The sequence below is a fragment of the Mesoplodon densirostris genome, chromosome 5 (assembly GCF_025265405.1).
Source record: "Mesoplodon densirostris isolate mMesDen1 chromosome 5, mMesDen1 primary haplotype, whole genome shotgun sequence".
Lineage (NCBI taxonomy): Eukaryota > Metazoa > Chordata > Mammalia > Artiodactyla > Ziphiidae > Mesoplodon > Mesoplodon densirostris.
The window spans coordinates 47,352,540-48,505,972 of NC_082665.1; the positions used below are offsets into that span (position 1 = coordinate 47,352,540).

General features: G+C 39.1%; 9 protein-coding genes, 1 non-coding gene and 1 pseudogene across 15 annotated transcripts; 7 read left to right on the forward strand and 4 right to left on the reverse strand.

Moving 5' to 3' along the window:
• Nucleotides 1–331,594: 331,594 nt before the first annotated feature.
• On the forward strand, nucleotides 331,595–492,693 carry COL8A1 (collagen type VIII alpha 1 chain). 3 transcript variants are annotated; one of them, XM_060098671.1, is made up of 5 exons: nucleotides 331,595–331,754; nucleotides 365,065–365,119; nucleotides 435,460–435,579; nucleotides 485,263–485,590; nucleotides 488,290–492,693. In XM_060098671.1, the coding sequence occupies exons 4-5, from the start codon at nucleotides 485,266–485,268 to the stop codon at nucleotides 490,197–490,199; spliced, it is 2,235 nt and encodes a 744-aa protein (XP_059954654.1). In that variant the 5' UTR covers nucleotides 331,595–331,754; nucleotides 365,065–365,119; nucleotides 435,460–435,579; nucleotides 485,263–485,265; the 3' UTR covers nucleotides 490,200–492,693. The 3 variants fall into 3 exon arrangements, with proteins under 3 accessions (XP_059954654.1, XP_059954655.1, XP_059954656.1); XM_060098673.1 differs by having other exon boundaries at nucleotides 331,596–331,754; nucleotides 488,293–492,693; XM_060098672.1 differs by lacking the exon at nucleotides 365,065–365,119.
• LOC132491123 (mitochondrial fission regulator 1-like) lies at nucleotides 430,418–431,275 on the forward strand (annotated as a pseudogene).
• Nucleotides 492,694–507,325: 14,632 nt separating the features above from the next.
• CMSS1 (cms1 ribosomal small subunit homolog) lies at nucleotides 507,326–899,075 on the forward strand. 3 transcript variants are annotated; one of them, XM_060098676.1, is made up of 11 exons: nucleotides 507,326–507,495; nucleotides 827,626–827,784; nucleotides 862,631–862,719; nucleotides 878,668–878,739; nucleotides 881,011–881,140; nucleotides 884,932–884,991; nucleotides 886,531–886,633; nucleotides 890,133–890,193; nucleotides 890,648–890,735; nucleotides 896,379–896,467; nucleotides 898,769–899,075. In XM_060098676.1, the coding sequence occupies exons 1-11, from the start codon at nucleotides 507,432–507,434 to the stop codon at nucleotides 898,850–898,852; spliced, it is 999 nt and encodes a 332-aa protein (XP_059954659.1). In that variant the 5' UTR covers nucleotides 507,326–507,431; the 3' UTR covers nucleotides 898,853–899,075. The 3 variants fall into 3 exon arrangements, with proteins under 3 accessions (XP_059954659.1, XP_059954660.1, XP_059954661.1); XM_060098677.1 differs by lacking the exon at nucleotides 827,626–827,784; XM_060098678.1 differs by lacking the exons at nucleotides 507,326–507,495; nucleotides 827,626–827,784 and adding an exon at nucleotides 634,678–634,739.
• On the reverse strand, nucleotides 518,142–660,919 carry LOC132490362 (filamin A-interacting protein 1-like). Its single transcript, XM_060098679.1, has 5 exons — nucleotides 660,860–660,919; nucleotides 639,095–639,338; nucleotides 638,202–638,375; nucleotides 631,470–631,648; nucleotides 518,142–518,274 (listed from the first exon to the last, which is right to left on the reverse strand). The coding sequence occupies exons 2-5, from the start codon at nucleotides 639,335–639,337 to the stop codon at nucleotides 518,142–518,144; spliced, it is 729 nt and encodes a 242-aa protein (XP_059954662.1). The 5' UTR covers nucleotide 639,338; nucleotides 660,860–660,919.
• FILIP1L (filamin A interacting protein 1 like) lies at nucleotides 533,854–565,081 on the reverse strand. The gene is made up of 2 exons (XM_060098675.1): nucleotides 564,957–565,081; nucleotides 533,854–536,995 (listed from the first exon to the last, which is right to left on the reverse strand). Exon 2 carries the CDS (start codon nucleotides 536,878–536,880, stop codon nucleotides 534,199–534,201), a length of 2,682 nt encoding a protein of 893 aa, XP_059954658.1. The 5' UTR covers nucleotides 536,881–536,995; nucleotides 564,957–565,081; the 3' UTR covers nucleotides 533,854–534,198.
• On the reverse strand, nucleotides 864,664–865,685 carry LOC132491172 (lysine-rich coiled-coil protein 1-like). The gene is made up of 2 exons (XM_060100024.1): nucleotides 865,154–865,685; nucleotides 864,664–864,931 (listed from the first exon to the last, which is right to left on the reverse strand). Exons 1-2 carry the CDS (start codon nucleotides 865,549–865,551, stop codon nucleotides 864,664–864,666), a joined length of 666 nt encoding a protein of 221 aa, XP_059956007.1. The 5' UTR covers nucleotides 865,552–865,685.
• A 2,909-nt stretch (nucleotides 899,076–901,984) lies between the features above and the next one.
• LOC132491283 (cell cycle control protein 50C-like) lies at nucleotides 901,985–936,024 on the forward strand. The gene is made up of 7 exons (XM_060100160.1): nucleotides 901,985–902,176; nucleotides 905,867–905,977; nucleotides 911,208–911,309; nucleotides 912,587–912,674; nucleotides 919,489–919,629; nucleotides 932,640–932,849; nucleotides 935,834–936,024. Exons 1-7 carry the CDS (start codon nucleotides 901,985–901,987, stop codon nucleotides 936,022–936,024), a joined length of 1,035 nt encoding a protein of 344 aa, XP_059956143.1.
• Nucleotides 936,025–984,579: 48,555 nt separating this feature from the next.
• Nucleotides 984,580–1,050,024, forward strand: TBC1D23 (TBC1 domain family member 23). 2 transcript variants are annotated; one of them, XM_060098680.1, is made up of 19 exons: nucleotides 984,580–984,849; nucleotides 1,011,593–1,011,704; nucleotides 1,013,240–1,013,345; nucleotides 1,014,393–1,014,597; nucleotides 1,019,599–1,019,722; nucleotides 1,023,209–1,023,333; nucleotides 1,023,433–1,023,479; nucleotides 1,024,507–1,024,610; nucleotides 1,026,210–1,026,332; nucleotides 1,027,495–1,027,587; nucleotides 1,029,854–1,030,024; nucleotides 1,032,875–1,032,917; nucleotides 1,035,042–1,035,151; nucleotides 1,038,194–1,038,333; nucleotides 1,039,985–1,040,029; nucleotides 1,043,129–1,043,217; nucleotides 1,046,444–1,046,579; nucleotides 1,048,048–1,048,242; nucleotides 1,049,051–1,050,024. In XM_060098680.1, the coding sequence occupies exons 1-19, from the start codon at nucleotides 984,797–984,799 to the stop codon at nucleotides 1,049,130–1,049,132; spliced, it is 2,103 nt and encodes a 700-aa protein (XP_059954663.1). In that variant the 5' UTR covers nucleotides 984,580–984,796; the 3' UTR covers nucleotides 1,049,133–1,050,024. The 2 variants fall into 2 exon arrangements, with proteins under 2 accessions (XP_059954663.1, XP_059954664.1); XM_060098681.1 differs by lacking the exon at nucleotides 1,039,985–1,040,029.
• Nucleotides 1,050,025–1,057,299: 7,275 nt separating this feature from the next.
• Nucleotides 1,057,300–1,078,475, forward strand: NIT2 (nitrilase family member 2). Its single transcript, XM_060098682.1, has 10 exons — nucleotides 1,057,300–1,057,599; nucleotides 1,061,512–1,061,630; nucleotides 1,063,682–1,063,802; nucleotides 1,065,209–1,065,297; nucleotides 1,069,589–1,069,682; nucleotides 1,070,199–1,070,273; nucleotides 1,071,367–1,071,445; nucleotides 1,073,177–1,073,275; nucleotides 1,076,031–1,076,086; nucleotides 1,076,417–1,078,475. The coding sequence occupies exons 1-10, from the start codon at nucleotides 1,057,389–1,057,391 to the stop codon at nucleotides 1,076,506–1,076,508; spliced, it is 1,035 nt and encodes a 344-aa protein (XP_059954665.1). The 5' UTR covers nucleotides 1,057,300–1,057,388; the 3' UTR covers nucleotides 1,076,509–1,078,475.
• Nucleotides 1,078,476–1,090,304: 11,829 nt separating this feature from the next.
• On the reverse strand, nucleotides 1,090,305–1,135,123 carry TOMM70 (translocase of outer mitochondrial membrane 70). Its single transcript, XM_060099813.1, has 12 exons — nucleotides 1,134,588–1,135,123; nucleotides 1,120,986–1,121,159; nucleotides 1,118,606–1,118,732; nucleotides 1,116,650–1,116,759; nucleotides 1,113,896–1,114,044; nucleotides 1,111,345–1,111,552; nucleotides 1,108,125–1,108,259; nucleotides 1,106,957–1,107,064; nucleotides 1,105,600–1,105,716; nucleotides 1,094,090–1,094,187; nucleotides 1,093,380–1,093,502; nucleotides 1,090,305–1,090,760 (listed from the first exon to the last, which is right to left on the reverse strand). The coding sequence occupies exons 1-12, from the start codon at nucleotides 1,134,912–1,134,914 to the stop codon at nucleotides 1,090,607–1,090,609; spliced, it is 1,830 nt and encodes a 609-aa protein (XP_059955796.1). The 5' UTR covers nucleotides 1,134,915–1,135,123; the 3' UTR covers nucleotides 1,090,305–1,090,606.
• A 9,385-nt stretch (nucleotides 1,135,124–1,144,508) lies between these two features.
• On the forward strand, nucleotides 1,144,509–1,144,639 carry LOC132491476 (small nucleolar RNA SNORA31). Its single transcript, XR_009532692.1, has one exon. It is a non-coding gene; the product is annotated as a small nucleolar RNA SNORA31 (small nucleolar RNA).
• The last annotated feature ends 8,794 nt before the right edge of the window (nucleotides 1,144,640–1,153,433 follow it).

Sequence of the window (1,153,433 nt, forward strand, 5' to 3'; positions counted from 1 at the left end):
CTTTTTTTTTTTTTTTTGCGGTATGTGGGCCTCTCACTGTTGTGGCCTCTCCCGTTGCGGAGCACAGGCTCCGGACGCACAGGCCCAGCGGCCATGGCTCATGGGCCCAGCCGCTCCGCGGCATGTGGGATCTTCCCAGACCGGGGCACGAACCCGTTTCCCCTGCATCGGCAGGCGGACTCTCAACTCCTGCGTCACCAGGGAAGCCCCCATGACTCTTTTTAAATTATGGTTTTCTCAGGGTATATGCCCAGTAATGGGATGGCTGAGTCATATGGTAGTTCAATTTTTAGTTTTTAAAGGAACCACCATACTTTTCTCCACAGTGGCTGTATCAATTTACATTCCCACCAACAGTGCAAAAGGGTTCCCTTTTCTCCACACCCTCTCCAGCATTTATTGTTTGCAGATTTTTTATTTTAACATCTTTACTGGAGTATAATTGTTTTACAATGCTGTGTTAGTTTCTGCTGTATAACAAAGTGAATCAGCTATACATATACATATATTCCCATTTCTCTTCCCTCTTGCGTCTCCCTCACACCCTCCCTATATCACCCCTCTAGATGGACACAAAGTACCAAGATGATCTCCCAGGGCCATGCGGCTGCTTCCCACTAGCTATCTATTTTATATTTGGTACTGTATATATGCCCGTGCCACTTTCTCACGTAGTCCCAGCTTACGCTACCCCCTCCCTGTGTCCTCAAGTCCATTCTCTACATCTGCGTCTTTATTCCTGTCCTGCCCCTAGGTTCTTCAGAACCATTTTTTTTTTTTTTTAGATTCCATATATATGTGTTAGCATATGGTAACTGTTTTTCTCTCTGACTTATTTCATTCTGTATGACACTCTATAGGTCCATCTACCTCACTGCAAATAACTCAATTTCGTTTCTTTTTATGGCAGAGTAATATTCCATTGTATATATGTGCCAAATCTTCTTTATCCATTCATCTCTTGATGGACACTTAGGTTGCTTCCATGTCCTGGCTATTGTAAATAGTGCTGCAATGAACACTGTGGTACATGACTCTTTTTGAATTATGGTTTTCTCAGGGTATATGCCCAGTACTGGGATTGCTGGGTCATATGGTAGTTCAATTTTTAGTTTTTTAAGAAACCTCCATACTGTTCTCCATAGTGGCTGTAGCAATTTACATTACCACCAACAGTGCAAGAGGGCTCCCTTTTCTCCACACCTTCTCCAGCATTTACTGTTTGTAGATTTTTTGATGATGGCCACTCTGACCAATGTGAGGTGATACGTTATTGTAGCTTTGATTTGCATTTCTCTAATGATTAGTGATGTGAGCATCTTTCCATGTGTTTGTTGGCAATCTGTATATCTTCTTTGAAGAAATGTCTGTTTAGATCTGCCCATTTTGGGATTTGTTTGTTTGTTTTTTTGATAGGGAGCTCCATGGACTGCTTGTATATTTTGGACATTAATCCTTTGTCAGTTGCTTCATTTGCAAATATTTTCTCCCATTCTGAGGGCGGTCTTTCCATCTTGTTTATGTTTTCCTTTGCTGTGCAAAAGCTTTTTAGTTTCATTAGGTCCCATTTGTTTATTTTTGTTTTTATTTCCATTTCTCTACGAGGTAGGTTAAAAAGTATCTTGCTGTGATTTATGTCAAAGAGTGTTCTGCCTTTGTTTTCCTCTAAGAGTTTTATAGTGTCTGGCCTTACATTTGGGTCTTTAATCCATTTTGAGTTTATTTTTGTGTATGGTTTTAGGAAGTGTTCTAATTTCATTCTTTTACACGTAGCTGTCCAGTTTTCCCAGCACCACTTATTGAAGGGGCTATCTTTTCTCCATTGTACATTCTTGCCTCCTTTATCAAAGATAAGGTGAGCATATGTGCGTGGGTTTATCTCTGGGCTTTCTATCCTGTTCCATTGATCTATCTTTCTATTTTTGTGTCAGTACCATACTGTCTTGATCACTGTAGCTTTGTAGTATAGTCTGAAGTCCAGGAGCCTGATTCTTCCAGCTCCATTTTGCTTTCTCAAGATTGCTTTGGCTATTTGGGGTCTTTTGTGTTTCCATACAAATTGTGAAATTTTTTGTTCTAATTCTGTGAAAAATGTCATTGGTACTTTGATAGGGATTGCACTGAATCTGTAGATTGCTTTGGGTAGCATAGTCATTTTCATAATGTTAGTTCTTCCAATCCAAGAACATGGTATATCTCTCCATCTGTTTCTATCATCTTTAATTCCTTTCATCTGTGTCTTATAGTTTTCTGCATACAGGTCTTTTTTCTTCTTAGGTAGGTTTATTCCTAGGTATTTTATTCTTTTCATTGTAGTGGTAAATGGGAGTGTTTCCTTAATTTCTCATTTAGATTTTTCATCATTAGTGTATAGGAATGCAAGAGGCTTCTGTGCATTAATTTTGTATCCTGCTACTTTACCAAATTCATTGATTAGCTCTAGTAGTTTTCTGGTTGCATCTTTAGGTTTCTCTATGTATAGTATCATGTCATGTGCAAACAGTGACAGCTTTACTTCTTGTTTTCTGATTGGGATTTCTTTTATTTCTTTTTCCTCTCTGAGTGCTGTGGCTAAAACTTCTAAAACTATGATGAACAACAGTGGTGAGAGTGGGCATCCTGGTCTGTTCCTTATCTTAGAGGAAATGGTTTCAGTTTTTCACCATTGAGAATGATGTTGGCTGTGGCTTTGTCATATATGGACTTAATTGTGTTGAGGTAGGTTCGCTCTATGCCCATTTTCTTTAGAGTTTTTTATCATAAATGGGTGTTGAATATTGTCGAAAGCTTTCTCTGCATCTATTGAGATGATCATATGGTTTTAGCCTTTCAGGTTGTTAATATGGTGTATCACATTGTTTGATTTGCATATACTGAAGAATCCTTGGATTCCTGGGATAAACCCCATTTGATCATGGTGTATTATCCTTTTAATGTGCTGTTGGATTCTGTTTGCTAGTATTTTGTTGAGGATTTTTGCATCTATGTTCATCAGTGATATTGGTCTGTAGTTTTCTTTTTTTGTGACATCTTTGTCTGGTTTTGGTATCAGGGTGTTGGTGGCCTCATAGAATGAGTTTGGGAGTGTTCCTCCCTCAGCTATATTTTGGAAGAGTTTGAGAAGGATAGGTGTTAGCTCTTCTCTAAATGTTTCTATTTCTTCCTGGTTCAGTCTTGGAAGGTTTTGCTTTTCTAAGAATTTGTCCATTTCTTCCAGGTTGTCCATTTTACTGGCATATAGTCATATAGTTTCTTGTAGTAATCTCTCATGATCCTTTGTATTTCTGCACTGTCAGTTGTTAGTTCTCCTTTTTCATTTCTAATTCTATTGATTTGAGTCTTCTTTTTTTTCTTGATGAATCCAGTAATGGTTTATCAATTTTGTTTATCTTCTCAAAGAACCAGCTTTTAGTTTTACTGATCTTTGCTATTGTTTCCTTTATCTCTTTTTCATTTATTCTGATCTTAAATTTACGATTGCTTTCCTTCTGCTAACATTGGAGATCTTTTGTTCTTCTTTCTCTAGCTGCTTTAGGTGTAAGGTAGGGATGTTTATTTGAGATTTTTCTTGTTTCTTGAGGTAAGATTCTATTGCTATAAACTTCCCTCTTAGGGCCTCCCTGGTGGCGCAGTGGTTAAGAGTCCGCCTGCCGATGCAGGGGATACGGGTTCGTGCCCCGGTCTGGGAGGATCCCATATGCCGCAGAGCGGCTGGGCCCGTGAGCTATGGCCGCTGGGCCTGCGCATCTGGAGCTTGTGCTCCGCAACGGGAGAGGCCACAACAGTGAGAGGCCCACATACCGCAAAAAGAAAAAAAAAAAAAAAAAAAAACTTCCCTCTTAGAACTGCTTTTGCTGCATCCCATAGGTTATGGGTCATTGTGTTTTCATTGTCATTTGTTTCTAGGTATTTTCTGATTTCCTCTTTGATTTCCTCAGTAATGTCTTGGTTACTTAGTAGTGTATTCTTTATCCTCCATGTGTTTGTATTTCTTACAGATTTTTCCTGTAATTGATATCCAGTCTTATAGCATTGTGGTTGGAAAAGATACTTGATATGATTTCAATTTTCTTAAATTTATCAAGGCCTGATTGGTCACCCAAGATATGATCTATCCTGGAGAATGTTCCATGAGCATTTGAGAAGAAAGTGTATTCTGTTGTTTTTGGATGGAATGTCCTATAAATATCAATTAAGTCCATCTTGTTTAATGTAACATTTAAAGCTTGTGTTTCCTTATTTATTTTCATTTTGGATGATCTGTCCATTGGTGAAAGTGGGGTGTTAAAATGCCCTCTATGATTGTGCTACTGTCGATTTCCCCTTTTATGGTTGTTAGCGTTTGCCTTATGTATTGAGGTGCTCCTATGTCAGGTGCATAAATATTTACAATTGTTATATCTTCTTCTTGGATCGATCCCGTGATCATTATGTAGTGTCCTTCTTTGTCTCTTCTAATAGTCTTTGTTTTAAAATCTATTTTGTCTGATATGAGAACTGCTACTCCAGCTTTCTTCTGATTGCCGTTTGCCTGGATTCTCTTTTTCCATCCCCTCAGTTTCAGTCTGTATGTGGCCCTACGTCTGAAGTGGGTCTCTGTTGTAGACAGCATATATACAGGTCTTGTTTTTTTATCCATTCAGCCCGTCTATGTCTTTTGTTTGGAGCATTTAATCCATTCACATTTAAAGTAATTAGCGACATGTATGTTCCTATTACCATTTTCTTAATTGTTTTGGGTTTTTTATTGTAGGTGTTTTTCTCCTCTTGTGGTTCCTGCCTAGAGAAGTTCCTTTAGCATTTGTTGTAAAGTTGGTGTGGTTGTGCTGAATTCTCTTAGCTTTTGCTTGTCTGTAAAAGTTTTAATTTCTCCTTCAAATCTGAATGAGATCCTTGCTGGATAGAGTAAACTTGATTGTAGGTTTTTCCCCTTCAACACTTTAACTATGTCCTTCTTGCCACTTCATTCTGGCTTGCAGAGTTTCTGCTGAAAGAGAAGCTGTTAACCTTATGGGGATTCCCTTGTATGTTATTTCTTGTTTTTCCCTTGCTGTTTTTAGTTTCTTTTCTTTGTATTTAATTTTTGATAGTGTGATTAATATGTGTCTTGGCATGTTTCTCCTTGGATTTATCCTGTATGGGACTCTCTGTGCCTCCTGGACTTGATTAACTATTTCCTTTCCCACATTAGTGAAGTTTTCAACTATAATCTCTTCAAATATTATCTCAATCCCTTTCTTTTTCTCTTATTCTTCTGGGACCCCTATAACTCCAATGTTGGTGCACTTAATATTGTCCCGGAGATCTCTAAGACTGTCCTCAATTCTTTTCATTCTTTTTTCTTTACTCTGCTCTGCAGTAGTTATTTCCACTATTTCATCTTCCAGGTCACTTTTCTGTTCTTCTGCCTCAGTTATTCTGCTATTGATCCCTTCTAGAGAATTTTTAATTTCATTTATTGTGTTGTTCATGATTGTTTGTTTGCTCTTTAGTTCTTCTAGGTCCTTGTTAAACGTTTTTTGTATTTTCTCCTTTCTATTTCCAAGATTTTGGATCATCTTTACCATCATTATTCTGAATTCTTTTTCAGGTAGACTGCCTATTTCCTCTTCATTTGTTAGGTCTGGTGGATTTTTACCTTGCTCCTTCATCTGCTGTGTGTTTCTCTGTCTTCTCATTTTGCTTAACTTACTGTGTTTGGGGTCTCCTTTTCACAGGCTGCAGGTTTGTATTTCCCATTGTTTTTGGTGTCTGTCCCCAGTGGCTAAGGTTGGTTTAGTGGGTTGTGTAGGCTTCCTGGTGGAGGGGACTAGTGCCTGTGTTCTGGTGGATGAGGCTGGCTCTTGTCGTTCTGGTGGGCAGGTCCACGTCTGGTGGTGTGTTTTGGGGTTTCTGTGGCCTTATTATGATTTTAGGCTGCCTCAGTGCTAATGGATGGTGTTGTGTTCCTGTCTTGCTAGTTGTTTGGCATAGGGTGTCCTGCACTGTAGCTTGCTGGTCGTTGAGTGGAGCTGGGTCTTGGTGTTGAGATGGAGATCTCTGGGAGATTTTTGCCATTTGATGTTATGTGGAGCTGGGAGGTCTCTGGTGGACCAATGTCCTGAACTTGGTTCTCCCACCTCAGAGGCACAGCCCTGATGCCTGGCTGGAGCACTAAGAGCCTGTCACCCACACAGCTCAGAATAAAAGGGAGAAAGGAAGAAAGAAAGAAAAAGATAAAATAAAGTAAACAAAAAGTTATTAAAATAAAAAACAAAAAATAATTATTAAAAAGACTTTTTAAAGTAATTTTTTTTTAAAAGAAGGAAACAAAGAACAATGAAACCAAAAAACAAATTCACCAATGGTAACAAGTGCTGGTACTCTACTAAAACAAACCAACAAACAAAAAAATGGACAGACAGAACCCTAGGACAAATGGTAAAGCAAAGCTATAGACAAAATCACACACAGAAGCATATGCATACACACTCACAAAAAGACAAAAAGGGGAAAATATATATATATATCGTTGCTCCCAAATTCCTTGTCAAGTTGGAATGATTCATTGTCTATTCAGGTATTCCACAGATGCAGGGTACATCAAGTTGATTGTGGAGATTTAATCCGCTGCTCCTGAGGCTGCTGGGAGAGATTTCCCTTTCTCTTCTTTGTTTGCACAGCTCCTGAGATTCAACTTTGGATTTGGCCCTGCCTCTGTGTATAGGTCGCCCGAGGGCATCTGTTCTTCGCTCAGACAGGACGGGGTTAAAGGAGCAGGTGATTAGTGGCTCTGGCTCACTCAGGCGGGGGGGGGGGGCGGGGGGAGGAGCGAGGGGCACAGAGTGCGGGGCGAGCCTGAGGCTACAGAGGCCAGCATGGTGTTGCAACAGCCTGAGGTGCACCGTGTGTTCTCCCAGGGAAATTGTCCCTGGATCACAGGACCCTGGCAGTGGTGGGCTGCACAGTCTCCCGGGAGGGTGTGGATAGTGACCTGTGCTTTCACACAGGATTCTTGGTGGCTGCAGAAGCAGCGTTAGCATTTCATCTCCATCTCTGTGGTCCGAGCTGATAGCCGCCATTCGCGCCCATCTCTGAAGCTTGTTTAGGCAGTGGTCTGAATCCTCTCTTCTTGAGCACCACGAAACAATGGTCTCTTGCCTCTTAGGCAGGTCCAGACTTTTTCTTGGACTCCCTTCCAACTAGATGTGGCGCACTATCCCCCTCCAGGCTGTGTTCACGCAGCCACCCCCAGTGCTCTCCCTGGGATGCGACCTCCGAAGCCCGAGCCTCAGCTCCCAGCCCCCACCCATCCCAGTGGGTGAGCAGGCAAGCCTCTCGGGTTGGTGAGTGTCGGTCGGCACCGATCCTCTGTGCGGGAATCTCTCTGCTGTGCCCTCTGCACCCCTGTTGCTATGCTCTCCTCCATGGCTCTGAAGCTTCCTCCCCCGCTGCCACCCCTAATTCCACCAGTGAAGGGGCTTCCTAGTGTGTGGAAACCTTTCCTCCTTCACAGATCCCTCCCAGGGGTGCAGGTCCCATCTTTATTCTTTTGTCTCCGTTTTTTCTTTTTTCTTTTGCCCTACCCAGGTATGTGGGGATTTTCTTGCCTTTTGGGAAGTCAGGCCTTCTGCCAGCGTTCAGTGGGTGTTCTGTAGGAGTTGTTCCACATGTAGATGTATTTTTGATGTATCTGTGGGGAGGAAGATGATCTCCACGTCTTACTCCTCCACCATGTTGAAGGTCCCCCCGAAGCATCTAATTTAAATTGGTATACTCCTGGCTCATAACTTAGTATTGTATTATGATTTTTTATTTTATTCACATAGCCTATCATTAGCTGAGATTATTTTGATATATAGTTTTTGTTCGTTTACTGTGTCTGCTCTTTCTGTCCTCTTCTCTGCCATCTTCCCCCCAGCAAGAACTTTGCCTGGCACATAGTAGGCACTTATTATATATTTAATGAGGAGATCAGTCTTACCTGATTAACTTGATATGCTATGTCAGTAATTTGAGCTCTCAATCAGTACAGAAGTAGGCAAGAGGAAATACTACTTTAAACCTAATTCCTTACAACAAAGACAAACTGATTGAGCCAATGAGAGTAATAACAACTTTGGAGAATGTGAGCAATGCTCTTGGAATTAATAATAAAGCTGTGGAAAGGAATGCTTGGAAATGGCCAGACATCTACCCAGGACATCAGGAAAGCACATCTCAAAAAGTTTAAGACAAATTAGGTATGACCACATGGATAGGCATTCTAAAAGGGAAGATTGCTTCAGAGAGATGGAAGAATAACAATGACACTCTGATAATACAGTCTTTGATTATATTTTTATAAACAAAAAATGGAGCCTTAGGTGCTGTCTGGGATGAGATCATATTTTAATAAGACATGTACAAAAGACAGAATAAACAGTGTATAACCAAAAATAAAAACAAAAGTACCATAAACCCATTAAAACTGTCAAAGTCCAAAATTGGCTGTGGAGTACAAAAAATAGAATATAGAGTTTAAATGACTTTTTAAAGATTACAATTTGCTCTTTCCAAATTGCGAAGAACATGAAGAGTCACATTCATTTGGGTGAGACAGAGCAATGTTAGTAAAAGACTGAACTCTTCATGTTTGCTTCCAACTTTTATATCAAGAGAAATTTCTTTCAAGCTGAAAAAAGAAGAAACATGAAGAAGAAGAATGAGGCACAAGATAGACTAAGGAAAATACATTAATGGGGCGATCTATGTAGCTCAGAGTGTTAAAACAGCTTGCAATCATACAAGCTTTAAGGAATCATGTTGACTAGTACAGAGGGGAAAAAGCCTCATCCTAAAGCTCACAAAGGGTAAAATAAATTTTTGAAACTACATACCTACTCATTTGCATCCTTCATGGTAAAATTCTAAATCATGTTATTGGGGTTGTAAGGGAGTGTATCTTAAAGTATTTTCCAGGAATACGGCAGGATGTTAAAAACAACCAACCAAAACAACCACTACCAACCAGGTTTCCACACACAAATAAACTTGGGAAAAGTTGGGTTAATTGAAGTTAAAGAGGACTTCTCATTACTGCACTTTACAATGTGCAATAGGCACTGTGACTTCCTAAGAAAGAGCATATAGTATGTGGTGTTTTCTCAAACTTATCTGATCATGGAAATTTTTTCCTTTTTTTCTTGTAGCATCTCATAGAACTAGAATCTTGTTGAATATAATTTGGGAAACAGTGTTCTGGTGGCATGCTGCAGGGTTTTATACTTAGGTCCCTTGTGTTCAATCAACACTTTTCCTAATAATTTAAATGAATACAAGAGGGCCTGCTTATAGCATCTGCAGTCAACACATAGCTGGGAGAGACGGTTAATATGATGCATGACTGAATCAAGTTTTAAAAATATTATGACAGGTTGAATTATTGGGCTCCAAGATCATCTCACAGGATAAGAGACACCTGGCTTAACAGCAATTTCTGTGAACAAAATCTAGAGGGTTTATTTGACTATAAACTCAGTATGAGCCAACAGTGTGTTGCCCCTGTGAGCAAAAACAATGTAGTGAAACTGTTACACTGGGATGTTTTCACAGATGACAAAGCACTTGGCAGGGGCATTCCTAATTTCATTGTCTTCAGTACCGGTCGTACAACATTTGGAAGTGGAATTAGGGATTGGAATATGCTCAGTTTGAGGACCACAAGAAAGGGAAGATGTCTGGATGCGTGTTACAATAGCAACACCAAACTGGTAATGTTTGGTCTAGATAAACGTATACTTGTGTTAGACTCCATATAAGGAAAGACTTTCTGATTGTTCTCATTTCAAGGAGAAACAAAGTAAAATTCTGACTTACAAGATGGTGAACTCTTTATTCCTAGATATCTTCAAGTCAGGCTGGTGATTGTCTTTCCAGTATGTTGAAGGTGGAATTCTTACACTGACTCCCACTTTCTGAGTCAAAATAGTTTCTAGAAGTCTATGATACTATGTATTTAACTATTATTTTTCTGGTTACTAGAATCTTATAAGATTTTCATATACAGCACTGAAAATGCTAGACCTGAAAATAACCTTAGAAATAATCTATGTAAGACTCTGCTTTTTAGAGGTGAGAAACTAAGGCTCAGAAAATTTCCGTTCTTTAATTTGCCAGATGTTTCCTGGGTGCAAAGCCCTGAAATATGTAACTGTAGAGAACACCAACATGAACAAGGAAAACTTGCTTACCATAAGCTTATAATCTAAGTAGCCAAAACACAACACAGAGATACAAAACATGTGTAGTTGAGGAATAAGCAACTCATTCTGATTGGCAGATCAGGAAATGTGAAAGTTGGGAGTGTTCTAGCAGAGAAAACATTAGCAAACTCTGAGGGAGAAAAGTGTTTGGGAAGAGGTTTCCATGGAGTTGGAGGCCATCTCATGTAGGACCAACTCCAGGTAAAGGACCATGTAGGCCTTGGAAGTGGGCTCAGGCCCATTTGGACCAGAAATACTGAGACCTGGATTCCAGCTACCTTGAATGTGATCTCAAAGGTAGACAGATGCAGGTTCCGGGTGGGCACATCCCTTAAAGCCCACAAACGCATTGCCTCATGGGGAGAGGCACAGACGAATTAGGGTTAGAGTGAGGTCTTCTAAACCTCAGGGCCAAAGGCAGAAACCCCTTTTGTCATAGGGTAGGAATTTTGATTTTATTTTGGAGCCATTCAAGTTTTCTGCAGAGGGAAGTGGTATCGTTTGCTAAGGTCATGCTGACGAGCCTGGAATCCACATTTCCACATCCCTAGTCCAACATATCATCCATTACTCCACACTGCACCTATTATTATCTATTAAGGTCTGTGTTCCACATTGATTGAACTCTAACTTAACCTTTATGGGAACCTATTATAAAGAAAACCTTTCAGGTATGGATCTAAAACAACACATATAAACATTTCCAAAAGAAATCAACCAATGCCTATTCACATTAAAAACTTATTTTATTTAAGGGGATAAGAAAATATGAAGAATAAAGTACCGGAATTCATTAAATCAGTCCAAAAATAACATTACTATTTATTGAACACCCCACGTGTGTGTGTGTGTGTGTGTGTGTGTGTGTGTGTGTGTGTGTGTGTGTGTATTGCTTCTAAACCTTGCAACAGGCCTACAAGGTAAGTATTATTAATCCCCATCAACAGATGAAGAACTGGGGTTGTCTATGTAAAGCCAGCCAGTAAGTCACTGAACCTGGGTACAAACTCAAGTTTGTCTGACAATAATGTTCATGATATTCCCTCTATAGCACTCAATAGTCTACTGGGGGAAGGACAGCAGTGTTGTTCAGTTTGTCCTTTTCTGTGTGTTAATCTCTATTTTATAAGAAAAATAACAGAATGTAAATTCCTCAAGGAAAATGATTCTACTTTTCACTTTCCCTATTCCTTACAACTGCAATCGGTACAGCAATAGCATATAACAAGCAATTTAATCCAGTTGAAAAACCACTGATTCATTCAGCAAGTATTTATGAAAAGTCTACTATGTGCCAGGCACTTTTCTTGGCTCTGAGGATACATCAGTGAACAAAACATGCAAATTCCCAGCCCTCATACAGAATTCAGTTTCTTGCTATTGTAATACTAAGGTCCTTGTGTTCTTGATTGATGTCAAGGAAGGCTGATCTCAGCTTCTGGAGGATGTTCATCATGCCTGATACATGGCCCTCTCTATGACAGGGCAGTTGCTCATTCAAGCCCAGCAAAAGAAGATCTCTGCTGCTTCCAGTTTCTGATTTCTGTCTCTGACCTCTAAATTCAAATTCATAGGGCTCATGTGATTACTTGAGTGGGCTCAGGCCCACTCAAGTAAAACAGATCATCTCTATTTTCATTAACTCAGTCAACTGCTCAGTAACATAAGTACATCTGTAAAATGTTCAGTAATTAAATTAAAAATCTGCAGTAGTGAAATCTGTAAGTAAAATTACTCATCTTAATTACATTTTCAGTCATCTCTTTTGCTATATAACATAATCACAAGAGTGATATCTCATCATATTCATAAGTCCCATCCACACTCAAGGGAAAGAGATTAAATAAGGGTGACACACTGGGTTCATCTTAGAATTCTGTCTATCACAGGCAGTAAAGGAGCTTGAGGATTTATTTCAATCTTTTGCTTTATATTTTTCGTTTATTAATTCACTCATCATTAATATATGCTTACTGAACATTCATTATATGTATACTATACTACAGGCTACAGCTAAGTAAATGAATAAGACAGAAGTCACAGCCTTCCAGGGTCTAAAAATCCAAAAAAAAGACATTTCAATAAATGATAGCAATAATAAAATGGTATGATAACTGCAATAAAGGAATGTGCAGATTTGGCACAGAAGAACTTCACCTAGAAGGGCCAGATAGCGTTGTGAAAATGATGCAATACCTATTACATTAATTGGTGGACTCAAACCCTTCTGAAAACATAGCCTTTATTTTGAGACTTATGGAAGGAGTTACAATGGAGACATATTCTCCCTTACTGATATTAGCTTTTTTCTATTTAACAACTATGAATGCTGAGTTTTCCCATCTACTAAGATGTACTTTACAAAGTATGACTACTCACTCTGTGGGCTAATCAATTTTTCAGTTAAGTCTGTAAAGTGAAATTGATGAGTCTATGGAGAGGTCTTTCTACATTCATGAATGGGGTCAGAAAAGTCCCAGTTTCTATTAACAATAACAGGAACTACTGGTTTTAAACTTTCTTCCATCTGCAGGTTGGAAATATAGGTTAAGTCATACCACTAGTAAATCTGTAACAAGATTCCCACAGGGCAATAAAAAACAGTGAACACATTCATTTCTTGGCTTATAGACAGGGGAAGTACATGAATGCCTAGGCTCCAAAGGAATGACTCTACAGTTCTGTTTGTAGTTACACATGGTCTGTATAAACAGATGAAGGGTCCTTGGTTTCTTTTTGAATCAGGAAGGGTAGTGAGATTCTAGCAGTCAAAAGCAAAACACTGTTGGCTACAAACAAATCTGATCAATGGTCTGGGAGCTTCAACTTGCCATTCTATTTCCTTAGCAAGCATTTCATCTTGTGCCAGCCACTGCTGTGCACCGTGTTTGATTTTGGGTACTGGCTATTCATCATCCCTTTGTTTTCTCACAAGCACAAGGGTGCCAACAAGGCTGCTCATTGCCTCACGATAGCAGGTGGCAATGTTGGCAGTTAAACAATCAGCAAGACATTAATCTTACTCTTATTGCTCTGTTTCAGAAAAACATAAAACTGAATGGAATCCCATTTCCCCACCTCCCAAGTTTTTTCAACTATCAGATTGATTGAAAAAAACAAAACAAAGCAAAAGCCAAAAAACTTAGCAACACAGCAGTTCCTTATAGCTCAGGGACACTAATTGATATATATTTCTAGAATAAACAAGTGAAATCTTCAAATAAAGAGCCAGTCTAATATTATATATCATGGAAGAGTTTCTTCCTGTAAAATGAAATATGGGAATTGTCCTTAATAGTAAGATTTTGAGCGGTTGATTGTTTCATTGATTGATCCATTCATGTGATCTGCAGGGTTTCTCAACCTCAGCACAATTGACATTTGAGGCCTTAGACCATTCCAGAGTAAAATGAAACATGATGAAAACACTGTTGATTATCTGTCTAGATCCCTTCAGAGTCCTTTTATGTTTTCTTTTTGTGCATCCATTCCCCAGCTCCTCTGTATTGTGCTCCTAAATACTTACTCTTGCACCTTGCTTCAGGGGACTGTTCTCAGATGACTTGAGCTGCTCTGCCCACAGGTGCAGAGAGCTGGGGATGCCTAGGAGATATAGGGTTTCAGGGGAGCTCACAGCTTATGGGATCAGCTCTGGGATGTAATTTCTGTTTTAGCCCACCCGGGAGACAGGTTGAGGTTGCGTTGACTTCCCTCCTTGCTATTCCCTCGTCAACTTCTCCTGGTAGAACTTCCTTAACAAATCACCTACACAATCAGATAAGCATTTAAAAGAGATTCCTCTGGCTGTGATATGGAGAAAAGAGGGTTGGCTGAGATCAAATAAAAATAAGACTGGCCTCCTAAATATTGAGCGTATCATAGCTCCCTGTATCTCAGGTGGGTATGCAGTCCAAACTTCACTCAAAGCAGGAACCTCTTCTAAGCATTCATTACAGATCAGCTTTAGCTTGAAGATCTAGAAGGTTATTCTTTTACAAAACAGTCTTTTTCATAGGGTTGCAGCAGTTATAAATTCTTCCTATAATGAGTCCAAATGGGCCTCCCATGAAATTTGTCCATTATTCCATGTTCTGCTCTCTAGAATCACACAGATTAAAACTAATCCTTTGAGAAAAAAAATTGTAACTATGTAAGGTGATGGATATTAATCTTGCTGTAGTAATCATTTTGCAATATATATATATATATATATATATATATATATCAGATCATCATATTATATACCTTAAACTAATAGTATTATGCCAATTATACCTTAATAAAAGTGGGGGGGAAAACTAACCAAGAAACAGACAAACAAAAAAACTAATCCTTTGAACACATGTGGTTAATTTTATGTATCAACTTGACTGGGCCCACAGGGTGCCCAGACATTTTGATCAAACACTATTCCAGGTGTGTCTGTGAGGCTGTTTCCACAAAAGATTAATATTTGACTCAGTAGACTGAGTAAAGCAGATTATCCTCCCTAATATGGGTAGGCCTAATCCAATCAACTGAAGATGGGGATTGAACAAAAAGGCTGAGTAAGAGGAAATTCCTCCTGTCTACTTGAGCTAGGACATTGGTCTTTTTCTGCCTTCAGACATAAAATGAAAAACCAGCTCTTCTTGGGTCATGAGCCTGCAGGCTTTCAGACTGGAACTATACCATCAAATCTCCAAGGTCTCCAGCTTGCTATCTGCAGATCTGGGGACTTCTCAACCTCCATAATCACATGAGCCAATTCCTTATAATAAATCTTTTTATAAATATTTATTCCATTGGTCCTGTTACTCCGGAGAACCCTGACTAGTACAATGCAACATCCCTCAGGTAGGGATTTCCCTATGTAGTCTGATATAAGAGCAACTGATATCCCGTATATACCTTATCCCCTCTGGCCTGCCAGAAATCACTGGTATTGACTATACCAGTTTGGAAAAAGGGATTGTACCTGCATAAAACTTTGGTTAAGTATAAACTTACCTGAGAAATACATGAGAAAATAATACATGAATTCAAGAACAATTTTTATTGTACTACCAGAACTTTGAGTAGGTGAGATGCAGGGAAGTATGTTTTGATGTGGGATGTAGAAATTCTGATAAAAGGATCAAGGCAGGAAATTAGGCTCTGGTAAGTTTCCATAATTCAGGCTTTTAGAAATTCTGGGGTGGCATGAGATGTTTGAGATGTGGAAGGGTACAAAAAGGCAGACAAAAGACTGCTGGTCATCAATTTTTCCTTAGACTGGCCCAGCATAAAAAGAAATTTCCACTGATGATTTTAACTGATGTCTAGTTTACACATACTTCTAAAAGAAATTAATAAATGTAATATTTTTGTATACATTTTTTAGGCATGAACTATTTCCTTTGGTCACTTTTCATGTGGTAATATTTTTGTATACATTTTTCAGACATGAACTATTTCCTTTGGTCACTTTTCATGTGGTGAATCCAGCTGTTAGGAACAGAATCAGCAGAGTACTTCTTGGCTGTAAGACAACTGCTAAGACAATATATTAATATTTGACTTGGTTGGCAACTTTAGGACAAAATTCTCTAAGTGTGTAAGGCAAGTGTAGGCAACTAAAACCTCATGGCCCTAAATTACAATCATCCATGTAGTAGTCTAGGATTTTAAGGCCCTAGGGTAGAGAGATTCCACATAACTTAAACATGCAAAGGATTTTTGTGTGTTATCAAGAACAGTTATTACCTGGGAAAAAATTACTATTTTCATGAGAATATTACTTTTACCTTTTTTTTTTTTTTTTTTTTTTTGCGGTACGTGGGCCTCACTGTTGTGGTCTCTCCTGTTGTGGAGCACAGGCTCCGGACGCACAGGCTCAGCGGCCATGGCTCACAGGCCCAGCCACTCTGCGGCATGTGGGATCTTCCCGGCCTGGGGCACGAACCCGTGTCCCCTGCATCGGCAGGCAGACTCCCAACCATTGTGCCCCCAGGGAAGCCCACTTTTACCTATTTTTAATCTTGGCCATTTCTCTTTATGTGTTACTCAACAATTAATGAGTTAATAAAAAGGATTTAAAAAATGATAGCTGGCACTGAGCCACTTGAGGATCTAGACATCTTAACAGGATTTATTTATTTAACTTACACTACTGTACACTTGATAGTAATTTTCCTTTGGCTACACACCAATAGCATTTCTAACTTCAATCTACTTTATTTATACACATACTCTCTGATGAGAATGTGTATCATTTCTAATTTATGGCCCCAAATTATTTTTAATAATCTTCTATTGTACCAAATTATTGGTGTTTATTTCAATCCCACCCTAAATTTCATCACATTTTAAAACAAAGAGCACTAGTCTCAAGCTTAAAAGAACTGGTTGAACTCCAGTAATTAAAATATGGCTGGGTGATCTTAAGCAAAGTCATAACATCTCTTTAGGCCTGTTCCTTTTTCTTAGATGCCAATAGAGGCTTTAAAGAACATAATTTCTGAAATGACCATCAATTAGAATATTCTAAAATTAGAATGGGTTATTTTAATACTAGTTATGGGTACGCTCTTGTTTTAGCAATATTTATTTTTTTTTAATTCAAGTGAATAAAAAAGTACATTCAATTTCAAATACTTATAGGAATGGCTAGGAAGAAACTAAGCCACCTCTAGCATTATCACTTTACAATCCTAGCTTATAAAGTGATGGGAAATGTCAGAAGATGTAGGGTAGGGAAGACATCTTCCCTTCATCATGCAATGTTTCATCTTTAAAATCCAGTAAGCTCATTGAGTCTACTTCACCATCCTGAGATCTTAGGAAGGAGAAGAGCTTCCCTTCCTACTCGAGATTCCCTACTGGTACTGGGCTTACTTCCCAGTATGAGTGGGAAATTAGCTTTTTATTGAATTTTGAGTTAAACTGTGCAGTTTTAACTGATAGCGAAGATGACTGCCAGGTCACTGGCACATAACAGTGTGGAGGATTTGCAGCAAAAGTACTAAGAACTCTCCAGGGAATGCTCTTGGAAAACACATGGTGGTTTCTCTTCTTTTATAGATATCAACTCCTATGGGGGTTCTATAGCCAGGCTTCATCTGAGGTGTGAACATGTAAAAGCATGGATAGAGTCAACATAAACTGAGAGATAAAGGTATTTGAGCTTGGATTACCCATACTGAATCAGCCTCCATCATTTTTTTGGTTCCTCATATCCTGAGAACAAATATCTATGAATTATTTACTCATTGAATAACCATATTTTGGAGTGGATACTGAGTCCCTGTTAACGCAGAGGATACAAAATGGATATTTCAAACATTGCCCTTAAAGAGATGATCTAATTGAAGAGATAGACATAAAAGTGAATACAGCACAACAAATGTCCCAGTGAAGTATATATTGAGTGCAGTGATAATACAGAATCAAGGAAGATTTCACTGAGGCAGCAAGGCTTGATCTGGTTCTGAAAGAATGAGTAGTATTTCTCCAGGGGGGCTTGGGTTGAGGAAATAAGAAAGAATCAGGACTCTGAGGAGTGGAAACAGCACATACAAAGGCACATAGGACTAGAAAGCCACGGTCTTTTAGGCAACTGCAGAAAGTAGTTTGGTATTTTGGGAGCTTATGGTATGAGAGGAAGTTGGCAGGGTAAGCTGGAGAGGTAGGCTATAGGTAAGATATTTCAAGCCAATTTATGACAGAGACATATAATTCAGTTGTTGGATGTCAACAGCAGACACTGAATATCAAATAAAGACATTTTTAGTCTCCTAAATTTTTGGTGACAATTTTATCACTTTTATGAAGTTATAAATTTCAGTATTTAACTTACACAAATTTACTATATAGGTACTACGATACAGACTCTACAAGAAGCCAAAACAAAACAAATACAACAAAACCCAAACTCATCAAGTCCATCTAGTTTTCCACTCAACAATAACATGTTACATAGCATGAGCATGATATGAGACTCTGAACTCTGCCATTTCCTCTGCTAGTTTCAGTTCGACACTCACAGTGTATCTCTGCTTACTAGGTTAAGATTGTGGGAAAAAAATGCAATCCCTACTAGATTTAGCATATATCCTTAGTAGATTTAGATTGTGTAATAAACACATAGTTTTAAAACACAATTTTTTACACAACCTAAATACATGCTAACTGCCTTACCTAGTGCTTGACTGGCATATAAATGACCTGTTCCAATGCTGGAGGAAAAATGAACTGCACTGGACTACTCAAGAGATGCTATATTGATCCTCAATGTGCACCTTCCTAAGAGACTTAGGATAATTTTGACTTCATAAAAATTTCATCCTCTACATTCTCCACTTTGGATCCTAACTCAGGTGAAAGATGTAACTCCATGATATTCTGTTTATGTGGGTTTTTTAAAATTTTAATAACTAAAACTGTGAGAAAATAAGCAAAAGAGCCAATGATGCAATAATTCTATCAATATACAGCATTATTTAATATTAATAAATACTTATCCTTGTGATCTCCCTCTCTAAAAAGCATCATCATCATCATCAGGCATGCATTTTTCAAGAGGAAAACAACAGAATAATAGCAAAACTTGGAGAAGGTAGAGAGTCTGCTCTGTGATATTTCAAGTTCTTTGACCTTGGTGAATGATGTCATTCATGTCATCCTGACTGTGTCCTGCTCTATGCTTTCATCAAAATTTCTTATTATCTCAGAAAATGTGTCCAATCTTTTAAGGGACATGATCTTTTTAACTTCCTAGTTTACCCAGGGCCATGACATTCTGTTGGTGGGGGGAGGTAGATGGGGGTAGATCACTATCCTTTTTGTTTTAGAGATAGCAGAATGGTTTTGATAAATATTTGTAAAAATCTTACAATGATACATTCCTTTAGAAATGCCTATCATAGCTGGAAAAGTCAGCTGAATATCAAGCATACTGATATTACTGAATCATTTTTTTCTCCACCCAAATATACACTTAATGGATAGCATATCTCTACATCTCTTCAATCTTTCTGGTAGAAGGCAGAGTCTGGGTGTGGGGAGATTGTGGTGGGAACAGTCTGAAGACTGGAACTTCATTAGGAAATTTGTTGGGATATGTGAACAGATAAGATCTAAACTGAAAGTAATATATCACACCCAGGCCAAGAATAGAAGCTTCTCTAGAATAGTGACGCTGGCTATTTCTCTATTGTGGATCACCTGGGCTGTAGCTTCTCAAAGTATGTGTGAAATATCACTGATGTGGGAAAGAATAAAGAAAAAAATACATACACACACACACACACACACACACACAAAATATATAGACTGGGTTGGCAAAAAATTTCATTCGGGTTTTTCCATAACATCTTACAAAAACCCGAACAAACTCTCTGGCCAAACCTATATATATAGATTGATAGAGAGAGAGAGAGAATCTCCTATCCACTGAGCACTGTGTGGTGATAGATAGTAGATGGAAGATGTTTTGCAACCACAAAGCATTATTATTTCATTATGAATGTCTGAACCAAGCATAATTTTTAATAAGAAATAAAATATGGACTTTGCTTTTCCAAGATAGATAGAACACCACATGATTTATAATGGAGGAATAAATTAGGGTAAGTATCAGAAGTCAAGAGTTCCTACAATACATAAATAAATAAAATACATCTAGAAAATCCCTAGGATGCTGTATTTTCCTCCACGACTGGTCATTTCTGATATTTAGACTGGTAAATAAAATACTTATAAATTATTTGCCAAAATGTGAATATCACATCTTGGATCTGAAAAATATGAATAGGGTCTTAAGAGCAAATGAAGGGAAGTCAAAAGAGGCCACAATGGGACATTGAACTTCAGGTTTGAAGGAGGAAAAGAACTAGAACTTAAACTTAGATACTGAGAAAGATGAATTCTTCAGGCAGAAGAACCAGCATCATCAAAAGACTATAGGTGGGGCTGCTCATGACTCATTTTGGAGTCAATAGGCAGACTTGTTTGGCCTGAGTAGGTGGGTTATTTTGAAGATAAGAGCAAATATTAGACTGGGGACAGAATGTAGAAGGCTGACAATGCCAGGCTCAAGAAATTAATATAAAAGTAAAAATTAACATCATTAGCCACAGAGATTTCATAGAATATTTTGATGATTATATAGGATTTGTTTTAAAACAGCAAAAATTATAAACCCTAAAAATGTTACATTTGACTAAATCAAAATTTAAAACTTCTACATGATAAAAATTAAGAGAGAAGGAATAATACAGCAATTTTAGAAGACAGTTGCAGCTTCTTACAAAACTAAACACATTCTTACCTAATGATCCAGTAATTGTGCTCCTTGGTATTTACCCAAATGAAATGAAAAATTATATTCACAAAAACTTGTACACACATGTTTTACTCACAATTGCCAAATTAATGCTTTATTCGTAATTGCCAAAATTTGAAAGCAACCAAGATGTCCTTCAATAAATGAATGTATAAATAAACTGTAATATATGTATATAATGGAATATTATTCATTAATAAAAGAAATGAGCTATCAAACCACAAAAAGACATGCAGGAAACTTAAATGTATATTGCTAAGTGAAAGAAGCCAATTTGAAAAGGCTACATACTGTTTGATTCCAACTATGTGACATTCTGGAAAAAGCAAAACTATGAAGAGAGCAAAGAGATTAGTGGTTGCCAGGAGTTTGGGAGGAGGAAGGGAGGGATGTATCAGTGGAGCACACATATTGTTAGGGTAGTGAAACTATCATGTATTATACTGTAATGGTGAATTCATATCATTATACATTTGTCAAAACCCACAGAATGTACAACACAAAGAGTGAACTCTAATGTAAACTAGGAACTTTAGTTAATAAGAATGTATTTATATTGGCTCATCAAATATAATAAATGTACCACATTAATGCAAGATGTCAACAATAAGGGCAACTGTTGGGGGGATTAAGAGGGTATAGGAAAACTCTCTACTTTCCATTTATTTTTCCTTAAACTTAAAATTGTTCTAACAATAAAATCTGATAAATTAATAAAAACACATAAGGGTCAAAAGGATAAAGATGTTTGCAAGATAAAGAGCTAGAAATTAGTAGCTGGAATATATGAGGAGCCTCCACAACTCAATAAGAAAAAGACACACAGTTCAATACAAAAACGGGCAAAGGAAATAAACCAGGCGATATACAAAAAAGAAATTTGAATGGCAAATAAACATGAGGAGATGCTCAAGCTCATTAGTAAATATATTCAACAAAGTATTTACTGAGCCTCTACTGAGCTCAGGTACTGTTTTAGGTACTTGGGATACATGAGTTTACTAAATATGGAAGCCTGCACATGTGGAGGTAAAATTATTGCAAGTAAGGCTTTTTTTTTTTTTTGCACCAGTCGTATTGACAAAAATTAAATGTCTGATCCTATTAACTCTTGGCAAAGATTTAGAAAAACAGAAAATTTCATGCCTTAATGATAGGTGTAAAAAGTGGTTCAAAAAGTGTGAAAGAAAAAAAACCTGATACTATCTTGCAGTATTAAATGTGCATACCCTATTACCCCCAAAATTCCACTTCTAAGATTATAGCCTAAAAATATTCTTGCACAGCACACAAGGAAACATAAATAATAATGTTTATTACAGCATTGTTGTAATATCTTACATATTGGAAGCAATCAGGGAGTTGATAAATATGAGTATACACAAAGAAAGGAATATTATGAAGTAAAAGAAATTAAACAGGGGCCTCCCTGGTGGCGCAGTGGTTAAGAGTCCGCCTGCCGATGCAGGGATACGGGTTCGTGCCCTGGTCTGGGAGGATCCCATATGCCGCGGAGCGGCTGGGCCCGTGAGCCATGGCCGCTGGGCCTGCGCATCCGGAGCCTGTGCTCCGCAACGGGAGAGGCCACAACAGTGAGAGGCCCGCATACCGCAAAAAGAAAAAAAAAAAAAAAAAAGAAATTAAACAGATATTAATATATCAAAATGGCTAGATCTCAACCATAGATTGAGGGGAAGAAATGCAACTGGTAGAATATAGAGCATGTAATAAATCATGTTAATAAAAATTTACATAAATTATATATTGTTCTTGTATGTAAGTGTGTGTATATACATATATATGTTTATGGATGTATAAAATATTTTTTAAATAAATAGATTACGACGATCTCCATTTAAAGTATAATGCTGGCTGTATGTGGTGAGATTGGAAGGGAATGGAAACAGGTATGAGGAGCAAAATAACTTCATCTTCATCTTTGTTTTATTTACTTTGTAAAAATTGATTAAATAAATATGGCAGAATGTTAATAAGTGTCAGTTTCAATTAATGGGTATAACTTTGTTATATTATTTTTAATATTTTCTGTATTTTTAAAGACTTTTGAATATAAGCAAAATTGTAAGAAATATTGGTGAATTTGTTACAACTCTACTCCATGATAAGCAAATGTTTTTATATATCTATCAGAATTTCTGATTTCAAATGGCATCTAGCCAATAAGCTCTAACATAGCCACTTCTAACCCCCTATGAAAATTGAGAATGCAGACAACAAAAAAGGGAAAAATCTTCCAGCAACACAGTCACAACCTGGGCAGAATTTCCTCTAACTTTCAGACCAAAGGAATTAAAGAGAAAAGTATAATCTGTGGACTGTTTATGTAGTGGAACTGAAATAAAGCAAATCTATTCACTAAAACAGTAATTAAATAATTTCTTTAGTCCTCCCTGTTGTCTCTCCATTGATGTAGGGAGGGCATAAAAACCTTATAAGTACTTGGCAGCCTCTTCTCCTCTGTGATATTTTTTTTTGGAGGGGATGGTCAAAAGCAGGCCTTTTTTATAGCTGCAGCCATAAGTATTTCTTGGTCTACATCTCACCTGTTGAGAGGCCACACTGAGTTGAGAAGCAGGGATGGACAAGGAGTACTGAGTTGCATTCCGAGTAGTGGAGTCCCTACAAGTAAAGCTTCATGGAAGATGTTCTTAGTGTATGTAGGACTTACCTGGAGAACTTGTTCAAAATGTAGGTTTGCAGGCCTTCCTCCTCCCCACACTAAAGATTATGATGCAGGTGGCCTGGGATTAGGCCTAAGGCTCTGCATTCTGATGTTGATTAGTTCATGACTACAGTTTGAAAACCACATTTGTCATCTAAGCCCCATTGTAATGATACAAACACGGAGTTGTATTTTTCTCTTTTTACATACTCTATCCACTTAGCCATATATTACACATTGGAAAAAAGGTCCTAAATCAGTACAGCAAAACTGAAAGACAGTGGAAATTGGACTGATTCATACTCATCACCTGCCTTTGGCTGTATATCTGAGAAGAGGGTAACATCTAAGTAGAAAAAACATAGACACAAAGGCAATTCAATTACCTGTTGGTCTGTTCACAAACACTAGATCTTGATACAGTTTTCCTTGTTTAAGGAGAGATAGGTAAACAGAAAGATGATAACATGTGATTTGTGGGAAAACAGCACAAGTGAAAGGGTAAGTTTCCCAAGATTCTGAAGAGAAGAAAAAACCTCCGAAAACAACATACTACAGAAACAGAACAAAACTTTTATTACATTTCTTGATCTCCTCTTTAAAATATAAGATGTTTTCCTTTAAGTAGATTCAGAAAGGCATAAGCGAAAAAATCTGCAACACCTTGGCTAAACAAGATGAGACGAAAAAGACAGAAGAAAGAGAAGGAGAAAAAGGAAATAAAAGGACAGGAGAAAGAAAATTAAAACACATTATCAAAAGTAGTAAGGAATGAAATTCAAAAAGGCAGAAGATAGATCAGCAATTGAAGGACAAACATAAAAAGCTCTCCTGCAATATATTTTGAACTCCAATCTGCTTCAGTTGGCCTGTGTGTCGCTGGCTAAATTCTGCAGCCCTGGAGGAAAGTTCACCCTGAAGTGCTCTCTCCTAACTTTCCCTTTGGATTCCACTTCTTTGTCAAGTCCAGGTCCTGTGTCTACTACCAAATAGTTTATCCCAGAGTTGGGCTGGAATCTCCTGTTACTTGTTATAATAATAAAATATAATATTTCTGCTATTTTTATTTAGCACTTACAAAAAGTATCTAAACTATTTGCACGAGACATTTTGCCAAGAGAAACTTTCCTCAACTATCTCCATAAAACAGAGCTACACAGAGCAAACCTTGCCAAGTGTCTTGAATAAATATTTTTTTGCATGGTCAAAAGTCACACTAAATGACCTGAGTAATTTTGCTTAATTAAAAGGGACCACCTAGGAACAAATATTAGTTGTCACCATACCCTAAATCTATTGTCTTCTAAATAGGATCTGTAAATGATCTTTTATTAACTGTTTAAAATTTTATATATATTATATAACTTATACATATTTAAATTATTATAAACAATAATTATACATATTTATATTTACATTATTATATATATATACATACATGTACACACATATATTTATAATGTTATAATGTTTAAAAAGTCTAGAAATAAACTGCACAAATTCCAAGGAAATATGTCTATATGTTAATAGCAATTGTCTATTGATGGTTAGGTTTGAGAATGATTTTATTTTCTCTTTTATATATTTTCCAAATATTCTAAATCCACAGAACTTAGAACTTCTGCTAGCCATGGTGAAATAACAAAAATTGAGTTTAACCTCCTGCTGTAAATAACTTGGCAAAATATATGAAACAACTGTTTCAGACATGGGAAAACAGGAAATGCAGGATTGGTATTCCTGAGAATAAGGAAAATTAAGGTGAGCTCTACATTTATATTGCCTTTCTGCCTGGAGTCAATTACCAAAACATAAATACAGGGTGGGAGAATGCAGAGAGAATTCAGTTGGCCTCCCTGAGTTGAGGAGGTGAAGATTAAAACTGGGAAAGCTGAGGCAGCTGGAAATTTGGGGACAAAGTTTCTAAAAGTAGATAGTATGAAGAAAAAGAGGTCTGCATAGGGGTCGCATTGTGTCTTACTGAGAACCAGCCCTGACATGCATAGAAGTAGTTCTGCTTCTGGCATAGACAAATACATTCTTACTAGGTTGACTTTCCTGCAGATAATAACCGTATACTCTGGACAAAATGCAAAAGAAATTATGTGAAAGAACTGGATAGTGCAAAACAGCAGGCAGATTCTGGAACCTGGACAAAAAGAAAATTTTTATACAGCATTTAGCTTGAAAGCAAGCTATACTTGGTACCATGTGAAGTGGCTAAAACTCATGGAAAATATACCATCTTTCAGGCCTGAATAGCCAGAATACAGCTGCTAGAAAGTGAGGGGGCACCCAGAAAAAGAGAACATAGAGAGGGAGAGCCACAGACTCTGTGCATACACTTTGCCAAAATCTCTGTATGACCCATGAACTGTGAATGCATGGAGCCTACTTTAAGCCACTTAGCTAAGATTAACAGAATTGAACTGAAGGTTAAACTGTTACCCAAACGGCATAATTTTCAGTCTGAGTCCAACCAAGGTAATTGCCTGCAAAAACAAACAAAATAAACTGTTTCTGAACTAATATAGTAGAATCCAGAGTATCCACAACATAATATCAACAACCCCAAGGATCCAATCCAAAATTACTCAACATATGGAATAATAGGAAAATATGACTTATTCTCAAGGGAAAAAAAAATCAAAAGAGACAACCCCCAAGGTAGAATTATCAGGCTCTGTAGAGCAGCTATTATAACTATGCCAAGAAAAAGAAAAAAAAATGCTATAATGAATGAAAAAAGAAATCTAGGAAAGAAATGGAAGCTATGAAAAAGAATCAAAAGAAAATTCTAGAAATAAAATATAAAATATCTGAAATTTAAAAGTTCACTGTATTGGTTGATTTAACAGCAGAATGGAGACGAAAAAGAAAAAACACAGGTTAACATTAAGATGAATTGAGTAATTGCTATCTGAAGAACAGAGAGGGAAAATGTGTGTGTGTGTGTGTGTGTGTGTGTGTGTGTCTAGGACCTGTTTGACAATACTAAGAGGTCTAACTTCCATGTTATGGTAGTCCCAGGACAATAGGAGAGGAAGAATGGAGCAGAAGCAATATTGAAAAAATAATGGCCAAACGTTCCCAAATTTGGTAAAGACATAAATTTACATATTCAAAAAATCAGTAAAATCCAAATGGATAAATATAAAGAAAACCACACCTAGGTACATCATAACCAAACTGCTGAAAACTGAAGATAAAGGTAAAATCTTGAAAGCACCCAGAGAATTGGGATGATGGAACAAATGATTCAAATGACAATTAGCTTCTAATCAGAAAAGTAGAGGTGAGAAAACAGTGGACCAACATGTTTCAAACGGCTGAAAGAAAAAGAATTAATCTAGAATTCTACATCTAGCAGATATATTATTTAAAACATTTTTAGACAAAAAAAAACAGAAAGGTCATCATCAGCAGACTTGTATTATAAGAAATGTTAAAGGAATTCCATCAAGCATGAGGAAAATAATAGAATATTGCAAGTAAAAAACACAAAGGAAGAGTGCCAGAAATTTCAAATAAATAAATAAAAGATTTTTCTCTAATTTATAATTTTTTTACAAAGATAATTAACTAAAGAAAATATAATGTACTGAACAGAGTGGTATAGCTAATAAGCCAATAGTGGAAATAAAATGGCATATTCAGTTTCAAGTATTTCATCACTATGTAAACAGAGAAAAATAAAGAACAATCAGAAAACAAATATAATATGGTAGATTTAAACCAAATGTATAATTACATTAAATGCAAATAGTCTAAACACTAATTAAAAGGCACAGATTATCAGATAATAAGAAAACCAAGATCTAATGATATTCTGTCCACAATAAACTATATTAAATATTTTAAAAATAGATTAATAGTAAAAAGATGGAAAAAATATACCATGAAGCACTAATTGAAAGAAAACTAAATGAAAGAAAACAAAGTAGACTTTAGAACAGGAATATTACTAAGGAGGAATGTTTCATAATGATAAAGGAGTCCATTCATCAAAAAAAAAATTCTAAATGTGTATGCACCTAATAGCAAAGTGTCAAAATGCATGAAGCAAAAATATAATGAACAGAGGAGAAATAGATAAGATCCCAATTACAGTTGGAGGTTTTAACACATTTTTTTTCTCAGTAATTAATAGAAGTAGATGAAAAATCAGTAAATAATATTGATGACTTGAACATTATCAAATGGCTTGATCTAACTGACATTTATAGAACATTCCATCCAATAATTGCAGAATATACATTCCTTTTAATTGAAAACTAAATATTGCCCAAGATAGACTATATGCTGGTACATGAAATAAGTCTTAATAAATTAGAGAGAATTGAAAAAATACATATTATATTTTCTGACCAAAAAAGAATTGAATTAGAAATTAATAACAGAAAACTATCAGGAAAATCTTCAAATATTTGGAAATTAAATATTATACTTCTGAGTATGCCATTAATTAAAGAAGAAATCACAAAGGAAATTAGAAAATATTTTGAACTCAGTGAAAATGAAATCAATATATCAAAATCAGTGAGTTTACAATTAGTTTTTTTAGGTTAATTTATTGCTTTAGATGTTTATATTATAAAGTAAAAGGTCTAAAATCAATAATCTGCCTTAAGACTTTATAGAACTTATTTTTTTAAAAGAGCAAGGTCAGAATGTCCATGATCAAAAAAAATCTACCAACAATAAATGCTGGAGAGGGTGTGGAGAAAAGGGAACCCTCCTACACTGTTGGTTGGACTGAAAATTGGTACAGCCACTATGGAGAGCAGTATGGAGGGTCCTTAAAAAACTAAAAATAGAGCTACCATATGACCCAGCAATACCACTCCTGGGCATATACCTGGAGAAAACCATAATTTGAAAAGATACATGTACCCGAATGTTCATAGCAGCACTATTTACAATAGCCAGGACTTGGAAGCAACCTAAATGTCCATTGACAGAGGAGTGGATAAAGAAGATGTGGTACATATATACAATGGAATTTTACTCAGCCATAAAAAAGAATAAAATAATGCCATTTGCAGCAACACGGATGGACCTAGAGATTGCCATACTGAGTGAAGTAAGTCAGACACAGAAAGACAAATATCATATGATATCGCTTATATGTGGAATCTAAAAAATGGTACAAATGAACTTATTTACAAAGCAGAAATAGAAACACAGATGAAGAAAACAAGCTTTTGGTTACCAGGGGGAAAAAGGGAGAGGGGGGATAAATTGGGAGATTGGGATTAACATATACACACTACAATATATATAAAATAGGTAACTAATAAGGCCTTACTGTATAGCACAGGTAAGCCTACTCAATACTCTGTAATGACCTATATGGGGAAAGAATCTAAAAAAGGGTGGATATTTGTATATGTATAATTGATTCACTTTGCTGTACAACTGAAACTAACACAACATTGTAAATCGACTAAACTCCAATAAAAGTTTAAAAATAAATAAATAAATAAAAATAAAAAGAGCAAATTAAACTCAAAGTAAGTAGAAGAAAGAGAGGATAAAGATAAGCACAAAAAATGAATGAAGTGGAACTTTTTTTAAACTAATAAAACTAAAAAGTGGTCCCAGTGGCATTTTAGTGGAAACAGATGTTTCCTCTTTCTCAAAAGTTTAGTGTTGCTGTAGGATCTGGGCTTTGTATGTTATGTCACTCCCCTGGAAGCCTTCCTTGGACATTTCAGAGCAGTCAACTTAAAGCATTATATTATAATACAGCATTACAATTGAGATCTCCCATTGGACACAAGCTCTTTGAGATCAGGTTTGTTTCATTTTTATTTTATTTTAATTCACTTTATTTTATTATCATCTTTACAATCTATTTTCCTAACACCTATTCTAGAGTTTAGCTCATCATAACTTCTTAGCAAATATTTTGTTGAATGTATGAATGAATGAATTACCCAGTGTATTTGAGAATGAGCATTTTCTACCAGTTCAGAAAAACTCTTAACACTTGCTTGTCTTTGTACCTTGATTATGGGGATTTTTTTCCTTGTCTGAAAGGTGGTGGGGATAAAGGGTGGGGCAGGGACTAGACACGTTTTGTTTATCAGCCATGTAGGACTAACTAGGATCCAAGAAGTAATGAAAAGGAAGTTCATGGGGACAAATAATATAATTTGAAGTTGTGTGTTCACTGGTCAGACCCTAGGACTCTCCCTTATGTGGCAGAGCCAAAAGGACGTAGGAGAAAGAGTAAGTACTTCTTTTCTTTTCCCTTTTGCTACAAATGTAGCTGTGTAAAATATAAATCAATGAGAGGTTAAGACATTTTCTCTAAACAATTTAAACCCTATTCTTTGCAGTTTAACCAGCAGTTGTGGAAATTCAAGTTTTTAGTCACGAAGGTTAGAAAGAGAATGAGATTGAGAGTCAGGTGAATTGGAATTAATATCATTTGGGGTGTGAAAAGGTGATTGAATAAAGCATTTTCAGTCTTCAAGCCACAGTTTCCTCATCAAAAGTAACAATGACAACTGCGTTTTCTACTTTATAAGCCTATTGTAAAGATATATGCAAGTAATCTATGTTAAAATGACTTTTAAAAAAAACTTTGCAAAACATTATACAAATATAAAGTATGGTATGGTATGGCTGTGATCTTCTATTCCAAGTCTAACTGGGTACTCCTCTTTCAGCTGAATATGTAGGTGTGAACTTTCTGACTTTTCTTTAGGAGAAAAGAGAGGACAAAATTACCCTGTGAATAAAAATGAAACTAGTAGCTGAGTGATTTAAGGAAACGTGGTTATCGTGTTTACTTTTCTACTGCTTTCCTCGGCAGTTATTTCCACCATTTTGTCTTCCAGCTCACTTATTCAGTCTTCTGCCTCAGTTATTCTGTTATTGATTCCTTCTAGCACATTTTTCATTTCAGTTATTGTGTTGTTCATCTCTGCTTGTTTGTTCTTTAGTTCTTCTAGATCTTTGTTAAACATTTCTTGTATTTTCTCAATCCGTGCTTCCATTCTTTTTCTGAGATTCTGGATCATCTTTACTATCATTACTCTGAATTCTTTTTCAGGTAGATTGCCTATTTCCTCTTCATTTATTTGGTCTTGTAGATTTTTACCTTGCTCCTTCATCTGTGACATACTTTTTTTCTGTCTGATTTTTTTTTTTTAATTGAGTGAGATTGTGCTCCTGTTTTACTGGTTGTTTGGTCTGAGGCTTCCAAGAATGGATTCTGTAGGCTATTGGGTAGAGCTGGGTCTTGGTGCTGAGATGAGGACCTCTGTGAGATTTCACTCCTATGAATATTCCTTGGGGCCTGAGGTTCTCTGTTAGTCCAGTGGTTCAGACTCAGAGCTCCCACTGCAGGAGCTTCCGCCCAACCCCGGGCTCGTGAACCAATATCCCACAAGCCAGTTCACTCTGGGGTTCCTTCCGTCTCCTTGGGCATTAGAGTCCCCCACCAGCGGCTGGCAGGTGCCTTAGTTGTGGGGAGACGCTAACTCCGTGTCTTACCACACCACCGTCTTGACTCTGCCTCCACTACCGATAGGATTCTGTCTTTCTTTGCTCTTTCACTTCTTCTTTCTTTTTTATTTTTATTGTTTATTTTTGAAGCATTCTGACATCCTCTCATAAGAGGACCTTTAGCAGAGATACCAAAGGAAAAAAATCAAATAAATATCTCTTAATCTACCAGTGCAACTCAGTTCTGATATACCCACTGACAATAAATAAATAAGCAAATAAATGAATAAATCAATGGCTTCTGGGTTTTAAAATTATAAACAGGACACTGTGGCTAGACTGTGATCTGGAGTAGACAGTTGACAGGATGGAAGAGAGGAAGGATAAAAAATGGTAAAGGAATGAGTCTGTTGGTGCTAAAGTTTAGGTAAAAGAGAAATTCTACGTATATCTCAGTCACAGAGTTGGGGGTGGGGGCTGTTCACAAGCCTAGGGGAACAGCCAACTGAGGTCATGTCCTAGGCTAAGGCCATATCTACATACTGAAAAAGGGAAGTTAGTATGAGAGTTGTGCAAATCATATACCTTTCCAAGAAAAAGTCCATCTTTAATTAGAATATCTGGGGAATAAGGTGAGAACTGGAGGTGAAAGCACTCAGTTATCTATGTGAGTTGAATTTTTAATGTAGAGTAAATTTAAGGGTAAAGGTAATTAAATATTTTTTATCATGACAAACTGTAATTACTAATCAGAGGCCTCTAGCATAGGATGATTATGCTAAGATGGGGTTTAGACGCTTAGGATAAGAGCCTGGGCTGCTGGTGGTGAGCACATCCATCTTCCCATCCTGGTTACAACACACTGGGCTTTTCTTAGGGGTGAACGGCTGTCCACTCTGGTCAGACTTTCATTTTGATTGATGTGTCTCTGCCATTCAGATTTTTAAATATTTCGAATAACATCCCCAGAATCATCTCCATACCAGCAATGTGACCCAAAGACAAGAAAAGAGCCCTGGTCAAGCAGTACTGTTTGGTCCCAGCTGAATATTGCAAAGAGAAATCCTACTGTTAAAATATTCTCTTCCCAATCAGTGGGACTAATCAGCAAGTAGGATCCTTGAGGAACTGCTTATATACTACAATGAATAACTACATGAAGACAATATATTATACGGTAACTATCAAGGAGACTGGCCTTGAGGAAACCAGGACTGTCCATTGGCAGTTAAGAATCCCTTGGGAAACCTAGCCCTCCTGACCCACTCACATGAGCATTCCTGTCTTGCACCTGGGGAGGAGATATGGGGAAGACCTGGTCTCCTGGAACATTTCCAAGTTCAATAATGCTGAAGATATCTATAATTCAACCAAGAAAAAAAATCTCCATTTACTTTTGTACTCTTTCCATCCTTTTCTGCTCTTGCCAGTACCCAGGTAACAGTGCAGTCAGCTTTTAGCCCCGCCACTGTAGTGCACAGACCCCTTGCCTCATGCCCTGCAAACTTTGGAACTCTTTAACTTTCATGACCTCTTGTGTAAAGTGCAAGGAATGGAAGCCCGATAAATTTAGTATTAAACATGCAAGGTGACAGTCATTCTGCTTGGGAGCTGAGCAGCAAGGACAAGCTAAGAACAGTAGCTGTGCTCTGGAGGACATTCTCCATCCAGAGCAGAGACTGATGGCTCCAGGTAGCAGCTTGCTGAAATTTATATGAGTTTCAGAAATCCAGCTCTCAGCAGGCAGAGAAAATGGAATTATAGGAAGACGCTGAGGACAGGAAGATAGAAAAGCCTATGCTTCTATATTCAATGAAGGGTTTCTTTTTTTTTTTCTTTTGACAAGAGGGCAAGTTTCTTATATAGTTTTTTGGGAACATGTTTTAGTATTTCCTTTGTGTTGAGACATGTCACTGAACCATGTACAGTATGACAGGCATCTATTCTGGTTCAGAAGGAAAAACTATCATGGATTATATGTCTGACATTCAGGTGTTCCTTGGACACATCTCACCATATGGAGTTTTGATTTTTTCTGTTTGTTTTTTATTTAGTAATAACTTTCATAGTATCAACCTTCTCAGATATCTGGTCCCAGATGACAGAAAACAAGCTGAGACAGTAACAAGTTCTCAAGGCAGGACAGGTATCTGCTTTGCTTCACCTCTAGAGCAGCTTGCATGTGACAACATGGCTTTGATTTTCCTTAATATTCTTTTATCTACACATGTAAATAACTTGAAAAGAAAATACCATGCCCAGATCAAAAAACTGTGTCTTCTATTTACCCTCTGAGAATTTGCTTTGGTGGAAAGGGAAATCATTTCACATACTACATGCATCGTGAATGAATTTTGATTGCTTGCCCCCAGACCATGAGACTTACATGCTAACATGAAGAGTGAATAATAACTATATACTTTGCAAGTGCAGGTGAATGGGTGAAGTTTTACTATGGATAGGATTGGACCATGGTAGTAACACCTAGAGCCATAGGGTCGATTTCTCAAAATCTATGCCAAAGCAAATTTTTAAATGACATTCCACCTCCACAGAGATTTGGTTCCTTTTTTCTCTAAATGTATATAGATTGAATGGTAGAATGGTTTGCTCCTTCAGTCCATGCTGGTATTTCTATAAAAATACTTCACTTGAGCCCAAGAATAGAACCAGAAGCAGGGAGAGAAGTTAGCAGTTAATTATTATTTATTGGACATTCATTCATATTCATAAATATTTACTAACAAATATTTAAGCATCTGTTATACACCAAGAAAATACTATGCACTAAGGATACAGAAATGAAGAAGGCAGCTAAAGACCCTGCCCTAAGCAAGCTCACATCTGAAAATAGGAACAGAAAATAAATCAGTAAACAATTAAATATATGATATAATGGCATGTAATGTAAGTGCTGAAAAGCAGAGGAAGAAGCTACAATGCAAGTATGCTTTAGATGCTGTTAGAGAAAGCCCCCTTGGTCTAGGTGTGTGGAAGAAGTAAACTGAACAATCAAATGATCAAATAAGGGTTAAGAGCATAGAGTATGATTTATATTTTATATACAGTATGATTTATAGAAGATAGAACAAATTTTAAAGATACAAAAACTTAAAAAATATCGATGAGTAAAAGTGGTCAAAAGGTACAAACTTCCAATTATAGGATAAATAAGTTCCGGGGCTAAAAAGTACAGTATGGTGACTATAGTTAACAATACTGTATTGTTTATTTGAAGGTTGCTAAGAGAGTAGGTCTTAAAAGTTCTCATCACAGGAAAAAAATGTAACTATTTGAAGTGATGAAGGTTAACAAAACTTATTATGGTAATCATTTTACAGTATATATGTACATCAAATCATTATGTTGTACGCTTAAAACTAATCAGTGTTATACACCAATTATATCTCAGTAAAACTGGAAAAATATATAAAATATATATATAAATATATATAAATGCATGGGATCTAAATTCACAAACTTATAAACATTTTTGGCATATTTTCTTCACAACAATTCTGTGAGGTGGATAGAAGTTATTATTATCATCCTGTCCCCCTTTTACAGATGGTAAAACTGTTAGGTAATAAGAAATTCACATAGTTTGGGAGAGGCAGAGCCAGGATCATGAACAAAGACTTCCTGACTCTAAATATAGTGTGTGTTCAAAGTACAATGTTTATCATCTATAACTGAAGCTAGGTATTGAGCTTTGTGGAAGAGCTCTTTTATTATAGACTGAAAACCAAAGTAGATCTATTACGGTCTGCACTGTTTATGGTCCCTGAGTGGAAGGCCCCCATGCCTTCCTCCTCCTACAGCTGATTCTAACCCAAACAGACCCATAACCCAAGAGGGAAGAGTATCCAAAGACCTGATTAAGCTATCCAGTTCCCATTTGGTAAGAATTTGAAATAAGAGGTCAATGATCTGTAGACAATGGATCTTACAGGTGAGCCAAATGCAAGTGGAAAGAGCTATTTGCACAAGGAGAGAGGAAAAAAGGAAGTTCAGTGGGAGAGAGGAAATATAAGAAGGACGGAAGAAAAGAATGGAGTAAGTTAACACTGAGAAACAGAGTCAACTGTATTTTCCCTGTAGGAGGTATAGAATTGCCAGAGATACTGCTTCAAATCCTCAACCAAAGCATACACCATTCATGGAAACTGCAGCATTGGTAGCTGGACTAAAAAGACGAATGATTTTTTCCCCAATTAATACCTCTGGGGATAAAATTCCTACACCTGAATGACTGTTGTTGACAAGGATGAGATAGGAGCTGAAGAACTGTCATCACTTGTTTACTAGTAGGAATAAAAACCATAGATCTTCTAAAAAAATCTCTCCTTGGCTCTCTTTTTTCAACTTCTCTACCCACCGTAAAGAGCTATAGAATTTCAGAACTGGAACAGAACTAAGAGCTCGTCAAATCCAAGTAGGTCAAGATAATTTCATTTCATTTAGCTGCATAGTATCCCTGTGAGATTAGGAGAGGCAGAGAATACGGATGGAGAATCTATGGCACCAAGAGGATTCACCCAGGTCACGGGGCTTATGTATAGCAAGGAAGTCCTGGCTTTGAGTCCTCTGTCTCTTCTTCAGCAACAGTTACATGACAGGACATACTTTATTCTCTTAGAACGCTCCCTAGAGACACTTTGCCAAGCTCAGAAAGATCAACAACGCTTAAGAGTTTCTATTTCAGGTCTTCCCTGGTGGCGCAGTGGTTGAGAGTCTGCCTGCCGATGCAGGGGACACGGGTTCGTGCCCCGGTCTGGGAAGATCCCACATGCTGCGGAGCGGCTGGGCCCGTGAGCCATGGTCGTTGAGCCTGCGCATCCGGAGCCTGTGCTCCACAACGGGAGAGGCCACAACAGTGAGAGGCCTGCATACCGCAAAAAAAAAAGCGTTTCTATTTCAGAATAGCCACAGGCCAGTGAGGCCACGCAACAAAAAGATACTGAATGAACGCAAATGAAACAAAAAGTAGGGATGGTAAAAAGCAGCTATTCTGGGGTTTAGTAGCTTACACAACAGGTTGTGTTCCAGAAACTTCTAAGCTTGCTTCCTGGTCTTATCTCTGTTTATTGGGATGAATTACCCAAGTCATAGTTTCCCCAAGTCCAAGTTTCATTTGTCAGACAGAATTAACAGTACGGATCACCAGGATGCTATGAAGAATACAAATGAATGAAATAAAAAGAGCACTGAAGACATGAAGAACTATTAAATCATGGATCGAGAGAGCCAAAAAGAGGCCTTGACAGGTAATCTAGCTTTGAAATATAGAATAAGGTGTATTATACACATCTACCTTGGCAGGTATTAGAGACTTGCATACACATACGTGTATTTATATCTCTAGAACACTTTGTCAAAGGGTTGGAAAGAATGCAGAATGGAGAATTCATTGATCTGCTTCCACTGCTCTCCTCCACTCTGGGGTTCTTTGCTCAGTCCAAGATGAGAGGTTGATTGGGAGAACAGAAGTAGCCATGAACTAGTGTAAAATTTATTTCTGGAAACTTTCCATCCATTCCCATCCTTCGCACAATCCCCATCCCACTGTTCAGCTGTCCTCCCCACTATCTTTTACCAGGTTGATTAAGTGTCTTTATGCTGTGTGTGATTATCCAAGGCTACAACTACTGCCTTAAACGACAAGAATGTCCTCCCCTAAGGAACAAGTTCCATTCCCCTCTAGGCTTACAAAAGTAATAGCCATCAGGTTTCCCTGGTGGCGCAGTGGTTGAGAGTCTGCCTGCCGATGCAGGGGACACAGGTTCGTGCCCCGGTCCAGGAAGATCTCACATGTCGCAGAGTGTCTGGGCCTGTAAGCCATGGCCACTGAGCCTGCACGTCCAGAGCCTGTGCTCCGCAACGGGAGAGGCCACGGCAGTGAGAGGCCTGCGTACCGCAAATAAAAAAAAAAAAGTAATAGCCATCATATAAACTTCATGCAATCTTCCACAACATTTGTGGGGCTCTGTCATTTACTAGGTATTAGCTTCAGCTTATAGTCTTCTCATACCATGGACTTTTTTTTCCAGTTTTCATTGTATTTTTATTTAACCCAATATAGTCAATATATTATCATTTCACCATGTAACAATGTAAACATTATTGGGATTTTTACATTAATTTTTTGTAGTAAGTTTTTGATATTCAATGTGTGTTTTATACTTACAAGACATCTGGATTTGGACTAGCACCATTTCAAGTGCTCAATAGCCACATGTAGCTAGTGGCTACCATACTGGGCAGGACAGTTCTAGAATATACTTTTTTTTTTGCATTTTAAATATTTTTATTAGCAACAGCAATTATAAAATAATAATATATGTATTGATTACTTTATTTCAGTTACATTTCTAAATGCTTGTATTCATAACAATCCAAGGAAGTAAGGACTATTATCGTATTACATATGGGTTATCCTTCCTTAAATATTTGGTAAACATCAGCAGTAAATCATAATATCAGTGGACTAAATCAAATCAAAAGCAATTATTTCAAGATATGTTGGAAATAAATTTGGTGAAAATCAATTCATAATTTTTATATAAACTATTTGAAGTTTACAAACAGGAGGTAGCTTTCTAATCTTGAAAGGAAACTTTCAATACCAATATACCAAAAATTTATAGGAAATTATTATTCAGTAATAATTAATTGAGACAGTTTATACATTCTCGTTAAGATCTGGATTAAGATAAGGATGCCTACTCTTACAGCTACTAGTTAACATAGATGTAGTAGTCTTGGTCAAAATCATAAGACAAGAAAAAGGCAGAAGTAACAATAAAAAAAGCTTTAAAAATTTATAAGACCTGATGAAAAAATTAGTAAGACATGTAGATGTAAGATCAATGGAAAAATCAGTAGTTCTCTTTATATTAGTAATAAATGATTAGCAAACATAATAGAAATAAATACAATAAAAATAACAGAGTATAAAACATCTGAGTTTTATCCTAACAAAGCATGTACAAGACCTTTATAGAAACCATTTAAAAATTAAAATAAACAGCATATCAAAATATGAGTAATTCAAAAGGTATAATATGTTAAGAGATGGGATAAAAATATAAGGCTGCCATTTTTTCCCCAAATTAGTCTATACATTCAATTAAATACATTCAAAATTTTAGATGGATTTTTTTGAGAAATATGATTAACTGTTCTAAAATTTATATGGAGGAATAAAATTGTACAACTTGCACACAATTTTTTAAAAGAAAAGTAGGGGGAAAATCCATATTTGAAACATACAACAAAGCCACTGTAATAAAAATATTATAATAATGCCTCAGGGACATGTAAATATTGCAATAGAAAAGAGATCTCAGATATAGACACATGTATATATGGGAATTTGAAATATCATAAAACTGTCGCCCTAAACTAATGGGGAAGTGATAGCTTAGTAGGTCATGTTAGGAAAGTGTCTTTACATATGAAAAATCTAGAATTTGATCCTTGGATTATCATACATACAGTTGGAAACCAGATATATTAACAATTCACATGTGAAAAATTATTAAATTAATAAAAGAAACAATATAGAAAATATTGGGAACTTAGAGGAAAATAACTTTTAAAACATAAAGGCTTAAAGTAATAGAAAATTGGTCAAAGGATATGAATCAGTGATTCATAGAAAGGTTTTCCTAAATGGTTGACAAATACATGGAGAGATTCTAACATTCAGAAAATCTGAAGAATGCTCATTACATGTTCAAAGTCAGAAAAATTATCATTAAGATAGCCATAAAATATCCATTTTCTTTAGAAAGTAGATATCAAATGTTGGCAAGCATGTGGGGAGGCAGAACTCTTATGGGAGTGTACACTGATATACTGGAAAAGTCTCTGGCTGTATTAAAATTGGGTGGGACCCAGTGATTCCAGTCCTGGGAATATGTCTTAGATAAGTCTAGAATATACTTTTAACAATTTTTTAAGATAAATCAGATCTGTACAAAATGCTGCAATATCATACCATGGACATTCTTAACCAGATGAAGTACAGCTAGGTTCCGAAAGATGATAGTGCTAGAAATGTCAACTACACAGCAGGCCAATAAAGCTGGGTATTTACAGCCCCCAAAGACAGAGGGCAGTGATCCATGTGGAACAAGGTTGGTGTTTGCTTAAGCAGCTAAACAGAGGCAGGGTCTGACAGTGGCCTTGAACTTCCTGTTCTCTTGCCCCCCGCTGAGCCAGAGCTTTCATCAGTGGACATACGAGCATAAAAGAAGCTCAACTCCGGGCAGCCACCATTAAGTCAGAGAAGAAGAGTGGCCAACAAATACTGACCAGGCTTTTAAAAAGCAAGGATCTGTGGGGGTGTAGGAACCTTGTTCTCTCTATGCCCAAAAGACAAACAGTTCTTTTCATAAAAAGTAGAATGAAGTCTAAGGCACACATGAGACCTCAGATTGAAGAATGGCTAAGTATTTACAGATTTCTCCACTGATATTCAGAAAGATGCCCCGTTTTCTCCATTCAGTTAAAGTGGCATGTCTTCAACTCTCACAGCATTTGTTATGAATAAACTAGACTGGTTTTGTTACCATCTGAAATTCTATAACAAGTATGTTTCAGTCTTGGCTGGCATTCTAAGGAGAACAGCAGAATTCGCATCACTGCAAAGTCCAAGGAAATCAGAATATGAACCCACCGTTGATACATTTTCCCTTGACATACACAATTTTACTGAAACTGCCGACTTGAAATTTGAAACGTAAGGATGTTTTATATGAAAATTCTACAAGGACTTATGGATTCAGGAAAGACCATTATACCCTACTGCTGTAACACCTTGTCACTTACTGGTTCTGAATTCACTATGTTCTTACAACTAGATGCCCTTTCAAAAGGGTCCAAACTGTAATCCCAAATATGAATCCCTTTTTTCTTTATTATTTAAACTTTGCAATTGTTCACCAATGCCCAGTATGAAAGATGCTTCATTTAGAACTATCGCTAGCAGTATACCCATTCCCGGGTTTCTGAAACATCCTCCAAGATCTATCTATGTCTCAGTCCATGGGCAAACATATTATGGACCATGTGTAGATCTCTGTTTTCTAGGAAGATACGTGAGATGGAAATTGGAAAATTGCAATTGCACTTTAGAGTGTCTGGTGAAATTACTTTGGATCCCTGATGTATGGGAAAGCAGTCTGGATGGCTGGCCAGACCAGGCATTTTGCATGCTCATGACAGGAGAACCAAAGCAATTTGCTGACCCATTCCAAACCATTGGGGGGAAAGCTGTTTAATTAGGGAAGTCTCTAGTTCTGAAGGTTGGGTGGTTTAAATATTCGGTGGACAAAGTTATTGGTCAGTTGATAGGTCAGCCATGGTCTGAAGACTTTTTCTCTTAACATAACAATTTGTCTTCAGACTTTTTAAATCCTCCAATAGGCTCTATGCTAGCCAAATATTTAGTGGTTTTGTGAAGTTTTTTGGTATTCATGTCAAATGCAGTTCTTTAGAAACCCACTTAAAATGTTGTTTCTTTTCCATATGGCATTCTGAAAGGGAACAGGGAATTGCAAATTTAAGACTGTGACAAAAAAGAATGCTCTTTGTAACTATTTCCGTACTTTCTAAGTTTCTTAAATGAGTTTGATTTATATTGTGCCAAGACTGAATACTATGTTTATCATTAAGATTGTGATTTTTAAAAAGCCATATAGTCCCTTGGCAATTAGAATAACTGTACATACAGTATGTTGCAGGCTTTTTGTTTTTATTTTTACCATGTTTTGAAGTTTGATTAACTGACTCTATAAATGAATTCTGAAGAAGGATAAATCATCCAAGTTTCATCTCAACACTTGCAAAGCATGTTTAGTGTAACTTTAAAGTCTAGGTCTCCAAGTACTGTTTGCAAAGTTGTTCTTAGTCTATCCCATTGTCTTGTTATGTATGCTGGGACACTGCATTTTCTTAGATTTTAAAACTCTTGGGGATATAACTTTGCCCATTTTCAATGTGACTCTATAAGACAAACCAAATGATATACACTTCTGAGAGGCATTGGAGTCCCTTCCGAGCCCATGGCTCCCTTCAGGGTGGTTCTCCATCCACAGATTGCTGTACTTTATATCTTATAATTCCCCACCCACCCCCAAAGAATGTGGCCCAACCCAAAGGCAGTCATCTATAGACTGGGCAAGGTCCAAGAAGGGGTCCAGCTGGAGAACTCTACTCAACAAAATGGTCCAATGACTGATCCCATCATATCTGTCACTTGGGATCTGATGGAGAGATGTACAAAGTTGGAGTCAGTAATGGGAAAAGAATTTGGGAGAAAAAAAAAAAAAGAAGATAGATGGCACAACCAAAGGGTAAAAGCCTGAAGGCAGCAAGGATAAGTAGAGAACAAGGCAGAGGGGAAACTGAGTATGAACACGGCAGAATATCACTGGGGTTGTCATGCTTCACCAGAGCTGTGGATTATTAAAGACACTACTACATTCTGACTGGTTCCCCAGTTTTCTATCAGTTTGGCTGTGGAGTTGCTGAGACTGGTTCCTGTCCTTCTTATAACACATCTCTGTTAACAGAAATATAAGAGTTGGGCTTTTTCCAGTTTCTGACAAATGATATAGAACCTTAAGTAAATGATTTATTTGCTATAAAATGAAACATCTATTTTGTGGATAGATGTTCTGACAGGTTCTATGGGGACTACAAAGATGAAAATCCACAGTTACTTTTCTCAAGCGGCTCACTGGTTTAAAGAAGTAAGACCATAGAGTGTTGATGGAGGCAGGGAAGGGCTAAAAGTGGGCATCTGGGACCAGACTATCTGCTTGCAACTAGCTGTATGATCCTGGGCCAGTTACTTAACCTCTTGTGCCTAGATTTCCTCATCTGTAAAATGGGGCAACACCATAAAACCTACCTCATAGCATACTTGTTAGGATTATGTGAGGTAATGCCTAGAAAGAATTCAGAATCACTAAGGTTGCCCATGCCCTTCCCAGGTATCTGAGGTCCTTGGGGAAGAGAAAGGATTTGGGTAGATAAGAGGCATCTCTGTATAAACTTATTCCTCATGGGAAGATGAGCTGTTTGCCATACCAGTCAATGTAGCTGAGGAGTTACACCTAGATTCCAAGGTAAATGTCCATAGAACAGATACCCGCTCAGCGCCTTTGATCTTTGGCACAGAAGATCCCTCCTTTCATTGGTCACTGATGTGCCAGGGAAGGAATTTGGCTCCCCTGTCTCCCTACCCTCTCTTTGCTCCTCCCTTTGGCAGACATCTGCTACATATGCAGCTCTTGTGTCTGCTTCACCTTTCCCTGCATGATCTTGTTCTCTCCCCTCCCTTCCCTCCTTGTACTTCCTTACAGGAAAGAACCAGGGGCAATTTTCTTTACAACATATGTAACCACACAAAACATACATTTCCCTCTCGGCTCTGGAGTGTTCTGAGTTGATCAAGACCATCTGTGCTTGCATATCCAATATCCCCCAGTCTACCCCACCCCCTAAATCTAATCCTTTTTGTGTAATTTAGCAGGGTCTTTGTGCTACAAAGCCCTTAATAATTTTTAAACAAAATTACCTTAATACATAGCAATTGCTAAATGCAATACGGAAATATTTATTTTTCTTGCCAGCTATAGATTCCCGAGTCTGTAACTGCCTTGCAGAACTTGCAGAACTCTGTGTGATGCAAACCATATAAGACACATTTCTTAAAAGCTACTCCTTTGGGGAGTCTAGCAACACATCACATTCAATTCTACAAGAAGTGAACATTGCAAATTATCAGCAAGTTAATTTCCCAGGGCAAGAACCCAAGCCCGCCCTATAATATTTAATTTCCCCTTGACCTTTTTATGGCTGACATCTGATAAGCAATACTGAGTCTTTCCTATGGCACCTTATTTCTAATTGTTGACTTTTGCTTATCATCACTGCAAAACACTCAGGCATAAGTTCTACTGACAGACAGAAATCCAGCTGGAAAGTAACACCATCACAGCATCCTGGAATATGTAAGATGGTCACATAACTGTAATCATGGATAAGCACTGAAGATAAAAAATAATTTTTGTAATCGTATACTTACAAAATTATTTAAGTATTCGTGAATTTTCCAGTGGATTTGGAAATACCTAAATAGTCATTCTTTCCGGAATTCTTGAAACCCCATGAGTCTGCCATTTGCTCCAGTGAATCTAAAACTTTTTGAGTTCTGCTGGATCATTCACCAAAGCCAGATAAACTCTTTGTTGTATGCAGTACACTTGGACTGATTCTGTGGCGAGTACAACAACAGGTCAGATACACATTTTGGGTCCCAAGAAGCTTACAATCTAGGAAAGAAATAACATGCATACATGTGGTAGGCAGATTAATAGCCACTAAAAGTTGTCTACTCCCTAATCTCTGGAACCTGTGAATATGTTACCCTACATGGGAAAAGGGACTTTGCAGATGTGACAAAGGTTACAGACATTGTGATGGGGAAGATTAAGCTGGATTATTTGGGTGGGCTCAACCTTATCACATGATTCCTTAAAATCAGAGAGGGGGATATAAATGATCAGACAGATCACTGTTGCTGACTTTGAAGATGGAAGGGGTCATGAGCCAAGGAATGTGGTGGCCTCTAGAAGCTGGAAGAGGCAGGGAAAAGAATTCTGCCTTAGAGTCTGCAGTAAGGAATATAGTCCTGCTCACACCTTGATTTTCGCCAAGTGAGAACCATGGCAGGTTTCTGACCTCCAGACTTGTAAGCTAAAAAATTTTGTCTAAATCACTGAATTCGTAGTTATTTATTCTAGTAGCAAAAGGAAGCTGATAAATACATACTTTTAATACAAGTTAAAAAGTGTCAATTGCTATAGAAGAGGTATAAAGTGAGTGGGATCTTAGATGAAGCCCAGCACGGCAAAACTGACTCTATAACTTCTCTTTCACCCTTATTTTTCTTGACTCCAGATTTGTGTTCCTTTTGGATTTGTAATAAATAATATCCATACCAAAATAGCATCATAGTATCCTCCCCATCTTCCAGGGGGCCTCTACAGCACAAAGGTAAGGAGACCACGCAAATGGGGCAAGTGATTTGTAATTTGTACAAGATGGGAAGCTGGCAAAAGTGGCTAACCCTGAATTAAACACAGTCCACACCCAAGAGGCAGTTTCCAAAGCCGTGACTAATGTAGCTAAAAGCAAGTTTCTGGTATCACAAAGATATATTCATGATAGAATCTTAGTGATGGAAAACCCTATACCATGTAAAACCTTGTTTTTATTTTAAAAATTATTTTTATAGCATTCCTGGAGTCTGATACCCACTTTAGCAAGATAAAAAAACTAGGACTAAATATTAACTCCTTTCCTGTAGTCTGCATAGTGAGTCATGATTGGAGTTGGAATTGCTGAAATGTCTCTGACTAAATGGAAAAGATAAACAAAACAAAAAAGAGGTTAAAAAAAAGAATCTGAGTGAGAATCAATAGAAATAATACCTTAAATTTTTTTCATGCATATTTATATATGATCACACTTAATACTTACAATAATGCTGTGAAGGCCTTATTATCATTGCTTTACCAGTGAGGAAACCTAGGTCCCAGAGGTTCAATGACTTGTTACTAAGTAACAGTGCCCAGACCTAAACCAAGGAGTAACTAGAAAACTCTACCTCTTTTTCGCTAGTACCATCCAAGGGAAAGATACTAGTCTGTAGGCCCCTGGAGGGCAGGGACTGTGGATGTAACAGCACTTAATAGAATGCCAGCACTCAGGAGGGCCTCCACAATGACTGTGAAATAAAGGAGTGAGTCTGGCGAATGGCAGTCCTCTCTCTGTGCTCCATTACTAGGCAGCTCTCAACTAAAACACAAGACAGAACACATTCTCACAAACTCCTCAAGTGATTCTAGTAGAGGTTTTAAACCTTTGGGAAAAATTGAAAGCACCTGTGGAGCTTTTAAAAAATTCAGATATCTTGACACCTCGTCTTGATGTTGTCGGACCTAAATAAGACCCTCTTTGGGCTAGGTCTTACTATGAATCATCTAATCCCACTGAAACACAGGTTTCAGGACATCACAGAGCAGAAACCAAATGGTTTGCCCTTTCTTCTTTTTTCCTATTAAACAAGATATTAAGTAATAAACAAATGATACCCCAAACTATCCAGCCTCTTGACATGAGTGAATACAGTCCTGTACTGTAAGTAGAGCTGGTTTTCCTAGTAACAGGGTATTCCCAGAGGAGTTTTGCACATAGCTGACAATCAAACTGTTGGTGGAGAGAAAACAGCAGGCAACTGAACAACTGTTCTTGTGTTGAAGAGGTCTATACGCTTGTACGTAGAGCCAGAAATTGAAGCTTCATGAGAATATTGTACCATAACCTTCTTACCTCTTTCTTTACTCTAAGGGCCTTGTTTTTCTTTATTATCTAATGGAAACCTAACACAATGAGAACTCATATCGAAATAGAGCTGAAGTTTGAATGGGAACTCTGCAAATGTTACAACATCTCCCTCGCTATAACACGTAGTTTATTTTCAGCAGAAGGGGCAGAGAGATCTGGGTGAGTTAAGAACAATGGTCACAGTTTATCAAACCCATCGTTTTCTTAAAAGGCAAAATGGATAACTGATGGCGTGCAGGGTTCTCTAAGTCCATCTCAGGGGGATGGACCAGACACATAGAGGTCCATAGGTTATTTGGATGCACACTAGAATGGATAACCAATGTTCTGTAATCAAAATTCCCATGTAGGTTGAACCGTGGCCAACCTTTCATTGCTCTATCATAGAATGGGTGTGAGTCTTGAATGCACAACACCCTTCATTGGCTTAATGAAGGCATTCTTCTCAGTTCTCCTAAATAAAAAGAGAGGGACTAGTGAGATCTAGCAAGGGTAATATTATATAAACAAAAAACAAAACAAAAAAGAAACTTTTGAAATTGTAGCTAAAAAGAACTGGAATAATAGCAAATTATTTTAAACAATCTAGTGGTAGTATTTTCTCAAAAGGAGAAAAACAAATGTTCAAGTAGCCTTTTGCAAGACAGTCCCAACAGTGAGGTCAGTCGAGCAAAGTGGCATTTTTCCTTGGAATTCATTGAGGTATTCAGGTCATAATTGGCTGTGGCATTTGGGAAAATTTGGGGGAAGAAACTTGGCTCTTGGAAAAGAGGGAAAAATTATCTCAATGCCCCAGAAGCTCTCTTTCAAACTCCAGATTTGCAGTGGTACATTGAGAGTTAGAATTTCTAGTAAAGAAGAAAATATATTGAAGCCACAGATTTCAAACAAGGAGGAAGATCAAGGATATGGTTAAAAAAAAAAAGAAAGGAAAACTCTGGAACAAATGGTCATAGATAGCTGAATGGTGAAATAATCTAACTGAATCATAGGAAAAAATGATGTCGTGTCTAAATGTTAGGTTGCGGGTGGGTGTCTTGTGCTTATGATGTGATTACACATTTGTTGAACACAGGTGCACAGTAAGGATGCCACTCTCATTAAAAAGTTTCATTTATTAAGTTTAACGTGATAATTCTTTATCATATTACCTCTTGGGACTCTGTCTTGCCTGTTTTTATGTACTTTCCTTGAAAAGATTGAGGATTATTAATACCTATAATCCATCACTTAGTCATATATCTCAGAAGTACCCACTATGTGGCTGGCACTCTGCCAAGGAATATGAGAACCACAAAAGAAGTAAAACAGTATGTCTACTCAAGTGAAACTTAAAATCTAATTGTAGAAATAGAACTTAAGCACATGCAGACATTAAGTAACAAGTGTCCATCTGATGCCCGTTGAAAACAAAATTTGGTATCTAGATGGGAGGGAGTAATAAGGGCCAGGGTATTTGGGGTTAGACCTCAGAGGGAGGTTGAACTTGATCTACACCTTAATGAATGGAATGAAGGCGGGAGGCATTAAGTAAGAGAGTGTGAAATGAGCTCACAGGCAGTAAAAAGCTCAGAGGGTACAAGGAAATGAGTATATCTGCTTGGCCATTGGGCTTGAAGCATATATATTTAAGATTTGCGCTATGAGTCATGGAAAAAGACTGTGGTACAGTGGAAAGAACCCAGGTTTTGAGACTGAATTCTGATTTTGCCACTATAACCTCAGCTTCCTTCTAAAATGTGCTGAAAAAAGCAGTAAGTTTAGATTTACTTATTTGAAAATGGCTCCTGACTTATCGCTCCTTGAATATTGCTTCCCATCCTCTGTGCTTCTCTAAACTGCTTCTATGTCTGGCCTAGGACTATTTTCCATCTCCCTAATGCAGGTCATTGGTATTAGGGACTGCAGACACCCTGCTGTCTACAGAACTGTAGGACACCCTCCACTAGAAAGGATGTTACTACTTCTCACCTGGAAAGGGTCACGTTGAGTGAGATGCAGTACTGCCACGACCCTTTCTTTTTTCCACGGTGCCATCAGACAAGGCTGTACAAGCACAACAGGCTTAAGGCAGTGATCCTCAGACAGATAATTCTAATGTGGAGCTTCTAAAATACTGATATTCAGACCGCTGAATCCAAATGTCTGCAAGGTGGAACCCAAACCTTAGCATTTTTTAAAGCTCCCAGGTGATTCCAACGTGCAGCCTGGGATGAGAACTACAGCTCTAAAGCAATCATCTGGGAGATTCTGCTAAACAGGATTGACTGTCAAACTTCAGGTTCCATAAAATGACCTGGAGGGAGAAAGACTTGCTGCTAGACATTCCACAACCCAGTTTAGGTGAGGCATGGGCCCTTCGAGCAACTTCTCTTTAGGTTCTGTCCATCAGCATGGTTTCAGACGAACGTGTTTCCTCCTTTGATTGGGCCAGTGAGTAAATGTTGAGCCATGTTAGCGTGGCACCCCTAAATAAATTATTTTCAGAGACTGTACAGTCTAAGCCCATGAAAGGAGTAGAAATATATTCATAATTGACTCATAAACTTCTCACAAATGAGTCAACATTTTATACAATTATTCAAAGGTGTGTTCGTTTCTTCCCTTCCTTATCTCTCTCTTGACCCATGCCTTTTTCAATCTGTGGACACTTTTGGCCCACTCAGAGGAAAGGAAAAAACTCAGTGTTGCACTGTATCCATTTAATGGTACTCTTTTAGCCATACATAGAGTAGCTAAGTGTGAGAATTATACCTCAAAAGGATTATGTGCTCAAACATTTTTCTTTTTCTGTGAGGGTTGAGAAAGTATAGTTAAATTCTTCTAGATAATATCTGAATAAGCTTTGACTGAATTTCTTAGGCTTTCTGAGCTTCAGTATTCTCATCTAGAAAAAGATAATATTAGCATCAAATGGCAAGATCATTAGGATACTATACCTCACTTTTGAAATACCACATATGAAGCACAGAGGGTTCAATATGGGAGTGTTTGAAAGCTGATCATTATTAACCCAATTTGAGAAAATAGGTCACCTTCTCTTTTTAAGCAGGGGAAAAAAAGTAGAAAAAAAAAGGAAGAAGGGGGGATGGAAAGAGGGGAGAAATAAAATTTGTATTATTTGAATGCTCACTATGTGCCAAACCCTATGTTAAGCTCTTTGTAAATATTATCTCATTAATAGTTACCCATGTAACAGGTATTGATATGCTTATTTTTGTAGATAAGAAAATTGAGACCTAGGGAATTTAACAGAGAGAGGAAGTGACTAAGCCAGGATTAGAAGATAGACTTTAGGCAACATTTACTTGTGAATAGCTCTTGGGCTACCTCCTCCCCCCAACCCCCATTAGATGCCTATGGTTTCCACAAAGGTTTCTGACTCTTGCAGGTGACTTTAGGAGGCTGAGGGCCTTGAGAGATTATCATAATACCTGCCTGTATGCACGTATATTTGTGTGTGTATGTGTGTATATGTATGTATATATGTATTGTTCAGGTGGAAAGAGGAATTCAGATTGAGTTCACCCTATTCTTTCATGGTATATTGTCCCCATGGGTTCATGCAAGACCCATCTCATTTCTCACTTTATTTTTTAAATGCCCATTTATCACAATTTCCCACTTCTATTACTCTTGTCCTTCCATGGGCTCCCATCCTAATATGTTTTTAGTTAATTCTACTTGCATTCTTAGAATAGCTATTTTGACTGGTGGGTGTGTGTGTGTGTGAGAGAGAGAGAGAGAGAGAGAGAGAGGAAGATGCATGGATGCGTGGTATAGTGAATATCTTATGTTTCCAACTTTTTTCACTCAATACTCAATATGAATTTTTAAAAAATCTACTCATGTGTACTTAAGTATTTCTTCTCTGGTTGTAAATATTCCACAATGTGCTCTAAATCACAACCTCTAGAGGCAGACACCAAGTTTGGCTGCAATACCTCAATGCCACAAACAACACCTTTCCTCTGTAGACTTGCGTGAGACCTTTTCTGGGGTATATACTTCGATGTGGAATTTCTGGGCCATATGGTAAAGCTATACTTTTTAAAACTGAGTTCTGCTTACTAGAATGGGCTACAGGCAATCTACTGGTTACGGGAAGGCTCCTACTATAATCCCACAGAGCCTCCAGCGCTTGGTACTATCTGAAAAACATGTTATTTTAAAATAACATTCGCCTCTATTAACATTAAGACCTAAAATAAAGAGAGAGATGGTCCAAAGAAGGACATTTCATAAATGAAATCCAGTTCTTAAAACAGCCTGGTTTGATCCCTTCACTATGAGAGACTGAAAACAATACAGAGATGTGGTTTATGTCTCCACTAGAGAGGACATTGCATGCCCTCCATTTGGAAGGACAGTCATTGCTTTAATTTAATGGGAAGACTTGAAGCTTTCTTTCATAACCACTGTGGACTGCAAAAATATTTTTTTACATGAGGGGATGAGATGAGCACTAGTGCCTTGGGCCCCTAGTCAGCCTGCCAAGGACAAAGTGAGGACACCAGAGTTTCACCTCAGGATGTGGACCTGACAAGACTGCAAGCCTGTGGTGGCAACTAAGACACAGACAGTCCATGACCTCACAGAACTTACAGGACAGTAGGGAAGACAGAAGCAAACAATAATGACAAAAGATACTTGTGAGTCTGAGATTTAAGTACTCTCACTTAAGTGGACCTTTGAAACATCTTGGATGTCAAAGCCTGGTTCCATGGGATCTGTAGTCATGGGCTCTTATCACCCAATTTAGAAGTCTTTCCCAACTCCCCTGACTGCAAGAAAGATGAAGTCCCTTGCTTGTGTACTTTCCAACTCACAGTATATCCAGGTTGTCTCTCTTTTTATTTAAGCAACAGTCTCTTAATTTGAATTTGTCTGGCATGTCCAGATCCATCTTCTTGGCCAGAAAATTATTCAAAGATTAATGGTCCTTAGAGAAATAATATTCTTCACGCTAGATTTCGGAGGAGCTGTTCAATCTTTCTTAATTCGGCAGTGAGAATGATGAGCTGAAACAAAAGTAACCTTGACAGGAGTTGTCCTCATCTGTTATTTTTCCTATATCTCAAGAGGATTTGGTGGGCTCTTGAACTTTCCCCTTGAGCTAAATAGTTGGAAAGTACTTTGGCTCCTGGCAACTTACCCAGTAGTCTGATAAATGTGACAGAGCTACCTTAGTTCTGGTTTGTGGGAAACAGCAGAATTTTCTATGGTTATTTTGTACACTGTTACAAAAGAGAAATCTTTTCTTTCATATGTGTGGGCTCTGTAGAAAGGAAGGATTGTGAAGGAAAAATTATATGGTAACAACAAATCTGATTGACTCCTGGGATTTTAAGTATGACAAGCAGTGCTTTTCTCTCCACATTAGCAATTTCACGGTGTTTAGAAGTAACTGCTAGGTTTTCTTTTAAGTCTATTAGAAAATATTGGTGTGTGACTTATTGTTGATATGACATATGGAATAAATTTTAGCAAAAGGGCTGCTGACTCCCTACATGATATGTGGGTTATTATCTGTGTTGAATAAAAAAATACAGTGCTTTTTATTTTACTTTGTGGAATTGAAAGTCTATAACAAAGGATGTATTGAGATTACGGGAACTCTAGCATTCTCTTCTTACAGCCATTTTAATGGCTAATATAATCATGCCAATAATGAAGTTGAGAGGATCCGGTAATGATGCCATTAATTGGACACTTACTTCATTTTAGGCACTGCATCATTTGCTCCTTTGTTTTTATAGTTAACAAATATTTACTGAGTACTGAATATATGACGGGTGCTCCGCTAAATACAGAAGCTATAATGGCAAGACTGAGACAGTCCCTAACCAATGGGGAAGACAGAACCCAAACAGAAAAGAATCAGATAGTCATAGGAAAATGTTTTGAATGTTATAATAAAGAAACGGGGCACTATGAGAGAACAGAAGGAGAATTAGACTAAGGGACATGCAGACAGAGGAAAAGTATGTTTAAGCTGAGACCTGAAGGATGAATGGGAGTTATACAGGAAAAGAGAGAGAAGAGGAGTGATTTATAGGCAATGGGAACAACCTTTGGGAAGATTACAGCCATGTGAAAGATTATAGTATATTCAAGGAACTAAAATGAGTCCTGGTTTCCTTGAGCTGGTGTGCGTGATGAGAGGAGGTTGGAGGCCATGGCCATGTTATAATAGTCTTTTAAAAGTATGTTTGGGGACTTTAGAATTTATCCCAAACCACATAGGAAGCTATATCCTCATTTAACAGGTATGAAAATTGGATTGGAGAGGTTAACTATGTTCCTAAAAATCCAGCAAGTAATTGGTCAAGCCAGGTTTTTAAACAAGTACTGCCTACCTCCAAAATCTATGACTTTTTACCTGTTAATTTAGGTCCTCTTTTCTTTTTTAAAAAAACAATATTTATTTATTATTTATTTAGTTTGCTTGGGGTCTTAGTTGCAGCACACAGGATCTTTGTTGTGGCATGTGGACTCTTAGTTGTGGCATGCATACGGGATCTAGTTCCCCGACCAGGGATCGAACCCAGGCCCTCTGCATTGGGAGTGCCGACTCTTACCCACTGGACCACCAGGGAAGTCCCTAGGGCCTCTTTTCTAATCTGCATAAAACTTAGCCACTGGTTGGCTTTTCCTGACCGAGTGTTATATTCAGACAAACTTTGATCCAATACTCAGACATTATTTTTTAAAGATTAAGTATACATTACTGTCACTCAAGAAAACTTCAGGGCTTCCCTGGTGGCGCAGTGGTTGAGAGTCCGCCTGCCGATGCAGGAGACACGGGTTTGTGCCCCGGTTCGGGAAGATCCCACATGCCGCGGAGCGGCTAGGCCTGTGAGCCATGGCCGCTGAGCCTGCGCGTCCAGATCCTGTGCTCCGCAACGGGAGAGGCTACAACAGTGAGAGGCCCGCATACCGCAAAAAAAAAAGAAAAAAAAGAAAACTCCAGGTGGGAGGAGTTTCTAATCATACATCAAGGTAAAGATTTATATCCCTTTTTCTACATCTTTTGGTCTCAGTAACCCCCATGCTTGTACGTTTTCCCCTGTCTCCTCTTCTCACGTTCTAAATACAAATGCTATAAGATTTGTCCATAGAAGCACTCACACATCTTCATGTTCTCACCCTTATTGTAACCTTCATCTTTTTTTTTTTTTTTCTGCTAGTAACTCTCTGTCCATTCCAATGTGAATTCAGCCGTGATTTACAGATACTCCAGTTCTTTCCTCCAACTGGCGGAGGCAATTAAATTAGATGGTACTTTCCCCGACCATTCCCTGTTGGAGGACATAACCACCAAAATAATCTTGGCTGGGAAGAATGCAGATATATCTTAAACCTTATAGCCTCATGAATCAGGTATATGCACAGGATGTAACTGAGAGCCCAGTGTCCTGGAAAAAGGGCTGCTTCTCTGCAAAAACAAAGCACCAATTCTCCATGTATCCTGGGGTGGGAATCATACTGGGGATCTGGCCAGCCATTAAGTTAAATCTATTGGAGTGGGTAAAATATAGCTTGCTATATGCAGCTCTGTGAAAAACAAGCCATTTCCCTAGTGCTACTGCCCCAGAGAGAAATTGCAAACAATTCTTACTTTCACTAAATTAGAAAAAGGTTTCCTCTGAGATGCCTCAACAGAGAAGCTTCACTTTGCCAAACGTATCTCCACCAATTTCCCAGAGAAAAATTCCTTATGCCTTTATTTACTGTCCCATCTACACCTACTGATAAGAGCAATAATAGAGTCATTTAAGGGGATGTGACTGCTTGTGGGAAAATTGCAGCATCAAATAAACAGAATAGTGGAAGCATAACTAATGGCAGAAACAGAAGGAAACTCTAATCAAAATCTTATTAAGGAGATAAATTGGAGTACACACACATAACAATTTTTGGACCAGAAAAACTTTAAAATTAATTAGATAAATTGAAAATAAGTTGGCTATCACTAAGAAATAGCTTGTATAGTTTTAAACATATATTACAAAATACTAAGAAAGGAAACTCATAGGCAAAAACATAAGAGATATAAAGAAGAAAAAGAAATAGATGTGGTAAAAGTGATAATCAAAGAAATATTAGAATGTAAACTCCATGAGGACAGGAATCTTGTACTTCTTTAGCACTGCCAATACTTAAAATGGTGCCAAACCCACAGTTGGTGCTCAGTGAATGAATGAAGGAATAAATGAATTAAAGAAAATTTACCTAAGTTGAAGATTTAAAAGATACACTACTAGATGAGGTAGACCTGTTTTTCTCTGCTCCTCTCTGGCAAGTACAGCTATAAACACTGGAAATGGTATAAGGTACAAAGAAAGAACTCTGAAAGACGGGGAGAAGAAGAAGAGCTAGTTTTGGAGCCCAGGACTGGAGGAACGACACAGTGACAGCCCTACCCAACAGAGGCCTTATGTTTCCTGATCCCCAACCTAAAAAAGAAGGCAGCTGAGGTAGGCTCATCACTTTCCTGGACTGAACAGGAGTCCCTCTTACAATGTCAAGTGAGCCAGACTCCTTAGGTAAGGGGAATGGATTGGGAGCCATACCAAAAACAAGGAGCCTGGGGAAGCATTCTCCTTCCCTGCAGAGCCTGATACTCCTGTTTTGCAGTAGACATGAAATGGAACTGGCAAAGGAGACTCAGCCTTGTCTGGGAAGCTCAATTCCCAGAGGCCTGAGAATCTCCCATCCCCGCCCAGAGATATTGGGACAACCGGGATGTATCAGCCCTCATCCACTGAGAAAAACTCAGCACACTCATCTTGGGGTATCCCTTCTCCACCTTCAGGCAACACTGGGAGGAACAATACGTGCCCCAGCATCACCAGGTCAACCAAGTAGACCAAAATAATACCACATAGGCTCTAAATATAAAACTACCATGGGAATCACAGTCTACAAAGTACACCAAACCTCATGCGATAAATCTAAACAGGGTACTGCTTCCAGAAATAAAAAATTTAATTAAAATGCAATGTCCTCTAATATAATAGACAAGAAACATCAAGAATATAATAGAAAACCCATCCACCATACCAAGAACAAAGACAATTGCAACTTGAATGAGAAAAGACAATGAACTGAAATTTTTAAAAAGATGAATCTGATGTTAGAATTGTCTGACAACTATAAAGAAATTTCATAAAAATACTCTAACAATCTATTACAAATTCTCTTAAAATAAAATTTAAAAATAGTAAATATTAGCAAAGAAATAGGAGTTATAAAAAATAAACAAAATGGAAATTATAGAGCTGAAAAATGCCATAACAAAAATAGAAACTTACTGAATGGGCTCAATAGTACAGTGGAGGTGGCAGAAGATAGACTAGATGAACCTGAGGACAAAAACAGTATGCTGGTTATTTACCTAAGCTGAACAACACAGAGAAAACAGACCAAAAGAAACTAACAGAATCTCAGGGACCTGAGAGACAGTAAGACAAATCAACATTCATATCACTGGTATTCCAGAAGAAGAGGAAAAAGAAAGTGGGACTGAAAAGGTATTTGAGTAAATAATGCCTGAAAATTTTCCAAATTTGATGTAAGACACAGACCTACAGTTCCAAGAAGTTGAGCAAATCCCCTAAAAGTACAAACTATGAAATCCACACCAAGACATTTCATAAACTTTTGAAAACTAATGATAAAGAAAAAAAATTTAGAAGCAACCAGACAGAAACTACACATTATCTGTAGGGGAACCTCAATTCAAATAACAGTGGGTTTCTCACTGGAAATCAGGAGGCCATTAGGGTATGACACAATATTTTTCACGTGCTGAAAGAAAAAAAAAGGATCAGTTGAGAATTCTATATCTTTAGAAATCATTATTCAGGAATTAAGGGAAAAACATTCTCAAGGTAAAAAAAGTAAAAGAATTTGTTACTAGCAAACCTCCTGTTAAAAATTAGCTATAAGAAGTTCTTCAAACAGAAGAGAAATGATCAATAGAGAGAAAAAAAGAAAAAAGAGAGAGAGAATAAGAAGGAACTTTTCAGTCAGCATAATTCCTTGAAGAGTCATCTAAGTTGCTGTTTACATTAATTGTCCATTTCTTTTAACTGCTGAGTAGTATTTTGTGGTATGTATATACTATAGTTTGTTTAATCATTTGCCTGTGAAATGAGGACAGATAAGTGATTACCAGGAGTCAGGGTTGGGGAGGGGAGTTGGTACAAGAGGGAGGAAGGTGTGGTTATAAAAAGACAAGAGGAGGAATTCTTGTGGTGTTGGAACTGTTCAGTATCTTGACTGAGGTGTTGGATACGTAAACCAACATCTAATTTAACTGAATAGAACTTAATACACACAAACACATATACACATACTCATGAGTAGGAGAAAAACTGAGAAAGCTGAATAAAATTGGTGCATTATGTCAATGTCAATGTCGTAACATTATATTACAGTTTTGCAAAATGCAAAATTGGGGAAAACTTGGCAAAGTGTGCACTGCATCTCTCCATATAGTCATTTACAACTGCATATAAATCTACAATTACATCAGTTAAAATCTCAATTAAACAAAATGGTAAACTACTGCAGTAGCCATCCTCCAAGGTGGCTCCTGTTGAGTCTGCCCCTGGTATTCACCCACTGTGGAGGTCATAAAAAATACTATGGCTTCTACCTTACTTTTCTCTGGATCATGCACTTCCGGGAGGCCACCCACTGAGCATCAGATTTTCCATCTACTACAATGGAAAATAATAAAAGAGAGAGAGCTATAGATGCGTTAACAAGAAAAAAGTACAATTATAAAGATTCACATCCTTCCCCAAGATATCTTTCATTATCAGACTTCACAAGGATTCAAATATTACATGCCCTTTCTTTCCACGTATTCTGGCTGAAGCAATTACCTGAGAAAGCACCCTCACTAAGAACATTATGTGCTAACTCTCTAGACATAACAAGTGTTTATAGAAGACAATCGTGAGCAATGAATCATGGTAGTCATAGTGAAATCTGAGTAAATGGTTTTAATGTAGTTGAAAATTATAATATAGGTAGTAAGCACGAATTGATGTCATAAAACAGACATTCTGTGAGGGGAAAAATATATTAGCAAGGAAGCAAAATACTTCTTCAGCAAACTCAGGACTCGAAAGACAGGTGAAGAATTTATTTGGAAAGTATAACCATCCTAAGGGTCTGATTTCTATGAGGATGATGGGCAGGATTGGCCAAACAAATACAGTGAGTGGGGATCATAACACTACCTAATTTTGATACACTCTGTAGAGATAACTGTTGTAAATAAGCTATGAAAGATATAAAAACCAATCACTAGTAAATCACTAGTCATATTTCCCAATTCAGAGGGAGAGAAAAAGAAAACAAGAAGGTATTTGCTTTAGATTTCACAGCAAGGCAGAGATAAATCTCTATAATAGGTCCATCTGGCTCCAAAACCCATGTATTTTTACACTATTATTTGGCCTCTATCGATGGTCCTAATTGGTCTATACTGAAGACATCTCATGTTAACAAGCAACTATCTTACATTTTCATCATTTCCAAGATCAGAAAACAAAGCAAATGTTGTTAACAACTTATCCTTGTAGCTTCAGCTGGCACTGCAAAATATTAGGGGTGTGCAGCAACAAGAATAAGGGAAAAAGAAAGAAATGGTAAATACGTTTCATGGCAATAGTCACTGACACACAGAAAAATCCATTAGATATGAGAATAGGACATCTGACTTATTCAATGACCACCCAGGAGACCAAGAAGGAGGAGACTCAGGGAACTTGCGATGTTCAGAAATTCTCCAGACCTTGGGCCCTTTGATATTTGCTGTACATATACTTCACACCATCCTTATTTATGTTGCTAATAAAATAATATGGCAGTTCTAAAGAAATGATCTATTTCTCAGAACACTATATTCAAATGGTATTTCTCGCAGTGGTTAGTAAGGAACTCTGCCACAAATGAATGTAGAAATCTGAGAGCATATTGGATCAGTAAATTAGATTTTTTCAAAAATTTAAGGGAAAATTATCTTCTTTAATTAAAACTTTATTTTAGGAAAAATTGTATCCCTCTTTCAGAGGAATAGTACCTGTTTTAGGATATTTCTAAATGTTCTGTGACAGCAGTATCCTTTTCCCTCAGACAGTAAAGTATTTGTCCTTTCCCCTAACAATGCCAAATGCTGTGAATGAGGTTTCATGAAACAGACAGAATTTGAACCTGGAACATTTGAATCAAGAAGCACAATTGCTTGATATTACAACAGAATCTATAGGTATATGAGACCACAAGGTGTGTGGCTTTCACCTTGAAGTTTCTGAAAGAAAAGTCTCACACTGCGATTTGGACCTTTCCATTTCAAAGTAGTCAGAACATTTTTTTAAATGATAAGTTTTGAGCACAAATACCAAAAGACTGAAAAAGCTATAGGCACTGGATAACAGGAAAAGATGAAAGACTCAATTCAAATGGCTGGGCCAAATAATGACTAAGGAGAAATAATAACCATCTGCAAATATTTGCGAGAATTATGGAACAAAAAGGGGAGAGGAATTTCTTTGAGCTATCCAAAGGGGTATAACTAAGAGAAACAGAATTAAATTGAGCAAAGAAAAATGCAGGCAGAGCATAAGGGAGAAAATGACCACGTAATGGGATCTGTCAGTCTGTGGAAGAGTCATTCACAGGAAGTGGTGGAAACCCCATCACTTGAATCATTTTCAGCTCAGTGGAAAAACTGCTCTATTAAAGAGGACTATCCAACCCTGGAAGAAGAGGGATTTGATGAGCAATGTGTCTTTTCCATCTTTAATTTCTATAGTTTTGGAAAAGAAAGAAAGAAGAGGAAAACTAAAAAAAGGGAGCAACCTGGTAGAATATCCTGGAGAAAAAAAATTTTTTTAATCTAGAAACCACAGAACAGCAATGATGAGCAAAAGAACAAATGAGAGAGAAACCTCACTAAAATGCACCAGTATCAATAAACAGGAAAAAATTTAAAGCAAGGCTGAAGAGGGAATGACTTCAAAGAGAGGTTGGGTATTTATTTAATGATTTTTGTTTTCTATGCACAATAGAATACCAGATTCATCTCAATATTCCTCTTAAGCAACTGAAGGACTGTCATGATTATCCCTGAGTTAGACTAACACAGTTGTGTTTCTCTAAAACTCTAGCAAACTTAGATACTTCAGAATAATCTGGGTGATCCAATTAATCATCTATGGTGGGTGGACCCCCAAAATAATGGTTAGGTAAATAGCCAGGCTGATCATAATTAAATAATAAATAACTAAATCAATAAATACCATATAAATTCTCTAAACACATACCGATCATCGAGTATAGATAAAGTAATATGCCAGATAATTTCAGGAATACAAATGTACATAAAACATGGCCATTTTTCTCCTTGAGCTTTGAGTCTATTGAGAAAGACAGACAGATTGGGAAACGTCATATGTCTTTGGGTCGCTAAGCACCAAGACTCCTTGGGCAGGTTTCTTCTTCTTACTCCTGCTAGACGCCTCAGGGACTCAGTCTGCTTTTCCCTCCTCCTAGTAGCTTTTTCCATCCACTCTACCCCTTCTCCACAAACCCAGCTTCCCCATTTCTCACTGCCATGAAGAAAAGGAGTCAATCCCTTCTTACTGTTCATAGGTAATCAGTACTAGGGTATCAACAGGAACCCATAACAACAAGCAGTATTTATTGTGCATTTATTCTATGCCATGAATTGTGCTGAGTCCTTAAAATACACTACTTATTTTAACTTATGTCAAAATCCTATGAGTTGAGTAATTATCCATATCACATAGATTATTAAATTAAGGTTAAAGGATGTTTATAATCTGTCCAAGATGAAACAGGGAGGAAGCAATAGAGCTATGATATTAGCACATGTTGCTAGGGGCTGAGTTGTGTGCCTCCAAATCCATATGCTGAAAGCCTTAATCTCCAATGTGACTCTGTTTGGAGATAGGGCCCTTAGGGAGATAATTAGGTTAAATGAGGTCATAAGGTTGGGGGCTAATCTGATAGAATTTGTGTCCTTATAAAAAAGAAGAAGACACCAGAGATGTCTCTCTTCCTCAGGCAAAGAGGAAAGGCCATATGAGGACAAATGAGGAGGGGGCCATCTACAAGCCAGGAACACAAGCCTCACCAGAAATCAACCCTGATGGCATCTTGATCTTGGACTTCCAGCCTCCAAAACTAAAAAAAAAAAGTAAATTTATGTGTCTAAGCCACCCAGCCTGCAGTATTTTGTTATGGCAGCCTGAGCTGACTAATAGATGCTTTCTCAGTCCACAGTCTTTTCTTTAAACTAGTCCTCTATTCTATGAATTTTTATTTACTAAGTCTCTGCAGACATGTTGTTCTTTAGGAAAGCGAAAGTCAAAGGATAAGAATATTAACTTAAAGATTAGTTTCCACTCAAACATCTTTTTCTATTTAGTAATTACATTAATCCTTTGCCCATTCTAAGAAACTATCTTATCAGTTTATGGATGATTATCCAATCTTACAAGTATAAGAAAAAGGTGCTGGGCTTCCCTGGTGGCGCAGTGGTTGAGAGTCCGCCTGCCGATGCAGGGGACACGGGTTCGTGCCCCGATCCTGGAGGATCCCACATGCCGCGGAGCGGCTGGGCCCGCGAGCCATGGCCGCAGAGCCTGTGTGTCCGGAGCCTGTGCTCCGCAACAGGAGAGGCCACAGCAGTGAGAGGCCCGCGTACAGCAAAAAAAAAAAAAAAAAAAAGAAAAAGGTGCTGAGGAATCACAAGTAATGCTATGGACAAATAACGACTTGGAAGAATTAGTCCAGTTTAAAGTTGATGAAAATAAAGGCAAGAATGATGCCAGAATACTCTAAAAGAAAATGGTTTTGAATAACAAATTATAAAAGACCACTGGGAAAAATTAATGAAGCTTCCATATTTCTTTGCAAAAATGACACTTCATGTCTATAAATGTCAAAGGTAGAATGACGGATGTCATAACATTATATCAAATGGTTTTGCCTGATTTCCCCACCACAAAAGGGAGAACTTGATTTATATTTTATTTCTTCCTAATAGTAGCATAGGTTGAAGTATATTTAATAACTTAATTATATTACTTTTATATATATATACTTTTATAATTTTTAGTTTTATTTTTCAATATAAATTTCAACAAGTCTTTCATTCATTGTTAAATGTGAAATTTTGGTCCCTACTGAAGTAAATTCACTTTAAGTAGCCTTTAAACTGAACTAAGTTATAAAGTTTATAAAACTAACAAAAGTTATTTCATTTATTGTTCTCCATTTACTTCTTAGATAATAAATGAAAGCTTCTTTAGTATGTTGCCTCTACTTTTATTTCTAAGCAGCAGAGTTAACAGTCAATCTCCTTGTCTCCTCTTCTGGTTTCTGTCACTACCATAATGATAACAGCCAACAAAAAGATAACTGAATTTAGAACTTAAACTCAAGACATTAATTCTACAATATCTTATTCTGTTTGATTCCTTTGATGAAAATCCAGGTACAAAGTCATGCTCTATGTTCTCCAGTGGGACAGTTATTCAGGATAAAGATGAGTCCAACAGGTAGAGAGGAAACAGCCTCAAGGACAAAATAGAATGTTTTTGGGGAGTAGTCAGTCATCATTACTAGAAAGCATCCACTACATGTACATTTATGGAACAAATATATATTCATGATGACAAATAGCAGAATGAAAATTAATGTCCTAGGAAAATTCTGCTTTGGCAAGGTTTCCAGTTCAATTTAGTATCATGAGTTCTTGAAATATCACCTAAGAATCCCCAAGCCTACCTTTTCTGAGAAGGTAACGTCTTTCAACCAGCAGTCTGAAGCAAGACATCTAACAGCCTGAAATATCCTTTCCATTTTTGAAAGCTTCAAACCTTTCCACACTAAGGGATTTAAGACTATGTCTGATATATTCAATCATGTCCCCTGTATTTTTTCCTGGCAGTATGTTGAAAGGGTGATTTGAAAATTCAGATTCATGTATCATTTAGAGTAAAGGCAGTCAGTTTGTCATCAGAGAGGTGTGATTTGGCTGCCATCTGGCTGAAGTAATGAGTTCTTTCCTGTTTAGTGACAAGGCAAAAGAAAAAAAGTGGAGAGGACCAGAGAACAGTATTATTGAATCAACTCTGAGCAACAGATTTGGGGACCCACTCATGTACTTGTGTACAAGAAAGCATTGGTTTTGGCATCAGACAGTTCTCAGTTCTGGTTCTGAACCTCCTTACCACTGTATAAACTTTGACTGAGTACATAACTACTCTGAGCTTCAGCTTCCTCATCAGTAAAATGGAAACAATAATAGGGTTGTCGTAAGATTAAATGTGGTAACATACATATAGTGGTAAGTAAGCACAGAGCTGACATGTGGCAGACAAATCAATAAAATTGTAGATTATTATTATTATCAGAATATTTGGGGGACTTCCTTGGTGGTGCAGTGGTTAAGAATCCGCCTGCCAATGCAGGGGACACAGGTTTGAGCCCTGGCCCAGGAAGATCCCATATGCTGCAGAGCATCTAAGCCCGTGTGCCACAACTATTGAGCCCACACACAACTACTGAAGTCCGTGCACCTAGAGACCGTGCTCCGCAACAAGAGAAGCCACTGCAATGAGAAGCCCATGCACCGCAACAAAGTAGCCCCCACTCACTGCAACTAGAGAAAGCCCGCGTGCAGCAATGATGACCCAAAGCAGCCAAAAAGAAAGAAAAAAAGAAAATTTTGTAAGAAATAATTCAAAGACATTTTAAAACTCCTAAGCATTAAACAACTCTTTCTCAAAATGTGGCATAAGAAATTTGCATCAACATCACAGTGTGGGGTGCTTAATAATGCTCATTCTGCCTCCCACACAGATCTCCTTAATTTTCTTAATCCATTTATCTATTGAGTGAATTGACAAGTATTTCTGCACCCTTAGTATATGCCTGTCACTGTCTGCCTTGGGAAAACAATGATAAGGCAGACAACTTCCCTGCCATTATAGAACTTACATTCTAATGGAGAAGACACAAATAACTAAATAAGCAACATAATCAATAGACTGTGGTAAGTGTTATAAATTAAACAGGCTGATAATATAGAACATAATCTGGGAAGCTTGCTTTAGATAAGGTGGTCTGGCAAAACCTGGTCAGAGGAGATGACATCTGAACTGAGACTTGAAGGAGGAAATTGAGACCACTATGGAAAAAGCTAGGGGAAAAGCATTCCAGGCAGGAAGAATAAGAAAATCCAATGGCCTAGAAGTCTGAGGTCTTGGCGTGTTGATAAAGGAGACCAATGTAATTGGAATGTAGTGAGAGGGAAGAATGGTACGAAATGATACTGGCAAAGTTAGAGAAGAAAGAAATTATCCCTCGTTATGCCACTCGGATCCATTTTCTTCCTACTGTAAGTTCCTCCCATCTGGGGGCATCTTTTCCAGAATTAAAGCTGGTCTCTTTTTCTGGGGAACTATACAAGGGTTGGTTACTGGGATAAGCTACAGGCCGCATATTGCTGTCTCTAGACAGCAATTGATGCTCAGCACCTCTCTCCTCTACCAACTATTCTAGATTCCCTTCAACCTCAGTTAGCACTTCTGCTGGTCGAGGTGGATTACTTGGTGGGTGACCCAGACCCCTTTTCGTGAGGAATCCAAGTCCCTGGTCACCATGACATTCTCAGGCCATGACTACTAGACTTTACTATTACCATCAACATTAAGCAGGGCTGCAGGGCCATGCCAAAAGATGCCCCACTGGATCATCTGGCTGCCAAGTATATTCTTTCCTGTTCCCACTGTATAATAGCCACTTCACTTTCCCCTAGTATTCAGGGTCATTTACGCTTTCCTGCTGATCTCTTTGCATGGGGAGCCCATAGTAACTGGATGACAGCCATCCCTTAAAATTACATGGGACTTTTACTATATTCCCTAATAAAAGCATTACCCCCTCTAGCCTCAGAGCATAAAGCTGTTGGATTGGAAAGTATACATTTCCCTTATGTGGGTCACTGGAAGTGATGATATGTGGGGCTATACTGATTTCCATACCTTGGTTCATGAACCAATTTATTCAACCTATTGGGAACATAGCACTATATGAAATAACTGATCTAGAGCAGGTGTCAGTACATTTTTTTTTGTAAAAGGCTAAACAGTAAATATTTTAGGTGTTGCAGACCATATATATATTTTTTGTCACAACTATTCAACTCTGCTTCTACAGTGTGAAAGCAAACATAGGCAAATGTAAATGCAAGAGAATGATTGTGTTCTAATAAAACTTTATTTACAACAAATGTGGCAGGTCAGATATGGTGCTTGGACTGCAGTTTGTTGGCCCCTGACCTGGAGGGTATAGTGCATCCTAGACAGTGACATTCCATTCTTGTAGACTAACATATCCTAGCGGATGCCAGGGCTGCATAGTCAAAAGGCCATTGCATCCCCCTATCAGGCTGGCAGCTTCTGGGCAGGGGGCTCCCGTGTGTCAAGACCTACTACCACACTCCCTTTGTTGTAGGTGGGATTTGGCGTCTGATTTGATGTTATATGGGATATTTGATTATCTGGTCATCAGATTAAATATTCTGTAGCCCTCAAACAGTGGTGATGACCAAGCCTATGTCAGCGGGAATGATAAAATGAAGGCTGCCTTCTTCAGGGTAAAAGGGACCCAATATAATCAATTTACTATCAGTTGCCTGGGTACCCTTTCAAGTGATGGGGGCTGAGTATTAGTTTCTCTTGCTGGCAGGTTGGATATTTAGAAGGGGCAGTAGCTAGATAAGTTTTGATAAGTGGGAACAGATGGCTTGGGCCCTTGCATGGCCATCTTGCTATCCTGGCTACTCCATTCATGAGCCTATTGTCCCAGCACTGAAGCAGTGAATGACAGATACTATCTGATACCAGCTGGGTCATAAGTTCAACATGGTATTTTTCCTCATCATAAAAATTTCTAGTAACTTAAGATCTGCTGGACCTTATAGTCCACATATTTAGAGCTGTTTATATTACAGCCTGAATTTGCTACAGACCTCTTATCTTCTTTGAGCCTCACTAAAAGCAGGTAGCATTTATGTCACTTGGTAAATGGATCCAAGAAATATTCCCAAGTGTATAATGTTTTGCCTCCCAGTACCTAAAGAGGCCTACAAGGCATTATGCTACCTTCCTAGTGGTGAGAAATATGAGTTGTAAAAATTTTCTTATTTTAGAGATGATACATAGATATACTCCTGACTACTGTGGAATTCATTGATGTGTCAGTCTATGAATCTTCTGAGTGTATATCTCCTACCCTCTGGAGCATACACGTCTTATCAAGGAGCTCATATATAGGCAGAGGTGGAAAATAACCCATTTGCCAGATTAATGGCAAGTGTGGACAGCAATTAATAATTAATTAAATATGAGCTCTGAAAGTCGAAGGGCCTTCTTGGTAGCACAAAAAGAGACTGCAGCTTGAAGGGAAGAAAAGAACTTTATAAGAGTAGTAGAGCTCCAGAGGAAGTTGACTTCTTAACGGTGGCAAATCTGATACGCCAAGATTAGAAGCCTACTGGTAAAGCATGGAATCCTGAATCTAGGGATGGGGCCATTTGGGTCAATTTATCAAAAACCTTGAATTCTTAGATCCTCCTAATCCCTCTGAGCTCACAGAAGTGGCCCATATATCCCAGTTAAGGACTGGTGCTTCCCTTTCTGCTTTGCAAGACAATATGCATTCCTGTCAGGATCTGTCTTCACTTCCTCTCCTGACCACCAGACCAATATCTAGGGTCAATTTACAATATAACCCAACTAGGGAAGGGTTAGGTCTGCTCAAGAAGTAAAAGGAGTATATGCCAAAGGATCAGTAAGATCTCATTAACATATATTAGCAGGGGTCAAGAGATTTTTTCCCAAGGTGCTGGATCAGGTGGCAGAACACAAAGCTGGATAAGTGAGAGTTTATTTGCTACTCTTCTGGGACATAGGCTTTAACTCCCTGGCAAGACTTTAGGAAAAAAGTGTTAAGATACTGCTAGGATGATCCTTGGAAGCTTGGGAAAAAAAAAAGACTTTTAAATGAAGTGGTAATTCTAGAACCACTGTGATAAACAGCTGGGACAGTGATCAACAGGCAGAGAGAAAAGAACAGGCCAGAGGATATATGCCCTGTATGTCTGAAAAACCCACCAAATGACAATATTTTGTGGGAGGCAAAGTTGGGACTAGTTGAACTGCAATGCAGTCCTCTACCAGAGGACTCAGCCAGTCCTCCAGGAAGTTCTGGAACTGGGAATGGCCCTTCAGAGTAGTCCCAAGTGGAAGCAATGAGATTGGGTCTTTGTAACTCCTCAATAATCAGTTATGTTGGATGCAGGCTGCCCAGGGAAGGGACTACAACCTTGGGTGAGGTGGATCCTTCAGCCAAGGCCAATGCCCAGAGAAAGACTCAGCTAAGAGCTATTAGTAACCAATACTTTTGTAACCCAGGGCAATTAGTGCTGTGGTTCTAGAAGCACTAGATTGTTCACTACAGTATTCTCTATACCATCACTACTGAATCTACTTTTGAGTGAATAACGACCTCTACCCATCTTTTGAAATTATTCAAGTGGCAAAGAAATCTGGAGCTGAGAGTTCTTGGATGTGTGATCAAGCAGACACTTTGAGAAAACGGGATCTGCACAAGAAATGGCTTATCTCAAGTGTCCAAGAGTTTTACATTACTGTAGCTGCCTTCAGTGTACTTCACAATTGTTTCTAAAGATCCAAGACAATTACTCACTTATTTCTTCCCAACAAAATCTCTTCCAATTTTGCAAGTGAGAAAGAAATGTCATAATATTTAGAATAATAGAATGAGTTGGTAACCTTCCAGTAAAGCCAACCCTACAATTGAACTTCTTTTAAAACTGATCCTCTGGTGGCTGAATAACCAGCAGAGCCAAAGCCCTCTCACCATCTTCTGAGTCTGATCTACTGAGCCTTCACAATATAACTTTTCAGGAGAAGGATTTCTGTTAACCCTCTGTAACAAAGACATCATCCAGTCAACCAAAATGTTTGTTAAACTCCTGTGTACTTATGACAAGAACTATAACATATTGGACTGTTGCAATATCAGTGACTTCCAAAAGCAAAGTATGTGATTTCTTCCATCAACATTTAATGTGATAGATGTGACTTATCTGATTTTTCGCTATGCACTTTTTAATCAGTAAGAACTCACTGACACATCAACTTCCTAGAACTAAAGAATTAACAAAGTTCAGAAATGAATTCCTTGTTCTAACTTCAACATCTGAATTCAGTTCAACTTAGATACCAGTCCCTGAAGTCTTCAAAGATACCAGTGAGTCCCTGATACCTAGAAGCACCCACCACATTCTTCCCTTCCCCATTTCAGATACTGGTAGGACAGCTTTACCTATAAAGACGAAAGCAATCATGCATTGCTGTTAATCTGTAAGCCATGAGAACTGGTCAAGGATTGAGCAGAGAACTAAACATTTTAGTTGTCAGAAATATTTAAATACTTTCAGAATGCTAAATTTGAAGACCTAATCCAAACACTATCTAAATAAACCAATGAGTATAAAACACATATAAAGAAATAAGTATAAGTATGTGAGTTCATGTTAAGTTGTTTATAAATAATGAACAGCTCAGGGAGACTGGTTTTATACACAGTGCATTCTTCCCTTGGGGCTTGCCGTGTGTTTAGGAAAATGAAAATGTATTACATCTGGAAAGTCAGTGAACTGCTTTGTGCAGACTTTTCTTCTGGATCCCACATTCAAGGAAACACTTGAGACTATGCAGAAGCTTCAACCTTTCCTGGACAAAGCAACCTGGGGATGGACTGCTTGGCTGCCTTCTGTATAGAAGAGGCACTGAGAATATTTCAGGCTCTAGAATCATGTTCCTCATCACTATGCAAGTCATACCACCACTTGTTAAGATTCTATAAGGGTGATACTATTATTGCCACTTCAGAGATGACGAATCTGAGACACAAAGATGTTAAATGTCTTGTCGCAAGTCACAAAATCTAGTAAGAAAGGAGACATCATTCAATCCTCAGCAGTCTGCATGGAGAATTTGTGGCTTTAATTAACTAGCAGTGCTGACTTCTGCTCACATTATTTACTAACAATATTAATAAAATCTGGAGTAAATGAGAATAATCAGAAATTAAAAATATACAAATCATACAAACGAAGCTTATTACCCTCATTTGACTTGTTTTTTATGGCCCAGTCAGGCATCTGCATTTGATTTGAAAATCTTCATAAGAATCATGAGCCTCAAAAGACCATAAATGTTTCAGACACTTAAAAGGAACTGAATGGATAAATTTGCTAGTGATGTTGTAGAAAATACTGTTACCAAGACCATTCCTTTCAAAGCTCTCAATTATCTAGGTGGCATATTTGCTTTGCCACCTAATTAATCTACTAAATGCACTACTCGTGCAACTCTATCAGCTGTGATTCTTGGTCTTCTTTAAGTCATTTTTCTTGGCTTTATTTTTCTAATGGAAGTGTGAACTAAATTATATTATCATACCTCATCCTTTTTTCTGATTTTAAAAGCAATATGAACTTAATGCATGAAATCTAATGAATAGTGAAAGCTGTAACAATTGAAAATAAAATTCATTTATACTCCTACCTGACAAAGACACCAGTAATATTTTCATAGACTTTTCTCCTCCTCATTTTCCTTCCTCTTTTTCCTCTTCCTCCTTCGTTTAGTTTTTCTATGCCTACAGTGTTAGGGTGCATTCTATAAGTATGGCTTTCACTCTGTTTTATATCATTGCCTATTTGCCTATTTCTTCAAAGGAAAAGCAATTTCAGTGACTGATTGAATAATATCATATTAGATGAATGCAGTTTAAAGAACATTCTGACATTTTCTTATTTGAAAAATAAAACTGTTACAGAATTTTCTATTCATTTCCTTTGTTAAATTACCATCACCAGTTTCCTGGATATATGCACCAGGCTCTTAAATGAGCTCCTGCAACTTCTCCTAATCCCTTCCAATCTAGTCTCCACAGTGCAGTAAATACTACTGTCAAAACTAAATGATTGCTCTTAGAATAAACACCAGATTTCATTATCATTACAAATCCCTGTATGTTTTGGTTTCTGTCTCCACCACCAGTCTCATCTTAATGTAATGCCCATTTTATTCCCTGGGCTTTCACCACAGGATCTTTGTTACGGTTCTTTCCTCTTCCTAGAATTCACGTTCTTCATCTGTTTAACCCTTAATCATTCCTCAAGTTTCAGGTCAATCATCACTTTTCAAGGGAAACCTCCCCTAACTGTCCAGAATTCAGATTCCTTATTATATGCTCTCATAGAACTGTGTACATTTCATTCATAGAAATGAATACACTTTGAAATTATATATTTTTGTGTAATTATTTGATTATATGTATTTTCTTCCTTATACAAGATGGTCAGTTAGTAGATATGTCACTGTGCTCTTTATAAAATTAAATATTACCTTTTATAAGAAATCTCAAATTATTTGATAGACATGAAATACTATATTACTGTCATTTTAATTACATTCATTTAAAGAAAACATATTTTCAAATTCATGTTGGTCATTTGTAGCTTTCCTCTGAATCTTCTGTATAATCATCGTTCACATTTATATTACAATGTTAATGTCTTATTGATTCACAAGCATTCTTAATATATTAAGAGAATTAATCCTATGCTTATCATTTGCAAATAATTATGCCCAGGTTAAGATTTGCTCTTAAACTGTGTGTAATTTTAGTATTTGTAAATAATAAAAAACATGTAATAAATTTTACCAATAATTTCTTAATACTCATGTTTCAAAAGAAAGGATATTTCTTATCCCAATATCAGTTAAATAGCAACATTTTTTCTAGTTTTGTAAGGTTTTACTAATTTTTTCTTAAAGTACTGATGATTTACAATACTATAGTAGTTTCAGGTATACAGCACAGTGATTCAGTACTCTTACAGATTATACGCCATTAAAAGTAATTACAAAATAATGGCTATAGTCTTTGTGCTATACAGTATACACTGTTGCTTACCAGTTTTATACATAGTACTTTGTGTCTCTTAATCCCATAACCCTATTTTGTCTCTCCCCACTTCCTTCTGCCCACTGGTAACAAATAGTTTGTTTTCCATTTCTCTGAGTCTGTTTCTGTTTTGCAATACACATTCATTTATACTATTTTTTAGGTTCCACATATGAGTGATATCATACAGTATTTGTCTTCCTCTCTCTGACTTATTTCACTAAGTATAATATTCTCTAGGTCCATCCACCTTGCTACAAACGGTAGAATTTCATTCTTTTTATGGCTGAATAATATTCCACTGTATATATAGATACCAGTTCTTCTTTATCCACTGGTCTGTTGATGGATACTTGGGTTGATTCCATGTCTTGGCTGATGTATAGTGTTGCTGAAATGTATATGAACATTGTGGTGTATGTATCTTTTCGAATTAGCATTTTCCTTTTTTCCAGGTATATACCCAGGAGTGAAATTGCTGGACCATACTTAGTTCCATTTTTAGTTTTTTGAGGAACCTCCATTACGTTTTCCACAGTGGCTGCAACAAGTTACATTCCCACCAACAGTGTAGGAGGGTTCCCTTTGCTCCACATCCTCGCCAACATTTATTATTTGTAGACTTTTTCATGATACCCATTCTGACAGGTGTGAGGTGATATCTCATTGTGGTTCTGATTTGCATATCTCTAATAATTAGTGATGTTGAGCATCTTTTCACATGCCTATTGGCCATCTGTGTATCTTCTTTGGAAAACTGTCTATTCAGGTCTTCTGCCTTTTTTTAGTGAGGTTGTTTTTGTTTTTGATATTGAGTTGTATGAGCTATTTTTATATTTTTGATATTTACCCCTTATCAGTCATATCGTTTGCAAATCTTTTCTCCCATTCAGTAGGTTTTCTTTTGTTTTCTTGATGGTTTCCTTTGCTGTGCAAGCTCTTAAGTTTAATTAGGTTCCATTTGTTTATTTTTGCTTTTGTTTCCTTTCCCTTAGAATACAGATCCAAAAAAATATTGCTGCGATTTATGTCAAAGTGTGTCCTGTCTATGTTTTCTTCCGGGGGTTTGATGATTTCTGGTCTTACATTTAAGCCTTTAATCCATTTTGAGTTATTTTTGTATATGGTGTGAGAAAATGTTCTAATCTTATTCTTTTACATGTAGCTGTCCAGTTTTCCCAGCACCACTTATTGAAGAGGCTGTCTTTTCCATTGTATATTCGTGCCTCCTTTGTCATAGATTAGTTGACCAGGGGTGTGTGGGTTTATTTCTGGGCTTTCTATTCTGTTCCATGGGTCTATGTATCTGTTTTTGTACCAGCCCCATGCTGTTTTGTTTACTGGGACTTGGTAGTATAGTCTGAAGTCAGGGAGTGTGATACCTCCAGCTTTGTTCTTTTTTCTCAAAGTTGTTTTGGCAATTTGGGGCCGTATGTGATTCCATATGAATTTTAGGATTATTTATTCTAGTTCCGTGAAAAACGTCATGGGTATTTTGACAGGGATTGCATTAAATCTGTAGAGTCCTTTGGGTAGTATGATAATTTAACAATCTTAATTCTTGAAATCCAAGATCACTATGTACCTAACTATTTCTTTGTCTCATCTATAATTTTCTTCCCAAGTAGCACACCTCAGGGCCAAGAAAGTACCCTTTAGTCCTTTATTTCTCCCATGGGGAATACTGAGAACAAAGTGTGTACCCAGCTTCTCCAGCCTTATAGGATGTTGCCCAAGAGACCCACTTATGTCTTGCCCTACCCAGAACACTGAAGGCATTGACATGGATAAGAAATTTAAGGATAGCTACGAACAAAGAAAAGAGTGGGCCTCACAGTACCCAGTGGGTCTTAATAACAGGTCACAGATCCTATAACCTGTTCAGGGTCTCCATCAAGAGCCCCACCCACAACCCTGTAGGACCCCCTCATTTGTGGCTGCTGCAGGGAGCTGTTATGCATCCCTAGCACTCTGTATGTACACCCTGTAGCCAGCAACCTGCACTCCCCTACATACTAAGCCTCATCAGATGGCACATGGGGACCTCCACAGACCTTCTGAGAGCTTCAACACACAACACACAAACATCAGCAATGGGCTCATCTCTGTGGGACTGGCACACAATTTGCTCTGGGCACTGCCCTAAAGAAAATAAACGAGAGGCTCTTAGTACCCAGTCTAGCTTTACAGAATTGAGAGAAGGCACAGAATCCTAAATCTTCCCTCTCAAGAGGAATAAGAGGAGTAGAGTTGTACAATTATAAAATTTTAGATAATGCCATTTGCAGCAACATGGATGGACCTATAAATTGTCATACTGAGTGAAGTAAGTCAGACACAGAAAGACAAATATCATATGATATAGCTTATATGTGGAATCTAAAAAAAGTGTACAAGTGAACTTATTTATAAAACAGAAGTAGAGTCATGGGTGTAGAAAATAAACTTATGGTTACCAGAGGATGATGGGGGAGGGATAATTTGGGAGAGTGGGACTGGCATATACAAACCACTATTAAGATAAAATAGGTAATAAGAACCTGGTGTATAGCACAGGGAACTCTACTCAATATTCTGTAATGGCCTACATGGGAAAAGAATCTTAAAAAAAACAGTGGATATATGTATACGTATAACTGATTCACTGTGCTGTATACCCAAAACTAACACAACATTGCAAATCAACTATACTGCAATAAAAATTTTAAAAAAAAGTTTTAGAGACCATCTGAACCTCTATTCAGGCTGAGTGGTGAAGGTCTTTCTCTCCTGAAGCTGGTCTGGAAAGACTGGAGAAGGTAACTGCTTCTTCAGATATGAAGACAGCAATACAAGGCTTTAAGGACATGAAGAAGTATGTAAACTATCAGGATTGAATCATGAAGAAATAGTAAGATTGAACAGACCTATAAAGAATAAGCTGATTGACTCAGTAATCAAAACCTCCCAATAAGAAAAAGTCCAGGATTAGATGGCTTCACAGGTGAATTCCACAACATATTTCAGGAAGAATTAATGCCATACTTCTCAAGCTCTGCCAAAAAACTGAAGAGGTGGGAATGCTTCCAAACTCATTTTATGAGGCCAGCATTATCCTGATACCAAAGCTTAACAAATACACAACAAGAAATAAAAACTTCAGGTCAGTCTTCTCTGATAAACACAGATGCAAATATTCTCAACAAAATACTAGCAAGCCAAATTGAACAGCACATTAAAAGGATGATACATGTGATCAAGTGGGATTCATCCCTAGGATGCAAGGATTGTTCAACATACACAAACTAATCAATGTGATACACTACATAAAAGAATGAAGGATAAAAATCATACAATCATCTCAGTAGATAGAAAAAAAGCATTTGACAAAATTCAACAGCTTTTCATGGTAAACTTTCAACAAATTTGGTATAGAAGAACTGTACTTAAACTTAATAAAGGCCATAAATGATAAGCCCACAGCTAACATCCTACTCAGTGGTGAAAAGCTGAAACCTTTTTTTCTAAGATCAGCAACAAGATATGGATGTGCACTGTCACTACCTCTATTCAATATTGTAATGAAAGTTTTAGTCAGAGCAAGTAGACAAGGAAAAGAAAGAAAATGTGTCCAAATTAGAAAGGAAGAAGGAAAATTGTCTCTATTTGCAGATGACATAATCCTATATATAGAAAACCCTAAAGACTCCACCAAAAAAAACCTCTTAGAATTAATTTAAAAATTCAAGAAATTTGCTATATATATATATATATATATATATATATGATCAGCATACAAAAATCAGTTCTGTTTCTGGGTACAGACAACAAACTATTTGAAAAAGAAATTTTTAAAACAATCTCATTTACTGTAGAACCAAGAAGAATAAAATCCTTAGGGAGAAATTTAATCAAGGAGGTGAAAGATCTGTACAGTGAAAATTATAAAACATTGATGAAAGAAATTGAAGAAAACACAAATTAAAGATAACTCATGTTTATGGATTAGAGGAATTAACATTAAAATGTCCATATTATCCTAAAAGATTTCAGCAGTCAATGCAATCCCTATCAAAATTGAAAAAGCATTTTCTCCCCAAATAGAAAAAAAAAACCCTAAAATTTATATGGAACCACCAAAGACTCTTAATAGCCCAAGCAATCTTTCCAAAGTTGAAAAGGCTGGAGTCATCATATTTCCTGACTTCAAATTATATTACAAAGCTCTAATAATCAAAACAGTATGGTACTGTCATAAAAAGAGACATGTAGGCCAATGGAACAGAATAGAGAGTTCAGAAATAAACTCACTCTTGTATAGTCATTTAATCTTTGACAACAGAACAAAGAATACAAAGTGGAGAAAGGACAATCTCTTCCTTTGTAAATGGTATTGAGAAATCTGGGTATAGACATGCAGAAGAATGAAACTGGACTCATACCTCACACCATATATAAAAATCAACTCAAAATGGATCAAAGACTTCAATGTAATACCCAAAACTATAAAACTCTGAAGACAAAACATAGAGAAAAATTTATTTAAATAGGTTTTAGCAATGTTTTTTTCAGGTTTCACCCTGAAAACACAGGAGACAAAAGCAAAAATATTCAAGTTGGATTGCATCTAACTGAAAAGTTTTGGACAGCAAAGGAAGCACTCAACAGAGTGAAAAGGCAACCTATGAAATGGGAGAAATATTTGCAAGTCATGCATATTATAAGGGATTAATATCCAAAATATATAACCAACATCTATAACTCAATAGCAAAACAAAACAATTTCATTAAAATATGGGCAAAGGACATGTACAGATATTTCTTGAAAGAAGATATATAAATAGTCAACAGGTGTATGAAAAGGTGCTAATAATCAGTAATTATTAAGGAAATGCAAATCAAAATCATAACAAAATATCACCTCACACCTAGTAGGATGGCAAATATTAAAAGAAAAAAAGATGGTAATTGTTGACAAAGATATGGAGAAAAGAGAATTCTTGTACACTGTTGCTACAAAGCCATTATGGAAAATAGCATGACAATTCCTCAAAAAGTTAAAAATAGAGCTACCTATGATCCAGCAGGTCCACTGCTGTGTATTTATCCAAAAGAATTGAAATCAGAATCTCAAAGAGATACTTGCACTCTCATGTTCAATGCAGTATTATTCACAATAGCAAAGACATCAAAACAAGCTAAATGCCCATTGATGGATAAATGGATAAAGAAAATGTGGTATATACATACAATGGAATATTATTCAGCCTTGAAAAGAAGGAAATCCTGCCATTGGCAACACCATGATAAACCTGGAGGACATTATGCTAAGTGAAATAAACCAGACACATAAAGACAAATACTATATGATCTCATATATGGAATCTAACTGAGCAAAACTCATAAATGAAGAGAGTAGAATAATAGTTGCCAAGGGCTGGGGAGAGTAGGAATTGGGGAGAAGATGTTCAAAGTGTATAAAGTTCAGGTATACAAGATAAATAAGTTCTGGAGATCCACTCTAGAGCATAGTGCCTATAGCTAACAATACTGTATTGTATACTTAAATTTTGCCACAGCATTCAGACACGAAAAAGAAATAAAAGAAATCCAAGTTGGAAAAGAAGAAGTAAAATCACTGTTTGCAGATACATGATACTCTACATAGAAAATCCTAAAGATGCCACCAAAATCTATTATAACTCATCAATGAATTCAGGAAAGTTGTAGGACACAAAATTAATGTACAGAAATCTATTGTGTTTCTATACACTAACAATGAACTATCAGAAAGACAAATTAAGAAAACAATCCCATTTATAATTGCAGCAGGAAGAATAAAATATCTAGGAATAAATGTAACTAAGGAGGTAAATGACCTGTACTCACAAAACTATAAGACACTGATGGAAAAAACTGAAGACACAGATTATATTACAAAGCTACAGTAATAAGAAACAGTATGGTACTGATATAAAAATAGACACATAGAGCAATAGGACAGGAAAGCCCAGAAATGAACCCACACTTATATGGTCACTAAATCTATGACAAAGGAAAAAAGTACAATGGGGAAAAGACAGCCTCTTCAATAAATGGTGTAGAGAAAATTGGACAGCTACATGCAAAAGAATCAAACTTGACAATGTTCTCACACCATATACAAAAATAAAGTCAAAATGGAGTAAAGTCTTAAATATAAGAGCTAAAACTGTAAAACTTCTAGAAGAAAATATAGGCAATATACTTTCTGACATTGGTCATTGCAGTATTTTTTGGATATGTCTCCTCACGCAAGGGAAACAAAAGCAAAAATAACCAAACTATATCAAACTTTTGCACAGTGAAGGGAACTATCAACAAAATGAAAAGACAGCCTACTGAATGGGAGAAGAAATGTGCAAATGATACATCTTATAAGTGGTTAATATCCAAAATATATAAAGAGCTCATACAACTCAACTTCGAAAAAACAAACAACCTTGATTAAAATATGGCCAGAGGACCTGAAAAGACATTTTAAGTTTATGATGATGCTTACAAATCATTTACATATATATATATATTTAGTGAAACACATACATTATAACATTCCATATGTAAAGAAAAGACTAAAATTGAATCCATAATGAAAGTTTTTAGATTAAGATTATATCTAGGGTGCATTCCTATTTTAATAATTCCTTGGTCTAAAAAAAGTAATCTGAACTTGATGAATACATAAAGTGAAAATGGAATCAGCTAAACAAAAACAAAACTAAGATTGTAAGAGTATTACCTAAATATAATAAACATATCCATAAAAAAACTAAATTAATATAATACAAAATTGGAAAGTATTAGAAGCATTCCCTAGGAACCAACCACCACATAAAAATACTACACCACTTCTATGAGAAATTGTACTTGAGATCCTAGGTAGTGCAATAAGCAAATAAAGCATAAGGATTGGAAGGAGGAAATAAAATTGTCATTTGCAAATGAGTGTCTATATAAAAATCTCATAGAATCACAAATAAGTTATTAAAAATCATGTGAGTTTAATTAGGTAACTGGATGTAAATTCACTATTCAAAAGTCAATTGCATTTCTGTATCCTAGGAGTAATACTACAAAATGAAAGTTCAAGAGACAGTATTTACAATAGAAATAAGAACTATAAAGAACTTAGGGATAACCCCCCCCAAATTTATAAGATTTATAGGTGGAATTTGATCAAATTTTACTGAATAATGTTAGGGAAGATACAAATAAATTGAGATATATCCTATATAACAGATAGAAATATTCACTGTTGTTGGAATGCTAATTTTCCTCCAAATTATCTATTATCTATTAATTCCTCCAAATTATCTATTAATTTAAGATAATTCCAATCACAATTCCAAGAAAGTTTGTATGGAATATGACAAGCCTATTCTAAAATTGATATGGAATAACAAATGGCCTATACATATCTAAGTAATAAACATACGGAGTGGTGAGTAACTTTATACATTTAAATAAGAAAAGTAAAGAATGGGGAATAGCCAGATATTAATACTTATTATACAACCATAGTAATTAAGGCAGTGAATATTAGTGCAGAAACAGAAAAATTAACCATAAAAGTATTATACAAAACCCATAACCACACATATATGGACATTCATGCAGTACAGAGGTAGAATGGCAAGTCACTGGCAGAAGTAGAGACTCTCCAGTAAGTGGAGAATGAAGAATCATTTTTCTACATGGCAAAAAAGGAAATTAGATTTCTGACTCAAACCATTACATACATGCACATGTACACACACACACACACACAAACAAGTCAAGTCCAAGTCGAGTAAGGAATTAAATATGAAAAGGAAAACTTCAAAACATTTAAATTAAAATATAGGTGAAAGTTTTTCTATAGAAGACAAATGTTAATTGTAAAAGACTAATACATTTGATTAAATTTTAAATTATATTTATTAAAAGTTTTCTTAAAATGAAAAGACAAGATACAAACTTGTAGTCAATATTTGCAACACATATAAAGGACAAATAATGACCCTCAAAAATATATCAAAATGTTTACAAATCAATAAGAAAAAGACAAATGCCAATAGAAAAACAGGTAAAAGATGTGAATAGACATATTGCAGCAAAGGAAACACACATGAAGAGATGTTCAAACTTACCCAAGGAAAGCAAACAAAGAAAATGAGATAAAGTGATATCCAAATAAAGTACCATTTTCTACTCACATACTTGGCATAGTCTAAGAAAATCTGACAGTACCAAGGGTTGGACAGAATGTGGATCAGTGGAAACTCTTCTACATTGGTAATGATTGTAAATTGTTACAATGACTTTGGCTAGATGTGTGACATTTCCAGTAAAGTTCAATGAACATACTGTATATCCCACAAATTCAAACTAAATTATTTCTATATATACTTAAAAGAAATTCTTAAAAATATGCAGCAGGCATACATACACAAGAAATTTTATAGAAAACTGTAACAATAGAAAATTTGAAATACGCTCATTGACAAGAGAATGGATTAATAAATTATGGCATATTCCTCTAATGATATACTGTGAAACAGTAAAAATGAATAAATTGAAGCTATATGCAATAGCATGGATAAACCTTGATAAAATTCTGAGTAAATAAAACAAGTGACAGAACACTACAAAAGCATACTTCCTTTCCTATAAAGTTCAAATCAAGCAATATATATATATATATATGTATCATACATTTATAGTCATATAGATATATTTATATACACATTCACATATATTTATAGATACATATATTTGTATATACTTACATACACATACATTTATATACATATAATTTTACATATATATTCATGCATATACAAATATATTGATTTTGTATATGGATACACATATATTTATATATGCATATTTACAATTCTTTTCAGAAAGCAAGACATTATAAATATACAATTCAAAACAGTGTATTTTTGTGAATATTTCTTTTTTTTTCTTTTTTATTGTTTGAAAACATGGGTGGATCCCCCCAAATTTTTTTTAACATCTTTATTAGAGTATAATTGCTTTACAATAGTGTGTTAGTTTCTCCTTTATAACAAAGTGAATCAGTTATACATATACGTATTTCCCCATATCTCTTCACTCTTGCATCTCCCTCCTTCCCACCCTCCCTAACCAACCCCACTAGGTGGTCACAAAGCACCGAGCTGATATCTCTGTCCTTTGCGGCTGCTTCCCACTAGCCATCTATTTTACGCTTGGTAGTGTACATGCCACTCTCTCACTTTGTTGCAGCTTACACTTCCCCCTCCCCGTATCCTCAAGTCCATTCTCTAGTAGGTCTGCATCTTTATTCCTTTCTTGCCCCTAGGTTCTTTCTTTTTTTTTTTTTTTTTTTAGATTCCATATATATGTGCTAGCATACAATATTTGTTTTTCTCTTTCTGACTTACTTCACTCTGTATGATAGTCTCTAGGTCCATCCTCCTCACTACAAATAACTCAGTATTGTTCCTTTTTATGGCTGAGCAATATTCCATTGTATATACGTGCCACACCTTCTTTATCCATTCATCTGTTGGTGGATTTTTAGGTTGTTTCCATATCCTGGCTATTGTAAATAGAGCTGCAGTGAACATTTCGGTACATGACTCTTTTTAAATTATGGTTTTCTCAGGGTATATGCCCAGTAGTGGGATTGCTGGGTCGTACAGTAGTTCTATTTTTAGATTTTTAAGCAACCTCCATACTCTTCTCCATAGTGGCTGTATCAATTCACATTCCCACCAGCAGTGCAAGAGGGTTCCCTTTTCTCCACACCCTCTCCAGCACTTGTTGTTTGTAGATTTTTTGATGATGGCCATTCTGACTGGTGTGAGATGATACCTAATTCTAGTTTTGATTTGAATTTCTCTAATGTTTAAAGATGTTGAGCATTCTTTCATGTGTTTGTTGGCAGTCTGTATATCTTCTTTGGAGAAATGTCTATTTAGGTCTTCTGCTCATTTTTGGATTGGGTTGTTTCTTTTTTGTTATTGAGCTGCATGAACTGCTTGTATATTTTGGAGATTAATCCTTTGTCAGTTGCTTCATTTGCAAATATTTTCTCCCATTCTGAGGGTTATCTTTTGGTCTTGTTTATGGTTTCATTTGCTGTGCAAAAGCTTTGAAGTTTCATTAGGTCCCATTTGTTTATTTTTGTTTTTATTTCCATTTCTCTACAAGGTAGGTTAAAAAGGATCTTGCTGTGATTTATGTCATAGAGTGTTCTGCCTATGTTTTCCTCTAAGAGTTTGATGGTGTCTGGCCTTACATTAGGTCTTTAATCCATTCTGAGTTTATCTTTGTGTATGATGTTAGGGAGTGTTCTAATTTCATTCTTTTACATATAGCTGTCCAGTCTTCCCAGCACCACTTATTGAAGAGGCTGTCTTTTCTCCATTGTATGTTCTTGCTTCCTTTGTCGTAAATTAGGTGCCCCTATGTGTGTGGGGTTATTTTAGGGCATTCTATCTTGTACCATTGATCTCTATTTCTATTTTTGTGACAGTACCATACTGTCTTGATTACTGCAGCTTTGTACTATAGTCTGAAGTCAGGGAGCCTGTACTATAGTCTGAAGTCTGGGAGCCTGATTATTCCAGCTCCGTTTTTCTCTCTCAAGATTGCTTTGGCAATTCAGGGTCTTTTGTGTTTACATACAAATTGTGAAATTATCTGTTCTAGTTCTGTGAAAAATGCCAGTGGTAGTTTGATAGGGATTGCATTGAATCTGTAGATTGCTTTGGGTAGTATAGTCATTTTCACAATGTTGATTCTTTCAATCCAAGCTCATATCTTGCCATCTACTTGTATCTCTTTCTTTCATCAGTGTCTTATAATTTTCTGCATACAGGTCTTTTGTCTCCTTAGGTAGGTTTATTCCTAGATATTTTATTCTTTTTGTTGCAGTGGTAAATGGGAGTGTTTTCTTAATTTCACTTTCTGATTTTTCATCATTAGTGTACAGGAATGCAAGAGATTTCTATGCATTAACTTTGTATCCTGCTACTTTACCAAATTCATTGATTAGCTCTAGTAGTTTTCTGGTAGCATCTTTAGGGTTCTCTATATATAGTATCATGTCATCTGAAAACAGTGACAGCTTTACTTCTTCTTTTCCGATTTGGATTCCTTTTATTTCTTCTTCTTCTCTGATTGCTGTGGCTAAAACTTCCAAAACTGTGTTGAATAATAGTAGTGAGAGGGTGCAACTTTGTCTTGTTCCTGATCTCAGTGGAAATAGTTTCAGTTTTTCACCATCGAGGATGATGCTGGCTGTGGGTTTGTCATATATGGCCTTTATTATGTTGAGGAAAGTTCCCTCTATACCTACTTTCTGCAGGGTTTTTATCATAAGTGGGTGTTCAATTTTGTCGAAAGCTTTCTCTGCATATATTGAGATGATCATATGGTTTTTCCCCTTCAATTTCTTAATATGGTGTATCACGTTGTTTGATTTGCGTATATTGAAGAATCCTTGCATTCCTGGAATAAACCCAACTTGACCATAATGTATGATCCTTTTAACATGCTGTTGGATTCTGTTTGCTAGTATTTTGTTGAGGATTTTTGCATCTATGTTCATCAGTGATATTGGCCCATAGGTTTCTTTCTTTGTGACATCTTTGTCTGGTTTTGGTATCAGAGTGATGGTGGCCTCGTAGAATGAGTTTGGGAATGTTCCTCCCTCTGCTATATTCTGGAAAAGTTTGAGAAAGATAGGTGCTAGGCTTCTCCAAATGTTTGATAGAATTCGCCTGTGAAGCCATCTGGCCCTGGGCTTTTGTTTGTTCGAAGATTTTAATCACAGTTTCAATTTCAGTGTTTGTGATTGGTCTGTCCATATTTTCTATTTCTTCCTAGTTCTTGGAAGGTTGTGCATTTCTCAGAATTTGTCCATTTCTTCCAGGTTGTACATTTTATTGGCATATAGTTGCTTTTAGTAATCTCTCATGATCCTTTGTATTCCTGCAGTGTCAGTTGTTACTTCTTTTTCATTTCCAATTCTGTTGATTTGAGTCTTCTCCCTTTTTTTCTTGATAAGTCTGGCTAATGGTTTATCAATTTTGTTTATGTTCTCAAAGAATCAGCTTTCAGTTTTACTGATCTTTGCCATCGTTTCCTTCATTTCTTTTTCATTTATTTCTGATCTGATCTTTATGATTTCTTTCCTTCTGCTAACTTTGGAGTTATTTTGTTCTTATTTCTCTAATTACTTTAGGTGTAAGGTTGGTTGTTTATTTGAGATGGTTCTTGTTTCTTAAGGTAGGCTTGTATAGCTATAAACTTCCCTCTTAGAACTGCTTTGGCTGCATTCCATAGGTTTTGGGTCATTGTGTTTTCATTGTCATTTGTTTCTAGGTATTTCTGATTTCCTCTTTGATTTCTTCAGTGATCTCCTGGCTATTAAGCAGTGTGCTGTTTAGCCTCCATGTGTTTGTATCTTACAGGATTTTTCCTGTAATTGATATCTCATCCCATAGCATTGTGGTCGAAAAAGATATGTGATATGATTTGAAGTTTCTTCAATTTACCAAGGCTTGATTTGTGACCCAAGATATGATCTATCCTGGAGAATGTTCCACGAGCACTTGGGAAGAATGTGTATTCTGTTCTTTTTGGATGGAATGTCCTAAACATATCTTTTAAGTCCATCTTATTTAATGTATCATTTAAAGCTTGTGTTTCCTTATTTATTTTCATTTTGGATGATCTGTCCATTGGTGAAAGTGGGGTGTTAAAGTGTCCTACTATGACTGTCTTACTGTTGATTTCCCCTTTTATGGCTGTTAGTATTTGCCTTATGTATTGAGGTGCTCCTATGTTGGGTGCATAAATATTTACAATTGTTATATCTTCTTCTTGGATTGATTCCTTGATTGGTATGTAGTGTCATTTTTTGTCTCTTGTAACAGTCATTGTTTTAAAGTCTATTTTGTCTGATAGAAGAATTGCTACTCCACCTTTCTTTTGATTTCTATTTGCATGTAATACGTTTTTCCATCCCCTCACTTTCAGTCCGTATGTTTCCCTAGGTCTGAAGTGAGTCTCTTGTAGACAGCATATATATGGGTCTTGTTTTTGTATCCATTCAGCCAATCTATGTCTTTTGTAACATTGGAGCATTTAATCCATCTACATTTAAGGAAATTATTTATATTTATGTTCCTATTACCATTTTCTTAATTGTTTTGGTTCCTTATTGTAGGTTTTCCTTCTCTTGTGTTTCCTGTCTAGAGGAGTTCCTTTAGCATTTGTTGTAAAGCTGGTTTGGTGGTTGTAAATTCTCTTAGCTTTTACTTGTCTATAAAGCTTTTAATTTTTCCATCAAATCAGAATGAGATCCTTGATGAGTAGAGTAATCTTGGTTGTAGGTTTTTCTCTTTCATCACTTTAAATATGTCCTGCCACTCCCTTCTGGCTTGCAGAGTTTCTGCTGAACAATCAGCTGTTAACCGTATGGGGATTCCCTTATGTGTTACTTGTTGCCTTTCCCTTGCTGGTTTTAATATTTTTTCTTTTTATTTAATTTTTGATAGTTTAATTAATATGTGGCTTGGCATGCTTCTCTTTGAATTTATCCTGTATTGGACTCTCTGTGCTTCCTGTGCTTGATTAACTATTTCCTTTCCCAAATTAGGGAAGTTTTCAACTATAATCTCTTCAAATATCTTCTCAGTCACTTTCTTTTTCTCTTCTTCTTTTGAGACCCCTATAATTCGAATGATGGTGCATTTAATATTTCCCTAGAGGTCTCTAAGACTGTCCTCAATTCTTTTCATTCTTTATTCTTTATTCTGCTCTGAAGTAGTTATTTCCACTATTTTATCTTTCAGGTCACTTATCCATTCTTCTGCCTCAGTTATTCTGCTATTGATCCCTTCCAGAGAATTTTCAGTTTCATTTATTGTGTTGTTCATCTCTGTTTCTTTGCTCCTCAGTTCTTCTAGGTCCTTGTTAAACATTTCTTGTATTTTCTCCATTCTATTTTGTTAAACATTTCTTGTATTTTCTCCATTCTCTTTCCGAGATTTTGGATCATGTTTACTATCATTATTCTGAATTCTTTTTCAGGTAGACTGCCTATTTCCTCTTCATTTGTTAGGTATGGTGGGTTTGTACCTTGCTGCTTCATCTGCTGTGTGTTTCTCTGTCTTCTCATTTTGCTTAACTTACTGTGTTTGGGGTCTCCTTTGCGCAGGCTGCAGGTTCGTTGTTCCCGTTGTTTTTGGTGTCTGTCCCCAGTGGCTAAGGTTGGTTCAGCGGGTTGTGTAGGATTCCTGGTGGAGGAGACTAGTGCCTGTGTTCTGGTCGATGGATCTTGTCTTTCTGGTGGGCAGGTCCACGTCTGGTGGTGTGTTTTGGGGTATCTGTGGGCTTATTATGATTTTAGGCAGCCTCGGTGCTAATGGATGGTGTTGTGTTCCTCTCTTAGTAGTTGTTTGGCATATGGTGTTCTGCACTGTAGCTTGCTGGTCGTTGAGCGGAGCTGTGTCTTGGTGTTGAGATGGAGATCTCTGGGAGATTTTCGCCATTTGATATTATGTGCAGCTGGGGGGTCTCTTGTGGACCAGTGTCCTGAACTTGGCTCTCCCACCAGAGTGGCACAGCCCTGATGCCTGGCTGGCGCACCAAGAGCCTGTCCTCCACACAGCTCAGAATAAAAGGGAGAGAAAAAAGAAAGAACGAAGAATATAAAATATAATAAAGTGAAATAAAGTAACGTTATTAAAATAAAAAATAATTATTAAGAAAAATTTTTTAAGTTATATAAAAAAAAAGGACAGACAGAACCCTAGGACAAAGGGTAAAAGCAAAGCTATATGGACAAAATCACACAAAGAAGCATACACATACACACTCACAAAAAGAGAAAAAGGGGGGGAAATATATATATCATTGCTCCCAAAGTCCACCTCCTCAATTTGGGATGATTCGTTGTCTGTTAGACAACTGAATCCAACAATATATGAAAAGAATCGTACACCATAATCAAGTTGGATTTATGCCAGGGACACAAGGATGGTTCAACATTCCCAAATCCATCAATGTGATACATCACACTGACAAAAGGAAGGAAAAGAGTCACATGATCATTTCAATAGATGCAGAAAAAGCATTCGACAAAATTCAACATCCATTCATGATAAAACCTCTCATTAAGGTGGGTATAGAGGAAATATATCTCAACACAAGAAGGAATATTTATAACATACCAACAGCGAACATCATACTTAATAGTGAAAAGCTGAAAATCTTTCCTCTAAATTCAGGAATAAGACAAGGTTGCCAATTCACACTGCTTCTATTTAACACAGTACTGGAAGTCCTAGCCACAGCAATCAGACAAGAAAAAGAAAAGTTGAAGGCAAGAAGCAAAACTGTCACTACTTGCAGATGACGTGATACTATCTCTAGAAAAACTTAAGTCTCCACACAAAAACTGTTAGAGCTCGCATGTGGCAATGGAGATCCTGCATGCAGCAACTAACACCCAATGCAGCCAAATAAATAAATATATATATTTTTAAAAAACTGTTAAAGCTAATAAATGAATTCAACAAAGTTGTAGGATACAAGATTAATATATGGAAATCTGTTGCTTTTTTGTACATTAATAATGAACTATCAGAAAGAGGAAGACAAAAGTAATAACTGCAGCAAAGAGAACAAAATAGCTAGGAATAAGCTTAATCAAGGAGGTAAAATATCTATACTATGAAAACTACCAAACACTGATGAAGGAAATTGAAGGTGAAACAAAGAAATAGTTAAATATACTGTGCTCTTGGATTTCAATAATTAATATTGTTAAATTATCATACTACCCAAAGGGATCTACAGATTTAATGCAATCCTTGTTAAAATACCCATGACATTTTTTACAGAACTAGAATAAATAATCCTAAAATTCATATGGAATCACAAAAGGCCCCAGATTGCCAAAACAACTTTGAGAAAGAAGAACAAAGCTGGAGGTATCACACTCCCTGACTTCAGACTATATTACCAAGCCCCAGTAAACAAAACAGCATGGGGCTGGTACAAAAACAGATACATAGACCCATGGAACAGAATAGAAAGCCCAGAAATAAACCCACACACCCCTGGTCAACTAATCTATGACAAAGGAGGTACGAATATACAATGGAAAAGACAACCTCTTCAATAAGTGGTGCTGGGAAAACTGGACAGCTACATGTAAAAGAATAAGATTAGAACATTTTCTCACACCATATACAAAAATAACTCAAAATGGATTAAAGACTTAAATCTAAGACCAGAAACCATCAACCCCCCAGAAGAAAACATAGACAGAACATGCTTCGACATAAATCACAGCAATATTTTTTTGGATCTGTATTCTAAGGGAAAGGAAACAAAAGCAAAAATAAACAAATGGAACCTAATTAAACTTAAGAGCTTGCACAGCAAAGGAAACCATCAAGAAAACAAAAGAAAACCTACTGAATGGGAGAAAAGATTTGCAAACGATATGACTGATAAGGGGTAAATATCAAAAATATAAAAATAGCTCATACAACTCAATATCAAAAACAAAAACAACCTCACTAAAAAAAGGCAGAAGACCTGAATAGACAGTTTTCCAAAGAAGATACACAGATGGCCAATAGGCACGTGAAAAGATGCTCAACATCACTAATTATTAGAGATATGCAAATCAGAACCACAATGAGATATCACCTCACACCTGTCAGAATGGGTATCATGAAAAAGTCTACAAATAATAAATGTTGGCGAGGATGTGGAGCAAAGGGAATCCTCCTACACTGTTGGTGGGAATGTAACTTGTTGCAGCCACTGTGGAAAACATAATGGAGGTTCCTCAAAAAACTAAAAATGGAACTACTGTATGGTCCAGCAATTTCACTCCTGGGTATATACCTGGAAAAAAGGAAAATGCTAATTCAAAAAGATACATACACCACAATGTTCATATACATTTCAGCAGCACTATACATCAGCCAAGACATGGAAGCTACACAAGTATCCATTAACAGAGCAATGGATAAAGAAGAAGTGGTATCTATATATAATGAAATATTATTCAGCCATGAAAAAGAATGAACTTTTGTCATTTGCAACACCATGGATGAACCTGTAGGGTATTATGGTTAGTGAAATAAGTCAGACAGAGAAACACAAATACTGTATGTTATCACTTATATATGATACTTAAAAATAAAACAAATGAATATAACAAAATAGAAACAGACTCACAGGTATAGAGAACAAACTAGTAGTTAGTTACCAATGGGGAGCAGGAAGGGGGAAGGGGCAGGATAGGGGTAGGGGATTAAGAGGTATAAACTATTATGTACAAAATAAATAAGCTACAAAGATACATTGTACAAATATTTTGTACAAATATATTGTACAAATATGCAAATATAAAATATACCAAATATTTTATAATAACTTTAAATGGAGCATAATCGATAAAAATATTTACTATGTTGTACATCTGAAACTAATATTTTATAAATCAACTATACTTCATTTTAAAAGAAGAAAAAAATACTCTAGACAGTATTCAGATTTTCCTCATTTGCAATTTTTGTTTTTGTTTTTTTTACAATTTGTCTGCTTAAATCATAATTCAAATTAGGTCTATATGTCCCAATGTAAGTTCCTTTAGATCTATAAATTTCCCAATATTTTCCTTTCGTAGAGGCTTTTTCTGTATCGTGTTTGCAGTTTGGAGTCTGTTCATTGTATATCCATGGTGTCATTTAACATGTCCCTCTGCTCCATATAGTCTTTGTCCAATATTATTTAGATGTAGAGGTATAAGCAGATTCAAGTTTAATTTTTTGGCAAAATACCTCAGAGGTATTGCAAGGTGAAGAGTTTTTTTTTTCTCTCTTTTAATGATGTTACTAGTCATTGATGATCTTTACCTAGATCTGTTAATTTGCTAGAGGTAGCAAAATCGTGATATAATAACTCTGTTATTGATTAGCAAATGGAATACTTCCATAAAAATAAAATTTTCCACTTTATTTCCTTTTGGAATCCAGAATAATTGCAGAAAGCTTGCTAATTCTATTTGGTCTCTTCGTAAGCCCTCTTCCACCTATGGCTAAGAGAGAACATTTGTGATAGAATTAGAAGATAATCTTCCCTCCTAGAGCCAGTTAAACCAATAGTGATGAACTTAACTCTCCTCTTCAGTCTGATGACAGCAAAGTTGACTTGTGCCTCTCTGGTGGGAGGGAGGGTAGGCAGGAGACCATGGAAAGAAACATCTTCTCACCAAAATATATGCGAAGTTTTTCACACTTCACACACTCTCTGAAAATCTATAAATTAAAGATCATAGTTTATTTGTACTTACGATTTCATTTTGTTGAAAGCTCTCTTTGTCCCTTAGGCACAGGACTGAAAACCTGAAATCGACTCTATTGGTGTGTATTATAATGAATTTTTAAAAATTACTGTTTATAATACCAGCAATTTCTTTGCCAGCTCTGAAGAAGGCCATTAACTTTTAAGAGACTGCTGAGCCCAACAGCAGCAGGGAGAAAATGAAATACCCTCAGAACTGTAGATGTTGTTAGGGTTTCCTGCAAGACACTGGCTCATCTGGCCCATGTTGACAAGCTCTGTCTGGCTGCACATTGCCCAAGTACCAGTATACATTCTTCACACAGATGATGTATATTTTTCTTTCACCTCACATAAATTGTCAGCATAAACTCAAGGCAGCCTGTGTATATGTTATCTAAATTCTGAAGTGTTTCATTTCTTAGGACTAAACAACAAGGTATGAAACATGATATTTTTGCTTTCTCTGGTTTCTGCTAAAAACTTCAAAGAGGTTGAGCTGATGTGTGAATTGCCATGATTCAAGGGGTGCAGCATGTCAGTATTTTCAATAGGCTTATTCAAATGCTGGTTGAGAGTATTTGGTGGATTGATTCAGAAAAGAGTCTAAGGATGCATACTTCAGAGTAGACTGAACATGCTTGTCACTAATTCACATTTGTGCATCTTTTTTTTCCAGTTCAAAAAAGGTGAACAAAACAATCCAAAAGAATAGAATGAAACATTAATTCAAAAACAATAAACTTCAGTTCTTTAGTTCTAAATATTTTGATTAGAAATGAAAGGATTTCAGACTACAAAGAAAATGTCCTATATGGCTAAGACATCTAAGCCATTAACATTTGCTATATGGACACCCAAATGTTTCATTTCATAAATTTCTGATGCTAAGAATGATTTAGGGTGGCACTTTATAGGGTATAAAGGACTTTTATACACATTTTCTTAGTGAAAACTCACAAAATCCACATGAACTTTGTCTCCAAACTCATTCTCTTTCTTTCATTCAATCCCCACCTAGGATTTTTTTGTTGTTGTTGTTCTTTAATGTTCTTTAATTTTAAATATATGACCTCCTTGGTCTTGGATTTCCCAGCCTCCAAAACTAAGAGAAATAAATTTCTGTTGTTTGTAATCTACCCAGTCTGTGACATTTTGCTACAGTAGCCTGAACAGATTAAGACATTGGATAATGAGAAAAATATCATCATTGACAGAAACAGAGATGTTAGACTGGTTTTTTTTCCTCATATAAAACTATACATATTTTCATTTGACACTCTCTTCTTTTAAGGTTCAATTAATTAAAATATGATTCCCTTACTCTAAGTCTCACTTACCCCAACTACATGACTGACATTCTTTTTTTTTTTTTTTTTTCGGTACGCAGGCCTCTCACTGTTGTGGCCTCTCCCGTTGCGGAGCACAGGCTCCGGACGCGCAGGTTCGGCGGCCATGGCTCACAGGCCCAGACGCTCCGCGGCATGTGGGATCTTCCCGGACCAGGGCACGAACCCGTGTCCCCTGCATCGGCAGGCAGACTCTCAACCACTGCACCACCAGGGAAGGACTGACATTCTTACTTGGACATCTAAAAGGCATATCAATTGTAATTCTGCCTAATAGAGGCCTTAACTTCTGCCGCATGAGAATTATTCTTTCCTGAATCTTCTTCATCTCAGTAAATGTCATCACTGTACCCAAACGCTCAGGTGAAAAATCTAGAGTCTTCCTTGATTCTTCTATTTCCTTCACCCCATCATCACTACTACCATCCAATCCATCAACAAATGCTTTTGGATCCACCTGAAAAATATATTCTATATCCATTTAATTCTCTTTCATTATACTATGTTCACCGTGGTCTAAGTTACTGTTATTTCCAGCTTTGATGACTGCAAAAGTCACCCAGCTGGTTGTTTCTCTGCTACTTGTGCTCCTCTATAATCCACACAAAAGCCAGACTAATGCTTTAAAAACGTGAAACAGATTTTTTTCAAACTCCCACGTCAAACTCTTCAGTAGCCTCCTACTGAATTTTGAATAAAATCTAAATGGCCCATTAGGTCCTACGTGATGTGACCCTTCCCTTATCTTTGACTTCTCCCTCTTTTCCCCCCACTCTTTATGCTCTTGCCACATTATCCTTCTAGAATGGGCCAAAATCCTTCCCTCCTTGGGGCCTTGGCCTCCAGATCTCTGCATATCTGGCCCCTCCTAGTCACTCAGTCACAGTTCAAATGTCACATGCTCACTGACATTCACTTGTAAGTAGCCCTTTCCCACCACCCTAACCCATCACTTGAAGCCTTCTATTTCCATTTATTTCATAGCATGCAGGACTAATTTCATTTATTTTGTTATTGTTTATTTCCGCCTCCTTACCCCAATGCCATCCCATGAAGGGAAGATCTAGTCTGTCTGGTTCACCTCTCTATGCCTTGAGTTGTGCCTGGCATACACTCAGTTCTCACTGAATATTTGTGAAATGAGCAAAAGAACAAAGTCCCTCTTGTTTGTATAAATCAATAAAATTCTGGCTATAAAGAATCCCCATTCTGTTCTAGGCCTGAAGACGGGAAAATATGAGGGGAAATGTACATTTTTCTGCAAGGGATGCTAGAAATCCAGACTCGTATAATGGAAAACTTATTACTGTAAAGGAAAACAAATAAAGAATAAACTGTAAGAAATATTATATTTGGAGATATTTGTGAACAATTATATACCCATTTCATGGGCTCTGAGTCTATACACAACCAGAAGAAGCCCATGCCACAGCCTAGCTGGTGTGCTACTGCTTTCTACAGAATGTGGAGATAACTGGGCTAGTGGTCTAATACAACAGGACTGGTAGCTTGAGAGGCAGCATGATTAATGTTTCCCAGTATGACAGAGCCTCTTGCCCTCAGCTCCCAGAGGGTAGAGACCAAGGACCACATAACCACCAAGGCCAGTGCTCTGACTTCTGGAGAATAAACAGGCCCCAGGGTGAGTAATGAGTTAGGTCTGGCAGACTACATGTAACCCCAAGATGAGATGAAGAGAAACAGAGCAGGGATGGATGAGTGCCCATGGGAAAAGAATAGTATCAGCTCTCACACAAAACATTGCGCCCTGCATGACTGGGTTAAACAGAAAGCTGGCAGAAAGAAAGGGAACTGAAGGAAGCAAAAAACAGCAGACAATCCCCTCCTCTCTCATTCTTTAACTTTCTGTTGAGGAAATAAAATGCTGCTACCAGAGGTACCATGTGATGGCATTAATTATCTCATTCCTCTATCATCAAGAAAGAATCTATTCATATCATCATTAGCATGAGACCACTTTAGAAATCAGCAGTACACTGTAGTAATTAGTAATTCAAACTCTGGATCCCATGCAATCCTGGACTCAAATTATGGTCTTATCTCTTAGAGCCATGACACTTTTTACAATGGGGATACTTTACTAACACTACATGAGATTGTGTAAGGACTATGGATGGCTCATGTGAAAAAACGAATTCACCAACTGAAACATAAAGCTATCAATAAATACTAAAATATAAACAAGATGTGAAATTACTATTTTACTATCTAATCTTTTTTCTCCCAATGGACAAAGCAAGTGCTCTAAGTAACTCTACGTTTTCTCCACAAAACGAATCTACCAGATATTGTGAATTTGAAAGAAACTGAGGAGCAAAGAAGGTAATTGTTCTATATTTAAAGTATGTGTAGGTCTAGAAATACCCCCGCTCAAAGTCAAACATGAGCTGCAGGCTTTAATTATTAACAGCAATAACCAGTTATCAAATAAAGAATAAAATAATTTTAGAATTAAAATAGAAATGTTTATATTAATGTAAAATACTATTATTTTCCATTCACTGGTTTGTCAAGGAATAAAAATTTGAAGGATGACATTTAATAATAATAGTGTATAAGGAAATAGGTACCCTTGTACACTGCTGTTGGAAGCATAAATAAATACAAACTCTCTGGAGGACAATTTTACAACATGTGCCAAACACTTTAAAAATGCTTCCTCTTTGATCCAGTAATTCCATTTCTAGGAACTTATCCTAAGAAAATAACAAAAGAGTTCCAAAAAGATACATGCATAAGTATCTCGTTTCAGAATTTTTTATAACAGTCCTTGACCCCCCAGAAAACTTGCCTGTCCATTATTTGAGATTTTGCTAAATAAATTATGGTAAGTATTTTATAGCCACTAAAAAATGATAATGTAGATATACATTGACTGGCATTAAAAGAGTCACGATATGTTGCTATTCATTAAAAAGTTTAAGTTAATATTTTCCTGCACTTAGAAACATGCTATCAGTTCTCTGCTTTGTATATCATTGAATTTAAAAAAGAAAGGGAGGGAGTGGCAAATATGGCAGAGTAGGAAGACCCTGAGCTCAACTCCTCCCATGGGCACATAAAAATTGCATCTATTTACAGAGCAATTATCAATGAGAACAACCTGAAGACTAGCAGAAGAGATCACCTACAACTAAACATAGAAAGAAGGAACCAAAGGGGGGACCTTCAAGATTGCGGAGGAGTAAGATGTGGAGATCAACCTCCTTCACACAAACACATCAAAAATACATCTACAGGACTTTCCTGGTGGTGCAGTGGTTAGGAATCCACCTGCCAATGCAGGGGGCATGGGTTCGAGCCCTGGTCCAGGAAGATCCCACAAGCCATGGAGCAACTAAGGCCGTGTGTCACAACTACTGAGCCTGCGCTCTAGAGCCCATGAGCCACAACTACTGAGGCCACGTGCCACAGCTACTGAAGCCCGCATGCCTAGAGCCCATGCTCCGCCACAAGAGATGTCACCACAGTGAGAAGCCTGCACACTGCAATGAAGAGTAGCCCCTGCTTGCATAACTAGAGAAAGCTCCTGCACAGCAATGAAGACCCAATGCAGCCAAAAATAAATCAATAAATAAATTTTTAAAAATACATCTACATGTGGAACACCTCCTACAGAACACCTAATGAATGCTGACAGAAGACCTCAGACTTCACAAAAGGCAAGAAAATCCCCACATACCTAGCCATGTGGCTGACAGGGCCTTGGTGCTCTGGCCTGGTGTCAGGCCTGAGCCTCTAAAGTCGGAGAATACATGACACTGCACCACCAGAGGCCTCCAAGCCCCCCGTAATATCAATCAGAGAGAGCTCTCCCAGAGATCTCCATCTCAATGTTAAGACCCAGCTCCATCTAATGGCCAGCAACCTCCAGTGGTGGATGCCCCATGCCCATTAACTAGCAAGACAGGAACACAACCCCACCCACAGCAGAGAGGCTGCCTAAAATCATAATAAGTTCACAGACTCACGAAAACACATCACCGGACGCAGCTCTGCCCATCAGAAAGACAAGATCCAGCCCCACCCACTAGGACACAGGCACCAGTCCCCTCCACCAGGAAGTCTGCACAAGCCACTGAACCAACCTCATCCACTGGGGGCAGATATCAAAAACAATGGGAACTACCTGCAGCCTGCTAAAAGGAGACTGCAAACACAGTAAGTTAAACAAAATGAGCAGACAGAGAAAAACACAACAGATGAAGGAGCAAGGTAAAAACTCACCAGACCTAACAAATGAAGAGGAAATAGGCAGCCTACCTGAAAAAGAATTCAGAGTAATAATAGTAATGATGATCCAAAATCTTGGAAAGAGAATGGAGAAAATACAAGAAACATTTAACAAGGATCTAGAAGAACTAAAGAGCAAACAAACAATGATGAACAACACAAAAAATGAAATTAAAATTTCTCTAGAAGGAATCAATAGCAGAATAACTGAGGTAGAAGAATGGATAAGTGACCTGGAAGATAAAATAGTGGAAATAACTACTGCAGAGCAGAATAAAGAAAAAAGAAAGAAAAGAATTGAGAACAGTCTCAGAGACCTCTGGGACAACATTAAACACACCAACATTCAAAATATATGGGTCCCGGAAGAAGAAGAGAAAAAGAAAGGGTCTGAGAAAATATATGAAGAGATTATAGTGGAAAACTTCCCTAATATGGGAAAGGAAAGAGTCAATCAAGTACAGGAAGCACAGAGAGTCCCACACAGGATAAATCCAAGGAGAAACATGCCAAGACAGATATTAATCAAACTATCAAACATTAAATAAAAAGAAAAAATATTAAAAGCAGCAAGGAAAAAACAACAAATACCATACAAGGGAATCCCCATAAGAATAACAGGTGATCTTTCAATAGAAACTCTGCAAGTCAGAAGGGAGTGGCAGAACATATTTAAAGTGATGAAAGGGCAAAACCTATGACAAAGATAACTCTACCCAACAAGGATCTCATTCAGATTCAACAGAGAAATTAAAACCTTTACAGACATGCAAAAGCTAAAAGAATTCAGCACAACCAAACCAGCTTTACAACAAATGCTAAAGGCAGGAAACACAAGAGAAGGAAAAGACCTACAAAAACAAATGAAAAACAATTAAGAAAATGGTAATAGGAACATACATATCAAGAATTACCTTATATGTAAATGGATTAAATGCTCCAACCAAAGGACATAGACTGGCTGAATGGATACAAAAACAAGACCCAAATATATGTTGTCTACAAGAGACTCACTTCAGACCTAGGGACACATACAGACTGAAAGTGAGGGGTTGGAAAAAGATATTCCATGCAAATGGAAATCAGAAGAAAGCTGGAGTAGTAATTCTCATATCAGAAAAAGTAGACTTTACAATAAAGACTATTACAAGAGACAAAGAGGGATACTGCATAATGATCAAGGGATCAATCCAAGAAGAAGATATAACAATTGTAAATACTTATGCACCCAACATAGGAGCACCTCAATACATAAGACAAATGCAAACAACCATAAAAGGGGAAATCAACAGTAACACAATCATAGTAGGGACTTTAACACCCCACTTTCACCAATGGACAGATCATCCAAAATGAAAATAAATAGGAAACACGAGCTTTAAATGGCACATTAAACAAGATGGACTTCATTGATATTTATAGGACAATCTATCCAAAAACAACAGAATACACTTTCTTCTCAAATGCTCGTGGAATATTCTCCAGGATAGATCATATCTTGGGTCACAAATCAAGGCTTGGTAAATTTAAGAAACTTGAAATCATATCAAGTATCTTTTCTGACCATAACGCTATTAGACTAAATATCAATTACAGGAAAAATCATGTAAATAATAGAAACACATGGAGGCTACACAATATGCTACTAAATAACCAAGAGATTACTGAAGAAATCAAAGAGGAAATCAAAAAATACCTAGAAACAAATGACAATGAAAACGCGATAACCAAAAGCCTATGGGATGCAGCAAAAGCAGTTCTAAGAGGGAAGTTTATATCAATACAATCCAACCTCATGAAACAAGAAACATCTCAAACAACCTAACCTTACACCTAAAGCAGTTAGAGAAGAAGAACAAAAAAAATACCAAAGTTAACAGAAGAAAAGAAATCTTAAAGATCAGATCAGAAATAAATGAAAATAAAATAAAGGAAACAACAGAGAAGATCAATAAAACTAAAAGCTCGTTCTTTGAGAAGATAAACAAAATTGATAAACCATTAGCCAGACTCATCAAGAAAAAGAGGGAGAACACTAAAATCAATAGATATAGAAAGGAAAAAGGGGAAGTAACAACTAACACTGCAGAAATACAAAGGATCATGAGAGATTACTACAAGCAACTCTATGCCAATAAAATAGACAACCTGGAAGAAATGTACACGTTCTTAGAAAAGCACAACCTTCTAAGACTGAACCAGGAAGAAATAGAAACTATAAGCAGACCAATCACAAGCACTGAAATTGAAACTGTGATTAAAAATCTTCCAACAAACAAAAGCCCAGGACCAGATGGCTTCACAGGCGAATTCTACCAAACATTTAGAGAAGAACTAACACCTAACCTTCTCAAACTCTTCCAAAATATAGCAGAGGGAGGAACACTCCCAAACTCATTCTATAAGGCCACCATCACCCTGATATCAAAACAAGAAAAAAAGATGTCAAAGAAAAAGAAAACTACAGGCCAATGTCACTGATGAACATAGATGCAAAAATCCTCAACAAAATACAAGCAAACAGACTCTAGCAGCACATTAAAAGGATCATACACCATGCTTAAGTGGGGTTTTCCCCAGAAATGCAAGGATTCTTCAATATACACAAATCAATCAATGTGATACACTATATTAAACTGAAGGATAATAACCACATGATAATCTCAATAGATGCACTTTCGACAAAATTCAACAGCCATTTATGATAAAAGCTCTCCAGAAAGTAGGCACAGAGGGAACATAGCTCAACATAATAAAGGCCATATATGACAAACCCACAGTCAACATTGTTCTCAATGGTGAAAAACTGAAACCATTTCTTCTAAGATCAGGAACAACACAAGGTTGTCCACTCTCTCCACTATTATTCAACATAGTCTTGGAACTTTTAGCCACAGCAATCAGAGAAGAAAAAGAAATAAAAGGAATCCAAATTGGAAAAGAAGAAGTAAAGCTGTCACTGTTTGCAGATGACATGATACTATACATAGAGAAGATGCTACCAGAAACTACTAGAGCTAATCAATGAATTTGGTAAAGTAGCAGGATACAAAATTAATGCACAGAAATCTCTTGCATTCCTATACACTAATAATGAAAAATCGGAAAGAGAATTTAAGGAAACACTCTCATTTACCACTGCAACAAAAAGAATAAAATACCTAGGAATAAACCTACCTAAGGAGAAAAAAGACTGTATGCAGAAAAATATAAGACACTGATGAAAGACATTAAAGACAATACAAAGAGATGGAGAGATACACCATGTTCTTGGAGTGGAAGAATCAACATTGTGAAAATCACTAAACTACCCAATGCAATCTCCAGATTCAATGCAATCTCTATCAAACTATCAATGGCATATTTCACAGAACCAGAACAAAAAAAATCACAATTTGTATGGAAACTAAAAAGACCTCAAATAGTCAAAGCAATCTTGAGAAAGAAAAACAGAGCTGGAGGAATCAGGCTCCTGGACTGCAGAATATACTACAAAGGTACAGTAATCAAGACAGTATGGTACTGGCACAAAAACAGAAATATAGATCAATGGAACAGGATAGAAAGCCCAGAGGTAAACCCATGCACATATGGTCACCTTATCTTTGATAAAGGAGGCAAGAATATACAATGGAGAAAAGACAGCCTCTTCAATAAGTGGTGCTGGGTAAACTGGACAGCTACATATAAAAGAACAAAATTAGAACACTCCCTAACACCGTATACAAAAATAAACTCAAAATGGATTAAAGACTTAAATGTAAGGCCAGACACTATCAAACTCTTAGAGGAAAACATAGGCAGAACACTCTATGACATAAATCACAGCAAGATCCTTTTTGACCCACCTCCTAGAGAAATGGAAATAAAAACAAAAATAAACAAATGGGACCTAATGAAATTTCAAAGGTTTTGCACAGCAAAGGAAGTCATAAAGAAGATGAAAAGACGACCCTCAGAATAGGAGAAAATATTTGTAAACGAAGCAACTGACAAAGGATTAATCTCCAAAATATACAAGCAGCTCATGCACCTCAATATCAAAAAACAACAGTGCAATACAAAATTGGGCAGAAGACCTAAATAGATATTTCTCCAAAGAAGATACACAGATTGCCAACAAACACATGTAAGAATGCTCACCATCATTAATCATTAGAGAAATGCAAATCAAAACTACAATGAGATATTATCTCACACTGGTCAGAATGGCCATCATCAAAAAATCTACAAACAATAAATGCTGGAGAGGGTGTGGAGAAAAGGGAACCCTCTTGCCCTGTTCCTGGGAATGTAAATTGATACAGCCACTATGGAGAACATTATGGAGTGTCCTTAAAAATCTAAAACTAGAACTACCGTATGATCCACAAATCCTGCTACTGCACATATATCCTGAGAAAAGGATAATTCAAATAGAGACATGTACCACAATGTTCACTGCAGCACTATTTACAATAGCCAGGACACGGAAGCACCTAAATGTCCATCACAGATGAATGGATAAAGAAGATGTGGCACATATACACAATGGAATATTACTCAGCCATAAAAAGAAATGAAATTGAACTATTTGTAGTGAGTTGGATGGACTTATACTTTGTCATACAGAGTGAAGTAAGTCAGAAAGGGAAAAACAAATACCGTATGCTAACACATGTATATGGAATCTTAAAAAAAAATGGTTCTGATGAACTTAGGGGCAGGACAGGAATAAAGACACAGACATAGAGAATGGACTTGAGGACACAGGGAGGGGAAAGGGTAAGCTGGGATGAAGTGAGAGAGCGGCATGGATATATATACACTACCAAAGGTAAAACAGATAGCTAGTGGGAAGCAGCTGCATAGCACAGGGAGATTAGCTCAGTGCTTTGTGACCACCTAGAGCGTTGGGATAGGGAGGGTCAAGGGAGACACAAGAGGGAGGGAATTTGGGGATATATGCATATAGGTGATTCACTTTGTTATATAGTAGAAATGAACACAACATTGTAAAGTAATTATACTCCCTTACGATGTTAAAAAAAAAAAAAGGAGGGAACCACAACAAGAAAGGGGGGAGGGGCTGAGACATGGTAGAGTGAAGACCTATGCCCTCAGGTAAGCAAAAAACGGGAGAATAATCACAATTACAGAGGTTTTCCCCAGGGACCGAGGGCTCTGAGCCCCACATCAGGCTGCCCAGTCTAATGGTCCTGTACCAAGAAGGTGAGGCCTCAGAATGTTTGTATTTGAAGGCCAGTGGGTCTTACTTTCAGGAGAGCCAGAGGACTGTAGAAAACACAGACTCCTTTCTTAAAGGACTCACACAAACTCTCATACACTCTGAGACCCAGGGCAGAAGCAGCGTTTTGAAAGGAGCCTGGGGCAGATCCACTTGCTGATCTTGGAGAGCCTCCCTTAGAGGCAGCAGGAAATTGGGACTCACCTAGGGAAAAAAGATGCTGGCAGCAGCCATTTAGGGGAGCTCTTCAACCACAAGGACACTGGTGCTGGCAAGTGCCATTTTAGAATACAACCTCTATCGTATAGGTACTAGGACCCAGCCCCACCCACCAACCAGTCAGCACCTTGGGGAGGCCCCAGGCCAAGCAGTTATTTGGGTGGGGACACAGTCATATCCACCTGGAGACTGCCTACCATAAGACCCTCTCAGCCCCCAGTCACCCCAGGATCTGACTGTACCCATCAGAGGGCCCAGGACCCAGCTCCACACACCAGTGGGCTGGCATTAGCCCTGGGACATACCTCACCCTGCAGCTAGCCATGTCAGGAACCAGCCTCACCAGCCAGCAGGTCAACAGCAGCCCCGGGACCCTCCTAGGTCATGACTCCACCAATCAGTAGTCTGACACTAATTCTGGGACTCCATGTCCCAGAGCCAGCACCATGGGACACTGCTTTGCCCACCAGAGGGCCTGCACTAGCCTCCAAACCACCCAGGGTTCTGCAGCCAGCCAACTCAGGACCTGGCCCTGCCTACCAGTGGGTCTACATCAGAACCAGGATTCCTCTGGTCATGCAGGCAACCATGCCAGGACCTGGCCCCACCCACCAACTGGAGCAGAGATTGGCCATGCCTATTAGAGTGCTCACAGTAGTCAGCCCATCTTAACAGAAGAACACATGCAGCCTATATAGAGGGCACCCCTAGAACATATAGCTCTGGTGACCAGAGCAAACTGTGCTGTTGGGCCCCATAGGATGTCTCCTACATAAGGCTGTATCTCCTAGATCAGGAAATGTAACCAGCCTACCATATACACAGAAATAAAAGTGAATTGGGAAAAATGAGGTAACAGAGGAATATGTCCCAAACAAAGGAACAAGATAAAACCTCAGAATAAGAACTAAGTGAAGTGGAGATAAGAAATCTACCTTATAAAGAGTTCAAGGTAATGATCATAAAGATGCTCAAAGAACTCAGGGGAAGAATGGATGAACATAGTGAGAAGTTTCACAAAGAGTTAGAAAATATAAAGAAGAATCAAAGAGAACTGAAGAATACGATAACTGAAATAAAAAATATACTAGAAGGAATCAACCGTATATTAGATGATATCAAAAAAAAAAAAAAAAAAACAAAAAACTGATCGGCAAACTGGAAGGCAGAGTAGTTCACCCAAACTGAACAGATAAAGGAAAAAAAGAATTTTTTAAACTGAGGAGCATTTAAGAGACTTCTGGGACAATATCAAGTGTACCAACATTCACATTAAGAGGTCCCAAAAGACCTACTGTATAGCACAGGGAACTGTGCTCAGTATTATATAACAACATAAATGGGAAAACAATTTGAAAAAGAATAGATAGATGTATATGTATAACTGAATCACTCTGCTGTACACTTGAAACTAACACAACATTGTTAATCAACTATATTCCAATATAAAATAAAAAGCTAAAAAAAAGAGGTCCCAAAAGGAGAAGAGAGAAATAAAAGGGGCAGAGAATACACTTGAAGACAAAATAGCTGAATACTTCCCTAACCTGGGAAAGGAAACAGACATGCAGGTCCAGGAAGCACAGAAAGTCCCAAACAGGATCAACCCAAAGAAGACCACACCAAGACACATTTTAATTAAAATGGCAAAAAGTAAAGACACAGAATATTAGAAGCAGTAAGGAAAAAGCAACAAATTATGTACAAGGGAACTCCTTCCCATAAGACTTGGCTGAATTTTTAGCAGAAAGTGTGCAGGCAAGAAAGAAATGGCACAATATATTTAAAGTGATGAAAGGGAAAAACCTACAAAAAAGAATATTCCATCTGGCAAGGATATCATTAAGATTTGAAGGATCTAAAGTTTTACAGACAAGCAAGAGCTAAAAGATGTTCAGCATCACAAAACAGCTTTATTAAAAACGTTAAAGGGACTTCTCTAAGAGGAAAAGGAAAGGCCACAACTAGAAATACAAAAATTACAAAATGAAAAATCTCATTGGTAAAGGCAAATATATAGTAAAGGTAGTAGATCAACCACTTATAAATCTAGCAGGAAGATTAAAACACTAAAGTAGTAAAATCATCTATGTCCACAATAAACAGTTAAGGGATTACACACAAAAAAGATATAAAATATGATGTCAAAAACAGAAATGTGGGTGGGTGCAGTAAAAATGTAGAGTGGTTAAATGCATTTGCTCTTAAGAGATCAGCAACTCAAAATAATCACATATGTATAGATTGTTATCTATAAACCTCACAGAAATCACAAACCCCAAATCTATCATACATATACACACAAAAAGGAATTCAAATGTGACACTAAACATAGTCATCAAAATCACAAGGGAAGAGAGAAAAGAAGAAACAAAAAAGAACTACAAAAACAACCCCCAAGAAATTAACAAAATGGTAATAAGTACATGGCTATCAATAATTACTTCAAATGTAAGCGGACTAAATGCTCCAATCAAAAGACATAGAGTAGCTGAATGGATGCAAAAATAAGATCCATATATGCTGCCTACAAGAGACTCACTTCAGCTCTAAAGACACACACAGACTGAAAGTGAGGGGATGGTAAAAGGTATTTCATACAAATGGAAACATAAAGAAAGCCAGGGTAGCAATACTTACATGAGACAAAATAGACTTTAAAACAAAGACTGTGACAAGAAACAAAGAAGGATATTATATACTGATAAATTATGTAATCAATCCAAGAAGATATAACAATTGTAAGATATATGCCCCTGACATAGGAGTACCTAAATACATAAAGCAAATATTAACAGCCATAAAAAGATAACTGGACAGTGATACAATAATAGCATGGGAATTTAAAACCCCATGACATCATCAGGACAGAAAATCAATAAGGAAACACTTAAATGACACATGTAGTTCAGATGAACTTAACAGATACATACAGAAGATTCCATCCCAAGTAACAGAATACATATGCTTTTCAAGTGCATATGGAATATTTTCCAGGACAGATCACATACTAGGCCACAAAACATGTCTCGGCAAATTAAGAAGATTGAAATCATATAAAAAATCTTTTCTGATGACAATGCTATGAGACTAGAAATCTAGTCTCATTATTTTTTCAAAAAATATTTCAAAACACAAAAATATATGTTGGCTAAACAATACATTACTAAACAACCAATAGGTCACTGAAGAAATCAGAGAGGAAATCAAAAAATACCTGGAGTCAAATGAAAACAAAAGCAAAATCAATGGGACTCAGCAAAAGCAGTTCTAAGAGGGAAATTTATAGTGATACAAGACTACCTCAGGAAACAAGAAAACTCTCAAATAAACAACCTAACATTACATCTAAAGGAGCTAGATAAACAAGACAAACAAAACCAGAATTTAGTATAGGGAAAGAAATAATAAAGATCAAAGCAGATAAATCAAATAGATATTAAAAATAACATAAAAGATCAATGAAACTAAGAGCTATTTATTTGATAAGAAATAAACATTTAGCAGACAGACTCCTCAAGAAATAAATAAAATCAGAAGTGAAAAAAGTAGAAGATAAACCAACACACAGAAATACAAAGGATCATGAGATTACTATGAATAACTATACATCAATAACATGAACAACCTAGATGAACAAATTCCTAGAGATGTACAATCTCCCATAGTGAATTAGGAAGAAATAGAAAATATGGACAGATTACCAGTAAATAAATTAAATCAATAATTAAAAACCTCCAAGCAAACAAAAGTCCAGGACCAGATGGCTTCACAGGTGAATTCTACCAAACATTTAGAGAAGAGTTAATACCTATCCTTCTCAAAATATTTCAAAAAAATTTCAGAGGAAGCACACTTCCAAACTCATTCTACATGACCAGCATCATCCTGATAACAAAATCAAAGATATAGTTAAAAACAAAAAAGAAAAAAAAGAAAATTACAGGTTAATATCACTGATAAACATAGATGAAAAAATCTGGAACAAAATATCAGCAAACCAAATTCAACAATATATTAAAAGGATCATATATCATGATCAAGTGGGATTTACCCCAGGGATGGAACGATGGCTCAATATCCATAAATCAAACACTGTGAAACACCACATTAACAGACTGAAAAAATAAAAATAATATGATCACCTCAGTAGATGAAGAAAAAGCTTTTGACAAAATTCAACATCTATTTATGACAAAATCTCTCCACAAAGTGGGTATAGAGGGAACATACCTCAACATAATAAAGGCCATGTATGACAAGCCCACAGCTAACATCATATTCAATAGAGAATACCTAAAAGCATTTCCTCTAAGATCAGGAAGAAGACAAGGATACTCACTCTTGTCATTTTTATTCAACATAGTATTGGAAGTCCTAGTCATAACAATCAGACAAGAAAGAGAAATAAAAGGAATATACATTGGAAAGGTAGAAGAAAAACTGTCACTGTTTGCAGATGACATGATGCTGTACATAAAAAATCCTCAAGACACCACCAAAAAAGTGCTAGAACTCATGAATGAATTTGGTAAAGTAGCAGGATAGAAAATTAATATATATAAATCTGTTGCATTTCCATATAGTATAATTGAACTATCAGAAAGAGAAATTAGGAAAACAATCCCATTTACATTAACATCAAAAAGAATAAAATATCTAGGAAGCAATCTAACTAAGGAGGTTAAAGACCTGCATTCAGAACACTATAACAAGATGAAAGAAATCAAAGATTACACAAACAGATGGAAATATTTACCATGTTCATAGATTGGAAGAATTAATATTGTTCAGATGAACATACTACACAAAGCAATCTATAAATTCAGTGCAATCCCTATCAAAATATCAATGGCGGGCCTCCCTGGTGGCGCAGTGGTTGAGAGTCCGCCTGCCAATGCAGGGGATACGGGTTCGTGCCCCGGTCTGGGAGGATCCCACATGCCGCGGAGCGGCTGGGCCCGTGAGCCATGGCCGCTGAGCCTGCGCGTCCGGAGCCTGTGCTCCGCAACGGGAGAGGCCACAACAGTGAGAGGCCCGCATACCGCAAAAAGAAAAAAAAAAAAAAAGATCAATGGCATTTTTTTTCACAGAACAAGACCAAATAATTCTAAAATTTGTATGGAAACCCAAAAGACCTCAAATAGCCAAAACAGTCTTTATGAAGAAAAACAAAACTCCCTGATTTGAAGCTATACTACAAAGCTACAGTAATCGAAACAATTTGGTACTGGCACAAAAACAGACACAGAGCTCAATGGAACAGAATACAGTTCTCAGCAATAACCTACGTTTATACGGTCAGTTAAGCTCTGACAAAGGAAGAAAAAACATACAATACAGTAAAGACAGCCTCTTCAATAAATGGTGCTGGGAAAACTAGACAGCTACATGCAAAAGAATCAGTCTACTTTCTCACACCATATACAAAAATAAATTCAAAATGAATTAAGACTCAACTGTAAGACCTGAAACCATAAAATTTCTAGAAGAAAACATAGGCAGTATACCCTTTGACATCTGTCTCTGTAATATTTTTTTTTGGATATGCCTCTTCAGGCAAGGGAAACAAAAGCAAAAATAAATAAATGGGACTACATCAAACTAAAAACCTTTTGCACAGCATAGGAAACCATCAACAAAATGAAAAGGTTATCTACTGAATTGAAGGAGATATTGCAAATGATGTACCAAATAAGGGGTTAAAATCCAAAATATACAAACAACTCAACATCAAAAACCCAAACAACCTAATTAAAAAATGGCCCAGGATCTGAATAGACATTTTTCCAAATAAGACATACTGATGGCCAACAGGGACATGAAAAGATGCTCAAGATCACTAATCATCAGGGAAATGCAAATCCAAACCACGAGATATTACCTCATGCCTTTCATAATGGCTATTATTGAAAATACAACAAACAACAAGTGTGGATGAGGGTGGAGAGAAAAGGGAACCCTCAGGCCCTGTTGGTAGGAATGTAAATTGGTGCAACCACTCTGGAAAACATTATGAAGATTCCTCAAAAAAATTAAAAACAGAATTACCACATGATCCAGCAATTCCATTTCTGGGTATTTATTCGAAGAAAACAAGAACACTAATTCAAAAAGATATATGCATCCCTATGTTCATTGCAGCATTATTTATAATAGCCAAAATATGGAAGCAACCTCAGTGTCTATCCATAGATGAATGGATAAAGAAAATGTGGTTATATACATGTACAATGGAATATTAATTAGCCACAAAATAAAAATGAAATTTTGCCATTTACAACAAAACAAATGGATCTAGAGAATATTACGCTATGTGAAATAAAAAGAAAGACAAAAGAAAGACAAAAACTGTATGATTTCACTTATTTGTAGAATCTAAAAAAACAAAACAAATGAACAAACATAACTAAACAGGAACAGAGTCATAGAAACACAGAAAAAAGAGGTGGTTGCCAGAGAATAGGGGGTTTGGGGGAGGAGAGAAAAAAGGGAGGCACATTAAAAAGTACAGACTCTTAGTTACAAAATAAATGAGTCACAGGTATGAAATGTACAGTATGGCGAATATAGTCAATAATTATGTAATAGCTTTGTATGGTGACATGGTAACTAAACTTATTGTGGTGATCATTTTGAAATGTATAGAAATATCAAATCACTATGTTGTAAAACAGGAACTAACACAGCATTATAAGCGAATTATACTTCAAAAACAAACAAACTCATAGAAAGAGAGATCAGATTTGTGCTTTCCAGAGGCGGGGAATGGGGGGAGGGGTAACTGGATGAAGGTAGTCAAAAGGGACAAACTTCCACTTATAAGATTAATAAGTACTTGGGATGTAATGTACTACATGATAAATATAATTTACACTGTTTACATTATATATGAAAGTTGTTAAGAGAATAATCCTAAGAGTTCTCCTCACAGGGAAAAATTTTTTTCTATTTCTTTAATTTTGTATCTGTATGAGATGATGGATGTTTACTAAACTTATTCTGTAATCATTTCATAATGTATCTAAGCCAAATCATTATGCTGTACACTCTAGGCCTTTGTAGTACTATATGCCAAATATATCTCAGTAAAAATGGAAAAATAAATAAATAAGAAATAAAGAAGACCTAAAAGGCATTGTAATGACACTTAAAAATTAACATCTTATCAATGGGACAGAATAGAGAGCGCAAAAATAAACCCACACACCCACCATCAATTAAGCTACAGCAAAGAAGGCAAGAATATACAATGGAGAAAAGAGAGTCTCTTCAGCAAGTGGTTTTGGGGAAGCTGGACAGCCACATGTAAATCAATGAAGTTAGAACACTCCTTCACACCACACACAAAAATAAACTCAAAATGGCTTAAATACATAAATATAAGACATGATACCATAAAACTCCTAGAAGAGAACACAGGCAAAACATTCTCTGACATAAATCGTACCAATGTTTTTTTTGGTCAGTCTCCCAAGGTAATGGAAATAAAAACAAAAATAAACAAATGGGACATAATCAAATTTACAAGCTTTTGCACAGCAAAGGAAATCATAAACAAATGAAAAGGCAACCTACAGAATGGGAGAAAATATTTGCAAATGATGCGACCAACAAGGGCTTAATTTCCAAAATATACACAGTTCACACAGCTCAATATCAACACAAACGAACAATCCAATCAAAAAGTGGGCAGAAGACCTAAACAGACATTTCTCCAAAGAGGACATATAGATGGCCAACAGGCACATGAAAATATGCTCAACATTGCTAATTATTAGAGAAATGCCAATCAAAACTACAATGAGGTATCACCTCACACCAGCCAGAACGGCCATCATCAAAAAGTCTACAAATAATAAATGCTGGAGAGGGTGTGGAGAGAAGGGAACCCTCCTCCACTGCTGGTGGGAATATAAATTGGTGCAGCCACTATGGAGAACAGTATGGAGGTTCCTTAAAGGACTGAAAATAGAGTTGCATATGATCCAGCAATCCCACTCCTGGGCGTATCCAGAGAAAACTCTAATTCAAAAAGATACATACATGCCAATGTTCATAGCAGCACTATTTACAATAGCCAAGACATGGAAGCAATCTAGGTGTCCATCGACAGACAAATGGATAAAGAAGATGTGGTATATACATACAATGGAATATTAGCCATAAAAAGAACGAAATAATGCCATTTTCAGCAACATGGATGGACCTAGACATTACCATACTAAGTGAAGTAAGTCAGACAGAGAAAGACAATTATCATGATATCACTAACATGTGGAATCTATAAAAGTGATATGAATGCACTTATTTACAAAACAGAAACAGACTCACAGACATAGAAAACAAACTTATGGTTACCAAGGGGGAATGAGGGGGGAGTGATAAATTAGGAGCTTGGGATTAACAGATACATACTACTATATATAAAATAGATAAACAATAAGGTCCTACTATATAGCACAGGGAACTATATTCAATATCTTGTAATAACCTATAATGGAAAGAACCTGAAAAAGAATATATATATTCATGTATATATATTCATATATAAATATATATATATGAATCACTTTGCTGTACAGCAGAAACTAACACAACATTGTACATCAACTATACTTCAGTAAAAAATAAAAATTAAAAAAATTAACATCCTAAAAATATCAATGGTTTTTGGATATCTATTTACAGTACTATCAACGTTTGCTTGCTTGACCTATACCACATCCAATTTCCTCTGTCTTATCAATAATGGTATACTATAATTTTTTTTCTTATCCATTATTACTTGACCAAAATATTGGCTTGACCAAAAGAACACACTAGAGAATATGGTGTTAACAGCACTGAATGGAACTGATTCTCCTTGTCTTGTTTTCAGTGTGCTTGTGAAGGAAAGTCACCTAGTCTTCTGGGACCATTTCTTCCCTGTAAATGATAAAGTGAGATACCAATATACTGGAAGCATACAAGTAGAAACATGATAGTAGTAAGTGTATTTTGAAAATCTACCATTTTAACTACAAGATTTAATTTAAAACCAGAGGAGCAGAAACAATAGGATGACTAGCAAATGAACAATTTTAAGACTTGATATTGAAAATTGATTTCTCCTTTTTTTATTTTTATTTATTTTAATTTTTATTTATTTATTTATTTATTTTCTGTACACGGGCCTCTCACTGCTGTGGCCTCTCTCGTTGCAGAGCACAGGCTCCTGATGTGCAGGCTCAGAGGCCATGGCTCACGGGCCTAGCCGCTCCGCGGCATGTGGGATCTTCCCGGGACAGGGGCACGAACCCGTGTCCCCTGCATCGACAGGTGGACTCTCAACCACTGTGCCACCAGGGAAGCCCTCTCCTTTTTTAAAACCATCCAGAACTTTAAAAAGTGCTGTATTGTTTCCCACTATAATTTATGTCATCACTAACACCTACAGCATAAAAGACGCCTGCCTCTTGCTTACTTTGGGTGTTAGCAAGGTTGTGGCAGCCACTGGAAGGGAACTCAGATTTTGGCAATAAAAATCACTTTTTACTTGAGTTCTTTTCCTCCTTCCTTCCAAGTCAATGTGTACTTAGTTAATGATTTTGATGCCATTTTGGACCAAACAGAATAAACTTTGAGCCAAATGTACAGCTTATTTTATGGTATGTTTAGAATTAGGTCTATGCTGCCAAAGTGAGGGAGAAAGTTGGATAAATCTGAGTAGTACAGATAGCTCCTCTGGAAACTTCTAAGCATAAAAATTTGCCTTGTCTGTCTGGAATAATTACCTGAATTATCAGAATGTGTTCATTTGTATATAAAAATGGTTTCCTTTCTGACAAAGTCTTTGTTTTTCAGGAAACAAACTGAATCCGTTTTCACTACCATACCAACCATCCAAAATGACACAGTAGAGAATATGGTGGCATATCACAGAAGAGTCTTCACTACCCAAGATTATGTGAGTTCTCTGTCTGTGGAGGATATACCAAACAAGATTTAAATATATTTCAAAGCAATGTTTAAAACCAAAGCATCATGAAAAATATATAAGATCTATTCAATAAGTGTTTATTAATGTTTCCATATTAATTATACATAATATATTAGTATATTATATTAATAACACGCTAATGTTTCCTGCACACATATGATATGGCAGGCTTTGTGCTAAGTGCTTTATTCCATTTACTTCTACACAGTCTGGTGAGAGAGATATCATTATTATCTCTATTTAGAGTTGAGAAAACTTAGAGAAGTTAGACTCACACAAGTTCATACTGTCTAGTACCTAATTAACCCCAAATTGGAACCCTTGCAGACTGATTTCAGAGCCTCATTGTTAACCATTACAACTACACTGCTTATAGCAGTGGTAGGCAATGAGTGAACCACAAAGAAATAAAAGACATGGTCCCACTCCCATGGAATTTGCTTTTTGGAAAAAAGCAAAGCATTTTGTTAGGGAGAATAGACTGAGAAGGGCTGGTCCATTTTAGGATGGACCCACATTTCCCATATTCCTAAGGTCAGTTTGCTAATAATAGAGATGTCATTCAATTACCGTTTCATCCAACAACTTCTGGTGACTGCCACTCCATGCCTCATTTTGAAAGGAAGGAGCAGGACTTCTAATTCCAGGTAGATATACTTTTTCTCATTCCTCCCACTAAGTACAACTAAAATTCCTATACAGTATATGTAAAATAATATTAAAAGACTCTGAAAGGTGAAGAAAAGAAAAAGGATGACTAGGGACTTCAGAACAGAAGGAATAACACAGTAGAGAATTTCTTGAATTTTCTTTTTATCGCATATATCCTATACTCGGAACTAAAGAAGCCAGAAACCTAGAAAACCTAAAAATGCCTATATGACAAGCCCACAGCTAACATCTGACAATGATGAAAAGTTGAAAGCTTGCCCTCTAAGATCAGGAACAAAACAAGGGTGCTCACTCTTACCACCTCTGTTCAACTTGGAACTAGAAGTCTTAGCCTGAGTAATTAGACAAAAAAAAAAAAAAAAAAGAAAGAAAGTCATCAAAATTGGAAAGGAAGAAGTAGAACTGTCTCTATTTGCAGATGACAGAATCTTATATATAGAAAACGCTAAAGATTCCACCAAAAAGCTCTTGGAACTAATGAATTAAGTAGTTTCAGGATACATAATCCACCTACAAAAATCAGTTGCATTTCTATACACTAACAATGAACTATCCAAAAAAGAAGAAAACAGTTACATTTACAATAGCACCACAAAGAATAAAATACTTAGGATTAAATTTAGCCAAGAAGGTGAAAGATGTATACATTGAAAACTATAAGATATTTATAAAAGAAACTGAAGAAGACAAAAGTAAATGGGAAAATATCCCGTGTTCATGGATTGGAAGAACTAACACTATTAAAGTATCCATAGTACCCAAAGTCATCTACAGATTTAATACAATTCCTATCAAAATTCTAATGGTATTTTTCACAGAAACAGAAAAAAAAATCCTAAAATCCACATGGAACTGCAAATGATCCCAAATAGCTAAAGTCTTGAACAAGAATTTTGAACAAGAAGATCAATGCTGGAAGCATCACAGTTCCTGATTTCAAAATATACTACAAAGCTCTAGCAATCTAAACAGTACAGTATTGGAATAAAAACATATAAATAGACCAATGGAAGATAAAAGACAGCCTAGAAGTAAATCCATACATTTATGTCTAACTGATCTTCAACATGATTCCAAGAATAACACACTTCAATAAATACTGTTGGGAAAACTGGATATCCACATCCAGAGGAGGGAAATTGACCCATAACTCACACCATATACAAAAACCAATTCAAAATCGATTCAAGACTTAAGTTTAAGACCTTATACTGTAAGACTCTAGAAGTAAACATAGGGAAAAGCCCTTGACATTGGTCTGTGCAATGATTTTTTTTAGATATGCTCCCCAAAGCACAAGTAACAAAAGCAAAAGTAGACGAGTGGGATTACATCTAACTAAAAAACCCTTCTGCATAGCAAAGCAAACAATCAACAGAATGAAAAGGCAACCTACAGAGTGGAAAAAAATATTTGCAAATTATATATCTGATAAGGAATTAATATTAAAAATATATAAGCAACTCTTACAACTCAATAGCAAAATGTAAAATAAAAGATAACCTGATTAAAATATGGGCAAAAGACCTGAATAGACATTTCCCAAAAGAAGACACACAAATGGCCATCAGGTATACAAAAAGGTGTTCAATATCACTAATCATCAGGGAAATGCAAGTAGAAACCACAACAAGATATCACTTCACACCTGTCAAGATGGCAACTATTTAAAAAAATACAAGTGTTGGTGAGGATGTGGAGAAAAAGGGAGCTCTGGTACAGTGATAGAGGGAATATAAATCGGTACAGCCATTATGGAAGACAGTATGGAGGTTCTTCACAAAATTAAAAATAGACTATTTTATTATATAGCAATCCTACTCTGAGTATATATCTAAAAGAAATGAAATCAGTATCTCAAAGAGATATCTGCACTCCCATGTTCATTGCAGCACTATTCACAATAGCTGAGATACTGAAACAACCTAAGCGTTTGTTAGTGGATGAATGAATCAAGAAAATGTGGTATATTTATGATGGGGCAAGATGTGGGATGGTGCCTCCTCAAAGGAGCCTGAGCAGAGCTGAAGGCTCTGGAGCGGCTGGTGGTCTTTCCTGAGTGTGCTGCAGGCCCAGGTACATGTATATAATAGAATATTATACAGCTTTAAAAGAGAAAGAAATCCCACTATTTGCATCAACAGGGATGAAATAGGAGGATATTATGTTAAATGAAATAAGCTAAACACACAAAGACAAGTACTGCATGGTCTCACATGTGGAAAAAAAATTCAAACTCTTAAAAGAAGAGGACAGAATGATGGTTGCCAAGGGTTGGGAAAATGGAGGAAATAGGGAGATGTTGGTCAAAGGGTACAAAGTTTCAGTATGAAAGATGATTAAGGACTTCCCTGGTAGTCCAGTGGTTAAAAATCCGCCTGCAAATGCAGAGGACGGGTTCAATCCCTGGTCTGGGAAGATCCCACACACCATGGAGCAGCTAAGCCCATGAGCTACAACTACTGAGCCCGCGTTCTAGAGCCCACAAGCCACAACTACTGAGACCGTGTGCTGCAACTACTGAGCTACAACTACTGAGCCCACGTTCTAGAGCCCACGAGCCACAACTACTGAGACTGTGTGCTGCAACTACTGAAGCCCACGCACCTAGAGTCCGTGCTCCACAAAAAGAGAAGCCACCACAATGAGAAGCCCACACACCTCAAAGAAGAGTAGCCCCCGCTTGCTGCAACTAGAGAAAGCCTGCATGCAGCAATGAGGACCCAACGCAGCCGTAAATAAATAAATAAAAATTTTAAAAGAAGATGATTAAGTTCTGGCAACCACTGTAGCATGGTAACTATAGTTAATAATACTCTATTGCAGATTTGAAAGGTGCCAACAGAGTAGAGCTTAAGTGTTCTCATCATACACACAAAAGGGCTAATGCTGAGGTTATGGATGTGTTCTTAGATTTCACAACAAAAGCACAATTTATAAAAGGAAAAACTAAGAAATTGGACCTCATTAAAATTAACTTTTTTTCTGTGAAAGATCTTGTGAGGATGAAAAAACAAGCTAAAGACTAGGAGAAAACATTTGCAAACGACGTGTATGACAAAGGCCTAGTATCTATGATAGAGAAAGAACCTCAAAACTCAGCAGTTCAACAAACAAATACATAATCTAGTTAAATCATGGGCAAAGAAGGTAAAGACACATTCAGTGAAAATGTACAGATGGCAAATAAGCACATGAAAATAAAACCACGATGTGATATCACTTATAGGTGTATACCTATAAGAATAGCTAAAATAAAAGAATAGTGACAACACCAAATGCTGCCAAGGATACAGAGAAATTGGATCACTCATATATTGTTGGTAGAAATAGAAAATGGTACAGCCACTGTGACAAACAGTTTGGCAGTTTCTTCTAAAACTAAAAACACATTTGCCATACAGCCCAGCAGTTGCACTCTTGGGTATTTATTCCAGAGAAATGACCACTTACGTTCACACAAAATCTCTACCTGAATTTTTATAGCAGATTTATTTGTATTAACCAAAAACTGTAAACAGCATAGATGTCCTTCAATAGGTGAATGGTTAAACAAACCATGGTACAATCATACCATGGAATACGCGGGGTGGTGGGGGGAGGAACACAATATTGATACACACAACAACTTCAATGAATCTCCAGAAAATTACACTAAGTTAAAAGAATCTGCCCCAATAGGTTACATACTGTATGATTCCATTCATACTTTCTTTTCATCCATTTCATACATTTCATCAATTCTTGAAATAATGAAACTATAGAAATTAAGAACAAATTAATTGTTTGTCAGGGATTAAGGAAGGGATGGGGATGAGAGAGAAGTGGCTGTGGCTATAAAAGGGCAACATGAGGAATCTGTGTTGTGATGTACATGTTCCATATCTTGATCGTATCAATTTTAATATCCTGGTTGTAATATCACACTACAGTTTTGCAAGGTGTTACACTGTGGAAAAGAGGATAAAGGAGGATCTCCCTATATAATTTTATAACCACATGTGAAGCTACAATTATCACAAAAATTAAAAGTTTAGAAAACATCATTAATGCTTTAAAGGAAGGAGCACAGTATTGGATTCATAAGATCTAGGTTTTTGTTCAGTATCACTACTCAGGAGCCATGACCTTGAGTAAGTCACTTCAACTTTCAGAACCATAGTTTTCTAATTTGTACAATGTGTAGATTAGATCATTTGACCTCTGAAATCAAGTTACAGTTACATAAATCTTTGATAGGTTTTTATTTCCTAGAAAATAGTATCTGCATAAAATATACCCTTCTCTACACAACTAAAATGGAGTGCTTGCACATTAATGGGCAAATTTCTAAAGTGTTCTCAACCCAGCCCAAGATAGCATTTCCCTATGAAGTTAGAGATGAGAAACTAGTTTAAGGTTAAATTAGAAACTCTACCTTCTCAGCCTATCAGAGGGCCAAAGAAATATTTCCATTACAGAATTTTTTTATTTTTCAGAAAGCCAAACTTTCCCAGACCCTGTTTCACACGGAGGAGAGATAATCCACATATGTGTGGCAGGTCCTTTAATTCACTCTAGCTTCAGCAATGTTGGGTTTGGCTTAGTTATTAGGACTAACATGTTTACATGACATTTGGGGCATGCTTTTTCTGGTCTTCTATCACCAGTTTATTGACTCCAAGACAGTGTGGGTACGAATCCACTGTTCTTGCTAGAAGCTAGTCTGTAATATATTATATATTCACACAGTGTTTTCTTTTTTTAAGTTATTTCCTCTCTTAAAATCTACAAGGTCTTCAAGGAACTTTAAAGAAAAAAAGTTATTTAAAAACCACATGACTTTTAAATTCACAAAGGTTTTTCTTAAATACTAGGAATGCTTAGTCTGAGTTCAAATTGCATTGGTACTAATATATACACAAAATAATAGTGACATAATTCTGTGTATATAATGCACACCTTGTAATAGATACACAAAACTATGGAATAGATAAAGGTTTGGGAGTGGCCACTCATGATTCTAAGTAATTAACTATGGAAATTGTTCTGTATACTTAAGTATAAAGCTGGGGTCCCTAGGCTGTAAATAAATAAATAAATAAACTTAATGGGTTTGAGGATTCTGTGAAGATCTTTGAAAGGTATCATGCTTGAGCTCTCCTTGGAAGTTCAAAGCAAATGCAGAGTTAGAGCTGGTTTACATACTTTTGGGAATTTATTAATACACAAATATTTGTTGGAACCCTACTATGTGCTAAGTACTATCTAGGTGATGGAGGATGGTTTATAGAAAAATAGGCAAGGATCGTAAGTTCTATGATAGAGGTAAGTATTAAGTGCTAGTGGAGGATATAGGAAATTTTCTAATCTCCACTTGAGTTGATTTTTATACGCATGCGATTGCTTTTTAAATTCAGAACCCCATGTGAACAAAGACATCCATTGCCCCACACTAGGAATATCACATGGGCCTAAAGGGTTTTAACTGCTGGCCTACTGGTATACCCAGAAATCTGTTAACAACTAACAATTTAAATACAGACTGCCCGGTGCCAAGCAACTTTGCTCACTTGTCAAGCTTGCTCGTGACAGAGTATAGGTGATAATGGACTCATCACAAAATGACGGATATGTATCACAGGCTCAGCAAAATCTGGTCCCAGAGGCCTCTCTGTGGGATATTCTCCTACATAACTGTGTTTCTCCTTCTAGTGACTCTGGCCTTTGAGTTTTCCCTTCCTTCTCCAGTAAACCAGGTCATGCGCTTTGCACAATTTATTCTGAACCCTGTCACATGACAATGAAAACCTAATTGTATTCTCCTGCAAAACAGACTTCCTGGGTGATGTTGTAAAGGAAGTAATAAGAAAGTATGTTAAGATTTTCTCCCAAACTTACATAACACAAGAGACCAAGCTTGTTGGAGGGAAATCGAGGATCCTCATGACAGAGTGACCTTAGATTCCCCATATAAACCCAACATTCTCCACTCCAGACTGCTGGACTGTGTTAGTGTCTGGTTTGTCTGATTTGATTACAAGCCCCTTGGGCAAGAACTTTGCCTAATTCTATGTTCTCTACAGCACCTAGCCCATTGTTGGCACCACCAAATGCCAAAGAACACTCAACCTCTGTTAACGAATAATAAGATTGACTTCCCAACTCAATGTGATGAGGTTTCTGTCATTTTTATGCCAGTGTTCTTTCTGATTTGTATTTCATATTTGTGTCTGGAGAGCAAGCTTCATGTGTTACTGAATCACCTCTGGACTGATCTTCTTTTCAGGAAATGTAGGCATGAGGCTGAATGTTTTTCAACCACAAGTTTTGGGAACACAGACTGCTGAAATATGCTAGGCTACATGAAGGGGAAATGTTTCTGAAAGAGTCACTTTTTTTCTTTTTTTTTTCAGCAGTCATGGGGATCTCTGTGAGCCAAGGATGCAGACTGGTTAGCAGATGTGACCATGAAACCAGCAGGTCCCTTTAATGCAATATTTCACTTTATTTTCTCTGTTCCTAAGGAAAATAGTCAGCTTTCTGGTCTACTGATGTCTTTTTAATTGTACTTCTTTAATTGTACTTTTTATTTGCTCTAGTGCTGGATGAATTATTAAGTTTCTCTTCATGTTATATGAGTCCCCATACTGATTTTTATAGGCAGAAATCAGATATTACTTATGGGATTTCACAACACAAACATAACAAAGGAATTTTCTGGGCGATTCCATCTTAATTCGACTGAAGGTGAAAATGTTTTCCTAAAGACAGGATATTTTCATTATATGATTTTTTTCTTGCCATTTAGCATGCCTTGTAATTTTTTTGTCGAAAGTTAGATATGATGTATTGGGTAACAGGAATTGGGATATACAGCCCTTTAATGTGAGGTTTTATGTTTAATCTATCTAGAAGTTGAACTGTGTTCAATGTTTTATGTAACTATACATACTAGAGGCTTCAAATATGTCTATTGCCCTTACTTTTGTCTCCCCTGTTGTCTTTGAGCTTCCCTAAGAACTCCTCAGAGATAGTCTGTGTCTTCCAGTCCTTTCAGCTGTAACCCACTGTTATTATACTGGAGCCTTACTGGTGTGGGTGGCAGTGGGAGGGGTGTAAGGTGTGGAGGAGGAAGAGCATTCAATAACCTTAAACAGAAATCTCAGTCTTTTAATCAGCCTATGTCAACTTCACCAATATTTCTTAGCTTTATTCCCACCTTAGGTGAAACAAGATGGTTAGAAAGAGCCAGAGTTGGGTACATGCCCTTCCCCATATGGGATAAGGCTCTGGTAAAGTCTTATACAATAAGTCCCCTACATACAAGCGAGTTCCATTCCGTGACCACGTTCGTTAAGTCCAATTTGTTTGTTAAGTCCAACAGAGTTAGCCTAGGTACCCAACTAACACAGTCGGCTATTTAGTACTATACTGTAATAGGTTTATAAAACTTTTCACACAAATAATACATAAAAACAAACACAAAAAGTAAAACATTTAAAATCTTACAGTACAGTACCTTGAAAAGTACAGTAGTACAGCACAACAGCTGGCATATAGGGGCTGGTATCGAGTGAACAGGCAAGAAAAATTACTGACTGGAGGAGGGAGAGGAGGTGGGAGACGGTAGAGCTGAAGGATCGTCAGCAATAGGAGATGGAGGGCAAGCTGCAATTTCACTCACGCCTGACACTGATGGGACAGGTTCTGGTTCCTTACTGGATTCAATTCTATCTACCCTCTTGATAAAAATGATCCAGTGATGTCTGGGTAGTAGCTCTTTTTTTCTCATCATAGATGACTCAGTAGCACTGGATTGCATCCTGAATGGCTGCTGCAACCTTCGTGTACTGTTCTACTGTGACCAAGAGAGGGCATTGGTTTTCAGTATGTTCAGCTTTTTTCTTGTGAAGATGGGAGTAACTGCTTCCAAGCTCTTTACATGTTGACGATGAGCCATTATATGTTTTCCACAGGTAAAAATTAATATGATAAGGGAGTTGAAGTACTGCTACAAATAAGTGGGCTAATGACTCTTTATTAAATCCTGGAAGGTGGGTATGAACAGCTACAAAGGATTTTATTGGGGCTACTTTAGAAATATGAATATGAACTGTATTTAGATAAAAGCATTATATCAACGTTAAATTTTCTTATGATAATTATACTGTGGTTTGTGAAAGAACACTCTTGTTTTAGGAGAGAAGTGTTGAAGTATTGGGCTGGGTGTTATGATGTCTACAACTAACTAGCTCTCAAACGGCTGAATGTTAACAATTAATGAGTCTAATTGAAGGCTCCTTTTTTTGCATCTTTTCCACAGGCTTGATATCTTTCAAAATAAAAAATGAAAAAGTAAATAAAAGGAATGACAGTAGTAATAATCAGTATAAAATCAAATGCTGTATCCTTGTGGGTGTTAGGCATCATACCGAGAAAAGTTAAGCTTACCTTGGATCAATAAATACACTGAAAATTCTTTCAGCATACTATGTGTGAATTAACTTTTTGCAAATGAGACCCAAGTTATAGTAAAATAATCAGCCAAATACACAGAAACATAAAGAATACAGTAGATGGTCCAAAAATTCTTGGGTGAAAAACTCTTGCAAAAGACAGAAACTTACAAGGGCTTTGGCAAACAGTCTTAGGAAATTAAAGGTAAAATTTTGGATGCAATAAACTCACATATATTCTATTTATTGCTGTGTAAACACAAAAAGCCAATAAAAAATGGTAACATCTAATATAAATAATTGCAATAACATGCCCTCCTACTTTAATTAAAAGCTTTGCATAAACCTATTTTCTTCAAAATGCTGCCATTTCACTATACTGGTTACTTTGACAACATGTGAAATAATGAAAACGTATACTTAATCTTGGCTCTGAAGCTTTCCCTAAATAGGGCACTTTCAAAGATACCTTCTCTCCTGCAGGTGTTGGTAAAGTGATTAAAATGATGGCAAAATCCAACAAAAAGGTCAGACTGAGTATTGCCAACTGCTAGAAACTTTCGTAAAGTGTGTCTGAGTTATGATTTTATCCTTCCACGTCACCTTCTCTACTTGAGGAGTCAAGGCCCCAGGGAAAGGTTAGTTGGAGTGCTCACAGGGCAGGAGAGTAATAAGGGGGGAGGAAGACTGACTACCCTATCTATCTGGGGTAAAGCACTGGATGCTCTAGAAAAAGGAAAACACTTCTGTGTTAAGGCATGTTTTAGAGGTAACTTCATTCCAATTAGTACCATTTCTAAACTATCTTTGCCCTGAAGAATTTCAGGGGCTTGATTAAAAAAAAAAAAGAAAAAGCCTTACTTAAGCAGTGAATGCCACAATCAGGACTGCAGTGTAGGCATCCTTATAGGATACAATAATTAATGCACCTAACAGTGAAGTCTGGCCGCCTTCCCTCCCAAACTCCAAGAACAAGTAGTCTGTTTTTAAAGGGCTATGTCACAGCTAGAGAAAGATACAGTGAATTTCAAGGTCAACAGAAACAAAGCAGACAGTTGAAGAGCCCCTGTCCCTCCAAACCTTGCCCTTTTTTACATGCTCTTTGATGCTGGGAGCTAGGAAGTGAGTGAGAAGCTGGAGAAATGGAGAAACTAGACTGGGATTCTTTCCCTTGCCTCTTTAAGACTTACATTCTCCTTCCAACTCTCATTTTCTTCTATTGGAGCATACGTCGGATATTTGCATCTCAGAGTCAGATGAGGGAAAACCGAAGGGAAGGACCTGAGACTGGCTGCAGGAAGTCCTAAAATCCCAGCAGTTTTTCTTCAATTCCTGCCCCCACTAGAGAGGGCTGCTGCTCTGGAGTGAGCACAGAGCCTGAAGACCAAACAGCATCAAGTTCTCCAGACATTTCTCTGATAGGAATTCCTGTGTCTCAAGACCCCAGGATAAACCAAGAGCTTCAGTATCCAACAGCTTGAGGGTTAAACCTCAGTTTCATTGTTTTTTGTTTTTGTTTTTGTTTTTTGCTTGCCTTGAAGTCATTTAACAAATCAGAGTCTTGGTATCATCTGTTAAAAGCAACTGGTGAGCAGGGAGCGGTGGGGAGTTCGGGGAGGTGGGGGGCAGTTGGGGGAGAGGTACTATTCACTGCTCTTAAGTTGGTGAGAGGATCAAATAAGATTGAGGATTAAGGGTTCATCACCATGTCTGACAGTTTTAAGGGCTCAGAGAATGATGGCTGTCCAGGCTCTTCAGCCACGAAGGAAGGGCAGGGATTAGTGTCTTCCTTTTCCAACTCTACATGGATGGAACCACAGTGGGGGTAATGGAGGCTGTGACATCAGTCTATTCTGGCTACCTTTAATGTTAACCTAGGCATGCCACTAACACCAGGACTGGACAAAGTTCCAAAGGACACAATGCTGGTCTTTAATGTTCTTGTCCTGGTCCTTCTAAAATAAGCTTTCATATCCAGAACACTTTTTCCACACCTTCTTTCTGGTATGGGGGCTTCACGTGGCATGCCCCATACAACCCTCTCTTCATCTTAACTCCTTTGGCAAACCTGTCTTCTACTTTCCCCAGGTTCTCTGAGGAGATATCACCTACTGCTCCTATAAATCATTCAGTGCTCTGAGGCTAAGTCCTGTTCTCTTTCCTTACTCTATTGACAAGATCTTTCAGTAACAAGGGGGCACAGACTTGATGTCTACAAAGTGAGCAGAGTTATTTTGCCATCTTAGAATTTTATTATTTCAATAATTTTTCAAAATAAGTACAATTTGATAAATTTTTCATTATTTGAAATAATATATCAAAGACTAAATATTGGCATATTCTTTGATAGATATAATTGAAATTATATCTTAAACAAAGAAAATACAGTAATCCTAGATTAAAAATAGAAAAAAAATATGAACCTTGACCCAATGTAACTTCCAGATTAATCATTTCCCTACTACCACCAATTCATTCTCCCTAATTATGAATGGTGATATGAAAGTTAACACTATTCTTATTCTCTGAAGTCAGATCTCTTTTTAAAAGTTTTATGTGTAAGCAGACTATCAGTCCTTGTCAAGAAACATGGTTGCTTTATAACTTTCTGAAAATATGCTTCAGTTATACATATCTGGGCACACAGTTTGGAAAATTCAAATTAAATTTCCCAGAATTTAGTTCATTATAGAATCCATGCTAACTGCCTTAGGGAAACTGACTTTTCAGTACCTTATCACGGTTACCACATTCTTAAGCTATGAGTTTCTCTTCACTAAAATTCATTAGCTTTCTACAAGTATAGGTTTTACAGTTTGTGAGATCATAACATTTCTGTTTTAATGTAGAGCTCCTTGGTCACAGTGGGGCAATTTTGAGTGAACTTGGAAGGCTCGTTATTGCCTTTGTCTCACCAGGTTTAAATTTATATCCATTTAGTGCCTTTTTCTGATACACTTACTCTGTCAAATCGCTAGGTCAGCTCATGATAATATCCTCCCTTTACCCCACACCAAGATATCCATGTCCTTCATCCCCATAAAATTTTCAACTTTAAATCTGATGCTTTTCTTTTGTTACCTGTAATTGAATATAACCGCTTGGGTACCAAAATTTAAAACCAACAAACAAAAAGTCTCTGACACCTCTTACTACTTCCAACAACAACAATGAAAAACAATGCATACTAATCTCCTCTCTAATTTCTGAATAAAGAAAAAACTCACACCTCAGTTTTAGTTGTTGTTTTAATGATTTACTAAGGCTTTTGCAAAGGTTGTTTGCTATTCAGGTGTCTTTTTTTTTTTTTTTTTTTTTTTCCTTTTTGCGGTATGCGGGCCTCTCACTGTTGTGGCCTCCCCCGTCGCGGAGCACAGGCTCCGGACGCGCAGGCTCCGGACGCGCAGGCTCAGCGGCCATGGCTCACGGGCCCAGCCGCTCCGCGGCATATGGGATCCTCCCAGACCGGGGCACGAACCCGTATCCCCTGCATCGGCAGGCGGACTCTCAACCACTTGCGCCACCAGGGAGGCCCTATTCAGGTGTCTTTGAAAGTGGAATAAAACGTCTATCGCTGGGACAGCAATATAAACTCTCTCCACAAGATCTTATAAGCTCATGATTTTCATCATTTACCCTGAATTTCCTCTTAAGACTGTGTATGAATGCAAAGAAGGAAAAAATGGAGCCTATTTTTTTCATTCCCTGCTTATACACACACTCAAACTTTTCAAAGCAAGATGTCATTCTAGAAATAAAATAAACACAGGAAACTTTCCTCTTAGCCATACTTTTCAGAGGCAGACTAAATGAATAGTAGCAAAGGTGGAAAGAGCATGCCAAATATTTTTACGTTTGTTGGAAAGTCTAAATAAAAAGATGGTCCCATAGTGAGCTTGGCCACATTGAGATTCTGGGAGAAATCTGCATGGAGAACATTCCTGAGGCTGGCACCCCTGAAGAGGGCTCCCTTAAATTCTTCACAGCTGGACTCCGGGGACAAGCAGCTGCTCTGTGCGCCAAGGACACGGAAGGAGGAGGGAGAGGGAACTACCAAGTTGATTTCTGAGGAAGCTGGCTCCCAACCCAAATATGAAAATTACAGCCAAGACTCTGATTATTTGTCACTATTTCCCTGCAATTTTGAATCAGTAACCAGATTCCTCTCAAGACAGATGTTCATAAAATGACTGCCAGCCACATTTTACCCAATCTTTAGTCATTAATTTGCTTAAATTTTCTAAACTAAGGATATTTCAGTTAAAGTTATACTGATACTCCACAGAAATTCAAGGGCACTAAGGGCAAGCACTGATCAATTTCCAAACCTTGGTCCTTTAGGAGGTGAATGATCACCCCCTTTCTTTAACACTACTTTTAGCTTGTAAATCAGGACCTGCTGTTTTTAGATCAGCTTTTTCTTTCTAATGAATATTTGCATCACCTATAAATAAGCATTTGCCTCTGTTTCCAACTCCCTTTAATTACTATTCTATAAGAATGCCTTCATGCTTATTATATATCTCCCATGACTTTATTACTTTCTAAATTCCTTAAGAATAGTGAGTCGTAAGTGCCTAGGAACATGTTAAACTTTTTGTAAGTAATTTACCACTGGCTGTTTAACAGCTACCTATGAGAAAAACAAATCACTTTTTATTCTCACTGAATTATGAAAGATTGTAATTATTTTAATGAAAAATGTTAGCTTTAGTTATTGAAAATACTAGTATTTGTCATATAAAAATAAAGTTTATTAGTGACCACACTTTAATTTCAGTATAAAAACTGGCGGGTGTCATTTTCTTACCATCTGATATTTTCATCTCTATTGCCGCTTTGTTTTAGCGTATGATTGCTCTCATTTTAATGTTTCCTCATCTGTGTTGACTACTAAAGTAACTTTCACGAGGCAATCCATGCATCACCTACCTGCTACATGGAAATATTATTTAGAATGATAAAGCTCCTGGGTACCACTATAACATAAACTCTAACTGATGTTTAAAGATGGAATAAAAACACAAACACCTATCACACTTTGCCACGCTCTACTGTGTTAAAGGAATTCCCATATGGTTAAGGGAACGCGGGAATTGAGCTTTACTAACCTGCATGCTTTCCAATAACATTGAGTATTCTACGGTCTACCAGCTTCAGGAGCTGACATTCTGATATCTTCTCAGCAGAATTCAACTACAAACCCAATAAAAAACCTAGCTTAGTAGGTCAGACAGCTGACGGCCCTGGCACTGAGTTTACTTCTGACTGGGCAAAGATTCTGTACCACGGAAGAATGACAACGACATAATAAATCCACCTTGTTGCTTATAAAGAAGTGATTTAATGAGAAATTTGGAGCATGTCTCATAATATCAAACAGTTGTTTTAACTTAAGTCCTAAAACACTATTCTCGCTCACACACACATACACATACACACACACACAATAATTGAGAAATGTGCCCATTCTTGATATGGCCTAAAAATGTCCAGAGTTTCATTAACACAGTGCCCATTACTTTTTTTTTTTTTTTTTTTTGCGGTACGCGGGCCTCTCACTGCTGTGGCCTCTCCCGTCGCGCAGCACAGGCTCTGGACACGCAGGCTCAGCAGCCATGGCTCACGGGCCCAGCCGCTCTGCGGCATGTGGGATCCTCCCGGACCGGGGCACGAACCCGTGTCCCCTGCATTAGCAGGTGGACTCTCAATCACTGCACCACCAGGGAAGTCCTGTCCATTACTTTTTGACTAGAAGAACAAAACATGTTAAGCCTTATCTATACAAAGACAGTAGTGAAAGAATCAATCTGATAAAAAAAATCCCCATTTGTATATTCCAATATCTCAAACTTAAATCACTGTCTTCCTGCCCATAACAGTTGTCAAATTGCCACACTAAAAATTTCAGAAATGTCATCTCTTTCCATACAGTCAAGTCCTGTGAATTTCACTTTGAAGCTATTAATTTGATTCCTTACCTCCCTTCCACTCATATCCCCATTCCTCTCCCAACAAACTGATGGTTCCACCTCTAATCTCCTTACTGCCAACGCATTTGTCATCCTGCCACCAGAGTTTTGTTTGTAAAGCACAAACCTAATCAAGCTATTCCTCTGTTCAAAAGCCTTTAATCACTTCCCTAAACATGAGGAATAGATTTTTTAATTTTTAACATAAAATTAAGGGCTGGCTCATGATTAACCGCAGTTTATCTCCTTGTTATTTTAAATGATATCCAATATCATAATGTGATTAAGAACACAGCTTTTCAATTTTAAAAATCCTGGTTTTAAATTCTGACTTCAACATTTTGTAAGTGATCTTGGAAATGGTTCTTAACCTTTCTCAGTCTCATACAAAATGGAAAGAAAAATACTTTATTTGTCCTGAGAATTAAATTAGATGACATATATGAAAGTACATAGTGAATACTCAATATACAGTACTCATCATTGCTTTTTACTTTTCCGACTTCATCTATTAATATACCCACCCTCCACCATGTGTAGCTGAGGTGGCAGACAGATTGCCTTACCCAAGCCAAATGGTGAAGAGGTAGTTGTTTCTTGAGCCCTATTTTAAGAAGGATTCTGTGGCAAATCAGGCTCAGCAGGAAAGCATACTGAAACAGATTAGCCATGGTGGACACTGGGCACAGGAAACGGTGTCAGTTGCATTGATGCTACATGCTACATTCTAGCCAATTTGGAATGGGTGTTGTCCCTTTATCTCCTATCATCATAAGTTTGGCCTCTTTGTTTCCTCTGCCTAGAATGTTCAATAGTTTTCTCTTCTTCTCCTTCTACCTGTCAAAATCTTACTCATTATTTAAGACCTGAAAAAATTGCATAAACTTTGTCATAAACCTGCCCTTCCTGGGTACTGCCAATTGCACACTGCATCTCTGTTGGAGCTCTTATTGCAGCCTGTCTTGAATTATAACACTGCATGCCTCTCAGGTTTCTGTACATTGAAGGTAAGGACTATCACTCATTCACTGTTGTTTGCCCTACAGCACCTGGGGCAGTGCTTGCAATAGGCCAATAACAGCAACAACCAAAACTGATGGAACCTTAACCTTAACCATGTGCCAGGCCTTTTCTGTAAGCACTTTTTACGTATGTTAACTCAGTCAATCCTCACAATAACTCTGGGTAGTTCCATTATCCCTATTTACAGAAGAGGACAACGAGGCATAGAACGTAAAATAACTTGCCAATGGTCCCAAAAATAATAAGTAGCAATCTGTCTTCTTAACCATTGTGCAATGGTTTACTGAACTGAATTCTTGGGAACATTTTTTGTCTTGAACTGTTGGAAATACATTTTGATATTATTCACTTCATTTGAATGTTCAGTTTGTAGACAGCATGCATGGCCGGTCACATTTTCAATGTCCATTCTACAGAAAAGCCATCTTACATATACAAAGAGGTTTTGAGTGTAAACTTTGTGCTAGGGGCTCTGTAGGCTGATATTCCATATCATTTATATTACGTGTACATATCAGTTCCATTTGTTAATACAATTGCTAGTAAGTGTTTTATTTCATGGTGACTTTTTTTCTTAAAACAAACAAAGTTTTTAAATCTCTAAAAAATTTCACACAAAAATTCTAACGTCGAAAATTTCCACTGTGAGATCATTGGAAACAGGCCAGAGAAGCAATCACACGGAGAAGCGAAATTGTGTTCACATGTGCCAAATTAAGCCAGATGAAACCAGGGATGTTTTAATCCCTCTGTCAAGCGTGCATATCCACACATGGGAACCTGAGGGGAGGGTGTCATATTTAGCTTGGGCTTTGCAACAACTTTCCCTTTCCTAATATGGATATTTTATTCTACTTATCATGGGCCAAGTCTCAACAGGAGACCATGCCTTTGCACGTTCTCCCCCAGATGGACTAACCAAAGAACTAGGTCTAGGTAGGACATTTGCCACTTTCCTCTGGTTCTCTTGAGCTAGCTGTGATGATCTACTGAAGAGCTGTATAAAAACAGAGCCAGGGATATTTCTGAATAAAGGATAGATGTGAGACCACGAACTTGCCTTGGTAGGAAAGTCAGCCAGAGCTCTCTTTATTCTAGCAGACGAGCCTTTTTTGCCTAGAATGCCTGTGTGAGCCTTCAAGAAACTTTCAGACAAAGCAAATTGGAGGGTACGCTGATGGGCATAGTTTAACATTACAATCACACCGTATCTTGATGACAATTGCATTTCCTCATGATATATGTACATCCTGTAACTCAATTTACCCTTTTTATTTAATAAATGTCAATGTTTCACTTTTTAAAAGTCTTACATTTGAAGGGCACCTGTAGTCCTAAAGATCCAACCAAAATAATCATGAACCTTCAGAAAGTAACCGAATACAGACTTGTTTAAATGAATTCATATCCATATAAATTGAGTCATACATATTTTTCCTACATTTGAGATAAAAACCAGTCACTCTTTAAGGGCTCCATTTGCAACGATCCTTGGAGCAGCACTGCCTTGCTAGAGTGAGCCTCAGTTCTCTCCTCCAGCCACACATTTTTGTCTTTGACCTATTACAGAAGTGTTGGATGTCTCTGCCTTCTATAGTGCACTGACTCAGTAGGAAACAACTGCATAATCTAAAACGAATTTGGCCTGATTTGGGAAGTGCTAGCATGGTTTTTCCACCTTAAAAATTTTATAACTAGAATTCTGAGTTACTGGCTGCTCCCAGGCACTATCCTTCATCTAACTTTCCATCTCAGCATGTTCTCAAGAAGCACTTGAAAACCCCTGATTTTTTTTTTTTAAATAGAAACTTTGAAGAATTTTTACAATTGAAGTGCTATCTGCTTTAGTGGGTAGGGCTCCACATTTCCAGCTATTATCTCATTTGTCCACATGCTGTTTCCTGTTAGAAAAAGGAGCAAGTGTGTAAAAGAAGTGGAAGTGAAGTGGTGTCTCAGCATTTAAGTCTATGGTTTCAGACCATACTTATTATGTGGAACTGGTCTAGAACTTCTGACAGCTGTTCCAAATATGGATTAGCTGGATGCAAGCCTGGTCATTCTGAAGCCCCACTTTTGTGAATGTTTACTTGGTGATATTTTTTTTTAGTGATTAAAAATGTTCCTAGAGGGGTGGGATAGGGAGGGTGGGAGAGAGGCTCAAGAGGGAGGGGTTATGGGGATATATGTATACATATAGCTGATTCACTTTGTTGTACAGCAGAAACTAACACAACATTGTAAAGCAATTATACTCCAATAAAGATATTAAAGAAAGTTAATTAAAAATGATTAAATGATTAAATTAAATGATTTTAAAATGTTAATAACTTCACCAGAAACTTCTTTTCAAGTGAAAATTGTACTCCCCCTGAAAATTGCAAACATTTTTTGAAGAATACAAGTTTGCCAATTTGAAGCAATATTTTGATCTAGGTGATAACTGCGAGAGACATCCTATTCACCTATCTCTGAGAGCCAGAATGTATTTAACTAACTAGTGTAGTCAAGAAGCAGTTGAACTAAAAGAGCTCGACTTTCTTAAGAGCTGTTCTAGGCTTGCAGGTATTCAAATTTCTATCTTGTAGGCAACAATAACTATTTTTAGATTTGCTTTTTACAAGTGTAAAGGAAATCATTGATGGAGCAGAATTAATAATTACAAGATTTATACAGTATTTTCCATTTTTATCATGCTTTGTTTTAATCTCCATCGTTTAGCACTGTGCCAAGTAGATAGTAAGTACTTAGTGAAAATAAAATATTTAGTAAGTTTTTGTCAAATAAATGGATGGATTTATATATTTGTATTTCAATACAATCTATGTAGTTATCTGAACCATATTTTTTCCTGATATGTGTGGCTATCATTCAATCATGCTCAATTCATTCAGTTGGCAAAATGGCTGAAATGACATTTACAAATATTGTGTATATTGGCTTATGTTGCTTGCCTAGATTTGATTATTTTAGGCAGTTTTGTGGTAGAAGGTGGTAATGGTTCTCTTTTTAGTGCTTTTCTCAAATTATTCCCGGTAAGCGCTTAGTAAGTTTACACTTCTCTTGGAGATAGGTAGGGTCATATAACTTGTTTGGCCAATGGAATGTCAACAGAAATGGCATTATGTTAATTCCTGATTGAGGATATAAGGGTTAGTATCTGACTTACTACACTTTCTCTTTTCCTTTGCTGTAACAATTGGCCATGTTCCAGATAATGTCTGCTCCATCAGCCTGTGTCCAAGAATGAGGAGGACAAGGCAGATCCCAGCCCCAAGTCAATCTGCTATGGATATAGAGGATGTTCTTCATTGTAGCATAAACTAACCCAACCTGACTGATATTATGTTATCATGAAAACCAAAGGAAGTGTGTTTCTGGAATAAAGGACTGATCGACAGTGCTAAATATTGAAGAGTAGTTAACTACTGTAAGGGCTAAAGAATGTCCAGTGTATTTGGCTACAGGGAAGCCATTTAAACATTTTTTATTTCAATGAGAATAGTCTCTATAGAGTGATAAGTATGAAACCAGACTGCAATAGGTTCAGGAGTGAGAAGTGAGGAAGTGGAAAGAGTGCTTGTAGAAAACTCGAGAAGTTTTTCAGTGAAAGTGAGGGGAAATGTGAGTTAGTAATTGGAGGGAAATGTGAAATTCAGAAAGGTGGTTTTCCTTTAAGTTGGAGACTTAAAGCATGTTAAAATGTTGATAAGACGTAGGCAATAGAGAGTGAAATGAAGAAAAGGAGTAACAATAAAAGGAGCAGGGTCCTGAGGAGGCAGAAACGGATGAAATACAGGCAGAGGCCTTAGTTCCAGTTAGAAAGGACCCTTCTTTCACCATAGTGAGAAAGGAGGAGCAAAGGTTTGTTGGCTCGAAGTTGGAACACGTGGAGACTTTTGATGGTTTGGGAAGTCCAAAGTGACATCATCTACTGAGGAAAAGTGAGGACATGGCAAATCCAAAAGTTTAAGGAGAACAGAAGTTTGTGGAGAACAGGGCACATTTGTGATAGGACTAGTGAAATATGGAAGTTCTGTTATTAAGAGACTCAGTATGTTACCATTTTTAACATAAAGAATAATAAGAAGTGTGATATCAGGTCAAAAATAAAGACTCATGTTTGGATATTTAGGACAACTTAAACACATTAACTTATGGTCTTATTGCCAATAAAATGAGCTGGCAACATTAAATTATCCTACTCTTAGATTCATATATTCTTTCCCCCCAATTTTTCTATTATTTTATCTTCAGAGTTATAAAGTATTGCATTAGGTTTCCAGTTTCAAGAAGGTGAAGTAGAGAGCTTTCTATTTTCTTCTTCTGCTGAAAGTCATACCAAAACAACAAGAGTAAAGAAACAGATATAAATCCCATGTTTAATCAAATTCAAAGATATCTACAATCCTAAGTTATGATTATCTAAAGAAAGAAAAAAATCGAGGAATTATGAAAATCTTAGCAGAAAGAGGAAAAGTCAAATTTAAGTACCTGTGTGTAGTGGAGGAGGTGGAGATAAGTGAAAAAAAAGTGAACCAATTCTCCTCAGAGAATTTCAGGAAAGGCTCAGCAATTAGGAGCATGGGGAAGAGAAAAAATGGAAGGCTAGTAGGCACCTGATAATAGGGGTCTGAAAGGTTGTATATGGAGTATTTAGGCCCCAGGTGTCCACTCCAACCTGCAGCATCAGATGACTGCCTCCCTTCTATAACTCCAGAGCCAGGAGGAATTTATCACAGAGAAATTGAGTCAGCAAGGCCCCAGAGGCTGAAATTCTAAGCACAAAAGAGGGCAAGCATGAGGTCCTGGACTGATGAGGAGGAGATTAAGTCTTCACAGTAACTAATGAGACGCCAGCCTCTTTGTCACACTTGCCTCCTGAGCATCAGCAGTAGGGCTCACAGCCCCCAGGAGAGGTTAGAGGAGCCAGAAAATTGATATACAGACATGGAAATTTGCAGCATCTGAAATGGAAACACCAGTTTTTCATCCAGTTGTTTTAAAAGAAGCTCACCAGTTGGCATGCCCCATCCATGCATACAGAACTCCAATCAGGTTTTTAGCTCCTTACTTGTGCAGAAGACAAAGATCAACACACATTCAAAGAAAGCCTCCAACATGGAAGAGAAAGGCCAAAGCAAACCAAACAAATCTAACAAAAGGAACTCAAAAGAAATAGAGATAATGCAGAGAGAAAATATTTAAATAAATTAACATTTAATACCTACAGATAGTTAAGATGATGTTGTAAGCCTGAAATAAAGACATACGTTACAAAAAGAGGAAAAGTGAAACAATAAAACTCTCAGAAATTAAAGTCAAACAGTGAACTTTTTTTTTAAAGTAAAATATGTAGAAAATAAGGTAAGAGGATCACCAAGAAAGTAGGATTACAATGTAATGAAGAGGAATATTGGAATAAAAAAGATGAAAATTAGAGGATGTGCAATCAACAAATAGTAATTGAGAGAAAGAGAAAATGATGAAGAGTAAATTATTTTAAAAAGAAGGAAATATCCAGAATTGAAGGACATAAAACTACAGATTAAAGAATTTAAGTATGCTCAAAACAATGAATATGGAAAGAACTACACATAAAGATTAAAAATCTGGAAAAATGCTAGTGTATGTATGTAATTCTTTATTATAGTCTAGCTAATGAAAATGTCAGTTACTTAAGTATACAATAGTCAAACCTCTGTTGTTCTCAGTGAAGACTCTTTTATCTGAAATAATTTTCTTCACTGATAATGATTCCTTTATCTATCCTAATGGTTCCATATCTCTAGTTCTTGTTCCATAAAAAGGAGTTGGCTGTTTAAAACCTTTCCAGACAATACTGGCCACCCTGTCCAATGTGCTGAATCTCACTCAAAACAAACTCAAATCTAATCCACTTACTTAGGTCCGGCATCCATAACTTACTCTAACACAAATTAGTTGTCAAATTTTAAAACATCCTAATTCTGTGGTCAGATATTCAATTTAGGGAAGTTCCTACAATTCCCAAACTCACTGAATTTTGACTTCTGAAATCGCTTCTTTTTTTTTTTTTTTTTTTTTTTTTTGCAGTATGCGGGCCTCTCACTGTTGTGGCCTCTCCCATTGCGGAGCACAGGCTCCGGACGCCCAGGCTCAGTGGCCATGGCTCATGGGCCCAGCCGCTCCGCGGCATGTGGGATCTTCCCGGACCGGGGCACGAACCCATGTCCCCTGCATCGGCAGGCGGACTCTCAACCACTGCGCCACCAGGAAAGCCCCGCTTCTTTTCTTAAAAGCTCTCATTTCTTGAGAAGTATCTGAATCATTTTTTTAGATGGACCGTATATTCATATTATGTATATTCAGTCAATTCTTTTGGCATCTTATTCAAAACAAGATGTGAAAGGAACTTATTCCCCATTTTTTCTCCTTATTTGGAAACTATGGAACTTTCACTGATATCTCCAATAACAGAGACCAATTATCATTTATAGAAAATACTTTCCCTCATACTTCTAAAACTATGCTACTCAATAATGCATTTGCAACATGCAAAATTTTATATCAAGGCTTGTCGTTTCAAATCAGCTACTTTCATTTACTTTCTATTAGTGTCAGGTGACCACAAAAACCCTACTCACCTAAGAACATGGGAGAAAAGACATTATTCATCCAATATTCACTTGAAGGCATTCTAGGATATTTAAAATAGATTTAGTAAAATTTCTTCCCCTTCAAGTCATCCTTTATTGAACTGTCCAACTCTGAGTTTTAATACTTATGTACCATCTATTACATCATAAGGTAATTAATTGTCTGCCATGAAACCCAGCCTGGAATTCTGTCTGAGGCTTGATCTGCTGTTATTTAGTTGACAGATACGATGTTGGGACAAATTCTGTGGTTTATGTACATTACCTCCTGATTTTCAGCATCTAGAAATGAAATAAGTTAGACTTTTCTTTGATAACAATTTAAGGACAGGTTCTAGAAATTCTCAAATATCTAAATACCTGTCCCCTTTCTAAAAGGAAACTACTAACATTAAAAGTATAAGTTTTGAAAACTAGCAAGCAGAGAGTCTACCATGAGATAGGATTTCAATTTATTCTTGTGTAATGAATAACTAAAAGAAAATGCTGAATGAGTGGATAAGTTAAATTATACAAAGGCATTGTCTATTTGTTGGTAGCTCCACGGAATGTGGAGGTGATATATCTTTCACTTAATATTTTCTTATGTTTTTAAGATTTTTTAATTGAAGTATAGTTGATTTACAATGTTGTTTTCATTTCTGCTGTACAGCAAAGTGATTCAGTTATACTCACTTAATATTCAATATTTTAAAAAGGGAGTAAAAATGGTTGGAGCAGGAGATTATTAACAAATGTGACCCAAATGGCCACAGCTTCATCAGTTGTTGGGTATAAATGATGTTTCTTTTATATAAATGCCCAGCACTTTATACTTCTTAGCAGACCCCATATTTTGAAAGCATGACTTCAACCTCATCCCCATATAGGTTTCCTGAGATTTCAGACTGTTTCCATTTTCTTCCACTGGGGTCGGTCTCCTCATCCAGCAGCCTCAATGCTGTCTCTTCTTTCAGTTTCCTCTCTCCATCACAATGATGCATAGCAATTTGCTCCTGTAGCTATACTAAACCCCAAGTTTACCAAAGCTGTCCTGTGGTCTGTAACAAAGTGATCAGGTTAGAAGTGGGGGGATGTTGTGAAGAAGAAAGTATTTCTCTAAGAATATGTTGCAATTTTTGTCTCCATGGCTTCAAAAGAAGATGAGTTTATCTAAGCCTTACATAGTTTTAGCCTGAAACTCTTATTTCTGGGCTCAACAATACTAGGTCAGGACTGAGGATAGGTTAAGGACAAAGTTCATCTTTTCCCCCTGCATTCCTCTTATATCCACCTGCCAACTAAAGGTTGGCACCTGCCATCTACCTCTATGAGGATTAAATCACAAGCTGCTGTGACCTCTCACCTTCTACACACCCTGAAAGAAGTTCAGGAGATCAGGAATGAGGCACTCTGTGTCTTGGGGAAAAAATGGCAGAACAGGTCTTCAGAGAGTTAAGATATTTTCAGGAGAAGATTTTATAAGCCCAGTTCTTGCATCTCCTCATATCTAGAAAAGCACTAAAATCTTTCATGGTGGCATCTGCTCCTCGTGACTAGCAGCAACCTTTTGCAAAAATGCGTGCTTGATTACACGTACTCCCCATTCACCAGAATCATATATATACTGACCTTCCCCCCTACCACTTCAGAGCAGTTTCTCAGAGCTAACTGAAATGCTGTCTCCCGGGTTATAGTCCTCATTTTGCCCCAAATAAAAAAACTCACAACTCTCACGTTATGCTTTTTTTTTTCAATTGACACACCTTTTCTCCTTCTTAGACACTCCTGTACACACACACTTTCTATGCCAGCGCCATTTACAAAAGTCCCTGTGCTTATCATACTCAAGCAAATTTTCTCAGGAGTTGACAGCTCAACAATTTTTACAAACAGTATTCAGTTTGGACTCAGTTAAGACACCTTGTCTACACAGGAGACAAGGTGTAGAATCTATAATGTGGTATTATGGGCTGAACTGTGTCACTGCAAAATTTATATGTTGAAGTTCTAACCCCTAGTACCTCACAATATGCCTATATTTGGAAATAAGGTCTTTAAAGAGGTAATTAGGTTAAAAGAGGTCATTAGGATGGGCTCTAATCCAATATGACTCATGTATTTATAAGAAGAGAAAATTAGGGCACAAAGATGCTCAGAGGAAAGACCATGTGAAGACACTAGGAAAAGGTGGCCATCTACAAGCCAAGGAGAGAGGTCTCAGAAGAAACCAACTCTGCCAACACCTTGATCTCAGACCTCTAGCCTCCATAACAGTGAGAAAATTAATTTTGGTTGTTTAATCCACCCAGTCTATGGTACTTTGTTATGGCAGCCCTAAGCAAACTAATCCATGTGGTATAAACTTTAAAGCAGAAGAAGGAAAGAAATGATAAAATATTTGACACCTGGTAGATATATGTAGGAAGGAAGGAAGGGAGGGAGGGAGGGAGGAAAGAAGGCTAGTATAAACTCTTATCCCTTTCTTAAGAAACATTGTTCAGTACCTGAAGGTCTCAGTTTTAAGGGTTACAGTTAGACAAAAACTCACAGAGCTGGAAAAATATGACAGGTTTTTTTTCCAATTTGTTTTTTTCAATTAATGAAATGGAGGCTCAGAAAGGTAAAGCTCCAAGTTCATTCAGTGTAAAAGGAAGCGAAGTTCCCAACTCTAGAAATGGAACATGGTTAAAAACTCAGAAAGAAATGCCATACCATTTCCAGAAGCCTGACAATTAGAAAGGGAGAATACCCAAAAACATGTTGGAATCATGATATCAGCAAAACAGCCTCACAAGATGATGGCTCGTAGTCCCAATTCTTTGAAAGCTACAATTTTGCCAGACAACCAAATCCCTCTAATTCTTCCCCTTACTAGTCCTCCCCTCCACGCACTTTCCCTTCATTCCAAACTTAAAAAGAGATACATTGGGCTTCCCTGGTGGCGCAGTGGTTGGGAGTCCGCCTGCCGATGCAGGGGACACGGGTTCGTGCCCCGGTCTGGGAAGATCCCACATGCCGCGGAGCGGCTGGGCCCGTGAGCCATGGCTGCTGAGCCTGAGCGTCCGGAGCCTGTTCTCCGCAATGGGAGAGGCCACAACAGTGAGAGGCCCGCGTACCGCAAAAAAAAAAAAAAAAAAGAGAGATATTTTTGCAAACGATATATCTCCAGAAAAAGAAGAGTGACATGGGGCCTCCCTGGTGGCGCAAGTGGTTGAGAGTCCGCCTGCCGATGCAGGGGATACGGGTTCGTGCCCCGGTCTGGGAGGATCCCATATGCCGCGGAGCGGCTGGGCCCGTGAGCCATGGCCGCTGAGCCTGCGCGTCCGGAGCCTGTGCTCCGCAACGGGAGAGGCCACAACAGTGAGAGGCCCGCATACCGCAAAAAAAAAAAAAAAAAAAGAAGAGTGACATGGGATGGCTTTGGGTTGCCAAATCTGAGGGATCCAAGTGACCCAATCTGATCGGTAACCCATCCTCGTTGGCAGAGATCACAATAAGAAGATGAACTGGCAGAAGCTGTCTTTAGGAAGTGCTAGAGCAAGAGTGGATGAAGATTCTCCTCTAAACTTCTACACAGAGGGACATATTGGGAAGGAAAATCAATTTTAACACCTAACAACCTTTAGATGGACTCTCTTTTTAAAGTTAAATATATGTCACTGAATCAAGGCCATTGGTGTCTGCTCTGCCATTGTCTTAATTCTAGCTGCTTTGGGGCTTGATTCAAAAAGGAGGTAGTCATATCTGGGTCCGGAAAACAAAAAGCTCATTTGTTTTCTAGGATGTTAGACTGAGGTAATACACCACATTTACAGAACCCTCTCCAAGGAGGGTGGGGGGAAATGGCAGGTTGCCCACTAAGAAATAATTGCTTCTGGAATAATAAGAAGGGAAGTTACTCTTGCACAAGCATGTCTGTCCTGACTGGCTATAATTTTTGTTTTTAGTTTTCTGTTTTAGATCAGATGGTATAGATCATCATATTCAGACAGTTTAACTGTGTTCAGCTATAGTTTGATTTTCTGGCATACTATATCTAACTTAAGTGTTAAAATAAACTGGAGCCAAGCTTTACATTCAAACGAAGTCATAAAACTCTACCATATTTGAAAATAAGGAGGTTGCTTACCAGCTTGAAAAGGTTGAGTACTGACTTCATTGACTACTGTTTCCTGTAGAGTAGCATTTATATTAATGCCAAATTCCCAAAAAAGAAATTAAATGAGTCTAATACGAACAAACGAATATATAATACTATATAAATTTACTGAGTATGGTCACAAGCAGCTGTCACTTCCTGAGGTTACATACCTACCGCATACATTATTGTACCCATGCCAGGAAATGATAAACATAGAACCAGTTCTCATGACTGACTTTGCATCTTTTCTCTCTTCTGGTTTGTACTGAGTCTAATCAAAGTCTGCTTCTGATCCCATTTTCCCTTGACTTGCTTCTCTGATTCCGAAAATATATCTCCCTTTCAAATCAAGATTTCAGTTCATAACTTTGTCCTCTTCCTTTCCCCTTCCTGCTTTCAGACTCTGTGTTATTTTTGTTCCCAATCATTCATTCAAAAATGTAATGAGATGCTACCAGAAAACTACTAGAGCTAATCAATGAAATTGGTAAAGTAGCAGGATACAAAATTAATGCACAGAAATCTTTTGCATTCCTATACATTAATGATGAAAAATCTAAAACTGAGATTAAGAAAACACTCCCATTTACCACTGCAACAAAAAGAATAAAATATCTAGGAATAAACCTACCTAAGGAGACAAAAGACCTGTATGCAGAAAACTATAACACACTGATGAAAGAAATTAAAGATGATAAAATCAGATGGAGAGATATACCCTGTTCTTGGACTGGAAGAATCAACATTGTGAAAATGACTATACTACCCAAAGCAATCTACAGATTCAATGCAATCCCTATTAAACTACCACTGGCATTCTTCACAGAACTAGAACAAAAAATTTCACAATTTGTATGGAAACACAAAAGACCCTGAATAGCCAAAGCAATCTTGGGAAAGAAAAACAGAGCTGGAGGAATCAGGCTCCCTGACTTCAGACTATACTAGAAAGCTACAGTAATTAAGAGAGTATGGTACTGGCACAGAAACAGAAAGATAGATCAATGGAACAGGATAGAAAGCCCAGAGATAAACCCATGCATGTATGGTTACCTTATCTTTGGTAAAGGAGGCAAGAATATACAGTGGAGAAAAGACAGTCTCTTCAATAAGTGGTGCTGGGAAAACTGGACAGCGACATGTAAAAGAATGAAATTAGAACACTCCCTAACACCATACACAAAAATAAGCTCAAAATGGATTAAAAACCTAAATGTAAGGCCAGAAACTATCAAACTCTTAGAGGAAAACATAGGCAGAACACTCTATGACATAAATCACAGCAAGATCCTTTTGGACCCACCTCCTAGAGAAATTGAAATAAAAACAAAGATAAACAAATGGGACCTAATGAAACTTCAAAGCTTTTGCACAGCAAAGGAAACCATAAACAAGACAAAAAGACAACCCTCAGAATGGGAGAAAATATTTGCAAATGAAGCAACTGACAAAGGATTAATCTCCAAAATTTATAAGCAGCTCATGCAGCTCAATAACAAAAAAACAAACAACCCAATCCAAAAATGGGCAGAAGACCTAAATAGACATTACTCCAAAGAAGATATACAGACTGCCAACAAACACATGAAAGAATGCTCAACATCATTGATCACTAGAGAAATGCAAATCAAAACTACAATGAGATATCATCTCACACCAGTCAGAATGGCCATCATCAAAAAATCTACAAACAATAAATGCTGGAGAGGGTGTGGAGAAAAGGGAACACTCTTGCAGTGCTGGTGGGAATGTGAATTGGTATAGCCACTATGGAGAACAGTATGGAGGTTCCTTAAAAAACTACAAATAGAACTACCATATGACCCAGCAATCCCACTACTGGGCATATACCCTGAGAAAACCATAATTCAAAAAGAGTCATGTACCAAAATGTTCATAGCAGCCCTATTTACAATAGCCCGGAGATGGAAACAACCTAAGTGTCCATCATCGGATGAATGGATAAAGAAGATGTGGCATATATATACAATGGAATATTACTCAGCCATAAAAAGAAACGAAATTGAGCTATTTGTAATGAGGTGGATGGACCTAGAGTCTGTTATACAGAGTGAAGTAAGTCAGAAAGAGAAAGACAAATACTGTATGCTGACACATATATATGGAATTTAAGGGAAAAAATGTCATGAAGAACATAGGGGTAAGACAGGAATAAAGACACAGACCTACTAGAGAATGGACTTGAGGATATGGGGAGGGGGAACGGTAAGCTGTGACAAAGCGAAAGAGCAGCATGGACATATATACACTACCAAACGTAAGGTAGATAGCTAGTGGGAAGCAGCCGCATAGCACAGGGAGATCAGCTCGGTGCTTTGTGACCGCCTGGAGGGGTGGGATGGGGAGGGTGGGAGGGAGACGCAGAGGGGAGGGGATATGGGAACATATGTATATGTATAACTGATTAAATTTGTTATAAAGCAGAAAAAAAATATTTATTGTTCATTTATTTATAGGGGCAAAGAAAAATCTAATTTTATATTAATTAAAAGTGCACATTTTGGATATATTTATCAATTTTTTTCCTCTGCCCCAAACAGGGGTGGAAACAAACAAAATATTTCTTATATTGTGGTTCTTTTTGTTTTTTTTCTGCAGTTCTAGCTGGCTCATTCACAGATTCAGATTTAAACATTGTTCATTGGTAATTATGGAATTCTCTGTGTATGTCTGCCCACTCAAGCATATATACAAAGGTATGAAGGGTGTTTATAAAATATCCTTTCACAGTTTACAGTCTGTGTATTTCTCTTTGTTGGTTGTTTGTTATATCATCATGCATTAGGCAATAATACAAAAAGAAATAGCTAAACTTTATGCACATCATCTAAAATATCATGAGTCTCCCAGACATGTGGTACCCACTCCTTCGGGAATTCTGTTTGTACAAGTGTCTGCTGCAGGAATTAATTGCCACCCTGCTGAATTTATGAAAAGGAATGTTTTTGTCCAGATATGTATCAACATTCCAGGGCCTAGCAGTGTTCCTTGAGGCTAGCACTGTGCTAAGTCCATAGTCAGTGCATGTTTGGTGCTAATATATTTATAAAATAAAAAATGAGAAAAATGTGAAGAGCATGAATGGGGTCATAGGAAACAGAAGAACAAATGCAAATTACATTTTCTCAATTTTCATTAGAAAGACCTAAAACTTAATGTAAGATATCAACTCACAAATTCATCATAAAGTGAAAATTAGGTAATTTGTATTTATGCACTAATTTAATTTCTCTTTACAAATTAACTTATGCCTTATGGGCAAGGCCTTTAAGACAAGCTTTTAATGTTAATGTTTTCATTTTTATATGTTAAAGTCGAATAAAAAGCTCCAAGTGAGCTAAGCACTATACCGTGTTGAAGGAGAATGAGCAAGGCTGCATCTTACAGTATTGGGTTAGGGAAGATGCATGCTAGTTTTAAAAAGGGGGTTGGGGGGAAGAAGCCATGTCCCTTGAGGAAGGACACTGCAAAACAATAGCAAGTGTATACTTTAGTAATTTCCCCGGTCCTTCCCTAAAAAGGCTTTTCTTAGGAAACTATAACTGAGGAAAGGGAATACATAGAAGTTTCTGAAAGATGTTGGATACAGGTCTGAGTGAACACTGAGTTAAATACCCAATGATCCAAAGTGTTATATTTTAAAAAAAAGACATTTTAGCAGGGACACTGCTTTTCATGGGCCAATAAGCCAGAAGAAAATAAAAGATATAATAAAAAGCAATCTACCAAATAACATTAAGGAAAATTCAATGATATTATGGACAATTCAGGTACTGGAACATTAGAGTAAATAGTATATTTATATGACAAATAGGAATGATTGTTCTAAATGAAAAATTGTGTGGTCCCATGACTGATTTCAAATAATCTTTGATAAGAATATTCTAATATCTGAAGTTCTTTATGAAAGTTCTATTTTGCCTCTCAAAACCTTAGTTTAGACATTAGATATCATAATATCTGTTTTAAACATCATTTATTGATTGATTGATTCATTCATTCATTCAACAACTACTTATTCGTTGCTTATAATATATCAGGCTCTTACAGACCATAGGCAGAAAACAGACCATAAATATAACAAGTAAGGAAATGACAGACAGTATTTTATAAGGCAGTAAGAGCTACACAGAAAAGAAAAAGTAAACCAGGTTAAGGGATCTCAAGAGTGCTAGGATGAAAAGGTGGGCTACAATTTTAAATAGGATAGTTATGGCAGGCCTCAATGTACAGGTGACATGAAAAGTGGTGAATGCTAGTGATGTAGTTACTGGTAAGAAAGTATTCTAGGGGAAGAAATGGCTAAGGCAAAGTTGCAAAGATGAGAGCATGCTGGTATGTTGGAAGGAAATCAGGAGGGTCAGTATGACTATCACAAAGTGACCAGTAGAAAAAGTAGCAGAAGATAAGGTCAGAGAATTAATGGGAGGCCAGATCATGTAGCTGCTTTGTAGAACTTTTAAGGACTTTGGCTTTGTCTGAGGGAAGTGGGGATCCATGAGAGGACTGTGAGCAATAAGTGCTATGACCTGACTTACACTTTCAATTGATATCCTTGAATTCAGTGTTGGTAATAGACTCCAGAGGAACAAAGACAGAAATAGGGAAACCAGTTAGGAAGCCACTGTAACAATCCAGGTGAGAGATAGTTCAAACCCTAGAAGTAGAAGAGAGAGTGATAAGTAGTTACACTACAAGTATTTTGAGGCTTATCCCAATAGGATTTCCTGATGGCTATTGTGTATGAGAGAAAGAGAGGCTCAAGGATTCCTCTACATTTCTAGTCTAAGCAATTTGCAAGATGCTATCAACCAAAATGGGGAAGGCTGCAAATAGAGCAGATATGAGATGAACAAACAAGAGTTCAGTTTTAGACATGTTGAGTATGAGACATCTATTAGCCACCCAAGTAAAGAGAGCAGGTAGGCAGTTGTGTATATGAGTCTAGTATTCTAGAGTGGGATTTGGTCCATAGATATACATTTGGAAGTCTTCAGCATATGGACAGTATTTAAAGACATAAGATTGGATGAGATTACATAGAGAGTCAATGTAAATGAAGAAGAGAAGAGGCCCAGGGACACACACTGAAGTACTCCAGCACTAAGAGACTGGGAGATGAGGAGAAACTAGTGATGAAATCTGAGAAAGAACAACCAATAAGGTGGAAAATCTCCAAAAATATATTGGGAACGGAACATGAGAGACAAAAATGTATTAAGAAAAACAGTATGGGGCTTCCCTGGTGGCGCAGTGGTTGAGAGTCTGCCTGCCGATGCAGGGGACGCGGGTTCGTGCCCCGGTCTGGGAGGATCCCACATGCCGTGGAGCGGCTGGGCCTGTGAGCCGTGGCCGCTGACCCTGAGCGTCTGGAGCCTGTGCTCTGCAACAGGAGAGGCCACAACAGTGAGAGGCCTGCGTACCACAAAAAAAAAACCAAAACAAAAAACAGTATGATCACTGCGATAGGTCATATACAATGAGGACTGCAAGTAGACCACTGCTTTTAGCAGTGCGGACTTCATTGGTGACACTGGTAAGAGCAATTTCAGAGGATTGGGGGCAGTGACAGCTTGACTGGAATGAGTTTAAGAGAGAAGGAGAGGTGGAGAACTAGAGACACTTAAAATAAAGGAAATTTCAAGAAGTTTTGCTGCAAAGAGGGGAAATAAAGGAAGTATTTAGTGAGGGAAACAGAAAAAAACACCTGAACAAATAAGGGACAGAGTTTCAATGTCATCCCCCCCCCAAAAAAAAAGAATGATGGAAAAGCCCTTATCACAGGATGACACTGACTTTGCTATTTAGATATATTACTAAAACAAAAAAGAACAACAACAACAAAACCTTTCAAAGCTGTTCACATATGCATATAGAGCCGTATCATTTTGTAGCAGTAAGGAATCTTCAAAGTTCTATATTCAACATTCCTTATTTCATAACTGGGAACTCTAATACCAGACAGGCAAAATCACTTGTTCCAGAGTAGAATTTGTGACAAACTCAAGACCAAAAATCTAAATCACTTGGCTCTCAGTGTAGTATTTATTGTTCATGGTGGTAATGTTTATTTAAATAAAAATGCAATAATTTTTAATTGAATGTACTTGACACACCACATGTGTAAATTTAAGGTGTATAATGTGTTATTTTGATACATTTATATATTGTGATATGTAATATGATTGCCACTGTATCAATATTTATCCCATTACATATTATTGTCCAAATGCACTATATTGTGCATTACATTCCAATGGCTTATTTACTACTCACTGCAAGTTTGTACCCTTAAACAACATCAATTTCATCCCCCCACTTTCCATACTCTCATAACCACCATTTTGTTCTGTTTTTTTATGAGCTTGACTTACAGCTGAACAACAGAAAGGCAAGCAACAGTTTTTAAATGAGCAAAGGAAGGGGAGATCAAGATGGTGGAGTAGGGCTTCCCTGGTGGAGCAGTGGTTGAGAGCCCGCCTGCCGATGCAGGGGACACGGGTTCGTGCCCCGGTCCGGGAAGATCCCACATGCCGTGGAGCAACTGGGCCCATGAGCCACGGCCGCTGAGCCTGCACGTCCGGAGCCAGTGCTCCTCAGCGGGAGAGGACACAACAGTGAGAGGCCCGCGTACCACAAAACAAAAGAAAGATGGTGGAGTAGGAGGATGCGAGGTCACTTCCTCCCATGAACACGTCAAAAATACACCTACATGTGGAACAATTCTCACTGAAAACAAACTAGAGAACTGCAAAAAGATTCTTGTATAACCAAGGCTGTAAGAAAAATCCATGTGAACCAGGGAGGAAGGGAAAAGAAGAGATGAGGTCAGGACTTGTGCCCCTGGGAGGGGACAAAAAAGATAGTGATGGGGACATTACACAGGCAGAGATCCTCCCCAGGGAGTGAAAAGTTAGAGCCACATATGGGGCAGCCCAGCTCTGGGGCCCAACACTGGGAAGACGAGTCTCCTTAGCTGGTTAGAAAACCAGTGGAACTAACAGGAGGGCTGTAAGAAATTTAGACTCCGCTAGTGAAGAGCTCACACACATTTGTTTACTCCCAAAACAAGGCAGCGAAAGCAGATTGAAACTGCACAGGCCTATGGTCAGTTTCCCGTGACAGCCCCAGAACATGCCCCAGCCTAAGCTGAGCACCCACTCAGGCCCTGCTTGCTTAGTGATTTAGTTCCACACTAACAAACCCAAAGTTAGTAGAAGGAAAGAAATCATAACATATAACAGAAATAAACGAAATAGAGTCTAAAAAAATAATCAAAAAGATCAATGGAATTAAGAGCTTGTTCTTCAAAAAGATAAAATCAATAAACATTTAAGATAGTCATCAAGAAAAATAGAGGGTGCAAATCAACAAAATCAGAAATGAAAAAGAAGTTACAAAAAACAACACAGAAATACAAAGGATCATAAGAGATTACTACAAAAAATAATATGCTAATAAAATGAGTAACTGAAAAGAAATGAACAAAAATCCTAGGAATGTACAATCTTCCAAGCTTGAACAAGGAAAAAACCGAAAATATGATCAGACAAATTACCAGTAATAAAATTCAATCAGTAGGAGGAAAAAAAAAAACCCAACAAATGAATATCCAGGACCAGATAGCTTCATAGGTGAATTCTACCAAACATTTAGATAAGAGTTAACACCTAGTCCTTCTCAAACTTTTCCAAAAAATAGAGAAGGAATGCTTCTGCTCATTCTATAAGGTCAGCATCACCCTGATACCAAAACTAGACAAAGATATTAAAAAAGGAAATTATAAGTCAATATCACAGCTAAACACAAAGGCAAAAATCCTCAAGAAAATATTGCCAAACCAAATCCAACAATACAATAAAAGGATCATACACTATGATCAAGTGGGATTTATCCCAAGAATGCAAAGATGATTCAATATCTGCAAATGAACCACTGTGACACACCACATTAACAAATTGAGAAATAAAAATCATAGGGTCATCTCAATAGAGGTAGAACATTTAAAAAAAAATTTACCATCCACTTATGATAAAAACGTTCCACAAAGGGGATACAGAGGGAACATACCTCATCATAATACAGACTATATATATTAAGCTCACAGCTAACATCATACTCAACAGGAAAAATCTGAAAGTATTTCCTCTAAGATCAGAAACAAGACAAGGATGCTCACTCTCACCACTTTTATTCATCACAGTACTGAAAGTCTTAGCTGCAGCAATCAGACAAGAAAAAGAAATAAAAGGAATCCAAAATGGAATGAAAGAATTTAAACTGTCACTGTTTTCAGATGACATGATACTATACTTAGAAAATCCTAAAGATGCCACCAAAAAAATACTAGAGCTGATCAATGTATTTGGTAAAATTACAGGTTACAAAATTAATAATTAATATACAAAAACCTATTGTATTCCTATACACTGACAATGAAATATCAGAAGGAGAAATTAAGGAAACGATCCCATTTACAATCATATATGGGATTCTTTATTTACAAAACGAATAAAATTCCTGTGAATCAATATAAGGAGATAAAAGACCTGTACTTGGAAAACTATAAGACACTGATGAAAGCAACTGAAGATGACACAACCAGATGGAAAGATATACTGTATTCATGGACTGGAAGAATACTGTTAAAATGACCATACTACCCAAGGCAATCTATAGATTCAGTGCAATCCCTATCAAAATATCAATGGCTTTTTTCACAGATCTAGAACAAAGAATTTTAAACTTTCTTTGGAAACACAAAAGATCCCAAATAGGCAAAACAATCTTCAGAAAGAACAGAGTTGGAGTTATCATGTTTCCTAACTTCAGACTATACTACAAAGTTACAGTAATCAAAACAGAATGGTACTGACACAAAAACAGACACATAGATCAATGGAACAGAATAGAAAGCCAAAAAATATACCCATGAACTTATGGTCAATTAACCTAAGACAAAGGAAGCAAAAATGTACAAGAAGAAAATACAGTCCCTTCAATAAGTGGTGCTGTGAAAACTGGACAGCTACATGTGTAGAATGAAATTAGAACATTTTCTCATACCATATGTGAAAATAAATTCAAAATGAATTAAGACCTAAATGTAAGACTGGAAATAACTTATAGACAAGAACATAAGCAGAGCACTCTTTGACATAAGTCACAGCAATAGTTTTTGGAGCTCTCTCCTAAGGCAAAAGAAACATAAGCAAAAATAAACAAATGGAACCTAATTACGCTTAAAATCTTTTACACCACAAAGGAACCCATCAACAAAATGAAAAGACAACTTGCTGAATGTGATAAAATATTTGTGAGTGATATGACTGATAAGTTAATATCCAAAATATATAAACAGTTCATACAACTCAATATTCAAAAAAAAAAAAAAACCCAAACCACCTGATTATAAAATGGGCAGAAGACCTGAATAGACATTTTTCCAAAGAGAATATACACATGGCCAATAGGCACATGAAAAATGCTTAACATCACTAATCATTAGAGAAATGCAAATCAAAACCACCAGGAGATAGCACCTCACACCTGTCAGAATGGCTATTGTCAAAAAGACCAGAAGTAAGAAATGTTGGCAAGATGTAGAGAAAGGGAACTCTAGTACACTGTTGGTGGAAATGTAAATTAGTGCAGCCACTATGGAAAACAGCCTGAAGGTTCTTCAAAAAACTAAATATCGAACTACTATATGATCCAGCAGTTGCACTCCTGGCATATATTCAAAGAAAACAAAAACTCTAATTCATATTCATGTACCCCTATGTTTTTAGCAGCATTATTTACAATACACAATATATGGAAGAAACCTAAGTGTCCATTACACATAAAGAAGATGTTATGCGTGTGTATACACACACACACACACATACACACACACATAAAATGGAATACTAGTCAGCCACATAAAACACTGAAATTTTGCCATTTGCAACAACATGAATGGACCTGGAGGGTATTTATGCTTAGTGAAATAAGTCAGAGAAAGACAAATACTGTATGTTATCACTAATATGTGGAATATAAAATATAAAACAAATGAATGAATATAACAAAACAGAAACACATTCACAGATATATAGAACAAACTAGTGGTTACCAGTGGGGAAAGGAAAGGGGGTAGGGACAAGATATGTGCAGGGGGTTGAGGTAAAAATCATCATGTAGAAAATTAATAAGTAACAGGGATGTATTGTGAAGCACAGGGAAATATAGCCATTATTTTGCAATAACTTTAAATGGAGGATAATCTATAAAAATATTGAATGACTATGTTGTACACCTGGAACTAACATAATACTGTAAATCAAGTATACTTTAATTTTTTAATTTTTTTTAAATTAGAAAAAATAAATTAAAATTAATTAATTAAAAACAAGAAAACATGAGCCAGAACTTAAAGATATTTCTCCAAAGATCTATAAATTCCCAATTGGCACATGAAAAGGTATCCATCATTATCTATCATTAAGTAAATGCAAATCAAAACCACAATGAGGGGACTTCCCTGGTGGTGAAGTGGTTAAGAATCCGCCTGCCAGGGCCTCCCTGGTGGCGCAAGTGGTTGAGAGTCCGCCTGCCGATGCAGGGGATACGGGTTCGTGCCCCGGTCTGGGAGGATCCCATATGCCGCGGAGCGGCTGGGCCCGTGAGCCATGGCCGCTGAGCCTGCGCGTCCGGAGCCTGCGCGTCCGGAGCCTGTGCTCCGCAACGGGGGAGGCCACAACAGTGAGAGGCCCGCATACCGCAAAAAAAAAAAACCAAAAAAACAAACAAAAAAAAGAATCTGCCTGCCAATGCAGGGGACATGGGTTCGATCCCTGGTCCAGGAAGATCTCACATGCCACGGAGCAACTAAGCCCGTGTGCCACAATTACTGAGCCTGCACTCTAGAGCCCTCAAGCCATAACTACTGATCCTGTGTGCCACAACTACTGAAGCCCATGTGCCTAGAGCCTGTGCTCCGCAACAAGAGAAGCCACCTCAATGAAAAGCCCGTGCACTGCAATGAAGAGTAACCCTGCTCACCGCAACTAGAGAAAACCTGCATGCAGCAACGAAGACCCAACGCAGCCATACATAAATAAATAAATAAGCAAATAAATAAATTTATTTTAAAAAAACACAATGAGATACCATTTCACACCCACTAGGATGACTTTAATCAAGAAAATGTAAAATAACAATTACTGGCAAGGATGTCGAGAATTGGAACCCTCATAGATTGCTGATGAGAATATATAATGATACAGCTGCTATGAAAAGCAGTTGCCTGTTCCTCAAAAAGTTAAACACAGAATTACCAAATGACCTAATAATCCCACCTCTAGATATATTTCATTTCAAGAGAAATGAAAACATATGTCCACACAGTAACTGGGCCCAAATTTTCATAGCAGCATAATTCATCATAGCTGAAAGGTAGAAATAACCCAAATGTTCATCAATGGACAAATGACTAAACAAATTGTTGTATACTGGTATATTCAAACAACGGAATATTATTCAGCTATAAAAAGAAACAAAGTACTGATACATGCTATAAGTTGGATCAACCTCAGAAACATTATGCTAAGTAAAAGAAGCCAAGTATTATAAAGGTCACATATCATATGATTCCTTTTATATGACACATACAGAATAGGCAAATCTATCAAGATATAAGGCATATTAAAGTTTCCCAGGAGATATAGAAAGAGGGGATTGGAGAGTAATTACTTAAGTTATATGCGGTGTTTTTATGGAATGAGGTAAAAATTTTGAAACTAAAAAGAGCTGGTGGTTGTACAACATTATCAGTATACTAAATACTACTGAATTTTACCCTAATTTCCACTGAATAGTACACTTTAAAACAGTTAACTCTATATTATGTAAATTTCACCTAAAAAACTCTTCCCCACAATAACATCAGAATACAATAATTTTACAAAAAAGATGTAGGAAAAAAAAAACTTCTATGGAATAAGTAATACCTATAAAATACAAACTGCTTCATTGATTAAGAAGAGGAAACTGCCAATTTATTTTATGAGGCTAGGAAAAGCTTAATAACAAACACCAAATGGGGCAGAACAAGATAAGAAACTATTAGAACAATCCCATTTTAAATATATACATATTAATAGAGAAAAGATTACTAGATTCAGTACACCAACCAATTAAAAATCTGCATCAGAACTATAAGACTTCTTCAAAAGGCTCATCAGTCAACCTGACATAACTCAGGAAAGAATCAATGATCATGAAGAGGAGTCAATAAATATTACCCAAACTAAAGCACAAAAAGTAAAGAGACTGAAATTTTAAATTAATTTTTATTGGAGTATAGTTGCTTTACAATGTTGTGTTAGTTTCTGCTGTGCTGCAAAGTGAATCAGTTTTATGTATACATACATCCAGCTCTTTTTTAGATTTCCTTCCCATTTAGGTTACCACAGAGCATTGAGTAGAGTTCCCTGTGCTATATAGTAGGTTCTCATTAGTTATCTACTTTTTACATAGTAGTGTAGGTATGTAAATCCCAATCTCCCAGTTCATCTCACCCCTCTTCCCCTTTGGTAACCATAAGTTTGTTAAAGAGAGTGAATTTTAAAAGAAAAAAGAAAAAGACAGAACACCCCAGAGCTGTGGTACAAACCAAAAATTCTAAACAAGTGAAACTGAAATGTCGGAAAGAGTCCTACTGTATAGCACAGGGAACTATATTCAGTACCCTGTGATAAACCATAATGGAAAAGAATATGAAAAAGAATATATAAATGTATAACTGAGTCACCTTGCTGTACAGCAGAAATTAAACACAACATTGTAAATCAACTATACTTCAATGAAATTTTTAAAAAAGAAATGTCAGAAAGAGAAGACAGAACAGAAAAAGAAATATTTAAAGAGCTTATGCTGAAAATTTTCCAAAATTATTGACAGCTACCAAACTATAATTCCAAGAAGCTCAAAAACACCAAATAGGCTTTTTAAAAAGAAATTTACACAGAATGATTTTGGCTGAAAACCAAATACAGAGAAAACCCTGAAGGAAGTAGAGAAAAAGATATACAGAAGAACTTTAGCCAAAATTACAGCAGACTTCTCACTAAAAATTATGAAAGCTGGAAACAATGAGTGACATCTTTAGAATGCAAAAGACAAATACTATCTACAAAGAATTTTATACACAGGGTAAATATTATCTAAATTACAGCTTCTCCTCAAAGGACACAGTTAAGAGAATGAAACAGCTAACGGGAGAAAATATTGCAAATCACATATTTGATAAAGGACTTAGATCTAGATTATGTAAAGAACTCTCAAAACTCAATATTAAGAAAATGAACAATCCAATAAAAAATGGGCAAAACAGACATAACCAAGTAAGGCACACTTATGGCAAATAAGCACATGAAACTATGCCCACAGTCATTTTGGAAATGCAAACTACAATGAGATACCATTAAACATTCCTTACAACAACTAAAATAATTTTTCAAACTGATGATATAAAGTGATGACAATGATTTAAGGCACATGGAAATCTCATATCTTGGTGGGAATGCAAAGTACTTCAAGATGAAAAACAGTTCAGGAGTTTATTATAAAGTTAAATGTACAACTACCATATGACAAAGTAACCTCCTTATGATCACACTGAAAAGTATACACAAATAATTTTATTTATAATCACCAACAATTTGAAATAACCCATAATTTGTCAAGTAGGGTCCACACAATAGACTTCAATACAGCACTAAAAAAGGTGAAATTACTGATATACACAATATGTACAGTTGTAGCAGAGTTCTGCAAGTCTTAAGAAACACATACACAAATTGTTAATATATAGGATAATTCTATCATTCTCCAAAATCCCCTGTACTACTTTGTAGTAAACTCACCCTCATGTTCAACCCATAGTACACTGTTTTCTATCCCTGTAGTTTTGCCTTTGCAAGAATGTCATAATGAAATCAAACAGTATATAGCCTTTTGATGTCTTTCACTTAGTGAAGTGTATTTGAAATTCATTCACCTTTTAGCAACATTACATATACTTCCTTTCTTTTCATATATTTTTGGAACTCTCTCTTCTCTTAGTTTCCATGATACACATTCCCCAGTTTTCCTTTGATCTCTTAGTACTTGTTTCAATCTCCTTTGTAAGATCCTCTTTCAATATTGAACTTTTGCAGTTGGACTTTAAGACTGGAGGTCAGTCCTGAGTTCATTTTTTCTATATCTACCCTCTCTCACTAGGGTGAGAATATTTACCCCCATGATCTTAAATGTTATTTATATGCTCATAAGTAACAATTTTATATCCCCATGCTATAAATCCAGATGTTCCCATACAATGAATCAAGATCCTATTATTTCCTCACCAGATCACTGACTGCAGAGCAGAACTGCCTTGATTGGGAGTTTAATCTTCCCTTCTTTGGGGTTCAGCCAATTAAACCCTCAGCTAGGTTCTGTTTTCTCCACTCTCCTCTCACAAAAGGTTAGACCTTCTTTGTATGACTCCAAGGAAGCCCTCTAAAATGCTCTTTTTTTTGTTATCTGCATCAACTGAGCTTAGCAATAGCCACCCAATTTTTATGTTATTTTAGTTTCCATTTCCCACATGTTTTTCAAATGTCTGTTATATGGAACCAACTAATGGATTCCCTTATACTATTATGCCATCTCGATGTACCACCAGTAAAACTTTCAACACCTAGATGGTTGTGCCAGGGACCTCTGTGATCTACCTACCAGTGATGGGATCATTATTATCAGAGTCTAAGACAGTGTTCAGTATTCAGGATGCTTACCAGAAGTTTCTGGAATCAATACTTGTAGAAAGCAGGCATGAAAAAAGGGAGAAGCAGGGCCAACAACAGTGTTGGCTAAGCCCATGAGGAGCTGTGGATCTAGAGGCACCTTAAAGATTGTCCCCGTTTGGATCAAGATGGCCAGCCTTTTATCAGTCATTGATGTGCACACTCCCACATCCCCAGAAGCAGTGTGACACTGTGTGATGTGGCTTTCTGAACGGATACCTAAAGGGACTGACAGGTGAAGGTCATCTTCTGTCAGCACTCTCACAGTTGGAGCAACAAGTTCTTCATTAAAGGGGAATCTGGGTGGTCAATCTCAGTATCCACTACAATGTTCCAAATCAAACTATTAAAACTCAACCAACACCCTCTTCCTCCAAATAAGATCCTTCTCCAGTCTTCCCCTTTTCAGGAATCCATCCAGCAGTTCTAAAATTAGAAACCTAGGAGTCTTTCCTAATGTCCTCTTTATTACCAGCCATCCACAATATGGATTAGCATTAAGTGCAAACATTTTAACCTCCAAGTTATATCTCAAATTTTCCTCACTTGTCTTTTAACCACTGCCACCACCTCAGTCTAAGCCACATTCATCTCTCACCTGGAGAATCCCTAGACTCCTTGCTAGACTCTTCCTGTTCCCTCTCTTGCCCTTTTTCAACCTAATCTCCACATACAAGTCAGTCTAAACTTTGCGAAGTATACATTGGATCATCTCATGCCCCTGGCTTCAAACCGTTAAGGGCTTCCTATAGAACTTAGAATTGAATACAAACTCTTTCACATCTTACCACTATGCTTTTACTCATCGGTCCCCTCTCTAATCTCATCACAGGCCGCCCTCTCCATTACTTATCACTCTTCAGCCATACAGAATTCTTTCAGTTTCTGGAAGCTGATGAGAATTTCCCTGCCATAAATAAAACATTTTACGTTTTCTTCTAACCTCTGGTTATTTTGCCTGGTGAGTTCTTTGTCATCCTTCAGGTAACCTTCATGCTACCTTCTCAGATAGCTCTTTATTGACCTACAGTGACAACAGATATATTTGTTGCTATTTAGCATCCCTTGACTATTCTTTTATATTAATGGAAATTCTCATAATGTAGGAGATCCCTGTATTATAAGTCCTGCCTCTTCAAAGCAGATATCAAAATTCAACCTCCCAGCTGGAATGGCAGCTGGAATGCAGATCTGTGACCCAGAATCTGCCAGTCACTTGCACCAGAGTTAGCCTTCCACTAGGAAGGGACCAACATGAGGAACTGGTTTCACTACAACTTGCCTTTCTGAAAGCAGGTGACAGAAGTGCCAAGCTCTTCAGGGCAATAATTGTGGATATACTGAGAGCCCATCCTGAGCATCACTGAGGAAGTGGGGGGTTGTTAAAGCTGTATTTCGGGAGCCAAGTGATGGTGGCTAGCTGCTCTTGCTGGAGCAGCCCCATGTAGTGTGACTGGATATTGTTCCTGGCTCCCTAAGTTTCCCATAGACTCTGTGAGTCATGTTTTATCTGTCGATAAATTCCCTTTCTTCTAGAACCAACCACAGTGGATTCCATTCCAACCTAACATTTATAATCTCTCAACTAAAGCAATCTGCTCCATTATTCTCTATCTCAAAACTCATTTTATTTGCTTCACTGCATTAGCAGACTTGTAGTCATGTTTGTGTGTTGTCTATCTTCTCTACTAGGTTATAAAATCCCTGAGGGCAGAGTCTGTGTATTTTTTAATTCAGTACTATATATGAGGTTCCTTTGTTGGTTCATTCAAGAAACTTTATGGAACTCTTTCTATTGACACAGACACTAAAGAATATAACATTAATAAGATATGATTCCTCCTTTCAAAGTGCTCACATCATAGTTGGAAAGACAGACACAGAAATCGATCATTAAAATCTAATATGGCCAATACACTGATTAAAATTGTCAAGGATTTTTTAGGTTTACCAAAGAGGTTCATTAAATACAAACTGTGGGAGGAGGGAGGAAGTCAGATTAGGAAAAGACAAAGAAACAGGAGAGAGGAGGAGGAGTAAAAGTTTCAGGAAGAATTCTTGGAAGATGCAGTGCCAAAGCTTCAAAGTGTGAGCAAGAGTTTGAGAGGTGAAGGGAGGGGAGATGGAATATGGTAGTGAAAAAGAGGATCCTAGGCAAAAGGTGAAGGTCCCACAATGAAGAGCTACATGGTAGAGAAAGGGGTGGCGGGGGGGGCGCTTTCACAGAGGGAGGCAGGAAAGAAGGCACAAGGTGTGGAAGAGACTGGAAAGGAAGGCAAAGCTACATCAGGGATGGACTCGTGCTCCACTGGAGATTTCTAAAATTATGCCTGAATATAGAGAAAAGGCTTGCAAGGGAATGAAACTAGGAGATTAGTTTGAGAGATCTTTTTTTCTTTCAACATTCCTTACACCATTATTTTGTCAATTAACTGAAGTTTATAAAAATTCTTTTCCAACTATCTTCAACACATTCTAGCCATGCTTCTACTGCATATTTCTCAGCACTGTTATATCATTTATATGATATTAATGATAAGGTGTACATTTGGTTTTTGTATGTATTTTGTTTCTAAATACAGACTACATTTCAGGAGTAAACACTGTGTGTTTATCTCTTTGGATCCCCGTGATTTTAAACATCTCTGTGAGTATGCATCAGCATTTAATAAATGCTTATGGAAGGGATATGCAAATTATACTTAGGAAACTTGAATGTAAAAGGAACCCTTTCCTTTTCTATGAATGTTAATGTGTACATAAGAAGTTCAAAATATTTGATTGCAATCTGGCCTTTGCCTCCAAAATATTTTTTAATATAAATTATCTATATGGGTAATGATGTAATGATACATCAACTCACATCCAGCTTTTACAAATGATGCAGAACTCAAAGACTGAGATTATCTAATTGAACTGTGATTCATAATTCTACCAGGATTCACATAAATTTCCCCTCCAGCACCCAGACAAACCACTTGTCTAAGTAACCTTCTCATCTTTTAATTCTCAGTGAAAATGTCCTTAAGGCTTGAACTACAGGGTCCCTGCTTCTTACTCCAGGAGGAAGGTTTCTACAAGACTCTTAGCAGTGGCATGCAAACGGGGAGTGAAATGGGGACAGTAAAATGAAAAATACCATTGGCTGGTTAAGAAAAGAAATAACTTCTTACCATCCCCTATTCATTCTTCACACTACCTAGATTCTGGATTGAAAACTCTCAAATACAAACTGGTGAACAAGCTTTTATAAGCATATCACCAACAATGCCAAGTGTAGGCTGAATCTTCAGTGACTGCATCTTTTTAACTCTTCTCTATATTTGTTTCTCAGAGCCACGTGGGCCTGTTCTTCTTTCAATGGGTTAATTACCAAGGAAGCATTTTTCCTCTGTGGTCTAGACATAGAAACATCCAGATATTGTTTCCCTTGAAAGGCAGCCATCCTGCTGAATTTACTTGATCACCAATTCCCATGTTTTTCTAAGTCCAGATGGGGCTAAACACAATTTTTGAAGATTTTTCTCTCTCTTTTTTTCTCACCGATTAACAGTGCGTTTGTTTTTGATTGAGGATGCTGCCAGGCAAACAGAGGGAAGGAGAATAAAATTCCTTAATTCTTAAGGTGCGGAAACTCAATAATGATGGATTTGCTGTAGCCGAAAGGAAACAATCCCTGGACCTAACAAATAAGCATGAAAAAAAAAGTTACTTAATATTACATAATTTTAGTAATCCCTATACTATAGGGATTTTGAGAATAATATAATTTTCTTAGCTGAAATCCAAAGGTAGGTGTTTGTTGTAATTACAGGTAGGTAGAGAGTGAGAGAAAAACAGAAAACTCAACCTTTGAAAAAAACCTTAATCCTGACATAGCTAACTATCGCTATGAACTTAGATAAGTCACCTAACTTATTTGAGCCTTTGTTTCTACAAATATAAGCTAAAAGATTTAGGTGACTTTATATTTGTGATCTTTCCACCTCTAAAATTCTTTGACCTCCTATGATTCTCAGCCAATAATATTCTACCTGGAAATAGTACTGATTCTCCTCCTCTGTGTTCCCTGCCCACCACATCTCCATTTGGAGACACTTTCTTCTGCTTTCTTCTGTGGGAGTTATATAATAAATGTGAAGTGAAGACAGCTGAGCCTGCTCTGAAACCATGATAAATAGCCCCAATGTCCTGATTGTGCCTTCCCTGTTGGAAGCCAAGAACTCCATACAGACCTGGGAAGGATTAACTGGTACTCCAGCTGAGTGCAAACTGGCACAGGGGCCAGGCACGTGTAGGCCGCATGAGGTTACTCTGAGACATCTCCTTTCTGGGAGGACCTGGACTTCCCCTCTCCCATTATAGTCTCAGATTCCCGAGTCCCAGAGGCCCCCTGTGCAGCCACAACAAGCCGTGGTGCCAGAAACAGTGGTAAGTAACAGGAACCTAACCCTGACTGTATCTCGACTTGCTACAACTCTTAATAACTCGGACAACTCACTTGGCCACCAGCACTGTTTTCTCCCAACTTTGCTAAAATAGCCAAGTCTGTGATTGCTGATGCCCGGTAGTGACATTTCCATTCTAGGCCAGGGGCTGTGAAAAATACGCTTAAAAAGAGTCAGTATGATTAATGTTCTTAAAAACGGAGTATTTTTTAGTGTCAAACATCATTAAAGTGACTGGAGGGACTGACAAGTTTGGGGCGTTCTGTGACTAAAGGGATGCACCACCCATGTCCCCAGGTGACATGAGGCCAAACTCTGTTCAGATACCAGTGAACCACATGGGAATAACGAAGGCTGAATTGACAAATGACGGGAACATGACCTCTCACAGGCCAAACCCGCACCAGAGAGGTGTATTGAACCCCCCTCAGAGTCACCCAGACGGCCTCTCGTTTCTTTCTGAAATGCGTGTTCCAACAGTATTAGACACACTCTGGAAACAACTGCACATTGCTAAATGATGAGTTCTGAGGCAAGGACTTGTCAGTAGTATGGTAATGTGGATAAAAGACAAATATTTTATTTGGTGGTAAAATTGCCTGGCCCTTAAAAAGACACTACAAAATTTTGTTTGATTTGCAGATGAAGTTAACGATCAAGGTTTTGGGTCTAAATCATTGTCACAGAAGACAAACAACCCTCCCTTATTTTTTTCTTTGTCTTTTTTTTTTTTTCCCTCGCTGCCTGTTAGATGCCACAGTAAAGCATACCAAAATAGCAGTTTCAGCCTCAGAGACAGATTTTTAATGCAAGAATCCTCACACCAGATTGCTTTCTTCAAACATCTGATGGAGTATGTTTTCCAACCCTATCTCCCCATCCAAAAAAAAAAAAAAAAGTTTCAGGATCTAAACATACTTTAATTCTATCTCACTGAATAAAATCATTGAGTAAACACCATTCAAGGGAGGTGACTGACTGATCAATTTTGGGCCTTTGTGACTAAAGGGATACACCACCTATGTCCCCAGCTGACATGAAGCCAAACTCTGCTGAGATACTGGTGAACCACATGGGAATAACAAAGGCTGAATTGGCAAATGACAGGAACACCACCTCTCACAGGCCAAACCCCTCACCAGAGAGGTGTACCAAGCCTTCCATGGAGTTACACAGACTGGACCTCCCATTTCTTTCTGAAACGCATGTTCTGACAGTATTAGACACACTCTGGAAGCAACTACACATATTTATGAAGGGAGTTCATAGGTGAAGACTTGTCAGTAGCATGGTACTATGCTGTATTCCGTTTTGTGATGACACCACAATTTATTTGTCCAGTGTACTCTCGCAGGCACTCAAAGAGTTTTCAGTTCTTTACTACTATGAACTACTACTTAGGGTTACTAAGATCATCTAGTTCATGGCTTTTGATGAAGCTATGTACACGTTTCTGTTGGTTATATATGTAGGTGGGATATAATGTATCATCAAGCTGTTTTCCAATGCACGTGTATCAATATAAATTTGGACCCCCACCAGCAGTGCCTCACAGCAACAATGCCTGCTGCTTCACATCCTCACCAGCACTCAGTATTCTCCATCCTTCTACCTTAAACATTCTAATGGATGTGTAGTATTGTCATACGGTGGCTTCCAGTTTGCACCTCCCTGACAACTAATGAGGTTGATACTTTTTCTAAGTTTATTGTCTATTGGAATATCTTCTATTTTAAAGATTCTGCTTAAGCTTTATCTTTCTATTGGTTTATCTTTCTTTTTCTGATTGATTTGTAAGAGTTCTTTTTTATTCTGGATACGAGTACTTTGAGGCTCTTAATTTTGATATAAACTGAATTATCATTAAAAATAAGGATAAAATGTTTTAGAAATAGTTCTTTATGTGTCCTGTTTAAAAGTCTTTGCCTGCTTCAAGATCATCACCTGACTTTTCCTTGAAAAGCTTTATTATTTTCCTTTTACATTTAGATGTATAATCCATCTGAATTTGATTATTTTTTCATATGGATATCCAATTGACCCACAGCATCATTTATTGAAGAGACTATTTTTCTTTGCTGCACTTTTTTCATACTTTTTTTAAAATCATAAGTTATTATACATGAGTATAGTGAGTATAATTCTGGACCCTATATTCTATTCCAGTCATCAGTTTTCTGTCCATTTACCAAAGCCAAACTATCTTAGTTACTATAATTTCATAACAAATTTTAATATCTGGCAAGGTAAGTCCTTCAATTAAGTTCTTCTCCAAGAATGCTTTGGGTATCCTTGGCCCTTGCATTTCCAATTTTTACTGAACAAAAAACATGTTGTTTTTAATTAGGATTACACAATCTGTAGAATCACTTGAGCAGAATTAATATCTTAACAATATTGAGTTTTCCATCTGTGAACATGGAATAGCTCTCCATTTGTTTAGATTCTCTGTAATTTCTCAGTAATGTTTTGTAGTTTGATTGTAGAAGTGTGCACAATTTATTACCTTAGTTGCTAGTTACATGGTTTTTTATGTTGTTATAAATGGTAATGTTTTAATTTTCCATTTTCTTCTGGTACATAGAAATATTTATAAAATTATGCATACTAACCTTGTATTTAGGGGCATTGCTAAATCTTCTTGTAAAATCTTGTTGTTTTTCTGTAGTCTGTTGATGTGATATTAAACCACCCTTGAATATCTGAAATAAACTCTTCTTGGTGGCAAATATAACATCCTTTTTATGTATTGCTGGGTTGACTTTGTTAACATTTTCTTAATTTTGCATCAGTGTTAATGAAAAGTTTTGATTTATAATTTTTCTATATTATTATGTCTTTCTCAATTAAAGAACTCTTAAATGTTCTTCTTAAAAAGCATTAGAAACTGTTCCCTCTTTTTCTGTTCTCTGGAAGAATTTATACAGTGTTGTTATGTCTTTCTCAAATGTTTGGAAGAATTCACCAGTGAATCTATCTTTGCCTAAGAATTTGATTATGAGAATGTTCTAATTAAGAATCAAAGTTTTAAAATACATACCTGATTTTTAAATTTTCTATTTCATCTTATGAAAAATTTAATGTTATTGGGTTTTTGAATTATTAACTCATATCATCCAAATTATCAAATTTATTGGAGAAAGCGTTCATAATATCATCTCATTTGATGTATTATGATCTGTACATTTTCATTTCTGAAAATTTGTGTCTTTTTTCTTCATTAATCTTGTGATGTTTATCAAGTTTATGAATTTTATCAAAATACCAACCCTTAACTTTGTTGATTTTTCATTTTTCATTTTATTTCTGCTCTTTTTTATTTCTGTCCTTATGTAATTCTTAGTTTTTATTTGCTTTTTGTTCTCTTGCTTCTTGAGTTGTAAGTTTAACTAAATTGATTTTTAGTCTTCTTTTCCAATATGTAGTTGACCCTCAAACAATATGCAAGCTAGGGGTGCCAACCCACACAGTCAAACATCCATGTATAACTTTACAGTAATTTTTCTATATCTGGAGTTCTGCATCTACAGATTCAACCAACCACGGATCATGTAGTACTGCAATATGTATTTATTGAAAACAATCCACATGTAAGTGGACTCACACAGTTCAAACCCATGTTGTTCAAGGGTCAACTATATAGAGAATATATTCTGACCACAGTGGAATTAAGCTAGAAATTAGAAACCATTCTGAACTGAATTATACTGGAAATATATCAAAATTTTTAATGCTGCAATTTCTCTCTAAGCATGCCATTAACTGCAGCAATACAATTTTTGACATATTTCCATTGTAATTCCATTGAGATATATATTATATACATGTCTATTTATATATATATATATATATATGACATATATATACATTACAATTCTTGTTTTATATATAAAGTCAGTAGTCACTTTTATTTGCCCACATATTTTACACCTCTGGAGTTCATAATTTCCTCCTATATTTCCATGCTGAATCTGGAATTATTTTTCTACCTGAAAAAATTCAATTTAGTTTTACAAAAATGGACTTGCTGGTGACAAATTCCCTCACTTTTTATTTGACTAAAACTATCTTTATCTTCATTGTTGAAGGATAATTTTTTGGTATAAAATAAGTTGGCATTATTTTCTTTCAATATTTTAAAGATGTCATTTTATTGTCTTCTAGCTTCCATAATTTCTGTTGAGAAGTCAGATGTCATTCTCAGTAATTTTTTTAAGGCACTGATTTTAGGTTTTTTCTCTTTGTACTTGATTTTCAGATTTTATAATATACTTAGGTATAGTTTTGTTTATCTTCAACTTGAGATTCCCAGACTTTTCTAAATCTTTCAGTTGACATCTTTCATCAGTTTTAGAAAATTTAAATACTGATTTCCCATATTTTCTCTTTTTCCTCTTGTGACTCCTATTATATGTACATTAGACCTTAGATCATCCTACATATCTTCATTCACCTTTTTTTTAATGTTTTCTACGTGCTTAATTTTGTATACTTTTAGTGACTTGTCTTTCAATCTACATGTTCTGTATACTTCTCTCACTAATCTACTCTTAAGAACACCCACTGAGTTCTTAACTTTAGATATTATATTTTTCTATTTTAGATTATTTATGTGTTTTTTTTACAGAGTATAATTTGCTGAAGAAATTCTCCATACTTTCATATATTCTTCCCATATTCTTCTCTAATTTGTTTAATACATCTATCATAGTTATTTCAAAGATCTTGGTTGGTAACTCTGATAGCTGGATCATCTACTGGTCTCCCACTAGATTCCATCATTTTTTTTCTTGACCATCAATCATATTTTCATGTCTTATTGCATGTATAGTAATATTTTATTGTGTGTCAGACATTGAGTATAAAAGAAATGAAGAGAATCTGAATGATATTATCTTTAACCAGAAAGGGTCACCCCCTTTCCTCTGTTATGCAGCTCAGGTAAGATGCTGATCATTCTATCTAATCAGTAATTAACTTGGGTCAGAGCTGGATTGCAGAATAAGAATCTGTTTACATCTGTTTCAGCCCACTTCCTTGGGAACGGCCATCTGCAGCTTACTGATAGTCAAATTGTTCTCTTTATCCTTGATCATGAAATACTTTAGGATTTCCAGCTCTGTCATTCATAAGTTTCCAGCCTAGCTCTTCAGCCTCCACTTTAGGCCTTTTAATGATCTAGCAAATGTCTTGATTGAGAGACTTAATGAAGTGACTAAGGCAGGCCCACTCTCCCTGGTATGGCTTAGATTTCATTTTGCCTTTTTGAAGCTTTTGGACTTCCTTCACTATCTCTAATGCTGCTGCAGATCTCTAGAATTGAGACAATGTCATATGGGGTAAATTAGCCAAGCATTTGAAGAAGTCCCTAAAGTTTCAAATTTGTCTCGCTAACCTCCTACAACTGCTAAAACAACAAGAACAACAACAACACTTTGCTAGTTTATTTATTTATTTTTTTGCTTAGAGTGGGTTAATGCCTAAATTAAGCCCAATCTGCAACCATGCCATTAATCAGTTAAATTCCCCAAAGGGAAAAATTCCCAGGATCCAGCAAATGTCCCTAAGGGGAAAAAAAAAATCAGCTCACCTCAGAAAATTCCCCTTCAATCTAGAGTCTTTGTCTTCTTTCCCCATGGCTAGGTGACAGGGGCAGGGGGGAGGAGAGGGTAGTGAGGAGGGTTGGGGAGTGAGTGAATTGACTAGCCAAGTATTTTTCCACATCTATTATGGTAAACCAGGTTTCAAGACCTTAGAATTTCAAATGCTAAGAATTAACCATTTTGCGTTTCAGCTGTGACCAGAAGAAACCAAGGTTTAACATGAACAGGATAAAGGTACAGTAAAAAGTATACAGAGATAAGAATAAATTATATTAATCCTTTCTTCATCATCCTACAGCACTATTATCTGACTCCTGCCTATACTCAACTAAAACTTCACTCTCAAGTGCTTCCTTTCTACTCATTTAATCTAATGACCTTTTTTGAAGTTTTGTCTTTTATTTACCCTTCTACAGAACTTCATATAGTGTCCCAGAGACATCAGAACCCAAGGACAATCATTAGTTATTTCACTTAGAAGGCACGACCTATCTTATTGGTCTTATTCATCTTCAGTGAAATATAGAATACATATTAGAGTCTTAGTCATATAATTAAGATTGTGGTTGCATCCCCAAATAAAATGCCCCATTACTGTAGCTTATATTAAATTTAAATATACCATAAACATATTCTAGCCTATAAAGCCTGCATAAATGTTACAGTTACAAAGAAGAGAGCATGTATTAACTGAGGGTTTGTTGGGTTTTTTGTTTGTTTGTTTGTTTTTGCTGTTGTTTAAAGCACAGACCTACAATGACCGAAATGTTTCCAGCTTGCTAATACATTCTGGATCATGGTCATTAGCTTATGCTTGCTTTTTTCCAAAGGTATTTATCATCATAACGTGGGACAAATTGAACTCACTTAACAAAAGTTAAGACCATAGAGCTTTTGGCTCTTTGACTATCAAAAATTAACTTGTTAAGACTGTTAGCCATACTGAGATGGCATAAGAAAGGGAAAGAAATTGCATGCCACCTCTATTTATTTTGAAAGCTTTCAGCACTGGGTTACACAATGGAGAAATCTCAAGGACATTCCTATGTCTGTGTGTTTGTAATGATTATATGAAAATCAAGCACTACTCTAAGAAATGAATCATACTCAAATGCTTCGGAGTTAAAATACTGGGTATGTGAAAGAGGTTCCCTAATAGGGACTGGTACTTTCATGAAGTGACTTTAAGATCAGGACAGATTTGCTACTTGATGTAGGTATAATCTTGATCACGTACATGAGCCAAAGTAGGGAGTTAATTTTAGATACCAATAAATAGATTATCATGGTAATTCACAAATTCATAAACTTGAGAATAAACAATATTTTTTCTAATTGTAGATAATGTGGATATTCCATAAATAAAAATGTTACCTTTTTTTCATCACTCTATTTAAAGTCCACTTAGGATGCACCACAAACTCCTTGGCCATGGCCTATGAAGACCACCAGGGTCAGGCTCCTGCCTACTTTGTACTTTCACCTTTCCCCAAACATCCTGCATTTCGGCTACTTTAAATCACTTGACATTAAAGGTGCATAATGATAATTCTCATTTAGCACTAACTGTTTCTTCTACCTAGAATTTCTTTCCCTGCCTTTCTTTCTTACAGTGAGAAATGTCAAATTCAGTGTGAATTCTTTCCTGAACTCCTGAACCCAGACACTTTTTATTTTCTTGTTCTTGTTGCATTCTATTCATACATGTATTATAGCCTCCACCTCATTACTCTCTCTAGCTTTTGCATCCTTCTAGGGAAGGGAAAATTTTATAAGAACATTGATTTCCCTAATACCAGTACTTTATCTGAAACATAAAAGCTATAGCTAATTAATGTAGAAGAAACAAAGAGAGAGAGGGAGAGAGGGAAGGAAGGAAGAAAGGAAGGAAGGAAGGAAGGAAGGAAAGAAGGAAGGAAGGCAGGGAGGGAGGGAGGGAAGGGAAGGAGGGAGGGAGAGAGGGGAGGGAAGGAGGTAGGAAGCAAAGAAAGACTTTAAGCTTTAAATATGACCCAAAAAATACCTAGAACCTAAATTTTCAATTAGTAAGCCAATAATACTATTTTTTGGAAGAGCAAAGAGTCCTTAAATATTCAAAATATAGTGATATAATAAAGAAGGGAGTTTGTACATAATGTACAGGCTTATACATAACCAATGTAAAGATATAGCAACTTACATTTTGGTCTATTTTTTACTTTGCGTTCCTCCAATGAGGCTTCATTTTCTGTTCAGTTCATTTCCTGTGCAGGATTTGTTACCTGCTCTCTTACTTTATTTGTTGCTTACATCATTTCTTAGAGTCTTTTTCTCTGTTCAGAGACGGCAACTGATATGGGCTTTGGACGTCATGGTGTGAAATAATTCTGTAAAGCATTATAAAGTATTATCTTTATTACCATTAAATTTTGTAGATTGTGAATTAGAGTTGCTGACATATAAAAATGATATGGGTTGATGCCATGCCAAATACCATTTCTATTTTCTGAGACAGAGTCGAGGAGTCATTAAAATCTGGACATAGTTCAGACATGCTTAGGGCTCAAATAACTTATTCTCTCTATGACAGTTATATAGTACTTATGAGTCATAAAGTACATTACATGTAATATCCATTTGATTCTTTATCTTTCAGGGCAGGGAAACTCAGACTCCTAGAGAATAAATAATGGACACATAATTAATTAGACAGTAAACTGCCAAGTGAGGGCTTAAAACTGGTTTGACTTCAAGTGCTTGTCTTCTTTTTTACTGCACCATAGTTGTCTTCTTGTTCATGCTTATTCCCTGGCCCCCTCTCAACATGCCCACCCCCAAAAGAATGACACTCTGAGTGCTGGCTGATCATCTGCCCCTTTATACTCTGCTGCTACATCTAAGCTCATTTTCATGCCTATGAAGAAGCCAACTTCCCAGAAGTACAGGTTGAAGTCTAGATGTCCTCTAGGTGTCTCTGTGAGACACAAGGACTTGGATGAACTCCTGAGTAAAATGCACTTCAGCATTTGCTGGGTTTAGGTGGATTAGCGTGAATTAAAGTTCAGTTTGGTGGTCATTAACAGTGTTCACCAAATATTTTTAGTTATCCTGAGAATTTTTTGTAGGGTTATACTGTACCCTTGAATTTAGGTGTAGCTATGTAAATAACTTTGGCCAAAGAAATGTGAGCAGAAGTGATGTGTTATTTCCAAGAGGAAGCTTTAAGAATCAGTGTATGATCTGTGCCCCACCTCAATTGCGGGGTGGGGGGGTTGACTTGACAATCTGGCAGTGTAGACATGTAGCTTCTCCTATCCTGTTTTCTGATGGAAGACAAGGAACAGATCATCCCCTGCCCCACCCCCACCCCCCACAAAAACCAACCTACAATGGACGTGTAATATGAGCAAATATTTAAAACTTCTAAAATTTTAGAGTTCTTACCAAGCATAACTTAGGTAACTTAGCCTATCTTAACTGGTACACTTCAAATATGTTATTCCAATTCAGCAGTAATGCTGAATGCCATAGGTCAATGGAGTCTTTTTGAATCTGTGAAATTTTGGTGTGGACTGCTCTTAATTAAGACTATTACTGAAATATTCAAAGGCTCATTGTCAGCTTATTGCTAATAAGCTTTTCAATAAGTATTGCAGTCTATGACACTGAAAAATAAACCAGTGGAAGAAGTAATTCCATGGATAGTCATCTGCATAAGGAGACCTAAGAGGAGGGATGGGAATGGCTGAATTTATGAGAACCTTTAATTTTCCTCCTCTCCCCATCTCAGCTGCCTCCAAAGATCACAGTTTCAAGACCAAGTCTTCCTATTGAGACAAGCTAGACAATCCTTCCTTTAGAGTCTTCAGACAAGTACTAATCTTGGCAAATTCTCCAAGGGTAAACAGAGGTGGAGATATACGCTATTATTGCACTTTGACTCTCCCCCAGCCTAAGTGGTTGGGTGCTTCATTTCACAGATTTCAGGGTCCCTTTGGGCTTTCTTAGTCTCGACTGGCAGCCCCAGTCAAAAGATGCCTGCAGTGAATAATCTGAGGATTCATTAATAGACAAAGCAATTTCCAGTTCTGTACATGACAACCGCTTAGATCCAAGCCAAATCTTGTCCACACATGTGCTGGCAAGGTTTCCTATCAAAGCCACAAACACTGTTTGAGCACAGCTAAGTTAGAGTTTGGCCAAAATATGTGTTTTAACTTAATTTCTGTGTTAAATTTTCATCTGGAATTTACCCTAAAGAATCAGGATTGAATTTCCGAAGTTGAAATTTGAGTAAATGAGGACTGGACACAGAGATGTGCATTTACTTCTCCCAATTCTACATAAACAAGGATTAAGCCAAACCCTACCACAGTGGGTGGTGTGCTTATACACCACAATCAATACTGGGTTATCACACCTAGTATAAATTGTCATTTGTTATACTCAAGTTCAGAATGGTCCCTGTCCTTTGATTTCCACTTATCGATTTTTTTTCTCCAGATCAGAAATGTAGAGCTAAGAGTTTGTTCCAGAAAGAAAGAAATGAAATTTAGTTAGTAAGAAGAAATAAAAATCTTTAAAACATATTAAATGGAGTAAGTTCAAAAAAACAAACCTGACAAAATTTTCCTATCTCTTAGATAAATATGAATACAAAATTAAAAATGATTTCAGTAAGTTCGGTCTATATTTTTAGATAATTTAATGGCCATCAATACTTCTTAACAGCCAATGGCTTAGCTATGTTGGCATACTCTAACACTTTTTCTTATCATTACCCTGTTGTACAGGTAAAGACAGAAAAAAGTAATAAAGGGCCAAAATTTTCCTGGAAAGGTATGTTTTGGTAATATATATTTAAAAGCTCCATTTATAGACTTGGAAATTTTTAAATACTAACATCTTTCAATCAGTCTACACATTTATTACATTTTACATATTTTTAAAATATGGCAATAGGTTTTTAAAAGAATTCTATGGAAAATTACATTAAAATATGACTATACACAATTAAATAAAAATCAAAATAACATCCACATTTGAGACAGTGATACAAATTCTAAAAGCCTCAGAGGTGGTGTATAATTGATAAAAAGGCAGAAGGAACACATAATGGTAAGCAAACTCACAGGAATAACTTAAACTACCTTTCAGGTATATTATCCCTTTCTAAGTCACTTGAAATATACTATTTTCATACTCTGGGAGTAAAAAAAAAAAGAAAACCACATTCATCATCCCTTTCAGGAAATAGCTCTGCAGATTCTCTTTGCTTGTGGCTACATCAGTCCTGCAACAGCTGGGTGTGTGGGTGGCGCACATCAGGTCTGCCGGTTTCCAAACTGAACCTGGGTCTCCTGAAGTATTACAGTACTTCCCGGCTCTGTCGGGGTGTCCATGGCTCCTGTCTACGCATTGGGATGGAGACGAGATGGGGTGCATGCAGAATGGGGGAAGCACCTGAGAACACACGTCTGGCGTCTGTGGAGACCACCAGTGTGTAAACCACTTATGTGACAAGACTAATTCCGAAGGGAAGAGGAGCGGCCATCTTCCCCCCTTCAGTTCCAACAGCTGCAACCCTCCACACAGCTGCTACTCTGGGTTTAGGACAGAAGAAAAACAAAAGAGAAGTGGGACACTCTGCAGTAGTTTGGCTGCTTAGAGTGTAAGGAAAGCCACCAAGGGAAGAGCAAAAGTCTTCTCTGCACATGCCCCATACTGTTCAGTGTAGGCTCTGCTACTCCAGCCAATACCACAAAGGTTGACCTCTTGCCTACCCAAAAACCCTCCGCAGTCTGGATACTCTCCAGGGCAACTGTCCCTCGTGTGGTGACACCACAGTCCAGGCTTGCACAGTGTGGGAGAGAGCAGGATAGTCCCACCCCAGTCATAGGGACTATGAGTGACACATGGCACTCCTGCTCATGTTTCATTGGCCACCTCTAGTCACTTCTAGGCAACGCCCGACTTCCAAGGGAATGGGATTGTAGTCCTTGTGTATCCAGAAGTGGTTATTGATGAACATTAGAGCCATGTGCCCTTATCCTCTAAAGCCCTAAAATTAAGTTCTAGGTATATGTAACCTCACCTTCCCAGAGAATGCACCTGTCCATTCTCTGATGCCCAAGGGTCTTTGTTCTCACATTTGGATTCTAGTCTCCCTCCCAAAGAAGAGATAGGAGGAAAATACATGGAGTGTGTCTACACTGTGGAGTCTGAAAGCAGAGAGTTGGTTCCCTAAAAGTCTGCAAAGGCAAAAGTAACCAAAAGTACATCACAGTCTAAGACTTTAAGCAGCTCTGCTCCCTCTCCACCCCAATAATGCAGTGTTTGGAAGGGGGTATTGACTTGTGTCTCCCTGGGCTTTGCCTTTCTGCCTCTTGTTTTATGACTGACTTTTCTTATTTGGTTCTGGTTCCTGGGTATTGATTCTAGTGGAAGGGAAGAAGAGGAGGAGACAAAGAGGGAGAAAGATAAAGAGAGATGGAAGGAAGGAAGGAAGGGAGAGAGGGAAGAAGAAAAATAGAAATTAACTCGTGAGATTGTAAAGTTCCTTCAAAACCATCAATTCATATGAGCTTCAAAACAACACTTAGAAGAACATATATATATATATATATATATATATATATATATATCTCCCCAAGTAATCAGTGAAGAAACTAAAACTCAGAAGGATACATAAAATAAAATTTAGGGCAAAAGCAGAAATAAATCTTAATCAGAGGCAGTTTCCACTTATACTGGGGCCTTTGGAAACCCAAAGACAAAACCATGTTTTAATACATCCCTGGTCTCTTCTGCATGTCAGATGTCACTTGCCTTTTATCCCAATGCTCATTTTAATTTTTGACAACATCTAGATTAACTTTAAATGGATTTCTTTAAGGTCCCTGGTCTCCTCACCTGCCTCCAATCCATCAAAACTAAACCTGGGAACTCCAAACTGTGCCTGACCTTATTTTGGATCATAGACACAGCATCTTCATGGGTCCCCAAGCCTTCTTTTCTAGCCTTCCCATGCCAGTTCATGCCTTATGGGCACCCAACTTGTCCTGTCTCAACACCCCACAAATGGGACTCCAGTTTAAACCAGCTCACTTCATGGTGGTTGGTTTTGCACCTTGAGCCACACCTTGGTGATACAGGCAGGCATGGGAGGAAGGAGTGGAAACATTCCCTGAGGTCTGTGGGTTCACGGGCATAACACTGAATGCTCCCTTCAGCCCAGAAACTAAAAGTCAGGCTTTTAAAACAGAGAGGCAAAGGCTCCTATTTGCCAAGCTACTTAGAAGAAGAATGTAAATGCCAGCAGCTCAGGCTGTCAGTAGGACTGCTGGAAGGTATGGGAACTTGCAGAGCGAGGCTGCAGTGCCATGATCTCCTGGAGACAGGGCCAAGGCTGGCCAAGGACTCTGAGAGAGGAAGGGAGGGAGCAGGAATGTGTTTCCCAGCAGCATGTTTGAGAACAAGCAGTTATCTTCCCCAAAGCTATCTGTGAGACTCTCAAATTGTGTCTGAGAAAGAAAAGGGTGAGACAGAGAGAGAAAAGTGAATACTGGAAAAAGCAGGTATCTCTTTGGGAGTTGCGAGGGCAGCAAAAAGACTGTCTACCAGTCTGTTAGTCTTGGCAGCTGCATATCTGTGAATCCGACCACAGTCAGGGTTTCTAAGCCCCTGTTTCTGAAAAATGTGGTAAGGGTTTAACCTGAAATGTAGACTGTGGAGGGTTCTGGTGTGATCTAAGTCAGAGGAAACTGTGAGTTCCTGACCTAGGTCCCTCAGCACACAAGGTCACTCAGATGACATACTGACTAGTTTGGCCCTTGCTTACAGACTGTCTTTAGTTCATGGAAGACTCTGGGGAAACATGCCTTAAATTGGAATGGAATCTCACAGGAAGAAGGTCTGTCCAAGTTTTTTGTCTCTCTCCATTACAGCCTGAGTACAGTTCTGAAGTATAGGTGGCAGATGAGAATCTCCGCGTTGAGAGGTTTTTGCCAAGCACTCTTCCCAGGCAATAGAGGGCAGGTTTTCTGTCTGGAGCCATGGCACTTCCTCTCAGCTACTTAGTAATCCGCAAGAAGTATCACCTCTTATCTTCACACCAAGGGGAGCTGTCTTGTTTAGGAATGTCTTTGGTGGCAAGTACCAGAAAACCTACTTTGTAGCAGCTCCAACAGATACAGATGTATTTCTCTCACCTAATAAGACTTTGGATCTAGATGGAAGCTGTCATTGATTCAGAAGCTCAGTGACATCAGGGCTCCCATCTCTGGAATTCTCTTACCTTTTCCCTCATGCTTTTCTCTTTCATGGTCAAAAGATGGCTGCTGGGGCTTCCCTGGTGGTGCAGTGGTTGAGAATCAATGCAGGGGACACGGGTTCGAGCCCTGGTCTGGGAAGATCCCACATGCCGTGGAGCAACTGGGCCCCTGAGCCACAACTACTAAGCCTGTGTGTTTGGAGCCTGTGCTCCCCAACAAGAGAGGCCCGCGCACCGCGATGAAGAGTGGCCCCTGCCTGCCACAACTAGAGAAAGCCCTCGCACAGAAACGAAGACCCAACATAGCCAAAAATAAATAAATTAATTAATTAAAAAAAAAAAGATGGTTGCTGATAGATGGAAGAATGGATAAAGAAGTTGTGGTGTATACCTGTATATACAATAGAATATTATTCAGCCTTAAAAAGGAAGGAAATCCTGTCATTTGCAACAATATAGATGAACCTGGAGGACATTATGCCAAGTGAAGTAAGGCAGACACAGAAAGAAAAATACTGCATGATCTCACTTATATGTGGCATCCACATAGAAGCAGAGAGTATAATGTTGGCTACCAAGGGCAGGAAAACAAGGGTGGCTGAGGAGACACTGGTCAAAGGGCACAAAGTTGCAGTTATGTAGGATGAACTGGTCTACAGATATAATGTCCAGCATGATAACTATAGTTAATAACACTGTACTTTACACTGGAAATTTGCTAAGAGAGTAGATTTCAGGTGCTCTGATGGCAAAAACAATTATGCTAACTGTGTAAGGTGACCCATATCAACTTGACCCATAATCAACTTGACTCTAATAATCACTTCACTATGTATATGTGTATCAAAACACCATGATGTATCTCCTAAATATACACAATTTTATTTTTTTAAGATGGCTGCTGCATCATTGGACATTACGCTTATGTTCAAAGTAGGAAAAGGAGGGCAGGCCAGTGCCCCCTGTGATAATCCCCATTTGTCCAGACAACAGCTCCATCGGAATCCCCATCACACCTCTGTGTGTGTCCCACCCATCAGATCTCCATCACCCAACCATACCTGGCATGAAGGGAACTTAGGGAGGTGAGAATTTAGCTGGAAACCGTACCAGCTTGAACAAAATTAGGCTTCTGTCAACTACAAAGAGGAAGAAGTTACGGGGGAGGCACCAAACAGTATCTGCCACACCCTGTGCATAGCACTGTTCAAATTGCTTTGACATGTTCTGTGTCTGTCCCTGTCTCCCCTCCCACCAGAATTAATGGCACTTGGCAGAGAGAGGCACCCAGCCACTCTTGTATTCCCAGCACATGGCACATTGCCTGGCACAAAATAGACGTAACAAACATAACTCAAGCTCAAAAAAATATTGGCTGAACCAAACTCCAAATACTAGGCAAAAGAATTGCATTTAAATTCATTTTTGCATGCACTTCTCTCTTTAAAGGTAACAGGAGATATTGATGTAAGAGAAACATCAGTTACCCAAAAGACAGACACTCCAAGAAATGAGTGTATGATGCTACTTAGATGTACACAGTTTCTAACACAAATACAATGGGGTAGATAATAATAATAATAGCCATCACAATGGAAAATTTCATGCTCTCTATGTGCTATCTTTAATCCTAATATCTTTACAAAGTAAATATCACTTGCCTCATTTTAGAGATCCTGGGAAAGTGGCACAAGGTAAGAGCTGCAAATGGTAGAACTAGAGTGTGAACCGAGTATATCTATCTTTCTGCACTGTCCATCTTGTCTCTTGCATGAGGGTGTCCAGCATGCTCACTCTTCTCAAGGGAAACACCGGTACTGGAAGATCACCTCAGGACTCCAGCTAGATATGGGGCTTACTACTGTCTCCAAGGACACCCTTCCATCTTTCCTCTAGGCCTCTCTCAACACTCCACTAAGCAGAGAGAGTAGTGCTGTGCTGTTGAAGACCCAGTGGTGTTGCTGAGCATGAGGAAAGGCTTATGTTTTCCCCAGAATCCATGATAAACCTATAAAGAAAGTGAGGGAGTCAGGATGGGGCAGGCCCCTCTGAAGCCAACCCCTTACGGCCTGTAAACCTAGACCTACATGTAGGAGCAGAAACTTCTATTGACTCTTCTTTCAAGCAGCAAGCTGGGGCCATTAGGCTGACCATGAGGAATAGTTGAGGCACGTGCATATGGCTTTGGACTACTAGATGAAACATGTCATGAATTTCTATCAACTCAGATGAGAAAGTGCAAACCAGGATGAAATGGCTACATTTTGGCTTATGGTTTCAGGTTGCCCACAATGGTCTACAAGTGACTACAGTCCCCTGGCCACCATCTCTTTAATTGATTAATCAAGCTTTGTGCCAAGAGCTTGGAGTCAGGTATGCTTCTGTGGGCAAATGTGATATTTCGATCCTGACTTACCTAAAAGCCAATATCACATAGCCTGCAGTCTGGGCGTGTGTCCAAATCGTACCAGTTGCATTGCTTATGGCAAATACAATACAGATGAGGTTCTTCATCAAGAAATCAGAACCTAATTCAATAAAATCTACTCGGGCACTTCAAAAACAGTTTTCTGTGAGGATTTCAGGATGCCCAGGGGCTGTGAGACAAGCCCATCCAAGGAGTGTTCATGGCATGTGCACTCTCCTAAAACATTCACTTCTGAGAATATGCACAAAATAAGGGTGGAGTTGGCAGCAGTGAAAAACCTCAGATAAGTCACAGCAAACCAAAACTGGCTTTTAAGGATCTATAGTTCAGCAACAAGATACACACTGAGGTCTTATAATCCTTTGGATGAAATAAGGGAATTCTCCACTATACTGCAAAAACTATTCTGAGCTATTCAGGCACAAACAGAGACAGTACGTTTTGGTAGCGAACACTGATTTGGGATTTAAAGCCAGAATTATAAGCTCAAAATGAGAGAAAAGATGAAATGGGGTTGTCAAAAACAGAATCATTTTATTCTTCATATTTTCACCAATATAACAATTATACATTTCAACCATGATTTTTTTTTTTAATTGGTGTCAAATGGATTACTCAGGAACCTCACTCACATTTTGGTGTGCTGAGAGTAAGTATAGCAATTGTTCAAATAAGAGTACAGAGTTTGGGGCTTTCCTCGTGGTGCAGTGGTTGAGAGTCCGCCTGCCAATGCGGGGGACATGGGTTCGTGCCCGGTCCGGGAGGATCCCACATGCCGCGGGGCTGCTGGGCTCGTGAGCCATGGCCACTGAGCCTGCGCGTCCGGAGCCTGTGCTCCGCAGCAGGAGAGGCCACAGCAGTGAAAGGCCCGCGTACCGCAAAAAAAAAAAAAAAAAAGAGTACAGAGTTTGCAATCGGATAAACACTGGGAAACAAAGAAAAACCTACTGCACTGGGCTGGGAGTCGCTCATGTGCTCAGTGTCACTTGTAGCCTTAACAGGCCCTCTGCCCAAGTCCACATGGCCAGGCACTCCTGGGGCTTGTGCCTGGGACCTCCAAGGCAATGGTGTCTTGTCGTGGTTCCCCAGCTTGTTGTGGTCTGCAAATCTCTCCCAACCAACTCTAAACCAGAGGTAAATTTTGAAGTGGGCCATCTGGGAAAAGAAGTGGTTACCCTCAAATTCATTTATCAGAATCTCTGCAATCTGGAGCTCTTGGTTATGGCCAGGGAAGAGCAGGGTTGTAGGCTGGGAGTAGGAGGCCCTACCTCGAACTCTGTCACTGGTTGTGCGCATTAAAACCATTAATATAGGGGCTTCCCTGGTGGCGCAGTGGTTGAGAGTCCGCCTGCCGGTGCAGGGGACACGGGTTCATGCCCCAGTCCGGGAGGATCCCACATGCCACGGAGCGGCTGGGCCCGTGAGCCATGGCCACTGAGCCTGCACGTCCGGAGCCTGTGCTCCGCAACGGGAGAGGCCACAGCAGTGAGAGGTCCGCGTACCGCAAAAAAAAAAAACCCATTATTATATAGAAGAAAAAATGACTGGCTTGAGGTTTCAGCAACTACTCCTGCAAGAGCTACTAAAGAGCACATTTATTATTCAAAGCACGTGGCGTGTTATGGGAATACAGGACAGAGTCTGGCCCAGTAATGCCTGCAAGCGGAGAACTTCCAGCCCACCCTCCATCCCAATGAAACCACTACAAATACAATGGGAAGAGGTGTGGGAGGCTTCAGAAACCACAGAGAATATACAGCAAAAACAAACTCCTTAATTTCTTTTGAACTCTGTAACAGAAAAATATTTGCTATTGCAGTCATTAAATGAGGGCATGAAGCAGAAAAACTGTACAAAGTTTTATATCGATACATGTAGCAGACAAATAGTCTTGTAGTAAGCTTGTTTTTCCTTGTTCATTTGTTGCTTTCAAATTAAGGACTAAATTATCCTTTCTCCTGAACATGAAGGGAGATAGATAAGAAAAACAATTGACAATTATAATTAAGTACTATATACTGTTACATACTTTCATATACTAAGACCTAGCATAAATTAAAGAATAAAGGTATATTAAGTATTATGAAAAAAAGGATAATCTACAACCTTCACATGACACGCTCTACACCTATTCCTAGATGCACTAGATATCCAGTCCTGCAGCCCTTATTCTGAGAAAACTACACCCTAGCCAGATACAATCAGCAGCAAGGCAGGGCATCAGAGGAACCACAGGGTTCGAAATGGAAATAGAAACTTCCCATGCAGTCAAAAGCTGAGATAAGGAAACTGTGATATAGACTTTGCAGGTCAGATTTCTCTTCCCTAACTCAAAATTACGGAAATTACATATTTCAGTAATAATAACCCACATTTCTATAGCTCCTACAGTGTACAAAGAGCTTTTACAGATGTGATCTCATTGAGACAGCAAGTCACTCCATTCTCTATAAACAGTTTCTAGAATGAGAAAATGTATATGTAAAACAGAAGATGGCTTGTTCTCAAGTAAGGCTCTTCTTTATCGACAGTAGGTCAGTAAAAGCAAGCCTGGCGTTCCAGAGGCAGACCCTGAGGAAGCTGGACAGGGAAGGGGGAGCAGCCAAGCAAAGGTGGGATTTCAGGCAAAGCCAATCTCCAGCCTGACCCCTAAAGGGACCTCTGGAATATAAAGTACACTTCAGAGTTTGTGTCAACCAGAGGCACAAGGGCTGGGTTTTCCTATTCCCGCAGATACACTCACTGGCTGAAGGTTCGGGGGAATGGCGGGGACAGGGAACATCAATCCCGGGCACTGCTGGCTGTCTGCACATATGACTCCAGAAGGGAGTCGCAAGTGAGGAGTGTTAGAAGAAAACCCAACACACAGAAGAAGGAAGCTCACAGACATAAATAGAAAATGGGATTCCAGAGGATCTGGGTTGAGTAATAACACGATGCACTGTGGGTTTCGCTCTGTGGACAACAGGCTGTGAAAAACAGAATATTAAGGCTAAGAGTTCAAAAAAATTCCATGTCAAAACTATTGAAATGTTTGCAAAAAGTGTGTCACAGTGTAAGAGTGAAAGGCAGCAGGAGGAGAAGAACCAGAACCCCAAATGAAGCCTTACTCTATGGATGTGTTGAAAGGTGGCTTAAAACATAAAACTCTATTGAGCAAATCCCAGGGCTCCGATAAGGTCAGCATTAAATTACTTCTGACTGTTACTGGCCAGCCATGAGACTTTGGACAAGTCATTTCACATTGCTGACTCATAAATGTTTTTAAAATGGAGGGATGAGAGATAAGGTTACAGCGATAATTTACATTTATTTGTACATTTATACTGTGCCAGGTTCTAAAATTCATAGAATTCGCCTGCATGATCTCACAATGCATTGGGTGTTACTTTCCGCATTTCACAGGTCACACAGCTAGCCAAAGTTCAAAACCAAATGTGTCTGCTTCTAAGACTGAGCATTCAACTGTCCCACCACTGCTTCTCAGAGAGAGTCCATGTCATGTATAGCTCTGCAGTTCTATTGTTTAACCCAATGCTCTATGAATTCACAAAGTGCTGTATGGAAAGAAGGACATGGAGTAAACCAAGACACTCACAGACAGGGTACTGTCCCCACATTGCATAACTCCTGGGGGCACTGGTCACCACCGGCATCCCCCACCCAGGATTTTACATAATTGAGATGCTCCACAAAGCCCCAGTGAAGAAAGTTAAGACGACTCCTCCTGTGTCAATACTTCCTGATGTGCTTGACTAATATGTTGGTATCTTTGATGCATGGATTAGCTTCAAAGAAGATAACTGAAATGTCAGGGCCTGATGACTTCACTAAATGCTACCCTTCTGCTAAAATAATAATAATAATAATGGCTTTCTTTCCTATTGCATGTTACTCAGAAGTTGCTGGCTAAGTAATTCTTACTATGTTTCAAAATCACAGTTTTCCCTAAGTTCATGTGTTAGTTCTCTCCAATAACAAAAGACTTCAGACCAACCTAAACATACACATCACCTTAAAAGCTTGTGCCATTTATGATGGGGGCTTGCTTTTTTACTGCACACACACATCATGCAGGCAAAGGATCTATGTTTTAAGCACTACCCATGACTTTGGCCTAAATTAAGGGTGTGAAGAATGGCATGAATTTGGAGTTCTACAGAAGTGCATATCAGATAGAATTAACTTTATCAAGGGAGCTCAAAACACCTTGACAAAAAGACCCACTTTCACCACTGCTGGTACATACCTCCATGATAGAAATTATTAGGTTATCATTATCTGTTTACATAACACATTAATGATCCCTCTTGAAAGTAAATCTCCTTGAGGGCAAAAGCCATGACTTAGGTCTCTCTGTGTCCCTGGGTCCTCATCCCAGGCCTGATACATGACAGCTACTCACTATTACAGAATGAATGGATGGGTGTGTAGGACTGAGCAGCACTGAGCATGCTCACTCACCTCCTTGAGTAGTAGAACAGTCAAGTCACACAGCTGCCTAAGGACCCACCAAGGCTATTCTATCCTGTGAAAAGAGGTACCTTATCAGAAATCTTAAAATAAAATGTCAAGGCATGTATATTATATTGAATAAGACTAGAAATGTGTATTTTTGGAGCCCAGGCTATTCTTACTCAAATTCAAACATAGAATAGACATTTATCTACCTTGCATGGTTTTCAGATTCCATGTACCCTCCTATAAATTCTCCCCAACACACTTACTTGTCTCAAGATGCACTCTCAGAATTTTATTTCTTTAGCATGGGGTTTAGGTTAAAATATAAGTCCCTATGAAATAGGTAACACTTTAATTATAGTTATCAATCATTTACACTTTAGTATGAATAAAAGCTCCCAGAGGGCCTCCCTGGTGGCGCAAGTGGTTGAGAGTCCGCCTGCCGATGCAGGGGATACGGGTTCGTGCCCCGGTCTGGGAGGATCCCATATGCCGCGGAGCGGCTGGGCCCGTGAGCCATGGCCGCTGAGCCTGCGCGTCCGGAGCCTGCGCGTCCGGAGCCTGTGCTCCGCAGCGGGGGAGGCCACAACAGTGAGAGGCCCGCATACCGCAAAAAAAAAAAAAAAAAAAAAAAAAGCTCCCAGAGCAGAATTTTTATTAAAAGGCACTGGGGAAGTGAAGGGATCAATAAATAAATGAAAAAAGAACTTCTCTGAAGGCACATGTCACCGCTTCACTGACTTGCCTTGGCCTGGCCTTGACTACAGCCTGGTGATCTTTCCCTGCATTCACCTGTGGGCAGCAGGACCAAAGCCCTCTCAGGTGCAGGAGCTCAGACATACTGCAACCTTCAACAGCTCGTCAATGAGCCCCATGCATAGGCTGCTTTCACCTCCTCCTCAGGATGTTCTGGGGAATCACCCAAACATCATTAGATTCAGAAGAATAACTTACCAAACCAGAATCTTAGCACAGACCACAGACACATAGCCCGGACACAAGTCATTAGTTGTGAGTCACGGAGGGAGTAAGTCACAAACCTTAGCAAGTTATGTAATGATCTGGAACCTGAGAATCATGAGAGTGGGGTTTGCCACCAATTAGCTGTGCAACTTTATGGCTTTGGTCTCCATAAATGTTTAAAAAAAAAAAAGAGGCAAGAGATATTGAGATACTGCATGATCAAACAAAAGTGGGAAATTCTGCATTAAAATAAAGTTGCTTTTTTTTTCATTTTAGGACTCCTCAGAGACTATAAATATTTTAAGTTGCACTGTGAGGAGAAGAAATAGAGTTCCATGTTTCCCAAGCATATATGATCTTGGAACCTTATTTTCTAATAACATTTCTCAGAACTAGTATTCTACTGAGCACAGTTTAGGAACTGCTAGACTAAAAGACCCCGAAAGCCCTTCCAAGTGATAATATTCTGAAATTTTACCTTATGAATCTCTTTTTTCTTTCCTCTAATCCTAGTAAGGACTTCCATTGAAGACTCTATATATCCAAATTCTGCCAACTCCAAAGCACCAACTTTTTGCATCGGTAGTAATTATAGCAATATAACAATAACTAACAACTATAATGTAATTGTAGTTATTACAACATAGGGACAGGACTTGGGGGAAATGAAACATATCCTTCTGTCATCACGCCTTCTTTCAAGAAACCCTGAAAGCACGGGTAACCGACAGTCTCCACTAGAAAATCTTTGAATGTTCTGACCTTCGAGCTTGTTTTTTGCTTAATGACACACTAAGAAATTCTAGGATTCCAACACCAGTTTGTGTAAGAAAATAACAAAATCCTTTGTTTTGCGTCAGCTACATTGTAACTAATTAAGGGGGGAAATTAGCTGCCTGTTTACATGAAAAGACAAGGCCTAATTCCACTGACATCTTTGCATTAATGAGAAGCAAGCTGATGGTCTGCTGCCTGTGTAGTGTTCAGCTCAGCCTCTGCTGACTGGGATTTATTAGCCAAGGGTTACAAATATGCAACCCATGCTTTTTTCCAGGTCTTCCACCGCAAAGTAAGTACCACAGTGTCCGCCGCCTGCCTTGAAGGCCTGTGTCTGAGCCACTCAAGATGCTCCCAGCAGCTCACACTGGAGCCCGGGATTTTCATTAAATAGAGTTCCTTGCATCTAAGCCCGTGCTGCTCTCATATAAATGTTGCTCCTTTCTTCATGAGGAGGTGGACAGGGAGACAAACATGCTAATAAACAGCTACTTTTTAACTTTCTTAATGTTTAATAAACAACTTCTTGTCTCTACTTTCATTTTCCCTAAGGTTGAGTCAAGTATAGTCCAAGTAGCTTTGGGAATTGGATACATGTTGCAAAAGCTTGTTCTCTTTTTTTTTTTTTTTGCGGTACGCGGGCCTCTCACTGCTGTGACCTCTCCCGCTGCGGAGCACAGGCTCCGGATGTGCAGGCTCAGCGGTCATGGCTCACGGGCCCAGCCGCTCCGCGGCATGTGGGATCTTCCCGGACCGGGGCACAAACCCGTGTCCCCTGCATCGGCAGGCGGACTCTCAACCACTGCGCCACCAGGGTAGCCCAAAAGCTTGTTCTCTTAATGGGAGTTTGTCCCCTTCTGTGATTTGGGAAGCTTATTCACAAGCAACACTAACCAGAAGAGCCCCACCACTGCTGATGCCCCTTGGGGATCATGAGATGTCCATGCAGACATGAAAGGCGGAATAAAAAGAGAAAGCCACATGCGGGGTCCAAGAGCAGGGTCTAAGTCTCACTGCGCTGGAACAAGGCTACCTACAGGCGGCTCCAAGCCAGGTAGGCAAGGGAGCGTCACACCAGGTGGGATGCCCTCCTCGGCTCTCCCAGCTTTGCCCTGACAGACTTTCCTTGAAGTCAGAGAGCAATAGCACATTGACAGTCTCTAGATGGCTGCTGTTAAAATCTCCAAGTGTTCCTTACCTCCCATTTACCTATCAGATTAAACCAGCCCCTTAAAAGAACTCAGAAAATGAGGCCATGTCTTGGGAACATGATTGTGGAGAGTGAGGTGGGGCCTTGAACCTGGGTGACAGAGAATGGCTGGGACTACTCACGAGAACTGCCGATAGGACATTCACATCCCCCCGGCTCTGACCAACGGACCAGAGCGCAAGAGAGGCGTTATAGAAGTGTGTCAGGGAAGAATTCCAAAAGGGAGCTCAGAAGAGTAAATGGTCAGCTCTTATGAGCTTCACAAACTGCTGATAAGAGCATCCAGAGAAATACAGGTGCTCTCTTCTGGCAATCCCTGCCCAGGCCCCCATGCACGCTCTACTGAGAGTGTTTCTCGTCAGACAGGAAGCTCTCCACAGTCTCACAATAGGAAGATAAAGAAAGAAAACAGTAAAAACAGTGAGCCTCACTCACTTTAACGATTTAGCTCTTCCATGTACCCTGGTGACAAAATACATAATTTTTTCTCAGCAACCAGAGGTCCCATACACCGGAGCTTTAGCCACTTCAGTTCAAGGAGAAGTTTATGCCCAGAGATAGTGACTTCGCTGGTCCCCAAAAGAGAGATGAAGGACAGCAGGAACAGGATTAACTTCCTGCATTTGGCTGTTAAGAGAGAGAAAAAGTAAAAGCAACAATTCATGTTGGGGAGACGTCATTGCAAGGAAATCAAAAAGATAAATATACTGAGGACCCAGAAGCCTCTCCTAATAAACTCATGGAGAGGAAGGGAAATAAACAACGGAGCCGAGTGGCCTTGTTTTCCTCCAGCTGAGACTACCTTCTCAAATATCACCCAATCATCCTCAGTAGTGAGAACTCCAAACCTTGGCGGTTCTGTAGTTTTGCCACAAACTTTATTTTTGAGAAGCCAAGAGCAGCAAAAAACCTAACCGTGCGTTTTCTTTTTTTGAGAGAGCGTTGAACTCCCCTTACAGAAATTTTCTGAGGACAAATGAGGTAAAGTAGACTTGAAGATAGGTGTTTAAGAGGATCAGATTTCCCTACATCCAGGATATTCAGCCTGAACCGCAGTTAAATTTCAACAAGCAAATAAAATAAATCGAGAGTCTTTATCTACTGGGACCAACAAAAACCTTAAAGGAGCCCAAATGCATGACCTTAGGGGAAAACCCAAGGGCTACTTAAATAAGTCTCATTTTAATGAACCGTAGCATAGCTGATCGCTGATGCACCCTCAGAACTGCATATTTATACCCCTGTCTGCTGGTAGAATAGGTGGCTGGGCTTTTGTTTTACTTTATCCAAGTGGAATGCATTTCTCTAGGAGCACAGTGGATCTCAGACCGGGGTCTGGATGGAACCCAAGGAATGTGAGATCAGAGAGTGCCTGAAGTTACCAGATAATGGCCAACAGGCAATGAAGCTTTTGATTCTGTAAAATAAAGAATTGGACTAGATGAACTCTTAGGAGTCTTCCAGCTTGAACATTCTGTGATTCTATGATTCCACCCCACATTCCATATTCATTGACAAACAAGGAAAATCTGATCTGGACTGGTGGTTTTTGAAACCTCACGATTCCATAAAGTACCAGGAAAATGTGGTCATTCCAGACATATTTAATTTGTGTGTATTTCATCATTGCTGAGCCCTTCCCAAACATTCAAATGGGACTAGGGTTCAGGGGCATTTGAAAAAAATCACAGAAAGGTTCTCGCTCTTGAGTTTGTGTTGTATTAACCTAAGGGAGAAACAGTAAAGATTCTGAGCCATTCTTAATGGGTGACTATAGTCCTGAAGGCTACAATCAGATCTATACCGGAAAACTCTGAGGAGAGAAAAGTCCTTGAGGGAAGAGCTTGGAAAGAGTTCAGAATGGTCAGTCTAGAAGTTTTGCCCAGCTATTATTTGTGATATTTTTGGCTGAGGCTCACCATATGTTAGGAAACTTAAAATGGCTTTGTTTTTCAAAAATGAAATGTATTTGAATAATAAGAACAAAGAAGTTATACATCTACTTTTTTAAATCAAGGTTTAATTTACATCCAGAAAATTCACGCTTTGTACTTACAGTTCTGTGAATTGACAAACACACGTGATCATGTATAACTACCACCACAATCAAGTTACAGAATAGTTTCATCACCCAAAAGAATTCTCCCTTGCCTCTTTGTAGTCAATCCCTCCCTCACTGTCCAGCTACTGGCAACCACCTATCTATTCTGCTCTTATGGCTTGCCTTTGAAAGAATGTCATATACATGGAATTATATAGGAGTCAACCTTATGAGCCTGGTTTATTTCACTAGCACAATACATATAAGATTCATACATGTTGTACATGTAGCAATAGTGCGTTCTTTTTTATTGCTGTGTGGTATTCCATTGCATGGTTAGACCACAGCTGAGAGCCATTTGGGTTGTTTTCAGTTATTGACAATTACAAATAAAGTCACTATTAACATTCCCATACAGGTTTTTGTGTGATGTAGGTTTTAATTTCTCTAGAGTAAGTACTTAGGGAATGAGATTGCTAGGTCTGTACACACTACGTGTATGTTTAACTTTATAAGAAATTGACAAAATGTTTTCCAAAGTGGCTGAACCACTTGGCATTTCCACCATCTTTGTACTACAGTTCAAGTTTCTCTACAATCTTGCCCACGCTTGGTATGATTAGTGTTTTTCTTTAAGAATTTCTAATAAATGTGCAGTGATATCTCTTGTGGTTTTAATTTGCATTTCCCTAATGACTACTGATGTTGACCGTAATTTCATATGCTTATTTGCCATCCATATATTTCTTTGGTGAAGTGACTGTTCAGATCTTTTGCCCATTTTTAACTGGGTAATTTTCTTATCGTTGTCTTTTCATTGTTTTGTTCTTTTATAATCTGGATATAAGTCCTTTATCAGATATGTGATTTGAAAATATTTTCTCTTAGCTTGTCTTTTCATTCTCCTAAGAGTGAATTTTGAAGAGCTATACGCCTACTTTTGAAGCCCACAATTTAGGGTTGAGAGATAATGGAGAGATGGTAAAAGCTCATACCTCTTATTTGATCTCCATCTTCTCTGTTGCAAATGTTCTCCAAAATGAATATTATGCTACAAACACTAGCAGGAAGGGGTTGAAACATCCAATGTTGTAATAAATTTTAATAGAATATCTTGTTCTCTAAACAAGAATCTGTTAGAGGGAATGTCATCCCTGAAGCTAAGAATAATGCAAATGTGAGGTGTGCCAGTGAGGAAATGGGAAGACTAGTAGAGGAGCTGGAGGACTGCAGACCCACCAAATTGTCTCAGTTCAAAACAGAGAAAGAGACGGAAATAGCACCTATCAAAGGACCCTGAACACACATCAATGCCAACAAGACTCCAGAATAGGAAGATATGGTGAGGTGAGGACATGGACAGTTAACAGTTTCTACTAGGAGTTAGCATGAGTTCACTAATAGGTCACATTAGATTAACCTACTTTTCCTACTCTGGCAGGCCAAAAAAATGTAGTAGATACAGAACATGTGATGTCTGCATTTTACAAAGTGTTCTTTAAATAGCTTAGTTGATAATATGGGAAAATGGGGATGAGATGATACTTCAGTTAGTTACATTTGTAATCTTTGAAGAAATCCATGTAATCGGTCAATGGAAGCTAGAGAGTTTGCTGCAATTCTTATTCCAAATAATTTTTTCAATGATTCATATAAACATATGGGAGATAGGCATTCTAAATTTGTAGAAAGCTGGAAATGATTATAAATTCATAAGTGATTATGAATGATTGAGGACCCAATAAAGACTAAACACATATTTCCAAGCCAGGCTGAATATAATAAGATGAGTTTTAAAAGAGATAAATTTAAAGTCCTGCACGCCCAAAAACCAGTTTGAGTTCTGGGTAGTGAAGGATACAGGACTTAGCATGAAGAGGAAAGAACATGGCTGATGGTTTAAGTCAACAGTAAGCCTCATATGAGTCACCAAGGAAGTATGATGTTCAAAAGTCCTAATGTGCAATCCTGAGATATATTGATGGAAGTTTATTATTTTAGAATGAGGAAGGATGATAATTCTATTGGGCACACCTGGAGTCTGTGTCCAGTTTGGGGCAAGATTACAAACTGGAACATGTTCTAAGAGCCGTAGTCATCCATATAATATAAGCAATGACCAAGAAAATGGCAAACGATGGACCTGTGAGGGGAGAAATAAAGACTTTGGGAGACTATATTTGCTGACATAAAATAGGGAAAGTTTTACAAGTAACTGAGGAACCAGAGTTGCTCAAAATAAATCCCAAAGGGTTATAACCCCAGAACTAAGACCAAGCGGAGAAAAAGTCCTGGGAGGAGAAAACTTCTGAATAGCTGCACAAATATGGAACGCTTGCTTTGAAAGTTAGTGATTCTTCTTTTTTAAAAGGAGGCATTCAAGAATAAGCCAGATTATACCCAGGAGAGAATGTATATAAAGGACATTGAAAAATGCAATAAGTAGATGAATAAAATAACTATGAAGGTCTTCTCCAACCTAATGAGTATGTGTGTCAGTGATCATATGATTCTTGTTTGAACTCTCACTTTTCTGAAACTTGGGGAAGAAGGGAAAATTAACAAATATGTAGTGGGAACTGGGACTCATAGCTACAAACGAATATTTGGAATCAATTCGGAAATGTTTCCAAGAAGTTGCATTTGGACAGTTTGGTTGCTTTTGAATTTTGTGTCAAACTGAAAATTAGATTTTAAGATTTTATGAGTTGCAGAGATATTAAATTTTTTACATGATTGCTTCTACTTGACATTCATAAGAAATCATAAGCAACTGAAAGGAAAGTAATAAACAAATACAATGTTAAATAAGGCAAGAATTTTTCATTAGATATAGTGAGAGCTGTGTAGAGCTTTGGCAAAATTAAAAAAGAGAAAATAAACATGTGAAAGGGGAAAAAAGTGTACTTCATAGCTGGGCTCAATATTGATCAATATAGTAATAATTCTCTAGAATAATCAGTGGGGAATTAAGGTGAACAAGAATTGTCATAAATGGTGTGATAGGCTGCATATAAGACAAGATAATAAGCTGAAATAACAAAGAAAAATTCATAGGGATACACATGCATGGCAGGGAAACTATAAACCACTGAAACCTTGTCAATACAGTTAATCACATACCTTCTCTAAAAACGGATCAGCACTAAGTTCTTTCAGGAAATCATCCCACTTAATCAAGAGTGGTTAAATGGCTAAAAACAATCAATCAATTCAGAAGCTGAAAAGTTCACATGTTCTGGGGGTGGAAAATGACAGTGCCAGACCCAAAGGAAAAATAATAATGAACTGAATTAAAATTTTCTAGACTTATTTATGCTTCTTGGCAGCACAATCATCACCATTTAGCATAACGTGTAATATATAACACACACATATACATACACATGCATACATATTATAGACGTATATGTTTACAGATACAAAAACTTTTTTCCTGTTATTCCTTTTTCCTTTACCCTCATCACTCAAGTCTACACTGGGAATAAAAATGTAGAATTTTCACATATGTAGGTCTCAAGCAGTGAGAAAATCTCATTCATGAGTTTTTAAAGTATAAATAATACCATGACTAGTATTTTGTAGTCATATGGGTTCTGTCTGTACAGCTCAACTAAATATCCTAAAATTCCTTTTGGGGAAAATTTTTTTGGTTGTAATCAGAGTTAGTCTGACACCCAGGCAAAGGAGGCAGTTGTCACATGTAAGTGTTTTCATTATTAGAAATGTTATTATTCTTTTTGGTTAAGCACAGTATTCTGCCTATAAATTTCTTTAACAAACAGAGTTCCCAGAGAAGAAGTAAGCCATTAAGTTCTAAAAGCTGAATGACAATGAGTTTGTCTGTGTCTTTCCTACCCAGCAAGAGGACAAAAGAAGAATGGAGGAACCTCAAATACACACCACAGTGGTCAAGGGGAAGAGGTGAGGGGGCCAGGAAAGGAAGGGGACAAGAAAGTGAAGTCAATAGACCACATCTCTCACAAATTCCACTTTTCTTTCCACCTTTGCTCCAGCAGACTCTGGCTTTCGTAATGACCATTCCCAACGCATAATGATCAGCAACTTGATCAACAACACAACTTGGTAGAGCTGATTTTACCTCAGTGATGATCAAAATAAATCTTTTAAAAAACATTAAAAGGGACTTCCCTGGTGGCACAGTTGTTAAGAATCCGCCTGCCAATGCAGGGGACACAGGTTCGATCCCTGGTCCGGGAAGATCCCACATGCTGCAGAGCAACTAAGCCCATGTGCCACAACTACTGAGGTTGCACTCTAGAGCCCTTGAGCCACAACTACTGAAGCCCACACGCCTAGAGCACTTGCTCTGCACCAAGAGAAGCCACCGCAATGAGAAGCCCGCACACCTCTATGAAGAGTAGCCCCTGCTCGCCGCAACTAGAGAAAGCCCACGTGCAGCAACAAAGACCCAACGCAACCAAATAAATAAACAAATAAGTAATAAGCAAATAAATCTTTTTTAAAAAACCATTAAAAAATGGCTTGATCTCCTCAATTCAGGTCATCTTCAGGAGAATACTAAAGAAACTCCCTCCTGTTGATCAATACATTTGTTTTTAAAGAAAATTCTGAAAACTGCCTCTCCATTAAAGCATCTGCTATATTATAGATGTGACTCCATGTGGCTCTGTATGAGTGTCTCACAAATACCACCTCCTCCATGAAGCCTTCTCTGATTCCACAACACTGCTCCCTCATCATCACACCTTCAGGCTCTTCTAGGGCTCTGTAAGCCCTTCTCTTAGCACTTGCTTCCCTCAAATGAATCATTCAAATTCATCATCCCAGCTAGAGAGCAAACTCTTACATTCCCAGCATCTAGGCCAATACTTGGCACGATGATGGCATTTGAGAACACTCCCACACACGAATGCTCAAATACCAAAAGACTTGTTACATTTTAAGTGTATGTTCTTTGACTATCTCTTTAGACTATGAGTTTCTTGGCAAATACATTTAATTATAGGATAAGGCTGCCCAGCAGCGATGCTTCCTTCCAAGCGTCTCCTTTTGGATTACCCGAACTTATTTTTCCTTCATAACTTAGAAAATTTTCAATGTTCCCTAACTCTTCATAAATAGTAGGTGATGATCCTGTACCACCAGGAAGATAGATTAGATGACTAATTTGGAATTTTCCTTCTTCACAGAACCATTTTAGAGGCATTAACAAGTAAATATTATATTAACTGGCAATTCAGACAACAGTTATAATTTTAGTCTGTCAGCACTGCCTTCATTTCATTCTTGTGAAAATATCAGTGTGTTTGGGGAGATCTCAGGGAAATGAACCAAACCTGTTTAGCCAGAACAACTCAATCCTCCTTTCTTTTGAGTCCACGTCCTTTTAGTCTGTGGACCAATGTCGAAACCATTTCCCTCCTGCAAAGGAGCCTGCCTTTGCCAAGCCAAACAGAAGTCACAAAGGCAAATGGAGCAGGTGCCCTGGCTCAGCCTCCAGGCCCTACCTTTGACGATCAGCAACAGGCATCTTCCCCGTCCTTCTGATAGCTTCCACGTTATGCTCATCGACCTCCCGTGGAAGTTCCAAGTTCTTTGACAAGAGCTCATGGAGGCCAGTTGGATTCTCTTGAAGAGTTTAAATGTCTCCACCCTCCCTAGTCAAGAAGAAATTCAGAAGTTATGAAAGTTCTGGAATCAATGGTTTCTTTTTTATGCAATCACTGATTAAAACAGCAAAAATGTTAAGTGCCAGTGAATGTCAACGTTCATTTTGAGATAGTACTGTATATTTTAAGTACATGTAGTTGGACTGAAATATATATCCAGTAACCCAGATATACCCTACACCTTTTGCTATTATATCTAACTCATCTCGTGTTTCTCTAGAACCCTGATTAAGGTAGGGGGGAAAAAAACCCTTCTCTTCCAAATTAAAATTATTTCCTTTGGGTTAATTCAGTCAACTGTTAAGTTTCTCACTTTTTTAGTTCCCCCCACCTGGCTCCACCTTCCAAAGGTGGCATCTAGGTGCAAGAGAGTCTTACATGTCCCTCATTGCTGTTTTCTTCCCTCTGTAGCACATTGTGCTTGATCTTGTCTTGTCCCTCCCTAGGAATCCTTCTACGACATCTGTTGAGATGAAACTGCTCCCTGGCATGGCACCACTTTAACTTCTGCTGATTCCTTGTCCTGATTGAGTGCTTAGGGGTCTCCTCTGCAAGGCATACAGAAATATTTAGATCCCCTAAAGGCCACACCTAGCCTATAGGTTACGAGCACATCAAGTCTAGCCTATCTGCCTTGACAGGCAGTACTTACCTGGTTGGCACAATAATGCTCCAATACATGGAGAAAGAAACAAATTCTCTAAGGAACTGGTTTCAATGTTTCTTGTCTGGGAAGTAAGGAGCAAGCCCTCCTACACCGGGAGTTTCCCAAAACTACCTGGGTGTTTCTGCTTCTCACTTCCATTTCTTGGGGTTTTCTCCAAGAAAGGAAAACTAGGACAATAATATCTGACTTCTTGTCTCTCTTCCTCCTACCTTCCGGTCTCCATGAGAAAACAAAACAAAAGAAAACACAGAAACAAAAAACCTAAGTACCCTGGTGGGAACTTTCCTTGCAACAGACTTCAACATTTCTATACAATGACTTAGAGTAAAACTTTATGAAGCAAGTGTGCCAGGCTTGGTTTTTGATATTTATAGAGAGAGAGAATTAGGAATTTAATAAATTCTCTTCCTTCTCAAGAAAACTAGATTTCAAAACCATTCTATTATTATGGACTCAAAAAGTCATTTTTGAGACTCATCCCAGGGCAAAAAAAAAAGAAAAAACAATTTTATAGCTAGTCTTAATGACAGATAGCCTTCAGGAAAAAATGATTTTAAAAAGAATGAAAAATACAACTGTTACATATTTTCAAAATATTGATATACCTTTAGATGTTTTTCTGATAATATGAGAAACAACAGATGTGTTATACTAAACCACACCGTCTCTACAATGTGGTCTATTCTAGAGAGTTGATCGACAGAAATGAGACAAAGAAAGGCATGACAAACTCCAAATAAATATAAATAATTTCCCTAAAAGCATTTGGACGTGATGTTTCAAAGTAAAACTTACAGTTTAAAAAACGAACAAACCGAACTGACATATGTACAGCCTGCCATATGCCACACGGTGGAGAAAGAATAAAGAAATGAATCACAATCATAATCATTTTCATTTTCTTGCTTGTTCCCTGATGATACTAACTCCCTTATTCCTTTTAAAAATACCTGTCTGGGCTTCCCTGGTGGCGCAGTGGTTGAGAGTCCGCCTGCCGATGCAGGGGACACGGGTTCGTGCCCCGGTCCGGGAAGATCCCACATGCAGCAGAGCGGCTGGGCCCTTGAGCCATGGCCACTGAGCCTGCGCGTCTGGAGCCTGTGCTCCGCAACGGGAGAGGCCACAACAGTGAGAGGCCCGCGTACCACAAAAAAAAGTAATAATAAATTAAAAAAATAAAATACCTGTCTGTCTGTGTTTCTATCTATCTCACACACACATACCCATACAAAGATTTATCTATATCCTATACTAACAGCAAGGCAATGATACTTTGCTGTTTTCTAATTTTTTTCTTTTTTTTAGATGATAAGAGATCATTTATTCTATCAACTCATCTTACATTAGACTTCATTGTATACGTTGAGTTAGACAAGGGCTGTTTTCTAATTCTTATAACAAACGTGAGAAAAAGAGAAAGCATTTGTAACCTCACATAGAGATAATAAAAATGAGATTCAACAGGTTTAGGTAACCTGCCCAAAGTCACTCAACTAACAAGCTGAGACTTGAATCTAAGTCCTTTGACACTGAGTTGGTGACTTCTTCCATGCACCATTTTACATCTCCTTGTTACCAGAACCTCTCCAAGGAATGGTTTAATTTTCCCCCAGTGTGCCAGGGAACATGTGGTTCAGAACTCTGGATATGTAAGCCTAAAGGGACGAAGCTAGATACCCTATTCTAGTATATTCTGTATACTGCTGCCTACCAAGTTTGACCCTTGTTCCCTAGTTTTTTTTTTTAATACTAATAAAACTGTATTTTAGTTGGGCACCTGCCCTCCCCATTCCCCTTTTCTGCAGCAACACATGAAAGTGAAGGCAATCTGTCATGGACCGTGTGGACCAGGACAAGCCTAGGGATGGTGGACCAACAGGATAGGAGGTTCCCAGAATGTCATTCTGTGGAACCATCCTGCCAGTCCGAACTGCTTAACCCTAGACTGTTAATAAACTGAGAAATAAACTTTAATCTTATTTAAGCCACTTTTATTGTTGGTCTCTCTTAGACGAGCAGAACTTGTACTTTAACTAATGTGTTTATCTTCCCAAATCACTCTTTAGCATATGTTCAGATTTAGAAATCACCGACAGTTTTCCATTGCCTACAGAGTGATATCCGAGCCTGGCAGTCAAGGGTTTCACAATCAGACCCCCACCTACCTTCCCCTCATTATTTCCACGACTTCTTTTCATTCCAGCCAGACTGATGGACTGTTTCTTGAACATGCCTCCATTATCCCTCCTCCCCAAAGGTTCTCTCCAATGAATCCTAATTTCTGTTTAAAACCCACTCTATTCTTGCAGTGCACTGTTTACAGCCCAGCTTTGAATCCACAGTATTCAATGCCCAGAAAATGCTTAATAAAGAATATTTTGCTGAAAAAGAGAAGGCAGAGGAGGCTCTTAGAGGAAGGAGGAAGAAAAGGAAGCTATAAGAAGAAAGAGTAGGAGAAGGTGAAAAGAATGGGGAATGGGGGATTATTGTGTTTTGTCAATGTCCATAACGATGGAGTAGTATAGGTGATGGGTTCAAAAAAGAAACTTCAAAGCTTTGAAAGCATGAAAGGAAACCCTGTGGCCATTAGCATGTTTTCTATTTTTCATGAACTTTCTCTTTATTATTTATTCCTTGGGAAAGCAATTAGGCAAATAAGAAACATTTAAAAAATTGGTTTCCATTCATTTACTGAGCTATTTTCTCCTCATGTGGAGTAATTTGAATACACCACAAATTAATTTTCTCTCAATGCTGCCAAAATGTCTTAGAACATTTTAGGATATGCAGAGGGGCTATTTGAAACTGTATTTATTTTTCAGGGCAATCTTACTGAAAGTGAAAATCCAAGCATATTGGTATATTTAAAAGAAATGCCATTCTGTTTTCACTTAAGAGTTTGGGAGTTGTTTTCCCCAAGCTGTATCTAGGCAGCATATTAAATTATCCTCCTTTTCAAGAAAAATTTATTTGGAATACTGAAAAAGGTAATGTAGGGAGAATTAGCAAAAGAGTCCTATGAAAAAGTGTCAGTTCATTTAAAGGAAGATTACCTAAGACGGTGGTTAACTAAAAGTTATTAACCTCAACCAAGGTGTAAAATAATACTGAACCATTGAAAGTTTTCTTCTGACTTCAGGTTGCCATGTCTTTATCCCCAAACCTGTATTTATAAGTATTCCAATACTTTTGAAGAGTGTACCCTCATGGTGATTACTACACTGAACGATGTTTCCTCCATTATTCCCCAAGAGCAAAGGTAACAAGCAAACCTCGCGGTATCAGAGAAAAGTAAGTACTATCTGTCTCTACACATAAAGAACAGGGTTTCTCCTGTCAAGCACTGGACCCAAAGCACCTGCTTGTGCATCTCCTTGGTACCAGACAGAACTTGAGGATAAATTTAGCCTGAAGGTATTAAGAACCAGCTTGCAGGAGGGCCAGGGTGATCTTCTTGCTTTCAGTGGCCAGAAAAAGGGCAAGCCCTCTGGAGAGCAGGACTCAATCTACACGTTTTGTTATGCAGATAAAAAAGTCTGTCACAAAACCTTTAAACTGGGCTATTTGTACTCCACCCAAAGATAGTATCAAGAGCAGACTGAAGTCTGCTTTGGATTTGTATTTTCCAGGCCCCCTATATTGTAAAATGGTTTACTAAGATAAAAATCAGAGATACAAATACCTGACACTCTCTTCTTTACAAGACTAAAACTAGGACTCATGATTTAATACCAACAACTCTCGTAATGATACACAAGTTACTTTTAGAATAACAATAACATCTTACACTTGCATCACATTTTATATTTCACAATCATTATTTCCTAGTGCGTTATTTCTGTGTGATTGTCTTGTTAAATATTTGGAAAATGTGTCATTCCAGGTTGCCAATACTTATATTTAATACACGTTTAATTCAACAAGCACTAATTGGACAGCTATTATCTTCCAAATTCATGTCACACTCTAAACACATTTACTAAAATGAGCCAAAATGTTTTTTCATCACAACTTTAGATAAATGGATCCGTTATATCACAAATCTCATGTCTATCACATTAATAAACTATACTTCCCTATATAACATTTTCAGTAAAAGAAAGGAGATTAAGAACATACCTAAATCAAGCAAGCTTTGGATAACTAAGATTTTCTCTGGATATGGTTCTATAAACTGGGGTAAGCTTAAGTTTTCTCCTTGAAGTAGCTGCCCATTTTCAATCACCAAATATGTTATAGAAGAGCTCTGAGGTCATGTTCCATGTAGATTAGCAAAACTATATAGCAAAAAGGGATAGGCAACACTGCCTTCTTTTACACAAGGGAGTCTTCTCCCCTGATACTTTGGATTTGCATTAATCTGCAGATGGTTCCCACCGCCAGAAGCTATCCTTATGTGCCCTCAGCTTTTATAACTACTTGCTGCCCACTCTTCTTGTTCCACAGTCACGCCTTAAGGTCTTTTAGCCAACTTTTGACTCTTTCCCTGGCATACACCCTAGTCTCATCTTTTTCTCCTAGATAATCCATTCTTCTCCATAGACAGTATGTCCAAACAACTCCAGTGACTTTTCCAACAACCCACATGCCCTCTTAAATGGATGTTTTACTCATACAATCATGATGCTTTTGTTTCCATCAGATTCTCTGTATTGGAGGGTTTGGAGAGCAGTGCCCTGGCTTTTAAATCATAGGCTTAAGAACTAGAACTCATTGGATGCTTGCGTTGTGCTAGATGTCATGATAGGACCCTCGTTTAAGCTCCATTACAATGTGCGGAGGCCTTTATCAGTCTCACAATATGGAGGAGGAAACATCCTCAGACAGTTAAGTGACTTGCCTAAATGGGCTGCTCATGGTGGGGTAAATGTAGCCTTTACCAACGTTTCAGCATCGTTCATGATGCAGCCAGGAGACCAATGCCTACACCTGGTAATTCAATAGAGGAAGCTTATCATGGGATATTTTTCACAAAGGTGTGAGAAGAGCCCAAAAGAGTAAACATTGGAAGGGAGGCAACCAGGAATTTCCAGCTACAAGAGGCTGCTATCATCCCCAGAATTGGCTGGACAAAAGGAGAGAGTGATGTAACCAGAGTCCAGGAACTGAAGACACAGTAGAAGCTGAAGCCAGCTGGCTCAGACAGCAGAATTTGGGGCCATGGAAGAACAAGCTATCAGGAGCTGGAGCTTCACAAGGGACAGTCACTACTAAAGATATCCTTGAATCAGAGAGGTCGAGATAAGTACCCTGGATTATTCCTTCCTCTATCCCCCCTGTCTCCTGCCAGTGGCTTCCAGTTCCACTACCAGGGAGAAGCTGACTGGTGAACAAGTCTTGGAAATAACAAGAATAGCGTCTCTGCAACAGAGACAAGAAGGGAGTAGCGGCAAGACAGGAAATGGATGTGATAGTAATCAGGCAACAGTCTACCTGACTCCAAAGTCCATGCTGACTTCACTAAGACATGACTGATGCCCTCCTTTATTTGCATCCAGTATTGATCACTGAGTACAGCCTGTGGCTGTAACAGACAAGCCATCCACTTATTGATTGAATAATGTCTTTTCTTCCTCCTAAGCATTGACAAGCACCTAACACAGCGACTGGAACATAATGGGCACTCGGTGACTACTGGTCTTTCGTCCTCTCTAAAATTTTGACTAAGCCAATCAAATTATCTCTGGTAGTGTAAAAATAAACCTAAGACACGTATCTCAAGTAACTAAATATTAAGAAGAGACATAATTCTTTCCCATAATTCAAGGAAGGTAAGAGAACAGCATAAATTTTCAATTTGGGCCTTTAGGTGACATCATTTCATGAACTTCATTGCTAAGTGGCTCCATGGCTCATATGACCAGAAGTTCACCACGCAAGCCAAAAAGCTGTCTAGGTAGCCTGGGAGGTCTTAGGAGAGCTGACTGTCACTCACTACTTGGCCCCCACTCATCTCTTCCTGAAGGGAAGAAAATGCCGATGGCACTTTAATGCTGGTGAAAAGTCACTTGAGCATCCTCTTCATTGCACCAGTGATATTATGTTTGGAATTCATTACTTCTCAAGTGTCCTCTATTTGATCTATTTCACATTCATAAGGAATATGAAATCCAAAACCAGCACAGACTAAATTACGCTCATTACTTGATCTTAAAAGTAATTCCCTAACATATGGAAGAGGGAACATTTTGGGGAAATGTCAGTGGGTCTGGAGCATCAGAGTGACAAAGTTCCCATTTCTGGATACTCACTCAAACATATTTAATCCCTTTCATTATAAAAATTACATGAGAAATTTCACAAGAACCATCTTACTAGTAGAATTCTAGGTATTTCCTGTTCCCAAGGGCAGAGAAATACTGCAAAACCAACATTTTTTTTAATGATATTTCAGTGCTGTCTTTCTTGGCTGAAAACAGAAAAGGCAAGAGACACATAAAAATGAAAGAGGGAAGAAAAGTTAATTAAACATTTTGAGCCTTTAAATAGTTGGTTTTTATGTTAAGCCTCTAATCCAATTTGTATTTTCCAAACAAGTTTGACCATCCGTGGTGACAACATTTTGAATAAATTAAAATAAATACATCTGCTTTGTCTAAGTTTAATTCTTCCATGATTACTACAATGAGAAATAATTATTACCATTTCAGTGGGAATTCTGAGCACCACTTGATTGAACTGTTTGGCTGTTTATACATTTCAGAATAAAATTGTATCTGCTACTACTCATTTGGAATACAGTCTTAGATAAACTCATTCGAGCTGGTGGCAAATTCTAATATTTATTAAAGTCTGTGAAATGAATTCACGTTGAATATGATCTTTTTGGTCTGAAAGCTGAGCATCAAGCCAGCATAAACTTCAAGTCTTCTGGCAGGAAAGTAAAGAACGTCTCTCAGTTTCAGACCACCCCCCCCCCAAACCCCACCCCAAGCACACACACGTGTTTTCCTCCATCATATTACCCAGAAGGCTGCTATAAGAAGAGTGGGCTGACTCTTGGTCTCTTTTGCTCTCAAATCAATTCTTCTCCTACCCTAGGCTGCTCTGAAACAAGGAGGTGCTGCCCCCTGCAGGCCGCTCCCAGAGTTCTCCGCTGGCTCTGGCTTCAGCCAAGGAGAGTAGGGAGACTGGAAAGCAGGGGAAAAGGAACAACCTGGACGTTTCTACTTCAGGCTACATCTCCCGCACAGCTTCATGGCGGGAAATGCCAGCTGCAGTTCAAAGTTCCACTGCATGACCCCAACCTCTGGGATCCCATAAAAATCCTACTGCACTATATAAATGTAGCAAATCAACATGTTGTACACATTAAACGTACACAGGTTATATATCAATTATATCTCAATTTTTAAACAATACTCTCCTTTTGTCTCTCATGTTATGGCTTCCTCTGTTGCTAATCTCTGGGTTGCTGCTACTCTGTCTCCTATTTGGTTTCTCCGAACTTCCATCATATATTAATCAATTTGCCCTATTCAATGTCCATTTTTTAAAATACTTTGAGTGGTTTCTACTTCCCTGATTGGATACTTACTAACATAAATAGTTTAAATCAAAGCTGAAAAGAATTATAACCCACTATGTTCTATAACCCCTCATAGAGGCTTCATAGAAACCAAAACCCTGAGAGAAAGAGAGAAGAGGGGACAGAAAAAGAGAGGAAAGGAGGAGAGAGGAGAGGAGAAGAAAGGAGAGAAGTCTCTCCCCATGCGCCTCTACTGGCTTCAGTGATGTTCTCTGTAGAGATTACTATCTAGGTCTTTTTCTTTCTTCATCATTTACTCCAAAATGGAAGCAAGTCTGGCTGATATTGGCCATGATATTCCCCACTTCCACGGCGGATTCTCTATACTCTTCCTGTAATCAGAACAATCCAGGCTCCCCAGAACACAGCAAGGATAGGCATAGTCCATGGCTGGCTGATCCATCCAAGGTTCTGTATCCAAAGCTATCCCCGCTCTGTCCCTCCTTCTCCAAGATGGAGAAGATCCTGGAGTAGCTAAGAACTTCCCAGAAACTTCAAGGGGAAGTTCAACTGCTTAAAGTTACAGCATGATACAACCCCAGACCTCAGAAGCCTCACTTCTGGCACTGCTAACCCTAAGAACTCCAGCATGCCTGTCAAGGCAGTTGCCTCCAGAAGCCCCCAAGCTTCCTGTCTGCAGGGCTCAAGAGAATTCCTCTCCAACTCTGCACGTCACTTTCCACCTGAGCTCCAAGGAAGCTCCATCAGCCAGAATCTCCAAAGCTTGAACAGCCAGTTCTTTGGTGCTCATTTCTCTAAGGACAGGAATTGCAAACAGTCCCCTGAACCAAAGGGGCGTAGGTCATGCTCATCAACATTGCTTCCCTCTTCCCTTCCTCAGACCCACCTCATCTTCCTCCCACTTCAAAATGAAACAACAGTGACAGGGGATATTAAGAAATGTAAAAAGTTCCTCAGCAACAGGGACACTGTGGGTAGTTACATACGATCCAGCCTCTGACCTCCATGTAATCCTGCATACTGAGAGAGATGAACTTGTAAATACAAGTGGTAAATGCTAATACAGCTCTACATACAGAGAGCTGTGGGCCCACATGGAAGGGAAAAGCCAGGCCAGTTGCGGAGGCGGGAAGCAGGGAGGCCACACCTCTGTCCTCACCCCTGCTCCAGCAGAGTTTTAGTGAACACTGAGGGTTCACAGAATATCAGCATGTCTAAGATTCACATAAAAACCACATTTACTTTAGCCACAGGGATTAAAGGAATCCAATTACTGTTTCATTCTTCTCAGTTCTCTTTCGGGTTTTTGTTGTCATTGTTTTTACGTGTGTTCATTTTTCATAAAAACCCAAGTTCTATGGAGAAATTCTAAGTATATTTACTGTGAACAAATGCTCTTATTGCCAAAATTTCTTGCTGTGAGAAGAACTATAAAGTAGAAAGAGTATCTGGGAAAAGAGAAGTTAATTCTGGATTCATGGGCCTAATAATTATCTTCATATTAATCTTTTACAAGAGCCTCTGATTTCCTTTTTACTGGTACGCATTTCCACTTTTTAAAATGAAGACATTAATATTTATAACTTACTCCTGGCTGTGTTAATTAGATACAGTAGCATGAACACCCAGGCCTTCTAAAGCCAACTGGCCCTAGTTTTTCACTAATCAGTTAATTGTGAGATTTAGCACTCACAGACTAGTAGCTGCACTTTGATTCAGTGAATTCTGTTTTGTTATTATTATTCCCATTGATGCTGCAAAATTCCACTGAAGGCATAATCGTTAACAAACACATAGCTAGAATGTTTTACTCCTTAGCTGCATGTACATTTAGCTTATGAGAAAGAATGATACTCATAGTAATGTGAGGAACTTCCGGAGGGGTCTCTATGAGCCTAGATTTCCATATTAGTCCTTGTTTGGGGGGAAAAACAAGTCTAGGTTGCATACTTGAAATGTTTTCAATCGGCAGCTTCACATGCCAAGCTAAATCAGCTTTCTACTTCCCTGGTCAAATCTCTGAGATTTGTGAGGACAGTGGACTTTTTCAACTGGTCAGCTCCTGTATGCAGTCAGATGTCCCCATCCTAAGTGAGCCTTAAGTAGGCTGACTTTTACAAAATTAGCTGCCTAAACCTTGGACGTCTTTCGTTCAGTGGGTTTACGTGGGCTCAACCTCCATCACTCAGCTTGGATTGGGGTGTTTGAAAAGTCACACCAGGGTCTACTCTGGGACTGTGAGTAAGCCCATTCTTCATATTAAGACCTGTACTACTAACAGTGTTATGAAAATTATACATAATAAATAAGAAGTAAAACAGTTGCTATTATCATTAATAGTAGTATATATTATATTTCAAGTGGGAAAAATAAACAGAATTCTATTAGATAATGGCACAACTGAGAAAAGAAAATATGCAGGTAGGAATTTAAAGCAGATAATCTTGATGCTCAGGCTTCACCCAGGTACCAGCAGAAATTTTATGGCCATGTTTTGGGAAGTCTCTAGCCCTCCCACGAAATGCAAAGGACACACTGTTGAAATGATACATTAAAAAGGAATTTGGAATTAAAATATACATACTACTATATATAAATAGCCAACAAGGACCTACAGTATAGCCCAGGGAACTCTACTCAATATCTTGCGATAACCTATAATGGAAGAGAAGGTAAAAAAAAAAAAAAAAAAAAAGAATACATATATGTACAACTGAATCACTTTGCTGTACACCAGAAACTAACACAACATTGTAAATCAACTGTATTCAGTAAAAATTTTTTAAAAAACGCTTTGCAGTTGAAGAAGGTATGAATATCATGTAACTGTATACCTTTAGCCTCCAATTTGATCAACTACAACAGCAGCTTTTCACTAAAAAGAGGAAAAAGAATCCCCCATGTTACTGATGGAGGGAGTGAGGGCTGGCCAGGGTGTGGACACAGAGTGGAAGGAAACACAAGGCAGCACTTACACTCCAGCTACATCAAAACCAGGGGTCAGTCATGCAGCTCAATATCAAAAAAACAAACAACCCAATCCAAAAATGGGCAGAAGACCTACATAGACATTTCTCCAGAGAAGATATACAGACTGCCAACAAACACATGAAAGGATGCTCAACGTCACTCATCATTAGAGAAATGCAAATCAAAACTACAATGAGGTATCACCTCGCACCAGTCAGAATGGCCATCATCAAAAAATCTACAAACAATAAATGCTGGAGAGGGTGTGGAGAAAAGGGAATCCTCTTGCACTGTAGGTGGGAATGTAAATTGATACAGGCACTATGGAGAACAGTATGGAGGTTCTTTAAAAAACTAAAAATTGAACTACCATATGACCCAGCAATCCCACTACTGGGCATATACCCTGAGAAAAACATAATTCAAAAAGAGTCATGTACCACAATGTTCACTGCAGCTCTATTTACAATAGCCAGGACATGGAAGTAACCTAAGTGTCCACTGACATATGAATGGATAAAGAAGATGTGGCACATATATACAATGGAATATTACTCAGCCATATAACGAAACAAAACTGAGTTATTTGTAGTGAGGTGAGTGGGCCTAGAGTCTGTCATACAGAGTGAAGCAAGTCAGAAAGAGAAAAACAAATACCGTATGCTAACACATATATATGGAATCTAAAAAAAAAAAAAAAAAGGTTCTGAAGAACCTAGGGGCAGGACAGGAATAAAGACGCAGACGTAGAGAATGGACTTGAGGACACGGGGAGGGGGAAGGGTAAGCTGGGACGAAGTGAGAGAGTGGCATGGGCATATATACACTACCAAATGTAAAATAGATAGCTAGTGGGAAGCAGCTGCAAAGCACAGGGAGATGAGCTCGGTGCTTTGTGACCAACTAGAGGGGTGGGATAGGGACGTTGGGAGAGAGACGCAAGAGGGAGGAGATATGGGGATATATGTATATGTATAGCTGATTCACTTTGTTATATAGCAGAAACTAACACACCATTGTAAAGCAATTATACTCCAATAAAGATGTTCAAAAAAATTAAAATAAAATAAAAACGGGCAGGCTGCTGCTCTAATGCTGAAAAGAAAAATAAATAATTTAAAAAAAAACCCAAAGGAAAACAGGGGTCAGGCCCCACAAGAACAACAATATTTTGGAAGGACTGACGTTGTCATCTTGGTATTTAATCAACTTTTTTTTGAATTTGCTTTGGCTGATTTTTTAAAGCCAACTTCCTACTTTATTCTTAATTCTTTTTCTTCTTGATTAATGGGTATTTCTGTAAATCATTTACATTGATATACATAGTTGTGGGCTATGTATATTAGACAAGGATTATAAAAGGAAAAAAGTGTGAAAGTGCTATGACCTCCTTGCTCTTTTGACCTTTCTGACAACCGTGCACACCTTCAAATAGCTTTCCCAGGCACATGGCTCTGAACTCAGTTTAAACTCAAAAAATGCTCCTGGAACCTCTGATGAAATTAGGACCCACTCTGCCCTCCTCCCATCATTACATTTTTTTTGAAAGGGGATTATAATATTTCCCAGCTTTGATGAAAGCTTCCCATTATTACAAACCAGCGTTTCTGGTGGAGATTAACAAACGCCGGAATTATCCTTCAGCTCCCAGCACAGGTTCAGGTTTGAACTCTGTACAGCAGCTTACAGTTTGGCAGCAGAAATGACACCATTGAAAGAAGTGACCATGGATCACAAACAAAACATTAAATTATGTGCCCTGAGGCCATTTCTGAGTTTTCAAATTTTAATGAGTCATTCACTCAATTAAGATTATTACAGCTACAGAGGTTTCATTACTAACATGTAACCAAAGAAACTCATTACCCATCAAACCTATAGTTTCCTCCAGATGAATCTGAATCACAGAGATTCAAATGTGTCTGGGCTTTCTGCTGCATGAAATAGGGCATTTACTAGGCCAGTCTCTGTCCTATGTTGGGGGAGGGAGGGAAACTGAGACAGAGATGAAAGAGCCATCAAAATGTCAAACTTGAAAACATATTGGCCAGAGTGAAAAGCATTCAGGTGGAATAGATTTGGCTACATTGTAAAGCTCATTTCAATATGTCAAAGATCTATGGGAAAGTTCAAGACTAAAGACTACAGACAGATGTTCAGAGCCAAGAGATGCCTGTTCATGTAGACTGTGAGCCATAAGACCATACATTAATTACATTTAGATAACTTGAGGTCAACTGGAAAAAGAGCTAGCTCAATCTTGACTAAAACTGACAAGTTATCTGAGGAAAAATAATGAACAAATATTTTAGAAAGAGAATGAACTCAGTGTTCCCACTGAGTCAATAGCCTTAAACATTTTCAGAAAGTCCTTAGACAGCAATATCACCAAACATATACTGATTCTCTTTTTACATAAATAATTAAGCAAAAGTCCAACTGAAATGGGACTTAAATCTGTCTGCTATTAGGTAAGCCCAGAGATGACTGTACTGCTAAATAAAGGGCTTAGAGGTAGGGTTAACAAAGTGCAGTCCATGGTCCACCAGCATCAGCATCGCCTGGGAACTAATTAGAAATACAAATTCTAGGGCCTCACCCTGAACCTACTGAGTCAAAAGCTCTGAGGTAGGCCCAGAAATCTGTGCATACAACATATTTGACAACCACTGGCCTACACACATACACTTAGAGATTGCAAAGTAAGGGTGTTTCTACCTCTATTCTCTTCTCTGAATCTGGCTGAAAAGAACAGTAAGGAACAAAAAGAAGGAAATTCCATTTTAAATGATAATAGCTACTATAATATGAAACCAAAAACTATGAGGAATACAGTAAGATTTGAATTCAACTGAACATAATAGATGCATACCTTAACAGACCTCAGGCAGGATGTGGAATTCTACAAAGGAAGGAGACACAGCCCTAAGGCACCTGACCAGCGATTTCTTATTTGACACACCGAGTTGTGGAGAGTGACAAGCAATGCAGGAGCAAATGAGGAATAAGACAAGCAAACCATGTTTGCAACTAGTAGGGTAGCAATATAGCAAAGAGAAATGGTGGGTGAAAACTGGATGCTGTTCAAAACTGGCAAAGTAAAATTCATAAACACAAATCACCAGAACACTGCTTCACTGCACAACGTGCAAACTGAACATCCCTGAGGGAAGTAAGCAAAATTCTATTCCCTGGCAGATATTTTAGAAAGAGAATTGAGACAACATGAGCATCATGAAACTATCTGCTTCCCCAGCTTACTCCTCCAGCTCCTTCTCAGACTGGCATTCAGCACACAGCTAGTCCTGAAAGAATGGCCACTTTTAAAGGTGAGAAAAATATCAGAAAGGAACTGGCATAAAACCAATATATATAGGTAATTTAAGAAAAAAATTTTTAAGTAAAATAAGAGGTACACAAAAATCACATGCAACAATTATAGAATAGATGACTTCCTCAAATAATACTTTTCAGTGACACTGAAAAGTTAAAGAAAATAGTCTTTTTTTAAAAAAGTATTTAGAACAAGAGAGAATGGCTCAAAGAAGATAGGCAAATAGAAGGATATTACAAGTGAGCTGGCAGAATTCAGCAAGCAATTAGAAGAAATAAATATGACTTATTCAGATGTAAAGAACACTTCAGAAGCAGAAATTTTCATAATAGATACCACCAAAAATACAGACTGACTAATGGAGGTCAGGCTCAAGAAAATTAAGGGAAATGAACAAGAATAAAGAATTAGAACTCATGAGAAAAAAGAATGTTAAAGAAATTAAATAGATATGGAAGACAAATAAGACCCCACATGTATATAAATGATATTCTCTATGAAGAAAACAAATAAGAAAAAACTTCAAATTTTATTCGAGGAAAATACATTCCTAGGTTGTGTTCATAAAGAATAAAGTTTGAATTTGGAGTAAAAAGTGTTAAATTAGTCTAAGAAGGGGATTTCATGATGAGGAAGTATACAGTCTATAATGAAGACCTACAATCCTGAATCTTTATGCATCAAATTATATAGCATCAAAATGCACAAGGCAAAAACTGAAAAAATAAAAAAATAGACATAAATTAATAGTAATAAAAAACTGTATACACAGTCCTTTACAGATGATTTAAAATAAGTACCTGGAGACTTGCAGGGAAGATGGCGGAAGAGTAAGACAGGGAGATCACCTTCCTCCCCACAGATACACCAGAAATACATCTACACATGGAACAGCTCCTACAGAACACATACTGAACGCTGGCAGAAGACCTCAGACCTCCCAAAAGGCAAGAAACTCCCCACGTACCTGGGTAGGGCAAAAGAAAAAAGAATAAACAGAGACAAAAGGATAGGGACGGGACCTGCGCCAGTGGGAGGGAGCCGTGAAGGAGGAAAGGTTTCCACACACTAGGAAGCCCCTTCGCGGGCGGAGACTGCGGGTGGCGGGCGGGGGGGAAGCTTCGGACAGAGGAGAGCACTGCAACAGGGGTGCGGAGGGCAAAGCAGAGAGATTCCCGCAGAGAGGATCGGTGCCGACCCACACTCACCAGCCCAAGAGCCTTGTCTGCTCCCAGAGGGCGGGGCTGGGAGCTGAGGCTCCGGCTTCGGATTCGGCTTCGGTCAGATCGCAAGGAGAGGACTGGGGTTGGCGGCGTGAACACAGCCTGAAGGGGGCTAGTGTGCCACGGCTAGCCGGGAGGGAGTCGGGGAAAAAGTCTGGACCTGCTGAAGAGCCGAGACTTTTTCTTCCCTCTTTGTTTCCTGGTGCGCGAGGAGAGGGGATTAAGAGTGCTGCTTAAAGGAGCTCCAGAGACTGGCGCGAGCGGCGGCTAAAAGTGCGGACCCCAGAGACAGGCATGGGACGCTGGGGCTGCTGCTGCCACCGCCAAGAGGCCTGTGTGCGAGTGCAGGTCACTGTCCACGCCCCCTTCTGGGGAGCCTGTGCAGCCCGCCACTGCCAGGGTCCCGGGATCCAGGGACGGCTTCCCCAGGAGAGCGCACAGTGCACCTCGGGCTGGTGCAACGTCACGCTGGCCTCTGCTGCCGCAGGCTCGCGCCGCCTCCGTGCCCCTCCCTCCCCCCGGCCTAAGTGAGCCAGAGCCCCCGAATCAGCGGCTCCTTTAACCCCGTCCTGTCTGAGCGAAGAATAGACGCCCTCCGGCGACCTACATGCAGAGGCAGGGCCAAATCCTAAGCTGAGCCACGGGAGTTGTGAGAACAAAGTAGAGAAAGGGAAATCTCTCCCAGCAGCCTCAGAAGCAGCGGATTAAAGCTCCACAATCAACTTGATGTACCCTGCATCTGTGGAATACATGAATAGACAACGAATCATCCCAAATTGAGGAGGTGGACTTTGAGAGCAAGATTTATGGTTTTTTCCCCTTTTCCTCTTTTTCTGAGTGTGTATGTGTATGCTTCTGTGTAAGATTTTGTCTGTACAGCTTTGCTTCCACCATTTGTCCCAGGGTTCTATCCGTCCATTTTTTTCCTTTGTTTTCCTTAATAATTATATTATTTTAATAACTTTATTATATTTTACCATACTTTATTTTACTTTATCTTCTTTCTTTCTTTTTTCCTTCCTTCCCTCCTTCCTTCCCTCCTCCCTCCCTCCCTCCCTCTCTCCTTTCTTTCCTTCTTTCTTTCTTTCTACACCAACTAATTCTTTCTTTCTACTTTTTCTCCCTTTTCTTCTGAGCCATGTGGATGAAAGGCTCTTGGCGCTGCAGCCAGGAGTTAGTGCTGTGCCTCTGAGGTGGGAGAGCCAACTTCAGGACACTGGTCCACAAGAGACCTCCCAGCTCCACATAATATCAAATGGCGAAAATCTCCCAGAGATCTCCATCTCAACACCAACACCCAGATTCACTCAACGAACAGTAAGCTACAGTGCTGTACACCCTATGCCAAACAACTAGCAAGACAGGAACACAACCCCACCCATTAGCAGAGACCCTGCCTAAAATCATAATAAGGCCACAGACACCCCAAAACACACCACCAGACGTGGACCTGCTCACCAGAAAGACAAGATCCAGCCTCATCCACCAGAACACAGGCACTACTCCCCTCCACCAGGAAGCCTGCACAACCCACTGAACCAACCTTAGCCACTGGGGACAGACACCAAAAACAATGGGAACTACGAACCTGCAGCCTGCAAAAAGGAGACCCCAAACACAGTAACATAACCAAAATGAGAAGAAAGAAAAACACAGCAGGTGAAAGAACAAGATAAAAACTCACCAGACCTAACAAATGAAGAGGAAATAGGCAGTCTACCTGAAAAAGAATTCAGAATAATGATAATAAAGATAATCCAAAATCTTGGAAATACAATAAACAAAATGCAAGAAACATTTAACAAGGACCTAGAAGAACTAAAGATGAAACAAGCAATGATGAACAGCACAATAAATGAAATTAAAAATACTCTAGATGGGATCAATAGCAGAATAACTGAGGCAGAAGAATGGATAAGTGACGTGGAAGATAAAATAGTGGACATAACTACTGCAGAGCAGAATAAAGAAAAAAGAATGAAAAGAACTGAGGACAATCTCAGAGACCTCTGGGACAACATTAAACACACCAACATTTGAATTATAGGGGTTCCAGAAGAAGAGAAAAAGAAAGGGACTGAGAAAATATTTGAAGAGATTATAGTTGAAAACTTCCCTAATATGGGAAAGGAAATAGTTAATCAAGTCCAGGAGGCACGGAGAGTCCCATACGGAATAAATCCAAGGAGAAATATGCCAAGACACATATTAATCAAACTGTCAAAAATTAAATACAGAGAAAACATATTAAAAGCAGCAAGGAGGGCTTCCTTGGTGGCACAGTGGCTGGGAGTCTGCCTGCCGATGCAAGGGACAAGGGTTCGTGCCCCAGTCCGGGAGGATCCCACGTGCCGCGGAGTGGCTGTGCCTGTGAGCCATGGCTGCAGAGCCTGTGCATCCAGAGCCTGTGCTCCACAACGGGAGAGGCCACGGCAGCAAGAGGCCTGCATACCACAAAAAATAAATAAATAAATAAATAAAAATAATTATAAAAGCAGCAAGGGAAAAACAACAAATAACACAAAAGGGAATCCCCATAAGGTTAACAGCTGATCTTTCAGCAGAAACTCTGTAAGACAGAAGGGACTGGCGGGACACATTTAAAGTGATGAAGGAGAAAAACCTGCAACGAAGATTACTCTACCCAGCAAGAATCTCATTCAGATTTGATGGAGAAATTAAAACCATTACAGACAAGCAAAAGCTGGGATAGTTCAGAACAACCAAACCAGCTTTAAAATAAATGCTAAAGGAACTTCTCTAGGCAAGAAACACAACAGAAGGAAAAGACCTACAATAACGAATGCAAAACAATTAAGAAAATGGGGAAAATTCAACACCCATTTATGATAAAAACCCTGCAGAAAGTAGGCATACAGGGAACTTTCCTCAACATAATAAAGGCCATATATGACAAACCCACAGCCAACATCGTCCTCAATGGTGAAAAACTGAAACCATTTCCAATAAGATCAGGAACAAGAAAAGGCTGCCCACTCTCACCACTCTTATTCAACATAGTTTTGGAAGTTTTAGCCACAGCAATCACAGAAGAAAAGGAAATAAAAGGAATCCAAATTGGAAAAGAAGAAGTAAAGCTGTCACTGTTTGCAGATGACATAACACTATACACAGAGAATCCTAAAGATGCTACCAGAAATCTACTACAGCTAATCAATGAATTTGGTAAAGTAGCAGGATACAACATTAATGCACAGAAATCTCTGGCATTCTTATACACTAATGATGAAAAATCTGAAAGTGAATTCAAGAAAACACTCCAATTTACCACTGCAACAAAAAGAATAAAATACCTAGGAATAAACCTACCTAAGGAGACAAACACCTGTATTCAGAAAACTATAAGATACTGATGAAAGAAATTAAAGATGATACAAATAGATAGAGGGATATACCATGTTCTTGGATTGGAAGAATCAACATTGTGAAAATGACTTTAGTACCCAAAGCAATCTACAGATTCAATGCAATTCCTATTAAACTACCACTGGCATTTTTCACAGAACTGAAACAAAAAATTTCACAATTTGTATGGAAATACAAAAGACCCCGCATAGCCAAAGCAATCTTGAGAAAGAAAAATGGAGCTGGAGGAATCAGGCTTCCTGACTTCAGACTATACTACAAAGCTACAGTAATCAAGACAGTATGGTACTGGCACAAAAACAGAAAGATCAATGGAACAGGATACAAAGCCCAGAGATAAACCCATGCACATATGTCCACCTCATCTTTGATAAAGGAGGCAGGAATGTACAGTGGAGAAGGGATAGCCTCTTCAATAAATGGTGCTGGGAAAACTGGAAAGGGACATATAAAAGTATGAGATTAGATCACTCCCAAAAATAAGCTCAAAATGGATTAGAGACCTAAATATAAGGCCAGAAACTATCAAACTCTTAGAAGAAAACATAGGCAGAACACTCTATGACATAAATCACAGCAAGATCCTTTTTGACCCACCTCCTAGAGAAATGGAAATAAAAACAAAAATAAACAAATGGGACCTAATGAAACTTCAAAGCTTTTGCACAGCAAAGGAAACCATAAACAAGACCAAAAGACAACCCTCAGAATGGGAGAAAATATTTGCAAATGAAGCAACTGACAAAGGATTAATCTCCAAAATTTATAAGCAGCTCATGTAGCTCAATAACAAAAAAACAAACAACCCAATCCATAAATGGGCAGAAGACCTAAATAGCCATTACTCCGAAGAAGATATACAGACTGCCAACAAACACATGAAAGAATGCTCAACATCATTAATCATTAGAGAAATGCAAATCAAAACTACAATGAGATATCATCTCACACCAGTCAGAATGGCCATCATCAAAAAATCTACAAACAATAAATGCTGGAGAGGGTGTGGAGAAAAGGGAACACTCTTGCACTGCTGGTGGGAATGTGAATTGCTACAGCCACTATGGAGAACAGTATGGAGGTTCCTTAAAAAACTAAAAATAGAACTACCATATGACCCAGGAATCCCACTACTGGGCATATACCCTGAGAAAACCATAATTCAAAAAGAGACATGTACCAAAATGTTCATTTCAGCTCTATTTACAATAGCCCGGAAATGGAAACAACCTAAGTGTCCATCATCGGATGAATGGATAAAGAAGATGTGGCACATATATACAATGGAATATTACTCAGCCATAAAAAGAAACGAAATTGAGCTATCTGTAATGAGGTGTATAGACATAGAGTCTGTCATACAGAGTGAAGTAAGTCAGAAAGAGAAAGACAAATACCATATGCTAACACATATATATGGAATTTAAGAACAAAAAAAATGTCATGAAGAACCTAGGGGTAAGACAGGAATAAAGACACAGACCCACTAGAGAATGGACTTGAGGATATGGGGAGGGGGAACGGTAAGCTGTGACAAAGCGAAAGAGAGGCATGGACATATATACACTACCAAATGTAAGACAGATAGCTAGTGGGAAGCAGCTGCATAGCACAGGGAGATGAGCTCGGTGCTTTGTGACCGCCTGGAGGGGTGGGATAGGGAGGGTGGGAGGGAGACTCAAGAGGGAGGGGATATGGGAACATATGTATATGTATAACTGATTCATTTTGTTATAAAGCAGAAACTAACACACCATTGTTAAGCAATTATACTCAAATAAAGATGTAAAACAAAACAAAACAAAACAAAACAAAAAAACAGGCAACAGCAGCAGGCAATTTTTAGAGCCCAAACACATCAGGGGAAACAGAAGTTTGTTAGGTTCTATATTTGAGTCTCCATGCAATAACAAATGGGGATACACAGCAAGACCTGCATGAGTCCAGTTTTTAATATTGTGTACAGTAAAATTTTTATTTTGAGCATATGCAAGAGATCGCAAATTTTTGCCAATTATATTTTATTCCTGATAGAAGGAGTTAATCAACTTGAATAACATAAACATTTTTTAAAAGTATGAGACCCAGAAGAGGACCACAGAAGATAAAAATACTAGGGCAATGAGGGTAGATGAAGACCAGGGTAGAAATCAGACACTCCTAACTAGTATTTTATTAATTGCCCATTTAGATGTAGTATAGATCATGACCAGAAACAGAGTGCAGACATCTATTGTGTGAATGTGCATGCTTAATTTTATTAGTAAGTTTATATAGATGTAGTTTCACAGAATGAAATTATTCTCACTCACGTAATCTAGAGATAGATAGATAAATACACAGATACATAAATATGGATATATAGGCATTTATACATATGTATAGAGAGATACAGATACATATATGGTTAGAGAGAGGGATAGCAGTGTACCACAGTTGATAAGGTTCTCAACTGCCCCTGCCCCCACACAAACAAACTATGAAAGCCCTTACAGGAAAGAAATGTCAATATTTAGGAATACACTTAAACATGTTTTTTGAATTATAAGTACATAGTTTTGAAATAAATTAACTTGAGTAATACTAACTAAATGATCAATATTTAGTAATGTATAAATAAAAAATTGTACCCACTGGTAGAATTAAGAGAGGAAAAAATAAAAGGAATTGTTGTTAGTTTTTTGGTGTGATATATTAAAATTGTATAAATACATTTTAAATTATTTTTATCTTTTAGAGATTCATACTAAAATATTTATAGATTAAATTATACAATACTTAGGATTTTCTTCAAAATAATATGGAGGGGGGAAGTGGATGGGCATATAGAAGCAAGACTGGTCATGAGTTAATAGTAGTTGAGCTGAGTGATGGGTACCTGGTGATTCATTATGATATTCTTTCTACTTTTGAATGTATTTGAAATTTTGAATAATAAAACATTTAAATCAAAGAGAAAAAAATTTTTAAAAACTACAAATAGAACTACCATATGACCCAGCAATCCCACTACTGGGCACATACCCTGAGAAAACCATAATTCAAAAAGAGACATGTACCAAAATGTTCATTTCAGCTCTATTTACAATAGCCCGGAGATAGAAACAACCTAAGTGTCCATCATCGGATGAATGGATAAAGATATGGCACATATATACAATGGAATATTACTCAGCCATAAAAAGAAACGAAATTGAGCTATTTGTAATGAGGTGGATGGACCTAGAGTCTGTCATACAGAGTGAAGTAAGTCAGAAAGAGAAAGACAAATACCGTATGCTAACACATATATATGGAATTCAAGAAAAAAAAATGTCATGAAGAACCTAGGGGTAAAACAGGAATAAAGACACAGACCTACTTGAGAATGGACTTGAGGATATGGGGAGGGGGAAGGGTAAGCTGTGGCAAAGCGAGAGAGAGGCATGGACATGTATACACTACCAAACATAAGGTAGGTAGCTAGTAGGAAGCAGCCACATAGCACAGGGAGATCAGATCCGTGCTTTGTGACCGCCTGGAGGGGTGGGATAGGGAGGGTGGGAGGGAGGGAGATGCAAGAGGGAAGGGATATGGGAACAGGTGTATATGTATAACTGATTCACTTTGTTATAAAGCAGAAACTAACACACCATTGTGAAGCAATTATACCCCAATAAAGTTGTAAAAAAAAAAATTAATTAAATAAATAAATAATAAAATAAAATAAGTACCAATATAGAAAAAATATATAATAATAATGTGGATGTTGTATATATACCCACATAAAATTGAAGGAAGTAAATTTTAAAGGCACTTGGAAAATGTATTAAATTTGGCAGTGTAATAGTCCCAAAAGAAAATCTCAGTAAGTTCCCCAATGTGATATAGCATAGGCAAGGTTTTATAACCACGATGCACAACATTAGACATTTATAATAAAAATTAATCTAAGTTGAACACCTTAAACTTATATAATGTTAGGTGTCAATTATATCTCAATTAAAAATAATAATAATAAATTAAGGCTGACACAAACAGAAAGGATATTTTCAAACACTTAAACAGGAAATCAAAACTGACATAGCCAGATTAGGAGACTGAGACCTTGAAGGTTCTTGGTTCCAATATGCAAGGCAAGGCCACCAGGTTAAAGCCTTTAGAAATCGCTTCAAAAATAAAATAAGGAAATAAATAAGGTTACATATAATAACATTTATATATGAAATTAATTCCTGTCCTATGTACAAATAACAACTCACTTGAAATTATAGGAGACGGAAAATCTCGTTTTCAATAGCAATTTTGTCAGGGCCCAGCTAGCAAAAATTGAGTCCTGTCATATAATCAAATACAGATAATTTAATAAAGAACAAATTGTGAAGGTATTAGAATAGCTGAAAGAGCAAACAGGGGATGGTGTTGCCTAAAAATTAGTAATAGCACAAAGCTGCTAATGACCCTAGGCTGGAAGGACAAAGGGAGGGGAATAGTGTTCCTCGAGTCCAGGATGTAGGCCCCCCAAGGACACAGAAACTCTGACAGGACTGCCTATTGGAAGCTAGGACTAAAAAGGTAGCTGAAGCCACCAGGAGGAGCACAAGGATGGGAGAACCCCCCTAGCTTCTTACCCACTCCTTCCCTTCGTTATCTTTCCTATGCCTCTCACTGGACAAACTGAAATGGAAGCCAACTGGCAAGATTTACATGGTCATGGTAAATCCACAGGAAGAGGGAGAAGTGGACCTGAAAGCCAATAGACAAAAGACTAAGCACAGTAACCAAAATATTTACAAAAAGAAAAAAAAAAAAAAAGGTTAAGAGAAAAAAATTAGCTCCATTTCCCGTACTTCACTTAAAGGCCCTTACTAGGAAATATGTTATAGGCAGTGCATGTGCTTATTTAACTACTTTTAAATATAAAAAAAGGCATACTATATAAATCACTGTATAAATAATATGTAATAAAAAGTGAGTTTCTCTTTCATTTTATACCTGCAGTTTCTCTCCACAGAGGCCATTTAAATTATTTTGTATATACTTGTGGAAATTTTTCATACATACATATGAATATTTTTAAATACCCACAAGCGTAATATAAATATTATTCTTCCTCTGGTTTCATTTTTACTTAACAATGTATATTGGAAGCCTGTCATAATTCATTTTTTAAAGTCTCCATTTGACGAAGAAATAAGCTGTTTCCAGGTTTTCATTGTTATGGACAATATATTATAAAGGTGAAGGAATGCTGATAAAACTTCTTGGCTATCGTCTTTACATGTCTGGTATCTGATTCAGTAAGCACATGTTGGGCCAGGGGAAATACGGCTAAAAGTAGAACCTAAGTAGGATATGGGATTTAAAATTAAGTCACTGGAACACCGAGCTCATTTCATATATATCTCATAATGGATGTTACTTGTGATTCATACACACATGTATGGGAGGGTTCAGAAGGACATGCAGATGTAACCAATATGCATATCTTTACCCCCAAGGCAATAACACATACCAATGTTCTTATGCTCCCAAAACTAAATAAAACCTGATCCTCTCTGTTTTGGCTAAGCCAATGCACTTGCCTCTGAAATTTTTCAGGTTTTGTGGATAGCTTGGCTAGATGACCTTGGACAAGGCCTCAATCTCTGTGGCTCTCAGTTTCCTCCTTATTAAAATGAGGGTGTCTATCCCACTCTCAAAAATTTAAAAATTCTACTCTTCTCAGCTCTTGCTGTTACATTTTCAAGAACAAAGAACAACAACAAAAAATACCCCCTTTCCTTTTTTTTTTTTTTTAAATAAGTTTCAGAGTTAAGGGGAAGAAATCTTGGGAACTCATTCCCTAATATTTTAGGATTTTTACATTGGCCTCTTTCTGTAATCCCTGTATTTTCCCTTTGATCTTTGTGAAGCACTATAGGTTCTTTAAATGTCCTCTCAGCAAAGAAATTAAAAGAACAGAATATTGGTCAGAGAGCACGAGGGTGAATCTGTTGAACAATACCATAAATATTGGGGGGGGGGTAAACTTTTTCTTCTATATTAAAGTTGATTAACAATGTCATGTTAGTTTCAGGTATACAACAAAGTGATTCAGATATACACATACATGTATCTATTCTTTTTCAAATTCTTTTCACAATTAGGTTGTTAAGAATATTGAGCAGAGTTCCCCATGCTATACAGTAGGTACTTGTTGGTTATCCATTTTAAATATAGTAGTGTGTACATGTCAATCCCAAACTCCCTAACTATCCCCCCCTACACTTCCCTCCTGGTAACTATAAGTTCGTTCTCTAAGTCTGTGTGCCCATTTCTGTTTTGTAAATAAGTTCATTTGTATCATTTTTTTTAAGATTCCTCATATAAGCGATATCATATATTTCTCTTTCTCTGCCTGACTTACGTCACACTGAGTGAAGTAAGCTAGAGACTGTCATACCATAAATTTGGATTGCCGTTGGTTCTTCAAAAGGAATAAATTATAACGCAGCCTTAAAATAAAAGTTCTATATGCAGTCAACAGTAGTCAACAGACCATGTGATTAAGACAGTAGAAATTGCCAAATTTCAGAAAAGATCACAGAACTTTCAAGGCTAAGAGAGTTTACTGAGAACACATAGATCTCAACAGACTATCAGGAAAATTATGAACATTTGGCCTTTTAAAGCTTTCAGACAACTTCTGAAGGAAGTTGTTTAATTTCCAGTGACACGTAATTCAATTAATAATAAAATCCAAAATTTAATCAAATAGGAAATTAAGATGAAATTCTGGTATGCTTCAACACATCTCAAAATATTTTTATCAATTCTAAAGGTAAAACTGCCTAAATTACCAGCATGGATTATGAAAAACAATGTTGTCATGCTCTTAAACACCACTGCCAAATGACAAAGGTAATCCTGAAGAATCTTTAGACTAGGAATGTGAAAAATGCAAAGACTCAATTTGAGATGTTGAACAAAAGTGGTAACATAGATTTGCTTTTAACAATAAAATATTCTTGGTTTAAAAATTGTGTCTACATGAAATACAGTGTTTTCCCTGGAAATAACACATTAAATAAGTATCTCCATTAAGGAAAGATGACAGCTTAGATACATTCCAATGGCATATTATTGAGCTAGAAAAGCTAGGAAAATACTGTGAAGATATAGAGTTGGTAATCCCAAAGGAGCATTTCATTAATTTAGCCCAAGAAAGTCAGGAAAGTTTCTAAATAATATGATAAATTTTATTTTATTTATTTTATTTATTTATTTATTTATTTTTGCGTTATGCGGGCCTATCACTGTTGTGGCCTCTCCCGTTGCGGAGCACAGGCTCCGGATGCGCAGGCTCAGCGGCCATGGCTCACGGGCCCAGCCGCTCCGCGGCATGTGGGATCTTCCCAGACCGGGGCACGAACCTGTGTCCCCTGCATCAGCAGGCGGACTCTCAACCACTGCGCCACCAGAGAGGCCCAATATGATAAATTTTAAATAAAATTTGAAGAATACGATGTAGACCCCGTCATAGAAGAGCAAAAGGGTATTTAAGGCAGAGAGAATGGCAGGTGCAAAGGCACTGAGGCATGTTTGGAGAAAAAAAAGGGAAAGATTAGTATAATTTCTGGAATGTAATGTATATGGATAGTAAGAGGAAACCAGGCAGGAATGTAGTGTGGGACCATAATGTACTGCGAAGTTTGAGGTATGCTCATACACCCTGCATTCTTTAATAAAAAGCAACCATGCTAAACTATAGACGCATACAGCACATTAATGACCACATGTTACAGAGGAAACTGGAAAATAACCATCAGCTATGGCAATGACTCAAACATTCTCAATTTCAGTCTGCAGAAGACCAGCATGCAAGGTGACATTAGGAAGTATACTTCCTTTTTTTCTTTTTTTTTTAACATCTTTATTGGAGTATAATTGCTTTACAATCTTGTGTTAGTTTCTGTTGTACAACAAAATGAATCAGCTATATGTATACATATATCCCCATATCCCTTCCCTCTTGAGCCTCCCTCCGCCCTCCCTATCCCACCGGCTTAGGTGGTCACAAAGCACCGAGCTGATCACCCCATGAGATGCAGCTGCTTCCCACTAGCGATTTATTTTACATTTGGTCGTGTATATATGTTCATGCTACTCTCACTTTGTCCCAGCTTCCCCTTCCCTCAACTCCATGTCCTCAAGTCCATTCTCTATGTCTGTGTCTTTTTTTTTTTTTTTTGAAATTCTCAGTAGTTTATTGTTACACTTGAAAAACAGGAACATAGAAATTGTCTTATTGTCATCAGATTTAATTGGATAGTAAGGTTATTTAAAAGTATCCCTAGTGTGCAGACTATTCTGCTAATCATCATTTGCATTAGTTATTAATACAAAAAGTTCCAGTGACCTCTGCAACCTACCAAACCATGAGTGACGGTCTTATAAGCCAGCAAGTTTTCCTAGGGCTACTGCCTGCATGAAGGCTCCAGGCTGTGTGTGTGTGTGTGTGTGTGTGTGTGTGTGTGTGTGTCCTCTGGGGGCTCCTATGGACAATGTGTAACCCTAGAAAGAGACTGAGAATATCTCTTTGTGATATATGTTGAGTTCAAGTTTAGAGAGGAGCTGGATCTGCTCGTTCTGGAGTCTTTCGAAATGGCACAAGAGTTGGACCACAGCAAGCTTCTGAGCAGACAATAGTCTCGTTCCCCCAGATGGAAGGCAAGCCTGTCTGTGAACTCACCTGCTCAGGTCAGGGATGGATCCCTCCAGGACATAAGGTGTGGCAGTCTGCCTATATGTGCTTCTGAACACTGAAGTCGAGGGCTCCCATCTTGCAGCTGTCAGTTGCAGAGTCCTGAGAAGCTGCATCCTCTCAGCCACCCACCACCATGGGTTCAGTCATCTGCACGAGGAGCTCCGCACTCAGGGATAAAAATCCTTAAATTCTTAGCACATCTTTGACATGTCGTGCATCCACCTATTCATCTGTTCATACGTTTAACAGACATTAAGAAGAAACTCTGCACTAGCCCTTCAGTAAGTTTTAGGCTTCTCCTGTCTCTCTTTTTTTTTTTTTTCTCAAGGTATTTCCAATTATGGAATGAAATCATCTGAAATTGTAATGTTGTCTCACGTGTTGAGGCGCCGTATGGCCCAGCAGTTCCACTTCTAGTTACATACTGTAGGAATGGATTTCTTTCACTCAGCATAACTCTCCTGAGATCCATCCAAGTTGTAAAGTGTGTCTATCGTCTGTTCCTTTTTATTGCTGAATAGGATTCCATGTTGTGAATGTACCACACTTTTCTATGTCTGTGTCTTTATTCCTGCCCTGTTACTAGGTTCATCGGTACCATTTTTTTTTCAGATTCCATATATATCTGTTAGCATACGATATTTGTTTTTCTCTTTCTTACTTCACTCTGTATGACAGACTCTAGGTCCATCCACCTCACTACAAATAACTCAATTTCGTTTTTGAGTAATATTCCATTATACATATGTGCCACATCTTCTTTATCCATTCATCTGTCAATGGACATTTAGGTTGCTTCCATGTCCTGGCTATTGTAAATCGTGTTGCAATGAACATTGTGGTACATGTCTATTTTTGAATTATGGTTTTCTCAGGATATATGCCCAGTAGTGGGATTGCTGGGTCATTTGACAACTCTCTTTTTAGTTTTTTAAGGAACCTCCATACTGTTCTCCATAGTGGCTGTATCAATTTACATTCCCACCAACAGTGCAGGAGGGTTCCCTGTTCACCATACCCTCTCCAGCATTTATTGTTTGTAAATTTTTTGATGATGGCCATTCTGACCAGTGTGAGGTGATACCTCCTTGTACTTTTGATTTGCATTTCTCTAATAATTAGTGATGTTGAGCATCTTTTCATGTGCCTCTTGGCCATCTGTATGTCTTCTTCGGTGAAATGTATATTTAGGTCTTCTGCCCGTTTTTTATTTGGGTTGTTTTTTTGGTATTGAGCTCCATGAACTGTTTGTATATTTTGGCTATTAATCTTTTGTCTGTTGTTTCATGTGCAAATATTTTCTCCCATTCTGAGGGTTGTCTTTTCATCTAGTTTATGGTTTCCTTTGCTGTGCAAAAGCTTTTAAGTTTCATTAGGTCCCATTTTTGTTGTTATTTTCATTACTCTAGGAGGTGGGTCAAAAAAGATCCTGCTGTGGTTTCTGTCAAAGAGTGTGTTTTCTACGTTTTCCTCAAAAAGTTTTATAGTGTCCGGTCTTACATTTAGGTTTTTAATACATTTAGACATTATTTTTGTGTAGTGTTAGGTAGTGTTCTAACTTCATTCTTTTACATGTAGCTGTCTAGTTTTCCTAGCAACACTTATTGAAGAGGCTGTCTTTTCTCCATTGTATATTCTTGCCTCCTTTATCAAAAATAAGGTGACCATATGTGCGTGGGTTTATCTCTGGGCTTTCTATCCTGTTCCATTGATCTATATTGCTGTTTTTGTGCCAGTACCATACTGTATCTTTGTAGTATAGACTGAAGTCCGGGAGCTTGATTCCTCCAGCTCCATTTTTCTTTCTCAAGATTGCTTTGGCTATTTGGGGTCTTTTGTGTTTCTATACAAATTGTAAAATTTTTGTTCGAATTCTGTGAAGAATGCCATTGGTAGTTTGATAGGCATTGCATTGAATCTGTAGATTGCTTTGGGTAGTATAGTCATTTTCACAATATTGATTCTTCCAGTCCAAGAACACGGTATATTTCTCCATCTGTTTATGTCATCTTTGATTTCTTTCATCAGTGTTTTATAGTTTTCTGAGTACAAGTCTTTCACCTCCTTAGGTAGGTTTATTCCTAGATATTTTATTCTTTTGGTTGCAATGGTAAATGGGATTATTTCCTCGATTTCTCTTTCTGATTTTTCATTGTTAGTGTATAGGAATGCCAGAGATTTCTGTGCATTAATTTTGTATCTGCAACCTTACCAAATCCATTGATTAGTTCTAGTAGTTTTCTGGTGGCATCTTTAGGATTCTCTATGTATAGTATCATGTCATCTGCAAACAGTGACAGTTTTACTTCTTCTTTTCCAATTTATATTCCTTTTATTTCTTTTTCTTCTCTGATTGCCATGGCTAGAACTTCCAAAACTCTGTTGAATAAGAGTGGCGAGAGTGGACATCCGTCTTGTTCCTGATCTTTGTGGAGAAGCTTTCAGGTTTTCACTATTGAGTATGATGTTTGTGGTGGGTTTGTCATATATGGCCTTTACTATGTTGAGATAGATTCCTCTATGCCCATTTTCTGGAAGTTTTTTTTTTAATCACAAATGGGTGCTGAATTTTGTCAAAACCTTTTTCTGCATCTATTCAGATGATCATATGGTTTTTATTCCTTTATTTGTTAATATGGTGCATCACATTGATTGATTTGTGTATACTGAAGAATCCTTGCATTCCTGGGATAAATCCCACATGATCATGGTGAGTGATCCTTTTAATATGCTGTTGGATTCTCTTTGCTAGTACTTTGCTCAGGATTTTTGCATCTGTTCATTGGTGATATTGGTCTATAATTTTGTTTGCGATATCTTTGTCTGGTTTTGGTATCAGGCTGAGGGTGGCTTCACAGAGTGAATTTAGGAGTGTTTTTCCCTCTGAAGTTTTTGGAGAAGGATCGGTGTTAGCTCTTCTCTAAATGTTTGATAGAATTTGCCTGTGATGCCATCAGGTCCTGGATTTTTGTTTGTTGGAAGATTTTTAATTATAGTTTCAATTTCATTACTTGTGATAGGTCTGTTTATATTTTCTAATTCTTCCTGGTTCAGTCTTAGAAAATGGTATCTTTCCAAGAATTTGTCCATTTCTTCATGGTTGTCCATTTTATTGGCATATAGTTGTTTGTAGTAGTCTCTTATAATCCTTTGTATTTCTGCTGTGTCTGTTGTGATTTCTTCTTTTTCATTTCTAATTTTATTGATTTGCGTCCTCTCCCTTTTTTTCTTGATGAGTCTGGCTAAGGGTTTATCAATTTTATCTTCTCAAAGAACCAACTTTTAGTTTTATTGATCTTTGCTATTGTATTCTTTGTTTCTGTTTCATTTATTTCTGCACTGATCTCTATGATTTCTTTCCTTCTACTAACTTTAGGTTTTCTTTGTTCTTCCTCTAGTTGCTTTAGGTATAAGGTTAGGTTATTTGAGATGTTTCTTGTTTCTTAAGGTAGGATTGAATTGCTATAAACTTCCCTCTTAGAACTGCTTTTGCTGTGCCCCATAAGTTTTGGGTTGTAGTGTTTTTGCTGTCATTTGTTTGTATGTATTTCTTTATTTCTTCAGTGATCTCTTGGTTATTTAGTAGCACACTGTTTAGACAGTGTGCTACTAAATAAAAAAAAAAAAAGACTTACAGTCTTTTTCCTGTAACTGATTTTCAGTCTCATAACGTTGTGGTCAGAAAAGATGCTTGATAAGATTTCGATTTTCTTAAATTTTCCAAGGCTTGATTTGTGACTCAAGATGTGATCTATCCTGGAGAATGTTCCATGTGCACTTGAGAAAAAAGTGTATTCTGCCACGTTTAGGTGGAATTTTCTATAAATATCGATTAAATCTATCTGGTCTATTGTGTCATTTAAAGCTTGTATTTCCTTATTTATTTTCTGTTTGCATGATCTGTCCATTGGTGTAAGTGGGGTGTTCATGTCCCCTACTATTATTGTGTTACTGTTGATTTCCCCTTTCATGGTTGTTAGCATTTACCCAATCTATGTCAGGTGCATAAATATTTATAATTGTTATATCTTCTTCTTGGATTGATACCTTGATCATTATGTAGTGTCCTTCCTCATCTTTTGTGACATTCTTTATTTTAAAGTCTATTTTATGTGATACGAGTATTGCTACTCCAGCTTTCTTTTGATTTCCATTTGCATGGAATATCTTTTTCCATCCCTTCACTTTCAGCCTGTATGTGTCCCTAGGTCTGAAGTGCGTCTCTTGTAGACAGCATATATATGGGTCTTATTTTTGTATCCATTCAGCCAGTCTGTGTCTTTTGGTTGGGGCATTTAATCCATTTACATTCAAGGTTATTATCGATATGTATGTTCCTATTACCATTTTCTTAATTGTTTTGGGTTTGTTTTTGTGTGTCTTTTTCTTCTCTTGTGTTTCCCATCTAGAGGAGTTCCTTTAGCATTTGCTGTAAAGCTGGTTTGGTGGTGCTGAATTTCTTAGCTTTTGCTTGTCTGAAAAGCTTTTGATTTCTCTGTCAAATCTGAATGAGATCCTTGCTTGGTAGAGTAATCTTGGTTGTAGGTTTTTCTCTTTCATCACTTTAAATATATCCTGCCACTCCCTTGTGGCCTGCAGAATTGCTGCTGAGAAATCAGCTTATAACCTTATGGGGATTACTTTGTATGTTATTTTTTGCTTTTCCCTTGCTGCTTTTAATATTTTTTCCTTTGAATTTAATTTTTGTTAGGTTGATTAAATTGTGTCTTGGTGTGTTTTTCTTGTATGGGACTCTTTGCTCTTCCTGGACTTGGGTGACTATTTCCCTTCCCATGTTAGGGAAGTTTTCTACTATCATCTCTTCAAATATTTTCTCAGACCCTTTCTTTTACTCTTCTTTGTCTAGGACCTGTATAATCCGAATGCTGATGCATTTACCAGTATAATCCGAATGCTGGTGCATTTGTCCCAGTGGTCTCTGAGATTGTCTTCAATTCTTTTCATTCTTTATTCTGCTCCTTGGCAGTTATTTTCACCATTCTGTCTTCCAGCTCACTTATTCATTCTTCTGCCTCAGTTATTCTGTTATTGATTCCTTCTAGTGTATTTTTCATTTCAGTTATTGTTATCATCATCTCTGTTTATTTGTTCTTAAGTTCTTCTAGATCTCTGTTAAACATTTCTTGTATTTTCTCAGTCTATACCTCCATTCTATTTCTGAGATTCTGGATCATCTTAACTATCATTACTCTGAATTCTTTTTCAGGTAGATTGCCTATTTCCTCTTCATTTATTTGGTCTTGTAGGTTTTTACCTTGCTCCTTTATCTGTGACATAGTTTTTTGCTGTCTCATTTTCTTTTTTTTTGATGGGTGGGATTGTGTTCCTGTCTTACTGGTTGTTTGGCCTGAGGCTTCCAGCACTGGAGTTTGTAGGCTGTTGGGTAGAGCTGAGTCTTGGTGCTGAGATGAGGACCTCCAGGAGACCTCACTGCAATGAATATTCCCTGGAGTCTGAGGTTCTCTGTTAGTCCAGTGGTTTGGACTCAGAGCTCCAACTGCAGGAGCTTCAGCCCAACCCCTGGCTCCTGAACCAAGATCCCACAAGCCGTGTGTGGTGGCAGAAAAAAAAAGAAAAAAAGGAGAACAATAAGAAAGAGTAAAAAATAAAATTAGACTAGAAAACTAACAGATATGTTAGAAAGAATATAAAAATGAAAATATAGATGAAACAACTGGAAGATAAAACAGAACCACCATAGTAAAAAAGAGGAGAAAATAAAATGGCAGAAAAGGTCTTGGCTGTGGGGGCGGAGCTTAGGCAGGGGTGGGGTTTAGGCGGTGGGTGGGGCCTATGCTTAGGACCACAGCGCTGGAAAAGGCCCTGCAGGGGGTGGGGGTGGAGCTTAGGCTCAAAACAGCATAAGAGGCCCAGGTGTGCCTCTGGCCTTGGTGGGCAGGGGACCCAGCCTGGGAGCCCAGCAGGCTTCCCAGGCTCCAGTAGAGGGGGCAAATGCCCTCCATGCCTCTCCTGCTCCTCTGGTCCTGGAGGGTCCCTCCCACCTGCCTCTCCTGTTCTCCCCCAGCCTCCCTCCTACAACCCCAGGACCCACATGGCCCGGAGGGGGCTTTGGAAGGTGGGGACCTGGCCTGGGAGCCCAGCAGGCTTCCCGGAGCTGAGTGGGTGGGGGAAATGCCTGCCGCACCTTCCCTGATGGTGCGCTCCTGGAGGATTCCCCTCCCACCGTCCGCCTCTCCTCCTCTTCCCCCCCTCCCTCCTCCAACCCTAGGACCAACGCAGCTCTGAGGGGGTCTCGAAGGGCTTAGGACCTGGCCCAGGAGCCAGGCAGCCTTCACGGGCTGATTGGGCAAGGGAAATGCTAGGCGCAGTCCCCCCTGCTCCAAGCCCTCGAGGGTCCCTCCAGGCATGGGAACCCCTCTCCTCTCCAAGCCATGCCTCAGGGGTGCTGGTCCTGTCTGGCCTCCCATTCTCCCCACCCTCAGTCCCCCAACGTCCTACCTGGTCACTTGGGGGTTCCTCCCAGGCATCAAGGTCCCCCACAAGCATCCAGCAGGTACCCTAGTTGTGGGGATATGTGAATTCTGCATCTTCCCACACTGCTACCTTCACTCCACCCCTCAGGAAGTATACTTTCTTTACACCACATTAAAATCAGCAGAACCTCCACACTTCTGGAATCTAAAAAACACTAGATCTTGGATGAAAACTAATGGGATAAAAATGACTTTGCTAAATGCATGTCTTGAAGAGTTACACATATTTACAACAGTTAATGGACGTGCATCCATGAAATACGTAGATAACACAGTATTAGAGAATCCCAGAGCTCTCAGAGTTCCAAGGCCCCTCACTTTCTGAAAGCGAAAAGCAGTTTTGACTTCTTTTAGAATCTGTGGTTTCTCCAAATATATTTCTCCCTTTCCCTACCCTACTGGTGTATTTACTCTTACCCATACATATCCTGGTTTTTGCCCATTTCTGTGCTCATACCATTCTCAACATCCTCTTCATCCAATCTGCCCATTCAAATTCTACCCATTCCCTCTCCCCCAGTTCAAGCATTTCTGAGCATGTATAAAAAGCAAGAAATGTGTTTGATGGTATACGGCAGTGTTAAAACAAGAGGAATGTAGCAAATGTATATTGAACACCTAGAACACACCAATCACTGGGCAGAGTTTCAGATAATTTTATGTAATCCTATGTCAAGAACTATCAGTGCTTAGAGTCTAGACCCAAATGCCTGTCACTTTCCTGTCTAGAGATTTCAATCTCATGCAACCATGTTTTCTTCCTCTCCTAGCCCTAATATTATGTTTACACTGGATTTATTAATATCCTTATGTTTCCTTATTTCCTCTATAACATTTTTTTCTCCAAATACGCCTTATCCTTTACTGATACCAAACTTTCCCCTGGTAATCTCAAAGCCCTAAATATATATAATTAAGGAATACCAAAAAAAATAGTATCATTGCCATCATTATGAAAGGCTCTTCTGACTTGGTTTTTTCACCTAATGAAAGAAGAAATTTTCAGGATTATTTCTCTAGTCCTTCTCAGATACTGAGTAATAAATAATAAGAATTTTTGGCACAACAAAGAAATATAAGGCATCAAATCAGGAAGGAGGAAGTAAAATTATCACTATTTGCAGATGATATGATTTCATATATAGAAGAAAACCCCAAAGACTCAACCAGAAAACTGTTGGGACTATTCAGTATAGTTTCAGGATACAAAATCAACATATAGGAATCAATTGCATTTCTATACAGTAATAGTGAAACATCTGAAAAAGAAGTAGAGAAAATTAGCCATTCGGGCTTCCCTGGTGGCACACTGGTTGAGAGTCGGCCCGTCGATGCAGGGGACACGGGTTCGTGCCCCGGTCCGGGAAGATCCCACATGCCGCGGAGCGCCTGGGCCTGTGAGCCATGGCTGCTGAGCCTGCGTGTCCAGAGCCTGTGTTCCGCAATGGGAGAGGCCACAACAGTGAGAGGCCTGCATACTGCAAAAAAAACCACAAAAAAACAAACAAACAAACAAAAACTAGCCATTCACAGTAGCATCAAAAACAATAAAATACCTAAGAACGAATTTAACCAAGGAAGTGAATGATCTATACAATGAAACTACAGAACTTTGCTGGGAGAAATTGAAGAAGATACAAACAAAGACATCCTATTTTCATGAATCAGGAGAATTAATATTGTTAAAATGACCATACTACCCAAAGCCATCTATAGATTCAATGCAATTTAATGAAAATACCAATGGTATTCTTCACAGAAATAGGAAAAACAATCCTAAAATGTGTATGGAACCATGAAAGACCCCATATAGCCAAAGAAATCCTGAGGAAAAAAGAACAAAACCAGAGGTATTATACCTCCTAATTTCAAACTATCCTACAAAGCTATAATAAGAGAGACAGTATGGTATTGGCATAAAAATAGACATATAAACCAATGGAACAGTACAGAGAGCCCAGAATTAAACTCCCACATATGCAGCCAACTAATATTCAACAAGGGAGCCAAGAACACCCAATGAGAAAAGGACGATCTCTTCAACAAACAGTGTTGGGAAAACAGTATAAATACATGCAGAATAATGAAATTGGACCTTTATCTTACACCATTCACAAAAAACTCAAAATGGTTCAAAGACTTAAACTAAGACCTGATACTATAAAACTGCTAGACGAAAAGACAGCAAAGAGGCTCCTTGACTTTGGCCTGGGCAATTTTTTTTTTTTTTTTTAAATATGACACCAAAAGCACAAACAACAAAAGCAAAATCAACAAATGGGACTATGAAACTTAAAAGCTTCTGCACAGGGGCTTCCCTGGTGGCGCAGTGGTTGGGAGTCCGCCTGCCGATGCAGGGGACACGGGTTCGTGCCCCGGTTCGGGAAGATCCCACATGCCGTGGAGCAGCTGGGCCCGTGAGCCATGGCTGCTGGGCCTGCGCGTCCGGAGCCTGTGCTCCACAACGGGAGAGGCCACAGCAGTGAGAGGCCCGCGTAATGAAAAAAAAAAAAAAAAAAAACTTCTGCACAGAAAAAGAAACAACAAAATGAAAGCAACCTACAGAATGGGAGAAAATTTTTGCAAACCATATACATATCAGATAAGGGGTTAGTATCCAAAATATGTAAGGAACTTACACAACTCAAAAAGATTAAAAAATGGGAAAGGAAATAGATATTTTTTTCAAAGACAATATACAAATAGCCAGCAGGTACATGAAAAGATGCTCAACATCACTAATCATCAGGGAAATGCAAATCAAAACCACAGTGAGATATCACCTCACCCCTGTTAGAATGACTATCATCAAGAAGAAAGAAAAGAAGGATAAAAGGGAACCCTTGTACACTGTTGGTGGAAATGTAAATTGGTTCAACACTGTGGAAAACAGTACGGAAGTTTCTCAAAAAATTAAAAATAGATCTACCATATGATCCAGCAATTCCACTTCTGGATATATACTCAAAGGAAATGAAAGTGATATTTTGAAGAAATATATGCGCTCCCACATTTATTGCAGCTTTGTTCACAAGATCCTAGATATAGAAACAACCTAAAAGCTCATCAACAGATGAATAGATAAAAAAAGATGTGAGATATCCAGCCATGAGAAAGGAGAACATCCTGCCATTTACAACAACATGGATGGACCTTAAACACATTATGCCAAGTGAGATAAGTCAGTAGAGGAAGTCACATAGAGTATGATATCACCTGTGGAATCTAAAAAAGCCAAACTCATAAAAACTTAGAATAAAATGGTGGATACCAAAGGATGGTGGCATGGGGAGATGAAGGATGTTGTTTAAGGGTACAAACTTACAATGAGTAGTAAATAAGCCCTAGAAAGCTAATGCACAGTACAGTGAATATAAACAATATTATAATCATCGAACTTACAAAGAGACTAGAGCTTAATTATTCCAACTGCTAAAAAGAAAGCATAATTATATAGCATGCTAGAGGTAGTAATTATCACTACAATGGCAATCATATTACTGTACATAAATATCAAATTAACATGCTGTACACCTTAAATTTACATAATGTTACATGTCAAATGTATTTCAATTAAGAATAAAGAATTCCCCTAAAATTCAGTGTTATCAATACGTAATGACCCCAATTTCTTAGAAATGGTGACTCAGTCACTTCTTAAATCAGGAAGAGAACACTAGCTATCTAAGAAGTGAGGACACTCAAATCATGATATTAATATTACGCTCCCAAGGACAAGAGAGTTATTAGTTCAGGTCTTTCAGACTCCAAGTATTTTCCCTGCTGGGTAAACTGACAAGCCACAGGGATTCATTCAGACTATGAATGGGACTCCAAAATATTAAAACTAACATCAAAGGTCAGCTGGTTAGGGTCAAGAGCTTACTGAATATCAACTCCTGCATTTTGGATGATGAAACTGGGCCATCTCAAACTTCAAAAATGGGGTGAGTTAGGTCTTTAGAACACCAGTGTTTGTCAGACAGAATTTGTTTCAAGGACTTGATTGCAAAATCCTGTCAAAAACCAGAATCTGGTCTCTAGAGAATCATTAAACTCTGTTCATTCTAGAGTCACATGAAAGCACGTTTCATGAAAAAAATATTAGTGTTAATAAAAATCTGATAACAAATCGTTCTTTGGAGACTGGCGTGAACCATGAGTCTACAGTATTTCTGCAACACATTGGCTGTGGAGATGCCCTGCCTTTTTTTGGTCACTGTCATCATGACTCCACTACTCTTCTGTATTCTTAGAGACTGAAAGATGGCTATGAGAATTTTTCCGTATAAAAACCCCAAACCGGTGAAATGTAGAAATTGACTTGAAATTTACATCAAGTTTGAAGGCTGTTAGGCAACAAAAAAGATAAAGCTAATAAAAGCAAGCATTGGATTGGAAGCAAAAATGAAAAGAAAGACATTTCCACACTCTCCACAGTCTCAAGAAATGAAAGCAGCTGAAATGAGAACAATTCTCCTTTCCTACCCTTCAGAGACAAAGTGGCAGGAAATTGTGAGATTCCTCCCAGAGTCCCACTTGCGAGGAAGCCCATTTAGCAAATGGTATGAGTTGTGGGATCTGTTGTTACTGGTTTTCTTCCCTGGGAACACAGCACACTGGGATTCAGCTGTACCACAAAACGGTCTTCTAAACCCTCAGACTTGTCAAGCGCAGACTGAGAACTACTCCTCATGCATTTGCAAAGGGCCATAACTCTACTTTTTGGCTCACTCACTCCTGGCACTCTTGAATTGCTAGGAGAAAGCTTTAGAACCTATCAGTCAAGGTGTTCGGTGTTACGGGCCACCATTAACTCGGCCTCCTAACATCTGTTTTGTAGTTTCGTTGCACAGAGAAACTGAAACCCTCAGAACAAAAGCGACAGGTCAGGAACAAAGCCATGAAGAATCTTTAGGGAGTGAAGCACCCAAAATACAGCCCCCATCTTGCTATTTACCAAAATTAGGTCACGCTTTTCATTCTTGACAAAATTTCCTCTAAATACCAAAAGGGGGAAAAGAAGGACTCCAAAATAATGTACTATAACAGAAGGACAAAGAAAACACTTCCCAAATGTATCTCTCTTAGGGGAGGTAGATTTTTTATTGTACATAGTATCTAATTTTTGTTGAGTGCCTGCTATGTGCCAAATGACTCTAAGTGTTTTACATGTATTAATTTATGTCATCCCCACAATAAGCTACAATAAATCAGTTGTTAGATATCAGTAGCATCTCTATTTTACAGGTGAGAGAACTGGCATGTCATATGTCTGAGGTCCCAGAACTAAAAATAGCAGAGCTGCGACTTGGACCCATCTAGGCTGGTTCCAACACTCAGATTCTTAGCCATTAGATCATAGTGCTTTTCATGCTTACTAAAGCTTACAAAGCCAAACAAAGAAATAAACATCAAATTCAGAGGTTTAAAAACCTCCTATCTTTTGTGTACTGGTAACTACTCCCACAGGAATCTGTAATATCCAGTTTTTCTTCTGGACTCCATAATTGGGCACACAGGTCTACTAAAAGGTACAGAAGGCATCTTTGGGCTTCTTCTCTTTCACAGACTCTGCATCACTGTGCCACAGCAGGCAGCAAGAATACTCACTGTGCTTCCCAGGCTTGTGTGAAAGTGAGGAGAAAGGAGTTACTATGCCACTGGAGCAACCAATCTCCTGTTGATAATAAGCTCTGGGAGTTAGGAATTGTCTCTTTGGTTCACTGCTGTATTAAGGTTCTTCAGAGAAACAAAACCAATAGGAGACGTGTATGTGGTATATATATACATATGTATAGTTCACATATATATATCCTATTGAAATATGTACATACATATATAAGGAGATTAATTATGAGGAATTGACTTATGCAATTATGGAGGCTGAGAAGTCCCACAGTATGCCTTCAGCAAGCTGGAGGAAAGTTGGTGATGTAATTCTAGTACAAGTCCAAAGGCCTGAAAACCAGGGGAGCCAATGGTACACATCCCAGTCCAAGGGCAGAAGATTGATACCCCCATCCAATCAGACAGAGAGAAAGCAAAAGGGGTGAATTCCTCCTTCCTCCACCTTTTTGTTCTACTCAGGTCCTCAACAGACTGGATGACGCCCACAACACTGGGACGGGCAAGCTACTTTCCTGAGCCCACCGATTCAAACACTAATCTCATCCAGAAACACCCTCACAGACCCTCAGAAGTAGTGTTTAATCTGAGCACCCTGTCGTACAGCCAAGGTGGTGCATAAAATTTACCACCACAACTGCTGTATCTCCAGTGCTAGTACAGTGCTTGACCTGGAGCAGACATTCAGTCACTATTTGATAAGTGAGTAAATTCAGTCATGTGTGTTTATGTATCATGTGATGTCCATATATGATTATCTGTGACCATATTATGCACATGTACCTTTATTTTATTATGGAGAGGATTTTCAGCGATTGTGGGTTCACAGAAAACATAAATATTACACTTAGTGAAGTGCCTAAATGGGAGCAGAGAAGATTGTGAACACTACATTTTTTAAGGGAAGAAGGAATTCTGCTTCAATCTAACTGAAATAAGCCTGACACAGATTGTAGACTTAAGGGAAAATGGCAAAATATAATATAGATGATATCTCTTTAAAGCATTTTTTAATAAATTAGGGGCTCAAAATAAATTAGAGGCTCTCATTATAATTTATATCTGCCAACTATTTATTAGAAAGATTTACTTTGGTAGATATCATTTTTATGATACCATCTTTACTGCCAACACAATTTTGAAAAATATAGTCAATTAAATAGGATATTGATTCCCATTGAAGACTACACCAAAATAGTAAAAAATATATCAGTTGTATTTCATCCAGAACAAAAACAGATTAAATTTACCTCATCCCTGGATGTGGTATTTGGCCCAAATTGCATTTGTGTAGCAGGGTGGAGTTGAGATCAAAAACACCAGAAATATTACGCATTTAATGAAAGCCAATCTTCTGGCAACTAGGCTAAGCACAGTTCTGTCCTATTTCTGAGGAATTTTGGTCATATCCCAGATATCTAAAAATATTCTTTATTCTTACAGAACTGTAGCCTCAAGAAAGATGAACACTATACCTGCAATAATGTTACATTTAAATGCCAACTGTGTTTCTTCATTTGCTGAAATAAAAGTACATATGAATAAACCAACAGAAAACATGATATATTTAAACCCTCCACTTTTAAAATGAACAGCATAGATGTCTTTCCAGAAAAAAGAAAGAGGGTAATTACTGCCTGTCAAAACTAGCAAATCGGGGTCTTCCCTGGTGGCGCAGTGGTTCAGAGTCCACCTGCCAATGCAGGGGACACGGGTTTGTGCCCCGGTCCGGGAGGATCCCACATGCCACAGAGCGGCTGGACCTGTGAGCCATGGCCGCTGAGCCTGCACGTCCGGAGCCTGTGCTCCACAACGGGAAAGGCCACAGTGGTGAGAGGCCCGCGTACTGCAAAAAACAAAACAAAACAAAAACTAGCAAATCATTAATTTTTTAGAGCTAAAACGGGACTTTGGAAATAATCTAGTCTCATTTCTGGTCTCACAAGCAACGAAACTAGGATACTAAAAAAAAAAAATTTTTTTTAAGGTACAATGATTGATTCATAATCTCACAGCTACTGAAGGACAAAGCTGAGACTGAGACCCAGGTCTTCTATGCATACTCCATTTTCCACTGTTCCATGCTGTCTAGCTACAATGCTGCACTGTCCCACCCTCAGTAGATCTCGTTAAGTGGCTTGCTATACCCAGCCCATGGTGAGGGTTCTGGGACTGCAGTGAAGATGCAATGCAGTGCCCTGGAAGCCTGGCACCAAGTGTCCTGGAGTCTCTTTATAGTTGTTACCAGCACCATCACCTGGAGACCTTGATGAATGTGTGGAAGTTCGGTTTTCTTACAGTTGTGTCATTCACTTGTGACACCCTGGGTCAAACACACATGATGACCATATTTATTCTGTGCTCTTATATAATACAAAGAGTTTTCTAAGACACTTACCTAAAAGGCATCTTTCAATTAAAATCATTTCAGCTTTTTGTGTTGTTGTTGTTTTTTTTCTGAGTAGCAAGATTCACTATATTCGTCCAGGAAACCTCTCTTAACACACTCCCCTCTGTATACTTTTTCTGCATCCTTTTTTTTTTTCTTTTTAAATAATATCTCAGATTTCCCTGGTGGCACAGTGGTTAAGAATCCGCCTGCCAATGCAGGGGACATGGGTTCGAGTCCTGGTCTGGGAAGATCCCACATGCCACAGAGCAAGTAAGCCCGTGCACCACAACTACTGAAGCCTGCACACCTAGAGCCCGTGCTCTGCAACAAGAGAAGCCACTGCAAGAAGCCCGCACACAGCAACGAAGAGTAGCCCCAGCTCACTGCAAATACAGGAAGCCCGGGCGCAGCAACAAAGACCCGACGTGGCAAAATAAATAAATAAATTTATAAATAATATTTCGTCTAATTTTCATGGAGCTTGTCAAATCTATGATACAGCAGCACATATGAGAGGCAAAGTCAAAACTCTGGTGCAACAATGGAGCTGCAAAGGCTTGTATTGATGTCCATGGTGTACCTCATCCCGTGATCCAAATTGAACCACCAATCCCCAAACCAGGAGGGTTGATCCTCATGGTGTCAGACCACTAAGATAAGCTTTGTCTCCACTAATTTCCTGTCCATCTAGCCTACAGATGCCTGGTTTCCCTTAGTGCTGGCCTGATACTAGGCATGTTCCTGTCCACGTGTATCATTCCATTGGGGTGATACACCCCATTCCCATCTAGAAAATAAATTCCTTGTAGAATAAACTTGTCTGTTTACTTGATCCCCTTCATACTACAATAATTTGAAGATTAATAGGTATTAAACAATTCACAATAATATATGTGATTATAATGAGGAAAGTTCCGTAAGAGATAGAAGTGAATCCCAACACTTTTATAATTGCTTATTTTTCTAGAGATGATGGATGCACCATTTAGAGATGTAAGAAGCTGGGCAGCTGAGGTAATCATCAACATAACTGCTTCAAACCTTGGTTTCGTTTGAGCTCCAGGAGTCCAATTCTGGGAACTGAGGGATTTAGATTTTGATACCAGCCTGGCTTCTGTGTGCTTTTACGCAAGTCCCTTCATGAGCACATGCAATGGATATCCGCCAAGAGGACATAACATCTGCTTTCTCTCAAAAATCCCATGTAAGCTTTGGAGATCAAGGGGAGAAAAGTATCTGGAGCATGGTGCTATCAAGATTAGTATTGTAAATTCCTAGTTCTACCTATTGCATTTTAATAGAAATTCAAGTTTCATAAAATATAAAGTATTGGTAAGAGCGACTGGAGTGACATTTATAAGTCCTTTATGTAGTGTTTTTACAGTTTTGCACATTATAATTCAGTAATAAGAGGAAAAAGAAAGAACACTGTATATTTTCTCTCATAATATGCAGAGTAGCATATTTTCTTAATAGAATTCTTAGGAGAAATTACCAATTTCTATTTTTATGAAATGACCTTAGCCATAAACCATTCTATAAATGTAATATTTAATTATATGATTATTTCCATATTAAAATTATTGACAATAATGACAAATAATTCTCCAGAATATTCTAGCAGAAAATTGTAGAACTTCACTCTTTTTTTATATACTCAAATCTTCGTTCACTTTAGCTATTGCTCTCATAATTTACAACCCAGAATAATTATTGTGATTCTGGTTAATTCTGTACTTTTCTTCTATCAAGATCCCACACAGTAAAAATTGCCAAACCTTTTAACTTCGTAGTATATTTTCAAATTCCTAAACTGTTTACAAAAGTGCAAAATAAGCACTTAATATGCAGAAATATCTCAAAAGGAATTGCAGCTAATTCAGGCCAACTCAAAAGAAGAGTCCCAGAGTATCTATACCTGATGTGAGTTTGAGGCTAAGGAGGAGGAAGCGTAGTGACTGGAGTGGAGGAGGGGAGTTGGTCTTTATAATTATCTGAAATCCCTCTTATGAAATACCATCACTACCATTTATATAATGTGCCAAATCTCGTACTGAGCCCTGTACATGGAATTTCCTCACTAAATTTTCATAATAACTCTATGGAATAAGTTCTAAAGAAGCTCTAAAAGGTAGGTTACACAGTAAGCAGCAAGCCAAGAGTTGAAACTAGGCTTTTGAATCCAAGATCAAGATCTCTCAGAGTAAGTAGGGAGATAAGTAAAGGCAAAAAAAGGGGGCATATTCTATTCTTTGATAAAACTTAATTACCTGGATCTGACATCTACATGAGACAACAGAAAACTAAATGGTCAATTTCATATAGGCAATGTCAAGAGAAGTACAAATGACTCTGAACATGAGAAAATGTGTTGAATCTCTCCCTACTAATATCAGGAAAATGCACATTTAAACAGCAATGTATTATCTATTTTTTCATCCATCACTTTTGGATGCAAGAGTTACAAAGAGTAACAATACCTGGTTTAGGTGAAGAGGCTGGTAAATGGGCTTTTCTCTCAGGTGCTATTAATTGTGACTGACACCAGGTAAGACTTTTTAGAGGAAATTGACACTTTCCATTTAGAAGAATATTTGACATTTTGCATAGAAAGAAAAAATTTAAATGAGTATGAAGGATAATATTTTTAAATGTTTACCTATTTTCCCTGCATTTTCTCTCACACTTTGACTCTATGTATTTCTGTGTTATCTTAATCTTTTCTAATAAGAGTACACTCAGATTATCCTTGTATAATTTAAAACATTTCGACTAAAAAGTAGATCATGAGGGTGCAGTCAGTTGAAATCGTAACTACTTATTAACCATATTCTTCTCTAACCATCCTGTTTTCTCTTAACTCTCAGGACATTTGGGGAAGGTGCCAGCTTCCCCTTGTCCTGGCAATCTGGGATGCTGTTATCACAGCTCCTTCAGTCTGCCAACCCACAAAATCCCACAGCCTGCCCTTCCATGTGTGTTCTAAGTTGAAGGAAAACACTGAATCTGAGTTCCTTTTCTACTGAAACATAGATTTATCCACAGCAGGAGTCCCTAGCAATACTCATTTCTCTGCTGCTGTGACAAGGCTGGGGGGAATTTCAGGCTTCTGACCTACGTGGTATCCATTCAAGGTCTGGGACCACCCACGTGCTTCAGGGAAAGAGCCCTGCCCGCAGATCGGCATGCACCTGTGCTGTGTAACCTTGGCTCAAAGCTGGCTTCTCTTCTACCTGCTATGCTCTGAAGTTTGCAAGGCCCACTCCTTGCTGCCTGACCTCATTTCCTCTGACTTAACCTCCTTCTTGTCAAGTACCTGCTTGCTCCTCCCCCTTCCTTTGGCCCTCAATACCCTTGACCACGCTATCTACAGTGTCTGAAAGATCCTCCTCCACGAGCTTTCCTGGCCACCCCTGCCCTTGAGAGCCTGCACACCCTTGTACTCCGGACTGGGAGTTCAGTGACCAGTAAGTTAAACAAACACAAAAACAATGTGGGAAACTGGCAGAAGGCCGCCAAGAGCCGATTTTGCCAGTGGGCCGTCAAAAACTAGAAATACCATCTATTATCACCATCATTTTGTTAAAGAAACGCATTTTAACACTGAAAATGGGAAAAGGTCACAATCTCAGAAAAATACAAATGTTTCTCAAAGAACAGCAATTAAGCAAGCCTGGGGAGAAACTTGAAGTGGAGAAGGGGCACATGACCAGAAAGAGTAGGCATATTAGAAAACACCTTTCCTGTTTGTCTGGTACAGACGTCCCTCTTAAAGGCCAGAGCAGCCCACCCACCACGCCTTCCCTCACATCTCAAGGTCATTTGAGTGAGTTTCCCACGCTGCCTAAACTGAGGAGTCATACTAGCCACTCTTCTCTCTTAGAACACGCCATCCATCCAGAGCTGGCTGTAGGCCACACTGGGCATATCCAGCAAAATGAAGCTCACCCATGCCTGGAGTTTACTGCCCCCCCATCCAAAGGTACCACACATATTCTTTTTTATGTTCTGTAGCCTAGGATACTGTAAGCTCCTCTTAAAGAGAGTCTGGTAGAGTTCTTGTCATGCGGAAAGGCTCTGGAGGTGTAAGGGAAAGCCCCAGCAGAAGAACCTGGGTGAAACTAGACAGTGGTATCTACAGTGCTCATTGTATCATAGACATGTATCTGTCCATGGAAAGGTTTTTAGGGCAATCACTGGTATGTGCTCCAGCGTAAGACTCTAAAATCCAAAAAGTAGATATTATGTGACCATAATTCTTGAAATGCAAGTATTTTCTTATATTTATTAAAATCCATTTTAATATTCACCTTGATTACTCATGACAAATTTGTTCTAAAGTAAATGGCTAGGGCTTCCCTGGTGGTGCAGTGGTTAAGAATCCCCCTGTCAGTGCAGGGGACACGGGTTTGAGCCCTGGTCCAGGAAGATCCCACATGCCATGGAGCAACTAGGCCTGTGAGCCACAACTACTGAAGCCCGCGCGCCTAGAGCCCCTGCTCTGCAGCAAGAGAAGTCACTGCAATGAGAAGACCGTGCACCTCAACAAAGAGTAGTCCTTGCTCGCTGCAACTAGAGAAAGCCCGCACGCAGCAATGAAGACCCAACACAGACAAAATAAATAAATAAATAATAAATTAAATATTTTTTTAAAAAAATCAATGGCTAAGTGGCTAAATGAACTTTAAAAAAAAAAAACTAAATGTTTAGGTTCCAACTATTTTTATCTAAATTGCAGCAGTAGAAGTATCCTAACCCTCTCAGTCCTCAGGGCACCAAATCCCATAGTTCTTATCAGAAAGCAGTAAAAGGAAATAGAAGGAATGGAGTTAGGCCCATGGCCAAAGCTTTAGTTATGAGAGAGAACTGGTCAATTTCAAGCCATACTAGGGCATCCAGGAAGGGTAGATTGTACAGATGCCCAATTCCTCATGTACCAAGGAAATATGATCAGTTTTTACAGTGATATGGTTGATTTGCTCCAGTAACATTTGGTAGTCAACACATTGCCTTTCACCCAGGTTTATTGCTAAATAATACAGAAGCTAGAAGGAAATGTAACAAGAAAGTTGGGAATGTGAAACGTGGTTGAGGTCAGGACACACACACACACACAACACATGACTTTGCAGTTTCTTTTATCACTGTGAACGTGACTGCCATTTCTATCACCATCATTAATTAGAATAAAAAATTCTTAAAACTTGCTGCACCGTTCATCTCTAGAGCTAAGTAGGATTATTGCAAGCTTTCCGCCCAAGTTTTCTAAAAGCCTAGCTGATTAAAAGGCATTAACATTTATATTTTTCCAACACTAATTATACTCATTGCTGGTAAATGTTTATATGATAACCAAGACCAAACAAGAGAGATGCAGAAAAGCATAGTAAATATAACATTCATACATAAGGGGTACCTGTCAGTAACTGAAGTATCTGTTTCCTCCTTGGTAGAGGAAGGAACTTAACTCATGGACTTCAAGGCACCTTCTAGATCTAATATTTTATGACTTTGATTAGCAAACGACTTTTCAGAAGGCATCTACTGAATAACATGAGGTTCAAAATCCTTCAAAGGCTGATTATAAATTCTCAGTACTCCATATTGTGTTTTTATCTTTTTTTCTTTTTATCGTATACTCATTTCTCATTAATACTGCTAATCAAAGAGGAAAGAAAGAGAAGTTCTCAAGTCAAATTTGATGAAATCAAAAGTTGAAGTTCTGAGATTATCCACAGAATTGTCCATACTTAAATTCTCTGAAAATACCTTTCTCCAGTGGCTTTCAACAGAAAGTGTTAGCTATAGTTAAAACTCTATTAAGCCTAAAGCTTCCTTGCAAAAGCATCCGGGAAGGAAAATGCTGGTCTAGAATGCAATGAACCTCTCTTGTTAGGGACCCCACTGCAGCTGGCAATCTGGATACTAGTGTTATTTGTGATAAGAATGAAAGCAACCAACATTTTTTTCTTTGAAAAACAAAACCAAACCAGAAGCAATGACTTGCAAGTTTATAGCAAGCTTATCTCCTTCAGTTCAGAAAGAGTTCAGTATTTGTTTGCCAACTAAGTGTTACTTTTCACAAATGTAAATTTAGATCAACAGTTTTCTTGGCATTCATGACACTGTAGGTAAAAGAGCCTGTGAAATTAACTTTACAGGTTTTGAAACTGATACATCAGCATTTAGAAAGATAAAGCATTTAATGAGCGTTTTGCCAGCTCATTTAAACTCCATTCCCAATCATTACTCTTGATTCCCCAAGGAAACAGAAAGAAAAACAGAATAGTATGTTCAGAACAGAACTGAATGCTATTTGGAATAGGGGTTAAATACGCACACAACATTTATTTTTACCGTTATTTACCACTACCATTCCTACTATTATTAATGTTGTACATTAGTTTACAAAGTGTTCTCACATATTTTTTTCTCATTCTTAGGTGACCTCCCCAATCCTTTGATGTAGATACAATAACAAGTATTCAGATATGTTAATTTAGCATCTATTATCATTATCATCACCACCACCATCACCTCTACTATCAGTAGAGTGAGCACTTACTATTTGCCAAGGTCTACACTAAATGTTTTATGTGGATCATCTCATTTAACCCTCACAACAACTCTATGCAACTGCTATTATTATTATCTCAGTTTTACAGATGATAAAACATGGTTGATTGGAGCCTAGAATCTGGGGCTTCTGAGTCCAAGTCCAGTGTTCTTTCCACATTGTTTTAATAATATAGTTAAAGAACAAAGAGAATGCTAAAGTTTCCAGTTCATTTCAGACAAAAATAAGGCAAGAAAGGGACCATGAAAAGAAAGTTAAATTTGCAGCCTCTTCCCAAAATAAATACTTACAAAAATGCAGCAGGCAAAAATATTTGCCAGACTCTGGAGCTTTTGTAAATTACAGTAAGGTTGCAATTCCACTATACTAGCAGCTAAATGCAAAATTCTACTTTTAAACCTGCTACTGACCAAAAAACAAACAAAAAAGCTATGAAAAAAGAAAAGAAAAAAGACTTTGTTGAAAAGCCTGACAGTGTGGGGTGGCCTAATGTGACTGACAAAGCTCTTGTTTCCAAACCACCCTGGTTGCAGCTTGGTTGGTCTTTGGCTATATCAGATTCAATTTCTACTCAGCAAGTATTTAATGAGTGCCTACTGCATGTTTGATGCTGAGGGATATGGTGGTGAACAGGACATTTATTGTTCCTGCCTTTCTGGAGATTATGAACTAGAGGCAGAGACAGATATAAGAGATTATTTATAGTATAGTAAGTTCCACAACAAAGGACTCATCCTAGCCTTGGGAATCAGCGGAAGCTTCCCTGAAAAAAAATGACATTTAGATGAAACCTGACAGAATGTTAGAGATCATCTGATAAAGAAGTGGCATGAAGACTCAGGGAAGAGAGAATCTAGAGAGCAGAAAACGGGGTCATTCACAAACTTGGAAGGATATTTACATCCTCCATGAGATGAAGGGGGTTTCCGAGGTTTCCATAATCTACTCCAGGGTGAAGGTTCAGAGGAGTGGTTATATAGGACCCTATACACCTACACACACACACACACATACACACACACACATGTATGTGAATATATGTATATGAATATATATAGTTCATCTTTAAAATATTTCCCTTACTTAGCCAAGAATTCCCACATGCTTAAGAAACTAGCCTATAACTCCCTTACTCTGGAAGGAGGCTGAAGGAAACACACTGATAGTTTTTCAGCTAATTACAGCAGTGATTTTATCAATGTCAGAAAAAAAAAAGGTATTCATTTAAATGGATATGAGAAGATAAAATGGAGATAGAAAAAAAAAGATGATTGGGGTAGGGATGTAAATATAGAAGAGGAAGGAATACCTTAAATGAAATAGAACCACAGTATTGAAAATAAAAATTTTAATATGATGAGCTCTCAGTTACCTGCCTCTGGCCTGAAGAATTCACAACTCATTATTCATTATTCCCAATTTATACCACACTTAGTACCACAAGAGAAGACTGTACAGTGCAGCAGATTTACTTTCCTATGTTCTGGTTAGGTTTGTTAAGTTTGTGAATGAAAAGTGAATACACTAGAACCCTTGATTCTTTTCCTTTACTTCATGTGTCAGCTCCCTGATTCATCTGAACACTCACATAAGTGTTAGTTTTGGATTGTTAAGGACACCAGCTAACAGGATAAGAAAGCACCCCAAAGAGTACTAGCAAAGGAGGAAAATGACAGTTTTCCAGAGGTAATTCAAGTGCTAAGTATTCTCTATATGTCCATCCAGATACACACATCAATCTTATCCACCTTGCTCTGTGCTTAAGAGGTTGACCTGCATCAAGGCATTCCCTTGGGCTTCCAACTGACTGTGGTCAACAGGAGGTACCAGTAGGAGATCAGAGGATAGGAGACCAGTGAGACTGAGGTGCTTCCCCATCCCTGGTTGGTTTTTATTAACTTTGCCCACAACGTTGAAAATAGCCCCTCCGTTAATCGCTCCTTTATGGCCTAAGTTCAGTGTGCCATCCCTTTCTTCACGCCACCCCCCCCCACCACAAAATGGAAAAAGACAATCTAGTTACCCAGAAGTGCAATTCAAGTTTAGAGCAAGCATAATTGACAAGGAAAAGGTATATTCATGAGATAATATGTTAGAATAAGAAACCCAGCTGAAAACATCTTTGGGGTTATGTCCATCAATTTTTCTTTCATATCAAGAAGAGAGAGAAATAACACTGCATTGGGAGGAGATGAGAAAAGAGACAGCTAGAACCATTTTACACAGTGATTCAGGAGAACCATCAAGGGATGGAACAATTGGAGGAACTATTTGGAAAGAGTTGATGAGAGGTACACTGGACTTTTCTGTAGCATCCAAAAATAGTAGAGCCTTCCAAACACTTACCTGTGTAAATCTCCAGTGCCCATTTCCCTCTTCATCCAGGCTAAGGTAAGCCCAGCCAGGATGACCTCAGTGGCCTTTTTCTAACCTTTCTTTCCAAAAATGAATATTTTATAAGAATATCTAACAATTTGGCAACAATTTTATTAAGTTACAGACCTCAGGCTGCTAATAATATAAGGAGAAAAGAACTTCTTATCTCTTTACTACCACTGTGGTAAAGTTCTACTGGCTTTCTCTTAGCTATATGCATTAGGGTAATACAAACTTAGCTAAATGTCAGGTACTAACCAATAAGTGAATCTCTCTCTCTCTCTCTCCCTCTCTCTCTCTCTCTGTCTGAGAGGTTTAAACCAATCACCAAATGTTTATCTCTGCTTCTTAGGTGAAAAACTATATATTACATTATTCCAGATAAAGCTACTCATTTTAATTTCTTCCATCTTCCTGTGTTGCTCCTTCAGTAACAATGACAGCTAAATTATTTTTTCTCGGCCCAGGAGTAATGTGTTAGGCTTCCTTTTTAGTGACAACAATCTTTTTGTTGCCAAATGCTTCATGTCTTAAATAATGGCTTGAATCTTGGCTGCAATTATAAGATAAGATTTTTCTCATAACGTTTTCACAATGGATTTTCATCAGCTCCTTTTTAAAGGAAATTAAAATTTGCATTTGACTTCAGGCTCTTGTATCCAAAATTGGACACACCATTGGCACATTCAGACATGGTATTTAAAAAGGAATAAAATTTGCCTTATAGGGTTTTGTTTAATATTTTATCTCTAAAGAAAAAAAGAGAAGAGAAATCTAATTGAAGTTCATGAAGAATCAACAGAGGTTGAATGGCAGAGTGACTCAAAAGTGAAGATAATAATTTCTGTAAACATAGGGTGCTGACTTCTAAATATGCCCAAAAGAAAATCTATTTACCTTCCAAATTTTCTCAGTAACATTTGAGATCCAGAGAAGATGGTTATAAGCAGATTTGATGTAAAACAGAATACAAATCACCATACAGTAAAGGCCACAATAGCAATAGGTTGCATACAGTGAGTAACACCCTCATTGCTCAGCGTAGACAACACAACAACAGATATGGCCTAATAAAAGCAAGATGTCCCCAGGAACTAGGAAGAAACTCCTTTCAGGCAAAGTAGTCAGCTCATTTTTTCCAGAACCCAAGTTAGGATTTTGCATAACCTGAGAGTAAACATCCCTGATGCCAGAACTTGAGAAATACCAAACTCCCAACTTGTGGAGAAGTGTCTATCCCTGATTCTGGATTCCAGATCCCTGGCTGGCCCCATATGTCTCCTTCCTTTAATGCTGAGCAAGTACTTCCAGCTTTGATGGTAGGGGAGATTTGCCCATATGATGGTCTCAGATAGGAGAAAATATTTAAAATGAGACAATGGTTAATTCAAAGGCAACATCTGTCGGAAATATGATTGCAAACTAGGAAAGCAAGTTGTCTATCAGGAGACAAGTGATTCATAAATGTTTCTGGCAGGGGCTCACACAGATGGAGTCATGCACACATGGTATTTTTTCCCAGTGGGATTTTTGCCTAACAGAGTAAGTGATTGCAGACCTGAGTATGCATTGTGATCGAAAGCAAATGTAATAAATTTTCTGATCAAATCTCCATTGAATCTCTTCCCTTGTGATATTCCCCACTCTGGCTCCTTCACTTCAGTAGGCAACTTGGGGACGTTCTTGACTGAAATGTTTGTGCAGATGCAAATGTTGTGACTTCCCTCCTGGCAGGGATCTCAACCCTGACAGAATACAAGGAAAAGATAAAGCCCATGTCTACTTCCCAGCAGCTCTAGAAAAAATGCCATCTATCCTGTTCGGGCCAAATGAGGTGTGGGAGTTGGTCTCTAGAGTGAAGACACTACGCACACAGAACCTGGAATGTTAGAATTGGGAACTTAAGGCTCACAGACCAGACTTCTCATTATACAGAGACTAAGACCCAAGGAGGTCAAAATGGCGTGCCAAATGTCTCATAACTAGACAATGACAGAACCAGGGTTATTAATCCAGCTCTCCTGATTCCAAGTTTAGTGGGCTTTTTCTCCACTTCAACATATAATTTTTTCATTCATGAATTCATTTATACATCAAATATTTTTTTCAAAGCCCACCATATTGCAAGCAATATTCTGAGTGCTGGAAAAAACAGGAAACAAGAAAGACAAAAATCTTTACCTTAATTAGCTCACATTCTAGGGGGAGAAAACAAAATTCAGAAAAAGAAATAAATATATAGTATGTCAGGTAATGGTCAATGCTCCAAAGAAAATAGACAAAGGTCAAAGGACAGAGAGTGATAAAGGGCAGCTATTTAAGACAGGGTGATATTTGATCAGACCCTGAATAAAGTGAGGTTGCAAACCACACAGATAGCTGAGGGAAGAACTTTCCAGGCAGAGAAGAGTGAGTACAAAATCCAGGGAGCTGGAATGAACTTAGTGTGCTTTGGCGGAGGTAAGGGGGGATTGCATGAACTAAGTGAGGGGGAACAGTGGAGGTGAGGTCAGAGGAGCCACTAGATGGCTGATCTTATTTAGATTTTTTTAAACAGATTATTCTGGCTGTTAGGTGAAGAACAGACTAAAGAGAGGGGAGAGAGAAAGAAAAGATCAGGGAAGCCAATAAGGAGGAATCTCCTTAAGACAGAAATTAAATTCCTTGAGAACGGGGATTTTTATTTGGCTTGTTCATTGCTGCAAAATCAATACCAAGAATAGTGACTGGCACACATTGGGGTTTTAGAGGTATTTGCTAAATGAATGGATGCCTGAGAGGTAAGACCAAGGAGAAAGTTGACAGTGGCTTGGACTAAGACAATAGCAATAGAAACAGTGAAAAATGGATGGATTTAGGAGATGTTTTGAAAGTAGAAGTGATAAGAAAAGGTTCAAGATTGGATAAGTATACTTAGTAAGAAAGAACTCAAGAATGACCCCTAGGTTTTTGTCTTAAGCCCTCCTGGTAGATAGTGGTGACTTCTCAGGGAAGAACAGATTCAGTGGGGAAAATTAAAAATCCTGTCTTCATCATGTTACATTTGAGCTGTATATTGGTCTTTCAAATGGAAATGCTGGGTAAGCAGTTGAATAAAAGTGTCTGGAGCTCAGGGAAGAGATTAAGGTTGGAGATAGAAGTGGATGCACTTAAAACCATTGAACACCATAAGGTCACCCAAAAGATAAGTACACATGGGGAACTGAAGGGGTCCAGGAAGCCCTAGGGCATTCCAGTGTTTCAAAGTGGGTAGTGGAAGAAGAATCAGCAAAGAATGTTTTCCCATAAAGAAGTAATACAGGCAAAGAAGTCTGATGAAAGAGGATAACCAGAAATTGAGGTGTCCTAGAAACCAAGTGATAAAAATGTTTCAGAAGGAAGGAGTGTGGGCTTCCCTGGTGGCACAGTGGTTGAGAGTCCTCCTGCCGATGCAGGGGACACGGGTTCATGCCCCCATCTGGGAGGATCCCACATGCCATGGAGCGGCTGGGCCCGTGAGCCATGGCCGCTGAGCCTGAGCGTATGGAGCCTGTGCTCCGCAATGGGAGAGGCCACAACAGTGGGAGGTCCGTGTACCACAAAAGAAAAAAAAAAAAAGGAAAAGGAAGGAGTGATGAACTGTTTCAGTTGTTCCTGAAAAGTCAAGGTGAAGACTGAGAATTACCTATGGGATCTGGCCACACTGAGGTCATTGGTGACACTAAGAAGTGCAGTTTCACTGGCGTGATGGGGACAAACCCTCATTGGAGTGAGTTCAAAGGAAAGGAGAAAAAAGGAAGGGGAGACAAAAATAGACAAATTTTCTAGGAAATTTGCTACAAAAGGAATAAAGAAATGGGGAAGAAATTGGAAGAGGATGAGGGGGTTGAAGGAGGGGTTTTTTGGTTTTTCAGATGAGAGTCATGACAACAAGCTTGTATACCGATAGGAAGATCCAGTAGAAATGGAGGAATTCATGTAGGAGAGAAATGGGATATTTGCAAGAGAACAGTCTGAGTTAGACAAAAGAAACCGGGACCAATGCGCAAGTGGAGGACTTAGCTTTAGAACAGAGCTGGCACAGTTAACCTGGAAGGGAGGAAAGGCAGAAAACACTGGGGCAGATATGATGTGGTGGTAGAAAAGAGAGGAAGTCCTGCTCTGATTGCTTCTTTATTACCAGTGACATAACAAGAAAGGTCATCAGTTGAGAACATGGAGAAGTAAGGAGCGTCTGCAATTTAAAGAAAGAGAAGGTGAGGAAATAGCTGTAGGAGATTGATTCCCAGCAAGACGCTCTATGCCGCACCAGCATAAAGTAGAATAGCCTCAGATGAATCAAATACAGTCACCGAGGTGCCAGAAATTGAGGGACACTCTAGGAGCCAGGTGTGGGCAGTTAAGGAGGAAGGGGGTGGATCCAAATAAGAAAGAGGTGCAGAAAGAAGAGGTGGGAAGTATTTTAGACAATGTTCTCCTAACTCAAAAATTTGGAAGAAAACACTAAGATGGAATAGATCAACGTTGCTCTTCATGGAGATGCAAATATCAAAAAGTAGTAACAAATTTATTTTTGTGAATTCAGGAGGAAGACATTATTCACCGAAAAGCTTTAGTTCTTTCATTTGAATAACTCATCATGAAATAATTAATGTAAAGCCACACTGTGAACCAGCAACCATGTATCCATAGTATTACGCCATTTAATTATATAGTAATACATCTTGTACAGGACAAAAGATTAATAACTTTTTAAGTTGAAGCAATTATCTAATAATAACAGTAATAATGACAGAATTATACGTTCTCTCAGAGTGCTTCAGTGGGCAGGAACCGGAAAGACTCATTTAATCTGAAGAGTTCTATTTATTCTCTATGGTAGTTTTATTTTTAGCTGCCTGCTTCTTTTTTTAGTGGAAGGTTTTGATTAATTCCTCTTCCTGTTTTATAAATGTCTCTCTTAAGTACAGTTTTAGATAGCAAAGCAGTTCAAATCTTTGAGTAGTTTGAAGGTTTTCTTTTTCCTTCAACACTTCTAAAGCACTTAAGTTCCGATGTGAGGTCCAAAAAAAGCAATATAAATAGCTTAGCAATTTTGGACCTCCTTTGGGTTAAAGGAACCACCACATTGTCACTTTCAAACTGGCTTCTCACACCACTTTGTGAGGGAGGGGGTTAAAAAAACAAACCACACTCACTCACATACACAGTGGTAGTTTTGGGGGGCTGCTTTAACAAAAATATCATCAACTGGGTGGCTTAAACAACGAACGTTTATTTCTCAAAGTTCTGGAGACTGAGAAGTCTCAGATCAGGGTGCCAGTATTGTCAGGGACTAGTACAACCTGCTGACTTCTTGCTGGGCCCTCACATGGTGGAAGGGGTGAGGGAGTTCTTTGGGGTCTCTTATAATCGCATTCATGAGGGTTCCACCTTCATGACCTCATCACTAATCCTAATTACCTCCCAAAGACCTTACCTCTTAATATCGTCATATTGGAGGGTAGGGTTTCAACACACAAATTGGAGGAGCAGGGGACAAAACATTCAGCATGTAACACATACACATACACACACATCTTGCAGCTTTTTAAAAAAATTCACAGAGATTTAGGACAAGTCTTTGCCTATCCTTTAGATTTCATTGCAAGGAAGTGTCCTCATAATTATTTTTGTTTTTATTCTGACCTTAAAATGAAGTTTCTATTTAAAACATCTTGTGCTAATTCAGGTCTTAATAGAATGTTTTCAAAGTGGTTCATTGCATTTTACTAAGTTAAAACTCTTTTCTGACTTTCAAAATCTCCTGTATTCCCCGTTTAATTTCTTGTACCTTTTTTGCTGGTCCACACTCCCATTGTGTTTCTGGAGGAACATCACTACACACACAAGATGGCACCTTCATGCACCCATTTGGATTTCTTTGGGTGAAGTAGAAGCCCTCTTGCCCCATATAGTTAAGACTACATCTAGGTGACTACTCTTCTGAATGAGCTGAATTCAGCAGGAAAGAAAGACAAAAGGAATATTGTTCTATAATGTTCACTCTGCTGTGATCAATGCCCTCTATCTAAGCTACTGTAACAAAGTAAGTCACACAATATGGGGGCTAATCAGGAATCTGAGCAAACCAGGACTAGGTGATATAAAGGCTTGAGAGTCCAACTGAGATGCAAAAATGGGCCTGGATGGGGACAATTAGCCAATACATAGTCATGTAACATGAAGTAAAAAGCTCAGTCTTTGGAGTGAGGCTTATGTTCAACTCCTAGCTATACAATTTGACGGGTGTTTAGTCTTTAAAATGTTATTCAATTTCTCTGACCTTAAGTATAAAACGGGGATAAAAATGGCCATACCTCAGAGAGTTGTGAGCATCAAAAGAGATGATATCATAAGGCAATTAGCATATACAAACATGTGTTATGCTTTTGTTGGCCTAGTTTATAAAGGAGGAAATGGATCTCAGTTAATACTCAAAACAGTCTTATGAGGTAAGCTCTATTATTACCATCTCTATTTTATAGACAAATAAATTGAAGCACAGAGAGCTTGAGTAACTTGCTTAAGGACACACAGCTAATCAAAGCCACAGACAAAAATCTAAACCCAAGCAGTCCAGCTCTGGAGTCTGTCCTCCTAACCACTACAAAAAACTACCTTGCAAAGTTCTTTGTTTTGAAAGGTCTGTTTGAAATGGGAGTTAAATCTGTGACAGGAATTAGTCAGTGGGTGGAAAAGAAGAGGATATAGCAAAAATGACGCCAGGCAGCAGTCAACATAAGGACACAGAGAGGCAGTACTTGCTGTCATGGATGATATGTCCGTACAAAGACAGACACCAGAAAGTAGGCTGAGAGGCAGGAAAGACTGGAAGAATCTTTGGGGGGGACCCACGTCTATCTGGTGTCCAGTGCTCATAAGGTGAAGCTTCAAAACAGGGAACAGACATGCAGCTAAGGCTTCAGCTACAAGATATGTGGGAAGAGATGCCGCCGTATTGCCCTGAATCCTAAGTCTGATTGGTGGGGAAAGTGACTTGGTACACAGAAGACAGCTATAGACCTTAAAGAAAGACAAATCAAAGCAAGGACTGGTATCATGCATTCCAGGGCACCATCCATAGGATTTGTTGAGACCACCCTCCATCAACAGCAGAAGATTTTATACTTTGTTTCCACGGATTAGCACTTTTTGATGATTGCAGACCTAAGATACCAGTCTGGATGTGCTTGGCTGAGTTTGCTTAATAGAAGCATGACTCATGGCTCCAATTAAGACATAAAAGATTATGCTGGTTTGGGGCTTTTTTCTAAACCTCTGAGTGTCTGCATCTTTTTGTACAACCTTCACCCCTCTTCTTAAAGCAAAGCAGTAGATTGAGGTTGTGGAGATGTAACTAAACTAGTTTTACCATGGTTCTGACCTCTCTAAAAGGCTGTTTTCTTCAATGGGTTACTGGATACATGGCAAAAAATCCCAGGATCAGGTTGTATCTGGTTTCCTTCATACAGTCAAATTAGTATTGGGATTCTCTCTTGATTACCTACAAAGGGGCTAAAAAACAGCAGCCAAACTAGACATCTTTACCCAGTTCAGATTTATATCTTTATATTGTTCCTCTTCACTCCTTTCTTCTCTCTTCCCATCCCCTCCCAGTCTCTTCTCTCCTCAGGTGTCTCTAGATGGGACTCACCAAGACCACCAGCCTATTAACACACAACTTCTTCCTGTTCACTGTAGGGCAAAGGAGCTGTGGGCAGTCAGCACCAAAACTAGGGACAGCTCCTTTCCCTGGGGCTTCCCAGCCTGGTTCCCAGTTGTGGTCTTACTGCAGGACTGTAGCTGGTAGCTAGGAGGTTCTCTGCTCTCCCACCCTCATCATGGCTTTTAGTATCAGAGTCTGGCTGAACCGTTAAATTTGTCTTCTGCAATATTTTCAGATCTCCCATGGTCCAATGGTAGATAAATGGAGTCAATAGAGATTCACAGGAAATATCCAGTCTTAGCATCTGCAAATCAAAGACTCTTCACTGACATTTGTTAATCTAATAAATCTCAGATGCTGGGTACACTCAGAATCACAGAAGGGGTGGGAAAGGAATAACAACTCCACATCAGCATTTCAGAGTCCATCCTGATCTGAGTTGAACTTGCTAGGCTGGACTCCTGGAATACCTCACTGCCTCTAGGTCCTCACCAACTTCTCTTGATGCTTCCATAAACTTCCAAGAGGACAGACTGACTGTTCCAGCACTATGTGGACAAACCTTGGAAGCTTGAGCTAGCAGTTCTAGAGTTATCTGAGCATATTTCAGGACATGTTCTCTGAGATATTTTAGACTGTCTCAGGGATTACCATCTCAGGTTCAAAAGTCCTCTGTGGGCATCCAGAGGACTGAGTTGGAATGTCGTTCAAAAACAAGGAATATTACATTTTGCAGAGTCCATGTATGGTGGGGAAGCTTAAGGAGCCAGGTAAGACTCTATAGGTACTAGAAGGTACTCTGAAAAGTATTCTTATTTGGGAACACTGGTTTCTCCAGGTATAACACAGAGTATTGAATTGTGGCAGGGCAGTCACTAGATTTTTCAAACTACCTGTCCTTGCTCACAGAGAAATTCAGGACCTGCCAAAATGGAATTCTAAGCATATAGTTCTCCTTTATTAACATAATAATAAAACACTTGATTCTTCACTGACTCTCATGTTTGGGTCCAGCACATCTTTGTATATATTTTTAGGGGGAAGTAAGCAAGAGCTCAGCTGGTATGGACTTCTTAGGCTAAAAACACTTTCTACAACAAATGGCTTTCTCAGATTCAATGTGTTCAGCTGAGACTATGCAAGACAATGCTAAGTGAGCAGACTGACACTTGCCCTCAAGTGTAATAGCAGATTCAGTTAAGTGAGTGCGTTTAGAGGAATTCAGAAAATGAGAATCTAGGTCCATCTGTGCAAGAGTGATAAGTGAGTGTGTAGTTACAGTTGCAAGGACTCAGTGATATGAATCCAGCTAAAAGAATGGGCCTTTTTTGGCCATCTCTAGGTTGAGGGAGGAGGTCCATTTTATTAATTTCAGGGACTCCAAGGAATCTCTGGATCTGTATTTAGAAATTACTGCTACTGGTGGATCAAGGCATTTTGCAGGGACAGTACATGTTCATCTTTAAGTTCCTTGAGGGAAGGTCCTTGCTTCAGCTGTTTACTGTTGAATCACTGGATCCTAGAACATGCCAGAACATAGTAAATGCCCAGAAATGTTTGTTGACTGATTGACGTGGCAATCCAAAACACAATTCAAAGGCCCCATAAGCTTTGACCGATATGGTCAAAGGAGGCTTAAGGCTTCAGGAAACCCAGATAAATAAGGCCTGTGTCTCAGGGAATTTTCTGTGCATCAAGATCATTCTGGTAGCCTGTTAAAATGCATGTTCTAGAGCCTCTACCCCCAAATTCTGATTCAATACATCTCTTAAGAGTGGGGCATTAGAACTTTTTATCAAGCACCCTATGAGGTGAATCTAAAGTAGTCTGTCATTTGATAACCACTGCACTAAAACCTCCAGAGATGTAACTGAATTGGGCTCCAGTCCTAGAGTGAGGGGCATGATTAGATTGGTCTCCATGGGAAAGGAGTACAGGGCACTGGCTTAGGTCTCTTTAGGCCATCTCTAGAACAAACTCTTCTTCCAAGAACACCCAGAAGCTTGTCTGAATGCAACCAAAGACCTTTGAAAACCTATGTTCAAGGGACTGCTTCAAGTACAGGTAGGGAATATGAATTTTTATGGGCACGTCATTTGGATGATGAGTATGACATTGCCTTTTCCATCCCGAGTCTAAGGAACAAATTTCTCTATAATTTCCAGGCATCCATAATAATAAAATTACCCTAGTTTTATATCTTTACATTGTCTTGATGATGAGAGCTTGTTCTGGGCTCCAACATACCAAATCAAATTGAGATATAGATATTCCCCAAGTATTCAAGTGGGGCCATTGTGACTCCAAGACATATCCTATCCCACCACTAAACTCACTCACCTCTGTTTGATGAGAGAGCAGAGGTGAACTGTGTTCTAGAAAATGTCAGGAGCAGCCTGTCAGCTACAGAGATCTCAGGAGATGAAGAAGGACCTTTCCAGGCACTTTTACTGAAGTATTTTATCTGTGGCTGGATAAGATATGCATTCACATGTGAATTCCTTTGGTGAGAAGTCATGAACTTATTATAAGGTAGGGCACAGCACAGTGTTTGTGATCCTAGATTTTTACTCAATAAACTCCTAGATAATTCCAGAAAGAATACTTAGGGAAACAGCTTCTCCTGCAAGAATTGTATTAATAATTTTAACATTTTCCACATACCCAACAGCAACTCCTATACATGTCAAAGTTACTTGAGGTAATGGTGTCTTTGAATGCTCTCATAGCTCAGCTGGATTTCAAAGTGAAGCCTCCTGTAACCTCAGGCATGGTGAGGGAACAAAAGAAATAGTGGAGGTATGAGCCTTGGAAACTGACTAACTACAGACAAAGTCTTGGCCAAAGCAGCATACTTTTGAATTATTAGTGTGTAGAGGTCAGGTGATACTCTGCTAGAATTGGCCTCTAGTTGAAGTCCCTAGAAGCTCCAGAAGGAGTGTATACATGGATTGAGAGCTCAAGAACAAAGCCAGAGCTTCAATTTAATTCCTTATTTAATCCACAAGGCAAAGATAAACTTCTAAAATCTGATAGGGCCAAGAGTTTTTCTGAAAAACCACAAGTGGATTTAGAAGGTTTGTCAGTCAATTATTACTAAAATAATGCTGCCTAACAAACATCTACAAAACATCAGTGCAATACAATAATAAGCACTTACTTAGCTCATGCAGTGTTGGTTGACTGGAGGTTAGCTAATCCAGATTGAACTTGGCTGGATGGTTCTGTTCCACATGTCTATCAATTCTCTCCTGAGACTAGCATTAGTCTGGGAATGTTTTTCTCACGAATATAGCAGAAGCACAAGAGAACAAGTGGATACACAGCAAGTCTCTTAAGACCTAAGCTCAGAACTGGCACAGTGGACTTGCACCTGATGCTATCAGCCAAAACAAGTCTCAATGCCAATCCCAAACTCAAGGGGTGGGAAAATAAACTGTAGACCTTTAATGGGAGAAATTGAACAGTCATATGGCAAATTAGATGAATGCATGGAAGGTAATGTGATCTGCCACAAAGGTGATCAACAAGCATGCCAGATGCAAAGGAGACCATGATGGGACTTCTGCACAGATGTGAAGATGACCAACAGACCTGTCATCCTAGGTCGGGCTGCTTCTGCAAAATACATTCCCCTCACATATTGACCTTTGTTACTACTGACTCCAGAGCAAGAATAATGAATATTGAATCAAATCTCCTCTGTTCAATGTATACCTTCTGAAATAGCTCTACAAGAATGAAACTAGTGTTCATTCTTCTCCTTAAATGTTATTCTTTAAATTCACTCAGAATATCATTAATACTTGTGAATTAGCATATCACTAATACTTTGAATAACAAATCAGTTATTATCTGGATGTAGAGGGGGCTTACTACTTATTGTACAATAATTACATGCAGAAGGAATAAACAGCCTCTCTGCCTTTGCCAGGCTTTAACGGTCTGATCATAGGGGTGTGGAGAGAATGAACGTCAAAATCTCTCTTCAGAGACTTCCAAATGCATTAAATTCTCAGTAGGTTTGGCAGTAATTGTAAAAATAATTGTGTTATGACTGCCAAAGGAGAAAGCTGGGTCTATCAGTTGGCTACCCAGGAATTATTATAAAATTAAAAGCAGCTCAATTGGGTCTTGGCAACTAACCATATCCTTGAATTCTGAACAGAGTATGAATTTATTCAAATTGCCTTTCTGCAGATTTCATAGAATCACAGAGGAATTAAGACACAACTTGCCATTTCTTTGATTTTTGGATCATACCTTAAAGATTGTTCTGTGTCTTCATAAACTTTCTTCTTTTTCTCCTTTATGTGTCTTACCAGAGAATTTTATCTCAGCATACTTCACCAAGTACAACTCAGCAGCTGTTCTCAGTTAAGAGATTAAGTCAGTACACAAAATGTAAACTAAAACCTGCTTTGGGTGTTTGTTTTTAAAGTCAGAAAGTACATGCACAGCTTTGAGACTTGCATTTTCCTCACAGGCGTCTCCAAATCAGGATGTTCCAAAGAGATCAATTAGGTCACTGCGCTTGGAAGAGTGGGTATAGTTTTCAAAGAAAAAACACTTCATTCAGGGAAAATACAATGTGTATTATGCTGGTTACCTGGATAATCAATGACTGTTATCAATACTAGAAGAATGGATCTGCCTGTATAACCATGGTCTCACAAAGGCATCTAGCAACATTAAATAAAATTTCATTCACTAGATAATCCTCTTTATTTTTCTAAATAAGGCATGCCATCTAGCTTCCAAGGAAAGAAGTAGTATTTCAAAATACCCTTTCTCCAACATGGCAGTTGCAAATGTAAATTGACCATACATCAGGAAATCATATGAGGGTTCTTTATACATTTCAATACTTGTTGAAGTAAGGAGTTAAATGACCAAAAACTGCCACAGATAGGACATTTGTGAATGTGCAAACAGAAGTCACAGTTATAACATAAGCTCATTACTCCAGGTAGCCACTGCCTTTCAAACTTTTTTGACCATGACACACAGTAAAACACAAATTTAACAGCACAATTCAAATACACATATGCACATCCTCAAAAACACACAGATAAACTGAAATAACAGATTCAGGAAATGGGTACTTACTCTCATTACATATGGTACATGCTGATGATTTGTTTCTCCTCTATTTCATTGTGTTTCCAAATGCTGATAGCAATGCGTTATCAACGATTTTACAGCCTGCTAATAGGTTGTGATCCCTATTTGAATTTTGGAGAAGTTGTTAAGCCTTAGTGGGTATCAAAGTCCAGATTCCCTGGAAATCAGGCCCCAAGGAAAAGCTTTAGTGCTTTGAGAGTTTTTATCTCAGGAAAGCAAGAGTGAGAGGAAAAGGAAGTGAGTCAGGGGAAAAGGAGGAACACATATAAAGTGGTACCTTACTGACTTGGCCAAAGCTTCGTAAGAAAACACAGCTGGTTGCTTGGTCACAAAGGAGAGACATCTCCAGAATATCTGCATACAAAAGTCCTTTGTAGAGGGTGTAGGAGGAAGGCAAGCTATTAACTGTAAACTCCTTCTCATATATAGTCTCTCATTGGTCAAAATTCACCCCATTTCAACTCCCTTACATTTCTGGATTATGTCGCCCAGTTCATCTGACCTCTTCCAGTAAGGTCAGACCAGGTGTTAAGGTAGCTGGGTGGGGTACCTGCCCATGGACCATATGCTGATGCCCGTATCTCATCCTTGAGGGAGCCTGAGACAACCTGAGATGAAAGGATGGTCATGGCAGCCAGTCTTTAAGACCCTGGAGAGGACACAAGTTGTCACTGTTCTTTAGCCAGGAAGTGGGACAAGGCCCAGGAGTCATGTAGAGCTGAGCACACATGGGAGGCCCCCAAATTAGGGCCACTGTGTTGGGGAAAACACAGATCTTGGAGTTGGACAGGGATAGGTTCATACATATCCATCTCCACTTTCCAGCATGTGATATTTATGTAAGTTGCTTTACTTTTTTAATCAATGATAATAATATCCTTATAATTTCCTCCAAGAAAGGCCTTTCGTATCTTTATTATACTCACTCCTAGATAGTTATATTTTTGATGCTACTATAAACGGTACCTTTAAACTTTATTTTTGTTAATTAATGCAATTAACTTTATATATAGCAAACTTGCTAGGTTTTTATTAATGCTAATATTTTACCTGTAGTTTTTAAAATTCTCTATGCAAAGAATCATATCTGCTACTGATAATTTTACTACTTTTTAATCCCCTAATATCTTTTAATTTTTTTTCAACTTTACTTTCTAGAGTCTTCAGTACAACATTGAATAGAATTGTAAAAATAGGCACACTTGTCTTATTGCTAATATTGAAAACATTGTTTCACATTTAAGTTTGATATCTGCTGTAGGCTTTTTTAAATTACAGTTGTTCTTTATCAAGTTAACAAACTCCCTTTTATTTCTAGTGTGCTAAGTTTTCTTCAAGAATGGATGTTGAGTTCTATCAAACCATTTTTCAGCATCTATTGACAACAATATTTTTTTCTTTGATCTGTTAATGTGGAGAATAAAGTTGATTTTTATACTGCTTTTTAAAACCTTGCATTTCTAAAATAAACACAACTTGGGTATGATGTATTTTTTTTTTTAGACATTGCTGGATTGGCTCTGCTAATATTTTAAGATTATTGTACATATGCTCCTGAATGAGATTCACCTGCAATTTTCCTTTCTTGTTTTGTCCACATCAGGTTTTTGGTATCAAGGTTACACTGGCCTCATAAGATGAGTTGAGAAATATTCCCTCTTTTACTCTACTTCAGAATAGTTTCCGTAAAATTGAAATTATTTGTTCCTTGAATGTTTGGTTGGACTCCATGGTGAAACCATGTAAGGCCTGGAGTTTTCTCTGTGGGAAGACCTTTAACTATCTGTCAATTTTCTTAATGGTTAGATGACTTTGCATGTGTTTTATTTCTTGTTGAATCAGTTTTGGTAAGCTATATTTTTCTAGGAATTTGTTCACTACATACAAATTTTCCAATTAACTGGCACAAAGCTGTGCATACTATCCTTTTATTATCTCCTTAATGCTTGCAGTTTTATCCCCTTTTTCATTCCCCATTGTTTGGTTGGGACAGCTCGTTTTTTCTTGATTAATCTTGCCAAAGATCTGTCAATTTTATTAGTCTTTCCAAACAACCAAATTTTGTTTTTGTTCATCCTTTTCATTCAATGCTCATTTTCTATTATGTTAATTTTAGCCCAAGTCTTCATTATTTCCTTCCTTCCATATTCTTAGGGTTTACTTTGCTGTTCTTTTCCTATCCTCTGAAGAGGAATGTATCACTCACTGACTTTCAATCTTTGCTTCTGTTTTGATCTAATCATTAAAACCTAAAATTTCTAATTGCTGTTCTATTTACATCTCGTAAGTTTTGATAGTAGTATTTCACAATCATTCCATTCTAAATATTTTCTACTTTTATTATGATATTTCCTTTGATTCATGATCTTCTTAGAAATATACTTCTTCATTTCTCAATATGTGGAGTGTCTTTGGTTATTGATTTCTAGCTTAACTGCACTGTGTTCAAAGAACAATACAGGACTTTAAAAATTATTGAGACTGCTCTATGGTCAATTTTTTCAAATGTCCCTCGTGTTCTTATACAGAATGCATATTCTGTTGTGGGGACATGTTACTATCCATGCCCATTAGGACATGATTATTAATCATTATTTAAATCTTCACTTTCTTTACTGATTTCTTTTTGTCCCATCACTAAGTTTCTGAGAGGTACATTAAAACCTCCTTTTATAATTATGGACTAATTTCTCTTTTAGTTCTATCAGTTTTTGTTTTATTCCTTTTGAGATATATGAGGTACACACAAATTTTAAATTATTATATTTTCCTCATGAATTAAATATTCTATCACTAAGAAGAGATTATCTAATTATGTTTTTTGCTTTAAAGCATATTTTGGCTGATATTAAAATAGCTACAGAATTTTTCTTTTGGCTACACTTACCTGATACATTTTTCAATCCTCTTCCAATCTAACAATCTTTATATTTTAGCTGAAGCATTTATTTCATTTACATTTTTTGTAATTATTGACTTTCACAATTGTATCTACTATCTTTTTTTTGTTTTTTTGGTGGTATGTGGGCCTCTCACTGTTGTGGCCTCTCCCATTGCGGAGCGCCTCTCCCGTTGCAGAGCACAGTCTCTGGACGCACAGGCTCAGCGGCCATGGCTCACAGGTCTAGCCGCTCCGCGGCATGTGAGATCTTCCCAGACCGGGGCACGAACCCGTGTCCCCTGCATCGGCAAGCGGACTCTCAAACACTGCGCCACCAGGGAAGCCCTGTATTTACTATCTTAATTGGTGTTTTCTATTTATTCTGCCTTTTCCATACTCCTATTTCTTCTCATTTCTTGTCCTTTTAAAATTATTTTCCTCGTTCTTATTTTCCTTTACTAATTTTGAAGTTGTATACCCTATTTTTATCCTTATAATTGTCTTCCTATAAATTATAGCATGTATACCATAAAAATCAACATTTTTATCTCCCTCTCAAACAGTACAATTTCTTTTTTTTTTTACTTTGTTGCATGTATATTTTAATAGAATTTTAAAAATTTTTTATCCACACCAAAAGTTGAGTGCCAGGCTGGTTTTCTCCTGCTTCAAACAACACAATTTCAACTTCAGTTACTTTCTTCCCAACTGTAGTTCTATTGATTTCCAATATTTTAGTTTTGCCCTTTATTTCAGTATTTCAGTTTTAACCGACTCTTCATTCCCATCTTTATTTAAATTTACCATTGTTTTTGCCCACCATTTCTTACTGAAGCTCAGAGTTTTTCATCTAGGATCACTTTCATCATTTCTGAAATACATTCTTTGGAAATACATTCTTTAGAAATCAGTTTAGTGATAATATTTTGGAAGTAAACTCAGTTCAGGCTTGCCTGAAAATGTCACTTTGCCTTTGATTTTACAGGATAGTTTTACTGGGTTTAGAATTCCTAACTGGCAATTATTTTTGCTTAGCATACTGAAGATATCACTATACTGGCTTCTGGCTTCTATTACTGCTGTAAGAAACCAGCTGTCAACCATTCCTTTGTAGGTGGCCAGTTTATTCCTTCTGACTACTTTAAAGTTTTTTTTTTTTTTTTTCGTTTTTCATGTTCTCTAGTTTCAAGCTAATGCATTTTGGTTAGGATTTCTTTTTTAATATCTGCCTTGGATTCTTTGGGGTTTATGCATCTGAGGATTTATGTCTTTCAATAATTCTGGAAAATTCTCAGCCATCATCTTTTTGGATATTGCTTCCCGTTCTCTTTATTATTTCTTTATGAAACTAAAATTACACTTCTGTGCAATATCTCATTCTCTCCTTTGTGTCTCTTAATCTTTTTCATATGTTCCCTGTATTCATCTCTCTGAGTGGAGGGGCAGCATCTACAGTTCATCTTTACGCTGAGGGTAGAGTGCTCTTGTCCCAGCTTCTGGGAGGAGGCTCCTTTATTAGACTCCACACCTGAGTTTTGTTTCCTGTCTCATAACTCAATGAGGAAACTGAAGCTGAAGATTACTAGGTTCAACAAATGTCCTCAGAGGGACTTCCCTGGTGGCCGAGTGGTTAAGTCTCTGAGCTCCCAATGCAGGGGGCATGGGTTTGATCCCTGGTCGGGGAACTAAGATCCCACGTGCCCTATGGTGCGGCCAAATAATAATAATAATAATAATAAAAAGTAAAAAAAAAAAAAAAGTTTATTTTCACCAAGGGGGGAAAACCGCGGTGGGGTGGGGATGGTGGTGTGCTGAATTGGGCGATTGGGATTGACATGTATACACTGATGTGTATAAAACTGATGACTAATAAGAACCTACAGTATAAAAAAACAAAACAAAACAAACAAAAAAACCACAAATGTCCTCAGAATTAAAGTGAAATTTAGAGCTAGCTTAGCACTCTGGATCTCTGTCTTCGCCTACCAAGATTTTAGCCTGATAATTCCTTTCTTTGTTGCTTACTCATTGATGATTTTAAGTACAATTACATAGCATTTTTAGTAGTTTTCAATGGGAGGGTTGGACTGCATGCCTGGCCCACCATATTATCAGAAATAAAAGGTGATATTGTTCATGTAATTATCAGGCATAGACTAGGCATTCAATAAACAGTAGCTATTATTATTATTATAGCTTATTCTCCGAGCCTAACCAACATATCTGTTACCTTCTTTCCCTCATGGAATCATCATACATGAAAAGAAATTAGATGTTTTTAAATCAGTAAGGAACTAATTCTTCACTCGTTTTTCTATTAACAGAATGCCAAGGCTAAGTCCTGAATTTGAGTAATTTGAACTTGAAAAGTAAAAAGCCATGGCCATACATATATTCCAAGGCTCTCTAATCATAAGACAGGAAAAAAGAACCAGCTCCCTTTATTTAGGTTTGAAACAATACTTTTGATCATGCAAAACACAGTTAAGAACTGAAAAAAAAAACAGCAAAAAAAACAGATCAAATTATGCAAAATCTTTTCCAGAAAAAGAAAATCAAAGACCCATTTTTCCACATAAGTCACTAACATCAATTGGTTAATATAAACTAAAATGTATTTCATTGCTCTGTGGCTGCATCTGATCAAAACTCCAGTGTTTGGTGAGTGTTGCTGCCTCTGTCTGCAGGAATAGGAAAGAGGTTTGACACTATAATTTCAGAACTTCTAAACCAGACAGGGTCACTGTAAGGATACATGAAAGTCATCATAATCCTAAATCACAAAAGTAAATATGAACATGCCTAAATGCCAATATCTTCTTAGTATTATCTCTTGCCAAGTTTGTACTGACAAATCAAATTAGAGGAAAAGTGACATTTTTCCACATTTATCTCATTCGTAAAATATCAACCACATGACTAGCTTTTGAACCGTCAGCATGATGGCAACATTTAACGCTTCTCAGGGGAAGATGTCAAAGAGAGACCCAAGCTGTTACTTAATACTGTTGCCCCTCTTCAGATGTGAAGCACTGGTTCCAAGGACAGCAGTACTTCAAGAATGGCACATCTGTAGAAACAGAATCAATCATGATAGAATAGTTATTTTATTTGTTTATTTGGTTTTGACCAGATATGTTATATAGATCAAAGTTACTGAAACCCTAAACTCTCCCAGTTCTGAAATGTGAAATGGTCATTAGCCATCCTATCAAAATTTAAGAGTACTTGGATACTTCCTCACAAGTACAGGAATCATAAGGGACATGAAGCTTGGAGTCATTTAGGGTGCATCCCCATTCCCAGCCTAGAGATAAGCAGTAAAAGGAAGGGAAGTAAGCCAGTCAGAAGACCATTTGGAGTTAGCACAAACTATACAGGATCAGTCATTTGTGGGTTCCCAGAACCAGCCCAGGGAGAGAAACTGATAACTAGGACCAGTGGAGATCAAAGGAATGAGGAAGCAGGCTTCAGACACCTGCCTGGCATATGGGGGAACTTCACCATAGAGTATCAAAATGCAAAGGCAGAACCAGGGCACCCTGTACAATCTCAAACAGTTACAGGGAAACAAATATTTGGTAACTATATGTTGAACACTCATACAAGTCACTAAGGGAAAAGCACTAGTTAAGAATAGCTACATTAAATTTTTGAGTAGATATAAAATAACTTCTGAGTTTGCTGATTTTTGTATCTGCTCCCAGCCTTACAACCTGGAACATATGTTGATGGTTGGGGCATTTGAACCATGAGCCACAAAGACTCATAATTAATCTTAGTTCCAGAACCAAAATAGGAGTTACATATTTTAAAGGGAGAAAAAAAAACCCTAAGCATTTAAAGGATTTTTTTCATCTTCACTTATAATATAAATTGAAGGCCAAACCACGAATCAGAAAGTATTCTCTAAAGCATAACTTCCAGCCCACACTTAAGTCTTTAGTTCTTTACTCCCTAGCACTGTGTACTGTTCAGCCAAGTGTATTTTAAAGCTATTCAGTTTAGTAGAACAAATAGGAGTTAGTACCAACTGTGTGTCAGGAAGGTTTCATGAGACAGAGAGATGAATAAGACATGGTCTTAGCCATTGGAGCAAACATTCTTTATACAGAGGCCATTAAGTCTCTGAGAGGAACCTTGTATAATTACTTATTTTTAGTATTTATTTCGTGTTTGTGTCCATGTAGCTCTAGACATTTGGACACAAGGCAAGAGCTCCATAAACGTCACTGAATTAAAAAGTACCACTAATTTGGCTCATGTATTCATTTTCTAAATAAACACAAACTTAGTGGCTTATAACAATACCCACTTACTATCTCGCAGTTCTGTGGGTCAGAAATTCGGGCACAACATGTCTCAAGGTATTTCTATTCAGGGATCACAAAGCAGAAATCATGGTGTTAGCTGGGCTGGGATATTATCTGGAAGCTCTGGGGAAGATCCTACTTTGAGGTAGAATTCAGTTCACTGCTGTTGTAGGAATGGGATCCCCATTTCCTTGACACATGGCCTCTTCATCTTCAAGCCAACAACACACCACAAATCTATGACTTCCTCTTCTGCTCCAGCCAGAGAAAGATCTCTGCTTTTCAAGGGTTATGTAATTAGATTAGGCTTGACCACATAATCAAGGATAATCTTAGTTTAAGGTCAGCTGATGAGTAAGGTCAGCTGATGAGTAAGCTCAATACATCTGCAAAACCCATTATGCCATGTAAACATAACATATTCACAGGAGTAACATCAGGGGAAACAAAATTCTGCCTACCACAGTTCATTTGATTGCAAGTGATATAAATCTGCCCCAAGTAGTTTAAGCCAAAAGGAAATGTATTGGCTAACTGGGAAGTTAGGAGTGATGCTGCCTTCATCATAGATGGATCCCTGCGTGAAGACATTAGACCTCAGACTCCATCTCTCAGCTCTGTACCCTCCTACGTATTGCTTCATTCTCTCCTACTGCAGGTTGATCTCCATCAGTTCCAATTTTGTACTTTCTCAGGTTACTGACCCACAGAAAAAGGGAACTACTCTATTCTGATATCCAATCAGAGTCCCTCTTTTTGGACTTTGGATGTAAGCAGGGTGTTCCAATAATGGTAAAATCGCTGGTACTCATTCATTCCAATACCATAATAATTCATTCTTGATACTGAGACCCACTATGTCCTCCAGAGCACTCTGGGTTTTGATCTTTTCTGAGTCTTACCTCCTTGCCCTCCTTTAGTAGATGTTGTGGTACCCTAACCAGATCCCCTTTACCAGCCAGTGTATTCATTGCCCACCTGCTATGTGTACTGCATCTAGCAGCTTTTATTTGCAACTTTCTCCACAGCATCGCCCTTAGCTGACTGGGACACCTCATTCAGAGATATCTGGGAGGTTTCAGTATCCTCTACCCCAAGGCAGCCAATAATGGACTGGTAGGGAGGTGCAAAAGTTCAGCCTCCTTGCCTTAAAATACACACTTCTAAAGTAAGAGTAGACTTTACCTGAGACCACATGCTTGCTTACATCCTCACCCTTACCTATACTGTTTTCCTTCTTCCTTACAAGTTTTCCTGAACAGCAAACCCTCAATGAATCATGGGCACCTCAATCTCTATCTCAGGCTCTGCTTTTAGGGAAGCAGATATTAAGATACTTCCTATTAACTCTGCTGATTGCCTAATGCCCCAGCCATAGTACAATTTTTGCTCACCTCAGCAAGAATTCATTGCTTTTGCTTAAAATCTAGGAACTCCAACTAATAGCCTAAGAACAGATAAAGGGAGGAAAGGGGAGAGAGTTCCATAATGACAACTGCACTAAAGCCACCTGGAGCAGAGAAAAAGGCTGCTATGGGAAAAGTGGTTACTTTTGAGTGTCTTAAATCCTTGACTAATTTGTATGATCCAGGAACCCAAGAACCATGTTCTAGTAACCTTTATATCCTCCATAGCATGTAGCACAAAGCCTTGCACAAAGCGGATGCTTAATAAACATGAATGGATGAGTCTCACAAAGGTAAATCCCCCCCAAGTGATTACTATCCAAAAGACAAAGTGGAAACAGATTCAAAATGAATAGAGGTGTTTTTCTTACATGGATCATATTAATTACAACTAATATTTACATAGTAATTACAGTTTACAAAGTATGTCTACATTCATCATTTCATTTATTCGTTACAGCGATCATGCAAGATGAGTTAGCAACAGGCCTGTTTTACAGATGAGCCTCAGAGAGGTAGGGACTTACCCAAAATAGTATAGCTAGTAAGCACTGAACAAGAATATCTGATCTAAATTCTCTATTTCTTCTTATACTAAACACAACCTCTCTGGAAAATGGGGTCCCCTCCCCACTTGGCCTCCTATTTATCTAGAAAGGACATTGTGCTCAGTGGTTTTGGAACCCGGGATTAAAGAGAGCTACTGGACTGTGGTGATGAGGAAGTGTGTTGTGCTCTGCAATCTGTCTTTTCTTTAGAAAAGGAGATTAATAGCAGCATGAAGGAAAGACAGCAGGGGATGAAGCAGGCCAGGGATGTATAAAGAAGTAAGGAAGACCTCATGCCATTCAGAGCTCTCAGGGATAAGTTATATTGTTACTCTCCTCTAATTCCTGGCATCTATTGTTTCAGCTGCTGAGCACTTTTGAGTTTCTTCCCCAAGAAAAAAAGCAAGGCCAATCCAATTTCTCTTCAACTACATAGTTTCACTCACATCCTTTAAAGTGTAATTAATCAGGGTGGAGTGTGGCCACCTCCCACCCAACCAGGAGCCCAAACTTTCCCTTTAACCATTAGGAAAACATCTCCCACCCAGGGAGAAAGCTCTCCTTGCTTGTTCTCAATGCCAGAAAGCAGAGTGAGAACAGGTCATCTGTCTTGAATCCATAGGTATCATCTGGACCCCATGTCTGGTCTTTGAGGTCCAAGAAAACACTGAATTTCATCTAAGTAGCTCTTGAAAAAGCCTCTGCAAATCTGTTTGAAACTGTCTGCTGGCTGGAGTTTTCACACTCTCACCGATAGTGTCTGATTTTCCATTCTTTTCTTTAATAACGTTTTTCTACCTGAGGCCGCTGATTTTAAACCATTTTATTTTAGGGCTGTTACCAGCTGGAAAAACAGGAAAACCGTCCTGTCTGGCACCAGGCTTCCCCTGCCCGCCCACCACCCCTACAGGCTCAACAGGAATCATGATCTTGTCTGGCAATGTCCCCAACGTCAGCCAGATGATCCTTCCAAGTAAAATCCAAGTACACATTGAAGACAAAATTATCTGCCTCTATACATTTGTCCTTTGACCAAGAATTTTAAAGCCTCTTCCAAGAATCAAAAGATGAAATATCCCTCCATAGACTATATATATATATATATATATATATATATATATATATATATATATATATATATATATAATTTTTTTTTTTTTGCAGTATGCGGGCCTCTCACTGTTGTGGCCTCTCCCGCCGCGGAGCACAGGCTCCGGACGCGCAGGCTCAGTGGCCATGGCTCACAGGCCTAGCCGCCCTGCGGCATGTGGGATCTTCCCGGACCGGGGCACGAACCCGTGTCCCCTGTATCGGCAGGCGGACTCTCAACCACTGCGCCACCAGGGAAGCCCCATAGACAATATTTTTTTGGCCAGTATTGCTACAGCCAAAATGGTCCCAGTCACACATTTGCCTACATTCTGATTTAAGGGTCAGAGAGGGTAAGGGATACGCCCTAAATCATCCAGGCATTCAGCAATCAAGGGTTTCTTGTCCACAGTCCTCTCCCTAAGGTTCAGGTTGCTTGTTTACAAACAGAATTTTCCTTGAAAGAGCTTGTAAGTTTTTCTTAAATTAAGCCAATTATCTTGGTGCCAGATACCAAATAAAGGACTACTTCATCACCTCTTCTTTTTCATCTTCCCTATTTAAAAGGTTTTTTTTTTTTTAACTGAAGTAACATGTAGTGCTCATATGTCACAGAGAAAAGGTATAGGGTTGAAGAAAGAGGGACTAAAATCCATTGGAGGTCCCAAAAAGAAAGTGGAGACATACTCAAAATAGGATAATTCAGAGCAAGGCTGTATTCCAGAGGCATGATTCACAAATGTGTGGGTTTAGGGGAGCTACAAAGGTGAGTGCAATGACCTGGAGGCAGCTGAGATTTTAGCACCAGTGGGACTGAGGATAAAAGGGAGGAAGCCATATCAGAATCCAGAAGGAGAGAGAGCTGGGTGGAGTCTACCTTGTGAAGAACAATGACTTTTGGTAGCAGCACACAGTTTGGTCTCACAGGGAAGGGGCCAAGGGAATATGTCCTTGAGCTCACTGTCAACCCCCTCACACAGCTTCCTGCAAGGGCTTTCCTTTGGCCAAAGGCAAAAGAAAGCCTGAGGGCTTGGAGAACCCTCTTGATTGAATCCGTACAGGTCAGCCTCTCAGGATCAATAATTTTGCTGGGTTGTGAAGCTTAGAAATTATAACAAGAACCATATACGGCATTCCTGGTATGTACCAGGCACTAGTACTTTATTTCTTCTAATCCCTTTACCACCCTCTACTGTGCGTATTTTATCTCTATCTCACATATGTGAAACTGAGGCTCAGAGACTTTCAATAACTTGCTCAATGTGGTCACACAGCTAATAAGTATCCCATCATGATTTTGAACTCCATTCTGTTCTTTGTAGGATGTCCCACTACATATAAAGTGCCCATCATTGTGCTTAGTACACAATGAATTCAGGCAGGTAATACTGGGTTGACCCAAAAGTTCCTTCAGGTTTTCCAAGTTACAGAAAACCCAAATGAACTTTTGGGTCAACCCAATGCTGTTAATGATGGTAAGAAAAGAGCTGCTTGTTATTATGCAAAACTAGGTGCTATGCTAAGCCCTTTACATAATCTCAGTTAATCTTCATAGCCACCAACAGATCTTATCCAAGAAAAAAACCTTCCCTTGTCACTGAAGGGATTTACGAATTTTGACCAAGGACTATGTGGTGACCATGAGAATCTGCTTCTTGGATTTCCCTGTGTAGGGAGTGTAACTGACTAAGAGCTCCAGGGGCCACACTCTAAAATGTTCAACCCTGCCTTTGCTCCGAGATCACACTTCCCACCAGCTACTCTCAACGACTGAGTACAAGTAGGATACTAAGTCACACCATTTCCTAGAAGATGGAGAGTTCCTTTGATAAGCAACTTTGGCTTCAGGACTCCCCAGTGGCCTCACCAAACTTTTCTTAAAACTGCAATTCAGTCTAATGTGTTTCCACCCACCTCCCTCCCTTTCTTCTTTCCTTCCTTCTTCCCTCCTTCCCTCCATTTCTTCCTTCCTTCCTTCTTATTCTCTCTCTCATTTGGGGTCAGACCTGCATTATACTCTGATGTCTCTCCCAGCCTTTCCCAGCTTCCTCCCCATTTTTGCTCACAGGCATTTCCCCTAAATTTTTCTTTCAAGTTTAATCCTGCCTTGGTGTCTACGTTTTGACAGACCTGCCTCTTGGAAGACCCTACTAACATGGGCCATGGCAGTCTCATTGAAATTTGTCTTAAATATAGTATTTTATAGATGATTATTGAGTATCTGTTGAGTATCCTTTACTGAGTTGCTAGAAAGGACAAGAGAAATCAATCAAGCACCTATCCACAAGTAGCTTACAATCTAGCAACACATTTAATATGCACAAAGATAGCTGTCAGCTAGTTACCTGATATGACAGAAGAGATCACACTGGATGGTCAGATTCCATCGTTTTGTGTTTTATGCTATTATCAGTGGGAATTCCATGCACGTTCCCTGGCAATGTTTCTTTGAAAATTTGGTTCTAAATCCGATATCAAACTGTGGTTTTTTGAACCCTAAGTGGAAATGGCTTGGCAAGAAGAAAAAAAATGAACGGCTGTCTTTGTCCAACTGTTTAAAATATGTATTTTCCAAGTATCCCATTCTTTCCACTGTTTTTTTGTTTTTTCAACAAAGACCCCACAAAATATGTTTGCACTCAGAAAGTCCTCCTCTCCTCTGAGGCAGATAAAGATTAGCAAAAAAGTCATTGGTCTAAGCATTCTTTTTATTTATATAACAGGCTACTATGTGCATCCCCCCACCCAAAGAAAACAAAAACTTTCCCTGATATTTTCTTATGTAGCTATTTGACCAGCATTCTTTTCTTTCCTCATAATGAATTTTGGGGGTGTATGTGATATACACAAAGAGAGAGACACACACACATGTACGTACACACAGAAAGACAATTCTGGTTATCTTTGTTGTTGGGTATAAAATATATCTTGCACAAGTCAAAGAATTAAGAAGTGAAAGACAATTCCAATTTTCTATTATTTTCTCACTTGAGGGAATTCACAGTCTTTTTGTTTAAAAGAATCCTAAAGTCCTAAAAATAACCACATTTTTAACATGCATGGAGTCTATAACAACTAATTAATCACTCTGGAGACAGGATGAAGTACCTAGAGATAGATCATTTTAGTAACTTCCAGTTATGCTAAGTTAATTGACTTAGTGATTCAAGTGATTTCTCACCTTTGATGTTTTTGAAAAACCGAACAAAAACTTTGTCAAACTATTGGCTGAAATGAAAAGGTAGCCTCCAAAGCTTGACGTATGTCTTCATAACTTCCAGGATACCCATTTGTACTGAAAACAGCCTACAAAATGTAAGCAGGAAGTTAACGGAAAAAGTCTCTGCTTTCCTAAGGGTGTCTAAGTTATGTGGCCAGATGTCTTCAGTTATTATACTTGGGGCATCCAGCTGATTCTGAGAATCCCAGCATGATTGTGGACAAGAACTCAATGAAACATGGGTCCTAAGGAGTTATCTCCTCAACTGTGATCACAAGTGATATATCATCCAGCTTGACCAGAGATCAGAGCAGAAGCCTCCCTCAGCTGCCTGGCATTCAGGACACCTATTCAGCTGAAGGGGCAGAATCTTCTCTCCCTTCCCTTTCAGACACCCTAAAGAATTACCCTTATTTGAAAATAATTCTTGACAGAAGCAGAAGGAAAATATGGAAGGGTTTAAGACTCAATGAAATGAGGAAAATGGCCATCTCTGGTCAGTTTCATAAACTTCATTAGAGTTCAATAAAAGCCTATTCTTTTTATAGAAACTTGCCTCCCTTCTCTTGGTCTGTAAAATTTCACAGCCTTAACACAGAATTTAGTCTGAATCTGTTTTAGATGAATCTGTTTTATACTTATCTTCCTTTAATGTAGCTCCTTGAGGGTTAGAACCAGCCTGTGTCCTCCCTCCCCCTAAACCACCCCTTCCCAGCAAAGTACACAGTGGTTTGCACTTAGTAGACCAATAATTAGGTAATAAAAATTGGATGACCAAGAAAAATAAATCAATTACTTTTGCCTTCACATATATTTTAACTTTCTGCACTATTGATTCATGAGTAATTAAAAGAGAAGGGTTTCAAAAATTCATAAAGATCTTTTCTGTAAAAATATATATATATACACACCAATATTTGTAAACTGAACAATATTTATCTTTAAATTTCTGTGACCAAAACTATCTGTGTGACCACAGAATTGTTAACTGGTTATTTTTGTCACTTAGAGTCATTTTTTTATTTTCTTTCTCTTTCCTGGCTCACTTTCCTTCATTAAGTCTTCCTGGGGAATTTCCCTTTCAGATTGGGTCAGAAGCCTGTGGCTTTCCTACTTTCTGTGAGGCACCCACCAGAGGAAGATGCTAACTGACCAGGAGGGGTAGAGATAAGATTCCTCTGAGGAATAGTTGAACTTTAAGAATTATTCTCCAATGTTACATGGAATGGCATTTTGAGGTGGTTAAGTCAGAATTGTGGTCATGGGAGGGAATCAAGATTACAGTAGGAAGGTTAAAGCAGTCAAAAGCTGAAGCAGAAATGATCAAGATTTAAGGAGCTGGGCTTCCCTGTGGCACAGTGGTTAAGAATCTGCCTGCCAATGCAGGGGACACAGGTTCGAGCCCTGGTCCGGGAAGATCCCACATGCTGTGGAGCAACTAAGCCTGTGCGCCACAACTGCTGAGCCTGCTCTCTAGAGCCTGCGAGCTACAACTGCTGAGCCCACATGCTACAACTACTGAAGCCTGTGCACCCAGAGCCCGTGCTCCACAACAAGAGAAGCCACTGCAATGAGAAGCCCACACACCGCAACGAAGATTACCCCCCGCTCACCACAACTAGAGAAAGCCCGCACACAGCAACGAAGACCCAACGCAGACAAAAATAAATAAATAAATAATTTTTTTTAAAAAAAGATTTAAGGAGCTATCTGGGAAGAAATTCTGACTCCACAAGCAGCATTTACCAATCTACCCATTTTGTTTCATGCCCAGAATTTTTGGAGAGATGATAAGAGAAGAGGCAGGGCAGGAAGAGGGTAAGTGCTTAAAGAAAGCTTGCCATGCCAAAAGCTTTTATCTTCCTTATATGTTCCCTTAACTAGGCAACAACCCATAATTCGTATGAAAGATAAACACAACAGTGGCCATTTTCACCTAAGAGTTGCACTCTATAGCTGAAAGCTACCATGTGTTTTCCCAGCACATACAGTGTTACTAATGACCTGGAATATGGAGAGATTTTTCCAATCCCTCAAACAAAGCAAAAGTGGCCACATCAGTAGGCAGCACTAAAGAGAATTTTGAGCATCTTCAGTATTTAAGTAATTAAGATGGCCCACAATATATTGGTCTGTTATTAAGCACAGATAAACATGAAGTGGTTTCCACAATTTGAAGATGCATGCCCCTTCTTATCTTACTTATATCCTCTAGAGCAGGGGTCCCTAACCCCTGGGCTGTGGACCAGTACTGGTCCTCGGCCCGTTAGGAACTGGGCTGCACAGCAGGAGGTGAGCAGCAGGCAAGTAAGCAAAGCTTCATCTGTATCTACAGTCGCTCTCCTTCACTTGCATTACTGTCTGAGTTCCGCCTCCTGTCAGATCAGCAGGGGCATTATTCTCATAGGAGTGAGAACCCTACTGTGAACTGGGCATGAGAGAGATCTAGGTTGTGTGATCCTTATGAGAACCTAATGCCTGATGATCCGAGATGGAGCTGAGGCAGTGATGCTGGGGAGTGGCTGCAAATACAGATTATCATTAGCAGAGAGGTTTGACTGCACAGAGACCATAATAAATCAATTGCTTGCAGACTCATATCAAAACCCTATCAGTGAGTGGCAATTAAGCTGCATCTAGTGGCAGGCTTTATAGTGGCAAGGGAGTTGATGTACTTCCACTGTACAGCTGCACCTGGTGGCAGGCTTTAAGTCAGAATCTGACACTTATTTTAGTCCTCACATAGCCCACCCATTAGTTTATTTACCACTTCCATCTGAGCCTCTTTCCCACACTGTGCACTTGTCTCAGTCACAGTTTTGGTAAGCCCACAAGCTAACCCTAGTCAAAATGAGTAAAAAAACAAATGTCACTGTAGGGCTTCTTTGAAAAGGGGGAAAGATCCAATAATGAGACAGAAGAAGACTCTAAGACTGCCAACAAAAAGAAAGCTGCATTTAAGAAAATACCAAGAGGGCTTCCCTGGTGGCTCAGTGGTTGAGAGTCCGCCTGCCGATGCAGGAGACACGGGTTCGTGCCCTGGTCCGGGAGGATCCCACGTGCCGGGGAGCGGCTGGGCCCGTGAGCCATGGCCGCTGGGCCTGCGCGTCCGGAGCCTGTACTCCGCAATTGGAGAGGCCGCAGTGGTGAGAGGCTCGCGTACGGCAAAAAAAAAAAAAAAAAGAAAAAAAGAAAATACCAAGAGTCCTACTTAAATTACGAGTTCATTGCAACAGGTGATTCACCTTCTCCAAGCCTGCTCTGTATAATATGTGGCGACTGGCTATCCAACGAAGTCATGAAACCTTCAAAACTGCTTCGCCACCTGGAGACCTAGCACTCTGCGTTAAAAGACAAGTCTTTGGGAGCGAGAACGAAACAGATACACCAGAAATTCATCTACACGTGGAACAACTCCTACAGAACACCTACTGAACGCTGGCAGAAGACCTCAGACCCCCCAAAAGCAACATTATCGTCTGAAGACTTAGGAACCCTCATCAGTGTCAAGATTTGTGAGAGAACAAGGTAAGACTGCTTGACTAGAAGAAACGGCAAGATTGGGTAGATTAACTGCCATCTTCGGGTTTTTTTAATTCACTATTCTTCAGCAAATGCAAGTAGGGAGAATGTCTGGTACCTTAATACGGCGGGTCACACGTCTGCCGCAGCGAGCGGGAAGGACCACCTCGCCAACCAGAGCCACGGGTCTCAGCAGCCAGGATCCCGTCGGCAACATGCGCCCATCGCGAGATTTGGCTTCCCGCGGATGGGAATTGGCGCCAGAGCCCAGGTGTGTTCTGTCTGACACCCTGGACAGCGCCACCCCCTCCCCCTGCTGGGGCTCTGTGCTCGGGGCTGACCTGCGCACACCGTGTCAGAGGGCTTCCTTGCTGTCCCTGGCGTCCAGATGCTTGTAGCCAAGTGGGGACAGTGGCAGGAGACTGGAAAAGGGGCGGCCGTGAGGTCAGGTATTTCTGCCCCGGGCTCCCACCCTCAGTTTGCAGTGGACACTTGACTCACCAACCTGAGGCTCCCTGGACAGCCCTCTCCGAAGAGCTCCCCGCCCTGCTCTTCTTGTGCAGAGATGGACACGGGCTCCCCGCAATTGCTCGCCTCGGGGTGCTGCACGGCTTCCCCAAATCCTTCTCACACTGTGACTAGGCTCTTCTCAGACCACTCAGTTGGAAGGTGTCATGGACGAAGAGAGGAAAGGGCACTATCAAAATGAGTGCCCCACGGGCGACTCAGCCACGCAGCCCTCCCCCGACCACTGTCCATGTCGCTCTTTTAGTGAAAAAGATAGAATTAAGTAAATGTTATGCAGTTAAACATACTAGATTATTAGGAGCACCATAATTGTAATTATTCCATGCTTCTGAAACAAGTTTGTATTTTCAGAACACTTCAAATCATTTTAGTCGTTTACACCCTGACTCCCAAAAACATGTAAACAGCTTAAGTCCCTCTTAAAAGAAATGAAGAAACAGAGCTCCGGCCCAAAACAACTAAGTGATTTGGAATACAAGTTTCTCCCATGGAGGCTGGAACCCCCGTTTGGAGGATGTAAATCACTGCATGGATTCTAAGTGGTTTCAATGACATTTCCATCTTACTTGTTGCCTACAAGCCTTAATATGCCTGATTTAACACCCTTGTTAGCTCACTACCATAAATAATGGCTTTCACTGCCTGACAACCTGTGTTGCAAAAGGGGAGGTGAATTGAAATTAATAAGAACCTACATGGGGAAAGCTGGCTGCCCCGTCACTCCCAGCTAAGTATTCTGAGTCAAGGGAGACCTATTTCCAGAACAAAGGTACTCCCAGAATTTTTCATCTTCTCCTTTGCAAATCAAACCCAGAGTGCCCCGCTGTGTATAAAGTGGAAATCCCTACTGTTGCTATTATTACCAAAATAAACTGATGTATGAGCGCTTATTCATCTGACAAAAATACTTAATTGTGCTGATAGTTTTCAAGCACGAATATGTTTAACAAATTGTCATACCGTTGGCATCATTATTTACAACCCAAGCTATGTACTGTTTATAGGTGGAGTCTGGGGAATCTCAGAATCTCAGGAATGGGGAAAGCCCATTTTATTCTAAATTAAAATTAAAGGCCCTGGGCTTCCCTAGTGGTGCAGTGGTTAAGAATCCGCCTGCCGATGCAGGGGACACGGGTTCGAGCCCTGGTCCAGGACGATCCCACATGCCACAGAGCAACTAAGCCCGTGCACCACAACTACTGAGCCTGTGCTCTAGAGCCCGCGTGCCACAACTACTGAGCCCGCGTGCCACAACTACTCAGCCCACGTGCCACAACTACTGAAGCCCTCACGCCTGGAGCCCTGCTCCGCAACAAGAGAAGCCACCACAATGAGAGGCCCACGCACCACAACGAAGTGCAGCCCCCCACTCGCCGCAACTAGAGAAAGCCTACACGCAGCAACAAAGACCCAACGCAGCCAAAAATAAATAAAAATAAAATAAATAATTTTAAAAAAATTTTTTTAAAAGACAAGCCTTTGGAGTTTTTCAAAAGAAAAAAACGTGAACACGAAGAACAGAAGCAATTATTGAAGGCCACCACTTCATCAAATGTGTCTGCACTGAGAGCATCATTCTTAGTGGCTAACCGCATTGCTAAAGCTAAGAAGCCCTTTACTATCATTGAAGAGTCGATGCTGCCTGCTGCTAAGGACATTTGTCGTGAACTTTTAGGAGAGGCTGCAGTTCAAAAGGTGGCACGTGTTCCTCTTTCAGCTAGCACCATAACTAGACGAACTGATGAAGTAGCAGAGGATACTGAAGCACAATTGTTAGAGAGGATTAATGAGTCGCCGTGGTACGCAATCCAGGTTGACGAGTCTACCAACTTTGACAATAAAGCAACAATGCTTGTTTTTGTGTGATATATTTTTCAGGAGGATGTGCACGAGGATATGTTATGTGCAATTTTGTTGCCAACCAACACCACAGCTGCAGAACTATTCAAGTCCTTGAATGATTACATCTCAGGAAAACTGAATTGGTCATTTTGTGTCGGTATGTGCACACACGGAGCCATGACTGGATGGCTTTCTGGTTTCACTACTCGGGTCAAAGAGGTCACTTCTCAATGTGAATCTACGCACTGTGTCATCCATAGAGAAGTGCTGGCTAGCAGGAAAATGTCACCTGAACTTAACAACGTTTTGCAGGATGTGATTAAAATTATCAACCACATTAAAGTACATGCCCTTAACTCACGTCTGTTTGTGCGGCTCTATGAGGAGATGGACACAAAGCACACATGTCTTCTCTTATACACAGAACTGAGATGGCTTTCTAAAGGTAGATCACTGGCCAGAGTTTTTGAGTTATGACAGCCACTTCAGAGATTTCTTTTAGAAAAACGGTCACCACTGGCAGCACATATCAGTGTCACAGAATGGGTGGCAAAACTTGCTTACTTGTGTGACATATTCAACCTGCTCAGTGAACTCAATCTGTCACTTCAGGGGAGAACGACAACTGTGTTCAAGTCAGCAGATAAAGTGACTGCATTCAAAGCCAAACTGGAATTATGGGGGCAACGAGTGAACACTGGGATTTTTGACATGCATCAAACACTGGCAGAGATTTTGAAAGAGACTGAGCCAGGGCCTTCTTTCTCCCAGCTGGTGCATGATCACCTATCTCAGCTTTCAAAAGAGTCTGAGCATTACCTCCCAATGATAAAAGACTCCTGAACTGGGAAGGAATGGATCCATGACCCATTTGTGAATAAGCCCAGTGAATCAACTTGTCTGTGCTAGAAAAGGATCAACTGCTTGAGATCACAAGTGACGGTGGCTTTAAAAGCATGTTTGAGACAACTTCAAATCTCCATGCATTCTGGGTTAAAGTCAAAGTGAAATATCCTGAGATTGCCACAAAAGCACTGAAAAGCCTGCTTCCGTTTCCAACAGCCTATCTTTGTGAAGCAGGATTTTCTGCAGTGACAGCAACCAGTGACAAAATGAGATTACAGAGTAGACTGGACATAAGCAACACACGTTGGGGGTCACTGTCTCCCATCACCCCCAGATGGGACCATCTAGTTGCAGGAAAACAAGCTCAGGGCTCCCACTGATTCTGCATTATGGTGAGTTGTATAATTATTTCATTATACATTACAATGTAATAATAGAAATAAAGTGCACAATAAATGTAATGTGCTTGAATCATCCCAAAACCATCCTCCCCATACATGGAAAAACTGTCTACAAAACCAGTCTCTGGTGCCAAAAGGCTGGGGACCACTGCACTAGAGGTCAAGTCCTGGACTTAGAGTTCCAAGAACTGTAACTGAGCTCCAGTACCACTTAGTACCTTGTAACTTTGGGCAAGTTACGTAGTCTCTCTGAGCCCGAATTTCCCCACCTACAAAACTGGAATATGTTTATCTGCCTTAATTAGACAAAAGAGGCTTTGTGAGGCTCAAAAGGAGAAATGGATGTGAAAGCATTTTGTCAGTTATAAAGCACGTCACAAGAAACTGTATTAAATGGATTATCTGTTGGTGGGGGCCCTCTGATGATCTTTACTTGAGTTCCACCAACCATTCAACAGTTGATCGGTCCCGACATGACCACCATCCAGTCCTTGGGCCGATCCTCCATTGCCTAAATACAGCACCGAGTAGGGTATGAATGAATTGAGACCAAAATCTGTGTTCTCCTTGTTCCTGACAGATCTCCTGGTAATTAGAATTCTAGAGTTGTTTTCAAAGATAAGTGTTGGGAGGGAAGTCATAATTACATCAGTTTAGGTCCTTAAACTGTAGGGAACTGTCTGTTTCATGTATTTTATTAAATTATTTTTGGAGAGCCCAAATTAAATTATATGTTTATGTATTTCATAAGAATGTACATAAATATTCATGTTCTTTGCTCAACTTCTAGAAAACTCTTGTGAAAAGTATTCCTTTGCCCTTAGATTTCAGTAAAGATGTTTTATTCTTCCTTTTAAACCATTTTGTATTATGTTCCACACCAGCAGTGTATGTTACATATCCTGCCAGTCAATAGCTAGACTGCAATGGCATTCATCCAGATTCTCATTTGTACATAAATTGTTTTAAAACACGTTCTCTATATTACATCCTAATCTCATTCCCAGCAAAATATACATGATTCAATATAATGCAAATAATATGATGATGAGAAAAAGTTACCAAGGAGCCAAAATGGTGTTATAAAGTCTTACTATAAAATCCATATGCTCACTCTGAAAATGTTCCAAATAAGCACTAGAAACTGGCAGTTTAATGTGGTACTGAAAAGGTCAGATCAAGAAGCAGGAAGGCTCATGAAACTGAAGAACATGCAAAAGAGATAGTCAAAAGAGTATCAGAACTCCTGTAAAGAATTCAGGCCCAAATTGAGGCCCAAATTTCTAGCCCCAAACTTAATATACTTCTGTTCATATCAGAGACAAAATATCCTATCTGTATTAGAAACACTGGAAAAGCAGAGTAACATAGGTATCATATGTTTGCACTAATCCAAATCAATGAAAATTTTAGCCACAAGATTCCTTCCTTAGAATTAATAAATGTGAACAACTAGATTTTAAATTTCCCCACATACCAAGATTTTATACATCCATCTGTCATTTAATTCACTTGTCTGATGAGAATTCTTCATGTGCATGATACTCGACTATGTTTTCTATACAGTTTGCTGCTGGCTGTTTTAGGATAATGTTTCAGGCATGGTTGTTGGCTTATATATTCCCATGGTGCTTTTTCAGGATGAATCTCTTAAATAATTTTTTCTTACTTAAGTATAGCTTTAAATGTGCATCTTATAAAAAGGACCATGAAGGATTTGCCAAGGCCTTTTAATTATTTTAAATTTATCGTCTACTACAACACCATCCCTATATTTCACCACATTCCCATATTCCAGATGGAGAAATTGAGGCAGAAAAAGGAAACTCTGATTCAGAACATTCAGTGATTGAGTCCAGAGACAGAACTGATGTTTCCAAATTCCAAATTTACAAAAGTTTTCTGGAGCTGCCTTAGAAGACCTTCCTCCAGTCATGATCAGAGCTCTGACACACAACTAACTGCTTTGAAAAACAAGACAATGGCTACTGGAACTCCCTCTAATTGGCATGAGTGAAATCAAAAGCCAACAGAACCAAATAACCTTGGCCGAGGCTACATGACAATTCTGACAGTAAAACTCTGAAATGCAACCATTTAACAGAAAACAATTAGAAGCTTCAACATGTTTTTCAATCCAACATAAATCAAAACAAACATTAATGGAGTCATGAGATGCTTCCAAACTGGCCTGGACAGAGCAAATCACTGAGCTGCAATATAAAATATCCGAGGAGGGGCGCTCTTCCTTGAATGAGGCAGCAGACCCCAGGGTGATGTGTCCTTCCCTCTTCTAGTTTTCCCACCAGTGTAGTCAGCTGACTCAGTCTGAAATGGAACTGCTGCCTCGTGCACTGGGTCCCACGGGAAATAGCAGCCAACCCTCAACCTCCAGGTAAATGAGAACAAGAGTCAACAGAGTGTGAAATCGGATATTTTCTGTACTGAAGAAAAGCCCAAGAAAAAAAAAAAGGGACCAGAGAAATCATAGGGGGAAAGTAAGCTATCCCAGCATTCTCCTACCCTGGGATGAGAAGTTGGCACAATGACAAGAGGAGACGGAATTTTGAGGATTATGTGGTTTGCGGCTACTGCTACATATTCTTATGTTTTGATTCAAACTTTATGAACTCTTACGGCAACAGTGCATAATTAGAAATTGGCTTTTAATTCTAAAATTGAGAGACTATTTCTCCCTCAAAAAGTATCCTAATAAATTAAGAATTAGAAAAAGACATAAATAACAATGTCAAAGCAATCAACTGTAAGTCTCTAAAAATGATAGTAATAAAAGTAAAAATCCTAACTTGCTAGCTCAGACACACTGCTCCCTCCTTTCAACAACGTTTGTTACAGCATAGGTGTAATTTTATGTCTACTTCGCAATGTGTTTCATGATAAATTCTTCCTCAGCTGAGGGGTCATTTTGAAAATATTTTGAATGGCAAAGTACAGAATTCAGGGCAGCGACTTCCCTGGTGGTCCAGTGGTTAAGAACACGCCTTCCAATGTAGGGGATGTAGGTTTGGTCCCTGGTCGGGGAACTAAGATCCCACATGCCACGGGGCAACTAAGCCCACATACCGCAACTACTGAGCCCACGCACCACAACTAAGACCTGACGCAGCCAAATAAATAAATAAATAATACATACATACATATATATATATATATATATACACACACATATATATATACACATATATATATGTATGTATGTATGTATGTGTAAATATATATATACATATATATATATATACATATATATATATATATATATATGTATATATATATATGTATATATGTATATATGTATATATATATATATAAGAATTCCGGGCAAACTAAAGTATGTAAAACCAAAATTTATACAGCTCCTAGATTTCTAAATTGAAAGCTATTTGAAGAAATTATCTGTTCACATATATACTAGTATTCCATCTGTTACAAATTCATGACTTTTTGAAAGGAAACGGTCCATTAGGAGCATAGAATCATAAACCTGATAAACTAAAGGGTTTGGAGACCACCGATTACAATCCCCCAATAGAAAAAGGAAACTGGGTTAATAAGCCAAATCCTAACCTTCAACATGACACACTGAAATAGAAAATAAATCTATTAGCAACTTGCTTACGACCTTTTAAAACATGTTGCAGGATCTTGCTCTTCCATTAAAGGCTCGTTCCATTCCTCTCCCACTAACTCCAAAAAAGAATTCAGATTTGACATCTTGTAACTTGCTCCCTTAATATAAGAAGCTATGTGTACACTCAGCAAGTTCTTTGTAATTCTGATTCTCATATATTTTTATTTCTATTTTCTCATCCCTTAGAAGGTATTTTTCAAAGTTGTGTATGGGAAATGTTGGGTGGGGGGTAGAAATATCATGAGCACAAAGGAAATCTGAGTAGATGTCTCTCTGTGGCCATTGGAAGAAAGTAATGACAAGTATTCATGGCTGCATGTAAAGAATTTTCACTGCTGAAATCATTGTGACATTTCAAGGAGAAAAAGTCCCCAGATACCTAAATAGTTATAGTGAATGTATCATAAATTACACCAACTGGTTGTGCTCTCTTCCTGCAAAGAGAATGTATTATATTCATAAACATGGGCCAATACATTAGAATGTGCCAGCTCATGGAGTTCCTTTCACCCAAAGAAGAGACTCCATTTGATAACTATTCTTCTACACCAAATAAATCCAGATCTGAAAAGCACACATTTCAGTAAAGTTGAAGGGCAGATACAAAACAGCATGATTCTGCAAATCCTTAGAAACAAGACAGAAGCTTATCTGTCAAGGAACTGCAGAATCCTAAAGGTCAAGATCATCTTGTCCAAAATCCTCACTTCAAAGACGAGAAGCCTAGAGAGGTGAAGTGCCCTGCTCAATGTCACAGACAATAAAGGGTGTTTCCTAACTAGAACTCTGAAGGCCAAGCTACTGGAGTTCTCTAGTCGCTCTTCTGACTAGCTCTGTGAGAGGGCATAGGTCAGGTGATTAATTGTCCTTCCTGAAATCAGAATGTGACCTATATGTTTACTTGAATTGACTTTTTCACCTGTGATTCTTGGTTGGTACTCAACTATCATGTTGAGCTGATACTCACATGTTTATAAAATAAGCCTAAACTACAACTCCTCCAGACTATTACTATTAAAAATATTTATTTTGTTCCCTCAAACTCTGTAAACCTGCTCTTAAAACTTTGACATAAAAGTCCCACATACGAGTTGTGAAAAAAAATTATTAGATTTATAGATAGAATAAGATTTGTAGTCTGAACTTAAAAGCTTAAAGAAAAAAAATACTTCATTGCTTCAATATATTGAATATCTTACAAACCAAGTCATTGCAATCAGTCCTTCATGAGCACAGAGGTTGCCCTCAAGGACCCAGAAAACTCCTACTGTCTTCTTGGGATCTGTTTGAATTGAGGCAGGGTAAGAGCCTCCCTTTCCCCACCAGGCTTGAGCTGAGAAGCTGGTGGTCCAGGGCCATGGTGTGAAGCAGGCTTACTGCTTTGAGAGAATGAAGGGGATGGCGAGAGTGTGTTCTGGGTATTTTGATCCCAGGTTCCAGTCAGCCCTAGGGCCAGTTCTGCTCCCACCTTTATCATGAGCAGTTTAGGTGAACCAAAGCATTCTCCTTGTTAGCTTTAGCTGGTTGGTTTGGGTCTTCCAACTAAAGAGTCCTAATTACTGTTGAGGAATGAAGGGAGAGACCTATGTTAATGCCCTTGTGGGTAGAATTAAGCTGTATAATTTGGGGAAAAAAACTCCGTAATGACACATATTTAATATTCGGGTCCTCATATAGCTTCTTCCTGAGGCAAGTTTTTCTCCCATCTTCTTGCCTTTTGACAACTCTGCATGTTTGGCCCCTCTCTGCCCTCTCCAGGGATTCCTATCACCAAAGTCAAGGACCTGGTGGCACCAGGATGAGCCAGAGGGCACGGTGTGGACCATTTCCTCCTCCTTTCTTCTTCTTTTTGGTTCTGGGATATGAGGGAACCACAAGTCACTGTGGATTTTTTCTCAACTTACTATGTGACTAGTCTCCAGATTTAAAAATAAAATACTCTGGAAGAGTTATCAGTCTCTGATGAAGGCATTAAAACTGTTTAAGCCCAACAGAGTACAGAGTTAGGATGGTGCCTGCATTCTAACTTCAACAGCTGGGGGACTATGGTGCCATTAATTGAAATTAGAAACTCAAAGGGGCAGATTTAAGGATAAAAAGGGTTCTGTTTGGTACAAAAAGAGTTTGAGGTGCTGAGTGATACCCCTTAGGTAGTGTGGTACATGGTTCTAAAGTTCAGGAAGCCAAGTGGTGTTGGAGTAGCATGTTTTAGAATGATTGCCATTAAGTTGGTTTCTTATGTTTTGACTCCAAGTTGCTCATTGTAAGGCATTTTGCTAAGTGCTGGGTAGGGCACTGTATCTATTCTAGAAATGAGTTTGGATCAAGAAATAGAAAACCGAGGGACTTCCGGGTAAGATGGCGGAAGAGTAAGACGCGGAGATCACCTTCCTCCCCACAGATACACCAGAAATACAGCTACACGTGGAACCACTCCTACAGAACACCTACTGAACGCTGGCAGAAGACCCCAGACCTCCCAAAAGGCAAGAAACTCCCCACATACCTGGGTAGGGCAAAGCAGAGAGATTCCCGCACAGGGGAGCGGTGCCGAGCAGCACTCACCAGCCCGAGAGGCTTGTCTGCTCCCCCGCCGGGGCGGGCGGCACTGGAGCTGAGGCTCGGGCTTCGGTCAGAGCGCAGGGAGAGGACTGGGGCTGGCGGCGAGAACTCAGCCTGAAGGGGGCTAATGTGCCACAGCTAGCCGGGAGGGAGTCCGGGAAAACTCTGGAGCTGCCGAAGAGGCAGGAGACTTTTTCTTCCCTCTTGGTTTCCTGGTGCGCGAGGAGAGGGGATTAAGAGCGCCACGTAAAGCAGCTCCAGAGACGGGCGCGAGTCGCGGCTGAAAGCGCGGAGCCCAGAGACGGGCGTGGGACGCTGGGGCTGCTGCTGCCGCCGCCAAGAAGCCTGTGTGCGAGCGCAGGTCACTGTCCACACCGCCCTTCCGGGAGCCTGTGCAGCCTGCCACTGCCGGGGTCCCGGGATCCAGGGGCGGCTTCCCTGGGAGAACGCACGGCGCGCCTCGGGCTGGTGCAACGTCACGCCGACCTCTGCCGCTGCAGGCTCGCCCCGCACTCCGTGCCCCTCCCTCCCGCCCGGCCTGAGTGAGCCAGAGTCCCCGAAGAGGCTGCTCCTTTAACCCTGTCCTGTCTGAGCGAAGAACAGACGCCCTCCGGCGACCTACACGCAGAGGCGGGGCCAAATCCAAAGCTGAGACCCAGGAGCTGTGAGAACAAAGAAGAGAAAGGGAAACCTCTCCCAGCAGCCTCAGAAGCAGCGGATTAAAGCTCCACAATCAACTTCATGTACCCTGCATCTGTGGAATACATGAATAGACAACAAATCATCCCAAATTGAGGAGCCAGGAGTCAGTGCTGTGCCTCTGAGGTGGGAGAGCGAACTTCAGGACACTGGTCCACAAGAGACCTCCCAGCTCCACATAATATCAAACGGCGAAAATCTTCCAGAGATCTCCATCTCAACACCAGCACCCAGCTTCACTCAACGACCAGCAAGCTACAGTGCTGGACAACCTATGCCAAACAACTAGCAAGACAGGAACACAACGCCACCCATTAGCTGAGAGGCTGCCTCAAATCATAAAAAGTCCGCAAACACCCCAAAACACACCACCAGACGTGGACCTGCCCACCAGAAAGACAAGATCCAGCCTCATCCACCAGAACACAGGCAGTAGTCCCCTCCACCAAGAAGCCTACACAACCCACTAAACCAACCTTAGCCACTGGGGACAGACACCAAAAACAACGGGAACTACGAACCTGCAGCCTGCAAAAAGGAGACCCCAAACACAGTAACATAAGCAAAATGAGAAAACAGAAAAACACACAGCAGGAGAAGGAGCAAGATAAAAAACCCACCAGACCTAACAAATGAAGAGGTAATAGGCAGTCTATCTGAAAAAGAATTCAGAATAATGATGGTAAAGATGATCCAAAATCTTGGAAATAGAATAGACAAAATGCAAGAAACAGTTAACAAGGACCTAGAAGAACTAAAGACGAATCAAGCATCGATTAAAAACACAATAAATGAAATAAAAAATACTCTAGATGGGATCAATAGCAGAATAACTGAGGCAGAAGAACGGATAAGTGAGGTGGAAGATAAAATAGTGGAAATAACTGCTGCACAGCAAAATAAAGAAAAAAGAATGAAAAGAACAGAGGACAGTCTCAGAGACCTCTGGGACAACATTAAACGCACCAACATTCGAATTATAGGGGTTCCAGAAGAAGAAGAGAAAAAGAAAGGGACTGAGAAAATATTTGAAGAGATTATAGTTGAAAACTTCCCTAATATGGGAAAGGAAATAGTTAATCAAGTCCAGGAGGCACAGAGAGTCCCATACAGAATAAATCCAAGGAGAAATACACCAAGACACATATTAATCAAACTGTCAAAAATTAAACACAAAGAAATCATATTAAAAGCAGCAAGGCAAAAACAACAAATAACACACAAGGGAATCCCCATCAGGATAACAGCTGATCTCTCAGCAGAAACTCTACAAGCCAGAAGGGAGTGGCAGGACATACTTAAAGTGATGAAGGAGAAAAACCTGCAACCAAGATTACTCTACCCAGCAAGGATCTCATTCAGATTTGATGGAGAAATTAAAACGTTTACAGACAAGCAAAAGCTGAGAGAGTTCAGCACCACCAAACCAGCTTTACAACAAATGCTAAAGGAACTTCTCTAGGCAAGAAACACAACAGAAGGAAAAGAACTACAATAACGAACCCAAAACAATTAAGAAAGTGGGAATAGGAACATACATATCAATAATTACCTTAAATGTAAATGGACTAAATGCTCCCACCAAAAGACACAGACTGGCTGAATGGATACAAAAACAAGACCCATATATATGCTGTCTACAAGAGACCCACTTCAGACCTAGAGACACATACAGACTGAAAGTAAGGGGATAGAAAAAGATATTCCATGCAAATAGAAACCAAAAGAAAGCTGGAGTAGCAATTCTCATATCAGACAAAATAGACTTTAAAATAAAGACTTCTAGAAGAGACAAAGAAGGACACTACATAATGATCAAGGGATCGATCCAAGAAGAAGATATAACAATTGTAAATATTTATGCACCAAACATAGGAGCACCTCAATATATAAGGCAAATACTAACAGCCATAAAAGGAGAAATCGACAGTAACACAATCATAGTAGGGGACTTTAACACCCCACTTTCACCAATGGACAGGTCATCCAAAATGAAAATAAATAAGGAAACACAAGCTTTAAATGATACATTAAACAAGATGGACTTAATTGATATTTATAGGACATTCCATCCAAAAACAACAGAATACACATTTTTCTCAAGTGCTCATGGAACATTCTCCAGGATAGATCATATCTTGGGTCACAAATCAAGCCTTGGTAAATTTAAGAAAATTGAAATTGTATCAAGTATCTTTTCCGACCACAATGCTATGAGACTAGATATCAATTACAGGAAAAGAGCTGTAAAACATACAAACACATGGAGGCTAAACAATACACTACTTAATAACGAAGTGATCACTGAAGAAATCAAAGAGGAAATTTAAAAATACCTAGAAACAAATGACAATGGAGACACGACGACCCAAAACCTATGGGATGCAGCAAAAGCAGTTCTAAGAGGGAAGTTTATGGCAATACAATCCCACCTTAAGAAACAGGAAATATCTCGAATAAACAACCTAACCTTGCACCTCAAGCAATTAGAGAAAGAAGAACAAAAACATCCCAAAGTTAGCAGAAGGAAAGAAATCATAAAAATCAGATCAGAAATAAATGAAAAAGAAATGAAGGAAACGATAGCAAAGATCAATAAAACGAAAAGCTGGTTCTTTGAGAAGATAAACAAAATTGATAAACCATTAGCCAGACTCATCAAGAAACAAAGGGAGAAGACTCAAATCAATAGAATTAGAAATGAAAAAGGAGAAGTAACAACTGACACTGCAGAAATACAAAAGATCATGAGAGATTACTATAAGCAACTCTATGCCAATAAAATGGACAACCTGGAAGAAATGGACAAATTCTTAGAAATGCACAACCTGCCAAGACTGAATCAGGAAGAAATAGAAAATATGAATAGACCAATCACAAGCACTGAAATTGAAACTGTGATTAAAAATCTTCCAACAAACAAAAGCCCAGGACCAGATGGCTTCACAGGCGAACTCTATCAAGCATTTAGAGAAGAGCTAACACCTATCCTTCTCAAACTCTTCCAAAATATAGCAGAGGAAGGAACACTCCCAAACTCATTCTATGAGGCCACCATCACCTTGATACCAAAACCAGACAAGGATGTCACAAAGAAAGAAAACTACAGGCCAATATCACTGATGAACATAGATGCAAAAATCCTCAACAAAATACTAGCAAACAGAATCCAACAGCACATTAAAAGGATCATACACCATGATCAAGTGGGGTTTATTCCAGGAATGCAAGGATTCTTCAATATACGCAAATCAATCAACGTGATACACCATATTAACAAACTGAAGGAGAAAAACCATATGATCATCTCAATAGATGCAGAGAAAGCTTTTGACAAAATTCAACACCCATTTATGATAAAAACCCTGCAGAAAGTAGGCATAGAGGGAACTTTCCTCAACATAATAAAGGCCATATATGACAAACCCACAGCCAGCATCGTCCTCAATGGTGAAAAACGGAAACCATTTCCACTAAGATCAGGAACAAGACAAGGTTGCCCACTCTCACCACTCTTATTCAACCTAGTTTTGGAAGTTTTAGCCACAGCAATCAGAGAAGAAAAGGAAATAAAAGGAATCCAAATGGGAAAAGAAGAAGTAAAGCTGTCACTGTTTGCAGATGACATGATACTATACATAGAGAATCCTAAAGATGCTACCAGAAAACTACTAGAGCTAATCAATGAATTTGGTAAAGTTGCAGGATACAAAATTAATGCACAGAAATCTCTGGCATTCCTATATACTAATGATGAAAAATCTGAAAGTGAAATCAAGGAAACACTCCCATTTACCATTGCAACAAAAAGAATAAAATATCTAGGAATAAACCTACCTAAGGAGACAAAAGACCTGTATGCAGAAAATTATAAGACACTGATGAAAGAAATTAAAGATGATACAAATAGATGGAGAGATGTACCATGTTCTTGGACTGGAAGAATCAACATTGTGAAAATGACTCTACTACCCAAAGCAATCTACAGATTCAATGCAATACCTATCAAACTGCCAATGGCATTTTTCACAGAACTAGAACAAAAAATTTCACAATTTGTATGGAAACACAAAAGACCCCGAATAGCCAAAGCAATCTTGAGAACGAAAAATGGAGCTGGAGGAATCAGGCTCCCTGACTTCAGACTATACTACAAAGCTACAGTAATCAAGAGAGTATGGTACTGGCACAAAAACAGAAAGATAGATCAATGGAACAGGATAGAAAGCCCAGAGATAAACCCACGGACATATGGTCACCTTATCTTTGATAAAGGAGGCAGGAATGTACAGTGGAGAAAGGACAGTCTCTTCAATAAGTGGTGCTGGGAAAACTGGACAGGGACATGTAAAAGTATGAGATTAGATCACTCCCTAACACCATACACAAAAATTAGCTCAAAATGGATTAAAGACCTAAATGTAAGGCCAGACAGTATCAAACTCCTAGAGGAAAACATAGGCAGAACACTCTATGACATAAATCACAGCAAGATCCTTTTTGACCCACCTCCTAGAGAAATGGAAATAAAGACAAAAATAAACACATGGGACCTAATGAAACTTCAAAGCTTTTGCACAGCAAAGGAAACCATAAACAAGACGAAAAGACAACCCTCAGAATGGGAGAAAATATTTGCAAATGAAGCAAGTGACAAAGGATTAATCTCCAAAATTTATAAGCAGCTCATGCAGCTCAATAGCAAAAAAACAAACAACCCAATCCAAAAATGGGCAGAAGACCTAAATAGACATTTCTCCACAGAAGATATACAGACAGCCAACAAACACATGAAAGGATGCTCAACATCTTTACTCATTAGAGAAATGCAAATCAAAACTACAATGAGATATCATCTCACACCAGTCAGAATGGCCATCATCAAAAAATCTAGAAACAATAAATGCTGGAGAGGGTGTGGAAAAAAGGGAACACTCTTGCACTGCTGGTGGGAATGTGAATTGGTACAGCCACTATGGAGAACGGTATGGAGGTTCCTTAAAAAACTACAAATAGAACTACCATATGACCCAGCAATCCCACTACTGGGCATATACCCTGAGAAAACCATAATTCAAAAAGAGACATGTACCAAAATGTTCATAGCAGCCCTATTTACAATAGCCCGGAGATGGAAACAACCTAAATGTCCATCATCTGATGAATGGGTAAAGAAGATGTGGCACATATATACAATGGAATATTACTCAGCCATAAAAAGAAAGGAAATTGAGCTATTTGTAATGAGGTGGATGGACCTAGAGTCTGTCATACAGAGTGAAGTAAGTCAGAAAGAGAAAGACAAATACTGTATGCTGACACATATATATGGAATTTAAGAAAAAAAATGTCATCAAGAACCTAGGAGTAAGACAGGAATAAAGACACAGACCTACTAGAGCATGGACTTGAGGATATGGGGAGGGGGAAGGGTAAGCTGTGACAAAGTGAAAGAGCGGCATGGACATATATACACTACCAAACGTAAGGTAGATAGCTAGTGGGAAGCAGCCGCATAGCACAGGGAGATCAGCTCGGTTCTTTGTGACCGCCTGGAGGGGTGGGATAGGGAGGGTGGGAGGGAGACGCAAAAGGGAGGGGATATGGGAACCTATGTATATGTATAACTGATTAAATTTGTAAAATAAAAAATAAAAAAAATAAAAAAAAGAAATAGAAAACCATCATAGAGTTGATCAGATAGGTAGTGATTTCTTTCTTTTTAAAAAAATATATATAATTTATATTTTATTGAGATAAAATTGACATATAACACTATTAGTTTTAGGTGTACAACATAATGATGGGACATATATATCTCAAAATGATTACCACAATAAATTAACATCCATCACCAAAAAAAAAAAAAAAGTCCCACACACTACTGTATATAAAATAGACAAGCAACAAGGGCCTACTGTATAGAACAGGGAACTGTATCTTGTAACAACTTATAATGGAAAAGAATCTAAAGAAGAATACATGTATAACTGAATCACTTTGCTGTACACCTGAAACATTGTAAATCAACTATACTTCAATAAAAAATTAAAAATTAAATTTAAAAATTAAAATAAAAAATTAAAGTCTCACCTATAATTTAAAGAGTATCTTAAATCAATCTCCTCCATGAGTTCCTGCAGTCTTCAGCTGGAAAGGGAACTTTCTAAGCCCTAGGATACCTAACTTACACCTCTTATTTAGCATTTGCTACATACCTCCTTGTATTGCTGTTATTCATATATGCATTTCATCTGCCTTGCTGTGTCTAAAACACTTACAGTTTAGGTCAGGACAGTGCCTCTCCCCCAGTTATACTCCTAAAATACATTTGTCTTTTGGGGAAGCCCATCAGCCTTTTGGAAGTCATTATCTGATTTGTATCAGAGTGAATTATTTATGGATCTGGATCCTGCAACAAATTAGGAAGTCTGCTGATTTTCCACCATTCTGTCTGGTTTTTTTTTGTTGTTGTTGTTGTTGTTTTTAAAAGCTCCCATTTCACTTATTTTTGTAACCTACACTTAGGGAAATTAAGAACTAAAATAACATCATGCCTGGCATAAAGCATGTGCTCAAAAAATATAGCTCTACAATACTATGAAAATCTTTCTAAGGTGCTATTATAACACTAATCCATTCTTTTAAAAGCTGTGCAGTATTCCATAGTATGAATAAACCACTTTATCCAGTCATGTCCCTATTGAGAGTTCTTTGTTTCCAGTTTTTGGCCACTACAGAAAGAAAAAAAAATGCTGCAATAAACAGCCTTCCACACTAAGTTCTGCTATAGCATGATATATGCATCCCTAAAAATCACCTGACTATGCAAAACTGCAATAAAAACCACAGGGCTTCTGCAAAGTATGGGGTTAGGGAGCACAATATACAAAAACCTTCCCCCAGAAAGCAACATATTGAAAACTAGTACCCTAAAAAATGGTAGCACTATTTCACACATGATAAATGGTTAAGAAATATATAAATACTGCAATAGATATGTCACTCAACCTTGAAAAAGACCTGAAATCTGCTTTAGGAAATGGGCATCAGAAGGGTTGTTGCTTGTGAGTTATCATGAAGTGGTGGAAGGAGGGTTATCTGGAATCAGATGGAAAGTTATAATGCCAGATGTGGACGGGTGTAGCTCCTAACACACACAGCGAACTAAGGTAACTGGAGATGTATGAGGTGTATTTTGTGTTTTCCCAGGCAGCTGGGTTCAGCTGGGTACAGTTTCCTGCCATCCCTTAGTATTTTTTGCAAAGGAAATTGTGCATAAGCCAAAAAGAAACTCATGTTATGCTCAAAGTGTTCCCTAATACATCAATTGCATTGGAACAAATTCACATTTTCAGAGTAAAGTGTTATAGCAGAAGTGACTGAATAGGTATCTTTAGATGCCAGTGCTTTCATTCCTGTGGGTTAGATTTCTAAGACAGAGCTTGATGGGTTGAAGGATTTGTGCCCTATGTCGGTTTTTAGATATTGTCAGATTGCATCCTAATCAGTTTTAACAATTTTAAGATATTTTCTATTTTCATATCCTCAGAGAAAACAATACAGTCCCAGACTCCACACCCATTTCTTCCCCAATTTGAGATAACAACTCTCCGACTTCCAAGAAGAGACCATGGACTCTGCTTTGCACTAGCCAAAGCAGCCAAATGGTTAATTTAAAGGACCAGGCATTTCCTGGGAAAATCAGGGAAGAAAGCTACTCCTATTTACCTGCGCTTCACCTCTGTCTATGCTGCTAAGGGAGAGAAATAAAAGATTCTTCAGACCCCCAGGTACTTAAAAAAATTTTTTTTTAATCTCTTTTGAAAAAGGTTGAACTACATGAAAGAGAGAGGTAAAATAACATTTACTTATGACTCTACCAAGTGGAGATAAGCATTTTTAATATATTGGTGGGCTATGTCTGTGTGTTATGACATCATGTAATGTTTATCTTGACTACTTCATGTCATCATTATCATTAAGGTACTGCTTATTAACACTATATACCTGCATAATTCTCCATTTTACAATGTACCATAATTTACCTGGACATTTTTCTATTGTTAAAAATTATATTGTTTTCAAACATATTCTCTCTCTTCCACTGGTATTTTTCTGTATATATAAATACATATGTGATTCTTTCTTTTATATATATATTATAGTCATATGTAAATGATTATATGTAATTATTTCTTTAGAATAATTTCCAAGAAGAAGAATTTCTCAAACAACATAAAGAATACATTTAAGGCTAATGACATAATTTGTAAGATTCCTTTTCAAAAAATTTACAGTTCCACAAGTCCAGCCTTAACCAGATGTTAATATTATCTTTTGTGAACCTATCTTAATTTGATGTTTGAAATATTACATGTTCTCATAATTTGCATTTCTATTACTTGAAGAATAAAATAGTTTATCCTGTTTAACAGCCACTCGCTATCCTCTTCTGAAAATTTTCAGGTTCTGTATCATACCTTTTATTGATATATTCAACTTTAAAATAATGGTACTAATCCTTTGTCTATTATATTTACTGCAAGTATTTTAACAGTTTATTGTTCATCTTTTTATTTTATGAGGTTTTATAATATTAGAGAATTTTACTAAAGTTTAAAAATTTTATCTAATGAGATTTGTCAGTTTTCCTTTGGTCACTTCTATTTGTTTACAGTTTGAGGATTTCTTTTTAATTTTTCAATTTACATACAGTAAAACTCACTCTTGGTGTACAGTTCTGTGGGTATTAAAAAAGAAATGGAGCCCAATGATACCATCACAATCATGATAGAGAACAGTTCCATCACAGCAAATGTTCCCTCCTGCTCCCCTTTATTGTTAGCAACCGCTAAGCCCTAATTCCCAGCAACCGCTAAGCCCTAATTCCCAGCAGCCACTGCTCTGTTTTCCATCCATGTAGTGTTGCCTTTCCCAGATGTCATATGATGAAATCATACAAGCTGTAACCGTTGGGGTTTGGCTACTTTCACTTAGCAAAGCAAATGTGAGATCCATCCTTGTTATTGTGAATCATAGTTCATTCTTTTCATTGTTGAGTAGTAGTTCATGGTATGAATGTACTACAGTTTGTTTATCCCTTAACTAGATGAAGGACCTCTCAGTTGATTCTAGTTTGAGGCAAATATGAAGCTACTATAAACATTTCCATACAGAAAACATAAGTTTTCATTTCTCTTGGATAAATACCTAGAATAAATTCTGGATCATGTGGTAAGTATATGTTTAACTTTATAAGAAAATATAAAACTGTTTTCCAAATAACAATCGATTTTTGCATATCTATCAGCAGCGCCTGAGAGTTCCAGTTGCTCCAATCCTGGTGAGCACCGAGTACTGTTATTTTTTTTTTTTTAGTCATTCCAATAGATAAAGTAGTATCTCATTATGGTTTTATTTTGCATCTCCCTATGACTGATGAAGTTGAGTATCTTTTCTTGTGCTTATTTACCATCTGCATAATCTTCTTTGGAGAAGAGTGGGTTCAGAGGGTTGTTGTTGCTATGGTTACCCTCAGTGTACCTCAGGCTTCAAAGTGAGGTTTGAAGAGCTACTTTGTGTTTACAGTGGGGATAGTTTCCCCAGATGGGCTTTCTCAACTTCTAATCTGCCCTCAGTCTTAGGTCTTCCCTTTGCATTAACCTTAGAGAAAATATGGTCCCACACTCTTGAAACTCCCCCAGGAATTTTCCACTAATATTTGTTACTTGACATTTGTTGGCCTAGGGGGTGTGTGTGTGTGTGTGTGTGTGTGTGTACGTGTGTGGTGGAAAAGGGTGGAAGCCTCTGTTCTGATTAAGAATCAGTGTTAGACATGCACTTTGACCCTGGATCTGGAGCGTGTATTATTCTCAGTGTCCCTGCCCCGCCCTCAGGGATAGAGGATATTTTTCTATTCACTTCCCCCAGATGCAAACGCTTTTTACCAGTGCCCTCCTCCCTGCCCCCACCCCCCACATAAACTAAGCCTTTGGAGGATATAAGAAAGAAGTGTCCTGGTGGGGTTTTGGACATTCAGCAGTGATAGGAGTTCTATCAGTCTTGGTGAGTGGGAGCCCACGCTCTTGGGCTCATACATAACGGCCAGCACTAGGAAGACCATCGTGTTTGATGCTCCCTGGTAAGAATGAATATCTGATAAAGAGATCTTCGCACTTTTTTCCCCACCCCATAGATCTATCCATGTGCCTCTTCCCCAGACTTCCTTCTAATATTCCAATGTTTCTCCTTTCACCACACCTACCCCACCCTAGTTCAACCACAAAACCATTAACAACTCAGGAGTCCATGTATATTCTTACCTCAAGCTGCTTCTCCTTCCACATAAAGTAGATGACTAAAGCTCTGATCATTGAATTTTCCCTCACTACTGTCTTTCAGGGTTATCCCAAGTGGGGCTTCAGTGCAGCAGTAATCCTTTTCTAACTTGCCCCTATATATCAAGCCTACACTTACATGAAACAAACTCTTTTTTCCTCCCGCTATTGGCTGATTTTAAAGAACCCCCATGATTGGAAACTGAAGGAGAGGCTCTGGTTTTAGATGCCAAGTGAATACAAAACCACTTGCTCTTGGGACTTCCTTGGTGGTCCAGTGGTAAAAAAAAAAAAAATCCACCTTCCAATGCAGGGGATGCGCATTTGATCCCTGGTTGGGGAACGAAGATCCCACATGCCAAGGGGCAACTAAGCCCACGCATCACAACTACTGAGCTCACGCACCTCAACTAGAGAAGCCGAGTGACAGCAAACTACAGACCCCACGTGCTCTGGAGCCCGCGTCACAACTAGAGAAGAGAAAACCTGCACGCCACGGCTAGAGAGAAGCCCGAGTGCCAAAACAAGCGTCACAATGAAAGATCCCACATGCTGCAATGAAGATCCTGCAGGCTGCAATGAAGAGCTGACGCAGCCAAATAAATAAATAATTTTTAAAAAAACCCTGCTCTTGCCTGACCTTAGGTGTGACACTCCCTTCTTTTAACAGTTTACTGATAGCTGTTTGACCTTGTAGCTTGGCAAGTCAGACAATACTCTACTCACAATGAGCAGCTCTAGCCGCAATATCAACCTGTGTCTCAAGGTAATATACCCCACATCCACTCACCCCTAGTAGCAAGCCAAGGGCTGTTTTCCAAACGCTTTATAGCTCATTGACACAGATGCATTACAATAACTGATGCATTACAATAATTGCAGATGATATGGCCCTGTTTCAAAATCATAGAGTTCTACATTGTGATTCCCCTACTGAAGATTTTCATACCTGCCACATGCCATCTTTTCTCACCACAGGTAGTTTTATTACCAGAAGGTCTGCTGGATTGCAAGCCCGATTGGCAGGGCTGCTATACTATAGCCTAAGCTTCCACAGAGGGCTTTTCTGCTCTGGGCCTCACTCCAAGCTGGCAGTCTTTTGTGTGAGCTAGGAAGTGGGTCAGAACAGTATACCCAACTATGAATATGCTGCCTCCAGAACCAAGGAGCCCATCCAGGCATTATGCTTCATTCCTAATGGTAGGCGTTTCCTTCACATTTGAGAGTGTCCTAGTCACCTCATTAATGTGCTGGGTCGCGGAATCTTCAGAGTTTACTTCCTACCGTGTATCTTACCAAGGCCTCCAGCATTCTTGTTTGTCTGGTACAATTAACATGGTATCAGCAATAGATCAATGTGATGTTTTATGGAACATCCAGGTGGTCCAGACCCTGTTGGTCCATATCATGACAGAAGGTAGGAGAGCTAACAGGGCCCTGGGGTAAGGCCACAAATGTATACTGTTTTTTATCATGTGAATGAGACCTGCTTCTAATCCTCCTTAATAAGTATGTGAAATCATGCATTTCTTAGATCAGTGGTTACTTGCTTTGTACATGAGGTGCTTTGTTAATATGCTCTAGCAAAGATACAGAAGCTATAATTGGAACTACCCTTTGACTGATTTGCTGCCATCCTCTGGGATCCAGTTCTTTCTTTTAGGGGCCAGACAGGTGAATTAAGTGAAGATGTGATAAGGAACTACTCTTCTGCATTCTTTAAATCTCTAATCGTGGCATTCATATCTGTCACACACACCCCTCTACCTGAGATGTGTATTGTTTTGTCTCACTGTTCTAAACGCAGGCTCAGAACCCAATATGTGTATTCTGCCATCTACCATGTATGGCTGTTCATTCAGGGATGGGGGTAACTAACAATGGGGTGAGTCCGTGGCTCTAGTGAGTCCATGTGAGCAAGACTAGAGCCAGGACTCCAGCTCTTACCATCTCCTATATAATCCCATTCTAACAAGGTACCATGATGATTTTTCAGACCCTTTTGTATCAGTGTCAGCTTGGGCCCTGTGTCCACTAGTCCTCAAAATGTCTGGTTATTACCCTTTTCCCAATGAAATTATCTGAGTAAATAGTCAAGTTCCTTTGGGGAAGGACTGAGGGAATTACTGCTATATACACTTGCCATGGTGTTTCAGGGTTCTTCCTTATAGAGACCAGGCCTCTCCCTGTGTCCGTGTGTCCAGGAAGCACAACTTTTGTTCAGGTGTCTGCTTTGGCATCTTGATCACTCATTCTTGATTTGTGTAAATTAAATAATATCCTCATTCGCTACCCATCTATTCTGCCCCTGGGAACGCTGAGTGTTTTTCAACGGGGGCCAGAGCCCTCTGCAGGTAAGGGTCCCTGGCTGCCATGATGACTGTGCTCTTCATTATGGTAACTGCACCCACCTTGCTTATTATGGTTAGTGCTACCACCTGGTCTTTTTACCAGCCTCTGCTTAAAGAAGACAGCTACCAATTAGCTTCTCAACCATGCAGATAACACCTCTCACAAGCAGATTTTTCATCACCTAGGTAAATAACATGTCGTTCGGGCTCTCCCATGGAACACAGTCAGCTGGTGTTTAGCCTAACTTAGATGTCCACCCTGCTGGCCCTGTCCTCTCCAACCTTTTGATCCCGCCTCCTCCATCGGCCATAGAAGTCCTGACATTTCCACTTCACTCCACGTGGGCCATCATTCCTCCCAAGCCTCCAAGAACCGTCTTAGGAGCATATTCGCCCCATCTCCTGCGTTCTTGATAGGGTGTTAAATCCCGTAAACTGGGAGAGTGCGCTCATGGAGGTAGATTTTCCCTTATCCAGCCTAATGGTCTACCTCTGTGCCTTGATCCGGCACCCTGAGGATACACACACATACACACACACTCCTGGCTCCTGCCAACACATATTAGCCTGGCCAAATAGTTCCTTGGGTTTAAGCCTCTTTGCTCCCTTAGCAGGTGCAGCACTCCTTGACCACTTTATATTGTGAATTAACCTTAGGTCTTGGGCCAGTGTCCTGAAATGAAGGTAAGGATAGCACTGAAGGGAGTGTGTGTTGTCTCTCAAAGTCTGTGTGTCATCTTCAAGCAGCAAGGGGGACTAGTATCTAACAATGTGGAGTAGGCCACTTCTGTAGGCCCAGAGTTTTAGGAAATCTGAGGATTCAAGGTTTTGGAAGACAAACACAGATGTCCCCATTTCAAGTCTCCAGTCCTACTACTTTCTAACCAGGGCCCTAATCTCAGTATACCAGACTTGCTGGGGTCGAAAATTCAACCTTCTCTGAAGTTCCACTACCCTCATAATCAACCCCTGGGCTTGATCTTCAACTTTTTCTTCCTCTAGTTGTAAGAGATAAAATTTTATTTGTATTCTATCAAGAAGACCCTCTGGCTTGCATACTTTACCTTAAATGAGTTATTACCTCTTAGCCCTTGCCTTTCTCCAATGCACTGCTTTCACATAGTAAAAGCCATCTGATTGCATTTGTCTGATAATTACTACTTTACCAGAACCTCTCAAATGCCTAAGATATTGCACCTGGCAGGGCATTCCCTTCCACTGGATCCTACCCTGGTTCACCACTTGTGAAATTTCTAAATGCACTGCTAGGGCATCCCTCTACCAGAGATGGGGTTCTCATTACCCTCCAGACAGCAGGTAATCCAGCTCCAAAATTCCACTGTACAGTCTGGATCCTCAGACCACTCCTGATACCAACTAGTATTTAAGTTGGGTTCCCCAGAAAACAGATTTTAAGGCTGAACAACACCTGTAAAGGAGTAAGGAAGGAGGACTGAGCAAAGGGAGAAGTTGAACTTCTGCAGTGCAGTTCTAACAGGGGCCTCAGCCAATCCTTCAGGAAGCCCTGGATCTAGAATGGTCTTTCAGAGTTTTCTAGAATTAAGGCAAGGAGGCCAAGTCTTTAAGGTACACCCACGTAGACCCATTACTTAATTGTGAGCTGTCTCCAGGGAGTGGGTGTAACCTTGAGCAAAGAAGCTATCTTTATCCTAGAGCAGTTTCCAAAGAGATACTCAGCTGTGAGATATCTGCAGCCATGACTCCCTGCAGGTGTGGGAACAGGGGCCACAGACCTGCAGGGAGAATCTGGGTGACACACTACAGCACCCACTACATACTTCCACAACAACAACAAAGTGGTAGTTGGAAAAGATGTTCATGAAGGTCAGTATAATGATCAGGTAGGAGAAAAAATGATGTTACAAATGGGGAAGTCAATAAGTTCAAGCAAAAGGGGAGTTTTAACATTAAAATGATCTGGAAAGATGTTCATAAAAATCATCATAAGGAACAGGTAGAAGAATTAATTGTATTATAAATGGAGACATTAATATTAGATAGCCACCAGTAAGTAAAAATAGGGCTAAGAGATAAACTCTCCTAAGCACAAGATGTGTTCTGAAGCTGCACAACTGCCCCACCCCTGAATCAATCTCCGTCTTAAAGTTGCTGTGCTGCATCTACACAAATGTTCACCTGCCTTCCTTCCATGCTACTACTAGCTGTGCTCAGCCCCACAGGCAGGAACAGCAGTAATGGTGGGAGGTCTTGGTTTCCAAATGGATATTGTTTTGTGCAATTACACCAACCAGCACTATTCAGTCAGCTCTCTGCTTTAAGTGGGATGATGAGGGCCTGGGGGATGGGGTCTGGTTTCTGGTTCCTCGTGTAAGGAGCTTGGGTGCCATAATCCCATTCTAACAATAAGTGAAAAGCTGAAAAGACAACAATCAACAACTCATCCTATATCCATAACAGAGGAGAGAACACAGGGCAAACCACTGCCACCAAGATTAGAGAGACAGGCAAATATAAGGAATTACCTTTGGGAACCAAGTGCAGGGCAGGAAGCCGGGAACTGTAATTGACGAACTGATGGCGGTTCAGCACGGACAAGTCTGAGAGTTAAAAATCTCCACGGAAATCCAGTAACAAGGGGATTTACCTTCAGGAACCCGACCAGATTCCCTCATAAAACATCAGAGAAAAATCCTCTCGTGCTTCCAGCAGAGGGAAGGAGAAAAGGAACCATTTTGAAATATCCCACAATGCTCTGTTCTTGATAGGCTTGCCCTCAGGGGAAACTAGTTAACCAGAGCCTCACCTGCTGGGTATTAACAAAACCTAACTGACTTGGGGGAAGGGAAATACCCAACTCCAGCCCACTCTAGCCATCCTGTCCCACCTAAGGAGAAAAAAAAACAGAAACGTTTGTGAAGTTCACAGTCCAGAAGCATAGGCTCACCAAAAGACTGAGGCCTAGTGATTGGACTACAGAATGCTTCCCCTCCTCCATGCCTCACCACCTCGTTACTACAGGCTTATTTACAGCAGTTCCTTTTACCTGTTACAGTCATGTTCAGCTACCAAGAAAAAATAACAAGACATACCAAACAGCAAGAAACACACTTTGAAGAGACAGAACAAGCGTCAGAACCAGACATGGCAGGGCTGTTGGAATTATCAGACCAGGAATTTAAAACTATGATTAATATGCTAAGGGTTCTAAGAATAAAGTAGACAACATGCAAGAACAGATGGGCAATGTAAGCAAAATCCTAAAAAAGGGCCAAAAAGAAATGCTAGAGATAAAAAAAAACCACTGTAACAGAAAGAAAGAATGCCTTTGATGGGTTTAGGTAAGGAAAGAATCTCTGAGCTTGAGGATGTCTGAATAGAAGCCTCCAAAACTGAAAGCAAAGAGAACAAAGACTTAAAAAAAAAAGAACAGAATATCCAAGGACGATTTCAAAGGGTGTAACATATGTGTAATGGGAATACTAGAAGGAGAAGAAAGAGAGAAAGGAACAGAAAAAATGTTTGAAACAATAATTATGAGAATGGCCCCCAAATTAATGTCATATACCAAACCACAGATCTAGGAAGCTCAGAGAACACCAAGCTGGATCAATACCAAAGAAAAGAGATTGAAATTACTTGAGTCCTCCTCCCTCCCATCTGAGGGTTTTTTTTTTTTAATTGGAATATAGTTGATTTACAATGTTGTGTTAGTTTCAGATGTACAGCAAAGTGAATCAGCTATACATATACATACATCCACCATCTGAGGGTTATTAATCAGCATACTACATTCCCTCATTTGCCTGATTAGTAACTGTTTGAATCTGCCCTATGGAACTCAGGGAAGGTCTAGGAGGACTGAAGCCTTTTCCCTACAAACAAGAAACAGGGGACACAGAAAGGCTTTTGTACCCAGGAGGACCCACAGGCCCTGCTTGATTTCAGAAGCATGCTTTTCATAATTCTGTGGCCTGGGTTATTCTTACCAGTTATCTAGATCAGTCTTCTTCATCCAGTTTGGCATGTAAACTACTCTAGTTAGAGACTCTTAAGACCCACCAGTCCCACTTCTGTTTCTCCTGACAAAGAAAATTCTTAACCCCGTTAATGGTAGGAGCAACACCATTTTAAATAAAAAGAGTCACATGAGGTGGTTTCTGAACTTTATTAAAGTCACAGATAAATTATCATGCTATAAAAATTATATAAAATTATTATATATATATTATATAAAATTATTATATTGTAAATATAAATATTCTACTATTCCTCCCAAGGCCAACTTTCAACTCTCATGAGAACTGGTAATATTGACACAGGAGGGAAGGAGGCAGGGCACAGCCATTAAAAGAATGTCACATCCATGGAGAAGAAAAGGATACAACGAAAACTGGTTAGAATCTACTAGGCTCAAGATGGTGAAAGATTCAAATTCAAGTAGACCTTGAGCCTCATTATACGCTTGTTGTAATGCATAGGTGTGCTAAATGACACACTCACAGGAGCCATGACAGTTCCAACACTGACCATAAAAGGCCAAACAGTGGGCAGTGGCCCAATTCCTGGAAATCTCCACCCCTCCCCCCAAATAGTTAAAATATTCCTCCCACTAGTTAGCCTATGAAATTACCCAGTTCATAAAAACTAATCACCCCATATTCCGGGGCCGCCTCTCACATTCTGAGACGGCACACACTATCTATGGAGTGTGTTTCTCTCTAAATAAACTTGCTTTCACTTTATTATGGCTTGCTCTTAAGTTCTTTCCTAAGTGAAGCCAAGTACTCCCACTTTGGCAGCCCATTCCAGGGACTCACAGAGACCGGGGCTGTGACCATCCTCTCACGTCCCATTCTCCTGCAACAGTATGACCTAGCCTGGTCTTTGGATTTAAATAAACCTCAGTCCTGGCTCTGCTATCCTGTAACTTTGTTTTTATGGGCAAATCATTTAACTTGTCTACACTTCATTTGTCTCTTTCATAAGCTAGATATATTAATGATACCTACTTCATTGAGTTGCAGTAAAGATCATTTTGCAATAGCATAAGCAAATAGCATTGGACCTGGCACAAAGAAAGCCCTTAATTAATGATACCTATACTAATTAGGATTATATTTAGTGTACGAATTACTATTATTTGTGTTACTATTAGTCACTGTGTAAGCAATCTCCTTTCTCGGTGTTCTTGGGTTGTCAGAACACAGCTTAACAGAAGCAAGAGTTGATCTTTTCGTGTTTTAAATTGTGGCCCTCCAGAGGAACAGCAACTCAACCCTACTTGTTTAATGTGGTTTGTTCTGCACCATATGCGTGTGGGCTATTAATAAATGATGTTTGATGATGATGATGAGTTCCTAGAGACAGAGCTGTGTTCAGCAGAGTCACTATGTTATGCTTGGCCTAGCTTTCTGCTACTCAACTCCAGGAAGGCTCTTGTGAGCAGTACAGAAACTTCTGAAAATTTCCATTTGAGGTGAAGTACCATTGCCAGCAAGCCTTGTGAAAGGAGTCATTAACCCTCACCCTTTTTTCTTGTGGCTCCTTCCAAACTGACCCTAGAAGGACCTTCTCTGCAGGTTGCCTGGTTCTCAGCGGTCCCGTGCATTCCACAGCAGTGCTATCTGCCGTGAGCTCAGTGGGCCAACTCCCGAAGTCCAAACTATGGAGAACAGTTTACCACAACTTCACCAAAAGGAAAAACAAAACCAAGGACTCACAGTCTTCAGTCACTAATCCATGCAAAATGAGCTCACAGCTCCAGGGTCTCAAACAGGGTTCAATCTTTTTTGAAATGTTTGCATTAAGAACAGTGATATGTTAAACACCAAGGCTGAAAACTGAGATCAAGTGCAAAGACTTTTTTCCCCCATAACTTACATTAAAGTGACTGGGAGGCAAGAAGGGCTTTTTATCCAATGGGGATCAGGCCACATGAAAGAACACAGGCTCTTTTTCATAGGTAGCTCGCTTTCCAATCCAAGAAGAGTTTTCGACTTAGTTTTGTGTTGGTAAGTTCTCCTCACTACTCTAAAACTATATTTACCAGCTGTATTTGAATTAAAAGTGTCTTTTGTTTCTAACGTGTCCCCTTATTTTTAGAAGATAAAGAATTTCTTCTAGGGTGAAACGTTAACTTTCTTACCTAGGAAACTTCTACCCTCCTGCCAAAGAGTTGTAGTTGGAAAGGGTCTAGTGACCCCTGGTACAGCCTTCCCAAGTAAGGATGCTTTGGACAGAGTGCTGTCGATGAACAATGCTTCCTTTCAGACAACCTTGGTTCTCCAAACACAGAGAGAGCTGTGATGCTTTGCCAGATCTAGAGAGAGCCCGTGTTTAACAGTGATGACCTGGACTGGCAGCAACATTATGAGCTTTGCAGACAGTCTGTCTATGCAGGCTTGGACCTGGTTTCTAAGGTTCATTGAGACTATTGCCTGAAATAAAGGGGAAGAGTGAAAAGAGATTCAAGAGAGCAGAAGGACACCAAATCACATTTGGGGGCAAAGGGGACACAGGAAGAGGCTTCAGACAACTGTGCATCTCCTTGGTAAACAACAAGAAGCCTATGAGTTTAATGTTGCAAAAGTCACAGAAATGAGAAATCTTGCCTTGCTGCACCTAAGTTTATGTGTTTGCTGTTACACTCCAAGCCACTCTTTGATCCATTTAATCAAACTGTATAGCCACTTGATCAATCATTTCATCAAGCTTTTAAATTCATCCACAGAGACTTTGCAACATTATTCCAATTTTTTTCTTTTTTTCTTTTTTTTCATTGTGGACAAGTCTGTTGTTACTGGCAATGTGTGCAGGAACTAGTCCTGGTGACCTCTCTGTGAACCCACCTAAAAGTCAAAATTTGCAATTTCTTGTGCAGTGTAAAGCTGAGCTTTGACCTTGAGGACTTTGTTGTGGTGGCTTTCCCCAGGAAATCAGAGAGACTGGTCATTTCCCAAGTCCCCAGAAGCAGCTCTGTCGTGAGAATCTCTCAGGGGCCTCTGAGTAAGAATCTTCCAACTTAAGGGTTCAAGTACCAGTTTTCATTGGTATACAGAGGCTATAAACTAAATCTCAAGTCTTTCAAGAGGTGAAAGGAAGACAAAAGGAAGAGAAAAAAAAAAAGAAGAAAACTGTTTCTGAGAAAATAAGAGGTGAGATAATATAAAACATAATAGGAGGGGGTAGGTTTGTGCTGCATGACCAGAGCAGTATTTGCATCCTTTGGGAGTGTCTCATTTCTTTTGTCAGCCCCCTTGCATTGTTCTTGCCGGCTCTTCTCATGTTGAGAGCAAATACTTTCTCTGCCAATTACAATTGAATCTCTTACACCTCTGCTGGGAACAATCTGTAGGTTGGACTTTACTCCAGTTTACTTGGATGCCCTTCCTATTGGCCTTATTTCCATTGTGTATCATTTATCAGCTCTCCCTAAGAAATTAGGTACTGCTAATCTACACCTCATTCAGATATTGACATAACTTTTTGTCACCTGCAATTCTACTTGTAAAAAGCAATTGTGTATGCAATCAGATGTCCAGAGCCCAGCAGATCATCTTTACGATACACTTCAGCAAGATGCTCAATGTGTAGATTTATTCACCCATATCCTTCTCCTCTTGTTTATACAACCCATGAGACCACTTCTGTCTCTTAGAACCAGATGGCTTTGTAAGGGCCAGGATCAGTCAGTAAGTATTTACCTTTATTTGCCCAAACTTTGTTAGATAAACAAAATATATATCATGAACAGAGCTAAAAAAGACACTACAGGTTTACTCTAAAAGTGTCATGTCTCATACAAAGAAATGGGGATCTCGAGAGGTAAAATAATCTTTTCAAGTCACCCTACAATATTGTGGTAGGACTAGGACATGAAAACAGTTCTTATCACAACTGCTGAGTTTTCACATGTTCATGGGGCTTCCAACTAAGCTGCAATGACAACTTAAATTCTATAACATCATAGCCCCAAAACATTTCCATGTGAACTTACATAGGCCCCTCTAGTTAAAAAATTCTATGCTGTTTGGGGCTTCCCTGGTGGCGCAGTGGTTGAGAGTCCGCCTGCCGATGCAGGGGACATGGGCTCGTGCCCCGGTCTGGGAAGATCCCACATGCCGCGGAGCGGCCGGGCCCGTGAGCCATGGCCGCTGGGCCTGCGCGTCCGGAGCCTGTGCTCCGCAACGGGAGAGGCCACAGCAGTGAGAGGCCCGCGTACCGCAAAAAAAAAAAAAAAAAAAAAAAAAAAAAAAAAAAAAAAAATTCTATGCTGTTTGAAAATGCTTATTGATGCCTCATCTCCCTAATATTTTCCACAAAAGCAAACTCTAAAGAGAAAGTTAATGAATTCTTATATTCTTTTCATGGTTCAAATTCTCACTCACCTCATAGGTCCTGGGAAATCTTCCCTATCAACAGTCCCAAAAGAGTCATAAAGTAACACACAAGTCAGCAGGGACCTTAGTGAATACAGAGCTGCATTGGACAGGAAGTCTGTGATGAGGAAGCCTCAGAATTGTATACAAGAATTGAAAGATGGTAACTCTTATTCTGATCAGTAACAGTTCTGGTAAATTAGGCAAATAAAGCATGCAGTCAAATCCAAGCTAATCCATTCACTGCTAAACACATGTGCCTTAAGTCTGGTCCAAGGTCCCTTCAAAGCAAGCATGCACATGCGTGTGTGCATACATGTGTGTGTTTCATCCACACAACTTTCACTTAGTGAGAATTTGTAGAACAACTACAATGTGCAGAATAGAGGGACTTAGAGAAGAAATGAGAGCACAGTCCCCGTGTTCGAAGCCATCTTGCTCAGCCCTCAAACACACCTGCCTTCATCCAGGTGTCTCATCATTTGACTTGGAGTAGATATATCCCAGGTGCTGAGAAGGATACACATGAAGAGCAGCCTCTACTTCAAATGTCTCCTTTCAATACTTATTCTATGCTGAAGTTCATTCTTGCTTCTGGTATGTGTGGTCCCACTTTTTCAGATCTATTGAGTCAGATCCTTAATCTCTTGTACAAACCTTTGGCTTGTATTACTAATACTGTATCTTCTGATACTGCCTGGACCCTTGAGCCCTTAAAGGTCTCTCATTTTCCTGGCCTGGGTTCCCTGTCTCTGTAGCCCCCGTTTCTTACTGACTTTAACACAAGACACCTTCTTACTCTCTTTGAATTTGACATAGTATGCTCTTGATACAGTAATTGCTAGTGCCTTTCTGACTTTCCAGTATCTTCTATTTCTGATGTTTGAGAAAGAGATTAATATTGACAAACAGAAGATGTTAGTGAGGTCTTAAAGAATATCAGGCTGTGACCTACTAGAGAATGGACTTGAGGATATGGAGAGGAGGAAGCATAAGTTGTGACAAAGCGAGAGAGTGGCATGGACACATATACACTACCAAACGTAAAATAGATAGCTAGTGGGAAGCAGCTGCATAGCACAGGGAGATCAGCTCGGTGCTTTGTGACCACCTAGAGAGGTGGGATAGGGAGAGTGGGAGGAAGGGAGACACAAGAGGGAAGAGATATGGGAACATATGTATATGTATAACTGATTCACTTTGTTATAAAGCAGAAACTAACACACCATTGTAAAGCAATTATACTCCAATAAAGATGTTTAAAAAAAAAAGAATATCAGGCTGTGGATAAAAACTTCTGGGGCACAAGCATGATCAAAAGTCATTTATTGGGCTTCCCTGATGGCGCAGTGGTTGAGAGTCCGCCTGCCGATGCAGGGGACACGGGTTCGTGCCCCGGTCCGGGAAGATCCCACATGCCGCAGAGCGGCTGGGCCCGTGAGCCATGGCCGCTGACCCTGTGCGTTCGGAGCCTGTGCTCTCAACGGGAGAGGCCACAACAGTGAGAGGCCCGCATACCGCAAAAGAAAAAAGTAATTTATTAAGATTTAGAACAGCTAGTAAATTAGCAGAACCTGCTTAACTGTTACTTTCAAATGATCCAAACTTTTTTTTAACATGTTCAGTCTTTTGTTAGAAAAGTTAACAAACTTACATAAGGTATTGGTCTAAAAATTTTCTCCCTAAATGTATGTCCTGGGTTCAATATATATTCAGAATGAGCTTTTGCATTCTATATATTCAATTCCAGAATCTCACACCAACGGTCCTAGAGCAACGATAGTCTTTTATTCATTGATTTAAGATTAAAATGGCCACATGACCTTGTGCAGACATAAAGTAGTAGCAGACATTGATGAGTGTTGGAATAATTTTTAATATCAAAAGGTTGGCCCCTTGGACTTCCCTGGTGGCACAGTGGTTGAGAATCTGCCTGCCAATACAAGGGACACGGGTTCAAGGCCTGTTCCAAGAAGATCTCACATGCTGCGGAGCAACTAAGCCCGTGCACTACAACTACTGAGCCCGTGTGCCGCAACTAATGAAGCCCGCCTCCACAACAAGAGAAGCTACCACAATGAGAAGCCCACACACTGCAATGAAGACACAACGCAGCCAAATATATAAATAAATAAATAAATAAATAATAAAATATGACTCAATAGGAACGAACCTATAAAGTTTAAAAAAAAAAGGTTTGGCCCCTTAATTTTTCAGCAAAAACTAATTAAATGGACAACACTAACTTCTAATATTTCAATTAACTGAAGTTTTAAAATATTTAACATAAACATTGATTAAATATTTAAAATATTTTAAGATATTGAATACAGTGGAAATCTAGTATAACCTAATTTGTTAAATGATTTTTGTGTCTGAGAGCTGAATGTCAGTTCCCTAAAATATGCCTGCACTGAGATGACATCACTAATCTTGCATCAACCAGTAACTATACTTAATTAAGTAATTTAAGGTCTTTAAGCTTCAATTCTCTCATGTGTAAAATAGGCTGGTAGGTGTTCAACTAAATGACACTTTAAATTCCTTCCAACTGTAAAGTTATTTGATTATGTGAATTCTGTAACACTGTGTCACATCGTAAATATCACCAAAATATTAATCCTGTCCTCTGGCAATAAAAGGAAAAAAAGAACATAAGCACAAAATAAAGTCTCATACGGTGTCTCCAGTGTGCTAAATAAAAGCCTGTAATTCTCATTGACTCTAAAAGGAGTTCTGCAGATGTGGAAGGAAGAACATAAATACTGTGCCTCTGTGAAGTGAAACTGAATGACTGTGAACCAGACAGCTGCACCAAGAATGACTTCACTTGAGTTGGGCTTTTGTACCTGGTACTCAAACCAGCTATGCACACTCTCAGATCCAATTTTATTTGCAACAAGAAAGTGTTAGGAGATGCAAGGGAGACAATTTATTTACCTGCAGGAGATTAGAGATTGAGAGATACCACAACTAACTTACAAGTCATTGGTGACTATAGGAAATTTCTCAAACAGAAATATTTGCTAGGTTTTTCTTTATTTTGTTTTATTTTGTTTTAAACCAATATCCACTTGAGCATCTACCAAGTACCAGACTCTGCAGAGAAAGAAGGATAAAGAAAACAGCTCTTGCCTTCAACTCTGTAGGGGAGATAAGACATACACAAATAGATACATACACCACATAGATATAAATGATATGTATACACACACATACACACACACACATGTTACAAGTCAAGAAGTATGACCATGGTAATTAAACATTTTAAGAAAACAATAATGAACTGGATAAACTTGGTGAAAATTCAGTGAGGCGTATAATTATAACCCTAATGACTGTTTTATCTCATTAATAAAATTGTTGGCACTTGTTTTAGCAGAGATTAGTAAACCTGTTCAAATCATTTCATATGTATCCTTCTATTAAATAAAATATTTCTTAGAAACACTAAACTAAGAGCAAAATGGATGACTCCACCCCAACACACTGTTCCTTGGAAATTCTGACAATCTTTTTTAAAACTTAGAGAATTAAAATTTCTAATTTTGTTTTTTCATCTAAATAGTTTTTAATGAAATCTTTAATATCTTTAGTGGAAATAGCACACTAAATAGAAAATAAAGAATAAACCTGAATTTCTATATACCAAGAGCTTAAACTTCCTTATAAGGTTGACCACATGCATATAACTCTTCTCTCCAAAAATGTGCTAAAATATCAGTAGAGGTATTACCACTGCCAGCATGGCAGTTCCTTCCTTTGCCTGCTGGTCTACTGGAATGGGGATCCCAGAATGCCATAATGTGGCCTCTGTAGTTTTAAATTAAGTTAGATTCTTATTATATTCCCAGGTGGAAGAATTCCCCTTCCAGGAACCAGGATCGCTAGACCCACAGAACCAAGAGTTGCATAGTGATGGTGAGCTGGATTTTCCATACATCCTGCAGGTCCCAGATGCTTATAGGCTACTTGCTAGGGACAATGCAACATATAAAGATCACTAGTTTAGGACAAATACTGGTTCCTGAAGGACAGTGTCCACCATATGCAGTTGTCAACAGGTCCCTAAATTGTGGCATCAAGAGATCATTCCAGGGGCTTCCCTGGTGGCGCAGTGGTTGAGAGTCCGCCTGCCGATGCAGGGGACACGGGTTCGTGCCCCAGTCCGGGAAGATCCCACATGCCGCAGAGCGGCTGGGTCCGTGAGCCATGGCCGCTGAGCCTGTGCGTCCGGAGCCCGTGCTCTGCAACGGGAGAGGGCACAACAGTGAGAGGCCCGCGTACCGCAAAAAAAAAAAAAAAAAAAAAAAAAAAGAGATCATTCCAGGGACTTCCCTGGCAGTCCATGGTTAAGAATCCACCTCCCAATGCAGGGGATGTGGGTTTGATCCCTGGTCAGGGAACTAAGATCCCACATGCCGTGGGGCAACTAAGCCCATGCACCACAACCTACGGAGCCCACGTGCCTCAACTAGAGAGCCTGAGTACCATGATGAAAAACCCATGCACCACAACAAAAGATCCTGCATGTCAAAACGAAGATCCCACATGCCACAACTAAGACCTGATGCAGCCAAAAATTAAAATAAAAATAAAATAAAATAGGTCATTCCAGTGCTCTATCAGGCCAGCAGCATCTAAAGAAGACTGCAGATATAAGCCATTAACAAAATAACACCCCCTGAAGCTGGGGGATGCAAGCACCAATCTATTAAAGGGAATCTGGCATGGCACCTACAGCATCTGTTACAGGAAGGTCAATAAGAATTGAAAATTGAGCCGATCCATGTTTCAAAAACCCCAAAAGGCTAAGGACTCCAAGGAAACAAGTAACACAGGGAACAAAAAAAAGAATCATCACAAAGTTTAAATTCTCAAAAAGGTAAGAAAGAAATGGCATTTATTCAACCAGAAAGGGAGCATTAAAAAAGAAACAATCCAAAAATAATAAAGAACTCAGAGAAAGTAGAAATGTGATAGACAAAATTTTAAATTCAGTGGAAGGATTAGAAGATAAATCAAGGATATCTCTCAAAAATAAAATGAAAAACATTACATGGGCTGAAAGTTGTTAAGAGTAAATCTTAAAATATTTTTTCTCATCACAAGAAAAAATTTTTTGTGACTATGTATGGTGACAGATGTTAACTGGAGTTATTGTAGTGATCATTTTGGAATATACACGAATATTTAATCATTGTGTTGTACACCTGAAACTAAAATAATGTTGCAGGTCAATTATACCTCAGTTAAAAAGAATGAAATGATTGAAGAATGAAAAATAGAATAGATAGAATGACAAGTTCAGAATATTCTAATACTTGATAAATGAGAGTTCCAGAAACACAGAACAGATTAGGGGAAAATTTATCACTGAAATAATTCAAGAAAATTTCCCCAGCAGGACATGTGTCCACAGATTAAGAAAATTCACTAAATGCTCACACAATGAATAGATCTATAGGGCACGTATCATCACAAATATCCACAAGCATCCAGGATAAAGAGTACAGAAACTTCCAGAGAAGAAAGGGAGGGGGTGTAGTACATGCAAAAGAATTAGAATTGTATTCAAATTCTCAAGTGATACATCAGATGCTGAAAGACAGTGAGAAAATGCCTTCAGAGTCCTGAGGGAAGATTATTTTCAACCCAGGATTCCACATCTAGCTGAACTATCAATTAAGGATGAGGAAAAAATAAATTCTGCCTTCCCTGCATCCTTCTTCGGGAAACTGCTAGGGCACGTGCTCCAGCCAAATAGGAAAAGACAAGATGCACGACATGGACATTGAACATAGAAAAACTAATATGGAGGTAAAACCCAGCATAACAGCTATGCAGAAGGCTTGAAGAATAATCAGTCTAGAATGGAACAGAAGTACAGAGACCTCAAGGAGAAAGGTCCCAAAAGAGGAAAAAAAATTATATGTTAATCAAAATGTTTCATCATTTAAGAAAATATACTGATGAGTATATGACCAATCTGATAGAACAAATGAGAAATAGAAAGAATAGGTACAAGAAGACTGTGTAGTATAAAATAAAGATACATAATTAACTTAAGGAAAAATAGAAAGATGCACAAGAAAGTAAATGAACCCATAATACATTGTAAAAGAACAGTGGAAATATTTGCATTATTTTCTGTTATTGTTATTTTGTGTTATTATTGGTGTGACCACTGTCTACTGATGTAACTAAAATTGCAGGCATGTAAAAGATCTAAATCTTCCTTTATCATAAAAGAAAATCAATGGATAAAGGCTAAAATAGATAACCCTATATAAGAACTATTATTTAGGAACACAGAAGAAACTACCAGAAGAAGTATCTTTTTAAGAGTTGAAAGTGTTGTCTCAGAGAGTGGTGATGATTGAGGGATAGATCAGAGAATTGCTGATGATCTTTATAAGCCTTGTCTATAAATATTGCATTATCGGGCTTCCCTGGTGGCGCAGTGGTTGAGAGTCCGCCTGACGATGCAGGGGACACTGGTTCGTGCCCCGGTCTGGGAAGATCCCACATGCCGCAGAGTGGCTGGGCCCGTGAGCCATGACCGCTGAGCCTGCGCGTCTGGAGCCTGTGCTCCGCAACGGGAGAGGCCACAACAGTGAGAGGCCCGCGTACAGCACACACACAAAAAAAAATTGCATTATCTAACCATGTGTATGCATTACCATGGTAAAAATTTAAATATTATATTAAGAAAATGAGATAATCTGTGATAACAAAAAATATGTTTTACACTTATAACTGCCCTGTATAGGTAGTACAGGTAATTCTCAACATGCTAAGAAGGAACATATGAGCAAAGTTTAGCAAGTAGGAAAACCAAAGCTAATCAAATGAGAACCTGAAAGCCTAACTTGACCCCCTGTTGATTCTCTATCTGCTTAGGATAGCACTAATCTTCATTTGTCTTCAGAATTATTTTTATAAGCTTAGTTTGAAGTATTATTAATTATGTTTTATGTATTTATAAAGTGCTTAGGACTATATTCATAACTTTACAAATCAAATTGCATAGAATATTGATAAAGCATATATCTGATAAAGAACTTGTATCCAGAATATAGAAAGATCTCTGATCCAATTTATAAAACAACCAAATTTTTTAAAATAGACAAAAGATTTGAACAGATACTTCACCAAGGAGATATATGGATGGCAAATAAGCACATAAAAAGATGTTTGCCATAATTAAACATTAGGGAAGTGAAAAATAACCACAATGAGATACCACTACACACCTATTACAATGGTTAAAATTAGAAAGATTGTCCATACCAAGTGTTGTTAAAGATATTGATAAAATGCAACACCCATAAACTGTTGCTGATGAGAATGTAAAATGGTGTGCAATCACTTTAGAAAATAGTTTGGAAATTTCTTTTTTTTTAATAAATTTATTTTATTTTATTTTATTTTTGGCTGCGTTGGGTCTTCGTTGCTGCTCACAGGTTTTTCTCTGGTTCGGCGAGCGGGGGCTACTCTTCGTTGTTGTGCGTGGGTTTCTCATTGTGGTGGCTCCTCTTGTTGGGAGCACAGGCTCTAGGCATGTGGACTTCAGTAGTTGCAGCACGTGGGCTCAGTAGTTGTGGCTCATGGGCTGTAGAGTGCAGGCTCAGTAGTTGTGGCACACAGGCTTAGTTGCTCCGCAGCATGTGGGATCTTCCTGGATCAGGGCTCGAACCCATGTCTCCTGCATTGGCAGGTGGGTTCTTAACCGCTGCACCACCTGGAAATCTCTTAAAACTTCAAAAGTATACCATATTTAAACATCATACCATAAAATATAGCCATTTTACTCCTCGGTATTTACCCAAGAGAAAAGAAAGCATACTGACCCATACAGAGACTTGTATGTAGTTCAAGTCTCATTGAACTATGTACACTGTGAACAAGATACTTTGTTCACAGTATCTTTATTTGTAAGAGCCAAAAGCTAGGAGCAACCCAAATCATCAGTAGGTGAATAAACACACAAATTTTGGTATATCCATATAACAAAGTACTACTCAGAAATAAAAACTAGTGAAGTAAAAAAGAAAAGAAATGAACTACTGACACATGCAACAAGTCAACATGGATGAATCTCATAATAATTATGCCAAGTGAAAAAAGCCATACAAAAAGAGTATATATTGTATGATTCCTCTCATATGAAACTCTAGAAAATGAAATGATAGGAACAGAAGGATTTGTGGTTGTCTGGGGAGATGGTATGTGGACAGAGGCAGGAGAAAGGGATTACAAAGGAGCACGAGGAAACTTTTTGGGGTGATGTATATGTTCACTCTCTTGATCATGATGATGGTTTCAAGGGTGTACATGTCTAAGCTTATCAAATTATACACTATAAATATGTGCAGGCTATTGTAGTCAATTATAACTAAGTAAAGCTCTCAAAAATACACCCAAGAAAAGGAAATTTTTAAAATAAATATAGGAAATAAAGTAACCCATATTATTTAGATATAGTCATTAAATAATTCACTCAGTGGTTACCATATAGCTCCTATGTGCTAGGCATTGTGCTACAGGTTGGGAACAGAAATATTCCTAGAACATGACACCCCTTCCCAAGGACTTCATAGATTTGTGAAATAATATACACCTACCATTTTGGAAATGTATAAGCCTATCATTTATGTGGAGGATGGCCATTGCTATTTGTTTCAAAGATGGTCTTTAATGTTCCTTACCTTTACTTTATATCAAAATATTGAATAAATACAATAAAAGATGTTAGCAATCCCTTTGACATAAAGCCCTCTTTCATCAGCAGCTGTTTCTCTGTTACTCTCACTTTGTTAACCATTGCTCTTTGGGTGGCAGTAGTAGCTTCCCTTTCCAACGCTAGTGTATTAATATTCCATAATCAACATTACTCATCAATCAACATTAATGATACAGCCAGCTCTCAATTTTGATAGTGGATTTACCAGAAGCCTCGCTTTGGTCCTTGCACCCTCCTGCTACTTGCGTGTGGGGGTATTTAACTATTTGTTAGCACCTGCATCAAGGGTGTTCAGTAAGAAAGAGGAGGTAAAACCAATATTCTACTGAGAATAATAAAATATTAAAATTGGAAGTAATCTCCAAATTTATCTTTCCCAATTCCCACCCAGTGTTGGAATCTCCTCTGACCTATCCCTGACAGATCTTCATCCAAGCCAGATCTTGTTTCAATATTTTGAATAATAGATCCAGTGTTCAGTAACTCCAATAATACATTTTATGGTCCCTGTTTTAACTCTTTTCCATGTTAGCAATTCAAAGGGTGATTGGATGATTGGAAACAATATTTAAACTTTCATTAGGGAATAGTAACATGTTTTTTACTTATTACACATACACACACAAAATATTTCTCAGTCAAAAAAATTCTTCCAAAATATTATAATTACCTCACTCCCAATATTCCCTACAAGTCAGGGGAAAAGGGTGAGATAGAGAGAGGTTCAGAGGGAGGAAAATGTTAAAGAATAAATCCATTAGTGCTCTGGACTGAATTGTGTCCCCCTGCCTCCCCCATTCATATATTGAAGCTCCAACCCCCCAGGTGACTGTATGTGGAGATAGGGCTTTGTGGAGGTAACTAAGGTTAAATGAAATCATAAGGGAGGGTTTCTAATCCAATAAGATTAGTGGCCTTATAAGAAGAGGAAGAAGAAGGAGATCTCTCACTGCATCATGTGAGGACACAGCAAGAAGGCAGACATCTGCAAACCAGAAAGAGAGCCCTCACCAGAACCTGACCATGCTGGCACCCTGATCTCAGATTTCCAGTCTCCAGAAACGCAAGAAAATAAGTTTCTATTGTTAAAGCCACCAGTTCTATGACAGTTTGTTGCAGTAGCCCTAGCTGACTAATACAATTAGTCTAAGGAAGACTATTTTGAAGTCTATCAAGGAATTCAGGAGCTCAGAATACTTTCTTGCACACCTCCAATCAATTTAAAATATATTACAGATTCATTTTTGTTCAGACCACTTATTTAATTTTAACTTGTTGATTTTTTTGAAAGAGAGAAAGAAGATGTGAAAAAGAAAGGAAACCTACTGAGGGGGAGACTGAACGCCTGGATCCTGGACTCGGACTTGCCAAGATCATTTGACATAACCCATGCTCGGTTCCTCTTCTATAAAATTAAGGGTTGGAATTTTAAAAGATCCCAAAGCTTCCCTCCATCTACAGACTCCCTAAATCTTTAAATCTAAAAGGACCTTGTAACACTGGAGGAAAAGGAACAGACCTGTAGTCAGGTGGGCTAAATGTGTAAAGAACTTTGGAACCAGGTAAGAGGGAGTGGTAACTACTTGTTAACAAAGAGCGTTACAGAACTCTCCATTAGGAGGCTGAATTTTTCCCACTAAGGATTAAAGTATCTTAAAAGCAAATCTTGGGCTTCCCTGGTGGCGCAGTGGTTGAGAGTCCGCCTGCCGATGCAGGGGACACGGGTTTGTGCCCCGGTCTGGGAAGATCCCACATGCCGCGGAGCGGCTGGGCCCATGAGCCATGGCCGTTGAGCCTGCGCGTCCGGAGCCTGTGCTCCGCAACGGGAGAGGCCACAACAGTGAGAGGCCCACATACTGCAAAAAAAGGAAAAAAAAGCAAATCTTTTTATTACTGGGGGGTTCAAGTATAAAGGGAAAAATTATAGTTGAGGCATCCAAAATGTCGTTTGTAAATTCCCCTTCTTTCTAAAATGATTCGTTCATCCAACATACACTGGGAATTGAGATGCAAAGACAAATAAAGCCTGGTTCCACCCCAGAGTACCAAGAACTGGCAAGCACTCTATTAGTTTTTCTAATAAACTCAATAAACATTACTATAGTTCTGTAAATTTTGGTAAATATAACCTCTCCATTTAATACAATAAAACATGTACACTGAAAGGGAAGGGTGTCTTAGATTCAGGAAATTTTAATGTGGGAAGACACTTCAGAGACCCTCTTCCCTGAAGCATCTTCAGATGGCTTCGGGGACAGTCAGCTGCCCCCTTGTTGGAGCTTCCACAGTATTTGATTCTCTTCCCTGTGACTGCATCCTATTATATTGTAATATCCATTTAAATATAGCTAGATGTCAAGGGGTACCATGCAGAGAAACCAAAACTTATTCAGCTATGTTTCCCAGGACTTTGCACCACATCTGATGTATAGCTGGTACTCATTACTGTGTTTTGCAGATTGAGAAGAATTAATCTGGTTGAACAGGATGAGGAGGCTGAGGTTACAGCTATTTGTCCCAGGTCTCACAGACAGGTGCTGCAAAGCAGGGCTAGGTCCCAGATCTCAGGCTCACAGTTGTGTTCTTGCCTTCACTGGCTTGCAGCTAAGGAATAGGTACTTCACTCAAACACCACCTCTGTGTCCAACTGGGATCAGAAAGTCTAGCAGTATAAAGAAAAAAAAGGAAACTTAAAACAAGAAGAAATGGTGTAAAAAGCATGGAAACTGCTTTAAAAAGACATTTCTCCAAAGAGGATATGCAAAAGTTAACAAGCAAGTGAGAAGATGCTCTACATTATTAGTCATTATGGAAATTCGAATCAAAACCACAATGAGATACCACTTCATACTCATTAGGATGGCTATAATCAGAAAGACAGACAATAAGGTTATAATAAAAAAAAAGGCAATGACAAGTGTTGACTAGCATTTGGAGAAATTGGAACTCTCATCCATTATTAGTGGGAATGTAAAATAGGGCCACCACTTTGGAAAACAGTCTGGCAGTTCCTCATACAGTTAACATAGAGCTACGAAGTGACCCAGAAACTCCACTCCTAGGATATACCCAAGAGAAATGAAAACATGTTACTACACAAAACTTGTACATCAATGTTCATAGCAGCATTGTTCATAACATCCAAATAGTGAAAACAACCCAAATGTTCATCAACTGATAAGTGGTAAACAAAAAGTGGTACATACATGCAATGTAATATTATTTGGCAATAAAAAGGTAGTACGACGTACAGATATATGCTAAATCATGGATGAATCTTGAAAACATTATGATAAGTGAAAGGATCCAGACACAAAAGGTCACATATGTACGATTACATTTATATGAAATGTCCAGAACAAGCAAGTCCACAGAGTTAGAAAGTAAATTAGTGGTTTTCAGGGACCTGAAGAAGGATAAAATGGGTAGTGACTGCTAAGAGTATGTGTTTTCTTTTGGAGGTGATAAAGTGTTATAGAATTAAATAGTGGTATTGGTTGCAAAATTTTGTTAATACAGTAACAATCACTGAACTGTACACTTTAAAACCATTAATTTTATGGTATGTGGATTAAACCACAATGAAAAATACAAAAAGGAAGCAAACCACATAAAATGGCAAACTTACACAAAGTAATCTTTATAAAAACAAATTTTAATGGTGCTGTATATAACCTAATACAAAGTGAAATGAAATATTAGTACCCATTGAGTCTCATGAGGGAGACTGAAGGAAACCAGTGTTTAAGAACCTCAGTGGGCCAGATACCAGCATAAGTGCATTTCCTGTTTTCTCATTAATCTTTTGAGGAATCTATTACTCATTATACAGATGAAGAAACCAAGTCTCAGAGAAGTTAAGTAATTTTCCCAAGATCACACAGTAATAGAGAACAGACCTGGGAATCCTGTTTAGAAGCCTAATTCCAAAGCATATTTTTTTCACTCTAGCACAAAACTCCTTAGATGGTTTTCAAATTCCATAAAATTCATACTTGTAAGTTCCTTCAGAAGTTGTGAAGTAAACTAGAACAGACTTATCTTCAAAAGCCTATGCAAATGTTGGACAAAATTAATAGGCCCAATGCACGCCCTGATTTGTCCCACCTGACTACCTGGCCACCTGACCACCTCCTGCATGACTGCCAAAGTTGGGAAGAGCAGTTTACCCCAGAGCTTCTGCCTATAGCCAGCGGATACTGTATCCCTGCAGGATGTCTAGTTCATCGTTATAGTTCCCAAGCACTCAACTGTACTTTGCATTAGTGGGGTTCAAGGCATGATTGTGGTGAGTTCTTATAATCACTGGAGGTGTAAGCTGAGGACACAGTAAAATAACCACTTTACCATTCCATGGCCAGGTGAACCCAAGAATCCTCTTTTGCAGGAGAACACAGCTGTGGACAGACTTAACAGATGTGAAGTTATTCCCGAGTCCTTCTGGTAGAGGATTATAGACTGAGGGCAATGGGCATTTTCCTCATAAATGATAGGCTTATACTCTATAGCCCTCTTGGGTGAGACCACATGGCTAGGCTGAAAGTCAAAGGGGCAGATGTTACTTCTGGACTAGGCATAATTGCTGACCTCTTGTGCAGCTCCTTACCGCTGCATAGTGGCCAGCAAGTGCTGAGACGGTAGCTGTTCCATCAGGCACATGAGGAACTGCAGAGCAGAGCTCTCAACACACGCACGTGGGTATTTTATAAGTCACTAAAATTTTGAGGGTTTTTTGTTTCTATAGCATGACCTACCCTATCCTGATTGGTTCAAGTCTCTAAAGTCAAGATTACACGCAAAAAATAGGGAGAAGTACAATTTAACTGGAATAGGCTTGACCATGAGGAACTGGAGGAGATAGGATCAGAAAAATAGTTTGGGATCAGATAATCCAAAGCTTTGAAACCTAGTCTAGTGTAGAAGGTCTACTGAAGGAGGAAAGTACTATAGGAGGGAAAAATAGTTATGTTACGTCCAGAGAAACTATTGTCAGATAGGAAACTAAAAGCTAAGGAATGCACAGTTCGTAGCAGATATCATGGCATGGATGATGTCCTCGCTCTGAGATCCAAGAAGGGCTGAAGGCAGTCAACTGAGGTCAGTGTAGAGGGGCCAGTAGGCAGGAGATGCCAAAAGCCAATCTGAGAAGTACAAAAGCCCATGGCTGTGAAGGGAGCTGTATTAGTTTTCAACGCCGCCATATCAAGTTACCCCAAATTTAGTGGCTTGAAACAACCCAGATTTATTATCCTGCAGACCTTAAATGAGAAGTCTGACCTGGACCTCACTGCCTCAAATCAAAGCATCAGCAGGTCCTTTCTGGGGGCTCGAGGGGATGATCCATTTCCTTGCATTTCCCAGCTTCCAGAGGCCACCTGCATTACCTAGCACATGGCCCCCTCCCTCCATCTTCAAAGTCAGCAAGGTCGCTGCCCTCTGACCCTTCTTTTGTGACATCTCTTTCTCTAAACAAGCTAGGAAATGTTCTCTGCTTTTAGAGACTCATGTAATTATACTGGGCTCATTCAGATAATCCAAAATGATCTCCCCATCTCAACTTTCTTAAGTTCATCACATCTGTAAAATCTCTTTTGCCACAAAAGGTAACATGTTCACAGGATCTGGGGATTAGGCATGGCCATATTTGGAAGGCCATGATTCTGCCTACCACAGTAGCCAACTATTAAGAATGAGGAAGAGTCAAGGTATCAAGAAACAAGAGTGTGGGACTGGGCAGGACAATGACTTCATTTTAATGTACTCTGAACTATAGCAGGCCAGCCCTGTGTCCAGTGGCTCTTGTTCTGAGACCCCTAAAGGGTAAGTTCAGTGGTCTAAATGAGAAATGATTAGGCCTGTACTTTGCTTGTGGTAGGGGATGTTGTAGACAGCAGTGCCCACGATGCCCTGAGATTAACCCTTTGCATGCACAAAGTAGAGGCTCAATAAATACAAGCTGAATGGTGGGTGAATGAAATGTTGACCAAATAAACAAGACTTGACAACAGTCTGGATGCAAAAGGTGATAAAGAGGGAGAAGAATGAAAAAAGTTGACAACCAAGGAAGCGGCCAGGAGACGGGCAAGACTAGACATTGAGGAAAACATGGAAGAGCGTTACATGGGATTTCTTCCCAACTGTGCTCTGAAATTTCATTGTTTTTCAGAATTTCTGTTACAAAGCTGAAGGAGTAAACATACTGGCAAATAGATGTAAAGCTTGAGAAATTTAAGAAACTATATTAAATATACGTTTGGAAAAGGATTATTGGGCAGATATTTTTCAGGAAACCAAAAACTAGACATAATATTTGTGGAAAAGAATTGGGGGGGGCCTCCCTGGTGGCGCAGTGGTTAAGAGTCCGCCTGCCGATGCAGGGGATACGGGTTCGTGCCCCGGTCTGGGAGGATCCCATATGCCGCGGAGCGGCTGGGCCCGTGAGCCATGGCCGCTGGGCCTGCGCATCCGGAGCCTGTGCTCCGCAACGGGAGAGGCCACAACAGTGAGAGGCCCGCATACCGCAAAAAGAAAAAAAAAAAAAAAAAAAAAGAATTGGGGGAACTTCTAATTAGGGGAGTAGGATCATTTTTAAAGGAGATTTTATATTCAAAGAGATCTAAAGAGATAGAACCATATTTTAATTATGAAACGATGTTTTCGAACATGTGTGCCCTAGATCTCTCCAGTTAGGTATGCTGCATCTGGGTCCATTGACTTAGTAAGATGTGGTGGAAACTGAAAACTATAATAAATCACACCCCCTGTGGGCAACACCCGATTAAGTTTCTTTCTGGCTTTTGCACAATGGTGGCAATGGCTGTAATCCAGAATATAAACAAAAAGCCATATGGAAGCAACAAACACATTAAAAAAAAACTTTTATTATTCCCCAGTCCAAAGAACTTTTTGTCTAAGACTTTGTCTGTGACTTATTTATATTACCGAGTAACTCCACGCAAGAACGTAAAGTACAGATGACTACAAAAAGGCAGAATTTATATAGTCTAATGATTCCCACATAAGGACGATAGATGTGCACGCCAAGAAGTTTGGCAATTCCGTTTTGGAAATTGATTTAATAAGATGGTGACAAGAGAAGTGTGTACACGGTCAGTCTCATGATAACACAGACATTTCTACTCTCATCTCCAGAAAATCAAGCCATTCATTCTCCATTACCAATATGCTTCAAAGCAACATGTAAATAGTGGGCAAACTGCCACGTGTTGAGTTTGCTAAAATCAGTCCCATGGTATAAATAGAAACCAGAGCTATAACCACTACTAATGCAATATGATAGTTGACGAGAATGACACAAGTCTTAAACCTCCTGTTTCTTTAAGCTTACCCTAGGCACTTGACAAACATCGATAAAGACCAGAAAGAATCAATTCAGCCTGCCACTTGCATTATGAGTTCTTCCAGATATCCACAATGAATATCCTACTAATGTAAATTGTCTCTGGTTAAACTTTAAATTTATGCTGGTTTTCCCTGCCATGCAATACATTCTTGCTGACAGTGGATCTGTGTATGAGAGAGCTGCTTACCTAGGAACACTATCTACACAGGAAATGAAACAAGATTTGAAATTCCCATTGGATCTTGTTAATTTTTTTATCAGTATCTAAAGGGTTTGCATAATTGGGGATTTTATAAACATCAGTCAGGAAGAACTGATCCCATACTGTGGAATAGTTAACAAGTATATGCCGGCATGCAATACGTCTAACATAAAATCATGAGAATGTATATCTGGAGTTTACCACCAATCCATTTAGCCTTTAATGAGGGTGGCTAGGGCCACACTCTAAACACACTCTTGGTTTCCTTCTGTTTCTGTTTCCAATGCTATATCACTTTTAATCCATCCAAAACCTGGCACCATGAGCTTTTGTCTTTTCATCTTTAATGCCCTTTCAGACTCTTAGCACAACACCTCGATTTCCAACTTGCCTTTCCCCATCAGACTTGGTATTCTTACCTGGTGCCCTTGTCATTTTCATTCATCAATCCATATTTTCCCATAAATATTTATTGAACCATGGTAGGCACTGAAACTATATTGGAGAGCAAGACACCAATGTTTGACCCACAGCTTTCACTAACAGATCAACCTTTAGCCTGGTTCATCCAGGTATGCCCCCTCAGTCTTGAAAGATTCAAGGGGGCCCCTTGGCCCACTACCCTGCCACTGATTATGATGCAAGCATCATAGCCAAGCTGACCCTGATCCTCCAGCAGGGACATAGAGGAGATCTATAGAATGTCAGGGCCCCTGCCCTAGATTGGCCCTTCAGCATCCCACACTGCACTGTCTCTTTTTGGTGTCAGGGCAGATTCTACAAAGATTTGTAGGCACTCAGCCTGCAAGTGTTCAAAGGTCATTGCCTAAACTATGGTGGAAGAACTCTATTGCTCTTAGGTATTTTTTCACTTTGGTTATTTCTTTTATTTCTGCTGTTAATGGCTTTGCTTAAATCTGTGCCATTCAGGGACATCAGGAAATGAGTCTCTTTGATACCACTCACTGCCTTTATACAATACTAATGGCTTTTGCTTCAAAGGAAGAGGGATGTAAACAGGAAAAATGGATTAGGTATAGAGAGGAATGCCTTTTTAGAGAAATGTTGTCTGGAAGACTCACTCCCATTATGCACAAGCCCTTTTCTCTCTGTCTCTCTCCAAATGTCTTTTTAAAGGAAAACAAGAAACAAAAAACTCTGGTTACTAAACTAAGTCTATAGACTTAGGTAATTGCTATTTAACTTCTGCTTGCCCACAACATGTTGTTTACACCCAGCCAGTGAAAGTAGCTTCATGTTAGTGTCAAATGGAGAAAATCATAAACAGTTATGGAAATTTAGTACAGACTACACATATCAAAAATATATGAATTTCCAAATACAAATTGGGGCCAGAGGGAAGTTTCTAGAGCATCCCAATGAGTGGTCTGTGTTCAGAATTTCTAACAAATCTGTATAAAATTCTCTGCTCTGAATGAAATGCTTTGGTCAAATTTCAACCTTTTCCTCCAATTTTCTCCCAATTGTACTACGGTCTGTTTTACATAGGCAACTGCACTTGGCACACTGACAGTGAGTCAAACCATCTGAAGTGTATCACCCTCCACATGGGACAGTGTCTGAAATCATTTGGATATCACCTCACGCAGTAGAAGAGTTTCCTCTGGGCAGGGCACTGAAAGGGAGCAAAATGTTTGCAAAATAAAAAAACAGAGGAAAATCCTACTCTTTATAATTCCAAGGACTTTCTAGACATGGACCTGTGTTCTCTTTACCCCTAAGCAACTCAGGAATTCTCTGACACACTACGGCAGGAACTATTGGGATAATGTGTCTCCTTTCTCATCTACTAGGTTGATAAAGTCATACTTCTCCTACCCTAATCACAGCTAATGGAAATGACATGAGATAATACATGTGGAAACGCTCCGAAAAGCATCAAGTGCTATCTGTACTTAAGAGGGAGTGGTGGTGTTGGTATGAGTGTTGGTCCTGGTGGTGCAGGTGTGGCAATTTCTCTGACAGGATTTCCCAATTTAGGGCCAACAGAGCACCAGTTCTGTGAGGAGTCCCTTGGAAAAGGTGGGGAAAGAGTAGCTCAGTGTGGGTAGGTTCAAATAGTATTAGAAAACACTATGTATAATATCTATATTTTAGAATTTGAAAAAGCACATTAGCCATGGAAGCTTGGAATAGCCCTGCTGTAAAGAACTCTATCTAATTTTAATAAACCAGAATTTCTGAAACATAAATGGATTGTAAGTATTTTTTCATACATATAACACCTATTAATATTCCAAGGCACCAGAGTCCCACAGAGAATTATTATTATTATTATTATTATTATTCAGAGGGAAAAGAAAATTAGACTTGGACCAAATGCTTAAGGTATCCAGTCATCACTGTGGGTCCAAAAATAAGTGGCCAACTCTTTTCCCTCATGAGAAGGTATGCTAACAGCACGAAAGGAGGGATATTTTTATTTTAACATCTTTATTGGAGTAAAATTGCTTTACAATGGTGTGTTAGTTTCTGCCTTATATCAAACTGAATCAGCTATACATATACACGTATCACCATATGTCCTCCCTCTTGCGTCTCCCTCCCACCCTCTCTATCCCACCCCTCTAGGTGGTCACAAAGCACCGGGCTGATCTCCCTATGCTATGTGGATGCTTCCCACTAGCTATCCATTTTACATTTGGTAGTGTATATATGTCCATGCCACTCTCTCACTTAGTCCCAGCTTACCTTTCCCCTTCCTCATGTCCTCAAGTCTATTCTCTACCTCTGCGTCTTTATTCCTGTCATGCCCCTAGGTTCTTCAGAACCATTTTTTTCTTTCTTTTTGATTCCATATATATGTGTTAGCATACAGTGTTTGTTTTTCTCTTTCTGACTTACTTCACTCTGTATGACATACTCTAGGTCCATTCACCTCACTACAAATAACTCATTTTCGTTTCTTTTTATGGCTAAGTAGTATTCCATTGTATATGTGTGCCACATCTTCTTTATCCATTCATCTGTCGCTGAACACTTAGGTTGCTTCCATGCCCTGGCTATTGTAAATAGAGCTGCAATGAACATCCTAGTACATGACTCTTTTTGAATTATGGTTTTCTCAGGGTATATGCGCAATAGTGGGATTGCTGGGTCGTATGGTAGTTCTATTTTTAGTTTCTTAAGGAACGTCCATACTGTTCTCCATAGTGGCTGTATCAATTTACATTCCCACCAACAGTGCAAGAGGGTTCCCTTTTCTCCACACCCTCTCCAGCATTTATTGTTTCTAGATTTTTTGATGATGGCCATTCTAACTGGTGTGAGGTGATACCTCACTGTAGTTTTTTTTTTTTTTTTTTTTTTTTTTTGCGGTATGCGGGCCTCTCACTGTTGTGGCCTCCCCCGTTGCGGAGCACAGGCTCCGGACGCGCAGGCTCCGGACGCGCAGGCTCAGCGGCCATGGCTCACGGGCCCAGCCGCTCCGCGGCATATGGGATCCTCCCAGACCGGGGCACGAACCCGTATCCCCTGCATCGGCAGGCGGACTCTCAACCACTTGCGCCACCAGGGAGGCCCTCACTGTAGTTTTGATTTGCATTTCTCTAACGATTAGTGATGTTGAGCATACTTTCATGTGTTTGTTGGCAATCTGTATGACTTCATTGGAGAAACGTCTATTTAGGTCTTCTGTCAATTTTTGGATTGGGTTGTTTGTTTTTTTGATATTGAGCTGCATGAGCTGCTTGTAAATTTTGGAGATTAATACTTTGTCAGTTGCTTCATTTGCAAATATTTTCTCCCATTCTGAGGGTGGTCTTTTCATCTTGTTTATGTTTTCCTTTGCTGTGCAAAAGCTTTTTAGTTTCATTAGGTCACATTTGTTTATCTTTGTTTTTATTTCCATTTCTCTAGGAGGTGAATTAAAAAGGATCTTGCTGTGATTTATGTCTTGGAGTGTTCTGCCTATGTTTTCCTCTAAGAGTTTTATAGGGTCTGGCCTAACATTTAGGTATTTAATCCATTTTGAGTTTATTTTTGTGTATGGTGTTAGGTAGTGTTCTAATTTCATTCTTTTACATGTAGCTGTCCAGTTTTCCCAGCACCACTTATTGAAGAGGCTGTCTTTTCTCCACTGTGTATTCTTGCCTCCTTTACCAAAGATAAGGTGACTATGTGCATGGGTTTCTCTCTGGGCTTTCTATCCTGTTCCATTGATGTATATTTCTGTTTTTGTGCCAGCACCATACTTTCTTGATTACTGTAACTTTGTAGTATAGTCTGAAGTATGGGAGCCTGATTCTTCCAGCTCCATTTTTCTTTCTCAAGATTGCTTTGGCTATCCGGGGTCTTTTGTGTTTCCATACAAATTGTGAAAATTTTTGTTGTAGTTCTGTGAAAAGTGCCATTGGTAGTTTGATAGGGATTGTACTGAATCTGTAGATTGCTTTGGGTAGTAGAGTCATTTTCACAATGTTCATGCTTCCAATACAAGAACATGGTATTCTCTCCATCGGTTTGTATCATCTGTAATTTCTTCCATCAGTGTCTATAGCTTTCTGCATATAAGTCTTTTGTCTCCTTAGGTGTGTTTATTCTGAGGTATTTTATTCTTTTTGTTGCAGTGGTAAATGGGAGTGTTTCCTTAATTTCTCTTTCAGATGTTTCATCATTAGTGTATAGGAATGCAAGAGATTTCTCTGCATTAATTTTGTATCCTGCTACTTTACCACATTCATTGATTAGCTCTAGCAGTTTTGTGGTAGCATCTTTAGGATTCTCTATGTATAGTATCATGTCATCTGCAAACAGTGACAGCTTTACTTCTTCTTTTCTGATTTGGATTCCTTTATTCCTTTTTCTTCTCTGATTGCTGTGTCTAAAACTTCCAAAACTATGTTGAATAATAGTGGTGAGAGTAGACAACCTTGTCTTGTTCCTGATCTTAGTGGAAATGCTTTCAGTTTTTCACCATTGAGAACGATTTTGGCTGTAGGTTTGTCATATATGGCCTTTATTATGTTGAGGTAAGTTCCCTCTATGCCTACTTTCTGGAGGGTTTTTTATCATAAATGGGTGTTGAATTTTGTCAAAAGCTTTCTCTGCATCTATTGATTGATCACATGGTTTTTCTCCTCAATTTGTTAATATGGTTTATCACATTGATTGATTTGCATATATTGAAGAATCCTTGCATTCCTGGGATAAACCCCACTTGATCATGGTGTATGATCCTTTTAATGTGCTATTGGATTCTGTTTGCTTGTATTTTGTTGAGGATTTTTGCATCTATGTTCATCAGTGATATTGGCCTGTAGTTTTCTTTCTTTGTGACATCTTTGTCTGGTTTTGGTATCAGGGTGATGTTTGCCTCGTAGGATGAGCTTGGGAGTGTTCCTCCCTCTGCTATATTTTGGAAGAGTTTGAGAAGGATAGTTGTTAGCTCTTCTCTAAATGTTTGATAGAATTCGCCTGTGAAGCCATCTGGTCCTGGGCTTTTGTTTCTTGGAAGGTTTTTAATCACACTTTCAATTTCAGTGCTTGTGACTGGTCTGTTTATATTTTCTATTTCTTCATGGTTCAGTCTCAGAAGGTTGTGCTTTTCTAAGATATGTCCATTTCTTCCAGGTTGTCCATTTTATTGGCATATAGTTGCTTGTAGTAATCTTTCATGATCCTTTGTATTTCTGCAGTGTCAGTTGTTACTTCTCCTTTTTCATTTCTAATTCTGTTGATTTGAGTTGTCTCCCTTTTTTTTCTTGATGAGTCTGACTAATGGTTTATCAATTTTGTTTATCTTCTCAAAAAACCAGCTTTGGGCCTCCCTGGTGGCGCAGTGGTTAAGAGTCCGCCTGCCGATGCAGGGGATACGGGTTCGTGCCCCGGTCTGGGAGGATCCCATATGCCGCGGAGCGGCTGGGCCCGTGAGCCATGGCCGCTGGGCCTGCGCATCCGGAGCCTGTGCTCCGCAACGGGAGAGGCCACAACAGTGAGAGGCCCACATACCGCAAAAAGAAAAAAAAAAAAAAAAAAAAAAAAAAAACCAGCTTTTAGTTTTATTGATCTTTACTATTATTTCCTTCATTTCTTTTTCATTTATTTCTGATATGATCTTTAGGATTTCTTTCCTTCTGCTAACTTTGTGGTTCTTTTGTTCTTCAGTCTCAAATTGCTTTAGGTGTAAGTTTAGCTTGTTTATTTGAGATGTTTCTTGTCTCTTGATGTAGGATTGTATTGCTATAAACTTCCCTCTCAGAAATGCTTTTGCTGCATCACCTAGGTTTTGGGTCATCGTGTTTTCACTGTCATTTGTTTTTAGGAATTTTTTTTTTTGGTCGCGTTTCTTACATATTCTTGTTTTTTTTTTTAACATCTTTATTGGAATATAATTCCTTTACAATGGTGTGTTAGTTTCTGCTTTACTGTTTCTAGGTATCTTTTGATTTCCTCTTTGATTTCTTCAGTGATGTCTTGGTTATTTAGTAGTGGATTGTTTAGCCTCCATGTGTTTGTATGCTTTACAGATTTTTTTCCTGTAATTTACATCTAGTCTCACAGCGTTGTGGTCAGAGAAGATACTTGATATGATTTCAAGTTTCTTAAATTTACCAGTGCTTGATTTGTGACCCAAGATATGATCTATCCTGGAGAATGTTCCATGAGCACTTGGGAAGAAAGTGTATTCTGTTGTGCTTGGATGGGATGTCCTATAAATATAAATTAAGTCCATCTTGTTTAACGTATCATTTAAAGCTTGTGTTTCCTTATTTATTTTCTTTTTGGATGATCTGTCCATTGGTGAAAGTGGGATGTTAAAGTCCCCTACTATGATTGTGTTATTGTCGATTTCCCCTTTTATGGCTGTTAGTATTTGCCTTATGTATTGAGATGCTACTATGTTGGGTGCATTAATCTTTACAATTGTTATATCTCCTTCTTGGATTGATCCCTTGATCATTATGTAGTGTCCTTCTTTGTCTCTTGTAATAGTCTTTGTTTTAAAGCTTATTTTGTCTAATACGAGAACTGCTATGCCAGCTTTCTTTTGATTTCCATTTGCATGGAATATCTTCTTCCATCCTCTCACTTTCAGTCTGTATGTATCCCTAGGTCTGAAGTGGGTCTCCTGTAGACAGCATATATACGGGTCTTGTTTTTGTATCCATTCAGCCAGTGTATGTCTTTTGGTTACATTTAAGGTAGTTATCAATATGTATGTTCCATTTTCTTAATTGTTCTGGGTTTGTTCTTGTAAGTCTTTTCCTTCTCTTGTATTTCCTGCCTAGAGAAGTTCCTTTAGCATTTGTTTTAAAGCTGGTTTGGTGGTGCTGAATTCTCTTAGCTTTTGCTCATCTGTAAAGATTTTAACTTCTCTGTCGAATCTGAATGAGGTCTTTGCTGTGTAGAGTAATCCTGGTTGTAGGTTTTCCCTTTCATCACTTTAAATATGTCCTGCCACTCCCTCACTTGCAGAGTTTCTGCTGAAAAATGAGGTGTTAACCTTATGGGGATTCCCTTTTATGTTATTTGTTGGTTTTCCCTTGCTGCTTTTAATATTTTTTCTTTGTATTTAATTTTTGATAGTTTGATTAATATGAGTCTTGGCGTGTTTCTCCTTGGATTTATCCTTTATGGGACTCTCTGCACTTCCTGGACTTGACTGACTATTTCCTTTTCCATATTAGCGAAGTTTTCAGCTATAATCTCTGCAAATATTTTCTCACTCCCTTTCTTTTTCTCTTCTCTGGGACCCCTATAATTTGAATGTTGGTGCGTTTAATGTCGTCACAGAGATCTCTGAGACTGTCCTCAAGTTTTTTCATTCTTTTTTCTTTATTCTGCTCTGTGGTAGTAATTTCCACTATTTTATCTTCCAGGTCACTTATCTGTTTTTCTGCCTCAGTTATTCTGCTATTGATTCCTTCTAGAGAATTTTTAATTTCATTTATTGTTTTGTTCATCATTGTTGTTTGCTCTTTAGTTCTCTTATGTCCTTGTTAAATATTTCTTATATTTTCTCCATTCTATTTCCAAGATTTTGGATCATCTTTACTATCATTACTCTGAATTCCTTTTCAGGTAGACTGCCTATTTCCTCTTCATTTGTTTGTTCTGGTGGGTTTTTACTTTGCTCCTTCATCTGCTCTGTGTTTCTCTGGTTTCTCATTTTGCTTAACTTACTGTGTTTGGGGTCTCCTTTTCACAGCCTCCACGTTCATAGTTCCCGTTGTTTTTGGTACCTGTCCCCAGTGGGTAAGGTTGGTTCAGTGGGTTGTGTAGGCTTCCTGGTGGAGGGGACTGGTGCCTGTGCTCTGGTGGATGATGCTGGATCTTGTCTTTCTGGTGGGCAGGACCTCATCTGGCTGTGTATTTTGGGGGTGTCTGTGACCCTATTATGATTCTAGGCAGCCTCTCTGCTAATGGGTGGGGTCGTGTTCCTGTCTTGCTAGTTGTTTGGCATAGGGTCTCCAGCACTGTAGCTGGTCGTTGAGTGGAGCTGGGTATTAGTGTTGAGATGGAGATCTCTGGGAGAGCATTCACCATTTGATATTACATGGAGCTGTGAGGTCTCTGGTGGACCACTGTCCTGAACTTGGCTCTATACCTCACTTTTAACAGGCCACTTGTCTTCCCATTCCCTTACATAGTGATCTAAAGCCCATTTACCCACATGTCAATAGCTGTGGTGTTTTTAATGTTATCTTGCAAATAGACTTGCCTATTTCCTTATACATAGAGTGAAACTCCAAGATTGTGACTTTCCTTCTAGGAAAATGAGTGGACTACCAGATACGAAGACATCTCATATTGGCATACTGAGTGTGCTCACAAAACCATGTGGTGGCCCTAAGCAGAAATTACAGTGGCCAACCATTATAAGTCCACATTTAGGAAATAAATTCATGAATAATACAGAAGCCGGCGTAGAACTCTAAATTGTTTCCTTTGTTGTCATGGAGACTCTCTAAGGCTATCTTGGAAGATGTTTGCCTTTAAAGGAAATAGATGGGAACCAGACACCCTGACGTGGTGTCCAGCCATCAGAGAGCATCCAAGGACAAGTGGCACCAATTTTTTTTTTTTTTATTACGCAGGCCTCTCACTGTTGTGGCCTCTCCCCTTGCGGAGCACAGGCTCTGGACACGCAGGCTCAGCGGCCATGGCTCACAGGCCCAGCCACTCCGCAGCATGTGGGATCTTCCCAGACCAGGTCACGAACCCGTGTCCTCTGCATCGGCAGGCGGACTCTCAACCACTGCGCCACCAGGGAAGTCCAGCACCAATTCTTAAGTGCATTCAGCATGAGGTGCAGCCTATTATTCCTTCATTTAGCCAGTCAAAACTCTTAGTGTATGATGGTGTATACCAGAAGAGTGTATTCAGGTTCCCTTTTTCTTTTATTTCAAAGCAATATTGAAACACATCTACTCTAATAAGCATTGCACGTTGACTGAATTGCCAGGCAGGAAGGCTCAGTGTTCAGGTCAACATGCAGACTGATCCTCCTGGTCCCACACCAAAAACACAAAGCATATCATTGTATTTTCCCCCCAGCAGGCACAGAGAAGGACCAAGCTTTCCTTTTTTGTGTCCTTGATGCCATTGTAGCATTCAGAGTAACCACCAAAGCTTGCCCTCATGAGCAAGGGCCTTCTCTGAGCTCCTGCGGTGCCCAGAACTTAGCTCACCCATAGCATTGACCATATTGCATGGAAATTGCCTAGTTATCTCTGTCTCCCCAACAAGACTGTTTAAATTCTGCAAAAATGGGAACCAAGCTATAATGGTCTTTTGAACCCCGGTTTCTATGACCCTGCCGGAAACATACTAACAGCTCTAAAATTTTTTTTGAGTCAAATGGAGTAAAAGGGGCTAGGAATAGAGAAAGATAGGAAAGGATTTAATGATTAATTTTCAAAAAATGTCCTACAATTCACAAATATATATTGACTACCTATGCTACGCTAGGCCTAGCATAGGTAGTCAATATATATTTCTTTTCAGGGGAAGAAAAGGTTAAGCCTTCAAGGAGGGAGCAATGAATTTGAGGAGAAAATAAGTGAGTATATGTAATAAAATAGTAAACAGTGGAAAATGTCTTAAGTATCAATTTCCCTGGGAGGTTCAGAAAAAGGATCAGAAAACATTTCCTAAAGAAGGTGGTTCTGAAGTAATAAAGGATTTGAGCAATTGTCCATATGCTCCATCCACCATAACATAGAAGATGAAGAGCTGAGGGCACAGATATTGTGAAAAGCAAATTTTTTCCCCTAGCTGAAGCACAGGGTATATAAATGAAATTGTAACTGAAGATTGGGCTTGAATCTTGGAGTGGGGTCTTAAATGCCAGAAGATGAATTTGAATTTTTTTTGAGGTATAGGTGATTTACAATATTATGTAAGTTTCAGGTGTACAACATAGTGATTCACAATTTTTAAAAGTTACACTTCACTTATAGTTATCATAAAATATTAGCTATATTCCCTGTGCTGTATAATATATGGATTTCTTTATAAATAGTGTGGTGTCACTAAAGGTATCTGAACGAAGACATGACATAATCATTGCTGGGTTTAGGGTGACTGCTGTGGGAGCAACAGGCAGGTGATTTGGGGATAGGACGTGCCAGTCTAAGGTCAGGAAAACTGTTAGCCCTCTTATCTCAGACAAACATTTTTGCCTTTCAAATTGGAGTTTTTCATGAAAATCTTAGGTTGTATAAGATATAACTCTGAGCAGGAAACATGAGATTTATTAAAATTGAACATGAGGTAAATATTAATAACGGTATAAGAGAGTAAACCACAATTAGAAAGAGTGGAGGTTAGAAAATAAAGCAGAATTATGAATTATTCAGCAAGGGGGGTCTAGGGTCAAGACATTCCCATTTTTTAGATAGGATCAAAGATGGCACATGGTAAGAGTGAACTACATTTCTCTATTACCTTGGAAAGCTTTTACTTTTCCACTCTTGAGTAAGAAAAAAAAAATCCCTGGATTATATTTCTCCCTCTTCATTGCACTGTCCCCGTGAGAGAATTCCTACAATGAAAATTTTCAAGAAACAGGAAAAGAATGGAGTGACTTTAGGTGTCATTGGTTATGGGGAGGGTAAGAGCTGGGAAAAGGTTCAGAGATCCTAGTAAAAGTCTATTAGTTTGAGAAATTACAAAGAATTACAATAATTTAGTCTATATTGAAAAGGGCAATCAAATTTTTCCTAACTAAAAAAATAAAGAGGTGAAGCACAAGGGACAGGGAAGAATTCACAGTGGGAGAAGAGTAGAGAGCTTCTTAAGAAATCACATCAATGTATTTGGACCTCAAGCAAATCTGGCACAAGGAATAGAGTTTTCAGAATCTGAGGCTCTATGTGGTCTGGTTACATTTACATCAATCAAAAGGAGAATTACTACTTGATTCAGAAGAAGAAAGTTAAAAGGCCTCAAGGTTTAGAGGCTGATAGCTAAATCTGGAAGACTTCTGCCAAGTCCTAGACCTAGAGAGACAATGGTTACTGTTAAGTGACAATGGTATATTCCACCTTTGGGGATTCTCTATCTAGAATACATACAAGGTTTAATGTTGGGGTGTGGTCCCCTTGTAGCAAACACTGGACTAATGTATTATGAGTTCTTACTCCTGTGCCTAAAATTGAGCACGTGTATCACTGAATATCAGGTTGGCTTCATGGGGATGTTGAGTAAGAGAAGCATCTACCAACTAGTACAGAGCAGGCATCTAAAAGGTGAAAAGAACTTTAGAGAATGTCTAGTTAAGCCTCCTTATTTTACATACAGACCCTGAATCCAAAAAGGATAAAACATCTGCCCCAAGTTTTCATGGGTCGTTAGTGACCCAGCTGGGACTAAACCCCATATTTCCTGACTCTGTGTCCAGTGCTCTTTATAAAGCCAGCGGGAGCTGTGAGGCAGTCATCTGTGGGATCACCCGAGTCAGTCAGCTCTCCACCATCTGGGCCAACAGGGAAACAGTGACTCACAGAATCCAAAGTTCCTTTGGAATGCAAGAGAGGTGTGCCTTTCTTCTGTGCTGTGAGCTTTTTCAATTTTTGTAAATAAAACCCTACTTTAAATGTCCTAGGAGAGCTGGCAATTGTAAGTGCCTTGTGGTCCAAGATCATATTTGGTGATACTTAGCAGAAGCTTAGGCTGCTGACTGATGGGTCATTTGATAGATGGTGAGTACATTTCTGTACAGCGAACTTCAAATCATCAGTGATTTTTGTTTAGCCCCGAAGCCATGTTCATTTGGATTTTGATGCCCTCAGGAGTGGCAGGAAAAATTGGACGTTGAAATTTGCCACGGGGAACATATAGGAAATAATTCAAAGTATTAAAAAAAACCCCATAGATGTGATGGTATAGTTTTTAATGCCAGGGTCCATTGTTTCCTAATCCAGGAACATTGAAAATGCAAGGATCTTTACATCAGACCTATTATCTCGGGACTGATACTTTTTGACGACATTAAAGCTACAACAGGTGAAGAAAAGACTGGCTCCTCTGACACACAGAGCAGCACCATCCTTCACATTAATCCCATCTATCATCCTGGCCACACCCTGGGAGAATTCTGCCTTCCCATCTTCTTACTGTCATCCAGGACACTGTAGGGACAGTCTGGGTGAGAACCACCATTGCTTCTGCCACCTCACCCAGACTTCCAAGTCTGGGGGACACAGACACTCTGTTTTCTCTGTTCCTAAGTATGCTAATGGCCCTGGACATACTGGCAAGCATTTATATGCAAAGCTACTATAAAGAGCCTATTCAAAGAAAAGTAAATTCTTAATAATATGCCATTTCCATCATGCCATTCTACTGCTCAAAAGTCTTCAATGACTCCTCATTGCCTACAGTATACAGTTCAGACTACGAGGTGACATTTAATGCCTTCCACAGGCTGACTCCATCTCTCCTTTCCTGCTGCTTAGCTTCATTGTTCTGCTACACAGACCCTTCACTTAAGTCATGACGGCCATTCACCATCGCCCAAATATTCCTGTGCCTTCCCTAGTTGTATACATTTCCTCCCTTGTTGTACTATTCATCACTCATCTATCCCAATGTTACTTTCCACAGTTAGCTCAAATGCCAGCTCCTCCCTGAAGTCTCTTTGCTACGCAACTCTCAGGAATTTCATGCTATTTTTTCTTCTATGAGAGTAAATCTACATACTTGTTTTCCTCTGCTTTGAATACCCCACACTGCCTGTATCCATTCTTAATATATATTTGTTAATTGAATAATTCTAAATAAGAAAAAAAAAGTTTCCATTTTCAAAGCTCTTTAAAATAAGGTAATCATCTCTAGTTGTTATTATATTCACACAATGGAAACTTCAGAGCCATCCAATATGTTGTCATTGGATTCCTTTCTTTCCACAAAAGACCAAACTAGGTCATTTCAAACCCAAGTCACTTTCAAGAGATTCTAGAAGGCACTCTAAGAGTCAGCAAAGAGATCACATTCCTGGATTTCTGACTTGTTGTCCAGATCTGCTACTGAATCAGATTCAGGCAAGTGTGAACTGGAGAAACGAACTAATCATTAGCACCATCCAAACAAAACGAAAGGAGCTCTTTTGTTATAGTGGCTGGATATTCAGGTTTGAAAGGAGGAAGTGATGGAGGAAAAAGGAAAAGAAAATACAGCCGTCAATTGCCTTCCCTTTGAACGTGCTTCTCTTGCCTTCTCTGTTTCTATTTTTCACATGTGATTGAAATGGAATGTTTGGAGGCATTAAATCAGAACTGAAAAGACGATTTGCTATAACTTGATGAGGCTATCTACTAATATGTTTATCACCCAGACGTGCCTGTAACTGGGTCCTATTTAGTTTGCCCAGAAAACATTTCTTTGCTAAATTATAAAGTCCCAGAAGTGATACCTTCCCTGTAAAATCACATTTGGTTTCAGGGGTCAGCCCCAGAATAGTCAATGCAGTTTTATTTCTAGGTCCAGTTACAAGGGTTGTTCATTTCATAGACTTCCTTCAGTGGATTTAGCTACATTCTCAAAACACAACATACTATTTCTGAAGAGGGTCTAGAGATGAAAAACTATACCTATTAAGGCAAATAATTAATGTCATGAAACATCATGAGTAACATTCGAATAAATGTTCTAACATCAAATTTGTGTTTATGACAAAGAACTTAAAATTTTCATCTCATATATCACTAATCCTCCTTCATACCCTGGGCACATGGGAGTCTATGACTCCCAGGTGTATCTAATTGAGAATAAGCTTAGTTACAAAGAAAGCAATTGAGGCTTTGAAGTCTAGAGGCAGACAGATGGAAATATGAATATGTAAAACCTATGTCCAGTGTAACCTTAGCACATATGGCAGCTAATATTATTATTATCCAAATGCCACTTTTGGGTATTTTCTTAATGGATTTCTTTAAAATCCTTTTACATAGTTGTGGACTTTTAAAACCAATGGTTCTTAAAGGGAGGGGGGACTTTTGCCTCCTGCCCCCCACACCAATTTGGCTAAGTGTTGGGACATTTTCAATTTTCATAACTCAGGGAGAAGGGTGCTACTGGCATCTGGTGGGCAGAGGCCAGATAAGCTGCTCAACATCCTACAATGCACAGGAAAGATTCTCACAAGAAAGAATTATCTGGCCCAAGATGTCAGTAGTACCCAGTTCAACAAATCCTGCTCTTGGCCATCATTTTTCCTTCTCTTGGAGTCTGGTAACACCCCCTCCCCCCAAACCCCCTCTCTACACACACAAAGACATCAGGACCTAACCTGTGACCGGGCTAGGTGTTCTATATGGTGGTCTGATGCGCAGAGTGCACGTGCTTTGCAAGCTCACCAGCTGTGGCTCCCCCTTTTGTTAGCCTGAGCTAGTTGCTTAACCCTTTGAAATTCCTTTCTTAAAAAAAGAGAAAAGAAAATCTACACAGTATGAACCATACCTAACCTCATAAGGTGTGGTGAACACTGAATCAAGTTTTATATATGCATATATATAGCTATACATATTGTATAGTTATATATCAATATTTTCAGTAAAAGTTATTTCCCTTATTCTTTTCAGCCCCACCCATCCATCCCCCTGTCCCTCCCTTCCCCCTGTCAGTGTCCCTCATCCCCTAGGGTTCTAAGGTTCTCTGAGGGTTCTCATCCCTCAGGTTCTCTCTTTCCAAATGCCTTAAGTCCGTTGGTGGCAAAAATCAAGCTTGGGCTAGGAAGTGAGTCACCACCCAGCAGCTAAAGGAGTTTGTTTTTCTTTCTCTGAATGTATTTCTTAAGAATTTCAGCCTGATCCTTCAGCCTCCTGTTGGTTGAATCCTCTCTTAATGTTTAAGACACACAAAGAGAGAGCTATGGCACCAAGACGTTTTCCAATTGCTAGGAATGAGAGTTTTTGAAATACCGAAAATAACCAGAGGGCAGAGAGCCCTGAAATCCTGTTACATAAGCAGATGTTGGAGGACCGGGCTGGTTTTGAGGTTCCTTTCTCCAAAAGCCAATCTCTGCTGATCCTTTCCAACCTTTTCTGGATTTGCCTTAATGCTGCAGAGAAGTCTCAAGAGGGGCCTCTGGATGCTGCTCAGTGCCGGCAGCACCAGGAGAACTTGCTTGTCAAAAAGCACAGCCAGGAGTGTTGAGTGAAGGGCCGGGTTTTACCAGCGGGCGGTGGAAGACAGGGGCTTCGGGGGCGCAGCGGGCGGCGGGATCGCGGCCGGCGGGGGAGACCTCTGCCCCGCGCCCCGCCTGCTCCGCGTCCCCCAGCGCCTGGGATGCGCCACTCCGACGGCCAGCTTCCCCGCCTTTCCCTCGCCTATGAACTCTTCAGTAGCCCTGAACCGTTATTTAGCTTTTCAAATTCACAGAAAACACCTTTTGTTATCACGATCACCCACGACTCCCCCCACCCCGTCCCCATCATCAAAAATGTCATACAGGGGCTTCCCTGGTGGCGCAGTGGTTGAGTCCGCCTGCCGATGCAGGGGACGCGGGTTCGTGCCCCGGTCCGGGAGGATCCCACATGCCGCGGAGCGGCTGGGCCCGTGAGCCATGGCCGCTGAGCCTGCGCGTCCGGAGCCTGTGCTCCGCAACGGGAGGGGCCACAACAGTGAGAGGCCCGCGTACCGCCAAAAAAAAAAAAAAAAAAATACCGTACAAAATGGAAAATAATCCATTTCCCCTTTCCTTCTATATCTTGCTTGTTTGACTGTCTCTGTCTCCTATTCATTTTCTCCGCAGCCCTCTCCCTGTCTGTGGGCTACATCCCTTTGTCTATATCTATTTCTCTTCGTCCTCTCTCTCTGTCTCTATCTCCCTCTCTCTCTCTTTCTCTTTCTCCCCCCCTCTCCCGTTTCCACTGCTTCCTCCACTCCTGCACCCCCCTCTCTCCCTCCCTCTCCGTCTCTCCTCCCTCTTTCGGGCTCCTGGCTCTGCCCTCCCCGCCCCTCCCCAGAGAAGAGTGTCCAGCTCCCCCCGGGGCTGCCCGCCCGCCGCTCCTTCTCTGCCCACCTACTGTGAGGGGCAGCTCCTCCCACCTGCGCATAAAAGCCAAGTGCATGTTACCAGCAGCGGATCAGAGCACTTTCCCGGTCCTCTCCTGTGGGAGCCCCCGGCCTCTCTTCTGGATCTTACGTGCTCAAGGTAAGATAACACTTCTGCAGGCATCTGACCTACTAGGGATTGCTTCGGGGGGAATCAATTTCCTCTGGTCAACATGCTTACTGTTTGGGTAGAGCTGATTCTTATGGATTCCAGATCAGCTGCTCCTTTAAACCAGCAACTGGTTTGAAAACAAACTTCTGTTGGAACGGTAGAATAAAAGTTCATTCGGGGCAGAAACAGCAGCATAAATATTACAAAAACCTTTTCTCCTTCTAAATCACTCTTCCCCTTTTGCCGGCTGTTGCGGAGGTTAAAGTGTATCTGTTAGGGTGCTTTCCTGGCCGTTTTTCATTGTAAATATTTCACATATCAGTGGGGCAAGGAAAACTTTGTCCCATTGTCAAAAATGTACTTTAAAAGAACACAATGAGTTTCCTAAAAATAGCACAGTCAAAGGTCTGCTAACAATTTTGTGATGTTTTCCAAATCCCCAAGACAGCTTCTGTGAGCCCTTTAAAAAAATATCTTTCCAGGTTTAAGTGCTTGGAAAAAATTATGTGAATGGGTGCCCTTTGCACAGAGACGGTAATCAGGTGGCTGGTAGATAGGAAAGAACAAATCCAAATTGACAAGCTGGGGCACAGTGTGAGAGCACATAGCTATCTTTTCAAGACATCCTAAAATGAGAATTGTGTTGCAATAAGTGTATAAAAGAACTTCATGAATTTCTATACACACACCTGAACATAAAGCGTTTCAATGTGTTCCACAGTCAGAGAAGAATACAGGCCAGATTATCCAATACTTCTGTTTACACCAGAGGGTTGTAAAGAACGATTAGCTAAGAAGCCTTTGGAAGTTTGATCCCTGCTTGTCACCCTCTTTTCCCTCCTCTAGTAAAAATGGACCTGATTGACACCCGATTCTTGCAGAGTTATTGCCTTTAAGCTACTCTCATTTTTAAAGACTTCAGTCTTTACCTTCTGATTTCTGAAGTCTGAGAATGAGTGTTGTGCACCTGTGAAAGGAAAAACGTCTTCTGCAGCTACTTCTGGAAAACCAGACATTTGGTCCATGAAGTCTGCCATCAGAATCTGCGGGCTGTGTGGGATGAAACCCTTTCATGTGGGAGAAAAACCCTCTTCAAATATTTCCTCTGGGGAATTGCAAAAGACTGCTTAGAGACAGCAAACCAAAGCTGGCAGTCAGGAAACCAAACCACTATTTCAGCCCTCAAGGTTCTTAAAGTAAGAGAGAAAAAGTTTTACTTTTTTTTTTTTTTGGTTTGCTTATATTGTTTCACTTGAAAGGGGAAAACTCCAAAGATGTAAAAAATTCTTCACTATTAAAGAAAATAGAATCATTATAAGTCTAACTGAGGGTCTTCCAAACCTTTCCTCCTTATTGTTTGCATATCAAAAGAAATAATAAAGGTATTTTAAATGCCGATTTGGCACAGAGAGGATTCAATGCTATTATTCAAATGAAAGAGTTATTTGTAAAACTTTCTGTCATGTGAAATTTTGCTTCATTGGAAAAAAAATTATTGCTAGGAGTGTGGTTTCCTTTAAGAAAATGATATAAAATTACTATTGGCCATGATAATAAGTGACCTGAGCATATTAAAATACCTTTTATCTTGAGCCACAGTGCAGACTGCTTGCTTCATATTTGCAGTAAGTGGGTAATCAACCATGACAAGAGCACAGGTATGGGACCAAGCCAAACCAAGTGTGTGGTATGTCCAAGCTAATTCCTGTTTTATGTTAGTGCCGGACTCACACCCATCATCACAAGGGTGAAAATACACTGCTTCATTCACCAGATCCCCTTGAGGAAAGTTATCTTTTCTGGGAGGAAAAAAAAAGTGCTGCTAGCGTAAAAGAGCTCCCTGTTATTCCTAAATTTGGGGATGAAAAGTGTTCTCCCACGGTTTGCTTCTGCTTTTCCTGGCAGTTAATCCACTCTACCGGCTATGAACCATTTAACCGTAACTGCCTTCCCCATGTGCCATCACGTTCAACACCCTAAATAACTGGGTGAGATCATTCTAGCCTGTTTATGATCTAACTTTCCCAGGGGTCTTTACCAGACACTCAAAGTGATGCTTTCTCCACACTTTCCTTCTTAAGTTTATAGAAAAATCAGTGGTGGGGTTTCATGGAGTTACCCCAATGTCTCTCCCTTTGCACAGGATGTGGAGGCATGAGTCTCATCTATGTCATTATATAGCTGCCCCCGGATTGGCTTCATGGCCATACCTACCCAGTACCATTCCAGCAGGCTTTGAATGACTCTTTTAATGTTTCTCATAAAAGAAAAGATAAGCAGCTGCCTGTTTCCCTAGAGACACGGGGAGAGTGCTCCGTTGATTTTGAGGGCCTGCTACACTTAGGGAGACACACATTTTAGATCTTCTGCTATTCCCAAAATTGTAAAACAATATTCCTTCAATGATCAGAAAGTATATCCCACCTTAATTCCATTTGTGAAACAAAAATCAAGGAGGGGAGGATGGGGGTGAGCAGAGAATTGAGAGAGAAGCTGGGCAGAATCACTCCTAGGAAGCACCCCGGAAGAGAAAGATCAGAATCTCTGTTACAAATGCAACTGCTTTTTGCTCTTATTTATGTGGAATATGGGGAAACACTGAAGAGCAAAAATCCATATCTGCTCTTGTTTTTTTCCTTAAATCAGTGAGAGTATTTCCAGTAATAAGTTAAGATCCATCTCTACTATGCCCTTCTCGAACAGAAGAGAACAGCTCGGTTCTAAAGACCAAAATGATTTCAGGTCTGCCCCACATTAAAACCCATAGAACTTTGCCAGTTATAATTTTAAAAGCTACATTATGAATATAAAAACCTCAGAACATATTTTTAACTAATGGGTGGTTCACATCAACAAATCCACCCCTAACTCTCCCAAAGGGGCCCATGTTCAGTAACTACTACACACAAGTTAGAAGTTACAGGCAGCAGTTTACTCCTTCCTATCCATGGTCTTCCACTTTGATATGGCAACTTGCAGCGCTATTGAGATGCAGCCATATGTCCCAACCTCTGGTCCTCCAAGTAACCCTCTGAAAATCAAGTCTTTCTTCAGGCCTTGGCTTTCTTCTCTTCCACCAGCCCCCATAAACGTACATATGCATAATTCAAAGAGGGTATAGATCTTCAGACTAGAGTGCACTCTTCTGAGAGTTTCATTGTTCTAGCTGTTGAGTGAAAAGAAAGAAAAAAAGAGACAGAGAGAGGGGAAGTTAAGAGAAGAATGAATGCCCTATGGAATTTAGAGAATCTTTCATTTTAACATTGTGTAAAAAGAACCGCTTACTACCCAAAGCATCTAGAAATTTAAATTGAAAAAAAAAAAGGCCAGTTTACAGGTTGTTACAAAATGCTAAGGATATAATGAAAAAGATCTTCCAATGACCTTGCAGTCATTGACATCAGTTTATGCCCCATAGTACTAAATTAGAGCTCTGCTAGAATTCCCCTTTGCAGAGACCCAAGGAGTGAAAACTGGGAAAGAATGTTAACCACATTTCAGCACCAAGAGAGGAGCCACTAATTAGACATTCCACTATCGCTTTAAGGAAGGAGGTTCTTTACAGTCTATCCTCAAGCAAATGGATTTGCAGCAAGAGGTCTAAAGAGAGTCACACATAAGGTCGGAATGTCTATGATCTGGGGGCCCTGTGAACACAAATCCACAAAGCAGTTGAAACTGCATGGAATCAGACTGAAGTGACTGAATCAAAAATGTTCCCAAGAACTGATCATAGAGTAATCAGCTAAAATAATAATGAATTCTAACTTCTCAATGTAACAAAAGGCCAAAGCACCTCAGGACACCCATAGCTGACTACGTAAAATATTAAAACACACAGATGGTCCACTTTCAATCTCCTCTATTAATTTTGGGCTCACTTCTCTTGCCCTTCCTGGAAAACAAAAGCTGTCCTTCTCTCCTTCAGCACAGGGTTTGCAGATGTGGTCATGCCCCTCTGTGCTACCTCCTTTTTTTCTTTCAGTGGAAGAAATCTCTTTTTAATTCTTATAGATCAAGTTTCTGGAGTACCACTCATAGTTGTGTCATTCCTCATTATCAAAAGTCTCATACTTCTCTTAAACAGGATGTAAATTTTCACTCCAACAAATAAAAAGGCTTTACATTTTTCTAAACCATAATTCATATACCTAGAAGAGAGGTAATTTAAACTTGCTACATGCCTCCAAACTGAAAGGAAGTTTCTAAGCACTTTATTTATCTAGGTCCTATTCTAACTTCTTGGGGTTTAAAAATTTATTTAGGGAATCACACAGTATAAATGCTGGAAGGATCCTCAGAGCTAATTTTAACTAAAGTTAATTTTACAGATGAGAAATGTCAGAGAGGCTGATGTCTTGCCTAAGATCACCCAGATGTGTGTAGGAGAAGCAGGGCTGGAGTTCATATAGCCAAACTCCCTGATCAGCACTCTCTCTTGAATAACTATAATGTGTCTTCCCCACATAGTGAGTATCTAAGATGCTTCTAACTATGCCAAGAATTCTGCTAGAACATAAAATATAGGGTTCTCAGAAACCACAACCTGGTAGAGGTTTGGGGCTGCAACTATACCTCTACAGAATGTTTGGAAACATTGATACAGTCCCTTGTGAAGAGTGAAATCACTGTCACCATCACAGGGACCTTGTGTGTTTTTCTTCATTCCAGGGTCTGATACATAATAGCTGCTTGGTAAATCTGTGTTGTGTGGGTGAATGAATGAAAAAAAAAACCAAAAAGCCTAAGTATAAAATATCCATATTTCTTAACTCCTTCCATAAAAATCCTTATGAGTCTATAGGGACTTATAGAGACTCAAATCTCAAGTATATCAAATTTAAGATTCCCTTGTGCTTTAGGAAATGTAGGAGAGTTCATTTAGCCTTATCAATGGCTAAGCCATTTCCCTGCTTGCAGTGCTTTCACTAGTCCTTACGTTTGCCCGACTTCTAGAAAGAGTACTGTTTTTTTGCAGCAGGCTTAAGATCGAGTTCCAATTCTACGTGGCAGAAAAAATGTATTATTTTTATGTGATGATTTACAGCATAACCTTCCTCCTCTCCTACCACATTGACAGTGTGTTGCCAATATAACCACCTAGCATCTCCCCAGGTCTTTAATGAGAGAAAGGGCAAGATATGCATAATGGACCATCAGAGGAAACTTTGAGGGACATACTGGTTGAGGGGTGTAGGCATGAGAAGTGTTATGACACAGGGGAGGGGTCATCAACGGGCCAAGAGTACAGAGAGAGGATAGTGCAGCTAAGAGGGTCCATTCCTCTGAAACAGAAGAGGGAGAAACTCTGGAGAGTTTTGAGGTGCTAGAAAAGAGATTTTTAATACGATCATCTGAGCTAAGACCTACTCAAATGTTGGGGAGGTGAAATCCTATTTGGGTCAGGCTTCTTTTGGTGTAACACCATTCAAGGACTGCCTTACATTGGTGAAAGCTTTATATGCTTTTCATCTATTAAAACTCTTCTTAACCCTTAACTGGACTTCCAGTTAAGAAAGAAAAGAGACCTCATTGTAGACCTGACTCTGACCCAGCGTACCAACTCCATGGATGTCATGTCATCAAAATGTTCTCTGCTGGAGCTTCCCTGGTGGCGCAGTGGTTGAGAGTCCGCCTGCCGATGCAGGGGACGCGGGTTCGTGCCCTGGTCCGGGAAGATCCCACATGCCGCGGAGCGGCTGGGCCCGTGAGCCATGGCCGCTGAGCCTGCGCGTCCGGAGCCTGTGCTCCGCAACAGCAGGGGCCACAACAGTGAGAAGCCCACGTACTGCAAAAAAAAAAAAAAAAAAAGTTCTGTGCTAAGATAGCAATACAATTTTTAGGAATGTTACCCCAATGTGGAAAATGATAAAGGTAGAAAAGAATATTCTTGTATCTTTTCTAGAAAGAATTTACCCTGTGGACAGATGTTACCCCAGATGCTTGTTCACTTTCCTGTAAAGCATGCCTGACAATTGCGTATCTTTGAAACAGTCACTGTGTTTCTGAAATTGATTTATTGTGTGTTAAAATGTACATGGTCTATGACTAAGCATCATTGTGAAAACATACTTTTAAGTAAGTCTTTCTTGAAGACTGTCTTTCTTAAGCTCTCTTGATGTGTTTACATCTCAGGATATTTAGCCATTGGCATCATTTGATGTGCTGAGATTAAAGACAACTAGTCACTTCATGTACTACTTTTCCAACTCCAACTGAATAGGCCTGGGTGTGGGTGTCAGCTGTTGGCTTCTCCAGGAAATAAAATGTATCAGCCTGTTGGGGAGCTTCTCCAGTCCTCTCTGTTAGCTAGATAAAACAGAAATTCTGGGCCATCATTAAGGTTTCATGTATTAGGGCAACTATGGCTTGTTTATGCAGATATTTCGCTACCCAGCAGCAGAGTGGCTAAGCCACAGCTGTCCTCAGTTCAACAGGAGGACAGCAAACCTTCAGAGCTGGTTGAAGGGCATTGTCCAGGACAGCTGGGAGATGTTTTGTCAGCTCTCATCCCATTTAGTGTGTTCCTCTATCATGCCATGCGCACGCTAAAGATAAATCTAAATTTGGTTCATAAATTCAAAGTGATGGCTGCACATTATTATATTTCTTTAAAGATCTGTACTTAACAATTGTCCTGTCTTAAAGTCCAAAAGTCATGGCGTTCATCAGTGCTGTAAATGCAAACAAGTGGCCTCTTGTTAAAGGGCAGACACAAGATAATGCCAAGGACTACATGAAGGGAGACGCTAGGTGGGGCTAAGAATTTGTGTCTGAGGCGGCCAAGTCTGTTGAGGTTGGAACAATGAGGGAAGAAAAGGGATCTGCAGTAAAAATATGCTATTGGAGTCACAACCCCTAGTCTAACACCTTGTCTGGTTCCCCATCTAGCTCCCAGTTGATTCCAGTCCCCTGCTGTTCAAATGAGTGGGGAGGGAGGTTATGACCAGTAGAGGGAGCCAGCGGGTTGAGTGTCTCAGAATAGAAAACTGACTTGTTCCCAGAGGGAGCCTTTAGATTTGCATTTTTCTGATAAAAGGCAGAACAAGGTGTCCTTTTCAACCAGTGGCTAAAATGTACCACGGGAGTGTATCACATTGTTGGTTTTCTTTAAAAAAAAAAAATAATAATCCCAATGTAAGCCTCTACAAATAAATCACCTGCATTTCAGCAATGCCAGAAATGTCCAGGCTTGTAGAAGTTTAGTTGAAAGAAAACCAAGGCAATCTTAGAAAACGTTCCTTCCAAGGCCACCACCAGCCAAGACTAAATGCTCAGTTCAGTAATAAATAAACCACAGCAGCTGAGAGTCAGTGAGAGACAAGTGCAGAGAGAGCAGAGAGCCGAGAAGATCTCATGGGCTCCAAAGGGAAGCCCCAGTGTCCTGCCAGGACCAGCCCCTGGTCACCAGGACAGGGGAAGGGCAATGCAAGAAAGATGGAGGCGGAAATGGGCCAAACAGGCTTCTCCAATCGAGATGGCCCAGAACCTGCACTCCAGGATCCTGGTCTCTCCAGGAGCAGCCAGAGCGTTGCCTAGATCGAAGTGAATACCCTTCAGTTGAACATTTGCATTGTGCAGCGGTGTGGGGATGGCTTGTTAAGACTTGAGACAACTGCGTAATTCAGAACCCTCTGGAGGATAGAGATCAATTAGGACCATTAAAAAAATCCTTGGCACACCAGGGAAGGGCTGCTTGCTTTGTAAAAAGTATGACATTGTGGCTTCCCTGGTGGCGCAGTGGTTGAGAGTCCGCCTGCCGATTCAGGGGACACGAGTTTGTGCCCCGGTCCGGGAAGATCCCACATGCCGCGGAGCGGCTGGGCCCGTGAGCCATGGCCGCTGAGCCTGTGCGTCCGGAGCCTGTGCTCCGCAACGGGAGAGGCCACAGCAGTGAGAGGCCCGCGTACCGCAAAAAAAAAAAAAAAAAGTATGACATTCACAGGAAAACAGAGCAGTCCTCTCTCTAAGACTGTTACTGATCTCAATAGAAATGCAGCTGTGAAGTTCGTATGCATGTGGCCTGAGAATCCCCTGTTTCAGAAAATCTTCAGTGTTTTAATTCCCAGAACACCTTGACTCATTCTGGGGCCTTGATCATCTGTGTGCCTTAATTTATTTATCTTAAATAGAAGAACCATTCTCAAATAACCACTCTCTTTACCATTTAGAGACACTAGAGGTCTTGCCAAGTATTTTACAGAATGGTGCTGCTTAAGCATACATACATAGTAAATGGATTGTACTCATGATACCTGGAGATGGCTCTTGGTATTTATTTAGAATCAAGTCGAAAGGGAATACAATTCCAAATAAGCACACAACTTGCCAAGATGTACCAAGGGCATTTTTATTTCTTAGAGTACCAAGAACAATTCTGCATGTCTCAAGGGGCCAGATAAGGTCAAGGGTAAGTAGAAAAAGGAAAAGAAACAATAATTAAACTATGACTTAAAGAGTCTCAAGAGGCCTATATGTTCACTTATCCATATTTGACACCAGTCAACAGATAATTCCTCATACAGAAAAAAAGGTTTTGTGATTTAAAAATTCTATTTTAACTGGAGAAAGATATTTTTAATAATGACTGTTACATTGTATAAAATCTCTGAATGCCACTTCTTCAACATTCTCCAAAGTGTGTTTTAAAAACAGTAATACCTGGGATATTAAAGCGTTTATACAGAAAAAGTTTCTGTGGTCAAATAAATTTTAGAAATACTCAATGAAATAATATGACCAATTTTATTCACTGCAAGATTTCACAAAGAGCTTAATATGCTCTGTATATTTTCATTCTTCAAAAAAGTTACAGTAAATAGTGTGCCCTCAACTTGTTTGATGACAGATCTTCCCAACTTGAGAGCATCTTCCTGGTATTCTATGGTACAGCTTGGGAACAGCTTAGGAATCACTGTCCTACTTCATTATTTCAAGATCTACTGGGACATGGTATGTTCAGTGCTGCTAGTTAATATGTAATACACATGGAGTGTCAGTATATATTATGTGCTATGTCAAACCATAAAATAAGAAACAAGCCCAGTGTGATTTCCAAACCCAACTGAAAAGGGAACAAAAGAAACAGATGACTATGTCTTGGTCCCATGGCTCAGTTCTTTATAATAATAACCGCAGAAATGTCAGAATAATTTGTTCGTTACATACAATAGGTGAGAGAGAAAAAGGGGGGTGGGGAGTGATAGGAAGAAAGAAAAATAAAGGAAGGAAGGAAGGGAGGGAGGAAAGGAGGGAGGGAGAATATTGGATAGATTGAAATGATCTCTTCCTTCCCTCATCTTTCCCCGTGTCAGGATATTGTTACAAATAGAGAAATGGCCAACAATGAGCAATAAGTCAGTAAACAAGAAGCCCAGATAATTTCATGAATTAGCTCAACGATCTCTGAGCTGAGAATTCGGTTTCATCATAACCACCACTAATTAACCAAGATCATTAACCAAACATCTTTCTTGAGCATTTACTTCTTCACCATCAATAGGGAGCTAATTCCCGGAATAGGAACACACTGATATTCTAGTATATCTCGCTACATCGGAGATTATTTGTTTACCTATGACACTCAGACCTCCTGCCCCCATGAAATTGACTATTTCTCTTAGGGCCCTACTCTGGGACTTCTCTTTGCCCTTTACAAAGATAATGCCTGGAGGCCAGTATCCCAAAGGCAGTGTGGTATATAGCACCCTCTGCTTTAAGAAAATAAGTAGCCCACAGTCATCCAAGGGAGAAACTCAAACTCATCATTACTAGTTACAGTAATAGATACTATCTAGTAATGTACTGCTCTCATTATCTCTGTTCCTTACATCAACCCTACAAGGATGGAATTACATTCCCAATTGAAAGATGAGAAAAATGGAGCCTCTATTTGGTCAAGCAACTTGCCCAGGGTCACACAGCTGGAAGTGTCAGAGCCAGGACTCCCATCCAGGTCATGCTCCAAAGCTCATAGTTTTTCTGCTTCTTCGTGGTGCCTCTCATGAGGTCTTGTCATATCATAAAAGGAAGAAAAAATACTGACTCCCTCTGTCACTACCTCTGACTCATAAAGTGAGAGAATTCCAGTGGCTCTGTTCCTAGACACTGCCAACCGGCTCTGCTTTTTGTTTAATACTGTGATTTTAATTTCTTTTTTTCTGTATTTTTTCCTAAAAGCATGCTGCCATTTCAGAGCCAAAGAAGTAAGGGCTGTGTGACTAGAAAAATAAACAAAAAAAGCTATCAATTCTCCCTAGGGTGATTTATAAGGGCTAAGGTTTCTCCATAAATTCTCCCCAAGTGATCCCCAAGTTGCCTGGCATGAGTCTGGGAAAAAGAGTGACAAGCTAGCATGTCATTCCTCAGGCAGGAGAAATCCCCATGATTATATCAGAAACAGACGAGAACAAAGGCACTATGGCCTGTTAAACAAACTTGAATCCAGCTCCCCATATCATTCTCTTTGGCGTGACTCTTACTATATTCCATACCCAGGTGATGAGAGTGAAGACAACTTAACTGAGGTCCCAAGCCACGTGAGTCACCTAGGTAAAAGTCTGTGTTGTCTACACCGACAGCTTAACCTGTCTGAGCTTGTATAGGTGTCCCCCACTTTCTTTAAAGTTCACTTTATTCCACTTCAGTTTTACGAAAGACCTACATTAGTTCCTGTTTTCGCTAATGAAACCCAAAGAGGATTTTCACTTTCATGGAAAAAAGCGAAAAGTAAAAATAGCATCCAGCATCCCTTTTGCAGCACCGCCAAGCTCCTTCCTCAGGAACTACACTCAGCATCAAGCCACCATGGTTTTGAACTGTGTCTGGGAGCACCTGTGCTTCATCTGGATTTATATTTTGCATCCATTAACAAGATGTATTCCAAGGTACTTGTTTCTTCGCTTTACACCATTTTGCCTTATGAAAGGTTTCATAGGAATGCTCTGATTTCGGAGAGCAGGGGAAGCTTGTATATAGAAAATAATATACTTCGAGCCCCTCCTTTGTGCTGTGCCAAAGACAAAAGAGGAAACAAGGTCCAGCGCTTTCCAGGTGGTCACATTCTGACGTACTTCTTTGCTTTTGTACTTGGTCTTCCCTGCCTGCCTGGAGCATTCCCCATTTGATCTACTGAATTTATTTGTACTCCTCCTCCAAGATTCAGATCAGGAACCTACCCCTCTGAAAAGACCTGTCTATACCAGGCCTGTCTTGTCTGCATGTGAACCTCCCCAGGCACCCTAGTACTCTTTGCACAGCCATGTCACGGCCATGTTCACGCTGTAATGGCATTGGCTAATTTTTTGTATGAGACAGTGAGCTCCTTGCAGGATTCATGTCTTGTTTATCTCAGTGCCTACAATGCTTAGCACACAATAGGAGCTTAATAAATGTTAAAAGAAAAAAAGGGATGCGGGAACAAAATGTAGTGATGGTAAATGAGAAGGCTCTAAATATGCTTTTCTCTATCCCCATAAATTTTTCCAAGAGATACATTCTCATGCACACTGCTGTGCATGCACGCACACATGATGTTACTAGGCTCAACTCTGTAGCTAACCGTGAAGCACAGGATGAACTCCCATTGGTAGGCTAATATTAACTATAAGCCATCTGTGTACCAAATTACATGAGGAAACATTATTTTCTGGGTGGTGCCACTGTCCTAGGACTGTCAGTACCCTACTCAAAACCATTCAGTGGCATTAGGAAACAGGACTAACATGTTAGCTTGCCAGCCAGTCCCTCTGTCTCTCTCACCCCAATCCAGCTTTCCATCTTCATCCCTCCCAGCCTACACCAGGAATTTGACCTAAGCCAGATGGACTATTCTTCCCCTAAACATTCTTTTCTCTTTTCTCTACTGAATATCCCCTACTGCCCTTTACGCTTGTCAAAATAACCATAAATTCAAGGTCCTATTAAAGTCTTCCTAAATATTGCCACTTGCATTGATCTTCCCATATTCTCAACTGACAAGCAGTTATTATAAATGTCACCTACGTGTTGCCTATACCCTGTATTGAAGAAACCGGGGCTGTCCACTAGAACTTTCTGCAATAAGGGAAATGTGTTATATCTAGGGTAGCCACCAGCCATATATGGCAACCAAGCACTTGACATGTGGCTAGTGCAACTGAGGTACTGACTTTTTATTTTATGTTTTTGTAACCTCTTTAAATTTAAAATTAAATAGCCACATGTGGCTAGTGGCTACTGTACTGTACAACACAGAATATTTAACTTTTCATGTGCTATGTCTTGTATCCTCGATGAGCATATAAACTATTGAAAAAAATTGAATAAGATGCTTTTTTGTATCCCCAGGGAATGTCATGACCACAGTAGTATTCATTAAATGTTGTGTTCAATGCATTACTGGCTACTGGGTCTATCTCTAATAGCTATAGTCTCTTAAAGAAGTCCTCTCCCCTACATATATAATTTTAATAAAGTAGCACAGATTGTATTTGCTTTTGTTTTTTAATGGTTTAAACTCACTTAGAATGGTACTGTATCACTACCTGGATCCTTTAGCACTCTACAAAAGAAATGAGATGAAGAATGATTTGAACTGAGTCTCTGAAAGAGAAAGTTCAATTATTCATTACTATCTCATTTTTTTCCCCTTTTGGGGGGGAAACATATTTTAAATGTTTTCTAAATATGTTTCAGACCTGCTGAGACATAGAATTGCTTCAACTTTCAATATGACCTTTTCTATAGAAAAAGACTATTCCCAGGGACCTGAAACAAGCTCAGCCACCAGATTTTTGCTTTTCTCTCCCCCTGAAGCCCCATCACTTTCTGAAGGAAGGTGGTGTTCCATCATAGATTTTCCCAGAGTATTCTTGTCTCTATGTCTAGTGAACAACCTGAGCCTCTTTGAAGAAGGCTAAACCTCTACCAGCAGGTTAATGGAGGTCACAGGTCTTTGGAATTTGAATGATGTGCCCCTGACACTTGCTGGCTTACCGACGGCCCCTCAGGAATCATCAGGCCAACAGACCAACCACCCAATAAAATCCCATGCCTGGCAAAGCCAAGACCAAAGTGATCAAACTGTCTGGCTGAGATTAGATTCTGACTTATTAATAAGCTTTCAGAAGATAAACCAGAATGTGTCTCTAACAGCAACCGTTTACAGGAGATGTTTTATTATTTTGGAGGTCGGCCACACCACATGCCTTCCTTCTGACTCAGTGAAGAGCGGGACAAGGGCAGAAGAGACGCACGAAGCCAGGCCAATCAGCTGCATCTTTTCCATTCACAGCTAAGTTTATTTGGAGTGACTGGAAAAACCTTCAATGAAAATTTTTTCCCTTTAACATCTTTATTGGAGTATAATTGCTTTACAATGGGGTGTTAGTTTCTGCTGTATAACAAAGTGAATCAGCTATACATATACATATATCCCCATATCTCCTTCCTCTTGCGTCTCCCTCCCAACCTCCATAACCCACCCCTCTAGGTGGACACAAAGCACTGAGCTGATCTCCCTGTGCTATGCAGCTGCTTCCCACTAGCTAGCTGTTTTACATTTGGTAGTGTACATATGTCCATGCCATTCACTCACTTCGTCCCAGCTTAGCCTTTCCCCTCCCAGTGTCCTCAAGTCCATTCTCTATATCTGTGTAGCCTTCATGTGTTTGTATTATTTACAGGTTTTTTCCTGTAATTGATATCTAGTCTCATAGTGTTTTGGTCAGAAAAGGTACTTGATATGATTTTAAATTTACCAAGGCTTGATTTGTAACCCAAGATATGATCTAGCCTGGAGAATGTTCCATGAGCACTTGAGAAGAAAGTGTATTCTGTTGTTTTGGGATGGAATATCCTATAAATATCAATTAAGTCCATCTTGTTTAACGTATCATTTAAAGCTTGTGTTTCCTTATTTATTTTCATTTTGGATGACCTGTCCATTGGTGAAAGTGGGGTGTTAAAGACCCCTACTATGACTGTTTTGCTCTCGATTTCCCTTTTTTTTTTTTGCGGTATGCGGGCCTCTCACTGTTGTGGCCTCTCCCGTTGCGGAGTACAGGCTCTGGACATGCAGGCTCCGTGGCCGTGGCTCATGGGCCTAGCCACTGCGAGGCATGTGGGATCCTCCCGGACCGGGGCATGAAACCATGTCCCCTGCATCGGCAGGCGGACTCCAAATCACTGCGCCACCAGGGAAGCCCTCGATTTCCCCTTTTATGGATGTTAGCATTTGCCTTATATATTGAGGTACTCCTGTGTTGGGTGCATAAATATTTACAATTGTTATATCTTCTTCTTGGATTGATCCCTTGATCATTATGTAGTGTCCTTCTTTGTCTCTTGTAATAGTCTTTATTGTAAAGTCTGTTTGTCTGATATGAGAATTGCTACTCCAGCTTTCTTTTGATTTCTATTTGCATGGAATATCTTTTTCCATCCCCTCACTTTCAGTCTGTATGTGTCCCTGGGTCTGAAGCGGCTCTCTTGTAGACAGCATATATATGGGTCTTGTTTTTGTATCCATTCAGCCACTCTGTGTCTTTTGGTGGGAGCATTTAATCCATTTACATTTAAGGTAATTATCTATATGTATGTTCCTATTACCATTTTCTTAATTGTTTTGGGTTGGCTCTTGTAAATCTTTTCTTTCTCTTGTGTTTCCTGCCTAGAGAAGTTCCTTTAGCATTTGTTGTAGAGTTGGTTTGGTGGTGCTGAATTCTCTTAGCTTTTGCTTATTTTTAAAGGTTTTAATTTCTCTGTCAAATCTGAATGACATCCTTGCTGGGTAGACTAATCTTGGTTGTAGGTTTTTCCCTTTCATCACTTTAAATATGTCCTGCCAGTCCCTTCTGGCTTGCAGAGTTTCTGCTGAAAGATCAGCTGTTAACCTTATGGGGATTCCTTTGTATGTTAATTGTTGCTTTTCCCTTGCTGCTTTTAATATTTTTTCCTTGTATTTAATTTTTGATAGTTTGATTAATATGTTTCTTGGTATGTTTCTCCTTGGATTTATACTGTATGGGACTCTCTGTGCTTCCTGGACTTGATTGACTATTTCCTTACCTATATTAGGGAACTTTTCAACTATAATCTCTTCAACTATTTTCTCAGTCCCTTTTTTTTCTCATCTTCTTCTGGGACCCCTATAATTCGAATGTTGGTGCATTTAATGTTGTCCCAGAGGTCTCTGAGATTGTCCTAAATTCTTTTCATTCTTTTTTCTTTATTCTGCCCTGTGGTAGTTATTTCCACTGTTTTGTCTTCCAGGTCACTTATCCATTCTTCTGCCTCAGTTATTCTGCCATTGATTCCTTCTAGAGAATTTTAAATTTCATTTATTGTGCTGTTCAGCATTGTTTGTTTGCTCTTTAATTCTTCTAGGTCCTTGTTAAATGTTTCTCGTATTTTCTCCATTTTATTTCCAAGATTTTGGATCATCTTTACTATCATTACTCTGAATTCTTTCTCAGGTAGACTGCCTATTTTCTCTTCATTTGTTTGGTCTGGTGGGTTTTTACCTTGCTCCTTCCTCTGCTGTGTATTTCTCTGTCTTCTCATTTTGCTTAACTTACTGTGTTTGGGATCTCCGTTTCGTAGGCTGCAGGTTTGCAGTTCCCATTTTTTTTGTTGTCTGCTCCTAGTGGGTAAGGTTGGTTCAGTGGGTTGTGTAGGCTTCCTGGTGGAGGGGACTGGTACCTGTGTTCTGGTGGATGAGGCTGGATATTGTCTTTCTGGTGGGCAGGACCTCATCTGGTGGTGTGTTTTGGGATGTCGGTGACCCTATTTTGATTTTAGGCAGCCTCTGTGCTAATGGGTGGGTTTGTGTTCTTGTCTTGCTAGTTGTTTGGCATAAGGTGTCCAGCACTGTAGCTTGCTGGTCATTGAGTGGAGCTGGGTCTTAGCGTTGAGATGGAGATCTCTGGGAGAGCTTTTGCTGTTTGATATTTGTGCATCCGGGAGTTCTCTGGTGGTCCAATGTCCTGAACTCAGCTCTCCCACCTCAGAGGCTCAGGCCTGACACCCAGCCAGAGCACCAAGACCCTGTCAGCCAGATGGCTCAGAAGAAAAAGGAGAAAAAGAAAGAAAGAATATAAATAAATACAATTTTAAAATAAAGTTATTAAAAGAGAAAAGAATTATTAAAAATTAAAAAATGAGAGAGTAAAAAAAAAAGAAAGAGGAAGAAAAAAGATAGCAACCAAACCAAAAAACAAATCCTCTAATGATAACAAGCGCTAAAAACTATACTAAAAAATAACAAAACAAAACATGGACAGTCAGGAACCTAGGACAAATGGCAAAAGTAAAGCTATATAGACAAAATCACACAAAGAAGCATACACATACACACTCACAAAAAAAGAAAAAGGAAAAAAAGAAAAAATATATATACATGTAAAATAAAAAGGGAAGAGATCAACCATATCAATAAAAAAATCTACCAATGAAAATAAGCTCTAAATACTAAACTAAGATAAACATAAAACCAGAAACAAATTAGATGCAGAAAGCAAACGCCAAATCTATAGTTGTTCCCAAAGTCCACCGCCTCAATTTTGGGATGATTCGTCATCTATTCAGGTATTCCACAGATACTGGGTACATCAAGTTGATTGTGGATATTTAATCCACTGCTCCTGAGGCTGCTGGGAGAAATTTCCCTTTCTCGTCTTTGTTCACACATCTCCTGGGGTTCAGCTTTGGATTTGGCCCCACCTCTGCGTGTAGGCCACCTGAGGGCGTCTTTTCTTCACTCAGACAGGACAGGGTTAAAGGAGCAGCTGATTCAGGGGCTCTGGCTCACTCAGGCCAGGGGGAGGGAGAGGTACGGATACGGGGTGAGCCTGCAGCGGCAGAGGACAGCATGACATTGTACCAGCCTGAGGTGCGCTGTGCGTTCTCCTGGGGAAGTTGTCCCTGGATCACGGGACCCTGGCAGTGGCGGGCTGCACAGGCTCCTGGGAGGGGAGGTATGGATAGTGACCTGTGCTTGCAAATAGGCTTCTTGGTGGCTGTAGCAGCAGCCTTAGTGTTTCATGCCCGTCTCTGGTGTCCGCGCTGATAGCCACAGCTCACACCCGTCTCTGGAGGTTGTTTAGGTGGTGCTCTGAATTCACGCACCCCAAAACCATGGTCTCTTGCCTCTTAGGCAGGTCCAGTCTTTTTCCTGGACACACTCCCAGCTAGCCATGGTGCACTAGCCCCCTTCAGGCTTTGTTCATAGAGCCAACCTCAGTCCTCTCCCTGGGATCCGACCTCTGAAGCCCGAGCCTCAGCTCCCAGTCCCCACCTGCCCCGGCAGGTGAGCAGACAAGTCTCTCAGGCTGGTGAGTGCTGGTCGGCACCAATCCTCTGTGTGGGAATCTCTCCGCTTTGCCCTCCGCACCCCTATTGCTGTGCTCTCCTCGGTGGCTCCAAAGCTTTCCCTCTCCGCCACCCGCAGTCTCTGCCAGTGAAGGGGCTTCCTAGTGTGTGGAAACCTTTCTTCCTTCACAGCTCCCTCCCAGAGGTGCAGGTCCCGTCCCTATTCTTTTGTCTCTGTTTTTCCTTTTTTCTTTTGCCCTACCCAGGTATGTGGGGAGTTTCTTGCCTTTTGGGAGGTCTGAAGTCTTCTGCCAGCATTCAGTTGGTGTTCTGTATGAGCTGTTCCACATGTAGATGTAGTTTTTATGTATTTGTGGGGAGGAAGGTGATCTCCACATCTCACTGTTCCGCCATCTTGAAGGTGCCCCCCGCAAACCTTTTTTTAAAATAATAATATAAAAGAATTTACCCTGCGATCATCAGCCAGACAACATCAAGAAATAATTATGGGTGTGTATTTTCCTCTGCCTTGTAAAATATTTACAAATTGTAGGATAAGCAAGCCTTAGAGTATGGTTAAGATAGCAATAACATTTCAATTGTAAATTTTTTTACATTTAGCCATAAAAGAATCACCATATGTTTAAATCACATTTGAATATATATAAATAAAATTCTCATCTGCAGACAGGAGCCAGTGGCTAAAGAAAGAATCCATGACTCCTTTGTAATAGAGTAAGAACTCTGGAGAGGTTTAGTATCTTATTTTTATAAACTAGAATTCATTATCACCACATGAGCAAGAGAGTGTTAGTGAGTATCTTAATTTGGGGCCTTTTAAACAGGAAGATAGTGATATGATAAAAATAATTAACCTTTGTAGAGAAATTTACAGTTTATGACATATATTCTATATACTTTCCTTTATTTGAATTAGAGATTTTTATCTATATTTTACACATGAGGCTGTGGAGACTTAGAAAAATTAAGTAAATTTCACATCATTTAGATACTAAGTGTTGGAGCTGGAATATGAGCCTGAAGTCCTCTTCTTTCTACTAACCTAGGCTGAGACTTAACGGTGTCACATCCAGGAATGGTCCTGGCAGCATAAATGAGAAACTGCAGCAAAGGAAAGCAAAATGATCTTTAAGGGTTACTTATCAGATTCAGTGATAGAGAATGTGCTTTTCAAGAAGTTAGAACCCAAACTCCCAACAATGATAGCAGTTAATGTGTATTGAAGGTTTACTCTGTGCCAGTCAGAATGCTGAAAGCTTTTTTTTTTCTTATGTATTACTGCATTTTATCCTGATCACTTTCCTGTGAGACAGGAAATGATGTGAGAGAGGTTAAATAACTTCCTCAAAGTCACATAGCTAGAAGTAAAGTTAACCAGAATATGAAACCCGTAGAGCAGATTCCTGAGCTCTCCTCTTTAACTGCTACATCATTGACATTTTGTGACATCAGTGACATTCACAACACCCTATTAATAATCTGGGGACAAACAGATTTGCAGTGGCAGAAGGACCAGCAACCTAGGAAATGCCATTAATAATAAGCAGGAATAGTTTTGTAGGTTGTTTTCTGTACAGCTTATGATTTTAAAGAACACCCAATTCACTTTAAACCCGCCTGTAATTTGTAAAGGGTATTTTTAAATCCCCCTTTTAATTAATGCCAAAATGCATGTCATTTACAGGAGAAAAAAAATGAAACATCTTAAATCATCGATGAGAAGCCACTGTCATAAATAAAAGCACTAAATTTTGCATGAGAAGTCACGGGTCAGGTACTGTCTCTGCCACCTAGCAACACAGACACCCTGGGTGAGACAGTGGGTCTCATCCAGTGTTCATTTTCTTTGCTCTAAAATAAGTCTACCTCTCAGGATTGTTACAATGTTCAATAAGATAACATGAGAAGTGTTTGGCACTCATTAGGTACTCAGTAAAAGTTATTTGATAATAATGACTAAGAATTATTGAGGGCTTACTGAAATATTGCTTTCTACATAATGCGAATAAGGGCACTAAGGATCTCTTTGCCCTGTAATTCATTTGATGAACTCCGGACTCCTACTCCAGGGTGCTTCTTTGAGCTCATCATGGTGGCAGTGTGGGCTATTTATAGGCTCATCTGTAATTCTGGTCTTCTGAGGTTTTTTTGGTTTTGGAGTGTAAGAGGGTTGTTTTTGTTTTGCTATTGTTGTTATTTGTTTGCTTGCACTAAATGGCACTACATCAATATCCCCACCAGTTCCCCAATGGAGGTTTCTGTGATTGCATAATCCCTTTCCAGTTCAAGGCCACATCCCTCCCTTCACCTTGGCAATGTATATCACATACAGGCAACTGTGGTATCATCAGAAAAAAGATGGCCATCCTGGGTGCCTATCTAAGGTCTTAGCTCATCCCATGGGCTTCTGGAGCTTTATGCTGCTATGCCTTGTACACTCCCCTTGAGGCTGCTGACATCCCAAATGCATTTTGATCCCTTCACTTTGATGCAGTAATATACCTTCTTTTTTTATTGAAGTATAGTTAACTTACAATGTTGTGTTAGTTTCTGGTGTATAGCAAAGTGATTCATATATATATTCAATGTAAATATTCTTTTTCAGAAGTAATATACTTTCTTAAGCCATGCCCATTCTCCCTACAATGTTTAATGTCAGCACATCAGAATCCTGTCTTACGTGAATCCCATTTTCCTATTTTAAAAATCCCTAGCCTTTTAATCTCTGTGCCTTAATTATCAAGAAAACTTTCAATTCAGTCTCCCTCAATAAATGGCTCTAAGAAGCCCAATGTTAGAATAAGAAAAACTGCAAGCTATAGTGAAGGCATTTTAGTTCATAAAGACAAAGGAAAAGGGGCCATAAGAGTTTTAAAATACTGTCTCTCAAGTTCAGTTACCCTAGTTTTGTTTGTTTAGGACTTCAATCTCAACCTTACTTACTCATTCACTCGACATATAGCTTTTGGAGACCTACTATGTGCCAAGTCCTATGCTAGACACCATCAAGGACTGTTTCACCTGCACTTATGATTAGCAGCTGAAAGGCCTAGAAACCAATAAAAAGCCACTTGGAGCATAAATGCACAGGGAATGTGAGAACTCCTTTTTTCTTTTTCTTCAAAGGGGAAGCCACTTTTTGTGCCTTTTTCATGCTGGTCATGTGTTCTGAGCCTTCCTAGAGGCCAGTGTCCTCTCACAACACACCCATCATCACTCAGCAAAAGGCTTTCACTCAACGGCTGTCAAGGATTCAAGCCCCATCCCACTTTCTAGGTGCCAAACAAGTCAGTACCTTAATAGACACACTTCAGACATTCAACACACATACATAAAAATGTACAAAACAGTAAACTATCTTTTTATGGTATTCTTTCAACTAAAATTGTTATGAAATCTTCTTAATTTTGTTGCCAACAAGATAAAATAAATAGTGAGTGTCCTAGGGATGACCCCAAGACACTAAGAAATCCTAGGGCCCTGGAACAGAGTCAGGCACTTTGTTTTCCAATAAATGCTGGTTGGATGAATACTATCTGAATCACTGGGGAGAAAAATAAGTTATTCCAAGCTGAGTTTCAGAATTAAAATATATTTAAGGTAACTTTTCATTTATCTAGCATTCCAATTTCTGAAAACTTCAACCCTACAGAATGCAACTGAGGACAAAAAAGTAAGTCAAAAGTGCTCAGAGGTGAAAAGATGGTGGTCATTAAGGTTCATATTCATAAGCAATTACAAGGAGTCCTCGCTTCAAGCCTATTTACTTCTACTTTGCAAATAATTCTAACAAACTTAGTTCTCTGAGTCTTGAGAACATAGCAAACTTGAAGTATCGAATTTGAAAAGGGAAAGGGGATGCAATAAGTAAGTGCACTAACAGCAGGAAGAAATAGAATCGTAGAAGCCTAGCAATACAGGAGGAGGAAAAGAAGCTATAAAATGATAAGAATTTCTAAGGCGTATAGCATTCATTGAGGAGATAAGTTGTTGTATAGCCTTAGGAAGTTGCTGGGGGAACCACTGAATCACAGCTGAATATAAATATTGACATATTGAGTAGTATCTTTTAAGAATTAAGGAAATTCTATATTTCAAATATATAACATCAAAAATATCAAAATAATATGAAAAATATCAAAATAATATCAAAACAAGAATATTTCGGTCCTGATGGGTGTAAGACATCAGCTATTAGGAAAATTTTAATTATCCAAAATGTCTCATTCCCTAAAGACTCAGGAAAGTTGATGTTATTCTACTACATATGAGTGTGTATGCATGCACATATACACACATGTATATAAATTATATGAAGTACAATTCCTGTTACGATAGAATTCCTAACATGCAGTATAATGGATTATTAACTTTTTGATTGTCAGCTTCCTATAAAAGCATGATCAAAGTGGTTACCTGGAATCCAAAACCTTGGGTTCATGCTTTCTTTTCATGTAATACAACTGAGATCAGGGAAATTACTTCACTGCTCAGTGACTCCATTTATCTATTTGTATAATGAGAAAAACAAAAGCTTAGCTCACAAGGGTCTGGTGGACTGTTCCCATTTCAAAACCTGGAAATGTTTAATGTAAATCCCAATAATACCCTGGTTTGGGGTTATTATTTTTTAAGTAAACACCGTTGAAAAAAAAGATGCAAAGGAAGTCAGTCTTTCTTTCCCCACAATCTTTCCAAAGAACACAACAAAGAAACAAAGAGCCAAACACTCTGACTCACGCCTTTTTCTAATCGTGTTGTGGTCAATTTGCTCCCGCATAAAAAAGTAGTCGTGAAGCTTTGAACTCTGGGTTTTGGAAGGCCAAGAGTGGGAAAATGTCTAGCAGAAAGAAGGGCACATTCCACATCTGCCCAAATTTGTCCAGTGCTATGCGTTTGTGAGAAATGTCCGCTTGGGCATGCAGCCCCCATTGGAGCCCTTTTCTGTTGTTAGAACTTTCTGACAAAAGAAGGGGCTGAACTTTGCCTTTCAATGAAATCTTGAGTCGAGTTTCTTTTTCATATCTTACTCATTCAAGCCTTAAGATGGTTTCTCAGTTTGAACTTGCCTTTAGGACAAATGGGAAAATGGTGTAGCTTTCAGCCTAGAAAAGCTGGCTCCATCCTTCTTCGGGGGAAAAAAAAAGTTCTACATGGTTTAGAAAGCTGCAGGTTCACTGAGGGTCTTCACTTAGAGACTTCTGATATTGAAATTGGTTATTACATCCCAACGTTGAGCAGATGTCATGCTTTTTGTTTTCTTAGAGGCTGCTTTCTTAAAGTCTTTCACAATCTAACATACAACTTCATAGTATATGAAGGGCTTTCATGTATGTTAATTCATTTGTGAGACTTGGTATGCCTCTGACTTCCCAGTATCTTATAGTTGTGTTTTGTTTCTTGTTTTAATTCTTAAAGACACTCACAATCTGAAAAAGATACATATTCATTTTGGTACATTTTTTAATGGCTGGTGTCATTCTTTAGCTGATAAGATTGAGCAGTTGGCTGTTCTTCCATATCACCCAGTTGAAGAATTTATCTCAGTACTAAAATCTCATTGCCTAAAGTGCTCTAAGCATATCTGAAAAATGTCCCTGGGAGGAAGTTTCTATAGAAACACTCTCAGCTCACTGTACCTGCAGGCCATTCTGTCCTTTGTGCCTTTCCTTCTGTTACAGACATTTGTCTTCCTAAGTCTATCCCCTAACATAGTCTCTTGTGCTCCTCATCCCACCTCTCCTGGCTTCTGGGGACCTCACTCTGAGCCATTTGCACTATCTGCCCATTGCAGCTGTAGTGTTTTCTCAGCGCAGATTGGATTGTGACTCACCCCATTTAAAACCTTTCAGAGATATTTCATGACCCTCAAATTAGAGTCCAAACTCCATCACAGGATTTACAAGGATTATTTTCCATGGTCTCGGCCTACCCATCTTTCTAGCTCCACTCCTTTCCACACCACCTGCTGTCACCAACCCTACTCTACACACAACCACGGTTTGCTCTGAGAGTACCATAGCTCTTGTCTTTTAGGGCATTCATTCACACTGTTCTGTCTTTTTGCCTGGAACACTCCACCTTCTCATCACTTCCCAACTCCCTAAGCATTCCCAGAAGCCTTCCTTGAACCCCAGAACTGGATTAGGTGGCCCTGCTCTATGCTCAGACATTGCCCCAACATCCCTCTATGGCATCTAACACTCTCACCATAACTTTTTAATTAACTGACTATCTCTCCTTCTGGCCCCATTATAAATCCCATGATGGTCTGAATTGAGTCTGTCTTACTAAGCAGTGTGTTGCCAGCACTGAGCTTAAAACCAAGCACAGATATTCAATATTTGTTGAATGAAAGAATGAGTGAAAGATACACAAATGATAACCAGAGAAGCACAGATATCAGAGACAAAGCAGCAGATTCAAGAATCAACCAGGGTTCTAGAAAAAGTGAGTGGTCAAAAGTCTGGTCAAAGAAGTCAGAAATCAAGAAGTCTTTAACAACCAACAGTGCAAGTGGGGAAGAAAAGGTCTAAGACAGGCCCTTACCAATAACAGCAAGCAAAATCTGATAGTCACAAAGCCCAGCCATTCCCTCTCATGCTCATCCTGGGCAAAGTTCCCCAGAGTATGTGTGGTACGAGAACTATGTGCATCATGAGTCTACATCCCCAGCTAGCCTTACTCTCTCAGAATCTCGTGGGCTGGGGCCATAAATCTGCACTTTCAACCAGAATCCCAAGGGATACTTATGCACCTTAAGGTCGTAGGCTGGAAGTGGGGATAATCACAATAGCTGATTGAGTAGACAGAACAAGAGTGAGAAGAAAACACCCTTCCCTGGTGGTGCCTAGCTCAGCATCGTGAGCCCCCAGTTGCTCTCCATGTGGTATATGACTCGTGGATAAGGATACCTTTGCCCTGGTCCATCCATAATGAGCTATTGTACAGCTGGTCCATGGTTGACCCTTGAAGTTCCAACAAGGGTCATGTGCATTGGGTGGGGGTGGTCCTTTCACAGCATTTTAGTCATAGCTCCCACTTAGCTTCTCACTGTGGCCTCCCTTCTCCTATTTGGGGCATGGCCCAGTATAATCCATCTCTGCATTCTGTCTGGACAGATGAATATTTAACCAACATTCAATAAAACAATATTGCTTTGTCCATGACCTGGACAAAGGGCTAATAATAATAATAACTATGAAGAATTCATTGTAAGCTATCACTCCTCTGAGGAAAACAAAAATGTCCCCTTTAGCCCCACTAAGCCTGTGGTTTTAAAACCCTTTCCAATTCTGCATTATTGTCAAAGAAAAATAATTAGATATGGATGACTGAAAAAAACATCTAGAAAGTTCTATCTGAGGAAAAGAAGTTCACCTCAAACCAAATTTCCTGTTTTGATCTTGTGCTCCAAGCAGTCTCAATTTTTCCTTTGGGTTTTACATATAGTTTTGTCATTTATGGTCATGCCTGTAATCTGTCATGCTCACAATGAGTCCAGGATAAACACTGATTTTTGTTACTATTCTATTATTTATAGCTTAATATTACTCTTCACCTTTCTCTCAAGACTGTTCTATCACAGCCATTTGATGTTAGTACAAAGCACCTTAAGTCCCCAATAAACCAACATGTATGTGATGTGGGCAGGAAAAACAATGTATCTTGACTTTCCCAAAGTCATTTGAATCAAATGTTTTAAGTGTAATTGAAAACATATTTTTGTAAGCAAATAGAGCCAATAAACTAGAAAAGCTCTATGGAAACACCAGGCTCCACTTCTCTGGTTTTTAATAAACTGCAGTAGAGGACCTTAGGAACAGTGAGGCAATTGTGTCCCTACATGAAATCACACAGGAGGACAAATGCTCATCCACAAGCATGGTTCATCTCTCACAAGTGCTCTAGGTAGAAAGTCTAGCAGGGAAAGAAGAGGAAATAAGTCAGGGCCCCAAGGCTTTGTATAACCTCCCTCCTGTCAGTGTGCGGACCTGATATGCCTTTATACAGGTGGTAAGATTAAGGGGGAGAACCTCATTGTCTTTGTGCCCCTATGACCCCAAGATCTAAAACCATGATTATCTTCCTATAATTATTTTTTTTTAATATAACCACAAAGGAAATAGCCTCCTGGGCCAAGTCCCTTTCTCAGTTGCAGTGACGCAACTCCCACTCAATCTGTGTGATACCATCATCTTTCTTCCTAATGTCAAACATTCTGCTTGGTCTTTCCAGCCCCTGAAACTGGAATCCTATGCTGGTGCAGTGGGGCTGGCACTGGGAAGGATTCTGAATGATGAGATTGAATCCTTGGCACACACCGAATCATTCTGGCACATTGGCTTTTCCTATAATTTCTCTAGCTATGAATTGGAGCAGATTTATTTACTCAATTTATAAAATGGCACGATTCATTAAAGTAAATCACTTGATGTAAAAGAACTAATTATAGAGCTTTTAGTAAAAATAAGTAAAAGCTTTTTACCCTAGGGCTGGGGGCAGAACCAATTTCTGAACTATAGGTTCTTGCTGTGTGTATGTGTTAAAGTTCCAGGGGACATGATTTGACCCAAATTTGTTTAATAGCTAAGCATGATGTAACAGGCTTTTACTTTATGAAGAACAGAATAGCTATGTTAAAAAATATCCTTTTCACTGTCTATGTCTATGTCGATTTTTTTTTTTTTTTTTTTTTTTTTTTTTTGCAGTACGCGGGCCTCTCACTGTTGTGAGAATGGGAGAGAGTATTTGCAAATCATATGGTTGATAAGGGGTTAATATCCAGAGAACTCCTACAACTCAACAACAAAAAGTAAACAACCCAATTTTAAAATGGGCATAGGACTGAATAGACATTTCTCCAAAGAAGATGCCCAAATAGCCAACAAATACATGACAAAGATGCTCAACACCACTAATCCTTAAGGAAATGCAAATCAAAACCACAGTGAGGTACCGTCTCACACTCATTAACATGGCTAACTATTAAAAAAAAAACAGAAAATAAGAAATGTTGGTGAGGATGTGGAGAAATTGGAACCCTGTGAACTGTTGGTGAGAATGAAAAATGGTGTCGCTACTATGGAAAACAGTATGGCAGTTCTTCAAAAAATTAAAAATAGAATTACCATATGACCCAGAAAATTCCACCTCTGAGTATATACCCAAAATAATGGAAAGCACAGTCTCAAATATAAATGTTTACATTCATGTTTGCTACATAGCAGCACTTTATTCACAATAGCCAGAAGGTGAAAACAACCCAAGTGTCCACCGATGGAAGGATGAATGGATAAATAAAATGTGGTATACATATATAATGGAATATTATTCAGTCTTAAAAAGGAAGGAAATTCTGACACATGCTACAACATAGATGAAACTTGAGGACATTATGCTAAGTGAAACAAGTCAGTCACACAAAGACAAATATTGTATGATTCCATTTATGTACCTAAATAGACACCTAAGTAGTCAAATTCATAGAGACAGAAAATAGAATGGTGGTTGCCAGGGGCTGAGGGGAGGACATAATGGTGAGTTATTATTTAATGGGTATAGAATGAGAGTTTTGCAAGATGAAAAGAGTTCTGGAGATTGTCACAACAATATGAATGTACTTAACACTACTGACCTGTACAGTTAAAAGTGGTTAAGATGGTAAATTTTATGTTATGTGTATTTTATCACAATTAAAAATAATAATAATAATGGTGTTACAGTAATCATGAAAAACAGAAAACATGCAAATCCTTCAAATAGAAAACAGCTATTGAATAGAATTCCATGCAACCACTGAAAAATGTTGTACATCTAAAGTTATTAACTTAGAAGGATGTCCAGGATCTATGTTTTGAGTCAAAAAGCAATTTTCAGAGCAACATGCTGATATTGACTGTATTAGTTTGCTAGAGTTGCCATAACAAAGTACTACAAACTAGATGACTTAGAACAGTAGAAATGTATTGTCTCACAGTTCTGGAGGCCAGAAGGCTAAGACCAAGATGTCAGAAAAGTTAGTTCCTTCAGAGGACTGTGAGGAAGAATATGCTTCATGCCTCTCTACTAGTTTCTGATGGTTTACTGGCAATTTTTAGTGTTCCTTCCCTTTTAGACAATGTGTTACCTGAATCTCTCCCTTCATCTTCAGAAAGTATTCTCTCTGTGTGCAGGTTTATCTCTATGTCCAAATTTCCCTTTTTCATAAGGACACCAGTCATATTGGATTAGGGGCCCACCCTAATCCTGTATGACCTCACCTTAACTAATTACATCTGCAGCAAACTTATTTCTAAATACGGTCACATTCTAAGGTATTGGGGGTTAGGAGTTCAATATATGAATTTGGGGGGGACACAATTCAACCCATAACAAGGACCTTGTTTTTTTCTTACTAGAAAAGCTATACACATGTACATATGCATATGTGTATATAAGTGGGTAGATGCATATGTAAATATATAAAGGACTGAATGGTACACATCAAACTGCTAACTGGGGTTACCCTGTAGAAAATGGTGGGGAGTGAGGAGGGTGGGTGGGCAGTATTTATACTTTTAATCTCCACACTTTTGAATTGATTGAAAAATGTTCAACAGGCATGTGTAACTATTGTAAATTTAAGCAAGCAACTTATAAGATTTTAAGGCACCTTATAGGTGTTCATCAAGGTATATAGTTAGGTTGCCTTGAAGAGAAGTGGGAACTACAATTAGGTGATCCAAAATTGTTGGAATACTTTTTAGCTGACAAATTGAGAAACAGTAATATCTCATACGTTCCCCCCAAAAAGGGCTTATGAGTCAGTGGCAGAGTGGAAATAGCACTGTACTTGGAGTCCAGAGAGCCAGAAGGCGCTCCATTTCTGGCACTAGCTGGCTATGTGACCTTAGGTTCTTAACTGCATTGGCATTTGCATTTTCATCTTTAAATGTTTCTGTAAATTCCAGATATGCAGCCCCTTGGTCTATGTTTATTCCTATCTGGCTTATACATGCATGTTTTATGTCACAACAAAATTTGACCGAGCCTAAAAATAGCCAACCATCACTTCTCCTAGACAAAGATCTGAACACAGAGGCCACTGATCTGAACTGTGTGCTTGAAGGACAGCATGTAGATGATCTGTTATATAATCAGGTGGCCTGATTCTTCCACTCTGCCTCTGCAAAATGTCTATGCCACCCTTTGCTATGACTGTGGGAAGGACAGCTTCCACTGCAGACCCATATAACAGAGTTGAACCCCGCAAACCTACGTCAGTCTTTCACAGCTTTTCTTCATTCCTCCATTCAATCAGGAAATAATTATTAAGTACCCACTGTGAGTCAGGACTATAGCAGGCCCTGGGGATTCACTGATCGGCAGAATAAACAAGGTCCCTATTCAGCTGAATGAGGTCAAGAAGACACATAATTACAAGACAATGTGGAATGTGTTTTGGTAAAGGAATTGCAGTGTGCTCAAGGGATTCCAGTTCTCTGAGTTAGGGGCCCCTAACTCAGACTTAAAGTTTTCCAAAGACTTCTTTCCACAGACTTGCATCAACTCAGCTTTGAAATCATGAGTTAGGTAATTTTGCCCACTACTGGCTTTCGAAGAATTCTGTCTTTCATTTGGGTCTGTGTTTGCTGGGGAGAGGCAAGGCTCAGGCAGGGAGTAACCACGCCCCTGTTGTTCAGCTGCCCAATGAAGAGAAACAATGGCATCTCTCACTGGGAGGCATTCTTCCAACTTCCTGGATGGTGCCATGTTTTCACTCAACGTAGGAGAATCCACTCTGCCAAGTTCAGGTGTAAAAGGGGTCAGGTATTTGATCGCAAGGCCTGAGCATAATGAGAAATACTTATTCCTTCCTCATCAGCGTCAACATCCATCACTGCCCACTCCTCACTTTTACGAACCAGTACATCAAACACAAAGTTTCCCTTTGAAAGTCTATAATGACATTCTGAAAGTCTTTGGAGGAAGCGTTTGCTAGTTTCCTCAGGCACAGCACATGACAAGGTGATAGGGCTCTGGTTTCTCTAAGTCCCCTCAGAATTCTCGTTTCCTGTCCCCATAAGGCTTCTCTACATTGACCTGCAGAGCTCAAGCAAATATACAGTTGTGTTTTGTAACATTTTTTAAAAGGAATTCTGCTCAAAGTGGTAGTGGTAATATTTTGTTTTGTCTTGTCACTGCAATAAGCTCTATAAATTTACTAAATCCCAGTGTAAGCTGATGTCTGACTCTTTGACATCTTATTTTCCAGAAATGCCCACTGTCATTTTTTTCCATGGAAAATCTACACTAGAGGAAACAAGCTTGATAAAGAAGGGATGGAGATGTGAGGTTTTTTTCCCACAGACAAGGATATACCTGTATCCCTTATTGAAGCCAGGTTTCTTTGGAATTTTTTAAAATATGGACAATTTTTTAAATTTTCCTCATGCATCTAAGAAAAAACAATTGGTTAAGTTTTTTCCTAATCGTGCCTCAATTCTATAAATTCCTATATCACAATTTTCTGCATACAATGGACATTTCATCACAGTTCATTGATTTGGAGGCTCCAAAATAAAAAGGCCTACCTCTAATTACCAAATATTCACTGCATATAGCAGCAACCTCAGACCTCAGTCTATCCATGGGATATATGTAGAATTCTATCACACTGAATGAATAAGTACATCTTTCCACCATAGAAAGGATGTGGTTATGTAGAATCCAATGTGCCACTATACTATTGCCTGTTTTTTATTTATTATTTGTTTTACCCCACTTGAATGTAAGCTCCAAAGAGCAGGGTCTTTATTTTGCTCCCTACCTGGTGTCTCCCCAAGGCCTGGAGCAGTGCCAGGCACAACATAGGCCCTCAACTACTATTATTGAATGAATGAAGGTAACAAGGTTATTTTTCTCCAATGGCAGCTCTCAGACTGGCTCTTCTGAATCATCTTTATCCTTTGATGACACCTTGGCTAGATTCTGTAACTTCCTGGTCACTTTCAGCAAGGAAACGCTCAATCCAGTTTAAAACTTCAACCTCAAATCCAGTACAAATCTTTCTTTCTCTGTCTCTGCTTTTCCACTCTTCTTCCCAGCTATGGATGCTGGCATGACCCAGCTCTGGTTTTAACACCCTTTTCTCACTCCCCTTTATGGAGGCCTAGCTTTTGAAGTGTTTGGGGTAGGAGGAGGGAGAAGAAATGGACCAGCTTTTTTTAACTTAACCTCCTACAGTTGAAGTGCTTTTTCTATTGATTAAAGCATCTTTGCTGGGTAACAGGTACCTTCTATGAAGTCCACCTGAATCCCAAGAAACTAACACATCCTCACCACCAAAAATGGAAATGGGAGCCATTCCATGTCCTTTCGTCCTCCTCAGTATTCCCATCTCTCGGATTAGAAATCCAGGGTGCCAGGCTTCCCTTCTTGCAGGAATTCTCAACTTTTATAAGAGAGGTTCTTGAAGCCCCCCACCTTTCTGGCCCCAGCCTCTCACTTGGCTTTGAGGAGTGGAAAGCACCCACCACCTCCCTCCCTCCCCCAGGAAGAGCTTCTCACCATGAACACACTCTCCCTCACAGGCTGATGTTCTCAGTCCCCAACCCTTCCCATCTTCTTATACTTTCTCAGATAGAGTGGGGTGGGTGTGGGGGGGAGGAATAAGGAATGTTAAGTATGGTTGCCTTGGGGCTGGCACTTTAGGGGTCTCTCTCAGAAAAGCCACATTGAGGTGTGAGGAGAAACTGGTGAGTCTTTTTAGATTTACCACCTTTTTGTTTCCAACTGGGACCCTACACATCGACTTCAATGCAACAGGAAAAGTCCTATCAACATCCTGTTATTTCTGCTACAAAAATGACTGTCTATCTTTTAAATTTACACCTCTCTCCAGGACTGGTATATGCCTTGTTCTGTAGCAGTTATGGAGACATTCAATAGATATTTATTAAATTCTTAATACAGGATGAGGTACTTGAGATGTTGACCAGAAATTCTAAACTTCAACTTGAAAGCTGCTGAAAAAAACTTATGGGTATCAACATTACAAATCCTGTTGAAACCAGAGAGATTTCAGACCCATGCAGGAATTTCTAAACCCCGCTCCAAACGTTTACAGGATTCAGGGCTGGGGTTCCCCAAATGCTCCAATCATCAGAAAATCTCCCATATGAAGAAAGAACAGGGACAATATTTTTTTAATTAAATATATGCTTAGGGAGAAATTAAAAACAGAAACATTTGATAATGAGGCAGTCTTTTATCTCTGTTTGCTGCAAGCATCTTGGGCTTCAAAATGTCTCATTGGCTACTGAAACCTAATGTCACCAGAGTCCCAAAACAGATATATTTTGCCACAAATCGCAGATGCTTAGGAATCCTCATCCTTGAGATTCGATTCATATTGTGCACCTTGTCACTGAGTTTTCTCTCTGCCACAACTCAGAAAAAGTTGGTGGTCTATATGGTTTTGCTTTCACATTCACAGTTTCACCAGCTTTCTTGGATCCTCAATTATCACATTAGCTGCATCCCTCTGTAATATATGCATTCAGGAACAAAAATTCAGATCAGTGTGGGAAGTTATTGGGAAGGGTAGATTAATGTTGTTGGTTTCAACTTTCCATTGAAACTTGTCTCCCGTCATTATATAAACCAGTTTCCCTCTCTGTACTTTCCTTGCTCTCTCAGTAATAAGGGACATCTACTTTTCTCAAACAAATACTCTGGCAATTTAATTGAAGAATAGATGTAAAGCAAAACTTGCAGTTTATGGAAGAAATCTCCTTTCTTCCAGCAAAAGTTCTGTAATTAACCATACATCCTTTGGGAGATCTTAACCTCTAATCTTTATTTTCCTCATCTGCCAGTTTAAGGCCAGGCTAATGTATTGTCCATTTATTGTCTATTCTGTACCAGGTTCTATGGAGAGCATTTATCATGTTACTATTTTATTTTGTATTCAAAATAACTCTCTATAAAAGGAATTATAATCTGCATTTTGTAGATGAAGAAACAGATGTAGAAGGTTAAGTAATCTGCATAACATATGGCTTGACCAGTCAAAGATAGAACCTGAATCCAAACCCTCATTTCTTTAGTTCTAAAGTCCTAATTCTAATTGCTGTAATATGCTATCACCTAAATGAGCTCTGAGAGCCCTAAACTATTCCTTCACGTTCTATGTTCTGAGCCATGGAACTATTTCACGTCATTGCAAGAGGCATTATTGGTAAATTATTATTCCTGGCTTTATATAGAATAAAAAATAGTATAGGGCCTCCCTGGTGGCGCAGTGGTTGGGAGTCCGCCTGCCGATGCAGGGAATACGGGTTCGTGCCCCGGTCTGGGAGGATCCCATATGCCGCGGAGCGGCTGGGCCCGTGAGCCATGGCCGCTGGGCCTGCGCATCCGGAGCCTGTGCTCCGCAACGGGAGAGGCCACAACAGTGAGAGGCCCGCATACAGCAAAAAAAAAAAAAAAAAAAAAAAAAAAAAAAAAAAATAGTATACCTCAATATTTTGTAACTACTTTTGTATTGTGAATGGTGGAGAAAAAAGAACTATCAGGTAGCTTCATCTTCTTTTTCTTCCAAAAATATTCTACCTAAACAAATGTTTTTTTCTTTTTTTAAAGACTCCCTCAAATATAGATGATACAGCCTTCCTTAGAAGACCACCTATTGCTTAATATTGGGAAAAAGAGTTTTTCTCTGTCTGGTGTGGCTCCCTCCAATTCTAATTTATTGTCTGTACTTCAGAGTGAATTTGATCATTGTTTCTTATCCCTTTCTCTGGTGGGAAATAATAGGATAGGATGTACTTAAGGGGAGATATACAAATACTGTATTGAGACACCACAAGGAATGTTAATTCCTTCTTGCAATCAGTGTTTTAAGGGCTGTCTATACAGAGTAAAAATAGATGGACAGATGAAGAGTGCAAGTCTTATGTAATTTTGTTTTAAATAACAAAATTTCAATATCATCTGTGCCTAGGTTTTCTGGACTTGGAGAGATAACACTTAAGGAAGAGGGTGGAGAGGAAGGAAAGGTAGGTCCAACTGATAGTTAACTGATTTCATCAAGAATTATCTAATGTGTTTAATAAGAATTATCTTCTCCATATGTGCTGGCCTAGAAAAGGAAAAATGTCTTCTCCATCAGTCTTTGAAGAATTGAATCATCATTTTCTTATCAGCTAAACACTCAGTGAAAGAAAGAAATATTTGAGAAGATAATACAGCAAATTTTTAAAAAGATAGAAATGAATGAGAATTTGTAGACTTTTTTTTTTCACTTTGGCAAAGCTATTATAAATAGCATTTTTTAGAGCATCTGGCTAAAACAAAACAAAGGTTTCCTGTCAGCATGGAAAAAGCAATTCCTGTCTAAAATTGTGTTATTTGTTTTTTAGTCCACTTAATTAAGAAAGCTGCTAAATGTCATGTTACATGTCATCAAATGCCCTTTATAAAACTGATTTCAATTTTTCATGGGTTCATCCAGTTTTTGTGTTCTCACTATTTAATACTTTAGGGTTTTTTTTTAATGAGAGTCTTCATTTCTAAAAGTCAAAGATACACTATTCTTGCTATAATTACTTTTTGCACATCACAGTTAAAAATATACCAGAATATAACAATCTATTGAAGATCAAGTCATCTACTAAAATATAATATGGTCTCACACATATAAGTGACACTTACTTTTAAAGAGAAAAACTGAGATATGGAAACTGCTTGAGTTGAATTGAGCTATATTAAGTCTGACCCTCTAATTTTTCACATAGAAAACCTGAGTCTTGAACTTGAATGAAATGTAGATCGCAAAGTTAGTAGTGGAAAGCTGACATGAGCCTGCTTCACTATTACACTGCTCAAAAAATATTTAACTAGCTATTCTGTGCCAGGTGTAGTGTTAGGTTTTGATGATTCAAAAGTGAAAAAGACAGGGTGTTCAGTCTGAAGAATCTTATAATCCAATGGGAGAGTAAAGTAAATAAATTGATAAGTAAATTTTTGTGTAAAAAGTAACTTACACACTTAGTAGCTTAACAAATTTACATTTATTATCTCACAACTTCAGTGGGTCCGAAACTGAGTATTTTAGCTGGATCCTCTGCTTCAGGGTCTCTTACAAAGTTTCAATCAAGGCATCAGTCAGAGCTGAGGTCTTATCTGAAAGCTCAGCTGGAGAAGGATATGTTTTCAAGCCCATGTGCTTGTTGGCAGGATTTAGTTCCTTGTGGTCTGTCAGACTGAAGTCCTCAGTGTCTTGCTGGCTTTTGTCTGAAGGCCATCCTCAATACCTTGCCATGTGGACCTCCCCAACATGGTTGCTTCTCTTATCAAAGTGTGTAAGTCAAAAAGGCAACAGTGAGAATCTGCTAACAGGATGGAGGCAGGGATGATTGGGGGCCATCTTAAAGTTTATCCACCACAGAATTTTATAGTAAAACATGACAAATGTTGTGAAAGAGAAAGGCACAGGGGCAGTGGGAGCACAGGAGATAGGATCTAAACCAGACTAAGGAGGCTGGGCTATCATTGGAGTAGAATTTTAAAGGATGAGGAGTCATCAGATCAATGAAGAAGGAAAGATGGTCATTCCAGGCAGAAGTAGGGCCTATAAATGCGTAGAGGCATTAAAAAGTACATTTTTCATGTCTTTGTAGGTAAGTTGGAATGGCACAATATTAAATAATTAGGAAGGATGCTTTTTGCTTAGGATCAGCAAATTTTAGAGTTGAAGACTCCAGATGGAACAACTAAGGCTCAGAGATATTAAGTCTAGCACATGGTAGATATTCAGTAAATGTTGAACAAATTAATGAAATGTCTTTGTAGCACTAGAAATGAGCTTCCACTCTCATACCCCAAACAGTAACCACATAAGTCAACCTCTATATCTTTAAGAAAAATAGGAAAGATAAAATTAGAAGTGCTGGGAGATAGATAGAAGAAAAGTATGTTTTATAGTAAAAAGAATTCTAGAGACAGCCAGAACCTACTGGAAAAGAAACAGAAAGTTAGATTTCAATTCTAATTTCTACTCATAGAAGTGAAAATAAAAGGGGAATTGCTATGGTGTGATACCAGCCAGGTCTTTGGGGAAACAAACAAACAAAAAAGCTTTACAGACATATAGGTAATAATGAAATTTTTGCAACTAATTATTTCACTTCATTCCAAAGGAAAAAAAAGTTTTCCAGAGTCTTTTTCTTGAACTTACCAAACTTCTATACAATTTCTGACTCAAACACAATACACCACCTCTAGGATCCAAAAAAGAGATGGCTTATATTTCACATATTTATATCAGGCCTAGCATTTTTTCCCTCGGTCTGAAATATACACATGTTTTATATTTCAGCTGAAGAGGTTATTTTCCAAATGAGGTTAAAAAAAAAGCCAAGGTACTATCACTCTGACATTAGCAGTAGTTACCTAATATATATATATTTTTTAAGTCATAACCATTTTAGGAAGTTTTTGAACCAAAGAGGAATTTGAGTAATAATCGTCATATATCTTGTTGCATGTCAGGTATGATTGCCTGAAATGTGGTGAATGGATCTACACATTTACGATTCTTTCATTCATATAAAGTTAGCCTAACGTTAGTCAAATTTAGTCATCCTGTTGTCCCATGCTTATGGGTAAACCCACTTGGAACCAGCTTTTGGAGAGAAAGCAGGGGACTGTTAAATCTATCAGTGAAGAAGATACCCTCTTTTCAATGCCTCTGGAGATGCTAGATTGTTTCCCTTTACTTCTCAGTGTGGTACACCCAGTCTCTCCTGTTGTGTGTGTGTGTGTGTCTGTGTGTGTGTGTCTGTGTCTGTGTGTCTGAGTCTGTGTGACTCTTGGGGAGGGAGTGTTTAAAATGTGTAATTCCTTTTTATCAATTCTCTACAAATCTGCAACCAAAATCCTTGAGGAAAAACATTTTAAAGAATATGGAGCATGTATTAATATATTTAAAATAGATAACCAACAAGGACCTACTGCATAGCACAGGGAATTCTGCACAATATTGTATAATAACCTAAATTGGAAAAGAATAGATACATGTATATGTATAACTGAATTACTTTGCTGAACACCTGAAACTAACAGAACATTGTTAATCAACTATACTCCAATATAAAACAAAAAACTAAAAAAAAGAAAAATGAAAAAATAAAAAGGAATATGGAGCATGAATCAGGGGGAAGGAAGATGATTTAAAAGGAATAGGAGTAAAATTATTTTTTAAATATGAAAAAGTAAAGGTAATAATTAAGATGTATGTGATATCAAAACCTTCTTTGAGAGTATTATAGAAAAGACAATTCTTCAGATGCTTTACAGCTCAGAAACATTTTTTAATTTCTTTGATGAGAGGATGTTTTAAAGTAGAAAAGTTAAAACTCTTGATTATGTACACCAAGTTTTAAGAGGAGTAAGTACTCAATTATCTAGACCATCTCTCCCAAATCTGCTACAAAAGTAAAAAGCAGGACTTTGGGAACTTTGGCTATTCATTTGATTGTCTTCTCTATAGAACATCCTAATTGAATTATATGGAGTTATCCACTTTAGAGCCTGAGATCTTTTAAAGAGAAAAGACACAAGTAATCTGGAACTATTGATACCTGAAGGGCTCCACAGAGGCAGTCAGAAAATTAATCCATAGGGAGTCTCCACAGCTCAGAGCAGGAAAAATTAATTAAACTTCCACATTTCCAGAAGAGCTATTGAAAAGAGAGGTAGAAAACCTATTCTCTATTTCAATATCTAAATTTCTTTTTTTTTTAATTGAAGCGTAGTTGATTTACAATGTTGTGTTCATTGCAGGTGTACAGCAAAGTGACTAAGTTATACATATATATACATATTCTTTTTTGTATTCTTTTCCATTATGGCTTATTATAGGATATTGAATGTAGTTCCCTGTGCTATACAGTAGGACCTTGCTGTTCATCTATTTTATATATAGTAGTTTGTATCTGCTAACCCCAAACTCTTAATTTATCCCTCCCCCACCCCTTTTCCCCTTTGGTAACCATATTTTTTTTTCTATGTCTGTGAGTCTGTTTCTGTTTCATAAATAAGCTCATTTGTGTCATAGTTTAGATTCCACACATAAGTATTATCATATGGCATTTGTCTTTCTCTTTCTGACTTACTTCACTTCATATGATAATCTCTAGGTCCATCCATGTTACTGCAAATGGCATTATTTCATTCTTTCTTATGGCTGAATAGTATTCCATTGTATATACGTCCCACATCTTCTTTATCTGTTCATCTGTCAATGGACATTTAGGTTGTTTCCACATCTTGGCTATTGTAAATAGTTCTGTGATGAACATAGGGGTGCATGTATATTTCAAATGAGAGTTTTCTCTTGGTATATGCCCAGGAGTGGGATTGCTGGATCATATGGCAAGTGTATTTTTAGCTTTTTAAGGAACCTTCGTACTGTTCTCCATAGTGGCTATACCAATTTACATTCCCACCAACAGTGTAGGAGAGTTCCATTTTCTCCACACCATCTCCAGCATATGTTATTTGTAGACTTTTTATTGATGGCCATTCTGACCAGTGTGAGGTGGTACCTCATTGTAGTTTTGATTTTCATTTTTCTAATAATTAGCTTCAATATCAAAATTTCTTATATGTAGGTGACATTGCTTCTTCTTTTATATAAAACTAACTATTGGGCTTCCCTGGTGGCGCAGTGGTTGAGAGTCCGCCTGCCGACGCAGGGGATGTGGGTTCGTGCCCCGGTCCAGGAGGATCCCGCATGCCGCGGAGCGGCTGGGCCTGTGAGCCATGGCTGCTGGGCCTGTTCGTCCGGAGCCTGTGCTCCGCAACGGGAGAGGCCACAGCAGTGAGAAGCCCGCGTACCGCAAAAAAAAGGAAAAAAAAAAAAACTATTACTTTGATTTATAGGGAAGATTTTTGTACTTCCATTAGATGTATATTGGAACTACTCTTTCCTATCTTCCATGTTTTCTTAACTTCTCTGATATTTTCCATCTCTTTATCTCTCTGGTCTTCATTCTGAGTGCTTTCCTTAAGTCTTCAGTTTATCTAAGTTTTGTTTAACCCATCTCTTGGGTTAGACTCTAGTTGTGTTTCTGCACTACTTGTGTTATTCAAACTCAGGTCCCACAAGAAGCCTGGATTTGGACTTCCAATTTCCACCATGGCCAGGGAAGATGATCTGTTTCCAAGCCATATCCCCATGCTATATCCCAAGACTGCCTCTGGACTTCTACCTCCTTGTATGAATTAGACAGGCTATTCCCAAATATATTTCCCCATTGTACAAAGTGCTTTAGACATTAGCTTCTAAAGCACATATCCATGCTAATATCCTTGGCCCGCATGGCATCAACCACCACTCATTACAATGATTTAAGTTCCCTCTATTTCCTGCTACTTAAAAGATTTCCCTTTCTGGCTTTTGAACTTAGCTTTGTAGCTAATATTTTTAAATTTATATTATAGTTGGCATTACTACATATTTCGAGTTAGAAGATATGCTTCCTACATCTGCTTAGTGAGCCAACCTTCCCAGAAATCAATTTTGATGCTGAAATAAATAAATCGGGGGATTTTTATAGCTAGATATCTTATTAAGGTAGTGCTTTACAAGTAAGAAAGAGATTCACTTCTTTGAATTATCAGACTTTCACTTCTGTTGATGCTTCCATTTCTGGTGGACTTTTTTTTCTTTTAACATTTAAGAAACGCTTTGTAGTGAAAAATGGTACAAGGTCATAAGTCCATCAAAATTACTACATGTGGGGCTTCCCTGGTGACGCAGTGGTTGAGAGTCCGCTTGCCGATGCAGGGGACACAGGTTCATGCCCCGGTCCGGGAGGATCCCACATGCTGTGGAGCGGCTAGGCCCATGGGCCATGGCTGCTGAGCCTGCACATCCGGAGCCTGTGCTCCGCAGTGGGAGAGGCCACAACAGTGAGAGGCTCGCGTACCGGAAAAAAAAAAAAAAAAAAAAAAATTACTACATGTGGTTATTGAATGGGCAACACATAGTTTAGTATCACATACTTTGGCACCAAAAATTGAGGGAAAAGGGCTTGGTGGCCCTCCTTGATTAAAGAGTAAAATTCCTTGAATTTTCTAGTGAAAAAAAGGCTGAGTGAATTTTCAGATTCAGATATTAGAGGCACTCTCGTTGCCTTCAAAATTTATTATGAGACTACTACCACCCATGAATTTGCCTAAATCATTTTATATTTCTTTATAACAGTTTTAAAAACAATTTTTGCCTTTGGTATAAATAACTTGAGTTTATTATTCATTAAATTAAACAGTTTCTCTATTATTTGTCCTTAACATTTACATGAAAGTAAATTTTATACAACACCACTTGAGGAGAAAAAAATTGTGTTTTTCATTATAATTTTATTTTCCTGCCTTTGTTTCCCTCCTGATTCTGAGACAACTATTGATTTTCAGGTATTTCTTTTTAAATCTAACTTATGTTCAATTTTAAAGTAGCAGAGCATAGGTGTTGAGATTCCCAGTCAGATTGGTTGAGTTTGAATCCAGCCTCCACCACTTACTACTAAGTGTGCAACCGTGGGTAAGCTTTTTAACCTCTGTGTACCTCACCTTCCACGTCTGGACAATAGGGATGATGATGACGATGATGATGATGATGATAGTGCCTACCACATAGGGTGTTATAAAGAAAGACTAAATGAATTAATATAGAGAGAGCACTTAGAACAGCCCTCGATATATGTTAATTATTATTGTTATATTTCAAATTTCCATGAGGCTTTTTGCACAGGCATCTCTAAGAGAGTGTTTCTAACCATAATCTAGCCTAATGATTTCATAGGTTTATGGAAAAGTCTCAAGGCACAATATCTTGAAGCATATTTTAAAAAATCTATCCTTAATGCTATCTCTTTTCATGATCACTTGCTTTTTTTCATGAATGGATGCCTTAAAGGTAATGAACCCACATAACCCTTCCTTTTTTCTATCAAAACCCTTTGTTGAGACTGTTGACAGGAAATCCCTTGGGAATAGAGGGAGTTGAGGCAAAAGAAGAACACTTCAGTTTAGTGGCCAGAGGGGGCCCTCACACTCCCCTGCTGGTGCTGTGAGCCAAGATAAACAGGCTTGGCAAGGGGTGCCTTACTCACTCCACTCTGTCAACTTGGAGGTGAAGGTTTTCAACTGTGGTATTGCTACTCCACCCAACTTCTGTTCCATTTTTAATATACCTTTGTGATAAAATGTACCGTATCCATTAAAAAAGTCTTGAAGGTGTGGCTGACATGAAGGAAAGCAATATCCTGCCAATGCCTCAGACTTGAAAGGCCTTCCAGCCCTAGCTCATGGACCACCCTCTCTATTCTGGCTTGTACAGCACAGGCTCCACATTTTGTTCAGTAAAAGCAACAACATCCACATACCTCACCACCTGGGACAATGCCATAAATTGTCCCTAGTCATGTGTGCCCTGGCAAACACCCAGGTAAATGACTGAGCTCACACTGGCCAGTCACAGAAAGAATATTAGCGTACCTTGCTTCCCTCAACAAATGTGTTGCTGAAACTGCATGAAAATCAAGTGTTTGCAAGTTAACTCACTTCTTGAATTCACCGGGAATTTGCTGCTTAATAAATGCTCAGCGGGTTACTTACTGAATAATAAAAGTCCTTTGTAAAGTAATAATTACCCTTTAGTTTATCTGTTTTCACATTTCGAATTTTGGAATCTGGTTTTCCTTAAAGCAAGACACATCTGTAGCATTAGTTTCTCTACTCTAGGTGTCACTTAATCTTTGAGGGTTCAGGTTTTTTTTTAGGGGAATGTTAGGGCACCAGACTCAATGACCTCTACAGTCCCTCCCAGCCCAAAATTCACTTTCCTACAAAGGCAGTCTAGGAATAATTAGAGAAATGTCTTTTTGTTTGGTTATTCTTTCTGATTTTATCATTCCATTCACAGTCTAAGGAAAGTGTGCTTCCACCATCAGTTTCTGGAACAGTTCCATTTGATGCTTCACAATGGCATAGAGAGCTATAGTCATGGTCAACTGATATTTTGAAGTTCCTCGGAGATCTCTTTCCATTGCTACATTTCCTGCTTTAGTTTTGGCCCAGAGAAAAATTATCAAAGATCAGAACTGCTTCCATCAGCTTCATAGGCTAAGACCTTCTTTCTGGATGTTCCCTGGAGCATAAGGCACTACATACAATATTTCATTATTTGCTATGAGCATCAATGATACACAAAGGGAAAATCATGTTAACTCCACTTCATATCCTGGAAAAGAGTACTACAAGATACTTAGGTTACTCACCCAAGTCACCCAGTCAGTAACTAATGAAGCTAAACATGCTTAATTTTGTGACAGAATTACTAGCCTATGCTGCTTGAAGTTGAAATAACTGATACCAGAAATATTTTAGTAAAAACTTTCCTTATCATCCCCACTGAACATCACACTTTTCATTTAGGGAATCTATGCATTTACCAACACATCCTTGGAATAATCTCAAGAACAAAAGGCAACTGAAAAGTGATATTTATGAGCTATTGGCAGTATACCTCAGGTTATACAAGCCACAAGTCTCCAAAAACAAGTATAACTAGCATTTGATTCCCCCTGTGGCTGAAGAAGTACTTTCATATTAAATGTAAACATTTGATGTCACAGAGATAAAAAAGAGTGTGTGATTCATGTCAGTATTATTTCACCTCATTTAATTGTGTAAATTTTTGTGATAATAGGAAATGGCTTGGCAAACTTCAAGAACTGATCATTGTATTTGGCATTATTATTGGTTGTAGAAATAGCATTGTAAACTATCAGCTAACATTTAAAAGATTATTAAAAGATATTATGAAACACTTTATGCCAGTAAATATGACTATTTATATGAAATTATTACCAGACTAACACCAAAAAAATAGAAAACCTGAATTGTCTGATAATTATGAAAGAAATTAAACCTATTTTTATAAACCTTCCCACAAAGACAACTCTACTTTCCAGTTTCACCAGTGAATTATCTCAGAATTTAAAGAATAAATAACATTAATCTAAAACAAATACTTCCAGACAGTAGAAAAAGGGACAAGAGACACTTTTCTATTATTTAACAGCCCAGCAGAACCTTACAAGGACATTACAAGAAAGAAAAATAGCAGACACAAAGATGCAAAAATCATAAACAACCTTAGCATGATCAAATGGACTTTTTTCAGGAATGCAAGGATAGTTTATGATTCAAAAATCAATCAATGAATTCACCACATTTACAGAAAAAAAAGAGAAAATCACATAATAAATGTAATAGTTTCAAAAAGCATTTGATAAAATTCAACACCCATTGATAATAAAAGTACTTAGCAAACCAAGGGGACTTTTTAAATCTGATAGTGTACTTACAGAAGTCCTACAACAAACATTTTCCTTACTTGTGATTTTTGGAACAAGGCAAGGATGCCCAGTATCACCATTTTTGTTTTAATTATACTGGAGGTCCCAGTCAATGCACAAGACAAGAAACAGAAATAAAAGGCATAAGCATAGGAAAGGGAAAAATATAATTTTTGTTATTCATTATTAGAATTAATAAATGCATATATCAAGCCCGTTGGATACAAGGTCCAATATCCAAAAAGCAATTAACTTCTATTTGCAAACATTAAACAAATAGAAAATGAAACTTTTAAAAAGACATCATTTACAATAGCATTTAAAACATTAGCTTATCAGGTTTGTGAAAAGGAATTTAGAGTAGACATAAAGAAATTACTGTTTTAAGAGTAATAATCTGATGGGACAAGTGCTAAAAAAATAGATCCAAAATCCATGTAAATATAACTAAATTGATAGTAATTTTCTAAAACCAACCCTCAAATCTTTCTTACTCTTTCTCTCTTTTGTTAGCTGCTACATCCCTTAAAAGCAGGATATCACAGCTATTTGAATATTCACCAGTGATTCCCTGATAACATCAGAAAATAAAAATGGACTTTAGGAAAATTTCCATTGAAACCACTGGTTTTAAATTGGTTTTATGTTTTAGAGGGAGAGTACCAAAAGGAAATAAATTAATACATGATGGTCAAAGGTCTTTCTGGTTCTCTTAAAAGCATGTAATCAGATAGCTTCCTCATGCAGAACATCTTATATCACATGAAAATATACAAGGTGTCTAAAGAAGCAGTTTTGAATAGAGGATTTCTGAATACCATCTCAGGCAAGGTCTAGAGAACTCAATATTATGTGATTTTATGATAAATTTTTTAGACAGTATGGCCGACTACAAGTCTTCCTTTGTACTTTTCTGTACAGTTCCTCACTCAGAACAGATCTAGCTGTCTATGGGAAGGTTCTGCAGGACAAAGAGCTAAGATTTGGCCACTTACACACAGACCAAAAATGAATTACCCAGGGTGTGCTAGCAGAGGGACTTGAACTTAAGGACAGGGGAAAATCTGCACAGGTTGCCAATGGTTTGTCAGAGTTGTGAGAAAAGAAATGGGAAATTAAAAAAAAAATTCTTATTGGCATAATTTACATTGGACAACATGAGCACATTCCAGTCAATCTACTTCACAGACATGATCTCATTGGTCTCCCCAACATCCTTACAAGGAAATGAGGGGGACAAGTGTGACTCCACCCTTCAGGCCAAAAGCCCCATTGCTCACTCCCACTTGTGGGTAGGAGTGGGTGGAACACCTTTATACAGGGGAACAAATTACCGCCTTCCTGGCTTCCCCGCAACATGTGGGTGAACAAGTTTGCCTTTCTCTCCTTGAGGCCATACAATTCCCAAAACAATTTGTCTGAAATGTTGGGGACTGAGTCACTGGCCAGTGATATTCTCAAACAACTGCTGGGTTGTTTCTCAACCATTGTTTTGCCATTATGACTTGGACTCGATACATCATGTAACATAAGTGCCTGTGATGAAATTTTTCTCATTGGCCTAGAAGAGACTTTTAAGAAAGGGAAGACAATGGTAAATATGGAAGAGGAGTCATTTTACACTTTTGCAATAGAAGGATATGTTACCAGCACTACGCTCATCTAGAATATAAGATGTGAGAACAGGTAAAGTTAGAACATTGAGTATCCAGAAGTTCTCTCATATAGTAAACTAGATATCCATTGTTCTGGGTGTTTTTTGTTGTTGCTGTTTTTGTAACTAGATTGCCTCTCAAGACTATTTTCACTCCTCCCTTTGTGTGCTTAAAAATAATGTGGCATGGGCTTCCCTGGTGGTGCAGTGGCTAAGAATGTGCCTGCCAATGCAGGGGACACGGGTTTGAGTCCTGGTCCGGGAAGATCCCACATGCCGCAGAGCAAATAAGTCCGTGTGCCACAACTAATGAGCCTGCACTCTAGAGCCCGTGAGCCACAACTACTGAAGCCCATGTGCTGCAACTACTGAAGCCTGTGCGCCTAGAGCCCGTGCTCCACAACAAGAGAAGCCACCGCAATGAGAAGACCGCGCACCACAACGAAGAGTAGCACCCGCTCGCCGCAACTAGAGAAAGACTGCGTGCAGCTACGAAGACCCAATGCAGCCAATAAATAAATAAATAAATAAAATAAATCTATATATATATATATAAAAAGTGGCAGAACTGTTCAAATTCTCCATCAAAACAGTTACTAGTAATTATAATTTTGAGGAGAGCTCATTGGGAAAGAGAACATTTTAATAACAAAAATCCACTGGAGAGTGTTTTTCACATTAGGAAACACAGGATAATTTATTCAAAAACCAGCTCCTTAGGACTCACTTGAGTGTCCTATACTTAAAGATATGTTTAGATTTTTCTTTCTCCCACTACAAATAAAGTGTTCCAAATACTGAGGGATGAAAAGCACAGGAAATCATTCTCCATATAAATGTTGACACACAAACTCACTCTAACTACATATGGATATCTCTTACGGATATAGAACTCAGCAGCTTCTAGCAGTCATCTGAGATGAGCACCATATGTGACATAATAATGCATTATTTCACTAAAGCTTTCAGAGCTTAAGAAAATAGCCTGAGGAATAAGACTGCTCCTTTCTGAGCCAAGGTTGCACTCTTCTAAGTCTAAAACGTGCTTAAAAACAGACATTAGGTAATTGTAAAAGCCAAGGGAGATCAGTTTAAGAATATGAAATAATATTACTACCAACTGCCCTTTTCTGTGTTCAATCCAGATAGAAGCTGGACACATAGGAAGTGACATTTGTATAATAACAAAGAAAAGGAGACTTAGAGAGCAACCTTCCCACCTATAGTCTTTGTAGGATTTTATTACTATCTGCTCTTTATAACCCCAGAAAATGAGAAAATTATATTTGTTCAAAACATTATGGAAAGTCTTCCTCTGTCTTTCTATGACATAGTTTCAGGTCATTATTAGGCAATTTCATTTCATATATCAATAGTAGCCTATTTGTTTATTGAAATCAACATAAAAGGCAGCTCTTGATAGCAAATAAAGAGCCTTGAAGTCAGAATACTTCACTCCCACTAACTTGGTGTATGGTCATGAGACATGAGATAAATTATCTCAACAGGTCTTTCCAGAATTATTCTATTCATTTTGCAAATTGGTTTATATTTGTAGAAAAGTTTCAGTCTGTTTCTGGCATGGCAATGGCCAAGTCAGAATCTCTATTTGACACAGTAAGAAAAATAGGCCAACACATTACACATTTATAAGATGAATTACTGTGGATAAAATATACATAAACATGGATTAGGGTGTATTTTTAATATCCAGGGAAATTTTCATCCCTGAGTTATTTCATTAGCAACTGTTTCATCACATATCCCTGGCTGAGAGTTTCCAGTAACTCTAGGTCAGCAACTGTAGACTCTATTTTCAAAGGAAAATCTCTTATATTTTCCATCTGCAAAATTTTTACACCTATGGCCTTGTTCCTTAAGGGTCCAAAGAAGACTGAAATATTAGACGGAGGAAAAAAAAAGATTTATGTAGAAAGACTTTCTGACTGGGGGGTGTATTTAGTCTAGAAACAAAAACTCTAAAGTGTGGCTGGCTTAATAAAAGTCATCAAGAATATGAAAGACCAGCTGCTCTGAATTTCCTCAGAGACTAGAACCCGAGGAAATGGCCTTCAATTACAGCAGAAAGTGGTGCTTTGGGTTAGACGCAAAGAAGAATTTCCTGGTTGGGTCTCTGAAACAAGTCACTAAGGGAGACTGTCACTGCCTCTCAAGGATATTTTGACACTTGAGACAGATATTAGCCCATGTGTATGAAGGGCTTCTATATTCAGGCTCCACACTAAGCACCTTATGTTGGTTATCTCCTTTCATCAGTACGGCAGCTCTATGAGAGAAACCTTATTGTTGTTCTCATTTCATCGACGGGAAGACTACTGTTTGTTAAGTAGCTAGCAAGCAGAGGAGCTGGGATTTGAACCCAGCTCTTTTCACCATTAGGATTGATGCAATGGCTATGCAACAAGAAAGGGAAGCTATTGGATTTGACCTTCAAGTGTAGGAAGACCCTTAATACAAAGAAATATAATCTGATATTCTCCATCTCCATACACTCTGAAATCATTGGAAAAGGTTTAAGTGGCTTAGAGATGTGTAAAGGCCACAGAACATATAAGAACTTACCAGCTTTGTGAATTCAGGCATATCACTTAACCTCTCTGATGCTGTTTCCTCTTTCACTTATTTAACACTATTCATTGAGCATCTATTACACCAGAAATTCAATGGTGAATAAAATCTTGAAAACGAGAAAAATACTAACTACCTTCCACTGGCCGTGGTTACCACTCAGTCAGCACCAGTTCCCCTCCCACTCTCCCTTCTACCAGGGACTCAGGCTACAGAGGAAGAACTTTCTGACGTTAAGTTTTGTGAAATATGCTTCTAAGTGCAGAAAGAAAGAATAGAGAATTGTTATCTTCTGAATGGAGGATGAGTTTTCCAGAAAAAGTCATCAGCTTTTTAAAGCTGATGAGAGAAAGCACCAGCTTTTAAAATTATTTGTTTTCTCCTTTGTATTTCATAGAATTTTTCATACCTCTATTATAGTGCTTATCATATTTTAATTATTCTTTCACATGTCTTTCTCCCCAGTGAGACTCTGGATTCTAGAAGACAAAGTTTATCCTTTGCTCCTTTCCATATTTACCAAAACCATACCAAGTCCTGAGCCTAGCATATTGTAGGCACTCATAAAATATTTGTTAAATAAATAAATATTCCTGGTCGGAAAAAGGAGAATAAAATCATAGGAGAGAAAATATAAATTTAACCTTACTTCATATACTAAGATTGATAGACCATTCATTGAAAACAGAAATTCTTTTTTGTTTTATTTCGATGTGGGAAGAGCTATAACTAGGCACAATACATAAGCGTCTTTGATGATTGTTTAAAGCCTCCAGAACTCCCTTCTCAGAAGCTCTTAAGGGATAGGACAAATTCTGGTTTGTGAAAGGGAGTGTGGGTGGTCCTGCTGGGAAGCAGGTGGATAGGACCACATGATTTCTTCCAGCCTGAGCTTCAGTGATTCAGTGATTCCAAATGAACCCTTAGGAATCCTTCCAATCATATGATTCCAGTTACCCTTACTGTGCCTCAAATAATCTCATATAAAAAGAAGAGTCCTGGGGCTTCCCTGGTGGTGCAGTGGTTGAGAATTTGCCTGCTAATGCAGGGGACACGGGTTCGAGCCCTGGTCTGGGAGGATCCCACATGCCGCAGAGTAACTAGGCCCATGAGCCACAACTACTGAGCCTGCGCTCCGCAACAAGAGAGGCCACGATAGTGAGAGGCCCGCGCACCGCGATGAAGAGTGGCCCCCGCTTGCCACAACTAGAGAAAGCCCTCACACAGAAACGAAGACCCAACACAGCATAAATAAATAAAAATAAATTAATAAACTCCTACCCCCAACATCTTCTAAAAAAAAAAAAAAAGAGTCCAGCTATTTAACCCAATATTGTCATGTTGCAAACATTCTGTTTTTACATCAGTGGCTTCTCTCAGCCAAGCTAAAGTGCTGTGAATGTCGACTAGGAGAGTCTGTGACTTTGCCTCTATATGATCAGAAGAGTAGGCTGAAAAGTCAAACATTTCATGAAACCAGGTTTGGGGGCCAAGACCTTAAATGAGCTAAATTATTTAAGTGTATTCACTGAGTAACCTCTTCAGAACAGTCAGACAGGTTCATGTTCTGGGACCCTACCACGATGTCATCAGGTCTGAAATCTCAGAGTGTCCTGCATTCACTCAGGCTTTCAGTATCAGGTGATGTAAGCCAAACATGCCATGGGGACCACACTTAGAGTATGAGTTTACAAGAAGTGCTGTCTTCTCAAGTTTAATCACTGTGCATTGAGCACCTTCTGGGTGAATACGATTGCACTAGACATTTTATATACACTATCTGTAATCCTAAAAACAATCCTGGAAGGCAAAGGTCATTATTCCCATTTTATATCTGTAGAAATAGAGCTTCAGAGAGGTTATACAAACTGCCCAGTACTGTCCAGCTACTAAGTTAAAGTCAGGATTCAGATTCAAATGCCTCTCTCTGCTTGCCTTCCTAAAGGAGTGGGGTGGCACACTGTTGATCATTTATAAGCATCTGAGCCCAGAAGCTATGAAAAGATAGACCAGTAGACATAAAGCATTATTGAATGGGGAGTTGTTTGGTTGGGGGTTTTTTTGTTAATGAGAGTTTGTCATTTGGTTTAAACCAGTTGTACATCTTTTTCCTACTGAAATGGAGAGTTTTCAGATCTCAACAACCTGTTTCCCTCTGCTATCTGTGAATTGTCAGTATTATTTTAATGATAGAATCATTTCCTAAGGTAGAGTAGGGTATTTTCTTTATAATATCTGAATTTGACACCTTGTAGAATAAGCTTCTGCACAGGAATTGTGCTTCCATTACCTAATTGCAAAAAGTTGCCAAAATTTTAAAAGGTTCTGGGAAGGGGAGACAGTGTAAGAATTCAAGTGGACCTCAAGGTCTCACTCTTAAAAGAAATGGAAATATTTTTGGACTGTATTGTCATCCTATTTGTTGGTATAGCTACAAAAGGAAAGAAAGACTAAAAAGCAATAATTTGTTTTTCCAGTTTCTCCAGTAATACCTACAGCTGAATTATGCTATTCATAAAGAAAATATTTCTGAGTATTTTGCAAATTTTACCATCTTTGAAAAAATGTTAATATACTAGTTTAATGTCTCACTCTAAGGCATAAATACATTTATTCTTAATGTAATAAAAAGTCTAAGGAAAAAATGATGTCAGTCAACTACACTGAAAGCTCAATCAGTAAGAAAACAAATGCAAATATTACAAAATACAGCATAAAAGGCTGACGGAAAGGGATGCTCCTTAACACAGTCTTACTATCATCAAAAGTGGTAAGAAGAAAGAATAAGAATTTTTTATAACCATGGTGTGTCCAAAATACGAATATCTTTCAAATGCCACACATTTCAATCTTTCATTTTGAATTGTATTTTATACGCATAACCATGAAATAATACTTAGTCATAGTCTACTGAATAAGAAATTAGTACATAATTTCCATCTTTGCTAATTTTTCTTTCTCGCTTCCTCATGAACTTAAAAATCTGCAAAATAAAACTGTATCAGTATGAAGAAAAGAAATGAGACCAACCCTTCCCTGTACTGTCTATACCATACCCTATGTCACTATACATTTTTCTCCCCTTTTCTCTATGTTGTAGAATTTTCAAGTCTTAAAAAATTCTCCTGTCTTGGTTTTCCATCTATAATTCTTCTGATGGCTTTCCACATAGAGTAAAAAATTTTATTTTCAATCCAAACATGTAGAATTTATCTCTGGATACTAAAAGCCTATGGCCAGGTCATGTTGATTTTGTTTATTTAAGTCTGTAATATGGTAATAGATAAGTTCGTAATAAGAGTGCTAATTCATCCACCAAGGCAATTTTCTGCGATTAAAAAAATATGGATAGGGCTTCCCTGGTGGCGCAGTGGTTGAGAGTCCACCTGCCAATGCAGGGGACACGGGTTCGTGCCCCGGTTTGGGAGGATCCCACATGCCGCGGAGCGGCTGGGCCCGTGAGCCATGGCCGCTGAGCCTGCGTGTCTGGAGCCTGTGCTCCGCAACGGGAGAGGCCACAACAGTGAGAGGCCCGTGTACCGCAAAAAAAAAAAAAAAAAAGGATATAATAGTCAGGCTACCTTACCCACGTGAGGTACTTAGCCAGGGACATGGCAACCTTTTCAACCATACAAGCATTTTCTTTTAATATAAATTTATTTATTTAATTTATTTATTTTTGGCTGCGTTGGGTCTTCGTTGCTGCACGCAGGCTTTCTCTAGTTGTGGAGAGCATGGGCTACTCTTTGTTGCAGTGCATGTGCTTCTCATTGCAGTGGCTTCTCTTGTTGCAAAGCACAGGCCTTAGACTTCAGTAGTTGTGGTGTGTGGGCTCAGTAGTTGTGGCTCGCGGACTCTAGAGTGCAGGCTCAGTAGTTGTGGCACACGGGCTTAGTTGCTCTGCGGCACGTGGGATCTTCCTGGACCAGGGCTCAAACCTGTGTCCCCTGCATTGGCAGGCGGATTCTTAACCACTGCACCACCAGGGAAGTCCCAAGCATTTTTATTTTTGTCTTTTTGTTTTCAATATTACAGAAAATAATTTTGCCTCTAATAAATATTTTAATATTATTGCTATTCTTTATCAAACCCTGGAACAGAAATCTCCCAAAGGTAGTTACTTTTGAAAATTTCACAACCATGTAGCCCTAAATGGAGCCTAAAATTTCCCAAACAAAGCAAAATAAATTTAAACAATACTTTAAATGCATCCTCAAAACAATAGTAGAATCAAGGGTTACGTTTTTGACCAAAGACCTGCACTCAACTTTTAATAGAATTACCACAATATTATGTAATATTAGTGGTGCACCTTATTCAATTTAGTACTAACCTTTTTACAATATGTGAAAATTAAAAAAAGAGAACAATGAAGTAGTTAATCATTCATTTCACTTCATGTTAGTTTATTCAATAGATTTCAGATGGACCTAGAGATGATAATATTAAGTGAAGTAAGACAGAGAAAGACAAATATCATATGATATCACTTATATGTGGAATCTAAAAAAATGATACAAATGAACTTATTTACAAAACAGAAATTGACTCACAGACTTCGAAAACAAACTTATGGTTACCAAAAAGGAAAGGGGGGCAAGAGGGATAAGTTGGGAGTTTGGGGTTAACAGGTACATACTACTATACATAAAATAGATAACCAACAAGAACTCAACTTTTAATAGTCATATATCTCAGCATTGTAGGCTAAATTTACTGCTAAGTGTATTTGTCCAAAAGACACAAAACTCAGAGCTGTCTTATTCAATGGAAGTAACTCATCTATGTGATGAGTCCAGTGTGGGCTATGAGGCTTTCAGTGCTTTGGCTATCAGGCTGAGAGTGGTGCCTTAGTACTCAGTGTCTTACAAAAGCTGTGAGCTCTTCAGCAGTGGGACCCATATCTTATTATCTTTCTTTCCACAGAGCATAATCTCAGCCTACAACCTGCAACCTTTACATTATACTATGATGGTTCTCAAAACACAGGGGTGATGGTGTTTCTGAAGGGATACAGGCCAGGCCCCAGAACTCACTTCTTGGCTAATCCCCCAGGCATTGATTCCCAAGCTTTACTCATTTGTATACCCCTTTCATGATTTCTTTTTATCATTAATTACTCGGTATTTATCTTTAACTCAACTTATGGTTTTCAAACATAAATACTACTTTAACAATAATATATGTGAAATCATGTTTTATAATGCTATAATGCTGTAATTTTTCTAAAATGCACTAAATTAAATATGTAACTATAAAGAGTTTCATGTTTATCCACATGACATTTAAAAGTATCTCACCATTAGATACACACACAAGACTTTTAGAAACATTGTCCTGGAGGCAACCAACATCAGCAAAAGCCTAACATTTATTTCTAGATCTAAAGAGGTTTTTCCCATCTACTCAAGTTCCTCACAGGTGAGGGACCATCTCCAAAGTACAGCAAACCAAACTGCTCACAGATGCTGAAAGCTCTCACAATCGGAGGGAAAACCTCAGGCTACTATTTACACGCTCTTTCCTAAACATCTTCCTTTTCATTTTCCTTTAAAATAATAATAGTTAAGGTATACGCCCTTAAAAAATGGCATTACCAGGTAGTTTGTACTGATATGTTTAATACATGGCATCAGCCAGATAACCACAGAAAAAGCAAACTCTGGGGAAAATAATCCAGACCAGGATTTCCCAAAGTGTATTTCACAGAACATTAATTCTATAGGATCCCAGTAGATATTACATGGAAAAAATGTAGGGGTGGGGAGGTTGGCAGAGATCTATAGTCAAATAATTGGAGGAAATGCCGTTAAACAAAATTAAAATAATTTTTTATTGTAAGACTTCTTAGAAACTTTCATATTCTACTGTGCTTTGTGAAACTTAAGAGAAATATACATTAAGCATGCAGTCTTAAATTTATTTAATGACAGATATCCTTTTTTTCCCTAAGAGCATTTCATGGAACTGATGTTTGAAGGAACATATTTTGGGAAAGGCTGTTTACTCTGGATTAGAGAAAATTTTATTTTCCTGAGATGAAGAACAAACTCTAGGATAATGGATATTTTTAAATGCATGCTATCTTATTTTTTTTTAATATCTAGAGGTGCAAGACTGTCTTTTCTGGATTAACTTTGTTAATCCCTGCCTTGCACTTCCAGAGACTCAAAACACATTACTGGATGCGAATGACAAATAAACATAAAAGACAATGTAGAAATTTTTTTAGGGGCTATAGCATGGTTTATACCGGCTACTTCTTTGCTTTGAGAAGCAAATAACTTCTTTTTATCTTAACTCATGAAACTCCACAGAATGTGGGCCCTGATAATCTAAAACCAATCTTTGCTCAAGCTGGTATCACCTGAAGAGCATTAATGGACAGCTGTCACAGCAAACAGGATATTTTCCTTAGTGGATTCTTACTTCCTCTCCATGCACAGAACATAAACATGCAAGGGCCACTCTAAATGGAGACTAAGGCCATGAATTGGAAATTAGTTAATTTGTCAAATTTGATTTTCCTAGCAACTGCTACATATGGTTTGACATGAAATTGTGAAAGTAATGAGATAGTGTAGCCAAAACATTGAACTCAGAGTGACTCCTAAGAAATGTAAAGCCCAAATGTTATCAGAGTTTTAGCTTTGGAAGGGACACAAGAGATGTAGAAAGTGACATTGTCATCAAACCAACAATCATGACACCCAGGATTCTCAAATGGGGTACACTACTCGATTGTTGGGTGAGCTTGGACAAATCATTCTGCCTGTTTATGACCCACTTTCATCTATAGAATGAGAAGGCTGGGAAAAATTATAATCCAGCACCTTGTAGGGATCAGTAGCATCAGTATCACCTGGATCTTGTTAGAAATGTAGAAACTTAGGCCTCACGCCAGACCTACTGAGTCAGAATCTGCATTTTAACAAGATTCCTAGATGAACTAATGTTATACACTGGTTTTCTAACTCAGTTCCTAGCACCTCAGACCATGCCCATCCTACCCATCCTCACCACCACCCAAGCACCCTCATGGCAGAATTAACAGTAAGGACTAATTTTTTTTTTTCAGTTCTGGTATTCCAAACCCTCTCTTTCGACAGGGAAGGAAACTGAGGCCCAGGGAGGTAAAGCAGATTTTCTGAAACCACACAGCTAATTAGTAGCAGAACATAGATTTTGTTATTAGTTTTCCCAGTGCAGTTGATTGTACTGTTTCATGAGAATGTTACCAAAATGACGTGATTAAATTGCCAGTGTTAATGTTATAACAAATGAACAGTGATGCTTTTCTTCTCTCGGAAAAGATTATTTTTTTTAGTTTAAAAATGACTGCTTTTTAATGAAATTATTTTATTTCTGGAGGTTCTTAGAGAGGAATTGAGTTACAGGGTGTCTCATTCCTCTCCCAGGCGGTAGGAAGACCTCTAGACTTATGCCAGATGCTTACTCTCCCATTTCCTCTCTCTTTCACCACTGACACCCCCGCCGGTGCAAGCACGCACACACACACACACAGGCACACACCCAATGCCGACAATGTGTAATTCCATTACGAATGACAGCAGAAACCACGAGTCCACGATCCAGGATGCTCACAAGTCCAGTTTTAATTAATAACCCCTTTAGCAACCAGCATTGTGCCTTGTCTAAAACAACTGAAACCTTCTGCCACTTGAAAACCAAATCTATCTCAAGTAACCACAAAGAAATGGATGGATATATAGGTGGAGAGAATAAATAATATATGGTTGCATTAAACAAATTTCACTAGTTCAATATTGAGTATAGTGGGCATTTGTATGTTCCCCAGTGATGAGTGTCTCTTTTCACCTTGGGACAATCTTTCCTTGCCATTTTGTTCCCACTCCTCTTTTCACTATTCCCATTGAATGGTGACCTCGAAACAAGGGAGATAGGACTCCAAAGTCAAGAAGAAGAGCAAATCCACCTGAAAGAACAATCGAGCACACTGTATTTGGCTGTAGAAATACTGTCAAAGGGGTTTGCCTCCAGACTACTCTGGGTTTTGCCTCACATCAAAGTCCCAGGTATTATATTCAAAATGGGGAAAATATAACTGCATGGTGCCATGTTTACCCTTTGGAAATGATCTTTTCTTTGTCTTCTCCCTCACAGCATTATCATCTGAGAATTGTCAATCCATATGCATCAAACCAAAAGTTAATTTCAGTATTTCTTTTATGCTTGATAAATCTCAAGTATCTTCCCCACTCTTTAGTTTCTTGCTGTCTGTAAATCTTTGTAAATTGGGGGAATTCTTGTTCTTAGTTTCTTTCTTATACAAAATTATCAGATTTTTTTGATAGATCAGCAGCATTCAGTGTGACAACATTAGGTGATTTACAAAGTTTAGCCAAATAATACAAATATCTAGCTTGTGGATGGGAAGCAAAGAATAGATCAAAATGCACACTCCCTCTTTTCAAGAAATTTTTGACTGTTGGAAGAAGTAAAAACTGTTGTGGATCTTTATAAAAGACAGGTGTTATGGGGATATAATTAACAAGCTCCCCAACCAAATTCTATATTTTCTTCTTTTAGTAATAATTGTTAAGGGCACACATCATGAACCACAATCCATCCGAAATAATAAACACATTTTCACACCAAGATTCTGTAGCAGTCTTTTCAATATAAATATGAGAGCCACATAAGTAACTATAAATTTTCTGGCAGCCATATTTAAGAATTAAATAGGTAAAATTAATTTTAGTCATATATTTTATTTAACCCAATGTGTTTAAAATATTATCATTTCAACATATAACCAAAGTAAAAATTTACTAAAGAGGTATTTTACATAATTAATTGTAGTAGTCTCCATGTTAATCTAAAAAGATTAGGAGAAGAAAATAGTTAGGATGGTTTGTAAGCAAAAGCGTTGAAAAATTATTGAAAAAGTATTCTCAATAATGAACTAGCATAAGCCCTAAGATAATTGAATTTAATAGCCTCCTACTTTTTGTATCAATAAATCTCAAAAGAAAACTGAAGGTTTCTCTCATCACTACTTATTTTATGAGTGAGATTTGCAGTTAGTAGTCAAGTTTCTCCATAAAAAAATAAAGATAATTTAAAATCGTAAGACCAGCTGGCTGTTTCCTCTCTCCCCCCCTCCCCCTATACTTGTATTTGATTCCATCAAAGCACTACCACAATTTGTAATCATTTCATTTATTTGTTGGTTTCCTTCCTTTTCACACGTGTTCAGGAGAATATAAGCTCTGTTGGAGTAGGAACCATAGATTATGTTATGTTCACTCTTATATACAGAGTACCTCTCCTGCCTAGCAATGAGAATCACTCAATATTCATTAAAAGAATTAAAAAACAAATTAAGGAACATCAGCTAGGTCAGTATAAAAGTAAGGGTCTTTTTTCATTCATAACACACACTAGAATTCTAAATATGGTTTATCCTAACATCTGAATTGAACAAAGCAGAGAGAGTAAACATATCAAAAGTTTCAACTTCTGTAGCACATTCCTGGGCATTTAAGAATAACTTCTTCCTCCAAATGTCAAGACTAGCAAGATTTAAAGCTTGTCTGAGTCCCACCCCAAGGTTAGGAAGGATCTGTGCTAGGTAGGGGTACCTGCCACAAGAAGCCTGGACCAAGGAGAAAGATTCTGAGAGTTGGGGTATTTTCACCCAGAGTAGCCAACAGCAGCTCAGTCAGGGAGGACCTTTGAAACAGGATCAAAGAGGGAAACTAAACGTGGAATCCACAGCAAGGCTGAGTGAATATCCAAAAATCCTTCTGAGGGGACAAACAGGGGGCACAGTACCCTGAAGGGCTGGAGGTCTGTTTGCATGCGGCCAGAAACTCACAGACTAGACCTGGAGGGCTCCCCTGCACAGACCCTGAGCAGCCTTTCGTCTGGCCCAGGGTCACGTGGTTACCCCACCATCATAACAGAAACTAAAACCAGCCCAGCCATGCTCACACCAGATTATGACTACTAGACCTTAAGGTGGTAACCAAGGTAGAAATAGGGGTATTTATTTTGGAATTCATGTGACAGATTTACGCATAACTCCTTCAGATCTATGTGTCATATTTTCACCATCCTCCTCTCACTTTTTTTTAAAGTTTTTTTCGTTTAAAAAATCTACTGTGTAGTAATTTAATCAGTTTGCCATACTCTCTGCCTGAAATAGACAAAAATTTAAAACCACACACAAAAAACCTGAGTGCCTCTTTGAGGTATGAAATGCTTCCTGTTAACTACAGGAGATGTTAAAGGAGTAGCTGCTAAGAAGAAACCTTTGGGATAATTAGATCTGATAATAAACTTTATAGGTTTATGACTCAATTAAATTAGCCAGATTAGGAAGTTAAAAGGAAAACAAGCAAATTGTTTTAAATGCTGGCATTCCCTAAAGAGATGGGGAAACTGAGATGAAAGTATGTTTTAGGGAGTTAACTGAAAAGGCTTTGGCATGAGAGAGGTGTTTTGAGAATCTTTCAGCACCTAGGAGTGACTCTAGCTTGAAAAATACACAAGTCTAACAATGAGGGTTATAAATTCTCACTGACAACAGAGAGTCAAAGGAGACTGTAGATACTCAAGAGTCATTGCAGCTGCTTACATTTGGGAGGCCAATTTCTTTGGGAGGATTTGTGGATACACATCTATGCAATTTGTTCTTTACTTCCTAACACATAACCCTCTTTAGACCCAACTGTATGTCCCCCCCCCACCCCGATACTGATAGCACTACTGCTACCTGGCCAGCTCAGAATACAAACATTCATTTAAGGGAAACACCAGAATTGATGACAGAAGAGGATCTACAGTAAGCATTCAACAGACTGGGCATCTGGACCACATTTTGCTTACTTGGAAGTCCCATGTCTACAGACATGTGGGTTGTCTTCCACTTAGAAAGTTCTAGTAGCTTCCCATGTAGAGGCTTCCTCACCTCCCCATAACTTCATGATTTTGCATCCGGTTCCGAAGTACAGAAGGAACTCATTTATAAGAAGAAAGACAAAACAAGAGGAATATTCAGATAATAGTATGTTTCTTTTCCTCTGTGAGGACCAATGGACAAGCTCACTGGAGAGCATCTAAAACCGTAGCCAGGCTCTGGCTGAGGGAACTGGGAAACAGCACTCACTTTTAGTTTAGTCTGTTAAGCAAAATATCAGCCTTGAATTCATTTGGTTTCAATTTACCGTTCACAAAACACATATATAGTGAAAGATCTTGTGCTTGTGTTTTCCTTGCTGCTTGCAAATTTCACCCCATTTAAAATGTAAAAGGAGAAAAATAATGGTGCTAACCAGAGCCAAGCATAATATGGGTGGACACAGTACAAACTTTTCCTTAGAAAGTTTTACCCATAGACTTCATGGGTGAGATTTCTTCTTAACAGAAAAAGAGAAGCATATCCTCTGGCAGCAGAGTATTTCGCTGTCAGTAGGATACAACACATATCCCAAAGGATCTTCATTCTCCTTAACTTTTGGGAACCCCACCTGCTCTAGTACAGAAAAGGAAATTGGACACATTGAGGAAGCAGAAGTGATACACATTATCCTCTCAATTTTGTCCTCTTTAAATAGAAGTTTGATGATTATTCTTGAATTGCCAGATCCTTTTCACAGTCCACATCTGAATCCCACACACCGTTAACCAATAACATTCACAAAAACTTATGCCCACCCTAACTTCCCTCCCTTAAAAAAAATCTCAGCTATCAACTTCCACTTAATTATAGAACTCTAGAAATCATTAATTTCAGATCTGAAAGACTGTGAGAAATCATATCCTATGCATGCGTGACTGAGGTCCTTCACAGTGAAATATTAATATTTCTTAATTAGAGACAGGACCAGGACTTCTAACTCTCAATCCCATGCTCTTTTCATTATACCAGTTTTACATGAAAGAATGAAAGCACTAATTGGAAAGCACTTTGGTATTACTGGGGTCCATTATTGTCCTCTGCCCTCTCATACTTTTGTTGTTCAGAAGGAGTGTGCCTGTAAGTGAATGATGAGGTGATTTAAGCCACTAACTTCGCATGGAAGTCTTCCCCACAGTGTCATTTCAAGTGTGATGGAAAGACCTCCGTCTGCCTCCCAGCCCTACCGTACACCAACAGCTTCCACCATGAGGGATTCTGAGCGTCATGCGAGGCACCACTCTATTCCCAGTGTCCTAGCTTAAAATTCAAACATTCTAAAAGGGACGATACTTTTTTTGTTGGTGAGTCTAGCTAAAGGTTTGTCAATCATGTTTATCTTTTTAGAAAAACCAGCTCTTAGTTTCACTGATCTTTGCTATTGTCTTTTTAGTCTCTATTTCATTTATTTCTGCTCTAATGTTTGTTATCTCCTTCCACATACTAACTTTGAGCTTCATTTATTTTTCTTTTTCTAGTTCCTTGCAGCATAAAGTTAGGTCATCTGTTTAATACTATTTTTGTTTCTTGAAATAGGCATTTATTGCTATGAATGTCCCTCTTAGAACTACTTTTTCTGCATCCCATAACTTTTGGTATGTTACATTTCCATTTTTGTTTGTCTCAAGGTATTTTTTGATTTCCCATTGAATTCTTCTTTGACCCATTTGTTGTTCAGTAACATGTTGGTTAATCTCCATGTATTTATGAATTTTCCAGTTTTCTTCACATAATTAATTTCTAGTTTCAACAGAGCCAATATTTTGTAATAATTGTAAATGGAGTGTAACCTTTAAAAATTGTGTAAAAAAATGAATCAACTAAAGGATAATTAAAAATTTTAAATAAATAAATAAATAAAATTTTTCTAGTTTCATACCATTGTTATTGGAAAAGATGCTTAACATGATTTCAATCCTCTGAAATTAATTCAGAGTTGTTTTGTGGCCTAACACATGATCTATCTTGGAAAACGTTCCGTGTGCCCTTAAGCATATATATTCTGTTGCTTTTGGATGGAGTGGTCTGTAAATATCTGTTAAGTCCATCTGGTCTACCATGTTATTAGGTCAAAGTTTCCTTATTGATTTTCTGTCTGGATGATCTATCCATTGATGTAAGTGGGATATTAAAGTCCTCTACTATTATTGTATTGGTATCTATATCTCCATTTAAGTCTAATAATATTTTCTTTATATATTTAGGTGCTCCTATGTGTGTAAATTTTTACAAGTGCTTTATCTTCTTTTTAGATTGACCCTGTTATCATTATGTAACATCACTTTTGTCTCATTACTATTTTTGTTTTTAAGTCTTTTTGTCTGATATAAGTATAGCTACTCCAGCTTTCTTTTGGTTTCCATTTGCATGAAATATCTTTTTCCATCCCTTCACTTTCAGTCTCTGTGTGTCCTTACATCTAAATTGTGTCTCTTGTAGGAGCATGTAGATGAGTGCTGTTTTTTTATACATTCAGCTGCTCTATGCCTTTTGGAGAATTTAGTTCACTTACATGTAAAGTAATTATTGTTAGTTATGTGCTTATTGCCATTTTGCTAATTGTTTTCTAGCTGTTTTTGTAGTTCCTCTCTGTTCCTTTCTTCTTCTCTTGCTCTCTTCCTTTGTATTTTGATGACTTTCTTTAGTGGTATGCTTATATTCCTTTCTCTTTATCCTTTATGTATTTACTATAGGTTTTTGTTTTGTGGTTATCATGAGGCTTACATATAACAAGTTATAAAAAGTTGTATTTTTACATAAAGCAAGTTTTATCCTTACATATAAAATAGCAATCTATTTTAAGTTGATAACAACGTAAGTTTGATCCCATTCTAATGTTCAACATTTTTACTCTCCCCCACCCCATGTTTCATGTTTTTGAAGTCACATTTTACATCTTTGTAACTTGTGTATCCCTTAACTAATTCAGACATACTTTGAAGATATTGTGGTCAATTCTACACCACCACAATAAAGCAAATATTACAATACAGTGAGTCACATGAATTTTTTGGCTTCCCAGTGCATATAAAAGTTATGCTTACACTAAACTATAGTCTATAAAGTGTGCGATAGCATTATGTCTTTAAAAACCAATGTACATACTGTACTTTAAAAATGTCTTATTGCTGGAAAAAAAATGCTAACCATCATCTAAGATTTAGCAAGTTGTCATCTTTTTTCAATAGTAACATCAAAGATCACTGATCGAAGATCACCATAATAAGTATTATAAAAATGAAAACATTTGAAATATCACAAGAATCACCAAAATGTGACACACAGACATGAAGTGAATGGTGCCAATAGACTTGCTCAATGCAGGGCCACAAACCTTTAATTTGTAAAAAAAAAAATGCAGTATCTGAGAAGCAAATAAAGTGAGGCACAATAACACGAGGTATGCCTGTATTACAGTCATAGTCATTTTTTACTATAATTATATTAGCTTTTATAAGTAACTAATTCAGTGCCTTTACTATATATTTACTTTTCCAGTGAGATTTATTCTTTCATATGTGTTCTTGTTACTAACTGGCACCATTTGTTTTTGGCTTGAAGAAGTCACTTTAATATTTTTTGTAAGGACAGTTTAGTGGTGATGAACTCCTATAGCTTATGCTTATCTGGAAAACTCTTTATCTCTCCTTCAATTCTGAAGGATAACCTTTCCACATAGAGTATTCTTGATTTTAAGGGTTTTTTTTTTTTTTAAAGCACTTTGAATATATCACGCAATTAGCTTCTGGCCTGCAAATTTTGTGCTGATAAATCTGTTGATAGTCTTATGAGGGTTCCCTTGTACATAAAAATTGTTTTTCTCTTGCTGCATTTAATATTCTCTCCTCGTCTTTAACTTTTAACATTATAATTACAATGTGTCATGTTGTGGGTCTCTTTGTGTTCATTTTATTTAGCACTTTCTGGGCTTCCTGGATCTGGATGTCTGTTTCCTTCTCCAAGTTAGGTATTAAAAGTATTCAAGGAAGGAAAAATTCAGCCATTAATTTTTCAAATAAGATTTCTGCCCCTTTCTCTCTCTCTTCTCTTTCTAGGAACCCTGTAATGTGAATGTTAGTTCATTTGATGTTGTCCCATGAGTCCCTTAAGCTATCTTCACCTTTTTTCATTCTTTTTCTTTTTGTTGTTCTGGGTGAGTTCCACTGCCTTGTGTTCAAGTTGATTGATCCTTTCTTCTGCTTCATCTAGTCTGCTGTTGAACCCCTCTAGTTTATTTTCAATTCAGTTATTGTATTCTTCAACTCTGTGACTTCTATTTGGTACTTTCTTATGTTTCCCATCTCTCTTAAAGTTCTCACCGTGTTCATCCATTCTTTTCCCCAGTTTGGTGAGAATATTTATGACCGTTACTTTTAACTCCTTATCAGGTAAAGTACTTACCTTCATTCCATTAAGGTTTTTTCTGAGGTTTTATCTTGTTCTTTCATTTGGAACATACTCCTCTGTTTGACTCTCTGTGTTGGTTTCTACACAGTCGATAAAACAACCACCTTTCCCAGTCTTGAAAGAGTAGCCTCGTGTTGAAAATGAGTTTTTTTATTCAGTCCTGCCCCAGCTCCTTGTCATCTCTCAAACATCTGTGCTTCTCAAGCAGCCTTATATATATATTTTTTTCTTAACATCTTTATTGGAGTATAATTGCTTTACAATGGTGTGTTAGTTTCTGCTGTATAACAAAGTGAATCAGCTATACATATACATATATCCCCATATCTCTTTCCTCTTGCGTCTCCCTCCCACCCTCCCTATCCCACCTCTCTAGGTGGCCACAAAGCACTGAGCTGATCTTCCTGTGCTATGCTCAAGCAGCCTAATATATTTTTAATAGCTCCCAGTGGTTGAAGACATGCCAAGGCCTTTTGGTGTCCCAAAGGGAAAGAGCTCAACATCTAGATCAAGCTGACAGGAAGTCAGACCCTCAGGCAGCTGCTTTTAAGAATATGCAAATATATGCAGTTCTGAGGGACAACAAGCATAAGTCCTGCTGGCCACCAGAGTCAGGTGACCTGGAGGTGTTCCTTGGGCTGCAGTCGCAAAAATCACAATCCAGATGAGCATGTAAGCTTCTTTCTGGGAGATACTGGTGAGCTGTAGCATGGTAGAAGGAGACTGCCAAGATGGCATTCATAGCCTACGTTCCTTGAAAGTAGCTCCATCGGCCACTAAATATGTGCCAAATCTAAACCTTGCCCCTCAGGCTGAAGCCCCAGGATAAGAAAAGTGGTGTCCTTCACAGAAAGACTGAAAGGTGTGCCTTAGTCTGCTGTCTGAGCTGTGCCCTAGGGATCATAAGCCTGCCAAGAACCATCCCTCTGATTGCCATAATCCCATGGGACCCCAGAATGCAAGCTCCTCCAGCCACCAGAACCAGGCAATCAACAGTTGTCCCCTGGGTGTCAGCTGCAAAAACCAGGCACCAGACACATGTAAATCTCCCCTCCAGGAAACACTGGCCCTCTGGAGCACAGCAGAGAGTGAGAGTGAAGATAGCACCCACCCTCCAAGATCTCTAGAAAGGATTACAATCAGCCCCTAGATACATGTTTTATTAGAAACCTGCCCCTCTGAACACAGTCATGAAGATTAGCTAATAGACCTCCTTCACAGAAAGACTGAGCTCCTAGGTCTGTTGCCTCTTGCTGTGCCCTGTGGGTGGTAGCTATTTAAGAACTACCATAGGTTACAATCCTGTGGGACCCACCAGCCACCAGAGCCAGGTGATATAAAGGTGTCCCCTGGCAGCAGTCACAAAACTCAGGGTGCCAGACAGGGCTATGAACTCCTTGCTGGGTGACACTGATTATTATAGTCCCATGTGACCAAGAACATAAGCTCCCCTAGCCTCCAGAGCCAAGTGATCAAGAGACATCCCCTGTGCAGCAGCCACAAAAATTGAGGCACCAGACATATGTAAAGGCTCCCTTCTGGGAGATACTGGTGCTCTAGAGCATGGCAAAGGTAGATTGTGAAGATGGCATCTGCCAGACTCTGTCTACATAGAGTGTTCCAGCAGGCTCATAGAAATGTAAGGTTTTAATATAGTAGATGAGCTACCTTCACTTTGGGTACGATCAGCTACTTCTGAGCTGGGCTCTGGGACAGGTGAGTCCAAGTACACTCGTCCTTTAAGAGCTGTCTCCCAGATCACTACCATCTTGTGAGTCTTGGGATACAAGCCCTGTTGGTTTTTAAAATTAGGTATCTGGGGGGATCGTCTCGCAAGTGCATGTCTGAAAAGTTGAGTGCCTGATGTGGGATCTGAACCCTTTGCTCCTCAGGGAGAAGCTCCAGGTTTTGAGTTTCCTTCCAATTGCGGGCCACTATGCCAGGGGTGGGGGGTTTATGGCAAGATATGTCCCAACCTCTTCTCTCTGCTTTGATGTGGTTTTCTTCTCGTTTGCCCAATGTGTAGTTGTCACTCAGCCAGTCTTTAGATTTTTTAAGAGGAAATTGTTCCATTTGCAGCTGTAGACTCAGTGTGTCTGTGGGAGGAGGTGATTTCAGGATCTCCTTATATCACCAACTTGAACCAGAACATGAAGTTGCTTTTTTATAGACATAGTCAAGGAAGGTCCCAGTGTGAAAGTCACATTCAGACAAAGACCTAAAGGAAACAAATGAGTGAGCTATTAAGATTTCTAGGGAAGAGTGTCTCAAGCAGAAGGATCAGTGGGTGCCAATGTCCTAAACAGGGAGTATGATCGGGGTGTTTGAAGAACGGTAAGAAAGCCAGTGGGACTAGAGTTTAGTAAGCAAGAGGAAGAATGGTAGAAGCTGAAACCACAGAGCTCCATGCAGACCCTTGTAAACCATCACCAGGACCCTGGCTTTCACCCTAATGGAGATTGCGATTCTATGGAAGTGTTGAGTAGAAGAGTGATAGGATCTGACTCATGTTTTTTTTTGTTTTTGTTTTTTAAATTTATTTATTTAATTTATTTATTCTTCGCTGTGTTGGGTCTTCGTTGCTGCACACGGCCCCTCTCTAGCTGTGGTGAGCGGGGGCCACTCTTAGTTGCAGTGTGCGGGCTTCTCATTGCAGTGGCCCCTCTTGTTGCGGAGAACAGTCTCTAGGGTGTGCAGGCTTCAGCCGTTGTGACTCACGGGCTCCAGACTACAAGCTCAGCAGTTGTGGCACACGGGCTTAGTTGCTCCGTGGCATGTGGGATCTTCCCAGACCAGGGCTCGAACCTGTGTCCCCTGCATTGGCAGGAGGATTCCCAACCACTGCGCCACCAGGGAAGCCCCTTACCCATGTTTTAAAAAATCATTCTGGCTGCTCTGTTTAGATTAGACTTTAAAGAGGCAAAAACAGATGCTTGTATTAATTCAGTTATGCATCATGAGTTATGAGATTTGTACAATTTTCCATTTTGCATGACAAAATAGAGAAGTCATACAGAGGGTAAATAGCAGAACCAGGATAACGGCCCAGGCAAGCTGGCTCCAGAGGTCATCCTTTTAACCTCTACACTCTCATTTCTCAAGAAAGATGTCAAAGGCTGAGGCAAGAAAATGTTACGCAAGTATCATTGGCTGGAGACCACTAGGGGTAGTCCTAATTGGTGGAAGAAGCATCATTTTGTCTTGTTCAATTTCTATTATTTCATGGACTGGCTTGCACTTTGTAGACAGTGAGTCAGAAATACCTGGCTATGTCAATTGTTTAAAAGAAAAAAGAAAAGTATACTACAAGCCAGAAATATAGGAGTTATTAGCAGAACATAATAGTAAATTTGTAGCAGGTGCCTGAACTGTCAACTCCAATACTGGAAGGGGGCCTTGCACATTTATTTGCTTGAATAGTGCAAAGTCAAGGAGAACATGAAAAGGACTGAGATTCTCTTTTGTAACCCCTCTGTTGATATTACTCATCAGTGATTCTCAACCTTCATTCCCAGACAACTCTGGTTTCTCCAGTTAAAACTTGTAAAGAAATCCTCCACAAAATTGTTATTATAATCATGTCAATTCTCCTCTACAATTCTTTTAAAAATTAAACACCTGGTTGCCAAACCTTCAAAGAGAAAGCTATCACCATGAAATATTTTCAACACCATCTTTGAACACAAAGAAACATAACTAAATTAGCTTCTTCTGTGATGTGCCAGAGTTTCAGAACTTTCACAATTAGAATTTGTAATATTAGTAAAAAGCCATCTTTTCACAAAATTATGTAAAATGTTTACATAAATAATTATGTAAAAATGTGGTGGCATATATATAAATAATTATGTAATAAAAATTATACTTCAGGCATGGTGTTTTTTCTCATTCATTTTTTTTTAGAGATTGTCAAATAAATTAAATGAATCCCACCAAACCCAATTTAGCTCAAAGAGAATCTGCTGAGTGCCTTAACATTTTGAAGGGAAAAGTAAAGAAGTAACTAGATATAGGGTATTCCTACACTCAAAGAATTTACAACCTTGTCAGAAGGACAAGGCTTATATATCTTATATCAGGAAGGAGAAAAAATGCAGATAGTAGTTAATAACAGTGCTGAATCCACAGGGCAGCTGAGAGCAGTCTTGGGCTCAGCTCCCGAGCAGCCTTGACCTGCCTCAGCTCTCACTCCCTTCTGCCAGCCAGTTCTTCTATTCTCTCTCGGAGCCCTCCAGACTGTCAACAACCTGGGTCATTTTACTGCATATTATTACACTTCTGCACTCCCAATCTGAATCTTGTAAAGTGCATACACACACTTTTAGGAGTGTGAAGGGGCTTTTCTCCTCTCACCCAGGTGGAAGGCCCCCACACCCATAGAGCAGGAGTTTCGATTGATTTGAGAGAAGAAAGGTTGATCCAGGCAATTCTAAACATGGATCCCATTAATAGGGTGACAGTCCAAGGCAAGGGACCCAAGAGGCAGCTTAGGACAGCAACAAGGTACTAGATGTCCAAGAGTTTGGGAAAGAAGATATTGAAATGTGGAAGAGCTGCCCGGCAAGGCATGTAGGAGGGGTGCTTTCAGATTTGACAGGCAGGACTCAATAGAGGACAACTTTATCTACATGTTATTCTGCTTTTCCCCCACAAGACAAGTTAATGGTAGAGTTATTTGATTCCAAAACTTGGTTTTCCATTAGAATCCCGAGGTAGTTCTGATGTACTAACTCACTGCAAGAGCTTATATATTCATTTAACAAGTTTATGGAGCCTCTGTTATGAATTAAGTGGGCCTTAACTCCATTGTTTCTATAGGCAATCTATGTTCTGAGTTCATGACTACTGATTTATGCCATTGGGAACTCTTCCCGGTAGTAAATAGAGGGTTTCTTGTATTCTTTCTGTATTCCATTTGCATGCTGCCTTTTCCCTAATTTAAGGACAGTGTGAAAGTTCAGAAGAAAGGTCTGCACTGCTAGATTTTATTTACTTCTCTCCCTTTATTTGTACTTGAATTATTTGCATGCTGGGAAAAGCTCATGCGATGGCATTTTTATAAAAGTCCCAAGAGATATCTATCACTGTAGTGGTTGAGAAAACTGTAATACAAGGCAGATCACTTGATTTACATAACAGTCTGCAAATGAAGAACATGGTTTATGTTTCAAAAATTGGAAGAAGTCAAAAACTCACTTTTTTTAAGAAGCAGGGAAACTTTGTTTTGATTTGCGGGATGAATAAACTCCTGCCCCCAGGTATGACCCTTTTGGGGGCATAATAAACAAAGTAAAAGATGAAAAAAATGAATATTTATTTATTCCATTCACCCAATTTTAACATCTTCCCAGTATAGAATATGGTGATAAATAATTAGTAATACCTGTTTCTAAATGTCAGTATATTTTTGTCAGCACACATTATATTTTTTATCTCTTTCTGTTCCACGTTTTCATAAATGTCTTAGGCATTTTAGGAAAAAGTCCAAATTGTATGGTCCTTAATCATAATTACAGTGAACTGAGTGGCAAGTAAAATCAGTGTTAGGTCAGGAAAATTATGTACTGGCTTCAGAAAAGCAAAGGTCAACGTAGTCTTATCCTCCCGACAGCCCCACCCTGCCTGCCTCAAAAATCACACAGGTTGGTGTTTGCACTCGCCCTCCTCAGCACTGGAAAATAGCGACCATGTGAACTCTTGACAGTCAGAAAGGATGTTAATCTCCAGTTCAGGTCTTCCATTTTCCTAACATGATCTTACGTGAAAGAGCAGAGGAAATTGTCTCAATGAAAACCAGCTTTGTTTCCACAGTGTTTTCTTTTTTTTTGAAGTTGAGAGTCATTTTCTAAAACATAACGTGCTCAACCATATCTGATATGGTCATTTTCCCAAGGAAAAATGGAGAAAAATTGCTGAACCCCGGATAGAATTCCCTGTTGGAATTCCAGGGTTAGAACTCCAAAACTCTAAACACATTTTCAGACGGATGGCCTTGTGTTCTTACCAAATGACATTTATATTTGTCCATGATAAACAGTTCGGACTCCTTGGCTGGTTGGGTTTGGTAAATCTGGAGTTTGTCAGCTGCCTTTTCTATAGAACACAGGTTATCTCAATTCAGATACCTTAATGTGCATATTTTCATGTCATTTCTAAATAATTAATTCAGACCCAACCTTTATACTTCTGCAATGGTAGATTCAGAAACTACTTAAGGAAGGTATATAGATTTTGCTGTTCACAGGTAATATTGGGTTTTCTTGGGATCACTGCCAAAGGGATATTCTTATATAAAGTATCAAGGAGGAGAGCTAAATTTAAGTAAGAGAGCTGCCAGGATCTGTACCAATCTAGCTGAATGATCACTGCCTTGGATTGATTTATATAATATGTGTTTTTTAAATGTTTAGCTTTCCTTTTTCCAAAAGGATTTGGGTCAGCTTATAATGACACAGATAATGCAGTAAGATAAAAATAGATTAAAAATAAGTGAAAAAGATGAATCGAAGAGGAACTAAGGGTAAAAAAGTGATATGGAATATGGAGAAAGGGTGTACATTAAACATGCATCATGACATGCTGTATAGTTGCTACAGGCAGGTCACAGATAGGGCCCAGATCTTTCTATCATGCCACAGGGAAAGGAAAACATGGTCACACCCCCTACACACTCACACACACAAAATGAATCCACTGCTCACACCCTTGTTGACACTGAGGCCAGCTGTGCAGGCCTGAGGAGAAGGGTTACAATGCAGCAATCTGGGCAGAATAACCAGGCCCTCAAGCCCCAAGATGGCACCAGGTGTTAGTTCAATTTTACATCCAACTGGAGAGCACCTTTCACTTTATATTAGTGGTGAAACCAAAAAGCTTTAAAACTTCAGCGAGCTAGACATTATCCTCCTTTCTTCTGCCTGTAACAACCCATCATTTTTCAGGGAAGGTAAGTGCATAACTACCTCCCTGATGAGCCTAGTAAGCATGTTCAGGAAGAGGTCACTGGGCTGTCCCTTGCTTCTGTTTTATTCTGGTCCTGATGCCTTAGGCAAGGGTGTAGGAAAGTCAAAGGATCTGTGTGATTCCACACCCAGGCCCTGCCTAACTTGAGGCATTATTCCTAGAGAGAAAAATTGGAGAAAAATGTCATCAAGTAAGAAAAATATAAAATAAATAAAAACACACAAGTAATTAAATTAAAAGCCTGATAGTCTACATTCATGAATACATGTTTAATAAAATAATAGTTAACATTTATCAAGCACTTCCCATGTGTAGATACCACTCCAAGAGCTTCACAATTTAATTCATTTAGTCCTCCCAAGACCCTATGAGGTAGACACAGTTGCATTTTTGCAGACCTAGAAACTGAGGCACAGAGAGGTTAGGTGATTTCCCCAAACCACACAGCTAGTAAGTGGTGCCGTCAGGATTTGAACCCTAAGGGTCTCACTCCAGAGCTATTCTCTCATCTATGAACCCCAACATCCACCTCACCTCATCCTTCACCATTTTGAACTTCTATTCTCCTTGGGTTATCCTGACCTCCTTTCCATTAAAAAAAAAAAAAAATGTTAAAGGAAAACCTGGAGCGTTATTTGTGCTGCCGGTCCGTCATCCCCTAACTTCTTTCTCAAAGACACGGCTGCTGTGATGTGTGGTGAGCAGACATCTGAGGAAGCACTGAGCAAGTTCCGTCCTAGAACTGGAAACTAAAAAACATGCCTTAATGACAGACAGTCTGCGGTCAGGAACTTAACTCTGGGGGAGTGGCTTGTCCCTAATTCCTCATTTCTCCTTCATCGCTGTGTCTCCATTGCTCAGCCTCATATCCAAAGCTGAAGTGTTTACTCCTCTCACTTGGCCCATTGACTTGCCTTGCCAGAAAATCACCAGCTGGAATTATTCTGATGATAAAACCTTCCTCCTGAAGCTAGAGCCTACTTCCTCTGCCCATCTTTGATCTCTGCAGAATTTTTCTTTTTTGGAAAAGCCACACTGGCAAGCACACCAAACTCCTTCCACATACTTGAGATTTTACAGTGGCTTTTTTGGAACTCTGCTGTATTTTACATGTCAGTTGATCTCTGCTGGAGAGAGTGCCACAAAGACCTGTTGACACCTCACGGCGAATTTCACAAAATGTTCTAGGAAGAGATAATTTCCTAATTATACCACCAAATTCTGCTTAGGAAGGCATTTTCCAACCACTCCATTTTCAGTGGTGAGAATAGTCTGAGGGTGAAATTAGACATGGGGTATATACTTCCCTATTCTTTCTCCCTATTTTTTTTTTTTTTCCTTTTTGGTATCAGGAAGTGTTGCCTAGAAAACTGCCTTGCTTTCTACGTGCTCACCTGAGAAAGCAACCCTAAAGAAATGCTATTTTTTGCGATCCACACCCGGAAGTGAAGGAAGGAGGACTCATTCCCTGAACCCATCGGGTTTAGGGCCCCCAGAGGAATGTGGCCCGTCATTCTGTGTCCCTTTTGTCCCATCTCTAAAACATTTCTTTCTGCTCCTGTCTGCCTGGACAGCTCTTCTTCCAACCACCAGATAGAAAGGCATATCCCTTTCATTCTGTAGACCTTGTTTGAGCTTCGATTCTCAAGGCAGACTTTCCTGACCCACTATACAAGTGTTCTTAAAGTGTGACCTATGGACCACTTGCATCGGAATGATCAGGGCCCAGAAAACTGCATTGTAACAAAGTTCCAGGAGAATCATATGCATGTGAAAGTTTGAGAACCTCTGCTCTATACTGAGTTAATTCCATGCTCTATCCTCCCATAGTCCCTGTCCACCCCCTCATCGTAGTGCTGACTGACTTGTTTAATATCTATCCTCTACATCGGATTATAAACTCCATCAGGTCAGAGACATAACTGAGTTTTAAGACCTTGGCACTTTCTGGCTTATAGTAGGCACTCATTAAATATTTATTGACGGGCTTCCATGGTGGCGCAGTGGTTGAGAGTCCGCCTGCCGATGTGGGGGACGCGGGTTCGTGCCCCGATCCCGGAAGATCCCACATGCCGCGGAGCGGCTGGGCCCGCGAGCCATGGCCGCGGAGCCTGTGTGTCCGGAGCCTGTGCTCCGCAACGGGAGAGGCCACAGCAGTGAGAGGCCCGCGTACAGCAAAAATAAATAAATAAATAAATAAATATTTATTGACCTGAATTGAAGCAAATCAATTTTTCAGAACTTTTTTTTGTAAGGAATACTCAATTTCTTGAATTAATCTGTTTCCACTTTTAGCAGAAAGTGCTAAAGCAATTAAAACAAGTTTTTTGGTTTTTTTGTTTTGTTTTTTTGTTGTTGCTGTACGTGGGCCTCTCACTGTTGTGGCCTCTCCCGTCGTGGAGCACAGGCTCCAGACGCGCAGGCTCAGCGGCCATGGCTCACGGGCCCAGCCGCTCCGCGGCATGTGGGATCCTCCCAGACCGGGGCACGAACCCGTGTCCCCCTCATCGGCAGGCGGACTCTCAACCACTGCGCCACCAGGGAAGCCCTAAAACAAGTTTATATGAAGAATTTAGTCAAAAACCAGAACCCACAGAATGTTCACGTCTTTCCATATTGAATATGACCTCACATTGGTCTGTTTGACCTGTGTGATTTCCATGAACGTACTGAATAAAAACAGAGGCATTGTTGGTGATGAATAATTAATTATTGCCCAGAAGATGAGCCTTTTTTGTAATGTTTTTTTGAAAGATTTTCAAGAACAAAGCTTAAAACACAAAGAACTTTTATATCAAAATTCAGTCAGGGCCTCCCTGGTGGCGCAGTGGTTGAGAGTCCGCCTGCTGATTCAGGGGATACGGGTTCGTGCCCCGGTCTGGGCGGATCCCATATGCCGCGGAGCGGCTGGGCCCGTGAGCCATGGCCGCTGGGCCTGCGCATCCGGAGCCTGTGCTCCGCGACGGGAGAGGCCACAACAGTGAGAGGCCCACATAACGCAAAAAGGGAAAAAAAAAAAAAAAAAATTCAGTCAAAGAGACAATGATACATAAGGAAATCCCTTTTAATCACAGACTCAACTCCCTTCTTGTGTGAGAAAAGCCTGGTTATTTAACTCACTAAAAACATTATATCCAGAAAGAAAATTCTGGGTTATATGTTAAACTAAAAAAAAAGAGGACTTAGGAATCCCAGAGTAAAACACTGTTATCTATGAAACTGGGATATTTCCCAGACTTCAGCTGGGCTACTCCCCAAATATTCTCTCTCCTTACCCCACCCAAAGAACAGTGCCATCCATGGGAGAGGAACAGGTTGTAAGAAAGGGAAAGCCACAGTACATATAAAATAAAACAGCTGTTACCTCCTGTGAGCTGTTACCTCCGTGTGTTCTCCAAGCACCAGTAGGAGGATTTAATACAGAAAAATAATAAAATTATAACTCTTGTAAGGAATTCAGTTATGTTCAAATAAAAGGGACATTGTTAAACTAAGTTTTCAGTGCCCCATAAACAAAATTCCAAAAAGCACTGAATGAACTGAAGCCAAGGAAATGCAAGCATTTCACTGACTTTCCAAGAGTTTAATGCACTTGGTCAGCTACTGTCAGAAGGACTGGTCAGTCTGTTGACTTTCAATAATAATGTTCGTGCCAGGCACAGGTAAGATAACATTTGTACCAAGCTCAGATATTATTATTATTCCTATTTTATAGGTAAGATGGTAGAGTTAGAGACATTAACTAGCCCACAGTCACACAAATCACAAACGGAAAGTGGTAAAGTTAACATCAGGGCTGTATTCATCCAGGACCCAAGCTGCCTACACTGTTAAAAACCTGGAAATTGATGCTATTAAGTCATAATTTCTTAATAAACTGAGTGAATGTGAGGTAGAAAAAATATACTACATTTTCTTATGTAATTTATTGCCTCAATCCAGGGCCTTACTTTTAAGAGATAAAATTTGCCATTTTGAGGCTTCCTGGGTGGCGCAGTGGTTGGGAGTCCGCCTGCCGATGCAGGGGACACAGGTTCTTGCCCCGGTCCGGGAGGATCTCACATGCCGCGGAGCGGCTGGGCCCGTGAGCCATGGCCGCTGAGCCTGCGCGTCCGGAGCCTGTGCTCCACAACGGGAGAGGCCACAACAGTGAGAGGCCCACGTACCGCAAAAAAAAAAAAAAAAAAATTGCCATTTTGGAACTCTACCTGGGTACCTAAAGGCAAATCTGTCCTCAAACCAGAAATGATGAAGGGGAGAGTCCCAAGAAAGTTTGGCTGCCCTGGGCAATTTATTATGAAAATTACAAGACTCTCTTCTGGACTTATTTTTTTCCAATTTCAAATGTTTACAGTGATCCAGCATTGATTTTTCACTTCATTATCTCACATATGAAATCACTTCCTTTCCTGGTTTAGGACAAGGAAGCAATCTGAAAGCCTTCTGACTTTGAGAAACTACAACAACAAAAAAGAGAAAGCAAAGAAAAAAATTGTGACAGTTATTCAGTAGTTACATAAAAATGAAATTGAATTAACAGTCTGAAAATTCAGGGAAAGTGAGTCACTTTAACAGAAACAAGTGTAATAGTCACCACATGATTAATTGCTCTGTTTTCAGCCTTCTGAAAACACTTTCTCTTCTCGCAAAACCCTTTTCCTCTTTTCTTTCTTTTTTTCAAAACTCCTGGGATTTTTTTTGCACATCTGCAAAACCAATGTCAGTTCCAGGTTCCTATTCTGGTGTTGAACCAATCTGGCTTCCAGTCTCAGAAAAGGAAGCTAGTTCTCACCAGACAAACAAATGGAGGTGACCTAATACCTGGTGGTGGTGGGGGGTGCTGACTGATAAATGACAGAGAATTTCAGGCCTGTCTGGTCCTAGACCACTGACAAACTAAACCAAGTCAGAGCTTAGAGGCAATTGATCAGGTCATGGAAAAACAGGTGAATTTTACTTTTGAGTAGAGAGAGAGACTATGGGATAGAGAGAATTGTAAGAATAAGCTAAGTAGTATGGTTCTTTTTTAACAGAATGTTTTTTAGGAAAAAATCAGCAACGTGGGGATAGTATTTTCTACCCATCTACCTTCTTAATGATGATTTATATCTCCAAACTGAGGCTGGTTTAAAAAAAGAAACAGAACATTTTGATGCTATCAATAAATAGAAGTAATGCTCTCAGTTTGTGACTTTCTTTCCACTAATAAAAATCCTTGAGCTTGTCAGGTTTTTGTCAACTTCTATTAAATTCATGTAAATGTGGAAGTGAACAAAACAGAAAATCTATACTCTTTGGAAAGGGCCAAAGTTATACTTTGGAATGAAATATTTTGAAAGGTTAGGAGAGAATGCACTTAGGACCATTTGGGGCTGAAAACAGAATCAGATCTTATTATCCCCACCATGAACCATGAAGAAAAACTGAGTTATTTGTGACGATTCAATTGGTACTTTCTTGGAAGGAAAAGATCCCAAACAATTCCTGGAAACTCTACCTCTCTGAGAAGATGGCATTTTTGCAAACTGAGGGTAAAGGCATGAGTAACATATGTAGAAAATTTCCCCTTATAACACTGATCTGTTTGAAGTTGAGGGAAAAACTGCTTGGCAAGGTGTACTGGCCAAGCCAATGGCAAAAGTCATTTCAGTTTATCCTGATTCCTTTCCATGGTTCACCTCTCAGCCTGCCGGACAACCAGGCCCATGATTTATAAGTCTTGATTTGAAAACCAAGCTGCTGAAGATGCCTAGAGAACCCCACTCTCCTTGGCACTGCCTTTTGCCCCATGTCTGCAGAGATGACGTAAGGGAAAAGATCTAAAGATTTTCCAGAAACAAGGTGGATTTCAAAGAGCATCAGACTGACTGTTTTTTGAAGGACTACCTAGCCTAAGGAAGACCTCATGGAACTGGGAATCAGACATGGGATCTTTCCAAAGGTAGAGTGTTTCCCCAGCCTGGTTTGCCCAGGTCTTTCCTGGTTTTGGCCCTGAAGGTCCAGCATCTCTGGAAGCCCATCCTTCCATGCAAACTGGGACAGTTGGTCACCCCAGCAGGAGATTTTGGATGCCTTTGTGGCACAAGTGTTGAGAAAGAAAAATCTTAGCAATACTGAGAACAATGCTCAACATGAGCAAGGGAGAAAACTGGAATAAAAACCCTGATAATAGCAGCTGACATTCATAGAGCCCTTGTTTTGCACCAGGCCTCTGCTACGTGTTTTGCAAACATGATTTCAGTTAATGCCAATTACAGCCTTGAAAGTTACTTCTTATAGTCCCCATTTTACAGATAAAGAAACTGAGGAACAGAGAAATTCAAGTAACTTGCCCAAGTTCACACAAACAGTAAGGATAGAGCAAGAATGAATATCACAAAGTACACTGAATTTAACCAAGAGTGATCCCTTCCACTTTCCACCATTCAAAATCTTCTCATGCCCCATGCACAGCCTCTTTAAGCTTTAAGATGGAATTAGAACAGAACATATCTTTTCTTTGTCTGCTATCCCAGGAACTTGCTAGATGCCAGATGCTCCCTCAAGAAATGGACTAAGGAAGAGAGAAAACAGTAAAGCTAATGCTCGTTAAATGGCAATTGGTTTAGCACCTCCTAAAACAGAATCCATAAGCTTCTATGGAATCAAGCTATAAACTCTTACAGCAAAATTACTTGCATCCTGCATGAGTTAAGGCCTTCAGTGCCTTCTCTCTAAAGCATTCTTTCAGTCATTGATCCTAGGCACTGGACAACTTCTTGTGAGCTAAGCACCTTGCCAGACAGCTGCCCAGGAGCCCTGTTTAATCCTTCTCTCAAGGAGCAGTGGTGTTGTTTGAATAAAGTTGCCACTGTAATTGTTTGGCTTACCACTTAAGAGTATTATAGGCTCTGGGAGTGGATTTGTGGGAAAAAATTACAATTAAAAGAAATGTTAACAGTGTTCTATTGAAATACAAAGTGTATAGTTGCACAGGAGGAGACAACTTGCCCCAGACTGGTCACTAGAGGATTTATCTTATGGAGAGAAGCTGTTTTACGTAAGCTGGTTTCCTGTAGAAAAACAGAATGCTGGAGCTTGTGGCTCTGAGAGGGGAGGGGATAAAGGCAGTCTGGATGTATCTCCAGGTTAACAGTTAAAATCAGGCAAATGGAAAACACATCCAACTGGGAGTCTAACCACTGATACATTTGGATGACAAACTCAGACTTTCACATTTTAACTGGGAGTCCCTGACATCTCTCTCCCTGGACACATCTGAAAACACATGTATCTACCACTAGAGGGCCAGAGACCGTCACTACACAGTCATGGTTGTAACGCAACTGGCGCTGTCTTTTTTTGTTTCCTGACCATCTGTCTTAGACTTAGTGTTTTACTGGACTTCCTAAAACCTGACCCCCCTCAAAGTGAAATGACATTCTTTTTCCCCCAAGGGCACCCTCCACCATGAAAGTAAAACATAAGCATTAGGACCAGCTGACTAGAGGAGGCAGTTTCTAAAGTCAATCACATAAACTTTCCAGATTCTCAAGAAAACAAATGACTCATGGAGCTCTTGACGGAGGTGTCCAGTGCTTCCCAAAATTTCAATAGACATAATGAGGAAATGGAATCTATCTGAGGGACCAACCTTTGTTCTGGGGCTATTGCAACTTAAAGGCACATCTGCATCCTACTGGCCACCTGTAAACAGCTCCCTTTATGTTTGTTGGCAGTAGTCCCAGGGATCTCTTTCCATCCATCTATCCAGTATTCATCTCTCCTTCCATCCACCCAGTCAACAAATATTTGAGCATGATTTTAGGCTCAGAAGTACAGCAAAGGTCAAGACAGACAAAGTTCAAGAGTGGTCATGGAGAACATTTAAGAGACTGTTACAGTAAACAAATGAGAAATGATGGTGGCTTGGACTAGTAGTGGAGACAGTGAGAAGTGAACATATCAGTGATACATTTTAAAGAGAGAGCTGACAGGTCTTATGATGGTTTAGGTACGGGAAATAAGGGAAAGCGGAGAATCAAGAATGACTCTGAAGTACTGGGCTTACACCATTGGGTAGGTGGTAGAGCCATTTCCTGAGACCGAATAATCCTAATTCAGGTAGGTAGAATGAGTCCTGTTAACTGTTACTCATTTTATTCCTTGTTTTCTTGAGATGCAAGAGGCTATTTATGCTTTCAGCCCTTGGCATCTGTAATGACAGCTTTTCAATGCAAATCTTTTCTGCATGTATCTCAAAACAAGCAAAAATTTGTTGGAGCCAGAGATACATAAACTGTCAGCAAAAAGAAAATAATTCTCCTCAGTATCTGAGAAAATGAAAGAATAAACAAAGGCTTACATTCTGATTTTGCAGTCCTCCTTTGCTCCTGAAACGAGCAACTTGATTAAGTCATTAGTAAATGGGAATGCTAGAAGTAGGGTTAGGGTAGGGACCTAAACTGCCTACTCTCTAGAACAATCTGCAAAGATTAGTGGATTCCTAGAGACTGCTTCTCTGAACAACCTATTGTATTTCCATATTTCATGGAGTCTATGAGACAGAATTAAAAGGTCGTATAGGGCTTCCCTGGTGGCACAGTGGTTGAGAGTCCGCCTGCCATTGCAGGGGACACAGGTTCGTGCCACGGTCCGGGAAGATCCCACATGCCGCGGAGCGGCTAGGCCCGTGAGCCATGGCTGCTGAGCCTGCGCGTCCGGAGCCTGTGCTCTGCAATGGGAGAGGCCACAACAGTGAGAGGCCCGCGTACTGCAAAAAAAAAAAAAAAAGGTCGTATACATTCACTCTGGGGCACTTCTCAAATTGCCTTTATTAAAATAAAAACACTTTATACTAGTATAACCCTTTCATCTAAAGGTGGAAGAATCTGCAATCAGCAAACTGCTTATTTATTAGGTGATACCCTTCAGAATCTAAATTAAACATGGCATGTCACATCTGTATACCATACCCTGGCATACCTAGGTTGGGAATTACAGGGCCAGAAGTAGCCTGGTATAGAGTAGGGTAATAATTCTCTTAGTAGACTTATTAACTACAACTGATTGGTGCATGAACATATGCAAAAGACTTCCCTGAGAATTCTAATTCTCATGTTGGTTGGGAAGCACCCTGTTTATCTGAATTCCTTAAGCCTGTGAAAGTTTATCCATCAGACCAGCCTCTTGAATAAGCACCTAGGGAGCTGCACTGGAAAAAATAACTTCTAAGACAAACATTCCGTCAGAATGATTAGACCAAAATGCAAATTCATTAACTCTGTGAAAATAACACATAGATTCTTCTAATCATAATGACAGTGGAGTTTTTTATGCATGCTCTAAAAGTTGCCACAAGAAGAAAGCTTATTAAATAAATAAGAATTTCAGTCGCACATCTTGTCAACAATGCTGGAAAAAATAGAGACCCAGACAGAAAATGTACAGTAAGTAGGTGGTCTTCCTGTCATACCAGATGACTCAACCTCCCCTCAGAAGCCCTCTCAATGGCACAAGCCACAGGTACAGTCAACCCTCAGCGTTTCTTTGCGTGACATTTGAACTTAGGAAGAAAAGTATTTTGCTAACCCCTTGGTGCTGAATGTTTGACCTTAAAGCTTACCGTTTGCTCCCTTTTTGTCTCAATCCTCATGACTACAAATGCTATTACTAGTCATAAGATTGTTCAGTCCCTTTTATTTTTTATTTTCTTATTTTTTTATTTTTTTTAAAGAAATTGTTGGTGACTTCTTTTACCCTGTAAACTCCTGCCCTCCCAGAGGCAGGGGATGTGTTTTTTTTTAATTTAATTTAATTTTATTTTTATTCTTCTTTTTTTAAGACCATACTTCATTCAGATTTCTTTTGCTTTTTTTTTAGTTTTTATTTATTTATTTATGGCTGTGTTGGGTCTTCGTTTCTGTGCGAGGGCTTTCTCTAGTTGTGGCAAGTGGGGGCCACTCCTCATCGCAGTGCGCGGGCCTCTCATTATCGCGGCCTCTCTTGTTGCGGAGCACAGGCTCCAGACGCGCAGGCTCAGTAATTGTGGCTCACGGGGCCAGCCGCTCCGCGGCACGCGGGATCCTCCCAGACCAGGGCTTGAACCCATGTCCCCTGCATTGGCAGGTAGACTCCCAACCACTGCACCACCAGGGAAGCCCGTTCAGTCCCTTTTAAATTCCAGCCTTGGTATTTGACTCTCTGGCCTAAACATAATAGGGAATACAAAAATCCTATCTAAGGGGCCTAATTCTTTCACCTTTCCTATGAGCTCCAAATTTTCCCAGCTGTATATGGAGCCAGCACCTATGTTAAGTTTTAGCAATATATGCCCCTGAATCCTTCACTGAGCAAGAAGACATTACTAGTTTAAAAAAAAAAAAAAAAAAAAAGGCATAGATTTGTGCATGGACAGCCCTGGAACTGAATCTCAGCATTGCTACTGGTGAGTTAGGTGACTTTGGGAAAGTCATCAAACCTCTGTGTTTTTCACAATAAATGGAAGATACATGAAGGGCTATTATATAAATGATACATATATCATATAAAATTCCTGGCACAAAATAAGCATTCAGTAAGCAGCATATATTATTATCATCGACAACATCATTCCATTTATGTAAAGGTAGGAACTGACTGAACACTATTTTCCATTTCAGCCTATGCCCGGCAAGGCTTAAAATCTTTGATCTTATGATTGGACTGTTCATGACCATACAAAGGTATGACACATCCAGGATACCTCTTAGAACAATCCATTTAAGAGAAATTCAGGCTGTTTTGAGTTTAGTCTGAAAAATCCATCCCAGTTTATCCACCATAAAAGATCACATGGGTACAAAAATGCAAAAAGAATCATAAAGTGTCATTAGACACTCAAAGTGTCATTAGAAATGAAATGGTTCAGCTCATTCTTTACAGATGTGAAAACTGAGGCCCAACTAAGATAAGTAGCATTTACAAGGTCATGTAACTTAGTGACGAGTTAACAACAGAAGAGAACAACGTCTCAATTAGGTTTATAACTTAAAACCTCTCCTACTCCAGTGATGATTCTGATACTTTTTAACTAACAGTGGGTTTTCAGAGAGCTTGACTTGCCCAGTATTACAAAACAGTGATAAATTTGAGAGAGGTCACTTTGTGTGGATGGAATTGCCCAATTCAAATATTCTCTAAAAGCTCATCTAGCTCTCAATATTTGATTATTGTTCAAGGAGACCCTTAACTACATGGACACATATTGTTCATCAGTCTCCAAAATGTTTCTTCTCTTTTAGCCAGACCAGTCTCTTTACAATCCCACAAACATTTATTCCATTGCCAAACCTTTCCCCATATGCACAATGATCTCCCTTCTCGTCTCTATTTATCCAATTCCTATTCACTCTGAGAGACCTAGTTTTCCATCTCTTCCGTGATGTAATCCCTCACTTGTCTGGCGTCATGAATCTCCCTTTCTTTGGAACTCCTACAGTCCCCAAGGCTAGCCCATAGCGGAGAACACAATTATTACTGGTATGATGTTCTCCCCACTGTTTCTTGTGTATATTATCTTCCCAAGTAGACGTATGGCCCCTTGAAGACAAGTACCATGACTTAGGCTTACCTAGTTGCAGTGGAGGAGAACACTATGATGGATGAACTCATAGAAAGTATTCAGTTAACGCTCCATTGATGGGGCAGGGGGCAGAGAGGAGAACAAACGTTTTCTTGTTTCTTTAACCATTCTTGATTAACTTCTGTGAATCCACAAAAGCTAATACAAAAACTTCAAACCAGCAAGTTTGATTGAGGTTTTGAACGAATTAGAACTAATTAGGGAGGACAGGGAAGAACAGCAGATAGGCTGCTCCTAACCCCATCCTACAATCCTTTCTTCGAAATGTGGAGAAAATCCACTTGAGACTTCCCAGGTGACTGACAGCTGTTTTTAAATGAGGTTTCCACTTCTGCAGCATCAATTTCTGGCAATAAGTCCACTCCTTAGAAGTGAACATTTTGGGGGTATAAGAAAAGTTTTATTGAATCCATGTGATGAAAGATAAATAATATGAACCTCCATGAGCCAAAATCATTTAAAAAATCAATTGCATACTTAATTGTACCAGAATGCTACAGCTTCATTATGTAAACATGAAGTGACACTGGCACATCTTAGGAAAAGATTTCTTATCCTCGCTTATTTTCTTTTAGCATGTATTTATTGAGTGCATCATGACAATGATGATGATAATACTGACAGAATATTAAATATTAAATAAACATAAAAAAGTTAAAAGACCAGATTCAAGAGTCAAACAGTCTGGGTTTGAATTCTGGGTTCACAACTTGGTAACCATGTGGGCAAGTCACTTAGCATTTCTATGCTTCACTTTCCTCATCCACTAAGTAGGAAAAATAATAGTATTAATTTGGAGATTTGTTGTAAGGATTAAAACAAGATAATTCACGAAAAAAACACTTTAAATGTGTTTTTAAACACATAGTAAGCACTCAGTGAAGATTAGCTATTTACCATTACTATTACTATCATTATTAAATACTTATGTCAGGCACTGTGCCAAGCAGTTTATATATATTTTAGCAGATATAAATTTTGTAAAAATGTGTGAGTGTGTTCACTGATATGTTTAAAACACCAAGAGGAGTTCTTAGCCCACATAGGCACTGAGTAAATAATTTACTCTTCACCATAGCCTTACAATGAAGCAGGAACCCAGACTATCACAGTGAGCAAGACAATGTCCTAAACTTCAGGTTGGGTGGGGAGGAAGAGGGGCCATGAAGAGAAGACAGACAAGTCAACAGGCAATTCTGATACAGGTTCATTGCTCTGTTAAGATAGTACAGGGCATTTGTGAGAAGGTATGAGGAACACCTAATCCAAACTCAAGGAAACAACAAGGCTTTCCAGAAGAAATGGCATCCAGACTGAGACGTGAAGGATCTGTTAACCTGCAAATTAGAAGTCAGAGTATATGGCAAATCCAGCAGGCGAGAGAGTGTGGTCGTTCCTTTTTCTGTGTATAATTCAGCACAGATGAAATGAGATGGGGAGAGAGGAGCCACTGAGGTCGACGGGGCTCTGAGTGCAGTACCAGGGATGTGGATTCCATCCTAATGGCAATGGGGCCATGCTTCCTCCATCCCACTGGGTTCTCAGAGTTCTCCCATTTGCTTTGAACTACATTAACTTTGGTATTCATTTGCCTATTTGCAAGTCCACGTTGCTAGAGTTATAATCACTTATGGTTTTCAGATCCAGGCCTATTTTTGACCATCTTTGTGACAGTGGTTTCTAAGACCAAAGCTATCTTGAATCTTCTGAACCCAAAGCCTGTGGGTGGACAGTTATCATCAGGAATGGATTCAATAGGATCTGTTATTTTTGCCCCAGAACTTCTCATTTGGCTACTTCCCCAGTACCATACTATGATTCACCTAGTCAATCTCTCTCTGCTAAGCTTATAGCAAAAGAGGCAGGTTAACTTTTTGTGCATGGCTGACCCAACCTCAGAATGAGTGTATCTTACATTATTTTCAAATATTAAATGACAGGTGGAGACTTTTCAGTGAAGGAGATAAGTGGCAAGATGTGGAACAAAAAACGTTTCAGAATCCTACTGACCTTCCATTTAACATGTTCTTAATGCCATTTTGTACTGTGCATGTATACTATGTTACTCTGGACTTCCTAGGTGATCCCCCAGATAACCTGAATTTTTATTTCTAGAATTCAAGGTGATAACATTACATAAGGATAATAATGATATGTAGATCTTCAGCAGGAGATTTCAAGGGAATTTTATATTCACTGAAAAGCAGCCTTTTATATAAATGTGTCATGTCAGTTGGCATAATTACCTGAGAAAACCTAAATTCAAACAATCTTTTCCATCACTGAGCCATGTGTCAATTGGTTTATCATTGAAGAATGAACTCCTTAGTGGTTAAGGTATTAGGAAAATTTTAAAAACAGGCTATGTGTTTGAAAACTGGAACCTAGTACTAGACTATAAGCTAAGAAAAGGCAGTCGTTGTTTTTGAAATTAAAACGGGTGAGGAAGGCAGATAATTTAAGTCAAAACCTGAGAAGGATGGTGAGGAATTTCAGAGAACCAAAACAAATGGGGGGAAAGACCCCATCATTATTCTCTTAGCCCTACTTTTCCAGCACTGCTTTGTTTGTGATTTCAGTGTAGTGAGAGGGATGAGGGAAGGGAAGACAGATAAACAAGAAGCAGGAGAGGAGGAGTGGGGAGATGGATGAAAAGAAAGGGATGAAAAGATGAAAGGCGTGGTGGAGAGCATTCTCAGAGCCATTTAGAATTAGGAGTAGCACTAAAGATAGGGGAGTGCAGGCATGCCATGCCCCTTGCTTACCACCAACTCCAACACCAAGCCAGGAGGTACGCCTATTGGGTGGAAAGTGCAAATGTTACTCAGGGACATGCAATGTGAGTTATGTGGTACAAAATGGGACAAAGACATGAAAAGAACTGTTAAAAATGTCAGCCGACTGCTAAGCTGTCCAGTCAGCCAGCCAGTGGGTCCAGGGCACTTGCTTTTTGCTCAGTTGGTATAAAAGCTGTCATCACACAGATACACCAGAAATACAGCTACACGTGGAACAACTCCTACAGAACACCTACTGAACGCTGGCAGAAGACCCCAGACCTCCCAAAAGGCAAGAAACTCCCCACATACCTGGGTAGGGCAAAGCGGAGAGATTCCCGCACAGAGGAGCGGTGCCGGGCGGCACTCACCAGCCCGAGAGGCTTGTCTGCTCCCCCGCTGGGGAGGGCGGCGCTGGAGCTGAGGCTCGGGCTCCGGTCAGAGCGCAGCGAGAGGACTGGGGCTGGCGGCGAGAACTCAGCCTGAAGGGGGCTAATGTGCCACAGCTAGCCAGGAGGGAGTCCGGGAAAACTCTGGAGCTGCCGAAGAGGCAGGAGACTTTTTCTTCCCTCTTGGTTTCCTGGTGCGCGAGGAGAGGGGATTAAGAGCGCCGCGTAAAGGAGCTCCAGAGACGGGCGCGAGTCGCGGCTGAAAGCGCGGAGCCCAGAGACGGGCGTGGGACGCTGGGGCTGCTGCTGCCGCAGCCAAGAAGCCTGTGTGCGAGCGCAGGTCACTGTCCACACCGCCCTTCCGGGAGCCTGTGCAGCCGGCCACTGCCGGGGTCCCGGGATCCAGGGGCGGCTTCCCTGAGAACGCACGGCGCGCCTCGGGCTGGTGCAACGTCACGCCGACCTCTGCCGCTGCAGGCTCGCCCCGCACTCCGTGCCCCTCCCTCCCGCCGGGCCTGAGTGAGCCAGAGCCCCCGAAGAGGCTGCTCCTTTAACCCTGTCCTGTCTGAGCGAAAAACAGACGCCCTCCGGCGACCTACACGCAGAGGCGGGGCCAAATCCAAAGCTGAGACCCAGGAGCTGTGAGAACAAAGAAGAGAAAGGGAAACCTCTCCCAGCAGCCTCAGAAGCAGCGGATTAAAGCTCCACAATCAACTTGATGTACCCTGCATCTGTGGAATACATGAATAGACAACAAATCATCCCAAATTGAGGAGCCAGGAGTCAGTGCTGTGCCTCTGAGGTGGGAGAGCCAACTTCAGGACACTGGTCCACAAGAGACCTCCCAGCTCCACATAATATCAAACGGCGAAAATCTTCCAGAGATCTCCATCTCAACACCAGCACCCAGCTTCACTCAACGACCAGCAAGCTACAGTGCTGGACACCCTATGCCAAACAACTAGCAAGACAGGAACACAACGCCACCCATTAGCAGAGAGGTGGCCTAAAATCATAAAAAGTCCGCAGAAACCCCAAAACACACCACCAGACGTGGACCTGCCCACCAGAAAGACAAGATCCAGCCTCATCCACCAGAACACAGGCAGTAGTCCCCTCCACCAAGAAGCCTACACAACCCACTAAACCAACCTTAGCCACTGGGGACAGACACCAAAAACAACGGGAACTACGAACCTGCAGCCTGCAAAAAGGAGACCCCAAACACAGTAACATAAGCAAAATGAGAAGACAGAAAAACACACAGCAGGAGAAGGAGCAAGATAAAAACCCACCAGACCTAACAAATGAAGAGGTAATAGGCAGTCTATCTGAAAAAGAATTCAGAATAATGATGGTAAAGATGATCCAAAATCTTGGAAATAGAATAGACAAAATGCAAGAAACAGTTAACAAGGACCTAGAAGAACTAAAGACGAATCAAGCATCGATTAAAAACACAATAAATGAAATAAAAAATACTCTAGATGGGATCAATAGCAGAATAACTGAGGCAGAAGAACGGATAAGTGAGGTGGAAGATAAAATAGTGGAAAAAACTGCTGCACAGCAAAATAAAGAAAAAAGAATGAAAAGAACAGAGGACAGTCTCAGAGACCTCTGGGACAACATTAAACACACCAACATTCGAATTATAGGGGTTCCAGAAGAAGAAGAGAAAAAGAAAGGGACTGAGAAAATATTTGAAGAGATTATAGTTGAAAACTTCCCTAATATGGGAAAGGAAATAGGTAATCAAGTCCAGGAGGCACAGAGAGTCCCATACAGAATAAATCCAAGGAGAAATACACCAAGACACATATTAATCAAACTGTCAAAAATTAAACACAAAGAAATCATATTAAAAGCAGCAAGGCAAAAACAACAAATAACACACAAGGGAATCCCCATCAGGATAACAGCTGATCTCTCAGCAGAAACTCTACAAGCCAGAAGGGAGTGGCAGGACATAATTAAAGTGATGAAGGAGAAAAACCTGCAACCAAGATTACTCTACCCAGCAAGGATCTCATTCAGATTTGATGGAGAAATTAAAACCTTTACAGACAAGCAAAAGCTGAGAGAATTCAGCACCACCAAACCAGCTTTACAACAAATGCTAAAGGAACTTCTCTAGGCAGGAAACACAACAGAAGGAAAAGAACTACAATAACGAACCCAAAACAATTAAGAAAATGGGAATAGGAACATACATATCAATAATTACCTTAAATGTAAATGGACTAAATGCTCCCACCAAAAGACACAGACTGGCTGAATGGATACAAAAACATGACCCATATATATGCTGTCTACAAGAGACCCACTTCAGACCTAGAGACACATACAGACTGAAAGTAAGGGGATGGAAAAAGATATTCCATGCAAATGGAAACCAAAAGAAAGCTGGAGTAGCAATTCTCGTATCAGACAAAATAGACTTTAAAATAAAGACTACTAGAAGAGACAAAGAAGGACACTACATAATGATCAAGGGATCAATCCAAGAAGAAGATATAACAATTGTAAATATTTATGCACCAAACATAGGAGCACCCCAATACATAAGGGAAATATTAACAGCCATAAAAGGAGAAATCGACAGTAACACAATCATAGTAGGGGACTTTAACACCCCACTTTCACCAATGGACAGGTCATCCAAAATGAAAATAAATAAGGAAACACAAGCTTTAAATGATACATTAAACAAGATGGACTTAATTGATATTTATAGGACATTCCATCCAAAAACAACAGAATACACATTTTTCTCAAGTGCTCATGGAACATTCTCCAGGATAGATCATATCTTGGGTCACAAATCAAGCCTTGGTAAATTTAAGAAAATTGAAAATGTATCAAGTATCTTTTCCAACCACAATGCTATGAGACTAGATATCAATTACAGGAAAAGAGCTGTAAAACATACAAACACATGGAGGCTAAACAATACACTACTTAATAACGAAGTGATCACTGAAGAAATCAAAGAGGAAATTAAAAAATACCTAGAAACAAATGACAGTGGAGACACGACGACCCAAAACCTATGGGATGCAGCAAAAGCAGTTCTAAGAGGGAAGTTTATGGCAATACAATCCCACCTTAAGAAACAGGAAACATCTCGAATAAACAACCTAACCTTGCACCTAAAGCAATTAGAGAAAGAAGAACAAAAACATCCCAAAGTTAGCAGAAGGAAAGAAATCATAAAAATCAGATCAGAAATAAATGAAAAAGAAATGAAGGAAACGATAGCAAAGATCAATAAAACTAAAAGCTGGTTCTTTGAGAAGATAAACAAAATTGATAAACCATTAGCCAGACTCATCAAGAAAAAAAGGGAGAAGACTCAAATCAATAGAATTAGAGATGAAAAAGGAGAAGTAACAACGGACACTGCAGAAATACAAAAGATCATGAGAGATTACTATAAGCAACTCTATGCCAATAAAATGGACAACCTGGAAGAAATGGACAAATTCTTAGAAATGCACAACCTGCCAAGACTGAATCAGGAAGAAATAGAAAATATGAACAGACCAATCACAAGCACTGAAATTGAAACTGTGATAAAAAATCTTCCAACAAACAAAAGCCCAGGACCAGATGGCTTCACAGGGGAATTCTATCAAGCATTTACCGAAGAGCTAACACCTATCCTTCTGAAACTCTTCCAAAATATAGCAGAGGGAGGAACACTCCCAAACTCATTCTATGAGGCCACCATCACCTTGATACCAAAACCAGACAAGGATGTCACAAAGAAAGAAAACTACAGGCCAATATCACTGATGAACATAGATGCAAAAATCCTCAACAAAATACTAGCAAACAGAATCCAACAGCACATTAAAAGGATCATACACCATGATCAAGTGGGGTTTATTCCAGGAATGCAAGGATTCTTCAATATACGCAAATCAATCAACGTGATACACCATATTAACAAACTGAAGGAGAAAAACCATATGATCATCTCAATAGATGCAGAGAAAGCTTTTGACAAAATTCAACACCCATTTATGATAAAAACCCTGCAGAAAGTAGGCATAGAGGGAACTTTCCTCAACATAATAAAGGCCATATATGACAAACCCACAGCCAGCATCGTCCTCAATGGTGAAAAACTGAAACCATTTCCACTAAGATCAGGAACAAGACAAGGTTGCCCAGTCTCACCACTCTTATTCAACATAGTTTTGGAAGTTTTAGCCACAGCAATCAGAGAAGAAAAGGAAATAAAAGGAATCCAAATGGGAAAAGAAGAAGTAAAGCTGTCACTGTTTGCAGATGACATGATACTATACATAGAGAATCCTAAAGATGCTACCAGAAAACTACTAGAGCTAATCAATGAATTTGGTAAAGTTGCAGGATACAAAATTAATGCACAGAAATCTCTGGCATTCCTATATACTAATGATGAAGAATCTGAAAGTGAAATCAAGGAAACACTCCCATTTACCATTGCAACAAAAAGAATAAAATATCTAGGAATAAACCTACCTAAGGAGACAAAAGACCTGTATGCAGAAAATTATAAGACACTGATGAAAGAAATTAAAGATGATACAAATAGATGGAGAGATGTACCATGTTCTTGGATTGGAAGAATCAACATTGTGAAAATGACTCTACTACCCAAAGCAATCTACAGATTCAATGCAATCCCTATCAAACTACCAATGGCATTTTTCACAGAACTAGAACAAAAAATTTCACAATTTGTATGGAAACACAAAAGACCCCGAATAGCCAAAGCAATCTTGAGAACGAAAAATGGAGCTGGAGGAATCAGGCTCCCTGACTTCAGACTATACTACAAAGCTACAGTAATCAAGACAGTATGGTACTGGCACAAAAACAGAAATATAGATCAATGGAACAGGATAGAAAGCCCAGAGATAAACCCACAGACATATGGTCACCTTATCTTTGATAAAGGAGGCAGGAATGTACAGTGGAGAAAGGACAGTCTCTTCAATAAGTGGTGCTGGGAAAACTGGACAGGGACATGTAAAAGTATGAGATTAGATCACTCCCTAACACCATACACAAAAATAAGCTCAAAATGGATTAAAGACCTAAATGTAAGGCCAGACACTATCAAACTCCTAGAGGAAAACATAGGCAGAACACTCTATGACATAAATCACAGCAAGATCTTTTTTGACCCACCTCCTAGAGAAATGGAAATAAAGACAAAAATAAACACATGGGACCTAATGAAACTTCAAAGCTTTTGCACAGCAAAGGAAACCATAAACAAGACGAAAAGACAACCCTCAGAATGGGAGAAAATATTTGCAAATGAAGCAACTGACAAAGGATTAATCTCCAAAATTTATAAGCAGCTCATGCAGCTCAATAGCAAAAAAACAAACAACCCAATCCAAAAATGGGCAGAAGACCTAAATAGACATTTCTCCACAGAAGATATACAGACTGCCAACAAACACATGAAAGGATGCTCAACATCTTTACTCATTAGAGAAATGCAAATCAAAACTACAATGAGATATCATCTCACACCAGTCAGAATGGCCATCATCAAAAAATCTACAAACAATAAATGCTGGAGAGGGTGTGGAAAAAAGGGAACACTCTTGCACTGCTGGTGGGAATGTGAATTGGTACAGCCACTATGGAGAACGGTATGGAGGTTCCTTATAAAACTACAAATAGAACTACCATATGACCCAGCAATCCCACTACTGGGCATATACCCTGAGAAAACCATAATTCAAAAAGAGACATGTACCAAAATGTTCATAGCAGCCCTATTTACAATAGCCCGGAGATGGAAACAACCTAAGTGTCCATCATCGGATGAATGGATAAAGAAGATGTGGCACATATATACAATGGAATATTACTCAGCCATAAAAAGAAATGAAATTGAGCTATTTGTAATGAGGTGGATGGACCTAGAGTCTGTCATACAGAGTGAAGTAAGTCAGAAAGAGAAAGACAAATACTGTATGCTGACACATATATATGGAATTTAAGAAAAAAAATGTCATGAAGAACATAGGGGTAAGACAGGAATAAAGACACAGACCTACTAGAGCATGGACTTGAGGATATGGGGTGGGGGAAGGGTAAGCTGTGACAAAGTGAAAGAGCGGCATGGACATATATACACTACCAAACGTAAGGTAGATAGCTAGTGGGAAGCAGCCGCATAGCACAGGGAGATCAGCTCGGTTCTTTGTGACCGCCTGGAGGGGTGGGATAGGGAGGGTGGGAGGGAGACGCAAAAGGGAGGGGATATGGGAACATATGTATATGTATAACTGATTAAATTTGTAAAATAAAAAGAATAAAAAAAAGCTGTCATCACAGCCTAGATGGAGAGGGCTGAGAGGGAGAAGAAAGGGGCCTGATGATGCTCACAGGAGGGCAAAGGAAATGCTGCAAATCTACGTAGATTTGCTGTTTGAGGCAGAAAATAAATTGCTGACGACCTGGTAATAGAAGAAAAGTGGCTCAAGTTTTTTATTTATTTATTTATTTTTATTTTTATTTTTTTTTGCGGTACGCGGGCCTCTCACTGTTGTGGCCTCTCCCGTTGCGGAGCACAGGCTCCGGACGCACAGGCTCAGCGGCCATGGCTCACGGGCCCAGCCGCTCCACGGCATGTGGGATCTTCCCGGACCGGGGCACAAACCCGTGTCCCCTGCATCAGCAGGCGGACTCTCAACCACTGCGTCACAAGGAAGCCCCGCGGCTCAAGTTTATACAAATATGCATCCTATTTTGATATCTAGAAACGAATCAGACTTCCCTTGTTTAATTAGCCATGAGGTTCGATGAAGAATATCTTTCAAGTCAAGCAAGGAAAAACCAGGCTAATGCATGAAAGTACAAAAGGGCAGAAGAAAGTATCCACCTTTTATAAAATCCCTTAGAATATTTCAGCAGGCGCTGGGTTTCTTAAGTGAGGGAGGTGCTGTGGCTAACCCTGATATGCCTTTTTGATGCTTAATTCAAAGTTCAGCAGAAGTTTAAAAGGAAATGAAATGCAAACTGATTACTCAATATATAATCACTTGGAGAAAGAGATCCACCCCAAAAATATTTTTGCCATGGACTTTTTCAGTGCCCTACTTTTGAAAATTCTTTCAATAATATAAATTAAAAAAAAAATCCATGCTACTTAAGTGTTTGAAATAAAAGAATTGTCTTTTACAGAGAACCCTATGTGTCATCATTTTCTCAATATGCTTGTTTTAGTATGTGCTTTAAAAGACCCCAGGGCATGAAAGATGGGAAGCATATTCACGTGGATAGAGAACACGGAGAATTACAGGCTCCTTTCCAGTGGACTAAAAGCAATTTAATGAAAACAGTCATATATGATATCAGCGGCCTTGCAAAAACATTCAGGCAATAATACACTGAAAAATGATTTAGCGTATGCAAAAACTCATACCCTTTGGCATTAAGGTATCATATAAGCAGAAGTAGGTACCCAAGAGGACTTATATTAAAATATGTAAGTTATACCTCAACAAAGAAAAATGTTAAATAGAGTTTAGAGATTCTTGCTTTAGAAATCAGTCATAGGATGACACACAGTGACACACATAGGATTGCTGCTATTGTAAGAATAGTGGTTGTTAAGGGAAAATAGCTGCTCTTTTGGGCCAAAGAATACTTAGAACTTAGTCATGGAATTGCTGAACATTAAAGGTACATAAAACCTTAAAAATATTTTGTCCATCTTCTCACTTTATAGTTGTGAAAAACGAGACATTCCCCCTCACCCATTGCAATATCTAGAGGTAAATTCTTTCCCAAGGGATTAAGAGCTAGGAAGTGGCCATTAATAGACTGAGACTATCATCTCACCCATTCCAAGAAAACATGAAATATAAATTCCAATTTCTTTTATATTTTTATGACCTAATAAATAAGACCTGATTGGAACTAGAGAAATGGGACATCTTGACATGTCAATATTTGTAGAACGAACCTCATGAAATCAATTATGGAAATTCACAAGTTTAAGGGATCTAAGAAGATTATCTTACCTTGAGAAAAAGTCAGAAGTCAAAGGGAAAAAAAAAAAGTATAAATAGATGACATATGAAAAATCCTTTGTGTCCAGGAAAGAAATAAGCCTGAGGTGTGTGTTTAACAGTTGTATTCAGAAGAAGAGCTATTGGGGGCAGTGCCCTCTTCTCTAATGAGGAAAGAAGAGGAAATGAATTTAAATGACAACCAAAGGAATTTAAGTTAGATCAAAAGATCTTACTGGGGCCTCCCTGGTGGCGCAGTGGTTGAGAGTCCGCCTGCCGGTGCAGGGGATGCGGGTTCGTGCCCCGGTCCGGGAGGATCCCATATGCCGCGGAGCGGCTGGGCCGGTGGGCTATGGCCGCTGAGCCTGCGCGTCCGGAGCCTGTGCTCCGCAGCGGGAGAGGCCACAGCAGTGAGAGGCCCGCGTACCGCAAAAAAAAAAAAAAAAAGATCTTACTGGCAGTGAAGGTTTTATAAACCCTGGAAAAGATTCCTGGGGAGATTTTTAAATTTCTTATCTGGATATATTTAATGGAAGAGAGATAACTATCAGCCTAGGATGGCTGAGGTAGAGACCTGCCTGGAATTCGCTTTCAGCTGAATTCTGTAAATCTAGATTAATTCCTGACAATGTTCCAGATGTCAAAGACAGCAAGTGCTAGACAATGGCGAAGAGTGTTGCCCCTTATTAAAAAAAAAAAAAAAAAAAAAAAAACTCACCCAAAGTAATCATTTCCTTGGAAAATCAATCGGCATATGCTAGCTGGTTATGAGTGGAATGTACAATTATAATACACTCTGGTTTTTATTTTCTTTTTAGCCTGGTTTCCAGTGGAAAGAAGGCTTATGAAATCTCTCTGGCAGGCTATGCCCTGCTTAATACTTTTTACTTTCCTTCTTTAGGCTGGTTATAACCAAATCTCTTAGAAGAATCTAGACTTAAGTAGCAATACATGTCCCTTCAGAGTAATACCCGTGTTTCCCTCCTAATTGAAAGAAGGAGGATGATTCCACCAATGCCATCACCTGCTCGCTCCTTACCCTCACACAGACTCCAGCAAGTTCTCTGCAACTTGCAGAATTTCCCCTCATTTCCAGTGCACAGACAGAGCACTTGCACTAACAGTTCATACCAAAATTCTCTAATTTGTTGTACTTCTTTGTTTATACAGCTGTGTGTCTGTTTGCCCCATTGTGTTCACCCCATCTATTGTCTGGTTTTTATTGTGAGCTCCTGGAGGCGAGGCATGGAGTCTGCTTAGTTTGCTTTGCATGACACCACACGTGCACACTGTGCTTGACAGCGATGGTTCCTGGAATGACGGGATGCTCAATCAATAGACTCCATGGGGGCTTCCCTGGTGGCGCAGTGGTTGAGAGTCCGCCTGCCGATGCAGGGGACACGGGTTCGTGCACCGGTCCGGGAAGATCCCACATGCCGCGGAGCAGCTGGGCCTGTGAGCCATGGCCGCTGAGCCTGAGCGTCTGGAGCCTGTGCTCCGCAACGGGAGAGGCCACAACAGTGAGAGGCCCGCGTACCGCAAAAAAAAAAAAAAAAAAAATAGACTCCATGGATTAATCAAAGCTGGAGGCAGAAGACTAAGACTCAGTTCTTAGAATCTATGTCATCCCATGATCCTCCTATATGCAGCACACTAAAGCCATAAGAACTGTCAGGGACCATCAGGAACAAAGCAGTATGGAGAAGGGTCTGATCAGCAAATGGAAAATCTAATAAACCAGGGTCTGAAATGCACAGAAAGTAAGACTGCCTTCATTTGGGAGTTTGCCCACCATCATGATCCTCCTTTCTCTTGTGTATAAGCCCAGTCTTGCAGGTGCTCTCACTTCAGAGCATCATCTGTCAGATTTCAGACACTCCACAGAAAACTATCAAGTTCACAGTCTCTCAACTTTCTTATTTCTTTATGTTTACAACCCAGATATTTTCACCAGAATTAATATTTTTCCCTTCCCACCAATCCCTCCACAATCTTCCTTCAACCTTACTTTATGCCAGCCTTCCTCAGTGACCCAAGAGGACAGAGACAAGTCGATCCACGTTTCTTAGCTGGGTTAAAAATTTCCAGTGCCTGTTCATCCCTGAGTGTCTCCAGAGTTACATCAAAGGACAAAATGATTGATAAAAACCCCTCCCTCAGGAAAAGCACAGGAAGTGACATTTCATTTAATTCAACAAATATTTTTTAGGTACCAATTATGAGCCACTCACTGTGTGCTGAGGAGAGAAAGGGGAGCAAAACATAAGCTCTATCTTCAAAATGTATATACGTGTGTGTATGAGTTAATTTAAAATTTTATTAAAAGATCTTAAATATAAGAAGATTGCTTTATTGTAGAATCATGGTAAGGATTAAATAATATAATATATATGTAAATATACTTAGCACAGAACTTGTCAAGTAAGACATCCTCAATAAGTAATAACTATTACTATTGCTACTGGGTTATGGCTTAATTTAGGGCAATTTTTTTGTGAAGGCTCTCCCTGGAAATCCAACTTGACCTTGGATTATGGACAATATGTTTGATTGTTATAGGGGTAAGAGGAACCATCACATTCAAGTGCAAAAAAAAAAAAAACTATCATCAAAAACATTGAAGTCAATATTTTCCCATCAAAAATGGAGCTCAACCACGTTCTGATGTCCCAAGAGTCTAGCTGCAGTCTTTCTCTGTGAAGATTCTGGAGTATTTCAGAACATTGACCATATCCCAAACACACACAGCACATTTTTTCTCCTTCCTGCTTCCTTCTACCATGTTCTGCATCAAAGTTATTCCACAGACAAGTGACTACTAAGATACACTTGAAGTTTTTCACACTTATTTCAAAGGTACATAAAATGATTATTTGGGGGCATCATTTTAATTAGTTAGCTGTTACTGAATCAGTATCATCAATTAGTCTTCAATAAGAATAAATCCACTTTTAACTGGAGGTGAAACCAAATCAAATTTTACACACCCAAAGCATTTTTCTTAAACTTGCCCAGAACAAATTGCTTCACAGGTGCTTCAATTAGATGAGGTACAGTATTTAATTAATCAATTACTCAATTATTTAATTATATGGATGAATATACTAATGGATCATAATGCAAATGCTAAGGTGATTGAATGCAAGGATGTCAAAATATAGTCAGTCCAAACAAAGGAATTCACTTACTTTGCACTTGTTGGTTCAATTTAAACATCGCTGTATAATGCAAAATATCTGGATAACTGAAAAGAGACTCCATATTAGATTCTCCTTGACTATATATAAAAACATAGCCTTAGTCTTCTTCCTGAACTCTGTTGTTTAGAAGATCTCTGACCACACCTTGAATCACCATTATGTTCTTACTATTTTATCCTGTCTGAAAGTTATCTAACAGTTTCATTTGAAAAGGGCTACAATTTCTCAGCAAAGATGAGGAACTTCTAGGAAACGTTTGATATATTTCTAGCAATTGGAAAAGTGTCAAGAGGATGTACCTAGAATGAAAATCTCATTGACTTCTTCCTCTCAATTATCTCTTCTTAACTTGCATTATGAAGGCCTAATTTTAGATTCCAACCATTGAAGCTTCTGCTCTCCAGTTTTCTAAACTAAAGTCACTATTTCTCAGACTTATTTGCATATTGAAGTGTTAATTAATTTCTCACTTCATCCTTCCTTATTCCAAACAGGTAGGAATTTCAGATATACTTTAGATCTTTAGATCTTTTCAATCCTTTCTTCTACCAGTTCATTTATACTTGGCTCCTTTGAACTGTGTGACCATAATATGGGTCTTAAAAATAAAGGAAAATGAGGGCTTCCCCGGTGGTGCAGTGGTTAAGAATCCAGCTGCCAATGCAGGGAACATGGGTTCGAGCCCTGGTCCAGGAAGATCCCACATGCCGTGGCGCAACTAAGCCCGTGTGCCACAACTGCTGAGCCTGCGCTCTAGAGCCCGCGAGCCACAACTACGGAGCCCACGTGCTACAACTACTGAAGCCCGCATGCTTAGAGCCGGTGCTCCACAAGAGAAGCCACCGCAATGAGAAGCCTACGCACCACAACGGAGAGTAGCCCCCGCTCACCGCAACTAGAGAAAAGCCCACACACAGCAACGAAGACCCAACACAGCCAAAAATTGTTTTTAATAAATTAAAAAATAAAGGAAAATGAGTGTCTCTCTAACTGCAATGTACTTAAAAGTAGGCCAGTTATCCACAATCCAGACCCTCAGTAGTGGCTTAGTACAACCTTAGGAGATTTTTTTCCTCTCTCCTAGTTTATCAGGATTTAGTCATTAATTCAGAATTAACCCGGTTTCAGTAGATATGGAATTTCACAATCCTAGTTTTATTTGAGACATACAACCTTAAGTTTTTATAAAAATCAGCTGAAGGATGAAGGCGTTCCTTCCGATGGGTGGAGAAAAGGAAATAGCCTGCCCACCCCTTGCTCCGGCTCTCCAAACATTATTAATGAAACCAAATCAGATGCACCACTCCATGGGACAGTAAGAATAGCTTCCAGGAACCTCAAGGTACCTCACCTAACTGTCCTTCTAAAGCCCTGGCATTTCTAAACAACTCAAATACACAGTTCCTGTGGAAATCTTGTGCCCAATTTAATAACATTGTTAAATCAATGAACATTTTCCATGCTCCAGACAACTGCCATGGATCAGTTCAGTAAAATACAGTGCCCTTTGAAAAACTTGAAACTAAACCCTGGGATAATATCAGTGGGATAAGAATAAACAGTTCCTTTGTTTTGCCGATTCCTAATTGACCAATCTTCTTTAATATTGTGTGAGAGAATAGGATCTGTCTTCTGATGACCTTTACTCACTTGTTGCACAGTTTTAAGGATTAAACGAGACCATACAGATAACACAATTAGCAAAGAGACTGGCCCAAAGGATGTGTTTAATAAATGTGTATTTCCCATCCCTTCAAGAATCATAAGAATGCGGCCTGCCTGGCTGCGGAGGAAGTTCACAACTGGTGGGGATAGGCTATGTTGGAACATATCAAAACTTGAGCCTGAGTGTCTGAATGTTATATCATTTCTGAAATGGTGTGGCATATCTATAAATAGCAATTCAGATTTTTCTCATGAATTTTATAGAAACAGATCTCATTACTGTAGAATCTTGTGGTCATAGTTGGCCACTGAGACCCAGCCGCTAAGGTTCCTGCAGTTCCAGAGTGAATGACACCAAGAGGAACACCTTTAAATCTCATCTACTCAATGGGGCAATTAAGACATCTCCCCATTCCAGAGGTTTGTTTTAAACCAGCCTCAAAAGATGAAACCCTGTTTTCAGCACTTTCAGAGCTGAAAGGGGAGTCTTTCACTAAGGTTTACTCCTTACCCAGTAAATAAATCACATGTTCAGCAACACGAAAAATATTGGTGGGAGGTGCACATTCTTCAATTCAAAGCAAAGAGCCTGTTGACTGGTGGTCTAGTTTTGAAAGCATCTGATTTGACAGGGGAGCTCTCATCACACTACTGAAATAATTTTACGTTGTTGTCATTTTGTTTGTGGGTTTTTCTTTTGTTTGAAATTGAAGCAGTGTACTTTAATCAGAACCATCAAAGCTTTGAAAAATGCCCACATAATTTACAATGTCTGGTCTTGTTTCAAAAGTACAAGAAGTATTTGCAAGGCATCCAGCAAATATTTATGGATCAGCTACCACGTGCCCATCCTTGTTCCAACTGCAAGGGATGTTACAGTGAACAAAACAAACAAGTTCCCTGCTCTTGAGAGGAGTGGGGAGATAGGAAGGGTTGGTGTTGAATGAATGTACGAATGAATAAAATGTATGATTAAGTAGGGAACGTATCGGGGCTACTGTGCGATGAAAGAGAATTAGATTAGAGATACATGAAAATGAGTGGCTGACTTTAGATCAGACGGTCAAGGAAAACCTCTCTGAGGAAGTGACATGTAAGCTGAGATTTAAATAGTGAAGAGCCCAGCCATGCAGGGTTCTGGAGGAAGAACATTCCAGGCACGGGAAGAGCAGAGGCCTGAAAGTGGGGACGAGCACAATGTTTCCCATAAGGAGAAGGCCAGTGTGGCTGGAGAATAAAGGGCAAGGGGGAGAGGGGGCTAAATCGGGAGGTAGGCAAGGTAAGAATCATACGGGGCCTGGAAGCTGGGAAAGCAATTTAGGTCCTATCTAAGTGCTATGGGGCGCTATTGGATGTGAGAGAGGGGCTGTTAAGCGGGTAAACGGCATGATCTGACTTACTCTTTCAAAGTTCACCACATCTGCTGTAAGAAGAGTGGAGTAACAGTAGGTACTTTTTTAATGCAACTGGAACCATGGAAGAGTTGTTAATAAGGAAATGTGGAGGGGAAGTGAGGGCGGTTGAGTCTGGGTGCCGCTGTGGTAGGAGGGGCCGTGAGGGGAGTGAGGCCAGAGCGGGGCGCTGAGGAGGAGAAGCCTGGTGTTCCTTGAGACGGCCTGAGGTGAAAGAGTCAGCCTCCAGCCTACCCGAGCCCCCAGAGCTGCCCTGTGGCCGCCTTGCCCTTCAAGTGCAGGAGCCAGTTGAAATGCGGGGAATGGAAGCCAATGTGACCATCTCCGTCTAGCAAAACAAGCCGCAGGGGGCTGTTCGAAGTGTAGTGAGAAGGATGGGTACCAACCTGTGGCTGAAGCCATGTCCCCCGGAATCCTTGGAGGCACTCCCCAACATCTCTGACCTGGGTCTGGGGGCTGTGCCCCGAGTCCCTACCCTGGCTCACATCGCCTGGATGCTATAGATGAAGCAGAGCCTTCTGCCCGGGTCAGAAGCATACACGGCCCCTGAGGAGCCCCTGGAAGCCCAGCCCTCTGATTGTCATGCAGCGCAATGCCTCAGGGCCCAGCCTGCAGGAGATGGAGAAGAGGCTCCTGGCCTCGAAGAAGCCCTGCCGGCCCTAAGCCGCCTATGGAGCTGCAGGATGAGCTGCGCCACCTGCGCAGCCAGATTGCTAACATTATGGCGGCTGATGCAGTTTCGGCTTCATTAACAACAGATTTCTTATCTCCAGAAAGCTCAAAGGTCTCTCCCCGCTTACCTTGTTTTGGATCTTCATTCCACTTTACAACTTCCTTCGCCGTTAGTGACATCGCCGAGGAGACCCAGGTAGACTCTCTGAGCTTCCATCAGTCCTCCTGATTTGTTCTGCCAGCCCTGATATTTGCAAACCAGAACACAAAGCTACTGTGTCTCTCTCTGTCCCAGGCCAGCAGCTTTGCAGACATGATGGGTATCCTGAAGGACTTTCACCGGATGAAGCAGAGCCAAGATCTGAACCCGAGTTCATTGAAGGAGGAAGACCCTGCCTTCCTTATCTCTGAGTTTACTCTGAAGGAAGAAGATATCAGTAGAAGAGGAAACTGATGGCACTGAGCTCTGCAAACTCAGTCTCCTGCTCCGGGAATTCCTTCAATAGCTGCCTTCCTCACGCAGATGTTTCTGCCTCTCAATTAGAAATCTGCAACAGTCTTGCCAAAAGCTTGGACTAAAAGAGAAGAGCCGCATTATATGTTTTCCATATTTCAAACTTAGCAGAAGCTAAGGCCTGTTTTGAGCTGAGACATGTTGCAGCTAATTGTATAGGTTGGAATGCCCCAGTTTAAAGGGTGAGATAGAAGTTTCTGTTTTGTTCTTGTCCCTGGGTGAAAACAGGGCCTAAGTGAATGACCAACTTTATTGTATTAAACTCTGGACATGTAATATTAATTTATTTTCCATAAAGTTTGTGCAGTGTATACTCCCACTTTACCCAAACCAATATTTAATATTTTTTTATCTTTGCCAATTTGATAACCAAAATTTTAATTTAATTGTTTAATTCACATTTCCTTTACTTACTAATGAGGTTGAACATTTTTTACATGGTTTTTAGCCTTTTTTTCTTTTGTGAATTTTATGTTCATATAAGTGCTCATTCTTTAATATGGTGTTAGTATTTTTTTCTTGGTGATCTGTAAGAGCTCTTTCTCTAGGAAGGGTATTAAGACTGTCTTTGTCAATTTTTGCAGACAAATTCCCAGAGTGACTTTTGCATTCAATTTTTCAATTTTTATTGTAAAAATATCACACGTACAAGCAGGTATGCTCCAGTTTTCTGTTGCTGCATAACAAGCCACATCAAAATGTAGTGGCTTTAAAACAACCAACATTTTATTGTATCTCACAATTTTATGGGTCTCAGCTGGGAGCTTCTTCTCTCTCATGGCTTATTCACCTGGTAGACTGGCTGACCTGAAGGGCCTCAAATGACTTTACTTGTATGCTTAGTGCCATGGCAGGGATAGAAGGAAGGCTGAGCTCTGCTGGAATTGCCAGCTGGAGCACCTAAATGTGGCTGCTTCTGCATGGTGGCCTCAGGGTACTCAGACTTCTTAACTGGAGGCTCAGAATTCCAAAAGACAATATTCCAGAAACAAGGCAGCAACTTCCTGGTCTTTTATGACCCAGACTCAGAAGTTACATAGTGTCACCTCCGCTGTGCTCTATGGGTCAAAGCAGTCACAAGCCCTTCCACATTCAATGGGAGGGAACACAGAGGAGGGCCAAAGAATTTGTGACTATGTTTTCAAACTTCCATAGGGTACAAAACATTTTAAAGAATAAAACAAATTCCACTTCACCTTTTAAGTCGTTTATAATGTTTTTAGTAAGCAACTGGTTTTTAAGTACTTACATTAATCTTTCTTCTTCTTTGTGATTTCTTCCATTGCTTTGTAATTCATTTTAAAAAATTATTTTCAAAGTGTGTGTCTACAAAATCAAGGACATTATCAGTTACTATATTGGGAGAAATGACTTTATGGTCTTTAGATACTTTAAGTACTATGTATTCTGGCTGCATTCATTTAATATAATTCTTAATCATTTTCATCTTTAAATTTCCATCAGTGATACATTGGAAAACTCATCTAAAAATTCAGGTTAGCCATACATTTAATTATATAGTTGCTGTGTGGAGGGGAAAAAAAAGAAGTGTGACTAAATAGTTCTTGCTTCGTACTTTGCCACATTTCTGGTTCACTCTTCCAAAATGAACTGAAATACAATGAGCTACATTTGGTCTGTGTAGCTAGTAGTTCCCATCAGGTGTTGCGATGGTGCTCAAATATTGAAAATTTGATTCATTTCATAAATGTGATTGTAGCACTCTTTCTTACAGTGTCCTGAATGACAAAGCAAAAAGGTGTCCTCCTATAACAGCATTTAATTAGTAATTATTTTAAACGATATTCTTCTGGCTAATAGAGAGGAAAGAACTCCTTGTAAACATATATTGTAAAAACTCAATAAATGCTAAATGATGATGGTCATCTCATGCTCTAAAAATTTAAGTGGAGATCTTTTCAGTTATTTTCTCTGTTTCCAATAGTGCATTTCAAAAACTGGTTTTGTCTTCTGATTATGGAACTGTGAAAGCTGTGCAGAAAGAACTAAATTGAATAAGATGTATGACACACACATAATCGTGATCTTCAGTGTTTCTATTTATCCTGTGTATCCTTCTCCTATTTTATTTTCACCATATCCAGAAAAAAAAATTGGAGGAAGAAAACGTTGGAAAAAAATCTTATTGTCTAATGCAGTTAATCACCATGAGGGCGGGGGTCATATCTTTTTTGTTTTTTTTCAACATTTTATCTCCAGCACTAAGCATTGTGCCTTGCACATAGTAGTGTTCAATGAATATTTAGTGAAGGATGATTTGGGTAGAGGCACAAAAGTATTTACCAGCCTGTTCCTGTGATCTAGTCTGAATCTGGAGAGTTGCTTTTTCATGGAGGCAGCTATGTGTGTGGAGCATCTCCTCCATATCTGTTTCCACTACTTGCTATTCATACCACACAAGCAATGGACTGGAAAAGTCAAGCCCTTGAGTCCATTTACCATCTGAACTTTATTACGAGAGATCATTTGAGATTCCATGGCTTTCCAGAGACAAAAGGTTCTCAAATCACCTATGGTTAGCCCAAACTTTATTTATGTCTGAATATCCACAAGTTGAGCCAAAGTTCAGAATGCTGCTGGGTCCACCCTTCAGGCCCGAGTAAACGTCAGAGGTTGGGCCTGTGTTTGAGTACACTCATGTTTTATAGACATTCAGCAGCTAGAACCATTTCAAGTAGTTCTTCATTTTGTGTTGAACACAGAATACAGGTAAAGTCCAGAACTATACTCTCCAATATAGTAGCCACTACCCACAAGTGGATATTTAAATCCAAACTAATTAAAATTAAATAAAACTAAAAATTCAATTCCACAAATGTACTAGTCACGTTTGAAGTGCTTAAATAGCCATTTGTTGCTAGTGGCTACCATACTGAACAGTGCAAAACGAGAACATTTCCTTTATCACAGAAAGTTTTACTGAATAATACTGCTCTAGAATACATCACTTATATCACATTGCAGAAATTCTAAATTAGATACCCAATTCTGCACTTATTTCCTAATCGACCAATCCTGGCTTTCAAATCTTTTTATTTATCTAAGTGTCCAAAGCTTCCCTGTTTAAATCTTTTTTGAACAACAAATATAAATAATATTTCCTAAACAAGTCTCTGTGAAATATACCAAAACAAAATAGAGACTATCTATTATGCAAAACACAGAGTTAAATTTCTGAAATTCAGTTTAAATGGGGAGAAGTCCCATATGACTCGTAAAAAGTCTAAATTACACATGGTTTATAAAGCATACTCAACTAAATTACATCAAAAGCTCAGGGGAGGGCCTCCCTGGTGGCACAGTGGTTGAGAGTCCGCCTGCCGATGCAGGGGATACGGGTTCGTGCCCCAGTCTGGGAGGATCCCATATGCCGCGGAGCGGCTGGGCCCGTGAGCCATGGCCGCTGAGCCTGCGCATCCGGAGCCTGTGCTCCGCAACGGGAGAGGCCACAACAGTGAGAGGCCCGCGTACCGCAAAAATAAAATAAAATTAAAAAAAAAAAAAAAAAAGCTCAGGGGAAAACTTGAAAGTATTGCTGAATTAAAGTACTACCAGACCTGATTTGATACATAATAGAGAATAATTTCTAACTCAAATACTACTGTATGCAAATTGGATGGAAATGTGTTAATGGCAGAGATCACTTCTCTTAAATAAACCTAACTTTTTTCCCTGAGGTATTACTTCCTCATAAATTTCCTTCCTCTGTAGCAACTGCCCACATCCTTTCTAAAGTATCTGTAACCTGTATTAATGGAAATTAAATTAATGGGAACCTAGCACATAATATAACCATGAAAAGCAATAACTGTATACTTAAAAAAAAGGTTTATTTGGACAAAAGCTATATATAGTATATGTGTAAAAACAAATAAGTGCATATTTGCATACACAGAAATACAAATAATTATTCTCTCTCTCTCCTAATCAGCATACAAAGACCTCTAATATCAACTAAATGTGCACTTACATTTCGGTCAATAACAGCATCTTTTACTGAAGTGTGTCTTTATACATTGCTGGAATGTAATTTCTCCTATGATCCCAAAACAATACACTTTGATAATAATCCAGCTTCTTGTTGTCTTTCCAATTGAGTAAAAGTATCCTCTTTTTTTTCTACTTCAGAAGCTGTTCTGGAAGTGGAGTAGCGTCAGGTGAAGAGACAGAAACCAGCCCCAGACGTGCCACAGGAAGGCACAAGCAAGGACGGTAGTCCTCGATTCCGCAGGCGGGCCGAGTCTATATGTAAGTGTGAGCAGCCATTGAGGGCGCGGTGGCCTGGGGGCTGGTGGTCCACAGGCGCGGCATCTGCGGTGGCGGAATCACTGTCGCTGTTCAGGAGAGAGGGGCTGTTGGCAGACCCTGGGGTACCCGGCCTGCCTGCAGGTCCTATCTCCCACCTTCATCTCCACTGCAAAAGCCTTGAGACCATCGCTACTAATGCCAGGTTTTTAAATCCCTGAGAGTAAAATACATGTGCAGAGTGTGATTCGAGCTGATTTTTAAGCCCAGGCATGTTGAATAGAGTCTTAAAATAATCATTGCCATAGGACCTGACTAGATATCCAAGTGTTCACCAGATGCTAGAAGCTAGATTTTGCAGAGGAAAATTGCTAACTTAAGCTTCTTTTCATGATTCAGCAGACGGTTTTAAGTAATAAAAGATCTGGAGATTTGTAAAATAAATAATTCCAGTGCAAATGGGAAAATTAAAATAATCTTATCATCTCTCAGTCATGTCTGTATGTGCTTTTCTACCATTATCAAATTTCTCTTAATTGGGCCAATTTTTTTTCTGGCTGATACTTTACAGTTTTATGAGTTGTAATGAAGAAATGATTCCTATACTACCAAATGTAAAATAGATAGCTAGTGGGAAGCAGCCACATAGTGCAGGGAGATCAGCTCGGTGCTTTGTGACCACCTAGAGGGGTGGGATAGGGAGGGTGGGAGGGAGACACCAAGAGGGAGGAGATATGGGGATATATGTATACATATAGCTGATTCACTTTGTTATAAAGCAGAAACTAACACACCATTGTAAAGCAATTATACTCCAATAAAGATGTTAAAAAAAAAAAGAAATGATTCCTTTCAGATGACTGAAGTGCCATGTATTAAATTTTCCTAAAGACAATCTAGGATGTATGAAACAGAGCATGATATAATGTATATGGTTTCATTTATATACAATATTGAATATATCAACAGTGAAAAATAATAACAGCATGCCAGAATTTCTTTTATTTCTTAACAGATCTCTCAGTATAAGCAATTAAAATATAAAGTACATCATTAACTTTTGAACTTCGACAGAAAAAAATACCATACATTTCTGATGAGTAGACATTATCTCATAGTATCCACAGCCATCTTATGCATATTACCCTTGCCTGGTCTTAAGTGTGACTTCTGGACACACAACTCAATGTTTCCTAATATTTAATAGTACAATGGCTTTTTATAGTCTACATACTTTTATTTAGTAATTGAAAGAATGAATAGTTAAGATTCCTCAGATTTTTGTGTTCTTGCTGGAGGTGCACTTGAACAAAAAGAAAAACACAGCATCTAGCCCTATAGTTAATGCACGTGACCACATCCTGTCTAGAATTAATCCATTCAGAGTTCCTGGAGAAATGCAAATACATGATTCATTTTCCTAACGTATCACATTTTACTACGGGCACCACTAATTCTATCAAGGCCAGATGTTAACCAAATGAAATATTTATAATGCAAAACCACTGAATTAAAAAATATATGCTCATTTAAGCAACAGGTTATAGAACTCAAGCCAATCACATATTTTGGAGAAGCTGAAGGAGGACGCATGACGTGTGTTACATTCATAATGTCAGGGTAAGGTTCTGAACTCAATCCAGAGAAACTGTATAACTGTTGCAGCCAACTAAAGCTCAGCTGCTTCTGGATTTCTTGTAACAAAATCTTGCTGCCAAGGCATTGATGGGCTCACCCAGTAAAAAATTACAATAATAATGTTAAATTAAATCATAAAAATGCAGAAGGTGGTTATTATAGGGCAGGGGAAAGGAACTGCTTTTAAAGTTATGATGGAAATATCAAAAATACATTTTATTGAACTTTTAAAAAATTAAACTTTGTTTTTAAACTAGGGTGCAAAAGCAAGAAAATGTAAAGGTTGTTCAATAAACGATTTCATTCAATGGTCAACAGCAATGATTCAGCAAGTGAAAATAAAAATTATATTTATTTAACATAGTCAATTCAGTCAGAACTGAAGCTTATATTCCGATAGTTTTCTAGTAAAAAATAACCAGATGAAAGTCATTTTTAAGGAGGAATTTTGACCGAAAGGGAACAAAGAATTTGAATGCATGTCTTCTCAGTGAAAATGAACTTGGCTTATGCTTAATTTCGCATAGTATAAAACTAAATATATCATGTGGTTTTTAAGTTCTAGGAAGAAATTCATTTGAAACAAATGTAGAAAATGACCCAAAAATTTAAATATGAAAACTATGACAGACTTACATTTAGGGAAATAGATCATAATAAGTAATCCTCTGTATGCCCTCCAAAAGTAAAGAATGTAAGTTTGTAAATTATTTTTTGGATAATCTGGAATTTCCTTTCTGATCATCTTTATACCTTCTGAAAATATAGATTCCTGAATCATATATCATAGACAGTTTGGTAGATTCCATATTATCCTCAAGTTGAATAACATATTTCTAAGTGACGTTTATCAGAGAAACAAGCTCCATTTGCTCCTTAAAATACCTGATGTGTCTTACACACAGTAAGCACTAAATAATATGGTGAATTGAACTGAATTATTTCCACTTTCTGTTCAGAGATTAATGTGTCTCTTGGATTCACACTAGAGAGATGGTGTCTCACACATGTGGATTAATGAGCTACATCTGTAACCAAAAATATCCATGGAAAACCTGCTGAATTGATCCATATCTGTTTTATTAATCAAGCCCAGTGTGGAAGGGCTTTCTTGTGGTTGTACTACATTTTGGAGATAAATAGAGTGGGGAAACCACACTTCAATTTAGAAGTTGTTCGAAACATTGAAGAACGTAGGGTTTTGTATTATATGACAGCAATAAAGTCCAATCCTTGATGGTTGTAATGCTGATATATAAGTATATAAATATCCTGTATGTATAATTTTACTGCAGAACATTATGACAGTGGCCAAGAAGACCCTAACCATTTAACATGGAATTTACTTCTTGCTGCCACTCTCTTCCTTCCTCATTTTTTAAAAACAAAAACGTTTGGGTTTTATTTTTAAGCCAGCAAGTTAGGAACAGCCAATAGTTGAAGCAGATGGCTAGAAGTCAGAAGCCCCAGATTCTATCCTTGATTCTCCTACCAACTGGGAATGTGGCCTTGTCCAAGTCATGAGAGTAAATCTACAACAAAAGGGGGTTATAATGCCTTACACATGCATGGTGCTTATTGATCTTACACAGCACTTTCAAATATGATATATTATTTAACCTTACTCACAGCCTCCTAAGACCCAGAGACACTAAATCAATTGTTCACAGTCATCTCAATATCAAATGTCAGAGCCAGGAACAGACATATATGAGGATTCCAAGCTGGTCTTTGTTTCCTTTTCTCTACGCCACACTGCCATGCTATGGTACCTCCAAAGCTGGGCTGTCCAATATGGTAGCCATGAGCCACATGGGGTGATATAGCACTTGAAATGTGGCTAGTTCCAATTGACATGTACTTGACTGTAAATTTACACACAGAATTTCTAAGACCTTGAACAAAAAAAATAATGTAAGCTATCTCATTAATATTTTTATATTGATTCCACATCAAAATGATAATATTTTTGATATCTTGAGTTAAATAAACTATATTGTTAAAATTAATCTCACCTGTTTCTTTAACTTTTTTAATGTGACTGCCAGAAAATGTAAAGTCACATACATGGCCCACATTGTTTCTGTTGGTCAGAGCTGGACTAGAGGATTCCATTGTTCAGAGTCCACAATACGGATTTCACAGTCCTGGACTTCTTTATACACCTGTCTTGATGTAGCTGAGACCAATTTCCAAAGACTCTGTCAAACATAGAGCAATGTAGATTCGCAACAATAATTCAGTCATTCTTACCCATTTTTATAGGCAGGAGAAAAGTCAGACTTTGTTAGTTGATGCCTCAAATTGCTCATTCATTAAATTGTCTCATTTTATACTTGTAGAATGATTGAAAAGCTTAGAGTAAAAGTACCTTGGGGGGCTTCCCTGGTGGTGCAGTGGTTGAGAGTCTGCCTGCTGATGCGGGGGACGCGGGTTCGTGCCCCGATCTGGGAGGATTCCACATGCCGCGGAGTGGTTGGGCCCGTGAGCCATGGCCGCTGAGCCTGCGCGTCCGGAGCCTGTGCTCCGCAGCGGGAGAGGCCACAGCAGTGAGAGGCCTGCGTACCACAAAAAAAAAAAAAAAAAAAAAAAAGTACCTTGGAAAGAACTATAAATTATATTTATGACTCTGTAGCACACCTTATTTTAAAATGTGTTCCCATTAAACATTATGAGTGAATGAGACATTGGACTATTAGGTGATATAGGCAATGTAAAATAATAACTATATATAAATTTATTATAAAATAGAGTATATTTTATTCCCCCACCAACTCTTTAAGATATTTTATATATAATCCCTAAAGAAGTAACTTATTTCTGCTTTGAAAAATCTAAGTGAAAGTCCTCAGGAAAAATGGGTTCATATTTAGGAGAAATATATATATATAGCAAAAAACAATAATCAGGCTCCCTGACTTCAGACTATACTACAAAGCTACAGGAATCAAGACAGTATGGTACTGGCATAAAAACAGAAATACAGATCAATGGAACAGGATAGGAAGCCCAGAGATAAACCCATGCACATATGGTCACCTTATCGTTGATAAAGGAGGCAAGAATATACAATGGAGAAAAGACAGCCTCTTCAATAAGTGGTGCTGGGAAAACTGGACAGCTATATGTAAAAGAATGAAATTAGAACACTCCCTAACACCATACACAAAAATAAACTCCAAATGGATCAAAGACCTAAATGTAAGGCCAGACACTATCAAACTCTTAGAGGAAAACATAGGAAGAACACTCTATGACATAAATCACAGCAAGATCCTTTTTGACACACCTCCTAGAGAAATGGAAATAAAAACAAAAATAAACAAATGGGACCTAATGAAACTTCAAAGCTTTTGCACAGCAAAGGAAACCATAAACAAGATGAAAAGACCACCCTCAGAATGGGAGAAAATATTTGCAAATGAAGCAACTGTAGCAAAACTACAATGAGGTGTCACCTCACACCAGTCAGAATGGCCATCATCAAAAAATCTACAAACAATAAATGCTGGAGAGGGTGTGGAGAAAAGGGAACACTCTTGCACTGCTGGTGGGAATGTAAATTGATACAGTCACTATGGAGAACAGTGTGGAGGTTCCTTAAAAAACTAAAACTAGAACTACCATATGACCCAGCAATCCCACTACTGGGCATATACCCTGAGAAAACCATACTTCAAAAAGAGTCATGTACCACAATGTTCATTGCAGCTCTATTTACAATAGCCAGGACATGGAAGCACCCTAAGTGTCCATCAACAGATGAATGGATAAGGAAGATGTGGCACATATATACATACATATGGAATGTATATACATACATATATATACATATATATATACATACATATGGAATATTACTCAGCCATAAAAAGAAACAAAATTGAGTTATTTGTAGTGAGGTGGATGGACCTACAGTCTGTCATACAGAGTGAAGTAAGTCAGAAAGAGAAAAACAAATACCATATGCTAACACATATATATGGAATCTAAAAAAAAAAAAACGTTATGAAGAACCTAGGGGCAGGACAAGAATAAAGACGCAAACGTAGAGAATGGACTTGAGGACACAGGGAGGGGGAAGGGTAAGCTGGGATGAAGTGAGAGAGTGGCATGGACATATGTGCACTACCAAATGTAAAATAGGTAGCTAGGGGGAAGCAGCCACATAGCACAGGGAGATCAGCTCGGTGCTTTGTGACCACCTAGAGGGGTGGGATAGGGAGGGTGGGAGGGAGACGCAAGAGGGAGGAGATATGGGGATATATGTATACATATAGTTGATTCACTTTGTTATAAAGCAGAAACTAACACACAATTATAAAGCAATTATACTCCAATAAAGATGTTAAAAAAAAAACAAAACAATAGCCCACAATACTGAAAAGTAAAATCTATTTGGCATTTATTATGCATCTCAGGCACTATACTAAGAGTTAGACCAAGATTAGCTCATTTAGGGATTTGAAAATTAGCAACAGAGAGCAGAACCAACTTTTAATGGTTAAAAATTTTTAACCATTACTGCCTCTTAGGTCAATGCTGTTTGAAGTCACAATGTGAGCTATGGAGACAGTATTAGAATATGAGGGAATATTGGGCAATAAGAGAAGAGCTCTGCTCTCAAAGAGGACACAAGTTGGTAGACTTGTGAACATGTTTTTGAAAAATACATGCTTATAAACAAGATTACATGAAGGAGGAATTACTCTTCACTTTCTAAAGGTTTCTTTATGTTACGATAGAAATCTTTATAGCAATGTTCTCCAGTGTGTTAAAACTTACCTGTTATTTATAAAGCAAAGGTCTCATGTAAAACAAAACTATATAATATGAGTTTCAGAGCTTTGTTCTTCCCTATGCATAATACCCACTTGGAGGAAAGTAGGCTGAAATAACCTTAAATATTTTCTGGAAAAAGAAGAAATGAAGCCAAATAAACAAAAAGGGGATCTAAATCAAAATGGCACTGAAAATCACAAAACAGTGAAAACTGAAGAGTTTTATAACTTTTTATACAATAAAAATAATATGTTACCTTAGAAGGCTGACATTAAAAATTGTGTATATAAGCTAATTACATATTAATATTTTTAAAGATTTCAAAATATATAACATTGCCAGTTTCTTAATGTTCATGCTTACCTGGAATGAAATTAAAAAAAATATTAACAATAGCCAACTCTAGGTAGCAGAATTTTAGATATTTCTGTACTTATTTATACTTTTTTGTAATAATTCCAGAAGAAACAGGTATTGCTTTTATAATAAGTGAATAGAAAATTTATTGTAATCAATTCCAAAATTGATTGCAAATGAGAAAGGCAAAAATTATCTTGGGGGGAGCATAAAATGCAAATTTTGTTCTCAATCACAAAATTTTAAAATAATAATATATTTTATAGGTTCTTATTTCCAGTCATTATTGCCCTTCCTTTGATTCAAGATAAAGCAACCTGTGGACTACTCAGTTTCTCTAGACAGTGAGGGTGAAAGCTAGATTGGGTTTTCTAGATTTCCTTGAGAAAGCAATTTACCCTCAGCTGTGAACATGAGTATAAAGATCAAGGTTGTAATATGAGCTCTTAAAGCTCAAAGTTGTTATTGCAGCAATCAGAAAAGCAGAGCATCATGTAAAGGGTACCTCTTCACCGTAAAACAAACTGACCATAAATCATTTCTAATGGTATCTACTTAAAACTGGCCTTAGACCTTGAGATGTATAAAATGTCATGTGAGAATATATTATATAATCATATCTTTGAGCAGGATAGGGTCTTAGTGATGCTAAAGAGTGAAATCTAGAGCTGTTTTAGGCATCTCTTTCAAATATTCATGGAGAAATATTTAGTCTGCTAACTTCTTTTATGACAACAACACTAAAATTTTACTACAAACAAAACTCAGAAATGAGTTCCTTGTGCCATTTAATCATTAAATCATAAATCCACAGACCATTAGAGCTGAAAGGGGCCTTCTAGACTATATCATCCAATACCAGTGTTTTACAGATGAGAAAACTAAGAAGCATAAATTATTTTCTCAGGAAAAAGTGAAACCACTGAAAATATCCCAAAGTATCCAGGAATTTCTGTAAGCTTTCATAGGAAGGAGTAGGTATTTCAAATCCTACCAGAACTTGATAGTTTGGTTGTGGGTACTCCTGGGCAAGGAAGAAAATATACTAATATTGGCTAATATTCATATAATATATGAAAACACATTCACAGTGAATGCCTATAAAGTAAAAACCAAAAGCATAACAAAGTCAATGATTTCAGACTAGATCACTCACTCATTACTCAGCTTCCTTTCTTCAGTGAGTCAAATAATTGAAAGGAGCTTTCTTTGCCACTTTTCAGACACAAATCATCTATTATCCTGGCTACTTCCACAGTTGCTGATAGACCAAAGAATAATGGGACATTCATTACTTGAGTTAAAAAAGAAAGGGTGTCAAAATCCTCCTGATTTTATGCATTTATGAAAAATATGCTTATAATAAAATTATATGTATTAAAAACATATTCCTCATCCCCCCAAAATACATACTATACATTATGGAGATTGTCCTGGAACAAGTAAATATTAAGACTCTTTTTCTAAATTTGTCTAAGAAACTGCAATAGTAACACTTGATTTTAAGGAAAATAGGACAATGCATGTACTTGTACTGTCATCTATAAAATAGGAAGAAGAGTAGATTCTTGCAAAGCTGTTTAAGGATTAAATCAATAACAGTTGTAAAGTGCTTAGTTCAGTGCTTGGCACATAGTTAACATTCACTAAGTGTCAGATAGTAGTCCTGGTAGTGATATTATTATTTAAAGCACGATGACTCCTCCAAACACACCCTTCCCCTCAGTCAAACCAAACTCTTGAGATTCCCCTCACTCTTTCATGGCACATGCTGACCCCTCTTTCCAAATGTTCTTTCCCTACTTCCCCTGGTGAACCCATCAGCCAGGGTTCAGCTATGAAATTCCTTCCTCTTACTTGTCTTCCCTCATCCCTGCTCCTTAGTTGCATTCACCCATTTCCCAGGGTGCCCTGCAATATGCCTCTTCTAGCAATTGAGACATGACTTGTTTTTACTTGATTTCCCCCCTCTCCCATCTAACACACACATGCACGCATGCACATGCACGCATGTACACATGGAACTGAAAGTGCATCACACTCAATGCATCACACACATATTTTTGTATCTCTATAGAAACACCTATTGAAATGAATGAACTAACTCCTATATAAAAAAATAAGTGACTTTTTTCTTCATAAGTAGTTATCAGGCTAGAATGTGTATCTAGTGGCCTCAGTTTTGAAGGGGAAAAGGGGTGAAGGATATAGTGGGAGAGCTGGAGGATACAACTTGGCAGCCCTGGGCCCTGGCTCTGCCACAAGACTAACCTTATGGTCTTCAGTGAGTCATTTAACTGCCTGGACTCACACTCTCCTTCTTAGCAAAATGAATGAGTTGGGCAAAATATTCTCTGAAGACCCACTCAGTGCTAACATTTACATGATGCTGAACATTGGTTCATCTCAGTGGTTCTCAAACTTCAGCAGGGATCAGAACCATCAGGTGGGCTTGTGAAAACTGATTCCTGGTCAGAGGGTCTGAGATGGGGCCCAAGAATTTGTATTCTTTATAATTTCCCAGGTGATGCTGAGGCTGCTATGGGGGGGTGCACCAGACTTTGAGAACCAGTGATTGATTAATCCTAACACAGGATATCCTGACACTGTCCTTTTGCCACCTGGCAGACAGTAAATTCACAGTAGGGTGGAGGCAGATAAACCTGGGTTGGCTTCTGTGAAGCTGCCATCAGGAAGACTGTGTGCCTTTGGGTGAGTCCCAAGAGTGGCCACAGAAGGCAGACATTGCTGACCATGACAGTTCTGTTAAAGGCCCACGTTGTGGGCAAGGGACAGCCCAAGTTCACAATGCTGCAGGGCACAGAAAACAAATTCTAGGGTTTGAACCATCTGTTAAAACCTACTGCTTCTGAAGTCACAATGGATCACAATTGCCATCTAGTGATGGCTTTGAATTACTGCATCTAGAGACTGCGGAATGAAATGATGCTTTAATTTGGAAGCTGCTACTTTTTACCAAACTGTTCAAGATGAGAACTTCTGAGAACAAGCTCTAAAGTATGCTGGTCTTATCTACACTTGTACCTAGGCACTGTAGAAATAAAACAGGCGTATATCACCTACTATGCGCTAGGCACTGTTCTAATACTGTATCTATGTTCAGTTATTCACAGCAACCCAATAAGACAGCTACAATTATTATGCCCACTTTATAGACAGGAAATACAACTACAGATGTACAAAGAAATTAAGAAACTTGCCTGAGGTAGAGTGGTAGAGCTGGAATCGAACCTAGACAGCTCCTGGAGAGATATTCTCTTATATCAGCAATTTAAATACACAGGTAATGGAAACAATTGGTACCTGCACAGTAGTCCCACCTTTACCATGGTTTTCTTTTCTGCAGTTTGTTACAGTCAACCACCATCTGAAAACATCAAATGGAAAATTCCAGAAATAAATAATTCATAAGTTTTAAATTGCATGCCGTTCTGAGTAGCATGATGAAATCTCATGCCCTCTCGCTCCGACCCACCCACGATATTAATCATCCCTTTGTCCTATCAGTTAGTCATTTAGTAGCCGGTTCAGTTATCAGATCGACTGTGGCAGTATCTCAGTGCTTGTGTTCAAGTCACCCTTATTTTACCTAATAATGACCTCAAAGCCCCAGAGTAGTGATGCTGGCAACTCGGATATGCCAAAGAGAAGCCATAAAGTGCTTCTTCTAAATGAAAAAGGGGAAGTTCTTGACTTAATAAGGAAAGAAAAAAATCATATGCTGAGGTTTCTAAGATCTACAGAAAGAACAAATTTTCTATCTGTGAAATTGTGAAGAAGGAAAAAGAAATCCATGCTAGTTTTGCTGTCGCACCTTAAACTGCGAACATTATGGCCACAGTGTGTGATAAGTACTTAATTAAGATGGAAAAGACATTAACTTTGTACAATAAGATATTTGGAGAGACCACATTCACATAACTTTCATTAAACCCTATAATTGTTCTATTTTATTATTATTGTTGTTAATCTCTTACTGTGACTAATTTATAAATTAAACTTTATCATAGGTATGTAGGTATAGGAAAAAACATAATACATAGGGTTTGGTACTATCCAAGGTTTCAGGCATCCACTGGGGGTCTTGGACCATATCCCCCACAGATAAGGGGTACTACTGTGAATAGTTACCAGTTCACAGATATGGGTCTGAAAATTTTTATGAAATATATACTGAAGAATTAATTTTTTCTGATTCTTCCAAATAAAATCAGCTCATGTATAATAACTAAAGAAATGTATCTACCTACACAAAGACACCACAATGCAACAAAAGCAGCACCAACTTGGAATCAACTTCCAACTTGCTGTGCAACTTTGGACAGTTTGTTTAACCTCTCTGGGCCCCACTTTCTTCATCTATAAAGTAGAAAAAATTAAAATGTAGTTCACATGGTTTGAAGTTCTTTAAAGCCAGGTAAATTTTTGAGAACTGCTCAAGTTATCCAGTGAATGTGGTCACAAGAGCAAAGAGGGAGATCATGGGAAGTAACCATCCTTGTTGTTCTCAAATTGTCCTGCACATGGGAAAGGAGACAGAACAGCAGGTTAGATCTCCTGGTCTATTATGCAGACGTGCTTGTGGTAATAATGACACTCATGGTGAATGCAGAGAAGTAGAGCTCAATCGGGGAGATCTCTGTTTCACTTCTCTTCCTGAGTGCTGCCCTTGGCTTGTGCACGTGAACTCTGCACCCCTGTGTATCCCTGCCTTCCAAGAGTCCTCACCAAAGCACTCCTGCAGAAAAGTCGAATCTTTGCTGGTGGATTGAGGTCCAACCCCCCTCACTCCAGACTTATCAGATTTGCTTGGATTTAAAAACCTGCTCACTGCTAAGCCTTTTAACTTTTTTTTTTTTTTTTTTTTTTTTTTTGCGGTACGCGGGCCTCTCACTCTTGTGGCCTCTCCCGTTGTGGAGCACAGGCTCCGGATGCGCAGGCTCAGCGGCCATGGCTCATGGGCCTAGCTGCTCTGCGGCATGTGGGATCTTCCCGGACCGGGGCACGAGCCCGTGTCCCCTGCATCGGCAGGCGGACTCTCAACCACTGCGCCACCAGGGAAGCCCTAAGCCTTTTAACTCTTTAATCTAAGACTTCTCAGTTACCATAGCATTTCTAACCTCAATAAATCAAACACTACAGGATGGTTATCAAACCAAAATACTAGTGGTACAGAAACACAGAGGTTGGTTACTTGTTTGGTGCTGAGCTCTGATTGAGCAGAAAAATGGGTATTTCCAGCACCTATTAAAGGATCTTTTGGATTGAACACATAGAATGTAATTATGTATTACAATTTACATGAGAATTTTCCTTCAAAGAGCTCGTTTCTATAAAGTTATTTTTAAAATAAAGATCCTCAAAATAAGGTGATGGTACCTAAATAATAGTGACTCAGGTTACGTTTTTATAGAGAGATCCTAAAACTTGCTGATATGAAAAATGTTTCCTCAGTATTTAATCAAACTCGGGCTTCCCTGGTGGTGCAGTGGTTGAGAGTCCGCCTGGCCAATGCAGGGGACACGGGTTCGTGCCCGGCCCGGGAAGATCCCACATGCCGCGGAGTGGCTGGGCCCGTGAGCCATGGCCGCTGAGCCTGCGCGTCCAGAGCCTGAGCTCCGCAACGGGAGAGGCCACAACAGTGAGAGGCCCGCGTACCGCAAAAAAATAAATAAAATAAAATAATCAAACTCATACAAACAGGAATAGAATGGTGGTTGTCAGGGGCTGGGGGCAGGGGAAATGGGGATGTGCTGTTCAGTGGGTATAAAACTGTCAGTTACGCGAGATGAATAAGATCTGCTGAAGGACATTCTGTTTATGGTTGATACTGTACTATACCTTTAAAAACTTAAGAGGGTAGATCTTACGTTATCTGTTCCTACCATGAAAGAAGGGAGGGAGGGAGGGAGGGAGGAAGGAGGAAAGACTTGCTGTCCAAGTAAGGTCAGACTTTAAAAACCACAGTAACTTTGAGAAACTATTTTTTAGGGAAATAGGATTAGTCTTCAACATTATTCTTTGTGATCTACACAATGTCATATAACCATAACTTTCCTCAAAACTTAAAGTCAAAATATTATGCATTGTTCAAAATAAATATTGAATTTTAAAAGGACTATATAAGGTCTCAGAATTTTTGATGCAAAAAAAACCAAAAAAGGAACATATCCTAAACTTTGAGCCTGAGCAACCAGATACATAAGTGGTAATATCATTTTCCAAAATAGGGGAGCCTGAGGTAGAATTAGTTTTTTAAAACTTATAACCCTCTAATCCTGTTAGTTAATTTCATTTCAGAATTAATTTTTTAAAGTGAAAGGAGTTTTTAATTCAAGAGGATTTGGGATATGTCACCACCTTTTTAAGGTTGAGCCATGTTTAGCAACAGTGATATTCCACCACCATGTGGACTCCCACTCTGAGATAGAATTCTGAACCAGACAATCAGCCTGATCCAGTGTGATGTTTCGAAATATTCTTTTGTAAAATAGTTTCAAAGACCCATGACTGGAGAATTATAAAATCATGCCTTCTGTCTAGGACATGTTTATAGATATGCATAATGGAAGCCTAGCTCTCCACTCTTTCAAGAAGTAAGGTAAAAGTCCATGGCTCAGTTCAAAGGAATGTTAAATACCAGCCTGAGATTTATACTCTTGGGAAAGAATGTTACAGTGGAAACAGGGAAGAAATGTGCTTGGTTTGTGAGCCAGTGGCTCTTTTGTGGGAACCAGAGTCTTGAACTTTCAGGCAGCTGTGTTGTACTGAGTGTGGCCGCAAAGATCTGGGGACAGTGCCATCATCACATCACCCATATATGATTGCTAAGAGCAAGAAAACCCTTTGGGTGTACAGAGACTTAGCCAAAATCACCGTAAATATGGATAGAACCCAAACTAAGTAAACAGTATTTTAAAAATGGATACAGGAATTATTTTACTTATATGTAGAGAAAACTGAAGGGACACAAAATTCCAAGGAAATGTGGTTCCTTTGTCAGGTCCCCCTTTTTCAGAGAATGCCTCCTTTTCAACATTTTAGCTTGTCTGATGGATACTAATTAGCTACGATTTTTTATAGATGAAGACATGAAATTCTAATGGCATATAAAGACAGGGACCTTTCCATCTTCTTTATTGCTGTGTCCCCAGCAATTAGAACTGTACCTGGCACACAGCACTCAGCAAATCTTTGTTGAATGAATGGAGAAAAGATGGAATAAATTGCTAAGTCAAAGGAAAAAATAGAAAGTAGAAAGGAATCTTCTCTTTCTAATTGTTTTTAGGTAAAAAGCCATATTGTCAGCTGAAATCTAATAAAAATTACAAGAGAAAATTTTCCTTCAGGGGGAGCAGCTCTTGTATAATGCACTCTTTTTCTCTGGTGTCAGCACTGGGTTCTCATTGCCCTGCATATTTATAACATTCATTGGCACTGACTGAGCATTAACAGATCTTTATCTTGAGTTTCACCAGTTTTTATGTAGCCTACATATTTCACCCAGTCTTCATAGTCTTTGTCAAGGGGGCATCTGAAGAGTTAAACAAAAAATTGAATAATTGACAGGCTGGCAACCACAAAATTTGATTTCTTTTGACCACCCACTCAGTTCTAAGATGCTATGATTCTAATTTGCCTTAAATTTACATCTGTTCGGTCTTCTTAAAAATAATATATATTTTTTTCCATTAATTCATTCACCCTTACCAGTTCTGACCTCAAGCTCAAGGGCAGTCTTTTTTCCATTGCTCTCATTCTATCTGGCCGTAGCTATTGAGTAGCTAAGGATTGAAGCTAGTAAAGAGAGAAAAAATGAAACAAAAAAGGAAACATCCTTTTAGGAAAGTATTTGATGAGAAAACAGAAGCCTCACATATCTAAGGCATAGGCTTGCCTGGAATCTGGTCTGGATTTTAGAGGCTGTTATCACTCAGCCTCAAGTGGATCAGCATGAATCTGTTCTTGTATCCAATGTTCTTTGAGATCCTTGACTCTAAGACCTTTTAGAAATGTGTATAAGTCATTCTAAAGTGAGAAAATGAATAGGATACATTCTATTAGAAAGCTAAGAGGAGAGAAAATAAATCTTTCCCATCTCCCTTTTTGGTGACATTATACTTTAAAAATAGGTATGGGGAGGAGCCCAGGGGAGGAATTTCAGTTAGGCTAATCTACTTACTAACAGAATTTCTTCCAGGATACAAGAGCCTTTGGCAAACATTGGTTGGCACATTCTTCCTAAAAGGTAAAAGGCTTTTTCTTCCTTTGGCAGGTTTTAAAAGACACTTAAGAGTGTCAGGCAAACCTTCCAAACCATGGCCAAAAGCAGGTTAATCCAAAACACACAACATCCCCAGCCAGCTCAAGATCAACAAAAAAAATTAGGTCTAGGGATTACAGGATGTTAACTGTGAAACATAATCCCATGATATTTATGGCTCCGGAGAGTGGGCAGAGCTACTCTCGAGCACTATGAAGTACTCCTTACACTGGGGCAATTGCTCATATTTGATGCTGTAACATGTATTGTATTGAAGAGAACCAATGAGTCACAATCTATGCAGTAGGGTCATAGTTCTCAAACTTTAGAGGGCCTAACCATCAACTGGAGCAAGCTTGTAGAAAATTTGGGTTTGGGGTCCACTTCCCAAGCCTATCTAGTCAGACTCCGTGGGGAAGGAGATTGGGAACAAGGAAGGCCAATGAGTAAGATACAGGTGTTCTGCACACCACACATTGAGAATCACTGCCCTGGAGTCTGGAGCAAGGTCCCTAAAGTCAGGACTGTCTCCAGCTCTAATTCCCTGCACCTAGCACTAAGGCTACCTGGTAGATACTCAAAGACTATTTAAAGAATGAAAAGCAGTGAGCACTGATGGATGCCAGGGACTGTTGTAAGCACTCTACACATATTAACTCATTTAATCCTCATAATAAAGGACTATTATTAGCCTTGGCACTTGCTGGGCACTCTGCTCCCACACTGTCCAAAGTGTCACCTGACTGGTTCCTTTGTTACATTCAAATGTAAAGTAGCATCAGTTTTACACCCATCCCATCGCCAGATCCTGTTCCTTTTCTTTACAGTATTTGCCTCTAAAGTTATCTGGTTTGGTTTTTTTGTCTGACTCGCTTCACTAAAATTTAAGCTCCACGAGAATAGAAATCTTGCAAATCTTATTTGTCACTGTATCTTTAATGCCTGACTCACAATAGACAACAAGGAAATATTTAAATATTTAACTGAATGTATGTTAAAAACGCATAGTAAATGCAAAGTAAAGAAGTTGTGTTTGCTATATAATTTCTTCATTCTCTCAGAACTTCCAAAATTTATTATGATAAGTATAAAAAAGTGAAAGAAAGACTTCTAACCCAGAAATGTCCTGAAGCTGTTTTCCTGATCTATCTTGTCCCAAGTCAGAGACTGGACATGAGAAAAAGGGAGAACCAAGCAAGGGTTAAAATGGAAAGTCTGGAAGATTTTTCACTCTAGGGCAGCAATATTTTCTTTGAAAGGAATTCTTAGGACATCAGACACACCCATGTTCAAACATAAGTAAAAAACATATTCCAAGATTAAATGTACATGAGTTTTAGATTAACCAATGTTTTTATTAGCCACATAATGCCTGCTTTACTAGTTTAAAAAGCTGTACCTACATGACACCAAAAGAGCTAGTTAAATCAATGAAACTCAAGCTGATTGCTTCAATAGTGATACCGTGCACCTCAGATTGCACCTCAGATTTGGACTTGAACCCCCGTACCAGGACTCGAACCCAGCCTAAACCCAGATTGGGGCTTGAACCCACAGTCCTTTAATTAGAATCGCTCATCTGTGTCTGGACTTACTGAGGCTCAGGTTCTTTGTGTCTCAGCACAGAAGGAATTCAGCAAGAGGCAAAGTGATAGGCAAGAAGTAGATTTATTAACGTAGGATGCTTGTAAGAGACACAAGTGGGCAGGCAAAGGAGCTCTGCCCTGAGGATTAAGTGGGCTACAATTTTATAGTCAAAGGAAAGGGGGGAGGGAAAAGACTGCCTTCTTCGAGTAGACATGAGGCTTACATCACTAGTTCCTCCTTCGTATCAGGCAGGAGAGTGTCTGACCCTATGAGGTCAAACTAGGATTATCATAGCGCTTATTCAAATCAGTAGAAGGGTGGTGACATTTTTCTTCCACCTAATGGCCTGGGGCATATCTCGTGCTTTTATTTATGGCTTTATAGTTAAGCAAGCCTGCTTTGTTCCACTACGTTCCAATAGCTTTCTTGAGCGATCATTAACTTACAGTGGTCTCCCAAAGTTTCCTAGGTTTCCCTCTCTATCTATAGTCTCCTACTGGGACTTCTACAACTACCTGTATAACTACGCTATTCATCCCTATCAGTAGTAAGAAGAATGGGTAGACCAGTTCACTCCAAATGGTGAATGTGTCAGGATCATTGACCATTTCACCCTGTGCCAACAAAATCAAAATCAGGAACTGAATGTAGACTCAGGAGAGAGAAAGAAACTCATTTTAAATGGGTTTCTCACATCGTATAGCTCAAAACCACGGGTCCTTTGAAAAAGGCCACTAGCTAGTTGATGTCATATCAGTGCCAACCAAACTCCGGCAGGATTCTGACCATGGATGATCAAATCAACCTCCCCCTCTTCATTTATGGTAGTGGGTCTCAGGCAAGCAATAGCTAGGGCCAAGGGATTGCTGCTAAATGAAGCTTTTGGTTCCAAGTCATTTTTACCACTGGCACTGAAATGCCAGAAATGAATGTTGTCAGGGATGCTGTTGGATAGAACATATTCAAAATCAACTAGAAACATTTAAGAAAAAAGTTTTTCTTGTTGTATTTTGAGAATATCTTTTTGCTATGATCACTCAGGGAGTTCGCCAGACCTGGGCTGGCTTCATTAGTCATCTCAGAGAATGTGGATAGATTATGGGAAAATCTTTCCATTTTTGAGAAATTGCTGATCACAAATCATACTCACTTCCGTCAGGCTTTGAGGCTTAGTATGAAACTTGGAAGTACAAAAGTAACTGTGGGAAGGGGCAGAGGGGGTCATGCAACCGACAGTGAGGCCTCTTCGTGCTACAAGAAGGTGAAGATTCTTTGCAAAGACCTTCACCTCACAAGAATCTTGCTGCCATCCACCCCACCCATTGAGAAAGATTTAAGAAGAAGTTTTAAAAAGATAGAGAGAAATTTGTTTTCATTTTTAAATTTTGCTCGTTCAATCAACAAAGGTAATTTCCTTGTCCACTACCCAGGCCTTCAACACCATCTGGGTTAACTCAAAGCCAGGTTTAGCACTTTTTGTTTCCATTTTGTGATCAAAACATGATTTGGATTACAAATTTCTCTGAGGTTCATGCAGAGAGCTGAGAGACTCTGTCATTTCCTTATCAGAAGCAACAGGAGAAATTCCAAATATGAAGACTCACAAAGATTTATTGCCTCAATTCCCAGCCTGACACTTGGCTCAGCACAGAGAGTACACAGCCAAAAAGAAGTCCTCTACTAAGGTATGAAAGGAACTGGCTGCTTGTGAAGTCCAGACTTGGGAGTGACACAAACAGGGGTTTGGGCTTTTCCAAGGCCAGCAGAACCTAGCCTGTTTGAAGTCGGATCAGTTGATTTCTTGAACATTTCAAATAAGCAAAATTCTGCAGGAAATGGGAGCCAGATGAATTTTTAACTCAGGAGTTCCTTGGAAGACAGGCAGAAAATAATCAAACGACATCCTCTAGTTTCATTTTGGCCTTTCTCCTAGACCTACGCTCTAGAACTATACCCCAGACATGTATGTAGAGACAGTGATGGAATAAACTCCAGGAGGGGTACAGGTAGAAGTGTATTTAAATAATAATTTGAATTTATTTAGATAATAATTTAAATTTTATTTACGTAAGAGTTGTATTTAAATACAAAAAGAAACAATGTGTCTGATATAAATGTAGACCAATTTTAAAATACTACATTATTTGGAAGAAGCTCCAAAACATTTTAGGAAGCATCTATGGTAAACTAGGCATTTTGTTGGCAATTTTCACAATGATCCTCTAAGGTAGGTTGTCATTATTCTCATGATACACTTAAGAAACTGAGGCTTCTTGAGATTCAGTGATTTGCCAGAGGCCACAATGACTGTAAATGAAGAGGCTCATCAAAGGAGTCCCCAGGTGGTCCTCAGGATTGAAATCTAAATGGAAAGAATCTAAGACTAAGTTTCTTCTACACTAGCTTTTGCTAGTCCTCCATGTGGCCCAGGAATAAATGAGCAGCCTGTGTTGAAGATGAGTCAGGAGTGGTTGGCAGCTGTGTGCACGCCAGAAACACCACCACGCCAAGTAGGCACAGCAACCTTCCCCCAGGAACTCAGAGGGGAGAAGGAAGATGGACTCTCCTTCTCCAAAAAGCTTTGGCTTCAGACATTTAGAGAAAACATAAGAAACATGAAAAGAAGAAAACAGACTCACTTGGCCACACCTAGTCACTAGCTTGCTAATACCTTGTTCTTTGTTCTTGTGACTTTCACAGAAGATGAAATATTTCTTGCCTCTTAACTTCACATATGCTGCCCAGAAGCCCCCAGGTTTCCTGGAATTAAGGATTCCAAATATCCCAGCAATAATTTTCTGACACCAAGCTTTGGCTGACAGAGAGCAGATACATACCATGTTTGGTACAACTGATGTCTGGGGATTTTCCCTCTGCTTTATTCTGCTTTTTCTTCCAATGAAACTGTCCCATTATCGGTTTTGATTTATTAATTATGATCATATTTCCCTTTCCAGAAATCTCATTTGCAAGATAAAAAAAAAAGAATAAAAATGGTAATGGATAGCCATCCCTGGTATTTTGTTAGTTCTCCTCGGCTTTTGCTTTTGAACAGTCTGCTCTGTTTCTTAGGCGCTTCTGTGTCAGCAAAGAAAATCATGGACATTTTAGCATGGAATTTTTTATGTGTATCCATGTTAATCAGGCCCACTCCTAACATTTGTGATGCTTTGGGCAAAGTACAAGTGGAGGCCCTTATACCATACATTTAAGTATTTAAAAGTTATGGATCAGGACTTCCCTGGCGGTCCACTGGTTAAGACTTCACCTTCCAATGCAGGGAGTGAGCTTTTGATCCCCGGTCAGGGAGCTAAGAGCCTCATGGCAGAAAAACCAAAACATAAAACAGAAGCAATTTTGTAACAAATTCAATAAAGACTTTTAAAATGGTCCACATTAGGCTTCCCTGGTGGCACAGTGGTTAAGAATCCACCTGCCAATGCAGGGGACATGGGTTCAAGCCCTGGTCCAGGAAGATCCCACATGCCACGGAGCAACTAAGCCCGTGTGCCACAACTACTGAGCCTGCGCTCTAGAGCCCATGAGCCACAACTACTGAGCCCGCGTGCCACAACTACTGAAGCCCGCACGCCTAGAGCCCATGCTCCGCAACAAGAGAAGCCACTGCAATGAGAAGCCTGCGCACCGCATCGAAGAGTAGCCCCCGCTCACCACAACTAGAGAAAGCCTGCGTGCAGCAGTGAAGACCCAATGCAGCCAAAAATAAAGTTTAAAAATAAATAAATAAATGGTCCACATTAAAAAGAAATATATTATATATATATATATATATATATATATATATTATATATATATAAAGTTGTGGGTCAAGCTAACAAACTGTTAAATAGCTTCTGTTTTATCCTCTGCCTTGGCAAATATACATTCATAGCAACCTGAAAGGCCACATTCAGATTTGGAATTCTCAGATTCCTTGAAGTGCTGCACAGGAATGCAGAGGCGCAGGGAGGCCAGCCTACCCCTGGCTCATTTGTTCCCACCTCCAGCTCAGCCATGGACCACAAGAGGTTTCACAACCAGGCATGTGAAGACGCCACCTGCACAGCCAACCTCATTCAAAACCACTAACAAACAGTTGCTCCCTAGCTCCATGTTGGACCCAGAGGTGTACACCCCAGGGGGACAGTCCATCTCAGGAGGCTGAGCCCTGAGAAGAAGGCTGTGAAGTCACTAGAAAGAACTCAAGATCATCCGGTTAGAGAATTCTAGGGTATGTGTACCCGAGCATGGTCTAGAAGAAAGTAGGCTCTGGACAGCACAATCCCTGGGATCCTCACCCCATGGCAGGTGGAGAAGGCACAGCTTCAGGAAGGTCAGAGCAGAGGCCCCTCTTGGCCTGATCCAGGTAGTACTTGGACTTAATGTCCCCTTTATTGTAACGGTTAAGTAAGAATCAACCTTATACTGGACATGTTTTATCCATCATTTCCAAGTAACAGCGAAAGACATCTCAGAAGGATATTTAGAACTAGAGGCTCAAGATCCATGGTTTCTCATAAGGCAAGGCATCTCCACCTCAGTATCACTGAGGATTATTCAGTTTGCTCTTTGAATTGCAAGTACAGTCATCTGATTTCCTGCTCCAGTTTCCATGGTCCAAAACCAATGAAGAAACAGAATCTGTTAAGTATTCAAAAGGAGACATCATTAACAATGGATTATTATCTAACATGGAAATAACTTAATTAAAAGGAGGGAGTATAAGTACATATTTCATTGTCATAAATTTCCTTAGAACATGAAACAAGTAAGAGCCGGAGAAATGTACTCTGGGAGATGGGAGGGAGGGAAGAGTGGGTTCCTTGGGTTTACATTTGTTTCAAGTGAGGTAGACTGTGATTCTCCCTCCTGTCTAATGCCCTGGATCCACTCCTGCCTCTGTCAGTAATGATAACAATAAAAACAGCTAATACTTATATATCGCACTTCTCTGTGCTAGATGTTATTCTAAGAGCTTTACCTATATTTACTTATTCAATCTGCACAAAAGCCCTACAAAGTAGCTATTATTATTATCTTCATTTTATAGAGGAGGAAAGTGAGGCTAAAAAGATTTTGGAAGAAAGATAAGCCTTGCCCAAGGTCATGTAGGTAATAAGATTCAGAGCTGGGATTTGAACACTCGTACTAGAGTCTGTGCACTAGCAACACATTCTGCTACTTCTTGGGATGGTCTACCACCCAGGGACTGGCCAGCTCAGCTGTTGCTCACCCTCTGCTCGGCCCTGCTTCACCAAGCAACCATGCATTTGCCCCTAGTAGTTGGAGGTTTGACCTGGAAGAGTGGGTGTCTTGTTGGCTGACCTGGGACTTTCTGTTTGCTGTAGGATGAGAAAAGCTTCCAGTAGTTGTCACCATGAAGTGCAATGTGGAACTAAGGACTTGGTATTAAGCCCTTTTCAATTTGTGTATTAGCAGTGGTTTTTTTTACTGATGCTAAAATTATTAAAGTCATTTTTAAGATAAATTGTTGAATACTGCATCATTAAAAAAAAAAAAAAAGGAGTTCAAGGAAACCATAACAGCCCCAAATTCTCTCAACAGCTATTGGGACTTTTTTTTTAAAGAGGAACTTTGTATATTGAAAATTTATTTATTCTCTTGTCTTTAAGGTTCACAAAAGATTAGGGGTTTTGTCTTACTTTTCTTTATTTTCAGTTCTTATTAGAGTACCTTACATATAAGAGGTGTTCAGAAGTTTTTAAATAAATAAAGTTTTGCCATATTCTTCAATAACCCTCAGTTTTAATCTGGAAGCTCAATGAATATAAAGAGCAGAATAACATTTGCATAAAAATTCCAAATTCAACCATTGTGGGCGGGCATTAATGTGGAAAGTTTATGTATGTTCCAAAGTCTATTCTATATTCAAAATTCCTATTCAAAGAGGTGATATGGTATAATAGTTAAGTGCCTAGACCCTGGAGGCAGCCTCCCTGAGTTCAAATCCCAATCCAGCTACTTACTGTCTGTGGGGCTTTTTACTTGTTAAACTCTTTATGCCCCAGTTTCCTCACAGGTAAATAGGAGTGATTATGATAATAGTTTCTGTATCAGGGGGAGTTTTCTGAGGATTAAATAAGTTAATCAACACAAGGTGGTTAAATGAATTAATATAAAATGTTTTCAGTACTGCCTGGCAAATAGTAAATTCTCCATGAATGTTAGCTGTCATGCCAAACCATCCCATAATTTAAGAACAAATATGGTTTCTTTCAGCACATAAAATAGTTGTATTTTTAGGGACTGATAAAGTAGTTAACCATATTTTTTCTTTATGATTAACAGAACAGTTATTGATAATAATAGTTAACAAAATAAAACCAGAAATAATAGAATATAATACCTGCTGCATTAGCCACCAAGTGTAAGCAACATAATAAGTTATGTCATGAAAATATGGTTCAGAGACAAGGTCTTGGCTCTCACAGAATCAGCTGACTCACTAACTTCCTCCCTACTCTTAGCAGGCTTCACCCTTCTAAGAATTTGAGGAGCAGGGACCACAATCTTAGCTGTAGTCTGCCACAATTGATCAAAGTCACACCAACAAACACCAAGAGAATAAACTGCACAAGTCCCAGACCAACATCACGTCCATTCAGCAAAGGGTATCTAGTGGGACAGATAGTTCAATGGGAACCCTAAAGCATGTGTTTTTTTGTTTATGCAATGAAGCCAGAGGAAATTACAGCAGGACTGCATATCCAAAATGTTCCAAAGCATACACACCAGTCTAAATCCTTTTTGGAGTCTAAATTCCTTCCTTCATGATCTTAACCCTTGCTGTAGGAACCCTTTCCGGACTCCTCCCCAGGCCATTCTTCACAGTGAAGCTTGGAGCACTCATGGTACTACTTCTAGTTACTGTTTACTTCATTGGCATGTGGGCTTCTCATTGTAATATCATTAGCATAAGGCAGGGGTTCCTGCTGGCAAAGTAACCAGAGTAATGTTCAGTTGTTCCTTTAGCTCCTTTTGGTTGTATCCATGTTCTTGGCTTCCAGTCTAAGAATGTTAACATTTCATAGTTTCCTCTTATTTCTTTTGTATATTTCTCCACACAGTCTCATTGTCCTCTTATAGTTTTTCCTTAATATATTAATATCTCATTTTATTTCTTCTAGATATCCTCAATACCTTAATATCCTCAATCCAACACAACAGATTTCTCTTCTGATGCCTACTCAGAAACATCAAAATTACATTTTTGTTTCAGGAAGGTGTTTCAAACACAATTCAATACAAGCATATGTAAATATCAGATGTTAACTCAACAAACCCAGGACAGATTATTTCTTTTAAGGATGGTTTTATTTATGGATGTGCCTAAGATACCATAATTGGTTGATAAAAGATATATTAATATCCTATTGGATATTATGAACTATGGCAATAGCAAGAATGCAAAGCTATATAAATGCTTATCATGACAGCTACCCTCTTTTGAGTTTCTGCTACTTACCAAGTCACTGTAAGACATTTATTATCTACTATGATCTCAATAAGAATTATTATTCCCACTTTCCAGACTAAGAAATGGAGATTCCTCAGTTACACAGCTGGTAAGTGGCAGAGCCAGGATCCAAATCTAGGTGGTTCAGAATCCCCTGCCCACAGGCTCTCTCTGCCTTGAAGGCCCCTCTCAGTACATGGCCCCCAGTCACTGCAATACACTTGGGAAGGAAGAACTGAAACTCAAACATCTCGACCAATCACTGGGAAGCAAACTATCACGAGAATTAACTAAGAAATGAAAACTAAACTTTTATATTCCTGGTTCATTGTATAATCTTTCATGGATAATTCAATTTCCCCTAGTGTTTTCCTTGAGACAGAAGATAATAAATCTTGAGGAAAAATATGGTACTACTAAAATTAATATTCACCATAATAACTGGATTTGACTTTAGGAAGCCAGTGCTACTGATAGTTAAAGATGATGTCTTCTTAGGGAGGGAGACTTTCTTATGATATCACATTGCACATTTGTGTAAAGTACTAACTTCTTTAACTCTTTCAAATATTTTTTGTGTACTAGCTCAACAATAAGTAAGGACCTTGATAACTTCAAAGAGATGGTGCCTCCTCCAAGCCTAAAATGAGCCATGGTCTATCTTTTCCCTGTGGGTTTTATCCCACAGCTCAGAACTGACACCATTTACAGTGCAACCCCATTCCCTTTAGAAATTTCTTTCTCTGGCGATTTGAGATCTTACCAATTTTGCCACAGTTTATAAATCCTGGAGCTCCTCAGACACAAGGTTTTCATTTAATATTTAACTTTGGCACAGAGACATTTTTCAGTTTCTCCAGCCCAAAACTTGGAAAAGAGCTAAGGAAAAGTAGCCAGGAGAACTTTACAACAATATTTTTAAAACTTCATATGTCCAGATTTAAAAATAAATACATTTATATTTTCTTCAGAAACAGCAATAACTCTGAGCTGACATGATTTTTAATAATGCTCTTGGTAACAGTTGGTGGACCCAACATGTTTTCTGGGGGGGAAAAAAAAAGAGAAAGAAAGAAGAAAAGAAACCTCAAATACCTCCCATTTACCTGTGATGATCTGGCTCAGTCCTTGAGAGGATTAGGAGCGTTTCTTTCATAAAGTTACATTTCATTAGGATGAACGTTTTGCTCCAACCCAAATACATTGCAGCCCATCATCACCATTTAAGTTGATTATCAAAAAGCAGATCAATGTATAATGCATCCTGCCACTGCATCTCGAATCACAACGTGCAAAGTATGGAAGTGCAAGTTACTGCAAAAGACAAAGCAGATGTCCCAAAACAAAGGAGCTAGAAGCAAGATAATATTAACGATAATAAGACATATATCTCAGAATCAGTGTGAGAAACCAACACTAGAATAATTTCAAATTCCAGGATCTGTGAAAGGAAGGTTGCCCCATTCTCCTCTTGATTGTGATATAAGGAGATTGTCATAATTTGTAAGATACAATGGAAACTCGTCTGCACATAACTAAAATTTGATTGAAGTTGGCACATAACTAATTTCATCTCAAATGATATTAACTCTTATTATTATTTCAAATAGTTGAAATTTTTCCTTTTCTCAAACTGAAAAAGTAATTGGTGACATTAAGGTAAATTAACAGTAGAGTTGCAAGGGCAAATTTTAGCCAGAAAGGTACTACATTCCTGGATATAAGGAACCCCACAAACCCAAACTCTAGAGAGCTAAGCAGCTCCAAAAGAGACTTTTTTTTTTTTTTTTAACCCCAGTTGTCCCCACCATCAAGCACCAAACCATCTGGTCTGATTCTACACATACTAAAATGACCACATGAGACTCACAGTTTAAAATCAGCTGATGGCAGAGTGAGGCCTTCAGGTGGCATGGGCAGTTGCACACCAAGGGCTGACATTGATGAATCACTAACTCCAGGCACTGGTCAGAGCACTGTATACGGGAAAACTTCACTTACTCTTTACAACACCCAAGTGTAATATATAACACTAGTTATCACCATTTTTTATAGGTAAAGAGTGGCAGGTGCAGAGAGGTAAGTAACTTGCCCAAGGTCACCCAGACCATGAGTGGCAGAGGGAGAATTTAACCCTAAGCATCTGGTTTAGATCCCATACATGTAACCACCCTGCCATGCTTTGTCTCACACTTACCATCCTCCAGTCAGCCTACCAGTCAGACTTCCCAGTAAACTGCCTTCCAGATACACGATACAAAATGTCAGGTAGACCCAGCTTGACATAGTCCTCAGACCACCACCCTTTCCCTTCTCATTGCCCAGAGACTCTCATCCCACCCACGTCTGCTCCTCCCTGAGGGGTCACCCTCTCAGAAATTCTCCAGCCCTCCATTCCAACCTGTACCTTCTCATAGGATAATGACTTCTGTTAGAGGATAGGTAAAAGTTCATCTTCTCAAATCTATTAACACAGATATGTGAATAACTTAATTGGATAACTCTATCCGAGAGCATTTGCATTTCAGAAGAGGGCTTTATTAACCCAAATGAATCGTGCAGGAGGGGACTTTGTTGCTATTTGGTTGTTTTTACGGTGCCTGTGATACAAAGGGTGCAGCATTTGGAGTCAGAAAGAAGTTGCAATCCTAGTTCTGCCACGATCGCCTATGTAAAGTTGGGCAAGTAACTCAATATTCTCAATCTCTGGCTCCTCACCTATTTTAAAAGATAAAAGCAACTCTTCACAGTAGTGTTGTCATGATTAAGATGATATATGTCTAGCACCTAACATACTGCCTAGCACATGGTGGGCATTCAATAACTGTCAGTCTTTATCCTATTCTTCCAAAACTTCCCAGAACGTAGAACCATGGGGCTAACCCCTGACGTAGACTGCCATCATTTTGCCAGGGAAGCTGGATCGACAAGGCTTCTCAGTAAGGGCAGCCATCCTGCTATCTGCCTCCTTGGCAGGCTGCCCTCCATTCCTAGGCTCACTGGAGAAGGAGAATGAGTCAGCAGGGACTTTGGAAGGCTAGTGAGACTTCAGCTTCACTAGAGACCAATGCTCACGATGTTGGATTATACGCCAACATGGCATAGGCTGTTTTGTAAAGCGATTCGTCACATTGCCTACAAACTTATCCATTCACTCGACAACATGAAATAACTACTATGTGCCAAATGTTGCGCTAAGCCCTAGGGAATAAAGAAATTAAAGTAGCCAATGTACTGCCATGTGCTACCTGGTAGCAGAGGTGACAACAAAAGAGAGATCAGCAAAGTGCTTCCCCCAAGAGGTGTACACATGCAGGAACACACACTCACAAGACACAGAACCATACCCTGAGAACGATGATTACCATCCATGGTATCATCCATTCAATTAGTCATTCTCCAGATTTTTATTGAGCACGAACTATGTGCCAGCCGCTGGGAAACAGCATGTTGAATGAGACAGGCCAGGTTCCTTCTCTCACAAACTTTACAGACATAGCAGGAGGAATAGACAATGAATATAATAAATGAGCAAGATAATTTCAGTTATTGAGAAATGTTATGAATGTGGCAGTGTGAGAGAGAATGACCAGATTTGAACATTGCCTCAGTCAGAGTGGTCAAGGAAAGCTTTTCTGGGGGACGGCATTTAGCTGAGACTTGCATGACACGAAAAGGAGCTAGCCATGTGCAGAGTTGGGAAAAGACCATTCAGGCAGAAGGAACAGCTTGTGCATAGGCCCTGGCAGAAGCAAATTGGTGAATTCAATGAATGGAGGAGGTCAGCGTGTCTGGCCCTTAATCAAGAGGTAGAGGTGGAATGAGGGACAGGCAGGGACCAGATGAGATCAAGGTCTGAAAGCAGTGAAGGGAGTTTGGATTTTATGCAAAGAATAATAGGAAGACATTGGAGGGATTTCAGCAAAAGAGTACCGTGCTCTGATTTACATTTTTTTCAATGATAATATTTATAGAATCATACTCTAATAAGGTTAAATGGAGTCAGAAGAATTCCTTTCTCACATTATACATACAATGATCATCAACTTTAAAATAATTATAACATAATACACTAATTCTAACTAGAAGTATAGTTTCAGCATCACTAGGCTAAATGTAATGATTGAGCCGTTCAGAAACATTCAGTAGCTCAGGAGTCCATAATGACCATCATTACCCAGGTGAGGCAAAAAAAAAAAAGCATCCTTTAATAAATTCTGAACAAACAGATACCAGGCAAAGTAAACTCTATTTGAAATGAACACTCCTTCAGCCTAGTGTGCATTCTACAAAACAGGCATATTTGAGCTGTAACCTTCCTAGCTCATCAAGCTGGGTTTGTGATTTATGTTAATCCTGCACAGCAGAGAGTGAGCCAGGTCCTCTTCTGTGTTTTCCAGTCATGAATCCCAGCATGCTAACTGTGAAGGTGCTAATGGTCCAAAGTGTGGCATTAGGCTGGTGTTCAAGGAATCTTAGCTTGCCCCCTCTCTGGGGATGAGGTGCCCTTCTGGTGTGATCCAAGAGGCACCAAGAGGCCACCGTGCCCCAAAGATCTCCCTAGTGATCCTCACGCTCCTGGACTTCCTCATCACAGATTCCTCCTTGAGGTGATGGGAACTTTATTAAAAGACAAATGTCTTATCCAGGAAGAGTAACCCAATGACACCATTGTCAGTCATGAATACCCTCCAACACTGGTTTCTTAAATTACCTGGTTGTTGCTAGCAGAGTCCATTTGCAGTTTAAGTCAGGGGAGAAGTTTGGAAAGTCAAAAATGTGGTTTTAAAAGGAGCACACTGAACTCTGTAACAACCTATATGGGAGAAGAATCTGAAAAAGAATAGATATATGTATATGTATAGTTAAATCACAGTGCTGTACATCTGAAACTAGCACAACATTGTAAATCAAATATATTCCAATATAAAATAAAATTTTTTTCTAAAAGGAGAACATTGATAAATGAACTGTGGTATTCAGCAGTTAAAAAGAAATGTACTATCAGTCTTTTTTTTTTTGATGTTGGGGGTAGAAGTTTATTAATTAATTTTATTTTATTTTTGCTGTGTTGGGTCTTCGTTTCTGCGTGAGGGCTTTCTCTAGTTGTGGCAAGCGGGGGCCACTCTTCATTGCGGTGCACGGGCCTCTCACTATTGCGGCCTCTCTTGTTGCGGAGCACAGGCTCCAGACGTGCAGGCTCAGTAGTTGTGGCTCACGGGCCTAGCTGCTCCGCGGCATGTGGGATCCTCCCAGACCAGGGCTCGAACCTGTGTCCCCTGCATTAGCAGGCGGACTCTCAACCACTGCGTCACCAGGGAAGCTCCTATCAGTCTTATTTACAAAAGCCAAGATACAAAAGATTATATATATACATATAAATATATACACATATATATGTGTCTATACATATATAGACACATATATATACATATATGTGTATATATATATATATATCTCTCTCACACACACACACACACACACACACTCTCTGCTTCTTTGGGCACTCATTTCCATGCCTGCAAAACGAGTATAAGAGCACCTGCCTTCCATAGCTGTTGGGACTGTATTAAATGGGATAATTTATGTAAAGCACCTAGCACAGTGTCTGGCACTTGGTAAACATTTATTCAAGTTTTTTTACTCTTAATATTTTTATTAATAATAGAATTGGCGGGCCTCCCTGGTGGCGCAGTGGTTGAGAGTCTGCCTGCCGATGCAGGGGATACGGGTTCGTGCCCCGGTCTGGGAGGATCCCATATGCCATGGAGCGGCTGGGCCCATGAGCCATGGCCGCTGGGCCTGTGCATCCGGAGCCTGTGCTCCGCAACGGGAGAGGCCACAACAGTGAGAGGCCCGCATACCGCAAAAAGAAAAAATAAAAAAATAAAAAAAAAATAGAATTGGCAGTGCCTAAAACATTCTCAGCCATTACAAAATATGTGTTCGATGAATTAATGACAAGACTTCAATTAACCCCTGGTAGTGCCAGTGTCGCAGCAAAGAATAATGTCTGGTTTCCATTTCACAGTGAGACTATTCCAGATGTTAAGGTCAGTGGTAGCCAGGAGCGAGTCAAACCCTCCTCTAACAGGATTCTGCTGAACTTCAGTATATTGTTTCTGCTCTGATTGTTGTCTATACCTGTATGTTTCATGAATCTGACAGGACACAAAGTAAATTAAAATTCAGGCTACCTATTATAATTTCTAGTCGCAAAAGATCTCTATTTTGAGGATCTTTATTTTAAATTAACTTTATAGTAACTTGAGCTCTTTAAAGTAAAATTCTCATGTAAATTGTAATACACAATTACATTTATTTATTTATTTATTTTTGATTTTATTTTTGAGCTACGTGGGCCTCTCACTGTTGTGGCCTCTCCCGTTGCGGAGCACAGGCTCCGGACACGCAGGCTCAGCGGCCATGGCTCATGGGCCCAGCCGCTCCGCAGCATGTGGGATTTTCCCGGACCGGGGTATGAACCCGTGTCCCCTGCATCAGCAGGCGGACTCTCAACCACTGCGCCACCAGGGAAGCCCCACAATTACACTTTTTATGCTCAATCCAAAAGTTCCTTTAACAGGTCCTGGAAATACCCATTTCTCTACCCAGTCAGAACTCAGAACCAAGCAAATAGCCAGCCTTTGTGTCTCTGTAGCACTATGTCCACATCGAAAACTACAGGTGTATGGAGAGAGAAATGATAGATTGGAAGATGAATAGGTAGGTGGGTAGATGATAAACATATATAAAAAGGAATTTTCTTCACGTTTGTGAAAATGTTTTATCATTTGATTTTGGTAGCAGCTGGAACAAGTAGAGTTCAGCAGTGAGAATCAGATTACTCTAAAAAAATTCAAAATATATTATTATATGCTAAATAATATGTAGGTTTAGGAATTCTTTGCCTGACTCAGACTTCTCATGGATAACTCATTATTTTTTAAATATGCTTCTGTATAAGGCCAGATGCTCATAGAGATAATTCAAAAGTTATGTTCGCTATGCAATGTCTTCCATTGGCATTCTTTGCAAGTCTTGTTGAGACTGATATTAAAATAAGTTTGTTTTTTGTGGATACACATCAAGGACTAGAGTGCAGAAAAAGCCCAATCACACACTGGAAGATGGAGGGAAGCCAGCATGAGATTGTAAAAATGCTGGCAATTATCCTCCAAGTGAGTTGGTCAGCCCAACACACATGAACAGGAGTTGAATGTTTCCCTGTGACTAATTTCACTGAGATGGAAACTAACCCAGGGAAGAAGTCTGAGCAGTCAACTGCTCAGCTGGCCAACCCCTCTAGACGATGAGTCATTGCAGGACAGGGACCTCATTCTCCACTCAGTGTTGTGTCTACAGCACCTGGCACTTGCTAAGCACTGAACACTGTTGAATGGATGGATCAATGAATTAAGTAATTAATGGATGAAAGCATTTCTCTGCCTTCCTTATATCTTAGAATTCCAATCCCCAAGTGGAGCACTGGGGGAGGATCTGGAGGTTGTTGTACAAACAAAGGCAATTGACCAAGTAGTGTTTATAGGGAAATTTTACAGAGGGAGGAGCAGTAGCAGGTGTGAGGGTTCCCCCTTGTCCTTGGCACATTCCAGGCAAGGGTCATGCACAAAGATCCAGCAGGCTTGGAAGTCAGACTCCAGGAGAGGAAGCTTCCCCTTGGCCTGTGAGGCTTTTAAACTGTGTGACTAGGGAAGCACCAGCCCTTCCTCTGGTGTGATCAGAGGCTGAGATCAAATAGCTCGACAACGTGGCAGAACTTTGGCTCCAATCCCCTTCCTGGATACTCATCAATTGTGACTGAGGGGAGCACTAGCACCTCTCCTATCTGGGAGATGGGGTGCTAGCCTTGCACCTCCAGATAAATAATGCAGTGAGCTGGTGGCAGGATTTGCCCCATCCATGTGCATGTTTGAGAAGCATTGGTCCCTCCCCTGGCATGATGGGGCAAGGGAGGGCTGGGGTCTGAGTCTTGCAAATGACCAAGATTGTTCATCTCAAGCACGTTAGGGCTGGGCTATAGTCAATCTCCATGGAGCTTTACTGGAGGGGACCCTTCTTGAATACATGAGCTCTTGCCTCTCAGTGGGGATGTGGTAGACAAAAATTCATCATGCCATCATGACCAGCCCTTCTCCCCAGGAGCTGCTAGAGATTCTTTGTGGCAAGGCTAAGCTTCATGCCTCCACCTCATGCCTCTGACTTCCCTAAGATACCTATTACCTTGTACCTCCATCTTACTATCTACCGATTCCCAGCCAGGTCAACGCACCCAGAGCCCCTAAACTGTCCCAGGCCCCATTCTTCTCAATTGCCTGAGTCCCAGTGCGTTGGGCCCTGTTCTGCATTACAGATCAGTCATTTGTCATTAAAAACCTCTGGAATGTATTAGCTTTCCCAGGTTCTGGAACTTTAACAGAAATTGTGGGCACTTAGCAGACCTATGGAGGAGGTATTTTGGTACCAGGTAGGGATGGGTGCTTTTTAACACCACCCTAGTCATCCCACATGGCATTTCCTCCTTGCTTATAAAGACCCTGCCCTTGAATCCAGTGAAGAGGAAAAATGATTTGGTTCATGTGTCCCACTCTGGCCCTTGAAGACATTGGCTTTTATTCAGACTCAGGTTCGAAATGGGCTAATGAGGTTGTAAACACCAGGTAGGAATCAGAAACCTGGAAAAGAGAAAAGGAATTAGGGATAGAGTTGGGAAAGGACAAGGGAAAGGGAAGAAGCAAGTATAAGAGAAAAGGGGATAAACAGGAAGCGGGCTCAAAACAGGAAGCAAGACCAGTTTCTTTGCGTTTTTTTCAGACTTTGTCTTTGCCTTGGGTTGCCATTGAGGTGGAAGTGACATCTTAGTTGTGCTTGAATCCTTCATGGTTCCTAGCACGGTGGTTCACAAAATGTTTGTTGAATGGGATAAATAAGAAAATTAAAGTGGTATGTGGTAATAAGCTCAGTGAAATGGGTCATGGGTCATGGTGACACTACCCCAACATCCTCACTGCATGTTATCTGGTCAGCTTAGCTTCTCAAGCAAACAAAAGAAGGAAAAAAATGAAAATATTTTATTTTAATGGTAATTTCCATGACAGTAGCCGAAACCCCATCTCTCTGGAGATTTTATTTCCCCTCAATATCCAGATTCTATTACTCTTACAGCAGAGAAGCTAGAAGCCTAGAAAAGCTGAATGGCTTACCCAAGGCCACACAGAGGCAAGTGTCGAGCTCAGGACAGACACTCCTGTTTTCCAACTCTCAGGGCTAGGACTGTGAAAAGGGGAAATTGAACCCCATAGGATGTTCTGTTCCAGAGCAGACACAGATTAAGTATAACATTCAGGTGAATTAATAAAATATAAAACAAAACGTGGGGAAAGTAAAAATAAATTGTAGACTATACAAAGCTGAAATGGGATCATGACACCCAATCCTTAATCTGTTTGCTATTAGGGTGGAGAACAAGATAGTGCTTTGCTTTCTGGAATTCAGACATACTTTCTATTTATTATTTATAAATTTGAATATTTAAAGGAATACAAGGAATATATAAAGGAATACAAGCCCAAGCCGGGCTGGACCTCTTTATAATGTAAATACCTTTCCAATGGGGAAAAAAATACTGAAAGATGGTGAGTTTGTCTTCTGACAGTATTTCCCAGACACTTTTTTATTGTTAGCAAAGCTCCCTTAGAGTGTAACTAAGAGTTTCAGAGCAGTGGTAATACTAAAGCAAAGGGAAGGAAAATTTCAATAAGAACCAAGCTGCCCCAACTCCCCCTTTATTTTTAAGCAGAACCATCAAAGGGCAGCTAATGGAACTATACTTAAGTGGCATTAATTCATCCCTAAGAGGACTCTCCAAGAGTTTTATTGCTACATAAGGGAAAGCCATAAACCAGCAGGAGGAGAAAGCAAAGAAAATAAGTCTGGGGAGTCATCTTGTGTAAGAAAGTGAGCAGGTGGTCCGTAATGTGTCCTTGGCTGGTTTCCACAGTGAGGAGACAGAAATTCATGGCAAGGATGTGGCCCACAAAACAGGCAATCACAGAGAAAAGAATCGTGGGACTCTGCAAAGTGTTGTTGAAGAGTTCACATGAGTATGAAATCATCACATGTTCATCTGTCCTCCTCCTTCTCACCCTCCATCCAATTTCATGGTAATACTTGATTCCACAGCCTATTGCCTGACTCTTTCCAGTGTCTGGCATAATTAGGACAGAACAAAAAAGGACTAGACTGGGTAGAGCCAAGGACAGTGAGTTTTTAGACTTGAAAGGAACATTGAGGATCATTTAATCTGACACTCTCGGTTTTACAAACAAGGAAATGGAGTCTCAGAGATTACCTTTATGGAGGGTGAGAACTTCAGAGATTTTCCACTTGAGGTCTAGAGTCCTAAATTGAATATTAAGACTGGGGATTTAGAAAAATGCCTCCGTGATACTGTCATTCAGCTCAGGCCAAGTCTAAGACCTTTAGAGCAGCCATAGAGACTATTACAAGCATCCTGTGATGAATGACAATTATCACCAATCTCAAGATTATGTTACCCTCAGTCAACTCTTCCCTGTCCTTACAAAGTTTGTTATTTTTAAAGCAAAAAGAGCACTCGATTTCTAAGGAAGCAAGGCTAATATGTAGGATTTTTCCTTCTTGTGAGTTGGCAGGGGACACTAGAACACAAAATCAGGAGTGAGAATGAAAACCGTGGACAGAGAGAAGAGGCACGTTGATCCAGTATTCAGAAACCGTAATGCTCTCTCAGCCTTCCCACCACCCAAGATCTTATTCAAACATTTAGAAAAGGCGGGAGAAGACGGGATAAAAATATGGCGCCATTCATTTACTGGCTTGGCCAAAAAGTTCGTTTGGGTCTTTCTGTGCGATGTTACGAAAAACCCAAACGAACTTTTTGGCCAACCCAATGTTTGTCCAACAAGTAATTATAAAGCCTATTTTGTATACAGTTATGAACCAGGTGCAGAGAATTCCCAAAGATAAAGTTCTGACCCCAGGGCTCCAGACACTTGAGAGAGTTCGTATATGGAACTTCCCGCCCCCCATAGCCAGTGGTAGATTTTATGACCATTGTTCAAAATAAAATACATTACAAATTTGCTTCACTTGGGGGAAAATTAATATGTTCTATTTAAATAAATGCTTGTGGCTAAAAAATATTTGGGATTTATTTGGTATTTTGGATTTGAGGTTACTACTTTGCACTTACTATAAAAGAAGCATATGTTGAATTGAGTCTGTGGTTTTTCAGATACAAAACTCAATGTAGTTTTGAATTAAGCAAGGGTCTATGGTGGGGGGGAGGGGGACATGAATCTTTCAGACACAAGTCTTGGAATATGGTAAACACTAAATAAATGTGAACTATCCGATATTATTATTCCTCAAGTTCCTGAAAATAGTACGAAAAGATCAAGCTTCTAAAAAAGTGATCTTAAGCTGATTATTTTTCTGACCTAAAAGTATAGCTATTATTACTCGTGGATCTTACTTCCTTCAACAGTAAAATATAGCTGAAGTCTTGCAGCCGCTCCCACAAGGCCAACCTGATGCCATCACCGCCTAGAAATGTCTTTGGTTCTCTAAATGTTAAAGCCAAAGCCCTTCGCAGTCAATACAAAGACAGGCTGCAGTGGCCAGCTCTCTACGGAAAGGGGAGACAAGATGGAGCATTTGAACCGAGTGCTCGCGTGTGACAAGCAGGTGGGGCAAGGGCTGAGGGGTGGGAACTCAGATGCTACACTTGTTACCCACCTAGTAGGAACTATCTATACCTGACCTGTCTTTGGTATCTCAGGCAAGGGGACAATTCGGCAGCCTAGTTTTCATAATAGGTCTGGAGCAAAGTGAAGACAAAAAAATCATTATCTTTCAAATTCTTCAAAAACAGGACTGCAATTAAGTGTGGTGGAATAGGTGCCCATAATCCCCTCTACTGCTACTGCTTCTCCTCATCCTCCTTCTCCCTCTTTTTTTTTTTTTTTTTTTTTTTTTGCGGTACGCGGGCCTCTCACTGTTGTGGCCTCTCCCGTTGCGGAGCACAGGCTCCGGACGCGCAGGCTCAGCGGCCATGGCTCACGGGCCCAGCCGCTCCGCGGCATGTGGGATCCTCCCGGACCGGGACACGAACCTGTGTCCCCTGCATCGGCAGGCGGACTCTCAACCACTGTGTCACCAGGGAAGCCCCTTCTCCCTCTTTAAATAACAGCTAACACCGACCTATACAGTGCTTACTATATCTAAGCACTGTTCTCAGCATTTTACCTGTATTAATTCCCTTCACATCCTCCATAACTTCACAAGACAGACAATGTTACCATCATCCCCAACTTATCTTGAGGAAATGGAAGCACAGAGAGGTTAAGTAACTTAACCTTAACTAGGTGTGAGATCACAGACCTAGTACATGATAGAATCAGGATTTAATGCAGGCAGGTTAGCTCGGAGTTGCTGCTCTTAACCATTATCCCCTACAGCTGCTCCTTTAACTGTTGTAGCTGCCAATGTCTGCTTCTAGATAACACCCTCCACTTCCCTCCTTACTCTGCTGAGCAATTACCATTTATTCTTCAAACCTTAGTTCTAACACTGTCCCTCAAGGACCTTGTGTCTCACCAACCTGCCACCCACACAACCAGTCCAGGTTAAAGTCTGTTTTGTCTTTATTGAAGCACTTACACCAGATTAAGATCTAACTTTCAATAGTTGACTGGAAACTTCTTGAGAGTATGTCCTTGTTTTTCACTTTTTTTTTTTTTTTTTTTTTTTTTTTTTGCGGTACGCAGGCCTCTCACTGTTGTGGCCTCTCCCGTTGTGGAGCACAGGCTCTGGAAGCGCAGGCCCAGCGGCCACGGCCCATGGGCCCACGGACCCAGCCGCTCCGCGGCACGTGGGATCCTCCCGGACCCGGGCACGAACCCGCGTCCCCTGCATCGGCAGGCGGACCCTCAACCACTGCGCCACCAGGGAAGCCCCCACTTATTTTTATATATAGCCAGCCACTAACATAGTAGTGCCTAAAAATTCCATATAAGATTGTTGAATTTAATAATTAAACAAATCAACTGACACAGTAGAGAGAAACAATGCCAGGAGTTAGTTAGAAATTTAAGCAAATAAAGTCAGGGGAATTCCCCCTAGAGTGTTTTAGCGCAAGAGAGATGTTAGAAACCATCTGATACCAAGGCACCCAGCAGCCTAAATGTTGGATTCTGCCCGCAGGGAGGCATTTGTTTTTTCTACCAGACACTATTTTTAAAGAAATCAACCCCAAGTGTCATGATGAATAGGTTTCACAAAATCTCCCAGTGTGTGGCTTCTCTTGAAAAATTGGAAAACCTGCCCAAACCAGGCACACAAGTGAGTAGTTCAACTACCACCCCCTTGGATAGGGTAGTGCTCCCTAGTTCGCTGCAAACTCTGGCCAGCCGACTCCACTCACTCCCCGGTCTCTCTGCTTCCTTCAGGTATTTAGGCTCTTTCCCCCTTTAATTCATTCCCCTCATAGTTTAGGAAGAGGAGGTCCTGAAAAGCACAGGAGTATATCATGACAGAGAGGTAGCTACATATACCCCAGGTCTCTCATCTCCAAATCAGTTTCCTATCCCCACTAAGTCCTAAGAAATAGCATTTATAAAGCATGGTTATCAGTGCATTTCCTCATTTTTGTGAATTCTTTGTACCCTGTAGCAAGGTTTGCTGAAAAAAAGGAAAGTCTCTTCCACACTCCCAGCCTCCTTCACTTAGGCATCTCCAAGAACTGGCATTTATTACATAATTTTTGTCCTTTCCTTTCTCCACTTCCATTTTCTCTGAAAAATGTTCAGTGGATTAACTGTGAAAGCCTTATGATTTTCCTCCCAGACAGCACATCCATCTCTTTCTCCCTCAAAATAAATTCCACCCCTGAAAGAAGCAGAACTTCCAATACCAAGATAGCTGTGGTTTGGTTGCTTTCAGTGCTTTGCCTGTGTTCAAAGGGCAGGATGTTACCACGCGGGCTAATTATCTATATGGAGCTGTGGTTGAAAAGTGGTGGATTTACAGACTGCCCTCTCTGTGGCTGACAGTTTATCACAACTTGGCATTTTAGGCTTAGCCCCAGCTTGAGAGCTCAGTTTTTTTTGTATTTAAATTCATTTTTGGGAACAGTCCTGTGGAATGATCTCTGCTACTCTTAAACCGTGCAACAGAGAAAGAACAAATTCACATTTTTACTGACCAAGAAATTGTTGAGATTTTGTTTTTAGTTCTTATATAATTCAGAAATTTTCAGGGGTACATGTTGTAACTTTAGTAGGATTGCTGTTCTGACTGGAGATTAGCCATATTATTGTGTGTGGGCAGGGGGAGGGGAGAGCAATTATGGAGGAAATTTATTAATTATTTTTATTTCCAAGTGCTGTTGATTTAATATTTTGCCCATGTGTGATAGAAACTCTAGAGCTTGACTTTTAACATCAAGTCATTCAAGGTTATGTGGCTCAAAGTAATCTTAGCTAAATAAAACTTCAACACCTGAATCCCCCAAATCACCAGTTCAAAAGTGAAAAAAATGTCAGTTGGCAGCCTCGTGTCCTCTACCTCTCGCCTTTCAATCCACAGACACATATGCATCCATACAGTAATTTCATTAATAAATATCTTAGTATTATGGAAGATGGAAAAGGCTAGGATTTCTTGCTTGGTTTAGGGAATTTTGGTTTGTTTCACAGTTTCCTATAAAAATACCAAAATGAAGAGTCTACCCGCCATAATAGCCAGCTAATTAGAAGAAAATGCTAGCACAGGAAGTTGGCTTGCTTGCTTAATCTTCTGGATATACTGATAGAGTAAATACTAAGTGCCAATCAGAATGGGACAGAGAAAAGAGACCTTCCTGTGCTTTTCAGTCCTTCCTTGCCACCATCGTAGGAAAATATTGGGAGAAACATCCCTGGTGGCAAAGGGCTCTCCATCCTGCTTCCAGGAAGTGCCCAGGCTGGCTGGGAACTGGGCCTGCTGTACTTTATATTTCAACTTTCTCAATTTTCAAAACTTTGACCAGAACTAACTCATTTGAGTGTCACCTAATCTCTCAACTTTTCTTGGGTAAGATGCTGAGCAATAGTGAAGCATCTAGAAGACACAGAGAATTGCAGAAAAGTAGAAAAGGCAAGAGCTTCTAATATGACAGCCTTCCTCAGGAAAAGTTGGAGTCCAAAGGCAGGCCATCTCCCCCTCTGTATGACTCCCTCCCACATCTAGAGGCTACCCTAGGACCCCAAGTTCTTCAAGTTCAGGACCTGGATAAAGGTCATTCAGGAAACAAGTTATGTGCTTTTGTCTTTTTACCTAACTTGGTTTAAACTTTCTAGTCTCTGCAACCTTAGATATTTTGGGAATGAGTGTGATTTTATCATTTTACTTTATTCAATTCATTCATGTTATTTACTAAGAACAACTTCTACCACAACTACCAAATTTCAACTATGCATATGACAAGGAAATAGCTGAATTCTGTTTGGTTGAAATTCACTTGTAATCCCATTGGTCTGCACAGAGTTCAGGATTAAATAAAAGTGTTTGCAGTGAACAAATTTTCCATGAAATTTATATATTTTTTTCCTTCCACTTTTATCGAGATATAACTGACATATGGTGTACAGCGTAATGATGTGACTTAAATGCATCATGAAATGATGACCACAAGAAGCTGAGTGAACATTCATTTTCTCCTATAGATACAATACAAAGGAAAGAGAAAAGATTGTTTTCCTTGTGATGAGAACTCTTAGGATTTACTCTCTTAACGACTTTTCATAGATACTATATAGCAGTGTTAATTGCATTTATCATGTTGTGCATTACATCCCGAGCACTTATTTGTCTTATAACTGGAAGTCTATACTTCCATGTCCATAATATTTATATTTTACAAAATACATTATAGTTAGTTGCTCTAAACATATATTTTTACAATGTCCAGTTCAGTGATTTACATTAGATGAGACTTCCTCACACGTCTCTCCCTTGCAGAGGCCTGAAAACACAGTTATTTTACATTGTGTCATTTACACAAGCTGTAGTAGTGCCAAGAAGGCAGAAAGATGCTCATGTGAATGGTAGAGTTCTCTCCAGCCTTTCTCGGTCACACCAGGAAGGAATTTGCCTTGATGCACATCGCTGGGCCCATGGAATGGGGAGGGCCTTATTCTTGAGGAGCCCTCATCTTTGCCTGCTTTACTATAGAGCTGCCTCTAAATTTTGGATCTTCCATTTTTCTTAAAAAATGAACATTATAGCTCCTAAAAACGACTGCATCATCCTATTCACTTCCTACTTCGCCTTCCCAAGGCACATACTTTGTATTCATTTGTCATTCCTATGACAGGAGGCATGCATCGATACTTGCTGAATGACTGTGGGGGACATTTTGAGCCTATACATTGTAGGGAGGTTTTATCATTTGTAGCCACTTTTTAAAGATTTCTCAATAAGCTTCAATTTTTAGTCAATCTTTGAATATGGTATAAAAGAGGTTATAAATCACGTTTTTGTCTGTAAATTTTATTTCTTATTTAGGTTCTTTCTTTGGTTTCTTGTCAGATACAGCTTCTTTCATCAGAGGGATACTTGCAGGGGGGCTGTTCAGACCCTTCTCCCTCCATCTCCACCTGTAGAAGGTGGGGGGAGTGAAATGCTGAAAAGTAACCGGAAGTGTGAGATGACGTCCAAAAGGCTTAAGCATGTACATTCATGAAATCATTTGTCCATGAAGTGTGGATTTGTTGTTCATGTTCACAGCTACCATAGAGTTTTAGAACTAGAGGGGACCTTGAGGTCATTTAGCCAATGTCCCTGTTCTGCAGATGAGGAAACCGATGCCCACTCAGAGTAGGTGACTTGCTTAGGTCAGAACCAGCACTTAGGTGCTCTGTGCTCTGCAAACAATGATGCCTTCATATTATGGGAAGAAAAGCTAAAAACGAAAAAAAGGTTTCACTTTAGAACTTCCCTTTTAGGGATTCTCTCAAGTGTTTTATAAACTCTTTGGCAGCTGACATGATTCCAGTTAGAGAAACAAAAGGAGTTAATTGCAGACTTCAAGTATGTGAACTATTATTTTAAGAAAAATATTCTCCAGATGTTTCCCACCTCCTTTGAGAATAGAAAAGAGGAAATGAGCTTAAATTTCAGCAAGAAAGATTCAGATTAGATATTAGGAAATGTAGGTCTGTGAATCCTGCAATTGGTTACCAGGGAATGTTGTGAAATCTCCTCTTCTGGAGAACTTTTGGAATGTGGCAGTTGGCCATCCATTTCAGAGGGGTTATGTGGGTGGCCCATAGAGCCAAGGGCACAACCTAATTGACGTCTCAAGTTCTGTAGGTCCCAAGAGGTCATGCTCTGCCCATAGCTAGGTGGTGGGGCTGTTTGCTCCTCTTAACTATAGCAAAAAAATTCAGGATTCATCAGTGAAGCACATGTTCAAGTTCAGTTTTATACATGTATCAGTCCTAATAGGTGTAATTGGGTAGACTGACTAAAACTAATGAATGCTTATTGGATATTTTTGCCCACTGCCTTCACTGGATTGATTAATATCTGATGGTTTAATTTCTTTGGGATCCATCTCAGCATATTCACCTTGACTTCCTTAATACCTTCCAAGCTTGTGTCCCTAGTCCACAAAGCAAAAAGTAAGGGATCCAGTCCAGGATCTTCTCCTATATACAGGGAAATTCTTTATTTCAACGAAAAAGGCAGCCTTGGAATTTGGAGGACAAGATGGAGAAAAGTGGATGTATAATTAGATCTGTACCTTGTTATCTAATGTATTGATGATATCTCCTAACAATAATCAAATGAGAATTACTTTTTAAAAATTTTTATTGAAATATAGTTGATTTACAATGTTGTGTTAGTTTCAGGGATACAACAAAGTGATTCAGTTTATATACATATAAAATTTACACATGTAACATATATATTTATATATATATATTCTTTTTCAGATTCTTTTCCATTATAGGTTATTACAAGATATTTAGCATAGTTCCCTGTGCTATACAGTAAGTAGGTCCTTGTTGGTTATCTATTTTATGTATAGTAGTATGTATATTTTAATCCCAAACTCCTAATTTATCCCCTCCCCCCCTTTCCCCTTTGGTAGCCATAAGTTTGATTTCTATGTCTGTGAGTCTATTTCTGTTTTGTAAATAAGCTTATTTGTATCAGTTTTTAGATTCTACAAATAAGTGATATTGTATGATGTTTGTCTTTTCAAATAAGAATTTAAAATTTCTAACTTGGAATGTAACAGTCTTGAATTTCAGTAAAATAATCAACTGTATAAATACAGGATGGGGAGATATCATTTGAGAGAGTTTAGTGTTAAAAAAATAAAAATAAAAGACCTAGTAAGTGGACAAAGGATTAATCATATGTATTTGAAGTATGTTCATGGTGCTGGCATAAAGTAAGTGCTCAAAAACTAATTGCTAATATTATTATAACTTTGATGTTTATTGCCTTTCCTCCCCTAGCCATCCTCTGGTTCTGGTTTTCTAAATACAGTCACTGATTTTGCCCAATGCTAATACGGAACAGCACTAAACCATTCTTCTACCAACCCCCAAAAAATCCATTCCCCCCAAAGAATTAGGTTTTCTGAAGGTATCATCAGAAGAGTTAGAGTTTCTTCATCTCTGAGGAAATGAAGGAGGGAATTTATAATATGTATCCTATTATAAACACAAAAAGTTCAATTGAAAAGACTTTTTCCCTTCTTGACTGCTCCTCCATTGGAGATCTTTTCTCCGACTCTTTGCCACACAGCAATCACACTTAATCTCCTCCGGAATCCCCCAGAAGGCCAACTTTCCATACCCTCTATTTTTTAGAGTTGTTTCTATCTTCCTTTAAAACCCAGGTGCCAGCCCATCCAAACGCAGAAGGCTCAGTTTCTACAGTAAAGTGGGTTTCAAAGAGCACCACCTCAACATCCTTACCCACCCTCTCCTTTGTTTTTCTCCCTATCATCCAACACACTGTACATCTATGATTTTATTTAGTTTGTGTCCCCATCAAAGCATAATCCTCAAAATGTTAAAAACACAATTCTCATTTGTAAGTGAACATGTCAAAGTTTTAAATGATGACAAAGTCAATTTGAAATAAAATACTAAAAATCTGGGTTTTTCATTGTAATGAGCTGATAAAGTATGCTGAGATAATGCTAAGTTTGATACAAAACTGGTTAACATTCTAAAGGGCAATAAAACCATAACCTGAGTGGGGTTAATCAACATAGTTTATAGAGTTGTTAATGTCCTGTAATAATAATAAATCATGCAACAAAGTTACATATCCCTAGTTCGATGACCCTAAGGTGGGCTTACTTGCATGGCAATAAAGGATCATGTGACCATCTATCTTTTGCCTTAGCCAAGTTGGGGGATATATTTCTTAATACCCCCTTCCCCACCTCCCACTAAAAGTAACCTACAATGTGCACTGCCATTTATGAATCAAAAAAGTGGGTCTCCCCTACAAGCTGCTCAGATAATAAAAATAGCAACAGAAGTTGCACAAGAAGGTCATAAGTCGCCTTATGAATGTTTCCATCATTATTAATATTCAGGTAGGAAATATGAAGGCCTTCTGTCAACAACTGTTGTAGGAAGGATTCCAAATGGGGAATGAGGCTGAATTTGATATTTCTAAAGCCCTTACCAACACTGCAAGTTTTGACTGTAAGGGTTCATCAATAAATGTTGAGGAAGTCAAAAGAATATCACACATTTTCCTGGTTCTCAGGAAACTTACGATTATGGTGAGGTCTAATGGACAAAAAACAATAGGAAAAAAACATAAGGTTGATTAGAATTATATTTAACTTTGTGTTAAACTTTCAGTAGTACTAGCAGAATAATGATGTTTGAGGAGGTAGGTAGGGAAGACTTTACAGAAGAGGTAGGAATTGAGTTGGTCTGGAGGAATGGTAGGTGTTATGGGCTGAGTTGTGTCCCTCCAAATCATATGTTGGAGTCCCAATTCCCCGTACTTCAGAATGTGACTGCATTTGGAGATAGGGTCTTTAAGGAGGAAATTAAGGGTAGGCCCTAATCTAATATGACTGGTGTCCTTATAAGAAGAGGAGATTAGGACACAGACATGCAGAGGAAAGACCATGTGAAGACGCAGGGAGTAGATGGCCATCTACAAGCCAAGGAGAGAGGCCTCAGAAGAAACCCACCCTACCAATACCTTTATCTTGGACTTCTAGCTTCCAGAATTGTGAGGAAATAAATTTCTGTTGTTTGAGCCACTCAGTCTGGGGTACTTTTTTTATTGCAGCCCCAGCAAACCAATACAGTAGGGTTGAAATATGGAGAGGGGTTTAAAAAGAATAAGAATCCTCCAGAAAAAAAAGAATAGCATGAAAAAAGAGGTCAAAATGAGGACTGACATAGATGAGGAATAGAGTCTTGAAACAGGGGTTTACATTAATGAATGGCACATACAGCTACCATTGTCATTAATAAGACTCTTTCTTTTTTCCAGTATTGTGTCTTAAGAGAGATAAATAAACCTTTCAACCTTCACACCTCTATCCAAAATTTACTTCCTCAGAGAGGTCTTCCCCCACCATCCTTCCAAAACAGCATCTGCCACCCCAAGCCATTTTCAAGCCCTTTCCCCTGCTTTATTTTCTTCACAGCACTTAAATCTGAGATTACAAAATTTATTTTTAACTTGTTAATTACATGTCTTCCCACACTAGAATGTGAGTTCAATGAGATCAGGGACTTACCTCTCTAATTCACCTCTCTTTGTCTAATCCCCAGAACAGTTTGTAACAGTTAGTAGGTATACCATAAATATCTGTATCTAGTGAATGAATTTCCCCGAGAAAAGCAATCAATCGGGAGAGAATTTTCTTTGAGAGGCATGGAAAAGCTAAGAAAACAATTCTGGTGAATATTGGAGGAGTGGGATACTGCATGACTTTCCCTTGTTTTAGGTGTGGTGAATCTGAAGCCTTGAGAAACTACAAACTCTGTGTGAGGGGGCAAGTAGGGGGCACAGAGGAGGGCCACCCGGCAGCAGATGAGAGAGGCTTGTCCACACCACACACAACATGGACACACATGCACACACATAAACAAATACAGACATGCTGGGAAAGGGAAAGGGAAATCTGTCCCATGTGAAAGGGAAAGTTGGATTTAGGGCAAGGATTGAAGGTTTAAATACTTAAACATTCTTTCAGACAGTAAGCCAAAATCTCATGAGGATCAACATACAAATAAAATGCTGAGGAGCGTCTAAAATAATATATATCACATTACTCTGTTATATACATTACAGATCACATGAGGAAACTGAAACTCTCTGCAGCCCTGCCCAAATATAGGAAACCATTTAGGGCTGTTCAAAATGATTAGGACTGGCAACTCTGACCCCAGAGTGAATAACTGCCTTGGTTCAGCTGGGGGTTTTTTTGCCATTTTTAACAAGTACATTTTAATGGCCATTATTGTTTTATTCATGTTAGGTTTATCATTATTGCAGTTAACCTCACATTTACTTTGGCTAGTATCCTTCTTTGAAAGTCTTTGACATTTCAGTTGGTTTTGTCTTTTTGGTCACACTCCATTAATAATAACAAATGTGAGGAGTGCTTTTTGGCTTACAAAGAATTCATAGTATCATTTGTGCCCTTGAACAGCACTGTGGGAGAGTCAGAGATTATAATTTCTGTTTTATAAGCAAGGAAACTGAGGCTCAGTGAAGATAAGGGACTTGCAGAAAGTCATAAACATAGAGAATGGCAGAGCTACAACTCAACTCCTGCCTTTTGGTTTCTTCTACAATGCGCTTCCTGTATGACATGACACCCATCACTAAGCTAGCCTGGCTGGCAAAGATCCAGTGTTGACACACAGTATGTATGTTTATGTTCACATGTACTCAAGCACACACACACCACATACCGGTTATCAAAGAGAAACCCAAGAACACATCAAAGAGAACTCACAGCATTATTGTGTTCTACATCCTTACAAAAAGAAAAAAGAGGCAAGAAAACCCACTACCACCATTTCTCCCCAGCAGGAATTCTGAGGCTCCTTCTTCCCACCAGGTGTTCGTACAGTGTTACACAAATCTGATGGTCTTTTGAGTGATTTGGGGAGACTCTCCACACCACTGTGATCACAAAAATATCCTCAGGGACAAGAGGGAAATGAGTAAGGATAAGTCAAGTGGTAAATTCTAACCAGGGCCCCTACATAAATATTCAAGCTAAAACTGAATGAAGTTTATTTAAATAAAGATCCAGAGAAATGGCAGATGGCAGACTGAAAGAGGTAGTTTTCAGGAGAGAAAGGCCAAGCCTATGAGAGGAAATAATTGTAGAGCAGAATCCCAGTGGGCCTTTGGTATTCAACTGGTCTTCTTCCAAGCATTTCACCCCCTTCCAATTTTCCAGTGTTTCATTAGACTGTCCTGGTTTGAAGATTATTAAGTAAATCCAACACAGCCACTGAATGGAAGGAAGGGTGAAGGACCAAGCATGCTGTCTATTAACACTCCAAGTTCAGGGTTTAATAGTGAAACTCATTAACCTCCAAAGATAGAATTAAATCCCAGGCTACACATCACCAGATATTACCACTGTCAGCTCTCTTGTGACTGCCTTAGACATTGAATGTTAGAGACAGATGGGGCTTAGAGAACAACTGAGTCTTATTTTTAACAAAAGAACTTGAAGGGATCTGTTCAGATACACAAAATTAAGATGAAGTTCTGGTCTTATGAGTAAAAAAAGTAAGGAACAGTGGTGCGTAGAACAGGCTGTAATTTGTCTTAAATGGGTGTGCATATTCAGAGAATATCTCTGGGAAAATATGAAGGAAAATGGGAAATGTTGTTACTTCAAAGGGAAAGGATTTTAGATACTAAAGAACAGAAGTGAGAGGAAAATTTACTTTTTCCTCCGATATTCTTTGCTACTCATTAATAGTTTACACATCTGTCACTCCTACTAAAGAAGTGTAAGCTCCTTGAGGACAGTGAGAGCCTATTGACCATATTATAGTCATCTTTGTAATCCCTGGGTGGGTCTCTCATTGTGTCTCGTAAGTACTCAATAAACTACAACAGATGTTCTTTTTCCATTTAAAATAAATTTGACTATTGAGTATAAATCAATATTAATTTTGTGGCTCTTTCCAAATGGTTTATAACAATTAATCATTTATATAAGGACATAAAATAACAGCTTTCTACCTTCTCCCATTTAGAGTACACTTGAAACAAATAGTTCTCGAAGACTACTCCGATTTATGAAATGGAGAAAGTTTTATAAATCATTTTGCTGACAGATGTTTCTTCATTTTCACCCCAAAGGGGAAAAAATGATTAGTTAGTATATTTAGAAAAATTGTAATGCAGTGAATTTCATGGTGGAGATTTTTACTAAATATTTTCTTAGGTGCTTTTTATTAACCAATTCTTCTGTAGCCTGTTCATACTCTTGGCATTACTCTTGAATACGATGTTGCAAAGTCAACCCACATTTTCTAAGAAGTGGAAAACTATGATCCAGAATTAAGTAAGACAGAAGCAAAGAAAACAAACTCTTAGGAGAATGGAACTTAAATTATTTACTCAGTTAGTTACTGAATTAAATTATTTACTCAAGTTTACTCAAAGTTTTCCAGAAGACATTTACATTAAAAATTGTGAGAAACTTGCCACTTCTTTCTCCATCCCCCCAATTCCCCCCCTCCCCCCACCCCGCCACGTCCCATCTCTCTCTCTGCAGCATTATGATGACACTCCATTTAGGATTCGGATTTTCGTTAAGTCCCTCTATAAGATGTGGGAGCAAAGCCTTCTGTGTAGTTTTAGGACCTCCGGGTAATTGAGCAGACGTCGATGTGTACCACACTTGCCCTCTAGCGGGAATTTGTGAAAACTGCAGTTCCCTGGGATGTTGGGTCTTCAACCCTGCGCGTTTCCAAACACCCATCTCAAGCTGTTTTTTACAAACAGATAAACCTCATTTATACTTATTCTACTAATTACTAATTTGCAAAGGGTGCTACTAAAAGGCTTAAAAACAGCTTATTCTTGTGAGTAAACATCTCTATCTTATTTACACAACAAATTTGCTTTGTAAACTCCTTTCTTCATAATACTACAAAGATAAACTATACTGATCTCCAGGTCCAATTAACCTAATTCTGAACAAATGACTTCATAGTACATAATTAGAAGAAAGAAATGGTATCCTTGTATGTACATAATTATGATGGTGATTTTTTTTTTTTTTTTGCTGTACGCGGGCCTCTCACTGCTGTGGCCTCTCCCGTTGCGGAGCACAGGACACACAGGCTCCGCGGCCATGGCTCGCGGGCCCAGCCGCTCCGCGGCATGTGGGATCTTCCGGGATCGGGGCACGAACCCGTGTCCCCTGCATCGGCAGGCGGACTCTCAACCACTGCGCCACCAGGGAAGCCCGGTGATTTTTTTTTTTTTAATGACATTTTGGGGCTGTCACATGAAGTACCTTCTTTCCAATTCAGAAGATATCTTCGGTTTTTATTGCTGTTCTTGTTTGCTCATTAACCTTTATATGTTTATGACACCAAAGCAGCCAAAGGACATCTGACATATGAAAAACTACTGCCCCTGGCATAAAGCCTATAAATTATTAACTGTTTCCATTTACAATAGGATATAGAATTTCAGCACTTACTAACAAAGTATGACTTGCCACTAAGTTTGCTTCATTTTGGATAATCTATTCTATCTGTTAGGATCAAGTTCAGTGCAAATGTATGGCACCCAAAATAACAATGGCTTAAAGAAGGTAAATCTTTATTTCTCTCTTGCATAAACAAATTCCAAACTTAAGGATGAATATCAATATATGGCGCCTCCAAGTTCAACCAAGTCTCAGGTTTCTTCTAGCTTGTTGCTCTACCATCCTCAATGCACAGCTTTCACTCCATGGTTCATGGTGTTTGGCCTGTTTCCGGGTAATATATATCCACATTCCAGCCAGTGGGAAGAAGCAAGAGGAAGAACATGCTCACTCCCCTTAAGGAGCATTCTTGGAAGTTGCACCCATTACAACTACACGCAACAGACTAGAACTTTGTCACGTGGCCACTTCTAAATGAAATGTCTTCATTCTAGGCTTGCTCTGTTCCAGCTGAAAGTCAGGGGTGCCAATACTATGGAAGAGGGCAGAGTTCATGTTCAGGGACAACCAGCAGTCTCCCCATAGCTTACAATCCCACCAGCTGCCTTCATTTGATAGATCCTACTCTTTCCTGGGTTTTGTCTGTTTGTTTTCTATTGAAAGGTGACATCTTCCCTTCCATCTGTCTTCCACTCATGAAGTTCTGCTAATAAAAACCATGATTCCTTCTCTTTTTTTCTCCCTTCTTTTTTTAAGTAAACTCCGGTCACCTGGCCTGCTGGTTTTCACCATGTTGGTGCGTACCTTCCTCCACAGGTGATGGCTGGTCCACCTGCCCGTCTGCAGCTGCTGGGAGTACTGCTTACCATTTCCCTGGGTTCCGTCCGGCTCATCCAAGCTGGTGCCTACTATGGCATCAAGCCGCTGCCACCTCAAATTCCTCAGATTCCACCGCAAATTCCACAATACCAGCCCCTGGGCCAGCAAGTACCTCATATGCCTTTGGGTAAAGATGGCCTTCACATGGGCAAGGAGCTGCCCCACATGCAGTATGGCAAAGAGTATCCACATCTACCCCAATATATGAAGGAAATTCAGCCGGCACCAAGAATGGGCAAGGAAGCAGCACCCAAGAAAGGCAAAGGTAACATACTTCGGTTCTGCTGTAAGACAGCAGCTTTCCAAACCCCTAAACAATACGCTGCGAGTGGGGAGAGCTAAATTTTAGACATTTTTCTTTTAGCATGTGTGACTGACATTCACTAACTGCCTACTGTGTTCTAAACTCTATCCTTGAAAAGTTCAGGTCTTGAAGAAAGACAAAATTATTGTACGTTGTGCTTTTTTATTTCAGCAGCATCAAATGGATATAGCAGTGGAAAAAAAAAAAGAAGTGATGTCAGTCTTCAGAACTAGGAGAGCAATGTTATAAGAACCTGCTGTGTTAAAAAAATCATATGAAAGCACTTTGTAAACTAGGTGCCAGATAAATGTGTTTTTAAGACTGCTCTAATTAAGTTGTTACACATGTCAATCAATAAATCTACAGAAGGAGCCCGAAGAGTACAGACTATATACCTACCTAGAGATGATGATACCTGAAAATCTCTCCATTACTTTCTAGGCATATTCATTAGTTATTCAACACCAGCAAAATGCCTATCACTGTGAGAGATTTTCTTTTTAAAAATTTATTTTAAGTCTTTTTTTTTTTTTTTTGGCCACACCACGTGGCTTGTGGAATCTTAGTTCCCTGACCAGGGATTGAACCCGGGCCCTTGGCAGTGAGAGCACAGAGTTTTAACCACTGGGCCATCAGGGAATTCCCGAGAGACATTTTCTTATAAACTCAGTTGGTTTATAAGAAATGTAGGAAACCTAGCACTTGCTGGAAAGGGATTGCAATCAGAGTAGCAATTCCCTTTGAGGCGGTGGAGGCCATTCCCAGTGGTCCCTGCAAAAGCAGGAAGCTCTGCTTCTGGGGAACTACTGGATTTGGTGCTAATAGGCCTGAGTGCCTAGAAGCCAGAAAGGAGAGAAACCTAGTCATTTAACCTCTTTGAAACTACATTTCTTCGCTTGTAAAGTAGGATTATTGAGAGAGTCTATGACATAAGGTAAGTACTAAATAAATGCTAAAGTACCATAAAAACTTTGAGTTGCTACAGTTGGTCATTCAACAAAACCTAAGGAAGAACAGAACATACTCCAGGCATGTGCTAGACATTAGGGATTCCTGATGAATGTGATGTGACCCTGCCCCAGACGCTCTCTTGACATAGGAGCTACACGGTTCCTGCTTAGCAAGAGCACACCCTAATTGTACAGTAGTAATCCTATTAGCGTAAGAGAAGTATTTCCAGTTTTCTTCCCTTTAGGAGCTGATATTCCACTTAGGGGATTATCTCAGTCATTTGTTTTCCTTCCTTTCTTGAATGGCCTGCCTATTTTGAAACTTCCTGTACTTATTCAGATGGGTACCAGATTGCAACTGAGGAATTTGGAAAATATATGAGTTCCGTGGTTCTATTTTGTTCCCTGACAGTAGCTCAGTGAAAAATACAATGGTCAGGATTAAGATGCAACTAATGGTTAATGTAAGACTTTGGGACCATGAATTTCACTTCTTTATGTTATTCCTTACTCCCAGTAGCATGAGAGATCCAGAGTTGTGTTTCTCTGCAAGGCATAGCATAATCAATATAATTACATGTGCTTTGTATTTCGATAACAATTCGAGAAAGCATAACGCCTTTCACATCTATTTTCTAATCCTGTAGTGTGGGTGTATTATTCTTGCCGTACAGACAGGCAAGTAGGGATGCTGATGGCTTAAGTGACCCAGTCAAGAGCTCATTTCAAGGCCAGAAAGAGAAGCTGAGCTTCCTGCTCCTAATCCCAGTTTAACTCCTTTTCTGCACTGTTTATCATCCTAGAATACCTTATTCACCACTCCTGTTTAAAAACCAAATTTGCAAGTGAGAAGTAACTTATTAAATTGAAGAATTAATATTTGAGGCTTAGGAAATCCTACAGCATATTAAAGAAATTAAAACACATCCATTTGACTCTAGAGGACTGTTGTTTAAGATGTTATTAAACCACATACAAAATAAAAATAAAATGCTTCTATTCTTCCTTGAGTCTACATGATAATGACCATCATCCTCTACATCACAGTATATTTCAGCACAAGAGGAAGCATTATTTTTCCATATATTATATTTAAAATTCAAGGACATAGAAAAATAGAGTATAACATTAAATAGGGAAAAAATAAAAATGGCTCCAACATTGTTTAAAATACACACACACACACACACACAAATATATATATATACACACACACACATATATACATACATATGTACATAAATACAGAACACATGAGATGGAAATACAGATAAATGTCAAGCGATTATCTCTGAGTAGTGGGCTTATAGGCAACTTTGATTTTTCTTTGTCCTTCTTTGAACTCTTTATAGTGAATACACCATAATATCTCCAAGTTTGTACTAGGAAGAATGTTTCTTCATTACTTTTTAGTTGTTTTACTTAACTAATGCTGATAAAAGCAGCCACAGATATCAGTTCCCAAAACAGTATCTCAAATATGACAAAGAAATTATCAGCCTGATTGTCCATTAAGTACTGATAATACAGTCCTGGAACACAAGCACATTATTCCTAGTCTTTCCTCTTGATAAGTAATAGGCAAATGTGTCAGAACTAAATAATGATTGAAGTGAAGGATGATCAATATTAATCTCTCTCTCTCTCTCTCTCTCTCTCTCCCTCCCTCCCTCCCTCCCTCCTTCTCTCTCTCTCTCCCCCCTCTCCCAGCAGAAATACCATTAGCCAGTTTACGGGGGGAGCAAGGTCCCCGTGGAGAGCCTGGCCCAAGAGGACCACCTGGGCCCCCTGGTTTACCAGGTCAAGGGATACCTGGAATCAAAGGAAAACCAGGGCCACAGGGATATCCAGGAATTGGAAAGCCAGGTATGCCTGGAATGCCAGGAAAGCCAGGAGCCATGGGAATGCCCGGGGCCAAAGGTGAAATTGGACCCAAAGGGGAGATGGGACCCATGGGGATCCCAGGACCGCAAGGACCTCCAGGGCCTCACGGACTTCCTGGCATTGGGAAGCCAGGTGGGCCAGGGTTACCAGGGCAACCAGGTGCCAAAGGTGAGCGAGGACCCAAAGGACCACCAGGACCTCCAGGCCTTCAGGGTCCTAAAGGAGAGAAGGGCTTCGGGATGCCAGGTCTGCCGGGCCTGAAGGGTCCTCCAGGGATGCATGGCCCTCCCGGCCCTGTCGGACTTCCAGGAGTGGGCAAACCAGGAGTGACAGGCTTCCCTGGGCCCCAGGGCCCCCTGGGAAAGCCAGGCCCTCCAGGCGAACCTGGGCCACAAGGCCCTATAGGGGTCCCAGGGTTTCAAGGACCTCCTGGGATGCCTGGAATTGGAAAACCAGGCCAGGATGGGATCCCTGGGCAGCCAGGGTTTCCAGGTGGCAAAGGGGAGCAAGGACTGCCAGGACCGCCAGGACCCCCAGGCCCTCCAGGGATCGGGAAACCCGGCTTCCCAGGCCCCAAAGGCGACAGGGGCATAGGGGGTATTCCTGGGGCTCTGGGACCAAGAGGGGAGAGAGGACCAACAGGTGCCCCTGGATTGGGGGGCCCCCCAGGAGAGCCAGGCCTGCCTGGAATCCCAGGTCCCATGGGCCCTCCAGGGGCTATCGGTTTCCCCGGACCCAAAGGAGAAGGTGGGGCTGTGGGGCCACAGGGGCCACTAGGTCCCAAGGGTGAGCCAGGGCTTCAAGGCTTCCCAGGAAAGCCAGGTTTCCTTGGTGAAGCTGGGCCCCCTGGCATGAGGGGTTTGCCAGGTCCCATAGGGCCCAAGGGGGAGGCTGGGCATAAAGGTTTGCCAGGGCTCCCTGGTGCCCCAGGGCTGCTTGGACAGAAGGGAGAGCCAGGAATTCCAGGGGAACAGGGCTTACAAGGCCCCCCAGGTATCCCAGGGATTGCAGGCCCGAGTGGCCCCATTGGACCGCCTGGAATTCCTGGCCCCAAAGGGGAACCGGGTCTCCCAGGGCCCCCTGGGTTCCCTGGAGTCGGGAAGCCCGGAGTAGCAGGACTTCACGGCGCCCCAGGGAAGCCTGGTGCCCTTGGTCCCCAAGGCCAGCCTGGCCTTCCAGGGCCCCCAGGCCCTCCAGGGCCCCCGGGACTCCCAGCTGTGATGCCCCCGACACCACCACCCCATGGAGAGTATCTACCAGATATGGGGCTGGGAATTGACGGAGTGAAACCCCCCCATGCCTATGGGGCTAAGAAAGGCAAGAACGGAGGGCCAGCCTACGAGATGCCTGCATTTACCGCTGAGCTGACTGCGCCTTTCCCGCCCGTGGGGGCCCCAGTGAAGTTTGACAAACTGCTCTATAACGGCAGACAGAACTACAACCCGCAGACGGGCATCTTCACCTGTGAGGTCCCTGGGGTCTACTACTTTGCATACCATGTTCACTGCAAGGGGGGCAACGTGTGGGTTGCTCTGTTCAAGAACAACGAGCCCATGATGTACACGTATGACGAGTACAAGAAGGGCTTCCTGGACCAGGCGTCCGGGAGCGCGGTGCTGCTGCTCCGGCCCGGAGACCGGGTGTTCCTCCAGATGCCCTCTGAACAGGCTGCGGGACTGTATGCTGGGCAGTACGTCCATTCCTCTTTTTCAGGGTATTTATTGTATCCCATGTAAGAAAGAAAAAAAGAGAGAAATTTAATAGAAGAAAAGAAAAGGATGCACCAAAAAGTCCAAATGGGAAACATAATTGCTTCAAAACATTTATACAGTTGGAAAGTTATATTTAAGTGAAAGTCTGAACCATCGTGTACATATAAAAACTACGATGCATGTTTAGTGCTCTGCACAGCAGCTTGTGATGGAAAATGATGGGATAGATTTATGTATCAAGTACTGACACTTGTGTTGTACCCACTGGAATCGTATTAGCTGTTTATGTTATGTGCTTCCATGATAACCTGCTTATTCAGATCAAAGTATTTCAGTATGAAAGAGCATAGCTAATGAAAGTCACTCGCTCATACTGTTTACTTTAAAATATTTATAAATATGACTTAAAGAAATGTCAGTGATAACAATTACATACCGTATTTACTTGCATAATTTCCTCTGTATTTGTGCAGATACTTTGCCATGGGATGTGGGAGAGCTCTGCAGTGCTTTTCCCCAGTGAGGCGTGGACAGAGAACCAGGGTAGAGCTTTACTCCAAGGGATGTTTCTCCCCTGTCGGAGGCTGTGTCTTTTACAACAAGAGTTCTACTCAGAATTGTGTGTCTAGTGTCCCTAGAAGAACAACTGTAGTGTATTTACTCGTGCCTTCTGTGTGCCTAGCACTGGATGAGACACTTCTGTGGGGCCTAAGACAGTGCCCCGTAGGGAGCTAACAAACCAGCTGGGAGACGTGAGCAGGAAGTAACTCATTTATTCCTCACGGGTTCTTTTTGCTTGTTTTTTTTTTTCCTGTGATTATTTTTTCTTTCTTGTTGTCTCCATGTAATTTCCATTATGACCCGACTAATATAAACACCTGGAAGTCATAAGAGAAAAAGTAACCCTCTCCCCTCATAACTTTCCAGTTTTGCGGAATGTTCATTATAAATAGCAGTTCTTAATTGTGTTTACATGCATATAATAATCCCCCTCCTTTGCCTACACACACAAATGACTACAACGAGGTTTCACCCACGAAGGCGGTATCAGTACTTTTTAGTAGCTACTGAATTTCAAAGAAATTTCCCTGTGTAGTACACATACAAATCGGTGTGTCATCTGAAGTTCCAAAGTGAATTTCCTAAATCCAAGCCATCCTTTGTTTGGGGAAAGAGGGGGGAGTTTCAGAATTACATAGGAAAATAAATTTTTTTGAAAAAATAATTTCTGAAGTTTTAAATTAAAAAATAGATGTATTACTTCCTGCTGTAGGTACTAAAAATGCAGGAAGCAACCTGTGGAAGAGCCACCTGGAATGTCAGAGGGCAATGACAGCCCATGCTTTTTATGTCACCCCACAAGTACAGGAGTCAATACAAATTTAAAGAGAAAAGTAAATTTTTTCCAGGTTTTCATTTAGGTACATACTAATTGCTTTGCACATTCAAATCTGGTCTTGAAACACAGATAAAGCATTTCAAGTTGGCTATGAGTCTGCTGCTGACACTATAAGCCACTGGGGGGAATAATGTGGGGCTATGGTGGTGGAGTCTTGTATCTACTCCTCAAAGTTAAGAGTGATGAAATGAGGGGATAGGTACAGATGGGAAGATACACAAATAAATACGGTATAAACACACATGGAATTGTGTCTATGTCAAATCTGAATCGTTTTAACCATCAAGAATATTCTCCTCAGCCTAATATCTGTCTTTTCCCTATATGGTATACAAGCACCATTTCTTCTCAATTTCTTAAAAAGAGAAATGAGTTCATTACCACGTGGTTTCTTACTCATGGCTAATTATATGACAAACTTTTCCCATCAAAAACATATCCCACCCAACCTTCATTTTCAAAGCAGACAGCATTTATGTGGCTAAATATCCTTTGAGTTGGTTTTGGGCCGATGGCTATGAGAGCCACATGGATCCACTGGGCTCTGTCTGCTGAAAAGCTGCATTGAAATGACTTGGAGGCAAGTCAGATCAGCTGATTTATAAAACTGTATTTATCTGTACATGTATGGGCTTTTTATTTCCACCAAGAGAGAAAGTAGCTCTTTAGTCAAAACCAAATTTCACTTTTCAAATACCTTCCAACTTATTTATTGGTTGTTACTCAATTGCGTGTGTGTGTGCGTGTGTGCGCGCGTGCATGCGCGCATGTGTGTATTATCAGGCATATGCTTCTAACTTTTAGACAGGGGAGGAGAAAAATCTATGCCAGATACTGTATATTCTACAATGGTGCTAATCTCAGAGCTAAATGAATTACTCCATTTAATTTAAAAAGAGTTTAAAATAATTATCTATGTATCTTTGTTTCCCTTTTGAATGTTGCACATCATGTTAACACATTTAGTGTAAAAGCAGGTGAAACAACCACATGTTCTAAAATCTAGGCATAGTGCTACAATCCCTATTTAATTCAAAATTAACTAGAACTTTTCCATGTGAAATGGACCAAACTGACAATATTGTTATTTAAATACAGAGTTTTAATGCAGGATGACATCCTACAGGGGAAAAGAATGTCTGTAGTGGGTGACTGTTCTCAAATATTTTACAGAATACCATGAATGGTGAACAGACTGGTAACTTTGAGTTTCCATGATAGATTTGAGACATGTCAATAGCAAATCATTTTTGTATTTAAATTTTTGTACTGATTTGAAAAAAAAGTCTTATTAAATACCTTTAAAAGTATGTTTCTCATCTTGTTCATATCACTCAGCTGACACTGTTTGAACTTCATAACTGTTTAACCCCCAACGTGTTAATTAGCTGCTGACACAGAGACCTAACATAATCCTAGCTTAACAGGGACAACTCTTTCTCTTTGACCTAACAGCTGCAAGCACAAACAGGCTGGGGCTCATGTGGCAGACCCAGTCAGGGCCCCAGGTTCCTTCTATCTTGTTGCTCTTCCACCGTGAGGGCGTGGCCCACATCTCCAGGGTCCAGGAGAGCTAACCACCACAGGCACATTCCAGTCAGTGGGAAGGAAGAAAAATCAGGAAGGGGAGAGCATGCTTCCTTCTTAAAGAACTCAACCTAGTGGTTGCTTAGATCACCCTCCCACATACCATGCTCTGAATTTAGTCACACTGGCACAACCAGCTGCAAGGGAGTGTGGGAAATGGAATATTTACTGCAGGCAAGCACATATCCAGCTAAAAATCAGAGGTTCTATTAATACAGAAGAAAGGAGAACAGATATTAAGGAACAATTAGCTGCTGCATCTGTCACATCCAACCTAAAAGGATAAACTGCCACAAATCTCTTTTCTCCCACAAAAAAACTAATCTTCATGTACTCAATTCTGTTACAGTTTGCCACACCAGAGCCAAAATTTTTGAGGGGAGATAGTGATGAGTGGAGCTTCAGAGCAGAAGCAGGCCTGTTTCAAGAACCTAAGGGTCTTAATAAGCATCAATGATAAGGAAAGAATTCTTTTGTGATGACTTATCAAGCTCAGAATGATCACAGCTTATCATGTCTAGACTAACATAAAGGGATTACGCAAATCATTCAACAAGCAACTATGTAGCACCAGTCTGTGGCTGGTTAACTCACTTGTTTAAATGCATCAATCTGGAAATTCAAGACCATAGCTTCCATTCCCACATAGCCCAACTAGTTCTATTTCATTCCACGGCCAAAGGCTCTTCCATGACACGGACCAGTCATCTCCTGTGCACACAGTGTTGGTCACAAAAGTAAATGGAAGGATAGATACAAGAGACAGAGGCAAGGAGGAATAAATGGTTGGAATTTAGAATGCCGGACAAGCAGGGCAAATCCATCATTCCAATAGGTCTATAGTATCCCTTTACATTAAAACAAAACAAAAAGTAGCCCCTACTTTGCACCTGATACTACTAGGCTATGTGAGGGGCACATAAGCAATAGAAAACATGACCATTCTTTTAAAAAGTATCTTTTGTTTAGAGGACATCAAGATGTTTGTTAAACAAATTGACTTCCAGGTGATATACAAACAAGGGTGGTATGAAGCCAACTGGATGCATATGTGCTAGCAAAGTTCAGAAAGAGAAAGGTCATTCCATGCTGCTCCCTTCCTGGGAATGCCTTCTCTGACCTGTCTGCTCGATAATCCCTCCTCACCCCTCAGGACACAGCACAAGCATCACCTCTCCTTCCCTACTGCCCAGATGTAGTCACTACCCTGCCTTGTACAATCTTCTGTCCCTTTACTTTTCCTGCTTTATAACTGAACTGTTTGTCTGTCTCCCCTATTTTTTTTTTTTTTTTTTTTTTGCGGGCCTTTCACTGTTGTGGCCTCTCTCGCTATGGAGCGCAGGCTCCGGACGCGCAAGCTCAGCGGCCATGGCTCACGGGCCCAGCTGTTCCGCGGCATGTGGGATCTTCCCGGACCGGGGCACGAACCCGCGTCCCCTGCATCGGCAGGTGGGCTCTCAACCACTGCGCCACCAGGGAAGCCCCTGTCTCCCCTATTGATAGAGTGTAAGCCTCTTGAGAGCAGGCACCTGTTTCATCTTTGCATCCACAGCTCATCACAGAGCGCTGGTCCAGCTCCAGGGTGGAGGGAAGAATGAGGGTTGGAGGGTTGCTGTGGGAGCTAGTGCTAAACTCGATGGGAGGTGTGACTGCATCCAGCTCTGGGATTCCAAGATTATACGGAAGATTATATGTCCCAAGATTATTTAGAAGTCTACTGTGGGATAAAAGCTAATCTCAGGTAGTTTTTTGGAGAAGACGACTTTTAAAGAAATCATCTTTAATTTGACAGAATTTGGATGAATGGAGCATAGGGCAGTGTGTGTGTGTGTGTGTGTGCGTGTGTGTATGAGAGAGAGAGAGAGAGAGAGAGAGAGAGTCAGAAGGGGTGGCGGGGGTGGAGTGGGGCGGGCAGAGATAAGGGAAATGACCTGACTGGTTCAGAACTACTCAAAAACTAGTAAAGGAAACATTTAATAACCAAAGAAGGATCAAGTGATGTAGGGCTTTACATGTAGGGAAGATACATTTATATTTTATCTAATATGCAATAAGAAGACATTGTAGGTCCTTAAGCAGGAAAATGGTATGAACATAAGTATTTTAGAAAAGTTACTTTGATGATTCTGTGGAGAATGTATGATACAAGTAGCAAAACCAATGAGATCAGAACAGCTTTAATCCAGGAATGGGGTGATGGGTTGATGGTTCAGGGAGCCTAACCAAGTCTAAAGAGTGAGAGTCACATGTCAGGTCAGGTGTTAGGGTTTAAAGACTGCATAACAATGGAGCTATCTCAAGGGCTAGGAAACGGAATGAAGAAGAACTGAAAACTGAAGAGACAGTTGAAAGACAGAACTGACCCTGGAGACAATCCCAGGATGGCCTTATGAGGGAGAAGGAATCTTGACTCGAAGGTGGTTTCCTCACTGATACGCTTGGAAAACAGGGACGGTGCCACTGATAGAAATAGGCAGTCCTCCAGTGGAGCCTGCTCCAGGCAGGCAAAGAAGAGACGCTTGGTTTATACATAGACTTGTGGGATCTGCCTGTGCGCCAGACGCGCATTTGCGAGGCAGATGAGGGTAAAGCCATGAGCCTGGAGAGAGACCTGGTGGCCTATTGTAATAAGAAGGAAAGAAAAGACACTCAAAATCAGTGGCACCATTTGCAGACAAAAATGATTAGACTGCTTTAAAATCTCCTCCCTTACTTGCTGCAGGAATTTATTTAACAGATCCTTTCATCACAGATATAGCAAAGGGAAATGGCATCCCAATCCACATGGAATTACAATGAACTCCAAATACGCAGAGCCAATAAAAAGTGTAAATCAATCATGTTTTCCTATATTTCAAAAAAGTTTTTCTCCTTAACGGTCCTTGTGACTCTAAAATGAAAATATCATGCTCATTCCATATCATGAAAAAGAAAAATATCTATGGAGTAGCCTTAGGGTTATCTTTCTTCTAGCAAAGAGTTACACAGAATTTCTGATGCTTTCATTTTCAAAACGAATATTTGTATCAGGATCAACTTTATGCTCAAATAAGTTATTCTTTATGATGTCAAATAGCTGTTAATGATTTTTATTATTAGAAAAGTATTTTTTGCTAATTCCTGGAGATAAGTGCATTGGAATTTCAATTTAAAAAGTGGGGCACATCATCCCATTTTAATAAATTATTCAGAAGTTTCTCATGTGTGTTACTGAAACACAGAACCATCTAACTGAATTTTCCTTTGAGGCATCCAGAACCTTTCCAGAGGTTTTTTCCTTTGCTATCTTAATGCAAGTAAACATAGATTTTTATTAGATTCAAAAGCATTCTAAATTAAAGTTTATGATTCCTGTGGAGACCTACAATTCACATGCTTTGTTAAAACCACCAAGACCTAAAAATTAATTTTATAATGAGCATGGCCAAGTCAGTTCTCATCTAACAAGTGAGTGGCTGGCAGCAACATTCACATCTGCTCTTCATTTGTGGGTGACAGACACAATGGGGAAAGCTGATGGAATGCTTCCCAGGTTCCAACTGCCTACTAGTAAGAGCTGCCTTTCCTCACCAAGGCCAATGCTGTCCTTGTCATTTGTTCTGCCAAACCAGAGCCACCAATATAGAACATGTTAGGAGAGGGCTCTGAGGCCAGGCTCAGAGAACCAATCTCAGCTCCTCTATTTAACAGCTGTGATATCTTGAATCAATTATTTAACGTCTCTAAACTTCAGCTTTTGCACCTGTGAAACAGTAGGTGATAATAGTAACTATCTTCTACATTTGGGGGGGTGGGTGAAGTTGTAGAGTGTGTTATGTAGGGGCAACAACTGCTACTATTTACTGAGTGACAACCATGTACCAAAATGCTTTAACTGTTTTTAGGTATTAACTTAGTTACTCCTTATAATGACTCTTATTATTAGCTCCATATTACAGCTGAGGCAAAGTAACTTGTCCAAGATCTAATAATGACAATGCCAAGATTTTAACCCACACATCTGGCTCCATAGTCCATGCTCTGAGCTATTACACCATACTGCCTAAAGGCAGGAGATAAAAGTTCTCGGCTGCCTGAGGAGCAAACAACTGCCAGTGAAGGTTTAGAATATTAGTTTGCCTCAAAAGAGAGAGAGCTGACCTCAGTTATTTCTTAGTTACTGTCCTTACCAGAGACAAGGAAACAGCCAGCTATCAAAAGACTATATACTGACAGATGTCATGGTGACATCCTTACCCCTTAGGAGATGTGAAGGCAGTTGGCTTTAAAAACTGAAGGGAAGGGGCTTCCCTGGTGGTGCAGTGGTTGAGAGTCCGCCTGCCGATTCAGGGGACACAGGTTCGTGCCCCGGTCCAGGACGATCCCATGTGCCGCGGAGTGGCTGGGCCCGTGAGCCAGGGTCGCTGGGCCTGCGCGTCCGGAGCCTGTGCTCCGCGGTGGGAGAGGCCACAACAGTGAGAGGCCCTTGTACCACAAAAACAAAAAACAAAAAACAAAAAACAAAAAAGTGAAGGGACCACCTCACACCTATTAGGATGGCTACTATGAAACAACACAGAACAGTACAATACAAAACATAACAAGTGTTGGTGAGGATATGGAGAAATTGGAACCCTTGTGCACTGCTGGTGGGAAAGTAAAATTGGGCAGCAGCTATGGAAAACAGTATGGAGGTTCCTCGAAAAATGAAAAATAAAATTACTGTGTGACCCAACATTTCCAGTTCTGAGTATATACCCAAAAGAACTGAAAGCAGGGATGCAAACAGTTATTTGTACATTCCTGTTCATAGCAACATTATTCACAATATTTAAAAGGTGGAAGCAAGCCAAATGTCCTTTAATGGATGAATGGATAAACAAAATGTGGTATATACATACAATGGAATATTATTCCTTCAAAAAAGAAGGAAATTCTGCTACATGCTACAACATGGATGATCCTGGAGGGCATTATGCTAAGAGAAATAAGCCAATAACAAAAGGACAAATATTGTATGATTCCACTTATATGAGACACCTAGAGAAGTCAAATTCACAGAGACAGAAAGCAGAAGGGTGATTTCCAGGTGCTGGGCGTGGGGGGAGGAAGGGATGAGGAATTATTGCTCAGTGGGTATAGGGTTTGATTTGCAAGATGAAAAGAGTTCTGGACATGGATGGTGGTGATGGTTGCAAAGCAATGCGAATGTACTTAATGCCACCGAACTGTACACTTAAAAATGGTTAAGATGGTAAACTTTGTTATGTGCATTTTATTGTAATTTATAAAAATAATCTAAAAAATAAAAAAACTAGAGGGAAAACATCTGTTAACAGGACCAACCCGTGATGTAGGAGTTAACTGAAAATGACCTCCGGCAGCCGCCCTTACCTCCACGTTCACCAGTGTTCACCAAATGGGTGAGGAGTCTAAGCAGTACCACAGTGGTGGTCCAGAAACTGCAAGTCCCAGCCTCTCCCAGGGAAGTTCTGCAGACCACTGCGGGGCTGCCACCTACTGCACCTCCTCTACTTCAGTGGATATGACCGTCTAGGGAGCTTAAGACCCAGCCTCTTGAGGCAGACAGTCCACCTTCACCCAGTGACTCCAAAGGACAAACTAGAATGAGTTTCCTTTCTTCGTCAAGGCTAAACATGCAATCACCATGTCAATTTTCTCGTTCCAAAGGTGAAGTTAAAGATCAGGTGTTTCTTCTTCTAAATGATCTTTAGAGCTCATACGTATTCAAGATTTGAGCTTTTTTTTAAAGTAAGTTTTACTTTAGCCACCTGACCGCACCAGGCCCTGTGGGGAGAAAGATGGAAAATTCACTGCAACTCTAGGCAGGGTATCCCGCGGCCCGTAGGAGACAGGAAGTAGGCATAGCTTCTAAGACTTGCAGGTTCCCAAAGAACAAGTTCGCCCTCTTGTGGCCAGAGGAGAAACAACAGCTTCACAAGCAGGGTTTTTTTCTTACATGAGAAAAGTGGGTCAGGAATTCACTCTATCCTGATAGAGCGTGGATGGTTTGTCTCTGCTCCACGACGTCTAGGGCTACAACTGCAGGGGAATCAACACCTGGGTCCTGTAATCATCTGAAAGCATCTTCATTTACGGGTCTGCCTGTTGATGCTGGCTGTCAGCGGGGACCTTAGCTGAGCTGTGGGCCAGTATACCTACATATGTTCTTTTCACGTGGTTCCTCTGTGCGGCCTACCTTGGGCTTTCTCACTGTATCACACCTGGATTCCAAGTGAGCATCCCAAGGGAGCAAGGTGGAAATGCACAGAATTATTAAGATTGCGCCTCAGAGGTCACAGAATATCCTTCCTACCATATTCTATCAGCAGAGGTGACAAATGCTGGCCCAGATCCACAGAGAGGGAAGCAGACCCCACCACACAACAGAAGGAGTGTCAAGGTCACATTGTAAGAAGAGTATGTGGGATGGGAGACATTTGTGGCCATCTCTGAAAAACACAACCTGTGATATGTCTACCTGGATATTTAGGGTCTCATCCATAGTGCATACTCACTAGCGGACCTGGACATGGGACATGAAGATCCACACACTTCTGCTCACTCCCTAGTTCCCTGCAAATGCTTCTTCCCAGATCTCTTTGCTATTGAACTCTAAATAGTATATCTTCCAGGCCCTTGACCCACTCAACCACACAATTCACTACTGCTCAAGACTCTGTATTTATCCTTAGCTCAGACTATTTCTCTCTCCATTCGAGGGAGATAATTAAATGTACATCTTGAAGCTCTGCCCACTAGAAGGATTCTCCTCACACTGTCCTCTAGGGCCCCTCCCTGAGTGGGACTGTAGTGCAGTAGCAGTCCATTTTCAGCTCTACTAACATATCAAGCCTGAACCACTCATGAATATTTCCTCTAACATCATCAGCTGGTCACAGGAAACACCTCATGAAGCCATAGGTGTGAGTGAGGAATACAAGACACAGAGATCTTTACCACCTGTTCATGTAAATTACTTATGACTTCTGGACCTGCTTAGATGTGATCCCATATATATCATTTCTATTTTTCAGTGGGTTGCTGCTGTGGGCACCCAACCTTACAAAACCCAGGTCTAAAAGGGCAGCTCTGATAATATAATCATTTGATGTTCCATCGTCAAATGCTCAGTTTCTGCTAGAACTTAGTATCATGCCAGTAGCTGCTTTTTGAATGGTTCGGCTACTGAAGGTATGGCCTTATTCTAAAACCCTAGGAATTTCTGAAGGTCATGGTGAACAATAATAAGCAACAAAAAGACTTGGGTCAAAGGAAATTTGTGAAATATTCTCAAAGTACAATTTCTGGCCTGACACTTTTCAAGAAGCAATCTCGTCACCACACCCTTTGCCCTGGGTTTATTAAAGAGCTATTTCAAAAAGCAAAATAAATAAATGAATACATAAATACATACATACATAAATAAATCCCTATGAGTTTGTGCTGTGATTCTGTGATTTCAGGTCCTGCCAGACTCCACACAGCATCATCAACTCTCACCTAGCACCTTGGAATCTGCCACGTCATTATGAACTAAGGGGAAGGGCAGCTTGTGTCACAGCCTGGACCCACTGCCAAGGCTTCTCTTCTTTTGATCCTACTCAAAACTGGCAGCCTTTTGACTCAACTGATAAGTGAGTTAGAGCACTATTTCTAAGTGTGGCATAGGCTAGCTGTAAAATCTAAACAGGTGCACCAAATACTGTTCTCTATTTCTTGCATAGGTAGTAGGTGGTAGGAGATGAAAGATGCAATAACTTTTCCTTTCCCGTGAAGGGGATACCAGGCGTGCCTCATATATCCAGACTTCTAAAAACGTGATAAATGTTGCAGGGCCCTGAATATTTATGATTTATCTCTCACACTTTGGCATGTATGTATTTTCCCAGGGCAACCACAGTACTGGCCATTTCCTGCTCCCCAGATCCAATTAATACTATATCACCAATAAAATGGATTAAAGTGATGTTTTGAGGAAGAGTTCAAATAACCATAGTCCTTATGAACTATATTATGACAAAGATCAGGAGAGTTAACCAGCCTTGAGAGTGTTCATAGGAAAATATTCACAACCTTGAGTGAATATGAACTCAATTTTTCCCAAGTGAATGCAAACTGCTTTTGATACTTTTTCCTGATAGGAATCAAATACAACACATTTGCCAAAGCAAGTGCTAGAGGCTGTGTTGATTGGTTCAATCAAAGATATAACACCTGGTACATCCTCTATGCTTGAAGATACCATGTGATTAAATTTACAGCAGTCCACCATCATTTGCCACGGTCCATCTGGCTTTGGAGGACCATACTAGTAAACTAAACCCCCTGCAGCCTTTAAGTCTTTTAGGTTGGCGTTAATCTCTGCAACTTCACTAGAATGAGATAGTGCTTCTAATTTACTATCTTTGAAAGGACTGGGGAAAGGGAAGGCACTTTCAGGGGCTTCCACATGACCCTTCCTACCCTAACGGTTCTTACTTTATTGGTCAGAGGATCAATGTGATGGTCCTACCAGCTGCTAAGTACATCCATCTCAATTATGCACTCAGCAACTGGAGATATGACCATAAGTTGATGAACCCATTGAAGCCACCATGAAACAGATTTAGGCCAGGACTCTGTCACCTGGCCCCTGTATGCCCCACTCTAACGGGGGTTATGGTGGCAGTTTGGATTCCCTGTGTCAATGTAGTTACCCTGTATCCAACAGCCCTTGAAAGAGCTGGGTATTTCCCATTTCTCCAGTGGACAATTACTCTGAAAAATGGCCATAGTTTCCTTTGGGAAAGGTATGAGTACAAATTGTATATACTGGTTGTGTTGCAGAGAACTTCCTCAGGGGTATCCAGATTCCCTTTAATCAATGGATTCTTGAGTTTGAGAATTGGCTCATATCTGGAAACTTGTCCAAAGATCATGCTTTTCCATTTTGGCAGTTAAAAATCTGCGTTCTGCTTACCAGCTCTTGATTTTGTTGTTGTTGCTATGTAAGTCAATCAATACCCTCATTAGCTTTCTATCTTGCCCCTAGGAACTCATGGTCTGTGGAACACCACAGATCTCCTACATTTCAAGGATCCCTGACCGCTGATTAAATTCACTTTGCTTCTGATGGTTCAGTGCTGCCAACTGCTTTCACTATTCTGGAATTCTATCATACTCACGGACACTTGGGCATCTCCTACTGTCACCTCTGGCCTACACAGGACAGTCACCATTGAGTCTCTCAACTAAGTCAGTGCCCACACACTACTGCAATCTTATGGTGAAAGAATTGTCCTCTGGGCCCTCCCAGGGAAGAGAGTCAGCTGGTAGGTGCTCTGGTCTCACATAATAAATCCATTCTAAAGTCCACCACTGAGTCTCCTGACCCTTTCCTTAATAATCTGCCAAGGCAGTCCCGATGTCTCCATCTCATTTACTATAGGTTACCATTGTGTCTAAGCTTTAAGATGCCATCCCCACAGGATGTTAGGACTTCACAGGACATTAAATCATTGGCCACTGGGGAGTGTCTCCATATCAATAACCTCTCTCCTACCCAGCTTCACACACTGCTGGTCCAATACTCTCAAGATCCATTACCTTAAGAAATTTGTGGTTCCTGTTGATATGATATATATATATATATATATCTCATATATATATATATACACACACACATACACACACATACATATATGTGTATATATACATACATGTATATATATACCTGTAGTCTTTCTTGTAAATAAATAATTTTCTCCTATAATAGGGGCTGTACTTTCCACTCTGTCTATGCTGAGAACTAACTCTAGTTATTGGTGAAGAAGCAATGAGAGAAGGTGAGGGCTCAAACATCATCTTGTGAGGCAACTGACTACAGTGAGGCCTTGAATGGTCTCCAGGTAATAAGAGGCTATTTTCCTCCAGCAAGGGAGAAAGGGCCAGTTCTGTCAGCCCAGAAGGCTCAAGAATCTGGAAGTTCAGGAACCGCAAGGACATCTACCCAAATGTCTCCATCTCAGTCTCAGAGTCCCTCTCCTTCCGTTTGAGGACTTGACTTGACCATAGGTAACATATCGGTCTGTGCAGTCAATCTCTTTGTAGCTCTGCTACCCTTTTGATCAAATTCTGACCTGAGGGCCTCCCTGGTGGTGCAGTGGTTAAGAGTCCGCCTGCCGATGCAGGGGATACGGGTTCGTGCCCCGGTCTGGGAGGATCCCATATGCCGCGGAGCGGCTGGGCCCGTGAGCCATGGCCGCTGGGCCTGCGCATCCGGAGCCTGTGCTCCGCAACGGGAGAGGCCACAACAGTGAGAGGCCCACATACCGCAAAAAGAAAAAAAAAAAAAAAAAAATTCTGACCTGAATTTATAGCACAGTATGGTCTCTGGTTGCAGAAGGGCCTCTTTTAAGCACTGCTAGGAAGGACTTCTAGTTTTCTCAGCATATTTGGAATTGATAATAACCAGCCAACTCCACAATCTTTAAAATTACAATTGCCCCATATTTTTCAAGTTAAAGCTATTGCACAAGCCAGCATTTCCCCTTCCACCTGTACGTCATTCTAATCTACCACAGGTGAGTGACTGTGGTTTAGTTATTGTGATGCTACAGTACACCAGCAGTTTTTACCATTCTTCTTACCACTGCCAATTATGTCCTTGTTACCATCGGATCAGTGAGTAAATGGATTCCCAAGTTTTGTCTTGAGGGTCTGCTTTCTAGGGTATTTCCAGTACCAACTGTCTTAATTTAGGTTGCTTCTAAAGCAGACCTTGAGATTAGGACTTGGGTGCAGGTATATTATTTGGGAGGTGATCTCAGGAAGCACAAGTGAGAGACTGGGGAAAGGAGACATGAAAAACAGAAAAGGCAATAAAGTGTCCATCTGGGGACCCTTCAAAAAAACTGTGCAAAACATATTTCAGAATTGTGCCACCAAAGGACAGAGAATCTGGAGCATTATCTACTAACACCTGTTCCCTTTTGGTTGAGGGTTGCCCTTGGGAGCATTAACTGCATTGATTCTTGGGCTGAGCAAGCTGCCATGGTGCCAGAGAAGCAGATGGTAGGGATGCTCAGGGAGGGAAGTTGTCAACGTGATGGAAATAGTCTACCACAGCTACAAAGAAGCTCAGATATGGGCCAAGGGAAAATGGAGCAGGGCATCAATAGTATTGCTTCAAAGTCATAATGGAAGAAGACAATATGATTAAAAGGCATTGTCTCTGCCCCCTGGCTCCTGACACAGAACTCCTAAATTCCTTGGAATTTCCTGAGTGGTAGGAGTCTTTTTTTCTAATAAGGTGTCACTTGGTGGGCTCCTGGACAGGGGATGGTCACCAGAAACACCAATCCATGATTAAAAGCTTGGAACTTTCAGCCCACTCCCCATCCTCCAAGAAGGGCAGAGGGGCTGGAGACAGATAATGATGAATCATGCCTATATAATGAAGCCTCCATAAAAATTCCAGAAGTATAGGGTTCAGAGAGCTTCCAGGTTGGTGAACAGACCCATATGCCAGGAATGCCACACTCCAACTCCACGGAAACAGAAGTTCCTGTGATTGGGACCCTTCTGCACCTTACTCTATGCATCTCTTCATCTTGCTGTTCATCTGTATCCTTTATATAATAAACTGGTAAATATAAGTATTTCTCTGAGTTCTATAAACTATTCTAGTAAACGACTGAACCCAAGGAGGGAGTCCATGAGAATCTCTGATTTATAGCTGGTAGGTCAGAAGCATAGGTGACAACTGGGGACTTGTGACCGGCATCTGAGGTGGTTGGAATTCAGGGCCAATAGGAAGACTGATCCTGGGATAAGATCAGGACAGTGGGAAAGTGAACTCACATGGTAAAGTAGTAAGACTGTCTGGCAGCTTTGAATGTCATTTGAGATAAAGGGTCATTATTTGGAGTTCTTAATGAGTTCTTAATGAATAGCACTTAACTTTAATGAAAACTTCTCTTTTGTGTAAGTGGATATTTTCTCTTATATTTTAAATTATACAAATAACGTGTTATTTGTACCACAAAAATATACGTAACATACCTATAAGTTATAAAGCATAATACTTAAATGCACATCCACTCTACCTGAATTAGAACTTTGCCAATAATTTGCATTTACCTTTGTTCTTCCTAAGCCCATCTCCCTGACCACTCCCCTCCCCCACCAATCCATATCCTTTTTTTTTTTTTTTTTGCCTCACCACACTGTAAGGCTTGTGAGACTCTAGCTCCCCAACCAGGGTTGAACCTGAGCCCTCCGCAGTGAGAGCATGGAGACCTAATCACTGGACCACCAGGGAATTCCCCCATCCTGAATTTCGTGCTTACCAGTCTCTTACCTTAAAAAAAAAAAAAAATGAATTTTTTTGCCTGAAATTTTTTTAGTTTTCTTTGTATCTGAACTTTACAAAATGGTATCTGAGACTTGGCTTTTTTAAATTAACCATTATATTTCCAAAGTATATCCATGTTATTATGTATGTTCATTCATTTACTCTGCTTCATTGTGTGGTTATATTGTAATTTAGTTATCCATTTTCCTATATAAAACATTTGGGTTGTTTCCACATTTTTGCTATTATTAACAGTGCTGCTGTGAATATTCTTTTATAATTTCCTGGTACACATATGCAAGAGTTTCCCAAATGTATATAGTTAGGAGTGGAAATTGCTGGATCATAAGGTGTGTATGTTGACCTTCACAAGATTTTGCCATATTGCTTTTCTAAGTGGTTATACCAATTTACACTTACAGCAATAATGTTTAAGAGTTCCCACTGACACACATATTCTCCAGAATTTGGTACTGCCAGACTTCTTAATTTTGTCAATTTACTGAATGAAAAACAGTATCTCATTGTAGTCTTTTTTTGTATTTCTCAGATTAATAATGAGACAGAACATCTTTTCATATGCTTATTGGTCACGGCACTTCCTCCTCCTCATTGGTATTTCTTATCTAACTTTTCAGTCAACCACCATAATTTCTGCCATCTACATTTTCTCATGAAAGACACATTACTTTCGATGATTACAGATTATTTTACATTTGGCATATTTATATAGCTAATATCTTCCCTTTTAGGGCGTTTAGGACATACTGATAAAGTCTAATCAGTAATGCATTTATAAGCCACCTATTAGTTGGGTGGGTTTTGGATAATTTTCACATTTGGCTAATCCTATCCTCATCAGATTAAGAGTCCCGGTTGTTTCTGAGAATGTATCCTCATCATTAGTTTAGACCTTCATCCTTACAAGTTGTAGCTCCTCTACTTGAGTTGGTGAAATCTGGAAGGCGGGATCGTACCCTACTCATCTTTAAACCAGTATTCCAATTACAGTGACAGGCACATCACGTGTATTTAAAGCATTTTCGTATGATTTTCACCTCTTGACTCTCCTGAAAAGTATCGTCCACACTTAGTTTACAGCTGGCCCCAGCCCTCGGCGCCCAGCGGGTTTTCCCTGCCCATCTCTGCCACTTGAGGGAGTGAGACAAGCACCGTAGGTCTCTTACCTCTACTTGGGCAGCAACGGGCTCCCTTCTTCTTCCCTTGTTTCACAAAACCGAGTGGGGTGGGGGGCGCAGTCGAAGAGAGTGCGGTGAAGTCGACTATAAACTCTTCGTACTTCTAGGGTCTGTCCGTTGGCAAGCCCTTCTGGACCAGTCAACATTTGCTTTCCTCATATCGTATAAAAAGAGCAGTACCCTCATCTACAAGAAAGGTACAAAATTCATGGTCATGGTTTGTGTACGTTTTTTTAAAGAGCAAACTGTAAAAACACACCGACGCCCAAACACTAACACACAGACGAAAACACACCCACGTGCTATGGTCTTCTCCCGCGACTCAAGGCCTTTGAACAGAGGAAAACTGTCTTAGCGTTCCGTCTCCCACTTTCGACAATATCTATTCGGCAAAAATAAAACCTAAACAAAAAGTTTTAAAGGCAGCACTTAAAAAAATGATACACTTTTTCTGCTTACGTGTCTTCCTTTCTTTCGGCTTTTGTGGGGGTTTACTTTAAGTCTCCAGACTGATCCTGCCCGTCCTCACTGGTGTAGAAACTGCGAACAGTTAAACGCAGCTGCCGGGGTGGCGAGGCGGAGGTTGTGACGTCATCGCCGCGGGGCGGAGGCGACAGTGTCTGAGGAGAGGCTGAGCGTGCTGCGACGCCGGCAGCCCGGCTCTGAAGTAGCGCGAGTCCCGGCCAGCGCCCGCTCCTCACTGGTGGTCGGGCCACGTCGAGTCCCGCGTGAAGATGGCAGACGATCTTGGAGACGAGTGGTGGAAGACCCAGCCGTCAGGAGCAGCCAGCAGCCCAGGTACCCACTCTGCCCGCGCTCCTGCGGGACCTCCCCGACCCCACAGCCTTCCGTGCGCCTCAGCCCGGGCCGGCGCTGCCTCTGGCGGTCGCCGCGCTCTGCCCCGCGGTGGTGCACACCGCCGTGGGGTGCACGCGAGCGTCGCGGAGCAAGTGAAGCAAGAGATATACTAACACGTGAAACAGACAAGTGTGACAGTAATTCATACTTTCCCTCTAGTCAGGAAGGACCCTTTTCCAAGCTGTTTTTTGTTTGTCCTTATTTCTTAACAGATAAGACAGTTTTCGCGGAGACAGGGAGTTTGGGCTTAGCGGTTAAGGGTTAACTCCTGGGTTAGGTTCAGACTGCTTCTGTTCAAATCGCGACTCCAGCCTTTTAATACTGTTTAGCCTCCTTTTCCTCATCTGTAAAATAAGCGTAATAATGCCAATTTCATAAGATTGTCATGAAGATAATACAGATGATGCACTTTAGCACAGTGCTTGGTACATAATATGTGAGCAGTAAATAAAAGCTTTAGTTTTTCTTGCTATCGTTAGCAGCAGCAGCATCATATCATCATCATATCGTTTGGACTTTTAGAGCCTGAAGGAGACTTGGAGATCCGCTTGGACTCACCCATTTGACAGATGGGAACATGAAACCTAAAGATATCAAATAACATGACAAGTTCACATAGCTAGTTGGTGTCAGAAACGAGAGTAGAATTCAGTTAACACAGTTCAGACAATGTTTATTATGCTACGTGTACCTACTGCCAATGCAGTGAATATTTTATCCTTGAGTAGATAGTGTTAAATAACTACTCACCACAGGCTGGCATTGAACTTTTCAAGTCTCATGGCTTAATATACAATTGTTTTTTTTAAATCATTCTTCAGAGTCTGCCTCTCTTCTTTACTAGATTCTAAGATTTTTTTACGGTAAAACCAAAGGCTGATTCATGTCTGTAGAGTCCACAGGACCCTGCACATGATTGACAGTTGATACATATTTGCTGCAATCATTAATATTGAAATGTGAGTTGAGAAATAGCCATATGAAAACAACGAACAATGTTTCAATGCTGTACTACAACATTGTTTCCAGAAGGGCAGGCTTCAGATACAAACAGAGCAGATGGCATTTTTCAAAAGGTTGCCAGTATAATATTTCATTGATTAAACTTCCTGACTCTTTTGAGGCTTTGTTTTTAGCAAATGTATGCTTGTGCTTGAAGGCACAAATACCTTTTTTTTGCAGGCTGTGGTATTTCACGTTTCCTTTAATAGCTCCTGCCCCCCCATAACTGAGGTGTTAAAAACTATATTTTATGGTATGATTCAAGGATAAATGCCAATTAAGAAACAGTCAAAATTTTTTGGAGTGGTGAAGGGGATCTTAATTCTTGGTTCTAGTCCTGTTTCTTGCCCTCACCAGCTATGTGTCTCTCAAGTTAGTCACCCTTTGAAAACAAAGAAATTAACATGTATTGAATATCTACTATGTGCCAGATATTTTCATAAATATGAATTCCTTTAATCTTCATAACATTCTTAAAGGGTAAGCGTTTTAATTTAATCTTCATAACATGCCTAAAAAGTAAGTATTACCTTCATGTTTAAATGAGAAGCAGAAAAGTTAATTGTTCTTAGGAACACACAGCAAGGGAAGAGGTTAGTCGAGCACCTGACTTTCAAAGTCACACTTTTCCCACTATTACTGTGTGGCTTCTCTGGTCCTCAGTGTCATAGTCTGTGAAGTGAGGGATCCTTAGAGATCATCTTTTTAAGGGTTTTACCAACCAAGAGTTTTAAACGTTGAATCTAGTTAGAACTGTAAAGTGCTACAGCCTCTTTCATCTAAATTGCCAGGATTCCCATCAAGATATGTTGGAGTCCCTTGGATCACCCCACTTCTTAGGTTCCTTCTAGCTGTAAGATTGAGCTTTGAAAATTGCTAACATTAAATTTATCAAGGGCTTTTGCTTTGTTAACTGCTTTGAAGATAGGTGAGTGTATAAGCTTCCTTGAGATCTGCTTGATTGATTATTTACCAGTGATTTGTTTAAATAATCTTAATAATGTTTCTAATTCAGAAGAAATCACAGCTGCACCAATTCAGGTTTTCTGATCCTACCTATGTTAATAGAGAAAGATCAGCCTAAAATATGTGGAATTATATATTGTTTTGAAAGTCAGAGGAGAAATAGTGCCTTAACTCAGAGAAAGGAAAGATAGTTGTAGTAATGCCTTTACTCCTGTCGTGTGTTACACTACTTGCCTGTAAAAGTAAACATCTTTCCTTATCACCTGTTTCCAGTTCGTGCTTATGGTGGCGAGGTGATGGAGCATTTAGTCATTTATTCAACAGTCTACATCTATCTACAACAAAGGCTTAACATCTGTGGTTATGAATTCTTGTGCATGTTTTCTAAGAGCAAACTGTACAAACACACGGATGCCCAAACACTGACACACACTGTGTATGATATTTATCCAGCTGTCTATCTATTATCAAGGAATTGAACTATGTTTTTGCAGTTTTCATGACTTCTTAGATGAGGTGTGTAACTTAGATACCCTTACTAAAGCTCTCGATCTACGTATGACCCTTTTTGCATACATCTTATGGCTTTTCAAAACCTGTCATTTTTCTACAGGCATTCCTTATTTTATTGCACTTCACTTTATTGTGCTTCGCAGATACTACATTTTTCTTAAACAATTGAAGGTTTGTTGTGACTCTGCATTGGTTAGCATTTTTTAGCAATAAATTATTTTTTAAGTAAGGTATGTACTCCTTTTATATGTAATGCTATTGCACAATTAATACAGTATAGTGAAACATAACTTTTATATGCACTGGTAAACCAAAAAATTCATGACTTGCTTTATTGTGATACTCACTTTATTGTGTCTGGAACCGAACCTAAGTATCTCCGAGGTATGCCTGTATTAGAATCCTGCATTGTACTGGAGCCCAACATGGTACCTGGCACTTAGTTGGTGTTTGGTAGATATTAACTGAATGAGTGAATGCATTTTACAGGACTTTTGGTGATAGTATACACAGGTAGATATATAATTTCTCATACAGTCTAGACACTTTTGAGAGCGGAAGGCCATGCTCTTAGAATTTTGCTGGGGCAGTCCACTTGAGATGTCTGGTCACCCTGTTGGTGTCATCATTGGTGGTGATTGGAGTCATGGCCCAGGGTAAGACAACTGAGAATTGCCTCTGCTTAGGTGTGTACAGCACAGTACGCCTCAGCAACAGAGCCTAGGAATCATCTAATGATATCTAATATTTCGTTTCACTTCATTTCACTTATTTCCTTATCCCCTGCCTACCTTAAGAAATTATGTGATAATAATATATAATACGGCATGTATGGTAGTAAACAATACATGCAGTGGAATCATAACTGCAAAACATTAGTGCTAATGCACCAGGTGCAATGCCTGAGATTTCATGTATTGACCAAACTGGGCACTTTCTCAGTGTGAAGCAGAATGTTTATTCACGTCATGGTTTTCGTGACTTACGGAGCAGAGCCGAGAGCTTCTGCTGTTGGAAGTGGTCAGTTGGTCATTCACTTACTAAAGAGAACACCCATTGTTTTCCCTTTTTATTCCAATAATATGCCTATTAAATTACCAAGTCCAGTGTCCAGTAGGCAGCTGGGTATATGAGTCTGGAGCTCCAGGCTTGGAGCTGGAGATAACGAATTTAGGAATTACCGGCACATATATAGCTTACTTTTTTTATATATAAATTTATTTATTTTTGGCTGCGTTGGGTCTTCGTTGCTGCACATGGTTGCAGTGAGTAGGGGCTACTCTTCATTGCTGTGCGCAGGCTTCTCATTATGGTGGCTTCTCTTGCTGCGGAGCACGGGCTCCAGGCACACGGGCTTCAGTAGTTGTGGCTTGCGGGCTTTAGAGCGTGAGCTCTAGAGCACAGGCTCTAGAACACAGGCTCAGTAGTTGCGGCGCACGGGCTTAGTTGCTCCGCGGCATGTGGGATCTTCCCGTGTCCCCTGCATTGTCAGGCGGATTCTTAAACACTGCGCCACCAGGGAAGTCCCTATAGCTTACTTTTAAAGAGGATGTTTTTAGCAATCTGCAAAACTCTTTGCCTCCACTTCTTTTGAGGAGGGTTTTTCATATGCTCCCCTAGCTTATTCTGAATTTTTTTTTTTTTTTTTTTTTTTTTTTTTTTTTGCGGTACGCGGGCCTCTCACTGTTGTGGCCTCCCCCGTTGCGGAGCACAGGCTCCGGACGCGCAGGCTCAGCGGCCATGGCTCACGGGCCCAGCCGCTCCGTGGCATGTGGGATCCTCCCGGACCGGGGCACGAACCCGTGTCCCCTGCATCGGCAGGCGGACTCTCAACCACTGCGCCACCAGGGAAGCCCTATTCTGAATCTTTGATGCCATCTCTTACCAAGCATCTAACTAGAAAACTGAAGTGTGAAGACACTTCTGTGTGCAGTGCCCGGAAATTGCAGGTAACAATACTAATTTGCATTTGTTAAGTGGTCACTCTGTGCCAGATACTTTTTTGATTGCTTTACATGTACTGGTTCATTTAATCTTTATAAGTATACCATGATGTAGGTACAGGTATCTCCATTTTTTAGATGAGGAAATTGAGGCACCAGGTAGTTTAGTGATTTGCCCAGTGTTATTCAGTTGGTAAGTAGAGAGGCTGAGATTCATAGACAGGCAGTCAGAAACCGGTCTGTGTACTTAAATTTCTCAAAGTTAATTATTCTAATTATCAATGATAAGAATCTCATCTCTAAAATAATAATCCTTTATCAGTTTAAAGAGGCCCATAGTTTGTAAACCTTTTGTTTAGATACATCATTGTTATCCAATTGTCTATTAACTCTTAGACTCCCAAAGTGTACTCTTCTAAAGAATGCTGATTACTCTGAGATACAAATAAGCAGGTTGTACCATTGGACTTTGAGAACAATCTCTTCCCAGGAACTCATACTTGGTCCTAGAGCTCAAGGCTCACATACCTGGCTGTCTTCTTGATGTCTATACTTATTTGATGAGAATGTCAAACGTAAATGAGGCCCAACTCCTGAATTTTTCGCCAAATCTGCTTTTTCTCCAGACTTCCCTATCTCAGTAAATTAAATCACCAACTGCCCAATTTCACAAAGGCCTAAGCATGTTCTGATTTATTCATTTATTTACTTCCTTCATCCTTTACATCTGATCTATCAAGTCTTGTCTCTGCCTCCAAAACATATCCTGAGTCTTTCTTCCTTTTTTTTTTTTTTTGTTTGTTTGTTTTTTTGTTTATGCCATCAGAGTACATGCTGCCATCCTCACTTGGCTAAACCTCTGTGGTAAACTTCTAACAGGGCTCCCAATTTCCATCTTGTCCCTCTGCTTCAGTCAGCAGACAAATTGATTGATCAGATCACATTCCTGCTTAAACCTGTCACTGGCTTCCCTCCAACACACAGAATAAAACCTAGATTGCTTACCATGGCTGGTATCTGCTGGAACTTACTGACTCCCCTCTAGTTTATGCTGTACCAGCCACACCAGCCTTCATTGGGTGCCTCAACAGGCCAAGCTCATTCTGTCTTAGCCCTTTGCAATAGCTGTTCCTTTTCCTTTCTGGGCTGTCCTTCTGAATTTTGAATGGTTGGCCTTTTCTTGACATTAAGACCTAAGTTCAAACACACCTCAGTTCCTGTTCAGCAAGTGTAGAGTAGCTATCTACTTGCATTATCATGTTGCAGTAATTCTCATCAGAGCACTTATCACCAACTATTATTTTCCTTATTAAATTATTACAATCTCCCCACACTAGTATGTAAGCACCATGTGAGCAGAGATTTGTTTATCTTGTTCTTTGCTGTATCCTTAGGGCCTATAGTAGTATCTGGGTACTTAGAAGGCACTCATTAAGGATTTGTTCATTAAGTAATTAATTGTTATTATTTCACAGCCACATCTTGGAGACTTTAACATAGGACTTCTGCGTCTAAAGAAACTTGGTCCACTGGAAGAGTTGTCAAAATCCTGCTTAGGCTTTTGACGGACTTGGCAGATGTTGCTTTTCTCTTTCTAAAAATACATTAGAAGTCTGTGTTTTATAACTGTGTCTACTATCATTTTATTCTAACCATATTTGGGTTTAGTTTTGAAATTATATATTTGAAAGGACAGCAGACTTTTGCTTTGTAAATGAGCTGACAATTCCTACTGGTAACAGCTTTTGTCACCTAGAATCAGTGTGATTGTTAATTTTGTTTGAGATTGCTGGTGTAAGCATTGTAAATATTTTTGTTGTAATATTTTATCCTTAAAAATCACATTGCTTTATCTATGCTGAATTCCTTCTGGAAACGGTGAAGTTGGGGAACACCTTGGATTTTTTAAACCTGAATAACTTAAGTGTGGGTTTTTTTTTCCTTTTTTCACACCAGAGTTTCCTTTTCTCACATCTATAGGCAGCCATGAATAGTAGATGTTGTAAAGCATTGCTTCTACATATAAAATTCAGACTTGGAATATTTACAGTAGATGTTAATAACATACAACAGAGGATCAACTTCAGAGCATGTTGTTTTCAAAATCATTTATTGAACTCTCATGCTTGGCTCTCTTTTAGACACTGTAATGGAGTTAGAGGGAAAAACATAATCTGTCTATGGGATTTATACATTGATGTGGTTCAATCAAAATGCAAATGATGTTCTTTTAACACAGATGCTTAAGGGCAAAAAACAGGTAGGATAAATTTTAAAAGGTGAGAGGAAGGAAAGAGGAGAGGGATAGGTGCAACATTTTTGTTCTGTACTTGAAGACTGTGTAACAAAGACCAAGTTTTACTTTACTGTATACAATTTCTATAATTCTTGCAAATGATTAACCAAGTGGTTCTTGACAACAATTATGAACGTTTAAAGGTACAAATTTATACATCTTTCTCTAAATAGCATGTACAGTAGCTCTGCTGTCTTAGAAAATACCAGGAATTTGGAAGGCCTAGAAATAGTTCCATTTCCCCCTTAGATTCAACATTAACACATTACATTATTTTGTGGCACAAATCCTTTCTCATCTGATGTTCTTTAGTTGAACACTTTAGGGCTTTCATAGAAGTATACATTTTACTAAATATCTCACAAACAGCTTGAAATATAGTTTCCCCATTTTCATCAGCTTTCATAGAATTCTTAATTGCATTCTTAAATTGCTAGCATTGCTTTTAAAAATTAGTTGATTAAGCTCTTCTTAAGCTCTTGAGCTCCTTGTTAGTCTAGTTCACACTAGACCAGAGGTCAGGAAACTTTTTTTGTAAAAGGCCAGGTAGTAAATATTTTAGGCTTTGTTGGCCAGTGTCACAGCTACTCAACTCTGCTATTGTAGCATAAGAAATGATGAGATAATAAATATGTAAACAAATGAATGTGGCTGTGTTCCAATAAAACTTTATCTATAGACAATGGAGTTTGAATTTCATGTAATTTTCACATCTCACAAAATATTCATCTTTTGATTTTTTTTTCTATTTAAAGATGTAAAAACTATTCTTAACTTGCAGGACATACAAAAAGACAGTGGGCTGAATTTGGCCTGTGGGGTCTTTACATTTATAAACCCCTGCCCCAGACTCAGTGTCAGACCCCAAGAGTTATGTCACATGTCCTCAAAAGCAGGAATTTGAAACCGTCCCAGAGAGAATTACTCCATTACATCAGTTACTCCATTACTCAGTCCAGAATTATCAGTTATGTGTGAGATCAGTCACTTTCCTGTTACAATCAGATACTTTATTCTAAAATGTTGCAAGGAGATTAGTTCAGAAATCATTGAAGCTAAAAAGATGAACAGCTGAGGAAAGACTCCAGCATACGAAATCATACAAAAATTAAAATTCTTGTTACAATTTGAATGTGTTTTTGTTCACTTGGATTTTTATCTGCTTCCTTTTAAAAATTTAACTTAATAAAATCACTATAGAATTATTAGGATAGCTTCTTTTATTTTTATCTTTGGAGGAATCACATTTCTGCAGAAACAGGATTATGCTCAGGAGGCAGAATTCTTTATATTTTGGTTGTTTTATAGGTCAAACACCATTTTGTTGAACTTATCCCAGGTCTAAGTTGTTTATGCATTTTTATTGCACTACATATTGCTTTAAAATAAGCATAGTTTTTGTTAGGATAGATTGTGTTATTTTAAAGACTTTTGTCTCAATGGGATTAGAACTGTGTTACCATTTAAAGATAGGTTTCTGCTGCTTGCCATAGAAGTGTAGCTATTTTCCTATCCTTTTTTTAGTTATTTGTACAATATCTTGTCTTTCTTATCTTGCTTGCTCTTGAACTTATGCCAGCTTGGCATGAAAATGTACTTTAGGGAGTCTCTTAACATAGCAGAAAACAATTCTGAAATCTCTAACGTAAAATATATTTTGTGTTCATCTTCAAGGTAAAACATTCCCAGGGTATTGAGTCTTTCTAGGAGTACTGTTGGTGCTTGTTTTTCCTGTTTTGTTTCATGGTTTTCTTCAGTCTATTTGGGTTCCACCCTAGGAGGTTCAGTGTTTTTTATTTGCATTAGCATAATTATCAGTGTTGAATGTTACCCAGCATATCTGCTTTTCCTGACCCTGTCATATACCATTGTGATCTCTTAGCACCTTTTCTCACTTACGTCTTGACTGAATGGCCCTTCTCTCCCTCATTCACTCATTCTCTGTTCGCTGAATATTACCTACTAATGTCAGGCATAGCCCTAAGCCCCCTACACGTTTTCCCACTGCACCATCCACCCGTTACTGCCCTGCACTTCCTTCTGAACTGTCTCTCTTGTATTTTTTTCATGTCAGAGGGTCATCATCTTTTTTTGTAGTCCACTCCTTCCATTCTCTTACTGCTTTCATTTAACTTAGACTTTTCCACTTCAGGTTTTTAATTCACCCAACCTCCTCACCTTCTCCCTATGCTATTGCCTGCTGACTACTGCACATCATCCCTCTTTGGCTTGTATAGCTCAATGCTACCCAGGCTTCCAGCTCCTTCTCCTCCTCCTTGAAATTGAAGTGGGTCCCAAGGACATTTGTATAGTGACATCAATGCATTGAATTGGGCTTGGCTGGATGAATGTGAAGATGGCAGTTCCTTTGCTCCTGCTCTGCTGACTCCATCCCAGGACAGCCAGCTAAAGCACTGTCCTTAACCAGCAGGATTTCTTCCAGGATCATGCATCCAGTTCTTAGTGCCGAATCACAGAAAACCTTGGGTCGTGCTCTTCATAGAATGTATTTATTTTTTCTGACTGAAGCTTTGTGAGATATAACTGTCTCCTATGTCAGAAATGCCTTATTTGTCTTAAAATATCATTGTGTTACTCTATCCACACTAAATTACAGACACGTTTCCCTTGATTCAGTGAGTTTTTAGTGTGAAGAAAAGAACTACTTTAGTTTACTGCCAGGGAACTGAGCCCTGCCTTGTAGATGACTGGTTGAATTCAGTTTTCCTAATTGACGTACTCATGGATGATGAGAACTGGGAGGGACCTGAAGAATTATTCAGCTTTTCTGTTTTACATACTAGAAACTCAAGGCTTAGACGAATGAACTCCAAGCTCAGTGTCAAATGAGTGAAAAAGTGGAATTGGAATTTGAGTCTCCTGATCCCAAGCTTTTTTTTGAACCAACTGAGTTTTCAATAGTGTTGATTCAGATGTGACTAAAGAATGTCCTTTGAGATGATAAATTGTCTTTTTTTTTAAACATCCAAGACAGTAATTCATATCTCCCTAAAAGATCTTAGTCTTAGTGATCTTTGACTCTCAGGTGTCCTGATAACTATAGTAAGCAATGATACCAATCTAAAATGGTTTGCTTTACAAGCCTAGCCATGAGATTCCATGGCCTGTATATACAGGAGGGGCAACTTACTAGGGAAAGTGGGATGGAAGACTAAGTGCCAGCAGCCAAGTGTGCACACTACACCAGCATTTATCAGATAGGCCACACAAAGGACGTGTTCAGCTGTTACTCATTTTTGTTGTTCCTTTCTTCCTTGTAACCAAGAAGTACCATTTGTTTTTTTCCTCCTGGCCATAGAGAAATCATATTTTTAGAACTTAAAGTATGATTTTAATTGTCCTGCCATTTTGATGGAAATAATCTGACTTTCTTGAAGCCGATTAGGAATCCTTGATACCACATCTTCTTGGCAAAGTTCTGTGGAATGAATTACTTCTGGGTTCACCAGAAGACTTTCGAACTGTTCTAATGAATTCAGTCCTATTCCAGGCTAATGATAGTCCAATTTTGGGTTGGATTACAAGTAGGATGAGGAGTTGGGAGGATTTGGGGTGTGTGTCTGGGCCTGTGATTGTGTGTATATGCATATACATATATAGTTAAAGTAATTGCAGATGTCCTGCTCTTTCAGGATGATATTCACCAGGTCCAGCAACCTGTGAATGAACCATCTGTCTGTTTGCTGTTTCACCATTTCCTGGAGAGACGGCCCTTCATCTTTGTCCTTCCATACTAGTAACATCAGCTTTCCAGATATTTCTGTAGGTGAATGTATCCAGGCAGTACATTTGCATGACTTACCTTTTCCCTCCCATGTGGAGGAAAGTATTAGAGGTGACAGTCCTTATGATGTGTCGCTTCCCACAGCCAGTCTTATCCATAGACCCTGGGAGAGCTTTAGGGGAAAGCTTAGCAATGCCTGTAGATTTTGGTTTCGGGATCCGTGTTGGGATTCCCTGCTTGCATACCTCCTTGATCTTGAATTAAACAGAAAAACAGAAGGTGGTTAATGGTACAGTTGGTGGAGAAACAGACATGTTCAGGACATAGAGTCAGCTTGGAGATTTTGGCTTCTTTGAAAACGCTAGGTTCTAGGGACACATCAGACCGTCAGGTTGAAGAAAGAAAATTCAGTTAAACAATTCTGCCAACATGAGTTAAGTGTGTGCTGTGTGCAAGGCCCTCAAGTGTAGATAATGTTAGATACAAAGATAAATAGGTTATGTTTCTTGCTTTTTGGCAATCATAGCGTAGCGGGAGATAAACAAGAAAAGTGTCCCAAATTCATCTCAAAGGGTAATGAGATTGCCAGAAAAAGGTTAATTTCAACTGAGGGATCTAAGAGAGCTTCGCTGAGAAAGTAACATTTGTCTTGGGCCTCCAAAGACTATTAGGATTTTTAACAGCAGGAATGGGAGAGCATTCCAGAGTAAAGGAATACTTTTGGCAATGTCCCTGGGGTAGGAAGTTGGATACAGTTGAGAAATGGAATGACTTTAAATTAGGTTGTATTTGAGAAGCAGAATGGGAATGTAGACTGGGGCTAGATAGGGAAAATTGTACCTGATTCTATAGACAGTGTGTGTGTAGTAGGGGGATAGTAAGGACTTAGGTTGGGGGGAGGCACATTATGGAGGTAGAATTGTATTAATATTTGTCCACAGTTAGCCTATGAGGGTTGAGAGAGGAATCACAGATAGGTTGAGTGATCTGGACTGGGAAAGTGGGTTGTAGAGTGTGAAAGAGTAAAGACTTGATTTAGTTCATATTTGCTTAGAAATATACTCTTATTTTCATTTATTTAGGAAAAATATTCTTGGATAAGAATACTTGTTGGTAAACAGATGGGAAAAGGTCTCAGCTAACGGTAGTTCTCCCATTATAATCCACAATGATGATGATGATGATGATGATTTCCCCTTCTTTTGCTGGATCATCCTTTCCTTGCTGTGAGCTCAAAAATAGAAATCTTTTAAAAATGCATTATAGTTTTCATCATAGATTCTAATACTGTTCTTGTGGAAACCCTTCTTATATTGTTTTTCATTCTATAGAAATTTGTGTCCACATTTTTATTGTACTGATAAAGTACAGTAAAGCCCCTTGGTCTCTTTATGTAAACATTCACTTATTTTAAATGCCCCCCTAACTATTATAGCAATCATATTTAGATTTTCAAATAAACACTACACAGAATTGGCTAAAAAATATGAGTCCTTCAATAAAGGATAAACTATATGGGGAATATGGTTTCTTTTGGTACAGTCTTCTCTATGCCTAGGCACTAGGAGCGTTTTAGGCTTTAGTGTTCTTACTGACTTTTTTTTTTTTTTTTTTTTTTTTTGCGCTACGCAGACCTCTCACTGTTGTGGCCTCTTCCGTTGCGGAGCACAGGCTCCGGACGTGCAGGCTCAGCGGCCATGGCTCACGGGCCTAGCCGCTCCGCGGCATGTGGGATCTTCCCGGACCGGGGCACAAACCCTCATCCCCTGCATCGGCAGGCGGACTCTCAACCACTGTGCCACCAGGGAAGCCCTGACATTTTTTTTTTTTATACTTAATCCTAAACATAGCAAATGAGATACTGATACTCTGATATTATTCTCCTGCCAGGAAATAATCAGAGATGTAGGCAAGGCTCTTTGTTTTAGCATTATTTATAACAATGAAAAATGGACACAGTTTAAGGCTCTAACAGTCAGGATAGAGTAAATGAATTACACTATAATCACATGAAAATATCATGCTGTCTTTAAACAATTATGCTTTTCAAGATATAGGAAAATATTTATTCAGAAATGTTAAAAGCAGGATTTAAAACTATATACAAGTCTGCCTGCCAATGCAGGGGACACAAGTTCGTGCCCCGGTCCGGGAGGATCCCACATGGCGCGGAGTGGCTAGGCCCGCGAGCCATGGCCGCTGAGCCTGCGCGTCCGGAGCCTGTGCTCCGCAATGGGAGAGGCCACAACAGTGAGAGGCCCGCGTACTGCAAAAAAAAAAAAAAAAAAAAAATCAAATGTTTGGGCTTCCCTGGTGGCGCAGTGGTTGAGAGTCCGCCTGCCGATGCAGGGGACGCGGGTTCGTGCCCCGGTCCCGGGGGATCCCACATGCCGCGGAGCGGCTGGGCCCGCGAGCCATGGCCGCGGAGCCTGTGTGTCCGGAGCCTGTGCTCCGCGGCGGGAGAGGCCACAGCAGTGAGAGGCCCGCGTACAGCAAAAAAAAAAAAAAAAAAAAAAACTATATACATACTTTAACTATGTATATTTGAAGAGAAAATACTAGGAGAAAATATACCAGTGCTATCAGTGATTAACTCTGGATAATGGAGTAATAGTGCTTTTTATTTTTCTTATATTTTCTATGTTCTCCACATTTTCTAAAATAAGTATACAATTAAAAAAAGCAACACTAAGTTATATTAAGGCATAAAAAAGGAAGGAAATACTTCACAGATCAGGACATTTCTATGAACATCTGCGTATTGTGCAAACCATGAATAAGTAGCAGCTGCACTTGAAATCATAGTTCAAGTCAGATGATCTTGTAACCACAGCATTAATAATAGCCTTTACAAGATAGGTTTCAGTGATGTCCTTTAACTTTGTCAGGATTTAGATTAGTTGTCCTATTTAGTGTACAAAAACCTATGATGGGATCCTACTTAAATTGTAGATTCCTGGGCCTTACCTCTAGAAACTGTAATTCATTTGTCTATGAATGCACCCAGGAATCCACATTTTTAATAAACTCTCAGGGTGGTTTATCTGATGCAGGTGGTCAGCCTGACATACTTTGATAAACACTGCCATAGTTGAAGCTCATTTAGATGTAAGCTTTAAGGTCTTTTCTAACCTGGAACTCTGACCTGCCTGGGTGTGGGAGGTTCAACACTGTGGAAGGCCAGGGTTTCATGGCCCAGTGGTCCTAGATGCTCATCAGAACCACCTGTGGGGCTTTTAAAACACTGCGATGCCCAGGTCCCATCTCAGAATCTACTGACTCAGATTGTCTGGGAATGTGGTATGAGCACCACAGTTTATTCAGAACTGAAATCTGTCCAGTAAACTAATTGATATGGAACACAATATTGATGGGGCTTGTTTCTTATAAGCTATACTGATATGTGTTGGTGAAGACAATATGGCTTGGAATGGTGGTCATTGGTAGGGTCAGCTGCCTGAAAGTTATTGGGCTCTCATTGTTTCTACACCACTGATGGCTGCAAGTTAATTTTGGTTTTCTTGATAACTCTTGATGTCACTACATAGTTTTTACCTCTAGGTGGCAGCAAAGGCTAGTTATATTATTAGGACAACTCTAAATGTCATTCTCAAATCTTTGAAAAAAATGATGCTATTTTTTTTTCTTCTATGAATTCTATACTTGGACATGTTTCAGTAAATGAGGTATAGAGCTTTAAAATGTGTCATCTCTTGGATCATTTTTTAGAACATTATGTCAGATAGCTCCAAGAAAGTTTTATCCAAATTTGGAGTGCATATTGCAAGAGGAATCCATGCATATGCCTCTTTTAAGACCACACAGTGAATGTTCTACTCAAGAGTTGGAGGCTCCTGGGTTTCATCAGAAAGCAGATATCTTGGAGGAGATTAAGCATGTTGGAAAGCTCATTCATAGAAGAAAAGTTTTTTTGGGTTTTTTTTTTGGTATTTTTTTTAATGTTTAACTCAGTTCAACATGGAGATTGGGACTTGGAATGGAGTACAGGTCTGAAAGATGCTGAGTTTATTGAGGCAAAGGCCTTGCTTTTATTTAGGGAACAATAGAGAGAAAAGGAGTATTCATTAAATTCTTTAAATGTTGGCTTGTTTGGTCTATAGGTTCTTAAAAGAAGCGGAGCTATCTATGAGACTCTGTGTAGCAAGTCATTAGATGTCAGTGAGCCTTAGTGACCAAAAGAATTATAGAGAGGTGAAAATGTTTTATTCAAAATCTTAATTCTATAACCCAGTTTCTACTTGATCCTTGTGCTCCTTCACATTATCTTGGAGGGCAAACATCAGAACAATATCAGCATTTATGAGGAAGCTGTCAGATCCTAGTTATACAGTTAGAGTCAGGATGTTTCCTTTTCTCTAAATGAAATTAATTTTGTAAGTGCTTTGAACTTTTTGGAGATGTATTGGCAGCATATTGTGTAAGAAAGCTGTGTTCCCTCAGGAATGTTCCTGACTCCAGGGACTGCAGGGCCTCTCATTACACCTTTAGCTCTAGGGGTCAAAAGGCTCAAGGCTCCCAAAGACGGTGGGTCATTTTTATTTGTGGTCATTGGGGTGGTTCAGGGAGGGGGGCGGATTCAGGGCTGCCTGACTCCCTTAGGGACCCAGCTGTGGAATGCTTGGTCAAGGCCGTGTGTTATCAGAATAGCAGTGCTTTGTATTTTTGTTTTTCTCTGTTTAATGGGAAAGTATATTAGTAATGATGATGGATATGGTGATGAAAAGGAGGAAATGCTAAATTGAGAAAAAAAATCTTTGAAATATTATTGTCCTCTTTTGTCTTTTGTATTGTTTGGTAAATCACTGCTCATTTATTTATTTTTTTAAAGGAAACAACAGGTAATGAATCTGGCAGATAGCCTAGAGTTTCATATGCTGCTTTGGCTTTTTTCTCTTGATCTTCTCAGAACTTCCTCACTATACAATAAAACTTTATCACTAAAGATTTTACAGTTTTATATGGCAGGGGGTCCTTCAAAAGGAAACTCTGTAGTTTCATTAGCTCATTCTCACTAACCTCTTGTGAGAGAACATTTGGTTTTAAATAGAGCTACAGTGCTATGATTTGTATTTAAGAGTTGTCCAGTTTCTGAGGTGAAGGCTAGAGGAAATTGATGCCTGTATTTTATAATGTAACATGGTTTGTAGTTGTATCTAGTCACCTCCCAATCTCTCTGTAGTAATTACACCATGGGCAGTGAGGGCAATCCAAGAATAAGCATTGAAATACAGTTTTCAAAAATCCTTCCTAGGGCCTCCCTGGTGGCGCAGTGGTTAAGAGTCCGCCTGCCGATGCAGGGGATACGGGTTCGTGCCCCGGTCTGGGAGGATCCCATATGCCGCGGAGCGGCTGGGCCCGTGAGCCATGGCCGCTGGGCCTGCGCATCCGGAGCCTGTGCTCCGCAACGGGAGAGGCCACAACAGTGAGAGGCCCACATACCGCAAAAAAAAAAAGAAAAAAAAAAAAAAATCCTTCCTAACCTAGTTGCTTCCATTTTGTGCCCAGACACATAGCATCACATATAGAAATAGAATGTTAAAATATATTAACCTTGAACGGTTTTGTTTATTCCCTTTCTTTTTATTCATCTGTCAGGTTTTTCACCTCAGCTTTTTTTCTTCTGTTTTGGTACCCACTCCCCTCTTTCTCATTCCCTCATTTGCACCCATGTAATTTTTAAAAATCATTCGCCAGCTTATATTTTACAACAGCTTTGGGTTAGTGGCTAGAGCACTGGCTATGGAGCCAGATAGACCTGGGTGGGTCCCCGTTCTGGTTCTGGCACCACCTAGCTGTGTGTCCTTGAGCAAGCCAGTTAGCCTGTCCAGACCTTAGTTTCCTCATCTGTAACCCTTATTTGGGGATTAGACTGCCTACTTGTAAGTTCCTTAGTTGGTAGAGATATTGTGTAGGAAAGTCCCTGGCACATCTGAAGTGTCAGGTCTGTGTTAGTTGTTACTAATGTCAACATTATTATCTTTGTCTTTTTCCTTATATCTGTTCTTAAGGTGCTTATTTCTTGATCATAATCATAACTTATCTTCTTGTTTATTTTACCTTTCTCATTTTTCTGCTTTATCCCTTGTTCTCCCATCTCTCCAATTAATTATTGGAGACATGTTGCTAAGCATAGCAGTTGCGGCAGCTGACCAAGCAGTGTCAATTACTGGGCTGTGTTTCTAACCACCTCTGGCCCAGAAAAGAACCTTCACATCCTTTTCCCTCCTTATCCTACTTAGTCTATTCATTGTCTTTCTTTTCTAGAGTTCACTTGAAAACATATTTTTTCTAGTCTTTCCTGTCTTTTTCTATCTTTTAATTATTCAAAAAATGATGCAGTTATACCAACTATAAAGCCCTTTGACCTTGACATTCAGTGATTCTATGAAAAGAACAAATGCAAGCCAACTGTGGCCACCAGGTATGTTGTTAGACCTGTGCACCTTTGTTGAGCACCTATTACCAGCAGTATTTAAGTCCTGGATAAGGTAGGACAGTGGTTCTTAAACTTTATAAGCCCAAGAATGACCCAGGCAGCTTGTTAAGATGCAGATTCCCTGAACTGGATTTCATAGGTGTGGGTATGTAGAAATCTGTGGAGTCCTTGGTAATTCTGATAAATGTGATCAGTGACTGCATTTTGAGAAACATTGATATAAGAGTTTCAAAACTAAATGACAGCTGATTCTTGCTCTCAAGAGATTATAGTATAGGAGGGGTAACAAACGATTATAACGAGGCAAAATGAAGTGCTATAATAAAAGTACAAACAGAAGTGTTTTGGAAACTCAGAGGAAGATTGAGAAAAATAAAGGCTTTTCTAGAGGAATTGGCACTTGAGGTAGGAGTAAGATTTCAGTACAAGGGACAAAGAGAGAAGAGCATTACTGCCCTAGGAACAGCATGAGTAAAGGTATAGGGTTAGAAGCCCTCCTAGTGTGTGAGAGGATGGTCAGTACTGTGTCCTGGTGAGGGTGCAGATTATGTCCAGAGTTTCAAAAGGAGATGAGGTGGGAGGTGGAGGTCTGATAGAAGGTTTGGATTTGGGGCACTCCGTAATGTAAGTGCTAAGTAACTGCTGCTTTTAGGGGAGGGACTGAAGAATTGCCATGATCAGGACAGTGTTGTAGAAGGATCACCAGCAATACAAGTGAAGGTTGGATTAGAGGTGAGGGATTAGAGATGCTACTATTTTACAGTAGCATCTGTACTGAGGTGTGGATTTGGGGAGTACTAGCACAAATAAAAGGGGGGGGAGGGCAGAGGAAGAAAAATACCAGGGCAGAGTGGCTGACTGGATCTGGGGGATGAGAAGAGAAGTGGAGAATGGGACCCAGATTTTGACCCTGGGTGACAGAGAAGGTGCTGGACCATCACCAGAAGTGAGACAAAGCAATCCAAAGAGCAATCCAAGAGTGACAGTGCACTGGGGTGGGGGCACATGCCAAGTATGAAGTGTAGTTGGACCTTCCACGTGCAACTGTTTGGTAGGCACTGAAAACTTGGAGTTGTTGCTTTGAGAATCATCATAGAAAAATTGTTGATACCATTCAAGTAGCTGAGACAGCCCAGGGAGAAAATGTAATTCCTCCTCATCTGCCCCTTTTTTCTTCTCCCACCATGGGTACTTCTATATCCTTTTCCCAGAGCCTGAGAGGTGAGTTTTGTTGGGCCCTATCCTGTGCCCACATTCTCTCTACAAGGCTGCCTATCTTAATAACTGATAAGAGTGTAACTAGTTCTGAGAGCAGCCCTCTGAGGAGGCATTTCTTTCCAGTACTTGAACAATGCACAGTGATTGAACCATTTTCCAGGCACTGATTGGCTAGCTGGGGGGAGAGAAATCCTGCCTCTCTCCTGCAGTGACCAGGCTGTCCCCTGGGCCATTGTGTCTGGGCTGAACAGACAGATTACATAAACTCACACTCTGGGGGCGGGGATCTGCCACTCCTTAGCACAGGGGCGATCAGTAATTACAGGTTGGTTCCCGTATAGCACATTTCCTTCCTCACTGGTAGTCTGAGAATGCCTGGAATAGGGCCATAGTTGATAGGATGACCTAAAAAAAATAGTAGTAGTTGTCCATTGTTCTCCCTAATCCTCTTATTACCCTTCTTAGAAGCTAAAGTCAGAGGCTCTGGCAGCATTTATATTTTCCAAAATTTTTGTAATAAATATGTACTATTGTTATAATCAGAATAAAAAGTTTTATATAAAAAATTGTGCTGCTTATATCTGTCACTATGAGAGATATTATCCTTCTCAGAGTAATCCCTGCTGCCCTGAAGGGACTGTCAGGTGTTTAAATGTTTCTTATGTTATGGACTCTTTGGGGATCTATTGCAGTTTTTAGTTAACTCCTCTTTCTATAAAATGATACTTACTCTTCTGAGGCCTCAAAACTGACTGATATCAGTGAATTCAGGCAAGAACACAATTAAAAGGCAAAGAACAGAAAAGGAATAGCTCTTTTTTTTTTTTAAAGAGAAGGGAAAAAAACAGCCAACTCTCTAATGGTAAAGGATAGTAATTTGTTCTTGAGAAATTGCTTTGAGTGGCCGCATTGAAGCCGGTTTTTGTTGTTGTTGTTGTTGTTGTTGTTGTTGTTTTTGCGGTATGTGGGCCTCTCACTGTTGTGGCCTCTCCCGTTGCGGAGCACAGGCTCCGGACGCACAGGCTCAGCGGCCAATGGCTCACGGGCCCAGCCGCTCCGCGTCATGTGGGATCTTCCCAGCCGGGGGCACGAACTCGTGTCCCCTGCATCGGCAGGCGGACTCTCCACCACTGCGCCACAAGGGAAGCCCGAAGCCGGTTTTTATACGCACTTAATTGTTATGAGAGATAATTGGAGACCAATTTGAAGATTTTCCTCTAAAATGGCAATTTTATTTGTGATGCTCCCTTGGTTTACAGTCATTTAATCCTGAATTGGAAGCAGAATTTAGAGACTGACAAGGATGAACCCTAACAGTTCTCCCTCTGAGCTTAAAAAATACACAATGCTTTTTTTTTTTTTTTTTTTTTTTAGTGATTTTGGGACCATAAGTCTTTCCTTATAAGTCATGATGTTGCTTGAGAAATGGAAACCCTGAATTAGGGTATACCATCCCAGGAAGATTTTCAAGGGTTCTGCAAAGGCAGAGAAGTTCCACCACCTCTGGGCTAAGCTGGTGATGCTTGTCTTTTTGATGGCTAGACCTTGATCCCTAAATTGCCTTTTCTGGAGGTTTTTGATCACTGTCAGGACTGTCAAGGTGGCCACCTACTTATAAGCTTTGATGTGCATGCTTGTGATGCTGTTTCTGTGGATCATTTTCACTTACTTCTGATGGCTTTTCACTCCAGCCATCTCTGAGGCCGATCAGGTACCTCTGTTCTTCACATGTTGATAGCCTGTCCAAACTCATTCTTCATGCCTAGAATTTGTGCCTTTGCTTATAGACTCCTGCTTTACGATAGAGTGGACTTGGACTGCAGCTTTAGTGCTCCCTGACAATGAGGACTTGTACCTCTCCTTGGTCTTGCTTTCTCCCGTCTCTTATCCACTGCACCATCCCCAGGTGAATCTTCCCCATGCCTGCTCATTTGTGTGGGGCTTGGCCTTTCACGTTCATTATCTCCTGTTAACCTAACAGTGGCCTGGAGACAGGAGGAGTTGAAAGGGGAGGCAGATTGCCACTCTCGTCTGTGGTGATCATGGTAGGCTTCGGAAGAAGTAAGGCTTGATCCAGACCTTTCAGTGTAGATCACTTGATGAGAGAAGAGAACTCTGTCCAGGTAGAGCAGTGGGGAGGAGGCATACGTAGGGGCGTTCCGAGTGTTCTGGCCAAAGCGGCAGGCTTCTGAGGCAGAGCGCAGGCAGGTAATGTTAGGCGCCCTGTCTGTGTCCCTGGGCAGTGGAGAGCATTAGGTGCGATTTATTTTACTCCCCACCTTGCACCGAGGTACCTTCTCAGTATATTGCCATGGGACAATGGAATTAGACCTATGTTCATGTCTCTTTTTTGTCATACAAACAGAGCCACCTGGAACAATTTTCTTTACCTCTCAGAATTTAAATTTTTTTAATCTTTAAAATTGTGATGATACCCACTTTATAGGGTTATTATGAAAGAAAATAACAGTGTATAAAGGATTAGTTTTCTCTTACCTCACTGCCCAGAAACCTTTGAGGATAGAGTGCTCCCTAGCACGGTATTAAAGGCCCTTCGTGGTCTGACAATACGTGCCCTTTGCACCTTACCCCTGCCCCAGCCATCTCAACATCAGCCACACTGCATTGCTCACTGTTCCTTGAATGCTGGTTTTCTGCTCTCCTGCCTGCCTCCATGCCTCTGCACTGAGCACCTCCTGGAAAGCCTTTTGTCTTCTCTCTATCCCAAGTTTTCCTCCTCTCCCAGCCCACCACCCCTCCTCCAGTCAAATCTTATCTGTTTCTGAAACCTAACCCCTGAACCCTGCCCAGAGTAATCTGCTCCACCTCCAAACTCCTGTAAGTGCTTTGCTATCTATAGAATTCCTTTTCTGTGCTGTTCTCTTAATTACCTTTGAAGGTAGTCCTCAACACCCGCCCTAGATTCTAAATCTTAACACCTGCATAGCTGTCCTGCACAACAATGAGTAATATTAGGTGCTTCATAAATATTTGTAGGTTCATTCTTGTAGGTGATTTGTCGAGGAATGAATAGAGCTTGTATCCTAATAGAAGACATTTGTGCCTGTGGTGGCTATAAGCTAATACAAATGGAATTGAAACTCCTCAGAGAGGACTCTTTGAAAGGTCTCAACAGTAAAGGGTTATTTCTTAAGTTCTTGGGAATCCTGGTGAAACCCATTTTTTCCCCATTAAGACAAAGTTGGTTGGTTGTCTAGATCTCTCTTTATTTCTCCCAAAGGCATGTGAGAAATGGAAAGCTCATCTGAAAATACTGGTTTATAGTATTGTATCTTTGAAAGAGACAAAGGTACAAGCTATTAATACAAATATAAATATTCAAATATGCACATGCTCTGGGCCGATCTGTCAAGTTAGTGGAAACAAGCCTTATGCAATGAAGCTCTTCAGTGCAGGTTTTTAAATTTGTTTTGAGGCTTATATTTAGTCAGATTCAAGATTCTCATCTCTACATACCAGACAGAAGCTCTTGAAGGACAGTGAATCTTTTGTCTCCTTAATAGCCGCCCAATTCAGTTTGTCATGATCAGTGGATTGATCAGTTGTGTCCATATGCTTTGAAGAGAAGACACTGCATGCTGAGACACTGTGCATGTCACGGAGACAGGAGTGCTATGTCAGTTAATAAACCCACTCCACCCTTCCAGGGACCTAAAGAACGGCAGAGAGTGAGACAGCCTTTGTAGGTCTGTAGGGCCTATTGTTGGTTATCCAAAGATGACTAACCTTTAAAAAAGCAAAACTAAACTAATAGGCAGAAAAAAAAAAAAAAAAAGGTCTCTTTCAGGTAACCTTACAAAAATATCATACAGAACCATTTGGCTATGCAGGAAAAAGGAACTCACTAAAATAAGAAAACTAATTTCAGGCTTTCAAAAAATTATCTCAAATAATTAGATAACTTATTTCTCTTGACCAATACTTTTGTGAAAAAATAAGTGAAATTTTAAAATGAGGCCACAAGAGGATTATCTCTAGGATTGCTGACTGCAGTGCTAAAGGTTAGCCCAGATTACATTTTTATGGCACCATTCTAAGTGTTGTAAAACCTGGTGTCCTGATAGAATATTGACAGATTTGTATGTGTTGCCATATGAACAGTGTTAATTCATTATCAAATTATAAAGTACTTAGGAGTGTGTTGGCCAGTTAACTTGCTGGACTCCCTAAGGATTCCTTACCCTACAGCATTGCCTTTGGGGGCTGCCTGCTCTGACATATTTGACTGCACAGTGGAAGAATCCATCTGTTGGAAAGGAAAGGAGTTTAATCTAAATGAAAATGAATTTTAAGGGGGTTTAAGGTTTGGGGATTTTATTGAACCGCTTATCTTCCTTGTTCTTGCATTTGCTTCACTGTGGCCCAAGGTGAATGGAGTCCTTTGTTTTGGCTCATCCAAACTGCTCTCTTTAATGTGTGTTCTGGACCATTCCCAAGAAATGCTGTAGGGTTATGTTGAGGGCCTGGGATCTGAGGAAGAAACAGAGCTTGTAGGTGTCAGACAGCCTGCTACTGCTCAGTTAATGATTCAGGCATCTGTGCTTTGCTACAGTTATAAAAGTGGGAACCTTCCCACCTATAAAATAGTAGTTTTTATTGAGCTTTTCTCTTGAATAAAAAAAAAACCCTGGAGACTAAGCCTTCTGTTTGTCATGCTAGCCACTAGAGGGTGGAATAGTCACACTTCCTGAGACAGGTGTAATTCATTCTGATAGAGCAAGACTAGAGTCAGAACATATTTGCTAGTGTTTATCAGTATAGAAATTTCTAAAACAATGGAATTCCTTCTTTACGTACCTACGTACTAATCAGCAGAGGAACTTGTTAAAAAATGCGGCTTCCGGAGCCCTACCCTCAGAGATTGTGACTTTTGTTAGCTCTGGGTGGGGCATCAGGGGATTCTCATACATGTGTTTTGGATTTTACTTTGAGAAACATTGATCCTAACGTTTCGGGCATGCATTATTGCCTGATTATCTTTTCTCTTAGGATTGCAAAGTAAAATGATTATTTTGGAGGAGGAAACAATTACAGAAACCAAAATGTAGGGAAACTGTAGTGTTATTAAAGCTCTTTTCCTGCCTTTGTCTAACAAGTTTCAAAGGAGACTCACTTTGTAAAGAATTGGAATTTAAAAAGCTATTAAAAATATGTTTTTGTGTGGAGTTATATTTTAGTCAATAAAGATCACAGAATGCTTAGGATACAAGTCTAAGAATTTTAAATTAAATACCCCTTTTATGGCCATCTCACAGTGCAACTTAATTTATACTTTGGGTGTCATGAAGACCCTATGCCTAATGTCTTGGCATTGTGAAATGTAGTTGTAGAAACCTTCTAGGTAGAGTTTATATAATCCTGTCATCATCTTATAGAGACTTTCCTTTGTGTGTAAAGATCCAACTATAGTAATGCACATTGTCCTTCTGGAAGGGGTGACCCAGAGAGCAGTGGTATCCTTGGGAAAGCTTTGCAAATGCTCTTAAAAGGGAAGAAGAATGTGGTAAAATCATTCAAATCTGTGATAGAATGCTGCAGCTCAAAAAGTTAAAGGGATGGGGGACTGAGTAAAATGAATCTTGGTTCTGAAGCTGGGACTTCAGATGAAATGAAAGGAAGGTATTTTTTCAGTTGTTTATAGAAACAGCCTTGTCTTCTGTGAGCCTCTCAAAGGCCTTCTTTTCTTCAAGAATACAACCCCTCCACTTTCACATATCTCATATGAAGATTTTCCAGTGTCACTTCCTCTCTCCTTCCTAGTTTTCAAGGTTCTTCTGTGATTTTATGTGAATGAAAAAGAAAATTCTGTAACCTCCCAAACACACACGCACACGTGCACGCACACACGTAGAGTTATAAAAAATTATTTTTGAAATTAAAGGCCAAAAATCTAGGATCTGTCATTCTTTGTGTGATTTTATGGAAAAGGGAAGGTACTTTTTTTCACAGATGATGCTCTCTTTACCATAAACTTCAATTAGTAGCACTTTTAGTAATCTATATATGTTATTAATATGACAGTGTTCCTAAATTTTGATGTGGATATGAGTCATTACACTGAAGTAGTCATAGTAGAGGAACCTCTAAAAGAGGTTCAGTTCCTTGAAAGTCCAGTAAATTTCCAATAATGTTAATTACTTGGGAAGCCTATTTATAGTTAATATCTGGAGCAGATGATGAAATGAGAATTTGTGCATCATAATCATGGAGCACAGGACTTGTGGTATTAACTTTATTGTATAAAATTGCTCTGGCTCACAAAAGATAAGAAATTGAATCCTTACAAAACAGTTCGACTATGAATAGCCCAGAGCCTCTCAAACTCTATTAGTTACAGGTGTGCCAAAAATGGATCTTTCCCTCAGTACTTGGGGCAGCCAGGAGCAACCTGGGGATGACAGGAGTCCCTGATCATCTCTGCCTCTTTATCCATTGTATCCAGTGTGTTTTCTGTTTGTGTCATTATGTGACAAAAGTTGGGAAGTGCTGGGAAGACTTTGTCCTTTAATTCTTTCTGGTTTCTGTTTATTATTTCATGATTAGTTGATCGCTACCCACCAAAACATTATATGTACTCTCTTATTATCTAGAAAGACATCTCATGCAGCAATGTTATCAATGTCTACTTTGAAAGATGTAAAATGATGTATGTAGTTTCTTCTAAAGTTCTAACCCAAGGTGACTTAAAAATAAAAACAATTTTGGAAAACATTTAGACCATCATGTATTTTGTAATACAGTTGGGTCACTGCCAATTCCCAAGATAAATGTGTTTAAACAGAAGCTTTCTCATTCATCACTAGCTTCAGCTTTCATCCAAATTTATTTAATGATGATGCAAGCCCACAGCGTTGGTGTTGCAGTTCATCACCATGGAAGTGTTTCTGTCAACAAATCCTTGCTTTGCTATCATGAAATTGATTTTGCAGGGAAAGGCGGATAATTGTGAAAGATTCCTTTTACTTCTAAAGATCTTCACAGTTTGCCTGGGTGTCTAAATGAATTGTGTTTAAAATCAATAACTGGCAATAAAATTGACCACACTAAATTAACAGTTATGAGGTTGGAAAGGGGAAGATGGCAATGCGCTGCTTTGTCTGAAATCACCTTTTTTGAGTGTGGCTTGGGGACCAGATTTATAATTTAAAATGTTCCTCTGAAAGCTGTTCTCTGCTACAGAAGTACAGATTATGCTGAGTCCCATTAGCAGAGTATCAGAATTCCTAGGATGCTTTTTTTTTTTTTTTTTTTTTAAGGATTACTGAGTTTTTCTCACCTATCTTGAAAATGGCGTAACAATAATCACAGGAGAAACTTCCCTCAACTAACGTACTGTATTTTTTTAAATATGCCTTTTCTATAACTTACATTGTAATTATCTTTGGTTTTTATTTGCTTGTTGGGAGGTTAAAACACACACACACACACACACACACACACACAGTTAAGTTTAAGCTTCGGAATGCAGCCCACTAACAAGCAAGGTAGGAAGCACCTACCTTAAGTAATTCAAACTATTTTGGGAACCTAATAGGAAAAAGTAACAAGAAAGACATTTTTGCTTTGAAGCAGTGTTCAAGAGCCTGTGTCTTAGTGACTGATTCCAGGTTTGGATGTAGACATAAATGTTTTAAGGGGATTTTCATCTATGGTAGAAATACAGTCAACTCTTGATTGTGAAGGTAACTTATATTTCCAAATGTGCTTTTTCTGGCTTACTATCACATTTCAAAGCTTTTTACTTTCACCGTCAGCTCATATGTGCTCACAAAAGCAAATTATTTAATATTATTTTATTCAGTGATTATCAGTAAACATTTATTAAGTAACTAAATTCCTAACACGTGCTAAGCACTGTGCTGGGCACCAGGGATATTGAGATACATCTCAAGCATGAAGTTTGCTCCTGAGAGATTTTATAGTTCACTTTGAAATCAAAGAGCCATAAAATTTCATTTATTTCAACTACTTCCTCCTCCTCCTCTAATATGTGATCAGAAGTTGACTGTATATGGGAAGTAGGTCCTGTTTGTTTTTAAGGAAGAATTAACAGACATTATGAACAGGAAATAAAATTCTATTATACATGCAAAAAAAAGAACACAAAATGACCAAAAGAAAACTCAGCAAGCAATGGTAAAAATAACAAATTATTTACTGCTTTATAATGTTAAAGTATTTCACCAAGACAAGTTGCAGTCAAATTAATGTGAGTTATGGAAAATGAAATACATAGAGATGTATTTATACAAGTGCAGACTAAATATTTTCCATACAGGTATGTAAATGAAAAAATATACAGTAAGTGCACGCTTGATATGACTATGCAGGCAACAGTTAGTTTCAGATACTCTTGGACAGTTCATGCATAAACCTTCCCAAAGTACAAGTTCAGTCAGTCTTTTGAGGGATGTGGAGGGATAATTAAAAAGGACTGAGTTCCTTGCAATAATATCGGTATAAACCAAATAAGGGAGGGTGGTCAGTTATATATATTACTTACTGTAATTTGTGATTGTCGAGGAAGAGGTGTGGCTGTTGGTGTGATAGTAATACTGCTGGTGACTTTATTGGTTGTTTTGTTTAGTGCCCCATTAGTTAAGTTTTGAGTTCGGTTATCCTGCAGTGATGCTGAAGGGCTGGCAGGTCTCACGGAGCTAGCTACGGCTTGCATGTAAGGACTTCCTAAGTGAATGTGGATTTTATTATCCTCAGTAGTTATCACACTTGAACTGTTACTGTTTGAACGCTGAAACTGCCATGATGACTGCCGATCAGGGGAGACTCTGAAAATCGCGTGCTTGGCACTGATTTCTATCGGCTCTGGAGAGCGTCCCTGCTCAGGGGAGCTAGCTGCACCAGAAATAGACAAAACCTGAATAGGTGACATTGTCCTTTCTGGAGTTATGGAACCACAAGACTCTGGGGTCTGTGCCCTGGCAAAGGTTGCCATGGTAATTGGGGACATGCCTTGCTCTAAATTCATAAGGCCTTCAGCAGAGGTTTTTGATTTCGCTGGAGTTATGGAGGCATTTTGGAGAATGGTTATCCTTTGCTTTGGGGTGCCACAGTTTGGTATCACTGCAGTGCTTGTGTAAGAGTGAGGACTCTCTGTGGTCGGACTTGTGATTTCAAGAGTGGCTGTGTTTTGGACATGGTCCGGAGTAACCTTTATATGCAGTGGCTGCCCAGGTGTGTGGCTTAGGACTAGATCTCCAGGTTGCACGAAGTTGCCATTGGGTTTAGTTTGTATTTTTCCATTCTGAGGATGGCCCTCCTTGGACTTCATCCAAGGAATCCATAGCTTCCTGTTAACAGGACAGGGGGTAGATGAGTTGCATTTGAAGGACAGCGCAGACTCCTCATCATTAGGGTCCTCATTCTGGTCCTCACTCTCCTCATATAACTGACCGTTGATGACTGCTCGTTCCAGAGGAATGAGACTCTTGTAATCAGGTGGCTCATTGTCTACTGCTTCTGTTTGAACTTCTTTAGAAAATACTTGAGGGTCAGAGATTCTTCTTCCATTGAGACTGGGCCGGAGGCTCTTACTGAAATGACGGTACCGCTCTAACTCTTTAGTGAGGTTTTCAATCTCTCTTCCTAAATCTCTGTTCCTGTTTTCTTGTTGACTGAGTTTCTTTTGCAGAACTGAATGATCTCCCTGGAGGAGACATATCAGGTCCTCAGTTGCCATGTATTCATGAATTTTCTCTTTCAGTGCATCCACTTCTCTTGAGAGGTGACCTGATTTAGCTTCTTCTTCCTGAAGCCTTTTGAAAAGCCATTGTTCATGACTGGACTCTGTCTTTTCTGCTAACTTGTATTTGGCAAGTTCCATTTTAACATGTTCCAGCTCTTCAGATAAAAATTGAGCTTTGTCTCGTTCATTAGCATACCTTCGTTCTAGAGTCTCATACTCATCTTCAGTTTTCATGAGGTCATCCTCAATGGATTTCATATCCTTTAACTTCAGTTTCAGTCTTTCCACTTCTTGAGAGAGCTCTTTAATCTTATTGTTCTCTTGGTGTAATGCTATTGTGGATTTACCAGAATCTTGATTTAATTTGTTTTTTAGGAAATCTTTCTCAATTGCTTCCAATGATTGAAGCCTGTTTTTCAACATGTTAACTTTGGACAGGAGATCATTTCCTTTCTCTTCTTCCGCTTTCAGTTTGTTTTTTAGATCATCTCTCTCTTTCGTTACACTGTACATTTTTTCTTCCACATCAGTTTTGGACTTCAGTGCCCTTTTAGTTTCTTCAATTAACTTCTCAGTAACCGTTGTCACTTTATTTTGCTCCACTTGAAGCTGAGAAGAAGCAGCTTGTAACTTATCTTCAGTTTGCTTTAATTTTTCACTCATTGTTTTCCGTTCATCTACCAGCATCACAGTTAATGTTTTCAGTTTAGTTAAATCCTCTTTTAGGGTGAATTCTGTCTTCTCCAACCGACTTTCAATGGCTTCTAGCTCTTTGATCCTTATCTTTAAACTCTCCAGTTCCTGAGATAACTGCTTTGTGGTCATCCTTTCTTTTTCTAAATTACATTTCAGAGAGTAACATTCTTGTTTGCTTTTGTTGAAAGCATCTTCTAATTTTTCCAGAGCCATAATTCTTTTACTGAGTTTTTCAACCTCGAGTTTAAAGTCTTTACTCTGTGATGTTTCCTTTTCCAGCCTCTTATTGAGATCTCTGCACTGCTCCTCCATTTTTATGAGCTCTTCATCCTTCCCTTCCATTTCTAGCACACGTTTCCTGAGCTCCTCCACCTCAGCCATGATACTGGAGTTTCCATATTCTCCCTTGTTAATTTTTTCTTTTATATCTTGCAGCTCCTCTTCTGCTTTTCGTAAAGATCTGTTTGTCTCTTCTAACTCATCTATTTGCCGGCTGAGTGCTGCCAGCTTTTGTCGAAGCTGGCGATTTTGGCTGTCCTCATTGGTGAGCTTCGCCATAATTGTTTCTTGGTTCTGGTGAAACTTTGTGGTCTGTGTTTGCAGATCGTTCTCTAGTCTGGTTGCCTTCTGCTCTTCTTCCTGAACTCTGGCTTCAGCAAGGGCTAGTTTAGCATGTGTTTCCTTTGCACTAGTGGTTAGCTCTTGGATTTTCTGTCTTTGAAGGGCAAGCTGTGCCGTCAGCCTTTGTTGTTCGTCCACCACCATCAAAGCAAAAGACTTCAGTTTGGTCAGCTCCTCTTTCAGGGCAGTGACCCTCTTCTCTTTTTCTTGCTCCTTCTTCTTCTGGGACTCTGTTTCTTGGTCAATTAACCTTTTTAATCTGAAAAACACAAGAGCGCATTCTATTTTGTAACTGGTGCTTTAGTAACTTGTGAGTAGACATTTATGTAATTTAGAAAGACAGTATCGACTCATACAGTATATGGAAAGGAGTTCCTGAATTTGATGGGGGAGGAGAATCTTGATTAAACAGATGTCTTGCTTTTTTTGTTTTCACTACCTGCTTTGGTAGGTAGTAAAAAAAATTCGGTTTACACTAGCCACCCCTCATTGATTGGTAACAGTTGCAGTTCACCAGGAGGGCAAGAATATTTGGTTTAAATTGCTTGTGTAACATATAATCAGTAGACATTATAGCCTGAAGGCTGTAAAAACAGACACAAGCTTGAGATTCAGTTGGAGGAAGCTTCCAGACTGGCCCTACTCTTACCAACTAATTAACCTGGGCAGTTATTTAACATCCCCAGGGCTTCAGTTTCCTCTATGAAAAATGGAGGCAAAAATTGTATTATCTCAGGGTCCATCTGTGAAAATTAAATGAGATAATTTGTCTATGATTCTCACCGTGCTGGCACATAATAAGCATTTGATAAGTGCTGTTGCTGTTGATCCATTTTATTAATGTGGTTATTATTTATCAGATGGTTGGCTTGAACCATTATGTGATACATTAATGTTTGGTGATCAGCTTCCTGATTCTTAGTTAAGATAAAATTTATTCACATTGCTTAGAAGTTAGGCACTTTACTGATGGACCCATTTGCCAGTTTAAATTTGGTTTACACTAGCCTGACATTGTGTCAGGAATCAATTCACATATATCTCTATCCCCACAGTGGATGTTAGTTGAATGAGAGTAATTGACAGGCACCTAAAGGGGTTTAGAGTTTTCATAACACTTGGGAAGAGCATGGGATTTGATACAAAAGAGCTTGATAAGTGACATGTTAGAAATGATGGAGGAAAAACTCTTATCAGGAACATAATGAGTCCCTCTTGAATGATGATTCTATGATAACATGTTATTTTTTTTCTTTACATCTTAAGTTTGTCAACAAAACAGGAGGACCATTTACCTGCAATATAAACTCTCTTCCACACATTTTTTCCCTCAGTATTGAGGTCATAGTTTTAAATTTGTGGCACTCCTTAATTACACTGGTAATGGGCTGATTATAGAGGATGTAATTACAGCTTTGCAGTATTGTTATACAGAAGCTAAAATAGGATGGAATCCCTGAAAAATTGAACTAAAGGACTTGTCATGAATGAGAAGTTATAAATATTTGTTCTCTGATCAAGCATAGAGAATTCATAATATTTTAATATATCTTTTCTACTAGGAATGAGTTAACTATCCAATGCATGTCTTTAATCCTTGCCACAGAACTTTAAAGTTGTTTAGGATTTGAGAGGACATTTTACAAGGAAGTTAACTTGGGGTATTCTTCTTGGAAATAGTCTTTTTGAGATTCTAACCCACTTTTCTGTAATTACACTACACAAGAGGAACGTGTTTAAAATAATTGTATAATGAAAGAACTTTCAAACTTTTTTATGGGGAGGATCCACTTTTAGTTTTTCCTGTTTTGAGAACCTGACAGGCTGGCCCAAGGGCTGTGGGCTGTGAAATTCTGAAGAAGCTGGTCTGGATGCTGGGGTGGGGTGGTTGATGATCTCATCCACAGTCTTGGCAAGAGGCTTGCCCATGGCTTCTGGCTCTGTCCCACTCCCTATTTGGGACACATGGGAACCTGAGAAGAGAAACACGGCAGCTCCCTCCTGAAAGGTAGTGGGACTTCACAACCCAGTGGCAGAGTCCATGGGAAACTGCTTTGGTGGTGAAGTGGTTACAGAAACTTTGGCAAAGTGCTTCTTCCTCCCACCTTAGCATTAGAATGGTATTTAACAGTACTGCAGCGAAATATTTTCCCCTCTCTACATCACAATTCTTAGAATTTTATTAGAGAAAAGTTTCACAAAAACTTTTCAGGATTTTTCAACTTATTAAATAATACCATGTGCTATTTCATTTTCATGAGAAGAAGGTATGTTTTCTTAGGATACGAAGGAGGGAAGACTGTTTGAAGTATAATGAAAAGAACATTAAAATTGAATGGTCATCAGTGAATCTTAGCATTGCCATAACTGGCAAAAAAGATTTTGAAGACGCTTCAGTTTCCATTGTGTTCAGTGTTTTCAGCAGCAAGCATGATGCATCTTTTTCATCATGGTGCAAGTTCATTTATCTTTTTCATGGTTTCTGAAAACCGGCTGGTATCCCCATCTGTTTCCAAGCCCCATCTTACACAGTTAGACACATGAAACTGACAATTCGAATACATTTGCTCTCAGCATTTCCTTACTACTTGTTTCCTAACAGCCTGCTATTCCCCTGGACCAGTCCCATGAGCACACCTTAGGACTGTCAACAGGCTAGTCAGGTAAAGCCTTTCAGGGAGGAAAATAGGAATTTATATGCAGAAAGAGTTATACCCCCAACCATCAACCAATGTGAATCCAGGATAGGAGGGAGGCCCTGATGGAACCTTTCCAGAGCCAGTTGGGTGCTTGTAATGCTATTACACATTGCAGGGTTGTGATGTAAGTATGAGAGAGAGAAAAAAAAAAAAGAGAGAGACAGAGACACTGGTTATGCTACTGAATTGGAATCAGCACTTCTGGTATGGTGAATGGGTTGATCCTAAATCATTCACTATTTCTTGCCTTATATCCAGAAGCATTTTGAAGGATAAAGTTTGAGGTTAATTTATAGTCTTGAAGAAAGGTGTTTCTTTGTAAAGTTAGCTGGTCTTACAAGATTTGAAGCTGCAAGCCTGACCTGTTGTGCACAGTGCCCTAAACAAGGAAGCTAATTGCCACAATGGTAACTACTAATGCAGGGATATATATATATTTATGTGAGTGTATAATACAAGTGTGTGTGTTTATGTGTATATACACACATATAGTTGACTAGGTTATTTTTTTTTCTTTCAAATATATATTTGAATGCTTTCAGCAAATATTTGCTGAGAGTTGACTGCATTTTAGTTATTTGAGGTCCACAGTCACTTATCTAGAATTTCCAAAGCCAAATGTTTCCAAAATTCTAGAGTTTTCAAATTTTAGAGGGGCAGTAAGGAGCAGTAAGGAGCATCCACCATATATTACATAACAGCTTCAGTTAAGGCCTCTGGCACCACCTCCTAAGCAAACCTCTGAATACTTTTACAGTGAACCATGTGAATAGTTACATTAAGTGGGATAATTAAGATAATAAATAACCTCACATCCATTCAGGTTTTGCTGCCAAATGAGTTCAGATAAGAAGTTTTGCTGCCACAATTTAGCAAAAACTTTATGTAGTTTTTAGATCTTTGAAATTGCAGACAAGGGATTGTGGACGTGTACAATGAGGGTATAGACTTGGTATCTTTTTGGTAAGAAGGGTGTGGAGTTTGAGGGTCCTATGGCAGCTTCTTTCTTCAGTAGGATTGGGTTTTAAACCAAACAGTAACAATTTTCTGTCTCCATTATTTTTCTTTGCATATTAACAGGCTCTAGGCATTGATGCTGACTGACTTTATATGCTAATACAGATTATCATTGACTCTGGTTTTGCTAGTAACAGCAAATTAGTGATTTTGAGAGCTTTTAACCAGGGTACTCACAATCTTGAAAGCAGCATAGACCTTGGGATGTCCAGATATGAAATTCTTCCCCTCAGAACTGTGAGGTCAAATTATTGCTCCTTTTCCCATGAATAGTTCCAATTAATATGCCTTTGTGCCTTTTCCAATTAATATGTTTGTATAATCTATGCTAGGGTTTCTTCAACGTCAGCACTATTGACGTTTTGGGCCAACTGATTCTTTATGGTGGAGGGCCCTGTAAGATGTTTAGCAGCATCTTTGGTCTCAGTAGATGCTCGTAACATCTCCCCAGTTATAACAACCAAAAATATCTCCAGACATTGGCCAGTATCTTCTGGGGGTGCAGCATCACCCCCAGTTGAGAACCACTGATCTAAGCCTGTGTTCGTGTTGTGTGTGTGTTTATACACGTGTATATGCCAGTCTGTCATTAGAAGTTAGACTCTTTATGGTCCTGCCTGACTCATCTTTCCCGCCTGAGTTACATATACACCTGGTGATTGTATCTTCTCTGCTCAGAGCCTGTTCCTTACCAGTGCTTCTCACAGTTTAAGGTTCATTTGAATCACCTGGGAATCTTGTTAAATGGCAGATTCCAATTTTGTACGAAGGGGATGGGCCTCAAAATTTGCATTACAGCATGCTCCCATGTGATGCCAGGACTGACTAAGGCTTTACTATGTATGTGTCAGATGTTTTCTGGAAATGGTATTCTGGCTCAATATTAACTCAGCCAATTGTTCATCATTGATAATACCCCAAACTGTCGGCATAGCATATATTCCTGACCTACAGGGCCATCCATTTTTCTCACACAGAACATCAGGTAGGACTAATGACTAATCTAAAATCTGTCATCATTACTGGAAAAAATGACTTAAAATGCATACCATAGGTGTTCGATTAGTAGCTAAATTTTCACCTTAAAAAAGGCAGTAAATAACTTTAGTTCTAGCCCAAAGACTAAAATTATTTGAAACTATATACCGTAGTAAAAGAATTCTGGTAAAAGAATGCTACCATTCTTTTAGTGCCAGTGATGTGCTGCCAAGCACTGAGCTAAGTCAGTAGTACAGCTATTGCTTCTAATTCTCAGGTGAGCCTATAGGGTTTGAGATTATTCTCTATTTTACAGCCATGAAAATTGAGGGTCAGAAAGATCAGGAAGGGGCAGACATAGCCTGTTCTCTTTCCCCATACTACATTGCCTCTCCAACAAAGAACACAAACTAGTTCATGGACCTGGTCCACATCTGAAGTGTCTTTTTCCAGGAACACTCTGTGTGTTAGAGAAACTTATCAGCCTAAAGAAAAATTCTCACTTATCATTGTGCTTGCATTCTTTTTAGTTCATATCTCACAGAGCAGTGGTTTTCAAATGTTTGCTCATAACTCCTAAAATAATTTTCTATTATGTACAATTAATTTGTTCCTGTGTAAAGAGTAATTATAGCACTTTCTTTTAGCAAATGCTGTCTTTTTTACTTATTGAGGTATAATTGAAAAATAAAATTATAAGATATTTAAAGTATGCAATGTGATGATTTGATATACATATATATGAATTATGAAAGGATTCCCGCCAAGTTAATAGTTCCATTACCTCACATGTTCACCTTTTTTGTGTGTGTAAGAACACTTAGGTTCTATTCTCTCAGCAAATTTCAATTATAAAATACAGTATTATCAACTGTAATCACTGTGTTATACATGATAACCTCAGACAGTATTCATCTTATAACTATAGTTTTACCAGCCCCTCCCTATTTCCCCCATTCCCCCAGTCCCCGGCAACCACCATTCTACTCTCTTTCTGAGTTCAACTATTTTTTTAGATTCCACATTTAAGTAATACCATGCACTGTTTGTCTGTCTCTGCCTAGCTTACTTCACTTTGCATAATGCCCTCTAGGTTCATCCATGTTATTGCAAATGGCAGGATTTCCTTCTTTTTAAAGGCTGAATAATATTCTACCATATATATACACGTGTGTGTATATTCCCACACATATATGTGTGTGTACACGCATGTGAATGTATATATGTACTGTAGATATATAATGTATTATATATTAATACATATGTATACATTATATATATTATACACTTTTACATACATTGTATAAAATATACTTTACATATATTTACATATATGCATTTACATATGTAACATATTTATATATGTAAAATACATTTGTATATATGCACCCATAAACACCACATTTTCTTTTTTTTTTTTTTTTTTTTTTTTCTTTTTGCGGTATGCGGGCCTCACTGTTGTGGCCTCTCCCGTTGCGGAGCACAGGCTCCGGACGCGCAGGCCCAGCGGCCATGGCTCACGGGCCCAGCCGCTCCGCGGCATATGGGATCCTCCCAGATCGGTGCACGAACCCGTATCCCCTGCATCGGCAGGCGGACTCTCAACCACTGCGCCACCAGGGAGGCCCATAAACACCACATTTTCTTTACCCATTCATCTGTTGTCAGACACTCAGACTGTTTCCATACCTTGGCTATTGTGAATAATGGTGCAGTGAACATGGGAGTACAGATATTTCTTCAAGATAGTGATTTCATTTCCTTGGGATATATACCAAAGGATCACATGGTAGTTCTATTTTTAATTTCTTGAGAAACTTCTACACTTTTTTCTATAGTGGCTGTACCAGTTTACATTCCCATCTGCAGTGTGCAGCAGTTCCCTTTTCTCCACATCCTCCCTAGCATTTGTTATCTCATCTTTTTGATAATAGACATCCTCACAGACGTGAGATGATATCTCATTGTGATTTTGATCTGCATTTCCCTGATGATTAGTGATGTGGAGTGCCTTTTCATATACCTGTTGGCCATTTGTATGTCTTCTTTGGAAAAATGTCTGTTCAGGTCCTTTGCCCATTTTTTAATTGGATTATTTGAATTTTCTGCTTTGAGTTGTATGAGTTCTTTGTATATTTTGGATAATAACCCCTTATCAGTTATATATGGTTTGCAAATATTTTCTCCCATTCCATAGGATACCTTTTCATTTTGTTCATGGTTTCCTCTGCTGTGCAGAAGCTCTTTTTAGTTTGATGTAGTCCTATCTGCTTATTTTTACTTCTGTTACCTTTGCTTTTGGTGTCAGATTCAAAACATCATTGCCAAGACCAGTGTCAGGGAGCTTCCCCCTATATTTTTTTTCTAGGACTTCTAGTTTCAGGTCTTAGGTTCAAATCCTTAATCCATTCTGAGTTGATTTTTGTGTATAAAGTAGGACAGGAGTCCAGTTTCATTCTTTTGCATGTGAATATCCTATTTTTCCAGCAGCAGTTTTTGAAGAGACTATCCTTTCCCCCTTGTATATTCTTGGCTCCTTTTTTGAAAATTAATTGACTGTATATGGATGGGTTTATATCTGGGATCTCTTTTGTGTTTCACTGGTCTCTGTGTCTTTTTTTATGCCAATACCAACTGTTTTGATTATTATAGGCTTCTAGTATAGTTTGAAATCAGGACATGTGATGCCTCCAGCTTTGTTCTTTATCAAGATTGCTTTGGCTATTCAGGGTCTTTTGTGGTTCCATGTACATTTTAGGATTGTTTTTTCTATTTCTGTGAAAAATTACATTGGAATTCTGATAGGAATTACATTGAATCTGTAGATCATTTGGATAGTATGGACATTTTAACAATATTAATTCTTCCAATCCATGAACATGGAACATCAGTCCATTTATCTGTGTCTTCTTTATTTTATTTCATCAATGTCTTATAGTTTTACTATACAGATCTTTTACTTCCTTGGTTAAATTTATTCCTAAGTATTTTATTCATTTTGATACTATTGTAAATGGAATTGTTTTCTTAATTCTCTTTCGGTAATTTGTTCTAAAAGAATTTTTTTTTAACTAAGTACGCCTTCACACATTTTAAAGCTGGCATCTAGAATTTTTTATTCAAGGTTTAAATAATTGCAAAAGATATATATTAACGTCTGCCATATAATCTAAAAGTCATCACTGGCAAACCAGTCAACCAAATCAGACATTCAGGAAAAGTCTGGCTTCATTTTTCAACTTAAGTAAAAGTGTAAATACACATCCTTCTGGCAAACATTTCACTTCTAGAAGAGATGAGGAACAAGAGCTTATTACCCTGAGTTGTCCCCAGATGGAATAACAGGCACTGTTATTTGCCTATATCCATCCAGTGGTTGGTTCTGAAGCTGCTGCTGCTCTGCTCTCATAGGACTCTATCAGGAGTATTTCTAGAGTTGTCCCTTTGTCTGTGCCCCAGAGGGGTTTCCAACCCAGGTATATACAATGTAAGAAGATCTTACATTAATTTGGTAAGATTTTGTTAAGTAAGAAGAAGACTCTTTTGAAAGGGTTGTTAGAAAAGGAAACTTGTAGAGCACGAGCACTTTACTTCTGGCAGAAAGCATGTGTGTGAATTGCAGATGTAGACATTGATTCCCTTAAAGCTCTCCATGCTTATATCTCTGGAAATTCTTTGTGTACCCACTAGAGTATGTGTACTCCAGTTTGAAGAATACTGTCTTGGAGTACTCATATTCATGTTCAAGTACTGACATGAGCGGATTATAGGAACATTCATTGAATCCTGTCCAGTAAAAACAGGTTGTAGAAGCTGGTTTTATGTACACAAATGTGAGGTAGTTAAATCCAAACTGGCTTACAACAGTGGCTTATAACAGCTCTTCTTTAAAGTTTCTATTATGGCTCGGAACTGTCATAACTTACTGTAGTTTATCACTATTATTCTGTGCAATGCCAGCTCCTTGTGTTTTTCAAAATGAATCACGTGTGTAATCTTGAGCATTCTTTGGTACTAATCATAATTCTGGTTCCTTATTACAAAGTATACATTCAGAGCATCTTTTCAGTTTTTATTTACACACATGTCAGCACACATGTGTGAATGTATTTTATCTCCTCTAAGTAAGACACTGTTAGTAATATGCATCATATAACACACATAATGAAACAGATGGTGTGTCTAAATGCTATAATGCCAGTCATACCCATAATAACTTATATGTAGTTCTCATTACTTTTGATTTGTGTTTTATTTATGTACATTACAATCAACACTACTAAAATATAAGCTTCTTAAGAACAGGACACATGTCTGATTCATTTGTGTCTTCTATATTGTCTACTACAAAGCCCTTACATACAGAAGGTACCAAATGAATGGCTTTTTGAATGAATGAATGAACATTTTCCTGTGGGAAATACTGTAGTGTTGTCCTAACTAATTTTATTCATTTTTAAAAGAAGGTGCTCTGGTGTTTACCATGTGCCTGGTTTTAGGTATTTAAGAAAATTAGCTGTAAATGGTTTTCCCGTTGGTGTTCTCCAAGTACACTGGCCTCTGGAAAGAACTGAGACTGTTCTTCATTCTTCGGATCCCTTCATTAGAACTGTATGTGCTTGCTTGTTTGAGGAGAAGGGAGATGGGTGGTAAATGTCCACATCCTAGCCCCCCACTCTCCTTTGGTTATTTCATCTCTGCAAACAAAGGAGTGGTCGTTTTTATTTTTTCCTCAGAGCCAGAGCTCTACTGAACAAATATGTTTGTTTATTACACAAGCAACATTACATCAACAACAATGAAACTGAAAAGGAAATATTCACCTATGGTCTGACCACCCTAACACATCAATTATGTTTCTACTTTTCCAGATCCTTTCCCAGTTTTTCATACAACCGGCCCATATAAATAAGCTTAGCGTGATTATCAAGCTATAAAACCACAAGCCATTAATGGCATTGTGTTGTTTCTGGTAGCTATAGAAATCAACCTATAAGTAGTGAACAACTTCAGAGTCAGCTTAGTTTCTCACCTGTCATCTTTTAGAGGACAAATACCCACTGTATTTACTATATGGACTTGAATTTACAGTTTCTGATGTTATGAATATGGCAACACTTTTGTTCATTTAATTTGCAAACAACAAAGTATATAATACTGGGACTATACTGAGATGAACAGGGAGGGTTCCTGTCCTCCAGAGTTTGTAGGCTTTAGGGAAAGAATGAGCATATAATTTCAGTGCAACTCAGTAAAGCCTCCAGAGTAGTGGTTCTCAAACTTTTTGGTCTCATGATTCCTTTATGCTCTTAAAAAAATCATTGAGGACTCTAAAGAGCTTTTGATTATGTGGGTTATGTCTGTCAATATTTATAGTATTAGAAATTCAGACCAAGATATTTTAAAGTATTTATATATTTATTCATTAAAAATAATAAACCCACTATATGTTAACATAAATAAGATGTTTTTATGAAAAATAACTTTTTCTAACCCAAACACTCAGTGGGAAGGGTTGTTTTATATTTTTGCAAACTCTAATGCCTGGCTTAATTGAAGGCAGCTGGATTCTCAAATCTGTTTCACACATTCCATCAGCTGTAAGAGCAATGACGTCACCACATGTCACGTAGCTTTTGGAGAACTCCTTTTATGCTTGTGAGGGAATGAATGAAAAAGATAGCGTTATTATGAAAATAGCTTTGACCTCATAGACCTCTTGAAAGGGGCCATAGTTTGAGAATCACTGTTCATCTCGAGAATAGATAGCTGAAGCATAAATGGCAAATATGTCTTTCTCTAGAAAAGTCTCTGGTTTAGGCTGTCACCTTCTTCAGGCTGTTACTGAGTGAGCCCTTCACTTCATACTGATGAAGTCCCCAGATTCACTGGCCTACTCACTGCTTTAGTGTTTACGTTGTTAATAAAACTAGTTGCTCCCCATCATAGATAGATGGAAGATTCCCTGCCTTCAAATACCTCTTTCCTAGTTTTTAGAAAAATCCTACGTGACAAAACTGCCTCCATAAGACATCGTGTTTTGTTTGAAACCACAATTTGAAATAAGGGCATGGAAACCACTGAGTGACCTGGTTCTTAAATGGGTTCATTCACAGTGCTGTGCAGGTCGGCAGACATTTAATTTATTTCAGACTTTTATGAGGCAATTACAGTGAGCACCTACTATGTGCAAAGTACTGTGCCTGTTATTTTTCAGTTTACCTTTTTCTGTTAAAACCTGCCTGTATACTTGCAGACCTTACTCTGGTCATAACTTATAATAGTTTCCCATCAACAACCAAACAATGTGATGATACCAAGTCCTGTTTGGTCTTTTCTTAAGACATATGAAATAGTGTATCTCTCATTCTAGTCCTAACTGTGTAACTTCACCTCGATGGGCCTCAATTCCTATATTTGCTTTCATTCTTCCAGCACTAGTTTAATACATTACTTTTTCTTCTTGATTTAACATGTTCATTAATAAGCAGAAAACTACATATAATGCTTTATTCATTTTTATATCTGCTCTCATGGCTAGACTTTGATAGTCTGATTATAATGATGTCCCACTGTATCTTTAAGCAATTTTTATCTAATATGTAGTTTTAATTGTTGCATTGCATTGATAGCAGCCATGTTTATGGTTAAATAACCACAGAATTCTAAGCAGTTTGCAGAGTGATTACATGGAATTTGTTAGAAAGCTTCCTTAGGTTGAGATAGGTTCTCGGTAATCAGGCCTGTAATTTATGTTTCCTTGCTCTACTCTGCTTTTTCAATGGGACTTTTCACTGTTTAGTCTAATTTTTAGGAGCACTCATAAAAATAGCTATGACTAGTCTTTTTTATTCTATGTATGCTGCTTCCTTTTATTTCTCTCACAAGTTAAAGGTTTTTAAAAAAAATTACAGCTACAGCATACCATAGTCATAATGTAATGCTTGATTCATTTGACTTGGTCAGCAAGATCTAGAAGAACAGTAACACTTTTTTTGGCATCTGCTAGCCAAATATGAGTATAAATCTGTGTCTGCTTTATGTCCTTGTTACTGAAGATACTGTCATCATCATTGAGATCATTTAGAGACACCATAAATGGGTCCAGATCCAGAAAACTGGGTTGCTGTTTTCCTTCACTGTTTGAAGCAAGAATTAGGGTATGAAGTGATGGAGAAGGCTTTAGCTGGTGTCAGAGGAATATACAGTAAAAATGGGGGTGAGTCAGAACTCTTCAACATCTGAACAATCTTGTTTGGCTCCCCAGGGGTCAGAGGAAGTGAATTAATAAGATGCAGATCATCAATGACCTACTAATTATAAGGAGGGAGCTTTTAGCAGAGAAACCGGATCCTAAGAGGAGCTTATGAAATCCTCAGATTGAGCAGAGGGACCAGGATTGGTACAAATCTTTTTTAAAAAAGAAGGAAAAAGAGCAAAGAAACTGAGACAAAGGGTCTCCTAGAAAGAAAAACTGCTGAAAGGCAAGGTTTCAGAACTAGAAAAAGGTCAGTCTAAGAGCTCACAGGCACAGAGCTTGGGGAGTAAGGCTACAAGGAGGATATTTTCATTTTGAGACCATGGAATCTGGCCTAGGAGACTCTGCACACTCCAATCAAAGGGCCAGGTGGAGACTTAAAAAGGTGCTCAGTCTAGGCCCAGGAGAGGAAATCAGAACTAACAAGGGAGTGACAATAAGGACAGCATGTGTAAATTTGTACCACGATAATTACTTAGAGCCTGAATTATATGTTGTTACTTCTTCAGTGCTGTATTGTCAGTTAAGGAACTTTCTAGAAAGAACTATCGGATGATGGATGTTCATTGAATACCACTAAGCTTATGCTTCCTCATCCCCCATTTTAATTTTCTGTATTAAAAAGTATCTACTCAGATGGATTTGTCTTTTTGCCATTTACTGAAATAGATTCTTTTCTTTGCTTTGAATATATTATAGCTATCACGAAGAAACTTAAAAAAAAAATTACTGTGAGTATACTACTACACTAAAGAGCCTACTCACTTTTCTTTTCATGTTCTTCTCCCCGCCTCCCCACTCTGAATGAGGTTTGAAAAAGATCCCTCAGATCAGTGTTTTAACATTTTTTTTTCCAGACTTTCCATTTTGATTGCTACTACACCAAAAAAACAAACAAAGGGAAAAAAACTAGCCTGTCTTTCAACAGATTGAGACTTCAGGTCCTCAGCAGACTGGAAGTTTCATCTCCCTGGTCCGTCAAGGCCTACCTAGGCCTCCCACAGCCATGGTGCCTTCCCCGGCTGCCTGGGAGAAGTATTCAAAAAGCCACCCAGGGCCTCCCTGGTGGCGCAAGTGGTTGAGAGTCCGCCTGCCGATGCAGGGGATACGGGTTCGTGCCCCGGTCTGGGAGGATCCCATATGCCGCGGAGCGGCTGGGCCCGTGAGCCATGGCCGCTGAGCCTGCGCATCCGGAGCCTGTGCTCCGCAACGGGAGAGGCCACAACAGTGAGAGGCCCACATACCGCAAAAAAAAAAAGAAAAAAAAAAAAAAAAAAAAAAGCCACCCAGCATGTGGTGCCTTGGACTGTCACAGACTTGAGTGTGCTCCTATATTCCTGAGAGTACCTTGCCTTGTACATGGCATGCAGACCCACCTTTAAGTTTAAGTTGATGGTAATGATGATATTGGGCTTGTTCCCAGGTTCCTAACATTTTGACTGTTTATCATTCTTTCCATTCCTTCCTCCCGCTCTCTGTGGTTGATTTGGTACTCTTTGTGATCTGTGTTCTTCTGGATCATATTTGTTTGCTCCACCATGGTAGCCTTCTTTAGGATAGGAATGATGTCCTGTCTACTGCCTATTCCCTACTGCTCCAGCAGTAGATGGCAGTAAACAGTGCAGGTGACTGGGTGACAAGGGCCAGGCAAGATGACTGACAGGGAGCAAGTACGCTCACCAGCACCAAGGCGCAAATGGGAAAGAGGCAATAGAATACTGTGGGGGGCAGGGTAGTGCTGGGGGAGAAATTCAGATTTTGGAGTTCAACTTTCAGACCTGAGTCTTGGCTTCCCCACTCTACCTAGTGTGACTGAGCAAGCAATTTAACCTCTACAAATCTCATTTTCTTCATCTGTAGAATGGGGATAATACTGGAACCTCCCTCATAATAGTGCTGTTCCAAGGATCAAGTAAAACAATCTATACAAAAGCTCCTAGCATACTGCCTGGCACAACACATATCAGTTACCACTAGAAGTAGGAAACTGTACTGATGATGACAGTATAGAAGAACATCTCAGCCACAATGGGCTGCCTCATGTAACGGTCACCTGGGAGAGACAGAGTCCGAATTGACACTAGAATGAAAGATATGACTCCATAATCTATTTACTGTGATCTATCTTCAGGCCATTCACGGATCTTTTCAGCCATGCACATGGTTTGCTATACTGATTATCATTGGTGGGCTGGGGTTTCTCGGCTTTGGCAGTACTGACATCTGGGGCTGGATGACTCTTTGGTGTGGGGACTGCCTGTGCATTGCAGGGTGTTGAGCAGCACCCCTGGCCTCTACCGACTAGATGCCAGAAGTAACTCAGCACCCCCAGCTCTGTTGTGACAATCAAACAACGTCTCCCAACATTGCAGAATACCTCGGGGGTGGGGGGGAAATGTCACCTCTGGCTGTAACCACCATTTTAGGGCATAGTTGATTTTTTGGAAAACTTCTGTTAGATCTCTTTGTGTTAGTTGTCTCTGACATTCATAACTCTTCTTCACTGTTTGCTGCTCAAATATATTTGGGATCAGTATTCCCCATTTCTCTTTTGTTCACAGATCTATACCACAGCTCTTCTCCCTTCCTGGAAGAGAACGTGCTTTGAATGTGTATTATCCAGTGAATTGCCAGCATATCACAACAGATACTAATAGCTGATTCTCCCAAAGCCTCTTTGATTTCTGCTCCTCTTTCTCCTGTTCTTCGTTCCTTGCGTGTAAACGTGCAGTGACGTTCTCTGCTGAGATAATATGCTCCTAGACTTGTCTGCCTGGGGACTCGGAGGTGGGGTGGGCTGACGGATGCAGTCTCTTTCTGTATGTGCTACTGCTGGGCTTAGTTTCCATAGTGGAAAATGTGGAGAGGACTATTGAGGATATTTTATAATGTTTTTTGAACATTTCAGAAAAAAATACAAATAACAGGTTGAGGGATACTCAGATTATCTGTGAAAGAAGTTATTTGAGGTTATCATACTGTTGTATACTTAACTTTTTAATTATACAAAGTTTACTTTGCTCAGTTTTAACTCTTCAAGAAAGTCTGAATTTCAGTCTTGGATTTCAGATTAGCATTCCTGAATATATACGTCTCCAAATATGTATATTAAAAGGTATAGGGTCCTACCTCATCCTTCATCTGCCAGTTCCTCTTCCCAAACTTACAACCACTGATATTAGTTTCTTACATGTACTTCTATAGTGCCTTTATGAGTAAATAAGCAAATACAAATAAAGATTCTTAGTCTCTCCCTTTTTTATACAAAAAATAGCTTACTATAAACTCTCTTTATCCTTCACCTTGGTTTTTGCAGTTAAATATTTTCTTTGAGATTTTTTTTAAAGATTTTTTTGATGTGGACCATTTTTGAAGTCTTTATTGAATTGTTACAATATTGGTTCTGTTTTATGTTTTCTGGTTTTTTGGCCCCAAGGCATGTGGGATCTTAGCTCCCCGACCAGGAATCGAACCCACACCCCCTGCATTGGAGGGCGAAGTCTTAACCGCTGGACTGCCAAGGAAGTCCCAGAGATCTTTCTATTAGATCAGTGTTCTTAAGCAGGGACAGAAAAAGGGAATAAAAGTCAACATGGCTGCTAAATAAATCTTTACAACTTCATGCTTAAAAAATTAAAATTTACAGGATTTTTGAGATGAAGTAACATAGAGAAACAGTAGGCATACTTTTGCTGTTTTGAATTTTTAATATTAAGATAAATTGTAATAGTAATGTTATTTGATTATAATTTTATAACAACACCTTAACTGATGTATATCTGTTTTTATAATGTCTGTGTGTAGCATGTGCATTTTCTTAGTTAAGAAACTGAAGCCCAGGAAGACTAAATAATACCATTGTTATGGTAGCCCTGGTACTAGAACACAGACTGCAATTCCCAGTTGCTATCAGTGTGGGATTTAGTTTATAGGGAACAAGAAACAAGCATACTGAGGGTCTACTCTGTGCCACTTGATCTTACTTAATCCTTAAAACAACCTTATGAGGTAAGTATTATTCCTATTTTACAGATGGGGGTAAGGACCAAAAAACTAAAATTTAGAGAGGTTAAATAACTACCAAATAGCACAAATAACCAAACCAGAATAAAAATTCACTGCCTACAAAGCATGTGTTCTTTTAGCTTAACCAGTCTACATGCTAGAAAGCCCAGACAGAGTACTGACCTCAGAAGAGTTTCCTCTTTCTCCCATCTCATGCTTTTAGTGTTAATTTGTTCATTCATTCTTGCACTCCAGGTCCTTATCCCATTGACTCCCTGACCCCCCCTACCTTTGCTCAGTCTGCTCCAGTCATACCAGTTTCCCTGTTGCTCCTTGAGCACAGCAGGGCCTGTGGCTTTTGTACTGGCTGCCTTCCCAGGGAGCCACTGGACTCTCTCCCCTAGTTCATGTAGTAACACCTGGCATACTATATTTTACTTACTTGATCATTGGCTGTCTCTCCTACTAGAATTTAAACTTCATGTGAGTAGGGAGGTAGGGGTGGGTGTGTTGTGTGTGTGTGTGTGTGTGTGTGTTTTATTCAGTGACGGGTCAAGCAGTGGTCTGTTTTATTCAGTGCTAGATTTATAGCTCAAGAACAGTGCCCATGGTAGTCGATAAGTATTTGTTAAATATTTGAACAAATACCTATTCTACTTTTGAACTAGGTACCATGTTAGGGTATAAGTGTGTGACTGTAAGCAAAAGACACATAGTACAGTCACCCTCTGTATCTTCAGATGCAGAACCCATAGATAGGGAGGGCTGACTGTACTATATCATTTTATATGAGAGACTTGAGCATCTGTGGATTTTGGTATCTGTGGGAGTCCTGGAACCAATCCCCCTCGGATACTGAAGGATGACTGTAAGTATTCAATAGTTCCTTTCCTCTATAGTCATTGAATAACAGTTATCATTTATTGAGGAATTATTATATGCCATGTACCATGCTAGTCCCGGAAACAGTCATAAGAAGCAAGTACAGCAAGTCTCCGACATACGAACCTTCAAGTTGCAAACTTTCAAAGACATGAATGTGCATTCCATCAGTGTCAGGCGTGAGTGAAATTGCAGCTTGCCCTCGGTCTCCTATTGCTGACGATCCTTCAGCTCTACCATCTCCCACCTCCTCTCCCTCCTCCAGTCAGTAACTCTTCTTGCCTGTTCACTCGATGCCAGCCCCTATATGCCAGCTGTTGTGCTGTACTACTGTACTTTTCAAGGTACTGTAGTGTAAGATTAAAAATGTTTTCTTTATTTTTTGTGTTTTTTATGTACATATTATCTGTGTGAAAAGTATTACAGTCTATTACAGTACAGTACTATATAGTACTATACAGTACTATATAGTACTATATAGCCGATTGTGTTAGTTGGCTACCTAGGCTAACTTTGTTGGACTTATGAACCAGCTGGATTTATGAACAAGCTCTCGGAAAACAACTCGTTCGTATGTAGGGGACTTAACTGTATTATTATTCTCATTTTACAGAAAAGCAGTTTCTCACCACCGTGACATACATCCACACCTCCTATCTCATATATCTCATATACCATCCTCTCCAGTGAATTTGTGTGTTGTAATATTCTGCCTGTGAAAGGCACAGAAAATCACCACCACTTGCAATCCGCTGTTTTGACACTGTATTTTCTGTAGGTTCATGGCTACTTTGAGCTTGATCATGAGATATTAGCAAATATTCTCTTAATCATTGTAATAATAAAACAAGTTTAGTCATTTGGCATAAATTCATGATTATTTTTGGATGGTTTAGAAAATTGTGACTTTGCCAGTAATAACATCTCATGTTCCCTAGAGGAGGTGGGTTTGTCATAAATACCATTTCCATAGAACATTTCAGGGAACTTAAAGTTCTCGGAAAGTATTTTTAGCAGGCAGCCTTTTCTCAGACAGACTTCAAGGGCATAATGCTGTATACCCTTAAAAGTGTGTGTTGTATGTGTTTTATCTTATTAAGAATATTTGTATGTATTTCTCTTATTGCAAAATCCATTTATATTTAGATGTTCCTTTTGTATCTTAGTGGATTGAGGAAAACAGAAATAGATTCTTTAGAAAAGCATTCTGATGTAGCTACACAATTTTGTTTTTAATCTCCTTTCATCCTTTTTTTTCCTCTTCCCAAATCACAGGTTATTTTCATTGAGATATTGCAAATAGATATTTTGGAGGATTAGTATAATTCCTTTCTCTTAACACGTATTCTTTGGTAGGTTGTTTTTCTTTCTTTTATTCTCTCTTTTTAAAAAGTGACAAAGACTATATCCTTTTCCAAGTCTTACTCTGAGCCAAAAGGAAAGAAATTTTTTTTAAGCCCCTAGTTCCTGTAAGTCTTTTTTAAAAAAAGCCTTAACTCTTTTATCTGGCTTTCATACTTTAATTCACTGGTGTTCAGTTTGTAGATTTAACATAAAAGGCCAAAGCAGGGAGCAGTCATGTGCCAGAGTAGATGAGTTCACTGGTTTTCACCTCCCTGTAGTCTGGCTGCCTGCACAGAGGCAGCGGCTAACGTGGTATGCTTGGGAAACCAAACGTTTCCTAACTTGTTAGTGGGAAATTTAGACTTCAGAAACTCAGAAACCACAACAACAGAGACTTATGTTTTATTGTGACTACTGAAGTCACACAATTTGCCATGAGAAACCGGCTAGACAGGAGTCCAAAGAGCATAAAATGTGAAACATTCTGATCCCTAGAGAACTTCCTTCTTTTTCCCCTTCCATTTTAGCTATAGTAAATCAGTAAACAAGGAGGGCAAAGGAAGTAGAACATTTAATACCATTAAACAGTATTTGGAGGTCAAGGCAGTTGGAAGATGAAGGTTGATGTTTGGCCTGACTGCCTGCTGAGCAAACGGTGAGATCCTGAACCACAGTGAACATCCTCCGTCTACCCTTACTCACTTTCCCTAGTTCCTGAGGGTGACTGGTTTCTGTCTCCTAAATGATGTTTTGGAGAACTAGAGTTTGGGCCATATGTAAAACTTAATTACAGATAGGTGGGAAAGTTGTATTCTAAAATCTGTTGGAATGTAACTGACCATTTTTCTTGCGGTCTTTGCATGTCCTCTTGCATACATTTCAAAAATTAAAATTATTTTGGTCATCTAACCTTGTTTAATTTTCCCTAACGAGCAGTTCAGAGCATTTGGGTTACATTTTCCTTTTCTGCCACTTCTGAGCATTGAGAAGATAGAAAGCATGAACACAGAGTTTGATCCTATTTTCTCTCTCTAAGTTGGGTTCTTCTAAGATGAATGTGTTCTAGAGAATATTTAGCTTGTGTAGTTAGGGGCAATTCCATCTTAAGATGTTATAGTGGTTTGCAACAGGCCTGCTAGTGGTGAGAGCAGTGACTTAATACTTTACTTCCCTTGGCCCTGGGCCTGTCTGCAGCTGGTTTTGTCCCTGCGCAAAAGTTTTACCCATTTAGTTATGTTTATCAGCATGAGAAATTCTGTTTGGAAAAAAATTGATGAAAAGGCTATATAGTATACCTTGTGTATGTGCTATATGAATACCCATCCATTTTTGCCGTGACCATATCTTACTTTTGAATTTTAATTAATTTTAAGATTTGAATTTGAGAGAGGGCAAACTATTTCACGTTTGCAGTAGTTGAAAAAACCGTTGTTGAAAAAAGCACTGACTTCAGTATCCCTCACTTTTACAGTTTACTCATTCACAGCTAAAAACAAAGAAAAAAAGCAAAACCCCAATTCTCAAGCAACAGAAAAGCCACTTTCAGAAGAGCCATGTATTCAATGGACAGGGAATGTTGGACCAAAATCTGCCACTGACTTAACTCTATGACTTTACTTAACATCTACCTGTTACCTCAGCTGCAACATGGGGAAAGCAATACAATTTTGTCTCTAAGGTTTACAAAGCCTTTAATGATCCTCAAATCTCAGTTCCAGAGGATAAAAACCACTACCAACCTTTAAAGTCCTTTCCCTCCCTTCTTTCCTATATAGCACTATATACAAATTCACGTGTCAAAAATGTATATTCCATTCTATCAGAAGAGATTTTATGACTCGTCAAGTCTCAGTGGTTCATAACTATACAGGAACCTTAATTGGAATTTCATGGGATTCAGATTTATTTTTCGTTCTTTATATGTCAAGCATTTGTTGTAGTTCAAGATTGTAAGTGTGCTGTAGAAGTACAGAAGTAAATCTTTTTAGTGTCTGACACTTAAAATGTTATGCTAAATTGAAAGTATAATTAAACTGAAAAATGAACACCTAGGAAGAAGTATTTGACTAGTAGTTTCTGAAAGGAAATCTTCATTGTCTGTGGGTAGGATCTAATATAAGCTATTTAGCCTATGTTGTAAGATTTGTCTCACCTATTTGTTTTATATGTGTGCCTCTCCAGCATGATAGGACTTTCCAGGTAAAACAGGGAGATTCCAGGCCAGCTTTTAAGCCTTTTGCTCTCCTTGGTCCTTTACTCAGTAACTTGTTTTTTATTTCAGGTGACTAAGACTTCTTTAGGAAAGCTCATGTGGGTTTCGCATAGGAGGGATTCCTTTCAAGCAGGGAAATCAGGATAAAGGATAACCTCACTTTTCAGAGTGGCTGAAGTTAAGTACTAGAGACATGGATTTTCTCCAATAATCTTAATCCTGAGTTCTTAACTCTCCAATAAGCTTAAACATGAGTTCTTTGGGACTGCATCCTACAAAGCACCTCCTCTTTGGCCCTGAGACAGCCCCTTGTGCCTCAGCCTGGAGGAACCAAATAGCATCAGATGATGATGGAGCATCATTCTTATGGGCAGACTGGCTTAATATCTAGAAGAGCAATAGATGCCATTTACTGAGTGTCTGCTGTGGGTCTGGCATTGTGCCAACTGCTTTATCATCACTTTTAATCTTCACTTTAAGGATTGAAATAACTATGGAACGCCAGGTTGTTCTAAAGGCCAAATAATGGAATTTAAAATCAGACTTTGGGTGTTCTGATGCTGGATCAAGCCATCTTTCTCTTTTTACCTCATATTCCCTTTTCACAGTAGACTTCCAAGGGATAAATCTGCCATCATTTTTTGGAATGCTACATTTACATTTCACTTTCCATCTTTTCCATGAATGTTCCCTAACTTGTCTAACCCTGGCTGGTTCCCCTTTCTGAGTTCCCACAGCCCTTACAGTTTTGTGACACAAATACTCTGTATTGTTTTATACCACTTTCTAATTTGTTATATTACTTTTGCTCTTGAACTAACTATAAGCTCCTTAAAGAATCTGATACCTCTGTATCCTGCACATGGGTCTGAAATTGGTACATACTTGATGACCAAATGATTTGAGAGGTGAGAAGACCCATTTCTTAGGGGAACATAACTCCCTCTTAGTCTGAATGATGCCTATAGTTCTCAGAATTTACTCTAATTATTATGAGAGCTGAAGAAGGAGAAGTAGAGTTTTGTTCCTCCTGTTCTTGTCACTTTTGAGGAGGGAGAACCATTCAGTGAAGTGAATTCACTTGGAGACAAATTTAAATAAGTCCAGATGGGGGTAAACTAGCCAGAGAATCTTAACTTTGCCTGTGATTCTTTGCATCTTTGCTCAGCCCAGTGAATTTTATGAGACTGTAAGAAGACTCTTGTGAGGCATAATTTTAGGGGAGATGAGTAGAACCCCATTTAACAAAGTTGTTCTCATCTTTATCTAAAAGACCTCAGTCTGCCCCATGTAGGCAGTTGTATGAAAGCCTGAAGGATAATACTGAACCTCAAACATAATGTGTTTCTTTTAATAAAAAGAGTGTTTAACTCTCTTAATAATAAATGAATTGATATTATTTTTAAAGAATAGATAATCTTCTCATTTGCAGCAAAGCATTACTTTATACAGAGCTCCACAGAGTGATTCACCCCCTCTGCCATTCCCAATCAACTGACTGACAGGCCAAGGCTAAGGGACTTGCACAGCATCTCATTGCAGGCCATTTGTCTTCAGCAAGAAGGAACTTTCTCATGCTCTCCCCAAGCTCTTAGGCTAAACAGCTTCATCCTTTGCTTCAAATGTAACAGCAGCAGGCACTTAAATCTTGTCAGACCAAATGTGATGAATATTTTACATTCCTCTTATAACTTCTGCTCAGAGATTTGTTTTTGTTTTGATTCACTTAAAAGAGAATTTTAAAAAGAGAGAGAAAATTTAGTTCACCTTTAAACTTTTGTTCCAAGACTGGTGGGCCATGAGATATGATAAATCTGGCAGATTTACTCCTGTCAGAGTCGCCCATCTTGAAGGTCTGAGCTCATCTTTTTTTTTTTTTTCCCTGAGCTCATCTTTGCGGCTGTTCTTGGTAGGATGATTTGGAGCTCTCACAGGCTCAAGGGCTATAGTTATGTGAATTTTGCCTCTGGCGTAAGAGTGGACTTTTTCCTCACATTCTTCCCATTTTCTTTAGCTGACTTGTCTCTCTAATGATAGGATCAGTAGCTTATATTTTTATAGAGTCTTTGACTCTACGTGATCAGAGTTCCCTCAGGGGTTATTGTGCACTATTCTATCCTTATCCAGTATTGAGAGACACTTACAGTGGATGACATTGTTCCCATTTTTTAGGTTAATGGAAGCCAAGGCTATAGGAGGCTTATGCAGAGAATGGATGGCAGAGCCAAGAAGAGTAGAACTTGATTTACGAACCATTATTCCTACTCTTTAGTCTTAGCATTGAGGTAACACTATTTGTCCATATCAATTTGGTGTCACTAGTAAACAAGCTTGGAGACTGACTACATTTGTGTTGTATTTTTTTTAAAAAAAACAGCCCCACATGGTTTATCTTTATTTTTATGTACAGCTGACCTGTATTATCTATATTGCTTTATCAGTTCATTAAAAAAGAGCCCGAACAGGACAGTGATCAATGATTGAAACCACTGTGCAAGAGCTGCTGATGATCTTAGCCCTTGTCATCAACACAGTAGGTGTAGCTGTGTTAGTGACATGGCGTGGTGTGTGGAGAACTTAGTTGCTGGGCTTGTTGTCCTGCCTTGTACTTATAGCACAGTGTCTGGTAGACACTCAGTAAATGTTTGGTGCTGATGAGGACTTACAAGCCCTAGGCTGGTTTCACAGGTTGACACTGGCGTTACCTAACTTTGAAACTATAGAAAAATTATTCTTTTTCTGTAAAACCTGGCAGATGAATTGACTACCCACAGAAACTTTGGAATCAAAGTATATACTTGGGAAAGGGCAATCTGCTAATTTCTAGTTACTGCAAGGACAAACTGTTTGGACCCCATGAGTGCAATTCCCAGGCGTTCAGCTGAGGCACAGAAATTGGGGAAAAACAAAGGAATACCCCTCATTATGGACAAAAACACTGCACTCTGCCCTTTCATATTTTGCTTCCCGTCCATTCCTTGCCCCGGGGCAATTCACCTGGTACTCTTTCACCATCTTTATTCTCATTATTTTGGGAGGACATTAAAGTGAGGTAGATGGAGGTGGGTAGACAGAGAAGCATCTGACTTGAAGTCTGCCTACACAACACATACTTTATAGTAAAAGCAGATTTCACTGCCTCAACTTCCCCTGAGCCTAATTCATTTTCTGGTTTTCGTGTTTTATATGTCAGTTCTATGTGGTTACTTCAAATAGTGGCAGAGACTTGCTTTAAGCTCCTGAACAAAATCTAGAAGAAGGGGCCCTTCCTAACCCACTGTTTCCAGAAATACTCTTTTCTTACCAAATAAGAAGCTTCCAGGGTATAATTTGTTCACATATTTATCCAGTACCCTTCTTGGCCTGGTGACATACCTACTAACTATAGCTAGGTCTTTTTCCAGGTGCTAGGGATAAAGTTGGTAGCAAAACTGACCCTCAAGGAGTTTACAGTCCCAGAGACAGGTGATAAACAAGCAGTTAATGTATAATTTAATGTCATGTAGCAATGCATGGTATGAAGGAAAGTAAAGCAGGTAAGTATCTCCAGGAGCTTATAGCCCACAGTGACTTCCTCTAAAGTTTTTGTGAGGGTTGTTTTAAAGGCACTGATTCACTGAGTTTTGAAAGGGAACCTACTAGCTGGGGAGGTCTAGGGAATGCAGAATGCTTGTAGTTGGAAGACGCTGCGAAGAGGTCACTTGTCAAGTTAGTGGATCAGACGTAAATGGCTTTAACTATAACTGTAGAGCATACACTCTTTGCAGGGCACCTCTCAGCTTTTAGGCAGAGAGTGAGCCTTGCCGCCCAGAGGACCTTTAAGTACATTTATTATTTGTTTTCTTTGTCCTCCCTTTATCACCTCCCTTCCATTGTAGCCTGGTTGAACTGTATTGATTTTCACCTCCGTCCTTCCCCTTTGTCTTCTTACTGCTTGTACTTATTAACAAGAACTTTGAACTTTTCTACTTTCTACTTTTTTCTACTTTTTTCTACTTTTCTACTTTTCTACTTTTTAAATGGGTTTTATATCCAAATTAACACCTACAGTACCAAGGCTTCTTCTGGGGCTTTGTTCTCATCTCTTTTAGCATTAATTTAAGGAGAAACCAAAGGCTATTATAGCCCAAGAATGCAGGGGGCCCTGGCTCTGCCTCTGAGTAGCTCTGTGTCTCTGAGGTAAGTCACACTGTAGACATCAGTTTCTTCTGCAAGGTGAGGCATTTGGATCAGATGGCCTCCAAGGCCTCTTCCAGCTATAAAGTTCTGTGGACATTCCCTGTCAAGTCTGTGTCCGTGTGTGTGTGTACACTCTTTGGGGCCTGGGGCATCCCACTGTCCATAAAGAACTTACCAAGGCACTTCTCAAACTCACATCTGTGGGACTGAGTGTTTACTATTCTGACAAAATATACACTCTTTTACTGATAATGACTGTGCTCTAGGCTAGAATCAGTAGTTACCATAAACAGAAACAAGGTGTTTGCACTTCTACCTGTCCCAATGATAGCTACACTTACCTACTTACTCCTGCACATACCTCCTCACCCATCCCCCCACACACAAATGTATCATTTCCTAAGCTACTCATTAAAAAATTATAATTGTATCTTTAAGAGTTAATCTTATTTTGGAACCAGTAGGGCATAGGAATGTGAGGATGGTCAGAGTGGAGAAAAAAATGCTGCTAATGTTTTATCCTCTGTTCTTGGGCTCAGAATGAAAACTGCTGCTGTCCTATCTAATCTGCTAAATTAGAATCTCATGGAACAAGCATGAAAAGGGAGTCCTTCTCCCATATCTGAAAAAGAACCAAGCAACTTTGCTTGGAGAGCCTTCCCACTTTTATTTGCCCAGCTTTCCCAGTCGGAGGTAATGTTAGTGCAGAAGAAGGCCAGAGAGAGAGAGAATCTCAACTCTGTTTTTAAGAAGAGGAATGTAGGAGGGCTTAGAACAGTGTTGGTGATGATCTGCTAGGAATTAGTGTACCTCACACTCGAAGTAGAAACTGACTGGCCAGAGGAATTTCTAAAAGTCTTTGCAGCATACGTTAAACATAAGTGATTGAGTTGGTGGCCCTAGTGATGGCAAAGGCAGCCATAGAAATATTTCTTTGAAAGTTTGTGATGCTTGCTGAATATGCAGAGTCTTTTCATCTTTAAATCCTTATTTAAACACAATTTACAGAAACTAAATCAGTTTATATTGAAGCTAAATTCACAGTCAAATGCAAATTAACTAAACTCTAAAAATCATTTAAAATTAATGATATGCCCAAGAGGATAAGGTGTGTTAGATTTTTCAAAGATAATGACTGGCTGTGTGGGTAACAGATCTCAGTTCTTGAAGCAGGTTGGGACCAATATTGCTTTACATCCTTTGATTATTACTTTACAATATCCAGTCTTTTATAAACAGTTCTCTTCCTGCCCCGCTTCCTTTTTCCCTTTAATAGGAGGCTGTATTTTTTTTTCTCTATTCACCTTGTAAAAGCATTCACTTTGCCCTGAAGCACTAGATATACACAGAACATGACATAAGAACAATTAATGGAATTTTGTTCTTCTCCCCCATTTTCACTTTTTTTACCTCAAAATCCATTTATTACCAAAGGCACTTTTTTGGAGGGGAAGAGATAGCAGAGAACCCTAAAGCAAAGCTCACAGCGTTTTGAGAAGGCAGATTAATGGGAATTGCAAGTGGACTTGAAAATTGAGAAGCTGTAAGCTTACTTGTATTTTCATATTGACTATTACTATAGACTCGATCACAACATTAGGAAAATATCACAAAAATACCAGGGCTTAACAGGTAAGGTTAATCACCATAGAAAGGTAAATGAATTTATTAATTATAAAATTAATATGTGCTTTATCTGGAGATGTAAAAATTCACATTCATTCAATCCAAAACATTTTTTCCATCATGTAAGTTATCCCAAGGACTAAGAAATGCTAAGAGAGCCCACTGTGAGATAATGTATCCACGATAAATCTTTTTTAACTTTCAACTTTCAAAGGGGTTTTAATGGGTGATTGTTCTTTGAACTATGCTTTAAAGTTAATAAATGGAAAAAAGTGTGGACTGTTGAAGTGTGTCACTTAAAATTTTGTTTTAAAATTGATGCTTGCCTGTTTTACAAAAATAAAATGCAGACTCTGGGAAACAGCTGTTAGGGTTTGATAGAGGTTATGATTTTCAACAGTTGAGCTATAGTTTATGGTACAGATGGTACTTTGGGTATAGCTGAAACAATAATTGATGGTTTCTGTTTCCCTCCTCCTCTATTAGATTCAAAAGACTGGAATACCTTTTTCCCAAGATAGGAATTTTTTCAGTTTCCAATTACAGCCTATATCAAATAAACAACTTTTCTGTTGAATATTCTGTACTTCTCCAGAGTAACCTGGGTGTTGCCCCCTCTTCTTATTATGGTAGGCTTCCCTATATTTGAAATAATAGTTTTGAGGAAATGCTACTTCTCAGTACTAACCTGCAGTTTATAAAGACCATCTTCAGGCCAAGTAACATATAATTTTTCTTTTAGAATACTAAAACCAAAGCCTTGCATTGCTTCAAACAAAATTAGCAAATAAAACTCCTGTGAAGCAAAAATGGCAGGCACTAATGTCATATACTTTAAAAAACTCAACCACAGGAATTACTAGGAATACAGATATATCCCAAATTTTGAGCAGGTAAAAAACTATGTTTCAAATGATAAGTAAAACATAGAGACTATTTTAAAAGGGAAATAATTCTTTCACACATTTTTTCCCTAAGTTTGTTTTACAACATATGTTCAGACCAAATAAAGTTTGAGTGATAAATCATTTTTTCATCTCCTATTCCAGTGTTTTAAATTTGACATAGCATATTTTGTTTTTAATTCCTCTGCTGATTTTTATTCTGAAAAGTAAAGTAAAATATGTAGATTTTCGGCATCTGCCAGCGGTTCAATTATCATACTATAAGGGTTCGTTTATAGCAATAGTCTATTCAGGGTTTAGATGTAACGAATTATGGTTCAAAACGCCACTGATTAACAAAATTCTTCTATAAGCTTTACCTTTTAAATTAGTATTTCTACATAATAAACTATTGTCCAACATGTTACTGTAGAGGAACTAGCTTTATCTTTAATTTGCATTGCAGTTTGTCATTTACCCACTGACTGGAGTTGAATTAAAAAGTTAGAACTCAAAACTGTGAGTTACTTTCTTGTGCTAATTAACATTTGCTTTTAAGACAGAATAGCGTTTGTAGGATTTTTTGAAGCTTAAAAAGTGCTTTACTTTTTAAGTTAGATTCATCCTAATTACAAGATGTATTCTTAACAGGGGTTTTCTAGTCTTTTATATGAAGATTTACAAAAGAGGGAGGGCATGGGGGGGGAACAAATCCACTACCTTGTGGTAGTGTTTCGCACTGTGCTCTTGTAAGACTTAAAGGAGTTTGAGTCCTAGGAGAGGTAAGATCAGGAGATAGAGTTGTTGTAGTACAATATACTCTCCCCACGCTTTCCCCAAAGATTTCTCAATACAGGCAGGATACCATGTATAGCTTACTTGGAAGGCGTCTGTAATATATAGTCATCCCTCACCTCTCTACATTTAAAATTAAATCCCAAATCTGTTTTCTCTATCGGAGAAAACTTTTCAAGTTTTGTGTGAGTTGGGAAAGGTTTTGAACCTAGAGTTCATTGGACGCGCTTTTCGAAACCTGTCCGGTTCGTGATGCTGATAACTTTAAAAGCCACCTACAGACTGCCTAGCTCTCAGACAGCAATCCCCTTGCTGGAGCTGAGCGGCTCTCCCGGGCTTACCTGAGTCGCCTGCGCTGGGGCCGGGCGGGGGCCGGGCGGGGGCCGCAGTCGCGAGGCGCTGCGAGCGGGCTGTGCGCGCTCCGGGAGTCGCCCGAACAATGCGAGCGGGGCGCCGAGCGCGCCCGGCCTATGGGCGTTACGTCACTGCGCTGCCTTATAAGGCGCTCCGCGTGTGCGGCGCGGGCGGCGGGGGCGCCGGTGACAGCCAGATCCGCGGCGGCGGCGCTGCATCGCGCCCCGGCTCCGCCGACGCTCGGACCGTGTGAACGCACCGTCGGTCCCGGCTCCCCGCGGAGGGGAATGGGCGGCGGGCCGGGGACGCTGGCGCCCTCCTGCCGGGCTAATCGAGTCATTGGGGGTCAGGGTTGATCCGCTTGTAACTTTTCTCCCTCTGGGGCTCTAAAGCTTCTGTTATTGCTTGGGATTCTTAAATACACATCACGTTATTCTTATTTATACTTTAGTAAATACGTTTTTGTTACATTTGTTTCTTGGTTGCTGGGGAAGAAGGCGGCAGAGGGAAGCCAGAAGTCTCAGTCTCTCTCTCTCTTTTTTTTTTTTTTTTTGGAGACATCTCCGGGAGTGATTTAGACTTCAAACCTTCTCTTTCCTCTTTGTAAAGAGTAGGGGTCCTCAGAGGATAGTATTTTATTTCCTGATGATGTAACTACCAAACAATTCTTCAAGTGGTGATGGGAAGGCCAGATGAAATCTTATTTTTTTCAGTGTTTTTCCTGAGAGAACCTCCTTGTTCCTCATTTCTGCATGCCTGTGTTTTAACGAAAGTAGTTAAAACTAATCAGTTTATATGGCAGGGAAAATGTTTATTAAAGAAATGTAATGTTTTGTGCAGTACTTTGAAGACAAAGTATAAAAATAGAACTTTAGAACCAGTTTTAATTCATCTGTTCTTTTCTACCAGCACACAAAATAAAACAAAAAAGACCTGAGAAGAAAAAAGAAACTGACAAAATATGACTGAATTAAGCCTGTTACCCTTTACTAGGGGGCAGATTTACTTGTATAAATACTTTTTCTTGTAAATGAGAATTAGCCTCCTAATTGCTTTGCACAGCAATAAGAGAAGTAATCTCTAAAGTCCTAGCCAACTATATGAATCTGCTAAGTAAATTAGAGACGTGGCTGCCTCATTTGTGAGTTTCAAATAAACTGAGTAGTTTAAATAACTTGAGTCTATTTAATTTTTAAAATTACATTAAAATAGGATTGCTTCCTATTATAATGTACATGTCTGTAGAATTATTGTTTCCATATGTTTTGTCAAACAGAAATAATGAAAATAGTCTGCCTGTTTCTTTTCTTTAGTGTGGAGTAGAGAAAGACTCGTTGCAGAGAATTTATAGTTAGCAAAAATGGCATGGAGAAAAGATGCAGGGCACAAAAATAAACATGTATCATCTTTAATAAACTGTGGGCTCACTTTAACAGTTCTTCTAAATCACTCTACCTGTCTACTGAGATGTGTATTAAACTAACCCCTGCTTTTTGTGTATACTGTTTTAAGAGAAGTGAATGATTATACTCTTCAGCTGAACTTAAGTTTTAATATTTGATTTGCAGTTTCGTATTAACATTTTAGATGTTGGTTTGTTAAATACACTTATGAAGTGTATTTAAATATTTTTAGTCTCCTATGCTTGCCTTGTACTGATTAAATATCCTTTGAGATTTTTATACTAGCTTTGATTTATTACAAGTGAGATAAAATGACTGTTATGAAAGTTGCATGAAGCATAAACACCTGAATCTCAGCTCCAAACTGGTAACATAAAGTACCTCTACCCAAAGCTAGCATTTTTGTAACTTGTTCTGCCTCCTTTCCCCTCTGATGGATACAGAGGCTTCCTAACATTTGACACTACCATTTATTTCTTTCTTATACTTTTGTACTCATGCTTTGCACTTATGTTCATGCTTTTGACTTCCCAGTTTCCCTGTAAAATATGTCAGTATTATTTCCCCCTTTTCTTTAGCTGAAGTAACTGAAGACTAGAGAAGTTAAATGGCTACAAGGCTTGTCTAGGGTTCTTGAAGCAAGAGAAAAGAAGATTAGTACTCCTACTTCCGAGTTCCTTGCCTCTGCTGTTACTCGCTGAAACACTGGCCTCTGAAACAGCTATGACTCAGCGTTCCAGCTGAGGTCATGGTATGTGGCCACTCTCTTCAGGAATCAATAATAACTCTCATTTGTTGAGCTTTTAGTTCATACCAGTCGCTGTGCTTAATGCTCTACATGCACTCCATCGTTTAATCTGCATAACACATTTTGAGGTGGTTTTATCTCTACTTTTCAGATGATGAAACACATTTGGAAGGGTAAAATTGCTTGACCAAGGTCACCCTGCTGGTAAAGTAATGAAAGCAAAAATTTGAACCAGTGTTATTATATATACAGCCTTAGTCTTGTCTTCTCTTAAGGATTTGCTCAGAACCTCTCAGAGGTGTTGCTAGTAAAGAAATATTCTGATTTAACTGAGAAGTTTGTGTCTTTATTTTCCAGACTCATGTTGAACTAAGAAAACTAAAACTCACACTCTTCGTAGGCCACACACCAGAGCCACCCTGACTGTGTGCTGAATAACCCTAGGGAGTGTTGTTTACATTGGAGACATTGTGGATTTGTATATTTACTAAGATAGTTTTCTTGAGGATGTTGGCAACATGTTCTAATAAAGTTAGAATATTATAAAAATTTTCCAACAGATGAAAGTCAAAGGTCTTGAAGAAGCGGAATCTTTATCTAACTCACACAAGGGCACCCTGGGTCTTGTATTGCACACTCCAGCCAGCCATTGGCATTGTGCTCCACTGGCCACATGAGTAGATTTTTATCTCCTTTCCTTTTCCTATCAACATTCTCTTTGCAATGCAATTTTTGTTCTCTTAGCTTCTGACATATATTTATTATGAAAAGAATAGAGTTAAGACCATTGTGCCTCAGTCTTGGCTGAAAAAGTTTTACTTCCCTTTTTACTGAAAATTTTACTATCCAGTTGCTATATGACTCTTCTCATTTTATAATCAGGAATTTCCTACAAACAAGTATACCTGCAAATAAAAGTCCTTTCTATAATTAGTAAGCTGAATTTATGATCTAAATCAGCAATAGCTTTAAGTTATCATTTGGAAATGGCACAAAGGAATTTTTCTACCAAGCTAATTGCTTTCTAATGCAGAAGAAGGGTTTGTAGGTGACAAGGCTGGAAACTAGGATGTATCCATTTGATTGAATGGTATGAGGTCTCTTTTGTTAGATAGCCAAAAACAGTTGAATATCAGCAGTTTCCCATGGTTTAAGCTATTGCCAGGAGGTTATTATAATGACCACAGCAACCAATGTTAGTAGTAGTGTCCACAATTATTTAACTGTTTTAAAATAACATTAATGTGTTACTAAGCATGTCAGAGTCAGTTTCTCTTTGTGAAGTGACTGCTCTTATTTTCTTTCTTGTCCTGTCTCCCTGCCTTTGTTTCTTCTTGTGACTAGTAAAGTCTTTTGGTCATCTGAATAAGTGCCAGAGAAGCAGTATTCATAATTAGCTGAACCTTTTCTAGAGCCGCCCACAATTTTCGCTATTGGTTCTTTCATCAGGTAAGTGGCAATGTGCACTGCTCTCTGGAAGCTCTGCTGCAAGTTTTGGGATGGTAACACTCACTGTGCATGTGACTTGTTTGCTCCTTTGCCTCTAAAAGAGTATATGTGGAAACACTATAACATGCAAAGAAAAACAGCAATTCGTATTATGGGTGTGGTGCTGTTATGAGAAGCTGAACAGAGTGGGGATATAGATCCAGGATGGCATGGGGAGAGGCAGAATGCTGTGGTCCTGCATTGCATCAGCCTGCAGTTGGATTGGCCAGAGTGTGAGCCTTTGGTGCTAAGATATTCCTCCTGACAGAACATTCTAACATCTCACGCACAGACTTCTTTTTTTTTTTTTTTTTTTTTTTTGCGGTACGCGGGCCTCTCACTGTTGTGGCCTCTCCCCGTTGCAGAGCACAGGCTCCGGATGCGCAGGCTCAGCGGCCATGGCTCACGGGCCCAGCCGCTCCGCAGCATGTGGGATCTTCCCAGACCGGGGCACGAGCCCATGTCCCCTGCATTGGCAGGCGGACTCTCAACCACTGCGCCACCAGGGAAGCCCCGCACAGACTTCTTGAAAAACGGCTTTGCCTCTGAGCATTGGGCAAGCCTGCCGTAGATGTGGAACTGATCGCTTCTCTGCTTCTACACAATTTTAGAGGAAGGCTAAAGAGACTGAGCACCACAGGTGGGCAACTGTGGAACATAGAACCAAAAGGAAAGTCTGAGGGTGAAAGCAGCTTCTCTCCATGCCAGGGACAATCAGTTTTCTAACCTACCTCTTCCTTTCACTCTTCTTTCTGTTCCCCAGGTGATATGTGCCTCGCTCTGTACACGTAAATGCCTGCATGAAATATACCACATCCCCAGGCAGCACAGCACTTACACCGTGCACCGAGAGCTTAACCAGCAATTAATGGGCTGCAGTGAATTTGAATTTACATACAGACTGTCTCACTCTTACCTGCAGCCCAGATCTCCTGTCCCAGGCCTCCATAGTCCTTGACGTTTCCAGAGGCTCCTCAACTATTCCTCTTCTTACTTTAGCTGACTTTGATTTTATAAAGGTACCAATCCCCCTGAGAGTTAACTTGGGCTGATAGCAACAGTGTCAGTGGTAATGTTAGGGAATGGGAAGCCCTTTATTAACATTAAAATGAATGCTATTTTGTGGCTTTAAAAATTAACTTAAAAATAGTTCAGTGCCCATGTCATAATTTGGAAAATGCAGAAAAGTCAAAAAGACATTTTACAACTAGTTCTACCACATGAATACTGCCAACTATTAACAATTCCATGTACTGTGTTTCCTTTTGGTCTTTTTCTAAGCATTTGTAAAACATAATTGTTTTCATACTTTGGGCCATAATTGTGTATTGTTTCTTTTTACCTTTTTATATTCATGCTCCTGGCTTTTCTATAGACATTGGGTCATTTAAAAGCATATATTTGCATATTTTCCCTAGAAATGGTGGTCATAAAGCCAACCACTGACATCACCATGGTTTTTCTTCAACAAGTGAAACAAGGAAGTCCATATTTAATGGAGACTCTTCTGTTGATCAGAGACCTCCTATTCTTGGTTTACGTGGGATGCTATGAGTTGACTATGGGACTCTAGTGAGCATGCCAATAGGTGAGCAGAATGACTTGGGGAAAATGAAGGATTGATAATATGACACCACCATAAGATTATTAAATGGGAAGCAGGAAAAGTCTGCTATTTAGGTCCAGCCCATTTGCTTATTTATTCCTGCAAACATTTTGTGTTTCCTTGGTAACTAATAATAGTTTTGTGAAATTGTTGAACTCACAAGTATTGCTGCAAGAGTAAAAAAAAAATCCTCGAATCACAGAAATTAGATGGAAAAGACCTATTAGGTCATCTTCTTTGTCCCTTGCCAGTACAGATTGTTCTTAATACTTTGTTCAATCCATTTTTTTAAAGGGACCTTGTAAACTAGTTGGTTCTCCATGTCTTTTTTAAGTAATGCGTTTTAAAAGAAACTACTCTGACAGCTTTTTCTGTATAGTTGTGGAGCTTGATTTCAGGCTAAATATTTTTGGAGGAAGACCTATGGGTTCAAAGTACACATGGAGACTTCCCTGGTGACGCAGTGGTTAAGAATCCACCTGCCAGTGCAGTCGACACGGGTTCGATCCCTGGTCCAGGAAGATCCCACAAGCTGCAGAGCAACTAAGCCCATGTGCCACAACTACTGAGCCTGCGCTCTAGAGCCTGCAAGCCACAACTGCTGAAGCCTGCGTGCCTAGAGCCCGTGCTCTGCAACAAGAGAAGCCACAGCAATGAGAAGCCCGCGCACCACAACGAAGAGTAGCCCCCGCTCGCTGCCACTAGAGAAAGCCCATGCGCAGCGACAAAGACCCAATGCAGCCAAAAATAAAATAAATAAGTAAATAAAGTACAATTGAACAGGTTTTTTAGTTGGAAGTCATTGGAACAGTTTAGGATGTTATTGGAATAGTTGGCCAACTAAGGGTGAAACAGATGGGTGAGTTGAACTTATGTTTTCTTTTATCATTGGAAACTCAAATATAACAATGCGTGAGGATAAACTTTTTTTTTTTTTTTTTTTTGCGGTACGCGGGCCTCTCACTGTTGTGGCCTCTCCCGTTGCGGAGCACAGGCTCCGGATGTGCAGGCTCCGCGGCCATGGCTCACGGGCCTAGCTGCTCCGCGGCATGTGGGATCCTCCCAGACCAGGGCACGAACCCGTGTCCCCTGCATCGGCAGGCGGACTCTCAACCCCTGCGCCACCAGGGAAGCCCGAGGATAAACTTTTAATCATATAAACTCATTGAAATGGATCTAGAAGGCCTAAGGAAATAAAGCATTTAGGAAGTAAAAAAAAAAAAGTGAGAGTAAATGGTTCATTCTAAGGTTATTTTTATGAAAGAGACATTTTATGCTCTTCCCTCCTGTCCCTGATTCTGCTTTGTCCATTATTTATAGTCGATTATTACTTGATGTGAAGGTGGCTTCTAGTTGTAAAATCCTTTCCCTCAGTCAGGCAACTTCTTCCAAACCCCAGAAGGACAGAATAAAACTATCTCACAGAGCAGTCAGTGATGGTGTTATAGACTAAATGCTTCACTTCCCTACATTATGGCTAAAGATGTCTCCACTGGGAAGAATGACGAACAAATTAAGAAATAAGAAATGTGCCCTTGAGTTTTATTGTGAAGGATAATCATTTCATAAAATCACATTTTATAGTGTAAAAGACCTTAAAAAACATCTACGCTGCTTATTACCACTCTTTGTTCTCCCTTTTTAAGTAGATGAGATAATTGGATCTCGGAGAGGTTAAAAGGACTTGCCCCAAGGTCAAACAGTAAATTGCTGATCCAGCCACTATGCCTTATGAGTCTGCATGTCTCTGCTGGGAAACATGAAAAATCAAAAATGGCTAATTAAACAACGTGATTAGAACTGTCAAAAAGAATGTGTCTGAAATCCTAATTAATATTAGTGTAATGTACCTAGGTTTATACTAACTACGGGACTAATCTGGAACATTAATGAGCAAGTTATCCACTTTATGGATTAAAAATGCAATATTTTTGTTGCATTTCTTTTATTTCTTTTTAAATTTATTTATTTATTTATTTATTTTTGGCTGCATTGGGTCTTAGTTGCTATGTGCGGGCTTTCATTTTAGTTGCAGTGAGCTGGGGCTACCCTTCGTTGCGGTGCACAGGCCTCTCATTAAGGTGGCTTTTCTTGTTGCGGAGTATGGGCTCTAGGTGTGCGGGCTTCAGTAGTTGTGGCACACGGGCTCAGTAGTTGTGGCACGTGGGCTCTAGAGCGCAGGCTCAGTAGTTGTGGCGCACAGGCTTAGTTGCTCCGCGGCATGTGGGATCTTCCCAGACCAGGGCTCAAACCCATGTCCCCTGCGTTGGCAGGCAGATTCTTAACCACTGCAACACCAGGGAAGCCCTGTTGCATTTCTTTTAAATTAAAGATCTGTATATTGCTGGTAATCAACTCAAGCCACCAAGGTTGGTAATGGGTTGACAACTCTGGTCAAAAATTTAATGGAGAGATCTGAGCTTTTAATATTAATTCTGTTATTTAGCAACATTGTCTTGCATGCCTGCCAGTTGGTTATTCTGTATATGAGAAATCCTTTTATAATTTATGCCACTAGGCGTCCAATTTACATCATAAAATACAGGTTCGGGAGGGAGGTCAAAAGTCTTGTGTTCACCCTTAAATAGAAATCTCTCTCAAGTGAGAATTTCACCCTTCTTCTGGGAGTTGGTGCATACACAGTCAAGTTGTCATTAGTCAGAGCTGAAGAGCTCCAGCGATTTGTTACTTCCTCAACAAGTCCATTCCATTCTGAACTAAAAATTGGCTTCCTCTGGCTTCCACTGACATTCCTTATCTTTCTGTGGAGCCATATTGAACAAATACATTGCTTTGACATGACAGTTTTTTAAATATTTGAAGACAGTTTGCCCTCAATCGTCAGCTGTTCCTATTTGATATAATTTGAGTCCTTTCACACCCTGTGTCTAATGGTTTGGTGCTCAGAATGAACAAGTTACTTCCGAGTATAGTTACTTCCCCTTTATAGACTTATAGACTCTCTCTGTATGTGTGTGTGTGCGTGTGTGTGTGTAAACCTAAATTTTCTTAGCATTTTAGGCAACCACATCAAACTACTGTGTCATTGAGCTTACTGATCACCAGCCTCCTAATGAAGAACCACACACCTAAATATTTTCATCATGCACTGCTCCCATGATAATCTGGGTTAATCACTTCTATCCTATGTTGGTTTTGTTTATATTATATCTTTGCTATAATAACAACAATAATATATAACACATTTATTGTTTAATGGGTGCCATGAACTGTATGCTCTACATATAATATCAACTTTGATCCACATAATGACCCTGTGGGATAGATAACTGAGGAACAGAGAGGTGAAGTAACCTGTGCAAGATCACAGAGGAAGTGAAGAGTGGCACCAGGGTTTGAATTGCAGACTGACTTCAGCAACTTCTGGTAGAAATCACACTCAATGTCTTGTAGTAAAATTTGGTCTTGGGGGTAAACAGTACTAAGCCTGGAGTCATAGAACTTTGTATCTCTCCTATCTGCCACTTACTTCATTATGCTTGCACCATGGGATAGTAGAGTGAGAATGGATCTTGGAGATCACCTGGTCAGCTTCCCTCATCTTATAACTGAATAACTGAAACTGAAACTCAAGCTGTGCAGTAACCTGTTCAGGGACACTCAGATGGGGCAGAGCTCAGGCCAGTGTGTGGTGCCTTTTCTGCTGCAGAACTCTGAAGTGTTTCTGCTTTGTACAGTTTCTTCTCTCTCTTTTCTCTTCTCCTCCCTCCCCTCCCTCTTCTCTTTCCTCCTTCTCGTCTTCTTCTCTCCCTCTCTATTTACAGCACTATAAGCATCAAAACAACAGTAACAGTAATAGAAATCACATTGAAAGGATCACTTAAAAATCCTACCATACTGTGTTTTAAACTGTTTTCATTTATTGCCAACTTCTGAATCTGTATGTTCTTTATCTTTTCAGATTATGACATAGATTTAAGAATCCTATCAAATATATTCTTAAAATCCCTCTGACTTAAGTTTCATGGTTCAAAGAAGATTTAAGGAGTGGGAAGGGAAGGGAAAAGAATTGCTGTCATTTATTGAGAGCCTAATACGTGATGATTATTCTGCCCAGCCCTTGATCTTTCAAACCTCCTTCCCTCTCTATGAGATTCTATATGAGGACAAGCACAATGCCCTGCACATAGTGGGCATTCCACAAACCTGCTGAATGAGGAAATGACTGCAAAGAAGTGCTTTGGATCCAGCAAGAAAAAGAGATGATGATCATGTACATACTACTCCCACTCACTGACTATTAGCTTTTGGTCCATTTTATGTGCCATTTATTTCATATCCATGGAGGCAAGTGTGTGTGCAGGATACTGTGGGATCATATTTGCAGTGATAGATTTTGGCCTTGTACTTTTAAACCAACATGATACTGATTAAGTATTCATGTGGAAACTATTCTTTCTTCCATTTAATCAAGTTTCTTTAATTTCCTTGATTACAAATATTATTTGCTAGGGAAATTTCCCCATGGGGGTGTATTTAATCATGCACGTAGGGAAAAGTCTGTCATGATGATGCTCTGACAGCCTGAGGACTTGAGGAGTAAAAACTGCAGGGGCAGAGTTTCTTCCTAACACTTGCCTCTTGGCAAAACATAACTTAAAATAGAGCTGGTTTCTTTTTAAATATAATCAGTTCTAATGAAGACTGATCCAGTTTAGTTTTGAAACACATAGAATCAATGTTCAGTTACCATGAATGGCTCCTGCCCTACTGATGCCAGAATGTCCATGTTCCAGCTCACTTATTCACACTGGGAATCTGGAGACTCACTGGTGTCGACTCTGAGTGACCTCAAATTTGGACTCTGAGATTTATCTCCAAGTGCGGATATACTCTGATAAGATTGACAGAAATGATAAGTTTATAATAAGATTGCTTATTTGTCTCATTACTAGTCTATGCCACTTAGAGTATGCTATAAATTAATTTTCAAAACCTATGAATGGCTCAATTATATTTCATTACCTTACCTTTCAATACAAAAATTCAAAGTTCTTTGCTAAATGCAAGTATTTAAAATTAGCACGGGACTTCCCTGGTGGTGCAGTGGTTAAGAATCCGCCTGCCAATGCAGGGGACACAGGTTCGATCCCTGGCCCAGGAAGATCCCACATGCCACGGAGCAACTAAGCCCGTGTGCCACAACTACTGAGCCTGTGCTCTAGAGCCTGCGAGCCACAACTACTGAGCCTGTGCCCCACAACTACTAAAGCCCGCACACCTAGAGCCCATGCTCCGCAACAAAAGAAGCCACCACAATGAGAAGCCCGCACACCGCAACGAAGAGTAGCCCCTGCTTACCGCAACTAGAGAAAGCCCACGTGCAGCAACAAAAACCCAATGCAAAGATAAAATAAATAAATAAATGATTTTTAAAATAAATAAATAAAATAAAATTAGCATGAGTTCATAAACTTACATTGGCATTTCATTTCCTCTTTTTAGTATATCAGTAGACTCAAAATATGAAAATGGCTGAGGTGTTGCCTCACCTCTGATAGGTGCTGACTGACTTTTGATTAAAATCAGATTCTTTCCATCCATCCATCCGTCCTCTAACTATGGCTGTTGTTTGCTGAAACCTTGTGGAACATATGTCTAATTCTCTTCCTCTTTCTTCCCTCCTCTTTGCTCATAACCACACACACACTACATGCTACACAAGTACACATTCAGGCTTTTATGTATGCTCACAACTACAAGGGGAAATGAAGAATAATAAAATTCAAATTTTTAGATCAGGAATGGAAATCTACTTCCCAAAGGCTATATGTGTTATCTTTTTGTCCAGTCATTGTGACCTTCAACAACTAATAGCACTTTTTGTGAATGAGGATTATCATCAGTCATTTATGCCAATATGTTAGTAGCAAGATGGATGGGAGGGGGATTGGCAGCTGATGCATGGCTTTTGCATGTACAACGTTGAAGAATTTTTATGCTCCTGATGGGATGAAAGGGCCTGTGTTCTCCAATTAGGTAATGCCAATGAGAAAATATGATGAAAAATCTTGAAAAAAATTAACCTTTGTTCATGATACTTGCTCACTGGAATGGAATTGAGTAAATGAAAAAGATTTTACATTTTCCCTTCTAAATTGAAGGAGGTGGGATATCAAAGGGAATACTGTTGGGGGTGAGGCTCTTGTGATGACTTACAGGCATACAGAAGTTAGGCCTAGTCTGCATCGGTCGTGTTCTTTTAAGAAGCAATCAACATATATTTGTTGAGCACCTTCTGTGAGTATTTATCACTGTGCTGAGTTCATGGTGACGGGGGTAGAGAGTATAAAGCATGACCCTGCCTAGATTTTGATCGGTAGATAGAAGAAACAAATAAACAAAAGCCAAAAACTAATTAATATTAAATTGGAATGCTGAGTTTGGTGAAGTAAGAATTTTTACAAAAGTATCAGTTAGACTTAGAAATACCTGGGCCGTCTTCATAACAGAAGATAAGGTTCATCTGGACCTTGAAGGGTGAGTATGTAATTCCAGGAAGGAGAATGGCAGAGCAAAGGGACCCTGGATTGACTGTAGTCACTGACTGGCTCTTGTTGAGCAGTATGGGGCCCCTGCAGACAGTTGTACAAGTGGTATACATTGCAGCCCTGGAGGAGAGAGTGGTCGCAAAGGGTGGGGCCCGACTATAAATGGGTCTTAAAATTCAAGCAGTGGGGTTTGGGTTTTAACTTAATGTAGACAGTAGGATGCCATTGGCAGCTTTTGAGCAGTTGAGTAACATACTGAAAGCAGTTTTAAGTGGCTTTGTTGGAAAGTTTCTTTTCAATTGCATGTTGAGCTGCAATATCCATAAAGTAGAATTAGGAATACTCCAGCCTTGTTATACATTCGTATGTTAATGCTTCTTTTAGGTATAATCCTTGGACAAGTGAGGGTGTGGAGTAGCCTCTAGTGAAAAGTTTTAAATGTCTTTTCTGAGAATCAAAATAAAATAGATGTATAACGTTTTACTTAAGCAGGAGAATTTCTTCTAGTTTTATTGAAAGAATGCTCAAAGAATGGCTCTCTTGAGCCATTTACCTGATAAGTAATTAAGATTTATCAAAGCTTCTCCCCAGAGAAAAAGTTGGTAGCTGGGTAAAGATCTCCCAAGGCTGCTTATATCATGCACACAAACTCTGAATATGAATGAATGACTTGCCGAATGAATGAATGAATTGGTTTGTTTGCTTGTTTGTTCATTTTGATGATGTCCTTTGCAGAGGTACCTGTTTGATCCATTACTGACACTGGAAGGAGGTTCTTTATGTTTTAGGTTCACCTTCTTAACTACTTAGCTATCGGCAATTTTATTTACTGATTGTGGAAGGTAAAGTTGAGAAGAGAATCTTCTCAGAATGCTTTTTGTTGAGACAGACACTTTTACCTTCACTTTTCATCTTCCAGGGAAAAGAAATTCTGTGATTGTCTTCATTGGGTCAGTTCTGAGATTTCATAAATTTCCGTACAAAAAATAGCTTTGCTACGAACTTTAGTTTGTTTCTTTTTTCCCCGTGATTTTATTGGGCTTTGATCCCTCTCTTTGGCTCGTGAGTTATTTAAAGTTGTGCTTCTTAATTTTTTTTTTTTTTTTTTTTTTTTTTTTTGCGGTACGCGGGCCTCTCACTGTCGTGGCCTCTCCCATTGCGGAGCACAGGCTCCGGACGCGCAGGCTCAGCGGCCATGGCTCACGGGCCCAGCCGCTCCGCGGCACGTGGGATCCTCCCGGACCGGGGCACGAACCCGCGTCCCCTGCACCAGCAGGCGGACTCTCAACCACTGCGCCACCAGGGAAAGCCCTGTGCTTCTTAATTTTTAAGCATATATTTTGGGGCAGGAGGGAGACATCTTTTTGTCACTTATTACATTATAGTCAGATAATATGGTCAGTTGTTATCTGCCTTTCGAAGTTTGTTATAATTTGCTTTATGGTCCCACTGTGTTTGGTTTTTGTACAAGTTCCCTATCTGCTTAAAGAGAATGTATATTCTGTAGGAGTTAAGAACATCATCCTCACTACAAATAAACCTTGTTTATTATGTTGTTAAAATCTTCTGTAACCTTGCTGAGTTTTGTCTGCTTGATTTATTAATGACTTAAGAGGTGTGTTAGACTCTTCCACTGTGGTGGTGGATTAGTCTGTCCTTGTGTTTCTGTCAATTCTTTTTTTTTTTTTTTTTTTTTCCCGGTACGCGGGCCTCTCAGTGTTGTGGCCTCTCCCGTTGCGGAGCACAGGCTCCAGACGCGCAGGCTCAGCGGCCATGGCTCACGGGCCCAGCCGCTCTTCCGCATGTGGGATCTTCCCAGACCGGGGCAGGAACCCGTGTCCCCTGCATCGGCAGGAGGACTCTCAACCACTGCGCCACCAGGGAAGCCCATCTGTCAATTCTTGATATAGTTATTAGAGACCATATTTTTATGTGCATGTAAGTTCAAAGTATTCCTAGAAAATGGAATCTCTTCACATTATATAGTGTGACTCTTTATAGACGCTTTCCGCCTTAAGGTCCCTTTTGTCTCATATTAACATAGCTGTATAACCTTTCTTTTGGTTAGTGGTTGCTTGATGATGTCTCTTTTCCAAACTTTTACTTTCAGTTTTGCTATATTCTTATGTTTGAGTCACTTATGAACAGCATACAGTTGGGAATTATTATTATTGTTAGAACTGTTTTAATCCAGTCTGACAATCTTTGTCTTTTAATGTGAGTATTTAGTCTATGTTACAGCGATTATTGATGTATTTGGTTTTACTTTTGTCATCTTATTTGATGGTTCTGTTTTTTACCACCTTTTTTGCTGTTGTTTTATCTCATTTCTTGGCTTCTTTTGGATTTTATTTTTATTCATTTTCACCCTCTCTACTTTGGAAGTTATATACTATTTCTATTCTATTAGGAATTAATTAGCCTATACATTCTACCTTACAAGTTAAATTCTCAAAGTCTAAAACTAATCACAATTTTAATCCTCCAAAAACTTTAAGGACTTCAGAACACTTTAAGCATACCCTCCCCATTTTTATATTACTGTTGAAATATACTTTAGTTCTTTTTTTAAATTCCACAAGATATTATCATTATCTATTATTGTTCTTTTAGTCAATGTTGGTTTAGATGTACCAACATATTTACCACTTTCTTTGCTCATCATTCCTTCTTTTATTCCATACTTCCATCTGGGATCACTTTCCTTCAATCTAAGTACATACTTTTTAAGTTCCTTTAGTGGAAGTGTGTTTTTTGCACACTCTCTCTTTTTATTTATTTGAACATGTCTATATTTTACCCTTGTTCTTAGGAAGATTTTTACAGTGTATAGACTTCTAGGTTGACACCATTTCTGTCAGGACATTGAGAGTAATATTCCACTGATTTTTGGCTTCCCATGTTAGTGTTGAAAAGTCAATCATCAGTCTAATTGTCATTCCTTTTCTCTCTGGCTGCTTTTGTGATTTTTCCTTTGTCTTCTGATATTCTGCCATTTCATTATGATATTCTTAAGTATAGAGTTCTTTATTTTATATTTTCTGGGCTTCATTAAGATTCCTGTATGTGTGAATCGGTTTCTTTCCTCACTTCTAGAAAATTCTCAATGTTAACTCCTCAAATATGGCTTCTGAATAATTTTTTGTCTCCTTACCTTTTAAAACTTAGACACATGTTAGACCTTGTTACTCTGTTCTTCATATCCTTTAACTGTTCTTTAGCTTGTTCCATCTCTAGCTCTTCAGGCTGCATTTTATTATTTCTTCAGATTTTTCTTCCAGTTCACTAATTCTCATTGCTGATCTACAGTTATAGTTTTTCATTTCCAATTTTTTTTTCCTATTTGTTTGGCCTTTTATAGTCTGTTACTCTTTTAGCTAGAAATTTCAATCCCTTTTTTTATCTTTAATATATTAAATACGTTTTACACGCTGTCTGATAATTTAAATATCTGAGGTCTTTATCAACAGTTCTGATTCTGATTTCTCTGGCTTTCAATCATTATGCATTATTTTCTAGTGTGTTTTTGGATTTTTTTAAATATGAACTCATACATCTTAGACTTTATATGTGGGAATTCTTTGAACCCTGGGTTGAAGGTGACTTCCTCTAGAGAGGATTTACATTTGTTTTTGCCAGGTGCCAGGGAGTATTGTCAGCCCAGAATCTCTAGGCTTTTTATTTTTTGTTTTTGGACCACCTAGGTAGTGTGAATTTGGGCTGCAAATTCTCATGTTGGGTAGCTTGTTATTATAAATTCTCAGTGAAGTTTATTTCTTTCCTTTCTCCCAATGCCATAGTCCAAGGAAAGTGGTTTTCCTTATCGTTCCTGGAGGTTGGTTTTGTTTCTTAGTCACCTTTACACTGATGGTTTAACTGTTTGTAATCCTAACTTTATGTGGGGCAGGGAGGACCCTGGGCTTTGTCCTCTGTGCCCTATGGTGCCATAAAAATTAAAATTAAGTTCACAGCATTCAAAAAATGCTCTCAATGCAAAAGCCGGCTTGGATTCTTTGTGTACCTTCTATACTATACTATACTATACTATACTATACTATACTATACTTCTAATTTAGAAAAAGTTCATATAAGAAGCTTACTTTATCTCCCCTTGCTCTTAATTCACTATCATTCTTTTACCCTTAAAAATGGAAACTAGTTTTGGAATAGAAACAAAGTAGTAACAAAATTGAAGAGGTTCAATGGATAGAAATGTTATTGAGGGTTCTGCTGACAGTGGTTTCTGATTTTGATAAAGCCTAAACTTTCTAGTTGGGAGAAACAAGTCACCTGCCTAAGGCTATTTGTTGGAATGTTACCATATTTTATTGCCAGATCCTTGCTTTTTTTGATATATTTAGTGGCTAAATTTGTTTTAAATATCATAGAAACCATTATTTCTGTTTGCATATCATTAGTTAGATAGATGTGAGTGCATGCATGTGTGTGCAAGTGTTTGTTTCAGTAGCTGCTTGTGTCTGTGCTGTGTTTTCCTTATCACTATATTGCATTTGCTTTATACTCAGCTAAGAAGTGGGGGAATGAGATTCTGAAGATGATTTTCAGAAGGGAACAACTCAAAGTCCATAAAAGTTGGGTGAATAGGTTTTCAGCCCTCATCCCAAGTCAGGTCTTCATGTTTCGTGGCCTTGGTCAGCCTTCATACAACAAAGCCTATGGGCTGTTCCCAAAGAAGACCAAGTGGGTGGGGTGTGCAGTGGTGACTAGGAATGGCAATGCCTTGTTTAGATGAATGCAGCATGCTCTGTGTCTGTCCTCTCAAGGTGTTCCTATGAGGAAATCTGGGGACTCTCAAGACACATCCTTCTGCCTTTGTGTCTCCATCTCCAGTAACAATATTTTTAGAATCTAGGTATTTTTGGATGGTAAGCCCCAAAATATTGTTGTCCATTTTGTAGACTCTCCACAAGTCTTTATGCTCTATAGATAATTGATTTATACTTATCTCTGTAAAATAGAGTTCCATGCTAATTGAGAACAGTTTTTGTTTACCAACACCCCTCATAGAATACATAGATATTTTAGTTAGATTTTACCACCAACCCCAAAGGCATTTTGAAGGTAAAAAATCTTATTCCCTCTTTACTGAATCCACAAATGTTTCTATCAATTTCTTTACAGTTTTCTTTTTATTGAAGCTGGGTGACTAAACATTCAGCATTCATTTATTAAATACCTACTGTGTTAAGGGAGACAAATCTGAGGGGAAGAAAGCCATTTAACATAGTACCAGCATATATTAGGCTCCAGTAAACTTAGTTCCTTTCCTCTGTGCTATTATGTAAGTTTAGTGCTATGTGGTGAAAAATAAGACAGAAAAATAAGACAGAAAATAATTCCTTGCTTCAGGGAATTTACAGCTAAGAGTTGGTTAGGGAGGTATTAATATGGAAGAAAAGGGCTTCCCTGGTGGCGCAGTGGTTAAGAATCTGCCTGCCAATTCAGGGACACGGGTTCGAGCCCTGGTCCGGGAAGATCCCACATGCCGCGGAGCAACTAAGCCCGTGCGCCACAACTGCTGAGCCTGCGGTCTAAAGCCTGCTCACCACAGCTACTGAAGCCCGCATGCCTAGAGCCCATGTTCCTCAACAAGAGAAGCCACCGCAATGAGAAGCACACGCACCGCAACAGAGTAGCCCCCGCTCGCCACAACTAGAGAAAGCCCGTGCGCAGCAACAAAGACCCAACGCAGCCAAAAGTAAAAAATAAATAAAATAAATAAATTTAGTTTAAAAAACATGGAGAAAAAGATATACTGGTTAAACACTAAGTGAATTACACAGCGTGCATAAATGAAGTGCCCTCTCCATGCAGAGGAAGAAGTTATGCATCTAGAAAGGTGTGAGACAAGGTGGCACTTAGGAGTTCAGGTAAAATAAAGTTCCACCCAATTTGCTCCTCTGTTGTGGGCAACATAAAATGTACAGTCACTAAGGAGGAGCTGGTCTGGTGCCAGATTTACTATACACGTTACTCTTGTGTGCTCGTGTGCTGGTCTCTTCTTTCCATGAATAACCATTTCTTGTTTTTTTGTTTTTTTATGCTTTTAAAGTCTGTGTTGTTTATGGTTTCTCTTGCTCATAGAAGAAACACGGGATAATACTGAATATATATAGATTTTAGGGCAATTTGGATTCTTACAGCAAGAAGGAAAGTGAATACTTTAATCTTCAAAATGTAGGAATTTCCCCATCTCACAAAAAGATTATTTGAAAGGTTCATTTGTAAGATATTTCCCAATAGAAACAATGTTATTAAGTTATTAAGTAGAGAGTTGGTTCCCAGATTAGCACAAGGAGACTTACTAAACCCATAATAATGCTGAAAGCCTGTATTTAGGTAATTGTGATAGTATGGTGATATTGTAGCACAATCATATCATAGCTCACAAGATTTATACATAATGTGATTATTACAGCCTGTAGTGGAGAACGATATTCTTGCAAATGTATAGAATTTAAACTATATTTTAGGTCAGTTAGCTTTTTGTGGACTAGCTGGGAGCCTATGTTTTACATAACACATGATATTTATTAGTAAATGTGTTCCAGGTTCCCAGTTTGGATTCCAGGTGAATACCTCCCTATCATATCCATGGCAGCCCCTGGCTAGCTAGCCTGAGGAAAATTAAGTAGCTCTGGAAATACTCTTGCCCTCCAGGTGTCATCCTTTTGAGCAGAATGTAGATAGGCTTTTTATATAGAGGGAACGTTCACGAGTCAGGTGTTCATAACCCAGAGAATGCTTGTATGTATTTTATGTGGCCCGGAGGGTTAAGCTTACTATATTTTATTCTTAGCTCTCCCAGGTTTAAGCATGACAGCATGTTCTTTTAAGCAACTTGCAGTCACCCATGTTCATGACTGGAAAAGCTGAAAACATCCCCCTTTAAAGAATGAATCATACTTCATCCAGCTTTGCAGTTGGCTTCATAGATTTAGTGGGCTATCGCTCAGCAGGACTGTTTTTTATTTTTTACCATATCCCATAACACATGAATGGTAGTATTTGTGGGTTCTTCACGGTACTGTATTTCCTTTCTGCTATGGACAAGAGCTTATTTTTTGCCTCCTTTTCCAGAAGAGGCCAAGTTCCTGGTAGTGTTTGCCAGATACAGTTTAAGGAACTTAGTTCAACCGTAACATAACTATTAATCCATGGTGATGTTTCTTGGCCTATAGATTGGTTTCAGTAAGCCAAAAGAGGATAATCAATACAGACTGAAATAGCATTCATTTCTTGTTACTGTACTTATAACACCAGACTTCCCCACTTTATCTCCATAAATTCCCTTCATCTTTAGTGGAAAACCCCTTCCTCTTAACTAATCTCCATGGTGTTTTCTCCTCTTGACTCAGGGCAATTAATCACCTAGCAACCTGAACCCATGGAACAGGTGCCTTATTAAATGACTGTGGTTAAATGTTGGTTAAACTCTAGCAGTGATTACTAGAAAAGAATGCTGATAGTTGGTGAGGGTTTGACAAAGGAGCCTCTTACCTGTGTTTGTCAGGCTCTAGGCTGTAAAGATAGGCTTTTTGTAGCGGAGGTATGCAGCTCGTTGGAAGAGAGAACCATTTTCTGCTACAGGGAATTTCTGTGCTTCCATATTCTAAAGTATGAGTCAAGGATATCTTTATGATTACACATCCCTCCTAACATGAGGAATAAACTTTAGAGAAAAGGAAGTTAAGAGAAAACAGAAGTGTGAATAACTACTAATGGTGCTGTCTCTGGCTCCGTTCCGTCTGCCATTTCATCATGCATAAAGGGGTTAGTTCAGAGATTCCTTTCCTGGCAAATAAGTGGCAACATATGTTTGAAACAGTGAATGGAAACTATAGGGAGAAAATGGCAGGCATATGGCAATAGGAAGGCAAGGGAAAATTTGTTGCACTAATGTTAGCTGCAAAATTGGTGTGCTCTTCCATAGAGGGCTGTTGTACTTTAAAAAGTCTGCATGCCCCATTAGTACAGCATTTCTGTGTGTGGAATGTTTATGTTTTCTAGGGGTTTTGTTTTTGTTTTTGTTTTGTTTTTTCATGAATGGCAGTCACCTTAAGCTGTTCTCACTCCATACAGAGGTCTTGAGACAAAGGTTTCCAAAGGGGAAAGACAGGATTTAGTCAGGAAATAGGACCTTTTATTAAAGGGAAGCACTTAGAAACAGTCACTTTGAAGGCCTGAGACTAGAAGAATGGGACCCAAATTACTGTCTTCAGGCATTTGGGTCCCATTCTTCTAGTCTCAGGCCTTCAAAGTGACTGTTCCATAGCAACTAAACCTTTGCTCAGTAGTTTGAGATTTCACAAATTACCTTAAAGGGCAAGTGTTTGTTGTTTTGGTTTCACAAACTATGTATTAATCAATATTTACCTTCTAACAAACTGAAAGCACAATGATTTACTTTGAAAAAAAAATTTTCTTAAATCAAAAAAGAAATCAGTATATACGAAGTGCACTGAAGCCCGTTTCCAATTATGTATCGTACATGGCTAATAAACAAGAACTGTGTTTTAAGTCTCTAAAATTTAATTATGGTCCATTGTTATATTAGAGAAAAGTACTAGAGAGAAACATAATTTGTTTCTCAGAACAATTTTTTTTTCGCTTTGTTTGCTCAGAAGTGATTATGGCAAAGGATATTACCAGCCTTTCTGTGTCTAAGTTTAATTAACTTCTTAATAAGACTTAATTTTAGTTGTTCAGGTTGTGGGGAAAAAAATCCATTGATGTTATTATCGATTTGGGCCTCGACAATGAATAGTATTAGCATGAACAAAGAACTTACTAATATGTATATATCTGTAGTTATGATTTAAACATGTGTCAGTGGTATAGAACTCAATTATTCTGTACCTTCTCTCCCAGTATCCTGCTTTATTATGATTGGCATCAGTGGTACACTTTTTTTTTTTTTTTTTGTCTGATCTCTTGCTTTAAAAATAGATACCTAAGAAGGTAATGTAAACAAAGTGTTTTGTTTGTAGTCAGAAATTTCTATATACATTTACATGTATAATAAAGCAGGACATGACAGAGAGAAGACATGACTAAGTTTTATAGCCTGCCCACCATCAATTTTTGTACTGTCTACGAGTTAAGAATGTTTTTTGTATTTTTAAATAATTGGAAAATAAGAATAACATTCCAAAATAAGAATAATATTCCATGATATGGGAACATTACATGAAATTCAAATTTTAATGTCCATAAAGTTTGATTGGAACACAGCCATACCCATTTGTTTACATATTATTGGCTGCTTTCCTGCTATAACAGAATTGAATAGTGGCAACAAGGCTGTGGCCTACAAAGCTTAAAATATTTACTACCTGGTCCTTTACAAAAAAAAGTTTGCTGACCACTGTTCTATAGCTTTGGCAATAAATACAGTTCGAAACAAAATTTAAAAAGGGGTGGGGGGCAACTGAAAGTTTTGCTCTCTATATCTCAACTAATTTGTGTTAATTTGCCTGACACCAAATTTTGAATTTTCTGTACTAGTACTTTTTTAGACCTTGGATCGTTCATATTCACTGAAGATTCATTAATCCATTATTGCCAAGATAATGGATGCCTTTTGGTGGAGTACTGCGGTGATGTGTATTTGAGTAGAAATCTAGGACAGTGAAAGTAGAAAACCAAAGTTTTGTTTCTGAGACTAATGGAAAGCAGTGAGGTTCTGAACTGGTTATATTTAGTTTCCTATTTTCTGGTCATATCACTTTCTCTTATTTTACCTTTTCCAGAAAGGGGATGTCTGGAATGAGAGATGGAGATTATAGGGGAATTCTATAAGAGACACCCCTATTGTGTGTCAAACCTTTCTGCTTAAGTGTACGTGGCAAAACAAACCACCATGGAAGTATCAAGTGCTCATGACTAAATGAAGTTTTCCTTGTTGTCTAATCACCATGAATAATTGAGGACTGATGGTATTAATAAAAGATATCCTAATTCGAGTTTGGATTCCTCATATTAATGTTATATTTATTATTCTAACACTGGGATTTTTATTCCTTGAAATAGCCATCAAAATGTATTTCTAAATAGACTTAATCTAACTTATCAGACTCTAAAAAAAGAAGGAAACATTCAAAAGAACTCTTGGTTGCTTATTTGAGAGTTTAGATGTGATACATTATTTTTGTTGCATATTTTGACATTTTAAAAAGGTTATTAGAGAAAGAAACTGCATTTCTATATTGTAGATTGCCTTATTTTTAGAGGTATGTCGTGGGTATATGGAATGAAAGATATTTCAAATAAATTGTTTTATATGGAATTACACAATGCCCAGGGGCCATGTTTGTCTGATTCTTTACATCCAATCTCATCCTTTTCAAAATTTCTTCCTTTAAAAATAGAAACCTAGGAAGATCAGCTAAACAAAATTTTTCTTCTGTAGTGACAGATTTCTCACAGGTCGACTTTTGACATGCATACATACGCTCACACATAAACACGTATGCATTTTTCACATCATCCTAGTAGTTTTGTTTTGTTTTAATATGACTTGGACTATTACACAAGAATGTCAGAATAAGGTACAATTAAATGAGGTATATTCCATGAACACTGAGTCTGAAGCTTTCATAGAAGTTTAGGTACATTTCAAGCAATTCTGTTATTAGATGATCATTATTAATACAAATCAGATTTTTCTTGGTATTTCAAATCACCTGAGAAAGGCTGAATACATGTAAAGAAAAAATGTAAACACTCCTTTTTATTTAGGGCCTTAGAGGCAGCTGCAATAGATGTGCTTTGTTTATATTAAATGGAGATGTTATGTGTGCATTTATTTAAAGGCCTAAACTAGGAACTCATTTCTTCTCATCTAAAAATATCGTTTTTAGAGGAAGTAATTTCTGGTGTTCATTGATGTTTATGTTTATGTTTATTTTGTATCATATAAAAAGTCTGTTCAGTTTTATTTTGAACAGAACATTTGGTTATAGCTTTCAAAAGCAGATCACTGGTTTCCAATACCAAGTTAGTACACTTTGCAGGTGTTTTGGTGATTTCTTACTGTGCTATATCCTTTTAGTCTTAATGAGCATTACAAACACACTAGAGTTAAAAATGGAAATCACATGTTTTAAGGTCATATAGGAAATATTCCAAGTAATTCTTTCTACAAAGAAGTTCTTTGTAAATTATATTGACTATATAATTAAAATAATTAAAAGTTATTGTATATAAAGATTTTAGGTTTTTGTGAAATCTGTGTGGTAGCTGTTGTGATTACTCTTGTTGCCTTTTTTCTAGCCGTTTTCTAAGCCCCTATTGCATTCTTCAACAAAATATTTCCAAGATAAAGTGTGAAGAATAACATACAAGGTGCACTGTTCCTAAGATTATTATGATGGACATTTTGGACTCCCACTTCCATCTTGACTGTGACACCACCATGGTTCACCTTCAGGGCATTTTTCCTCAACGTACATTAACATCCCAAGGATGATGAGCAAGAGTCTGGAGCCAGACTCGCTGCATTAAGTTCTTAAGTTCTTCATTTATTGGTTTTGTAACCTCTCTGTGTCTCTGTTTCCTCTTCTATAAAATGAGGGATAGTGAGAGTACCTTCCTTATAGGGTTGTTATGAGTATTAAATGAGTTACAGCCTATGAGTGCTTAGAGTAGCACATATACATAATAAGTATTCAACTAGTTAGCTCTTACTATACATTCGTAAGATGCCATCTGTGGTGTTCTGGTTGTTTTGTATCTTTGAAATCCTATTAAATTCTAAGGTCAGAATCAACTTGACAGTATTTTAGGATGAAATGAATATAAATACACATGAAAGCTTTTTGAAAAGTTATAAAGTAACAGACATCCAGAACAGTGTTTGGCACATAGTAGATGCTCAGTAAATATTTATTAAAATTAAAGAATTAATTAAAATTGAAAATATTATACACATATAATGGTGATGTCACTCTTTTTTTTTTTTTTTTTTTTTTTTTTACTAATTTTTATTGGAGTATGGTTGCTTTACAATGTTGTGTAGCCTCCACTGCACAACAAAATGAATCGGCCATACACATACAGATATTCCCTCCCATTTAGGTCACCACAGTGCATTAGGTAGAGTTCCCTGTGCTATACAGTATGTTCCCATCAGTTGTCTATTTTATACATAGTATTAATAATGTATATGTATCAATCCCAGTCTCCCAATTCCTCCCACCCCACCCCTTTCCCCCTTGGTATCCATACATTTGTTCTCTATGTCTGTGTCTCTATTTCTGCGTTGCAAATAAGATCATCTATACCATTTTTCTAGATTCCACATATATGCGTTATTATACGACGTTTGCTTTTCTCTTTCTTACTTACTTCACTCTGTATGACACTCTTTAGGTCTATCCACGTCTCTACAAATGACCCGATTTCATTCCTTTTTATGGTGAGTAATATTCCATTGTATATATGTACCACACCTTCTTTATCCATTCCTCTGTTGATGGACATTTAGGTTGCTTCCATGTGCTGGATATTGTAAATAGTGCTGCTATGAACGTTGGGGTGCATGTGTTTTTTTGAATTATGGTTTTCTCTGGGTATATGCCCAGTAATGGGATTGTTGGGTCATATGGTAGTTCTATTTTTAGTTTTTTAAGGAACCTCCATACTGTTTTCCATAGGGTGATGTCATTCTTGAAATTCATAATGATTAAATTCTGGAAATCAAGGCCATTCATCTCTTAGATTTAGTAGATATCAGTCATCTCTCATCTATGTTAACGAGGTGGATAACAAAGAGTGATAATGAGAATATTAATAACAAATGATACATACCTTGTGCTTACTCTGTATAAAATACTGTTCTAAAGACTTTACATTTACATAGGTTAACTCGTTTAATTTTTATAGCAACCTATAAGGTGGGTACTACTATTATTCCCATTGAATAGTTGAAGAAACTGTGTCTGAGAGGTTACAAATAACCAGGATTCAACCCAGGAAGTTTGGCTCCAGAATTTGTGCTCATAACTCTGTTGTTAATAAGCTATAATTTCATAACAGTTATTTAGTCCAACCTTTTTTTCCATATTTAATGTTCATCAAAAAAAACATTAAGTACCAAAGGTGTTGATCATTGCCTAACCCTGCCTCTTTCTGCTCTCCCACACAAGTCTAAAAGCACTAATACTCAAACTGGGCTGCACATTGGAATTACCTGGAGAGCTTTCAGCATTATAGATGCTTATGTCTTAGAGATTCTAACTTAATTGGTGCGCCCTGGGCATTGGGATTTTTTAAAGCTCCTTTGGTGATTCTAATATCTAGGAAAATTTTAGGTTCATTGATCTAACGGAAAATGAAATTTGTCTAGGCCCAAGAGCATGTCTGAGGGGGCAGGGCAGGTAGGATCTGGACCTTGGAGCATCCAGAAGTCTAAACTCAAGCCAGTTTGGGTGGCTTCTTGTTAAGAATTCCTTCCTTTTGCATGCAAGGGATACTGCATGGAAATAGTAGGTAACAGTGAATTAGGAAGTTACCCAGGGATTACATTGTATATACTATTCTTTTAACTTGCTATTTAAAAAAAAAATGAACTAAGCTTTACCATTGCTTTAGTCACAGGGCCTTTACATGGCCATTGAAATGTTCAGGAAGCATTTGGAAAAAACAAAATGGCTACAAGTGGGAAAAGGATTGTGCCTTCCTTTAGGGTTACCAGTTTATTGCTCCAATGTGAAGAGTAGACTGACTTTACTAAACTGTTTAGGAAAATTGATATTTATTTCAAATGTTTATGGTTTATTGTCTCAGAAGATTAATGCCAAATCCTCAAAAATGTAGTGACGAGCGGTGACTCATTTTAGCTCATGTCAAAACAATTCACTTTTGTAATTTTCCTGTCCCTGGAGAAGCTATTAAACACTAAACAAAAATGCCCCAGAAGAAACTGATTGAGTGTTTTAAATTATGTACTTTTGCTTGGCTATTAGCCAGATGTTCTTTGGGAAAGCTTATTGCACATAAAGACCTATGATTTGCGCTGACAATGATACTACACAGTTTATGCTGCTTAAATATCAGCGGTGTGTATTCTAAAGCTAAACAGTCAAGCAAAGCTCAGTCTTTTTGCTTAAACAATTTGTGTAACTCCGCTTTCAGCCAAGTGATTTTTTTTCCTTTGTTAAACTCTGGACAGGATATACCTAATGGATAAGGTGTTTTTCTGTACATTATCTTGTTGGTAAGTAGCACAGATTCCAACAAGCTTAAGAATAGTTTTATGTGTGTGTGTGTATACATATATACATATATATACTTTTTTACAGGTTTATGTATTTGTTTCTGTGTAAGTAATCCCAAATATCTTGTCCCCAGTAGAGCTCAGCGTAGTGTTTTGCATGTAGTATATATACATGTATTGCTGATAATGTATGTTACCAATAAACAAAACAAAACATTTTCATTAATTTCCTGTGGTCTGACTCTCAATACTATATGAGGTCTTTTAAGAATCAGTGTTAAGCTAACTACATTTTATTTTTTAGGAGCAAAATATTTAAATGATTGGCTTGCTTTCACCGACCTCCTAAGTAATGAGGATATTTACAATGTTAGATTAGACATTTTTAGGAAACACTTTCATCAGTATAATTCACTGATGAAATATATACTGTATGTGGCATGCACATATACTGTGTGTGGCATTTTTTGAGTAGGAATTTGGAGGCATGCTCTCCTGACAACCAAAAGTATGGGGTTACTCGTGATAGTTTGTGGCACACCCAGCACCTAGGAAAGTGTGGGTGTTCAATAGGTATTTGTTGAACTCATCTCTTACGTGATAAGAGCCAATTTTTCAGGTGCAGTTCCATGAGAGGACATGGAAAAGGTAGTGAAAATTAAGTACCTTCAGAGTGATTCCATAACAGGGTGATAGACTATCATTCCTAAGGAAATTATCCTGATGCATAACAGTATCTAGCTATTAGCCCATTCTAAGATGGAAAATGATGTGAAGAGTGTTAATCCAAGCTATATCTGAAAACTATAGTTTTGACCCGGGGAAGAAACTGGACAGCCAGAAAGGGCTAACAAGTCAACAGAATGGGAAGGGATTCACACTAAATTAATAGCATGATCTTATTTTTTATTTAAAATGTAGCATATCCAAATGTTATGTATTCTGCAATACTAGTTACCTGTCCTGAAAAAAGGTTTAACCATTGTTGGAGGTTTCACATAAGTGCAAACAGAGTGGTAAACTACCATTCGATCTAGCAATTCCACTCCTGGTTATTTATCCAAAGGAAAAGAAAGCAGTAAATCAAGAAGATATATGCACTTACATATGTTCATTGCAGCATTATTTACAATAGCCAAGATATGGAAGCAACCTAAGTGCCCATCAATAGATGAATGGATAAAGAAGATATGGTATATATACATAATGGAATATTTCTAAGCCATAATAAAGAATGAAGTCTTCCTATTTGGGACAACGTGGAGGGACCTAGAGGGTATTATGCTAAGTAAAATAAGTCAAACAGAGGAAGATAAATACTATGTGATTTCACTTATATGAGGAATCTAAAAAAAAACAAACAAATGAACAAGTACAACTAAACAAACAGAGTTACAGATACAGAGAACAAACAGAGGGGAGGGAGGTGGGGGGAGGAGAGAAATAGGTGAGATAAGTGAGGGAGATTAAGAGATACAAACTTTCAGTTACAAAATAAAAGTCACAGGTATAAAATGTACAGTGTGGGAATATAGTCAGTAATTACATAATATCTATGTAAGGTGACAGATGACAACTAGACTTATCATGGTGATCATTTAAAAATATATAGAGGGCCTCCCTGGTGGCGCAGTGGTTAAGAGTCCGCCTGCCGATGCAGGGGATACGGGTTCGTGCCCCGGTCTGGGAGGATCCCATATGCCGCGGAGCGGCTGGGCCCGTGAGCCATGGCCGCTGGGCCTGCGCATCCGGAGCCTGTGCTCCGCAACGGGAGAGGCCACAACAGTGAGAGGCCCACATACCGCAAAAAAAAAAAAAATATATATATATATATATATATATATATATAGAAATGTCAGATCTATGTTGTGCACCAGGAACTAACATAGAGTTGTAGGTCAGTCATACTTCAAAAACAAACAAACACATTTATAGAAAAAGAGACCAGATTTGTGGTTACCAGAGGTTGGGGGTAGGAGGAGGGGGAATTGGATGAAGGTAGTCAAAAGGTACAAACTTTCAGTTATAAGATAAATAAGTACTAAGGATGTAATGTACAACATTGTAAATATAATTAACACTGCTGTATGTTATATATGAAAGTTGTTGAGAGTAAATCCTGAGTTCTCATTACAAGGAAAAAACTTTTTTATTTATTTAATGTCATATTTGTATGAGACGATGGATGTTCACTAAAATTACTGTGATAATCATTTCATAATGTATGTAAGTTAAATCATTATGCTGTACACCTTAAATTTACACAGTGCTGTATATCAATTATATCTCAATAACACTGGAAGAAAAAAAGGGTATAAAATATATAAAATCATAAGCAGTGTAGCAGGGCAAACACACTTGTTTACCCATACCTAGAATTGTTAGAATTGGAGTCTTGAAGGAAATGGGTTTACTCAAAGAGCAGTGCACTAGAGGCGATATGGCCTCATGGTTAAGAATATAGACAAATGATCAGACTGCTGGGTTCAGTTCAGCTCTCTGCCCATTTCTAACTCTGTATCCTTAGGAACCTTATCTTCCCAGTCTTCAGTTTCTTCATCTATAAATGCTGCTAATAATAATACCTATCTTGTACAGCTGTTATGAGGATTAAGGATTAAGTGAAAAGCACACTTAAAACAATAGCTGGCATATAGTAAGCACTGTGTGTGTGTGTACCTGTGCTTGTTTGTTTTTTTTGTTTGTTTTTTTTTTTGCAGTACGCGGGCCTCTCACTGTTGTGGCCTCTCCCGTTGCGGAGCACAGGCTCCGGACGCGCAGGCTCAGCGGCCATGGCTCACGAGCCCAGCCGCTCCGCAGCACGTGGGATCTTCCCAGACCGGGGCACGAACCCGTGTCCCCTGCATCGGCAGGCGGACTCCCAACCACTGCGCCACCAGGGAAGCCCCCTGTGCTTGTTTTAAAGCATTTGCCATATTGGTTGGGTGGGTTAAAAAAAGAAGTAGGTTTAGAAGAGTTACTTACAGATAAAATCCAAAATTGGCAAATTAGCTATTAAGGGTAATTCATCATTTAAGGTTGCATCTTCACAGGCCCCTACAAGGCTTCCTTGACAGCTACCATAAGTGACAGGGATCCTGGGCAGGTTGGATCAGTGACCTGACCAAAAAAAGTATTTGCTTCTGTTCTTACTAAGGTACTTCACACAGAGAACTACACAGCTATTTCCCAGGCTGAAATAATGAAATAAAGCTCTTGTTCCTGCTGCTTCATTTGCTTGTACTAATTTGTCCTAAATGAAAAACTCTTAATTTGTTATTTAAAAAGTGTGGCTTCAAGTAATGGAAACAAGCCCAAGCTAGTTGAGTTAAGCAAGATCTTTGGCCAGAAAAAGTAACTATTGAGATATGCATCTTGTTTTTCCAAGCAAATGCTCCTACTTCAGAGTCTGAGTGGGCTTTAATCTGTTTACCTGGCTTGAGTTGCCCAGTTTTCAGAGAAGCACTTTGCATTTCTGGCAGCAGTAAGTGTGATGAAAGTTTTTGTTATTGTTGCTCTTCATGATAAGTGTGTGGTTTTTTTTTTTTTTTTTTTTTTTGCTGTACGCGGGCCTCTCACTGCTGTGGCCTCTCCCGTTGCGGAGCACAGGCTCCGGACACACAGGCCCCGCGGCCATGGCTCGCGGGCCCAGCCGCTCCGCGGCATGTGGGATCCTCCAGGATCGGGGCACGAACCCGTGTCCCCTGCATCGGCAGGCGGACTCTCAACCACTGCGCCACCAGGGAGGCCCAAGTGTGTGGTTTTTATTCTTACTATAAAGAAAGGTCTGTAAGGACCATAGACCAGATTGTTTAACCATTAGAAAACGCTTATTTTGTTATTTCCATCATTTGCTGGTATTTTTGTTCCTAATCTTGGAATAGATCTTTCAGGAGGAAGAGAAAAACATTGCTTTCCAATCAAGTATTTATAACCACTTTAAGTATATAGTAGAATCTGCCTGGTAAAAATTTATTTCATTTCTGTCAAGGCAGTTTTTTTGGCACTGGTATTTTTCAATGACCAAATTAAAATAGGACCTTTTAAAAATATCTTTAACATGCTCTTTTTTTTTTTTTTTTTTTTTTTTTTTTTTTGCGGTACACGGGCGTCTCACTGTTGTGGCCTCTCCCGTTGCGGAGCGCAGGCTCAGCGGCCATGGCTCATGGGCCCAGCCGCTCCGCGGCATGTGGGATCTTCCCGGACCGGGGCACGAACCCATGTCCCCTGCATCAGCAGGCGGACTCTCAACCACTGCGCCACCAGGGAAGCCCTAGCATGCTCTTTTAATATAGGCTGTTCCATTAAAATGAGATCAAAGAACCTTCCAAACATTAATTTTTGTTAGTTTGACATCTTCCTATTCCAAACCTAGGAAGCTTAGAGGTTTACATACTTTTCTTTTGCAGTTGTTTTCCTATTCTTCTCTGACTGCTCCTGGCTTCTCAGTCAACCCAAGATTCATGCTTATTTTAACTCCCCATCAGTGTCTGTAGTGACTCTCTCTTCCTTGCCTCCCATGCTCACTTGTCTTCTTTGGGACTTGGCTCTCTATTCGTCCTCTCTGGCTCCATCATCTTTCAGTCTCAATTGGCCCTTTTCCTTCAATTTTACTATTTCTACAAGTGAACAGTTTCTCTTTTCCCTTCCCATCCCTGATGAACTTCTTGAAAGAATATCACTACACTCAATGTGTCTACATCCTCACCACACTCCTTGCCTCCTTCAGATCTGGTTTCAGCACCTGCTATTCTGATGAAATTATTCTCTCAGAGGTCATTGGAGATTTCATCATCAGGTCCAACAAGCTTCATCCTCTGCTACTTCTCTAGGCCAGTTAATACAGTTAGCCACCTACCCACTCCTTGAAATTCTCCCTTTGGCTTCTAAGACACTGGGCTCTTTAAATTCTCTTTCTATATCATAGACTGCTTCTTTTCTACCTTCCTTGATAGCTTATTCACCTTTTCTTTTCCTCTGGATGTAGGCATTTGCTAGGACAGTTTAGCCCTTTGGTTTCTATACTACTTCCCCCTAGGTATTCTAATCTATGCCTGCTGTTTCAACTTACCTCTCTGGGCCAGAACTCCCAAATCTCTGTCTTTAGCCACTGCTTGCCTGAGTTCTATCTGGTCTCATGTGTGCAGTTACTCCTAGATGTCTCCTCAGTTTCTCAAGCACATCATTACAAAACCAACCTCATCTGCCTCTCCCAGTCTTTCTCCTATTGCTGTTATTAGAACCAATTGTTATTAGAACCAATCTTCTTGCCACCAAGGCTGATAAGAGTTGTAGAGTCTAGTCATTTCTACCTCTTGCATCTTCAGAATGTGTAGCATACCTCATTTCACAACTTATAAACACTATTTTTCCATTTTCTCTTTTATTGAGGTATAATTTATGTTTATTAATGTGCACAAATATTAAATGTGCAGATTGATGAATTTTTACATATGTATATACCTGTTTAAACACTATCCAGATCAAAATGTAGAATATGTCCAAGTCTGCAGCAGGCCTCCTTTGTACCACCTTCCAGTTGATATCCACTTTCCTCCCAGGAACTAACCACCATTTTGACCTCTATTACCATAGTTTAGTTTGCTATTTTGATCTTCATGCAAGTGAACACTCATATTAATGGAAATTCAGCTTCATATAAATGGAATTTATATTGCCACCAGAAATATATACAAGTTGTAGTTGCTTCAGTTCTTCATCAGTACTTGATGTTGTCCTTTTAACTTCAGCCTCTGGTAGGGCTGCAGTGGTATCATTATAGCTTTAATTTGCATTTCCCTGATGATTAATAATGTTGAACTCCCTTTTCACATGCTTATTTGGATTTCCAAGTAAGTGTCCTTAAGTCTTTTCCTTTTTCTTATTGGTTTGCCAGTTTTTTCTTTTTAATTGATTTTTAGGAGTTCTTTATATATTCTGGATGTTAGTCTTTTGTTGGTTATACATACACAAGTATCTTCTCCCAATCTGGCTTGCCTTTTCATCTGATTATTGTTATATTTTGATTAACAGAAGTTATTCATTTTAATAATGTCTAATTATTAATCCTTTATGATTGGTGCTCTTGTGTCCTTTTCAAGAAATTGTTACCCTCTCCAAGAACATAAAGATAAACAGAGGCACAGAGAGGTTAAGTGGTTTGTGCTAAGGTTGTGGCAGACTTGTTAGTTATCTTTAAAACATCAATTGGTTTTTTTTCCTCCTGGGCATATATGGCTGCCCAGCCAGGTATTTCTAGCTTTCCCTGTATTGAGAAGAGGCTCTGTGAGTTTGGGTTGGATTGATGGAATGTGAATAGAATAGAATACTAAGAGAGACATAGTAGGGTTATAGCTTTTATCACGCACAACACTCTGAATGATCTCATGGAGTAGAGCTCATTTAAGTTTATTTAAATAATTTTTTAAATTATTTAAATAATAAAGGCAGCTCAAATGTTAGTTTTTCCATGAAGCCTAATTCTATCCCCTAATTAGTGCTCACCTCTTTGTCTACCACCTGAATGCTTTTCTGCTCCTGAGGGCAAGGTCGTTTTTTGATCTGGTACCTTGCACATAGTAGGCACTCAGTAAGTATTTTAAAATAAATGAATAAATAAACTAGACAATAAGTGAAGAGTTTTTCAGGAGCTAAAACTGTATATTTAATATTAAGAAATGTTGATCTGGGGCTCTCCTGGTGGCGCAGTGGTTGAGAGTCCGCCTGCCGATGCAGGGGACACGGGTTCGTGCCCCAGTCCAGGAAGATCCCAGATGCCGCGGAGCGGCTGGGCCCGTGAGCCATGGCCACTGAGCCTGCGCGTCCGGAGCCTGTGCTCCGCAACAGGAGAGGCCACAACAGTGAGAGGCCCGCGTACCGCAAAAAAAAAAAAAAGAAATGTTGATCTGGTCATGTAATGAGTGTAGTCTTGCTGGAAATTTAAGCTCTCTCTCCACATTGGTTCTGTGCCTTTTCTTTGGTGAGATTCTGAATCAGCAGTTCTTTTTTTTTTTTAACATCTTTATTGGAGTATAATTGCTCTACAATGGTGTGTTCGTTTCTACTTTATAACAAAGTGAATCAGCCATACATATACATATATCCCCATATCTCTTCCCTCTTGCGTCTCCCTCCCACCCTCCCTCTCCCACCTCTCTAGGTGGACACAGAGCACTGAGCTGATCTCCCTGTGCTATGTGGCTGCTTCCCACTAGCTATCTATTTTACATTTGGTAGTGTACATATGTCCATGCCACTCTCTCACTTCGTCCCAGCTTACCCTTCCCCCTCCCCGTGTCCTCAAGTCCATTCTCTATGTCTGTGTCTTTATTCCTGTCCTGCCCCTAGGGTCTTCAGAACATTTTTTTTTTTTTTTTTTAGATTCCATATATATGTGTGAGCATACGGTATTTGTTTTTCTCTTTCTGACTTACTTCAATCTGTATGACAGTCTCTAGGTCCATCCACCTTGCTACAAATAACTCAGTTTTGTTTCTTTTTATGGCCGAGTAATATGCCATTGTATATATGTGCCACGTCTTCTTTATCCATTCATTTGTCGATGGACACTTAGGTTGCTTCCATGTCCTGGCTATTGTAAATAGAGCTGGAATGAACATTGTGGTACATGACTCTTTTTGAATTATGGTTTTCTCAGGGTGTATGCCCAGTAGTGGGATTGCCAGGTCATATGGTAGTTCTATTTTTAGTTCCTTAAGGAGCCTCCATACTGTTCTCCATAGTGGCTGTATCAATTTCCATTCCCACCAACAGTGCAAGAGGGTTCCCTTTTCTCCACACCCTCTCCAGCATTTATTGTTCGTAGATTTTTTGATGATGGCCATTCTGACTGGTGTGAGGTGATACCTTATTGTAGTTTTGATTTGCATTTCTCTGATGATTCGTGATGTTGAGCATCCTTTCATGTGTTTGTTGGCAATCTGTATATCTTCTTTGGAGAAATGTCTATGTAGGTCTTCTGCCCATTTTTGGATTGGGTTGTCTATTTTTTTCATGTTGAGCTGCATGAGCTGCTTGTATATTTTGGAGATTAATCCTTTGTCAGTTGCTTCGTTAGCAAATACTTTCTCCCATTCTGAGGGTTGTCCTTTCGTCTTGTTTATGGTTTCCTTTGCTGTGCAAAAGCTTTTAAGTTTCATAGGTCCCATTTGTTTATTTTGTTTTTATTTCCATTTCTCTAGGAGGTGGGTCAAAAAGGATCTTGCTATGCTTTATGCCATAGTGTCCTGCCTATGTTTTCCTCTCAGAGTTTTGTAGTATCAGGCCTTACATTTAGGTATTCAATCCATTTTGAGTTTATTTTTGTGTATGGTGTTAGGGAGTGTTCTAATTTCATTCTTTTACATGTAGCTGTCCAGTTTTCCCAGCACCACTTGTTGAAGAGGCTATCTTTTCTCCATTATATATATCTTGCCTTCTTTATCAAAAATAAGGTGACCATATGTGTGTAGGTTTATCTCTGGGCTTTCTATCCTGTTCCATTGATCTATATTTCTGTTTTTGTGCCAGTACCATACTGTCTTGATTACTGTAGCTTTGTAGTATAGTCTGAAGTCCGGGAGCCCAATTCCTCCAGCTCCATTTTTCTTTCTCAAGATTGCTTTGGCTATTTGGGGTCCTTTATGTCTCCATACAAATTTTGAAATTTTTTGTTCTAGTTCTGTAGAAAATGCCATTGGTAGTTTGATAGGGATTGCATTGAATCTGTAGATTGCTTTGGGTAGTATAGTCATTTTCACAATGTTGATTCTTCCAATCCAAGAACATGGTATATCTCTCCATCTGTTTGTGTCATCTTTAATTTCTTTCATCAGTGTCTTAGAGTTTTCTGCATACAGGTCTTTTGTCTCCTTAGGTAGGTTTATTCCAAGGTATTTTATTCTTTTTGTTGCAGTGGTAAATGGGAGTGTTTCCTTAATTTGTCTTTCAGATTTTTCATCCTTAGTGTATAGGAATGCAAGAGATTTCTGTGCATTAATTTTGTATCCTGCTACTTTACCAAATTCATTGATTAGCTCTAGTAGTTTTCTGGTAGCATCTTTAGGATTCTCTATGTATAGTATCATGTCATCTGCAAACAGTGACAGCTTTACTTCTTCTTTTCCAATTTGCATTTTATTTCTTTTTCTTCTCTGATTGCTGTGGCTAAAACTTCCAAAACTGTGTTGAATAATAGTGGTGAGAGTGGACAGCCTTGTCTTGTTCCTGTTCTGAGAGCAAATGGTTTCAGTTTTTCACCATTGAGAATGATGTTGGCTGTGGGTTTGTCATATATGGCCTTTATTATATTGAGGTAAGTTCTCTCTATACCTGCTTTCCTGGAGGGTTTTTATCATAAATTGGTGCTGAATTTTGTCGAAAGCTTTTTCTGCATCTATTGAGATGATCATATGGGTTTTAGCCTTCAATTTGCTAATATGGTGTATCACATTGATTAATTTGCATATATTGAAGAATCCTTGCATTCCTGAGATAAAGCCCACTTGATCATAGTGTATGATACTTTTAATGTGCTGTTGGATTCTGTTTGCTACTATTTTGTTGAGGATTTTTCCATCCCTGTTCATCAGTGATATTGGCCTGTAGTTTTCTTTCTTTGTGACATCTTTGTCTGGTTTTGGTATCAGGGTGATGGTGGCCTCGTAGAATGGATTTGGGAGTGTTCCTTCCTCTGCTATATTTTGGAAGATTTTGAGAAGGATAGGTGTTATCTCTTCTCTAAATGTTTGATAGAATTCACCTGTGAAGCCATCTAGTCCTAGGCTTTTGTTTGTTGGAAGATTTTTAATCACAGTCTCAATTTCAATGCTTGTGATGGGTCTGTTTATATTTTCTATTTCTTCCTGTTTCAGTCTCAGAAGGTTGTGCTTTTCTAAGAATTTGTCCATTTCTTCCAGGTTGTCCATTTTATTGGCATATAGTTGCTTGTAGTAATCTCTCATGATCTTTTGTATTTCTGCAGTGTCAGTTGTTACTTCTCCTTTTTCATTTCTAATTCTATTGACTTGAGTCTTCTCCCTGTTTTTCTTGATGAGTCTGGCTAATGGTTTATCAATTTTGTTTATCTTCTCAAAGAACCAGCTTTTAGTTTTATTGATCTTTGGTATCATTTTCTTCATTTCTTTTTCATTTATTTCTGATCTGATCTTTATGATTTCTTTCCTTCTGCTAACTTTGGGGTTTTTTTGTTCTTTCTCTAATTGCTTTAGGTGTGAGGTTAGGTTGTTTATTTAAGATGTTTGTTGTTTTATGAGGTAGGCTTGTATAGTTATAAACTTCCCTCTTAGAACTGCTTTTGCTGCATCCCATAGGCTTTGGATCATCGTGTTTTCATTGTCATTTGTTTGTAGATATTTTTTGATTTCTTCAGTGTTCTCTTGGTTATTTAGTAGTGTATTGTTTAGCCTCCATGTGTTTATATTTTTTACAGATTTTTTCCTGTAATTGATATCTAGTCTCATAGCGTTGTGGTCTGAAAAGATACTTGATACGATTTCAATTTTCTTAACTTTACCAAGGCTTGATTTGTGACCCAAGATATGATCTATCCTGGAGAATGTTCCATGAGCACTTGAGAAGAAAGTGTATTCTGTTGTTTTTGGATGGAATGTCCTATAAATATCAATTAAGTCCATCTTGTTTAATGTATCATTTAAAACTTGTGTTTCCTTATTTATTTTCATTTTGGATGATTTGTTCATTGGTGAAAGTGGGGTGTTAACATCCCCTACTATGATTGTGTTACTGTCGATTTCCCATTTTATGGCTGTTAGCATTTGCCTTATGTATTGAGGTGCTCCTATGTTGGGTGCATAAATATTTACAATTGTTATATCTTCTTGGATTGATCCCTTGATCATTATGTAGTGTCCTTCTTTGTCTCTTGTAATGGTCTTTATTTTAAAGTCTATTAAGTCTGATTTGAGAATTGCTATTCCAGCTTTCTTTTGATTTCCATTTGCATGGAATATCTTTTTCCATCCCCTCACTTTCAGTCTGTATGTGTCCCTAGGTCTGAAGTGGGTCTCTTTTTTCAATTTTTTTGTGGGGTGTATGTGGGCCTCTCACTGTTGTGGCCTCTCCTGCTGCGGAGCACAGGCTCCAGATGTGCAGGCTCAGTGGCCATGACTCACTGGCCCAGGCGCTCTGCGGCATGTGGGATCCTCCCGGACTGGGGCACGAACCCGTGTCCCCTGCATCAGCAGGCGGACTCTCAACCACTGCACCACCAGGGAAGCCCTGAAGTGGTTCTCTTGTGGACAGCATATATACGTGTTTTGTTTTTGTATCCATTCAGCCAGTCTGTGTCTTTTGGTTGGACCATTTAATCCATTTACATTTAGCGTAGTTATCGATATGTATGTTGTTATTAACATTTTCTTAATCGTTTTGGGTTTGTTATTGTAAGTCTTTTCCTTCTCTTGTGTTTCTTGCTTAGAGAAGTTCCTTTAGCATTTGTTGTAAAGCTGGTTTGGTGGTGCTGAATTCTCTTAGCTTTTGCTCGTCTGTAAAGGTTTTAATATCTCTGTTGAATCTGAATGAGATCCTTGCTGAGTAGAGTAATCTTGGTTGTAGGTTTTTTCCTTTCATCACCTGACTCAGCAGTTCTGAATCAGCATATTTGTTGTGCTGTATCACTTTCACCTTCCATAGCACATCCTGTGCAGCTGGCTATCTGATACTAATTGCTGACATAGTGTGACCTTGACCTCATTTGACCTTTCAGCGAACAAGACCTTTCTGACTTGTATATAGTAAGAAGAGGTTCACATGGTAAAAGAGATGGTATTTTCTTTTAAAAGCCGATGAATTGACATAGACAACTATGTGACAACTGGCTTCAGTCGGGATTTCTTGACATATTAAAAGAACGTTTAAACCATGTTTGAGATGTCCTTGTATTCCTATTTCCAAATGCCCTAATTGGAGATTCTGATTCAGGATATTTGGGTTTGGGCTCAGAAATCTGTATTTTTAAATAGTTGCCCTAGCAACTCTGATGATCACTTACTTAACTTTGGGAGCCACTGACAGAGAAAGGTTAAGAGCTCAGATTCAGGAGTCAGTGAGACCTGAGTTCTAATTCTTCTCTACAGTTACTTGCAATTGTAACTTTTGGAAAGTTATGTAATGTCCTTAAGCTTCAGTTTGATTATCTGAATATTATGTGGACAATAGCAGTATCTACTTTAAAAGATTGTTATGAGGATTATATGAGATAATTCATCTCATATGCTTGGCACAGTGATGGTAAACATTCAGTAAAATATAACAGTTGTTACTATTAATATTATCACTAATTATCAAGTTCTTTATAAAGAATTTTTCTTTGTATTGTTTTTGTATAGAATGTACAAAGTAGAATCTACTGTCTCTACAAAAAAAAGGATTCATGTTGTATGTGGATGTGTGTGGTCTTTCTCTTAATGGAGTTCTTAGTTTCAGGCATTTAATTAAAGGTCTATGTGGATCACTCTGACCCCACTTCCTCTTCATGAATAATTTACCAATTATCTATTCTGTGCTTTTTTTCTTAATTATTAAAGGACTATTACTGTGTGTGTGTGTGTGTGTGTGTGTGTGTGTGTGTGTGTGTAAGGGAGTATTACAAAGAAATGATTTCCTGGAATATTTAAGAACTGAATGTTCTGTTGAAGCATTTCTTACACAAGTAGATAGTTACTGTGTTAAAATTTAGGAGCTTAAGTTTGATGCTGTCAGTAAAAGAAATGCAGAGAGACACCTGTTTCAAATTCTTATCTCTGTTTATAAAATTCTCTTTCTGGTCCAACAGCAGAGAATGGAGCAGAGGTAATCTGACCTAGGGTTTGGTGGTGCTGCCTTCAAGATAAAGTGAGTTCTGGGGTATGTGTGTTTGTGTTTCGTATATCAATAGAGGAGTGTTGTGGAACCCTTGGAGCAGGAGGGAGGGACTAGGAGTAGTGAGAGTCACAGCATCAAAAGGTTGTAGAGCCAGTCCCTTGTACCTTAGTTATTTGTTATGAATTTACTCCCTAGGGTAACAGTGAATAATGAGAAGTTAAATGTTGGAGCAGAGGGCTTCCCTGGTGGCGCAGTGGTTGAGAGTCCGCCTGCCGATGCAGGGGACACTGGTTCGTGCCCCGCTCTGGGAGGATCCCACATGCCGCGGAGCGGCTAGGCCCATGAGCTATGGCCGCTGAGCCTGTGCGTCCAGAGCCTGTGCTCCGCAACGGGAGAGGCCACAGCAGTGGGAGGCCTGCATGCCGCAAAAAAAAAAAAAATGTTGGAGCAGAAACACTCTTTTCATGGCAGGAGCAAGATTTCTTTTTAGGTAAAGCACAAACTCTCCAGAACAAGAGAATGGGTGGATTCACCTGAAGGGTCTTCTTTGCATGAAGAAGTAATATTATGGCTAAAAATAGGATGTCAAAAGAGGAATATACTGTTGACCCTTGAATAATACAGCATTAGGGGCACCAACCCTCCACACAGTTAAAAAAAAAAAAAAAAAATCCCTGTATAGGTTTATGGTCTGTGCTTTCTACACGTGGCTCGTGTGTTATATGCCTTTGATCTCTGTGGATTAAAAAGTCCACACTGAAGATTTTAGTTAACTCTTATAACAACACTGTTGCTATCCGTTCTAGTTAATTTAGATAACTTTGACTTATATTTTGCCACATTTTGGTTCCATTTGCATTCAACTGCCTATTGAATCCTCAGATCGCGTGGAGAGTAGGTGATGAGAGTCATGGTCTACAACTCTCACTTTAGTAAACCTTTCACAGTCAGAGTTCATTTATCACTGTCAACAAAGAGCTGTCGTCATCTTACCAGAACAGATGAGAAATTTCAGTTCTTGGGGTAAAACCTGTATTTAGAGCTGAAATTTTAATTAGAAATAAGGTTGATTAGTTAACAGTTAAAGGCTTCATTTTAGGGTCAGATTATCCTCATTGCTCTTTCAAGCATTAGACATTCTTAGTTATCCAGGATCCATGGAATTTTTAATAGAGTTGGTTTATATGTAATTTCTACTCTTTGACTTATATGAACTTAAATCTTGTCTAAAAACCTATATGGATTTCAGAGGCTTAGAGAGGATTTAAAAAGCCATAATATTTTAGGGCCTCCCTGGTGGCGCAGTGGTTGAGAGTCCGCCTGCCGATGCAGGGGATGCGGGTTCGTGCCCCTGTCTGGGAGGATCCCATATGCCGCGGAGCGGCTGGGCCCGTGAGCCATGGCCGCTGGGCCTGCGCGTCCGGAGCCTGTGCTCCGCAACGGGAGAGGCCACAACAGTGAGAGGCCCACATACCGCAAAAAGAAAAAAAAAAAAGAAAAAAAAAGCCATAATATTTTAAATAACTTCATCCAGTGAGCATGTTTACCTAAATGTGTCATCAAACTTCTCAGTTTTCTGGTTAGAAAACCGGTTTGGGACAGGCTGACTCACACTGTCAACTGATAGAATGCAAACACATTCAGAATTCTCTGGGCGAAACTAATGCAACAAAAACAGAGTTCTTTGAGCTTTTAGAGGTCAAGTGTTTCATTTCTCTAATAAATCTTCCTATCACTAAGAGCTTTCAAAATAAACAAATACATGTCTTTACAGTTGTTAGGTGCTGGGTGAGGTGGCATAGGCATACTACCCTATCCAGTACCTCTTTGCCACTCTTAAAGGAAGTAATTCTTTAAATTTAATTTCTATTTTATATTGGGGTATAGTTTATTTACAGTGTGTTAGTTTCAGGTATACAGCAAAGTGGTTCAGCTATACATATACAAACATCCATTCTTTTTCAGATTCCTTTCCCATATAGGTTATTACAGAATACTGAGTAGAGTTCCCTGTGCTATATAATAGGTCCCTGTTGATTATACATTTTATATATAGTAGTGTATATAAGTTAATCCCAACCTCCTAATTTATCCCTCTCTCCCACCTTTCCTCTTTGGTAACCATAAGTTTGTTTTTGAAGTCTGTGAGTCTGTTTGTAAATAAGTTCATTTGTATCATCTTTTTAGATTCCACATGTAAGTGGTATCATATGATACTTGTCTTTCTCTGTCAGACTTACTTAGTATGATAATCTGTAGGTCCATCCACGTTGCTGCAAATGGCATTATTTCATTCTCTTTTATGGCTGAGTAATATTCCATTGTATATATGTACCACATATTTATGCATTCCTCTGTTGATGGACGTTTAGGTTGCTTCCATGTCTTGGCTATTGTAAATAGTGCTGCGATGAACATTGGGGTGTATGTATCTTTTCAAATTATGGTTTTCTCTGGGTATATGCCCAGTAGTGGGATTGCTGGGTCATATGGTAATTCTTTTTTTTTTTTCATTTTAAAAAAGTTCTTTTATTTTTTTATGTCTTTATTGGAATATAACTGCTTTACAATGTTGTGTTACCTTCTGCTGTACAATAAAGTGAATCAGTTATATGTATACATATATCCCCATATTCATATGGTAATTCTATTTTTAGTTTTTTAAGGAACCTCCATACTGTTCTCCATAGTGGCTATACCAATTTACATTTCCACCAGCAGTGTAGGAAGGTTCCCTTTTCTCCACACCCTCTCCAGCATTTATTGTTTGTAGAGTTTTTGATGATGACCATTCTGACCAGTGTGAGGTAATACTTCATTGTAGTTTTGATTTGCATTTCTCTAATAACTAGCAATGTTGAGCATCTTTTCATGTGCTTTTTGGCCATCTGTATGTCTTCTTTGGAGAAATGTCTATTTAGATCTTCCACCCATTTTTTTGATTGGGTTATTTGTTTTTTTGATCTTGAGCTGCATGAGCTATTTGTATATTTTGGGAATTAATCCCTTGTCAGTTGCTTCATTTGCAAATACTTTCTCCCATGCTGTGGGTTGTCTTTTCATTTTGGTTATGGTTTCTAAAGGAAGTAATTTTTAAAGGTTATCTGGGAAATAGTAGTAGTTAGCCCTTGGATTGATAAAGAGTAATGCTCTGTGATTCAAAATATCCCCATATGTAAATAAATACTTCACTTGGTTTATATTTCACTTTTGATCCATAGATCTCAAATTCTTTGCCCAAATAGTTGCCCATATTTTTCTTCATTAGCCCTTGTGCAAGGAAAGTAGTAGGTAGGAAGACTATTTCTGCCCATTTTGCAGATGGAAACATCAGCCCAGAACTCAAGTTAATTTTTTTTTTATCAAATTTGCTCAAGAAAATTGGGACCAAACTCAAAAGATGGCCAAAGACAGTGATATTCTCTAAGTAAGGTTAGCTAAGTAGCTCTTTTCAAGGATGAAGAGAAGGAGATTGGAATGTCTTCTTAGCAGAGCTCAGGGTACAGTCAAAATAAATAGACACCCTTGTTCCTTTCTCTGTTCCAATTAGTTATATCTTTGTGCCATTTATTCACATGTTGCTGTAATTAGCCAATTTTAGGGCAGACAAAAGGGATTAGGTAGCATATTACACACCCACATCTCTTTTCTGGGATTTAGGTGGGAATGAGATTTATTTTTCCATTTAATGTAGCCAAATGAGCATGTACTTCTCCAAATCCATTTTGCTGTAAGTCTTTATCAGGAAGTTGTACAGCAGTGGATAACATGGAATCCATTTCTGAAGAGCCTTGCGCTCTTTGGTGTTTTGTTTATAGTAATTTTCTGGGTGTTGTTGTTAATATTGTTACTACATATGTTCTTTGCAAATTTCACTCTGAACACACCTAACACAATGCTTTGTGTATGTCATAGCTTCTCTGACAAATCACCCATGGCAAGTTGAGATTTTTCTGTATGACTAATTTCTCTTGGGCTCAGGATAAAGGGGAATCCTAGGGTAATGGCACATAGGGTCTGTATACCCTGGCCCTAAGCTACTCATCTTCAACAGACTTAATTCCACAAACTCCTCTTTTTCAGTCCTTTGTACCTGTGGGTGTGGTTTTCTGCCTGGAATACCATTTCTCCTCTTCTCTGCCTGATAAGAGTCCACATAGCCTTTAAGCTAATTGCTCCCTTCTGGTATGCTTTCCCATTCCCTCCATGCAGAACTAAGTAATCCATCCCTCAGATGGGATCCCTGAGCACTCTATGCATGTTTTCATTGCAGCCCACAATTAATTACCTCATCCTACTTATGTTTTCTACTGGGGCCTCAAAGACAGCATCCATATCTTATTCTTTATTTTTTCCCTAGTTCCTAGTTCCATGCTTAGGTTAAATGAATGTCAAATGAATGAATGGATGGATGATAAATATCCTCATTGTCCCCCTTTTATTTTTCTTCCATATTAAACAAAAATGCTTTCTCCTTTTTTTTCCCCCAGCAAATTATCATTTGCCATTGGTCACTTCCCTTTGGGATATCCCTGTTAGCTTATTTTCAAGTCTTTGCCCTTTGGTTCAGGAGTGTGATCTGGCATTAAAAGGTCTTCCTTGTAAAATTTTAAGAAAATAGCTAACCTATATCTCATGAGAAATATCCATTATCATTAATAGTTTTGTAACTATCATATTGATCACTTAGATCAGTCAAGTTTTATCCATATGGACCCTTTCAGTTTTGTTGAGCCATAAAAAAGAATGAAGTGCTGATAGGTGTTACAACATGGGTGAACCTTTAAAACATTATGCTAAGTGAAAGAAGTCAGATACAAAAGGCTACATATTGTGATTCCATTTTTATGAAATGTCCAGAATAGGCAATCCATAGAGACAGAAAGCAGATTAATGGTTTCCAGGGGGCAGGGAGGGGAAATGGAGAATGACCACTAATGAACAAGGGTTTCTTTTTATTGCCAAATAGTCGTCCATTGCATGGATATACCACAGTTTTGTTGGTCATTCATCAGTTGATGGACATTTGAGTTGTTTCTGTTTTGGCTATTTTGAATAATGCTGCTATGAACATTCATGTATAAGTTATTGTGTGGACATATGTTTTCCTTTCTCTTGGATATATACCTAGGAGTGGAATTGCTGGTCTTATGCTAATGTTATATTTGACTGTTTGAGGAACTGACAGACTGTCTTCCAGAGCAACTTCACCATTTTACATTCCTACTCAGCAGTGTGTGAGAGTTCCAATTTCCCTACATCCTCACTAACACTTGTTATGATCTGTCTTTTTTATTATAGTCATTCTAGTGGGTGTAAAGTAATATCTCATAGTTTTGATTTCCACTTCCCTGATGACTAATGATACTGAGCACCTTTTCCTGTGCTTATCACCCATTTGTATATGTTCTTTGGAGAACTGTCATTTTAGATCCTTTGCCAATTTTGAATTGGATTTTTTATCTTTTATTGTTGATTTTTAAGTGACTTTTATGTATTCTGGATACAAACCCTTTATCAGATGTAGGATTTGTAGATATTTGCAATCATTCTGTGGGCTGACTTTTCACTTTCTTGATGGTGTCCTTTGACGATGAAACATTTTTAATTTTGATGATGTTTGTCAAGTTCATTTCTTTTTGTTGCTTGTGCTTTTGGTGTCATATCTAAGAGACCATTGCCTAATCAATGTCATGAAGACTTATGCCTTTGTTTTCTTCTAACAGGTTTATCATTTTAGGCCTTATATTTAGTTAGGTCTTTGATCCATTTTGAGTTAAATTCTGGATGGTAGTGTAAGGTATAGTATCCAACTTTATTCTTTTTGCTTGTGAATATTCCATTGTCCTAGCACTACTTTTTGAAAAAGACTGTTCTTTCCCCCATTGAATTGTCTTGGCACATTTGGTGAAAATCAGTTGACCAGCAACATGACAATTTATTTCTGTACTCTTAATTCTATCCCATTTATCTATTTCCACATCCTTTTGCCAGTACCATACTGTCTTGGTTAATGTAGCTTTGTAGCAAGTTTTGAAACTGGGAAGTATCAAACATTCAACTTTGTTCTACTTTTTCAAGACTGTTTTGGTTATTCTGGGCACTGTGAATTTCCATGTGAATTAGGATCAGCATATCAATTTCTGCAAAGAAGTCATCTAGGATTTTAATAAGGATTGTGTTGAATCTCTAGATCAATTTGGGGAGTATTACCAGCTTAACAATATTAAGTCTTTTGATCCATGAACATGGGATGTCTTGCCATTTATTTAGGTTTTCTTTAACTTCTGTCAACATTGTTTTGTAGTTTTCAGAGTATATCTTATACTTCTTTTGTTTAACTTATTCCCAAATATATTATTTCTTTTTGATGCTATCATAAATTAAATTGTTTTCTTAATTTCATTTTTGGTTTGCTCACTGCTACTGTTTAGAAATACAATTGATTTTTGTATATTGATCTATCTTGTATCCTGCAACCTTGCTGAGCTTATTAGTTCTAGTAGTTTTCTCACTGGATTTCTTAGGATTTGTTACTGCTATTATTATCATTGTATTAGATTAACTTACAAAGTAAAAATGTTCTGAGATTGTTCATGTTTCCTAAAAGGCAAAACATTGATTTTATTTGATCTGTGCCTAGATCTAAGTTTTTATGATGACCTTGTGTGCCACTTTATATGTATATATCATCTATCATAGTTTTATATTTTGAAGAGAAACTTTATTCTACCTATAAGCTGTATTAGCATATATTAAAACTATTATCTGTTGAGATTTATACTCTTTTTTTAAAATCTATTTAATGGAAAGTAATAGATGAACATTTATATGATTAATTGATTTTAAATGGAGAGTTAAAAGCAGTTCAATGGGGAAAATATCAACAAATGTTGCAGTAACAACTAGATGGCCATAAGGAAAAGGATGTGAACCTCAAACCCTATCTCACATGAAATAAAAATTTATTTGAGACCAAAACATAAAAGTTAAAACTATAAAAGTTCCAGAAGAAAACATAACTCCTATGATGCAATACCAAAAACACAATCAACCTAATTATAAAAAAAAAAGTGTTAAAGACTTCACATTTCACAAAGGATGATCTATAAACACCATTAATCTCATCAAAGAAAGTGCTCAATATTTTGTCATCCAGGATACGTGAATTAAAATCACAAAGAAATGAGATTTATAGTCTTACTGTAAAATTTAGAGTAGTTTAGAAAAGAAAAAAATTATCTGTATCATTTTCTCTGAAAGAAAAAAGTGGCCATAGATGGCAATGGGTCACAGGTTCATAATAGTTTTATCTCTTACCTTGCTTTATTTCTGATTCCCCAGAAAATTTCTAGGGACAATTTGGAGTTCATGAATCATATCCTATTCCCCTCAATGGCAGTGCACTATCCAAATAAGTAGCATCCCTCGTATTGGGGGCAGCATAAAGAAAGTATATGCGGGCTTTGCTTTTAGAATTCTGTTACCTTTGATTCTTCTGTGGTCACTTTGTTCACTTCATCAGGTGACTACTGCAGATAAGTACAAATTTTGTTTGAACTGCCAGAGCTGCTGCTATTGCATCAAATCCCTGCTTCTGTAGCTTTTACAGCTCTGTCCTGCTAGGAGATCTGAAGGCCTCTCAGGGAAGATGCTAACAAGTACATGAGTGGGGTCTGTGGACCTCACTCTGGAAGTGTTATCTCAGTGCTGTCCCCTGCCTCCATCCCCACTACAGTCTCTGTGTTGCCTTTAGGGTCCTACACAAAGGCTTCTTTTCTTGTGGGTTTTAGTTCTTCATTATGCAAAAAACACAAAGTTACCAATGAGTAACTTGTTTCTGAAAGAAATTTGGAATTAACATGCATCTGAAGATACTGAGAGTCAATTCACTGGACAGTGTTTAGTAGCAAATACAACAAAAAAAGAATATAATCTGAAACCCATACATGGAGCATGGCCAAATGAATTGCATCTCTAAAATGAAATAATATGCAGCCACTTTTTTTTTTATAAGGTAGGAAGTTCTCCTTTACAGATTGCTGGTATATGCTTACAGTAAATTTTTAGAAATATACACAGAAAACTATTAACTACAGTTTACTTTTGGGGAGTGGGAAGTGAGGTAAAGTCAAAGGAAGGTGTTAATTTTCATTTTATACTTTTCTGTTCATTTAACTTTTCTAACTATTTTCTTGTGTTATTATTTGTTCACTTGTTTTTTAGTTATTTCAAACACATATAATAGTAGAGATGATAGTATAATGAACCCCTATGGGTCCCTCTTACAGCTTCAATAATTATCAACTCTTGGCCAGTCTTGTTTCTTCTGTACCACCCTACTGAAGAGTAGCAGACTTATGCCACCCCAAAATGTCTCTTTAGCATAAGAATTATTTTGAGCTGATTATTTTGATAAACAGCAGATACAGGAGAAGTTCTGAAAACAAGAGTAGAGTTACTCTTTTGTAAGGGAAATTTATTTTTATGAAGGAAATCTCTATTTGTAAGGGTGTCTCCCTCTCAGTACCAGAAAGAGAAGGATGACTAAATCACAAGAGAATCTTATCAGCAGAGAAGGCACCAACTTAAATCTGCCTACCAATCTTACCCTTGCTTTTCCTGGTAACTTCCCATAACTGGCTACCCCCTTCCCCACTCCCCACCCCTCTTAATTCTTTTGTCTTTAGTTGAAAATGGTATCAGTATTTAAGGTTGTGGTGTAAGTCATCTCATAGAGTTAATCGTTTTCTCCAAGTATCTCCCATATATACATGAGTTATACATGTTAGTAAACTTCTGTTTGGTTTTCTCTTATTAACCTGTCTTTTTTGTTGTTTTTTAACATCTTTATTGGAGTATAATTGCTTTACAATGGTGTGTTAGTTTCCGCTGTATAACAAAGTGAATCAGCTATACATATACATATATCCCTATATCTCCTCCCACTTCCGTCTCCCTCCCACCCTCCCTATCCCACCTCTCTAGGTGGACACAGAGCACTGAGCTGATCTCCCTGTGCTATGTGGCTGCTTTCCACTAGTTATCGGTTTTACATTTGGTAGTGTACATATGTCCATGCCACTCTCTCACTTCGTCCCAGCTTACCCTTCCCCCGCCCCGTGTCCTCAGGTCCATTCTCTATGTCTGCTTCTTTATTCCTGTCCTGCCCCTAGGGTCTTCAGAACATTTTTTTTTTTTTTTTTAGATTCCATATATATGTGTGAGCATACGGTATTTGTTTTTCTCTTTCTGACTTACTTCACTCTGTATGACAGTCTCTAGTTCCATCCACCTCACTACAAATAACTCAATTTCATTTCATTTTATGGCTGAGTAATATGCCATTGTATATACGTGCCACATCTTCTTTATCCGTTCATCTGTCGATGGACACTTAGGTTGCTTCCATGTCCTGGCTATTGTAAATAGAGCGGCAATGAACACTGTGCTACATGACTCTTTGAATTATGGTTTTCTCAGGGTGTATGCCCAGTAGTGGGATTACTGGGTCATATGGTAGTTCTATTTTTAGTTCCTTAAGGAGCCTCCATGCTGTTCTCCATAGTGACTGTATCAATTTCCATTCCCACCAACAGTTCAAGAGGGTTCCCTTTTCTCCACACCCTCTCCAGCATTTATTGTTCGTAGATTTTTTGATGATGGCCATTCTGACTGGTGTGAGGTGATACCTCATTGTAGTTTTGATTTGCATTTCTATGATGATTTGTGATGTTGAGCATCCTTTCATGTGTTTGTTGGCAATCTGTATATCTTCTTTGGAGAAATGTCTATGTAGGTCTTCTGCCCATTTTTGGGTTGGGTTGTTTGTTTTTTTGATATTGAGCTGCATGAGCTGCTTGTATATTTTGGAGATCAATCCTTTTGTCAGTTGCTTCGTTAGCAAACACTTTCTCCCATTCTGAGGGTTGTCTTTTCATCTTGTTTATGGTTTCCTTTACTGTGCAGACGCTTTTAAGTTTCATAGGTCCCATTTGTTTATTTTTGTTTTTATTTCCATTTCTCTAGGAGGTGGGGCAAAAAGGATCTTTCTGTGCTTTATGCCATAGAGTGTCCTGCCTATGTTTTCCTCTCAGAGTTTTATAGTATCAGGCCTTACATTTAGGTCTTTAATCCGTTTTGAGTTTATTTTTGTGTATGGTGTTAGGGAGTGTTCTAATTTCATTCTTTTACCTGTAGCTGTCCAGTTTTCCCAGCACCACTTATTGAAGAGGCTATCTTTTCTCCATTATATATATCTTGCCTTCTTTATCAAAAATAAGGTGACCATATGTGTGTAGGTTTATCTCTGGGCTTTCTATCCTGTTCCATTGATCTATATTTCTGTTTTTGTGCCAGTACCATACTGTCTTGATTACTGTAGCTTTGTAGTATAGTCTGAAGTCCAGGAGCCCGATTCCTCCAGCTCCATTTTTCTTTCTCAACATTGCTTTGGTTATATGGGGTATTTTGTGTTTCCACACAAATTGTGAAATTTTTTGTTCTAGTTCTGTGAAAAATGCCATTGGTAGTTTGATAGGGATTGCATTGAATCTGTAGATTGCTTTGGGTAGTATAGTCATTTTCACAATTGATTCTTCCAATCCAAGAACATGGTATATCTCTCCATCTGTTTGTGTCATCTTTAATTTCTTTCATCAGTGTCTTATAGTTTTCTGCATACAGGTCTTTTGCCTCCTTAGGAAGGTTTATTCCTAGGTATTTTATTCTTTTTGCTGCAATGGTAAATGGGAGTGTTTCCTTAATTTCTCTTTCAAATTTTTCATCCTTAGTGTATAAGAATGCAAGAGATTTCTGTGCATTAATTTTGTACCCATCTACTTTACCAAATTCATTGATTAGCTCTAGTAGTTTTGTGGTAGCATCTTTAGGATTCTCTATGTATAGTGTCATATCATCTGCAAACAGTGACAGCTTTACTTCTTCTTTTCCAATTTGGATTCCATTTATTTCTTTTTCTTCTCTGATTGCTGTGGCTAAAACTTCCAAAACTATGTTGAATAATAGTGGTGAGAGTTGACAGCCCTGTCTCTCTCATTCCTGATCTTAGTGGAAATGGTTTCAGTTTTTCACCATTGAGAATGATGTTGGCTGTGGGGTTGTCATATATGGCCTTTATTATGTGGAGGTAAGTTCCCTCTATTACTACTTTCTGGAGGGGTTTTTATCATAAATCAGTGTTGAATTTTGTTGAAAGCTTTTTGTGCATCTATTGAGATGATCATATGGTTTTTCTCCTTCAGTTTTTTAATATTGTATATCACATTGATTGATTTGTGTATATTGAAGAATCCTTATGTTCCAGGGATAAACCCCACTTGATCACAGTGTCTGATCCTTTTAATGTGCTGTTGGATTCTGTTTGCTTGTATTTTGTTAAGGATTTTTGCATCCATGTTCATCAGTGATATCGGCCTGTAGTATTCTTTCTTTGTGATATCTTTGTCTGGTTTTGGTATCAGGGTGATGGTGGCCTCATAGAATGAGTTTGGGAGTATTCCTCCCTCTGCTAAATTTTGGAAGAGTTTCAGAATGATAAGTGTTAGCTCTTCTCTAAATGTTTGATAGAATTTGTCTATGAAGCCATATGGTCCTGGGCTTTTGTTTTTTGGAAGGTATATAATCACAGTTTCAATTTCAGTGCTTGTGATTGGTCTGTTCATATTTTCTATTTCTTCCTGGTTCAGTCTAGGAGGGTTGTACTTTTCTAAGAATTTGTCCATTTCTTCCAGGTTGTCCATTTTATTGGCGTAGAGTTGCTTGTAGTAGTCTCTCATGATCCTTTGTAATTCTGCAGTGTCAGTTGTTACTTCTCCTTTTTCATTTCTAATTCTATTGATTTGAGTCTTCTCCCTTTTTTTCTTGATGAGTCTGGCTAATGGTTTATCAATTTTGTTTATCTTCTCAAAGAACGAGCTTTTAGTTTTATTGATCATTGCTATCGTTTCTTTCATTTCTTTTTCATTTATTTCTGATCTGATCTTTATGATTTCTTTCCTTCTGCTAACTTTGGGGGTTTTTTGTTCTTCTTTCTCTAATTGCTTTAGGTGTAAGGTTAGGTTGTTTATTTGAGGTGTTTGTTGTTTTATGAGGTAGGTTGGTATTGCTATAAACTTCCCTCTTAGAACTGCTTTTGCTGCATCCCATAGGCTTTGGATCATCGTGTTTTCATTGTCATTTGTTTGTAGATATTTTTTGATTTCTTCAGTGTTCTCTTGGTTATTTAGTAGTGTATTTTTAGCCTCCATGTGTTTGTATTTTTTACAGATTTTTTCCTGTAATTGATATCTAGTCTCATAGCATTGTGGTCAGAAAAGATACTTGTTACAATTTCAATTTTCTTAAGTTTACCAAGACTTGATTTGTTACTCAAGGTATGATCTATCCTGAAGAATGTTCCATGAGCACTTGAGAAGAAAGTGTATTCTGTTGTTTTTGGATGGAATGTCCTATAAATATCAATTAAGTCCATCTTGTTTAATGTATCATTTAAAGCTTGTGTTTCCTTATTTATTTTCATTTTGGATGATCTGTCCATTGGTGAAAGTGGGGTGTTAACGTCCCCTACTATGATTGTGTTACTGTCGATTTCCCCTTTTATGGCTGTTAGTATTTGCCTTATGTATTGAGGTGCTCCTATGTTGGGTGCATAAATACTTACAATTGTTATATCTTCCTGGATTAATCTCTTGATCATTATGTAGTGTCCTTCTTTGTCTCTTGTAATAGTTTTTATTTTAAAGTCTATTTTGTCTGATATGAGAATTGCTACTCCAGCTTTCTTTTGCTTTCCATTTGCCTCGAATATCTTTTTTCCATCCCCTCACTTTCAGTCTGTATGTGTCCCTAGGTCTGAAGTGGGTCTCTTGTAGATAGCATATATACATGTCTTGTTTTTGTATCCATTCAGCCAGTCTATGTCTTTTGGTTGGACCATTTAATCCATTTACATTTAAGGTAGTTATCGATATGTATGTTCTTATTACCATTTTCTTAATTGTTTTCGGTTTGTTATTGTAAGTCTTTTCCTTCTCTTGTGTTTCTTGCTTAGAGAAGTTCCTTTAGCATTTGTTGTAAAGCTGGTTTGGTGGTGCTGAATTCTCTTAGCTTTTGCTCGTCTGTAAAGGTTTTAATTTCTCTGTCAAATCTGAATGAGATCCTTGCTGGGTAGAGTAATCTTGGTTGTAGGTTTTTCCCTTTCATCACTTTAAATATGTCATTCCCTTCCACTCCCTGCCACTCCCTTCTGGCTTGCAGAGTTTCTGCTGAAAGATCAGCTGTTAACCTTATGGGGATTTCCTTGTATGTTATTTGTTGCTTTTCCCTTGCTGCTTTAAAATTTTTTCTTTGTATTTAATTTTTCATAGTTTGATTAATATGTGTCTTGGCATGTTTCTCCTTGGATTTATCCTGTATGGTACTCTCTGGGCTTCCTGGACTTGATTGACTATTTCTTTACCCATATTAGGGAATTTTTCAACTATAATCTCTTCAAATATTTTCTTAGTCCCTTCTTTTTCTCTTCTTCTTCTGGGACCCCTATAACTCCAATGTTGGTGTATTTAATGTTGTCCCAGAGGTCTCTGAGAGTGTCCTCAAGTCTTTTCATTCTTTTTCTTTATCCTGCTCTGTGGTAGTTATTTCCACTATTTTATCTTCCTGGTCACTTATCCGTTCTTCTTCCTCAGTTATTCTGCTATTGATTCCTTCTAAAGAATTTTTAATTTCATTTATTGTGTTGTTCATCATTGTTTGTTTGCTCTTTAGTTCTTCTAGGTCCTTGTTAAACGTTTCTTGTATTTTCTCCATTCTCATTCCAAGATTTTGGATCATCTTTACTATCATTACTCTGAATTCTTTTTCAGGTAGTCTTCCTATTCCCTCTTCATTTGTTTGGTCTGGTGGGTTTTTACCTTGCTCTTTCATCTGCTGTGTGTTTCTCTGTCTTCTCATTTTGCTTAACTTACTGTGTTTGGGATCTCCTTTTCTCAGGCTGCAGGTTCGTAGTTCCCATTGTTTTTGGTGTCTGCTCCCAGTGGGTAAGAGTGGTTCAGTGAGTTGTATAGGCCTCCTGGCGGAGGGTACTGGTGCTGTGTTTTGATGGATGAGGCTGGATCTTGTCTTTCTGGTGGGCAGCAGTGCATCCAGTGCTGTGTTTTGGGGTGTCTGTGACCTTATTATGAATTTAGGCAGCCTCTCTGCTAATGGGTGGGGTTGTGTTCCTTTCTTGCTAGTTTTTTGGCATAGGGTGTCCAGCACTGTACCTTGCTGGTTGTTGAGTGGAGCTGGGTCGTAGCATTAAGATGGAGATATCTGGGAGAGCTTTCACCGTTTGATATTATGTGGGGCCGGGAGGTCTCTGGTGGAACAATGTCCTGAACTTGGCTCTCCCACCTCAGAGGCTCAGGCCTGACACCCGGCCAGAGCACCAAGACCCTGTCAGCCACACGGCCAGGTATGCGGGGAGTTTCTTGCCTTGGGAAGAAACTCCTTCCGAAGTCTGAGGTCTTCTGCCAGCGTTCAGCAGGTGTTCTGTTGGAGTTGTTCCACGTGTAAATGTAATTTTGATGTATTTGTGGGGAGGAAGGTGATCTCCACATCTTGCTCCTCCGCCATCTTGAAGGCACCTCTAACCTGTCTTTTACTTCAGTGGGTCTTAGTGAAGAACTCAAAAGGGTAGAGGGGGAATTATTTTTCCTTCCCTATACTATGCTCCCCACTCTGGATTATTTTGAAGCAAATCCCAAACATCTAATTATTTCATTTTTTAATATTTTCAGAATATATCTCTAAAAGATAAGGTTTTGTTTTTAAATATACATCACAATACCATTAACATACCCAAACAAGAGGAATAATTCTTTCATATTGTGAAATATCACAGTGTTCAAATTTCCCTGATTTTCATATTTTCTGTCTATCTCTCTTTTTCTCTCTTACAGTGTCTTCAAATCAGGATTCAAATAAGATAATGCTTTGCACTCTATGGAAATGTTTAAATTTCTTTAACTTAAAATTTTCCCTCTATATTTCCCCTGTACGTTGTTCGTTAATGAAAGCAAGTTGTTTGTTATACAGAATCCTCACAATATTGATTTTGCTGGTTGCACATTTGTTGTCATTTTATTATTTTGTTTTGTTTTCAAATGTGTGATATATATATATATATATACAGAACTTGAAGAAATTTAATGTTTTTATATTAATTCAGTAGTATGACATATATATGTCAGTATAAAAACATTTAGAAGCAGAAACAAAGAATAACACATTTTTATTCTTGCCATCAAAAAGCAGGGGACCTTATTTACAAAACAAACAAACTAACAGACAGAGAACAAACTTATAGTTACCAAAGGGGAAGGGGGAGAAGGATAAATTAGGAGTTTGGGATTAGCAGATACATATTACTATATATAAAGTAGATAAACAACACAGGGAACTGTCTTCAGTGTGTTATAATAAACTACAATGGAAAAGAATCTGAAAAAGAATACATACATGTTTTTATATATATATACACACACACACACACACACATATATAAAATCTGAATCACTTTGTTGTATACCAGAAACTAACACAATATTAAAAATCAACTATACTTAAGTTAAAAAAAAAAAAAGCAGGGGACCTTTGGGCAACCGTCTCCACTAAAAACAACAGCTCCTTTGAAGTCCCCATAGCTGCTGCTACCAGTTATAGTGCTCATGTTAGTGACTATGTTTGGAGAGAGTAGTACATTTATTTATTCTATAAATATCCATTGGGCACTCTCTTCAAGGGGCTGGGGATACAGAGATAAACAAAACAACATGTCTCAGCTCTTGAGGAGCTTATACATGAGTGGGAAAGAGAAGGCAGAAAAGAAGCCATGATAAACAGGCTTGTCCACCTCACCTGTACTTCCTAGTGTGGGTGCCCACTGCTTATCCTCCTGATTCAGTACACATCTTCTCTTATAAGGTTCCAGAGAACATTGGTTCTCTTTCCTCACCATACATATCCTGTTCTCAGAGCTGGACTCCTGAAGTCTTGCTTCTTCATTTCTGGATCAACTGTGTCATAGGGCCTATTTCTTATTTATTGATAATACTGAAGTAATTATTTAGATAGCTAACCAGATGGGCTTGAGCTTTGCAGGTTTTCGAGGTCTTCACTGTTCCCTATTGTATACACCCAGCCTGCTCCTGTCATTTACCTTACCCTGCTGGCCCCTGAAGGCATTTAAGGCTGCAACACCCTCCCTGCCACATGCCCTTTTATGTTTTGGATATATTTTAAATGAAAATAATTGTTTATAAATACACCATCTACAAGAAAGTATGAATTAGCTATCATCATTTAATAAAAGCAGAATTTGAACATTGTTTCTGAAACATTTTGGAATTTGGGTTCATCTGAATTGCCTATGATTGTATGTTTGTCCTTTTTTCCCTCTCTCACCCTTGTATGGTATATCTGAAGTCCAAAGAAGCTAACCAGCTCTCTTTGGGTTCTTTGCATGCTTTGGTGAGTTCTGAGCGTTCAGTCATGGTACAAGAAAAGTTCATTCTGAAGCTACAAACCTCTTTGGATTCCTGAGGCTTCTTTCTGGAACTGGAAGTGGAAACTGAGTGACTGCCCCACATGTTCCCTAACAAACAAAATAAAATCAATTTGAAAAATACAGGCTTATTCACAGGAGACAAAGAGGTATGTTTTAAGATTAAACCCTTCTAGTCTAGAAGAGAATTTATTTCTTGCCATCCAGAGGTTTTTTTCAGGACGAAGTTTTATCTGATTTGTTCTGCTTTGTTATTGAGGCATGCCTCACTTAGATTTCAACACAGGTGAAAATTAAGGAGTGATTTTTTCCCCCTTCCAACATTTTTGTTATTTTGTGCCTCTTTGTTTATTGATAAAAATCTTATCTTTCAAAGGAATGTTGAGAGTAAGCCACTGAATTCTTCTACATGAAGAAGCCACAGGGGGGTTCTCCATCTTTGTCTCTGCAAATAAACACATAAAAAGACCATTCATTTAATCTAAGTGCTGTCCTAATGGCTTAATGCTATCATGTTTGGAAGTATGTGTATAAAACAGCTGGAGTGTTCTTGAGTAGATTATTAGCTGGAATTTGATTAATCGACAAATCTGTTTAGAGTAAGAAGTAATTTGACACAAAGCAAATGACAGATGTGCCCCACAGGGAAATGGTCTTTTTAATTGCCACTTATATTTGGTCCTCACTAACGGCATTACTGATGAATATTGCATTTTGAGATCTCTCTGATATCTTTGAAGGAAATGTTTACTAAACAGTGTTGTGACAGCCACACATGATTCTCTTTTTTCCTAACTTTTTTCTTTACATATATATATATACATATACATATATACATATATATATGTATATATGTATATGTATATATATATATGTTCCAGTGTTTGTTATGGCATGAAATGCCTTGAATGTCATATGTACTGAGAACAAAAAAAAAAGCATAATATAAAGTGACAAACTGTGAGGTAGAAATTAATTATTTTGAAGAAAACACGTACTCAGCCTCATAAATCCTGCAAATATGTTTCTTCTGAAACATCTTCTGAAGATATAAATTACCTGTTCACCAGGCATCTCAAATATTTCACTCTGTCATCAGGAAAGTCATGGAAATAAATGGGAAAATACTATGGGCATAATGTATTATGCATGATAAATAGGGAGGATACATGAGGAAGTGAGAATTGACGAGTAGAAATTGAGTTGAATAGGAGAAATTGTTATGGAATTCTCACGTACTCCTAACCAACCAGATTATTAAAGGGGAATTTGACAAAGTGAACTTTGGATTCCACAGTGTTAAACAAGTCAAACTTGTCTACGTAAGGCCAGTACTATAAGCATTATGAACTATTGCCAAATTCGTCATGTGGTGGGAAAGGTGAGCCAGGATTCTGAATTTGGACTCTAAGTCTTGTGTGAGATTATACAGAGAGAGGAGGTTTCAGACCTTTCAGAGAAAGAGCAACAGAAGCAGTGTTTTGGAACATCAGTGATGATAGGCCATCAAAATCTGAATTTGTTGGGGAAAAGGAAATATACTGAAATTATATTGACAATGGCAAAATATTCTTTCAAGAAAATGTTATGTTTGAGTATGTTTTTGGTGATATGTTAGAATTTTTTTTGTCAGAAGTAACACATCTCTAAAACTAAAGCCTAAGTCAGTGGGAAAGTCTGATTCATGTTATGAACTTTACATACTTTTTAACATCATGTTTTAAATGAGGTCAGATTCAAGATTAGTCCCAGGCAAAGTTATGAAGTAAGAAATGGGTACTCTCCTTCATTGCTCGTGATAGTATAAATAGTCTATTTGTAGAATGCAATTTAGCTACAGTTTTCAAAATCCTTAAAAGTTTTGTAACTTTTGACCCAGCAATTCCACACCTAAAAATTTATTCTAAGGCAACAATCAGGAGGGTGTAAAAATTAACTGGAGTATGAGGCTATTCATCATAGTGTACTTTGTAAGAGTGAAAAAGTAGAAGGAATCTAAATGCCCACAATAGTGAGCTTGTTAAATAAATTACGTCTATATGACACAGTAACATTCATGTACTTAAAAATTACGGTGTTGAGGAGTAGTTGGTGATTTAGGAAAATGTTCATGATGTTTTTATTAGTGAAAATGTAGGGTACAAAAACTATGCAAAGTATGAATTGAAAGAGTTATTTTTAGCTTTTTAAATAGTTAATGTTTCTTATGTTTTTTAACTTTAAAATCCCATTTTTGGATCATTCTCTCCTCCAGTGCCTTGACCCATCCTGTTTTATATCTACTCTCTCTAGGATAATCCGAAAGCTCTCAAGCTTATTTTTGCTTCCCCTATCAAAATTGACTTCTTTTATATACTATTCTCCAAAGCTGAGCTAAGTGAAAAGAACTAATCCAGAAGCTAATTTATGAGAAGATATTAATGGAAAATAATAAATTAAAATGTAGCAACTTTTTCTACATTTTAGTCACTTATTCAACAAATATTTATTATACTTTTCCATGCTCTTGGCCCTACAGAAGGAACTGTGAACAAAACAAATCAAAAGTCCACTTAATCCCTTTAGGCAAGAAGATGTGATTAGTGTGGGGATCTTGTGACACTGGCAGGCCCAAGGAACAGTGGAGTCTTTTGGTGCACTTAAAAACCATCATTTTGGGCCTCCCTGGTGGCGCAAGTGGTTGAGAGTCCGCCTGCCGATGCAGGGGATGCGGGTTCGTGCCCCGGTCTGGGAGGATCCCATGTGCCGCGGAGCGGCTGGGCCCGTGAGCCATGGCCGCTGAGCCTGCGCGTCCGGAGCCTGCGCGTCCGGAGCCTGTGCTCCGCAACGGGGGAGGCCACAACAGTGAGAGGCCCGCATACCGCAAAAAAAAAAAAAAAAAAACCATCATTTTGCGTGAGTCTTAACTTTGAGTATGTGGTAGGCTGTGCTTTTCATAATATCATTGCATTAACCTTTCTGTTTATGATTCCCAAAAGGGGGAAATAGGTCTCCATGGTTTGGGGGGGAAAAAAAGTTTTTGAGTACTATAGTGTCTAGCTCGGTGTTACAGTGTTAGATCATTACGACATTCAGCCAATACCCCTACTCTGAAGCAAATAAGATACAACCAGGCCTAGAGAATGATCCTTCACTTGTGCCTGCTCTGTATTCTCAGTTGTCATTGCATCTGTAACACAACATTGCACTTGTTTTTGTGTCTTTGTTCCCCATACTGAAGGGTATGTCCCTTGAAAGCTTTTATTCATCATCACATCCTTAGCACCCAGCATAGGGTCCAGTTAGGTACCTTCCTGGCAATCCATAAAATGCCCAGTGGTGTGACACAGAGTATACAAATGAACTAATTTGAAGAAGGGCAAATTTGAAGAAAGATGCTAATGCTTACTGAGTGTCAGACACGATACTTAGCACTTTTTTTTTTTTTTTTTTTTTGCGGTACGCGGGCCTCTCACTGCTGTGGCCTCTCCTGTTGCGGAGCACAGGCTCCGGACGTGCAGGCTCAGCGGCCATGGCTCACGGGCCCAGCCACTCCGCGGCATGTGGAATCTTCCCGGACCGGGGCACGAACCCATGTCCCCTGCATCGGCAGGCGGACTCTCAACCACTGCGCCACCAGGGAAGCCCAACTTAGCACTTTTTTACGCATTATATAATTTAGTAATTGTAAGAACTTGTGAGATCCATATCATTTTTTTTAACAGATAGTGAAACTGAGAATTACAGAAACTGAGTACTTCGTTCAAGGTCAAATAGCTAGTAGGACCAGATGAGAGGATGGGACCATGCTTCAAACTCTTGTTGGTTCTGACTCCAGGGTCTATGCTTTTAACTCCAATACCCTACACCCTTCCAAGGAAAGGCCTTTCTGTGCAGTGATATTTACTCATCATTTGTGCCAGACATCTCCCATTGTCATGGCTGGCCAAAGCCGTTTGGCTTCATCTTCTCATGAGGAATAATATACGTTTGCCAGGAAAGTTTACCTACAAGTCGCAAATTCAGGATACAGCTTAATTCTAATGTTCCACCTTGATTTCCATTTATGAGGCAAAATTTTCTATTTTGATATGGTTTAATGACTCTTCTTCCTCTTTACATTTTATAGTCAGATGGAACAGAAGTTTGAGGTTGCCTTTCCACATTCAGTCTTTGGCTTCCTGTTTTATAGGGCTGTTAAGCTAGTAACTATGAGCCAGTTAGATATATTTATCCAGGGCTTACTGTATGTCCTGCATTCTCCTAGGACAATGCGGGCTGTTGGATAATTACAGTCCTTAATATCCTTTTGACTGACCTTTTATAATGTTGCAACGGCAGTGTCAGTACCACAGAATGAACACCTGAATCATCTATAGATTACTTTATGAGGGTCTTATCTTTTCAATTGTATTGTAATTATGTCTTAAATTTCTTTGGATTTCCCACAATACCAAGCACAAGGCTTGAGCACCTAGTAATGATTCTGGGGAGAACAGTGCCGAATATGTTATCAGGAGAGCTAGCTTCTGGTCTGGCTCTGCTGCTGTTTAGCAGCAAGATTTGGAGGTTTCTAGCTGAGTCTTGATAGGCCTCACTTTTCACTATTCAAAAATTAGAGGGTTGGTCTAGATTGCTACGTCTTTTCTGATTTAAATTTAGGATTCAGAGATCTCCATAATTCTTTATGATTATCTGATAGATTGATTCACTGTGATGGAATAAACAAGAATAGAAAAGTTGTAAATTGACCTGGATTTACAAAGATGATAAGTTCAGGTTTGAATATGTGACATTGAAGAAGCAATAGGATGTACCTAAATCTAGATATACTTTAAGAATGGAAATACTGCAGACTTGGATTTGAAGTTGGTGGTTGAGGTGCTGTCATTCTCACTGACCTCTTTTGATAGTGTGGGTTAGAATCATAGGCTTGAAGTAAAAGTTGCTTATTCATAACAATCACATAATCACAGATTTTTAGATCTGAAAGAGACACACAAATGATGTAAGCCTGTCCTATTTTTTTTTTTTTACATACAAGATTGGAGAAATGGAATTTGCCCAGGGTTACTAACACACAAGCTGCAGATCCAGTCTGCAGACCAGAGTCCCCGATCTCCAAGTTCCCAGTTCATTCTTCACTGTGCTCGTTCTGTTTCCTTTTAGACTGCTTTTTAACATTTGTAGTATTCTTTTGTGAGCAGTAAATTCACTAATCATTGTATATACACATACACACCCAATATTATTTGTAAAGTTTAGTTCAGCTTTCTGGGAAGGAACAGCAATAAAATAGCATCATCACTCTATCCAAATTTTAATCTCTATAATTAAATGGTTTTGTATAGAAACCACTGAATTGTGCAGTTACAAGGGTATGGTTTTGTGACATCTGTTGAAAGTTAAGTTATGATGTACAGTCCTAAATGGGTTTTTTGGTATCCTTGTGAGGTAATCGCTCTGCATCCCTACCCAGACCCTATTAGGTCTGAGGTATATGAACACTAGGCTGATCACATTGTGATTTTCTGTAGAATTATAATATCAAATATGTGTTTGTGGTGGTCTCCATTTTGTTCTAACAAAGAACTGGATACCGATGACAAAGGTCAAATGGAGATCTGGCATCCATTTCACAACTTGCAAGACATAGCCTTGAGAGTATGTAATACATATAACTCCTTGCCAGAAAACTGAAAGGAAATGATTGCATTTGAGTACAATGCATTCTACAACAATAGTTTAGTGTGCATGAAATTTAAAACTGCTGGCTTTCCAAATATGATTTTTAAAAAGTAGACTTAGTTTATTTATTTTTAAAAAACCTTATGCCCACTGTGTTATGCTTCATGGGATATTCTTAAAAGCTGAGGTTTAAGACCAAAGAAATTGAAAAGCCTAATGGCAATAGTTGCAAGATATTGAATTCTCTAGTAAAGTACTCTAGTTTAATGTGTTTATTGAGTTCTCCTGAATGTTTTATTTTCATAAGTATTTCATGTATTAAGTTTTTGTACCATATTGGTGCCTTTTTTTCCTATCTATCATGATCTCATAGTGCCCTGGAAGCATTAGTATCAAATCATGAAAGTCTACAGTGGTGTCTCTGTTTTACACATGCACAAATGAGTTGGGGTTTTATGTCAGTGATGAACACATCTACCTACTTCACCTAGGGTCTAGCACAGGACCTGGCATGTAGCAGGCATTTAATTAATTGGGGCGTTTTTTGTTTGTATTTAGTTTGGGGGTTTTTTGGTTTTTGTTTTAGTGAATGAATGAGTGGCAAGCAGCACTAAATAGCTAACTAGTTAGTTAAACTACCTAAAAAATTAGATAGATTAATACACTTATTCATTTATATATTTAAATTTATATATTTATATTTCAGGGGAGTATCCAAAGCCTCTAGAAAGAAGATTTGATGTTTTTTGAGAGAAGCCTTTGAAAGTAATCCAATATACTCAGTTAACAGGAGGGTCAAATATAGCTCAGTGTTTCACTCACCTTTCCTGGTGCCCATCTAGAAAACAGGCCTGTCATAGTAGAAAAGAGTTGATGATGGAAATCTTTCTTTATAAAGTTGCTTCAGCCAAAGGGACGGGGGAAACACTTTGTTCTTTACTAAGGTCTTAGTCTAAGGTATGGTCAAGGCAACAACCTTGAAGCTGGGTCCCTGCTGACTTTCCTGCAAAGGCCCTTCTGCCCCTTGAGCCACTATTCTATCTAGTCACACCTGCTTAGGACAGGAGCAAGAAATTAATTCTGCCTGTGACTCCTTCCTTCCTATGTCGCTCTTGAGAAGCTACCATTTGAAGTCCTGCTTTATGAAACCAGAATTAACAGTGCTAATCTACTTGGCCAAGATATTATGAAAAGTAATTTAAAGCTTTAAAAAAATCCATAGTTGAAGTCACATTTTTAGACAGAGTTGCCATACCAATATTTGTTTCCCACTTCAGTGGTTTCAAGGCCAGAAATGCAGTAATATATATGGTTCGTATACATGGTTTGTTTCAGTGTTCTAAAAAAGAAAGCATGGTTTCAAAAAAAGGAAACTCTTTTTTTTTTTCCTTCACAGCCTTTTCCCCCATTGAAACTGAAAAAGGAAAAAAAATATGCAAGCTTTTTTGAAAGTACAGACAAAATTGGCATTTCACTTATGGGAAAATTTTGCAAAATTGCACTGACTAAAAGTGATTTTTGTTTTGGCTTTCCTGTGAAGCCATCCAGAAAGGCCAAAAATTACTGGCATTGCTTTTGTATAAAACCTTTCACATAGACGCCACTTGTAATTCAGCCAAGTACATAATTCAGGTCATCAGTGACACACACATCCACACATTGGAGCTGGTCAGTGAACAGAAGGTTGTCATGAAATGTCGCTATAATTATTTTATGGACAGACCAAACTGCACAGATTACAGCGAAGGAAACTTTGCATTAACACGCTTGGGAACAGGGTTTCCTGAGCTGTTCCCTGCCCCCACCCTCCTGCAGTGGGAAAGCCAACTGTTTACTGATTACGACAGCGACATCACTTGGCAAACATTTTGGCCTAAACTCAATGTGTGACATCAGTCTCCTTTAGGGTTTTCCACATAAAATGAATTCTCCAAAGAAAACACAAAAATTGAGCCTTAATTTGAAATCCATTATTACACCCTCTAAGGTCTCATTAACTATCTCAATCGTGTATTTCTTAATTTTTATTTTCTTTCCAAGTAGATATTATCTAACACTAAAAATACGATCACTAAACTTTCACAGTATTTCTCAGAGTTTCAATCAGATAGTCCTTTATAGTTATATTCACTCAAACCACGTTTATGGGGGTTATGATATTCTTTCTTTCTTTCTTTGTACTGAGGGTCACTGATTCGGGAGTGGCTTACATCACTTTGTTTGAGGAAGGAAGTAAACATTATTCTTTGACTCCTTAGAATAAATTAGTCTTGCTTTTGTGAAGGGTGGCTGCATGTTGGAGAGGAAGTACTCTCACTAAAGTTAGGTTTGTGTTCTGTCATTTGTTGTCAGAGAATGAGACACATGAATGGTATTTTACCTCTTGTGTAAGCACCTCCTCTGTATATATTTACCTGAAATTATTAGTTTCCCCCACCTCTTTGTTAGATGGTGTTCATTTAGCATTTTTATGCACACGGCCTTAAAGCAAGTGGAAGTCAGTTATGCCTCATGAGGCCCACAGTCTCCCTGCTACAAGCAGGGGGGCCAGGAAGGGCCAGTGCACCAGCAGTGCCAAGATATGGGAATTGTGATGTACAGATGGAGCCGGAGAATTGTCTGTGTATCATGTGAGTCAAGAAGAGCCTTAGCATTCTCACACCCGAAGAGTTCCATCTGGAAGCTGTTCCTGGGCAAACAGAAATAGCTGAATATTCCCATATCTTCTGGAGTGGCTAAACAGGGAATGAGAATCACTCCAGTCATTTTTTCCTATTTTTTGGTAATGGTTTGTTTACTTTCATTATTCTTCAAGACAAAAAACCTTTGCGTCCTATATGGCTAAAAAATGTGATCTTTTAAATTCTCCCTCTTAAACTACTTTGATACATGTAGAAATACCGTTCTTAATATACTGATTCCTTGGTGTACAATTTACATTCATCCCACTATTTTCCTTTTCCTCTAGCCCGTGGCCTGTATTCCTAGTGCTCTTTTGTTCTCATATCTCAGTGTTGTTCCTCTTTGCTCTCTTGATTTAAATAATCTTCACCATCTGCCTACCAGCTTTACCGTGTTACTTCTGGGTAGCCCTCCTCAGCCTTCCTCCAGAAGATAGCAGAGAGACAATGGTGAATATTAGAACTATACCACCAACAGCCTTTCACATTTCCACCCTAAATCTGTATCCTCTTGCCTTCTCCATTAACGTGGTTAAGCCCCCGGGGCAGGGACCTCCAGTACCTCTTTGTTCTATGGCAGGCAGCACTCTGACCATGGTCAATAAATGGTCATAATAATGAGAGATGAAAGGAAGTGTCTGTGTTCAACAAGTTAGTGCCAAAGAAGTTTTGGAGGCCAAATGAGGCCACAGGTGCCAAATCACAAGGGTTCGAAATAATATTTAATATGACATTGTCTCATTGAATAACAAATCTTATACTGTAAGGTCTGAGCCAACTCTTCCCTTGGTGCCAGACTTCTTTTGCTCCTTTAATCTGCCCCTGAAGATACTTCAGGTTCATGAGAGGCAAGGTAACAAGACCCCCTCTCTATGTAGTTAGTAGAAAACAAACCCCTGATGAATGTAGAAAAAGAAACTGGATGTGAGGGCCATTGAATCTCTAGTGCTCTGACGACTACCATGAAGTGCACTGAAAAGAAATGAAAGTTTGTCATTAGTGTAGCTATTATGTAACTTTGATTACCTAGTCAAAATATGAATTGTAAGTAATCAAATAAAACAGTTGAGACTACTAGTATTTTAGAAAAGGGAACTCACAGTAATTTTTTTTCCTGTATTTTTCTGTGATTGTTAGAATCTAGCATCATTAGCTCTGTAACTCATAAGAGAAGTATACATGGAATAACAAAAGTGACATGAAGGTCCAGTAAAAATTTGACATTACTAAGATTGGTTATTTTCTATCTTTGCAGTATTAATAGAGAGGAGTCATTGTTCTTTCAATTTAATATGGATGTTCATACTTTCTATGGTAATTCAGAACAGAGGGTCAAAGTGGAGCAAAATAACCTGCTTTCCATACGGTTATAAAATGTTTACCAACCATTTTCTCCCTTTTTGTAGCCAAGCTTCTCTAAATACTAGTTCACATTTTAAGCTTCTATGTTCTCATTTCTTATTTATTCTTCAAAGTATTGCAATTTGGCTTCTGCCTTCACTGTTTTATTGAAAGGGCTCATTAAGTTCTTCAGTGTCTTCCTTGTTGCCGTCTTGGGATATGTGGTCATCCTTTTCTGTATTCTCTGGTGCTGTTTGCTCACTCTTTCTTGAAAGTCTTCCCTTGCTTGGTTCCTTGCTTTCTCTTCTAGTTCTTCTAATCCTCCACCATTCTTCATTCCTTCTCAGCTTCCTTTCTTGACCCATTTTTCTGGAGGAAAACCCTAACTTGATGGGTTGTTGTGCTGTTTTCTAGAGTTCCCATCTCAAAATTCTCTCTCCTCACCACACCAACACCCATAGCTTCAGCTATCACTGGCTGCAAATACACATCATCAGCCCAACCTTTTCCAGACCTATATTTCCAACAGTGGGTTGTCTGTTTAGACACATCCTTCTCCCCACTGAACATTGGAATACACCAGGTACCTCATGCTCAACTTGTCTAAAACAGGGCCCCTTCCATCTTTTGAACTATCTCCCCAACCAGAAATCCTGCAGCAACAAAAAGCTGTGCCCCATTCCTGCTTTCTGTACCTTGGTGAAGAACGAGGAGTATAACTTCCTGTTTTCCTTGCTCTGCTCTCTAGTCACATTAGTCACTGATTCATATTGACTATGCGTCATAAGTAATTCTTGTTATGCCCCATCCTCCCTAACCCTATAGCCGTTGGAACACATACCTGCCCCTGTCTTTCTTCCCGTCTTTCCTTAATGGTTCCTTAAGAAAGCATCCCTGATAACTCATTCTCCTTCTCATAATTTGTCATTTGCTCCTTCTTGCCAACAGTATAAAATCCAGCTGCTCGTGTCTAGCCTTTCCTTTTCTCACACCCTGTGCTGTAGCCATGTAGAAAGCTTGAGGTCCCTCAGTACCCATACTCTTGTCTTACCTCTATGCTGTGGCACTTACTCCTGCCCCTGCCTTGTATGTGGTCTCCATTCTTGTTGGCACAGGGACTAGACCCGTTACCTCCTCTCTGCAGCTTTCACAGGGCACTCCCTTGTAGAATCAGGTGCCCAGCATTTATGTTTCCACAGTCCTATCACACCCGGTTATTCTTGCATTGTATTGATATTATTTTTAAACATATCCTTTTCCTCACTCTGGACCATGAGATTTTTGAGACCAGAGGTTGTCATATTTACCTTGTATCCCTGTATCCTTTGGTATAATGCCCAGCGCATAGTGAGAGGTTAGTAAGAATTTACAGAATAGGTCACTGTCTTGTCCAAAGTAGCCTTACCTTTCACGTTCCTGTTCTAGCAAGCTTATGAATTCATCACTCTTCTCCACGTATTCTTTATGTTTTCTCTTTTCTTCCTCCAACTCTAATATGGTTTGCCTGTGAGATTTTTCTACCGTTAAAAGCTGTTCCAGGATTCGTCTGTGAGAATCCTTATGTTTTTCCACAACTTTGTCCAACTACAAAAGAAAATGCATTAATAGTCTAAGTACAAATCATTCATAATACTGCCATCTCTCCCTCTTTTAGAAATATCCAAGTTATAACAAATTAATTCAACAGTGGGTTTATGATTTCCTTGTTTAGTTTTTTATCATTACTCTTGTTAATTGATACTTTTTGATGTTTCAACACAAATGTAACTTTCTTACTGTCATCTTTTTTTTTTTTTTTTGGCCACACCACGTGGCTTGTGGGATCGTAGTTCCTATGTCATCATTTTTTTTTTTTAACCAGAAAGAAACATTGGCTCCTCTGTAAATATCTGACCAATTTCTCCATATCCCCTTTCTGCCACTTCCTTTTCTCTCCAGGGAAACCATATCAGAGGAATGATGGAAAGTAAAGGAATCCTTGTACAATGTTTGATTCTGCCACTTCCCTAGCTGCCCAGCCCTCCCTAAAGTACTCTGCCCACGTACATCTCTTGGATCCATGGTCTGTTTTTCAGTGCATTATTCATAAAGGTGTTTGTGTATTTTTTTCAAATTCTTGTTAATCAATTCTGTGTTGGTATAGACCTGGTGTAAACACCAAGTGCTTTCTGGTTTCCATGGCCTACTTATATCTCTATTATAAAACAATTACCCTGTGTCTTATTTACTTTTGTCTCCTCTACTAGACTGTGAACTCCCTGAAAGCAGGGCCTACATTCTATTTTTCTTAAATTCTTAACATCTAATAGAGTGCTTTGCTTATAGTAGGTGCCCAGTATATGCTTACAGATTGAAAACAAAATAAGCAAGCAAAGAATCAAGAAAGAAAAGAGGGAGGTAGACTGATTAAAACAAAAGTGCTTCAGGATCTTTGACCAGTGATAAATTAAAATCCATTTAAGAACATGGTTTTGAAAGCATGTGACTGTCTAGATTAAATACTAAACTATAACTGATAATATTGGTTGATTTTGCCCTTTGCCTTTATTGTAAAAGACTGAAAATCTGTGACTCTGAATTTGAAGCCAGTTTAAATCGTACATCCTTAAAAAGTACATACTTAACTAGGAATCCAAAGCACAAAAATGGCCAAATGATTTCAGAAAAAGAAGGGAATAAAGGTGTCCCAGCATACAGAACCCAACTGACCTCTAAACGCTTAGGCTGGTTGTCTAGTTTTCTAATATGGGTTTATAATGGTGCCTTAACACACACAAAATACTTCATTATGTCTTATAGGTGATGATTTTTAATTAATGTGACCAAGCCTTTTGTGGAAGCTGAAATTGCTAAGTTGCATTGCTTGCTGGCAGAGTCACTTTTAACTAATGACCATCCTCTGAGAGGGAGGTTGTAGCGTTAATTGTCCTGGGTCTCAAGCAACAACAGTTCTCTGAAAACTCCTTCCAGTTGCCCAAACATTAGACTGCATTATAAGGGAAATTCAAATCAACTGCTTTTAGAATTTGAGAGTGAAATAGTAATAGAATCAGCCTTAATTTAGGGAGCTTGACATTTGACTTAGAGGAACATTCAATTTATCACAAGATCGGCCCTAGAATAATTATAATAGGTATTTAGTAAAGCATAAATGAATGACTAAGGGAGGCTTCATAAAGGAAACTTCCTCAGATAGCTTCTTGTAGTTGTATGGATGTGAATATTAAACTTAGTTCAGCCCAAAAAGAGGAAAGAGGAGGTTTAGTTAATCTACTATTGCTTTCCATTGTGTTTTTCCTCCTTATTTTGTTTGTTTGCTTGTTTGTTTGTTTGTAGGTACAAGGAAGGAAGGTTGGAAAGAATCATTGCCCGTTGTTACATAATCTCCTAAGGGCTCTCCCTTCCTTCAGCCTCACCCCCATCCAGCCTGTCCTCATCAGTGACAGCACAGTCTTACACAGTGGGATTACTCCACTCTCCTATTCAGAGCTGAAAGGTTTCTCACCATCTGGCCTCCTGACACTTCCACCCCATTCTCATTCCGTACCTTCCCGTCTTTCTCACCCAGCCTTTAGCCACGCCAGACTTCAGGTAGTTCTTAGAACACACCGTGGTGCTTCAAGACTGCTTTTTTCAGTGCCGGGACATAGAAACCTTTTTCCCCTTCCATCCAAAACTTTTCCTGTTCTTCCCTTATGGCTTTCTCTGATCAAGCCTGGGTAGAATTATTTGTTCCTTCATATCAGTGAAATGTCTAATTCTCTGGGTTTTCCTTCTCTCACCTTCCATGACTCTTGAAGAATGGCCTATATTTATTGCATGCTGTTTGGTGCTAAGGACCTCATGTTTGTCAACAGCAGAAATTGGAATGGTGTCAAATAGGGACCTTGCAGAGGGAAGGTTCCCAAAGAAAGTGTAAGTGATTCTAGATATGTTTTAGCTTATTCTTGAAGTTCTTTTCTGTGCCTTCGTTTCTCCATACCCAAAATGCCTCTTAGAAAATATGCCAGTTCTCAATTCAGTCTCTTCTTCATTCCTACAGATCAAATGATGGACCTGAACTTGTCTGTACTCATTTCATTTTCCACCAATTGTGTGTGTGTGCTTGGCCAAGCCACTTAACCGTTGTGTACTTAAGGTTTTTCTATTATAAATATAGTGGTTGGGCTTGATTTCTAAGATCAATTGTATTGCCACAGTTTTCTCAAGGCAACAACTATTTATTAAGCGTCTATTATGCTATATGTATTTAGTACTATGATAGTTGCCATGGGAGAATTTTAAAGTCTCAATGCTTATACTCTTACTAGGCAGATAAGATATACACACTAAACAACTAGGAGCAGTATAAGGTGGTGTATCATTAAGCACTAAGGGACTATCAAAGAACCACTGCCCCTTTTTGATCTAGCCCCACTTGTGGATTGAATGAAGCCTGGGGAAGAAAACAGGAAGACTCAGTCACTTTAGGGAGTGTCAGTGGAAGAAAGGTTAAAAAGATAACTCATTAATGTTTACTGTGCAATGACAAGCTTATCATTTTAGCCTCCCTGATGTCATATCCTGCCCACAACCACTGATACAATCCAACTCCTTGCCTTGGATGATGGAAGTCCAATGTGTTCCAATAGGTTGGATTCTCCCGTGGTCAAAGAGAATGAAGGACAGAGAGATGGTCAGTCTTTTTGCTTTTGGTTGCTTAATATATGTTTAGGAAAGAATAATGACCTTTGTTTTAATAGCTCCTGAGTCACAAACCACCCTAATTTAGGGCTTTATCGTCTTTGTGAGTTATGGCTTTGGTTCTCTTTGCTCTTTTTCATTGGCTCTTTGAAGATTGTCTTTTTCTTTGATTACCCTGAATATACTAGTAGAGATAAAGCTAGTTCAGACAGTAGAGAAATTATTTGGCTGTTTTAGTAGATCAAAGGTAACCAAATATGCTATTCATAAAATGTCCCATCTTCTTCCCTGTCTTTACTGAAACCTGGTTTTCCTGGATAATGCTAGAATCCTAAAATAGAGACTGCTCATTCTCACACTGCCTCAGTATCTCAGATACTGGAAATGGCGGCGTGATTCTTGTCTCTGCGTGACCCCTACCGGACTCTTCTGAAAGCCCTTCCTTGTTTTACTGTCACCCTGAATGGTGATAGTCCTGTGTCATTCTTATTTGGTCATCTACTGAGCTTCAGGTCACTCTCACAATCTACCTGTCTACTGTCCATCTTGGTAGCATTCTGGGTGTGCCAGCTCACCCAGCCATGGTCAGAAGTGAAAAGCTAGAGGCTATACTGCAAAATGAATATGTCTTTTGGCTCCTAGCACTGGAAGTTTGTGGATTATAGAAGAGAAAGATTGAAAATATGTGGAGCCAGAAGCTAGTCTGAGGAAATTGCCCTTTCTAGTTCTTGGCTTCAGGATTTCTCTAGCTCCATGTAAAGCTCATCCATGCACTTAAGAGTATGCTAGATATTTTATCTAATGTTTTAATGTATTTTTTAGTGATATGATTTCATGATATGTCATCCACAATGTTTCTGGAAATGGAATTTCTTTATGTTCTACTTGAGGAACCCCTACTCATTCTCTGGAACTTGGCTTTCCTGATTCTTCTATCTCAATTCGATCCCCCATTATACTCCCTCATAGTGCTTTGTGGTTTTCACCACAAAAATTAACATAGTGTGTATTATATACTTATTGTGTGATCATTTGTTGTCTGTCACTCTTAAAAGAGACATTAAGCACCCTGAAGACAGGAAGCACAACTATTTTTATACAATGAAAATTATGAAATGAAATTTAAAAGCTGAACTATATAGTTGCTTAAAATAAGTATCAATACTTTAAGAATTGCCCTAAGGTAATGCTAATAAGGTATGCAGATTCTTTTATTATAGTACCTTGATAAATCCAAACTGTTGTTATATTTTTCTTGATATCTTTTTTGGAAGAACTAAGAATATGTTATGCCATTAACTCAAGTATCTTTTGTAAGGTAACTTTTAGTATAGAAGCCTAGGTTGGAAAGGAATAGGAGGTTAAAACTGTTCTAGACTCTGAGTTTTTCCCTCCCTCTCTCCCCATCCACATCCTTTTTTCTAGCTTGCAGGCCTCCACCTTAAGTCAGTGTTCCTAACATATGACATAGCTGAGAACAGTTTGTTTTTCTGAGGTATTTTGCCTTATGAATAAATAAATCCCCTTTAGTTTACCCTAGACATGGTTGAGATTTTTCACATTTTTTTAAAAGAACATTATGAGGAAAATAAAAGGAGGAAGATGGAGGAAAACAAAATAATAAATTTTTAGCATGCACATCCTTACCCTGGTGTAATTAGGGTGCCCCCCGGTATGGTCTTAGTGATAACACCCCACTTTCTTTCTTTTCTTCAGCCCTATCTAGGGACTCCTAGTCAGAATTTCCCTTTATTGTTTATTTTCTGGATATCCCCCCTCACCCATTACTTCCTAGATAGAGGAAAAGGGTAGGCAACTGGGTTGTTGGGTAGATAGAATTATAGGGACTTCAAGGGACTGGGAGAGACTGGTAGCTGAGGAGAGAAGTCTATCAGGGGGAAGTAGGCAAGAGAAGAAAACGGACAAATCATGGAGATGGGAATGTAAGAAGTGTGTGTGTGTGTGTGTGTGTGTGTGTGTGTGTAGGGGTATCTGTTAGTTGAGTAATCAAGGAAGGTTGGATTTATAAAGCAGGGCCAAATTATGGATAACTTTTAGGGACACTTTGCAGAGTTAGGATTGCAAGCATTTGCAGAGAGGGTGTTTCCAGTTTTGCCTGTGTACAATAGAATTATTTACTTACAAAAGTAACTAAAACTTTTCCTACTGATTTCAGGATAAGTTTGGAATTATTCTGTTTCATTTTACTCTGAAGTGTTGAAGGGTTGTGCCATTTGTGGAGTTTTGTGAGTATATGTTCAGTGATAATTAACTTGCATTTGCACTTATACTGATTGGGGAATTTGTGCTTAATGCTGTTTCACAGTCACTGTGTTGGGAGCCAGAATACAGTTTTAACACTAGTGACTTGAATGAGGCTTCGGCTCCTCTTGTTTAAAATTTGGATTAAAGTGCAATCAACAGACTTTGGGTGGTCTCATCCTCACCCTCACCCCTCAGAGAAGCAGATCCATATGACCAAACTCCTTCACAATTTGGCAAGATGGTAGGCTTCTGTCATGAGACACCCAAGACAAGAATAGCAAGGACATTAGAGGTCAGTCCTGAGGTAGGTTGCCAGAGCGTATGTAGGGGAAATTTGCCCAAAATTTGCTTTCACTCTCTCTAGCCTTAACTTATGCTCCTAGTTGTTTACTTTTTATAAAAATGAAAAGTTATGCAATTTTCCATTGAGGTCTCAGAAGAAAATAGAAGAACAAAATAAGGATGCCAAGGAGTTTCAGAAATGTCAGCAAGTAAAAGAGCAAGCAGTGCTGTATCTTTGTGCAGTGGTGGCCGTGTTGAGACTGTTCATCTTTGCTATTGTCATTGTTGGGCATACTTGGTGGGAGAAAAGTCTTTACTGTCATTAAACTTTTGAAGGAAAAAGAGGATATGTGTTCATCTAAAATGTATGCTTTCTAAAACTCTGTTTCCTGAATAATTCTTCAGATCATTTCCATTCATGCTCAGAATTTCTATGACATAATACTTCAGTGTTTTCAAAGAAATTAACTTCTATGGTTAAACTTTATCTGTTTTTTATTATTGCCTTCAGATCTCCAAAAGAAGTGCAGATTCCTCTGTCTGTGTGTGTGTGTGTGTGTGTCTGGGTCTGAGTGTGTGTGTCTCTCTGTGTGTATCTGTGTGTGTCTGTGTGTCTATGTGTTTATACAAGAGAGGAAGAGGGGGAGAGAGAAAAAGAGAGGAATTCTCTTGCATTTGTTAGGTTTTAGTCTGATGTCAAGAAACAAACCCAGTGGGAACATCCCATACATGATTTATTCTCCTTTTCTTTCCTGTAGAACATGTAGTATTTATCTACCTGGGGTAGATTTTAAACATACAACTATAAATAATCGAAAAAGGAGTTACATGTCCTGCTCACCTGCCAGGCCTAGTGCTTTACTGGCTGGTGAGCTTACTCGGTGCACACCCCTGATGTGATACATACCTCATTCATTGGTTTCTCATAGATGTCCTCCTGCCAAGGGGCAGATTTTGCTTGAAAAGCATCTCGCTGGAGAGCTTCTAGCACCTTTTTTGGAGTGACAAACCCATACTGAGCTTCCAGCAAAGCCAAGTCCATTTTATCAGCCTTTAAAATGCCTATGACTTCATCTCGAGCCTGCAGGAACAAAAAGCATTTCAGAAAGCCCACTTTATCTACCAGCAGTCTCTGCAAGTGATTTCTTGTGTAGTTGAGTATTTTTTCTCTTCTCCTTCAAATATAAACAAATCATATTTGGTTATAGCACCTTTTAGAAAAGGTAGCAAAACTATGTCCCTTTACTTCATCCTTCTTCCAGTCTAGTTACACATTAATAATGTTTTTAAAAGTGATCACTATACAACATGGGGAGACTCTACATTTTTTATTGATATGCCTCAATGGACTGGCATTTTCATTTTCAGGGATAGGAAATAAGATTCTCCTATATGTGTAGCAGCTGTTTTAGTTTTTTGTATAGGTTAGTAATGCCAGGGCAAGTCTAGGAGCCAGTTTATGTGAGGTACAAAAGCACCTATTGTTATTTAAACAAGTCCAGAAGTCATCTGCTATTATTGTTACCCATACGTGCCTGTGCACTGAAGCTTGTGAGCAGCATGGGCAGAGGATGTGACCTTTCACAATGTGCATGCCAATCGCATGTCATAACAACAGCCCTTTTAGATGTGATTAATTGCTCTTCATGCTGCCAGAAGAGAATTCTGTGAATGTGTACTTTGCTTTCATGTATATACAAGTATGAAGCACAAATATCTATTTCTGTGGCAGCCACCACACAAAATTCATAAGCAGCCTTCCCCTTGAAGCATGAGGGGGATAATTCTAACCCAGCTGACCTGCAGTTCTCCCTCCAGAATGCTGAGAAGAAATAATAAGTCGTCTCTTGAGAGGTCTTCTCCTTGGTGGCCATTACCACTGTGTGACTTAGGATATGGAAGGTTTGCATCCGACTCACTGGTGGGGTCTTTGTCTTGCTGTCTCTGCTTCATGTCCTCAGGACCTTGGAAACTGTAGTCTTCACTATGTCTTGGAAATTGCTTTTGGGCTGAGGCCTCCGTGTCACTGCTTCTGGAACGCATTCTTTAAGGGGTGGAAAGAAGGAAGACAATTTGTAACTCTTAGTGGAAGTAGAGTTTTAATAAGAGCTCCTATTACTGCTTTGACAAGTCTGCACTCTCGTTATATTTACCACAGCCAAAGACTCGATCTTTCTGAAGTCTACAGCAGAGAAGGGCATTAGCAGATTCATAAATCACAGTCTTATTTACACTTCTGTTTTTAAAATCAACATTTTAAAAAATGTGTTCTGCTTTGATTAAGGCCACTTATGTCCATGGGTAAACAGACTGTGTATTTGAACTTCATCCACCAAACATTCCACCTCAGGGACCTGGGTCATACCTCCAACCTAGGCCTAAGTGCTTACATAAGACGTACTTAACATAATTGTAAAATGGTAAATTTGCTAATTGTTCTAACTTTCTTCAGATTCACATTATAGTGTTTCCTTGTGGAAGTTTAAAAAGAGTTTTTAAATTTCTTAGCCTTTGGTGCTTTAAGAGAGAGGCATCAGAATTACAAAATACTTTGGGTTATTTTGTTATGACAGTAAATTCTAATATTAAAGGAATGAAGGCTTGGTCCCTGGCTGTATCCTTGACATTCTGCTAAAATTCCAGACCTGACCTCAGATAAGTCAAGGATTTATATTTAGGACCCTTATCTACAAAATAAGAACACTAGTGCCTATAGTATTGAACCATTATGAAAACAATATAAAATAAATTAATATTTGAGGGACATATTAGTTCCACATCTGATTATATAATTATCCAAATTAATTTACAATAGCAAGATAATTTTTTCCACCTTTGAGGTTTGTAATGGAAAGAGAAAACATCAAGTGAACTTATAGTCTGCTTCAGTGATGTTCAGGCAGATTGTTAATTATACTCATTCCTACAAATCATGAAACTTTCATCATTATTTTTTTTATATTTATTTATTTTATTTATTTATTTTTTATATTTTTTTGGCTGCGTCAGGTCTTAGTTGTGGCATGTGGGGATCTTTCATTGCGGCACAGGCTCTTGGTTGTGGTGTGGACTCTTCGTTGTGGTATGGGCTTCTCTCTAGTTGTGGCGCCCAGGCTCCAAGGCACGTGGGCTCTGTAGTGGCAGCACTCGGGCTTAGTTGCCCCGTGGTATGTTGGATCTTAGTTCCCCGACCAGGGTTGGAACCCGTGTCCCCTGAATTGGAAGGTGGATTCTTTACCACTGGACCACCAGGGAAGTCCCTTTCATCATTATTGGTACCTTGCTTTTCATTTGTAATAATATTTCTTTAAAATTCTGGAGGGAATTCCCTGATGGTCCAGCGCTTGGGACTCTGCGCTTCTACTGCAGGGGGCACGCATTCAATCCCTGGTCTGGGAACTAGGATCCCACATGCCGCACACAGCGTGGCCAAAAAAAAAAAATCTGGAAAGGTCAATCATACAGAAAAATATGGAAATATAATGAATCACTACATGCTAGCACACAGATTTGTAAAATCCTAATGTACTATATACATTAGAAAACAGTTTTTTAAGTAAAATATTGATATTATAGATATAGTAGAAGCCCCTATGTACCTCTTCCTTAACCCACTCTATACCCGCCCTTCCCCAGAAGTAACCATCTTGAATTTGGTGTTTATTATTCCCACGCATGTTTTATACTTTACTTTATACTTTTAATGCATGTATATATATTGCTGAGCAATATATAGTATTGCTTTGCAGATTTTCAAACCTAATGTAAATACAGCATATTGAATGTATCATTCTGAAAATGTTTTTTCATCCTATATTTTGGAGATTCTTTCTTGCTCCATTTTACTTATTTTACGTATTTAACTGCTATATAGTATTGCATTATATGAATAGGCCACCATTTACTTATCCATTTTACTGTTGATGGATGTTTAAATAGTTTACTTTTTTTAGTATTAGAAAAAATGCAGCTGTGAACATTCTTGTGCATTTTTTTTTTCCTGTGAACATCCATTTATTCAGGTAGTATTCTTTACAGTATAGGAATGGGATTTTGGCTCTCCTGAATGGAGTACCAATTTATAGCAGAGTGTAAGAGTTCTCATTGCTCTGTATCTTCATCAACGCTTGCTATTAGGGAATTTATAATTTTTACCAATATGGTAAGTGAAATGGTATCTGACTTTTTAATTTGCATTCTGTAACTAATGAGAGCAGGCATCCTTTTATGTGTTTAGAGCCCCTTTGAATTTCTTCATAAATTGCTTGTTCATAGTCTTTGCCCATTTTTCTTTTGTATTATTTGTCTTTTTCTTATGAATTTGTAGGAATTCATTACATACTCTATAAATTACTGTTTTGTTGATTATATGTTTTGATGTTATCTTTTCTGGTCTGTAGCTTACATTTTCACTTTATGTCTTTTGTGGTATAGAAGTTTTACATTTTAATTTAGTCAAGTTTATCAATTTTTAAATCAGTTCTTTTCTTTATAATTTGCATTGGAAAGCAGAATTTGAACAGTGGCAGTATAAAAGAATGGCTAAGACCATGGACTCTGGAACCACTCTACCTGAGTTCAAATCTCTACTCCATTACTTATTGGCTATAAAACTCTGGACAAGTTACTTAATACCTCTGTGCCTTTCTCATCTGTAAAATGAGGATGATAGTAGTAGTATATTTATAACTTAAAGTTGGTGTGAGGATTAACTGAGTCAACACATGTCAAATGTTTGCAACATACCTCATACAAAATTGTCACTCAATAAACATTAGCTTTTATTATTAACTTTATTTTTATTCCCCCAATTTTATGGTGTTTCTCTATTACCTTTATAGTTAGAAAAAAATTTCAAGAATTGAAGCAAGTTTATTTGATTACCTCTTTCATCTAATGAGTTGTGAGCCGTGAATAAAGGGAGAAAGAAAAGAAGATTGAAAGAATGGCTTTGTGTCTTTCTTGGGTACTCTGTTTAAGAAGTGACTCTTACCACTCCCAGCTTGCTGGCACCACTTGAGAAACCTGAGTGTAGAACAGTTTAGGAACCTTGAGGACTTCACAGCCAACCAGCTAAGCCTCCATTCATCTCTCCACCCATCCTTCAACAAGCATTTATTGAAGGCCCACTGTGTGTCATGCACTAAATTGGTTATTTATGGTGTGGCTTCCTTACTTCCCTAATACAAGTGATACATTTTCTTTTTTTTTTTTTGCGGTACGCGGGCCTCTCACCGTTGTGGCCTCTCCCGTTGTGGAGCACAGGCTCCGGACGCGCAGGCTCAGCGGCCATGGCTCACGGGCCCAGCCGCTCCGCAGCATGTGGGATCTTCCCGGACCGGGGCACGAACCCGTGTCCCCTGCATCGGCAGGCGGACTCTCAACCACTGCGCCACCAGGGAAGCCCAAGTGATACATTTTCAAATGTAAGGTTTATGGAAATAGTTCGTAAATCTGGGATCATGAAAAGTGCACTGAACTAGACAGAAGTCATGTAAAAAGAATTCTGTCACAAATCAGCTGTGGGATTAGTTAAGACACTGACGCTCTCTGAGGGCAGTGCCCTGAATTGTGAAGTGAGGGGGGGTGAGGAGGTGATCTCTGTGGCCCCCTTTCTCCTAGGATGTATAATGATTCTTGCCACTCTGCCTTTCTTTTAGCATAGATTATCAATAGTATATTTAAAAGACATGGGTTTGTGGGTCTGCATCTTATAGGAAATCCATAGAAACCTAATGCTACATATGGACTACATATGGACCTGTGACTTTTGATTTTCACCAGAGGAGAGATCACAGTTAAAAGACAATGCTTAAGGAAATAATCCCAGCAATAATTTTCAACTGAGAATTTTCAATAGCCTCATCATAACAATCAGGATGTAAAAGCAGAACTTGAAGGTGTTTATTGCCTTATGTGTTTATTATTTACATATTTTATTTGTCAGTAACAAACCAACTATCAAGTGATACTAGTGGGACACCCTGCCTTGAAGTTACAGTGTCCATCTGGAGAAATAAAACATTCACTTTCAAACTTTTAACAAGCCACATAATGTGTTTTCTCTACAACTCATGTTCTTTCTTACTTCCCTCCATCACACATTTATTTACTCTATTAGACGCTGGAGATAGACAATGATGGTGGTGATGGTGGTGGTAATGATGATGACAGCTCATACTTGCTGAGCAGTTACTACATGCCAGGCATTCTTCTAAGCATTTTACATTTATTAACTCATTCAATTCTTATAACAACCCTATGAGGTAGGGAATATTATTATCTCCATCTACAGCAAAGAAATGGAAGCACAGATGAAGGTTACACAGCTAATAATAGGCAGAACTGGGATGTGAATCCAGGCAACCTGGCTCCAGAACCTGTGCTCTTAAAAGTCATGTGTCATGCTACTATACTGTACTGCCAAAGACAGATGGCTGTAGACACCCTGTCTGAAATGGATACAGACACCATGTGTGAAAAATGCTTATAGCCTTGCTGAAGAGATTACTTATCAATAATTACAGTACAGATGAACAGTAGTCTGTGGCAGTAGTTGTCACTGACTATCCCCTACGTAGCCAAGGAAGGATTTATTTATTTGAGAAAAGCAAAGACATAGAAGGAGTACATTTTTATGTAGGGATAGAAGGTTGAGGATATATAAGATTTATGACTGTGGAAAACCCATTATGTGTGTATTTATGTGTTTATAAATAATATTCCTATACTAGCATATTAATATATGCTATATACCTTATGAAAACATATGCAAAAAGGAAAATATTAATTAAAAAATAAGATATCTAATTATTTTTCTCCCACCCCATTGGATTGTCTTAAACACCTCAGAAAGATCATTGCTCTGGCCTATAGGCGTAATGGAAGGTTGTTAATGTAGACCAGATATGTTTAAAACAAATAAATATTACATACCACTTTATTTACAGATATGTTCTCACATGAAGGGCAGGGCCATCCATGTCTTCCACCAAATATTAATAGTCTCCATTCATATGTCTCATGGGGTTTCTGACCTGATGCTTCATACCTAATGGCTGTTCAACAGAGTGAATGGTTTGCTCTTTCTATTTTGTGGCCTATCCCACAACCTAGATAACATTGCTAAATAACAGTGGCTCAAAATTGTATGGCCCACTCTGCATTTTCAGTCATCTTGCAGCTCAGCTGGGTGTGAATGGTCTAAGATGGGCTCACTCCCATATCTGACTGTCAGCTTGTTGGGCTAGATCTCAGCTGGATCATCTCATCTCTGCTCCACATGGGCTTTCAACCTCTGGTAGGCTAGACCAGGCTTCCCCTTATGGCGGTCTCAGGTCAGCATCTCAAGAGTGTGAGACTCCAAGCCCTTATTTTTATTGGTGAAAGAACGGCACAAGGCTAGCCCAAATTCAGGAAGTGGGGAAATAGATTTGCTTCTTAATGGAAGGAGCTGCAGAGTCACATTGCAGAGGATGGGGAAGAGTTAGTTAACTGCAGCCATCTTTGAAAAACTCTAGGTCTGTCACACAGATTCAGACTTCCATGAAACTCAAATAAAAATCTAGTTTAAAAGAGGGGTGAAATATATTTGGTTCTTTACTTCTTTTAGTTTCCTGGAAGCGTAAGGTTATTTTTATGATTTCTGTGATGCATTCCTGTGCTTTCCTCTTACCCACATATTCATATGTGGAACAATAGCCTACTGATAAGAATCAACTTGTATTCTGCTACTAATCAATAAAGATTCCTCTACCACCGCTAATCTTATCGAAGGTATGCCTTCCAGAATTCCAAGATAATGTAAGTTTCTATTTAGCAGGGTAGCTTGCTAAGCATTGCTCATAAGTAGTGCTCTTTGAGTTTAAGGCAACCCTGAACTGCTACAGAAAACTGAATGGTTCTCTGTATATGTTCTGTCTTCCCTCACCTCATTCTTTTTTTTTTTTAATTGAGTTAAAGTTGATGTACAATATTATATGTTACAGGTGTACAATATAGTGATTCATAATTCTTAAAGGTTATAGTCCATTTATAGTTATTATAAAATATTCGCTATATTCCCTCTCACCTCATTCTTAAAGTGAGTTGAGTGAAATCTGCCAGGAGAGCACAGATCATTTGCCAATGATGATATTTATAAGCGATAAAAAAGGAATGACCTGAAACATTTTTATACCATGTTTATTCTTTTTAAATTGATTAGAGTTTTTCTGAAACCACCAGTGTTCTTTGAGGGCTAGGGAAAATAGCATCAACATTCTTGCTGGCTCTCACACTGGGTTTGTGAACAGACCCATCGTGTGCAGACTTCTGGTCTACTGAGGAGTGTGTGTCTCGTCATGTTTACAATGGTGGAGTTTCCTTGCCCTTCTGCCAACAACCACAAAATGATCAGTAATGAGAAGTAATTAAGTATCCAGTGGAAGAAAACACAGACATGAATTTCATGATACTTTCATGCTTTGTATTATCAGTGACTTCATTGTTTCTCTTGGCAAATTTTTAATGCATCTGTGCTTGGCCTTGCATACTGAGGAAAAGAAAAATTTTGTAATGGCAACAGTGGTTTGGGATTTTCAGGTTACAAAGAAAAAAAAGAAACAGAATGGAAAGTTGCTTTTGCTTATACCAGATAATGATGCCTTACTCTTTTCATAAAGTGTCGGTAGTGACATAATGCCTGATGGTTTTGCAAGGAGAAAACCTGCTTAGTTGTCAATTTTAACACAGCCTAATGCATTGATTATCTGTGACTCTCAGAGCCATAGAATGGCAGCCTTGAGGACTGTAAGAGAACGATAGACTGGGAATCAGGAAACATGGCTTCTGATCTCAACTCTGCTTTTAATTAGCAAAGCTCTGGTTATCACTTGTAAAATGAGGATATTAGTCTAGGTTGGCCCCATGAGGTCATTCAGGATGAAACAAGGACCGGGGGTTCTTTGCCTTGACCTCTACCTTGTTCCTTACTCCCCAGTGGGTCCCCCTGACTGCAGGATTTACGCCTGAGACTAGATTATCTCTGAGGTCCCGGGACTTCCCGCTTTAGAATTCTCTGCTTGTCTGTTGTCTTGTATCTATGGATACAAATACAGTGTAGTTGGCCCTGTGAAGCGGATTCTACTTTATTTTCCTATGTGGTGACCTCGGTCAGTTTTTCTTTGGCTTAAGCTGGTTAAAATCGTGGTGTATCTTGGTAAGGATATGTTCATGAAGAAGAAGGACTAGTGGAGAATTTACAATTATTTACTTAATTTAGTTACAGAAAATGACCAAATGTCAATTGAGGCCTATTCTATCTACCACCTCCCCCCAATATACATGCCCCTAGCCAACTCTTTACTATAAAAATTGAATTTTCTTAATCATTCTTTATTAATCTTTAGATAACAAAAACTGTTTATTCTATATAATTGAGTGCTAAACATAATTTAGTCTCTGTGTACCTGTTTATTTTCATGTTTGAATGGTGGAAAGAGGATATTTTGCTTGTATAAAAGAACTTCAAAAGGTTCAGTGAAAGAAATTGGTTTTGGTCTTGATCATTTACTATGATGTTGAGGTAACCAATCAAAACTACTCCAATTTAAAGAAGAAAGTAATAATAATGGTAGCTTACATTAAATTCAAACACAAGTAATACCAAACACAAGTCTGTTCTAAATGCTTTCTTTTGATTAGCTCATTTAGTCTTCTTAAAAACTGTTGTTTATCTCCATTTTGCAAAAGAGGAAACTGAGGCTTGTAGCTGTTAAGTAACTTGCCAAAGGTTGTACTGCTAGAAAGTGGCAGAGCCAGGTCCTAACTTGGACAGTCTGGTTCCAGAGTCCAGCAAATCACTATGCTGTATCTACCTAGGGTTTTATAAGAAGGCATACATAGTAAAGGAAAAAATCCTGGTTCAACATTAAGTTATTCAACAAACATTTATGAAGTACCTACTATGTCAGTTATCATATTAGCCAATATGTGCAAGATTATTTTTGTATCTGGACTAATGTCCCTTTTGTTGATATGGGTACAGTTAATTCTGGCGACCCAGAATTACACAAAAATCTGAATAATATGAAGTCACAACTCCCTGGCCCTTTCAGCAATTGGTCCATTCAGTAAACATGTTTTGTTTTCATGCATTATCTATGTGCAGAAACTTAACTGAATGCATTGTTATTCTTAAACTTTAAAAGCCACAAAGTGGCTTTTCTCAGCCACTTTGCTGGCATCTTGGGGGTAGGCAGGAGGTATAGCATAACAGAAAGACTATGAGATTGTGGGATCAGATGGATCTGGACTTTAATTGCTGCTCCAATATGTTAGCTCTGTGGTCTTGGACAACCTACTCGACCTCTGTGAGCCTTCAAATGTAAAATGGAGATAATGGTACCTGGTAATGGGTTTATTGTTCATGCTCTGTGAGCTTAGGGCCCCTGTTGTTCATGTCTGTCTCCTCAGTGTTCAACAGAGTTGTACCTCATCAGGGATTCATTTGAAAGACTGAATCATGCAGTCCTCAACAGAGCTGACTGGCTGTAAGTAGGAACTGCCTCGTGGTAAAAATGATTCATCTGTGAACCACTGGCTAGAAATTCAGAAAAATGGTACTGAGAATCTCATAGAAGTAGCTGGAGTGTACAGAAGTAGCTAATGTGTATGGACCTCTTACTACATGCCCGGCACTGTTTTAAGTGCTTTGTGTATATTATTTAATCTTAAAGACTTTTAGCCTGTAGTAAAGATTGTAGGAAAGGGCTTGGTAAAGGTAAGTTAAGTGTGGAGACTCTCGTAGGAGACATCAAAGACAGGGAAATTAATATCAAAATCAGGGCAGTGCTGGTACCTACACAAAGTTCAGTGTGTGTGTGTGTGTGTGCACGTGCGCACACGCATGCACACGTGCGTGCACACACATGTGCGTGGAGAAGGGACACTGGATCCCCAAGACTAACTAGAAAATTCTTGTTAATGTCACTGAATTTTGAAAACTTTTATCATATATATCCTGACTTTTTGCTCTCTCTCACCCCCACCTCCCCAGGTACACTCTCACATGCATAAAATGAGGTGAACATCCACTGCACTCCTCCTTTTTATTTGACAGCACCTTGAACAGTCATTAGTTCTGTTTTTATGTATGTGACATTTTATAAAGTGGTCTCATTTAAACTTATTTGGTAGGAAGTTTGAGGGATGAATTGTTTTGATGGCAAGATGGCTGCATAATGCAGAGTGAGTCTGTGCTAACTGTAGGATGCTCTCCACCAAGGGACAAACTTGGAAGTGATTCAGTGCCTTAAGTCTGAACGTGCTTAACATCCCACACTTGCTGAATTTAGAGAGCAGGCTGCCGGCTAGCTTTACATTTCCACTTGGATTTCCCCCTCTCTCTGCATGGAACCATAAAGCTATAACTTAGTTCCCTGGAAGGGGAATGGAAAGAGATGTAGTAAGGTTATATGGGTGCTCAGCAGAGCTGGTTGAGCCCTTAATATTAACTGTCTCGTGGTAAATGTGATTCGTCTATGAAAATACTGGCTATAAATAGATGTTAATAGTGCTCAGTTGCAAATCAGCCATGTTGTGCTTGCATGGCCACATTAGGGAAAAAAATCCTGTTGAGTATTTTATTTGGTTTCTCTTAAAATGAAAAAATAAAAAGTTCATTTCCTTTTATTGCCCTAGTCACCCACATTTGAAGACACTAAATTCAGCCAGCTGCAGTAAAGCTATCTGATGGCTAAAAAAAGACACATTAAAAACCAGATAACCTAATTTAGCAATGGCACCCTTTATCTTTTTCTTCCATTTTCAGTAAAAATCATTGAAACATACCCTTACTGGTGTTTTTACTTGTAGGGAGGGCATGGATAGGGCTTCAGAGAGGGGAACAGAACTTGGGGATCTGTGATTCAGGCCCATATTCTTAAGAATTCTGAGTCCTAATAGTAAGTCAAGGTTTCTTTCAAATCAAGTATGAGGTTCAGAAGGCAGTGTAGTCATCTCATGTATCCCCCGCAGTACCGGGCACTAAGTATTTTCTATGCCCATCTACTCCATTGTTATACAGCTCTCAGTGTCTGAAAGTGCTTCCTTATGAACTGAAATCCAGCTCCCAGGATCTTTATTTATTTATCCTTCCTCTGCCTCCAGAGCTAAGTCAAGCAAGACTACTTCTCTTGTCACACAGTGGTCCTTCAGTGGGAAGGGCTCTATTCTTTTTTCCAGATGTAATACTCAGTTTCTTTAACCACCACTCTTCATACTATGTGGTCTAGTCTCCCTCACCCAACACACCATCTCAGGCACACATTTTGATTATACCCCTTTAGACCTACTCTTCATTAGGCTGGGTGTTCCTTAAAGGAATGCATGGAGTTGGGCGTGATTTCCCAGATATTAAACACAACTAAAGGGCTTCCCTGGTGGCGCAGTGGTTGGGAGTCCACCTGCCGATGCAGGGGACACGGGTTCGTGCCCCGGTCCGGGAAGATCCCACATGCCGCGGAGCGGCTAAGCCCGTGAGCCATGGCCGCTGAGCCTGCGCGTCCGGAGCCTGTGCTCCACAGCGGGAGAGGCCACGACAGTGAGAGGCCCGCGTACCGCGGGGAAAAAAAAAAAAAACAACACACAACTAAAGCAGTGAAATGGTAAGAGTATATACTTAAGGAAGAGCTCAGTAAGTCTTCTGATATTGGATCTCAGTTGGAATGTTAAGTATAGATCAAGACATTTGATAGTAGGCATTTAATGAAGACATTTCCAGTTTCGCTTATCAGGTAAGTGCTTGTAATACCTTTCATGTGTACATTGATTGTTATATCAGTAAATAGGTAATTATTCGCCCTGTTTTTCAAGAGGAGGAATTCGAGCTTCAGAAAGCTTAAAAAACTTTGACTAATAAACCTTGGACCAGAAATGAAAACTTAGGCGTTCTGACACTCCTTTCTCTCCAGGCTCATGCTAGATTAATCAACACTTGCACTTTTTTTAAGCTTGAATGTGTTCTTTGGTTGTTTGTCCATGAAGTGCTGTAGTCAGAGAAGCTGCTAGGCTGTAGATACAGAATAAACAGCCTGCCAATGGGGTCTAATAGTACAGACTTACATCATGGATTTTCTTAGCTGTGTGTTCGGAAGAAAGGACAAAAAGAAATATAAAAATCTCAGAGTATAAATAGTTGATTTATCTGAGTTTTCCATTACAAATCAGTGGCTCTTTAAAGATTCTTTTCTCATTTAAGGTTGACACAGGGCTGGGAATGTTTTCCAGATCTTTGTGGAATAAAACCAAAGAAGAAAATTATTTTCATATAGTCCAAGTTAGCTTTAAATGCATTTTAAAATGCCACAGTCCCAGCACTAGAACAGAGCTCTTGAAAATCATATGATTCTTTTAACAGTTTTCAAACTACATCACTTTTCATATTTCTTCCAACTCTGCTCTCTGTTTTTTCTTACAAGCACGGTGATATTGAGCCAGTCAACTTAACCTTTCTATTCTCTTTGAATTTTTGTCTCTTTGGCTCTTGGAACCAGTTTCGTCCAATCCGCTTATTCTGCCACTGAGGCCTGTTGAAGTTAACTGACGTGCCCGTGGTCATGCCCAGACCCAACACCAGAACCCACATCTCTTGCCTACAGCTCTGTTGCTGCTTCCATAGCAACACTACATGTTCCTGGGCCAACCCCTACTTCTTCCAGCCCTAGAAAGATGTGAATCTTAAAAGATAAAGATGTATCTTTAGAGTGGTTAAGAATCCGCCTGCCAAGGCAGGGGACACGGGCTCGAGCCCTGGTCCGGGAAGATCCCACATGCCACGGAGCAACTAAACCTGTGCTCCACAACAAGAGAAGCCACCGCAATGAGAAGCCCACGCACCACAATGAAGAGTAGCCCCTGCTTGCTGCAACTAGAGAAAGCCTGCACACAGCAGCGAAGACCCAACACAGGCAAAAATAAACTAATTAATTAATTAATTTTTTGAAAAATGCCTCTTTAGAGAACCTGAAGTCTCCCACAAATTTTTGTTGGCTTTCTCAACCTCTTCTTCACCCATTAATTGACTAAGTTGTCACCCTGAGTGCCTTCAGGCCTCCTCTTGGCTAGACCAACCTAGCATAATAAAGAGCTCAGAGGTGAACAGGAGATTCAGAGATCAAGAGTTACCATCTCTAAATTCCAAATGACAGCTTTCCTTTCTCTTCTTTTATCTAAGGACCTGTGCCTGGAATAGAGAGATTGTGTGTTACAGAAAAAATGTTGCAACTGGTAAAGTCCCAGGGCAGTACTTGACCTTGCAGCCATTTTACTTCTCCTTTCCCACATCTTCCCTTATTCGATCTATCTTCCTGTACTGGGGAACAATTCCCTCTTGGCCTCCCAGGTATTTGAGTCTAGTCTGATACATTTACACTTACTAGGGGAAAAGAAGGAAACTAGCTTTTGTAAAGCTCCAATTATCTGCCTGATAATATGATTTATGCTTTCTATTCTTTCTTTATATCTTTTTTTTAAAAGTTCGGACACATAGAGTTGGTATTATTCTCCTTATTTTACAGATGAATAAAACTGAGACATTGAGGAATTCACAGTTTAGTGTGGTAGAAATATAGGTTCAAGACTAAATACAAAATACCAATAAATACTATAAATAATGTCCAATGTACAAAGTGTTTTGGGAGCATTTGAGAGGAAATGTCTAACTGTGCCAAAGGGACTTAGTGAAAGCACCTCAGAGGTAAGTTGGGCCATGGAGGATAAGAGTATCTGGCTCATATGTACAGGTTGAAGGTGGATGAAAAACAGCATGTGGCAAATGTCGAGTTATTCCTTATGGCTGAAGTAAAGGAGAAGACCACCAGCGAAATTTGAACGTGTATGCTATGTATTAGACGATAATAAAAAGTTATTGTTAATTTTGTTAATGTGTCAATGACATTGTATTTACCTGAGAGAATGTCCTTTCCTTTTTATTCTTCTAGATACACAATGAAGTATCTTAGTGTGAAATGACATGATGTCCTGGGCTTTACTTTTAAATATTTCAGAAAAAATGAAGGCAGAGGGTAGAGGAGAAATAAGTATGGCAAATTATTAAGGGTTGTTTTTTTTTGTTTGTTTGTTTTTTAAGAGTATCTGACCGTTGAAATTGGAACTCTTTTTTTATTTTTATTTATTTATGGCTGTGTTGGGTCTTCGTTTCTGTGCAAGGGCTTTCTCTAGTTGTGGCAAGCGGGGGCCACTCTTCATCGCGGTGCGCGGGCCTCTCACTATCGCAGCCTCTCTTGTTGCGGTGCACAGGCTCCAAATGCGCAGGCTCAGTAATTGTGGCTCACGGGCCTAGTTGCTCCGCGGCATGTGGGATCTTCCCAGACCAGGGCTCGAACCCGTGTCCCCTGCATTAGCAGGCAGATTCTCAACCACTGCGCCACCAGGGAAGCCCAAGGGTTGTTGAAAGGTGGGTGAGTACATGGTCTTTGTTATATTCTTTTTACTTCCTGTATATTTGGAAATATTCATGATAAAAGATTTAAATAGAAAGCACCAGAGACATAGTGTTGGATACATAAACATTTTAAGAAGGTGTTCTCTTTAAAGGGGGGACAAAAAGTGCAAAAGGAGTGAGGTAGAGAAAAGAGACAGAAGACACTCATCTTTGGGTGTCCGGCAGAGACAGAAAAGCAGAAAACTGAGCTGTGTCTCAAGAGCCAAGAGAGAGGGGCATCCCTGGTGGCGCAGTGGTTAAGGATCCGCCTGCCAATGCAGGGGACAGGGGTTTGAGCCCTGGTCCAGGAAGATCCCACATGCCACAGATCAACTAAGCCTGTGCACCAAAACTACTGAGCCTGCACTCTAGAGCCCACAAGCCACAACTACTGAGCCTGTGTGCCTAGAGTCTGTGCTCTGCAACAAGAGAAGCCACCACAATGAGAAGCCCGTGCACCACAACGAAGAGTAGCCCCTGCTCTCCACAACTAGAGAAAGCCCGCGTGCAGTGACGAAGACCCAACGCAGCCAAAAATAAATACATTAAATAAATAAATTTATTAAAAAAGAGCCAAGAGAGAAAATGATTTCAAGGGGCAGAGAGCTGCTGTAACTTCATTTTAACAACATTGCCACTGCTCAGAACAGTTTTGGCACTCTACTTTTGGAATTTTCTTTTTTTGGAATATCCCTCAGCCATGGCAAAATGTGGTTCATTGAAGGTGAATTTGACTTCTGACAACAGGGAAAAGTTCCTTGGAACTAAAGGTAGTGAATCAAGTCAGGATTTGGGTCAGCTAATACTGTTTTTGGTCAAAGAACTAATTGTGACCTTAAAATAATGAGATTGGTTTTTGTGTGTGAACTTTGCGTGGATTTTGAAGACATTTCCAAAATGTGTCAGGGAAAACTTTTGACAAAATGACACAAATGGATTTCTAACTTAGAGCTTTTGTTTTGTTTTTAATATTCCATCTACTTTAGTTATATGTCAAATCTTTGGTGTCCTGAAGTTTCTGGTTGTTTTCTAGAATCCCAATGTAAGCAAAAAAGTAGGAGACAGCATGGTATATGGCAGGGGAAAGAGTGCAGGCTCTGGAGCTGGCCAGCCAAGTTACAGTCCTATCTCCATCCTTACACACTGTCCAATTTGGGGCAAGTTACTTCACTTCTTCGGGACTCAGTGTCTTTGCAACCCTGCAGTGTCTTTGCAGGGTTGTTGGGAGGATTTGAGATCATATGTATAAAATGCTGTGCCCAGTGCCTGACATATGACAGGAACACGTAACTTATCTTGGTGGAGACATAATGATACAATTTTATCTCTTCGTTCATCAAACATACCTTCCCTCTTGGGACATCAAGTGAGATAGGAAAATAAATAATGGATTTTTGTCTATTAGCATCATGAGGAGAAATATATTACTCAGCCTTACATCACTGAAGGCAAGGGGAGTTCTTTTAGTCAGTGCTAAACTTGTATTTTCAGAGTGTGTGTTATTTTGTTCCTTGCCAAGATGGAGATTGGCAAGCTGAAGAAATTGGAATTTGACCAGGAACCGGTGCCTGTTATTTAGCAGAGAGGTGATAGGGAACTATGATCCTGCCAATTTGGAGGGACTTAACATGAAGTGACTGGCTTCTCGGTCCAAACGGGCCATAACTGTTCTGAACGAGAGGACGAAGGCTGCTGATTCAAAGGGCTAGGCTCACCCAAGCTCTTACTGGTGTGCCTCTTTCACCAAGCAGGACTTTAAAAATCTTCTCTAACACCACAGCAACATGAAATTTACTGTCTTCCTGGCCAGGTGCTCTACTAAAGCATTTTAAATATACTGTTCCCTTTGATACTGAAAATAATATATCAGGCAAATACTACTACTAACCTATGCTTTATTGGAAAGTTAAATTGAAAGATGTAAAGTCAGTCTGCCCCAAGCCACAGAACACCATGGCAGAGCAGGAACTCCAGCTGCCTTTAGAACCCACCCAGTCTTCGCAAGCTTCTGTCCTACTGCCTGAGTTCTTTCTCATTCGAAATAATGATTTGTTTAAAGGTGGGAGAGAACGCTCCACAGCAATCATGGTATAGCTTTGACTACACTGGCAAAATCAAAGAAGGCCAGAGCCCTTTCGCCAAAGACCTGCATCATGAAGTAGTGAGAGAAGAGAACATAGAGAACACCAGGGAGTAAGAAAAAATACCTAGGCTTGGTCAAATCTCAGATTAGGGCACAGTGTGAATCAAGTTCATGCTCCTTCACTGTTCTCCATTATTCAGTTCATTCTGGGTGGTAGCAAGGGAGTTATGCAGCAGGAGGTCTGCTTAAGTCAGAAAGCATCAAGGAGCATTCAAAAGCATCTAGAAAACCACATGCAGCAGGGTGAACACTTGGCCTAGATAGTGTGGCCCAGGCTAGATCCTATGAGTTTGGGTCAAACCAATTATCAGGGTTCTTCTAACTGGTATCAGGGCTCTCCTTGTGTCCTCTGAGAAGGGTCCACCAAACCCTTTCCCAAGCCCCTAGCCCCATTAATCTTTACGAAGGTGTGCATTTCCAGTGCTCTTTAATTAGGGCAGACCCCTTCCCAGTCCTATTGAATAGATCTGGACACTCCAGAGTACACGGGACTGGGATAGATTGAGCTTGGGGGTTCTACCCACTATGTGTGGTTCCATATATACCATTTGTTCGAAAGCACCTATGGCAGCCAAGAGTACGTGTTGACCAAGGAAGGTGGCTTCTGCTAGGAACTATAAGTAAATAAATGGATGTCAGAGCTTACAATTAAGGGGGGTTGGGGGAGAGACAAAGAATCATTACACCCCCTTGAGCATGTTGCTTTGGATATTTTGGTAATGATTGTAAAGCATTTACACACAGACTAAACTAAGCTCTTTGTGTTCTTTGCAAGATGGAAAGCTTGCCAAGTCAGTTTCAGCATGCAAAGCCCAGACAATTATTCTTTTGGCATTTAGGGGCCGCCCCTGTTTTTGCTGGGGGGTTGGAGGCGGGTAGCCTGTTGACACAGGAAGGCTTTATAAGGAAAAAGAAGGCAACTTCACCCTCTACTTTTTAGAAAAGAAACCCCCTGTCAGGGTTCTCAGTCCCTACCTCCTTTGCTAAACCTCTGTCACAGAGCCAACAGAAGAACCCCTTGGGCTCAGAAGTGCCATACACACTTGGGAACCCACAGTGAGTGACTCATTCTTGGCTGTTTTCATTTCCTGTACTTAGCACCTCACTGTGAAATTCTGTATTTCTTTTGTGAATGTGTGCATGAAGATGGTTAATAGCTGTATTTCTAGTGATAACCATCGGAAAGATAAAGTTCTTGAGATTATGGCGTTGGTCCCTTATGTAATATATACTTTGTAGTCGTGGTTCTCAACCTGTGAACCTGGAACCCCTAGGAACTTTCATAGTTGTCCTAGGGGCCTCCCAGTCACCTTCCAAAAGCATTGTGAGAAACTGAGTGTGATGTGTCTCCATAATGGAGACTGTTGTGATTGATAGCATGCAAGCCATTTAAGTGTTTTCTGAATTTGTTGTAGGCTTTTGTGCCTATATCTTTGTTCAGTCCATGGATAGAAAAAGCTACAACTACTATCAGTGAGAAATTAAGAAGCTTTTTTGTTATGGAAGAAGAGTTATCCTGGAAAGGATGAGTAAAAAGTGTCTGCACTTCTTTTTTGTAACAGCTAAACAAGAGGCTCCTGTTTTCTTGTTATTGGAACCTTTTAGTGCTATTTCCTGATCTACATGGTTTCATGTCTGGATCAGAACTCCCTGTTTGCGTTTGCAGCTGAGGAGTGGGCTGAAGACATTTGGTCTTTCAAACTGTTGATCTTAAAAACTATAAAGGATGCTTTTTAGTGGTGGTGTTGTTAGTAGTGTCATAAGAGACTCCGTGCATCCACCCTAGTCTCTTCAGTACAAGTTACCATATGCTGTAATTACTTTCAGGTGAGAAATTATTGCAGTTTAACTTGGTGGTGGCTACATGCTGAAGGCTGGATCCAGAGTACTCTTATTTTTGCCTTTAGTAGAGACTGCTCTTCCAGCATGTTGGCTATAGTTTTTAAAATAGAAGTTTGCTGGCTGTATAATATAAAACACCAAATTGCCAAGCATAGACTCTTTTCTCCATCAGAGGGGTGTAGCACGTTCATTGCACAGGCGCTAACAAATGCCTGCATTCTGCTGTGAGTGTTGTGTTGTTTTTCTTCCTTCCTCCTTTTCTGTCAACATTTCCCTTTTTTTTTTTCTTTTTCTTTTTTTTTTTTTTTTTGCGGTACGCTGGCCTCTCACTGTTGTGGCCTCTCCCGTTGCGGAGCACAGGCTCCGGACGCGCAGGCTCAGCGGCCATGGCTCACGGGCCCAGCCGCTCCGCGGCATGTGGGATCTTCCCGGACCGGGGCACGACCCCATGTCCCCCGCATCGGCAGGTGGACTCTCAACCACTCTGCCACCAGGGAAACACTCCCTTTTTTTAATAAGAAAAAAGAGTCCTAATTAAAAAGCAGCATATGTTAAGCACTGAAAATGGGGAACAATCATAAAGAATAAAAAAATTCATCCTTAATCCAACCATGCTCTTCATCTTTTTCTGTAGTGTCTTCCACACTTTCTTGTCTTCTGTATCTATTATAATGTGCATGTTGTTTGGGGAATATTATTTGTTGTCATTTTTCCATACCACAGTTATTAATGGTTGCATAGAATTTCATTATATGAAGGCGCCATTATTAATAACCATTCTCCTATTCCTGGATATTTAGTTTACCATCCTCATTTGAGTCCTTCCTTTCCTCCTCCCCAACTTACACTTTAGAGGCATGTACCCTGTGGATCCAGAAGGGATCCAGAGCTAACAAGAATCCTTGACCACTGTCTGGACTTTTTGAAACTGGCTGGAATCCATGAGAACTGTCTTTGGCTCAGAAAAATATCTGTTTGTGTTTTAAAGTCATGATTTTGGCCTCTGTGGGATTTAATCACAACTCATAACTGTTATTCTATCTCCCTTCTAAATTCTTTCCCCTTTACCAAATTAAAAATATGAAAAATGTTTGAATATTTTTAAGAAGGTAAAAAAATATATAGAAGTCATTAGATACTGTTAGAGTAGACCACTGTACCACCTTTTCAGACCCTGAAAGTTGAGAGTTTGGAAATGAAATAAGAATTGGAATATGTATCCAAGTAATTCATCTTTAACAGTGGAAGGATGTTTACTTTCGCAAATGTTTTCTCTTCATGGAAAAGGCTGCTATTTTATTTACAGTTTACTTCATTATGTAGACTTGAATTCAAAGGATGAGAATCAGACTTGGGGAGTATATTTCAAACAAAAGTAGAAGCAAAGCTAATTAGACACTGATGGTAGTAAGATAAGAAATAGTTTTTCCTTTTAAAACAGCAACATTCTTTTTCTGATTTTTGGAGTGAGTGTGTCCTCATTTTAATACTCCTTTGTTACCAAAAGACAATACTTTTTACATAAAACATGGTTACCAAGCAATGCACCAAAAATTAAATTGTTACATGACTTAGGACGTGCAGAGAAGGACCAGATTGGTCTAGAAAAGAGTCTCAGAATCATAAAACATCATTAGAGTGGGAAGAGCTTGGAGATGGGTTTGCCCAGCTCTTCCCCAACAGGCACTGGGGAGAGGGCACCCTAGCTGTACAGCCTCTCCGACAAGCACTCATCCACTCTATGAGCGTTCATTTTTCGTAACTCTGTGGTCTTAAAAAATGTAGCCAATTCTTTCAAGATGTGTCCAGAATTCTTGTGCCATTTTATTTCCCATGACACTGCTATTAGCTGAACGCCACCTGATAATATAAATTATGATGAGTAAATTTCAAGGAGTTGGAAGGAAGATTTCCTAAACGTGAAAGCAAGGAAAAGTCTCTCCAGCACTGAGCAAGTGGCCAGAGTGATTTATCATTAAGGGTATAATTAAAGAAAATTTTGCCTTTGTAAACTTCTGGTTCTAAAAATGCTGAGGCTAGGCCTACAAAGAAACCTTAGGCTGTTTCTCCAAATTCTATTTTGACATATAAGTACTATTCAGTTCATTTGTTTTTAATAAGATAACTTTAAATAAAACCTTCCATAATTGACAACTAGCTTCTTGCTTAAATATTTAAATATGCTTTAGATTTTTGCCCTTCAGCTTTATCTAAATGCTCAGCTATACAGCACGGTTCAAGTCTTCATTTGGGGAAGCCAGAAATCCATGACTGTCCATGCTTCCACCTATAATACCACCTTTAATAGGCCACTTCACTCTCTGTGCCCTTAATTAGTTGGAAGAATGAAAAACAAACAATCCAGTAGCAATTGGACTCCTTCTCAGAGCACTAACTTGGCTACATTTCAAAGTACTTAATGTTTCCCTAAAAGGTACAAAGAACTGCATGGTGCTTACATTAACATTTCCTAATCAAAAAGTGTAACACTTAAAAGGTGGTTAGAGTTGCACAATAAGACATTGATAGTGGTTCTTTAAGCCATTCTATGTCTAAAGCATAATTTTTGCTTTTTAGTTCTTCTGAGTTCTGAGAATCAGAGTAAGACTGATTTCATATGTAGAAATAATTATTTCCTTTGATACTGCTAATCTCTACCTTAAATCCAATCACAGTGATTACCAATGACGTTCTTAACAGCCGGGTGTGCAGCATATGGGCACATGTTGAGAAGAGCAGGAGGTGTCAGACTGAGTTTTGTTGTTGCTGTTTTTTAATTTATAAATATTCTCAAATATGTCATTATATATTATCCATAATAACTTTTAATTCCATAGTCAAAGGTACTTCTCTACCTTTGACTTCATGTATTTTTTCTGTTTTTTTTTTTTTTTTTTTTTTTTTTTTTTACCTGCTTAGGAGGATTGGGGATAAGGTCATTTTAAGGTATTGGTCATTTTGAGTTACTACGTTAAAGAACAAAAGTCGTTTAAGTTTACAAAGCACTGTAAACCAACAAGGAAGCCACGTACTATAACTACAGATAAGACTTTTTCCACCTTTCCTTCCTTATTTATATCTTCTATTACCACTTACCCTGTTTTCTCTCTCCCATAATATATATCAGAAATAGAAATAGATTTTACTATTAGGAAAGGAAGAAAATGATATCTGATCTCCTGCTAGGTGTTAGATACCTTTACATTATCTTATTTAATTCTTGTAACAACTCTGTGATGGACACCTGATTAGTCTCATTTTTACAAATGGGGAATCCAGAAGTCAGAAAAGTTAAGTAACTTGACCAGGATCACACAGTTATTATTAAGTGGCTGAGCCATGGTTCACATGTCTTGTTTCTGGGATTATTTTTACTTCTCTGTATTACCTCCTATTTTCAGGAGTCTCCCCTGGCGCCTTTCCTTGCCTTTCAGCTACAAAGTACTATTCATCAGATAGTATAATTGAAGTTAAAAATTTTGCTGTTCCCAGCAGGAAGCAGCCCATGGCTGGGTGAATACCCACTCACTCGCCAGACAGAAAGAGGGATGGAGTCAGCCCACATAATTCCCTTTATACATGTTTAATATATTCACAAAAAGCTGCTTAGTAAATTCTTGTTTTTGTTTTTGCTTTTCAACTTATTTTTTTCCCAGTTTTTTTGAGGTATAGTTGATATATAGTATTGTATTAGTTTAAGATGTACAAGTAAATTCTTTATTATCTTGTTCCTCCCCCGCCTTTTCTTTTTCTCATTGAATATGATAAAGACTTAAGTGAATATTCAAAATAGAGCATGTTTTGGCTCAGGATTTTAAAAAGAAGGAAAGGAAAGGAGAAAGGTGAGAGAAGGAGAGGGGACAGGAAAGGAGAAAAACACTAACTGGTCAGGAAGAGAGTAGTGGCCCAAGGGAGAAAGACTGTCACCCAGGAATTGCTAGGTTTAACTCTGCCCTTGGAATAACTCAAAACTTGTTAATAGGATTTCTAAGGCCCAGCTTGATCTGGCCCACAGTTTCACCTTATACTCCTCCCTTCTTCACTTTTTCTGCTCTGAATAGAATATGCTGGCCTCCTCTTAGTAGTTCACACTCACCATTCTCTCTCCCACCTCCAGGCCTGCATTGTGCTCTGCTTGGCCACCTTCCCTCTGTTCTTCCCCCAGTTAACTCCTCCCACTCAGCCCTCAAATGTCAGCTGTAGTGACGCTTCCTGAGGAAACCCTCCCTGGCCTTTTTGACTAGGTCATGACCCTGTTAGACACTTTAGTGTCACCATGACCTCTTTCTTACACCAATTACAGTAGCAATTTTATATACATTTATATTCTCTAGAGAATTTCAGCCTCCCCCGCTGGACTGTGAGTTCCATGAGTACAGACATAGTCTGTTTACTCACCATTATGTCCCTGGTACTTTGCACATAGTATGTACTCAGTCTATTGAATGAATGAATGAATGAATGAGTTTGTTTCATCATCAAATGACCAGATTTTGAGCAAGTCCCTCTGGCAAAATTCACATAGACTTAACCTAGCAGAGTTCATGTGTTTACAAAGCTATTGGATATAAAATGGAGAAAGATGGGAAAGAGCAGTGAAGCCAGTACTATATGGCACTGTTTCCTCCTGACCACTTCCCCCACCACAGACACACCCCACCATGTTGAGCTTGGCTGCATGACATCTCTTTCCTAACGACATTCAGTCACTAATTGGTCCAACAGGTGCCCTTAGACCAGCGGTGAGCAAACTTTTTCTATAAAGTACCAAGTAGTAAATATTTTAGGCTTTACAGACCATACAGTTACTGCCACAACTACTCAGTTCTGTCTTGCCAGAAAACAGCCATAGAACAATGTACAAATGAGTGGCCATGGCTGTGTTTCAATAAAACTTTATTTACCAAAACAGCCATATTTTGCTGCCCCCTGCCTTAGATGATATTTTGAAGCAATCATGAGGGAACCTCTGAATAAGTCCACCTAAAAGAATGATTCTCCACCCCCTGAGATGAAATTTATTCACAAAGTCATGATTTATTCCTGTGAGATATGTGTGACTGTGCATAAGACTAGGGTCGACTCTGAAGCTGTTAAAAGAAGACATAGATGTGGCACAGACACCACCACCACAGGCTGTGAGAGCCATGATGTCACATAGACCATGGTCTCCTGTAGATGTGATTTTTTTTCATTGCAAAAAAAAGCACTTGAAGTTCAATGTTAGTTATATGAACAGCTTTGAAGTATTAAATAGTATTTCTTTAATTTTGTTTTCTGCCTCCTCTGTATCATATTATAACTAGTCATTTATTTGCTCCTCTCACCTGCTTCTGCCTTGCACCCTATATCTGGGTTTTGCTTTTAGATCTGTCATAGACTGAGAAATCAGGTAACTGGCAAGGTTCTAAGGTGTGAAGTAGTGTTTTTGGTGTAGAGGTTTTGAGAGTCATTTGAGGAACAGATGTCTTTCCATCCATTTGTCTAGATTGGAGTTGTATGAAAATTGTGGCCCACATGCAGACTGAAAGTGAGGGGGTGGAAAGAGATATTCCATGCAAATGGAAATCAAAAGAAAGCTGGAGTAGGAATACTCATATCAGATAAAATAGACTTTAAAATAAAGAATGTGGGCTTCCCTAGTGGCGCAGTGGTTGAGAGTCCGCCTGCCGATACAGGGGACACGGGTTCGTGCCCCGGTCTGGGAGGATCCCACATGCTGCGGAGCGGCTGGGCCCGTGAGCCATGGCCACTGAGCCTGCACGTCCGGAGCCTGTGCTCCACAACGGGAGAGGCCACAACAGTGAGAGGCCCACATATGGCAAAAAATAAAAAATAAATTTAAAAAAATAAAGAATGTTACAAGAGGCAAGGAAGGACACTACATAATGATCAAGGGATCAATCCAAGAAGAAGATATAACAATTATAAATATATATGAACCCAACATAGGAGCACCTCAATACATAAGGCAATTGCTAACAGCTATAAAAGAGGAAATCGACAGTAACACAATAATAGTGGGGGACTTTAACACTTCACTTAACACCAATGGACAGATCATGCAGACAGAAAATTAATAAGGAAACACAAGCTTTAAATCACACAGTAGACCAGATAGATTTAATTGATATTTATAGGACATTCCATCCAAAAACAGCAGATTACACTTTCTTCTCAAGTGCTCACAGAACATTCTCCAGGATAGATCACATCTTGGGTCACAGATCAAGCCTCAGTAAATTTAAGAAAATTGAAATCATATCAAGCATCTTTTCTGACCACAACACTATGATATTAGAAATCAATTACAGGGAAAAAAATGTATAAAAACACAAACACATGGAGGCTAAACAATACATTACTAAATAACCAAGAGATCACTGAAGAAGCCAAAGAGGAAATAAAAAAATACCTAGAGACAAATGACAATGAAAACACGATGATCCAAAACCTATGGGATGCAGCAAAAGCAGTTCTAAGAGGGAAGTTTATAGCAATACAAGCCTACTTCAAGAAACAACAAACATCTCAAATAAAAAATCTAACCTTACACCTAAAGGAACTAGAAAAAGAAGAACAAACAAAACCCGAAGTTAGTAGAAGGAAAGAAATCATAAAGATCAGAGCAGAAATAAATGAAATAGAAACAAAGAAAACAATAGCAAAGATCAATAAAACTAAAAGCTGGTTCTTTGAGAAGATAACCAAAATTGATAAACCATTAGCCACACTCATCAAGAAAAAGAGGGAGAGGACTCAAATCAATAAAATTAGAAATGAAAAAGAAGTTACAACAGGGCTTCCCTGGTGGCGCAGTGGTTGAGAGTCCACCTGCCGATGCAGGGGACACGGGCTCGTGCCCCGGTCCGGGAAGATCCCACAGGCCGCAGAGCGGCTAGGCTCGTGAGCCATGGCCACTGAGCCTGTGCGTCCGGAGCCTGTGCTCTGCAACGGGAGAGGCCACAACAGTGAGAGGACCGTGTACTGCAAAAAAAAAAAAAAGAAGTTACAACAGACACTGCAGAAATACAAAGCATCCTAAGAGACTACTACAGGCAACTCTATGCCAATAAAATGGACAACCTGGAAGAAATGGACAAATTCTTAAAAAGGTATAATTTTCCAAGACTGAACCAGGAAAAAATAGAAAATATGAACAGACCAATCACAAGTAATGAAATTGAAACTGTGATTAAAAATCTTCCAACAAACAAAAGTCCAGGACCAGATGGCTTCACAGGTGAATTCTATCAAACATTTAGAGAAGAGCTAACACCCATCCTTCTCAAACTCTTCCAAAAAATTGCAGAGGAAGGAACACTCCCAAACTCATTCTGTGAGGCCACGATCACCTTGATACCAAAACCAGACAAAGATACTACAAAAAAAGAAAATTACAAACCAATATCACTCATGAATATAAATGCAAAAATCCTCAACAGAATACTAGCAAACAGAATCCAACAACACATTAAAAGAATCATACACCATGATCAAGTGAGATTTATGCCAGGGATGCAAGGATTCTTCAATATACGCAAATCAATCAATCTGATACACCATATTAATAAATTGAGGAATAAAAACCATATGATCATCTCAATAGATGCAGAGAAAGCTTTCGACAAAATTCAACACCCATTTATGATAAAAACTCTCCAGAAAGTGGTCATAGAGTGAACCTACCTCAAAATAATAAAAGCCATATATGACAAACCCACAGCAAACATCATTCTCAATGGTGAAAAGCTGAAAGCATTTCCTCTAAGTTCAGGAACAAGACAAGGCTGTCCACTCTCACCACTATTATTCAACATAGTTTTGGAAGTCGTAGCCATGGCAGTCAGAGAAGAAAAAGAAATAAAAGGAATCCAAATTGGAAAAGAAGTAAAACTGTCACTGTTGGCAGGTGACATGATACTATACATAGAGAATCCTAAATATGCCACCAGAAAACTACTAGAGCTAATCAATGAATTTGGTAAAGTTGCAGGATACAAAATTAATGCACAGAAATCTCTTGCATTCCTATACACTAATGATGAAAAATTTGAGAGAGAAATTAAGGAAACCCTCCCATTTACCACTGCAACAAAAGGAACAAAATACCTAGGAATAAACCTACCTAAGGAGGTAAAAGACCTGCATGCAGAAAAGTATAAGACACTGATGAAAGAAGTCAAAGATGATATAAACAGATGGAAATATATACCATGTTCTTGGATTGGAAGAATCAATATTGTGAAAATGACTATACGACCCAAAGCAATCTACACATTCAGTGCAATCCCTATCAAATTACCAGTGGCATTTTTTACAGAACTGGAACAAAAAATGTTAAAATTTGTATGGAGACACAGAAGACCCTGAATAGCCGAAGTGGTCTTGAGGGGAAAAAAATGGAGCTGAAGGAATCAGACTCCCTGACTTCAGACTATACTACAAAGCTCCAGTAATCAAGACAGTATGGTACTGGCACAAAAACAGAAATGTAGATCAATGGAACAGGATAGAAAGCCCAGAGATAAACCCATTCACCTATGGTCAACTAATCTATGACAAAGGAGGCAAGGATATACAATGGAGAAGAGACAGTCTCTTCAATAAGTGATGCTGGGAAAACTGGACAGCTACATGTAAAAGAATGAAATTAGGGCACTCCCTAACACCATACACAAAAATAAACTCAAAATGGATTAGAGACCTAAATGTAAGACCAGACACTATAAAACTCTTAGAGGAAAACATAGGAAGAACACTTTTTGACATAAATCACAGCAAGATCTTTTTTGATCCACCTCCTAGAGTAATGGAAATAAAAACAAAAACAAATGGGACCTAATAAAACTTAAAAGCTTTTGCACAGCAAAGGGAACTACAAACAAGATGAAAAGACCGCCCTCAGAATGGGAGAAAATATTTGCAAACAAATCAACAGACAAAGGATTAATCTCCAAAATATATAAACAGCTCATGCAGCTCAGTTTAAAAAAAAAAAAAAAAAACCCAATCCAAAAATGGGCAGAAGACCTAAGTAGACATTTCTCCAAAGAAGACATACAGATGGCCAAGAAGCACATGAAAAGCTGCTCAACATCACTAATTATTAGAGAAATGCAAATCAAAACTACAATAAGATATCACCTCACCCCAGTTAGGTTGTGCATCATCAGAAAATCTACAAACAACAAATGCTGGAGAGAGTGTGGAGAAAAGGGAACCCTCTTGCACTGTTGGTGGGAATGTAAATTGATACAATCACTATGGAGAACAGTATGGAGGTTCCTTAAAAAACTAAAAATTGAACTACCATATGACCCAGCAATCCCACTACTGGGCATATACCAAGAGAAAACCATAATTCTAAAAGACACATGCACCCCAGTGTTCATTGCAGCACTGTTTACAATAGCCAGGGCATGGAAGCACCCTAAATGCCCATCGACAGACGAATGGATAAAGAAGATGTGGTACATATATACAATGGAATATTACTCGATCATATAAAGGAACGAAATTAGGTCATTTGTAGATAGGTGGATGGATCTAGAGACTGTCATACAGAGTGAAGTAAGTCAGAAAGAGAAAAACAGATATCGTATATTAATGCATATATGTGGAACCTTAAAAATGGTACAGATGAATCAGTTTGCAGGGCAGAAAAAGAGACACAGATGTAGAGAACAAACGTATGGACACCAAGGCGGGAAAGTGGCAGGGGGATGGGTGGTGGTTGGATGAATTGGGAGATTGGGCTTGACATATATACACCAATATGTATAAAATGGAAAACTAATAAGAACCTGCTGTATAAAAAATTAAATTAAATTTTTTTTTAAAAAAAGAAAATTGTGTCCCAGAAAAGTGGCAGTTGATCTGTGTCTATTTCATGGCACAGTGAACCATGTTACCTTTGAGTAGGGTCCAAAATTGCTACATTTCAAAATAATAAACCAAATCCAACCACTCTTTTCTAAGGTGACTTTATTCATGTCTTTATAAGGACTGTCCCAATTGTCCTGCTCATTGGAAGATGCTATAAATATCTTTGAAACACTTCTTACTCATCATTTCTACTGGAATGTGTTTTTCGTAGATGTGAAATCACAGTGACAGCCTTCCTAGGAATTCCACTGATGTTGATAGAGAACTGCCTCAAGCAGTCCACGTAAGCAATTAGCCAGCTTGTTCAGTTATACCCTTTTATGGAGACTCCTGTCTCCTCCTTGATGCCCAAATAATCTGCTCATGCTGGAATAAGAGGGCAACAAGGCACACCTTCCATGACCTGCTCTTTGGTTGACCAGTGTATCCTTTCCCACATAGTAGGTCTCTTAAACCTCCCCTGCCGTCTTCTTTTTTTTTTTTTTAAATTTTTATTTATTTATTTATGGCTGTGTTGGGTCTTTGTTTCTGTGCGAGGGCTTTCTCCAGTTGTGGCAAGTGGGGGCCACTCCTCATCGCGGTGCGCGGGCCTCTCACTATCGCGGCCTCCCTTGTTGCGGAGCACAGGCTCCAGATGCACAGGCTCAGTAATTGTGGCTCACGGGGCCAGCTGCTCCCTGGCATGTGGGATCTTCCCAGACCAGGGCTCGAACCCGTGTGTCCTGCATTGGCAGGCGGATTCTCAACTACTGCGCCACCAGGGAAGCCCCCTGCCGTCTTCTTAGAAGTCACATTCCTTAGTTTTGTTATACTCTTAATAGAGTTACTATGTGACCCTCAAAGAGGAAAAGGAGATGGTATCTCAGTTTGTAGCAGCCTTAGGCTAAGTAAACTCTTTATTTGAGACCATTTCACTTAATCCTTCAGTAACTTCATGAGGTATTGGTCTTCATATTTCATAAGTGAGGAAACTGAGGCTCAGAGGAGTGAAGTGCATGCCCAATATCACATAACTTAACAAGAAGCAGAACTGGGCTTTGAGCCCAGATCTTCTGATTCCACAGCCCAGGTTCTTTCTAGTACCCACACAGTACCTCCAAGAAGGAAAAATGGATTCATGGCAGATGTGCTTTGGGCCAGTATCTCACGTAATCCTCCCATCTACCCTATGAGGTAAATATCGTAATTATTCCCAGTTTACTCACAGACGTGAGGTTAGGTGACCTAATGATGGTCACACATCAGTAAAGGGCAAAATCAGAACAGGAACTCTAACTCTCAGCTTCTCTAAGCCTTAATTTCCTCATTGTAAAATAAGAAAAATAATGGCACCAATCTCTTAGGATTATTGTAGGGACAAAATGAGATAATTCTTGTAAAGTGCTTAGCATAGTGCCTAGCACATAATAAGCCCTCAATGAATGTTAACTATAATTAGTTTAGCACAGCAAAGGCAGAATCACTTTGAGTAGAAAAAGCCTGCGATTCCACTATCTATTTCACTATTACAAAGATTGTATTATATTAATGATAAATGAAAGGGTGTCTTCTCTCATTTAAAACAAAACGTTAGATCAAGCACTGGGTAATTTGTCCTTCGTCACCTAAGCAATTACACAAGTGGCTTTGAGGTGGCTTCCAATTCTGTAACTGTACCATTCTAGCAATGGAGGGCTGTTTTTTCTATTAAGAAATCTTAAGTCAGACCTCAAGTCCTCTCCACAGTAAAGATGTGGTATGCTCCCACAGAAGATGGAACAGAGCCCATTAGCAAAGCTGAGTGCAAGACTGATTTCCAGAGTTGTAAATGACAAGGAGTATAAACAGTGAGGACTTTGGAGTATTTGTTTCTCATGGAAAGATAAGACCTACAGCATTTTAAGATGGAAACAAAACCCAGATAATTGATTTTTTTTAGCAAAGGCATTTAAGAAAATATTTGTTTTGTGCTTGACTCCAGGGGACAATAGAATACGAGTAATTATTAAACTGGAATTTAGTAGCCCGAGTTGAATCAGGAAGCCAGTTCCCTAGAATAGTTCCCAGCAAAGCTTGAGAACTCTAACAAGATTTTCAGCCATAGCCAGACACTCTGTTGCTTGGGAAGGTCTGTGAAAGTTTTTGTTTTGATTATAATCCTGAGGAACTCTGTCAGTCTTGCCTGTCTAACTTATTGGTGATCATGAAAATTACATCCTCAGGCATAGATGTTCAAGATCCCTCAGTGCTGATGTGTGGAATTACTTGATTTCACATGGGGTGTGGTTATATACCTTCCTCATTAGTATATCCAGGAGGGTAATGAGATGGAGTTCCCAATGGTCCATTCTTCATTCTCACAGTTTACAGAAAGGACTATTTTAATAATTTTCAACTCCCCCTCCAGGAAACTACACCCCTGGATTAAATGCATCTTCTCCCTTCTCCCATGTATCCTACCTAGACCTCTCACATAAAACTTGCTACATTGTGTTATGGTTTGTTTACTTGCCTGACTTCCTGACTGGACCCTGGAGTTCTTCTTGGTTAGGGCTGCACGGTGCCTGGACCTTCAGAGTTGCTCAGTAAATGTTCATTGACTGACTGACTGACTGACTGATTTAAAGAACATGTTTTAAGCTTCCAGCTTCAGTAGGCCCTTACTATCAATAATAGGCTCATTCGTTCCTTGTTGCTAGAATCTGTCTCATTCCTAAACCATGTATCCACATCTTTTCCACTCTTCTCACTGGCTCCCTTCTGCTGATTCCCGCACCGCTCTTGCCCTGTTCCTCTGCTCCCAAAGCCTCTCCCCTTCTTTACACATTTTCTTCTCTCCCTGTCTTAAAAGAATATGCCTCTTAGTTTCCAAGTCTTTTCCCTCATCTGAGCTTTGAATCACAGGCATCGCCTCTGGAATCCTGCCCCCTCAGGTACCTCCTTTCCCTTGTGTACCTATTATTTTTTCTCACTGCTGATAATCTTTCTATAACTTCATAACATGTCCAATTGTCCTTTTTTCTAATATCTTTGCTTTCACTGCTCCCACAGCTAACTGCCAGTTTATCTCCTGTCTTCACCTTGTGGGACCTCATTCTGTTAGTCTCTTAACTTCCCATCCCCCTACTTGTCATGCAGCTTCTGTCCTCACCAGTGGCTTCCTAATTTCCAGATCCAGGAACCTCCTCTTAGTCTTCATGTTCCAGCCCAAGCTTCTAGCTGGATTTAATTATGCTACCTTTTTCCCAGCTTTCCAGGCTAGAAATCTTGGTGTCATTTTCCACTCACCCCTCTCCCCTTGACATACTCCCCTCTATAAGAATAAAAATACTTGTGTTTATATTTGTAAGTTTGTTTTTTAGGTGATATACAATAAGAGATGTATAAAGCAGAGGAGTGACTTGAAAATATTCATCAGGGTATTCTCATTTGGCAGTAAAATGTTGATACAAGGAAAAGTCCAAGCCAGTGAGAAAGTATGGGAAGTAGTAAAAGTAGTGAATGAACCACATGCATTGTATGCATGGTAGTCTATTCTTAAAAGTTCCGATTTCCACACATTGTAAGCACTGACTAAAAGAATCTAGTTGAAGAAAGGCCAACCCAACCAAGACTTGGAGCCAGAATGTACTGGTTTTTCACAAATAGTTACGACATATTTTTGAAATACCAACACAAAATTTATGTAGTTACATATGTATACAAAATCCTCATTATGTTTCTGTGCTGTAGTATCATCAGAAGTCTTTTAAGGAACAAAGCAGTGCTTTTAATCACTTTTCCATACCATATAGTCAGAATTACACACACACACACACACACACACACACACACACACACACACACACACACACACACACACACACACACACACACACACACACACACACACACACACACACACACACACACACACACACACACACACACACACACCAACCACCTTTGGGGCCATCCAGGAACCTCTTGCAAACCTATTCAGTCCTTGGCCTGAAAGTGAAGCTACAGTACTCAGCCTGCCTGTCACTCTCCCTCTTCCTTTTACAAAACTGAGTTATCTGCCCCTTTGATCTCATCCGCCTCTATACTCTATGAGTTTGGCATTTGTTTGTTTGTTTGTTTGTTTTTTTGAAGTAGAATGAAGAAGGTTTAATTTGAATTTGGGAATAATAACAAAAGGGGAAAATAATCACTATCTTGAGTGTGATTTCACTGCCCCCACTTGGGCAGTCATGAATATATAGAATTAGGGCTTGTCACACTGAACATAAAGAAGCATGTGTTACTGAGACCCAGCAGAAGAGTGCCTCCGAAGGACTCCATCCTACCTTTCATAGAAGTTAACAGAGAATGGAGACGTTTTCCAATAAGAACTGTGCCACGCTGTATGTGCCACAGAAGGGTAGGAGGGGTCCCTAAGGGAAGTTGTCATGGGGCATCTACAATTAGTAGACTGAGATAGCGTTTCAGAAAATACTTGAAGTGAAGCTTCATTTGAATCTCAGTGTCTATACAGTGGAAGAAGATAGCTGGGGGCAGAGTGAGGCATAGAGGCAGGAACCAGCAGAGCTTGTTCAGGGAAATGAGGAGCAGATCAGGGGCCAGAGGTTATGGAGAGGCTTGTGATACAAAGGAGGGAAGCAGAAGAGGCTGAGGAGGGACGGGGGAAGATGTCAGAATGAACTGGAGAGAGAGCCATACTGGGTGGGACTCACCTAGCATCTTAAGGAGTTGTTAGTTTATGCTTAGGCAGTGCGAAGTCATGAGATGTACCCAAGCAAGTCTTTTTTTATCTGTAAGATGGGGATAATGAAGTCTGCATTTCTGAGATCTTATGAGTAATAGTATAGCAAATTGTCATGCCTTAATAAATATTTGAGCCTTCATTTTTTTCCATCAGATAAATTACTGAAATATGTTATTCACAGGGATAACTGAAATATGTTATTCAATATCTCGTAAAAACCTACAATGGAAAAGATTCTGAAAAAGAATATAGATATATATAGATATGTATGTATGTGTGTATACCACTGCTGTACACCTGAAACTAACACAACATTGTAAATCAGCTATACTTCAATAAAAAAAGAGAAATAGTGCTTTTAAAAAATAATATATTATAAATCTTTTAGAATTAGAAAGCATATTAGGATATGATCATAATTTTTAAAAAATATATTGTATAAATAGTCATGCAGTTCTATTCATTATAGGGGTTGTATCAGTTCTCTGCACTTTCCTGGGCCTTGGTTTTCCACATGTAAAATTTCTTTTCCAGACTGATAAATTGAATTTAGTAATCCGTAGATCAAAATGCTACAGCCCATAAAGAGGCTTTAGAGATGGAAGAAACAAAATTAGATTTAATAAAGACACTTTATTTCTAACAGACTCCAAAGATAGAGTAATAGTGAGTCTCCAGTGAGCTATCAAATTAGCTCCCAGAGGGCATGGGATAATTGTGTAGAGAACAATTAAAGGAAAGAATTGTATTAATATAATTTCTTTTAGAATTACCCAACAGTAGGATTATGAGCACGGTTCTCTGGCTGAGACCTCAACCTCATTCATTGTGATAGGAATAAGACTCAGACCACCCCCAGGAAGTACAGGGGAATGGCCTTAAGGGTGCATGTCTATTCCTTTTGCAGAAAGAAATGTTGGGATTATGCCTAGTTCTTTCTTTCACCTTTCATCTTTTCCTGGCTCCCTCCTTCCTTCATACATTAATTGTCTGCAGTGTGTATAGCATCATGCCTCTCATTATTATACTGATGAGCTTCACCGTGACCTGGGCTGAGTTCATTTTTGGAAAACTAGTGCTAGCTCAGCCTGCCAGGTACCAGAGAGGAAAGTAGTTCTTTTCTCTTTGAACAAAGAGAATCATTGAGGGATTCTGTGTTTTTCTAGCTAGATTCGTCACTTTTGCATACCTGGTTTTAGTTACTCCTATCAAGGATGTATTGAGGTAGGTTTTAGGATCCCCATTTTAAAGATGAGGAAACTAAGGTTTAGGAAAGTTAAGTGATTACAGGAACTAGATGATAATAATAATAGTAATGTCAATCCAAAGACTGTAACTCCCAGCCCACCCTCTTTCCACACCTGCTTCTCAATTATGCCACCCTGGTTTGAGGTTTTGAGCACTTGGGATGCAGCGTTTCTGGTAAGGAATAAAAAAGCCCGTGAGGCTGTCCAAGGTTACAGTGTGAAATGAGATTGCCTCCCCTTTTCTCCCCATCTCCTGCAGGTCTTGCCCAAATCATTCGTGGGCCCCTCCCTCTATCCCTTCCTCTTTCAATCATTTTGCCTGCCTCCTAATCATTACCTTGCCCTCTGGAGTGGGAGAGTTGGGGGGTGGGGAGGATCACTTCTGCATTTAAGAGCTATTGTTCCTGCTTCCTTTTGGATGATGTAGTAGTTTCTGTTACTCATTTTATATTTACTTACTGTCTGAATCCATGTCAATTTATGTGCCCTTGGCTCTGAACCACCGTTTATATTTTTTTTGTGGTGTTAATATTTTTAATTGGTGTTTTTAAAGTAGATGTACTCTGCGTGTTTGGCCAACCAACAAAGTGGAATGTAAAAGGAGTCGATTTTTTGAAGTAACCATATAAGGTGAAAAGTCCCTTTTTGTGTGGGTGCATTTGTGCATGCGTGCAGACTGCAGGTTTTGTCAGGCACAATATTCGTTAATATCTATTGTAACAGTTTACAGTGTAGCCCCTTGAGTCCCTCTGGATTATGCACAGCCCAAATGATGTAACCTTGGAAAATGCAATAAATCTAATGTTGAAACCACTTCTAATGGGAAGTTTCTTGAAAGTTGTAAAATTAAGTTACCTCCGCCAAGATGACGGAGGTAGTGTGGAGAATGCCCCAGGGGACCTGGCTTTGCCCCTTGCCAGTCTTGTCCCCTGTGTTGGAATGCTGGGTTTGGGTTGGATTACTTTGTTTTATTTAAACTTCTCTGACTATTCCTTTGCCCAGTACTGCATAGTGTGGCAGGCCTAATGGTGACATTAATATATAATCTTTTGATTTTCTCTTGTATGTATTCAGGATGACTCTTATCCTACACATGCACGCCCAGGTGCCCAAAGTAGAATTTTATGAGTCAGATTCTCAACTTTGCAAGGAGACTAGGCATCACCCAGTTCATTTTGCCAGCTCCTGTATAAACCTGTCCAGCTATATGCAACTGAATACTGACCAAAGTATCTCATGCTCTACATTTTAGAAAGTTCTTTGTTGTATGGATGTCAAGTTCTTCTTCTTCTTTTTTTTTTTTTTTTTGCGGTACACGGGCCTCTCACTGTTTTGGCCTCTCCTGTTGCAGAGCACAGGCTCCGGACGCGCAGGCTCAGCAGCCATGGCTCACAGGCCTAGCCGCTCCGCTAGGGATCTTCCTGGACCGGGGTATGAACCTGTGTCCCCTGCATCAGCAGGCGGACTCTCAACCACTGCGCCACCAGGGAAGCCCTTCTTCTTTTTTTTTAAAAAAAAATATTTATTTATTTATATTATTTTTGGCTGTGTCGGGTCTTAGCTGCGACACGTGGACTCTTCGTTGCAGTGCGTGGGCTTCTCTCTAGTTGTGGCACGCAGCCTCCAGAGCACGCGGGCTCAGTAGCTGTGGCGCGCAGGCTTAGTTGCCCCATGGCATGTGGGGTCTTAGTTTCCCGACCAGGAATCAAACCCGAGTCCCCTGCATTGGAAGGCAGATTCTTAACCACTGGATCACCAAGGAAGTCCCTGGATATCTGATTCTGAAGCTACATAAAAGAAACGTTCTTCTCCTTCCATGATATTTGTAGATGTTTGAAGACAATGACAGTGATATTGCCCTATCCCCTTTTTAGGCATCCCTAGGTCTGTGAAACTATTACGTTATGGTTCATTTGTCCATTTGTAGAGTACAAACTATGTATATGTTAGACACGGTTAGAAACTAGGGAAGCAGTGGGGGAAAAGTAGGCTGTGATCCCTGCCCTTAGGGAACTTCTGATCTAATTTATAATAAAGTGATAGGGCTATAGGAGGGACACCAAATCCAGCCTTGGTGATTGGATATTGAGGTTGTCAAGGAAAGTTTTCTGGAGAAGCACCATGTAATTAAAGTCCAGAAGAGTACTATGAGTTACTCAAGGGAGCAGGATGAACGCTGTGAAGAGGGTGTTCCAGGTAGAAGGACCAGCTTGTTGGAATGGCTGAAGGTAAGAGAGTGCATGGGGAGTTCAGGGCAGTGAAGGTGGTTCCATCCAGGTAAGGCATTACATGGGGAGGTGGTGAGTAGGGATAAAGATGCAGAAGTGCTGGAGCAGAAAGCAGGGCTGACCGCTGGTAGGGTGGGGGGTTGAGTCAGACAGTATAGGAGAGAAGGGAATGATGGATAGTCCTGATTAGGAAGAATATTTATTGTTCTCTTGGTTACACAATAACTATGGGAAACATAACAGGTTCTGTATGAGGTCATATGGGTTTGGAAATATTTCGCATGTTATGTTTTGTTGTTAGAGAAAGAATGTAGTCAGTCATTAGGATTAGATATGGCTCTTTCAGTAGCAAGACCATTTCTCTATCAACAGTATATTTGGAGAAAAAAGAAGAAGAATGAGATAATAACAGTTTTGTGGTTTTTTCAGGGGTTTTTTTTGGCTGCGTTGGGTCTTCTTTGCTGTGCGGGCTTTCTCTAGTTGCCGCGAGCGGGGGCTACTCTTCGTTGTGGTGCGTGGGCTTCTCATTGCTGTGTCTTCTCTGTTGCGGAACACAAGCTCTAGGCACGTGGGCTTCATTAGTTGCAGCACGCGGGCTCAGTAGTTGTGGCATGCGGGCCCTAGAGTGCTCAGGCTTCAGTAGTTGTGGCACGCGGGTTCAGTAGTTGTGGTTCACGGGCTCTAGAGCTCAGGCTCAGTAGTTGTGGTGCACGGGCTTAGTTGCTCCACGGCATGTGGGATCTTTCCAGACCAGGGATCGAACCCATGTCTGCTGCATTGGCAGGCAGATTCTTAACCCCTGTGCCACCACAGAAGTCTGATAATACAGTTTTAACATTCTTATGACTGTGAGGATATTTGGGTGACTTTTATACATAGGACAACAACAATAGCAAACACTTCTATAGCACTATGGGCTTGGCCTTGTTAATACTAACAGATTTAATGCCCACATTAACTCTCTGAGGTAGGTATTATCCCTAGATACAGAGAGTTTAAGGAACTTAACCAGAGGTTAGAAAGCTAAGTGGCAGAGCTAGGATTTGATCCCAGGCCCTAAGAACATCTGGGGAAAGATTTAAGTTCTAGATAAAGGAAGTGCACTGAGCCTGCAAAATTAAAAACACCTTTAGAAATGACTCCTGCCCGCTGTTGACGGTCACAGCCACACACTCACTAGTGAGATCATGACCAGAATAAATAAAGCAAGTATTCATAACTGCACATTTCATACCTTACCCACAGGCATTATTATACGGAGGAGACCACTTTCCTGATGGCTCTCAGGGGTTGGCCTGCATTTTACTAGCAGTCACTGCTGCCTGCAACCTCAATTGATCTTCCTGCCTCCTGTCACTTTCAAAGAGGGTTTAGCCTGCCTAGGGAGGGTAGGATAATTAGGGTAATAGTAAACCAGAGAAGGTTTGAAACACCCTTACTTCTAAGGAAACAGAACTGCCAGACCAGGCAGCGCTGGTAACCATAAATGTACAGTTGCCCCAGTTTTCATACGTGTGATTTTTTGTTAAATTGATTGATCTAGTGTTGACTGTGTGCAGACAAGTGCTTCCTGGGGACAGGAGGGATGAAGATAAGAGAGAGGTTGAAGTGATGATCCACTGAGCCTATGTTGGATAGGAAAAGAAGTGAAAGTAGAAGTGGGCTGATGCATAAGGATCTAGTGGAGGAGTAAAGGGATTAGGGTCTCTGGGAGTCCAAGAAAAAGTGAGGCAGGAGCGACTGCATTAAAGGACTGGAAAAATAGTAAAGAATGATGAATGAGCAGGATGTTTAATCTTTGTTTCAGAAGAGAACTCTTAGCACTCATCCTTGCCTTGGTCAATTTTATCTGAACGTATATCAGTTTGTTAATAACTTAAAGTGTGTCCTAATGAAAATGTTAAATATACCAGGCCAGAGCTCCTAGGTACAGCCAAGGTGAAGCTGAACTTTTAAGTTCACATGACTTTATAATCTTGGAGCACATGTTTGAATATTTGAACATGACTGTTGCATGACTAAATAAAATCAGAGGTCATAGACTAGTCTGTGATGCAAATTTACTCTATAGATTTATATGCCCAGTAGGAAGTGCCATTGAGGTATTATACGCAATGATAATTCTTAGGCCTCCAAACTCATTACAATTCAGTTAGATTTTGTATTTACTCGTTACTTTTTTTCTTTATTAGTGATCTTATCTCTAGCTGGATTACAGTTTCCTTGAGATTAGGGCCAGTGTACAGCACCTACACCAGTATGAGGCTTATAGTGCTCATATAGGGATCTAGGCCAAGCAGCTTATGTTACAGCTGAAGCAGTCAAGATCCTGACAGGTAAAGTGATCTGCTGAGGGTTCAGGGCCAGGTAGTGAGGAAGCCTGAACCACAACCCAAATTTATTCCCACCTCTGCTCTTTGCACCCTATGAGGCTGACGCAGCTCAATGAGTCAAGTTCTTGCAGTGACCTTTGTTTGTGTCAGGCAGCCATAGGAAGTTGATGTTCCCTAAGCTAGTGCTTCCCAGCCTGTATTTCCCAATATGGCTCACAGAGAAAATGGTGATGTTCATTTAGGACATTAGGGTAAACAACAGAGGCTTTTGGAGGGCAACTGAAGCGAGGAGTCCCTGAGGAGTCTCCCTTGGCCCCCGCACTGCCAGGCTGCCCAGGGGATCATACACTTCTCATCCACTGAGTTTCTAACAACAGTTGGAAACCACTTCCCTAAGTTAACATTAGATCACTTGGGCCCAGCTTTTCTGGTAAATACCTCAGAAGGTTACATTGGCCCCAGAGAATATGTTTTCTGAAGAAATTTAAATCCTACTAGCCAAATACATTGCTTAGTCCCCACCGTGAGATACAGGATATAAGCTGAAGTTGTGAAACAACAAATGGATTAGTCAGTTATTTTTCTTTTGAGGCTAAGTAGTTCATGACCTTCTTTCTTGTGTTCTTCGAATATGAGGGCACTTTATAATTTTTTTATCAAGGTTGGAATACATTTTTATCAGTGCAGGCTGTTGCATTTATCTGTATTACTCAGGCAGGTGCGTGGCACATGTTCCTTCCAGCATCGTGTGTGTTCTGTGGATGTAACACCATGTTCTTTGAAGGTCATGACTGATTTTCCAGACCTTTAGAATTGAGATAAGTAATAAATTTGTAGCTCTGAGTTTCTCTCAGGTATTTTCTGGATACCTTTATATTTTAACAGAGAAATGGGCTATTTATAGAGTTAACCTCATCACAATATCTCTTAAAACAACTGAATAAAATTTTCACAATTTATGGGTAAATATGTCCTAAAAGAAATTATTGCTTAGCTCAGAAGTAGACTGAGAGGGCACGTAAGCAGGCTGCAGAGGCTGGGCTTAGGAGCTTGAAAGGGGCTGGGAGTTGAAGTGGTCAACTCTGGGCAGATCTCTTGGAGTGAAGTAGGCTCCCCCACCAGTGGCCCTTCCTTTCTGCACCTCCCATCCCACCTTGACTGAAAATCTGCTGATACTAAGAATACTTTTAAGCTTGAAAATGCCACTTAAATATGGTAGCATCTTGAATCAAACTGTAAATATAGGGGGAAGGGCATTGAATAGCAGTAATAATAACAGCCCCGTTTGCCGAATGTTTATAAAGTTAATAGAGATCAGCAAACCCAGTCTGTTAGACTTCAGCACTGGGATGCAAGGTCTTTCCTCCTGGTGGAGAGTGGTGTAAATTATTGAAGGTCATTGGAGGCAGAGAAGAGGGCAAAGAGAGGGGCACAGTGAACCTGGAATAGTGGTTTCTTATCTTCGTCTGGGGGTAGGACAGGGAGAGGACAGCAGGGAATGAAGCGAGGCACAGCTTTTTAATAAACATGGATCTGGATCATTACCCCTGCCCCCTGCCATGCCAAGGGTGTGAGTCCAGTGGTATATTGCAGCTGGTCCTTACTGGCTCATGACTATTAAATTTTTAAGAACTACATGAGCTGTTTGTTAAATGCGGCCATTATTAAAAATTAAATTATTTTAATTGCAAGTAAATAGACAAGTTCTTGAAAAGAGGGATAACAAGTGCTCAAAACTCATCATTTCCTAATAATTTAACTACATTGTGCTTTCGAGGTTATTTATGCCTGTTGTCTTCCCAGCTCCGTATTCAGTGATATCATGTTGGCAGCTTGAAGTCAGCCATCATGGGAATATTTGCACCATGGAAATCAACAAATGCAACAGATCAGGACCTTTTCTCCCCAGAGAGCCAGTTGTTAACCATTTACCAGCACATCAGTGGATGTTATGATTTATGTGCCAACCAGTGGGAAGGAGGGATGTGGTTGGTATTTATCCAAGTGAAATCAAGTCTGTCATCTCTAGGTTACATATCTTCATCTTAGACTGTGCTGCCTACCTGGACTGAGGTTAAAAAAAACAAAACGAAGGCATAATGACATTTCAAGTTCCTTCCTCTCAGTTTCCATTGCGTACACATGTGCCTGATAGCAATTAAAGCTATTATCTCAGTGAATTGTGATAGTTTACATTTCTATTTATCTGTGTATACCCAGTGCATAGTATATAATCAGTCCTTAATAATTCATAAATAAATGATGTATATGCCCTTCTCCCAGAATCTAAACATATCATTGATCAGCTATAGCACTTTAACAAATTTCTGCCCCTCTCCTTAAATATTGGAAACAAGTTATCAGTTTTTGTTGTTTTTGTTGCTGTTTATTACCGAGAAAAGTCTTGTTCCCGTCATCTTCTTTACTTTTTTCACTTATTCTTTCTCCTTCTCAACCTAAGGCCTGCATCCTTCCAGATAACAGTGATTTTTTTGACTATGTAAAGTTTTAGAGTATGGAACTAAATATAATTCAGTCTAGCAGATTTCTACTCCATAAATGATTGCTCTTTTGCAGGGCCCATCAAAATAGTTTGGAGACTTAGTCAGGATTGCCGTAATAAATGTAGTGTGTCAGATTCGAAAAACTGTTTGGAGAGTGGGATCTCTATTAAGTTATACAGGCCACCTGTATGAGAGGTAACTGAAGAATGAATTCAGTGGAGCATGCCGTACTTGGACAACAAAACGACTTACTAGAACTGAACTAACTGAAGCTGGCAGAGCTCTGAGGGCTGCCTTGATTGGGAGCCCTGGATAAGAAGTTAAGAGGAGTATGCCTGACAGACACTCTGTACTACACCAAATACTGCATAGGTGGGGGATTGGATGGCTGCTAGGTGACCATTTGCATTCTCTTTTGGTTCCCTTCTGAGAAGGAAAAATTGATAAGACAGAAAGAGGGATGGGGCAGAAACAGTCCAAAAAAGAAAGGATAAAGTTCTTAGACTGTCTTCACACCATAAGAAACACTTACTGAAAAGCTTGGATTAGGTCTGGCAATGAAAATAAGCACAGGACTCTTGGAGTATGTTCTTGGCTGTTACCACTACCGTTGACTCTGAGCAAGTCAGCTGACTTATCCACCTGTAAAATAATATTCCCTCTGACATTAATACTTACCTCATGAGGTTATCTAAAGGAGAATGTTGGTAATAATATCTTGTGTTTACATCATTCCTTTCACAAAGAGCTCAAATCATTTTTTATATATTGAGAATGAAGCTTCTTGTGAGAAATAAATGTAAGTATTAATTTTTTAGAAATGACTTAAGTCATAAGAGTCTGAATTTAATTCATTGCAGGATGACATACAGTACATAGTGATCCAGTGGTCAAATGAATTTCTATTCCACTAAAAGTTCCATCTTTCCTCCTTCTTTTGTGAATTGAGAAAATACGGTGAGTCCATTTACATGGCTGGGAGATTCCATATATGTGATCAGAGTGGTCTCTTGGGACTTACCCAGAGCTTGAAGAGCAGTCAAAACATGTTTGATAACACTCTTGGACCTTGGTTGTGGCAGAAAGACACCTGGGAAATCTTAGCCCTGGACTACACAATGCCACTAAAGGGTTCCAGAGATAGAAGATGATAATATGGGAGTATTTTCTCTGTTCATTTCAGCTCAATTCAACCATTGTTTCTTGAGTGCCCATTTCATGATTTTGAGAAGTATAGAGAATGAAAGAGGCACAGCATGCTCGAGAAAGTTAAATGGGCATTAACAAGGAGAGGGGAATGAGATTTACAAGTGGATATATGCAGCCATACTAGGGAGAGTTAGAAAAGCATCACAGTATTTCAGGTGTTTGAAGAGGGAAAGATTGCATTTAGCTGAGTAATCCCGAACATTTATCACCTATGTGCCAGTCATGTTCATTGGAGAGACATAATTCCTGCCCTGGAGATCCAGTGGGAAGACATGTGCAAATACATAGTTTTAGCACACCGTAGCCAATGCAGTGATCAAAGGCACTTAGCCCAGTTTGGGAATTCAGAGAAGGCTCCCTGGAGGGCAAGACTTCTCTTAAAGTCTTAAAATTGAAAAGAACATGGAAAGGGAATTCTAGGCTGGAAGACTGGCATGTCCAAAGGCCCCCCGTATTTAGTCTTCTTTCAGTAGACAATGGCAGACTGCTGCCAGAAAATTTGGTATTATTATGGTCTAAAGGTTAATTGGAGGTGGTAATGAGAAACAAGGCTAAAGATAAAGGGCCTACCTTGATGTCTTATTTACTACTGAATACTAGTATGAAGTGTGGGTCATCAATAAATATTTTTTAAAAAACTGAATGAATGATACGTTAGGTTTAAGTCCCTGTGGGCTATCGAAGTAAATAAATGTGGCAGGCATTGGAAGAGAATCTGGACTAGAAATACAGATTTGAAGTCACCTCTTATCAGTGATATTTAAAATCAAGAGCTAATGAAATTGTACAAGTAGAGTACGTAGAATGAGCAGAGTACCACTGGAGAAGCCTTGAGGAATACAAACATTCAAGGGCAAACAAAAGAAGAGGAACCCATGAGGGAGACTGGAAAGAAAAAGCAGAGAAAACAGAGATTTGATCCTTGTCCATTGGGATGGCATTATGGAGTTTGTTGGTGGGCTCATGAAAGAAGTTTTCAGTGCAATGGCCAGGGCAGAAGTCAGATTGTGGTTTGCTGTAAGGTAAATGGGAAGGGTCAGAAAGTTGAGATACTGAGCACAGACCTCTCTTTCAAATCCCTTGGATTAGAAGAGAAGGAAGGGGACAGTTCCTAGAGGACAACCCAGGTTCAAGAAGAGGAAAATATTAACGTATTAAGCCCAAAATTAAGTTGGCTTCTGGGCTTAGGGGAAAAAGCAAATAGGCAGTGAGAGGTTGAATATTTAGGGAAGAGGGGGGATAATTGATAGAACAAGATCCTTAGAGAGAGGAAAGAAGATTGGGGCCATATGTGGAGAGCAGAGCCTTGAACCAGAGTAGGGATGCATCATCTTCTGAACAGGAAGAAAGAGTGTAAGAATTTGTCCAGAGATAGCTAGGAAGGGGAGGACGCTGAGATAATGTAGGTGTAATTGTCTCATTGAAGTAGAAGATGAGGTCATCTGCTGAGAGAGATGTGGCTTTGGTTGGAGTCTTGAGCATAACGACAGTTTTGAAATGTTGCTGAGTAAAATAAAGGCAAGCTAAGCAAGGAGGAGTGAGAGATTGTGCAGAGATTGAGGGCTGCAGATTTATAGGGGCATCAGTCTGAAAGCTGATTTTCTTCAACTGTGTTTAAACAGCTGGGTCATGAAATATAGAAAGTATATTTTTGAGTTGATCCTGTATTGAGGTTTTGTTAAACAAGTGAAGCAAAAGGACAGAGGTCCAATGTAGTTGAAGCTATTGGTGAGAGAGTGTTAGGGTGATATGAATCATGGTATACCAGCTGGGTAAAGCAGTGAGGCCAGGAGAGGGGTCAAGAAACTATGGTTCTCTTGGGACTAAAGAAGAGAGATAGTTAAAGCACAGGCAGGAGAGGACTGGAAATATCGGAGATTGTCATCATCTTTGGATATGGGATGGGAAGCAGCACCACTTGATGATTTATTCCAGGGTATGACCTTGATGTGGGTGACCCTGGAGGTGAAGAAGGTGAAGAGTTGGATAGGTTGACAAGATGGATACTGAAATCATCCAGGATGGTGATAGGACAAGGGTTGTGTTAAAAATTGTATCCAAGTGGCCTAGTCTTGTTTTAAAGGAACCTGGAGATTAGTAAGAGGACATCAATGAGAAAAGACCATTGGGTGATATAAACCTCAACGAATGGTTTAGAAGCATCCATGAGAAGAAACAATAACACTTTTTGGGTATGTACTATTCATTAGGCATTGTTTTAAATGTTTGGTTGAACCATATGCACTTGCTGATATTTGAGCATTTTGACCTATAAAAATGGTAATTTTATACTGTTCAGCCTCATACTGTATATGAATCAATTCATTCATTCTCACAGCCACCTTCTGAAGTAGATTACCATTTAGCAGCTAAACACTTTTAGCAGAACCACAGGAATAATAAGTAACTTGCCCAAGGTCACCTAATAAGTAGTAGAGTCTAGTTTCGGACCTTGGCAGTCTAGCCCCAGAGCTTGCAGTCTATCTCTGAGTAAGGAATGCCCGCTGTTCCCCCACTGCCCTTTAAGCCTTAACAGTGCGTGAGATATATGAGACTGAAGTCCTCTCAGGTGTATAATAAACTGAGATAAATGTCATAAAGGAAACAAACATGGTTTTCTGTTCATTCACAAAGTCTCATACCAGCATGCTCTGTGCTTCCCCACCCTTTCTATTGTGTTCTCCTTCACTCTCAGGCTTCTTAATGGCAGAATACTTTCTCTATCTCCTTGCCTAACTGAAACCTAATGGTTTCCTTGTAGGAGTTTACTAGTAGACAAGCAAGGAAGGGAATTCTAGACATTTTATGTATAGGGTCACTAGAGTTTGAGAAAGAGCAGTGAACACAGTTCATTCAGGAAATGACAAGACATTCTGTATATGAGACATCAGTCAGGATAATGGGAAAGGTAGACTTTGTAAGAGAGAGTGATAGAGGTTAAGCCAGAAGCTGGGGTGGGTCTTGAAGAACTTTTTACCATTTTGAAGAACTTAAACATTATCCTCCATGTTGTAGCCAACCATTGGAAAGATTTTAAGCAGCAAAATGCCATGAACAAATTATGCAGGTGACCCTTGAACAACACGGTTTGAACTGCACCAGTCCACTTATTCATGGATTTTTTTTTTCCAATAGTAAATGCTACAGTACTACATGATCTGCAGTTGGTTGAATCCACAGTCGTAGAAATGTGGACATGGAGGAAATGCAAATATGAAGGGCTGACTATCAGTTAAATGCAAATTTTCGACTATGGGGAGGGTCGGTTCCCCTAACCCCCATGTTGTTCAAGGGTCAACTGTAGATAAATGTAAGGATGCAATTAAAGGCGGGGGGGAGACTAGAGGCAGGAAGATGAGCTAGGAAGCTGCTACAATTATCCATGTGAAGGAATAGGGCTTGGCAATGGTCCTAGCTATGTGACTGAAGAGGAAGGGTATATTCACAAGATATTTAATGGCAAGAATTGGCAGATTTTGGTGTCTAAGAGAGTATGGGTTGCTGAAATCAGCAACTAAGATCACCATGCAAGAAAAGAAGTTGCTTTGTAAGGAATCCTCTTTTTCTGTATGTTGAGTACGAGATGTCTCTAGAATCCAGGTAGAAATACAGGTCTGGGAGTCAGGAACCAGGTCTCACAGAAGATGCAGATGAAAATATGTTATCATCCCCTGATCTCTCTGAGACTCACTTCCAAAATTGCCACTTCCCCCCTCAGTATCTATCCTGTGGCCACTCCTTGATCTAAGTCAGTACCAGCGTGTGGGGACAGGAACCTGAGTAGGCTGTAGCTTTGGGCTAGGTGCCTTCACCAGGGCCTTACCTGTGGAATCATTGAAAGGTCTGGGGTAGGGTCTAGGGCACCCAGTAACTCTCCAACTGCTGAGAGCAGCCCTCTCCCTGCAGCATCATCCCCATAAGAGAGGGTAGAGTAGCTTCCTAGTGTCCACTGAAAGAAAAACATACAACATGAAAGTTGTGAGTTTAAGTTTTATTCAGGTTCTTCCTGAGGACTGTAGCCTGGGAAACAGCCTCTCAGATAGCTCTAAGGAACTCCTCCCAAAAAGTAGGGGAGGAGACAGATTACTGCTAATCACAAAGAACAGATATCTGAAGTTAATGATTTTAGTACTTTTCTGTGTACTTTTCTATGGGAGGATGCAAGAATCTTGGGTCATTGAAATTCCTCTTGAGATATGCATCTTAACTATCTAAGGGCCTTTTACCATAGCACAGAATGCCTCAATCTGTTTTTTTCCAACCTGAATTTCCCTCAGGGCGCAGTGGTTGAGATTCAACCCTTCATATATCTGGATGATGAGCAACACTGTTCCCTCTTTTACACTAGCATGAATGAATGAATGAATAATCACATTGGGGTCACTGAATTTTGGTCATCCTAAAAAGCCACCTGTATACTCTTTTGGTAGGTCTTGTACAAGTTTAATTATATAGACCTAGTTCCTAGCCTAGGTGTATGTAGACTAGATGGAAACTGTGAATTAGGCATATAACTAGCACACCAACAAGGAGTATAGTGGACAAATGGGTAAAATGGTAAAATGTAGATAACACAGTCCAGCTAAGCAGTAAGTGAATCAGTGCAAATGTTATTAATGAGAAGGGACCTGGTTCTGACAGGAACAGAATAATATTGCAGAGACATAATAAGCATCGATGAATATGCAAAGCATGGGAAAAGATGTCATTCAGACAAGTCTTTTAATTACCTTAAAAAATGTGGTAAGGAATAAGAAGACAAGCAGTCTTAGCTTTCCCTGAGGTTGAAATAAACTTGACCCAATGGAGTTCCCTAGTCCTGTTCATTTGCTGAGTTGACTTATATTCCAGAGATTTGCATGTGGAAAACTAATGCCAAGGCAGGATTACCAGACTGTAAATTCATCAAGAAGCCTGATGATATCATAAACTGTGAGAAGCCAATGTCCTGCAGCAGCATCAGAAACCTCCCAGTTTGATTTAGCACTGGTAATCCATTTTATTCCTCTCCATTACTTATGACAGTAAATAACAGATTGGAGACACAACCCCATTTTCTGCCTCTAGTGCTGTCTGCTGCTGGGCACAGTGGCTCCCAGTCATTCTTTCCAGTGTAAATAATGGTTCAGGTTTCCAGGGCAGTCGCGAGTCGTTTCTGTGCTAGTGAAATGAGCCCATGTCACCACCCTGTTGGGGAAGATTGAAGGTATGGGTGAAGCCAAGGAAATCCATAAGAAAGCCAGAGCTGCACCCCCTCCCTAAGAGGTATTTTTTGCTCTGGAGGACATTTAGATATTAATGTTAATTATGTGAATTTTCTTGAGTGTGGGGCAAGAAAATTCTATCGCTTGCATCTGTCTGATGCAGGCCTTTTACTTTGGAACTTACTATTTCATGTTAGATGTAAATAAAGAACTCCTTTGTAGTGAGAGGGTATGTTACAAGGCAGTAAACACTTCAGCAAAGAGCATCTTTTGATCTTCATGCCTTTGGCAATAAAAGCTGAGAGCCAGAAACAGACCAAAGAATTTGGGGCAGAGACCACTAAACGCTTCCCTTTTATCTATTCACAAAATTAGGTGCAGAACTAAAGGAGTAGTGGATGGAATGACAATTATTAAGAAAGTTGAAGGGCAAAATGAGGCCACCCAAAAGATAAAGCTGAAGTTTGGATTTTGAGATCTGTGTTAGAACTCAATGAATTTCATGAGAATTTAGGAGCATTATGTAGACACAGCATAAAGGAAAGAAATAAAAATGTTCTCTCTCTCTCTCTCTTCCTGTGGTCTCTATAGGAATTAGTGGGTGTGTTAATAAATTTTAAATACTCGTTTGAGAATTCCTTTTTAATAAGAGGTCAGTGGGTAGACACTCATTTTTTTTTTTTTTTTTTTTTTTTGCGGTATGCGGGCCTCTCACTGTTGTGGCCTCCCCCGTCGCGGAGCACAGGCTCCGGACGCGCAGGCTCCGGACGCGCAGGCTCAGCGGCCATGGCTCACGGGCCCAGCCGCTCCGCGGCATATGGGATCCTCCCAGACCGGGGCACGAACCCGTATCCCCTGCATCGGCAGGCGGACTCTCAACCACTTGCGCCACCAGGGAGGCCCCGACACTCATTTTTATGTGTGTGCAAAGTTATACATTTCAAAAACTGGTCTGCTTTAATGCCTTAATTCTGCAAATGCCATTTCAGTATGCTTACTAATTCAGTCTCCTTCTAAATATTAAACCATAATATATTCATAAAAACAAATCTAAAATATATAAGTACAAATACATATGTAAATTCTTCTTTTTTGTCTTGCTTATTTTGACATTTTAAATTGTATTGCCAGGTCTTGGTAGACATCTAATATCTGCTTTATTATATGGGACTTATCAGAATCTCCTCTCAGGCCTTATAGAATTCATACTCGCATCCTGTAGGTAACTAATAGACTGAAAAGCAAAACCTCACCATGGTAAGGGAAATAATGAACACACTACACACTTGATGAGAGATGAATGAACTTATACTTAAACCTCTTTCTAAATACACATCTTTCCCAGTTTTGGTAGCAGTGAGGGAGACAGAGATTTGGGATGCAGGTATCCTGTCCGACGTTCAATACCTCTTTTCCTAGGCCTGGGGTGGAGGTAGGGAGCAGATTAGCTCAAAGTTTAGCTCTCCTTGACTGATGATGTTAGCTGGCTGAATTGCTCTGTGACAAAAGGAATCTGAAAACGTACTATATTCCTCCCAAGCTTTAAGACCAAGAAGGTTCTGTGAATATTTTTCAGGGACAGATTGGGGAACTGTTCTCCATCTTAATGGCCTTTTAATTTGAAAGTTAAACTCAGTCCTTCTAATTGCTTGTAGGTATTGGACAATATGAATATTTCCATTGGATAATATGGAGAGGACAATTTATCACTGAAGGACTTGTCGTTTTTATTTTAGCTGAATCAGGTGCCAGTATATACAGTTTGCACTTGCAAGCGCAGGTTGATTTATTATGGTGTGGACCTGCAGTTTTTAGAGGGCTTTATTAAACTGAATTTTTTTGGTAACTTTAGTAAAGTCCATTTTTTTACCTTGTTCACTTTAAAGTTATCACTGTCAGGTCAAACAAGTTAGAAACAAGAATAAAACCCCAAATTTGGAGGAAAGAGCCTATTATTTTATGACATATAATAAAAATTCATTCAATTTTATTCAACAAAAGATCACAATTTAGCCCCTCAGGAAGCAAGACGAAGTAATGAGCGCATGAAGTGAGCTTCAAGGAAATGGACAAGAACATTTCAGTGTTCTCTTTCCCACCTCTGGGTATGGGGCTCTGGTGCCTGCCACACCTGGGTGGATTTAGCACTGCTACTTCCTAACTCTGTAACATGGGCGTGTTGTTGGACTTCTTTGAATTTGCAAAACCAGAAAATGGTAGCACACTCACAGCTTTGTTAAGATGAGTTCATGAGATAAGAACAATAATCAGTAATTATAATTAATATTATTGAGTGTCTGCTAATACTCCAAAGACTGTGCTGGACATTTAAGATGAAGCCAGTGAAGCCCCTTTCACATAGCAGGGACTCAACTTCTGCTCTACTCAACCACTACTCAACTTCTCTTCTACTTCTGCTCTTCACCACCCCAAGTTTACCAGATTCCCTAGGCAAAAGGGACTTTGTTTATTTGTTCATGTATTCTCCCTTCATTTGCACATCTATTCAACAAATACATAATGAATTCCATCTAGTTCCAGGAACTATTCTAAGTGCTGGAGATACAGCAATGAGTGACCAAGAGAAACAAAGTCCCCACTGTTGAACATTCTAGCACAGGAGACTGACAATGAACAGGCAAATATATTTAAAATGTTATATGTCATGTAGTAATAAGCGCTATAAAAAAAATAGAGTAAGCAGATTAGAAAGTGATTGCAATACCAGGAGGCATGGAGGAGGAAGAAAGTTCTATTTTGAATAGGATAATCTAGGGAAAGAGACATTTCAGCAATCTTGAGTATCAGAGTCATTCCAAAAGTAACATTCTTGCTCAGATGTGGAAGTCAAATATGCAGTGAGTTGTAGAAAGAAAGGTTAGAAAAATCAACAGCATACATTAATGCATATTTTCTTTGGGCTAGTATGCAAAAAGTAATACAGTGTCTCTTTTAATAAGTATAAAGCACTTAGAAAGTAGAACATAGTGAGGCTATATAAGTTTGTGCTGTTAGTCTATTTGAGGAGAGTAAAAAGATACTGTGACCTACATACACTACTCATTTCTGCTTATAACTAAACAACAATCATACAGAAATCATACATATAGAATAGAATTGGATGGTGATGTGGTGTTGTCTGTTTATTGAATGTTTTAGGTAAATTATTAAGCCATGTCCAAGACAAATATACAGACACCATGAACTTGGGAAAAGTAACTCCTCAAGGGAACTGCAGCCAGATTACTAGTAGGACCCTTGCTGGACCTAAGCTTGCCTCCAAGAACAGTCTTAGCCTAGTGATTTTCTTTCAGCACTTTAAAGATGTCACTTGATTGTCTTCTGGTTTGCATAGTTTGTGGCAAGAAGTTTGGTACAATCCTTATGTTTGTTCCTCTCCATATATAGTCTTTTCTTTTTCTGGCTTCCTTCAAGATCTCTTCTTTATTTTTAATTTTCAGTAGTTTGAATATATGATTTTGTAATTGTTCTTGTTTATCCTACTCAGGGTTCTCTGGGTTTCTTGGACCTGTTGTTTTATGTCTTTAATTATTTGGAGGAAAAATCTGACCATTTTCTTCTGTCTTGTTCTCTCCTGTTCAGAAATTTTCTCTGGTTTCCCACCCTTCCCCCATCTTTCTCATGAGCACCTGGTGGAGAGTGGGTTTGAACGCCCTTGTGATTGCAGCTCCCAAGAGTCCTGTACTCTCACTCTAGCCTATACTTGTCCTTTAGCAATTTCTTAAATATTTAGCTGACTTCTTAACTGCTTATAGTGCCTGGTGGGTGTCTCTTGCTCTGTGTTCTGCCACAGGTGAGCCAGTCCACAGGTTCCAAATTGCCTTGGAGGAACCTGCCCCTTCTTGGATTTCAGGCTGGCTGTTTACCCTGTTACCTGAGCTCTCTGGACTCAAGTAAAGTTATGTTTTTATGTTTTATTCTACTTTTTCTTCTTTTTAGGGTGAGTGTGACATACTTTTCAGCTGTCTGTATGCTAGGTGGAATTAGAATCCTAGTCCAGTGGTTTTTAAATTATTCTACAGATATGCTTCCGGAGTTCCACAAACATGTGATTCAAATTTTATTTTATAAATATTTTAACTGTCTAAAAATTGTAATAAAATAAATTACACTAAAATTTCTTATATACCAAAGTCACATTGGAGAACCATCAACTTAAATAACTATGTTGCTCTGTTAACTTTTTTTTTTTTCAGACCTCATGAAATCTTCTGCCACCACTTCACACTATCTTTGAACGTCTGGTACCCATGGCATTGATTAGGGAGGGTGTGGCTTTGCATATCCAAATTCAGCCCTGTTCCTGTCTACACATGTAAAATTGCAAAAGCAGGGCTAACTATTGCAGGCACATATACACAGTAGTCAGTTAAATGCCAGGCAGTGTCAATGACACCTGTCTTCACTGTACACCACTTAGTAATGCAGGAACAAGTGAATGGCTAGCATGATGCGTCATGACTTTATGTTATTAGCCCATATTGTTCTTTTCTTGATTTATTATAAGGAGTGTAAGCAGTTTTTAAATATTTCTAATAATTCTACTTGGAAAAAAATTGTTGCTATTCCTGTTTCAAGCCCTTGGATCAATTTCATTGAAGGCTTAAAAAAAAAAAACCTTTGAAACTACTTAAATCAAACTTTTCTTGACACTGTGCAACAAAAATGAAATACAGAAATAAGTAAGATGGAGGTTTAGGATAATTGAAGTATGTAACTATCATCTTACAAATTATAAATTTTTATACCAAAACAGCCTCATTATGAACACAATTAACTTAAAACTACATCATACATTTAAATGTATGAGATAATTTTTTAAGTCAGAACTGCTTTTGTCTTTTTATTTATTGGAGTTCTGCATAATATTTGGTTTTCAAGAAATAATTGCACTGCCAAAATATGCCTGCCCCCAAAAATAAATTTAATTTTCACTGATTTAATGGAAAGAATAATAATATTTATTAGCAAACCCTTAAATAGAACTTATAATGAGTCACATACTTTTCTAAGCATTTTACATATATATTATTTAATTTAATCCTTATATTAATCCTATGGAGTAAGTACTGTTATCACCCCTATTAATCAGATGAGGGAAACAGACACATGGTATATGTGAGATAACACAGTTAATAAAAGCAAACCCAGGATTCAAACCTAGGCAGACTAGTTTCAGCGTTCCAGTGTGGGATTCAAACCTTGAACCATGAACTGCACTGGTAGTTAGAATGTTAGAGTGAAAGTCTGAATTCATTGTGAAATTTTATTTCTTTTCCTATAGGATGTATGTCTCTCTGTGTGTGTCTCTCGATCTCTCTCTTTTTTTCTAGCTATGCTTCCATTTTTCCACTTGTAAATGAAGTGATAATTGTGTTTATTACCTTTTAGGATGCAATGAGACTTAATACATTAAATATTTTAAAAAGTGCTTTAGGGGTTGGAAAGTAAAGGCCAAATGACTGTAACAGTTGTTGGAAGCAGGGTTGTTTTGGTCTGTTCCTATTTTTTTTTCTGAGTAAGTTTAAGGTATTGTATGTATCAACAGTCTGATTCATTTCACTACCTCCACTTGCTACTGTGGACATTTCCATTCATTCTTCATTGAACATATTCTCACTGAACACTCACTAGTTGCCAGAGGCACTGAGCAGCAAGGCCTGGAAAATTAAGTAGCTTAAGACATGTTCCCTTACTAGTAGGCATTCCCTGCCCAGGTCACAGGTCTTGGTGCTCATGGTTGAGGCATTGGGTGTGCTTATTAAGTGATAGTCAAAATCTTTGCTGTAGAAGAAAAGTCCCTAAGGAATAGTATTTAATTTGAAGGGTTATAGTTTTGGGGTTGGGCTTTTTTAAATGGAAAAATAATATTTCCAGGATGAAGAAATTAAGGAAAGTGCTTTTTTTTAAAGTAAATTAGCATTTCAGTAAAGCCAAGTCATTGAGAATCATATTAAATTAAACTGTGGATGACTGGGACTTGAAAGGACTTTAAAATTATTCTCTTTTGAAATATGCCTATCGGTTTTATTTTTGCTAAACATGGTAGAATGGAAAGGAGAGGAAGCCACATTGCATCTCATAATGTCAGGTATTCCTTTGTAGCTCTAGACATCTTCATTCTGAATGTCAGCTGGTGGTTTATCCTTGATATAAAACATCACAAAGTAGTCAAAAATGGACACTTTCGTAGAAAGCTATATTTTGCATAAAGCACATTTGAAATCTTCCCATTTTAGGAGACTGGACTTGTAAGCTTGAAGTTCATAAGGTTTAGATGGTAATAATAAAAATAAATATATACTTAGAAAAATCATTTCTTTCAAAAGATTGGCCCTTATTATTTGGTATATACAGCATAAATTAAAGATACTCTACACATTTTTGAGAAACTTCATTCATAATTTGACAATTTCTTTCTGCTGTAAAACATGCCTCTTTGTTGGCTCACATTTTCCATAGGAAAATTTTGCTGAAATTTTTTCCCAAATGATGATAAAGAAACCTAGCTACATTGTGAAACCTTGTTAAATGAATGAAAAAAATGAGTATTTTTATGATAGTGTGATTTGTTACTGTAGAGCAGTTCAGAATTACTTGTGCTAAATACTAAAACCTCAGTTAGTTTTAGATAAGAGCAGTGTATATAGCATCTGTTACTTCTAGTGGGCTTCTCCTGAAAGTCATTTCTAATTAAATGTCTGGCTTACAAGCACTAATGAAAGTTATTCTGATGAGGTTTCATATGAGGTAGGGACCAACAGAAGTTGCCATGATGATGACGACCTGAATCCAGGGAAGCCAGAGATTGGACCTCTTGAGTTGAGATTAAATGTTTACCAGAAGCTCCACACCAACCAACCCCAGTCAACAAATGTCAAGAGAGCTAGTTAAATGTTGAGATTTGCTGCTGTTTCTTGTTTTCTGGATAGAGAGAACAGCATGGGCACTGGCATGGAGGGATGAGCAACCTGGCATGAACTGTACACGGTTTCATTATAAGGAGCATAGGGCTAGATGAGCAGTAGGCAGCATAGCATGCAAAGAAGGTATGTCACACAATGCAGCTGACCATCCCAGAGACAATGGGAAGCCAGGGAAGAGATTTAAACCAGAAAATAACATTAATGGCTTCACATTTTAGACAAGTCATTCTAGCATCTAAGTGGAGGACAACTTAGAGGGTAGAGAGAGCCAAGGCAGGGGAAGCAAATTAAAGGTATATTCCAGTGGTTCAGCATGATATGATGAGAGCCTATAGGCAGTAGAAGTGGAGTCAGAGAGGACGTAGATGGATCAAATATGAGAGATGCTAAGTAAGATAGTAAATATACCTAAATAATTTGTTTTCATGGGATTTTGTCTTTAAAAGGAATAAAATTCTTTTTCGGTGTTTCCATGAAATACATTTCAACAACAAAAAAAAAATAGTTGATTTTAGCATAGAGGCCCAAAAATGTATGTCACAAATGGTATAGTTTAACTAAGCTCATTTAACTTCCAAATTTTATCAGAAAAATAATGGAATGAAATCTTTTGAATGGAGCATGAGACTGCTGAGATCAGAACTGTTGGGTGGGTTTCTTTATGGAACAGTTAACTTACTTTGTTTGATGGCCTAATCCTAGCCAGTCATTTACAAATGTGGATGGAATAAGAGGAATCCATTACCATTGCTAGAAAGCCAGTTCAAAGCACATAATATGCATATATACATTATTAACCTAAAAGAAAAAACTGCAAGAAAAATGGAAATAGGCCAAATTTTCCATGTGCAAATTATGTCAGCTGGTCCTCTTTAAAATTAATATTCCATTTTGAAGCCGCTCATAATTCTACCTGCAGCCATCCTTTACATGAAATAAGAAATAGACATTTTAAAAGAAAACACTTTTTTAGGCCCTACCTCTGGAAAATATTAGAAATAAATTCTTAATAGTAAAGCATTTAGAATTTGCATGCTCAGGATAGAATCTAAATATGAAATGCTCTCTTCAGTAATTCCCTCTACCAACCAAATTCATCAGAATGGAAAGACTCTAAAGATGTTATATCATGTTCACTTTTCTAATAGGATAATTTCTTTGTGGGAACTAAAGTTCAAGGTGATGAGCCAGCATTAGAGTCTAGATGTTCATAAGTAGAAATGGTTTATTTTTCTCTCCCTGTTTTTTGTTTTGTTTTGTTTTGTTTTGTTTGTTAGTTCAGTCTCATGAAAAGCAAGAGAAAATTCTTCAGAAAATTCCACTTGAAGATGATAATGTTTTAAAAAGGGAAAGATTAAGTCTGTCATTGTGTGTATTAAAACATCACCTATATACGTCAATACAAAACTCATTAATTAAAATATTGTTACCTTTTTATTCTTGCAGCCAACATTTATGGAATAATGATGATATCCATAGCACTGGTCTAGTGCTATGGGAACATAAAGGTGAATGGGACATGGTTCCTGCCAGCCCTGAAAGAGGGCACAATTTAGTTGGGAGACAGGCTCACAGATAGCTATTATATAAGGTTAAATTTGTCTAGAGGCTGAAAAAAAAGAAATACAGAGTACTATAAACGGTGAAATAGTAAACTCATTTGTGGTTGAGGGAAACCAGAACGTTATCTTGAAGAACTTGGCATTGAAGTTGAACCTGAAGGGATGGAGGGATGGGAAGGAAGTATTAAAGCAGCATTGGAGGAAAGGGAATTCTGAGCAAAGATTACTTAGAAATTGGAAAGCAGAGAATATGTCTTGGAAATGATGAGAAGCCTACTTCAGATAAAGCAGTAAGGATAATAAAGTGAGACTTACAGTACCTCATAGCTGTCTTTGGAAGTCTTTGGAATTTATTGGACACTCAGAGCAAGTTTAACTAAACGGTTAAGAGTCTAGGAGCTAGAGACAAATTGCCTGAGTTTGAGACCTGGGTCTACTAAATATTAGCTGCGGACAAGTTACTTAACCTCTCTGTGTCTCAGCTTGCTCATCCATGATAAGAGATGAAATTCTTACATCAGATATTTTGAAATTCTGAATTTTTCAGAAAGATTATATTGTATAGTAATTAGATGTGTTAGATAACTTCCCCAACAAGGTCTCAGGCAGTGCCTCATAACCAACACATTTGTGTTTTCACAGCAGGCAATATGGGAATTTATAAGTGGAATAAAAATGATACATAGCCTTATATGCATTCAATTCAGGTTTTATCCAAATGAATTTGTTACAAACTAAGGAAAAACTACTGGCTTTCAGTGCTTTTTAGATCTCAAAATTATGGATAAGGGGTTGGGGGCCTATAGCAGTACCATTCTCTTAAGATTGTTATAAGACTCAAATAAGACGATGTATTTGTAGGGCTTGACACCGTACCTGGTACTTGGTAAGTGATCATTGTTACTCTTTCTGCATTACTAGTTACAAGTGACATGGGAGAGTTAAGTGACATTTCCAAGGTCTCTAGCTAGGCTAGAGTCAGGCAGCTGAAAGCATTTGACACTGGTGAAGTACATACTATGTTTGCTGGACAGTTGCAACCCTTTCAGCCAAATGAAGCATAATGAAGGCATGAACTTTGGAGAATAGTGAGACCAAAAAGATAGTGGGCTTGCTAAGGAGGTATATAAGGGTAAGGGAGGAGGCAAAAGGGACCCCCAGGTTTGGGAAACAATTGACCTCTCATGTTTGCATGGGCACCGTGTCGGAGCGCTGTCCCGTGCATTGCTTTGGTGAGCCTCACAAGCACCCTATGCTGATGTGTGGTGCTTGTAGTTTTTTGACACCTGACCCTAGGCCTTTCACACCTCCTTACATTTAACCATGCTGCCTCTGCTGCCCCAACACTAACTCTCCCCCTACCCTCCTGGCCTACTCCTACTTAATCCTTAGGACTAAGCTTGAATGTTACCTCTTCAGTGAAGCCTTCCTTAAATGATTTAGGAAGAGTCAAACCCTCCTTCCTCCATCCAGACTTTTGTGGCACCCTTACCTGTCACAGCATTTGGCACGTTGCCTTAGCTCCTCGTCTGTGTGTTCTGTCTCCCCAGTCATTCCCAGTAGTAATCCCAGCACCCTCAATAGTACATAACTGTCATTTAAAACAGATTTAATGAATGTTTGAATCCCTACTTTCCAAGTGGAAAAGTCAGAATATTTCAATAACTTGTCCAACATTGTGCAGTTTGGTTGGAATTGGGGTTTAAACCAGGTATGCCTGATTCTAAAGTCCATGTTATTTTTTCATCTTCACCTAAAGGAGGAAAAAATGTGTACAGATGTTTATTTATGCATGTACAGGTGTGAATACTAGTGAAGGTACATGAGAGGATATTACAAAGCCAAGTATAATGTTTTTTGCATTGTACTTTCTGGACAAATACGCCCTTTTAGTCATTTGTAAATATACATAAATAGAAGTTTATGCTTTGCAATAGTTGTTTTTTCTTTCTTTCTTTTTTTTTTTTTTGGCCTCTCCACATGGCTTGCAGGATCTTAGTTCCCTGACCAGGGATTGAACCCGTGCCCCCTGCAGTGGAAGCCAGAGTCTTAACCACTGGACCTCCAGGGAAGTCCCTGCATTAGTTGTTAAATAATCCTGTTTCTGTAAATCTAATATGATCATTAGTTTAAAACAATATAAAGAAATGGAAAGAAGTTGGTAAAAACCACCCAAGATCCACTACCCAGAAATAACCTCCTATAAGATGTTAATGAGCTTCATTCTAGATGGTTCTCCATGCATAAAGACCTATGTTCATAATTTACAGAAGTTGGATATTATGCTATTTCTAGAAATAAAATAGGAAGATTTTTACCTTCAATACATTTTTATTGGAATCCTGTTCTCTTAACAAACCTCAGACATGCCATGTGTGTTCCCACCTCTGGACCAATTGCTCCCCACTCTGTAGAATGCTGTCCCCCAGAACCACTCAACTAATGTTCTAGACTCCTTCCAGCTTTGCTCAGAGCTGGGCTTTTTGGTGAGGTCTACCTGATCAATCCACCCATACACTTTCAGTCCTTTCTTAGACTGCTCTTCTCTTCCTTTTTTTTCCACAACACTTACTACCTTCTTACATACAATATTATTTGCTTGCTTATTATATTATTGTCTGTTTCTCCCACTAGAATATCACCTCCATAGAGGTGGAGGTTTTATCTCTTTTGTTCAGTGACCTATCCCTTATGTCTCTTGTACATGTTGTTCATGATGTACAAAGATGTACATGAAACACCTAGAGTAGTGCCCAATACATAGGCATTCAAATAGATCCTTGTTGAAAGAATGAAAATGTTACAAGAACAAAGAGTTCTGAATACAGCTTTGTAGTTGGTTCATCAAGGCTCCCTCATCTCCTTGTTTAGTAAATTTATGTGAGCTAATAAATTCTTTAGAGAGCTCAGTAAGTAGAGCTGCAAATATCTTCAATTTTTACTGAAAAGACAACTGAATAGCCCCGGCTATTCCTGTATATTTCTGAATCTGCTAATATTAGGAGATTGCTACATAGAAACTAAAGAGTTTGACTGAGAATATATGAAATATATTTCATATCTGAACATATCCTGCACTAAAATGCCTCATAGATAATCGAGGCTTTTGTTCTATGGATATTTCATCCTTTCTAGAATCCAGAACACTTTATCAGAATTCAGAGATGAGTGCTCAGGCCAGTGGTGTTTAAGAGCAATTCATTCTCCATGTTTTATTCTAGTACTAATTGATAATAATTGTCAATTGGAAAGTTGGAAAGTTTCTATTCCTATGAAAACATGTAGAAATTTGGGGTAGTACCCCATAGAAGTATTTTGATATATGTACTTTAGTATATGTTCTTTGTTCTTTTTTTCTTTTTTAAAAAAATTTATTTATTGACTGCATTGGGTCTTCGTTGCTGCGCGTGGGCTTTCTCTAGTTGCGGTGAGTGGGGGCTACTCTTTGTTGCGGTGCGTGGGCTTATTGCGATGGCTTCTCTTGTTGCGGAGCACGGGCTCTAGGCATGCGGGCTTCAGTAGTTGTGGATCACGGGCTTAGTTACTCCGTGGCATGTGGGATCCTCCCGGACGAGGGATTGAACCCATGTCCCCTGCACTAGCAGGCAGATTCTTAACCACTGCGCCACCAGGGAAGTCCCTAGTATATGTTCTTAATGATATTATATGTAAGTACAAATACTACCTTTTCTTTGTTGTACCATCTTTTTTCTTATGCCAGCCATGCTTATTATACATTTTGCATCCACCAATTTAATCTGAAGCCTTGTGTTTATGAGTGAGTGAACATTTTTGTTCAGGTGATTTTTAAAACTATTTTTGAACCATTAAATTGTTTAACCATGGAACTATCCAGACTACCATTCATTTGTATGACTCTGTTAATGCCTTATGTAGTATTTCAGAGAAAGTTTCTTCCTCGTTTTTCAAAAATGTGCTTATAAAATTTGTGATGACAATTGAACAGCCCAACCCTATGAAATGGTAATTTATGCAGCAATAAAAAATAAATAAATCCATGTAATGTTGGCTTGCAGCTGAAGGCAGCTGTGTTAAGCATGTTTTTTAGTCTCTTACATCAAAGTAATACATGCAGTGCTGTATGAGAATGTGTAGGGCAGACGTCTTTGAAGTACCCCCATATTAGCTGAGCTTTTGTACCCACTCTACAAATATGAGGGAATTCATTGTTCTATGTCCATGAGGAATGATAAATACAATAATGAACTTATCAAAAATGCCTTTCAGATGGTTCAGAACCTTTTTACAGCAATTATCTCACTTGCCTTTAGAGCCTTTTGAAAATAATTTCTCAAGGACATTTTTCTCTAACTTCTCTGAATTATTGAAGTAGCCAAGAAAGATTTCTCTAAGTATTGATGTAGAGAAATTGAAGCATCCCATTGTTCACCTAGAATCTCCATTCCCAACTGTTCAAACCAGTATGCTATATGATTCTACAGTAGTTACTGAGAAAGGTAAAATCAGAGGATAAAAGTAAAGGAGAATAGGCCATCTGATGGAATAATTTCAGAACGTAGAACAACTTGCCAAAAGAAGTAAGAACATGGATTTTGTCTGAAGAGGCTGAAGGAAGGCCAAGAGGAGAAAAATCCTATACTACATGATATACATCAGTTACCTAGTAGATTTTCTTTTATTGTTTTGTTTTCTGTGATATGTTAATCAGAATGAAAAAGGGGTGTGTGTGTGTGTGTGTGTGTGTGTGTGTGTGTGTGTGTGTGTGTGTTCAGGTATAAAGCACAGGGTAACATAAAACTGAGTGCTACCAAATGTTCAGATATGGTATGATTGATCCATATTTCTGGAAGTACATCATATATTGGCTTAAGCAGATTTTTTTTTTTTTAGTGAAATTGGAATGTGATTGGGAGCCAAAAATGCATTCTTTGAGTGCAATTTTACTAGTAGCAATTTATTTATTTATTATGTAGGATGTCTTGTCAAACCAAATTAAAGGTTATATTTTGTCTTCTCCATGAGTAATCTAGAGCCAAGAATGAAAACCACATAATATATTTTTAGGATTAAACCATTTATTACTGATAGATAATGGCAGAGCAGAAACAGAAGGCACCAGTTAGTCTGCATTAGCTCATAAGCCCTGGATAACTTTTTTGTGAACTCTAAAGGTTTGTGGAATTCTATCACTTGCATTAACTTTCTTATAAATTTCTGATGTGGTCAGTTGTCCTCTATCCCTGGTCACTGCAAGGGGCTTCTACTCTCAGGATCTTTGCCAAGAATTTCCCCCTTTGAGTGTCTTTTAGAAAGAATGAGCCTCCTCTCTGGCCAACCACTTTAACCACTATGGAGGAGGGATCTCAGTGTGTAGAAAGGAAAGACTCCTGTAGTAGTAACAGAAAAACCTTTTTTTTTTTTTTTTTTTTACTCAGAATCCTGCCTGATTGAGAAGCTAAGCTAAAATCATATATACAGCTACTTATTGAGGACATTCTCTGTTGCCAAACACCAAGGCCCAGTGTACAGAATAAAAACTGAAATAGTCCCTTAATTCAATGTGCATCTGAAATAATGCATTTAGATCTGGGTGCCATATTTTAAAAGGTATATTAACAATCAAATGACCACAATGGTAAGGAATTTGTGCAACAGGGATTCCAGAGCTAAATAAACTGAGGAGTTTGATCTTGGAAGAAAAAATTTAGTGGGAACAAGATAAATCTTGTTAAATATAAATATTTAAAGGGTTTCCCACAAGGAAGGTATAGGGGGTGGGAGTATAGGATAGGTAGTTAGAAATAGCATATGAATACATTGTCTTTTTCTTTATAAAACATAGACTACCAGAATTAAAGCTCAGCAAGACTTGGGTTAATTGGAGTACTGAGCGAATTGAGTGAAAAATCCTACTAGAGGCCATAGTTTATTTTAAAAAAAGGTTGAGGAACACTGTTTCAGAACATTCAAAGAGCTCCCAAAATGGAATTTGTTGTCCAGTAAGATAGTAAGTCCCAGGAAAGTAAGCTAGCCATACCGTACTTTTAAAAATAGGTCTGAAATTTCCTTTCAGCCTTCTGAGCGTCTCTTATAATCATAAGAAAAGCTTGTTTCAAAGGCCATTTCTCAAGTCCTGTTGCATATATCCATGAAGCACATTGAAGGCTAAGGCCATTGTGACCCCAGAACACACTCTATCACAATGCTTTGATTCTGATAGGACCTCATTCATGAGATACAATCTGCACGTGGACCAAAGTCAACAGCAAGAAAAGTCACAGAAGAATTAATTGCTATAAGGTATTAAATTTTCTTTTATACCTGTTTTTAGTCTTATAAGAGGATACAAGGTAGAAAATGCTAATCATTTTTATTTTAATAAGAACCAAATATATTGAAATTGTAAGACATAAAGATCTAGCTTACATTGAAATTGTAAGACATAAAGATCTAGCTTACATCAACAGGATGCTTGATGGATGGTGCCCATGCATCAGTATGTAAACTGATTGTGAAATATCTTGGGATCAGGTGGTCTTTCATGAAGCTTGGTACACTAAATATATGGCCCTCCATTTCATGGTCATAAACATATACCATTTTAAAATAAAGAGAATAAAGATATATGTGTGCTTGGTGGGGTTTGTAGCTTTAAAAAAAAGAAAGGAAAAGTATATCACTGGCATAGATTATTTTTAACAACTCAGTTTAAGTGCTAATGAAAGTTAGTCTTCCTAAAAATTCCTAGTGAAAGAAAACAAGAGGACGGTAACTACATGAGCTGTAGAATTTACTTGAGGTTGGCTGATCTGTATGTTTACCCTTTTTTAATGGGGAGAATTGAGATGTTAGTTTGTCAAAGAGAGAAATCACAGATTGCAGATGGGGAGAGAGACCCAGAGAGAGAGAGACTGACTAAAGTAAAATGAAGTGGTGGTGGGTATGGACCCGAGAACTCAAGTAGAGGAAGGAGAATGGTTCTTCCTCTACTTCACTGGTTCTCAGTAGGGGACGCTTGTGCCCTACACAGGACATTTGGCAGTGTCTGACAAGTCACAGCTGGGATTGGGTGGTGCTGTGGCACGCAGTGGGTAGAGGCCAGGGGTGCTGCTAAACATCCTACAATGCACAGGGCAGGCCCTACACCAAAGAGTCATCCAGCCCAGGATGTCTGTAGTGCCAAGGTTGAGAAACCCTGATCTGGCTGGGAGAGCAAAGAAATGTTAGGTGCAAGAGATTTAAACTAAAGAAGCTTGAACCCTATGGCCTTAATCTTATTAAAACAGAAAGCCACATGTTTGACAAGACTAACAATTCTGTTATTAACGTGAACCGAAAGTCAGAAATCGTTTAACAGTCTTGAGACCCCGGTTAGTCTCTTCATGGGTACAGGTAATAAAAGTATTTTGAAATTCCATTTTAAATTGCATGCGTATGACCAATGAGCAAGTCAGCAAAAATGCTTTTGTCAACTTAAAAATAACACTCTAGCAGTAAACATTTCATTAACTTGATTTGGCAAACAATAATGCACATAGTTTTAAAATATAGCCACCAATCTCTCATCCTGTTGGATTCTTAAAAGATTTCAAGGGTCGTATTCTTCCAGGTCATTATTCTGTTTCTGAGGAATATCTATATTTTGCTAATCAAATTAAAGTAAAAAAGAGCTGGTACACCAGAATGCAAAGATGAGTGGTAATTTCATTGTTTGTCAATACATGTTCATAATAAGCTTGTTTTTACTATTGTTCTATTTCAACAACTATAATAAATGAATAAAAACTAAAAGCATTGTTATGAGGTCTTTGATTTTAATCCAAACCATAATTTTTTTTCTTTTTAGAAAGTCTGAAATTTCAATCTTCCAAGTTTCTCTTGTAAGAAAAACTGTTCTAAAAGCCATTCCTATTTTTTAGTTCAATTCTGCCTGGTAGCTAGATGGTACAAACAAACAGAATAATCCTTTCTGTTTGCTTCCTTGAAACATGGAAAAGTGGAATTGTCTGGATTAGCTCTGTACTTTTTACAGAAACACCTGTTACATATACACTTTAACTCCCGCTAATGGCCAGTTGTTCATTCTTGGGACCAGTTCTTCCACTCAGTAATTTGTGCCTTAGTCCTAAATCTGGCAGGTGCCTTCATTTTCCTGGCTAAAAGCTTCTATCTTTGTTTCTATTAAAACTTGTCTCATAGTACCAAGTAATTGGGAACTTTCTGTGTTTCCAAATTTTTGTATGGATTGTTAGAAATGTGGTGTAACTGTGATTATACCTTTAGCACAGGTACATTTTCTCATGGACTATGAAGGAAAAATTAGCAGTGATTTTTTTTCTCAACAAATTCTTCAGTCTAACAGTGAGAATAACATTTACCTAATGATTCACAGTTTACAGAGCATTTTCATATACATTATCTTGTTCGGATCTTGCAACAATTATATGATGTGAGTATTATTATTTATACTCTTGGAGATAAATGAACTGTCAATTTAAGTGAGGCTTATGGCTCAGACACTCAAAAAGTCCAAAATGATCCTCTGGAAATTAACAGCCAGGTGCTCTGGTTCCTGCCTTATGCGTTCCAGTCCTGAGTTCTGCTCTGCTTTCTCAGGGACTCCTGGCCATGTATCTAGGGCTGTAGGCAATTAACTGGGGTAGGAGAGGGGCCAGAGGGGAGAAAGTGGGAAATTCCCTAGACAAGAAGAGCATCTCTTCCTATCTAATAACCTATTTCTTCTGGAGCCCCAGTACTGCAGCACTTCTGTTTTGGCCAGTTTCTCCAGTTGACTCCAGCTTTCACCTCTATTCCTTGGTCCAAGCTGTGACCCTGTTCTCTTAGTCCCCCTGTTCCTGCAAGGCACTCTGCCTTTATAATGAAACACTTTTTAAATTGTGGAATTGTTACATTGAAAGTTTTTAAAAAATATTCATCAGTTTATTCTCCTTAATACTTTTCCTGCAGAAAAACATCTAAGGTGCAAAGAGTAATGTAATCATGTTTTAATATACCAATATGTTATTGATATGTTAATATTAAAAGTTAGGCATTATACTGTATGCTGACACATATATATGGAATTTAAGAAAAAAATGTCATGAAGAACATAGGGGTAAGACAGGAATAAAGACACAGACCTACTAGAGCATGGACTTGAGGATATGGGGAGGGGGAAGGGTAAGCTGTGACAAAGTGAAAGAGCGGCATGGACATAAAAAAAAAAAAAAAAAAAAAAGTTAGGCATTAAAGTGATAGAAAGGAAAGTGGAAATAAACTTTTACTTATTCAAATTGGTTTTAGCAAAACTCACAGTATTCATAATCAATGTTAAGATTTCAGGTAGATAAACTGGAGTAGTTCTTCCCTTAGTTATAAAGCATCTGGTACCTTCTTGCTAGTAGAAGAATGAATTATACCGAACAAGAGCAGTAATGCCAGTGTTTTGTTTCTGAATGTAATATTAAGAAGGCTGGGTCTTAAAATCTCATAAAATGATTATTTTTGCAATTCTTTATTTGCATTTGTATGTTTATGTGTGAGAAAGAGAAATATATTGAACTCATATTTTCTGAGTAGCTGTTATATGCCAGATACTGTTTTAAGCCCTAGAAATACAGTGATGAACAAAACAGAAAGTTCCAACCCTAATGACATTTCCACTGGGAGGTGGGAGAAGGAGGTCAAAGAAGAGAGAAAGGCAAAGACAGAAATAGACACTGGGTTTCCATATCAGGACTTGAAACCGCAACCGCAGCTGAACCATAGCATGTCAGAGAACTTAACATTGATCCATTGACCTACCTGCTCACTGTCCCACCAGAGTTACACTGAGAGCTGTTACCATCAGGGCTGGGGAGATAACAAGGTGAACACTGAGTATTCTACCCACCTAATGCCAACCACACCTCTCAACTTCAAATGAAATCAACAAATATTTAGTGAACACCTATTATGTGCTCCTGTAGGTTTTCACTCCTAGCTACAATTAGAATTACAGCAGAACCTTTAAAAAATAACAATGCTTATACTCCACATAAAACCAATTAAATCAGAATCTTGGGGATGATATCCTGGCAACATTATTTCTCCAAAGCTTCCTGGTGTGATTCTGTTATACAGCCAGAGTTGAGAACCCATTTCCCATCAGGTGCCCAAAGGGAGAATAAAAGAAAAAAACAAGAAAAATCAACCCATGTTTGTAAAAGATAGTACCTTTCTATCCCATAATAAAGGTGGGGGAAGCAAACACTTATTTTTCCTGCATATTTTTATCCAATAAATAAATATTTGACTCCTTCTATGAGTGGAGGGGAGTTGGAAAAAGTATAAAGCATGCCCTTTCCCTCAAGGAGCTTAAATTATTATTAGAAATAAAAGGCAGAGTCTAGAGAATTGAAAATGTTCAAGAAATATCTCCAAATGGCAAAAGGCACACATAATCTGGTCTGTGAGTTCCCATAAGGACAAAGGACACTCCAGAGTTCAGAGCTTTTCTGAGGCAAAACCAAGAAAATCATTCACCCCTACATTAATGCTCAATAAAACATTAGTTTTGCAGCAGAAAACTCCTCCCATTTACAAATAAGTAGCCCATGTCTTATTTAAAGAGAGGATGTTCTCATTAGAAATAAATGTAACCATTTCAAATGGCTGATCCATCAATTTGTGAATTGTGATATCAACTTTCAGGGACACGTGCCTCTCCAAAGGCTGAGAACAGTCAATGAATGTCCCAAGTGAAGTTTTTAGGAATAAATAGGAATTTATTGAAGAATATAATAATAATAATAAATAGGAATACATTTAGGAATATAATAATAATTCTTTCAAGAAATATTCCCATTGTTGAAGATATATGAAGTGATTTCACATATTATCTTATTTAATCCTCAACAAATATACATTATTGAGAAAATGAATCACATGTCACTAAAGTAACAAATTTAGGTTTTGAGCTTAAGTCTTCCAAGTCCATTGTTCTTTCAAATACCCAGTGGTTCTCAGTCTTAGTTGCACATCAGAATATTCAGGGAACTTTTTCAAAATTGCCAGGGACCAGCTCACCAGTAGTTCTTACAGTAGGTGGAGGGAGCAGTGGGAGATGAAGATGGGGAGGGTGACAGGGAAATACCATAGGTGCTTCAAAAATACACATCATTTCAGTGATCCTTATGGTTACCTCCTCTGCAGTGAATATTAAAATAGATTTGTCAATAATTAAAAACTTGGTTCATAGCTATGACACTAGAGAATTTTTATGAAAAGATAAAATAAGAATAGTATGAGGGGGGCTTCCCTGGTGGCGCAGTGGTTAAGAATCCGCCTGCCAATGCAGGGGACACGGGTTCGAGCCCTGGGCCGGGAAGATCCCACATGCCACAGAGCAACTAAGCCCATGTGCTACAGCTACTGAGCCTGTGCTCTAGAGCCCGCCTGCCACAACTGCTGAAGCCTGTGCACCTAGAGCCCGTACTCCGCAACAAGAGAAGCCACCACAATGAGAAGCCTGCACAGCTCAATGAAGAGTAGCCCCCGCTCACTGCAACTAGAGAAAGCCCGTGAGCAGCAACAAAGACCCAACGCAGCCAAAATAAATAAATAAATAAATAAATTTTAAAGAAAAAGAATAGCATGGAGGTAACAGAGTTTTGATATCTCATAAATACCAAATATCTGGTAACCTAACTCATAAATCACTCTCTTATTACACAAACCTTGTTAAAATGTAAATTAAATGTAATGTATCCTGAAGAAAATTGCTTTGAAAATGTAGGCTCAGGCTTTCCACATCATGAGTCAAGATTAAATTGAATAAAACTTTTCAGACCAGTCACTCCAGGCTCTTGCTAGACCATAGGGTTGAAACCAGTTAGTCTTGTATGGAAATTCAGAGTCATGCTACATTACCGAAAGAGTATTTAATCCAAAAAAAGAGTGAGAGTATTTAAGCAAGATCTGTTTCTATCTGAAAAATTACTTAATTCCATAAAATAATACTATTTGTAAAGTTTAAATCTATCCTAGATAGTCCTATTTTAGATCTGAAAGGGTTTTTTTAATAATGTTTTCTATCATGGTAGCCCATTGAAAACATCTTTAAATCAGATGGCTTTTAATCCATTTTGCAAGTGTTTAAATGTATGTGTACCAACACAGTCTTTAAATATATTCTCAGAATGGAGGAGAGGAGCTATACTTATATACATATCCAAAGAATGTTCTTCTCTTAATTAGGCATTTACCAGCCACAGTTTCTAAGGGAAGTAGGATTTGTGGGTGGTACTACTTTTCTAGGGGAAAAGTGCAGCCTGTTTACAGTTTTTTTTTTTTTTTTTTTTTTTTTGCTTTACGCGGGCCCCTCACTGTTGTGGCCTCTCCCGTTGCGGAGCACAGGCTCTGGACGCACAAGCTCAGCGGCCATGGCTCACGGACCCAGACGCTCCGCGGCATGTGGGATCTTCCCGGATCGGGGCACGAACCCGTGTCCCCTGCATCGGCAGGCGGACTCTCAACCACTGCGCCACCAGGGAAGCCCTGTTTACAGTTTTGTAGAGCTTAATTCTCTTGTAGCTTGTATAGACCTTTTGTTATCCTCTTATTCCTTTCATGATGCCTTTATTTTATTTTATTTATTTTTTTTATTTTTTATTTTTTATTTTTTTGCTGTACGCGGGCCTCTCACTGCTGTGGCCTCTCCCGTTGCGGAGCACAGGCTCCGGACACACAGGCTCCACGGCCATGGCTCGCGGGCCCAGCCGCTCCGCGGCATGTGGGATCTTCCGGGATCGGGGCACGAACCCGTGTCCCCTGCATCGGCAGGCGGACTCTCAACCACTGCGCCACCATGGAAGCCCCATGATGCCTTTTTTTTAATATTTAATTTTTTCTTTTATTTTTTTTAAATAAATTTATTTATTTATTTTGGGCTGTGTTGGGTCTTCGTTGCTGTGCACAGTCTCTCTCTAGTTGTGGCGAGCGGGGGCTACTCTTCCTTGTGATGCACGGGCTTCTCATTGTGGTGGCTTCTCTTGTTGCAGAGCATGGGCTCTAGGCACGCGGGCTTCAGTAGTTGTGGCATGCGGGCTCAGCAGTTGTGGCTCACGGCTCTAGAGCACAGGCTCAGTAGTTATGGCGCACAGGCTTAGTTGCTCCACGGCACATGGAATCTTCCTGGACCAGGGCTCAAACCCGTGTCCCCTGCATTAACAGGCGGATTCTTAACCACTGCGCCACCAGGGAAGCCCCATGATGCCTTTTGATCATATAACTTATTGAGATCTCTTTGGGCTAATTAAAGAGAGATGAAACTCAATGTTGTTAATCTTCCTGATAATCACTTGGTATCGCATTTCCAGAAAAAGAAGCGTTCTTTCTCCTACCGAAGGTGAGTTCATTTCGTCTGTAATCTGTATTCTCAATTCCATAACAGCTGATTTACTCTAGAACAGACAGCTTCAAGTTCGCCTTCTCACCTATATATCTTCAGCCTCCCCTTTTCTCTCCAACATCCACTCAACCTAAAAACATTGCTAAGACTTTTTCATCTTAACGCTTGGGCTCTCACCACACAGGTCACCTCCAATATCCTTGTAGGCAAACCCAGTGGATACTTTCTACCCTTGTTTATCTTACTTCACCTTTTAAGAACATTTAACACTATAGACCACTCTATCCGTCTTGAAGTAATTCTTCCCTTGCCTTCCATGATTTCTTTTGCTCCTGTTTTCTCCCTACTCCTATGTCTGCTTTTTCTCAAGCCCCTTTGATGGCTCATCTTCTGTCCATCTCATAAATGTCCATACTTCCCAGGGTTTTATTCCCAGCTCTCTTACTCTTCATTTTGTCCCTGGATAATTTTGCTCATCTTTGGCTTCAGCCAGTGGTACGTTAGAGCCAGTTCCTAAGAACCAGTTGTGCACATCTCTTCTCAACTTTTTGTTCAGTGACCATCATCTTGGTAGCTTGAAATTGGCCAAGGTGGGAGTATGTATGCCACAGAAATAGGCAAATGCTACAAATGGGGGAGGGGGGATTTTTGTTTTATTTTCTGAGAGCTAGTTTAATAGCACACCACTGGCTTCAGCAATGATGTATATGCTGCCAATTTCCAAACCTGTGTCTCACACTTTCTGAGCTCTAGCCATTATTTCCAGCTGATTTCTGGCCAGCTCTCTTGAATGCCCAAATGGAACTCATTATCTCCCAAACCAGCACTCTCCTGCACTAGTCCATGCTTTGGCTAACAGCCCCACCATTCTCCTATCATCCTTACAGAAAGCCAAAACTTCTCTCTCCCTAAACCACCGCATGTAATTGATTGGTATGTGTATGTCTCCACCATATTTCACAAAAGATTTAAGTTAGCTCAATAATATACATAGTAGGGCAGGACAGAATAATTTCTCCTACAGTGTTAGTAAAGGAGGGGATCTGGGCAAAAGAGAAATAAGCACAAGAAAAATAGATGAACTGAGAAGTGAGATAGGTACACGAAACACATGCCATGGAGTCCAGCCAGCTACATCCTGCCAGTTAGTTCAACATCCTGAATTGCTCTGGATTCTTCTTTGCCAGCAAGGCAATATCACAGCCTCCCTATTCACCCTCCCTGCCCCCGGACTTACTGCTTTCCCAGCCTCCCATTCACTTCCCACAATGCTTTCAGAGAAATGATTCTTAAAATCAAATCTGATTCTATCACAAAACCTTTCCCGTCAGCTTAGAAACTTTCAGTAGTTCTCCACTGCCTTTGGAACAAAGTCCAAACACACACCCAGAGGAAACCTCCACCAGAAGATTTTTGGTTCATCCTTTAAGGTTTTTCTCAGATATCACTCCTTTGTGAAGCCTTCCTTGGCTCCCATAAGCCCTTCTTCCACGTATAATGTGTATCTATATTATGTAATAATATGACTTGATCAAATATATATACATTTGATTCAACTTACAATTGTTGAATGCCACTTTATGCCATGAATTATATTTAGTATTGAGAATACAGAGTAAGACAGCCCTTGTTTTTTAAAGACCTCTAGTTGAAAAAACATATTTAAGCAAATTATAGAAAGTGTGGTAAGTTCTGCACGGTAGAGAGAAGCAAGGTACAGAAGTAACGGAGAAAGAACAGGAGCACTGTCTCATAGCACATATTATGATCTTTTGTGATAATTACTTATGTTTCCCACTGGAATGGGAGACATGTATATCCCATGCACCACAGTGGGAAGTACAGAGTAGGTGTGCAGTGGTAGGTGTATGTTGGATGGATGGATGGATGGATAGGTGAATGAAAGAAAATTGCAACAACTTCCTAAAATTATTTAGAAGATGATCAACAAATTCCAGTGATCCTTACTCTCTTTTGTCATCTATTACCAACTTTATTTAGAGTTGGGTGAATGGGGGTGTATGAATATGAGAATGTGTATATCCTTACACTGTATAGGATAAATCCTTGCCATGGGAACTTCTTTTTGTGCTTCAGCCAGTTTTGAATCTCTTAGCCTTCAGGGAGGAGCTCAGGGTCTAGCCGTTTCAGTCAGCCCTTTGCTAAATACATCCAAGAAGTCTGTCACTTGATGGTTCATTTGCTTTACAGTTTGCCAGAAGCTCAGGCAAAAGGTCCCAATGAAAAGATCTGTGTGTTTCTGTGGTCTCTTGTTCAACGGTGAGGGGAGAATCCCCAGGCCTTCATCCCATCACTAAACAATACATCCAGTTAATCTTAATAGATTAAAACAAAAAAAAGTCACCATTCTAAAAGTTAATAGTTCAGTTTCACCCATAGTCTTATTCCCTCTAATCTCTGAAGGCCTCTGTTCATACTAACATAAAAGTGTCTAGACTCTCTAACAGTGGTTCTCAGTCCTGGCTTTAAAAAAAGGGAGGGCAACACCCAGCTCCACCTCCAGACAATTACTGACCTGCAGCAGGGCCCAGTCATCAGTATTTTTTGAAAGTGCCCAAGTTGATTTTAATGTTTAACCAGGATTTGACCTACAGTTCAGGCCAGAAAACCTTACACTTAGCCTAGAATTTACTTCACGTGACTGCCTCCTTCTTATCCTTCAGGTCTCTACCTAAGTGTCAGCTTTTCAGTGGGCCTTCCCCATCATCCTGTGGCTCAGAGCACTTACACCATAATCTGAAAATAACTTCTGTATTTATGGATTTTCTTGTTTATTATCTGTCTTCTTACTAGGTTAGGAACTTCATGAGATATTTATTGGCATCTACTATTAGAAGAGAGTCACAGCTGGCCTTCAGTAGATATTTTAAGTTGCAGTGCCAAAGATTGCCTACCCTTACCACTTCTTTACAAGAGAAAAACGAAACACCTTTTTATTCACTAAGTAATATACAGTAAGTCCCCTATATACGAACCTTCAAGTTGCGAACTTTCAAAGTTGTGAACGTGCATCTGGTTCCAGCAAGGAACCAGAACGTGTGCCATCACTATCAGACGTGAGTGAAATTGCATCTTGCCCACGGTCTCCTATTGCTGACCATCCTTCAGCTCTACCATCTCCCACCTCCTCTCCCTCCTCCAGTCAGTAACTCTTCTTGCCTGTTCACTTGATGCCAGCCCCTGTATGCCAGCTGTTGTACTACTGTACTATAAGATTTAAAATGTTTTCTTTATTTTTTGTGTTTGTCTGTTTTTAATGTATTATTTGTGTGAAAAGTATTATAAACCTATTACAGTGCAGTACTTTATAGCCGACTGTGTTAGTTGGGTACCTAGGCTAACTTTGTTGGACTTATGAACAAATAGGACTTATGAACGCCTCTTGGAATGGAACTTGTTCTTATGTAGGGGACTTACCGTATCCTTGTTAAAAATTCAAGCAAGGGCTTCCCTGGTGGCGCAGTGGTTGAGAGTCCGCCTGCCGATGCAGGGGACACGGGTTCGTGCCCCGGTCCGGGAGGATACCACATGCCACGGAGCGGCTGGGCCCGTGAGCCATGGCTGCTGAGCCTGTGCGTCCGGAGCCTGTGCTCCGCAACGGGAGAGGCCACAACAGTGAGAGGTCCACATACCGCAAAAAAAAAAAAAAAAAAAATTCAAGCAACACTGCTAAAAGTGAAACTTTTAACCCCCATTCTCCAGGAGTAACTGTTGTTTATAGTTTATTGTTTATCATTTAAAGTATTTTACAGTATGTACACAGATAATATACAGGCTGAATAAAACAGAATTGAACACTTTCAAAAACGTATTACTCAGTAACTATCATGTATATAAACTTGCAGTTAAAGCTTGGAGTTGCCCTTTGGCAAGACACCTGTAAGGGTAACTTGACGATTTAGTGCAAACTACATTTTCGTAAAAAAACCTAGTTACTGAGTGATAAATTTCTGAAAGTGTTCAGTTGCTTTTGAATCACCCTGTATTTTACACACACGCACACATACACACACACACACTTCCTGAAAATGGGTTCTTGTTGTACCTACTATTAATGAAGATTATTTTACAAGTTAGTTCTCCCAAAATTGAGGCTTAGATTAAATTGTTTTAAGGGATGATACGTTTGGTAGTACCTTCTCACTTTATCACAGTTGAGCTCTTTGGAAACATACTAGTTCAGGGATCAGTGAACCATGCAGGCCAAAGCTAACCATTCACCTGTGTTTATAAATAACAAGCTATGCTCATTCACCTATTGTCTATAGCTGCTTCTGTGCTGTAATGGTAGAGGTGAGCAGTTGCGACAGAAAACATATAGCCCACAAAATCTAAAATATTTACTATCTGGTTCTTGGGGGGAAAAGTTTGCTGACTTCTGCCCTAGTTGCTCAAAAAGATTATACAATCAGTAAGCAATCAGAATAAACCACATGAGCCCAGTGTATAAAAATGTGTTGATGATGGGAGTTCCCTGGCCATGCAGTGGTTGAGACTTCGCCTTCCAATGCAGGGGGTGCAGATTCGATCCCTGGTTGGGGAGCTGGGATGCCACATACCTTGGGGCCAGAGGACAAAGACATAGGACGGAGGCAATGTTGTGACAAATTCAATAAAGACTTTAAAAATGGTCCACATAAAATCTTTTAAAAAAATGTGTTGATTGTTCTGGAGTTTTACATTTCTAGCTAAAGAAAGAGTGGACTGTTATGTCTGTTTGCTTTTTTAGCAAGGAAATCTGCCAGAGCATTCGTGAGCGATAGGATAGGAAAGGAGTGGAGAGGCATGTTCCATCTAGCTGGGTCCCGTCTTCCTGTCAGGCAGGTCACATATTCTCCCTTTCTATTCTCTCCCTTACCAAGGGGAACAGTACTTGTTACAGAGGTGGCCAGGGTTTTCAGAATACCTGTAGGATGGATCCTTTGAATTTAAACCAGTCTGCCCTGTCTTTGCAGCCAAGCTTCATAAATCATTTGGCTGAACAATTAAAGGGCTGGGCACTTTGTTGAATGCTGCTCCAGGTCCAGTGGGGTGACCCCCTGCCCCAGCCACTCAGCATGCAAGGTAAGGGACCCCGCACGGTGTCGGCTGTGAGGGAAGCCCTACAGGGCCTTTGGTTTTCATCTCCGCTGGACTTGTCTAATTTCCCCAATCCCAAGTTTTGTTGGAAATGCCCCTCTTTGGAGATTCCATCAAAAATCTTGCAGCGATAAGTCTTTAAATATTTGCATTGGCCAGCTTGGAAATGGTGCCATGACAGGTGGAAAGCATTATGGCAGGACAGGCTTACCAGGAGCCAGCCACCTCCTCTTTGCCTTGGATTGGTTTCTAATGAGTCTCTAATTGGTCTCTTTGGACTGGTGGTATGTGAACTCACAAACTGATAGCTCTTGACTAAATCATGTACATACTGGCCCTGCATTTGGTTTCAAGTTAGGGTTACAACATCCATCTTAAATTTGAATTATTTGGAGGCTAGAGTACCCTTTTTGTACCCATTTTTCTTGTTTGCATCCCTTGTGACTCTTCTTTATTGTTCAAATCATTGCCTCTACAGAAAAATAGGTGTTAATGCATTATATCCCCTAATGAGCATTTGCTTTTACACTTCTGTGATTTAGACTAGAGTGCCCCTATAACCTCAGTTATGAACATTCACGTTTTCTAGAACCACCAGTTCCTACCTGCCACTTTTTTCTGCTTTAACAAGATTTATACATAGCTACACACTCTTTCAGTAATGCAGTGTGGGGATGGACGTAGCCAAATATTTGAATGACCTGTATAGCTGAGAATAAATAAAGCTGACTTATGCAACTAAATGTTTATCTGCCCATTGTATGGGTGTGATTGGCCTGAATTTTTAATGATGAAATTACAGAACTGGAAGGGACCTTGATGATCATCTACTTGTACAGATGTGGAAAGGGCCTATAGACCTGGAGTGAATTGTCCAAAATCATGAAGCCTAGTCCTTGAGGCCTCAGACCAGATGGCTTAACCTATAGTTATACATCCCCCCCATAACACTTCCCCTCGGGGACTTCCCTGGTGGTCCAGTGGCTAAGGCTCCATGCTCCCAATGCAGGGGGCCCGGGTTCGATCCCTGGTCAGGGAACTAGATCCCACGTGCCGCATGTAAGAGCCCACACGCCACAACTAAGAGTTCGCATGCCACAACTAAAAAAAAAGTTCCCACATGCTGTGAGGAAGATGTCGAACGAGGCAACAAAGATCCCGTGTGCCGCAGCTAAGACCCAGCACAGCCAAAAAATAAATATTAAAAAAAAAAGACTACCCCTTTAAAGCATGATTTAAACAAAAGGAAATGCCAGAAGCTTTAGTTTGGATTCATATTGCTCTCTGTGATGAGTATGTGTGTGTTCTAAGGCTCTGTCTGCTGTCTGCAAATCAGACATTCTTGCTAGGTTGCATCAGAGTCCAGGCGGCATGATTGATGAAGAAAGGGCAAAGGAGGGATGACGTAATGGTTCATGCAGCATTTACCTGTGAATTATCTCTAGCTATGTACTGCTCCGTGTCTGTGTGACTCGTACTGAGGCACCGCCATCCTTGTTACTCAGCACTGTAGCCTCACACTTATCTCACCCTATATTTCTCTCCTTTTCTTGCCGAATCTGATTAGAAGCACTTTTGTTTTGAGCCCATGTTTGTGAAGCCATAAGTGGACTTTGTACCGATGACCATGTGGAGAAAATAAAAGAATCTTAGAACAGGAAAATTATATATTGACTTGGTCAAATCAGCTTGATATCTCTCTCAACTTGGTTCATTAAATACTGACATAGTACTTACTATGTGCACCATAATGTTGATTCTGATAGTTTTCTTCCTAACATGGTTATTTTGTCTCTCAGCTTCAGTTCAACAAATTCACAGCAAACAAACCTATAGCAAGTGCCTACCTGTGTTAGTGACACATGCATACTTTACACTTTTTCTTGTAGACCTCAAAGTAGTTACTACTTGTACCCATTTTAGAGGTGAGGACACTGGCCCAGTTCACCTAACTAATATGTGGTGGAATTAGGATTGGAATCCTGGTCTCGTGGCACCAAGTACAGTACATTTTCCACTACATCACAAATGTCTTTGATTTATTGCAAAAAGTTTTTTGCAAGAAAACAGTCCAGTTCTCTCTAGTTGATATTCATACTTGATTTAGTATCTGCCTCTGTTCTTTATCCTTGGGATACTATAAGTCAAGAGAATAGGCCTATGTATATTTATTGAAACAACCACTCAAATTCTTTGGTGGAGTTGTATCATACAAACACTAAATTTGCATGAATTCAACTACACCTGCTCAGCAAATGAACATAAAAAGAGGAGAAATAATAATTTACATTGTGCAGACAAGTCTACTCAGGTTATAAGTTACAGTCAATGAGTCTATGTGCAGGAGTGAACCTGAAATGTATATTGTTTTTTCTCAGTCCACGTCTGTTCCCATGTTGTCTCTCAGGGTGAGTATCTTGCCATGCTCAGTGTACTGTTTTGTATTACCTGCACCTCAAATACAAGCCAACTATTCCAAAGACATAGTCATGTATACCAATGCAGGAAGAAAAACCTGCCTGGGTTGGGCCTACTGAAAGACAGTATGTTGGCTTCCAGCATGGGGCCTTCCTAGGGGATTTTCAAGGTAATTTTGACACAACTTTTTTTTTTTTCTTACATATTCTTTAAAAGACCTAAATCCCAAGTAAAATGCAACTCCTCTAGGTTGACATTGGCTTGTGTATAATTAGGCAGGGAATTTTTGTTTAGGTTGAACTGAAACTGTCTTGGGCTCAATAACATTGTACATAATGGTGGCTAGGCATATCTTTCATTTTCTGTGTGTTGTGCTAGGTTGGGAGGATTAATACCAAGCAGATCAGATGCTCACTATGTCCATAAGAGAATTGTGTTGTCAAGAGAATTGTGTTGTCGCTGACATCAAGGGAGGAGAATCAATGGAAGGGAAAGTGTGATGGGGTCACTCAACAGAGTGGTGGAGAGAGAGAGAGAGGACTAAGAAAACACTACTGAATTTAGCCACTGGTGACCTTTGAGAGAATTGTTGTGATCAAAACCATAAGGTCAGAAGCAAGATACAAGGAGTTAAACATCACCTAATATTAGGTCAGAGTAGTCAGCAGGATATCACGATTCCAAGAATGGCTCAACAGGAAGACAGGGCATGGGGTCACAGAATTGAGGTCTGAGGACCAGGGCTGGGTGACAGTAGTACCTAAAAGGTAGGATTTGGAGGTTAAAAGCAGAAGTACATAGTGTCCCCAAGAAGAATTCTGGCTTCTGAGCTTATCTGAGAGTCCCCCTGTGGTGCTGGTGGGCAAGAGACAGCATCTGAGGGAGTAGAGGCAGGAAGTCATTGGTGTCTGTTGACAAACAGGTTCTCATAGCCTCGTACCCATTGCACATAGATTTCACACAATTGCTTTTCTAAATAGTTAGGTTCCAATTTGCTGGCAGTTTGGGAAATCAAAGCTGGCTCTGCAAGGCTCTCATTGAGTTAGGGAAAAGGGTGCCAGAATGCAGCATACATAACTGGAGAGCCAGTAAAGGTTAAACTCTCATGAACAGAAAACCAACTCATTCATAATACCAAACCTCATCATATTCAAGGAAGTGAAGTTAAAACCAGGGCACCTCCCTTTCTTTCCTGTGTTTGTGTAGCTAATAGCACCTTGCATTGTTAAAAGTGAAATCTTGTTGTTGATCATTTTCTTTCTCTCAGATTGCTCACTTTGTATTTTTGACTCACTATTCAGTGTGGACTACAGGAGAATGCTTGACTACTGCCCCTAAGAAATAGGCTCCCTTGGGAAAGTTGAAGCTGGGAGGCTGGGATGCCCCAATTAGGACAGGGTCTCAGTGGGGCCCTTCTACCCCCACTGTATGTGTATAAGAATCCCCTTGGGTGCTTATTAAAAATGTAGACTCCAGGGCCTCACTCTGGACCAACCAAATATAAATCCATGATCAGATGTGGTGCAAGAATATGCATATTAATAAGTGCCCCTGAGGATTCTTATGAAGCCTAAAATTTAAGAACCACTGGTCTAGGAAATGTATGTGTGGTATAATAAACCAAATTCTAGAAAAGTAACATTTTAACAAACAGAATTCTCATTATTCTAAAGTTAAATTTTATTAATATAAAAATATGCCCAGGCATATTGTTTTAATGAAAATTTATAAACCTCTTTGAAACTCCTAGGAGAAAAATTCTGATACAAAGTACATGCAAAATGTTAGCAGTAGGGCTTCCCTGGTGGCGCAGTGGTTGAGAGTCCGCCTGCCGATGCAGGGGACACGGGTTCGTGCCCCGATCCCGGAAGATCCCACATGCCGCGGAGCGGCTGGGCCCGCGAGCCATGGCCGCGGAGCCTGTGTGTCCGGAGCCTGTGCTCCGCAACGGGAGAGGCCACAGCAGTGAGAGGCCCACGTACAGCAAAAAAAAAAAAAAAAAAAATGTTAGCAGTAGTAATAAGTTAAACACACTTGGGTATGAGGAAAAAGAGATTGTTATGAATTCAGAAAGGCTGTATGTTTTGTGAAATTTCTATCATTTCCCAGGAAGGGGAAGAGGTGAAAGGAGGGAAGAGCACAGGGAGAAGCTTTCCTTAGCTTTGAAGATCCTAATTCTTTGTTCTTCTTGCCTCCAAAATGCAGCTGCTTCCTACTCACAGTCCTTTTTCCACAGGCCAGCTGTGTTCCATTCATTCCCACCTTCACTACTGCTTTTTCAACCCTGACACACCAGAACTAGAATGGAGAATAGTAGAAAAGAAAAAAGCAATTTTTCTTTTTTTGAAAAAAGCAGTTTGATAGGAAATAGAATTGAAGTGTATAGAAAAGAGGGAAGCAAGTTTCCTAGTTTCTAAAAAGACCTAAAATCTTAAACCAGAAAGCCCTTAGCCATAGCTCTTTTGGTAAAACCATTTGGTGTGGTTATAAACTGTGTGGGATGTAGACGTATTGAGGAAGTGCTAGGGGTAGGGGCAGTAAGAGAGGCTGCCTCCAATTCCACTGCCCCTATTGAGATAACCTTAGGAACTAACCCGAACTAATCTCTTCCTCAGCCCTCATCTGTTCTTTGACTCTTATTTAAATTTTGGTTTTGTTGTCTTTGATTGTTACCTTTGTATACTCATTTCCCTAAATAATCTGTAAATTTCTTCAAGTTATGTACTTCCATTGAGAACATTCATTGGCATACTTCTTTCCTCCTTCCCCATAATCAACACTACTGCCCACAGATTGATCAATTTGAGTCCCTCCTTTCACCCCTTTTCAGGAGGTGATCATCTGTAATTTTCTGCTCTAAAGCCTCCTTTAAAAAAATATTTCTACTACATAGTCATGGAATCCATCATTCAAATTCCAGACATTTTAGTTTTACCCTTTTAATTTTATATTATTAAAACTTAGCTTTGGAACGATGAGAATTCAGCTTGTTTATCTTATAACTTCTCTTCCCATAAGAAAATTCTAACTTGAGATTCACTCAGCCCTTAGCATAGTAACTCCTAGAATTTGCTCCTTAAGTGAAGAAATCAAAGCTAAGAGCAAATGTTCCTGACTCTGTTTTGAGTCAGATAACCAAATTAATAATTGCAGCATGTCAGCCAAAGTAAGCAAGCATTCTTGATAGGTAGAACCATGATGCATCGTCTTGAGCTGTTTGATTACTAAACCACTGCAAGCTCTTGAAATTGAGCTATCTTTTTTTTTTTATTATTTTTTTAGCTGCATTGGTTCTTAGTTGTGGCACATGGGATCTTTCGTTGCGGTGCATGGGCTCTTCGTTGCAGTGAGTGGGCTTCTCTCTAGTTGTGGCACACAGGCTCATTAGTTGTGGTGCGTAAGCTTAGTTGCTCCGTGACATGTGGGATCTTAGTTTCCTGACCAGGGATCGAACCAACATCCCCTGCATTGCAAGACGGATTCTTAACCACTGGACCACCAGGGAAGTCCCCAAATTGAGCTATGTCTAATGTGCATTGCGAGAAACAAACCAAAAAACAAATTTGTTTTTAAAGTATTTTTGTCTGCTCTTGTTTTATGTACCCTTTGTCCAGAACCTGAGTATATTCATCTTCATAACTTTTTCAGTATTTACTGGCTTTCTTAGCGCCTTAGCTAGTATTTTTCATATGAGGTTTTTACCATCTATGACCTATAATTTTCCCTGACTCGCTATGTTTCTTATGTCCTTGACATTCATTAGACTACTGTCAGCTCTCTGTAATGGAAAGAAAAGAAGAAATCACCTATTGTTTTCTGCGCTAAAGGCTTTATTACTTTTCCTATTTTTCTCTTCATGACCATGAGTGTCAATAAGTTGAGTCTCTCAGATTTAGCCTTTTTATCTTTTGCTTACAGAGATCAAAATGTCTTATTGCCTGAAATTTTCGTTTGACTAGAAGACCATGTAGAGCAGAGTGCCGTGTCCACAAAAAAGTTTTTGCTGTGTTCACTGATCCATTTTGTATGAAATATCAAATTCTGAAAATTCATGCTTATATATCTCGCACCATAAAAAGATGGTGCAATGAGACAAACCAAATTATGAAGGATACAAAAGTCCAGTCAGGAGAAACTGATAAGAGATCCACTATACAATGCGGAAAGGAGTTAGGGACAAAATATATTCTCATTTGGGTGGCTGAGGCACAGTGAGGCCTAGAATTGGCCCAGAATGTATACAGATTTTGCTCTAGTTACAAGGCCAACCTCCAAAGTGCTTTAAATCAGACAAGTGCTTCACTGAGGGAAGCTAGAGTGTTGTACAGGCATAACAGACCTTGTTGCTTTGACTGCCACTGTTATGACTTGTAATATAGGGCTGACAGGAATCATTGGGATAGATGTATTAGTTGTCTGGTGGCAACAGGAAGTTGGCAAGAGGTGGCCACTGGGGGAATAGTGGCAGATATAGGTTGATATCTGTTGGTGAGCAGATTCTCATGGCCTCCCACCTACTGGTTATTACATACCATGGGTTTATTGGTTTTATAAGTACTTAGGTTCTGATTTTCTTGCAATTTGGAAAACTGAGGCCTCCTTGGGACTTAAGGGTTAGAGTTGATTTTCCTAGCACAGCCTTGCCATGGGACCTATATACAGGGCATTGCCCTTCTCATCTGCTAAGTTAGCATAATATTTTCCACCTTCCTAATCTTTGTACTAACATAATTACAATAAATTGCTGCTACTCTTGGAGATAATCTCTCTTCTCACATCTGGGTTTAAGTCTTTCAGTAAAGCTACTTAAGCAGTGGGGAGGAAAGAGCTTTTCCATAAAGTTAAGGTCTTTCCTGATAAAGGTAACTACTCCACCCCTCTTTCCCAGTTAGATCCCTTGCCAGCAATAGCATAGACTTGAGCTAGTGCCAAATGTTTTAATACCGTAAGGACTCACTTGATAAAGTCTGTGCATGGCAAAGGAAAAAACAGTCAAAGTTCCCAAACTAAAAATTTTCCAAGACTTCCATGTGAGATGCAGTTAGGGCACCCTTCATCTAATTGTTACTGTGTGTTTGCTGTAGTCATTGGTACCCTGCAATTCTCATTCTCCAGCTCTTCTAGAGATTATAAATTATAGGAAGTGCTAGCCATGTCAAAATGGATACTCTAGCTACAGAGAATTTGGTCTTTAACAAAAAGGCAAAGACAGGGGAAAACTGTGGGATTAATACTGTGATCATTTCAAATAATTACCAAGTAATTATTGGTCTATTAGTCAGCAGCATTCAGTGTATTACCTCATTGTTACGTTAATATTTTGCATGTGTTTGTTGGCTTTGTTTCCCTTATTGTTGAAGCTCTAGATAGGAAAAACATTATTGTCTTGCTCTGGCCCTTATATTTTGCATGAAGAACCAGCATAGCACAGAAAGTGCCAACACGAAATAGTTGTTGGATAACTGACTAGATGAAGCAAAATGATTTCATAGATCCCTGGATATAGGAGAGATTAATTAATGATCAGTACTTACAAAATACTCAGACAATTCAGAAACCTGGAACACCTACCTATAAATACAAGAAAGAGATCTTTTTCTTTGTTTGACTGACAGTGATTTCCAGATCTCATAGATAATAGTTTTAGCCTCAACATCCACCAAACCTTTACCATAGTTGCTAATGAATAATAAAGGTGACTGGTTTATGGTAGACTCAAAAGAAAAATAAAATATGTGTGGCCGTTAAATATTAGAATGTCCCTGAATGGGAATTCATATTGAGTACAGGTGACTGAATGTAGCAAGGCCTGTTTCAATTTGACCCCTCAAGATTTTGCCTCCTGTTTGAAGAAATTAATGGATTTGAACCAAACCTGCAATATTACTTAAAAATGTAAGATTTATCTTCATTTTATTTTCCTGTTGTCCTGAAACAAAATAATGGCTAATATAAATTCCGACATAATTTCTCTGAGGAAGTTTGAGATCACAGTAGTGGTAATAATAATGATAGCATTAAAAGCAGGAACAAGATTGCCTGCCCCTGTTAGCAGTGTGAGTAATCAAAGGCATTAATGGACCGTGAAAACTGGAGAGCTGGGGTGACCATGGGTCAGAGCTAACATACATAGGCAAGCACAGTATAGGGGAAACTTTCATCACCTCCACTACACTGAGCCTTTTCTCTTGATAGAGCAAGCTCCCCTGGTTGTTAATCTGGCACCTTTCATGAACATCAGTGTTCACTTTGGGGAAAAAAAAAAAGCAAACAGCCAAAACATCTAAGTGTTAAGGGGGAAGGAAAATCAACAGAGGAAATTACAGTAGCACTTGATACAGTGGCACCTTTTTCTTGAGTCATATGAGGTGAAATTGTTTGAAAGTTTGCAGCTTTGGCAGTCTCTCTTTAAGACAGTAACCAGAGGTCTTGGGAGAGAAAGTAACATGCATATATGGCCACAGTTTAGCCATGGCCTTTATAGGCATATGTGTCCACATTTTCAAAACTGGCCTCTTAAAATATATATGAGAGTCAAGTGATTTGAAAGTAGATACCACTTCCGTTCTTCATTGCTTTTGCTCCCTGTTTGCCATTTCCTTTCTAACATTAATTACCATTTCTGAAGAAATTGGTGTTTCCTGACCTGGTATAGTTTGTTTGTTTTGGATCATCCATCAGTTTAAGATACCTGCCATGTCTTTTGAAATCTAGTCTATTGAGGGTTGAATATTAATACTAAGTTCTCACTTTCTTCTAACACTCTTGTTTTTAGGTAAGTCATCTGATTGGAGTGACATTTCATTTGATGGAGTTTTCCATTTGGTAAAGTATTACTACTATTTTTATCAAATGATATAAACTTTGGTTTTTGTGATTTCTCAGTGTGTATTTTCCCGCAACATTGACCTCCAGAGTATTCTCTGTCTTGAAGACAAAAAATATGAGAGAGAGAGAGAGCCAGAGCCAAAGAGAGACAGAGAGAGAGAGGGAGAGAGAGAGAAGGTCTAGGAAACAAGGGAAACAGCATATAAATAAATATATTTCTCTGTACAAAAAAAAAAAAAGAAAAACTGTTGAAAGAAACCTACCTCTTTATAGCTATTTCCATCAATTTTGCTTATTAGAACTTCAGGAGGTGGAAGAGGTTTTTTTTGGTTTTTCTTTTGTTTTGTTTTCAATTTATGAATTTTATTTTATTATTTTCTATACAACAGGTTCTTATTAGTTATCTGTTTCATACATATTAGTGTGTATATGTCAATCCCAAACTCCCAATTCATCCCACCCCCACCCACCCCACCACTTCCTCCGCTTGGTGTCCATACGTTTGTTCTCTGCATCTGTGTCTCTATTTCTGCCCTGCAAACCGGTTCATCTGTACCGTTTTTCTAGGTTCCACATATATGCGTTAATATACGATATTTGTTTTTCTCTTTCTGATGTACTTCACTCTATATGACAGTCTCTAGATCCATCCACATCTCTACAAATTACCCAATTTCATTCCTTTTTATGGCTGAGTAATATGCCATTCCATATATGTACCACATCTTCTTTATCCATTCATCTGTCAGTGGGCATTTAGGTTGCTTCCATGCCCTGGCTATTGTAAATAGTGCTGCAATGAACATTAGAGTGCAGGTGTCTTTTTATATTATGGTTTTCTCTGGGTATATGGCCAGTAGTGGGATTGCTGGGTCATATGGTAATTCTATTTTTAGTTTTTTAAGGAACCTCCATACTGTTCTCCATAGTGGTTGTATCAATTTACGTTCCCACCAACAGTGCAAGAGGTTCCCTTTCCCCACACCCTCTCCAGCATTTATTGTTTGTAGACTTTCTGATGATGCCCATTCTAACTGGTGTTAGATGATATTGCATTGTAGTTTTGATTTGCATTTCTCTAGTAATTAGTGATGTTGAGCAGCTTCTCATGTGCTTCTTGGCCATCTGTATGTCTTCTTTGGAGAAATGTCTATTTAGGTCTTCTGCCTATTTTTTGATTGGGTTGTTTGTTTTTTTAATATTGAGCTGCATGAGCTGTTTATATATTTTGGAGATTAATCCTTTGTCCGTTAATTTGTTTGCAAATATTTTCTCCCATTCTGAGTGTTGTCTTTTCATCTTGTTTGTAGTTTCCTTTGCTTTGCAAAAGGTTTTACGTTTCATTAGGTTCCATTTGTTTATTTATGTTTTTATTTCCATTTCTATAGGAGGTGGGTCAAAAAGGATCTTGCTGTGGTTTATGTCATAGAGCATTCTGCCTATGTTTTCCTCTAAGAGTTTTATAGTATCTGGCCTTACATTTAGGTCTCTAATCCATTTTGAGTTTATTTTTGTGTATGGTGTTAGGGAGTATTCTAATTTCATTCTTTTACATGTAGCTGTCCAGTTTTCCCAGCACCACTTATTGAAGAGACTGTCTTTTCTCCATTGTATATCCTTACCTCCTTTTTCATAGATTAGTTGACCATAGGTGCGTGGGTTTATCTCTGGGCTTTCTATACTGTTCCATTGATCTATATTTCTGTTTTTGTGCCAGAACCTTATTGTCTTGATTACTGTAGCTTTATAGTATAGTCTGAAGTCAGAGACTCTGATTCCTCTATCTCCGTTTTTTTTTTTTTTTTTTTTTTTTTTTGCGATACGTGGGCCTCTCACCGCTGCGGCCTCTCCTGTTGCGGAGCACAGGCTCCGGACGTGCAGGCTCAGCGGTCATGGCTCACGGGCCCAGCTGCTCCGTGGCATGTGGGATCTTCCCAGACCGGGGCACGAACCCGTGTCCCCTGCATCGGCAGGCGGACTCCCAACCACTGCGCCACCAGGGAAGCCCATCTATCTCCGTTTTTTACCCTCAAGACCACTTTGGCTATTCGGAGTCTTCTGTGTCTCCATACAAATTTTAAGATTTTTTGTTCTAGTTCTGTAAAAAAAATGCCACTGGTAATTTCATAGGGATTGCATTGATTCTGTAGATTGCTTTGGGTCGTATAGTCATTTTCACAATATTGATTCTTCCAATCCAAGAACATGGTATATCTCTCCATCTGTTTGTGTCATCTTTGATTTCTTTCATCAGTGTCTTATACTTTTCTGCATACAGGTCTTTTGTCTCCCTAGGTAGGTTTATTTCTAGGTATTTTATTCTTTTTGTTGCAGTGGTATAAATGGGAGTGTTTCCTTCATTTCTCTCTCAGATTTTTCATCATTAGTGTATAGGAATGCAGGAGATTTCTGTGCATTAATTTTGTATCCTGCAACTTTACCAAATTCATTGATTAGCTCTAGTAGTTTTCTGGTGGCGTCTTTAGGATTCTCTATGTATAGTATCATGTCATCTGCAAACAGTAATAGTTTTACTTCTTCTTTTCCAATTTGTATTCCTTTTATTTCTTTTTCTTCTCTGACTGCCGTGGCTAGGACTTCCAAAACTATGTTAAGTAATAGTGGTGAGAGTGGACATCCTTGTCTTGCTCCTGATCTTAGAGGAAATGCTTTCAGTTTTTCACCATTGAGAATGATGTTTGCTGTGGGTTTGTCATATATGGCCTTTATTGTGTTGAGGTAGGTTAGGTTCCCTCTATGACCACTTTCTGGAGAGTTTTTATCATAAATGGGTGTTGAATTTTGTCAAAAGCTTTTTCTGCATCTATTGAGATGATCATATGGTTTTTATTCTTCAGTTTGTTAATATGGTGTATCACACTGATTGATTTGCATATGTTGAAGAATCCTTGCATCCCTGTGATAAATCCCACTGATCATGGTATAAGATCCTTTTAATGTGTTGTTGGATTCTGTTTGCTAGTATTTTGTTGAGGATTTTTGCATCCATATTCATCATTGATATTGGTCAGTAATTTTTGTTTTTTGTAGTATCTCTGTCTTGTTTTGGTATCAGGGTGATAGTGGCCTCATAGAATGAGTTTTCGAGTGTTCCTTCCTTTGCAATTTTTTGGAAGAGTTTGAGAAGGTGGGTGTTAGCTCTTCTCTAAATGTTTGATAGAATTAACCTGTGAAGCCATCTGGTCCTGGACTTTTGTTTGTTGGAAGACTTTTAATCACAGTTTCAATTTCATTACTTGTGATTGGTCTGTTCATATTTTCTCTTTCTGCCTGGTTTAGTCTTGGAAGGTTATACCTTTCGAAGAATTTGTCTGTTTCTTCCAGGTTGTCCATTTTATTGGCATAGAGTTGCTTGTAGTAGTCTCCTAGGATGCTCTGTATTTCTGCGGTGTCCGTTGCACCTTCTCCTTTTTCATTTCTAATTTTATTAATTGGAGTCCTCTCCCTCTTTTTCTTGATGAGTCTGGCTAAAGGTTTATCAATCTTGTTTATCATCTCAAAGAACCAGCTTTTAGCTTTATTGACCTTTGCTATTGTTTTCTTTGTTTCTATTTCATTTATTTCTGCTCTGATCTTTATGATTTATTTCCTTCTACTAACTTCGGGTTTTGTTTTTCTTCTTTCTCTAGTGCCTTTAGGTTTAAGGTTAGATTGTTTATTTGAGATTTTTCTTGTTTCTTGAGGTAGGCTTGTATTGCTATAAACTTCCCTCTTAGAACTGCTTTTGCTGCATCCCATAGGTTTTGGATCATCGTGTTTTCATTGTCATTTGTCTCTAGGTATTTTTTTATTTCCTCTTTGGCTTCTTCAGTGATCTCTTGGTTATTTAGTAATGTATTGTTTAGCCTCCATGTGTTTGTGTTTTTATACATTTTTTTCCCTGTAATTGATTTCTAATATCATAGTGTTGTGGTCAGAAAAGATGCTTGATATGATTTCAATTTTCTTAAATTTACTGAGGCTTGATCTGTGACCCAATATGTGATCTATCCTGGAGAATGTTCTGTGAGCACTTGAGAAGAAAGTGTAATCTGCTGTTTTTGGATGGAATGTCCTATAAATATCAATTAAATCTATCTGGTCTATTGTGTCATTTAAAGCTTCTGTTTCCTTATTAATTTTCTGTCTGCATGATCTGTCCATTGGTGTTAAGTGAAGTGTTAAAGTCCCCCGCTATTATTGTGTTACTGTCGATTTCCTCTTTTATAGCTGTTAGCAGTTGCCTTATGTATTGAGGTGCTCCTATGTTGGGTTCATATATATTTATAATTGTTATATCTTCTTCTTGGATTGATCCCTTGATCATTATGTAGTGTCCTTCCTTGTCTCTTATAACATTCTTTATTTTAAAGTCTATTTTATCTGATATGAGTATCTCTACTCCAGCTTTCTTTCGTTTTCCATTTGCGTGGAGTATCTTTTTCCATCCCCTCACTTTCAGTCTGTATGTGTCCTTAGGTCTGAAGTGCGTCTCTTCTAGACAGCATATATATGGGTCTTGTTTTTCCATCCATTCAGCAAGCCTGTGTCTTTCGGTTGGAGCATTTAGTCCATTCACGTTTATGGTAATTATTGGCATATATGTTCCTATTACTATTTTCTTAATTTGGATGAGTTTGTTTTTGTAGGTCCTTTTCTTCTCTTGTGTTTCTGTCTTAGAGAAGTTCCTTTAGCATTTGTTGTAGAGCTGGTTTGATGGTGCTGAATTCTCTCAGCTTTTGCTTGTCTGTAAAGCTTTTGATTTCTCCATCGAATCTGAATGAGATCCTTGCTGGGTAGAGTAATCTTGGTTGTAGGTTCTTCCCTTTCATCATTTTAAATAAATCGTGCCACTCCCTTCTGGCTTGTAGAGTTTCTGTTGAGAAGTTAGCTGTTAACCTTATGGGAGTTCCCTTGTATGTTATTTGTCATTTTCCCCTTGTTGCTTTCAATAATTTTTCTTTGTCTTTAATTTTTGTCAGTTTGATTACTATGTGTCTCGGCATGTTTCACCTTGGGTTTATCCTGCCTGGGACTCTCTGTGCTTTCTGGACTTGGGTGGCTATTTCCTTTCCCATGTTAAGAAGTTTTCGACTATAATCTCTTCAAATATTTTCTCGGGTCCTTTCTCTCTCTCTCTTCTCCTTCAGGGACCCCTATAATGCAAATGTTGTTGCATTTAATGTTGTCCCAGAGGTCTCTTAGGCTGTCTTCATTTCTTTTCATTCTTTTTTCTGTTCCAGGGCAGTGAGTTCCACCATTCTGTCTTCCAGGTCACTTATCCGTTCTTCTGCCTCAGTTATTCTGCTATTGATTCCTTCTAGTGTATTTTTCATTTCAGTTATTGTATTGTTCATCTCTGTTTGTTTTTTCTTTAGTTCTTCTAGGTGTTTGTTCTTTAATTCTTCTAGGTGTTTGTTAAACATTTCTTGCATCTTCTCAATCTTTGCCTCCATTCTTTTTCCGAGGTCCTAGATCATCTTCACTATTATTAGTCTGAATTCTTTTTCTGGAAGGTTGCCTATCTCCACTTCATTTAGTTGTTTTTCTGAGGTTTTATCTTGTTCCTTCATCTGGTATGTAGTCCTCTGCCTTTTTATTTTGTCTGTGTTTCTGTGAATGTGGTTTTCCTTCCACAGGCTGCAGAATTGTAGTTCTTCTTGCTTCTTCTGTCTGCCCTCTGGTAGGGAAGAGTTATTATACTTAGTTGTATTTAGAAAGGATTGGGCTTACTTCAGAAACTCCAACCAAGTTTAGAGCAGTGGCTTCCTGATGTATTTGGTGAAAATCTGACATTCTTCAAAATGTTGATCAACAATACATCTTGAGAAAAGAGTTCTGTATCATCAGAGAGCTTTTCTTTTGGATCAGTGTTTTAAGTCTTCAGAATTTGTTCATTTTTAAAAGATAGTTTTTAAGTAGAAGAAACAAAATATATAAATTTAGAAGTATAAAACCAGGAGTCTGTGGCACAGATATGGTACCAGAGCTTATAGTCCATAATAATAGAAGATTGAAGCCTCCAAAAGTGAGCATAATGATAAAGACAAAGGGGCACATCATAATATCAAATGACTTCTCCTTGATGTTCTGGATCTTTTCACTCATAAGATGGATGTCTGTATTTGGTACACCTTCTGCAAAGGTAGGTGGGTCATGAATCCTAGCAGTTCTTTTTCCCTTGGGGGAAGGTTTTTCTTTCTGTAGAGCTAGGTACATGTTGATCTATTGAATAACAAACAACGAAAGCCTAAAAACGCCATTCCCAGCATTATGACTTTCCCAGTGCTTCTCGATTGTGAATTTTTTATATGTTTTCTTCTAAAGATTAACTTGATAAAAAGATAGAACTTTAAATACCCGGAGAACCAGTTGGGTGCCATATTCCTTTCACTCTACTGGTCTATTATTTCTTCCCTCTCCTCAGTTTTAATTTTTTAACCTTAATAACTGGTGATTAGTAGTTATAAATCCTTTTGAGACCATGGAACATTGGCATATAAGGATGACATTGACATTCTATTTTAAAAGTTTAGTGGTCAAAGCAAAGTTCCTTCTAGATCAGAAGGCTACCCCATCTCTACCCAGGATAGGTCTCACCCCACAGATCCCAGAACACATAGGGTGATGACCGTTTATGCTCTGCAAAGCACCATGTTTTGGTTGAATGAATGGATGGATACATATATATTTACATTAGACTTTTAAATGCAAGTTTGAATATTTTAATATTGGAGGTTTTTTTTTTTAATGAAGAGAACTTCCCATTTTAGTCACAGCTACCTTATGTGTGGTAACATATGATATTGTGTAGATGCTTTCTCATACAGAGATTCTGATTATTCCCATACCAATAATCATTCACCTAAACTAGATTTCTTTTGAAAACCTTTGTGAGCGGAATGGTAGATGGGGAGCAGGAATGAACAGGAACTCAAAGTATTCAAAAAACAATTTAAAAAAACCAAAATATTTGTTGATTCTATACTGAGTTGGATTTTTAACACCTTCATCTGTCTTCCATATTCCAAAAGGATAAAATATCCAAAAGTTCTTTCTGGTCCTTTTATTAGAAAGGAGATTGGTAGAATTACTCTCTTGTCAACCATACATAAGGTCTGCTAGATATGATTTTTATAAAAATAAAAATTTCAATGCTGTTTTCTCTTTCTCTTTCCTGAGAATCTCTAGTTTCTCATTAATGACATCAAAAGCCCAAAACTAAACAAAATATTCTTTGTACCTCCAAAGAAACTGGTCATCTAGAGAAAATTCCAGCATTCTAGTGTAGTATCTTGTAACTTTAGAGAAAATCAGAAGGCTTTAAAGGAATATGTCACTCAGTAATGGGTAGGAGCATCTGGAGGTAAGAATCTTTCCTAATACTGTGAAGACTGGGAGAAGTTCTGATGCTTAAGGAATAATTCAGATTCCCCACCCAATGCCAAATCTCATACACTCATTTCAGTTTCAGCTCAGCTAAACTGCCATCAGAAAAGGCAGACACATGTGGCTGATATTTACAAAATGAGTTGCTATCAAGACTGAGACACCAGTGGTAAATTGATTGCTGTATCCACTAAGCATATTCTGACAGCAGTCCTATTTCAAGATCAATCAATTTTATTAGATAAAGTATAGAAAATATTTAAAATTAAATTTAATAGAAAATGGAATGACCATATTCTTTTTGTTTCTTTTCTAAAATTAGTTCTTTCTAAACAGTCGAAAAAATATTTTTTAAATATTCTCAATCTCAAGTTCATTGCTTCTAGAAATCTCATGGTCCTTGAAACTGAATGCTGAGATTATTGAAGTAAAAATTGCTACAGCTATGACTGACATTACAGAAGAGAAATTGGCTCTTAAATGTCCTGTGCCTCAGTGTTCCCATCTATTTGCCTTGACTGGGCTGAAGCCCCATGAATTTAGGGACTGTCTGCTTTTGCTCATTTTGTACCTATGACCATTGTCATACTGCCAGGTACACAGTAGTCACTCACGAAGTATCTGATAAATGAGGGGAGGTACCATAAATGTAAAATAATCTCAACCACATTGAGAGACCTTTAAATATATATATATATATATATATTATTTCAACTGGTTTAGATGAAAATTTTTTCTAAAATATTTCCATTTATTTGCCTTAAAAGAACATATGCTAACCATATTTAAACTTTTTGATGACTCAAGGTCATCATTCAGGTTACTTTTTTTCAGCATGTGTTTATTTAGCACCTCCTATGTGTGATGGTCCTCTCAGGCTCTTTTGGATACATAGGTCTTTTTACCACTGTACTATACAGCTTCTGATTGCTGTGTTTTGGGGCTACTGGACCAGCTTTTTATAGCTCTCTGATTTCCTGGCTGTGAAGACTGGCAGACTCCTGGGAGGGTACCTCTCTGAACCTTCTTCCCTAATGTGATACTTCTAATCTTCTGTGAGTGTGAAGCTAAAATAACCATTCATGCACATATGCATGTAAATTAAGAGCACACTAAGAGGCTCTTTAATATGTAAAGTCCATGAAATTTGTAGACTGTGGCTGTCCAAGGCTCCATTTTATCCTTTTACTTATTTCTTGAATCTCTTGAGTTGTTCTACGTGAAATGTTGCTCTAAATTTATGAAGCACACATTTCCTTTATTCCCTTTGTTAACAGTGCTTCTAGGAACAGGTTCAGGTTTTACAGCACCTCGATCTTTGTTATCCAATGACCAAGTGAGAATTAGTTGTGTCTAAAACATTAATCTGAGTGTCCTCATCTAATTATAGTCCACAGCTTCCTTATGAACCATTTCATATTTACCTGAGATTTGGTTTAATTTTAAGCTACAGTGGAGACCTTTAAATGAATTTGTATTCATTTTTCAGATTCACAGTTTGTGAGTGTGTATGTGTGTGTGTGTGTATTCTTAAAGAGTTATAGGAGGAGAGACAAATTAGAGGCAGGGGATTAACAGATACAGACTACTGTATATAAAATAGATAAGCAACAAGGATATACTTTATAGCACAAGGAATTATAACTATTATCTTATAATAACTTATAATGGAGTATAATATACAAAAATACTGAATTACTATGCCGTACCCCTGAAATGAACATAATATTATAAATCAAATATACTTTAATTTTTAAAATAGGCTTCTATAGCAAGTTCATTTTGATATTCTCCTTTGTCAGAATGATGTGTCCTGAAAATATCTATCATTAAAAAGCAGTATTTACAAAATATTAAAAAATTTTTAAGGCTCTGATTACCAGTTAAGCTGAAAATGAAGCAAGTGCAACTAAGAGAAGAAGAGAAGAACAACTAAGTCTGTACATTATACACAGCTGAAACAACTAACGTGTTAGATCAGCAAAAGGTTTCTGAGGCTCTGATATAGATAGGAGCAGTAAAGCTAGATGAGGTTTTAACATATGTTAATCATACCTGTACTGCAGCTATCGCTCCCGTTATTAGTAACTGTTAGCTCATCGCATCCCTTCAGCACCTTTTTATCCTCTTTAACCCTCTGTCCTCTTTATGTGCTCAGATCTACCTGGCACCCACCTTACCATATGAGAGCAAGAAGCACCGTAGTAACCAAAGAATGAAATTCCTCCCTATGTACTTTGTGTTACCAGCAACATGTACACTAAGATCTTTTCTGAAGAGTTAGTTAATAAAGAAACCTGAGAAACATTGGATTATCTGCCATTTAAAGTTAATTTGTGGTATTTTGGTCTACTTAAAGATGAAAAGTTTTTTCTCTAAAATTATTTCTAGATTTAAGTGGAACGTTTGACTATCTTTCCATCCCCTTTTTATTTAAAAGTCTTCTCTTTTTAAATGATATAAAGGTAAGCTGATGAGTGTTTGTGTAAGAGTGTCATTTACATTCTGTAGGAGTATAATCTTTCTTTCAAGCTGTTATCGCAACATTAAAGAATAAGAGAATTTTCATCATATTGTCATCTGACTTTATGGTTTATTTTCTTTTTTTTTTTAATTATTCACTTGGAATTTATGGGTGAATTCCAGAAAGCTACAGTGGCTTTTTTTTCAGTTAGAGGAAGTGGCTAGTATGAGATTAAGGGCAGGGGGGATGTGGCACAAGGAAACTGGCTTGAAATGTCTATGTATTATGTGCAATTTTACTTTCTGAGTAATATCTTTGATTCAGTAATCACCCTGGGTAATAGCCATACAAGTTTTCTTATTTCCTGGAAAGCCTTACTATAATCGAGAACTTTGCTAGCATATCATGTACCTTGTAATTTTATTTTCTAAAATTATGTGGCTTTGATGTCTTCATTTCCCCATGCAACCTTTTAAAAACCGTGTATCTTCATTTATTTTATTTGCTCTTAGACCTTCTTTTCTATTTCAGATAATTCTTTGCAATTCACTTTGCTATTCTTCAAGTAAATCATTTGCAGATCTTCTCAAAGCTGGTATTATCTCACTTACAGTCCAGTACTGTGGCTTCTTGGTAGAAGACAAGTTTATAGCCAAAAGCTGTAAGTTCAAAATCTGTACAAGTTTACACTAGAAAGCCAGAATATTTTCTCCTTAGTCCCTGAATTTCCAAAGGAAGTTAGATGCCATCAGCAGAGAAACGGAATTGATTTATTAAGCTCTGGGTATTTTGAAGGCCTGAGATAGAGTACGTGAGGCCCAACACTGTTTTGGCCATTCTTTTTTTGAGAGCTGCAGATGGGGTGGTATCTTTTGCCAAAGCCTAAAACACATAAAGATATAATTAGAAGGAAGGAACCTCTCACCTGACTCCCACCAAAAGGAACATCAGGTTGAAAATGAATAGTAACTGATAACATTTTTTTCACATAGTTTTAAAGTGTTTTAAGCATGTTTACTTTTAATGATTTAATGTAAAACTTACCAAGCCACTAAACATGTTGCTATTTACTTACTAAGAGATATTTTATTAGAAGGTAATGAATAATTTAGGGTTTTATTTGTGTCAATAGGCTCTACTTTTCAAGGCCTGTTGATTACCTAGACCTCAGATCCCAATGCAGAACTCCCCAGCTGGCTTCTCTCACCTAGGGCTTGAGAACACAGTCATCCCTTTGCCACGGCTTTTCTAGGAATCGAACAAAACTGTTAAAAGTACTTGAGTTTCTGGTGACACACCCTGGAGTTCTCCTTATACATAGTAAGTTCATTCTTCTTTGGAGTTTCTAAAAAGTAAGACTTAATGTTTTTATACCCTCAACTGTATCCCTCTTGGTTCATTTTTTCCTTCCAAGTTAGGCATCTTTACCACCTTTACTTCAAGAAGTAAGCTAATGGAGCACAGGATTAGACAAGAAACTTCAAGAGAAAAGGAACCCTTTTCCAAATTTCAGGACTGCCTCACTGTAGAGAAAATTCCTATAACATTTTGTTTTATTTGGAGAATCTAAGTATCAGAGAAAACAAAGAGGCAGGAGAGGAGTTATCTTGAGCTCTTTGAAGGAAGATCTGCATTATGACCCCATTTTAGAAAAGGGCTGGCAGTCCATAAAGCAGTGCTTGGAACAAATTAGTATATTTTGTAACAGGTATCTTTGGTTTGTGTTTTTAAAATCTCAGAACAGACATAAACATAATTCTATAGAAACAATGATTTGCAAGTTAAAGAAAAAATTTCTGATATTTTATAAAACTCTTATCTTTTCATGTAGCATGTGGGATCTTAGTTCCCTGAACAGGGATCAAACCCATGCCCTCTGCATTGGGAGCGTGGAATCTTAACCACTGGACCGCCAGGAAGTGCCCAAAACTCTTATCATTTTTTAAAATAAATTTATTTATTTATTTTGGCTGCATTGGGGTTTTTCTTCGGGGGGGGTTGGGGTTTTTTTTTACATTTTTTTTGGAGTATAATTGCTTTACAATGGTGTGTTAGTTTCTGCTTTATAACAAAGTGAATCACTTATACATATATATATATATATATATATATATATATATATATATATATATATATATATATATATATATATATATATATATATATATATCCCCATATCTCTTCCCTCTTGCATCTCCCTCCCTCCCTATCCCACCCTTCTAGCTGGTCACAAAGCACTGAGCTGATCTCCCTGTGCTATGTGGCTGCTTCCCACTAGCTATCTCTTTTACATTTGGTAGTGTATATATGTCCATATATACACTACCACTCTCTCACTTTGTCCCAGCTTACCCTTCCCCCTCCCCATGTCCTCAAGTCCATTCTCTAGTAGGTCTGCGTCTTTATTTCCATCCTGCCCCTAGGTTCTTCGTGACCGTTTTTTTTTTAGATGTGTTACCGTATGGTATTTGTTTTTCTCTTTGTGACTTACTTCACTCTGTATGATGGACTCTAGGTCCATCCACCTCACTACAAATAACTCAATTTCGTTTCTTTTTATGGCTGAGTAATATTCCATTGTATATATGTGCCACATCTTCTTTATCCATTCATCTGTCGATGGACATTTAGGTTGCTTCCAAGTCCTAGCTATTGTAAATAGAGCTGGAAAGAACATTGTGGTACATGACTCGTTTTAAATTATGGTTTTCTCAGGGTGTATGCCCAGTAGTGGGATTGCTGGGTCATATGGTAGTTCTATTTTTAGCTTTTTAAGGAACCTCCATACTGTTCTCCATAGTGGCTGTATCAGTTTACGTTCCCACCAACAGTGTATGAGGGTTCCCTTTTCTCCACACCCTCTCCAGAATTTATTGTTTGTAGATTTTTTGATGATGGCCATTCTGACCAGTGTGAGATGATATCTCATTGTAGTTTTGATTTGCATTTCTCTAATGATTAATGATGTTGAGCATTCTTTCATGTGTTTGTTGGCAATCTGTATATCTTCTTTGGAGAAATGTCTATTTAGGTCTTCTGCCTAGTTTTGGATTGGGTTGTTTGTTTTTTTGATATGGAGCTGCATGAGCTGCTTGTAAATTTTGGAGATTAATCCTTTGTCAGCTGCTTCATTTGCAAATATTATCTCCCATTCTGAGGGTTGTCTTTTCGTCTTGTTTATGGTTTCCTTTGCTGTGCAAATGCTTTTAAGTTTCCTTAGGTCCCATTTGTTTATTTTTGTTTTTATTTCCATTTCTCTAGGAGGTGGGTCAAAAAGGATCTTGCTGTCATATGATTTATGTCATAGAGTGTTCTGCCTATGTTTTCCTCTAAGAGTTTGATAGTGTCTGGCCTTACATTTAGGTCTTTAATCCATTTTGTGTTTATTTTTGTGTATGGTGTTAGGGAATGTTCTAATTTCATTCTTTTACATGTAGCTGTCCAGAAAACACTTATCTTTTCAATGGAGAAGGAAGAATAGCTTGGATGCTAGCTGTGTGTGTGTGTGTGTGTGTGTGTGTGTATCTGTGTTTGTCTGTTTTTCTGAGGGAGAGAGAGAGAAAGAGAGCAGACATGAGACAGACATAGGTATACCCATCCTCTTTTTCTATAAAGAAGCTGTAATAGCTTGGAAACAAAACATAATAAAATTCACATGGGGATTTTTACCTAAATGTCCATCGACAGAGGAATGGATAAAGATGATGTGGTACATATATACAATGGAATATTACTCAGCCATTAAAAGGAACGAAATAGTGCCATTTGCAGAGACATGGGTGGACCTAGAGATTGTCATACAGAGTGGAGTAAGTCAGAAAGAGAAAAACAATATTGTATAATATTGCTTATATGTCAGATCTAGAAAAATGGTAGAGATCAACTTATTTGTGAAGCAGAAACAGAGACACAGATGTAGAGAACAAACTTATGGTTACCAAGGGGGGGAAGGGGAGTGTGAGATGAATTGGAAGATTGAGACTGATATATATACACTGCTATCTATGTATAAAATAGATAACTAACAAGAGCCTACTGTATAGCACAGGGAACTCTACTCAGTGCTCCGTGGTGCCCTAAATGGGAAGGAAATCCAAAAAAGAGAGGATATATGTATACATATGACTGATTCACTTTGCTATGCAGCAAGAACTAACACAGCATTGTAAAGCAACTATACTCCAATAAAAATTAATTTTAAAAAACACTTAAAAATTCACATGGGAATTTTAAATAAAAATAGCGAGGGAAAACCAGGGAGAAAGAATGGTATTAGAATAACTTTGGGTATCTCAGAAATCCTACAGGTCTTTTGATTCGGGTGTAGAAGCAGTAACATTAAGAGGGGGTCAAGGTACTGTTCTATTCTGAAGAAAAAAGTAGACCTTCCATAGGTCCTCCCATCCGTTGCCAGCCCATGTTGAACTAGTGCCAAGTCCACTATCAGCCCTTGGCCTTCACCTGGCCTGTGCATTCATTCTTGTTCCTCCACCTCTGCCTGCATGCTTGTTATGGCCTGGCTTTGCCAGAATGTTCATTCTATTGCTCTGGAAAGGCCTGCAGTTTCAACAATTGCACATCCTGTTACAGGAACAGCATTGAGCATGATTTTGGGGGAAAAAAATCTCATGTACATCTTGTATTGAGCCTGAATATTTAAGGGTCCTTCAAAACATCACTCTCAGTTTATTATTCTGTTGGCTTCACAGGTGTTTCCATAGGACAGACATAGGTGAGGGACACCTAGAAACTGGCCAAACCCAGGGGAAAGGAAAGTGAGAGAGATTCCATTCTGCCTGACTCAACTCTAACAGGTAGAAAACCAAAGGATCATTTTTCTTCAGTGATAATCATTTGTTTTCATCATTTGTCCCCATGGTTATTTTCCACTGCCCAATTATTATCTGTACTTCTTTAAAAACATCCGTGAGTGAGCCTTAAGAAGCAAAGAAAATTGAGATGCTATACCAGAGTCTGAGAAAGTGCCAAGTTTGAGACTAAGGTCCCACCTCTGAGCTCATGTTTTTTTAATTACACTGTATTTGGCTAAAGATCTGACACTAGATGCATTGTAACCATTGGAATGGCAGTGCAATCTCTTGCTTCCTAGATTTCCACTGGCATTTTTGTCTGTTGTTAGAAAAGCCACACCTTTCCATGGTGTGGCTGGTGTTTTAGCCATTTTGGAAGAAGAGGGGAAGGGACAAGAAGGAATTGATGGTAAAGAGACGGAGCCTGAAAATGGAAAGTTCACAGTTGAAAGTGGAGTATGTGTTACCTTCTGGCTCAGGCCAGGTGGTTGGGTGTGGATATCATGTGTGCCCCCAGTGTAGTCACCATTGCAGTGGTAATTCTCCCAGTTTAGCCACTATGGAGTACTGTTCCTTGTTTTTCTATAGTGCTTGTCAAAATGCTATGACAACTGGCTGGTTTTATGTAAACAGAGCCTGGTTCTCAAGAGACAGTGTGTCTGAAAGTCAAACATGGATGGCAGCCATTGGCATGCAAAGGAGTCAGAAACCACAGATTGTTTTCTCGTTGGATGAACAGCTTAAAGCAACGTAAAGTTAATTGAAGAATTCCTTGAAAGTGAAGTCAGACTAAAAGAAATGCTCTAAGTCTATAATTTACTAAATGTGAAAGATCTGTAAGTGGTAGTGAGACTAAGTTTTTTGGGGGAAAAGAACATTTTTGTAAACAGATCTGGCTTGTATTATTGCCTAGGCAGTTTTAATGATTTGCTCTAATAATGTAGATCTGCAGAAGACTCTCTAATTAGGTAAAGCTTGATTTATGGAGTTGGCCTCATATAAACCATGATGTCATGGTGTGCTGCAGAAAATTATAGGCTGGTCTTGCTTTTGAATACTATTATTTCTACCTAGGACTACTCACACTCTGCATGCCTTACTCTTATAAAACCAAAACATCCTGGGTTCTTGTTCTCAATGCCCATTGCCCAGGTAAATTCAACAAACATTATTACTCATTAATTTATCAAATATATATATTTTTTAAAAACTGAGAAGGCAGGGGCAGAGTTTAGCTACTAACTCTAGTAAAAAAAATCCTTACTTGGGAACTTAGTCGACATGAACCTATGACTCTCTGCAGAAGTGGATTCAGGGACATGCCAGACTGTCAAAAGTAGTGTCTGTGTGTGTGTCTGCCCCTCCCTCCCACAACCCTAACCCCATCCTCCACTCTCTCTCTCCCTCCCTATAGCCACTTCCTGGAAAGCTGTTTCAGTATCAGTGTTGCCTACCGCATCTGGTTTTAAATAAGAGCAAGGGGCCTCTGTAACAGTTCACCGTGGTTCTTATTCCTTTTCCCATTGTAATAGAAACCTTGATGTAGGGCCAAGGCCTTTTCTTTGATTACATCAATAGATCTGCTGATTATAATTTCCTAACATTTTTCTTGCATTAATTATACCTTAATGATTGCATTTTCTATGGTTCCCTATTTCAATTTTGTTAAAGTAGAAAAAGGCTTTAGAAGGAATCCTAGATTTTTACAATTTGTTGTCCATTCTTTTAGAATTGTCTTACCTATACCTGCCTTGATAGCCATTTTAAGTGATTTGCCTTTATCAGGTCTTCTCTAACTATTCAGTGCACTTTGTGTAGAAAACAATTCCTGCCTGTCACTGTGATATTTCATTGACTTACATAATATTTGATTAAATTTATGTAACTATAATTTCAAGTCCAAAAGATATTAACAGGTTTGGGAGCAAACACAACTCTTATAAACAGTTGGAAGAAGTTGCAGGGGGCTCACTGGAGAGTAGCCTTCTAGCCTCCAGCATTCAGTATGTGTGGGCTTGCTCCTGAGTTAAACAAAGGGACAAAATTGGGTAAGTGGAGCTCTAAGGTGTGAGAACTTCTGAATCTGTACTCTCCACATTCTCTTCATTTTACAGATGAGACCTGGGCTGGTTACAGGACTTACCCAAGGTCATGAAACTAGGTGGAAGCCAAGCTGGGTGTCCTAACTCCCAAGCCAGGGTTTTCCTGTGACACCAGAGGAGGACTGATATCCTAGCCCTTCATTGTACTTATCTGGCTGCTGGCTGAATGCAAGTTTATAAAGTGGGCTTTGATTTATTACCACAAAGTATCTGTCTTGATGCTTATTTTACCCATGTTTTTTGGGTTATTGATTAGCACTTGTTTTTCTTTTAATGCTCCTTGATATCAAAAATGATCCTTCTTTATTATAGGGAGTTAATCCAGGTCATGAGATTTATTATTTGTATGTCTAAATGACCATAATTAGGTAAGAGAGAGAGAGGCTGCATTGAAGAATTTTCCTGGTAGGACTTATCCTCCTCACCAGTCTACAGCCCTGTACTGTTCATGGCTGCTTTTGTGAGACAAAACTGCTTTGGAGTTGAGGCAGGACAATAAGGTTTATATTATTTGATCTCTTTCACAAACCCTAAATGCTGACTTTTCTAATATCAAGTAGGAAAGGTTTTTTTAAATCACTTTCCTTTTCCCCGCCCCTTCCTTCCAGTGCTTCCCTCCTGCCCCCCTCCCTATCGGGAAAGATTTGATGTTGCCTAGAGTCAAAATGTATTTAAAACGGAGCAGATAAAAATAAAATCAAAACCATTAGGATGAATATGAAGGAAGGGGGAAAATGTTGTACTCAAATCCCTGAGTTAGGTTTATTGTTTTTGTTATTATTGAACATTGCATTTAGCTCTGAGCTTCCTGATAAACAAAGCAAAACAAGACATTTGGGTTCACATTATTTTTATTTGCTAAAGGGAAACATATCAGGTCTTCCACAGAGACTTTGTTACCAGGCACTTTATTCTGAGCCAGTGACCCTCATGTAAGTGAAGCTGAATAACCATCTGCAGCAGGGGATTCATACGTATGTTAGAGTTGGAGAAGCCCTACTGTGGTCCATCTCTGTTCTTTGTTGATGAGCAAAAGAAGCTCAGAGAAGATAAGTAATTTGCCGGTCGCTAGGCTTGTTGGTGACAGCACCAGCCTGGAGCCAGTACCCCTCTGACCCAACCTAGGCCTCAGAGCACCCTTATTTAGAAATCACAGGTATAGTGAGATGTGGTACTCGACCCGGTATGGTTCAGAACTATACCTCACTACTGGGCACTGGGGACATAGACTGTCAGGCGAGTGGGATTTAGACTTGAAGTTGGAATATGCGGAAGAGGGTTTTCTTCACGGAGCTTCTCTTTTCACTGAGAAGAGTGACAGAGGGTAGACCTCTGTCCCAGCTTGCTGTCAAATTACTATGGAGGGGGAAACTAGAATAAGAGATGTCCTGTTTATACCCTGTTTTTAAATAAATACTTTGTCAAAACTTCACTTTCTTCAGTCAAAATTACGGGCAAGTTTATATTGTGTTTTTATGACAGTGGAGTTATGAGAGAACTTTGGGCAGGGGTCCCAAACCCAAGCTGCCTGCAGCAGTCAGGCAGGTCCAAACAGCTGTTTATACAAAAAGCCAGGTTTAAGACAACAGGGAGTGAGACCTATAGTGCACCAGAGGGCCAGTGTCCTCTCTCCAGGGGACAGCTGCTTCCCAGCTCCAGCTGATTTTTGTCTTGTGAAAAATGCAGATATATAATTGACCACATCTTCAAGTGTTTTGAGAGAAGATGGAAGTGTGGATTATTAAATCTTCTGATTTTAAATGTTGGCAACTCCTTTCTTCCACTTGCTCAAGCCAGAAATTTTGGAGTTGTCCTTGACTCCTCTCTTCCTTTCAAACCCCACATCTAATCCATCTGGAAATCCTGTTGGCTCTACCCTCAAAATATATTCAGAATCTGATCACTTGTTAGTGATTTCCTGTTGCACTACTGTAGCCCAAACCACCATCATCTTTCTCCAGGATTACTGCAGCAGCCTCCCAACTGGTTTTCCCTCCATGCTTTCTCTCTTACAGCTGGAGGGATCTTTTTATTGAAACACAGGTCAGATCATGTTGCTCCTCTGCTCACAACCCTCCAGCTTGCCATCTCACTCAGAGTGAAAGCCAGAAGCCTCCCAGTGCCCCCATGAGGCTCTCTGACCGCATCTGTGCAGCCACAGTGGCCTCCTGTTCCTCAGATACACCAGCTCATTACCTTGTCATGACCTTCACCCTTGCTGTTCCCTTGCCTGGAATGCTCTTTCCTGGGTATTTCCATGACCCATTCATCCCTTCTAACCCTTTTCTCAAATGTCACCTTCTCCATGAGGCCTTCCTTGGCCACACTATCTAAACTTGTAGCCACATACACACATACACACACCCTTCCACTTCCCTCTTTTTTTTTTTTTTTTTTTTTTTTTTTTTGCAGTATGTGGGCCTCTCACTGTTGTGGCTTCTCCCGTTGCGGAGCACAGGCTCCGGACGCGCAGGCTCAGCGGCCATGGCTCACAGGCCCAGCCGCTCCGCGGCACGTGGGATCTTCCCGGACCGGGGCACGAACCCGCATCCCCTGCATCGGCAGGCGGACTCTCAACCACTGCGCCACCAGGGAAGCCCCCACTTCCCTCTTGGCTTTGTTTTTTAACACATATCATGATCTAATATACTACATTTTTTTCTTGTTTATTACCTGTCTTCCACATTAGAATATAGGTTCCAAAAGGGTAGGGACTTTGTATGTTTTTGTGTGTTCATTCCCTGCTATATACTTAGCATTTAAGAAATGTGCCTCACACATAGTAGATACTCAATAAATGCATGTTTATATTTCATGCCTCAACACTGTCTTTCCTGATCCACTGCTGTTTAGAATCTAGAGAATGTTAAATGAATTAGTTCAGCTTCCTGTGTGAGCTTCCAAACCTCTGAAGGCAGGAAGCATTTGAACAATTTTACTTGCTTTTTCACAACACAGAGTTTAGAGTTCGACAAGCAATGATTAAGAGGAAGAGCACTATGAACAGAGGGAAAATCATATATAAAGACACTTAGGCAGAAAAAAGTTTGATGCTTTGGAAGAGATCAAGTGAAACTAGAGTATGAAGTAAAGGAGAAAAGTGATAGGAAAAGATGTTGGAGAGGCGGGCAAGACCACATCTTCCAGGCCATGGTAAGGAGTTTCAACGTTATTGTTCGGCCCAGTGGGACGACTCAGAACTCATTACATTATTGTGAACTATTCATAAGGGTAATTTCTTTAATGCAACTTTTTACTGAAGTGTGACATATTTATATCCTGATGATGTTTTTCAAACAAGTCAGTCAATTGTTAGCAGTCATTTTATCACCTAGACTCCATTCCTTTCATTAAAAAAAATTTTTTTTTGGTTTTGGACTTAATTAGCTTAAAAAAATTGTTTATTTTCACATTTATAACTAAAATATTAAAGTTAATTTTTAAATATCTTACTTAAATAACTAAATGTATTTATTTGTACAAAAAATAAACTTTGTTTTAGTTATGTAACACTGTAGATTTAGGTTATAATGATTGCTTAGTAAAGGAAGGTTCCCCAGGCACATTCAATCTTCTTAACTGTATCCACTTTAGTTACATAAATAAAATGCTAAATAGTCATTCATTTTTCTGTTGCATTTGCAACCTTTACCAAGTTACTATCACATTAAAATATATAGCATTTTTGCTTCTAAAAAATTCTATATATACTTAGACTGTACCAAATGTACATTGTCATTTTTATAAAAGGCATAGCATTTCCTTGAGCTCAAAGTTTATTCCAGCCTATAGCTCTCATCATAAAAAAGAGTCAAATCAAATATTGAGCTGCTTCCTAACATTCTATTGAAGATTGAAGTTTTTGTTTTTTTTTTTTTTTTTTGCGGTATGCGGGCCTCTCACTGTTGTGGCCTCTCCCGTTGCGGAGCACAGGCTCCGGATGCGCAGGCCCAGCGGCCATGGCTCACGGGCCCAGCCGCTCCGCGGCATATGGGATCCTCCCAGACCGGGGCACGAACCCGTATCCCCTGCATCGGCAGGCGGACTCTCAACCACTGCGCCACCAGGGAGGCCCTGAAGAATTTTTTTAGTTATGTGTAAGAACAGTAAAATATTTCTCAGGGTTTTTTTCTTTGTTTGTTTGTTTTGGGTTTTGTTTTGTTTTTCAGAATTCTGCAAGCCAAACTGAGCCACAAGGTGGGTTTTGTAGCTCAGTCTTTGTTATTGAGTGACTATAAAAGGGCAAATTCTGAGTCATGGTCACATTGAGATATCAACAGTCAAAGCAAAATCAAGCTATGTAATCTGGAAAGCTGAGGTAAAGATCAAGTGTTAGGATGAAGTTTAGAAAGCGTTGGAATATACAGAGGCAGCCCAGGTGTGACATAAATAAGAAATGTAAGAAGAAAATCTACAGGTCTTTGTAGCTTTCTCACAACTGATTTTCATTTCCATAGCATGAGATGGACATTATAGATACAGAGAAATTCATAACTGGAAAAGACCCTATTTTACAGTTAGGAAACTGAGGCCCTGAGAGCACCAAAAACTTTCTCAGTGTTACACAACTAGAATTAATGTAGGCTGAAGTTGGAATTTGGAACTCCTGTTTTCTATCTCAGTATTCTTTTATCTACTTTCTTGTGCATTTTTGACTGTGAAATCATTGGAGTTGTACCAAAATGGAGTGAGTTGGTACGGATGAGGAAGGGAAGTTGACTGCCACCAGAAATGAATGATGAGGCAGAACCTGGACAATGGCTACCTGACATGTATGTTGACTTTCCAGGAAGGAAACTTGGGCTCAAAGTCCTCTAAGAGCTTTTCCAACTCTAATTTTAATGAGTTTAGGTGATTTTAATCATATTTGTAGTAATGATTTGTCCTCCCAACTTACAAAAATCATTGTTCATTCTCATTCATGCATGTCTCGTTCACTCTAGCCTTTTCTTAGAACCTGCTTTCCCTTTAAGAGCACCTGTTCCAAAGTGCTTAAGTAATGCAGTGTGACCAAAAAGCTAGCCAAGACTCCAAGCTCTGTTCACCACTTTTAATGATGACTAATCATTGTACCCATAACTAATTTAACCTTCTACAGTAGACCAGTATCCAATAACTGCTAATTTTCTTCTACCACACAAATATAAATCAGCTGTATAGTTAGCAAAATGGAGATCTATGGCAATGAAATCAATCACCTTTCCTACCCTACAGCAAGGACTTGGAATGGTAAAAAGTTTTAGTTATTTCATAATCCAATAAGGTAAAAATTATTTTTAAAATAGATTATGATAAAATGATTTACTGTGCAACTATATAGCCTAGTCTTGGCTTAGGAATGAGAATGTATAGATTTTCCCTTTGCAGTAGAAAATGCATGAGATAGGAACTCTGATTAGAAATGTATTTGCCATCTGATAATATCTGTGTGAATATACAGATTTCTGCATACTGCTCTATTCTGAATATAAAAGTGTCTCTGTCCATCCCCATCACCATCTCTTTGTCCAGCTTTAGATCTTACTTTTTTCTGCTATAATTTAGAAGGTATTTCCCCAAATATCGACATTCTCAAACTATGTAGTTAACAGTCATATTTATAATAGGGAATTTCCAGAAAACAAGTGATTCAGTTTCATATGCCCTAAGTACTGCCATTATAGAGACCAGGGTGAATTATTCATTGTTGTAGATATGTGGTCACATTGGGGGCTCATCTCCATATGTTTAAAACTGGGTTTTAAACTTCCATCCTGTAGTCCTCTGGGAATACCTTATTCCCTTTGCTTCCACTGACCCTGGGTTGACTTGGGAAATGGAATAAGGAGGAGATGCGGGTAGTATTTCACATATTAACGTGGTAATCCAATAAGGCAGTGAAGGACTGACTTTTTTTTTTCAAACAAAAGAAACTGACCTGCTGTATTAAAAAAAAAAAAAAGAAGAAGAAGAAGAAGAAAGAGGGCTTCCCTGGTGGCACAGTGGTTAAGAATCCTCCTGCCAGTGCAGGGGACATGGGTTTGAGCACTGGTCCAGGAAGGTCCTGCATGCCACGGAGCAACTAAGCCGGTGTGCCACAACTACTGAGCTTGTGCTCTAGAGCCTGTAAGCCACAACTACTGAAGCCCGTGCACCTAGAGCCTGTGCTCTGCAACAAGAGAAGCCACCGCAATGAGAAGCCCACGCACCGCAATGAAGAGTAGCCCCCGCTTGCAGCAACTAGAGAAAGCCCATGTGCAGCAAGGAAGACCCAACGCAGCCAAAAAATTAATTAATTAATTAAAATAAATAAAAGCCTGTTTGAAAAGAGAACTTCTTTTAAAAAAAAGAAGAAAGAAGAAAGAAACTGAACACAACCAGGATGTAGCCATTTTATAGGACTAGGGAAGTTGAGTACATAATTGTTTAGCACCACCATAAAAACAAAATCTGAGACCCATGTCTCCTGTCTCCTATGCCAATTCTTTTTTTTTACTATTCTCTTCCACCCTTACTGAAAAGTCAGACAAGGCTGACTGGACAGGAAGGTCAAGCTTAAGTATATTTGCCTCACTTCCTCCCAAGAGAAAGACCCCCTATGGCAGTGTCAACAAACTCCTGCTGTAAAAGGTCAGATAGTAAATATTTTAGGCTTTGCCAGACAGATGATCTCTATAGCAACTACTCAACCCTATAATTATAACACAGAAGTGGCCACAGATAATAATGTGAACAAATGAGCACGGATGTGTTCCAATAAAACTTTATTTATGGTCACTGAAATTTCAGTTTTATATATTTCTCACATGTCATGAAAAATTATTCTAATTTTGATTTTTCCCCCCACTATTTAAAAATGTAAAATCATTCTTGTGGGCTGTACAAAAACAGATAGTGAACCAGATTTTGAACCACTGGCCGCAGTTTGCTAACCCCTGCCCTAGGGGAATATATGAAATACAAGGAAGATCATGGGTGTTAAAACATGAAGAGACAAAATATGATACTTGGAGGACAGATGATTTAAATGTTGAAGGGGAAATGACTGATGGGTATACGTATGCCCTGACCCTTGCTTGATTCTATTTTAGGTAATCTTGGTTGGTATTTGGTCAGATTCCAGGATTGGTTATTTTGATTTACTTTCTTAAGATTTATGAAAGGCAGGTTTTAACTGGCCTTAGAGAAGAAAGGCAGAAATACGAAGAGGGCATGTGACTTAGAGTTTGCCATAAGGTATGCAGTTCCAGTAGACTGTTTTATTAGGAATGGCAGCTGGTGGTTTTCATTATTGGTGAATCATTGTGAATCGGTCTGAGGCAGGGAGGAAACAGCTAACTGTATTCCTCTTTAGCAAAAACGAGTTCATGACATTGTAAAGCTCTCATAGAGTATGTTTTCTACTATGCTGAAAGAACCCATAAAAGTCTCGATTTTAATGACATAAAAGCTATACTGATAAAATTTAAATTGAAAAATCCTATAAACTCAAACCATAAAGGACCTTTTTTTTAAAATAGTGTGAATGATTTATGTGCAGTTGAATATAGCTTTTCTTGCTCTGTAGGTCAACTCACCTATAACAGTTGCATAGATGGTAGTGTAGTTATTTATAACAAAGGAGCATCAATTTTTATGATGGTAATGCATCAATGGTAATGCAATTACCATTTTTTGAGCTGCTGCTCTATCTACTGCCACCTTACATACATTATCTCATTTATTCCCACAACAACCCTGCAAACAGCTCAATATCAAACAACCCACCCAATCAAAAAATGGGCAGAAGACCTGAATAGACATTTCTCCAAAGAAGACATACAGGTGACCAACAAACACATGAAAAGATGTTCAACATCACTAATTATTAGAGAAATGCAAATCAAAACTACAATGAGGTATCACCTCACACCAGTCAGAATGGCCATCATCAAAAAATCTACAAACAATAAATTCTGGAGAGGGTGTGGAGAAAAGGGAACCCTCATACACTGGTGGGAATGTAAATTGATACAGCCACTATGGAAAACAGTATGGAGGTTCCTTAAAAAACTAAAAATAGAATTACCATATGACCCAGCAATCCCACCACTGAGCATATACCCAGAGAAAACCATAATTCAAAAAAACACATGTGGGGCTTCCCTGGTGGCGCAGTGGTTGAGAGTCTGCCTGCCGATGCAGGGGATGTGGGTTCGTGCCCCGGTCCAGGAAGATCCCACATGCCCCAGAGCGGCTGGGCCTGTGAGCCATGGCCGCTGAGCCTGCGCGTCGGGAGCCTGTGCTCCGCAACGGGAAAGGCCACAACAGTGAGAGGCCCACGTACTGCAAAAAAAAAAAGAAAAACACATGCACCCCAATGTTCATAGCAGCAGTATTTACAATAGCCAGGACGTGAAAGCAACATAAATGTCCATCGACAGAGGAATGGATAAAGAAGATGTGGTACATATATACAATGGAATATTACTCAGCCATAAAAAGGAATGAAACTGGGTCATTTGTAGAAACATGGATGGACCTAGAGAGTGTCATACAGAGTGAAGTAAGTCAGAAAGAGAAAAACAAATATCGTATAATAACACATACATGTGGAATCTAGAAAAATGGCATAAATGATCTTATCTGCAAAGCAGAAATAGAGACACAGACATAGAGAACAAATGTATGGATACCAAGGGGGAAAGGGGTGGGGTGGGAGGAATTGGGAGACTGGATTGACACATATACATTATTGATACTATGTATAAAATAGACAACTGATGGGAACATACTGTATAGCACAGGGAACTCTACCAAATGCACTGTGGTAACCTAAATGGGAGGGAAGTCCAAAAGGGAGGGGATATCTGTACATTTTGTTGTGCAGTGGAGACTAACACAACATTGTAAAGCAACCATACTCCAATAAAAATAGATTTAAAAAAAAAAGATTCCTGAAGAACAAAAAACACAACCCTTAAAGGTAGGTATTAGTCTCCTGTTGAAGATGAAATTGAGGCCCAGCCCCACACACACAAAGGAGCAGGGCCAAATCTATGTCTCCCTGACACAAAAGTTCATGCTGTTTCCACTATACTATTACCATGATGAGAAATGGTGGCAAAAAAGAACAGAATTTGGAAAAACCATCCTCAACTCTGTTGCTGACTGTTATTAATTACTTCATGTTAATTTTTCTCTGCATGGCTATTACTACTATTATGATGATTTCAGCCCCTTAAAACCTTGAAAAATCAAACCCATTGTGTCTTTTAACATTTGTGGTTTGTGTCCATTCATTGCTCACAGTTCCTAGGCAGGCTGCAGCCTTGAACTATTCACTGTCTGAACTTGCCCTCAAAGAATTATTCTCCCACCCTACCTCTGTCAAGTGGCAACCAATGAAAAACCCACAAGCTCAGCAGCTGCAGCTCTGGAAAGCTTCCATCAAAACCCTCATTCCCACATCCCCTTTGAAAATCACAGTTCCTAGAGCTTGCTGTTATCTTCTTGAAGGTCATGACTAAGGCTTGTAACATTGTAAAACTTCCACTGCAAACACTGTCTGCAAGACCTGGATTCCTTAACTTGAGCTCTATGTTAACTTATCTACACCAAGACATTTACTGCCCCTCAACTGCAGTACCCGGAATTCTTACCCAGTAACTTGGAAAGCACATATTATGATGTGAGTGTTTCAGATATTCAGTAGGAAAACTGGAAAGTTTAATAAATTTCGGATAGTGCCTCTTTGATGGATCAGAATTAAATAAAAACCCCTGGTATATTGAGAATATGAGGTGACTTAGCCCTGTTCTTGTCCCTCTAAATTTTATTCTTTCCATGAATTGTGTTCGTGATTCAAGTATCCAGTATACCTGTCTCAGAGGAAACAATTTCATTTTTCCTAAATGTGGAGATATAGTGCAAAAGTGGCTGTTTTATGTATGACTGAATGATACCAAAATCCAGTTTTTAGCAGCCTTTTCATATGTGAATCATGTTATTTAATCCAGATTCCTTTGAAACCACAACCAGACATACAGTATGGATATTTTATTGAAGAAATATGGTTGCTATTATTCACCCTGCCATGCTTTATTTTGCTTACATTAATAACCCATTAATACACTTAAGAAAAAAAGTAATTTTGTATCATCATCCACTGACATTGGCAAGACTGGATGCTGATGATTACAGACACAAGACTCCATCAAGAGATAATTTCCTGATCTGTATGTATCACAACATTGATTTTTCTAGACTGTCCCACAAGTATGTCCAGGAAATCAGGGAGAAAAAAAGCTGCAGCCAGGAGACAAATATGTGCTAATGTACCACTTAACTGTCTGGAGAAAATCTATGCTCATGGCAGCAATACGAAGTTATTTGGTCTGTATTCATTTGCAATGTGCAGGCTACAGAATGTGAGCATTCTGATTGTACCCAGACATAATGGAAAGAGTTCACTAGCATTTTCACACTAGCTTTTGTAAGGAATGCACCTTTTAAATCACCATTGGTTAAAAGGTTGTCATTTAGTTTTAATAACCCTAAAAGGTTCTTTCTGTTGCTTGAATAATGGAGAAAATTATTTGGGGCCTCAAATCCCATCTGAATTGACTATTCTTGGTCACTTTAGTATATTTCCTTGTCAGTAAAACTAAGCAGACACACATATTTTTTTTTAATTTGACAGAAAATATTGACTATAAATCAGTGAGTTCAGATTTACGGTGGGGAAACCCTCATAATTCAAAAGAGACTTTCGTGAAGTAATGTTGATAAAGAATATCAGTGTCAGTTTTCCTAATGGGAAGAAGCAGAATGCTTTACAAGCCAAGGCTTTCTGTTAAATAAGCAGCCTTCTCATCAGTGAGCAGTATATATGTATAAACGTATAAACACATTTTATTTTTTTTCCCCCTAGAGTAGGATATCTCAATGATTGCAGTTTTCTACTTTCCCGTTTGTTTTTGTTTTTTTTTTCTTTTTCTTTTTGCGGTATGTGGGCCTCTCACTGTTGTGGCCTCTCCCGTTGCGGAGCACAGGCTCCGGATGCGCAGGCCCAGCGGCCATGGCTCACGGGCCCAGCCGCTCCGCGGCATATGGGATCCTCCCAGACCGGGGCACGAACCCGTATCCCCTGCATCGGCAGGCGGACTCTTAACCACTTGCGCCGCCAGGGAGGCCCTACTTTCCCGTTTTAATGTATTGACTATCAGTTATTTAAGGATCAGAAAACAACTTGGGATGTCAAGAAAAAGCCATCTTCATATATTTCTTCAGCAAAATACTTAGGTTTGTCTTTCACCAGAAAGTTCTAAGGCCTATTTATTTTATTTTATTTTTTTAGAGGTTGGTCTGATATCATAAATGCATATTCAGAATGACTATCCAAATTATTTATGTTTCAAGTTAGTGCTTTCCAAGATGATTAGACTAGTGATTTGACAGTAAAAACCATGGGCATTTTCAAGTCCTTTAGACCAAATATAATGAAAAAATTAAATTCTTTAATGAATGAGCATTCCATAAGCCTTTTTTTCCTTAAATTTTAAATGAAGAGGCATTCACATGAACCTTATACTGCTTCTGGTGCCTGGTAATCCAAATGCCTTGACTTTTTTTAACCACACCAAAGTGATAAAGAAATTGAGCCGTAGAAGAGGCAGAAACTTTTTTCATTCAGAGAAGGGAGTATTATTGATTGCATTTCAATTGTTTCATTAATTTTTTTTCCTATCACTCTCATGTAATGCTTTTGGAGAAAACTTTTTTATCATCCCTTTTTTTCATTTTAATATTATATTTAATCTGTTATATCAAAATATTTCAACATGTAGTCAGTTCAAAACAACTATTAATGATGTATTTACATAATCTTTTTCTATTAATTCTTTGAAATCTGCTATGTGTTTTATACCTAGAGAATATCTTAATGTGAGCCAGCAACATTTCCGGTACTTGGTACCACATGTGACCAATGGCTACTCTAATGGATGATGCAGCTCTAGACCGTGATATTCGGAGCCATGTGGCAGGATAATGGACCTTCAATGCTACTAGCTTTTCTCAGTAAAACATGTTTATAAATTTAGAGAGGTCTAAGTAAACTGGAAAAGTATTTGTTCTAATACCCATAAAATCGAGGATAAATCTTACAGTATTATGATGTGATCAACATTTGTAAAGCCTCAATTATATTCATGGGATTAAAGTGAACTTCTTGAGTTTTGTGTAACCAAAAACAGATAAATAAAATGCCAAGGGAAGATCATGGCCATATTCTTCAAAATAATTTTTATTGCTTGCCCCCAAATTTTAGGGAAACATTACAACTTTCCTGCAAAAAGCACGGCTCCCTTTTACTCGAAAGCTAAAAATCTGTTAACCTTTTAATTAAAAGACCATGCTGAATATATGTGAATTGGTTACACATCTTACCCACTCCATTAGCTAATACAAGATGGAAAGGAATTATGGTATGTATTTCTGGGAATGACATTGGAATGACAACCTGCCCCATTCCTGTCATATGTACTTAGAATTTCAGGAATTGGAATTCCAGCATATATATGGGGTCACTCTGTTGGGATTCCAAAAAAAATGCCTGGATGATTCTGGAATTTCTATGAGCAGAGATTTTAGAACAACACGACATTATGTTCTTTAGTTCTCCTTTCTTCCCGAGGCCAAGGGTATCTCTGAAAACCCTACCTAGAACTAGGGCAGTGCTCTCAAGCCATGTATGTGGGAATAATTTTAAAATATAAACATCAGCTAAAATTTCTATGTGCTTATTATGTTTTAGTTACAGATTTGAACTTCATTCATTCATTCATTCATTTATTACCTACTGGCCCCCTTCACCCAGTTCTTCCACTCCCCTCTCCCCAGCTCTGGCAACCACCAATCTGTTCTTTGTATATAAGAGCTTGGGGTTTTGGGCTTTTTTGTTTTTAGATTTCACATATAAGAGAGATCATATGGTATTTGTCTTTTTCTGTCTGACTTATTTCACTTAGCATAATGCCCTCGAGGTCCATCCACATCGTCACAAATGGCCATTTAAATTGTTTCATTATTATGCAAAATTTTAAATATAGAGAAAAGTGGGAAAAAAAGAACCCCCAGGACAGCTGCAGCAGTCATCAACTTATGGTCACCTTTGCTATATCTATACTTTTTCCTCCACACTGGATTCTTAGGAAGCAAATCCCAGACATCATATAATTTCTGTCGATTATCTGTTATGTGATTGGAACTTTGTTGGGCTCTGAGATTTGAAAAATGAGCGAGACATGTCCTTGTCTCAGAGAGCTCATCAAATCCATCTGGGATAATAATGTTTAGTAGTCAATGTATTGTAATTATAATGTATGTCCATTGTAACATAGACCCAAACATAAATAAAACTCCTGAACCAGCTTTCAACATAGCAAAAACCTAATATAAAAGGGGCATTTTATAATATGAGCCCCTAGAACTAATTTTATGAAGACCTTTTTAAAGCATGAAAATTTTCTTAGTTCCATTCACACTACAAGGGCCTTGAAGCAATGAAATCCAGTAGCAAAGAGCATACATAGAACCTAGATTTTTGGCTTCTAAGTCTCCTTTCCCACTAAAAGGAACCAGTGCTCCTTGGATAAATGGCTGACTGCATGGTTGATGGAGATAAAACAAGATGAGCCTTGGAACATCTTCTCATGCCAGGAAGTTTGGGAGTACTCAAAAGATGATGGGGACATGTCAAAAGGACACAAGAACCCCTTGAAAGGACTCCTACTAGCCAAATCTGGAAAAACTTCAGCAACAAAATTAGTACTAATAATGGAATACAACCCATTGAATAAAATAAGAATCCATGAGTGAACAGCTCATACAATTCAATATCAAAACAAACAACCCAATAAAAAAAAATGGGCAGAAGACCTAAAAAGATATTTCTCCGAAGAAAACATACAGATGGCCAACAGGCACATGAAAAGATGCTCAACAGCTCAAATTATTAGAGAAATGCACATTAAAACCATGATGAGGTATCACCTCACACCAGTCAGAATGGCTATCATCAAAAAATCTACAAATAATAAGTGGGGGAGAAGGTGTGGAGAGACGGGAACCCTCCTACACTGTTGGTGGAATGTAAATTGGTGCAGCCACTATGGAAATCAATATGGAGGTTCCTTAAAAAAACTAAAAATGGAGCTACCATATGATGCAGCAATCCCACTCCTGGGCACATATCTAGAAAAGATAAAAACTAATTCAAAAGGATATATGCACTCCAGTGTTCATAGCAGCACTATTTACAATAGCCAAGACGTGGAAGCAGCCTAAGTGTCCATCAACAGATGAATGGATAAAGAAGATGTAGTATACACACACACACACACACACACACACACACACACACACACACACACACACACACAGGAATATAACTCAGCCATAAAAAATGAAATAATGCCATTTGCAGCAACATGGAAGGACCTAGAGATTATCGTGCTAAGTGAAGTAAGGCAGACAGACAAAGACTAATATCATATGATATCACTTACATGTGGCATCTAAAAAAATGATACTAATGAACTTAATTACAAAACAGAAATAGAGTCTCAGACATAGAAAACTTATGGTTACCAAAGGGGAAACGGTGGGGGGGATAAATTGGGAATTTGGGATTAACAGATACAAACTACTATATATAAAATAGATAACCAACAAGGACCTACTGCATAGCACAGGGAACTATATTCAATACCTTGTAATAACCTATAATGGAAAATAATGTGATATATGTATATATTATATATACGTGTGTGCGTGTGTGTGCATGAATCACTTTGCTGTATACCTGAAACTAACACACTCTTGTAAATCAACTATACTTCACTTTTAAAAAAAAGAATCTATGAGTGAGTCCATAGCAACAATAAATTTAAAAGATACTACATGCATAAGGAGGAAAAGCTTTTTTTTTTTACAGTAGAATGCCAATTAATAAATGTGGAATGAATGGTAGATTAGAAAATTACCATTTTGCAACCAATAGTTACACTGATTCAGGCAAGAAGAAGTGTCAATGGATACTAAAACTAGAAAGTAAAAGATAGTGAGGAACAGGATACTTACATATCTCAAAGAATCTCTCCACAAATTGCTTACTAATAGCCAAGGGGAATATTAGCTTTAGAGTGGAGAGGCTTGGTAGTCACACCTTAACCAAGTGATCAAAATTACAATCACCAATAATAGACTGACATCGTGTGCCTCTTTTTTTTTTTTTTTTTTTTTTGGTTGCACCAGGTCTTAGTTATAGCATGCAAACTCCTATTTGTGGCATGCATGCAGAATCTAGTTCCCCAACCAGGGATCAAGCCCAGACCCCCTGCATTGGGAGCATGGAGTCTCACCCACTGGACCACCAGGAAAGTCCCACATCATGTGCCTCTTGATGTTATGCGTTGAGAAAGACATCCGTGATACTCTTGCCCCCCGAAATGCAGAATTAACGTTAAGGAAATATCAGACAAACCCAAACTAAAAGATACTCTTCAAAAATGTCAATGCCCTGAAACACAAAGAAAAGCTGAGGAGCTATTTCAGATTAAAGAAAACCAAAGAGATATGAAAATTTATGTGTATGTGTGATCCCAGTTTGGATCCTGGACTAGGAAAAAAGTTGCAGAAAGAACATTATTGGGACAGTTGGTAAAATTCAAATAAGGTCTGTGGAGTAAATAATAATAATGTGACTATATAAGTCTCCTAATTTTTATTGTACTGTCTTAAACTCAGAGATTACCTTTGTTCTTAAAATATACATTGAATATATACATTGAAATATTTAGGGGCAAAAGGACATGATGTCTGCAACTCAGATGGCTTAGAAAAACAAATAACGTATATATGAGAGAATAAATTACAAAAGTAGCATATTTTTACCACTTGGTGAATCTGGGTGGAACATGGAAGAGTTTTTTATGTTATTTTTACAACCTTTCTCTTAAGTTTACAGCTATTTCAAAATTTAAAAATTTTAAGTGCTAAAACAAAGCAACTACACACATATGCATACACATACACACAGACACAAACAGATAGAGTTAGTTGTCTTCACTTTAAATAAAGCCAACTCAAAATATGGAAATCTGAAAGTCATACCCAAAGATGAACTGAGAAATATAAAAACTTTTCTCCCAACAAATTTGCTACAGAAATCCCTTAAGTAACAATTTTTCTGTTAAAATTATAAAATTTATAAAAATAGTTTTCCAAACCCCAATCTGTAAAGAGAGGCATACCTGCATTTGTTTTATCTGTCCCGCTAAGAGTTGCTGTACCTGGCTGGCTTGCTTTGCAAAACTCCTCACATAGAGCTGTTTATGAGTATGTGCTTAAATGTTTTTGAAGAAAATGAGGGTGATGATAACTTGCTCCATAATACAGATTCAAGCCTTTGCAGAACTGAGGCTCTACTTCAGATTTCTCTCTTCCAATTACCTGAGTAGCTTTTCAGGCCATGTGAAGCCAGGCTTTAGGAGAGCTGCTCTTTCCACTAACTGGCTCTGAACTTCTTGAGTTTTCCTTTTTTCTATCTTCCTCTCATTAAAATATAACTTTTACAGGAATAATAAGAATAGTAATGAGATAATGAGTCTATTATTTTGAACCTATCCTAAAAATACTGCTCTACTAATCACACACAAAAAAAAGAGTAAGGGGACTTCCCTGGTGGTCCAGTAGGTTAAGACTCCACACTCCCAATGCAGGGGGCCCAGGTTTGATCCCTAGTCGGGGAACTAGATCCTGCATGCATGCCACAACCAAAAAGTCCGCATGCTGCAATTGAAAGATCCCGCATGCTGCAATGAAGATCCTGTGTGCTGCAACTAAGACACAGGACAGCCAAAATAAATAAAATTTTAAAAAGAGTAAGATTTTCAATTATCCAAAAGCTGATTAGCCAAGACCCCATCTTGCCTCTTCTAATTCTTCTTTTTTTCTTTTCTTTTTTTTTTCTTTTTTTTTTTTTTTACCATTTTATAGGGAATGGGGGTAGGAAGTAGAAACAAGCAAAACTAGTCAGTCAGATGTATTTTCTTATAAGTGGTTTGGTTTAATTTAAAAACTAACAGACAAACAACCCAATCCAGAAATGGGCAGAAGACTTAAATAGACGTTTCTCCAAAGAAGACATACAGATAGCCAAGAAGCACATGAAAAGCTGCTCAACATCACTAATTATTAGAGAAATGCAAATCAAAACTACAATGCAATATCATCTAACACCAGTTAGAATGGGCATCATCAGAAAGTCTACAAACAACAAATTCTGGAGAGGGTGTGGAGAAAAGGGAACCCTCTTGCACTATTGGTGGGAATGTAAATTGATACAGCCACTATGGAGAACAGTATGGAGGTTCCTTAAAAAACTAAAAATAGAACTACCATATGACCCAGCAATCCCACTACTAGGCATATACCCAGAGAAAACCATAATTCTAAAAGACACATGCACCCCAGTGTTCATTGCACCACTATTTACAATAGCCAAGTCATGGAAGCAACCTAAATGCCCATCAACAGATGAATGGATAAAGAAGATGTGGTACATATATATGGTGGAATATTACTCAGCCATAAAAAGGAACAAAATTGGGTCATTTGTAGAGATGTGGATGGATCTAGAGACTGTCATAGAGAGTGAAGTAAGTCAGAAAACAAATATCGAATATTAACGCATATGTGTGGAACCTAGAAAAATGGTACAGATGAACCGGTTTGCAGGGCAGAAATAGAGACACAGATGTAGAGAACAAACGTATGGACACCAAGTGGGGAAAGTGGTGGGGGGAGGGGTGGTGGGGGGATGAATTGGGAGATTGGGATTGATATATATACACTAATATGTACAAAATAGATAACTAATAACCTGCTGTATAAAAAAATAGAATTCAAAAAACAAAAAAATAAAAACTAACAGACATTGTAACAGCAAAAGATCAGAAATAACCTAAATGTACTTCCATAAGGACATTTAATACTGGTGGAATACAATGGTTCCATAAACAAAGACTGGAAAAGTCTATGTATTGATATGGAAAGATCTCCAAGGTATACTGTTAAGTCCAAAAAGCACAGTACAGAACAGTGTATATTGAATGCTACCATTCACATGTAATAAAAGGAGGAAAGAATATATGTATACAGTATATGTTTTTGCCTGCATATGAATGAAATGTCTCTGAAAAGGTACACATGCACACAAAATTTTTTGCCTAAGGAGAAAGAGCTGAAAAGTATAAAGCTGATTTAAGTGGAGTTCTACCAAAATACCAGTATGGTTTAATACCCTATGGGAAGTAGAAGGGTAAAATTTATTTCAAATTAATTTAAGATTAGTGTAAGTAAATCAGGGAAGCCAGAAACCAAATAAGGCCTAGAAAATTTTTAGGACTCCAAAAGAATCTAGAAGAACATACTCCCTGGAGTTGATATTTTTATATATCACCGATTTTTTTTTTAACCAAGATTTCATACTTCCCTTAAACAGGATATTAAGTGGCACCTAATAGTTTTTTCCCTAATGGTTCTCTTTGTAGTTAAAAGCTTTCTTTATCAGTCCACCTGCATTTTATAAGTGGATAAATAGAATTACTCCAAGCTGTCTGAATACTTCTTTTTTTTTTTCCTGTATCTGCCAAAGTCAGTGAGAAGTAGAAACCTAAGACAGTCTCTGGAATAGGTAGCCATCTGTTACCACTTACAACACAAAACTGAACAAAGAGAAGCTCTTCTCTGGTGGCTTATTTGCATACTTCATGGTTCTCCTGTTTAACTCCCTCTTCTAAAAAAAAACAACACAACAACAACAAAACATTCTTATTCAAATAAAGACTACTCATCCAGCCCATAAGTGGCATATTAAAGCTTTTTCCACTGAGAATTATTTGTATAGTTCCAGTTAATAATGCTGCTTTTTTATAAGGAAGAGTACATAGATGTGACAGTGGTTTTGGAAACAACTTAGGTAACATCAAGAAACATCTGCACACTTTCCAGCAGCCTGAGTAATGAAGTAGTGATTTGTACAGGCTTCCCTGCATCTGCTCTTTCCCGTCTTCCTTTTTTCAGCACATCTAGATGATTAATAAGCTGAACACTCTGTATATGGATTCTGACAACCATGGGACTGTGAGGGTTGACAATATACACATCACCCTATGTTGTTATCATGAAACACCTCATTGGATACCCTATACCAGGGCACTGTGGCATTTTGAGAGGTTGGTGCTGGAACTATATGGGACCCTTTTCCCATTGTGGTCGAGTTGATAAATGTATCAGGTCATAGTCAGTGGCTGGGTCAGTGTCCCCTTGAGTCTGGATTATGCATTTAAAGAAATGATTCTTTTGCCTTCGGGAAGAGAGTATTGTTTCATCTTAGAAAATATAGTCTCATTATTTTAAAATGTAAAAAGACAGTTTTAACAGCCATTTTGTTCATTCCACTATGAATTCTGCCGACAGACCTGTCCTAAAACATGTCTCTACTGCCAAACCCCAAGTTTCACAGTACTAGAGTTGACTCTGTATGACCTGTTACATTTTCCATAGACTCTTGGATGTGATCACAGAAGGGTGATTGCCAAGCTTTTATTTCAACTCAGATATGAGTAAATGCAAGAAATCACTTACTGACACCTTTATTCTGTCCGCCTCTCTCTAAATCACCATTTTGGGAAAAAGTTATAGGATCTACAAAATGGTCTGCCTGTGTTCCAAATTAATTTTGAGAATGGCTTTTTAATGTCTGGTTTATAATCTCTTTAGAAAAGCAGAATTATGATGGAAACACTGTGACATCCTAAGCTGTAACAAATGAGCTGTTCTTGAAGATAAATGTAACTTCATGTCTATGAAGCTAAATATTTACTTTCCAGATGATTTAATGTATCTTTGTTCCTTTCCACACTGAGCTTTTTTTTTTTCTGTGCATCCCTTCATTTCCAAGCTACTTTTTTGTAACCCTCTTATATCAGTGTTTTGTGATGTTACAAAAAAGCAAAGAGTGTGAGGTCAAATTTTCCATTACGTACCTCAACAGGAATGCCAGGGAACCTAGCCAAACTAAGTCTACAAAAAATAAAAATTACAGGAAAGATGATTCATTAATCAACAATTGCCCTACAAAAAAAAATAGAATTTGTTGTATGCATTCGTTTTGGGGAGTGGGGAATGAGTGCAGACAGGCCAGCTATGGGGTGAAATGGAGTATTTTATGGCTACATGACATGGCTTTAGGTCTACTGGGGATCTTTTAAAACTGTAAAATTCAGGGAAAGAATAATTCACTTTGTGCCTTGGTTTCTCTCAGCTTTTTCTTCTTTCAAAATGATAGTCGCTCATATGCTGGCCCCACTACAATTTGATGTTTAAAATAATGGCCGTGGAAAGATTGAATAGAAAGGCACAGCCTGCTGCTCATGAACTGTGAGGGCCTGAGCCATTCCTTCCTCTGTTCTCTGTTACATTGTCTTTGTCACTCCTCTTCCTCTAACATAGGTCTCTTCTGCATCCCTTTTTCTTTTGCCATAAGTTCAGGATCTTGATCCTTTCCTATAATGTTGTGAGATCAATAGAAATGCTAGACCTTTGTCTTTAAAGTTACTATTAAATATTAAAGGAGCTGAAAAGGGCAAAACTTATGACACTGGAGGAAAAAAATTAGTAACTGAAATCAGAAAACACCCCCAAAGCTTTGAAAGAAACAGAATGATCTGATCGCAGAACTTAGCACCATAAATGTCAAACTCAATGTGAAACTTCATTTTTTTGTATTCTAATAGAAAACCAGCTAGTAAAAAAATACAGTTGGCTCTGTGACCCACCAATAATAGATACTGTGAACTCTGTTATCTAATGTTTCATTAGCCAGCCCCTAAGCACCATCATGCAATCAAATGATCAAAATGTTCAAAACTACAAGATCCTTGTGCACCTTCTGATTCATCAAAGAAAGATGTTAGAGTCCTGTATCATTTTACTACTAAGTGTATTTTATTTCAATTCTTTGAAAATTGGTACTCTGTGTGGTTCAGACACTAGTAACCAGATTATGTAATTAATCAGAACAATTCCAACCATGTTGCATGATACTGAATTTACTGCAGAGTTTTGTTGCCTTTTATGGAGAACATGAGAGGGAAGTGGAGAAGTGGCTTTTGTTTTTTTGGGTTTTTTTTCTTTTGCCGAAAAGCTGATCACCTAATTGTTATCACCATTTCATCCACACAAACATGAGAAATAAACTTTTTAAAGTTCCTAATAATTGAGAACTTGTGAGAAGCTAGGACAGTTGAAGAAAATAAATGGATTGAAGGAGAGGAACAAAGCCAAAGTTCCCAGACCTTGACAACTAGGGCAAATGTAACAAGTCCACATTCATTATCGGAAAATGTGAAGTCCTGCACTTTTTTAGAAGAAAACTGGACGGCGTGAACAGAATCAAGGAATAAGGGCCTAACTTAGCCTGTGCTGATCACTCTTCTGTACTTATCTCTCCTCACTCCATCTGAGGGTCAATGACAGACTACCCAGCAGAGAATGTTTTTAGAACAGTGCTGATGGAGGCAAATATCCTAGGTCTCAGATGGAAAAAAATTACTCCCCAGTCCTCAAAGCTCAAAGAAGCCTTTTTCAGGTATTCCCAGTAGTCCATCCTTCACCCCATCCTTCACTATCTGTACCACACCCTACACACACACACACACACACACACACGAGGAAGGAGAGAAGATATATGCAAAAACCACCTTCAGTAATTTTTCTTCCCCCATAAAAGATGATATCTTGGCTTTTCAAAATCTCTTTGCCTTTACTCTTTTCAGCCATATTAAAGATTTGTTTCCTTGGGGGATTTTTGTTATTGTTTTTGTGGTACGTGGGCCTCTCACTGTTGTGGCCTCTCCCGTTGTGGAGCACAGGCTCCGGACACGCAGGCTCAGCGGCCATGGCTCATGGTCTAGCCGCGCCATGGCATGTGGGATCTTCCCGGACCAGGGCATGAACCCGTGTCCCCTGCATTGGCAGGCAGACTCTCAACCACTGCGCCACCAGGGAAGCCAATGTTTCCTTGGTTTTTAAATCTTATTTTGTTCAGGCTTGTAGCAGCTCAGCAATCTCTAATATCTACTTTCTCTCATCCATACTCTCATTTCTCTATTATGACTACTCATGCAGGGCAGTAGATGTTTTTATGTCACATATACTATGGGAGATAGGTTCCTCCCCATCCCACCATACTCTCAGACCCCATTCCTTTCAACCATCTAACCATCCATCCATCCATCCATCCATTTCAGTCAATCAGAACTTTGAGACTTGGGAAATTTACATCCCTAAAACTGATTATGATATGTTGAATTTATAAAGTACTCTTTTCTGCTTTGCAAGATTTTAAAAGAGAATGTGCTTCAGGACAGACAGATTTGAGTTCAGATCCTGTGACCCTGAGCAGGTTACTTGCCTCATTTATTCATTTAACAGGTATTGATTGAGCATCTTCTATGTTCCAGGCATTATGCTAGGCATGATGAATACAGTTGTTTACAAGACAGACATGGCCTTTCTTTACCTCATCGAGTTTATACTCCACTTGAGGAAGCCAAAGAAAAATAAGCATTCAAATAAATATTTCAACCATAGTAAATATAAAGAAGAAGAAACACATGTGGAATTTAATTGAATCAAAGGAGCAGGGAAGACTATTTTGTTAAATAATGTTTAACCTGAGGCTCAAAGAATAGGTAGGAGTTAGCCAGATGAAGAAGAAGTGTAAGAGCATCACAGGCTGAAGGCCAGGCCTCCAAGACCAGAGTCAAGAAGGAACTTGGTGCAAAAGAGGAATGAGAGAAGGCAAGCTAAACTAGAGCCCAGTGAATGAGAGGAAAGTGAAAATTACAGAAGTAGGCGGGGGCGGCAGGCGGCAAGATTAAGCAGGGCCTTGTAGGCACTGACAAAAGTTTTGGTCTTTTCTAATAGCAATGAGTAACCATTGAAAGGTTTTTTGCAGGGGTGGGGCGGTGGGGTATAAACATGATTATATTCAGGTTTGACTCTAATTTTTTTATCTCATCACACAGTGGATTAGAGGAGTGCAAGAAGGAAACCAGTGAGGCTAATGACATTTTCCAGGTGAGAGATGATGGTAGCAGTCAATGGAGAAATAGATGGATTCAAGACAGATTTAGGAGGTAGAGTTTACCAGACTCGGTGGCTCCCTGGATAGGTGGCGTTGCATAAGAAGAGGGTGTCACTGATGACTTCCAGTTTCTGACATGAGGTGCTACTTCCTGACGTGAAAACTTTTGAAGAAGAGCCTAGCCTGAGGGTGAGGTGGGATGGGGATAGGGGGCAGGAGTAGATCCCATGTTCAGTTTTGGACTTTTTTGATCTAAGATGCTTGTGATTCATCCAAATGAAGATGTCATGCAGGTAATTATAAGACTACATTTAGAGCTCAGAAGAGATGTCTAGGCTGGAGATATAAATTGGATAACAGCTTATAGATGATATTTGAAGCTATTAGTATGGACAAGACCACCTAAGAAGAGTGCATGCTTCTAGAAGAGGGCCCAGGAAGCCTCTCTGACTGAGCCTTAGTTGTCTCATCTGTAAGTAACATGGAAGTAATGATCTATCTGTGCAAAGTGGTTGAGAGGCATGCATTTAGCCCTGTGTCCAGCTCATAGTAGGCACTCTGTATATGGTAATTGCTATTATTACTATGTCTGATAAAACCTCACAGCCTCGTTCTCCGGAATGAGTTGGCTCTAACTGGCAGACAGGAGAGTGGAGAAGAGTGAATGAGTGCATGAAGAAATGAACATGAATCTATAGGGATACGCCTGTAAAAATAGAGATCATAACATTAGCTTTTACTTTGCCAGTATGTTAGAATTTTTTTTTCTAATTTTTATTTTCTAGGCAGCCCTCCTCTTGCAAACTAGCTCTTAAAATTCTCACCCTGAAAATTCATGTGTCTTCATTTTTCTTAAATGGGAGTTTTGTACTCAAGTGACTTTTGAGGCTGCCACCAGGTTCATCATCTTGGCAGGTTCTTCTCATTGTTGCTACAGTCACTGATGGATTTGTTAAGAAATATCTAAACAGTCTTTTGATAACATTATTTTCAGGAAGGCAAAGCCTTTCCATTTCCAGACAGCAGCCTGGTTGTGGATGTGGGGAGACCGCAGAGCTATAACACACTGCACATGTGGACAAGGCCGTCTGGGCTTCTTGGCATTACTAATGGTGATAATGATCCCGCTTGGTGGAGCAGACCCTCCCTGCAGCTGGTGTCCTTTCTGCGCAGGGATGAGGTCATTTGGTAGTGAGGGGGGAAGACGGAGCTGGGGAGGATGAGAGAAGAGAAGGGGAAGAAGCTGTCACATCTGTGTTCTTGGTGGAAAAATAGAAACATGTTTGCCACATGCTTGCTTTATTTATTTATTTATTTATTAAGACGAGGGAAGGGAGAGGCTAGGGGGTGGTGAGGTGCTACGACGTGGGGGCTTCCCCCCAAAGCTTCACAGTTATCTTAGTACTTTGATTAGTGCTTTGATTAGTAACAAGCTAATCAAATCTCCAGGGTACTGATAAGCCTATGAATCTAATCTCTAGAATATTTGAAACTGCTCGAAGAGAATATTACAGCAATTTAGATCCCAGTAGCTACTTTAGCGTTGTATAGAAGCCTAGTTCTAGGCACTCCACTCCTCCTCCTGCCACAAATGTGTCTAAAAAAGAGAAATTGAAAATTATTGTTCTTTGGCAGTGTAGATAAAAGTGTCAGATTGTACTTCTCAATGTCATCACCAAAACCAAAGTAAACAGCCTTTTTTTTTTTAGTGTAGCAGTATTGGTCCAACTGGTGCACCATCGGTTTATTTCTAGAACTTGTCTACGCAAAGGCTGTGTCCCCAGGGTTTGGGGTTGATGTTACAGTTGGTTGTTGTTGAGGGTTTTTTTGAGGGGGGAGGGCTTAGTGAAAGAGGGGTCACTTTGGCATCCCAGGGAAGGACCCTGGCCTGGGCACAGCCAGTCAATCACAGTGAACCGTTTGGCCATATCTGCTCAAGGTAATAGAAGTGAGTCAGCTCTGATCAAAATTACTAAAGGTGCTCTCAAGATATTTTTGAACCCATCAAAGGCAAGGCTGGGTCTGATGAGCCTTTGAAGCCTCAGTGCCTCAGCCAGGGCCTGACGCAAAGTAAGTGCTCAGTGAGTGGTGAGTGTGCAAGTGACTCAGTGTGCCCGTTCCCCATGGTTCAGGAGCCCTGCTGTTAGCAACTACAAATGACCATGAGTAATTATGTGGAGGAAAAAATAATATTTTTCTCCTAAATGCTGGAGAAAGAGGCAGAATTATTTAAGTAAGTGTAATAGTTCACTCTCAACAGTGCTCCTGACTTGAGTTTCCAAGACATAACATAAGAATACTGGACTGGAGGTCCAACCCTCTAGCAAGCCACTAAAATTTCTCAGTCAAAATGGGAATAATACTTTCTCTGCCTGCCTCCTAGGGTTATTTTCAGGATTAAATCTTATTAAGGAAGTGAAACTAATAAGAACTATAGGAGGCAAGGTGTTGTTATTGGCTTCGTTTGAGAATACCGTATCCTAAACATTTTTAGAAGAAAAAAAAAGATTTTTAATTCCTTGAATTCAAAAGCATATTTATTGGTGCCACTGTTGTTAGCTGTTAATCCCTCTTTAAGCTTCATTTATTTAAAAAATAATGACAACCCTACTCTCCTTTTCTGGAAAGCTTTTATGACTTAGCTCCAAATATTATATGTTTAAAAATCTAAAGTATCAAGTCCTCCTTGAAAAATACCATTATTATTGATCACCTCTGTAACTAGCAAGGGTTATGAAGCTACTGACTACATATGAGTAAGTGGTCACAAATAAAACACTGGTATTGGGCCTCCCTGGTGGCGCAAGTGGTTGAGAGTCCGCCTGCCGATGCAGGGGATACGGGTTCGTGCCCCGGTCTGGGAGGGTCCCATGTGCCGCGGAGCGGCTGGGCCCGTGAGCCATGGCCGCTGAGCCTGCGCGTCCGGAGCCTGCGCGTCCGGAGCCTGCGCTCCGCAGCGGGGGAGGCCACAACAGTGAGAGGCCCGCATACCGCAAAAAAAAAAAAAACACTGGTATTACCACGTGTATATTCTTTCCCTGCAGTTTGGGCCTCTGCAGACAGTGATTCAACTATAGGTGTGTCATGGGACAATAGAGTTTTGTCCTGAAAAGAGCACAGTATATAAAACCAAGAAACAATTCATTCCTGGGCCATTTTCTAGCAATGGCCTTAATCAAATCATTTCACTTCTCTTAGCCTCACCTTACTCGTTTCTTCACTGAGAGAACATTCAGTGGCTCTGCGTCAGGGCTTTACTACTGTCCCCAGAAGCCCCTTGAAAAGAGGGAGGACGTTTATGCTTGTCAGAATGACAGGGTGGGCAAAAAATGATGGGGGGAAGGAGGTCTGCTGCTGCCATTTAGGGGACAGAGGTAGGTCTGCTAAGTTGTCTACAGTGAGCCAAGCAGTCTCCTGAAAGGAAGAATTGTCCCCCTACAGCGTAAGTATGCCCTCTTAAGAGACACTGTGTCAGAGCTTTGAGAGTAAAAGGGGACACAATAATACAGAACTATCTCAGGCAAACTGGGATGTATGGATTACCTAGCCACAGTCCAAGTCCACTTTTGTTTGCATTGTCTTCCTCCATTCTTGTCCTGTCCTCCTTCCAAACGACAGGATCCCAAGCTCTGCTAAACAGCCCTCACGGAAGGGGACAGACAAGTCTGGACCACATACCTTCTTCCATGGTCTCGATTTTACCAGGAAAACTAGCAGCAGAGTTAAAGTCAGCTCACTTATTCATCCCTGTTTGGCTATGCTTTAGTCACATGGCCCCTGTGATTTCTCCCCTTCCCTCACCCTCAGAGCCTTGGCGTAGCCACCACTCCAGCGTGGCAGCCAGGTGACGCATTTGTTTGGGAGGAGGGGAGGCGGGGAGAAGAGGAGGAAGGGAGAGTGGAGCGACTCTTCCCGGCAGCCGCAGCTAACCAGAGCAAGCTGCCAGCACAGCTAGCTCACTCCATTTCAGGGGCCAACCTGAAGCCATAACTGTGGGTGCAAAGTTATGGTGACACATCCCAGCATGGAGTGTGAGGAGGGAAACTACATATGGCAAAAGAGGTGCCAGGTGATTCTTACACTATTGTTTTGGACTGCCATTTAGAGAGAGAAAACAAAACCCAAGTCAGGAATCCATTTCACTCTGTTGACACCTCAGCTGAAGGAAGCCTTCAAGTCCAGGTGGGTTTTATGTTTCTTAACTCCTGTACCTGGACAAAGACTGGGATTCCAGATTTTCCTGTCTAGCCCCAGGTTTTTCTCCTAAAAAGTTAAACTTACTTTCAGGTTCTTAAATTGTATTTTACTCTTTAAAGATCTGTTGTGCGGAATTGTATAAGGCTTGATGGTCTAAACTAATTGCTTAAATATAGGCATGGACAGTTGTTGAAAAGCACTTTTGTTTGTGTCTTGGTATGAAAGTTACCACACACACAATAGACTATTTTCAAACCTTAATGGATTATGTCTTGAAGAGAATAAAAGAGCATAGGAAAAAATAAATTAAGCATAAATTCATTAGGCCAAAATAAAGTTGATGTCTAAATCCAGTGAGAAAGAACCTTGCCTCTGAAAAATTGAAATTTGCCTCTGACACAGACAGTTCTCTTTCCTCTTTTGTTTCTTTTACCTTCTCACCCTAGTATTTAAAGTTAAGCCTTTGGTTACATGTAGCTTCTCTGCACTATAGGAAAGTGGCAAGTATAAGCCACAGTAGCAAACAGACCAATCTGTTGTTTCATTTAGTACTGCCTCAGAGGAATAGCCCCCCTTTTGAGGGACAAGCAGACCCAACAAAGATCAGAGGTTAAGCCATTGCTTTTCTAACTTTCCCATGAAACCCTAGGGTTTTCCAGAATTTACCAAAGATAGAAGGGTTAATTTGGGGAGAGCTTTTTAAAAAATCACCCAGTGTTATAGGAGAGGTTAGTAAGGTGTTACGGTTTTAAGAAAGATTCTTCTTTTTATTTATTAGTCTATTTTTACCTCACTTCCAAAGCACATGAGATACAGAAGAATAAAATAATTAGTTGAGGGAATTGGAATAATTGGACTATAAAGCCAGAGGTAAGAGTGGGAAACCGAAGTATATAGTTTCGGGTCCTTTATGGTTGTTAGAAGTAAATCACAAATTTAGGTCTAAGGTTCCTATTGGCCTAAGTGAAAAAGGGCATGCTATTTTAATCACCCAGACTCATCCTGCAGAATAAATCTATTAAGGGCATCATAGGGCAGTGTTCAGGAGCAAATGGTTTTTAATTGTTCACTCATTTACCAACATTTCTTGAGCACCTTCTATTGTACTAAGAGCTTATAGTGACAAAGAGCTTGGGCAATTTCAGAGAAAGTCATATCTTTATTAGATTTGTGTGAAATGCTCTGTATGAAAATGTAAAATCTCTTAAAACTGATTTTAACCATGTTTTAATGCTAAAGTGGAATGTTTATTTGTTTATGGATAAATCTAAATTAGATCAGGCACGTTTTCATGATTTTCTTTTTTTGGGGGGGAAGTCTGTAAACCTATCCCCACCCAGGTCTTGTTAAATTATCACCTGTGACCCAGGAAGATGCCTCTGTGAGACTCATTTCTCGGAGCATAGAGGTGGTTCCTTGTGGGTGAAAGTGTTCAGGAGTCAGAATTTGGTCCAAAGTCAGCTCTGGAATGCCCGCCACAAAACTCGCTGTTTTCAAATGTTTTAGGCAGCAAGATCCTTTCTTGAAAACAATCTTATGCCTACCCTCAATATAGAGAACACACATAAGTGATATTTTATTAGTGTAAATTAAATTTTAAATTGTCACGTATCTACATGTTATCAAAATAGTTGTTGAGACCAATGAAACCCTTTCCACAAATCAGAAATTTGAATGGATAATCGTTCTCTGTCAGCCCCAGTATTTTTTTCCCCACCTTCTGTTTTGTTGCAGTTTTTTAAAGCTCATTTTTATACCTCAGTATATGCTATGCAATTAGAATAATCCAGAATCTTTTTTAAAAGCTTGTTTTTGGTATACATGATCCTATTTGCAAAGCAGAAATAGAGACACAGACATAGAGAACAAATATATAGATACCAAGGGGGAAGAGGTGGGGTGGGAGGAATTGGGAGATTGGAATTGACATATATACACTATTGATACTATGTATAAAATAGATAACTAATGAGAACATACTGTATAGTACAGGGAACTCTACTTAATGCACTGCAGTAACCTGAATGGGAAGGAGGTCCAAAAGGGAGGGGATATATGTATATGTATAGCTGATTCATTTTGCTGTATAGCAGAAACTAAGGCAACATTATAAAGCAACTATACTCCTATAAAAATTAATTTAGAAAAAAGATAATGAATTAAAAAAAATTTTAAGCTCATTTTTATACCTCAGTGTATGCTATGCAATTAGACTAATCCAGAATCTTTTAAAACAAGAGTAGTAAATAATTTTATTTCAAAATTGACTAATAAAAATAATTTTATTATACATTTTCTATATTAAAAATGTATAATTTAACATTTTATGTATCATGTATTTATAAATATAAATTTTGTTTAATGACATTTTCATAATGTGAAATACAAAATATTTTATGTATTTATACATGAATATATATTATAAATATATAATAAATACAAAATATATCACACAGGAAGCACACGCAGTTTACGTGTACACCCTTAAATGATCTATAATGCTATCATGATATATGTGTTATCTGTCATGTTATTTAGGCTACCAATGGGCATAACTTGTGGTCTGAGAGTTCAGCTCCCACAGAGCTGACCAGGACCATATGATATACACTTGTATTGAGCAGATGTGTTTAAACTTTCTTGGTATGTAACTGAGTATGGCACACATGTGCTGTAGTAATGTACTCCATTGGAGTTTTGCATGAGCAGACATCTGTAGTCTAGAAATCATCCAAAAATGATATAGAGCAGTACTTTCCTAATGAACAGCACTTTTAAAAGAAATTCATTTATATGAATTTATAATGGCTTTTGGTCCAAGGTCTGGATGGTGGTGGTAATGATAGTTGGTGGTGATATGTGAATGTATGTATGTATCCATCTAAAACTGAGTGCATCCAGCTGGACAATAGGCCTTATGGCATCGTTTGTGTTATTGTGGCTTTATTAATTGAACCTCTAAGTGAGACAGATGAAGCCTCTCCTTCCTTTCTCTAGGCTTAGACTAGCAATTACAGGCTGGTATGAGAAAAGAGGTCTAAGGCATGAAGATATAAAACCAAAGAAAAAGTATTGACACTGAGAACCTGTGGATAAATCAGTGCTATGTTTATTTCTATAACCAGATTTTAAAATAACTATATTTTAAATTTTTACAAAGGCAAAAATGAAAGGCACCACCCCCCAACAATCATGTAAGTGTATATTAGGAAAACTTTCTGCATATGGAGTGGGACAAAGTTATAAATAACTTAATTTTTAATCTTGTTCTTTAGATATATGAAGAACCTAAAGTGTCTTGTAGTTATTTTCTAGGGCTTGGTTTTATTTCACAGAAAGGAAACTAAGTTGGACAAGGAAAAGATGACAGGAATTTTTAAAATCTGTAATGTGTAATTTCCCCTAAATGAAATTAAATTTAGTTCAACTCTGGGATAAATGCTATGTATAACACCACTGGAATTGGAAGTTCTCTTGCTCTCCATTTGGTTAGTGGTCATTAGTTTTTATTTCCATTCTCTCCAAAAACGAGGGTTTTCATGCTCTGTTGACAGAATGCTTCCTGTGCCTTTATCTCTTATACCCTACATATTGCTCCAATTTGGGGCATAATTGTAAGTCATTGTATAATTCACCACAGCAAGCCTTCCATTCCAGAAGTGGCTTGAAAAAAAAACAGTTTTCTAGGTCTGTGGTAACAAATTATCACAAACTGGGTGGTTTATAACAACAGAAATTTATTCTATCACAGTTCTGGAGGCTAGAAGGCTGAAATCATGGTGCCAGCAGGGCCTTGCCTCTTCCTCCAAAGGCTCTAGGGAAGAATCCTTCCTTGACTCTTGTAGCATCTGGTGGATGCCAGTAGTCCTCAGCATTCTTTGGGTGGTGGTAGTGGTAACTCCAAAATCTGCTTCTGTCTTCACATGGTGGTCTTCCCTCAATGTGTGTCTGTGTCCAAATTCCCTCTTCTTATAAGGACACCAATCATTGGATTAGGGCCCACCCTCATCCAGTATGACCTCATCTTGTTTACATCTGCAAAAACCATATTTCCAAATAAAGCCATATTCACAGGTTCTCAGTGAACACGAATGGAGGGAGAAGGGGAGACACACTAATCAACCTGGTACAGATAGTAAGAATCCTGTTAAAGTCTCTCACTCCCCTGAGCATTTAGGGGTCTACACTTAAGCACTTTTATTTTTCTAATCTGAAACAAAGCAATCTTGAGATTTCCATCCACTTGGGACGTGGATATTTGTTTTCACTATAATATCTCTCTTACCTGGAAATGTATCCAGAGTCACAGAAACCCTAACTAATCAATTCTCTGGTCACTGCTGTAGCTCATGCTGAGTCTGTATCATTTTATAAAATTGCCCCTCAGGACCAGGTTTTATTCTGCAGTATTCAAATGCAGCTTCCTACTAGAATCAAAGTAAATTGCATACAAGTGTTTTCAGGCATTGACTCTGGCCCACACTTCACTTCTTCCTAAATTCTATACGTTGTTCTTTGTACATCTGGACATTAGGCTTACTTAAACTTGTGTAATATTCTCCCCAAGGTATTAGCTGTGAAGAGTTCCATTATACACATTTCTTTTGCCTCTCGAGTGTCCCTTGTATTCTCAGGACTAGCCAAAGATCAGATATTTGCATGCCTTCAAGATAGCATGTCATGTTTAAATCCATTCCTTAACTGAAGTTGCAATTGTACTGAAGAAGCGGTCCAGAGAAAAGATCACAAACTAGCCCAGGCACCACATTCCTCCCCATATATGTTTTCTTTGATCTACTTAATGGTTTTTTAAATAAATTTAATTAATTACTAACAATAGCAGATTTCAGAGAGAAATCCAGATATCTGGCTTTTCTTGAAAACTCGGCAGATTTGGCAACCCTAGGCCCACATTTCTGCAGCTGTCCCTTCAGACAGAGCATGACGGGCTCCTGCCTACACTGTGTACCTCTCTGGACTGGACCACTTCATTTGTTTATGTTACCTGTCTGGCCCATGTTGGCATTTGAGCTGTCAGCCCTGGCTCAAGCCTTAGGAATTCAACCTTAATTTTTTACCTAATGTGGTTCAAAGAAACTACATTGAACACACTGGGGCAAAGGAGGGCAGATCATTGGTTTCCTTTCCCTCTGTTTTGCACTGTCTTTTGGCAGATTTCCACCAATATCCTTCAAGCTCGGGGGTGAGATGTACACCTTTAATCACAGTGCCTCTGGACTCCATAGCCTTCCCACCCATTTTTTCTCACCATCTCTGGTGTTACAGTTGAATTCATATGCAAGAGCTGAAATTTTCACGAGTGGGAGTTAATTTCAAATTCAGCCTCATATTTCTCTCTTAAGCTTGGACCTCATTAATCACAGCCCAGGCCCTTCTAGAAACTTCTGAATGCCCTTTCCTAGCCTGTGGAGCCTCTTTTGGCCCTTCTTACTCATCCTTGCTGCTTCCTTGCTGCTTTAGTCCTCACTCTTGAGAGGAGGATGATTTTTGTGATTATCCCAAAAATTTAGAAAAAAGAATTATGTAACTCAAGAAAATTCTAGCCTTAACATTTCAGAATGTTCTTGATATTGTATACATTCTCACTTGTTTATGTTAAATTATTTTACCCTTCTGCAACATTATATTAGGTTTTTCATGACTACCCCTAAGGAGTCTAAAGACTATCTGTACAGTGCCCTCATTTTTCTGATAGGATAGATTGTATCATGGACAACCCATGTGTGCAGAGCCCTAGCTTGGTCTTAGACCTTTGTTATAGACTGAATTGTGTGCTCCCCCACCCCAAATTTGTATGTTGAACCCCTACTCTCTCCCTGCAATGTGATGGTATTAGGAGGTAGGACCTTTGGGAGGTAATTAGGATTAGATGAGGTTATGAGGGCAGCATCCTCATGAATGAAATTAGTGCCCTTATAAGAATCATGAGAGAGATTGCTTCCTCTCTCTGCTCTTCACTGTGGGAGGATACGAAGTCGGCAATCTACAATCCAGATGAGGACCCTCACCAGGACTTGACCATGCTGACACCCTGATCTTGGACTTCCAGCCTTCAGAACTGTGAGAAATAAATTTCTGTTGTTTATAAGCCACTCCGTCTACGGTATTCTGTCACAGCAGCCTGAACTAAGACAGTATTCAAGGAAGGAGATCCTGCTTGATCTGGTTGTGGATATAAGGCACAAATATAAGAAGATTCATACTTGCCCAAGGTAGTATGTCGGTACCAGGTGAATGGTAGGCCATGGATGTCAACTATGGTGGACCAAGATCTTAAGCCGAGACTTAAAGAGAAAAAGGCAGGGAATAGAGAGGAAATCTATTTAGGTGCATTTTAAATAGAAAAATATTAGGGTACCAAGAATTATTACTGGCTGAGAGTGTGGCAAGACTCTGGTTACTGTAGTGAATCTCAGTTCTGGGATTTCCTCACAACATTTCTAGCTGATGAACTGATGAACCACTGACTGATATTCCATAAATATTATTAAATTTTCTAGACCTCACATCTACTCTTTAAATTTTTATGAAAGGCTTTTTAGGAACTTTTGTTTAATAACCTAGAAATGTCCCTTTTAAACAAAAGTAACTCAATATTAAAATCAATAAATGGCAGTTACTGAATGCTTACTAGCTGGTGATACAAAGATAAGGCAAGTTCATAGTATATTCTATTTGAGCTAAATAGAGATAACATTTTAGCATCTAGGTGAGAAGTGCTTCTAGCACTTGCTGGTTTATATGCTAGAGATTAACAAGTGTGTCATAATATAATTAACACAGCTAATGTTGAGTTTATAGGCAGCTATAAACAAATAGCTTTGCTTATAGCTATTTGTTTTGTCTCCTTGCTTTGGACATCCATACAACTAGGCCATTAAAAAAATAACAAGTGGTTTGTCCCCCAATTTCAGGGTAACTTTGTGAGAGGAACTGATGGTTGGATGGCTCAGGGTGGCAACTTTAATGGAAAGTTCTGGACCTGGAGTCAGGGAAACTCTGGTACTGGCAGAGCCAACATTTAGCTGTATAATCTTTGTGTATCACATGGTTTCCTTGCTCCTCCAGTGGACTAGATAAGCACTGAAGACTCTTCTAGTTCTAATATTCTGTGATTCTATGTTCCTCAAATATCCAGTCTTTCTACAGGAAAGCAAGCAGGAAGTTAGATGTTACTTTAAGGAAAGATGATGTGATCTCTAGTTCTGAGCTTCTCGTCCAGCTTTAGGTTTGTCAGTTTCAGATACTCATTACATCATCAGGGAAAAAGGCCAATAAAAGCCCAGACCTCTCAGGCTATAGAATCTGCTTATAAATTGGAATGGACAGAGTGGCTGTGGTTTTTCCAAACTCTGAAACATTACATGTTCTTGTGTATTACTGAAATGCATTTTGTGTCCTGCATCTTATTAAAGTTTTCGTGATGTGTCCCCGTAAAAGTCTGCTGGCCTCCTGCAAGTAGGGAGCATGTCTCTGGTTAACTGTTACCAGTTAGCTCAATTCGTTAAAATTCAAGGCTGTGGGATCAGGCCCCATATGGGACAGTAGGCTTCATGCAGAGTAGCCTTCGCTTGCCCGGCTGGTTCAGAAATGCATTTATTTAATCACAGAAGGCAGAGGTGTGAGCAGGGCTGGCTCAGCATAATATCCCTCCTGCTGGAAAAATCATTCAGAGCCCAAGTTCTTCTGACAGGAGTTACTGACCTCATCCTTGTTTAGAATCACGAACTGTGAGCACAATGCCAAGCCAATTTATGTACTCCTCGAAGATCCTGATGACCTATCACCCAACTGACCATCTAAATTTTCCTACATTGTGAGAGACCCTGATGAAAATAACTTGTTATTGGGGGCTGACTCCCTGCAGGGTGCTGTGCTAAGTAGTCTGAATGCACTCTTTCACTCACACCTCAAAATCATCCCATGCAATTGTACCATTTTTATTCTCCTTTCTAGGGTGAGAAAACTGTGGCTGGAAAAAGTTATCTGACTTTCCTAGGGCTCCAGATCCACTGACTAGCAGAGTTAGGACTCCAGCCTAAGTCTTGTCTGCCCCCAGAACCCATGCTATTACCTACCACATGCTACTGTCTCTCAGATACTGCACAGGACACCGAGCAGTTCGGGATTTTAGAGACTGTGATAAGCCACTACCTACAGAATGAAACATTCCATAATTTGGTGCTTATAAGTGGGTATGGATTTTAAGTTATAATTTCTTGAAATGAAAAATGAGGTCAACTCTGCAGGCAGACAGAAACAACTTGACAAATAGTTAAGTGAGGCAGATGTCTGTTCTTGGATGCCTCTACAAATTTCCCATTAGTGACCTCCTCTCTGTCCCAGCAGCTTGAGATACTCACATCCCAAATCTAAAGCTTTGCTCAGCTTTAGTTCCTCAAACTTCTAGTTCAAACACAAACTTTCACAGTGGACAAGTTGAAGTCTCTCCACCTCTTCTCTGAATTCCCCAGCACCTTAGCACCAACTCAATTCACTTCATACCCTCAAACCCAAAGGTATCAACAGATCAGTAAGACCAGTTTTTCCCTCCTTTCCCTCAGCAATAAAATTCAGAGGCTTTTTGGTAGAAGGGGGAGGTTCTGTAAAACCTCCAGTGTTAGAACTGTGAATTAAGGCCTGACTTCTCTGGAACCACAGTTCCATCTGTGAAGTTTAACTTAAAGTTCAGTCATTGAATCATGTGTTTAATATTCTGGAACCCTGCTCTTCCTAACCTTCTGAACTTCACTCTTATTTGAGTGGAAAGGGGCAGCTTAGATGACACCCAGAAGGGATTTGGTGCAAGTTCAGGAAAACATCCTTGGAAACATGCATCTCTTACAGTGTATTTCTTTTGAGATTTTGTAAATAGACGTGAAATGAAGGCAGCCTTTAGGGTAACTTCTCTTTTACCTAGTCAGCAGTACAAAGTAAGCCTTAAAGTTTTGTGGTTTTTCTTTAAAAAAGGACAGACTGACTCACTTCACTATTGACAACAGTAAGTATACTCAGAGTTGAAGAGCGTCATTAGATAACCTACGTCGTTTCTCTTGTCCCGCTTCTGGGAAATTATCATTTTGAAAGTGAAATACCTCTTTTAATTTTCTAAAAGAGCTTTATAAATCACTGCCATTTGAAGCTGTAAAGGAACAAGGTCTTCCATTTCACATCCTTTTTGAGGCACTGGAAAACACTTCATCGTTTGTCCTTATCCTTGGCCTCCTTTAATCCTCATCTCCCTGATCCATCACTTTCATCTGCTTCTTCGATTCTGGCCTTTCTTGCTTCCATTCAGGAAGTATTTTTTCAGCACCTGTTATGTAAATAGCAGTGTGCTAAGCACTGAGGAGGTGAGGAGATGAAGACAAAGACCATACCCTCCAAGGACACAGGGTGGAGTTCAGAGGTTGCACGTTTAAACGACTGCAGGAGACAGGAAGGTCTGTGAGAGCAGGAAGGGGCCAGGCGCAGGACAGAGGGGTGACTGGGGCTCTGCCGAAGTGGAAAGGATACATCACTCTGAAGGGATCATCATTACAGAGCTCCAGCTGACTGGAACCATCCTGGAATGCTGGCCCAGAACTGTCAGAGCTTCCAGCTTGTCGGGAGAAGTCAGAAATCCAGATTTTTATTATGTGCCATCTCCTGATTTTTTAAAAATTCTGGCAACTAATTCAAGTTCTTTAAAAACATTGTGTGTGCCAAGCAAAACATGTATGTGGGCTGAATTCAACCCATGGGGCTCCAATTTGGGGAGTTCTGGTCTGGTTAGTGAGGTAAATCATACATGTATGAAATCATTAATTTAAAATGTGGCCAGTATGACTAAGAGCCCTAATGAGTGACACAGACAGTTCCTGCTAGAGGAGTTCAGAGAAAGGAGAGGACTGAGGAGATGGGAGGAAGATGGGCTCCAAGTGCTGCGTCCTCAGCTGTGCCAGGCATGTGAGGGGATGTGAGGTAACTGAAGGAGGTGTGTGAGGAATTTGAGGCCGTGTGGTGGAAGGCCTCCAACGTCAGGCTGAAGAGATTGGACTTTACTTTCTATGTCATAGGGAGCCACTGAGGATTTGTTGATCTGCTGTTTTAGAAAATGAAAGATGTTGGTGAGTAAAGGGATAAAGTAGCATGCAAGAAGAAACGATCAGCAGACTCCTGCTGTAGTGCTTTTCCATCTTCCACTCCACTTCCCCTTCCACCTCTCTGCAACACATCCCCAGACCTTCCACCTAATGCACTTCTAAGAGAAGAAGTCTCCCTCTAGCAAGGTAGCTTTAAACTGTGCCAATGCCCTAAACCAGAACAGGAAAGTGAAATCAGACCAAATTAGAATGGCACCTCCACCAAGGAAAAAAAGAGAAAAAAATACCTCTAGCTACCACCTCTCGCTGAGGGGAAAAAAAAAAAAAACAAACAACGTTTAAAAAAGAAATAGGACATCTCTTTGAGCCATACAGATCTGTGTAAATAAGCAAGGCCTAAGTGGCTCTAAAATGGGTATGGGAGGGTGCAGAACTACATTCTCATGAAGTCATGAGTTGATCAGGAATAGCTCAGCAATAGCCACAGTCGGAAACTACACTCTTTGCCGTAACGTCTACTAGCAAAATTGTCTTACTTGAGTGACTAATAGACGTGCACATAGAAAGCAGAAAGGTGCAGTTATAAAAGGGGGGGCACACATTTTTAGATATTAAAATATATAGCAGCCTTGCAGGTAAACCTAAAGTACCAAAAATTAGTTGTCCCTAAGTACACAGTGTGTTTGTGAGATAACGGGCTCTCCCTGTACATCATTGAACAGTTCCCCGGGCCTCACCTCAGACACTCGGAGTTGGTTAGTCTCAGGTGGGACCAAGCTTGTGGACTTTTGAACATCTTCTTAGATGGTTCAGGACCCTACACCATTTTGCTTAGAGATTAGAATCTAAATGTTTGGTTGATGTAGGCAGTTCTTGGTTATTCCAGACCTGATCACGCATGGTGTTAATTTTCTGAGGCCCTTATTTTACTTATTCTTACTCTTTCTACTTTACTTCCCTTTAGCCATCTATGTTGCCTCCCTAATAGTACTTAGAGATCTGGAACTGTCCACTATCTGTGGTAATTCTTTCTTCTTTTAACACAGATTTAATAACTTTCCAGTCTTAGCATCCATTACTCCCCACTTGTCCTCTCTGCCACTGCGTATGTTGCAGTCAGCCCCTCACACAGTCACCCAGCCTCTCCAAGCTTCAAAATGCTACTATCTCTTCCTAGACATTTGTGTTGTTGGCACCTGCACAAGCATTGACAGCTACATCACCTCTTCTACCTCTCTTTTAACATTGACTGTAAGCTGCATCTTGACCTCAAAAATTCTTAAACTATGAAAGAAGTTTAAAAGCCATGTATCTGGGCTTCCCTGGTGGCGCAGTGGTTGAGGGTCCGCCTGCCGATGCAGGGGATACGGGTTTGTGCCCCGGTCCGGGAAGATCCCACATGCCACGGAGCGGCTGGGCCCGTGAGCCATGGCCGCTGAGCCTGCGCGTCCGGAGCCTGTGCTCCACAACGGGAGAGGCCACAACAGTGAGAGGCCCGCGTACCGCAAAAAAAAAAAAAAAAAAAAAAAAGCCATGTATCTTAGGCTTGAGGAAATCCAGTCTTTTTCCAGGCTGAGATGTCACTTGAAGTAGGTTTGTCCTGGTTCCTCAAGCATTCCCCCTACCACTACTCTGATCCAAGCCTCATCCCCTCCAGCCTAGATTACTGTCATAACTGGCCTCCCCATTCTCAGTTGCTTGAACAGACTGGACATCATGAAACCTGGTTCTAGTCCTGTAACCTTGAGCACCTCATTTAATCTCTCTGAGCCAGTAGGCAGTTTGTTCAACAGGAGAGAAACATAGAAATAGATGTTTCCTTTTGAGTCATGAGACTAAGGTTCTAGGAGTTCTCAGCCATCTTCAAGACAGAATTTGGAGGGCATTGTTGCCAAAGTCAAAAAGAACTTCAAGCTGTATTAAATGTTTCTTTGTCATTATTTTACCACTTAGTACTGTGTTTTCTTTACTGCCAAAATACCAGCACCCTCACCTGCTGCTTGTTGGTCATCTAAAACCTTTTTACCCCAAGATTGCACTTCTGTTCTGGTTATTCTCAAATAACCCCTGGTATTTCATCTCCTTTTTCCCTGTCTTCCCAGTTTAAAAAAAAATTTTTAACAGAAAATTTTAAAATTGGCTTCATCCTTAATAATGATTTCAGTCAACCAGTAAGGATCTGAATGGCTTATTGCTTATATCCAAATAGTTGTATTATTACTATGAGTATAATTATTATTACAGTATTATTATTATTATATTATCCAAATAGCTTACTACTGTAGTTCAAAGAATGATGGCTTTAGTTTTCTCCAGGTGAATTTATATATATATATGTACAGACATATATATATATAGTTGGTTTTTTTTTAAGGAACTTTCTAAACCAACTTTAAAGACTCTTGAACTTCTACTCTACCCTGAACAACTAGCAACTAATGTGCAGAGATGAATACTTTCTTGTCCAGAGTTTGACAGTCTTTTAGAAGTTATTTTAAGGATCGTTTTAATTTGGGGGCTTGGCTTTTCATTTTAAAAAACTTAATTAGCTAGTTTTTTTGTTTTCTAGTTTACAAGGTCATAAGAAAAGAAGTCAAAACCTGCATAAAACCTCATCAAAACTCTGGACTTCAGGGAAGAGTGGGAAAATTAATTTTTGAAAGCATCTCATTTCTTCTATCTGTAAAGAGGGTTCCAGCTGAAGAGATAAACTGATTTGTCCCGTTATTTGAAGTATGGAGATGAAACCTAATCAAATGTTAAAATCTCTCCACATGTTTCCCCCAAGACACAAATCACAAATCAATACTGTCGAACATAACCATTGCCAGTACTGACTGCTCCCACCAAAGGCTGGAAAAGTTGCTTCTAGTCCTCTTCTCATACCTTAACTTTTTGGACCTTCTAGAAGCAGGTGGTAGAGCCCTTGTTTTTTGTTTGTTTGTTTGGGTTTTGTTTTATTCTGATTTCAGAGATCCCAGAAAAGTAGAATTTTTTGGGGGGGAATGGAGATTTTGAAAGTGAGTTTTAGTCTGCTTTAAACCTTCCAGGGCTCTCCTTTCTTCTAGAGGTACAGGATTTTCTTCTGAGAATATATGGGATGTAGCAGACGGGGAAGATGAAGGACATACCAAAGTAAACATTATATGAGCTTCTGCTTTGCAATTTACCTTACTAAGTAGATAAAACCTCAGACTATCTCCTGTATATCTAAGGGCCAAGTCTGTCACCTGCTCCCCAGGCCCACTGCCTCTTTTCAACTACCCACCCACACCCACACACCCACACACACACACACACACACACACACACACTTTTTTCTTTTTAACATTAAAGACACTCATCAAATGTGGGACTGATGTATGTGTTTGCCAGCACCATGCTGGATTAAGAGTGCTGTAAGTTATTGGCTTCATTTATGGCATAAACCAGTTTTCATTCTTTATGTTTTGACATACAGCCCAATATTAAATGCAGAGAACTTAAAGACCCCTTGGCTCTCTCGGGGATAGAAGGCCCTGGAGTGGAGGAAGGGAGACTCTGGCAGAGGGCTTGGAAAATGCTTACAGTCCTAATGGAACTTGTGATTTCCACTTGCTGGTTTTCTTTAGCCTCAGATTCATTGAGGGCATGTTGGCGAATGATACTCATACATAAGAATGCTTTTAATAAGTTCTGTGTTGCCATCTACCACATAAGACTGATTTTGCCCAACAACTAATTTTTTTTCTCTTTTCAGTTGCACATAATTTCTCATTGATTCCACAATGATGATAAATGGAAGTTAGCATATCAATAAAATACTTCATGAAAATTTAGGGGTTTTTTTAAACGTTTTTATTGGAGTATAATTGCTTTACAATGGTGTGTTAGTTTCTGCTTTATGACAAACAACTAATTTTTAAAGAAATTCAGCATTTATTAGATTTACATGCAGTAAATAGATTGGTAGGGGGAAGATTTGAGCAAAAAGAAACCTAAGTAAACAAATATGTATTCCTGTTGCTACCCATGTATGCAGTATATATCAATCTGCCAACATATGTCACACAGACACACACCTGTGTGTTCATAACAAAACACTGTGATAGGCATCGTGTTCGATATAAGGAGAAATAAGACACAGCTCTTGCTTTAGGGTAAGTCTGATAGGATTGAAAACCATGAGCCCAAATGATAAAATAGAATATGGAAAGTTATGTAATTGAGATATACGTTGAGAAATCTGCTTGGTGTGATGTTTAGTGGCAGCTGGAAGGGGATTGCTGCCCCAGTGCTACTCAAAGTGTCATCTGGGAACTGGCTGCATCAGCATCAGAAATGCAGGTTCTCAGACCGACTCCAGATCTGCTGATTCTGAATCTGGGGGGTGGGGGTTTGGCCCTGTAATCTGTGTTTTAAGAAGCTTTTATGTTTTAACAAGACTCTCCAGGTAATTATTATGCCCTGTAAAAAGCAGTCCACCAGCATATTAGATTTGGGGCGGGGAAGAAAACATTATTTTTGAAGATGAATTCGATTTAATCAATATACATTTATTTTCCAGCTACCATTTGCCTAATGGTGAGCTCTGCGCTATACGGCAGTAGTGCTCAAAATGTGGTCCCTGGACCAGCAGGATCACCTGGGAACTTGTTACATATGCAAATTTATTGGGCCCTACCTGGGCCTTCTAAGTCAGCAACTCTTGGGGGTAGGGCCCAGTAGCCTGTTTTTTAAATTCTTCCAGATGATTCTGATGCATACTAAAGTTTGGAAACCACTACTGTAAGGGCTAAGAGATGTTAGAACTTATTCTTTACTCAGAAAGATATTATCATCTGTCTTACCTTGCCCACCTGTCAATGGCTAAATTCGAACTGGGATTTCTGATAACTAAGAGCTCATGAGGGTATTATGATTTTGCTTTACTATGTCTGCAAGATTCAGAAATGCCTTCTGCAGCTCTTTGTGGGTTTTTTTCTTCCTCTTTTAATGACAGTCAGTCACTTATTTATAAAACCACTTACAGAAATTTCAGTATGTTTTTAGATGGCAATTACACTTTTTTTTTTCTCTCCAGGGGTCTCAATTGCAAAGAATTCTTGTAGAACTGAATTGTTTTGTTCATGCAGGCAGTCATTTGCCATGTGGTGAGCTTGAAAACAGACTAAATAAATGGTTTGGATGGTGATGTCATGGACAGTGGGTATTAAAGCAAGGATAATACAGAAGACTGTGCTCCTTAAACAACCTGAGACCAGACCAACTCCTGAAATCCTGAGTCACAGTTAAAGATTTTTGTTTGACATATTTACAACCAGTCGTTTTTTGTTTTCTCTCAGGATATTCTGTTTCAAGAGAAATCTGTTTGTCTCCTTCAGAGAGACACCTGAAAATGTGTGTGTCACACAGATTTGCTGCTCAAGTGTGCTTTGTATACAGAAGAGCAAGCCTGGACTGTGATCGGATTATCCATCACAGGGTCACCAAGAGACACATTCCCAGTCCCATAAAATATAGGAGCTTTGCACCTTGGTAGCCCTGCCTGCATTTGTGAAATAGAGAAATTTCCAGTGCTGGCAGTTGACCTAAAGTGGGGGATTTCTATTCACACTGATTTATACTGACCCTTTACCTTGTTGCTCTTTCTCAGCATTTTCACAAGCTATTTGTGCCTCTCCTGTGGGGCAGGTAAGAGTATAGAAAGAATGTGACACTCATACCTTGGAAAGCTGGTAGCTAAGACCCTGGTGAGGGTTTTATATGTAAGAAAGATGACGGCTTTTAGAATGCCTGTTGAATCCCTGGGTCTGGTTCATCCCATTCCTCCATGGGTATAAATGACTGAGAACAGTGTGTGATTTGCAGATAGAGTCTGACCTAAAGTCACTTTATCTAAAATGCTGTCGTACATCTGAGTTTTGCTGATGTGTTATTTAAATTTTAATACCAATGTAAGCCCATATGGGGAGGGAGGAACAGCTAGAATTAACACAATATCTAGGCTATCCAAGTCAATAGTATACTGGTTTTGGTTAATAAATCGATTGATGATTAGCTAGTCTAAAAACTGTACCGTGCTCTGAGTGGTGATGAATAATAATTTAAAATACATTCCCTGTGTTCTCTCCCCAAGCCTTAAGCCATGAGGGCTGCTATTTCAAAGAGGTTTTCTTGGCCACCTAGGAAGCCTCTAGGCTTAGTACAGTAGAGAAGCGCTGTGTAGAAGCACAACATAGTCAACAGATACAATCAAAGCTGCCACCACAACTCATTTGTGCCCTTGTGTTCCAAAGACACAGTCCACCTCCAAGGTCCCTTTCAAGCCCCTCCACAATGCAATTCAGAGCTCACAGGGGCTCCTGGGAGGAGGATAAGCTCTGAAGTCAAACAGACCTGGATCTACCACTAACAATAGAAACTTAGGAATAACTGCTTCATAAAATTGTGGAAGATTACCTGGAGCCTATGTAAAAATGCAAGGCAATCAGAGAAATGCATGTTTTATCGAAGAAATACCATTTTTCACATTTCAAATTGGCAGAATTTTGTTAATGGTCACACTTGGCATTGACAAGGGTACAGGAAATAGGTGCTCTTGCACACTGCTGTTGGGAGTGTAAATTACCTTTAAGTCAATTTTGCAATGTTGACATAAACCCGGATGGATGGATGGATGGATGGACGGACAAACAGATGACAGTCAGACAGTTATAGATTGTCTTTTGATCCAGTAAGTACATTTTAAGTTATTTATCCCAAAGAAATCATAAGGGACATGTATAAAGATTTAGCTACTGTTTATCACACTATTGTTTATAATATTGAGGAACTAGAAGCAGTTAGCATAGGACTGGAACTCTGTAGGCATTGGATGAATACTGATTCCCTCCTGCCTATCTTGGAATACCCATCCACTGCCACTCCCACCACCATCCCCACCACAATGCAATCAATAAGAAAACCAAGGCTAAAAATATTAAGTAATGTCCACAAAGTCAAATAACCAAGATGAACACCTGGGTTTCAGCCTTCTAAAGAATCCTTTTCCACTGCTTTGCCTCTTTTTCATTAAAATCAAGACTGACTTGTGCAGGTCCATAATCCTTTATCCTCAATTCTGAAATTCAAAAAGCCCCCCAAAGTGCAACTTGTTAAGTTTTATACAAACTCATTTGAAAAGAAAACCTGATCTGAACTGTCACAAGTCTATTTAGAGTCTTTAATCATTGGCTGTGAATATTCATATATCTTACTGCAGGAATATTGTTTGATTAGTGGATCCAGCCCAAGAACCCACTGGAAGTGTTATATAATACATAATGTACCATTTTACCTTTATAAAATCTGAAAAATTCTGAAATACTTTTGGCCTGGAAGTTCCTGATGAGGCAGTTTGGGCCTATAGCTTCTTCCTCAGCAAGGAGAAATTGACGTATCTGTTCAAGGTTGAATGAACAGTGCTTAAGATATGGATTAATTTCTTTTTAACATTCCAGGTATGGAACCTAGTGCTTTCTGTGACAGTGAATGTTTCTCTACAGTTTTTTCTTAGCTGCGCTGAGTTTAGGTGTTTACTACGTTGAGGCCGGATATTAAATGGTCTCCTGAAGAGGGTTAATTATGAGAATAGAATTAACTTCATCTGTAAAGGACACTTACAATGCTCTATTAAAGATAATGAGAAAACCCTCCAGCTTTTAAAGGTCATGATTCAAATGACCTGGCTATTAAGGCGGGAATGTAGCTTGTCAACATGCAAGGCCCATATTTTATGTTCTTGGTTTTAATGCTCCTATTTCCTGTTCGGACATTTCAAAGGAAACACTCATCACTGGACTGTGGGTGGCTAGGACAGCAGCAAAGATGAGCAGAGCTGTCCCCTTCTTTATGAACATGCCAGCATAAAGAGCACTGTTTCTCAGTGTTTGGGGACTTTTCTTCTTTTTTTGAATTCATAGGCTATCAATCCAAGAAACAAAGTTCAGCTCTTTCCACCCTCACCCAGCAGGTGGCGCTGTGAAATAGAGGGATATGGCAGTGCAGTGAGCTGCCTTTCTGCTCCACATACCCAGTTATAACCTTAGCAAGTACCCACATGATTTTGGCACTTAATAATATATCAGTTGAAATACTTTAGGAAGTCTCCTAAAGGTCCGGTGCTTCAAACAAGTTTTTTTTTTTAATTTAGTTCCCAGTCTTCTGTAAAGCTCCTGCTTCTTTTAAGATCAGCCATGTGACGTGCTCACACAATGTGACTCTAGCCTTAGCAAAATTGCTGAGGTCCTATAAAAAGGTGCAATTCTCTTTCTGCACCTGGATGTTAGAATGGATTCTTTCTTCCCATTTGTGGAGAAGGCCACACGCTCCTCTTCCAGGTATAGGCCTTATTATCCCTCCTGCTTGGGGAAGGATCCATAACTACTTGAATGGATTAACTAATTGGTGTTACAGGCTTGACTGAGCCAGTCATTAGATGCCTGGTCAGATGCTCTACTCTAGGTAAGCAAGCCGTTAAGAGAAAGGGAGGAGGGCTTCCCTGGTGGCGCAGTGGTTAAGAGTCTGCCTGCCGATATAGGGGATACGGGTTCATGCCCCGGTCCAGGAAGATCCCACATGCTGCGGAGCAGCTGGGCCTGTGAGCCATGGCCGCTGAGCCTGTGCAGCTGGAGCCTGTGCTCCACAACAGGAGAGGCCACAACAGTGAGAGGCCCGCGTACTGCAAAAAAAAAAAAAAAAAAAGAGAGAAAGGGAGGAAATAGGCCTCCCAGAAATAGGTCTCCCAGACCTCTCTTTTTGGAAAGACACTTTCCTCCTCTCCTCTGATGGTGGTATTTGGAGTTCCAATGTATCAGCCAATTGAGTCAGTGTCACAGTCTAAGACCAGGGGTTCCTTCAGGCTGCAGTCTCCTGGGGCACCAGACAGTTTATGCTCATAAGAACTTTCACTTCTTCACAGACATTAATAAGTTTCCTGGCACTGCCTTTCAGGAAATGTCGTCATGGTCTGGAGGAACCAATAAAAGTATAAGTAACCTGTTTTGACAGATCTCTCTTTTGCTAGAAATTTCAGAGTTGGTGAGGGGGGTGGGAGAGTGGCAAACCAGTCTACTTGTGGGTGCGCACAGAGAAATCGTGCATTGCTGGAAGACTGAGAGTTGATGTCTGCCCTGGACGTGAGCTGTAGAGGGCTCTAAAGCTATAAAGAAATTCCAGCTCATTTTGGCAAACTTAAAAAAAAAAAAATCTGATGTGAGATGGCAATTCAGGTCTGTGGTACGTTGGGAGATTTTTTTCTCGTTCTTTTCCTTCTCATTTCAAACGCAATTCTGAACCCTTTTGATCCTCAAAAGGAAAACTCACGCATTAAAAATTAAGAGCATTTGATTATGGATGCACACGTGGCATTGCCATAAGGTATGCATAAAAGAGGCCATAGCTTTGGGTAATTATTACCAAATGGCTAATTCTACATGCTCTTTGCTCACTCCTGTTATGGCCAGAGCACAGATCTGAATCTCATTAATGTAAGAAATGTTGAATGTTGCTCTAGGACATTGATTGAAATTAGTTTTTGGCTGGGGTAGGGACGGGGTGGGGGGGCATCACTGCTTTTCCCTCGTAGGTTTTTGAGGGAAGTTGATCACCATAATACTAAAAGAATGTGATAAGAGTAAAACCGATAAGAGTCATCAGAAAAAATTGCCTGCTCTCTTCTAACACTAGTACTGATTTTGAATACTCTGCTTTTTCTTAGGACTAGAGTTTTACATAATGTTGCTTTACTCTCCTAATCTGTTTAAGCTTAACCTAACTACATTGCAAGGTATATAACCTAAAAATAGACTGTGCCGATTTAAGAGAATATATGGGCTGTAATAAGATGATGCTCCAAACCCATCAAAAGTTGCCTATGAAAAAGGATTTTATACCAGTAATATTGTGGTTTTCTCTCTGTGTGATTTTGCTTATTTAACTCTCTCCTATGTAATGCCCACTTATTTATTTATTTATTTATTTATCTTTATTATTGATTTGGCTGTGCCGGGTCTTAATTGGGGCATGCGGGATCTTTTTTTAGTTGCGGCATGAGAACTCTTAGTTGCGGCATGTGGGATCCAGTTCCCTGACCAGGGATCAAACCCCGGCTCCTGCATTGGGAGTGCGGAGTCTTAGCCACTGGACCACCAGGGAAGTCCCTAATGCCCCTTTTTTAGACTTAAGAAACTTTTGTTTTTAAAGAGAAACTACTCGTTTTATTGGTTTGTCTAGTTGGGCTAACATTTCTAAACTTCCTTTTTATGTCAAGTCCTTATAATTGCCCCTATTTCAGACATATCACTATCAATTTATGTTGGGGAAGTAGAGGAAAAATAGATTTTATCCTGATTTTCTCTCACCCACTCCATCTTTTAATTAAAGATGCACTTGCTAAAAAGCCTGCACTTCCTACACAAATAGCTGGATATAATGGAGAAACTTATAGGCCCAGAAGAAAGTCAGAAATAGGGATCATGACCTCCTGTTCTCTGGGGGAGAACTGCCTCAGTAGGTGTTCAGTCCCTGCTAAGACTATCAACCTCTCCCATCTTGCTGTAGCCGAGGCCCCCACCTGAGCAAAGCAGTCAGAGTGGATATTGTTTCAGCCTCTTCCTAAACCTTCCCCAGTTTCAAAGCATTCACTAAAACTTACCTGGAAGAAGGGATAGAGGAAGTTTAGAAAAGCCCAAGGGTGTGAGTCTTCGTACTCCTGATTCCAGCCAGAGCCAAGCGCATCTTTGATGTGCTGGGGCTGGTGGCCCTGGAGGCTGACCCTGAACATATCTTTCTTGGTCCATGCTCAGACCTTTCTGTCACTCTGCTTCACCTATCCTGGTCAAGATTGTTCCTCCCCAGATGATCCATGTCTAGCTTTCCCTCCTGATTTCAACTCTTGTCCTCTTCTTCCTGCCCTGGTCTCTTTTTCTCTTAGCTGCCATTGTCTGTTGGTTTCCTCCACAAGAGAGTCTCTGTTACAACTTTTGCTCTGGAGAGGTGATTAAGGTTCTCAAGATTCATACTCATTGGGCACCCAACTGCATAACTTTCCAGGTGTGAACCAATGATCTATCAGGTGCCTTCAGGAGAGGTTTGCCATATCAGCTAATTAATTGCATTTTTATTATTTGATATCTTGATCCATAGACTGAAACTGAAAACAGAGGACTCTTACCTACAGAGATTCATAGGACTAGTCTGTCCTGTGGCGAGCTAATCAGCACGTGTCAGGATAAAACTGTCATCCCTGATGGTCTTAGGACTGCCATTCTTTTAGATGAGCAAGTTGGACTTACCACTCTCTTGAGTGCTGCATCAACCATGTTTTAGGACAAAAACACTAGGCAGTAAGCTGTGAATTAAAGGTCCACTGATCTTAGCTACTTCAAATCTCATGTGCCAAGTTTCTTCAAGCCCATGGATTATTTAGCTGGGAATGGAACATGCCTAGACATGGGAGACGGTTTTCTCAGTGGCCACCTGTCCTAGATGATTCCCTGCCTTTTCAAATCCAGATTCAAACTTGACCATGGCTCTGAGAGCTCCCCTTGACTCAAGCTTGGGTTTCTGATAGCAGAGTTGTCTCTGGCTTGCTTCTCCTCTACCTCTGAACCAAACTAACTGGTTTCTCATTTTCTTCTGTGGCTCTGATTTTGTCAGCTCAGTGTTTTGAATGATGCAGAAAAGTTTGTTGACCCACCACTAATATACACATTTAAATACAGATGAAGTAGTTTTCTCTGCAGCTTTCTGGAAAATATTGGGGTAGGGGAGGTGAGGGGGGAGACTGGTAGGCCTAGGTCAATAAAACAGAAATCTTGAGGTTTTTCCTTTAGACCTTCAGTCCAAAACCAAGTAAGGAATTTGGGCTCAGGGTGCAAGAAAGTGAGGTCTGTGAACAAATATCTTCTTTTGGCGCCTTTTGTTAGGGCTTTCTGAAAGGCAAGAAGTTTTCAGTGCCAAGCCGATCCCTCAGGGGATCCTGGGAAATAGCGTGCTTGTCTACCTAACCTGACAGCCAGTGTTAACTTTAGCATTCAAAGTGAAGAGCAGGGTGTGTGCCCGGCAAGACCTCTCAATTGATGTCTCTGGGTTTTGGCACCAAGAAGACTTTATTAAGAACCCTTTCTGGGCTTCCGTGGTGGGGCAGTGGTTGAGGGTCCGCCTGCCGGTGCAGGGGACACAGGTTCATGCCCCGGTCCGGGAGGATCCCACATGCCACGGAGCAGCTGGGCCCGTGAGCCATGGCCACTGAGCCTGCGCGTCCGGAGCCTGTGCTCCGCAACGGGAGAGGCCACAACAGTGAGAGGCCCGCGTACCGAAAAAAAAAAAAAAAAGAAAGAACCCTTTCTACTCATTCTTCTTAAGCTTGCATCCCTTTTCTTGTAAAACCCTAGAGTTCAGCATTACCTTTCTCCCCTCTGATTGTCCACTGATATTCTCACACACAGAAGAAGTAATGCTTTTCCTGTTTCCTTTCTGGGAACATTTTCCATTCTGTGGTTCTTTCTTTCCTTTTTTCAGTCTTGCATATGGGTCAAAGCAAGTCATCTTACACAGTTAACTGCAGGAAAAGGTTTGTGGGGTCCTTTTTTTTTTTTTTTTTTTTTGCCTTCCCTCCTCCACAACTGGAAAATATGAGGCAGATCCTGTTTATGTGTGTTGTAACCTCAAAAGGAGCTGATATGCTGTTGTCATTAAAGAAGAATCCGGAGCTGTTTATGCTGCAGAAGAGCACCAGAGCTCTAAATTGGAAAGCCCCCCTGGGCCCTCCAGGCAGACTGTGAGAGCTCTCTGCTGCTCTCCCAAGGCTGCTCCAAAATGTAAGGCAAAGATTTCTGCTACTGAATCTGCTCCCTGCACTCCGGGAACAGACAAGATATCAGAGTTGTGCCTTTATGAGAAATCAAAGAGCCTTCTTCCTTTGTATGAATATGTTCTTTGAAATTTGTTTTTCAGAGGCCTTTTGCACTCTAAAATATAACTTGAATGCATAATCTTCCTTCCACTATTTTCTCTATAGATCTTTTTATCACGTTCCAGAAATCTTTTCGCAAGTCCATTTTATAGCCAGTAAGTTTGGCAAATTGTAATAAAATGAGCTTTCTTTTTTCTGAAAACTAATAAAAACTGTGCTTTGGTAATACATCTTTCTTTTTAAGTTCAGTTTCCAATTTCTTTTTTTAAAAAATCATCTCATTTTCTATGCATGTCAAACATAGGTTCTCTTTCATAATGTTTTTTTTATAAAGCTATATTTACCGAAAGCCATTTTAACCTATTATATTTTTCATGATTTATTTTATTGATCAGTGTTAGTCCTCTTTTGTTTTGATTTGCCTTGGGGGAAGACCCAGGTTACCTTTATAGGATTAGAAACTGTCAAACAGGAAATGGCCAGCCTGGAAACATTCCCTGGCCAACTTTTGCTTAAAGAAGCCATATCAATGCAACATGATCACTTTTCAAATAACAGGCTCCTAATGAGATCGGAGAACTATCCAGAATATGCCCATCGCTGCCACAGAAATAGTTACAAGGACAAGCCACAACCTGCTTCTTACCCCTATGACCTTCACTCTATAGGAGCAAAAGGTTTATGATAATGAGGCAGAGATTTCACTTTTGTTTAGGTTTTCTTCCCTAAGTTCTCTTTCCATGGAAGCTTTATTATACTTTTTAACATAATTTTTGTTTCTTGTTAGTCAAAGTAAAAGAAGACAGAAGTTAAAAGCCAGTATAAATCAGGGAATCTAAAAGGTGGTGGAATTCTAAAACTGTCATGTGATGATGGGAATAAGAGGATGAGAGGTTTGGTTTAATTTCATTAAAACTTTGGCCAGTAGTTCTTTAGTTGTGGAAACAATAAGTCTGTGAGAGTTGAGAAACTATAAGAAAAACCTTTGAATACAGCACACCATATGGTTCTGTCTTTGTGTGTTTCACATGGCACTCTGTATCTAGAAATAATTTAGGATTTGGAGAGTAGGTCGTCACAGTGCCATCCCTGTGTGGTGGCCCAGAGGGAACATTTCCATTTACCCTTCTCATTGTCCATCTCTTTCAAGATGAACTTGGACAAGGCCCAGGGCATTAAGCCAAACCCACTTATTAACCTCAGGTTCCTTTTAGGGCCAGTTTCTCTCAGATTTTTTTCTCCTAAGTGTATATTTTGGTGGGAGGAGCAGGGGGAGGGAGTTAGCTATGGAGTGGATGGAAGGCCTTTCTATTCAGACTATGATTTAACTTCACCCATGTAGACATTATGCCGTCTTAATCAGAGACTAGTTAGTTATTTGTGACTCCCGCTCCTGGCTGGCTGAGTTTTTCCTTTCTACCTCCTACCCCAATCTTTGTTCTCTATTTTCTCTCATCTCCCTTCCCTTATCCTTTGAAGGAACATCTAGAATGTGAATTACAAATTATATTCTCAGAAAATTACATAATACGATAATAAAGGCAATTTATAGATTCGGGAAAGTTTCATCCCAGAGTGGTGGTAACAACCTTGGACCAGGAACCAGGATTAACTGGTGCCTGACCTTGGGCAGCTTACCTCTCTGGGCCTCAGTTTCCTTATTTATAGGAAGAGGACCTTAAACTCTTCAAGCTTCTCAAGCCAATCCCCCTTCAGTATTAGGATCCAGGAGGGCTGAGTAGGAGCTGAGAAATCATTTTTAACAAGTGCTCCAGGCAGTTCTGAGTTAGGGAGCCTTCAGACCACACCAAACTACATTATCTCTTACATTCCTTTTTCTCTAAAATTCTGTGATCCTGGGTCTTCTTTCAATTACATGGCTTTGTGCAGGGCTGATGCTTCCTGTAAATTCACTTTTTCATCTGCCATGTGTATAACTAAACAATATATTTGTTAATTATCTTATCTGGAAAACCCTTAAAATATAAACAGTAATTTTGATCAGAGTTAAATACCTCTTTTTGTCATTGCTTAGCAGAGTTTTGTCTGTTTGATTTCTTTAATCTCTCATCATAAGCTTATTTCTGTAAAAAAAAAAAAAAAAAGAAAAAAAAATTCCCTCAAATCTCTCAGGTGCTTTTCATCTTCCTGAAAGACCATTTAAATCCAAAGCAGAAGTCCAGGTGCTCACACTCTTGTAGCCAAGAACAGTTTCTTCACTGACTTTTTTTTTTTTTTTTTTTTTTTTTTTACCACCATAAGCATTTGCTGAAGCCCTCTGATGGGCAGCTTGTTATAAACTTTATACTTTGCTATTTCTGTTACACAGCAAAATCCTATCTATTCTTTGGGTAATAATATCTATCTAGTTGTTTTTGACATGTGTCTGAGGTTCCAGCTACCCAATGAATGTCAATCTTCTGTGTTATTTTTTTCCTGGATGCTCATACTTCGTTGTATTTTGCCAGACTGAACTCATGGTGTACTTTACTGTCCATAATCTCCACAGGTCCATTAATATTATTTGGCCTCACCTCTGTCTCCCCTACCATCTCCACATTTAGTGCCATCTGAGGAACTTATTAATGTAATGTCCACTCAAGCTTCCAGGTCATTAATAACGTTGTTAATGAGACCATTATGCAGCCTGGGCATTAAGCAGACTTAGTGTTTTACAAGTCTGCTATTGTTTCTTGCCCAGCACTATGTTCTGTACAGTTAAGGATAAAATACAGAGGGTACTCTTCAGATTACAGTTCAGACAGGAGACGCCTCTTCCCAGAAGACCCTTAGCTGTCCACATGAGAAATCAAAACTCTCATTCACATAGGCCTTTCAGTGCAAGGCTGGCCAGGGTATGCTTACATAAGCTTGTCTGCAAATTCCAGTTAGGTCTCCCAACATCACAGACAGCTGTGTTTTGAAATTTGGGCCCTTTGAAAGAAGAGTGGATACTGGAATAGCTCTTATTTGACATGCAAAGACCTTGGGAAAAGTAGACATTCACACATTGTTCATAGGTTCATGGGAGCAAATGACAACACACCATCATGCAGAGACTCTGCCATTATCCTGTGAGCTTCCACACGGTGATGCATGGTATTTTTAAGCAGACCCCTAGGAAAGTACCAAAATTGTCTCTCTGTTACAATCTGAGAAGCAGAAATGTTTGCACATCACTGGAGTGTTTCAGGGCAGCAACCAAACTCAAAAAATGAAAGCGGTTAAACGTGTAGGTGTTTAGCTCCTTGACCATGGCTGGATTCTGTCTTCAAGGTATTTATTGTATAAAAAGTTAATGCAAGGCAGTGTGTATTTAAGATAAGGAGGATTTAGGCAAATGAAGAGGGGAGAATAACATTCCAGGTAGAGGAATTACAAGATAACCTTTATCCCCAAGAGTTAACTTGATACGTAAATAGCACAGAATGAAATAAGTTTATTAAGAAGAATATGGATTTTTTTAATAATAAGGAATTATTAAAATAGAGATTGGGGAAACCTGGTTTCATTTATTCAGACTCTAAAAGAGAATGTCAATAGTATAATGGCCAGCTAAAAGATTATTAATTATACTAGCAGTATTATTTTACTTGTAACTTAGAATTGGGCTTTTTTAAAAGATAATAATAAATACGGTTTGATAACAATTTCATCTCAGCATTTTAGGATATAAACATTATATTGGTGTTAATATATTTAGTCCCACTTCTCAGTTGGAACAACTAAGAAACAAAGTAAATGAACTTTTCAAAGTCTCAGTATATTGGAGAGAAAATAACAGTTCTTATTGAAATTAAATGCTCACCAGAAATACAGCCTTTCATATTAACGTATTTTTATTTTAGCTAACAGTTGATTAATCCAGAGCAACTAAGGAAACTTTGTCTACCTTTTTCTCTGTTTTAGTTCTAAGACTTAGAGCAGCTAATATAGTACATAGTGGTTATTCTAGTTCTCTATTGCTGCATAGCAAACCACTCCAAGTGATATAGAACAACAGTTTATTTATTGACTGGGCTTCGCTAAATGGCTCTTCTCCACATGGTGTGGCCATGGTCTCTTGAAGCAGTATTCAGCTGAGAATTTAGCTGAGGCTGAAAGCACACAAAATAGCCCCTCATCCTCCAAGGTCTCTCTTCTTGGTCTTCTCAGCATGCAGCAATCTGGAGCAGACTTCTTCAGTGTGGTGACTGGCCTCCAAGAGTGCAAGAGTGAAAGCACCAAGCCATTTTAAGGCTAACTTACAGCCAGAAATGGCTGAGGGTCATTTTTGATGCTTTCAGTTGGTCAAAGCAGTTATAAGGCCAGCCTAGATCCAAGGGGAAAGGAAATAGCCAACACTTCTTGACAGGATAAATGGCAAAGAATTTGTGGCCATCTTTAATTTACCATATGATTGCTTAGTAAATATTTGTTGACTGACTGTATGATAATAGTGTTTGAAGTTCTTTATGTCCTTGGTTGCATTTGAGGTGATGTTTATGTTGTCACTTTGTAGAAACATTTATTTTGTAGTTCATGAAAAATCAGAAGAAATATTTTATCATATAAACAAGAAAGTAGATTTTTAAAAATTTTGGATACATACAGCCAATGTCACTTCTGAGTTATTAAAACTCTTTATAAGGGTGTGGAATGAGAACAGTCTTCCAAATTTTTCTGATTTTCTCTTCATTTGGGGGTTCTATTGCTTTAAATGAGTTTATATGAATTCCCAAAATATTAGATATCTATATTCACATTTCAGAACAAAAATTAATTCCCTGATGAAGCCTTGATTGGGGTGGTTACTGCCATTTTACAACTTCTATGGCTCATTACTCTTATGTTAACCTTAAAAAAAAAATCAAGGTTCGATATTTAAAAAGAACTTACACAGAATAAAATGGACAATGATGTGGTTTTCTTTTTCTTTTTTTTTCCTTTTATTAAAGTATAATAAACTCCCATATGGTGTAATGTAATCTCCATCAAAGATTCCCATGGTATGTTGAGAAACAGAGTAGAAGCTTGGAGCAGATGGATCAAACAACCATGTGAGAAATTAAATGCATTAAAAAATTGATAGTCTCAGCTTTGGGTCTTCCACAGTCTTTTAACCTTTACTGCATCCTTCTGCTGAAATAAGTTAGCCACTATTCTTAAAGCTCTCATAAGCTAGCTTAGAGGGAAAAAATATTTTTATAATTCTAGGGTTCTAACTCTCCCTGAGCAGACTCTCTTTTTACAGGAGGTTTCATCAAAATCACCAGGGAGCACTTAAAATTCAAATTCCTGGAAGGACCCGCTGGACAATTCCAATTCTATAGTGAGAAGTGGAGCCCAGAAATATGAATTTAGTACTGAGGGTAATGCAGATTGGGGTAATCTGGGCCACATTTTGAGAAATCCCTCTTAAATTTCCTCTTACCAATCCTAGAAAGGCTGAAACTGGTGAGGTTTGAAAGGTAGATGCCTTGTGCCATTCCCCCACTGGCAAGAAGGTAAGGTGGCAGGAAGACAGTATATGGGTTTATGAATAATTAGAATTTATGTCATTTCTTAGACAAAATCAGCTAATTATTTATTTTCACTGGAGCTGGAAGACTTGTGAGAATAGATGAGGAACACTATCATTTTTCACTATTTATTCCCTGAACAAGGCATGGACTGAATTTTCTTGCTTGGTCCTATTTTGGGGTACATATGTATGCATTCCTACCATGGTTACCAAACCAGTCCGCTTGAAACTGGCTCATATTGCTATCTTAAAATATGAGTTTAGAATACAGATTCACATATTTCTGTCATTCTTCACTTACTTATTCAAGAAATGTCTGTTGAGCATCTTACATGTGGAAGGCATTGTTTAGGCACTGTCAACAGCCAGTGTTTTATTCATTAATCATGCTGATACTCTAGCCCCTCATTTGATGCTCCTTAATTTTATTTTATTTTATTATTATTATTTTTTTTGCTGTACATGGGCCTCTCACTGTTGTGGCCTCTCCCATTGCAGAGCACAGGCTCCAGATGTGCAGGCTCAGTGGCCATGGCTCACGGGCCCAGCCGCTCCGCGGCATGTGGGATCTTCCCGGACCGGGGCACGAACCGGTGTCCCCTGCATTGGCAGGCGGACTCTCAACCATTGCGCCACCAGGGAAGCTCCTTAATTTTAGAAAAAAGTTGCAGTACTTCAAACCACTTCCATGGTCCATAATCTGCTCTTAAGATGAATCTTACCTAAACCACCCAAGAGTCCTGCTGCTCTTAACATTTTCAAGACATGAAGATTCTTTAGAATAATTTACGGTCTAACATTTTTCACAATCTGCCTGTCTTCTACCAATCTTAATCCACATTGGCACAATTAAAGAAGACTCTCTTTTTTTCTCAGCAATAACAATGGAGAACAGTGGATCACCTTTCATATAAAGCAAGTTATATACCACCAGCAGATCATCCAGTTATTATCATCCAGCAGATATGCTGTTAATTTATGTCCTTGTAAACCTAACAGTATTCTTTGAAAGCCCAATGTCATACTCTTGCTCAGACTAATCTTATCTCTCAATGTCAACCACTTGAAAAAGTACTTGGCACCCCTTATCTTCCATATATATTTGTGTAGCGAGATCTCTCTATGGTTAAACTTAGGGAGTAACAGCTCATGAAGATTCCTTGGTTCGGGACTGAGATCCTCTTGTAGCTTGGCCTCTGCACCCTAACTGTTGCATCCTTAAAGCCTACATGCCAGTGTAGTTTGATTTTATTAGTGTGACTGTCACCAAAAGTTCTCTAGGAAGTGAACTTTTTATATACATTAATGCAAGAAAATAATAGAATGTTTAGCAGGATGGTCAAGCTGGTTCTGATACTATATTACATCATGTATTTTTATTATTAATATCTTCTCTTAGTTGTTTTAGAGCAGGGTTTCTCAGCAGCAGCGCTATTGACATTTTGTGCTGGATATATCTAAGTTGTGGGAGGCTGTCCTGTGCATTGTAGGGTGTTTAGCTGCATCCCTGGCCTCTACCCACCAGAAGCAAGTAGTACCCTCCCACTGTGACAATTAAAAATGTCTCCAGATATTGCCAAATGTCTGCCAGGGGCAAAATCACCTCCAATTGAGAAACACTATTTTTAGAGTATGAGGCATGGCATATTTAGACCTAAGGCTATCTGAGAAAGAACTTAAGATATTCCCTCTCTTTCTTCAAAAAAGTACTACATAATGTTCTGAAATTATAATTACCTAAAGATGGCATGTTCTAGACTTTTTTGGTTCTACTGAATCTTTAGAATGGGGTTACAAAATACATGAACCTCTTGATTCTTCATTATGTTGTTTGTAACAAGCCAAGAACATTATTGTTAAACTATGGAGCCCTATATCATAGAATAAAGTATGCCACATAAAGTTCATAAACTAGTATTTATTCTGTTTAACCTACCAAAACTGCACATGTAAAAAAGTTACTACTACCTAGTACTTATATAACTCATGGGCAAGAATTTACAAATACAGTAAAGCAGACACTTAAAGGAACTCTGCCGTACTGTTAGGGAGGGAAAAAAAATTATATCATTATAGATGAGAAAACCCATTCATTAATACCGCTTAAGGCTGGTAATTAGTTAATGGTTTTTATTCTCTTCTGTCAGTAAAACATTATTCATTTCCAGAAACGTCTTGGAGAAGATGGCCTGTAAAATCTGGGTGAAACATGAGCCAGCTATGAGAGCACTTAACAGCAACATGGCATCCATGTTTCTGGTCAGAAGAATGCAGCTCTGGGAAACAGAGTCCCTCAGGGTAGCCACTTTTCAGTTATAGTCAAACTCCAGCAAATTTTCTTTATAGACACCACACAAACACACCCATTTTTTTATACCCTTGCTTAAATTTATTGTTACATGTTTCTATTTCTGTGAGGTCCATAAATGTCACAAAATCTGCTTGTCAGCATGATATTCAAAGCCTTAACCCTTGTTGACTTAAGACACCACCTAGTTTGAAGAGATAATTCACCCCTTGGGGTTTATTTTGTGAGAATGACCTATCGTACATTCCACAATCTATAGAATTGGCTTGCCTGTGGTTTTGAAAGAAGAAGAAATGGAGAACTCTTGCCCTGTGGTTTTATTTAATGTTTAGAAAAGTTCAAGTTTAATCTAGTAATTTAGAATGTATACATTTGACTGGCTACATTTATGAAATCACAATTCTTTAGCAGCAGTTTAAATCTCTAAATAAAATTATGTGTGGGTTTTATTGTTCAGGGTCAGACATGCTGGCAGTCAGTGCCTGACAGGGTCAAAGTTGTCTAGAAAACTTTCCGAGGAAAGGATTTTTACTGAATCTCAGGAGTTCTTGAACCTGTAGCTACTTTTTTTTTTTTTAATCTTTACCAACTAGTTAATTGCAAAAGGATTATTGTAGATGAGCAGTGATCAAAGTATGCTGCCTGCAGCAGCAGCATTAGCATCACCTGGGAGCTTGTTAGAAATGAACATTTCTGGCCCAACCCCAGAAACTCGGGGTGAGACCCAGAAATCTGTATTTTAACAAGCGCTCTGGGTGATTCTGGTGCACACCAAAATTTGCTAACCATTGTTTTAGACTGTCATAATCATTGAGACATTTTTTTTCCTGCCTGCTTTGATGGTTGTTGTCTCTGATGCCATAAAAAGGAAATGATTTTTACCAAGAAGAAAATATTATTTGCTTAGAAACATGCTTCTTTATCTCCCTTGTAATTTGAGGTCTTCATTTACTGTCACATTTTAAAAAGATACTAGAATAATCGGCCTTAACTAAGTTCTGTTTTCAACTTTACAAAAAAAGTTTTAATCACCATTTCTTTGATTCTTGCCATAGATGATCTACAGTAGCTTTTTGAACAAAAGTATTAAGGTTATGAGCATAATTATAAAAATTATGTACTGTGAAGTTGACAGCTGGTTTACAAGGTTCATTTCACTGTCATAGGTAATTTGTGTTACTCCTTCCTCTCATAAAGTAATAATAATAATGCTTGCATGAAGATTCTAGTTACCTCATGCCAACAGAAAGGTGCTCAGGTTTAAAGGAAAACTTTGGAACGTGAGATCCACCTCATTCACTTTGTGTCTGGGCTTCCAGATTCTGCATGTGTACCCAAAACTCCTATTTTTATCTCAGGCACTTGCATAAATGTTTTTAATGCCAACCTTTTGAATGGCTCATTTTTAAAAGGCCCTGTTACTTTCCCACCCACTATTTCTCACCATCCCATTGGGTAGAGATTTGTTTTTCATGCTACACTCTTTAAAGTATGCTGGCATTGATAAGCTCAGGTCAACCTACCTGGTTAATTTGGTCCTAAATATGAATTCTTATCAAGGTTGCTTGCAAATTCACATTTTGCGTTCACTTTGAGATGTATACATAGGATTCTCTCAGAAAACTCAGAGAATTAGTAAAGATTTTTCAAAGATTCAAAGGTTTGTTTAAAGGGGGCATCCACTAAAAACTGGAAGACAATATGATATTATGGGAAATAAAAACCTTATGGCGGCTGTGTCTATTCAGGGAAGCTTTATAAACAAGAACTTCTGTGGTTTTACTCTATATTTGCAAGGGATTTGATTATAAAAATCATAAGTTAGAGAAATCATCACTTATATATAAGCACAAGCATATGGATATACAGGTAGAAAAGTCAGATGAAAACAGAATATTTATAAATCAAATCATAGTTTTCAGTTGGCTGATATTATCATTTCATAGGTGCTATATCTTCTCTTTTGCTAGCCTAGCTGGAATATGGCTGCTAAAACACCTATCCTCATCAATTAACCCCAGCTTAGCGTCAAGTTAGTGAATTATAAAATAGCCACTGTATGAAGGACCACTTTTAAAGAATGAATCCAGGAATTATTTCATAATGTAGAAGTTTATTCCCTGCCCATTTCTTTAGCTTCAGATTTTTCTGTCAAGTTTGTTGAATTATGGCACCCTTTTAAATATGTATGTATGGTTGAAAGTCTCAGCTGATCCTCCTAATAACCAAGTCATATCCCCTAAAGCAGTTCATAGCCCTGACTACTCAATTGAATCACAAGAGGAACTTTTAAAACTGTTGATGCTTGGACACAACCGTGATCAATGGAATTAGAATCACAGAATTTTTTTAAGTGTTTAAGGTGATTCTACTGTGCAGGCAGAGTTGATAACTGTGTGCCTGAAGAGAACATTGATATTTGGGGACAGCTTATTGTAGTACTTGATGTGACTATAAATTAATGAAAGTATTTCACACCAAGATGGATGATGTCATGAGTTCTCTTTAAGAATTCATTTCTTACTACATTTCCTCACTTAGGGAAAAATGACTGAGTTTTACTCAGTCATTTTTGCAGTCTTTTTTATATATATGTTGCCCATTAGGGGCTATGCTTTTTCTAGGCATTTATAATTTCTCAAAACTGTATGTCAATCCAAAGTTTCTTTCCCCTTCTGTCTCAGAAGCAAAAATGTTCCTATTCCTTCCTCTCTTACCACCGAGGCCCCTCTATGGTCCTCTTCCATCCTGCGTGTCAGCACAGCCCTAAGATGCAAGCAAATAACATCCTCATACATAGGCTTTCCAGCTCTCATGAGGAAATTAAGTACCTTTCCTCCAACTGAAATGTTTCTGAAGTATTCTTCAGCCACCTCAGTGTTCTGTCATTTTTGTCTGTCACCTGAGAATCAGAGCTGTATGTGTTGATGACGCCCTTCCTAAGCGGCCAAATAAAAGAAATTACATATGTCTTTTATTCATTCCGTGTTTCTCTGGAGACCTCCACTAGCAGGAACAGAGGAGGTTACTTTTTCGTGAAGAGTAACATACTACCAAGTTGAATTTTAATGGATAACTTAGCTCCAGGTTAGATTCTTTGGCATAAAGATCACTACATTTAATATAGAAGGTCATGAGTTTAGTCACTAGACGAGTTAATTAAATGGCTGCCATCGTTCAAAAGTACATCTGCATTTGGATAAAATATGATTCGTGTTAGAGAGCTAAACTTGACATTTGGTTCCCCCAGGTAATAAAATAACTTAATGAAATAAACATGTATACCTTTCTGCAGCAAACCTGCATTGCATAAAGCACATAGCATAGTTGCATTTCTTTACTGGCAGTAATAGGAAATCTTTAACCTGCCCCAGGCTGCTATGTTTTATTCAGTCTCACATAGTTAACCTGTTGAGCTGATTAGCAGAACAGTTCAGAGTCATCGTTGGCACCACAGATGAAAGGAACGGAAAAGCCACAAAGTTGCCTGTGCTTGTTTGGATACCAACAACATTGATTGTCTCATTGCAAGTGCTGCTACAGAGAAATACCATTGACTCAGCTTGCCCATTTGTACACTGTACAAGGCCCAAAACAAATCCTATTCATGTCTGTATTTTTACCACTTAATAACAGTACCTGACCCCTAGTTGACACACTCAGTACTTTTTTTTCAATTTAAAAAATTTTTGAAAAAAGTTTTGATGTGTTACCCAGCAGGCTACAGTCTAAAATATGATGTCTCTTCCTATGGGTCATTACAACCATTTAGTGTAGAACCTCTTAAAATATTTGATAAAAATCACCGGAGAGTTGACAGCAATGGGTAACCCATTTTTTCACATTCTTGTGTATAGTTCTGTGATACAGACGAATGCATACAGTGATGTAACCACCACCACAATCAAAATACAGAACACTTTCACCACCCCAAGAAATTCCCTCTTGCTGGCTTTTTAAATCAACCCTTACCCCTACTCTCAACCCTTGGCAACCAGTTTGTTTTTTCCTCTAATTTCACCTTTTCCTGGATGTCATGTGAATAGAATAATAACATTTTTCATCTGATTTCTTTCACTTAGCGTAACGTACTTGAGATTCACCCAGCTTGTTGTGTATACCAGTGGTTTGTTCCATTTTGCCACTGTGTAATATTCCATTATATAGACATACCACAGTTTTCTTATCCACTCACCAGCTGAAGAACATTTGGGTTGCTTCCTGTTTGGAGTAATTATGAACAAACTCACTGTAAGTGTCCATGAACACGTTTTTAAGTAAACGTAACTTTTATTTCTCTGGGATGTTTCTCTAGGAGTAAGATTACTGTATTTTACTGTAAGTGTACGTTTAACATTTTATAAGGAACTTCCTAGTGTTTTCCAAAGGGACTGTACTATTTTGTATTCCCACAGTGTATGAGAATTCCAATTGCTCCACATCCTCACCAGCACTTGGTATTGTCAGTGTTTTGGGGGGCTTTATTTTGCTTGATTAGTTGGTTGGGTTTTGTTTTTGTTTTGTAGCCATTCTGCTCTGCAAAGCATCAGTATTAGAAAGCACAGCAAGAACCATTTTATCCATTTTCTGCCAGTAAAGCATCCCAGATTAAAAATTTGTCTGACATAATTAACATTATGTTTTGTCAACTTAAAGAAAAACACACAGCATGATAGTTGTGAGTTTAAGTTTTATTCAGGGTCTTACTGAGGACTGTAGCCTGGGAGATAGCCCCTCAGTAGCTCAGAGTAAACTGTTCCAAAGAAGTAGGGGAGGAGCCACAGTATGTATATGAATTTTTCTGGCTAGGAAAAACATGTAGTCGAGCATGTATCTTGGTAAAAGATTACTGCTATTCACAAAGAACAGATATCTCAGGTTGATGATTTTAGTGCTTTTCTTTGTATGGGAAGATGCAAAAATCTGGGGTCATTGAAGTTCTTCCTGAGGTATGCATCTTAACTATCTGTGGGCCCATTTATTCAAAGCACTGAATGCCTTATCCTGTTTTTTCCATCCTAAATTCCCTTCTGGGGTGCACTGCCCTGTTGGTGGGCAACTGCAGTGGGATGTGATTTAACCCTTTGAATATCTGGATGATGAGGGACACTCTTTGTTCCTTTTTTTTTTTTAAACAGTCTCTAGACATAGTTACTTTGTTAATACATTCCAATATCTAGCCGTTGTTTACAATGGCTTGAAGAAACTTAGTCATTTTATTGATTTGCTTTCCAATATTCTGACGACACTTGCCCTACAGGAATTATTTTACTTATTGGGCTTCAGTTGCATTTTCCTCATACTACTGCATGCATGTCCACAAGCTAAACCATCCAAGAAATTTACATGACTTTCCAATTCTTTCCTACTTAATAATGGCTAATTTCTTAAAAATTAAATATTTTTAGTATACTAACTTTATACAAAAATGAAATAACCTAATTAAAAGCCTTAAAGAGGAGATGGAGATATAAAGATTTTTCCGTATTCACCTGTAGGTCAAAGCATTATGTCAACCAAAAAGCATATGAAGCAGGAAACATTTCTAAAATAATTATGCTTTAGTTTAACAGAGTGGAATTAAGCATTCTTCATTATGATTCTTTAGATGGTCTTCTATGACTGAATCATATTCTTTTTTTTATTTTTTGCTTTATAACAAATTTAATCAGTTATACATATACATATGTTCCCATATCCCCTCCCTTTTGCGTCTCCCTCCCACCCTCCCTATCCCACCCCTCCAGGCGGTCACAAAGCACCGAGCTGATCTCCCTGTGCTATGCGGCTGCTTCCCACTAGCTATCTACCTTACGTTTGGTAGTGTATATATGTCCATGCCGCTCTTTCACTTTGTCACAGCTTACCCTTCCCCCACCCCATATCCTCAAGTCCATTCTCTAGTAGGTCTGTGTCTTTATTCCTGTCTTACCCCTGTGTTCTTCATGACATTTTTTTTTCTTAAATTCCATATATATGTGTCAGCATACAGTATTTGTCTTTCTCTTTCTGACTTACTTCACTCTGTATGACAGACTCTAGGTCCATCCACCTCATTACAAATAGCTCAATTTCATTTCTTTTTATGGCTGAGTAATATTCCATTGTATATATGTGCCACATCTTCTTTACCCATTCATCTGATGATGGACACTTAGGTTGTTTCCATCTCCGGGCTATTGTAAATAGGGCTGCTATGAACATTTTGGTACATGTCTCTTTTTGAATTATGGTTTTCTCAGGGTATATGCCCAGTAGTGGGATTGCTGGGTCATATGGTAGTTCTATTTGTAGTTTTTTAAGGAACCTCCATACCGTTCTCCATAGTGGCTGTACCAATTCACATTCCCACCAGCAGTGCAAGAGTGTTCCTTTTTTTCCACACCCTCTCCAGCATTTATTGTTTCTAGATTTTTTGATGATGGCCATTCTGACTGGTGTGAGATGATATCTCATTGTAGTTTTGATTTGCATTTCTCTAATGAGCAAAGATGTTGAGCATCCTTTCATGTGTTTGTTGGCAGTCTGTATATCTTCTGTGGAGAAATGTCTATTTAGGTCTTCTGCCCATTTTTGGATTGGGTTGTTTGTTTTTTTGCTATTGAGCTGCATGAGCTGCTTATAAATTTTGGAGATTAATCCTTTGTCAGTTGCTTCATTTGCAAATATTTTCTCCCATTCTGAGGGTTGTCTTTTGGTCTTGTTTATGGTTTCCTTTGCTGTGCAAAAGCTTTGAAGTTTCATTAGGTCCCATGTGTTTATTTTTGTCTTTATTTCCATTTCTCTAGGAGGTGGGTCAAAAAGGATCTTGCTGTGATTTATGTCATAGAGTGTTCTGCCTATGTTTTCCTCTAAGAGTTTGATTGTGTCTGGCCTTACATTTAGGTCTTTAATCCATTTTGAGCTTATTTTTGTGTATGGTGTTAGGGAGTGATCTAATCTCATACTTTTACATGTCCCTATCCAGTTTTCCCAGCACCACTTATTGAAGAGACTGTCCTTTCTCCAGTATTTGATATCTTACCTTTTATGGGAAAAATACCTCCCTATGGAAGTAATATGTAGAGTATAAATATCAGTTTCATTTGTATAAAGTAAGATTTCGTTGTTCCTTAGTAATCTGGAGAAGATGCTCTGTGCATAACAGGAAGAATTGGACGGGCTTTTTAAGTGGCATGTGCAGTAGAAACAGCTGGATTCTAGTCTCCATTTTGCCACCTACAAACTAACTGGTTAGCTGACCTAGAGCAAGTCAGCTAGTCCTTAATTGTATATTTCCTCGACTGTGAAAAGTAGGAATTAGATTCAATGATCTCTAAGGTCTCCTTGTTCTAACAAAGTTCAAGGAGTTTGGAAGTCGTGCACCGTCTTCCCTACCCGACACCCACCCCAAAGCCAGCCAGTGTTTCTCGTGATAGCACTACAGGTGCATGTGGCCACAGAAGACCCTCACATTTTCTCAAAGCTCTTTCTGCTCTGGTTTGTCATTGTGGTTGCCCCATTTGAGCTCCTTTCATGGAGGGCTTGCTCCAGAGTGGTGGCTCCCAGGACTGGGAAGCAGTCTGTGAGGACCACTTCCAGTCCAGCCCCAGGTGTCTATGTCCGCCTAGGTCCACTGTACAGCTGTTTGCTCATTTTCTTCAAGATTCAAATATAATTGTCCTGCTCTTCTAAGACTTTAAGATAGTCAGGGGAACATTAGCTCACTGAAAATAATTGAAAACACCTTTTGGAAAAGTGCTGCTGAGAATGCAAGCATGAGATTCTGTCATGCTGATAGTGGTTTTTGAGGGAAGAGATTATTTCTCTACCTTGTAACGTTTTCTAATAAATTTAGAGGAAAGAGTTCCACCTCAGATTTTCTGAGTCATAGACTTTGAGAGCAAGACAGGCCCTACAGATAGGTGACTTGCCCAGGGCCTCTGGGACCATAGGTTGTAAAGCTGTTCCAGGATCCCATTTCCCTGTGTTACCAATCTCAGCCTTTTCAAAGCCACAGCAGACCATTTGGGAGTTGCACTCATATTCTCTCTAGCATTTCCCATTTCCTTCCCTGCCTCACCCTGAGCCTGGGGTTTTTGGGGTCTTTTTCTATTCTTTTTTTTTTTAATATCTTTACTGGAATATAATTGCTTTACAATGTTGTGTTAGTTTCGCTGTATAACAAAGTGAATCAGCTGTACGTATACATATATCCCCATATCCCCTCCCTCTTGTGTCTCCCTCCCACCCTCCCTATCCCACCCCTCTAGGTGGTCACAAAGCACCAGGCTGATCTCCCTGTGCTATGCAGCTGCTTCCCACTAGCTATCGATTTTACATTTGGTAGTGTGTATATGTCACTGCTACTCTCTCACTTCGTCCCAGCTTACCCTTCCCCCTCCCCATGTCCTCAAGTCCATTCTCTATGTCTGTGTCTTTATTCCTGTCCTGCCCCTAGGTTCATCAGAACCATTTTTTTTTTTAGATTCCGTACATATGTGTTAACATATGGTATTTGTTTTTCTCTTTCTGAGTTACTTCATTCTGTATGACAGACTCTAGGTCCATCCACCTCACTACAAATAACTCAATTTCATTTCTTTTTATGGCTGAGTAATATTCCATTGTATATATGTGCCACATCTTTAACCATTCCTCTGTCAATGGACACTTAGGTTGCTTCCAGGTCCTGGCTAATATAAACAGGAGCATGAGTTTTGTGAAAGCAAAGAATGAGATCTACATCATTAGCCCACCTGAATGCTGAGGAAAACTTCTCTAAAGGAACTGCACAAGTTGTCTCACCTCCACTCCCTGAGAGGCTCTTTGAGGGTGTGCCAGTGTGATAGGTCACCCTTACCCTGGGAATGTGGTGTCTCCAACCCTCCCCAGACTGGCCTGCTTCATTCCATCCCATGTAGTCTAAAGTATATTTTAAGAAAACTTGAACTTAGTGTAGAGGTTAAACATTTGCAAAGCAACTTGGGCTTACAAGTAATTTTAACGCATGGTCATTTAGAAAATGCCATTCTCAGAATCCTGTCTTTAAGAGGGTGTGTGTGTGTGTGTGTGTGTGTGTGTGTGTGTCCGCTTCCCTTAAAACAAAATGCTTTAATAAATGAACTCTGTGGAATTTGATTGGAAAGATCTCATGTTTTGTAAGGGAAGAAACACAGTGTGGGAAATTACGTAACAAGGAAAGAGCATCCAGTTTTAAAGATACTTAGCAGTGTATAACCTCTTCCATATTCCCAAGTAGTAAACATCATAAGTTATTCTGTCACTAGAAGTATAAACATGTTCTGATTTAAGAGCCTGACATGTTTGAAAAACATACTGGCTGCTCAATTTTCCAGATAATCCTTGTATTTGAACTCACTTGAGTATCCCAAATTCCTGTTTCTACTGTCTCTGGAAGAGAATAAAAGTAATATTGGAAAACTAACAATATTTTACCAGTATCATTAGGTACAAACTAAACTTCTCCTTGTGGACATTTTCCAACATTTCCTTAAGACAGAGTCTTTTTTCGGTATCTCCTGTCATAAATCAGAGGTACATAGTTCTGATTCCATGTCAGCCCTGAGTAAATATTAATTGAAACTCTGAAGATAGTATGTGTGGTGGTTAAGAGCTCAGATTCTGGGGCCAGATTCCTCCAGTTAGAATCTTAACTCTTTAATAACTGTGTATTCTAGGGCAAGTTGCTCAACCTCTCTGGGCTTCATTTGGGCCACATCTGTAAAATGGGGATGAAGATATTAATATGTACCTCATAAGGTTGTTATGAATAGAGGTTTTGAAAAATGTACTTCCAAAATAATTAAGAAAAACTGTATACACCCCCACACATTTTCAAGTTGAAATCTAAAACTTCATCATAGGTTTCAAAGCATATTTTTGGTAAGACGTAGAAAGGAGTATAACATGAAATAAGATGAGAATTGGTGTGGCTGAAATAGTTAGCACGATGTGAAAAATTAAGTTTGACCTACCTTGCCAAGTAACTAAAAAAAAAAAGGAAAGAAATGAAAAAAGGTATTCATATGTTTTTAGATCTGTATTTGAGTAATTTATCATTCTCAGAAAACATACACATAACGTGAAAGAATCCACATCCTTCACCTATTCTACTCTGGTTGTTGTTAAGAATTCAGAACATCTCAATATTGACTAAGCTTTACACTTAATAAAAATGAATGTGAGCAAGACAGGACTCTTGCTAATCACAACATGTTTTAGATTCCAGGAAGTTTGTGTACTCCAAAGACAGTGGGGTCCAAGGCAATGAACGATAATATTTGTCTTAGATGAGGAGTTTGCCTTTTAGTAAAGAGAAAGGACTGATATGAATGCAAGGTGGATTCTCAAGCAGTTAAAAAATAAAGTACAAATGAAAGTTAAGATCTGGAGACTAATTTCCTTAAAATGCCCTTGTATGTGCACATCTTGTAAAATATTTGCTTGCCGAGTACCTCAGTATGAAGACGACTAGTTGATTAAATGAGTCCCTAAATGTTAATCTCTTAGAACATTTCCTGGTATCTAATAAGCCCTGAGCAAAAGTAAGTTATTATAACTATTATTATTATTCTTAGGCTCCTCCTTCAGAAAGAATTTTGTCTACTTACTTTGAGTTCCTATCTTCTCCTCAGGACTTATCTGCCTGCATTTCAGCACCTTTTAGAATTCATCCACTAAGTATTAGAAAAATGTTACCTCAGTAGTAGAATCACAGTGTCACTCTTCTCCTGAGACAGACTCACTCCAAGTATAACTACTGGAACTTTCTGGTCAAATTCCATTTAGTTTGGCTACCCATAAATGTTTTATTCTCCTAGATACACATAATTTTCTCTATGTATGGATACAGCCTAATGCTAAAGATACCATAAATTGGGAATCTGTGCAATTTCATAAGTACCTTAATAGATTAGACTGGATAACTGAAGAAATAGAATACTGAATTGAAAAAATTGAAATGTGAAATTTAAAAAGAAAAGATAGCTCATTTTAAACTAGACCCTTTAAAATCTCAAAATCAAGACAGGGACCCCTGGCCTAACATATTACCAGGTATTCCGAGTTTGACAGCTTAGGTTATTAAAGTTGAGTTCTGTGCTTATAGCCAATGTCTTCCTTAATTTTTTAATTATCAAAACAATGAATGTTTATTGTAGAAGAAGTCAGATAATCCAAGAGAAGAAAATAAAAGTCACTGATTCACTACTAGCTACGGGTAAAGATTCTGATACATATCTTCTCATTTTTTTATGTAAAAAACAAAATATATACTTTTGATTTTTTTAGTTAAATTCCTGACTCTGAGATAATTGTAGATTCACATGCAATTATAAGAGTGATATGGAGAAATCCCATGTGTCCTCTACTCAGTTTCCCTCAATGGTAGTATCTTGCAAAACTGTAGTACAGCATCACAACCAGGATGTCAACATTGATGCAATCAACATACGGAACATTTCTTTCACTACAAGGATGATGACCTTTTATAGCTACAACCACTTCCCTCCCACCTTCACCACCTCCTTAAATCCTAGCAACCAGTATTCTCTTCTCCATTTCTATAATTTTATTTCAAGAATGTTATATAAATGGAATCATACAGTATATAACCTTTTGAGATTGACTTTTCCACCCAGCATAATCTTCTGGAGATTTATCTAGGTTGTTGTGTGTCTAGATAGTTTGTTCCTTTTATTTGCCGAGTAATATTCTACGGCGCGGGTATAACCGTACTACTCACCTTTAAAGGACATTTGCATTGTTTCCAGTTTTTGACTGTTGCAAATGAAGCTGCCATAAACGTTTGTGTATAACTTGTAGTGTGAACCTAAGTTTTCATTTCTCTGGGATAAATGCCCAGAAGTACAATTGCTGGGCCATATTTCAGTTTTAAGAAACTGCCAAACTGTTTTCTGGAGTGGCTATACCAATTTACATTCACACCAGCAATGGGAGTGATCTAGTTTCTCTGACTCCGCACCAGCATTTGTTGTTGTCACTATTTTTTAATTTTAGCCATTCTGATTGATGTGTAGTGATACCTCATTCTGGTTTTAATTTGCATTTCCCTAAAGGTTAATGATGTAGAATATCTTTTCATGTGCCTATTTGCCATCTGTCTATCCACTTTGATGAAATGTCTGTTCATGTCTTTTACCCATTTTCTAATTGGATTGTATGGTTTTTTACTGTTAAATTATGAGGATTCTTTATGTATTCTAGACAGTGGTCCTTTGTTATATGTGAAGTTTGCAAATTTTTTTTTTGAATCTCAAGATTCTTTTCATCCTCTAAAAGGGGTTTTTCACAGAGCAGAAGTTTTTCATTTTGATTAAATCTGATGTATCCATGTTTGCTTTTATAGACTGTGCTTTTGGTATCAAGGGTAGGAACTCTTTGCCTAGTCCTAGATCCCAAAGATTTTCTCTTATTGTTTTTCCTAAGAGTTTTACAGACGTATGTTTTAAGTCCATGATCCATTTTGATGAATTTTTTGTGTAAGGTGGTAGACTTAGGTTGAGGTTCATTTTTTTTCCTCTGGATGTCCCATTGCTCCAAGACCATTTGTTGAAAAGGCTTATCTTTTTGTTGTTGTTGTTGTTGAATTGCTTTTACACCTTTGTCAAAAATCACTCAGGTGGGCTTCCCTGGTGGCACAGTGGTTGAGAGTCCGCCTGCCGATGCAGGGGACATGGGTTCGTGCCCCGGTCCGGGAGGATCCCACATGCCATGGAGCGGCTGGGCCCGTGAGCCATGCCCGCTGGGCCTGTGCGTCCGGAGGCTGTGCTCCGCAGCGGGAGAGGCCACAACAGTGAAAGGCCCGAGTACCGCAAAAAAAAAAAAAAAAAAAAAAAAATCACTCAGGCATATTTACATGAGTCTATTTCTGGATTCCCTGTTCTGTTCCATTGATCTATGTGTCTATCCCTCCACCAATACACACAGTCTTGATTACTGTAGCTATATAAATCTTGAAATTAGGTACACTGATACCTCCCACCTTTTTCTTCTCATTCAATATTGTTTTAGCTTTCTACTTTCTTTACCTTCCCATGTAAATTTTAGAATTATCTGGTCTATATCTACAAAAAAAAAAAAGTCAGAAATTTTGGTCGGAATTGCATTAAACCTGTGTATCAAGTGGGGGCAAATTGACATATTTGCTCTGTTAAGTATCCCAATCTGTGAACACAGTATGTATCTCTATTTATTTAGATCTTTGATGTCTTTAATCAGCATTTTGTAGTTTTCAGTGTGCAAGTACTGTACATATTTTGTATCCCTCTCAGTGTCTGGCACAGCAGTACCTTCCTAAGGAAGGTTGAATTTCATAAAAATCATTGCCATATACAGGAGTGGAAACCTACCGTGAAAAGAAGCCGTTAGCTATAATCCCTGTTTAAAAAATGGCTTCCTTAAACTAGGAAAACACTTTAAAGATAGCAAATGACCCAGATAAGTAAGACTTTTCATTCACTACCTGAAACTAGATACTTCACAGTTTGGGACTGTAAATCAGATTTCAGTTAAGAACTTATTGGATTCAGCTGTGTATGGGATGTGGCGTAGAGTGGTTCAGGAAGCGTTTTTGCTTTGCCAATTGCAGAGCTCATCTTTATATATTAAAAGAGAGTTTTCAAATTTCTGCCAATGATCATTTTTCATTGGTAACCCAGAGGAGTTTTGAGTTGTCATTTTGTGGGCTTTATCAGAAAGCTTAAATCCAGCATTGAATTAAGCAGAGAATGCAAGTTTGGGTTTCTGTATTTTCTAGTTTTGAAATCTACATAATGTTGGTAATAGACTGAACATTTATCATGTTAGTGTTCACACTGGGGCAATGAAATATAACATTACATAATTCTTTTAAGAATATCCCGAGAGTTTAATGTACAGTTTGAAGGCAGGAGACCGTCGGGAGCACAGAGATGCATATTCCTCTCAGAACTATTCATATGTAAACAAGATGAATAAGCTATCATCTTTCCAAATTTTCTCTGAAGTTTTCAAAAGAAACAAATACACAGGGTAAGGAAGGCAAGGAAGAACAGGGCTATTCTTATTGCTGAGATAGTAGGAAAAGCCCCAGCTGGCCTCTAGGTGATATAGAGGTATTTGTTGTGGTCTAACCATGTAACCTTGAGAAAGTCATTAGTTCTTCTAAGCCTCATTTCCATATTTGTACAGGGGAATTGTATAATGTTTCTACCTTCCTAAAGCTATAATCAAATAAGATACTGGATAGAGAAGCATATCATAAGCTCTAAAAAACTGTACAAATATACCATGTTATTCATTCCATAAATATTTATTAAATACCTACTGTGTACCAGACACTGTCCTAAGGATAAGGATAAAATAATCAAATAAGATGTGATCTCTATTGGTGAGGAACCAACAGTTCACCAAGGAGAGACAGACCTGGGAACCACTTAAGTACAGTAAAGCATCATAGGTGTGCAGAGGTAGGACATTCCAGGTATAGCTGTGGAACTGGATTGCTGAGATGGAATGTGCAAACTGCTTTTAGAGTTGAGAAACTCTGAAGACACACGGTTGTAAAGATCATCTATGTTCAAGTTGAGGCTACCCACAATAGGGAGGGAATTGAGAGGAAAAAAGTTTGACCCAGTTGCCAAAGTCCTTATTAAATAGGTGGAATGATGACGAAAAGTCAGTAGGTGGCAGAACTGGGGATTGGACAAGTGTGGCATGAGCAGATGACATGAGCCTCCAGGGAGGGGGATGGCTGGTGATATGAAAATGGCAAAGAATGGCCTAGAAGCAGCACTGTGGAGCCAGGCTTAGGGCTTGGGCTATGGGAGTATGAACAGACTTCTCTTGAGGGGCTGAAAGGGTATAAGTCCTAGGGGAAGAGCTAGACAACAGGTGGAACAGGAGGAGGGAAGAAGAGTAGTGAGAGTGGGGCTTCCCTGGTGGCACAGTGGTAGAGCGTCCGCCTGCCGATGCAGGGGACACGGGTTCGTGCCCCGGTCCGGGAAGATCCCACAGGCCGCAGAGCGGCTGGGCCCGTGAGCCATGGCCGCTGAGCCTGCGTGTCCGGAGCCTTTGCTCCGCGGCGGGAGAGGCCACAACGGTGAAGGGCCCGCGGACCGAAAGGAAAAAAAAAAAAAAAAAAAAAAGAGTATGTGTGAAGGGTAAGTATGTGGGGCTTCCAATAATAGCAATAGCTGTCATTTATTGAGCACCTAGGATGTGCCAGGTACTGTACTTGGTTGTTTTATACATTTAGTCTTCATAGGATGCTACAAACTAATTACTGTCATCTGGATTTTACAAGTAAGGGCATAAGGTACAAAGAGGCCACGTGCATCATTTAGGGTCACACAGCAAGTCCACATTAGAATCTCTGAAGCCACATCTGCCTGACTGCAAAGCTGTGCTTTTGTACTACTCCACATGTCTTCAGAAAGATTCAGAGAACACCATGGGAGGGATTTGGAGGGAAATCAGAGAAGAAGGGAAGAATCCGAGGGAGGAATCAGAGTCATACGGGAATGAAAATACAGCAGATGAGCGGAGTATTGGCCGGAGATGCTTGCATTTTTGCTGGGGGCTGAAAATGCCAGGGCTCTGAGGACTGCAGTCACTGAGACCTCTGGCAGAGTTGAGCCCTAGTGGGGTTAGTGATTGCCTTGCTGCAGGTCCCGGGGGAGCGCTGTTGTGAAGGTGATCTGATGTCTTTGAAGAGAATTCTCCCAGGCTATTAGCGAAGAGGGTCAGCCTTTCCTGACTCTTCTGCTCCTGGTGGGGTAGTCTGAAGAGGCTTAGCTTCCTGAGTGTCAGTGGTCAGTCTTTTAGCCCAGATAATGGAAAGCAGAGAAGAAACTGTGGGATGACCTCTCACTTGCATGAAGGGTGGGAGCCAATCAGATTTGGGGTGCCTTGGCCACTTTGTACTTGGGGACCTCTGGAGCTGTGTGGTGCAAGCTGGAATTTTCATTAGACTATGGTGAAAAGCAAACACATGTATCAGCCTCGCCCAGGTGGCAGTTACCAGTTACTGTCCAAGGCAGCTTTTTAACAGATTCTGGGGAAGAAAATATTTTTTCCTTCCTCACCATCCTGGCACAGCTAAATGTCCTACTTTCCTTTACTAGGGGACAGTTAATGCTACATCTGAAACTGCAATTCCCCATGCCCCTTGAAGAAAGGTAGTACGTTGACTGTGGGCACAGGCCAGGACCAGAGACTTTTCTGGAAGCAAGCTTTGATACTTGAGGGCAGTAGCAGTCCAGCTCTGCAGCCAGGTAAGAGTGGCCTCAGGTGAGGGAGATCAGGTTAGAAGAAGCAAAGAAAAGGCAGAGGATGAGTAAGTAACTGAAGGAAAGTTATGACTCTCACAACCTTGCTTTCAGTTAAGTGCTTCTGCTGGAATTCTTGATTGCGGTAAAAATAAATATGCCCTTCAAAGCAACACATGTGCTGTCTGATCCAGTTCATCACAGGAGGGGTTGGGCCAGTGAGAGAATAAAGAAATGCCCGCAGAAAGGGGATAATAAGGAAAGAGAAGTGGAAGTAGCCTTTAAAGCCTGCGCTTTGCATAGAATGCTTGCAGAAGAGATTGGATCTTTCTGCTTCTTCACAGGTGGAAGGTTTTCTTTTTCCCTTGAATCATGCCAGCACTTTATCTGTACCTCTGTTGTGACATTTTTCATATTCTACACTGTTTTATAGTTTTTAGGTTTTTTCTACTTCTATCAAACTGGTAATTCTACCCCCCACAGTGCTTTGCATTCAGTAGCTACTCAGTGTTCGACTGAAAGAACGAACCCCAGGACACAGTGATTCCTCTGAATTTGTTAGCTCTTTACTTGGCCACCAAAGATGACACTTCGCAAAGCCAGCTTTCTCCTTTTTCTGGGATCAGGGACTAAATCATATAAGAAGTGTTCTATAATGCTTTGAGTGTGTAGGAGAGAGATTTTCTCTTTAGGGAATGTTGCTAAGCCCTCTCATCAAAATTAGCCTTTCCATCTACGTCCAAGCTCTGTCAGGGCAGAGCTGATTGGCAAGGGTAGTTCAAAGGAAAAAGCGATGTAATGCCTTCTGCTCACGGTGGTGCAGGTGCCAGTGGAGGAGGAAAATGTGTGTGGTTGAGGTTCGGGATGCTAAGTGCTATAAAAATGGAGCCAACCAACTGACCAGGGTGCATAGATCTATATTTTGTGAAATACCTTCCCCGACCTTTGTAGATTCCTTTCTATATTCCTGTGCACTCTGTGACCCCAGGCTAGGAGTCTTCAAAAAGCAGCTGGTAGGGGAGGGATGGGGAGGGTGGGAGGGAGGGAGATGCATGAGGGAGGGGATGTGGGAACAGATGTATATGTATGACTGATTCACTTTGTTATAAAGCAGAAACTAATAAAAAAAAAAAAGACGGGAATAAAGACACAGACCTGCTAGAGAACTTGAGTATATGGGGAGGGGGAAGGGTAAGCTGTGACAAAGTGAGAGAATGGCATGGACATATATACACTACCAGACGTAAAACAGATAGGTAGTGGGAAGCAGCCGCATAGCACAGGGAGATCAGCTTGGTGCTTTGTGACCACCTAGAGGGGTGGGATAGGGAGGGTGGGAGGGAGGGAGACGCAAGAGGGAGGAGATATGGGGACATATGTATATGTATAACTGATTCACTTTGTTATAAAGCAGAAACTAACACACCATTGTAAAGCAATTATACTCCAATAAAGATGTAAAAAAAAAAAAAAAGGAAAAAAAAAAAAAAAAGCAGTTGGTGATTAGAAATGTCACTGTATAAGCAGAGTAAGTGGCCCTTTAAGAGGGGCCCACTTAGACCATGGAGATGGCAGAAGCTTAGAACGGCAAGAGCAGAGGGAACAGGGAGAGCCAGCCAGAAAGACACATGTGGAACCCTGAGTCCTGAGCAGAGCAGCTCCTTTCTGAAGGCTGCTGTCACTCCTTTGGGAAATGCTACGCAGGTATTGACAGGGAACCAAATCAGTGACAGGATAGCCATTTTAATGTTTGCAAAATCTACTCTAAGCATGAGTCCCTCTGTGTAACTAAAGATCTAGAGTCTTTAGGGTTTTTTTCCTCAAATCTTGAACCTGACCTTCCTTGGAAAGTTGGAAGTACTGATCGGGCAGGTAACAGCAATCATTCAGAGTGTCGAGCAAAAAGGAGGCATAAGCAGTGAAGGACCAAAGTTGGGATGGGGAGATGCATGTTGGCTGCCGGCATGGACTGTTCTTAGGAGTTCTAGAATGGTCCCTTCCAGTGGCTATTACAAAATGTCCCCTGGAAAATTTAAACAGGAAAACATTTGGGTTTGCCCTGCCTGGCTTTGCAATAAGCATGTTTGTCCAGATAACAAATTGTTGCACTAAAATGGATCTGTCTCGTCTACCCTAAAGAAAAGCATCTTTGTACCCTGTGTGTTCAAGGCATTATCAATGATCTTTACATAAAGATCAGCCCCTGTTAATAAAAGCCATGAGCAGGACCCTGCCAAGATTCCCACAGTTTGTTTAATCAGCTGCATTAACGCAGAGGTTTTCAATTAGTAGAAATGTCCATTTGTACCCCTTATTTGCTTATAGGCCCAGAGGCCAAGTCACCAAATTGGGGCTCCCAGTCATCCTCTGCAGAGAGCTGCCTTCTCACTTCCCTGCCATGAAGATCACTGCTGTCTGTTTGTGTCTGGGTAGGAGAGGGCAGGCTCCAGTGAAGGTAGCCTCTCTGCCCATTCCACCACCAGTCCTGCCAAGTTTCAGGGGGGGCGCTGCATAGAAGCTGGCTCAGGCAGCTTCTGACCTTCTGGACTGGTTGGAGGCCCCTTCGCTGAATGGCCCACCCTGACCTCTGCCCAAAGCAAGAGACAGAAGACCAAGATGACATAGCTGCGGTCACACAAAGCCCGTTAACTACATTGGCTGTCTTTGTTTATTCAGGAACTCTGAACTTCTTTTTTTAACAAGAAATTTGAACCACATTTTGTTTGAGATATTCCAGAGAGATGTAGCAATGTAGTTTCCATTTTATACACTTTTAAACAAAACTGTTAGCGGTTCACAACTTTGTTTAAAGAACAATGGCTTGGAGCAGAGGCCAGTCTTCTCAAGACCCAGAGGCCAGTGACCAAGGCAAAGAAGAATCTAGTGCAGAGCTGGCTGACCAAGGCCTGCGTTGAGGGCCTCTTCCCACTTTTCAGGAATGGCAGTGAGTTTGGCCCTGTTGCTTTGGTGGTTTACATCAATGCCCTCAGCTTGCTAACTCTCCTCAAGTGGAAGAGAAGTTCAGGAAAACTGAGGATGAAAACAATCACTTCTATTATTTTTCCCTTACCTCAGAGACTGAGCCACCGTTTTTAGCATAGCTAGTTCACTGCCCAGCCTCTGGCATCCTTGTTTCTTCCCTTCCATGTTCTCTGCTTCTGTCATCACTTCTCTCTGTCACAGCCAAAACCTCACCTGTGCTTTCACTCTAATATTTCTATTAAAATATCTGCCTTTACCTAAATTTTTCCTCATGAGATAATTTATGTTTATAGGAAACCTCATGTATGAGTTTTTTTCCTGCTATAATTGGCTATAGCTACTACTCTTTTAGCCTTTTCTTGGCATGTCCACAAGAACATTTAACAAGTATTGTTTAAGTCTCATAAACATTCCTCTAAAAGTACACAAATATTTATGCCTATATCAATCTTCCTAGACTTTTTACAAAGCTGATTTAGTAGATAATGTATTCTCCAACCAAAGATTAAAATTGAAATAGCGCATAATTGGAGCTGACCGGGCTTCCCTGGTGGCGCAGTGGTTGAGAGTCCACCTGCCGATGCAGGGGACGCGGGTTCGTGCCCCGGTCCAGGAAGATCCCACATGCCGCGGAGCGGCTGGGCCCGTGAGCCATGGCCGCTGAGCCTGTGCGTCCGGAGCCTGTGCTCCACAACGGGAGAGGCCACAGCAGTGAGAGGCCCACGTACCTCAAAAAAAAAAAAAAAAAATTGGAGCTGACCAATAATGTAGATTTGGGGTTGGCAACATTCAGTTTCCAAGTACATAAAACACGTATGAATTACAGGAATTTAGTTTAGTAACATCCTTTTTTACATGTGTTTTTGAAAACTCAGTTTACCCTCCAGGAAGGCCTTTCTTTTGGATCAATTGCAATTTCTATTTAACTTCACAGCTTACAAGTAAGACTGTGAGTAAAATATTAACAAATTCTGGGGCAAAGGGAATTCCAAGAAGACTCAGTAATCATTGAAAAGGGTAGTTAAAGAGCTGAACAATTAACCATTTTTAATGTAAAACAAAGCATTTCTCATGTATCCTTTAAGCAATACTGACAAGGTATTTCCTGGAGATTAATGATGGTCTGAGTTAATGGGCTGGGGGAAGGTCATTAATCCTTTACACAGAGGTAGTTTGGAAAGTAGGAAAGAAAAACAACTGCTAGGTCAAGATGATACAATCCCAGGAGATGTTTCAGATTAGTTACCTTTGCAGAAGCCCATACTTAACTATTGTTCTCACCACCCACTTCTCCACAAACAAAACCCTTTGTAATCAGTGAGCTTCCTCTTCTGGCTCTTTCTCACATAAAACTCATCTTGGAAGTCATTTGTTTTCACGTTGCTTCTCGCCATCAGACTCATTTATTGGTGTGAACAGAGTTGTGCTTGGGAGTCTAGAAACCAAGGCAGTCAGAATATACTTCCTATGGTTTTAATTAAATAACACATCCAGGGCCTCCCTGGTGGCACAGTGGTTGAGAGTCCGCCTGCCAATGCAGGGGACACGGGTTCGTTCCCTGGTCCGGGAAGATCCCACATGCCGCAGAGCGGCTGGGCCCATGAGCCATGGCTGCTGAGCCATGGCCGCTGGGCCTGCGCATCCGGAGCCTGTGCTCCGTGATGGGAGAGGCCACAACAGTGAGAGGCCTGCGTACAGAAAAAAAAAAAAAAAAAAAACCATGACCCATCTATGTGTGCTAGGCATAAGATATGCAGGAAATATGAAATTACTGTCAGTGATAGGCTGGGGTTAATGGAACAATCAGACCTAAACACCTCCTCAGTAAATCAGAAGAGATTGATTCATCATAAGGACACAGAAACAAGTCGGGACAGTCAGGATACCATTACAAGCAGAAGTGCATGCTTCCAGACTGCAGAATATCACCAGAGATGTACACTTATTGATGATGTCTGACTTTGTGGAATCTCATTCCTCCTCCAGGCCAGTCTAGGCTGCGCCCATTCTGCAAATCTGCTAATCTGGATCTGTTTCAACAATCCTCCCATCTGGACAGATTTATTAATCTCAGGATTAAGCAAGGTACAGTAGGACCTCTGGGGCAAGGACTCTGGTGGAGATAGTGAGAAACAGTGGCAGAGGATCTAGAGCTAACTGGTGGAGGATTGTTCCAAGAAGCCCTACTTTGGCTTTTTACCCAAAGAACAGTTGAGACCTAGAGAATGATCACTTAGTTAAAAAAAAAAAAAAAAAAAGGTCTGCCTTCATGCATGGGCATCATCTTCTGTAACTGTGTGTCCTTGTGAGAGTTTTAGATTCAGAAGTTGTACCCTACCCTGTGCTAGGGCATATTGCTCACCTTCCTGCTGGGAATGCGAACTCCCTTTGGAATCCTTTAGATGAGTTAAATGCCATCTGATTCACTCAAGTTGTGTTTGACTGGCTGTTCCACTAATCCCAGGCTGATACTCTGATCCCTATAGTATGTTTTCCCATTTTTGGAAATTTTTAAATACCAGAGGTTATTTTGCTGTTTAAAAAAACTGCTGAAAATTAATAAGATAGCAGAAATATGCTAAAGGAAACACCAAGGAAAATGTTTTCTGGTCACTAGGGCAATGGATTGAAATGCAAAAGCCCCACTAAAATGGTGACGGGCATTTTGCCACTAACGTGTATCTGATCTAACCCTGAAAGCATTAAGTTCTTATAGATTTTGTGACAGAGCCAAGAGAAGTAAATTTGTAGCTACCAGTTCACACTGAACTACTGTTTTAGTGCTGCAAGTACAGGTGAAAAATCTTTATTTTCTTCCATACTGCTTAAAAAAAATTCCTTGTTTATATACAGATTAGTTACACTAGACCTAGCTGAACTTTTTGAGTTCTTTTCTCAACTGAAATTGCCTTTTACAAATGAACTATCCAGATGTGGATGGGAACATAATAATAGAATTACGTGCTGAAATAACTTAGATTATTTTGGTCATGATTGCAGTTTTATGATGCCATCTGGGGAAATTACTAAGTGCATGTGAATTTGAGGTAAACTAAAGTTTTTCTCCTTTCAGTAGGCATTATGGCCTCTTTTGGCACTTTTTTGTTATTGGAATTCGCTGGTTACTTTGCTTACTTTAATAGTGATGGATCCACAACTCTGTCATGGTTTGAACTGGAGCTTTCCTTCCACACAATTGGCAGGTATTAATGCATCAAGACAGTCTGTCTGAAACCTGACCTAACCACTTAACAGTAAAATAGTAAAACTTGCTATTTTGTGTGTACAAATGCTGTCTTTCCAAATTAGGAAAGAAGATATAAAACCCTGTGGAAGTGCCTTGTTTTAAAAGGAGTAATTTAATGCTCTACCATTAACATTCTCCCAAGGTACTGTTACATAAATAATTACTGGTACACAGGAAGAGTCATTTCCCATTCTGGAATAATTTGCACACATTAGGAATTTCATTGTCTCCTCAAAATCCTCTGGGCTGTGGGCCCATAAATTATCACATTTTGATGGAACTTCCATTACACGATCTAAATTTTATGGGAGGAGAGAGCAAAAGAATTGCAAAAAAAAAAGAGTAATAGTGACTTGCTTATGGCTAGAGAATCTCAAGGAAGGGAAAAGGATATTCCTACTTAATTTAACATAGGTCAAAGAAATTTGTGGTTTACCTTTAATAATCAACTTTCTGGAATTTTTTTTAAGCCCAAACCACAAAATTTGGCATTTTAAACTCACACCTGTCTGGGGGCATATAGTGTCTAAAGCAGTGGTTCTTAGGGTCCCAAAGAAAACACATCATTCAAATGCCAGTTCCCTTGGTTTCTAGGCGACATTTCTAGTCCAAGACTTCTTTTTTTTTTTTTTTTTTTTTTTTTTTTTTTTTGCGGTACGCGGGCCTCTCACCGTTGTGGCCTCTCCCGTTGCGGAGCACAGGCTCCAGATGCGCAGGCTCAGCGGCCATGGCTCACGGGCCCAGCCGCTCCGCGGCATGTGGGATCTTCCTGGACCGGGACACGAACCCGTGTCCCCTGCATCGGCAGGCAGACTCTCAACCACTGTGCCACCAGGGAAGCCCCCCAAGACTTCTTAATTTGGTCCAAGGGATCCAAATTTTGTGTCTGTGTGTATCCTGGGTCTTGTAACATTTATCAGCTTCTCAGAAAGACCTGACATACCACACTTTCAAGACTGAATTTTGTTAGACCCAATCTATAACACCATGGTGGGAGTTTTCTGTATTATTAATAATGATAATAATATCTCCTGATTACTGAGCACTTATTATTTGTCACTAACTGTACTTAACCCTTTGTATTTCTCATTTATTGTTCCCCAAAACGCAAGTACAATTATTATCTCCATTTTATGACTGAGGAAACTTAAACTTTGAGAGGTTAAGTAACTTTTTGAAGACCACACAGAATTAGAATTAAAACCCATGATGCCATCTGGAAAAATGCATGCTCTTAAGCATTATGCATTATGATAATGAGTACATCCATTTACTGGTTTAGTACTAACTGGGATTTTGTTTGATATTGATATATTCAGAGAGCCCTCACTCTGTTCTAGTGGTTCGGCGTGACTCCTTATCTAGATTTTACTATATAATTCTGAGATCAAAATTGGGTTGCCTGGCATTTGCTTGTTACAAAAGTAAGTAAATAAATGGACAAGTATATGCTCCTTCCAAATATGGCCTGAGTCATCTTCTTTTGTGATATCCTCCCATATTGAGTATAGGCTGTGGTGGGTCGGCAGTGGTGCCTGTTGGTTTTGACAGATATTGAACATGCAATAATGTCTCTGTTACTAAAATCAGCTGATATTCCCTTGTAATTGTATATTTATCAGGCAACTATGTATATTTGGAGGCAGCTACTTGAAGTTTTCTGCGTGTTTTTTTTGCCTGGTGACTTTTTACATTAGTGCAGTTTTGATAGGCATTGTTACACAAGAGTAGAGAGTTGAATTTCTGTAGGTTGATCATTTTTAGCTATCTTAGAAAAACAGGCATATTTCTCTGCCACTAACTAGTTCTAAGACCTTGGGAAAACTTCCTCAGGCTTCAATTCTTCATCTGTGAAATGAGAGGAGCAGACCATATCAGTTATTTTCTAAGGATTCTTTTTCCTTTGTTTATTTTAGTACCCTAAAATTTCTTTATTTTTTTTCACTGAAAATCTATGATAATGAATACATCCATTTAGTGGTTTAGTTCTAACTGGGATTTTGTTTGATATTGGTGTATTCAGTTCAGACAGCCCTTATTCTGTTCTTACTCTGTTCTAGTGGTTCGGCGGACTTGTATGCTTTGTGCACTATTTCCCCTTGAATATGTGTGAGCACATATATGTTGCTCTTGTAAAATCTTAAACAAAAGATATAACTATGGAATACCTGAATAATCTTGGAGTCTTGGTTTTGGTTGTTTTCCTGGGAAGCTGGGCCAATTCATTGGGAAACTTGAACTTCCCAAGCTTCCAGATGACACTTTGTTATTGTGCCTTCAGGTCTCCTCTTGTGTTAGGAAGGGTGAAACTCCACAAACAGATGAATCTTGTGACCAAACTTCTCCCCCCATCTCCCTAAACAAGGAGTCTGCCATGTATACAGCGCACCAGACTGAGAATTGGGGCACTTGATTTCTATACCCCAGTCCTCTACAGCAATAAGCCTCTATAATTTGATCATTTCAGGTATGTGTTCTCCATTTAGGGTGACCCACTACCCTGGTTTTCCCAGGACAGTCCTGATTTTAGCACTGAAAGTCCTGAAGCCTGGGAAATCCCTCAGTCCCAGGTGCACCTGGACAATTGGTTACCATACCTCCTTTATTTTTCCAGAACTGGATCCAAGCAGCAGATTCCAGCACTACTGCTTTGTTGAATCTCCTGAAGAGTACAAATGTATCTTTTAAACTAAGAGATTGGGCAACTCTGGTTCAGATTCATAGATGTGTGGTGGACTATTAGAGATACAGAATTTCAACAGACCAAGGAAGACCTGTATAAATTTTAGAGGAATTTACAGATACTTAGCTTAAAAGAAAGAATTTTTTGTTTTATGTTGCCTTCATTCTTTTCAACTTTATCTCTTCAGGGAGGGTGGTGAGGTATCTTAGAGGATACCTTTCTCTGATTGTCGAAGTTCAAGTGGTAAATCACCATTTGCTATCATCAGACAATCCTAAATGTCCCTAATATACAAAGGTGTTCTTGTCAGCAATATTCCAAGCATAATAAGTAGAATATAGGGTTAGATTAATGGGCACTAGCACTAATAGTTATGTATTATCCTGACTCTAGCCAAATGATTTTATTTATTCTTTCATACTTTTAGCCAAAATTTGCCAAGTAAGAATTGTGATGGGAAATATTAGTGATTTTTTAAAAAATCCAAGTTCTAAATTGTTTTAATTTTATTTAAGAAACAAATCTCCATCTCGATTCCATGATTTTTCTCCCCAGTATGAAGTTATTTTTGCACTGGTTGGGGGGAAATACACTAATTTAAATTCTGAACTACTAACTGCATCTGCTTAGGATCTAAAACTGAAATGGAAAACACAAGGCTTAACCCCACATGCTCCCTGATCAAATGCAAAGGTTCTTAAAATAGCTACGCGTGAAGATGTTTGGAGCAGCTGAAAACTAAGGAGCTGGTGTCCCTAGTCACAACCTGGCAGTTTAATACCATGGCTCAGAGGCAGCTGCCTCTGTCTCTTTCTGTTTCAGGGCCTGGAGCAGCAGCTCCTAGAAGAAGCGCAGAAGCAGCCTCTGCTTTATCCACACTCCTATCCTCCCCTGAATTCTACTTTCCTAGTCAAAGGATCGGCCCTAAATCTGTCAGGGAGATCTAAGACATTCTTTCCAAGCCCTGAGAGAAAAGTAGCTAAAGGCCTCCAAACAATTACCATAAACCTTAAATAGGCACAAAACAAATTCCAGGAAAAAATGTAAGGAAGAAATAAGGTGCATTCGATTGATCATAGTTAGTAGTAACAGACAGTACTAGCTATGAGTGGTGCCCTACACACTGTTGCCTTCAGTATCTCAGTTGCCAGCAGATCAGTTTACTCTCTTAAAATCCACCAGGAAGACCTTCTTCACTCACTCAAGACTGGTCTGTTCAGCTCTGCCTATCTTGATATAGCTCTCAGTTAACAGATATATCTCAGTTGATATAGCTCTCAGGTTACCATTTTCCCCCATATAAAATTTTTTCCTGTGATATTTTCTCTTACCCATGATAAACTGCTTCTCCCAAGGGCCCACTTACACTTCCAGCCCAGCAGGATCTGGGCTGGGTGGACAAGTGGTCTAATCTGATTTGACAGCTTTTTATGTTGCCAGGCTTTTGGTACTAACCAGCAGTTTAAAATTCCATTTGCATTCACATGTAGGTGAGTATACTATTATACTATCCCGTTCCCTTCCTAAAAAGAAGAAAAAAGCAGTAGCTTATATCTCTTTTAGAAACTAAACTGATATTTTTGAGGACCCGAGGGAAGACCTGTAGGGTGTGTATGTAGAAGGGAACGGAGGCAGGAAGAGGATAGGGTGTGGGGAGGCCTGAAACTCTCCTATCGTCAGTTCCCAGTTGGCTGCTCCCACCTTCAAACAGTAGTCCAAACTGTGAGTACTTATGTTGAAAGCTCAGAATTTTTCTAGTCCTTCATTTGAGAAATTACTTAATGAGACTGTGCATTAGAGAGAACATTAGCTGGGCTGGTCCCTTAAAGGTCTAAAACTTAGTTTTTCCATCTGCTGAACAGGGAATAATACCTGCCTTTCCTATCATGCCGGGTCACCTTAGGATCAAGTGAGTAACGGATATTCGAATTCTGTAAACAATGTAGGACACCTCCTAGGTGTAAAATGACACTGTTGTTAAGATTGGTGCCATTATACAAACTTTCCTCAACCAAGATGAGAAACACGGTATTCTGCTCTTTTAGTTGTAGCCTCCGGTCAGACAGATTAGACAGAAACATCTTGAACTTTCGTCAGATTTGAGACCCAGATAGCTATGAGGCTATAATACAAATTTTGCTCTAATGTCCTCCTTAGGGACTTCTTGTCCGACCCAATTCTGAAGAAGCATACTATCAGTATGTGAACCTATTGTCTGACATCTGTATTTAGAACAGAAATGTCAACGTCCCTCAAAGAAGACTCAAGTATTTGCACTAAAATGTATATTCCAATCCTATTATTTGATTATTTGGTCCCTGGAATTGTCCCCCTATCTTGCAGACACTAAGTAAACTATTTTAAGTAGGAAAAAATTTTTTCTGATCTTTTAATTAGAAATAAAGTTGAAAATACCATGGTAAACAACATGAACAATATAAAGGTTCAAATCACTAATAATCAGCCCCTCCGTGAAGATTTCTACACTCAGAGCATGTAGAAACCACGTTTGCCCCACTCACTGCTGTATCCCCGGTAACCCAGCACATAGTAGGCACTCTAAGCGTTTGTTGAATGAATGAATGAATAAATGAGCAAACTAATTTAAGCCCTTTTACTATAGAAGTGTTCTACCTAATTATAAGGAAACAAAAAAAGTTATTCTGTGCTCAGTATGAATGGCTATTAAATGCTGGTGGCCACTAGTTCCGTCCTAAGGCAAATAAAAGCAACTAACATTTTTTTCTTTAAATATTTTTTAATGTAACATACTGAAGAGGCGAGGCATGTATTTCAGTAGTAATGAAAATTTTCCTTTACGTTAAGACAAGGGATAACATGGACTCTATTCTGAAGAATACAGGGCCCTTTACTTTTGTTTTTCCCTGTTCCTGGACCTGCCAAACTCTTGGCACATTGCAACGTCTGTCTCATACAATAGGCAAATGGATCGTCATTTTGAAGCCACAATATAAGTATCTCCATCTCCAATGGCAATGCCACTACCTGAGACCAATTCTTGGCTAACAAATTTTTTACTTCAATAACAAAAAAGTTTAAGCAAAAAAGACAACTACATATGAACTTTAACAGAAGCTAAAAATTTTTTTGCACTTCTTTGCTTATAATCAATACTTTCCTTCATCACAGAATTTTTACAGAGTATTTTTGCATTGGTTATCATAAGAACCCAAACTCTACATTGCTTTGGGAAATTACCTGAAAAAACTCTTCCAAGAGTAGACCTGTCTTAATTGCCCTACATATTTGTCTTAAAGAAGTAGAAATAGCCCATGAATATTATTGCTGCTATTTTTCAATAGCAAAGAGTTCTTGAAGTGTTTATGCTGATTTTTTTTTTTTTTTTTTTTTTTTTTTTTTTTTTTTTTTTTTTTGGCTGTGTTGGGTCTTCGTTTCTGTGCGAGGGCTTTCCCTTGTTGCAGCAAGCAGGGGCCACTCTTCATCGCGGTGCACGGGCCTCTCACTATCGCGACCTCTCTTTTTGCGGAGCACAGGCTCCAGACGCGCAGACTCAGTAGTTGTGGCTCACGGGGTTAGTTGCTCTGCGGCATGTGGGATCTTCCCAGACCAGGGCTTGAACCCGTGTCCCCTGCATTGGCAGGCAGATTCTCAACCACTGCACCACCATGGAAGCCCTATGCTGATTTTTAATTAAGTATAATGTGAGTTTCATAATAGCATCAACTGATAACTGTAGAGATATATTTACCTGGAATATTTGGTTTTGAGGGATAGAAGATTGATATATTGGAATGTGTCACCACAGGAAAAGCATTTTTAGCTGCAGCTAGAGGAACATTGTCATAGTTTGGAAGAGCTCTCTCCAGTAATACGCTACCCCCTGCTCTCCCTTACTACAAACCTAATACACACATGAAACATGGTGAATGTAGCTAAGCAGTATATGTATTGCTTTTCTTGCAGTTCTTCCTGAGACTTGTATAGATATTGAAGATATGTGATCATCAGTTGATATGTGATTGAATATGTCACAAGAAATTTAGCTGAACACGTATCTCTCTTGAATGGGGATCTGTACTCAAAACTATGCATCCACCCTAAACATTGACTAATACTCCCACTGAGCAAGTACAGCAAGCAGAACTTTCTCTGGTATCATTTGGCAGCAATCTGGCATTATTTCCCATTGACACTGAGATTTGTTGTGCCATAGATATCCAATCATGTTCTTTGGGGTTATAGGTGTCTTCCAAGACCTTCCAAAACCCTACCTCAAAAATGTGCTTCTGTTTTCTGGCCCTCATTCATCAAATCTTAGCATCAAAGAAACATGAACAAAAAGTAAAGAAAAAAGAATACTTCTAGTTGCCATTTTAAGATGCTGGTTTCTTCTGTCTTTCCATGAAAAGAGAATTCCTCCTCTCCCGTCTAGCCTATCCAGTATACTTCTCCATTGTTATCACATTTTTGATGATTTTGAAATTACGTACTAATCATTTACATCAGTTTACAAAATCAAGCTATTAACAAGGAAAGTCATATGCCCAAACCATTTAAAAAAATTTTTTGACCAGTTGTCTTATTCTAAAGAGGATAACAATTTCAGATTTTATTTTGGTCTTCTTTCATACCTACCAGTTTATCAAAACATACCTACTGTCAGGATAGTTCCTCTATTTTGCAAGCAGCTGTTACTCATATTAGCCTAAAAGTCACCATCCTTCATAAGCCCTTAATCACACCTGAGATTTACTCTATTCCTCTGCATAATGCCCAGAAGCTCTTGCTCCTGGAGAGCAGTGTTGGCAGTTCCTGGTTGTTGGATAACACAGAAACATCCCCAAAGCCTCTTCTCAGTAGCAATAGGGACATTTACCTTACCGTGCAGGTGCCTTTGCTTGATCACACCCAGTGGTCCTCTCTTCTCATCCCCACCAAAATCCAATAGTGGCATCCAGGGACCAACAACGTTTTCTTCTTTTTTTTTTTTGGACACCCTCTCAGTTTTTGTTTTGCGGGCTTCAAAGCCAAGGAGAGCTTGCAACCAGGGGCCACTGAGAGTTCCGCAGAGGAGAGGCAGTGGGGAGCCCAACACTGACTGGGCCCAAACACTAAATATAACCCTCCTCCCTCTCCAGGCAGTGTCCTTCATACTCTGAAGACAGGCGACCTTGCAGGATCCCTCACCCCACAGCTTGCCAGTCTCCACGGAAGAAAGGGTCTAACCATACTGAGCTGCTGGATGAGGCGACCCAAAAGCCAGAAGCCATCTGCCCAGAGCAGACAAGTAGAGGCAGGTATAGGCTCCACGAGTGTGTCTGTGTGTATGTGTTTGTGTGTATGTTGGCATGCCTGTGCCCAGCAGCTGCTCTCCAGATTAGGAGACGGCACTCTTTGGCAGGCAACTCTGAAACTACCCTCTTGGATAATTTCAAATTCATGTGCACATCTTGGCCGAGAGAAGAAACCTCCCAGGCACAACCTGGGTCCCCTTCTCTGCCTTGTCACTGCCCCAGATACACGGTGAACCACAAACAAACAGCGGTGCCAGCATCTTAAGAACAGATGACCCAGTGGACATTAGACTGCACCTCATTTTGTACCCTGTAGCCAATAACTGATGCAAGCCTCCTTCAAGGTTTAGGTAACAAGGGCATGACCTCTTCTTTGACAGTCATAACCCAAGGCACTGCAGAAATTCGCTATTATTAACGCTGTGTTGAACTTTAACTTGAATGCCTGCCTGTTCCATTCAGTGTCACATGAGACATGAGTGCAAAGTGCTGAGGAAACTTCAGAGCAACATTCAAATGTATGATGGTATTTATTATGATTACTGAACATTTTTGTTTCATATTATTCAGGTGTTAAGAAAAACTTACACTTTACATTACTAAAATTGAAGAATCTAATTTTCTCTAAGTGGTATCAGTTATTCTGATCAGAGGGGGAGGGGCAGGAGGAAGGAGCATGTTCATTTCTTCAGCAAGTTATGTACTGCCTCACCAGTTAGGTATCAGGTCCTCTACCAGGCAGACCCATCACCAGCCAGGTGCTCAATCTGTGCATTATTTTATTTAATCCTCACAGCATCCCTTTAAGTTAGTCCTGTATTGGTGATCAAATAAGAAAACCAAAGCTCAGAACAATTAAATAACTTCCCTAGAGTCTCATGGATGATAAATATCAGACTTGGAATTCAGACTTGGATCTGGGTCACACCGAAACCTATCCTCTTTATTTTTACCTATTATCATTAAATAATTTCAAACTTACAGAAAATATACATGAATAATAAAGAACTCCTTTATACTCTTCACCCAGGTTCTCCAATTTTTAGCATTTTACCACATTTGCTTTCTCCCTCCCTCCTTCCTTTCCCCTCCACCTTTTTTCCTCCAGTCTCCCTCTTCCCAACCACCACCTTTTGTTTATATAGGTGTGTGTATATATTTTTCTGAATCGACTTATATGCTTCAGTGTTATTATCCTAAAAGCAAGTACACTTTTCTACATAACTATAGTATTACTATCAAATACAGTAAATTAATACTGATACAGTATTACTTTCTAATCCATAGTTCCCATTCAACTTTTCACCAAATGTCTCAATAATATCGTTTGTCGGGGGAAAATTTGTTTTTTCTTTTGGTCCAGGATTATATGTAGAGCATTTAGTTGTCATGGCTCTCCTTTAATCTTGAACAGTTCTTCAGTCTTTCCTTGTCTTTTGTGACTTGACATTTTTGAAGGGTACATTTTGTAAAATGTTCCTCACCTTAGATTGGTGTGATGTTTCCTTATTATGAAACTGAGTTTGTGCATTTTTTGGCAGGAGTATCACAGAAGCAATGTTGTATTATTCTTGGTTAATCATATGAGGAGACACATAAATGGAGTTGGTCCATACCAGCCCCACTTTGTTAAGGTGGTATATGCCAGATAATTCCACTGTAAAGTTATAGTTTTTCCCTTTGCAATTAATAAATATTTTTCTGGGAAGGTAATTTGAGACTACTTTCCCTTCTCCCCTATTTATTTTTGTATTTATTTATATCAGTATGCAGTTACGGATTCCTATTTTACTCAGAGGCTTATACTCCATTAATATCATTATTTATTTTGATGCCCAGATGATCCCAGATTTGGCAAGTGGAAGTTCCTCCAGCTGGCTCTTGTGTCCTTTTGACAGGTCCTCATCATTTTCTGAGTACTTTCTTACTTTCTGGCACAAGAAAATGTTCCATGTACATCTTGTACTTTCTCTACCCAGCCCTGGAATTATCCACATCTTCAAGGTGACCTGGGTCCATTGTGGAAAATAGTATATGGAAACCAAGATCTGGGCATTGGGTGTGCTCACTGGACAAGGGTGTGCTCATTGCCTCTAGGCCCTCTCAGCCAAAAGAGCTAGGAAATAGACACACACTCACAGCCATATCTGTTGCTCTATCTCTATCAAATACTAGGGAGATCAAATTGATAGCTCCAGTTCTGATCTAACACCATGGAGCATTCTAGCTTTTACCCTTTCCATGTTTGTAAGTCCCTCCCCCAACAGTGAGGATAACTTGGTTTCTGTTATCCTCAAAGTATTTACTAATTTGCTCATTGCCTCTGTGTGTAACCAGTCTTCCCACCTTGCTGGCTGCTTCCACCACCTTTACAGTCTTTTCAGCCTCATCAGCCCTACTCCCTCAAGGAGAGGGAAAAGAAGTAATGTTTTTTTTCATGAAAAGGAAGGTAAAAAGAAGAAGATAAGAATCTCATACTCTTTCTGTACCTCAAGCCATCCGTATCTTCATGGCAAATCATTATGCTACTTCTGCAAAGATGTCATGGAAACCAGTTAAAGTTTATAACGACTGAAGGAAGAGTTCATATATTTATTCACTTAATTAATTGAGTGCCCACTATGTGTCAGGCACATTAAAAGACAGACATGGTACTTGCCTTTGTGAATATATTATCTAGTGGATTATTTTTATTAAACTTACTACTTATTAGTAACACTTTGTGGCAGCACTATGTTAAGCACTTTGTGTTACTCTTTTTTTTGGCTGTGCTTGGTCTTCGTTGTGGCGTGTGGGTGTTCTTTGCTGCAGCATGCGGGCTTCTCTAGTTGCAGGCACGTGGGCTTCTCTAGTTGTGGCAAGCGGGCTCCAGAGCATGCGGGCTCAGTAGTTGTGGCTCACGGGCTTAGTTGCCGCAACACATGTGGGATCTTAGGTCCCTGACCAGGGATCGAATCCACATACCCTGTATTGAAAGGCAGATTCTAAACCACTGGACCACCAGGGAAGCCCCATGTTACCTAATGTTAATTCACACAAAAACCCTATGGGAGAAATTGTATTTTTTCTCCACCTTACAGATAAAGGAACTGACATTTGGAAATACTAAGCAACCTTTCTAACATCATTAAGCTAATTAGTGAGAGAACTGAAATTTGAATTTAGATTGGTCTGACTCCAGAGCCCCAGTTCTAAATACTTGGGCTGTATGAGAACCAATAAAGTAGAATTATCCACTATGATATATTCCAGGAGGAGTCATGATTTACCGAATCTTGACTGCAAACTCTCCTGTATTAACTGCTAGCTAAATGTGGCTAGTTAGTACAAGAAATTTGGCTAATCCAAGTTGAGATGTGCTATAATTATGAAATAAACATTGAATATCAGGGACTTATTACAAAAAAAAATAAGGTATCTCATTAATTATTTTTATATTAACTACATATTGAAATATTCATACTTTGGATATATTGAGTTAAATAAAATACATTAAAATTATTTTTAACCTTCACAGTAGCCAAAGGGTGGAAACAACTCAAATGTCCAACAACAGATGAGTAGATAAGCAAAATGTAGTATATACCTACAATGGAACATTATTCAACCTTTAAAAAGGAATGGAAATCTGATATATGCTGCAACATGGATGAACCTTGAAGACAAATGCTAAGCGAAATAAGCCAGTCACAAAAGAATAAATAATGTCTGATTCCACTTGTATAAGGTACCTAGAATAGTGAGATTCATAGAGACAGAAAGTAGAATAAGGTTACCAAGGGCTGGGGGGGGGGAGAATAGGAAGTTATTGTTTCATGGGTATAGAATTTATGTTTGGGGTGATACAAAAATTCTGGAGATGGATAGTGATGATGGTTGCACAATAGTGTGAATGTATGTACTTAATTCTACTGAATTATACACTCAAAAATGGCTAAGATGGTAAGTTTTATGTTATTTATATTTTACCACAATTTTAAAAAGTTATTTTTACCATTTATTTTTACTTTTTAATGAGACTACTAGAAAATTTAACATTACATAGGTGCCTTGTATTATATCTCTGTTAGACAGTATTGCTATAATATTTTATTTATGAATACAGAGAAGTAAATTTCTTATTAAACTTCCCCTTTTCACATGGCATATTGAAGAGATTCTGACATACCACAATGGGCCTAAATCAGACTTTTCACTTTTTGTTCAGTCAGCTTTGAAAGGGTTAAAGAACAGCTTTTCGCTTAAAATTATACTAATAATATAGACTTTTGAAATATAAACAACTGTATGAGATGATATCCATTTGTTGTTTTAATAATTCTTAATTTTCCATTTGCACAGTATCCACTGGGCCTCTTTTCCAGAACTAATATAACTGTCTCTGCTTGTGTATATCCTAAAATATAATTATCATAAATTTCATCATGATTAAAATTTCTTTGGATCCATGGGATTAATATTAGTCTGTCAAATAAATTTCAAAAACTGAGCCCCAAGGACAGGCATTCTTTCCCCTTCCTATAGCCTTCCTGTCACAGTGTCTACTGCAAATGGATATCTTCAGGGGAGGAAAGAGAGGAAAGCTGGGTTGAATCGTATTTCTGTAGTAGAACAGACAGCTGATGGAACTATGAGTACGTGTACATAAGCAGAACAGATTCTCTAAAGGGTCATTTTCCACCTACTTACAGGTGACCAAGCAACCAAGTGAAGAAGGCAAATAGCAGGGAAAAAATATTCCTAATCTTCTAGTGGTTATTTTTTCACTGACCCTGAGCTTTAATCTCCTCCTCTGTGAAGGTATTGCACTGAAAGATATCTTGGTTCTATTTAAGCACTAATATTCTGTGAGTCTGTCAATTGATGACTTGAAAATGATCCAGGAAAACCTAACTCTAAGCCTTTTGCTCAACTCTTACTAATAGTTATCACTGCAGATGTCTGCAAGGTGTTGAGAGATATATCAGTATCAGTTCTTAAAAATATAGTGAGGTTGAAACTCATTTAAAACTGTCATTTTTTGTTTGTTTATTTCTGTGAATTGTGAAAAGAAATACAGGAGTCTCAGTAGCAGAGCTGGCTCACAGGATATCACAGACAGTGTTCCTGGGCATGCCTCACTTTTTCCTGACTCACATTCCAGACCCATCCTTCCCACTGTCCTCTCCCCACCCCACATGGATTATGTTCCTCCTTGGTACTCCCAAGGCACCCAGAGCTTAACTGCACCTTACCCTCAGTCCCACTTTAATAGCAACTGCCAACATACTTGTCTCTCCCCCAGTAGACTGGGAGTTCCTAGAGCAGAGTGCACCTTCCAACACTGTAGCCCCAGCCCTAAGCACACAGTCAGAGCACAATAAATATGTATTGTATGGAAGAAACATCACCAACCACTTTGACCAAGTGGACAGAGGAAAGAAGCAACCCTAGAGTAAAGCAGCTTTCAAACAGCATCTCAATGAGCCGGAAGGTCAAGAAAGAAAAAAGCATACATATTAAACTTATCAGTCACTTTTAAATTCCAGGCTTTTAAACTTTTTCCTAACAGACATTTACCAGCAGCAAAATTGACAGATTTAAATTTCACATATTATCCTCTCCTTCATCTTCCCTAAGGGTGGGATTAGTGACTTATACATAAAATTAAGAAGTCTGGATAATACGTATAACTGATTCACTTTGCTGTGCACCTGAAACTAACACAACATTGTAAATCACTATACTCTGATAAAAAAAAAATTTTTTTTAAAGAAGTGTGGATAAGCCACAAAATAGAAAAGTATCTCCCAGTAAAACAGGTCTGTTTAGGAAAACCTGGTATAATGAGGGGTGACTCTCTCTTCTTTGGAAACCCACCTGTGGGCAATGTTTTGGAATTATACATATTTTAGGGTTTCACATTTTTCTAAAGTGAAAATGATGCTAACAGGTTAACTTTTTATTTATTTATTTTTAAAGATTTTATTTATTTATTTATTTTTGGCTGCATCGGGTCTTAGTTGCAGCATGCGGGATCTTCTTTGAGGCATGCGGGATCTTTGGTTGTGGCGCACGTACTCTTTGTTGCAGCACGCAGCCTTCTCTCTAGTTGTGGCATACGGGTTTTCTCTTCTCTAGTTGTGGCGTACAGGCTCTAGGGCACATGGGCTCTGTAGTTGTGGCATGCGTGGGCTCTGTAGTTTGTGGCACGCAGGCTCTAGTTGAGGTATGCAAGCTCAGTAGTTGTGGTGCACAGGCTTAGCTGCCGTGTGGCATGTGGGATCTTAGTTCCCTGAGCAGGAATCGAACCCACGTCCCCTGCATTGGAAGGCAGATTCTTTACCATTGGACCACCAGGGAAGTCGCCAGGTTAACTTTTTTAAAAAGATGAGGAAAACATATTTTTGACTTTGGAATCTTGTTGTTACAAATGATTTGTACTTTTCAGTTTCCAGGCACTATTTCTTCATATACTTCAAGAATGCCAAAATACCAGGTGACAGCTGTTTTAGCTCTAAGACATTCCTCAAGTGTCCTATTTTGATGTCATTATGTAATGCTTTTCTCTTAGCATAGCTATATCATCACTCTGTAGCCATGTTGGTATATATCACTGCGTAGCTCTCTTCACTTTTGCATCTCCATTACTTTTCCAAATGGGTACTAGTTCTCCCAAAACTAGAGAAAAAAGGAGAGAAGGAATAATTCCAGCAGCATCTCAAATTGGACCAATGTTTTCTTCTTGGCTAGAAAGTTCCTTTATGAACAGGAAAATACATGAGTTAGAAGTATTTCTCCCCTATCAGCCCTTCTTCTCTTTAAAATGTTGTTTCATTCTAATCTTGTTTTCCTTTCTAATGACACATCTTATAAAGACATGTTATATCAGCAGAAAGCTTGTTTAATTTTTCAGCTCAAATCTTGCCTTAGTAACTTTTGTCTTTAATAGCCTAAAGGACAGGTATACAGGTATAAGCACACAATTTTCAGTTCACTTCAACAGATATTTACTGAGTGCCCACAACGTACCATTGCAAAACTCAGAATCTAGTAGGAGAGGCACACGTCAAAATTCTAATTGTAATGCTCTATGCATTATAACACAGGGCTAAACATAGTGCTGTCTGAGTCTAAGTGAACTGCAGGGCAGAGAGGTTGCATGGGGTGGCGGTAGATGTGGAAATATTTGAACTGGATGCCTTGGGGGAGGAGGAGTAGGTTTCTGCCAGGGGAAGGGTAAAGGAGAGCATTCTCAGCAGAGGGCACCATGTGAGCACAGGCACGCTGGCACGAGAGCACATGATGGGCTCGGCAGTGACAAGCTGCTCCCATGCCCGAAGGACAGGGGTATGGTGTCCAGCTTTGTCTTAGGTAAAGTGGAATTTTTATTTGGGTCCAAGATGTTAAGAGCCTTGATGCTTTGATGCCAGATGTTATAACTGTATTCCATAGACAGTGGGGAGCCACCAGAAGCATTTTAGCAGAAAAATTATAGTCAGGGAGGTATAGTGGCAAACCTTCAGGATTTGGAACCAGAAAGCCTCTTTGTGGGACTCTGGTATGTTTCTCCTGAGAAGAAACTCAGTGCTCATCTAACTTTAGCCTCATGTTTTATTCATGAAAATTGTGTAACTCAGGTTTAAATTTCACACCACTGGGTGCCCTCTACTTGACATAAAGCCTTAAGGAAGCCACTATATCCCAGATTCCCCAAAGTCATCCCTGGGTTTAAGCAAGGCTATCCCTGTGACCTGAGGGGGCTACTAGTGTCACCTCTGTGCACTTTACTGATGAAGGATGCTAGGACCTCTGTGGGGTGGGGATGAGGAATGGGTGAGTCTGCCCCAGCATGGGGACCAGCAGCATACATTACAGCCTTACAAATGTAAGGGGGTATTTCAGCCCTGTAGGGAGAATCTGGGTAGGGGGCTACAGTGTGATTCCAAGTGAGCTGCCTGAGTTGGGGCCAGAACCCAAGCAGCAGTTAGGGAATGTGGAGCAGGAGACATGGAAAGACAGGAATCATACAAGAAAGCTGAACCCCATCCAAATGAACTGGGTCCTGAGCAGCTGTAGTCCCAGCAGAAAAAGTAAATACACTGAGGAAACCAAGGAGAACGATTGATCCTAAGGGCTGAGCAAGTCAGGACGTGATCAGAGAAAGGCTCCTCTGCATCCAGTAAACCAGTAGCCAGGGCTCACTCCGGGCCCCCCAGAGAGCATCCCTAGGCAGGAAGATGACTCTAGGCCTCCCTTTCTGGTGTGGCCAGACCAGTCATGGTTCTTACGGACCAAAGAACCAGACAGAACACAGTCTGAAGACTCCAGATCTTAATTTTTAGCCCCTGGGCAGGGGTGGGGAGGAAGGCCTCGTACCCAGGGTACTTCTGAGTTTCCATGCAACTCCATTGTTTGGCATCCTAAGCCAGAGCCAAATGGCCAGGTGACAAGGATGTTCCACTCAGACCAGCTTCACAATAGCTTTCCAGGAATACATCGTATAATCTCCATTCTTAGTGTTCTGGTGCTTGACTTTAAGGTTCTTTTGTAATTTTTCTTGAGAAACACTGTGCTACATACATAATAGCAGCTCTGCTTTCAACCACAAATATCTTTAAATAAGAAAGGACTAATCCTCCCTTATTTAAAATGTATTATATGCCAAACCCGGTGTTATAAAGCAATCATTCTGAAACTTTCTAATTGTAGCCATAAGTTAGGTCTCCATTCTTTTAGCCTTTTAAGTTCAGTCAGGGTGGTCCTGGTTAAAATGAATACATGAAAAACCTCAAAGAGAAATCCAAGATGTACAGTAGTATAATAGTATTTATGGTAGCAAAAACATAAAATAAAAAGCTGACCCACTTCTACTGTTTTTTTTAAATTTACTATTTGTAATTATATTCACTTTATTCATCCATCCAACAATTATTTATTGCCTTTCTGCTGTGTCCAGAGACTATCGTGAACACTGAAGATATGACAAAAAAACAGATGTTGTTGGTTCCTGCCATCTTGGAATTTTAAATCTATGGGAGGGATCAAATAAATTAAAAGTTAACAAATAAATCAGTTAATTATAACTTGTGATATAGCTATGGTAGGAAGTAAGAGAAAATCATGGCAGAGAATGGAGAGGGAGGGGAGGGCCCACTTTGGATGTCAGAGGAGACCTCTGAAAAGGTGACATTTAAGCTGAACCTGAGTATTGTGAAGGAGCTAGACCAGGAGGAACGGTCCAGGTGTGAGAACAATAAACATAAATGCTCTGAGGCAAGAAGCGGGGTGGCATCTTCTAGGAACCGCAGGAGGTCAGTGTGCCTGGGGTATAGTGGGCCAAGGAGGAGAACAGGGGAGGCTGAAGGGGTAAGTGGAGGCCCAGTCATGGCAGGGCCTTTGGTTTGTGGTAGGGAGTACAGGTGTAATTCTAAGTATAAAAGCAAACTGCTATGGAGTTTTAACCTGGAAGTTTATATAGTTTATTTACATGTTTAAAAGATCTTTCTGGCATTCACGTAGAGAATGGAAGGAGTCAAAGTGGTTAGTGAGGGACCAAGCAAGGTACTGCTGGGTTATGCTCTGGGGTTTTCCTGAGGGTGGTGACCTGAGAATTCATGGTCGGTCTGTCATAGCTTTTCTCCACACTGCTTTTCCTCCAAATTCCCAAGATGTTTCTCTCTTTGCCTACTGGTTAATAGAAGAAAAGGTGCCAGAAGCACTGTCTTTTAGGTGAGCCAAACAGTCAGGTGAGCTATTCACGTAGGGTCCTGGCCCTAATACTTTTTACAGGAATCCTACATGTCATTTTCACTTTGCGAGTTGGTTGAATTCATGCCAACTTTCCACGTTCTTCAGCTTTGTTCCTGGTATGCAGAAAGTATTCAGTAAATGTTTGTTAAATTGATCTGACTTGGATCAGATCAGCGGTGTGAGTAGAGAGGGAGAATGAGAAAGGCCGATGGGGTCCTCTTTGCTTCCTCTCTGGAGATTGTATGCATCAGTGGGTTACTGTGGCTCTTAAAGAGGTTAGTATTTTCAGTCTACGGTGGATATAATTCAGGGCAAATAAAATGACTCTCCTCTAAAATAAAAGATGCTGTATACATGCAAAAAGTTTTTTAAGAGCATCTGGTTAGAGTTTAATATGGCTGAGAAACATTGCTATTTTTTTCATGTTTCAGTTACCCGAATATGGCTAAAAAGTGTGCTTTGGATAATTTCCAGAATAAAAACTCTTGAGGTGAGAGAAATTTCAGCCCCAACAATAACTTGAAAATTGGGAGTTGGAATAGTAACTGTTTTTTCAACTGTCTTTACTCTGTCACCAACAACACTATGATGATTTGATTACATGAGACAAGTCTGGTTTTTGGCCATTAAACTGCACACTTCAGCTATAGGCATCAGTCTTTCCCTTCTTTTCTTTCACCATGTGTCGATTTTGGGGCAGAAATAAGAACGATGGGAGAAAGCAAGAGGTTGGGGAGGTCACACCTTCCCATCGGCCCCCAGGTCACACAGCTGGTTACCCTAACCCTCTCAGCAGCCTCATGATTCAGGGCCAGCAGCAAACCAGTCTTGGGGTAGGTGCCTCCCCATCCTCACAATCCTCAGCACCCAGCTTTGTTATTCAGGTGCCGTTAACTTGTTTGGACATCAACGACATCCCATAAGGGGAAAAATGTCCTCAAATGGCAAAGGACCACCTGGGAGCTGTGTGGGAAGGGAGGGAGCAGCACTCCTCAGCGAGGTCATAGACGTAAAGCTCTTGGTGCGGTGCCTGGCACAGAGCAGTCACTCACCATAGGGTGATAGCATCTGCTGATGCGGTTATTTCTATTACTGGTGAGTCTCACATGGGAGGTCCCAGCTTACAGATCCAGTGTCTGCTGTTCTGCAGCCCCACCAACCCCTCGCGCACTGCTTGGCACCTCATTTAAGTGAGGGCTGTTGTCCTCATTTATTCCCTGTATTTTAGTGATTCCTGTTCATGGTACTCTCATTCATACAACATTTCCATATGGCAAGTGGCATTCCTTCTTATTGCCACTCTGAATGTCTTTATTGGGGGGATATACGTCTTCACAAGTCCAAAGATGCATACCTACACCATTCCAGCCACTCTATTCCTGCCTGGCTTCCTCCTCTTTCCCATACAAAAGGTGGTTTTGTTACCATCTCACCTCCAGGTTCTCATGACAGAACACACTCAGCTTCTTCAAGCATCTTAGGCACTTTACTAAAGAGCTCCGTGATCTCAAATGCCTCATTTTGCTGGAAAGGGAGGAGCACGACACATCTGACCTCTCACTTAGAAAGGTAGGAAAATTGTCTCAGTTGGGGACCTGGGATACATGTCTGTTTGTAAAAGAAAGGGGTGGCTGTTTCTCTGGCTGGCTGCTCCCTTCCCTCTGCCCCCAAGCCCACACTTGGGAGTCATGGCTGGGCATCTCGCTCAATGAAACAAATATTGGGTCACGTAATTAGCAGGCAGAATTATGTATGGGCTGTAACCTGGTTCTAATTGTTGACCTCAGAGAATTAATTTCATATGACGTAGCACCTTAGCTGTATACTGGCTTAAAAGTTTCCACTCATTTTTGCATTTCAGCCAGATTGCTTTTTCTGTTTCTGGGCTTGTTGTGTCGATGAGTCAGGTAGCCCCAGATTCTTCCTGTGGATGAAAGGGGCATTCCTGACTTGGATGTATTTTCTGCATATATAAATTATAAAAAGGAAAAACTCTGTGCTCATTCCTTGGCATAAAAGTAAGGGAAACTGGAGGGTTGAGTGAAGAAAGTATACAATAGCCAACATAAATAAACGCTGGCCCTGGGGCCTGAAGGCAGCAAGATGTACAGCATAGAAAGTGGCACTCCGGAATAGTCATCATTAGAAACATACGATGTAAAAAGATTGTGTAATATTTGCCACCAAGTCCTAATCATGAAGTTAAAACAATTTACAAAATAAGATGAAATATCTCCATGAAGACCTATTTATTCCTGTAGCATCGTAGGTGGGTTTTTGTTTCTTCCCCTGTAGCAAATGCAGAAATAGTCACCCTGCCTGTCTCCCTTGGTCCTGAAACTGTTTCAACAACTAATGAGTTCACTGGGTCTCATACGCTTTGGTTTCTGTAAATGGTATTTGCTGCAGGAGTTCAGAGAGGTAGTCTACTTTTCATGTTCTTTAAAACATGGCGTGGTAATTTCTCTTGTGTAAAAACCAGAATTACCTTTTAGGCCTAGTTCAAAGCTGTTAGGTTATCAAAGGAAGTTGCTGTGCATTTTGACTTGCGTTGTAATTATTAAGAACCCAAAATCATACTTCTCCTGAGGAATTGATTGTTTTGTTTTTGTTGCTATTATTGTTTTTAGCCAGTGGCCACTCTGAATAGTGATAAGGTTTCCTTTTTTCACATTGGCAACTAGAAACTTAGAGTCCAATTTGCAAAATTGCCCCATCAATAGCAAATATATAGGTCATTATAACATCTTTAGTGTAACTCTTGGATTGATTTAAGTTCTAATTCTTATTTTTCTTTCATATTCACTCCACTTTTAATTTATACTATCTTTTTTGTGTGTGTGTCACCTTGTAAGCTGCCTTAAATCCTTTCTAGAATAAGATGGCCCATAGTTAACTCTAATAGCTAGATATTTTTTAAAACTGAAGGAAGGAAGTTGGGCAGAAAGGGAGGGAGAGAAATAAGGGGGAAAAAACAGGCAGGCGGGCGAACTATGCAAGTGTCAACAATTTAATCTCCCTAAGCCTCAGTTTCCTCATCTGGCCTCCAGCATTTTAGGGGGACTCAAAATCATTTTTAGATAATGAATGTGAATATACTTGATAGGTTACAGAGCTCTGCGCTGCTTTGTTGTGATTATTTTATTTTATTTTATTTTATTTTTTTTGCGGTATGCGGGCCTCTCACTGTTGTGGCCTCCCCCGTCGCGGAGCACAGGCTCCGGACGCGCAGGCTCCGGACGCGCAGGCTCAGCGGCCATGGCCCACGGGCCCAGCCGCTCCGCGGCATATGGGATCCTCCCAGACCGGGGCACGAACCCGTATCCCCTGCATCGGCAGGCGGACTCTCAACCACTTGCGCCACCAGGGAGGCCCTGTTGTGATTATTTTAAATTCATTATCAATTAAGGCAACTCTCCAATGCCAGTGCCAAGCCCTTTGCTCAATCTTAATCTTTGTTCAGTAGATGGAACTTCCTAGGAAGTGTCTGTCCTGAGATCAGGGCCTGGGTTCTTCTGAGAGCCTTCTTGTGGTCCCCTCTAGCAGAGAACCATAATCCTTAGAGCACCACAGAGGCAATGTCCTCTTTTCAAGGATGTCTGTAAAACCTCCAGGCCCGACAGAGTTCCATACCTCAGGTGGTCCAGGAGCCAGGAAATCTGGATCATCACCAAGACCTGGCAACTAGCTGATCAGCAAATCCACTTACCTCAGGATCTCAGGCATCTGTACAAAATTCCCCAGTACCAGCCCCTCCACTCCATACATGTTCACATTTAGATTTGGGGATCCCAAGGGTATACCATCTCCCACTTAGAGACTTATAGAACGATCACCTAGTTGCTGACCCAATCCCAAAATTAGAACCTCTTGGCAGGGGGAGTAATTGTAGAATGAGGATGGGGTGGGCATGGAGACAGCCTTTGACGATCACTGCTTAGCCATCATTACTAATGATATTAAAAATAGTTCTCAAGGGAATTGAGGCAGGAAGAAAGGACTGAGAACCACAATTCAACTGATCCATTCTTGTCAGAGCCCAGTTATCTCTTTAAAGCAGATTCTGGACAGGCAAAAGCTTCCATTAGGTCCCATCAGCATCATAATCAAGGCCAGACTCCTCAGCATGGCAAAGAGGAGGCAGCACACCGTTGAGGATGAGAGTGGAAGCCTGAGCTGTCTGTGTGGGAATGCTTAATGGGCAAGGGACCTGGGTGAGGCCCTGCACCTTGCAAGCCCCAGTTCTGAAAAAATGGAGATGGTTGTGATTAAATTAAACTGTCCACATAAAGTCCTTAGCACTGGTGCACTGGAGGGTTGGGGAGGGAAAGGGGTGATCTTTACAGTCTGGGCCCAGCCCTCCTTTACAGCTTCATTTCCCCTGTGTGCACCTCACCCAGAAGGACATGCCCCAGCCCTCTCGCATCCGTGACTTTGCACATGTTGTTCTGGAAAGCCATTCCTTTCCTGGTCTTTGCATTGAACGCCTACTCTTTCTTCAGCATCCCAATGAGATTCACTTCTTTCTGAATGCCTTCCCTGGTAACAGACCCTCACCCCAACAGAATGCAGAGTTCTGGCCTCCTTGTCCCCCGACAGCTGCATACTCTGCACTTACATTTTAATTATATTTGTCATGAGATTTATTATTGGATATTATGTTTATTTCATTAAGAAAACAAAAGAAATTCTAATTTAACTTAAAAAGAAAATGGTAGCGTATGGTAGAGAGGTTAATGTTTTTTTTACAACTTTAAACACAATTAGAAATTCTGTGTTGTGAAAGACAAGCCAAGATAGCTTAAATGCATATTATTTATTGAGGTATATAATTTACATGTATTGAGGTACTCAAATCTTAAGTTCGATCAGTTTTGACCTAGAGCATTTCAATCACACCTGAAAGTTCCCTGAGTTACCTTCCCAGTCAATCCCTACCCCACCCTCACCCTCCCATACAGAAGCCACCACTGATCTGATTTCTGTCGTCCTATGTTAATGTTGCCTACTCTAGATTTCATATAAATGGAATCATACAGGCTGTATTTTGTTGTATCCTGCTTCTTTCACTCAGCTTTCTGTCGTGTTTTTGAGACTCATCCATATTGTTGCATTTATCAGTGGTCCATTCCTTTTATTGCTCAGTGGTGTTCCGTCATATGAATATACCAGTGTTTATTTATCTGTTCTCCTGTTGTTGGGCATCATCACATTGTTTTTCATTTTATTTTTTAAATTGTTGTACAGTAAAATTATCCTTTTTTTTCTTTTGACATGCAGGTGTATGAATTTTAATACACTTACAGATGTGTATGACCACCACCACAATCAATATGCAAACAGTCCTGTCACCTTAGAAAATTCCGTAGTGTGCCCTTTATAGTCCCACCCTCCCCCCACCCCAAGTCCCTGACCACTTTATGTCTGTTCTCTATCACTATAGCATCACATTGCATTTTAATTGCTTATACACATGTCTGTTGTTCTCACTATATTGTCAGCTTTTCAGAGTAAGGATCGTATCTTACTCATCTTGCCTCCTCTGTGCTTACCACAGTACCTGGTACATAGTAGGTGCTCATTAAATATTTGAAGGATGAATGAATTAATGTCCATGTAGCCACATAATGAATCCTCCCATAATTCTTAAGAGGCAGGAGGAAGTAGAAAACTGAAGAAAATCAACATTGACGGAGTTTCTTTTTAAGAAAATCTTAGGTCCTTTCTTCACAACAATAATGATCTTATAATTTTACAAAATTCTAAAGAGTGCTGCCTGGTAATTGCCACTTGAGAGAATATGTTGAGTCACACAAAATGAGTAATCTCCCATAAAAGGAGTTCAGCAAATGTTTAATTATACTAAAAATATTATTACTGGTTAAGTTTAAACATGGAAATTAAAAGGAAAAAGTTAAAACATGCTTCTTTGTCTATTACCTATTCTAAAGATATTCCAGAAGTCTAAAATTCTTCCCTAGAGACTTTAATATATTTTCCAGGTACTCTTAGGTCTGTAAGTATTCTCTAACTGTTTTTAGAGAAACTCAATATTCACACTGTTACTTGTGACTCAAGTTTTGGTTTCCATATTTTCCCCTAAACTAGTGTCATCTTTATCTAAATTTATTTTACTAAGTCATTATTATTGCAAGTGATATTTGGTTCTTGAAGCTAGTGTCTTCCCTAGAGCATATTCAGTTCTTTCCAGCTTCAACTTTACTTTTCTTTTTTTCCCTTCAGTGTTTATTGGTGTTTCCTTTTTCATTAATCACAGTGCTGAAATGACTCTGTATATATCCTTCTTAGCCTATTAATTTCACCCACCAGGACATTATCTCTTACAAACTGAGCCCTTTGCCAGCTCCATGTCACATTTCTTTAAGCAAATAAATTTTTTCCATATGCTTAGCATATACCTCTGAGCCCTGTAGCCTATTCCCCTTTTTAAAACAGAAATGGGGAAACAGCTGTTTCTCAATTCCTATAAAGTGCGTCCTGTTTTATAGATCATGCTGGACAGCTCTATTTTGATGCCTGCGATATTACTTGGTCCTTGAAATTGTGAATTTCCTGGACCTGAATTTCCTTTTCACATTTGGGAAAGAAAGATTAATTATACTAGGCATTTCAGTGTGTTATACAGGCCATGAGGTCTTCTCTATAGTTTGTTTTGGGAGCTACTGAAGGGGTCATATGGAAGAAATGCCTTCTTCCTTACAGCACAACAAAGTTTTTAACTGTTAAGATTGATATTATATGCTCAACTCATTCAGTGTTTCTGCAGATGTTGATTTAATATATCTGCAAGATTTTCTGCTACATGCAGAACATGCAAGGATGGAAGGACACAAGGCTGTCAGGTAGCCCACAGTCCAGAAGGGAGGACAGATGCAATGTGATGAGTAGTCTAATCCAGGGATACCTGAACTGTAACAACTACCTAGAGGAAGAGTTGGAAAACTATGGCCCATTTTCTGACTGGCTGTTTTTGTGTACAACGTTTTGATATAACATAACCATGCCTGCTCATTTACATATTTTCAGTGAATGCTTTCATGATTCAATGTGTAGTTGTGACAGAGATTGTAGGGTCCACAAGCCTAAAGTATTATCTGTCTGGTCCTCTAATAAAAATTTTGCCAACTCCTGGCTTGAAGAAGGAACACCAGGAAAGTGTATGGTCACCAAAGAATAGGGTAAGTGGAGGACACCTCGGAGAATGCCAGCATTTTACAGGTTAGGTAAAAGAAGAGAGTGCATGAAGTGATGGGTTGAGAACCATAGTAAGCCAGAACACAAAGGAGGAGAGCGTATCAAAAAGTTGAGGGTCAACATCAGTGTCAAGTGCCCCAAGGCAGTCAGGTAAGATGATGGTTATAAGGAACATTTCCTGAGAATTTACTTATGTGGTAGACAGTGTGCTAAGCAATTTACATTTATTATGTCAAGACTCCATGTAATACCCCTATAAGGTTGGCACTATTAATATTCCCATTTTATAGATGAAGAAATTAAGGCACAGAAAGACCAAGTAACTTTGCCAAGGTCACACAGCATTAAATGGCAGAGGTATTATTCTAATCCAGACAGCCTGATTCTAGAGAGCCTGTAATTTTAATCTCTGTCCCAGTTGACAATTAAGGAATCATTGATGTCCTTAGAAGAGTAATTTCAGCGACATGATGGAAGTGGAAGATAGCTTCAAATAACTAACTGATAATAATGTTTGCCATGAGCTGTGCATTGTTCTAAGAGTTTCACACTAACTCACTTAACCTCTTAACAGCCTCATTTTACATATAAGGAAATCATGGCACAGAAAGGTGAATTAACTTACCCAAAGCCAAACAGCTACTGAATGACAAAGGTGTGATGTGAGATTCTGGAGAGAAACAGTTTAACTTCTGTCCCGGCATCCTTACTGACCTCCATCCATCCCTGGCCCTTTCTACCTCTCTCAAAGGTGTTGGCCTGAATCTGGCATTCCCTCTTTTGTTACTTCCTACACCCCAATGTGATAGCCATTTAGAAAATAAAAAAGAAAGTTCAGTATGTTTTTTAAAATAAATGATGGTATGGTACCCGTAGAAGACTCACAGGCAGATCAGTGGAACCAGACCCGAGCATATGTATGATTTGTGTTTTGATTAAATGAAAGTGCTATAATAAGATAATGTGGGAGAGAAGAATCCTTCAGCAAGATGTTAGGACAACTGATTAAATATTTGAAAAGATAATAAAGTTAGAGCTTTACTTTATACCATACAAAAAAATCTAGAGGATTTAAGTTAAATGCTTTTAAAAAAAGAAAGATCAATTTTTTAAACTAGATAAAAGTATCTACTTAAGAGTAGGGTGAACTTTGCAAAGCATAACTGCAATGAAAAAAGGTGATATATTCGATCTCATTACAATTTAAAACATCTCTAGGTCAAATATAATTTTTTTTTTTTTTTTTTTTTTTGCGGTACGCGGGCCTCTCACTGTTGTGGCCTCTCCCGTTGCGGAGCACAGGCCCCGGACACGAAGGCTCAGCGGCTGTGGCTCACGGGCCTAGCCGCTCTGCGGCATGTGGGATCTTCCTGGACCGGGACACGAACCCGTGTCCCCTGCATCGGCAGAAGGACTCTCAACCACCGCGCCACCAGGGAAGCCCCAAATATAATTTTAAAAATTAAAAGATAAAACAACTTCTTAAATTAAGCTTAGCATTAAAAGATTTATACAAATTGGTAAGAAAACATTAAAACCCTTCTTGACAAATAAACAAAGGTTAAGACATTCTATTCATATGAGAAATACACAAGCTAATAAAAACCAAAATATTTACTCTTGGTCATATCAAATGAATGCAAATTAAAATGCAGTATCGGGCCTCCCTGGTGGCGCAAGTGGTTGAGAGTCCGCCTGCCGATGCAGGGGATACGGGTTCGTGCCCCGGTCTGGGAGGATCCCATATGCCGCGGAGCGGCTGGGCCCGTGAGCCATGGCCGCTGAGCCTGCGCGTCCGGAGCCTGCGCGTCCGGAGCCTGTGCTCCGCAACGGGGGAGGCCACAACGGTGAGAGGCCCGCATACCGCAAAAAAAAAAAAAAAAAAAAAAAAAAATGCAGTATCATTTTTGCCTCTTAGCAATGTTTAAAAATTCAGTATTTGCTGTAGTGTGATGAAACAGGTGTTTTTATACATGTTGATGACTTTAAAATTGACCCCAAACCATCTGAAAAACAGTTTAGAAGTTGTTAAAACCCTTAAAAAACACATACCTTCTTACAGTGTAATTTCTCTTCTAGAATTCTGTTCTAATCAGAAATGCATGAAATTTATAAAGCTATGACAATAAATTTACAAAGGCAACTTTTAGAAGTAATCTAAGTAATGATAGAAGAACAAATTAAATATAGTGTAGGCAAACACCAGTTTGTCACATAGCCATTAAAAATGTTTTTCAAGACTACTGACATGGGAAAATACTCATGATATGGTATTAAAAGATGAAGTATTTGTATATGACATGTAATTCCAGATATGTATGCGTATATACACATACATATACTCATATACACAGAGAGACAGAACAAAAGGTAGAAGTAACTGTATCAAAATTATAAGAATATATCTCTTATTATAGTGAGACCATCTTTTTATGGTAGTGCCAAATTTTTGTTTCAGTCTCTTAGTTATTTACCCCTTTAGACTGTTAGATCTCAGCTTTATCCCACTCTATCATGTAAGACCTCAGAGTTACAGTTCTTGAAGATCATTCCAAACACAAACCGCTCTCTGTGTATTTCCTATGTAGCTGGTAATTAGTTGATTGGTTAATATCCTTAAGCCTAGTTTAACAGCAGGAAACTTTAAGGATAAAGTAATAAAATACCTTTTCCTAAGCTACACAAAAAGGCAGTTAAGATCTGGGTTTTCCACTGACAAGCCTGGCAAGAAAGTTAAGCATTCTGAAGCAGGGCATGTGAACATTACACCCACCTTTAACAACTCACAAGATGCACATTAAAGGCATACATTAAGTAATGTAATAGGTCGTTGAAGTCTCTGTGAAGGCTATAGGGCAGTCACAACAGAAACAGTGTGCTTTTCCATTGTAACATTTCTCTTCCTTGGGCTCACACTTTATAACAAGAGTGAGTGGGTAGCAGGTCTAACTGCAGCCTCATAGGCCTTTCCCTTATGAAATTTCTGTTCAGGGGACATGACATAACTCACATACTCATATAACGGGCCATGTTCACCTATATTTTTTTTAATGTTACCCTATACCTCTGTACTTCAACATTTCACGTCACTCTGGAAATTTTGACTTGTCCAGGGTATACTGCATTCTTAATAGAAATTGGACTGAACCAGAAAATCATAAATCATAGAAGTCTGACTTCATCATTCCACAAATAGGAAGACTGTGGCATAAAGTAAATGATCTGCCCAAGATCACAAAAGTTGGAACTAGAATCTAAGACTTCTAGGACTTCCTTTGTCGCTCCTCTATACTGGCACTTCCCAAAAGGTGTGCACAGAGTGCTGTTCTGGGAGCTGTTAACAGTTGTGCTGCAAAGAGCAGAGTTCAGGGGTCAAATAAACCTGAGGGTGATCTCATTTCCATTCTCACACTTGGACGGTAGTAATGCATATTAATGTATTAAAGGATCCCTGCAATAAGACAGATACTAAATCAGATGGGATGTGGGAATGACAAGCATAAACCAGGACTAGCCTAGCCAAACCAGGATATATTTTCTCCCCAGCTAAAATATAGGATGGAGGCAGGGGTGGTGGGGGAGATATTTGGACTAATTGGATATGTTTGTTTGTTTGTTTGTCTGTTTTGGAGGAGGGGAGCTATTCACCACATGCAACAGCTTCTGCCCCAGTTAGATGAGTGTTATTCAAATGTAAGAACATACATTATTGTTAAACTGGGCTCTACATACCAAGCCCTGTGGATTCCAGTACCTAGCTTAATGATTAGTACCACCTGAGAGCCACCTAGTTTTCTAAGTTAGAGGGGCAGTATTGCATAATGGTTAAGAGCAAACTAAATCAAAACTGCCTAGGTCCAAATCCTGATGCACTCTCTCGTTAACCTTGGGCAAGTGCTTCCATGTCTACCTCTGTAAAACAGAGCTTATAGTAACAGTACCCATCTCGTAAGACTGACATGCGAATTAAATGAGTTACTATGTGTAGAGCATTTAGAACACTGCCTTACTCAAAATAAGGACTATGTAAAAGTTATTAACATTGTTATTAGTTTCTGTTCCAGGAATGGAGAATTTATATAGCAGTGCTTCCAAATGTAACAAGTACTCTCATCCAATAAACATAACAATTCTAATAAGACCCAAAATGCCACTGCCAGCATCCATGGCTCTATTCACCTAACTCCAACTACAAAGATTGACCAGAAAAGGTTAAATTGAAATTACTCATAGTTTGAAAACTGCCCTGAAATATGTAAATGTTCCAACATTTAAAATAAACTAGAAAGGAAGAAGGGTGAAGCTCTAACACTCAAGACTAAAGTTGAGGTCCTGTTGCCCAAGCTGAGTTACCTTTTTTTTTTTTTTTTTTGCCTTAAGCTAAAAATAAAATAGGATAAAAGGAAAAAATGCCTTATTCTGGACAGATAGCCAGCAGGCAACTATTCTGCCTGCAAAGCTGTCCTCTGATATTTGCATGATCTCCATTACATTTTTGTACCTTAAAGATAGAACAAGTCCTCTGGCACCCTCAGTTTTAGCATTAAAAGTCCTTTTTTTAACTGTCACCGCAGCCAGGCTTAAGTGTGAGCGTTCACAGAAGAGGGCGGACTCCTGTGGCTTTGGGTGCTTTAACCCAATGTGGGTGGTTCCTCAGGGGCCTGTCCTGTGTATGTTTTTGTTTGTTTTGCTATTTAGCTACTCTATTTGTGTTTTTCTTTCTTCCAGTTTTATTGAGATCTAATTTTTTTAATAATAAGGTCTTTATTATCGTGCAGACCAGAGCAACATGAGGCAAGTAGTTATATCCAGGGTGGTGACTTGGAGACTGGAAAAATCTGTCACAAGTATCACGTGAGACCAACAGTGTTCATGAAGATAGTAAACGTTTTCTGCTATCAGAACACAGCTCAGGTCCTCTTGGCTAAAGATGGGTCACGTCCACACCTCTTCCAGGCAGAGGGGAGGAGATGAGGACCCCCATTACAGCTCTGTGTAAGTTTAAGGTGTACAGCATACTGATTTGACTTACATACATCATGAAATGATTAACACAATTAAGTTTAGTGAGCATCCATTATCTCATATAGATATAAACTAAAAGAAAAAGAGAGACAATATTTTTTCCGTGTGATGAGAGCTCTTAGGATTTATTCTCTTAACAACTTTCCTAGATAACATACAGTGGTGTTCATTATATTACTAGTGCTGTGCATTGCATCCCTAATACTTGCTTATTATAACTGGAAGTTCGTACCTTTTGAGCACCTTCATCCAGTTCTCTCTCCCCCCACGCCCTGCTTCAGGTCACCACAAATCTGATCTCTTTTTCTATGAGTTTGTTTGCTTTTGAAGTATAATTAACCTACAACACTATGTTAGTTCCTGGTATGCAACATAGTGATTAGATATTTCTATACATTACAACTGCTGACATGTTACTGGCAACAAATTGTGTACATTTAAGATCCCCACAGATAAAAGGTGAAACATTTTTCTTTAGTCATGTATTTTTGAGACAATGTTATTGGTCGTATTGGTCGTTGCTTTACTTTCTTTCAGAGTTTTAGGACCCATAAAGTGACAACAGTTCAGAGTTGTGCCATCTTATTCCAAATTTTCTAACTTTAAAGTTTCCTGTGGGAACTGGAAACATATTTTATAAACAAAGTCTGGATCTGTTGCTAGGGACATCTTCAGCTATGAAAATAGGAGCATTACTGGAATGTAGACCAGGCTGTAGCAGTTGCCACTAAAAACAGCAAAATTCAATGGGAAAAGGGTTCCCCACCCCCACCCTATCCCCATTCCCCATTCCAGTTCAGAATGACAGGAAGACTTCTGATGGCAAGAACTAACTCACAGGGGACTTACATGCAGAAACATTTGTTTTGTCAAATCTTTTGGAGAGAGAGGGAGAGGACATGTTAAGGACCCTGAGAGATGGAAAAGGTAGATCATGCCCAGTTTCTTGCTGCCTATGAGAGTGAAAAAGCAAAAAGGAAAAGATGGTACCTAAGAAAAATGAAACAAAATCAGAGAGGCATATGCCATGCTAATGTAAACCCTGATGACCCACCACACGGCTACAGAAGACTTTGAGTGGTCCAGTGTCCCTGTACCCAGAGCAGGGACTGTGTGGCCAGAAAAGGCTAGGAGACTAAAGGTTGAGCCTGCCAAGGCTTCTCTGAGCAGCCCCCTCAATACAACCAGGTGCACTGGATTGGGCACGATAGACATGGCCTTGGGTTTACTGTTCCTGCTGCTGCCGATCACATAATTCTTCATTTGTACACTAGATCCTGTTCCCCTTTTCTCAGCATCTTCTTTTCTCAGTGAAAGTTGCAGCTATTTGCTAGATTATAGCCCTAAGATAGTCTTGTCTCTACCTTTGAGAGATCTTTACAGAGGGGGAAACTTGTGCTGAATTTTGGAGGATGGGACTAAGATTTTGATAGAAAAGGAGAGATGACAAAGATAAAGGGAGAGCAGGCATTATGAACAGTAGGAATAAATGAGAGGTACACTTACAGATGTATGATTCTTTTCTGGCATGGTCTAATTGATTGTAAGCCCTTATTTTTTGGTCATGGCATACCTGTAGTAATTATTTTGAAAAGTGTGCAGAAGCAATAAAGGATGGAGCTTCCTTCACTGCATGCGCACTGTTAGTACAAGTGGAGCCAGAATTGAGAGCCTTTCTTTTTCTTTCACTGGCTACACTTCTCACTGTTTCTCCCCTCCTCTCCCTTCCTCTGCTCTCCCCTCCCCCTGCCCTGTGTTGTTTTGCTGGCATGGCCTTAGGGCCTTCACTGAGTTCACTTTTCACAGGGTCCTGCTCTATGGATGTGGGAATTGTGTTCTTTCTCAGTGATGCTGGTAGGAGTCCTTTAATGAGCTGGGAACATGGTTCTTGAAGAGTAGTTCCCAGCCCTGCTTCTCCTGGCCAAATAAAACATTCTGGTTTCTACGGATGAGTAATTTTAGCAAAACACTTTAGACTGTTGAAGTACAGCTGTGTCTCCAACATTAGTTTTCAGTGTGTATAGTTAGATTTCCCAGAGAACAGCTGGCCGCCTCTAGAAATATAGAATACCCCTCCCCAAATAAGTGAAATTGAACTAAATTAAACAAGATGGATTTTTAAAATAGATTTTATTTATTTATTTATTTATTTATTTTTGGCTGCATTGGGTCTTGGTTGCTGCGCACGGGCTTTTTCTAGTTGCGGCCAGCGGGGGCTACTCTTCGTTGCGGTGCGCAGGCTTCTCATTGTGGTGGCTTCTCTTGTTGAGGAGCACGGGCTCTAGGCGCGCAAGCTTCAGTAGTTGTGGCTCGCGGGCTTCAGTAGTTGTGGCTTGCGGGCTCTAGAGGGCAGGCTCAGTAGCCGTGGTGCACGGGCTTAGTTGCTCCACGGCATGTGGGATCTTCTCGGACCAGGGATTGAACCCGTGTCGCCTGCATTGGCAGGTGGATTCCCAACCACTGCGCCACCAGGGAAGTCCCAACAAGATGAATTTTTTTAATTTTTATTTTATTTATTTTTTATACAACAGGTTCTTATTAGTCATCCATTTTATATGCATCAGTGTATACATATCAATCCCAATCTCCCAATTCATCCCACCACCCCTCCCCCCACCACTTTCCCCACCTTGGTGTCCATACGTTTGTTCTCTACAACAAGATGGATTTTTGAAACTGTGTCACTACATGATGATAAAAGGAACAATCAACCAATAGGAAGTTGTAACAGTTCCAAACTTGCATGCACCTAACATACCTATGAGATGTGTAAACAAAAACTGACAGAATTACTGGAAAACATGGAGAAATTCAAAATAAGAGTGGAAGATGTTAATATATATGTCAATTATTGATAGATAAAACATAAAAATTCATAAACCTATAGCAGATTTGAAAAACATAATTAAGTTTATCTGTAATCATGTGTAGAACTATGCACCTAACAATTAGATACTGCACATTCTAGTCCAAAAAAAAAATTTTTTTTTAATTGATTATGTATGGGGACAGATGGTTACTAGACTAACTGTGGTGATGATTTCGTAATGTATCCAAATGTCAAATTACTAGGTAGTACACCTGAAACTAACATGATATTCTATGTCAACTATTTTCAATAAAAATCAATCAGTAAATAAATAGTTATGTACTAGGTCAGGAGCTGGCAAACCATGACCCATGGACCAAATCCAGCCAGGATGTGTTTCTGTAAACAAAGTTTATCGGAAGCAGCCACACCCAATCACTTACATATTGTCTTAAGGTTGCTTTTGCACAACAGTAGAATCCAGTAATTACTGACAGAGACCTTATTGCTCCACAAACCCTACACTTATTTACCGTGTGGCCCTAAAAACCTAAAAAGTGTGATGATCCCTGTGCTAGAAAATAAAGCAAGTCTTAACAAATATCAAACAATTGATTTGCAGGCCATTTTTCTAACCACAATATAAAAAAAGGTAACTTTAAAAAATCTGTTTGAGAATTTAACAGTACACCTCTAAATAACTCATCAGTCAAAGAAAAGTCATTATAGGGTCTTTAAAAATATTTAGAATTAAATGATAATGAAAATACTATAATATTAAAATGTATGGTATTCAGTTGTTATAAAGTGTTAAGAAAATATATATCCTTAATGCTTACATCAGAAAGAGAAAAACTTAATGGGCTAAATATCCAACCTCAAAAATTAAGAACTCAATAGAGTATACCTAAAGAAAGTAAAGAATGTTAATCAGTGTACTAGAAACCAAAGAAGCAATAGAAAGCATCTATAATACAGAACCTACTTGTTGTTGTTTTAAGGAAAGACCTCTCCAAGACAGAACTAGAAAAAAAAGGTACAAATAAAAAATGGGAGAAAAGAAAAAGAAGACATAGCTACATATAATGATCACACCTCTCCAATAAATTTGAGAAATTTAAATAAAACAGCCAATTACCTAGAAAAATAATACTTACCAAAATTGAGTTAAAAATAGAAAAACCCGAATAATCATATAACTGTTAGAAATTGAAGCATTTGTTAAAACATACCCACAAAAAGAATACTACGCTCTGCTTCTTTTACTAACAGATTTTACCAAATATCAAGAAACAGATCATCTTAAGTATTCGTATACAACTATTTCAGAGGACAGAAAATGAGGAGACATTTCCCAACTCTTTTATGAAGCTAATAGAACCTCAATACCTAAACCAGACAAGGATGATACTAGAAAGGAAAATTATGTAAATAAATATCTAAATAAAATGGTAACCAAAATAAAAGCCAACATTATTAAAAAAGAAATACGTCATGACCAATTGGGATTTATCCTAGGAATAGCAAGAATGGTTTAACATTAGACAACCTATTTTCACAGTTGGCCACATTAACAGATTATAGGAGAAACCCATATAATCATCTCAGTAAATGCAAAAACAAAAGGCATTGCATTAAATTTAACACCTATTAGTGATTTTAAAATAAAACAATAAACAAACCTCTTAGCAAACAGAATAGAAGGAAACATCATTTAGCTATAAGCAGCATCTTCTCATGCAAGGGTAGTGTGGAGGTTAAGACTGTGGACTCCAACATTAGAATATTTGGGGTTCAAATCCCAGCTCTGCCTATTAGTTGTGTGACATTGGACAAGTGTTAACAAATTGTTTGATGAAAGTTAGCTTCTATCTTTTTTTTTTTAAGTCAGGCTTACTGAGGAATAGTTTATATAGTAAATAATTTACATAGTAAAATTAACCCCTTTTTGAGTATGGTTCTGTGAAGTTTTACTAAAGCATACAGTTGTGTAACCACCACCACAATAAAGTTATAGAACATTGCCAACAATCCCCAGAAGTTTCCCATCTCCAGTCCCCAGTAACTACCGATCTGTTTTTTTATCCCTATAGTTTTGCCTTCTCCAGGGTGTTAAATAAGTGGAATCACACATTATATAGCCTCTTGATTCTGGCTTCTTTTGCTTAGCATCGTGCTTTTGAAACTTACCAGGTTATGGGTTTCAGTAGTTTATTCTGTTGAGAAACTGTGAGAACTATAGGAGAGTTAAGCAGGTCTATAGCCAGGGCAGATCTAGGTTTTTGTGAGGCCTAAATCTTATGTAATTTGGGGGACCCTCTCTTAGAAAAAGAATACAAAACTACTGATACAAAACTAGGTATGAAAGAAATTATTTTAAATAAGAAATCACAACAGTACTGTTATAAACACAGGAATTCTGAAAAGTTTTATTTTACTCATCCCTATAAGATAAGAAAAAAAAGTTTTTTTTTTTAACTGTAAAATACAGCATCTACTGTATTCCTATAGGAGAGACTTGCCATTTTGAATAGACAAAATGGGAACCTAATTTTCTGCTTACAGTTTTACATTTTTGATGATTGGAAGAACTTCCCACTGACTAATTTCTGGTTTCATTCATCCCAAAGCTGCTTTCTCCTCCACTTCCCACATATTTCTAAGGAAGGAAGCTACAGGTGTGTTTGTGTCACAGTCTACAACCTCTAGCCCTGTACACTTTGTGTCAGATGTCTGGTGAGTTGGCATGGGGTGGTAAGAATATTCCTGGAAGTATTCCTACAGTAGGAGAGCTAGCAATAATTTAACTATAGACTTTATGATTATGAACCTTATAATATCTCATTAAACTCAAGCTCAATGTCTGTCCAACCAGCTCCCTCTAACTGGATCCCCAAAATGCTCACTTCAGCTCCAACACTACTCACTAGGAGATAGGGACAGAGGTGAATTCTAAGTAGAAATAGACAGTGGTCTATTGTATTTATTTTAATCACCATATGTCTTTCTTTTGCAGATTTTTTAAGAAAAATTAACTGTATGATCCATTGCCAGTATTCTCCCTAGGGCCTAGAAGGAATTCATGCAAGTAAATACTTAGAAGCTTAAGGAAATTGCTGAGAAATTGTATTTCTGATACTTTTCATAAAGAGGACAAAGTCAGGGATTGAAGGAAAGAGAAAGATACGTGCAACTTTTAATTTTAGCTTTTTGCTCTTTTTGCCTGGGGTTGAAAAAGAACAGTGTACTTGACTCCACTCCTGTAAGAATTCAACCAATCCCATCTGGTGGTATCCTTTTTTTTTTTTTTTTTTTTTTAAAGTAGACCCTCAAGGAGTTGAAAATAAGGTGGCACCGTCTTGGTGACTCCACTCCGTGGGCTGAAAATCAGCCACTGGGACTGAGTGGCACAGGCCTAGCTTAACTTCCTCAAATGCCAGCAGTTCTAGAGAAATCTAGATGCTGGAGCCAGGCTGGTTAGGTTGGGTCCCCATTACTGTTCTTTTAATACTCTCTTAATGGAAATCACAGTACTAGCATCCTTACTTCAGAAAAGCAGTTTTCTTTTTTGGAACCAAAAAGCATCACACACAGACTAAAGAAACAACTAATTCATCCTTTATCTGATATTAATATCAAATATAATATAATATAATTTATAATATAATATAATTAATCATATAATATAATTAATAGAGTATAATATATTAATATAACTCCTGCTTTTTTATCAATATTTACATGTTATATTTCAGCCATCATTTTGCTTTTAGCTATATTGTCATATTTGAGGTAAGTTTCTTGTAAACAGCATACAGTTAGGTCATTTTTTTAATCCACTTTGTCAATCTCTGTCTTTTTTTTAATATAAATATATTTATTTTATTTATTTATGTTTGGCTGCATCGGGTCTTCGTTGCTGCATACGGGCTTTTTCTAGTTGCGGCGAGCAGGGACCACTCTTCACTGCAATGCGCTGGCTTCTCATTGTGGTGGCTTCTTTTGTTGCAGAGCACAGGCTTTAGGTGCACGGGCTTCAGTAGTTGTGGCACATGGGCTCAGTAGTTATGGCTCGTGGACTCTAGAGTGCAGTTTCAGTAGTTGTGGCGCACGGGCTTAGTTGCTCCGCGGCATGTAGGATCTTCCCAGACCAGGGATCGAACTCGTGTCCCCTGCATTGGTAGGCAGCTTCTTAACCACTGCGCCACCAGGGAAGTCCCAATCTCTGTCTTTAAATTGGTATGTTTAGATAATTTACATTAATGTAATTGTTGATATGTTGGGATTCAAATATGCCATTTTGTCTTTTCTGTTTATTTGCTATTTCTTGTTTATCTTTCCTGCCTTCCTGTGGGTTACTTGAACATTTTTAGAATTCTGTTTTGATTTATTGTAGTATTTTTGAGTACATCTCTTTGTATAGCTCCTTTAGTGCTTGCTAAAGCACTAGTGTGGGTGTTGGCCTCATTGGGCAGTATGTAAAGTCCTGATTCTCTACTAGGGTTCCTCTGAACCTAGTGGGGAAGGAAAGGTGCCCTTCATTACTACCAGGAGGAGGTGGACATCCAGGCTCACAGTGTATTCTCCATTGCTACTGCACTGGTGGTGTTGATAGAGAACAGGGGTCTGTTACCACCCTTCAGGGATGAAAAATCTCTTCAGGGGTTCAGTCCCTACTTGATCACCTTGACACCACCCTGATGGAAGGTGGAGGAGGAGTTGGGGTGCCTCATTACAGCCTGACAAAGGTGGAAGTCTAGGTTGCCCACTCAGCCTTTGCTGGTGTAGGCAGCAAAGAAAACAGTTTTTCTGTTGTGTTTGGCTGAAGTCAAGTAGTTATTATCTAAAGGTTTTCAGTCTTGCTAGGCTCTTGTTTTCCTGGTCATTTTGTTAAACAGAGCAGACATTTGTTGGGGCTTTTCTGTCTGCTCTCACTGGCATTTCCAAGTTACTAGCTTCTTTAGCTACAAGTCTGAGATAATAAAGCAAAAAGAAAACCCAGGGAGCTCACCGCTGTGTTGTTCCTTGGGCCCCAAAGTCCCTAGTATGTCTGACTTCTTCTCTCCACCTTTCAGAGATCTCCTATGTTTGTTTTATATATAATGGTCAGGATTTTTAGCTGTGCTTCGCAGGAGGAATAAGGGAAAATATGACTGCTACTACTCTCTTCCCAGAAGCAGCACTATAAATACTTTTAATGCCAACTTAGTCCTTCATTTAAAAATCCCTGTTAGGGACTTCGCTGGTGGCGCAGTGGTTGAGAATCTGCCTGCCAATACAGGGGACACGGGTTTGAGCCCTGGTCTGGGAAGATCCCACATGCTGCGGAGCAACTAAGCCCATGGACCACAAGTGCTGAGCCCACGCTCTAGAGCCCATGAGCCACAACTACTGAAGCCCGCGTGCCTAGAGCCTGTGCTCCGCAACAAGAGAAGCAGCTGCAGCGAGAAGCCCGCGCACTGCAAGGAGGAGTACTGCCTGCTCGCCACAACTGGAGAAAGCCTGTGTGCAGCAATGAAGACCCAACGCAGCCATAAATAAATAAATAAATAAATTTTAAAAATAAATAAAAAGCCCTGTTAATCTTCTACCTGCTACTACTTCATTGGGTAGAGTCCTTTTTTTTCATGCTACACAGTTAAAAGTAGGGGTATTAATCAGGGTTCTCCAGAAAAACAGAAGCAACAGAATAGATATCTATATATCTATCTATATTTATCGCATGCTCTCTCTCTCTCTGTCTCTCTCTCTCTGTCTCTCTCTCTCTGTGTATCTATGTGTGTATATATAAAGGAATTGGCTCATGCAATTATGGAGACTGTCAAGTCCAAAGATCTGCAGGATAGACTGACAAGCTGGAGACCCAGGAGAGCCGATTGTCTAGTTCCAATCCTAGTCAGAAGGCTTGAGAACCAGGAGAGCTGGTGGTGTAATTCCAGCTTGAAGGCTGGCAGGCTCCATATCCAGGAAGAGCCAATGTTTCAGTTAAAGCACAAAGGCAGAAAAAATTATCTTAATCAGGGGAGGTCATGCTTTTACTTATTTCTTTTTTTAATATCTTTATGGGAGTATAATTGCTTTACAATGTTGTGTTAGTTTCTGCTATAGAACAAAGTGAATCACCTATATGTACACATATATTCCCATATCCCCTCCCTCGTGAGCCTCCCTCCCACCCTCCCTTTCCCAGCCCTCTAGGTCATCACAAAGTATGGAGCTGATCTCCCTGTGCTATGCAGCTGCTTCCTACTAGCTATCTGTTTTACATTTGGTAGCATATATATGGCCATGCCACTCTCTCACTTCATCCCAGCTTCCCATTCCCCCTCTGTGTCCTCAAGTTCATTCTATACGTCTGTGTCTTTATTCCTGCCCTGCCACTAGGTTCATCAGTACCGTTTTTTAGGCTCCATATATGTGTGTTGGCATCCGGTGTTTGTTTTTCTCTTTCTGACTTACTTCACTCTGTATGACAGACTCTAGGTCCATCCACCTCATTAGAAATAACTCAATTTCGTTCCTTTCTGTGGCTGAGTAATATTCCATGGTATATATGTGCCACATCTTCTTTATCCGTTCATCTGTCAATGGACATTTAGGTTGCTTCCATCTCCTGGCTATTGTAAATAGTGCTGCAGTGAACATTGGGGTACATGACTCTTTGAATTATGGTTTTCTCAGGGTATATGCCCAGTAGTGGGATTGCTGGGTCATATGGTAGTTCTATTTTTAGTTTTTTAAGGAACCTCCATACTGTTCTCCATAGTGGCTGTATCAATTTAGATTCCTACCAACAGTGCAGGAGGGTTCCCTTTTGTCCACACCCTCTCCAGCATTTATTGTTTGTAGATTTTTTGATGATGGCCATTCTGACTAGTGTGAGGTGATACCTCATTGTAGTTTTGATTTGCATTTCTCTAATGATTAGTGATGTTGAGCATCTTTTCATGTGTTTGTTGGCAATCTGTATATCTTCTTTGGAGAAATGTCTATTTAGGTCTTCTGCCCATTTTTGGATTGGGTTGCTTGTTTTTTGATATTAAGCTGCATGAGCTGCTTATATATTTTGGAGATTAATCCTTTGTCAGTTGCTTTGTTTGCAAATACTTTCTCCCACTCTGAGGGTTGTCTTTTCATCTTATTTATGGTTCCCATTGCTGTTCAAAAGCTTTTAAGTTTCATTAGGTCCCATTTGTTTATTTTTTATTTTATTTCCATTTCTCTAGAAGGTGGGTCAAAAAGGATCTTGCTGTGATTTATGTCATAGAGTCTTCTGCCTATGTTTTCCTCTAAGAGTTTTATAGTATCTGGCCTTACAGTTAGGTCTTTAATCCATTTTGAGTTTATTTTTGTGTATGATGTTAGAGAGTGTTCTAATTTCATTCTTTTACATGTGGCTGTCCAGTTTTCCCAGCACCATTTATTGAAGAGACTGTCTTTTCTCCATTGTATATTCTTGCCTCCTTTGTCAAAGATAAGGTGACCATATGTGTGTGGGTTTATCTCCGGGCTTTCTATCCTCTTCCATTGATCTGTATTTCTGTTTTTGTGCCAGTACCATACTGTCTTGATTACTGTAGCTTTGTAGTATAGTCTGAAGTCTGGGAGCTTGATCCCTCCAGGTCCATTTTCCTTTCTCAAGATAGCTTTGGCTATTCGTGGTCTTTTGTGTTTCCATACAAATTGTAAAATTTTTTGTTCTAGTTCTGTGAAAAATGCCATTGGTAATTTGACAGGGATTGCATTGATTCTGTAGATTGCTTTGGGTAGTATAGTCATTTTCATGATGTTGATTATTTCAATCCATGAACATGGTATATCTTTCCATCTGTTTGTATCGTCTTTGATTTCTTTAATCAGTGTCATAGTTTTCCGCATACAGGTTTTTTGCCCCTTAGGTAGGTTTATTCCTAGGTATTTTATTCCTTTTGTTGCAATAGTAAATGGGAGTGCTTCCTTAATTTCTCTTTCTGATCTTTCATTGTTAGTGTATAGGAATGCAAGGGATTTCTGTGCATTAATTTTGTATCCTGCTACTTTACCAAATTCATTGATTAGCTCTAGTAGTTTTCTGGTAGCATCTTTAGGATTCTCTATGTATACTGTCATGTCATCTGCAAACAGTGACAGTTTTACTTCTTCTTTTCTGATTTGGATTCCTTTTATTTCTTTTTCTTCTCTGCTTGTTGTGGCTAAAACTTCCAAAACTATGTTGAATAATAGTGGTGAGAGTGGACATCCTTGTCTTATTCCTCATCTTAGAGGAAATGCTTTCAGTTTTTCACCATTGAGAATGATGTTTGCTGTGGGTTTGTCGTATATGGCCTTTATTATGTTGAGGTAGTTTCCCTCTATGCCCACTTTCTGGAGAGTTTCTATCATAAATCGGTGTTGAATTTTGTCAGAAGCTTTTCCGCATCTATTGAGATGATCATATGGTTTTTATCCTTCAGTTTGTTGATGTGGTGCATCACACTGATTGATTTGAGGATATTGAAAAATCCTTGCATCCCTGGGATAAATCCCACTTGATCATGGTGTATGAACCTTTTAATGTATTGTTGGATTCGAATTGCTAGTATTTTGTTGAGGATTTTTGCGTTTATGTTCATTAGGGATATTGGCCTGTAGTTTTCTTTTTTTGTGACATCTTTGTCTGGTTTTGGTATCAGGGTGATGATGGCCTCATAGAATGAGTTTGGGAGTGTTCCTCCCTCTGCTATATTTTGGAAGAATTTGAGAAGGATAGGTGTTAGCTCTTCTCTAAATGTTTGATCGAATTTGCCTGTGAAGCCATCTGGTCCTGGGCTTTTGTTTGTGGGAAGATTTTTAATCACAGTTTCAATTTCAGTGCTTGTGATTGGTCTGTTCATGTTTCTGTTTCTTCCTGGTTCAGTCTTGGAATGCTGTGCTTTTCTAAGAATTTGTCCATTTCTTTCAGGTTGTCCATTTTATTGGCATATAGCTGCTTGTAGTAATCTCTCATGATCCTTTGTATTTCTGCAGTGTCAGTTGTTACTTCTTCTTTCATGCTTTTAGATCTATTCCAGCCGTATCTGATTGGATGAGTGCCACCCATATTAAGGAGGGAAATCTGCTTTATTCAGTCTACCCATTCAAATGTTAATCTCAACCAAAAACACCTACACAGAAACATCCAGAATAATGTTTGACCAAATATCTGGGCACCTTGTGGCCCAATCAAGTTGACACATAAAATTAACCATCATAGTATGTAAACATTTAAAAGCTCAGGACTACCGAACTAGTTAATTTGTACCTAAATATGAATTCTGACCAATATTACTCACAAATTCACATTTGGGGCTTTGAGATATACCAAAAAACTCAAAGGGAGTGAGTAAAGCCTTTCAAAGATTCAAAAATGTGTTCAGAGAGAACAACCACTAAAATCTGGAAGACAGTATGGCATTATGGGAAGTCAGAAACTTATGGTTGCCATGTTTCTTTAGAAGAGCATTTTAACAGAAAAATTATTAAAGCTTCTATTTTTCCTGGTTCTTAGAGTAAGAATTTACTTATTCCGGTGTTGAAAGATTTTATAAATTCAAAATAAGAATTTCTCATGATCTATAGTCCTTCTGTCACACTCTCTTAACATTACCCCTGGAGCCAGCACACAGGCGTCAAGAGCTGGCTGGTTCTCAGTGCAGGCAGTATCACTTGTGGGGAAGACTTTGGACTCAAATAGGGTTCCCAGGTGTGTGACCTGGGGCAAATTACTTCATCCCTCTAAGCAGCAACTTTCTTATCTGAAAATGGGGAGTTTAATATCTGTAAAATCAGTGTGAGTGTTCCATAATTAAACATTATCAAATTTAGACATTTGAATAATATTCATTTTTGCAGTTTATAAATCACACTGCCACCTTGGTTCTTAAATCTCTGTCTTCATTTTGGATCATTTTCTTAAATTCAGCTTCTTAGAGGTGAAATTAATGAGTCAAGGGATAGAACCTTCTAAAAAGGTGGTACCAAGATTACACTAGCAATGGAAGAAAGAAAGAGAGAGGTGCTTTTCTCATTTTTAACCTTTATGTTTTCTAGAAGCATCAGATGGTGAAGGAGGAGGAGACACAGCAATGACACAGCAGGAGAGAGCTCCAGTTCCTGCCCTGTCAAAGAAAACTGAACAGGTGACAGTCACTGTGGGAGAGTCACAGCTGTTGGCTCTGAAATCAGCCTCTTCTACCCCTGTACAGCATTCTGTGTGCTCCAATACCAGTTATTGGTGGGATTTGAGGGAAGCTTTTACCTTCTCTGCCTTTGAAAGAGCCATGCCTCATTAATTACAAACCAGCAAGGTCTATTTTTCCCCCTAATATTTTTTTTACAATACTGATATCTTAGATTCTTGTATTACATTTTTACCAAAGACCCAGTTTTATTCTTTTGGGTATAGTTCCTAGGAGAAGACAAATAGCATAGATATGCAAGATTACCCCCACACCAATGCATTATTACAGTACCAAGACATGCTGTGAGCAGGCTCCCAGGGCCTCATGTCTATCTAGCATCATGTCTGTTGTGTGAATTCTTATTGAGGATTTGCTACCTTCGTATTACCACAAGTGGCCATTTGATAAACTTTGCTCCCTGGACTTAGGCCCTTTTATTGCCTTTTTAATCTTCTTGCTGGCCACTCACATCCATTTGCACCTTTCTTACATTATTGTTCCTGAGACCTAATTGGTAACCATGTGTGATTTTTTAAAGGACTATCTAACTGTCAGTCCAAAGTTACCATCTTCTTCATAGTAACAATATGTGGCCTTATTCTTATTGTAGGTGGCCCTAAACACATTGCACTAGAGTTTTGTGACCCAAAGTTTGTGACCAGGCTCAGGATAATTGTGGGAAGCAGTTTAGCATTTTGGTTAGCTACAAGCTATGACTCCTTGGGCAAGTTAAACTCTCTGCGCCTCAGTCTCCGTATTGGTAAAGTGGTGATAATATGTGTATTTTCTTCACAGGGTTACGGTGAGGATTAAATGATTAACACTTGTTAAGTTCTTTGAACTGTGGTTGGCAAAGAGTCAGCACTGAAGTGATAATTCTTATAGTAAAATATACTTCAAGTCTTTTATTTTATTCATTATTTTTTCTTTGTGAGGTGGGGAATGCAGAAAGATATACGTATTTAATGTATAATCTAGTCTTGGTTTTCTCTCTAGCCATTAAATATTTAACTCCAAGGCCCTGTATCAGTTTTAGTTTGAACCATTCTTTCTAAGACCTACAGGTTAACATCTGTAGCTTTTCAATTTATTTCACCAAGATGGGGTTTGATTTTACCTCACTTAACTCCACTGACCATACCATAGTCATGCCTTCTTTGACCTCCGCCTCTAATCAGTGCCTACTTGCAGAACTTGTTTCCAGATATTCTTTTTTTTTGTAGAAATTAGAACTTTATTATATTATAAACATTTCCAGAATATAAACTGATTTTGTATCAAGACTCCTTGAAACGCTTAAAACTGTATGTAACTTAAGCTTATTGTAATGTATGTCATTTTCCACTTTCCAATATGGAAAATATACTGCAAGTTAGATCTAACAAAGGAAAAACAATCAATCTAAACTGCTTCACAGAGAAAACTAATGAATATAAAAACACCCACCCCAAACTAAAACCCAATCAAGAAATAGATTCTGTAAAGGCTATTAATCCTCCAATTTAAAATAAATGACGTCCCAAGGGAAAAATACTTCCACCATCATAGCAATTTGATGAATTAAAGCAGAGCCACTCTCGTTTAGGGAAATTACATTATGTATAAGAAAAATGTAGTAATGATTTTAGAAAAGAGGAAAATTAATTTCCATGTTGGAGAGCAAGCACACTAAATGTTTTCTGTTCACTTAGCCTTTGTACCTGCTCACATGAAAAGAGCGATAGGAACATCGTAAAACCAAGCTCCTCAACTCTTTTTTCAGTTTAACCTCAGGAGAACCAAAGCGAGAGCTTCAAAATCCAAGGAGAGACTGGTCCCAAAGCATCTCCTCTTCTTCCTTTCTTTGCCTTGTTCCTTTTTCTCTTTACTACGCTTATGTTCCTCTTTCTTAGAGGCTACATCTCAGCTTTTTTTCTCCTTTCGGTTCTTAAGCTTTTCTGTACTGACTGTTTCAACCTCTGTTTTGTTTCTTTGGATGCTCTTGTATTTGTCTAAATCTATTTCCTCACAAGCTTTCTTCCTCTTATGCTTGGGCCACTCCTCCTCTTGTTTTTCCCAGCCTTTCTCTGGGAGCCTTTTTCTCCTCTGATGTATCTGTTTATAACTAGCTTGATGGGCACTGGTACTGTTTTCTGAGGAGAGGTGCCTGTAAATACCTCCAGATTCTACACTGTATGAGCTGCAGTTATACTCTTTTTTTTTTTTTTTTTTTTCTTTTTGCGGTATGCGGGCCTCTCACTGTTGTGGCCTCTCCCGTTGCAGAGCACAGGCTCCGGATGCGCAGGCCCAGCGGCCATGGCTCACGGGCCCAGCCGCTCCGCGGCATATGGGATCCTCCCAGATCGGGGCACGAACCCGTATCCCCTGCATCGGCAGGCGGACTCTCAACCACTGCGCCACCAGGGAGGCCCTACAGTTATACTCTTGCTGACTAAAGTTCAGGGGTACTGGTTTTCCTGAGAAACAGTCTCTGGTGAATTGACAGCAGCTCAGGGAGTCCAGTCTCAGCCTGCTGTCATGAGCCGCTAGCCACTGAGGTAACCACTTTTCCAGTGTTTGCGAAATACTGCATGATCTTGGGTAGGTCTGGACGGTTTCACAAAGGAGTCTTTGATCAAACATTCTACACCTGGGTCTAAAATCAACCTCTTCTTTGCACCCACAGGTTTCCAAATAATCCTCTCTCATCTTTCTGAAACAAGTCTTTGGCTCTAAGCCTCTGGCTTTCTGCACTTTGATGTAATCTTCAAGTTCATCTTGAAAAGAGTCACATGTCTTTGAATGCTTCATTAGGTTGACAAGGGGTTCTCCTTAACAGGTTGAGAACTTGGTGGAGAAATTTGATCATATTCACCCATTGATTGCTTCAGTTTTTTAGCATGAACTTTCCCCAAATAGTGGGACTGTGCAACAACTGAGGAGCTAAAAACCATGATGCCGAGACTAAAAAATCTATTTTTGTCCAATACTCCGCTCCCATTCACCTCATAATGTGAAGTCCATTGTGATTCAAATTATGGCACTACTCCTTTTACAAAAGGTATCTGTAAAAAGTTCAGTCTTTGCTCATTCAATGTGGTACCTTCTCTGAGGCAGGGGCCCCCTCCGCGCCAAAGCCGCCCACCAGTGGACAGGCCGAGGTGGAGGAGGTGGAGAGGCAGGGACCACCGCTGCCTCCGCCAAGCAAGCGGGGTGGGAGCAGGAGGCGGAGACCGGACTTCCGAGGGGATGTGGCCGCCACCACCAGCAGCCGACTGGACGGCACCGCCGCCATAAGGTGCACTACTGCGCTTGCTCCAAATATTCTTTGTAGCCCACTGGCTTTCTTTTTTATTACTTTCTCCCTTGATTTTATTTTTGATTGTTCCTCACTTTTTCTGGACTCTTTGGTGAAAGAATAAATCTGCATTAATAAACTCACCCAAGCCTGCATCTTTAGTCTTTTTATTGGCGGAGCGTTCGCCTTGCTGAATTTCCACCTATTTTTTACCTCCTTCCAACTTGAGTCTTCTTTTCCCACAACCGTCAAGTTAGATAAATGGCAGGGAACCACAGGAAGAAAGGAGAAAGATTGAGGAAGAGAAAGTTAAATACATTCTTAATTTCCATGAGCATTCACCTATCTTTCAGCAGCCCTGGTTTCAACAATAATAAGACGATTTATTGAACACTCACCACAGGCACTGTGTAAGGCACCATGACTCAATCGTCACAGCTGCCCTGCGAAGTAGGGGGGACCCCATTTTACAAAGAACCTGAAACTCAGAGAGATGGGTACCAGGAGTGATGACCCACTTGACTGTCTTTTTTTTTTTTTTTTTTTGTGATACGCGGGCCTCTCACTGTTGTGGCCTCTCCCATTGAAGAGCACAGTCTCCGGACGCGCAGGCACAGCGGCCATGGCTCACAGGCCCAGCCACTCCACGGCATGTGGGATCCTCCCGGACCGGGGCATGAACCCGTGTGCCCTGCATCAGAAGGCGGACTCTCAACCACTGCGCCACCAGGGAAACCCCACTTGACTGTCTTTAAGCCACGCCCTGAGGATGACACTGCTTCCATTTCCCTTTCCACCTGTCCGTCCTCATTCAACTTGGGAAAATTGGATTTACCATGCCATCAAGTAATTTCTTGGTCGCATGCCATTGCTATTTTATGCCAAGGGAAAAAAAAAATCACCAGAGATTTTACTGCTCGTTTTAACCACCTTCATCTTGCTCTAATTTCTTTCACTAACAAATTGCTTTAAGGAAACAAAGTCCTGGGAACTCCCTGGCAGTCCAGTGGTTAGGGCTCCACGCTTCCACTGCAGGGGACACTGGTTCAATCCCTGGTCCGGGAACTAAGATCCTGCATGCCAAGTGGCCAATAAATAAATAAATATAAATTAAAAAAAAAATCAAAGTCCTAGGTAGACACAGTGCCCTTATCACTCTCTACAAGCCTATCCTCATTGCCTTGGCCAGAGAATTCACACAAGAATCTCCTTGTGCCCCTCTGCCTTATTTGAGTGTTATCCATCTACCTCTCTGGTCTCCCTACCATGCTGCACACATCTGTGCATCTCCACTGCATCTGGCACAGAACCTTCCCCGAACTGGCACTCATTTGTGAAAAGGAATAATGGATGACTAGACTGGTATCCCAGCTTTCTTACCCCTCTTCCCATCTCAACCCTTTGTGTCCCAGCTGTGAGCCATTGGCTCCCTGACACTGCTGCCCGCAGATGCCTTTTGGAGCCCCGTGACCATTGTCCCTCCTTCAGCCCCTCCTTGAAGGGTCCCCCACCTTGACATTAGACCTGGGAGTCTCTTCTCCTCCAGCCCGAATACCACACAGTCCCTTGGGCTCCTCTGTGGCCTCCTCATCCTGTCTCCCGCTGCTCTTCTCCCTCTGGAACTCATCTCACCACCCCAAGGATGGCCTTTTTGTCAGGCTGACTGTCCTTTCTTGAGTCCTTCTCTAGTTGTTTATGCACATAGAGGTTGCATTTCCAACTAGCCCATAAGCACCTCAGGGGCCAGGGTTTCTTTTGTGTTCACTGTGGTACCTAGCACAGCCACAGGCACATGATTCATTTGGCACATGTGACCAAGTATTTGTTTTTTAATAGTAATCGTTGGACTTCCCTGGTGGCGCAGTGGTTGAGAGTCTGCCTGCCGATGCAGGGGACATGGGTTCGTGCTCTGGTCCAGGGGGATCCCACATGCTGCAGAGCGGCTGGGCCCGTGAGCCATGGCCGCTGAGCCTGCACGTCTGGAGCCTGTGCTCCGCAAGGGCAGAGGCCACAGCAGTGAGAGGCCCGCATAACACAGAAAAAAAAAAATAGTAATCATATATTTTTCTTGGATCAAAAAAAAAGAAAAAGAAAAGAAATAACTGTTTACTATATTTAAGTTTTGAATTTTTTCAAATTTGCTTAGTTTGCTGTTCTTGAAGGGTTTTTTTGTTTGTTTGTTTGTTTTGTTTTTTAATGCTTGCATAGGAACTGCCTGGCATTATGCTGCTAGCTGTAATATGCATATCACCAGGTGAGAGTGTCTGTCCAATTAGATGGTGTTCCCTCCTTTGCCATAGCTGGGCCTCACATTTTTATTACGGAGTCCACACCTCCCCTCTGTCCAGTATTTCAAGCAGCAGGTTTATAACTTTATACAAGTTTTCTACCCTTGCAACTACATCATCTCTAGCAACCATTTCACATCTAAACAATCATCCTTGGCCTCCTTAATAATGTGAGTATAAAGATTTGCCAGTAGTTTTTTTTTTTTTTCCAAATACTGCTTCCAAAATAAATGATGAATTCCCCTACTCCTAGAGATTGCATCACCCTCTTCCCTCCTCAACATCACTCATTTCAGAGCCAGCCCTAGTGACTTTGTAATTATGGTTCCCAGAATATAATCCCTTATGAGGGATTTCGTGAATTTTCATTGATGCCTCCATGATGTCAGTAGCCTTTTAATGGTTCCATGACCCATCCTCTCCCCCTCAGAGACAACACTGGACTTCTTTTCTTCTTAAGCTAGCCTTTTGTTTATCTCCATGGATCATAAAAGAATCTTCAGCAAGAGTACTTATCCCTTTCCCTCCTTACTTACCTCTCTCACTACTGTATTTTCTTACTAATTCTTTATGTTCACATTGATCATTTCATATCTCTCCTACTCTTCAAGATTATTCTTGATTAAGAGAAAAGAGAACTGTGTCCTGATTTACCTTCCTCCTTTCCATGCTGGTTTCTCAATTCTGCTTCGCTTTCTATTAATCTATTATTGTATAACAAATTACCCCCAAAGTTAGTAGCTTAAAACAGAAAAGATTCCTTATCTCAGTTTCTGTTACCTCACAGGCATGGCTAAGTTCAGTCTCTCTGGCTCTACATCTCTCGTCAGTTGTCAGTCAAGTTGTAAGCTGGACGTTAGGGGTTCCACCATGAGGAGCCCTTCTTGAAGTTCATTCAGGTGGCTGTTGGCAGGCCTTAGTCCCTCATCATGTGAGCCTCTCCACAGGGATGCCTCACAACATTGCCCATGGCTTCCTTCAGGCCATGTGAGTGACCCAAGAGGGAACTAATGAGCACTCAAGACCGAAACCAGTCTTTTTTTTTTTTTTAACATCTTTATTAGAGTATAATTGCTTTACAATGGTGTGTTAGTTTCTAATGTATAACAAAGTAAATCAGCTATATGTATACATATATCCCCATAGCCCCTCCCTCGTGCGTCTCCTTCCCACCTTCCCTATCCCACCCCTCTAGGTGTTCACAAAGCACTGAGCTGATCTCCCCGTGCAATGCAGCTGCTTCCCACTAGCTAGCTATTTACATTTGTTAGTGTATATATGTCCATGCCACTCTCTCACTTCGTCCCAGCTTACCCTTCCCCCTCCCCGTGTCCTCAAGTCCATTCTCTACGTCTACGTCTTTATTCCTGTCCTGCCCCTAGGTTCTTCAGAACCCTTTTTTTTTTTTAGATTCCATATATATGTGTTAGCATATGGTATTTGTTTTTCTTTCTGACTTCCTTCACTCTGTATGACAGTCTCTAGATCCATCCACCACGCTACAAATAACTCAATTTCGTTTCTTTTTATGGCTGAGTAATATTCCATTGTATATATGTGCCACATCTTCTTTATCCATTCATCTGTCGATGGACACGTAGGTTGCTTCCATGCCCTGGCTATTGTAAATAGTGCTTCAATGAACATTAGGGTGCATGTGTCTTTTTATATTATGGTTTTCTCTGGGTATATGGCCAGTAGTGGGATTGCTGGGTCATATGGTAATTCTGTTTTTAGTTTTTTAAGGAACCTCCATACTGTTCTCCATAGTGGCTGTATCAATTTACATTCCCATCAACAGTGCAAGAGAGTTCCCTTTTCTCCAGCATTTATTGTTTGTAGATTTTTTGATGATGGCCATTCTGACTGGTGCAAGGTGATACCTCACTGTAGTTTTGATTTGCATTTCTGTAATGATTAGTGGTGTTGAGCATCCTTTCATGTGTTTTTGACAATCTGTATATCTTCTTTGGAGAAGTGTCTATTTAGATCTGCCCATTTTTGGATTGGGTTGTTTGCTTTTTTGGTATTGAGCTGCATGAGCTGTTTGTATATTTTGGAGATTAATCCTTTGTCAGTTGCTTCGTTTGCAAATATTTTCTCCCATTCTGAGGGTTGTCTTTTCATCTTGTTTATGGTTTCCTTTGCTGTTCAAAAGCTTTTACATTTCGTTAGGTCCCATTTGTTTATTTTTGTTTTTATTTCCATTTCTCTAGGAGGTGGGTCAAAAAGAATCTTGCTGTGATTTATGTCAAAGAGTGTTCTTCTTATGTTTTCCTCTAAGAGAGAAACGACAGTCTTTTTATAACCTAATCTCAGAACTGACATCACATCACTTCTGCCATATTCTTTTAGAAGCAGATCAGTAAATCTGGTACACATTCAAGAGGAGGGGATGAATACCAGGAGATAGTGATCACTGGTTCTATCCTGTAATCTGGCTACCACAGTCTGCCCTCTGGCCCCCAGTGACTTACATCCCTCCCATATGCAGAATATATTTGCCCCTCCCAAGGTTTGCAAAAATCTTATGACGTTACAGCATGAGCTTGGTGTCCAGAATTTCATTGTCTAGATCAGGTCCAGGTGCAGTTGAGGTTCCTCGGGTTTAGACCTTTAAGTATAACTCTTTGAGTGTATTTCTTCTCAACCTATGAAACTAAAGAGACAAGTTATCTCACCCCTACGTACCCAACACCAAGCAGTGAGGCAAGCATTGGATAACCTCTATAGGCATTTCTATTCAAATAGGAGTAACAAAGAGTCATTGGTCCACAACATTCAGAAAGTGTTAGGAGTTTCTTGATTAAGTCTTAAGGCCCAGGGTCTTATGGTTCTTGGCACTGCTCTTTGGGTTCTTGTTCTGTCCTCTGAGTCATCCTCGCTTTTTTTTTTAAATGAAAGGTAACATGTGTTTGCAAGTAAGCAGCTCTTTCAGCTTGCTTCTTGATAATAGAATCCTGAGGGTTCCTCTCTGACCCTCTCAGCTTCTGAATATATAACTCCTTTAAGAATTGTGTGGGGGCTTCCCTGGTGACGCAGTGGTTAAAAATTCGCCTGCCAATACTGGGAACACAGGTTTGAGCCCTGGTCCATGATGATCCCACATGCCGCAGAGCAGCTAAGCCCATGCGCCACAACTACTGAGCCTGCACTCTAGAGCCCACAAGCCACAACTGCTGAGCATGCATGCCACAGCTACTGAAGCCCGCATGCCTAGAGCCCATGCTCTGCAACAAGAGAAGTCACTGCAATGAGAAGCCCGCACACCGCAACGAAGAGTAGCTCCTGCTCACTGCAACTAGAGAAAGCCTGCATGCAGCCATGAAGACCCAACGCAGCCAAAAATAATAAATAAATTAAATTAATTAATTAATTTAAAAAAAAGAATTGTGTGGCTCTCCTATGATTCATCTGGGGATTTACTCTATTAGGCAGAAGTCACACCCACAATGTTTTCCAGATAAACCCTTCTGTACCTTGGGCTTCAGCTGAGACAATTACAAAATAAGACCCCTTAAGCTTCCTAGACTCATGTTTGAGAGAATCTGCGAGGCACACCTTTAATTTCTTTAAAGACTTTTGTTTTTTCTTTTTAATTTGGCTGCACTGCGGGGCTTGCGGGATCCTAGTTCCCTGACCAGGTATCAAACCCGGACCCTCAGCAGTGAAAGCATGGAGTCCTAACCACTGGACCACCAGGGAATTCCCTTTAAGGATTTCTTATGTAACTGTGACTGTGTCCAAAATTTTTGAACAGTGTGTTCAGGCACTATCCATCTAGCAATCACCTTATTTTTGACACATTTCAAAGTAATTTGCAAAATCAGTACACTCCCCTCCGATGCTTCAGCATGCATATTATTTTTAAAAGCTCAATATTTACTTTAAAGTTCTTTTCTTTTTCCTTGTAAGGTAAAGTTAACATACAATAAAATACACAAATGTCAAATGTACCATTCAATGAGTTTTGACAAATTCATATAACTCCGTAACACAAACCCCTACAGGATACAGAACATTACCATCACCCCAGAATCCTTTCATGCCACCTCCCTGTTAATCACCATTCCAAACTCCTTGCCCCTGAGGCAACCACTGTTCTGATGTTTTTTCCCCCAAAATTTGTTTTGCTTTTTCTAGGATTTCATGTAAATGAAATCATACAGGGTATGCTCTTTTGTTCAAGACTTCTTTTATTCAGCACAATATTATTTAGATTCATCCATGTTGATGACAGTGGTTCTTTTTGTTTGTTTTTGTTTTTTGTTTTTTGTTTAGTTTTGCTGAGTATATTAGTCTGCTAAGGCTGCCATAATAAAGTAGCACAGACTGGGTGGTATAAACATCAGCAATTTATTTCTCACGGTTCTGGAGGCTGGAAGTCCAAAATCAGGGTGTTGTCAGGTTTAGTTTCTCCTGATGCTTTTCCCCTTGGTTTGTAGATGGTTGCCTTCTCACTGTGTCCTCATATGGTCTTTCTCTGTGCGTGCACATTCCTAGTGTCTCTTCCTCCTCATATAAGGACACCAGTCCTATTGGATCAGGACTCCATCCTTATGACCTCATTTAACCTTAATTACCTCTTCAAAGACCCTATCTCCAAATATAGTCACACGGGGGGTTAGGGCTTTAGCATATGAATTATGGGGAACACAATTCAGTCCATAACACTAAGTAATATTCAACCATATAAATATATCATAGTTTATTTATCCATTCTTCTGTTGATGGATACCTGTGGCTGTTTCCTGTTAGGGTCTATTATGAATAAATCTACAATCAACAATCATATACAAGCCTTTTTTTAGCATATATTTTTATTTCTCTTGAGTAAACACATAGGAATAGAATTGCTGAATCATGTTTAGTTTTATAAAAACTGCTAGACTTTTTTCAAAAATGATTATGCCTTTTTTCCGCTCCCACTATCAGTGTATGAGAGTTTTGCTTGCTTTATGTTTTTGTCAACTTTTGGAGTTATCTGTCTTTTAATTTTAGACATTTCGGTGAGCGTGTATTGAATATCTTTTGGCCAAACCCAAAAGGCAGTTCTAAGTTGTTTTTATTTTTACAACGAACATGCTTGTTTTTGTTATAAAATGACAATTTACATTTTTTTATTTTTACCAAAGTAATAATCAAACACTATTAAATGTTTTTAGTGGAAAAGCAGCAGTCCCCTTCCCTACTCATCTAGGTCTTTCCTCAGGGGCAACCACCATCAGTCTTTAGCTGTTTTTCTTACTTGCTACCTTATATTTTATACTGCAGTTTCTTGATTTACCACTCTCTGACATTATCTTCCCAAGGTAGCATAGGAGGACATAGTCCTCTCACCTATGCCCTGTTCCCTCTCCAACTGTTACTTCCTCTGCTGATACAATATTATATTTTGGTTAAAACAGTTGTCACTCTTTCATTATTATGACCATGGAAACACTGTTCAGTGCTGAGAAAAAGAGAAGCTATAATCATCCCTCCTTTCTTATACAACTCTTTATTTTTATGGTATTAACAATTACCTCATTTCTTCACTTGCCTAGCTTGCTATGTTCCTACTGTTAATTGCTCCCATATGTTCCAACATCTCTTCCACATGCCCATGGACAATATTTTCCATATGCTTAAATAGATCAGTTATTGTTCTTTCCTACAGATCTCCACACTTTTATTCCACTCTGAATTGGTTATTCTCTAGGCCTGCTGAACAACTGAGACTTCTCTTTACTGCCCCTTCAGTAGTCTCCCGGATTGGTCTCCCTACTTACTGAATCCTATGTCATCCTTTTTCTTGATTTAGTCCTTTACTGTGCTGGGATAGAGCCTTGAGTATCTGTGGTTAGGAAGTAAATTTTTTGAGATCTTAAATATCTGAGAATGTTTGAAATCTGAAAAATTTCCTCTTAACTTGATTGATAATTTTGCTGGGTATAAAAATCTAATTTGAAAAAAAAATCTAATTTGCAAATAAATTTTCCCCATAATTTTGAAGGCTTTGTTCTACTGAGTTCAAGCATCCATTACTGCTGTTGCACATTCTGCCACCATTCTTTTCTTTGACCTTTTGTATTTTGTATGTTACTGTTTTTCTTTTCATAAATTTTTACAATCTTTTGTTTGTCCAGGATGTTCTGCAATTTCACAGTGATTTTCCTTAGCATGGTTATTTTTCTTATCCATTGTACTGTATACTTAATGGGCTTTCAATTTGGAGTTTCATGTTCTAGAAAATTTCCTTCAGTTCTGGAAGTTTTTCCATACATTTTTTTTATCACTTCTTTCCCACTGTTTTATATGACTCTTACTTTCTATAATACCTTTTATTGGCATGTTGATTCTCTTGGGCTGATTCTCTAATTTTCTTACCATTTTTTTCTTATCATTTTTTCATCTTTCTGGGAGATTTTTTCTACTTTATCTTCAAGCCTTCTTCCTACATTTTTATTGCAACTTTCTTTAATTTTTATTTTAATTTTTTGCTGCATTGGGTCTTCATTGGTGTGCAAGAGCTTTCTCTAGTTGTGGCAAGTAGGGACTACTCTTTGTTGCAGTGCACAGGCTTCTCATTGCAGTGGCTTCTCTTGTTGTGGAGCACAGGCTTTAGGTGCGCGGGCTTCAGTAGTTGCAGCACGTGGGCTCAGTAGTTGCGGCACGCAGGCCCTAGAGCGCGCTGGCTTCAGTAGTTGCAGTGTGCAGGCTCAGTAGTTGTGGCTCATGGGCTTAGTTGCTCCGCAACATGTGGGATCTTCCCGACCAGAGATCAAACCCATGTCCTCTGCATTGGCAGGCAGATTCTTTAACCACTGTGCCACCAAGGAAGTCCCCCAACTTTCTTATTTGTTTTCAGGTTTAAATGTTTTTTGATTTTTTTTCCTTTTTTATAGCATCCTCATTTTATAGCATCTTGTTTCATGGCTGAAAATTCTTCCCTCATCTCTCTTGAGAATATTAATTGTAATTGTTTTGAAGTACAGTCTCTGTTTCCTCCATGTTCTTTTTTCTTTTTTTTGTGTTTATTTGCTATGATGTTGGAGACTCCTAAATGTCTGATGAACCTTAGCTGTCTATTCATATTAAAGAGAGACACACTAAAAAGTTAATGGAAAACTTTTGTGCATAAGTGGGGCTTGTTAATTAGTGGACCTCTTGGTAGGGTGATATGATAACAAAGCTGGACATTTACTATGGAACCCCCAAATGTCACTCTCTTGTGGCATTTCTCTTAGACCATTTTATTTTTCCAGAGAAGAATTCAGTAGTGTTCTGCCTACACTATATAAGCCTCTCTTGAAATATCCTGAAACAGGGACAGGAAAAGGAAATGAGCCTCAACCTCTACCCTGCCTCCCTTGTGCTAGACTTCTTGGTCTTCTTATTCTCTCCAGAGCATAAATCTCCAGTCTTCTGTTAGGAAGAACAAGATGAGAGGAAGCAGTAATGGGGTAGTTGCTTGGCTACCTGGGCAGAAGATACGAGGGAGGCTAATCATTTTAAATGTAAAGTTTCAACCAGTCCTTTCTTTCAAACCCTTTCCCCTCTGTAGTACCTTGTGCCACCCACTGCTGAACCTTTTCAGAGTCCAACAGGTGAAACAGACACACTTATTGTTAGCATCCGCCTCTCTAGAAACCCAGGTGCTAGATGTCTCTCTCCCTATGCTAAATAGCTTACATCCAGTTCCAACCCTTTCCATTTTCCAAAAAGTTCTTGAAATCTCTCCACTACTGTTGTCCTTTCTCCTGGTTTCTTGGTCCTTATAGACATATCTTTTTCAGTTTCCTTTATTTTCAATTTTTTTTTTTAGTATTTATTTGGTTGTGCTGGGTCTTAGTTGCAGCAGATGGGCTCCTTAGTTGCAGCTCGCGGGTTCCTTAGTAGAGACATGTGAACTGTTAGTTGCAGCATGCATGTGAGATCTAGTTCCCCAACCAGGGATAGAACCTGGGCCCCCTGCATTGGGAGCATGGAGTCTTAACCACTGCGCCACCAGGGAAGTCCCTCCTTTATTTTCATTTTAGTAGCGTTTTGAAAATGATTTGCCATGGTTAAAACCAGAAGACTCATTCTTAAAGGATATAATTTTTGACACTTTAAGGAATTGAAAACATGCCCCAATTAATTGCTTCACTGAAAGCTTAATAAGTTTTTTTTTGGTATATTTTTGGGCAAGTGTGATTCTTCTAAATCTTTAACTTCATACTCAGGGTACATATTTAAAAATCACTGCATAAAGAAATGACATTACTTATTAACTGCCAAAGTCAGATACTGTTGGAATCAGTTTCTAGAAATGGTTAGTTGGCCTACCCTGAGTCTTCCTCATCTTACCTAGTCTCTCTGAGGGTAAACATCAGCATTTGTAAGGCAGCTGGCAATGTTTAGGAATTTTCAATACTATGGGCTTTGTATTTCTTCATAAAGTAGTCTCACTTATATGGAAATTGACCCCATAAACTTGCTTCTTCATTAGCACCCTACTGCAACCAGCTAAAGTGACTGCTCCCAGAAAACAAATATAATACTGCATTTCCTTTAAGATGATGTAAGAATTTGAACCTAGCATGTAAACCTGTTACAGGATCTTGACAAAAGCAGTTGTCAAGCATGTTTCTTTATTCCTTTGCATGATTCAGAGTTGTGTTTTTATTTTTTCTTCCGGAATTGGAGAGTCCATATCCTTATAACTGAGCTCATTTCCACATTTAATTTGTGTCATGTTTAATTGGCTTTGTAAACCTGGCATAAATACAAACCCCGCACATTGAACATACTCTTAGAGAGCACCCCCATTTGCTAAATAAGAAAATGAAACAGGTTCTACATCTGCTTCCCCCCAAAACCTTCATAATGGGGACAAGATACTGAAGTGTGCCTCAAGGAATCTAAGGAGATACTAATTGTATCCAGGCCTTTGCCATAGCAGCATGAGCTGATGTTGGCTTGATCTGTAATTGGACTCTTATGACTGTCTGGCAGCTTCTGTGACATATTAGTGGCCTTGGCCCAGTTTCTAATTGGCATCAAATTAGCGTGTATCTGCATCCACAAGACAGCTTAACTTTCTAAATAAGAGAGGTCCTAATATCTGTTTTCTTTAGCTATGATGCAATTGTACTTTGCAGGTTTTTTCTTTTAACTGAGAAGCAGCTGAAATTTCAAGATTCCCATATTACTTTAATCCTGAGCCTTTTGAATCTACTTCTCTATAACTGAAACAGAGTCTAGAAACTGCTGGTCCTGGCCCCATGTCTTGAAGAAATTACATAACATTATATCTCTCTGGATTCAGGCCATAGGCATTCTTAATCTGCAGGCTATCTGGAAACTTTAATAGAAAACTTCATCTGTAATCATTTTAAACAAAGCCAGTAGAGTCAAGATTGCTTTAGTTAGTAGTTTACCAGCTTAAACTGAGTACTCTCTAGTTGGAATGGAAACTTAATCAAGAAAAAACTCAGAATAAGTTTTCACTTATATTTTATGTCTTGGCAGCTTGTTTGAAAATGTTGCATAAAAGATCTAATACAGGAAACATTTTATATAACTGCCTATGATTAATAAATATGGAATCTGAAGCATTCTATTTTATAAATCAGGGTCTTAGTCCAAATTTCCTGTTTTTCTACACTAAAACAAAACAAAAAACAAACCCTTAGGGTAAAAATAGCACTAAACTATATAGGGTACTCCAGGGTTCAAGGCAACAGGCAAAATCAATTACTCAGGATGCCATGGTGTTGAGGCTTTTGTCAGACCATAAGCAGAAACATTCATTTTGTAGTCACTATAGATAAGACATTTGGTGCAGCTGGTTTTATAAAAATATAAGTAAATATATCCTACTTCAGATTTTCTGTGCCTATTTGAGAAGAGGAAAGGAATGGTTAACAAAATGATAAGTCAGTGACTTGGAAATACAGACTCACACATTGCTAGTTCCTGGAAACACCAGTCATTCTAGTCAGACTTCTTTACTACATCTTAATTTTAATCACATCTCTTTCTGCCTGTATTTTCCAAACCTAGCCACTGTCTTCCATCTTTAATACCCTGTACCACCACCTCAAACACATATATACACTTACTCACACATTTTGACCTTTGTTCAAAGATTTTCCAGTCTTGAGTCATCTGCACTTTCTCACTTTTACAAATTCTCTCAGCTTGGCCCCTGCATAATAGCCTTCAGTGGATTTTCCAACATTTCTTTGTCCATATTACCAAGATACTCTGAAGAATACATGCATGACAGTAGATATTGATACTTTGGGATTCATACCATTAGTTGACACCTCATCATGCTAAGATGAAAGTTTTCTCATTTACATTTCTTTATAGCCTAAAGAATGTTTCTTGATACAACCAAAGGAAACAAATGAAGATGCCACCAAGACCAGGAAGAGGAAAAAGGTAATATTAATGATTTTTTATAATGGTACAGACCCACTTGGTTTCTGTCACATTGTTATATAGTGTACTTTGATGAGGCAATTATTGTAATCCCCACTTTAGATATGCAAAAATTGTAAAATTCATTGAGGTTTGGTGACTTTCCTAAGGTCACTAGTAATAAGTGTTTCTGTTGGAGCTAAAAATAAATTCTTCTAATTCCTATTTCAGTCTTGTGGATTACCAAACATCTTTGTCACCCACACTGTGTTTTCACTGCGGTCAGAAGTCAGACGGGTTTCTAATTCTAGAAGGGGCCCAGAGCTCTCCTGCCTTCTGGTCCCTCTGGCTCTGTCTAAGAAAAGAAATTTACCAACCTTCTTTTCTTACCCATTTCATTTTAAAAAAACCTTATGTCTTGGGCTTCCCTGGTGGCGCAGTGGTTGAGAGTCCGCCTGCCGATGCAGGGGATACGGGTTCGTGCCCCGGTCTGGGAGGATCCCACATGCCGCGGAGAGGCTGGGCCCGTGAGCCATGGCCGCTGGGCCTGTGTATCCGGAGCCTGTGCTCCGCAATGGGGGAAGCCGCAGCAGTGAGAGGCCCGCGTAAAGCAAAAAAAAAAAAAAACCTTATGTCTTAAAGTATTAATAAAAAGAAAATAATAAGCAGATGAAAGTAGTGTAAGTATAAGGCATTTCTGACTCTAATTTTGAACCATAATTTAAAGCAAAAGGCTCCCCTTGCGTTTTAAGACTTGCCTGTGAACATACGGAAAACTCTGTTCCTCCTATACAAACTTTCTTATGGCTCAGCCTTGAAGAAAGTGTGGTTAGCTTTTTTTTTTTTTAATTAATTAATTTATTTATTTTTGGCTGCATTGGGTGTTCGTTGCTGTGTGCGGGCTTTCAAGCACGGGCTCTGGGCACGCGGGCTTCAGTATTTGTGGCACGTGGGCTCTAGAGCGCAGGCTCAGTAGTTGTGGCACACGGGCTTAGTTGCTCCACAGCATGTGGGATCTTCGTGGACCAGGGTTCGAACCTGTGTCCCCTGCATTGGCAGGTGGATTCTTAACCACTGCACCACCAGGGAAGCCCAAAAGTGTGGTTAGCTTTGACCTTCCACCACAGTTGTGAAAACAGCAGTGTAATTCTCTCCCTGCCAAGAAGGGTCTACTGCTGTAGTCAGCAGAGGAAATGCGATTGGGATTAGAGGAAAGAAGATGGACTCAAACGAATTACTTAACAGCAAACTTTTAGAAAACTGAGAGTGTGTGTGCATATGTTTTCCTTGCCTGCACATGGCCAAATAGGAGGATGGGAAATGCCAAATTGGCTGAGTTTTGGCAAGTCCTTAAAGAAGTGACTTTAACTTCTCTTTGATAGTTTGTACACTAATGGCCTTCAGGAGTGTTAAGTTCTTGGGATTCAAGGTCAGAACTCCAGCTATCTAGTTTAGCCTTGGCTGAGGTCATGCTAAAATGTGCCCACGGATGACGTGTTCTTTTAAAGTTAATTCATTTGACAGAACTTTCTTGGCAGTGGTATAAAAAGGAAGATAGTATGGAAGGAGGGGGGGAAAGCTGGGGTAGGAGGCAAGGAAGGGCTCTTTCTGGATTTTTGGTGAAATACTAGGAAGAAATAAGAAGGGAAGTTTATGATGAAAGTTAAATGAACAATTGTGCATTCCTAGTACATTGCAGGCATTCAGTAAATGCTACACAAATAAGGCCAAATCAAAATAGATGTAAAGTATTTCCTGTTCTCCTTTCCATAGGGCCAATTCAAGATGTCTCTCCCAAGACTTGAGAATTGAGGGTCTCAAGTGCCCATATTTAGTGTCCTCCTTTGCTGAGATTAGTCCTGCAACTCTTACTTTAATCCCAGAAATCCAAACTGAAACTCAGTGCCTTAAGAACCAGGTTACACAGGAAATTCTCAAAATTCTCCTCTCCCAGGAATACACATTTTCTGAGGCTTAAAAGGAGGTTTCCACAAGCAACAAGATTTATTGACTTTTAACAGAAAATAGTACCCTATTATAGACTCCTGCAAAATTTTTAGTTCTCCTAGCAGAGACCAAGAGTTACAAGGAGTCTTTTAGATCATCCATTCATTTTTCAAAGCAGTAGTTATGTCCAAGAAGTATCTTTTAAGTTTTCTCAAGTGTGTTTATTAGAACTCCCATTCACACTTGGCTATCACAGAATCTACTTAGTTTAAATGCCAGAGGAATCATCCTAAGCCAAATGCCATCCTAAAGTCTGTCTTCCCATTTTTACTTCGTTCTCATCAGAAGAAAATTACTGATGTTCTTGCAAAATCAGAGCCAAAACCAGGGACACCTGAAGACCTACAGAAGCTGATGAAGGACTATTACAGCAGCAACCGCTCAGTGATTGAATTAGAAGAACTAACCCTACCAGGTACAGCCAGGCTTCCTTGTTGTTATTCCTTCTAATTAATATATTTCCACATGCTAGTACTCCTTTCCTCAACCTAATAGCTTTAACTGTTGGATGATTTCTTCATTCAGATGCTAACTGGTATTCATTCAGTCTAAAAGAAAGATGTGTAATTTTTATTCAAAAGGTATTGGGTGTGCATTTTTTGGGACACATTCTTCAATAAATAAGAATTTTAATGAGGATAGAAGTTAAATTAAAAAAAGATAAAGCACACATTCAAAAGTATAGATAATTAATTTTACTCATCCTTTATAGATAAGAACTTTAGCTTTAATAGCATCTTAGTTTTGTTGTTGCCCTTATCATGGATATCTAGTCATGGTTTTGCTTTTAGGGTAGTATTTTGGGTCCCAGTCAAGACTTTTTTCAAGTAAACCACCTAAAGATAGGGACAAAATTCTGCATTTTTAGCAAGGCTGACACCTCACCCTGTGTGATTATTATTATTATTATTATTTTGTACGCGGGCCTCTCACTGCTGTGGCCTGTCCCGCCGGGGAGCACAGGCTCCGGACGTGCAGGCTCAGCGGCCATGGCTCACGGGCCCAGCCGCTCTGCGGCATGTGGGATCTTCCCGGACCAGGGCATGAACCCGTGTCCCCTGCATCGGCAGGCAGACCCTCAACCACTGCACCACCAGGGAAGCCCTGTGTGATTCTTTTTTTTTGCGGTATGCGGACCTCTCACTGTTGTGGCCTCTCCCGTTGTGGAGCACAGGCTCCGGACACGCAGGCTCAGCGGCCATGGCTCACAGGCCCAGCCGCTCCGCGGCATGTGGGATCTTCCCGGACCGGGGCATGAACCCGTGTCCCCTGCATTGGCAGGCGGACTCTCAACCACTGCGCCACCAGGGAAGCCCCCTGTGTGATTCTTAAGCCTACTATCATTTGATATCTACTGCCTTAGATATTTATAATTAAGTTAAAAGATATTGGAAAATTATTTTAAAAACCAATTTTAATTAATTTCAAAATAATGATATAACTTCTAACTCTTTTGCACAGAGATTGAAGAAAAGGTGTCGTAAAATCAAACCTCAGAGGGTTTGGGCACCACTGCTTCAGATGAGCTCTCTATATATAGACTACTAGAGATATCTAACACTGCTTTTGGAAAAAGTCAAGGGTAGCTTGATTTCCTTTTTCCATTACAACTTTATGCTTTCTAGAGGCTTGAGAAGCTGAAAAACATCCCATACCCTGAATTGTTATAATTCTTTTATAAACTGATGTGTGTGTGTGTGTGTGTGTGTGTTTTAAATGCACGTTGGGTTGGAGACATCAGTACCCCTGTCTGTTCCTTTTCCAAAAGGAATACTCTTTAGGGAATTGAAGGAACTCATTTCCACATGAGCGAGTTCTGGAGTTTTCTACTTACTGAGATCAGAAAGCCCAACAGCAGTTAGAAACCACTCTCCTCAGCACAGCAGTTCCTCAGGAGGAGAGCTAGGCCCTGGCTCTTCTATCCTCAGGAACCAGGTATTATAACAAAGCCTCTTCAATATTTAACTGAAGTTTGATTTTACTCTGACTCAGTGGTCAATTTTCCCTTCTAGTTCTTTGTTAGAGTTTACCTTCACCTCAAGAAGGACTTGTAAGATTATGGGACCACTGCTACTCTGTAACCTCATGGAACATTGTAATTTGCTAGAATTGTAGAGAGTCAAAAGTCAGAAGAAAAAGCCTTTGAGTCATTTGAGTTCCATAGTGAGTTTACATTATATTATATCATCATTAGAGTGCAGTAATATAGTTAGGCAAGAATGTGTGGTCATGGTTGGCTGAGGGGAAAATGTTTAAAATATGTTAAAAATACTGCTATAGCCAAAAGGAACAGGTTTTCATTTTCAGTTAAGAAATTAGGCCATTCTGAGCCACAGTGAACAAAGCCATCATAGGAAGGTTTTAGAGAAAACGCCCATCACTACACTGTCAGGACCAAGGACACAGAGGAGGTCTCTGTTATTTGAGAGGAGGGGCATGCCATGGGCTATCTGGAACAGTCTCAGGAAGGGGCATAAATACAAGATGGATATAAGTAATAAAATATTGTTCCTATTTAGTTTGCTGAGTGTCTAACTTGGTTGTGGTTTGAAGTTGTTTGTGTCTGTAGGGCAGCAACATGTCTTTTCAATTAATACTGTGCATGTACATTGTTAATGTCATACACATGGGAACTTAATTAGAGTTTTGAGGCAGGAATCACTTAGAGCTAACTCAGCTGTCCTCCTGAGAGCTGCAGTGTGGTTTAGATCAGTGCTAAATGCCTGTAAGCTAGCCGCAACTGAATCACCCAGGAACTTAAAAAGCAAATTCCCAGGCCCAGCCCCAAGGAATTCTGACTCATTGAGCAAGGGGGGAGTCCATTCCAGGAATCTGTATTTTTTGTAAAGTTCTCCAGGTGAGTCTGGTCATATCCAGGCTTGGGAGGTTACAGTTTTCAAGACCATCAAAGGCTCAACAACAGTATGGGGGAAACATCTTTGAAGTTGGTTACTCACATATTGTGAGTTATATATGCTGGGGCACAGCATAAGTTTCATTTAATTTAGTAATAGTTTACTCCCTAACACTCTGCTATGTTTATAGACAGACTTTTTCTGCTATACTGAATTAGGATGCTAAACATGATGTTGCTTTTTTATACATCTTAGGTACAGAGTTAATAATACTACGTAATTGCTAGACCATGATCATTGTTGGTTGAGCAAGGCTCCTATGTTTTATTGTAGCCCGTTCCATTCTTTCATTGTGTTGTTGTGCTGTGTTATGTTAATGTTGTATTTTGATGCATTCTTCCCGCTTTTCCCCATCCACACTCCAAATTCCTTTCTCCATAGGCATAATGTGTTACTATACCTTTATAAATATGCATATGTTCTTGTAAAATATATCATATTGTTGCATGTGGATACATTTTACAATTTATTTAAATGATGTGCTGAACCTCTCATTCTGTTTCTTTCCTCACTTAACACTTTTTCAAGATACCTGTATAGCTTTAAGTACATCTACTTCATTGCTTCTAAAATGCTACACAGTATTCCAATGATTTCATCGACCACATATTGCTCATCCATTTTCTCCTATATGGACCTTTAGGTTGCTTCTAGTTCCCCAGTATTACAAATAATGCTAGTATGAATATACTTGAGTATGTCTCTTTACAGACTACACAAGAATTTCTTTCCATTATTTACTCAGGAATGTAATCCTGGGGTCATAGGGTATAAACACCTTAATTTTACTACCATCCAGGATAGCGATACCACTTTACACCTCCACCTACAGTTCACAAAGAGTTTCCATCATCCTACATTCTCAGCAACACTTGGTATATACATCTTTCTAACAGTTGCCATTCTAAAGTGTGTGCAAAGTGTTATCTCATTTTGTATTAATTTGCATTTCTATGATGACGAGTTTGAGCATCTCCACATAGATTTGTTAGCTATTTCAGCTTTGCCTTTGTATATTGCCTATTCCATGGATTTGAAAATAAAGATGCTTCATTAGTCGTTGAATGATACAAGCTTCTATTTCACTACTCTAAGAAATGATGGACAGTTTAAAGTTTACTTATTGTTGCTGCTGCTGTTGTTTTAAATGCTAGACAACTTTAAAATATATGAGTCCCCAATTCATTAATGTTGTACAACCTATTTAAGAATACACCTTTCACATGTAATCTATTTTGAGTATGTGTGTGTTTGCAAAATCTTCTACAAAGCATGTTTCTCATATTTCTAGACTCCTGCTTCCTCAAGGCCAATGATTTGACTCACAGTCTTTCATCATATCTAAAAGAAAGTGAGTAAACTCATTTTTTAAAAAATTATTCATCAAGTTTTATTATTTCCATTAAAACATTAGGCCTACCTCTTTAAAATAAAAACTTAAAACATCATTTAAAATCAAGTTTCCATCTTAAATGGATTTTAAATGAAGGTTTTTTAGGTCCATCTTGATATTAATTTTTATTTATTTGAATTTATTATTGTTTTTCTCTGGTATTGGGGATTTGGGTTTTGGTCTTGTTTTTGTTTTATAACACATTAGAAGTATTGCTCCTGGAATCCAGAGAATTCTCAGTGTTCTATTTGCAGGTACCCCATCAATTTGCTATTTGACTTGGCACAAGTCACTGAGGACTCCTCCAGGACTCTATTTTGTTATCTGAAAGACAAGGAAGTTGGACTGTGTGATCTTGAACCCATCTCTGAGGTTCTGAAATTCTGTTCCCATGTTCAGAATTCAGACCATGGCTATTGCACAGACAATCTAATTTGATCTTTTCGATTGAATGTAGGCAGTAATAACCAGATTATTCATGCTAAGTAGTCATTTATTGTGACCAACAGTGAAATAGTTTAGAGATGGTGATTTAACATTCTTTTTTCAAATTCTAACCAATTCGGATGACACTCAGCTTGAGTTCATAAACCTTTCTTAGCCTCAAATTCAGCAAATGTAAATGTAGGTAATAATGGAATCAATCTCAATGGATTATGAGAACTAAAAAAGTTATGTAAAGTGCATAGCACAGTGTCAGTGTTTAATAAATGTTTGCTATTTTAATATCATTTCCATTTTATATCTTATGCTGAGTGTCCCTTTAAAATGTAGCATTATTTATTTATCTATTTATTTATTTATTTTTGGCTGCGTTGGGTCTTTGTTGCTGCGCTCAGGCTTTCTCTAGCTGCGTGAGCGGGGGCTACTCTTTGTTGTGGTGCGTGGGCTTCTCATTGTGATGGCTTCTCTTTGTTGCAGAGCACGGGCTCTAGGCACCTGGGCTTTCATAATTGTGGCACATGAGCTCAATAGTTGTGGCTCGCGGGCTCTAGAGAGCAGGCTCAGTAGTTGTGGCGCACGGGCTTAGTTGCTCCGCGGCATGTGGAATCTTCCCAGACCGGGGCTCGAACCTGTGTCCCCTGCATTGGCAGGCGGATTCTTAACCACTGTACCACCAGGGAAGTCCCTAAAATGTAGCACTTTTAAATCAGTTCTTTTCCCATTTAGTCAACACTGCCTTTAAGCAACAAACATAAATTAAAATATAGAAAATGTATTATTACAAACTTTTTAAATTTTCCTTTTCTTTTTTTGTACAAACTTAGTCCTAAAACTGGTCACATTTAGCTACTTGGCATATTATATGTTTTGTGGTGTAAGTTAATGATATTTCATTTTAGTTTAATATCTAGAATAACCAGAGAATAGAATCTAAACAGTGCTCATATTTTATTTTACTTAAGCAATAACAAGGAAGTAATTGGGGGATATTCAACTTTGGAGGCCTTATTTTGCTATATTTAGGGTAATATTTTTCTCATTGTCTTTTTTCAGTCTGCCCTAAGTGGGTGAAACTTCGGAAAAACCACAGTGAGAAGAAATCGGTCCTGATGCTGATTATCTGTGGCTCTGCTATCCGAGCCCTGGAGCTCATTAGGTTGGAAGCTTCACCTGTTCCATTTCGTAACTGTTTTCTGAGTAACTGATATGGGCCGAGCTGACAAGTTCCATATGCTGGAGAGCAGCAATGAACAAAATATACAGAGTCCCCTCTCTCATGGAACCTACTTTCCAGTAAGGGAGGCAGACAATAAACAAATAAATATGCATTATAATGTCAAGTAGTGATAAGTTATGTAGGAAAAAAATAAAGCATGGCAAATGGATAGAAAAAGATGGGGGCTACTTTTAAAAGGGTAGTCACAGAAAGCCTCTTAGGAGACTGACATATGAGCAGAGACTTGAACAAAGTGAATGAGAATGCCAAGCAGATATCTGGAAGAAAAGTGTTCCAGGCAGAGGGGACAGTAGGTACAAAAGGCCCTGACATGGGGTGCCATTGGAGGATTTTGAGCAGAGAAGTCACATGATCTGAATAATCATTCTAAAGGATCACTTTGGCTTCTGTGTGGAGAACACGCAAGGGTAAAACAGGGAGATCATACAAGCAATAACCAGTTGGAGAAATAAATGAAAGAAAAGATCTAATTTAAAATGGTAACAAGAAAAAATAGAACACCAAGGAAAAAACTAGCCAAAATTTAGATGAAGAAAATATTACATAAGGGATGCAGCAGATCTTAAACAGAAAGGAGTACCATATTGTTGAATAGGAATATTCAATGTAAAGATGTCTGTTTTACCTAGAATAATCTACAAATTTCACAGATTCCCAATGAAACTCCTATAGAATTGTTTTTTAAACTAGATAAACTAGTTCTGTGTTCATATGAGAAAATACAGAAGAAAAAATAACTGGCAAAATTCTAAAAAAGAATGCTAGTGAGGATACTATGCCTATAGTATCTATCAGATTGTTTTTTTAAAAAAAACATATTACAAAGTCTCAATAATTAAAAGAGTATGGAACTGGCACACGTGTGACAGACAGATCAAAACAGTGGAACAGAACTGAAAGTTCAGAAATAGACCCATATGCATATGAAAGTACAGGATATGGCAAAAGTGAAAAATCAGTAGGGGAAGATGGATTATTTAATAATTGGTATTGGAACAACTGGGTAGCCATCTAAAAAAAGTAAGCTGGGTTCCGTATCTCACTCCTTATACCGAGATAAATGCCAAGTGGACCAAAAATTTATATGTAAAAATTATGTTTTAAAGACAATTTTTCGGTGCTTTACTAAGTGCCTTCACATACCTTTTCATTTACTGTAGCTTTTGTAGAATAAACAAAAAGGCTTCCACTGGATCCGTAGTAGCGTTCAGCTTTCAGAGAAGAGCTGTCAGAGTAAAATGGGATTTCCTGGGACTCCCCCTCTCCCAGGGCCAGGCTCTGCACCGGGCTTTGACCAGAGACCAAACAAGAAAATCCAAGTCCTGAAGAAAAAGGAACTTGATCAAATAGATTAATGTGCAAAGTAGACTCTCGGTAGTTATTTAGCATCTATTTTTCTAAAGGAGCTAATCTGACCATGAATTTAGAAAAGTCGTTTTTTAAGCTCTGTTAATCGTCCTTCAGATCCTTTCTGCTAGGCACACACGTTAAATTGTATCACACACCCTTTCAGTAAAACGAAAGTGTTTCTTTTAACTATTTCTGCTCCAAAGATAATTGATCTTCAAGACTCCAACTGCTTCTGGGCAGACTGGTTCTGAACTGCTGGTTCTGAAATCATAAGAATTCACATTGACATGTCAGTGTTTTAAAGACTACCCACAGAACTCATTTCAGATTCAAACACTAATGGCAAAGAAGGTGGCCTGGAGGTGGCCTCTTAAAAACAAGTTGTCACATTGATTTGAGTTTTTACTGAACATAAATGCCTTTCTGATGGGCAAAGAAGGACTATGTTGTCATACTTCATTTGCCAATTCTCAGTGTTTCTTTATGTCTTCAGTAATATTATGATCCATTTCAAGGTTAGGTGATTTGCAGAAGGTGACTTCTGAGCAGGCATAACAAACCCTATTCATAAAGGCTAATACTAAATAATTCTAACTTTTGTAAGAATATCTGTTCTCTTGAGAACCATGAGTTATGTTAAATATGTCCCCTAAATTGTCTTCTTAGTTAACCTCGCCATGGAGAAAGCTCATGTGTAAGTACAGACTCAAGTGCAACAGAACGTGTGTAGCACGAGTCACTATTTTGTAAATTCATTTATTCCTACTGGTCGGTAATATTTCTCAAGTATATTAATGATATATAAAGGAAAGTAATATTCCGAGCAGTATTCCCATATTCTATTCCCAAACATCAACTAGAAGATTGTTCTTTTATACCCATTTATACCCGAAGCATTTCCACATATAAGATTTTACAGATAAGCTCACTCTGCAAAGTCCATAAAAGTAGGGGGGCTGCTCTGAATGCAGGACATAAGCCCTCCTGCTTCTCCCTGCTAGCTTATCCCTGTCCCCGCAGGGCAGCCACACACAGACCTTCGTACATGCCCTTGGGCTCTGTAGAGCACAGGCTGACATCACTGCTAAGATACTTCTCACAAACAAATTTTTTATGAGAACTATACTGCAGAGTTTGAAGATAAATTCTCTGCCAGGGACCTAAAATACAGAACTTTTGTATTACAGATGTTAAAAAACAAAATTCAACCAAGTAAATTTGAAGATCACATTGGCTTAACTCAACGATTCATGAATCAGGCAACACCCAGCCAGCAACTAGGGCACTCCAAGGGGTTGTGCAAAATGAAAGTTTTTAATAGGAGAAAGGGTGGAGGGACTTCCCTGGCAGTCCAGTGGTTAAGACTCTGCGCTCCCAATGCAGGGGGCACGGGTTCAATCCCTGGTTGGGAACTAAGATCCCACATGCTGCACAGTGCAGCCAGAAAAAAAAGGAAAAAGGGTGGAGCAATGGAGCCATTAACAAAAGAAAAGAAAGACTACTTTTTAGGCCAGGACATCTTTTGTGGGGGAAGGAAATGGCAAGGGTTTTATGTTCCTCTCTGGTATGGAAAGGGCCCACAGGACTGATTACCTTACTGGTGCTTGACCAGAGATTCCAGACTGGTTGATTAAGATTACGTTTCTCAGAAAAGTTGAAACTGCAGTTAGATGAAGTATTAAATCTGGGTTTCGGTATCATGGGCTTTAAGCATGAGTGACACCATTTTGGGACTGTGGTTTTCATTTTAACACAAGTGAAGGGCAAATCCACATGTTTCAATAATCAAGGAAACCTAAGTAAAGTGAACCGTGTGCCTGAGATTTAGAAGCCAACCCAGATGCATGCCTGATTAAAGGCCACCCCACTTTCATTCCAGAGATGGACTAACCTGAAAATCAGAATTTTGTGTGTGCGTATCTATCCACATACATATGTACATATAGACACACATAAATGTGCATATTATTTTGAAAAAATATGGTGTAATACTTAAGATGTAATAAGTGGTCCACATGGCCCTGAATGAGTGATTTTTCTTCTGCGTAAATCTATTGGTTTTCATCAGGTCAATGACCGCATTCAGAGGAGACAGCAAAGTCATGAAATTATTCGCAAAACATATAAAGGTAAGCAAGGGCCTGTGGTTCCTAGTCGGGGGTGGAAGTGATCCTTAAGGGCCACTTCCAGACCTCAGTTGTTTCACTTCAGCCTCTTTTCCGTATCTCCTTAGGAAGCGTGTTCTTTGGTGCCTTCCTTTTGTAACATACTGAACGACCGTTCCAATTTTCTTTGCGTTCCCTGCCTCTGCTCCCACAACAGTCACTACTCCTCTGTGCTCTGAGATTTCTGTGCAGAAGCTGAGGTTTGAGCCCTGGACTCTTTGGAGACTTAACCAGTTTTCCAGGGAGATGCTCTTCTGTCTTGATGTTAACCTTCTTTGCCCTGGAAGTTGACCCTAAACAAGAGTAGCCCCATTTGCTTTTTTACTTACTTAGCTTTTAGATTAAATGCTCTAAATTGGACTATGATTGAACTTTCCAATGACTCTTCTTTTCTTTGTTCTCTTCCATTTTGGAATAGGTCCAGGAGCAGGTAAAATTGCTGGAGAAGCGTGTGGTACACCTGGGTGTAGGAACTCCAGGGAGGATTAAAGAACTCATTAAACAAGGTATGAAAAGAGGTAGTGATACTCCTACTCAGAGCTGAGTGTTTGCCTAACCCCCATGTGAGTTTGGGAAACCACATGTGTGATGTAGTGAAATCAGACCTCTGTGTTAATTCAGGAGTTGGAAACTTAGCCTTTAGTCTCTAAAGCCAGCCAGCAGGTGTAGTACAATAGGGAATGATAAGGACTGTGGCAAACTGCGGTACCTATGCCCATCTAAATACATTCAAATTCCAGTTGCTTTAAGCAGTTTAGTGGGTCCACAATCTATTCCACCGATTTGCAGCCTCTGGAATTTGTATAGCTGAATGTGCTGAATATTTCCCTCTCACTTAATTGATTCTCGGCTCCCCAAGACTCCCATTCCAATTGAGGGCTGGTATAGAAGATAAGTTGAAACAAAAATGCAGTTTCTATGGATGAAATACAAGCATTCTAGAACACTTCTCATAAATGTGTTTCTCTTTTAGTGCTTTACCCAGAAAGTATTCCAGACAGCATCCACCGGTGGGTTTTTATAGTTTGTTGACTTTCTCAAAGCCAGTAGCCTAAAAACCTGCTGACCTGCTGATGATCTTAGTACATGTTCTACCTGCCAGACAGATTAAAGATTTCTTTTAAATACTCATTTCCAAATTACTTGTTTAACAACTTTATTTTATAACTGCCTGGAGCTATTCCTGGATTTTTATGTATCTAAAAGTAATGTATTCATCAATATAGTATCTCAGTATAGAGTTGGTCATTTGCAAGGAAGCAAACAAGAGCTAAAAATACTAGTGTTTCTTTCCAGGTGAAAACGTTGGGTAAGTGAACCCACTATATGCAGAGGTCTGTGCAATTACAAGGAAGTAGCAAACTTAGTGGCCCCAGGCAAGGAAGGGAAACAAATATTTTTTGAGTTCCTACTTGTACTCAGTGCTGTGCTAGACACCCTCACATATCTCATTTAGTACTCATAGCATCCTTGCAGGCTAGCATTCTTATTTCTTATGAGAGAAAACTGAATCTTGGAGGGTCACGTAGCCCCTTCCAAGATCTCTCATTCTAGGCCTTCCTGGTTCCAGAGCCTTTCCCCCTCCAGGAGCTCCTGATCCAGTTGAAGAGATAAATGTGCATAGGATGAGACTGACGACATGAGGCAGTAAATGCCAAGGTCCAAACAAGCACTTCTAAGTCCTATAGGAGTTGAAATGAGGGAGAGATTGTTATGGTGGCTGAATCTGCAGGGAAGGCTTTACAGAGGAAAGGATCTTTAACTGATCTTTGAAGTATGGGTAGGACTAAAATAGGATCTTCAAAGTATGGAGATGTGAGAAAAGCATTCAGGAATGGGACAACAGATGAATCAAAAGCAGGCAGGCAGGGCTTCCCTGGTGGCGCAGTAGTTGAGAGTCAGCCTGCTGATGCAGGGGATGCGGGTTCGTGCCCCGGTCCGGGAAGGTCCCACATGCCACGGAGCGGCTGGGCCTGTGAGCCATGGCCGCTGAGCCTGTGTGTCTGGAGCCTGTGCTCTACAACAGGAGAGGCCACAACAGTGAGAGGCCCGCGTACAGCAAAAAAAAAAAAAAAAAAAAAAGCAAGCAGGCAGATACATGGGGTATATCCAAAGGAGACAATAAGTAGTCAATACGTGTTGAGGTTAAGAGCCCCTATTACAGACTCAAATCTATGGATGCAAATCCCAGGTCCAGCAGCTTACCAGCTCTGTGACTTGGCAAGTTTCTTAACCTTTCTAAAACTTTCTTTATCTGAATGACAGAGATAGTAATAGCACCTACCTCAAAGGATTGTTATGCCAATAAAAAGCTAAACACAGTGAGTGTTACACCTTAAGAACTCAACAAATACAATTATTACTTTTATTAAAGAGACCACCTTTCTTGGTTGGAGACTTCGTGGGCTGTGGTAGCCTGTGCTTCAGCTGGAAAGACAGTCAGATTTTGGAGGAAGGCCCTTGCACAATGATTGGCTGGATTTTTGTCCTGTGGCCCTAGGAGGTTGTTGAAAGCGAAGGAGCAGATGAGAGGTGCTCATAGTCCATCTATGAGACGCGGAGGTGGGAGAGATTGGCTGGGCAGCTGGAGAGGCCAGGGATGTGCCCACCTTCTCCCACGGCTCTTAGCCAAAGACTCACCTCTCCCCTTCCTGGATTCCACATGTTTTGCATATGTCGCCAGGTCCCCCAGGCAACAGGGCCACTCTTCTCCATATTTAATATTTAAAAGAGAGAGAGAGAGAGAAAACGAAGTTGTCCAGATTGTTGAAATTATATTTCTACAGAGTTGTGAAAACTCACTGTGAAAGCTTATTTCATCTAAGGAGTGGAAAAATCATTTAAGGAGCTGTTGATTTACTTATAATACTAATGAAAATAACTTCTGATTCTGATTGGATGAATGGTTTAATATTCATTGACTACAGATGTTAGGCTACATACAAAGTGTTTAAAGAGAACAATTCCAGCACTCCAAAAACTGAAAGTCTAACAAAGCAAGACAAATGGCACATAACTCATTTTATGTAGCTGTTTATGACTTAACATTTTTATATATATGATATATTAAGGAGAGTTTCCAAACATCAAAAGATATTCCATAACATTGGGATCAGTACACGTACAGACAGAATTGTATTATTTTATTTAATAAGGAAAGGGATTTTCTAATTATAAGAGCCTTTGTAAAATGCAAAAAGGTACAGAAAAGAAAATAAGTCACTTTAGAGGTAATGTCTTGTTACTTAATATTAAATATATTTCCTTTCAGTCTTTTTTCTAAGCATTTATCTATATTTTTTATAAATGGAGATCATACAGCATATCATAACTTTATAACCTGTCTTCTCTTCTTAATATATCTCATGAGAACTTGGCTTGTCATGAAATAGTTTTAATTTTTCATTTTTAACGGCTGCATAATATTCTATTGAGTTTTTTTCCAGTTTTGTTGAGATATAATTGACATACAACATTGTATTGGCCAAGGTGTACAACATGATTTGGTATATGTGATGTGTAAAGTGATTACTACAGTACGTTTAGTTAACATCAGTCACTTCATATCATTACAATTTTTTTTCTTGTCATGAGAACTTTTAGGATCTACTCTCTTAGCAGCTTGCACATATACAGTTCAGTATTGTTAACTATACTCACCATGCTGTACTTTACATCCCCAGCACTTATTTATCTTATAACTGGAAGTTTTTACCTTTTGACCACCTTCATCTATTTCCCCCACCTCTTACCTCTGGCACCCAGCACCAATCTATTCTCTGTACCTATGAGTTCTTTTTTTTGTGTGTGTGATACACAGGCCTCTCACTGTTGTGGCCTCTCCCGTTGCGGAGCACAGGCTCTGGATGCACAGGCTCAGCATCCATGGCTCACAGGCCCAGCCGCTCCGTGGCACGTGGGATCCTCCCAGACCGGGGCACGAACCCGCGTCCTCTGCATCGGCAGGCGAACTCTCAACCACTGCGCCACCAGGGAAGCCCTATGAGTTCATTTTTGTTTTTTGGGTTTTTTTTAGATTCCACATATATGTAAGATCATACAGTATTTGTCTTTCTCTATCTGACTTATTTCACTTAGTATAATGCTGTCAAGGTCCCTCCATGTTGTCACAAGTGGCAGGATTTTCTTCTTTTTTATGGCTGAATAATATTGTTGCGTGTGTGTGTGACATATTCTTTATGTATTCATTTGTCAATGGACACTTAGGTTGTTTCCAAATCTTGGCTTTTGGAATTAATGTAGCAGTGAACATGGGAGGTACAGACATCTTTTCAAGACAGTGATTTCATTTCCTTTGGATATATACCCAGAAGTGGAGTTGCTGGGTCATAGGGTAGTCCTATTTTTAATTTTTAGAGAAACCTCTATACTGTTTTCCATAATGACTGAACAAATTTACAATCCCACCAGCAGTACACAGTTCCTTTTTCTCCACAACCTTGCCTGTACTTGTTATCTCCTGTCTTTTTGATAACAGTCATTCTAACAGGTATGAGGCGATAGCTCATTGTGGTTTTGATTTGTGTTTCCCTGATGATTAGTGATGTTGAGCTCCTTTTCATGTACTTATTGGCCATTTGGATGTCTCCTTTGGAAAAACTGTATATTCAGTTCCTGCACCCATTTTTAAATCAAGTCATTTGTTTTTTTGCCCTTGAGTTGTACGAGTTCTTTATATATTTTGGTTATTGACCCCAAGTTATATTGGTGTTTAGCAATTTTATTATGGTAGGATATTTGGGTTGTTTCTAATTTGTTTTGCTATTATAAGTAATACACAGTGATCATCTTTATAAGTAACTATGCGTAAGTTTCTGGTGTTTTATTGGGATATGTCAGAGAAGGAGAATTATTTTATCAAACAGTAAGCATTTTAAAGCTCCTATTATATAATGTCCAGTTGCCTTCCAGAGAGCCTGTACCTATTTGCTGTCCCATCAGCAGTCAATTATTTTTTTTGTTTTGTTTTTTTGGGTTTTTTGGGTTTTTTTGCAGTACGCGGGCCTCTCACTGTTGTGGTCTCTTCCGTTGCGGAGCACAGGCTCCGGACGCGCAGGCTCAGCGGCCATGGCTCACGGGCCCAGCCGCTACGTGGCATGTGGGATCTTCCCGGACCGGGGCACGAACCCGTGTCCCCTGCATTGTCAGGCGGACTGTCAACCACTGCGCCACCAGGGAAGCCCAGCAGTCAGTTATTTTTAAGGGAACACTATCAACCCATTGTCTTTCTTAATTTCCATCATTTTTAATTACAGAGAGAGTTCTAAATAAGAGGCATCGTAGTTATAAGAAGCACGAAAAAGTCTTTAGGGCAGAGGGGAAATTATTGAAATAACCAATATTGAGGGGAAGTGATGCAGGATAAAGGAAGGCTTCATTATGTTTCCAGGTGTGATAGCTTGGGGCAGTGGGCAGAACGTGTGGAGTGGGAAAAACCAACTGCCCAACTCTGAGACCTCTGAGGAACAGACAACCCCTGAGATCCCTTCCAGCCCCACACTCCATAATTGTCTCTAGATACACAGGAAGACAGCAGGAATGAGTCCTTAAGTGGTTTACCAGTCTCCTCAAAGGATAGCGGGCTTTGAATAGAGCCCATTCATCTTAACTTTCTTTTTTGCCTGAAGTTAACCTCCCAACCCTGTCCTTGTCCTTCTGCCGACTCACCTCTTCAGAGTCATGCAGACTCTATTGGACTCAACTCCTCTGAAGGGTCACTATCCCAAACTGCAGGATATGTCTTATCAAATCCCTGTCGGGAATGACACTTTACCCTCTGGGGCTTCATGAAATGGAGGCTTGGGATTGATTCTTTGCCAGAACTTGAGCATTTCACGAGTTTAGCAAGAGCAGCTTCCCTGCTTCCCTGCTTCCCTGCTTCCCTGAGAATCAGTGATAAGACTGTAAGGAGAGTAAGTCTCTGAGTGCTGCATTTGTTTTCCATCAGACAGGGACAGCACTTAACGTGCAGAGATTAGTTGCTGGAGGAGAGAAGAGCAAATGAGGCTAGTTGCTGGAGGAGAGAAGAGCAAATGAGGCAAAAAAGCAACCAGAGGAATAAAAAATCATTTTAATAAGCTTATGTCATAAGTTCTTTAATGTAGCAACTCTCTCCCTGTCTCTTTCAGGTGGCCTTAATTTGAACCCCTTAAAGTTTCTGATTTTTGACTGGAATTGGAGAGATCAGAAGTTGAGAAGGATGATGGACATTCCCGAGGTACCATGTAACTAGCAATCCAGCAATTGCCTTTAATCTTTTTTTTTTTCAATCTGAACTTGAGTTCAAACACAGCAGTAAAGTCTTTGACATGGGGAACCAGCACATTCTGGCCTTTGAAATGATTTCTTTTAACTCTGAAGTAACTACAATTATAGAGGCCATCTCACCCCTTACACATAACTGTATCCTTTCCATGTGTTTTATAGGAATCAGCTTCTTTTCTTCATTAAATGACCAGTGGCCTCTGCCCCACTGGGGACCACATCTATACTTCATCTTTGAGAAACAGGAAGATCTAGAGGACTTGGCATATTTCCCTGTGCCTTGTTTTAGAGACAACAATCGTCTTTGCCTTTTTATCCTTATAAATGTACTTGGAGGTGGGGGAGCACAAACTTGCCTCATTGCCTGCATCTCCATGTACCCAAAAACCCACTTACTTAAATTAGAGGGCTATTTTGGTTTTGGGGAGTGGGGAAATTTTTTTGATGTCTCAATAGATTAAAACCGATTGAATACTGAATAGGAACAGCATTAGCTCATTATATATTTATGAAAGTAATCCATTATCATCATAATGTGAAAAATTGAGGGACTTCCCTGTGGCACAGTGGTTGAGAATCTGCCTGCCAGTGCAGGGGACACGGGTTCAAGCCCTGGTCTGGGAAGATCCCACATGCCGCGGAGCAACTAAGCCCGTGCACCACAACTACTGAGCCTGCGCTCTCGAGCCCGTGCACCACAACTACTGAAGCCCACGTGCTCTAGGGCCCGCGTGCTGTAACTACTGAGCCCTCATGCTGCAACTATGGAAGCCCGCGCTCCTAGAGCCCGTTCTCCACAACAAGAGAAGCCACCACAATGAGAAGCCCGTGCACCACAACAAAGAGTACCCCCGCTGGCTGCAACTGGAGAAAGCCCACATGCAGCAACAAAGACCCAACGCAGCCAAAAATAGATTTTAAAAAATAATTAAAGGGCTTCCCTGGTGGCGCAGTGGTTGAGAGTCACCAACCAGAAATAAATCACGGCAGTAACTATCAAAGAAGCTTGCAATCATTCCTCCAAACATGTTGAATGAATTAATTTACTATATAAAACTATATCCTCAAAATGACCAAACCTGATTATAATTGACTGGCGAGTTAAGCTAAAAACCATTTTCTCACTTCCCTACACACACACATACACACACACACACACACACACACACACAGTCTCCTGAACTGTTTTTTTTTTTTTTTTAATTTATTTATTTTTGGCTGCGTTGGGTCTTCGTTGCTGCCTGCGGGCTTTCTCTAGTTGCGGCGAGCGGGGGGCTACTCTTTGTTGCGGTGTGTGGGCTACTCATTGTGGTGGCTTCTCTTGTGGAGCACGGGCTCTAGGTGCACGGGCTAAAGTAGTTGTGGCACAAATGCTCAGTAGTTGTGGCTTGCGGGCTCTAGAGTGCAGGCTCAGTAGTTGTGGCGCATGGGCCCAGTTGCTCCGTGACATGTGGGATCTTCCCGGACCAGGGCTCGAACCCATGTCCCTGGATTAGCAGGCGGATTCTTAACCACTGCACCACCAGGGAAGTCACCTGACTGGTTTTTTTTTTGTTTTTTTTTTTGTGTGTGTGGTACGCGGGCCTCTCACTGTTGTGGCCTCTCCCGCTGCGGAGCACAGGCTCAGCGGCCATGGCTCACGGGCCCAGCCGCTCCATGGCATGTGGGATCCTCCCAGACCGGGGCACAAACCCGTGTCCCGTGCATCGGCAGGCGGACTCTCAACCACTGCGCCACCAGGGAAGCCCCCCTGACTGGTTTTTTAAAACTAGTTTAACCAACTTGATGTCAGGCACATGAGGTCATATTTGATTATTTCAGTTATAATGTTAAACCTGAGTAAACCATCACTAGTTTTCTAATTATAATAATGAGGGAGATATAGTATTCAAAAAACCCATTTTAACCCATACTTATTTTTATTGTGATGATGTCATTATTAACAGTTATCCTGCATTAAAATATTGTGTATAGTCTATAGGCACACTTTGGATATCTTGAAAAAGATTTTTCTATGTGATTTTATGTTGAATGCTGTACAAACAAAAGGACCTCTTAATGAAATTGATGTCTTATATAGTACCACTTCCTTTACTTACGTAAATATTTCAACTCTGAATAAAATGCAGGTTTTGCTCTTCCTGATTCTGACCATAACAGCTGCATAAATACCAGGGACTCCAGATGGTTGAATTTATTCACCAAGACCATCTTTTCTTGATCTTAAACTTTTTTTTTCTTTTCTCTCACTTAGATAAGAAAGGAGGTTTTTGAAATTCTGGAAATGGGAGTCCTCAGCCTATGCAAGTCAGAATCTTTGAAGCTGGGCCTTTTCTAAGTCTGGGTCCTAATGAAAATTCCTGTTTTCATGGTGGGATTTGCATGGCTCTGGCCCATTGCAAGCAGTTGGTAAATATCAGCTATTGTTTTATTAAGTTGATTGTATCACCAGATGGATCACTGGGAATCTTAGGTGGGGATTCTTTTACAAAAATGAATCTGTCCTTTGCCAACTCCCTTGTATAATAAAGTATCACTGGCTTGTGTGTGGTTTTTGTTAAGCAGACTGAGTTTTTCTTTCACCAACTGGCTTCTGACGTGACTGTACAAGAGAGGGAAAGAGCATCTGGGCAGCCTCAGGCAAGCCCCTTCCCTCTCTGAGCCTGTTTCATCAACTGTGAAATGGGAATACTATCTTGCAGGATTGCTGAGGATTTCATGAGATGCTATGTGTGGAACAGATTTGAAACTGTGATGCCTAGTCCCAGTGTGAAGGGTGGCAGTGGTACTACTGGTGGAAAGAGCTGCAAGGATATGTGGCACTTTGTAAACAAATAAAAGACAACAATGTAACTACAACTGTCTTATTCATTTATTTAATTCTTTGTTTTGAGATAATTTCACACTTACAGAATAGTTGCAAAAATAGTATAAAGAATTTCCATATTCCCTTCCCCTAGCATCCCCCAATGTTAAGGTATAGTACAGTTATCAAAATTAAGTACAGTTATCAAAACTGTTAGCACAGTTATCAAAATTGTACAGTACAGTTATCAAAACTGAGAAATCAACATGGGTACAATACAATTAACTAAACTATAGACTTTATTTGGATTATACCAGTTTTTCCACTGATGTCCTTTTTCTATTCCAGGATCCAGTGAAGGATCCCACATTGCATATAGTTGTCATTCTCCTTAGGTTCCTAAGAAGAATATATATAGTCTGTCACAGTTAATCATTAAAATAGTTCTGGAGGAAACATCTTTGTATTTTATAGATGATTAAACTGAATCTCAGAAAGGACACACACTACTTTAAGTAGCAGAAGCAGAAGTCAAACCCAGATCTCCTATATTCGCTTCAGGACACCATGGTTATCTATTTGGGGAGTCGGGCCTATATAACAAACGAGATAATAAAGCAAACAGATGCCACTACTGGTATATGAAGTTCCACATTCAAATATTGTGAAATGTTAAAGGAGTCTAGCAGCGTAGCACATCACACACCGGCAAATCACATGCTTCCACACACCAGCGACTTGCTATTTGTGCACCTCTGTGGCTAGAAGCCACACACGGGGATTCAAAGGTTAGGGGAACACGTTCCGTCCTGCAGGACTCTGGCTCAAGCTCAACAAGTTAAAGGAAAAAGAAAGAAAGCCACCACAGCATGAGAAGTCATTCAAGCTATAGCTAAACTTAGCCCTTTGGGGGCTGACCCTCCCCCAAGTAAGAGAGAATTCTGCCTTCCATCTGAAATATCGGCTCTTCCTGCCTGATGACCTTCAAACTGTGACATCAGCTCTTCCTGGTTCTTCGGCAGCTTTTGACCTTCAAACTCAAACTGGAGGAACATCAGCTCTGCAGATTTTGGACTTGCCAGCCTCCTCCGTAATCACGTGAGCCAATTCTTTATGATAGATCTATATATACATTTAGATCTATTGGTTCTGTTTCTCCGGAAAACCCTAATATACTCCTGTGAAGCACCTTTTAGTTTGGGATTTTGGTTAGGTTGGTTTTGTTGTTTTTAAAAAGCCTAAGAATTACTGTTCTTGATTTGTTACTGTAATGACCCTTCTGATAGGTGTTACATGTGTACTATAATCACACCCAATGTTGGAACAAGTACCTAGAATGCAAACATACCCGATATTTTGTAGGCCAACTCTGCACACATAAGCTAATCTCACAGGCTGTTACTGCCTTTTAAACTCAAGTTCTTGACCATGCTTATTTAGTAAAACAAATAGTAGATGTGAACTAGGAGTGTTCACTGCCGTCTTCTCACACAGATCTGTCTGATACCAACAACCATACTCGTCACCACCTCCAAGCCAGATTCAAATGACTTGCTGAAAAGTCCCCATTGGTGTTCTGCTTTTTTTCCAGTTTTGCAAGGGAAAGCTTTGACTCTGAATTGGAAACCTCCCATTGTAAGTAATTGCATTTGTTTTGTATTCTTTTAAACTAGGCAGATTTGCCAAAGTCATTGTCTTCTTTAATACAAAAATAGTCCAACATATGGCTTCTCTGCCGAATGTTAATAGAAAAAAGAAAATTAGAAACTCACATGCTACCTAATTTTTTTAAAATCCTAATTCTACATCTTAAATGCATCTTGAAGAGGAAGTAATTATTAATAACATAATGAAAATGATGTTAGTGGATTTCTAATAAGTGAAAAAAAACAATAATACCATATTGCAATATTGAACATTTAAATGATTATCTATTTTGCTCTTCCTTTCTCTTGCATCATTTGGGCTACTTCAAAGCGCGTGCTTGAGGAAAGGTTAGGAGGAGATGTTTTTCATTTACACTTTCTGCCAGAGCCTTTCTTATGGATGAAAAAATTGGAAACTACTGAGATTAGTCATCTGTGTTCTGCAATCCCTGTTTGCTTCTCCCTTCCTCATTATCACAAAGAGCAAAGTTAGCTGTAATCTGAGAGCATTTTCCCAACTTAGTTTATATTCGTGTTAAGGGACAGCCACATTTGGGAAAAGCTGACAGCACTCATTTCTATTATCTGTATTAATCTTGAAGGATTTGGGCAAGTTCTTAAGGATAAATCCATTTTCTCCCTTTCAGGAAGGGTTGCCTTGAATTAGCCACCACGTCCCAGAAATAGCCCGTTGTAACTGCTTTCTAATGTTGCCAGATGTTGGTTTATACAGACCTGCTGGAGACTGTTCCTCCTAGGCATGGCAGTTAGCACAACAAGCTTTTTGAGCCTACGTAAAACATACCCAACAATGGCTGATTGAAGGGAGCTGTGGAAATCGGGTCTGGTTAAGAAATAATATCGGGTCCAGTTAAGAAATAATTCCAGGAAGCAGAAAGACTTTGCGAGTGCAAAGGAAGATGCACGTAATTCTCAATATTACCATTATGTGGTATTACTCTGAGCAGTAATGTTATAAATGCCTCAAAAGTATATCTGGGTCACCCGCAGAACCACAATGAAGAGGAAATCCCAGGACTGCCAGTCCAGATTGCCAGACAACAGTGCAGTGAAGCAGCAGCAGTTGCCCGCCTACAGGCTACAGCTCTCAGCCAACAAAATCCTCTCCAGCTTTTTTGCCACAGGCGTGTTCTGCCTTGGAGTGGGCGTCATCCTTCTGTTGTCTGCAAAGACCATCAAGGAAGTAGAGGTGTGTCCCATCTCACTTTTTTGATGCAATTTCTAAGAATTTTCAGCTTTGGGACTATAATGAGTGGTCAGTTTGAGAACCCAGCCCTGCAACAGGGAAGTAGATGAGACTGGAGCATCCCTTTTTCAGCAGGCAGGTGCAGATGGTGAAAGAGCCTCTATGTGGTGGCTTTGTTCATCCCTTCTCCCTCTTGAGGACAATCACTCTCACACTGGTCAGTTCAGCCACATTTGTTTACAGGGGCCTGGCAAAGTCAGGAGCTTTTTATGCTGGCAGAGTACCGAACAAGTGACTGGTAGAGGCGGGAGGAGAGGCAAGACCAAATGACTGCCAGGGACCCATGAATCATATTGAAAAAAAGAACGAAGAGCCAAAGATGTAGGTCTTAATTTTGCCCCACTTTCAAGCATTGTGTCTTTTCCTTTGCAAATAAATTCCATCTGAGATCATCGCTTTAATCCAGGAAAGGCAAGAACACAAATCTTTCTGGCCTCTAAAGGATACTTAGCAAAATAAACCAAGTTCTACTCAGAGTGAGAAAAGTGCAAGTTGAGCAGTGAACCCCTCAGTTACAAGCCTTTTGCCGATTTGACAACAAGCTGTTGGAGGATGAGAAGCCCAGTAGCTGGTCTGGGGAGGGGGAGCTCAGATCTTGTCTGAGGCCATGCCCGCATTTGGTCTAATAAATTAAGTACATGTTTCATGCAAATAATCTCTGAGCAGGTTATGTGATATCCCAGACTGTATGACCTCCACTCTGAAGGCAGCCATGGAAAGCTCACCCATTCCCTCTCCCCACATAGGCTAGTGGCAAAATTACCATGAAGGCCAAGTCTGTCAACCCTGATTTAACGTTCATGAGTGTCTGAAGGTGCTCAGAGTTCTTCTGGGTGTGTAGATGAGTAAGGTTTGTAAGAGTTGAACTCCATCCTCAATGAGCTAACGATAGAGTGAGTAAGGTAGTGTGTGCTAAGAACAGAGAGCTCAGCCACGGCTGGCGTGTTTGCCATATCCACAACCCCTTCCTTGCACGTCGCCAGTGCATAATAGGCACACACTTACTGAAAGAACGGATTACGGCAAATAGCGAGGACTTCAAAGAAGAAAATTGCATTTCAGGTCCCACTCCTCCTACCAACACACACTGCTCTCTTGCCTTTCCACTGAAATTTTCTGTGCCCCACCCCCCAGCTCCTGGCAGGTGCCCCTAAGTCCTCTTGAGTCCTCCAGTGTGGTAATGTAAACCACCAGGCCCCACCAAGTGAAAAAGGCAAAATGGCAGGAGGGAAGTAAACTTGCCTTGTTGAAGGCGATAGCAAAGTAATTGGCTTACAAGGTTGATATTCATTTCCATAAAGTTCATCCTGTTTACTGTTCGATTTTCTCCTTCACCAACCCCTTTCTTTCTGGTTCTTCCCCTCCCCTTCCCATGTCCTTCCAGCTTCCTCCCTTCTGGGCACCCATCCCCACCCTCTTTGAAGTGCAGCCTCCATTAAGAGACAGCAATTGCTGAATGATGTCACCTTAGCCATGTGAGGAGAACCTCACTCCATGGTTGGCCAAGGCCACTCTGCAAACAACTTTCAACAGAATGATTTTATCTTGATGTTAAGGGGATTTTCCAATTGACTTTTCTTTTAAGCCACTTCAGAGAGGACTGTTTCTAACACTTGCTTTTATACAGGAAAATCAGAAACCACCCATAGAGGCCAATGCTCTTTTGCACATGGAAGTGTTTTGTTGTAATGGGTGGTAAGATGAATGTACTTAGATGCTTATATTTACTTAAATCATTCTTTAAGTATGCAGCAAGACTTGAACTATTATTTTTAAAAATACTGATGCCTTTTCTGTTAGTGACACTGCTTTCTAATTTTTTAAAAGCATTAAAGAACAGGGCTGTAGCTAATTGAGACCTATCAATAGCACACTGAACTGTGACCGAGGAAACGGGTGCTAGTTCAGCCAGTCTCTGATCCTGAGTATCAGGATGTATCAGGATGTATAAGGTGTATCCCAGGCCAGTGTGGTCAATACACACCTAGTAGAAGAGCTCGGAGCTGGCTTTCCTCTTCTCACTTAGGCCTGGGGCACAACGAGAAAGTGCCCTTTTTGCAGTTTACTTTAAGCAAGAATGATAATTCCTGCCTTTCCAAAATTCTATGAGGCCCAGACTATGATCTTTGCTGTCATTTTAGAGCTATAGGTTTGAGCAGCAAGAGTAGACAGTAGATCAAAGACATGTTTCCCTCATAAAATGTTTAGAGCTAGAAAACACCTTGGATATCATCTACTCAAAAATTACTTGATCATGAAAGACATTTTTTTCTAATTCGGCATTGATAGAACTCTCTCGAATCCATGGAGTAGTGTGTATACTACTAAAATGACCTCACAAATCAATTAATTGCTAGCCAAAATGATGCTGATGAACAAAATGTGGGCCCTGGAACTCAGGATCAGAGACTGGCTGAACTAGCACCCATTTCCTCAGTCACAGTTCAGTGTGCTATTGATAGGTCTCAATTAGGTACAGCCCTGTTCTTTAATGCTTTTAAAAAATTAGAATGCAGTGTCACTAACAGAAAAGGCATCAGTATTTTTAAAAATAATAGTTCAAGTCTTGCTGCATACTTAAAGAATGATTTAAGTAAATATAAGCATCTAAGTACAATTAAGTAACCTTTTGGCTAATCTTTAATTTAGTATCCACACTTTACCTCTTTGACTTCCAAACACCCAGTGGCTTTGCAAGCATTGAAAATTCCTTCTTTCCTTCTTGTTACTCTTCTCTCCCAAAGAATCTAAAATCCCATTGGCAATTTACTGAAGAGAAAGACAGTCCCTTGCTTCCCTGTTCCTTTCCCATTCCCAGACTTTTCTAATGACTCCTCAACACAGTGAGGAAAAAGCAGCAGCGACCAGCAGGACCTCACAACCACCCCTGGGAGCCTGAGATGAGTGTTTCCTGGAGCGGAAGGGAAATGCACAGCCTCGTGGCCTCTCTCTGAGCCCCCCATCCCCACTCTCCTTCCAGCTCCGTCTTCACATAACTGAGTCCTTGAGCCAGAGCTCACAGGATTTGCCCATTCGGGACACACTATCCTTTTTTAAAGAGTCCACTTATACCATTTTGCACAGAACTTAACTTCTAAAAACAATATAACAATTAAAAACAATTGCTTCACATACATCGATAACTACATTTTGGAAACACTTCTTTTTTCTGTTTGGTCATTTTTAAAAACTTCCTCTAGATACCATGTAGAATAATTCACAGTATAAATATTTTCCATACAATAAAATGGAAAAACAGTGAAGTGACTTTCCCATAACGCTGATTAGACTCAGGCTGCAGGCCCAGTTCTCATGAGTCACTGACTAATATTTTCCTAATGGTAACTTTTTATGATGGAGGTATAAGGCTTCATCACAGCAGGTTACATAAATATGTAGTAGAAACCCTGAACTCCAGGTAAGTGGCAAAATGCAGCTGGGTCCCAAAATGAAAGGCTGTAAGGAGACCCACTTGTCCCACACATCCGCAGAGCTGCCCTTGGTTCATGTCCCAGATAGCACGCCCTTGACCTAGAAAGCTTGGAGACTTTGATGGACTCAGGACTTTAATTTTAATATATGTACTCACATCCCTTTTTAATTAATAATTACTATTTTCCCTGCCTGACACAGATTAATTACACAGAAAAATGTGCAAATTGTGCAAAACTGCGGGAAAATGCCGCTCATTTTGACAAAGAATGCAACTGCTCCATTGCCTTTTTCCTTCCAGAGACAATGAAGGTAAGTGAGAGTCAAGAGCCTTCAGTTGGCTAGACGCCGCTCTGCTCCTATTTAACGTGCGGCAGTAAATTCACGAGCTCCACCAAATGCTTTCCAACACTGAAAATACAAGAAGTAGCGCAGGGCGGGGATCTTATAAAGTATGGAGGTTCGTGTTCGACTCTCCCCCCCACCCCCTTTTCTTTCTTTGGAATTTCATTCTTCTCCTTGTGTCTAAATTTCCGGATTCTTTACCCACCCAGCTTTGTAACAATTCTTAACATCAATCAAACAGGTTCTATGCCAAATGTCAACACAGGAGGGGACCATAGAAATCGCTGAATCGAACCACTCATTTTACAGTGAGAAGATTAATGGGTTGAGAGGTTAAGTGACTTGGCCAAGGTCACACAGTGAGTTAGTGTCAAAGGTCACACACCTGGGACTCTCCTTGCGTCCTCCCCTCCTAGTCATTCTACACATACAGTTGCCTAATCCCTAAGGCGACTCTTGGCCTGGCTGTCAGGCACTGTGAGAAATGCCAAAGAAATATTAAGAGACATCCCTGCTTTGGGGCTGATTAAAGTCTCGTGTTAGTCCAGGTCCTCTGAGAAGCAGATGCCAAGACAGGATTAGATATGCCAGAGATTTACTGGGGGAACTGCCTGTGAGGGAAAATATGGAGGAAGCTGGAGGAGGCTGGGAGAGCTGTCAGACCACAACACAGCTCTGACCCCTGGGAAGGAGAGGGAAGCAGAGTAGGAAGGAAGGAGGGACAGAGGGAGAAAAGGGTAGAGAGATGGGGAGGAGGGAAGAAAGGTCTTAGACTGCAGGGTATTCTTAAGAAAGTTTCAGCAACCCCAACAGAGAGTCCTTGCCTCAGTATCCCTGCTGCTGAGCTGTTGTCTGAGAGCAGCAATGGGAAGCATGGCTTTGGTGCAAACATAGGATGACCTCAGAGCACAGCGGCCACATCCACCCCTCGATTACGCTCCTCCTATTTTCTCCAAACTCTTTTTTTTTTTTTTTTTTTTTTTTGGCAGTACGCTGGCCTCTCACTGTTGTGGCCTCTCCCGTTGTGGAGCACAGGCTCCGGACGCGCAGGCCCAGCTGCTTTGCGGCATGTGGGATCTTCCCGGACCGGGGCACAAACCCGTGTCCCCTGCATCGGCAGGTGGACTCTCAACCACTGCGCCACCAGGGAAGCCCTCTCCAAACTCTTTATGTGGAGATCTGCAGGGCTTTAGTCATGGCCTTCAGTCTTCATCTCCTCTCCGTATGCACTCACCTCCTTGGAAACATCATCTACCTCATAGGTTTAAATGCTATCGATTACCAATGCTCTGTTTTCTATCTCAGCTTAATGTTTCTAAAACTGAACTAATATCCACTTCTTCCCCTTACTCACTCTACGCCCATCTCCAGAAAAACCCTATTCCACCCACAGACAATCTCAGTTGAAAAGAACTCTGTCCTTCTGGTGCTCAGGCTAAAAGCCCAGGGGTCATTCTTGACTCCTTTCGTTCTTTCACACCTTGCATCCAATCCATCCTATTGGTTCTACATTCAAAATATATCCAGGGCTTCCCTGGTGGCGCAGTGGTTGAGAGTCCGCCTGCCAATGCAGAGGACACAGGTTCGTGCCCCGGTCTGGGAAGATCCCACATGCCGCGGAGCGGCTGGGCCCGTGAGCCATGGCCGCTGAGCCTGCGCGTCCGGAGCCTGTGCTCCACAACGGGAGAGGCCACAACAGTGAGAGGCCCGCGTACCACAAAAAAAAAAAAAAAATATATATATATATATATATATATATCCAGAGTCTGCTCACCTCTGCCCACCTCTGCTGCTACTACCCAGCTCCATGCCACCCTCACCTCTCACCTGGATTTCTATAGTAGCCTCCTATCAGGTCTCCCTGTTGTATCCATGTCTCAATAGAGCAGCCAGAGTGAGCGTTTTAAAGTATAAGTCATATCGTGTTATTCCTTTGCTCAAAAAATCCCTGCAATGGCTTCTCTTTCTACTCAGTGAAAAAGCCTAAGTCCTTACAAGGCCTATGTGATCTGGCTTCTTACTTCCTCCTAACTTCCTCTCTCCATTCTCTTCCCCACCCCCTCTCTGACCACACCGGCCTCTTCATTCCTCAAACAAGTCAGACATTCTCTTCTTCTCTGTACCTGACATCCACTCGGCTAACTCCCCTGCTGCCTTCAGGTCCTGTTTGGCTCAGCCATCACCTAATCAGGCCTACACTAGCCATCCTATTTCATACTTCATCCTGTCTGCTCACCTCACACCTCACTCCTGATTCTTATTACCTTACTGTAATTTCCATTTTTTCCATAGTACTTATCACCTTCCAACTTACTATATAAATGAACAGTTTATTATATGTATTGTTTATTGTCTGTCTCTCACTATTGTATCCCAAGCACCTATAACTATGCCTGACACCCTGTAGTTGCCCAATTAATGTTTATTGAATGAACATAAGAATCTTTGCTTCCTTCACAGGGGCATAGCACAGTATATTTTACGTGGCAGATGCTTAGAAAATGTTTGCTGAAATTTTAAATGAATGGAAAAAAAAGATAAAGTGATAAATTATATTGCTTTATGCTTTAGGAAGCTTTGGTTTTATGTGTCCCTTTCCTATCTCCCCCTTGATCCCAGATGAAAGCATGTTGGCATCGGTCATATTCTGAATACATCTGTATCTCTAATCATTTTTGTGAGTAAGTCTGATGTAAATTATGAGAATATTACTGAGTTGTACTTGAGTTGTAAGTGATATCTATATAAAGTCCCATGAGGGACGTTTTATATCTGTGCTCTTTTGTTAAAGGTCAAAATTCTAGTTCTCTACAATTGTGTACTTTCTTGCCTTCTTCAACTCACCATGCTGTCCCCCCAAAGTAAAAGTTAGTGTTGCTTTTTTTTTCTTTAAACATTAGATATTTATTTTCTCACAATTCTAGAAATCAGAAGTCTGAAATCAAGGTGTCAGCAGGATTGGTTACTTCTTGGGGGGCACAGGGTGCTTACAATTTTGAAGAAAAAAAATTCAAAAGATAAAACCTTAAAGGGCTTCAAGTTCCCATCTGTCTGCGTCCTTTGAAATCCTAAAGGCAAATAAGTGTTACCAGCTGCTAACCATTCCTTTGAGGCAAAGGCTTTCTCATAAAAATCTAACCAAACTACTCAGGGCAAGCACAGAGCCTTCTGCCCACAAGTTCACACACATTACACACACTAGATGACACATCCACGCAAGGCTCTCTGCCTTAAACTAGGAATCATGCACCAAGTACCATGGAAGAAAAGAAACACTATAAAGTTCATTGTGCCTCTAGGACTAATCAAAAAGATGATGATCTTGGAGGACTTGTAAAATCTTGGACAAAGAATTATTGAAAAAAGTTTATTAAAACACTTCTGTCCCCAGCATGTGAGTGTTCTCTATTTATTTTGTCATGTTTATATGAGTATATAACTTTGGGTAAGTAGAATGCTCTTTTTAGCTTCCAAGAAAATGTATGGTAAGTTCCATTCCATGGATTTCATATTTTCTGTAGTTATGGGTCATCAGTAGAGGTTCCCTCCTTTGGTGAGGAAATATAATCTGTCATTCCTGCTATGCCTGGCTTGTTCACCTTCACATCCATGCTCTCTGTTTATGATGTTCCAGCCCACCTCTTAGGGCCCAGCATCTCCCTTTCTCAGTGTTCCAGAGGCTTTTCTCTTACCAGGGACTAAGCTCTTCAGCCTTTGTTGTTTTCTGTTACTGGTCACACTTACCATGACCCTTATTTTCAGCCTAACCTGAGTACCAGCTCCCATCTTCCATACTCATCCTCTTAAAGGTCCTTAGGGTGAGGCCAAATTTGCATAGCATAAAAGAATCAGTTGACTCAGGGAACTGTAAAGTAATACTTTTGTATTTCTAGCACTGAACATAGCACCTGACATATGGGAGGCACTTAATAAAATTTAGGCCTTCATATTTTTAGATGCATACCTTCATTATTTTGGAGGTAGGTAGAATATTAATTATAAATAGCTACCTTAGACATTTACATTTGCATCATATGTGCTGTTAGTAAAATCTGTATCAAGCCCACTTGGAAAAGTTCTAGGGGGCTTCCCTGGTGGCGCAGTGGTTAAGAATCCGCCTGCCAATGCAGGGGACACGGGTTTGAGCCATGGTCTGGGAAGATCCCACAAGCCGCGGAGCAACTAAGCCCGTGCGCCACAACTACTGAGCCTGCACTCTAGAGCCCGTGAGCCACAACTACTGAGCCCACGTGCCACCACTACTGAAGCCCACGCTTCTAGAGCCTGTGCTCTGCAACAAGAGAAGCCACCGCAATGAGAAGGCTGCGCACCGCAACGAAGAGTAGCCCCTGCAACTAGAGAAAAGCCCTCGCACAGTAATGAAGACCCAATGCAGCCAAAAATAAATAAATACAAATTAAACAAAAAAAAAAAAAAGGAGAAGTTTTAGGGCCTTGGTATTTCACCATGAATGTAGAAGCACAATGGTAGCCTGTGATTGGGCAGCCTCATTCGGCAAAATCCATGAAAAGGCCCATCTCTCATGGCCACAAGGCTACTTACTGCTAAGGTGAAAACCACCTTTCTTCTAGATCAGTGAACTATTCCATCTTTTTGTCCATAACAAATAGTTCACCATTTCTTAACCAAGTATAATATGCCACAGTACTGTGCTAGATCCTAGTGATAAAAAGACAACACTGGAGCTGGACACCAAGGAGCTGGGCTTATGTCTTTCACATGGGCAATTGTGAACATGCGCCTAAACATGCTCAGTGACTCCAATTTTAAATTGTGTTTCATGGATTTGCTTTGAGACCATGTGAATTTGATGCTTACCACAACCCCTAGGCAAAGCATCTTTCCTAGTATTGCTGGGAAATATTTGTAAAATAAAATTTTATATATTGAGAATACAAAGCCTAGTTATAAAATTTTTTCAAGGCAGGAATGTGGTAGCCCTTACAAAAACATTAAAAATAAGTTATGTAGTCATTTAAATAATTTTGTATACACCAGGATTTTCCAACACTGATTTTTAAAAATAATTTCTTGGGTTTCTATCTGATATAAAGAAGCTTTCAGTTCACATCAATACTTTTTGGTACTACTTCTTATATTTTAAAACTCCTGTCCGTGTTTATTAATATTTCAGTTTATTTTCTCTCTTCTTACATCTTGCTGTTCTACTCTACAGGGTAATATTTATATGTACTACAAATTGTATGGCTTCTATCAGAACCTCTATCGATATATTCTATCCAGAAGTAATAGCCAACTGGTGGGTACAGATGTAAAGGTAAGGCTTTATTTAATTTGGTGTAATACTCTTTTTTTTTTTTAAGCCAGATGGATCTTTCAGTCTAAAAGACAGTATGGAAAATAAACTCAAAAGCTAAGTTTTTACAAGACAGAAATGCTCATTTCATTCTTGCATGAACTGAAGGGGCTGAGTATTCAGGATAACTGCTATTGAGAAGGAGCACTTTCCCTCTTCAGAGCAGGAATGTGAATCTTGTCCAATTAGATGTTTATCCTTTCATGCACCAACCATTTTTTTATTTGACAGCATTTTCTATTAAAACCAGATACATATTGGACTGCCCAAGTCTTGGTAATAATGAATGTGTCAGAAGGGCAAATCTTCAAGTACCTGTCAACCACAATTCAGGATTTATGTTTCTCTTAATAAAGTTGATGGCATACTGGAGCTGCTTCAAACAGTAGAGTTTTTTGCTTCTTTGAATGACTGACACATCAATTAGATTTCAATATTATTTTCTCATACTTAATTTCTGTAGTTATCTTTAAAGTTGCCCATTTTAGTTGATGGATGCACCAACCATTTTGATAGTAACCTTGAGTGATTGGTCTCAGCCTAGCTCACTCTATATCCACCATTGTCCTTTTTATAACTGGGGGCTTCAATCAACCTAGTTTAAGGAAACTGGGCTCTACTTGATTGAATAAAAGCCTTTGGTTTAATGAATATTCTTTCAGACCTAAGGTTACAAAATTTAACTCTTGGTAAATGATATTGAGCATGCTGGCAAGAAAAGCTAGAAGGAAACCTTTTCTATACAGGCATTATATAAAAGGGATAACCAAATGGTTTTTAGCAGCCACTCTTTTTAAAATGTATTCTTGTAGTTTAGGTGGGTGGATTTCCCTGTGATAAGTCATTCAACTGTAGAATCACAATTTGTGTACTTTTTAGAATATAAGTTACACTCTAATAAGAAAAACCTTTAAAAAAATATTCCATTGTGGGCTTAGTGTGGTATTTAGCACAGCAAACAAAGTAAAATTTCTTCCTGTAGACATATTTGGTATGCTATGTACTGTTAATGAGGAAAGAAACTACACACACGTGCACGTACACACATACATACCTCCAAAACACAAAAATTTTCTAGTCTAGTTCAGCCAGCAGCCTGGGAACAGCAGGTAGCAGCCCATAATCTCGATCTGTGCCAGTGGATCAGCATGGGTTGATTTACACTGCCAGTATTTTCACTTCCAGCATTTTAAGAGATTTTACCAAAAACACTTATTTCTGTATCATTTCTCATCCAGGATGTTAAAAACTGTGCTCCATTCAAAACCTCCCACAATGGGATCCCCATCGCTCCTTGTGGTGCTATTGCCAATAGCATGTTCAATGGTAGGTGTCTTTTCCTATCTCCATCATCTTCCCTTTCATGAGTGTGTAACAATCTAAATATCCAGAAGATTACTCCTGCAGCTGAGTGGCAGTTTATTTTTTTTAACATCTTTATTGGAGTGTAATTGCTTTACAGTGTTGTGTTAGTTTCTGCTGTAAAACAAAGTGAATCAACTATATGCATACGTATATCCCCATATCCCCTCTGACTTGCATCTCCTTCCCACCCTCCTTATCCCACCCCTCTACGTGGTCGTTAAGCACTGAGCTGAACACCCTGTGCCATGCAGCTGCTTCCCACTAGCTATCTATTTTACATTTGGTAGTATATATATGTCAATGCTACTCTCTCATTTCGTCCCAGCTTACCCTTCCCCCTCCCCATATCCTGAAGTCCATTATCTATGTCTGTGTCTTTATTCCTGTCCTGCCCCTCGGGTCATCAGAACCTTTTTTTTTTTTTTTTAGATTCCATATATATGTGTTAGCATACGGTATTTGTTCTTCTCTTTCTGACTTACTTCACTCTGTGTGACAGACTCTAGGTCCATCCAACTCACTACAAATAACTCAATTTCATTCTATTTATGGCTGAGTAATATTCCATTGTATATATATGTGCCACATCTTCTTTATCCATTCATCTGTCGATGGACACTTAGGTTGCTTCCATGTCCTGGCTATTGTAAATAGTGCTGCAATGAACATTGTGGTACGTGACTCTTTTTGAATTATGGTTTTCTCAGTGTATATGCCCAGTAGTGGGATTGCTGGGTCACATGATACTTCTATATTTAGTTTTTTAAGGAGCCTCCATACTGTTCTCCATAGTGGCTGTACTGATTTACAATCCCACCAACAGTGCAAGAGGGTCTCTTTTCTCCACACCCTCTCCAGCATTTATTGTTTGTAGATTTTTTGATGATGGCCATTCTGACTGGTGTGAGATGATACCTCATTGTAGTTTTGATTTGCATTTCTCTAATAATTGGTGATGTTGAGCATCCTTTCATGTGTTTGTTGGCAATCTGTATATCTTCTTTGGAGAAATGTCTATTTAGGTCTTCTGCGCATTTTTGGATTGGGTTGTTTGGTTTTTTTGATATTAAGCGACATGAGCTGCTTGTATATTTTGGAGATTAATCCTTTGTCAGTTGCTTCATTTGCAAATACTTTCTCCCATTCTGAGGGTTGTCTTTTCATCTTATTTATGGTTTCCGTTGCTGTTCAAAAGCTTTTAAGTTTCATAGGTCGCATTTGTTTGTTTTTATTTCCATTTCTCTAGGAGGTGGGGCAAAAAGGATCTTGCTGTGATTTATGTCAAAGAGTCTTCTGCCTATATTTTCCTCTAAGAGTTTTATAGTGCCTGTCCTTACATTTAGGTCTCTAATCCATTTTGAGTTTATTTTTGTGTATGGTGTTAAGGAGTGTTCTAATTTCATTCTTTTACATGTAGCTGTCCAGTTTTCCCAACACTACTTATTGAAGAGGCTGTCTTTTCTCCATTGTATATTCTTGCCTACTTTATCAAAGATAAGGTGACCCTATGTGCATAGGTTTATCTCTGGGCTTTCTATCCTGTTCCATTGATCTATATTTCTGTTTTTGTGCCAGTACCATACTGTCTTGATTACTGTAGCTTTGTAGTATAGTCTGAAGTCCGGGAGCCCGATTCCTCCAGCTCCATTTTTCTTTCTCAAGATTGCTTTGGCTATTTGGGGTCCTTTATGTTTCCATACAAATTTTGAAATTTTTTGTTCTAATTCTGTGGAAAATGCCATTGGTAGTTTGATAGGGATTGAACTGAATCTGTAGATTGCTTTGGGTAGTAGAGTCATTTTCACAGTGTTGATTCTTCCAATCCAAGAACATGGTATATCTCTCCATCTGTTTGTGTCATCTTTAATTTCTTTCATCAGTGTCTTAGAGTTTTCTGCATACAGGTCTTTTGTCTCCTAAGGTAGGTTTATTCCTAGGTATTTTATTCGTTTTTTTGCAATGGTAAATGGGAGTGTTTCCTTAATTTCCCTTACAGATTTTTCATCCTTAGTGTATAGGAATGCAAGAGATTTCTGTGCATTAATTTTGTATCCTGCTACTCTACCAAATTCATTGATTAGCTCTAGTAGTTTTCTGGTAGCTTCTTTAGGATTCTCTATGTATAGTATCATGTCACCTGCAAACAGTGACAGTTTTACTTCTTTTCTGATTTGGATTCCCTTTCTTTTTCTTCTCTGCTTGTTGTGGCTAAAACTTCCAAAACTATGTTGAATAAGAGTGGTGAGAGTGGGCAACCTTGTCTTGTTCCTGATCTTAGTGGAAATGGTTTCAGTTTTTCACCATTGAGGATGATGCTGGCTGTGGGTTTGTCATATATGGCCTTTATTATGTTGAGATAGGTTCCCTCTATGCCCACTTTCTGGAGAGTTTTTATCATAAATCGGTGTTGAGTTTTGTCAAAACCTTTTTCTGCATCTATTGAGTTGATCATATGGTTTTCCTTCTTCAATTTGTTAATATGGTGTATCACATTGATTGATTTGCATATATTGAAGAATCCTTGCATTCCTGGGATAAACTCCACTTGATCATGGTGTATGATCCTTTTAATGTGCTGTTGGATTCTGTTTGCTAGTATTTTATTGAGGATTTTTGCATCTATGTTCATCAGAGATATTGGCCTGTAGTTTTCTTTTTTTGTGACATCTTTGTCTGGTTTTGGTATCAGGGTGATGGTGGCCACGTAGAATGAGTTTAGGTGTGTTCCTCCCTCTGCTATATTTTGGAAGAGTTTGAGAAGGATAGGTGTTAGCTCTTCTCTAAATATTTGATAGAATTCGCCTGTGAAGCCATCTGGTCCTGGGCTTTTGTTTGTTGGAAGATTTTTTATCACAGTTTCAATTTCAGTGCTTGTGATTGGTCTGTTTATATTTTCTATTTCTTCCTGGCTCAGTCTAAGAAGGTGTGCTTTTCAAAGAATTTGTCCATTTCTTCCAGGTTATCCATTTTAATTGGCATATAGTTGCTTGTAGTAATCTCTCATGATCCTTTGTATTTCTGTAGCGTCACTTGTTACTTCCCCTTTTTCATTTCTAATTCTGTGCATGTGAGTCTTCTCCCTTTTTTGCTTGATGAGTCTGGCTAATGGTTTATCAATTTTGTTTATTTTCTCAAAGAACCAGCTTTTAGTTTTATTGATCTTTACTATTGTTTCCTTCATTTCTTTTTCATTTATTTCTGATCTGATCTTTATGATTTCTTTCCTTCTGCTAACTTTGGGGTTTTTTTGTTGTTCTTCTTCTTTCTCTAATTGCTTTAGGTGTAAGGTTAGGTTGTTTATTTGAGATGTTTCTTGTTTCTTGAGGTAGGCTTGTATTGCTCTAAACTTCCCTCTTAGAACTGATTTTGCTGCATCCCATAGGTTTTGGGTCGTAGTGTTTTCATTGTCGTTTGTTTCTAGGTATTTTTTGATTTCCTCTTTGATTTCTTCAATGATCTCTTGGTTATTTAGTAGTAGATTGTTTAGCCTCCATGTGTTTGTATTTTTTACAGTTTTTTTCCTGTAATTGATACCTAGTCTCATAACATTTTGGTCAGAAAAGATACTTGACACGATTTCAGTTTTCTTAAATTTACCAAGGCTTGATTTGTGACCCAAGATATGGTCTATCCTGGAGAATGTTCCATGAGCACTTGAGAAGAAAGTGTATTCTGTTGTTTTTGGATGGAATGTCCTATAAATATCAATTAAATCCATCTTGTTGAATGTGTCATTTAAAGCTTGTGTTTCCTTATGTATTTTCATTTTGGATGATCTGTCCATTGGTGAAAGTGGGGTGTTAAAGTCCCCCACACTTACTGTGTTACTGTCAATTTCCCCTTTATGGCTATTAGCATTTGCCTTATGTATTGAGGTGTTCCTATGTTGGGTGCATAAATATTTACAATTGTTATATATTCTTGGATTGATCCCTTGATCATTATGTAGTGTCCTTCTTTGTCTCTTATAATAGTCTTTTTTTTAAAGTCTATTTTGTCTGATATGAGAATTGCTACTCCAGCTTTCTTTTGATTTCCATTTGCATGGAGTATCTTTTTCCATCCCCACTTTCAGTCTGTATGTGTCCCTAGGTCTGAAGTGGGTCTCTTGTCAACAGCATATGTACGGGTCTTGTTTCTGTATCGATTCAGCCAATCTATGTCTTCTTGGCTGGGGCATTTAATCCATTTACACTGAAGGTAATTATCAATATGTATGTTCCTGTTACCATTTCTTAATTGTTTTGGGTTTGTATTTGTAGGCCTTTTCCTTCTCTTGTGCTTCCTGCCTAGATAAGTTCCTTTAGCATTTGTTGTAAAGCTGGTTTAGTGGTGCTGAATTCTCTTAACTTTTGCTTATCTGTAAAGGTTTTAATTTCTCCATCGAATCTGAATGAAATCCTTGCTGGGTAGAATAATGTTGGTTTTAAGTTTTTCCCTTTCATCAGTTTAAATATGTCCTGCCACTCCCTTCTGGCTTGCAGAGTTTCTGCTGAAAGACCAGCTGTTAACCTTATGGGGATTCCCTTGTATGTTATCTGTTGCTTTTCCCTTGTTGCTTTTAATATTTTTTCTTTGCATTTAATTTTTGATACTTTGATTAATATGTGTCTCAGTGTGTTTCTCTTTGGTGTTATCCTTTATGGTACTCTCTGTGCTTCCTGGACTTGACTGACTATTTTCCTTCCCATGTTAGGGAAGTTTTCGACTATAATTTCTTCAAATATTTTCTCAGACCCTTTCTTTTTCTCTTCTTCTGGGGCCCCTATAATTTGAATGTTGGTGCATTTAATGTTGTCTCAGAGGTCTCTGAGACTGTCCTCAATTCTTTTCATTCTTTTTTCTTTATTCTGCTCCCTGGCAGTCTTTTCCACCATTTTATCTTCCAGCTCACTTATCTGTTCTTCTGCCTCAGATATTCTGTTATTGATTCCTTCTAGAGTATTTTTAATTTCAGTAATTGTGTTGTTCATCACTGTTTGTTTGCTCTTTAGTTCTTCTAGATCCTTGTTAAATGTTTGTTGTATTTTCTCCATTCTGTTTCCAAGATTTTGGATCATCCTACTATCATTACTCTGAATTCTTTTTCAGGTAGGTTGCCTCTTTCATCTTCATTTATTTGATCTTGTAGGTTTTTACCTTGCTCCTGTGTCTGTAACGTATTTTTTTGTCTTTTCTTTTTGGTGGGTGGTGCTGTATTCCTGTCTTACTGGTTGTTTGGCCTGAGACGTCCAGCACTGGAGTCTGCAGGCATTTGGATAGAGCTGGGTCTTGGTGCTGAGATGAGGACCTTTGGGAGGCCTCACTCCTATTGATATTCCCTGGGGTCTGAGGTTCTCTGTTATTCCAGTGGTTTGGACTTGGAGCTCCCACCACAGGAGCTCGTTGTCCGACCTCTGGCCTGGGAACCAAGATCCCGCGAGCTTTTTGGCACAGTAAAAAAAAAAAAAAAGGAAGAAAGAAAGAAAAAAAAAGGAGCAGTACAATATCAAAGAATAGAAAACAAAATAAAATTAGAAAGATGAAAAATATATTAGGAAAAATAAAACTATAATTGAAACAATTGCAACAAGGTAAAATAAAAGCACACCAGAAAAAAGAAAAAAAAAAAAGGTGGGGGTGGGGGGGGCGACAAGCCAAAAGGAGAGATCACTAACAAAGTATAAAGAATAAAATAAAGTTAGAAAAATAAAAGATTTATTAGGAAAAATAAAAATATAAAAGGGTCAACAACAATGAATCACCAAGGTAAAACAGCACCCCAATCTGAAAGAGGAAAAAAGAAAAGAAAAGAAAAAAAAAAAGCCTTGGGCTTCTCTGGTGGCACAGTGGTTGAGAGTCCGCCTGCCAATGCAGGGGACGCGGGTTCGTGCCCCGGTCCAGGAGGATCCCACATGCCGCGGAGTGGCTGGGCCCGTGAGCCATGGCTGCTGAGCCTGCGCGTTGGGAGCCTGTGCTCCGATACGGGAGAGGCTACAACAGTGAGAGGCCCAAGTACCGCAAAAAAAAAAAAAAAAAAAAAAAAAAAAGCCTTGGCTACGGGGTCAGAGTTTAGGCGGGGTGGAACTTAGGCAGGGGCGGAGTTTAGGGTGGGGTGGAACCTAGGCGGGAGGGGGGTGACGTTCAAGCGTGGTGCGGGGCCTCTGCTTAGGACCTGCGGGAAAGGGTAGCTGCAGCACGTGGAGAGGAGGGCCTCTGGAGTGTGGCGTTCCGGAGTTTGGAGGTAGAGCCCTGGGTGGGGGCCTTGGAGGCAAGGCTTTGGCTCTGCGCTGCAGGAGGGAGGCTCCGAGGGCAGAGGATTAGGCCCAGGAGCCCAATAGCCTCCCAGGTGCTTAAGTGGACAGGGAAAGCGCTGGCCGCATTCCCTTCCGTTCCTTCACGCTCCTCCCCCACCATCTCCCCCAGGGTCTCCAACATTGCTGCTGGACCCCTAATTGTGGGTGGGTCCCGCTGGGTGTAGGATGAGTGGCAGTTTTTAAAATACTGTTTGTCTACATTATCCACTGATTTATGATATTTCATTTGCAAAGAAGTTCTCCCTTACCAGAGATTTGAAGTAGTTAGGAAACATGAGTCAAATGGAGTCTAAGAGTATTTTTCAATAATTGGGACCTTAGCAAGAGAAAGAATAGTCTTCTGATTCCAGCATCTATGCCATGTAGGCATGTGGAGAGTCTACTCAAACCCTGCTTTTTCAGCTGTGTCTGGTTGTGCACTTCCAAGTGTGGCAAAAAATGCTTACTTGAATCTAACACCGTTTTTAATTTCCCTACAGACACCATTATTCTTTCTTACAACCTTAATTCATCTATCCATATCAAAGTACCAATGATAAGGAGTGGAATTACATGGTGGACAGACAAGTATGTCAAGTTTCAGAATCCAAGTTTCCAAAATCTTTCTAGTGCATTTGCAGGTAAGATCCATACATTAGCTCAATATTCTCCTCTCTTTATAGAAACTTTGGTTTTGATGTGTGGGGGCATGTTTATGATTCCGCCTTGTTTACTTCTTTGCTGACTACCTTTTGGTTATAATATTTCCTACCTGTGGGCACCTCCATCACATACCTGTCAGAAACGTGAAATGATTGGTACCCCAGTTCCTTCCAGTTTACCATTAGGAAAAGGCAATGTTTTAAGAAACTTGTTCCTTCATCTATAATTATGTGATCATTAATTTACTGTTCAAACTAGTGCACTTTTGAGAGTGAAAGGGGTCCCTAGAATAACTAAAGTTATATATTAATTCGAAAGTTTTATTTATTGATCAGTAAATTGACATTACCACATTGATGGGCATATAAAAGAATTCCAGTACAAACTGTTTTAAAAATGAAATTATGTCAAAAATTAAAATAATATATCTGTACATTAAACCAACTTAAAAAAATACTTTAAATATTATCTAAATGCTAAAAGATAACATAAACAGAATAATTATTCTGGATACAGAGTCACACACTTTAATCAGTTTCTTGGCCATATCTGTCTTTATTTCATGCACCTGTATTTTTCTAATGAAAAATTTGGGTTTTTGTATTTTTAAAAATATTTTGTTAAAATATTTTTAATTTTTTCACAAAATTGTCTGCACTGTTTTTTTTTTTTTTTTTTGCGGTATGCGGGCCTCTCACTGTTGTGGCCTCTCCCGTTGCGGAGCACAGGCTCAGCGGCCATGGCTCACGGGCCCAGCTGCTCCGTGGCATGTGGGATCTTCCCGGACCGGAGCACGAACCTGCGTCCCCTGCATCATGCAGGCGGACTCTCAAACACTGCGCCACCAGGGAAGCCCTGCACTCTTTTTTTGAAGTGCATTTTGTGGTTAATTAGTTTCAGATTGTTGCACCCTTAATTGATTCTTCTCTTTTGACTGTAACTTTTTTTTAACTGAGAAAATATCTAGGACTTCCCTGGTGGTGCAGTGGTTAAGAATCCACCTGCCAGTGCAAGGGACACAGGTTCTATCCCTGGTCCAGGAGGATCCCACGTGCCGTGGAGCAGCTAGGTCTGTGTGCCACAACTACTGAGCCTGAGATCTAGAGCCTGCAAGCCACAACTACTGAGCCTGTATATTGCAACTGCTGAGGCCCACATGCCTGGAGCCCAAATATATTTATAGGCAAGGTCCTTTTTTGACTTCGCAATTTTTCTATGATTTTTTTGAATGTTTTACTAAATTTAGATGCTATGAAATCTTAGATTTCATGGATATCATTTAATTCTCATCGAGAAGAAAATTTTATCCAATTAAAATAGGAGCTCCATAAAAATAGTTTTCACATAAATTGAGATATTTCAAAGCACAATTATAGAATTTAAAAATTAAATCTTGTACACGTTTTGAACTCTCATTATATAATATGTTCAATTGTTCCCTTGTTTTTATAGGGGTAAATTTCAATATTTTCTTGTTTGCAAACTTGATTTTCAATAATTACAATTAACTATATCCTCAAAAACTAAGGTTTGTGGCATTCCATGTGTAGAATAGTCTAAAACTTTACAACTATTTTGAATAAAATTCCACAAAAACTTAGAGGGCTTATTTACCAAGAAAAAGTTCAGGATCATTGTAGGACATATAATTTGATATAGAAAACAGTTCTTTGAAGGCTCAAACATTTCTAAAATTTTGGTTGATGATTTGTAGCAAAGACAGACCACATGTATTCTCATGCTGAAGCATTTCTTTAACATCTTTGTCACTGTAAAAATTTTGCAGTTCATTTCCTCTGTGAATGTATGAAAATATTTAAATTTGCACAACTACAGCTCTTTTTTTTTTTTTTTTTTTTTTTTTTTTTTTGCTGTACGCGGGCCTCTCACTGCTGTGGCCTCTCCCGTTGCGGAGCACAGGCTCCGGACACACAGGCCCCGCGGCCATGGCTCGCGGGCCCAGCCGCTCCGCGGCATGTGGGATCCTCCGGGATCGGGGCACGAACCCGTGTCCCCTGCATCGGCAGGCGGACTCTCAACCACTGCGCCACCAGGGAGGCCCTGCGCCACCAGGGAGGCCCGTTCTTTTTTTGATTAACAAAATATTGTAGCTTGTTTGGATACAGTTGTTAATTATATATGTTACACAACCAATTTTAAGCCCATTTCTCCATAAATTTCTCAATTTACTAAGAAAATTATCTTTACTCTGATGTTGTGCTCCACCAAATTTGCATTTATGTTATCACTATAAAACCAAAATATTGGGCTTCCCTAGTGGTGCAGTGGTTGAGAGTCCGCCTGCCGATGCAGGGGACACGGGTTTGTGCCCTGGTCTGGGAAGATCCCACATGCCGCGGGGTGGCTGGGCCCGTGAGCCATGGCTGCTGAGCCTGTGCTCCGCAGCGGGAGAGACTGCAACAGTGGCCCACGTACCGCAAAAAAAAAAAAAAAAAAAAAAAAAAAAAAAAAAAAACCAAATATTTACACTTGATTGTTGAATTTTTTAACTGAATTTATAGTAATATTTATAATCATGTCAGTTTTATCTTCCAGTATTGAATATTGAAAAGCTTTGCCTTGATTCCATGAAGAATCAAATAAAAAAAAATCAAACCAATGTATTCAGATGGATGAATACATCTGAAGACATTGATTTAAAACTGCTTCATTTAACTGTTTACGAGGTTCTTTTTGTGCTCATAGAGCCAAAACATTAAAGTTTTCCTTTGATTATAAAAAAAAATAGTAAAAAAGTGAAACTAGAAGGAAACTCATTTGATCTAAATGAAAAGTCATGCTGACATAATGGTATAGAAGTGGACTTTCTGTAGCTCCTTGAGGTAAAGCTCTGTCTTTGAATACACTCTTTTTTTCCCCACATCTTTATTGGAGTGTAATTGCTTTTAGAAATAGTGCAAACTTTTGAAGTAGATTCTGATGTTCTTCAGCAATTTATGTCTTTTGATTCTTACCATGGTCATTGACATCATGACGGTTCCCATGGTGGGGGGTATATGTCAACCAACATTGCAAGTATCACATTCATCAACTTTCTTAAAAAAAACTGTGCTTAATTTTTCATTAAACATGTATGTTCCTTGTTTTAGCTCTTCACAGCCAAAAGGATTTACTAGCAAATAAAAAACTGATACCAAACAATAAGGTAGTTATATTTTTACACCATATAATAAATAACACTGTTGCAAGAGAGTTCAAACTACTCTCAGCAAGACTGCTCAGCATCTATTTTTCACACTACATCTTGTGCCTATAACATAATCTGTAATATCCCACATCTCCCACCAACCCCACTGACTTGCAGCCTGGCGGCTCCACATGTCTCACAGGCCAAAACAGAGGCTGTGGCCTAACGGGCTGTACTGTCAAACTGTGGCAGGGGTCACCGGGATATGTTATGTTTTGCTATGAAGGGCCACTGGTTATCTTTCATTAATTAAAGTAAGCACTCTGGGACTTCCGGGTAAGATGGCGGAAGAGTAAGACGCGGAGATCACCTTCCTCCCCACAGATACACCAGAAATACAGCTACACGTGCAACAACTCCTACAGAACACCTACTGAACGCTGGCAGAAGACCCCAGACCTCCCAAAAGGCAAGAAACTCCCCACATACCTGGGTAGGGCAAAGCAGAGAGATTCCCGCACAGAGGAGCGGTGCCGAGCGGCACTCACCAGCCCGAGAGGCTTGTCTGCTCCCCCGCCAGGGCGTGCGGCGCTGGAGCTGAGGCTCGGGCTTCGGTCAGAGCGCAGGGAGAGGACTGGGACTGGCGGCGAGAACTCAGCCTGAAGGGGGCTAATGTGCCACAGCTAGCCAGGAGGGAGTCCGGGAAAACTCTGGAGCTGCCGAAGAGGCAGGAGACTTTTTCTTCCCTCTTGGTTTCCTGGTGCGCGAGGAGAGGGGATTAAGAGCGCCGCGTAAAGGAGCTCCAGAGACGGGCGCGAGTCGCGGCTGAAAGCGCGGAGCCCAGAGACGGGCGTGGGACGCTGGGGCTGCTGCTGCCGCCGCCAAGAAGCCTGTGTGCGAGCGCAGGACACTGTCCACACCGCCCTTCCGGGAGCCTGTGCAGCCTGCCACTGCCGGGGTCCCGGGATCCAGGGGCGGCTTCCCTGGGAGAACGCACGGCGCGCCTCGGGCTGGTGCAACGTCACGCCGACCTCTGCCGCTGCAGGCTCGCCCCGCACTCCGTGCCCCTCCCTCCCGCCCGGCCTGAGTGAGCCAGAGTCCCCGAAGAGGCTGCTCCTTTAACCCTGTCCTGTCTGAGCGAAGAACAGACGCCCTCCGGCGACCTACACGCAGAGGCGGGGCCAAATCCAAAGCTGAGACCCAGGAGCTGTGAGAACAAAGAAGAGAAAGGGAAACCTCTCCCAGCAGCCTCAGAAGCAGCGGATTAAAGCTCCACAATCAACTTCATGTACCCTGCATCTGTGGAATACATGAATAGACAACAAATCATCCCAAATTGAGGAGCCAGGAGTCAGTGCTGTGCCTCTGAGGTGGGAGAGCCAACTTCAGGACACTGGTCCACAAGAGACCTCCCAGCTCCACATAATATCAAACGGCGAAAATCTTCCAGAGATCTCCATCTCAACACCAGCACCCAGCTTCACTCAACGACCAGCAAGCTACAGTGCTGGACACCCTATGCCAAACAACTAGCAAGACAGGAACACAACACCACCCATTAGCAGAGAGGCTGCCTCAAATCATAAAAAGTCCGCAAACACCCCAAAACACACCACCAGACGTGGACCTGCCCACCAGAAACACAAGATCCAGCCTCATCCACCAGAACACAGGCAGTAGTCCCCTCCACCAAGAAGCCTACACAACCCACTAAACCAACCTTAGCCACTGGGGACAGACACCAAAAACAACGGGAACTACGAACCTGCAGCCTGCAAAGAGGAGACCCCAAACACAGTAACATAAGCAAAATGAGAAGACAGAAAAACACACAGCAGGAGAAGGAGCAAGATAAAAACCCACCAGACCTAACAAATGAAGAGGTAATAGGCAGTCTATCTGAAAAAGAATTCAGAATAATGATGGTAAAGATGATCCAAAATCTTGGAAATAGAATAGACAAAATGCAAGAAACAGTTAACAAGGACCTAGAAGAACTAAAGACGAATCAAGCATCGATTAAAAACACAATAAATGAAATAAAAAATACTCTAGATGGGATCAATAGCAGAATAACTGAGGCAGAAGAACGGATAAGTGAGGTGGAAGATAAAATAGTGGAAATAACTGCTGCACAGCAAAATAAAGAAAAAAGAATGAAAAGAACAGAGGACAGTCTCAGAGACCTCTGGGACAACATTAAACGCACCAACATTTGAATTATAGGGGTTCCAGAAGAAGAAGAGAAAAAGAAAGGGACTGAGAAAATATTTGAAGAGATTATAGTTGAAAACTTCCCTAATATGGGAAAGGAAATAGTTAATCAAGTCCAGGAGGCACAGAGAGTCCCATACAGAATAAATCCAAGGAGAAATACACCAAGACACATATTAATCAAACTGTCAAAAATTAAACACAAAGAAATCATATTAAAAGCAGCAAGGCAAAAACAACAAATAACACACAAGGGAATCCCCATCAGGATAACAGCTGATCTCTCAGCAGAAACTCTACAAGCCAGAAGGGAGTGGCAGGACATACTTAAAGTGATGAAGGAGAAAAACCTGCAACCAAGATTACTCTACCCAGCAAGGATCTCATTCAGATTTGATGGAGAAATTAAAACGTTTACAGACAAGCAAAAGGTGAGAGAGTTCAGCACCACCAAACCAGCTTTACAACAAATGCTAAAGGAACTTCTCTAGGCAAGAAACACAACAGAAGGAAAAGAACTACAATAACGAACCCAAAACAATTAAGAAAATGGGAATAGGAACATACATATCAATAATTACCTTAAATGTAAATGGACTAAATGCTCCCACCAAAAGACACAGACTGGCTGAATGGATACAAAAACAAGACCCATATATATGCTGTCTACAAGAGACCCACTTCAGACCTAGAGACACATACAGACTGAAAGTAAGGGGATGGAAAAAGATATTCCATGCAAATGGAAACCAAAAGAAAGCTGGAGTAGCAATTCTCATATCAGACAAAATAGACTTTAAAATAAAGACTACTAGAAGAGACAAAGAAGGACACTACATAATGATCAAGGGATCAATCCAAGAAGAAGATATAACAATTGTAAATATTTATGCACCCAACATAGGAGCACCTCAATACATAAGGGAAATATTAACAGCCATAAAAGGAGAAATCGACAGTAACACAATCATAGTAGGGGACTTTAACACCCCACTTTCACCAATGGACAGGTCATCCAAAATGAAAATAAACAAGGAAACACAAGCTTTAAATGATACATTAAACAAGATGGACTTAATTGATATTTATAGGACATTCCATCCAAAAACAACAGAATACACATTTTTCTCAAGTGCTCATGGAACATTCTCCAGGATAGATCATATCTTGGGTCACAAATCAAGCCTTGGTAAATTTAAGAAAATTGAAATTGTATCAAGTATCTTTTCCGACCACAATGCTATGAGACTAGATATCAATTACAGGAAAAGAGCTGTAAAACATACAAACACATGGAGGCTAAACAATACACTACTTAATAACGAAGTGATCACTGAAGAAATCAAAGAGGAAATTAAAAAATACCTAGAAACAAATGACAATGGAGACACGACGACCCAAAACCTATGGGACGCAGCAAAAGCAGTTCTAAGAGGGAAGTTTATGGCAATACAGTCCCACCTTAAGAAACAGGAAATATCTCGAATAAACAACCTAACCTTGCACCTAAAGCAATTAGAGAAAGAAGAACAAAAACATCCCAAAGTTAGCAGAAGGAAAGAAATCATAAAAATCAGATCAGAAATAAATGAAAAAGAAATGAAGGAAACGATAGCAAAGATCAATAAAACTAAAAGCTGGTTCTTTGAGAAGATAAACAAAATTGATAAGCCATTAGCCAGACTCATCAAGAAAAAAAGGGAGAAGACTCAAATCAATAGAATTAGAAATGAAAAAGGAGAAGTAACAACTGACACTGCAGAAATACAAAAGATCATGAGAGATTACTATAAGCAACTCTATGCCAATAAAATGGACAACCTGGAAGAAATGGACAAATTCTTAGAAATGCACAACCTGCCAAGACTGAATCAGGAAGAAATAGAAAATATGAACAGACCAATCACAAGCACTGAAATTGAAACTGTGATTAAAAATCTTCCAACAAACAAAAGCCCAGGACCAGATGGCTTCACAGGCGAATTCTATCAAGCATTTAGAGAAGAGCTAACACCTATCCTTCTCAAACTCTTCCAAAATATAGCAGAGGGAGGAACACTCCCAAACTCATTCTACGAGGCCACCATCACCTTGATACCAAAACCAGACAAGGATGTCACAAAGAAAGAAAACTACAGGCCAATATCACTGATGAACATAGATGCAAAAATCCTCAACAAAATACTAGCAAACAGAATCCAACAGCACATTAAAAGGATCATACACCATGATCAAGTGGGGTTTATTCCAGGAATGCAAGGATTCTTCAATATACGCAAATCAATCAATGTGATACACCATATTAACAAGTTGAAGGAGAAAAACCATATGATCATCTCAATAGATGCAGAGAAAGCTTTTGACAAAATTCAACACCCATTTATGATAAAAACCCTGCAGAAAGTAGGCATAGAGGGAACTTTCCTCAACATAATAAAGGCCATATATGACAAACCCACAGCCAGCATCGTCCTCAATGGTGAAAAACTGAAACCATTTCCACTAAGATCAGGAACAAGACAAGGTTGCCCACTCTCACCACTCTTATTCAACATAGTTTTGGAAGTTTTAGCCACAGCAATCAGAGAAGAAAAGGAAATAAAAGGAATCCAAATGGGAAAAGAAGAAGTAAAGCTGTCACTGTTTGCAGATGACATGATACTATACATAGAGAATCCTAAAGATGCTACCAGAAAACTCCTTAAGCTAATCAATGAATTTGGTAAAGTTGCAGGATACAAAATTAATGCACAGAAATCTCTGGCATTCCTATATACTAATGATGAAAAATCTGAAAGGGAAATCAAGGAAACACTCCCATTTACCATTGCAACAAAAAGAATAAAATATCTAGGAATAAACCTACCTAAGGAGACAAAAGACCTGTATGCAGAAAATTATAAGACACTGATGAAAGAAATTAAAGATGATACAAATAGATGGAGAGATGTACCATGTTCTTGGATTGGAAGAATCAACATTGTGAAAATGACTCTACTACCCAAAGCAATCTACAGATTCAATGCAATACCTATCAAACTACCAATGGCATTTTTCACAGAACTAGAACAAAAAATTTCACAATTTGTATGGAAACACAAAAGACCCCGAATAGCCAAAGCAATCTTGAGAATGAAAAATGGAGCTGGAGGAATCAGGCTCCCTGACTTCAGACTATACTACAAAGCTACAGTAATCAAGACAGTATGGTACTGGCACAAAAACAGAAAGATAGATCAATGGAACAGGATAGAAAGCCCAGAGATAAACCCACGGACATATGGTCACCTTATCTTTGATAAAGGAGGCAGGAATGTACAGTGGAGAAAGGACAGTCTCTTCAATAAGTGGTGCTGGGAAAACTGGACAGGGACATGTAAAAGTATGAGATTAGATCACTCCCTAACACCATACACAAAAATTAGCTCAAAATGGATTAAAGACCTAAATGTAAGGCCAGACACTATCAAACTCCTAGAGGAAAACATAGGCAGAACACTCTATGACATAAATCACAGCAAGATCCTTTTTGACCCACCTCCTAGAGAAATGGAAATAAAGACAAAAATAAACACATGGGACCTAATGAAACTTCAAAGCTTTTGCACAGCAAAGGAAACCATAAACAAGACCAAAAGACAACCCTCAGAATGGGAGAAAATATTTGCAAATGAAGCAACTGACAAAGGATTAATCTCCAAAATTTATAAGCAGCTCATGCAGCTCAATAGCAAAAAAACAAACAACCCAATCCAAAAATGGGCAGAAGACCTAAATAGACATTTCTCCACAGAAGATATACAGACAGCCAACAAACACATGAAAGGATGCTCAACATCTTTACTCATTAGAGAAATGCAAATCAAAACTACAATGAGATATCATCTCACACCAGTCAGAATGGCCATCATCAAAAAATCTAGAAACAATAAATGCTGGAGAGGGTGTGGAAAAAAGGGAACACTCTTGCACTGCTGGTGGGAATGTGAATTGGTACAGCCACTATGGAGAACAGTATGGAGGTTCCTTAAAAAACTACAAATAGAATTACCATATGACCCAGCAATCCCACTACTGGGCATATACCCTGAGAAAACCATAATTCAAAAAGAGACATGTACCAAAATGTTCATAGCAGCCCTATTTACAATAGCCCGGAGATGGAAACAACCTAAGTGTCCATCATCGGATGAATGGATAAAGAAGATGTGGCACATATATACAATGGAATATTACTCAGCCATAAAAAGAAATGAAATTGAGCTATTTGTAATGAGGTGGATGGACCTAGAGTCTGTCATACAGAGTGAAGTAAGTCAGAAAGAGAAAGACAAATACTGTATGCTGACACATATATATGGAATTTAAGAAAAAAATGTCATCAAGAACATAGGGGTAAGACAGGAATAAAGACACAGACCTACTAGAGCATGGACTTGAGGATATGGGGAGGGGGAAGGGTAAGCTGTGACAAAGTGAAAGAGCGGCATGGACATATATACACTACCAAATGTAAGGTAGATAGCTAGTGGGAAGCAGCCGCATAGCACAGGGAGATCAGCTCGGTTCTTTGTGACCGCCTGGAGGGGTGGGATAGGGAGGGTGGGAGGGAGACGCAAAAGGGAGGGGATATGGGAACATATGTATATGTATAACTGATTAAATTTGTAAAATAAAAAAAAATAAATAAAATAAAGTAAGCACTCTGTTCACTATACATGGGTATCTCTCACTACTAGCTAAGACCATGGCTGAAAGGATGAAATTATATGTACATTATTTGCTTGGGATAAGTGCTAAATCAGTTGAGATAATGGACAACAGACATAACCTGGGACTGTCTCAGGCAAACTGGCATGTATGGTCACTGTATCTGTAATTAAATTTCCAGTTTTTGAAAGGAACTTGGCAATATGCTACTGTTTTGTCTTACCATAACCACAAGCATATAACACAAAGCATCCTTGGCTTTCTCTTATCTCCTACTCCTACTCTTTCTTACTTCTATTGTAAGAGTTACCATGTTTTATTATAATTATCTATTTGAATACTTGTCATCCCCACTTTAGTATGTGAACCCCTTGAGGAAAGGGATTAGATCTCGTGCTATATCCCTGGTGCTTGATATAAGTGAGCAATCAAATACTTATTGTTGAGTGAATGGATGAATACCAAGGACCCAGCTGAACTTGGAAAGTGAGAGAAGTTGATGCTTCTTTCACCATGCTTCTCATACTCTCTGGAGACATGGGATGGGGTAGGATTAGGGGTTGATACGGAAAGGCATGCTTGAACCTGCATTTTTCACTCCGTGGGTAACTTGGATATCACTGGCCTATAGGACACATTGACTTGAGCATGCGCTCTGGCTGAAGTAGAGAGAGGGTGAGGTCCACATGCAGGTACCAAAGGCAATTTTGATTTCGATCAATATTCTTCTAGCAATAGCGATCGAATTCTTGGGAAGGGCCAACGTTGCCACAGTTTTTGGAGAGAAAGTTTTTCCAGCAAAGGATTATTTCCAGAGGAAGTATAAGTATACCAACATATTTTAGATTAATCCAGCCAAACTTAGCACATGCTTTTATAAGCACTACAGCCCATGCTGAGAAAATAAGACTGGGTTTCTTTTAGGAGAAAATAGTCAGTGGTCAGAGGTGAGAAAGAATGGTTTCGTACTGATAGTAGAACCAGTTTTATGGAAGTAAAAAGTTCACTGGACAACTTCCTCTTGTTGATTATTTTAAAATTCAAAATGCTGTTTATTGGGCTTCCCTGGTGGCGCATTGGTTGAGAGTCCGCCTGCCGATGCAGGGGACACGGGTTCGTGCCCCAGTCTGGGAGGATCCCGCATGCCGCGGAGCGGCTGGGCCCGCGAGCCATGGCCGCTGGGCCTGCGCGTCCGGAGCCTGTGCTCTGCAACGGGAGAGGCCACGGCAGTGGGAGGCCCACGTACCGCAAAAAAAAAAAAAAATGCTGTTTATTATCAGCTTCTGTCAGCTTTCATTGGAATCGCTCATCCCTTTATCAAGCATTGATTGAACACCTACCATGTGCCAGGCACTGGACTAAATGCCAGTGAAAAAATGATGAGGAAGACACTGAACTCAAGAGTCTGTTGTTGAGTGGGAGAGACAGCCATGCCCAGGGCGGTAAAGTGGGAAGTATGAGGATGAGAGTAAACTCAACAGACTTCACCTGGTGCTCCCAGCATTCCTACAGCACAGCACCCAGACCTACCAGGCTTCCTGGCTTTAGAACAGGTTTGCAACACCTCTGTTCTCCACCTTCTCCCTTCTACAAGTTCTTCCTTGCTTCCAACTTCGAGCTCTTAGGTACAGGTCTGCAGGGAGTATCCATGCAACACGATCTTCATGCAGTTCCATAATCATTTCCTTAGAATGTAGTCCTAGAAGGAGAATTTCTGAGACAAAATGGATGCAAAATATATTCAATCTTTTTTAAAAATATGTATTTATTTATTTTGGCTGCATCGGATCTTAGTTGTGGCACGCAGGATCTTCGTTGTGGCATGCGGGCTCCTTATGGCAGTATGCGGACTCCTTAGTTGTGGCATGTGAACTCTTAGTTGTGACGTGCATGAGGGATCTAGTTCCCTGACCAGGGATCAAACCCGGGCCCCCTGCATTGGCAGCATGGAGTCTTACCCACTGGACCACCAAGGAAGTCCTCAATCTTTTGCTGCATGTTCCTAGATTGCCAAAAATGTGGTTAATCCACACATCTATCTGCTCTGTACAAGAGTTCCCATTTCCACTGCCTCATCAATGGTTGTCATTCTTTTTTTCTTTAAATATAAACCTATTTTTAGGTGAAATGGTATCTTGTTTTAATTTGCTTTCTTTACATTACTAATGATGTTAAAGAAAAAAAAAGAAAAGAAAATAGACATTCCCCATGATGCTATCACTGAATAACACCACTATTATAATTTTGCTGTATCTATTTTTTCAATGCTTTATTATACATTTTATATATTTGAATACATAGTATACATATGATATTCTGCTTCTTTTAATCCTATGACAATGTCATCAGCATTTCCCCCCACATTTCCTTAGAGTCCTTATAACCATTTTTTTAAATTAATTATTTATTTATTTTTGGCTGTTTGCGTCTTCATTGCTGCACGTGGGCTTTCTGTAGCTGTGGCGAGCAGGGTCTACTCTTCATTGTGGTGCGCGGGCTTCTTGTTGCGGTGGCTTCTCTTGTGGAGCACGGGCTCTAGGCATGCGGGCTTCAGTAGTTGCGGCACGCAGGCTCAGCAGTTGTGGCTCGCGGATCTAGAGCGCAGGCTCAGTAGTTGTGGCACACGGGCTTAGTTGCTCTGTGGCATGTGGGATCTTCCCGGACCAGGGCTTGAACCCATGTTCCCTGCATTGGCAGGCGGATTCTTAACCACTGCGCCATCAGGGTAGCCCATAACCATTATTTTTAATGGTTGTATACTCAGGTAGCTTACACACACATACTTTTTTTTTAATTTTGTAATTTTGATTCCTCTTTCCTCAAGAATACGGAAGTTGTTTCATTCTCTACATTTTAAGAAAAACTAAAGGTGGTAGATGATTTTACTCAACCACATCCATTGCTAACTTTCCACAGGAACCACAAAGCCTCCGAACTGGCCTAAGCCTGCCTATGAACTAGATGAAGAGGATCCAGCAAACAATGGCTTCATCAATGACGACTTCATTGTGTGGATGAGGACAGCCGCATTTCCCACTTTCAAAAAACTGTACCGCCGACTCCATCGAATAGAGCATTTTACTGAAGGCTTGCCTGCTGGTAGTTATAGTTTCAACATAACCTACAGTATCCTTTTATTCCAATTTTCTTTCTGGGGATGAAGGAAAATCAGTGTCCATCTGCATACTAGTTGTTGAACTATTTTATTCTATACCTTTCTATTCACCAATCGAATCTATATATATGTAAAAGAAATATATATTTATCTTATAGGCAGTACTGTCACTCCATCACCATATAGTTTGTCTCCACTTTATATATAATTAAATGTGTGTTGTTGTTTTTAAAGGAACAACAGTCAATAGCAGTATCAGGTAAGTAGGTATGGATAAGGAGGGAAGGGCTATTTCTGTCCCTGAAGAAAGATTAAGTAACAGTGGGCCTAGAGATCTAAAACAATGAGGAGAAGCCTGCCGTATAGGATGGGATGACATGGAGGACCCTGGAAACAAAGAGAGAGAGGTTTACTAAGAAGTAAATTTGGAATATGGACTAAAAACAATGAAAACTGAGAGAGATTGTAGAACCTTTTATTTTAGGCAAAAGTAGCATAGACCAAGGGAGCCCTGGATTCAAGGGCAGGTTCCGTTCATCCAACCCACGTGAGCCGTGCTACAAGCTCTGCAGTGAGGATGCTGTGTTCTTCCTCTATTAGGTACGAAGCCAGCTAGCAGGAGCCAGTGCTTTGGTTATGGACATACGGTCCACATTAGGAGACATACTTTAATATGAGATTCTGAAATGTTTTCACTTAATTTAAAAATACAAATGTAACTCTTGACTTAAGAACAAAAAGGACTTAACTTCAAAATGACACCAAACACTATCTTTTAAAAATTATATATTTAAACACAATTTTACTAACTCTGATCTTCAGACTTAGTTTTGAAGTCCCTTTCTGATTCTCCCTGAGGCAGAATTCTCTCAGAGGCAGGTCTTTCCAGGACTTGTACACAGCTTTGAGACGTCAGCCTGATTAGGCATCAGCAACCCCGTAGCATCTCAGGGCTACCGGCTAGGAGTTTTTCACGGGGCCCCCCAGCAGGCTAGAGGATCTGAACACCAAACTGTCTACCTCATTTGTTTCTTTACCTCTCAAGGAGCTTGACTGAGAGATTCTTGGGTCAGTGAATAACAACGTGTGTTTCAGTTCAACACTCCATCTTTTCTTCTTTTCTGTTCTAGAGCAAAGCACAAATGTCTCCACTCTGACAGGGGAGTGGGGACATTCCTTGGGCAGAGATACCCCCACTGATGTGACACCATCCCTACCTCTCAACTTATTGCCTCCTTTTGTTTACTGACCAGGAGTATGGTTTGCCTTCAGACATTCCTTTAGCATGGTCCCTAATTCTAGTCTATGAAAAGGAAAACCAGAAATTGCTCTGTCTTGTACAGCATTGCATGTACAGATCAAAGAGTAAGCCATAGAATATTACCTTCTGAATAGGATTTCAGCAACCCCTCTCTCTCCCTCCTAGAAAATTTGAGATTGAAAGTTGCTTGGCAATAGTCTGTCAAGTTGGACCTTCTGTTCCCATCAACTTTTTCCTGTGATTGCCCTTACAAGTAAGGCAGTTATGGTAGCAATCAAGACACAGGAAAAAAGCCCATCGTGTACTGCTGCCCTCATAATGCATTTCAGTGAGTTTAGGGTTGAGGAGAAGACAGAGTCCATGCTCCGAACAAAGGAAACACTATCTCTCTGCTTGAAACATGCCTTCCTTGGGCATCTTCATTCACAGTCGTATTTTAATGCTGATAACTCTCAAATCTAAATCTTTAGCAAAAAACCTCAGTCCAGAACTTCAGTCCTATGCTTGTACCACCTGTGTTGAACCCTAGTGTGAGGATTATCTGTCCAGCCTCACTGCCTGGCTAATATGCAAGGAGAACTAAGCCTGAGCTGCAGAAAATGCTACCACTTCTAAGGGAGAAAAGACCCGCTGTGTGAGGAAAAGACCCTCTTAATGGAACAGTCAGTCAGCCGAGTTGAGATGGCACCCAAGGACCCGGTGACAGTGAGGAATTTTGATGGAAAAGAAAGAGAACTAGCTTGCCTAACAAGTTTGTGCCTTTAAATAGTATGTTGCCAAGTGATTTGAGGCCTTTTAAGAGCTTTGCTGGGAAATGCTGTTGCTATGAGAAGCCTTTATTTGTTTATTAGTTTGGTTTACAAAAGGCACCAGATGTTTAAAAACCTCAGGCCACATGCATGATCAAAATGACATCATTCAAATGCTAACGATAGCAGAGCCAGTTCAAACACTTTCTCCCCAGCAGTGAGGGATGCTGACCTTTTCAAAACCCAAATGAATGCACCACCTTTAGTTTTCCCATCAAAAACGTTTTGCCATCTATCTCACTACTTTTTTTGCTCTTCACTCCTCTTGAAGAATTTTCCAAGAGGTAGGAATTCATACCTTAGCCTATGAAGGACTTTAGCCTACCCTGGGTATTCTGATCCTTAAACGCAAATTTAGGTTTGCTGCAAAACCTATCTCTAGTCTTTTCATTTCCTTGGGTTTAGAAATTAACTATATTTGTTCACTAGTGAGTTGTCTATAAGTCATTCAGATCTATCTGTGTCAGAATTTCTTTCATAGATTACAACTATTTAGAGGGAAGACTTGTTTTTACTTAATTTCATTCCAGCAAAATACAACATACTGCTTGGTAAAGATTAGACTATATGAAATTGAATAGTCAACCATTTTTTACCAACAAAACCAGCAGTATTATACGGTTCAGGACTTCCCTGGCAATCCAGTGGTTAGGCCTCTGTGCTTTCATCGCACGTTCAATCCCTGATCAGGGAACTAAGATCCCATGTGATGAAAAGCACAGCCAAAAATATATGTGTGTGTGTGTGTGTGTGTGTGTGTGTGTATGTGTGTGCATGTGTATATATATGTGTGTGTGTGTATATATGTGTGTGTGTGTGTGTATATATATATATATATATATAGTTCAACCTAATGTATTTAGGATATGTAGTGGTAGAGCTGAGAAGTGCTGAGACAGATCCTTAACAGGTTTTCTTTTCTTAGACTTTCCTGTAAACAGGTTCCAGGGAGAAAAAGCAGTTGTTCTTTCCACCCTGACATGGAGTGGAGGCAGTAGCCTTTTCTTAGGTCTTGCCTACATGGTGACAGGAGCTGTGACCTGGTTAGCCTTCTTTTCCATGTTGGCAGTTCACTTGAGGCTGAAAGAAAGGAAAATACTCTTCCTCCAGCAGTAAAGTCAGACTTTAAAAAGAAGAGCAGAAAACACAGAAATGGACAGTGAAGTAATGGAGCCAAAGATCTCAAAATGACTGGGATATTTCATCAAGGGGAACTGGATTGACTGACCAAGTTCAATCCCAGACAGATAAATAATGAGAGTTTCAGAGTGAAGAAAAAGAAAAAGAAGAAGGAACAACTCCTACAGAACACCTACTGAACGCTGGCAGAAGACCTCAGACCTCCCAAAAGGCAAGAAACTCCCCACGTACCTGGGAAGGGCAAAGCGGAGAGATTCCCGCACAGAGGATCGGTGCCGACCGGCACTCACCAGCCCGAGAGGCTTGTCTGCTCGCCCGCCGGGGCGGGCGGCGCCGGAAGCTGAGGCTCGGGCTTCGGTCAGAGCGCAGGGAGAGGACTGGGGCTGGCGGCGAGAACTCAGCCTGAAGGGGGCTAATGCGCCACAGCTAGCCGGGAGGGAGTCCGGGAAAACTCTGGAGCTGCCGAAGAGGCAAGAGACTATTTCTTCCCTCTTGGTTTCCTGGTGCGCGAGGAGAGGGGATTAAGAGCGCTGCTTAAAGGAGCCCCAAAGACGGGCCCGAGCCGCGGCTGAAAGCGCGGAGCCCAGAGACAGGCGTGGGATGCTGGGGCTGCTGCTGCCGCCGCCAAGAGGCCTGTGTGCGAGCGCAGGTCACTGTCCACGCCGCCCTTCCGGGAGCCTGTGCAGCCCGTCACTGCCGGGGTCCCGGGATCCAGGGACAGCTTCCCTGGGAGAACGCACGGCGCGCCTCGGGCTGGTGCAACGTCACGCCGGCCTCTGCCGCTACAGGCTCGCCCCGCACTCCGTGCCCCTCCCTCCCCCCCGGCCTGAGTGAGCCAGAGTCCCCGAAGCGGCTGCTCCTTTAACCCTGTCCTGTCTGACCGAAGAACAGACGCCCTCCGGCGACCTACACTCAGAGGCGGGGCCAAATCCAAAGCTGAGACCCGGGAGCTGTGGGAACAAAGAAGAGAAAGGGAAATTTCTCCCAGCAGCCTCAGAAGCAGCAGATTAAAGCTCCACAATCAACTTGATGTACCCTGCATCTGTGGAATACATGAATAGACAACAAATCATCCCAAATTGAGGAGCCAGGAGTCAGTGCTGTGCCTCTGAGGTGGGAGGGCCGACTTCAGGACACAGGTCCCCAAGAGACCTCCCAGCTCCACATAATATCAAATGGCGAAAATCTTCCAGAGATCTCCATCTCAACACCAGCACCCAGCTTCACTCAACGAGCAGAAAGCTACAGTGCTGGACACCCTATGCCAAACAACTAGCAAGACAGGAACACAACGCCACCCATTAGCAGAGAGGCTACCTAAAATCATAAAGAGTCCGCAGACACCCCAAAACACACCACCAGACGTGGACCTGCCCACCAGAAAGACAAGATCCAGCCTCATCCACCAGAACACAGGCACTAGTCCCCTCCACCAGGAAGCCTACACAATCCACTAAACCAATCTTAGCCACTGGGGACAGACACCAAAAACAACAGGAACTACGAACCTGCAGCCTGCAAAAAGGAGACCCCAAACACAGTAAGATAAGCAAAATGAGAAGACAGAAAAACACACAGCAGGAGAAGGAGCAAGATAAAAACCCACCAGACCTAACAAATGAAGAGGTAATAGGCAGTCTACCTGAAAAAGAATTCAGAATAATGATAGTAAAGATGATCCAAGATTCTATTTCCAAGATCCAAAATCTTGGAAATAGAATAGACAAAATGCAAGAAACAGTTAACAAGGACCTAGAAGAACTAAAGATGAATCAAGCATCGATTAAAAACACAATAAATGAAATGAAATATATTCTAGATGGGATCAATAGCAGAATAACTGAGGCAGAAGAATGGATAAGTGAGTTGGAAGATAAAATAGTGGAAATAACTGCTGCAGAGCAAAATAAAGAAAAAAGAATGAAAAGAACAGAGGACAGTCTCAGAGACCTCTGGGACAACATTAAATGCACCAACATTCAAATTATAGGGGTTCCAGAAGAAGAAGAGAAAAAGAAAGGGACTGAGAAAATATTTGAAGAGATTATAGTTGAAAACTTCCCTAATATGGGAAAGGAAATAGTTAATCAAGTCCAGGAGGCACAAAGAGTCCCATACAGAATAAATCCAAGGAGAAATACGCCAAGACACATATTAATCAAACTGTCAAAAATTAAACACAAAGAAATCATATTAAAAGCAGCAAGGGAGAAACAACAGATAACATACAAGGGAATTCCCGTCAGGATAACAGCTGATCTCTCAGCAGAAACTCTACAAGCCAGAAGGGAGTGGCAGGACATAATTAAAGTGATGAGGGAGAAAAACCTGCAACCAAGATTACTCTACCCAGCAAGGATCTCATTCAGATTTGATGGAGAAATTAAAACATTTACAGACAAGCAAAAGCTGAGAGAGTTCAGACCACCAAACCAGCTTTACAACAAATGCTAAAGGAACTTCTCTAGGCAAGAAACACAACGAAGGAAAAGACCTACAATAACGAACCCAAAACAATTAAGAAAATGGGAATAGGAACATACATATCAATAATTACCTTAAATGTAAATGGACTAAATGCTCCCACCAAGAGACACAGATTGGCTGAATGGATACAAAAACAAGACCCATATATATGCTGTCTACAAGAGACCCACTTCAGACCTAGGGACACATACAGACTGAAAGTAAGGGGATGGAAAAAGATATTCCATGCAAATGGAAACCAAAAGAAAGCTGGAGTAGCAATTCTCATATCAGACAAAATAGACTTTAAAATAAAGACTACTAGAAGAGACAAAGAAGGACACTACATAATGATCAAGGGATCGATCCAAGAAGAAGATATAACAATTGTAAAGATTTATGCACCCAACATAGGAGCACCTCAATACATAAGGCAAATACTAACAGCCATAATAGGAGAAATCGACAGTAACACAATCATAGTAGGGGACTTTAACACCCCACTTTCACCAATGGACAGATCATCCAAAATGAAAATAAATAAGGAAACACAAGCTTTAAATGATACATTAAACAAGATGGACTTAACTGATATTTATAGGACATTCCATCCAAAAACAACAGAATACACATTTTTCTCAAGTGCTTATGGAACATTCTCCAGGATAGATCATATCTTGGGTCACAAATCAAGCCTTGGTAAATTTAAGAAAATTGAAATTGTATCAAGTATCTTTTCCGACCACAATGCTATGAGGCTAGATATCAATTACAGGAAAAGATCTGTAAAAAATACAAACACATGGAGGCTAAACAATACACTACTTAATGACGAAGTGATCACTGAAGAAATCAAAAAGGAAATTTAAAAAGACCTAGAAACAGGGCTTCCCTGGTGGCGCAGTGGTTGGGAGTCCGCCTGCCGATGCAGGGGACATGGGTTCGTGCCCCGGTCCGGGAAGATCCCACATGCCGCGGAGCGGCTGGGCCCATGAGCCATGGCCGCGGAGCCTGCGCGTCCGGAGCCTGTGCTCCGCAACGGGAGAGGCCACAACAGTGAGAGGCCCGTGTACAGCACAAAAAAAAAAAAAAAAAAAAAAAGACCTAGAAACAAATGACAATGGAGACATGACGACCCAAAACCTATGGGATGCAGCAAAAGCAGTTCTAAGAGGGAAGTTTATAGCAATACAATCCCACCTTAAGAAACAGGAAACATCTCGAATAAACAACCTAACCTTGCACCTAAAGCAATTAGAGAAAGAAGAACAAAAACATCCCAAAGTTAGCAGAAGGAAAGAAATCATAAAAATCAGATCAGAAATAAAAAGAAATGAAGTATTCGATAGCAAAGATCAATCAAACTAAAAGCTGGTTCTTTGAGAAGATAAACAAAATTGATAAACCATTAGCCAGACTCATCAAGAAAAAAAGGGAGAAGACTCAAATCAATAGAATTAGAAATGAAAAAGGAGAAGTAACAACTGACACTGAAGAAATACAAAAGATCATGAGAGATTATTAGAAGCAACTCTATGCCAATAAAATGGACAACCTGGAAGAAATGGACAAATTCTTAGAAATGCACAACCTGCCAAGACTGAATCAGGAAGAAATAGAACATATGAATGGACCAATCACAAGCACTGAAATTGAAACTGTGATAAAAAATCTTCCAACAAACAAAAGCTCAGGACCAGATGGCTTCACAGGCGAATTCTATCAAGCATTTAGAGAAGAACTAACACCTATCCTTCTCAACCTCTTCCAAAATATAGCAGAGGGAGGAACACTCCCAAACTCATTCTACGAGGCCACCATCACCTTGATACCAAAACCAGGCAAGGATGTCACAAAGAAAGAAAACTACAGGCCAATATCACTGATGAACATAGATGCAAAAATCCTCAACAAAATACTAGCAAACAGAATCCAACAGCACATTAAAAGGATCATACACCATGACCAAGTGGGGTTTATCCCAGGAATGCAAGGATTCTTCAATATACACAAATTAATCAACGTGATACACCATATTAACAAATTGAAGGAGAAAAACCATATGATTATCTCAATAGATGCAGAGAAAGCTTTCGACAAAATTCAACACCCATTTATGATAAAAACCCTGCAGAAAGTAGGCATAGAGGGAACTTTCCTCAACATGATGAAGGCCATATATGACAAACCCACAGCCAGCATCGTCCTCAATGGTGAAAAACTGAAACCATTTCCACTAAGATCAGGAACAAGACAAGGTTGCCCACTCTCACCACTCTTATTCAAGATAGTTTTGGAAGTTTTCGCCACAGCAATCAGAGAAGAAAAGGAAATAAAAGTAATCCAAATCAGAAAAGAAGAAGTAAAGCTGTCAGTGTTTGCAGATGACATGATACTATACATAGAGAATCCTAAAGATGCTACCAGAAAACTACTAGAGCTAATGAATGAATTTGGTAAAGTAGCAGGATACAAAATTAATGCACAGAAATCTCTGGCATTCCTATATACTAATGATGAAAAATCTGAAAGTGAAATCAAGGAAACACTCCCATTTACCTTTGCAACAAAAAGAATAAAATATCTAGGAATAAACCTACCTAAGGAGACAAAAGACCTGTATGCAGAAAATTATAAGACACTGATGAAAGAAATTAAAGATGATACAAATAGATGGAGAGATGTACCCATGTTCTTCGATTGGAAGAATCAACATTGTGAAAATGACTCTACTACCCAAAGCAATCTACAGATTCAATGCAATCCCTATCAAACTACCACTGGCATTTTTCACAGAACTAGAACAAAAAATTTCACAATTTGTGTGGAATCACAAAAGACCCCGAATAGCCAAAGCAATCTTGAGAATGAAAAATGGAGCTGGAGGAATCAGGCTCCCATACTTCAGATTATACTACAAAGCTACAGTGATCAAGACAGTGTGGTATTGGCACAAAAACAGAAATATAGATCAATGGAACAGGATAGAAAGCCCAGAGTTAAACCCACGCACATATGGTCACCTTATCTTTGATAAAGGAGGCAGGAATGTACAGTGGAGAAAGGAGAGTCTCTTCAATAAGTGGTGCTGGGAAAACTGGACAGGGACATGTAAAAGTATGAGATTAGATCACTCCCTAACACCATACACAAAAATAAGCTCAAAATGGATTAAAGACCTAAATGTAAGGCCAGACACTATCAAACTCTTAGAGGAAAACATAGGCAGAACACTCTATGACATAAATCACAGCAAGATCCTTTTTGACCCACCTCCTAGAGAAATGGAAATAAAGACAAAGATAAACAAATGGGACCTAATGAAACTGAAAAGCTTTTGCACAGCAAAGGAAACAATGAACAAGACCAAAAGACAACCCTCAGAATGGGAGAAAATATTTGCAAATGAAGCAACTGACAAAGGATTAATCTCCAAAATTTATAAGCAACTCATGCAGCTCAATAACAAAAAAACAACCCAATCCAAAAATGGGCAGAAGACCTAAATAGACATTTCTCCACAGAAGATATACAGACTGCCAACAAACACATGAAAGGATGCTCAACATCTTTGCTCGTTAGAGAAATGCAAATCAAAACTACAATGAGATATCATCTCACACCAGTCAGAATGGCCATCGTCAAAAAATCTAGAAACCATAAATGCTGGAGAGGGTGTGGAAAAAAAGGAACACTCTTGCACTGCTGGTGGGAATGTGAATTGGTACAGCCACTATGGAGAACGGTATGGAGGTTCCTTAAAGAAGTACAAATAGAACTACCATATGACCCAGCAATCCCACTACTGGGCATATACCCTGAGAAAACCATAATTCAAAAAGAGACATGTACCAAAATGTTCATAGCAGCCCTATTTACAATAGCCCGGAGATGGAAACAACCTAAGTGTCCATCATCAGATGAATGGGTAAAGAAGATGTGGCCCATATATACAATGGAATATTACTCAGCCATAAAAAGAAACGAAATTGAGCTATTTGTAATGAGGTGGATGGACCTAGAGTCTGTCATACAGAGTGAAGTAAGTCAGAAAGAGAAAGACAAATACTGTATGCTGACACATATATATGGAATTTAAGAAAAAAAATGTCATGAAGAACATAGGGCTAAGACAGGAATAAAGACACAGATCTACTAGAGAATGGACTTGAGGATATGGGGAGGGGGAAGGGTAAGCTGTGACAAAGTGAAAGAGCGGCATGGACATATATACACTACCAAACGTAAGGTAGATAGCTAGTGGGGAGCAGCCGCATAGCACAGGGAGATCAGCTCGGTGCTTTGTGACCACCTGGAGGGGTGGGATAGGGAGGGCGGGAGGGAGACGCAAAAGGGAGGTGATATGGGAACATATGTATATGTATAACTGATTAAATTTGTCAAATTAAAAAAAAAAAGTCAAAAAAAGAAAAAGAAGAAGAGTGGGGGGCTTCCCTGATGGCGCAGTGGTTGAGAGTCTGCCTGCCGAGGCAGGGGACACGGGTTTGTGCCCCGGTCCGGGAAGATCCCACATGCCGCGGAGCGGCTGGGCCCGTGAGCCATGGCTGCTGAGCCTGCGCCTCTGGAGCCTGTGCTCCGCAACAGGAGAGGCCCCAACAGTGAGAGGCCCGCGTACCGCAAAAAAAAAAAAAGAAAAAAGGAAAAGAAGAAGAGGAGGAGAAGGCATAATTAGGTAAAGTAAAATGTCCTTGGAATGGGGAAGATAAATCATCCTTGAGCTCTAAACCAAGTCTCGGGAATTTATTTGAAGCCCTTGTGCCTGAAAGTAGGTGAATGCCTAGGAGGGTGGCATCACCAGATAAGTGTAAGTAAACCTGGTGCCCCAAGATTAGGTGAATCCTTTTAACCATCACTCAGGCTCAGACCATGAGTCCTCATTGGCTGGTTGAAATTACAGACTCACCAACAATTTTTGGACACTGAATTGAGCAATCAGGATGATTTTTGAAAATTGATTTATTCAATTATATATGAGTCAAAATGAAGTTTTCTCTACTAAGAATAAGCCGAGCAAAGGTTATGGCAGTGCCGTGAGCACCCAAAATGCATCAATACACCAAAAAGAAAGTCCAGGAATTTCCCTAAATTTACCCATGTAGCCAAGAGGGAAGCACTGAAAATAACTGATTCTCTTGAAAACTACTCAGCATTTGAGGACACAACACAGTTCTAAAACTTACATTGGGATGATGTACTCTGGAATGCAGATGATGACATGGATTTGTGATACTTGAATTATATGTGTCAAGGAAGCTTCTTAGGGTCCATCTTAAAAAGTTTTAATTCCTGCTAAAGGTCACTTTACAGGAGACTGAATGGCATACAGTTGACCCTTGAACAACACAGGGGTTAGTGGCGCTGACCCCCATGCAGTCGAGAATCCGCCTATAACTTTACAGTTGGCCCTTAGTATCTGTGGTTCTACATCCACGGATTCAACCAACTGTGGATCATGTAGTGCTGTAGTAAGTATTTATTGAAAAAAATCCGTGTATAAGTAGACGCTTGCAGTTCAAACCCATGTTGTTCAAGGATCAACTGTACTTGGTAAAGCTGCCAGGGCAAGAGACTCCATAGATCTGTATAACTAGATAACCAGAATATTATACTTTAAAAAACATGTTTATATTATTTTATTTTTTGAGGTGGGGAAAGCTTTACTCTGTGATGACTCTAACAGCAGAATTTTCATTGTTAAAGAGAAACATAGTACCAATACATAGTTGTCTCTTGAGCAGGCAAGGAAGCATTCCTCTGTTGCAACTTTCTGCATTCACCAAATGGTCGAGTACTTTTCCAAAAAAACCAAAATGGTTTCAAGTACGAACCACTGACCTCAGGTGACCAGGTGTGGTAGGCTGAATAACGCCCCAGCCCACCTCCACCCACATCCTAATCCCTGGAACCTGTGAATGTTACCTTGTATGCCAAAAGAGACTTTGCAGCTGTGATTAAATTAAGGCTACTGATATGGATTATCTGTGTGGGCCCAGTGTAATCCTAAGGGTCCTTATAAAAGAGAGGCGGGAGATCAGAAGAATAGGGGGAGATGTGGCAATGGAAGCAAGAGGTTGGAATGATACAAAGAAGGGGCCATGATCCAAAGAATGCAGGCAGCCTCCTCTATAGGCTGAAAAAAGCAAGAGACACATCCTCCCCTGAAGCCTCTAGAAGTCCTGCTGACACCTTGATTTCAGAATTCTGACCTCTAGAACTGTAAGAAAATCAATTTATGTTGTTTTTAGCACTGAGTATGGTAATTTGTTACAGTAGCAATAAAAAACTAATATACTTGGCAATGCTCTAGTCATCTGAACAATTGTGGTTTCTTGAGCTTAGGTGACCTATCCAGGGCAGAGCAGAGAGCTAAGGAGGAACAGAGCTCACACAGGAACCAAACCCTGTGACTTCAGATCCTGGGCTCTTGCCCCTTCAGTCCACACTGCTGAGTTATGGTGTTGATTGGAAAAAGGCAAGAATACATTTGTTACATTTCAATCCTGTTTGTCAGCTTATAAAATGCTGTATTAGTCAAGGCTCTCAGAGAAACAGAACCAATAGGAGGTGTGTGTGTGTGTGTGTGTAAAGAGATTTATTTTCAGTATTTGGCTCACATGATTGTGGAGGCTTGGCAAGTGCAAAATCTGACAGGGGAGGCTAGCAGACTGGATGCTCAGGAAGGAGGTGCAGTTTAAGCCAAAAGGCAGAGACTTCCCTGGTGGTGCAGTGGATAAGAATCCGCCTACCAATGCAGGAGACACGGGTTTGAGCCATGGTCTGGGAAGATCCCACATGCCGTGGAGCAACTAAGCCCGTGAGCCACAACTACTGAGCCTGCGTGCCACAACTACTGAAGTCCGCGCTCCTAGAACCCGTGCTCTGCAACAAGAGAAGCCACTGCAATGAGAAGCCCATGCACCACAATGCAAATAAATAAATTTATTTTAAAAATATATAATAATAATACTGTGTTGCAAATATCCTATGATATGGCTTATATGTGGAATCTTAAAAAAAAAAAAAGGGTACAAATGAACTTATTTACAAAACAGAAACAGTCACAGACGTAGAAAGCTAATTTATGGTTACCAGGGGGGAAGGGGAGGGAGGGATAAATTGGGAGATTGTGATTAACATATACACAGTGCTATATATAAAATAGATAACTAATAAGGACCTATATAGCACAGGGAATGCTACTCAATACTCTGTAATGACCTATATGGAAAAAGAATCTTTAAAAAAAGAGTGGATATATGTATATGTATAACCGATTTACTTTGCCGTACACCGGAAGCTAACACAACATTGTAAATCACCTATCACTCCAATAAAAAAAAAATTAAAAAAAAAATTGGCCAAAAGTCTGCTGGAACACCTGAAAGAATTGATGTTGCAGATGGAGCACGAAGGCTGTCAGCTGGAGAATTCCCTCTTGTTCAGGGGAAGTTAGCATTTTGTACTATTCAGGCTTTCCATTGATTGCATGAGACCCACTCACATTATGGAGGGCAGTCTGTTTTACACAGTCTACTGATTTAAATCTGATCCAAAAACAGCCTTACAGAAACATCCAGAATAATGTTTGACCAAATATCTGGGCACCATAGCCCAGTCAAGTTCACCCATAAAATTAACCATCACAGAATGCATTTGCATTCACCAAGTAGTCAAGACTTTTCCAAAAAAGTACTCCTCATTTCACTTTGCACTAGAGTTGGTTCCGTGGAAAGCTATACAAAGCAAGTCTATCCACACCAGAAAATAAACTACTTAAGAAAAGTTAAGTGACTGGAATTTATGACAGAATGGAGGTGTCGTTCCTTTTTTCTGCTTCTCCACAAGTCATCAAGCCCAAAGCAGTTTATCTTTGTAAGACTCCTTCTTACCCTGCTATAAAAGATGGGAGCCATCCTAATCCTTGTTAGGGGAAGAGCCTCATCATTCACAATTAACTCCCCACCCACAATGGGGAACTTTTCTGGCTTTCTTTCTCTCCTATTCTTTTTCTTCCTTCTCCCATCATCTTGCTGTTGTCTTCTTCCTCCACTTTTCTAGCTCTTCATCCTTGTGCTTTTGTGAATAGGTTGGTGAAACTAAACTTTCTTTCTGCAACTCCTGGCAACAATTCTGGAGCAAGAAAAAGCATGAGATCAAGAGAGACAAAGAACAAAAATGTGAATAAGAGCTTGTGAGTGTGTGAGTGTGTTCAGGCATTTGTGTGATTGTGTGTGTGAGTGTGACTGTTTGGAAACTATGGGGGTTTAAAAAAATATTTATTTTTGGCTGCGTCGGGTCTTAGTTGCGGCACACAGGATCTTTCTTTGCGGCGCGGGGGCCTCTCTCTAGTTGCGGTGCACAGGCTCAGTAGTTGTGACACGTGGCCTTAGTTGCCCTGAGATATGTGGGATCTTTATTCCCTGACCAGGGATCGAACCCAGGTCCCCTGCATTGGAAGGTGGATTCTTAACCACTGGACCACCAGGGAAGTTCCACTATTGGAGTTTTTAGGTGCTTTTATTCAGGTGTATATTCTAAGTACATGCGCAGAGGCAGCAGGTAAAAAATTGGGTAGGATGAAATTATGGGTAAATAAAAGTATAGAGTTAACCTTTATTTGAAATTTAACTAATTAAACCCCTACCTTATGTGACAAATTCACAATGCCAAGGATACCAAAATGAGCCAGCTGAGGTCCTGCTCTCAAGGGACTCATCTCACATAGGTCTTTGTGTCCTTCCAATCCCACTTGCACAGCTTAGCATGGATCCTGCACTCGCCTTGTATGGGTTTCACTTAGCTTCTTTAAATGTCAGTCTGGCCTCCAGGATGGAAGAGAGAGTAAGCTCCCTCAGGACAGCACCAGCTCCCCACCTCCGAGTATGATCCCAGAGCACCCAAGTCCATGCTGAGCACACAGAGGTGTTCTGAAGTTGATAAAACCGTAATCCTTCCCAGCCTGCCCTGAGGCCTTCCTCATGAAGCCTGGTTTTTCATCTGGTTTGTTTCACAGTAGAGGCTTTATTAACCAAATGCTAATATAGGAAAAACAGCTTCAGACAGCTGCTGGTGGTTTTCCTTCACAGGACATCCAGCAAAATTCCACAGCACCACAACCTGAAGTTGTCAACATTTTTTTGTTCTGGATATTCCTAAGTGATAGAACTGCAGAGCAGATTTCTCCTGGCTTCTCGTGCAACACAGGGAAGCCCATTCCCCTTTCTCGATGCCAGGAGTCACTCAGGCGCTCAGCCCAGGGTCCCTCCCCTCAGGACTGGTTCAGGAGTCCGTTGCTAAATCAGCCTTGGTTTGGCAAATAAGCGCAGGCCTTTGAAGTCTTTATCACTACTGACCAGGTTTCAAAAACCTTCCTTCTCCTTTTACCTGTTTACAGTGTCAGTATTCTTTGACACTTCTTAAATAAATGAATTATAGGCTGAGCCACTTTTTGTCTCCACTCCCCCTGCCAGCCCCCTTAAAATAGCTAGGTATCTGGTAAACAATTAGAAGAGAGGATGTAAAATTATGAGATTTGGATTGTAATGACTCAGTAGCAAGAGACTCATTTAGGCAGAAGAAAAAAAAACCTGTCCTGCAAAGGGTCGGGCTTGTACAATATCCCCATTCTAATCCTGTGGCGGTCAGTGAGATGACTCAGAGCCACTTCTGACAAAGTCTGGGGAGTGAAATATTGTTTTATACTGAATCTTCCTTTTTTGATTAGTGTGGAGCCTGTATCCTGCTTCCAGAGGCAGGATCCAGTTTTCTTATTCATTTTCACCACAGTTGGAATGGAAAAACTGAAGTCATTGCTCTGATGGCAAGAAACATCTTGTGGCGCCCACAGAGCCAGCAGTTGCTGCAGACAGGCGTCGGGGTGCCTTTCGCCCCTTTTCTGTATGGAAAGAGCTGCACTCCACTGAAACAGATGATTTTTAGTGCAGGCTAACATGGCAGAAATAACTTAGACTCTGCTGATTTTTTTTCTTTTTTGTTTATAAAGATTTCTCTGTTTCTTATAATCAACATCCATGAATTGGCCATAAAAATATATTCCTCAGTTTGAGGTCAAGAACTTTCTTGAGAGGTCAGGGAGATTCCAAAATGGTTTGTGGAAACTAGAGCTGCAGAAATCCAAAAAGTAAGCTGGGGTGGAAGAGACAAGCAATGCCTTTGAATAGGGAAGGTGAGCAAATCTTTTGGATTTCCATCTTTCTTCTAAGGCTGAAAAATAAGGAAGGAAACTTGAAAGAAAGAAAGAGAGAAATGGAACAAAGAAATAAGGATGTGCCCGGCCCAGTTAGACATGCCCTACCCACGTTACTGTGTTTAATCTTTCACAACAATGGGGTGAGACAGGTTTGTTACCCTCCCAGGAGTCACTTCCCTTACCCTTCTTCTCTCCTGTCAAAGCCCACTTCACATGATAAATGTTAAAATGCTAGATATACACTTTGCCTTTGGGTAGGAATGGCCAAAGGACCTGGTTCTGACTATGGTTAATAAGAGAAAGTTTGTTGGCAGAATTGGGAAAAGAAGAGCTCTCTTGTCATCTACCTGCCCCCTGCTTCCTACATATGAATGCAACTGTATGAAGACATGGTGTCTGGAGCTGTAGCAGCCATCTTGCAACCAAGAGGCAAAAAATCTGAGGGCTAAAAGTTTTCATACTGAGGATGGTGGAATGGAGGATGGAAAGAGCTGGATTCTTTTTGTTTAATTATTTTTATTGATTTATTTTTTGCAGTACGCGGGCCTCTCACTGTTGTGGCCTCTCCCGTTGCGGAGCACAGGCTCCGGACGCGCAGGCTCAGCGGCCATGGCTCACAGGCCCAGCCGCTCCACGGCATGTGGGATCTTCCCGGATCAGGGCACGAACCTGTGTCCCCTGCATCGGCAGGCGGACTCTCAACCACTGCGCCACCAGGGAAGCCCTGTTTAATTATTTTTAATTGAAGTATAGTTGATTTACAATATTGTGCTAGTTTCAGGTGTACAGAAAGGTGATTGTTATATATATATATATATATATTTTTTTTGTGGTTGTTTTTTCCATTATAGGTTATTACAAGACATTGAATATAGTTCCCTGTGCTTTACAGTAAATCCTTGTTGCTTATCTATTTTATGTATAGTAGTCTGTATGTGTTAATCTCACATGCCTAATTAGTCCCCCCCTTTGATAACCATATGTTACCTTCTATGTCCGTAAATCTTCTAAGTCTGTAAGTCTGTTTCTATTTTGTTTATAGATTCATTTGTATTATTTTTTAGATTCCACATATAAGTGATATCATATAATATTTGTCTTTGACTTACTTTGCTTAGTATAGTATTCTCTAAGTCTATTCATATTGCTGCAAATGGCAATATTTCATTCTTTTTAATGGCTGACTAATATTCCATTGTATATATACCACATCTTCTTAAGTCAGTCATCTGTTGATGGGCACTTGGGTTGTTTCCAAGTCTTGGCTATTGTAAATAGTGCTGGATGAACACTGGGGTGCATGTATCTTTTCTAATTAGGGTTTTTGTCTTTTCTGAATATATGTCCAGGAGTGGGATTGCTGGATCATATGGTAGCTCTGTTTTTAGTTTTTTAAGGAACCTCCATACTGTTTTCCATAGTGGCTGCACCAATTTACATTCCCACCAAAAGTGTAGGAGGGTTCCCTTTTCTCCATACCCTCTCCAGCATTTATTATTTGTAGACTTGTTGATAATAGCCATTCTGACTGGTGTGAGGTGATACCTCATTATAGTTTTGATTTGCATTTCTCTAATAATTAGCAATGTTGAGCATCTTTTCATGTGCCCGTTGGCCGTCTGTATGTTTTCTTTGAAGAAATATCTGTTTAGGTCTTCTGCCCATTTTTTGATTGGATTGTTTGTTTTGTTTTGTTTTTTGGGGTTTTTTTGAGCTGTATGAGTTGTTTGTACATTTTGGATATTAACTCCTCGTTAGTTGCATCATTTGCAAATATTTTCTCCCATTCTGTAGGTGGTCTTTTTGTTTTTTGTTTGTGTTTTCCTTTGCTGTGCAAAAGCTTTTAAGTTTGATTAGATTTCCATTTGTTTATTTTTGCTTTTATTTCTTTTGCCTTGGGAGACTGATCTAAGAAAATATTGCTACGATTTTATGTCCAAGAATGTTTTGCCTATGTTCTCTTCTAGGAGTTTTATGGTGTCATGCCTTATATTTATGTCTTTAAACCATTTTGAGTTTATTTTTGTATATGGTGTGAGGGAGTGTTTTAATTTCATTGATTTAAATGTAGCTGTCCAGATTTCCCAACACTACTTGTTGAAGAAACTGTCTTTTCTCCACTGTGTATTTTTACCTCCTTTGTTGTAGATTAATGACCATAGTTGTGTGGGTTTATTTCTGGGCTCTCTATTCTGTTCCATTGATCCATATGTCTGTTTTTGTGCCAATACCATGCTGTTTTGATTACTATAGCTTTGTAGTATTGTCTGAAGTCTGGAAGGTTTATGCCTCCAGCTTTGTTCTTTTTCCTCAGGATTGCTTTGGCTTTTATGGTTCCATATAAATTTTAGGATTATCTGTTCAAGTTCTTTGAAAAGTGTCATAGGTATTTTGATAGGGATTGCATTTAATCTGTAGATTTCTTTGGGTAGTATGGCCATTTTAACAATATTAATTCTTCCAATCCAAGAACATGGGATATCTTTCCATTTCTTGAATCATTTTCAGTTTCCTTTATCAACGTTTTATAGTTTTCAGTGTATAGGTCTTTCACCTCCTTGGTTAAGTTTATTCCAAGGTATTTTTTTTTGACACAGTGCTTTTTGTTTCTTTGGGTTTTTTTGTTTTGTTTTGGTTTGGTTTTGGCTGCACTGTGTGACTTGCAGGATCTCAGTTCCCCAACCAGGGATTAAAAAAGGGGCCATGACAGTGAAAGCCCAGAATCCTAACCACTAGGCCACCAGGGAACTCCCTGACAGTTTTAAATGGAAGTGTTTTCTTTACTTTTTCTTTTTTGATATTTCATTGTAAGTGTAAAGAAATGCAAGAGATTTCTGTATATTAATCTTGTATCCTGCTACCTTCATTTATTAGTTCTAATCGTTTTTTTTGTGGAGGCTTTAGGATTCTCTATTTAGAGTATCATGTCACCTGCAAATACAGTTTTACCTCTTCCCTTCCAATTTGGTTACCTTTTATTTCTTTTTCATGTATAATTGCTGTGGCTAGAACTTCTAATACTATGTTGAATGGAAGTGGTGGAATGGGCATCCTTGTCTCATTCCTGAATTTAGTGGGAAGGCTTTCAGTTTTTCACCATTGAGTATTATGTTGTCTGTGGGTTAGGCATAAATGGCTTTTATTATGTTGAGATTTGTTCCCTTTATACCCACTTTGGTGAGAGGTTTTATCATGAATGGGTGCTGCATTTTGTCAAATGCTTTTTTGCATCTATTGAGATGATCGTGTGGTTTTTGGAAAGAGCTGGATTCTTCATGATATTGTTGAGACCACTCATTCAGTTCTGGAACTACCTACTTCTAGAGACTTTTTTATATGAGATATTTTTTATGTGAGATATCCACTTTCACCTGGATATTCTGTTAGTTGCAGCCAAAATCATCCTAATAGATGAAATATGACTATTTCCATTTTACTGCACTAGATGTGTTTCACCTGACCAGAAAATTATATCGCTGATCACTGCATTGGAAACAAAGCATAGTTGCTTTTTGTTTTTTTAAACAAAATAATTCACCTTTTTAAAAACTTAATTAATTTGTTAATTTTGGCTGTGTTGGGTCCTCGTTGCTGCGCATGGGCTTTCTCTAGTTGCGACGAGCAGGGGTTACTCTTCGTTGCGGTGCATGGGCTTCTCATTGCAGTGTCTTCTCTTGTTGCGGAGGACAGGCTCTAGGCACATGGGCTTTAGTAGTTGTGGCTCACTGGTTCTAGAGCACAGGCTCAGTATTTGTGGTGCATGAGCTTAGTTGCTCCGCAGCATGTGGGTTCTTCCTGGACCAGGGCTCGAACCCATGTCCTCTGCATTGGCAGGCAGATTCTTAACCACTGTGCCACCAGGGAAGTCCCAAAGCATAGTTGCTTTATAAGCTGCTGGAAATCATCTCTTGTGCAGTTCTGTAGTTTTCAGCTTAATACATTTCCTCCTCACTGTCCTTCATGTGTGGATGATAACATGTAATAGTCCATGAAATGGCCATGTACCACAGATAACCTATAGAATAGGTTAACCTTACATTCTGTTATTTCTTATTTCTTATGATCCAGTTGCTCAAAGATTGGCACCAATCTTCAACCATTAGTCTTGTAATTGGGCTAACACTCTTCCTAGCAGACTGATAGAAGTCCTGAGGCTGATACAACATATGAATCTATGATTATTCTCTCCTACCATGATGATGATGATACCAGCTTCATGGTTTAGAATAGTTCTGTTATTCAGAATGACTGCTAGCAAAGCCATCAGTCACACTTAAGCTTCCCCTCACAGATATATGTTATACACTGTATGACATTCTCAAAAAGACAAAATAGTGATTATTAGTTGCCAGGTATTCAAGGTAGGGGGAGGATAATAAAAGGATAGAATGCAGGAGTCTTTTTAGGGTAATGGAACTGAGCTGTATCCTGATTGTGGTGGTAGTTACATGAATCTGTACATGCATTTATTCCTAGAACTATACATGCCCCCAAAAGTTCATTTTACTATGTGGCCATTTAAAAATTAAATTCATCCCATTAAATATTGTTTCTAGCCAGTCATTCATCAGTGAATCCAAATTGATTTACTGTTTCATCTAATTATTAGCAAGAAAGAGGGTATGCTATAGTTAGCTATAGCTGCGTTTTTTAAAAAAAAAACAGTAGCTAGGTCAAGAAAAGTAAATTCCTAGATCTGATTGCTGTAATTGACAACAGTGGTTGGCTTCACTAAGAGGTATGGAAGAGAACAGAGTTTCATGAAGTAAAACTGTAAGTTCTTAATTGCTGAGGCCTCCCCCAATTTGTGTGCAGGGGCTAGGTGATAAGAATAAAAGCCATTTCTCTCATTACAAAATCTCAGGGTCCATGATCTCAATTAGAATAGAAAAAAGCATTTGACAAAATTCAACACCTTTCATAATAAAAAAACTCAACAAGCTAGGATTAGAAAAAAGTTTCTTCAACACAATAAAGGCCATATATGAAAAACCCACAGCCAACATACACAATGGTGAAAGACTGAAAGCTTTCCCTCTAAGACCAGGAATAAGGTAAGAATGCTCACTTTCACCACTTCTATTCAACGTGGTACTAGAAGCTCTATTCAGAGCAGTTAGGCAAGATAAAAGAAATAAAAGGCATCCAAATTGGAAAGGAAGAAGTAAAAATATCTCTGCTTGCAAGTAACAAGATCCTATATGTAGGAAACCCTAAAGATCTCACACACACACACACACACACACACACACACACACACACACACACCCTGTTAGAACCAATAAGAAAATTCAGCAAAGTTTCAGGATACAAAGTCAACACACAAAAATCTGTTGTGTCTTTTTTTTTTAAAATCAGTTGTGCTTCTGTACCCTAACAATGAACAGTCCAAAGGAGATTAAGAAAACAATTCAATTTACAGTAGCATCAAGATGAATGAAATACTTGGCAATAAACTTAACCAAGGAGGTTAATTACACTTGAAAACTACAAAACATTCCTGAAAGAAATTAAACACATCAATAAATGGAAACATCCCATGTTCACGGATTAGAAGGTTTACTATTGTTAAGATGTCAGTACTACCCAAGATGATCTACAGATTCAATGCAATCTTCATCAAAATCTCAACACTTTTTTTCAGAAATAGAAAATTCATCCTAAAATTATTATGGAATTTTATCAAGTAACCCCAAATAGTCAAAACAATCTTGAAAATAAAGAACAATGTTGGAGGTCTAACATTCCTGATCTCAGAACTTACTGTAATTCTTTGACAATCAAATCAGCATGAGGGCCTCCCTGGTGGCGCAGTGGTTGAGAGTCCGCCTGCCGAGGCAGGGGATACGGGTTCGTGCCCCGGTCTGGGAGGATCCCATATGCCGCGGAGCGGCTGGGCCCGTGAGCCATGGCCGCTGGGCCTGCGCGTCCGGAGCCTGTGCTCCGCAACGGGAGAGGCCACAACAGTGAGAGGCCCGCATACCGCAAAAAAACAAAAAACAAAAAACAAAAAAAAACAGCATGGTACTGCCATAAGGACAGTTATATACACCAATGCAATACAATAGAGAACCCAGAAGTGAACCCTCAGATGTATGGTCAAATGATTTTCAGTAAGGGTGCCAAAATCATTCAATGGGAAAAAGGCAGTCTTTTTAAGAAATGGTTTGGGAAAACTGGATCTCCAAATGCAAAAAAATGCAAATGCAAAAAAAATTAAGTTAGACCCTTACCTTACACTATGTACAAAAATTAACTCAAAACGACCAAAGATTTGGGACTTTCCTGGTGGTCCAGTGGATAAGACTCCATGCTCCCAATGCAGGGGGCCCAGGTTTGATCCCTGGTCAGGGAACTAGATCCCACATGCCACAACTAAGAGCCTGCATGCTGCAACTAAGAGCCAGCTCAGCCAAATAAATTAATAAAATAAATAAATATTTAAAAATGATCAAAGATGTAAATGTTAGAGCTAAAACTTCTATGAAAACATAGTAAAAAAGCTTTTAAAAAAAGAGAAAGCTTAGGACGTTGGATTTGGCAATGATTTTCTGACACCAAAAGCACAGTCAAGAAAAGAAAAATAGTTAAATTGGACTTCATCAAAATTAAGAACTTTTGTGCATCAAAAGGCACTATCAACAGAGTGAAAAGGAAACCCCCAGAATAGGAGAAAATATTCACAAATTGTATTTCTTATAAGGGATTGATATCCAGAATATATATATTTTTAAACTACAACTCAACAACAACAAATCCAATTTTAAATGGGCAAAAGACTTCACATCTCCAAAGGTATACAAGTGGCTACTAAGCACATGAAAAGATGCTCAGTATCTAATCATTAGGGAAATTCATGTCAAAACCACAATGAGATATCACTTCACACCCATTAAGATAGCTATTATCAAAAAAACAAAACAAACAAACAAAAAACAAACCCAGAAAGTTACAAGCATGGACAAGGATGTGAAGAAAGTGGAACCCATTGCTGGTAGGAATGTAAAGTGATGCAGCCACTGTGAAAAATGGTATGGTGATTTTTCCAAAAAAAAAAAAAATAGAGTTATAGTACAATCCAGCAGTTCCACTTCTGGGTATATACCCAGAGAAGAAAGAACTCTTAACAGATATTTGTATGCCCATGTTCATAGTAGCATTATTCACAATAGCCAAAAGGTGGCAGCAACTCAAGTGTCCATTGACAGATGAATGAATAAACAAAATGTGGTATTGGTGTGTGTGTATATATATATGTATATATACATATATACAAACAGATATATACATACAGTTGATCCTTTTACGTCTCAGGGGTTATGGGTGCTGACCCTCTGCACAGTCAAAAACCTGCATATAACTTTTCACCTGTCCTCATATCCACAGTTCAGGATCCAAGGAACAATCAACCATGGATTATGTAATATTGCAGTACATATTTAGTGAAAAAAATCTGAATATGGGTGGACCTGCACAGTTCAAACCCATGTTGTTCAAGGGTCCACTGTGTGTGTATATGTATGTGTGTGTGTATATATATATTTATATGTATTACACACAGCAATATATATTTGAGCCTTTAAAAGCAATAAAATTCTAACACATGCTACAACATGGATGAACCTAGAGGACATTATGCTAAGTGAAATAAGCCAGACACAAAAAGACAAATATTGTATTACTCCACTTATATGATATACCTGTGTCAAATTCATAGAGGCAGAAAGTAGAATGGTGGTTGCCAGTGGCTGGGGATAGGGTGGAGTGGGAAGTTATTGTTTAATTAGTACAGAGTTTCATTTTGGGAAGATGAAGTAGTTCTGGACATGGATGGTGGTGATGGTTACACAACAATATGAATGTACTTAAGAGCTCTGAACTATATACTGAAAAATGGTTAAAAGGGTCAATTTTATGTTATGTGTATTTTAGCACCGAAACAAACAAAAATCTCTGGGTCAGTGTGCCATGCTTGGAATTTAGAATGACAGATACCAAAAAGTCTTTTTGAGTGGCTTTTGCACAGGTGTTAAGCATTTGATCAAGTCAAATATCAGTAAGGAAAATGGAGTGAAAATGGCTGTAGCTTTCAGCTGCAGTATCTTCCAACAAGTTAGAACAGCGTGGCTTGTTGGGTGAGGTTCCTGTCTTGCTAGTTTTATTGGAAATGAATACTGTCCACATCAATGGAGAGTTTTATTAACTAGGGTTTATTGGGTTCACTAAAACAGTCCCATTATTTAACAACTCAAAAAGTTCTTCAGGCACAGACATCTTATGTCACTACAGCACCGAACAGAATTCTGTCTAAGATGCTCTGTAGATAACTTCTTAGCACAAGGAATGCATTTTCCTGGGAACACCCTGGAACCTCCACATGGCCCTTAAGAAGACACTGACCTCTTTGAAACTAGGACTGCAAGATCCAGGGGACTGGGGGATGACTTCCAGTTGCACAGATTTTTCTGAACTCTGCTTCTCAAAAAAGACTAAATGAAGGAATCATCGGAAGACTCAAAATAGAATCTGTCACATACCAATCCTATGAGGTAATGCATGATGTTGCAGAGGCATTAAGATGAAGGAAGACAGATAATCTGGGCCTCTTTTAACATGGTTTATTGGCTTCTAGAGAGACTCTAAGACTGTGGAAAAATTCTCCTCTTCTATAAAAATATATTAAAATATATAGACCTATTGGACTCTTTTAAACTGAAAATAACATTTAAATCCTAGGATCAGGACTAGCACCAGCATAAGGAAGGCATTTCCGACTCCCCAGCCTCCTTCCAGCCAGCTCAGATACCATCAGTCTCCCTGCTAATGCAGAGAGAGAGTCTGTATTTCAAGATCTTCATCTTTGACCTCTTTCTGTCTGAAACATAAAATACTGTTGTCAGAGGTTTTAGATAGCCTATAGCTTCATGTAAGCTTTCTCAGTTCACACCTGTGAGATTTCCCCATATGGACTGAGGTCAGTTCTTGACCTCTGGAATCCTTCATGTGTTATCCTCAAGGTAGCTGCTTTTTTGTAAATTAGCTGTGTATATTCTTGGATCAACCACATCCTTAGAAAACTTACTACATCTCATCCAAGAAACTTAGCCTCCATTCTGTGCTCTCCAGAGATAGCTGTGTGAGTTTCAGGAGCAATAACTCAGGCAGAGGGTCCTCTGTGGTCAGAATAACTCAGGCAGAGGGTCCTCTGTGGTCAGGCAAGCCCCAAATTTGGATAAGGTTTCACTTGAATATTCATTGGTTTTAGTAATTTGGTGAAAGTAGGAGAAGACTCCTAATTCCAAGGGGTCAAATATCCTCCCTGAAACTAAAATGGAAAAGATGAACTGACTCATGGAAAGGATTTTGTGATAAATCTAATGTCCTGGGACCATTTTTGTAATAGTACCTCCTCTTCTCATCACTCATTTCCCTTGTGTGTCACTTGAATAATATCATTTTTAAAGACTTAATAAAGAGCAGAAGCAAGAAGAACTACAGTCCTGCAGCCTGTGGAACAAAAACCACATCCACAGAAAGATAGACAAGATGAAAAGGCAGAGGGCTATGTAGCAGATGAAGGAACAAAATAAAACCCCAGAAAAACAACTAAATGAAGTGGAGATAGGCAACCTTCCAGAAAAAGAATTCAGAATAATGATAGTAAAGATGCTACAGGACATAGGAAAAAGAATGGAGGCAAAGATTGAGAAGATGCAAGAAATGTTTAACAAAGACCTAAAAGAATTAAAGAGCAAACACCTAGAAGAATTAAAGAACAAGCAAACAGAGATGAACAATACAATAACTGAAATTGAAAATACACTAGAAGTAATCAATAGCAGAATAACTGAGGCAGAAGAACAGATAAGTGACCTGGAAGACAGAATGGTGGAATTCACTGCTGTGGAACAGAATAAAGAAAAAAGAATGAAAAGAAATGAAGACAGCCTAAGAGACCTCTGGGACAACATTAAACACAATAACATTCGCATTATAGGGGTCCCAGAAGGAGAAGAGAGAGCGAAAGGACCCGAGAAAATATTTGAAGAGATTATAGTCAAAAACTTCCCTAACATGGGAAAGGAAATAGCCACCCAAGTCCAGGAAGCACAGAGAGTCCCAGGCAGGATAAACCCAAGGAGAAACACACCAAGACACATAGTAATCAAATTGACAAAAATTAAAGACAAAGAAAAATTATTGAAAGCAACAAGGGAAAAAGGACAAATAACATACAAGGGAACTCCCATAAGGTAAACAGCTGATTTCTCAGCAGAAACTCTACAAGCCAGAAGGGAGTGGCATGATATATTTAAAGTGATGAAAGGGAAGAACCTACAACCAAGATTACTCTACCCAGCAAAGATCTCATTCAGATTCAACGGAGAAATCAAAAGCTTTACAGACAAGCAAAAGTTAGGAGAATTCAGCACCACCAAACCAGCTCTACAACAAATGCTAAAAGAACTTCTCTAAGTGGGAAACACAAGAGAAGAAAAGGACTTACAAAAACAAACCCATAACAATTAAAAAAATGGTAATAGGAACATACATATCGATAATTACCTTAAATGTGAATGGATTAAATGCTCCAAGCAAAAGACACAGGCTTGCTGAATGGATACAAAAACAAGACCCTTATATATGCTGTCTACAAGAGACCCACTTCAGACCTAGGGACACATACAGACTGAAAGTGAGGGGATGGAAAAAGATATTCCATGCAAATGGAAATCAAAAGAAGGCTGGAGTAGCAATACTCATATCAATAAAATAGACTTTAAATTAAAGAATGTTACAAGAGACAAAGAAGGACACTACATAATGATCAAGGGATCAATCCAAGAAGAAGATATAACAATTATAAATATATATGCACCCAACAGAAGAGCACCTCAATACATAAGGCAACTGCTAACATCTATAAAAGAGGACATCGACAGTAACACAATAATAGTGGGGGACTTTAACACCTCACACCAATGAACAGATCATCCAAACTGAAAATTAATAAGGAAACACAAGCTTTAAATGACACAATAGAATAGGTAGATTTAATTGATACTTATAGGACATTCCATCCCAAAACAGCAGATTACACTTTCTTCTCAAGTGCACATGGAATATTCTCCAGGATAGATCACATCTTGAGTCACAAATCAAGCCTCAGTAAAGTTAAGAAAATTGAAATCATATCAAGCATCTCTTCTGACCATAACACTATGAGGTTAGAAATCAATTACAGGGAAAAAACTGTAAAAGACACAAACACATGGAGGCTAAACAATACGTTACTAAATAACCAAGAGATCACTGAGGAAATCAAAAAATACCTAGAGACAAATGACAATGAAAACACAGCGATCCAAAACCTATGGGATGCAGCAAAAGCAGTTCTAAGAGGGAAGTTTATAGCAATACAAGCCTACCTCAAGAAACAAGATAAATAAAATCTTAATTCCCAGTTGCATCCATCTTCTCTTATGAAGCAACCCAGATTTCACAGCCCGAACTAGACATATTTCTTGCAGGCATCTCTCCGTACTGCCTATTGAATAATCAGTGTTATCATCTACTCAAAATGACTGATGACTAATTATTGTTGGACAAATGTGAGTGGCAGCTTTATATTTATTTCTGTGAAAAATTTAGTATAGGAAAAATGCATTGCAAGAGTGTACAAACATATGACAGTTATCCCCAATGCATCTTATTATGATCTCTATTTTTTTTCCTGTAATCTGGAAGATGGTTGCCTGACGTATGAGAATATGTGATCCATAAGCTTCTCCCTGACCTATATGATTTGCTTACCAATATTGAATTCTTATTGTAGCTTCTTACCCTTTGTATTAAATGAAATAAATCTCAACTTTTAAAAGTGAAAAAAAAAAGACAATAAAGATTTCTCTGTCAGCAACCCAAGTCAAAACCTCTAGAGGAACTGGTATATTGTTTGAAAAATCCATGGCCCTCAGTTTCAATGAAGTGTAGGAATAAAGAGGATGTAAGGGGGCTTCCCTGGTGGCGCAGTGGTTGAGAGTCCGCCTGCCAATGCAGGGGACACGGGTTCGTGCCCCGGTCCGGGAAGATCCCACATGCCGTGGAGCAGCTGGGCCCGTGAGCCATGGCCGCTGAGCCTGCGTGTCCAGAGCCTGTGCTCCGCAGCGGGAGAGGCCACAACAGTGAGAGGCCCGCGTACCGCAAAAAAAAAAAAAAAAAAAAAAAGAAAAAAAAAAGAGGATGTAAGGAACAAGATGTCTATTGGGGATGGACAGCCTGAAGCTGACAACACCCTGGGATATGAAAGAATTACCCAGTGGAGATATTTAAACAGACTGGGAGTCAGATGGTATCAGCAGTTACATATACAGATGGCAAATATGCATATGAAAGGATGCTCAACATCATATGTCATTAGGGAACTGCAAATTAAAACAACAATGAGATGGCACTACGTACCTCTTAGAATGGCTAAAATCAAAGCATCCACAAAACCAAATGATGACAGTGAAAAGATCAGTGGTTGCCAAGGGTGTGGAGAAGGGAAGGAAGGATGAATAGGTGGAGCACACAAGATTTTTAGGGGATCTATGGGAATTCTATGTACTTTTTATTCAATTTTTCTGTAAATCTGAAACTTCTCTAAAAAAATAAATTATATTAATTCAAAAACAAAAACCAAAAAAACCCTGCTGACTAGAGGACTGGTAATGCCTATATGCATAAAAAAAGGGCCAGGCAGAGATCTGCATCTTCTCAATCATGTGGAGTATTTGTGTGTTTGTTAAGCGGAAACCAAAGTGGGGTTTCTCAAAATGAGGTTTAAGAACCCCTTCATAAGAATCAACTGGGTTGATTATTAATTGCAGACTCCTGGGCCAAAACTATTGAATCAAAGTTTCTTGCATGTGTCACAACTACTGAAGCCTGTGCACCTAGAGCCCATGCTCTGCAACAAGAGAAGCCACCGCAATGAAAAGCCCACACCCCACAACGAAGAGTAGCCCCTGCTCGCCACAACTAGAGAGAGCCTGCATGCAGCAACGAAGACCCAATGCAGCCAAAAATAAATAAATTAATTAATTAAAAAAAAAGTTTCTTGGAGTGGGACCTGGAAATCTGCATTTAGAATACTCCAGTGATTCCTAAGCACTTTAAGGTTTGTGACCTGTTAGTGTACACTGTACCAGTCTACACTATACCAATCTGTTGGTCTTCTATTTTATTTTATTTTTGTCCACTAAATTCTTATATATTTAATAAGCCTGTGAACACGGGGGATGGAGATGGAAAGCGTGGGATGGACACATAAAAGTTGAGGCCAATGAGCAAGTTGTTTGGAGAAGCTTCTGAGCCTGTATCAATCAGAAATGACCAGCGAAATATAGCTCATGAGCTTCGAGTCAAGGAGTAATAAGTGGTTTGCAGGAAGAACTGTGAAAGCACACCAAAAAAGAAACATGCACAGGGACTTCCCTGGTGGCATAGTGGTTAAGAATCTGCCCATCAATTCAGAGGACATGGGTTCGAGCCCTGGTCTGGGATGATCCCACATATCACAGAGCAATGAAGCCTGTACACCATGACTACTGAGCCTGTGCTCTAGAGTCCACGAGCCACAACTACTGAGCCTGTGCACCACAGCTACTGAGCCTGCGCTCTAGAGCCCATGAGCCCCAACTACTGAGCCCACATTGCCACAACTACTGAAGCCTGCGTGCCTAGAGCCCACGCTCCACAGCAAGAGAAACCACCAGAATGAGAAGCCCACACACCGCAACAAAGAGTAGCCCCCGCTCGACACAACTAGAGAAAACCCGTGCGCAGCAACAAAGACCCAACACAGACAAATAAATAAATAAATAAATTTATTTTTAAAAAAGATTGTTATAAAAAAAAAAGGAAGCACACAAACACACACAAAACCCCAAACCAAAACAAAGAAACAAGAATATGAAAGATGAGCATTTTCCATCATTGTTACATTCATATATTTGCCACATTGTGGTTTTCTTTCTATTTGAATAAATTACTGTAATTGTAACCTGAGACTGAGGTAACAAAGTAAATGAAAGTTGAGTAGGAGGGATCATAAAATATCGTTCTCATTTGTCCCACATCCACTTGTGTAATAAAATAAGGTCCTTTTATGGTTCTGTTTTTTTTTTAAAGAAGATGTTGGGGATAGGAGTTTATTAATTTATTTATTTTGGCTGTGTTGGGTCTTCGTTTCTGTGTGAGGGCTTTCTCTAGTTGTGGCAAGCGGGCGCCACTCTTCATCACGGTGCGTGGGCCTCTCACTATCGCGGCCTCTCTTGTTGCGGAGCACAGGCTCCAGACACGCAGGCTCAGTAATTGTGGCTCACGGGCCTAGTTGCTCTGCGGCATGTGGGATCCTCCCAGACCACCAGGGCTCGAACCTGTGTCCCCTGCATTAGCAGGCAGATTCTCAACCACTGCGCCACCAGGGAAGCCCGGTCCTTTTATGTTTACATTTGCTTTGTTTATTATTGCTATTTTAGTACTTGTAACCAGATGTGTACCAATCTGTCTCCGTCACTAGGCTGTGAACTGTTTAAAGGCTCTTATTTGCCTCTGGGTTCTTAGTGTCAAGCACATGGAATGTAGTCCGTAAGTATATATTTTGTTAATTAATTAAAACAGCAGCTCAGGATAGAGTCACACTCTCCACTGGAAGTCACGTTGTATAAACGAGGGTAACTGAGCAAAACTTCATCTATTTAAAGCAAGTGGAGGGGAAGACCGGCAGTAAGGAAGGTTAGGGTCAACAACTGGAAAGAGTGAGGAGGAAGATGACAGTTGGTCATTAGATTTCCCAGAGCTTGAGCATTTTTGTCAGATCACAGAATAGACCCACATTGAGCTTGGTCTGCGAGTAACCATAGCCATTGTTAAGTACAGGCTTTTCCCTTCCTCTCCTCTATCCAACATCGCTCTTATTCTCAAAAAGAAACTCTGGTAGAACTACTTAAAAGAGCCCATAAAGTCAGATGTAATGAAGTCATGTAGTGGACATGAAAGAAATGGGATGAATTCTGTCCTAGGGTTTGGGTTACTAACTTTGCATAGGAAATTAGATTTACATTTTAAATGAGTGTATTTGCTGTGTACTAAATTTTCCTAGCCTGTGGTATAGAGTTGAGCTCCTCCTTGTTTTCACAAATTGGAAGGAATTAGTCTCTTGCCTGTAGAACTGAAGGACATAATTAGCATTTCTGAGAGACACTCTAGCAAAATTAGGAAAATTTAATTCAGTTTGGTTATTGGGCTTGCTTTTTTTTTTTAACATCTTTATCGGAGTATAATTGCTTTACAATGGTGTGTTACTTTCTGCTTTATAACAAAGTGAATCAGTTATACATATACATATGTCCCCATATCTCTTCCCTCTCGCGTCTCCCTCCCTCCCACCCTCCCTATCCCACCCCTCTAGGTGGTCACAAAGCACTGAGCTGATCTCCCTGTGCTATGTGGCTACTTCCCACTAGCTATCTATTTTACATTTGGTAGTGTATATATGTCCATGCCACTCTCTCACTTTGTCACAGCTTACCCTTCCCCCTCCCCGTATCCTCAAGTCCATTCGCTAGTAGGTCTGTGTCTTTATTCCCATCTTGCCCCTAGGTTCTTCATGACCTTTTTTTTTTTTTTTTTTTTTTTTAGATTCCATATATATGTGTTAGCATACGGTATTTGTTTTTCTCTTTCTGACTTACTTTACTCTGTATGACAGACTCTCGGTCCAGCCACCTCACTACAAATAACTCAGTTTCGTTTCTTTTTATGGCTGAGTAATATTCCATTGTATATATATGCCACATCTTTATCCATTCATCTGTTGACGGACACTTAGGTTGCTTGCATGTCCTGGCTATTGTAAATAGAGCTGCAATGAACATTTTGGTACATGACTCTTTTTTTTTTTTTTTTTTTTTTTTTTACGGTACGCGGGCCTCTCACTGTTGGGGCCTCTTCTGTTGTGGCCTCTTCTGCTGCGGAGCACAGGCTCCGGACGCGCAGGCCCAGCGGCCATGGCTCACGGGCCGGCCGCTCCGCGGCATGTGGGATCCTCCCGGACCGGGGCACGAACCCGTGTCCCCTGCATCGGCAGGCGGACTCTCAACCACTGCGCCACCAGGGAAGCCCGGTACATGACTCTTTTTGAATTATGGTTTTCTCAGTGTATATGCCCAGTAGTGGGATTGCTGGGTCATATGGTAGTTCTATTTTTAGTTTTTTATGGGCTTGCTTTTATTTGGATTAACAAAGGCATAGCTTAATTAAGGCTGCCCCAGAGGGCAGTAACCATCTGAAGAGAAGCTGTGAGTAGTGAAATGGCATACACAGTCTTACCTTCAACTCAACTTAAATTACTCTGGAACAGACAAGCTAGTAAAATAAAATTAGGAAACGTCTTGCATTTGAAGGAGATTTATGGTTTATGAAATTATTTTATGTATATTAAAATCTCAACAGAGAAAATCCTAACTGTTGGCAAAGATGTGTAGCAAGCAGATGTCTCATACATTACCTGTGGGAGTGTTAACTGCATCAACTATTTTGAACAATTGTTTGGCAGTATCTACCAAAGCCCAATATACATATAAGCTATGACCAAGAAATCCCAATTCTAGGTATATACCCAACAGAAATGAACATATTTGTTCTCCCATTCATAAAGCCAGAAGCAAACACTATCCAAATGCCCATCAACAGAGAAATGTATAAATAAATCATGGTACTTTTATAAAACAGTACTATACAGCAAGGGAAAGGAATTATCCATAAACTGCACACAGTATGGATGAACCTCGTAAACATAATGCTGAGTGAAGCAAGTCAGGCGTAAAAGAATACATACCATGTGGGTCCTTTTATATAAAGTTCAAGCACAAGCAAAATCTATAGTATTAGAGATCAAGGTGGTGAACACTCTTTTGACTTGAAGGGGTGTGAGTGATATTTCTGGGGTATGGTGACCTTCTCTTTCTTGTCTTGGCATGTTTATTACATGAACATGCTCAGTTGGTAAAATTTGATCAAGCTATACAATTCTAAAGTGTGCACTTTTCTCTTTGGTATTCTCTAATAATATTTGGTTTTTTTTGTTTTTTTTTTCTCAGTATGCGGGCCTCTCACTGCTGTGGCCTCTCCTGTTGTGGAGCACAGGCTCTGGACACGCAGGCTCAGCGGCCATGGCTCACAGGCACAGCCGCTCTGCGGCATGTGGGATCCTCCCGGACCAGGGCATGAACCCGTGTCCCTTGCATCGGCAGGCAGACTCTCAACCACTGCGCCACCAGGGAAGCCCAATATTTGTTTTTAATCTCAATAGATACACAAATCCTAGGAAGTTGTCAAGGAAACTATTATTATGTCTCTTTTATAACTGAAAAAAAATGAGGTAAAGAGAAGATAAATGACCTTTTTAAAGTACTTAAGTTACTTTTCACATTGTGGATCAGGGCTAAAACAGTGCTTTATTGTATTGAAGGTGAAGAAATGTTGTGCCTTGTCTTAATTGTGTGTTTTTTCCTCTTTGTAGGAAGTAGTGCTTTAGAATCATATGTTACTAATTATATACCAACACGTTATACATCCCAATATGCAGGTAGAAAGAATGGAGTAGAGGTATATTTCACTCCTCTTAGTAAAAGTAAAAATAGAGTATATAGAAGTTTACTATTCTAAATTTACCAAAAGAAGTGACCATCTAAAATCATTCACTAGTAAATTTTTATTCTAAACCAAACCAAGTAAACCAAACTGAACAACCAATCACATCTTCAGGTAAAATCTATATTTTATATACAAAATGGTATACCTAAAGTTCTCATTTTCCATATGAGGAAAACTGAGTAGGAGAGAGCAGAAATATCTTACATGGAATTAACTATGAAGGCTAATACTAATATAAAGCAAAAGAAACGATTTCCTTCACGACTAGTCTTGGTGTAAATTAACTTGGACAAATTTTACAACCATACAATCGTTAAAAGGAACTAGGGGAGAGAGTGGTAAGGCAATGGCAGGAAAACCAACAATCTAGCACTGAATGTCCTCACAAGCACTATAATGTTAAAGTAAAATGTTAATTTGAAAATGGAATTATAATTTATAAGCAAACTCCCAATAGATGAGATTACTCTTCTCCTTTGTTAGTTTTAATCTTTAAAGTTATCACATGACAGAGTTTATGCATTTTATTCTTTAAAATGTTTCTTTTCTTACTGAAAAGCCAATAAATAAGTAAAGGCATCTCAAGATGTTTTTGAAAAAAAATTAAACAGCTAAAATCTCACTTTTTAGCACAATAACTATTTTCATATTATCTTGCAGGTGATTAAGTATATTTACATCATGGTAATCTTAAGGTATGTACTTTTTTTCTTTCTAAATGACAAGAGCAATATTATACATGCTCACTGAAATATTTTCAAGTAGTAGATAAAGGAAAGGGAAAAGTTCTATTCCTTTTCACTCTCACTCAGGAGTAAACACTGTTAACACCTTTTTCCTTGTATACTCATACATACACACCTACTATTTTGTCTTTTGTTACTACCACTTAACATTTTGTTGTAAACATTTTCCCATGTTTCTGCAAAATTGCTGTTTTAAAGGTTACATAGCATTGCTTTGTGTGGATGTAGTCATCAGGGCTCTTAATTGTAAGTGACAGAAACCCAACTTAAACTAGCTTATTGAAAATAGAGACTTAACGGCCTGTGTAACTGGAATAGACATGAGTGGAAGAGATGTTAGGATATAGGGCTTAAATTATGTTTTCAGGAATGTGCCAGCTGAGTCTCTGTCTCTCTTCACCTCTTGTGTCTATTTGTGTATTGGCCTTACTTGATTTTGCTGCAGCCAGGCTTTCTTCATGTGGCTGGCAACATAGAGCTGTATTTTTCCAGTCCTTGACCACAGATGCAAGAGGATGTCTTCCTAACTAATTCTAAAGGAAAATTCCTAGGAAAGGACTTTTATTGGCTCATCCCTAAGCCAATCACTGTGGGCTGTGGAGATGGGACAATTTACTTGGTCACTTCAGGTCATGTGCCTACCCTTATGTTTAAGGAAGCGATAGGGAAGAAACATGCTTAGCAGCCAGAAATCATACCCTTCATAGATACTGTATCCTAGGCTTTGAGACTGTTTTGATATTTTGCCTATGATTGATAACCTTGAGAATACCTTCAAGGTTGTTACTCCTACCAGATTTTTTCTTTATGAAAAATTCTTTGGAGTAGAACTTCTGAATCAAAGAGTATCACACAGACATTCCTATGGTTCTTGCTATATGTTGCTTTATTGTTTTCCAAAAGAATTGTGTCAAAGAAACAACTAATAAAAAATGAGCACCTATTAAAATTTTTAAGCCATTTATTAACTCAACAAATATTTGTTCAGTTATATGCCAGGCAATAAATCCATCCAACGTGTCACAGAGTTAGGGAGTCAGCAGTGTCTAAATTCAAACCCATCTGAGTGATCTGTCTACATTGTAGCAGGAAGAATACACATCAGGAGACATTAAGTTCTGTTTAGAAGTCTCTGTGGGTCCTTGTGGGTGGGCAAATTGTCTTGAAATGGATCTATCAATTATCAACTTTCCTAAAATGGTATATGCCATTTTGAATTTCCCAAATGATTGATTCCTTTTATTCAAAAACTTATTCAAATTAACTTTACGGATGCAATATAAATTGTAATCTGAGGCATCATCACCCACCAGCTAGCTTCTTCATTTCCCTGAGCTTTGGTTTGCTCATTTCTGACTGAGAATATCTGCCAAGGTCTCTCCTCAGGGCCACTGAGGGGATCAAAGATGGAGAATGAGGGGTCGAGGAGACTAGGTGCTTAAGGCGTGATGTCACCAATGAGGCATGAGGTGAATGTGATAGGAAATTTAAAAACTGAAAAAATAAATTTGGGGAGTTCCCTGGTGGTCTAGTGGTTAGGATTCTGGGCTTTCACTACAGAGGCCCGGGTTCAATCCCAGGTCAGGGAACTGAGATTCTGCAAGCCGTGCAGCGCGGCCAAAAAATAAATAAATAATTAATTAAAAAATAAATGTGTTAAACTGTAAAGTGTGGTATGAATATAAGATATTATGATCAGGAGAGGTGCTGCAATAGCAGCTCTTTTCTATATGTACATATGGCACAAAATTATAACCGTGGAACATAAAGCTGAGTGTTGAAACTGTCATCACCTTTGCAGAAAAATAAGGAAAAAAACTTTTCTGAAATGCCTCTTCCTTTAATTAGAAGCTCTTGTTACATTATGAACATTTTATTAAACATGTAGATAGAATGATGAGTTAATAAAAACAAATGGATGCATTCACATAGAATTGCTAATTTCCCTTCAGATTTGAGTTAAATTAATGGGCAAGCATTTATCATGTAAGGCATGAATAACAGGGCATGTGAATTGTATTCAGGTTTTAGCATTGACTAAACTTTTTCAGGGTTACAGCCATAGATTTTTTTTTTCCCCATGACTGAAAGCAAACTTAGAGATCATTTAGTTCAAATCCCTCATTTTATAGACTATTTTGGTTTCATTGCTTTAGCAGAAACTTTCAATGCACACTTCCATTTGGTTAATACCCATCTATTTCAAAAAGATACGTTGTGGCTATTTTTGAAAGGTACTTAATAGGGAAACCATTAGAACTATATGGAGTGGTCCAAATTGTTTAGGAAAATATTTTCATCAGGGAATCATAAGATTTAAAAATAGTTGGCATTTACACTAAAAGGTTCATAAAATGCTTTATGAATGAAGGCCTCAGTAATCTTGGCAATGCATTCACAGTTGTTTGGTTCCATTATAAGTAGTGGTGGGAATGGAAATTCTAGAATCTCACCTCTATTGCTGTTCAATTTCCAACTATAGGTTCAAAGATTTGCATACTTTTAGTATCCATGAGCTGTCTAGAAGCTTCTTTCTGGTGCTTGCCACATTAATGTACACTATTATCAAATGGTATCAGTTGACTAAAAGCCAAATTCTGGCAGAAAGAAAGATTAATTAAGAGCTTAATTATCACTTTCTGCTAAGTGACATTTTGTTTAACTCATTTCTTATAATTTTGTCACTAGTGTTAGCATATGCAAATATTGGCTAATCTTATTCTCATGGTAATAAATAGAAGGCTTATGAATTCAGATGGGTCCCAAATAATACCCAAACATATACTGAGTCATGGATGACATCAGAACAGGGTAAAGAAACAATTACAGTCAGATGTTCGAAGCAGAAACAGAAAATTCATGAACTGGCCAATTATCCTTCCTATGATATTAGGTACATTCTTTAGAAGTAAATAAAGCAAGTGACAACTATAATTTCTGCCACCATTTTGATTGAAGTATGGCATGGAGGATCATTTTCTTCTAATTCAAATTTGGTGATTAAATTGTTGTGAAGCCTTGGGCAGTTAACAACACAATACAGACAGAGCCACATGACATGGTACAAAGTGGCTTTGGTGTCGGACACAGTCTTAACTTGACCCTTCATTTGTGGTTCCCTCACTTATCTGATCCTTCATCTAACTTTCATTGAGTATCATCTATGTGTCAGGCATCACCTGGGAAGTGGAGCTACAAAGCTACAGAAACTAATCAGACATGATATTTGCCCTCAAGGAACTTACATTTAGTGGCAAGAGACAGGCAACAAATAAATCTATAAAATAGGAAGATTAAAACCTACAAAATGGGAGTCCTATGAGGATTGAGATGACATATAATACACTTGAAATTGTCTCTAGCCTGTAATAGGCATATAACAAAACAAATTTAGTTGTTCTTCATTCAACTATTTATTCACTCAACAATTTTTTTCAGTGCCAGATAAGCTTATGGCACTGTTCTGGGTATTGAACAAGAGTCAGGATAGTGCAAGTCCTAGCTCCTATGGTAACCTAGAGAGTTACCATATAAAAGTTGGAGGGAGGGGCTTCCCTGGTGGCGCAGTGGTTGAGAATCCACCTGCCAATGGAGGGGACACAGGTTCGATCCCTGGTCCGTGAAGACCCCGCATGCCGCGGCGCAACTAAGCCTGTGCATCACAACTACTGAGCCTGCACTCTAGAGCCTGTGAGCCACAACTACTGAGCCTGAGTGCCACAACTACTGAAGCCCGCGCACCTAGAGCCTGTGCTTTGCAATGAGAGAAGCCACTGCAATGAGAAGCCCGCACACCGCAACGAAGAGTAGCCCCTGCTCACTGCAACTAGAGAGAGCCCGCATGCAGCAACAAAGACCCAACACAGACAAAAATAAATAAATAAAATAAATAAATTTATTTAAAAAAATAAAAAATAAAGCTGGAGGGAGAAGAGCGGAAGGGAGTATATCAAGTACATAGATACCTTCTGCATAAGGCAGAATTGGATAAATGTCAATCATCTCTTACAAGTTAGACACAATGTAAGTGGAACAGGGAGACAATAAGAACTGGGTAAAAGGATTGCTGCAGTAAATGTGTTGATGAAATTGGCTGTCATTGAAGTGTAGATTACCATTCAGTAGATGGTACTGAATGAATTTTTTTTTTTGGGGGGGGGCACACTGTGCAGCTTGCGGGATCTTAGTTCCCCAACCAGCAATGGAACCTGGGGCCCCAGGAGTGGAAGCGCAGAGTTCTAACCACTGGACCGCCAGGGAAGTCCCCACATGAATTTTTCCAGTAAGGTTCATCACTCAAGTTTCAGAGGAAAGAAGACCATGGGGTGACTCAGAAATCAGTCTGACAAGCATGAGAAAAAATCAAAGTGTCGAGAGGAACAAGAGAAGGCAACATAAAATCCCAGACCTTTGACTCCAAGCTAGTGAACCTTGCTAGAGAGGCCAGGGAAATCAGAAGGAGGAGACTGTCAAGATAGGGAGAGAAGAATAGGGGTCACAGAGGGTGGGGAGAGCATGCTCAGTGCTCAGAGAGGGAGTGGACAATATCAAAGGACAGAAGTTTGTGGTCAGAGAAAGGGACCTCATAATCTTGAGATATAATGTACACCCATCTCAAGTGGTGGCCCCAAGTAGAGTCATATTAGGGGCCAGTGTGGCAGACATGAGATATACCACTCATGTCCTCCTTTCCAGAAAGGACTTGCTATTCAGCTTCAAGAAGTGTGGTTAGCTGACAGCCTCCAGCTATTAGCTCCTTCAAGACCTGCTCTGTGTTGGAGCTGATGTCACTCTGTTTATGGAGTGGCCCCCTAGCCAATGACTGAGCAAGGCAGTGGTATAAGGAACTGGCCATTCCCATCCAACACGGACTTCTTGAATTGGCCATCATAGCTCTGTGCTCCCTGTTGGGCTGGCAGAGAAAGCATTGCGCTCTGACCACTGCCCTGCTCAATCCGGTTTACTCCCCTTTTCTTTTACAGGTGTCACTCCCTCAGAAAACCTTTTTTACTCCATACTTTATCTCACCATCAGTTTCCAAAAGAACCCACCTATAGAATTTTGAGTCCTGTCACATACATTATCTTATTTTATCCTTATAATCACTGAGGTGGAAGAGATAGTACGAACAGCCATGGTTTGCTTTACAAATGGAAAAACTGAAACCCAGGACACTTAAGTAACCTGACCATGTTTACATTGCTAGGTTGTACCAAAGCTGGATTAGAAACTTTCTCCAAACCTTTTCCAAGCTTGGTGCTCTTTACCTTGGGCAATGTTAAGAAGGATAATGAGTGGCAACAAAAAGTCCTAAAGGAAGTCACAACTGGGTATCTGCCAAGCTTTGTAGAATTAACATGAGGTTGAAAAGTAAAACATCATAGTCAAAAAAGCAATCTCACACTTAAAGTAGTACAGTTTGATTCAACAAGAGGAGAATTATAAATTATAAAAAATTATTTGTATTCATTTTAAAGGTTCCTTTTGTGTATGTTGTGGACAATTGTAATGTTAATGTGAGTCTTTCAGGCGTTACTTCACCATCAGTGGATCAGACCAGAGTCAAGTAATTTCCACATCCAAGGGAAATAGTACAATCCCCTTTTGAAATCATACTAGCTTTTTTTTCAAGTCATAAACAAGGTAATTTACAAACAACTGTTTCCCTGTTGAAACCTGCTGATCATTCTTTTCTCTTTCCTTCTTTTTTCTTTTGAATTTTGAAATAATAAAACACAAAAACAAACTCATGATCATTAAATAAAATTTGAGAAATACAGAAAAGTATACAGATGACAATAAATGTCACCCATAAGGCCACTGCTGTTAGTATTTTGGCTTCAGGTCTTTGTAGTCTACCAGTGCATACACATATGTACCTTCAATCCCTTACCCTGACTCTAACACTGCCCCCCCCACAGGTCTGGAAGTCATGACTATACTTCCACCCAGGAAGTTCACCCAAGTCCAGGGTCCCTTATATTGACAGGTGATGAAGTCACTGCGATCCACCTATTACTCCCAATATGAATTAACAACATGAAACTTCTTAAATCTCTTCTTAGATCTCACAGATTGAGATGCCAAACTTAGTTCCTCTTTTATTTTTGTTGCTAAATCCTTGGGTACTACTACTGTGGTCCTTGATTGAGGGAGAAGCATCTGAAAGGTGTCTTGGGTGATTTTTGCCGATGAAGAAAGTATCACCTTTGAGATAATATCCTGATCATGAAGGTCAAGTTCTGAAGCCAGGTTGATCCAGACTGCATTCTTGAAATGAACCTAGACCAGAAGGAACCTCTTGGAAACATCAAGACAAACCAGCTGTGGGGAGCAAGACTTTGAACAAAAGCCATGTCTGGGTCACCCTGTTCGGGGGCGACTCATTGCAGGGAAGAATCTCATTTGCTTGAAGTTCAGTGCTGGGACAGTGGGTCTCTCTCCTAGAAGTTACTCGTGTAGTGGCATGTGACTGGGAGAACTTGGTACTTGCTAAGGTAATACCACATGCTCTTATGTCACAGAAGCCTGTGTGTCTGGATAAGATTACAAATGTAGCTAAGCCATAGGAAATAGCTTTCTCTACAGTATTTTAAAATTTGAGATGGTAAAAAGGAGAGGAATATGAAATCAAAAGTACATTGTAAAAGTAGCTGGTAAAACACAACAGACATCCACAGATTCAAAAACTCTTCTTGGTGAAAGGAAGCCCAAGCAGTCTTCCTAAAACTGCATTATTTCCCAAGTTGCATTTATCATGTCCTTGGGTCTTTTAAGGGACAGAAGGAGCCTGGCAGCCAACATGTTCCAACCGTTCCCCACTGGAGTTACATGAGTGCCACCTAGTGTCACTTGCTACTGCTGAAGGGGGTTTGGATAGACCATATAGTTCAACTTAACTTCATCTGAAGGAACCGAGGCCCTGAGAGCAGAGGTGACTTAAGCAGGCCACATCTGTGGTGATTAGTGGCTAAGCCAAGACTAGGAATCAGATGTCCTGCTTCAGACAGGACACCTGGTGATAACCTCTGGTGTTTGGGAGTCAGGTGTCCTGGGAGATGGACTGTGCTGAAGAATGAGGCCTAAAACTTCCAGGGCCTCAGGTGCCCCATGCATTAATCTCCTAAAATAATACTTGCTTGTTCTGAAAGTCTTTGAGACACATGAGTAACAGAGAACAGAACCTGAAAGCTAATATGGGTCCCCACAGGCATTTAATCTGCTCTTCTCCATGAATGCCTGCCCCTAATCTAGCTGTACAAGTGATCAAACTATTTCCTACAAGCAAATGCTCTGGTCCAAAGTCATCAGCCTTAATTCAGGGTGATGCTTCAGCTGTCACCTTTTATGCTTTCTGCCTTCAGCCTCTACCTTTGTGAACAAAGCAAGTCTGACCCCATCTAAGAGATTAATGCCATTGGAACCACCCAGGCTTTGATTTCCATAAGTCAGGTGTTCTCCAGTTCTCCAAGTAGAGTTTCTGTTTCAAGATTAATCTCAGCCAGTGGTACTTAATGCTTCCCCCACATTAGCATCACCCAACGAACTTTCAGAACACCCCTGTGTTTGGGTCTGACCCTAGACCAGCAGAATCAGAATCCCTGAGGGTGAATTCCCACATTTTTTTTAAAGCTCCTCAGGTGATTCCAATGCTCATGAGATTGAAAATCACAGTGATGGACTGAGCTTGCACTGAATAAGAGAGTAGAAGAGGAAAAAGTAGGAAAGGTGGGCGGTAAATAAGGTTATTGAACCCGGGGTCTCGAACAGAACTTAGTGCTCAATATATGAGTGCAGAAAGGAATTTGTCCAAAGGGAAATTGTACAATGATACTGCAGGAATTCACAGTCTATTAATGATTTCAGGCTTCTCTTACCACCCTGCATAGGAAACATCTAAGAAGAACCACAAGTAAACTTAAAAGTAGGAAAAGCAGGTAGACTAGACAACATAGATTAAGAAGAAAGGTTTCAAAACATGAATACCATTAAAGCATTAGTCACTCTCTGCTGTCCTTCTCCCTTCCCGTTTTAAATTTCTTGTTTTCCCATTCAAATCACGTGTAGCGTATTTAGAAACACATGTAACAAAGGGGCCTGCTGTATTCTGAAAGGCTGCCCTCTCACTTCTCTGAGGAAGTGACAACTGAGCTGAGGTGTGAAGTAACAGAAAGGTGTGTACATGTCGGAGGCTGTGTGTTTGGGGTGGGGATTTTTTCAGGGCAGAGACAGCATGTGCAGAGGCCATGTGTTGAAAGGCTTATTCAAGGAACAGAGAGGAGGCTGGTGTAAGGGGGAGGGGAAGGTGCTGTGAAAGGGGACTAGAATGTTCAGGAGGTGCCAAACCAGGCAGGGCCCGTCTGCTCGTTTTCATATATCAATACATACACACCATGTACCACTTTCACATACTCAGTCCACCGCACGTTTTCCTGCCTTGCTTTGACCTACTTTTATCTCACCTTTAGTTCCAGTGACTGAATGACCTCCTTAAGAAAGTCTGAAAGTGTTTTTTTGTAAAATTCCAAACTTTTATTCTTATTACAAATAATACATGCTCAGTGGAAAAAACGTCTAACAATTTATAGCTGTAGAAGGTCAATGTCTGCTTAAGTCGAGCCCAACCTAAACTCACAGTTAACAATTCCACATATTCTTTTAGACCTTTCTGTGTGCTTGTCCAAATATATATCTCACTTTTTTTGAAAAGTGGAATTATATTAGACACACCATTTTTCAACTTGCTTTTCTCCCCACCCTTTTGTTTTATTTAAAAATAAATAAAATGGTTAACACAATTCCTGGGGGATGGAGAAGTGACTTGCTGTTGGACCCAGCTTTTCAAGGCTAGGTAGAACCAGAACATGCACCAACTGAACTCTTCTGTTAGTAGTCATGGGGTGGGAGGGGAATTTTAAGAGGTTTTTTTTTTCTTTCTTTTTTTTTTTTTTTGCGGTACGCGGGCCTCTCACTGTTGTGGCCTCTCCCGCTGTGGAGCACAGGCTCCGGACGCGCAGGCTCAGCGGCCATGGCTCACAGGCCCAGCCGCTCCGTGGCACGTGGGATCCTCCTGGACTGGGGCACGAACCCGTGTCCCCTGCATCGGCAGGCGGACTCTCAACCACTGCGCCACCAGGGAAGCCCCCTAAGAGGTTTTTTTAATTGAAAAATGTTCAGCTTTATTGAGGTATAATTGACAAAATGGAAAGATATTTAAAGTGTACATGAAAACAATAAAGTGTACATGGTGATGATTTGATATACTTATTCATTGTGAAAAGATTCCTCCCGTCTAGTTAATTAACACATCTACAACTTGGTTTTTTTTGCTTAATACATGGTAGACACCTTTCTGTGTCATTATATATAGCTTTACCTCATTCTATTATATTTAACAGCAACATAGTATTTCATCATATAGAGGTACCATCCAATGATGGACAATTAAGTTGACTCCAATTTTTTTTGCCATTACAAGCCAAACAGTACATCAATGAGCATCCTTGTATATACTCTTGCTCAATTGTGCAAATATCTCTGTAAGATAAATTCTACAGAGAATATTTCAAAAGGTACATATACTTTAGATGTTGATGAGTATTTCCAAATTCTAATCCAAAAACATTTGCACAAATTCACTTCCTATAGTGGCATGTGAGAGTGCCCATTGCCAGTCTCTGTCTCCTGATTGGTCACCTCTCATCCTACAGAAAGAACCAGAATCAGAATTTTACAGGATTTGTATCCTTAGACCTAGTCCATTTTCTGGGCCACAGCCCTATTTCCAACTGCCTAATATATCCCGTTTCCATCAAACCTCTATCCACAACAGATCCCTCCTGAGGGCTCTGCTCCTGCTGTGGCTACTGCCATCAGGACCACACAGCCCTTCTTTTGATCAGGAATTCGGTCTCTCATAATCTTTCTCTTCCCACAATCTTTCTCATTTTTATTACTTTTTTCTAGCTCTATGGCTAATATCCCAGTTTAGGATCTTACTGGCCCCTGGCTGACCTCCCTGTCTCTGATCTCTTCTACCTTCAATCCAACTGTTCATCTTTGTAAAACTGTCCTTGGGTCATAGAGTCCTCTAATATTTGAGAACCTTCAGTTGCTCTCCATTCCCTGCCAGATCCTGGCTGAACTGTCTCTCCCATCACTGGCCTACTCTCTGAACCACCAACATGCCTGGTGCTTTTCTGCATTTGATCTTGTCAGTCCCTCCCTGAAGTTCTTTTCCTTATCTCTGCCTACCTGAACACTATCTACCCACTGAGCCTAAATATATCTGGGCGAAGAGATTTCCAGATGGAGGGAACACTGGGGTTGCAGATTATGTAGAGCCTCTTAGGACATTGTAAAGACTGTGACTAGACAAAATTGAAGCAGTATCATTATCTGTGGATATAGGCTTTGTCTCTGCTCACAGATTATCACCAAATGCTTTATACAAATCAAAGATTTAAAAAATAATAATGTTTTTATGGCAGGAAGAAATTAATTTGCTTCAGGTTAGAAATGATGACACAAGATTTTGCCTCTCCCAGGAAGGATTTCATTAAGCAGAAGCAGAAACACTCAATTGAGCAATTGCACCTACTTGTGATGTATAAGGACCCTGAAGTAATGTCCGCCCTCTTCTTCTTCTTTTGTGTGTCTTCATTAACTTATTTTTTTTAATTTAATACAAACATGACAATCATTTCTACTTCTAAAGAAATGCTTCTTAAATCATGATAGAAAACTACTTGCCTATTTGATCTAACTTGATTTCAGATTTCATATTTATTCATTACTAATTCATAGGGTTGTTGGGAGGATTGAATGAGTTAACAGAAGTGCTTAGAACAATGCCTAGGACATGGTAAATGGTCTATAAGCGTTTGCAGTAATAATGTTACACATGTACACACACACACACACACACATGCACACAGTCCATTCATCCATTTACTCATACAGCAGATTACAGCTATGTATCAAGTACTGTGCTAGGCACTAGAAATGTAAAGACATATTAAGCTGGTCCCAAGGATATCAGGTCTAGCAGAGAAAACAAATATATAAGCATATAATTTTGAGGAATATTTAAGGGGAAGTGATAGCAAAAGGCAGGAATGAATAATTCTGCTTGAGAGAGAGGGTTACAAAGAAAATGTTGCTCAAGCCATATGGCTAAGTGTAACCAGTTGAAGGAAGTTAGAATGTAACAAAGCAGAGGAAGCAAGTCTCAACAAAGACATAAAGTCATGGAGCAGCAGGGCGTATCTGGGGCCTGTAAATATAGAATGGCTGAGGGACTTCCCTGGTGGTCCAGCAGTTAAGACTCCACACTCCCAATGCAGGGGGCCTGGGTTCGATCCCTGGTGAGGGAACTAATCCCGCATGCCGCAGCTAAAAGAAGAAAGATTTCGCATGCCACAACTAAGGATCCCGTGTGCCGCAACTAAGACCCGGCGCAGCCAAATAAATATTTTTTAAAAATCAAGCAACTGACTTAAAAAATATAGAATGGCTGAAGCATATGTTAAAAGGGAAGATGGGAAAGTACTCAAGATTCTGAGAGTATTGTATCCATGATAAAGAATTTAGACATTCTTTATAGGGGATAATGGGCAATTGAAGGATTTTAGGCAAACTTCCATTTTAGAAATATGCAACAAGAGGCACAAATACAAATACCTCTGAGGGTCAAGCAAATAAAAAATGTGTAAATTGGGGGCGGGTCCAAAGTGGTGGGGAATGGTGGAGGAGACAAACTGAAAAGTGTATAAAGGTATTCAAGTGATTAAAAATGACAAGAGGGCCTCCCTGGTGGCGCAAGTGGTTGAGAGTCCGCCTGCCGATGCAGGGGATACGGGTTCGTGCCCCGGTCTGGGAGGATCCCATATGCCGCGGAGCGGCTGGGCCCGTGGGCCATGGCCGCTGAGCCTGCGCGTCCGGAGCCTGCGCGTCCGGAGCCTGTGCTCCGCAACGGGGGAGGCCACAGCAGTGAGAGGCCCGCATACCGCAAAAAAAAAAAAAAAAAAAAAAAAAAAAAAAAAAAAAAATGACAAGAGAGGGCCTCCCTGGTGGCGCAGTGGTTGAGAGTCCGCCTGCCGATGCAGGGGATACGGGTTCGTGCCCCGGTCTGGGAGGATCCCATATGCCGCGGAGCGGCTGGGCCCGTGAGCCATGGCCGCTGGGCCTGTGCATCCGGAGCCTGTGCTCCGCAACGGGAGAGGCCACAACAGTGAGAGGCCCGCATACCGCAAAAAGAAAGAAAAAAAAAAATGACAAGAGAATAAAAATTGCTAAGTAAATCTAGCCTGAGGGCTGCCAGTTTGAACCCCTAGTGTAGAGCCTGTGTTGACTCTTTGGGGAAGAGAGTGGCAGGAGGTTGGAGACTAATTAAGGACTCCCTTCATGCAAAACAAAATGAGGAGCAAAAGCAAGAGAAAAACTGCGGGGGTGGTGAAGAACGACCTGACTTGAAAAATGCCTAGGGAGGAAAATATGCATAGGTCCATGATGACCCATGGGAAATAAGAAGGAAAGAAAGCTAGAATAATTCCCAAGTTTCTGGCTTAGATGACTAGATATATAATAAAACCATTTACCTCTATAGAAATGGAATGGACTGGGGAGCAGGTAGACATAATGAGTTTGGTTTTAGAAATATTGTGTTTGGAGTGTTTGTGGGTCATCCAAGTGCAAGCTCCCAGGAGATGGCTAGATTCATAGATGCAAACTATAAAAGGCCAGGGTTGGAAATACAGATTTAGGAGTTAGGTTACAGATGGAAATTAACAACACAGAAGTAGTTGATATTGTCTAGAAAAAAGTGTGAGCAAAATTATAGAGAAGAAATTCTTCATCTAAATGTTTTAAATGCTTTTGTTTCTGTGGTCATTTTCATATTCATTATATCCTAAGAATTCTTTTTACTTAATGTTTTAATTCTTCTTATGTGAATTTGGAATGTAGTAATGACAGTGATAAGCTGTACAATTTATTTCTTTTTCTTTTTTTTTAAATTGAAGTGTAGTTGACTTAACAATGTTGTGTTAATCTCTGCTGTACAGCACAGTGACTCAGTTATACAAATATGGACATTCTTTTTTTATATTCTTTTCCATTATGGTTTATCCCAGGAGATTGGATATAGTTCCCTGTGCTGTACAGTAGGACCTTGTTGTTTATCCATTCTAAATGTAATGGTTTGCATCTACCAACCCAGAACTCCCAGTCCATCTCTCTCCCTCCCTGCCTCCCCCTTGGCAACCACAAGTCTGATCTCTATGTCTGTGAGTCTCTCTGTTTCGTAGATAGGTTCATTTGTGCCATATTTTAGATTCCACATACAAGTGATATCATATGTATTTGTCTTTTTCTTTCTGACGTACTTCAGTATGATAATCTCTAGTTGCATCCATGTTGCTGCAAATGGCATTATTTCATTCTTTTTTATGGCTGAGTAGTATTCCATTGCATATCGGTACCACATCTTCTTTATCCATTCACCTATTGATGGACATTTAGGTTGTTTCCATGTTTTAGCTATTGTGGATAGTGTTGCTATGAACATAGGGGTGCATGTATCTTTTCGAATTATAGTTTTGTCCAGGTATATGCCCAGGAGTGGGATAAGCTGTACAATTTAGCATGGGTATTAGAGAAACCAGTCTGTAAATAACATATTCATAGAAATTGTAACACATAACTGTATTTTTTACACATATCATTAAAAGCATATATCATGCAATTTCATCCAATTACCTTAGATGGTTGCTTGCTAACTCTTTTATTTGGAAAGACATATGCCTAAAAGGAAGGGTGAGTATAAGTGTATGAGGTGAATGGAGACAGATCATACGTAAAGAATAGCACAGTCATTGTCTAAAGATACTGTTTACATATTGTGAGTGTGTGAACTCACAAAAAGCAAGAAGTTAAGTTTTTAAAATGAAGGCTAGTTCCAGCTAACATACTGTTTACTACCTCTGTTTCTAACCAGCAGCGACTCAACCCTAATAAGAGCCTTTTGTCCCTTTTGTCTTGAACATTTGGAAACAAATCTGGAATGAGGAAAGAGTGAAACAGGCTCCCACGTTAAAGCATAACTATCCCAAACCCAAGAATGGGTCAATCCCTGTCCAAATGTTTACTTTGGGTCCATCTATATAACCTATTAAGAGTCAACTTCAATTAGCAAAGACAACTACTGAAGGATAAGGGAGAAATATTTTTTTATCACTGTTTGCTCAACACTTGCCCCCAATCCCAACCAGCTGTTTGTATATAGCTGAATGACTTCATCTATTCCAAAATACTTCAAAAAAAATCTTCAGTTCATTTAACAAATATTTATTGAGAATAGACTGTGTCATAATATGACTTAAGTACATATAATACAATATGAACTACATAATTACATAGTTATATGGCACACAACACCAAATAATAGATGAAAAATATTCTTTTTTTTTACAGTTTCATTCAAAACCAAGAAACTTTAATTTTCCCTTTATAAAAATGCAATTTGATTTTATCCAAGGATAATATAGAATAATACCATACTTTTCTATTTGGGCACGGGAGTACAAATAGCTGCAGAATTGCAGGCCAATAACACAACCTATGTGGGTGATAGGATGTGTCTTTCTTGACGACATATCTTGGAATGGCTGCATTGTGCACAGATCCAGATGGTCACCACTATTAGCATCACCAGGTCTATGAAAAAAGAAATTCCAACTTCCTCTGTTCCAGAAAGATATAAAGATATATAAAAGCAGAGAGAGCTTCTAGTGTCATTGATGGAATCTTCTCATAATTAGGAGAAAAGAGTAAAGAAAGAAAATACAGGGAGATAATTTCATAATAAAACCTCTCTAGCTCTTGAAATTTTTTTTTAAAGCAGAGATTTACTACTAGAATTTAACAAATTCTACTTGTAATCCCATACTTATATTTTTTAAAGCTCATAACAATCCCGGTAAAAGGCAGGACTTTGAGATTTTTTTTTAAAGCACAAAAATACTCAGAAAGTTACACCCATAAAAACTTGTAGCCAGCTATAAAATGTTCTTTGGGCATAGTGATATCCTTGTCACCTCAGGAAGTGAGGCATGTTGGGGAAAATGTGGACAAACTGGATCCAAATGAAGAGGAAGGACTTACCAGAAAACTCATCAACTACGGAGTCTACACTAACTCAGGAGCCTGGATATCAAACACAAGCAAACACTTGATATATTTTAAATGGAATAATACTTTTACCACATGGAGTATTAAGCAGTCACTGTTTTAATTACACTGAGAATGAATTACAATTGAGGGTTATGATCACCTTAATCAATGAACAACTGCTTGTCATGTCACTGAATTAACAGTTTTACAAAACATTGTAGAAAACTTCTGAAAATCCACTGACAGCAATTGAAGAGACCCAGCAGAGGTCCTGAATATCAGGATGGTAATTTGACCTAGATTCATGTCTTTTATTCTTTTTGATAGCTGTCATGTAAACTCTCACTCCATATTAAAAGAAATTTTCCCCATAGAAGGACTGAACATCATGCAGAGATCCTTGGCTTAGAAGTAGGTGCAATAATGTGGCTCTGTATTATCTCCCCTTTGGGAAGAGAATGAACATGTTTTTGGTTGTAAATGAAAGAGCTGTACTATGCTTTGTGCTTATTTAGTCAAATAGTTTTTAAAATTATGAAACATTTTAGATACCAAAGCATAGACTCTATAAAGAATACTGAACACCTATGTAGCCATTTCTCAGCTCTTTAGAAACAAAATATTAAAAATATAATTGAAGCCATTTCCTCTCCTTCCACAAATGTAACTGTGAGAACTGCAGAACTTTGGGCACCTAACAGCTCTGTCCAAACCCTTGCACTAAGAGACTTGATCAAACTCTAGCATGGTTTTTAGCAATTTTAGGCTGTGTCCCTGGGATGACCCTGGCCTCCAATGAACCCCATTAAAATGCCTGATTGAGAAAGTGCAATGGCTGCCAGGAGAGTTTACTGTTTGATCTAGCCAACACCTGATGATAGGTTACTGACGTCTCTTGGAGCATTTACTACAAAGGGCTTACATCTGTGAATATGTATCTCTTACAACTTAGACGTGTCCTTCTCAAGGACCTGAGAGCCATTCCTTTGAAATGTAATCATCAAGAAGGGCAGGGTCTCTGTCTCTCAGGCTCTGTGGGAGGGAAGAATCCTGACCTCGAAAATTGCCAGCTAGCAGACACAGCTGGTCTAATCACAATTACACTGACCAATGCTTTGTAATTTTTCACTTGTCTGACTCTGAGTCTCGCTCTCCCTGCTCCCTCTTTCTCCCTTTAAAACCCCTAATCACTTCTGCACAAATCAGAATGGAACAGCCCATTCCCCTACTGTCCGTAGTTTCTGAATAACATCTGTTTTCACTACTTAACTAATGTCTGGTTTTGTTTATCTTTGAGAACTGCCATTCCAATTTTTCTATATATCATTCTTGCGCATTTTTAAAAAGCACATACATTCTATAAAAATGTATATTGTGCTGCCTATTTTTAAAGCCAAATATAAATGACACCATACTTTACCTACCCTTCCACAATGTCTTGTTCATTTAACATCATATTTTCCAGATTAATCCATATTGTTACACGTGGCTCTACTTCATCAGCATTAGGTCCAGGGCTTACAAAAGCATTTCCCTAGGTCCGTCTTCCTGAACCCTGTGCTCAGCCCTAGGCCCAGGGATGGTCAAGGGGAAACAAAAAGCCGGTGCTTTGCTGGTGATGGTAGACACCGAGTTTGGATGTGGAGGCCGAGGAGTCCACCCACGTGGAGTGAAGGGGAAGTAGGGTGGGAAGAGAAGAAACATGGCAGCTCTCCCTGCTTGGAAATCCAGAGTTCTAGAATTCTAAATTTGGACTTGACCTTCTATGTTGTTAGAAAGATATGCTTATAAAGGTGGGAGGTTAGAACATATTTCCTTTACTATTTAGCTTAAAAAAAAAAACTTTTAAAGTATTCAAACATAAAGTACGTGGCCTCCATTTGTACTTCTGACCGCGCCCCACAAACAGGGGTGAGCGTGCCTTTTCCTTACATCCCACTCTTTTCTCAAACACAGCTGTTGCACTAGAAAATGGCCCAAATGTGGCTATGCTCCTATCTCCACCCTCCCTGTAGAATTCCCACCTCCCCTCGCCTCTCCACTATTTAAGACAGTCAAACATGACTTTAAGCAGGACGCCAAGACGCAGAGGAGACACTAACTGGACGCCAAGAAGCGACGCTCTCAAGGGCCTCCTACTGGGACGCACGCCCTCGCCAAGCCCCGCCCACTGCGCCCGGCCCGGGCCCCGCGGCATCCTGGGACATATAGTCTTTGGAGGGGCACCGGCTGTCCACGTCTCCTCCTCCAAGTTACCTTTCGCCCTCGGGACGTCGTGACGTTGCGTTCCTCGCATCGTCGCCTCTTCCCTCTTCCCTTCCCTCTCCAGAAGCTGAGTCCCAGACTTCCGAGGACCTTTTACGACATTGGGTCTGACTCGGCCTCGGCACCGGGTCCACTTTTCGGCAAAGTGACGTGGACGTCAACAGCAATGGCGGAAGGAGAAGAGGTCCTGCCACTGCCAACGTCGGGCGGCGACGGCTGGTGAGTGAAAGCCCCGGGCTGCTTTGCACTGCCTTTCTGTTCTGCCTTGTCACCACCCTGCGGGTCCCCGCGGCACCGGCAGGTGCCGGCATGGAACGGGAAGACCCGTCCTCGAAGTTCGGCGCCCTGCCCCGCCCCCTCTGCTTACTGGCTCTCCTCTGCCAGCCCAGTCCTGCCCAAGGGGTTAAGCCCGGACTCGAAGGGAGAGGGGTGTCGTCCAGCTGCTGGGTCTCAGTTCGGCCCTCCCGGTTCATCCGACGGTTTCCAGACTGTGCTGGAGAAGGGTGGCTTCAGGGTTGGGTTTGGCCGTAATTCCTGGCCCGGGGAGTCAGAATAGGCTGGTGAGGAAGGAAGATTTGCGGATGCAGATCTCAGGCAGTGGAATACCATTTGAAGAAAAGACCACTTGAAATGATCACCGCGATCTTTGCCTCAGGGTTCAGAGGTTGAGAGATTCACGCAGGGAGGATCCCTCCCACATAATTCAGACATTTTTTGTGCTAGGTTTTATTTCTCGTTTCGCGTTCCAATAGTTAACACCCTTCGTCTCTTGCACACAAGCCCTTTTTTCCCTTCCTATCACTTTCCTCACAGCTCGATTTCAGAGCTTTGGGTGCGATATAAGACACTGCTCTTGCTTTACTCAAGCCTTTGTATGCTTACCTGATCTATTCTCAGGGTTGTGGGAGGATCTCGGACAATTTTTGGTAGACTTTAGTCACTCAGTGTCGTTAATCTCTGGGAAAGTCTCCTACATTTGAATTAGTTGATCTTCACAATACACTTTTAGGGACAGTATCATAAAAAAAAAAAGTGGAACCTTTAGAGGCTTGTCGAATTTTTACAGTTGATGTAAGTGTATTGACTACTGGTATTAGATAGTTTTAGATCTGCTTGTTCATCATATATGTACAGCTCACTGGCACTCTGTCTAATTATAATCCAGTACATTTGTAGACATGGAGTTTAATTCCTCAGGAAGAAATGGAAATCGGTGAAAGGGATAGATAATACAGTAATTGAGAAGTTCAACTCTCAATTAGCAGACATCAAGCATCAACTTAGTACATGCACTCTCCAAGGTGTAGGGTGAAAATTTACGTGACCTAGATGTAGTTTCTTTTCTTGATTTGCTTATCTTGGAGTTGGGGAGCTGTAATAGGAACACTCACTAAGAAGGTAAAATTGCTCTGGTTCTTTGGGAGTGTGAAGAAAAGTGATATGAAAGTTCAGGGAGGGCTTCCCTGGTGGCGCAGTGGTTGAGAGTCCGCCTGCCGATGCAGGGGACGCGGGTTCGTGCCCCGATCCGGGAGGATCCTGCATGCCACGGAGCGGCTAGGCCCGTGAGCCATGGCCGTTGGGCCTGCGCGTCCGGAGCCTGTGCTCCGCAACGGGAGAGGCCACAACAGTGAGAGGCCCACATACTGCAAAAAAAAAAAAAAAAAAAAAAGAAATTCAGGGAGACAGAAACCATGTCCACTTGGAGTCATTGGGGAAAGTTTTACGGGGCTGGAGGTGTTTGAATTAGGCCTTGAAGAATGAGTAGGATCTAGACCAGCACTGTCCAATAGAAGTGTAATGTGTACCACATATGTAATTTAAATTTTCTAGTAGCCACATTAAAAAGAAACAGGTGAAATTAATTTTATCTATTTTATTTAATTGAATATATCCAAAATATTATTTCAACATGTAGTCATTGTTAAAAAAACAATACGGTTACATCTTTTTTGTACCAAGTCTTAAAATTCGATGTATATTTTACATTTATCATACATCTCTGTCTGGTTTAGCCACATTTCAAATGTTAAGTAGCCACACATGGCTGGTGGCTAACATGCAGGGTCAGATTAACAGAGCAGAAAGTTCTCTATGAAGTAATAGCATGAGCAAGGACATAGGCAAGAAAACTAATGATTTGTTTGGAGCGTAATGACTAGAACATCATGAAATTTGCTGTTTTGGAAGAGTGAATTTGTTGTATTATAAACTGGCTGTAATAGCTGATTGCAGGCCACAAGGGGAAGTGTTTCTAGAGCTAAGGTGTCTTTAAGTTTTTAGGTTAGGAGGATTGTGAGCAGGTGTCTGGTTTACAGGGGCAAGGACCATGGAGTGAATGGTTGCTAGAGGTAATATTTTTTCTCTTCTGGCGTTTCGGTATCTTTGGTGAGGCTTCCCATTTTTCTCTTTTTATTTTCACGAGTGGAGGAACCCTGAGTGTTCTCTGATTTTTATTCTCCCTCCATTCTCTTCTAATCTGTTTCTCTACCTCACTCCACGCACTGGTCCCCTAGAAGTGAGTTTGAATAGAGTCAGAAAAGATTTGGATTTGGAGCCACAAGTTCAGTAAAGCCTCTGTTCTTAGAGTGCTTGTTGATTGGGTTGTTATAGAATGGAGAGGCTTTATTCTTTTTAAAAAAAAAAATGCTGTGACATTTTTATTGTAGTTTTTTTTTTTTTTTTTTTGCGGTACGCGGGCCTCTTGCTGTTGTGGCCTCTCCCGTTGCGGAGCACAGGCTCCGGACGCGCAGGCTCAGCGGCCATGGCTCACGGGCCCAGCCGCTCCGCGGCATGTGGGATCTTCCCGGACCGGGGCACGAACCCGTATCCCCTGCATCGGCAGGCGGACTCTCAACCACTGCGCCACCAGGGAAGCCCTGTAATTTTTTTAGATAGAATTTTTTCTGAAATGTATTATACATCTCATTGCCTAACCAAACTCATCTTAATGATTTAGGGTCATTCCGTTTACAATGTAAGTGTATAAGAATAAAACTAGGTCCCTGTCCTCAAGGAATTTGTGGTCTAGTTAGAGGAGACACATTTAAGAACATCAATAACTGTTATACTTTTGTAACACACTGACACCTTTTGGGCCTATTTAGGCAGAAAGGGTAGATTGTTGCTGTTTAAATGGTCCCCTATAGCCATCCCTTTTTGAGATTGCTTTTTATTAGTTTTTCCTGTTTTCTTTCTTTGTTGTCAGTGGTATCTCCCAGTTTGTTCCTGATCTGTGAAGGTAAGTAGCTGAACTTGTTAAATTATCTATTCATTTGTAAAAAGGCTCAGGATGGGGCCTGAAGAGCTTAAAAGTACAAGATGGCACTTTTACTTATTTACTGTTTTTCAATTATGTTCTAGATCATTGTTTCTCAAAAGTTAAATGTGCATTAGGGTTACCTGGAGAGCGTGTTAAAATGCAGATTCTGATTCAGTAGATTTGCTTGGGACCCGAGATTCCATATTTCTGACTGACCAGCCACTGGGTGATGGCATTTCTGGTTCATGGACCATACTCTAGTTATCAAGGTTCTAGATGATGTGTATCTCCGAATGAGTTGGTTAGAGGAATATCTGTATGTATGTTATGTCTCTGTATGTTATAGTGTATCACCTAATACATTATACTATATATATTACATAATTATACTATAATTTATCTGACTACATGATTTATCATTGCTCTTTAGCTAGTGAACTTCTCGTGGGCAGTGCTGATGGCAGGTGGCTCAGTAAATGTTTATTGTCTGAATGTGTGCATGAATGAATACAGACTTTTGTAAAATCATGTGCAGTAATATACCAAGCTGTCAATTCATATAAATTTTCTGACTCCATTGTTTTTGTGAGCTGTGTAATTGTCTGCTGGTGTAATGCTCATTTTTTATGGAAAACCAGGGTTATCAGAAACTGCCTCAGCTCTCAAACTTTCTGAAATTGCAGCCATGTAAGCTCAGAGGGCATGGAGAAATCCTTGTAAAAATGTTTACAGTTTGAAATGATTTAAGTTTAATTAAAAAGTTAGTATAAGCTACAGGTTTGAAAATAAAAGAAATGTTAAATTATTACAGTCTAAAGATTGGTCATTATTCTTCTTGGTATTGAAGAAACTAGCTTTGAAATTGAGGCTTTCATTTTCTGAGACTTTCTTTCTGAAATAACTCCTTAAGATCTAAAGTCATGATTAAAGAAAATTTTCTTTTTGGTGTACACATTGATTGTACAACAACTGTTGGTATTCTGAGTTTGCTTAGTTAAATTTTTTTGTACAACTTTTCTTAAATTGTTGCTAAACTTCTATTAAAATTGTAGAAATATCAGTTCCATAAAGAAGCTTCTATTGTTGTAATTTGAAATGTGAATAGGAATTGTTTTGAGAATAATGGGGTCTTTTTCAAAGTTTTGTGCACTTTGTGAATAGTACTCTCGGTGCTTTCCATTTCATAAGCATTGAAATAGAGATTTAAAGTGTCACTTAGGGAGCAGGTGATTGCAGTTTCAGACATGATAAAATCAATAAAGAAATACATTTAATATGAAAGAGAATGTAACCCATTGCTTAAGAAGAATATTGGTAGCTTGTAGTTCTAGCAAGACTAGATATTACCTTACGAAAAATGAAGAGAAAATGAACCTTACTGGCTGGAATTAGGAGTTTTTAAGTGACAACTGTTTGATTTTGTAAACTGTAAGTAGAGGGTAGACAAAAATTAGAAATTAAGACTTATTTTGTTATAGTATTTACATTAATGTTATTATTATAATTCAGATTTTACTGTTTTTAGAGGTAATTCCTAAATAATAATTCACTTTTAGGATTTTGTTCCTGTAGATGTTTTAATATCCGCAGGTAAGAGTTAGTAATTGGTTTTTGCACACTAAAGAAACGTATTCAATTAATTTATTTCTATTTGTACTCACTGCTGAGAATACAGGTGCATTCCCTGAGTACAGTGAGGCAATTCAGGTAATTCTGGAGCACTAGTTAAGTGTACTGTGATACACAGCCAACTCATGAGTAGGCGTCTTCTGAACAGAATCGATAAAGTATGTTTGGCAAATCTTTTCTGCTGCTTATGGTGAAATGTGGATCCTACTTGGTATAAACGAAAGACAGTGCCCCCCCCCGCCCCGCCCCACGTATCAAAAAGCAAAATAGAGGCAAAGCATTCTAATTCATTCAGCAAACATTAACTAAATACTGGTTATATTCAAGCTGCTATGTAGTGTTGTAGAAAAAATTTGAAACATTTAAAACCAGAACTGTGCATTGTTCTGACATTCTTGGGCACTTCAGTTTTTCATCATTTTAGCCCTAGGAATAGATACATGAAGATATCTTCTGAAGATACTTAAGTACTTGTGTTGTTGGAAATTACATGCTTCAGTAGAGTAGAATAGGATTATACAGCTTGAAAAGGGACAATGCTTGAAGTGACTTATTTAGATATTGAGAATTACACATGGAAAACAAATCAGTCCCATATGTTAGGTTCATAAGAGCAAATTGTTGTTTGTGGAAATTCAAGAGCAGTAAGAGCCAATTAAAAAAAACCTATTTCCTGAAATTTAATGTATATTTGTTTTTAAGGGTCTGTCTTACCTTTTGACCTGAGTTGAGAAAATGATGACTAATTCAATCATTTGTTTCACATCTTCCTTCTTCTCGAAGGTTAAAGGAGTTTTTTCTTATCCTTAAGCTGACATAGCATTTCGTAGTTGGGTGGGAATGCTGTAGCGTGTGCTTTCCTTACTTTAAAGCAGTTGTTACATAAAACTAGTTGCTATGGTGGTATTTAATAATTTCGCTAAGAAGATATAAGAAAATACTATGTTTACGTAGAGCTTTATCCTTTGTATACTATCTCATTTTGGCTCTTAGAACAATTCTATGAAGAAGGGAAATTATGAATTATTTTCCTTTCCTTGTTAGAGATGAGAGAACAGGCATAGGGAGGTTAGACAGTAGACTCAGTGAGTGGAAAATCTGGGACTTAAACTCATGGCTCTTTAAGCCCTGTACAGGCTCTTTCTAAAGTTGATTGCGTGTACAGTATATAGTTCACAAATACTTTAACAGATAGCTAGAGAGAACCCAGTTAAAAATATGCTAATCCTATACTCAATCAGCCATGTGTTTTGAAACATACAATATGCAAAGTTGTGCTTTGTTCAACATATGGTGTGTATTTTCTGTGGCACTTTACAAGGCTCTAAGGATATGCATGAGCTGTGAAACACATTATTGTTCTTGCATCCACAGGAAGGGACAATTCATGCTTGATATGGTGGGATATGATACAGAGCATTATATACTGTAACTTTATATCTCTATGGTTTTCATAATGTGTCCTCATATCTCTTGCCAAAAATCACTTAAATAGATTAGTTTTTTATCTTAAGATATTATGGTTACAGGGACTTCCCTGGTGGAGCAGTGGTTAAGAATCCGCCTGCCAATGCAGGAGACACAGGTTCGAGCCCTGGTCTGGGATGATCCCACATGCCGCAGAGCAACTAAGCGCATGCGCCACAACTGCTGAGCCTGCACTCTAGAGCCTGCGTGCCCTAGGGCCTGTGCTCTGCAACAAGAGGAGCCACTGCAAGGAAAAGCCCATGCACTGCAACGAAGAGTAGCCCCCTCTCACTGCAATGAGAGAAAGCCTGCACGCAGCAACGAAGACCCAACACAGCCATAAATAAATAAATAAATAAAATTTAAAAGATATTATGGTTACAAAATATCTAGGTTATATAATATGTTATATATTTAAATGTATTTATGTAATAAGTTATATATTAAATATATGTAGATATATAAGCAATACAATTATATGTATATGTATCGTTTATGGAAGTAAAATTATAATTTTTTTTTTTTTTTTTGCAGTACACGGGCCTCTCACAGTTGTGGCCTCTCCCGTTGCGGAGCACAGGCTCCGGACGTGCAGGCCCAGCGGCCATGGCTCACGAGCCCAGCCGCTCTGTGGCATGTGGGATCTTCCCAGACTGGGGCACGAACCTGTGTCCCCTGCATTGGCAGGCGAACTCTCAACCACTGCGCCACCAGGGAAGCCCTAAAATTATAATTTTTGATTTACTTATTTAGTTTGTGAGAGCACAGTAGTGGTATTTAATTAGAACATGTAAACAGTTACACAGTTTTAATAACTCTCTCACCTCAGTAATTTTTTCATTGTTTTTATTCAGTGATGTTGGAGAAATAAGAAACTTGCTTTTAAAATAGCTTGCTTGTGGTTATTGTCCCTCTTTAAAGAGTTTCTGGTCTCTGTTTTGAAGTATAAAAGTGACGCATAGAAGGATGTATTCATCTCATATGGGTGTGCAGCTGAATACCAAACATTCTTGAGCTTATTTTGTAGATTCCATTTAGATTTAACCACTGACATGAAAATAAATGAGAGCCTATTTTATTGAATAAGTTGTCACTAATGTTGGAATTCAGGTTTAAAAAATAAATCCGTTATGTATTTCTTTGCCAAGCTATGATCTCCATAGGTAAAGTACCTTTGGAAAGAATTGCCCAAATGTTGCAAATATTGTCAGCTCATTTGCAATAATTGTTCCTTTATCTTCCAAAATGATGGTTTCAAGAAAAGGAATATTGGGGGTATTTCTTTTCTCATTACATTTTGAGTAAAGTGGAAATTTGTAATAGAAACAGGTAATTTGCTGTTTCGTGTTGACTTGTGCTGTTTTCATCCCATTCTTTCTTTGAAGCAAAAGGTATACACTATTTTCAGTTTCCAGATAAACTAGTGCTTTGGTTGGGGGGTGAGGGGAAAGACGCTGATGCATTTCTTTGTGCCTTAAAAGTGCTAGAAAGTCACCTTATATGTATAGTAAAGAACAGTGTGTTGGGGACTTTTTATTTTGGGGAAGCATGGAAGAGGAAAAGGATTTAGAACACTCTCTAAAGTTAACTACTCATTAGTAGAGAGATATTCTTCCATTTTGTAAGCCAAGTCTTACAGCAAATGCATTGCAACATTACACATATGGTAAAGTTATAAGCAGCTTTTTTTTTTTTTTAATGCTTACACAAAAATTCCTGAGTTTTTTCTTAGCAGAGGAAGGTATACCATTGGTGCAGTTTGATCTACGTGGATTATGGATCAAAAATAAGTTTATGAAAATTTAAAGCATCTGGTCCATTTGTACTGTAGTTAATTTTAGTAGTTTACAAAGCAGTCTGTGATCACTGTCTCCTTCGCCTATTGCACAGTGCTGAAATATTGTAGCTATCATGTTTGTTTGTCCTCTCAAGCCAAGAGGACTAGATTTAGCACCTTTTTTACTTGGCCAAGATCCTAGTTAAACACACATTCTGCAGAGGATTACAGTATTTGATAGGGGAGTCTCCCAAAGCTGCTTTTGTGGCTCTAATCCTGATACACAGTTTCACTTTTTTTTTTTTTTTTTTTCAAGCTCGTGGATGGGGTGTTTTTCCCCTTGGCATTCAAATATACATTTTGTTAAAATACTGTAGCAAGTGTGTCTGACAAGAATCCAGATAACTTCAAGGTTTCACAGTTAACAAATTGTGCTCTCATGGACTGTAAGGTGTCACGGTCATTTCCAAATGTGCCATCATACTATTTGCTGTTAGAATGCTTTGATAATTTGAGATTGGTATTTAAAAATAAGTTGCATAATACATATTATGGTCAACTCCATCCATATCTACTGTACAAGTAAATCTGTAACAAAGTTCTGCTATTTCCATTTCAAACAAATGTCACACAAAATATTCAGGAACAAAGTAGGGAGTTTTGGTTTGGTAGTAATTTGTAACAAGTGTGCTAACAATAGTAGCAAAATAAGTTCAGACAAAGTTTTGGTGCTGATGTCTCATGACCTGGGCATTAAGAAATAACCAGAAGTCTGATGGCACAAATTAAGTCATGAAACCACAACTCAACATGTGCAACTTGTCACTGTTACACAATTTGCTGGTGCTCACGACTAGTTAGCTGGCTACTTTTGAGTTTTAAATAATTGATCAGAAGCTTGTGCCTGGGTATAATGTGTATACATGAGCAAGCTGGCCTGTCATTGTTTAATCTGTGCTCATCAGCGGTTTACATTCTAAACAAATTGGAATGAACTACAGCTCTAAAAGAGCCGCTCCCATCTCTGTTCAATGGGATTAGATAATAGGACCTGGGCTAAAACCTTGGAGGAGCCAGCTAGACTGTAAGCCACATGAGAGTACCGGCTTTGTTTACTGCTAGATCTTCAGTGCCTCACACAGTGGTTAGCATGTAGTAGGTGCTTCAATACATATTTATTGAAGATTTGAAAAAAGAATACTTTTGTTAGGGAGGAAAGAATTCAGAGCATGGGTTAGAGAGAGTTACAGGAGAAGTACTGCAAACTGAAGGCAGAGTGTTTTAATGAGAGAGTCTAACTTTGCAGAATATGTGAAGAAGATGAGGACCAGGAAAAATGACTAATGACTCCTTGGAGCAGTTTTATTAGAGCAATGGAGGGTTTGAGTGAATGAGGAGAGACGACGTGGAGGCGAGTGGAGACTACAGTTTGCAGGGCGTTGAACCGTAAAGGGAAAGAGAGAGATGACTTTTTGAAAGGGAGGTCACATGTAGGACCTTTTGAATAAGCAAATGTGGAAATATTGGGGGAAAGGAGAATAATCATAGGCTATATTGTTCTTTATATATTTGAATGCTAGGAATACTTTCAGTGAAGAGTTCTGAGTCCATTTTATCTCTTGGCTCTGTTTAATACAGTAGCCCCTCTGTATCCTTGAGTTCCATATACAGGAGTGTAGAACCTGTAGTTTTGGAACCCGGGAATACAGAGGGCCGACTGTACTATGGCATTTTATATAAGGGATTTGAGCATCTTTGGGTTTTTGGTATCTGCAGCGGGTCCTGGAATCAATCTCCAACCGATACGGAGGGATGACTATACTACTGCTAGCAGTCAGAGGTTTGAACAATATCCTTTGCAGTAGAAATAACACATTTAAGATGTTTACACAGCAGGTGTTGGGCTTTTATTGATTTCCCCTGTAATGCGGCTTTTGTATTTTTCTTTTAATCACATAATAATGTATCTTAGATCCTGACCACTTTAAGACACAAAATTAATTTTTAAAAAAATTGGTAATTTGGGTTTTCTCTAGTTTCTCTGTACTCTGCATTTAAGCTTAGGTGATTATGTATATTCTAGGTCCTAAGTGGTCTTTTTGAACTATAATTTTTGATTTTTTAAATAATTACAGGAAAGGATTGGATTTTAAAGAATTTTGAAAACTAGTGAATTTGACTTAGCTTACTTGGTAGACTGAGAAGCTTGATGAATTAAAACGATTTGTTTCCAACCCAGAAAACATTCTGTCTTAAGTGTTTTAGCAATTTATCTCAGTATGCTTTTGGGTGACAAGAGTCTATTTTGAAGTTGAATAGGCTAGGGGAAGTCATACAGGCCATCTAATAAGTTGCTGGGAATGATTGCTAATTGCTTAATTCTAGGGCTACTTCATTATTTCATATGTATGCTTTCTATTGAAAAAAACTTATTGAGTGCTTACTTTGCCTTTAAAGATTTAATCTTGACTTAAATGAAGAGTTACTTAGTATGCCTACACTCGTGTTTTCGCTTGTCTTCTAATTTTAGTTTTTTCCACATTTTACTATTGTCTCATTTGTGCCTCAGGATTTGTGTCACATGTACCCAGCAGTGGTTCATGTGAACAGCAACTCACTGTCTGACACACTTCTTTTTGGGGAAACAGTGAATCTTCAATGCCTGCGGAGTCTTGTATGGAGACCGTCCTGAAAAATAAAGCTGGAAAGGACAAATTCAGGCAAAGTGTAGTCATTAAGATGGAATGAAAGAGGAGTGGGAGTGATAGTCTAGTAGAACAGAAGATAATTCATGTGCTGTATAAATACTCTCCACCTCTTTTGATTGGATGGTATCTGATACTATCCCTGTTCTACAGGTGAAGAAACTGGGTTGGTATCTTAGGTCACACAGCTGTTAAAAGTGTATAGAATCTGGTGTCATGTTTTCTGATTTTAAATTTTATATTATTTTCTCTGTAACACATTGTTTCTAAGCCTTTATATTCTTAATTCTTGATGCTTTTGCTATTGAGCTGCCATGGCAACTGTTTATGAGTCTGTTCCTTTCCCACACGGTAGTTAGCAAGTAGCATCAATTTGAGAAGTTAAGAGGCAAGGCAAGCTGTTATCCCCTTAACAAGGCTAAGGTGTGGCTTGGACCCTTCATAGTGATACACTCCCTTCATTGAAATAGTAAATGAGGGTTGACACAAAAGCTTCCTCTTAAAGCCCTAAATTAAAAGAGTCTGTAAACTATTTCTAATGAAGTTACTTTTTTGTAACATTTTTATTGAGATGGAATTTATGAATCATAAAAATACATCCATTTAAAGTGTACAGTTCACTGGTTTTAGTATATTCCCAGAGTTAAGCAGTCATCACCATGATCTAAGTTTAGAGTGTTTTCATTACCCCCAAAGAAACCCCATATCCATTAGCATCCGTCTTACTCCCCTGTCACCCCAGGGCATAATGATCTACTTTCTATCTCTTTACATTTGCCTATTTTGGACATTTCATGTGAATGAAATCATATAATATGTGGCCTTTGTGTCTGGTTTCTTTCACTGAGCATAATTTTCAAGGTTCACACGTGTTGCATGTTATCAACACTTCATTCCTTTCTATTGCTTAGTATTCCAGTGTATGAATACACATTTTACTTATTCATCAGATGATGGACATTTGGATTGTTTCTACTTTTTTGGCTATTATGAATAATATAGTACTGTTATAAATATTCTTTAGAAGTTTTTTGTTGTTGCCTTTTTTTTTTTTTTTTTTCTTTTTGCGGTATGTGGGCCTCTCACTGTTGTGGCCTCTCCCGTTGCGGAGCACAGGCTCCGGATGCGCAGGCCCAGCGGCCATGGCTCACAGGCCCAGCCGCTCCGCGGCATATGGGATCCTCCCAGACCGGGGCACGAACCCGTATCCCCTGCATCGGCAGGCGGACTCTTAACCACTGCGCCACCAGGGAGGCCCGTTGTTGCCTTTTTTAATGTGATAAGACATACATAATATAAAATTTGCCATTTTAACATGTACAATTAAGTGACATTAAATACATTCACAGTGTTGTGCAACCATCACCACTGTCTGTTTCCAGAATTTTTCATCATCCCAAACAGAAACTCTCTACCTAATAAACAATAGCTCCCCATTGCCTCCTACCTCCAGCCTCTGGTTACCTCTATTCTACTTTTTGTCTCTATGAATTTACCTATTTTAGGTACCTCATATAAGTGGAATCATACACTGTTTGCCCTTTTGTGACTTTTTTTTCCACACTTAGCATTTGTCTTCAGAGTTCATTCATGTTGTAGCATTTGTCAGAATTTCCTTCCTTTTTAAGGCTAACATTCCATTGTATATATATATGTACCACATTTTGTTTATCCATTCATACATCAATGAATATTTGGGTTGTTTCCACTTTTTTTGGCTGTTGTGAATAATACTGCTTTGAACATGGATGTACAAATACCTGTTTGAATCCTTGCTTTCAGTTCTTTTGGGTATATACCCTGAAGTGGAATTGCTAGGTAATATGCCAATTCTGTGTTTAACTTTTAAAAAACTGCCAAACTTTTCCACAGTTGGCTGTACCATTTTTCATTTCCACTAGCTAGCAATGCACAAGAATTCTGATTTCTCCATATTTTTGCCCCCCCCCTTTTGATACTAGCCATCCTAATGGATGTGTTGTATAGTATCTCATTGTGGTTTATGTACAAGTTTTTGTGTGGTGTATGTATTGTATTCTCTCCTGTGTATGTATACCTAGGAGTAGAATTGCTGTGTCATATTGCAACTTTAACATTTTGAGGATCTGTCAAACCAATTTCAAAAATAGCTGAACCATTTTACATTCCTACCAGCAATGTATGAAGGTTCCAGTTTCTCTTATGACTTTTTGGTATTAGCCATCCTTGTGAGTGTGAAGTGGCATCTCCTTGTGGGTTTTCTTTTTTCTCATTGTGGTTTTGATTTGAGTTTCCCTAATGGCTAATGATGATATGTGTCTTTTTATGTACTTATTGGCTATTTGTGTATCTTTTTTTTTTTTTTTTAAAGAAACGAGTAGTTTTTATTTATTCATTCTTTCATTCACTTAGGCTGTGTTGGGTCTTTGTTGCTGCACGCGGGCTTTCTCTAGTTGCAGCGAGCAGGGGCTACTCTTCGTTACCGTGCCCGGGCTTCTCATTGCAGTGGCTTCTCTTGTTGCGGAGCATGGGCTCTAGGCACAAGGGCTTCAGTAGTTGTGGCTCGTGGGCTCCAGAGCGCAGGCTTAGTAGTTGTGGTGCAGGGGCTTAGTTGCTCCGTGGCATGTGGGATCTTCCCGGACCAGGGATTGAACCCGTGTCCCCTGCATTGGCAGGCGGATTCTTAACCACTGCACCACCAGGGAAGTCCCTGTGTGTGTGTATCTTTTTTTTGGAGAAAGGAGAGTCGTCAGATGCCTTGGAAAGGTCAAATTAAGGTAAAGATTTGATTATTGGGAAGGAGCATAGGGAGAGTGGTCCCTCTGGATTTGTGGGTGTCAGAGAAGGAGGAGGAATGATTGGGTGCGTAAGAGGAGGAGTTGAGTGGAAGATGAGGGAGAAGTGGTGCTATACGTTGTCAAGAGTACTTTCAGAAAGCTTTGCTGGGAAAGGAACAACCAAGAGTTTGGTTACCTACGTGAAAGGAAAGTTTGGAGGAGTTTTTGTGGTTGTCATTATTGATGTTGTTTCTAATAGCAATACTTGAGTATATGGCTCAGAGGAAAGAGCCAGTGGAGAAAGAGAAGTAGAAGATAGGAGAGAGGGGGATAGTTGGTGGCACATGGCTCTAGAGGAGTTGGGGTGGGGCGGGGTGGGGGAGGGAGGGATGAGGGAGATAAGACCCAGGTGAAGTTATCAGTCTTGGACTAGAGAAAGGACACCTAGACATCTGTGCATATTGGGAAGAATGAAATGATGTCTGAGATAATAAGTTACTTATGTTTGGTTTTGGAGAGTGGCTGAGATCAAAGGGAAGAGAAGCCTGCTGTCCTATATTTTCTCTTTGGAGTCAGAAGTAATGTCACTTGAGGTAAAGTGGCTGGGTAGGGAGTCTGAAGAAAGTGGTAAAATAGAAGATTTTCAGGTAGCATTGATGCCTAGAAGAAATAAATGGTGGTGAATCTATGATAGCATCATGAAGTTGTCTTAATTTCTTTTCCCATGAAGTCCTCAGTGAGCAGAGTATGGGAACAAAGAAGGCAGAACTGGTTAGATTATCCCAGTGTTAGGAGTTTGCAGCTTTCTGAATGTGGCAGGAAGACAAAGGAGTGAATTTCAGGGTGTTAAGAATGTGTTTGAAGTCTTAGGCGATGGAACTAATACTGAGGACATAAAGTGAAGCCACATGAAAGTTCTTATAGCAAATCTGTGCCACCCTTCCACCCTCTACTTTTAACTCCTTACACAGGAAGCATGGGGAGGACATCCCTTCTCCAAAATTAATTTTCTTCCATGCTCAAAACTAGAAACAAATATTTTTACATCTTTTAACTTCCTTCCAAGTTTATCATATATTTAAACTTTTAGAAAAGTTTGTTGTCAGTATGGGTTGCACTTGTTTATTTTATTTTATTTTATTTTATTTATTTATTTTTTTGCGGTACACGGGCCTCTCACTGTTGTGGCCTCTCCCGTTGCGGAGCACAGGCTCCGGACGCACAGGCTCAGCGGCCATGGCTCACGGGCCCAGCCGCTCCATGGCATGTGGGATCTTCCCAGACCGGGGCACGAACCCGTGTCCCCTGCATCAGCAGGCGAACTCTCAACCACTGCGCCACCAGGGAAGCCCTTGTTTATTTTTTTTACACTTCAGTATTCAGTATGAGAGAACTAAAATAAATTAATATATGTATGTTACATATGCCACATTGTTTTCTTCTTACTGATTGTTTTCTTCTTACTGATTATGTGAAATAGTCTTAAGTAGTAGATACTTAATACTTTAAGCAAGGACATGTATGTTTGAGGTGAGAATTATTATTTTTTTCTCCTTGCAAATATTTGTGCATTTTCGAGGATACAGATAATAATCCCCCCTAAAACAAAACAAAACAAAACAAATTAAAATTCCCCTGTAAGTAAACCACTAGAAATAAACTTCTTTTATATCCTTCCCCATGTGTATGGGAAAGACTGGGTGGGGAGTGGGCATAATGTACTTTTTCTTTTAAACATGTATGCTTGGATGTTAATTTAATTTAATTTAATTTTTTTTAGTTATTTCTGAGATATACATTTTAAAGTAATAACTAGAATTATGACTTATAACATTATACCTTCTACTCCGCCATCTTGGTTCCTCCCTGGATGTTAATTTTAAAACTCTTTTTTTCTTAACTTAATACATGTCCTTAATATCATAAACATTTTCCATGTTATTAATTGTTTTTTAGCATTTTAAACTGTTGCTTAGTATTCCATCTGCTGATTTAAATCAATTCCTCATTTTAGGACAGTTTACATTGTGTGTAGTTTTTCATAGTTAAAATAAGCACTGCTTTGAACGTGCCTGTAGCTGACTCACTTTACTCATTCTTTTTTTTTTTTTTTTTTTTGTGGTGCGCGGGCCTCTCACTGTTGTGGCCTCTCCTGTTGCGGAGCACAGGCTCCAGACGCGCAGGCTCAGCGGCCATGGCTCACGGGCCCAGCCGCTCCGCGGCATGTGGGATCTTCCCGGACCGGGACATGAACCCGTGTCCCCTGCATTGGCAGGCGGACTCTCAACCACTGCGCCACCAGGGAAGCCCTACTCATTCTTAATTATTGCTTGGTGAAAGATATATATGTTAGAAAGGAATCCATAAATGTTATTTAAATTATTCAAAAAGTACATACAAATATAATATGTATTATAAGTATACTCAAGCTGTACTGACTGATGCTATGTGAGAAGTGAAAGTTTCCTTCCTATTTCATTTCTCTGAAGTACCCACCTTTCACGATTTTGTTTTTTGTTCAAATGGATACTATCATAATTCTAAATAATATTTGATGCCTGCATTACTTAACTTTTAACATGAAAGAATATTGATTATTGAATAATTCTTGAGGGAATTTGTGCTAAGGATAAGTGGGTAAAGATTAACACAAGGAAAATTTAGAAAGTACATAAATACCAAGCAGTAGGGGGACAGCCAAATCAATTACTCAGCCATTAAAAATCTTATTTTTAAAGAGCATTGAATGGCTCAGAGAAATGTGTACGATATTTTTGAAAAATGTAAATAAGTGAATCCTGCAGAGCATAAAATTATATATTCAATATAAGGACTTACCTGGTAGTCCAGCGGGTAAGACTCCAAACTCCCAATGCAGGGGGCTCGGGTTCGATCCCTGGTCGGGGAACTAGATCCCTCACACATGCTGCAACTAAGAAGTCAGCATGCCACAACTAAAGCTCCTGCATGCCACAACTAAGACCTGGTGCAGCCATAATAGATAAATAAATATTTTTAAAAATACGCTTATTAAAAATATACATATATTCAGTATAACAGTTTTTATGTGTATATATGTTTTTGTACACACACATACACTTACATACATACATATATATGAAGAACTGAAAAGTTATTTATGGAATGTTAATCTTATGGTAATAGAGTTGTGGTTGTTTTTTTTTTTTTACTTGGAGTATGGTTGATTTACAATGTTTTGTTAGTTTCAGGTGTACAGCAAAGTGAACCAGTTATGCACATGCATATATCCACTCATTTTTAGATTCTTTTCCCATATAGGCCATTACAGAGTATTGAGTGGAGTTCCCTGGGCTATACAGTAGGTCCTTTTTAGTTATCTATTTTATATGTAGTAGTGTGTATATGTCAATCCCAATCTCCCAATTTATCCCTCCCCCCCGACTTGTGGTTGGTTTTTAAATTTTTTTATACATTGACCAAATTCTCTAAAATGACTTTTAAAAATGGAATAATATCATTAAAATAAAGTAATATAAAGATAGTGTATTGATTTTTGTTTGACTGTTTTACCGAAAAAGGCCACAATAGAACATGTAAGTGCCATATAGACCAGTTAGCTGTTCAGAATTAGAAAAAGCCATTTTAGAGCCACATACTTCCCTCCAAGCCTTACTCCTTCACTCATAAATACTGGTCACAAGGAGTGCCGTTCCTATGAAAATGACTGAACAAAAATCTCACCAAGATAGTAAAGAAAGCAGAAAATTTATCCTCAGAAGCATTTTCACATTTTAAAGAGAGAAGCAGTATTGTAATGCATTTATTTACTTGGTTTAACTTAAACTTAAAAATAAATTATTTGACTATGTGATCCCTAAATTATTTTGAAATTCCATGTAAAGAAATCCCATAGTAACATGCTATCCCAAGTTCTTTATTCATAATAACACCATTAACTTTATAATGATGAAATATATTTGTAAGAATCTTAAGGTCCCTTACATATTTTTAGTTATCTTTTTTTGTAATATAATTTAAATACATGAAAATGCACCAATTTTAAGGGTACAGTTTGATGAGTTTTACCCAGCGTGTACAATCATGTAGCCAGCACTGCACTTCCATCACCCCAAAAAGTTCCCTGTACTGCTTCATAGTCAGTCCGCTTTTCCTACCCCCGGCCCTGGAAACCACTAATCTGTTTCTATCCCTATAGTTCAGCCTTTTGTAAAATTTCAGTTAAATGGAACCATTCAGTATATACTAGTCTTTTGTTCTAGCTTTTTTCACTAAAAACATAATGCTTTTGAGATTCATCCATGTTGTTACATATAGTTTTTGCCTTTGAAATTCTGAGTAGTATTCCATTTTATACTACAATTTGTTTTTCCAATGATCAGTGTGATGGGCATATGTATTTTTCCATTTGGGGGCTGTTATAAACAAAGTTGCTATGAATATTCATATATAAGTCTTTGTGTGAATATATGCTTTTGTTTTTCTTAGGTAAATATCTAGAAGTGAATGGCTGGGTTGAATGGAAAAAATTATGTTTAACTTTATAAGAAACTGCCGAACTGGATACCAAGTTCAGTTCCATTTTTCATGCCCACCAACTACGTATGAGAGTTGCAGTTTTGCCCTACAATAAATAACATTTGGTACTGTTAGTCTTTCAGTTTTTCTGGTGGGAATGTAGTGCTATCTCATCATGGGTTTGATTTTTATTTTACTTTCCTAATGACTAATGATGTTGAGCTTCTTTTCGTGTACTTATTTGCCATTCATATGTCTTCTTTTGTGAAGTGTCTGTTCAAATTACTTGCCCATTTTTTGTTAATCAGGCTTTTGTCTTACTATTAATGTTACTGAAAGTGGAAGTGTGGCTGCTCCCTGCTCTGAAGCCAATAAAGAGGCATGGTGGAAAGGAAAGTTTGTTTCATTCTGGGGGCCAGCAGAAGGGGGGTGGGGGGTGGACTCCTGCCCATAAGCCAACTCCCACCCACTGACAGTCAGTGGGCAAGAGCTTTTATAGGTGAAAAGAGGGGACTACATGCAGAAACAGCATAGTCAGCTCTGACAGTCACCTTGAAATTGGACATGTGGTGGTCTGATCAGCGTCACCTTGTTTGTTTTAAGTACAGTTAATCTTCAGTTCCAGGGTCAGTTTGTTCCCATTTCTTTGAGGCCAGCTCTCAGAATTGTGGCAGCTTATGTCGTGGCTGCAATCTGGTCGTCAAGTAGTTAACTTCTTCCACCTGGTGGGGGTTTTTAGTATCTATAAGACAGCTCACAGGTTATGGCTCGGAATACTATCTGTAGCCCTTAAAGAGGAGCTAAAGGTCCTTGACTATGCTTAATGACTAAACTATTATTATTTAGTTTGTTGGACTGTTTTCCTTTGTTTCTGCATTTTCTCACTTCTCTGATTAACCTTATTCTTTGGCTGAAGTTTTTCCACACACAAAAGGCTGGCTGAGGACATGGGGGCAAGGACCATAAGGTCCTGCTCCGTTTCATTAAGTTGTAAGCATTTGGTGTATTTTTTGGACACGTCCTTTATCAGAAATTTTATATTTTTTTTCTCTCAATCTGTGGCATGCCCTTTCCTTGTTTTTCTTTTCAAGAGAAGTTTCTAATTTTAATGAAATCTAATTCATCCGTTTTTCCTTTTATGGATCATCCTTTTGGTACATATCTAAGAACTCCTTTGTAACCAAGGTTACAAAGATTTTCTCCTATGTTTTTCTTTCTAAAAGTTTTATAGTGTTGTTCTTGCTTTCAGATCTAAGACCTGCACCGTGCCTGCCTCTTGTCTGTGCTAATTTGAGATCCTTTCTCACTCTTCCCATTTGGTTCTTTACTTCCTTTTCTGTCTGTTTCTGGCTTTGCACACCTTCTGATCAGAATATATCCTGTTGCCTTTTCTGGGGACTCTGAGTTCCAGTCCTGTCCCATTTCTTCCTGGAGGTCAAAATACATTGGAAATCCCCTTTGATTTTGTTACGATAAGAAAAAGTCAATTTTTATTTTTCAATTTTTTAAAATGAATTATTTGTTTTCTAATGCTGGTCCTGCCTTTTAAAAAAATTTTATTATTTTAAAAAGTTTTTGGCTGCATTGGGTCTTCGTTGCTGCACACGGGCTTTCTCTAGTTGCGGTGTGCGGGCTTCTCACTGCAGTGGCTTCTCTTGTTGTGGAGCACAGGCTCTAGGCACGCGGGCTCAGTAGTTGTGACACACGGGCTCCAGAGCGCAGGCTCAGCAGTTGTGGTGCATGGGCTTAGTTGCTCTGCGGCACGTAGGATCTTCCTGGACCAGGGATTGAACCTGTGTACCCTGCATTGGCAGGCAGATTCTTAACCACTGCACCACCAGGGAAGTCCCAAAAAGTCAGTTTTTAAAAGTCAGCTATTGGATTCTCTTTGGTTTTCTATATAAATGATTTTAGTTAGAAATAATAATTATATATTTCATTTCACTTATTCTACTTATATTTGTTTGTCTTACTGCATTGGTCAGGTATCTGGTAATAACGTTGGTAAGTAGAAGCAACGCAGGCATTCTTGTCTTGTTCCCAATCTTAACAGGAATGCGTTTCAAGTTTTGTTTTTTCCATTAAAAATGACATCTGTGGGCTTCCCTGGTGGCGCAGCGGTTGAGAGTCCGCCTGCCGATGCAGGGGACATGGGTTCGTGCCCCGGTCCGGGAGGATCCCACATGCCGTAGAGTGGCTGGGCCCGTGAGCCATGGCCGCTGAGCCTGCGTGTCCGGAGCCTGTGCTCCGCAATGGGAGAGGCCACAACAGTGAGAGGCCTGCGTACCGCAAAAAAAAAAAAAAAAAAAAAAAAAAAAAAATGACATCTGCAATAGGTTTTTAGGAGAAAGCCTTTAAAAAGCTAAAAAAATTCCCTATTTCAAGTTTGCTAAGAGTTGATTCCATCTGGAGAAGAAAAAAACTTAACTTTATTAAATGCTTTTTCTTTATCATTGATCACCCAATCTCTCATTCTTTGCCATTAATGTGGTAAATTACAGTGAAAGATTTTTTTAAACACTGAAACTTCCTTTCACTTTTATGATTAATTCAACTTAGTTACAATGTACTATTTTTTAATACGTTGCTAGATTTGAATTATTTGTGTTTTTCAATGTCGTAAGTCAAGTTGGCCAATATTTTTAACCTGTTTTTTGTTTTCAAAATTAAACTTAATGGCTTGGCTTTTTTCTTTGTTCTATAAGAAGTTTTATGAACAAGGATTTTCTGTTCCTTGAGAATTAAATAGAACTTGCTTGTCAAAAAAAAAAAGTCAGCTATTGTTCAGTAATAATAACAACAGTAATAGTATTCGTGGCTTCTATTTATTTATTTATTTGTTTGTTTTATTTATTTATTTATTTTTTCGGTATGCAGGCCTCTCACTGTTGTGGCCTCTCCCGTTGTGGAGCATAGGCTCCAGACGCGCAGGCTCAGTGGCCATGGCTCACGGGCCTAGCCGCTCCGCGGCATGTGGGATCTTCCCGGAACGGGACACGAACCCGTGTCCCCTGCATCGGCAGGCAGACTCTCAACCACTGCGCCACCAGGGAAGCCCGTGGCTTCTATTTATTGAAGAATTATTATGTGCCAAATATTGCACTGAATGCTTTGTGTTCAGAAATTTGTTTAAATGTTAACTGATCTAAGATAGGCACTGTTTCTAAATATGTTACTTGCTTAAGATTACATGGCTATTGAGTTGGGCCAATATTGGATCTCAGATCTGACTCTAAAGCCTGGATTCATGAACTTTTAAAAAAGATTTATTTATTTTATTTTTGGCTGCATCAGGTCTTAGTTGCGGCATGTGGGCTCTTTGTTGTGGTGTGCAGGCTTCTCTGTAGTTGTGGCGTGCAGGTTTTCTCTCTCTAGTTGTGGCGCGCAGGCTCCAGGGTGCGTGGGCTCTGTAGTTGTGGTGCATGGGCTTAGTTGCCCTGCATCATGTGAGATCTTAGTTCCTTGACCAGGGATTGAACCCGCGTCCCCTGTGTTGCAAGGCGGATTCTTTACCACTGGACCACCAGGGAAGTCCCATGAACTTTTATGATATATTGAATATAGCTGAATTTTTAAAATTATGGTAGGATACATAAAACTTATCATTTTGACCATTTAAGTATACAGTTCAGTAGTGTTAACTATATTCCCATTGTTGTGCAACTAATCTCCAGAACTCTTCTCATCTTGTAAAACTGAAACTCTATACCCATTAAACATAAAATCCTCATTCCCCCACTGCCTCCAGTCCCCAGCAACCGCCATTCTGCTTTCTGTCTCTATGAATTTGACTATTCTAGGTGTTCATATAAGTGGAATTGTACATCATTTGTCTTTTTGTGACTGGCTTATTTCATTTTGTATAATGTCCTCAAGATTCATCCATGTTGTAGCACGTGTCAGAATATCCTTTTCTAAGGCTGTATAATATTCCATTGTGTGTGTGTGTATATTTATGTATACATGCATACATACATACATGCATATGTATACACACACACACCCTATTTTGTTTATTCATCCATCAAAGGGTATTTAAGTTGCATCCACCTTTGGCTATTATGAATAATGCTGTTATGAACATGAGTGTACAGATACCTGTTTAAGTTTCTGCTTTCACTTCTCTTGGGTATATATCCAGAAGTGGAATTGCTGGAGCATATGGTAGTTCTATTTTTAAATTTTTTTGAGGAATAGCCATACTGTTTTCCAAAGGGGCTACACCATTTTACATTCCCACCAACAGTGCATGGAGTTGCAGTTTCTCCACATCCTCACCAACATTTATTTTGGGTTATTTTCTCATTCTTTTTTAAAATAATAGCCATCCTAATGGGTGTGAAGTTTTAATAGACTTGATTTTTAAATTCTTCCAGACTTTCTTGGGAAGAATGAATAATTAGTAAGTATTATGTATGCATCATACACTTAACCAATTGAATTATTGATACGAATGTTCAAAATTATGAGACAGTCATGGATTTCCCTGGTGGTGCCCTGGTTAAGAATCTGCCTGCCAATGCTAATGCAGGGGACACGGGTTCGATCCCTGGTCCTGGAAGATCCCACATGCCGCGGAGCAACTAAGCCTGTGTGCTGCTGGTATTGAAGGCCGTGTGCTCTAGGGTCCGTGCTCGGCAACAAAAAAAGCCACTGCAATGAGAAGCCTGCGCACCGCAACAAAGAGTAGCCTCCACTCACCACAACTAGAGAAAGCTCACACACAGCAACGAAGACCCAATGCAGCCAAAAATAAATTTAAAAAAATAAAATTAAAAACAAAAAAGAGACAGTCATAATAGCCACAAAGTTGAAACAAATCAAATGTCCATTAAGTGATAAATGGATAAAATATAGTACATTCAATGAAATATTTTTTGGCAATAAATAGCATGTGCTGATACATGCTACAACATTGAAAACGTTATGCTAAGTGAGAGAAACCAGACATAAAGACCATGTATATATGGTTTTATGTATAAAGTGTCCAGAATAGATAAATGTATAGAGACAGAGAGTAAATCAGTGGTTGCCAGGCTCTGAGAGGTGGGTATAGGGGAATTCAGAATGGCTGATGAGGAATATGGATTTTAAGTGCAGAAAGATATGTAAAAAAATTTTAGGCAATGGACTCTCTTGTTTTCATCTCCTATTTGGAGTGTGTACAATTAAACTTTGCAAACATTTTGAAATTGTAGGGAAGAGAAGTGTTTAGAACATGATTAGGAAGAAAACAGAATTTAGAAAAAAGTGTAATATATAGTTAGTTTTTTCCAGTGGCAGATTTTCCGTAACTTTTTAAGTTTTAGGAACACAACGTATAGTATGATCTAGTTGCTTTTAAAAATTAAAACTTTAAATATGATTCAATGTACAGCTTATTTGGAAAATAATTACAAAATTTCAAATTGAATTTATTAATTCTAGAAGCATTTAGAAATGAATGCTTAATTTGGTAGTGTTTGAAAATTCATGTCCCCTCACCCCCTTAACTTGCGTTGTGCAAATGCTTCAGTGTGCTAGAAGTTACTCATCATTTGGTTGAGGAAGAAAAATCTAATTCAGTTGCTAACTTAAATATAATCATTAAAATAATTTCATATAAATTTAGTCACATTGTTTGCCTTGCTGTGATTAGCAGATCAGGTTACAGTGCTTAGATTAGGTGATTTTGCCACAGAACATCAGATATGGAGAAATTCCATTAGGATTTATTTAAGTTTTGAAAATATGTCATTGATAGATCATTGACAGAAACCTATACTATTTTTTAAAATTAATTTATTTGTTTTTATTTTTGGCTGTGTTGTGTCTTTGTTGCTGTGCATGGGCTTTCTCTAGTTGAGGCAAGTGGGAGCTACTCCTCGTTGTGGTGGGTGGGCTTCTCATTGTCGTGGCTCCTCTTGTTGTAGAGTATGAGCTCTAGAGTGCAGGCTCAGCAGCTGCTGTGCGCGGGCCCGCCCAGCTGCTCTGCTGCATGTGGGATTCTCCCAGGCCAGGGATCGAACCCGTGTCCCCTGCATTGGCAGGTGGATTCTTAACCACTGCGCCACCAGGGAAGCGCTATACTGTTATACAAACAAATGTTATAGTTTCAAGGTACAGAGTCAGGAAGAGATGCCTTTCTGCTTCTTGCCAACCGTAAAACTTTGGATTTGTTTTGCCTTAAATCTTTGAGCAAAGAAGACAATTACTTATTTTTCACATTTACTAGGATAAATGGACAAGGCCTGTACTTTTCTGTTTTTAAGACCTGTCTGAATATCCAGTACATTTCTATCAACTTTATCTTGTAAGGATAGTAAGAAGCCACCATAATCAAAGAAGACTTAAAAAATCGCAACCCACCCAGTCATACTCCACCAGACATGCGTTTTTCTTTTGGATATTAGGTATTGCTTGTTCAAAAGTAAAAAGAAATTTGCTTTCCGGGAAGGAAAGTTCTGTCTGAGAGCTAAATGCCATAGAGTTCCTATCTCTTGATAGGAAATTGACTCTTTTATGAATTAACTTCACTGTTTTCAGCTCTTTTACTACTTTTACATGCACATTTGTAACGTTGAAGCTCTGATAACTAAACCTTTGAACACCTTGTTCAGAAGATAACATTACTTTTACTTGTTTAGTTTGTGAAAAGTACCTTTGACTACTTAAGGTGCAGCATTTTCTGGTCTCTTGCTCGTGGTTGTGTTCCTGGAAACCACTTTTTTGGTTCCCTGGGGGCAGCATCAAATAATCCAATAGCAGCTGTATCAACAGAGATGTGCTTGTATATTATTATCATTATTATCAAGTACACTGAGGATTGGACATTTTGCTCCAAAGTACTGACTTTGTTGTCTGGAATAGTAAGGGATTTGGCAAAGTTCAAAAAGAAACCAAAGATTTTACACTGAAAAAAGGAAAAATTCTAGGGACTTCCGTGGTGGTCCAGTGGCTAAGACTCCGTGCTTCCAGTGCAGGGAGCCAGGGTTCAGTCCCTGGTCAGGGAACTAGAACCCACATGCCGCAACTAAAGATCCCGCCTGCCACAACTAAAGATTCTGCATGCGGCAACTGAAAGATCCCGCATGCTGCAACGAAGATCCCACGTGCCGCAACTAAGATCTGACACAGCCAAATAAATAAATAAATATTTAAAAAAAAGAAAAATGGGAAAATTCTAGTTCTTCATTAATTTGGTAAAAAGAATTTTATCTCATTAAATGGTGTTTTCAGTTTATTTACACATTTAATCATTTAAAAGTATGGTATTTATTAAGAAAGATTCCATTACATTTTCCTTGTGTAATGATTACAATCCTTTGAATTCTAACAGGCTGTGATGTACATTTTGGCCAAATAGAATAGATAAATCCCAGTCTTTATCAACTATAGACCTTAATTAACTGTCTCAACAGTAGACATGACGTTTCTTTCACTTTCTCGTCCAACACTTTGGTGACCATATAGCAAAAGAACGAAATGTTTCTTATGTGGTTACTAGTTAGATTCTTAAACGTATGAGTTTGTAGTAGCTTTGTTAAGAAATCTTTCAAATTTGATCACTGCTTTTCTGTTGAATATGAGCCCAAGTGATTACATTTTCGTTGAATTCCTTTCCCTTAAGGGGGCAACACTTTGGGAAATTTATACAGTTAAACTAATATTCTTGGAATCCTATGAGTAGAGGAAGGGATTTACATTATCTTATTGAGAGAATGTAATGGGAGTAATTTATTTTCCTCAAAAACCACAAAAATGACAAAATCCTGGTTTTCTGATCCTAGTGGGACACTCTGCCTTTTAGCCTGCTCCAAAGAATTTTAGAAATTGGCTAAGCTAGGGATTTTTATTTGTACAGATTTCTTATGTATTGTATACTAAAATTGTAAACAATGACTGGAAGCTTAGCTTTTGAGAATTCTGAGGGAATTAGCTATTTTAAGTAGTTATTTCCTGGCTAAAAAACAATTCATACCTTTGTGAAAGTTTTTTTTTAAGTATTATTTTAACCATATACAAATGAAAATAAAATTTATTTCATACTTACTTTTCTCCTTAAACATAGTAGACTAAACATAACTGCTTGATGATTTACTTGATAATTTACTTGATGATGTGGTATTATTTTGCTTTAATATATAATAAATACAGTGATGCTGTTAGAGTTTTTTTTAGTTCCTCTAACAGTTATTGAATATTCACTGTAAGACAGGTATTGTTCTAGGCATGAGATCTGTGTAGTTTTGTACTAGTATTCCCATACCTTGAAGTCTTGGCCCAATTTTATGGTTTCTCCTTCTTGCCAGTATCTGGCATAATGTTAAGAGCATAAATTCTGGTACCAGACTGTTAAAATTTGAATCCTAGTTGTACTGCTTACTAGTTGTATGACTATAAGCTATACAACACCCCTTTGCCTCAGTTTTTATGTCTGTAAGCTAGGGCCAGTGATATAACCTGTTTCATAGGGTTATTGCAAGAATTTAAAGGCATGTGAAATGTTTGAACGGTGCTTGGCACAAAGTTAGTGCTATAGAAAGTTATTAGTCATTATCACTACTATGAACATTACTATTACTACGACTTCTCAATGCTGTTTGCCCTGTTTCCTGATTTTAAATTTCTTTAATCTTAGCAAACAGATAACTAAGCTTGCTAGAACTAAGTGTAAAATAATAAATTGTATGAAAGCTGAGATTTCCTTTCAAGAAAACAAAATGTGGTGTATGCCTTGGCATTACATTTTGGCTGCCAAGAACCTTTCTTTCTTAGACATAACCTTTAATAGGTCATACTTATAAATGAGTACTGAGGAAGGAAAAACAAGAAATAAAATTTATCTTAATAAATGGGACTTGTTTTTCAGGGAAAAAGATCTTGAAGAAGCTTTGGAAGCAGGAGGTTGTGATCTTGAAACTTTGAGAAATATAATTCAAGGGAGACCACTGCCTGCTGATCTGAGGGCTAAAGTTTGGAAGGTAACTAGAAACTGAAACAAATAAAATGTAATGACTTAAGAATAATATTTTAGAATTTTTATTTTCAGTTGTCTTATTTGCAGAAGCACATGCCACACTTAGAAAATTTATCAAACAGAGCAGCTTGCTAAAATGTGTGTTTCTGTAGTGTTTGGTATATTTAATAATTCAGGTTTTGAAAGGCAGTGCTTTCTTTTGTAGCCATTAGAAATGATGTTTATGAAGATTGTTCAGTGAAATGGGAAAATGCAACCAATGAGTAAAATAAGATATATAATTACAGATATGGAATGATCTCAGCTATGTTTTTAAAAAAAAAAAGGTAGGGAGAAGAAACAGGTCTCTGGGTGTTAGAATTACAGGAGATTTTCCTTTGCTTTATTTTCTGCTTCAGCTGTTCTCTAGTACATGTGTATTATCATTTTTAAATTTTAAATTAAGATTTTTTTATGATGAAAAAAGAAGTAGTTCCCTTTGTTAAAACGTGTAAGCAAAGGATAAGATATAAAACCATCTGTTATTTACCACTTATAGGTAAAACACATAATAATGCCTTGGTGACACATCTTATTTTTTCCACTCTGCACATATATATGTAACAGAAATGGAATTACAACTGTATATAGCTTTCTGAATGTTTTGTTATAGAAATTTAAAACACATACAAAAGTAGAGAGACTTGTTAGTGAACCCCCATTTACCCATCACTTAACTTTAACTGTTACCAACATTTGGCCAGTCTTGTTTGATTAGTATTCTATCCTTTCCTCCCCACCCCGCCCACTGGATTATTTTAAAGCAGATCCTTGGTAGCACACTCAAATATTTTAGTATGAGTGTCTAAAAGATAAAGACTTTTAAAATAACCATAACACTATTAAATTGAAAAGAATAGTAATTCCTTAATGTGTCCTCACATGGCTGAAGGGACAAGGGAGCTAACTGGGGTTTCTTTTACAAGGGGGCTAGGGCTTCCCTGGTGGCGCAGTGGTTGAGAGTCTGCCTGCCGATGCAGGGGACACGGGTTCATGCCCCAGTCTGGGAAGATCCCACATGCCGCAGAGCAGCTGGGCCTGCGCGTCCGGAGCCTGTGCTCCACAACGGGAGAGGCCACAACAGTGAGAGGCCCACGTACCGCAAAAAAAAAAAAAAAGGTTATAAGGGGGCTAATCCCATTCATGAGTGCTCCACCCTCATGTCCTAATCACCTCTCAGAGGCTCTGCCTGTAATTACCAAAACATCGGGGATTAGGTTTCAACAAAATGAATTTGGGTGAGGGGACACAAACATTCAGTCTATAGCGTTAATGATGTTTGCTTGAAATAAATTTACGTATATAATTATGTAAATATTTTGTGTAATTCATTTTATTCACTGGATTAACATGAAGTAGTAAAATTTGATATAGATACATTACTTTGTAATCTTTGAAGTGTGCATTATTCCTAAATTCAGGCCTCCATTATTATAGCATATTTTCCGAGAATGAGAAATAACATATGAAGCTATTTGCTTTTTTAAATCTTTCTTCCAGATTGCTCTAAATGTTGCAGGAAAAGGAGATAGTTTGGCATCCTGGGATGGTATTTTAGACCTGCCAGAACAGAACACTATTCACAAAGATTGTCTGGAGTTTATTGGTAAGTTTAATAATTGTTTTCAAACAGTGAAAAAATTTTCAAATAATAATTTTTGGATGGAGGAGTTGCTCTTTAGTAGAATTAACTTGTTATAATTTGGGATATGTTGAATTTGTAAAGGGCTAATAAATAGCTTTAGAACTTCTCTTTTGAAATTCTTATGAAATAATGTCTAATATTTTAAGAGAGTCTGATTTTTAGTGTTTCTTTTGCATTATGTTTGATTAAACATTAACATAGTTATGTTTAATTCTTCAAGTACCTTTACAGTTTTGTGGCAGTTTTAAAATTGGTTTTTGGATAATTGAAGATCTGTATGATTGTATACAGTCCTCAGATTTAAGGGGGCTGTGTTCCAAAAGTTTATCTGTAAGTTGTAAGTCACGATCTGCTATAGAAAAAGTATTGTAAATCATGGGTGAATAGGTTTCCAATCACCCCACAAGGTCTTTTGAAGATTAAATTAATTTGGTTTATATTTTTCTTTTTTAATTCATCTATAGTCCATTGGTCTTTTTGTTTCTCTCTCTGTCACATTTTAGTTAAATTATTGGCTAAATAGGCTTTATGTGCTAACCTCAACAGAAACATTATTGCTGATGTGGGCAAAGGAAAGGGAATTTGTGGTGGAGAATGAATCACTTTCCATCCCCTTGACAAAGCTGTAGTGGCAGCTGCCCATTTTGGGGCAGATGATAATCCGTTATTTGGAAAACACTTTTTTGCTTTCCAGGAATGCAGGTTATGCCTACCTTTCCTGCTTCAGATTATCCATTCTTGTATATATCTATATGTTATATAGATATATATAAGATATATATATCTATAACATATATATAGGTCAAGTGTTATTAAGTTAGTAAATACTGAATAGCTAGTGAATATGAATAAGTATAAGGAAAAATGTACTTTTATGTAGTTCTATTTTGCCCTTGACATACTCTAAATATAGTAAGATAGTATTGTATGTTTGTAACCCAGTATTTTGTCCAATAACTGAGCATCTAACAGGCCCTTGGTAACTTTATTTTGACACTTATTTTCTAGACCAGCTTTCAGTGCCTGAAGAGAAGGCAGCAGAATTACTTCTGGATATTGAATCTGTAATTACCTTTTATTGTAAATCACGTAACATTAAATATAGCACATCCCTTAGCTGGATACATCTACTCAAACCATTGGTGCATCTTCAACTGCCACGCAGCGATTTATACAACTGCTTTTATGCTGTCATGAATAAGTACATTCCCAGGTAAAATATGATTTAGTTATTACACTTTTAAAAATGAATAAAGGTCTAGTTTGTTTTGAACTAAAGTTGTTAGATTTATTTTGATGGTAAAGTAAAAGGTTCAAATAATTTTTAAGGTTGTTTGAATCATAATTGTTATTTGACTTTATTTTTGTGGTTATAAACATTTTTTAAAGGATTCTTTAGTTAGGAATTTATGCAATGGAATATTACTTAGCCATAAAAAGGAACGAAATTGGGTCATTTGTAGAGACGTGGATGGACCTAGAGTTTGTCATACAGAGTGAAGTAAGTCAGAAAGAGAAAAACAAATATCGTATATTAATGTATATATGTGGAATCTAGAAAAATGGTACAGATGAACCTATTTGCAGGGCAGGAATAGAGATGCAGATGTAGAGAACCGGGGGGTAAGGGGGAGTGGGATGAATTGGGAGATTTAGATTGACATATATACACTAACGTGTAAAATAGGTAGCTAGTGGGAACCTGCTATATAGCACAGGGAGCTCAGCTCAGTGCTTTTAGATTGACATATATACATTAACTTGTAAAATAGATAGCTAGTGGGAACCGGCTGTATAGCACAGGGAGCTCAGCTTGGTGCTCTGTGATGACCTAGGTGGGTGGGATGGGGGTGGGGTGAGAGGGAGGTCCAAGAGGGAGGGGGTATATGTTTACATATAGCTGATTCACTTCGTCATACAGCAGAAGCTAACACAGCATTGTAAAGCAATTATACTCCAATTTAAAAAAAAGTAATTTATGCTTCTAGGGTTTATATATGCAGTATAACTCTTCATAGTTTTTTAATTTCTTTACTTATAAAACAGTAACATTATAGTGTCTAAGTAAAAAGTAAAATTTTTGGAGTGCTGCTACTTTAAATGAGGTGCTGGGGTTACAGCTTGGAATATAGTCCTAGAAATACAGGTGTTGAACAAGTAATTAGAACTGCACTGAGTGTCAGGAAGGTGAAATATAGAGTGCTATGGGAATGTATAATGGGGTGACGTAACTTTCCCTGGAGGTCAGGGAGGTCGCCTCTGGGAACGTGACACTTAAGTTGAGTCTAGACAGATGTGTAGGTCGTTGTGGGAGGCAGGGGAAAGGAGGTGGGTAGTAGCAGGTGTGGCACTTACGAGGCCAGAAAGAATTCTTGTAGTTCTCAGTGCTCTGGATCAGGTAGTCAGGATTTTAGAGCCAAAAGGAACTTTTGACATAATCTAGACCAGTGGTTTGGCTGCACAGTGAACCTTTGATGCACATTGGAATCATTGGGGGGAGTTCTTAAAAATTCTGATGCCTGTTTACATACCTGACTAAGTAAATCACATCTCTGAGGAGGACATCGGTGCACTGATGTTTGTTTAGGTTTAGAGCTTCTCGGTTGATTGCAGTGTGCAGCTATTCTGGAGCTTGATAGTTAAATGACTACCATTTTTTTCTGCTTTTCTGCACGATAACACACTATGTTAGGTGTAGGTCCTTTGTGTATTTTCTCATTTAAACAGTGACCACTGTAAGGTATGTATCTGATTTACAGCTGCAGAAACTGAGGCAAAGAAAGACATTAAATGACTTATTCAGGATTACACTTCTGCTGTATGACTGTGTCAGGATTTGAACCCCTGTGCTTTAAATAATAAGGTTCTCCACCCTCGTTGCTTATTAGAATCAACTGAAGAACTTTTTTTTCTTTTTCTTTTATAGCTTAAAGTATCATTCACATATTACAAAATTCATTCTTTTAGTATGTACAATTCAGTGGTTTTTAGTATGCTCACAGAGTTGTGCAACCATAGCCATAATCATTTTTAGAATGTTTGTCACCCCCAAAAGAAACCCCAATACTCATTAGCAGTCAACTCTCCATTTTCCCCTAACACTCTCAGCCCTAGGCAACCACTTATCTTTCTCTATGGATTTGCCTATTCTGGAGATTTTATATAAATGGAATCATATAATATGTGGTCTTTTGTGACTACCTTCTTTCACTTAGTATAGTGTTTTAAGGATTCATCCACATTATGGCATATATCATTACTTACTTTTTTTTTTTTTTTTTTTTTTCGGTACGTGGGCCTCTCAGTCTTGTGGCCTCTCCTGTTGCAGAGCACAGGCTCTGGACGTGCAGGCTCAGCAGCCATGGCTCACGGGCCCAGCCGCTCGGTGGCATGTGGGATCCTCTTGGACCGGGGCACGAACCCGTGTCCCCTGTATCGGCAGGCGGACTCTCAACCACTGCGCCACCAGGGAAGCCCTACTTACTTCTTTTTATTGCCAAGTAATATCTCATTGTATGCACAATATAAATAAAATACCACATTTTATTTACTCATGCAACAGTTGCTGGACATTTGGATTGTTTTCACTTTTTAGCTATTATGAATAATGCATTTGTGAACATTTGTGTACAAGTTTTTATGTGGACATGTATTTCATTTCTTTTGGGTATATACCTAGGAGTGGAAATGTTGAATCATATGGTAAATCTGTGTTTAACCTTTTGAGGAATTGCTAGATTTTTCTACAATAACTGCAACATTTTATATTCCCACCAGCAGTGAATGAAGATCCCAGTTTCTATGCATCCTTGTCAACATTTTTTAAAAAATTATAGCCAGACTGAGTGTGAAGTGGTATCTCATTATTTTTTTATTTGCATTTCCCTGACAGCTAATGATTTTCTGCATTTTTTCATGTGCTAAGTGACAATTTGTATATCTTCTTTGGAGAAAATAAATGTCTGTTCAGCCAAAGAACTTTTAAAACATACTGGTTCTTGAAGTTTCAAATATAAATAGACTGTGTAGAGCCATGTAGGGTTTTTTTGTTTTTGTTTTAACTCCCAGGTGATTCTAGTGTACTCCAGAGTGGAGAACCTCTGTGCTACCTGGAAGCGATAGTGCTTCATGTTAGGAAAACAGACCCAGAGATGCCAGAATACAGGGCTAAGGTCATGGTAAAGCTGAGACTGGAATTCATATTTGGGAGTCATTCTGTTATACTAAGTCTCTCAACTGCTTATATTTTACCACCTCTCAGTGTAACAGAGCTAGTAATAGCAAGGGACATGATATTCCAGCTTTTTCTCTACAGAATGTTGGCGGTGATAGTTACTAAGAGAGGGATCGGGGTTTACATTGAGCTGTGTAACATACCGTCTTGTCAGGTTCCTCCAGTTACTGTTTCCATGAGTTCCACATGTAACACAGTACTCCAGCCAGGGTCAGTGTTAATACCCCTGCATAGGGCCCAGCCCCACAAAATGTTGCTAGAACAACTCCACTATAATATATCTTCTTATTACAGATTCAGATATAACATGGGTAGAATTCTATCAAGCACAGTGCTTTGCAGTGGAGAGTAACTTTGTAATACACAGCTATTAAATGAATAGATGCTGTTGCAATGGCTGACTCTCTGAGATGTTCCACTTTTTCTGATGCAAACTAGGCAATTGTCCTTACAGTGTATGTCCCTACTCTGCTTACAACCTGTGTTTATGTGTTTTGTTTTAGCAGTCTGTTGCCTTGCATATGTAGAGTGGGGAAAGTATTCAGACTAAGGAGGAGGTAATCTTGCCAATATGAATCCACTTCTGTCTTTGGGCATCTGAATTACCAATTTAGGGCTATTTCTACAAAACTTCCCTGTTATCTGCAGTATTAGAAAATGGTAGATAGAGGGTCATACCAAATCCTGGCATTGACCTTAGAGCTTAGTTTTGTAGAAATTATTTTTCATTATTCCCATTGGAATAGCATTTTGAAACATTCTTTATCAATGCTTTTATGTTAAAACTGACATTCATTTCATTAACTTTTTTGCATGAAGCCTTTTACCTTGTTTCAGTGGGTTTTTTTTCTTTGGCCATGCCCTGCAGCATGCAGGATCCTAGTTCCCCGACCAGGGATCAAACCCCCACCCCCTGCAGTGGAAGCGTGGAGTTCCAACCACTAGACTGCCAGGGAAGTCCTTCCGTTTTTTTATAATTTGCTTTTTTTAGACTGTATATCTACCAAAATACCACTTGTTGAAATATTAAATTACATATGTGGAAGGGTAGTATGCATAATGGTTTAATGCCCAGTTTCTGTGTACAAGTCTTAGCTCCATCACTTATTAGCTACATGACCTTGGGTGGACTGCTTGACCGCAGCTAAGCCTCATTTTTCTCATCTGTAAAGTGAAGATGATAATAGTATCTTTCATAGTTGCCTGTAAAGATAAAATGAGGTAACTTTGTAAAGTGTCTATTGTAGTGTCTGGCACATGGTATTTCCTCAATAAATACTGACTTTTATTATGATGGCCTGTGCTTTGAGCTGTTTAAATTTTTTTAAATTTTTAATGATTTATGAGACATAGGGGAACAAGGTAAGAAGTAGTACAGTTACTCAATAAGGTCAGTGTTTGGCACCTCCCAGGATTCACTCTGAGCACCTGATACCCAGGCCACTTCAACAGCTTCTAAGGCTCTTGGGTCCGCTATTTTGGAATGTTCATCTGTGGCCATTTCAGACTTGTACCTTTGCTGAAGGATTTCTAATTGAGTACATTAACTGTGGAGCTAACCTGAAGCCTTTCTAGGAGTTTCTTCTTATTTGGCAGGGAAGAAGGGAGCTGGACTTCCTCAGGACTCTCCAGATATCCTTTTGGGATCCAAAACTTATCAAAATAACCTAAGTGGTCCCACTGTTTTCATTGGTCCTTGTAGTTCTTTCTCCTGAGTGCTGCCTGGGTTCACCTGGAAAGATTCTGCCTAGAGTTGGCTGTAGACCTGTTGTTTCTACAGACTTTCTTTCAGGTCAGGTATATTAGGTGTTAGCAAGAGAGGTCTGCCCGGTTGTATCAGGCAGGCTTGCTGTTGTCAGTGCTGTGGTGTTCAGATGTTCTGGGGTAGGGAGGGAAGGTGGGTATTGCAGGAGGATTGGTTACTGACATGATCATTTCTGACCTATTAATGCAAGAAACTTTGCTTCTTTTGTTTTTTAGGGATTGTTCCCTGAAGGGGAGACCATTTCATCTTTTCCGATTACTCATCCAGTACCATGAGCCAGAGCTTTGTTCTTTTCTTGATACAAAGAAAATTACTCCAGACTCCTATGCACTCAACTGGGTAATAAAGTGAAAGTAGGAGCACTTAATGAAAAATAGCTTTCTATAAAACTATAGTTAGATGTTTTTTTTCCCCCAAGGAAGAGAAAGAAAAGCACTAAATTATAGACTCTTACTATTTAAACCAAAGGAGTAAAATTATTGGCATTTCAAAAATGATTTTTTTTGCTCTTCACTTACATTAGTTTAAATTATTTAATATGAAGTTTAGCCTTTTGCTGTTTTACAAATACATGTAAATATGTGTGATATATTTACTTATGTATAGTATATATGTAATATATATAAATATATATGTATCAGTTCACTTTAAAACTGTGATTAAATTGTTGATAGTATGTATAAGAATTGATATCCAATGACAAGGAAAATAACAAGATTATCAAGTGATTAATATAAAAGAATATAAAGTACATCTCAGGGACTTTCCTTGTGGCACAGTGGTTAAGAATCCGCCTGCCAATGCAGGGGACATGGTTTCGAGCCCTGGGCTGGGAAGATCCCACAGGCCACGGAGCAACTAAGCCCGTGTGCCACAACCACTGAGCCTGCGCCCTACAGCCCGCGAGGCACAACTGCTGATCCCACACACCACAACTACTGAAACCCGCGTGCCCTAGAGCCCGTGCTCTGCAACAAAAGAAACCACCTCAATGAGAAGGCCGCGCACTGCAACAAAGAGTAGCCCCTGCTCGCTGCAACTAGGAAAACTCCGCTCACAGCAATGAAGACCCAACACAGCCAAAAAAAAAAATTAATAAATTAAAAAAAATTTAATAAAAGTACATCTCAGTACTCTGTCATTCTATATTTGTCTTTTTATTTTTTTAAATTTTATTTATTTTTGGCTGCGTTGGGTCTTCATTGCTGCGCGTGGGCTTTCTCTAGTTGCGGTGAGCGGGGGCTACTCTTCGTTGCGGTGCGCGGGCTTCTCATTGTGCTGGCTTCTCTTATTGTAGAGCACTGGCTCTAGGCGCGTGGGCTTCAGTAGTTGCGGTGCGTGGGCTCAGTAGTTGTGGCGCACGGGCTTAGTTGCTCCGCAGCATGTGGGATCTTCCCGGACCATGGCTCAAACCCGTGTCCCCTGCATTGGCAGGTGGATTCTTAACCACTGCGTCACCAGGGAATCCCTATATTTGTATTTTGAAATGGGAAGTTTTGTTATTCTAGGTCAGTGGTTCTTAAACCTTTTGGTCTCAGGACCTCTTACACTCAACATTTATTGAGCCACAATTTATGTGGATTATGTTGGTTAGAAATTAAGAAATTTTAACCATTTATTAATTCATTTAGAAGTAGTGATAAATCCAATACATGTTAACATAAATAGCCTATTTTTAAATGAAAATTAACTATTTTCCAAAAAGAAAATCAGAATAGTGACATTTTTTAATATTTTTGAAAATCTCAATATTTGGTTAGAGCACAGGCAGGTACATTCTCATATCTACTTCTCTATTTAATCTGTGATGATACCATATTTCATGTAGCCTTTGGAAAATTCTGTTGTCCATTTGTGAGAAAATGAATATGAAAAAGGCAAAATCTAAGTAGTATTATGAAAATAGCTTTGACATCACAAATACCGTGTAAATACTCTTGGGGACTTCCAAGGCTCCTCAGACCATACTCTGAGAACTGCTCTTCTAGGGTAACTTGAAGATCTTTCTAAAACAGTGATTGGGTTCTAGAAGAATATACGTATATTCAAAATTTTTAATGTATTCCTTGATCATGTCTTACGTAGCTTTTCTTCAGGAAGGATTCCATTTCTGCCACTTATTAACCGTGTGATTTAATACACTTAGCCTCTGAGCTTCGATTTCTTCATCTGTAAAATGGAACTAATAAATAGTACCTATCTCAGAAGGTGATGAGATGAGTAATGAGGAAATGGTGACTAGAGAGTCGCAACTGGTTTCAGCTCTGGCATACTAAATCTCATACTGTAGCAGCCTATTCTTTCATTCCCTCTCGGCTGCAGTCTTCTCACTTTGAGTAAAAATAATAAAATTGTAGTTTCTCTGAGATTCATATGTTGCTATTAAATCTACTTATTTGTGTTGAAGTAAGAAACTGTCTTTTAAGCATTCTGATATGTTAATAGAGATCTCTCTTGTCACGTCATGCCTGGGAAATGCCATTTCTGTGACCAGAACTCTGAAGTAGTACTCAGTGCTGCTAACAGATTTTAACTGAGCACTGAAACTACCAGGTTCACTTTGTCAATGCCCCAAGTAGTTCATTCTTGCTACTAGTATCATGTCTATGGAATGGAGTCTTTTTTTTTTTTTCTTCAATCATGAGATGAAACAAAACGAATTCCTAAAATTTGAGAACTCATAACCGTGAATGATGCAGTGGTAGCTTTAGTTTAGCTAACTGAATTTAATGATGACCGTATCTTGCTATTCTGTTTGTATTTGCAGCTTCTGTATTTGTAATAGTAATTTTTTAACAGTTATAGAAAACATTAGAAGCATTATGTACTTTAAAAGCTTTGCGGTCAACTGTAATAGCAGTTACATCAGCTGTGGAGTGTCCAGCTTTTTCTAGCCCAAACATCACCATTTACTAGCTCTGTGATGTTAGGAAGGTTATTTAATAGATGTCTGTTTTCTTACCTATAATATGGGAGGAAAATGTCTATTTTGAAGGACTGTTGTGAGAATATTTAGAATAAGAGATATTTAATAAAAGGTAAGTGGCAGTAATTTAGTACCTGGCACAAAATATTCACTAAATGTACGTGTTCTCATTAGCTCCCTTTAGCCATTAAGAATGTTTGAAATTTAACTTCTAGATGGAATTGTTTCTGTATCTAATAAAAATGGAATAATCTAAAAATATCACTGAATTTATGCAATTTAAAACACAGTTGGGCTCTAGAGGAACTTACACATTAACAGTTCTTTTATTTGAAGTAGAAAACCATAGAGCTCCTGAAATGTTTTGAGGGACATGAATGTTGTCTCATCTGTTTCAAATGATGTACAAAGTAAGATTGGGGAACAATTTGTCTTTAAATTGTCCTTACAATTTCATTTGGTGCTCTTAACTCAAATTACCATGCTTGATCCTTACAATTACCTTGCAAGTTAAGTACTATAATAGTTACCCTTACAGAGCTCGTGAGTAATTATGCTAGTGGCAGATATGTGCTAGTTACTGTATATATCCTAGTTTAGTTGTCTTTCTCTTTACCACAACAGTGGTAGAGGATGGGTAGTAGTATTCCTTTTTTTTTTTTTTTTTTTTAAAAAAACACACAGAAGTAGAAATGGAAGCTCTGGAGGTTAAGTGACATACCCTAAGTCATACAGCTAGTAAGTGGCTTCATTGTACCTTTACCTACAGTAAAGTTAAGGTACAAGTTAAATATCAGGTACAGACAGTTTGATATAATGTTACACATTTGCCTGAATACTTTTAAAAGAACAAGTCATTGCCAGTGGTTTATATCTCTCATTTCATTTCCTGATTACAGCTTGGAAGTCTTTTTTCCTGTTACTGTTCCATTGAAGTCACTCAGGCAATATGGGATGGATATCTACAACAAGCAGATCCATTTTTTATTTATTTCTTAATGTTAATAATCCTTGTTAATGCAAAGTAAGTATCAAGTTGGCTAGTTGGCTAGATTTTTTCCTCTCTGTTCTCAGGGTGCTCTGTTAATATTTAACTCAAATTCATTTGATTCTGTTTTTACAGAGAAGTCATTTTAGCACAGGAGTCTAACAGCAAAGAAGAAGTTATCAGTAAGTATTATTTAATGTGGAGAAAACATTTCAAGTCAGTTTTCTGAAACTCAGTTTCCTCATCTGTAAATTTAGAAGATTACTCTAGAAGAGCTCTGAGGTTCCATTCAACTCTTACACACTCTCCAGGTACAGACCTTAAAGACTGTTGCCCCTGATTTCCCACCCTTATTCATTCCTTCTATGTATTTTTCACTCTTTCAGTTCTTTTCCATATACTCTTTCTTTGGTTTCATTGTTCAGATAAACTGCCCTCCTCTCACTCTCCCCTTCCTTCTTCCTTAATTTGCCTTTGAATACTCAGCTCTTACAAGCATATCCATTGTTGAAGTCTTGGTTCTTCTTTTGGGTTCTCCCCCACTCTAGCTCCCACACAGATTTAGTTACTTGCTCTCTATAGTGCCTGGCACTTTGTACTGTCTGTGTTACAGTGTTTATCTCACTATGTTATAATGATTTATCATCACATTTCTCAAACCAGACGAAGTTCCTTAAGTCAGAAACCATTTCTTGGTCTTTTTTTTCTTTTTTCTTTTTTTTGCGGTACGCGGGCCTCTCACTGTTGTGGCCTCTACCGTTGCGGAGCACAGGCTCCGGACGCGCAGGCTCCACGGCATGTGGGATCTTCCCGGACCGGGGCACGAACCCATGTCCACTACATTGGCAGGTGGACTCTCAACCACTGCGCCACCAGGGAAGCCCTCTTGGTCATTTTTTATTTCCAGGGGCCCTGACATTTATTATGTGTTCACTGAATAAACCACACTATTCCAATCGAGGCTAATGAATTTGATTTGATTGCCAGATACCGTCATTCACTAAGAGCAGAACTGTATTAACAGTTTCAGTTCCTTTGGGGAAAATCCACTTTTCAAGCAGTTTTCAATGCATCACTGTTGAGATTCCATTTATATAGTTCAAATGTTGAAGATAAACCAACTTTGATATGTAAATAATGTTCATTACTGTATTTTTCACAAACAAAAAACCTTTTTAATATTATAATATATTTGTAATCGTATTTCAGAGTGCTTGGAAAAAACTCCATCCAGTTTGAATCTAGAAGATACAGAAGACCTTTTCTCTCTGGCTCAGTATTATTGCAGTAAAACACCAGCTTCATTTAGGAAGGTATCAGACAAGAAATCACCTACTTCAGTATTTCACATTTTGTGCATTGTTGTATGTTTATGTTGTATCCACTTCAGTTAAAATACTCTAGGTTGTCCTTCTTTTCCTTTTATGTGTTACAGTTTTGTGTGATTTTTTTCACTGTAAATACTCTCCCTAATGGAGGAACAGACATTAAAAAAATACTATACAAATATGCTAGGAACCATTTCACCTCTACTCTGATTTTTTTTTTTTTTTTTTTTTTTTTTTTTTTTGCGGTATGCGGGCCTCTCACTGTTGTGGCCTCCCCCGTTGCGGAGCACAGGCTCCGGACGCGCAGGCTCCGGACGCGCAGGCTCAGCGGCCATGGCTCACGGGCCCAGCCGCTCCGCGGCATATGGGATCCTCCCAGACCGGGGCACGAACCCGCATCCCCTGCATCGGCAGGCGGACTCTCAACCACTTGCGCCACCAGGGAGGCCCCTACTCTGATTATTATTTCTGATCATGAGGCTATTGACTATAAGGTATTTCTTAAATTAATGCTTCCTTGACTTTAAAAAAATGTAAATATTACAAAAATCTGATGGAGGATATATAATTATGCCTCCTTTATCTGGAGTTTAGCTTTGCACAACTTTAATGTTGCTGAGCTGTCTTTTAAACAAAAAAGGGTCACTTAGCTCCATAGAGACCTAGAGCCTTTCTCAGATCAGACAGGTGCTTTCAAGAGAAAGGACACCAGATTAGAAGCCCAAGTGCTGTGAGCTCCTAGAAAGTAAAACTCTAAGAAGCAAAAGCTAGTAACGGGGAGGCACAGGAGTACTATTTATAAACAATTTGTGACCTCAGGTGCTCATGAGAGCATTATTGTCTTTTTTTTTTTTTAAGGCATTCTACCATCATAATTGCTAGTTGGAAGTTATCATGTCACTGAAACATTAAGATGAGATTAAATTGTGTTCAATATAGTGTGTTCAGGAGGCAGATAAGGGAAACCTTGCAAGAACATTTCCCTCAAAACTAATTAATTACAAAAGATTTATTTCTAGGGACTATTTTCAGCTATTTTAATAATTGCCTTATGTAGATCACCTCATTTCCCAACAGTGTTGACTAAGTTAGATGGTGGGGTAGTGGTTATGATACTGGATGAAAAAGAAGTCTCATCCTTTTCTTTCCAGTCTTTTAAGAGAAGAGCTTTTATTCTTCAGACATAAATAATCTGCACTAGCAGTTGCTAATTAGAGCAGGTTTTAGCAGCATGTTACACAATTTATGCCATGTTTTTGTTTTTATTTTATTAAAATATAAAAAGTTGTGAGTAACCATTTAAAAATTTACTATTTAAATATAGGTGATATTATAGAAAATAGCTGTGTAGAATGTGTTATTTTTTCTTAGTCTTTCATTTTGTGTGAAATCTAATGGGGACTTTGTACGTGGACTTTTTGTAGCTTTTAGCCTGTAAGATACGAGAGGATATGTTAAATCACATGACTCAAAGATGTTATGTGATTATTTTACCTTTTGTCTTCGTCTATTGAGAATAGTTTTAGGAAGAAAGTTTGATTTTATTTTTTCTGCATAATGTTTCAAAAATTCCTCTTCACACAGGATAATCACCATCTCTTTGGTAGTACTTTGTTGGGAATTAAGGATGATGATGCAGATTTGAGTCAGGCACTTTGTCTGGCCATCTCCGTGTCAGAGATCCTTCAAGCAAATCAGCTTCAAGGGGTAAGTAAAAAAAAAAAACCCCACTGTTTATCAGAAGACTATCCCCTTTAAATGCAAGGAATCAACATTTCCTCCCTGTTTGTTGATTCTCACAAAATTAATTTACTATAACAATGTAGTTGTTTTGCTTTTGTTGAATGATTAATGTGTTAAATCTTCTGTCCATATGCTCATTTTTAAACTGCCAGCTTGCGTGTTATTTTACTTGTCAACAACTAATTAATTTTGACACCAATTTTTGTAAATTGCCAAATCTTTTTTCTTATTTTAGCAAAGCAACTGAATGTTATATAAAGTACTTAAAAGGGTGGATTTAGCATTTAACAGTTAAATTCTGGATACTTATACAGCTAATTGAATTACATGGTTTAATGCCAAAAGGCATGTTACAAAGGAGAATTGAGGATATACCATGATTTTCTGTCTGTTGCTGTCTTCATGAATATCTTTTTGCTAATAGTGCAACAGTTAACCGTGTGTGTGTGTTTGGAAGGTGGGATGTATTTCGAAGATGGAGAGAAGAGGAACGGACATGGAAAGACAGACCTTTTACAATAGATCTTTTTAAAACAAGCATTTCACATATTTTTCTTATTAGAACTATTACTTAAAAACAAATCAAAACATGTAATCTAGTTTAAAGAGACCCATGTGAACTTCTTCAGTTCAGACTGGCACTGGAGAACCTCCTCTCACCCCCAAAAGACATTTATTTAATCCTTATGTGAATTGCATTGTAGATAAGTGTGGGCTTATTTTCAGAAACAGGAATTGTATCTACATCTGTGTTTATTTTCAGAAACAGGAATTGTATCTACATCTGTGTTTATAACTACATAGTGTTTTTAAAAGTGTTTAACATGATATACATTAAATTATTAAATTCCAGTATAATTAGTTTTATAGCTCAAACTAACATTCTTCTGCTACATATTTTAAGACTTTCTAGTCAAGAACAGTATATACAGAGTATTTTAACTATTTAAAATGAATAAAACTATTTAAGATCTTGAGGTTATTTTCTTGAGTCTGTATGGGTCCTCCTACGTGAGATCCATTTCTAATCTATCTGTTTCCCCTTCTTTGGTTAATTGTTAATATTATATTGTGTAAAATGAGACCCTCATGGCAAATTTTATTTTGTCAAATGTTTCCCTTTTAGGAAGGAGTCCGGTTCTTTGTGGTGGATTGCCGTCCTGCAGAACAGTATAATGCTGGGCATTTATCAACTGCTTTCCACTTAGATTCAGATCTGGTTAGTATAAATGCTGATTAAAAAAATTTTTTTAATTAAGAGAAGAAATGGATTTCTTTTCTTTAGCCCATAAATAAATATACATGTACCAGATTGGGATGTTTTTCTTTCTGCTTAAGGAGGGAGTCTCTGCCCTTGTAAAAGTTTTGCCTCAGGTTTCCTTTTCACCAAGAACACCCTTTTGGCATCATAAAGGGTAGATGAAAGCACTGTTAACTATGGCTTACTGTTGCTTACCATTGTTATGTCAGTAAATTCTAAACAACTTACTGTGAGCTACCTGATGTAGCGCTCAGCATAGTGTCTTGCACTTAGTAAGTACTCTGTATTAGCTCTTCTTATGATTGGGTAATTAGTCTATAAGCCTTTTTTTCCATCATGGGTACTTATGCATATAATAACGTAATATTTAATAAGGGTGGTGTCTGGTGTATAGGGGCTCGGTTGTTCAAATTGCTGTCCTAGGGTCACTTGAATTGAAGGACTAGATGAAGTAGATAATTAAATACTGTCAGAGATGCTTAGAGCATTTGGTAGGACTGGGACTGACATCATTTAAGCCCTTCTGGGGTTATTAGAGCCTCAGGGATGGAGAAGACAGAAAGAGGAATAACTTCTCTTGCTGACCATTCCATCTGCCCTTCTTCCCAACTTGTCTGAAGAAGTTGACGCTGAAGCTGAAAGGGCATGTTGAAAGGTCTAGGTGGTGTCAAGAGGAAATTCATGGAAAATGGAGGTAAAACAACCCAGAGAGTTTGGGGTGCTATAGGTGAAGAAGGCAGTCCTAGCTTGTTTGCATTCTAAAAGTGAACTCCGTGCCTTTCTCTTCCTTGATTCATCTAGGAAGACCTAAATGGTCCTTCTTTTATGCTTATTTTTAAAATTTATTCATCATTAATAACTTGATTATTCTTAAAAAAACTCAAAAGATGTCTCCAGAGTTGACAGTTACTCTCAGTTTGTTTAATCATCCAGACCTTTAATATGCATTTACATATTTCTTATTCACTTTTTTTTTTCACTTGATTTTTCACTTAACAGTTCACTCGCATTTTCACTTAACAGTTTTTTGGAGATCTTTTTATTTTAGTACATTGTTTTTAACGGCTGTATAGTGGTCCATGCTACAGATATACCATAATTTATTGTCTGATTGATGTACATTTAGAATGTTTTCAGTTTTCTTGTAATAAAACAATGCTGTAGTTAACATCCTTATATATATTTTGTGGACTTGTACAAATATTTCTGTAAAATAGACTCCTAAAAGTAAAATTTTGGGGTTGAGAGTTGTGGGCATATACAATGTTACTAGAATCTGCCGTATTGCCCTTTAGAAAGGCTGAATCAACTGATACTTTACAACTCTAAGTGAGAATGATTGTTTCATACCATCAGCATTATTGAACATTACCAGTTTTTTATTTTACAAGAATGGTGGTCATTCTTGTGGTCATTACTAGTGATGTTGTGCATCTTTTTTCAAGTGTGCTGTTAATTTGTATTTTTTTTTATCAACGCAAATTGTTTTTCTATGGTTTGTCCATTTTTCTATTGGATTTTCACTGTGCTTTTTATGAACAGTTTTTTGAACAAATTTTTGTATTTATTGGCATACTTGTTTTCTTGAGGGTAGGAAATTAATTTTTTCATCCTCGTATCTCTAGTATCTAGAGTAGTGCTGATGAATAAATGGCTTCTACTATTTCTGACTGTCCTCTAAGAAATTCATGGTTTGCCATGTAAGTGGAAACCAAAAAATATAGCTTGTTTCGATGTATTGTTTTTGTCATGGACCCTTCCACTCAGTGTTAAACTTTTCTTGTCATGATACCTAAAGACACTGAAGCTTAGAAAACAAACAGCAAAAACAATTTTTTTTTGTCTAGTAAAGTATTTTCTTTGCATAATTTAATCTTTCTGTGAATTTTCAACTTTTGTTTTCTGATATATTATAGGTACATTTATACACATTTCTTTTATCCCAGGGATTTTATTTATAAGAGCCTTTGTTTGGGGAATTCCCTGGTAGTCCAGTGGTTAAGACTCTGCACTTTCATTGCTGAGGGCCTGGGTTTGATCCCTGGCGGGGGAACTAAGATCCCACAAACTGCGTGGCGTGACCAAAACAAACAAAAAAAGGCTTTATTTTCATGGTGGCAATTTAAATATTGTTTTTTTTTTTCCCGCCCTGGGAAAATATTTTGTTTTGCAAATGTATAAGAAACACAGGCTTGCCACATTAAAAAAATTTTTAATTGTCTAGATGCTCCAGAATCCGTCCGAGTTTGCACAGTCAGTAAAATCCCTGCTGGAAGCACAGAAGCAGTCCATTGAGTCTGGCTCCATTGCTGGTGGGGAGCACCTCTGTTTCATGGGCAGTGGCAGAGAGGAAGAAGACATGTATATGAACATGGTCCTGGCACACTTTTTACAGGTATGCCGACAGATTATTTCAGTTTTCCTTGGTTACTGCTATCACCTTTAAGAAATTCTCCTAGGTAATTTTGTGCTGTTGTCTACCTTGTCAAATTTATCTGTATTGTTTTTTAACAATTTATTGGTTTTGTGTCTTGCCAACAAAGGTCTTCTCCCCCAGATTTTTCTTGCCTGCTTATGTGTTATACTTTTATGTTTAAATCTTGGCCCATCTGGAATTATTTTTGTGTAAGAAGTGAGGTAGGAATCAAAAAAAATTTTTCCCCCAAATAGCTAACCAGTTGTGCTGTCAATATGAAATACTACCTCTTTAATACACTGAATTCCTCAATGAATCAGGGTCTATTGCTGGATTATTCTTTTGCATTGTTCTCTATGCCTATTCATGCCTCAGAACTTTTTACAGTTGCTATATAATTCATTTTAATATCTTCACTTTGAAATTGAATAAATGTACATGTATATGTATTCATGACACTTAGCCACCTTTCCTTTTTGTGTTTAGATGTTGTCTTCAGCACAACTAATTTGTATCAGCGATTTTATGCAACCTGTCCCCTCTACCTTTTCTACAAAGCCTCACTCAGTGATGGCTCTTTCTTTATAAAAATGGTTGTTTATTAGGTATTCTTTGGTAGTTTATACATTAAAGTCCTCATTTTGTGTGGCCCTGAACTATGGAATCAGGAAGACAATAGGCATGCTGTTACACAAGCCACTCAATTTACATCCACTTTACTGGGAATCTGGTTTGAGAAAATTAGTCTAAAGCAGGGATCCCCAACTCCCGGGCAATGGACGGGTACCACTCGGTGGCCTGTTAGGAACTGCGCCGCAGAGCAGGAGGTGAGCAGCGGGCGAGCCAGTGAAGCTTCATCTGTATTTACAGCCGCTCCCCATCGCTCCCATTACCTCCTGAGCTCCACCTCCTGTCATATCAGCAGCAGCATTAGATTCTCACAGGAGCACAAACCCTACTGTGAACTGCGCGTGCAAGGGCTCTAGGTTGCATGCTCCTTATGAGAATCTAATGCCTGGTGATCTGAGGTGGAGCTGAGGCGGTCCCACCATCCCCAGATGGGTCCATCTAGTTGCAGGAAAACAAGCTCAGGGCTCCCACTGATTCTGCATTATGGTGAGTTGTATCATTATTTCATTATATAGTACAATGTAATAATAATAGAAATAAAGTGCACAATGAATATAATGTGCTTGAGTCATTCTGAAATCATCCCCCACCCCACCCGCCATCCGTGGAAAAATTGTCTTCCACAAAACTGGTCCCAAGAAAGACTGGGGACCACTGGTCTAAAGGACAATCCTTGAAAGGCAAAATCAGAGAAGGAGCAAGGTATTTGGGAGAGGGATTATAAGAGAAAGTTATGCTTTACTGGGGGAAAGATTTTAGAAGTTTATACAGAATAACAAATATAGGTTCTCAAACTCATTTTGCTTATAAATTTAATTGACCTATTCTAAAAATGGCCTGGTATAGGCTGTATATTATGAAGGGTGTCAGATGGCAAGAATTTGGAATATTGTAGACTTCTTTTAATAATTCGAGTTCTTAATGTGGTTTTAGAAATTTTCCCTCCCAGTTTTTATTGTAGAAAATTTCAAACAGATCCACAAGTAGGGAGAATTGAACTCTATAAATTCTTTGTAAAGACATAACCACATTCTCACTATTACACTTTATTATTAAAAAAAGTAACGAGTGTTCAAGTTTCCTTGGTTTTCTTAGGATCTAAAACAAGACATTGCACTCTGTTTGGTATCTTTTAAGTCTCTTTTAATTTATAGGTTCCCTTTCCTAATTTTTTTCCTTGTATATATTTGTTTGGAAAAACTGGTTACTTTGTCTTATATTTTCCCACAATCTGGATTTTGCAGATTGCATTCACACTGTGTTGTTTATCAGGTTCTATCCCTGGTATTTCCTGTAAACTGGTAATTAGACCTAGGGACTTGTTAGATTACTTTTGAGGGTGGGAGGGATAGGAAGTCTTGGGTAGTGTGTACTTCCTCAGGAGGTAAATACTGCCCAGATATCATTCTTTTTTGTGTCTTTGTTTGTCACTGCTTAGATTCATTAATTTTTAGTAGTTTGTAAAATGTTAACATTCTGTCATTTCTTCATAATTAGCTGTAGTATTTGCTTTTGTATTTCCTTTTTATAAAAGACCCAAAATATTTTTGCAAGCTTTTAAAAACCATTCTAGTAACATCTGAAAATACAGTGTAACTGATTTTGCTTTGACTCTGTATCGCACTATTGGGACTATAATACAAGTAAAATCACAGTCTCGTTAGTAGCCATGAAGTTGTCCCCTTCTTCCCACTCAAGCACCAGACCTTACAGTACACAAGATAAATATATGTACTTCTCTGTGCCAAAGTCCAAAATGTCAAAGAAGAAATCCAGAAATTTAGTATATAACCTTATATTACATTTGTCAATGCTTATAGAACTATCTGAAGTTTTATAGAATTTAAAAAATTTTTATTTATTTAATTTATTTATTTTTGACTGCGTTGGGTCTTCGTTGCTGCACGCAGGTTTTCTCTAGTTGCGGCGAGCGGGGGCTACTCCTCGTTGCGGTTCGCGGGCTTCTCATTGTGGTGGCTTCTCTTGTTGCAGAGCACGGGCTCTAGAGCTCAGACTCAGTAGTTGTGGCACACAAACTTCGTTGATCTGTGGCATGTGGGATCTTCCTGGACCAGGGCTGGAACCCATGCCCCCTGCATTGGCAGACGGATTCTTAACCACTGAGCCACCAGGGAAGCCCCCAGAAGTTTTAATTAAATCGCATTTGGGAATAATTTAAAATTTTATTTTCCATTTCAGAAAAACAAAGAATATGTGAGCATTGCCAGTGGAGGATTTATGGGTAAGGTTTTAATTTATTAATCCCTTTGTCCCTACTTTTCAGAGGAAATTATACTATCACTGGAGCTGATTTAGAATGACCAAATTAGTTAATGGGTACACTTTCTCTTCAGTCATTCACTATTTTCAGAAAAGGCAAGGCCAGCAGGACATATAGATAAAGACAAACACAGTAGACAGTTTCAGTGAGTGAATATATAGTGGAAGACTGTTAAAGTGGATGTGTATTAATTAGCTTGTATTTGTAGAAAATGTTTTTGTAAAGATGAGTGAAAAACTGCCCCACATGGGACTTCCCTGGTGGCGCAGTGGTTGAGAGTCCGCCTGCCGATGCAGGGGACACGGGTTCGTGTCCCGGTCCAGGAGGATCCCGCGTGCCGCGGAGCGGCTGGGCCCGTGAGCTATGGCCGCTGAGCCTGCGCGTCCGGAGCCTGTGCTCCGCAACGGGAGAGGCCACAGCAGTGAGAGGCCCGCGTTCCGCAAAAAAAAAAAAAAAAAAAAAACTGCCCCACATGATTTGTTTCTATGGAGAAGGAAGGATAGATAGGACTGGGAAACAAGAGTAGGAGGAATAGTTTTCACTGTATACTCTGTGCTATTTGCTTTTTTGTTTGTTCTGTTTTCATTTTATTTTTGAACTACATGAGAGTATTAGCTGCTGAAAAAATGTTGACTGGGTAGAATAAAACAAATAAGTTGATATTTTCAGGTCTGCAGATAATACCTGATAATTCAGGATAGTAAAATGACGGAATCCCTACCAGCAAATATTTGAGAATATATGAAGGAGTAGGTCAGGGTAGTAAGGTTAAAAAAAGACTATCTTTTTTTCTTTTCTTTCTTTTTTTTAAAAATTACGTTATTTAAGGGTACAGACTTACAACTAGCAGATAAATAAGTCCTGGAGTACTAAGGCACAGTATACTAATGCACAGTATAGTGAATATAGACAACAATATTGTATTATAATCACCAAACTTGCAGAGACTAGATCTTAATTATTCCCACCACAAAAAAGAAATGGTAATTGTGTGACATGATAGAGGTGCAACTGTTGCTACAGTGGAAGTCATATTACAGTATATAAATGTATGAAATCAACATTTTGTATACCTTAAACTTACACAGTGTTATATGTCAAATATATTTCAATTAAAAGATAAGGAGCCTTTCATTAGGAAAAGAGATATAAAAATATTGAACTATAATTACTAGGAAAATTAATGATAAAATCAAATTAATATTTGTTGGAGGCAATAGACTCCTGAGTTTGAATCATAAGAGTCTTATAAGGATTAAGTTCTGGCTTAATATGATTTTCTTATGTTATGACTTAGACATTTTGTTAGGTTAGGGTCTATTTCTTCTTGGTCTTTGTTGAAATTAGCAAGAATTATTTCTCCTGTATATCATGGCCTGATAACTAACTACCCTTTAGGCTCATACCCAAAGTGATCTACAAAAGGGCTTATTTAAATAAGTACTAGTGTTAAGCAAGTATTGGCCTAAGGCCCAGTGTTATTTATTGGAAGTTCTGACAACATGATACAAAACTTGTCGTGATACAAGACACTTTTGAGAGTCTGAAAAGTATTCTTTTATAGCACAGATATTGTAGGTTTTAGGAACTTTTTTCTAAACTATGAATTATTTCTTTTCCAAGAATAATCTCTCTTTCCATAGCAGTTAATGCCTAAGACTGCTTCTTTATTATGGGAAGGATTAACTGATGTCTCCTTATGGTAAACAAAAGCCACCATAGGTTTTCTATTAGTCTTTTATGTCATAAAACCATTGATAAGATTATTTATTAATACTTGAAGGATTACCTTCCAAAGAGGAAAGCATCAAGCCTATATATATAGTTACTGTTACCCTTAGGGTCAATTAAGAAAAGTTATATGTTTATAGAGAGAGGGCTTTAGAAGGAAGAGGAAAAGGAAGGCTTTCTGTAGCCTGGGGTCTTTTATTACTTTACAGAGGTGCTGAAAGAAATACCTGTGATTATGCCCTTGGATCCTTTTCATTCAGCTATGACATGTTTATTGTACTTCTCTGGTATTGAATCTTTCCAAAGGGTTTGATACGTCAGGATTTTTTTTTCTTCTTCCTGTTTATCTTTAAGCACTGCAGCAGCACCTAGCAGACATTAATGTGGATGGACCAGAAAATGGATATGGCCATTGGATTGCTAGTACCTCAGGCTCAAGGAGCAGTATCACTTCTTCTCTTGACGTAAGTGTATATGTAGAATATGTCACCAGATTTGGATAAATGCCCAGGTGATTAACAACTAAACAGCTACCATAACAGAAACGGAGTAAAAATATTTCAAACACACGCAGTGAGGAATCATATTATTGTGAGGTTAATGAAATAGTGGGAGCCGGCCTGCACAGCTAAACTAGTGGGGAGTTCTGGTGGTCTACCTGCTGAATTCAGATTTCTCCCTCTCCAGCTGCAGTTTGGTATCACCTCGTGACAATTTTCTACTCCAGCTTAAATGTCAGTGGAGATAATTCTGAGTCCCGTGACTAGCTAGGACTCTAAAGTGAGCTGGTTCTAGGAATCTCCCAAATAGTTTGGGCCAGGAGAATACTGAGGCTCATGTTTGCATCTCCAGCATACTGTTTCTGTAGCTCTCCTCCCCATCACATACCTACATGATTAAAACTTCAGTCCACCCATATTTGAGAATGGGCCAGGCAGAGGAAGACGGGAACCAGTTGCCAATCCCATTTTATTTGAGTTTTAGTTATTGAGATGTACATTACTGCAGGGTTTTGCAATAGTGGGTAAATCCATTCTGTTTTACTTTGGAAATATTTGGGCAATAAGTCTTGTGTGTTTTCAGTATTTCATGTCATTTGAACTAGGTGTCATTAAATCACTTTCTTAACAAGTAATGGTCCTCATCTACCTAAAGGTCATTCTTTAAATCAGAAATAGAGGGAAAACTCCAGTACAGTGTGATGGTTACAAGCTTGGGCTTACCAGTCTGACTCACCTGGGTATTCAGGTTTTGTCTTCACAGTTTACTTTCTTCATGATCTCTAACAAGATCTTTTCCACTCTGGTTTCTCCATCTGTGCAAATAGGGATGATGATAATAACACAGCTTTCTTCACAATAATGACATGAGGATTAAATGTGCAAGTGAATGTAAAGTGTAGTACCTGTCACTTATATATCTTATAGTAGTTATTATAAAATTGTAACTCATTAGATGATTAATTGAGGCTTATCTTCAGCCATGTAAATTATTGTCATATTCTCAGCTGATAAGTCTTCTCTGAGAATTAGGTTTTCAGCTTGATCTAGGTATCTAGGAGCTCACCATTTATTTAATAAGTATTTGCTGTTTTCATTTTAAATATCTAAATAGTATGGATGTATTATAATGTGTTCAGTTAGTCCCCTTATTGTTGAATATTTACATTGTTCCTAGTCTTTTTCTATTATATACACTACTACAATTAAGTTTTGTAGTAATATATTTGCATATGACATGATTATTTCATCCTAGAAGTGAAATAACGTGATCAGAAGATTACATGTCAAAATCCTTAGAATTCTGCATTATTGTCAAATTGCCCTCCAAAAAACATTATTCTAACTTATATTCCTGTCCACAGCTTTGGATAGTTTTTGTATTGAACTTTTTATCTTCAGATTTGAAAAACAATGATTGAGGCTATTAAAGATAACTGTCTTGGGCCTCCCTGGTGGCGCAGTGGTTAAGAGTCCGCCTGCCGATGCAGGGGATACGGGTTCGTGCCCCGGTCTGGGAGGATCCCATATGCCGCGGAGCGGCTGGGCCCGTGAGCCATGGCCGCTGGGCCTGCGCATCCGGAGCCTGTGCTCCACAATGGGAGAGGCCACAACAGTGAGAGGCCCGCATACCGCAAAAAGAAAAAAAAAAAAAGATAACTGTCTTAAAAATGTGTTACATTCAGAAGTACAAAAGAATTTCCACAGTCAGTTTAATTTGGTTTTGAATTTGGATATGGCAATGGGAACATGATTTTTGTGTTATTTAGTTAATGACTTCTCTTAAAAATAAAAATAATGTTCATTGTAGCATCATATATAAATATGAAAAATATAAAGAAATCAAAATTATTTATAACCCAACCATGGATAACAGCTATTCATAGTTTGAAATATTTTCTTTAAATCTTTTATAATGCATATTTTTTTTTAGTATTTTAAAAATAGTGATCAGAGTGTACATACAGTTTTATTTTCTGCTTTCTCATTGAACATATGAGCATTTTCTAGTATTTTTAAATGCTTTTTTTTTTTTTTTTTTTTTAGTATCAGTATAGGTTTCCATCAAATAGTTCCTAAATCGTAGGGCATTTTCTGATTATTTCCTCCCCATAAATTCTGAAGAAGAATTAATAAGCAGAAGATAGGCACATTTTAAAACTTTTGACATCTACTACCAGCTTCCCCTGCAGGGTATAAAGGAGCAATTATATACAACTCAAGAATTATACTCACATCTATTACACTAGGTACATAAGAGTGACTTTTCTTGAGAAATTAAAGGCCTAAGTAGTAATATTTTAAACAGCAAAAATTTACAAGGAATAAATGTTTAAAAATTTAGCTATATGAATGATATTCTGATTATAATTTTGCTTATCTTTATAGAGTAATCTGAGTTAAGAAAAGGTCAGTAACTGTATTTCTTATTGAACAAATAAGGTAATTTCAGCTTCCACACATTTATGTATGTAATACATATCCTCATTTTTCATTTCTACCTTCCATTCCTAAAATGGTTTCACCCAGTATATCAGTCTGCTGGGGCTGCCATAACAAAATACAACCAACTAGGTGGCTTAATGTATTTTCTCATAGTTCCAGAGGCTAAAGGTCTGGGATCAAAGGGCTAGCAGGTTTAATTTCTCCTAAGGCCTCTGTCTTTGGCTTTCAGAGTACCACCTTCCTGTGATGTTGGTACATGGCCTTTTTTCTGTGCATGTGAATCCCTGATGTATCCCCTTCTTCTTGTAAGAATATCAGTCATGTTGGCTAGGGCCCACCTCATTTAACCTTAGTTTACTCTTTAAAGGCCCTATCTCCGCATTCAGTTACTTTCTGAGGTACCCTGGGGATTAGAACTTTAACACACGAATTTATGGTCGGGGGGGTGCACCCAGTTCAGGACATAGCATCTAGATAACCTTTAGCAGTAGTGTATCTTGCTAATCATTTGGAGAGCAGTTAATCCATCAGTAAGTTGTTGTTTGTTTTTCTTTTTTTCAGGGTGAATCTTGTAATGGCTCAAATGATAGAGGAATGAAATCACTAGTAAATAAAATGACTGTTGCTTTGAAGACAAAATCCGTTAATGTCAGGGAAAAAGTTATCAGTTTTATTGAGAATACATCAACTCCTGTGGACCGGTGAGTTGCTTATACAGTATGAATTTGTGATGAGTAATTAAAACTATAGAAAAGTATCTTAACAGTAAATGTTAGTTGAATAGAATATGCTCTAGAAAAGGATCATAAATTACATTTTTTTATTAGATTATTCCAGTTTTCATTGTCATCACAGAGATGTTCTTTATTGCTATAAACTTTTACTATAAAGATGACTCTCTCTTCTCCCACTGCTCAGAATAGGAGGCAAGTAATAATTCTGCCCCTTCATGCCATTCATTAGAAAAAAATTATTCCAATGCTATTATGTATATGACACTTCATATAGCAGCTGCTTCCCACGTGTCAGATGGTTGGGAATCATCTGCTAAGTGCAGTAATCTCATAGCAGGAATCTCTTTCTCTACTTCAGGAATTTAAAACCTAGAAAATTTGGTCATACTAAATCAAGCAGAAACCTGTTTTTGTAAAGTTTTAAGAATTCAGATCTTCATAGAATTTTGTTCACAGCATGTGTGACCCCTATTTTCCCAATTACAAATGAGGTATCCAGCTAACAAATAATAAGTTTAAGAATGTCTGTTATATTGTTTCTTACTGGAACTGTGAGGGCACAGTATGTTTTTTTTCCCTAATAATCCCAGCGTGAAATTTGTTTGTAAGCAAGCCTGATCTTGGAAGTGTGTTATAGTATTTAATTTCACTCTCTTGTCTAACTTGCAGCACCCTAGGAAAGTTGAAGTATTTGATTTTAAGAACTGAATATAAGGCATTTACTATTTTTCACTTTATTAAATAAAGTACATATGCATACAGAGATTTTTTTCCCATTTAGTAAATAGCAAAGAAGATATAGATTATTTTCACTAATCCAAAAAAATTGTACCTTGTCTACAATGGACTAATGTTAAAGTGTTTTATCAAGGCTGAAAGGTTTTTTTTGCTCATTAAAATTATGTCTGCTTTCAAAAGCCTTATTTTTTTTTTTTTTTTTTTTTGCGGTATGTGGGCCTCTCACTGTTGTGGCCTCTCCCGTTGCGGAGCACAGGCTCCGGATGCACAGGCTCAGCAGCCATGGCTCACGGGCCCAGCCACTCCGCGGCATGTGGGATCCTCCCGGATTGGGGCACGAACCCGTGTCCCCTGCATCGGCAGGCGGACTCTCAACCACTGCGCCACCAGGGAAGCCCAAAAGCCTTATTTTTAAAATTACTTTTAGTTAGTGCATTCTCAATTAGGGTACTTTTTTTTTTTTTTTTTTTCTCCCGGTACGCGGGCCTCTCACTGTTGTGGCCTCTCCCGTTGTGGAGCACAGGCTCTGGACGCACAGGCTCAGCGGCCATGGCTCACGGGCCCAGCCGCAGGCGGACTCTCAACCACTGCGCCACCAGGGAAGCCCTAGGGTACTATTATTGGTACATTTTGTAGCATGAACTTAAAATTTATTTTAAAATGAACTAGTGATAATTCTAAACTGAAAAGACTTTTCTCTTTGTTAAAGAATCACTTGAAACTGGCTTTTCTTCATTTTTCTTTGTACTTGGGATGCTCGAAACATTCTTTTTTAATATACCCTATGGGTTAGAAAAACTGATTATACTATATTTTTGTTTTAAAGCTTTTGCATTTTTAATAATCATATTGTTCTGTCCTCTGCCTCAATTTGCTATAGAATGTCTTTCAATCTTCCTTGGCCAGACAGAACATGTACCGAGCGGTAAGCCAATGAGTAGAGCAGTTTTACTGGGCCATCCTTTTCCTTTAGCATGTGTCATGCTGTCTATAAGCCTCATGTTGTCTTGGCTAAAATTTCATGCAGCTGTTTCAAGTGCTAAACTTTTCTCATTCTGCTTTTAGGAGTGTGTGATGCTGATATGTTTTCCTTTTGGTTTTTTGCTCGATCATTTTAATTTTTTTCCTTGCCTTCTTCTTTATATCTCCCATTCCTCAGATGAAAATCAAGTACATTCAAACCCAACAACTTCATAAAATCTGCAGTTTTTATTCTGAGACAGAGGAAGGTGAAACAAAGAAAATATGTAGTCTCAGAGTTAGGAGGGTATTAACTTTGGAGATCATTTACTTCTGTCTTTTGCTCTAACAGTAGGGAAAATTACAGCATCTGAAAAAAGGCACAGTTTGTGGTTCAAATTTTTTGTTATTTCATGTACACAATGTACACCATGTAGTTTTATAATATTGCTAGGTTTTTCTTAATAAGATGTATGCATTTAAGTTGGGGAGTTAACATTATATAAATTGGTGTCAACAAACTATAGTTCTAAGATTCTACCTTTGCTTTTCCTTGAAAGAAATTAGGCCATGGAGGACATGTTAAAGTATAATCCATCTCTTCTCTGACCCCAATAAAACGGGGTACTTGTCATTAGATTCCATAGGTTTAAAGTTTAGAAATCTACTGGATCTTCAATTAGGATAAACAAAAGAACATTATACTGTATGGCTTTACAGTTTTTATACTCATGATTTTTCTGCAATTTGAATTTGAATATCAATTATAGCAATCCCTATGAACATTTAAAAAGAAATTCTAATCATACTTTGAATGTAAGTTAAGCTTCGAGTTAATGGAGTTGACTTTTTTAGCAGGTCATTTCAATATTTTCAGTGAGTTAGAAGTAGCATTTTTAACAATAGTTTACTTTGAACTTATGGATAAGAGTTGGCCAATGCCAATTACAGAGTTTCTATTATAATTTTCTAATTTTAAAGGAGATTGCTTCTTTTAAAATTATAATCTATTTGTGAATCAACTTGCTGTTTTCTCTTGTTACAGGACCATTGAATTAGTCTAAGTTTAACTCCCAAGTTTTATCGCAAATAATTTTTTAAACATTCAAATTATCTTCTCTAGTCCACAGGCAGATATATCCATTTTGAAAATAGAGTTTAGTGAAAAGTTAGAATAAATTGGGTTGGTTTTTGAGGTCAGTAAATCAGGTTAAAATCTAGTCAAACTCTTGTAGATTTTGTTTCTGCTAAAAAAGCATAGATATACTGCTTTTTAAAAAGAGGTCCAGCTTTTTTTTTTGGATGTCACTTATATTCTGGTTCAAGCATTTACTGTAAACATTATCTTTGTTACTTTCTATGTTATAGCAGTTTATACTTCAATATCAGGAGAGCACCAATAACTTAATCTCGTACAATTTTATAATCTAGACGGCACTAAAGTATTGTTACACAAAGCTATATTATCTTTGCCTTTTTTAAGAAAGCTGAATCTGAGTTTCATAGGTATTTGAATTATTTCTTTCATTTTCTTTAATGAGCATAGTTTGATAATTTATAGGATAATTTTATATTAGATATGCTTTATCATAAAAATCAAATGATTTTATAACTTAAACTGTAAGCAGTGTATTGATTAATCTAATTTATAATTCTATTATATACTCAACTCTCACTGGTTTTCTGTTGAGGAATGTTGTTTTGGGAGAAATAAAGATTTAAGCGTATTTTAACAAAATTAGGTCTTGATTTTTATTGATGATATGTATTAAGAAATCATTTAAAATACAGATTTGATCTCTGTCTTCTGGAAAAATTGAATTCTAAGACTAAGTAAAGACACATAACTTGACTTTTTTCCACATTGAACTCTCGATACATGACAAGGAAAAAAAGCCACAGTTTTCCTTCATCATACATTATCTTAGCTGAACCTTATTCTACAAATAATACAATACTCTTTCTCCAGAAACATGTGGTATTTTGTCGAAATATTTTAAGTTTACTTATTGGTTTATTTGAGGTTACCTGAAAAGTAATGAGGTATTGATTTTTATATTAAAAAAGAGAGGTCATACTTCCTGCAGAACTTACTAAGTTTGAGTTTACATGTTTATGTTTCTGTCACTTGAAAGTGAAAGGCAAATTCATTTTCATGGTTTATTTATGTAAAAGAAGTAGCATCTTAGTTTCTGTTGAAACAAAAGTAACAGTAATGAAAAAAAAATGGGAGGAAAAACCTTAAGACATTTGTACCCATATGAGAATTAGGCACTCCTACTGGAATTTGAATATTTGGTTTTGTAAACTGTTTTGTCTAACAAACATGTATGTAGCACTTGCTGTATGCCAGGCATTGTTCTAAGAGCTTTACCAAATATTAACTGATTTAATTTTTTTATTGATTTATTTTTGGCTGCGTTGGGTCCTTGTCGCTGCGCGCAGGCTTTCTCTAGTTGCATGGAGCGGGGGCTACTCTTAATTGCGGTGCGCGGGCTTCTCTTGTTGCAGAGCATAAGCTCTAGGCTCGCGGGCTTCAGTAGTTGTGGCTCGCGGGCTCTAGAGCGCAGGCTCAGTAGTTGTGGCGCACAGGCTTAGTTGCTCCGCGGCATGTGGGATCTTCCCGGACCAGGGCTCGAACCCGTGTCCCCTGCATTGGCAGGCAGATTCTTAACCACTGTGCCACCAGGGAAGTCCTAACTGATTTAATATTCACAGTAACCAGGAAGGGTAGATATTGTTACCGCCATTTTACAGATAAGGACACAGAAGCACAGAGAGGTTAAGGAACTTCACAATGCATTGGTTTTATGTGAGCATTAAAATTGTTTAAAATTTAATTTTTACAGATTTGAAAACATTCCGCATACCCAAGACCTTATGCCACTTTTGCTAACAATTTCCTTATCTTGTTTCAATTTCCTTAACATAGCTTTCCTGAAACTGGGTGGTACATGGTGGGCGCACAGAACATTTGTGTTTTGTTTTAATATTCAAACGATACTTGGTGAAAATCTTTGGTAACTTAAGTGATGATTTCCCTCCTAAAATTCTTTGAATATAGGCATGTGAGCAGCAGTGACAGAGTGGGAAAGCCTTACCGTGGTGTAAAGCCTGTTTTCAGCATTGGGGATGAAGAAGAATACGACACAGGTATAAGCAATACACTTATTTATAGACTGCTTTCTTCAAGCACCAGGAGTGATTATAGAGATAATTCTGGGAGTAGCTGAACAACTGCTTAAAAAAAAAAAAAAAAAAAAAGACACAGTGAGATTCTGTAGAGGAGATTGGAGAGTCTGTGGTTTTTCTATTAAGAGTTTGGTTTTGAACATCTTAAATTATGCCATAGAAATGCTGAGTAGGCGGTTGATTGTAGGAGTCTTTAGCTGAGGAGAGAAGTCTAAGCTGGTGATAATCTGGGAATTATCAGTGTATAAATAGTATTTAAATCCATGGGATTGGATTTAAATCCCCCTGATCCACCTGGGTAGGAGATTGAGGACTGTGGGGCCGAAGTTTGGGGAATTCCAAAATTGAGACATCTGAAAAGAGCCTTTTGGTGGGTTTTTTTTAGATTTTTCTTTTTAATTAATTAATTTATTTTTGGCTGTGTTGGGGCTTCGTTTCTGTGCGAGGGCTTTCTCTAGTTGCAGCAAGCGGGGACCACTCTTCATTGCGGTGCGCGGGCCTCTCACTGTGGCGGCCTCTCTTGTTGCGGAGCACAGGCTCCAGACGCGCAGGCTCAGTAGCTGTGGTGCACGGGCTTAGTTGCTCCGCAGCATGTGGGATCTTCCCAGACCAGGGCTCGAACCCGTGTCCCCTGCATTGGCAGGCAGATTCTCAACCACTGCGCCACCAGGGAAGCCCCTGAAAAGAGCCTTTTGAAACTGGAGGCAGTAGCCTAAAGGGCCACAAGATGGGGATATTATGCCAGGGAAGTTTGTTATCCTCTGTGATTGTCTTTCTTTATATTTTAAAAGATAATTTATTACTTTGGTTCATAATCCCACTGCCCAGATTACCCTGCTTAAGTAATCATAATTAATGTTAATGTGTATTGAGTTACAAAAAATATATAAAAATATGTATGGTATGTAAAGTATATGTTGTATGTAAAAGTACAAAATAAGAAAAAAAATACTCCCAAATCTCATCTTGCTTTTTTCACTTAGTAATATATTTTCATATTTTCCACCTCAGCCTGTATACCTTCACAATTCTCTTTCTATTATACAAACGTACCATAATTAAATCATTCTGTTCTCTTTCTATTATACAAACGTACCATAATTAAATCATTCTTCTCCCAGTTGACACTGGTAGTTTTCCAGTTTTATTTCTGTTTCAAATAGCAATGGCTATCTTTATGCATATATCTAGGTTAACTTTTGCAAGTATATCCAGAGGGTAAATTCTTAACAGTAAGATTGCCAGATTAGAGGGACTCACATTTGACATTTTAATGGATATTACAAAGTCAACTTCCTGAAAACTGCATTGAGGTAAATGTAATTTTCTATATGTTATTTCTTTTTTTTGAAGCAAATACACAGAATTTTTATTTTCTCCTACACAAAATTTTTATATTCCTGTATATAAAATCCAAAAATATACTTCTTCTTTTATTTTATATTATAGTAAAACAATCAGTACATTGTTATTTTATTTCTATACAGATTTTTCCCCAACACCTTCTCTAGCTATTCTTTCTTTTTTTTTTTTTGCGGTACGTGGGCCTCTCACTGTTGTGGCCTCTCCCGTTGTGGAGCACAGGCTCCGGACGCACAGGCTCAGCAGCCATGGCTCACGGGCTCAACCGCTCCGCGGCATGTGGGATCCTCCCAGACCGGGGCACGAACCTGTGTCCCCTGCATCGGCAGGCGGACTCTCAACCACTGTGCCACCAGGGAAGCCCTCTAGCTATTCTTTATCTTCCATTTCATGCACTTCTGTGTGCTATTTGTAATTGTTTCCTTTTCTCCTTTTTCCTCCCCCTCTTTTGCCATTTTCCTGTTACCTGTCAGTCTCTATCTCTCTCTAAACATTTGTTATTCCGTTAACAAAGGGAAGACGGAAATGGATGAATAAATGATGGTATATTTCACATATCATACATGTATGTATACACATATATATTTACACTCTGGAAAATTGCACAGTAATGAAAAATAAGAAAACTAGAGCTATGTGTGTCAACATGGATAAATTTTACAATGTTGGGAGTAGGGTAGCAGTTGCAGAAGAATACAATTGAACAGTGTACTATTTATATAAATTTTACTTAAAATGCAAAACACTACTGTATATTATTTAAGAATATTCATGTTGGGTTAAAAGTAAAGATGAGACACCAAATTCACATAGTCACTCTTTCTTAGTGGGGAAGAAAGGGGGTTGTGACTGGGCAGAAATGAATAGAAGTGAATAGATATGTGAGATTTCATTTTTTTATTATGTCTTTATATTTTGATTTCTTAAAAAACAAAGAGAAGAATATCTACAATTATTAACTCTACGGAGTGTAATTCCCCTTTGTTAAATTAGAAAAATAAAATAACTAGAATGTCTTATATTTCTCTCACAAAAAATCCCACTAAATAGATTTTTACTTGTCTATCCCAGCATGGATTTTTTTGTTGTTGTTATTTTCCTTAAAGTCAGAAACCAGGGCTTCCCTGGTGGCGCAGTGGTTGAGAGTCCGCCTGCTGATGCAGGGGACACGGGTTCGTGCCCCGGTCCAGGAAGATCCCACATGCCGCGGAGTGGCTAAGTCTGTGAGCCATGGCCGCTGAGCCTGCGCGTCCGGAGCCTGTGCTCCGCAACGGGAGAGGACACAACAGCGAGAGGCCCACGTACCGCAAAAAAAAAAAAAAAAATCAGAAACCAGCAACTCTGCAGATGGAGTGCAATCTAGAACAATATTGAATCACTATGTTGTACACCTAAAACTAATATACTTTTGTAAATCTACTATTCTTCAATTAAAAAAAAAAAGAAACCAGCAAGAGAAAAAGAACTCTGCCATCTTTGCCCTCAAGATAGATGCTAATATTATTATTGGACAATTCTGCCATCTTTCGACAGACTAGTCATAGATTAGAGTTATGTTATATAAATCAAAAAAGTTGAAATTCCTCATAGTTTAATATTTTAAAAGTATATTCTCAGTATTTTCACACCATATAGAGTGATGTTTCATTATAATGCTTTTATAGTAGTACCAGTGGCATAAGGAAATATAGTAGCTTGGTTAGAATTGGTTTTTTTTCCAACATGTGTATTTAAAATACTACTGAAGTTTTTTTCAGGCTATTAAAAAATGTATCATTTTTAAAGTTGGTGATACCCACTTTTAACATCTTATAATTCTTTATAGATGAAATTGACAGTTCTTCAATGTCAGATGATGATAGAAAAGAGGTTGTAAACATTCAGACTTGGATAAACAAGCCAGATGTCAAGCATCATTTTCCTTGTAAAGAAGTGAAAGAAAGTGGACACATATTTCCTAGGTACTTTTTATAATACCTTCTTCAGAAGTAAAATTGAATTTAGGGAAGTAATGATATAAAAGGTAGCTGCAAAAGAAATTTTATGTATCCAAGTACAATAAGATATAATTTCCTGGGGATTTCCCTGTCGGTCCAGTGGTTAAGACTCTGAGCTCCCACTGCAGGGGGCACGGGTTCAATCCCTGGTCAGGGAACTAAGATCCCACATGCCGTGCAGTGCAGCAAAAACACACACACACACACACACACACACACAATGAGGTATAATTTCCCTCTGTCAACTTGTATTATATGTCTTGATTTAGAAAAAATATTTCTAATGTAATTTTTTTATTTTGAAAAATTTAAACAAAAGTTGAAGAAATAGTACATTGAATATCTTTATAAGCCTCTCTCAGACTCACCAGCTTTTAACTTTTTTTTCACACTATCTCTCTCTTTATGTTTGTATATACATACACACATACACATACACTTTCTTTTTGTCAAACCATTCAGAAAAAGCTTATAGATATGACACTTTACCCCTAAATGCTTCAGCATAAATCTCTAAAGAATATGAACGGTCTCCTCCACAACTCCAGTAACACTATCACATCTTTAAAAACTTTAAAATTAATGAACATCATTTAACATACAGAACACACTCAAATTTTTCAGTGTCTCTAAAGTATCTTTTATTGTCTTTGTTTTTTTCTTCCTGGTCCAGGATCCAGTCCTGTTTCACACATTGCATTTGCCTGTTATCTCTCTTTAGTCTCACCCAGTGTAGAACAGTACTGCTTCCCTCACTACACTTCCCCCTTTTCTTCATGATGAATGAATCCCTTCTGAGCCTAGGCCAACTGTTCTGCAGAATGTCCCACATTCTGGATATCTGATGTTTGTCCTGTTGTATTTCATAAAAGTCTGCGAGTATTATCACTATACTAAAAGTGAGCTGAGACATAAAGCAGGGTGTGTGTGTTAATAATTCTATCCCTATTTTGCCTTTAGGATCTAGTTACAGAATATTATTAAATATGTAAGGCAGCCCAGGTATTGCTTAGTGGTCTTTGACATAAAGTATATGTTATGGTATGTTGAATGAGGATAGTTTACTGTTAAAAGTCTGAAAGGTAGTATATTCCAAATACCATATAGAATAGATTCTAAAAATTTATTATTTTAATGATTTCTAATTGTATTGTAGTTTTTATTATATTAAATTTAATTTTTGCTCTTAAACAGTTACAGGATTATCTGTTAATAAAACATTAATTTTGCATACAACTAAAGGAAAATTAAAAGCTGTTACTAGGTAGCTTATTTGTTTATAGACGATCCTTTGCCTTCACTTTTTAACTCAAAAGTAATTTCATCTGGACTTAAACATTTTTTATAATTGGGGCTGTTGAAGTAATAGCTGTTTTAAATGACATTTCTTTAAATTCTTTTTGTTTTTTTTAATGCTTTTGTCCCTCTCAAGTCATCTGTTGGTTACTGCAACACATATGTACTGTTTAAGGGAGATTCTTTCACGGAAAGGATTGGCTTATATACAGTCTCGACAAGCACTAAATTCTGTGGTTAAAATAACATCCAAAAAAAAACATCCTGAGCTAATTACCTTCAAGTATGGAAACAGCAGCACTTCAGGAATAGAAATCTTGGCAATCGAAAGGTAAGATTTTCTTAGTATGATGTTATCTCAATTACTGAATTAGTTCATTATTAAACATGGTTTGTTTCTCTATTTTGGGGAATGGATGGTGGAACAGGATACTTGAACCATTTTTATTAGTATTCTCGCTATCTTTTTTCTTACAAATTTGTAGTAATATATGGTTTAGCCATTAGCACATGATTTCATTAAGTGCAGTAGCTAATTTCACAAGCTTTTTGACAGAAGGGTCTTTAGGAATAATCTACACCAGTGCTACACTAAATGCTGGTTTGCAATTAAATACGAGCTTGTATTTTCCTTCATCAAAAAATTATTGTTTTAAAAACTTATCAACGAAGTAAGCAGTGTGCTGGATGATGTAGTTAATTTACAGTCTGGTACAAGTTCTTCCTTATCTCATTGTGGACCAGTGACAAACAGTTCATGGACCGGCACAAGGGCCATAGACCACACTGCTCTCGAAGCTAAACCATCTTTAATCTTACAGGTAAAAATGTGAAGCCCAGAGGGGTTGAATGACTTCCAGATCTTCACACTTGTGTTAGAACCAAATATAGCCCTCCTGACTCCAGATCTCCAGTGCATTCCACCTTGCTCTATGCAATATGAAAAATCACCTTGCTTTTGCATTTAGATTTTCTTTCTTTAAAAACAACTCTTTTGAGTATATGTTGAAATAAGTGATGGGGAGTACATAGGAGGGCATCTGTGCTTGATTTGTAGGTTACTTCCCCATTGGAAGTGATATCTAAGTTGAGTCCTGAACAGAAGGCTCTATATTAATATATATATTTTTCCCCCATAGGTATTTGATTCCAAATGCAGGAGATGCTACCAAAGCCATAAAACAACAGATCATGAAAGTTTTGGATGCTTTGGAAAGTTAATATAAAAGAAAATTATTTCAAAAGAAATTAAGGCAACCAAGAGAAATATGGACATATTTTCCTGACTGAATACTAACCGAAGACTTTCATTTGCGTATGAGGGTGCTTGAATAGCAAGTCTAAGAAGGTGTAAATTATTATAATCAATCTCTGGAAAGTTAAATTTTTTTTAAATTTTCTTTTGCATTTTTGGTTTTGTAAAATGATTTCTTATAAAGGTCAGTTATTAAATGACTTTGAAGTAACTGACCCTGTGCCCTTATGAACTAAGGGTGCAGAATGCAGTTCTGTTTTGAAGAGCTGTTTTAAGGGAACATGCATCAGTTTAGATTTAAAAACAACCATACACATATATATTTGCAGTGTCTTCACTGAAAATTAGAGATAGAATTCGTTGAAGAGACCCCTTTAATTGCTACATTTAGGTTTACCCACTGAGCAGTATCAGAAACTAAAAAGTATTACATAGATTAATAATTAGCTTGCTGTTTCTGTTCTTAAAAAGGGTGAAATCTTTTTTAATGCAATGGATGAAGATTCCAGCCAACTCAAATGCAGACCAGCTAGTTAAATGTTGAAACATCAGTTTCTAAGTCATCTTTGCACCATTAGCTAATAGTTTGAACACTTAGTGCTTCAGATACTAAACTTCATCCTTATTGTCTCTAAGGAGCAGTTAAAAGCATTATAATAAGTAGGTAGGCATGTTAAGATTAAAATTAACACTTGGGGGACTGACTTGTATCTTTAAAAATGTCATTGGTCTTTATTACAAGAGGAATATTTGATTTAGAATGTTTCAAAACGGGTGTTGAGTACACATGGATTTATCCTCAGTGAGATTATGTCTGTGACCACACTATTATCCACCTAAAGAAAAGCCAGATAATCAGAGAGCTGTGTAAACTAGTTTTTATCATCACTTTCTGAAATTTCTTTTTCTTCTTTGGTTTTTGTTCTCTTACTAAAGTTCCAGTGGTTTGAAATGATTTTTAGTCTCTTAATATGACAAAACTGAAAAGTGGTCTGCTTTATTTTGCAGCTTTCTCAGTTTAATTCATTGAGGTTCATATTAGACACATTTGGTGAAAGAAATCCAGGAACATGTTTGAGGCCATGGAATTGGGAAGTAGCAAATCCTCACAACCTGCTATGTCCTAAAATGTAATGGATTGTCTCTAAGGGGTTGATAGAAATATTTAGATGTATTCTGTTTACAGCCAGTTATTTTAATTTACTTAACGGAAATCAAGTGAAAAAAAGGCATAGTTCAAGATATTTTATTCTAATATCTAAATAATAAAGTTTGAGTGGTTGAAGACATTTGCATGAAATTGCACCTGGTGCAATACTTGATATTTATAACTCTCCCCACAACTGTTGTATTGCATTTTTTCCCTTCTTTTGGTGCCCCTTTTAGAAATGTCTTGAAGTCTCATTTTTTGCCCACTTCAGCCATGGGACTTCTTTCATATTAGTGTAAAGATATTTGTGTTACTCTTTATAAATTACGTTGTAAATAAATCAGTACAGTTTGCTCAAAACTTTGTTCTTAAGGACAGTGTGTCTCTCCCTCTCTCTTTGTCCCTTTCCCCCCATTTGTAAATCTCTATGGATACAACAAAATTAGGAAATTGAGGGCTATCCTTTCAGTGGAATTTAAATGTTCAGATTTTAGGTTTGAAAGTATTAGATTCCTATTTCTGTTCTTCTAGATGGGGAGGAGGAAAGAGGTAGTTTAAAACTAATTACATTACATTCTACATGTAGTAAATTCCTCCCTTGAGCTACTCATCTGAACTTCAGTTTTCTCATCTGAAATAGTCCAGTTATTAGTCATGTATATCAAATGGAAAGACATTTCATTGATTGTATTAGGCACTTATGTAGCTTATCCTCCCTTCACTGTCCCGATAACCAGAGAACTAGAATTCACTCTGGGATATCCACCTCTCGTGGACCCTTAAGGATTGCAGGGGTTGCAGCATTATGAGGTTGGTATTTTCTGTATTTTCAAGATGAGAAAAACAAGGCTCAAAGAAATTGAGTGAAAAGAAAAAGTACCCCTCATTTCTCCCCAATCCCTGGGAATTATTATTGCTTATTAAGGTGTAAAATTAATCCCCTATGTAATATTTGATGTCACTTGTCCACCATTAATAAAACATGTTTTCTAGTAGAGATGATAAATTTTTACTGATATATACTCAACCATTTTGCCACTGGTATGTTTCATACAGGACCATTAAAACTCCTTAGCATGATATCTAACATACTAAACTAACTGCCATAGGTTGACAGTTCTATTTAAAATTTGACAATTTGACTTGGGGGAGACCCAACTCCATAGGTTGAATGTGTGATGAAAGTAATATCTCAACTTTACCATTAACATCTTGAACTTAAAAAACTTTATTGAAATATAATCCACATACTATAAGGTTTACCCTTTTGAAAAGTCTACAATTCAGTGGTTTTTAGTATATTCAGAGTTGCGCAACCATCACCACTGTTAAATTCCAGGACATTTCATCACCCCAAAAAGAAACCCCACACACATTAACAGTCGCTCCCCTCTTCCCCACTCCCTCCTGCCTTTAGTAACCGCTAACTTACTTTCTGTCTCTATGGATTTGCCTATTCTGGACATTTTATGATAAAAGAAATACAGTAAGTGGCTTTTGTGTCTGGCTTCTCTCACCTAGCCTGATGTTTTCAAGCTTTATCCATGTTGTAGCATCTGTCAGAATTTCATTTCTTTTTATGGCTGAATAATATTCTATTGTATGGATACATCACATTTTTTATATTCATTTATTAATTGATGGACATTTGAATTGCTTCTACTTTTTGGCTATTAAGAATAATACTGCTTTGAATATTCACATACAAGTTTTTGTGTTGACATGTTTTCAATTATCTTGGGTATCTCTGAGTTACTCTGTCATATGTTAAATTCTACATTTAACTTTTGAGGAACTTCCAAACTATTTCCCTGAGCAGCTTGACCGTTTTACATTCCATCTGGCAATGTATGAGTGGTCCAGTTTCTCTCCTTCCTTGCTTTTTTTGCCTTCCTGTCTTTTTTGTTATAGCCATCCTAGGGCGTGAAGTGGTATCTCGTGGTTTTCATTTACATTTCCCTAATGAAATGGTGGTTGAGTTTCCTGTGCTTATTGGCTATTTGTATAACTTCTTGGGAGAACTGTTGATTTGGATTCCTTGCCTGTTTTTAAATTGGGTTATTTGTCTTTATTTGTTGAGTTGTAAGTGTTCTTTACATATTCTGGGTACACATCTCTTGTCAGATACATTTTCTCCCATTCTCTGGATTCTCTTTTCACATTCTTGATGGTGTCCTTTGAACCATAAAAGTTTTTAGTTTTGGTGATGTCCAGTTTATTTTTCTTTTTGTCACTTGGTGCTTTGGGTGGCATATCTAAGTAATCAGTTGTCTAATCAGAGGTAATGAAGATTTACTCCTGTGTTTTCTTCTATAAGCTTTATAGTTTTAATTCTTTTAATTAGGTCACTGATCCATTCTGAGTAATTTTTGTATATGAATATGAGGTAGGGGTCCAACTTTTTCTTTTGCATGTGGATATCCTGTTGTCCCAGCATTATCTGTTGAAAAAAGTATTTTTTTTTTCACATTGAATAGTCTGGGACCCTTGTTGAAGACCAGTGGACCATAACTGTGAGGTTCTATTTCTGTACTCTCATTCCTATTCCATTGGCCTATAAATATAGTCTTATGCCAGGAACACATTGTCTTGATTACTATAGCTTTGTAGTAACTTTTGAAATTGGGAAGTGTGAGTTCTCCAACTTTGATCTTTTTCAAGATTATTTCTTAGTTTCTCATTATTCTTAGCCCTTTTCATTTCCATATGAATTTTTAGATTAGCTTATCAGTTTCTGAAAAAAAAAGCTGGGATTTTGATAGGTATTGTATTGAATCTGTAAATCAATTTGGGGATTATTGGCATCTTAACAATACTGCCTTCTAATCTATGAACACAGGATGTCTTTACATTTATTTAGGTCTTCTTTAATTTCTTTCAATGATGTTTTATAGTTTTTCAGTGTACAAGTCTTAAACTTCTTTTATTAAATACATTCCTAAGTATTTTATTCCTTTTGATGCTATTGTAAATGGAATTGTTTTCTTAATTTCATTTTCAGATTGTTCATTGCTAATGTGGAGAAATATAATTGATTTTTGTTAATGGATCTTGTATTTTCCAATTTTGCTGAATTTTGTATTAGTTCTAACAGTATTTTGTGGATTCATTAGGATTTTCTCCATTTAGGGTCCTATCATGTATGAACAGAGATAGTTTTACTTTTTCTTTCCAATCTGGCTGCCTTTTTTGTTTGTTTGTTTGTTTTTTTGCAGTACGTGGGCCCCGCACTGCTGCGACCCCTCCCGCCGCGGAGCACAGGCCCTGGACGAGCAGGCCCAGCGGCCATGGCCCACGGGCCCAGCCGCTCCGTGGCATGTGGGATCCTCCCGGACCGGGGCACGAACCCACACCCCCCACAGCGGCAGGCGGACACCCAACCACTGCGCCACCAGGGAAGCCCCTGATTGCCTTTTATTTCCTTTTTTACATAATGGCCCTCTCTAAAGCTTCCAGTGCAATGTTGAATAGAAGTGATAAAAGCAGACATTCTTGTCTTGTCCTGATCTTAGAGGGAAAGCATCTAGAATTTCACCATTAAGTGTGAATCTCCTATAGATGGCCTTTATCAGGCTGAGGAAGTTCTGTTTCCTAGTCTATTGAGTGTTTGTATTAGTCAGCTCAGGCTGCCATAACAAAATACCATAGACTGGTGGCCTGAACAACAAATTTATTTTCTCACAGTTCTGGAAGCTGAAGTCCGAGATCAGGGTACCAGCAGCATGGTTAGGTTCTAGAGAGTTCTCTTCCTGACTTGGAGATGGGCACCTTCTCACTGTGTCTTTGTATGTCTTTTCCTCTGTGCTCTCAAAGAGAGCTCTCTTGCTCTTTCTTCTTCCTACAAGAACACTAATACCATGATGAGGGCCCCATCCTCATGATTTCATCTAACCCTAATTACCTCCCCAAGGCCCTGTCTCCAAATCACACTAGTGATTAGGGTTTCATCATATGAATTGTAGGGGTACACAAACATTGCCTGTGACAGTATTTTTTGTCATGAACAGTGTTGGATTTTTGTCAAAAGTTGTTTGCATCTGTGGAGATAGTCATGTGGCTTTTCTCCTTTATTAAAGGTTTATTCCATTAATTGGTTTTCATATGTTAAACCAACCTTCTATTCCCAGGGTAAATCCCAGTTGGTCATTGTGTGATCCTCACAACAGTCTTAGGCTATGTGTGATACTATCCCCATATTATGGATGAAGAAATAAAGGCACAAAGAGGATAACTATTTCTAAGATATATAGCAAATAAGTGTTAGAGCCAGGATTTAAAACCAGACCATCCAATTCCAGAGTTCATGCTCATGACTGATAGGCTATGCCTGACTTCTTTGCTGGGGTCTGGAAACAGTAGGCCAGAGCTAGGGGCCTCTATCAGGTCACTGCTCACTTTTCTCTCAAGTGACCAGCTTCACTCCATAGGTACCTTTCTAGTCCATGTAGGTATTTTAAGTTGCTATCCCTATGCTGCTAATAACTTGCCCAAAGTTACATGGCCTTTCGGTGATGAAGCAAAGTTTTGAACTCTGGTCTTCTGATTTGTAGACAATTGCATCAGAAATTTAGAAGCAGTTATACATACATTTACATACACACACCACCCCTCTCCTTCGACTCTCACCCTGTGCAAAGCTCTAAACCCAATATGATAATTCCCAAGTTTGAGTCTTTTGTCTTTTGTAGTATCAAACATTCTTGTAGGATCTCATCCACTCTTATAGTTTCTGCTCTTTTTCTGGTGCAGATGATTCCAATTCTTCCTCCTGATTTTCAGTCCTTCATCTCTCTTAGTCATTTGTATACCTACCTCACCCCCAAAATTGAACTCATGTTCCCCCAGACTAACTTCCCTAATACTACGAAGGACTGACTGGAGGGTAAGATGCTGGTGGAAAGGAGACCAGTTATGAGTTGCCTGTAGTAGTCTCCCAAAAATGCGGAAGACCTTGCTGTGGATGGTGGTCGTGGGGACAGAAAAGGGGGCAACAATCAAGGGATGCTTCAGGAGAGTAAGAAGCGCCCTGTCGCTAGCCAGAGGTTGGGGGTAAAAGACTTGAAAGACACAGAAGTGACTTAGATTTTTGGGAGGAGGGTATGGGGAGCAGAGAGAACTGGAAAACAGTATAAAGGGTGGTGCCTGTGAGTGAAAGAGGAAAGTGGGGATGAGAAGCTCTTTTAGAGGGGATAAATTTAGTTTCAGACAGTTTTGTTTGAACTGGTATCAAGACATGTAAATAGAGATGGCTGGAGATGCTGGAATAGCTCCTCTGGAGTAAAAATGGAAATCTGATCAGTACCAGCCTGGACGTGGACATTAAAGCGGTGAGACATGGTTGGCAACAGCAGAATTTTAGCTAGGTTTTAGAGATCCATCTAGTGTAGTGATTTTACTCTTCTGCTGCTTTTCAAATATCTGATGAAAGGGAATATGGAAACACGCAGGCAGAGCTGCTGCGGTTGAAGGGGCAGGGAGTGGAGTGGTGGAAGGGCTGCACAAACTCAGCTCACCTGCCTCTCTCCTTCTGCCTCTAAATCCTTTTGTATTACACATGATGACAAGGTCCTGAGAGTGAGGTGATTTGCCCTAGGTATTCACATAAAATAAGTGGCAGAGCCAGAACTGGAACCCAGCATCTAGCTTTTCTATTATGCCCAGAAAGTTCTAAGGGAAAGCTCAAAAACAGTTTTCATTTTTATTACTTTCCTCTTCTCTCGAATCCAGGTTGGCAGTTTCCCTGCATGGGATGTAAGGAACACAGCACCCACCGGCTCTTGGGCTTGATGGTCTTCTCCTGGTTCTTCTGCCTCTTGGATGGCTCTTTCCCAGGCTTCACAGGCCCCTCTTCTGCCTGTGCCGTTCACAGTCCACTTGAGTTGTTGTCATTTGCATTCAGAGCTCCATGTTGGTCTAAACTTCTGATGACTCCTAAATCAGTCTCCAGGCTGGGCATCTGAGCTTGAGGCTTATGTCCAACCGCCTACTGGGCATCTCTACCTGGATGTTCCAATAACATGTCCAGCCGTGTTTGGAACCATTGTTGGATACAACTTTATGCCAATAAACTTCCAAGTCTAAAGGGTAACTTTTTTTTTTTTTTTACAGATTGTAAGAGGCTAATATTGAATAAGGAACCTCAAAAGGCTATAAATATAGCAGAATTTAAAAGGTTATTAAAGATCTTCCTGCTGTCAAGCCAGGTCCAGATAGTCTGTTAAAGCTTCAAAAACCCCATAATTGCTATGCATTTCCCCTTGAGTTTATTATGAAAGTGTTAAAATTTAAACTTTTAAAAAGTCTTAAAATAGTACCATGAACAGCTATATATCCTCCTCCTAGATTTAATAAACATTTTGCCATATTTGGTTTATCTCTATATAAGCACATATTTTCAAGTCAGACATTCTGACACTTCACCCCTAAATACTTCAGCATGCATCTCCTCAGAGTGAAGACAATGTCTGGCATAATCACAGTTATCACACAAAATTCATTAAAGCATCAAATATCCAGTTCATACTTAAATTTACTAAGTGTCCCCAGAATGTTTTTTATAGTATCCTTTTAAAAACTAAGATACATTTCAGTATAGTTTATTCCAGAGCATTAAGAATAGCAAACTTTATTCGTCTTATGATCTTTGATCCCCAAGCCTGACAAAAGCACAAACACACAAAACACAAAAATCAAAAAGCAGTCCTGACCAATAAATGCAAATATCCTGAAACATTATTAGCAGATTTCAGCATATTAGAGGACTGAATTGTTGATACTCTGTCTGAACCCAGTTTCTCTTTTCCTTCCCCAATCACGTAGCAGCCTTGTAGCCCAATCCCACTGCTGTCTTGAGTGCCTAAATTAACCTAGATAATTCTATCCTCGTCACGGCGACTTGTTCAAATAGCCCAAGGCAGTCAGCCTCTGGTATTTCCCCTGGCCACAGAGGTGATGCAACTAGCAAGAGGCTCAGTTCTTTCGCTGAGAATCGAAGAGGCCGGTTGTTAAACATTGACTAGCGCACCACTCGGATTTTGGTCGTCCCTTGCCTTTCGAGGATCTGACTACAAGGATGTTACATAAACAGCGGGCGATTAATAGGTGTTTGAGGCGTGCTGGAAAGAAAACACCCTTTCCGCGGAGCCAGCGGGCCCGGAGGCGGGGCGGGGCGGGGGCGGATCCTCGGACGCTGCGGCCCCGCCCCTCGCGGCGCAGGCGCGGTGGCCCACAGACTTCCGCTCAGGCTCCGGTGCCAGTGGTGCTTCCCGGCAGAGCCATGGCAGGTAAGTAGCACCGCGGCCCGAGCTCGGGCCGGAGGGAGGCTTCGGGCGCGGCGCCGGCGGACGGTCTCGCCGGCTCAGCCCCTCGCCTCCGCCTCGTGTCCCCGGCGCGCCCATGGCCTTCCTTGCTCTGGTGGCCGCGGGGCTGAGGGCCCGAGCAGCGAGGCCGGTGGGCGCGGGCGGGGCGGGGAGGAGGAGGCCGCGGAGCACAGCGCGGCGCGCGTCGGGGATTCCGGGCTTCCGGGAGGGCCGGCGGGGCCGCGGGAGCGTTGGGCCTGCGTGCCGGAAGGGCCCGCGCCTTGCGTCCCAGTGGGCTTGTGTGAAACGGAAGGCAGAGATTCCAGGTGCGTTCCGGGCGCCCCTACTCCAGATTCACCTGCGCGGGAAGGGGCGGGGGCAGGTGCTCATTTAAAATGCCACTTCCGCACACCCTCCCTGTGGTCTTTCCTGTTTCTCACCGCTGCCCCGGCTCCGCGACTCGAAGACTGTGCACGTTCAGTAATTATGATACTTCTTCAAATGTGAGAGTTTGTCCCGTGGGATTCTTGGAGACTGTTGCTCGGTTTTAGATTGAGTTTTGAACGTGAGTTTTGCAAAGGCACCAACCCTGATTATTTGTAGTTTGAGCCCTGTCAGGCGAAAATGAAAGCACCTGTTTTCTTTGATTCGCGCTTTTGTGGTAAGAGGACTGATTAATTTGCTCCACAGTGCGCCCCCCTCACGCCCACTGCAGAATGCCCTCTTCTATTGAAAAAAAAAAAAACAAAACTGGGTAAGTTTTTTCTGCCCCTGGACCTTGAGCTTTCAGGTTAGGTATTACATGTTACTTACACATCCCCATTCTGGATCAGCCCGAGGGATGAGTTTCTAGCTGTGTTTGTTCCCAGATCTTTGCCTGATTCTTTTACATGAGGCAGTAGAGTGCTCTAGGCTCAAAGTCTGGAGACCGGGATTATTACAGCCTTGGCTCAGCCCATGTCAACAAGTCATTTGATCTCTCTGGACCTCAGTTTCCTGTCCTTTCTTTTTTTTTCTTTTTTTCTTTTTTTTTTTTTTGCGGTACGTGGGCCTCTCACTGTTGTGGCCTCTCCCGTTGCGGAGTACAGGCTCCAGACGGGCAGGCTCAGTGGCCATGGCTCACGGGCCCAGCTGCTCCGCGGCATGTGGGATCTTCCTGGACCGGGGCACGAACCCGTGTCCCCTGCATCGGCAGGCGGACTCTCAACCACTGCGCCGCCAGGGAAGCCCCTCCTGTCCTTTAAAATGGACATAAACTGTTCCTACCAAGGGCTAGTAGGGCTCCCTCAAGATGGTAAAGTTTGTGGAAGTGCTCTCTGTTTTTTATTTCAACCTCCTGGAGCGCAGTGCAAGTTAGTGGCTGAATGAACCCTCAGGATCAGAGTATAGAAGTCCTTTTAGGGACTTCCCTGGTGGCACAGTGGTTAAGAATCCGCCTGCCAATGCAGGGGACACAGATTCAATCCCTGGTCCAGGAAGATCCCACATGCTGCGGATCAACTAAGCCTGTGCGCCACGACTACTGAAGCCCCCTCATCTAGAGCCCGTGCTCCGCTACGAGAGAAGACCCCGCTCGCTGCAACTAGAGAAAACCTGCGCGCAGCAAAGAAGACCCAACGCAGTCAAAAAAAAAAAAAAAGTCCTTTTACACACCTCCCTCTGAGTGTGACTGTCTCTTTCAGAAGAGGCTGATGGACTTGAGAGCTGTGGTTCTTGGTGGGGTTGAGGGTGGTGTTGATCTGACTCCCTTGAGGAATGTTTTCAAGTTACATGACCTCAGCCCCACCCACCCAAAAACAAACAAGGTACTCATTCTGTCTGCAGTCCAGATTTTGGCTTGCTTCTGGCTGTGCCACTCACTTTGTTGACTGGCTTCATGCGGCTTTCCCTCTGCAAGCTTCTTGTTTCCTCATCTACAAGATACTGTTACTGATACCTCACAGATGCTTCCATGTGTAAAGGACCTGCCTGTTCCTTCTGCTGTTTCCGTGTTGGTCCCTTCAGTTAAGATGTTTTATCCTTTGTTCCCCATGGTAAGTCCTTAATTTTTAGAATACAATGAATATTAGGATAGCCAGGGACCTGAAAATGAAAAGTAGTTTCATTTTACTGCTGAGGAGATGAAGTGACTAGTGTCTCGTCCTCAGCCTCAGGGAACTCCCCAGTGGTGGAATTGTCCTGCTTCAGTCCCCCTGTGGAGCGGGTGCTTTGCAGCATGTCGGGCAGTCCCAAGCCTGGTGCAGGACAGCTGCCTTTCTGGGTGTGATGGGCGAGAAAGGAAGCCATCGACAGAACCGTGGTGGACTTCATCTTACCCTCCTTCAGAAGCAGAGAGAAACCCAGCTTCTGAGTTACAGTGGGGACCTTTAGTTGGTCTGTGATGTTTTAGTGACAGCTCAGGCTGTTTGCCCCAAAGTAATTATCCCAGCTTTTGTTTCCTGTTTGGTTTTCATCCTGTCTTTGAAACTATTTGACAAACTGCATTCCGGGTTAAATTTAGTTCCTCTCAGTATATTTAGGAGAAACCAAGGAATGGAACACCTGAGTTTTCCTCCTTTTGGGGTTAACCCTGAGCCAAGCAGGCCTTCATCAAAGGCTAGGGTCTGTCAGTGTTGCTTCTCTGGGGATGTTTTTACAGTTACAGGAGAGACCCAGAGAGAGAAGTCACTAACGGTGGGATTTCAGACTCCACAGCAGAGGCCGGATCGGGAAGCGAGGCCAGGCCATTACTGATAATTCCTGAAGTTTTGCAAAGCTTTGTGGGTTACGACATGGTTTGGAACCTTTAACGTAGCCTTCCGTCAGACCATAAGCAAAAACTGTCAGTCAGGGTCCAGGCAGAACTCGGAAACCACACCAGTCACTTAACAGAGAAAGAATTCATATAAAGGACTATTAGCCGCTAAAGGTGATTACTGTAAGAGCTAAAAGAGAACTCTATAGGGAAAGCAAACGTAGGGTGTGGCTACTACCTCAAGGCAGGAGCAAGCCTGGAGGAGCCGCTGACCTGCTTGCCCCAAGGCTGGCGGCAGGTCTGGTTGGCAGAGCGGGCCACGTAATTTGTGGGACTCGGTCTCCAATGAAAGTGTGGAGCCGCTTGTTCAGATAGCAGGAAGAAACGCTGCTCGGTTTTCCTTCCACAGTGTTTCTCTCAACCTCTCATGGTATTTTTCATTTGCTACTTAATGTTGTGCTCCTTTGGGCACGGGAATATTCATGGGGTGAGTGCAGACCTGCCCAGGGGCCCTGCCCTGTGACTAGGCACATGTGCAGCCCACTGGTTGCCAGGCTCCCCCTCTACCTGCAGCTGGACCAGTGCACTGTGTCCCAGCTGGTGACGGGGACGTCGAGACAGGCATGTCCGCTTCTCATGGGCTTGCTGCCCCAGCTCACGGTGGAGCAGAGACTTCCAAAGGGATTTCACCTGCCTCTCTGGGAGGTGCTCAGCACCTGGACTGGGGATAGACTGGAGGCTGGAGGTCACATAATAAGGGGTAGTCGCGTACTCAGACCTAGTCTTTCTTCAAGCCACGTTCTCACTTGTAAGGCAGAAGCTGGCCCTGCCTGCTTCACTTCAGATTCTTGTGCCTGGAATGGGCTTTGCCCACGGGTGTGGCTGTGTCTCAAGGTTGCTCAACCTCAGCGTTACTGTCATTTAGGACTGGATAGCTCTTTGTCGTCAGGGACTGTCCTATGCATTATGGCATGTTTGGCAGTGTCCCTGACCTCTGCCCTCTAGATACCGGTAGTACTGCATTAGCTGTGACCATCAACAATGTCTCCAGACATTGCCAGATGCCTTGGGGGGCAAAATTAACCTTCCATTGAGAAATGCTGCTCTATGTGATTGAGCAGTCAGATCTTCTGACAGCTGTTTTCTTTTATCTTCATCCTCAGCTTTCCGCTTGGCCCTCATCCAGCTTCAAGTTTCTTCTGTCAAATCAGATAACCTCACTCGAGCCTGTGGCCTTATCTGGGAGGCAGCAAAGCAGGGAGCCAAAATAGTTTCTCTGCCAGTAAGTATGGAGGCAGCCACCCCTTCCTGGGTACTGTTGTCCCAGCAGAATAATGTCCGCTAGCTCTGGCTGTCCTTCTGTGTCCTGGGGTCCAGCAAGGTCCTTTGGGGCCCCAGGATTGTTCCATGTTTGTCTGGAAGATGACCGTAGCAAGAGTCTTCGTGATAGGATGTGCCAGCATGCATACAGGTTTTTAACTTTAGGCCACTTACTCGGTTCAGAAGCCTAGTAGGCTGAGGGACTTACCTAAAGCTAAAATACTCAGTGCCTTGGATATTTACCTTCTTTCCTTGTGTACTTAAGTCTTTACAGGACCAGGACATATTGATTTTTTTTTTTTTTTTTTTTTTCTTTTTGCGGTATGCGGGCCTCTCACTGTTGTGGCCTCTCCCGTTGCGGAGCACAGGCTCTGGATGCGCAGGCCCAGCGGCCATGGCTCACGGGCCCAGCCGCTCCGCGGCATATGGGGTCCTCCCAGACCGGGGCACGAACCCGTATCCCCTGCATCGGCAGGCGGACTCTTTTTTTTATTTTTTATTTTTTTATTTTTTATTTTTTTTATTTTATTTTTTTTTGCTGTACGCGGGCCTCTCACTGCTGTGGCCTCTCCCGTTGCGGAGCACAGGCTCCGGACACACAGGCTCCGCGGCCATGGCTCGCGGGCCCAGCCGCTCCGCGGCATGTGGGATCTTCCGGGATCGGGGCACGAACCCGTGTCCCCTGCATCGGCAGGCGGACTCTCAACCACTGCGCCACCAGGGAAGCCCCGGCAGGCGGACTCTTAACCACTTGCGCCACCAGGGAGGCCCAGGACATATTGATTTTAGCGCTAAGCATCCAGCATTTTAAAAAATTGTTGAAAGTTGTTGAAAACTGAAAATTGTTAGACACATTTAGGAAGTCTGTGGTATCTTCCAAAGTGTGGTAAGCCAGTAGGACTCTGCATCTGTCTCCTACGTCATCTCTTTTAGAACAGAATCAGCTGAAGATTGCGCCACATTTGTTTGTCAGCAAATACAGGGTCGGCCCCAGAGAAGGTCCTGCACATGTCAGGACATGCATCTACTGGCAGAGGCCTGCTGGGGTCAGTGGGAGAACTATTCCCGACCACCCACTACCCCACTATGGGGAGGAGGCAGCCGTTTGCAAACCTGGAGAATTTTCAGGGCTACCTTGTATTTTATTTTAGGCTTCAGGCCATTAAAACGTGGCCAGTGAGTAGGAATCCTCAACAAGGGAGCTCGAGATCTTAATTTTGCACCATGGGACTCACCTGTACTTGCACCTGATAACAGTCTCTTGTTGGTTTAAGTTGCTAGGGGTAAGAGTCTAAAAGCCAGGAGTGAAAGCACGTGAATTCCCCTCTACCTAACACGTGTTTTGTACAAGTTGGTGATCCTCGGCCTTGAGTTTCCTAGCACAGTGCCTGGTGCACAGGCAATCTCAGTAAATGCGAAATGAATGAACTAGAGTCGAAATCTAGTAGTTTTGCTTTTCTTTTATCACAGAGCTGTTGAGACGTATTCAGGAGAGTGAGAGATTTTGCAGGATCAGAATGATAGTGCTGGAAGGGAGCTTAGAAATAGATCATTTTATACATGAGGAAACACCCTAACCTCTGTGGCTTTCAAAGCTTCTGTATTTTTAAAAAACACAGGCTTTATTACTTTACATAGTTAATAATATAGTACTGAGACTATGGAGTCATCCTAACACCCGAAGTCCTATGAGTAAGCCCAGTGGTAGTGGGGCCTGGGTGCCCAAGGCTGGGAAGGCGTAGTTCTCCTGCGGACTCAGGGAGAGGCAAGTGTGGCCTTTTGCCAAGGTGACCGGGATCTGGGAGAGCAGCCAGCTTGTCTCCTCCAGCCCCACCTGAGCCAGGGGCCGAGTCCTGTCTGTGGCCACAGGCTCTTTAGCCCTGAGGTGTCCATGTTTTTCTTATCAGCTGTGTTCTACCCCTTTGAGAGCTATGTCTTTTTACAGCAGAGTCTTAAAGTGAGTTGGGTGTTTTGGTGTTTTTTTCCCCTTTTTCTCTTCCAACATTATTCTAGGAATGCTTTAATTCTCCATATGGTACGAAATATTTTCCTGAATATGCAGAGAAAATTCCTGGTGACTCCACACAGAAGCTTTCTGAAGTAGCAAAGGAGTGCAGCATATATGTCATTGGAGGTAACTTCCTACCCTCAAGGTATAATGGCCTAAACAGTAAAAACATCTGAGTAACTTTTGTTGTTACATTTAAATCATGGAATACAAATTAGCTATCAAAAAGAATGAGGTAGATCTGTACTTAGGAATGCGGAAGGATCTCTGAGACACACTGTTCATTGGAAAAAGAGCAAGTTTAATATGAAATGAACAGGTACTTCCATAGAGATTAATGCCCCACACAAAAGAAGACTGTATATTTTTATATGTATTTATGTATGTAAGACATAGTAAATACTGTAGAAGGACATACACCAAACTGATGATGATTTTCTCTGGAGAAGGAGTTGGAAGTACAGGGGCAGGTGGAAAGAGAAACCATATCTGAAAGTCTTTCATTAATACAGTGTTAAGAATTTTTTTTTCCCCATAAAGAGGCTGCATACATCAAAGGTAGCTTGGAGTATTAGGCTTAGTGAAGTAAGTCAGACAGAGAAAGACAAATACTGAATGCTATCATTTACATGTGGAATCTAAAAAAAGAAAACAAAGGAATGTATATAACAAAATGGAAACAGACTCACAGAGAGAACAAACTAGTGGTTACCAGTGGGGAGAGGGAAGGGGGGAGCGGGAATATAAGGATGGAGGATTATGAGATATAAACTACTATGTATAAAATAAATAAGCAATAAGGATATATTGTGAAGCATGGATAAATAGAGCCATTATTTTGTAATAACTTTAAATGGAGTAAAATCTAAAAAAATACATTGAATCACAATGTTGTACACCTGAAACTAGTATAATATTGTAAATCAACTATACTTCAATTTTTTAAAAAGTAGCTTTATGTGGCTTTGTTTAAATAAAGTGTTCTATTTGTTTAAATAAAAAAACTGTTTAATATAGCACACAAAATTATTTCTGTATTATCATATAGTAAGAATTAGAAATGAATAAGAGGAGGAGAAAAGAAGGCAAAGCAAGAAGAGATAGAACTGCAGGAACCACATTCAGTGATGGAAAGACTGGCTTACATTCCCACCTCAAGACCTTTTTGGATACAGTTATGTTGCAGGACCTGGTGAATTTAAGTTGAGCAACAGTGAATTCCCCATGTTGCACCAATGCTTCAGAAGAAGTGTTGCTCAAGATCAAAGCTGAATTCAGAAACAGTTTGGTTATTTTTAAAACCTTTCTTTGGCATCTAACCTAATTATATTTCACCTACACTCTGAAGTTGGTCTCTGAAAAATCATATTCAAGAAGAAAAAAGCATGATTAAATAACCCTTAGAAGATAGTAAACTTTATTGTTGGACTCAAGAAGATAGTAAACTTTATCAAGCCTTTGTCCTGTTATCATAAAAGAATGCTTTATTCAGAGTGTTTTCTGTGTCTGAGTGTTTCTCCTCTCAATGAAAGGTTCCATTCCTGAAGAGGATGCTGGGAAATTATATAATACCTGTGCCGTGTTTGGGCCCGATGGAACTTTACTGGTAAAGCACAGAAAGGTAAGTAGAGAATGTGGCAAGTCTCATTGCCTCCTGAGAATTTGCTTTGAAGTTCCCAGTAACTCTCATCATATGGTATACACATCAGGCATTTGATTAGTTGGCACAGGTGGCTATTCTTGGCTGCTGGCATTTTGATATAAATTGTAGACTCAGCCTATCGATTTCAGCCAAGGAAAAACCTACAGGAATTTTGATTAGGATGGTATTGAACATATAGTGATCACTTTGGGGAGAGCTGACATCTTTGCAGTAGAAGTGCATGCATATACATTTAGGATTGTTAAGTCTTCTTGGTAAGTTGATTCTTTTATCATTATATGTCTCTTTTTTTTTTTCATTGTAGTACTCTTTGTCTAGAGGTTTAGCTCTGATATTACTATAGCCACTCTAGCCTTCTTGTAGCCTGCTTGTATGGTACATCTTTTTCTAATCTTTTATTTTCAGTCTGTATGTTTCTTTATATTTGAAATGCTTCTCTTGCAGACAGCATGTAGTTGGGTCTTGCTTTTTTTTCATTCTGACAATCTTTGCCTTTCAACTGGAATGATTACTCTATTTATACTTAATGTAATTATTGATATGGTTTGATTTTAAGCATATAGACATTTAATTATTTTTTCCCTTTGTTCCTCTTTCCTGCATTCTTTTGGGCTGAGTAGTAGTTTGCTTTTTTTCCCCTAAGTTGTTGCCCTGTGACAATATACACGCTTATATTGTCACAGTCTACTTAGTTAATAGTATATTTCTTCATGTGAAATTTAAGAACCTTGCAATCATATAGGTCCTTTCTTTATGGTATGGTTTTCATACATATTGCATCTATATTCATTATGAATCCCACAAAACACTAATTTTTAATTTAAGTATCATGTGTATTTTAAAGAAATTAAGAGAAATATTTTGTTTACCCAAATACTTACCATTTCTGGTATTTTTCTTTTCTTCCTGAAGATCTTAGTTCTGTCTGGTATGTTTATCTTCAAACAAAAAGACCTCCTTTAGCATTTTTGTAGTGAGGATCTGCTAGCTATGACTTATCTTAGTTTTTATTTATGAATGTACCTTTACTTTGCCTTTATTCTTTTTTAAAAAATATTTATTTATTTGGCTGCGTCGGGTCTTAGTTGCAGCACATGGGCTCTTCATTGTGGCATCTTTCGTTGTGGCACGCGGGCTTCTCTCTAGTTGTGGTGTGCAGGCTCTAGAGTGCACGGGGCTTAGTTGCCCCACGGCATGAGGGATTTTATTTCCCCAACCGGGGGTCAAACCCGCGTCCCCTGCATTGGAAGGCGGATTCTTAACAACTGGACCGCCAGGGGAGTCCCGCCTTTATTCTTAAAAAAGATTTTTGGTTTAATAGAATTCTGGGTTGACAGTTTTCTTTTTTTCCTAAGAAGTTTGAAAGATGTTATTATTCAGTTATCTTCTAGACTCTTTTTTTACCCCCGATATGAAGTTAGTGGTAATTTGTATTGTTCTTCTGCATGCAATTCATGTTTTTCTTTACCTGCCTTCAAGGTCTTTTCATAATCTTTAGTTCTCACTACTTTGACTCTTATATTCCTAGATATGGTTTTCTTTGTATTTGTCTTGCTTTGTGTTTCTTGAATCTGTAAAATTTAAGTCTTTCTCTGTATTTGGGAAACTTGGGGGCATTATTTTGTTAAATATTTTTCTGTCCCATTCTCTTCTTATGGGACTCCAGTTTTGATACTGTTCACCAAACCAGGTCACCAAGGCTCTGTTTTTTATTTTTGTTTTTCAGCACGTTATCTCTGTCTTCTTCAGATTGGGCATTTTCCACTGACCCATCTTCAGATTCACTGAGTCTTTCTTCTGTAATCTCCACTCTCCTGTAAATCAATCCAGTGAAATTTAAAAAAATTTCAGATGTTGAATTTTTCAGTTCTAAAATTTTCATTTCATTCTTTTTCATAGCTTTTATTCCTTACTGTATTTCCTGTTTGTTTATGCATTAAGAGCTTATTTTTCTTTACTCTTGAGCTTAGTTTCAATAGCTGCTTTAAAGTCTTTGATAATTATCACATCTGGGTCTTACTGGGGTCTGCTCCATTGCTGCTTTTTCTTTAAGACTTTGGGTCATATCTTTGTGTATCTAGTAATTTGGATTGTATATTGGATTATATGTTGTTGAGATTTTAACTTCTATTACATTCCCCTGAAAAGTGTTGAATTTTTTATTTTAGTAAGTAGTTAATTTGGGCATACTCAAACACCAAACTCTTTTTTCTTTGTGAGGTGGGTAGCAACTTCAGCTGCTCTTTTCTACTGTAAAGTTGTTTAGCTTTAGCTGGGCTGCTTGGAGTCTGCCCCGCACATCTTTAGTTCATTGGTTAGTCAGAGATTTGGACAGATTTTATATGTAAAATTTAGGGCTGTTCTTTGTCTTTCTCCTTTTCAGTATTTCCCCCTCACTTTCCACCTGCCATGAAACTCTATTCTCTGGTTCCTCAGCTGGTATGATTGTGGGTAGTTGTCACCACCACTCATAGCAACAGCTGGGGCCTTGCTTCCAACTAAAAGCTGTAAACAAATGGCAAACTCACACAGCACTAGTCCCTTCTTCCAAGTGTTGACTTCTCTTTGGTTTCTGCCTGATTTTGATTATTCTCAAGTGCTTTTAAGTAGTTGTGTTTTATTTTGTCCAGAGTTCATAGTTATCTGTGAGAAAGCTGATCTGATAGGAGCCACTCTGCCGTTAGTGGAAGAGGACCCAGCATTGAGCTATGTTTTTTTTTTAAGTTAAGTATTTCTTTTTAATTAATTAATTAATTAATCAATTAATTTTCTGGCTGTGTTGGGTCTTCGTTGCCGTGCAGTCTTTCTCTAGTTGTGGAGCGCGGGGTTTACTCTTTGTTGCGTTGTGCAGGCTTCTCATCGCAGTGGCTCCTCTTGTTGCGGAGCATGGGCTCTAGGTGTGTGGGTTTCAGTAGTTGTGGCATGTGAGCTCAGTAGTTGTGGTGCATGGGCTTAGTTGCTCTGCGGCACCTGGGATCTTCCTGGACCAGGGCTCAAACCCGTGTCCTCTGCATTGGCAGGTGGCTTCTTAACCACTGAGCCACCAGCGAAGTCCCAGCATTGAGCTATTAACCCAACTCTTTAAAGTGCTTGTTTTCAGAATTGAGTTTTCCAGGCCATGAATATGATATATATCTCTCTCTCCATTTACTTAGGCTTTCTTTAATTTCTCTCAATGTTTTTTAATAGTTTTTTGGGTATAGTCTTATATATCATTTACTAGATTTATTCCTAATTGGTATTTCTTGGTGCCCTTTCATTTTCTGTTTCTTGCTAGTGTACAGAAGTAGAACTAATTTTTAAAATATTGACCTTGTATATAGTACCCTTGGGTAAACTTATTCGTTCTAATCATCTGTATATTTCCTTTGACATTTCTTAGGTACACAATTATATCATCTGAGAATAATGGCTTTTAATTTTTTCTTTCTAATCTTTATCCTTTTTATTCCTTTCCTTTGCCTTGTTGCTTTGGTTAGGACCTCTGGTACAGTGTTATAGCAGGTGTACTTACCTTGTTCCTGATCTCAATAGGAGGAGGGTGTTAATGTTTCACCATTAAATATGATGTTTCCTTAGATTTCTTTTTTGCAGATATTCTTTATCAGATTAAGGAGGTTCCCTTCCTAGAACAGTTTTTCTGTTCTGTTTTTTAAATAAGAATGGATGGAGAAGTTTACCAAATGCTCATTATGCACCTCTTAGGATGACCATATGACTTTTCCCCTTTATTTTGTTCATGTGGTAAATCACATTGATTGATTTTTTAATGCTTAATCACATTTGCTTTCCTTGAATAAATCCAATTTGGAACTGATGTGTTTCTTTTTAATATGTTGCTGCATTGGGTTTGCAAAATTTTACCTATTTGTGATTGCTCACCCACTCTCCACTTCTTCTGCCAGTGTATCAGTTTGATTCTGATTCTGAGAAGTCTTCATTTTGCATTTATATTGAGTAAAAAAGCTGCACATTAATTGCTTTCCGTAAGAAATCTAGATGTTGATTTGCACACCACTAAGGAAACAAGGGTCATAAAACCTACAGCATCATTTTTCCAGTTCCCTGTGTTAGAAATTATTTTGATATGATGTCAGTCAGCTTGTGGGGTGGGTTGTGGGCAGATTGGGGGTGCTGTTTGTACAGTTGATCTTAGAACACCCCCATTGCTGGCCATGGAAAGATGTTTGTTATTATTGCCATGAACCCTGCAGAAAAGAGGTAACCGAATCCATTATTTGTGATGCAGCTCCATCTGTTTGACATTGATATTCCTGGGAAAATCACGTTTCAAGAATCTAAAACATTGAGTCCTGGTGATAGTTTCTCCACATTTGATACTCGTACGTACCAGATAAATTCACCTCTTTTAGCAGTCCCTGTAGAAGAGGATCGGGTAGTCCTATGTTTTTCACTTCTCTCCCTTCCCAACCTCTTTACAAAACCTGACTGAAAGGCCAGAAGTGAGAAGGGCAGAGAATGGTCAGAGATCTAGAAAGGGGGGGGTGAATGGAGAACTGAGGGTTTGACATGATTTTGCTCTTCCATTTGGTCACAGCCTTTTATTAGTATGATAGCTTCCAGCCTGTACTCATTAGGCCACGATTGAACACCTCCCACTTAGATAAGAAGCGTTCAGTTAGAACGAATTTCTCATCTCTGCTTTGCTGTTGTAAATGATGTCTTCACGAGGTGAAGTCCAGGCAGGAATAAGCTTATACATTTTCTCCTTCCATGGGCCCTGCATGAACGTATTCCCGTCAGTGTTTTGTGATCATTAGATCTTGGAGGCTTTCCCCTGCTGCACCATGAGGCAGGAGCTTAACTTTTTGTTTGTACATTTTCTGTTTGGAAAACAGCTTACTGCAGAGTGGGCCTGGGCATCTGCTATGACATCCGCTTTGCAGAGCTGGCACAAGTCTATGCACAGAGAGGTAAGGCAGCACTACAGTTATGTTGTGTAAATGCTTGGAGGTTTAATTGGGCTGGTCTTTGTGGGTAGAGGGAACCCTTGGTCAGAAAACCTGCAGGAGAGGTCTTAATTTCTCTACCTCCATATGAATTCTCAGACTTCTCCTGCGTATGGACAGTATGGTTTTTTGGGGGTTGTAATTTAACATGCCACATAGCTGAGGGAGGAGCCATACTCCTAAACTAAACCTCTGCTCTACCCTTTGAGCCCTTCCTGCTACTGTGTTTGGAAAGAGTCACTCGGGGCCCAGTAGAAATGGTCTGCGTGCACATGGCTTTCACCACTTACTAGTCCTAGATGTTGGGTATTAGAAATGTAGTCAGTGACATTTTGGTCCAGAGGAGCGTGCTACCATCCTGGAGAAGCACCAAGTCAGATCAGAAGATTTAGGTTCTGGTTCCAACTCTTCCCCTTAATTGGCACAATACTTTGGTAAATTACTTAATCTTTGGAAAAATGTGCATCTCCACGGGAACAGTGTGAGGATTAAGGAGAGAGGACTTACAGAATTCCTCATATGGTACTCAACAAATATTAGCATCCCTACTAGACTGCCAAAGATACTCTGATTCCAATTTATCTGTCGGTGAAAGTGAAGTGGGTGCAAACGGTTTGACTCCTTGCTCAGCAGAAGGTGGAGGCACAAGGGCTCTGGGTTGGCAGTCTCAGTTGAGTCTTAGCAATAAGCAGTAGAGCCCCTACTCTGCCCCTCGTTTCAGTTGACAAGCATCACAAAACATGGTCCTTGGCCATGGGAGCTGACCACATGATGCTGAGAGGAATTTGAATGACAGGTTCTCCACTTTTTTAAAGCAAAGTCACATGTTGTGGTTTTGGTTGTCAATACCACTTTTCTTGTGTGTATGTTTTGTGTGTGTGTGTGCAGAGGAATTTAGAGCCATACGTAATGCTGCTGACCCTGTCTGACTTGGCTGAATCTTTTTATGCTTGGGGAAGTTTGAGTTTGGTCCCTGCTGGGTAAGGAATAGAGGGAGGGGCTAGTGTGGTTGGGTGTCTACCTGCATCTGCTCTTCTTTGGCCTTTCTCTCCCCAAGGCTGCCAGCTGTTGGTATATCCTGCAGCTTTTAATTTGACCACCGGACCAGCCCACTGGGAGTTGCTTCAGCGAGGCCGGTAAGAAAGCATCTCAAGCATACCTTCAGGAGTCTCAGTGTTTCTTTGTGGAAACATTTTCAGTTTGGTGGAAGCACCAACCTTCCCCGTATGGAATGCTGCCCCTGACTCAGAATGCCCCGGCATCCAAATGCAGTTCAAAAAGGTGACTCTTTTCATCTTCCAGTCCAAAAGGAGGGCTTTTAGTGTAGGCACCTTCTCCTCAGAAGCCACAGCACCAGTCTCATGGATTTTGGGGACTGTGATTTTTGAATTTTGAAGAGCATTCACTGCATCAGGTGGGCAGCAATTTCATTCTTCTGTGTTCAGGCATGGATTGGTGTCTCTGATACAGTTGCCAGCAACTTTTACAGAGAATTGGAGACCCACGGAATGTATGTGTCCGAAGCCAAGGAAAAGGCAGGGGTATTTTAGCCTGAGAGCCTTAGGCAGAGACTTGTGGTCTGCACCCCGCAACCCTGTGCTGCTCAGATTGGGTGTTTATCCTACTCCGTCCTCCATAGTGTCCTGCTGGTCTTGGCACTCTGCCAAGAAACTCGTCAAAACTTCTCATTCTTCTAACCTCTAAGTCCTGAGCGTTGCACAGCTATGTTGTGCATGTCACAGTTGCTGTTTCCCTAGTCCCCTGAGGCTGAGGAGTGGTGAAGGGCAGATGGCAGAGGTGAGTGTAACATGAAGGGAAAAGGAGTGCGACTGTGTAAAGTGCTCCGCAAAACAAATGCTGCTCAGAGATGACAGTTTTTTTCATTAAGATTTTTAAAGTGAGGTGTTATATACTTACAGAAAAGTGTACTAGTTTTAAGTTTACAGGTTAGTGAGTTTTTACATATGTACTCACCTGTGACCAAGATCAACATCTTGAACATTTCTAGTGCCTTGCAGTGCTCCCTTTTACTCCTTCCTTTCCAGTCAGTACCTTCTTCTCTCCGCCCAGGGGTAGCCACTAGCTCATGTCTGGAGGTGATGGTAATTTTTATTGGAAGGGGATGTAGAAGTGTTTGGCTGGTTGCGTGATGGAAGGCGGGGTAGGGGTACATGATACCCATGAGTATTAATAAACACTGCCTTGTTGAAAACAAGAAAAGCTTGGGAGAGACCGGGATGGTCTGCCATGAATCTGTTGATTGAGCCCAGAGGGCTCTGGGTCAGGTGGCTTTGGTGCACCCAGGCTGCCACCTGAAATTCTTGCCTAATTTGAGATGATGGGGCTGCCACATTGGCATGGAAGGGCCCTGCAGCCCTGCAAGGTGTGTTGTCCCAGAGCAAGGCCAGTCCGTTCTCTCTGGCCACCTTGACTGCATTACCAGAGAAGCTCTGCTCTTTACATGTTACAGGTTGGCTCAGGCCAGGGTTTCTCGGCTTTGGCAGTACTGACATCTGGGGCTGGATGACTCTTTGGTGTGGGGACTGCCTGTGCATTGCAGGGTGTTGAGCAGCACCCCTGGCCTCTACCCACTAGATGCCAATAGCAATCCCTTAGTCGTGACAGTCAAAAATGTCTCCAGACACTGGCACATGTTCCCTGGTGGGCAGAATTGCTCTAGTTGAGAACTGGCTTATGCAGTAAGATCTCTCGAAGAGAGGGTTCTGTGGCTTTGGATGTTTCTTCCACATCTGAACCAGCCTGTCCTATCCTAGTGTTTGAAAGAAGGATCTGTACACTTAGGATAAAAAGTCACAGATCTATGTAATCACTGTATAATTTATCTCTTTTCTGTCCATTAACTACAGTGCTGTTGATAATCAGGTGTACGTGGCCACAGCATCTCCTGCCCGGGATGACAAAGCCTCCTATGTTGCCTGGGGACACAGCACCGTTGTGAGTCCTTGGTGAGTTGGCTACACAGGGACAGGCTCACTGGGAGCTTGGGAGATGGCACCTGGGCAAGTGGTTGTCTGATTCCTGACTGGTCCCGCCCCTCCCTCCACCCCCATCTCCCCACATGCCTACCAGGTCTCCAGGTCTCTCAGTGAGAGAAGCTTCCACTTGAAAACCATGTGAGAGGGAAACGGTCCTGCTCTCCTGACTGAGTGCTTGGCCTCAGCCCTCTTCTGAGTTTCTAAGTGACTTTTAATGTCAACCAAACTTGGAAACAAGGCAGCAGTCACGGGTGGGTGGTTTTAGTAAAAGAGGCTCCCAAACTCTTGGCTTTTGGTTAAAGTTTAGACTGGGTCAATGGTCCTAGGGCAGGAATGAGTTGCAGGTTGAGGATTTTGCTCCCTGCATAATGATTAGAGGAGAGTGGAGGATGGGATGAATTAAGGGGAGCTGTGAACTTGTCCTCTGTGAGAGGGAGAAGCATTTTATTACTTAGTGAAAAACCAGCATGGAAGTCTGCCCAGATACATACACAGTCCTATGTCAATAGACATATCTTACTGGCATTTGTATAGTTTACATAGTACTTTCACACACATTATCTCAATGTGAACTCTCAGGGACTTATCTTTATTTAGCCCAGTTTATAGATGGTAGACTTGAAGTTTACAGGATAAAGTGGCTAGAACTGGTGTTTGGATCCAAGACTTTTGTTTGACTCCCTGCTCAGCAGAAGGTGGAGGCACAAGGGCTCTGGGTTGGCAGTCTCAGTTGAGTCTTAGCAATAAGCAGTAGAGCCCCTACTCTGTTTGAATTCAGAACGGAGATTTATTCCATACTACTTCTCATATGTCTGTATGATTACAGACACACAAGCACACACACACAGATACGTATTTCTACAATTTCAGGATAAATATACCAGTAACAAGGCTGCAAAGGCTTAAATGTCACTGTGGGGTTCCTAAGGTTTCTCTTTGCTGACTTTACAGGACCCACAGATTAAAGTGTGTGGTGGGGAAGGCCTTGGAAGATGTGACCAGCGAGAGAGTCCCAGTGAGCCTCTGGCACACTAGGATTTGGGAGGCACTGGAAGGACTGAGTTGGCTTCAGAATTTTCTTAAACTTGACTCAAGTTCCTCTGCAGATGTTAGGGATCAGCTTCCTGACCTTTTGGGCAGCTCCGCTCCCCAGCTGGTTCTCCTAATGAACTGTTACTGGTCAGGCTGGCTGCTCTGATACAAAGTAGTTGTGTAAGATTTACCTTTATTTCTTCCTTTTCAGAATCCCCCCGTTCGGTGTGGGAGCCCTCTGGCTTGTATCAGCATTGGGATAGGTGCCTGGGGTTATCGTGGAGGTCTTTGAACGCCAGGGCAAATGGGGAAGAAACAGAAGAGACTAGGAAAGGATTCAGTTAAATGGCATTAATGATGGTGTTTGTAGCTCATTGTGCCAAAAATTTGTGGCCATCTGGTAGATGGAACCAATTATTATGTCAGATTGTTTGTTGTATTAGATTACTTTGTTTTGTGCTTTGGAGAAATTTCATTTCAAAGATATGTTTTTGAAGCTCTCTTTTGGGCCAAGAGCCTCAGCACTGGAAAGAGTTTCCCAAATCAGCTTTTCCTCAGATTGATGGAGTGTTGCTGTTTCCAATGTGGGGTTCCTGCCAGGGCCTGGTTCTGCCACTTCTACCCAGACCCCGTAGGTTGAAACCTTTCCCTCAAAACCTGAAAGCCATTAACATAGGGATCCAGGGATCACAGGCATGAGACCAGAGATCCAGGCAGATCTGGGCCCTGCCCAGGCCTAGTCTCACCATCCGCATGGTTGGGTAGCAGCCTTGGGAGGTGTGAAGAAACAGAGGCAGACTACCCTTGTAAAGGGGTCTTGAATGTACTCACGAGGGGACAGATGGAGCTTCCTGTTGGTTATAGGTGTCTCTATTCCCAGATGTTTACATCCATCGACAGAAATAATGAATAATCTATAATAGGAGTAGAAAAGAGTTTTATTCAAGCCAAACTGAGGGCTGTAGCCTTTGAGACAGCCTCTCACTTAGCTCTGAGGAACTGTTCTGAAGAAGCATGGTTTGCGGCACAGTTTTATACCTTGTCAGAACAAGGAATGTCAAACACAACAGGTGTACATTCTTTCAAGATTTCAAAAAAAAAGATCAGCATGTATACAGCAAGTGGTATGGCCTTGGTGCTTGGGAAGGGAGCCTTATATAGAAAGAGTATTAGCACTGATGTCTTAGGAAGGGAGGCATTTATTTCCATCTTCAGAACGAACATTCTTTACTTCTGGACAGTGCACCCTTTTCTTTAATAGTTAAAGCAGATGTACAGTGTATGTGTGATAGGCCACAAGACAGGCTGTTCTAGTTAGCATAAAGTTTAATGATGTATAAGCCAGAATGACTTCCCCATACCTCATTATGTGAAAATTTCTTCCATCACATCTTAGAATAATTACCATTCCCTAGCAGTTTGTGGGTTACAAAATATACTCCATCATTTTCTCACCAAGTCCTCACAGAGCTCATATTTCCATGTTATAGATTAGGAAATGGAGATTCCAGATGACCTGCCACAAGGCCACACAGCTCCTTCAATGGTAGAACAGGAATTTATGCCCCTACCTTCTTGTTTTAAATCTCAGATTCCTTCCCCTTTGGCCTGTGAGATGGGGAGGAAAAATAGAGACCTTGAATATCAGCAAACATCAGAGAATCCACTCATTCTTGCCCTGAATCTTTTTCAGGGGGGAGGTCCTCGTCAAAGCTGGCACTGAAGAAATGATCGTGTATTCAGACATAGGTAAGATTAGCTCTGGCACAGTTTAGGTGTCTTGTGTCCCCATTCTCTGAGGCCAGATTCTATAGCTGTGACACCCTGTCACCTGGAGGGGCTCATTTATGCCCCACCCTCCTCATTTATCCTTGGTTCTCTGGCCAAGCCCCAGGGCTGTATCTCAGCCTGAGTTTTCTTGGTTTGAAATGACTACAGGGGCAGTGCCAGGCTGTCTGTGCCTCCAGACAAGGCCTGTGAGCAAATTACTTGCTGAGGCTCTGGTTGTTTGGGGAAGAAATTCCCGTTGGTCGGTAAGGAATTACATCTTACTAATAGTGCACTTTTCTGTGTTTGCAGACCTGAAGAAGTTGGCTGAAATACGCCAGCAAATCCCCATTTTTAGCCAGAAGCGCTCAGACCTCTATGCAGTGGAGGCGAAAAAGCCCTAATGTTTTTGTTTCCAGTGTGTCATGAAACAGGAAGACATGTTTCTACAACATAATCAACTCCCTTCTGAATTCTTTAATGGAGATTCTTTTTTTTTTTTTTTTATTTCAGCCTTTTTCCTTCCTGGATAGGGAAGCTCTCTGTTGAGATGGTGGAGCATCAACTGATGCTGGTATTCTCCACACCATATTAAATAGTCAAAAAGGACTCAGGCAGGCATAGATGAGCAGAAGGCAAGGGGATGGCTGTAAGTCTTCCATATTCAGGTTATCTCAAAGCAGTTAGTAAAAGTATCAGATCTTGGTATCCTTGATGGCTGATTCACCAGATATGAATATATCTGTGTCATGAACCTCTTATCTGATTGTTGGAGTTGGAATCCATTACGTAGAAAACTTGTTCTTTGAGCAGTACCTTAAAGTTACGTTTTTGGTCTGTGAGTAGCTATGGAAAGCAAGGTGATGGATCCTTGGTGTTGGCTAGAGGAGATGGCAGCACCTTTCCTAGCAGCCTTTGGGCTCTTCAAATTCAGGAAGGAGCTAACTATTTAAGACCCCCTTAGTTTTAGGGGAAACAGTGTTTCAATAATGAGCCCCCTGGGAGAATGGCAGTAGCATAATTTGGTCAAGGCAACTAAAGTGTGAGTCTCTGCAAAAGATTTTCTTGATAGGGGTGAGTGTCTCTTTTTCTTTTTGCTTTTCTCCCTAGTAACACTTTTAGCTTGATAAAGGTAAGTTTTTAGCCTAATGGTTTTCAGAATCCTTTTATGTAATTAAAAATTAAGAATTCCATTGAGGTTTATGTATGTTATAGCTAGTGGTGGGTTGGTAAATGTTTAATGACCAGCTGTCTGAAAAAAGTCGATTTTATAGTAGCATTTGCCAATTTCCATGGTGTACTTACTGCCAAATTCAAGCTATCAGTGTAACACACCTAAACACAGAGCTGGGAATAGATGTGCTCGATTGGCTCTTGTGAGCTGGTGCAATTCTACTCTAGCACACCACTGTTTACATATATGTAGATATTTGCCATACTGGAAAATAAAATTTAAAACAGAAGAATACACGAACACGCATCCCATTATCTATAAGAATGATGACATTATCATGTGCAGTTTAACCAGCACTGTATACGCAGAAGTGTTCTACAGTGAAAAAGGCAAATGACTTTTTAAAAATAAGTGTACAATTTGGCAAAATTTGACATGTATATACATGAAACCACTTCGATCAAGATAATGAATATACCCACCACCCCTAAAAGCTTCTTTGTGCTCTTTTATAATCTCTCTGGCTATTCCTCACATCCTCAGGCAATCACTGATCAGCTTTGTCACTACAGATTAGTTTGAATTTTCCAAAATTACCCAAAAGTGGAATCATACTATAGTTGTTTGTGTCTTCTTTTCACTCACTCACTAATTATTTGGAGATTCATCCGTGTGTGTGCTTCAGTAATTCATTCCTTTTTTATTGTTGAGTTAGTAGTCCATTGTATGGATGTACTGGAATTTATCCATTCACCTGTTGATAGACATTTGAATTGTTTCCAGTTTGGGGCTATTACAAATAAAGCTGGTAGCTACAGTTTGTACAAGTTGTTCATTTCTCTTGAGTACTGTCTAGGAGTGGAATGGTGGGGTCTTATGTGTATTCCACTGCCAGTGCCATTTTACTTAGCAGTCTGTCAGAGTCCTAGGTGCTCCACATCCTTATCAGCACTTGGTATGATGAGCTTTTTAAATTTTAACGATTTTAATATGCATGTAATGTTATTTCATTATAGCTTTAATTTATATTTTCCTAATGACTAAGGATGCTGAAGCATCTTTTCATGTGCTCCTTTGCTGTCTGTATATCCTCTTTGGTGAAGTGTCTGTTCGTATCTTTTTCCCCTATTTTTATGGGGTTATTTATGCTCTTATTGATTAGTAAGTGGTCTTTATATATTCTAGATAAAAGTTCTATGTTAGGTTTTAATTTTTACAAATATATTCTCTAAGTTTAAGGGAAAAAAGTCTTCATTTTCTAAAAAGTATTATTTAAAAAGTAAAAGTTTTAAATTTTCATGAAGGCCAATTTTTTTTTTAATAAAGTTTGTCATGAATTTAGGTCTATGACCCATTTTATTTATTTTTTAATTTTTATTTTACATTGGAGTATAGTTGATTTACAATGTTGTGTTAGTTTCAGGTGTACAGCAAAGTGATCCAGTTATACATATACATATAACTATTCTTTTTCAGATTCTTTTCCCACGTAGATTATTACAGAGTATTGAGTAGAGTTCCTTGTGCTAAATAGTAGGTCCTTGTTGATTGTCTTTTATATATGGCAGTGTGTATATGTTAATTCCAACTTCCTAATTTATCCCTCCCCCCCCCCACCTTTCCCTTTTGGTAACCATAAGTTTGTTTTCTAAGTCTGTGAGTCTGTTTCTGTTTTGTAAGTAAGTTCATTTGTATCATGTTTTTTAGATTCCACATATAAGTGATATCATATATTTGTCTTTGGCTGACTTCACTTAGTATGATAATCTCTAGGTCCATCCACGTTGCTGCAAATGCCATTACTTCATTCTTTTTTATGGCTAATATTTCATTGTATATATTTACTACATCTTTATCCATTCATCTGTCCATAGACATTTAGGTTGCTTCCATGTCTTGGCTGTTTTAAGTAGTGCTGCAGTGACCATTGGGGTACATGTATCTTTTCAGAGTATGGTTTCTTCCAGATAAATGCCTAAGGACTGCGATTGCTCGATCATATGGTAGCTCTATTTTTAGTTTTTTAAGGAACCTCCATACTGTTCTCATAGTGTCTGTACCAATTTACATTCCCACCAACAGTGTAGGAGGGTTCCCTTTTCTCCACACCCTCTCCAGCATTTATTATTTGTAAACTTTTTAAAAACTATATTATTTTATTAATATTTTTTAATATCTTTATTGGAGTATAATTGATTTACAATGTTGTGTTAGTTTCTGCTGTATAACAAAGTGAATCAGCTATATGTATACATATATCCCCATATCCCCTCCCTCTTGAGCCTCTCTCCCACCCTCCCTATCCCACCCCTCTAGGTGGTCACAAAGCACTGAGCTGATCTCCCTGGGCTATGCAGCTGCTTCCCACTAGCTAGCTATTTTACATTTGGTAGTGCACATATGTCAGTGCTACTCTCTCAAACTTTTTTTTTTTCCACAAACTTTTTGATGATGGCCATTCTGACCCATGTGAGGTGACAACTCATTGTAGTTTTGATTTGCATTTCCCTAATAATCAGCAGTGTTGAGCATCTTTTCATGTGCTTTTTGGCCATCTGTATGTCTTCTTTGGAAAAATGTCTATTCAGGTCTTCTCATTTTTTAATTGAGTTGTTTTTTGTATGTTTTTTGATACTGAGTTATATGAGGTCTTTATATACTTTGCAGATTAATCCCTTGTTGGTTGCATTGTTTGCAAGTATTTTCTCCCATTCTGTGAGTTGTCTTTTCATTTTGTTTATGGTTTCCTTTGCTGTGCAAAAGGTTTTAAGTTTCATTAGGTCCCATTTATTTATGTTTTTATTTTCATTACTCTAGGAGGTAGATTCAAAAAAATATTGCTGTGATTTATGTCAGTGTGTTCTGCCTACATTTTCCTCTAAGAGTTTTATAGTATCTGGTTTTACATTTAGGTCTTTAATCCATTTTTAGTTTATTTTTGTTTATAGTGTTGGAGAATGTTCTAATTGCATTCTTTTACATGTGGCTGTCCAGTTTCCCCAGCACCACTTATTGAAGACTGTCTTTTCTCCATTGTATATTCTTGCCTCCTTTGTCATGGATTAATTGACCATAGGTGCATGGGTTATTTCTGGGCTTTCTCTCCTGTTCCATTGATCTGTGTATCTGTTTCTGTGCCAGTAATATACTGTTTTGATTACTGTAGCTTTGTAGGATAGCCTGAGGTCAGGGAGCCTGAGTCCTCCAGCTCCATTTTTCTTTCTCAAGATTGCTTTGGCTATTCAGGGTATGACCCATTTTGAACTGGTAATTGTTTGTAAATGGTGTGAGGTAAGGGTCAAGATTTTTCTTTTTTTGCTTATAGCTATCCAGTCATTCCACACAATTGCCTTGGCATCTTTATTAAAACGAATTGGCCATATGTATCTTGATCTATTTCTGGACTCATCTCTTCCTTTGCATTAATCTATCTATCTATCTTTACACCAGTAACTTACTATGTTGATTACTGTAACTTTATTATTATTTTTAAATGGTTTGCCTCTTTTAAAATGTATTTATTTTGGGCTGCGCTGGGTCTTCGCTGCTGCGCGTGGGCCTTTCTCTAGTTGTGGTGCATGGGCTTCTCACTGTGGCGGCCCCTCCCACTGCAGAACACTGGCTCCAGGTGCATGGGCCCCAGTAGTTGTGGCTCACGGGCCCAGTTGCTCCACGGTATGTGGGGTCTTCCTGGACCAGGGCCCAAACCCATGTCCCCTGCACTGGCAGGGGGACTCCCAACCACTGTGCCACCAGAGAAGCCCTGTAAATTTATAGTAAGTCTTTAAGTCAGATAGTATTAGCCCTCCAACTTATTTTTCAAAGTGGTTTAAACTAAGTCCTTTGTATTTCCATACAAACTTCAGAATCAGGTTGTAAATTTCCCCAGAAAAAAAGCCTGTCAGGGTTTTCACTGGGATTGCATTGAATCTGTAGAACAGTTTGGTGGAAAGTTGCAGTCTTACCAATACTGAATGACTGACTCAGGAACATGAGCTATCTCAATTATTTAGGCCTTCCTTAATTTCTCTCAGCAGCATTTGTTAGTTCCAGTATGAAGGTAATGCAAATCTTTTGTCCATTTTATCCCTGAAGACTACAAGTGTTTTGATGCTGCAGTATTGTTTTGGAAACATTTCTAGTTTTTCATTGCTAGTGTATAAAATATAGTTTATTTCTGTATATGGTCTTTTATCCTGAAACTTTGCTAAATTCACTCTAGCTGCTTTTTTTATGTGTGTATTCCATATGATTTTTCACATAGATGATCATGTCTGCAAATACAGTTTACAAAATAAATAAGCTTCTTCCTTTTCAATCTGGTTATTTACTTATTTATTTATTCTGGCCTATGGCATCGGCTAGAACCTCTAGTACAGTTCTGAATAGACTAGTGAGTGAACGTATTTGTGTTGGTCCTGATCTTACAAGAAAGCACTTAAGTCTTTCAAAGACGCTTTCTATGAGGTTGGAGAAATTCCCTTCTATTCCTAGTGTGCTGAGAGTTTTTATCTGGAAAGGATGTTGGATTTTTTTTTCAGATGTCTTTTCTGCCTTATTGAGACAAACTTACCTTTTTTCTTCTTTAGTCTATGTTTATATATGGGGAACTATATTGATTTTGGAATGATAAACCAACCTTACATTCCTGGGATACATTTTACTTGACCATAATATATTAAGTTTCTTTTAAAATGTATTGCTGGGGCTTCCCTGGTGGCACAGTGGTTAAGAATCCGCCTGCCGATGCAGGGGACATGTGTTTGAGCCCTGATCTGGGAAGATCCCACATGCCACGGAGGAACTGGGCCCATGCGCCACAGCTACTGAGCCTGCACTCTGAAGCCTGTGTGCCACAACTACTGAAGCCCGTGTGCCTAGAGCCCATGCTTGGCAACAGGGGAAGCCACCTGAATGAGAAGCCTGTACACTGCAACGAGTGGCCCCTGCTTGCTCCAACTAGAGCAGCAGCAAAGACCCAACGCAGCCAAAAATAAATAAATTAAAAAAAAAAAAACCAAACCCTCTGCTTTATGTAAAAAAATAAATAAAATAAATTGCTGGGTTTGATTTGCTTACATTTTAACAATTTTCTTTCCTTGTAATACCTGTGTCTAGTTTAGGAATCAGGGTCTCCTGGCCTCAGAATGACTTAGGATGTATTTCCTTCTCTTCAGTGGACTGAGAATTATGTGGTAATTTGTATCTTGTCTCTTAATTTTGATTATTCTGGCCATTTATCAATTTTGTTGATCTTTCAATAGAACCAGCTTTTGGTCCCATTCACTTTTATCTGTTTTTCAGATTTGATTTTGCTTATTTCTGCTCTTATTTTCTTTCTTCTGTTTACTTTGGGTTTCATTTGCTCTTATTTTTCTAGTTTCTTAAACTGGATGCTTAGGGTCATTGAAGACTTTTCCTCCTTTCTAATAAAGTTGTTTAATGCTATAAATTTCCCTCTAAGTATTGCTTTAGTTGCATCCCCAATCTTTTTCATTTTCGTTTAAAATATTGTCTTATTTTCCTTTTAACATCGTCTTTATCAAAAGGTTATTATTTATGTTAATTTCAAAATATTTGGGGATTTTCCAAATCTTTGTTATTGATTTATAATTTGATTCCATTGTGGCCAGATAACATACCTGTATAATTTGAACACTTTTAAATTTGTTTAATGAGATTTGTTTTATGGCCCAGAACATGCTCTATCTTAGTAAATGTTCATGTGCAGTTGAAAAGAATGTGTATTCTGCTGTTACTATGGGTGGAGTGTTCTGTAAATGTCAATTAAGTCATATTGGGTGATAGTGTTTTTAAGTCTTCTATATTTGTAGTCACTTTCTAATTTTTCTATCAGTTATTATCAGAGGGGTGTTGATATCTGAGTATAATTATGGATTTGTCTGTTTCTCATTACAGTTCTCTCACTTTTTGCTTCAGATATGTTGAAGCTGTCTTATTAGTGCATATTTAGGGCTGTTATGTTATCTTGATGAATTGGCCCTTTTTTCATTATGAAATAACTATTATTTTTGCTCTAAAGGGACTCTGATAGTAATAATGCCAGTCCAGCTTTCTTTTGATTAGTATTATCATGATATATTTTTCCATCAATTCTTTTAATTTTAACTTACTTGTCTCTTCATATTTAAAGTGGGTTTCTTTTAGGCACCATACAGGTGGGTCATACATTTTTTATCCAGTTTGATACTCTCTACCTTTTAATTGGGGTTTTTTGACCATTTATATTTAATGTGATTATTGATATGGTTGCATTTAAAAATTTTGTATTTATCTTATTTGTTCTTTGTTCCCTTTTTCCTTGTCTTCTCCTTCTTGGATTAACTGAATATCATTCTTTGATTCACTTTGTCTCCTCTGTTGGATTATAAATGATAATTCTTTGTGGTGTTATTTTAATTGTTCCTTTAGGGTTTGTAGTATGCATCCTTAACGTGTCTGTCAGTCTACCTTCAAGTAGTATAACACTTGATATGTACGGATCTTACTAGCAGTATACTTAATTTCACTTTTTTATTGTCATATTTTGTATTTCAACATATATATAAACCCCACAGCACATTGCTGTTTTTGTTTTAAACAGCCAGTAATCTTCTAAAGAGATTTTAAAAATAGGTAAGTGTCTTTTATGTTTACCAACACATTATCATCTCTAGTACTCTTCATTAGAATAGATCCATTTTCCTTCTGCTTGAGGGACATCCTTTTACATTTCTGGTAGTGTAGATCTGCTGGTGATTAATTCTTTCAGCTTTTGTATGTCTGAAAAAAAGTTTCATTTTGCTTTCATTTAAAAAAATGTATTTTTATTGATGATAGAATTCTAGATTCACCTTTTTTTTTCCTTTGAATAATTATTTTGCTCTACTGTCTTCTGGCTTACTTTCTCAGAGGTGAAGTGTACTGGCATTTGTACCTGTTGTTCCTCTTGTAATGTCTTTTTTTTCTCTTTCTGTCTTAAGATTTTCTCATCACTGATTTTACAGAATTTGATTATAGGATGTGCTTTAGTGTAGTTTTCTTCATGTGTCTTATGCTTGGGGTTCTATGAGATTCTTGCATCCTTGGGTTTAAGTTCTCATCAAATTTAGAACATTATCAGCTACTATTATTTCTTAAAAGTTTAGGTTTCTGGGCAGATGTCCTGCTCCACTGGCACGTTTTAAGTCTTTTATGCTGCTCCTTAAGCACTGCTGTATAGGTTTTGGTGGTGAATGGGTTTGATAAAGCCAGGTGATGGAAAGGAAAAAGATGTGTTCTGTGATGTCTGCACTCACCAAACATATTGCCAGGGTGGCAGGCTTAATACGGGCTTTTCTCCTTTATGCCTTATGAACACCTTTGTGTCAGAGTTTCTTGTCAAATTATTATCTTCATTCAGGTCTATTTCTTCTTGAGTGAAGACTGGAGGGTAAGTAAAAAAAAAATAGCTGTTGAAGAGACTTTAGGAAAAAAAAATGGTCTTGTTAAAATCGGGAAGTAAAAAATTAAGCCCCAGATCTACAAATTACTAAAAACACATACATACAAGGACATTAACTCTTGTTCAATGATTACTTGGTAGCTGGTTCATAATTCACCAAATGAACAGGAATCTGGAACAACGGAGCATGGTGAGCAAGGTGCAGTTTGTGATCCTAGCTTTTCCTGAAATATTTTAAACCCTACAAATGCATTCCTTTGTGTGCAACTATTCTAACTACTATTGTATCTGTAGGATCATTCTGAAAGTTTCTCCCTCAAAACAAAACAAAAACCATGCCATCCTGTAAAAAACTTTTCTTTTCACCCCGTTTCTTAAAGGAGTCATTTCTACTCAGCAGTTAATTCTTGTTTTTCAGTTACTTTACAGACCCTTTTACACAGATTCTCCCCTCACCATTCTAGTTACAGTTCTCTGGCAAAGACTACTAATGATCTATTTGCAGACCTGTCCATTTGGCCTCTTGAAATGCAAGACCATCAACGTGACCTTGGTCTTACTCTGCCTCTGACCACTTTTTCATTGCCAACTTTGTCCCTTAGATGTTGATGTTTCCCAGTTTTATTTTAGTCCTTTTTGTCCTGATGTAATCTCATCTACATGCACGGTCTTAAGTATATGCTGATAATCCTCACACAGGTAGTTCCACTATTGGTGTCTCCTAACCAGTTTAAAGAAAACAGCTTCATCTTGCTGGACTCTAACTTGGATGGCTTATTTATTTTCAGCTCAGACTCATAATGTCCCTTAACTTAGTTTTTGTGTGTGTTGTTTTGTGATGTGCCCATCTTCTAGAAAGCTCCTTACCTAAATCCTAATTATTACTCAAGGCCTAGCAGAATTTATTACTGTCATGTATTTCCATACCACAGTGTATATAACTTAATGACACTGAAACTCATCCTAGTTTTGGAGCTCCTTGAGCCACCCAATGAATATGTGCTCAGTAAATGCTGAGTTGCAGTGAATTCATTCCTACAGTTTGTACTTGTATATGTGCCAGTTTTCTGGTTAAATAACTTCTGTATATTCTGGAATGGTTCCCTTACCCTAAGGGATTCTAATCTGGGAAGATCTAGGACATGGTATAGCTTCGTATAATTTAGAGCTGGATGGGAACTTCATTTACTTACTTAAGATCACACAGCCAGCGGAAAGCTGTGTTAGTTAGAACAAAGGTCAACTGATTCTCAGACCAATAAGACTTTGCCCTGCACTATGCTGTTGTCCAAAATAGACACTGTAATCTTCTGAACTCATGACAGATTAAGCTCAGGATGAATTACTAAGAGCTAGGAACATGTAGAGATGGGTAGTCCATTCTCCATAGGTCTCTTTAGTTTCTGCATGTCTCGCAAATAGAGGCACTGATAGCTTTTATTCCAGACTGGTATTTCAAAGACGTTTGTATAAAGTGAACAGCTTTAGAAGACAGAGACCGTCTCTTTACTAACCAGTACAATAAAAATGTTTCCCTCTGATGCAAAAGTTAGGCAGGTTTGCGTGTGGCCAGCTCATTAAGATTTGGGTTTCCTAAACTCAGAGTTCCTCAGCTGTGATACAAACCCACTCCATGTGCAGCCTCCACCTAGATTACTCCGGGTTACCTCTGTGGGATGTGGGGTGCGAAGCAAACATGAAGCTCATGTTGCTTACCATGCTCTAAGTAATTAAATCCATCATCTCTGACCCAGGATCTCACGTCTTCTGCTGGCCTTCATGAAACTGTTGTTTGGAAGAAGCGTAAAATCTTAGAACCTTCAGTTCTTGTAGATATTCTGAGAAATAAAATTGGGTAAAATTTGCTTAATATAGCAGTTCACTGAAATGTAGACCATGGGTCATCTGTGCAGAGAATCCCACCTGCTCTATCTGGTCCCCCCTTGCTTTAAACTTTCCTGCCCCCAAAATGGTGTCCAGGAGTCTGTTTCAGCCATGGTCTTCCTCCCCTCTATTTGCTCTAGAAGCCCAAACCCTCTCATGGCCTCCAGGACAGCACTTGCAGAGTCATGGTATATTCCAGTGCTAGAAAAAATGCTGGAGAAGTTGAACCACGTGTCTCGGCTCTAACGGTAGCTGTCATGTTGGCCTGAAGCCTCTTCCCACCTTGAACTTCCTCCCCTCCTTTGGTTAGCACCATTCCTGTCCCAGTGATCAGCAGGCTCTCTAATCCCTTCTAGCATGTAGGCCATCTAGAAGGGTCTAATATTAGCTCTCAATCCCCAACAACTTACGCACCCTCTGCTTGAAATAAACCAGACTGTAGTTTTCATACTGCCTAATTTTAAGAGTTTCAAAACACCTGGAAAGAGCATCTTCTGATGTTTCTAGATATCAGCAGAGCTATCTCAACTTTTTACCTCATGAAGAGCAGGCTTTTGGCCTGGTGATTATACCATGATCATATGTATTTTACAACACAAATGCTCCAGCTCTCAACTAAACCTCCGCTCTGGGCCTAAAACACCTTTGGCCAAAATTTAAGTGCATGTGAAGTCATGCTAAACTTTGCGATACTCAAAATAATTCCTTTAAACTGTAAGCTGTGTTGTATACAATAACCGAAGGAGTACTAGTTTCCTGTGGCTGTTTTAACAAACCGCCATGTATTTAGTGGCTAAAACAACAGGAACTCACCCTTGTAGTTCTGAAGGCCCGAAGTCCGAAGTCCGTTTCACTGGGCCGAAATCGAGGTGTCGGCCGGGCCAAGCCCTGCTCTAGCGCAGAATCCATTTCTTGCCTTTCCAGCTTCTGGTGGCTGCCAGCATTCCTTGGCTTACGGTCACATCACTCTGATCTCTGCCTGTTGTCGCACTGTCTTCTCTTCTCCTGAAATCTCCCTTTTACAAGGACATTTGTAATTATATTTGGGGTCCACCTAGATAACCCAGGATATTTTCCCCATCTCAAGATTCTTAACTGAATAACACCTGCAAAGTCCATTTTTGCCACATAAATAGGTAACATTCACAGGTTCCAGGGATCCAGATTTGGATATCTTTTGGAGGACCATTATTCATTCTATCACAGTGTGTTAAGGCTTACAAACAGATCAACTTAAAATTCTTGTCACTTTGTTCGCAAATCAGTTTTGCAGAGAACTAAAGGTAGGCTTGATTATTACCCCTCCCATCACCACTCCCATATTTCTTTATGAATACAAAGACCAGACAACCCAACTTACCCAGGACAGTCTTGAGTAATTATTACTTTATGCTCAAAAATTTCTTGGGTAAATTACAGTCTTCCTGTTCATAAACAGCCTTAAGAAGATGACAATTTAGTTGAGCTCTCCTGGGAAAAAGGACTATTTAAACTACCATTTGAGTCTCCACAGGGCAGAAAGTTCTATCTGAATTGTGTTTTACAGCCAAAGCTGGTTACTATTGCTTTGAGATCTATTCCCTATTCATACCACAAATACTCAAGGGTGGTAGATATTTTCAGGTATCCTCTCTTAAAGGCTCCAAGTGGTTGAAAACTAATCAAAACTCACTGGTGAAACCAGTTTGAGTATAAACTTAGTCACAGGCCTCAGGTCTGATTGGTAACCTTCCAGGCCGTTGTGCAAGTATGGGTAAGGTATAGGTAGGAATAAAGTAAGTGGCTCTACTAGCAGTTCTTAGAGCCTTGCTTCACCAGGAGGAAGGATGGGGAAACTCCATCTTTAATACCCAAAACGTATTGTGCTTCAGATACTAATGTGTCCAGTATGTCCCTTTTTTCAAAATTAGTTTGAGCCCACAAAGAGAATGATTATGAATTTACCCAATACTATGGTAAATGAATAAACTACCTATCTTTCTATTTAAAGAATAGATTGAAAAGCTTGAATGTAATATTTATTTGGTGAATTTACACGTGAGGTCATTTACAATAGAAAAGACACAGACAGACGCAGCTTTCAGTGCAGTTTCAAATATTTTTCAGAGCAGGCAATAGTCCATGAGAATGTGGAATGTTAGTATTGAATGGTACATGCTTCAGTTTCCTTTGTGTGTTTTCTACTGAACCCCAAGGGACAGGAAGCGAGAAGAGAGAAGAAAATATCAGCGTTAATGTAAATACAGCCATGCAAATAAAATCTTTTTAAAGTCAGAGGTTATTCAGAGATGTAGAACATTGCTGTATTCAGGGCTTATTATAGTAAGTGCACAATTTAAAAACTAAAATGCAGAGCTCTCAAACATTCCATTATCCAAACCATCTTAAATTATGTTAACTGCCCCCCACCAATTATTGCCTCTTCAATATTTTCCAGACTCTGACTTTGGAAGGGAGTCATTTCTAGTAGCTTCTAAAAAGACAGCATTTTGACAAAACCTTCTGGTTTCAATAGGATAAAGCACCCTTTTAAAGAGGGGTGAATGCTCATTTACTCCCAACAATGTAAACTCTAATTAGATTCCATTTCCAGAAAAGTACAACTGAAGGCTTGCTCTTTTTATTATACTCAGACTTAAGTAAACCTCTCCCCACCCTGAATATCTCAAAACAAGAGACTCTTTAAGAACACCTCTCTACCCCACCAGAAAAATCCAGCATATAAGCAAAAGGATGATCTATAAAAGTAACAATTGGAAAAAACACAAAGTGATTTCTAAGAGGGTGAGGTAAAGGTAAAATGAACAAAACAAAACAAAAATCTGCTGTCAGAAACCTTAGTGTAGTGTGGACACAGTCAGTCAGCCAGGCCTTAGAGACCAAGGTTAGTTCAAAACTAAAATGCACTCCAGGTGTCCTCAGCATCCTTAAAAATACTGGCTCAAAATCCCTTAAGTGCATGTAGCCATAGTTAAGAAGCATTAAACTTATCACTTCAGGAAATACTATGCTTCTGGATCTGAGACTTTCATCCTTTTTGAACTGTTAGGCCACATTTTCTTCACTAGAAATTTTAATTAACTACTTATCACACTTACTTCGTCTTTACATATGCAACCAACCTTCATTTTCTTTAAAAAGTACACTTAAATAGTAATACCTATTGTAGAAAATAGCCATAGGCAATTATAAATACTTTTTCATTTCATCTTACCTCTTGCCTGGTCTGCTCTCCCATTAATTCTCAGTCTTCTAGCACATATATCAATTAGAATATCTTGCTTCTGCATAATTTACTCTATGAAAACCAGCTGCTGTAGACTTTAAGAACGATGTACGTTATCCATTATAGTTGAAGGGGGTCAAAGGTTTAAGCGTCGCCACTGCGTCTAACGTTCTGCAGAATCAGAGGCATTGCGCATGCTGACAGTGGTTAAAAGGGTCTCAATTTTGCTGTCGTAAAAACGAAATCCCCACTTAAGCTTTGTTTCCTTCAAAAAAAAATTAACTAAAAGGGATTAGTCAAATCTAAAAGAGTCTTATTTTACAGCACTTACTATGTTAATTTAAAAACCAACATGCTGTAAAACTGCAAAAACTCATATATTATACACACACACACACACGCACACACACAAAGACAAAATCATCCAGAACACAGTCACCCTCCCACCCCCCTCAAAAAAAAAAAAGTCAAATCAACAAATCAAAATTTTTATTTGCATGGCCTATTATCATTTGTACTCTTTGCAACTTCATTTTAATATCCCTTTAACAGGTTCTAAGCTTTTGTTGCACAGGGCATAAAAGCTGCAACACTGCAAACTTTCTTCAACAGGCACTCCCACAACACCTAAAAATGAAACAGATGTAACAAATGACAACAGCACAAACAAATACTAAGCTCCACCATTCAACGTAGTTCACGACAGTGTCTTTAGGGTTCAGTTGAAGAGCGGGTAAACTCCTAAAAAGAGGGGCATTTTCCTTCCCCCGTATTTTATAATGTCGGTGGTTTTAATCCATATTTCTTTGCAACTTCTGTCTGGGCGTGGGCAGCATCACAGAGTGAATATAGATGAGCCATCTCCATTTCTGACTTGGCCAGGTTAATAGCTTTGTTGAACATGTCAATGGCTTTCTCCATGTTTCCTCTAAAACAACAAAAATTTTACATGTTTCAGATTCAACAAGCATTTCACAGTATACAATGAAGTTTATAAGTGAAGCTACCTGGAGCCTAACCTTTAAGTTTCAACTATGATTCTAATAAAATGCTTCTTTATAACAAAATAATGCCTAGCACATAGAAGACACCCAATGAATGTTAGCTACTATTACAAATACTATATGCTTATATTATGCTACTTGTGGTCTTTGTGGTCTTTGTTTACAGATAAGAACAGTGAGACTAGAGAAATTAAATGACTTATTTAAAATCATAATCATATCTGGTTCCTAAATTCTGCTTGTTTCTACTCCATCATGAGGCTCCTTTAGAAAGCAGTGACATAGCCTCAGAGAACATTACAGGTATTCAGGGGCCTTACCTTCAGAGATCTGTGTGAGCCCTACCAGCATATCCCTTATCCAACACCCTACTGCATACACACAGGTCTCCCTGAGTTCACTCATGCTCATAATGCTCAGATTATTTATTGCTTCTCTGCCTGATTCTAGCCAAATCCTCACCCTTCTAAGGCCCAGTTCAAATACAATATCCTCATGAAAAATACTCTCCCCTTCCCACACTAGAATTGGCAGCTCCCTCCCCACTGTTCCCATGATTCTGTTGTCATTCTATGCACAGTCAGATGAATATATATTGATATTTGTTTACATCACAGTCTTAACAGATCCTTACGGGACACCTTGCAATTCCTAGAACCTAGTACAATGCTTGGTAGCTAGTATCCATTTTTTGAATAAATGGATGAATATGCTTGGTCAAAAAGTATATAATTTATCTCTTACAGTCTAACTGTGATCAGGCTTTATATACTTGCCAAGAACCAAGAGCTATTTTAAAGTAACTAGTACTGGCTATGTATATATGCATACATGCATGTAATCTTACAATAAATACTGTATTAAGTCCCCACTATATATATGCCAGTTAGAATTTAAGAAGTACAATGTACCTCTGGGGAGACTGTACTCAATCTCCTACTACATATATTGATACAGTACATAATAGACTTAATTAAAAAGAAAATAACTTTGAGAGTTCATGTTCAGATATTAGGTAGACAGCAGATCTGCTAAATCCTAGGATAATCAGCAATTTCATTCATTCACATTCACTTATCTATTTGTAAAGCAGGATTCAGAATGGAATTCTTAAAGTAACACACAAAATTCATCAAACCCCATAAATCAGGGGTCCTTAACCCAGGATCTAGGAACAACTTATCTGCAAAGAGTTTTTGTATGTGCATTATTTTAGGAAAAATCCACAGCTTTGCTCAAAAGATTAAGAACTATTACCCCATCATATTCTAGTATGAGAATATTTTATACACATTAACAAACTGGCAATTAAGAAATAATTTAATATTTATATGCAACTGTCAGTATAGATGGATCAAAAGAATCACAAAAATTTTCATCAGCCTATATATATTCTGCCTACTCTGGAGCAGAAAGACAGAGGACCCCAGAAGTGACTGCATGACAGGTTATTAAGACAACTCCTACTAGTTCCTGATAATCGATGGTGGCAAGATCTGTTACTTTTGCCATCAGTGAAATATGGGCTCATGTCCTCTTTCTACGACGTGCTCACCATGTAACCTTGTTAATTTAACCAGTCTGGGCATCAGTTTCTACACTTTTCAATTAAATGGAGGATCATATAACCTCAACCTTTATAAAAACTGGGGTAAAAATCAATTGAAATAATATTTGGAAAGCACCTAGAGTTCAGTACCTGGCCTAGAGTAGATACTCAAATGGATGGCAATGCCAGTATCAAGATGGTATACTAAATTCTATGGCATAAACAGTTATCACCTATTAATGGTGGATCTCAAGTGCAACTCTGGATAAACATTTACAGAAAACAAGAAGTTACAAGAAAAAATTGCAAAAATTCTTATCCAACTCCCTGATTTTAAAGAAAACTCGGGGGCTCAGAGGTGATGGTGCAACTTGCCTAGCCACTTGGCTGTAGCAGGATCTAAGTCTTCGGGCAACGTGGCTGCCAATCCTTATGCTACACTGCACTGCCTAAGTACACTGCAGATGTTTTTTTCCCTCCAAGAGAAATAATACAGGTGAAAGGAGGAAAAATCACAACAGGTATTGGAGAAAGATCAAATTTCCCTTTCTAATGTATATGCCTGACTTAAACAACTTTTAAGTGTGACTTTTAAACTGGAAAAATAATTAAACAAGGCAAATCAAAGTTGTATAGTTTCAAGGGAATATTGCCTCAAAAGGCACAACACGGGGCTTCCCTGGTGGCGCAGTGGTTGAGAGTCTGCCTGCCGATGCAGGGGACACGGGTTCGTGCCCTGGTCCGGGAAGATCCCACATGCCGCGCAGCAGCTGGGCCCATGAGCCATGGCCGCTGAGCCTGCGCGTCCAGACGGCAACGGGAGAGGCCACAACAGTGAGAGGCCCGTATACCACAAAAAAAAAAAAAAAAAGGCACAACACGTTAAGACTTAAAAATTTAATGATTATTGACAATAACCTGTCTATAATGAGAAGAATGAAAAGATAAATATGGAGATGCCCTAACTTTCCTAAGGACAGACATTAGAAGTTACCTTTGTACTTCAATAGTTCCCATGGTTTCATATGCAAAATCACATTTATTGTCAATTTCAATAGCCTTGCTGATAAGCTCCAAACCTCTATCCAGATCTTGCTTCCACTGAAGCTGAAGTAAACTGCAAATGCAAAACAGAAGTCATATGTGACCATGGCCCAGTATCAATTGGCTCTCAATGAATTTATAATTTAATTTACAAGGAAAAACAAAATCTAAAACAGTATAGAATCAGCATCAAATTGTTTTTTTTCCCTCAATTTATAATGGTTTTGTAGTCTAAATTCCTTATTATGAAAAGAGTGTCCAACGGTCTAGGCTCTATCATTAACTTATTTTGCACAGCTTAATATTTTACTCTGTATAAATTTAAGTGAAGTTTTAAAATGACAATTCAAGTATACTAGGACAGGAAAAACTTATTTTATGTGTTTCGTATTTTGATACAAATTACACCTGACAGGATGTTCAGAACTGAAATCCTTAAGCCAGGATGAAAATAGCATATTTACTAACTATTGTATAATAATGAGACATAAGTAAAAGAAAAAGTAACAATGAAGCATCCACAGCACTAAGACATTTTTCAGCTAACACTGACACTCTCTACCATGGTCCCCTTTCTCAGTGACCAAAAGAAATCCATCTTACTACTATGCAAGAAATTTTGTTTCTTACTGGAACAAACAGACCCACAAAAATACATACCCTTTATGAACGTATGTTGTGGCATTGTCTGGTTCCAAATTAATACATTTATCATACATTTCATCAGCTTTACCAAACTGTTGTTGATCTGTTAATGCCTATGTGAAGAGATACTTCAGTTAAATTTAGGTAACTGTCACCCTAAGCAGTTAAAAGTATACTGCTTATTAATTATTAAAATTTACTTCATGTAACCATTCATTACCAAATTACTGTTTTGGGGATTAAACATTTAAAATGTTGCATCTTAATTATTGGGGTTTTTACATAGCAACATTATAAATATGAAATCTTAACTGTTCTTTCTCTTTATTAAGTTTGTTAGTAATATGCAATAGGAGAAGATCTAATAAACTCTAGAATACAGAAAATCCCACTCTTGGTGCAAGTTCTAATATCAGATTCTCACAGTTACATTCATGTCACTTATTCATAATTTATCATAATATATCCTAAGGGAATTACTTCAAAAACAATACTCATTTGGAAGGATAAGTTCAGATAGGTATGTTAACTGTTATCAGAGTCATTCCTTAAAAATGATTGGGTCAGGGCTTCCCTGGTGGCGCAGTGGTTTGAGAGTCTGCCTGCCGATGCAGGGGACATGGGTTCGTGCCCCGGTATGGGAAGATCCCACATGCCGCGGAGCGGCTAGGCCCGTGAGCCATGGCCGCTGAGCCTGCGTGTCCGGAGCCTGTGCTCCGCAATGGAAGAGGCCATAACAGTAAGAGGCCCGCGTACCGCAAAAAAAAAAAAAAAAAAAAAAAAAAGATTGGTCAAAGAAAGAAAGCAGCTACAATCAACTGTTTGAAGGCAAATCCCATGGCAGAAATGGAGGGCTTGGTTATGTGGATACCAGATCATGCTGATCAAACTGTACCTCTTGAGAGTTAGCCGGCATCTAAGCTCAAGTTTCAGGGTTCAAAGAAAAAAGTCATACTATATAACTATATATAACTCTCTATGTATAAATGAAATTTGCTATATATAGTGAAGCAAACATCAGAAGAGGGACCAAAAGATAGAAACTTTAGTGCAAACAGACTTGTAATAACGCTAGTGCTGATATGATGGTGCTCAAGTAGGGCTTCCCTGGTGGCACAGGGGTTGAGAATCTCCTGCAAATGCAGGGGACACAGGTTCAAGCCCTGGTCCAGGAAGATCCCACATGCCGTGGAGCAACTAAGCCCATGCACCATGACTACTGAGCCCGCGTGCCACAACTACTGAAGCCCACGTGCCTAGAGCTGGTGCTCTGCAAAAAGAGAAGCCACCGCAATGAGAAGCCCTCGCACTGCAATGAAAAGTAGCCCCTGCTCGCCGCAACTAGAGAAAGCCCGCACAGCAACAAAGACCCAACGCAGCCAAAAATAAATAAATAAATATATATATTAAAAAAAAAAAAAAAAAAGATGATGCTCAAGTAAGCCAAAACCTGTTTTGAAGGTAACATAATGAGAGAGAAATGTACAATCATGAAACCTCTGCAAAAGAGTTGTTCCTAATATCTGGTTTCTTTAAAAGCTAGTCAGTGGCCTTTGCTCTTTTAGCTGCTTACAGAAATCTGCACCAAAAAGGCCCTTCTGAATTTCATTTCAGTGATGAAGATGGTCCTGTCACCTTCTGGCTTGTTCCTAATTAAATATAAGCCCTAAACCCAAGTGTACTATTCAATACAAACGTCATACAATTATAACGTGTGTTTGTCCTATTTTAACTTCTATACGTTCAGTAAAATTTTATATAGTACATGCTTTCACAATTAATTAATAGAGCATGTAGTCAGCAACCAATGTATCATTTTTTTTTTCTGTCTAGGAATTATAGGAACAAAGACTGAGCAGATAAGATTTCAAACTGAGGTTAATGAATTCCTGGGTTGAAGAAGTAAACCCACACACCTATGGTCAATTAATCTTCGACAAAGGAGGCAAGAATATAAAATGGGAAAAAGACAGTCTCTTCAGCAAGTTGTGCTGGGAAAGTTGGAGAGCTGCACGTAAATAAGTGAAGTTAGAACACACCCTCATACCACTCACAAAAATAAAGTCAAAATGCCTTAAAGACTTAAAACATAAGACATGACACCATAAAACTCCTAGAGGAGAGCATAGGCAAAACATTCTCTGACATAAATTATACCAATGTTTTCTTAGATCAGTATCCCAAGGCAATAGAAATAAAAACAAAACTAAACAAATGGGACTGAATCAAACTTACAAGCTTTTGCATGGCAAAGGAAATCATAACCAAAAAGAAAATACAACCTACAGAACGGGAGAAAATATTTGTAAATGATGAGACAGACAAGGGCTTAATCTCCAAAATATACAAACAGCTCATACAAATCAACAACAAAAAAAACAAACAACCCAACTGAAAAATGGGCAGAAGACCTTAATAGACATTTCTCCAAAGAAGACATACAGATGGCCAGCAGGCACATGAAAAGATGCTCAACATCACTAATTATTAGAGAAATGAAAATCAAACCTACAACGAGGTACCACCTCACACCAGTCAGAATGGCCATCATTAAAAAGTCTACAAATAACAAATGCTGCAGAGGGTGTGGAGAAAAGGGAACTCTCCTACACTGCTGGTGGGAATGTAAGTTGGTACAGCCACTATGGAAAACAGTATGAAGGTTCTCAGAAAACTAAAAATAGAATTACCATATGATCCAGCAATGCCACTCCTGGAAATATACCTGGACAAAATATAATTCAAAAACATACATGTGGGGGTGGAGTCAAGATGGCGTACTAAGGGGATGCGTAATTTGCTTCTCCTCACAACTAGGGTACCTACCAGGCACCAGTGGAGGACCATGGACACCTAAGGGGATGGGAGGAACCCCCAGTGACCAGGTAGGATGTGGGGCGTGGGGGGAGTGAAGGGGGAGGAGAAGTGGAGGTGGGATGGGACTGGCGCCCCTGAGGGGCGGCTGGGGGAGGGGAAGGGGTCCCACATCCGAAGGGGAAATTGGGGAACCACTGGGAGGGCAGAGGATCAAAAGGGAGCGTGGCCAGGTTTCCCCTGCCCCCTTGGGCCCCCAGGAACCTGCTGAGATACCGGGCCTGATCCTCTGCCCACCTAGGACCCCTCCAGCCACGTGGGTCCTGAGGGAATGGGAGGCAGGGAAGGGGGAGCACAAGTAAAGTCCGGACCTATGGACTGGCACCCCTGAGGGGTAGCTAGGGGAGGGGAGGAGTTCCTACACCCAGTGGGACCTACCCAAGGTTAGGAGTGCAGCAGCAATGGGGGAAGACCCGGGGGGAGACAGTGGTAGAGGGGTGCGAAAGAACGGAAGGGAACACTGCCACTGCTTTTCCTGTCCAGTTAGGCACCGGGGAGCCTGTTGGGCTCTGAGGCCTAATACTCTGCCCTCGAAGCCTCCCTCCTGCCCTGCAGAACCCAAGCCCTGCCCCTACACCCCCACCCAGGGCCCTGCCTCCGCACTCAGAGACCCCTTCCAATGCGCTGGGCCTAAACCCCACCCACACACCCTCACTCAGGGCCCAACCTCCAAACTCTGGAACTCCACACTCCGGAAGCCCTCTTTTGGACATACTGCCTCTCCCCTTCCTTGATCACTCAGGTCCTAAGCAGAGGCCCCACCCCATGCTTGAATGTAATGCTGCCTAGGCCCCGCCCCACACTCAAACGACACCCCCCCAATTGCCTAGGTTCCGCCCCAACCTAAACCCCACCCCTGCCTAAGTCCCACCCCACCTAAACTCTGCCCCAACAGCCAAGGCTTTTTTTTTTTCTTTCTTTTTTCCTGTTCGATTGGGGTTCTGTTTTACCTTGTTGATTCACTGTTGTTGATTCTTTTATATTATTATATTCCCTAATAACTCTTTTATTTTTCTAATTTTATTTTATTCTTTATACTTTGCGAGTGATCTCTCCTTGTGGCTTATTCCCCCCTCCCCCCTCCCCTTTCTGTTTTCTTTTTTCTGGTGTGGTTTTATTTTACATTGTTGCAGTTGGTTCAACTATAGTTTTATTTTTCCTAATATATTTTTTATCTTTCTAATTTTATTTTCTTTGATACTGTACCGCTTTTTTTTTTTTTTTTTTTACTGCACCACAAAGCTTGCGGAATCTTGGTTCCCAGGCCAGAGGTTGGGCAATGAGCGCCTGTGGTGGGAACTCCAAGTCCAAACTGCTAGACTAACAGAGAACCTCAGACCCCAGGGAATATCATTCGGAGTGAGGCCTCCCAGAGGTCCTCATCTCAGAATCAAGACCCAGCTCTATCCAACTGCCTGGAAACTCCAGTGCTGGATGTCTCAGGCCAAACAACCAGTAAAACAGAAATACAGCACCACCCATGAAAAAAAAATGAAATGACAAAAAAATACATTACAAACAAAGGAACAAGGTAAAAACCTACAAGACCAAATAAATGAAGACGAAATAGGCAACCTACCTGAAAAAGAATTCAGAGTAATGATAGTAAAGATGATACAAAATCTTGGAAACAGAATGGAGAAAATATAAGAAACGTTTAACAAGGATCTAGAAGAACCAAAGAGCAAACAAACAGTGATGAACAACACAATTACTGAAATTAAAAATACTCTAGAAGGAATCAATAACAGAATAACTGAGGCAGAAGAATGGATAAGTAAGCTGGAAGATAAAATGTTGGAAATAACTGTCAAGGAGCAGAATAAGAAAAAAGAACGAAAAGAATTGAGGACAGTCTTAGAGACCTCTGGGACAACATTAAACGCACCAACATTCGAATTTACAGGGGTCCCAGAAGAAGAAGGGAAAAAGAAATGGTCTCAGAAAATATCTGAAGAGATTATAGTCGAAGACTACCCTAACATGGGAAAGGAAATAGACAATCAAGTCCAGGAAGCACAGACAGTACCATAAAGGATAAACCCAAAGAGAAACACGCCAAGACACATATTAATCAAACTACAAAGAAAAAATATTAGAAGCAACAAGGAAAAAGCAATAAATAACATACAAGGGAATACCCAACAGGTTAACAGCTGATTTTTCAGCAGAAACTCTGCAAGCCAGAAGGGAGTGGCAGGACATATTTAAAGTGATGAAAGGGAAGAACCTACAACCAAGATTACTCTACCCAGCAAGGATCTCATTCAGATTCGATGGAGAAATTAAAACCTTTACAGATAAGCAAAAGTTAAGAGAATTCAGCACCACCAAACCAGCTCTACAACAAGTGCTAAAGGAACTTCTCTAGGCAGGAAACACAACAGAAGGAAAAGACCTACAATAACAAACCCAAAACAATTAAGAAAATGGTAATAGGAACATACATATCGATAATTACCTTAAATGTAAGTGGCTTAAATGCTCCAACCAAAAGACATAGACTGGCTGAATGGATACAAAAACAAGACCCATATATATGCTGTCTACAAGGGCCCCAGTTCAGACCTAGGGACACATACAGACTGAAAGTGAGGGGATGGAAAAAGGTATTCCATGCAAATGGAAATCAAAACAAAGTTGGAGTAGCAATTCTTATATCAGACAGAATAGACTTTAAAATAAAGACTATTAAAAGAGACAAAGAAGGAGACTGCATAATGATTAAGGGATCGATCCAAGAAGAAGATATAACAATTGTAAAGATTTATGCACCCAACATAGGAGCACCTCAATACATAAGGCAAATGCTAACAGCCATAAAAGGGGAAATCGACAGTAACACAATCACAGTAGGGGACTTTAACACCCCACTTTCACCAATGGACAGTTCATCCAAAATGAAAATAAATAAGGAAACACAAGCTTTAAATGACACATTCAACAAGATGGACTTAACTGATATTTATAGGACATTCCATCCAAAAATAACAGAATACACTTTCTCCTCAAGTGCTCATGGAACATCCTCCAGGATAGATCATATCTTGGATCACAAATGAACCCTTGGTAATTTTAAGAAAACTGAATTCATACCAAGTATCTTTTCTGACCACAACGCTATGAGACTAGATATCAATTACAGGAAAAAAACTGTAAAAAATACAAACACATGGAGGCTAAACAATACACTACTAAATAACCAAGAGATCACTGACGAAATTAAAAAATACCCATAAACAAATGACAATGAAAACACGATGACCCAAAACCTACGGGATGCAGCAAAAGCAGTTCTAAGAGGGAAGTTTATAGCAATACAATCCTACCTCAAGAAATAAGAAACATCTCAAAAAAGCAACCTAACCTTACACCTAAAGCAAGTACAGGAAGAACAACAAAAATACCCCAAAGTTAGGAGAAGGAAGGAAATCATAAAGATCAGATAAGAAATAAATGAAAAAGAAATGAAGGAAAAGATACAAAGATCAATAAATCTAAAAGCTGGTTCTTTGAGAAGATAAACAAAATTGATAAACCATTAGCCAGACTCATCAAGAAAAAAAGGGAGAAGACTCAAACCAACAGAATTAGAAATGAAAAAGGAGAAGTAACAACTGACACTGCAGAATTACAAAGGATCATGAGAGATTACTACAAGCAACTATATGCCAATAAAATGGAAAACCTGGAAAAAATGGACAAATTCTTAGAAAAGCACAACCTTCCGAGACTGAACCAGGAAGAAATAGAAAATATAAACAGACCAATCACAAGCACTAAAATTGAGACTGTGATTAAAAATCTTCCAACAAACAAAAGCCCAGGACCAGATGGCTTCACAGGAGAATTCTATCAAACATTTAGAGAAGAGCTAACACCTATCCTTCTCAAACTCTTCCAAAATATAGCAGAGGGAGGAACACTCCCAAACTCATTCTACAAGGCCACCATCACCTGGATACCAAAACCAGACAAAGATGTCACAAAAAAAAACTAGAGATCAATATCTCTGATGAACATAGATGAAAAAATCCTCAACGAAATACTAGCAAACAAAATCCAACAGCACATTAAAAGGATCATACTTGGGCTTCCCTGGTGTGCAGTGGTTGAGAGTCCACCTGCCGATGCAAGGTACACGGGTTCGTGCCCCGGTCCAGGAAGATCCCACATGCCATGGAGTGGCTAGGCCCATGAGCCTTGGCCGCTGAGCCTGGACATCTGGAGCCTGTGCTCCGCAACGGGAGAAGCCACAAAAGTGAGAGGCCCCCGTACCACAAAAAAAACAAAACAAAACAAAAAGGATCATACACCATGATCAAGTGGTGTTTATCCCAGGAATGCAAGGATTCTTCAATATGTGCAAATCAATCAATGTGATACACCATATTAACAAATTGAAAGGTTAAAACCATATGATCATCTCAATAGATGCAGAAAAAAGCTTTTAAGAAAATTCGACACCCATTTATGACAAAAACTCTCCAGAAAGTAGGCACAGAGGGAACCAACCTCAACATAATAAAGGCCATATATGACAAACCCACAGGCAACATCATCTTCAGTGGTGAAAAACTGAAACCATTTCCTCTAAGATCAGGAACAAGACAAGGTTGTCCACTCTCATCACTATTATTCAACATAGTTTTGGAAGTTTTAGACACAGCAATCAGAGAAGAAAAAGAAATAAAAGGAATCCAAATTGGAAAAGAAGAAGTAAAACTGTCACTGTTTGCAGATGACGTGATACTATACATAGAGAATCCTAAAGATGCCACTAGAAAACTACAAGAGCTAATCAATGATTTTGGTAAAGTAGCAGGATACAAAATTAATGCACAGAAATCTCTTGCATTTCTATACACTAAGGATGAAAAATCTGAAAGGGAAATTAAGGAAACACTCCCATTTACCACTGCAAAAAAAGAATAAAATACCCAGGAATAAACCTACCTAAGGAGACAAAAGAGCTGTATGCAGAAAACTATAAGACTCTGATGAAAGAAACTAAAGACAATACAAACAGATGGAGAGATATACTATGTTCTTGGATTGGAAGAATCAACATTGTGAAAATGACTATACTACCCAGAAGCAATCTAAAGATTCAATGCAATCCATATCAAACTACCAATGGTATTTTTCACAGAACTAGATGAAAAAATTTTACAATTTGTATGGAAACACAAAAGATCCCAAATAGCCAAAGCAAGAGTGCGAAAGAAAAACAGAGCTGGAGGAATCAGGCTCCTGGACTTCAGACTATATTACAAAGCTACAGTAATCAAGACAGTATGGTACTGGCACAAAAACAGAAATATAGATCAATGGAACAGGATAGAAAGCCCAGAGATAAACCCATGCACACATGGTCGCCTTTTCTTTGGTAAAGGAGGCAAGAGTATACAACGGAGGAAAGACAGCCTCTTCAATAAGTGGTGCTGGGAAAACTGGACAGCTACATGTCAAAGAATGAAATTAGAACACTTCCTAACACCATACACAAAAATAAACTCAAAATGGATTAAAGACCTAAATGTAAGGCCAGACACTATAAAACTCTTAGAGGAAAATATAGGCAGAAGACTCTATGACATAAATCACAGCAAGATCCTTTTTGACCCACCTCCTAGAGAAATGGAAATAAAAACAAAAATAAACAAATGGGACCTAATGAAACTTAAAAGCTTCTGCACAGCAAAGGACACCATAAACAAGACGAAAAGACAACCCTCAGAATGGGAGAAAATATTTGCAAATGAAGCAACTGAAAAAGGATACATCTCCAAAATATACAAGCAGCACATGCAGCTCAATATCAAAAAAACAATCCAAAAATGGGCAGAAGCCCTAAATAGACATTTCTCCAAACAAGATATACAGATTGCCAACAAACACATGAAAAGATGCTCAACATCACTAGTCATTAGAGAAATGCAAATCAAAACTACAATGCGGTATCACCTCACACTGGTCAGAATGGCCATCATCCAAAAACGTACAAACAATAAATTCTGGAGAGGGTGTGGAGAAAAGGGAACCCTCTTGCACTTTTGGTGGGAACGTAAATTGATACAGCCACTACAGAACAGTATGGAGGTTCCTTAAAAAACTAAAACCCACACTACCATATGACTTAGCAATCTCACTACTGGGCATATACCCTTAGAAAACCATAGTTCAAAAAGAGTCATGTACCACAATGTTCACTGCAGCACTATTTACAATAGCCAGGACATGGAAGCAACCTAAGTGTCCATCAACAGATGAATGGATAAAGAAGTTGTGGCACATATATACAATGGAATATTACTCAGCCATAAAAAGAGACGAAATTGAGTTATTTGTAGTGAGGTCGATGGACCTAGAGTCTGTCATACAGAGTGAAGTAAGTCAGAAAAACAAATACCATATGCTAACACATATATATGGAATCTAAAAAAAAAAAAAGGTTCTAATGAACCTAGGGGCAGGACAGGAATAAAGATGCAGACATATTCGAGAATGGACTTCAGGACACGGGGAGGGGGCAGGGTAAGCTGGGACGAAGTGAGAGAGTAGCATGGACATATAGACACTACCAAATGTAAAATAGATAGCTAGTGGGAAGCAGCTGCATAGCCCAGGGCGATCAGCTTTGGTGCTTTGTGAGCACCTAGAGGGGTGGGATAAGGAGGGTGGGAGGGAGACACAAGAGGGAGGGGATATGGAGATATACATATGCATATAGCTGATTCACTTTGTTATACAGGAGAAACTAACTCAACATTGTAAAGCAATTATACTGCAGTAAAGATGTTAAAAAAAAATACATGTACCCCTATGTTCATAACAGCACTGTTCACAATAGCCAAAACATGGAAACAACCTAAGTGTCCATCAACAGATGAATGGATAAAGAAGATGTGGTACATATATAAAATGGAACATTACTCAGCCATAAAGAACGAAATAATGCCATTTGCAGCAACATGGATGCAACTGGAGAATATCATACTAAGTGAAGTAAGTCAGAAAGAGAAAGACAAATACCATATGATATCACTTATATGTGGAACCTAAAATATGGCACAAATGAATCTATGTATAAAAAGGAAACAGACACAGAAAACAGACTTGTGGTTGCCAAGCAAGAGCAGGAGAAAGGGAGGGACAGATTAGGAGTTTGGGCTTGGTAGATGCAAACTATTACATTTAGAATGGATAAAGAACAAGGTCCTACTGTATAGCACAGGGAACTATACTCAATATCCTGTGCTAAACTATAATGGAAAAGAATATATTAAAAACAAATAAACAAAAAAAGAATTCCTGGGTTGTACTTCATACTGCAGAATTTCAACCCCTAAAATAATGCAGTGATGGTAGGACTTTTACATAATAGATCCGACACAATCAATCTTCTATAGTCCCTCTCAATAAACCCTCAAAAAGAAAGTTTTATCCTGTGGAACTTTTCTTATAACTGGACTAAAGATAACATGAAGGAAATTAAAAACAAAACAAGCAACCCTAAGAATGTCTGGAGGTAGGAGTCTAATACAGACAGTCATTTTTAAATGCTTCCTATTTCTGTGATGTTTGTGGGGATAAGGAGGGAGGGGAACAACATTTCTTTGGAATACGAAGAATAAGAGAAAATATATAGAGTTTTGAGATGGCTGGTTTTTGAGATACCAAAAGCAGCTTTCAACTTAAAGACTAAGAAAGAAACAGTCATTCAGAGATCATTTAGTTAGAGGAAAAACTCTTTAACTGTGGCTATAAGAAGTTAATCATTTTCATTTAAATGGATGATTTAAAATTAATAAATAAGTTTTCAAAGACTTCAAACTATAATTTAAAAAGTGGGGCTTCCCTGGTGGCGCAGTGGTTAAGAATCTGCCTGCCAATGCAGGAGACACAGGTTCGAGCCCTAGTCTGGGAAGATCCCACATGCCATGGAGCAACTAAGCCCGTGCGCTACAACTACTGAGCCCTCACACCACAACTACTTAAGCCTTAGAGCCCGTGCTCCTCAACAAGAGAAGCCACTGCAATGAGAAGCCCGCGCACAGCAACGAAGAGTAGCCTCTGCTCGCTGCAGCTAGAGAAAGCCCACGTGCAGCAACGAAGACCCACCGCAGCCAAAAAAAACCCAAAAAGTGAAAATAATCCAAATTTAAATCCTAATTTCCATAGCTTCAATCCTAAACCAAGGAAAGCTTCAAGAATTTTAAACAAACCAGAGATTAAAATGAGCTGTTACAGACTATCTAACCATTTAAAAGAACAGTGATCAAATAGAAAGAAAACCCTTTCCAAGGACATTTCCCTCACCAATTGCATACAGTAGATTTTCCTAAGGTAATTAAATTTTGCAAATCCAATCCAAATGAAAACATGAGGGAAATGCTCTATTTAAGCTTCCCCATGTTACAAGTTTAGGGCCACGGTTTTCAAATTGTATAACATAGGAAGCCCTCTTAAGGTGACCCAGGACCATCCTGGGGACCAGGAGAAACAAAGTAGGAACAAAGCCATCTGCTTCCACAAAAGCTGCAACAAGAGAAGCACTATTTTCTGATTTCCAGGCCAGCATTCAAGATATGAATGCAGTTCTTTAAAAAAGAACTGGCAAGTGAAAAAATATGAAAAATGACATTTACCTGGGCATATAATGCATAGCCTTCAGCACACCTTGGAAATTTCTTTATGACCTCTTCAAAACCTTTCATAGCTGCTTGGATTTGTGAAGAATTGTTTCCCGTATATGCTTGGCGATACTGTGTAAAAAAATCAAAACAGGCCTGTCAAATCAAGAACTCAAAAACTCAGGAAATGTTAACATATTATAAAAGTCACACAAAATTACATAAATATTTCCAGAGAAGCAGGCAATCTGCTACATAATTTGCTGCATCTAAAAGGGTTCCACGGGAATATCTTTAGAGCAGGGATCCTTAGGCTATGTACAATTAGGACTTCATTGCCACTAAACAATTTCAAGATGTTCAGTATTCTAGAAGAAGACTAACTTGTAACAGGTTAACTCTGCATATAAGTAGAGGACTTTTAAATTCAATATAATTTATTATCACTTTATTTATTATTTATTATTACTTTATAATAAAAGTATCATAAAGCTCCTTCATCTGGTAACATTTTTAATCTGTAATATAAATGTGTTTGTGACCCAATTTCTTTCTTTTTTTAATTTTTTTTTATAAAGTTAGGTTGTTTATTTGAAATCCCTCTTATTTTTTTAATAAAATAATTATTTATTTATTTATTTTTGGCTGTGTTGGGTCTTCGTTTCTGTGCGAGGGCTTTCTCTAGTTGTGGCAAGCGGGAGCCACTCTTCATCATGGTGCGCGGGCCTCTCACTGTCGCGGCCTCTCTTGTTGCGGAGCACAGGCTCCAGACGCACAGGCTCAGTAGTTGTGGCTCACGGGCCCAGTTGCTCCATGGCACGTGGGATCTTCCCAGACCAGGGCTCGAACCCGTATCCCGTGCATTGGCAGGCAGATTCTCAACCACTGCGCCACCAGGGAAGCCCCCAATTTCTTTCTTTAAAAGGAAAATCCTTTTAGGACTCAGGGTATGGGGTTAACTGAAGTATCTGATTTCATTAGAAATGGCCTTATTTTACCTGATTTTCAACTCTGTATTTCTGAATATTAATAGCTCTACAAAGGCGAAATGAGAGATGAGTTATATGGTGTAATGATTGCAGAGTATTTCCTCTAAATGCTTTTGTTCTTCGTACTGGTTTATAGTAGAGAATTAGAGAGAAGAGTGCTGTTTAGGGGGCATAAAATCAGGGACAAACATCTATCAAAATGAACCAAATAAGGCATCCAGAGAAATAATGGAGCAGAACCTCAAGTAATACACACTTCTACCTTCCTAAACTGACATGTTTTTCTCCCTGTCAGTAGATGATTTCGTAGACAATGATACTCATTTTTGTTATCAATGGGAAATATTGATGTTTAGGAAAATACAAAAGAAAGTCAAACCTACCAATGCAAAACATTTCTGAGCTTGTGCCAGAGCAGACTCAGGTCTTAATCTAATACATTCATCAAAATCTGCTACTGCTTCTTCAACTTGATCAAGCAGTATTTTCAGCTAAGGAAAAAAAGTACATAGATAAACGCAGTTCAAAATAACAAGTACACCAGTTAAATATGTACCGTGCCTCTTAGTACAGCTCAGCATAATGCTACGCATGTAATTATTCAATATAGAATTACTTTCTAGAAATAGTGAACTAGAAAATCTTATAATTTTAAAGGAAAGACTCTAAAACTTAAAACCAGTGTCCAATTTTTTTAAAAAGCACTATAAACCTACCATTTTTGATCACTCTTAAGTGATTTTTCTTCTAGAAAATGAAATATCTCTGTACTTTCAAATGTCAAAGTAGATCAGACTGTAGATAATTACATTTCAAATTAATCTTAAAAGACATTACCAGTAAGGATCAAAATACCAAGAATTTTAAGGTTATCTCAACACTTCTTAAGACCCTTCAGACAGAAATATTAGATAAAATTCTCCATTAGAAAGAACCTGACTTTTCTGTTATTATATGGATTAGCCCATACTTTCTACTCTAATGCATTCCAAGAAGCCACGTCACACAAGCAGATTTATAAAGCCGCGTTTTCTCTAGATGAGGCTGAAATTGGGAACTGTTTTCTTCACTATATATTTTTACTAAAAAACAAATATGCATGATATAAAACTCCACTCAGAAGAGATTTTTTTGATACTGTCTGGATAGTTCAGGCTAATAATTCCTTTCAGCAAGAAAGCCCACAAAAATCATTCTGTTAATTCTAGCATTAACTCAAAATGCTCACTACATTTTCTTTCTTTAATTTGTCACTACACGTTTTTAATGTTTTACTCGTTGAAAACCTATGAAGCAGAAACACCTGAAAAACAAACCTGAACTGGCAAAAGCCAACATTTATAGCCTTCCTCTTCCTTTTTTTTTTTTACAAGTAAATATCAGGACAAATGTTCAAGATGGGACTAAATAAATGCCAACCCAAACTGTAAACCACTCTGATACTTTGTTCACAGCTATCACAAGTGATGTAAGAAAACTTTGAAGACATTCTCAAAATGGTATCAAATTCCTCAATTCAAAGATCAGAACTCTTTAAGAAAATTAATTTACCTGTCCTCGGTGGTGATAAACATCTGCATTCTGAGGATCGATGTCGGCAGCCATGTTAAAATCCTGAGTAGACAGCAAAGGCTGCTGCTGTTGCATATACATGCTGCCTCTTTTGATGAGAGCATTTGCTCGAAGCTATATACCCCAAATGAGGAAAGATTCATCATTACTACTTTTTATTCTAATTTAGTATTTTTTAAATAACAGCTTTATTGAGATGTAATTCACATACCATAAAGCTCACCCTTTAAAAGTATATAAGCCAGTCATTTTTAGTATATTCAGAGTTGTGCAACTGTTACCACTAATTCTAGAACATTTTCACCACTCCCAAAGGAAATCTCATACACATTAGCAGGCACTCCCTACTTCCTCCCTAATTCTCAGTCCCTAGAAACCATCAGTCTTTTTTTCTCTTTCTATGGATTTGTATATTCCGGACATTTCATACAAACTGGAATCGTACATAATGCGGTCTTTTTGTGACTGGCTTCTTTCATGTAGCATGTTTTCAAGGTTTGTCTATGTTGTAACGTATATCAGTACTTCATTCTTTTCTTTTTTTAAATATCTTTATTGGAGTATAATTGCTCTACAATGGTGTGTTAGTTTCTGCTGTAGAACAAAGTGGATCAGCTATATGTATACATATACCCCCATATCCCCTCCCTCTTAAGCCTCCCTTCCACCCTCCCACCCCACCCCTCTAGGTCATCACAAAGCATTGGAGCTGATCTCCCTGTGCAGCTTCCCACTAGCCATCCATTTTACATTTGGTGGTGTATACATGTCAGTGCTACTCTCTCACTTCATCCCAGCTCATTCTTTTTTAATGGCTGAATAATATTCCATTGTATAGATATATCACATTTTATTTATCTGTTCCCCAGCTGATGGACATTTGAGTTGCTTCCACTTTTTGGCTCCTATGAATAATGCTGCTATGAACATTCATGTACAAGTTTTTGTGTTGACATATGAATTCAATTCTCGTGGGTATATATACCTAGGAGAGGAACTACTGGGTCACATGGTAACTCTATGTTTAACATTTTGAGGAACTTCCCAACCCCAACTAATTTCCAAAGGGATTTTACCATTTTATATTCCTACCAGCAATATATGAGAGTTCCAACTTCTCCATATCTATACCAATACTTTTAATTGTCCAAATTTCTGATTACAGCCATCCTAGTGGGTATAAAGTGATACCTCGTTGTGATTTTGATTTGCATTTCCCTAAGGGCTAATGATGCTAAGCAGCTTTTCTTGTTCTTATTGGCTATTTGTACATGTTCTTTGGGAAAATGTCTATTCAGATCCTTTCCTGTTTTTAAATTAGGCTATCTTTTTATTGTTGAGTTGTTAAGAAAAACTTCTTTAATATATTCTGGATACAAGCCCCTTATCAGATATATGACTTGTGAATATTTTCTCCCATCCTGTGGAATGTGTTTTCCCTTTTTTTGGTCACTTGTGCTTTTGGTGTCATGCCTAAGGAACCACAGCTTAATCTAAAGTATTGAAGATTTCCTCCTATGTTTTCTTCTAAGAGTTTTATAGTTTTGGCTCTTAACATTCAGGTCTCTGATCCGTTTTGAGCTCATATTTGTACATGGCATATGACAGGCATCACCACTTGCCATTAAAACAAAAAATCATGATCATGAAATAAGAAATAGGATTCTTCTCTAAAATTTTTTCAAGGCAAAAGTACACACGTATGGGGCTTCCCTGGTGGCGCAGTGGTTGAGAGTCCGCCTGCCGATGCAGGGGACACGGGTTCGTGCCCCGATCCCGGAGGATCCCACATGCCGCGGAGCGGCTGGGCCCGCGAGCCATGGCCGCGGAGCCTGTGTGTCCGGAGCCTGTGCTCCGCAACGGGAGAGGCCACGGCAGTGAGAGGCCCGCGTACAGCAAAAAAAAAAAAAAAAAAAAAAAAAAAAAAAAAAAAAAAAAAAAAAAAGTACACACGTATGTTTTCCTCAATGAAACAAATAAGAATGCCCTCACAACAATAACAAAAACAAATAACAGAACATATTTGTAATCATCAGGAAAATCAGCAGGAAATAAAATTAAAGATAATTATTACTAGGGTATCTTCAACTTGAAAATCTATTTTGAGAAGGACTTTTAACAAATACTTAGTTTAAATTACTTTTGTTTATAAGAAGTTAAGATAATTTGCTAACAAATACTTAGGCCTTGAAAACAACTCTCATTTTCCATAAAATACATGAATGATTCATTTGGAGGTGAATAAAGCCAGAGTTCACTTAATTCAATGAGGAAAAAGAGATGTTAACCATCTAATAAGGAGTACAGTACTTTGGCAGCTAACCGCTATTCTTGTTACACTGAGTAGAAGGCTCATATAATTCGACAGACACCCCCCCCACCAAATCTTAATTATAAAAATAACTACATACACACAACAACACGTAGAAAACGAAAAGCTGTTCCAACCACACAACTGTAAAAACTTTTGGTATATTTCAGTATATTTCTATATTATATATTTTTTTCTTTTTTTTTTTTTTTTTTTTCTTTTTGCGGTATGTGGGCCTCTCACTGTTGTGGCCTCTCACTGTTGTGGCCTCTCCCGTTGCGGAGCACAGGCTCCGGATGCGCAGGCCCAGCGGCCATGGCTCACGGGCCCAGCCGCTCCGCGGCATATGGGATCCTCCCAGACCGGGGCACGAACCCGTGTCCCCTGCATCGGCAGGCGGACTCTCAACCACTGCGCCACCAGGGAGGCCCTATATTATATTTTTAGATCTTGTTTTTTCCTCATGTAAATAAAATCTTTCAGAATATATTAAATGTGTTTATTTTTTATTAAATGCATTTTATAACCCTGTACTACATATTGCATGTTATTTACAATACTACCTATAGCACTGCTACATCACCTTTACCCCTACCCAAATACAGTCCAATACAGTAGGCAGAAGCTCTATGGGGAAGCTGAAGCTACCAGATATTATAGGGGAAAAAAGAAGTCCTTTCCTAGTTAAAGATATCTATCACTGACATTTATGATTCAGTTTCACTGCACCAACTCAATCATCATTAGGCGTAGTCCCTTCCAAAACAAAAAGTAATCTTTTGGAGAATGGCAATTGAAATGCCAAAACTTTGGCAAAACATACCTGAAAGTCTTATTTTTATTTATTATTAATTTTTCACATGCACACACACAGAGTTTTAAATGTACCTTCACATTAGCTTCTTTCAAGCTGATGACCTTATCTAAATCTGGTTTGGCCGCATTGGCATTGCCAATAAGCAAGTAGAAAGTAGCTCGTAGTAATAATGCTTCTGCCATGTATTTGCCTTGGGCATCTATTTCTTTTGAGCATTCACTTATGATTTTATCATAGTTTTCTTCTTCCATATACTGTTTGGCCTTTAAGTATCCAGAGCTGAAAATAAAATAAGCATAGGAAATTACTATTTATTACTAATAAAATGAGCATAAAAAATTACTAAAAAAGCATCAAATGCTAAAACTTGCCACATTTAGTATACTTGAGTTAAACAATTGTCCTCTTCCCCTTAACAAGTTAGCCTGTCAATGTGAGACTGGAGTGTGGGTGGTGGTATGCGGGGCAGTGTGTGTAACAGATTAGGATTTTTGATGCAGACTGGGATTTTCTTGCTGCCTTGGAGAGACAGTTTTAAAAAAGGAACAACAGAGAAAATGGCAGTAACTTAGGGTTATTGCCCAGGCTTCAACATTTAGACACATGAAAAGATGAGCTAGTGACAGACTGATCTGCAACATAGGAAAGGATCCTGTTTTATTCAAAAGATGAGCTAATGACAGACTGATCTGCAACATAGGAAAGGATCCTGTCTTATTCACCTTCTTATCTGTGGCACATTGATGGCATGCAACAGTTATTTTATGACTAACAGAAAGAACAGAGAAATAGAAAGTTATTAAGTAAGTTTAGGGTCACAGAACCCAAGGGAAGAGGTGTGACCTGAGTTGTACTTTGTAAAGATCACTCTGGCTGTGTTGTGGAAAATGGGACTGTAAGGGAGCAAGAACTGGAGGCAGGGAAATATCTATTGATAAGAGGCTCTCATCCAGAAGTTGTGTTGTTTCACCTAAAAGAAGAGACCTAGAATGAATAGGTGGAAATATCAAAGAAGCAGACCCTTTCATCAAATAGTACTTAAAGAAAACACCCTTCCCCTACTTTTTAAAAAGCAGTGACCACAATATCATCACTCTTCTAAAATGATGACTTTTATTGAGAAGGCTTGTAGAAGGAATTTTTTGAACTGAAAAGGAATTTACACTATATGTCCTTTAAGGGGCACTGTAAATTACATTTTCTTATTTCATTTGCTACATATTCTGAAAAGAGAAAACTGGCAAGTGACTTAAAAGTTATGTCAGTCAAAGTCTTACAAACTCTGTGCTAACCTTTCCTATAATTACATTCTAATATTCCCTGCACTCTAGTTTTATTCCTCAGGTCACCAGGGTAAGACAAAATAATTACTAAATCAGATTGGAAGTAATAACGGTTCCTATTTATTGAGAACCTAAGTGCTAGATACTTACAAACATGACCTCTAAACCTCACAATAAGCCTCAAAGGTAATTATTACTTCCCCGTTCAAAAAATGATGAAGCTAAGGCTCAGAGTAAAATAGAATTCAAAAACTTAGGACCAATTCCAATTAGTGTTCTGGTGAGAGATAGCTATGTCCTGCCACCTGTCAAGACAGTTCTTAGAATAATGGTATTAACTTCACTGTAGTTTTTCTGGGATAAGGACTATTTCCTAATCAGAAGAGGCAATTATTGGCATTACCTTAAACATTTGCTTCCCATCTACAATCTTCTCAAAGAGATTGCTCACCAACTAACTCAAACTTGAACATCTTGGCTCAATTATACATAGTATCCTCCCTTAAAAGGTGGCCAATAATGGTAGAAAAATTGGGAGATACAAATTAAAAGCAATCTTTTTCCTTAAACCTTCCAATATGCTATAGATGCAAAATTATGCTTTGCTTTGGGAACAGTATTCCCTTTTCTTCCAAACTCATTAGAAAAATGTCATGTTGGTAATAATGTTGTACCTTCTCTTGGAGAGGAGAGCTAGCCTCAACAGCAAGATAAAAGTATTGATGAATATAAATGGATAAGCAGGCTAGATAGCTTATATACTACATTATATCACTTGACCTCCAGTTGTAAACATAGTATCTTGTACTTTGGTTTCAGCTCTCTACAGGAGCAAACACAAATCCAAAGAATGGCATTTTCCTAGGCATGCAGAAAAAACCTTGAACAAAGTCACTCTTTTGGGCACTCCTAAAAATTAAGTTATATATTATAAACTTCCTTGCACTAAAACATCTGGATATTGAGCTACACAATCATTTTTTAAGTTACTGCCCCTGTTCAAATATAATCAACCACTTGATCTCCACTAGGAGATCTCTTGAGAATATCATGTAGGACCTTAAAAGCAGGGTAGACTCCTGGCAGTAAAACCTTGAGTCACCACAGAGGTAACTCTTAGGGTGTAATAGACATGTGTGAGAAGAGAAGTATTTTTACTATTATAATATTATTATATATTATAATTTTGTTATATTTATATCTATTTATAAACAGATTTTTTGGAGATGACTCAGAGCTCCACTTTGGCTCTAGGGCAGCAAAAACCCCCCGCTTTGGCTACGTCCCCGCCAAAAAGAAAAACAAAACATTAAGCAGATACTATACTCGAGACACTTACTTTTCTTTTACTTCTAAAGCCTCCCCTTCCTTGTCTTTATCTTCATCAGACTTCTCTCCTTTAAGCATTGGCTGAGAAATTATATCATCCGTGAAAGAACTGAAGTAAGATTTGATAAACTGTGGAGATGGCATCAGAGGTTCACGATTCTGAAATTTAATCATATTTATACACATCAAAATAGAAAACACTAACCAAAGAAGCAGATGCCTTTGCAGAACACTGAGAACCACTGTCGTAAAAACTGGCGTCTCTTTTTCAGATAACTGAAGGATATCAGGCTCCAAACCGTAGCGCGATAGACAGTGGAAATGGTAATGCTGCCAGTCCCAGCTGTTCAAAGTAGGTTTTAAATGAGAACCTTTCCCCTCTCCAAAGATGTAAAATGTCAAGAACTCTTAGAACCACTCACTAAAAGAAGGTGAAATCTGGAACAAAGGAGATAAACAACTGCTGAGTTAAAATTATCTCCTTCTGAGCTAAAATTATCTTCCTGTCCTAGAAGATTAACATCTCAATTTACTACTCAGGACCATGTCTTACACAGGTGCTACAATGTTAAGTCCATCTACCATGGGCTTTCATTCGTCCCCTACTTATTCTGCATCTGAAGATCTCTATTGGAGTAAGTGCCACTGAAAGTCAGAATGAAATCTCATTTCCTCTTTTAATTACTACTTTTTCCCATGGCAACCTGATTCATAATCATAGAAGTATTTTGTTTCTCCTTATTATACTTAAGATGATAAAGTCTTAAAGGAAGAAGGAAAAGGGACTAATGTCACCAAAGAGCTCTCATAACATATTTTGGATCCTTTGCAAAATTCAACCCAAAGATTTTAGAGTGGAAATATGGTATTCTAAATTGTATGTACAACAAATACCATTTCTATTATTTTGGTAGATTTAATGTCTTTGTATTTGAAGGAGGGGGAAAAAATGAATCTGGCTTTGTAAGTATATGATCTAATCTAGGATAGATGAGAGTGGGGTAAATAAGAAAACTGAATAGAAAAATCTAAGGAATTCACACTCTTTTTTTGGTGTTCTCTCTGGGGAGAGATTCAGTGTGTCTTAATTACCATTTTAAATCAAATGGTCACCACCAAGCGATAAATACACCTAACTTAAGTATTTCACTGAAGACCCTGTGTTGGAATATATAAGTGGCAATCATCTACCACTTCAGGGAAAAAGCTTAAATAGAAATTTAAATAGCCCTTACTGAAGTTGAATAAATCATTAATATCTTGTAGTTTCCTATTTCAGCTTAGAAATGAAGCTACCACTTCCCTGTCTTTCACAGACTAACAAATTTAAAATGAGAACAATATTTTATAAGTAATGGCCTTATGTATCAAAGGAACAAGATATAAATTCTAGCTCTGCCACTTATTAGCCATGTCCTTACACATGTCATTCTCAGTTTTCTCATCTCTAAAATAGCAATAAAAATACTATCCTTATTTATCTTATAGGGTTATTGTAAAAATAAAAATAATAAAATGAAAAGTATTTTGCAAAGTGGAATTTACAAAGTGGAATACAAACAGGTTAGAAAATATATGTGTAAACTAATTTGGAACCTATATAAATGTAGGTTATCATATTTTCTTACTACTCTGCAGTCCAACCAGTATAATTACTCAACAATAGCATTATACTCAAGGAAACGAGGTTCCTTCAAAGTTCAATTTGTGAGACTCTAACATGGTATTTTGCAAAATATTTTGAGGAGCACCAGTTCTAGTTCCTCAAAACAGCATGTTCTACCAGATGCTGAAGGGAAGGAAATAAGTTCCAGAGTTTAAAGAGACTGAGAACCAGTATAGCTGTATTTGGAGATTCACAACACATACTAGCACAAGAAAGTCCTGCAGTGAAGAAACCTGTCTTAACTCTGTTTAACTCAGCTAATATTCAGAGATGTGAAGTTAAAAATACAGAGAGATTATTAAAATCAACTTAAGAGAAAAGCAAGTTATTATTAAAGAAAAAAGAAACAACTGCCTCGATATTATGAAATTTAGCAGAAAACCTCTACTGATATTTAGTAATACCTGTGGTACTCCCACAGCCCTCTACTTATATCCCTCCATGACACTTTACCAATAACATGCCATTTATACTTATTAATGGTCCCTCTCATTAAGGACTTTGTAAGGGCAAGGACCATGTCTTTGTACCTACCCTTCTAAAATGCCCATTATGGACCTCTGTTCAATAAATGTTTCTTGAATTAAACCATCTACTAACTGTGTAAAACCAATGCCAATTTATACAGCATATCTTTAAAAACTTTAAAGAGTAGGAGTTGGCAATTTTTTTCTGTAAAAGGCCAGATAGTAAATATTTTAGGCTTTATGTGCCATACAGTCTCTGTCACAACCACTCAACTCTGCTGCTGTAGCTTAAAAGCATCTAAAACAATGTGTGAGTGGCTGAGTTCCAATAAAACACTATTGGCACATTATTTATAAAAACAGGTGGCAGGCTGGATTTGGCCTGTAGGCCATTGTTTGGCAACTTCTAATATACATGAATTCTTTCAATATCCTCCAGGTGCAATACTGGACATAGTTTACATTCTTATTTTAAAAAGGTAAGCCACAAAAGCCCAAGATTACAGGAAAAAGAAATATAATCCGGATCTAATTTCAGTTGTAACCATCGTGCCCAAGTTTAAGCAGTATAAATTAGAAACGACCCTTCACAATGTATACTCCCTCTATTAACCAATTCAGATTAATTTACCTTGTATTTTTCTTTGGCTTTCTCTTTTCCAAGAAGTTTAAGAACTTTATCAGCTAACAGCATGCTTTGCTGATTTTGGAACCCTTCTAATATACACACAGCAGTGACATCTAGAAATGATGCAAAAAACAAAAGTATGAAATTATCGCAAAGATGATTAGCGGCATCAAATGGGTTCAATGTTACCACAGAAAGCCAAACCAAATGCATAGCTTTATGTGGCTATCATTTCCAATAAACTGATTCTCAACACTTTAGTTTTACATACTTTATGACCCAACTCAAAGCTCAGAAAGTCACTCTACTTCTCTAGAATTCACTTTCCTCACCTGTGAAATGAAAGGGACTATACTACACCATTTGTGATGTTTCTCATCACTCCAACATTGTACACAGCAAATAAAACACATAATCCAGGAATAGTCTTTTCTGGCCGGTTAAGTATACGTGAAATCAACATAATGTGGCTCTCTCATGTCTGGTCTTTTTATAGGCCTCAGGGTTACTCCTCGTCTCCAAAGCCATCTTGCCACAGAGTTCTCAATTAAATCTGCTTCAAAATACCATTTTAACCTGCCTATGCTACAGCTCAACACACAGTGGTTTGAAATTTAAAAGATCCATGTTTCCTTAACCGCTCAACTTTTCATTCAAAGTAGTGAACAATGGCTGTCTCTCTCTTTTTGAACTCAATTTCTCACAATTCCATATCCTTGCTCCTCCAAACAAGTCAATCTGCTGTATGTTCCCCTGATAATCTGGCTAGTGCCAATGTCAATGTCTTTTCTCCATCCCATTTCTCCATCTAAAATCCATTTAAACTCCTCTCTACAATTATCGCTTAGTAACTTCAAAGTCTGGTTCAAAACTCAGAAGTCTCTTTTCCAAAGCAACACTCCTTCCACCCACCACCAAAGTACATGATACCACAAAACCTCAAATTTTTCTAAAATGTTCTCTAAACCACTCTCAATTGGTAATCCTGATTTTTAAAAAATAAATAAATAAAACAGCTTCCCCCCCCCCCCACCTTTTTTTTTTTTTTGCGGTACGCGGGCCTCTCACTGTTGTGGCCTCTCCCGTTGCGGAGCACAGGCTCCGGACGCGCAGGCCCAGCGGCCATGGCTCACGGGCACAGCCGCTCTGCGGCATGTGGGATCTTCCCGGACCGGGGCACAAACTCGTGTCCCCTGCATCGGCAGGCGGACTCTCAACCACTGCACCACCAGGGAAGCCCAGCTTTTCCCTTTTAAATAATGTTATTTTAAAAAAATTATGGCTAAATTTCTGATTATTGATGCTTTTAAAGCAGATTTAAGTATGTAGTGTAAAGTACTTTTCAACTGCAGAAATTGCATTTTGGTTTAGCTCTACATCACCCAGAAGAATGTACTTTATAGGCCAGTGGCGGATACCCTAATTGAAGTTTTGGCAGCAGATATGGCCAATTAGAGGCCAAAGAATATTTACAATATTTACTGAGAATGGCAAATTCACTTGATGCTTTGTATCAATTACATAATTTCTAATTGAGTATGAGATAATGTTTGAAAATTGCAAGGGCAAAAAATGTTTTCTTTAATGATTCATCTCAAAATTATTTCATATTTATATAGGATATTAACTGAAAAATACGTAGAATCTTAGAAACACTATCGCTCACTAAAACTCCTCTTCTGATTTCTTATTCATGAAATTACACTGATGCTCATTAATTGCCAAGTTTAAAATGTGTGGTATATAAACTCTAAATCATTTAATTCCATAGTGGGGAACCGAGACAGTACTCAAGTATCTGCAATCTCAATTTAAACTAGAAAACAAAGTCTCAGTGGGGAAGAGTAAAACTTTTAAACACAATTGATTTCTCTACTCATAGGCAGAGTTTCATATAAATTTACCAATGACTATGAAGCCTTTAGTAGTTTTCATACATAAACACAAAAATACCCTCACCTTCTAAACATTCCTTCTTATTGTCTAGCTTCTCGTGGGCTTTTGCACGTCTAAAGAGAGCTTTCACATATTTGGGATTAAGTTCAACAGCCTTTGTACAATCTTGTGCCACCTCTTTCCATTTTTGCTGTAATGAAAGTATTAAAAAAAAAGTCACACTAAAGGAAGCACTGTTTGACAGAAATCAGTTTTCTAAACTCAGTAGGCCAAGTATTAAGAATCCCACAACAGAAAAAATATTCCCAATTCATACAAAGAGTTAATATCCACAATACATTATAACAGCTCATATAAATAACTGTAATAAAGATTAGCAACCTAATTTTTAAAAATAGGTAAAAGACATATTTAAGCCATCTTTCTACCACCAAATCTACAACCTACCTGCATCTATGTGATATCATCTCCTCTTTCCCTCCTGTTAAAACTGAGGAAGCACCCCTCTTCACCAAAGGCCAACCTTCCACTTGTGGTACGGATCCACATCCTCCCCGCTTCAAGGACTTCACTGTTAGCTATCCTGCCTCTGCATCAATCTGCTTCTCTACTGAATCATTCCTATTAGCATAAAAACACCTCCTTTAGTATTTTCCACCTTTTAAAAACACTCTTTTGATTCCGTAATTCCCTGCAGTTATTACCCCATTTCTTAGCTCCTGTTTATTGCCAAACCTCCAAGGAGTTGCCACTCTACTTGATTTCCATTTACCTCACCGGCTGCTCCTTCCCAATTTCTGTAGCTGACTTCTCCCCCTCTATCTGATTTCTACATGCTGGAACGCTCAAGGACTCATCCCTTCTCTCTCTTAGGCGATCACATCTATTGTCCTGGTAGTATACAACATCTAAAATTAGATGACTCCAAACTTTATCTCTTTAACCCAAACCACGCTCCTAAAATAGAGACATTTCTCAATTCAACTGTCAGCTGACTCACTCTTTCCTCACTCCACTATTACTAAAACTCCTGCTTCTCTTCACACTTCACATCCAATACAACAGCAAATTCTGTTGGTCTTCAGCTTTCCTTCATGTCTCACTTAGGCAACTACAACAACATCCTTCCTTAGTCTCCCTGCCTCCACTCTTGCCTCCCTCCAATATATTCTTGACAGAACAGTGAGAACAATTTTAGATGATGTTCCTGCCCTATTTAAAACCCTTAAATATTTCCCATTACACTCAGAATCAAACCCAACCTTCTTACCACTGCAAGGCTTTGCCTGATCTGGCCTCTGCTACCTTTCCAGTTTCATCTCTCTATACCCCAGGATCCTTTATACATACTTCTTTAATCATGGCAAACTCTTGCCTAACTCAGAGCAATTACATACACTGTTCCTCCATTTGTAACACTCTATTCTGCACTGTTTTATGCACCAACCCCACTCATTCGTCTATTATAGAATCAAAGCGTTTATCAAAATGTCATCTAATAGTTGTTTTGCGATCCTTGAGTTCTGTGCATAATTGTTTGCTTTTATAGACCCAGCTCCTACTACAGTAACCTTTCATATATGAAACAGTCAATAAAATTTGGTTGAACAAAAAATGCAGAGAATATAAATGCCGAATAAACATAGAAAAAGATTGTCCACTTCACGAACATCTCAAAAATTGCAAATTAAAACAATGAGAGAGAATTTTTCTCCCACCAGAGTGGCAAATATTAAGACTGATAATACACATAGTCAGTGAGATACTGGAAAACAAACATGTTCATATATTATTATTAGAATAGGTATTGATACTATCTCTTTATATTTCCATTTCTAGAATTTTATTCTCCCAAAAGTATGCAAAAAAATACTTACAAAAATATTTACTGCAACACTGAATGCAATAGGGAAAATAGGAAGCGATTCAAATGTTCATCAACAGGGAGATGTTTTCCACTATACAACCATGTAACAGCTACTACATATAGCCTTTAAAAAGAATGAAATAGATCTGTGTGTGCTATGAGAAGCTGTACAAGATACAGTGGCAACTGAAAAAATATGCTGCAAACAATGTAATAGGAATTCATCTTTTGGTCTTTCCCCCCCAACGTATGCTACTATTACATGTATGGGGACAAAAGTTGAAGAAATAAACTCAAACTGTTGAAGAGGATGGGGTCACCAGAAACTTTAACTTTCTGTATTACCTAATTTCATAAAATCTGATATATACAACTTTGGATTGTGTGTGTGATGAGCAAAACTAAAATTTGTTCTTAAAAAGCTATGTAATTAAAGGATATAAAAACCAAACAAAAATCCTGTAATTTCAAAACAACTTCAAAAAGTTGATTAGATTTATTTGAGTGGCATTAACTGAAACATTATGCAAATAAAGAGAAACAAAACAAACAGAAAAACCAACCTAGGATACATACCAACTGCTCAAAGGCAGCAGCTCTGTTTTGATAAAACGTGGAAAGGTCAACATTCTTCTCTGTAGGGCACAAACTGATAGCCTCGGTATAGCACTGAATAGCTTGTTCATATTTTCCTGCTTTAAAATATTTGTTGCCTTTGTTCTTGGCTGCTTGGGCTCTATCAAGAGAGTTCTGAAATATGAGGAAACAATTATGAAAAACTTATCAATACTCAGTAATAGATTCGGATCACGGTGATTAAATGACACACTGAAGAAAAAATGGGAGGGCAGAATGGCTGTTCACAATGCAAGTCACTCATATAAATATCGTCATGGGATAGAGTGTTAGTAACAGGATTGCTTAGACAAAAGGTTTATATATTTTTAACTTGAAAAACACTTGGACTTCTCCCAAGAAAAGGCTGTAGTGCTTGAAAGTACCACTTTTCTGCCATTCCTACCAGCAAGAGATATGATAGCTGTGTTTAATTTTTGCCAGTCTAATGAGTATAAAACAGTGGTTCTCAATCAGGGATGATTTTCCCTCTAGGGTACCTTTCACAATGTCTGGAGACATTCTGATTATCACAGCTAGGGGTCAGGAGGAGGCGCGACTGGTATCTAGTAGGTAGAAACCAGGAATGCTGCTAATATTCTACAATGCACAGGACAACACCCACACACCACCACCTTGATCCAAAATGTCAACAGTGCCTAGGGTGAAAAACCCCAGCGTAACATAATTCTAGTTCACATATTATTGCAATTCACATTTTCCTCACTATCAGTGAATTTGAAAATCTGTTCATGTTTGTTTATTGGCCACTGGACTTTTTCATTCTGAAAACCACTTACTGACACGTATTGCTGTTTTTCTATTAGGCTGTTTGTCAACAGTGTAGAAGAGATACTAGAAACACTTTGCCATCTTCATTACAATTGTTATCCCAAATCTCTTGTTTGCTAATCAAATACATTTGGGGGACTCCTATCTTTGTCTCAGAATCTGCTTCCTAGAGGAGCCATCTCACATACTTGATGAGTTGGTAGTTAATACCCATTGAGGACAGTTGCAAAAGCTTCAGTCAGCGTTTGGGAAGCATCTTTGTAGACAAATCCAGTTATCTAGCTTCCAGCTACTAGGTCCAAGAGCTTCATGGCACATCTTCATCCCAAACTTTATTGTTTGTCAACATCATTCAACTTTAACAAATATGTGATTACGAAAGAACCCGTGTATCTCCAATAGGTAAGCACTGACAAAGTAAAAGCAGAAGTAGCTACCGCCCCAACTAACTTACAGGGAAGGCTATGCTGCTTGGGGCCCAGGGCATCTCAGTCACAAAGAGACGATGGGACAGCAACCTTCTGTATCTGCTCTTTTCTCCCTTCCTCTTGCTTCATTCTTCTTTGCTACCCTTCCCCCTCCATTTACCTTTGTCTCCCTTCTCCTTTAGTCTGAATGTAGCTATAATTTTTTGTTTTTCTTGTTTTTTGGTTTTTTTTATAGTGTGCAAAGAAGGATGTGTAGGAAACTTTAAGTTCAGAATGTAAAACAGCTAGTTTAAGCTAGCTAGTGTCAAGAAGAAACATGCTCATTTTAAAATAAGATGTGGGATGATGAAAGGAGCCAACTAGAACACAAACAGAGTAACAGATAAATATGAAATCTTCCACTTGTAAATAGCCTAATCACCTTCCAAAAACTTTGACAGTAAAAATCCTCAGCACAAAACATTCATACTAGAAAACAACTAGGACTCTCTCATGTAGTTGTGGATTCTAGTTGCTGGAAAACTGCACTTGAAGCAACCTCATCAGTCCTCCCACTCCACTAAGAGAAAGAGAAGTCAGACTGGAGTAGGGTTGTATCATTCAGAAGGAGTGAGGATCCCCTCCACCCAAGAGACAAGTGACAAGCATACCTTGCCTATCTTCCAAGAGACGATACTGTCAAGAATTGCTAACATAAAGGAAAATTAATACCATAAAAAAGAGGCACCTGATTCAAATAAAAAACTAGTATTTGAGAAAGCAGGATAAACAAAGCAAACAGAAAATTTAACATCAGAGGAATGAGGTTATCACAGTCATTTTTAAAAAGGCTGCTTCTAAAGAGCACCAATTAGACATCTTGAAAATTAAAAAGGATTATTACAATAAACTCAATGGATGGATTGTATATTAGAATGGGCATAACAGAGGAGCAAATTAACAAGTAGAAGGCAGAGCCAAGGAAATCTGCCAGAATGCAACAAGAACAGAGGACAGGGAGGTGAGAAGTTTGGAGGAAAAGTTAGATGATATGGAGTATAAATACCGAAGTTCCAACGTCTATCTATCTGAATTTTAGAAGGAAAGGCATAGAAAGGAGTGTTTTAAAAAAATATTAGAAAAATTTCTGGAGTTGAAAAAAAAGACACACATTTTTAGACATATCATGGTGAAATTTCACAGTAAAAATCCTTAAAGTTTTTAGGTAGAAAAAAACCAGATTACCTACAAAGAAAAAAAGAACCAAACTGGGGTCATATTGTCACCAACATTAGGTATTTAAAAACAATGAAGCAACAACTTTAAAGTCCTGAAGAAAGATTATCTTGAACTTAAAATCTTATACCTAGCTAAATTAGCATTTAAGGTTGAACACAAGAACAGAAACAGAGGTGTACAACTTCCTTACCACTAAAAATAAACCCCAAAGCAGTGGAGACGATCAATAAAACAAAAAGCAGGAAGGAGAGGGTAAAGGAACAAACAAAAAAGTGGAGTACATATGGCAGGAATCATTAAACATGTCAATAATAACAATAAATGTAAATAGGTTAAATCTCCCTATTATAAATAAACTACCTACCCACCTACCTACTTATTTATTTATTTATTTAGGCTGCATTGGGTCTTTGTTGCTGTGCGCAGGCTTTTCTCTGGTTGCGGCGAGCGGGGGCTACTCTTCACTGCAGTGCGCGGGCCTCTCACTGCAGTGGCTTCTCTTGTTGCAGAGCATGGGCTCTAGGCACACAGGCTCAGTAGTTGTGGCTCGTGGGCTTAGCTGCTCCACGGCATATGGGATCTTCCTGGACCAGGGCTCGAACCCACGTCCCCTACATTGGCAGGCGGATTCTCAACCATTTAGCCACCAGGGAAGCCCAAATAAACTATTTAAAATAAAAAATAACCACATGTTACCTATAAGGCATGACCTAAAACAAAATAACAGGTCAAAAAAAGAATGTAAAAGTTACAGAATGTAAAAAAGAATGTAAAAACGTTACAGAATGCAAATACTTGCAAAAATGAAGTCAGTATCAGACAAAAAGGCAGTAAAACAAAATACCATTCACATGCCTCACATGGAGCACTTCTGTGGTCAGTTTTTTTGATAAAAGATACAATCTACCAAGAAAACATCATTACCACAAACCTTTGTATGCCTAATAAAACTTCAAGATAGTGAAACAATTACTTTTGATGTTAAATACAAAAACAAGAAAAACATTATTTCAATTTCTTGTAAAAAGTTTACAATGTTTCTAAGTCATTGAGAACATAGCTAATACACAATCTAATATGCCAGGCACTGCTGATAGAGAAAATAATGTATCAAATGCCTGTGAGGAGTATGTTCCGCTACAAACATATTGAAAATCTATTTAGTATTTTTACTAAAGATTTGCAGATTAAATAAAAAGAACTTTCTTTGGACAGAGTAATGACCTTGTTTCATTAACACAAAGAGGCAATGAACTCTTTCCTGTCTACTGGAAGTTTAAGGCTACAGGATGTCACACAGAATACAAGGAGAAGCAGTCATGGTGAAGGCAGACAAGTTAAAAGAATACAGAAAACTGGATAGGTACACAAGGCTTCCTCTCCTTAGAAAGATGGATACTTCCAATTTTTATTCAGCAAGGTCTAAATCAACCTAAAACCAACCAAGAGAATCTTTCAATTACCCATTTCCCTCCATTCAGTCAAGTTTTACAATAGATTCCCTTTAAAAACTATTATAAATTCCTAGGGGCTTCCCTGATGGCACAGTGGTTAAGAATCCACCTGCCAATGCAGGAGACACGGGTTCGAGCCCTGGTCCGGAAAGATCCCACACGCCGTGGAGCAACTAAGCCCATGCGCCACAACTACTGAGCCTGTGCTCTAGAGCCCGTGTGCCACAACTACTGAGCCCACGCACCTAGAGCCCACGCTCTGTAACAAGAGAATACACTGCAATAAGCCCATGCACCGCAATGAAGAACAGACCCCACTCACCACATCTAGAGAAAGCCCGCGTGCAGCAACGAAGACCCAACGCAGCCAAAAATAAATAAATAAATAAAATAAAATTTTAAAAATTATTATAAATTCCTTATCACCTAAGGCCTAAACCAGAACCTGCTTTATTTCCTTTCCTTACTGTACTGGAAAAAAAAAAAAAAAAAAGATGCTATGACATTGAGTGAAAAAGGATCAAATTACATAGGCAAATCACCAAATTGCAAATTTTCTCCCACTGTCACTGCAGAGCGCTACCAAACCACGTTTGGGGAGAACAATATCTCAGTTAACCTCCCTATCACCTTCTGCTCATTGCACCCCCCCACTACAATACTTTCTGTCCAATGGCTTCCCTTCACTAACAAAAATGAAGAGAAAGAATGGCATTACAACAGGGACAGTACAGAAAAGCTAATTTTTTTGGCCCACTGGTAAAATTTAGGACAAAAAGCTACTTAGCACAATGCCAGCTTATCAGTCAACATCAGCATTCTGCTGTGTCAGGAATTAGACATTATTTTCACAAGCTTTGAGGCCAATACCAGGTAGAAATCAAAATAAATGCACTGGAGGAAAAAGTTTAAACTAGAAAATATACAACTACCAATTCTTTATAATATAAGGGGTTTTAATTCCAACTCTCAGGAATCCTTTGCACTGCTTTTCAGTCACTTTCTCCCCTACTCAGTCTACCTTCTCAAGTTATAATAAGAACTTTTAGAATTAAAGGTTGAAGTTGAAAAATAAGCCCAAAGACAATTTTGAAAGCATATTTTATAAATGAGAAATGAAGACATACAGCTCTAGAATGTAATGGGAACACCCTGAAATGCTATTATCTTTTCATGTGGTCTATTCTCATATCTAAAAGCTACTAAGGAGATTTAAAAGACTATCAGGACATTATGTTACTGGAAATCACTCTTGGTTTTGGTAATCTTTTTAAGGTTCCGAACATTCCATAATATTTTACAGTAAAATTCTGTGAAAATGCATCTTTCTCTTACTTTTCTTACAACAAATTAATTTCTGATTGATCTGAAAGATCTTCTTAAGTAAGCTGGACCATATCATTCCCTGCTTAAAACCATCCAGTAACTTCCCACTGCTATTGCCTATACATAAGCGTCCAAACTCCCGTTACTCCACTCCTGCCACTCCGGCTTCCCACATGTAACTTTGGTGGATTCAAAAAGTACTAATCTCTTCCTCAAAGAAAACAGTTTGAAAAGATTAGGTACTGAAAAGATTAGGTACTATGTATTCAATTTCCACAGGCATAAATTTAAACTCTGTGAATACTGGTAAGAATACAGACAAATTATAAAAAAGAAAAGACATTCACTTCTGCCGAGTATGTCACACAATCAAACTGTTATTTAAAACAATCTATTAGATAACTTAGCTTTTTTTCATCCAGGATTTGAATAAGTTTCATCTCATCATAATGAATAACTGTCCAGCAGAGTCAACTTCATGACTCCATGTGATTCTGCCAAGTGAATTCAAAAAATATGTGGAGCTGAAACTTGTACGGAATCCTGACATTAATGCATCAAGCAAAAATCAGTTGTCAAAATTACTTTTGAAAATTCTTCAGAAGAGTAACACACTGGAAATGCAAGGTAGGAGCTATTATTATCCCCATTTTACACAAAAAGCAACTGAAGCCCAGAGAGATCAAGAAGCTTGCCCAAGGCAAGATTCAAACAAGCAATCTGATTCCACATTGCCTAAACTTTACTTCTATACTGCATGGATTGTCATCCACACTTTATGAAGAATGAATATCATCAGAATCACATCCAGACTCACACTCTGGAACTGAAACAAAGGAAATAGTTCAGGTATTATATCTTGCTCACTACTGACCCCAGAGCAAAAGGACAGAGAATCATCAGCATAATTAGGTCTTTTTCTTTTTGCTAAGCAAGTGTAATTGATTTCATTTTAGTTAAAAGCACATTTGATGTGACTCCACTGTACAACGATCAACAGGATAGTCTTTATCCTGAAGGAACTCTAGAGACAGTGCAGGAAACAAGTGAACTGTCAGCCTCTCAAAAGAACTACCGCTGATCAAACACTGAAACCCCAATTCACATTAAGAAAATGTACATTATGTGATTAGAAACTTGTGTAGCTAATAACTAGAAAATTTTTAGTTCAAAGAGTAGCAACTGCATACACACACTTACATACAAACTATGTGGGTAAAACAAGGTTTAGGAACAAATAACTCAAGTAATAAATCTAAAAGGAAACAATGAGAAACATAGTAAATATGTCTTCTCTCTCTACAACAAACACTGCTGAAACTTGTCAAAGAGACAAAACTAGGAACCTGCCCTCCACCTCCTGCAGAGGCAAATCTACTATGGAGAACAAGTTACATTTAAACACCAAAGCAACAAAGTATTGATTCAATCCCCATAAATTTATTAGAATACAAAGTAAGAAAACAATCAGGGTTTGAATCATCAGTCAAGGTTACTTCAGTGAAGGTTACTTGGAACACTCTGCTCTGGAACCAAAATGACTAACAAACGACAGTCAGGAAAATACTCCAAGGAGGAAAAACAACGCCAAAAGGGTTATTCAGCACACAGACAGAGAAGAAATTCAGGAGACCAGAAAGGGAGCTCTAAAACAAGTCCTGCGATGGTAACATGACTATGTTACAGATGGCTTTCAATGACATGAATTTGGTAATTAGGAATCACTGTAAATTCTTAGCGAGTATTTATAAAATATTATTCTGACGATCACACACGTATAGTCACTAAAAGGAAAGGAGCTAGAATCAGGTACATTAATCCATGTGTAAGGAAATAAAATAGGTACAGTAATCTCCCCTTTATCTATAGGGGATACATTCGAAGACCCCCAGTGAATGCCTGAAATTGTGAATAGTACTGAAACCTATATATACATTTTTCCTATATATAAGTACCAAGGATAAAGTTTAATTTATACATTAGGCACTGTAAGAGATTCATAACAGTAACTAAAAATAAAATTGAACAATTATAACAATATACTGTAATAAAATTATGTGAATGTGGTCTCTTTCTCAAAATATCTTATTGTACAAATTTAATGCTTTTTCCATCTTAACTAAACACACACCGTGGCTGTAACTTTTGCAGTTTGAATGTGACAGCAAAACTAGCAGATTTCTCTTTCCTTCTTCACAGTTGAGAAATAGATTTATTCTTACCATAGATCTTAGCAACCTCACCATATGATTATTTTTCCTTTCCCTTTAAGTCAAGCACATTCACCTTTTCACTGAAAAGAAGCAGTTTAATGGCTTCTCTCTAGCATATCTGAATTGCCAGCATCACTACTCTTGTGCTTTGGGCTATTAAATAAGGGTTACTAGTACAAGAGTCAATCTGATAGCTACAAAGTGACTAACGGGCAGGATATGCTGGACAAAGGGATGATTCACATCCAGGGTAGGATCGAGTGGGACTGTGTGAATTTTCATAATGCTACTCAGAATGGCGCACAATTTAAAATTTATGAATTGTTTTTTTCTGGAATTTTCCATTTAATATTTTCAGACCACCGTTTACTGTGGGTAACTGAAACTACAGAAAGCTGAAACTGGCTAAGAGGGAACTACTATATTACTTATCACCATAATTACACATTTACATCCAGTTAAAATATACATGACGTGGTTCCATAATGTTTCTCTTAAATGGTTTTATTCCCTTAAACTTACCAAATTCCAAAGGCATATTTTAAAATTTGGATCCCAACTTTACAGAAGTAGCAATCAACTCTGGAACACTTACCTCATGAGAAACAATCTTTCAGTACTTAATTGACCAACTGTTACTTTTATAAGAATCAAATCTAGGATAAATGATACCTAAGATAATAAGAAAGTCCTTTCCCATATTACGTTCTGAAATTCAAAAATCTACAACCCCACCTACTAAACTGTAACACAGAGAACTCTTTACCTAAGAAGAAACTACTTGTAAGAATGCTGCTTCCAGGGCTTCCCAGGTGGCGCAGTGGTTTAGAATCCGCCTGCCAATGCAGGGGACACGTGTTCAAGCCCTGGTCCGGGAAGATCCCACATGCCGCAAAGCAACTAAGCCTGTGAACCACAACTGTTGAGCCTGCACTCTAGAGCCCGAGAGCCACAACTACTGAGCCCGCGTGCCGCAACTACTGAAGCTTGCTTGCCTAGAGCCCATGCTCCGCAACAAGAGAAGCCACTGCAATGAGAAGCCCGTGCACCACAACGAAGACCCAACGCAGCCAAAAATAAATAAAATAAATAAATTTATATTAAAAAAGAATGCTGCTTCTGCAGGATTATGGTTGTAGTTCATACAAAATCACGTGATTTATAAAAAGAATGCCTAAATGACGTTTACGACTGTTAAACCAATTTCTAGGATAAACTGGTAGAATACAAATGAAAAGCTGGTCTGAAAAAATATTCAGTTTGTGGGAATTTCTTTTAAATGTCAAATAATGAAGCTTCATCAGTTCATTCACTCAACACTTGCTATGTGCCAGGTTCTGAAAAACGGTGAGAAAGATAGGGCCAGTCCCAGCCTTCACAGAGTCAAGAGTTTAGTAGGAAAGACATGAGTAAGTGACTCTAGTACCATGTGGTAAGTGCTGTGGAAGAGAAAAATTCAGTGTTATGTAATCACATAACAGTATGCTTAGGTAGAAGAGTTTCAGAAAAGGTGACATGACATACATGTTGTGACTTGAAGGATGAGAAGGTAGGGGTACTGGGCATTGTTACAAAACATCCAAAGGCAAGAAACAAGAAGTGGCAAGAGATGAAGACAAGAGGTAAGCAGGATCAAGATCACAGAGGGTCTTAAATCATAATGAATTTGAACTTTACCTTGGTGAGCAATAAACAGACCACTTAACAGTTCTAAGCATGGGACTGTTAGGATTTACTCTAGTACTGACAAAATGGATTGGAGGAAGACACTAATGAGAGTATCAGTTATTCAGTCAAGAAATAGCAGTGGGAATGGAGGAGTAGTCAGATATTTAAGAAGTAGAATTTTCTGGACATGTTTCTAGATTGGATGTGGAGAACATGGAAAGAATAGAAAGTTTGGGATGATATCCAAGTTTCTGGCTTGGGAAACTAGTTAGATGACACACATTAAATGATAAGGAATAGTCTCAGGAGAAACAGGAGTCTGGTGTGAAACACTTGTAATGAGGTGAAGATTTCCTTTAAATCTGGGCCTTTTGAGAGGTCTGGGCTATAAACAAGAAATTAGGGGGCCATCAGTATATAAGTGTTAGGTGAAGCTTCTGGAGGGCAAGCAAGCATCCAGTGAAGGTATGGAATATAAGAATGCCTATGACAGAACCATGAAGGTCACCAAAAGAGGCAGAGAAAAGAGCCTGGAAAGGAGACTGAGAGGAATCAGCAAGGAGAGGTTATCAGGAAGTTTTAAGAAAGGCAAAGAAAATCAGGAGAACATTGTGTCTCAGAAGCTAAAGGAAAAAATATGAAATTAAGAGAAGACAATGCGAAATATTGCAAAGCATCAAGTAAGATAAAGACTGAAAGGTGTTCTCTAGACTTAATTATATAAGAATGTCACTAGTGACCCTGATTAAAAAAAAAAGATTAGAAAAAGATCATTGAGGGGGAAGAATTATTTCATTTCAACCATGACTGATAACAGCAGGTTACTCAGTTTTTGACCCCTTTATTAAAATGTTTAGGTACATCTCTCCCTTCCTATTCTAAAGGACTGACTTAGGTTAGTGGTTCCTAAACATTTCCTGTTGGGATAACTCCTGTGTAACATTGAAAAAACTTGAACACTAGAGTAACTGCTTTTTAAAATCATCAAATTAAAAACAATTGGATAAAACACTACTATAAAGTCAATAATAAATACATGCACATTAGAAAAAAAACCACAGGGACTTCCCTGGTGGCGCAGTGGTTAAGAATCTGCCTGCAAGGGGCTTCCCTGGTGGTGCAGTGGTTGAGAATCTGTCTGCCAATGCAGGGGACATGGGTTCAAGCCCTGGTCTGGGAAGATCCCACATGGCGTGGAGCAGCTAGCCCCGTGAGCCACAATTACTGAGCCTGCGCGTCTGGAGCCTGTGCTCCGCAACAAGAGAGGCCGCGATAATGAGAGGCCCGCGCACCGCGATGAGGAGTGGCCCGCACTTGCCGCAACTAGAGAAAGCCCTCGCACAGAAACGAAGACCCAACACAGCCATAAATAAATAAAAAAAAAAAAAAAAAAAAAAGAATCTGCCTGCCAATGCAGGTGACATGGGTTCGAGCCCTAGTCCAGGAAGATCCCACATGTCGTGGAGCAACTAAGCCCGTGTGCCACAACTACTGAGCTTGCACTCTAGAGCCCGTGTGCCACAGCTACTGAGCCCGTGTGCCACAACTACTGAAGCCCAGGTGCCTAGAACCTGTGCTCTGCAACAACAAAAGCCACCGCAGTGAAAAGCCCGCACACCACAACAAAGAGTGGGCCCTGCTCGCCGCAACTGGAGAGCCCACGCGCAGCAACTAAGACCCAATGCAGCCAAAAATAAATAAATGTATTAGAATAAAAAAATAGGTTGCTTGAAAAAAGAAATACCTAAGACATTTGTGCAACCAGATACCATGCTTGGTGTATATGTGGGCATGATGCTCCCCTGTGATAACTCTGGCCCAAAGACTGAGAAGTCCTGTGGATTAGATGATTGGCAAAGAACCTTACCAACTTTGAAAAATCTGTAATTCTCAAGTTTTCAAAATAAATTACTGAAGCAAAATGGCACATCATGGTAGATTTTATAATGGCCCAAAGTGGAATATGATTTAATACTTTACCTCTATCTCACACACTATCAACTGTGATTAGACGCCTTTCTCTGGTGAAATCCTAAAATCCCCATTAATTAAAAATATGAATTTTTGCTTTTGCTTTACAAGTATATGCTATCCCAGAAAAAAAAATAATTTGATATAGCCTGCTTGCACGTGAATATCTCAAACCCAATAGACAGAAGCCCTGTTATTTTATTAGTTCATTTTTACATTAAGGCAAACATAAGCCAACAGACAATAACCACTGATTTTCCACTTTATTCACTGATATTGAACCCTGAACTGACAATATTTGTCCATTCCTTCATTGCCTTAAAATTTACAGCTATTGCTCAGGTGGAGAAAGAATAGTCAGAGCATCAGGATTCTGCCAGTTTTTCCATCAGTTCAAACAAATGCTTTCTTGTTTACAAAACCCACTGAGGTTGACAATTTAAAGGTGCTATTCAAATATAAAGCAATTTCTCCAACCACTGATGACAATAAATTTCAATTTGTGGTCAGTTATATTTAGGTAATCTAATAATAACTCTGAGGACTAGACTATAAAAAAGACAAAAACAGTCTTTCAGTATTTATTGGTCACCATCAGCTAAAATACAAATTTCCATTAAAAAAATGGCAAAGACATTCTTACTGTTGCTTTACTAAAGTATCATCTAGTAACTCAAAGCAAGACTACAGGTACCACCCCACAAATTCCACAAGAACAGTATATGCAAGTGTTCTGCTCAATTTTATTTTGGGTCAAACGGAATCATTTTAAAGCAGTTCAAGTTATACAAAGAAGTCAATGTTAAAGTCTAATTTTTAGCGGCAGTCAGGTGAATTAAAAAATACGTTCTGATAAAACTACAATACACCATGAAATTTTAAAATTATCACAGTGTTGACCTAGACAATGCTGAAAAGCTGAAAATGGGATTTAAGGAAATCTAAAATCTGAAAGACAGTTTGCTGAATTCTATCACATACCAAAGAGGTGAGGTGGGGTAGTACTTGAAACTGCAATGAAATATCAAAACCTTGTTTCTTTTATAGAAATTATCTTTATTTTTGGTGACTATTATAGAACAGAGAACTTTTATGTATTTTTCATTCACCTACTATTCTTCTGTGACTAAAATAAGCAAATGAAATAGGAAACGACCAGAGAATTTCAGAAATATGAAAACAAGACAAATGATGACTAATTCAAAGAATCACCTTGATTACCACTCTCATTAATAGCACTCAGAATCACCAATTTTTAGGGCTGGAAGAAATATAAGAGATCCAATATTTTAATTCTCTTATTCTACAGGGATGACACTAACGTCGAAGAGATAAAATGACTTTCTCAAGGTAACCATGCTGGAGAGCCCAATATAAAGCACACTTCTCCTGGTTCTCACAGTCCATGGGTTCTTCCAGCATACTTGTACTGCATCTTTTCTGCATTTTCTTTTTAAAGCAGTATCTTACTCTCTCATTAGAAAGACTATTTGGCTCTCTCAGGGCCTAGCACAACGCCAGATATACAGGATGCACTAAACTAAGGTAGTTTGCTTCCACATCAGAACTTCCTTTAAAATTAATTTGACTACTTAGTAAAAACATGTCTTCAGTCTGAATAGTATAATGTGGAAATAACTTGCAAATGTATATAATTGGGAGTTTTTTGACCAAAGGTTACTGTGAACTCTGATTTACTCCGTAACCGCCATTGTACAATCTCAGACTCAGATAAAATCCTCCACCTCACGTTATCTCACCCCAGTATTGTTAAATGCAGCCAGGCCAATTCCCCCCACAGCTGTCAGCTACCAGAAGGATTTAATAGTTCAACAAAGCCATACAAAGCAGTTAATTCACCAGACACTCCGACGCTTGGCTTAACCCTATGTCAGGCTTGATCATGTAAATTTCCAGGTAAAATTTAAAAATGAATTTAAGATGCTTCTACCCCAAAAGTTTAAGAACTCATGCCCACAGATGAAATAAATGCCACTGAACACCATTTTACTCTTGTCAACCAACAGTCACTGTATTTACCTATCCCCAAACCTAAAATACTTCAAAAAAGGGGATTCGCTTGTTATTAAAAGATTATTACTAATTAAGTCCTAGGCCCTAGACATGACCAAGGCAATTCATATCACAACGTACCGATAGTTAAGGGAATTTGGCTCCTTCATTAGTTAGTTAAATACAATCATCATATTTGCAAATGTCCCCGTACCCACAACGCTAAGGATAAATGCTGTGTCACTGAGAGAAAGGCAAATATTTTTCTGAAACCAAAAGGAAGCTCTCAACGAATGTTGCTAACCTGTGCCCTCGGGCTACTCCATTCCCTATAAAGGCAGCCAGAACTGAGTTTCCCTAAACCCATGCGCTGCCTGTTGGCAGCTTCCGTCTGATGGGAAGCCCCCTGACGGGCATAACCCGTCAAGGAAACGCTGCACCCGCCGGGTTCTACCTCCAGGGCTCGGGGCTGCTTCTCACCATTTCCAGGTGAGTACCGGGGCCCTCGGGGTGTCCGCTGCCCGGGGCCGGACTGGCCCTGCCCTCCGGGGTCTTCCGTTCACTGTTGCGCTTCAGGCCGCTGGCGTCGCCTCGGCCCCCGGTCTCCCGGCGCCGCCGCTGCCGGCTCCACAGGTACATGGCACCCGCACCCAGCAGCAGGGGCGCCCCGACCGCCAGCGCCAGCTGCCATCGCGGCAGGCCCCCGGTGCCCGGGCCCGCAGTCGCACTGCCGCCGCCCACCCCACTCCCGGAGCCGGGAATAGCCGCTGCGACCACCGCCGCCTCCACAGGCTTAGAGGCGGCCATGACGAGTGTCCTCCGCCACCGCCTCCTTGCTGTTCACGGGCGCCACAGTCACCAGGCAGAGTGAGAAGAAAAACGGGAGGGAGGCAAGGACGGAAAGCAGTGAGAGAACAAGCACGCTAGGCAGCAAGAGCGGACGACAGAAAGAGGCCAGAGGTCACCGGAAGCCCAAGGCATGCCGGGCCAGACCTGGCCGTCGTCTTCCCTTCTCAACCAGGGAGGGAGGAATGGGAAGGGTGGAGGAGTGGTGAATCACTTCCGGGTCAAAGTAAACTGGGCGTGCGGTGAAAGTCCCAGGCATCCCTTTTTGTTTTCTTTCGTTCCGCTGCTGTTTGTGAGACTAGCTTCTGGGATCTTGGGCCTCGGGTGGTAGCCGATGCCGTTCCCTACGCGTTCAATAAAGAAGGGCAGAGGGCTCTCTGGTATAGCGAAGCGGAAGAGGGGCGCACATACGGCGGGTTTTTGGTGCTCGGGGGAGCAGAGGAAGAGGCTCTGAAACTGCGCTAAGAATGGGCGGGAGTAGCAGAAGAGTTGTGAAGATTATTGGCTGGCAGGAGTGGTGGGCGGGGCGTAGGCCGAGCTGCCTCATTTATTGGTGGAATTTGGACCCCTCGTTTTCTCGTTACTGCCACGTTGACGCTACTTAGAGCCCGGCGGTGTTAGGTCCGTTGTCTGTACCCGTGTCCTCGGAAACCAACGGATTGGAAGGACTTTTAAAAATATGGGAGGAAAGAGCCAAAAGCTGAAGATAGCTCGCTGTATCACCGACCTTATTAGCTCTACCATGACCAGATTTTAGTTTGGACGAATTTGAGGTTATTGGGGGCAACAGCAGGTGGCACAAATCAGGCTCGGTGGAAACGGGCAAATACAGGTTGGCTCCAGTTGAAACGGCTTGAACGGCGTCCCTGCGACTCACCGTCTGCGCCAATTACGAAAGCGATGACGTCTGTGTGTTGTTATGAGGTTCTCGAACTGAGTGGGTAGAAATGCGAAGACCTAGAGTTCCCACTTTTCCTGTACGTATTTGTGTCATACCGGATTCCTCTTGACACCTCGCTCCCTGGAGCATCCGCGGCCTCGCCAGTGCACTGTTCCGCCCACTGTCATGCCGTTTTGCACTAGATGTCTCAGCCCTCTTGCCACATCCCAAGTAGAATTTTCAATTCATAGCTTTTATGTATCTAATAGCTTTGTCAAATCCTTTCCTCATGTTCTGCACCAGACCTCTTAAAATACAAAAATTTCCCTTGCAAGAAATTGTTTAGAATTCTTTTTTTTTTTTTTTGCGGTACGCGGGCCTTTCACTGTTGTGGCCTCTCCCGCTGCGGAGCACAGGCTCCGGACGCGCAGGCTCAGCGACCATGGCTCACGGGCCCAGCCGCTCCGCGGCATGTGGGATCCTCCTGGACCAGGGCACGAACCCGTGTCCCCTGCATCGGCAGGCGGACTCCCAACCACTGCACCACCAGGGAAGCCCCTGTTTAAAATTCTTGATAGAAAATACTAAACAAGAAATTGTTTAGTATTTTCAAGAATAAAACACAAGTATTAATAGAAAATCAGAATCCAGAAACTGTGGCTCCCCATTTCAGATATACTGATTTGCAGACCCTCATATTAAAAATTTACAAATGATGATTTTGCATTTGGGTACAACAGAGATTTTCAGCATCACTATAGCGGTGCATAAAAATCGAGAGGAGATAATTTATTAAACGGCACTAAAATAGACTTAATGGCCTAATTAGAAAGCTTCAGCATCATTGCTTTTCTCTTGCTTCATGTGGGTTCCTATGAGTAAATTGCTTTCGGGCTGTAGGGTTCCTTAGCAACAGGCTAAAAAGATGAGCTAAAAATAATAGCAATAGAATTGGTTTGATCAAATAGTGATTGTTCCAGGCAATGACTTCTCTTCCTTCCTGATTCCCAACCCCCAAAGGCAAGTCTTCTGTTCTTAATGTAATTTTTCCCTTGCCTTTTCAGAACAGAGTTAGGATCTTTCTTTCTTGAAATTTCAATTTTTCTGCAGCCTCAGTGGATTGTAGAATGCTAGTAATTACAAACTACCGGTAGGAACTGAAATATATAAAGTTTTTAAAAGAAACTTTATTTTTTGGAAGAGGTAATAGATTGTTATTGTTAAAATTCAAAAGTTACTGTGAAAAGTCTCCTTAAAACCCTGTTCCCCAGCCACCCAGTTCCCTGCAAAGGCAATGTTAGAGTTCCTTGAAACATTTTGTTTAATTAGCAATTATTTATCTAAAGGGTTGGTTTTCTTTGGTTTTATTTTTAAGATTGGCATGTATATGAATTTGTCTTTGTTACTTTTATACTTTGTTAAACATCTAATTTCCATTCCCTAGCCTATTCATCTTTTTTCTCCCATTTTCTCCACCATTTCCTAATTGATTATAGTATAGAACTGAGTAAAAGTGTCACTACCTCTGTGACCTCACTGACCTGATGCATAAATTTCTAAGCTGTGAATACTGAAAACAGGTTATATTAAAGATTTAATTAGATGACATTTAAGGTCTTTTTAGTGTAATGTTTGTTACAAAATAGTAGGCACTCAATGCTTAGTTGTGTTTTTCTAAATTTTAAAGGAGAGAAGTAAAAAAATTGTCTTTTTTTAAATTGAAGTTTTAGATATGTGAACATAGATATTTTCTTGCTAGATTAATGGAAGTCAATAGAAGAAGCTTTCTTCACTTTTCTGGTCTGTGTCTTAGGAGGCATTTGAATGAGGCTGAAGATCTAATGGCCTAGGATGCAGAACACCTGAGTTCTTATAATAGCTTTTAATACTACTAAGCCGTGGGTGTGACTGGGCACCTGCTTTCTATATAATGTGACCAGTAGATTAGATAATTCCTAAAGCTTCTCATAGCTTTAAAATTGTATGATTCTATCCCCTCAATTGTCATCGCTACATCAAAGCCTTTTTTGATTGGTAGAGTTAGTGGATAGCTGGTTGGTTGATTGGTAGCCAAGCCTTCCAATGAGTCCACAAACATGCTTATCTTAGGCACATACATACACAGCTTGATTCTCTTTCAGTTCTTCCTTAGGTTTACATTCTTTCTCTGTTTTTCTTCACTGAAAAGTTACTTGAAAGAATTGTTTATACTTGTTACCTCTACCTATTTATCACCAATTTCATCCAAAATCTCTTATAATCTAGTTTCTAACTTTTTTACTAGTCTGAAACTGCTTTAAGAGTCACAAGTTATTGTTTGTTTTTAGCTTTCATATGCTTTTATTGGAGCACTTAATACCATGGGTCATTCTGTACTTGAATGGCTTTCAGGAGACTAAATTCTTCCTTTTTTTCCACTCTGATGAATCTCTAGGTACATACTGTCCAGTAGAACTTTCTGTGATGTTGGAAATGTTTTATAACTCTGATATTCAATATGGTAGCCACTTGAAATATAGCTAGTATGACTAATTAAATTTTTCATTTTAATTTAAATTGGTTTAAGTCCCTTCATGTGGCTAATGGCTACCATATTGGACAGCGCACCTCTAGATCTTCCTCAAGGAGGAGAATCCATAAAAATATGTCCTCTTCTTTCTCTTCATTCTCTTCATTTGTAACCAAAGGACATTGTTTCAGGTACCATATCTCTGAAGATAATCTCTATCTTCACATCTCCTGGTATGACTTATCTTTTCACCTGTAGCCCTGTAATTTTCCTACTGTTTATTGAGCAGCTTTGCCTGGATGCCTCATTTAAAAAAAATATAACACATTGTCCTCCCTCCTCATTCTCTTCCTTTGTATAATCCTTTTCTCATAATACCACTATTACCTTGCTGGTTACCATACTTGAAACCTTAGACCTTTTTGAGCCTTTCTTTTTTCCAACTGTATCTACCCAAGTACAAGTAAATGTACCAATATACACATACATAAACACAAAATCAGCTGTGAAGTCATGATGATTCTTTGTAATACCTTTTTAATATTTTTCTTCCTTTTCATGCCCCCTGCCACTTCCCAGTTCAAATATGTGAAAACACTTAAAAGCATGTCTGACATATAGTAGGTGCTCAATAAATAGTTTCTTCCCTTCTTTTCTCTCTTTTTTCCATTTCCTTCATCTTTCCTGAAGGCTCTATTAGCTTCCCCACCTGTAGTTCCTCTCTTCTATGTGTCACTTTGCACCTTGATACTAGATTATTCTTCCCAAAGCATAACTCCAATTTCATTCTTTTTTTCTTTCTTTCTTTATTTGGTTGCGCCAGGTCTTAGTTGCGGCAGGTGGGCTCCTTAGTTGTGGCATGTGAACTCTTAGTTGAGGCATGCATGTGGGATCTAGTTTGTGGACCAGGGATCAAACCCAGGCCTTTCATTGGGAGCGTGGAGCCTTATCCACTGTGCCACCAGAGTCCCTCCAATTTCATTTTTGGGCTCAAAGACTTTTAGACTCACTCTACTTCCTATAAACGTCTCTGCCCACCCCCACATCCTTTCTTACACTTTGTCTTTTTCCTTGGTCCACATTCTTAGCAGTTAGCAGTGTTTGAAATTATTTATTTATGTGACCCCACAATAAGACATAAGCTCCATGAGGATAGAAACTTTGTTCACTTTGTACTCCCAGAGCCCAGAATTTAGTCAGTGTAATGGTTGATTTTATGTGTCAACTTGGCCACGAGGAACCCAGGTATTTGGTCAAACATTATTCTGGGTGTGTCTGTGAGGGTTGGTTGTTGTTTTTGTTTTGTTTTTTTTGTTTGTTTGTATGTTTTTCTGATGAGATTAACATTTGAATCAATCCTACTGAGTGAAGCAGATTGCCTTCCCTAAAGTGAGTGGCCATAATCAGTTGAAGGCCTGAATAGAACAAAAAGATTGAACCTTCCTTGTGTAAGAGGGAACTTCAACTGTCTGACTACTTTGAGCTGGGACATTGGTCTTTTCCTGCCTTTGGACTTGAACAGAAACATTGGCTCTTTTTGGGTCTTGAGCTTGCCAGCTTTCACACTGGTATTTACACCATCAGGTCTCTTGGGTCTCTGGTTGTAGACTGCAGATCTTGGGACTTCTCAGCCTCTATAATTGCATGAGTCTGTTCCTTTTATAAATTTCTATATAAATTTCTGGTTCTGTTTTTCTGGAGAACCCTAAGTAATACCAATACATTTTGGTACTAGGAATAGAATACTGCTGTAACAAATACCAAAAAATGTGAAAGTGGCTTTGGAATTGTGTGATGGGTAGAGGCTGGAAGAATTTTGAAGCCCATGCTAGAAAAAGCTGAGATTGCTGTGAAGAAACTGTTGATAGGTATAAGGACATTAAAGATGATTCTGGTGAGGGCTCAGAAAGAAAAGAGGCAGGCAGGAGACAAAGCTTTCACCTTACAGAAATACATGAATAGTCATGAACAGAATGTTGGTAGAAATATGGATGATAAAGGCCATTCCAGTGACAACTCAGATGGAAATGAGGGAAAGGTTACTGGAAATTGGAGGAAAGAAATCCTCATAATAAAGCGTCAAAAAACTTGACTGAATTGTGTTGTACGTGAATTTGGGTTGAGAAGGACATCAATTTGTGGGGGCTGGGGGCCTCATTCCCTGTACCAAAACTTGTGTTAGTCTACTAGGACTACTATAATCAAATACCACAGACTGGTTGGCTTAACTAACAGAAATTTATTTCTTACAGTTCTGTAAGGTGGGAAGTCCAAGATCAAGGTTCTGGACAGTTAGCTTTCTGGTGAGGGCTCTATTCCTGGCTTGCAGATGGCTGCCTTCTCACTGTGTCCTCAGGTGGTTTTCTTTCTTTTTCTTTACCTCACCAGAGGGGAGAGAGAGCTACAAGCTCTTTAGGGTCTCTTTTATAAAGGCACTAATCCCAGTGGACCAGGGTCCTACCCTCATGACCTCATCAAAAATATTCAGTGTATAACAGGCACTCAATATAGTAGGCACTCAATAAAGATTTTTTTAAGTAAGCTATATTAAAGGGTATCAAAGAAGGAAAAAGTGGCATTCAAGATTGAATAGGTAAAATGCACCTTAAAACAATATTGAGTGTCTACTATATGCAGGCTTTCCTTTAAAAACCTAAAATACTTTTTCTGGAACTTTCTAAAACATATCACTTTTCTACTTGTTTTATAGAATTACATTTGTGCTACCTCATCGACTGGACTATAAGCATCCCAGGTCAGGATCTATGTCTGATTTATCTTGTGTCTTCTACAGTGCGTAACACAGTGCCTGCTCTAATGCGGTATGTCAAAACAAGGGAATATGTTTTCTCTCTTTGCATTGGACTATACAGAAGTTTATATTTCTTTTTCACAGTTACCACATTGCCATAATTACTTGTTCTCATGTGTGCTCCCCATACTCAATTTTGAGCGTCTGAAGGGTAGGGACCATGTTCTAGACATCTTTGTACTCCCACATCTATTACAGGCTGGGCATATAAGGGGTATTTGTTAACATTTATTTATCTACCCAACATGATACCAGAAATGTGGTCAATGCTGAATAAAGAGTTGATGAAGTATTTGACAGTTTCCTGACTACTGCTTTATCTCCATTCCTGTTGCCAGCATTAATGGTCTGGTGCCACCACTGCCGTCCAATATCACTGGTATCAGCTGGGCAATCAACTCAGTTGCTGCTACTGCTGCCATCACCGGAAATAGTCTGCTTGCATCACCACCATCATCACAGCCACTTGTTCCCAGTCCTAAGCATGCTGTAGTCACTGCTCCCATCTCCACCACTGCAGCTGCTTTCACCAGGACCTGCTTGGTTTGTCCTTCATATTCCACTCATATGTAGAAGTACTTGTTTCTTCTGAGCCCTCATGCTGTTAATTTTTCTCCAGTCTTTCTCATAATGGTTTCTGCCTTATTCAGCTTCCATCAGAGCATCAGTTGAGTGGGTGGTACTACTTTGCTTCTCAGGGGGAATGGCACTTTAATGATTCAATCAAGTCGTTGCTCTTTTTGCTGTCAGAAGAAGCCTCTGTATTATCTTCAGGGAACAATTTACAATAACCCTAGATCCCTCTCCTTAGCTGTGACTGTTAGCTCATATGTATACTTTAGGCACTCATTTGCCACCTTTCTGCCCACTCACACAGGTTCATAAGATCTTTCCATCCTCATCAACTTAGTTCATTGCCACCCACAAGAGTCTATGTCATTTGCAAATGTAGAAACAGTGCTTTGCACTTTAATTTATAAAGATATTGCATATAGGTTATACTAATTGTGCCCTGCACAAGGATGCTGGGAGAAGTGGGGGCTGAGATTCAGCCTGCACTTTGTTCATCACAGTCTAGTGTTAGGCTGTGCCTGCCAGGAGAAAGGTGTTTTTCTGATTTGCATGAAGATGCTGGCCCATCACTAAGTGACCCTGGTCATGCAGACCTGATCTTTGCATTGGTCTAGCACTGAACCTGAGATCCTCTATGCTATGCTTGCCTATCTTTACCTTTTGTTGTTTTTCCTAACCAGTGGAAAATAGCCTCAACTCCAATAATGAGGAGGAGACTCAATTTTGTTAAATTTTGAAAAAATATAAAACCTTAAAAAATAGTTTCTATACCTATCTTCCAGTTATCTATTGCTGCTTGACAAACTGTCACAAATGATAGTGGTTTAAAACAACTATTTTATTACATCTCACAATTTTGTTGCTGAGGAATTTGGGCAAGGCTTGATTGACTCTTTTCTTCTGCTGGTGCCAGCAGAGTTCACTCTCCTGGTGGATGGCTGGTCTGATGGGTTCAGGCTTCACTCAGTGTCTGACACCTTGGTGAAGATAGCTTGGAGACTGGAATCATTTGAGAGTATCAGGTGGAGCACCTTCTTGTGGCCTTTCCAGCATAGCAGTCAGGGGAGTCAGACTTATGTGACAGCTCAGGGTTCCTAAGAGTCCCAGGCAGAAGCTGCAAAGCTTTCCAAAACTTCACTTCTACCATGTTCTGTGGGTCAAACATGTTAGTAAGAACAGGACAGATTCATGGGGGAGTGAATTAGACTCCAACTCTCAATGGAAGAAGTAGCAAAAAGTTGCAATTATTTTTAATCTACCATGATCTTCTACCAAGATTTAACCAAAGTTGTATTTTGCCATATTTACTTGTGATGCAATTAGAAAAACATTTTCATTATAGAACCTTGATAAAATAAACATCATATCTAAAAGTGAAATATTAGTAGTTTTCTTTTTGAAGTCAGGAACCAGTCAAGCTTTTCAGGTTTATTACATGTTACTGAAGTGTTAATAAAACAAAAAGGGAAATAAAAAGACAGTGGAAACAAAGAAGTAACTTATTATTATTATTATTATTATTTGTTGTTTTTTTGTTTTTTGTTTTTTTGCGGTACGCAGGCCTCTCACTGCTGTGGCCTCTCCCCTTGCGGAGCACAGGCTCCGGACGCGCAGGCCCAACGGCCATGGCTCACGGGCCCAGCCGCTCCGCAGCTTGTGGGATCTTCCCGGACCGGGGCACAAACCCGTGTCCCCTGCATCGGCAGGCAGACTCTCAACCACTGCGCCACCAGGGAAGCCCACTTTTTATTATTTATAGACAATATGTCTCCATAGAAAATCCAAGAAAATCTATAATCTAGGTCTAAAAAAAATAGTGCAGCAACATTGTGGATAAAAGGATAACACGATTCTCAAATTGGTCCCTTGTGCTTTCTAAACTATTGGCTATTTTGTGATCCTCTTGTTCTTAGGTCTGACGGATGCCCTTTTACTTCATTCTTCCTTCAGCATGGACAATTATATCAGGTCTTAGCTGTTGGTTGTGTGACCTCACACTTCCACTTGGGGGTGGAGGACATCTTGTTGCCAATATTTGTTGCAGCGTTGTCCATAGGTTTTTTAATTAATTAATTAATTAATTAATTTTTGGCTGTGTTGGGTCTTCGTTTCTGTGCGAGGGCTTTCTCTAGTTGCGGCAAGCAGGGGCCACTCTTCATCGCGGTGCATGGGCCTCTCACTGTCGTGGCCTCTCTGGTTGTGGAGCACAGGCTCCAGATGCGCAGGTTCAGTAGTTGTGGCTCACGGGCCTAGTTGCTCCGCGGCATGTGGGATCTTCCCAGACCAGGGCTTGAACCCGTGTCCCCTGAATTGGCAGGCAGATTCTGAACCACTGCACCACCAGAGAAGCCCCATGGGTGTTTTCATTTACAGTTGCGCTATTGGTTTTTATGTGGGGATTCAGAGAGATTGAAAAGCTATGCTATCTTCCCAGAGTACCTGTAGTTCAATAGCATTTTGATCTAGTCGCTACCCATTTGTGTAACTCCCACTGTTTTATGTATATATGATTCATTAAAGTTTTTCTTTTTAGTACTCTGAAGATTCCCCATTGTTTATTGACTCAAAATTTAATTTTTCCGATTTATTTTTCTAAATGTCATAAGTATTTTGTCACAATTCCCTTTAAATGTTTGTTGATCCACTCCTTCATTGTACATCGCAAAATTTTTCCCCTATTAGAAGTGAGACTCACAAGAGTCTAATTCCCCCAGCCCAGTTCTTCTCTGAAGCACTTCTCATGGGGAGGCTTATGGACTCAAGTTAAAAGAAAGTGCTGAGATGCATCTATTTGATGGGCCTGGAGCAGCTCCTGTGTGCTAAGGTTTCCACTACAGATGCAAGAAAAAAGTGTCCTCACACTTTCCGTCTGTCTGATTGTGGCAGCCCAGATTGAATGCGGGAATACAGGAAAAAATTGCAACTCACAAATTAAAAAAGTACTGAGGCACTACCCTTAGACTCTGAAATTGCACTGTGAAATTAATACCTGGGAGGAAGCCTTTTCTGAAGTATGACACACTGATGAGCTGAACTGATAAAGTTTTTTACATAGTGGTAAATTTTAACAAACAGTGTGTTCAATCTGTTATAGAATAATAGGTGCTCAGGGATCAAAAAGACCTTGAGAGGTCGTACAATTAATAACACTCCTGGAGTCAGAGCTGCACAGGGTCCATCTCTGGCAGATGAGAATCAATGCTGTGTTTAAAGGTCTCTTATGAAAGAGATGAGATATTGTTTTATAAAAACCTATTATAGTATCTAAAACCTTTGACTCTGATGAAGCCTAGCATTAGCCAGAATCCTGCAGAACTCAATGATGCTTAATGCCAAAGTAACTGGATATTTATACAACAAATATTCTAGTAGGCAAACCTCGAAAAACATACCTTATTTCCCTCACATATTTTTTACATCAACAGTGGTATATTTTTAAAATAGTTTTCATAATATAAGCTACATAGCTTTTTAGAATAAAAAATGATAATTATGTACCTTCATGTACATGCTTTAGGACACTTGGTTAAGCAACAAGCAATCTGTGTCTTGATAATCACCTCAAAAGGCTTGCAAACTTCACAGTGTAACTGGACAACGATCATGGAAATGGATGATTACATTAGGATATGTTGCCTGCAAAAGAACGTTCTGACAGTCAAGACATTAAATAGAACGTAGCACACAGTTTCAAGCACTGCTTTCTGGCAAGTGAAAACTGTCTAAAAACCACTGATGTATTTTGACTACAGAAAAAAAAAAAAAAGAGAAAGAAAGGGGAAAAAAGAGATGTAGCAGTGTAGTTCTTCTGTACATAGCATTTCTTTTCCAGAGCGAGACTGGCTTGGGCAAGCTTGAAAGCAGTGTGAGGAATAATTCTTCCCTTTAACTGTTAAGAAAAAAAATGAACTAAAAAATACATTACTATAACATATAGGGGCTATGGAGAATGAAATAAAGGGAATGAAATGAAATAAAAGGAAATGAATGAAAGAGTGAAATAAAGGCAAAATCATCTATGCATTTTTGCAGTCTTCTGAGGCAGCAAATGTGAAAGAGGGCACTGCAAAGCCACTTCATTTTTACACAGGTCAAGGATCATTGTCACTGATTACCTGGGCACCCTTGATGTCTGATCACTTTATGAGAACACACACCACAAGTTTCCTACCCTCTAAGAGAAGGTAATTCCTTTCATATTAAGTACCATAAGAAAATGGACAATCAAACTCTAGAAAGCTGAAGCTATCTCAGCCACTTGACACTTTGCATAAACACTGTGGCTTGGCACGGCAGAGTATTAGAGCAGGGTCAAAAGGGCAGCTCCCTTTGGTCCCATGCCCCTGGCAGCATCTCCTCAAGGCAGGTGTCCAGGTCCCTGCCAAGGAAAGCTGGCGGATGGGCTCCCAGGGTGTGGCATGGCCTCCTCTCACGCCCTGGCTTCCCAGACAGGACGGAAGAGCAGTTCTCCCCCAGCTGCCAAGACTTGACACCTGCTGCTGCTCCTTTGCTGTGCTAGGTTTGTTACAAGAACTTTAGGACACGCAAAGTGGAGAGCCATCTTTCTCTCACACTTTAAAAGAGATGGGCTTAACTAGGGAAAAAAATGGAAGTGGACTAATTTTATATAATGTAGACCAAATTCTTTTTCTTTGGGTGGTAAATTTATATCTTGTTACTTTGGGAAAATTTTTGGCCCAAGGTTTGAAGAGTTCCCTTTCCTTCCTGCATTGGGGTCCCAGAGACCACCCCCAGGTTTGGTGGCTCACTAAAAGAACTCACAGGGCTCAACATGTACTCATAGCTAAGATTTATAACAGCGAAAAGATACAAAGCAAAATCAGCAAACAGAAAAAGCCCTTAGGTGAAGTCCGGAGGAAACCTGTCTCAAGCTTCCAAGAGTCCTTTCCTAGTGGAGTCACACATGGCGTGCTTAATTCCTCCAGCAACGTTTTGTGACAACACGTGCCAAGTGTTTACCAGGGAAGCTCACTGGAGCCTCAGAACCCTAAGCTTTTATTTGATGCTGGTCATGTAGGCATGCTCTGCCTGGCAGGTACCAAAACTCTGGACTTTCAGAAGGAAAGCAGTTGTTCAGCATAAATCACCTTGGTTGTACAAGCAGTATAGGCCACTCTTATCAGTTAGGGTTTTTTATTATCTTTATTTTTTATTGAAGTACAGTTAATATTCAATGTTGTGCTAGTTTCTGGTGTACAGCAAAGTGATTCAGTTATATATATATATATATTTACTGAAGTATAGTTGAATTACAATGTTGGGTTATTTACTGCAGTACATACAGCAAAGTGACTCAGTTATATATACATATTTATATACATATATATTATTTCCATTATGGTTTATTACAGGATACTGATTATAGTTTCCTGTGCTTACAATAGGACCTTGTTGTTTATCCATTCTATATATATGTAATAGTTTGCATCTGCTACTCCCAAACTCCCAGTCCAACTCTCCCCTGCCCCTTCTCCCCCTTGGCAACCACAAGCCTGTTCTCTATACCTCTGAGTCTGTTTCTGTTTTGTAGATAAGTTCATTTGTGTCATATTTTAGATTGCACATATAAGTGATATCATATGGTATTTGTCTTTCTATTTCTGACTTACTTCACTTAGTATGATAATCTCTAGGTCCATCTCTAGGTCCAGCTGCAAATGGCATAATTTTGTTCTTTTTTATGGCTGAGTAATATTCCATTGTATATATAAACCACATCTTCTTTAACCATTCAACTGTCGATGAACATTTAGGTCGTTTCCATGTCTTGGCTATTGTAACTAGTGCTGCTGTGAACATAGGGGTACATGTATCTTTTTGAATTATAGTTTTGTCTGGATATATGCCCAGAAGTGGGATTGCTGGATCATATGGCAACTCTATTTTTAGGTTTTTGAGGAACTTCCATACTGTTTTCCATAGTGGCTGCACCAATTTACCTTCCCACGAACAGTGTCGGAGGGTTCCAGTTAGGGAAAGTTTTATATCACTACAGGTGACTGGTTACCAGCCAAGTTCCCAGATACCAGTTAAGGGCCAACCTTGCAAGGAGGCCTTTCTAAGGATAGGCAGTCTCAGCCTTCTGTGTTACCTCTTTTCTGCAGAGTCTACCTTCTTGGCCAAGGCATTTTTAGAACAAAATTATTTTCAGTAGGACCCCATGCAGCAGGGTGAAAGTATCCTGTAATACTGACTTTTGTTATGCCCTCTAGGGGTCCTGGATTTAGCCAATTTAAACAAATCCCATTAAAAATAAAGATCATTCTTAGAAAGCTAGGTGGCTTTCTCCTTAAGTTTTTGTATTAACCTTTTCTTAACCTGGCCTGAGCCATCGATTCAAGCACAACACAATTCTGACTGGTAAGTTGAAGCTGACCTGCGTGCCTTCCAGGACTGAGGCGGTCCATGATGGTCAAGGTACACACGGAGAGTACCCTTGGAAACAAAAAGTGTGCAACTGTTAAGTCATCCCAACAAGGACACACATTAGTCAGGCAATACAGGTTAACGAGGCTTCCAGTGTGGCTTCCCACTGTGGATCCTTCTGCCTTAGGGCTCTCTGTCCAGTCCAAATAATTCAGTTGAGTCCCTAGTTTTATTTTTATTTATTTATTTTTAAAGAAACTGCTTTTTATTTATTTATTTATTTATTTTGGGCTGTATTGGATCTTCGTTTCTGTGCGAGGGCTTTCTCTAGTTGCAGCAAGCGGGGGCCACTCTTCATCGCAGTGTGCGGGCCTCTCACTGTCGTGGCCTCTCCTGTTGTGGAGCACAGGCTCCAGACGCGCAGGTTCAGTAGTTGTGGCTCACGGGCTTAGTTGCTCCGCGGCATGTGGGATCTTCCCAGACCAGGGCTCGAACCCGCGTCCCCTGCATTGGCAGGCAGACTCTCAACCACTGCGCCACCAGGGAAGCCCAAGTCCCTAGTTTTAGAAGGATTTCTAGAAGGCTGTCAGTTTCAATCAGTTTTGCTTGTCTTTCACATCAGTTCATTTGCCTCATGAGTGGGGACACCATCTACAGGTGTTCTTCGTGGAAATTTAGGAGCTGGGGACATTCCCTGTTGTGTCACAGTCAGTGCTGTTAGGTGTGCTCATAGGCTCAGCAGTCAGTTTGAATTCAAGACCTTACAGCATCTTGAGAAGGCAAAATTGGCATTCAGGAGTGGTTCTTTTTTTTTTTTTTTTGGCCATACTGGTCAACTTGCGGGATCTTAGCTTCCAGACCAGGGATCGAAACTGGGACCCTGGAAGTGAAAGCGCCGAGTCCTAACCACTGGACTGCCAGGGAATTCCCTCCCGAGCAGTTCTGAAAAACAGCAGTTATAAAAAACAGAAATCATTAATGCCCACCTTTCCCTGCATCTCCCAGGTGCTGGCTTTTTGCTTTTTCTGTGTTATTACAAAATCAGCGTGTCTCGTACAGTAATCTTAACTTTACATTTTTTTCCCGATCATTTTTTATTCTCATCTAGACCTTTCAGCAGGAAGTGTTTGGTATAAAGAGAATGTTGAGGATTTAGCTAAACTACTCCATGCTGTTGCTGCCTCAGCATCTATTTTGTTTGGCCAAGCAGCCAGCAGTGACCTTAAACTGACACTAGTCCCCTCAGGCAAACCCATGCCCCAGATGGCAGCTCACAGAGTCACAAGGAAATGTAAGTTCCTGATATGACCTCCCCAACAGCCCTTGTGATCAGCAATCTCCCCTGCTTCCCAGTGCCTTCCCCTTATATGCTCCTTAGATAAGACCAATAAGACCTTTGTGGGATTTATCAGAACCCACAATTTGTTTGAATTGACCAGTCAGACCTTAGCCCGGGAACCACAAAGCACTCCACCCATAGACTCTAATGAAAACATGTTCTCCAGGTCCTGCTTCTCTCTGTCTGCACTCTGCCTTGACCTCCCCATGTGGTCCCTCAAAGCATGCCAGGTACTTCCTCCAGGACCTGTGAGTAATGAACTTCTCTATTTTAATTCCTCTTGTGATCTACTGTTGAAATGCAGCTCACCATCTGATACCCTGCACTCCACTTAATAAGTAGTAATTTAACAAATCCAAACAGAGGAATAGAAAAACTTACATAGAAAAACAATTTTAATAAACTTAGCCAGAAAGACACATCATGTTCAGGAACTGGTAGGACAAAATCCTGAATTTTCAAGAGTTTTCAGAATGTGTTTACATAACTCTGATGCCTGTCATCCTGATCATTTATTCAGTAAATAGCCCAGAAAAGACCAATCTCTGTCTGGGGACAGCTATGTTTAATAATCAAAATTCCTAACTAAGAAGAAATGTGAGTGAAGTAGAATCAGGTTATTAGTCCATTGTAAATGTCAAATAATCTTAAAATCCAAACACAAGTCAACAGCAGTGAGACATGCCTGGGAAGGGGATGAGAACCCTATCTGCTAGGAGTGGGTGCAGAGGTCCCACTCCCCGTAACGTGCTCTCTCCCAACTTGGAGCTTTCGACAGGAATCATAAGTTAGGTTTCTTGTGATTAATCATCTCACATGCAATAGTTCCTGCATTATACAGATAGAGCCACTAGAAGCTTGGTTTCATATGGTCCCGTCAGAGAACAAGCACTTTCCCATGGGCATCTGCAAGATACCTGTGTGGTCCAGTCAGCATCCATAATGTTTTTATAGTTTATGGCCCCATAAGGGGGGAGGGTCTTAAATCTGCAATAGTCCCAGAGTCTGAGTTCTGTTCATTGAGCCTATGTCTGCTTTTAGAGGTCCGTCACAGTCCTTATGGACCAGCACAATCGTTATGAGGTTTCATCCTACTGTTAGGTCCAGGCAAATAGGATTTCTGAATTCAGGATTCCAAAAAGGACTTTTCTTCTTTAGCAGCAGCAAAGCCAAGAGACTACTGGGCCAGACAGTGAGGTTTCAAGTCCTTCTAAGACCCTTTTATCTTGTCAGACTTAAAGCCCAAATTGACCCACTCAAAAATATGCACATTAGACTGGAAAATCATCAGCCTCTAAGGGTTAGACATTTGCTTTTTTAAAATTATCTTTATTGGAGTATGATTGCTTTACATTGTTGTGTTAGTTTCTGCTGTACAACAAAGTGAATCAGCTGTATGCATACATATATCCCCATCCCCTTCCTCTTGAGCCTCCTTCCTACCCTCCTTATCCCACCCCTCTAGGTGGCCACAAAGCACCGAGCTGATCTCCCTGTGCTATGCAGCAGCTTCCCACTAGCCATCCATTTTACATTTGGCAGTGTATGTATGTCAATGCTACTCTCTCACTTCATCCCAGCTTACCCTTCCCCCACTGTGTCCTCAAGTCCATTCTCTACATCTGCATCTTTATTCCTGCCCTGCCACTTGGTTCATCAGTACTGTTTTTTTAGATTCCATATATGTGAGTTAGCATACGGTATTTGTTTTTCTCTTTCTGACTTACTTCACTCTGTATGACAAACTCTAGTAGACATCTGATTTTATAAGAACTTATTAGCAAACTAAAACCTGCCTTTTAAAATGCAAAAGTTGATTTTCCTGTGGAGATTTTCTCTCCTTTTATGTTGTCTACCTTTTCCCGTAGACTCCAACAGGCAAAAATAATCAGTTGTGAGATTTCGATACCCAAAGAGTTTAAATTTTAACCCATCCACCAGCAGCAAAAAGCAAGGAATTTATGTTCTACTAACACCGTTTATTGGGCAGCTTTCCCTGACTGCGATAATCCCTCTAACATGTATGAAATTACAAGCATATAGTATTTTACATTTATTTTTATCATACATCCAGAAGCAATAGCCACAAAATAAAAAGCCATTTTTTTGAAAGTCTCTCTTTCTCTCTCTCTTTTTCATTGCAAGTTTACACAATCCCCTAGCAGTAAACTCAGTGCTTTCAGGATTGACATTATAGCTGCTTAGAGATCCCAGCTGGCATGCAAGGGGCTGCCGTAACAGTGGATAAAATGTTGTTTTTCCCTTCTCCTTTATTTCTGATTTATCTAAAGCTTGCCTTGGCACCGACAATCTTTTCCCCTCCCACCTGGAGGAGAGAACAAAACCCTAAGGCATCATCCAGGCTGCAACTGCAATTTTTAATCTCCTCACTTCAGCTACCATTGCCAAAAGCAGCCAGCACATTCAATGAGCCAATCCTTCTGGAGTTGGACGTATCATTTACAATTTCATAGGTAATCTTTACCTTTCATAGCAGACATCATCTCTGCTGCCGTTTCATATCACAGATGACTAGGTAGACACTTGGCATTGAAAGTTTATCATTATGTCCCCTTCATCCTTTTTCTAGATACTGCTTTAGCCATATTTCAGTGAGTTGGGCTTGTTTTAGTGAATCCCATTTTTGATACCAACTGCCACCCCCAGTTTGGAGATTTGTTAGAAGAATCCACAGGACTCATCATATAGTTGTATTTGTGGTTAAGGTTTATTACACTGAAAGGATACAAAGCAAAATCAAAAACGGAAAGGCATATTGGGTGAAGTCTGAAGGATACCAGGAATAAATTTCCAAAATTCCTTTTTCCAGGTAAATCCCATAGGATGTGCTTAATTCCACCAGCAATGAGTTGTGGCAACACATGTGAAATGTTTTCTACATGTTCATTAAAGACTTAGTGCTCAGGGTTTTTGCTGGGTACTGGTCATGTAGGTACCCTACTGTGAACTGAATATCTGTGGGCCTCCAAAGTTCATGTGTTAAAGCCTAATCCCCAGTGTGGTGGTATTTGGAGATGGGACCATAGGTCATGAGGCTGGAGCTGTCAGGAATGAGATTAGTGCCTGTGTGGTTAGTTTAAATGTCAATTTGACTAGCTATGCGGTGCCCACATTAAACATTATTTCTGGGTGTATCTGTGAGGATGTATCTAGATAAGATTAACATTTGAATTGTTGGGCTCAGTAAAGTAAATAGGCCAATGTGGGTGGGCATGATACAATCAGCTGAGGGCTGGAATAGAACAGAAGGCAAAAGAAGGAGAAATTCACCCTTTTTTCTTGCCTCATTGCTTAAGCTGGGCGATCTCATCTCATCTTTTTCTGCTCTTGGACTGGGACTTATCAATACATCACTGCTTTCCCTGGAGGCCTTAGGACTCAGACTGAATTACACCACTGGCTATCTTGGGTCTCCAGCTAGCAGATGGCAGACTGTGGGGCTTCCCAGTCTCCATAACAGTATGAGCCAATTCCTCATAATAAATTCTCCATATATATATATATATATATATATATATATATACACATATATACATATATATATATATATATATACCTTTTTTTCCTGCACATTTTCCAATATCTAAACTGTTTCTGTGTATAAGGCATTAAGGGGAGGACACAGAAGTCCAAGAAACAGATATTACTCAAAGAGGTTTTAAGATAAAGTCCTATTTCCTTTTCCCTGAAATACTTTGAAGTAATAATTAGATATTATCTGCTCTGGTTTCTCCATCCCCTGCCCACAGATTTATTTTTGTTTCAGAAATTGGAAGAAAACACACTTCTGTCTTAGGAGGAATAGAAAAGAAGACGTCCATCCATAGTCAACTTTTGTGGACAGACCTGGTCCTGTTTCCCCAAGAAAAATGATCTGATTTCTTTCTTTAATAACAGAGACAACTAACAGTGATGACATAGAATTATGTATTTTCTTTTCTCATCTGGGTCATTGAGAA

Bases quoted from the DNA above. Each gene is read 5' to 3' on its own strand.
- LOC132490362 (XM_060098679.1), bottom strand. From the start codon at position 639,337: ATGCGTTCCAGAAGCAGTGACACGGAGGCCTCAGCCCAAAAGCAATTT. The intron at 638,376-639,094 runs GTCAGCTGGGTT...TTGTTCCTGCAG, and splicing joins TTCTGGAGGGAGAACTGCAG to GCTCGAGATGAAGTCATAGG. The intron at 518,275-631,469 runs GTAAGGCTACTT...GTTTAATTCAAG, and splicing joins CTAGAACAGGAACGTGAAAG to ATCAAGGAGGTATGCAAGCA.
- CMSS1 (XM_060098676.1), top strand. From the start codon at position 507,432: ATGGCAGACGATCTTGGAGACGAGTGGTGGAAGACCCAGCCGTCAGGA. The intron at 862,720-878,667 runs GTGACAGTCACT...ATTTCTTTATAG, and splicing joins TGTCAAAGAAAACTGAACAG to CCTAAAGAATGTTTCTTGAT. The intron at 886,634-890,132 runs GTTGGAAGCTTC...GGTTTTCATCAG, and splicing joins CGAGCCCTGGAGCTCATTAG to GTCAATGACCGCATTCAGAG.
- LOC132491283 (XM_060100160.1), top strand. From the start codon at position 901,985: ATGAAGAGGAAATCCCAGGACTGCCAGTCCAGATTGCCAGACAACAGT. The intron at 902,177-905,866 runs GTGTGTCCCATC...TGCCTGACACAG, and splicing joins AGACCATCAAGGAAGTAGAG to ATTAATTACACAGAAAAATG. The intron at 905,978-911,207 runs GTAAGTGAGAGT...TCTACTCTACAG, and splicing joins TCCTTCCAGAGACAATGAAG to GGTAATATTTATATGTACTA.
- NIT2 (XM_060098682.1), top strand. From the start codon at position 1,057,389: ATGTTACATAAACAGCGGGCGATTAATAGGTGTTTGAGGCGTGCTGGA. The intron at 1,070,274-1,071,366 runs GTAAGGCAGCAC...TCTCTCCCCAAG, and splicing joins ACAAGTCTATGCACAGAGAG to GCTGCCAGCTGTTGGTATAT. The intron at 1,076,087-1,076,416 runs GTAAGATTAGCT...CTGTGTTTGCAG, and splicing joins GATCGTGTATTCAGACATAG to ACCTGAAGAAGTTGGCTGAA.
- TBC1D23 (XM_060098680.1), top strand. From the start codon at position 984,797: ATGGCGGAAGGAGAAGAGGTCCTGCCACTGCCAACGTCGGGCGGCGAC. The intron at 1,023,334-1,023,432 runs GTAAGTATCAAG...CTGTTTTTACAG, and splicing joins ATAATCCTTGTTAATGCAAA to AGAAGTCATTTTAGCACAGG. The intron at 1,048,243-1,049,050 runs GTAAGATTTTCT...TTTCCCCCATAG, and splicing joins GAAATCTTGGCAATCGAAAG to GTATTTGATTCCAAATGCAG.
- FILIP1L (XM_060098675.1), bottom strand. From the start codon at position 536,880: ATGGTGGTGGACGAACAACAAAGGCTGACGGCACAGCTTGCCCTTCAA.
- LOC132491172 (XM_060100024.1), bottom strand. From the start codon at position 865,551: ATGAAGCATTCAAAGACATGTGACTCTTTTCAAGATGAACTTGAAGAT. The intron at 864,932-865,153 runs GTGGTTGAGAGT...CAGCTCATACAG, and splicing joins AGGGCCTCCCTGGTGGCGCA to TGTAGAATCTGGAGGTATTT.
- TOMM70 (XM_060099813.1), bottom strand. From the start codon at position 1,134,914: ATGGCCGCCTCTAAGCCTGTGGAGGCGGCGGTGGTCGCAGCGGCTATT. The intron at 1,121,160-1,134,587 runs GTGAGAAGCAGC...CTCATATTTCAG, and splicing joins CCGGTACTCACCTGGAAATG to AACTCTCTTGATAGAGCCCA. The intron at 1,094,188-1,105,599 runs GTAAATGTCATT...CTCTTCACATAG, and splicing joins GCTATGCATTATATGCCCAG to GCATTAACAGATCAACAACA.
- COL8A1 (XM_060098671.1), top strand. From the start codon at position 485,266: ATGGCTGGTCCACCTGCCCGTCTGCAGCTGCTGGGAGTACTGCTTACC. The intron at 485,591-488,289 runs GTAACATACTTC...CCCCTCTCCCAG, and splicing joins AGCACCCAAGAAAGGCAAAG to CAGAAATACCATTAGCCAGT.